General features: G+C 47.3%; 10 protein-coding genes, 4 long non-coding RNA genes and 1 pseudogene across 27 annotated transcripts; 9 read left to right on the forward strand and 6 right to left on the reverse strand.

The window, feature by feature from the left end:
- Positions 1-6749: 6749 nt before the first annotated feature.
- Positions 6750-45655, forward strand: LOC139049657 (uncharacterized). Of its 2 annotated transcripts, none has more exons than XM_070525332.1 (7): positions 6750-6903; positions 11856-12075; positions 35002-35103; positions 36791-37056; positions 39078-39288; positions 41720-41904; positions 45268-45655. In XM_070525332.1, exons 2-7 carry the CDS (start codon positions 11923-11925, stop codon positions 45458-45460), a joined length of 1110 nt encoding a protein of 369 aa, XP_070381433.1. In that variant the 5' UTR covers positions 6750-6903; positions 11856-11922; the 3' UTR covers positions 45461-45655. The 2 variants fall into 2 exon arrangements, with proteins under 2 accessions (XP_070381433.1, XP_070381432.1); XM_070525331.1 differs by having other exon boundaries at positions 36828-37056.
- On the reverse strand, positions 6869-48912 carry LOC139049658 (uncharacterized). Its single transcript, XR_011508478.1, has 3 exons — positions 48730-48912; positions 47868-47919; positions 6869-6995 (listed from the first exon to the last, which is right to left on the reverse strand). It is a non-coding gene; the product is annotated as an uncharacterized lncRNA (long non-coding RNA).
- Positions 48913-56626: 7714 nt separating this feature from the next.
- LOC139049911 (thimet oligopeptidase-like) lies at positions 56627-110624 on the reverse strand. Its single transcript, XM_070525785.1, has 15 exons — positions 110489-110624; positions 109439-109554; positions 93071-93240; positions 92368-92480; positions 89807-89861; positions 86966-87130; positions 85818-85979; positions 81880-81945; positions 79653-79757; positions 79170-79277; positions 76279-76352; positions 75156-75387; positions 61943-62074; positions 58403-58519; positions 56627-56998 (listed from the first exon to the last, which is right to left on the reverse strand). The coding sequence occupies exons 1-15, from the start codon at positions 110569-110571 to the stop codon at positions 56909-56911; spliced, it is 1788 nt and encodes a 595-aa protein (XP_070381886.1). The 5' UTR covers positions 110572-110624; the 3' UTR covers positions 56627-56908.
- An 11923-nt stretch (positions 110625-122547) lies between these two features.
- Positions 122548-131237, forward strand: LOC139049913 (uncharacterized). The gene is made up of 4 exons (XR_011508658.1): positions 122548-122629; positions 123421-123765; positions 123897-124192; positions 131151-131237. It is a non-coding gene; the product is annotated as an uncharacterized lncRNA (long non-coding RNA).
- A 14055-nt stretch (positions 131238-145292) lies between these two features.
- On the reverse strand, positions 145293-189551 carry LOC139049914 (thimet oligopeptidase-like). The gene is made up of 16 exons (XM_070525788.1): positions 188919-189551; positions 182631-182770; positions 181581-181696; positions 175576-175745; positions 174868-174980; positions 171645-171699; positions 169217-169381; positions 168070-168231; positions 164356-164421; positions 160913-161017; positions 160431-160538; positions 157517-157590; positions 156402-156633; positions 150725-150856; positions 147172-147288; positions 145293-145663 (listed from the first exon to the last, which is right to left on the reverse strand). Exons 1-16 carry the CDS (start codon positions 189087-189089, stop codon positions 145574-145576), a joined length of 2016 nt encoding a protein of 671 aa, XP_070381889.1. The 5' UTR covers positions 189090-189551; the 3' UTR covers positions 145293-145573.
- Positions 189552-193023: 3472 nt separating this feature from the next.
- LOC139049660 (uncharacterized) lies at positions 193024-194405 on the forward strand. Its single transcript, XR_011508481.1, has 3 exons — positions 193024-193137; positions 193276-193457; positions 193929-194405. It is a non-coding gene; the product is annotated as an uncharacterized lncRNA (long non-coding RNA).
- Positions 194406-215760: 21355 nt separating this feature from the next.
- On the reverse strand, positions 215761-253400 carry LOC135896576 (thimet oligopeptidase-like). Its single transcript, XM_065425034.2, has 16 exons — positions 252856-253400; positions 251061-251200; positions 250011-250126; positions 244511-244680; positions 243294-243406; positions 239220-239274; positions 236780-236944; positions 235627-235788; positions 234475-234540; positions 232492-232596; positions 232009-232116; positions 229122-229195; positions 227997-228228; positions 221177-221308; positions 217638-217754; positions 215761-216129 (listed from the first exon to the last, which is right to left on the reverse strand). Exons 1-16 carry the CDS (start codon positions 253225-253227, stop codon positions 216040-216042), a joined length of 2217 nt encoding a protein of 738 aa, XP_065281106.2. The 5' UTR covers positions 253228-253400; the 3' UTR covers positions 215761-216039.
- On the reverse strand, positions 224040-226249 carry LOC139049777 (piggyBac transposable element-derived protein 4-like; annotated as a pseudogene).
- A 7082-nt stretch (positions 253401-260482) lies between the features above and the next one.
- Positions 260483-275166, forward strand: LOC135896565 (zinc transporter ZIP3-like). 3 transcript variants are annotated; one of them, XM_065425004.2, is made up of 5 exons: positions 260483-260816; positions 262904-263277; positions 267083-267288; positions 271696-271896; positions 274887-275166. In XM_065425004.2, the coding sequence occupies exons 1-5, from the start codon at positions 260659-260661 to the stop codon at positions 275109-275111; spliced, it is 1164 nt and encodes a 387-aa protein (XP_065281076.2). In that variant the 5' UTR covers positions 260483-260658; the 3' UTR covers positions 275112-275166. The 3 variants fall into 3 exon arrangements, with proteins under 3 accessions (XP_065281076.2, XP_065281078.2, XP_065281077.2); XM_065425006.2 differs by having other exon boundaries at positions 267083-267234; XM_065425005.2 differs by having other exon boundaries at positions 260486-260816; positions 271696-271854.
- LOC135896562 (MYG1 exonuclease) lies at positions 274785-905915 on the reverse strand. Of its 10 annotated transcripts, none has more exons than XM_070525814.1 (14): positions 905842-905887; positions 875459-875520; positions 717985-718114; positions 692981-693042; positions 609283-609430; positions 546633-546762; positions 296267-296422; positions 294272-294367; positions 291864-292094; positions 289752-289830; positions 286550-286672; positions 285789-285970; positions 280465-280636; positions 274785-275101 (listed from the first exon to the last, which is right to left on the reverse strand). In XM_070525814.1, exons 1-13 carry the CDS (start codon positions 905870-905872, stop codon positions 280471-280473), a joined length of 1596 nt encoding a protein of 531 aa, XP_070381915.1. In that variant the 5' UTR covers positions 905873-905887; the 3' UTR covers positions 274785-275101; positions 280465-280470. The 10 variants fall into 10 exon arrangements, with proteins under 10 accessions (XP_070381915.1, XP_070381913.1, XP_070381914.1 ...); XM_070525812.1 differs by lacking the exon at positions 692981-693042 and adding an exon at positions 753659-753720; XM_070525813.1 differs by lacking the exon at positions 875459-875520 and adding an exon at positions 892641-892702.
- On the forward strand, positions 304034-306737 carry LOC139049996 (uncharacterized). The gene is made up of 3 exons (XR_011508697.1): positions 304034-304131; positions 306280-306354; positions 306419-306737. It is a non-coding gene; the product is annotated as an uncharacterized lncRNA (long non-coding RNA).
- Srr (Serine racemase) lies at positions 320615-322193 on the forward strand. Its single transcript, XM_065424966.2, has one exon. The coding sequence runs from the start codon at positions 320765-320767 to the stop codon at positions 321818-321820; it is 1056 nt and encodes a 351-aa protein (XP_065281038.2). The 5' UTR covers positions 320615-320764; the 3' UTR covers positions 321821-322193.
- LOC139049916 (uncharacterized) lies at positions 325692-327749 on the forward strand. Its single transcript, XM_070525790.1, has one exon. It carries the CDS (start codon positions 325925-325927, stop codon positions 326921-326923), a length of 999 nt encoding a protein of 332 aa, XP_070381891.1. The 5' UTR covers positions 325692-325924; the 3' UTR covers positions 326924-327749.
- LOC139049922 (uncharacterized) lies at positions 506886-511378 on the forward strand. 2 transcript variants are annotated; one of them, XM_070525797.1, is made up of 7 exons: positions 506886-507042; positions 508457-508572; positions 509052-509218; positions 509577-509672; positions 509729-509836; positions 510596-510790; positions 511239-511378. In XM_070525797.1, exons 2-6 carry the CDS (start codon positions 508457-508459, stop codon positions 510772-510774), a joined length of 666 nt encoding a protein of 221 aa, XP_070381898.1. In that variant the 5' UTR covers positions 506886-507042; the 3' UTR covers positions 510775-510790; positions 511239-511378. The 2 variants fall into 2 exon arrangements, with proteins under 2 accessions (XP_070381898.1, XP_070381899.1); XM_070525798.1 differs by lacking the exon at positions 509729-509836.
- LOC139049923 (uncharacterized) lies at positions 528200-532583 on the forward strand. Its single transcript, XM_070525799.1, has 3 exons — positions 528200-529796; positions 530896-530993; positions 531770-532583. The coding sequence occupies exons 1-3, from the start codon at positions 528459-528461 to the stop codon at positions 532296-532298; spliced, it is 1965 nt and encodes a 654-aa protein (XP_070381900.1). The 5' UTR covers positions 528200-528458; the 3' UTR covers positions 532299-532583.
- Positions 905916-1153433: the final 247518 nt, after the last annotated feature.

Consider the following 1153433-nt stretch of genomic DNA (forward strand, 5'->3'; position numbering starts at 1 on the left):
GTTTCGGAGCCCATTCGGCTCCTTCTTCAGGGGGTTGTTCTTCGGGGGGTGGCGGTGTGCCGCTTTTAAAGCATCTTTTTTGAAGAAAGGAGGGGGGGGGGAACGGGAGGTGGGGAGACACTTCACAGACGGAAAGGTGGGGGGGGAACAAAAGGAAAGGGGGGTGTGTTGTTGAGCGCTTCCATGGTGCTGGGATGACCGGTGCTGGGGGAGTGCTCGCGAGGGTGCCCTTGATGGGAAGCGGGGGGGGGGGGAGGTTACAGGGTCGCGCCGTTTCACCAACACAGAACGTCGGCGCGACCCTGTAACCTCCCCCCCCCCCCCCGCTTCCCATCAAGGGCACCCTCGCGAGCACTCCCCCAGCACCGGTCATCCCAGCACCATGGAAGCGCTCAACAACACACCCCCCTTTCCTTTTGTTCCCCCCCACCTTTCCGTCTGTGAAGTGTCTCCCCACCTCCCGTTCCCCCCCCCCCTCCTTTCTTCAAAAAAGATGCTTTAAAAGCGGCACACCGCCACCCCCCGAAGAACAACCCCCTGAAGAAGGAGCCGAATGGGCTCCGAAACGTCAGGCTAATAAAATTCAGTTATTTAGTTGGAGTCAGTCTCAAGTTCTAATCAATTTCCCAACCAGACAGGCAATTCTGTCGAAATGTTTAGCTTCAGGAAGTGCCATGCAGCGTGGCGCCATCTCTCGAGGCGACGTAAAACCCGCACTGCGGAACTCACGGACCGCGGGCGTTCGAGAGCGCTCAGCACCAAAAGATGACGATGAAGTGTATGGTGCCCTGTACCTGCCTTTTGAACGTCGCTACTGGAAATCACCCACAAAACTTCAGCGCACTAGAACTTACAGCTTGAGTGATGTTGTGAACCGACATTAGGAAGAAATCGGAAACAACATTTTTTGTAACTTTTTGGAACGTAACTAGCGCGTGTAATGCGGTCCTGTGCAAGGGGTTGGCGGCCAGAGACCGCATTAAGTTTGTTTGTTTATTTGTTTATTGACAAAACAACGCTCAATAGCGGTTTGTCTTGGTGCCAAGGCAAAAGGCGGCACTAAAAGCCACTAAAACTTCGACTGGTCACCCGGGCGATCTCGTTTTGCTCTCGCAACTTGCCCGGACGTTCTCGTTTGAGTGCCCGGATAACGGTATCTTGTCTTTTGGCTCAAGGTCACTCGTAGGGCCCCGTCAACGTGTGCTAGAAGCACTTCACGCTTGAAAATAAAAAAAATGCCCGTACGGCACTGTTCGCTGCACCTATAAGTGGGCAGTGAACAGAGACAACGGTCTTTCGCAAAGTACCGCGTCTGGAGAACCGCTGTCACGTCGCTCATCTTAACGTGACGTTCCCTCGGCGCGCGCTGCGAACGCGTCAAGAGAGCTCGACAAGCGACGCGAGCGGGGCAATTTGCAAAAGAAAGCCAGACAGCGCGTGCCGCCGCGACGACGCTACAATGACCGGCCGGAGGAAACAACCTTGCACGAGGGCGCCAGCATCACGCCACGCTCGTCGCGCGATGTGTGTGTATACACACACGGAACGTGGCCGGCCGGGAGGGAGGGAGGCCGGCGTGAGTAGTAGCGTGAGCGTAGCGCAGTACGTCACGTCTGTCCATGCCCCCTCGACAACGGCCAGCGTCACGCAATCTCACCGCCACGGAGTTTTCCTGCTAAAAAAATTTACCACAGGCGGAACGCCGCGGTGGGTCAGCGATGGACCGTCGCAACGGTGGCTGCAGTGGATTAGCCTGAGCTTCATCATCATTTATTGGCCCTTAAAGACCCCTCCATGGAAGGGGCATTACATAAGCTTAATATAAGCTTACATACGCTTGTGGCTTTACTTGCTTAATATGCCCTAGATATTGAAGCAATTCTCCTTTCTTTTTATGCGTTGCATATTGCAATCACTCAGTTCAGCCCTTGGGCGCGGCCGGGCAGCCACCATTGACCTTTAGCGCAACCACGTGACGTGACGTCACGACAGCCGGAGGAAAAGCTGGGCCCCAACTCGCGCAATATGCAACGCATTCTTGGCTTAACCAAGCTAAGCCTGGCCATTTTTTTTTTCTCGAACTCAAAAGGCAGTAGGAGACTCTGCGCGCACATATACATAGTCACGGTGCACTGGGCCATTTATTTAAAAACGTAGCAGTTTCGTCGAGCGTAGATACCCAATTTTTCTATACCTCTATACTCCAAGCCACCACAACTACAAAGGGTGCGTTTGTCTGGGCCAAATTACTCACATGGGACCCTGATCACGAGAAGGAAATTTACAACTGAGTAAAAATGAGTTGAAGCCCATTCGGCAGGCCTTACCAAATCATTGCCGGGAGCTTACCGCTGTCTTTGAAAAGAAATATCCATAATAATTGCTTTCTACCGGTACTATGAAATATGGGCCAGAAACAAAGAAGCTGGAGAACGAGTTAAGGTCCGCGCAAAGGGCGATGGAGCGAGAAATGGTGGGCGTGGCCTTAAGATACAAGAGAGCGGTGTGGATCAGCGATCAAGCGGGGATAGCCGATATTCTAGTTGATATTAGGCTGGGGAGGCTGTGTAATGCGTACGGCAGATAACCGACGCTTTATTAGGGTTAACGAATGCCTGCCAAGGGAAGGGAAGCGCAGTGGAAAACGGCATAGAACTATAGGCGATGTTGCGACTGGGGTTCCGAAGACGTGGGATCCACTTTTCTCGTGGAGGAGTGAGGTGAACGTCAGGCTGGGCCCGATATTCAGGACGTTTGAAAAACACGCATATGTTTACATATGTACAAGAAAATGCAAAGTGAAACAGAAAAGTTGACGATGAAGTGGTAGTCGCCGATCACTCCCGCCATCCGTAGCTCCTTTTATGCCTTGCGTGACCATTGTTTACTCACTTCCCCCAATCCGGTGTCAGGAGGGCGATGACACCAGGTCCCACCAATCCGGTGTCAGGAGACCGATGACATCGGGTCCCACCAATCCGGAGGCAGTTTCCCTTTTCGCCGACTCCGAGGTGATGGCCGGATCATCGCACTGACCACGTGTCCTGCTTGGAAACGCCAGTCTGTGCTGCTCACAGGTGACAGCCGTATCATTGCTAATTGCTCAAACCTCTCCTGAAAGAGGTATTCCCGCGCTGGTCATAATTCTTGACATAAAAACTGTTTACAGCGCAAACACATGCAACCACAAAGTGTAAGGGACAGGACACAAGCGCTTACACTTTGTGGTTGCATGTGTTTGCGCTGTAAACAGTTTTTATGTCAAGTATGCACCAACTCGCCCAGAAAGAAGTTTTAATGGTCATAATTCATCCATGTCGAGAACAATTTTGACGAGCCGTCGGCCCGTGCCCCATAACCGTGCGAGCCGTGACCGAGGGGTGTCGCGGGGTGAACTGCCGATCACAACAGCGATGGGATGAAATTGGGAAACTTGCAGGCCCGACTTGGAATCAGATAGCACTAGAAATTGGAGACCGCTGGGAGGGGCGATCTCCAATTTATCGTCTCCAATTTATCGTTCATTCGTCGTCTCCAATTCATCAATTCGCCTATCATTTCCAATTCGTCCCGCATTGGACATGAAAATAGGATGTCGACGATTTTGAGAAAAATTATCACTTTGCAAAGTCACAAATCCGTTCGAAACCAGAAGGACGAATCTCAGCCAAATCCACGTATATTATGCCAATATTCCGATGCATGGATGAACTCTATGACCTCTATGACCTCGTCTGTCACGAACACTCGTTCGAGCTGCGCTTAGAGGCCCAACAAAAACTGATAGATGAGAACTCTGACGCTATACGTGCCTACACGAAAGCTGAGAGTTAAGCGTTTCAACCAGAGTTGGAATGATGGAATGACAGGCCAATTCCCACTATGCTGGATTACGCAAGACTCGGGTGGATAAAGCTAATGTTCTGGATAGCTTAAAAATTCCACTTGAAAATCGGAGAGAAATAATAAACATGGATTCGTTTAAACTTAGTCCTTCTGGGCCGCTATTTTGTAGCGATGCCTTATGCCTTATTCTATGCTATTCTTATCATCCACCACACACGCCCGCCTGATCCCGTTGATAATGTGGGCAGACCGTCGCTCTGACCACTGGCCAAGCGCGAAAAGGCTGAAAAAGCATAGAATCGGAAAAGGCATCGCTACAAAATACCGGCCCTGGCTTCCAACAGCTGGCGACATTGCAATCCCATCGCGTTCAACACGGCGATTTATAAATGCAACTGTTCGCATCGATTGCGCCTGTGCGCCGAGACAAATTTTCTTGATATGTTTAGATAACTGCGACTTCTTGGCCATTCGGAAAGACAATGCGCAATAAATAACGCCTAAATGAGGTTTGAAGCTCCAAATCGCTGCAGCGGAGTTTCTTCTAGCAAATTATTGCAGCAAAGTATGATAGACACGAAACGCGTGGCGGCACAATTAAGCTTCGCGTGCGTCGCACATGGCGCCTGCTCGTGGCCTTGTCGACTGCGAGCCTCAATTATATGCCATCAACGCCACCTTGACTGCATCGTCCATCATGAGGAATAGTTCCAATGATGCATGGAATTTCCCGTGAAAATTACTACGGGGAACTCTGGCAACAGTGGCCTACGGAAGCTAGCTGCAAGTATCGCGGTTCGATCAGCCTCCATTATAACGTTCGTTCGTTCGTTCGTTCGTTTTCCTCTAAACTCGTGGCTAATTCCTACTATGCGGGATTATGCAAGACTCGGGTGGATAAAGCTAATGAAAACTGAAATTAAATTCCACTTGCGAATCCGAGAAAAACAATAAACTCAATGTGACAGATGCAAGAAAAAAAAGAATAACGAGGCCCGAATTGAAATGTACTGAAATTAATAACGATAAAGACAGCAGATTTAGCTCGGCAGTGATGGGCCGTGCACGTGTACACTCATTTTAGCCTCGAAACTGCTCAGACCCGAAACTGGCGCTCATTTGGAGCTATATATGGGCCTACAAACGGGCAATAAGTTGCAAAAATTTCTCGCTTGCTCGGCCCCTGCGCATGGTCAACGTGCACGGTCCCAAAAATATGGCAGTAAGAGGCTCGGGCAGCGAGACAGAGGAATAATATTCAACGCGTTTGACCACGGAGGAACGTGTTCGCCTTCATACAGCGAGCGCGAGCGTAGGAGATCGAGGCAAGCACAGAAGCCCCAACCATCTGCGGGTCCGGCGGGATGGAGAGGCGTAGGGGTGCCTCGGGCGCAACCGGCAGAGGGGTCATTCCTTTACCCCAAGTGCCCAAACGACCTCTGTCAAACAAGCGGGCCTCACTTTGTACACTACGTACACTACGTACACCAAACGACCTCTGTCAAACAAGCGGGCCTCACTACGTACACTACATACACTACGTAAAACGACCTCTGTCAAAGAAGCGCGCCTCACTACGTACACTACGTACACCAAACGACCTCTGTCAAACAAGCGGGCCTCACTACGTACACTACATACACTACGTAAAACGACCTCTGTCAAAGAAGCGCGCCTCACTACGTACACTACGTACACCAAACGACCTCTGTCAAACAAGCGGGCCTCACTACGTACACTGCGTACACCAAACGACCTCTGTCAAACAAGCGGGCCTCACTACGTACACTACGTACACAAAACGACCTCTGTCAAACAAGCGGGCCTCACTACGTACACTACGTACACTGCGTACACTACGTACTCGCTCCCCATTGGGAGCGAGTACGATTGCAAAATGAGACCCGTAAGGTCCTCCCCACTACCCGGAACATAAGTTAGGCACACGTTACCTTTCTAATGCCTGAATAAATGTCACTTGTGCATTTGGTTACGTCGTTCCTGCGGCGGCCTGTTACCCACACACCGTCTCCAGCACGCTCAAGACGCTTCAGGTATCCTATACTTCGGCTGCTTCCCTAATACAGCCTACTCGTTCTTTTTTTCAGTTCTCAAGAGACCGTGGCGAGCAAAACTAGCACAAGCAAAACGACAATTGACACGGTGAGTTGACTCTTCGGTGAGACAACTTTTTCCGTGAGAGCGGTCTTTTCGTTTGCGCTAATTTTCCTCGACACCAATGCAAGACAAACTAGCCCAACAATTATTCAAGAGACCGGTTGGGAATAAAACAAGCAGTTGTGAAAGATATTGCGTGACTATGGGCTCCTGTGTTTCAAGCACTCGATTACCTTGCTAAATCGTTTCTTTTGAGTTTTCTTGTCATGTTTCCATTTCTTCTACATACATGCTTGAGAATATGACATCGTTCATAAATTTCGCCTACTAGTAATGTTCGTGGTAACCGCGCAATGTTGGTTCAGTGCCCGATTGTGGGCATCTGGCATGCGCTTTAAGGTGAAGTGATATATGCTACTACCCCACTACGTACTACTACCGCACCACTACCACTGCCTTTAATACTATTACAATAATTACTCATCACTACTACTATTACTACTAACTGCCAGTACCATCATTAGCGCTACTACATACAACCTGGACTACAGCTTCTTAACATAACTTAACCCTTTGTTAACCACGGCAGTAGCAGCAGACCTTCGTAGAGAGAAAACGTGAAGACGGCTATGATGCGTATATTGCAACCTGTTGTTTGACGCATAATTATGGTTATTATTAAATTCCCACGTTTAAATTTCTTGTACTTCCGCACACTTCTTTCTTTTCTTCCTCCCTTCATATATTTTTTCTCCTTACCATCTCTATTGGCCAATACCCCCGAGTAGCGGGTAAAGGCCATCGACTCGGAGCGAGAACAAGAAGACCACGTACCCTGGTCAGTACAGTGAGCGGCGGCGGCGGCCATCTTGAAGACCTCCTCCCCGGGACCGGGAGTGCGAATGCGGAACGACCACTGTAGCCCACATGGCTACCAAGGTAGGCGCGCAGGCACCATTCTTCAGCTCACGCACTGGCGTCCGCCATATTGGCGTTCTATTGCCCACGCACGGGAGCTTCGCTACGAGCGTCTGCGGAAAGACAACAAGAAAAAACGCGGAGGCCCCTTGTGTGAACGCGGTTTCAGGCGCGCGTTTCGCAGCGCAGCTCCGGCGATCGCGGCAGTCGCGGAGCGACGAAAGTCGCCGCGTCGCTGAGTGAAAATCGCGCCACGTAGAACAACAGCCTTCGCTCGGCGCGTTCGAATGGCGAACGGGTTCAGACTGAGACACCGTCTATGCAATAAGTACGCCACATGTTGCGACAAACACTGCAGGGCTTAATGTTACAAAGAATCACACGACTCGTACCTCGAATATATATATGGCTTAGATGAAATCACATCGTGTCTTTGTTTAAACTGTTGCGCATTATTTTGTTGGTCGCGAATGAAAGCAGTCGGAGAAGTGGCGTTGCCTTTCTTGCCTGGTGTGTATGAATTAAACGAGAATATGGAGAGCATTGCGGACATATGGTAAATGAAGCACGCGGCGCGAACTTTTTCAAGTGCCACGTCTGCTTAGTGTAGCTAGTGGAGAAATAGGATTTCGTGACAATTGGTCTTCTATCAACGGCCACGCAAGCACGCTGGGTGTATGGAAAAAAAAGAACACGAATGATGTGACGCAGAGGGCCGTTTTTTCGTCGAATTGGCGTGATGACTGCGACAAAGTACATGCGGACAAGTGATCCCGTCAGCAACACTTATCATCTATTAATGGCCACCTAGAAACTGCAAACAACGATATTTGCACTGTGGGGTGCGCACGTGTAAAAAAAAAAGTTAAAGTGCTGGGTTTTTGCGTGCCAAAACCACGAGGCAAGCCGCCATAGCGGGGACTCCGGATTGATTTGAGCACCTCGGGTTCCTTGACGTGCACTTAATACACGGTACACTGGCGTTTTTGCATTTCGCCCCCCATCGAAATGCGTCCGCCGCGACCGGGATTCGATCCCACGACCTTCGGCTTAGTAGCGTAACGCCAAAGCCACTGAGGAACCACGGCGGGTGCACGGGGACGCATGTAAGGAAGGCCAGCTTTTTAATGTGGGCTGCCTCAAACACCGGATCTCGCCTTTTTTTAATGGTGGTCTTACCTAACTGCGATGCACACACTTATCCACTATATTAATGTATGTCATACTGAGGTAGAGAAAAACGCTTTGTGTCTTTGTTTGGGTCTTACCACACTCCAGGATTATCAAGTACCCAAGAATACCACGTGGAGTCGACAGCCACAGCTAAGACTCTTCCATCACCATCATGTATTGGACCCTTAAGGACCCTTTACAGGGTATTAAATAAGTGAAGTGAAGTGAAGTGAAGTGAAGTTTATTTCCAACACCGAGTCGGAGGTTCTTGGGCGAAAAGATGTCGCAGACATCTTGAGAGTGCCCAAGGACCCATTAAACAGCAGCAGACAGAATGCAAAAATAATCATCTGAAACGCTGTACAAAAACATAGGCATGAAATATAATACACGCAACTCAACACTTTTAGTGCACAACATAATTGCATATAATGCAGATGTCACAAAATCCTTATAAGCACTTGTGCAAAGGCAAAAAATAATTTTATACATCAAAATGAAATATGAAAAAAAAAGGGGGGGGGGAGTCATAGATATACATAAGTCAAAGATGTTACATCAAGAATGAATTGAAATAGCGCAGGTTAAAAAATACAGCAAAACAAAATAGGAGTAGAGGCAATTTCAAATGCAACAACACTTGGAATGAAAAGAGAGATTGTTCAATTGTAGTTTCCAAAATGTGAAAGAAACCGCTCTTTAAATTCTTCAGGATCATACTCCTTGACAATTGCATCTGGGAGTCTCTTCCGTCGTTACGCTATGGTTTAACGCGTCTGTAGGCACGCTCGTGTGCCGAAGTATACACGATCTATAACGTCGAGGAAGCGTCATGACACTACAAGCTAAGCACGCGTACGAGACGTCGCTTTGCCTTGTGGGACATTTAAACCTGCGTGCTTTTCTAAAGCTCGCAGGCGACATTATTCAATGTTAACGCAAGAACTCTGAACGCGGCAGCTGCGTGCGTTTTACGTTTTCTACAGAGTATCACCGTAACGCGACGCGACACCGTTTACACTGGAGCGGAATCGCTTGCTGCGTTTAGGGCACCCTGTGACCACGTCTATACACCAGAACACCGTGAATTCAAAGGGCGCCGCCATATTGATGAGCGCCGGTCGCGCCATCTATCCCAAGCGCCGCGAAGTAGCAGGCCTGGGCTGCCACGCCGGGAGATGCGACCCGGCGCGAAAGCGAAACTTGGGCTTTTTAGCTGGGCGGAAGGCGTGTTGCACGTTTTTTCTAACCTGTCATTTTCGCTGTCTGGATTCAATCAAACTTCAAGACCTCGTGCAAGTCCACAATGGACACACTGAGTGCTGTGCAGACTGCAGAAGCGAATACATCGGGTAGGTACGCTATTACGTTTGTACAAACCACGCGCTATATGCTAGAACACCTGTGAGCTTTTTGGCACGTAACCTGTGAAGGAATTTACAGCACTGTGTTGGTGCCATATATTATTAAAGCACGCGGAACACTGTCATCTGCACTTTCAGTTTGGTCTTGTTTGTAATGGCCTCTACTGGGTTGGCCGCGCTTGGCAACCAACTGGCGAGGTCGTTTGACTGCCTGGTTAGCAGACGCCTGCCCTTCACCACCTGCACACTGAAAACAAAATAGATGTTATAGTAAGAAGGGCTGTAGTTCTTTCCCATGCCATCACTTTTGCGAAGATATAAAGTCCTCTCAAAATGAAATAGAAAATACACCAGGCCAATTGTATCGTGCAACCACTTAAGAGTACAACGTTCAGAACAAAAGCCTGCAGCACTCGAACAAGCAGCATATGATGCTAAATCTGCACTCATTGGAAAATGAGGTACTACAGTAGTTATAATGTTCAACTACATGTGCAGTCAAAGCCCGTATAACAGGGCGAGCATGACAGATGCAGGTGTTGTACAGTTGCACAAACCGTGACAGGGCACGTAAAATTACCATCCCTACTTAAAGCTGCATCATCAGGACCCCTTTGGTACAAGACAACAACCGCACCTGCATTCCAAGAAATTAGCCCCACCAACTGCAGCTACCTGGTACCAGACCTGTTTCGCTTGTGCGAGGCCATCGGATTGTTGGCGCTCCCTTAGAAAAGGAAACAATAAAAAAAAACTAGTGAGAACGATCAAAATTTTGCTACAAAATACAAGAATAATTAAGCACCTTATTTTCCTCGCCATATGAACGGAAATATTCTGCGCTTTGCCCCGCATAACAGCCCGCACGCAGTTTAGAGCCCAGGAGGCTCAAATGAATTCGTTACGAATGACACCTGCAACACCAGCTCGTAAAGGTAGGTGCGCTGCAAGAACACCTTCGGCGACGAGTAGTCGTCGTTTACGTTTTTGTGGACGCATGCTACGTGACGAGCAGACTTCGGTTTACTTTCATTAGCAATAACGCTCACCAGCAAGGCCTACAACTTGTCGTTCACGCTTAATGGTCATTCCGTGCACCAGCTGCAAGTATCGCTAACCGCAAACTCAACTGTTCCGCTTAAACGTCGGGAGCTCTGCCTGATTGAAAACACGAAAAGGCTTGCCTTTTTGTTATAGCCAAGGCGAAGCACCGGCGCGGGATTCTGCTCTGTAGGCTTGTTGCCCAGAAAGTGCTCGGAGCAAACCTGCGTATTACGTTTGTAGGGCGCAAAGTTGAACGTGGCACCAAAATATACATAGATCGAATACTCACGCGTGCATTTTCACTGGGTTGGTAGTTCTTCCTATTCACTGCAGCTATCCACCGGTGGCGCAGCTTGGCATTCTTCGTTGCGGATGGAAATCGGCGCAGGCTGAAAACACCGCACCGGCACGATTCCCTACGTGTGTTGTTCTCTTCGCAAACAGCGCTAAGCAACCTGCTCCTTTTCCGCTGGTTGTTTTGGCATCCAAACACGACGCAATGATGCCCAGATGACTTCTACTTTGGATCCGTGTGAACGGGCACATTTCCGCACTTTGGAGCCCTAGAGCTGGCGCTTGCCATGTCTACTGGTCGCCGGCGAACACACTTTGGCAGCCCAGTACAAAATAGCGCCGGTCGACCGGGCAACCCGGGTGCGAGAGTATGCGTTCGGTTAGTCTGGGTGCGAGACTAGCGTGTTCTGGTCTATAGGAGCCAGTGGTCGCCGTCATGTGGCGACATCTCACTGCCATAAATGCCTTCTTGCACCACACATCCAGAGCTCTTAGAACAGCTTCTCAGGAGGCTGTCAGTTTAAACGGGTCTTTACTAACGTTTGGTCTCGATGTGCGTTTTATGCGCTTTGTAACCTTACAACCAATTTTCGTGATATCCCAATATAGTTTTCGTGTGACGTCACGGACGTACACCTCACTGCGCTAGTACCCAAAGATGGCGGCCACGATGACGTCAATGCATTCTATTATCACGCGCACATTGTTTTGCTTATTGACGGTGGCTGTTTTTCACCGGTTTATCACTGTTATCGCTTAGTCGTTCGACATCATGCCCATCATGCTTAGCCCATCATGCTGTCACGTTTCTTGATCACACTCCTTCTCGACGTGCTAGTACCTAAAGATGGCGGCCGCGATGACGTCTGTGCAAACTATCTATATGAAAGAGAACGCCAAATTCGCACTCAAATAAATTTTACAGCACAAGAAGTTTAACCTTAGACGTCGTTGGCTAAGTGACCCTCCCGTTGAAAAATTGCACCGATTCGGTGACCCGAAATGTGCAATGTACTGAAACGCTATTAAAGCACACACTTTGCACGACGAACAGCGAGGGTTGACGGCGCGCGCATGCGCTGTGGCGCGGCCGCGCAGATTGCCGGGCCAAACGCGGACACTGAGCGCGTGAGGGTCTTCGTCGGTGGGACCAACAGCGACCGCGATGGACGCCAGCGACACCAGCCCGGACGACCGGCGGGCAGGCAGCAGCAGCCGGGCAACAGGTCGCCGTCGGTTCCCCCTTCTCCCGCTACGACGGGACGCGCTACCACCAGCCAGGAGTCGCTGCGATCGGCCACCAACGAAGCAAGCCGAGGTGCGCGCTCGATTAGTATAAGCAGAGTCCTTCCATGTTTTTAAAGCGAAAGCTTCACTGGCCGCGAACTTGCGATTTCGCCGTGGCCGTGCTCCGAGGAGGCACATGACGTCACAACGAGTGCCTCGCCGCGGATATCTCTCTCTCTGTCTCGCTCCCTATAGTCACTACTACGCATGCGCCACTAGTAGCACTGTGCCACTGGCGTTCCGCCGCTGTGCAGCGCTGCGCCTTTCCGCGGCCGCCGTTTGGTGTGACGTCACACCGCGTTCCTCGTCGTTGCGCTCGCCTCCGCTCGCTTCGCCAGCTGCGTCCCATGCCTGATAACATGTCGGAGGATTGAAAAGGAGAGCTCGCGTGCGCCGCGACCACAGTTGAGGCGGCAGTATGAAGGGCGACAATTCTGATAAGCAGGAGGAGGCCTAGAATCGACATCGGAACGAGATGAAGAGGAAACGAATCGCCCAGGAAACAGACGAACAGGGCGCCGAACGACTGGCTAAACGTTGCAACATAGCTAGACAACCAGACTAACCTGGATTTGCAATCAAGATTAACCAATCCTAACCATGCTATGCCTTAGCTTTCGCTACGTATATCCTGGCATAGCCGAGCTAAGCCACTGCCAGTTTTTTAAATGAAAGGACTGTGGTATAAGTACAGTCGCGGACAGAATATTATGGACCATGAAATCTAAGAAAAAGCTGAATATCACCGCAACCTCACAACGCAATCTGGTATTTGCATTTTGGACCTCGACTAGAATATGCTAACAACGTTGTCGTGGGCAGTTTTACTGGTTACTGCTACAGGCTGCTCGGGTATTTAACGTTTTCGGAGATCCCGTGGTCCATTTTATTCTGTCCGCGACTGTACATACGTGGGACAGCCGCGGCGTGGGTGAGAGAGCGAGCGGGGGAACCCGATGTCCCAGTTAAGATTATATAGGGTGAAACACGGAGTTAAGGGCAGGCCGAGTAATGCGTGGGGCGGATAACCCAGCGCTTTATTAGAGTTATGCCGAATGGTTGCCAAGGTATAGAGAAGCGCAGTCAAGGACGTCAGAGGAATAGATGGTGTGATGAAAATTAGGAAATTTCCAGGCATACAGCTGGCACAGGGCAGGGGTAATGGAGATCAGTGGGAGGGGCCTTAGTCTTGCAGTGGACGTAAGTGGTTGCTTATTATTATTTTCTTAGGCGGACGCAGCACAGTTTCAACCTGCCCGCATGCTGGTGACCCCGTTTACGGTGTGTCCGAGACGCATAGAAATGGAGCGGCAATGCTGGTGGCGACATCTCACGCCCCTCAATTCACCCAGAGTGTGCAGAATAATATTGCGCTCAGCGACTACGTTCAATTATATTACACATACCGCTAGGTTGGTCGCGAAAAAAAATCATCCACGATACATATTTGTTCATTAAAACGAACCTTTCTTTGCCTACCACCGCATCCTTTGGCGCGAGGCTGCCTGGCGCTGTCTCGCCAAGTGGACGGATCCCGTATCGCGAGCAATAGTTATTATCTTTCAAAACTGGACAGATCCCGGAGACTACGTGTGTAATCAAAGTTGGTGACTTGGTGGGCCTACGCCGACACCAGTGAATGATACGTGCCCTCACAAAAAGGTTTCAGAGTGGTTTGTAACGCGACCCGATCCTGGAGGCAATGCAACCAAAAGCGTGGGTGGGACAATCCCGGTGATGTGTCACTATATTGCGGTCGCCCAGGTGCAGCGTGTATACTTTAGTTTTGACGTCTGTAACTCGGCGAATGGAGGTGGCGGATGGTCATAAAAGTTCCGGAGAAGAAAAAAACACGAAAAACAACCGTGACGTAAGCATGGAAGAGTCTGGTGCTGGTTTATGTCTCTAATGGTGTTCGTACCGTTCAGCGCGACCCTGAAGGACATTTCCCAACGTCTCACTTTGGAGACGCGATTGATAACGTCTTTGCAAGCGGTATAGACACGTTAAACGTCGAGTTACGTTTTGTACTTGTCACTATACATGCGCCCCGCACTTACAACTCTCCCTGCATTGCGACGCCATCAACGTCTGCGCATTGCGAATGTGATGGAAGCCGTCGAGGAGCCTTAACGTCCGCCGATACCCAGCGTGCATGGGATCCGCGTAATTTTTGCTATGGTACTGGAAATGCTGGCAACATTTACGTCGCCGGGTTAACTAGCATAATGATGCGAGGCGAAGTGACCGCCGGTAATTCACCAATTTACAAAATTGGGGAGAATCGAGTCGTCTTTCTGTCCGCATTCAATTTTCTCTTCCCTTATTTCTACATGTCAATTACACACACAACGTTTGTTCCCCTGCGCATTCTCTAATTCCATTGTCCGTTTGCTTCCACGGTTGTTATAACCTAAGAAAATCGAGCCCCTCTGTTCCCTCTGACCTTCTCGCCCAATGACAGCGAGGGTCTCGACTTTACCATATTTGATGCCTTTGAGTATAGCACGCGAGGGTTTATCGAACAGTTGTCGCCTCCTAAGTTCACGTTACTACGTGGCGCCTGCGGTCAAAAATATGTTTCATAACCGCCGCCAAGGCCGTGATGGCGCGATGGCTAACACACTCCCAGGGCCAGATCTAGCAAATATGCACGAATTCCCAAGAAGGTTGACGAAAGACCGGCAGCCGCCGTAGCTCAATTTGTAGAGCGTAGGACGCGTAATGCTGGTGACGTGGATTCGGCGCCTGCCAGGTGTAAGTTGTCGCTTCGTCCACTTTCATGTTCCCTTTCCCTCATATCATCTCCGCACTTCAGTTAAAGCCAGTTATTTTCGCTACGGTGTCTTTGGCTTCATTGCCTGTTGGCTTCGTGTGTTTGCGACTAACAAAAATCGAGTCCCTCCCCCACCCTTTTCTTTTTTCTCGTTCACTGCAATTTAACGTGCGACGCATGTTGACAGAATTAAATTTGTTTCCTGTTGCACGGAGGTTCGGCCAAGTGTCAAGGTAATAATTTTTTGCCCTTGCTACTCGCATTTGTTCTCTGGCTTTGCCATCAAACCAACTGCCCAACACACTCATTTCTACGATTATTTCGCAGTACCAAGCATACAGTCGAACCTCGTTAAAGCGAAGTCCATTCTGGCAAGAAGACAGCTTCGTTATATTCTACATTTATGAAAACTGCACACGCTGATACCGTCAAAAAAAATATACGATCGCTATGCAAAAGAAACGCAAGTGGGATGCCTCCGACAGGTCAGCATGTTTCAATTGTCGATTTTGATGGCCCGTCAGTGTATAGCTTGGCAGGCAGGCACGTGACAGGTTAACGAAACAATATTACAGACGCACGTTGCACTGCAGTTAGTGTGGAATCGTCTGATACATCCTACACACGGCACTGGCCCGCCATTGCTTGTTGGCTGCAGGCCAGCCAATCCTGCGGGCCAGCCAATCCAAGTTGTTGGCGAAAACGCGGGCGCACGACCCATTTGTATAGCTCGGTGCTACACACGGATTTCTTAACTTTACTCCACGTTAAGGGCTTCCGTAAAACTGATTTGTGATATTCAGTGTGTCTTCGTTTCGCGAGTTGTCGATTGATTGAGCCTCGCTTTGCCAGGACCTCTCTCTATGCGGACTTGGCTGCCTGTCGGGCCCGCCACGCCAGTTGTTGCTGGTCATGCGGGTCCGAAATGGATAGCACGACCTCCCAGTGTTGTTCATGGGCAGAATTGTGGAAAGAGGGGACGTTGGGTGCGTGAGAGCAGGCCCTTGTGAAATGGCACAGTACTCTTCGCAAATGGGGGCATTTGCACGACTAAAGAGTAGGGCGGATAGCGGGATAAGCTAACACATGGCGGAAAAGGTTTGAAGCTGCCGCCAGGCAACAGTTTCGTCGCTATTGCGATAACTGCGTGGAGGAGGGGGGGTACTGCCGGCGGGAGAGCTCGAGGCTGTCGCTATCGCTTTCAATGCTTCCGTTTTTCTTCGTAACGGAAGGTGTCGTCTGCACAGAGCAGACGACACCTTAGCCGTCCTTGGTACAACGCTCGTGATTGGCTGTCGCACGAGCCGACTTAAGCCAAGCCCATAGCGCCACGCGCACATCCGAGGCGTTGAATAATGAGGAACCAGCGTCCGACGGAAAAAAAAAAATGAAAGACGCGAGCCGCATTCGCGAAGACAGGCGACACCTTCGCGGCGGCTCTGCGCACGTCCCGCACATGCGCGTACGAGGCATGGCGCGATTCGCGCAAGCGGTGTCGCGATTCGCTGCAGTCTCACGTATCAGACGCGGCGGCGGCAGCGGCAGGTACAAAAAAACGGCGTCCGCGTCGTCTGCGCGTAGCAGAGCGTAAGCCTAAACCTCCACACGTACGGGAAGCGCGCACACCGCCCCTCTATGCGACACGTACGCCCTCTCACGGAAAGAGCGGGAGGGGCGACGGGAGGAAGTGGGACGACGTTCGGTACCTGCGACCGGCGACGCCTTTGTTATATCGGGCATTATCCGAGCGGCTTCGTTCTCGGGTGTCGAGGATGTAAAAGGAGCGCCCGACCGCGTGGTGCCGTGCGGTCTACTTTGGCGGGAAAAAAGTAGCGCGCACTTCGGAGGGTGTGCGAAGCTCAAGGTCACGGTGGACGTGCCTGCGTGAGTTTTGACTGCTGGAAATGGATTGATACGGAGACACTGAAAATGGATTGAGATCATGGCAGGTGACGGGTTCTCCGTGTTGCCTATTAGCGATTAAAGGGACACTAGAGAGATACGAAAATATTTGAGCTGCTTTAGTAAATTACCCTCTTTGCAATATAAGGGGAAAAAATACACTGTTATAGTGGCAAGAGGCTTCTTAAGCCAGAGAAGATACAAAAACGAAGGACCTGTGGCGACGCCACCGTGAAGTTCCCGCACTAGTTCACCGTGACGTCACCGATTCGGACGGCGTCCGCTCGAGCCTATTTAAGTACTTATCGGTAACGATTGGTTGCATTGTATACTAAAAGAGCCGAAGACGGCACTTAGCAAGTTCCAAAAACGCTTACTGACCCAGAACGACCCAATGTACGAAAAATAAAAATACCTTGAAATCCCTGACGTCATATTGAAGTGCCGGTCCTGCGGTCAAGGCGCGGATTTCAAAAAAGGATCCTTCAACTTCATTTTCTCCTCGAGCAATCAAACTATTGACACCAAATTACCGAGAATAAAGTTTTGAAGGAATACTTTGCCACTTTAAACTGGTTTAGTGCTTAACTGTTCTTTTGAGGTAATGGAATTTACGCCGGCAAATTGCAGTCCGGTTCTACTGCAGAAGCGGGCTCACAAGTGTGTGTTACTGCAGACACTGCATACTGCCTACTTTCTTACCTTACCTGCGGCAAAAATTTATCGCTTTCATCACCTTATGTCTTTAAAGTAATTGTTCTGGCGATTTTATGCCATTGAGCGAGTGAGGTCATATGAAAGGCGCTTAACAGTTGAGCTAGGCTTGCCAAAGCAGCGCAGTATCAGTTTTATTTGGCGCGCAATAAAAGAAAAATAATCACCGCGCTCGCCGGTAGTGGCGCGTGACGTCACACGTGTCTCAAAAACTCGCTTTTCTGCACATCGCGCCAGACAGCCTTCTACACTGTAAAATAATTTACATCCTAAAAAGTGAAAAAGGGTGTAAATGTGTCTATAACTCACACCCTTAGAGTGTCCGTTATATAAATAACACCATAAGGGTGTGAGTTATTGACACATTTACACCCTTTTTCACTTTTTATGGCGTAAATTATTTTACAGTGATACAAGCGCACACGGGCGTCCCCCCGAGGCACCTATTACGCCATATTGTACGAGGCGAACCACACGACGTCATGTTTCGTGCCCGAGAAAGAAAAAAGCTTTTTGTGAAGTTCTTGGTGGCTTATTGACGCCTGATGAAATAGATGTCGGTCGTTTTATACGTAATAGAATACAATGGGGCTTTCAATCTCCGAACGCTTCTGACACCGCCGGATGATCCCTCTAAGTCGCGTAGGTTATCACAAATTTAAGCCTCATCTATAGATAATTTGGCAATACAAATGAAAAAAAAAAGCTCATTTCCTAGTGTTTTCCCTAATCTCATTCTCTGTCGCCTGAGCGGAAAGAGGTGTAGATAGAACGGAGAGATAGAAACAGACAGAGAGACAGAATGGACAGATAGAAAGATGAAGACATGGAGATAGTAGACAAAATGACATACAGATAGTATATATAGAAAGAGAGACAGACAGAACAGATAGAAAGAGAGACAGATATATAGAATAGACAGAAAGACCGATAGAGACCGACAGTAGAGACAGCGTTGTTTCGTCGAACTGGTCTGCAACAAGCGTTGCTTAACCAACCGTTACATTTGGTCGCAAACAGAAAGTTAGTTACGCGAGTCTGCATACGTGACATGCCATATGCGGGCGAACCGCGCGATGTCGCGAGCGGACGTTCGCAACTGCGGTCTAGGAACGAACGGCCGTTTTGACCCGCGCAACGCGCGACCACGTGACTCTGCGGAAGAGACGTCTGCTGAGAAAGAAGCTCGCACGACACAATGGAGACTCAATTTAGTGCCAACTCGTCTCCGCCGTATACACGTGGACTGTGTCCCAACGCAAGTGCGGCAAAAGACGTCACGCCACGCATGACGCCACCGCAGCAGACGGCGCTGAGCAGACGACAACGACACGTAAAGGACGTCTTCTTTTTTTCCAAGTCCGCCGTTCTTGGCACGCGCAGCGCCTCGACGTAAAGAGCGTATAATAGGTTCATTGTTGCCTCCCGGTTTATCATCGCGCCTTACCTATTATACCGCTTGCGTCTGCAACGTTGTATTTCTTTTTCTACATATTTATTCTCGGGTGATCGGGTAACATCACCGTGAAAGTTGCAGGTCAATGTCAGTGTCACCGCCGTGACAGCGGTCATCGAGGAAAATAACGCTGCAGCAAGCGCTCCGCGATCGTCTGCTCGAAAAACGAGGGACCGTAAAATGTACGACGCCGGCGAGATTAAGTGCCGAGCGCTTCGTCTTGTATAACACTTTCTGAAAAAAATAAAGCTGAGCGCGTGCAGTTCAACGCGGCGCGTGCACAATGCTCACAGCGGCAACGGCACTCACTCAAACAAGAAAGAATGAGAAGATGGATTTCAACTTGCCCCGGTATAAGGGCAATAGAAATCACCCGAAGGGTGAGGCCCTGCCAACGCTACAGAGAGGCTTATAACCCCGTATTTCAAATTATACGGCATAAAGGAGGCTATACGCCCGAGCCATCTTGCACTCGAAGCTATATATTCCTCCACTCCGCCGAGTCGAGGTTGCAGCGCCGCCCAATTGACTGATGAAGACCGTTCACTTCTCCATAATTGTCGCGGATGATCATGACGTTAGTGACCACTTCTGTCAATGAGCAACGCTGCTATATGTACTTTCTAGCAAAACCCCTTTACTTGCTTGAGTCGAGGTACAGTTGAGTGGGGCAACGCTCTAGAATACGGGGGAGGGGGGGGGGGTCAGTGTCCCACTCGGGAGCCTCGGCACTGCGGAGATTCCCTCACGGGACCCCCGGGACCGCGGATTGCGCAATGCCCACGAACAAGGCATTGTTAGATATGGAGCTGTTTCCTGCGATTACTTCGAGTTCCCCAAACCACATCGGATTGCAGCACAGCTAATTGAGGAATGCAGAAGCAGGAAAGCGCATTCCAGAGACGACACGTGCAAACAAGTTTGCGACCCCCAGGTCGTGTCCCGCCGGGATTAGAAGGGGCCCTGGGACAATGGAGCTAAATCGTCCCCCTTCGCCTTTGAAGAAGGCATTCGCCACCGCTGCGGATCCGAGTCACGGGATTAGCAGGTGGGCATCCGACAATGAAGCAGGTGCACGAGCGCCCCCCCCCCCCCCGCTCCTTCTCCAGCCTACAAGTGGATTGCCAGTCTGCGTGGCAAGACCGCAGAGAGCCCCGACAGGTGTGCCCCGCGACACGGGCGCCTACCATTGGCTGCAAGTGGCGTCATCGGAGTGGACTCTCCCATTGGTCAAACATGACGTGACTTGCAGTGCTCGAAGGGCTTATAAGAAGCCTTCCGGAGAGACCTGAGCATTCTGGAGAATGCCCTGATTCCCTGATTCACCTCTCTCGAACTTCTTGCCACGGGCCGCAGCGTCCGAGTTGCTGCCGGCCCGTAATGTCTGTACGACTGTTAATTGACGCTCACCTCCCTGTATAATATGTAAATAAATCCCTCCCAAGTTGTGGTTTTCATCCGCGAAGTCCGTCCCTCAACCCCTACATCTGGTGGCAGCGGTGGGATCGCCTCCGAGTGCATCAGCTGGTGGCAGCGCTACGAATCAACCTTCGTCGAGAGAGATCCTAAGGAACCGGGAAGAGCGAAGAAGAGTGAGCCTTCGTCGAAAGAGGTCCGAAGAAACTGGGAGTAGCGAAGAAGGAGCGAGCCTTCGACCCAGGGTGTCCGGAGGAACCGGCAACAGCGGACGAACGAACCGGATGGCAGGGTGCTGCAACCGTAAGTGAGCGCGTGGTTTTTTTCCTTATGATTCGCCAGACTCAAAGGTTGTGTGTTCAATTTTGATAGTTCTGGGAATCGGGAGTTTGTTGCACTGTGTGTTTGCACAAATTAATTAAGGAAAACAGTTTTAACCACCTGTCGGGGCAGCTGCCATGGATCTTAGAAGGTTGACGAGGTTAGACTTGTTGTTGGTGTGCGACGATTTGGGAGTTGAGGCGGACGAACGGATGGAAACGCCAGCTATCATAAAGGCGATTAATGATAGTGGCAATGATGACAAAAGCATTGAGCTTGCTTGGGAAGTGATACAGGAGCCACGGGAGCGTGTACGTCGTGTACGTTTGCGACAGCGTCGTGAACTTAGGAGTAAGCGTCAGCGTGAAGAACGCGAGAATGAACGGAAGCAGGAGCTTCAAGAACTTACTCTTAGGTGTGAGCGTCACGGACGTGAGAATGAACGCGAACGTGAGCGAGAGGAAAAGTATGAGAGAGAGAAGGCAGCACTGATCAAAGAGATACAGCATTGTGATCAGTTATTGGCACAGAGACAACGGCTTTCTGAGAATTCTGTAGGAAGTACAGAGCGAAAGAATGAGGAAGCATCTAGCAGATTTTCGCCAGAAGCCGACGAAAAGAGTAGTGCCTGTGAGATTAGCTGCAGACTCATAAGTGAAGGGAAAAGGCTAGCTGCTAACGATGCCTTAGTGGCAACAGAGGCCGTTAAAGGCCGCAGTGAGAGCGACGAGGTGCTGTGCCAACAGATGACTGTGGAGACAGCTAGGCCAGCTGCGAACAAATTGGCACAGTTACCGCGTGTGTGCGTCGCTGGTAATGTTAGCGAGGTTGCTAGCGAGGAAAAGGGTACTGTTGACGCGACAGACGCGGGCACCCATGTAGAGCCAGATCTGCGTGCAGAAGTGAAGTGCGAGCTGGACGATGCAGTTGAGAATAGTTCTCGGGGTGGCGAGCTCCGTAGCTCACGAGAGAACAACTGCATTGTTCAGGGATCGGTGCGGCTCTCCGCCAGTCTAGATGGCCTAGATAGGGATGATTCAGTTAATCATTCGGACTGTGCGCGTGAGACAGCGATCGATACCGACGGGCTGTGTGCCGATTCACAGCGTGCGCTGGGCAATGTAGTAGAGGGCAGTTCGCAAGAGTGCGAGTTGTCTTACTCGAGTAAAGCCTGCTGCATTGTGCCAGAGTCGGTTGAGCTGTCCGCCAGTCGAGGCAGAGAGAGAGTAGATTTAAGTGAGAATCACTCAGACTGTGCGGGTAAGAGACCGATCCGGGCCGACGAAATGTGTACCGGCCAGCACGAGGCACGAGAAGGCGACATGAAAGCGAGTGCGAAGAGAAAGCGCCGCAGGAAGAAGCGCCCTAAAGATAGGAACGCGGTAATTAATGTAGCGCCGCCAAAAATGGCGAGAAACCCAAATGGGCAGGGCGCGAGGAGAAGAAAGGTGCGGTCGTCACTGACGATGTTCACGCATCCTAAACGTTCGAGCCACAGGTCAAAGGGGGACCGCGAAGAATGTTCTGCGCGGACGCGGACAAAGGGCACGGGGCAGTTAAGCTCCTCGTCGTTCCGTAGTTCTTTTCACAGCTCAGCGTGCAGTTCGAAGAAACGCAAGGTGGCAGGACGAGACCAGGTGGGGAGTGGCGACGCGGTCAATCGAGTTTGTGTTGAAAGCGGGGCGCGAGGACGCAAATTGGCAGGAGACCGTAACGTCTTGGGGGAGCTGATAGTGAATCAGCCCTTTTGTTGTCTCTCGGCAGCCAGAGTAGCTTTCAGACCACGTCCACCCCGCGTTCGACTCAAAGTATGAGTCAGACGTAAGCGTTTGGAGAGGGAGGCCAAGAGCCCTTCCGTAGAAATGAAGTGTGTTGTTCTTTTTATTTTTGAGCATCGGAAAGTTTTCGCGATTTGAGACTAGGATTTCTTTCAAGGTAAAGGTATGAGCTTTGTTTGTGTTTTCGTTTGAGAAGCTCGAGATTTGAAAGATGCGTTTTAAGTAAACTTGTAGTCTCGCGAGATGCTCATTAATAAGTAGATAGGTTTTTTTGTGTGTGTGTGTGAGTAACCTGAAGGTCAAGGTTATCGTTGAGAGGCCTATCGTAAAGCGCGTGTGTTATTTAACCTTCTTTCTTTTTAAGTTTTTTGAATTTTGTAAGGTTAAGCGCGTAAGTTTTCAGTGAGTGCATGAGTTGCACTGAGAGGCGTTCTTAGTTCCATTAGCGCGTGTCCTGTGTGGACGGAAGGAAGCAGACTTTATGACTGGGTTGCTAGTGTGTGTGGAGGGCAGCCGTATTCTGACTTCTTTAGTGAACGTGCGTGGAAAGAGTTAGTAGAAGACGCATCATTTTAAGAGTTCTGCGGTGTGTGTAAATCCCGCAAGTTTAATTGTTCGTTTATGTCACGTGTCCTGTAGGACTTTCAGGGAAGAAACGTGAGTAAGCGTAAATGAAAAGTTTGCCTACAACACAAGTACGCGTTTTGTTTAGTGACCACAAGGCTAGTGCGCTTGTGATTACGTGCTTGTGAGGTTGACCAGATTGTTCAGTGGCACCATTACGTGTGATAAGTACGCCACTGCGATAGATTGGAAACATGCTGTTCGTGTGGTTAGGCCACTTGAGTTGTGTTCGGCTGTTTTCATTTGTTGTTTGCATCGTCAACGACCCTTTTGTTTTGCAACAACAATAGTACTCTGGTCTTGTCGGCAATCGAGGAGAAATGGATAGCTGTTTGGAGGGGTGGTTGGAACTGTTTTGTCGAAATTGGGGAAATAAAAGATCAGGGTTGATTTTGACTCAGTAATAGTCTGGCGAGTCAGGGGTGAAGAGCCTGCGCTTACGCGTGGTGCAGCGCTGTGCTGTTTTGTTTGTTTGACGTTTGTTCTCCAGGGCCCAGGATCCCGAGGGTTGTCAAACGAGGCTCGACCCCAGTACCCTGCAGCTTCTGTCAGCGTTCCTCCTGGCCAGCGAATTGAGTTCACCGGCCATTCAGAACTACCGGGGCGAGGACGAGCTGTTAGATATGGAGCTGTTTCCTGCGATTACTTCGAGTTCCCCAAACCACATCGGATTGCAGCACAGCTAATTGAGGAATGCAGAAGCAGGAAAGCGCATTCCAGAGACGACACGTGCAAACAAGTTTGCGACCCCCAGGTCGTGTCCCGCCGGGATTAGAAGGGGCCCTGGGACAATGGAGCTAAATCGTCCCCCTTCGCCTTTGAAGAAGGCATTCGCCACCGCTGCGGATCCGAGTCACGGGATTAGCAGGTGGGCATCCGACAATGAAGCAGGTGCACGAGCGCCCCCCCCCCGCTCCTTCTCCAGCCTACAAGTGGATTGCCAGTCTGCGTGGCAAGACCGCAGAGAGCCCCGACAGGTGTGCCCCGCGACACGGGCGCCTACCATTGGCTGCAAGTGGCGTCATCGGAGTGGACTCTCCCATTGGTCAAACATGACGTGACTTGCAGTGCTCGAAGGGCTTATAAGAAGCCTTCCGGAGAGACCTGAGCATTCTGGAGAATGCCCTGATTCCCTGATTCACCTCTCTCGAACTTCTTGCCACGGGCCGCAGCGTCCGAGTTGCTGCCGGCCCGTAATGTCTGTACGACTGTTAATTGACGCTCACCTCCCTGTATAATATGTAAATAAATCCCTCCCAAGTTGTGGTTTTCATCCGCGAAGTCCGTCCCTCAACCCCTACAGCATGTACTGATCACACGCTGTCTCCGGGATATGCCAACTTTATTATTACACCTGTGTATACGGGATCGCTCCAGTTTTGTTTCGTTTTTTTTTTTCGCTGTCTCCAAGATAGGCGCACTTTTCTCGGCCAGGAAGCGACCGCGCTAACGCGCCACACCCCAGGGTGAGAGGCAAAGAAAGCTTAATGCGCTTGAAGGCGGGTATTTGTTTGCAGTGAGCGCATTTTATTTAGGTATATACCGTTTGTTGCTTCATTGCGCGATTTCGTTGAGAACAAAACCGTTCTGTAAATCGGCAGATCTGTAAAGCCAGTATATACGGACAGCATCTGGAAGGCAAGTGCTTCACGAAAAACGTGCGAGCCCCTAGCAGTTGCCGGACATTCTATAGATATGTTGAAATTGAAGTAAAGTAGACGCGGTTGTTCGGCATTTTTTCTGATGTCCTCAAGTTCGTAGAACTGAAAAGTGCAATTTTTGTCGATGAGAAATAACACCCATTTCCGGTTGCTCATTTTCTTGATTGCTTTCTCTTTGTGCGTGCGTGTGTGTGCGTGCGTGCGTGTGCATGTGTGTGCGTGAATTTTACATCGAAAGTCGGGAACAGAGTGTCCAAGTATTCCAGCACCGACCGCAACCCGAATTTCACCCCGATATTTGCAGTCTTTCGATACACCGCTCCAATACCTGCATGTCTTACGCGTAACAGCTGTCACGTGTTTGAAATGCGTAAAATAGAAGTGTTGGAACTCGCACTTAATTGAACACATTTTTGCACTTGTCCTAACCATGGTCAACAAGTACGCAGCAATGCCCGGATCCGTGTCCAATGCGCGTGATACACCCTCTTCGACAATCCTCCCTTCCTGCGGACACCAGCCTGAACGCTTTTCCTAAACCCCCATTGTTCGAACTTCGCAGGCGTACGGAAAAAAATTTCAGCATTTCAAGATAACGTCACTGTGTTCACACGGAAAACCATCGCACAGTCAGGAAGCGCCGTTACTGCTCTACTGTGCAACTTAAAAAAGTGCTGGCCCCGTCCGGTACAGTGACGTCACGAAAATGGCGCGCCGTCTCGAACGATAAAGCACGCGCGCTTGCATCAATGTTTGCCTTTAGCCCGATGCGTTCAGTCCAACCCGACCTCTGCCGCATGACGTCTCCTTGTCCATGCTCACTGCGAAGAGCGCATGCGCTGCCACGTTGTGTAGCCCAGTCAGGTCAGAAACTGGAGGCACGTTTACATAGTATGCACGTACGTCATTCAATGACACTCCGCGACTTCCGGTTTACGGCAGCGCCACCTTGGGAAACCTATAGGCCTATGCGCGCGCCTGTTGATAAGGTACCCCAAGATGGCGGAAGCAGACGACAGCAGCGGATGTGACGTCACGTGCATACTATGTATAGCACACCTGAAGAATGGCGGTCCATATCACGGGCACGAAGTGAACACCAAGTAGCCCTGTCGCATTCCTTATACGAATCGAATACTGTTTTCCTACGCTGCGCGTTACTGTAATGTAGTGTACTATATAGCCGCATACATTTACTACGTCTCAATGGCAGAGCGGGTCCACGATATTGACCCACGATATTGATGCCACGGCACTGAAAACGCCACCGCGCAGCGCAAGCTGTAGCAGACGGCGGCCGGCAAAGCAAACAGACGACGACACCTAGCAATATGGTGGCGCCATTTGCACCTCAAGTTGCAGCGCTGGTTGCTCATCGTGCTGATTTGGACGCATGGCACCTAGTTCCTTCTAGGCACTTAAAAATTAGAGGTCACTGTGTTCAAATATTAGCGAAGAAGCGGCTTTTTCAGCGCCCGTTTCCAGTTTACGACCGTCAGAAGCACCGACTGCTTATATTTCACGGAAATGAGGAATGAATCTGCTGTGGAGAACAGTAAAAATACAACTGGAATATTGATGGGGTATAAGGTTACAAAACGCATACACTGAAAAGAAATTTAAGGTCATTTGGGGCTGATAAAGGTTTTCAGAAATCAGAATACATGTTTAGCAATTCTTTTTTCCATAAAGCAGTAAGAGAGGGAAACCGCTTGCCAAAGTATCTCGTCGTCTGTCCGACAATGAAAAAAAGAAGTTGCAACATAAATTTTTCGACGTGTTTCTAGCTAACCCGCTAACCCGCTTCTAGCTAACCCGAATTTATATATTCCTGCAGTATCTACGTTTGCGTAGGGGTATGTCCATCTTTATAGATAATTGTGCCCAAAATAGCGCTTAAGCCTGCTTCCGGACTGCAAACTAAATTGATCGTCTCAATCGTGTATACCTAACCTCCTCGTGGAGACACTACCCGAGCAGCGGTGTAGAAACAGTAGACGCAGTTGTTGTTTTTTTAATGTTCTCCTTCACTGACTTTTCGTTGGCTCTTTGCGTTTCATTCGAGTTATTGTTCCGCGCACCGCACAGCTGCAGACGCCGATGTACGTCCGCAGACCTGAACGTCACAAGTGCACAGCTGCGCCTGTATATGCCGGAATCGGTGGCAGTTATAGCGATAAACAGGCGGCACATTGTTGTGCGTCCAAAATAGAAAAGAAACGACGTGACGAAAGCAGTCGATTCGCTGAAGTGCCCACGGATTGTGCCGATCAGACTTGAGACGCACGCTCTCACTGTGCTTTCATCGTGCCTCGTTCGAGGGCCTCACGCGTCGACGACGCGTGACGTCAGTGAAGACGTCACGAGTACGCGTGGGCGTGAAACGGTGAAAGCGTGCAGCACAACTTCTGTGCGTACGAGAGAAAGGTAGTTGGAACACGTGAACATCGCAGATGCACGCATTCCCCACATCATTTTTAACCGGTTTGCGCCGCAGCTTGAGGGAAAAATTTTGCGCTACACATTATGAACTAGATAAGTACGGTTTTAGAAGTGAAGAGGTCGCAGATAGAAAACCAGAGTTCAGAAAGAACGTTGATGGCACGTGGCCAGAATTCCTGTTCCCATTTTAATTCTTGTTCGTAAAACGTGTTGCTGAGCTACCCAGTAAAAACACTTCGCCCATAGGACACTCGAATCATGTCCCAATGTCCGTGCACCATTTTGGAGACATATAGGACATCAGCCAAACGCCCGGTTTTGGATATCCTACCACGAACGTCTCAAGGCTATCGCTCATCGACCTGCTTCGGATACCCTACCAAGGCTGTCCCAAGGTTATCCCACGTGGATCTTTCTTGGTACACACATGTTCCTCCGATTGAACTTCTTTAAAGGGAAACTAAAGCAAAACACTGAATCAGCTTAAACTGACAAAACATACATTTTGGAAATATTAGGTTGATTATGAAGAAAGAGAAAATGAAGGTCAAAGGTATCTTTTTTTTTAATTTCGCGCCTAAACCCCAAGGTCGTGACGTCCGTGTGACGTCACAGATTTCAAAGTATTTTTTTTTATTTGGGTGACGACGGCTTTGTAAAGGTTTCCGAAACTTGCCCTGTTCAATCTTTGGTTCCTTTAGAACGCAATTTAGTCGATGTTTACCGCTATAGTCAACTAGGCCCTAAAAGACGCTGTCAAAATACATGACGTCACAGCGGGCTGGTGCGAAAGCTTCAAGGTGTCGCCACCTGTCTTTAGTCCTGACGCTTTTTCTGGCTTTTCAAGGCTCTTCTCGCGGTGAGAGTGGCGTCCATTTTTTTCTTTTTTTTTTGTAAATTTTTTGGCAGTTGCGGAAGGGTAATTTTTTTAATACAGAAGGAATCATGTTGCTCAAGATTGTATTGCGTTTAGTGTTACACCAAGCGCAATACAATCATGACCGTTTCCCAACTAGCCCCGTTCATTGCCTTACTAAATCAAGTTGCTCTTTAGCGTCCCTTTTAATGTTTCTCGTAACAGAATCCTGTTTTCTCGCTTGTTCGAATTACAATCCGAAGCTGTCACGTCTACAGCCCACGTGTACGTCGTACTTTACGAATTTTCTGACGCAATTTACTTTCAAAACTGAAATGAGTTCAATATAAGCCACTTGCGCCTGGCGGAAGGCCTTCAAAAATGAGGAGTGTATGCTGCAATTTTGCAAGGCGCATTCGTATCGAACGAATTCTCAGGATGACACCATGTTTCGAGATATTTCATTGATTTTCAAAGTGTGCGATGAACGTACGCCAACGTATTCATTGGCGTACGTGCCAGTAACATTTGCGTTTCAATGCATAAAACGGCATTTTTCTAAAGAGTAATGAGTATGTAATTGTTAAAGAAGGTAAATGTCCTGTATGCCCCATATGCCCTACATCCATAATCCTATACTGTTGCATAGAATCCTGTACGAAAAACCTGCATGTTCCCACATAAATCCATTTGACCATGTAGGATTAGGGTACGGGACATAAAGGTGTTTTTCACAAGAGATGGATCACAATTGTGCCATCTGCCAGCGGCGATTTTTTAAAAAGAATTTTACAGTTTAATAAAACGCACCCTATGCATAGCCACCCACAGGATGCAGTATTATTTCATCACTCGGCTCACGCGACTCCAAGCGCATCCACACGTACCAAACGGCCCAACAGTGAAACTCTCTTGAAGCGTCCTTTTCGAGGGAAAGCAGAAAGCCGCTAATGTCACTATCTCTTTACGTCACACGATGACCGCGGTCGTCATGCGGGAAGGCGTGGCTTATTGCACACACACGTGACTGGAGTCGACGGGCGGAGAGCGTACTTCGCAGCCGTGCTTTAAGAGGAAGCTTTAGCTGGGGTGCTCCTATCTAAATACACGTAAAGGGAGAACTCGTTTTCCCCGGCAATAACTGCGCCGAATTTGACGAGGTTTGTTGCATTTAAAAGAAAACACAAAATCTAGTGACTGCTCGTTTCGAATTCCTGGTTTAGTCGTCAGTTCTTTATTAAATGTTTGCAAAAATCGCAATTTTCAGAAAACTATCAAGCTTACACCTCTGTAACTGAGCAATGAAAAATAATATCACTATTATGTGAATTGCGCCTAATAGTACATCTAAGGCGGACAAAATTCATATGTTACGCATGAATCTCAAAAACTTTAGTAATATGGTAATACAGCTTTTGCAGAGCCCTCGTAAACAACGTAAGGAATTGAGGCAAGATATAAATTGACATATTGAGTTTGTCCGCTTTGAAATATCTAATGGATATCATACACAAAACGCGATATCTGTTCTTGATCCGGAGCAATTAGTTTGTAACCTTGGTGCTTCTATCTTTTTCAAACTTCCGAATTTTTGAAAATTGTTTTAACAAAATTCAAGCCGTAAATCCAAAATCCGCTTCAAAAGTCACTAGAATTTAAGATGCTCTCTCAAATGCAACAAATTTCATTAAACGGGTCCAGAAGTTATCTCAGAAAAGCGTTTTTGCGTTTTACGTATGTACTTGAATACGCCGCGTCGGAGTTCGGCCCGAGCTAAAGCCTCCTCTCAGGCCAAAATACTGAGAAGCCAAGCGGAGTACGGTAAATCCCATTTACAGTCACGTGGTTAGTAAGCACGTCAGTGGCGTAGCCAGAAATTTCGTTCGGGGGGGGCTCACTTAGCAACTCGGCCTCCTCCTTATAGAATTAGTCGAGGGATCATATATATATATATATATATATATATATATATATATATATATATATATATATATATATATATATATATATATATATATATATATATCCTTCAGCAACCTTGTTCGCATTTTCGTACATATGGAACGATCAGGGGAAAATCTCACTGACGCTGTTCTTTGTTAGAATGTATTGCGCAGGAGCAGCTGTCACCGGTTGTGTATTGCGAGTAATTACTCCGAAATTATAGTCGCAACTGAGAGCACATATAAAAAGCAGGAGTTCTGCAAAATATACGATGGCGAGTCAAATGAAAGTGAGCCAATGCGAATATATGACTACATATTTAAAAGTGTACCATGAGTAATTAGACACTTGTCCTACTAACGAGTTGCGTAATTCCCGTCTCATAAAACTCGGTTTGATGCCTCAAAAATCTGTAAATGACTACACGTCATCTTCAGACACGAATCTGGTTCCCTTGAGCAGTTCTTTCAAATTTTACCGAATGTGGAAGACGCAAGGCAACAGGTCTGGGCTGCATGATGGATGTTGCAGCGTTTCCCACTTGAACGTTGCCAGTTTTGTATTAACCACATCAGCAACGTGGCGACGGGCAATGTCGTGAAGCAAGATGTTCCCAATGCTCAATTTTCCACGTCGTTTGTTCTTGATTGCGACACGCAGCCGATCCGACCTTTCACAATATCTGACACGATTTAGAGTCTCTCCAGCTTTAGAAAATTCGATAAATAATGGCCCCTGACGATCTAAAAAGAAGTCGACACTTTTCCGGCAGGAATGGCGGCTTTTGTTTTCCTTGGGAGTGGTGAATTCAAATGTTTCCGCTGTAAGCTATGCCGTAGTGTTTCAGGCTAGTAGTAGCGGCACCATGAGTCATCCCGGTCACAACTGCAGACAAGAAGTCGTCACCCTCATCGTGATAACGGATTAGATGAGTCAAGGCAGCGCCGAGCTTCTCCGTCTTCTGGCGGTGGTTCAAAATATTGGGCATCCATTGCGCACCCAAGAGCCGATAAGCGAGATGTTCATGAATTATGGTGTGACCGGAGCCGTGAGTGATGTTCACACGCCCTGCCACTTCATCGATGCTTATCCTCCGTTCTTGTCTAATCAGCCTTTGCATTTGTTTAAAAAAATATAAATTATGGGGTTTTACGTGCCAAAACCCCTTTCTGATTATGAGGTATGCTGTAGTGGAGACTCCGGAAATTTCTACCACCTGGGGTTTTTTGACGTGCACTTAAATCTCAGTACACGGGTGTTTTCGCCTCCATCGAAATGCAGCCGCCGTGACCGGGTTTCAATCCCGCGACCTCGTGCTCCGCAGCCCAACACCATAGCCACTGAGCAACCACGGCCTTTTCAACTGTGTTGGGGGTGATTGCACGGTGGCTTTGGCCCGGCCATGGATCGTCTTTGTAACTTTCATGTCCTTCTTTGAACAGCTTGCTACAACGCTTCACAGTGGCCAATGAAACGCAATGTTCAGCGCATACGGCAGCCATACGGCGAATAATTTCTTTTTTGGAAATATCTTCATTTGTCAAAAAACCTCACGACACCAAGGTGTTCAACTTTTGGAGTGTCCATTATGTCACGCAGCCATGTTCAACCCAGTGTATGAGAGCATTAAAGAACATTTAACCTCGCCTCTGCATGTCACTTGTAAATGAGATGCGTATGTGCTACGCACATGCCTCAAAAATAATGAACCGAACCATATTTCGCGGGGCGGGTTGTCTCACTTTCATTTGACTCGCCTTCGTACATTAGAAATGCGAAGATACAATGGAATATACAAATGTGAAGATACAGCTTGATAAAGGGCAAAAAATCACTGGAAACACTGGAAACACTGGAAACAAAACAAACACTGGAGTCACTGGAAACAAAGTTCACTGCGCATACACACAAAACCTCGCAACAAGATATTTAAATATACGTATAAGTCTCGAATAAATCTACGTACCTAAGAAAAAGTCACTGTATATATTGCGTCAAACAAGGCAAATAAACAGGTCGCGTAAGCACAGATTCACAGATCACAGCAACCCCCCTCCCTCCGCTCCCAAAATGTATCGCGCGCGACGGAAGGCGGCGCACTTCCTGCCCGCTTTTCTCCCTTGCGCACACAACACTGAACCACCATCGTCGGCTCACCTCCTCCCCCCCCCCCCCCCCACGCTTTTACTCGCGCATAGAGCATGCGGCGCGCGGTCAGGATGTTATCGCCCTTGGCCTTTATTTATACGGAACATGAGGGCAACGGCAGGAATGCGCCTGGAGTCTTCATATAGCTGTTATCGCAATATTATAATAGTATCCGGCAACTGAAGCGTCCTGTGGCCCATTACTTTCCGCAAAAGAAGTGATAAAATCAAACTTTCACCATGCGACAATTCGCTGCGCCGCAACAATCTCTTCTTTTTTTTCTTTTTTGGGGCGGGGGGCGGCGAAATAGAATAACGCAAAGGAAAGCATGTTGGCTACAATCGAATGCCTACTTTGGGCACCTAGTGTGGCTACCGAAGGAATATCGAAGAAAACGTGTGACTCTTGGTCCACAGAAAATCATACGCATACTGCTCGGTATCCTACACCGGCGAGACAAAATTTTCCGGAGAGGTTGCGCTCAAGCGAACGCATTGCAATCCGTCGAGTCCCCGCAGTGCTGGCGGCGAGCGACAATGCATTGTTTCTTTTTCTCGTCTGCTAGCCAGAAAGCGTCCAAAACTCTGCCAGGCGAAAATGCAGTCGGCCAGAGAAAAACAAACGCGCATCCATGTGTGCCGCGCGGTTGTCGATGCAGCACGAGAAAAACGCATGCGCTCTGGCTGGATCGGCAGCCCGCGGGTTGCGAGAGAGAAAAAAAAAAAAGAAATAAATGAGGCTCAATGAAATAGGCTCAATGTATCCAATGTATCCTCGCGAATAAAAGTCTAGGTGGAAAAATAAATAAGAACTTAGTTACAATGGTGGCTTTAGTGTCTTGACATGGATGCTTTGGCGCAGGCGAACAAAAAAAATGTTCGTATTCTTTTCTGTGACCTGACGGCGCAAATGAACCACCACAACGCTTTGTCTCATCGGACCTCGCTGCGTGCTTTGTCAACTTGTCTAATATTATGTTGATTTGGCTTGTCTCGTTGTATGGCCCGATGTACGACTTTAAAAAAGTCGATGCACCTTTGGCATTAAATGTTTACAACAGCATCATTAAACCCACAAATTTCCGGAATTGAAAACCTAAAGCACGACTTTGGTAATGTCAATGCACCTTTCGCATTAAAATGTTATGAGAGCTTTATACCCACAATGTTTCAGAATTGAAATCCAAGCGCTCCGTAGATTCCGCGGCCTCCGTGAGATGCCGAGACGAGCCCGCTCGCCATCAAAACGCCCTTGAAATTTTGTGCTCGGTGGGGCTCCTTGCGTTTACGATATGCGACTCCCGATGCATGGGCGTTGCCGCGAAATCCAGCCCGATTTCGCAATGTTCGCGCTAAAATCTCTTTTCGAGCGTGAATTAAGGACATTCTAGACAAAATCGAGCATGATTTCCGGCGCCGGGAGTTGTTTTGGCTGGCGGCGCATGTCAGCACGAAAAAATTTCGGGGGGGGCTGAAGCCCCATAAGCCCCCCCCCCCCTGGCTACGCCCCTGAAGCACGTGTACGCGATGCTCCTTGCGCGTGCGTAGCAGCGACATCTATCGCGCTCGTCTTACTTCGCCCCTTGCGTGACTTCAACTTCAACTTTGCAGTGGGCAACGCCGGTTATCGTTCGCGCGAGTTCACAACTCTGGCGCTCTAAGCTGACGGTCTAGGCGGATATCAGGCTGCGTCAGTTAACCATGCTTCGTCGACAGCGTGACGTTTCGGCTTAATTTTGACCACAAGGGGTTCTTTAACGTGCACGTAACGAGGGGTACGCGAGTGTTTTTTTTTTTTTGCATGTCACTTCCATCAGGATGCGGCCGCTGCGGCCTGAATCGAACTCGCGAGCTCCTTCGAAGCAGCAGAACGGCTGCACGGGGCGGGCTCGTCGCAGAACGAGAATCGGCCGTCGTGTTCAGCAAGCAACACACTCTGATGTCTGCGGAGCCACGGCAGGCAAAAGGAAACAACGTTGTCAACCACTTTTGCCTATAGACAATATGCAGACTTCACAGAGAAAAGCACAAATCCTTATATATAAGCGAAGTGGTATATCGTAGGTCTATAGACAACCTACAGACATCTTTTTTTTTTCGTGTGTGTGTGGCTGGGTGGGTGGGTGCGGGTGTGTTTGTGGGCGTGACGCAAAAGATCTTCCCTGCATGAATGTGCAGCTCGCTGAAAGTGACTGAAGTGCATGACTGACACAACAGGTAAAAAGTTGTGAAAAAATAACACAAGCGAAGCGTCTGTGTGCATCGGAAGCTGATTTTTTTAAAGAAAAGCGACATGCCGCCTCTGTCAATTAATATGGCATACAGTGCAAAATTCTGCGAACAATGTTAAGGCCTCTCATACACTTATAAGTATACACGTGTTCCTAGGAAGAAAAATGAAACAAAAATGTAATAAGTGGATTTTATGTTTTTCCCAGTCTCGCTGCGGGAAATCGCTATCGGCTGCCAATCTACACAATTTACAACTTTGCTATCTAGAAATAACGTGACTTTGCGCACGTTGGTGTTCCATTACTGCATCTAGCGCACAACACAAGTCATGGACAGAGTGACTTCATCGGTTTTCACTCTGTCCTTGCCTTGTGTTGGGCGCTATAGATGCAGTAATTCGCCAACTAGGCCGCGCTCGTCAAAGGCGGCTTCTCCGCACGAGAAGGGTATCTGGGGAAAAGCCCACTTTAGCTTTTTTTTTTTTTTTCATCCTTTCTACGACAAGGCACGCCACGTGCATTGAAAATAACTCATACATTTCGGTAATTGTGGAGGCAGTCAGTATTTATACGACATACATGGTGGAGAGAATGCAAATAAAAAGTTGGGGAGCAGTGTTCGTCCTTGTCGGCAGCACGAAAAAAGAAATTACGTGTGTCGTCACGTGGCACGTAATCTGTGCTCGCAGGAGCGGACGGCGGACGCGGCTTCCGGCACATGTTCGACAGCTGCGCCCACTGCGACTGGATCTGGAAAGGCGACGCCTGCGACATCTTCTACAGGGAACTTGGTAAGCAAGCCAGTCCACCCTCTCTCCAAGAAAGTGTGGTAATAAATAAATGAAGTAATTATTAATTAATTATTTATTAATTAATTAATTGGTATCTTAATTGCAACTGCTACTGAATTGACCTCCAACTGCAAGTTCAGGTCTCTCTTACCAGCAACGCCGCTAGCGCAAAAGCTCCTGGTCATCAATGCCAGCTCCATGTGCTTGATGATGATGATGCGCTTGATTTGCACGTAGGCAAACTTGTGCTAGTAAGGTGCACATGCAACGCGCCTAGATGCACCCACTGTGTTTGCTGCCCCGCTTGGTATCGTGGCGCCATCTAGTCACGAACTCGGTGTATGACTACCGTTGACTCCGAGATCTTGGGCACACACTTCTAAGCGTTGTTCCACTTTACTGTTTCCTTCTTTTGCCTGATTAGACATCTGACCCTGTACAGGCTTCAGGCGAGTTGGCAGAAACCAGTGCGAGCAGGAAGAATGAATTAGTTACCGCAAGTAGAATTTTGCGTGATTGCACGTCTCGGAGGCGCGAATGACACACGAGAGGATTCAGACAAGGGACTCCACGTACCAGCGCAACATTACGTATAATTGGCTGTTGTTTCAAAGGATAGTTGTTAGAAAGGAGAGCAGTGAAATTTTTTAACCGAATACGAATATATGAAGAATGCGGGCTATGAACGTTCGGTTAGGACAGGTCTTTCTCTAGCTCCGATCTCGAGTGAGACACGGCAAAACCGAGCAGAACCGCTAGCCACCGCTTCCCGGGCCACAGCTCGCGCAAACACGTTGACTTTCGCACACGTCAAGGAGGCTCCTACACAGTAATTTTGACACTCGGAAGCTGTCCTTCCTTTCTTATTCTTAAATCTTGGAGTTCTCGTCACGGAATAGAAGCCCCGCTGTGCAGCGCACGCAGTCAGAAAAAAAAATAGGCTGTGGCTTAGCTGAGGTTAAGCCCAGGATGCGAAGCATACTAGCCTTTATTTTAGTTGTTGAACCGCTGTTTAGCCTGGTGAACTGCTGTTGCTTGGCTATATTTGGTTCGGCTAGACGAAGAAACAACTCGTGCGTTACTCTGCTTATTCCTTTATTTTCTCGTTCTTCGGCCGTTTCCGTGGCTCTTTGTAACTTGCGCTTTGCGGTCTCACGAGCGGCCCTTTCCTTTCCCGCCAACTGGCCTCGACGAGAGCGCGCCGCTCTTCTATACTGCTGTTATGACGCCAGTGCCCTAGTGGGAGGAACGGGAGTTAGGCCGCAGCACCGGCTGTGCGACCGCAGGCGAGCGCAAGAGTTGAGCCCGGCTCGCAGCTGTTGTGACGTCAGTGCTCTAGCGGGAGGAGCGGGAGTTAGGCCGCAGTACCATCTGTGCGACCACAGGCGAGCGCACGAGCTGAGACCCGGCTATGTAGCTACGCGGCCGCAAGCGAGCGCACGAGTTGAGCCTGCGCTTTTGCAGCTGTTATGACGTCATATGGTAGCTACGCGGCCGCGCGCGGCGCAGCAAGGAAGAGCGTGGTTGTGCGGCTAGTATGCTTCGCAAAAAAAGGGGGGGGGGGGAGGGGGGTTCGCGCACGTGGTGGTCCGGTAACTTCTGACCGCGACTGCGTACCGTTAGAGTTGTGGGAGAGAGGGAGATTGAACTCGGGGTGCGAGCCACGGTCTCGCCACGCGACACCCAGCGTGACCCCACCGCGGCCGCCGCCGCCGCCGCTGCAGCCGAGTCCCAGACGGAGAGCATCACGTACGAGCTGGCCTCGCGTCCGGACCCGGGCCTGTTCGCGCGCTTCTTCGGCGAGAAGGGCTACCAGAGGGGGCGGCGCGCCACGCACGACGACCAGGCCGCGGCGTCCGGGTCGCGGGACCCCGCGTCACCGACCCGGGGCACGTGGGCGTCGGACGCCGACTGGAGGGCCCAGATCTCCAACCTCGCCACGCACGAGAAGAAGTGGGTATATATGTATATATACGCAATGCCACTCTCTGTCGTGCGGGCGGCCCCGCTCAGTGTTGGGACGGAGGAAAGTCGCGGAGGGCCAGCTGCCCCTTACATGCGCACCAGAACGTGTGTTGATAGATAGATAGATAGATAGATAGATAGATAGATAGATAGATAGATAGATAGATAGATAGATAGATAGATAGATAGATAGATAGATAGATAGATAGATAGATAGATAGATAGATAGATAAGATAGATAGATAGATAGATAGATAGATAGATAGATAGATAGATAGATAGATAGATAGATAGATAGATAGATAGATAGATAGATAGATAGATAGATAGATAGATAGATAGATAGATAGATAGATAGATAGATGAGAGAGAGAGAGATGAATGTGGTGTTTTGTGGCGCAAGGGCCAAATGTGGTCAAAGAGCGCCAGGCCGGTGCTAATGAGTTCGCGGTGGAGCTATGAATTACGAAGGGTAGATGTTACGGTGGCTGTAAAGGGGCCTAGAAACAGTCGCTCGAAAGTGCATAAAACCTGTACGAGAGAAAATTACGTCTATAGTTAATGGGCTGTACAATGGGCACGAAAGATACATTGCGAGATAACGATAGTATAGTGAAATATGTCATAGATAAACATTTGCAATAAGCGCTGTTGTCCTAACAGAGCCCTTGAGATGCAAGGGCCTGGAGGCATGTGCTATACAAGACTACCATCAGAGAGAGAGAGAGAGAGAGAGAGAGATACAAAGATGGAAGAACAAATACGTAAACAATGAAGCGATAGGCACACAAAAACACACAACTCAAATAGCAATTTCAACAACAAAAAAAGAAATGTTGCGACTTCACATGCGAGAACCGCAAAATGACACTCGTCATACAGTGGTGGGGACTCCGAATCAATTTTGACCACCTGCAGGGTTCTTGCGCCTAGAATCTATGCACGCGCCAGAGCGCGTGTTTGCATTTCGTCTCCGTCGATGTGTGGCCGCCGCAGCCGGGGTCGAACCCCCGAATTCGCCGGAGCAATGCCGCATAGCCGCTAAGCTATATGTGTACCGCAGTGATTCAAATGGCGAAGCGCGAATCACGGGACTGCGAATACAAGTGCTTGAATGACGAAGCGCGAAACGCAAGAATACAGGGAGAAGTGATGGGATACAAAAAATAAAAAGGTACTGTGTGTTTTAAGGACAATACGCGGGCCACGGTAACATAACGACAAGTATTTAAGTACTAGCTGTGTGTTCAATGGGGCTGGTCGACGCATCTTTCGAATAAAAAGTACAGCAAAATGCAGCTGCCACTGAGTTTGACACCACGCGACTATATGGCAGCGGGCGCGTAATATGAGAACGCGGCAACGCAAGAAATTTTATACGGTAAAGCGGAGAAGTTTGCCAGGCAGATGGTTACTTTAGATTACCTTACGAGACAATACGGAAACGTGGCAGTTCTAAAGCTCCGCTATCTGCAAGCGTCGATCATGCCGATGTATTCCGATTACCTCCGCCGAAACCACCACCAGAGCGTTGTCGTAGACGAGAGATTCGGCTCTGTGACCAGAAGTGATGCCACCTTCGATTAGCCCCGCGCTGTTCTTGATGTTGGCTAAATGGCACATTTCAAGAAGTGCTAGTTGTTTTTGTTGGCTGGTTGGCTAGACGTGAAGTTTAGTGCTAGGTTAATTAGCATTATATGGCCACACTATCAATAATTAAGTGCAGCGTGGGCAGCATCGAAGGCGGTCACCTCTGGTGACAGAAGTTTCATCGCGAATGATTGCTGGCGTCGCCACTGTGACCATACGGTCGGCACAAACAGCCACATGAATTTAGTAAGGTGTTAATTGATCTGCACGAGTTGGAATTGCGAGTGATATGTGGTAGCCATCAGAGGATGGAACATAGAGGACTCTGTCCTAGTCGTTTCCTGTCTTCCGTAGTTGTATGCTGCGCTGATGCCTACCATGAGTCCACGCGAAACGTCCAAATGCTTGTGGTACCGCAGGTCCCGGAAGTCGGCCAAGCTGATGCTGGCGCAGCAGGCGCTCAACCGCCTGCGGCACTGGACTTCCGGCCACCACCACCACCACCACCACGCGATGACCACGGATCCCAACGGAGGATCCCCGGTCAGGCAAGACCTCATGGACGACGCCAAGTCTGCCGAGGAGGCCAAGACGCTGCTGCGCAGGCCCCGCGTAGAAGACTGTCCAGAGGTGCGCGCGCTAACATGTATAGCGTCGCGATCAGAAATAAGGTATCCATGTCGCCATTAGAGCTTCCTACAGAAATCACCAGAGGGAGCCATGGTGCCATAGTGTGTACTGCAAGTAAGGTGGAATAGCAGCTTGGGGGCTTGTTGGTTTTCCATCCTGCTGTTAACAGCGCAAAATGCAGACAAAAAGAGACGAGACAAGAAGACACCGCAAGCGCTGACTTTCAACAACGTTTATTTTGAAAGAAACGCGGCTTCTTATAACCATTGCCCACACGTGTCGTAGTCACGTGATCGCACATCATGTGAAACACCCACTTGCACTCAAGATAGTGGTTGCACATGCAAAAGCTCTTGAGAAGACCTTGAGCTTTAGCATGTGCAACCACTGTCTTGATTGCAAAAAAAGTGCGTGTTTCACATGATGTGCGATCACGTGACATGCGACACGTGTGGGCAATGGTTATAAGAAGCCGTGTTTCTTTCAAAATAAACGTTGTTGAAAGTCAGCGCTTGCGGTGTCTTCTTGTCTCGTCTCTTGTCTGAATTTTGCGCCGTTAACAGCAGGAAGTATGGTGGCTCCGACAGCATGGGAATTATGGTTCTAGGACACGGATTTGCGTGAACTTAATCCTTCTTTTTATGCCTCTAAAGGGCATTGCGACTCTGAAAATGTATCATTTTCAGCATTATATCGCCATATCTAAGTGCAACAATTTGTAATGATTCAGCGTATGCTCAACGTTACTGTTCTCTGCGTTCTGAAATGGTACAGGCTCAAAATTTATACTAATATACGCATTCGAACGAATTGTAACACCAGGGCCGATATACGGAAACGATTCCTTTCGGTCGATACGCGAAAGCGACATTTAGCGACGCCAGACAAGTGCTGCTGCGCAGGAGGAACAGCGCCTACCAGGCGTCTCAGAACGCAGGCGCGACGAGGAACGCGTCACTGGCGTGACCGGAGACAAGACCTGAATTCGTGTATACTAGTAAAAAGACTAGCAGGGAGAGTCACGTGACTGTCTTGAAAATATGCAAGCGGTAATTTCATGCCGCCGAGCGCGCGGAAAGCAGAGGTATTTATTTATTTATTTATTTATTTACTTATTTAAGATACTTTCAAGGCCCGAAGACATTACAGAAAGGAGTGGGTGAACATAACAAAAGATTTTTGCAATATACAACGACATATTTAACGTGGTGTTTCATGAATGCTGGTTTTGAAGGTGTCGGTATCCAGGATGGCTGCAACGGTGGCGGGAAGGTGGTTCCAATCTTTGCTTGTGCTAGGGATGAATGCATTACTACAAAGTTTAGTACGTGAAGACGGCACAGCAACTTTGAGTATATAGAGTAGGGCGGTAATCGTGGGACCAAGTAGGTGATGGAGGGCCGCTCCGACAAGAGCGCCGCTATAAGAGCTACCACGTATACCAAACAATGCCGTAAAAAGTCCGGCCACCACGTAACGCCTCTTTCCCCGAGAATCAGCGTGCATATGGGTCCCGAAGGAAAAGAATTAAGGGAGGCCTCTTGAGGAGGTTGGCTTGCCGAGGCCAGCTGGCTGACGTCATTCTCGCTCCAACAGCCTTACTTCGTTCCTCCTCGATTGGCCATAATTCGTACGCTGGCCGAACAAACATCCCGAAGATATCATCGCCAGATTTCCCTCTAGTAAGACTTATGTACAACTGTAGGAAAAAAAAAAACATGGTCTCCGAGATCCGCACGCCACCGGATCTCGTAGGTCATGGAAGAAGCTGTACATAGTGGGCTCGACGCAAAAAGAAAAAAATTAAAAACAATGGGCAGGCTTAGCTAAGGTTAAGCCCAGGATGCGAAGCATACTAGCCTTTACTTTAACGCGACAGCGTTAAGGAGCTCGTGTCGCAGAAAAGCCGGTGTCGTCGGCGTCGGCTCAGGCGTGCGGCGCTTGCTCAGGCGCACATTTCGTTGTCGCGCCGAACGCTGCGTTGTTCGACGCTCACCGCGTCCGATGCGGGGCGCGTAGTCGCTGCGCCGTAGCAAAGCCACCTAGAAACAGTCTCTGCAGCACGCCGCAACCTTCGCTTCTCATTCCAACGAGCAGCTCCGTCTCCAGGAGGCATCTCACCTCGTGAGTGTCTAGCAGAGGCAAGCGCAGCTGCTTATATACCGCCGCGACGCCGCGAGCGACGGCGCGAGTTGGAGCCCCGTTTCTCCTCTGTCGTGACGTCATGGTGTCACGTGGTCAGCCTTGAAGGCGACGCCGCGAGCGACGGCGCGAGTTGGAGCCCCGTTTCTCCTCGGTCGTGACGTCACGGTGTCACGTGGTATTGAAGGCGACACCGCCGCGCCTGAGGAGCTGGGTTGAGCTCTAGTAATATGCTTCGCATAAAAGGAAAAGAAAGAAATGGTCTCGCACATTGTCGCGCATACGGCAGGCCTACTCGGAGGACATGTCCACGGTCGCCGGCGGGGGCGTCGGCTGCGTTGCGGGCGCCAAGACGTCGTCGTCGGCCGGCGACCTGCTGCTCGGGCTGGGTCCGACGCACTTCAAGGCCATCTCGCGCAGGGTCCAGTCCAGCACCGCCGTGGCGGTCAAGGCGCAGGACGCTGGATATGCGAGGCGAGTGCACCGCCGAATATGGTCCGGCTCGAGTGCGCGTGCTTGCGAACAAAATGCTTGCCCATATTTCGTCTCACAAGAGAGAGAGAGAGAGAGAGAGAGAGATAGACAGACAGACAGACAGACAGACAGACAGACAGACAGACAGACAGACAGACAGACAGACAGACAGACAGACAGACGGACGGACGGACGGACGGACGGACGGACGGACGGACGGACGGACGGACGGACGGACGGACGGACGGACGGACGGACGGACAGATAGATAGATAGATAGATAGATAGATAGATAGATAGATAGATAGATAGATAGATAGATAGATAGATAGATAGATAGATAGATAGATAGATAGATAGATAGACAGACAGACAGACAGACAGACAGACGGACGGACGGACGGACGGACGGACGGACGGACGGACAGACAGACAGAGAGACATATAGATAGATAGATAGATAGATAGATAGATAGATAGATAGATAGATAGATAGATAGATAGATAGATAGATAGATAGATAGATAGATAGATAGATAGATAGATAGATAGATAGATAGATAAGCCTAGTCCTAGAGAAGCTTAGTCCCGGTTAAGAGTTTTAGATTAAGGTGCCCGACCATTCGGGGAGCGCAAACCGCCTCGCGTGTACAAAGGAACGCAAAGGGACCACAGCAGTGAAGCTTGCGTCGCCCAGTGCTCGGATACCCTAATCTAAACACTCTTTACAGTGCAGCGAAAACTACGGGCGCGCGAGCCAATAACAGAAGCCAACGTGCAGATGACGTCAGTCTGCGAGGTAACAATCTGCGCCTGCGCGGAGCTGCTGTCATGTATTTACAGCAAAAAAAAAGAAAAAAAAGAAAGAGAAAACGGAACGTATTACAAGCTGCTATTTAGGATGCAAGAAAACAGACAGAATTTTATGTAACATATGACTGTACTATACCCTATACGTCCCTGCAGCAGAACCGAAGCCGAAGCACGGAATTAGGTTCTACTGCGTACTACGCGGTACACACCAAGCGCATGGAGGTGCCTGAGCACGCCTCGTACCTTTCGCTCCACTGCAAGCTGATTAGAGACGCGGGCAAAAGAGAGGGGGAATTCGCGCAAAAGGCAGGTCACCGTCTCTGGCCTGTTGCTCCGGACTGAGGAAAAGGGACGGGGAGGCCAAGCAATGATGATGATGATACGAGAAGGAGGTGCGTACATACAAGTCCACTAGTTCCGTCATCTATAAAACCGTTTGTCTGGTCCAGTGGATTATATAATGAAGGAGTGTTCGAATAGCGAAATTTCCGAATCGGATACCAGTATCAGAGATAAACGGACTTCCGAGTGCCAAATCAAATAACGAACATTCTTACCATTTCTAAACTAAGTGAAATATGAAGTCCGCGTGGAATTTGCTTGGTAAGAACATGAGGCTTAATTTAGTCCATCATTTGGCGCATGTACGTAATACGGTTCGCGACTGGACGTCTGGACAGTCCTTTAAGAAAGAGACGGTTATTATTCTAGACCACCGTGACAATGGAAGAAATAAAAATTGGGAACGGCAGGCCACCAGATGCGCGCACCCAATGTTCTGTTCGTTAAAGAGAAGCGTGATACCAGCGCAGTGAGCGTTGTTTCGACTAGCCGAATAGTAAGTCTGGTGAAATAATAAGCAGAGACAGCAATTAAATGGTATCCCGTATGTATTCGTATGTAGAATATTCGAATGCGGAATATTTGTATGTCGAACATTACACAATTGCCCGGTGTGCCCCCTTCCACCCCCCCAAGCCCACCTTTAGCCTCCCAACGTGGCCACTGTCAAAAGTCCCCTTGTCGAAACGTCGGCTCTATAGGCTGAGGCATCCCTTGTTCACATACTGTTTGCCACTTCAAGCCTTCATCTGCCTGTACTCTAAAACGAAATTACACCCTCTGGGTCGTATCTTGCCACACAACAATAAACGTCAACTGTCCTGCCCGCATTTCCTTCCTTCAACGCTGCGAGCCCTGTACTCCCCAATAACGAACGACACGCACGTTATCGGCATGACGTAGCATTCCCGAGAGGAAAGTAGCGGGCGCGGCGTTTTCAATGAAGGAAACGCAAGCAACGCAGATGGCGATTGTCGTGTGGCAGAGACACTCCAAAGGGTGTACCTTTATCTGCACTCTTACACTCCACTCTTATAACGGTTGCACCCTTTGGGGTGTAAACTTGTCCCACAACAATAATCGTCATCTGCCTTGCTGGCGCTTCCTTTCCTGAAAACTCGGCGCTCGCTACTTTCTTGCCGGGAAAGCTATGTCATGCTGATAACGCGCGTGCCGTTCGTTACTGGAAAGTACCGGGCTCGCGGCGTTAAAGAAAGGAAACGCGGGCAAGACGGATGACGATTATCGTTGTGGGACAAGATACGCCCCAAGGGGTGCAACTGTTTTTAGAGTGTAATAATGTGTGTCAGCTGTGTCTTCATTCTTATGTCATCTTCGACTGGTCGTTTCTGAGCGCTCTGGAGCGCTCTCGCGAGCGGCGTTGTCTTCGGCTGGTTGAAAGAGGGTGCCCGCCCTGCGTTCGGCTGGTTCTTCTCGATTGCTCTCCTCCACCTTCGAGCGCTCTGAGGCGCTCCGAACCCTGTCGTCGGAGCAGTCGTCGAAATTGAAACGTCATCGCAGAGCCGCGTTGCTGCTGTTGGCGACGGCCCACCGTAACCTAGGCAACCTAGGCCACTGCGACGAACGCTCGTCCCGCCGGCGCGTCCGCCGGTTTTCCCGGCAGCGCCGGGAGCTTTCGACAAGCGAAACATCGGACGTTGGTAGTAGTCACGTGGTTTAGCATCTGCCATTGCCCCCTCCGAGAGCGAGACCACGTTTGGCTTGCGCGCTCGTCCTCTACCTCTGAGCTCGGGGAACGCCGGATCTGCTCGCCTCTGCTTCGGGGGATGGAAGCGACCAGCCGAAGATAGCATTAGAAAAATTTACGCCCTCTGGGGCTTATCTTGTCTACAACAATAATCGTCATCTGTCTTGCCCGCGTTTGCTTTCTTTAACGCTTCGAGCCCGGTACTTTCCAATCACGAACTGCATGCGCGTTATCAGTGTGACGCAGCATCCTCGACAGGAAAGAAACGTGCGCCGAATTTTCAGGAAAGGAAACGCAAGCGAGGCAGACGACGATTATCGTTGTGGGACAAATACACACCCCAAAGGGTGCAACCGTTTCGAGAGTATTACGTGGATTGAAGAGCTCCGAGTGAAGTTTAGAGGCGCGACGCCGGCGCTGGCGTTCACCCGAGTGGTATACGGACGGAGGCAGAAGTGACGCAGTGTAGCCAATCTGCTGACTCATCGCACGATACGCAGGGCATCCGGCGACTTCTGCTGTCCCACGGCGGCCAATGGCGTCTTCGCACCGGAAGTCCGCGCCCTCAGCGCCGCCTCGTCCGAGGAGACCTGGTCGACAACGACGACGACGAGCAAGAAGGGAGGCCACCACTTCGCCTCCAGCCAGAGGTCCATCGACGGTTTCTTCAAGCGCCTCGTCCGAAAAAAGTGACCCTCGCCGAGCAGCTCCCTCTGTCCCTCTGTCTTCCCCGACTGTCCGTTTTTTTCCGTCTTTGTTTTTATGTGGCTTCTCCCGACTGACTGTCCGTATTCTGAGAACTTCTTTTTCTTCTGAATTTCTTTTCACTCTCGCGCGAGAACTTGTGAAGGCGAGCGCCGCAAAATGATCCTTGTAGTTACGTTGAAACGACTCGTTCCTTGTTCTTGTCCGCGATGCATACGCAGGACCGGTATTATCGGTCGGTCATTTTTCGGGGATATGCTTTCACAGCTGCGTGGACGTGTAACCTCCGACGCGACACGGTAATGGCGCACCGGAAGAGGGTAAAGGAAGGGAAATGCGCACACTGAATGAGACATCCCGTAAAATGCGGTTTTCTGAGAATGCAGCCAACAGACATTGGGGGAATTAAGATCTGTTCAGAAGGGTGGGAGCAAGAAGACCACAAGCTTAGACCCATCGGCTTCACGCACGATTTGAGAACTGAGGTGTGAGAAAAGAATGACTGAAACTGCCCTATATGCCGTTTTTTTTTTCATGGGCGCCGCCATATTGCGTAGGCAGTGGCGCCATCTATGGGCAGTCGGCGTGCTGGCTTTCTGTGGCGCTTCAAGTTTCTGCCCTGTTTCAAAAGGAATAAGGAACATTTACTGCTGTCTTGGGCGAGCTCTCCATGCTGTAAGCCAGTTATACGCTCGGAGAGTTTCTGGGGGCTATTTCGCACTTGCGCGGTCTATTTAGTTGATAGTTTTAGGTTAGCGGACGCAAGCGGCTTGCATACGCAACTAGGGGCAACGCCTCCTTTAAAAAGATGCCTGCCGCGTGCGCCGAAAACCTGCTGCCCTTACCTTTCCCCTTTTCCTCCTTTTTACTCGAGGCGGTAGCTAGCGATCGTTGCGGTGGTCGCTTGCAACACATGCGCGCATGCGCACATCACCGCGCATGGCAGTGCGGCCGCCGCGACACCACACTACTAGCCACCCTACCCACACCGCCCCAGTCCCCGTGGCGGAGATAGGGACGTAAGTGGCACCATCTTTTGACAACTGACCGCAACTCAAGGCGCAACGGCTACAATGGGTAAGCGAGCGACGCCGCAGGCATCTTTCTAGAGGCGTTGCTAGGGGCCATGGCACTGCGCATGCGCAGACCAATACGTCTGTGTGTGCGCAGGCGCAGCACCGTCGCCCCTAGTTCTTGCGTACGCAAGCCGCTTGCGTCCCCTAACCTAAAACTCTCTAGTAGATAGCTTTAGTTTAGGGGACGCAAGCGGCTTGCGTACGCAAGAACTAGGGGCGACGGTTCTGCGCATGTGCAGACACAGACGTAGGGGTTTGCGCATGCGCAGTACCGTGGCCCCTAGTTCTTGCGTACGCAAGCCGCTTGCGTCCCCTAAACTAAAACTCCCTAGTGTAAAGTGGCGTCTTCTGCGCGAGAAATGGTCCTGTGAGATGTACTAACGGCGCACCAAGGCGGCATGGCCGGTGTTTCTGCTTGCTTTTAGGCGGACGGAGCAGCCAGCTCGATGCGCGCAAGCCTACAATCAGCCTCGGGGAACAGTTGTGTAGTTCTGAAAATACTACACACGAATGTAACCTTACTGCACCATTCTCACTAATTCTAAGTCTAACTCTTCATCACCGTGACTACAGCGTGACAATATTATTCGCTCATTTCACTGCACACTACTGAACATCAAGGTGCTGTCAATTGGGGCAGCATAATGGCGACAAAGAAAACAATCGCCAAAACCACAGCAGTTTATTTGCTTCTTTCCCAAAATGGCCCATGCGCAATATGGGCGATTGGCCAAGAGGCAGGCAATTTTACAAGTGTTTTATCAAGAATATAACCAAAATGAAAGCTATGAGAGCGTGCGCACGAGAAAAAAAGGAGAGAGAGAGAAGTAGAAAAAAAAGCTACAATTAATTCTGAGATTAAATGATTCTAAACAGAGAAATAAAGTAACAGAATCAACAGGTAATTTTTGAAATCTAATAAGGTAATCGTTTTGTCCTCCCAGTAAAGTTGTAAATTTCAAGAATAAAAGCGTTTCTGTAGCTGCCGGGGGTGCAGTCTACGTCTAGGCCAAAGGGGTTTGTTGCATCTGCCGAGGGGCCATAAAAATCCAAGCACTAAGCATCGGCTCAACACCCAGGATCCCCTTTTCTCCGGACAAGGCTAAGGGTCCAACCCTCGTGTGCTCGGGTACGTGGTGTCGTAACACACCAAACGCCTACCGACGCAGACGCCCTTGCGGGGAGACTTACATTTATAACTAAATCTTTAAAAACTAGAGGTTCTCCACCAATAAATTCAAGCATGGCTAACCTTCATATACGCCAGGAAACATAGCAAGAATTCGATGTAATAAGGTTATAGAATGAATCACATTTACCTTTTTAGTTGCAGATGACGCTCAAGTAGCAATTTCGTCAGCCGGCCTGCCACTGTGTTGATAGAGTGTGACATCATATTAGCTCACGTTGTTTCATTCCTAGCAGCCTCTGAAATTCGGACAACATTTATCAGCTGATGCGTGTAGCACAAACAAATACTTAAGTTAGAATAGCAAAATAATAGCACATTCGCTATTGACAGCTTTCAGCTGCACTGGTTTATATCAACGAAACAGTTTAAATGTGATAGCTCACTATTCAACAAACAAAATGCACCTTGTTTTAGCTTTGTTTCTTGTCTTAAATTTGCTTCATTGTTTTCCCTCTGCAGCCAATTAATTCTTCAAGATCACATTCAATCGCAGCTATGAATATCTTCATCCAAGGCCTTCCTCTTGCATTGAGAAAGGTGAAAGCCCGAAAGCCAGTACCATATTTCAGTTGCAAAAGGGTAGAAAAAAAGATGCTGCTAACAATACCTTATTCGCTGGCGCTAAATATGCTTTCCAAGTCCGTTTACCAACACGCCCAACAAATGACAAAACTAAAAAAAAAAAAGAAACTTGCAATCTGAAACTGGCTCCGTCAATGGCAGCATGAACGCGACACTCCAAAACTTAACTGACGTTAGTGCCGTTCAAATTGTGCAACATGGTTTCCAGCAGAGTAAGAACCCTTCATATTGAAGGGGCAGATCAAGAGTACAAAGACAGAAGGCAAGTAAACTCACAAGACCGCGCGGACAGCGTGTTTCCTGCCTTCTGTCTTTGTCGTCTTGCGATGCCCCTTCAAGATTACGGTAACTTGCCCAATGTCGATTCTTCTACAGGAACCCTTCAATCATATAATAAAATCACTTACCGAACCGAAATTAAGCTTTGCTCTTGCAAGCACGATCTGTAGTTCTCCCCTGGAAAACTGGTATCACTTAAAGCAGGCGAACAGGAACGAACGAACCGTCGCCACCGCTGCCAAAAGTTTCAAAATCGGCCAAAAAGAGCGCGAAGCGGCACTGTTGCATGTGGCGCCACTATCGCTGCTGGCGCTCCGCTCGCTTAAACAAAGCTAATCTTTTCTTATGTTCACATATGCTCGCTTTTAAAAATGCACGGCTATGTTTTTGAACAGCATACATTTTATTTTTTTATTCGCTCTTTATGTACATTTTGAATCGCCCCCCGCCCCTCTCCGCCTCTAGCGGGCTGCAAGTCGCAGCGTGCTATCGATGTGGCGCCAGATTTGAACCGGCGAACGCGCCCGCTTCGAAATGTGCCCAGAAAATCTATGAAGAATCGGTTTCCGCGCCCTGTTTGTGGTGCTGATTACGCTGCAAGTGGTTTCATACGTCCTGTCAACGCAACTATCCGTTCAGCTTTTCCGAAGCAAGACGGCAACTTCTCTGATTACAAAATTAGAGACGTTTAGCTTGTACGGTAATCCGGTAAACGGGAGCGGTGAAGCCGCCTGGTGTTGTAGAGCTCAACCAGACAAACGCGTAGCTAAAACTGCAGTAACTCACCATATCCTGCTTCACCACTCGTGCAAATTTTTGGCAGCGGCGTAATTGTGAACACGATTACGCCACTGTCGAATATTTACCCCAGCAGCTAAGCAGAATACAGTAATTAGCTCTGTGGTTGTGTGGTTGAGCTTTGCGCCACCAGCTGGCGCCACCGATCGGGCCGCTCACCTTTACGCCCCCGCTAAACCGGAATGCCGCCCGCGCTTTCCCGGATACCGGACACGCTAAACGTCCCTATTGACCCGTGTCCCCCCCATTCACTCTAGGCTGTCCAGTCTATTCCTTCGGAGCACATGACACTGCGAAGGGACTCTGTGCCACATTGTACCACCCTCGTGATCGGCCCAAGATCCAAAGGAACAGGTTGTAACGTTTCCTCTCAAGGAGGCCCTTAAGAAATGTCGCTGGAGTGGCAGCAACCGCTCGCATGGAAGTGTTTTATGGAGTTTTACCCGCGCAGGATCCCTAATCGAATACACCGAGCAGAATCTCCTGGCAGGATGGCCTGCTTTCCAGAGAAGATTGCTTAGTGCACCGCGGTCCAGAAAATTGCGTTGCAATTATACATTATACCTGTTGCACCAGCAGGCGAAGATCCGAGCTGCTATACGGAATCCTCCTTAAGGTGTTGTTAATGTTCGAAATAAAAGGTGTTGAGTCATTAGATAAGACAAAGAAGCAGCTAAGTCAGCTTTCTACCGGTAAAGATAAAGCCAGCGCTGGCCTGTGAATAGAAGGCTAATTTGAAAATTAAAGGTTGATGTTCGTTTCCTATGGCTGAATATAGTGATGGCTTGTTCTCGCATAAAACTTATGCATGGTGCCCACCAGGCTTCATCCTAAAAGCACCGGCACCAGGATACGCATGGTTGCACGTCAACCAGGATCTGTAAAATCAGCCGTCTTACATTCGTGGGGTGTGCAAGGAAATCGCTCCCTTTTCCTCCACTAAAAACGAATGTTTCTTTTTTTTTGCGTTAGCATTACCACTGTTAGTTGCACTTCGTTCGACGAAGAGGCGGGACACGTCGAGCGTGCGCCTGAACAACCACTTGCAACGTGGCGAACGGGGTCTAAATCATGGATCCGGGAAGTCGAAGGGGTGCGACGTAATGTTAACGCGTTTCTCTCCCATATACCACTATATCGGCACTAATCTTTTTCTATTATTATTAAATCTACGTAGACCCCGAGGCTTTACGTGAATACACGGTTCGATATCAAGCGCACGCCGTAGTGAGGAGGACGCCAAACGCACTTTAGACCACCTTGAATTCGTCAATGTCCACCCAATGGACGGTACACGAGCGTTATTTCATTTTTTTTTATTTTTTTTTTAAATTCCGGCCCCATCGGAATGCGGCCGCAGCGGTCAGGATCGAACTCGCCACCTCGAGCTCAACCCACGGCGCCAGCGCGGCCGGTCATGCTAATATGGCGGTGCTCCAGCTTCAATTTTGGAACGTCATAACCACTCCAGCAGAAGTGTTTTTTTTTTTTACAACTTCCTTGGTTTGTTTGCAGACGAACAACAACAAAATGTTGTTGGATTCATCATCGTCATACTATCGTCGTCTTGTTGCTGTCGCGCGCGCGCGCGCGCACACACACACACACGCGCAACACACTCATACACACACAACACACACACGCAACACACACGCAACACACACACGCGCGCGCGCGCGCCTTATATTTTACCTTACACAAACACGTTTATCCGTCTGGTGAGCCTTCTAGGAACTCCAAAGGATGCTGGATAGTTATTTACAGCCAAATGCTTCGCACCACAATGATCCCCGCGGTGTGGGGGATCAGCACAATTTATTTTTGCTCTTTTCGCCTTTTTAGCGTGTGGTTAATCTCGCGCGTGACGATGATATTCGTTACAGTGGGCATACAGTGGGCGTTACAGTTAGTTGGTAAGCATTGCTGCCTCTCCCTCACTGCGGAAATTTTTTTTTTCGTTTCTTTTCCAACGTTGTATACAAGTCGGTCATTCTATCAAGACGAACAAGTACGTTTCGATTAAGTGGCGGTGCAAGTACTCTCTACAAACCACGAGTGTGCGGAGCGTTGTATTTCTGCTGCATTAGCTCAGTGAAGTTGCAGCGGTATATTTGTTGGGGTTTGCATAGACACGTATATATGACCGGCGGAAATTCTGGTCTCGCAACATGTGTTTTCTTCCTAGTTCTAGAAATGTCATGGCGAATCAATATATCATTTAAGTTACGAATAGTAGTTGTTAAGATGTCTGGATGCTTGCGGAAACATTACCACTAAGTAGAGAGTCTGAAGAAATCTCGTCTGGTCGGTAAGCCTCACGATGAACCACACTAGGCGCACGCCGACGAAGGTGAAAATCAAGTATTTAACGTTTCGGCTCTGCATCCACGGCTTCCGCATAAAGTAGACACATCGCTTCTTTTTTTCCTTTCTCGCCAGGTCGGTGTCTGTCTCGCTTTATCTAAACGTCGTCACATCAAACACCCGATCGAGCGATCTTGACATCGGAGGAACGCCATTCGGGGCGATCCAAAAGATTACAATGTTATCACACATCGTAACAATCTGAAAAAAAAAAAAAGAACCTGAAAGACGGAAGTTGTGCGGCGCTGCGAACAGTAGACCTACTCAGGCAGGAGACCTATTCTGTCTCGTTGCAGAAGCCGACGAGATAAAAAAACAACACAAAACAAAGAGAGAGAGAGACTTCGTCTGCTCGATGCGCGGCACAAATGGTTGGCACCGAATCACGCGTTAATTTTCGCCTTGCTTTCCCTTTGACAGCCAAATCTCGCCAGTTAAGCCGCCGGCGTCACTGCTACACTGTTCGGGCAAGATGCCCATGAAGCGACGCCGCAGGCTCACTTCAGCCTTTGCACAGAAACAGAAGACCTTCGCCGCGTTTCAGCGTTTCTCTTATGTTTCTCCACAGAACAGTTTCTCCTATCCGTGCGAGCGAACGTAGCCCATAGTCACCTAATAGCGGCAAAATTGCGCTTCCCAGTCGAACAGCAAATGAGCCCCTTTTTAAACATTAAGCAGATGTTCGCGCCATCTGAAGGTGAAAAATAAGACAGACGTATCACAAGCGTTGCACAATGTAGCAGATTTTAGTTTGCCATTTATTCAACAGGTGGCACGACAGTCGGCTAACGCCTTTTTATGGCGGGGTTGGGTGCAATTTGTTATGGCAACGGGCTTATCGTGCGTCTCACAGCGTGCTAGATCGGCGTTGCGGCTCCAGACGGACGCGTCTGGCCTGGCCGGCCTTGACCACGAATACCCGGTAATGGCTCCCCTAGCGCGCGGGTGGAAAGTGGGTTAGAGGCGGCGCGAGTCGGCGCGAAGAATGAAATCAATAAACCACTTGACGGGGCTTGGTCGGCTACGGAGAGCAAATTGCGCCGCAGTGGCAACGCGGCCCGCGGATCACACGCGGCGATTTGGCGAGGCACGACGCAGATCTCGAGAGGCAATTCAACGACTGCGCAGTTAAATAGGGTCATGGTTCGTGCGCGCCATTTTTCACGTGCGCCTTTTCGGTCGCGAGAGAAAATAACTGCCCTCCGATTGCAGCAAGGACGCTCAAGGCGGATGAAACGGAGTCAATATAATTCGACGCCGTCGCTGCAACGCAACGTTTTTTACGTACGTTGTACGACGGCTAACACGGCGTGTCGCTCGTAGTAAATGGAGTGGGGGCGCGGAGAGCAGCGGAGGACGAACTTGACTGGAACGCGCAAATGCATTTCTCGTCGCGCATCGCATTCCTTCTCAGTGGATGCGCTTTGCAAACTGGCCAGCACATGTGTAATTACTAAAATGCGATGGCGCCTAATGCGATTGGTTAAAATTAACCATCCTAATTTTGTTATTTAGCCAATTTGATTTCTCGTACATGCAATGTCCGCATGTTCAAGAAGTCCAGCTTATACAGCACAATTAAGAAATCTGCAGCAGGCGATTTCCAAAACGGTTATGTTCAAAGAAAAATATATATATATATAGAAGGCTTTACACTGTTCAACACATCATACAGATAAAACATTCTACACGCTATATGATCACTTGCAAAATATAATTCTCACAGAAAATATCTTGAGGAAGACGAAGACTGTGTTGTTTATCTCCAATTGGAGTCGCTTGACTCTGAAGCTTACTCTATGCAAGACCTGCCACCTTGACTGGGCACTCTATATTTGAACGTACTGTGACTCAAACTAAATATAAACTATATATACAGTAAAACCTTGATATACCAACACTATATTAGCCCCGAGAATTAGGAGTGGCGCCCTCTCGCGAGTGACGTCACGGCCAGGACGCCGCTCGCTCCGGCTCGCTCGGCTGCCGCGCGCGCTCGTTCCCTTCGTGTATGTTTGGGGTATGGGTGGCTCGAGCCGTACGTATTGAAGAATACGTCGGCTTCTTTCAGCTGCCATACCTTAACCACAGTTTCCTCTTCAAACGCGTGTGAGTCGAGAAATTTTGCGGCTTGGATATCGCAAGCTAAGTAGCGTTAAAGGGGTCTACAAGGTTTTGCAATGCATATATGCGCCGTGTCTATCGGTAAATTTTGACTAAAAAACGAATATCTGCAAATTCAACGCGCGAAGTTGTGTATGATGCTTCGATAAACACTTAACATTCCTTTAGTATTTAGCTATGAGAGGCATTGCATTTTACGTGGAAGAAAAATTTGGTAATTGGCATCAACATGTTATCCGATGTTAGAAAGACACTGCCCAGCGAAGCTGTCATCACGATTCCTATTACTCTGGTGTGTTGTTCTATTAAATATGGCCATTCATTGTTGCGTAAAAAAATAGTTAAGCGCGCATTTCTTATGAAAAAGTTTGCTGCTACTTTCATGCCCCTCTGAAACAGGCCTCCAAAAAACGAATTGCTCATGGCTGCTAACACGACGGCTCGTCATGTAGAGTATTCACATAGTTAATCCACAAACACCATAGTAGCAATCACCTGAGAGAAAAGTTTCGTTGTTAAGATCGAGAGCCACTCAATTGAAAGTGATGAAATGTTTCATAGCGGCCCTCAGTAGCCTTTATAGACAATATGGCACACCCCTGATCACGTAACGGTAGCAATCGACTGTCCGTATGGCGAGGCACGCTATGTTCGCGAAACCCATCAGTTCACTACAACTTCGAATTAAAACCATAAAGCATTTTTTACAGCTCCAACTGGAATGGCTAAAGTATTCTCGAGCTACTACACCGCAGCTTAGATTGCCTACAAAAGGAAAATTCAAGCATCTTCTGTCTCACGATGTCTCGATCCAGCGTTATTTAATTATACAAACGGATAACAATTCGCTTCGTCGGTACATAAATTAAGGCTAAATTAAGTTTGCTCCAATCCAGCCGCAAACATTCATAAAGAAAGCACCACAAGCCTTGCATATACTTTCACTTGATTTCTGACCCTCCACCGGGGCAATTTGGATATCTTGAATATGTCCCATACTACTAGTCATTGACGCTTCGACGTCTTTCTGGCTGCAGCTATGCGGTCCAGCAGGCATGCTTCACTAAAAAAATTGGGCCGAGCAGCCTGTGTCAGTTCGCCAAACAGATTCGTCATGTATATTCCTCAAGCAACAAGCACCAGTAAATTTCTCAAGTGAGTTTGATTTGATTTGATTTATTAATTTCCATTTACACACACACATGTGCAGAGGAGTGGTAAATGGATGTGGATGAGGGAAAAAAGCCGCACAGACGCGGCTTGAGGTAACCTCACCCTCTTAGGTACAATATGGCTGCATGGGGTAACACATCAAACGCCATATAAATTACATTTATGTAGTGGCCATAGAACATTGCAGTTATACAATATATGAAAGAACAGTAAAATATTTCCACAATAACAATGCAAAAGACACTGCGACATTGAAATAAATAAATGATATACACTAGGTAACATAGACAAAAAAAGAGGAACATAACATACATTATTAATCATTAACAAACGCTCCCTAAAGAGGTGAGTTGAACGTGTAGCACGGAAAAGGGAATATATATTGGTACATCCCTAATTGCACTCTGTAAATAGCTGTAAGCCTTCATTAACTTTACTTCACGTTTCCGCCGCTTAAAAAAAATAAACACGTGAAGAACCGCCTAATGTTGACAAGCAGGTAAAGAAGCAAGTGAGGCGTGTAGAATCTAAGCTCCAGTATTAGTTAAGTCCCCGTGCTACTGCCGAGCGTTTCTGTGAGTAAATGCGAAAATTCAATATTATACCATGAACTACTCGTCGTGAGCAAACCTGTTTTAGCGGAATAAAATCAACGTGACTGCTGTAGAAGTCATATATAGCCAACTTTGTGACATACTTGTTGCAGCGCGGCAGGTGTGGTATCATAACTGGATTCCTATAGGCTATGCTTTTGCGATTGTCTAAGCGCGTATGAAAAACCCGCAATGGGCTGGTCTGCGTCGCTTCGGCTGGCACTGTAGCGTTGCCTTCGAGAGCTGCATTGTTCTCTAAGAAATTAGCTCTTTGAATAAATGTTCGCAAAGGAAGGCGTCGTAAAAATATATTTGAGACGACCACCATAAGTATACAAGCAGAGAGAACGAGGGTGAACAAACGAAAACACCGCAGATAGCGCCCGGACAACGCCTGAACTGTAGAAGACGACAGGCGCGAGTCCGTGCCCTGACGTCACGCGAGCGGCGCTCGCAGCGCCGCTCGTGTTCGTTCTCGGGGCTAATACAGTAAAACCTTGATATAACAAAGTTGGTTAAACTACCACTTTGTTATATTGGAATTAGATCTTTCATGCGAATTTTGTTATGTTGAAATTATGTATAAACACACATTTTCATATTGAGGTTCAAAATACATGGTGTTCTATGGACAATAAGTTACACAAAAGTTCAATATTTCATAATATTGGCAATTTCATTCTATCAAGGTTTAACTGCATAAGTGACAGTGGCCAATTTTGCACAATGAGCAAACCCTGTTGACAAGCCTTACCAAGTGCATTATGGGTACTTTATGCCAAGTCTTCATAATAATTTTATTATTTCGCCAATTATTCACTTCGGTACCTTGTGCAAGTAATGGCCACCTTTTTCAAGTAATCCGGCTCAGAGCGTAAGGCCTAAAGGTTCAATGAACGTTCTCGCGAGATTCAGCAATTCTTTTCAAAATAGTGCTCGTCCAATGTACGCTGCACAAGCAGCACAAGATGTGTATAAGAAAATGCGTAAAGCCCTTTATTTGAGCAGACGTCTCAGTAGAAAAAACAGAGGCATCCCTTGAGTTTAAGTCACAACTCGGTCACACGTACGTTTCGCATCATGGCACGTAAGAAGAAACAAATAACCTCAGCTTCCTCCTCTTGAAGTGCCATCCGAAGCTGTTGATGAGGTCGAAGGTTCACTCGGCACTTATACACTTCATGGCAAAAAAAAAGCAAAGGACAGCACGAGACGCAAGTTTCCGACCAAGCTCAGATGCTAACTAGATCCGTCATCAGCTTGGAGGCGCCAGACCCTTGCTCACAAGGAAGGCATCAATTCTGGGCTCCCGGCCCAGGAAGTTCCTGAGGAGCTCTTCAGCATCCTGCATCGCAAAAAAACACAAGTCAGGGGATGGCCAAGAGTAATGAAGTCCAAGTAGACGAGACACTCGCATTGTCTGCTCACGTTCTATCCTATTTTTGGCAGTTTTGAAACAATTTCACAGTCACTGTATTTACTGAAATATAATGCCAGCCTCGATTCTAATGCACACCATATTTTTCATGGTCAGGAATATAACATGCAATGTCTGCAATTAAACTGGGCAACAACAAATACAACAGCAACAAATTTGAAAATTTAACTCTGGGTTGTTTCCTTACCAGATTTTCATGGTAAGAGAGCGAAATGGCGAATTGTACTTTACGTATAGCCACGGGAGATCACTCACTGTTGCTGTTGGAGGTTAGAAGATGTGATTCAAGCTTGGGGAAGGGGGGAGGGAGGGATAGGGACATGATTTATTGCACTTTTGGTCTCATGCTAGATTCTAACGTGCACATCATATCTTGTGAATTTTAGTGAAAGAAGTGTATTAGAATAGAGTAAATTTCAGAATAGAATAATCTCTGTTCACCACGTAACAGCACAAGCACCTAGTTAGACACCAGCACTCTGACAGTATTGCAGACTGCACAAAAACGTCAGCAAGATAGAAATACCTAAAGGTTAAGAGCCATTTCTCGACATTTGATTGAATAAGTACAAACTGTGTTGCTCTGTTACATTTAGCATAACAAAGCAACACCGGGGCTATGAACGTACCGAAATTGTGGATAGTTCAGGATTAACCCATTATGTCTGCACGTAACCACATGGTCCCATTTTCCAGACTATGGATTTCCATTCATCATGAAACAAGTAGATGGCACAGTTGCAGAATTTGTGTTTAGAAGATTGAGACTTGCTTTATACAAACTATATGGCAGGATATGTCTATCTGTGAACGGTAGTTTTTTAGAAATGCAGGAAAAAATCAGTCTTTAATGGGTTAAATATTACACAAAATTTTTTGCATACTTTATATAAAATGCTTCAAATTTTTTCTTGAACATGTTTACTCAGCTCTTAGTGCAACATATTTTTGTCCATAACTGAACGCAACAAACATGTCGGCTTCCAACTTTCTCTTCCTAAAGCTTGCCGACTAGTCTAATTTTGGCGATCTGCATTTTCCTTATTTTGCTTTCAAACATTTTTAAACGCAGGTTCACCTTAACCAGTGACAGAAAAGAAAGCAATAAAGGAAAAGTTTTTCGTGCAGTAATTCTTCCCCTAAGCATTTCAATAGTTAAGGAATTCGAGAAAGTAAAGCCTAATGAAATACAATTTGGGAAACTTCCCGTTCCTTGAGGAAGCAAATCCAAGAACTAGTATTCCAAAGAAGCTGGTCTTTCCAATGACTAATGGCAGCTATAGCTGCTACGATTGGCAGTTGACCCCTCACCTTCGTCGAGCCAGCCTCAAGAATCTGCTTCCGATAGTCCATGCCGGTCTTGGGGTTCAGGATGCCCTCCTTCTTGAAGCGTGTTTCAAACAGATCCATGCTGTACACTTGACTCCACTGTTGTGATGGTAAACCAGCAGTTCACGTCAATGAGCATCGAATGAAGGGGCAAAGAAAAGGACAAACACAGGAGATAAAGCAAATGTTGATAGAGGGCCATTGACATCAAGATTGACTGACTGATTGATTGATTCATTCATTCATTAATTCCTTCATTCATCCATTCAATCTGGTTTAAAGTGACACAAAAGAGAAACACCAAATGAGTCTAGACTGTCAAAGTATTCCTTGAAAATTCTCCATATTTGTTAACTTAAGTGGATAATAGGTTGATTATCAGAAGAGAATAAAAGCTCAACGTTATTAAAAAAAAAAATTTTTTTTTTTACTTTAACGCTGAAACCCAAGCACATTTCAATGCATATTTCTGTATTTGGGCTTAGTCGGCTCAGTAGAACTTCGTGAAGCTAGCCAAGTTCAATCTTTACCTCCTTCAGAATAAACGTAGTCCACTTTTACCGATAAACAATTAACCAGGTCGTAGCAGATGCCGTCAAAATTTGTGACACTAGAGCGAGCTATTGTGCGAACCTCAAGGTGGCACTGCCACCCGTCTTTCGTTTTTACGACTTTTATGGCTTACCAAGCGTCTTCTCACAGTAAGCGTCCCCTTTTCGGTACTACTGAAGGGTAATTTACTAGCAATTCCTTGAAAACGTTTATTAAAGGGCCCCACTGCAAATTTTAGTTATTCACTGGAAGTTTTAAAATGCAGTCTAGCGATTGTTTAATCGAAATAATTTTTCAGATCTGTTATTATTGGAGAAAGAAGAGATTAAAGGACCTGTTGCCCTACCGCCAGGAGGCAAGGGCAACAGCCAACAGAGACACTCTCTCCCTCTGCCTCGAGTAGTGTCCGCTAAAGCTCTTAAATGAAATAAAAGTAGCACGATCTTTTAAAGAATGCTGCTGTCATACCCTCTCACTAGCCGAACACCATCACATACTCTCGCAAGCTTTTTTCTTGCTTTGTATTTTGCTTCTGCCGACATCGCAGTGCCAAACATTGCGAGAGGTATATGCAGGCACCTGTTTCGCACCTCCTTTGTGCTTTTTCAGTTTAATTCCGTGTTCGTGACGCCGTGTTGCTGCGCCTTTGGATGCAGCACACGTGAACCTGACGGCAAGTGACTGTTCCAGATTCCATCTGCCAAACGAGACACAGCGCAAAGGAAGGTGTGGTTTCAAAGAATCAGCCAGGCTGAGTTCAGCCCAATGCAATGGTCCTGGATCTGTGAGGAAACCGAGTGATCCTTCACTCGTCACTAATCTCATATGCTGCCACTTGCTGTAAGTGGCTTCGTTAGTTTTTCACTCCCTTATGTGCCGCATGTTTGCGCTGCGTTTATGTTCAACTTTCGTGCCCAACTTCAATGAAGTTGTCTCCAAACACTCATGCTTTTTGTCAACTCAGTCATATATTTCATGGCACTGTCTTTGTTTCACCTAAATGTATGCAAACAGCACCTTTGAGTGTATCCCGATACGTTTTAAAGCAGTGATGGTACATAGGTAAAACAAGGGGTGCCAACCTGCAGAAAGATGAACTTATTGGGGCGACTTCGCTCCTTCAAGAGAAACTCAACTCGGTGGTCGACAGAGATCAAAGTTCCTGTTGCTATTGTCCGCTTTGTCAGTGGCCAGGACAAACTTGGAGGTTAACTCCTCGTTTTTACTCTGCATGAATTTTGACAAGATAGTGCGCAAAATACGCAGCGCAGAATTTCTCGCACCCGCACGCAACACACACAAGCGGCGATATGATCCACAGTAGCAGCCTTGCACACACCTGTGAGATGACTGCTGCCGCGCTTCTCAAGTTCACAAAAAGAAAAAGAAAATGTGTGGATTTATGTAAGGTACCCTACAAGCGAGCAAAGCAACTTGCGTCTCATTATCGATGGACCGCTTCCGCTGATTGATCAGTAGCTCCCCCCCCAGTTAGTGAAAACTCTAAGGCAACTACGCACCTACTGCTAGTCAACCATTCACTCTCACAGCCTAGTCTTAATTTTAAAGGCTCACTGTGTGCATTGGCCACTGGCCGACAAGGGAATGAAGCTGCTGAAGCGTGATAGCGACGGCGGTAAATCAACCAACGTCAAGGTCGCATGCAGCATGGGTGAGTGTCTCGCACTAATAGCAGAGCCAACTAAGCGCAACCACACTCGGATGCCCTTTCATGATGTTTCGATTGCGAGTCATAATATAACGTAAAAAAAATTCCAATCAAAACACGGCCCCTCAAAAGCGCGAGCGATACGTAGTGACTGCGGTTGATTCATAGACCGTCTGCTAGTTCAGCACTGCGTATGGGGGGAGCCACGGTGGACAGAAGAGAGAGAGAATGCCCGTGCAGGAGGAAGAGGGAGGAGACGGTGCTACCTTTATTTCATTCAGGGGCTTTAGCCTCCGCATGTGACGTTCCTTCCCCGCCGTTTCCCATACCAGAGCTGAGGGACTGCATCAGGTTCATGTGAAAAGCCCTACCTCCTTTTTTTCCCCCCACCCGCTTCCTATTTGCTGCACAGCGCATTTCCGGTGGCGGTGTGTGCACAAGTGATGTTGTTGCACGTTCCCTATCAAACAATGTACCGAAACCTGTTGTGGAGAGCGACATTGCTAGGACTGTGCTTTACATCACGGCACTTGTGCATGTTACCTTGACTCTCTGGTTTGGAGTGACACTTCTTTGAGGGGAGGACACCTGGCGTCTGGTCTGAAAATTCAACTGTTTCTGTGGCGTGCAGCACTGTAATACTTTGCAGACACAATCGTCAATAGCGCATAATGTGCTGTGCTTGTCTGTTTCTTATGGACAGACATGGCGGGGGACCCTTAAATCACCATAGCAACACAGAGCTTGAGGGATGCTGCTGTAAGGGTGCTCCAGATTAGTTTTGACAACCAGGAGTTTTTGAATGAGCACCTAATTCCACAAAGACTTTTGCACTTTGCCCTCATCTGAATTTTTGGTGCTGGCTTTACTGCAAACATCGGTTATGAGCTAACTGCACAAGTCTATGCACTTGTTCATCGTTTCGTCCCTATCAAGATGTCCTGCCAGGGTTGGGGAATCTAAATGGTGGACTTGCGCTAAGCAACAGACCATACGCAGACATCACAACATTGGCACATTGTAACTAATATCTAATTTTCTCGGATATAATTACTCTCGTCTACTCCTCATTGCAGGATGGAGGACCCAAAAGAAATCTATATTTGAATGCAAACATATATTTTGACATCGAATGATGGATCCCTATGCTCAAGTATGAAGAAGTGACCCTGAAAGTATCCCGAGAACAGCCAATTTATGATGTATGATGTACTTGATGAAATTTGCAAGACATTGAAAAACTTGGTTGATGCGCTCTCCGCAATCACTGCTGTAAAATTATATGGCCCACTTGTACGCACCAAGTAGCCGTAGTAGCGAGACTCATAGCCGTTCATCAAGTGAACGAAGTTGCCAGCAAAGTTGGTCCCATCCTGTGGCTTGTACCCGAGCAGCTTGTCCTGGATTTCTCCAAACAGCTTGGCCGTTTCTGCCTGGGACAGAAAAAAAAAAAACATCCAAAAAACTCACGGTTAGGCAAACAGCTCAGGGTTCATTCACTATTAAGCACAGGGGGACACGGGTCTTAGAGACTAAAAAATCGCGAGAATATGGGTTTCTTAAAAGTGGTATTTTCATAATATACAAACACTAACGTATCCTCGGACCAAGTTTCCCGCATCATGGATCAATATTTTAGCCGCAATATCAATTTATGTAACCGCCACGCGCTATATTTTGACAGAAAGAAGCATAAGAAGGGGGCTTTTTTCATGCCACGCCGCTGCTGAACGACGTATGCTGTCACGGCCATCTTGGTCGCGTTGGAAAGAACTACTTCTCTTCTTCAATTTACCACCACATTTTCGTTCGCCCCCCCCCCCCCTATTTGTTTTTTAGAAATACCACACCGAAAAAAAGTCTTAGCGTGAGACCCCATTCGCCAATTCCATGCATGTGACTAAATAAAGTCCTGCGTTTGGCTTAGGTGGCTGGCGTCGTCCGCTACAGCATGCAGATGCGCTTGAAAAGTGAACCGCGACGCCATTTTGCAAGCCGCTAGCGTAGTGTGTAGTGATGTTGGAAGTTTGCCACTTGAAACAAGTTTGGCAAGAAAAGAAAGCGAGCTTGCTACAACTTCGAAAAGTGCTCCGACCTTGCCGAAAAACACAGCGACAAACACCCGCTGGTGGTTTCAAGCAAGCTAGGCCTAACGACGTCGCCGGCTGATAGTGATCGCAGGAGCATCGCTCGGCACGACACAAAGATGGTGCAGCCAGCAGAATTGCTCCAATGGCAGGAGCAAGCAGGGGAAAACCTCGAACAACTGGCGGGAATTTCGGCAAAGAAGTGGAAATTGGACGTGTACGAGTGTCAACGACGGTGCGGACAGGCCGGCGGAGATGGAGTCATGCTTTTATCTTATCAGTGTGGAAGCAATAAGCGCTTTGGTCTCTCGGCTAAAGTGCAGTCTCTGTGGCAGCTCCGTGACTTTTGAATCAGAGGAGAGAGAGTACGGCCTTGCCATCAAGCTTCTCGCCATTTGCTTCCGAGTGGAGCTCACCGCGCGTGAGAAACAGCAAAATGGTCAACCCTTTCGTAGTGAGCACTCTTAACACTCATGCGATGATTAGCACTGGAAATCAACAAACAGCAATGAACTAAGTTTTTGCTGCAATGAATATCTCGCACCATGGCCTTCATAACAAAACGTGGCAAGGCTACCTCAATCAGAAGCTGGCGCCAGCATCGTCATCTGCTGCACAAAAGCTGATGGGCGTGTGTGCGATATCAGTGAAATCATTGTCTAATGACTTGAAACTTGCGAACTCTGGGAATATAGTGGTATCCTACGATGGCTCATGGATGACGCGTGGCCATTCACCACACATCGGCGTCGGGATGGTCATCGGACTGTTCTCCGGACTTGTGTTCGACTACGTTGTCCTGAGCAACTTCTGTGCTGGGTGTGTGCGCGGCCAGAAACCTGGTGACCCGGACTACCAAGATTGGAAGGCAAGCCATATGTGCCAAAATAACACAGAAAAAAAAGCAGGGAAGATGGGAGTTGAAGCGGCGCTTATACTGTTCCAGAGGTCACTTCAGCTGCATAAACTAAGGTACACCACAGTCCTCTCAGATGGTGATAGTCGCGCATTTCTTGCTCTCAGACAAGCCAAAGTGTATGGCTTTGTGCCAATCGAGAAGGAAGATTGCGTGAATCGCGTCCAAAAAAGGATGGGGAATGCTTTGCGCACTCTCGTTGCCAAACACAAGTGCTCTGCTTCTGAAACACTTGGCGGCAAAGGGAAATTGACGGGTGACCTGATCACCAAACTCAGTGCCTACTATGGATGGGCATTAAAATCCAACAAAGGGGATGTGAAGGCCATGCAGAGGGCTGTGATGGCACCATACCATCACATCACGTCAAACGACAAGGTTTCAAACCACAGCCTTTGCCCATCTGGTCCAGACTCTTGGTCCCATCAGAATGCTGCGCAAGCAGAAAATGAGCCCATCTCAAAGCATCGATATAATTTGCCTATCCATGTTTGTCATGCCCTTCTACCAGTGTTAGAACGCCTCTCAGAATAAAAATCGTTTCGAAGATGCCAGCGCAGCATGACCCAAAACAATAATGAATGCTTGCTTTCCATGATTTGGGCATTGGCACGTAAGGAACAGCATGCCTCGCTTTTTGCTGTTGGAGCTGCTGTGGCTGAGCCAGTAATGAAATTTAATTCATGGAACGAGAGAGCTTCATCTGCCATACTCCAGGAGCTTCATTTGAACCCGGAGCTACCGAACAGCATGAGAATGGCCGAGAGAGATAACCGGCAAGCAGCAGCATCAGCCCGCAAGCGTGCATCTGCAGAAAATCTGCGACAAGCCTTCAAAAATATCAGTTTTGATAGCTGTAGACGGACTGATTACATCTCTGGTGGCTATTGACCATTTAGATATGTAGATAGATGAATAATTTTTGTTATGTTTGAACAAAAATGAGCTTGTCCGTTTTTCCTTTTTTTTGCATTTTCCTAAAACATAAATTTTTGAATATTTGCATCCTTCCGGGAGCAATTTCGCGGTAATCAGGGTACCTAGAATTGTAATTTTTGTTGCAGTATTGAGCTACATGAATAATGCACACAATACTAGGACCAGATTTTCGCATCTCAGTTTTAATATTTTTTTTATTGTCCATACATTAAACAGCCACTTTGAACCCATTTTGAACAGAAAGCTTTGATGTGCTGTATAATTGTTAATAATTGTTATACCAAAAAAACTATTCCTACCATTGTGAAGCTTATGGTTCCTAGTATCGAGCTATGTACCTAAAGCAAGATATTGATGAGCAGTTTTTGCTTCATTGTTCCCAGAAACTATGCTAATTATTTTGGTTAACTTATTGGCATATCTTAAAAACAATTGCATATTCGGAATCGGCATAAGAAACTACACAACACCGTGCAGTTTCATTAAACTTGGTAACGGGGGGTCCTAATGAAGCTCAGAATATTCACTCCCCCCCTTAAGCAAGCTAGAGGGGCTGCCAACACAAAAGAACTTTGTTACGCCAAGGAAATTTTCCATACCATGTAGAAGAGAGCAAATTCATACGCGTTCGTAAAATTTTTCAGTTATGGTAGATAGCCAACGGTGATAGTTAATAATGTCAATGCCCGCCGTTCGTACTTGTGCTACACGTTTTATTAGGAAACTGGAACTGTCTTGGTGCCAACTCTGGTTTTCCCCTTAAAATAGATGCAAAACGCAGAAAGGCTCTCACAAGACAACCTCTGAGCCAAATTGAATGACATTTGTTCCATTTAGGAGAAAGCTGAAGTCTATCGACTGTAGGAAGCAGATTGTTGATTAGAGCCTCATAATTTTTGAAAAATAGACGAAAATCAGTAAGTCTCAAAGAGTTGAAGTACAGAGTTCACGAATCCAAAGTTCCTGCACCATGAACAGACATCGCTGTTTTGTGAACTGCATCCGTTAGTTGCCTCTGAAGCAGACAAACGTGATAACGTAAGAATTTGCAGCTTCTCGCTGGTTCTGCCTGGGATCACGTGGTGGCTCTATTGTTCGTATCATCCCCCTTAGCATGAAAAAGCTGTTCGCAACATTTAAAATTTCGCAAGTTAGCTAATGTAAGCTAATGAACTTCGTATGCTGAAAAATGTGTATCATATTGAAGTTCATATCAGGCGTGATTGCGCCACCGAGATTCTACTGTGCCTAGATAGGAGCTCCTGTAGTGCAGCTCCCTTTCTTTACTCTCTCTCCTCTGTTCCCACTTCTTGCTTATCAGCGACTTTAGCGGTAAGCCCATTAAACTTAATTTCCCCTCACGAATTTCAGTGTCAATCTTTTTTTCTCAATGTACAGCCTCTATCCTGGTCCAAGACTGATAGTATATTTAAACGAAAGAAAAGAAGAAGAAGAAAAAGGCAGTGAACACCCAGTGATAAACGTTAGCTGATGAGCAAAAAATATGCCAGTTTTTTCACGTCTTAACAGCACGAATTGACAAATGCGGCGCCCAAGTGCACCCAAGGTACAACGGACAAGCGTTTCCACATTCCACCCTCGTCAGAATGCGGTTGCTGTGGCTAGGATCAAGCTCGTGGCCTAGAGCCCAGCAGTACAATGCAATTAGCCCCGAGAATTAGGAGTGGCGCCCTCTCGCGAGTGACGTCACGGCCAGGACGCCGCTCGCTCCGGCTCGCTCGGCTGCCGCGCGCGCTCGTTCCCTTCGTGTATGCTTGGGGTATGGGTGGCTCGAGCCGTACGTATTGAAGAATACGTAGGCTTCTTTCAGCTGCCATACCTTAACCACAGTTTCCTCTTCAAAGGCGTGCGAGTCGAGAAACTTTGCGGCTTGGATATCGCAAGCTAAGTAGCGTTAAAGGGGTCTACTAGGTTTTGCAATGCATATATGCGCCGTGTCTATCGGTAAATTTTGACTAAAAAAAGAATATCTGCAAATTCAACGCGCGAAGTTGTGTATGATGCTTCGCTAAACACTTAACATTCCTTTAGTATTTAGCTATGAGAGGCATTGCATTTTACGTGGAAGAAAAATTTGGTAATTGGCGTCAACATGTTATCCGATGTTAGAAAGACACTGCCCAGCGAAGCTGTCATCACGATTCCTATTACTCTGGTGTGTTGTTCTATTCAAATATGGCCATTCATTAATACGTAAAAAAATAGTTAGGCGCGCATTTCTTATGAAAAACTTTGCTGCTACTTTCATCCCCCTCTGAAACAGGCCTCCAACAAACGAATTGCTCATGGCTGCTAACACGACGGCGCCTCATGTAGAGTATTTACATAGTTAATTCACAAACACCATAGTAGCAATCACCTGAGAGAAAAGTTTCGTTGTTAAGATCGAGAGCCACTCAATTGAAAGTGATGAAATGTTTCATAGTGGCCCTCAGTAGCCTTTATCGACAATATGGTACACCCCTGATCACGTAACGGTTGCAATCGACTGTCCGTATGGCGAGGCACGCTATGTTCGCGAAACCCATCAGTTCACTACAACTTCGAATTAAAACCATAAAGCATTTTTTACAGCGCCAACTGGAATGGCTAAAGTATTCTCAAGCTACTACACCGCAGCTTAGATTGCCTACAAAAGGAAAATTCAAGCACCTTCTGTCTCACGATGTCTCGATCCAGCGTTATTTAATTATACAAACGGATAACAATTCGCTTCGTCGGTACATAAATTAAGGGGAGACGCGGGTCGAAAAACGGCGATTTTCATTAAAAAAGTCAGTTTTATGTTTTCGACTGTTTCAAGAAGATTGATCCCTCTTCTTTCATATATAAAGAAATCAGAGCCGTAAATGATCGGTAAATTATAAATAAACTCGGTGAAAGCACTCGAGGTGGCAAGAAAAGGTGTAAATCTGGCCTATTTTCCAGCGCGTGATGCGTCAAATCACGGCGTTGCAAGCCATTGGGCTTGTGCAAGGCAGTAGGCTGTAGGGGTTGGAGGACGGACTTCGGGATGAAAACCCAAACTTGGGAGGATTTATTCTACATTATGTACAGGGGGGTGAGCGACAAGTAACATTCGTACAGTCATTACGGGCCGGCAGCAACTCGGACGCTGCGGCCCGCGGCAAGAAGTTCGAGAGAGGTGAATCAGGGGATCAGGGCATATTCCAGAATCCTCAGGTCTCTCTGGAAGGCTTCTTATAAACCCTTCGAGCACTGTAAGTCACGTCATGTTTGACCAATGGGAGAGTCCGCTCCGATGACGCCACTTTCAGCCAATGGTAGGCGCCCGTGTCGCGGTGTCACACCTGGCGGCTCTCTGTGGTCTTGCCTCGCAGACTGGCAATGCACTTCTAACGAGGAGAAGGGGAGGGCTGCTCATGCTCCATTGTCGGATGCCCACCTGCTAATCTCGGCGGCGCACGAACTTGTTGGCACGTGAACTTGTTGCCTTAAACTTGTTTGCTCGGCCGCTCCTCTGGAATGCGCTTTCCTGCTTCTGCATTCCTCAATTAGCTGTGCTGCAATCCGATGTGGTCTGGGGAACTCGAAGTAATCGCAGGAAACAGCTCCATATCTAACAGCTCGTCCTCGCCCCGGTTGTTCTGAATGGCCGGTGAATTCAATTCGCTGGCCATGAGGAACGCTGAAAGAAGCTGCAGGGTACTGGGGTCGAGCCTCGTTTGACAACCCTCAGGATCCTGGGCCCTAGAGAACATACGTCAAACAAACCAAACAACACAGCGCTGCACCACGCGTAAGCGCAGGCTCTTCACTCCTGACTCGCCAGGCTATTACTGAGTCAAAATCAACCCTGATCTTTTATTTCCCCAATTTTGACAAAACAGTTCCAACCACCCTTCCAAACAGCTATCCATTTCTCCTCGATTGCCCACAAGACCAGACTATTATTGTTGTTGCAAAACAAAAGGGTCGTTGACGATGCAAACAACAAATGAAAACAGCCGACCATAACTTAAGTGGCCTAACTACACGAACAGCATGTTTCCAATCTATCGCAGTGGCGTACTTATCGCACGTAATGGTGCCACTGAACAATCTGGTCAACCTCACAAGCACGTAATCACAAGCGCACCAGCCTTGTGGTCACTAAACAAAACGCGTACTTGCATTGTAGGCAAACTTTTCATTCACGCTTACTCACGTTTCTTTCCTGAAAGTCCTAGAGGACACGTGACATAAACGAACAATTAAACTTGCGTGACTTACACACTCCGCAGAACTCTTAAAATAATGCGTCTTTTAATAACTCGTTCCACGCGTACTTATCAGAGAAGTCAGAATACGGCTGCCCTCCACACACACTAGCAACCCAGTCATAAAGTCTGCTTCCTTCCGTCCACACAGGACACGCGCTAATGGAACTAAGAACGCTTCTCCGTGCAAATCATGCACTCACTGAAAATCTACGTGCTTAACCTTAGAAAATTCAAAAACACATAAAAAGCAGGTTAAATAACACACGCGCTTTACCATAGGCCTCTCAACAATAACCTTGACCCTCAGGTTACTCACACACGCAAACACACAAAAAAAGCCTATCTACTTATTAATGAGCATCTCGCGAGACTACAGGTCTACCTAAAACGCATCTTTCAAATCTCGAGCTTCTCGAACGAAAACACAAACAAAGCTCATACGTTTACATATTGAAAGAAATCCTAGTCTCAAATCGCGAAAAACTTTCCGATGCTCAAAAATAAAAAACAAGACTTCATTTCTACGGAAGCGCTCCTGGCCTCCCTTTCTAAACGCTTATGTCTGACTCATACTCTGAGCCGTCCCCGAGCTGGTCGCGGCTTGAAAACTACTCTGGCTGCCGAGGAAACACAAAAGGGCTGATTCACTATCAGCTCCCCCAAGACGTTACGGTCTCCTGCCAATTTGCGTCCTCGCGCCCCGCTTTCAACACAAACTCGATTGACCGCGTCGCTACTCCCCACCTGGTCTCGTCCTGCCACCTTGCGTTTCTTCGAACTGCACGCTGAGCTGTGAAAAGAGCTACGGAACGACGAGGAGTTTAACAGCCTCGTGCCCTTTGTCCGCGTTCGTGCAGAACATTCTTCGCGGTCCCCCTTTGACCTGTGGCTCGAACGTTCTGGATGCGTCAACATCGTCCGTGACGACCGCACCTTTCTTTTCTCCGCGCCCTGCCTTTTCGCGCTTGTCGCCGTCTTTGGCTTCGCTACATTAGCTACCGCATTCCGATCTTTTCGGCGCTTCTTTCTGCGGCGCTTTCTCCTCGAACTCTCTTTCATGCCGTCATCTCGCGCCTCGTGCTGGCCGTTACACATCTCGTCGGCCCAGATCAGTCTCTTTCCCGCACAGTCTGAGTGATTTACATTTAAATCTACTCTCACTTTGCCTCGACTGGCGGACAGCCCAACCGACTCTGGCACAATGCAGCAGGCTTTACTCGAGTAAGACAACTCGCACTCTCGCGAACTGCCCTCTACTGCATTGCCCAGCTCACGCTGTGCATCGGCACACAGCCCGTCGGTATCGATCGCTGTCTCACGCGCACAGTCCGAATGATTAACTGAATCATCCCTATCTAGGCCATCTAGACTGGCGGAGAGCCGCACCGATCCCTGAACAATGCAGTTGTTCTCTCGTGAGCTACGGAGCTCGCCACCCCGAGAGCTATTCTCAACTGCATCGTCCAGCTCGCACTTCACTTTTGCACGCAGATCTGGCTCTACATGGGTGCTCGCTTCTGTCGGGTCAGAAGTACCCTTTTCTTCGCTAGCAACCTCGCTAACATTACCAGCGACGCCCACACGTGGTAACTGTGCCAATTTGTTCGCAGCTGGCCTAGCTGTCTCCACAGTCATCTGTTGGCACAGCACCTTGTCGTTCTCACTCTGGCCTTTAACGGCCTCTGTTGCCACTAAGGCATCGTTAGCAGCTAGCCTTTTCCCTTTACTTATGATACTGCAGCTAATCTCACAGGCACTACTCTTCTCGTCGGCTTCTGGCGAAAGTCCGCTAGACACTTCCTCATTCTTTCGCTCTGTACATCCAACAGAATTCTCAGACAGCCGTTGTCTCTGTGCCAATAACTGATCACAATACTGTATCTCTTTGATCAGTGCTGCCTTCTCTCTCTCATACTTTTGTTCACGCTCAAGTTCGCGTTCATTCTCACGTCCGTGACGCTCACACCTAAGAGTAAGTTCTTGAAGCTCATGCTTCCGTTCATTCTCGCGTTCTTCACGCTGACGCTCACTCCTAAGCTCACGACGCTCTCGCAAACGTACACGACGCACACGCTCCCGTGGCTCCTGTATCACCTCCCAAGCAAGCTCAATGCTTTTGTCATCATTGCCACTATCATTAATCGCCTTTATGATAGCTGGCGTTTTCATCCGTTCGTCCGCCTCAACTCCCAAATCGTCGCACACCAACAACAAGTCTAACCTCGTCAACCTTCTAAGATCCATGGCAGCTGCCCCGACAGGTGGTTAAAACTGTTTTCCTTAATTAATTTGTGCAAACACACAATGCATCAAACTCCCGATTCCCAGAACTATCAAAATTGAACACACAACCTTTGAGTCTGGCAAATCATAAGGAAAAAAACCACGCGCTCACTTACGGTTGCAGCACCCTGCCATCCGGTTCATTCGTCCGCTGTTTCCGGTTCCTCCGGACTCCCTGGGTCGAAGGCTCACTCCTTCTTCGCTACTCCCAGTTTCTTCGGACCTCTTTCGACGAAGGCTCTCTCTTCTTCGTTCTTCCCGGTTCCTTATGATCTTTCTCGACGAAGGTTGATCCGTAGCGCTGCCACCAGCTGATGCATTCGGAGGCGATCCTACCGCTGCCAACCAGATGTAGGGGTTGGAGGACGGACTTCGGGATGAAAACCCAAACTTGGGAGGATTTATTCTACATTATGTACCGGGGGGTGAGCGACAAGTAACATTCGTACAGTCATTACGGGCCGGCAGCAACTCAGACGCTGCGGCCCGCGGCAAGAAGTTCGAGAGAGGTGAATCAGGGGATCAGGGCATATCCCAGAATCCTCAGGTCTCTCTGGAAGGCTTCTTATAAACCCTTCGAGCACTGTAAGTCACGTCATGTTTGACCAATGGGAGAGTCCGCTCCGATGACGCCACTTTCAGCCAATGGTAGGCGCCCGTGTCGCGGTGTCACACCTGGCGGCTCTCTGTGGTCTTGCCTCGCAGACTGGCAATGCACTTCTAACGAGGAGAAGGGGAGGGCTGCTCATGCTCCATTGTCGGATGCCCACCTGCTAATCCCGGCAGCGCACGAACTTGTTGGCACGTGAACTTGTTGCCTTAAACTTGTTTGCTCGGCCGCTCCTCTGGAATGCGCTTTCCTGCTTCTGCATTCCTCAATTAGCTGTGCTGCAATCCGATGTGGTCTGGGGAACTCGAAGTAATCGCAGGAAACAGCTCCATATCTAACAAGGCCTACACTTTTTCTCTCCGAGGTCGGCTTTGCCGCGTCACAATCTCTCCGGGAAGTAATAATAAAAACAACATTCTCCGCCGAAACCAAGCGCTTCCGCTGGATTTCTAAGTCACATGGTGCGATTCCGGCCACGCCAGTGGCTGCTAGCGCGCGACGCGGCCGCGGGTTGTCTGCTCTTTCTGCGACGCGCCGCTCTCTCGACGTGTTCCCAGGCTTTCGGCATTTTTCTGCTCCTTGTTTCGATGGATCCCGTGAAGAAACGCGATTTTCGATCTCGAAAGTATCGGTCGAAGCACAAGTTCAAGGGGACTCGCCGCAAAGTCAAGCGGTGTGCAATGGAGACGTCCGCGGCAGCTAAGCCTAACCTAGGTGACGGCGACGCTTTCGACGGTTCAGAGCTGGCCGGCCGCTCAAGTTTCGTTGGCAGCGCATCGGAGAAAAAGTAGATAATCTTCGACAATCAAAATAGGAGCGGCGAGGAGACGGGAAGCCCCTTTATCTGCGAGATCGGCGTCGGGAACGTGAGCGCCGCGGCATGTCCGGGGTGCGGACGGCGCGACCTTTTTATCCGCGAGTTGGCCAAAAAACGGAAACGACTCGCGTCGTTTTTGGGGTTGTGTTGCAACAATTTGCAGCGTGTACCACGTCCGTTATCTCGTCAACGTATTCGTCGCGGCGTGCATCTCCGGTAGACGACGCTGACGGTGGAGCGTGCCCTTCGGCCGGCCCAAGAGAGAGTTTCGCCGTGAATATCAAGGCAGTAGTTGCAGCGCGCGCATTTTGAGCTGGACACAATCAACTCGTCCGATTTTGTGCAGTTCTTGGTTTACCAAAAACGATGCACCATAAATCGTTCACCGCCATAACAAAGAAAGTGCATCTTGCTGCTACAAAAGCAGTGGCTGAACTTGGAGTTGGCTCGGAAAGTAACAGCACAGGAAGTGGGTCAGCATGGTGCTCACGAAGACTCCATGAGAGAAGAACATATGGCGCAGGTGAATTGTAAAGTAGTGCACTGGATCTAGATACCCTGGCCTGCATTATGTGCAATTTTTATATAGATTTCAGCGCTACAACACAAATAAATAACTTTTATAACTTTCAATCATGTTTTTCTCAGCTTCATATTTTTGGCCAAACATGGCTTTTGTGCACATTTGATGTACTTATTATGGTCCAATCAAGACCAAATTTGGTGTGCATCATCTTTAAGATGTGTAGAATGCACTGGTCTAGGTTTTAGTCCAACCAGTTTATTTTTAAGAATGGAAATGTTCAATACCCTTGGGTACCAGTCACTGAAAACGAAACATCAGATATGAAATTCTCTCAAAATGTTGCCTGGCAAGGGAAATGCATTATCTTGGTTATTAGCACTCACTGGAGTGTTGGGGACAAGAAACGCCATCTTGCACCGCTATATCATGCCAACTGCTAGGTCCAGTAACTGCACAAACATGCACTGTTTCTCACTTATGCATGGCACTTAGGACATGAAAGCATCGAGCTATCCTAAATCTAAAAACAGATTTGTAATGAGGATATCAAGCTGTATAAGTGGTACAATTTTCATTTGCCTAGCAATAATATTTAAGAAGAAAGGTTTCTGAGGAGCGTCTCCCCTTAAGGCTAAATTAAGTTTGCTCCAATCCAGCCGCAAACATTCATAAAGAAATCACCACAAGCCTTGCATATACTTTCACTTGATTTCTGACCCTCCACCGGGGGAATTTCGATATCTTGAATATGTCCCATACTACTAGTCATTGACGCTTCGACGTCTTTCTGGCTGCAGCTATGCGGTCCAGCAGGCATGCTTCACTAAAAAAATTGGGCCGAGCAGCCTGTGTCAGTTCGCCAAACAGATTCGTCATGTATATTCCTCAAGCAACAAGCACCAGTAAATTTCTCAAGTGAGTCTGATTTGATTTGATTTATTAATTTCCATTTCACACACACATGTGCAGAGGAGTGGTAAATGGAGGTAGATGAGGGAAAAAAGCCGCACAGACGCGGCTTGAGGTAACCTCACCCCCTTAGGTACAATATGGCTGCATGGGGTAACACATCAAACGCCATATAAATTACATTTATGTAGTGGCCATAAAACATTGCAGTTATACAATATATGAAAGAACAGTAAAATATTTCCACAATAACAATGCAAAACACACTGCGGCATTGAAATAAATAAATGATATACACTAGGTAACATAGACAAAAAAGAGGAACATAACATACATTATTAATCATTAACAAACGCTCTCTAAAGAGGTGAGTTGAACGTGTAGCACGGAAAAGGGAATATATATTGGTACATTCATAATTGTACTCTGTAAATAGCTGTAAGCCTTCATTAACTTTACTTCAAGTTTCCGCCGCTTAAAAAAAAATAAACACGTGAAGAACCACCTAAGGTTGACAAGCAGGTAAAGAAGCAAGTGAGGCGTGTAGAATCTAAGCTCCAGTATTAGTTAAGTCCCCGTGCTACTGCCGAGCGTTTCTGTGAGGAAATGCAAAAATTCGATATTATACCATGAACTACTCGTCGTGAGCAAACCTGTTTTAGCGGAATAAAATCAACGTGACTGCTGTAGAAGACATATATAGCCAACTTTGTGACATACTTGTTGCAGCGCGGCAGGTATGGTATCATAACTGGATTCCTAAAGGCTATGCTTTTCCGATTGTCTATGCGCGTATGAAAAACCCGCAATGGGCTGGTCTGCGTCGCTTCGGCTGGCACTGTAGCGTTGCCTTCAAGAGCTGCATTGTTGTCTAAGAAATTAGCTCTTTGAATAAATGTTCGCAAAGGAAGACGTCGTAAAAATATATTTGAGACGACCACTATAAGTATACAAGCAGAGAGAACGAGGGCGAACAAACGAAAACACCGCAGAAAGCGCCAGGACAACGCCCGAACTGTAGCAGACGACAGGCGCGAGTCCGTGCCCTGACGTCACGCGAGCGGCGCTCGCAGCGCCGCTCGCGTTCGTTCTCGGGGCTAATAGCCACTGAGCCACCATAGAGAGCAAAAAAAAAAAAATACAACAAAAAGAAAGTAGGTTACGAAGGAGACTATGGCTATACCTGCGGCTTGACATGCAGCTCCAAGTCGAACATGGCCCGAGTGATCAGGAGCAGGTTGAACTGGCCCACGCTGGCGAGCCGCGAGGCAATCAGCGGGTCAGCCAAATCCTTGGGAAGTGGCTCGCCAGAAGCGTGGTGTTTCGACATGCGGCTCAGGCTCTCCAGGTCCCAGCACCAGTTCTCCAGCATCTGGGATGGGCACTCCAGGAAGTCTCGCTCAACCGTCGTGCCCCTGCAAAGAAGCCGCAGCGCAGTCCAGTGACGCTCCAGAGAAACAGGTTACAGTTCAATGACTGACCAGTGGAGACAAGTAGCATTTGCATTAGACTAAGGACCGGGACGTTATTTGCGGAGATGCTTGACCCTCTTGCTTCCCCTGACATCTGCCTGCTTTCTCCGCATGGCTCTCGCATCTCCTACTATTCGGCTTTCCCGCTTAACGCACACACAATGACGGGAGGCGGTGTTGTATTTGCACAGCTACAACAAGTGATAGGCACATGCACGTTTAAGCTGGCTGGCCGCTGCCAAATTATGGCACACCATTGAATTTACCACATTGTCAGCTTTGATGCTCACAGCATGGTTACAGCCTGGTTGGCTCAAAATGCTATCATAATGTAGAAACTCAACATACGGTGGAATTCGAGAGTGTCCAAAATAGTAGCTCACCTACATCATCCTGGCAAATCAAAACTCGGGGAAAAAATAAAAACATAAATAACATTTGCACATGCGTCGGTGGTCAGTGTTTTAGACATGGCAAATAGCAGTCTTATCCTCTCCCTCCCTGGCACGACAGTACATGGATCTCTGCAATATGCTCTCATCGAAATGTGGTAGCCGGGAGTCAAATCCACGACCTTGCACCCAGCACTAAACGTCTCACCGAATGAGTCGCCACAGCCAACTGAAACTGTGGTTTTAGTTGTTATGACTGCAATATCTGGTTTTTCAAGCACACTTCCGTGTCAGATTGAGACAGAGAAAAATAGGAGTAGAAAAGAGACGGGGAAGCATACTCTAGACGTTCCTAGAACAAAGTGTAAGCAGACGAAGAAGACAGTGATGGGTGGAAGTTGTGACAAGCACGGTGTTACCAAGAATCAATTGCTGCACTCACTCGAACATGACTAGCTCGGCCTTGCTGCAAACGTGATGCATGGTGTGGCCAAACTCGTGGAAGAAAGTTTCCACCTGGGCGAGAGGAAGACCGAGTGAGACAGTGCAGAGATCAGCACCACAAATGGAATGCTGATAGTCTGGACTGATAACAGGCAGTGCAGAGCATTTAGTGCAGGCTTGCACGTAGCAAAAGTAGTTGTGTGCACCCATCTGTCAACGTCACGCGGACGTCACTGGCATGCAACTCCGTGCACACTGTTGTCAGTAAATGCTCCTACTATAAGAATCCATAATTTCCTGAATGAGAATTTCCTGTCGATGAGAAGAAAAAATTTTCTGCAAAGAGAGACAAAAGCCTGTCACGATTACCGCAAGATGCCACTAGAAACAATAGCCTATTTGTCTTTTCATGGCCCATTCGTGTGCCCATTCTATTAGAGTGCCCTAACAGTGCCGCTGGTCATGTGAAGCCTCTTTCACAATGCCATTTTTCGCTCCGTCCAATCACCACAACCAATAAGCAAACTTCTGAGTACTGCTGGCTTCCGAGGAGAACTCCCACCTCCTCCCTTACTCTCACACGCCCGTTGATAGTAAGCACAACAGAAATGTATGTGTATTTTCTTGACTTGAAGAACACAAATGTTTACAGTAGTGCAGATGCACAATAATTTATATTGCAATAGAAGTATTTTCACCAGCTGACAGAATGCTTATTTGCAATGTTAGCTAAGCAACTAGAAAGCCAAATTGATTTGGTTTTGAGGACCAAAGTTTCAGTTGTTAAGCACAAACACATGTGCTGGCCAGCCTTACTGCCATCATAGGCTGCTTGGATGCTGCTTTGTTGCTTCGTCGGCATATATTTTTTTCCACGACAGTGATAGAACAGCTCCTGGCTGTGTGAATGACTGCAACTGAGCATTACTGCTACCACAAGAGAGTTCCATTGACAAAAATGAAGCCATGGCCGCAATAATGTAATGATTCTGCTCGAATGATATTCCTTCTTGCACTCTGCGAGTTGTTTGAGCAATGCTGCGCCAACCTTATCACTGTGATCACCTAGCCATGAACAGTGGATGATAAAAGAGGAATAGAATTGAACAAAAGAAATTTGTTGTGTTATGCTGTCCCTGATCATCACTACGAGACACATTTTTTTTTTTACATACGCCTTTAAAGATCTAGAAATGATAAATAAAGGGAAATGAAAATGGGTGAAAAAGCAACTGGCCACAGGTGGGATACGAACCCAGGCCTTCATATGCTCTTACCAATTGAGCTACTGCAATGCTGTTTTCTCATCCACTTTCTTACGTATCTGTGCCTACATACTAGGTTTAAACCCTGGGAGTGTTAGCGAGCGCCACCGTTCACAGATTTGGCAGCAAAAGTAGAACATTTTTTCTGCCACCAGGGGTTACGTGATACGTCTCTATGTCTCATATAGTCTCTATGGGACTCATGGGATAAACTATACATCTTCAATTAAAAAATTAATTGATTCACTTTGTGCTTTCCTTGGCATCATTATAGTGTCACAGTGTAGCGACGGTGAAGGAAACAGTAGCAAAACTGTCAACCAGCAAACTAACTTTTTATTGAGCGAACCTGTGCCTAACAAAAGTAAGTGAGAGTCGAAGCATAATAGTGGCGAGCACAGTCGGCGATCGGCGAAATCTGATCTGCGGGTCAAGCGCGTTGGCTTCTATACATGACTCGTCGAATATTCCAGTGGTGCATGCATACCTGTTTACGTACCTTGCAGAAAGTACTAACCAATTCATGTCATGCCGCATACAATCTGATCACACACAGTTCAGTGAGAACATACATAACAGATAGAATCAACAATAACATTCGAGTAAGTTCCAAATCATGCAGGTGCGTCTTGAGCTGAGTGATAAACTAAAAAAAAGAGGATAAAAAGAGGAAGCTTTAGCTGGGGTGCTCCTATCTAAATACACGTAAAAGGAGAATTCGTTTTTCTCGGCAACCACTGCACCAAATTTGACGAGGTTTGTTGCATTTAAAAGAAAAACTTAAAATCTAGGGACTGCTGGTTTCGAATTTTTGAGTTAGGTTGTTAATTTTTTATTAAAAATTAGCAAAGATCAAAAATTTTCAAACACAAAGCTATACAGTTTACAACTCAGTAACACAACAACGAAAAAATGCTAACACAATTCTGTGAATTGCATCTAATAGTACATTTAGTGCAGACGAAATTGGTATGTTACACATTAATATAAAAAATTTTAGTAGTAATATGAAAATGCAGCTTTTGCAAAACCCTTGTAACCAACATAACAAATTCAGGTAAGATGTAAAATGACACATTGAATTTGTCCACTTTGAATGATCCAATGGATGCCGTTTGCAGAACCGCGATATCTGTTCTTGATGCAGAGCTATGAATTTGTAAACTTCGTGCTTCTATTTTTTTCATATGGTCGAATAATTGAAAATCTTTTTAACAAAATTCAAGACCTAAATAGAAATTCCGCTTCCAACAGTCACTAGAATTTAACTTTCTCTCTCAAATGAAATAAATTTCATTAGAATCGGTCCAGAGGTTATCTCAGGAAAACGTTTTTGCATATTACATGTATCTGAATAGGTTGCGCCGGAGTTGGGCTTGAGCTAAAGCTTTTAAGCTGATAGTGGGTGAAATTCCGTGCTCGGAGAAAGGGTCAATAAGTACACGTGTCAATTTGTTGGCTCCATATGACAGAGCTTTAATTAAAGATGCCTTTCAGGAACTCTGTGTCACTGCCAGAGCACTCTGAAACGTCGATGCAAATAGGGTGCTAGTCTAGTTCTCATCTTACTTGTGCACTTTTTTGATGAGAGGTGCGAAATTTGCCATGTCTGACAACTACCCACGTCAAAGTGTGTCAGCAGAGATGGCTTGTCCGCTGTGGGTTTTGGAAAGTTGCAGATGACGGCCACGACCGGAAGCTGTCTGGAGCCATCCTGCTTGAGACAGCCTACCTACAAAAAAAGTGCCCCGATAGTTAGGAAACAAAGCCAAGCCGCAGAGTCACCAAGCCCACACAGCCGAATCTTGACAGTGAACAGGGATATAATGAATTATCAAATATAATGAGGTAAACCTAAATTGTTTTTCAGCTATATCAAAACATAACAAATGTATGCTTGTAATGAATATTGAATGTAACAATGGTATATTCAATGGTATTCAATGGTATAACAATGGTATGGTCATAAAATTTTAGTTTAATCAACTCCTGAGGAGATGTCGCCACCAGTCTGTGGGAGTTTCATGTTCACAAATCATATTGGGCACGGCCAGACGAGTGTACTCGGACACCGCACCCAGAGAATTAATGCTCCTTCTCTGCTCACCTGCAGTGGCATGTTGCAGAAGTGGCTGTACTTGCCCTCCCGTGGGAACAGGTCCATGAAGAAGTAGCCAAGCAGCTCCTTGGTCTCGCTGTCGGTCACCTTAAACTGTCGCAGAGGAGAAAAGGGGGCAACATCAAATAAGAACACAAGCTGGATGGTGTACGTAGAGGCCCCGCACACTTGTACAATCCTTGCATCCGGCCTTGCACGACAAACTCGCATGACATTTCAAGGGTGCTTCAACTAGTTAGCCAGAATGTAGCGATTTGAACACGTGATGAAGACCAGAGTAAACATTTTTAAAAAAGCAATACAGTCGAGCACCTCTACAACGAATGCCTCAACAACTAAATGACCTGTATAACAAAGGAACAAGTCTGTTCCGGTTATATTGAAAGCTGGGCAATTATACGGGTCACCTTTACAACCACGTGGCCCGAATAATGAATGATTTCAGAGGCCCTAAGCACTTCATTGCAAAGGTATTCGACTGTATACTCCACTTAATATTTAGCAGGCAATGCTGCAAAAGTTACCGAGGTAGTGTGGTCAAAGAAGTCTCACTATGTGGGTGTCTACAGTACCATAGTTTCTGGTCAGCGATGCTTTCTATGAAATACCTACTTCATAAATTACAACTTGTCAACATAAGGTTACATCAAGTCATGTGTTACTTGAGCCCTTAAGTACTTCCGGTACGTGACATGTATGCGTAGACAAGCGGTGCGCTGTGTGGTGGCTGGTTGCAGAAATGCATCTCAAATCTTCTGTGAAACTGAACATTTAACAGCGAGGCAGGAACAAGAAGACGTGAGGACTAGCACTTGCCCTCGTGTCTTTTTGTTTATGTCTCGCTGTTAAATGTCCGTGCTTTCACACAAGATGTTTCAACACCAACTAGCCCAATAAGTTATGCTACTGAGTCGCTCCAATCACTTGGCAGTAGACACTTGTACAATTCTGTGACATGAAAGTATGAGAGCTAGGGTGCGATCTTGTACGCGTTCCAAACTCGAACGGAGGCGGTCCGTTCTTGCCGTCGCGAAATTGGCGGTCCGTTCCATTGCGTTTGTCCGATAGCAGACAACACGGAATGATTGACAGCAGATATCACTTCACAATTGACGTCATGACATTCTTCACCGTTCAAACTGACCAACCATGTGCGGCTCGGTGGAACGGACCGCCTCCGTTCTATTTTGGAACGCGTACAAGATCGCACCCCTAATGTCAAATCAAATGACATGATCCATATGTACATATGTTTTCATATGCGACAAAGAATTTGTTGGTTGTTAACACGAGCAGTGACAGCAGTTGCCTTCACAGTGCTATTTATAAAACGTACAAAACATAGATTAACACATAATCAGCTGCATGGTAACTTCATCGTGCCTGATGATTACAATGTGTCGGCTGCCTCTCTTTGCTGCTTTCAACTTTAGGAGACCAAACTTTGTATGTGTATGTGCATCATCCCAGCATAAATTTTTGTTGTAGAAGTAAGTGCAACAACAATAAGGAAAACAAGAAAGTTCACTGTTTTCCCCAGGAGTCAAGACTGATGTTGCAATAAAACGTGATAATTTCAGTGGATGCACGTGGGTTATCTGCATTAAAAGTGTGCAGTACTGTTCCGAGACTATGCCACCCGTGCTGTGAAATAGGCAGTGAAGATGCTCATTGCTCAATGCAACAACCCTCCAGAAAAGTTGCTAGTCCCAGAAGAGGAAAACTGAACGCTTGCCGGCATTTTTCTCGTTTCTATTCCTGCGTATTCCTCGATTCTAAATGCTGTATTCAGACGTGAGCTATGGTTATTGCTTGAAAATCTTCCTAGGGCAGGCCAAAATTAGACGCTTTTGATGGGAGATGACTCGTGTTCATTGCATTCGCTGTCCTCTAAGCTCCGCTGAGACAGACGCTGCCACCGAAGGGATCGCTACTGGAATCACCATAAGGGTCAGGTGTGTGCATGCAGACTGGCCAAGTTCAAATTATCGAGGAAAGGCCAATTTTAGGATCGAAATAAAGAAACTTAGGGCCCCCAGAAATGCATGAACGCTGATTGGGACCTCTGGTCAAGATCAAATTAACCAGAGTTGAATTAACGGAAGTTGACTGTACATGTATTAGAACTGGCAGCACCAGAGTAGGCTCCAAGCTAAACCTCCTCTTAAGCCATGTGTCAAACACAGTAAAGAAAAGACCAGCTGCATTCGCTTACCAAGCGAGCCTCAGGATGCCAGAGGGCCGGCTTTTCAACCTCTTCGAACTTCAGGCTCAGCAACAGCTGCGCATAGAAGGGAGACACAATGCGTTGCTTTCTCTTTCTTCAGCCACGCCTCCACAGCTGCAATTTGAACACGCTGAAGGACACTTTCTCGTACAAATAAAGGCAGAGTGCAAATAAGCCGATTTCATCAGAGCTTTCACACTATGATATCAACACAGTACCAACTAAACTTATCAGAGCACTTGTGCTACAGCACTTATTTCGTGAATCAGTCCTAATCATGCAATACACACAATTGCACACACAATCTCTATACGATATTTTGTGAGTAAGCACGCACACCTGGTGTTGTATTTTATGCACACAGAAGATTGGCGACATTAATGATTACCGATAGTCGTAATAACCACTTACAGAGACAGCGCTCGAGATAATCAACCCTGAACAACAGAGTGTGCAAACAACCAATCACAGAAACCTATCAGCCTTTGAAGGGAACACAAGAAGCCTAGTGGTCATTCACATGAAACAATAAGTCCATATGTCATATCATAAGAAGCCCACAAACACTGAAACCAAGGACAACATAGGGGAACTTACAACATAGGGGAAATTTTTTTTTGTGAAGCTTGTGGGATTGTTCCCCATCTGTGGCAAGTTGTTTTTTCATCCACTTTCATTTCCATTAATTTATCGTTTCTTTATTTCACTTTTTAAGCACAAGTAATTTCCCCTATGTTGTCCTTGGTGTCAGTGTTTGTTGGCTTCTTATGATATGACTAATAAAAATCGTACCCCTTGTTTAACTCCCTTTCTTCTTGCTTAATAATTGTATATGGTAGTGTATATGTTGGCAATTCAGAATCACAGACTGTGCACGGGCATGGTATGTGCCAGCAGGATCTTGCAAGATGGCGTTGCAGAACAAGTAATTCGTCTGGCAGTGACTTACTCATACTAACTGAAACATGGCTTACCAATGATATAACTGACAGTGACGTTCTGAGTGAACTACCGAATTTCGATGTTTTTCGTAAAGATAGGCAGGGTACTCGGGGCGGTGGCGTTCTTATCGCAGTAAAAAAACATCTAATGTGCTCCACAGTTAATGTGGCCACTGACCTAGAAGTTGTGTGGCTTATCATTCGCGCTAATCCGCAGCTACTACTTCTTGGCGTCTGTTATCGTCCCCCTAACGCTAATCCTGACTTCCCCCGCCATCTGAATAACACCTTGAACCAATTAACAGAGAAATTCCCGAACGCTTGCGTCTTGCTCTTTGGGGATTTCAATTACCCACATATCGATTGGTCAAATTATTCTAGCACAGTTACTAGCACAACAGGAGCTAGAGAATTCTTAGATATCTGCCTTAATTTTAACCTCTCCCAGATGATAACAGAGCCAACGCGTGCAACTCATGTCTCGGCTAACATACTAGACCTCATACTAACCACTCATCCTGAAAGCATGTCCTCCATTAGCTACCTACGCGCAATAAGTGATCACAAAGTAATCCATGCTGTTTTCTCATTTTCACCTACAGTACGTCGTTCAGATCAGAAAACAATCCGCCTGTATGAAAAGGGAAATTATACCGCCATAAACAGCGAACTAATTGCATTCTATCAATCATTTGAATTAGGTTTTGAAAATCGCTCAATGCAAGAAAACTGGTTACTCTTCCAAAATAAGATGACTAACCTCGTTGCGCAGTTTATACCAAACACCTTACTTCGCTCTAATCGCAATAAACCATGGTTCACTAATGCACTAAAGAAACTGGAAAACAAAAAGAAACGTCAGTTTCGCTTCGCTAAACTAAGGCCAAGTCCTAGCTCCTGGGAAAAATACTATGTATCTGAACGCGCCTACCTGATAGCTATCCGGCAACAGAAGCACTCATTTTTTCATTCAGACCTACCCCGCATGCTCAGCAGTAACCCAAAAAAATTTTGGCAGGCTATCAATCCCCAGTCATCCCCTGGTGTCAGAATTTCGAACGATGGCGAAATCTTACCTGATATTGACTGTGCTAAATTGTTTAACAATGCATTTTCATCTGTGTTCACTACCGAACCACACGTGCCTCTTCCTGTTTTCACTGTTGCTGCCATGGCTCCAATGCCGGATATTATTTTTTCGCCAGATGGAATATCCTCACTAATTGATAATCTTAAATTATCTTCATCAGCTGGTGTTGACGATATCACGTCAAAGCTTTTAAAAAACACGAAGCGCATCTCTGTCATGTATTTAACCCTGCTGTTTTCCCAACCACTATCATCAGGCACGCTTCCTAACGAGTGGAAAAAGAGCAAGGTCGTTCCAGTCTACAAATCAGGTAACCGTAATTCACCCTTAAATTATCGTCCAATATCCATAACTAGTATCCCTTGCAAAATAATGGAACACGTCATATACTCACACGTAATGAATTTCCTAGACAGTAATAACTTTTTTCATCCGTCGCAACATGGCTTCCGTAAAGGGCTGTCATGTGACACTCAATTAGCTACATTTCTTCATGACCTACACTCAAATCTCGATACTAACACTGTGACCGATATAATTTTTCTTGACTTTGCAAAGGCGTTTGATAAAGTAGCTCATCAACGCTTATTATTAAAACTTTCTCGCTTGAACTTCCACTCCAATGTCCTCGCATGGATAAAAGAATTTCTTAGTAACCGATCACAGTCCGTCAGTGTTAACAATACTACCTCAGAATTTCTTCCCGTAACATCAGGCGTACCCCAAGGTTCAGTCTTAGGTCCCCTCCTGTTCCTAATATACATTAACGATCTTCCATTGCATGTTTCCTCTCAGATTCGTATGTTTGCTGATGATTGCGTTGTCTATCGAACTATTACTAATAGTAATGACTGCATTTATCTTCAATATGACCTGAACAACATTACAGCCTGGTGTGATCAATGGTTAATGGTACTTAACAATAATAAATGTAAATCTATGTCAATTTCCCGCAGCCGTAATCGGCATGACTTTATCTACACAATTAATGACACCCCAATCGACACTGTAAACTCTATTAAGTACCTAGGCATAACGATCACGCATGATTTAAACTGGTGCTCTCATATAACTAACATCATATCATCTGCTAACAAAACCTTGGGATTTCTGAAACGCAATCTCCGCAACGCTCCTCAACAAGTAAAACTACTAGCATATAAAACACTGGTTAGGCCTAAACTCGAATACGCATCACCCATATGGCATCCTCACCAGATTTACCTCAGCAACGCATTAGAATCCATACAGAGTCGCGCCGTAAGATACATTCACTCGACATACTCATATGATATCAGCGTATCACCATTAAAAGTAGAGTCTGGTTTGGACACATTAGCGCACCGTCGCCGTATCGCGAGCTTATCATTATTCCATAAATTCTTCACAAGCTCGCTTCGCCACGCACCTTACATTGTACCACCTTCACGCATATCGCTGCGCACAGGCCACCCACTAAATGTTGCTCGCCCTAGCGCGCGCACTGTCACCTGCTCGTCATCATTTTTTCATCGCACAGCTAAAGACTGGAACGGCCTTCCCCACCACGTCGCTGCCATCACCACCTCATCTGCCTTCGTGGATGAAGTAACGAGTATTCTGTCTTCAAAATAGGATAGTGGGCAACCTCCTGTATTTTTGTACCACCCACCCCTTATGTAATACCCCGCAAGGGGTCTTTAAGGTAATAAAATGAAATGAAATGAAATGAAAAGGGGTCTTTCTAACTTTTCTTTAAATGAGCCAGAGTTTTACACAGAGTAAGCATAAAGCGTTGAAACGAAAGGGTGATCTTCGTGGTACCACGCTTAAAGATAAAATTAAAAAAATAAGCAGAAGGTGACTAAAGAAGTACATGGGGCATAGAAATGCCATGCGCCGGCTGCTATACCGACCTCGTATATGCCGAACAGGCCCTTCATGACGACCTCCAGGGGAAAGTACTGCCGCAACTTCTCCTGGTCCACCTTGTAGTGGCGCTCCTCCACCAAATTCTTGTAGAAGGCTACGTCCCAGGCGTGCAGCTCGCCATCGAAGGGGATCCCATGTCGCTTGCACTGGCGAGAAAAGGGGGAGGGCAGAAGGAAAGAGGAGGAGAACTCGGGACGTGTTTAAACTAATTGCTTAAACTGAGTCGTCATATTCACGGAACACATCACTACTGCTACTGTGACAACGCTTTTTTTTGCTACATAGTATCGTGCAGAAGCTAATGTCATTAGTGTAATGTGCTGGTTCCACTCCACTCTACCGCAAACACAACTGCGAAAGAGCGGGCTATGGAAGTGCTAGCTTAGAAGGAGGTGGCCGTCAGCCTGGACAGTGGCCATGATGGGCCACACCCTTCCCTTGCCTGCTGCCATGGTTCCACAACATGGCAAACAAATGGCAATGGGAATGCACCCACACTGGTCGCTTACAGCAGCGAGTAAACTCAAACTTTACACGAACAAGTGTACCACCAGTCACGTTCATGACACTATGTGGCAGCCAACGAATGACAGTAGCGACATGACATTTATGACTTTAACATAAATAAATGAAATAAAATTTGAACAAGACACCACGTGTAGCATGCTAATTTACTATAATATACTTCCTTTAACAAGCAAGTTTTGGTTTGGTAGATACATCGCAATGTTGTACTACAGTGGCTCGCTCAGTTCTTGCAATTGCTACGGCTGCCACAATGCAAGCTCAGCGACAAAAACTGTGCGTACTTGTTCTTGGTCATCGTTTTTTTTAAACATTATCATAATTAGCCTTATCACTACAGAATGTTAGAAAACTCTCCTGTGTGTCATGACATCATGGTGATATCGATGACATCAGGTCTGGCATTTTGAGACTAACTTTACCATAACACTAGGACATTTTCTGCTTCCCAACCTTCGAGTCATCCTTTTATGTGTGAGCAGAGCGTAGTGAAGACTGTACACGAACAACGTACTCCTTTAAATGCAAAATGCGACCACATGCTGGTAACAATAAACCTTCGCTTGTGACAAAGACGTAACTCTCGTGCAGTTTGCAAACGACCCACCTCCTCTTCCTTCAGTTCAAGCAGCACCTTCTTCTCCTTTGCCCACAGGGGCTGCAGCTTGTCAGCCAGTTCGGTGAGGAAGCGCCGCACGTTGGCAGACGAGCGCGCCATCAGCAACTCTGTGATGTAGTCAGAGTGCGTCGGGTAGCCCAGAAGCTGTGCTTTCTGCAATGACACATGGAAGAAGTCAAGGATGGTGAGGATAAAACGCTGTCTTGCCTTGCCAGCTATGTCGAGGGTCAACTGGGGATTTGCACAGACAGCAAAAACAGCGATTTCGCTTGCTCCCTTGGAATTATAACCAAATAATTACTGACTGGCGTCCGCATTTCTTGGGTTATGTAACTTGACAACTGACACAGGAAAGACGGATTAAGGGCCGTTATCAACTGAACTTTCATTTTAGAGATTCGTACATTTGCTGTACCGTGCGCATAATGACATATGGGTATATTGGCATACGCATATATTGACAATATAATGGAATGACAACCAAATCATGACAATCCAAAACGGTCATCTCGGTTGAGTACAATGTGATGGAACTCACTGACACACTGTACCCTACTTACCATGAAATATGCCTTCAATAGCTCAGACTACAACATTCTTGCTTCTGGTTAAATAAAGGTTCACTTTAGAATAGCGCTTGCCCTATCTATTTTTCTCTATGCCAGTTGTCATGATGACACGTTCATCATGACATAAACATCCATGTGATACACCGACTAGCCCAACAAGACTCTCTCCTGCAGCTATATGGTGGGTTATGGCTACGACTAGCTACAGCTATGGCTGGAAACTTCTGAATCCCTACATTTAGCAAGGTCAGCCCAGTAAGAAGCTCCTCCAGGCCATGAATATATCAATGTCACTTGCAAGAAATAACATTACGGTCTGATGACATTTACGAGATGTTATGATGGGGCATTATACATCAAGTAAGCACAGCATTCAGAATCACAGGAAGCTTCATTTGCATATAAAAAAAATTAACCTTCACTTTATCTTCTAATATTCAACTTTGCACCACAGAATTATTGAAATAGCGCTTTGAAGGAACATTTTAGAAGTTTATATTGATTTAGTGTTGCTCCTTAGTGGCTCTTTAATATTGTGGGAACCACAAAAGAGGCTGATAAGAGTTCAGCTCACCCAAGTGGATCCGCGCTCGGGCCCTGGGGCGGTGAGTCGCACACAACGGCCGGGCGCCACAGGGGGACGGCGTGCGGCGGTCTCAGCGGCGGATTTGAGATGCGGCCTTTCGCAAGCTCTTCCACTGTGAGACCAAGATGCGTCGGGGGAATAGCGCTTCCCCCGAGCGGCGGAGAGGAGTCTCCCCGGTTCCAAGAAAGGGAAAGGAGCGAACGGGGTGCCTTGGCGGCAGCGTCGCGGCCAGGCGCGAAGAGCAGCGGAGGTGCCCTCTCCCCCGCTACCCTCCGCGAGCGAGCATGTGATTATCGCGTGATAACCGCGTGGCCGCTCCGGAGATATCGGGATGCGCGTGCGATCCCCACATCATGCATGTAAATGTAAGTACTCAATCAACATAGATATTGCATTCCACTCCCGTCAGGATGCGTCAGGACACTTAATCCAAACAATCTGCCCAAGCTGTGAAATTTAAAATGAGTAAAAGTTCCACTGACACAACTGTGGGAGGGGGGCGGGGTTGTAGGCACGCATTACTTTAAGGCTTGCCTCGAACAGACGCCTTTTGTGGAATGCACATGCATTTTATTAAGGATGCTTTAGCTCTAGATGCCAGCAGCAGCACCAGCAAACTTGGAACAGCCGAGACTAAAAAACAGCCAGTTGTTTTTTATATCACAGCGACTCGGCGACATTGCTGTTGCTGATTTCGCCTGCTTCTGGAACAAGGCTGTATGAACTTGCTTGAAGCAAGTGCCATCCCTCTTGCACCCTTTCACCAACAGAAAACTTCCAATAGTATGGTTCAGAGACTGATGAGTGAAGCTTTTCACGAACAGCATTTCTGGTAAGTCTTGACACAACATTCACAAAATTGTAAATGACCCTGAATACGTAAAGCTTATGGAAAATTAGGGAGACTTCAAAGGTACGCATCTCTTGTGGCTTATTATCAACAAACGCAGGTTGCAGGGGGAAAAGATTGAATGCATTGGAAGCAAGGCGTATTGAGCAAAGGCCCCCGAACCAAAAAAACATATCCAGCACCCTCTACAGCAGAAGCAAAAAAAAAAAAATTCGCTTTAAAGGCTAACTGCAAAGAAATTTACCTGTGGCTAAATGGCCGATAAATAAGTACTACGTGTGATTGAAGCAATCTTGGCAAAAACTGCAGTAACTCTTTAATTGTCTCATTACCAGCCAGTAAATAGCACCTAAGCAGATGACGTTTCGCTAAACATGCATCCAGCACGTTACCCTCAAGATTCTCGGCGCACCGCAGGCACTGCCTGACCTCGGAGGTCATGCCGAGGAACTGTGCTGTTTCTCAATGTTCTGGGTTCTTCATAATTTCCGATGAGCAGTAATGACAACATTTTATTGCTAGCTTTCTTGCTATGCGTCCCAATAGCGTTTGTAACTAATGTTCTAACTTACTGTATTTTTGTTTGTTTGCTGTAACCAGTCCTCTTTGTAATGCCTTTGGCTCTGAGAGCATATTAAGCTAATAAATATTACAAATGTCAATGTTTCTATGGATAATTTGCCCCATCTACACTATTTGAAATTAGGCTTCTTACATGGTCCGAAATTTCATTGCAATGAGCCTTTAAAGTGCGTCAAGGTTAAGTAGAACAGTTACTGGATGTTACGGTAAAACAAAAAAGAACTACAGCTGTAATTACATACCTTGTGTCTCAGAAAAATGGCCTTCTCAAGTAGCAGTACGTTATCAGGTACACACCTGGAAACACAATTAACACAAGTGTACGTGTTGGGCATTATCTTCTTTTTCAACACGATTAATCCCATGAGCACGTGTCAACTCAATGACTGTCCAACTTCACAAGGTAGAGGGTAAAGGTATGGTCACCAAGTTACAAGTTTTCTCCACAGTTATTCATGAGCTAAGATTATGTGACTATCAACTTTCATAATCTGCACAATCAAGGGCACTGGAGTTAAATGCTATCCTCGCGAAACTCCTCGTGGAAGGTACTGCCAAAGAGAATTCTTTAAATATGTCTACTGGAGCCCCGTACTGGCTGAAGGCTTGATGCAACATAATGGGAATCAGCGAACGACCGTAATACCCCAGTCACATGAGCATGACAAAGGTCCTTTGAAGTTAAGGAGCATTGAGCTTTGAAAGGCACATTAGTTCAAGGGATATGTGTTGGTGCTACATGGTCTCCACATGGTCTCCGTTAAAGCTTTTAACAGGAACCGCAACGTATCCTTAGCATTGCCATCGCTTCGAAAGTAATAAAAAAATATGGCCCAAATGTATCTTATAATAAATTTGTCATATTGTTTTCAGCAATATTTATTTTTCCTAATACATAGAGACACCAATACGAAATGCACGCGTAGTAAAGGCATTACTTTACCAAATACAGATGTATTTATTGTAATCATGGCCACCATGTGTACCGCTTCGTACACCGCATGTTGGCGTCAATTATTCGTTGTTGCCCTTGCTTCAGCTACTTTGTTTCATTCCTTATGGCTAGGCAGCGGTAGGTACGCGAACGCGGTTAAATAAAGAATTACAAAACTAAAGTGACGAGGGAAGAAGACATGCAGAATAAAGCCGAGGAGACTGGGATGTGGGAATCGCACATGGAACCCGTGTTGTGTCGATGTTGCAGCTGACAACAGGCCGTGCCGGCGCTGCTGTACTGGCGCGTTCATGATGGAGATTGTGGGTGTGCCGAAAGTGTTTAGTACTTTAGTAATAGTATTCAGTACTTATAAGCTTGTTCTCAAGAGGTAAAAATTTCATATTTTTTTCGTTTTTTTTTTTTTTGCTGCTAGGCTCGAGAGTATTCCCTTGAGGTTTCAAAGGGCGAACGCGCACTCCTTTGACTCAAGGCTCCCTTCCAGTAGGGCTCCTTTGCTGTGCCTGTGTGACATTGCGCATTCTCCCTTGAAGTAAAGGATCTTTGGTTCAAAGGACTTTGAAAGTGACCGTGTGACTGGGGTATAACTGTTCCAGCCAATGGGTACTCTCTATGTATAACAGTGCTCAGCTTCCTCACTTTCTGGGCTGAGATAATGTTTGTTTGTTTGTTTGTTTGTTTATTGACAAAACAACGCTCAAGAGCGGTTTGTCTTGGTGCCATGGCAAAAGGCAGCACTAAAAGCCACCTGACTAGGCCTTTGACACCAGACATCACGCGCAGTAGACAACATGAGCACAACATGCTTCAAAACACACTGCAAAATATCATAAATATGCAAATTAAAATGCACGTACAGAGTATCAAACATGATAAAGCAATATAAGGAAGAATAACAGAATTAGTCATCGAGACATTCATCAACATGACACATAACTATTAAGGCCAAGGGACTACAATTGGATTGAAGAGAACAAAACAAATGTGCGCCAAATTTACAACTGTTGGTTGAAATACATTTTAGTTAGTTTTCTGAAAGCAAGCGAAGAGGGAAAACTCTCCACTGTACCTAAAAATGATGGATAACAATTCAGAAGGTTCTGAATTTGCCATTTTAGATATTGCATACTGTATCTAGTTCTCGTTGTAATCTTTATGAAGTTTTTGTTTCTGAAATAATATGGTGTCCTCATATTTGTATATATATGGAAGAACAGCTCACGATTTGCTTTTAATTTGAGAAAAATCTATTCCAACAAACGCAGTTTATACAACATTTCCATATGAAGTATCCAGTTCTCAGCAAAGTATGGGGATGTATGATCACGACTAGATATATTTTGAATGAATCGTATACTTTTCTTCTGCATTATGTATAGTCGTTCCAAATTATACTTTGATGTAACCCCCCAAACTAGTAGACAATATTGTACACGGGAATGTACTGTACTAAAATAACGTTGTTGTCTTAATCTTATTGGTAACAACGTCCGAAATCTATTTAGCATTCAAATTGATTTAGCAATGATACCTTTTATAAAATTCACGTGACTTGTCCATAGAAGATTTTCAGGAAATAGTACCCCTAAAAACTTGTATTCTGAACTGCCTATGTTATCACCACAATTGGCCTGCTGCGAGTGGTGGGTGATAAGAAAGTCATAAAATAGGTCAAACGGAATCGTCTACCATATCGGCCCTGTGTGCAGGGCTGATATCCAATCGAAGGCGCTACCCATTTCAGCACAATCCAGGACAAGTGTCGAGGTAAAGCAAGTTATCATGTTGCGTACACATAGACCAAGCCCACACAGAGATGGAAAGATACCGAGGCAGACACTCACGCACCTGGATTCGTAAGCAAAGTTGACTTTCTTGCGAGTCGCTGGGTCAACAGCCATCTTCATGATGGGCAACACATGTGGGTGCTTCAGCGTCACCTTGCGTTTGCCAGACTCAGCCTAGGAGGAAGGAACCACGCAACCACAGCACAACATGCCATTACACACGGTCGAAACTACGCCTTGATTCCACAAAGCCATGCAACTCAAGGTATCTCCCAAAGACATCATGAGCATGGCACCTCTCCATTTGTAGGGTAGCAAACTGGACAAACTTGAATTAACCTCCCTGCCTTTCCTACCTCTGTTCTCTTTCTATCCTTTTGTGAATCGGCCTTCTGCATTCCCATGCTAAGATCTCTGGCATGCTATTTATTCCTACACCTTGTACTTCGTTCACATGGCTCCTTTTCAATGGATATACACTTACAAGGTTCTCAAACTTTATAAAACTACCTTAAGTATTGCTACTACATACTGCCACCACCTCCAGTACCTCCCAAGGCATTACTGTTACCGAAGCTATCTCTACTTCGAATACTATTGCTCTTACTATCCTTTCCAATACGTCGAAAAGCATAAAAACTACAACTGCCCCCTGCTACTGCTACTACTACTACCGCTGTTATGACTAGCTCCAGGATTTCCTAACCCATCAGTGCTACAAATGAACTATGACTACTACTACTACTGTTATTATTTTAACGCACCATCTCGAGGCTCTTGATAAAGTCCTCGGGTGTGCCCCGCAGCTCCTCTTCGGTGAACTCAAGCACAGTGTTCTCCTCATTGCAATTCTTGCTGTACTTGACTTCGAGTTCACTTATCTCATTCTTGAGCTGCTTCACCTGCTCCTGCACTTCTGCCGCCAGGTGGAGACCTGCAACATCCAAGCAGTGCCTTGTGACCCCCTTCCAACCTTCTCTACTGTGGTTTTACTGATATCTATGACGATGGACAGCCCAGCTAACCTAAACTAAGCTAAAATGAACTAGTAGGCGATCGGCGATAGCTTGTTCAAGGCGGCTTTATTGCTAACCTGCTCCATTGTGGCTACGTGCACCTTTGTGCGGCTTTTTTATTCCCACGAAAACTTGTCTGAAAGTTGATTGGTCAGTGCAACTCGGTATAAAACTAAAGCATGTTCGCAGCCAGTTACTATCAGAGGCACCCTAGCCAGTGTCATTTTCATCTCAAGATGGCGTCCATGGATGGCAACAAGTTCTTGGCGTATAGCATGACGACAACGATGCAAACACTTTCAATCTGGTTACGAAAGCACATTCAAACAATAGGTTATCTTAAGAGTTCATGTGCTGGCAACAAGACTCATCACGAGTTCTTGGCCTTCCCGAGAATTGCATGAGTTGCAAGACAAACTACAGTTGAACCTTGCAATAACGAGATTGGCGGGGTACACGAAAAATTTCACTTTCGTGAGAACTTCCTTGTTGGGAAAAGAAACAGCACAGATAGGTAATGCATAGCAGAACAAAACTCTACTGTCAAAATTTCGTTAGCCTACTTTGCAAGCTTTGCTCGAGGATGTGGAAACGCATTGCTGACAGTACAAAGTGCGTCGCATGTGTCGACCAGCAGTCGCAGCACTGCCGTAGCGCAGTATTCTCGGTCAAATCCTTTCGGAGATGCGATCACTTTTGTGAGATTTTGTGCAACTCGGTACTGTATGCAGAGCAACAGCACATGCAGCAGCATTTCCCCAGTGCACGGTGTTGCGCGTAGGTGCCAAAGCATCCGCTGCCGAGCTCAAAAGTGATCGTATCTCGTGTACACCCGAAGGCAAACGATCAAGATAACGGCCTTTTAGTGCGAATCTACGGCCGGCGCGACATCCGCACGCACTGCCTGTCGGGTGGCACCAAAACCAGCGTTCTTGAAGCAAGGGATGCATATTCCCGGACGATCGCTCAATCATGGCCCGATGCGTGACACTCCATATGCTGCGACCGCCATCTCAAGCACCATAAACAATTCCATGTCGGTGAGGCGTGGATTTCCGTGTTTTTGCAGCATTTTTCTCACTGAGGTGCACATTATGCAATGCACTGCTGCGATCAGCGATTGTTCTTCGAAACCCACATTCAGTTTGCATTCAGTTTCGCGTCACGCGATTGGCCTAGGCCTCACCGAATAATCAGCAGCAGGGAATGTAAACTGAACACGCGTTTCGAACCACGATCTACGACCTCGCCTATAGTAGGCGTGCAAAAACTGCCATCACATGTTGGTAGCAACATGTGTGCCACTTCAAATGGGCAATCAACAAACAAGATGACGGCCAAGACGTCTTTCCAGCGCACTGACCGCTTCCGGCGCCTGGTTGTTCTTGTGAAGAAAAATGGCGGCGCCCACACAAGTGTAATGTGGTGGTATTTTACGCAATTTTAGTGCAAAACAATCGCATTTGAGCACATTTTTGAGCCTGCTAGCCTTACAGTGAGTAGGTAATATGTGGAGTTGCATTCCGGTAAATTTCGCTGATGCAAGATTGCAGTACTGCGACATTTCGGTGCCGAGAGGTTCGAAATGCATTGAATCCTATGGGCGTTCACTGGGGATACGAAAATGTTTCGCTGTCGTGAGAATTTCATTGTTGCAGGATTTCATTATTGCGGGTTTCGACTATAGCGAAGTGGTAAGTCTAAGTGTGTACTGCGTGTATGACACAGTACGTATTCCTTAATTACACACACGTGCACCTGCCTTCTCCTATCACATTACGAGCACCGATATGACTTATAAGTGTACTGGCAGGCCTTCAGGGATATTTCAGACATGCCTGTGGTGATTTGAGCCCTTGGAGGCAGTAAAAGGCATGCATTCGTTTTTTTTTTTCGGACTGCCCGATTTTTTTGATGTTTTCGTGGCCCCTAGGGAGTTCGAAAAATCGGGCATTGACTTATATCCTTCTCCCTCAGTGTAGGGTAGTGAACCAGATGTTTTTCTCGTTAACATCATTCCCATGACAAACTGAACTGTGAGTTGGACTTGCGACATACACATCAAGGAAAGGAACCATAAGCGACCCGTCCCAACAGTGCTTGCTCACCCGGTCCACGTGAAGCGATGCCCGATACAACTGAAGTTAAATCGCTGTTGGGACTTTCTGCTAGAAATAGCAAAATACAAACAGCAACACGCCTTAGGCTGGCAACAACCAGCTTAAATTCTTCAATCTAGGTTGCTTGTTGAATCAGAATGACAGCAACAAAAATGTGCAGCTTACACTGTCAGCTGTACGGCTGCAAGTAAGAAAGAGCGTTCATGCGGTCATTTGTGCTTTTGGGAGTAGAAACATAGTTGGTCTGGTTCGCCTTCACACCAATGCTAGCCATCAAGTGACCCAATGTACTGTATTTACTTGTGCAAGGCCAACACTTTTTCTCAGATTTTTTTTACAGGGTGCAGGCTTTACAAGAGGAAATGCTTATGGGTAGTCACCAAAGCTTTGAATTGCACTTAACAGATATGAACATTTTTATTCGGTCATCTTTATATCTTCCACTGCCTGAGGCTGCCTGATTGGCACCTTCCCAGAACTGGTTGTCCTCTATGCCATCTCATAATGTTAGAAATTCTCCTCACCTTGAAGCTTTTAACAATGGTCTCCAACAAAACAGCACACCACATGTTCAACATTCACGTGCACACTTTTTTGCAGCAATGCCCTGTTCATGCACTCGAAAGCACAATGCAGCTAAACAATGTGTTGCAGTACGGCCGTTACTGCTAAACTCCTTCCTTACTGCAAGAAATGTGCTCACTGTCGGTGCAACATTTTACTTTGTTACGTTTCGCCTACGACGCGCGGTAAAGCCGGCGCGAATGCAACGTACGCCGGAGCTTCGTTCAAAGCGGCGGACATTTTGGCCCGTTCGGAGCGGCCGCGACGCATCCCCGCCGAGCGCGTCCCGGCATGTTCAGTGCCACGTGTCTTTGTGTGTGTGTGTGTGTGTGTGTGCCCACGCTTGTCAAAGCGCGGCAGCCGGGGAGAGGAGCTCCCCAAGTGTGAAGCGAGGAGGTCTGACCGGCGCCGGCCCGGCTGATGCGTCACTACACTCGTCTCTACATGTCTCAGTCCGTCCGTGCCTCGCTGTCACATGGTGTCATCTCGTGACCTTCCTTCTTGCCCGCGACGCCAAGAGTATAAAAGCAGCTGCTCCCGGACGCCAAAAGAGAGGCTCCGATTTCTTCTGTTGAGTAACGTGCTCTCCCGTCTCTCTACTTCGGTCGACCTGACCGCCCGCTCTTTGCGATGCTAGAATAAACAAGTTGTTCTGTTAGCAGTCGACTCCTGCTTTGACAGGACCTTCGGATGCTTCCAGTGGTGCCCCAGGCCGCCAGGCCAACGCTACCCTTGGGGCTTGCGACCCATTTGCAACAACGGGCGCCAGCGGTCCGATTATATAACGGGTGTCAGCACTGAGGTTCCAACAGCTGGTGGCAGCGCTGAGATTCCAACAGTCGGTGCCATCGGTGAGGTTTCAATAGCTGGTTGCCAGCGGTGAGATCGCGACAACGGAGGCCAGCAGCGAAGATATGCGGTTGACTGTATGCTGAGCAGCACAACGACCATTCGGGAGCAGTGCAACGAGCCCTGTGTGATGACTGGTTGCCTGCAGCGGAACGACTGCGCTGAATTCTTGGCTGCGAGGTTTGGTGAGTGCGGGACTTTCTTCTTCTGAGTTTTGCCAGGCTTTTGTTAGTGTCAGAAACAGAGCTGGTAATTGTGGTTGTCGTTGCTGCCGGGTTAGTTTGCGGCAAGACAATAGTAGGCAGTAGAGAAAGCAGCATTCAGAGCAGCCATGGATTTGAAGTCGTTGCGCAAACCAAAATTGTTGGAGCTTGCAAGAGAGTTGGGTCTGGATGTCTCAGACAAACTCAGAAAACCAGAACTGCTAAGGGCTATTCTTGAGTTAGGAGCTGAGGATGACGAGCTGTCGGAATGCCTTGAGACCATTGAGGAGAGGGAGACGGCAAAAAGACATGAGCTTGAACGAAAAGAACGAAAAGAGAAAGATGAGCTTGAACGAAAAGAACGAAAAGAGAAAGAAAAAGAAGAGCGCGATCACGCTTTGGAAATGAAGCGTCTCGAGGTAGAGATCAGGTAGAAGTCAGGCACACGGTGCAGGAGAACGAGTATTGTTTAAAATGACTGACCTGATGCGGCCGTTTAAGCTTGGAGAGGACATTGGTTTGTTCCTGGTTAACTTTGAGCGAACGTGCGAGAAGCAGGGGTTCTCTCGGGAAGCGTGGCCACAGCACTTGCTCACTTTGTTACCCGGCGAGGCGGCCGACGTAGTCGCTCGCTTGGATAGAGAGGAGGCAGAGGATTTCGACAAAGTGAAATCGAGTCTGCTAAAAAAGTACAGGCTGTCAGCGGAGGCGTTCCGTCGGAAGTTTCGAGAAAATGAGAAAGGCAAAAGTGAGTCATATACAGAGTTTGCCTACAGGCTAATGTCAAACATGCAGGAGTGGCTCAAAGAAGAGAAAGCGTTTGGTGACCACGAGAAAGTTCTGCAGTGTTTCGGGCTAGAACAGTTTTATAGTCGGTTATCTGAGAACGTGCGGTACTGGGTCTTGGATAGGCCAGACGTTAGTACGGTGGCTAGAGCCGCTGAGCTAGCCGAAGAGTTTGTGACGCGTCGGGCTCGCGGAGCTAAGGACGGTCAAAAAGGTGAATTTGGCTCTAAGTTTGAGAGGCCAAAGTTCACGCCCATGAGAGCAAAGGGGGACACACGTAGTGCGGATGCGAGTGAAAGCAGTCCGACGGAACGTAAGGAGACGGCGGCAGCCGAAGCCGAACGCAGAAAGCGGTTCGAGACGAGGCAAGTGCGCGTGTGTTATACGTGCCAGAAGCCGGGTCACTTTTCGGCGCAGTGTCCGGAAACAAAAACACAAGTAGTGTTTTTGTCATTATGCAGCACTGACGAGAACATGAAGCTTCTCGAGCCTTACATGCGAGACCTCCTCGTGAACGGGAAAGAGTGCCGAGTGCTTCGCGATTCCGCAGCTACGATGGATGTAGTTCACCCCTCTTACGTAGAACCCGATATGTTCACGGGCGAGTGCGCATGGATCAAGCAAGCCGTGGAAGCTCACAGCGTGTGTCTGCCCGTAGCAAAGGTGCTTATTGAAGGACCTTTCGGAGCACTTGAGACGGAGGCGGCAGTGTCATCTATGCTGCCCCCCAGTACCCGTACCTATTTTCGAACAGGTCCGATCACCTCCTGCGCGAAAAGGGGCTTTTGTTTGGTGAGGCTAGCGTTCAGGCCTTAACCAGATCGAAGGTTCGGGAGCTCGCTGCAAAGGCGGTAGTTGCGGGGCCGACGTTGTCGAACGATGAGAAAGGGTCAGAGGCGCAGCAAGCTGATATTCAGAGCACGCCCGAACTGAATCAAATTGAGCCTGTAGCGTTAAAGGCACCAGATACTGGAGAGGAAATTCCCGATGCGGGAAAGTTAGAAGAGCTATCTGCAGATTTGCTCATCACGCCTACGTCAGACGGACTTAATAGGTTGCTAAAAGTCAGCCGGTCGGCTTTGATAGCCGAGCAAAAGAAGGATGGCAGCCTAGAAAACATACGCTGCATTGTCAAGGAAGGTATTGCCAAGAAAAATGCTCGCTTTGTGGAAAGAGGTGGGGTCCTGTACCGGAAGTATCTAGACCGCAGGGGAGTGGAGTTCGATCAGCTGATCGTGCCTCAATGCTATCGTCAGGATCTGTTGCGCTTGTCGCATGGGGGTTCGTGGTCCGGACACCTAGGAGTTAAGAAAACGAAGGACCGTCTCTTGCAAGAGTACTATTGGCCAGGGTGTTTTCGGGACGCAGACCACTTTGTGAAGACATGTGACACCTGTCAGCGGGTGGGCAAACCAGGGGACAAATCGAGGGCGCCGTTGAAGTTGGTACCTATCATTACGGAGCCTTTTAGACGGCTCGTTATTGATACAGTGGGACCTCTGCCGGTAACAGCCACGGGGTACAGACACATTTTGACTGTGATCTGCCCAGCGACAAAGTTTCCTGAAGCAGTGCCGCTTAAAGAACTCAGCTCGGTTGAGATAGTCAATGCACTACTGTCCATATTTGCGCGAGTTGGTTTTCCTGCGGAAATCCAGTCAGATCAGGGCACAGTGTTTACTAGCGCTTTGACGACAGCCTTTCTCGAAAGGTGCGGGGTAAAGCTGTTACACAGCTCAGTGTGCCACCCACAGTCGAATTCTGTTGAGAAGCTCCACTCGGTCATGAAGCGCGTGTTGAGAGCATTGTGGTTTGAACAACAAACTGACTGGGAGCTGTTTCTGCCTGGGGTGATGTTTGCATTGAGGAGCGCGCCGCATGCGGCTACGGGGTTTTCGCCAGCTGAGCTAGTGTACGGTCACTCGCTGCGATCTCCGCTTCGCATGCTTCGAGACGGATCACTGCCCTCTCCAATGGCTGCAGACTATCTCTTTCACAAATGGCCGCCTCCTGCGCTGGAGCCTCGCTTTGCAACAACATTCTTTTGAGGTGCGTTACAAAAAGGGGAGTCTCAACGGTAACGCCGATGGCCTAAGTCGAAGCCTCTAACGTGGGAATCAGCCTCAAAATTGTTTGTTATTGATGTTTTTCTTCCTGAGGCAGGATTTTTAACATATTGCTTTTGTGTAGTGTTTCAAAGTGATGATGTGCTTTCTAGTGCAATTTTCCGATTTGTGAACGCGTTCTGAGTGCTGCTATAGACTACTGTTAGGAACTAGGCAGTAGTATAAAAGGGGAAAGAGCCTGGCATGGCTTAGTGAGGGTTGTGCCGTGCTTGCTGACTGAGCGGCTGAGTTTCGGCGCAGTTCTAACGCTTGCTGGGAAAGAGAACAAAAATGGCAACTCTCCTGAAGTCACTTTGCAGTGTCCTGTGTGAACCTGAACGTGAGAACGAGGCCTTCTCGGTGCGCTGCGCTCAAGAAACGCCGAGGGACGACCGACTTTGGTTATGAGCATCATCGAGCGACATCCCTCCGGACAGCGGATGCAGTCCCCTGACCATCGGGATCTCCCTCCCCCGGCGGGGCGGTCTGTTACGTTTCGCCTACGACGCGCGGTAAAGCCGGCGCGAATGCAACGTACGCGTGAGCTTCGTTCAAAGCGGCGGACATTTTGGCCCGTTCGGAGCGGCCGCGACGCATCCCCGCCGAGCGCGTCCCGGCATGTTCAGTGCCACGTGTCTTTGTGTGTGCGTGTGTGTGTGTGTGCCCACGCTTGTCAAAGCGCGGCAGCCGGGGAGAGGAGCTCCCCAAGTGTGAAGCGAGGAGGTCTGACCGGCGCCGGCCCGGCTGATGCGTCACTACACTCGTCTCTACATGTCTCAGTCCGTCCATGCCTCGCTGTCACGTGGTGTCATCTCGTGACCTTCCTTCTTGCCCGCGACGCCAAGAGTATAAAAGCAGCTGCTCCCGGACGCCAAAAGAGAGGCTCCGATTTCTTCTGTTGAGTAACGTGCTCTCCCGTCTCTCTACTTCGGTCGACCTGACCGCCCGCTCTTTGCGATGCTAGAATAAACAAGTTGTTCTGTTAGCAGTCGACTCCTGCTTTGCCAGGACCTTCGAATGCTTCCAGTGGTGCCCCAGGCCGCCAGGCCAACGCTACCCTTGGGGCTTGCGACCCATTTGCAACAACGGGCGCCAGCGGTCCGATTGCAATAACGGGTGTCAGCACTGAGGTTCCAACAGCTGGTGGCAGCGCTGTGATTCCAACAGCCGGTGCCATCGGTGAGGTTTCAATAACTTGAAGACACGGTAGTCACAACATATACCGCGAGACATAATATTATAGCCTGACCACTGGTGTTTCGAATGGGTGTAAAGCTGTAATAATTACCCAGACCACTTTTGAGAATTTGCTAGGCATAATTTGGTGGAAGATTGCTAGGCATAACGTTAAGAGACAAAGAGAGCAGGTGGGTCAGTGAGCAAACGGGTATCGGCAATATTCTAATTGACATCAAGAGAAAAAAAATGGAGCTGGGCAGGTCATGTAATGCACCGGTTAGATAACCGTTGGACCATTAAGGTTACAGAATGGATACCAAAAGAGGGCAAACACAGTCGAGGATGGCAGAAGACTAGGTGGAGCGATAAAATTAGGAAATTTGCAGGCGCTAGTTGGAATCGGTTGGTGCAGGACAGGGGTAATTGGAGATCACAGGGAGAGGTTTTCGCCCTGCAGTGGACATAAAACAGGCTGGTGATGATGATGAGTATAAGTACCGTATTTACTCACATAATGATCGCACTTTCTTGTGCAAAAGATTAACGGAAATTCCGGGGTGCAATGATTACACGGGTTAAATTTCCCGCGAGAAGAAAAAACTCTTTTATCCCGAGTTTGCTGCGGGATGACAAAAGGTCAACAAATAGGCGGCTGCCGCTGTGTGTAGTGCGGGACACTAAAACAAAAATGGCGGCCCGCCGAGCAAGCCGAACGCACCGAACTTGATTTTTTTTTCTTCTCGCGAGTACATTACGTGCATTGAAACAGTTTCTTCCATATCAGTAATGAATAATATTGTTAATATCGGCAAGTTTGCGGCAATAACCTAGCCATGTCCACTTTGAGGGGACAAAAACAGATGGGCGCGCCTAGCTGCCAGTGACATAGAAACACATGGCCGGCCTGCTGCGGAAACTGCGGCATCTGTCTTCACTACTATCCTAATACGGCACTTTTCTGCTAAGGGTGGGCGAATATCCTAGGTGTGTTACAAGTGACGGCGTATGCATAGGGTACACTTCTAACGTATCAATGTAAACGTGGCTACTATCGTTTCCGCTCGCGATTTGTTGCGTGCCCACAAGTGCAGATAAGAATCGAAAGGCGCCTTTTTTGTTGTTGTTGACCACAATCACTATAAGCCTACACGTAATAAAGGCAAGTTTGGTTGTACCTCTTTTTGTCATGGAGGTGCGGAAAGTGATGAAGGTAATGAAATGGGGCATCTACTTAAGAATGTTTGATGTATGCAGACCACTTAGTTTGTCTTGAAGAGCCGTTCGTGTAGCATTCGACAGATGGTAAGCGCGATCATTATTAACTAGACTTGGCACACGGCACATCGCTGCGGCAAGTTCGGGGTGCCATCATTATGCGAGTGCAATCATTAGGCGAGCAAATACGGTACTGACAGTAAAAAAAAAATCTGAAATATACAAAATATGCACATGGCTCCTAGTTCTCGGCCTTTATAGGTCAGACCATGCAAAAATATTAGTCGAACACAATCATCAAAATAATACACTCATGAGCATCTACCGTTGTTTGAGACCTTGTTAAAACAGCCTGGATGTTGTATCGAAAAATTTGACAACCTGAGACAAGCTTCTGTGTCTTCACTGCTGCTATCATTAAAAAGTTGAGCTGCAGAGTTGACTAAAGCACAAACTTTGCATTGTCTTATTGAGGAAGGGCTAGGAGTACTGGAGTCTAGTTTCAACAATACTTCCAGTTGAAGTTCTATTTTTTCCGGACTCCCATATCAGGAGAAGCCGCTAGGGGGCCACGGAGTGCGGACGCGCGTCGCACCGGCTCCGCAAATTTTCTATGCTTTTCGGCGAATTATCTACAACTATCCTGTTCACGGTATTCCCAGCTGCTTCCGAAAGTTCTACGGACTCTCTAGATACCAGATTTCGGCAGGTGAGCCCGTTTTCCGGCCACTTTTCGAAGATTTTCCGCGTCGCCACGTCGGCACGACAGCCAGGCTGGTAGACAAGGCACGGTAGGCCTAAGCGTCAGCGGAGCCCCGATCCGCTGCGTCGGCTTCCGAGATGGAAGTCGTGCAAGTCGACGGGGAGGAAATATCGCCGACGGAGCTCGGAGAACAGCAGGGATGGTGCGAGATCAAGCGTAACACCAAGAAGGCGGCGGGAGACGCCGACCCTGCGACGAACCAGCAAGCCGCGACAGCGTCTTCCAAGAAGGCGGCGTCTATAAAGCAAGCGACGCACTACGTGCGGAAGATCACCATGGCGAGCCGAATGCCCAACCTACCCACGGACGACTACAAGATCATCGTGCGGCCCCGGGACGGCATCAACGTGTCGAAGTACCAGAAGGACCGCGTCCATTGCTGCATACGCAACGCAGCAGGCGTGGGACGCGAGGCAGCTGAGGAGGACAGCGTTTGTCTCAATGAGCGCCAAAACGTGATAGTGGTGAGCACTCCGTCAGAAGATCGCGCTAGACGATACGGCAGCATTTGCAAGCTGCGCATTGGCGACCGCGAGTTCGAAGCAAGCGCCTACAGAGCGGCTCCGGAGAACACATCCAAAGGTGTTATCAGGGGCATATCGCTAGACGAAAAGCCGGCGGACGTCGTGAGAAGTCTCGTGAACCAGCGAAACCCGAACGTCCTGCATGCCAAGCGCATGGGGAACACGAGCAACGTGGTCATCCTCTTTGACGGCTACTACGTGCCCCGTTACGTGAACTACGGCGGGATGTTGATGAGGTGCTCTCTCTACAAGAAACAAATCGACATGTGCTACGAGTGCGGTCGTCTGGGACACAGGACCGACGTGTGCCCCAACCCGAACGACAAAAAGTGCCGCGGGTGCGGATGCAGCAACCCACCCGACGACCATCGGTGCGAGCCGGTGTGCCAACTGTGTGGGAAGGGTCACCTTACCGGGGACCGCAAGTGCAAAGCCAGGTACAAGACGCCGTACCTAGTCAAGCGACGACAATGGGAACGCAGAATGCGCGAGGAGGCTGAGGCCGCTTACGCCAGCAGCAGCACCTACGACTGCAGAGAGGAGAGCTACCGACAACGCCCCACACAGAGACGAGCTAGCGCCGACAGCCGCTCGGCCTCGAGGGAGAGCCGTGCACGTAGCCGCACTCGCTCCCGCACTCGTTCTCGAGCCCGCTCTCGCACCAGCTCCCGCCCCCGCTCGGTGAGGCCTCGCAGCAGGTCGACGGCCCGTGCCAGCCATGCAGCTGCAGCGGAAGATGGACGAGGATCCAACCCCCCACAGGTGAGCTGGGCGGCGGTCGCCTCCGGAGGCGCACCTCGTGCGCCGCTATCGCGAACCGAGACTGCCATTAATAGAAACCCCGGAGCAACTAGAAGCAGCAGTAGCGCTCAGAGTAGCAACTACGGAACAGAAAGCGTGTTACAGAAGCGACTGGATCAGTTAGAAGCCGTCATCAAAACACTACAGCAGGAAAATGCTAGGCTAAAGAACGAAATTACCACGTTAAAAGGGGCCCCAGCAACCCCCTCTCCTCCTCCTCTGACCAAACCAGTCGCCGCAGACGCAGCTGCTCGAACGGTCGAGAGCGCGGAGGAAGTCATGGAGGCGCAGGACGCACAACCCGCTCCTACTAAACGCAAGGCGCTAGACCCGCAACAGACCGAGACCACATTGCAAACGCGCGAGCAGAAACTCCGCGAGCGAGTCGACAGACTCGAAGACAAAGTAGACGCGATGATGACGCAACAAGCGCATCAAACAACGCAACTGAACCGCGCAATCGCTCAGCAAACCGCGCAAACCGAACAGCTGAGCAGTGCAATAGCACAACTCACTCAAATGGTTGCGACGCTCCAATCGCGCATAGACAATATTGAAATGCGGCTCCCGGGCGCAGCGGGTCGCCCGGTACGGACGACTGGGAAACCGTACCTTAGGCCGATACCGGACGAAGAGGTGCAGGATCAGCCGGACGGCAAATAATAATGCGGACAGTCACGATGGCTCAACACACCACACAAACACAACGCCCACGACCGCGTAACACACAGAACACGTTCACAATCTGGCAGTGGAACTGCAGGGGGTACAGGAGGAAACGGGGGCATCTTCAACAATTCCTACGCAACCGGGAACGGCCTGACGTAATCCTATTACAAGAAACCAATGACGCGGTCAAGCTGGCCGGTTACAAAGCGATCGATGAGGCCGTGACCGCGGGAGCACCGCCGGCCGCTGCAACGCTAGTGAGACGCAACCTCACCGTGGCGCAACGCGAACTCAAGAACGTTAGAATACCGCACGTGCTGATTGAGCTTATTCCGACGAAAGGGCGTGGTCTGTTTGTATTGAACGTGTACAGTAGACCTAAAGGCAAACACCGCTTTAGCACGTTACTGCGAAAGGCGTGCGAGGCAGCCGGCGACAGGCCCTTAATCATCGCGGGTGATTTCAACGCGCCTCACGTGGCGTGGGGGTACAAATACGAAACGCCGAAGGGTAAGCGCCTGTGGGAAGACGCGCAGAATGAGGGGCTGGAGCTCGTTACGGACCCTTCCGCGCCCACACGCAAGGGCAACAGCGTATGTGCGGACACTTCGCCCGACCTTACGTTTACGAAGAACGTCGCTGGCGCGCGGTGGCATAACACCCAGGAGGACTTGGGTAGCGATCATTCGGTGATCGAGATCCAGGTCGATGTGGGACCGCACTACCATCACCACGGTCATCGGGACGGCACCAAGGGCAACCACTATCGGCTGGTAGAATGGGACGCGTTTCGCAAAGCCCGGAAGGAGCATAATCGCGGCAGCGATGCTATCGACGACATCGCGAGCTGGACCGCGACGCTCAGGAGGGATGTCGAAGCGGCAACGCGGGAAGTACCGCAGGAAGCACACCTAGAGGTGATAGATAGTAAACTCCTACACATGTGGGAAGCCAAGCGCAGCTTACAGGACAGGTGGAAGCGTCAGCGACACAATCGAACGCTACGCAGACGCATAGCACGGCTAAACAGAGACATAGAAGTCCACGCATTGCAGGTATGCAAAACGCAATGGGAGGAGACGTGCAACGGTATGGAAAATCAGCTAGGAATGGCCAAGACATGGCACCTCCTCCGGCACCTCTTGGATCCTGAGGAGACCAAATCAGCGCACGCTCATAAGATTAACAAGCTAGTACACGACTACGAAGGCACGTCCGCGGACTTTCTAGAAGCCGTGCGAACCCGTTACGTCAAGGCAACTAGCCCCGTCTCGCATCCGGCGTACGCGGGGAAGAGTAACGTGCAGCTAGATAAAGACTTTAGCGTAGCAGAGGTGAGGGCGGTACTGCACAAGCTCAACAGAAAATCGGCGTCGGGCCCGGACGGCGTAACCAATAAAACGCTCCGCAACTTGGACGACGAGTCGATAGAACGGCTGACGGATTACATTAACGTGTGCTGGAATGCCGGCGCGATACCGAGCTCGTGGAAAACGGCGCGCATAATTATGATCCCCAAACCGGGCAAACGGGTACAAATCGACAATCTTCGACCAATATCCCTGACGTCCTGCGTCGGCAAGGTCATGGAACACGCGGTTCTCACTCGCCTTACCAACTACCTCGAGGACCGAGACATGCTGCCGCACACGATGCTGGGGTTCCGTCGTGGCCTTTCTACGCAGGACGTCATGATTCAACTCAAACACCACATCGTAGACAATCCCACGCGATCCACAAAAGCAATACTCGGTCTTGACCTCAAAAAGGCGTTCGACAACGTAAAACACGCTGCGATACTTGAAAGCATACGAGCATTGGGACTGGGCGAGAGAACGTACGACTACGTACGGGACTTCCTTACGGGTCGCCATGCCCGCATAGTGATCGGCGGACTGGAATCGCAAGACATAGATATAGGTTGCACGGGCACACCGCAGGGCTCTGTCATCTCGCCCATGCTCTTTAACGTCGTGCTTCTCGGATTACCCCAGAAACTGGCAGAGATAGAAGGCCTCCACCACAGCTTGTACGCCGATGACATTACGCTCTGGGTTGCTGAGGGAAATGACGGCCACGTAGAGCAAACCTTACAGGCGGCCGTCGACGCGGTGCAGGAATATCTACGTGACACGGGCCTCGAATGCTCCGCGACCAAATCGGAGCTGCTGCTTTACAGACCCACGCGCAGGGGTCGCAAACCCAGGAGCTCCGATTCCGCAGCCGAGCACGCCGACAGAGAAATTAGAGTAGTCACATCTGACGGCACCATCATCCCGCATGTTCACAAAATTAGGGTACTGGGCTTGCACCTGTCGGCCAACGGCCACAACGGCGAAACCGTACGCAGACTAGAGCGTGCGGTCAATGAAACTATCCGGTTACTGATACGCATCACGAACAGACATAGCGGAATGAAAGAAAGCAATACGATCCGCCTGGTACAAGCGTTCGTAACCAGTCACATAAAGTACGTCGCCTCCTACCTCAAGTGGCAGGTGGCCGAACGAACTAAACTAGACCGCCTCATCCGCAAGGCGTACAAACGTGCCATAGGATTGCCGATCAATACCAGCACGGATAAATTTCTCGAACTGGGTTTACACAATACCCTAGACGAGATAATAGAAGCGCACAACATCGCGCAGTACGAGCGTTTGTCAAAAAGCAGAACCGGACGACACATTCTCGAGACGCTGGGCATCAGCTACTACACACAGCAGGGCGAAAAGGTTGCGATACCCATACCGATTCGCGAGCGCATCGCCGTTTCGCCGTTGCCCAAGAACATGCACCCGACGCATCACGCCGGCCGGCGCAACAGGCGCGCGCGAGATTTACAAAAGAAATACGGCAGCAACAAAGAAACTGTCTACGTAGATGCGGCCCGTTACGAGCGGCAGCGTGGTTTCGCGGTTGCAGTCACGGACCATAGCGGAACTTGCGTCGCGAGCGCGACGATACGCACGGAAGAGACGGAGGCGGCCGAGGAAGCAGCGATAGCCCTCGCGGTGGCCACCACGGATGCCGAGGTGATAATCAGCGACTCGCAGGCAGCGATACGCAACTATGCTAGCGGCCGGATCTCCCGGGAAGCGGCCCACATTCTCCAAATTCAACAGGGCAATATTTGCCGCAAAAACGACCGTTTCCTCGTATGGACCCCCGCCCACACGGACCCTCCGCTCTCGGGAAACGAGACGGCCCACGCCACGGCTCGAGGACTTACATGCCGAGCCGCGGCGCCCGCCGGCAATCCCGACGTCTCGCCCACCGCGAGAGCGATGCAGGAGTGGACGTGGGGGGATCGCATGACCACTTTCAGAGACATCACGCAACACTACAGATTGAACAGATGTAAATACCCACCACCGCACGCCAACCTAAACAAGAAACAGGCGGTTGCCTGGAGGCAATTGCAGACACACACATATCCTAACCCGGTGATCCTTCACCTCTGCTACCCCGACATATATCCGTCCGACGCCTGTAAAGCGTGCGGAGCGAGAGCGACGCTGCAGCACATGCTGTGGGCATGCGCCGGTAGCCAGCAGCAGGAGTCTCCGACGAACGGGATAGAAATGGCAGTCTCGGACCGAGGGGCGCGTTGGGAGGCGGCCCTGCTCAGCCACGACCTCGCCGATCAACTGTGGGCCGTCCGGCACGCCGAGGAAGCCGCCCGGGTCCAAGGACTCGAGGCCGTCACCTAGGCTGGGGTGCTTATGGCCCCACCCCACCCAAATCGCCGGGCATTTTCAATAAAGTTTTTCATCATCATCATCCCATATCAGCCAAAAATTGGCGTATCTGACAAATAGTTAAATTTCAGTCATCCTTTCAGGCGGTGCATGGTGCTGCATATGGAAGAATTCCAACGGAAATTCTTAAGAACATGTAGAAATACTGTCAATCAGATTGATCAATTTCTAAAGGACTGGTAAGGAAAGCGTTAAGCACACTGGATCTGTTGCATGATTCTAGGATATGGCGACGATGACGATAACAATGCCATTGTCGGCAATACAGTAACTAGTGCCATCAAGTAGCGGTTTGAAAAATTAAACAGCGCTTGCGTACACATGATGCTTAATGAAATTTATTTTCCAAATATCCGTACTCTGAAGTGGCGATACGAGCCTTAGACGAGGGCAGGCCTTATGGTGGTAAATCTGCTACCTCTTCTATATTATGTGACCAATTCATCCACAATCATGTTGGTCACGCGATTCCAGCTTTAACCTCTTTGCCCTTCCTCTCTCTCAACCCTTCTTTAGAATAGGCAGTGACTTGTGACATAAGAGTATTGCAATTACTATTGCCCCTCTCGACATTACTCACCGTCCCTCTTGCGGAGTTTGATGAGCTTGTCAAGGAAGCGTTTCCTCTCGGGCGACAGGCAGCTTGTGTCTTTCTTTTCCAGCACAAGCAGCTTCTCAAAGATGTCAGTCCGCATGCTGATTAGGAGGTAAAGAACACGAGAACATGGAGGAAATGAGGAACGTGCTAAGGCTAGAAGCACGAGCTTACCCAATTACAGCGGGACGAATAAACTATCAGAAGAAGGAATAAATAAAGCTTCATGCACAAGCAATAGCAGCCGTCTTCTCGAGTGCTTCTGTTCAGGTGTAGGCCAAATTAAGAGACTCCTTCTACAGCACAAGCTGTGCAATGTTGGAGCTTTCAAAACTCATCTGCTTGGCCTCTTTATTCACAGTGGTGCCTTCTGCATGCAACTCCGAAACCTCATCTGCGCAGTGATGCAGGTTAATAGGAGGCATGCGAAACACTGGATGAGGGCTTTTCCACACTATCAGGTTTCTTTACACAAGATGGCTGACCTTCCGCTTACGGCACAGTTTAGCGGAGGGTAAACAAGCAAATAGGGAGGATGCGGTAAGGAAGGACAAGACTGTCGCTAGGACAGCGGCATCAGATTGTGTGCTGCTGGTTCATTTCCACTTCTAGGGCGACATCTATCATCTTCCATGGTTCAAAACTAGATGCGTGGGGAAGTGCAGTTGAAGAATTTCGCATACCCTCTACAAACCCAGGCACATACGGTGTATTTAGGAGCGCAGTTACACACTCCTTGCTTGTTTCTCATTATTTTTCTTTAATGACTTCGTCTGCTCGCACAATATATACTTGCAGTACTTACAAGCAGCTCAATTTGTAGAGAATATTCCCAGCTTTACATTTGCAAGTATTCCCCGTGTAATGGAAGGACTAGAACAGAAGAACTAGAAATAACAGAACTAGAAAAAATTGAAATTTTGTGTAATTTCTTTTTTAATTTGAACTTTACCCTTCACTGCAATGAGTTGTATGCAACACTGCAAACACATACTGAGGTAAAACACTGGAGTCTGCTACTGACTGACAACTCACTCGATCTCAATTTCAAACTCATTGAGCTTGGCAGAGACATCGGCACTGGCGTCACGAAGTTCCTTCCTGGCTGAGACATACATCGGCAAGTCGAGGTAGAGCCTCTCATTGGCAAATATGCGCTGGCCCTCGGCAATTTCCTGCACAGTCAGAAAAACAAGCTTACAGCACACAATGACACACAAAAAACAGAGTGCAATGATTGCACCATGAAAACATGATTAGCACCCGCCTCAGCGAATTAATGGTATGCACGCCAGGTCATTCAACATTTTCATGATTTCATGTGTGGCTGCATTTCGATGAGCACAAGATGGTTTAAGAATCTTAGGGCATGAAAACTAACCAGAAGCCTTCCAGACAGCATCTCTCATAGCCCAAGTGTAGCTTTGGGATGTTAACCCCCATGAATCAAACCCGGTTCCATGCGTCAAATTGATGCATGCTTTACAATTTGTCATCTGCTATAGATAAAACAAAGAACCTGATAAATGCATACGTATACAACTGTTTTGCTTTTCTACTCCTCATGCCCATTAATTAAATGTTATTTTTTGTATGAAGATCATACTTGAGCACAAAATCAAAACATGAAAAGCATTTCTAAAGATGAAAAAGTATTTTGTCATATCAAAACTGAAATTTGATTTTGTCAAGGATTGACCTGTTATGCCTAATGCGGATCTATGCTTCAGAGAAGTTGTGCCTGCTGTACCAAGACATAAGAAGCATGCTTCTGCAAGACTGATGTAAACTGTTTATAGCTGTTTATAACTGGCACAATGAATGTGCACCACGATTGATAAGAAGCATAAGAAATTCCGTTTTAATCTTTAGAGGGATTAGGAGTCCCCTCCATATTTGCAACATGCTAACAGTTCCGAGGTCCACGTACAACAACATAGAGTGGAAAAGGTAATTCTTGCATGCATTTGAATCTGGACCTTATAATCAAGCCATCAACATTAGAAATATGTACTACCACCGCAGCACCTTAGCATCAAGCCTTCAAATAACTTCAACATTAGAAATATGTACTATCGCAGTAATGGAATTTCCTAAAGGTTCAGTGGAACATGCAGGTGTTCTGTGCGGCTTTCAATAAACCAGTTTTACTGAAAATAACCTGCACATCACACAATAGGATTGGAAATTACTAACTCCAACACATTTTGAATACATTGGACGACTTTACATTAACTTTGTGACGTCACTGTATCTCTGCTGTATTTCTAACCAGCGATCTGCCAACGTGTCGCACGAATACGCGAGGAAACTCAGGCGCCACACAAATGTAACACAACGACCAGGGCGCATCTGTAGCAACCAGTTTGGTGGCATCAATCACAGGCGAGACGACTTCTACAGTTTCGCAACTGATCTAATTGTACAGGCGTAATTAGCAGTTTGAGGACATACGGCAAACCGGTGTAGCCAAGGTATGCCTGAAAAAGCACACACGTTCACTAGAGAAACATAACTCAGCAGTAATACTGTGGCGTACAGCATTCAAAAGCGAAAGGCAAAAACTGCTACAGCACCTTTTGTGCTGCGAGAGCAATGCTAACGAACATTTGACCTGTGATTTCGTCTGCAATGTGCGAAGCTTCACGAATGCCCAATCGCGATGGGCTGCTGAAACCCACGGTCATCGCACATCCGCCTCTTGGCACGTATGCTATCCCGTAGCACTGCAGTCGATAACAGCCTATAGTGATCGTGCAGTGAATCTCGCGTTCTTCAACCTGGTTTTCATCGCTGGTTCGACAGCTCTTCTGAGGTCGTTTTGCTCGCACTCAGGGGCGTAGCCAGGGGGGGGGGCTTATGGGGCTTCAGCCCCCCCCCCCGAAATTTTTTCGTGCTGTCCATGCACCACGGACCAAAGCGACCCCCGGCGCCTGAAATCACTCTGGATTTTGTCTAGAATGTCTTTTTGACGCTCGAAAAGACATTTAACCGCGAAGATTGCAAACTCGGGCTGGATTTCGTGGCAACGCCCATACACCGGGAGTCACATAACGCCAAGTAGTCCCATCCGAGCACAAAGTTTCAAGGGCGCTTTGATGGTGAGTGGGCTCGCCGCGGCATCTCACTGAGGCCACGGAATCTATGGAGCGCATGGATATCAATTGCGAAACTTTATGGGTATAAATTTCATAAGCTCTTGATGTGAAAGGTGCATTGACATTTCCAAAGTTGGGCTTTAGATTTTCAATTGCGGAACTTTGTGGGTTTAATGTTGTTATAAACATTTGACGCCAAAGGTCTATTGACTTTTCTAAATTCTTACATCGGAACATACGAGACAAGCCAAATCAACACACTAGCAGACGAGTTGACAAGGCAAGCAGCGAGGTCCAATGAGACGAAGCGTTGGGGTGGTTCACTTGTGCCATCACGTCACATAAAAAATATCAACATTTCTTTTGACCTACGCCAGAACATCCATGTCAAGACACTAAAGCCAGCCAAAGTAACTACGTTCTTATTTATTTTTTCTACTTTGACTTTTATTCGCAAGGACACATTGAGCCTCTTCAATTTTTTTTTTCGTTCTCACTACCCTACCCGCGGGCTGCCAGAGCAAGCCAGAGCGCATACGTTTTTCTCGTATGGCCCCGAGCACCGTGCGGTGCACTTCGGTGCGCGTTCGGTTTGCTCTGGCCGAGTGGATTTTCACCTGACAGAGTTTTGGACGCTTTCTGGCTAGCAGACGAGAAAAAAAAAACAATGGCCACTCGCCGCCATCACTGTGGGGACTCGAAGGATTGCACCGCGTTCCTTGAGCGGAACCTTTCCGGAAAGCCTTGTTTCGCCGCTGTAGGATACTGAGCAGTATGCGTATGGTTCTCAGTGGACCAAGCGTCTCAAGTTTTCTTCAGTATTCCTTCCGTAGCCCCATTAGCTGCCCGAAGTAGGCATTCGATTCTGGCCAACATACTTTCCTATGCGTTTTTTTTTTTTCATTTCGGTGCCTCCGCCTCACAGAAAAAAAAAATACATTGTTGCGGCGCAGCGAATTGTCGCATGGTGAAAGGTCGATTTTGATACTTCTTTTGCGGAAAGTAACGGGCGACGGGACGCTTCAGTTGCCGGATACATTTATTATATTATGCGAAAGCAATTATATGGACACTCCAGGCGCATTCCTGCCATCGCCCTTATGTTTCGTATAAAGTCCAAGGGTGATAACATCGTGACCACGCACTGCATGCTGTATGCGCGAGTGAAAGCGTAGGAGGGGAGGTTGAATAGGTGAGCCGACGATGGTGGCTCAGTCTTGTGTGTGCAAAGGAGAAAAGCGGGGAACAACCGCGCCGCCTTCCGTCGCGCGCAATACATCGGGGGGAGTGGATGGAATGGGGGCGGAATCTAGGATTCTGTGAATCTATGATTGTGCAACATGTTTATTTGCCTTGTTTGACGCACTATATACAGTTACTTCTTCTTACATACATAGACTCATTGGAGACTTATACGTATACTTAAATATCTTGTTGCGAGGTTTTGTGTATACATGCAGTGAACTTTGTTTCCAGTGACACTTTTTTGTCCTTTATCAAGTCGTATTTTCGCATTTGCATATCCCATTGTATCTTTGCATTTCTAATGTACGAGGGCGAGTCAAATGGAAGTGAGCCTACTCTAACCACGCAATAATGGTTCGGTTCATTATCTGCGAGGCATGCGCGTAGGAGAACGGCATGTCTCATTTACAAAAGTGACACGCAGGTGTGAAGATAATGTTCTTTAATGCTCTCATACACTGGGTTGAATATGGTTGCGTCACATAATGGACACTTCAAAAGTTGAACAGCTCGGTGTCGCGAAGCTTTTGACAGCTGAAGGTGTTTCCAAAACAGAAATTATTCGCCATATGACTGCCGTGTACGTTGGACACTGCATTTCATTGACCACTGTGAAGCGTTGGAGCAAACGGTTCAAAGGACGTTGCAAAGACATTCCAAGACCGGGCCAAAACGATCGTGCAATCACCCCCCACACAATTTTAAAGGTTTATGAGCTGCTTAAACAAGAACGGAGGATAAGCATCGATGAACTGGCAGACAGTCTGAACATCAGTCACGGTTCGGTTCACGCCAAAATTCATGAGCTTCTCGGTTATCGGCTCTTTGGTGCGCAATGGATCACCAAGATTTTTATCCATCGCGAGAAGACTGAGAAGTTTCGCGCTGCCTTGACTCATTTGATCGGGTATCATAATGAGCATGACGACTTCTTGTTTGCAACTGTGATCGGGGACGAACCTTGGTGCCACTACTACGAGCCTGAAACACGACGGCAAAGCTTACGGTGGAAACATTCGAATTTACCACGCCCAAATAAGGTAAAGGCCATCATTTCCGCTGGAAAGGTGTTGACTTTTTTTTCTCGATCAACAGGGTCCATTACTGATAGAATTTGTTAAATCTTGAGAGGCTATCAATTGTTTCCGATATTGTGAAACGCCAGAACGGCAGCGTGTCGCAAGAACGAACAGCAAGAACGAACAACGTCGAAAATTGACGAATGGGGTCATCTTGTTCCACGACAATGCCTGTCCCCACGTCGCTCATGTGGTTAATACAAAACTGGCAAAGTTCAAGTGGGAAACGGTGCAACATCCGCCATACAGCTCACACCTGTCACCTTGCGACTTTTGCATTTTGGGGCAACCGAAAAAACAGCTCAAGGGAACCAGATACAGACTTTTTGAAGCAGCAACCATAGGAGTTTTATAAGACGGGAATCACGCAACTCGTTAGTCAATAGGACAAATGTCTAAATTCTCATGAAGACTACTTTTAAATAAAGTACCCCGTTGTTGGCTCATTCATTTGACTTGCCCTCATATATCTTGCAGAACTCCTGCTTTTTATACGTGCTCTCTGTCGCAACTATAACTTCGGTGCAATTACTCACGATACACAACAAGGGACAGCTACTCCTGCGTAATACATTGGAACAAACGACAGCGTCATTGAGATTTTTCACTGGCCATTGCATATATACAAAAATGTAAGCACGGTTCTTGAATGACAAAGTTTCATTAACATATTTGTCCTCAACTTGTTCAGTTCATTGCCTTTTAATTTTTCATATCAGCGGCATGCACTGCTTTCCTGGTTTCGAACTGATATAGTTCTAAAGTTCGTGTGATATTTTCTTTACTTAATAAATAGATAAATAATTATCCGACGATTACGATACTCCCTAATGCGAAATTTGAGCGCAGCTCTATACGTGTTTCCATTTCGCGATATTTTGAAGCAAAGAATTTGAGAGAGACATGTAGCGGAGTCGGTAATGGTCGAAAATCTGATCTGCGGATCAAGCGAGCCGGCGTTTATACATGACTCGTCAAAGGTTCTAGTGTGATCGCTGGTGCCGCATGGCTTCCAGAAAGTACTATACAATTCGCATAGCGCATACAATCAGATTAAGAAACAATCTCACACAATAACAACCAAAACAAGCGCGAACGAGACCGACCCAATAGAACCAAACAGGCGCGGGCGAGAGCTGTGGCGCGAGCAGACGATAGTACGAAACGAGCGGATCGGCTGAGACCAGACACGAGTGCACATCGAGCCGTAAGGAGGGTCCGCATGACACCAGCATCGCGCGCGCACGTCACTGAAGGGGCCGCTCTCATTGGTCTCCGCCATTCGCGGCTCGCGTCCTTCGTCTCCCACTCCAGCGAAGGGGGGCGGAGCTGGTTACGAGGCCGACGACAACGCCGACGCGAAACCCAGGAACGGACGCCAAAGAGCTGCGCTCTAAAAACATGGAAGCATTGACGTCAGCTATGTTGGGCCAATTTTTGGCACATACGAGTATAATATTTTATGAAAAAATACAATATTTTACTTGTATTTAGAGTGCGTAGCTTTAAAGAATTCGTTTGCAGCATCTTTGGCAATTACAATGGAGTTATTATTCATGTATTTGATCCCTCGATAAATTGTTTAGGAGGAAGCTTTAGCTCGGGCCCAATCCGACGCGGCCTATTCAAATACTTGTAAAACGCAGAAACGCTGTTCTGAGATAATCCTGCAAATCGCTTTTATTGAAATTGGTTGAATTTGAGAGAGAAAGTTAAATCCTAGTGTCTGTTGCAAACAGAACTTCGATTTAGGGCCTGAATTTTGTTTAAAATATTTTGGAAAATTCGAAAGTTTGAAAAAATAGAAGCACGACGTTTACAAACTAATAGCTATGCATGAAGAACAGATGTTGTGGTTGTGTAAATGGCATTTATTATAACAGTCAAAGCGGACAAGTTTGCTATGACAATTTGTATCTTACATGAATTGGTTACGTTGTGTACAAGGGTTCTTCAAAAGCCGTATTTCCACAATACTAAATTTTTGGGGGATTCATGTGTAACATATCTATTTTGTCCGCTGTAGATGTACTATTAGATGCAGTTCACATAATTGTGTTATCATTTTTCATTGTTGAGTCACGGAGTTTTAAGTTTGATAGTTTCGTTTTCTGAAAATCTTCAGTTTTGGCCAATTTTTAATAAATAATTGACCACCTAAATGAAAAATTCGAAGCCAGCAGTCACTAGAATGAAACGTTTTCTTTTAAATGCAATAAACCTCCTCAAATTTGGTGAAGTGGTTGCAGGGAAAAACGAATTCCCCTTCTACATGTACTTAAATGGGAGCACCCGAGCTAAAGCTTGCGCTTAAGGAGGAGGCTGAGCCGCAACGTGCAGCTACATACATATATCTATATATATATATATATATATATATATATATATATATATATATATATATATATATATCGAAACTCCAAATCGAAAGCCAATCGAAATCTTCGAAACTCCAATCGAAAGCCAAGAGAGGGCAATAGACGAGCGGCGGATGTGAAAATCACAGCAGGAGGTGAGATGGCAAATCCGCCGGTCGACGACCAACAACGCTAATGGTGTCGTGCGCAAAGCGGGGCCATGTGCGTTACCAGCGATTCTTGTCGACTAGCAAACGTGCTCTAGCTAGTATCGGTTTTGGTTCCAGTAATGACAGCAATGTTTGCAAAATGGTGGCCACGATGTAAACGGCTTCAGCTCGTTCCAAATTAGAGTACACTCTATCCCAAACACTCGCCGAGTTGCAATACGGCACAAGTATGGCTGTCGAGATTTGTTTTCATTCACCAAGTTACGGTCGCTAATTAAGCTGTTCCTTCGTGCTTTTCATGCGTTAGCGTGTTTAGGGTACTTCACTCACTTTACGGGGTCACCTACTTATATTCTGTGTATGCTTGTATATATCTATGTTTGTATCTAACCGTTTTCCCGCCTACTTTGTAGCTCGTGGTCGAATGGGTAGCGCTCCGGGCCGCTGTGCTAATGTAACAGGGTTTGCATAAAGCCCCTACGTACTGCTACCCCTCTCTGCTGATGGAGGAGCTTTGGGTTCCAATCGACCATCAGAACTGTCGAAGTAATGCAGGAACAAAATGAGTATTTCAAGCTTTGTTTTCGGCTTCACGGCGGAAGCCTACAAGAAAACACCATTTTTGCCTTGAAGTCTGTGTTTTAGTGTTTCGCGCAGTCTATTCATGGACATTTTCATCTTTTATGCAACAACCAGCGACAGTTTCCTTGCCGCGGGCCATTCTATATGTTTTTATGGCACACAAGTCCTCCAGCAGTTTTTTCTTTTCTTTTTGGAGCGCCGCTCTTCGGCGCCCATTCCTGCGTTGAGCGTCGGCGTCCCTCGGCGTAACCGAGCGAACTAGTACAACGAAGGATGAAAGAATGAACGCGGAGAGCAGCAGGGGGATGAAAGACGGCGAGAGCGAAGAGCGCGAGGAGGAAAGCGGAGGAGGAGGGGGCAGCGGTAACCATGAGGCTGAAAGAGGAGGAGGGTACGGCGAGAGCGCGAGAAGCGTTGTGCCGCGCGAGACGTGTTCTGCGGCGACGATCCCTACGAGCTCGGATCCCGAGCTCGTAGACGTCTGTTCACCGATGACGCCATCCATAAGACATGCAGGAAGTGCGTCCGCCGATGCCGTACATGGAAACAAAGCGCTGCATGAGCGGAGGTCTGTCTGCGGCGGCTGCTGTGAATCGCGTCCACGATCAGTCACCCACACGCTGCCTCTCGCGATATACCGATTAGCGAGGAAGTCGCGCCACACTTCGCTCCGTTTGCAACGAGCCGCACGAGACATTGTCCGCACCAGCCAATATATCGCGAAATGAAAACAGGTACAGAGCTGCGCTCAAATTTCGCATTATAGTGTACCGTAATCACCGGCGATTTTTCCCCTTTATTTCACCATGTCTGATCCTTTTTAGAGCGCAGCTCTTTGGCGGCCGTTCCTAAAGCCCCTCAATTTTCCAAAAGTAGCGCCATTCTTAGATCTTTCCGCCACCCCGCTCACCCAGGCGCTTCCTCCTCCACTCCTCCTGTCGCCCCAGCCTCCTCCGCTCCCCCATTGGCCAATCTGTGTCATGTGAAAGCGGGCCCCGCGCTTTTGTATATTTTTTTCTTTCCGGCGCAGAGCAGGCGCCGCGCTTTTGTATATCTTTTCTTTCCAGCGCGCTGCGACCCCCATTCTTGGGCCTGCGCGACGAAGTACGGCAGGCGGTTTGAAGGAGCGCGGTAGTTTTATACAATGTGTTAGGGCCGACTGCTTAATTGCGATGCCGTGCTGCTGCGCCTACGGTTGCCACAACAGACCCAGTGACGGCAAAAAGCTTTTTGTTTTACCATCCGCCGGGCGCAACGCAAAACGAAGAAAAGTGTGGATTCACAAGATCGGGCGGGCTGACTTCGAGCAAGTGGCAAAGAACGCGCGGCTTTGTGAAGTGACACGGCTCCTCCAACCTCTTCTTTTGACGCCCGTGTCAAAACGGGCCTGTGTCCAGTGCATTGGGGGTGCGTTAAAGAACCCCAGCTGCAAAAAAAATTAATCCAGAGCCCCCATTATGGCGTGCCTTATGAGATCGTGGTGTTGGGATGTAAAACCCAAGAATCAACTTTTCTTCTGTCTTGTGTGCCTTGACTGTTCCAGTTAACGCAACACTGCTTCCTTGTGAAAACTTACAACGCAAAAGAATACAGACGCACGTAGTATAGAGATAAAATTAGCACTTCAACAAAAGTGTTGCTGGTGCCAATGAGGGAGGGGGATAATTATTTTCTGAACCTCTTTCCAGTTGTCCCATCAAGTTCCTTCTTTCTTTTCTATCAAATTCTAACCATTTGCACTGTAATAAATAAATAACGATTTCATATGCTGGTACGTTGTTCAAATTATCTATACCGCCTATGTGTGAAAACGTTGCTCATGGCCACCACAACCTGTGCATGAGCTACGTACATCTGTAAAAGGCGCGGAACAGAAACGGCCCTGCTGCCAGGCATTGCTGACCGCAGACAGTCGGAATCTCACGCGCCGGCCGAACAAAAGCATCCTGCAGGTACGTAAATTAACCTACGAAACCACGTGCACATACTTTCGCGCTGTCAAAACCTGAAACTCTGGTAATTACTCGCGTGTCTGAGCACACCGCGTGCTTGTGCCGTGTTTCAGCAACACGAACTTTCAACGTGCGCGCGCTTTACGCCTTAAATACGCCTTGAATAATGGTGCTTTTCTCTATTTCTTCCGCAAATCCGACACAACATTCTTAAGGCCAGTACCGACTGATAAAGCAAGATCTAGATTGAAAAAACTGCTCCGCAGGACTCGAACGAACTTTTCCGCGGATTTCCTCCCGTAGCGTGTTAGCCGTCGTCTGCTACGGCAGGCCCACCACCAGCGGCGCCACCGTCGAGGTCGCGCCGAGCGGAGGAGGAGGGAAGTGAATGGCGCTACTTTGGGAGATTGTGGGGCTTTATCCGTTCCTGGGTTTCGCGTCGTCGTCGGCGTTGTCGTCGGCCTCGTAACCAGCTCGCCGACGAATCTGCTCCGCCGCCGCGCATGCGCGCTGTCGGCTCTCCGGGCGAGGGAGGATGATGGAAGGGAGGAGGAGAGACTGTGGAGGAGGGCTGGCTACACAAATGGCTCTTTGGCGTCCGTTCCTGGGTTTCGCGTCGGCGTTGTCGTCGGCCTCGTAACCAGCTCCGCCCCCCTTTCATCCCCCCAGCGCTAGCAGCGACCGACTGATACCGCTTTCGTGAGTCCGCTACCGCACTCACGAAAGACGTCGTGCACTTCCTGCAACTCGCATTAACCGTCCATCGATCCACACCGATGTTAGTAGTGGGGGACTTTAATGTTGACATACAGCAATTTCCTAACACTTATGCGGGAGAACATCCCGTTCCTCTCGCTCGTAACGCGTCCCACGGCTGTGACAACCTCGCGAGGCACTTGTATAGATCTCGTCTTTGAGAATCAAGCATTGGTGTACCAAGTCGAACATATATCAGTCTATTTCTCCGACCACAAAGCTTCCTTCATGACTGTCAAGAACTGTTAGTGGAGTCTTTGTTAAAGGAATACGTGTGAAAAATAAAAAAAAAATTCTGTGATAGCGCATACATGTGTTGCTCGATTTCTTTGCCTCAATCTATCGAAAAGGTGAAACAGCTTATTTGCTGCGCTCAAATTTCGCATTAGGAAGTAACGTAATTGTCGGTAATTTTTTCATCCCACGTCAAAGCAGAAAAGTAGCATGGAGCCTCTACGATGCGGCAACATGTATTACGTGCACGACAATAATAATAAGAAAAAGAAGACGCCGTGTAATTAATCGTTTCAGGAACCAGGCTCACGGATTCACTATCGAATAATTAGAGTTCTTTGTTTTAATGTCGCACTCGGCCAGTGAATAGAGGTTGCCATGCGGAGCACTGTCCCAAGATAGATTTCCTTTTTTTTTTAGCCATTGCTGAAGCGGTTTTGTGATATCCTTCATTCTGCATTTTGTTTTTATAGCTACGAATATGGTATTACGGCATCTGCGAGAGCAAATATTCCCATATACTGCCAGAATTATTAGCCAACAAGAAAATAACTAAATTCTGAGGTTTTACGTGCCAAAGCCACGATATGGTTATAAGGCACGCCGTAGCAAGGGGGCCTCCGGATTAATTTCTACAACCTCGGTTTCCTCAAAGGGCCCCTCACCAGGCCCGATGGCAAATTTCGGTTATACTCTGGAAGTTGTTACGTGCCCCCTGGGGCGCGTTCTGCCGCAAGAATGTTTCAGGTTGGTTCATTAACAGCCGAGAAAGAAATACTTCCGTGCCGCGAACCCATGACTGCAGGAGGCGAGGGCCACCTTTCAAGAGACACACTCTCTCCACTTGCCCCTTCTAGCCTCCGCAAGAGTTATTCCTTCCCTGCATTCTCGAGGATCGCGTGAGGAATACGTCAAGGGCTTCGCCGTCACTTTTTTTTCCCCTCGCTTTTTATGCGAAGCATATTACTAGAGCTCAACCCAGCTCCTCAGGCGCGGCAGTGTCGCCTTCAATACCACGTGACACCGTGACGTCACGACAGAGGAGAAACGGGGCTTCACCTCGCGCCGTCGCCTTCAAGGCTGACCACGTGGCACCGTGACGTCACGACAGAGGGGAAACGGGGCTCCAACTCGCGGCGTCGCCTTCAAGGCTGACCACGTGACACCGTGACGTCACGACAGAGGAGAAACGAGGCTCCAACTCGCGCCGTCGCGGCGGTATATAAGCAGCTGCGCTTGCCTCTGCTAGACACTCACGAGGTGAGATGCCTCCTGGAGACAGAGCGGCTCGTTGGAATGAGAAGCGAAGGTTGCGGCGTGCTACAGAGACTGTTTCTAGGTGGCTTTGCTACGGCGCAGCGACTACGCGCCCCGCATCGGACGCGGTGAGCGTCGAGCAACGCAGCGTTCGGCGCGACAACGAAATGCGCGCCTGAGCAAGCGCCGCACGCCTGAGCCGACGGCACCGGCTTTTCTGCGACACGAGCTCCTCAACGCTGTCGCGGAAAGTGTCTGCGTTCACCCAGTGAACGCAGCGCAACCGGTAGGTTCACCCAAACGTCACGTCCGGGACGCCACATCCGGTCTTTGTTTTTTCACGTCCGTGATGTCACATCCGGCCTTTTTGGCGGCATAATATGGCATATGGCAGGTTCGGAGTGCACGAAGCGGTGGATCGCTTATTTTTCGGGCTTTTGCTTCTCGTAAGTATACTTCGTCTTTGCGTTTGATGTGCATCTACTACGCGTAGCTAATCTTTCGACTGCATGATGCCATATATAGGTGTTCTGTGATGATACTTTATAGCCAGGTTCCTCACGAGCTTTTGTGATGCATTGCAGGGACCGCCACACCGGCCAGCCAGTGCTACAGTGTCCTAATGCAGAGAATGTATATTACACGGAACTGCGCTCCTTCAGAGTTATTTAGAGTCTTTGTCAGAAGCACGTAACAGTAACATTACTTGGTTACGGTGCTGCTACATGGCAGAATATTTGAATGGCAGATGTCCCGAGTGCGGCATGCAAGTACGTACGTACGCGCGCTTGTTTAGCCTAAATAAGAGTTTCTATTGTTCCCCAATGGAAATGCACATTCCTGATGCACAGTTCAGATCTGCCGGCTAAGGGCGGTAGTGAATAAAGTCACCAAATTGCGGCCTCGTTGCGTTCTCGCATTGCGGCCTCATTGCACGGTCGGGAAAAATTGCTTTAGAACCAAAATTTCGCTGCGCTGTCAGTAGCCATTCACTGATAAGCTTTCTCCGCAGCGTAATGCTCAGTGCAGGTGTGATGGGGGTTGTGTGTGCGGTCGGTATGTGACCGATATTCCTGAACGCAGTGTCATTCAGCGATGTGCACAGCTGTGGCTGATTGTAGAATGTGGGCTGTGACAGGAGTGATGGGGACCATGCTCCTGCCTCGGCCAAGGTTGCAGCGATTTCAGAGCTTCAGGGATCGCCCAGGCAGAACCTAATCTCGGCCCTATGCTGCAGCTCCAGCTTCTTGAGACGGGCACGTGGTAGTGCCACGAGTGGGAGGACGTACCGCAGGCGTGAGGTGGCTACTGCATGGTACAGCCGCAGAGCCCACCTAGTGGTGCAGCTCTGTCCTCGGGCAACAAGCTGGGAGACTGCCTTGTGGACCCGGAGGACCTGGACATGCAGGGTCTGGACAGCAGGCAGCCAGGTCAGCCGGTGATGAACGTGTAGCCCCAAGTACGTCACTGCCGGGCTTCAAGGTCGCCTTCCAGTTGCAGCTGTGCAGCGGGCGGTTGCTCTTGGGTGGAGCAGCATGGCATCCGTCTTCCTTGCCGAGATGGCAAGGCCAATGCAGCTCAGGTAAGCAGCGGCGGTGTCGAGGGCTCTTTGCAGAGCCGAGCGCGCACTGCTGTGGCTGTGTGGTGGATTTCGCACACATAGGGCGATGTGGTCCGCGTTGATGGAGGTATTCACGTGGTTGTGGGGGTCAGTCTGCAGGACAGCAGGCAGTCGGGCCAGGTTGAACAGGAAAGGGCTCACCACTGATCCTTGTGGGACGCCCTCTACCAAATAGGTCCAGGGCCTGCTGAACGACTGGATAGGGCAGGCCGTCAAAGGCCCCCTTCATGCCGATAAGCACCAGGAGCACGGCGTCACCGCAGGCCTTGGCCTCTTCCAGCGTGGAGACCACGTCCATGATGGAGTCCGCACTGCATCAGCTCCGTCGGAAGCCTATCTGCTCATCGGCCAGAAAGCAATGGCCTCCACCAGCTTGCAAGCAGCAGAGGTGAGTGAGACTGGCCGATAGGAGCTCACGTTTTTCAGCCGGCCTTCAGGATGGGGGCCACGTAGGCTGTGCACCATGACTCCGGCACCTGCCCTGACTGCCAGATGTTTAAGCAGTCAAGCAGGTGCAGCTGCTCGCTGGCGGCCAGGTTGCGAAGCATTTGGGTTCCTTGTGCACTGGGCTCCTGGTGCACGGCGATGCTTGGAGCTCGTGCAGCGTCAGCGGGTCCTGGTAGATAGCCATAACCTGGCTCAATGGCCACCCTGGGTGGTGAGAGAGAAGGGAAGACGGAAAGGCAGGGAGGTTAACCAGGCTGAGTCCAGTTTGCTACCCTACACGTGGGGAGGGGAATGGGGAGTGAAAGAGGAAGAGAGAGAACTTAAGTGTAGGATGTCTATAGTCGGGCACTCAAGTCTGTTGCCCTCAGGTAGCGAAAAAGCGCTCGGACTGCTTTCTGGGCCAATGAACTGTGAGGCCAGGCTCCCAAGACTGGATGACAGGCCATTTACAGAAGCGAAGACCCTGTGTGGTGGTTGTGCAGGCAGCTAGGCAGGCTGACGGAAGGCTGCCCTACCTTCAGAATGGCTGCAGTGCGTGGTACAGCCAGCGCAAACTGGTTGGCGAGGAGCTCCGCAAGGGCCTCTTCGCTGATGCTCAGCGTGATGGCCACGGCGAGGACAGGTTGTAGGCTTCCTCTCCTGCAGGTGAGGGATTTGAGCAGTCTCCAAGCCAGGGGTCCCCTGGACCTGCCCGCGATGGCAGAGCAGAGGCTCCTCCTGCGCCGGGTTTGGCGTCTGCAGCGGGCATCTGCACGTCTGTACTCGGTCCAATGCTCTGCCTTGCCCGTCCGGATTGCTCCACGCTCCATACGGCGCCTGGAGGCACGAATGTTGAGCAGGTGGAGGTCCAGAGCGGGGGTATCTGGTTGGGTAGAGCACTGAACGGTGGCAGCCTGAGCACAATCCACGATGGCGCTCAGGAAGTCACGGCCATCGTCCAACTTGCTGCAGTGCTTCCGGAACAGGGACCAGTCTGTGACGTAAGTTCTTGACCTAGGCCTTCTCCCAGACCTGGGGCTGATCACAATAGGGAAGTGGTCAGACCCCCATTTGTCCGAAATTGTGGCCCAGGAGTAGGAGCACTGCTCAGTGTTGAGGGAGAGGTCAATGGCCGTGCGAGCACTGCGGTAGACGTAGGTGGGCTCCCTGGTGTTCAAAGGTCAGCAGGCCAGCTCAGCTGATGGCATCTGTGAGGCCTTTGCCTCAGCGGGTGCAGCTGCGGCTTCCCCAATCCGTGTGGTGTGCGTTGAAGTCACTGCACAGGACTGCATGCCCACCAAGGCGAACAGCCAGCTGGATGAGGCTGGAGGGATCCCACGGCTTTCCTGGACGGATGCAGATGCTCGCCACAGCCGTGTCCTGGCTGCCAAGGCGTACCACAACGGCGCATGACTCCAAGGGGCCACCGGCGATGTCAGCAACAGGTAGAACAGCACGCGCCAGGGTGCTGCGGACATAGATTGCCGTGCTTGGCTTTCCTGGCTTATGGACTCCATCTAGGCAGGGTGCCGCAGTGCAACTGCGTGTGGCACAGGTGGTGGCACCCGAGTAGTCGGGAAGACGTAGGTTCTCGGCCACGGCATATGTCTCCAGCAGTCCGAGTACAGTATAGTGCGGAATATAGGTTGAGGTTTTTTCCCAAAAATATTACTAAAAGTTCACCCCTTGACTTACATACCGGCCCTTGGCACAGCATGAATAGTCGTCTGGCAGCATGTAGGAGCGCAGACCTTTCGGCATCAACATTGTTATCGCCCCCTTGGTGACCGACGCGGCCCAACTCGCGGGTGCTGCGCGGTTCTTTATTCTGACGAAGTTCTTTATTCTATGGCGCATTGCACCCGAAGCTCAAAGACAGGGTGGCGGATTTTGTCCGCGAGCATCGTGCCAGATCTTTGCCAGTCACAGCAGAACTCATCTGCATCAAAGCTATTGAGATCGCCCGAGAATCCGGACTGCCCAAGGAACAATTCAAGGGCTCCATTTATTGGGTTCGTCGCTTCATGCAACGCAAGGGATTCGCACTTCGACAGCGCAAATCAATCTGGCAGAAGCAGCCAGAGGCATACGAGGACAAGTTGGTCGAATTCCAGCGCTATGTTATCCGTCTCCGGCAGCAGCATGGCTACTTGTTGGTACAGATCGGCAACGCTGATGAAATGCCGGTGTGGTTCGACATGCCGTCGCTCACCACAGTGCGAACGCGGCACAAAAGAAGTCGAGCTTCTTTCTACGGGAAACGAGCATTCACGGTGATGCTCGCGTGTACTGCAGATGGCAGAAAGCTGCCCCCATACGTAATATTCAAGAGGAAGACGCTGCCGAAAGAGGCTTTCCCACGGGATGTCGTTCGCGTGAATGAAAAGGGCTGTATGGACGAGGCCCTCATGCTCGATTGGATTAAGACCGTCTGGAATCGGCAACCAGGGGCACTCTTGCGGTGTCCGAGCATGCTCGTCTTGGATGCCTTTCGCGGGCACTTGACCGTAGAATTGAAGCTGGCACTCCGTGACGGGAGGACGGAACTCGCCGTCATTCCGGGAGGCATGACGTCAACACTTCAGCCAATGGACGTCGTGCTCAACAAGCCTGTTAAAGACCGTGTCCGTGAACAATATAATCAGTGGATGGCCGGCGACAACTTGATGACCCCAACCGGCCAGCTGCGCAGGCCGCCTCTCGTCACTGTGGCCACATGGGTGTCGCAGATTGTGCTCGCTGCCAGTCGATATGGTGGTGTGGGCATTCAAGAAGTGTTGCAAAATTTTTTGCATAAGCCAGGAACGCACACAGGAGTCCAAAGAACTCTGTCACCAGGAGAAAAAGTTACAGCACCGTGGGTCGAGTCGTAACGAAACTTGCGAGCGTCCTGGGAGACGTCGGTGTTAAGCGGGGCGAGGCGTCTGCACTCTGCGAGGCGAGACACAAACTGTTCCAAGAAAGGAACTGATGGGGGTACAGGAGTCGAAAGGAATGATACATCAGGAATGAAACTTGGTGAACAGCCATAGATGAAGAAAAAATGTTAAAATCCAGTAGTACGTTGCGTAGCCATGTTATAGGCGAATGTCATGAACGACAGGATTGCATCCCCGTTCGTGTGGCCAGGGTAGATGTACAGTCGCATGCAATATAACTTGCAACACTCTTGTTCGTTGTTGAAGGGGCTCCACGGCTGCGCAGCAGCTCTGACATTCGAAATAGAGGTTTAATAGACACCACTAATTGAAGCTGTGTTTCGGTCTGGAACTTAACATGTGTCTGCACAGCCGTACAGCCTTGGAACCCCTTCGACCATGGGCACTGGTGTTGCAATTCATATTGCACGTGACTGTACATCGCAATCAAGCTGTTGGTCTGCGGATGGTAACTGGAAGTCGTCTTGCGAATTGTGTTAGAGGCGCACAGAACTTCGGTAAGGATAGAAGAGAGGAAGACTGCTGCGGTCACTGAGGAGAACGCGCGGAGCGCTGCGGTGTAAGATAATGTTGTGTAGAAAGAAATCGGCGACTTCAGCAGCAGTCCAGGATGGTAGAGATGCTGTCTCCGCATAGCGTGTTGGATGGTCTATGGCTGTTGCAATCCAACGATTTCCATGTGAGGTCATGGGAAGAGGACCGTACAAGTCTATTCCAACTACTTCAAAAGGCGAAGCGGGACAAGGCAGAGGTTGTAAAGAGCCAGAAGGAGCTGTTGGGTTTGCTTTGACAATGAACGCAGGGTGCAACATACTTCGCAACGGCTGAAGATGGGCCAGGCCAGGAGCAGCAACTTCATATTCTGTTGTAAGTCTTGTGGTAGCCTAGAGGACCAGTCGTCGCATGATCGTGAAAGGCTTCAAGCACCTCACATTGCAGAGAACATGGTATGACCGGGACCCATTTGTTGCCATCGATGTGATAAATGTTGCGATGTAAAACCCCATTTTGCAGCTTGAATTGATTAAGTTGTCGACGAAGTCAGGCGTTTGGAGGTGACGAAGAATCTTCCATGCGTTGGAGAATAGTTCAGCAGTATGGGTCGATGCGTTAGTGGGACACAAGGACAGATGGGCTGTTGTGTCTTAGCCATTCGAGGGCTACAATGGGTAAAGCCGATGAAGAGGACTCAGGACGTACACAATCACGGAGAGGTTATGGTGAATCCTCATGATTTGGCAAAGGGTAGCAAGAGAGAGCATTGGTGTCGTGATGCTTCTTTGCAGCCCTGTAGGTGACATTGAAATCGTACTCCTGTAGGTGAAGCACACAGCAACCCAGGTGACCTGATAAATTCTTTAGCGATGAAAGCCAGCACAGTGTGTTATGGTCGGTAATGACTGTGAAATGGCGGCCATGAAGACATGGGTGAAATTTTTGCACGGCCCAACAGCAAAGCACTCCAGCTTGGTTATGGTGTAGTAATTTTCTGCACTGGTTAGTGCACGACTAGCCTAAGCAATTACTCGTTCGCGGAATGTGTTGTCGCATTGTAGTAGAATGGCACCGAGGCTGACTGCTAGCGTCAGTGTGAAAGATGGCGGGCGCGGTTGGATCAAAGTGGCGCAGTACTGGGTCTGACATCAGGGCATGTTGCAAAAGCAGGAAAGCATGTTCACATTCGTCGGACGAAACAAAGGGTGCATTACTGGGGAGGAGTTGATGGAGTGGGGACATAAGTGTAGCGAAGTTGCATATGAAGTGCCGGAAGAAGCAAGTCCAAGAAAACTGTGCATGTCTTTTTGACGCAGTGGACACAAAATTCGAGGATGGCAGTAAGCTTCTCGGGGTCCAGACGAATACCTTCTTTGCAGACTATGTGCCCCAGAACTTTGATGGCCTTGCTGGCCAAACTGCATTTGTGTGTATGTGTGTGTGTGTATGTGTGTGCGCGCACACGCGCGTGTGCGTGTGTTGAGCTGCAAACCAGCATTTGCAAGACAGGCAAGGACTTCATCAAGATGTTGCAAATGTTGTGAGAACATGGTTGAAAACACAATGTCGTCGAGATAGCACAGACAGGTTTTCCATTTCAAGCCACACAAGACTTATCGATCATGCGTTCGAATGTGGCAGGCACATTGCAGAGTCCAAAAGGCATCGCACTGAACTCGTAGAGCCCATCAGGGGTAGCAAATGTCGTTTTTGCTTTGTCGGATTTGAACATCGGTATTTGCCAGTAGCTTGGTCTAAAGTCAAGGCTAGAAAAATACTCAGCACCGTGGAGTGAATCTAGTGCATCATCCATCCGTGACACGGGGTGAACATCTTTGCGCACGATTTTGTTCAGCGCACGGTAACAGACGCAAGAACACACTGAGCTGTCTTCGTGACAATTGCAACGACATGAGTGTCAACAGCTCAAGTGACAGTTGATCCACGAGGCAACAGTTGGGGTTCGATTTGGTTTATTGCAGTAAGCAATGCAGACCGCTCAGAGAAGCGAATAAGGCCAGGGGTAATCAGAATTGCTCGAGATAGGGTATGGTCATAGGGTAGAATGAATACGCCGCCATCCACAATGTTACAGGAGTTGACACCTATAATCTTTTCTCTAGGTGGCCAAAGAACGTAATCGGAAGAGGTGACAGGACGAATGCATTCTTCGTGGTTAGGAAGAGAATTGCCAGTGGCATCATCCAGTTGTGTGAGGCGCTGACGACAAGAGATAGAAGCAAACGCCAAAGATAAGAAGTCCCACCCCAAGATTAGTTCATGGGTCAATCACGAAATACCGCAAAAACAATGTGGTGAAGAATTTAGTCTATGGACACACGAACAGGACACGGTGCGATTGGACAAATGATAACCTTGGCCGCTGCACAAAGAGAAAGGCCGGAGTAAGGCAATTCTTGTGTTTTATAGAGTCCCAAACAGTCACATGGCAATAATCGCCAAGCGTCTTGTAACATGGAGCCACCTCAGAATTCCGCCAAACAAAGATGATGGATGCAGCCAGTCTTGCCAGATAACTACATTTTGACTATTCTGTATTGTTTGCATTTTTTGTGTAAAAGGAATTGTCGCAGAGAGTTTTATCTTCAGTGGCCTTCAGTTGACGTCATCTGCTACAACTAGCACATAAGTTAACTCCATAGCACCACTAGGATGGAGACATTGTGTCGTGGGGTGCTTCCTTAAAAGTGGACAAGAAGATTCTAAAGGAAAAGTGTGAGATGGTCACAGTAATAACCAAGGCATTTGGCATGGGAATGACCCAGCTATGAAAGTATTATCAGATGTGGACAAGCATATAATACTAAATGGCGCCTTGCACGAGTCCCAAGTGTCAAATGTAATGAGTATTGTGCATTGAAAGGGCCAAAAATGTTTTGTACATGCAAGGGAACACTATGGGCATTTGATAACAGTTGCTTAGATGTACTACATTAACAGGAACCAAACGAACTCCCTTAGACATAAGCATGCAGCAAATTCAAGGACTAGATGAAGCTTCAAAGAAGTAACTGCATTTCATGTAGGATAGGTGTGTGTGAATGACCTTTGTGCACGAGATCAGTGACAAAAACACTAAATGAATGCAGTACAGTGTCTGTATCATATCTTGTGCAGACCAAACTAGCCTGGAGTTTCAGCGTTCCTTGTCAGTTCATTTAAATAGGCACTACATTGTTCAAAGTGCAATATTGTTCTACAAAACATAATATGCAGGATGTAGCATGCTAACCCTCGTGGCTCAACAACTACTGAACCGAAACCTCAATGAGCAGTGAAGCTCCCTTGTAATTTTCATCGTAACCATACTTTCGCTCTTGAAAGTGAACCTCTTTAGTGAATTTGCTTGTGTATTAATTTTTCTTTAGGCAAGTATTTTTTATACATGTTAATGTCTCAATCCTGCTTTTTCTTTCCGGGGCTAAAACAAAATGCCTCTTATTTCACTTTGATCTTTTGACCTAGGAAGCCATCATCTGGTACTGTGTACAGCAAGCACATGCTTCGGGCAAGGAGGGAGCCAGCACCATATCTATATCAGCAAGAACCTCGGTGCTCAAAATAAACATTTTCTGTGCAAATACCTGTCTTTTTATACTTCCAGCATGAATTAATAAGTTTCTTTTGCCTTCACATGCGGGAAGGTTTATAGGAATAAATAGTGACTGTTGAATGCCCAGGAAAAGCCTTGAAGCCATTTTACATGTACAGTGATAAAGTACATGTGTACTTGATAGTAGAGAAACGAAAGGCAAAGTAACAGGCAAAATGCTCGGGGCAGCAGTCGTATAAATGGTAGATGAACACAGCTAATTGTGCTGTCCAATTTTATTCAGTTTGACCAAATGTTGCAAGAATTGCCTTCAATATGAATCATTCAGTTTAGCCAGCTAAAGTCGAACTCGTACAAACTTTGGAATGTCTGCTGGGAATTTTAGCATAAATGGTATGTGTGCATCCTTCAGCAGCACCACAAGCCCAGTAAGGTTTTTGCGTTACTGTCCCCCCTCCCTTGGGGTTATTGCAGTGTCTACTTCAAGTGCTTGAGGGTATAATGGAAAATGACTCCATTCTCCAATGAGAAGGCTATATAAATATGCAGGACAAGAGCTTGTAGGCCTGGTTATAAGCATGAATTAGATATGTATAGACCAAAGGCAATATGAATACAATATGTTAAATTGCATCCATATGTGGGAACTGCCCACATCAAAGGAAAGAAAGTGCAATACTTGCAACCTACCAACATAAACATCAGTCTAGGGAAGGATTCTGTAAGGATCCACTAAGTGGACTGTTTCAGCACACACTGATTAGGTAGAGCTATAAGCTGGTAGAGCAAGTGGCAATCATCACCATGGGCTCTCGTGCTCTATTCATTCAGCGTGTACTGGAATGGACAGTCCACTTAGTCAACACTTACAGACTAGCCCACTAGGGCTGTGGAAGCACGCAGTATATTAAGCTTAAGTCTGGAGTGCTACCTTCTGCTTATGTGGCAAGTCCTCCTGTTTACCTGTTCCTTTCAACTGAGAGCTGAGCACTGCCTAGGTTAAGTCAGAAAAAGCAACCAGCGTCCATAGAATTCAAACTATTACTATTTGCCCTATATAAGGGGACAGTGAAGCCTAAAATGACACTTGACTTGGGCCATAATTTTCGTGATATGCCCGAGAATATTGGGATTTCCCATCAATTTTACCTTTCCTACATCACATAGTGAACAACCTGAAAACTTAACACTGTTGCGCAGAGCGATGAAGGGTCAGGATTTGAGCGAGAAAACAACACATGACACCTGAGCGCAAACTATGAACTGGTTTATTTTTCTGCAAGTGAAGCGTACATAAAGCCTACACGCATGCACAGGAGCCCTCTTCCCGGTCTACCTACACCCTTTATTGTCAGTGATTATGCTAATCTCTTTATTGCTGAGTGAAATAGACGGCGGGCTGACACATGAGCCTTGTGGGTCCACCTTGAAGTTGTATGCTTCCACGACTTGTCTTTTCCTTTGGTTCCTACTTTTCAGCAGAATCATTGCCTTGTGATAATCACCAGTTGATAGTTTGTGCTCAGGTGTCTATTGTTTTCTCGCTCAAGTCCTGTCCCTTCGTCACTCCGCACAACAGTGTTAAGTATGTTGAACCAACTAGCACACTGCACAATTTTCCTGATCTTGAAAACAATTGTAAACTAAAGTCCGTGAGAAACAAAGTGTCTGTCATGACATACAGATTTATGCATGATCACTTTGCTATATAAAAATACAATTTTAGCCAATGTTAACGAAGAGCTTCACTTCTGGAGTTCACTTAAATAATGTCTGTGATGCATTGTGACAGTACGAGGTCCTGGAGATCCTACTGTGGAGATATGTCAACATTGAGCCTATTCCTGTTTAATGTATGGATAGATGCCTTCACGAAGAGTTGGAGAAACTGCACAATACAATGTTTTATATCACATGTAATAATTATGCTGTGATAAAGTGTACACGTTGAGCTTAATGTTTTAGAAAAGCTCAAGAAAAGGCTCCAGAATAGGTATGATGGATAGGCAACCTTTTATTTGGCTCTCTTCATAGTGAAATCTAGACGCATCACCTCAGCCGCACTTAGTAAAATCTGTGGGCTCGTACTGCCCATGCCTTTACTGCACAAGTTGCCTTGGTGCTCCCAGTCTTGACAGGTAACACTAAAGCACACTCTCATGCACGTGTTTGTTCCAAAGCTACAGCTGCTAACTAAAGTAACTCCCACATGCGATTCTGTAACTCTAGACCTAACTGCAAAAACGCATGCAGTACTACGAGTCTGGCATGGAGTCCACATGACATGTGCACAACTTCAAATTTCGTATAGGCAACAGATAACTGGTAACCTGTTAGAGTAACAAAATGGATGCCAAGGAAAATTCACCCAGAGCCTTAGGCAGGAAAATGAGGTGTTGTGATGAGATAAATAGCAATCACATTTGATCGACTGACTAAAAGCTGGCAGGGGTATTGCATTTGACATGATTGAAATGAGCTGCAGCATGGCATGGTAACTGTGGCAGCCTTTACAATGCCGCGCTCTCTGAATTACACTTATGTGCATCCATATGCTGCAGCAACCAACTGTTTTTATTCAAGAAAGCCAGGTTTGTGGTTCAGCACACATCATACGCTGGCAAACTCACTGATGAGTCAACTCCCTGAGATCATCCCACGAGTCTGAGTGAGCCCAGCTGAGCAGTATTTTGGCGAGTTTGAGCCCGAGTGAGCTCGGCTGAGTAGTATATTCTTATGAGTTCAAGTGAGCAGCTAATTATAATTTTGGCGAGTCTAAATAGTGAGTTCCGATTATTTTGCCAACATATATATGGTCCGTGTACTTTCGAAATTCAGCTACGACACTTGCGCATAGGTTGGAAATTAAGCTTCTCGCCAAGTGACTACTGCATAAATGATCATAGAGCTAGCGAAGAATGATACGCCTTAATGATGCAGCGTGCCACGCGGGATCCATGTGTGCAGCGTGCCAGTGGATGGGTGCGTGTTTGGGAAATTAGGGGGTTTCGACCCATCTACAGATAATTTACATAATACCTTTCTCCATAGTGTATTATTAAACCAAACATCAGGGCGATGGCGAAAATTCGCTTAGGGTGTCCAAAAATTGCTATCGCAATAATACACTATGGAGAAAGGTATTATGTAAATTATCTGTGGATGGGTCGAAACCCCCTAATTTCCCAAACACGCACCCATCCACTGGCACGCTGCACACATGGATCCCGCGCGGCACGCTGCATCATTAAGGTGTATCGTTCTTCGCTAGCTCTATGATCATTTATGCAGTAGTCACTTGGCGAGAAGCTTAATTTCCAACCTATGCGCAAGTGTCGTAGCTGAATTTCGAAAGTACACGGACCATATGTGCTCCGTTGCATCCAACATGCTGGGGTTAATTGCGAATGAAAGGGTGCTATTGTGAGCCGAGAAGGATGGCAGCTTTATGCGCGCTGTCCACGTCCCGTGATCAAGTGCGCGCTAGGGTCAGAGAGCGCGCGACGTCTCTTGCCTGGCCGTGCCCGTGCATTTGGCTGTCCGCGCGCAGCAGAGTGCATATACACGGCCCGCGCGTGCCACATTTTTAAAAAGTAATTTGCGGCCGGTGTAAAGGCGGCAAGCCGACGTGGCTGCTGGTTTCACGAGTGTCAATTGGAAGTAGCGATATCTAAGTTTCGGGCAAAACTTAGAGAACAGTGACTTCCTTAGAGGGGCCAAAATTTTGGGGCGCATGAGCGGCACCTATAGTAGAATGCAGTGTTCCATTGTAAAAAAAAAAAAATTCATGTAACAAAATAGAGTGCTGAGTGTTACGTCTTTGTTACATCAAGGTTCAACAAAAATTAAGCGCTGGAAATCAGCGCTGGACGCACATGCAACTCTTACTCCACACAGAAAACATTTGAGAAAACATTTTTTTTAAATACCTTGTACATTTGTATAAATCCCTACCTGTGGATATTCCTCTGGTTTAGCCTAATTATGTGCTGCCTACTTAACTTACTGACGCAGCATACGTATCATTGCGAAATTTATAATTTTTTGCTTTTAGAAAAAGCATAGAGTTATTGAATTTTGCGAACAGAAAAAAAAATTGCAACTTCCAATATAGCGCGCTTCCTAGGCTATTAAATAGCTACAATGTTCAAGGAACGTACTGTTTCCATGTTTACTCATGCAGTAAGATGTACTGCTCCTACACCTTGTAATAAAAAGCATATGCATCGACACATAGCAGCTGATATTCTTGCTTATTTTCTCATCACAGAGGTAGATGGGGCACATGAACCAATATGCTCACACAAATCAACGTGACCAACTACTGCGGAGACATGGCAACGAATTCTTTGTTTACCTTGTACACCACAAGTGCGAGGTTTGCGCAATAATTTGACTTCATGAAACACTATTTATACTACAGGCTTTACGGCAATGCTTGCATGCAGTGCGGTGAAGCGCTCGACAAAACTGCACATATTATATTATTTGTTTGATATTAACTCGAGATGCAAACGTTTGTGCAGGCAGGCAAGCAATGTTTCCATTCACGCAGCGCACCAAAATAGCGAGGTATATGCATTCATCTGGTTTCATGACATCGTACTTTTGCCACTAGCTTTACGGCAGTGCTTGTGTATAGTGCTGCGAAGCACGACGGAACTGCACGTTATTATACGGTGTGCTTGAAATCAACTCGAGATGCAAACGTTTGTGCAGGCAGGAAACGAATAATTTAATTCACGTAGCACAACACGAGAGCGTGCTCTATGCAGTCCTTTGATTGAATAAAACTCTATTTCTGCCACAGGCTTCACAGCAATGCTTGTGTAGAGGGCTGTGAAGCTCGACGCAGCTGTAACAACATCCCACAGTACACCCGATTTTTACCGAGTTTGTTTTAAAGGGCCCCTCACAGGCTACATAACAAATTTTGGTTATACACTGAAAGTTGTTACGTGCCCTCTAAGAAGTGTTCTACCGCAAGCATTTTTCAAATTGGTTCATTAACAGCAGATAGAGAATGATTGAAGTGCCGCGAACGCATGATTTCAGGAGGCGAGCGTCGCCGCCTATATAAACACTCTCTCAACATTCCCCGTTTCGCCTGTGTAAGCAAATTTCCTTCACTGCGTTCTCCCATACCGGAGCCGAGGGGTCGCGGCGGGTATACCCTGCCGTCTTCTTTTTTTCACCGTCACCGGCACACTTCCGGTGACGGTGTCGCGCGAGCTGTTGCGCTTGTCTCGTTTCCTGTAGCGGACGATAATGCGCGCTCTACACGAGAACACGTGATTAGCGGTATAAGTCAGTGCCCCAGCACTGAGGCAAACACGAGAGGATAAAAGAGCATTCATGATCGCAATGCTGGAACACATGTAGACAATGACGTATAGTTTCGTTCTCTGCGCGCGTGCAAACGTCGGGAAAAGGAGACGAAACGGAAATTCATCTCTCTTGCTACAGTGCGAAGTAAAACAAAAGCACCCAGACATTCGGGTTGTATTTTTCATTATTTCTCTAAACTTTAATTAGTTCACTGCAGCAACAGATTCAACAAATAACTGATGCTGCCTTGAATCTAAGTCACGTGTCACTCTGAGTGCCATCACAGCACAGCCTGTGCTCCTATGCAGCAGCAAAGTTACGGGCATTCATCTGCTTGCTGCTGCAATAACATTATGACACTTTAACTCAGAGGTACGATTTTTGTTGTGTGAGATTATAGATAGCCAGTAGACTACTTGTCTGATGTTAAATGCTATGACCCACTGGCAATCCACGATGCACTCAACGAAAACGTTTTTATGCTGTGTGTGGCGTGACTCACCAGTGACCCACACGCAAGAATTCTCGCTCTTGTGTTGCCATCTGAGGTTTGAAATTGCAACTAATATATATTTTTATTGCATTGGACATGGGGTGGCATGTTTGTTTCGGAGAATGGAGTGGCGGTGCATTTCTCAGTTGGGTTTCTTGCAAACTTTCGCAGCAGTCTTTGAAATACGTGCCATTGGAATAAGTACCTGCATTTTTCTTGCTACTCCCAAACTTTTCAGCGTGTCTAATAGATAGATCCTCATGCCCCTTACGGATGAAAAAAAAAAAAGCACAATGCAGAGGAAACAAATAGTTTTGGGCCAGAAGAATGCACCAGCAACTTCGCGATCACCAGCAGATGAGTCAAGTGCTTCAGTGTCAGATGTTCAGCAGTGGACAGCGAAATCAGTGACAAAGATAGCGTTTACGAACCATCACAGACCTCAGCCAGCATGTCAAATGGAGAGTCAGACCTGACTGATGATTCTGAGGTGAATGATTCAAGATACAATGCTCTCATTTCTCTCAGCCCATCTCTAGAGAAATGGACACCGGCAACAACCACTTCGCCTAGTGCGACACCACACGTAGTCTAGGCCGCCCACTATTATTCAGTTGCCATCTAGCCGTTATGCCCCATCTTTATGTTCACTGTTTATTACAGATGACATTTGGCAAATGATGGTCAATGAAACAAACAGGTTCACACAAGTGTTGAAGTCAACTACTCCTAAATCTAAATCACGCTTGAAAAATTGGACGGAAACCAATGCCAAAGAAATTAAAGCATTTATTCGAATACTGATTTGTATTGGTCTCCTCCGTCTTCCTACTCCCAAATCTAAATCAAAGTTGAAAAATTGGATGGAAACCAATCTCCAACAAACGAAAGCATTTGTTGGAATACCAATTTGTATTAATCTCGTCCATCTTCCTATCCGAGTCGCTACTGGGCAAAAAGTAACCTGTATGGTGTTGAACTCATTCATCAAAATATGAGCCGTGACTGCCTTCTCCCTACTTTTGAGGTTCCGGCATTTTGTGGACAATTAACTGGTTGCAGAGTTGCAGGATCATGTCTTTAAGATCCATCCTCTGGTAGAGAAATTGAACCAAAATTTTTGCCACTGTGCTTGAGCCAGGAAAGGAGGTTGTGATAGATGAAACAATAGTGCCATGGTGTGGCAGACTTTCGTTCTTACAGAGTCAGGCTGTTCAAGGCATGTACCAAAGACGGTTACAGGCTAAAGGTTGATGTATATGCCGGAAAGTGTGACTGAACAATTGGCATCGGAAATGCCGAAGATGTATGCTTGAAACTCCTGCAAAATTACAAGGAAGTTGTGTGCCCGCTGTCCGTAGACAACTTCTACATGAGCTTGCCGCTCACTTTTCGCCTTCTAAAGGAAGACACTTTCATTCGTGGCACAGTTCGCTCAGTGAGGAAAGGGCTGCCAAAAGATCTCACTGAAGTAAAGGTTGCAAATGGCAGTGTTACCGAACTTCAGTCCAAAAATGGAGTGAAGGTACTGAAGTGGATGGACAAGAGGCCTGTTCTGATACTCACATCTGTCGCCAAATATGAAGCAACTTTGGTGGACAGTGGGAAGAAAACAAGGGATGGTGCACCAATCATGAAACATCAGGCCGGTCTCGATTACAATGCAGCAAAAAAAGGGCGTCGACTATAGTGACCAAATGACGTTATACCACAACTGCCTTAGAAAAGGACTCAAGTGGTACAGAAAGGTAGCTGTTGAGTTGCTTGTTGGATGTGTCATCATAAATGCGTGGAACATTCGTGGCATGCTTGAAGGAAACTACGCCAATTATAAAATTTCAAGATGAACTGGCTCATTCACTGTTCGGCCCTCGTCAAGACAACATCGAAGAAACTCGTAGGAGAAGTGTCCACATGCTAAAAAAAACTGGCACATCGGCACACGACACTCAGTGGCTCTGCACTGGCTGCTATGCGGCCAACAGTACCAGCAGTAGCCCAAACACTATGGTGAGAGTGAGAAAAGTGACCACTTTCCGTGAATAATGCCCCGGCAAGCCATTCATCTGTTTGCTGTGCTTTAATTCTAAGCACAAGTAACCTGAGAAGCAAGCTAGCTTCAACTGTAAAATGAGTAGGATGAAAACTTCAAGACATGGCTAATGTTCATACTAAATTTTAGCCTTTCTCTAACTAATAAATATTTCTAACACAGGAACTGACTTCTTGTCTTTTTTAATGGCAAGCACTTTGTAGTTCAACATAGGTTTCTAGCATCTTGAATCCACTGAGGGGCTACAGAATGTATTAAAGAAAGCTAAAAATGTATAATGTTGTGCTGAATGTGATCAAGACACATGTACAAGAAACTATAGTCATTAGTTCGATGAGGACAGTAATGTGCTTTAGCAAGATAGAACTTTGTTACGAACTTGCCCACATTCACATCTTAACAGATTTAACAATGTTTCCACTACGTGGAGAACCTTGATCTACAGTGCTTTTATCATACTGAAGAAGGTTGGTGTTCCTATTATAACACGTGTACTTAAGAAGCTCAATCTCTCAGGATTTCATGTTGTTTTACTTGACATAAGCTTACGATGCTTACAGATTACGTGCTCGTATCTCAACGTAAACACTTACTTCCTTTTCAATGATTTTCATTTCTGTAAAAGCACAGTAAATTTCGTCAGACGAGAAGTGCAAATGTGTTTTTTATTCTTTCATACTTGGTGCTTGCTATTATACAACTTACTTATATCAACTTGCTTGTTTAGAAAACTCCTAAAAAACACTCCCCCCGCCTTCTTCTTTCTTCTTTTACTTTCCATTGACTCTGACTTTCATTATGCTAATAAACTTCAGAAGAGCTTGCTCTCAGGCTAGTTTGTACACACTGCTAAGAATGAAAAAATGGAGAGAAAACGGGACAAGAAAGGCCTACAGAATGCTGATTTGCGCGCGGCAATCTATATCAAGGACGGGGTGCTGGACCAGGGAAGCTAAGAAGCCGCCACAACAAACTATGGGAGCTAGGTGAATGGCTTCGATGTCCACACAGAAACATAAATATAGGAATGTTATAGAATGCTGTGTCATTCAACAACCCCGTGAATGTTGAAAAGTGGGACAGTGATTAGCTGAAAAGAGTTTCAGAGAGCTCCAGGGAGTGGGGAGGATGATACAGTAAGGGGGCTAGGGTGGTGACACACATTAAGGGCATCAAGAATGAAGTGAAAAATTATGGAACATAGGGGGATTGTCTCATCACTGCTCGATCGCTCAACACCGGATAGCTGTGGCCAGTTGCCTTAGCTGAGATTCACCTACCCTGTCATAGCATGTGCTGCGCTTGCTGCTTTGCAGTCTTTAAAATAGGCAGGTGTCAGGGAAGCATGCCCATAATGCCTGCAATTAAGTAATAGGCGACTTGCAAAATAGTGCCCGCTCTCTTCCATACACAGCCATGGCTGAACCACTCACTAGCAAATCTGGTAAGAAAATAACGCTGACCTTCACTGTTACTTGGGCTGCAAACAAGAAGACACAAGACAGAGATGTCATGTTTTTAGCACAGTTCACTTTCCTAAGTAATGTACCAACAAGGTCATAATATACATTATATAAATACATCAATTTGTAAACAAAATGTTATTTTTAATATAGTCATTTTTAAAAACAGCACAAGGATGATAGCATAATTTTAGGCGTAGTCTGAGCAATGAAAAACTTTTGTCAGAAGTTAAGCGAAGTTTTGGCAACGTAAAAATGTGCATCCTCATTGCTAAAGCATTCCTGTCCGGGGAGTGCTAGGAGTTTGTCTTGGTGTGATGTAAAACCCTCCACACATTTATATAGTGCTAGAGAGAGAGGTGATGGGGGAGTGGTAGTGGCCAGTGGAGAATCCTTCCCTGAAATGAATTTCTGGCTACGTCACTGAATGTCTGCAATGCCTTGTAATAGCAATAGGTCTTGGATGGAAACACTATAGATGATACCAGTGAACCTATTGAGCCTATTCCTGTTTAGTGAGGTGATGTATGTTTTCCCAAAGAATTATAGAAACTGTACAATGGAATGTTTTGTACCACCTGTAATAACCATGCTGTAAGAAAACAGAAAGGCTGAGCTTAGATGTTGTAGGAAATCTCTTAAGAGGCTCAAGGATCGGTAAAGATGACTAACTTCTGTATTCTCCACTCAACCCTCCACCTGGATTCAAATGCACAGCAGCCCCACTCCTTGACACAGGCGGTTGCTTAGCTTTAATTAAACTTCATGTCAATTACTGTGAAACACAGCGTCGTCTTCAGTCAAGGGGTGGCACTGCGCTCATCTCAGTGGAATGAAGCTTCCAGTCATAGATGGTTTCAGAATACAGGGTAAGTGACCTCACATTTTACTCTCTTCGTCGTGAAATCTAGACACCAAAGCGTCGGTTTGAACAAGTAATGCTTTAAGCGCTCTCTCATGCATATGTTTGCTTTAAGGCAGAGTCAGCTTACTATTTCCTGCTTCTGCCACATGCAAATGACACAAAAATATCTCAATAAAATGATTGTGATTTAAGTGGTACACACTCTCTGCAATGTGATTAAATGTTTGTAATAAAAGAAGCACTACTCATGTGCTGGTCAGCATCTGCAGCATTATGTTCACCAAGATAGCTTTTTTGTCTCAATATATTCAATATTGTTGCAAATTTAAGAGGTTTTGCAGCTAACATGTAGCTGTCAACTTGTGTCTCGAGAACATACAGCTTTAGTTGAGAGGAGCGCTATATTGCATGAGACAAAGGAGCATTTTTAGACTGCTTGTTTTATTTGTGTGAAAAACAATTGTGAAGGTTTTAATAGCAAAGTAATACAGTAGGTGTTGGCAACGCGAACAAGCCATGCAAAGTGTATGCATTAGAAATGAACTATCCAGATGAGGACCCCCCACCCCACTGATATATGTCAATGCTATAATATCAAATGCTGTGACATTTAACACATATGGTGACTAAAAAAAAAAAGGATAACTAAAGCAAGAGCAGCATTAATAAAACAACAATATCAACTGCAAAATTTATACAATTTTTCTCAAAACTTTTATCTTCGCATAAACTGTGGCCTCAAACACTGTGGGCACTTTTCCTAACAACCTTCACATTTCACTAGTGCTAATTCTAGCTTCCCTTTAGCTTCTAGCTTGATTCTAGCTTCCAGCTCAACTGCAATGTTTTGAACGTCAGGGCATGTGCAAGTGATAATTAGTTTGTGATGGCCACGTGGATCTGTTTCTCTGCCTGAATAATAGGGAGAGGAGGGCAATATAATTGCCTTGAGAACTATTAAGCAGAAGCAGCATGGTGGATGAGGAGCAGTGGCCGGAATAAAACATTTCAGGAGTTCAATGTAGTAAGGATACAGGAGTCATATGATTAACTTCGCAAGAATATGAGGCCATTATAACACTAAGGGAAACAGACTGGCCCATCACACTGAATTTTCAAATATCCTAACTGGTCTAGAACACCTTGAACAGCTGCTGAAAAAAAAAAAAATGTAGCATTGTCTTAAAAAAACAGCTTTTTTGTTTGTTTACTCTGCTATGCCACTGTACACATTATTACTATTACTTTTTTTTTCTTTTGGAACAGAAAGTCACCATATGCCTGGAGGTTTTAGATCACCTTCTTGGTGTGCTCCCGATATATGAACAGTTCGAAAACATTAACATTGTTGCATGGTTTATTGCCCAAGTAGAGCGGCACGTAACGACTGACTACGGAACCAGGCGTGTGAATATGCACACCCTGTATCCAATCAAACCCTATATCAATCAATTTTGTACAATTAGACCTCCATATATTGAACTTTAATGTAACAAACCGTTTTACTTTGCAGAACTTATTTGGTGCGCATATAGAAATCTTCAATTTATTTAATTCTGTTTATCTGCAATTTCAATTTACGGAAACTATAAATTCTTCTAAAATTTAAATGAGGATATGTGTTGCATTTGAACTGTAAATTCTATGGACGTACAAGCGCTTTCCGGGAGTAAAGCTTCACGATTTCCTTCCAAAGTTTATTCGACTTAGGGACAAAATTCTGCAGCAAAGTTATAAACGACCACAGGTGACAAGCAGCTGAATGCGAGGTATCTGGTACAGACCCACGGGGGAAAACTTAAAAACCACAATAGCACACATTCAGGCGAGTATGTAAACAGGCGAACTAAGCAGAGAACAAAAACAACACAGCACTGCTTTCATAGGTCCCGAATTATCAGAGTTTCGTCAGAGTTGGTGCAAGCACGCATCCGCAGATAAAACGGGCTCCCACCGTACATTGACCAATACTTCGAGAGCTGACGCCTACACAATAACCGGGGTAGGTTACAGCACTTGTTTCTGCTCTGATCGTATAGTGTTCGAATGATGTCGCGACAACGCAAGTACTTGCAATAGGGGCGACGACCTTCCACAACTCCAGAACATCACAAAAGACCGTTTGCACATGTACTAACCAGCCAAACAAACTAACCACGGCAGCGAAGACCACTTAAATCGAACATACAACGCAGAAACACCTCGTAATTGTTTCACCATAGAGAAAGGTTACACCTTGTTGCACAGACGCTCACAAGAAATTCAAGAAATGTCCAAAGCGCACTACCGCCGCCTTTTAAAAATCCAACGGGAGCCAAGCCAAATCAGTAATAAGTTGGCTATTTGGGTGAATGCAACGTACCCATTAGAACCACCGGGTACGTGCAACGCCGGCCCCACGAATACCCGGTAATGGCTCCCCGCGAGCGGGCGGGGTGGAAAGTGGGTTAGACGCGGCGAGAGTCGGCGCGAAGAAAGAAATCAATAAACCACTTGACGGGGTTTGGTCGGCTACGGAGCGCAAATTGCGCCGCAGTGGCAACGCGGCCCGCGGATCACAAGCGGCGATTAGGCGAGGCACGACGCAGATCTTGAGAGGCAATTCAACGACTGCGCAGTTAAATAGGGTCATGGTTCGTGCGCGCCATTTTCACGTGCGCCTTTTCGGTCGCGAGAGAAAATAACTGCCCTCCGATTGTAGCAAGGACGCTCAAGGCGGATGAAACGGAGTCAATAATTCGACGCCGTCGCTGCAACGCAACGTTTTACGTACGGTACGTTGTACCACGGCTCACACGGTGTGTCGCTCGTAGTAAATGGAGTGGGGGCGCGGAGAGCAGCGGAGGACGAACTTAACTGGAACGCAAATGCATTTCTCGTCGCGCATCGCACCCCATGTGTAATTACTAAAATGCGATGGCGCCTAATGCAATTGGTTAAAATTAACCATCCTAATTTTGTTATTTAGCCAATTTGACTTCTCGTACATGCAATGCCCGCATGGTAGAGCAGTCCAGCTTAGAGAGCACAATTAAGAAATCTGCAGCAGGCGATTTCCAAAACGATTCTGTTCAAAGAAAAGAATATATGTATATATATATATATATATATATATATATATAGAAAGCTTTACAGTGCTCATAGGGTCACTTCAACACAACAGTCAGATAAAACATTCTACACGCTGTATGATCACTTGCAAAATATAATTCTCACAGAAAATATCTTGAGGAAGACGAAGACTGTGTTGTTTATCTCCAATTGGAGTCGCTTGACTCTGAAGCTTACTCTATGCAAGACCTGCCACCTTGACTGGGCACTCTATATTTGAACGTACTGTGACTCAAACTAAATATAAACTATATACAGTAAAACCTTGATATAACAAAGTTGGTTAAACTACCACTTCATTATATTGGAATTAGACCTTTCATGCAAATTTTGCTATGTGGAAATTATGCATAAACACATCTTTTTATACTGAGGTTCGAAATACATGGCGTTTTATGGACAATAAGTTACACAAAGGTTCAATATTTAATTATACTGGCAATTTCATTCTATCAATGTTTAACTGCATAAGTGAGAGTGGCCAATTTTGCACAATAATCAAACCCTGTTGACAAGCCTTACCAAGTGCATTATGGCTACTTCATGCCAAGTCTTCACAATAATTTTATTATTTCGCCAATTATTCACTTCGGTACCTTGTGCAAGTAATGGCCACCTTTTTCAAGTAATCCGGCTCAGAGCGTAAGGCCTAAAGGTTCAATGAACGTTCTCGCGAGATTCAGCAATTCTTTTCAAAATAGTGCTCGTCCAATGTACGCTGCACAAGCAGCACAAGATGTGTATAAGAAAATGCGTAAAGCCCTTTATTTGAGCAGACGTCTCAGTAGAAAAAAAAGAGGCATCCCTTGAGTTTAAGTCACAACTCGGTCACACGTACGTTTCGCATCATGGCACATAAGAAGAAACAAATAACCTCAGCTTCCTCCTCTTGAAGTGCCATCAGAAGCTGTTGACGAGGTCGAAGGTTCAGTCGGCACTTATACCCTTCATGGCAAAAAAAAGGAAAGGACAGCACAAGACGCAAGTTTCCGACCAAGCTCAGATGCTAACTAGATCCGACATCAGCTGGGAGGCGCCAGACCCTTGCTCACAAGGAAGGCATCAATTCTGGGCTCCCGACCCAGGAAGTTCCTCAGGAGCTCTTCAGCATCCTGCATCGCAAAAAAACACAAGTCAGGGGCTGGCCAACAGTAATGAAGTCCAAGTAGACGAGACACTCGCATTGTCTGCTCACGTTCTATCCTATTTTTGGCAGTTTTGAAACAATTTCACAGTCACTGTATTTACTGAAATATAATGCCAGCCTCAATTCTAATGCACACGATATTTTTCATGGTCAGGAATATAAAATGCAGTGCTCGCAATTAAACTGCGCAACAACAAATACAACAACGACAAATTTGAAAATTTAACTCTGAGTTGTTTCCTTACCATATTTTCATGGTAAGAGAGCGAAATGGCGAATTGTACTTTACGTATAGCCACGGGAGATCACTCATTGTTGCTGTTGGAGGTTAGAAGACGTGATTCAAGCTTGGGGAGGGGGGGGGGGGGGGGAGGGATAGGGACATGATTTATTGCAGTTTTGGTTTCATGCTAGATTCTAACGTGCACATCATATCTTGTGAATTTTAGTGAAAGAAGTGTATTAGAATAGAGTAAATCTCAGAATAGAATAATCTCTGTTCTCCACGTAACAGCACAAGCACCTAGTTAGACACCAGCACTCTGACAGTATTGCAGACTGCACAAAAACGTCAGCAAGGTAGAAATACCTAAAGGTTAAGAGCCATTTCTCGACATTTAATTGAGTAAGTACCAACTGTGTTGCTCTGTTACATTTAGCATAACAAAGAAACACTGGGGCTACGAACGTACTGCAATAGTGGATAGTCTGGGACTAACCCATTATGTCTGCACGTAATTACATGGTCCCATTTTCCACACTATGCATTTCCATTCATCGTGAAAGAATTAGGTGGCTCAGTTGCAGAATTTGTGTTTAGAAGACTGAGACTTGCTTTATACAAACTATATGGCAGGATATGTCTATCTATGAACGGTAATTTTTTTTAGAAATGCAGGAAAAAATCAGTCCTTAATGGGTTAAACTTTACATAAAATTTCTCATGTACTTTATATAAAATGCTTCAAATTTTTTTCTGGACCGTGTTTACTCGGCTCCTAGTGCAACATATTTCTGTGCATAACTGAATGCAACAAACATGTCAGCTTCTCTTCCTAAAACTTGCTGACTCGTCTAATTTTGACGATCTGCATTTTCCTTATTTTGCTTTCAAATATCTTAAAACTCAGGTTCACCTTAACCAGTGACAAATCAAGAAGAAACCAACAAAGCAAAAATTTTTTCTTGCACTAATTCTTCCCCTAACCATTTCAATAGTTAAGGAATTCGAGAAAGTAAAGCCTGATGAAATACAATTTGGGAAACTTCCCGTTCCTTGAGGAAGCAAGTCCAACAACTAGTACACTAAGGAAGCTGGTCCTTCCAATGACTAATGGCAGCTACAGCTGCTACGACTGGCAGTTGACAAAAGGACAGAAAGTTGGGCGAGTTGGTACGGTAACATGATCTTGGATTGTAGCGCGAAGTGACACGGACACAGACAGGAGCAGACAGGACGGGTTGACCCCTCACCTTTGTCAAGCCAGCCTCAAGAATCTGCTTCCGATAGTCCATGCCAGTCTTGGGGTTCAGGATGCCCTCCTTCTTGAAGCGTGTTTCAAACAGATCCATGCTGTACACTTCACTCCACTGTTGGGATGGTGAACCAGCAGTTGACGTCAATGAGCATCGAATGAAGGGGCAAAGAACAAGACAAACACAGGGGATAAAGCAAATGTTGATAGAGGGCCACTGACATCAAGACTGACTGACTGATTGATTCATTCATTCATTCCTTCATTCATCCATTCAATCCGGTCTAATGTGAAACAAAAGAGAAACACCAAATGAGTCTAGACTGTCAAACTATTCCTTGAAAATTCTCCATATTTGTTAACTTAAGTGGATAATAGGTTGATTATCAGAAGAGAATAAAAGCTCAACGTTATATCAAAAAAAAAAAAAAATTTTTTTTTTTTTACTTTAACACTGAAACCCAAGCACATTTCAATGCATACTTCTGTATTTGGGTTTAGTTGGCTCAGTAGAACTTCATGAAGCTAGCCAAGTTCAATCTTTACCTCCTTCAGAATAAATGTAGTCCACTTTTACCGATAAACAATTAACCAGGTCGTAGCAGGTGCCGTCAAAATTTGTGACACTACAGCGAGCTATTGTGCGAACCTCAAGGCTGCACTGCCACCCATCTTTCGTTTTTATGGCTTTTATGGCTTACCAAGCGTCTTCTCACAGTAAGCGTACCCTTTTCGGTACTACTGAAGGGTAATTTACTAGCAATTCCTTGAAAACATTTATTAAAGGGCCCCAGTGCAAATTTCAATTATTCACTGGTAGTTTTAAAATGCAGTCTAGCAATCGTTTGAATGAAATAATTTCTCAGATCTGTTTATTATTGGAGACAGAAGAGATTGAAAGACCTGTTGCCATACCACCAGGACGCAAGGGCAACTGCCAACAGAGACACTCTCTCCCTCTGCCTCGAGTAGTGTCCGCTAAAGCTCTTAAATGAAATAAAAGTAGCACAATCTTTTGAAGAATGCCGCAGTCCTCCTCCCCTGTGCTTTCCCTTGATGCTCGACCCTCTCACTGGCCGAACACTATCACATACTGTTGCAAGCTTTTTTCTTGCTTTGTATCTTGCTTCTGCCGACATCGCAGTGCCAAACATTGCGAGAGGCACCTGTTTCGCATCTCCTTTGTGCTTTTTCAGTTTAATTCCGTGTTTGTGACGCCGTGTTGCTGCGCCTTTGGATGCAGCACACGTGAAACTGACGGCAAGTGCTTGTTCCAGATTCCATCTGCCAAACGAGACACAGCGCAAAGGAAGGTGTGGTTTCAAAGAATCAGCCAGGCTGAGTTCAGCCCAATGCAATGGTCCTGGATCTGTGAGGAAACCGAGTGATTCTTCACTTGTCACTAATCTCATATGCTGCCACTTGCTGTAAGTGGCTTCGTTAGTTTTTCGCTCCCTTAAGTGCCGCACGTTTGCGCTGCGTTTATGATCAACTTTCGTGCCCAACTTCAATGAAGCTGTCTCCAAACACTCATGCTTTTTGTCAACTCAGTCATATATTCCATGGCACTGTCTTTGTTTCACCTAAATGTATGCAAACAGCACCTTTGAGTGTATCCCGATACATTTTGAAGCAGTGATGGTACATTGGTAAAAAAAGGGGCGCCAACCTGCAGAAAGATGAACTTATTGGGGCGACTTTGCTCCTTCAAGAGAAACTCAACTCGGTGGTCAGCAGAGATCAAAGTTCCTGTTGCTATTGTCCGCTTTGTCAGTGGCCAGGACAAACTTGGAGGTTAACTCTTCGTTTTTACTCTGCATGAATTTTGACAAGACAGTGGGCAAAATACGCAGCGCAGAATTTCTCGTACCCGCGCGCAACACACACAAGAGGCGATATGATCCACAGTAGCAGCCTTGCACACACCTGTTATGATGTCTGCTGCCGCGCTTCTCAAGTTCACAAAAAGAAAAAGAAAATGTGTGGATTTATGTAAAGTACCCTACAAGCGAGCAAAGCGACTTGTGTGTCATTATCGATGGACCGCTTTCGCCGATTGATCAGTAGCTCCCCCAACAGTCAGTGAAAACTCTAAAGCAACTACGCACCTACTGCTAGTCAATCATTCGCTCTCACTGCCTAGTCTTAATTTTAAAGACTCACTGTGTGCATTGGCCACTGGCCGACAAGGGAATGAAGCTGCTGAAACGTGATAGCAACGGCGGTAAATCAACCAACGTCAAGGTCGCATGCAGCATGGGTGAGGGTCTCGCACTAATAGCAGAGCCAACTAAGTGCAACCACACTCGGATGCCCTTTCATGATGTTTCGATTGTGAGTCATAACGTAAAAAAAATTCCAATCAAAACACGACCTCAAAAGCGCGAGCGATACGTAGTGACTGCGGTTGATTCATAGAGCGTCTGCTAGTTCAGCACTGCGTAGGGGGGAGCCACAGTGGACAGAAGAGAGAGAGAATGCCCGTGCAGGAGGAAGAGGGAGGAGACGGTGCTACCTTTATTTCATTCAGGGGCTTTAGCCTCCGCATGTGACGTTCCTTCCCCGCCGTTTCCCATACCAGAGCTGAGGGACCGCATCAGGTTCATGTGAAAAGCCCTACCTCCTCCTCCCCCCCCCCCCCCTCTTCCTATTTGCTGCACAGCACATTTCCGATGGTGGTGTGTGCACAAGTGATGTTGTTGCACGTTCCCTATCAAACAATGTACCGAAACCTGTTGAGGAGAGCGACATTGCTAGGACTGTGCTTTACATCACGGCACTTGTGCATGTTACCTTGACTCTTTGGTTTGGAGTGACACTTCTTTGAGGGGAGGACACCTGGCGTCTGGTCTGAAAATTCAACTGTTTCTGTGGCGTGCAGCACTGTAATACTTTGCAGACACAATCGTCAACAGCGCATAATGTGCTGTGCTTGTCTGTTTATTACGGACAGACATGGCGGGGGACCCTTAAATCACCATAGCAACACAGAGCTTGAGGGATGCTGCTGTAAGGGTGCTCCAGAGTAGTTTTGACAACCAGGAGTTTTTGAATGAGCACCTAATTCCAGGAACACTTTTGCACTTTGCCCTCATCTGAATTTTTGATGCTGGCTTTACTGCAAACATCGGTTATGAGCTAACTGCACAAGTCTATGCACTTGTTCATCATTTCGTCCCTATCAAGATGTGCTGCCAGGGTTGGGGAATCTAAATGGTGGACTTGCGCTAAGCAACAGACCATAAGCAGACATCACAACATTGGCACATTGTAACTAATATCTAATTTTCTCGGATTTAATTATTCTCGTCTACTCCTCATTGCAGGATGGAGGACACAAAAGAAATCTATCATTGAATACAAACATATATTTTGACATCGAATGATGGATCCCTATGCTCAAGTATGAAGAAGTGACCCTGAAAGTATCCCGAGAACAGCCAATTTATGATGTATGATGTACTTGATGAAATTTGCAAGACATTGAAAAACTTGGTTGATGCGCACTCCGCAATCACTGCTGTAAAATGAAATGGCCCAATTGCACGCACCAAGTAGCCGTAGTAGCGAGAGTCATAGCCGGCCATCAAGTGACTGAAGTTGGCAGCAAAGTTGGTCCCATCCTGTGGCTTGTAGCCGAGCAGCTTGTCCTGGATTTCTCCAAACAGCTTGGCCGTTTCTGCCTGGGACAGAAAAAAAAACATCCAGAAAACTCATGGTTAGGCAAACAGCTCAGGGTTCATTCACTATTAAGCATAGGGGGACATGGGTCTTAGAGACTAAAAAATCGCGAGAATATGGGTTTCTTAAAAGTGGTATTTTCATAATATACAAACACTGCTGTATGTTTGGACCAAGTTTCCCGCGTCATGGATCAATATTTTAGCCGCAATATCAATTTATGTAACCGCCACGCGCTATATTTTGACAGAAAGAAGCATAAGAAGGGGGCTTTTTTCATGCCACGCCGCTGCTGAACGACGTATGCTGTCACGGCCATCTTGGTCGCGTTGGAAAGAACTACTTCTCTTCTTCAATTTACCACCACATTTTCGTTCCCCCCCCCCCCCCGCCCCCCATTGGTTATGTAGAAATACCACACCGAAAAAAAGTCCCAGCGTGTGACCCCATTCGCCAATTCCATGCATGTGACTAAATAAAGTCCTGCGTTTGGCTTAGGTGGCTGGCGTCATCTGCTACAGCGTGCAGATGCGCTTGAAAAGTGAACCGCGACGCCATTTTGCAAGCTGCTAGCGTCAACGTTACTAGACTAGGTTCAGTTTTCAAACTCCCGTGACTGCGTGGACTCACCACCCATCTCGTGGCGCTGCTGTCGCACTTTGCTCGGTCAGTGCGGCGCGGACAGGGCGACGAAGCACTGTCCGGTGTTTATGCGTTTTGGCGCGTTGTATATATGCGTGTTTTGCTGCAGTCTCGGTGCATTTTTGCGACACTCTTATGCGTTTTAAATGCCCTTTGGGTTTTGAAGAGTTTACAGGCCGTATCATCCAATTTTATTTACTGACGCGAATGCATATTTATGCACCGTTCCTGCAGCGATAACTTACTTTGAATGTGCAAGTCTGCTCGCAAGGGAGCAAATCTCACGTAGGTTTCAACATTGCACTTGTGAATGCGGTGCTCTGATGAAAGAAATAGTGCTAGCTTCATTTTTTTTATCCCGAAATGAAGCGCTGAGAGTGTGTATATACCGTGTTTCCCAGCTAACTTCAGCCAGAGTTTTAAAATATGCGAATGCTGCGTAGCTGGGCACAACCAAGGTAATGTTTGCCGTAGCTTTGAGATATTCAAATTATAAATCCGCCCAGTTAGGTAATGCGTAGTTAATTCATTATTAATTAAAAGTTATCCAATAATTGTTAGTGTACTTCTTAATTCACTAATTAATTAATTAGTTCATCTATTTGTGTAATTCGTTGCCACCACCAAAGGTCCAGGTTTCAACGACCGTGGGTTCGAGTGCCTTAACTCTATTTTAATTAACTGTGCCTTAATTAACTTCGCCTAATTCACTGAGCCTTGACTGGCCTCGTGAACTGCCTCGATTGATTCGCTTGGGCTCTCGTGACTTTCTTGGACCATCGTGTGGTCGCGCTAACATCGCCTCATGCGTTCGCATTATTATTTAATTAGTACTAAGCAGCAACAGCTGATTACAACTACTAATCAGCTACTTACAGCTACTCATCAGCAACAGCTGATTAATATAGAGCGCAGTGGACGGCCGGGGCTGCTCTGGGGCACTCTGGGGCAGCGCAGCAGCATTTTCACAGCTACGTAAAGTTTTTTAATCAATCTCCTAAACGCGAGACTATACAAACATTTAAAGACACATCGGTGAAAACACTTGCTGAGTACGTAAGTTGCGAAGTCTGAGGAGTCAAGCCCCTTCGCCAACGCAGAGCTGCGCCCGCGTAGAGCTACTTGCGGTGCTCCCGCCCTCTGGCGGCAAACCAAGACAAGGGTCCACCCGCGATGTATGGCGCCTACGGAGAGTTTGACAACTGAACCTAGTCTAGTAACGTTGGCTAGCGTAGTGTGTAGTGATGTCGGAAGTTTGCCAATTGAAACAAGTTTGGCAAGAAAAGAAAGCGAGCTTGCTACAACTTCGAAAAGTGCTCTGACCTTGCCAAAAAATACAGCGACAAACACCCGCTGGTGGTTTCAAGCAAGCTAGGCCTAACGACGTCGCCGGCTGATAGTCATCGCAGGAGCATCGTTCGGCATGACACAAAGATGGTGCAGCCAGCAGAATTGCTCCAATGGCAGGAGCAAGCAGGGGAAAACCTCGAACAACTGGCGGGAATTTCGGCAAAGAAGTGGAAATTGGACGTGTACGAGTGTCAACGACGGTGCGGACAGGCCGGCGGAGATGGAGTCATGCTTTTATGTTATCAGTGTGGAAGCAATAAGCGCTTTGGTCTCTCGGCTAAAGTGCAGTCTCTGTGGCAGCTCCGTGACTTTTGAATCAGAGGAGAGAGAGTACGACCTTGCCATCAAGCTTCTCGCCATTTGCTTCCGAGTGGAGCTCACCGCGCGTGAAAAACAGCAAAATGGTCAACCCCTTCGTAGTGAACACTCTTAACGCTCATGCGATGATTAGCACTGGAAATCAACAAACAGCAATGAACTAAGTTTTTGCTGCAATGAATATCTCGCACCATGGCCTTCATAACAAAACGTGGCAAGGCTATCTCAATCAGAAGCTGGCGCCAGCATCGTCGTCTGCTGCACAAAAGCTGATGGGCGTGTGTGCGATATCAGTGAAATCATTGTCTAATGACTTGAAACTTGCGAACTCTGGGAATATAGTGGTATCCTACGATGGCTCATGGATGATGCGTGGCCATTCACCACACATCGGAGTCGGCATGGTCATCGGACTGTTCTCCGGACTTGTGTTCGACTACGTTGTCCTGAGCAACTTCTGTGCTGGGTGTGTGCGGGGCCCGAAACCTGGTGACCCGGACTACCAAGATTGGAAGGCAAGCCATATGTGCCAAAAAAATACAGAAAAAAAAGCAGGGAAGATGGAAGTTGAAGCGGCACTTATACTGTTCCAGAGGTCACTTCAGCTGCATAAACTAAGGTACACCACAGTCCTCTCAGATGGTGATAGTCGCGCATTTCTTGCTCTCAGACAAGCCAAAGTGTATGGCTTTGTGCCAATCGAGAAGGAAGATTGCGTGAATCGCATCCAAAAAAAGGATGGGGACTGCTTTGCACACTCTCGTTGCCAAACACAAGTGCTCTGCTTCTGAAACACTTGGCGGCAAAGGGAAATTGACGGGTGACCTGGTCACCAAACTCGGTGCCTACTATGGATGGGCATTAAAATCCAACGAAGGGGATGTCAAGGCCATGCAGAGGGCTGTGATGGCACCATACCATCACATCACGTCAAACGACAAGGTTTCAAACCACAGCCTTTGCCCATCTGGTCCAGACTCTTGGTCCCATCAGAATGCTGCGCAAGCAAAAAATGAGCCCATCTCAAAGCATCGATATAATTTGCCTATCCATGTTTGTCATGCCCTTCTACCAGTGTTAGAACGCCTCTCAGAATAAAAATTGTTTTGAAGGTGCCAGCGCAGCATGACCCAAAACAATAATGAATTCTTGCTTTCCATGATTTGGGCATCGGCACCTAAAGAACAGCATGCGTCGCTTTTTGCTGTTGGAGCTGCTGTGGCTGAGCCAGTAATGAAATTTAATTCATGGAACGAGAGAGCTTCATCTGCCATACTCCAGGAGCTTCATTTGAACCCGGAGCTACCGAACAGTATGAGAATGGCCGAGAAAGATAACCGACAAGCAGCAGCATCAGCCCACAAGCGTGCATCTGCAGAAAATCTGTGACAAGCCTTCAAAAAACTCAGTTTTGGTAGCTGTAGACGGACTGATTACACCCCTGGTGGCTACTGACCATTTAGATATGTGGATAGATGAATAACTTTTGGTATGTTTGCACAAAAATGAGCTTGTCCGTTGTTTTTTTTTCGTTTTCTTAAAACATGAATTTTTGAATATTTGCATTCTTCCGGGAGTGATTTTGCAGTAATCGGGGCACCTTGAATTGTAATTTTTCTTGCAGTATTGAGCTACATGAATAATGCACACAATACTAGGACCAGATTTTCGCATCTCAGTTTTAATATTTTTTTTTTATTGTCCATACATTAAACAGCTACTTTGAACCCATTTTGAACAGAAAGCTTTGATGTGCTGTATAATTGTTAATAATTGTTATACCAAAAAAACTATTCCTACCATTGTGAAGCTTATGGTTCCTAGTATCGAGCTATGTACCTAAAGCAAGATATTGATGAGCAGTTTTTGCTTCATTGTTCCCAGAAACTATGCTAATTATTTTGGTTAACTTATTGGCATATCTTAAAAACAATTGCATATTCGGAATCGGCATAAGAAACTACACAACACCGTGCAGTTTCATTAAACTTGGTAACGGGGGTCCTAATGAAGCTCAGAATACTCACTCCCCCCCTTAAGCAAGCTAGAGGGGCTGCCAACACAAAAGAACTTTGTTACGCCAAGGAAATTTTCCATACCATGTAGAAGAGAGCAAATTCATACGCGTTCGTAAAATTTTTCAGTTATGGTAGATAGCCAACGGTGATAGTTAATAATGTCAATGCCCGCCGTTCGTACTTGTGCTACACGTTTTATTAGGAAACTGGAACTGTCTTGGAGCCAACTCTGGTTTTCCCCTTAAAATAGATGCAAAACGCAGAAGCACTCTCACAAGACAACCTCCGAGCCAAATTGAATGACATTTGTTCCATTTAGGAGAAAGCTGAAGTCTATCGACTGTAGGAAGCAGATTGTTGATATAGAGCCTCATGGTTTTTGAAAAATAGACGAAAATCAGTAAGTCTCAAAGAGTTGAAGTACAGAGTTCACGAATCCAAAGTTCCTGCACCATGAACAGACATCACTGTTTTGTGAACTGCATCCGTTAGTTGCCTCTGAAGCAGACAAACGTGATAACGTAAGAATTTGCAGCGTCTCGCTGACTCTGCCTGGGATCACGTGGTGGCTCTATTGTTCGTATCATCCCCCTTAGCATGAAAAAGCTGTTCGCAACATTTAAAATTTCGCAAGTTGTAAGCTAATGAACTTCGAATGCTGAAAAATGTATATCATCCTGAAGTTCATATCACGCGTGATTGCGCCACCGAGATTCTACTGTGCCTAGATAGGAGGTCCTGTAGTGCAGCTCCCTTTCTTTACTCTCTCTCCTCTGTTCCCATTTCTTGCTCATCAGTGACTTTTGTGGTAAGCCCATTAAAGTTAATTTCCCGTCACAAATTTCAGCGTCAATCTTTTTTTCTCAATGTACAGCGTTTATCCTGGTCCAAGACTGATAGCATATTTAAACGAAAGAAAAGAAGAAAAAGAAAAAGGCAGTGAACACCCAGTGATAAACGTTAGCTGATGCGCAAAAAATATGCCAGTTTTTTCAAGTCTTAACAGCACGGATTGACAAATGCGGCGCCCAAGTGCACCCAAGGTACAACGGACAAGCGTTTCCACATTCCACCTTCGTCAGAATGCGGTTGCTGTGGCTAGGATCAAGCCCGCGGCCTAGAGCCCAGCAGTACAATGCAATAGCCACTGATGGTACCACCATAGAGAGAAAAAACAAAACAGAAAGAAAGTAGGTTACGAAGGAGACCATGGCTATACCTGTGGCTTGACATGCAGCTCCAAGTCGAACATGGACAGAGTGATCTGGCGCAGGTTGAACTGGCCCACGTTGGCGAGCCGCGAGGCAATCAGCGGGTCAGCCAAATCCTTGGGAAGTGGCTTGCCAGAAGCGTGGTGTTTGGACATGCGGCTCAGGCTCTCCAGGTCCCAGCACCAGTTCTCCAGCATCTGGGATGGGCACTCTAGGAAGTCCCGCTCAACCGTCGTGCCCCTGCAAAGAAGCCGCAGCGTAGTCCAGTGACGCTCCAGAGAAACAGGTTACAGTTCAATGACTGACCAGTGGAGACAAGTAGAAACTAAGGACCGGGACGTCACTTGCGGAGATGCTTGACCCTCTTGCTTCCCCTGACATCTGCCTGCTTTCTCCGCATGGCTCTCGCATCTCCTACTATTCGGCTTTCCCGCTTAACGCACACACAATGACGGGAGGCGGTGTTGTATTTGCACAGCTACAACAAGTGATAGGCACATGCACGTTTAAGCTGGCTGGCCGCTGCCAAATTATGGCACACCATTGAATTTACCACATTGTCAGCTTTGGTGCTCACAGCATGGTTACAGCCTGGTTGGCTCAAAATGCTATCATAATGTAGAAACTCAACATACGGTGGAATTCGAGAGTGTCCAAAATAGTAGCACACCTACTTCATCCTGGCGAATCAAAATTCGGGGAAAAAATAAAAACGTAAATAAAATTTGCACATGCGTCGGTGGTAAGTGTTTTAGACATGGCAAATAGCAGTCTTATCCTCTCCCTCCCTGCCACAACAGTACATGGATCTCTGCAATATGCTCTCATCGAAATGTGGTAGCCGGGAGTCAAATCCACGACCTTGCACCCAGCACTAAACGTCTCACCGAATGAGTCGCCACAGCCAACTGAAACTGTGGTTTTAGTTGTTATGACTGCAATATCTGGTTTTTCAAGCACACTTCCGTGTCAGATAGAGACAGAGAAAAATAGGAGTAGAAAAAAGAGACCGGGAAGCATACTCTAGACGTTCCTAGAACAAAGTGTAAGCAGACGAAGAAGACAGTGATGGGTGGAAGTCGTGACAAGCACGGTGTTACGAAGAATCAATTGCTGCACTCACTCAAACATGACTAGCTCGGCCTTGCTGCAAACGTGATGCATGGTGTGGCCAAACTCGTGGAAGAAAGTTTCCACCTGGGCGAGAGGAAGACCGAGTGAGACAGCGCAGAGATCAGCACCGCAAATGGAATGCTGATAGTCTGGACTGATAACAGGCAGTGCAGAGCATTTAGTGCAGGCTTGCACGTAGCAAAAGTAGTCGTGTACACCCATCTGTCAACGTCACGCGGACGTCACTGGCATGCAACTCCGTGCAGACTGTTGTCAGTAAATGCTCCTACTATAAGAATCCATAATTTCCTGAATTAGAATTTCCTGTCGATGAGAAGAAAAAAATTTCTGCAAAGAGAGACAAAAGCCTGTCACGATTACCGCAAGATGCCACTAGAAACAATAGCCTATTTGTCTTTTCATGGCCCATTCGTGTGCCCATTCTATTAGAGTGCCCTAACAGTGCCGCTGGTCATGTGAGGTCAAGGTCATGTGAAGCCTCTTTCACAATGCCATTTTTCGCTCCGTCCAATCACCACAACCAATAAGCAAACTTCTGAGTACTGCTGGCTTCCGAGGAGAACTCCCACCTCCTCCCTTACTCTCACACGCCCGTTGATAGTAAGCACAACAGAAATGTATGTGTATTTTCTTGACTTGAAGAACACAAATGTTTACAGTAGTGCAGATGCACAATAATTTATATTGCAATAGAAGTATTTTCACCAGCTGACAGAATTCTTATTTGCAATGTTTGCTAAGCAACTAGAAAGCCAAATTGATTTGGTTTTGAGGACCAAAGTTTCAGTTGTTAAGCACAAACACATGTGCTGGCCAGCCTTACTGCCATCATCGGCTGCTTGAATGCTGCTTTGTTGCTTCGTCGGCATATATTTTTTTCCACGACAGTGATAGAACAGCTCCTGGCTGTGTGAATGACTGCAACTGAGCATTACTGCTACCACAAAAGAGTTCCATTGACAAAAATGAAGCCATGGCCACGATAATGTAATGATTCTGCTCGAATGATATTCCTTCTTGCACCCTGCGAGTTGTTTGAGCAATGCTGCGCCAACCTTATCACTGTGATCACCTAGCCATGAACAGTGAATGATAAAAGAGGAATAGAATTGAACGAAAAAAATCTGTTGTGTTATGCTGTCCCTGATAATCACTACAAGACACAATTTTTTTTTTACATTCGCCTTTAAAGATCTAGAAACGATAAATAAAGGGAAATGAAAATGGGTGAAAAAGCAACTGGCCACAGGTGGGATACGAACCCAGGCCTTCATATGCTCTTACTAATTGAGCTACTGCAATGCTGTTTTCTCATCCACTTTCTTACGTATCTGTGCCTACATACTAGGTTTAAACCCTGAGAGTCTTAGCGAGCGCCACCGTTCACAGATTTGGCAGCAAAAGTAGAACATTTTTTCTGCCACCAGGGATTACATGATACGTCTCTATGTCTCATATAGTCTCTATGGGACTCATTGGATAAACTATACATCTTCAATTAAAAAATAAATTAATTCACTTTGTGCTTTCCTTGGCATCATTATAGTGTCACATTGTAGCGACGGTGAAGAAAACAGTAGCAAAACTGTCAACCAGCAAACTAACTTTTTATTGAGCGAACCTGTGCCTAACAAAAGTAAGTGACAGTCGAAGCATAACAATAGTGGCGAGCACAGTCGGCGATCGGCGAAATCTGATCTGTGGGTCAAGCGCGTTGGCTTCTATACATGACTCGTCGAATATTCCAGTGGTGCACGCATACCTGTTTACGTACCTTGCAGAAAGTACTAACCAATTCATGTCACGCCGCATACAATCTGATCACACAAAGTTCAGTGAGAACATACATAACAGATAGAATCAACAATAATATTCGAGTAAGTTCCAAATCATGCAGGTGCGTCTTGAGCTGAGTGATAAACTAAAAAAAAGAGGATAAAAAGAGGCAGCTTTAGCTCGGGTGCTCCTATCTAAATACACGTAAAAGGAGAATTCATTTTTCTCGGCAACCACTGCACCAAATTTGACGAGGTTTGTTGCATTTAAAAGAAAAACTTAAAATCTAGAGACTGCTGGTTTCGAATTTTTGAGTTAGGTTGTTAATTTTTTATTAAATATTAGCAAAGATCAAAAATTTTCAAACACAAAGCTATACAGTTTACAACTCAGTAACACAACAACGAAAAAATGCTAACACAATTCTGTGAATTGCATCTAATAGTACACCTAGTGCGGACGAAATTGATATGTTACACATGAATATCAAAAAATTTAGTAGTAATATGAAAATGCAGCTTTTGCAAAACCCTTGTAACCAACATAACAAATTCAGGTAAGATGTAAAATGACACATTGAATTTGTCCACTTTGAATGATCCAATGGATGCCGTTTGCTGAACCGCGATATCTGTTCTTGATGCAGAGCTATGAATTTGTAAACTTCGTGCTTCTATTTTTTTCATATGGTCGAATAATTGAAAATCTTTTTAACAAAATTCAAGACCTAAATAGAAATTCCGCTTCCAACAGTCACTAGAATTTAACTTTCTCTCTCAAATGAAATAAATTTCATTAGAATCGGTCCAGAGGTTATCTCAGGAAAACGTTTTTGCATATTACATGTATCTGAATAGGTTGCGCCGGAGTTGGGCTTCAGCTAAAGCTTCCTCTTAAGCTGATAGTGGGTGAAATGCCGTGCTTGGTGAAAGGGTCGATAAGTACACGTGTCAATTTGTTGGCTCCGTTTGACAGAGCTTTAATTAAAGATGCCTTTCAGGAACTCTGTGTCACTGCCAGAGCACTCTGAAACGTCGATGCAAATAGGGTGCTAGTCTAGTTCTCATCTTACTTGTGCACTTTTTTGATGAGAGGTGCGAAATTTGCCATGTCTGACAACTACCCACGTCAGAGTGTGTCAGCAGAGATGGCTTGTCCGCTGTGGGTTTTGGAAAGTTGCAGATGACGGCCACGACCGGAAGCTGTCTGGAGCCATCCTGCTTGAGACAGCCTGCCTACAAAAAAAGTGCCCCAATAGTTAGGAAACAAAGCCAAGCCGCAGAGTCACCAAGCCCACACAGCCGAATCTTGACAGTGAACATGGATATAATGAATTATCAAATATAATGAGGTAACCCTAAATTCTTTTTCAGCGATATCAAAACATAACAAATGTATGCTTGTAATGAATATTGAATGTAACAATGATATATTCAATGATTTTCAATGGATAACAATGGTATGGTCATAAAATTTTAGTTTAATCAACTCCTGAGGAGATGTCGCCACCAGTCTGTGGGAGTTTCACGCTCACAAATCATATTGGGCACGGCCAGACGAGTGTACTCGGACGCCGCACCCAGAGAATTAATGCTCCTTCTCTGCTCACCTGCAGTGGCATGTTGCAGAAGTGGCTGTACTTGCCCTCCCGTGGGAACAGGTCCATGAAGAAGTAGCCAAGCAGCTCCTTGGTCTCGCTGTCGGTCACCTTAAACTGTCGCAGAGGAGAAAAGGGGGCAACATCAAATAAGAACACACGCTGGATGGTGTACGTAGAGGCCCCGCACACTTGTACAATCCTTGCATCCGGCCTTGCACGACAAACTCGCGTGACATTTCAAGGGTGCTTCAACTAGTTAGCCAGAATGTAGCGATTTGAACACGTGATGAAGACCAGAGTAAACATTTTTAAAAAAAGCAATACAGTCGAGCACCTCTACAACGAATGCCTCAACAACTAAATGACCTTGACGTAGTAGTTCTGCGGAAACCCGCAAGGTGGAGAGAAGTAATGAATAAAGGGAAAATGAGACATCCACCTGTTCGTAGCAATTGCTACAAAGGAAACCCATACGGGTTCCTCGAAAGAAAAGCCTCATAGTTGAAGAAAAATTCGTCCTGGTCTGGGACTCGAACCCGGGACCACCGCCTTTCCGGGGCAGCCGCTCTACCATCTGAGCTAACCAGGCGGCTAGCAGATGGCAGGGCGAAGTCGAATTTGTCGACAACACGAAGCAAAGGCAAGAGTTTGACGTAGTAGTTCTGCGGAAACCCGCAAGGTGGAGAGAAGTAATGAAAAAAGGGAAAATGAGACATCCACCTGTTCGTAGCAATTGCTACAAAGGAAACCCATACGGGTTCCTCGAAAGAAAAGCCTCATAGTTGAAGAAAAATTCGTCCTGGTCCGGGACTCGAACCCGGGACCACCGCCTTTCCGGGGCAGCCGCTCTACCATCTGAGCTAACCAGGCGGCTAGCAGATGGCAGGGCGAAGTCGAATTTGTCGACAACACGAAGCAAAGGCAAGAGTTTGACGTAGTAGTTCTGCGGAAACCCGCAAGGTGGAGAGAAGTAATGAATAAAGGGAAAATGAGACATCCACCTGTTCGTAGCAATTGCTACAAAGGAAACCCATACGGGTTCCTCGAAAGAAAAGCCTCATAGTTGAAGAAAAATTCGTCCTGGTCCGGGACTCGAACCCGGGACCACCGCCTTTCCGGGGCAGCCGCTCTACCATCTGAGCTAACCAGGCGGCTAGCAGATGGCAGGGCGAAGTCGAATTTGTCGACAACACGAAGCAAAGGCAAGAGTTTGACGTAGTAGTTCTGCGGAAACCCGCAAGGTGGAGAGAAGTAAGAGAAGTAGTTCTGCGGGTTTCCGCAGAACTACTACGTCAAACTCTTGCCTTTGCTTCGTGTTGTCGACAAATTCGACTTCGCCCTGCCATCTGCTAGCCGCCTGGTTAGCTCAGATGGTAGAGCGGCTGCCCCGGAAAGGCGGTGGTCCCGGGTTCGAGTCCCGGACCAGGACGAATTTTTCTTCAACTATGAGGCTTTTTTTTCGAGGAACCCGTATGGGTTTCCTTTGTAGCAATTGCTACGAACAGGTGGATGTCTCATTTTCCCTTTATTCATTACTTCTCTCCACCTTGCGGGTTTCCGCAGAACTACTACGTCAAACTCTTGCCTTTGCTTCGTGTTGTCGACAAATTCGACTTCGCCCTGCCATCTGCTAGCCGCCTGGTTAGCTCAGATGGTAGAGCGGCTGCCCCGGAAAGGCGGTGGTCCCGGGTTCGAGTCCCGGACCAGGACGAATTTTTCTTCAACTATGAGGCTTTTCTTTCGAGGAACCCGTATGGGTTTCCTTTGTAGCAATTGCTACGAACAGGTGGATGTCTCATTTTCCCTTTATTCATTAACTAAATGACCTGTATAACAGAGGAACAAGTCTGTTCCGGTTATATTGAAAGCTGGGCAATTATACGGGTCACCTTTACAACCACGTGGCCTGAATAATGAATGATTTCAGAGGCCCTAAGCACTTCATTGCAAAGGCATTCGACTGTATACTCCACTTAATATTTAGCAGGCAATGCTGCAAAAGTTACCAAGGTAGTGTGGTCAAGGAAGTCTCACTATGTGGGTGTCTACAGTACCATAGTTTCTGATCAGCGATGCTTTCTATGAAATACCTACTTCATACATTACAACTTGTCAACATAAGGTTACATCAAGTCATGTATTACTTGAGCCTTTCAGTACTTCTGGTACGTGACATGCATGCGTAGACAAGCGGTGCGCTGTGTGGCGGCTGGTTGCAGAAATGCATCTCAAATCTTCTGTGAAACTGAACGTTTAACAGCGAGGCAGGAACAAGAAGACGTGAGGACTAGCACTTGCCCTCGTGTCTTTTTGTTTATGTCTCGCTGTTAAATGTCCGTGCTTTCACACAAGATGTTTCAACACCAACTAGCCCAATAAGTTATGCTACTGAGTCACTCCAATCACTTGGCAGTAGATACTTGTACAATTCTGTGACATGAAAGTATGAGAGCTAATGTCAAATCAAATGACATGATCCATATGTACATATGTTTTCATATGCGACACAGAATTTGTTGGTTGTTAACATGAGCAGTGACAGCAGTTGCCTTCACAGTGCTATTTATAAAACGTACAAAACATAGATTAACACATAATCAGCTGCATGGTAACTTCATCGTGCCTGATGATTACAATGTGTCTGCTGCCTCTCTTTGCTGCTTTCAACTTTAGGAGACCAAACTTTGTATGTGTATGTGCATCATCCCAGCATAAATTTTTGTTGTAGAAGTAAGTGTAACAACAATAAGGAAAACAAGAAAGTTCACTGTTTTCCCCAGGAGTCAAGACTGATGTTGCAATAAAACGTGATAATTTCAGTGGATGCACGTGGGTTATCGGCATTAAAAGTGTGCAGTACTGTTCCGAGACTATGCCACCCGCGCTATGAAATAGGCAGTGGAGATGCTCATTGCTCAACGCAACAACCCTCCAGAAAAGTTGCTAGTCCCGGAAGAGGAAAACTGAACGCTTGCCGGCATTTTTCTCGTTTCTATTCCTACGTATTTCTTGATTCTAAATGCTGTATTCAGACGTGAGCTATGGTTATTGCTTGAAAATCTTCCTAGGGCAGGCCAAAATTAGATGCTTTTGACGGGAGATCACTCGTGTTCATTGCATTCGCTGTCCTCTAAGCTCCGCTGAGACAGACGCTGCCACCGAAGGGATCGCTATTGGAATTACCATAAGGGTCAGGTGCGTGCATGCAGACTGGTCAAGTTCAAATTATCCAGCAAAGGCCAATTTTAGGATCAAAATAAAGAAACTTGGGGCCTGCAGGAATGCATGAATACTCATTGGGACCTTTGGTCAAGATCGAGTTAACCAGACTTGAATTAACGGAAGTCGACTGTACATGTATTAGAATCAGCAGCACCAGCGTAGGCTCCAAGTTAAACCTCCAAACACATGTGCCAAACACAGTACAAAATAGACCAGCTGCATTCACTTACCAGGCGAGCCTCAGGATGCCAGAGGGCCGGCTTCTCAATCTCTTCGAACTTCAGGCTCAGCAACAGCTGCGCATAGAAGGGAGACACAATGCGTTGCTTTCTCTTTCTTCAGCCATGCCTCCACAGCTGCAATTTGAACGCGCTGAAGGACACTTTCTCATACAAATAAAGGCAGAGTGCAAATGAGCCCATTTCATCAGAGCTTTCACACTACGATCATCAACACAGTACCAACTAAACTTATCAGAGCACTTGTGCTACAGCACTTATTGCGTGAATCAGTCCTAATCAGGCAATACAAATTGCACACACAATCTCTGTACGACATTTCGTGAGCAAGTAGGTACACCCAGTGCTGCAATTTATGCACACAGAAAGAAGATTGGTGACATTAATGATTACCAATATTTGTAATAACCACTTGCAGAGACAGCGCTTGAGATAATCAACTCTGAGCAATGGAGTATGCAAACAATCAATCACAGAAACACATTCAGGCTTCGAAGGGAACACAAGAAGCCTAGTGGTCATTCACATGAAACAACAAGTGTACAGTGGAATCTCTATGATACGAATCTCACGGAGTCACGAAAAATACTCGTATTAGCCGAAATTCGTATCATTGAAACACTTAAAAGTAGCTAAATCAAAGAGTCAGAGGTGAACTCACTCAGACACACGTACGTAAAAAGGATTTATTTCTTGTAGAAAATTCTCTAATGTCCTCTGCCTCTTTTTCTTTGTCAGGTCAATTAGCAGACTTTGTTCAAATCCATAAAAACGCGTGCACGTGTCGTCGTTGATTTCGTTCGCGCACGCCTCAGAACTTAGCGCGCATGCAGCGTTTCAGCCACCGGTGGTGGGTCCTTCGCCATCGCCCACGTCTAACACAAAGAACACGGCCCGAAGCACAGCTGCCACTCCGTCCAATGGCACGCGGAAAATGAAGAAAAGCACAAAAGCAACACAAGTGCCACCGCTTCAAACTCTTCGCGCCCAGTCGCGGCCTCCGCGCTGTCCAGCGCCGCCATAGAGTTTCTAAATAAATACCTAGAGGGAAATGTGGCTCTAGTGTCTATGGGGGTTCTCATGAGCGCTGCCTCAACCTACATGGGAATGATGGGAAGTACAGGCTTCGGATTGACATCGATCTTTAGACTAGTGGCGTTTGCTTGCGGCGCAGTAAACAAAGCTATACTCAACTATTATCGCGTGAAATCTAATTTTATTTCTGTAGTATGTTATATAATGCACAAGACGCTACGTAAACTTTGTATGACTTTAAGATGGAAGCATGGTTTACTATGGTTTGTCACCAGGATACACCAGGGTATGCATACTTGTGCGATTCTGTTCCCGATTTAACTCCCCAAAATAATAATTTATTTATTTTTGCAACAGCAATAACAACCGTGCATGTACTTATATAAAAATGCTCATCAAGTATTTATGGAAATAAAAATGTTGTATTGTGAGAAAGTGTTGCGCCCTTGAGTGGAATGCTACAAGTGTCGTCTGCTACGACGCCTGCTCGCTGCAAACGCGAGTCTTTTCTCGCAGACGACAGGCACTTGCTAACTCTCTCTCGCTCTTTCGAAAGGCTGCGTCGGCTGTCACGATTGCTGAACGCCTTCACATACTTTTAAGCACATCTGCTGCACTGCTAGCTAGGACGCTAGTGGCCTCCTATGAGTATGCTTCATCGTATTTTATATTGACGTACCTCTTGCGAAGCGTTATGGCGTGGCTTTGCACTTACGCATTTTGCGACACTAGACTAAAGCCAGGAAGCAGCAACCTTTCCTACCACAAGTAAGTTTGTGTTCTCAAAGACCTAAAACACGCATTTCAATGAGCCCATAAACGAGCAATGCATAATGAAGTCCTCAATAAAATTTGATTGTCAAGCCACTAGAAGTACAACTGTATATGTCTTGTATCAGTAGTGCCTTCTTTTTCCTATTCTAAAGCTTCATAAAGCACGTAACGGTACAGTGCCAACCTAACACACTTAACAAACAAAGGTCCAAACGATCAAAACATGTTCTTTCAACGTTTACGATGCCTCCGCTTTCTTGTCAGGGCTTCGACGCCACATCGCGACACAAGCATCGTCCCGGTCACTGGCCCAACGCGCTATTGCCACTCCGAGCAACAGAACAAAGGCAGAGAGCTTTGCGTTGCACTGTCCCACTGCAGGTTATAGCAATTGCGCTTGGAGCGAAACCAAAACTGCCAAAAAAATACTTGTAGACTAGTTTGCCAGTCAATAGAATGCCAATCCAAAGCCTGTACTTCCCATCATTCCCATGATGGTTGAACGATCGCAGCGCCAGATTTGCCTCTAGGTATACTAATATGAAACTCTATGGGCGCCGCGTCCGCGCGGGAGAAATCACGTAACTGCGCGCTGTTCTCTTTCACTGCCCTCGGTGGGGCTCATGCTCGCGGTCGCGTCCATCCGTGCGCTGGAATTGTGCCAACTGTGGTCTCTCCTCCGCGCAGCGGCGCGACCTCCTCCCCTCCTTAGCAACCGGCGCGACGGTCAGGGGCGCAGCTGCGCATAGCAACCGCGACGTCACACAGTAGCGGTAGAACGGGCGCGCGCGTGTCGGCAGTGGCACCGCCGCTCCTTCGCCAGCCGTTTCGTTGCAGTCGAGTGAGAGGCCCGTGTTGCGCGCCATGCGGTTCGGGGAAGCGCCAGCGGACGCCGGATTGCCCCAATACCAAACGCCAGAAGAACAAGGAGCGAATGCGCATGCCACGAATGAACCTGTCACCAGATGCGAAAGCAAGGGAGGCAGAAAAGAAACGCCAACAGCGACTGATTAGATCGCCGGGTACCAAAGGCAGGGAAGCAGAACGAAAGCGGCAGCAGCGACAGGCGATATCGCCGAACACCAAAGCGAATGAATTGGAGCGCAGACGGCAGCAGCGTCTGGCTTTCGCCAAGCACACTTTCAAATTTCCAATGTCTTCGGTAATTTTCGTATCAACCAACGCGGGTCGAAGATTGATTCGTAACAACCATTCTCTAACACGTTGCAAAGTAATGGGGCTCGGCCGGGACCAAATTCGTATCAGCCGTGATCGTATCATCGAGATTCCACTGTATATGTCATATCATAAGAAGCCAACAAACACTGACACCAAGGACAACATAGGAGAAATTACATGTGCTTAATTAATGAAATAAAGAAACGACAAATTTGTGGAATTCTTTTCGCGAAGGTTATGGGATCGTTCCCCAGCTGTGGCAAGTTGTTTCTTCGACCACTTTCATTTCCAACAATTTATGGTTTCTTTGTTTATATAATTAAGCCCAAGAAATTTCCCCTATGTTGTCCTTGGTGTCAGTGTTTGTTGGCTTCTTATGATATGACTAATAAAAATTGGGCCCCTTGGTTAACTCGCTTTCTTCTCATTTAATAGGTGTATATGGCAGTGTATATGTTGGCAATTCAAAACCATAGACGGTGCATGGGCATGGTATGTGCTAGCAGGATCTCGCAAGCTGGCGTTGCAGAACAAAAGGGGTCTTTCTAACTTTCTTTTAAATGAGCCAGAGTTTTGCACAGAGCAAGCGTAAAGTGCTGAAACGAAAGGGTGACCTTCATGATACCACGCTTAAAAATAAAATTGAAAAAATAAACAGAAGGTGACTAAAGAAGTACATGGGGTATAGAAATGCCATGCGCCGGCTGCTATACCGACCTCGTATATGCCGAACAGGCCCTTCATGACGACCTCCAAGGGAAAGTACGGCCGCAACTTCTCCTGGTCCACCTTGTAGTGGCGCTCCTCCACCAAATTCTTGTAGAAGGCCACGTCCCAGGCGTGCAGCTCGCCATCGAAGGGGATCCCATGTCGCTTGCACTGACGAGAAAAGGGGGAGGGTAGAAGGAAAGAGGAGGAGAACTCGGGACGTGTTTAAACTAATTGCTTAAACTGACCCGTCCTGTTCACTGAACACATCACTACTGCTACTGTGACAACATTTTTTTTTGCTACATAGTATCATGCAGAAGCTAATGTCATTAGTGTAATGTGCTGGTTCCACTCCACTCTACCGCCAAACACAACTGCGAAAGAGCGGGCTATGGAAGTGCTAGCTTAGAAGGAGCTGGCCGTCAGCCTGGACAGTGGCCATGATAGGCCACGCACAACCTTTGCCTGCTGCCATGGTTCCACAACATGGCAAATAAATGGCAATGGGAATGCACCCACACTGGTCGCTTACAGCGGCGAGTAAACTCAAACTTTACACGAACAAGTGTACCACCAGTCACGTTCATGACACTATGTGGCAGCCAACGAATGACAGTAGTGACATGACACTTATTACTTTAACATAAATAAATTAAATAAAATTTAAAGAAGACACCATGCGTAGCATGCTAATTTACTATAATATACTTCCTTTAACAAAGAAGTCTTGGTTTGGTAGATACATCGCAATGTTGTACTACAGTGGCTCGCTCAGTTCTTGCAATCGCTGCGGCTGCCACAACGCAAGCTCAGCGACAAAAACTGTGCGTACTTGTTCTTGGTCATCTTTTTTTTTAAACATTATCATAATTAGCCTTATCATTACAGAATGTTAGAAAACTCTCCTGTGTGTCATGACATCATGGTGATATCGATAACATCAGGTCTGGCACTTTGAGACTAACTTTACCGTCAAACTAAGACATTTTCTGCTTCCCAACCTTCGAGTCATCCTTTTATGTGTGAGCGGCGCGTAGTGAAGACTACATCAACAATGTACTCCTTTAAATGCGAAATGCGACCACATGCTGGTAACAATAAACCTTCGCTTGTGACAAAGACGTAACCCTCGTGCAGTTTGCAAACGACCCACCTCCTCTTCCTTCAGTTCAAGCAGCACCTTCTTCTCCTTTGCCCACAGGGGCTGCAGCTTGTCAGCCAGTTCGGTGAGGAAGCGCCGCACGTTGGCAGACGAGCGCGCCATCAGCAACTCTGTGATGTAGTCAGAGTGCGTCGGGTAGCCCAGAAGCTGTGCTTTCTGCAATGACACATGGAAGAAGTCAAGGATGGTGAGGATAAAACGCTGTCTTGCCTTGCCAGCTAAGTCGAGGGTCAACTGGGGATTTGCACAGACAGCAAAAACAGCGATTTCGCTTGCTCCCTTGGAATTATAACCAAATAATTACTGACCGGCGTCCGCATTTCTTGGGTTATGTAACTTGACAACTGACACAGGAAAGACGGATTAAGGGCCGTTATCAACTGAACTTTCATTTTAGAGATTCGTACATTTGCTGTACCGTGCTCATAATGACATATGGGTATATTGGCATACGCATATATTGACAATATAATGGAATGACAACCAAATCATGACAATCCAAAACGGTCATCTCGGTTGAGTACAATGTGATGGAACTCACTGACACACTGTACCCTACTTACCATGAAATACGCCTTCAATAGCTCAGACTACAACATTCTAACTTCTGGTTAAATAAGGGTTCGGTTAAGAATAGCACTTGCTCTATCTATTTTTCTCTATGCCAGTTGCCATGATGACACGTTCATCATGACATGAACATCCATGTGATACACCAACTAGCCCAACAAAACTTTCCCGCAACTATATGGTGGGTTATGGCTACGACTAAGCTATGGCTGGCAACTTCTGAATTCTTACATTTAGCAAGGTCAGCCCAGTAAGAAACTCCTCCAGGCCATGAATATATCAATATCACTTGCAAGAAATAACATTACAGTCTAATGACATTTATGAGATGTTATGATGGGGCATTATACATCATCAAGTAAGCACAGCATTCAGAATCACAGGAAGCTTCATTTGCATTTAAAAAACAAAAACCTTCACTTTATCTTCTAATATTCAACTTTGCACCACAGAATTATTGAAATAGAGCTTTGAAGGAACATCTTAGAAGTTTATATTGATTTAGTGTTGCTCCTTAGGGGCTCTTTAATATGCATGTAAATGTAAGTACTCAATCAACATAGATATTGCATTCCACTCCCGTCAGGATGCGTCAGGACACTTAATCCAAACAATCTGCCCAAGCTGTGAAATTTAAAATGAGTAAAAGTTCCGCTGACACAACTGTGGGAGGGGGGCGGGGTTGTAGGCACGCATTACTTTAAGGCTTGCCTCGAACAGACGCCTTTTGTGGAATGCACATGCATTTTATTAAGGATGCTTTAGCTCTAGACGCCAGCAGCAGCACCAGCAAACTTGGAACAGCCAAGATTAAAAAACGGCCAGTTGTTTTTTATATCACAGCGACTCGGCGACACTGCTGCTGCTGATTTCGCCCGCTTCTGGAACAAGGCTGTATGAACTTGCTTGAAGCAAGTGCTATCCCTCTTGCACCCTTTCACCAACAAAGAACTTCCAATAGCATGGTTCAGAGACTGATCAGTGAAGCTTTTTCATGAACAGCATTTCCGGTAAGTCTTGACACAACATTCACAAAATCGTAAATGACCCTGAATCCGTAAAGCTTATGGAAAATTAGGGAGACTTCAAAGGTACGCATCTCTTGTGGCTTATTATCAACAAACGCAGGTTGCAGGGGGAAAAGATTGAACGCACTGGAAGCAAGGCGCATTAGGCTAAGGCCCCCGAACCAAAAAAAATATCCAGCGCCCTTAACAGCAGAAGCAAAAAAAAAAAAAAACCGCTTTAAAGGCTAACTGAAAAGAAATTTACCTGTGGCCAATAAATAAGTACTATGTGTGATTGAAGCAATCTTGGCAAAAACTGCAGGGCCAGGTAACTCTTTAATTGTCTCATTACCAGCCAGTAAATAGCACCTAAGCAGATGACATTTCGCCAAACATGCATCCAGCACGTTACCCCGGAGATTCTCGGTGCACCGCAGGCACCGCCTGACCTCGGAGGTCGTGCCGAGGAACTGTGCTGTTTCTCAACGTTTTGAGTTCTTCATAATTTCCGATGAGCAGTAATGACAGCATTTTTTTGCTAGCTTTTCGCTATGCGTCCACATAGCCTTTGTAACTTATGTTCTAACTTACTTTATTTTTGCTTGTTTGCTGTAACCAGTCCCCTTTGTAATGCCTTTGGCTCTGAGAGCTATTAAGCTAATAAATATTACAAATGTAAATGTTCCCATGGATAATTTGCCCCATCTACACTATTTGAAATTAGCCTTCTTACATGGTCCGAAATTTCATTGCAATGAGCCTTTAAGGTGTGTCAAGGTTAAATAGAACAGTTACTGGATGTTACGGTAAAACAAAAAAGAACTACAGCTGTAATTACATACCTTGTGTCTCAGAAAAATGGCCTTCTCAAGTAGCGGTATGTTATCAGCTACACACCTGGAAACACAATTAACACAAGTGTACGTGTTAGGCATTATCTTCTTTTTCAACACGATTAATCCCCCGAGCACATGTCAACTCAATGACTGTCCAACTTCACAATGTAGAGGGTAAAGATATGGTCACCAAGTTACAAGTTTTCTCCACAGTTATTCATGAGCTAAGATTTTGTGACTATCAACTTTCATAATCTGCACAATCAAGGGCACTTGAGGTAAATGCAATCCCCGCGAAACTCCTCGTGGAAGGTACTGCCAAAGAGAATTCTTTAAATATGTCTACTGGAGCCCCGTACTGGCTGAAGGCTTGATGCAACATAATGGGAATCAGCGAACCACAGTAATACCCCAGTCACACAAGCATGACAAAGGTCCTTTGAAGTTAAGGAGCATTGAGATTTGAAAGGCACATTAGTTCAAGGGATATGTGTTGGTGCTACATGGTCTCCACATAATCTCCGTTGAAGCTTTTAGCAGAAATGGCAACGTATCCTTAGCGTTGCCATCGCTTCGAAAGTAATAAAAAAATATGGCCCAAATGTATCTTATAATAAATTTGTCATATTGTTTTCAGCAATATTTATTTTTCCTAATACATAGAGACACCAAAACGAAATGCACGCGTTCAAAACGAAACGCTCAAGAGTGGTTTGTCTCGGTGCCACGGCAAAAGGCAGCCCTAAAAGCCACCTGACTAGGCCTTTGACACCAGACAGCACGCACAGTATACAACATGAGCGCAACATGCTTCAAAACACACTGCAAAATATCAAAAATATACAAATTAAAATGCACGTACAGAGTATCAAACACGATAAAGCAATATAAGGAAGAATAACAGAATTAGTCACCGAGACATTCATCATCAACATGACACATAACTATTAAGGCCAATGGACTACAATTGGATTGAAGAGAACAAAACAAATGTGCGCCAAATTTACAACTGTTGGATGAAATACATTTTAGTTAGTTTTCTGAAAGCAAGTGAAGAGGGAGAACTCACCATTGTACCTAAAAACGATGGATAACAATTAAGAAGGTTCTGAATTTGCCATATTAATAATTGCATACTGTATCTAGTTCTCGTTGTAATCTTCATGAAGTTTTTGTTTCTGAAATAATATGGTGTTTCCGTATTTGTATATGTATGGAAGAACAGCTCACGATTTGCTTTTAATTTGAGAAAAATCTATTCCAACGAACGCTGTTTATACAACATTTCTATATGAAGTATCCAGTTCTCAGCAAAGTATGGGGATGTATGATCACGACTAGATATATTTTGAATGAATCGTATACTTTTCTTCTGCATTATGTATAATAATTATGCGGTTTTACGTGCCAAAACCACTTTCTGATTATGAGGCACGCCGTAGTGGAGGACTCCGGAAATTTCGACCACCTGGGGTTCTTTAACGTGCAACTAAATCTATGTACGCGGGTGTTTTCGCATTTCGCCCCCATCGAAATGCGGCTGCCGAGGCCGGGATTCGATCCCGCGACCTCGTGCTCAGCAGCCCAACACCATAGCCACTGAGCAACCACGGCGGGTCATTATGTATAGTCGTTTCAAATTATACTTTATGTAACCCCCCAAACTAGTAGGCAATATTGTACACGAGAATGTACTGTACTAAAATAAAGTTGTTGTTTTAATCTTATTGGCAACAACGTCCGAAATCTATTTAGCATTGCAATTGATTTAGCAACGATACGTTTTATAAAATTAATGTGACTTGTCCATAGAAGATTTTCAGGAAATAGTACCCCTAAAAACTTGTATTCTGAAGTCTGCTCTAATGGACATGATTTAAACGTTATGGAGCTATCAAGGTGAACTGGTTTATTAATAGATGAGAAGATAATGTATTTGGTTTTTCTAACATTCAATAAGAGTTTGTTTGCATCTAACCAGCAGGACAAATCTTGAAGCCATAAATTAATAGTACGTGTGAGAGAGGAAAGGTTATCAGATGTGAAAAAAACATTTGTATCATCTGCGCAGAAGACAATGTCTGTGGTCAGGGGGATGTTGACAATGTTGTTTAAATACAGCAAGAATATTGTTGGTGCTAATATAGATCCTTGCAGAACTCCATGATTTATGAATTCAGTATCCGACTGCACATTGCTAATTACAACGAACTGAGTACGGTTAGTCACGTAACTACGCAGTAACTCGAGTAGAAGTCATCTCATCCACAATACAGTAACTTTGCAAACAGTATGGGATGTTTAATAGAATCGAAGGCTTTGTTAAAATCTAAAAAAATACTTATTGTGTACAGTTGATTTTCTATATTAGTTACAATTTTTGCTCTGATGTTTAAGAATGCTGGCTCAGTCAATTTGCCTTGCTAAAATCCATACTGGTATTCGGATATTAGGTTGTGCTTACAGAAATGCTGAGAAATTCGAGGATTTATAACGTTCTCTGCTATGTTGGAAAATAGCGGAAGTACTGATATTGGTCTGTAGTTAGAAATACAGCCAAGAGGACCACCTTTACGCAGAATTGAAATGCCAGCAACTTTCATTTTATCCGGAAATATTCCTGTCAACAAAATAGTATTCATTAAGCGGCAAACTACGATGGATAGCAAATCTGAGACCACTTTAATTGGGGCTGCTTTAATGCCATCGAAACCACATGAAACATTACTTTTAAGGCTGTTAATTATACCAGCAATTTCAACTTGGGTAACCGGGTAAAGAAATAAAGGTTGTGACAAACTGTGTTCTATATATGTTTCAAAATTCTCACAGATGGTCCCTTCCGACGCTCCAAAAGTCAAAAAGTGGTGGTTAAACTCATTAGCGAGAGCCTTACCAGTTAATCTCTGCCCATTTATCTTTGTATGTAATGATTCCATTCCAATTCTTTTTCTTTTCATGCTTTGTCAGTGCTGTGAGCGGAGAACTGCCTATGTTATCACCACACTTGACCTGCTGGGAGTGGTGGGTGATAAGAAAGTCACAAAATAGATCAAAAGGAATCGTCTATCATATCGGCCCTGTTTGCAGGGCTGATATCCAATCGAAGGCGCTGCCCCTCTCAGCACAATCAAGGACAAGTGTTGAGGTAAAGCAAGTTATCATGTTGCATACACATAGACCAAGCCCACACAGAGATGGAAAGATACCGAGGCAGACACTCACGCACCTGGATTCGTAAGCAAAGTTGACTTTCTTGCGAGTCGCTGGGTCAACAGCCATCTTCATGATGGGCAACACATGTGGGTGCTTCAGCGTCACCTTTCGTTTGCCAGACTCGGCCTAGGAGGAAGGAACCACGCAACCACAGCACAACATGCCATTACACACAGCTGAAACTATGGCCTCGATTCCACGAAGCCATGCAACTCAAGATATCTCCCAAAGACATCATGAGCATGACACCCCCCATTTGTAGGGTAGCAAACTGGACAAACTAGAATTAACCTCCCTGCCTTTCCTACCTCCATTCTCTTTCTATCCTTTTGTGAATCGGCCTTCTACATTCCCATGCTAAGATCTCTGGCATAATATTTATTCCTATACCTTGTACTTTGTTCACATGGCCCCTTTTCAATGGATATACACTTACAAGGTTCTCAAACTTTGTAAAACTACCTTAAGTATTGCTACTACATACTGCCACCACCTCCAGTACCTCCCAAGGCATTAGTGTTACCGAAGCTATCTCTACTTCGAATACTATTACTCTTACCATTATTTTCAATACTTTGAAAAGCATAAAAGCTACAACTGCGCCCCCGCTACTGCTACTACTACTACTACTGCTGTTATCACTACCTCCAGGATTTCCTAACCCATCAATGCTACAAATGAAACTATGACTACTACTACTACTGTTATTATTTTAACGCACCATCTCGAGACTCTTGATAAAGTCCTCAGGTGTGCCCCGCAGCTCCTCTTCGGTGAACTCAAGCACAGTGTTCTCCTCATTGCAATTCTTGCTGTACTTGACTTCGAGTTCACTGATCTCATTCTTGAGCTGCTTCACCTGCTCCTGCACTTCTGCCGCCAGGTGGAGACCTGCAACATCCAAGCAGTGCCTTGTGACCCCCCGCCAACCTTCTCTACTGTGGTTTTGCTGATATCTATGACGATGGACAGCCCAGCTAACCTAAACTAAGCTAAGATGAACTAGTGGGCGATGGGCGATAGCTTGTTCAAGGCCGCTTTATTGCTAACCTGCTTCATTGCGGCTATGTGCACCTTTGTGCGGCTTTTTTATTCTCAGGAAAACTTGCCTGCAAGTTGATTGGTCAGTGCAACTCGGTATGAAACTAAACCATGTTCGCAGCCAGTTACCATCAGAGCCAGCCTAGCCAGTGTCATTTTCATCTCAAGATGGCGTCCATGGATGGCAACAAGTTCTTGGCGTATAGCATGATGACAACAATGCAAACACTTTCAATCTGGTTACGAAAGCACATTCAAACAATAAGTTATCTTAAGAGTTCATGTGCTGGCAACAAGTCTCATCACCAGTTCTTGGCCTTCGAAGAATTTGCACGAGTTGCAGGACAAACTACAGTTGAACCTCGCAATAACGAGATTGGCGGGGTACACGAAAGAATTCACTTTCGCAAGAATTTCCTCGTTGGGAAAAGAGACAGCACAGATAGCTAATGCATCGCAGAACAAAACTCTACTGTCAAAACTCTGTTAGCCTACTTTGCAAGCTTTTCTCGAGGATATAGAACTACACTGCCAACAGTACAAAGTGCGTCGCTTGTGTCGACCAGCAGTGGCAGCACTGTCATAGCGCAGTATTCTCGGTCAAGTGCTTTCGGAGATGCGATCACTTTTGCAAGATTTTGCGCAACTCGGTACCAGACGTAGAGCAACGGCACACACAGTAGCACTTCCCCAGTGCCCGCTGTTGCGCGCAGGTGCCGACGCATCCGCTGCCGAGCTCGAAAGTGATCATATCTCGTGTATACCTGAAGGCAAATGATCGACATGACGGCCTTTTTGCGCAAATCTATGACCGGTGCGAAATTCGCACACGATGCTTGTCGGGTGGCACCAAAACCAGCGTTCTGGAAGCAAGGAATGCGTATTCCCAGACGATCGCTCAATCATGGCCCGATGCGTGACGCTCCATATGCTGTGACCGCCATCTCAAGCACCATAAACAATTCCGTGCCGGTGGGACGTGAATTTTCTTTGTTTTTGCAGCATTTTTCTCACTGACGCGCACATTACGCAGTGAACTGCTGCGATCGGTGATTGTTCTTCGAAACGCACATTCAGTTTGCGTTCAGTTTCGCGTCCCGCGATTGGCCTAGGCCTCGCATCGTTAGCCACGGGGAACATAAACTGAACGCGCGTTTCGAACAACGGTCTACGATCTCGCCTATAGTAGGCGTGCAAAAACTGCTGTCACATGTCGGTAGCAACATGCGTGCCGCTTCAAAGAGGCAAATAACAAACAAGATGGCGGCCAAGACGTGTTTCCAGCGCATTGACCGCTTCCGGTGTCTGGTTGTCTTTGTGAAGAAAAATGGCGGCGCCCACACAAGTGTAATGTGGTGGTATTTTACGCAATTTTAGTGCAAAACAATTGCATTTGAGCACATTTTGGAGCCTGCTAGCCTTACAGTGAGTAGGTAATATGCGGAGCTACGTTTCGGCAAATTTCGATGCAATATTGCAGTACTGCGACATTTCGTTGCCGAGAGGTTCGAAATGCATTGAATCCTATGGGCGTTTACCGGGGATACCAAAATGTTTCGTTGTCGTGAGAATTTCACTGTTGCAGGATTTCATTATCGTGGGTTTCAACTGTAGCGAAGTGGTTAAGTCTAGGTGTGTATTGTGTGTATGAAACGGTACATATTCCTTGATTACACACGTGTGCACCTACCTTCTCCTATCCCAGTACGAGCACCGATACGACTTATAAGTGTACTGGCACGCCTTCAGGGATATTTCAGACGTGCCTGTGGCGATTTGAGCCCTAGGAGGCAATAAAAGGCATGCATTCGTTTTTTTCGGACTGCCCGATTTTTCTTATGTTTTCGTGGCCTCTAGGGAGTTCGAAAAATTGGACGTTGACTTATATCCTTCTCCCTCAGTGTAGGGTAGGTAGGTAGGTAGAGATGTTTTTCTCGTTAACATAATTCCCATGACAAACTGAACTGCGAGTTGGGCTTGCGGAATACACATCAAGGAATCATGAGTGACCCGTGCCAACAGCGCTTGCTCACTCCGTCCACGTGAAGCGATGCTCGATACAACTGAAGTTTAATTGCTGTCGGGACTTTCTGCTAGAAATAGCAAAATACCAACAGCAATACACCTTAGCCTGGCTACAACCAGCTACAATTCTTCAATCTAAGTTGCTTGTTGAATCAGAATGAAAGCAACAAAAATGTGTGGCTTACGCTGTAAGCTGTACGGTCACAAGTAGGAAAGAGCGTTCATGTGGTCATTTGTGCTTTTGGGAGTAGAAATATAGTAGTTGGTCTGGTTCGTCTTCACACCGATGCTAACCAACAAGTGATCCAATGTACTGTACTTACTTGTGCAAGCCTTACACGAGGAAGGCTTATGGGTAGTCACCAAAGCTTTGAATTGCACTTAAACGATACGAACCTTTTTATCCAGTCATCTTTATATCTTCCATTTCCTGAGGCTGCCTGATTGGCACCTTCCCAAAACTGCTTGCTTTCCATGCCATCTTATAATGTTAGAAATTCTCCTCACCTTGAAGCTTTTAACGATGGCCTCGAACAGAACGGCACACCAAACGTTCAACATTTATGTGCACACGTTCAACATTCACGTGCAAACTTTTTTGCAGCAATGCCCTGTTCATGCACTCGAAAGCACAATGCAGCTGAACAATGAGTCGCGGTACGGCCGTTACTGCTAACCTCTTTCCTAACTGCAAGAAATGTGCTCGCTGTCGGTGCAACATTTTATTTCAAGACATAGTAGTCACAACATGTACCGTGAGACATAAAATTATAGCCTGATTACTGGTGTTTCGAATGACTGTAAAGCTGTAATAATTACCCAGACCATTTTTGAGAATTTGCTAGGCATAATTTGGTGGAGGATTGCTAGGCATAATGTTAAGAGACAGAAAGAGAGCAGGTGGGTCATTGAGCAAACGGGTATAGACGATATTCTAACTGACATCAAGAGAAACAAAATGGAGCTGGGCAGGTCATGTAATGCACCGGTTAGATAACCGTTGGACCATTAAGGTTACGGAGTGGATACCAAGAGAAGGGAAACGCAGTCGAGGACGGCAGAAGACTAGGTGGAGTGATAAAATTAGGAAATTTGCGGGTGCTAGTTGGAATCGGTTGGTGCGGGACAGGGGTAATTGGAGATCGCAGGGAGAGGTCTTTGCCCTGCAGTGGACATCAAACAGGCTGGTGATGATGATGAGTATAAGTACCGTATTTACTCGCATAATGATCGCACTTCCTTGTAAAAAAAAATTGACGAAATTCAGGGGTGCAATCATTACGTGGGTTAAATTTCCCGCGAAAAGAAAAAACATTTTTTTCATCCCGCGTTTGCTGTATGATGACAACAGGTCAACAAATAGGCGGCTGCCGCTGTGTGTAGTGCGGGACACTAAAACAAAAATGGCGGCCAGCGGAGCAAGCCGAACGCGTCGGACGCGATTTTTCTTCTTCTCGTGAGTACATTACGTGCATTGAAACAGTTTCTTCCCTATCAGTAATGAATGATATCATTAATATCGGCAAGTTTGTGGCAATAACCTAGCCATGTCCCCTTTGAGGGGACAAAAACAGATGGGCGCACTTAGCTGCCAGTGACAGAAACACACGGCCGGCATGCTGCGAAAACCGCGGCATCTGGCTTCACTACTATCCTAATACGGCACGTTTCCGCTAAGGGTGCACGAACATCTTAGGTGTGTAACAAGCGTCGGCGTAAGAATAGGGTACACTTCTAACATATCAATGTAAACGTGGCTACTGTCATTGCTGCTCGCAATTTGTTGCGGGCCCACGAGTGCAGATAAGAAGAATTGATAGGAGCCTTTTTTGTTGTTATTGACCACAACCATTATAAAAGCCTACAGATAATAAAGGCAAGTTTGGTTGTACCTTTTTTTGTCATGGAAGTGCAGAAAGTGAGGGATGTAATGAAATGGGGCGTCTACTTAAGAAAGTTTGATGCGTGCAGACCGCTTAGTTTGGGTCGAAGAGTCGTTCGTGTAGCATTCAACAAATGGTAAGTGTGATAGACTTGGCACACGACATATCGCTGCAGCAAGTTCGGAGGGCGATCGTTACACGGGAAATGAAAAAAAAATTGAATTTTGACGACAAAATTCAGGGGTGCGATCATTACGCGAGTGCGATCATTATGCGAGTAAATACGGTACTGAGAGTTTTAAAAAAATCTGAAATATACAAAATATGCACTTGGCTCCTAGTTCTCAGCCTTTATAGGTCAGACCATGCAAAAATATTATTATGCAGACTTGGTGGCATCCATACTAGCCATTATGATGCCCATGTTATGCAGAAAATCGGTAGCTTCGCAAATGTGAAAACGGGTAAGTTCCTATTGTGCAGGGAACATGTGTTTTTACTCATCGCAGTAGGCACCTGGTTCTTTTGTTTCTGCATTCTTTAGGCTCGAGAAGTAATCGGTTTCAGGTTAGGGAGCATGCAAAAGCCTCTTCATACTTGATTTTTGCATTCGATCAGCTTTCTCGTGCAAGCAAGCTGTTCTAGTGCACATTCAGCTGGCACTGTAGCTCCCATGTGCTTTGTTCACTTCTTGTACAGTACCGCACATTAATGTGGAGTGTTGCATAATATTGTATAGTAATTAATAAGAGCACTTGTACAGGCAGTGTTCAAAATGCAAGAGGTTAGACTGCTAGTCAAGCTTCCGTCAAAGGTAAGCCTGAAATTGACTGTGTGCTCCCATGCGAGAGAAAACCCTGCATGACAGGAAGGATTACCTGTAATAATTTGTACATACACTGTCGAAATGCTGATGCATAGAAGCGACAAACACTGAAGAAAATAAAGTTGCACTGGATATTAGTCGAACACAATCATCAAAATAATACACTCACGAGCATCTACCATTGTTTGAGAGCTTGTTAACACAGCCTAGACGTTGTATCGAAAAATTTGACAACCTGAGAGAAGCTTCTGTGTCTTCACTGCTGCTATCATTTAAAAGTTGTGCTGCAGAGTTGACTAAAGCACAAACTTTGCATTGTCTTATTGAGAAAGTGCTAGGAGTACTGGAGTCTAGTTTCAGCAGTACTTCCAGTTGAAGTTTTATTTTTTTCCAGACTCCCATATCAGCCAAAAATTGGCGAATCTGACAAATAGTTAAATTTCAGTCATCCTTTCAGGCGGTGCATGATGCTGCTTGTGGAAGAATTCTAACGAAAATTTTTAAGAACATGTAGAAATACTGTCAATCAAATTGATAGATTTCTAAAGGACTGGTAAGGAAAGCGTTAAGCACACTGGATCTGTTGCATGATTCTGGGATATGGTGACGATGACGATAACAATGCCATTGTCGGCAATACAGTAACTTGTGCCATCAAGTAGCGGTTTGCAAAATTAAACAGCGCTTGCGTACACATGATGCTTAATGAAACTTATTTTCCAAATATCCGTACTCTGAAGTGGGGGTACGAGCCTTACACGAGGGCAGGCCTTATGGGGGTAATGCTACCTCTTCTATATTATGTGACCGATTCATCCACAATCATGTTTGTCACGTGATTCCAGCTTTAACCTCTTTGCCCTTCCTCTATCTATACCCTTCTTCAGAATAGGCAGTGACTCGTGACATCAGAGTATTCCAATTACTACTGCCCCTCTCGACATTACTCACCGTCCCTCTTGCGGAGTTTGATGAGCTTGTCAAGGAAGCGTTTCCTCTCGGGCGACAGGCAGCTTGTGTCTTTCTTTTCCAGCACAAGCAGCTTCTCAAAGATGTCAGTCCGCATGCTGATTAGGAGGTAAAGAACACGAGAACATGGAGGAAATGAGGAACGTGCTAAGGCCAGAAGCACGAGCTTACCCAATTACAGCGGCACGAATAAACTATCAGAAGAAGGAATAAATAAAGCTTCATGCACAAGCAATAGCAGCCGTCTTCTCGAGTGCTTCTGTTCAGATGTCAGCCAAATTAAGAGACTCCTTCTGCAGCATAGGCTGTGCAATGTTGGCACTTTCAAAACTCATCTGCTTGCCCTCTTTATTCCCAGTGGTGCCTTCTGCATGCAACTCCGAAACCTCATCTGCGCAGTGATGCAGATTAATAGGAGGTGTGCGAAACACTGGAAGAGGGCTTTTCCACACTATTAGGTTTCTTTACACAAGATGGCTGACCTTCCACTTATGGCACAGTTTAGCGGAGGGTAAACTAGCAAACAGGGAGGATGCGCTAAAAAAGGACAAGACTGTGGCTAGGACAGCAGCATCAGATTGTGTGCTGCTGGTTCATTTCCACTTCTAGGGCGACATCTACCATCTTCCATGGTTCAAAACTAGATGCGTGGGGAAGCGCACTTGAAGAATTTTGCATATCCTCTACAAAGTCAGGCACATACAGTGTATTTAGGAGCGCAGTTACACATTCCTTGCTTGTTTCTCATTATTTTTCTTTAATGTCTTCGTCTGCTCGCACAATATATACTTGCAGTACTTACAAGCAGCTCAATTTGTAGAGAATATTCCCAGCTTTACATTTGCAAGCATTCCCCATGTAATGGAGGGACTAGAACAGAAGAACTAGAAATAACAGAACTAGAAAAAATAGAAATTTAGTGTAATTTCTTTTTTAATTTGAACTTTACTCTTCACTGCAATGAGTTGTATGCAACACTGCAAACAAATACTGAGGTAAAACACTGGAGTCTGCTACTGACTGACAACTCACTCGATCTCAATTTCAAACTCGTTGAGCTTGGCAGAGACATCGGCACTGGCGTCGCGAAGTTCCTTCCTGGCTGAGACATACATCGGCAAGTCGAGGTAGAGCCTCTCATTGGCAAATATACGCTGGCCCTCGGCAATTTCCTGCACAGTCAGAAAAACAAGCTTACAGCACACAATGACACACAAGAAACAGAGTGCAATAATTGCACCATGAAAACATGATTAGCACCCGCTTCAACGAATTAATGGTATGCCTGCCAGGTCAGTCAACATTTTCATGATTTCATGGGTGGCTGCATTTCGATGAGCACAAAATAGTTTGAGAATCTCCGGGCATGAAAACTAATCAGAAGCCTTCCAGACAGCATCTCTCATAGCCCAAGTGTAGCTTTGGGATGTTAACCCCCATGAATCAAACCCGGTTCCATGTGTCAAATTGATGCATGCTTTACAATTTGTCATCTGCTATAGATAAAACAAAGAACCTGATAAATGCATACGTATACAACTGTTTTGCTTTTCTACTCCTCATGCCCATTAATTAAATGTTATTTTTTGTATGAAGATCATACTTGAGCACAAAATCAAAACATGAAAAGCATTTCTAAAGATGAAAAAGTATTTTGTCATATCAAAACTGAAATTTGATTTTGTCAAGGATTGACCTGTTATGCCTAATTCGGATCTATGCTTCAGAGAAGTTGTGCTTGCTGTACCAAGACATAAGATGCATGCTTCTGCAAGACTGATGTAAACTGTTTATAGCTGTTTATAACTGGCACAATGAATGTGCACCATGATTGATAAGAAGCATAAGAAATTCTGTGTTAATCTTTAGACTAGATTAGGACTCCCCCCTGTATTTGCAACATGCTAAGTTCTGAGGTCCACGTACAACAACATAGAGTGGAAAAGGCAATTCTTGCATGAATTTGAATCTGGCCCTTATCATCAAGCCATCAACATTAGAAATATGCACTACCACCGCAGCACCTTAGCATCAAGCCTTCAAATAACTTCAACATTAGAAATATGTACTATCGCAGTAATGGAATTTCCTAAAGGTTCAGTGGAACAGGCAGGTGTTCTGTGCGGCTTTCAATAAACCAGTTTTACTGAAAATAACCTGCACATCACACAATAGGATTGGAAATTACTAACTCCAACACATTTTGAATACATTGGACGACTTTACATTAACTTTGTGACGTCACTGTATCTCTGCTGTATTTCTAACCAGCGATCTGCCAACGTGTCGCACGAATACGCGAGGAAACTCAGGCGCCACACAAATGTAACACAACGACCAGGGCGCATCTGTAGCAACCAGTTTGGTGGCATCAATCACAGGGGAGACGACTTCTACAGTTTCGCAACTGATCTAATTGTACAGGCGTAATTAGCAGTTTGAGGACATACGGCAAACCGGTGTAGCCAAGGTATGCCTGAAAAAGCACACACGTTCACTAGAGAAACATAACTCAGCAGTAATACTGTGGCTTACAGCATTCAAAAGCGAAAGGCAAAAACTGCACCTTTTGTGCTGCGAGAGCAATGCTAACGAACATTTGACCTGTGATTTCGTCTGCAATGTGCGAAGCTTCACGAATGCCCAATTGCGATGGGCTGCTGAAACCCACGGTCATCGCACATCCGCCTCTTGGCACGTATGCTATCCCGTAGCACTGCAGTCGATAACAGCCTATAGTGATCGTGCAGTGAATCTCGCGTTCTTCAACCTGGTTTTCATCGCTGGTTCGACAGCTCTTCTGAGGTCGTTTTGCTCGCACTCAGGGGCGTAGCCAGGGGGGGGGGGGGCTTATGGGGCTTCAGCCCCCCCCCCCCCCCCCGAAATTTTTTCGTGCTGTCCATGCACCACCGACCAAAGCGACCCCCGGCGCCTGAAATCACTCTGGATTTTGTCTAGAATGTCTTTTTGACGCTCGAAAAGACATTTAACCGCGAAGATTGCAAACTCGGGCTGGATTTCGTGGCAACGCCCATACACCGGGAGTCACATAACGCCAAGTAGTCCCATCCGAGCACAAAGTTTCAAGGGCGCTTTGATGGTGAGTGGGCTCGCCGCGGCATCTCACTGAGGCCACGGAATCTATGGAGCGCATGGATATCAATTGCGAAACTTTATGGGTATAAATTTCATAAGCTCTTGATGTGAAAGGTGCATTGACATTTCCAAAGTTGTGCTTTAGATTTTCAATTGCGGAACTTTGTGGGTTTAATGTTGTTATAAACATTTGACGCCAAAGGTCTATTGACTTTTCTAAATTCTTACATCGGAACATACGAGACAAGCCAAATCAACACACTAGCAGACGAGTTGACAAGGCAAGCAGCGAGGTCCAATGAGACGAAGCGTTGGGGTGGTTCACTTGTGCCGTCACGTCACATAAAAAATATCAACATTTCTTTTGACCTACGCCAGAACATCCATGTCAAGACACTAAAGCCAGCCAAAGTAACTACGTTCTTATTTATTTTTTCTACTTTGACTTTTATTCGCGAGGACACATTGAGCCTCTTCAATTTTTTTTTTCGTTCTCACTACCCTACCCGCGGGCTGCCAGAGCCAGCCAGAGCGCGTACTTTTTTTTTTCGTATGGCCCCGACCACCATGAGGTGCACTTCGGTGCGCGTTCGGTTTGCTCTGGCCGAGTGGATTTTCACCTGACAGAGTTTTGGACGCTTTCTGGCTAGCAAACGAGAAAAAAAAAACAATGGCCACTCGCCGCCATCACTGTGGGGACTCGAAGGATTGCACCGCATTCCTTGAGCGGGACCTTTCCGGAAAGCCTTGTTTCGTTGCTGTAGGATACTGAGCAGTATGCGTATGGTTCTCAGTGGACCAAGCGTCTCATGTTTTCTTCAGTATTCCTTCCGTAGCCCCATTAGCTGCTTGAAGTAGGCATTCGATTCTGGCCAACATACTTTCCTATGTGTTTTTTTTTTTTTTTCATTTCGGTGCCTCCGCCTCACAGAAAAAAAAATACATTGTTGCGGCGCAGCGAATTGTCGCATGGTGAAAGGTCGATTTTGATACTTCTTTTGCGGAAAGTAACGGGCGACGGGACGCTTCAGTTGCCGGATACTTTTATTATATTATGAGAAAGCAATTATATGGACACTCCAGGGGCATTCCTGCCATCGCCCTTATGTTTCGTATAAAGTCCAAGGGTGATAACATCGTGACCACGCACTGCATGCTGTATGCGCGAGTGAAAGCGTAGGAGGGGAGGTTGAATAGGTGAGCTGACGATGGTGGCTCAGTCTTGTGTGTGCAAAGGAGAAAAGCGGGGAGCAACCGCGCCGCCTTCCGTCGCGCGCAATACATCGGGGGGAGTGGATGGAATGGGGGCGGAATCTAGGATTCTGTGAATCTATGATTGTGCAACATGTTTATTTGCCTTGTTTGACGCACTATATACAGCTACTTCTTCTTACATACATAGACTCATTGGAGACTTATACGTATACTTAAATATCTTGTTGCGAGGTTTTGTGTATACATGCAGTGAACTTTGTTTCCAGTGACACTTTTTTGTCCTTTATCAAGCCGTATTTTCGCATTTGCATATCCCATTGTATCTTTGCATTTCTAATGTACGAGGGCGAGTCAAATGGAAGTGAGCCTACTCTAACCACGCAATAATGGTTCGGTTCATTATCTGCGAGGCATGCGCGTAGGAGAACGGCATGTCTCATTTACAAAAGTGACACGCAGGTGTGAAGATAATGTTCTTTAATGCTCTCATACACTGGGTTGAATATGGTTGCGTCACATAACGGACACTTCAAAAGTTGAACAGCTCGGTGTCGCGAAGCTTTTGACAGCTGAAGGTGTTTCCAAAACAGAAATTAATCGCCATATGACTGCCGTGTACGTTGGACACTGCATTTCATTGACCACTGTGAAGCGTTGGAGCAAACGGTTCAAAGGACGTTGCAAAGACATTCCATCACCCCCCACCCATCACACAATTTTAAAGGTTTATGAGCTGCTTAAACAAGAACGGAGGATAAGCATCGATGAACTGGCAGACAGTCTGAACATCAGTCACGGTTCGGTTCACGCCAAAATTCATGAGCTTCTCGGTTATCGGCTCTTTGGTGCGCAATGGATCACCAAGATTTTTATCCATCGCGAGAAGACGGAGAAGTTTCGCGCTGCCTTGACTCATTTGATCGGGTATCATAATGAGCATGACGACTTCTTGTTTGCAACTGTGATCGGGGACGAACCTTGGTGCCACTACTACGAGCCTGAAACACGACGGCAAAGCTTACGGTGGAAACATTCGAATTTACCACGCCCAAATAACGTAAAGGCCATCATTTCTGCTGGAAAGGTGTTGACTTTTTTTTCTCGATCAACAGGGTCCATTACTGATAGAATTTGTTAAATCTTGAGAGGCTATCAATTGTTTCCGATATTGTGAAACGGCAGAACGGCAGCGTGTCGCAAGAACGAACAGCAAGAACGAACAACGTCGAAAATTGACGAATGGGGTCATCTTGTTCCACGACAATGCCTGTCCCCACGTCGCTTATGTGGTTAATACAAAACTGGCAAAGTTCAAGTGGGAAACGGTGCAACATCCGCCATACAGCTCACACCTGTCACCTTGCGACTTTTACATTTTGGGGCAACCGAAAAAACAGCTCAAGGGAACCAGATACAGACTTTTTGGAGCAGCAACCCAAGGAGTTTTATAAGACGGGAATCACGCAACTCGTTAGTCAATAGGACAAATGTCTAAATTCTCATGAAGACTACTTTTAAATAAAGTACCCTGTTGTTGGCTCATTCATTTGACTTGCCCTCATATATCTTGCAGAACTCCTGCTTTTTATACGTGCTCTCTGTCGCAACTATAACTTCGGTGCAATTACTCACGATACACGACAAGGGACAGCTACTCCTGCGTAATACATTGGAACAAACGACAGCGCCATTGAGATTTTTCACTGGCCATTGCATATATACAAAAATGTAAGCACGGTTCTTGAATGACAAAGTTTCATTAACATATTTGTCCTCAACTTGTTCAGTTCATTGCCTTTTAATTTTTCATATCAGCGGCATGCACTGCTTTCCTGGTTTCGAACCGATATAGTTCTAAAGTTCATGTGATATTTTCTGTACTTAATAAATAGATAAAAAACATGGAAGCATTGACGTCAGCTATGTTGGGCCAATTTTTGGCACATACGAGTATAATATTTTATGAAAAAATACAATATTTTACTTGTATTTAGAGTGCGTAGTTTTAAAGAATTCGTTTGCAGCATCTTTGGCAATTACAATGGAGTTATTATTCATGTATTTGATCCCTCGATAAATTGTTTAGGAGGAAGCTTTAGCTCGGGCCCAATCCGACGCGGCCTATTCAAATACTTGTAAAACGCAGAAACGCTGTTCTGAGATAATCCTGCAAATCGCTTTTATTGAAATTGGTTGAATTTGAGAGAGAAAGTTAAATCCTAGTGTCTGTTGCAAACAGAACTTCGATTTAGGGCCTGAATTTTGTTTAAAATATTTTGGAAAATTCGAAAGTTTGAAAAAATAGAAGCACGACGTTTACAAACTAATAGCTATGCATGAAGAACAGATGTTGTGGTTGTGTAAATGGCATTTATTATAACAGTCAAAGCGGACAAGTTTGCTATGACAATTTGTATCTTACATGAATTGGTTACGTTGTGTACAAGGGTACTTCAAAAGCCGTATTTCCACAATACTAAATTTTGGGGTGATTCATGTGTAACATATCTGTTTTGTCCGCTGTAGATGTACTATTAGATGCAGTTCACATAATTGTGTTATCATTTTTCATTGTTGAGTCACGGAGTTTTAAGTTTGATAGTTTCGTTTTCTGAAAATCTTCAGTTTTGGCCAATTTTTAATAAATAATTGACCACCTAAATGAAAAATTCGAAGCCAGTAGTCACTAGAATGAAACGTTTTCTTTTAAATGCAATAAACCTCCTCAAATTTGGTGAAGTGGTTGCAGGGAAAAACGAATTCCCCTTCTACATGTACTGAAATGGGAGCACCCAAGCTAAAGCTTGCGCTTAAGGAGGAGGCTGAGCCGCAACGTGCAGCTACATATATATATATATATATATATATATATATATATATATATATATATATATATATATATATATATATATATATATATATATATATATATATATATATATATATATTGGGCCAGTGGCGTAGCCCCCCCCGAACAAAATTTCTGGCTACGCCACTGCTCGCACTCACCTCAAGCACAGACTCGAAGGTGATCTCGTCACCCTGCAACGCGCCAACCTTGTCGCATGATTTGCGGCACTCGTCCATGATCTTGGACGCCCTGGCGTGCAGGTCCTCGGGAGTAATGTCGAAGTCCCATGCTCTCAGTATCCCGGGGGCGGTGCCGTTCTCCGCGTCCATGCCGAAGGCTTGCTCCCGACGGTGTCGGGCGAGGTTCAAGGTAAGCGACGAGTCGCAGTAGCACCTCGTCGGCACGAGAACGGGCTGCTGTGCCGACCGGACTCCGGCGAAACAAGCTCTTGCTACGCCGGCGACGCTCAACGATGTCCTGCTGGTCGCAGTGTGGCGAGCCTCGAGATAGCAATAAGCATAGATGGCCCTCCTCCTCGTTCACTTTGCTATCCGCTTCGAAACTCCAATCGAAAGCCAAGAGAGGGCAATAGACGAGCGGCGGATGTGAAAATCACAGCAGGAGGTGAGATGGCAAATCCGCCGGTCGACGACCAACAACGCTAATGGTGTCGTGCGCAAAGCGGGGCCATGTGCGTTACCAGCGATTCTTGTCGACTAGCAAACGTGCTCTAGCTAGTATCGGTTTTGGTTCCAGTAATGACAGCAATGTTTGCAAAATGGTGGCCACGATGTAAACGGCTTCAGCTCGTTCCAAATTAGAGTACACTCTATCCCAAACACTCGCCGAGTTGCAATACGGCACAAGTATGGCTGTCGAGATTTGTTTTCATTCACCAAGTTACGGTCGCTAATTAAGCTGTTCCTTCGTGCTTTTCATGCGTTAGCGTGTTTAGGGTACTTCACTCACTTTACGGGGTCACCTACTTATATTCTGTGTATGCTTGTATATATCTATGTTTGTATCTAACCGTTTTCCCGCCTACTTTGTAGCTCGTGGTCGAATGGGTAGCGCTCCGGGCCGCTGTGCTAATGTAACAGGGTTTGCATAAAGCCCCTACGTACTGCTACCCCTCTCTGCTGATGGAGGAGCTTTGGGTTCCAATCGACCATCAGAACTGTCGAAGTAATGCAGGAACAAAATGAGTATTTCAAGCTTTGTTTTCGGCTTCACGGCGGAAGCCTACAAGAAAACACCATTTTTGCCTTGAAGTCTGTGTTTTAGTGTTTCGCGCAGTCTATTCATGGACATTTTCATCTTTTATGCAACAACCAGCGACAGTTTCCTTGCCGCGGGCCATTCTATATGTTTTTATGGCACACAAGTCCTCCAGCAGTTTTTTCTTTTCTTTTTGGAGCGCCGCTCTTCGGCGCCCATTCCTGCGTTGAGCGTCGGCGTCCCTCGGCGTAACCGAGCGAACTAGTACAACGAAGGATGAAAGAATGAACGCGGAGAGCAGCAGGGGGATGAAAGACGGCGAGAGCGAAGAGCGCGAGGAGGAAAGCGGAGGAGGAGGGGGCAGCGGTAACCATGAGGCTGAAAGAGGAGGAGGGTACGGCGAGAGCGCGAGAAGCGTTGTGCCGCGCGAGACGTGTTCTGCGGCGACGATCCCTACGAGCTCGGATCCCGAGCTCGTAGACGTCTGTTCACCGATGACGCCATCCATAAGACATGCAGGAAGTGCGTCCGCCGATGCCGTACATGGAAACAAAGCGCTGCATGAGCGGAGGTCTGTCTGCGGCGGCTGCTGTGAATCGCGTCCACGATCAGTCACCCACACGCTGCCTCTCGCGATATACCGATTAGCGAGGAAGTCGCGCCACACTTCGCTCCGTTTGCAACGAGCCGCACGAGACATTGTCCGCACCAGCCAATATATCGCGAAATGAAAACAGGTACAGAGCTGCGCTCAAATTTCGCATTATAGTGTACCGTAATCACCGGCGATTTTTCCCCTTTATTTCACCATGTCTGATCCTTTTTAGAGCGCAGCTCTTTGGCGTCCGTTCCTGGGTTTCGCGTCGTCGTCGGCGTCGTCGTCGGCGTTGTCGTCGGCCTCGTAACCAGCTCGCCGACGAATCTGCTCCGCCGCCGCGCATGCGCGCTGTCGGCTCTCCGGGCGAGGGAGGATGATGGAAGGGAGGAGGAGAGACTGTGGAGGAGGGCTGGCTACACAAATGGCTCTTTGGCGTCCGTTCCTGGGTTTCGCGTCGGCGTTGTCGTCGGCCTCGTAACCAGCTCCGCCCCCCTTTCATCCCCCCAGCGCTAGCAGCGACCGACTGATACCGCTTTCGTGAGTCCGCTACCGCACTCACGAAAGACGTCGTGCACTTCCTGCAACTCGCATTAACCGTCCATCGATCCACACCGATGTTAGTAGTGGGGGACTTTAATGTTGACATAAAGACAAACAGCAATTTCCTAACACTTATGCGGGAGAACATCCCGTTCCTCTCGCTCGTAACGCGTCCCACGGCTGTGACAACCTCGCGAGGCACTTGTATAGATCTCGTCTTTGAGAATCAAGCATTGGTGTACCAAGTCGAACATATATCAGTCTATTTCTCCGACCACAAAGCTTCCTTCATGACTGTCAAGAACTGTTAGTGGAGTCTTTGTTAAAGGAATACGTGTGAAAAATAAAAAAAAATTCTGTGATAGCGCATACATGTGTTGCTCGATTTCTTTGCCTCAATCTACCGAAAAGGTGAAACAGCTTATTTGCTGCGCTCAAATTTCGCATTAGGAAGTAACGTAATCGTCGGTAATTTTTTCATCCCACGTCAAAGCAGAAAAGTAGCATGGAGCCTCTACGATGCGGCAACATGTATTACGTGCACGACAATAATAATAAGAAAAAGAAGACGCCGTGTAATTAATCGTTTCAGGAACCAGGCTCACGGATTCACTATCGAATTATTAGAGTTCTTTGTTTTAATGTCGCACTCGGCCAGTGAATAGAGGTTGCCATGCGGAGCACTGTCCCAAGATAGATTTCCTTTTTTTTTAGCCATTGCTGAAGCGGTTTTGTGATATCCTTCATTCTGCATTTTGTTTTTATAGCTACGAATATGGTATTACGGCATCTGCGAGAGCAAATATTCCCATATACTGCCAGAATTATTAGCCAACAAGAAAATAACTAAATTCTGAGGTTTTACGTGCCAAAGCCACGATATGGTTATAAGGCACGCCGTAGCAAGGGGGCCTCCGGATTAATTTCTACAACCTCGGTTTCCTCAAAGGGCCCCTCACCAGGCCCGATGGCAAATTTCGGTTATACTCTGGAAGTTGTTACGTGCCCCCTGGGGCGCGTTCTGCCGCAAGAATGTTTCAGGTTGGTTCATTAACAGCCGAGAAAGAAATACTTCCGTGCCGCGAACCCATGACTGCAGGAGGCGAGGGCCACCTTTCATGAGACACACACTCTCCACTTGCCCCTTCTAGCCTCCGCAAGAGTTATTCCTTCCCTGCATTCTCGAGGATCGCGTGAGGAATACGTCAAGGGCTTCGCCGTCACTTTTTTTTCCCCTCGCTTTTTATGCGAAGCATATTACTAGAGCTCAACCCAGCTCCTCAGGCGCGGCGGTGTCGCCTTCAATACCACGTGACACCGTGACGTCACGACAGAGGAGAAACGGGGCTTCACCTCGCGCCGTCGCTCGCGGCGTCGCCTTCAAGGCTGACCACGTGGCACCGTGACGTCACGACAGAGGGGAAACGGGGCTCCAACTCGCGCCGTCGCCTTCAAGGCTGACCACGTGACACCGTGACGTCACGACAGAGGAGAAACGAGGCTCCAACTCGCGCCGTCGCTCGCGGCGTCGCGGCGGTATATAAGCAGCTGCGCTTGCCTCTGCTAGACACTCACGAGGTGAGATGCCTTCTGGAGACAGAGCGGCTCGTTGGAATGAGAAGCGAAGGTTGCGGCGTGCTACAGAGACTGTTTCTAGGTGGCTTTGCTACGGCGCAGCGACTACGCGCCCCGCATCGGACGCGGTGAGCGTCGAGCAACGCAGCGTTCGGCGCGACAACGAAATGCGCGCCTGAGCAAGCGCCGCACGCCTGAGCCGACGGCACCGGCTTTTCTGCGACACGAGCTCCTCAACGCTGTCGCGGAAAGTGTCTGCGTTCACCCGGTGAACGCAGCGCAACCGTTAGGTTCACCCAAACGTCACGTCCGGGAGGCTACATCCGGTCTTTGTTTTTTCACGTCCGTGATGTCACATCCGGCCTTTTTGGCGGCATAATATGGCATATGGCAGGTTCGGAGTGCACGAAGCGGTGGATCGCTTATTTTTCGGGCTTTTGCTTCTCGTAAGTATACTTCGTCTTTGCGTTTGATGTGCATCTGCTACGCGTAGCTAATCTTTCGACTGCATGATGCCATATATAGGTGTTCTGTGATGATACTTTATAGCCAGGTTCCTCACGAGCTTTTGTGATGCATTGCAGGGACCGCCACACCGGCCAGCCAGTGCTACAGTGTCCTAATGCAGAGAACGTATATTACACGGAACTGCGCTCCTTCAGAGTTATTTAGAGTCTTTGTCAGAAGCACGTAACAGTAACATTACTTGGTTACGGTGCTGCTACATGGCAGAATATTTGAATGGCAGATGTCCCGAGTGCGGCATGTAAGTACGTACGTACGCGCGCTTGTTTAGCCTAAATAAGAGTTTCTATTGTTCTCCAATGGAAATGCACATTCCTGATGCACGGTTCAGATCTGCCGGCTAAGGGCGGTAGTGAATAAAGTCACCAAATTGCGGCCTCGTTGCGGTCTCGCATTGCGGCCTCATTGCACGGTCGGGAAAAATTGCTTTAGAACCAAAATTTCGCTGCGCTGTCAGTAGCCATTCACTGATAAGCTTTCTCCGCAGCGTAATGCTCAGTGCAGGTGTGATGGGGGTTGTGTGTGCGGTCGGTATGTGACCGATATTCCTGAACGCAGTGTCATTCAGCGATGTGCACAGCTGTGGCTGATTGTAGAATGTGGGCTGTGACAGGAGTGATGGGGACCATGCTCCTGCCTCGGCCAAGGTTGCAGCGATTTCAGAGCTGCAGGGATCGCCCAGGCAGAACCTAATCTCGGCCCTATGCTGCAGCTCCAGCTTCTTGAGACGGGCACGTGGTAGTGCCACGAGTGGGAGGACGTACCGCAGGCGTGAGGTGGCTACTGCATGGTACAGCCGCAGAGCCCACCTAGTGGTGCAGCTCTGTCCTCGGGCAACAAGCTGGGAGACTGCCTTGTGGATCCGGAGGACCTGGACATGCAGGGTCTTGACAGCAGGCAGCCAGGTCAGCCGGTGATGAACGTGTAGCCCCGGGTACGTCACTGCCGGGCTTCAAGGTCGCCTTCCAGTTGCAGCTGTGCAGCGGGCGGTTGCTCTTGGGTGGAGCAGCATGGCCTCCGTCTTCCTTGCCGAGATGGCAAGGCCAATGCAGCTCAGGTAAGCAGCGGCGGTGTCGAGGGCTCTTTGCAGAGCCGAGCGCGCACTGCTGTGGCTGTGTGGTGGATTTCGCACACATAGGGCGATGTGGTCCGCGTTGATGGAGGTATTCACGTGGTTGTGGGGGTCAGTCTGCAGGACAGCAGGCAGTCGCGGGCCAGGTTGAACAGGAAAGGGCTCACCACTGATCCTTGTGGGACGCCCTCTACCAAATAGGAGCAGGGCCTGCTGAACGACTGGATAGGGCAGGCCGTCAAAGGCCCCCTTCATGCCGATAAGCACCAGGAGCACGGCGTCACCGCAGGCCTTGGCCTCTTCCAGCGTGGAGACCACGTCCATGATGGAGTCCGCACTGCATCAGCTCCGTCGGAAGCCTATCTGCTCATCGGCCAGAAAGCAATGGCCTCCACCAGCTTGCAAGCAGCAGAGGTGAGTGAGACTGGCCGATAGGAGCTCACGTTTTTCAGCCGGCCTTCAGGATGGGGGCCACGTAGGCTGTGCGCCATGACTCCGGCACCTGCCCTGACTGCCAGATGTTTAAGCAGTCAAGCAGGTGCAGCTGCTCGCTGGCGGCCAGGTTGCGAAGCATTTGGGTTCCTTGTGCACTGGGCTCCTGGTGCACTGCGATGCTTGGAGCTCGTGCAGCGTCAGCGGGTCCTGGTAGATAGCCATAACCTGGCTCGATGGCCACCCTGGGTGGTGAGAGAGAAGGGAAGACGGAAAGGCAGGGAGGTTAACCAGGCTGAGTCCAGTTTGCTACCCTACACGTGGGGAGGGGAATGGGGAGTGAAAGAGGAAGAGAGAGAACTTAAGTGTAGGATGTCTATAGTCGGGCACTCAAGTCTGTTGCGCTCAGGTAGCGAAAAAGCGCTCGGACTGCTTTCTGGGCCAATGAACTGTGAGGCCAGGCTCCCAAGACTGGATGACAGGCCATTTACAGAAGCGAAGACCCTGTGTGGTGGTTGTGCAGGCAGCTAGGCAGGCTGACGGAAGGCTGCCCTACCTTCAGAATGGCTGCAGTGCGTGGTACAGCCAGCGCAAACTGGTTGGCGAGGAGCTCCGTAAGGGCCTCTTCGCTGATGCTCAGCGTGATGGCCACGGCGAGGACAGGTTGTAGGCTTCCTCTCCTGCTGGTGAGGGATTTGAGCAGTCTCCAAGCCAGGGGTCCCCTGGACCTGCCCTCGATGGCAGAGCAGAGGCTCCTCCTGCGCCGGGCTTGGCGTCTGCAGCGGGCATCTGCACGTCTGTACTCGGTCCAATGCTCTGCCTTGCCCGTCCGGATTGCTCCACGCTCCATACGGCGCCTGGAGGCACGAATGTTGAGCAGGTGGAGGTCCAGAGCGGGAGTATCTGGTTGGGTAGAGCACTGAACGGTGGCAGCCTGAGCACAATCCACGATGGCGCTCAGGAAGTCACGGCCATCGTCCAACTTGCTGCAGTGCTTCCGGAACAGGGACCAGTCTGTGACGTAAGTTCTTTACCTAGGCCTTCTCCCAGACCTGGGGCTGATCACAATAGGGTAGTGGTCAGACCCCCATTTGTCCGAAGTTGTGGCCCAGGAGTAGGAGCACTGCTCAGTGTTGAGGGAGAGGTCAATGGCCGTGCGAGCACTGCGGTAGACGTAGGTGGGCTCCCTGGTGTTCAAAGGTCAGCAGGCCAGCTCAGCTGATGGCATCTGTGAGGCCTTTGCCTCAGCGGGTGCAGCTGCGGCTTCCCCAATCCGTGTGGTGTGCGTTGAAGTCACTGCACAGGACTGCATGCCCACCAAGGCGAACAGCCAGCTAGATGAGGCTGGAGGGATCCCACGGCTTTCCTGGACGGATGCAGATGCTCGCCACAGCCGTGTCCTGGCTGCCAAGGCGTACCACAATGGCGCATGACTCCAAGGGGCCACCGGCGATGTCAGCAACAGGTAGAACAGCACGCGCCAGGGTGCTGCGGACATAGATTGCCGTGCGTGGCTTTCCTGGCTTATGGACTCCATCTAGGCAGGGTGCCGCAGTGCAACTGCGTGTGGCACAGGTGGTGGCACCCGAGTAGTCGGGAAGACGTAGGTTCTCGGCCACGGCATATGTCTCCAGCAGTCCGAGTACTGTATAGTGCGGAATATAGGTTGAGGTTTTTTCCCAAAAATATTACTAAAAGTTCACCCCTTGACTTACATATTGGCCCTTGGCACAGCATGAATAGTCGTCTGGCAGCATGTAGGAGCGCAGACCTTTCGGCATCCACATTGTTATCGCCCCCTTGGTGACCGACGCGGCCCAACTCGCGGGTGCTGCGCGGTTCTTTATTCTGACGAAGTTCTTTATTCTATGGCGCAGTGCACCCGAAGCTCAAAGACAGGGTGGCGGATTTTGTCCGCGAGCATCGTGCCAGATCTTTGCCAGTCACAGCAGAACTCATCTGCATCAAAGCTATTGAGATCGCCCGAGAATCCGGACTGCCCAAGGAACAATTCAAGGGCTCCATTTATTGGGTTCGTCGCTTCACGCAACGCAAGGGATTCGCACTTCGACAGCGCAAATCAATCTGGCAGAAGCAGCCAGAGGCATACGAGGACAAGTTGGTCGAATTCCAGCGCTATGTTATCCGTCTCCGGCAGCAGCATGGCTACATGTTGGTACAGATCGGCAACGCTGATGAAATGCTGGTGTGGTTTGACATGCCGTCGCTCACCACAGTGCGAACGCGGCACAAAAGAAGTCGAGCTTCTTTCTATGGGGAACGAGCATTCACGGTGATGCTCGCGTGTACTGCAGATGGCAGAAAGCTGCCCCCATACATAATATTCAAGAGGAAGACGCTGCCGAAAGAGGCTTTCCCACGGGATGTCGTTCGCGTGAATGAAAAGGGCTATATGGACGAGGCCCTCATGCTCAATTGGATTAAGACCGTCTGGAATCGGCAACCAGGGGCACTCTTGCGGTGTCCGAGCATGCTCGTCTTGGATGCCTTTCACGGGCACTTGACCGCAGGATTGAAGCTGGCACTCCGTGACGGGAGGACGGAACTCGCTGTCATTCCGGGAGGCATGACGTCAACACTTCAGCCAATGGACGTCGTGCTCAACAAGCCTGTTAAAGACCGTGTCCGTGAACAATATAATCAGTGGATGGCCGGCGACAACCTGATGACCCCAACCGGCCAGCTGCGCAGGCCGCCTCTCGTCACTGTGGCCACATGGGTGTCGCAGGTTGTGCTCGCTGCCCGACGATATGGTGGTGTGGGCATTCAAGAAGTGTTGCAAAATTTTTTGCATAAGCCAGGAACGCACACAGGAGTCCAAAGAACTCTGTCACCAGGAGAAAAAGTTACAGCACAGTGGGTCGAGTCGTAACGAAACTTGCGAGCGTCCTGGGAGACGTCGGTGTTAAGCGGGGCGAGGCGTCTGCACTCTGCGAGGCGAGACACCAACTGTTCCAAGAAAGGAACTGATGGGGGTACAGGAGTCGAAAGGAATGATACATCAGGAATGAAACTTGGTGAACAGCCATAGATGAAGAAAAAATGTTAAAATGCAGTCGAATGGCGAATAGGCGAATGTCATGAACGACAGGATTGCGTCCCCGTTCGTGTGGCCAGGGTAGATGTACAGTCGCATGCAATATGACTTGCAACACTCTTGTTCGTTGTTGAAGGGGCTCCACGGCTGCGCAGCAGCTCTGACATTCGAAATAGCAGATTAATAGACACCACTAATTGAAGCTGTGTTTCGGTCTGGAACTTACCATGTGTCTGCACAGCCGTACAGCCTTGGAACCCCTTCGACCACGGGCACTGGTGTTGCAATTCATATTGCACGTGACTGTACATCGCAATCAAGCTGTTGGTCTGCGGATGGTAACTGGAAGTCGTCTTGCGAATTGTGTTAGAGGCGCACAGAACTTCGGTAAGGATAGAAGAGAGGAAGACTGCTGCGGTCACTGAGGAGAACGCGCGGAGCGCTGCGGTGTAAGATAATGTTGTGTAGAAAGAAATCGGCGACTTCAGCAGCAGTCCAGGATGGTAGAGATGCTGTCTCCGCATAGCCTGGTTGGATGGTCTATGGCTGTTGCAATCCAACGATTTCCATGTGAGGTCATGGGAAGAGGACCGTACAAGTCTATTCCAACTACTTCAAAAGGCGAAGCGGGACAAGGCAGAGGTTGTAAAGAGCCAGAAGGAGCTGTTGGGTTTGCTTTGACAATGAACGCAGGGTGCAACATACTTCGCAACGGCTGAAGATGGGCCAGGCCAGGAGCAGCAACTTCATATTCTGTTGTAAGTCTTGTGGTAGCCTAGAGGACCAGTCGTCGCATGATCGTGAAAGGCTTCAAGCACCTCACATTGCAGAGAACATGGTATGACCGGGACCCATTTGTTGCCATTGATGTGATAAATGTTGCAATGTAAAACCCCATTGTGCAGCTTGAATTGATTAAGTTGTCGACGAAGTCAGGCGTTTGGAGGTGACGAAGAATTCTCCATGCGTTGGAGAATAGTTCAGCAGTATGGGTCGATGCGTTAGTGGGACACAAGGACAGATGGGCTGTTGTGTCTTAGCCATTCGAGGGCTACAATGGGTAAAGCCGATGAAGAGGACTCAGGACGTACACAATCACGGAGAGGTTATGGTGAATCGTCATGATTCGGCAGAGGGTAGCAAGAGAGAGCATTGGTGTCTTGATGCTTCTTTGCAGCCCTGTAGGTGACATTGAAATCGTACTCCTGTGGGTGAAGCACACAGCAACCCAGGTGACCTGATAAATTCTTTAGCGATGAAAGCCAGCACAGTGTGTTATGGTCGGTAACGACTGTGAAATGGCGGCCGTGAAGACATGGGTGAAATTTTTGCACGGCCAAACAGCAAAGCACTCCTGCTTGGTTATGGTGTAGTAATTTTCTGCACTGGTTAGTGCACAACTAGCCTAAGCAATTACTCGTTCGCGGAATGTGTTGTCGCATTGTAGTAGAATGGCACCGAGGCTGACTGCTAGCGTCAGTGTGAAAGATGGTGGGCGCGGTTGGATCAAAGTGGCGCAGTACTGGGTCTGACGTCAGGGCATGTTGCAAAAGCAGGAAAGCATGTTCACATTCGTCGGACGAAACAAAGGGTGCATTACTGGGGAGGAGTTGATGGAGCGGGGACGTAAGTGTAGCGAAGTTGCATATGAAGTGCCGGAAGAAGCAAGTCCAAGAAAACTGTGCATGTCTTTTTGACGCAGTGGACACAAAATTCGAGGATTGCAGTAAGCTTCTCGGGGTCCGGACGAATACCTTCTTTGCAGACTATGTGCCCCAGAACTTTGATGGCCTTGCTGGCCAAACTGCATTTGTGTGTATGTGTGTGTGTGTATGTGTGTGCGCGCACACGCGCGTGTGCGTGTGTTGAGCTGCAAACCAGCATTTGCAAGACAGGCAAGGACTTCATCAAGATGTTGCAAATGTTGTGAGAACATGGTTGAAAACACAATGTCGTCGAGATAGCACAGACAGGTTTTCCATTTCAAGCCACACAAGACTTATCGATCATGCGTTCGAATGTGGCAGGCACATTGCAGAGTCCAAAAGGCATCGCACTGAACTCGTAGAGCCCATCAGGGGTAGCAAATGTCGTTTTTGCTTTGTCGGATTTGAACATCGGTATTGGCCAGTAGCTTGGTCTAAAGTCAAGGCTCGAAAAATACTCAGCACCGTGGAGTGAATCTAGTGCATCATCCATCCGTGACACGGGGTGAACATCTTTGCGCACGATTTTGTTCAGCGCACGGTAACAGACGCAAGAACACACTGAGCTGTCTTCGTGACAATTGCAACGACATGAGTGTCAACAGCTCAAGTGACAGTTGATCCACGAGGCAACAGTTGGGGTTCGATTTGGTTTATTGCAGTAAGCAATGCAGACCCCTCAGAGAAGCGAATAAGGCCAGGGGTAATCAGAATTGCTCGAGATAGGGTATGGTCATAGGGTAGAATGAATACGCCGCCATCCACAATGTTACAGGAGTTGACACCTATAATCTTTTCTCTAGGTGGCCAAAGAACGTGATCGGAAGAGGTGACGAGACGAATGCATTCTTCGTGGTTAGGAAGAGAATTGCCAGTGGCATCATCCAGTTGTGTGAGGCGCTGACGACAAGAGATAGAAGCAAACGCCAAAGATAAGAAGTCCCACCCCAAGATGAGTTCATGGGTCACTCACGAAATACCGCAAAAACAATGTGGTGAAGAATTTAGTCAATGGACACACGAACAGGACACGGTGCGATTGGACAAATAATAACCTTGGCCGCTGCACAAAGAGAAAGGCCGGAGTAAGGCAATTCTTGTGTTTTATAGAGTCCCAAACAGTCACATGGCAATAATCGCCAAGCGTCTTGTAACATGGAGCCACCTCAGAATTTCGCCAAACAAAGATGATGGATGCAGCCAGTCTTGCCAGATAACTACATTTTGACTATTCTGTATTGTTTGCATTTTTTGTGTAAAAGGAATTGTCGCAGAGAGTTTTATCTTCAGTGGCCTTCAGTTGACGTCATCTGCTACAACTAGCACATAAGTTAACTCCATAGCACCACTAGGATGGAGACATTGTGTCGTGGGGTGCTTCCTTAAAAGTGGACAAGAAGATTCTAAAGGAAAAGTGTGAGATGGTCACAGTAATAACCAAGGCATTTGGCATGGGAATGACCCAGCTATGAAAGTATTATCAGATGTGGACAAGCATATAATACTAAATGGCGCCTTGCACGAGTCCCAAGTGTCAAATGTAATGAGTATTGTGCATTGAAAGGGCCAAAAATGTTTTGTACATGCAAGGGAACACTATGGGCATTTGATAACAGTTGCTTAGATGTACTACATTAACAGGAACCAAACGAACTCCCTTAGACATAAGCATGCAGCAAATTCAAGGACTAGATGAAGCTTCAAAGAAGTAACTGCATGTCATGTAGGATAGGTGTGAAGGACCTTTGTGCACGAGATCAGTGACAAAAACACTAAATGAATGCAGTACAGTGTCTGTATCATATCTTCTGCATACCAAACTAGCCTGGAATTTCAGCGTTCCTTGTCAGTTCATTTAAATAGGCACTACATTGTTCAAAGTGCAATATTGTTCTACAAAACATAATATGCAAGATGTAGCATGCTAACCCTCGTGGCTCAACAACTACTGAACCGAAACCTCAATGAGCAGTGAAGCTCCCTTGTAATTTTCATCGTAACCATACTTTCGCTCTTGAAAGCGAACCTCTTTAGTGAATTTGCTTGTGTATTAATTTTTCTTTAGGCAAATATTTTTTATACATGTTAATGTCTCAATCCTGCTTTTTCTTTCCGGGGCTAAAACAAAATGCCTCTTATTTCACTTTGACCTTTTGACCTAGGAAGCCATCATCTGGTACTGTGTACAGCAAGCACATGCTTCGGGCAAGGAGGGAGCCAGCGCCATATCTACATCAGCAAGAACCTCGGTGCTCAAAATAATCATTTTCTGTGCAAATACCTGTCTTTTTATACTTCCAGCATGAATTAATAAGTTTCTTTTGCCTTCACATGCAGGAAGGTTTATAGGAATAAATAGTGACTGTTGAATGCCCAGGAAAAGCCTTGAAGCCATTTTACATGTACAGTGATAAAGTACATGTGTACTTGATAGTAGAGAAACGAAAGGCAAAGTAACAGGCAAAATGCTCGGGGCAGCAGTCGTATAAATGGTAGATGAACACAGCTGATTGTGCTGTCCAATTTTATTCAGTTTGACCAAATGTTGCAAGAATTGCCTTCAATATGAATCATTCAGTTTAGCCAGCTAAAGTCGAACTCGTACAAACTTTGGAATGTCTGCTGGGAATTTTAGCATAAATGGTATGTGTGCATCCTTCAGCAGCACCACAAGCCCAGTAAGGTTTTTGCGTTACTGTCCCCCCTCCCTTGGGGTTATTGCAGTGTCTACTTCAAGTGCTTGAGGGTATAATGGAAAATGACTCCATTCTCCAATGAGAAGGCTATATAAATATGCAGGACAAGAGCTTGTAGGCCTGGTTATAAGCATGAATTAGATATGTATAGACCAAAGGCAATATGAATACAATATGTTAAATTGCATCCATATGTGTGAACTGCCCACATCAAAGGAAAGAAAGTGCAATACTTGCAACCTACCAACATAAACATCAGTCTAGGGAAGGATTCTGTAAGGATCCACTAAGTGGACTGTTTCAGCACACACTGATTAGGTAGAGCTATAAGCTGGTAGAGCAAGTGGCAATCATCACCATGGGCTCTCGTGCTCTATTCATTCAGCGTGTACTGGAATGGACAGTCCACTTAGTCAACACTTACAGACTAGCCCCTAGGGCTGTGGAAGCACGCAGTATATTAAGCTTAAGTCTGGAGTGCTACCTTCTGCTTATGTGGCAAGTCCTCCTGTTTACCTGTTCCTTTCAACTGAGAGCTGAGCACTGCCTAGGTTAAGTCAGAAAAAGCAACCAGCGTCCATAGAATTCAAACTATTACTATTTGCCCTATATAAGGGGACAGTGAAGCCTAAAATGACACTTGACTTGGGCCATATTTTTCGCGATATGCCCGAGAATATTGGGATTTCCCATCAATTTTACCCTTCCTACATCACATAGTGAACAACCTGAAAACTTAACACTGTTGCGCAGAGCGATGAAGGGTCAGGATTTGAGCGAGAAAACAACACATGACACCTGAGCGCAAACTATGAACTGGTTTATTTTTCTGCAAGTGAAGCGTACATAAAGCCTACACGCATGCACAGGAGCCCTCTTCCCGGTCTACCTACACCCTTTATTGTCAGTGATTATGCTAATCTCTTTATTGCTGAGTGAAATAGACGGCGGGCTGACACATGAGCCCTGTGGGTCCACCTTGAAGTTGTATGCTTCCACGACTTGTCTTTTCCTTTGGTTCCTACTTTTCAGCAGAATCATTGCCTTGTGATAATCACCAGTTGATAGTTTGTGCTCAGGTGTCTATTGTTTTCTCGCTCAAGTCCTGTCCCTTCGTCACTCCGCACAACAGTGTTAAGTATGTTGAACCAACTAGCACACTGCACAATTTTCCTGATCTTGAAAACAATTGTAAACTAAAGTCCGTGAGAAACAAAGTGTCTGTCATGACATACAGATTTATGCATGATCACTTTGCTATATAAAAATACAATTTTAGCCAATGTTAACGAAGAGCTTCACTTCTGGAGTTCACTTAAATAATGTCTGTGATGCATTGTGACAGTACGAGGTCCTGGAGATCCTACTGTGGAGATATGTCAACATTGAGCCTATTCCTGTTTAATGTATGGATAGATGCCTTCACGAAGAGTTGGAGAAACTGCACAATACAATGTTTTATATCACATGTAATAATTATGCTGTGATAAAGTGTACACGCTGAGCTTAATGTTTTAGAAAAGCTCAAGAAAAGGCTCCAGAATAGGTATGATGGATAGGCAACCTTTTATTTGGCTCTCTTCATAGTGAAATCTAGACGCATCACCTCAGCCGCACTTAGTAAAATCTGTGGGCTCGTACTGCCCATGCCTTTACTGCACAAGTTGCCTTGGTGCTCCCAGTCTTGACAGGTAACACTTAAGCACACTCTCATGCACGTGTTTGTTCCAAAGCTACAGCTGCTAACTAAAGTAACTCCCACATGCAATTCTGTAACTCTAGACCTAACTGCAAAAACGCATGCAGTACTACGAGTTTGGCATGGAGTCCACATGACATGTGCACAACTTCAAATTTCGTATAGGCAACAGATAACTGGTAACCTGTTAGAGTAACAAAATGGATGCCAAGGAAAATTCACCCAAAGCCTTAGGCAGGAAAATGAGGTGTTGTGATGAGATAAATAGCAATCACATTTGATCGACTGACTAAAAGCTGGCAGGGGTATTGCATCTGACATAATTGAAATGAGCTGCAGCATGGCATGGTAACTGTGGCAGCCTTTACAATGCCGCGCTCTCTGAATTACACTTATGTGCATCCATATGCTGCAGCAACCAACTGTTTTTATTCAAGAAAGCCAGGTTTGTGGTTTAGCACACATCATACGCTGGCAAACTCACTGATGAGTCAACTCCCTGAGATCATCCCATGAGTCTGAGTGAGCCCAGCTGAGCAGTATTTTGGCGAGTTTGAGCCCGAGTGAGCTCGGCTGAGTAGTATATTCTTATGAGTTGAAGTGAGCAGCTAATTATAATTTTGGCGAGTCTAAATAGTGAGTTCCGATTATTTTGCCAACATATATATGGTCCGTGTACTTTCGAAATTCAGCTACGACACTTGCGCATAGGTTGGAAATTAAGCTTCTCGCCAAGTGACTACTGCATAAATGATCATAGAGCTAGCGAAGAACGATACGCCTTAATGATGCAGCGTGCCACGCGGGATCTATGTGTGCAGCGTGCCAGTGGATGGGTGCGTGTTTGGGAAATTAGGGGGTTTCGACCCATCCACAGATAATTTACATAATACCTTTCTCCATAGTGTATTATTAAACCAAACATCAGGGCCATGGCGAAAATTCGCTTAGGGTGTCCAAAAATTGCTATCGCAATAATACACTATGGAGAAAGGTATTATGTAAATTATCTGTGGATGGGTCGAAACCCCCTAATCGTTCTTCGCTAGCTCTATGATCATTTATGCAGTAGTCACTTGGCGAGAAGCTTAATTTCCAACCTATGCGCAAGTGTCGTAGCTGAATTTCGATAGTACACGGACCATATGTGCTCCGTTGCATCCCACATGCTGGGGTTAATTGCGAATGAAAGGGTGCTATTGTGAGCCGAGAAGGATGGCAGCTTTATGCGCGCTGTCCACGTCCCGTGATCAAGTGCGCGCTAGGGTCAGAGAGCGCGCGACGTCTCTTGCCTGGCCGTGCCCGTGCATATGGCTGTCCGCGCACAGCAGAGTGCATATACACGGCCCGCGCGTGCCACATTTTTTAAAAGTAATTTGCGGCCGGTGTAAAGGCGGCAAGCCGACGTGGCTGCTGGTTTCACGAGTGTCAATTGGAAGTAGCGATATCTAAGTTTCGGGCGAAACTTAGAGAACAGTGACTTCTTTAGAGGGGCCAAAATTTTGGGGCGAATGAGCGGCACCTATAGTAGAATGCAGTGTTCCATTGTAAAAAAAAAAAAAAATAATTCATGTAACAAAATAGAGTGCTGAGTGTTACGTCTTTGTTACATCAAGGTTCAACAAAAATTAAGCGCTGGAAATCAGCGCTGGACGCACATGCAACTCTTACTCCACACAGAAAACATTTGAGAAAACATTTTTTTTAAATACTTTGTACATTTGTATAAATCCCTACCTGCGGATATTCCTCTGGTTTAGCCTAATTATGTGCTGCCTACTTAACTTACTGACGCAGCATACGTATCATTGCGAAATTTATAATTTTTTGCTTTTAGAAAAAGCATAGAGTTATTGAATTTTGCGAACAGAAAAAAAAATTGCAACTTCCAATATAGCGCGCTTCCTAGGCTATTAAATAGCTACAATGTTCAAGGAACGTACTGTTTCCATGTTTACTCATGGAAATTTACTCATGTACTGCTCGTACACCTTGTAATAAAAAGCATATGCATCGACACATAGCAGCTGATATTCTTGCTTATTTTCTCATCACAGAGGTAGATGGGGCACATGAACCAATATGCTCACACAAATCAACGTGACCAACTACTGCGGAGACATGGCAACGAATTCTTTGTTTACCTTGTACACCACAAGTGCGAGGTTTGCGCAATAATTTGACTTCATGAAACCCTATTTATACTACAGGCTTTACGGCAATGCTTGCATGCAGTGCGGTGAAGCGCTCGACAAAACTGCACATATTATATGATTTGTTTGATATTAACTCGAGATGCAAACGTTTGTGCAGGCAGGCAAGCAATGTTTCCATTCACGCAGCACACCAAAATAGCGAGGTATATGCATTCATCTGGTTTCATGACATAGTACTTTTGCCACTAGCTTTACGGCAGTGCTTGTGTATAGTGCTGCGAAGCACGACGGAACTGCACGTTATTATACGGTGTGCTTGAAATCCACTCGAGATGCAAACGTTTGTGCAGGCAGGAAACGAATAATTTAATTCACGTAGCACAACACGAGAGCGCGCTCTATGCAGTCCTTTGATTGAATAAAACTATTTCTGCCACAGGCTTCACAGCAATGCTTGTGTAGAGGGCTGTGAAGCTCGACGCAGCTGTAACATCCCACAGTACACCTGATTTTTACCGAGTTTGTTTTAAAGGGCCCCTCACAGGCTACATAACAAATTTTGGTTATACACTGAAAGTTGTGACGTGCCCTCTAAGAAGTGTTCTACCGCAAGCATTTTTCAAATTGGTTCATTAACAGCAGATAGAGAATGATTGAAGTGCCGCGAACGCATGATTTCAGGAGGCGAGCGTCGCCGCCTATATAAACACTCTCTCGACATTCCCCGTTTCGCCTGTGTAAGCAAATTTCCTTCACTGCGTTCTCCCATACCGGAGCCGAGGGGTCGCGGCGGGTATACCCTGCCGTCTTCTTTTTTTCACCGTCACCGGCACACTTCCGGTGACGGTGTCGCGCGAGCTGTTGCGCTTGTCTCGTTTCCTGTGGCGGACGATAATGCGTGCTCTACACGAGAACACGTGATTAGCGGTATAAGTCAGTGCCCCAGCACTGAGGCAAACGCGAGAGGATAAAAGAGCATTCATGATCGCAATGCTGGAACACATGTAGACAATGACGTATAGTTTCGTTCTCTGCGCGCGTGCAAACGTCGGGAAAAGGAGACGAAACGGAAATTCATCTCTCTAGTTACAGTGCGAAGTAAAACAAAAGCACCCAGACATTCGGGTTGTATTTTTCATTATTTCTCTAAACTTTAATTAGTTCACTGCAGCAACAGATTCAACAAATAACTGATGCTGCCTTGAATCTAAGTCACGTGTCACTCTGAGTGCCATCACAGCACAGCCTGTGCTCCTTTGCAGCAGCAAAGTTACAGGCATTCATCTGCTTGCTGCTGCAATAACATTATGACACTTTAACTCAGAGGTACGATTTTTGTTGTGTGAGATTATAGATAGCCAGTAGACTACTTGTCTGATGTTAAATGCTATGACCCACTGGCAATCCACGATGCACTCAACGAAAACGTTTTTATGCTGTGTGTGGCGTGACTCACCAGTGACCCACACGCAAGAATTCTCGCTCTTGTGTTGCCATCTGAGGTTTGAAATTGCAACTAATATATATTTTTATTGCATTGGACATGGGGTGGCATGTTTGTTTCGGAGAGTGGAGTGGCGGTGCACTTCTCAGTTGGGTTTCTTGCAAACTTTCGCAGCAGTCTTTGAAGTACGTGCCATTGGAATAAGTACCTGCATTTTTCTTGCTACTCCCAAACTTTTCAGCGTGTCTAATAGATAGATCCTCATGCCCCTTACGGATGAAAAAAAAAAAAGCACAATGCAGAGGAAACAAATAAACTTAGTTTTGGGCCAGAAGAATGCACCAGCAACTTCGCGATCACCAGCAGATGAGTCAAGTGCTTCAGTGTCAGATGTTCAGCAGTGGACAGCGAAATCAGTGACAAAGATAGCGTTTACGAACCATCACAGACCTCAGCCAGCATGTCGAATGGAGAGTCAGACCTGACTGATGATTCTGAGGTGAATGATTCAAGATACAATGCTCTCATTTCTCTCAGCCCATCTCTGGAGAAATGGACACCGGCAACAACCACTTCGCCTAGTGTGACACCACACGTAGTCTAGGCCGCCCACTATTATTCAGTTGCCATCTAGCCGTTATGCCCCATCTTTATGTTCACTGTTTATTACGGATGACATTTGGCAAATGATGGTCAATGAAACAAACAGGTTCACACAAGTGTTGAAGTCAACTACTCCTAAATCTAAATCACGCTTGAAAAATTGGACGGAAACCAATGCCAAAGAAATTAAAGCATTTATTCGAATACTGATTTGTATTGGTCTCCTCCGTCTTCCTACTCCCAAATCTAAATCAAAGTTGAAAAATTGGATGGAAACCAATCTCCAACAAACGAAAGCATTTGTTGGAATACCAATTTGTATTAATCTCGTCCATCTTCCTATCCGAGTCACTACTGGGCAAAAAGTAACCTGTATGGTGTTGAACTCATTCATCAAAATATGAGCCGTGACCGCCTTCTCCCTACTTTTGAGGTTCCGGCATTTTGCGGACAATTAACTGGTTGCAGAGTTGCAGGATCATGTCTTTAAGATCCATCCTCTGGTAGAGAAATTGAACCAAAATTTTTGCCACTGTGCTTGAGCCAGGAAAGGAGGTTGTGATAGATGAAACAATAGTGCCATGGTGTGGCAGACTTTCGTTCTTACAGAGTCAGGCTGTTCAAGGCATGTACCAAAGATGGTTACAGGCTAAAGGTTGATGTATATGCCGGAAAGTGTGACTGAACAATTGGCATCGGACATGCCGAAGATGCATGCTTGAAACTCCTGCAAAATTACAAGGAAGTTGTGTGCCCGCTGTCTGTAGACAACTTCTACATGAGCTTGCCGCTCACTTTTCGCCTTCTAAAGGAAGACACTTTCATTCGTGGCACAGTTCGCTCAGTGAGGAAAGGGCTGCCAAAAGATCTCACTGAAGTAAAGGTTGCAAATGGCAGTGTTACCGAACTTCAGTCCAAAAATGGAGTGAAGGCACTGAAGTGGATGGACAAGAGGCCTGTTCTGATACTCACATCTGTCGCCAAATATGAAGCAACTTTGGTGGACAGTGGGAAGAAAACAAGGGACGGTGCACCAATCATGAAACATCAGGCCGGTCTCGATTACAATGCAGCAAAAAAGGGCGTCGACTATAGTGACCAAATGACGTTATACCACAACTGCCTTAGAAAAGGACTCAAGTGGTACAGAAAGGTAGCTGTTGAGTTGCTTGTTGGATGTGTCATCATAAATGCGTGGAACATTCGTGGCATGCTTGAAGGAAACTACGCCAATTATAAAATTTCAAGATGAACTGGCTCATTCACTGTTCGGCCCTCGTCAAGACAACATTGAAGAAACTCGTGGGAGAAGTGTCCACATGCTAAGAAAAACTGGCACATCGGCACACGACACTCAGTGGCTCTGCACTGGCTGCTATGCGGCCAACAGTACCAGCAGTAGCCCAAACACTATGGTGAGAGTGAGAAAAGTGACCACTTTCTGTGAATAACGCCCCGGCAAGCCATTCATCTGTTTGTTGTGCTTTAATTCTAAGCACAAGTAACCTGAGAAGCAAGCTAGCTTCAACTGTAAAATGAGTAGGATGAAAACTTCAAGACATGGCTAATGTTCATACTAAATTTTAGCCTTTCTCTAACTAATAAATATTTCTAACACAGGAACTGACTTCTTGTCTTTTTTAATGGCAAGCACTTTGTAGTTCAACATAGGTTTCTAGCATCTTGAGTCCATTGAGGGGCTACAGAATGTATTAAAGAAAGCTAAAAATGCATAATGTTGTGCTGAATGTGATCAAGACACATGTACAAGAAACTATAGTCATTAGTTCAATGAGGACAGTAATGTGCTTTAGCAAGATAGAACTTTGTTACCAACTTGCCCACATTCACATCTTAACAGATTTAACAATGTTTCCACTACGTGGAGAACCTTGATCTACAGTGCTTTTATCATACTGAAGAAGGTTGGTGTTCCTATTATAACACGTGTACTTAAGAAGCTCAATCTCTCAGGATTTCATGTTGTTTTACTTGACATAAGCTTACGAGGCTTACAGATTACGTGCTCGTATCTCAACGTAAACACTTCCTTTTCAATGATTTTCATTTCTGTAAAAGCACAGTAAATTTCGTCAGACGAGAAGTGCAAATGTGTTTTTTATTCTTTCATACTTGGTGCTTGCTATTATACAACTTACTTATATCAACTTGCTTGTTTAGAAAACTCATAAAAAACACTCCCCCCCGCCTTCTTCTTTCTTCTTTTACTTTCCATTGACTCTGACTTTCATTATGCTAATAAACTTCAGAAGAGCTTGCTCTCAGGCTAGTTTGTACACACTGCTAAGAATGAAAAAATGGAGAGAAAACGGGACAAGAAAGGCCTACAGAATGCTGATTTGCGCGCGGCAATCTATATCAAGGACGGGGTGCTGGACCAGGGAAGCTAAGAAGCCGCCACAACAAACTATGGGAGCTAGGTGAATGGCTTCGATGTCCACACAGAAACATAAATATAGGAATGTTATAGAATGCTGTGTCATTCAACAACCCCGTGAATGTTGAAAAGTGGGACAGTGATTAGCTGAAAAGAGTTTCAGAGAGCTCCAGGGAGTGGGGAGGATGATACAGTAAGGGGGCTAGGGTGGTGACACGCATTAAGGGCATCAAGAATAAAGTGAAAAATTATGGAACATAGGGGGATTGTCTCATCACTGCTCGATCGCTCAACACCAGATAGCTGTGGCCAGTTGCCTTAGCTGAGATTCACCTACCCTGTCATAGCATGTGCTGTGCTTGCTGCTTTGCAGTCTTTAAAATAGGCAGGTGTCAGGGAAGCATGCCCATAATGCCTGCAATTAAGTAATAGGCGACTTGCAAAATAGTGCCCGCTCTCTTCCATACACAGCCATGGCTGAACCACTCACTAGCAAATCTGGTAAGAAAATAACGCTGACCTTCACTGTTACTTGGGCTGCAACAAGTCTGGGCTGCAAACAAGAAGACACAAGACAGAGCGCTGTCATGTTTTTAGCACAGTTCACTTTCCTAAGTAATGTACCAACAAGGTCATAATATACATTATATAAATACATCAATTTGTAAACAAAATGTTATTTTTAATATAGTCATTTTTAAAAACAGCACAAGGATGATAGCATAATTTTAGGCGTAGTCTTAGCAATGAAAAACTTTTGTCAGAAGTTAAGTGAAGTTTTGGCAACGTAAAAATGTGCATCCTCATTGCTAAAGCATTCCTGTCCGGGGAGTGCTAGGAGTTTGTCTTGGTGTGATGTAAAACCCTCCACACATTTATATAGTGCTAGAGAGAGAGGTGATGGGGGAGTGGTAGTGGCCAGTGGAGAATCCTTCCCTGAAATGAATTTCTGGCTACGTCACTGAATGTCTGCAATGCCTTGTAATAGCAATAGGTCTTGGATGGAAACACTATAGATGATACCAGTGAACCTATTGAGCCTATTCCTGTTTAGTGAGGTGATGTATGTTTTCCCAAAGAATTATAGAAACTGTACAATGGAATGTTTTGTACCACCTGTAATAACCATGCTGTAAGAAAACAGAAAGGCTGAGCTTAGATGTTGTAGGAAATCTCTTAAGAGGCTCAAGGATCGGTAAAGATGACTAACTTCTGTATTCTCCACTCAACCCTCCACCTGGATTCAAATGCACAGCAGCCCCACTCCTTGACACAGGCGGTTGCTTAGCTTTAATTAAACTTCATGTCAATTACTGTGAAACACAGCGTCGTCTTCAGTCAAGGGGTGGCACTGCGCTCATCTCAGTGGAATGAAGCTTCCAGTCATAGATGGTTTCAGAATACAGGGTAAGTGACCTCACATTTTACTCTCTTCGTCGTGAAATCTAGACACCAAAGCGTCGGTTTGAACAAGTAATGCTTTAAGCGCTCTCTCATGCATATGTTTGCTTTAAGGCAGAGTCAGCTTACTATTTCCTGCTTCTGCCACATGCAAATGACACAAAAATATCTCAATAAAATGATTGTGATTTAAGTGGTACACACTCTCTGCAATGTGATTAAATGTTTGTAATAAAAGAAGCACTACTCATGTGCTGGTCAGCATCTGCAGCATTATGTTCACCAAGATAGCTTTTTTGTCTCAATATATTCAATATTGTTGCAAATTTAAGAGGTTTTGCAGCTAACATGTAGCTGTCAACTTGTGTCTCGAGAACATACAGCTTTAGTTGAGAGGAGCGCTATATTGCATGAGACAAAGGAGCATTTTTAGACTGCTTGTTTTATTTGTGTGAAAAACAATTGTGAAGGTTTTAATAGCAAAGTAATACAGTAGGTGTTGGCAACGCGAACAAGCCATGCAAAGTGTATGCATTAGAAATGAACTATCCAGATGAGGACCCCCCACCCCACTGATATATGTCAATGCTATAATATCAAATGCTGTGACATTTAACACATATGGTGACTAAAAAAAAAGGATAACTAAAGCAAGAGCAGCATTAATAAAACAACAATATCAACTGCAAAATTTATACAATTTTTCTCAAAACTTTTATCTTCGCATAAACTGTGGCCTCACACACTGTGGGCACTTTTGCCAACAACCTTCACATTTCACTAGTGCTAATTCTAGCTTCCCTTTAGCTTCTAGCTTGATTCTAGCTTCCAGCTCAACTGCAATGTTTTGAACGTCAGGGCATGTGCAAGTGATAATTAGTTTGTGATGGCCATGTGGATCTGTTTCTCTGCCTGAATAATAGGGAGAGGAGGGCAATATAATTGCCTTGAGAACTATTAAGCAGAAGCAGCATGGTGGATGAGGAGCAGTGGCCGGAATAAAACATTTCAGGAGTTCAATGTAGTAAGGATACAGGAGTCATATGATTAACTTCGCAAGAATATGAGGCCATTATAACACTAAGGGAAATAGACTGGCCCATCACACTGAATTTTCAAATATCCTAACTGGTCTAGAACACCTTGCACAGCTGCTGAAAAAAAAAAAAAATGTAGCATTGTCTTAAAAAGACAGCTTTTTTGTTTGTTTACTCTGCTATGCCACTGTACACATTATTACTATTACTTTTTTTTTCTTTTGGAACAGAAAGTCACCATATGCCTGGAGGTTTTAGATCACCTTCTTGGTGTGCTCCCGATATATGAACAGTTCGAAAACATTAACATTGTTGCATGGTTTATTGCCCAAGTAGAGCGGCACGTAACGACTGACTACGGAACCAGGCGTGTGAATATGCACACCCTGTATCCAATCAACCCCTATATCAATCAATTTTGTACAATTAGACCTCCATATATTGAACTTTAATGTAACAAACCGTTTTACTTTGCAGAACTTATTTGGTGTGCATATAGAAATCTTCTATTTATTGAATTCTGTTTATCTGCAATTTCAATTTACGGAAACTATAAATTCTTCTAAAATTTAAATGAGGATATGTGTTGCATTTGAACTGTAAATTCTATGGACGTACAAGCGCTTTCCGGGAGTAAAGCTTCACGATTTCCTTCCAAAGTTTATTCGACTTAAGGACAAAATTCTGCAGCAAAGTTATAAACGACCACAGGTGACAAGCAGCTGAATGCGAGGTATCTGGTACAGACCCACGGGGGAAAACTTAAAAACCACAATAGCACACATTCAGGCGAGTATGTAAACAGGCGAACTAAGCAGGGAACAAAAACAACACAGCACTGCTTTCATAGGTCCCGAATTATCAGAGTTTCGTCAGAGTTGGTGCAAGCACGCATCCGCAGATAAAACGGGCTCCCACCATGCATTGACCAATACTTCGAGAGCTGACGCCTACACAATAACCGGGGTAGGTTACAGCACTTGTTTCTGCTCTGATCGTATAGTGTTCGAATGATATCGCGACAACGCAAGTACTTGCAATAGGGGCGACGACCTTCCACAACTCCAGACATCACAAAAGACCGTTTGCACATGTACTAACCAGCCAAACAAACTAACCACGGCAGCGAAGACCACTTAAATCGAACATACAACGCAGAAACACCTCGTAATTGTTTCACCATAGAGAAAGGTTACACCTTGTTGCACAGACGCTCAAGAAATTCAAGAAATGTCCAAAGCGCACTACCGCCGCCTTTTAAAAATCCAACGGGAGCCAAGCCAAATCAGTAATAAGTTGGCTATTTGGGTGAACGCAACGTACCCGTTAGAACCACCGGGTACGCGCAACGCCGGCCCCACGAATACCCGGTAATGGCTCCCCGCGAGCGGGCGGGGTGGAAAGTGGGTTAGACGCGGCGCGAGTCGGCGCGAAGAAAGAAATCAATAAACCACTTGACGGGGTTTGGTCGGCTACGGAGCGCAAATTGCGCCGCAGTGGCAACGCGGCCCGCGGATCACAAGCGGCGATTAGGCGAGGCACGACGCAGATCTTGAGAGGCAATTCAACGACTGCGCAGTTAAATAGGGTCATGGTTCGTGCGCGCCATTTTCACGTGCGCCTTTTCGGTTGCGAGAGAAAATAACTGCCCTCCGATTGTAGCAAGGACGCTCAAGGCGGATGAAACGGAGTCAATAATTCGACGCCGTCGCTGCAACGCAACGTTTTACGTACGGTACGTTGTACCACGGCTCACACGGTGTGTCGCTCGTAGTAAATGGAGTGGGGGCGCGGAGAGCAGCGGAGGACGAACTTAACTGGAACGCAAATGCATTTCTCGTCGCGCATCGCACCCCATGTGTAATTACTAAAATGCGATGGCGCCTAATGCAATTGGTTAAAATTAACCATCCTAATTTTGTTATTTAGCCAATTTGACTTCTCGTACATGCAATGCCCGCATGGTAGAGCACTCCAGCTTAGAGAGCACAATTAAGAAATCTGCAGCAGGCGATTTCCAAAACGGTTCTGTTCAAAGGAAAGAATATACTATATATATATATATATATATATATATATATATATATATATATATATATATATATATATAGAAGGCTTTACAGTGCTCATAGGGTCACTTCAACACAACAGTCAGATAAAACATTCTACACGCTGTATGATCACTTGCAAAATATAATTCTCACAGAAAATATCTTCAGGAAGACGAAGACTGTGTTGTTTATCTCCAATTGGAGTCGCTTGACTCTGAAGCTTACTCTATGCAAGACCTGCCACCTTGACTGGGCACTCTATATTTGAACGTATTGTGACTCAAACTAAATATAAACTATATACAGTAAAACCTTGATATAACAAAGCTGGTTAAACTACCACTTTGTTATATTGGAATTAGACCTTTCATGCAAATTTTGCTATGTGGAAATTATGTACAAACACACCTTTTTATACTGAGGTTCGAAATACATGGCGTTTTATGGACAATAAGTTACACAAAGGTTCAATATTTAATTATACTGGCAATTTCATTCTATCAATGTTTAACTGCATAAGTGAGAGTGGCCAATTTTGCACAATAATCAAACCCTGTTGACAAGCCTTACCAAGTGCATTATGGCTACTTCATGCCAAGTCTTCACAATAATTTTATTATTTCGCCAATTATTCACTTCGGTACCTTGTGCAAGTAATGGCCACCTTTTTCAAGTAATCCGGCTCAGAGCGTAAGGCCTAAAGGTTCAATGAACGTTCTCGCGAGATTCAGCAATTCTTTTCAAAATAGTGCTCGTCCAATGTACGCTGCACAAGCAGCACAAGATGTGTATAAGAAAATGCGTAAAGCCCTTTATTTGAGCAGACGTCTCAGTAGAAAAAAAAGAGGCATCCCTTGAGTTTAAGTCACAACTCGGTCACACGTACGTTTCGCATCATGGCACATAAGATGAAACAAATAACCTCAGCTTCCTCCTCTTGAAGTGCCATCAGAAGCTGTTGACGAGGTCGAAGGTTCAGTCGGCACTTATACCCTTCATGGCAAAAAAAAGGAAAGGACAGCACAAGACGCAAGTTTCCGACCAAGCTCAGATGCTAACTAGATCCGACATCAGCTTGGAGGCGTCAGACCCTTGCTCACAAGGAAGGCATCGATTCTGGGCTCCCGGCCCAGGAAGTTTCTGAGGAGCTCTTCAGCATCCTGCATCCAAAAAAAAAACACAAGTCAGGGGATGGCCAAGTGTAATGAAGTCCAAGTAGGCCAGACACTCACATTGTCTGGTCACGTCCTATTCTATTTTTGCAGCTTTTAAACAATTTCACAGTCACTGTATTTACTGAAATTTAATGCCAGCCTCAATTCTAATGCACACCATACTTTTCATGGCCAGAAATATAAGATGCAATGCTCGCAATTAGACTGCGCAACAACAAATACAACAACAATGGCAAATTTGAAAATTTAACTCCGGGTTGTTTCCTTACCGGATTTTCATGGTAAGAGAACGAAATGGCGAATTGTACTTTACGTATAGCCACAGGAGATCACTCATTGTTGTTGTTGGAGGTTAGAAGATGTGATTCAAGCTTGGGGAAGGGGGGGGGGGAGGGATAGGGACATGATTTATTGCAGTTTTGGTTTCATGCTAGATTCTAACGTGCACATCATATCTTGTGAATTTTAGTGAAAGAAGTGTATTAGAATAGAGTAAATCTCAGAATAGAATAATCTCTGTTCTCCACGTAACAGCTCAAGCACCTAGTTACACACCAGCACTCTGACAGTATTGCAGACTGCACAAAAACGTCAGCAAGATAGAAATACCTAAAGGTTAAGAGCCATTTCTCGACATTTGATTGAGTAAGTACCAACTGTGTTGCTCTGTTACATTTAGCATAACAAAGAAACACTGGGGTTATGAACGTACTGCAAAAGTGGATAGTCTGGGACTAACCCATTATGTCTGCACGTAATAACATGGTCCCATTTTCCACACTATGCATTTCCATTCATCGTGAAAGAATTAGATGGCTCAGTTGCAGAATTTGTGTTTAGAAGACTGAGACTTGCTTTATACAAACTATATGGCAGGATATACCTATTTGTGAACGGTAGTTTTTTTTAGAAATGCAGGAAAAAATCGGTCCTTAATGGGTTAAATTTTACATAAAATTTCTCATGTACTTTATATAAAATGCTTCAAATTTTTTTCTGGAACGTGTTTACTCGGCTCCTAGTGCAACATATTTCTGTGCATAACTGAATGCAACAAACATGTCAGCTTCTCTTCCTAAAACTTGCCGACTCGTCTAATTTTGGCGATCTGCATTTTCCTTATTTTGCTTTCAAATATCTTAAAACTCAGGTTCACCTTAACCAGGGACAAATCAAAAAGAAACCAACAAAGCAACAATTTTTTCTTGCACTAATTCTTCCCCTAACCATTTCAATAGTTAAGGAATTCGAGAAAGTAAAGCCTGATGAAATACAATTTGGGAAACTTCCCGTTCCTTGAGGAAGCAAGTCCAACAACTAGTACGCTAAGGAAGCTGGTCCTTCCAACGACTAATGGCAGCTACAGCTGCTACAACTGGCAGTTGACAAAAGGACAGAAAGTCGGGCGAGTTGGTATGGTAACATGATCTTCGATTGTAGCGCGAAGTGACACGGACACAGACAGGAGCAGACAGGACGGGTTGACCCCTCACCTTTGTCGCGCCAGCCTCAAGAATCTGCTTCCGATAGTCCATGCCAGTCTTGGGGTTCAGGATGCCCTCCTTCTTGAAGCGTGTTTCAAACAGATCCATGCTGTACACTTCACTCCACTGTTGGGATGGTGACCCAGCAGTTGATGTCAATGAGCATCGAATGAAGGGGCAAAGAACAAGACAAGCACAGGAGATAAAGCAAATGTTGATAGAGGGCCATTGACATCAAGACTGACTGACTGATTGATTGATTCATTCATTCATTCCTTCATTCATCCATTCAATCTGGTTTAAAGTGACACAAAAGAGGAACACCAAATGAGTCTAGACTGTCAAAGTATTCCTTGAAAATTCTCCATATTTGTTAACTTAAGTGGATAATAGGTTGATTATCAGAAGAGAATAAAAGCTCAATGTTATTTTTAAAAAAAAATTTTTTTTTTTTACTTTAACGCTGAAACCCAAGCACATTTCAATGCATATTTCTGTATTTGGGCTTAGTCGGCTCAGTAGAACTTCGTGAAGCTAGCCAAGTTCAATCTTTACCTCCTTCAGAATAAATGTAGTCCACTTTTACCGATAAACAATTAACCAGGTCGTAGCAGATGCCGTCAAAATGTGTGACACTACAGCGAGCTATTGTGCGAACCTCAAGGCGGCACGCCACCCGTCTTTTGTTTTTACGGCTTTTGTGGCTTATCAAGCGTCTTCTCGCAGTAAGCGTACCCTTTTCGGTACTACTGAAGGGTAATTTACTAGCAATTCCTTGAAAACATTTATTAAAGGGCCCCAGTGCAAATTTCAATTATTCACTGGTAGTTTTAAAATGCAGTCTAGCGATTGGTTGAACGAAATAATTTTTCAGATCTGTTTATTATTGGAGACAGAAGAGATTGAAAGACCTGTTGCCATACCGCCAGGAGGCAAGGGCAACAGCCAACAGAGACACTCTCTCCCTCTGCCTCGAGTAGTGTCCGCTAAAGCTCTTAAATGAAATAAAAGTAGCACGATCTTTTAAAGAATGCTGCTGTCATACCCTCTCACTAGCCGAACACCATCACATAGTCTCGCAAGCTTTTTTCTTGCTTTGTATTTTGCTTCTGCCGACATCGCAGTGCCAAACATTGCGAGAGGTATATATGCAGGCACCTGTTTCGCACCTCCTTTGCGCTTTTTCAGTTTAATTCCGTGTTCCTGACGCCGTGTTGCTGCGCCTTTGGATGCAGCACACGTGAACCTGACGGCAAGTGACTGTTCCAGATTCCATCTGCCAAACGAGACAGAGCGCAAAGGAAGGTGTGGTTTCAAAGAATCAGCCAGGCTGAGTTCAGCCCAATGCAATGGTCCTGGATCTGTGAGGAAACCGAGTGATTCTTCACTCATCACTAATCTCATATGCTGCCACTTGCTGTAAGTGGCTTCGTTAGTTTTTCGCTCCCTTAAGTGCCGCATGTTTGCGCTGCATTTATGTTCAACTTTCGTGCCCAACTTCAATGAAGCTGTCTCCAAACACTCATGCTTTTTGTCACCTCAGTCATATATTCCATGGCACTGTCTTTGTTTCACCTAAATGTATGCAAACAGCACCTTTGAGTGTATCCCGATACGTTTTAAAGCAGTGATGGTACATAGGTAAAACAAGGGGCGCCAACCTGCAGAAAGATGAACTTATTGGGGCGACTTCGCTCCTTCAAGAGAAACTCAACTCGGTGGTCGGCAGAGATCAAAGTTCCTTTTGCTATTGTCCGCTTTGTCAGTGGCCAGGACAAACTTGGAGGTTAACTCCTCGTTTTTACTCTGCATGAATTTTGACAAGGCAGTGCGCAAAATACGCAGCGCAGAATTTCTCGCACCCGCGCGCAACACACACAAGCGGCGATATGATCCACAGTAGCAGCCTTGCACACACCTGTGAGATGACTGCTGCCGCACTTCTCAAGTCCACAAAAAGAAAAAGAAAATGTGTGGATTTATGTAACGTACTCTACAAGCGAGCAAAGCGACTTGTGTCTCATTATCGATGGACCGCTTCCGCCGTGTGATCAGTAGCTACCCCCCCCCCCCCAAGTGAGTGAAAACTCTAAGGCAACTACGCACCTACTGCTAGTCAATCATTCGCACTCACAGCCTAGTCTTAATTTTAAAGGCTCACTGTGTGCATTGGCCACTGGCCGACAAGGGAATGAAGCTGCTGAAGCGTGATAGCGACGGCGGTAAATCAACCAACGTCGAGGTCGCATGCAGCATGCGTGAGTGTCTCGCACTAATAGCAGAGCCAACTAAGCGCAACCACACTCGGATGCCCTTTCTTGATGTTTCGATTGCGAGTCATAATATAATGTAAAAAAAATTCCAATCAAAACACGACCTCAAAAGCGCGAGCGATACGTAGTGACTGTGGTTGATTCATAGAGCGTCTGCTAGTTCAGCACTGCGTAGGGGGGAGCCATGGTGGACAGAAGAGAGAGAGAATGCCCATGCAGGAGGAAGAGGGAGGAGACGGTGCTACCTTTATTTCATTCAGCGGCTTTAGCCTCCGCATGTGACGTTCCTTCCCCGCCGTTTCCCATACCAGAGCTGAGGGACCGCATCAGGTTCATGTGAAAAGCCCTACCTCCCTTTTCCCCCCCCTCTTCCTATTTGCTGCACAGCGCATTTCCGATGGCGGTGTGTGCACAAGTGATGTTGTTGCACGTTCCCTATCAAACAATGTACCGAAACCTGTTGTGGAGAGCGACATTGCTAGGACTGTGCTTTACATCACGGCACTTGTGCATGTTACCTTGACTCTCTGGTTTGGAGTGACACTTCTTTGAGGGGAGGACACCTGGCGTCTGGTCTGAAAATTCAACTGTTTCTGTGGCGTGCAGCACTGTAATACTTTGCAGACACAATCGTCAACAGCGCATAATGTGCTGTGCTTGTCTGTTTATTACGGACAGACATGGCGGGGGACCCTTAAATCACCATAGCAACACAGAGCTTGAGGGATGCTGCTGTAAGGGTGCTCCAGAGTAGTTTTGACAACCAGGAGTTTTTGAATGAGCACCTAATTCCAGGAACACTTTTGCACTTTGCCCTCATCTGAATTTTTGATGCTGGCTTTACTGCAAACATCGGTTATGAGCTAACTGCACAAGTCTATGCACTTGTTCATCGTTTCGTCCCTATCAAGATGTGCTGCCAGGGTTGGGGAATCTAAATGGTGGACTTGCGCTAAGCAACAGACATAAGCAGACATCACAACATTGGCACATTGTAACTAATATCTAATTTTCTCGGATTTAATTATTCTCGTCTACTCCTCATTGCAGGATGGAGGACACAAAAGAAATCTATCATTGAATACAAACATATATTTTGACATCGAATGATGGATCCCTATGCTCAAGTATGAAGAAGTGACCCTGAAAGTATCCCGAGAACAGCCAATTTATGATGTATGATGTACTTGATGAAATTTGCAAGACATTGAAAAACTTGGTTGATGCGCACTCCGCAATCACTGCTGTAAAATGAAATGGTCCAATTGTACGCACCAAGTAGCCGTAGTAGCGAGAGTCATAGCCGGCCATCAAGTGACTGAAGTTGGCAGCAAAGTTGGTCCCATCCTGTGGCTTGTAGCCGAGCAGCTTGTCCTGGATTTCTCCAAACAGCTTGGCCGTTTCTGCCTGGGACAGAAAAAAAAAACATCCAGAAAACTCATGGTTAGGCAAACAGCTCAGGGTTCATTCACTATTAAGCATAGGGGGACACGGGTCTTAGAGACTAAAAAATCGCGAGAATATGGGTTTCTTAAAAGTGGTATTTTCATAATATACAATCACTGCTGTATGTTTGGACCAAGTTTCCCGCGTCATGGATCAATATTTTAGCCGCAATATCAATTTATGTAACCGCCACGCGCTATATTTTGACAGAAAGAAGCATAAGAAGGGGGCTTTTTTCATGCCACGCCGCTGCTGAACGACGTATGCTGTCACGGCCATCTTGGTCGCATTGGAAAGAACTACTTCTCTTCTTCAATTTACCACCACATTTTCGTCCCCCCATTCGTTATGTAGAAATACCAAACCGAAAAAAAGTCCCAGCGTGTGACCCCATTCGCCAATTCCATGCATGTGACTAAATAAAGTCCTGCGTTTGGCTTAGGTGGCTGGCGTCATCTGCTACAGCGTGCAGATGCGCTTGAAAAGTGAATCGCGACGCCATTTTGCAAGCCGCTAGCGTAGTGTGTAGTGATGTCGGAAGTTTGCCACTTGAAACAAGTTTGGCAAGAAAAGAAAGCGAGCTTGCTACAACTTCGAAAAGTGCTCTGACCTTGCCGAAAAACACAGCGACAAACACCCGCTGGTGGTTTCAAGCAAGCTAGGCCTAACGACGTCGCCGGCTGATAGTCATCGCAGGAGCATCGTTCGGCATGACACAAAGATGGTGCAGCCAGCAGAATTGCTCCAATGGCAGGAGCAAGCAGGGGAAAACCTTGAACAACTGGCGGGAATTTCGGCAAAGAAGTGGAAATTGGACGTGTACGAGTGTCAACGACGGTGCGGACAGGCCGGCGGAGATGGAGTCATGCTTTTATGTTATCAGTGTGGAGGCAATAAGCGCTTTGGTCTCTCGGCTAAAGTGCAGTCTCTGTGGCAGTTCCGTGACTTTTGAATCAGAGGAGAGAGAGTACGACCTTGCCATCAAGCTTCTCGCCATTTGCTTCCGAGTGGAGCTCACCGCGTGTGAAAAACAGCAAAATGGTCAACCCCTTCGTAGTGAACACTCTTAACGCTCATGCGATGATTAGCACTGGAAATCAACAAACAGCAATGAACTAAGTTTTTGCTGCAATGAATATCTCGCACCATGGCCTTCATAACAAAACGTGGCAAGGCTATCTCAATCAGAAGCTGGCGCCAGCATCGTCGTCTGCTGCACAAAAGCTGATGGGCGTGTGTGCGATATCAGTGAAATCATTGTCTAATGACTTGAAACTTGCGAACTCTGGGAATATAGTGGTATCCTACGATGGCTCATGGATGATGCGTGGCCATTCACCACACATCGGAGTCGGCATGGTCATCGGACTGTTCTCCGGACTTGTGTTCGACTACGTTGTCCTGAGCAACTTCTGTGCTGGGTGTGTGCGGGGCCCGAAACCTGGTGACCCGGACTACCAAGATTGGAAGGCGAGCCATATGTGCCAAAAAAAATACAGAAAAAAAAAAAGCAGGGAAGATGGAAGTTGAAGCGGCACTTATACTGTTCCAGAGGTCACTTCAGCTGCATAAACTAAGGTACACCACAGTCCTCTCAGATGGTGATAGTCGCGCATTTCTTGCTCTCAGACAAGCCAAAGTGCATGGCTTTGTGCCAATCGAGAAGGAAGATTGCGTGAATCGCATCCAAAAAAAGGATGGGGTCTGCTTTGCACACTCTCGTTGCCAAACACAAGTGCTCTGCTTCTGAAACACTTGGCGGCAAAGGGAAATTGACGGGTGACCTGGTCACCAAACTCGGTGCCTACTATGGATGGGCATTAAAATCCAACGAAGGGGATGTCAAGGCCATGCAGAGGGCTGTGATGGCACCATACCATCACATCACGTCAAACGACAAGGTTTCAAACCACAGCCTTTGCCCATCTGGTCCAGACTCTTGGTCCCATCAGAATGCTGCGCAAGCAAAAAATGAGCCCATCTCAAAGCATCGATATAATTTGCCTATCCATGTTTGTCATGCCCTTCTACCAGTGTTAGAATGCCTTTCAGAATAAAAATTGTTTTGAAGGTGCCAGCGCAGCATGACCCAAAACAACAATGAATGCTTGCTTTCCATGATTTGGGCATTGGCACCTAAGGAACAGCATGCCTCGCTTTTTGCTGTTGGAGCTGCTGTGGCTGAGCCAGTAATGAAATTTAATTCATGGAACGAGAGAGCTTCATCTGCCATACTCCAGGAGCTTCATTTGAACCCGGAGCTACCGAACAGCATGAGAATGGCCGAGAAAGATAACCGGCAAGCAGCAGCATCAGCCCGCAAGCGTGCATCTGCAGAAAATCTGTGACAAGCCTTCAAAAAACTCAGTTTTGGTAGCTGTAGACGGACTGATTACACCCCTGGTGGCTACTGACCATTCAGATATGTGGATAGATGAATAACTTTTGGTATGTTTGCACAAAAATGAGCTTGTCCGTTTTTTTTTTTTTTTCTTAAAACATGAATTTTTGAATATTTGCATTCTTCCGGGAGTGATTTTGCAGTAATCGGGGCACCTTGAATTGTAATTTTTGTTGCAGTATTGAGCTACATGAATAATGCACACAATACTAGGACCAGATTTTCGCATCTCAGTTTTAATATTTTTTTTTATTGTCCATACATTAACTCTTTCGGGACCGCCCAAAAGAAGGCAATTCTGATACATGCTAGAAAATATTTTTTTATTCAATGAAATTTTTGCACTATCTTGTTGACACATAGATCAAAATGAAGCTAAGTGATTGGACTTTTATTGTAAAAAAATTGAAATGACTAAATGGTATACATAACAGAAAAAAAAATCTCAAAATGCAAATTTTTTCTTCAAGTAAACAAAAAAAAGTTGGAAATTGTTGCATATGAAAGTAAAAGAGCAGCATTAAAAAAATTCCAGGATATACAAAACGTGCTAAAATACCTCTATGACAACTTTGAGGCAAAAAAACTTTACTGGCTTATGTACATTTTTTTGTGTTTGTGATTTCTCACACCACTGTTCACCCTTCACTTCTGTGCACCCTCTCTGTGCCACTCGAGGAAGCAGTTCCGCGAAGCATTGAAGCACAAATGTGCGTTGCAGTCACTGCAGAAAACAGTAGTTTTGACCTCATTCTTGGTTTGTTGATAGCAAAGTTTACAATTCTTGCGTCTCTCCACTTTTTGGGGCTTGTGAAGTGGAGCCTTTGCAGGTGGTGGTGGAGGAGCACGAGTTTGCTTGGCTCCTTCAAGATGAAGAAGCTGTTGCACCAGTTCCTCCCTGAACGCTAAATGATCAAAGGAAGCATTTCTGGCCAGCTCAGGGACGTCTGGATGTAATTTCCTATATTCTTGGAATAATATGAAACTATTCACGCATGCTATGTCGATGCAGTGGAAGAAGAGAGTCTTCCACCAGCGGACACTGCGCATAAGTACATTGTAATAGCCAATCATCTGATCAGATTTGTCCACTCCAATCATTCCAGAATTGTATTCGTGAATTAGCAAAGGCTTTGGGACAGAAATTTGCGTCCAGGTACTTCCACTTCTTTGTCTTCTTTTTGCAGTGACTGTCTCGTTGGCTGTATGCATTGTGCTCATCATGTTTACTACGCGTCGATCTTTCCATTGAAGATACAGAATTTCTTCGTCGCGCAACCATCTAATTTCACCTCGTTGAGCTTTCTTTTCCCAGCGCGTGTCTTTCAATTCAACAGGGAATCCGCGGCGGTCTTTTCGCGTAGTCCCGCAAGCCAATGTTTTTCGATCGAGGAGGTGACTGAACAGGTGTGTCGAGGTGTAAAAATTATCCATAAAATTTTGTAGCCCTGATCAAAGTGTTCTGCACAGAGCTGGCAAACTACATCAAAAGCCAACCCGTGGGGCCCTGGCTGCTCGCGCTTGCCTGTGTAAACAGCAAACTGCACTGTATACCCGGTGAGCGGGTCTGCGAGAACCCAAAGCTTATAGCCCCACTTGGTCACTTTGTCCTTGATGTACTGCCGTATCCCTGATCTTGCTTTCGACTTCACCATACGCTCATCCACAGAGAGGTCTCGATGAGGCTGGAATAGCTTTGCCGACACTTTATTCATATGCTGCAGAAGCCACCACACGAAGCGAAGCTTTCCTTTTGACATCTGAGTTACATCGTCCAAGTCGGCGACATGTAGCATCGCAAGCAGTGCTATGAAGCGACGCCGCGGCATAATTCGTGGTGGCAGCAGACCACTATAGATGCTTCCCACATTCCAGTAAAGCTTGATTCGCGGTGCTTTCAAGATGCCCATGTAGATTATGAGGCCAATGAACTTTCTCATTTCACTTGTAGTGACCTCTTCCCAAGACCCATCGGGACGGGCATGCGTTGGCTTCTCCAAGATCTTCGTGTAGGCATATTTATTGGTGTTCTCGCAAACAGTCTCAATAACATCGGCCGAGAAAAAAAGGAAAAAAAAAGTCCAGGGCGGTCAGGAATCTCTTTGTGGTGCTGCGCAGTGTCACACCCACATCTTCCGTCAGATGCACACCAGGTTCCCGCTTAGGAGAAAAGTGAATACGCTTCTGCCGCACGGGCAGGGCGTCGTTCCCGTAGGTTGTGGAAACCCTAACAAACACAGAAAAATAATGAGAACATATAGTGATCCCGCGTAAATACTCAAGAGCGAGCAGAACGCGAAACTAAATACTCACCTTCGGACACTAGTTGACAGTCCAGGTGATTGCGACGCTGAATCACTCTCTGAACTAAAATCAGAGCTTGAGAATTCATCTTCGGACTCTTCGCTACTCGTTGAATCAGAAAAATCCGCAGTTGAAGCGGCTGAATCGCGCGACAGACGCTTCTTTCTTTGCGCGACCTGACGCGACGTCGACGCCATGGTTCCCAATCTCAGCCGCCGCCGCGCCCAAGATTAAAATCTCTCCTACGTCGCCGCCTGCCGCGAGAGAGGAGAATTACACAAAAACAAAAACTAGAGATGTGAAACGACCCCACTAGATGGCGACACGGGTTCCACCGCGAAAATTTCGCGTTGGAGAGTGCGCGCAATTTGATCGTGCATTTTTGCACGATATCCGGACCGCGGTCCCGAAAGAGTTAAACAGCCACTTTGAACCCATTTTGAACAGAAAGCTTTGATGTGCTGTATAATTGTTAATAATTGTTATACCAAAAAAACTATTCCTACCATTGTGAAGCTTATGGTTCCTAGTATCGAGCTATGTACCTAAAGCAAGATATTGATGAGCAGTTTTTGCTTCATTGTTCCCAGAAACTATGCTAATTATTTTGGTTAACTTATTGGCATATCTTAAAAACAATTGCATATTCGAAATCGGCATAAGAAACTACACAACACCGTGCAGTTTCATTAAACTTGGTAACGGGGGGTCCTAATGAAGCTCAGAATACTCACTCCCCCCCTTAAGCAAGCTAGAGGGGCTGCCAACACAAAAGAACTTTGTTACGCCAAGGAAATTTTCCATACCATGTAGAAGAGAGCAAATTCATACGCGTTCGTAAAATTTTTCAGTTATGGTAGATAGCCAACGGTGATAGTTAATAATGTCAATGCCCGCCGTTCGTACTTGTGCTACACGTTTTATTAGGAAACTGGAACTGTCTTGGTGCCAACTCTGGTTTTCCCCTTAAAATAGATGCAAAACGCAGAAGCACTCTCACAAGACAACCTCTGAGCCAAATTGAATGACATTTGTTCCATTTAGGAGAAAGCTGAAGTCTATCGACTGTAGGAAGCAGATTGTTGATATAGAGCCTCATGGTTTTTGAAAAATAGACGAAAATCAGCAAGTCTCAAAGAGTTGAAGTACAGAGTTCACGAATCCAAAGTTCCTGCACCATGAACAGACATCACTGTTTTGTGAACTGCATCCGTTAGTTGCCTCTGAAGCAGACAAACGTGATAACGTAAGAATTTGCAGCGTCTCGCTGACTCTGCCTGGGATCACGTGGTGGCTCTATTGTTCGTATCATCCCCCTTAGCATGAAAAAGCTGTTCGCAACATTTAAAATTTCGCAAGTTGTAAGCTAATGAACTTCGAATGCTGAAAAATGTATATCATCCTGAAGTTCATATCAGGCGTGATTGCGCCACTGAGATTCTACTGTGCCTAGATAGGAGGTCCTGTAGTGCAGCTCCCTTTCTTTACTCTCTCTCCTCTGTTCCCATTTCTTGCTCATCAGTGACTTTTGTGGTAAGCCCATTGAAGTTAATTTCCCGTCACAAATTTCAGCGTCAATCTTTTTTTCTCAATGTACAGCGTTTATCCTGGTCCAAGACTGATAGCATATTTAAACGAAAGAAAAGAAGAAAAAGAAAAAGGCAGTGAACACCCAGTGATAAACGTTAGCTGATGCCCCAAAAATATGCCAGTTTTTTCAAGTCTTAACAGCACGGATTGACAAATGCGGCGCCCAAGTGCACCCAAGGCACAACGGACAAGCGTTTCCACATTCCACCTTCGTCAGAATGCGGTTGCTGTGGCTAGGATCAAGTCAGCGGCCTAGAGCCCAGCAGTACAATGCAATAGCCACTGATGGTACCACCACAGAGAGAAAAAACAACACAGAAAGAGAGTAGGTTACGAAGGAGACCATGGCTATACCTGTGGCTTGACATGCAGCTCCAAGTCGAACATGGACAGAGTGATTTGGCGCAGGTTGAACTGGCCCACGTTGGCGAGCCGCGAGGCAATCAGCGGGTCGGCCAAATCCTTGGGAAGTGGCTCGCCAGAAGCGTGGTGTTTGGACATGCGGCTCAGGCTCTCCAGGTCCCAGCACCAGTTCTCCAGCATCTGGGATGGGCACTCCAGGAAGTCACGCTCAACCGTCGTGCCCCTGCAAAGAAGCCGCAGCGCAGTCCAGTGACGCTCCAGAGAAACAGGTTACAGTTCAATGACTGACCAGTGGAGACAACTAGCATTTGCATTAAACTAAGGACCGGGACGTCATTTGCGGAGATGCTTGACCCTCTTGCCTCCCCTGACATCTGCCTGCTTTCTCCGCATGGCTCTAGCATCCCCTGCTATTCGGCTTTCCCGCTTAACACACACACAATGATGGGAGGCGGTGTTGTATTTGCACAGCTACAACAAGTGATAGGCACATGCACTTTTAAGCTTGCTGGTCGCTGCCAAATTATGGCACACCATTGAATTTGCCACATTGTCAGCTTTGATGCTCACAGCATGGTTACAGCCTGGTTGGCTCAAAATGCTATCATAATGTAGAAACTCAACATACGGTGGAATTCGAGAGTGTCCAAAATAGTAGCACACCTACTTCATCCTGGCAAATCAAAATTCGGGGAAAAAATAAAAACGTAAATAACATTTGCACATGCGTCGGTGGTCAGTGTTTTAGACATGGCAAATAGCAGTCTTATCCTCTCCCTCCCTGGCACGACAGTACATGGATCTCTGCAAAATGCTCTCATCGAAATGTGGTAGCCGGGAGTCAAATCCACGACCTTGCACCCAGCACTAAACGTCTCACCGAATGAGTCGCCACAGCCAACTGAAACTGTGGTTTTAGTTGTTATGACTGCAATATCTGGTTTTTCAAGCACACTACCGTGTCAGATAGAGACAGAGAAAAATAGGAGTAGAAAAAAGAGACCGGGAAGCATACTCTAGACGTTCCTAGAACAAAGTGTAAGCAGACGAAGAAGACAGTGATGGGTGGAAGTCGTGACAAGCACGGTGTTACGAAGAATCAATTGCTGCACTCACTCGAACATGACTAGCTCGGCCTTGCTGCAAACGTGATGCATGGTGTGGCCAAACTCGTGGAAGAAAGTTTCCACCTGGGCGAGAGGAAGACCAAGTGAGACAGCGTAGAGATCAGCACCGCAAACAGAACGCTGATAGTCTGGACTGATAACAGGCAGTGCAGAGCATTTAGTGCAGGCTCGCACGTAGCAAAAGTAGTCGTGTACACCCATCTGTCAACGTCACACGGAGGTCACTGGTATGCAACTCCGTGCACACTGTTGTCAGTAAATGCTCCTACTATAAGAATCCATAATTTCCTGAATGAGAACTTCCTGTCGATGAGAAGAAAAAATTTTCTGCAAAGAGAGACAAAAGCCTGTCACGAGAACCGCAATATGCCGCTAGTAACAATAGCCCATTTTTCTTTTCATGGCCCATTCGAGTTCCCATTCTATTAGAGTGCCCTAACAGGGCCGCTGGTCATGTGAGGTCAAGGTCATGTGAAGCCTCTTTCACAATGCCATTTTTCGCTCCGTCCAATCACCACAACCAATAAGCAAACTTCTGAGTACTGCTGGCTTCCGAGGAGAACTCCCACCTCCTCCCTTACTCTCACACGCCCGTTGATAGTAAGCACAACAGAAATGTATGTGTATTTTCTTGACTTGAAAAACACAAATGTTTACAGTAGTGCAGATGCACAATAATTTATATTGCAATAGAAGTATTTTCACCAGCTGACAGAATGCTTATTTGCAATGTTTGCTAAGCAACTAGAAAGCCAAATTGATTTGGATTTGAGGACCAAAGTTTCAGTTGTTAAGCACAAACACATGTGCTGGCCAGCCTTACTGCCATCATCAGCAGCTTGAATGCTGCTTTGTTGCTTCGTCGGCATATATTTTTTTCCACGACAGTGATAGAACAGCTCCTGGCTGTGTGAATGACTGCAACTCAGCATTACTGCTACCACAAGAGAGTTCCATTGACAAAAATTAAGCCATGGCCGCGATAATGTAATGATTCTGCTCGAATGATATTCCTTCTTGCACTCTGCGAGTTGTTTGAGCAATGCTGCGCCAACCTTATCACTGTGATCACCTAGCCATGAACAGTGGATGATAAAAGAGGAATAGAATTGAACAAAAGAAATCTGTTGTGTTATGCTGTCCCTGATCATCACTACAAGACACATTTTTTTTTTTACATACGCCTTTAAAGATCTAGAAATGATAAATAAAGGGAAATGAAAATGGGTGAAAAAGCAACTGGCCACAGGTGGGATACGAACCCAGGCCTTCATATGCTCTTACCAATTGAGCTACTGCAATGTTGTTTTCTCATCCACTTTCTTACGTATCTGTGCCTACATACCCTGGGAGTGTTAGCGAGCGCCACCGTTCACAGATTTGGCAGCAAAAGTAGAACATTTTTTCTGCCACCAGGGGTTACATGATACGTCTCTATGTCTCATATAGTCTCTATGGGACTCATGGGATAAACTATACATCTTCAATTAAAAAATAAATTAATTCACTTTGTGCTTTCCTTGGCATCATTATATTGTTACATTGTAGCGACGGTGAAGAAAACAGTAGCAAAACTGTCAACCAGCAAACTAACTTTTTATTGGGCGAACCTGTGCCTACAAAAGTAAGTGACAGTCGAAGCATAACAATAGTGGCGAGCACAGTCGGTGATCAGCGAAATCTGATCTGCGGGTCAAGCGTGTTGGCTTCTATACATGACTCGTCGAATATTCCAGTGGCGCACGCATACCTGTTTACGTACCTTGCAGAAAGTACTAACCAATTCATGTCACGCCGCATACAATCTGATCACACAAAGTTCAGTGAGAACCTACATAACAGATAGAATCAACAATAACATTCGAGTAAGTTCCAAATCATGCAGGTGCGTCTTGAGCTGAGTGATAAACTTAAAGAGGAAGCTTTAGCTGTGGTGCTCCTATCTAAATACAGGTAAAAGGAGAATTCGTTTTTCTCGGCCACCACTGCACCAAATTTGACGAGGTTTGTTGCATTAAAAAGAAAAACTTAAAATCTAGAGACTGCTGGTTTCGAATTTTTGAGTTAGGTTGTTAATTTTTTATTAAGAATTAGCAAAGATCAAAAATTTTCAAACACAAAGCTATATAGTTTACAACTCTGTAACACAACAACGAAAAAATGCTAACACTATTCTGTGAATTGCATCTAATAGTACACCTAGTGCGGACGAAATTGATATGTTACACATGAATATCAAAAAATTTAGTAGTAATATGAAAATGCAGCTTTTGCAAAACCCTTGTAACCAACATAACAAATTCAGGTAAGATGTAAAATGACACGTTGAATTTGTCCACTTTGAATGATCCAATGGATGCCGTTTGCTGAACCGCGATATCTGTTCTTGATGCAGAGCTATGAATTTGTAAACTTCGTGCTTCTATTTTTTTCATATGGTCGAATAATTGAAAATCTTTTTAACAAAATTCAAGACCTAAATAGAAATTCCGCTTCCAACAGTCACTAGAATTTAACTTTCTCTCTCAAATGAAATAAATTTCATTAGAATCGGTCCAGAGGTTATCTCAGGAAAACGTTTTTGCATTTTACATGTATCTGAATAGGTTGCGCTGGAGTTGGGCTTGAGCTAAAGCTTCCTCTTAAGCTGATAGTGGGTGAAATGCCATGCTCGGAGAAAGGGTCAATAAGTACACGTGTCAATTTGTTGGCTCCGTTTGACAGAGCTTTAATTAAAGATGCCTTTCAGGAACTCTGTGTCACTGCCAGAGCACTCTGAAACGTCGATGCAAATAGGGTGCTAGTCTACTTCTCATCTTACTTGTGCACTTTTTTGATGAGAGGTGCGAAATTTGCCATGTCTGACAACTACCCACGTCAGAGTGTGTCAGCAGAGATGGCTTGTCCGCTGTGGGTTTTGGAAAGTTGCAGATGACGGCCACGACCGGAAGCTGTCTGGAGCCATCCTGCTTGAGACAGCCTGCCTACAAAAAAAGTGCCCCGATAGTTAGGAAACAAAGCCAAGCCGCAGAGCCACCAAGCCCACACAGCCGAATCTTGACAGTGAACAGGGATATAATGAATTATCAAATATAATGAGGTAAACCTAAATTGTTTTTCAGCGATATCAAAACATAACAAATGTATGCTTGTAATGAATATTGAATGTAACAATGGTATATTCAATGGTAATCAATGGTATAACAATGGTATGGTCACAAAATTTTAGTTTAATCAACTCTTGAGGAGATGTCGCCACCAGTCTGTGGGAGTTTCACGTTCACAAATCATATTGGGCACGGCCAGACGAGTGTACTCGGACACCGCACCCAGAGAATTAATGCTCCTTCTCTGCTCACCTGCAGTGGCATGTTGCAGAAGTGGCTGTATTTGCCCTCCCGTGGGAACAAGTCCATGAAGAAGTAGCCAAGCAGCTCCTTGGTCTCGCTGTCGGTCACCTTAAACTGTCACAGAGGAGAAGAGAGGGCAACATCAAATAAGAACACAAGCTGGATGGTGTACGTAGAGGCCCCACAAACTTATACAATCCTTGCATCCGGCCTTGCACGACAAACTCGCGTGACATTTCAAGGGTGCTTCAACTAGTTAACCAGAATGTAGCGATTTGAACACATGATGAAGACCAGAGTAAACATTTTTAAAAAAGCAATACAGTCGAGCACCTCTACAACGAATGCCTCAACAACTAAATGACCTGTATAACAAAGGAACAATTCTGTTCCGGTTATGTTGAAAGCTGGGCAATTATACGGGTCACCTTTACAACCACGTGGCCCGAATAATGAATGATTTCAGAGGCCCTAAGCACTTCATTGCAAAGGCATTCGACTGTATACTCCACTTAATACTTAGCAGGCAATGCTGCAAAAGTTACCGAGGTAGTGTGGTCAAAGAAGTCTCACTATGTGGGTGTCTACTGTACCATGGTTTCTGATCGGCGATGCTTTCTATGAAATACCTACTTCATACATTACAACTTGTCAACATAAGGTTACATCAAGTCATGTATTACTTGAGCCCTTCAGTACTTCCGGTACGTGACATGTATGCGAAGACAAGCGGTGCGCTGTGTGGCGGCTGGTTGCAGAATGCATCTCAAATCTTCTGTGAAACTGAACGTTTAACAGCGAGGCAGGAACAAGAAGACGTGAGGACTAGCACTTGCCCTCGTGTCTATTTCTTTATGTCTCGCTTTTAAATGTCCGTGCTTTCACACAAGATGTTTCAACACCAACTAGCCCAATAAGTTATGCTACTGAGTCACTCCGATCACTTGGCAGTAGATACTTTTCAAATTCTGTGACATAAAAGTACGAGACCTAATGTCAAATCAAATGACATGATCCGTATGTACATATGTTTTCATATGCGACACACAATTTGTTGGTTGTTAACATGAGCAGTGACAGCAGTTGCCTTCACAGTGCTATTTTTAAAACGTACAAAACATAGATTAACACATAATCAGTTGCATGGTAACTTCATTGTGCCTGATGATTACAATGTGTCTGCTGCCTCCCTTTGCTGCTTTCAACTTTAGGAGACCAAACTTTGTATGTGTATATGCATCATCCCAGCATAAATTTTTGTCGTAGAAGTAAGTGCAACAACAATAAGGAAAACAAGAAGGTTCACGGTTTTCCCCACCAGTAAAGACTGATGTTGCAATAAAACGTGATAATTTCAGTGGATGCACGTGGGTTATCTGCATTAAAAGTGTGCAGTACTGTTCCGAGACTATGCCATCCGCGCTGTGAAATAGGCAGTGAAGATGTGCATTGCTCAATGCAACAACCCTCCAGAAAAGTTGCTAGTCCCGGAAGAGGAAAACTGAACGCTTGCCGGCATTTTTCTCGTTTCTATTCCTGCGTATTTCTCGATTCTAAATACTGTAATCAGACATTAGCTATGGTTATTGCTTGAAAATCTTCCTAGGACAGGCTAAAATTGGACGCTTTTGACAAAAAGTTACTCGTGTTCAATGCATTCTCTGTCCTTTAAGCTCCGCCGAGACAGACGCTGCCCCCGAAGGGATCGCACTGGAATCACCATAAGGGTCAGGTGCGTGCATGCAGACTGGTCAAGTTCAAATTATCCAGCAAAGGCCAATTTTAGGATCGAAATAAAGAAACTTGGGGCCCGTAGGAATGCATGAATGCTCATTGAGACCTTTGGTCAAGATCGAGTTAACCAGACTTGAATTAACGGAAGTCGACTGTACATGTATTAGAATTGGCAGCACTAGAGTAGGCTCCAAGCTAAACCTCCTCTTAATCCATGTGTCAAACACAGTAAAGAAAAGACCAGCTGCATTCACTTACCAAGCGAGCCTCAGGATGCCAGAGGGCCGGCTTCTCAATCTCTTCGAACTTCAGGCTCAGCAACAGCTGCGCATAGAAGGGAGACACAATGCGTTGCTTTCTCTTTCTTCAGCCACGCCTCCACAGCTGCAATTTGAACACGCTGAAGGACACTTTCTCATACAAATAAAGGCAGAGTGCAAATGAGCCCATTTCATCAGAGCTTTCACACTACGATCATCAACACAGTACCAACTAAACTTATCAGAGCACTTGTGCTGCAGCACTTATTGCGTGAATGAGTCCTAATCAGGCAATACAAATTGCACACACAATCTCTGTACGACATTTCGTGAGCAAGTAGGTACACCCGGTGCTGCATTTTATGCACACAGAAAGAAGATTGGCGACATTAATGATTACCGATGTTTGTAATAACCACTTGCAGAGACAGCGCTCGAGATAATCAACCCTGAGCAAAGGAGTATGCAAACAACCAATCACAGAAACACTTTCAGGCTTCGAAGGGAACACAAGAAGCCTAGTGGTCATTCACATGAAACAACAAGTGTATATGTCATATCATAAGAAGCCAACAAACACTGACACCAAGGACAACATGGGAGAAATTGCATGTGCTTAATTAATGAAATAAAGAAACGACAAATTTGTGGAATTCTTTTCGCGAAGGTTATGGGATCGTTCCCCAGCTGCGGCAAGTTGTTTCTTCGCCCACTTTCATTTCCAATAATTTATGGTTTCTTTATTTCATTTATTAAGCACAAGTAATTTCCCCTATGTTGTCCTTGGTGCCAGTGTTTGTTGGCTTCTTATGATATGACTAATAAAAATTGGGCCCCTCGGTTAACTCCCTTTCTTCTCATTTAATAAGTGTATATGGCAGTGTATATGTTGGCAATTCAAAACCATAGATGGTGCATGGGCATGGTATGTGCCAGCAGGATCTCGCAAGCTGGCGTTGCAGAACAAAAGGGGTCTTTCTAACTTTCCTTTAAAAGAGCCAGAGTTTTGCACAGAGCAAGCGTAAAGTGCTGAAACCAAAGGGCGACCTTCGTGATACCATGCTTAAAAATAAAATTGAAAAAATAAGCAGAAGGTGACTGAAGAAGTACATGGGGAATAGAAATGCCATGCGCCGGCTGCTATACCAACCTCGTATATGCCGAAGAGGCCCTTCATGACGACCTCCAAGGGAAAGTACGGCCGCAACTTCTCCTGGTCCACCTTGTAGTGGCGCTCCTCCACCAAATTCTTGTAGAAGGCCATGTCCCAGGCGTGCAGCTCGCCATCGAAGGGGATCCCATGTCGCTTGCACTGGCGAGAAAAGGAGGAGGGCAGAAGGAAAGAGGAGGAGAACTCGGGACATGTTAAAACGAATTGCTTAAACTGACTCGTCCTGTTCACTGAACACATCACTACTGCTACTGTGACAACATTTTTTTTTGCTATATAGTATCATGCAGAAGCTAATGTCATTAGTGTAATGTGCTGGTGCTACTGCCTTCCACTCTACCACCAAACGCAACTGTGAAAGAGCAGGCCATGGAAGTACGAGTTTAGAAGGAGGTGGCCGTCAGCCTGGACAGTGGCAATGATGGGCCACACCCTTCCCTTGCCTGCTGCCATGGTTCCACAACATGGCAAACAAATGCCAATGGGAATGCACCCACACTGGTCGCTTACAGCAGCGAGTAAACTCAAACTTTACACGAACAAGTGTACCACCAGTCACGTTCATGACACTATGTGGCTGCCAACAAATGACAGTAGTGACATGACACTTATGACTTTAACATAAATAAATTAAATAAAATTTAAAGAAGACACCATGAGTAGCATGCTAATTTACTATAATATACTTCCTTTAACAAAGAAGTCTTGGTTTGGTAGATACATCGCAATGTTGTACTACAGTGGCTCGCTCAGTTCTTGCAATCGCTGCGGCTGCCACAACGCAAGCTCAGCGACAAAAACTGTGCGTACTTGTTCTTGGTCATCTTTTTTTTAAACATTATCATAATTAGCCTTATCATTACAGAATGTTAGAAAACTCTCCTGTGTGTCATGACATCATGGTGATATTGATGACACCAGGCCTGGCATTTCGAGACTAACTTTACCATAAAACTAGGACATTTTCTGCTTCCCAACCTTCGAGTCATCCTTTTATGTGTGAGCAGCGCGTAGTGAAGACTGTACACGAACAACGTACTCCTTTAAATGCAAAATGCGACCACATGCTGGTAACAATAAACCTTCGCTTGTGACAAAGACGTAACTCTCGTGCAGTTTGCAAACGACCCACCTCCTCTTCCTTCAGTTCGAGCAGCACTTTCTTCTCCTTTGCCCACAGGGGCTGCAGCTTGTCGGCTAGTTCGGTGAGGAAGCGCCGGACGTTGGCAGACGATCGTGCCATCAACAACTCTGTGATGTAGTCGGAGTGCGTCGGGTAGCCCAGAAGCTGTGCTTTCTGCAATGACACACGGAAGAAGTCAAGGACGGCGAGGAGGAAAAGCTGTCTTGCCTTGCCGGCTAAGTCGAGGGTCAACTTGGGATTTGCCCATGCAGCAAAAACAGCGATTTCGCTTTCTCCCTTGGAATTATAACCAAATAATTACTGACCGGTGTCCGCATTTCTTGGGTTATGTAACTTGACAAGTGACACAGGAAAGACAGATTAAGTGCCGTTATCAACTGAACTTTCATTTTAGCGATTCGTACATTTGCTGTACCGTGTGCATAATGACATATGGGTATATTGGCATGCGCATATATTGACAATATAATGGAATGACAACCAAATCATGACAATCCAAAACGGTCATCTCGGTTGAGTACAATGTGATGGAACTCACTGACACACTGTACCCTACTTACCATGAAATACGCCTTCAATAGCTCAGACTACAACATTCTAACTTCTGGTTAAATAAGGGTTCGGTTAAGAATAGCACTTGCTCTATCTATTTTTCTCTATGCCAGTTGCCATGATGACACGTTCATCATGACATGAACATCCATGTGATACACCAACTAGCCCAACAAAACTTTCCTGCAACTATATGGTGGGTTATGGCTACGACTAAGCTATGGCTGGCAACTTCTGAATTCTTACATTTAGCAAGGTCAGCCCAGTAAGAAACTCCTCCAGGCCATGAATATATCAATATCACTTGCAAGAAATAACATTACAGTCTAATGACATTTATGAGATGTTATGATGGGGCATTATACATCATCAAGTAAGCACAGCATTCAGAATCACAGGAAGCTTCATTTGCATTTAAAAAACAAAAACCTTCACTTTATCTTCTAATATTCAACTTTGCACCACAGAATTATTGAAATAGAGCTTTGAAGGAACATCTTAGAAGTTTATATTGATTTAGTGTTGCTCCTTAGGGGCTCTTTAATATGCATGTAAATGTAAGTACTCAATCAACATAGATATTGCATTCCACTCCCGTCAGGATGCGTCAGGACACTTAATCCAAACAATCTGCCCAAGCTGTGAAATTTCAAATGAGTAAAAGTTCCACTGACACAACTCTGGGAGGGGGGCGGGGTTGTAGGCACGCATTCCTTTAAGGCTTGCCTCGAACAGACGCCTTTTGTGGAATGCACATGCATTTTATTAAGGATGCCTTAGCTCTAGACGCCAGCAGCAGCAGCAGCACCAGCAAACTTGGAACAGCCAAGATTAAAAAACGGCCAGTTGTTTTTTATATCAAAGCGACTCGGCGACACTGCTGCTGCTGATTTCGCCCGCTTCTGGAACAAGGGTGTATGAACTTGCTTGAAGCAAGTGCTATCCCTCTTGCACCCTTTCACCAACAAAGAACTTCCAATAGCATGGTTCAGAGACTGATCAGTGAAGCTTTTTCATGAACAGCATTTCCGGTAAGTCTTGACACAACATTCACAAAATCGTAAATGACCCTGAATCCGTAAAGCTTATGGAAAATTAGGGAGACTTCAAAGGTACGCATCTCTTGTGGCTTATTATCAACAAACGCAGGTTGCAGGGGGAAAAGATTGAACGCATTGGAAGCAAGGTGCATTAGGCTAAGGCCCCCGAACCAAAAAAAATATCCAGTGCCCTTAACAGCAGAAGCAAAAAAAAAAAACCGCTTTAAAGGCTAACTGAAAAGAAATTTACCTGTGGCTAAATGGCCAATAAATAAGTACTATGTGTGATTGAAGCAATCTTGGCAAAAACTGCAGGGCCAGGTAACTCTTTAATTGTCTCATTACCAGCCAGTAAATAGCACCTAAGCAGATGACATTTCGCCAAACATGCATCCAGCACGTTACCCCGGAGATTCTCGGTGCACCGCAGGCACCGCCTGACCTCGGAGGTCGTGCCGAGGAACTGTGCTGTTTCTCAACGTTTTGAGTTCTTCATAATTTCCGATGAGCAGTAATGACAGCATTTTTTTGCTAGCTTTTCGCTATGCGTCCACATAGCCTTTGTAACTTATGTTCTAACTTACTGTATTTTTGCTTGTTTGCTGTAACCAGTCCCCTTTGTAATGCCTTTGGCTCTGAGAGCATATTAAGCTAATAAATATTACCAATGTAAATGTTCCCATGGATAATTTGCCCCATCTACACTATTTGAAATTAGCCTTCTTACATGGTCCGAAATTTCATTGCAATGAGCCTTTAAGGTGTGTCAAGGTTAAATAAAACAGTTACTGGATGTTACGGTAAAACAAAAAAGAACTACACCTGTAATTACATACCTTGTGTCTCAGAAAAATGGCCTTCTCAAGTAGCGGTATGTTATCAGCTACACACCTGGAAACACAATTAACACAAGTGTACGTGTTAGGCATTATCTTCTTTTTCAACACGATTAATCCCCCGAGCACATGTCAACTCAATGACTGTCCAACTTCACAATGTAGAGGGTAAAGATATGGTCACCAAGTTACAAGTTTTCTCCACAGTTATTCATGAGCTAAGATTTTGTGACTATCAACTTTCATAATCTGCACAATCAAGGGCACTTGAGGTAAATGCAATCCCCGCGAAACTCCTCGTGGAAGGTACTGCCAAAGAGAATTCTTTAAATATGTCTACTGGAGCCCCGTACTGGCTGAAGGCTTGATGCAACATAATGGGAATCAGCGAACCACAGTAATACCCCAGTCACACAAGCATGACAAAGGTCCTTTGAAGTTAAGGAGCATTGAGCTTTGAAAGGCACATTAGTTCAAGGGATATGTGTTGGTGCTACATGGTCTCCACATAATCTCCGTTGAAGCTTTTAGCAGAAATGGCAACGTATCCTTAGCGTTGCCATCGCTTCGAAAGTAATAAAAAAATATGGCCCAAATGTATCTTATAATAAATTTGTCATATTGTTTTCAGCAATATTTATTTTTCCTAATACATAGAGACACCAAAACGAAATGCACGCGTTCAAAACGAAACGCTCAAGAGTGGTTTGTCTCGGTGCCACGGCAAAAGGCAGCACTAAAAGCCACCTGACTAGGCCTTTGACACCAGACAGCATGCGCAGTAGACAACATGAGCGCAACATGCTTCAAAACACACTGCAAAATACAGATGTATTTATTGTAATCATGGCCACCATGTGCGCCGCTTCGTACACTGCATGTTGGCGTCAATTATTCGTTGTTGCCCTTGCTTCAGCTATTTTGTTTCATTTTTTATGGCTAGGCAGCGGTAGGTACGCGTAAACGCGGTTAAATAAAGAATTACAAAACTAAAGTGACGAGGGAAGAAGACATGCAGAAAAAAGCCGAGGAGACTGGGATGCCTAGCATCCGCTAATCGAAGAACCAAATCGCACATGGAACCCGTGTTGTGTCGATGTTGCAGCTGACAACAGGTCATGCTGGCGCTGCTGTACTGGCGCGTTCATGATGGAGATTGTGGGTGTGCCGAAAGTGTTTAGTACTTTAGTAATACTATTCAGTCTTTATAAGCTTGTTCCCAAGAGGTAAAAATTTCATATTTCTTTAGGTTTTTTTCTTTTCTGCTAGGCTCGAGAGTATTCCCTTGAGGTTTCAAAGGGCGAACGCGCGCTCCTTTGACTCAAGGCTCCCTTCCAGTAGGGCTCCTTTGCTGTGCCTGTGTGACAGTGCGCATTCTCCCTTGAAGTAAAGGATCTTTGGTTCAAAGGACTTTGAAAGTGCCCATGTGACTGGGGTATAACTGTTCCAGCCAATGGGTACTCTCTATATATAACAGTGCTCAGCTTCCTCACTTTCTGGGCTGAGATAATGTTTGTTTGTTTGTTTGTTTATTGACAAAACAACGCTCAAGAGCGGTTTGTCTTGGTGCCATGGCAAAAGGCAGCACTAAAAGCCACCTGACTAGGCCTTTGACACCAGACATCACGCGCAGTAGACAACATGAGCGCAACATGCTTCAAAACACACTGCAAAATATCATAAATATACAAATTAAAATGCACGTACAGAGTATCAAACATGATAAAGCAATATAAGGAAGAATAACAGAATTAGTCATCGAGACATTCATCATCAACATGACACATAACTATTAAGGCCAATCGACTACAATTGGATTGAAGAGAACAAAACAAATGTGCGCCAAATTTACAACTGTTGGTTGAAATACATTTTAGTTAGTTTTCTGAAAGCAAGTGAAGAGGGAGAACTCACCATTGTACCTAAAAACGATGGATAACAATTAAGAAGGTTCTGAATTTGCTATATTAATAATTGCATACTGTATCTAGTTCTCATTGTAATCTTCATGAAGTTTTTGTTTCTGAAATAATATGGTGTTTCCGTATTTGTATATGTATGGAAGAACAGCTCACGATTTGCTTTTAATTTGAGAAAAATCTATTCCAACGAACGCTGTTTATACAACATTTCTATATGAAGTATCCAGTTCTCAGCAAAGTATGGGGATGTATGATCACGACTAGATATATTTTGAATGAATCGTATACTTTTCTTCTGCATTATGTATAATAATTATGCGGTTTTACGTGCCAAAACCACTTTCTGATTATGAGGCACGCCGTAGTGGAGGACTCCGGAAATTTCGACCACCTGGGGTTCTTTAACGTGCACCTAAATCTAAGTACGCGGGTGTCTTCGCATTTCGCCCCCATCGAAATGCGGCTGCCGAGGCCGGGATTCGATCCCGCGACCTCGTGCTCAGCAGCCCAACACCATAGCCACTGAGCAACCACGGCGGGTCATTATGTATAGTCGTTTCAAATTATACTTTATGTAACCCCCCAAACTAGTAGGCAATATTGTACACGAGAATGTACTGTACTAAAATAAAGTTGTTGTTTTAATCTTATTGGCAACAACGTCCGAAATCTATTTAGGATTGTAATTGATTTAGCAACGATACGTTTTATAAAATTAATGCGACTTGTCCATAGAAGATTTTCAGGAAATAGTACCCCTAAAAACTTGTATTCTGAAGTCTGCTCTAATGGACATGATTTAAACGTTATGGAGCTATCAAGGTGAACTGGTTTATTAATAGATGAGAAGATAATGTATTTGGTTTTTCTAACATTCAATAAGAGTTTGTTTGCATCTAACCAGCAGGACAAATCTTGAAGCCATAAATTAATAGTACGTGTGAGAGAGGAAAGGTTATCAGATGTGAAAAAAACATTTGTATCATCTGCGCAGAAGACAATGTCTGTGGTCAGGGGGATGTTGACAATGTTGTTTAAATACAGCAAGAATATTGTTGGTGCTAATATAGATCCTTGCAGAACTCCATGATTTATGAATTCAGTATCCGACTGCACATTGCTAATTACAACGAACTGAGTACGGTTAGTCACGTAACTACGCAGTAACTTGAGTAGAAGTCATCTCATCCACAATACAGTAACTTTGCAAACAGTATGGGATGTTTAATAGAATCGAAGGCTTTGTTAAAATCTAAAAAAATACTTATTGTGTACAGTTGATTTTCTATATTAGTTACAATTTTTGCTCTGATGTTTAAGAATGCTGGCTCAGTCAATTTGCCTTGCTAAAATCCATACTGATATTCGGATATTAGGTTGTGCTTACAGAAATGCTGAGAAATTCGAGGATTTATAACGTTCTCTGCTATGTTGGAAAATAGCGGAAGTACTGATATTGGTCTGTAGTTAGAAATACAGCCAAGAGGACCACCTTTACGCAGAATTGAAATGCCAGCAACTTTCATTTTATCCGGAAATATTCCTGTCAACAAAATAGTATTCATTAAGCGGCAAACTACGATGGATAGCAAATCTGAGACCACTTTAATTGGGGCTGCTTTAATGCCATCGAAACCACACGAAACATTACTTTTAAGGCTGTTAATTATACCAGCAATTTCAAGTTGGGTAACCGGGTAAAGAAATAAAGGTTGTGACAAACTGTGTTCTATATATGTTTCAAAATTCTCACAGATGGTCCCTTCCGACGCTCCAAAAGTCAAAAAGTGGTGGTTAAACTCATTAGCGAGAGCCTTACCAGTTAATCTCTGCCCATTTATCTTTGTATGTAATGATTCCATTCCAATTCATTTTCTTTTCATGCTTTGTCAGTGCTGTGAGCGGAGAACTGCCTATGTTATCACCACAATTGTCCTGCTGCGAGTGGTGGGTGATAAGAAAGTCATAAAATAGATCAAAAGGAATCGTCTATCATATCGGCCCTGTGTGCAGGGCTGATATCCAATCGAAGGCGCTGCCCCTCTCAGCACAATCAAGGACAAGTGTTGAGGTAAAGCAAGTTATCATGTTGCGTACACATAGACCAAGCCCACACAGAGATGGAAAGATACCGAGGCAGACACTCACGCACCTGGATTCGTAAGCAAAGTTGACTTTCTTGCGAGTCGCTGGGTCAACAGCCATCTTCATGATGGGCAACACATGTGGGTGCTTCAGCGTCACCTTTCGTTTGCCAGACTCGGCCTAGGAGGAAGGAACCACGCAACCACAGCACAACATGCCATTACACACAGCTGAAACTATGGCCTCGATTCCACGAAGCCATGCAACTCAAGATATCTCCCAAAGACATCATGAGCATGGCACCTCTCCATTTGTAGGGTAGCAAACTGGACAAACTCGAATTAACCTCCCTGCCTTTCCTACCTCCATTCTCTTTCTATCCTTTTGTGAATCGGCCTTCTACATTCCCAGGCTAAGATCTCTGGCATAATATTTATTCCTATACCTTGTACTTTGTTCACATGGCCCCTTTTCGATGGATATACACTTAAAAGGCTCTCAAACTTTGTAAAACTACCTTAAAGGGACACTAAAGTGAAAAACGATTTCTTCTGCATCAGTAAATTACCGTTCTACAACACCAAAAACACCGCTCTTACAACGATAAGACGTTTGGCAAGCCAGAAATAGCGCAAGAACGAAATACAGGTGGCGACGCCTACTTGAGTTCCCGCACCTGGGGGCTGTGACGTCATGGATTTTGATGGTATCTTCTAGGGCCTACTAATTATATATAGCGGTACAGATTGACTACATTGTGTTCTAAAGGAATTAAATATTAAACATGGCAAGTTTCGGGAACCGTTATTCAGCCAACGCGGCCCAAACGCGAAAACATACTTTGGAATCCCTGACGTCACGCTGACGTTGCGGCGTTGAGATTTCGGCGCGAAATTCAAATACTGATACTTCGACCTCCATTTTATCATCTAATAATCAGACTATTATTTTGAAATGACTGCCTGCAGGGTTCTCAAACAATACTCCATTAGTCTAAACTGATTTATTGTTTCCCTTTAGTGTCCCTTTAAGTATTGCTACTACATACTGCCACCACCTCCAGTACCTCCCAAGGCATTATTAGTGTTACCGAAGCTATCTCTACTTTGAATACTATTGCTCTTACTATCCTTTCCAATACTTTGAAAAGCATAAAAACTACAACTGCCCCCTGCTACTGCTACTACTACTACCGGTGTTATCACTACCTCCAGGATTTCCTAACACGTCAGTGCTACAACTGAAAATATGACTACTAATACTACTGTTCTTATTTTAACGCACCATCTCGAGACTCTTGATAAAGTCCTCAGGTGTGCCCCGCAGCTCCTCTTCGGTGAACTCAAGCACAGTGTTCTCCTCATTGCAATTCTTGCTGTACTTGACTTCGAGTTCACTGATCTCATTCTTGAGCTGCTTCACCTGCTCCTGCACTTCTGCCGCCAGGTGGAGACCTGCAACATCCAAGCAGTGCCTTGTGACCCCCTTCCAACCTTCTCTACTGTGGTTTTACTGATATCTATGACGATGGACAGCCCAGCTAACCTAAACTAAGCTAAGATGAACTAGTAAGTGATGGGCAATAGCTTGTTCAAGGCCGCTTTATTGCTAACCTGCTCCATTGCGGCTATGGGCACCTTTATGACTTTTTAATTGCCAAGAAAACTTGTCTGAAAGTTGATTGGTCAGTGCAATTGGTATGAAACTAAACCATGTTCGCAGCCAGTTACCATCAGAGCCAGCCTAGCCAGTGTCATTTTCATCTCAAGATGGCGTTCATGGATGGCAACAAGTTCTTGGCGTATAGCATGACGACAACGATGCAAACACTTTCAATCGTTACAAAAGCTTATTCAAACAATAAGTTATCTTAAGAGTTCATGTGCTGGCAACAAGTCTCATCACGAGTTCTTGGCCTTCCGGAGAATTGCATGAGTTGCAAGACAAACTACAGTTGAACCTTGCAATAACGAGATTGGCGGGGTACACGAAAAAATTCACTTTCGTGAGAACTTCCTTGTTGGGAAAAGAAACAGTACAGATAGGTAACGCATCATAGAACAAAACTCTGCATACAGTCAAAATTTCGTTAGCCTACTTTGCAAGCTTTGCTCGAGGATGTAGAACTGCATTGCCGGCAGTACAAAGTGCGTCGCATGTGTCGACCAGCAGTGGCAGCACTGCCATAGCGCAGTATTCTCGGACAAATCCTTTCGGAGATGAGATCACTTTTGCAAGATTTTGCGCAACTCGGTACTGTACGCAGAGCAACAGCACATGCAGCACTTCCCCAGTGCACGGTGTTGCGCGTAGGTGCTGACGCATCCGCTGCCGAGCTTAAAAGTGATCGTATCTCGTGTACACCGAAGGCAAACGATCGAGATAACGCCCTTTTCGCGCGAATCTACGGCCGGCGCGACATCCGCACGCGATGCCTGTCAGGTGGCACCAAAACCAGCATTCTTGAAGCAAGGGATGCATATTTCCGGACGATCGCTCAATCATGGCCCAATGCGTGACACTCCATATGCTGCGACTGCCATCTCAAGCACCATAAACAATTCCATGTCGGTGGGACGTGGATTTCCGTGTTTTTGCAGCATTTTTCTCAATGAGGCGCACATTATGCAATGCGCTGCTGCGATCAGCGATTGTTCTTCGAAACCCACATTCAGTTTGCGTTCAGTTTCGCGTCACGCGATTGGCCTAGGCCTCGCCTAATCGTCAGCCGCGGGGAATGTAAACTGAATACGCGTTTTCAACCACAATCTACGACCTCGCCTATAGTAGGTGTGCAAAAACTGCCGTCACATGTCGGTAGCATGGTTTGTCAAGCAGCAGGCTCGCGCAGCGGCCGCCAGGTATTCCCTGTCGGTCCCTGCGTGGGAGACGCCCACTGCGCGCTGACGTGCGTCCTGCAGGACTTTTATTAAAGTTTTTCCAATCCAAATGTCGGTAGCAACATGTGTGCCGCTTCAAACGGGCGATCAACAAACAAGATGACGGCCAAGACATTTTACCAGCGCACTGACCGCTTCCGGCGCCTGGTTGTTTTTGTGAAGAAAAATGGCGGCGCCCACACTAGTGTAATGTGGTTGTATTTTACGCAATTTTAGTGCAAAACAATCGCATTTGAGCACATTTTTGAGCCTGCTAGCCTTACAGTGAGTAGATAATATGCCAAGTTACGTTCTGGTAAATTTTGTTGATGCAAGATTGCAGTACTGCGACATTTTGGTGCCGAGAGGTTCGAAATGCATTGAATCCTATGGGCGTTCACTGGGGATACAAAAATGTTTCACTGTCGTGAGAATTTCATTGTTGCAGGATTTCATTATCGCGGGTTTCGACTATAGCGAAGTGGTAAGTCTAGGTGTGTACTGCGTGTATGACACGGTACGTATCCCTTAATTACACACACGTGCACCTGCCTTCTCCTATCACATTACGAGCACCGATATGACTTATAAGTGTACTGGCAGGCCTTCAGGGATATTTCAGACGTGCCTGTGGTGATTTGAGCCCTTGGAGGCAGTAAAAGGCATGCATTCGTTTTTTTCGGACTGCCTGATTTTTCTGATGTTTTCGTGGCCCCTAGGGAGTTCGAAAAATCGGACGTTGACTTATATCCTCCCTCAGTGTAGGGTAGTGAACCAGATGTTGTTCTTGTTAACATAATTCCCATGACAAACTGAACTGTGAGTTGGACTTGCGGTATACACATCAAGGAATCATAAGCGACCTGTCCCAACAGTGCTTGCTCGCCCGGTCCATGTGAAGCGATGCCCAATACAACTGAAGTTAAATCGCTGTTGGGACTTTCTGCTAGAAATAGCAAAATACCAACAGCAATAAGCCTTAGCCTGGCAACAGCCAGCTTCAATTCTTCAATCTAAGTTGCTTGTTGAATGAGAATGACAGCAACAAAAATGTGTGGCTTACGCTGTCAGCTGTACGGCTGCAAGTAAGAAAGAGTGTTCATGCGGTCATTTGTGCTTTTGGGAGTAGAAACATAGTTGTCTGGTTCGCCTTCACACCGATGCTAGCCATCAAGTGACCCAAGGTACTGTATTTACTTGTGCAAGGCCTACACTTTTTCTCAGATTTTTTTTTACAGGGTGCAGGCTTTACACGAGGAAATGGGTAGTCACCAAAGCTTTGAATTGCACTAAACAGATATCAACATTTTTATTCGGTCATCTTTATATCTTCCACTGCCTGAGGCTGCCTGATTGGCACCTTCCCAGAACTGGTTGTCCTCTATGCCATCTCATAATGTTAGAAATTCTCCTCACCTTGAAGCTTTTAACAATGGTCTCCAACAAAACAGCACACCACATGTTCAACATTCACGTGCACACTTTTTTGCAGCAATGCCCTGTTCATGCACTCGAAAGCACAATGCAGCTAAACAATGTGTTGCAGTACGGCCGTTACTGCTAAACTCTTTCCTCACTGCAAGAAATGTGCTCACTGTCGGTGCAACATTTTACTTGAAGACACGGTAGTCACAACATATACCGCGAGACATAATATTATAGCCAGATCACTGGTGTTTCGAATGGGTGTAAAGTTGTGATAATTACCCAGACCACTTTTCAGAATTTGCTAGGCATAATTTGGTGGAAGATTGCTAGGCATGACGTTAAGAGACAAAGAGAGCAGGTGGGTCAGTGAGGAAACGGGTATCGGCGATATTCTAATTGACATCAAGAGAAAAAAAAATGGAGCTGGGCAGGTCATGTAATGCACCGGTTAGATAACCGTTGGACCATTAAGGTTACAGCATGGATACCAAGAGAAGGGAAACACAGTCGAGGACGGCAGAAGACGAGGTGGAGCGATAAAATGAGGAAATGTGCAGGTGCTACTTGGAATCGGTTGGTGCAGGACAGGGGTAATTGGAGATCGCAGGGAGAGGCTTTCGCCCTGCAGTGGAAATAAAACAGGCTGGTGATGTTGATGAGTATAAGTACCGTATTTACTCACACAATGATCGCACTTTTTTTTTCCAAAAAATTAACGGAAATTTAGGGGAGCGATCATTACACTGGTTAAATTTCCCGCGAGAAGAAAAAATTTTTTTCATCCCGAGTTTGCTACGGGATGACAACAGGTCCACAAATAGGCGGCTGCCGCTGTGTGTAATGCGGGACACTAAAACAAAAATGGTGGCCAGCGGAGCAAGCCGAACGTGATTTTTTTTTTCTTCTCGCGAGTACATTACGTGCACCGAAACAGTTTCTTCTGTATCAGTAATGAATAATATGGTTAATATCGGCAAGTTTGCGGCAATAACCTAGCCATGTCCACTTTGAGGGGACAAAAACAGATGGGCGCGCCTAGCTGCCAGTGACATAGAAACACATGGCCGGCACGCTGTGGAAACTGCGGCATCTGTCTTCACTACTATCCTAATATGGCACTTTTCCGCTATGGGTGGGCGAATATCCTAGGTGTGTTACAAGTGACGGCGTATGCATAGGGTACACTTCTAACGTATCAATGTAAACGTGGCTACTATCGTTGCCACTCGCGATTTGTTGCGTGCCCACGAGTGCAGATAAGAATCGAAAGGCGCCTTTTTTGTTGTTGTTGACCACAATCATTATAAGCCTACACATAATAAAGGCAAGTTTGGTTGTACCTCTCTTTGTCATGGAGGTGCAGAAAGTGATGAAAGTAATGAAATGGGGCATCTACTGAAGAATGTTTGATGAGTGCAGACCGCTTAGTTTGTCTTGAAGAGTCATTCATGTAGCATTCGACAGATGGTAAGCACGATCAGTATTAGCTAGACTTGGCACACGACATATCGCTGCGGCAAGTTCGGGGTACGATCATTATGCAAGTGCAATCATTATGCGAGTAAACACGGTACTGAGAGTAAAAAAAATCTGAAATATACAAAATATGCACATGGCTCCTAGTTCTCAGCCTTTATAGGTCAGACCATGCAAGAATATTAGTCGAACACAATCATCAAAATAATACACTCATGAGCATCTACCGTTGTTTGAGACCTTGTTAAAACAGCCTGGACGTTGTATCGAAAAATGTGACAACCTGAGAGAAGCTTCTGTGTCTTCACTGCTGCTATGATAAAAAGTTGAGCTGCAGAGTTGACTAAAGCACAAACTTTGCATTGTCTTATTGAGGAAGGGCTAGGAGTACTGGAGTCTAGTTTCAACAATACATCCAGTTGAAGTTTTATTTTTTTCCACACTCCCATATCAGCCAAAAATTGGCGAATCTGACAAATAGTTAAATTTCAGTCATCCTTTCAGGCGGTGCATGATGCTGCTTGTGGAAGAATTCCAACGGAAATTTTTAAGAACATGTAGAAATACTGTCAATCAAATTGATTAATTTTTAAAGGACTGGTAAGGAAAGCGTTAAGCACGCTGGATCTGTTGCATGATTCTAGGATATGGCGACGATGACGATAACAATGCCACTGTCGGCAATACAGTAACTTGTGCCATCAAGTAGCGGTTTGAAAAATTAAACAGCGCTTGCGTACACATGATGCTTAATGAAATTTATTTTCCAAATATCCGTACTCTGAAGTGGCGGTACGAGCCTTAGACGAGGGCAGGCCTTATGGGGGTAAATCTGCTACCTCTTCTATATTATGTGACCCATTCATCCACAATCATGTTCGTCACGCGATTCCAGCTTTAACCTCCTTGCCCTTCCTCTCTCTCAACCCTTCTTTAGAATAGGCAGTGACTTGTGACATAAGAGTATTGCAATTACTATTGCTCCTCTCGACATTACTCACCGTCCCTCTTGCGGAGTTTGATGAGCTTGTCAAGGAAGCGTTTCCTCTCGGGCGACAGGCAGCTTGTGTCTTTCTTTTCCAGCACAAGCAGCTTCTCAAAGATGTCAGTCCGCATGCTGATTAGGAGGTAAAGAACACGAGAACATGGAGGAAATGAGGAACGTGCTCAGGCTAGAAGCACGAGCTTACCCAATTATAGCGGGACGAAGAAACTGTCAGAAGAAGGAATAAATAAAGCTTCATGCACAAGCAATAGCAGCTGTCTTCTCGAGTGCTTCTGTTCAGGTGTAGGCCAAATTAAGAGACTCCTTCTACAGCACAAGCTGTGCAATGTTGGCGCTTTCAAAACTCATCTGCTTGGCCTCTTTATTCACAGTGGTGCCTTCTGCATGCAACTCCGAAACCTCATCTGCGCAGTGATGCAGGTTAATAGGAGGCGTGCAAAACACTGGAAGATGGCTTTTCCACACTATCAGGTTTCTTTACACAAGATGGCTGACCTTCCGCTTACGGCACAGTTTAGCGGAGGGTAAACTAGCAAATAGGGAGGATGCGCTAAAAAAGGACAAGACTGTGGCTAGGACAGCAGCATAAGATTGTGTGCTGCTGGTTCATTTCCACTTCTAGGGCGACATCTACCATCTTCCATGGTTCAAAACTAGATGCGTGGGGAAGTGCACTTGAAGAATTTTGCATATCCTCTACAAAGTCAGGCACATACAGTGTACTTAGGAGCGCAGTTACACATTCCTTGCTTGTTTCTCATTATTTTTCTTTAATGTCTTCGTCTACTTGCACAATATATACTTGCAGTACTTACAAGCAGCTCAATTTGTAGAGAATATTCCCAGCTTTACATTTGCAAGCATTCCCCATGTAATGGAAGGACTAGAACAGAAGAACTAGAAATAACAGAACTAGAAAAAATAGAAATTTAGTGTAATTTCTTTTTTAATTTGAACGTTACTCTTCACTGCAATGAGTTGCATGCAACACTGCAAACACATACTGAGGTAAAACACTGGAGTCTGCTACTGACTGACAACTCACTCGATCTCAATTTCAAACTCGTTGAGCTTGGCAGAGACATCGGCACTGGCGTCACGAAGTTCCTTCCTGGCTGAGACATACATCGGCAAGTCGAGGTAGAGCCTCTCATTGGCAAATATACGCTGGCCCTCGGCAATTTCCTGCATAGTCAGAAAAACAAGCTTACAGCACACAATGACACACAAAAAACAGAGTGCAATGACTGCACCATGAAAACATGATTAGCACCCGCCTCAGCGAATTAATGGTATGCATGCCAGGTCAGTCAACATTTTCATGATTTCATGTGTGGCTGCATTTCGATGAGCACAAGATGGTTTAAGAATCTCAGGGCATGAAAACTAATCAGAAGCCTTCCAGACAGCATCTCTCATAGCCCAAGTGTAGCTTTGGGATGCTAACCCCCATGAATCAAACCCGGTTCCATGTGTCAAATTGATGTATGCTTTACAATTTGTCATCTGCTATAGATAAAACAAAGAACCTGATAAATGCATACATATACAACTGCTTTGCTTTTCTACACCTCATGCCCATTAATTAAATATTTGTTGTATGAAGATCATACTTGAGCACAAAATTAAAACATGAATAGCCTTTCTAAAGATGAAAAAGTATTTTGTAATATCGGAACTGAAATTTGAATTTGTCGAGGATTGACCTGTTATGCCAAATTTGGATCTATGCTTCAGAGAAGTTGTGCTTGCTGTACCAAGACATAAGAAGTACGCTTCTGCAAGACTGATGTAAACTGTTTATAGCTGTTTATAACTGGCACAATGAATGTGCACCTTGATTGATAAGAAGCATAAGAAATTCCGTGTTAATCTTTAGAGAGATTAGGACTCCCCCCTGTATTTGCAACATGCTAAGTTCTGAGGTCCACGTACAACAACATAGAGTGGAAAAGGCAATTCTTGCATGAATTTGAATCTGGCCCTTATCATCAAGCCATCAACATTAGAAATATGCACTACCACCGCAGCACCTTAGCATCAAGCCTTCAAATAACTTCAACATTAGAAATATGTACTATCGCAGTAATGGAATTTCCTAAAGGTTCAGTGGAACAGGCAGGTGTTCTGTGCGGCTTTCAATAAACCAGTTTTACTGAAAATAACCTGCACATCACACAATAGGATTGGAAATTACTAACTCCAACACATTTTGAATACATTGGACGACCTTTACATTAACTTTGTGACGTCACTGTATCTCGGCTGTATTTCTAACCAGCGATCTGCCAACGTGTCGCACGAATACGCGAGGAAACTCAGGCGCCACAAAAATGTAACACAACGACCAGGGCGCATCTGTAGCAACCAGTTTGGTGGCATCAATCGCAGTGGAGATGACTTCTGCAGTTTCGCAACTGATCCAATTGTACAGGCGTAATGAGCAGTTTGAGGACATACGGCAAACCGGTGTAGGCAAGGTATGCCTGATTGAAACTTAAAAGCACACAAGTTCACTAGAGAAACATAACTCAGCAGTAATACATCATTCAAAAGGGAAAGGCAAAAACTGTCACAGCACCTTTTGTACCGCAAGAGCAATGCTAACAAACATTTGACCTGTGATTTCGTCTGCAATGTGCGAAGCTTCACGAATGCCCAATCGCGATGGGCTGCTGAAACCCACGGTCATCGCACATCCGCCTCTTGGCACGTATGCTATCCCGTAGCACTGCAGTCGATAACAGCCTATAGTGATCGTGCAGTGAATCTCGCGTTCTTCAACCTGGTTTTCATCGCTGGTTCGACAGCCCTTCTGAGGTCGTCTTACTCGCACTCACCTCAAGCACAGACTCGAAGGTGATCTCGTCACCCTGCAACGCGCCAACCTTGTCGCATGATTTGCGGCACTCGTCCATGATCTTGGACGCCCTGGCGTGCAGGTCCTCGGGAGTAATGTCGAAGTCCCATGCTCTCAGTATCCCGGGGGCGGTGCCGTTCTCCGCGTCCATGCTGAAGGCTTGCTCCCGACGGTGTCGGGCGAGGTTCAAGGTAAGCGACGAGTCGCAGTAGCACCTCGTCGGCACGAGAACGGGCTGCTGTGCTGACCGGACTCCGGCGAAACAAGCTCTTGTTGCTACGCCGGCGACGCTCAACGATGTCCTGTTGGTCGCGAGTCGCTGTGTGGCAAGCCTCGCGATAGCAATAAGCATAGACGACTATCCTCCTCGTTCACTTTGCTATCCGCTTCGAATCTCCAATCGAAAGCCAAGAGAGGGTAATGGACGATCGGCGGATGTGAAAATCACAGCAGGGGTGAGATGGCAAATCTGCCGGTCGACGACCAACAACGCTATTGGTGTCGTGCGCAAAGCGGGGCCATGTGCGTTACCAGCGACTCTTGTCGACTAGCAAACGTGCTCCAGCTAGTATCGATTTCGGTTCCAGTAATGATGTCAATGTTTGCAAAATAGTGGCCACGATGTAAACGGCTTCAGCTCGTTCCAAATTAGAGTACACTCTATTCCAAACACTCACTGAGTTGCAATATGGCACAAGTATGGCTGTCGAGATTTGTTTTCATTCGCCAAGTTAGGGTCCCTAATTGAGTTGTTCCTTCGTGCTTTTCATGCGTTAGCGTTTTTAGGGTACTTCACTCACTTTCCGGGGTCACCTACTTATATTCTGTGTATGCTTGCATATATCTATGTTTGTATCTAACCGTTTTCCCGCCTACTTTGTAGCTCGTGGTCGAATGGGTAGCGTTCCGGGCTGCTGTGCTAATGTAACAGGGTTTGAGTTAAAATTAAATTATGGGGTTTTACGTGCCAAAACCACTTTCTTATTATGAGGCACGCCGTAGTGGAGGACTCCGGAAATTTCGACCACCTGGGGTTTTTTAACGTGCACCTAAATCTAAGTGCACGAGTGTTTTCGCCTTTCGCCCCCATCGAAATGCGGCCGCCGTGGCCGGGATTCGATCCCGCGACCTTGTGCTCAGCAGCCTAACACCATAGCAACTGAGCAACCACGGCGGGTGAGGGTTTGAATAAAGCCCCTAAGTACTGTTACCCCTCTCTGCTGATGGAGGAGCTTTGGGTTCCAACCGACCATCAGAACTGTCGAAGTATTGCAGGAACAAAATGGATATATATAATGCAAGCTTTGTTTTCGGCTTCACGGCGGAAGCCCACAAGAAAACATTATTTTTGGCTTGAAGTCTGTGATTTAGTTACGGTGGCTAGAAGGGGAGGTGAGAGCATCGGCTGCCTTGGAGTGTAGCAAGAGATCATGTTTGAAGCGGCGGCGCTGCTGTCGACACTTAGATCTCTTAGATCGCGCTCGGCGGCTCGCTTCCGCTGCTCGCGCGCTCCGTGAGCCAGGTAGTTTTGCGTTGTTTTAGCGTCGAGGAATATGCGTTGACTATGTGACGCTTGCCCACCACAGGAACATGAAATGCTAATTGGCCGACGTGGCCAGTCATTCTAAACAAGAAGATAACAAGCCTAGCATTACACACAAACGTACTAGACGCGCGAGTAACACTGACGGGTAGGAGGCTCTCGCCAAAAACTTTCTTTAGCTAGTTTTTTAGCTTTTTAACTTTTCTAGGTATTTTGGCCAGTGAAAGAGCGCAGCAAGTTGTTGCCAAAAAGAAGCGCTGTATTTCCCTCGGCTGTGAGCGTGTTTAGTTCTCAAGCCGGAAAAAGCAGCAGGGCCCTTGCAGTACAACACATTTTATTGCAGGGATGGACAAGTATGTGGGCAAAGTCAGTCAGTAAGGACAAACAAGTGATGCAACCTAAGACAGAAAAAAAAAATTACGCACCATGCAAGGGACAACACACCCTCAGATAACATGCCTCAGCTTAAGGTGCCGCATTCTTTGCCTATTCCCCTCTCTAGCCTTGTTCTGTGCTTGTACTAGAAAATGTAGCCTTGTTAGTGCATAAAACTTCACAACATGTAACTGAGGTGAAACTAGCGCGAAAAAGACGAGGACACAAAGAAACAAATGCCACAGACAAGCGCTGACTGCAGTCAGCGCTTGTCTGTGGCATTTGTTTCCTTGTGTCTTCGTCTTTCTCGCGCTGTTTCACCTCAGTTCTAAGTATGAACCAACTAGCCCTCATCAAGATCTTACTAATTCACAACATGGTTTGTTACTCCTGTGCAATGTTTGTCACAGCCAACTGTACTTAGCCTGTTCCTTGCCAAAGAAGAAATCAAATCCATCACACTGTTGGGCTTTAGGCTATTGACACTGAAGCAATGTGTGAATGAATCCTCTAGCTTCATAATCAATTTATGAAGCTCCTGAGATGGATATAGCAACCCCCCATTATTAACCTCTTGTGTGAGGCAAGCTACCTTTGGAAGCTCGAAGCCAGCTGGAAGGAGCAGTGCTCTAGAGCATTATGGCACTTTGTTTTGCTGAGCATCTTCCGAGCAACATATCCTGCGACATAGTTGGAAATCCGCGAGTCACTTCCTATTGCAACAGTCGCATCATAATAAGGAAGTAGGTAAGTGCTACTTACCTACTTCCTAAGTAAGTGCTAGCACCTCATGAACTTCGTTCAGGCACCCAATCCATCAGCTGATCAAGTTTTCCTTGAATGTTTCCCGGCCTTTCACTGGTTGCCGAGAGCAGGCTCTTCATCAATGAGGGTGACACATTTCCATTTGGCGGGGCCTTCGCTAAACTACAAAATTACAAACAATTCACCGATATCAAGAACTGTGACGGTGTAGGGTGATCATTGTTGCCTGACATTTGCCTAAGGATACAAAATAAGTTTTCTAAGCGATCCTGAATCAAACGAGAGGTCATTAGGTACTTGTAATCAAGCTCAAACACAGTATACCACAGTAATCAAGAAGGGACATGGTGCTTGTAAGCGTAACGCGAAGTCCTTCAGCTGTGCCTTGCGTAAGAAAGCCTACTTTCCCTATTTGTGCTTCCCAGGCGTCTATGTAGGCTAAGAAATCCTTCACCTTGCCGTGACTTTTTGAACCTTTGCTCGAAGTGCAATTCACAGAGCACAGATGTTTTCTCCAGGGGTCTGTCTGCCCGTGGTACCGCACGTTGCCACACTTTCAGCCTTTCTTCATTGCTCGGGGCAGCAAAAGTGGAGACTCTCTTGCCTTTGTTTCTGGCGGAGACGTATCCTGACGTGCACCCGGACGCAAAGCAATGCGTTTGGCGGTTTACACGTCTCTCCCTTGTTACCTGTGTGCTCAGCACATGTCAAGGTTACAATAGGTAAACGTAATCAGTAGAAAAAACTCATTGCTAGCAACGCAGCGAGAAAACATACAGCAGCACAGAGGCGCATGCACCTCACAGAAGTTTGCCAGCCGAAGAGAGGCATCTGGATGGATGGATGGATGGATGGATGTTATGAGCGTCCCCTTTGGAACGGGGCGGTGGCTTGCGCCACCAAGCTCTTGCTACTATGCTGCCTAATATCCTACCTAGGTTAACCCATGAGAAAAAAAAAAAAAAAAACACACTATGAACTACCACGTCCAAATTTTCTGATACCCTATTGCGAACTGTGCTTTTGTACGTCTCCGTCCTTTGTCGTTTCCCTACTTTTCTTCCACCAATCCTCCAATCGCCTCTTACTGATGTCTATTGCGGACCTGTTTGCTTTACCACTGCTCCCGCTGAACCCAAGGGCTTCAAGGAGGCCAGTGGTGCCTAAATCGACCGCTGGATAGATGTCTTCACATTCTAATAAAATATGCTCCGTCGTTTCCCTAGCTTTACCGCAGCAAGCACATGCTTCTTCTTCCTTCTTATATCTCGCTTTATACGTGCGTGTTCTAAGGCATCCCGATCTCGCTTCGAAAAGTAATGAGCTTCCCTTTGAGTTATCATAAATGGTTTCTTTCCTAATTTCGTTTTTTCCCCTTAAGTAGTTACTCATGGCAGGTTTCTTTTCCATTGCCGCCACCCATGAGATTAATTCAGCCTCTCTGACTTTCCGCTTGACCTTCTTTGTTGCTGTGTTGCCCACCCCACAGGCCGCATACTTGCTGGTAAGCTTCCTAGTTCTTTTCCTCCACTGTGAATCAATGTTTTGCCTGTACAGATACCTGAACACTCTCCCAGCCCATTTACTTTCCTCCATATTCCTCAGCCGTTCTTCATACTCAATTTTACTGCGAGCTTCCCTCACTTCAAAACTAGTCCAGCCCATATCCCCTTGCACAGCTTCATTTGTAGTCTTCCCGTGAGCGCCCAATGCGAGGCGACCCACTGACCTTTGGTTCCCGTCGAGTCCTGATTGTACCCCTGATTTAAAGCAAACAACCGCATTTGCAAAAGTAAGTCCTGGAACCATTACCCCTTTCCACATACCTCGGAGGACCTCGTACCTATTGTATCCCCATAGCGCTCTGTGCTTCATTATGGCTGCATTTCTCTTCCCCTTGACTGTTATGGTTTTTTCCTGTGTTTCCATATATCCGTTGCCTTCGTTTATCCATATACCAAGGTATTTATATTCTGTTACCCGAGGTATTTCTTGGCCCTGTATCTCCACTGTCTGTTCACTGTTTTCATTGAATACAATAACACCTGATTTTCTAACACTAAATTTCAAACCTAAATTGTTGCCTTCCTGTCCACAGATATTAGCCAGACGTTGCAAATCACTTTGCTTGTTTGCGAGCAACACAATGTCGTCCGCATAAAATAAACCTGGGAGTTGCTGCTCTATTACTGTACCTGCCTGTTTGTATGAGAGATTAAACCCGATATTACTTCCTTCTAGCGCCCTCTCCATCCTCACCATGTACATCATAAACAGCAGCGGGGATAAAGGGCACCCCTGCCTCAGTCCCTTGTTGATATGAACTTTCTCCGCGCTCCTCATCCCTTCCCATTCAACGCAAACAGTATTTTCTAGGTAAATCTCTCTCAAAAGCTGTATACAACCGTTACCTAAGCCTTCCCCTTCCAGAATATCCCACAAAATGCTGCGGTCTACGTTGTCGTATGCTCCTGTAATGTCCAAAAAGGCCACATACAACGGTCTGCTTTCTGCTTTTGATATTTCAATACACTGAGTAAGAACAAACAAGTTATCATCCAAACGCCTACCTATTCTAAAGCCATTCTGAAGCTCTCCCAAAATGTCATTTTCTGCCCATGCTTGAAGCTTTAATTTGATTGCCTGCATTGCTAGCCTGTATATTACCGATGTAATGGTCAACGGTCTATACGAGTGAATTCTGTCTTTCTCCCCCTTACCTTTATAAATTAAATTCATTCTACTTTGTCGCCAACTGTCTGGTATTCGTCTATCTTTTAAAGTTAAGACGTTAAAGTTTTTTAAAGTTAAAGTTTTTTATCTAAGACGCGCCGCGCGCGCCACCTGTCAACAGCATGAATGACTACGACACGCGCTTGCTTGCACGGCCCGCTGCGAAACTCTCACCTCCCTTCTAGCCACCGTAATTTAGTGTTTCGCGCAGTCTATTCATGGACAGTTTCATTTTTTTTATGCAACAACCAGTGATAGTTTTCTTGCCGCGGGCCCTTCTATATGTTTTATGGCACGCAAGTCCTCCAGCCGCTTTTTCTTTTCTTTTTAGAGCGCCGCTCTTCGGCGCTCATTCCTGCGTTGAGCGTCGTAGTCCCTCGGCGTAACCGAGCGAACTAGTACAACGAAGGATGAAAGAACGAACGCGGAGCGCAGCAGGGGGATGAAAGACGGCGAGAGCGAAGAGCGCGAGGAGGAAAGCAGAGGAGGAGGGGGCAGCGGTAACCATGAGGCTGAAAGAGGAGGAGGGTATGGCGAGAGCGCGAGAAGCGTTGTGCCGCGCGAGACGTGTTCTGCAGCGACGATCTCTACGAGCTCGGATCCGGAGTAGCGCGCGTCGTCTGTTCACCGATGACACCATCGATAAGGCATGCAGGAAGCGCGTCCGCCGATGCCGTACACGGAAACAAAGCGCTGCATGAGCGGAGGTCTGTCTGCGGCGGCTGCTGTGAATCGCGTCCACGATCAGTCACCCACACGCTGCCTCTCGCGAAATACCGATTAGCGAGGAACTCACGCCACACTTCGCTCCGTTTGCAACCAGCCGCACGAAACATTGTCCCCCACCAGCCAAATATCGCGAAATGAAAACGCGAACAGAGCTGCGCTCAAATTTCGCATTTTAGTGTACCGTGATCACCGGCGATTTTTCCCCTTTATTTCACCATGTCTGATCCTTTTTTCAACGACCATTTATTTAGCGTTTTTGTGGAAAGCTCGTCGTTCAGCAGCCGTTTCCTCTTGGAAAGCGCCTAGGCTCTAAAGGTGTTGGAAGGCTGTTCCTGCAGTTCCTTTAATGACAATTAGTGATTTCGCGTAATTGTCCGTGATAGCTGGCAGTCATTTTTCTTTTACTTCAGCACAAGCGCGCTATTCGATTATGCTGAAGTAAGTAACTCCGCTGCAAATATATGCGTCTGCGTTTAGCTATTCGATATTGTGCGGTATCGGTTCGGTATCGTGAGTGCGGAAGCCGAACTAGATCACGATTTGGAAGTTTATTTTGGCATGGTTTACGCCACTGTACAAAAACAATCACTTCGTAATATTCGATTACAACACATAACCATAAAAAAATTCCAATTAAAATGTACATTTGGTCCTTGTTCCGCCATAATGATGCGTCGCGCAGCATATTTAATGACATACCCGGGAAACAGCCGTGAATCCTACACCATAAGACTGCAGCAGTATACATGGCCAGAACAACATGCAGCTGCAGTAATTGGGGTTGCCTAATGTTTCCGGCCCCGGGGAAAGGGCGGGAGAAGCACTCCCACCCCCATCCCGCCTCTTCATAATTGACGCTCATGACCTTGATATCCATCCTCGTTTATAGGGTGGATATCCGGAGCAGATATTCTGAATTGCGGAAAAGAACATTAGAAAAAAAATTGATTATGGGGTTTTACGTGCCAAACCACTTTATGATTAGGAGGCACGCCGTAGTGGGGGACTCCGAAAATTTGGACCACCTGGGATTCTTTAATGTGCACCAAAATCTAAGTACACCGGTGGTTTCGCATCTCGGCCCCATCGAAATGCGGCCGCCGCGGCCGGGATTACATTAGAAACACTTTTCCGCTTTCATAGATTAAACTCAAAATTTACTATCTTTAGGGGCCTCGACCCTTGGGCACAGCGACAGGAAAATTGTTGTTCTCTTGAGTGGAAAGCTGGCGATGCCATCCAGGATTTTATTGCAGGACCAGAAAGATTTCAGCGGAACTTAAGGTCTCGTTCTTACAAAATCAATGAGATCAGCTGTATTATTATTTTTTCCCATCTGTATCTATAGTCGCAAATCTTATTCACATTATTTTATTACTTTTTCTTATTGTCATATTTAACTTCCATGTTCTTGGCCAGCGCCCCAGAGTGGGTATGTGCCACTAAAATCTAGGTCTCTACATCTACCTCTACAGCTGGTTCACTGGCTGCTCAGTGCATCGCCCTTTGCATTAATCTGTTTCTTTCTTCCGACGCCTTAGAATCCCGTCGATAACTCAGGCCGGCCTGTCGACTACACCGCACAGCGTTTACTAAACCGTGCCAAAGCTGACCAAACCGTGCCAGGGACTGCGAAACATGGCGGGCAGCGCGGATAAGGACGTGACCCTGGTGCAGGTCCAGACGGCCCTGTTTGGCCTGTCGCTGAACTGCGCGCTGTACGGCGTGGCCTACACGGTCGCGGCGTCGGCCTGTGCCGACAACGGCCAGCAGGGCTGCTTCGCCCGACGTACGAGGTACGTAAACGGCCACAACGCGTGCAGCGACCCTGCATGTCGACGCCATAGTCGTCGCCGTTTTCCCGTTGTATGCCACGTATCCGGGAGCAAGGCAGGCCGCATTACTGCTTGGTATACTTGGTAATGGGCATGGGCAGGGCATGTAATGAGGAGGGAAGGTAACCGATGGTCATTAAGGGTTACGGACTGGATTCCAAGGGAAGGGAAGCGTAGCAGGGGGCGGCAGAAAGTTGGGTGGGCGGATGAGATTAAGAAGTTTGCAGGGACAGCTTGGCCACAATTAGCACATGACCGGGGTAGTTGGAGAAGTATGGGACAGGCCTTTGCCCTGTAGTGGGCGTAGCCATGCTGCTGATGATGACCTTTACTTATTAAGAGATATGCCAATCCTTGTAGGTTGAGGCCAACCAAACTTTTGACTCTCATTGGCAATTGCACCCGTGGTACGGGCCTAACGGCCCTAGCTACCGCCCCACGGAGGAAGGAAACGCAGGAGAGGCCCTGACGTCACTCTTTGTGAAGCGAAAGTGAAGCCGGAAGTTGGCGTTGCTAATGGCGTTGCTCCGCCTATCGGGCCAGCTCTCCTCTCTTGTTTACATTTCTCGCGAAACCACGCCGCGCTGCGCGCAACCGTGCTGCTCGGACCCGCGCGCTCCGCAGCAATACTAAACAATCGTTAGCACGTTGGCATGATTCCGCCGAAGAGGGCAAAATTTTTCGCGGATATTCCTTCGTCCGTTGCCACAGCCGTGGCGCGGTACATTGCGTACAGCGTTGCATTCGCGTTCATTTCACGAACTTTAGTTCCTCGTGTCCCACCTGGCCACAGCAACATCCGGTAGAGCACGGTCCAGATAACGCAGCTCAACAAAACACGGAGACCAACGCAAACCTGCCCGCACGGCGCCTTTGCCACGGTACGAAACCTACGGAGCAACACGTGTGAGCGCACAGAATAACAAACCCGCCATTGTGGCCCGAAAGGCGGGGCCACTACAGCAAAAAAATAAAAAAAACAGCAAAACAAAGGAGAACCTACTACGTCATTTCTTCCACACTTTTCTTCTAGCGCGCGGAGGGGTAGGGCCTACCGCCCTTTTTCTTTGTCTGACCTATGCTAATCTGGACGATATCCTGTGTGGCTAAAATCAGGATTACTGATAGGTCAGTGAGACTCCGTACAATGTACGATAAAAGGAGTTTTGGCTGTAATCAGCTTTGCTGATCGTTCAGAGACGCAGCTGCACCGTACAGGTAGGCGGGGCTCTAACAGTCATTGAGACAGTCGAGTGAGACACTGGTTGCCGTATTGCTGCACGTAGTAATTCAGTTGCTTTACCTGTCCTGTCCCTATAGCACACATGTTTAACTGTAAACATTTACTCGCCGTGGTTGTTCTGTGGCTTTAGCGTTATGCTGCTTAACACGAGGTCGCGGGATCATGATATCCCGGCCGCATTTTGATGGAGCGAAATGAAAAAAAAAGAAGGAAAACGTCCGTATGCCGTGGAACGTAAAAGAACCCCAGTTGGTCAAGATCGATCGGGAGTCCCCACTACGGCGTTAATAAGATTGTGGTCTTGGCACTTTGGTGAATTATAGAGTTTTACACCCCATAATTATTTTTTACCATAGAATTTCTTGTCTATTTGCGCTACATCATTTCCTGTCTGCGGCGTTTGATCATCACTGCCGAGAAACAAACTTCACACTCCAACGGAAAATGGACCAACGAAGCAAGAACCGACATGAAACCTTACTGCAACATTGAGGGGAAAGCTCAGGACAGGATTTTTTGCAGTGAACTTGAGGTGGCAGCCTCCTGCACGGAGCGAATTACCATACAACCAATATGCCATATTTCTTTTCGGTGCCGGCAGTCCAATTACAGCCGAACGTCTATACCAACGAAAGAGACCTGCATAACGAACGAACAATTATGTCCCGGTCATATTGCGTCAGTGTTGCGGTGCGTTACCTTTACAACTAAATGACCTGTATAACGAATTATTTCGAAGGCGCCGAGCAATTCGTTATAGAGGCGTTCGACGACTGTACAACGCCAGGCCATCGCCGTTCTGCAGGAGCCAGCGCCACCGCCGCGACTGCGGTGGCGCCCGCGCGCTGTCCTACGTGCGGTGCTTCACGGCGGGCGCCTTTCTGGGCGCGCTGTTCCTGGCCATGATGCCCGCCGTGCGAGCCGCAGTCCAGGCGGCGCAGGAGGAACACAAGACGGTGCGCGGCGCCTTCCCATTCGCGGAGACGCTCGTGTTCGCCTGTTTCTGCGCCGCGCTGTACGCCGACGGCATGATAGCCGCGGCGACCCGGCGCGCCGGCGCGCCCTCTGGCGACTCGGTGCGGGAGTCCCCGGCTGCACCGCGGGCGGAGCCCGCGTCGCCCAGCGGCGACTCCGACCTGATCGACTCGCCCGAGAACTCCAGAACGAGGTTGCTGGGAGGTAAAATCGGGAGACGTTCTTTACAGCGCATTTAAGAAGGCTTTGCGTATATGCCGCCCAGCCGTGAACATTAACATCCACAAACCTCCGAATGAATATGTTGCAATTAAAAAATAGCAGGAACAGCGAGTCATTATGACTGGGATCAGTGGCGTAGCTAGGTCGTCTGCCACCCGGGGCCCATAGGTCTTCTGACACCCCCCTCTCCGGGTGTAGCCGGCGGAAAGAGGGGTGCCTTCAGACGTATATGACACCCGCCCCCCCCCTCACTGGCCCCTTGCACCCGGGGCCCACGGCCCCCCGGCCCCCCCCTGTTGCTACGCCACTGACTGGGATAGCAATTATATGGCCACTACGCGCAGTGGCGTAGCTAGGTCATCTAGCACCCGGGGCCCTTTAGCTCTTCTGTCAAACACCCCCCCCCTCCCCCAGGTGTAGTCGAGGAAGGCGAGGATATCGACAATTTTCGGGTGTCTTCAGACGTATATCACTCCCCTCCCCCCACCTTCTGCAAAGCAAAAACTTGTCTGCAAAGCAAAAACTTGGAGGACGCTTAAGCTTCGCCCATTCAAAAATTCCCGACTGCTTCTTACGCTCCCCAGCAAGTGCAGCTTATGTAACCGTATTTACCGGGAAACGCTGACGGTGAACGCTATGCACAAAGGTGAGCTTTCTGGTAGAAACGCGGTATCTTGTGTATGCCGATCCCGAAGGTAGTGAATAGCTGCACGAAAAAAAAGAATGATAATTTCTCACGTTTCTCTTTAGCTTCACACTTTTGATATTTAAGTTTGAGAAGATTTAACATAAATGGCATGCGCTGTCGGTGTTTTTTTTTTCACAACATTTGTTTGTGAGCTGTCATTCTCAGAATACGGAAGAATTACTTTGTCAAGAATCAAGGGAAGACACAGGTCAAGCAAGACAAGTCCACTAGTTGAAACATTGGCTCCTGCTTTTTCCTTGTTCTCGTTTTGCCCGTTGTTTTGTCAACAATGTAAGACAATTACTCAGGTATAAACTTTAGTGATAGAATGGTGTGGCAATATAACCCGCATGTCATATAGCAAGGTGTGGCATATAATTATACCTAAATATATACGGATGATTTTCCGCTAATAGACAATGCCGCCAAGACTTGTTTTTTTGCAACACGGGGCCCTTAATGCTATCACGTTAAAATGGCTCGTTTCATTACACATGTACTTGGTATAAATGCGGCCTTGCGAGCACATATGGGGATAAAAGTGTGTTCAAGTATATCTGAGAGAGAACAAAATGAGAGCGTCAGCTTGTGTATTGAGAGCAGCTTCTGTAACCACTTTGGTGTCGGTGTAGAGGTTTTATAGAAACGTGCGTGTAAAATTTCAGGGAATGTGTGGACAAGTCAAAGCTGTCCTTTTTTAGAGCACCACTTCAATGGACGCTACGAAACTTTTGACTCCAATGTGGAAGTTCCGACTGGCAGGTGCCCTAGAACACAGAGGAAGCATGAAACTGAGGACAGGCTCTAACCCCTACGCGCGCTAGGAGGAAAGTGTGAAGGAAGTTACATGGTATCAATTTTTTTTTTTTTTTGCTGTAGCGGACATGTTGGTGGGGCACAATGTCGGCTTTGTTATGGTGTGTGCTCATGCGTGTGCTGCTCCATAGGTCTTGTACCGTGGGGAAGACATAGTGTGCGCAAGATTGCGTTAGTCTCCGTATTTTGTTTCGCTATGTTATCTAGACCATGCTCTCCTGGCTGTTGTTGTGGCCAGGCGGGACTGGAAGTAAAAAGCATGAAACGAGTGTGCAGGCAAGCCGCACACCACATACCACGCCACTTGCAAAGGATGGTCTGGCGATCTATTTGCCATCTTCGGTGGATTCATGGTAGCGTGACATCCTAGACTGAAACCACTGTGCTTCAGAATATAGATATGTGTACTTGTTTATCTTTATCGGGCAAACATGTTTCACCGCCTAACAAATGTTATCACACAGCGCAGGACGCGCCTGCATGTATCGGAAGTTTCTGGAATGTTATCGATGGTTCCATCCACTCTCTGTCACCAAACCTTGTGTAATTTGATTGCATGTATGCGCGAGGTGAATAGTGTAGAACTTTGTGGAAGACATGTGGCTTGCAGCGGTTACTCTGGAACGTTCGACGAGTGATGTATAAAAGCCGACGCGCTTGACCCGCTGATCAGATTTTCGCCGATCGCCGAGTGTGTTCGCTGCTATTGTTATTCTTTGAGTGCAGCCTGCTTTTGAGGGCACAAGTTCGCCCAATAAAAGGCTAGTTTCGTTAATCACAGTTTTGCTGCCTTCTTCACCGTCACTACTACGTGACAATACGTACGATAAACGTCCTGCATGTAAGCTGTGCAGCGTTACTGCTTTTAACAGAGGGCAATACATTTGTGGCATTTACGTAACACAGCCATGTGGAAGGATGGGAAAGAAGTGGCTGCTGTGAGGAAGTAAGGGACCAATCCTACTTACCACACAAATCTTATCCGTGTGCTTAAGGGGAACACGGAAGTGAAGGTTCAGTTCAGTTCAGTTCGTTTATTCAGACATACATTGCCTGGGTTGAAAGGACTAAAAGGCAGATGAGCTCTGCCTGACTAAAGGTCCCTCCACCCATACATTTGCTCAGAAGCAGTGAGAATAAAAAGAAAGAGAAAAACAATGGCTTTGTACATTAAAGCGCCACAAAAATATTTTCATGAACAGATGCAATATCGTGATTAGGCATTTTAAATTGAGTTACGGAATCACACAATAATGCAACAGCAACAACCCATAAGAAGCACAAACGCGTACATAAATGGCAACATATTAAAAAGTACAAAGTTTGTGCAAGCGTTATACAAAATGTAACATAAGTTGGTGGATGCGGTGCAAGAGTGAACAAGGCTCGACAGAGTGCGCGTCTGAGTGCACTCTGTCCTGGCCTAAATATATACGGCAATTTTTTGCTCACGAACAACACCGCCGACGCCACCACCGAATTTTCTGCGACACGGGACTCGTAACACTACCACGTCAATACACCGGTGCACGCTGGGCAACGAGCCGAAATTTTAAACCAAGTGCGTGCACCCTTTCGCGGGGGCCACATTCCCAGCCAAAGAGTCAATGTCAATCGCACAAGTGCGCTTGCATAAATTGCAGCGCTTTGACGTCACCAACAGTGACACAACTTCAAGAATTATTCAAGGCAATATCACTTATTTGCTTGATCTGTTGCTTCACTAGGCGATTTAAAGTTGAGAAATAATAAAACCTACAAACCAGATGTCTGGCTGTATTTGTTTTACTCAGTGCTGTAGCAAGAGGGACTTACTCCCGTTTCGTCTGCTTGTTCCCATGCCATGCAGTCGTGCGCGATACTGGCACTGAAAGTGCGCCAATAAATAAATAAAAAAAAAAGTGAGGGGGAAAAAATAAAAGGAAGAAGGCGGGGCCTGTGACGTATCTCTCACGCGATCCTCTGGCTCTGGAAAGGAATTCCGCTTGCGGAGGCTACATGGGGCAAAGTGGCGAGTGTCTATGTTGGCGGTGAAGGTCGCCTCCCGAAATCGTGAGTTCGCAGCACTTCCAAGTATTTCTATCTCTGCTATTAATGAACTATTCTGAAAAATTCTTGTGGTAGATCAGAGGGCACGCAACAACTTCTAGCGTAAAAACCAAAATTTGCTATGCAGCTTGGTGAGGGGCTCTATAAACAAGCTTAGCCTCTCCGGGATGTGTCGTGCCTACCCCGCTACATGCCAGCTAGACCAAAATTCTTTTTTTTCCTGCTTCACCATAGAGGAGAATCCGCGACAAAACCGGCAGCAGCGCTCCTACACCGTCGCAGCGCCTTCCGAGCGTGGCATTGTCACAGAGCCTTCTTCGTACTGCGGCAGCGATGAGGACACGGACGCCGATGGGCCCAGCGCCGCCATTCGCCTGGCTTTCACGGTGGGCGCTGTGGCTGTCCACTCGGTCCTCGAAGGCCTCGCGATGGGGCTCCAGGTACGACCCGTCGCCCCAGGCCACAGTTGTATGCAGAAGAACAGAAAGGCCTCCTCCATCATCCTAGTTAAAGGAGCGATATACTCGGTGTGATAACCTAAACCATGCCTCCGCTTTCCGAAACAGTGCATGAGAAAGGTGAAGCCAGCACTTGCTTCTGACTTTATCTCTGAAAAAGAGCCGCACCTGCTCGTGTCTGCTCATCGCTTTTAAGTGCCGTTGCTCTGCTAATGTAAATGAAAAGCTGTGCGGAAAAGCGCTTCTTGTTTCTAGGTAAAATGTTACCTTTGGCCGAGCGCTGTCATCATGGTCTCCCATAAACTTGGCAAGGCATTTGAGTTTCATCCTAAAACCAGTGGCACAAAGATGGATCTGTACGGAGGAAACAAGTGCACACAGGAAAGCAGGAAGCATATGACCTCACTAAAATTATTGAATGCAACTGGCTGGAGTATATAAACAAATCGTCTTGTACAGCGGTACATATGCCAATGCATTCTTAAGTTGTTGGCAGCCATGGAGAAAAATCTTTTAGGTTGTAAGTATACTTTGTTCACCATACTGAATAACAAGGGGTGGTATTCTTGAGCAATCGCTTTCAGAGACAAAATCACTTTCGTGAGATTTTTTTTTTACTCAACACTGCATGCATTCAGTTATGGTGTTTTTGCACAATTATAGAAATGCTGTCACTTATTTTTTTTTGTACTTCTATGCATTTGGCGCTAAGCCACGTGAAATATTCTCTGACTTGAAATCTCGAAAGTGATTGCTAGAGAAGAATGCGTTAGGAGGCAGGCAAGTGTACATGCACATAGAAATGTAAGGTATGTCCCTTATTTTCTGGTGAGTCTATTTCTCATTTCCAATTATTTGACTTTTTGGCAGTTCCCGACAAGCCTGAATTATCAGTCAGCAACTATAGTAACTTATGCTTCTGCAAAGTGACAGTTCCTACTGCGAGGAAGGTGCCTGTTGGAGCTACTCTGGAGAGTCGATTTCCACCATGTAGGTGTCATTATCCAATCCAAGAGGCTGTGTAAGCCCTGTGAGTAATCGGAGCCTACAACGTGACGAATTTGACAGTGGCCAAAACAGCACCCCTAGAAAGTTGGAAAAGAGGCAAGAATTCGAAAGAGGTGGAAATGCTGCTTAGCATTTCCCGCACCAGCTCTCTGTAACGTTGCAGATTTTTGCAACATTTGTTTGGGTCAAATTAATTGATCAATGATAATGAAGGACTTCATTGCCATCTAACAGAAGCAGACTCAAGCCAGCAAGTTTCTAGAGCTCTTCATTAGGTGAAATGGCCCGCATACGAAAGAAATGTACCTTGAAATCCGTGATGCCACAGTGACCTACCATGGCACCGTATCTATGAGACATCGAATGTTCGGCCTTTAAAGGGACCCCTAACTACTTTTTACTGAAGTCCAGCATTTGAAGTTAAAATACTATTTCAGAAGTACTTTCCTCAAAATGTATTACAATGCGTTCAGCAGAAGCAGAGTTATTGGCAATCAAACGCCTCCTTCGCGGTGCTTCCGCTACTTCTTGAATGGCTTGCACTCTGGAGGCTACGGTTGAGCAGGGCGTGTCCACAGCATTCTGCCTACTGAACATCACCGTGGTGTGCAGTTCAAATTTGCTTTTGGATGTTCATATAGATGCCATTATTTCTGGTTTTGGCACCTACGGCATGCCAGATGCGATTGTCCTCGGCAAGCCACAGCGCACTCCGCCAGCAGACGCATAGCAGCACCACACGGCGGCTTCGGTATCTATGTTACGTAGCAGATTGCAGCTACACGAAACTGTAGTGCGCATGCACACCGTTTGCTTGGTGCACCGTAGGGTTTGAGGGTGCGCTCGCACTCGCATGCTCCAGTCTGGCCATGCCACGTGGTACGGACCGGTTTTGTCCTGCACCAGCCTGACCGATGGACCGTAGCCACATTGTACTGAGCAATCAACAGCTCGATACAAAGCAAAATCTGCCAAGGCTTCTAACCAGGAGTGGCCATTAGTGAACGTGTGCTGGCAAGAATACGTGTGGTCTGACCTTAAGCTTCCAGTGGTTCGAGGCTAGTCGAGTGTTCAAAACTAGTCCAAATTAGGGAGACCTGACGGCTACAACACTGATAAGCAGAGTGACCAAGGTTTCACTCCTACGTGGGCGGCCATGGCTGCGCGTGAGCAGACGACAGCCTGCTTCTTCCGGAAGTACCTAATTATTACCGAAATTCGAAAGCAGACTTTTGCTTACTTCAGCCTGTTTATTAAACCGTGTCAATAAATATACACAGTAACAGTAGGAAGAAGCACACTGATTCAAGTGCCCTTCTTGATTGATGTCAGCTAGTGGTCAATAGCAGCCATGTACAAGAACCTGCTATATTACAAAATAAAGTGACCAGAAATGATAAAGGAGCAGGCTTCTGTTGAAGAGAGCATCTGAGAAAAAAAAGGTGACTGAGCGCTCCGCTTACATCTCCACATGCGTCGCATGAGTGCAAAATTTGGCCGAAATGCTCACAGCAGCCTATGCTATCTGTAAACTTTTTTTTACCAAGCCTGAGGCGTGGTTCAGGAACTCTTTAAGTACCTCAGTAATGATCATTTTCCCATCGAATGAAGAAAATATGGTATGCACTGAGAAAAAAAAAAGCGTGCAACTATAAGCTCATTTGGTGTAGCTCTTTAGTGCACCGCCAATATCACAAAAACCGACCCTACACAGCAGCTATGTCTGTGTACTGCCTCTGTGATTAATGGCGGAGTGCTAGCAGGACGTGATGTACAGGTTGACATGTCAGCAACAGCTCATGCTTGCTGCTCATACTCTATTCTTTGAAAAGCGGTGGTTGCTGTGGTGCTAGTGGCTCAAGGTTGGAACATACCAAACAAGTGTTCCAAGTGCTTTGCATCCCATGTGAGAAAGAGGCCTTATCAGGTTCAGTGACCTCCTTGCCTTTGGTCAGAAGTCCCCAGGTGTACTTTCGCTAAGCAGTAACAACTGCGCCCATTTTCCTCCAAGCTTGTCCGATCGCAGAAGCCGTATTTAAAAAAATGCAGACACATTTTTTTCTTTTTTTTTGCTGCAAATGAAAGCCCTTGACTTCAAATTGACAGAGAATATTCTGGCAAGCTTCACAGCACCCTGGATAATTTACTATAACAGCTTTTCTAAGAAGCAGTCTTACTTACCAAGAGCTCTAAGTGCCCTGATGCAAGAGGTAGCCATGCGAGAACAGAACAAAGAATGTTTTGGCACTTGCTCCAGCTTGCCTGATCGTCTGCTGTGCTGCTACAGTGGGTTGTGCAACGAGCAGCAGAATGGCATACGACTGAGTGCCTAAATTTCACAATGTTCACTTTCTCGGCATAGAACAAATGATTGATTGATGTTCTTTATCCAATGACTGCATTTAGTGTGTCTTTAAGAGGAAGCTTTAGCTCGGGTGCCCCTATCTTAGTACATGTAAAAGGAGAATTCGTTTTTCTCGGCAACCATTGCACCAAATTTGACGAGGTTTGTTGCTTTTAAAAGACAAACTTAAAATTTAGCGACTGTTGGTTGTGAATTTTTGATTTAGGCCCTTAATTTCTTATTAAAAATTGACGAATATCGTAAATTTTCATAAAAAGAAACTATCAAGTTTACAACTCTGTAACTCTAAAACGAAAAACGATACTACAATTCTTTGAATTGCCTCTAATAGTACATCTAAAGCGGACAAAATTGATATGCTATACATGAATGTAAAAAAATTTAGTATTATGGAAATACAGCTTTTGCAGAACCTTTGTAAACAACGTAACAAATTCATGTAAGATATAAAATGACATATTAAATTTGTCCGCTTTCGATGGTCTAATGGATGCCGTTTACAGAACCGCGATATCTGTTTTTGATGCAGAGTTATGAATTTGTAAACTTCGTTCTTCTATTTTTTTCACACTTCCGAATTTTTGAAAATTCCTTTAACAAGATCCAGGACCTAAATCAAAATTCCGCTTCCAACAGTCACTAGAATTTAACTTTCTCTCTCAAATGCAACAAACTTCATTAAAATCGGTCCAGGGGTTATCTCAGAAAAACGTTTTTGCTTTTTACATGTATTTGAATAGGCCGCGTCGGAGTTGGGCCCGAGCTAAAGCTTCCTCTTAAAGCAACCAAATATCATGCCATCCTTGCTCTGCCGTTTTCTGAACACTTCTCCAATGTTATTCTGTTCCATTCCATTTAATGTGTGCTACAGTATTAATTAGTTTCACGTTCTTATCCAAGCCCATAAGTGATCTTTTGTCTGTGACCTTGGCATTGCAATGATTATGGCAATGTAATTTATTCAGTTGAAGACTGTGTACTGATCATCATCATTGGTCAATCATCTATTGATGCAGGAGAATGCTACCAAGCTGGTGTGGCTGGTCATTGGTGTGTACATGCGCGAGACGCTGATGACAGTGGCCGTGGCACTATACGCGGCTGCCATGGAACACAGCTCCATCGTTGCTGCCAGCGCAGGGCTCGTGGTCGCCAGCACCGTACCCGCTGGACAGGTACGTGGACCAATCAGACTGCAACGCAAAAGCTGGCTTCCCGTAAGCTGTTTACAACTGTTGTGGTGGCAACTGTGGTTGCTTTGGAACGCAGTTTAAGGTCACAGTTGCTTTATTTTGCATGTAATAAACATTGGCGTAGGTGCATTTTTACCATCTGTTTTGTTTAGCCAACGTCACAGCCTACCTCGTCTGACCACGTGAAATTCTCTAAGTTCAGCTGTGCAAAATTTGTCTAGAAAATTCGCTCCATGGAGGTCGGCCTTAATGAGGCAGCATACTAGACTCGACACCACATTTTGTCAGTTGGATGGTTGTAAGCCTTTGAAGTGGAAGATGCTGTGATCCGAAACACAAATGCTCATGGCAGCTTTCTTTCTGTTAGACAATAATAGTTCAAGTGTTCGCATCAATAGATTAGATGATTCTTCCCTTCACCCTCGTAATCATGTAGCACTAGAATAAGAGTCGCTGCTGGCCAGATCAACACAAGATTGTGCGACCATATGCATCCAAACTCACCAGAATGCTGACCACTTTTCAACAGAAAATAGCGATTGTACAACAAATAGCTGTCAATGCTCGTCTCAGTGCCAATCCTCTTCTATTTGTGCCTCGAGGCCCCTTGCACTTTGCTGGAAAGTATCTTATACCTTTTACATGGAGAGCCATAATATACTAACTACAGTTACTGCCGACCACGGTTATTACTAGCTACACAGCAGACATAACAGTAGTTAGTCATCTAACCATGGTTATCACAAACTGAGCTTTGCAACCTCTGTTCCTTTCGACAAACCGAGAACCAGGCAAGATGGTGGCTGTTCTGAGTCCAAACTGTTTAGCCAAAAGTTCATTAATATGACAACACTGGCACTAATAATCATTTGGGGAAATCGTTCAGCTCACTGCGATTGAACAAGTGAAATTCCCGAAAATTCTGAAATACATTATTGATGTGGATGCCGGGCTGTCACATGCCGAAATACCACACAACACGAAACAGCCTAGTTCTGCAGAAGTCGCACACTAGGAAAATTTCACACTGCCTATGCCGATAACACTTGCACTAATCAGAGGCACACAAAATATTGAAAATCAGGCAGAAATAAAAGCAAAACAGCAAAGCAAACAATGCATTGACTTAACTGGCTATTCTACTGGCTTTACCAAACCAGGGCTGAAAGACTCATTTCAAATTCTACCTTGTAGTGAACACGGCTTGGGTACAATTTCATGCTACTATTTGTTTAGCAAATAGTTAATTGTTACACAAATTTACAACTCAAAAATGCTACTTCATTATTGGTAGCTAAATTTGTACTAAACATTTGCTCATATGATTCTGTGGCCCCATTTCTTTCCCTAAATGAGTACATGTAGCAACGGCTAACTGACTTGCTGGAACTGTGGTTAGGTGTTACTATTAAGTTACCATTAATTATTATTACTATTAAGTGAATGAAACATTTGTAAACTGGCAACAAGGTGGAAAAAGTGCATCAGTAGCTTTTCCACCATACTGGTAAAAGTTGCATTTACCTAAATATTGTTTTTTCAGTAGCATGCCTACAAACGCATCAATTACTGCCCCTTAACACATGAGAAGGCAACACGCCTATTCATCACAATTTTGATCTGGATAATGCCATGTAGGAAATTTGGCACATTGTGATGAGCAGCAGGTCTCTTTTTGCTGTTATCACTTACTGTAGTTAGGTAGCCTGAGGCCACTTGAGCCACTACTAATAGATGAAATTAATATAATTGCGATATCTGTTCATGGAGCCGATTTACACAGTCATGAACTAGGTGATTAAGTTTTTAAAGAATTTACCAATGCAGTATACTTTCTCATTCGAACCAGCTAATTAAACTTCTTGGATAACTCGATTGCAACCAAAGGTCCTGGCCGGCACCAATGGATTTCTATAAGCCCAACCTTTCGTTGTTTATACCTTAAAATTGACCTTTGCAGGATAATTCAAACTTGACAAGTCAGCACACCCGTGCCTGACTCCTATGGTGACCCCAATAGTGACCCCTTAGTTGCAGAGTCTCTCTTAGTTGAGCTTAAGGAACAGTGAATGCATTGAATACATGTCAACTCTCGTCGAAAATGCCTATTTTTGGCCCACTCTAGCAAGAATTTCAAGGTAGTAACCATGGCTCACAATGTTTGGCTATGGAATTCACCGGATTCTAACTCGTGCCTTTACTTTAGAAAGAAAATTGGGCCAAAAACTACCTGCACAGTGCAATCCAGCACGAAACCAAAACCGTCTACTCGACATTCGTGTGCTTTACTGCACAACACTAGTGTATTGCGGCAAACCTGACTTTAGGAAGCTGGCCACCATTGAGTAACACCTTACACCCTTGGCATTTTTCTTGTTAAGAAATTGGATGCGCGTTAGATTTCTACTTTACTTAGGAGCGTTATTGCAATTTCTACGTTAGTTTTCTACTTTGGACACATAGAAAGAGACAGCGCACTTAATTCGAGAGCATGTTAGATTCAGGCAAACAGAATGAGGCCTTTTTTTCTACAGCTTGTTCAATTCAACCCGCCGGATAATTCGTCAGTCCCATCAGGTTCAAATTAATGGAATCCGACTGTATTTGACAATTAAACTAAAAAACATGATATGTGCACTTATTGCCATTAATGCACTATGTATGTACACTAATTGCACTATGCACTGGTATTGCACAAGTACACTATGCACTATGATATGTACACTGTTGTCTAATAAATGGCACCAATTCGCTAAGATTGCTTTAGTGGTTGCCTGACAAGAGGGCTTCTCAAAAGTGAACAGCGAAATCGCGAGTTGGGCCCGAGAAAGCAAATCCGCAAAAGAATGATGGCTATTGGTGTTGAGACAAATTGTGATGTGTAAATTCATGGGTGCTGATGGCAACACGAATATGATAACCATTTTTTAATCCCATCAGTAAGTGAACGAATGCAAACAATGAATTATGACAATGTGGGTCTTTTGCAAACCCTCTTTTTCTTATCTGCGCAGATGGCTGGGCTATTGATGGGCCGGCAGATTGGCACGCTGACCAAAGCCCTTGTCCAGGCATTGGCCACAGGCATTTTCTTCCACGTCACCTTCATGGAAGTCTTGCCACCCAAGATGAATCAGCCGCAGGAACGCATCTTCAAGGTCACCTTTATGATCATCGGCTTCGCCCTCATCGCCACGGCCGACATCACCTCGAGCCACATAGCCGTGGCCTACGCGTGAAGAGAAAAAAAAAAAAAAAGCGTGGCTCAAATGAAACAATATTTATTTTGTTCCACACATGCCTCCTGTCCAGTGCAAACAAGAGGCCCGGGTTGCAGGAATGCGGAGACTTGGCAGACATTAATGGCGCAAAAGCAACAAGGGCTATGACGCACCAGCTACAAGACACAATAGACATTACTACAGTAAAAGCTCATTTTTCGAATTTCAAGGGACCATTAGGCCAGTTCGAATTGAACAAAATTCAAACCAACAAAAGTGAGAAAGAAACAGACACGTCTGGGACCATGAGTACAGTTTTATAGAATGGTGCAGTGTAGTGGGTGGAACACACTGCATGGTTCTGGAAACGTTGCCAGTAACAGCAGCGCTGCGATAAGCCACGTCTCGTTTCGTCTGCTCATGTTAAAAATGAGCAGACGAAACCTCGCATCTACGGCAACGCTCGTATATGCCTGGTGCACGCAGGAAATTTTGTTTAGATTTTTGCACATAAGCACTTCATTTATTTAGTCTGTATTCTCTGTTTATGATCAGAAAATAAAATGCGTATTGCTTTTTTTCCCAAAGATGTAAAAGTGGTTTCTGAAATAACTATGGTGTGTTTGTCCTCGCTCCTAGAGTCTAGCCACGCTCTTGAGAACATCGGCACTTTCGATCGCAACTGAGTCCCATGCAGATGAACTTTTTCAGCTCGATAGAAAATTGACCACCGACGCAAGCATCGGGCGGTCACCCACAGAGTTGTTCGAATAGACCAATCAAACGCTCTCCTCATTCACAGGAGGTCACTTTTGTTTGCTTGAAAAACGAATAACATTGCCTACACTGACCGGCTTGTCTTATCTAATTGGCTGACAAGAGGCGAGGAGCATGCTCAAGTGGAAAGGAATTCGATGGGGCCGAGCCACTGCACTGAAAATCGATAACTGGATGAAGAGGGTGGGGCCGGCGTCTGTGATTCGTCCGCTTCCATTACTTAGCTTGTGGTGGCTGGTCGAAAATCGCGGTGGCAAGCAACGGAAGCTTAAGAATGCTGCTAAAATAGATCCTCAGCAAAGAAGAGTTGGCAGAGCGAGGTCGTAAACATGCTGAAAGTGCTCGAAAACATTACACAACCATGCAAAAAGTTTGGTTATACGCAAATAAACTCATGCTCTCCGGCAGGTGCGAGTAGCCAGTGCATGAGCAATCTGCGGCAGCCATCTTTTATTCCTTTTGAAACGGGGCAGCCTGCGGCTATTCAGAAGAAAATTCAGTTTTGTTGGGCATATTAATGCACCTTTAGCGTGTACACGTCACTTTGACACGGCGAGTTCTTGGGTTTATGATGTCGCATGGCAGGTAGGTGAAGTGGGTGCAGCCAGTGAGTGAGTGAGTGAAAACTTTTGAGTCTTTCAAGAGTTTCGCGCTTACGAGGTCTCCGTCGTCTTCATCTTCTTGGCGCTGGCAACTTGAGACTTCTCTTCAGCAAGGGTGGGCCCCTATTCCAAGGCTCCACTGAGTCGCGCTGCATCGCTCGCGTGCTGCACTAGGGCCCTTTGGGCCGTGAGCTCGCTGCTGGTGAGCCGACTCTCCCATTGCTCCGCACTCGGGTGTTCGTGTTTGTGGAATGCTTTGTTGTGTTCGCACACCCAGGTGATGTGGTAGAGTGTAGGTTTGGCACCGCACCAAGGGCAGGTGGCCCTGTATTGTGTCGGAAACATCTCATTGAGCACGTGTAAGTTGGGGAAGGAGTTTGTCTATAGTCTGCGCCAGCTGGTCGCTTCCTCCTTTGAGAGGTCTTTGTGTGGTGGCAGATATCTGATTCCAGTTCCTCTATGTAAGTTCAGGGTCTCTGCGTATCCCCCCTCGCAAGCCTGTAGGTGGGTCTCCCGGGCATTCGACCGCCCAACTCAAAATGCTTCGCCTCGAGCTAGGTTGTCTGCCCTTTTGTTCCCCACTATGCCTACGTGACCCGGGATCCAGATTAGTTTGTGCCGGGGCTTTTCCTTCTCGGCAGAGGTGGCTCCGCTGAGTATTCTGAGGACAGTTTTGCTGATTCTGCCTCTCGTGTAGTTTCTGCACACCTCTTTTGAGTCCGTCAGTATGTTGAGAGATCGGCCTGTTCTATAACCTTCCGCTGCCGCCAGAAAACTTTTGACCAATAGCCGAGGGCTAATGGGGAAAAGGCGTTGAATCAGAAATAGCCATTTTTCTTTTGTTCGGTCAAATGATGCATAATCAGTGTATACTGACTAATAACGGTGTCAATACTGACAGAGGTGTACCCGTGAGAAAGCTGCGCATTCTCTAAATGAGTGATCATACGCCCAATGTCCTAATCTATGTCTACTTTATGGAATACATTAATTGTGTGCCTGAAGAGAACACGAGGGATGATAAGTAGGCAGCATAATGTCACTCCCACACTACAGTCGCGTGCACTCACTGTTTTTGAAGGTGTGTGGTTGCTCATATCACCGTGACCAGGAGTGATGCAACGATGCTTACATGCACAAAGTCTGTTTTGATATGTTCTGACATTAATTGATGCCATTGATGAGCAGCTAGCATTACCTCAAGCAAACAACAAGTAGCCACTGTACCTGCTGATGTAAACAAAGGCAGCAGTCGGTGCTTTTGAATGTCAGTAGCGTTCTTGCAGGATACAAATGTGGAAATGTATTTCACTAGAATAGCAGCTTGGGTTTGTTGGTTTCCAGTCTTGGTGTTAACGCAAAACGTAGACGAGACGAGAAGATGACACCACAAGCGCTGACTTTCAACAATGTTTATTTGAAAGAAGCCGTGTTTCTTTCAAATAAACGCTGTTGAAAGTGAGTGCTTGTGGTGTCCTTTTCTCGTCTCGTGTCTCGTCTACGTTTTGAGCTGTTAACACCAGAAATGCAGAAAGTCGTGCTCCACATCTTATAGGGATAATGTGAAGCACTTCTCTGAGGAGGTATAAAACACATGAAACAGCAAGCAGCAGGTATAAAATCAGTAGTTAGGGCTACCCTTGGTCTTTGAGTTGCAGCGTGATATGTTGCGTATGAGCGCTGGCTCTCGTGGGGGTGGGTCGAATGCGAACAGCGATTCGTGGCTGTTAAACTCGTCATGATCGTAGCTGTCACCGTTTGACAGATCCAAAGAGCTGGTGTAGCTGACATTGCCAGCTACACAAATCAACTGAGTATCTACCCTTCGCTGGTTTCGTTCGCCCCACAGGCTAGACCCATGTGCCTTGCATGCGTTCCCCGCAGGTGTGCCTCTCGTGATGCCACACGAAGAGGTTCGCTCGGCTGCTTGGTCAGGTTTCGGTTTCGTTGCTGCACTTTTTTGTTCAGTTAAAATTATTTTTGAACTTGTGGCACAATTCTAGCAGACTTGTGACGGGGGTCTCGGGGGAATCTAAACATTCCACTACCTTGACGTGGTAAAAGAAGTGCTGCAGTTGCCCTTTGATGAGGTCCAGCAAGTCACAAAAAGGGCACCAACTCATGGTCTGTGCAATCTGTAACTAAATGCTCACTTTACGTGCATCTCAGAGTAAGGGGACACACAAAACAAGAGGCAGTAATGCTCAGAACATTGATGCCTGGAATAGTTTTCCACACTAATGCAATGACAGCATTACTATTGTAATGGGCACAAGAGTAAATTAACTATATTCCAAAAGTGCAGCCGTTTGCATTGTTTCAGCAAATCCTAGTCCCCGTAACAATGTAAGTACAGTAAAACACCGTTAAATTGTAACAGCTTAATCAGTAGTTTTGTTTTAAAAGTGGTAAAGTCAAATCAGCGACTCAGCCGTCCTTGAACATAATGTGTTTTGCATCTGCATAAACCATATCAGTGTATTGCGCATGCATCGGTTAGCACGTAGTGTGTCCACTTTCTGTCGTGCAATCACGGCGGTGTGTCGTCCCCATCGGGCGGCCCGGCAGAACAACAAGCCTCAGAGATCAGAACAATGGCCTCTAAGTGCCCTGTGTTTGTGCGTGACGCAACATCAACATCATTTCGGCACCGTGCATGGCCGTGCCCATGGCCGTGCCAAAGAGCATTGTGGCATCGTGCCATATAAAAAACACTCGGTGCTCAGCATAGAAGAAAAATTGGACATTGTTCGTACTATCGAACGTGGCATGAAGAAGTCGGTGCTGGCACGCGACAGGGATCTACTGATGACTATGGTGTGTGGCATTTGGAATGCGAAGAAGTTGCTCGGCAGCGCCACTGTGACCGTGAAAAGATGTCGGCTACGAGGTTTGACTTTTCGCCATCGTTGGTGCGGTGAACTTACCCAGAAATCGGGACGTGGACTCACAATGAAATCACAGGTAGCCAAACAGTTGTTCATTCATTCAATCAATCAACCAAGATAAAAGCGTGGCGTTTAAACAGACACTAAAGTGAAAAAAACGAATAAGACTGATAAAGTATTACTTGATAATTGTATTTTCATTGATTCTGCAGAAAAAGGTTAATTTATTAGGAAAAAAAGAAAAGGTCCAAGCTGTATATTTTAAAATTTTTGGCCTAAGCTACAGCCTGTGATTTCATCGTCACAGATTTCAAAGTATTTTCTCCTCCTTTTGTGTGTGTGCGAAGCTTGCCCCGTGGCATAGATGTTCATTTAATTGAAAGCGTAAGACCCTCTTTACGCAGAAATCACAGCAGCAGTTTGGCGAAGTTGTCCATGAGCCAATGCCTGTAACTTTCTTTACATTGTTTAAATATATTACCATGAGTGCACGCCTTTTTTAGGATACACGCAAACTTTACTAACGATGTTTTACTTTGAGACTCGGAGCGCACAAGCAGCAGAAAATTTGCAGCAGTAGCGAGCAAATAGTTTTTAGGTGATGGCGACTACTTCAGTGACTCTGCTGTTGCCATTTTGGCCTGCTTCAGAAACTTGTCTGTATGAACATATTTTCAGCAAGTACGCTCCTTTGGCACATGGCGTCTGGTGTTACCCTAAGAGCGCAGCACCAGTATAATCCCATTTTAATTTTGCCATGCGTTTCTTGCAGTCATTCTCCACCATATCTATCAACATGTACAAAAATTTTTCAATACATAACAGAATTCATATTTCGTAAAACTCAGTGCAACGTTTGTAAAATCATAAAACAAGTCCCCATTTGTAAACTTACGAAACATCCGGGAGAGTCAGCAGCTACGCAGACTGCGAGGACCTGTTTGCTAGTCACCCAAGGCCTTTAATTACTTTGTTTAACGCAAAACCACGGACACAAGAAAGGCGACAAGACGTTGCGCTAAACAAAGTAATTATGGATTCGCACCAACTAGCCCTCCAACGCATTGTCCTAAGACCTTTCTTGTAGCAAAACGATCCACGTACCTGTGGCTATGCAGCGGCTGTGAGCGTTCGCGTCGCCATCTCAAGAGCGCCTTCCTTTGTCTTGTGGCCACCGATGAAGCCACTGGAGTGGACGAAGATGCAGCCGTCGATGCCACTCACCCGGGACAGCTCCTCGTCACGCAATCCTCGCCACTTCTCGGCAAGGAACACCCTGCAGGGGTGGAACCACCGAAGGGTCACTTGAAGGGGCGTTGCAATGCTTGCTGAACATGGTAAACAAGTGCAGCTTCGCAACTAGAGTGGACAATTTTCGAGTGGACGAAGTCTGAACAAGTAGAGGGGCCAAGGGGGGAATTTTGCAGCAAAAGGTCGATTATTAACCCCTAACGTACATGGGATGCATGTGTCCCTGAATTTTAAACACATCTCAATACACATGTTTTGCCCCTACAGACCTACTGAGGGCAATTACTGAACTAGTTAGCTTTCATTACCGAAATATTTTGTTCCGGTTCACAACTCTACGACAAAACACTGACGAAAAGTTAGTGGAGTCACGTGACAATGGGGTAGTTTTCCATCAATTAATGAAGTACTTGTTTGGCACATTTTTCTGATCAGTGAAGGAAGATAATGTGTGGAATATAAAGTGCCATGAGCTAGGGTTCTTCACAAACCAACATTGTTCAATCTAAAAGAGTTCAAAATACTTTTTTACCAAGAAAGGGAGGCATTGGGACATATGTGTCGCAGTGTACTGTGACGGAATGCTGGATGTTGATTCGCGGCATTCGCTTGGGGGTGGCCCTTTTACGTTCTAACAGTCGCTTGAAATGAATAAACTTATATGCCTTGTGCCTTTACGTGTGGGCTGGTTTATTTTTGATAACAGCGGCTATATTTTAGAAATATGGCAGGAAAACAATGCCAATTGCTCGTATCAGAAGAAAAGATTCTATAAGATTTTGTTTGACGACAATGACAGCTGAGTCTGCTTTACGGCTTTACAAGGAAGACTTTGACAGCCTTGGTGCAGAAATCGATGCACAATACCCAGAAAACCTAGAATATTCAAAGCCACCAAAAAAGCAAAACAGAGAAGGTGTGTGGGCCTAAAATCTCGCAAAACTGCTCCCAAAAACTATGTGTGCCATCAAAGGGTCATTGTAATAAAATGTACAAAACAGCGAATCAGCACTATTTCCCTCGTGCAATGCATGGAAATAAAGCGTATTCCCCAGCGCAAAGAACCGACGGATTTTACAACACTAAAAATGTTTTCTGTTGTTAGGAAGCTGTCAGAACTCCGTAAAAGTGCTTGTAAAAAAAAAAAAAATCCATATGAGGAGGAAAACAGCAATGTATTTATAACATTGGTAGAAGAAATGCAGGCCTTTGTAGTTGTTAACCACCTGATGAGCTATCACTTGTCAGCTCCAAGGTAACTTACGAAGTCAACCGCATGTATATAAATAAAATACTACATTCGAGTGTTCTTTGAATTCCTGGATGCCGGAGTAAACATTGTCTACATCATGCACATCAAATTGCAAGATGACTAGACAACTACGCCCACTCTAACATCACTGCAGTTCTGCCAAGCAGTCGTGCAGGCTCTTATCAAAATTTTTTTGAACTGAGAACAGAGCACAAGTCTTGGGCGGTTATGTGGGCGCGTAAGAATGTGCACAAGAAGCTCCCCCACAACGAATTGCAAAAGCTCCCGCTCGAAAGAGGTGCACAGAATGTTCCTACTCGAAGCTCAAAAACCGCATATTTACCTGCTGCAATGTTTTCAATGTTCACTTGTGCTTGCCCATCGCTAGAAATTGCTTCATGGAGTTTTACGGTGGAAGCAGATAAGAAGCTCATGTATACGTTCGATTCCCCTAAGGCACACAGGGACACATATGTCCCAGAGAATAACATATAAGCTATCAGAAATATATATTTGAAAAGTGTTTCATCATTGTTTTGAAGGCCCAAATAAACAAAAATATACATCGATAATTTCTCGGCTCACTGATTTATGTACCTGAAGGGGTTAAAAGAGGTAATGAAAGTCAAAGTTCAAATTTATTTTTATTTCATGCTGCAACTCCAGCTTCAGTATGCCAGTGTGACGTCAGAAATCTTAAAGCATTCTCCCTTATTTTGGCCCTGTCAGTTCAGTGAGAAAAGCTGTGGAAAATTCCGACGTTCAACATTTCGCTTCTGTGGAACACGCTATATTGGGAAACGGTAGAACCTTGTTAATATGATCCCGTTAGGCATGATTTCCCGGCGCCAGCATTCACGACCACGAACACAACAAATGACCCAATACACTTACGGTACTTTTTTGTAGGTTCATACGTTCTTTTTGGCACCAACCCTCAGTACATCACCAAACTGAAATTGTGTGATACATTTTCTGGCCACTGGACCCCACACAAAGGAGAAAAGGCGGGAGGCGTGTGCGATTGAGAACAGTAACTGCATGCTGCAGCAGCCTCCCCTCAACACTTGCCTGCAATATCCCACGCGAAACCACCGGCACACACTGCTTTTAATCCGGTACCAGCAAAACCTCTCCCGGGTCGTCGCACGCCGCACTCACAGCCATCGCCACCAACTTTACTGTGATAAGCTTCTTCACCTATCTATTTCACAGTGCATGGGGCATACATAGTGGGTCAATAACCCAAATGCCCCGCTGTTCCTTGCTGCAGGCGGCACGAAGTGAGTGCCGTGTTTCGCCCTGGCAGCATCGTAGGCATCGCATTCCCGCATTTCCCGTCAGCTCGATTTCGTTTCAGTTTCCCATGGCGTCTTAAAATGGTGTGCGATAGGAAAATGACGTGTGTCTTAGCTCGGTTGGGTGCTACCAGCTCAACATGGGTCGACGTCTCGTGCCGCAACGATTTGTGCCAACTGGGCACGACAAAACTTCCAGCGGAAAGATGCCCTGCTCAAAGAAGCTTCTGACCCAGGCCAAATGTGAAGAGCGCAAACAGAACATTGCCAAAGCCACAAAAAACAACAATGTGCGCCTCAGGCCGCTTGAGCCCCACCAGTTCTACATGTCTCGGGCTGCAATTATTTGCGCAGTGCTTTTGCGTTACGTAGATGTGAACTACAGTTGAGTTTGCCACATTTTTTGGTGACCTTAGATTGCATGTTGTTCTCTTGCATTTTTTTTCCCGAAACATATAAACGAGGTTCAACTGTACATCCGAGCAGAAGCCGTCAAAATCCATGACGTCACAGTGAGGTGGCGAAGGCACTTCAAGATGGCGTCGCCACCTGTCGTTTCCTTTTTACACCATTTCTGGCTTGCCAGGCATTTTTGGTACTGTAGGAGGGTAATTTACTAACAAGGCTGAATTGGTTATCATTTGCTTTTTCTTTCTTCTGTACTGTTGTTCCTTATTAATCTTGTTCGTTAAGCGCCCAGGAAGGCCACACACTTTGATTGTACTGTTCACTAGCTTTTGTTGTTGGCTGCAGTGTGAATATTTTGATGCAATGTATTTTGTAGGGGTGTGCAAATACCATGTAGTAGATATTGTATCAAATCCTATCAAATCAAGAAGAGAAAAAGAAGCAAAACAAATATTGAATCAAATAACGAAAATCAGAGAGAATACTGATTATAAAGTTTAATGGTTACACACTTTGTACAAGAGAACATGGTGGTACACATGCTGGGGGTCTATTAAGTGTTGCATAACAAGAATGTTGCAATCAGTAACTTAGGTATTAAGGAAACAAGATGTACAGTATGGTATGCCTTTAAGATATATATAGTATTGGCGTGGGCACCATTCTGCTGCGGAATAAGTATGCTGATTACTTTGACAAGCGTTCCAATTGTTATCTGTAGATAACCATTGCATGACTACTTTGTTTGCTGGAAGAGGCTTCCGCCCACGAATAAAATAGTTTTGGTTAGTAATAACAGCATACCATACAGGGTGAATCATACTTGTCGAGTAGTTGAGCAACTGGTTGCAGACTGCGTGGGCGTCCAAAACAGTGCTAGGTGCTGGGTTATAGATCTGTTTGCTCTATAACGTGCATGGCCAAAGCCTGTCCTTATTTTTCCTGTTCCTTTTTTCGCGATCAAAAAGGTTCACAAGCGATCTTTTTCTTCTTATTATTTTTTTCAGTCTTGTTCGTCCCATCCTCGACGACAGGCTCACCCACATTACAGAAGTTGTGCCATCAGAGATAGCCGTCGGATTCTTCTTATATGATTCCGTTAGGATATTATGCCTTATAGGGCAAAAAGGCAATGCTGAAGCACAAAGCTTGTATGTATCATATGCTGGTTTAGCAGCCGCAGTGATCGCTGCGCTGAGAAAGGCCATCGGCCTCGTACAGAAGGCTAACGTAGACATAGTATTGTAATTTCAAGCCTACTAAACTTCAAATGCTTGAGAATGATCCCAATGGCCGACGCAAACATTTTATAACGATTGGCGCTTCAACGTATTGGGGTTGCATTGGGTTGGCCATAAAAGAGCACTCTTACATTTTAGTTCCCACACCAAGCGATCAGACAGCGAGAAGATTTTCCAATTCATGCTGGCAATTCACAGGTGCCAGTTCTCTTTGTCGAGTAAAAATCAATACGGCCAAAATAACTTATAACACCTACACGCACTGCAGCTGACGATGCACGTTGCATGTTTGCGCAGCCAACTGAAACATCCGCATACTGTAGCTACCGCTGCACCTAAAGGCTACATAGTGGCAGTTCGACGAAGTCTTATGAACTGACATCACGTAAATTTCACAGAGAATGAGCTAAAACATCTCTAAATTATCCCGCAGCATGCGACAACGCATGCTGTTGAATTGGTGTTCGAGCATGTGGGCATGCTGTTAAGTTCGTCTGTGCGCTTAAACTTGTGTGTGGACACAAAGCTCAAAACTGCGTGAAAATGTTCGTGAACTCAAGAGACGTATATCCAGTATGATCATATGCTTTCCGGCGGCTAATCAGCCCGCTCTACTGAAATGCTTTTGCGCTTTCTGAAAGTCGCGCTGCTTTTGTCACCGTTCCGTCTCTCCACGTAACGTAGTCGTTTTGGTCAGTCCTGCCGACAGACGAACGTGCATACGCTACGGCATCGGCCACTCTCAAAGTTTCGCTGAATATAAAGAATGCTCGAAAAATCAAACAGTACATATTCGACTTGATTCAGTGTTATTCGAGTATTCGCACACCACTAGTATTTTCCCATATCCTGCAACAGCCTCCATATGGACGATAGCAGTGTGCATGCAATAAATAAAAATAATAATTTTTCCATTCACTGTCCCTTGAGCCTATCATTCATTCCTTCCCTCTCTCACGAATATTGCTGGGCTCTCACCGGCAGGCGAAGGAGCCAAGCGCCACCGGCACACCCTGCACCCGCCAGCTGCCACCCTGGTCCTGGTACAGGACGAATTTGACCTCGCCAGGGATGGAGAGCTCCTCCTCGAGGGTCAGCAGGTGGTCCTTCCAAGGACAGCCACCGCGCTCCAGAGTCAGGACGGTGCCTGCCTCGCCAACCTATTTTAGAAGGACAGAAGCACGTATTACCAAAATGGCATCTGAGAATGTATTTATCACAGTTGTACGTGCAACAGAGTAAGGCTCCTGCTGTCATAATCAAGCATGCCAATTTTTCATGCATGTTGTCATGTTGTAGCGATGGTGAATGAAGCACCAGGCAGTGCCAAACCTGTGCTCTTTACAGGGCGAACCTGTGCTGCCCAAAGGAGCAAGCAACACTCCAGTCAGAATAATAGCAACGAGCACAGCCGTCAAATTTGGCCCATGGGTCAAGTGCGTTGGCAATTTATAGACGGCTCATCGTACCTTCCGCTGTAATCGCTGGTGCTGGAGTAGGTTCGAGAACATACACTACTATTTACATAACGCGCAGTCTAATATAACACGAGTTTTGGTGTAGAATTGGCAACAACAATCGGGAAATTTCGAATATATGTAGGAGTGTCCAGGGCTGAGCAATAACTTTGTAACGATACTTAGCAGATAAAGAAATGGACAATGGGAAAGGCTAAATTCTCATTACATCAAGGCTCAATTGCATACAAGTCTAGTATTTCATAAATATTTTGCAAAAACCTTTTGTCGCTGCTGCAGAGCCGTCTGGACAAGCTCACGGGCAGGCAGCCACGCAGTAGCGTAGTAACGCACGCGCTCCAGGAACTCTTCCCCCGTCAGCTTCATGGCTTTCTGGAATTGCTCCTGCGATGCAGAAAGACAAAACAACATTAACAGTTACCATACAAAAAAATAAATGGCCAGGGTGCTACTTTGTCAGCATTCTTCCCTTTCTGTTTCAATTTTTCATTATCACCTGGTCTAGCACACAGCAAATACAGGCAATAACTGTAGCACTCGAGCCAATCCTTGAAGGCAAGAACAATAAAAGAATAATCTTCATAAACTTTGGCCCCTGTTATGATTGCAGTAGAACCTCGTTCATACATAACGGGGGGGGGGGGGGCAGGAGCACCATGCAACCTGGTAAAACGTATGACCCGAAGAACTTCAGTTTGGCCTAGTTGGTATTTACTGCAAATCATATTGACTGCAAAAAAGACGGGGACAGAGGAAGAAAACACATAAACCATCCTCTGTCCCCGTCTTTTTTGCGGTCAATATGGTATGACCTGAAGCCACTAAAAAATTTGTCAAGCAGCTGTATTCGACATCTACGTAATGCTACTCAGCCCACCTTTCAAGCAAAGCAGTGAAGCTAAGACTGGTACTCTATCTCTATCTCTATCTATACTCTATCCCACACTTAGCAGGCAGCACTGCGCAAACTACGCAAGTGACATGGTCACAGAAGTCTCACTCATTGTGCATGGCAATGCGACTGTTTTAGAGCTGCCTGCTACACTTTCTATGGAATAACTACTTCTTATATTGTAACCGCCTCTAGTGGACATAGGGTTGTGTTGCATCAGGCCTTATTTGTGCACTTTGTTCTTCCAGTGTGCTGCATAATGTAATTTGGTCGAGAGCACAAGGGGTGCACAGTGGCCACAGTGGTCTCGGAAATATACCGCTCCAACTTTTTCAGTGGTAAACAGGCTTCCAGCAGCGACACCTTTACAAAAATAATAATTGCAGCATATATTGTGACACAGAAAGCGTTAAAATCAATTGTCCATCGAATCACTTGACATACATCAAACATGTTTTCTGGATTACAAGTCACACCCCCTACTTTCTTTTTGCAAGTTTTGAAGAAAAACTTGGTATAATATATTAAGTCACACCGGTACATAAGACGTGGCTGTTTTAACTAAGCTGGCATAATTAAACAATGCATGCATGTGCACTCATCATGAGAAATGCCAAACTAACCTGATACTTGAAGGCACTAAATTTCCGTAAACAAAATTTTATGAACCACACGTTCTACCAGAACACTCCTTTAGTGCTCAGTAAAGCAATTTTTATTGCACCTCACTCAAAGCCATGAAGGACCTTGTCCTCCGACACACTGTCTAAAGCTTCAGCTACTTTGGGCAGCAGCATCGCTGGGTAACCATTCTCAGCCTCGGAATAATTTTTATGCGACATTGTAATCACGTCGCTGGCATTGCCACTGTGATGTGGCACGCTTGAGACAAACACACTTGCGACACACCTGAACCAGCCTGAACACACGCACCCAAAAAGTGAAACGGTGACCGGAAGTTGGAAGCACTGCAACTTCTCGTGTGGGCAGCTGACAATGATGATAACCAAGTGGTGCTTTTTGTAACTGGTACTGTATCTGAGGCACCACAGTGTCACAGTAAAAAAACTGTGGTACCCTTTGGTTATTTATTGTGCCAGTTTCGTGGGTTTAACCTTTTCTCTTTAAGAAAGACCGAACTATGACAGCGAACTGTAGTGCAGCCTAAAACAAGGTGCCACCTATATCACGAGAACCATGCTTGCAGCCTTCACTGCTGCTACCCTACTGCTGCTGCCGTACTGCCTGTACGGCAAGCCCTAGTAGCTAACATCTGTACCAATGGCTGCTCTACTGTTAATACAACAAATACAACATTCAGTTTCTTTCAGAATTCGCATACTGGTCGTGCCAATATGCATGGTTTTATGCGTACTTAAGTCCCACTGTTGTAGAAGATGCACCAGCGAAAATTTTGGAAGGAATACGAGACTTATACACCAGAAAATACAGTATACCTTTCCTTCACCTATTACGCACTATTTTGGGCCACGAATGTGAGCACTGCGAGAAGTCTCTCTAGCCTCCGTAGTGTTCCGTGCTGTGTATGAACCAGAGTATAGAAACTACGAAATGTACTACACTTCATTTCTCTTGCCTCATCTTGCTTCCTTACTTGTTAGCATTTCCTTCTTTGCCATGCATGTGTTGTGGTCTGCACTAACTACAGTATTGCCCACTGTGCCATCAAAAACACATGCATAGACACTGTCGCCCTCAAGAGCTTGCATGGGATATGAAGCCCTGTACAAGTTTCTGAGCGCAACCACGGTGCAATGACAGAGTGGTTAGCGCATCTGGCTCCCCAGTGCACGTCGCCACAGGGACACGAGTTCAAACAAACACAAAAAAGGAGAAGAAATAAAAGTGAAAAGACGAGCAGAGACAGCAAACCCACTTTCCAGATGACAAAATATTCAATAAAATAACATGCTGCTAGACAACAGCAATTCGAGTGGCAGCAGTGAAAATTTGAGGCAATGCATTTTCCTTTGGGCTGCGTAGCTCCCTCTAGGCATCAATCAATGCTGTTTGCTGATAATTCAGTTTCACCACATTTCTTGCCTCTTCAGAATGACAAATAAGTGCACAGCTGCACAATGGTTCAAGAATGTTCAAATCAGTGAATTTTGTTGAGTTTACGGAATGTGGACTCTGCGAGAAATCTCTACAGGAACACACGACATGAGGATGTCAACTACTTCATCTCTAGAGCACTGGGAAAGGACTTATCCAGCCACTTGAAAGACATGCATGATGTAAAACATCGTGAAAAGGAATGTAAGAACTGAAACTGCGCCATGACAACGTAATGGCACCAAGAGCAAACCAATTTTGTTGAAACACCTAACAGGCATTATTCAAACTTGCTGCACAGGTCCAATCAGAAGTTTTTCAAGATGTACGGACACATTTTAACCACAATTTTATTTTTATTCAGTGCTTCTACCTACAACGCACCATCACGCCATGCACAATTGTGTGCATAGTTATGCCTGATGGTGATAGGTGCCAGCAAAAGCCCGAATACAATTTAGGTCCAACCGCAGAGAGAGAGAGAGAGAGACTCACATCGAGTTTGGGGTTTGGTTCATTCCAAGGCGGGTTCAGGTGCCCCACTCGGGAGCTCAGGTTTGTGTTTATTCGGTACCTGCAAAGAAGCCCAACACATAGTAGCCCAACAAGTGGTAGCACATGATGCAAACTGCACTGCTTCAGCCTTAACTAGACCACAGATGTTACCATTCTCAAAAAGAATAAGCACAGGGGGGATTGCACAGTTTCTATGAAAAGAAGCTCTGATGCACTCTTCACCAAAGTTCAAACTTAGCAGTCACACTGATCAGGCTATTGACATTCTATATTGCTGTAGCGACAGTGAAGAGGGATAACCACTTCTCAAAGAAAAGAATAAAGAATCAATCTTTTGTGTGAACTTGTTCAATGAGAGCAAAGCAACACAGACAAGTGAATGACAGTCAGCAAGCACAATTCACATTTGTTGAATATGATTTCATGGGTAAAGTTTACCTCCTATTTATATACGTCCCACCATCTATTCAGAATAAGCATTTGCACTTGCATAGATTCATTTGAGATTGTACAACACTATTAGCATTGTGCATGCAATCTGATTAGGCATGTCTCTTGCCCTATAGAATATGTCGCAAAGTTAAAAAGAATGTCAGATATGGCAAGGACAGCTTGTGCTATTTCCGGTGAAACACAGTTATGAGAAAAAGGCAGAGCTACACGTGCATGCAAATAAAACCCTAAAATCTATCGCAGGTGCGTGTATTTTAATCACAATTACATAACCAGCCTGTACAGTTTTAGTAGTGACCAAACCGGTGTGACAATCATATTGGTTGCTACACGTGTTTTAATGATGCACTGACACTGAAAAAAAAAGAAGATATTACAGTTGAGTGCCTCTGCAACGAACGCCTCGACAATGAAGTGACCTGTATAACGATGGAATAATTCTGTCCCGGTTCTAATGCGAGTTGTGCGGTGCGCGACCTTCACAACAAAGCTAAAATGAATTATTTTGGAGGTTTCAAGCATTTGACTGCAATCCAAAGCTTCCACTTCGCAGCAGTCCCATGGAGGTTATGATACTGCAGCGTCCCATTTCCTCTCGGTTCATCATACGAAATTTCACAGTGCGCCTGAGTTCGCGTCAGATTTCAATCTTGTTTTCTTATCCTTGAAGTCACAAAGGTGCTTGTAACATTTGAAATCATGGAAGAGTGTTCTTGGAATTAGTGCAGACTCGGCAGTGAGCATTTAATTTCTTTTACTGAAGCATTGCTATCGAGGCTACACGCTTAATTCACTGATGGTGCTCCCAGACAAGTGCACTGCAAAGGGAATGTCACTAACCCTTCCCATCTGACAGCCTGCTGATGACACTAATGGCGAAGTGTCCTTGCTCAAAGTGATTTCACATATGCCTGTCTGAATGGGGTGTAGCACATCAACAATTTGAACTTCTGTGGAATAAGTGGCACAGGCCATGGTGTTTCCTACAAAAACTGCAAGGGAGTCAATGTGACACAAGGGCCTATGCAAACTTCAAGCACGGCTGTTCAGCCAGCACGGGAATCGTAGGTAGAGTGCAGATTTGCCCGAACTTGGCTCTTCTGGCTTCAAATGACTTCGTCACATCGCAAATTGATCATTTTCGGCAAAATGCTTCGTTACAAATGCAACAATACACCGACCAGTGACGGTTCCATTAAAGTAACTAGTGTGGGTCTTAAAAGCCATGCGTTCATGTACTACAGGTTCCAGAAGCAGTTGTGATAGACGGAAACACGTCACAGCTGTCATATTTTAGACAACACCCATTTGCGCTGATTATTCATGTGTACAGAGAATTATTGCATTCATGAATTTAATGCATTTAGAAAAATATGGTTACTTAGAAATTTAGAAAGTTAATGCACAATAAAACAAGCCACTTGAATGCATTTAGAAAAATATGGTTAGTTAGAAATTTAGAAAGTTACTGCACAATAAAGCAAGCCACAAGGACATCTCAAGTTATAAGCACAAGGGATAGACCAATTCACATGCTGGCCAGCGTTACCACATTGCATGATCACAGTGGCAAAATTTACCTCCAGCAATTTTAGTAGGAAACCCTTACGGCCGATGCAGTGTGCAGCAGATACATACCGTGGCTCCCCATCGTAAGCATTGATGCCGTTGTCAATGGCATCAATCTCCTCCATGAAATTCTCATAGACTTTGTCGTATATCTTCTCGAGGTTTGGCTCGGCGAGCTTCCAGCCAAGTGTCTCGGCGATCACCTCTCGTCCGTGGTGGACGTAGACGAGACCCGCGCTACTCAGCTTGGTGGTCCACTTCTTGGTTGGGTCAAGCGAGTGCATCGTCTCTTCAAAGCTCCTGGTCAGGTAAAAACAGGGGCGGGCTACAGTCAAACCACCAGACACTAAACTGAGATTTGCGCGACAACATGAAAAAGCGTAAGGCTACCATGTGCAAAGAGTACAAGAAAAAAGAAAATTGTGCAGGAACCATCAAAGATGATGGTCAAAGTAAGCAAATAGCTTCTGCAGACCACCGGACTCAAACAGACACACTAGCAATATCCTTCCAGAGTAAACTGTTAACGTCGGTAACAGTGTTTATGATGGCAGCACAAATGATTATGTGCATGTTTTGCTGGATGGCATGACAGCATGATGATGATGTTGTGACAACAATGGAGATGACGACAGCATGATGACAACAGTGGCGTTATAAAAATGGCTGTGCACCTGCACTTCCTTTTTTGCTTGTTGAAGGCTACTACTTTTTTGCTGCTTGAAGGCTACTGTTACGATCCGCCAGGGGGGCAGGGACTTCCTAGCCTCTCCTGCACCCGTGACGAATCACTTTGTGAAGCTAACAATGCGTGCCCTCGGACAGACCCGCGGTGACAACAAGGTGAGACACGTTTGGCGGATTGAGTGTTGATTGATGGCCCACTATCACAATCACTGACTATGGGAGTGAGAAACTCCTGGAAAAGGGCGTTCTACGCCGTTTACTCACGGACTCTGGTAGCCGCTAAGGTCGTTTGACGGTCGTTCTAGCTGATTACAGGGTCATCCCAGGAACCAAGACACGGCAATTTGAGTCAAACGTGACAATCCCTTTCCATGAAGCTCCCCTCCTTTCTGTGTATTCAGTGAAAGGTGCCGGAGTGACTGCACACACCCTTGCCCTTAACGCGGATCCTTCAGCAACTTTGGACGCTCTGAATGAATGAAGGTGGGACGGCAGATTTCCATGACCTAGGGATCTAGGGAGGACAGAGGGGATTTAAGCAGACTGCTGAAGTGTGTGCGAGCGTGCTCGCCGGAAAGATGTAGCCTTCTGACCTGTAGCTCATTCTACGAGAGTGATGTATGGTGCTCCATGCTCTAACTAGTACAATACCCCTTGCTCTATGTAAACAAGTTTGAAATTTCAATGTAAATAAACCCCCTGTTCCATTCCTCATCCTCTCGACCTCATAATCTTCACGAAAGAAGCAACCCTCGTCAAGAAAACTCGGACGATGGCGTGATGCCCCGGTAGCATAGGCCAGCTACCTGTTATGAGAAGTCCTCAAATGCGCTTCTATTCGCTTGGCACCCATTCCGCAACTCTATTGGTCCACCAGTTATCTGCCCTATGCATTACATGGCCCGCCCAGCTCCATATGTTTTTCGATTAATGTCAACTAGAGTGCTTGCTAGCCTTGTTTGCTCTCAGTCAGCTCATTTGGTGGTCAACAGGTTAAGATCTGCGACATCTTCTATGTAATAATTGGGTCATCTTTTAGGATATCACAATTAGACTTACTGTTACATTGAACTGCATGGTACACACCTATATGTTTCTCTCAAATGTAATGCACAATTGTTTTTAGTAGCAAATGCATGAAGAGACTCTAGCCTTTGCGACATCGTTTGCTCTGTATGAAACTGAGCATGAGAATCAACGAGCATTTCAACTGCCTCAAAGTGCTAGCCACCGCAAGCAAAGAAGGGCAGAAAAGGTAAGGAATAACCGTAAGCCATTCAAATCTCCTGCACAACGTGGTTATTCCTTTGCTTCTGCCAGGTGCTACAACACATAACTGTCGCCTTGTGATCCTTCAGTGTACATTCACAAGTTGAGATGCTTTATAGGAGTGCCTTTAGACGAGCTCGTGTATTTTTAAGAATTAATGCGCAATTCAATCGATTCAAAGCACTAGCTGCCACAAGTGAAGAGTGGTAAAGTATTATGCATGTATTAGAAGCCTGTGCCTGTAACCTTATGGTTACAGCCTTACGGTCATCAGCAGTCGTCAGCCATGTTCCAATTACCGCTTCAATTACCTATTATGCTTGCATGCACACCTGGCTAATATAACTGACAGCCCTTTCTTTTTTCTTTAATAAAGAAGTATGAATACCCCCTTTTTACTACCACGACTGCTCCATGAAAACAGATTCAAGCTTCTCAAAGCAGTTCTGCAGCTAGTGATTGAAGCCTCAAGGCATAGATAACATGACATTGAACTTTGAAGCAGGTCAGAAAGGACTGACTTCTGGTGGTGGTCATAGCGCCTCTTGGAAGGGTCGTACACGGCACCGACATCCACGACTACATCACATGTGTCCAGGACAGCTTGGTCTCGAGATCTACACGTTGGGGAGACGGAAAATACAGAAATCAAGTGGTGGTCTTCCAAATATCAAAGGCCATGAGGGACATAGCAGACGGACAGCAATTATGCTTCATTCTGTTTTTATACAGGACTTACTACTCATGGCTTTTGTATATCTTTGAGACTGGAAAAACAAAACAAGAAAAAAAACTAGCTGCAATACTATTTTGGAAGTTACCTAATTAAAAGGTAAGTAAAGGTGCTGCTGGCACAGGTTCCAAAAAAGTCAATCAAAGTTTCCTATGGTTGATTTTCTGATTTTCTTTATTTCTGTGTTAAGCCGGACATGACTGGAAGAATTGCATTGTTGTTAGAGCACTATGAGTGTATTCTTGACGAGGTGATGCACAAAAAAGTGAAATTTGAAATCTGGGAAATGCATAAGAGATAAAAGTCCCACTATCCACAAAGGTCGTTTTCATTAAGTAGGACATGTTTGCCTTTGTTGCCCTCCTCTGCAACTAATGTGCGTCTTGCATGCTTCCATATAGTTTATCGGGCACCTTCTTCTAATAGCACCGAGCGTCAGGGATCCCCAATATTGCAAAAGTTCTCAGAAAGAAATGGATGCTCCTTGAAAATCCTAAAAGGCTACATCCAAATGAAGAATTAATTCTTCTAACTCAAAGGCTACATGCATTTCTAATAGCACTGTGATTTGTGAGTAAGGCTAGTGAATGGTTTTAGTAGGACAAATTGCAATGAACAAGTTTACAAATATCAGGAAAGCCACGAAGCTGCCATAAATGCCTGTTTTCAAGTACTTTCAATGAACGCACGTGGTGAAATAGGGGCTTCGAAATTTTCTGTATCAGTATTCTAGTCCACGAAACAAAATTCTGCTTAGAAACAGGTGGGTGGCTCGCAGAAAAGGTGAAATAAATAAGAAAACGCAGCAGGTAAGAAAGAGGAAGTAAGCATTCAGTGCAAGTGCTTCAGCCTTATTGATGAATATACAATTCTAGAAAAACAATAATGTTAAAAGAAATGATCAGCTGAAATGGAGAAGCATGGCCACACAAACATTTTTATTCTCAGTTGTTAAATTCCATAGCTACAGCACCATGAAGTTGCCCTGAAGAGTGGTACTGATACGTCCCACTGGTCATCAAAGGATGGAGGTGCAGAATGCCCATTTTATGCAGACAGGCTGTCATAAGTAGCTTGCATGACGCCCTCTCGCTTGCTGTGTTTACAGAAACCGCTTGCGAATGGATCACTCCCAAAGTGAACCCCCCAAAGCTGCATGGGTAGTAAGCAAAAACATTACACACATAAATCATGCGTGGTCACATGCACTGTGTGTCGAAAGTGATGCAGTATGCATTGCATGCCTGCTGGGAGAAAGAGCAATGAGTTGGTGTAATGAGTGGTAAAGATGTGCACAGGCCTGTGCTACGAGAGGATGAATTGGTTGAGTGCACGTATATAAATTTCTTTTTTAGGCTCTTTTGTTGGAACACTTTGTTACCTGTTACTAATGGTATAATTAAGTGACTGCAGAGAAATATGTTTTCATTAGGATATGAATACCGGCCTTCGAACTAGTAGAGGAACAGAAATAAAGTCAAAACTCGATATAACACACATATAATGAATTATCGGATACAACAAAGTGAAAATAGAAACTTTGTCACCAATATCAGCGTACTCAGATGGTGCCTATAACGAGGTTCAACTGTAGAATGAGAGATCTGGGATGTCACACTATGAACTCACTGGCATCGTGGTTATGGCACAATGGGAATTGAGAGAAGTAGGGATCTCATCTGCCATTTTTTCCAGCTTATAGGTAAACTCCTTCTTCAAGATAGCAGTGAAGGCATAACCAGTTCACTGTGTGCACAGCCCCCCTCCAAAACAACCAACTCACCTAACCACAGTGGCGTCTTTGTACTCTGGGAGCTGCTTCAACAGGAAACAGGCAAGCGCATCGTCACAGTGGAAATTGCCATTGTGGGTTCCAATCGTCTTGCCCATGGCTGCTGGTTTCTTCGTGGGTGGTTCGCCTGACATTGATGACACTGACCTGCGTGATGTCAAGAACCACAGATTGTCAGTTCAAGCCTCCTATCAACAGAGTGAGAAAAATCTGGAAGTGCCCATACTAGATTTTTCTATGATCCTTGCTGTGTCTTGTCTTGCATTCATAATGCAAGTTGTGTTAATCGAACAAGTTTAATGATTCACATGGGAACATTAAAAACATTTTCAGACTTTAGACACTTAGCACAAATTCTTTAAACAGAAACTGATGCTCTGGTTGCATTAAAGTAGTAACCAACTTTTTAACTAAACTTGTGGGCAGTCTGACAAAAGCAAGCTCAGTCAAAGGGGACAAGGCTGTGTAAAACTAAATACTGTGATTTAGCACTTGAGATACACACAGTGGCACAAGTTAAGATGACAGATCACAATTTAGGCACATATGAATGATACATTTCAAGCAATATCTACCCCTGTCAAAGCACCTTAGCTCCCTCAACTGATGCCGCACAATTTCACTGAGTAGTGCGCCGATGTGTCAAACACCAGCGACACTTATGAACATTGCTAACTGAATCCAACATACATAGAAGTATCAGTAACAAAATGTAAAACAGCTGTCCTTGTGACAAATAGAAAGATGTGTGGTGCCTCTGTGATTACTTATGGAAGAATGTGCACATTTAGCAATATTTTCATTTCAGTAAAGTAACGTTATCCAACGATACTGTATCTCTTGCTGAAGACAAGAACTATCTAAAATCATGGGTTACGGTAGTGCAGCAGTTGTTGGAGATTAAAATTTTGTATTTCTCATTTTTTGTTGTGTCAAATGTGTACACTGTTATAAACATACTGTGTTTGCTCTACCAACCTGTCTTCTTTTTGTAACTTGTGCATTGTTAAATGGCAATTTGCCAGCTGTAGCTTGAAGATCTACCATCGAGACTGCCTGGAACTGCAAACAAACTGCTAAAGCACACCTGCCATTTCTCAGTGCCTATATATAAATATTTTTTTTTTACAAATAAATGTTATTGATAATAAAATCACTGAGGACATTGGAATCACTATGAACACTCGCTACACTTAGGGCATCCTGTTTGCATTTGTACTTGCCAAGTTTAATGGTATAATCATGAGGAGAACAGAAAGTAATGATCTCAAGTATCTTCTGGTTATACTGTGATATAAAAAAGATATCGGAAAAATCTTTGATATTTGAGACGTGCAGTCAATGTTTACAGACTCGATAAAACTAATTGACACGTGAAAATTTTTACTTCTGTTTCGTCATTTTCAGTTTTCAATGATGTTGCACATGCAAGAAATGCGGCAAAGTTAAACTTTCAGGCAGAATTAATTAGCAACAGGATAATGCGTCACCATGGCACACTTTCGATCACGATTGGCATCATTTGCGCAGGCTACGGGAGGGAGCCAATCGCGGTCGCGAATTTCGATCAGGATCGGGTTAAATCGCGATCGAAATTGTCCGTTTGACTCTGTATAAGACGCAGGCGATACCAGCAGATTATACAAACGTTGTGTACGTTACCTCCTCACAAATGTAAAAAAAAAAAAGTAAATAGCTTATGTTTACAGCGACACGAAGCGTGAAGGCAGATTCTAAAGAAAGAAAGCAAGGAGTGTGAAATAACGAATGGCTGCAGTTGACGGCAAGACACAAGCTGGCTACAACTCACGAAATAATCCTGGTTAAACATAAAGTGAGCACTTGGGTATCGTTAATTCGATCCCGAAAGCTCATGTAGATTAACACAGCCTGACAAAGAGTTGCAACGAACGAAAATGACATTACAGGAAGCCATCATTCAAGTTGCCAAACATGCAAAAGTGGGAGCATTACATTGTTGATAGATGGCAATGGGGAACCATGCGAAGCGACCTACGTTGTTGTAGATGCCTCAACTCGCAGACGCCAAACACACCGAAAAGATTTACGTACTACCCACACAGCGACAGGGCGACGGAGCATATATCGCAATGAAAAATTCTGGAAGCTGCTCGGCGGAGGTTTCTACAAAGAATCCCGCAAGTGTGCCTACGTTGCGACTGAAACACGAGTTACTTTGAAATTGCTTCACTAATGGAACTTCGAAACCGGCGATTACGGCTTTCTAACGTGCCGGCAGCTCGAACTTGGCTGGACTTGGCCACATTTGACTGCAAATAAATGCCAATGAAGTAGAAGAAAAAATATATGGTGGTCGTGACGTAAAACTTGCGCCCGCAAAACGCAAAAGCATCGCCTTTGGGATCAGGTAGAACACAGAAAAAAAGAAAACCATAATCACATATTGAAAACTTGGTCGACGCTTTAACTGTGGTCAAGCGTGCAGCGCACGCGTAGCAACATAGCGGCAACGAACGGCAATAGTACCGCAAGATATCAGCAAGCGCAGCGACATTGACAGAAGGCAGCTTGCTTTGTGCGCTTGTTTACACGATTCGTGCACCATATTTCCCGCGCGCAGGCTTGTTGAGCACGTGGTCGTCCGCGCGTCTTGCAGCTCTGGCAGCGACTCTCCAGGCCACTGTGGCAAAGAAAAACGAAGGGCGGGACAACGACAGTCTGGTCCGTCCACCGTCGGCTCACTCGTAAGTCTGCTGTTGCACTGGCCGAAGCTGATGACAGTGCAGGAGCCTCGAAGGTAACTGGAACGCAGTCTGCAAAGCGAGGTCGTGCAGCAACTAGCAAGGCTGGTACACTTGGGCTGCAGTAGGTTTTGTTTCAATCGCCGAGTTCGTTTCACGCTGCCAGTTCCATTCCGTGCAATCATGCCGAGGAGGAAGGCAAATGCAACCAAAGGCGGCGCGGCCGAGCCTAGCGACATCGTCCAAGCATCGTCGACGCTGCAGAACGCTCGACGTTCTTCTTCCGGTCCGACCAGCGCGAAGTCAAGCACCGCTGGCCAGTTGCCTGGCCGTCGGAAGCGCTCCCAACCTGGCGTCCCCGACAGTGCCTTGGCCAACGCGACTTCTGTCGCGCCTTCAGCTGGACCGGCAGCGGCGCTGAACAAAGGAGACGACCTGGTGCCTACTGGAAGCCCCGAGCGTTCACTGGTGAAGGGACAAACCCCGGCCCGAGCCAAGCCAGCCGGTGCACAAGACATGACTGGAGGCAACGTAGCTGCAAAGAAGGCGGTGAAGCCGGCCGTGGCTTCAAAGCGAGGGCGTGCTAAGCGCGCATCAGTCAACGCCGCAGAGCCCGGAAAGGGAACCTCCGAAAGCCCAAGCCGTTCCAAGCCGCCCGGCGGCAACGCGGACGACACCGCAGTAGCGGTCGAGCCAACTGTCAAGACGGGAAAACGAGGGCGTGCGGCAACTCTCCAGTCCACTGTGGCAAAGAAAAACGAAGGGCGGGACACCGACAGTCTGGTCCGTTCACCGTCGGCTCACTCTAAGTCTGCTGGAGCACCGGCCGAAGCCGATGACAGTGCAAGAGCCTCGAAGTTAACTAGAAAGCAGTCTGCAAAGCGAGGTCGTGCAGCAACTAGCAAGGCTGGTACAGTCGTGCTGCAGCAGCGTACCAATCAGGACCCGCCTGCTGAAAGAGGTGGAGCTGATGCATCAAATACTGGAGAGGACTCTGGAAGCCAGAAACTTTTGCAGCGAAAGAGACCATTAGCCTCTTCCAAGCAACCTGGTGTGACTGCCGAAGCCGGCAAGAGTGTTGATGCCGCTAATGTGACAGCCATGAATTCAACGAAGCTGACCAAGGGCACCAAGCGAGGCCGTGCAACTGCTGTCAACCCTACCACGTCGGAGCCTCAACAACCGGAGGAACAAGGCCCACCTGCTAAGCGTGCTGTGGTCAATGTATTGAGTGGAGGAGAAAAATCTAGTGCCGCAACACTAGGAGCTAAACGAGCGAGTCGTTCTTCAAAGCAGCTTGGCTCTGTAGCTGCACCTAGTGCCAGCGCTGGAAGAACCGCAGCTACAACTGATGCTGACTCGGGGAGAGGTGCCAAAAGGCTGTCCACCAAAGTCCAGGCTGCGGCATCTAAGCGGCCTGGGGTACAAAAAAAACTACCTGCCAAAGGCCAAACTGTGGCTTCTAAGAGCACTGGGAAACAAAAGAAGGCGGCAGCCAAGGGGCGTCTGCAGTCAAATCCAAGACAAAGGAAGCGAAAGGGCGCTCCATCCGATGCTGATGAGGTGTCAGATGCTTCAGATAGCAGCTATGTAGTGCCACGTGGTTTGCTGCAGAGGGCAAAACGCAGGGAGCCCTTTTATTATGACTACATTCGCCCATGGGTAGAAGAGCAGCTGTGGAGTGACAGCAGCTTTGATGACGACGAAGACATTTCACATGCTTCAATCAGCAGCATCATACCTCCTGCTGGTTTGCTCCAACCATACCGTCTCAAGAATAGGCTGATCGGTGCTGGAGGTAGTAGTTCAGGCAGTGACACTGAAGATGATGACATGCCCGTCTCTCCTGGAGAGGATCTCCTGTCAAGATGCGAGGCAAAATTTGGCGTGGGCACACTGCCACATTCCACGACAACCACTGCTGAAGCGATCAGCATGCTGGTGAACTTTGCAAGCAGTCGTCGCCTTCCCTGGGGTGCCCTGACTGAACTAGTCACAATTGTCAACAAATTGTTTGCTCCAGCTGCGGATGTTCTGCCTGGCCACAAGGCTTTAGCGAAGGCACTGTCAGAGATGCCTTAAGTGGCACTATGATTACAGCCACACGTTGGAGCTGGGCTCACCTTCATGTGGTGGGTGCAAAGAACCGTTCATATCACTACTTTATGCGCAACAGCAAGTTGACAGCAAATCATTTATCCCGTTTTAAAACCTGCAGAGGAAGAAGGATGCCTATTCAAATTTTTATCATGTGAATTGCTTCATAGCTATTGCACAGCATCCCATGTCCCAATTTCGTCTTTCCCATTTAAACACTTAATAAACATTAAAAACATTGATCTATGGAGTTTTTCGTGCTTTTATGAAGTTCTTAATGCAGAAGTTGTGGTAGGTGTTTAGAGCACTTGGAGATAGATTATAAGCATTGTAGTTAAAACGCACCGTAGAGGATCATTGTATGGATTTCAGTTCTAGTCACTTGTCCAGTTGTAAACTTATTGTCAAAAGTTCGTGATCACCAAATTGGTTCTTTCTCCTATTTTCTGAATGCCTGAAAAGCACTGCATTAAGCTTGCAAAATGATAGAACTCGAGGCATATTTACAAACTTTTACTACTGGTTGTAAAATGCTGCAAATATTTGGGGTTACGAAGAGGAATTGACTGCAGTTGGCAACTACGGCACACGGACCGCGCCAGGTTGCTACTCTGGAGCGCTATTCTCGACACACTAAAACACCAAATCATCGATGCGGAAACGGGGGACGCAAAGGCAATTCTAGGGCTTGACCTAGCGAAGGCTTTTGATAACGTCACACATAAAGCCATTCTTGAGAACCTTCAGGACTTGGGAGTAGGCGTACGAACCTACAATTACATTAGGGACTTCTGGTCAGACCGAGAAGCAAAAATCCAGATTGGAGAATGCCAATCGGATGACATTAAATTAGGCAGCAAAGGGACCCCACAGGGCTCTGTGCTCTCGCCGTTTCTTTTCAATGTGGCCATGATCAAACTCCCTGAAACACTGGAGGCTATTGAAGGACTAAATCACAGCATATACGCTGATGACATTACGTTGTGGATAGCTAGGGGCAGCGATGCCCAAATAGAGGAAACCCTCCAAAGAGCTATCCAGGCAGTTGAAGGTTACGTCGGACCTAGGGGACTTAAATGTTCACCGCAAAAATCGGAACTGCTTCTATACCAGCCGAAAGGCAGGGCCAGTAAGGAGGAACCGCAAATCTCTCTCACAGCTGGGGGGATCCCCATTCCAAAAGTGGACAAAATCAGAGTTCTGGGACTTTTTATTCAGGCCAATGGTTTTAATGGCGAAACAATAAGGAGACTAGACGGCTGCGCACTGCAGACCATGAGGCTGATCCGCAGGATCGCCAACAGGCGGTCCGGGATGAGAGAAGCGAATCTAGTTAGGCCAGTCCAGGCCTTTGTGATAGGTAGAATAGCTTATGTTGCTCCCTTCCTCAGTTTTAGGTCATTCGAGAAGAAGATTGATGGCATCATACGTAAAAGTATAAAACAGGCGCTGGGGCTTCCCATCCGCACTGCGAATGAAAAGCTTTTAGCTCTAGGGCTCCACAACACGCTTGAGGAGATTATTGAAGGAGTGAGGATCTCGCAGTATGAGAGACTTGCGGGAAGCCCTACGGGCAGGAAAATCCTAGCTAGGCTAGGCATAAACTATGAGGGGCAGGAAGGCATCAAAATAGACCTGCCGCGAAGCGTGCGGAACCGACTAATAATCCCACCACTACCTCAAAACATGCACCCAATCCATCACAAGGAACGCAGACAGAAACGGGCCGAGGCTCTTGAGAAGCGTTTCAAAAACTCGAAGGACGTGCTCTACGTTGATGCTGCAGACTATGGCAACGGCCGCATGGCCCTAGCTGTAGCGAGCGCTGAAACTAGATTGATAGCCAGTGGCACAGTTCCAACGGATTGCTCTCAAATTGGAGAAGAATCTGCCATAGCACTTGCAATTGCAAGTACTTCAGCCAAAATTATAGTCAGCGACTCTAAGGTTGCGGTGATGAACTTTGCCAGAGGCAGAATTTCTCCCGAGGCGAACAGAATCCTGCAGACCTGCAGAGATAGCAGGAAAATTGAAATAATCTGGGCACCTGCGCACGCCTCCCTCGCTGGGAATGAGGCGGCCCACGAATTAGCTCGAGGACTCACATTCCGAGCTGGTGGGCTAGCCGAAGGCTTCACGGGGCGAGACCGCTTAGTGTGCTACAGAGAGATCACACAACACTACAGACTAGGGCGGGTTAAATATCCTCCGGCTGATGCATCCTTAAACAAGAGCCAGGCCTCCACTTGGCGTCGCCAGCTGCAAACCAACTCGTTTCCAAGCCCGGTGTCGTGCAGCCTCTACTACCCGGGTCAGTACTCTAGCCAGTGTAAGCTATGTAAAGCCAGGGCTAATCTTCATCACATTCTGTGGGAATGCCCACAGGCTCCATCTGAGGGAAGAATAACCTCTTTAGATCAATGGGAGACCTTATTACTCAGCTCCGATCCGGAGATTCAACTGAAGACCGTCCAACTGGCCGAAAACGCCGCTAGGGTCCAAGGACTCCTGGCCGTCGTCTAGGTGGGAAGACTTAAAGCCTTCCCTACATCTGTTGGACAAATAAAGTTTTACAATCCAAAAAAAAATCTCGACACGCATGGCGGCTGCACGGCCGCCCATAGAGTTAGTAGAACAACTCTAGAGGAAAAGCTGGGCCGGAAAAGTGGGAACCTCTAGGGCGCCGCCCTGTTGCTACTGGTCAATGTGGCCAGCGCAATTACTATTGAAAGCGCTGAGAACAAGTACAGGTCACCTTATGCTTTGTCATCTAAAAACGCATACCTGATGGCTTTATGAAGGTGGTACGTTAATATTAAGTTTACAAAAAGCAATTGATAAGTCCGTGACTTATGTAAATCACGATGTACGCATTCATGCAATAAAAGATGATGCGAATTTCGGTTTCGAATCTGTTTTTTGGATGCGTAGTAGTTTCGTTTGACATGCGATCGCGCGTCGACATCGGACGCTATGGCACACTCGTGCCTTATGTGCCACCGAAGCCCCGAAGTGGTCTGGCATATACCTTCACATGTAAGTAAACGAATGTATCTCCTTGTTGAGAATATCACGCGAGTAGGCAGCTCTTGTGGTACATCACAATCGTTCGAGAAGCGTCACAGTAGAGCATTTTTCTGCATGCGGAGCGGCCGGTGTTTTTATTTGCAGGTTTCCCTTCAGTAAGAAATTGCTGGACAGGCGGACCAGCGCACCGGAATTGTACTGGCGAAGCCACAAGCAACTCAAAGAATCTGTTTAATTGTTGCACTTTGAACAATCATGCTTCTACAAAGGCCACAGCAGAAAAATAGCCTGATGCCGAGTATTTCTGTGCCACGAAGTAATCAAGAGGCGAGTGCCTAATGCGGACGAAATCGAGTGCATCGAGACTTAGAACGACAGAAAGCTAAGCTAGTTCGTAAGGATTCATTATGCAAAACAGAGGTGAGGCGTGCAGACAGAACACAAGAGTAGAGAAGTGGGCGGCGCTCGTGTTGTTTGCTTGTAAATACTCTACTCTTGTTTCCTGTCTGCACGCCTCACCTCCGTTTTGCATAACGAGTGCATCAACCCACATATTAATAGCTTAGGCGTTTTATTACCTGCGCAATATTTTCAACACTTCCTTGCATGCCATTTCATGTGGAATATCTTTTCTGGTCACAATTTTGTGCAGCGAATCTATTTGCATGATCGACTCCGGGCTTGTGGGACCGTTCACTTGCACTTGATGCTGAGTCTTTTACATGTATCCATAAACTGCAGATATGCACATCAGATCCCTGCGAGCATTTTCAAAATTCAATTATTTTCGACAACAGGCACATATGCAATACTGACATAATCCCGAATACCACTAAGCAGCTGGGACACATTTTTGTTGACCATACTCGCAGGTAAAATAAGTACATCATGTGGACAGCTCCAGCTCATTTCCCTTAAGTCACCGTGTACAAGGGTTATGCAAAAATAATTTTTTTTTCTCGCGCACCGATTATTTTGCTGTATAAGCAAGAGAACCCACCACGTTAGTGTAACGTATCTTGTGCATCACACTAATATGTGCTTTCATTTACCAAGTGAGATGAGTTACTTTTATGACTCATTCAGTCATATCACACTGCAAGCTGCATTCATCAATCTTCAATTGGATTTTGCAAATGTTTAATGAAACATGTTTCCCTTTTATGCAGATATGTAATGGCAAGCCCTTCCATGTGTTCCCAAATTAAAATTTAAGCTCTAAATTAAAGAAGATATTTCTAGTCAGAAACAAGTAAAAATGGTGACTGCAGAGTATCAGAAGCCCAAGGTACAGAAATTATGAGAAGTGTCGAATGATTTTAAGGAAAGAGTCGCCTTTGAAAATGCAAGACCCTTTAGTGGATGTCAAGCAAGTCAATATAGGTAGAATACTCTGCAAAATTATGCGAGTGAGGGGATGTCAAAAAATTGGGTAAGGAAATGCATTGTTTTTCTGCAAAACAAAAGCTGATTGCCATTACATAAGTCACTTTAGCATCATGATAAATTCAGAAATAAACCCAAAAACAAGACACGCAAAAATAAAAAAAAACATTTAATGATATTCCAGCAGAACTTTTTGTTGGGCTAGTTGGTGCATATTACTGAAGTACTATAGCGTCAAACAGACAACACAAGAAGAAGAGACACGGACATAAGCGCTCGTCCGTGTCTCTTCTTCTTGTGTCGTCTGTTTGGCGCTATAGTACTTCAGCCATATAATGATGCTCTCTCCACACTGGGATAAATAAAAACAAACACATCACATCTAATGTGGACATATCAGATGCCTTGTGAAACACTAAAAGAACAATTCAGTTTCGAGCTATGGCACTTGCCGCATAGATGTGGGGGGGCCTTGCACCAATAGTGATAGTTACCACTGCATTTAGAAATTGAAAGCATTCGTGCAGACAAGGATGATTCTTTATATTTTTGGCTACCACTTCAAATGCCTCCACCAAGTGTTACAATGCCGCACGCAGCCATACTAAGGATCTCGCAGCAACACCTGCAGGTAAAAAGCAGAAGCAGTCATAGTGCTGGCGTGTTCTGGACACTATGTTTGAAAACTTAGGCAAGAAGAGTGCAAGAAGCAGACATAATTGCATTTATTTCCATAATTCCCCATTTAAATGGCCTTTTCTTTTTGCTTAGACAATGCCTACGCCTAGCCACAGCAGCTCCCTCATACAGACTCCGCAAGCCAAGAGGCCGTGGAGGCAAATGCAGGTAAGAGGCAATAAGCAATAGCACTGGTATCGACATTCATCTCATTTCTTTTTATTTCGTTTAGGCAGCCAGCACACCTCGAACAGCCACCTTGACTGCGGGTGTGTCACCCTAGTTGCCAAGGAAACATTTGAGGGAAAGTGACAGGCAATGTGAAGAGCCACTTCTCCATGTAAACAATACTCTTTCTCTCGGATGACTCCTACGCCTCGCCACGCCAGCACACTTGTGCACAAAGATGCCGCAGAGGCACGTGCAGGTCAGAGGCAAGAAGCAGTGGCACTGGTGAAGACATTTACCCAATTTCTTTTTCTTACACTGAGGCAGCCAGCACACCTCGAACAGCCACCTTGACTGCGGGTGTGTTAGTAGATTCCTGTTGTACATATGCTCATAATAAACTTCAGTAAACTTGAACCTCATAATAAACTTGAAGGCAAATGGGACATTGATGCATTGTATTTTTATTTATTTATTTATTTATTTACTTACATACCTACAGCGCCCAATGTTGGGCATTAGAGTAGGGGGAAGGAGTATACAAATGATGGAAATACAGATGATTGATGTTACAAAAGGATAGATCTAATACACAATGCAACAAAATATTGATATTGAAAACACAGTACTTAACACAACATTGAACATTTATTGTACACATACAATATATGTTATACTTTGCAGTGCTACAGAGCGTATTTTGAAGCTTCCCCCTATATTTTGCACCTTTAATTACGTATGTGTTGTGTGGCCCTCAATGCAGTTCTTGTTGTAGCAGCTGCTTTGTCTGTGTATCGCACATTGGCTTAAGCTCGTGATATGCACATACTTCTCTCACATATGCAAAATAAAGTTCTATGTAGTCCTCAGTGTTACAACAAAAAATGAAAGTAAACAATCCGATCGTGGAATTGTGTTTATTACAGTGATTCCTACGACAACAACTTGAACTGGTCAATCGGTCCATAGCCTCCTCTATTTTTCAAAAATAAAGAAGGCTATGATCCGTCATGGCAAGGAATTGTATGTATACATAAAAAAAGGGGGTATGTGTGTGTTTGTAGTGGGGGTATAGGATTAGGGCGGTACGAAAAAATGTACCAACACCGTCCTCTAGACCCATTCCGTTAAGGTACCGTAACAAAGCGTATTATGCATAAAGTTCATACAACCAACTCTGATATTACTACAGACGCCAGGCGACGCTAGCTACATTTGTCATGCATTCGCGACTGCACCGGATGCCCCCCACATTATTCTCGTTAATCGTGCTCACTGCGCCGAGGCAAAAGAAAGATCATGGGCGCAGGTGCCTTTAAAGTATCTCGACCTTGCGAGGCACTGCTGCGCGTGCCAGGGGAGCTGTCCGTGCGAACACTCCCTGGCGCACACCTGCCTCGGCGGCCCCAACCTACGTACCGTTCTGCTTCGAGCTTTGATCCCCCCACTGTCCCTCGGGTGCCCTGGAGTTCCTGCGCCGCCTGCTCTACTATCATCTCAGGTGCTCTCCTGAGACTTCCGTTTGTCGGTTACATGTGCCCTACAGCTGGATCATTACTTATAATAATAAAAAACCCGATCTAGCGTCACGACGATAGATCGCGAAAGCGGCTTTTGCAACATACCGCGCCCGTGCGAAGAGAATTACGGAACGCCAACGAGGAATCTGACCACAGCTTCGAGCTCGTAACGTCGTCGAGTGACACCTGCAACAGGCGTGACCGCTGAAAACCGCATACCGCCAGAAACTTGAACAGGATCATCCATCGGTTGCATAACTGCCAGCTGTACGACCAACATGGACCACACCCACATAGAGTAAAGAACCGACTTATAAAGCCCAAACACACGGCTGCACGCACACATCACAACACTTCAAGCGAGACGCCATGCTGCTACGCTGCTACTGTTGCCGGATTAAAACTGACTACTGTCACCAAGTCTAGCAAGCGTCTCAGGAGCTGGCAACCTCGGCGCGTAGCAACATGGCGGCGCTCTTGAGGTTCCCGATTTTAATGCATGGGCCCTATGGGTAGCTTGTCCTCTAGAGTCAGTATAGTAACTCTATGCGGCCGCCATCATCCGCCATGTTTACTCTCTGATTGGCTGTCGAGAGCTCACGTGCCTTTAAATTTGTGCCGGGAAACAGAAGCTTTGCAAAATGCAATTTTGCGTTTTCATCAAGATGACGAAACGTGGCGTGAGCTGCAAATTTTATCGACTAATACATTTGTTTTGTTCCTTGGCAGCTATATTGCGATGTTAGCGCTTCAAAAAGAAAGTGAGCGTTAGCGCACAGAAGTCAGTGCAATGCAACTGCAATTTCGCGAATGTGTGGTGACGACCCAAGATATGCGCCATGCCAGCTTGCTGATTGGCTGAAGGAATATGCTGTGGGGAGCGACACAAAAGGAAGGAAGGAAGGAAATCAACTTTATTCAAGGTCCTGCAGGCCACGAGAGCTTTTGGGCTTTCATGGAGTGGGCGTCTCCAACGACGACTTTCCTGGCGGCGGCGTGGACCTGCTGGACGGCCCAGAGTTGGGGAGCGAGTTCTTCTCTCCGGATTGCTTTTTCAAACTTGCGCTTGTCCGGTTCGGAGTTTATGTGAGCTTGCGAGCACGGCCAGAGTAAATGATATACGTTAAGGGATGTATTGCAATTGGTGCAATGAGACTTGTCGTAGAGCTCAGGCATGTAATGGTGTAGTCTGTTTTGCGTGGGGTCAGGAAGGGCCGTTTCGTAACGTTGCGCTGTGCCACCATAGCAGAGATATTCCGCCATAATTTGTGGTGCGACGAGCCGCGCGAATTATTCTAATGAGCAGCCATATGCAATGGCGGCCGAGAGGAATGCATATCGCCACATTTTCCCCGTCGTTTGGCGCCATGAAAATCTTTTGTTCATAATGCGTGCTCATAGTATTTGCATCGCTCTCGGGTGTTGTTTGTATTTGTGTTTTGGGCCATCATGTTTTAAAAGAACGCGTTTATACGAATATTGGTTGAACATAGCAAACTTTCTGCAACGTTGTCCACTTTTCATTGCTGTGTTTGCTGTGCAAACATTCATTGCTGTGCAAACATTAACAGTGCAAGAAACCACATCAGAAGATTGCTATGAAAATGCTCATATCTGGACTTTGCTGTCGGCGCGAACGAAGTGCCTCGAGCCGCCAATTCGCCGCACATTCAATTGGGGCGGCGTAGAACTGGCAATGGAAGTAGACACAGGATCACCAGTATGCGTCATAGCGCGACAGGTTTTCGATAAGCATTGCAAACACTGGCCAAATTTGAAGCCTTCACATCTGAAACTTTCAAGCTACGCTGGAAGGCTGCCTGTGTTAGGCGAGCTTCGGCTAGCTGTTGGGCACCAAGGTGTGTCAGTTGAATGCACGCTCATAGTACTAGATTGCACCGGACCAAGCCTGTGCGGTCGAGACCTGTTAACCCTGCTGGATAGGGCTGGAGTTCCGGTACTGCAAGTCAGTAAAAAAGAAGTGCCGGTGACGGAAGAAGCCATCAATCACATCAACGCCTTACGCAGTAACTACGAAGATGTCTTCTCCGAGGAATTGGGCCTGATGAAGGGACCCCCAGCCAGCTTGGTGCTCAAGGACGGTGCGGTAAACAAGTTTTACAAGGCGCGACCGCTTCCGTACGCGCTCCGCGACAAGGTGGCAAAAGAGCTGGATCGGCTAGTGTCGCTATGCATAATATCGCCCATAAAATATTCGGACTGGGCGACCCCCATAGTACCAGTGCTTAAAAAAGATGGCACAGTCCGGATTTGCGGGGACTTTAAGGCCACCTTGAATCATGCTTGTGCACTTGAGCAGTATCCCCTTCCGGTGACTGAAGACATGTTCGCGTCTTTAAGCGGTGGTGAAGTTTTTAGTACACTCGACTTGAAAGATGCCTACAACCAGGTGCCACTAGACGAAGCTTCACGCAAGCTGTGCGTCATTAATACGCACCAAGGCCTATTCTGTTACAACAGGCTGCCGTTCGGCATTTCCTCTGCTCCTGCTATATTTCAAAGGAAGATGGATACCATTCTAGCGGGCCTTCCTGGCGTTCAGGCATACTTAGATGATGTGCTTGTCTGAAAAGGCGGCAGACAACGGAGCTCGGCTGAAAACAGTGTTGGATCGGTTTCGAGAGCATGGCGTAAAGCTGCGATATGACAAATGCAATTTCAGCCAGCCATCGGTTACTTATCTGGGACACCGTATCGATCGTATCGGTCTTCACCCGACGGAAAAGAACGTGGAAGCTATCATGAAAGCACCGAGCCCTCGTAACGTGAGCGAGCTGCGTTCGTTTGTCGGAATGCTAACATTTTATTCAAGGTTTTTGCCGAACATGTCAAGCGTGTTGTCCCCGTTGTATCAGTTACTAGAAAAGAATGCGCGATGGCAGTGGAACCAGCCCCAGGAAACTGCGTTCGCCAAGGCCAAACAGTGTCTCAAGAATGCCGAAGTGCTTGCCCATTTTGACCCGTTAAAGGAGCTGAAACTCGAGTGCGACGCTTCCCCACACGGCATTGGCGCAGTACTGTTTCACACAGTAGGCAGCGTCCACAGACCGATAGGATTCCGTTCAAGGACTCTCACGAAAGCCGAACGGAATTACTCGCAGCTGGAGCGTGAGGCACTGGCACTCGTTTTTGGGGTCACGAGATTCCGAGACTATCTGTTGGGCCGTGAATTCACCTTGGTTACAGACCACCAGCCTCTCCTCGGATTGCTAAGGGCCGACCGCCCAACACCGTCTATGGCTGCAGCCCGCATTCAGCGTTGGGCCCTCTATCTCGGAGGATATTGCTACAAACTTCAGTACACTCCCGGAAGACAACTGCTGAACTCGGACGCCCTCAGCAGGCTTCCGCTGCAATCACCCGGTCCCAGTATGGAGCCCCTAGAACCGCAAGAGTACGTTTTTTCTTTGGAAATCCTGGAGGAAGGCACAGTCACGACACGAGAGCTGAAGGACCTTACAGCTGTCGACCCGACACTAGATCGCGTCAAGCATTACGTGCTACGTGGTTGGCCTAGAAGCTCGAAAGGCCTTGAGCCGTGCCTGGCGGTATTTTTTGACCGTCGACTGGAGTTGTCCCTGGCACATGGGTTAATTTATTGGGGCCATCGAGTGGTTATACCAGCCGGTGCGCGAAAGCGATTGCTGCAGCTGCTGCATGAAACCCACCAAGGGTCTTCGCCGATGAAATCGATTGCGCGATCATTGTTCTGGTGGCCAGGGCTAGACCGAGAGATTGAGGAAATGTCGGCTGAGTGCAAGAATTGCATCGACAATTTGCCCATGCCGCCAGCCGCTCCACCAGCAAGCTGGCCACAAACTTTTGAGAAGTGGTCGCGCATCCATGTGGATTTTGCCGGACCGATAGAAGGCAAGATGGTGCTTGTGCTAATCGATTCGCACACCAAGTGGATAGAAGCGCTTCCTTTGAAGCAAGCTACCTCGACAGCTACAATCCACTGTTTGCGGGACATTTTCAGCAGATTTGGCGTGCCCAGAACGATAGTTTCCGATAACGGAACACAATTCACTAGTCGTGAATTTGCAACATTTATCGAGAACAACAACATATCGCACGTTAGGACCGCCCCCTTCCACCCGCAATCTAATGGGGCCGCCGAAAGAGCTGTCCGAACAGTGAAAGATGGTCTTCGGAAGCTGAAGGAAGGAAAACTGGAGCACAAACTAATGCGACTACTGCTCAATTACAGAAGGACACCCCAGAAGAGCGGAAAGTCGCCATCACAGATGCTTCTCGGATACCAGATTAGATCGCGCCTGGATACGTGTTTTCCGAAGGGTAGTGGAGACGCACTGTCTGATAACCAGGAGTGGCTGCCCCAACTAGAGAGCCGTGTGCACGTTCGCAACTATGGGGCAGGAGACAAATGGATACCAGGACATGTGACATCTACATCTGGGACCCGAATGGTTACAGTAGAAACACCTGGAGCAATTGTCCGGCGGCACGTGGACCAGGTGCGTCGTCGGCCTACAAAAACGCAGTCACCCGACATTGCGGAAGACGCGTGCTCGGACGGCGCTACATTCAGGCCAGAGGAATCCTCGCCACAGCTCGATGTGAGCCTGGAAGCATCTGCCTTGCCGCCTGCAGTTGGGGATCATCATGCTGACCGCGCCTTCCCGGCACTTCCGTCACCCGAAGCAGTAGTGCAAAGCGAACCCGCTCAAGTCTTACGACGTTCTACGAGGACGAGGAGACCTGTTGACCGATTTTAGGAGGAAGAAGTGTTGTATCGGCCGCTGTGTCATAGTGCGGGCTACACACTGCGCAAGCGTGAAGTTTTCTTTCTAACTCGCTGTCTCCCCTTTCCATTACCCCTCTCCTGGATTACTATATAACCACCCTGCTGTTGACAATAAAGGCTGAGTTGTACCTGTCTCGTTCCCAGGCGTGTACGTACGTTTCGTTCCTGCCGTGGCCTAACGGCCGCGACTATGTTACAGTATTGCAATCAAGATTAATGCCTTTCGCACAATTAAAAGTTATAACGGCGTATTTTTAATTCATAAAAAGGAATGTACACAAGGCGGCGCCTTGAAGTTTCCTAGAAGGAGATGAGGCAATGAAGCACATAAGAACCATGATGAGGGAAAAATTTACAGAACGGAGAAATGGTACATGCAGTATGTCGGAGTGGGATAGCCCGGTCAATCCACTGCTTTCGCTTGGACAAAGAGAGTGGGAAAGGGCCGAGAAGAGGGTACCAAGTAACACATCGGCAGGCCCCGATGGTATTCCAACTATGTTAATAAAGAAATTGGGCTCGAAATCTAAGAAAGCATTAAGGGAGGTGGTGAACAAAATGCTAATGGATGGTAAAGCACCTGACGAATGGAGGCTAAGTAGGATGAGAATTATATATAAGGGAAAGGGGGACAAAGCTGACATAAATAACTATCGGCCTATAACGGTGACGCCAGTGGTTTACAGGGTAGTTACGCAGATTATAAAGGACAGACTGCGGGCATGGGTAGAGAACGAGGGGGTGCTTGGAGAGCTACAAAATGGGTTCTGGAAGCATAGGAGGCTAGAAGACAATCTGTTCTTACTGACACAGTGCAGTGAAATAGCTGAAAAGGAACACAGACCCCTATGGCTGGCTTTTTTGGACATCAAGGGAGCCTATGACAGTGTACTTCAAGAGGGCTTGTGGGGCATTCTGGAAACTTTTGAGTGCCAGATGGAGTAACCAATTTCTTAAAAGATATCTATAAATGTAACCGGGTGATTATACAATGGGAAAAGCAGGTTTCGGAGCCTGTAATGATTCGGCGAGGGCTTAGGCAGGGGTGCCTATTGTCACCTCTGATGTTTGTGCTGTACCTACAAGGTTTAGATGCCAAAATACAGCAAAGCGGACTCGGCTTCATCCTATCATTTTTCAAACAAGGAAAATTGATTTGGCTGACAATACAGAATATCTGCAGGGATTGATAAACATATGTGGTACAGAAGGAGACAGATTAGGCCTGAAGTTTAGCAGAGAAAAATCAGCAGTCATGATTTTTAATGATAACATTTGCGGCGAGCTTAAGATACAGGAGGACACGCTGGAGATAGTCGATAAATACAAGTACCTTGGGGTGTGGATAAATAATGGCATTGAGTATCTGACAGGGTACGAAAAGTATGTAACGACTAAAGGTAACAGAAGTGCAGCGATTATGAAGAGTAGGGCACTGTGGAACTACAATAGGTACGAGGTAGTACGAGGGATATGGACATGGATATGGAGGGATACGAGTCAGGATATGCCTGACTTTTGCAAATGCAGTTCTATGTATGAGAGCAGAGACCCGGCAACAGTTGGAAACTAGGCAACGTGGTGTGGGTAGGCTCGCTCTGGGAGCACATGGCGAGACACCAAATCTTGGGGTGCAGGGGGATCTAGGATGGTTTTCTTTCGAGGGCAGAGACGCTAGTAGCAAGGTAGCATTTATTTATTTATTTATACATACTGCAGCCCCTATATGGGGCTATCGCAGGAGTGGGTTATACAAAAAAAGTCATACAAAAAACCAAGTAAATAACAACATAAAAAATTCACAAGAAATAAGGCAGATGACAGAAATGAAACTCAAAATAGCAGCAACACTGAGAATCAGTACAAAAACGAGAATGAGTAAATACACTGTAACAACAAGAGAATACATAAAATCAGGTGTGGTTAACTTTTAACAGGAAATCGTTTAATGGCAGTGACCTAATTGTTCCGGGAATTAAGTTCCAAAATTCAATAGTACGTGGAAAAAAACTGTATTTAAATTTATTAGATTGAGCAAAGTAAGGCTTAATATTAAGGTTATGGTGACTCCTACTTGACCGAGGAATGTCTGAAGGAATATATATGGGATGCGAGACACGATAAGAAAAATTGACGATGCCATGCAGAAACTACAATGACTCAATGTGACGGCGTATGGATAAAGGGGTTAGGTTCAAAGAAGATAAGGTACGAGAGGGTGAAAAATAGTGATCATAGCGACGATATATGAACCTAATAGATTTTCGTTGTATGCTCTCAATGGAGTTAATGTCGCACTGCTTATGAGGGTTCCAGACAGGAGAAGCATAATCTACAATTGGGCGAATCAATGTTTTATACATTAGTAACTTAGTTTCCTTTGGAGAATTGTTAAAATTGCGCCTCAAATACCAGAGCTTCCGGATTGCTTTAGTGCAAACGAAATTAATGTGTTGTGACCAGGACATGTTAGTGGTAAATATGACGCCAAGATACTTGTATTCTGAGACCCTGTGCAAGGATAAGTCGTTGAAAGTGTAATTGGTCAATGAAGGAGAGGCGCACTATTAGAAAATGACATTATCACAGTTTTAGTAAAATTAATTTTCATTTGCCAAGTGTTGCACCAGGTACAGAAGCTGACAAATGAGGAATTTAGTTCAAGGTGATCTTCTGGTGTGTTAATCACGCGATACAAAACACAGTCGTCCGCATATATATTTGAGGAGCGATTGAGAAAAATGGGGGAAATGCGGTGGGCTAGGAACTTCATCGTCGTTCTCGCGGCGGCTCGTCTCTTGAGCATCGCTCGATGATATCCACGGAGGAAGGAAACTAAGGAGAGGCCCTACCCCCTCCGCGCGCTAGGAGAAAAGTGTGGCGGAAATGACGTGTAGGTTCTCATTTTTTTGCTGCTTTTTTATTTATTTTTTGCTGCATGGCCACGCCTTTTGGGCCACAATGGCGGCGTTGTTCTGATTTTTTGAGCGCTCACACGTGTTGCTCTGGTAGGTTTCGTGCCGTAGCAAAGGCGCTGTGTGGGCGGGTTTGCGTTAGTCACCGTGTCTTGTTGCGCTGTGTTACCTGCACCGTGCTCTGCCGGATGTTGCGCGAGCGCGCGCGCTCCGCGCGCGAAACCACGCGCAGCGCGGCGTGGTTTCGCGAAGGATGTAAACAAGAGAGGAGGGTGGCACAAAAGGCGGAGCATCGCCATGAGCAACGCCAACTTCCGGCTTCACTTTTCCTTCACAAAGAGTGACGTCAGGGCCTCTCCTTAGTTTCCTTCCTCCGTGATGATATCGTAATACTATACCCCCTCCCCAGCCCCTAGCGGCAAAAATATCTGCTAAATATCCAAGGCGCGTGGAGAGTTGTAGGGCTTGAGTCGGGCGACGTGGACAATGTCATTGGCTGTCACAGCGGAGGACGTAGTGGGCGTGGTTAGAACGATTTTATAGGTGACATCGGTCACTTTGAGGAGCACACGATATGCGCCTGTGTAACAGGAAAGCAGTTTTTCACAAAGGCCAACTTTACGCGATTGTGACCAGAGCAACATGAGGGTGCCGGGCACAAAATGGACATCACGGTGACAGAGGTCGTAGCGTTGCTTCTGTTTGTCTTGAGACACTTGTAGACGAGCGCGCGCAAGTTGGCGTGCATGGTCAGCATGGGCAATTGCATCACGGGCACAATCGCTAGTTGAAGCTGTGGCAGACGGAAGCACAGTGTCAAGTGGTAGCGTAGGTTCACGGCCATACAAGAGGTAAAAAGGGGGAAAAGCCTGCAGTTTCGAGACTGGAAGAGTTGTACGCAAGGTAATGTAAGGTAGAGCGAGATCCCAGTCACGGTGGTCGTCTGAAACGTATTTATATAGCATGTCTGTAAGGGTGCGGTTCAAACGTTCAGTGCGGCAGTTCGTTTGGGGGTGGTCATAGGTCATAGGTTCGAGATACGCCGAGATGTCCTGGCGTTGGTGCGTCGTGAAGCTCTTCTATAACGGTTGAGCGGAGGTGTTTAGGTATGACAAGTAGGAACTCAGAACCGTCCGGATGATTGTTAGGACGGTACAGAGTACCGTCGCGGAGGACGAAGAGGCGTAGTGTGGCGTCGGCCAGAGAGTGTTCAAAACGGTCGACGAGTGCTGTGATGTAGGCGTCACGACGTTGCTCGTCGGCGAAATGAAGCAGCTGTGTTACAGAGAATACGCAAGAAGCACTGGCAATATGGAGGAGTCAGAGCCGTCAACAGGGTAACGCGACAAGCTGTCAGCGTCTTGGTGCAGGCGACCAGACTTGTACACCGCGCAATATGAAAATTCTTGTAGCCTTTCAAAGCCCATCGATCAAGCCGGCCTGTAGGATCTTTTAGCGATGAGAGCCAGCAGAGAGCATGATGGTCAGTGACTACGGAAAAAATGGCGACCGCAAATGTAAGGACGGAACTTCGCAACCGCCCAGACAACAGCAAGGCATTCTCGTTCCGTAATGGAATAGTTGCGCTCCGATGGTGCTAGGAGGCGGCTCGCATAAGCAATAACACGATCCTGGCCACACCGACGCTGGGCTAAGACGGCACCTACGCCGTGACCGCTGGCGCATCTGTACGCAATTGTGTAGGGGCATCAGGGTCGAAGTGGGCGAGTATAGGTGGTGAGGTTAGAAGAGTGACAAGACGAGAGTAGGCGTCAGCTTCTGCAGTACCCCAGGAGAATCGTACGCCTTTCTTCAAAAGATTAGTGAGGGGTCTAGCAATTGTCGCAAAATCTGAAACAAAACGACGAAAGTACGAGCATAGCCCTACAAAACTTCGAACGTCTGCGGCTGTCTTCGGAACCGGAAACTCGCGGACAGCGCGAGTTTTGTCGGGATCAGGCTGTACTCCGGAAGCGTCAACGAGATGGCCCAGAAGAGTAATTTGCCGGCGGCCAAAACGACATTTGGACGAGTTAAGTTGCAGCTTCGCCTTTCGTAGTACATCAAGTATAGTTGTTAGACGCTCAAGGTGACAGTCGAACGTTGGCGAGAAGACGATGACGTCGTCGAGGTAGCAGAGGTATGTGGACCATTTGAAACCTTGGAGCAAGCAGTCCATTATACGCTCAAAGGTGGCAGGGGCGTCGCATAATTCAAACGGCAATACTTTAAATTGGTATCGGCCATCAGGTGTGATGAACGCGGTCTTTTCTCTGTCCATATCGTCAACAGCAATCTGCCAGTATCTCGAACGAAGATCATAGACGAGAAATAGCTGGAATCGTGCAGGCAGTCAAGGGCGTCGTCTATATATACGTGGGAGCGGGTAGACGTCCTTCTTAATCATGTTATTTAGATGACGGTAGCCTACACAGAAGCGCCACCTGCCGTCCTTCTTAACCAACACCACAGGTGAGGCCCAGGGACTAGAAGAAGGCTCAACGATGTTTTTATCTAGCATTTTGTTCACTTCATTTTGAATTACTCGGCGTTCCGACGCAGAAACTCGATACGGTCGTCGGTGAATAGGCTTAGCATCACCAGTAAGAATCCGATGCCTGACCGCGAGCGTCTGGCCTAAAGGGAGATCGTCGAAGTCGAAAATATCTCGGTGTGACGGTAATATTTGGCAAAGGTCTTCAGCCTGCGCAGAGGACAGGTCCGTCGCAACCATTTTTTTTTTATGTTGGGATCGGTGCCCGAGGCTGGCGGGAAGGGAATGCTAAGCTCGCGAGAACCTTCGGTCGAAAACGCTGCCACGTATTGGTCGCCGAGACAATCAACGGTGGCAAGGTAAATACCTTGCGGTAGAATTTGCTTTGCCAATCCAAAGTTACAGACAGGCATGCAAGTGTGGTTCGCAGTATAGTAATAGTAAGTATACTGTGAGGCACGGTAACGTCATACTGTATTGGAATGTCGGGCAGAGGAGTGACGAGGTCCTCGCCATCAGGAAGTGGTGGGAAAGACAACAGTTCAATGTAGGCTATTGACTTTGGCGGCAGGCGAAGAAAGCCGGTGGGGCGTAAGCGGCAGTGGGGTGCGTCAGAAGATTCTGCGAGCATCGGCAACTCAAGGCGAAGGGTACTGGAAGAGCAGTCATTAAGAGCAGAATGCGCGGAGAGAAAATCGAGGCCGAGAATGAGGTCGTGGGGGCAATGAGCAATTGCGGTGAACAGGACAGGAGTGTGGCGGCCTGCGATGCTAACACGTGCCGTACACATGCCGATGATAGGCACAGTACCGCCATCCGCAACGCGGACGACGCGTGCCGACGCTGGGGTGAGGAGCTCGTTCAGTCGTGGTCGGAAGGCAGCACTCATAATAGAAAGATGTGCTCCTGTATCGATGAGTGCCGGGACAGGATAGCGGTCAACGTCAACGTCAAGAAGGTTTCGGTTCGTAGGTAACGTGAGCAGAGGATTTGAGGGCAGGGTCGACAACGCAGCTTCATCTCCAGAAGCTGCAGTGACTCGTTTTCCGGCTGGATCCGGAAGGTGATAGGCGGTGAACAGAAGCGACGGGGTTGGGGGCGAACGAGACTGATGGCGTCGAGGTGAGGGCGAGCGGCTGTAGCGAAGGTTCGGAGCAGGAACATCAGCGGCAGTGGGCTCATGGCGGTGGTATAGGAAACAGAAGGTCCAAAGGGGCGGGGATGAGCAGCGGTGTATATCCGAAGAGGTGGTGGCCATCCGTTGTGGCAGTGACGAGCGACGTGGCCGATGCGACAGCAGTGGAAGCAGATCAGCCTGTCATCAGGGGTACGCCATTCGGACGGGTTGCGGCGAGGTGTGGCAGGAAAGGACTCCCGGGGACGAGGAGGGCCGCTATAGTACTGGGGAACGCTGGGTTGGGACGTGGAACACACAGAGTTCAGATCCATGTTCTCAAATTCCTGTCTGACGACGGCCTGAATCATCGCAATAGTGGTTGGCGGCGGTTCGGGAGGCGTCGTGGGGAAAGCTGACGAACAGGCGGCCTCGAGTTCGCGGCGAACAATACGGGTGACGTCGTCACAGGTGGTGGTCTGACGCGGTCGACCCTCACATGTCGACGTAGCAGCAGTGTTGGCTAGCCGTGTAATGTGGTGTGAGATACGGCGGCTCTTAGCTTGTTCAAGGCGACGGCATTCTTTGATTATGGCGTCGATGGTCGAGACGTTGCCGAAAACAAGCAAATTGAAAGCGTCGTCGGCGATGCCTTTTAGAATATGCGACACTTTATCGGCTTCGGACATAGCATCGTCAGTTTGCGGGATAGAGCTAAGACGTCGAGGATGTAGGAAACGTATGGCTCCTAGATGACTGAACATGAGACGCAAGAGCCTTTCTCGCGCCAGCCTTGCGCCCAATCCGGTCGCAGAAAAGTTCCCGTAGCTTCCCTTTGAAATTTTCCCAACTGGTTATTTCGTCGTCACGCGTTTGGTGCCACACGCGTGGGGTTCCGCCGAGATAAAACATGACATTGGCGAGCATAATCGCTGGGTCCCACCTGTTATTAGCCCTGGCGCGTTCATATAGCTTGATCCAGTCGTCAGCATACTGTCTCTCCAGGCCAGAGAACACACCTGGGTCGCGATGTGGGGCAACCGTGACGATTGGAGCAGTCGGACAAGCCGAAGCTGTTGCAGAGGTGGGCTCGTCGCCAGGAGGCATGGTGACAAGCTCTATGTGCCGACCACTACGGAGTTCCGTGGTGAGGACGGGGATCACTATCCTCACGTATGGAAAGACGCAGACGAAAGATGCTATTTACAGCATCTTTCGGAGCCAGGCAGCCAGGCCGACCCTCGCTCGCGCCAAGGGCCCTGACCAACTTCGTCGTCGTTCTCGCGGCGGCTCGTCTCTTGAGCATCGCTCGATTACATCGCTCGCACTAGCATTGGATTATCTATTTATTTTACTTTTTGTGTTAGTTATTTATTAACCAAATTCTTTTATTTATTCAATCATATTACCACCCGATTCGTGGCCTATCCCCCATAGTGGGTTTGTGCCATTGATTGAGGCTTCATCATCATCATCATCATCATAATCATCATCATCGCTCGATGATATCGTCATACAAGCCAGCAAGCCAGCTGCGATTACGGCTTCGCGTCGCAAGTGGCAGTGCGGCCTGCGGCGATGGAGGCCGGCTCCCCGCGGCCCGCTGCCAGCGACAGGCTGCCGACGGCTGGGCACTCCCGGCCGCTGCACGTCCGCACGCCGTTACTGGAGAGCCTGCCGCTTTCAGAGATCTACGGGCAGCGGGTTTACCTCAAGATGGACAACGTCCAGCCGTCGGGATCCTTCAAAATCAGGGGGATGGGCGCCCTGTGCCAGGACGCCAAGCGCAAGGGCGCCTCCAAAGTGGTCATAGCTTCTGGCGGCAACGCCGGCATGGCGGTGGCGTACGGTGCGCGCCAGCTGGGAATGGAGTCCGTGGTAGTCATCCCTCACAACGTGCCACACCGCATGGTCGACAAGCTGCGTCTCGAAGGGGCCCGCGTCGAGGTGCAAGGCAACTGCTGGGACGACGCCGACGAACGAGCCAAGGAGATCGTCGCCGCCGAAGGCGGGTATTACTGCCACCCCTTCGACCATCCCCTGATATGGGCGGGCAACGCCACCATGGTGCCGGAGATGAAGGAGGACCTGGTCGACCAGGTGCCCGCCGCCGTCGTGGCCTCGGTCGGCGGCGGCGGGCTGGTGTGCGGCCTCTCGGACGGCATGGAAGCCGCCGGCTGGGCGCAGGTGCCCATCATTGCCGTCGAGACGCGGGGCGCCGACTCCTTCCGGGCCTCGCTGCGCGCCGGCAACCAGGTCACGCTGCCCAGGATCACCAGCATCGCGGCGGCGCTGGGCGTGCGCAAGGTGTGCACCAGGATCCTGGAGCTGTACCGGACGCGCAGCATCTTCTCCATGGTGCTCTCCGACCGGCTCGCCGTCGACGCGTGCAACCGGTTCGCCGACGACCACCGCGCCCTCGTGGAGCCCGCGTGCGGCGCTTCGTTGGCCGCCGTGTACGCGGCGCGGGTCACCCAGATGCGCTGCCAGAAGAAGCTCGACCCGGAGAGGCCTCTGGTGGTCGTCGTGTGCGGAGGAAGCGCCGCCTCCCGGCAGCAGCTGGAGGAGTGGACCAAGTCGGTCGCCAGCGGGGCAGCCAGTCCCCTCGACCGAGACCACTCGGGCATCGACTGACTGTCGGCGCCGCTCGCGCGTTTCAGGTCGGGCTTTGAACGCGCCCGATACGTTAATTCGCTGGAGCTCTTATCTCGATCGACGTTTTTCGGTCGAAATTCCCTCGCCGTTACACGAGGCGAGCTCTTATCTCGATCAACGTTTTTTCGGGCGAAATTCGCTCGCCGTTATATACGAGGCGAGTTCTTATCTCGATCAACATTTTTCGGGCGAAATTCCCTCGCCGTTATAAACGAGGCGTTATTTTTTTAAAAAGCGGTGACAAATGTTTCCATTATCAGAGAACGCCGCCACCCAACATTCGCGCTGTGTCTACGATTTCCTTCCTCTGTAAGTGCTCAGAAAATAAAAGAGGCTATTTACGGGCTATTTAGACCGGAGCCAGGCAGCTGCAGGCCGACCCTCGCTCGCGCCAAGGGCCCCGGCCAAGTTCATCGTCGTTCTCGCGGTGGCTCGTCTCTCGAGCATCGCTTGATGATATCGTAAAACTATCATTGGAATGTATTATAAATTTCACGTTGCGGAGTTGCACCGCAACATAAAAAGGTTCTTGTTCTTTTTTTTTTTTTGCCCGATGCTGTTGTCTGGAACACTTCTCTCGACTGTACCAAGAAGTATACTGTGAACCCTAACCTTGCATGCTGGCTCCTCATACTTCAAGTTCTGATAGGATGTCGCTCTACATCCGCAGTGACCCGTCGGCACATATTCTGCGGCCTATATAGCCTGCAAGCACTCATCATGTTTCCGGCATGGGCCGGGAAACGTAAAACTAAATTGCGCAATGGTTGCTATTGTACGTACTGTAAATACACCAAACAGTCCTTGTTAAAATTTTCTTATTTCTGCGCAATGGTTTCAGCCTAATGTATTGCCTTTGTTGTTGTTGTTGTTATTCCCCTTTTCGCAGGCCGCTTCAGCCGTCATTGGCAAGGCCAGCTGATTTTTCCTCTTTCTTCTACTTCTCCGGCAACAAATAATAGTCACATTTTATGACGTCAAAGAGATAGATAGATAGATAGATAGATAGATAGATAGATAGATAGATAGATAGATAGATAGATAGGGAGAGAGAGAAACGTCACGGAATACCAACTTGCCTAAACCGTTACACCCTTGTAAAACAATAGTCGGTTTCCAACGGTAGGCGTGCGGACTCGAGCGCGCGTGCCAGCAAGCCTTCGTGTGGCACGAATTGTTCGACTGCTACGCGAAAGAGTGCAAGGAAACCTATAGCCCGTTTGCCGTGCACCCAAGCTTCCATTGCATTTCTCCCATGAAATGCTCGGTGTCCCCATGCCCCTGGACCGACGTGCCAGAAGCGTTTGCGTCGCCTCTTCCTTGGACCACAGCAACTTCTGACCCAAGCGAGCAGACTAAAACTTGAGGGAGCGAAAACACTCGAACATGTGAAACTACGAATGATGTCCTAAACTTACGGCAAACCATAATCTTTGTTTCATTTTTTTTAAAGTACGAAAGCGTGAAATGGCCCGTTGAGCGAAAAAAATCCGGAGGCGTTGCTGGTTGGCCCTTGCTGTGGCTTGGGTAGCACGTATACCGTTATGAGCAAGGACACGATTTCTTGGCGTTCCTGCGCCCAATTCAACGAGGGCTGAAAGCGTTCACCGAAATGACGACACAAGGGCGGCTTCTTTAATACGTGCCCGCCGTGCCGCGGGATCAAATACCGGCATCGGCGGCCGCACTTCGATGGGGGAGAGGGAGAAATGCAGAATGCAATGTTATTCACAGTGGATCACATTCATGCCGGATGTCATTGCGGTCTCGCGTTTCCTGTCTACACGGATGTGCAAAATGGCATTCGCATTTGATGGCGATGTTTATCGACACCTTGCGCGCGCGAGCACTCGGCAATCGACACGTGTACTTTCAGGTTGCGCTTCGCCCTGCGCAAATCGGTGAGGTGGTCGTCCCACACTTTCAGCAGCGCGCGCGTCTCGTCGTCGGTCCAGTGCGCTTTTCAACGCGACAGCGTTAAGGAGCTCGTGTCGCAGAAAAGCCGGTGTCGGCGGCGTTGGCCGTGAGCGATAAATCCCAGCAGGCACTTTATCAATAAAAAACAACTTGCAAGATGGGCTGGGTGGGAATCGAACCAGGGTCTCCGGAGTGTGAGACGGAGACGCTACCACTCAGACACGAGTTCGATGCTTCAAAGCGGTACAAAAGCGCCTCTAGTGAATGCGGTGTTGCCTTAGAAACGAGCAGTTTTTGTTTCTCATTCTCCGCTGAATTAAGAAGCTGCAGAGTTGGCTTCCGTGGTAGGTGGATAGGCTTTAGCGCGGTGCCACATTAAGCCCAACATGCAAAAATGCGGGAAAAACAAACAAACAGAGGAGCGTTTGTAAACATGGCCGACAAGAGGCGCTATAGCGTCCAATCGGAGACCGGGAACAAGAATATGGCTGCACAAACTATCGTGCTGTACGCCATAAAATTAGTTAAAAAGTTCGTAACAGCGATTATTACATTCTTTACTCTGATTACGTTTCGCTTTAACTGATCTATTTGGTAATTTCTTCTTTGTCGACCCCTTGTCGTCGAGATTACATTGCACGAGTCCGGGAAACTCATTAGATGGGCGAATGTTACTAGCTGTGAATGTCATTCACTATGCCCGTGTAGAAGCGACAGGAAATGGCATTAAGGCGTAATATCATTTGCTGCGAGTCAGGCTACAAAAAAAAAACAGGGTACATCCAAAAAAAGACAGACAGGTCACCGAACAGGCAAGCACCCACATGCTTAGCCACCCTCGCTCGCTTCGGTGGCGTGGCTGGGGCATGGCGCCTGCATCTGGCGCGTCCCTGGCTTGTCGCTATACATTACATTACATTATGCGGTTTTACGTGCCAAAACCACTTTCTGATTATGAGGCGCGCCGTAGTGGGGGACTCCGGGAATTTTGACCACCTGGGGTTCTTTAACGCGCACGTAAATCTAAGTACACGGGTGTTTTCGCATTTCGCCCATATCGAAATGCGGCCGCTTCTCTCTCTCTCTCTCTCTTAATTCACCTCTTCTGTTATGGGTCAGCAGGTCATTCTGTTTGTTCTCACTCATAGGCGTGTTGCAGTCACACCTGCCGCCTCTTCGCACGAGGGAAATGCGAGAAGGTGTAAAGTTTTCTCCAGAGTCCAGTGTGCCTCCAAGCGGCAGCATTTGCTAACTCAGCGTCGAGCTGCTTACGAGCGAAACACAAAATTGAGAGAGAGAAAGAGAGAGAGAGCGAGAGAGAAATGACATGTTTATTTATGAATTAAGCTTAGGAAAGGCATCCCTACTTCAAAATGCATCGAGCTCGGGCCGCCTCTAGGGCACTCGATCGTGAACAGCCGAAGCTGCTCCTCGAAGTTGGAGCTGGCAATATTTTGCCCGACTCTTACAGAAAAATGCTTCGGGTTAAAGCGAGGTATGCACTAAATAATGTCAGCTCAGAACGTGGCTCAGTAAATACCAATAACGTCATGAGTAAATCGGAAAGAAATCGTTCGGCTCATTGCAACAATAATTGGCGTCCAAATCCACGTCTGAGCGGCAGCTCTCACTAGAATTCTTTACGCAGATCTTGATGCCATTGTTCTGCTGGTTGCACGCGCCAGAATTAATTTTGAAGCCGGAAATACGCGGTGAGATTTGGAAACTATAAGGTACCTGCAGAGCATCATCAAACGTTTTGGTTATGTTTTCGGCTACTTTTCGCACGTGAAAAATGTGGGTCTGCCAATTTTGGGCTACATGTTGAGATCATTTGGCTATTTTTTGCTGGGGCCGTGTGGCAACCTTGGTGCCTCGATGCGCCAGAGAGGGCGCACCCAGGCACCCTAGCGGCCACGTCACCCGCACCCTGCTTCAAAAGCACGCTGGCGCTGATTAGCTGACGATTCATTTTACGACTGGTACCCGAGTGCAGCGGAAGCGGCGAGCAGCGCTCAGCTGGCTTCCGCCGTGCCCGGCCAAGATAACGAAGCGTCTGGCGTATCGCCTGCCGAAGGAAAAGTACTAAATACTTCGGTCGTGCTCTGTCAAGAGGATCAAACGTCTGACGCATCTCTTGCCGGAGCAGTGTTAGAACCATCGCTCATGTCTAGTGAAGATCATCAAGCATCTGGCCCATCGTCTGCCGAAGAAGTGTTAAATCCATCGGTCGCGCCTGGTCGAGGTCGTCGAGCGCCTGGTCGAGGTCGTCAAGCGCCTGGTCGAGGTCGTCAAGCGCCTGGTCGAGGTCGTCAAGCGCCTGGTCGAGGTCGTCAAGCGCCTGGTCGAGGTCGTCAAGAGCCTGGTCGAGGCAGTCCAGAGCCTGGTCGAGGCAGTCCAGAGCCTGGTCGAGGCAGTCCAGAGCCTGGTCGAGGCAGTCCAGAGCCTGGTCGAGGCAGTCCAGAGCCTGGTCGAGGCAGTCCAGAGCCTGGCCTATCGTCTGACGAACGAGAGGCGTTGGATAGGTGCCTTCTTCTGCACTGCGACCCGAGCGGGTGTCCGTACGACTACTATGATTTTGTGGAAGCAACGAAAGCGCTCAGACTCGACCACGACGTCGAAGGCCTCGGGCCGTTGCAAGGAAAGTGGATGATTAAGCTGAAGACAACTGAGGCCGCGCAAACCCTCGCGAATGCCGCGGGCATGCTGGTGAAAGGACGGTACTGCGCCGTCGTTGAGCCTGGTGTGGAAGAGATCTGGATGAAGGTTCACTGGGTGCCGTTCAACATCTCGAATGCGTCTCTACGGGAAGCGCTTCAGGAGTTTGGCGTCGTCAAGAGGGTGAGCTGTCACAGGTGGTCTACGGACGAAGACGAAGTCGACGAGACCACCCGGCACGTTCGCCTGTGTCTCAAGGAAGGAATGACAGTGGAAGACTTGCCGCACCTGTGGATGTACCGCGGTCAAACGCTCATCTTCGTTGCCCCAGGTCGACCTCCAATATGCATGAAGTGCCGCGAGACGGGTCATTTGTCTTTTAGATGCACGGTACCGTGGTGCAGCGAGTGTATGATGTGCGGCCACACGGCGTACGAGCATTTCACGGGAAGTGATTTTCAGAGCGAGCAAGAAACAACGTACGATAGCCTGGAAGACGTTGACTGATACGGGAACTGTTCACACTGACTGAACCGTGAAGCGACTGTGCGAGCAAGCAAGAAGCAACGCCGCTCGCCCAAAACAACGGCCGAGCACCTCAAAGAAGTTTTGACTGATACAGAAACTGGGTCACACTGACTGTGAACGGGGAAGCGCTTCTGAGAGCGAGCAAGAAACAACGGCCGATAACCTGGAAGACGTTGACTTATACGGGAACTGGTCACAGTGACTGAACCGGGAAGTCACTGTGAGAGCAAGCAAGAAGCAACGCCGCTTGCCCAAAACAACGGCCGAGCACCTCAAAGAAGTTTTGACTGATACAGAAACTGGTTACACTGACTGTGAACGGGGAAGTTCTTTTGAGAGCGAGCAAGACACAACGCCACTCGCCGAAGCAATGGTCGAGTACCCCGTCGAAGTTGCGTTCGACTGATACCTAAACTGCGAACAGTGACTAGGCGTGACCAGAACGCGTCCTAGCTCGGAGAGTGGGGGGAAACGGCGTCCACCAAATGGCTCCCGACTTCAACTTTCCTCGGTAGTTGAGGAGCAACGCCTTTGAAGCCTTGATCGTCAAGTTGGCCTGTACGATTGGTGCCGAAACGGTGGCCTGCACCTTCAACAGTGGCATTTGGGAACATTCCGTTAAAAGTTAATCAAAGTGGACGTTGGGTAACTCTGCAGTAAACGAAGCAGTTTCACCTGTTGTACAGTATGGACAGAACAAAAATAAGCCGGTTGTGCATATATTTGTGGATTTCGCGGCCAACAGCTGTTACGCGAATTGGTCTGGAGTGTGGAATAAACTGTTATTTCTAGCAACCTTGGTCAATACGTAATTTGTGATTTTCTTATTTTTATTGTGACCTGTAACGTTTATTGGTTGCATTTTTGCGACAGTTTTTATCTACGTGTGATATCTGCGTCCTTTCATTCAGGTCAAAGTGACGAAAAGATGTGCGTCCGATTTTAAGGTGTTGTCCAACGCAGTGCAAGAAGTTGCATATTCCGTGTGATGTGACACGTGTTGCATTTGCTAATCGAAGTTCGCGGCATAAGCTCTTGCACTTTGTGACTCGTAATACGCGGGAAAATGCTCTCGCCAGTGCATTATTCGAAGCGAGTAGAAATAGCGTTAACTTGAATGCCCAGAGGCACGCTTCCCCTAATCTTGGTTGCGTAGAATCTAAAGCGTTCCGTTAGGAAGTTTAAAGTTTTGTGCACCCAAAGTTAAGGGAAGCAAACAAACATATACAAAGTTAGGGGAGCTTGCAAACAACGCAAATGGTCTACAATCATGATGGTTTTTTTTTTTTTGCGCGCACAGCAGCTAAGGTATACGCTGTTTTCTTTAAAGATTCAAACGCACCAGGATTAGTGTTTTCAATGGTCTTGCAGCTGCTTGATCTAGTTCATTGTATGTTGCCTGACATTTATGAGCGTGGGTAAGTGGATCAATATTTATTTATTTATTTATTCAGTACCCACAGACGCCAAAAGGCGTTACGGTGGGGGGGGGAGGTTTTACAAAACCGTTGGAAACGTTCACAAAAGGATTTTTTTTAGACGACGTGTGAGGAGAGCAACAAAAGTTCAACAAAAGTTACAGAAGTTTGAAAACACGGTAAGTTAAACATGGACAACTGTGGAAAAAGCTTCAGTCGCAGCCTTCTGCGTCGTACCTCCAAGGTATCCCATTTAAACTCTTCCTTAGGAACCGTAACGCTGAATTTACCTTTATATCGACCTGATACCTACCACACATCTAGATTCTGTACTCTCTCAAGTTTATCAATGTCACGTGCTGTCGGAGGGTCCCACACTACACAGGCGTACTCAAGGACAGACCTTACGTACGTTTTGCATAGCAGCTCTCGTGTAGACGTGCTGAATGCTCTGGAGTTCCCACGAAGAAAACCTAACATTTCCCCTGCTTTAGCGGTTACATAGTTAATCTGTTTCTGCCATGATAATTCTGGGTGTACAAAACACCCAGGTATTTAAACTGCGTCATTTAGCTATTAAATTGTTATTCAAGGTGTAACAGAAATATATAGAGTTCTTCTTTCGAGTGAATGTCATGTCGACTGTTTTGGCTAGGTTTATCTGCATGCGCCACTTGGTGCAGCATTAACTAATTATATTGAGGTCTTGCTGAATCAGACTGATATCATCCATGCTGCTAGTCACCCTATATAACACGCAGTCATCTGCAAACAGCCTTAGATGCGATTTCAAACCTTCGCCAATATCATTTATATACAATAAAGAAAGCAAAGACCCCGGACCGAGCCCTGGATACACCGTATGTAACTTCTTGCGGGCGCGACTGCAACCCCGCTTACAACCACGAACTGCCGGCGCAGGGTAACATATTCCTTAACCCATGAGACAACCTGCGGGTGAATTTTATATTTATGCATTTTTTCTATGAGTAATGAATGGGGTATCGTGTCGAAAGCCTTTCTGAAATCGAGGAAGATACACTCAACTGAAAGCCGTTTACCCAAAACAGAAGCAATATCATTTGTGAATTCTAACAACTGTGTAATACAAGAAAACCCCTTACGAAATCCATGTTGGGAGGACATAATCACAGAATTAGTATTCAAATGAGGGACAAGGCTCGTGAATAGAATATGCTCTAGTATTTTACATGTGATGGATGTCAGTGGTATTGGACGATAGTTTGAAACGTCGCTTTTAGGGCCAGACTTATGAACAGGGACAACAATACCCGTTTTCCAGTCATCAGGCAGGGCGGCTTCGAGCAGCGACTTGTCGAAAATTAATTTCAAGTACTTGGAAAGCGGGTCAGCGCATGATTTGAACAGGAAATTGGGTAAGTCATCGGCACCACAGGCTTTAGAAGTGTCGAGCCCTCGAAGCAACGCGTTATTCGATGACGTGCATGCTGATTGCAACATCATTCATGTCACTTGTCGTTTCGATCAGCGTTGGCCCGTCCGCAGAAGGCATTGTTGTAGAAGTGAAAACGGAACAGAAGTAGGCGTTGAAGCATTCTGCTTTGTCAGGGTCGTCATGAACTGTGACATCACCGGACGCGAGAGGGGGAATATTTACTACACCCTTTCCGTTCTTTTTCAAGTGTCTCCGAAATTCTTTTGGTTTATCTTTTAATCGTGATTGAATAGTTTTTAAATAACTGTCTTTAGCAGTGCATGTTGCTTCTTTAACTTCTCGGAGTTGTTTCTTTCAGTTTTTCCTCTGTTTCACTTGATGGCGCTCTGCAAAAGGTGCGATAAATTCTCGGCCTTTTTTGTGCGAGCTGGCGCAACCTTTTCCTAAACCAAGGTTTGTTTTTACCTCTCCGCGTCGTCAGTACCCAAGATGGGGCAAACCGCTCACGCAGTTCCAATATTTCTTGCTTACAATTACCGACACAACTGTTCCATACTCCTACACTCGGCTTCTGTTTCAAACACGATAAAATAGGCGTCTAACGCTTGATTAATACAATCTAGATCTGCTTTTTTGTAATTGTACACTCTTCTGTTAACATGGGTTGTGGTTTTAACGTAGGCTAGAGACTTCGTCGACACGACGGCCTGATGGGCACTTATACCAGGAATCATGTGTGTTGAATGCACAATATCAGGTCGATTCGTTAGCAGCAAGTCCAGAATAGTGTTTCCCCGCCTGGGCGAGATGACTAGCCCTGTGCAATGCATACAGATTCACCATATTCATCATTTCTATGTTGCTTATTCCAGTAGCTGTGATAGCATTCGATGTATCCCATTTAATATCCGGTAAATTGAAGTCTCCCCCAATTGCCAAGGTACCTTTATGCACCGCAATCAATTATGCCTTGAAAACAGGTGAGAACGTCTGGTTAAACTTCTATATATACGGTTTACTGCACTGAATTACCGCATCCCGAGAAACATATAGTAATTAGCGTTTCTTGGTCGATTTCGTACGGCGCCGTGTCTGACAATAAATGATTAAAAAGAAAAACAAATGTAAGCCATTCCATTCTGAAGGTGGATGGCGAGCGAAGCTATTTAGTGCACGACGCAGAGGTGACGCAGAATTTCGAACCAAGGTACGAACCTATTTATTGTCCCGATCAGTTGTACTCGCGACGATATGTGCCAATATGTGCATATATAGGCGCACACATTCGCCTATATCACCTCTGTCATTAAATGTGTGTGTCACGTAAGACAATAAATGGCTCATACCCCCGTAAACGGGGCCTCCCCATTACGACGACGGTTGTTATCGAACTATAGTTTGTCACAGACGTTGCAGGTACACTCTTAGGCAATGTTACACCCTTTGGGGTGTATCTCTGCCACACAGCAATAATCGCCCTCTGCCTTGCTTGCGTTTCCTTTCTTGAAAACGCCGCGCCCGCTATTTTCCTGTCGGAAATGCTATGTCATGCTGATAACGCGCATGCCGTTCGTTGCTGGGAAGTACCGGGCTCGCCGCGCTAGAGAAAGGAAATGCGGCCAAGGCGGATGACAATTATCGTTGTGTTGCAAAAGGGTCCCATTTTGCTTAAGAATGTAGAGCCGAAATGACGATCAAGGAAGCCTCTTTGTAACCTCGCGTTCGCACCCTTGAACTCATCCACGTAGAGACCTTGACGCCGAAGGCGCTCCGGGCCATTCCCTGACTCACGGTATGCTCATTACCCACTGCAAGCCTGGCCACGAGAAGGCACGTATAGGCGACCAGCGAGAACCGACGAAGCATACCATTACCCCCTCAACAGCTTACCCCCTGAAAGTTGTTCAGTGGATAATGAGCATACCGTAAGTCGGAGAATGGCGCGGAGCGCCTTCGGCGTCAAGGTCTCTACGTGGATGAGTTCAAGGGTGCGAACGCGAGGTTACAAAGAGGCTTCCTTGATCGTGATTTCGGCTCTACACTCTTAAGCAAAATGGGACCCTTTTGCAACACAACGGGGGTAAGCTGTTCAGGGGGTAATGGTATGCTTCGTCGGTTCTCGCTGGTCGCCTATACGTGCCGACTCGCGGCCAGGCTTGCGGACGCGCGCCTTGCGCCTGCCCCGCCTCGCGAGGTATGGCAGTTTGCATGCACAAAAAGAAACGCGCGACAGCGCGCCCGTTCCTCACTGGACTCACTCATAGACGCCTTGGCAGACGCCACTTCGTACTTTGTTATCGACTGTGTTTAAAAATGCTTCGATATCTATAAGCGCAACTGCAATATTTTTATAACCGTTACTTGAGCATAAAAAGGACAGAAGCAGCACTGGGCTTTAGCGCCCGCACACCGTTAAAATTATGGAGTTTTACGCGCCAAAACCACTTCCTGATTATGAGGCACACCGCAGTGGGGGACTCCGGAAATTTGGACCAACTGGGGTTCTTTAACGTGCACCTAAATATAAGCACACGGGCGTTTTCGCATTCCGTCCCCGTCTAAATGCAGCCGCCGCGGCCGGGATTCGATCCCGCGACCCCGTGCTTAGCAGCCCTGAACACCATAGCCACTAAGCAACCACGGCGGGTGTTCGCACGCCGTCGACGATCGCACTTGCGTCGCTGCTCCCTCCGTCGCTCTTCACACGCGCGCTGCTCGGCAGTCCTGATGACGCGCGGCCTTACCCCACTGCACGGGCGGAACGAAAGTGAGGTCGTTCACCTACAGAGCCGTGACGTCAGCCGCACTCGAGAGAGCCATTGGGGATATTTTATTTTGCACTCTGGAGCCAGCTGTCGAAGAAGACGACGAGGCTCGAGCCATTGCTGATGATGATAATTTCTGCTCGCGGACGCCACGAAACCCCGGATGTGAGCCATGTATATACAGCTTTGCTGTAAAAAAAAAGGAAAAAAAAACCAAGGAAGATGGTTGACCACTGCATGAAGGGCCGCCTCAGGATCGAGGCGTTACACGTCCGATTACCGAGTCGGCCGCCTGCTTATGCACACAGCGGATGAAGGACGGAAAGGCGTGCAGGACAGAGACAAGCAGAGAGAGAGAGCGAGAGCGAGAGAGAGAGAGAGAGAGAGAGAGAGAGAGAGAGAGAGAGAGAGAGAGAGAGAAACAACTTTATTTGCCACTGCAGGATAGGAAGTTAGGGCAGGTAGGCCTAGTGTGGCTCCCAGGTGGGGGCGACGGCCTGGGCCCACGAGACGAGTGCGAGTTGCGTTTTCTTGTCTGCTCTTGTCAGCAGCTGGTTCCAACCCTCCTCGGAGGGAGCTGGCAGTAATGACTGTGGGGGAGGGTTACCCTCGCATCCGCAGAGAATGTGTGCCCGAGTGGCGAACACTCCATGGTCGCACTTAGTACAGATGGGGTCGTAATCCCCTCCAGTGATTAAATAAAGCCTAGAATGACTGAGAATTGAATCGGTCTGCAGTATGCGAAGCATGGTGGCTTGCGCTCGTTCGACGTCAGGGTGGGGAGGCGGGTACTCGCGTCTTGTCTTTTCACGGCCTATAGGGGGCGCCACCTTAAATCCAACATGGCTGTCCGAGAGATTAAGAACTAGAGCAGTCGGTGCAGTGCTGCGGTCGTCTTGCTCAGTGGCATGTTGTTTCGCGTCGTCATGCTGAAATGCCTCTTCAATTTACACGCCCGCTGTCGTTAGCCTGCGTAATGGCTCATATTGGACGAGCAGAACCCGGGATTCCCGGAACCCGGAACCCGGGAACCCGGGATAAAAGCGTGCACGTCGACGTCTGTGACTGTTGAAGGCCTTTGCATAAAAACTTCGCGACTTCGAAGCAAGCCACATGAGATGTGGTTTCAGTTTTACCGCGACGGTGTTATTAAGAGAAGTGACCGTGCTTTTTATTTGCTATTCTATTAATTTGACATCTTTGAGTGGGTACCATGAACTTTTATACGGTGTGGTGCTCTCTGCAAGTTGCTACTTAGACCGCTTGAATAGGCCGCCGTTTCGAGAAAAAAAAAAAAAAAGAAAACCTTCCTGGTGTCGCGCGACCGAAGTCATTTACATCGACGGCGTGAAAAGCAGCCCTAAAGCAGCGTTTTGTGTGCGAATTTTTTTTGTCTAGTTATCCCTGCCTGTGTTCACAAAGCTGTATGTTGAACGCCAGAAGTAAACAAAAAACCATATCTGACTGCTTTCGCGAGCTAATACGATAACCGTTCACCCTTGCAATTTGGTTATTGCGCTTTATGCATACTGTGCCAGCGACAGTCTTACGGTAGTTTTACAGCCTGCGTGAGTCCTACCACGTCTTTCCTATAGACAGATCAAGCGATACATTGCCGACATTGACTGGTCCGCGGTAATGCTCGCTTCATTCTTCCAGTTATCTTTATAAAATAATATACACGCAGATCAGCTGAGGGTTCGCTACGCAAACACTGCACAGTAGTTTAACGCTTGTTGGATTAGGATTTGTTACTTTACGAGTGCAGTCATGCGCACCTGTGCACACGTTGCAACCGCGCATTGAAGTGGCAGACGAGGTACGAATTCCAGGTCCCTCTACGCCTGCGTCACTTTGCTTCGATGCACAAATGAGAAACTCGTCTCTCTGTTCGAAAATGGTGGAATGTCAAGCCGGCATTGCACAGCACGAATGTATGAACGAGAACAAGAAATTTTGAAGCAGGTACAAGGCTTCAGGGAGAATGTTTGCGCTCCAACGTAGCCGCAAGGGCATGAGTGGCAAGAACGCAAGCATCAATCATCCTACAACACATATGAGTTAAAATTGCGCGTTATTTCTTTCCCTGCACATAATATAGTGCTATGCCTGCGTCTTTATGGACGTGCGTCCATTCGTGATTTCAAGTGCTCGGAATTGTCACTCATCTGTCGTATTAAAAAAAAAAAAGTCCTCCGGCATGAAGTGCGCACTGCAAACCTTCATCGCTTCTGTGAAACCTTTGCCGATCCGCAGCTTAATAATCAATTTCTTCTTCATGGACGCAGCCGGTGGGAATGAGTGAAGGCTCACATCACCAACCGCATAACTACCGCTCGGCAGCCATTGCGGCACGCAGCCAATACGGTTACTTCTATGTTTGCGCATTCTGAGCATGTAAAGTGTCCTTCAGGATCCCACGGGAGCTTTGAACGCGTTAAAACATCAACCAAAGGGAAGGAAAAGCGTAGGCAACACCAATACGCTACACGAACGGGCGGCAGCCAGCGGCGAGTATAATCTTTCGATTATTTCCGGCCGCCGCCGCATGACGGCGCCACCGTACGTGAAAGTTGCGATATACAGCGAGCGAGCTACGAGCGGCGCACCTGTGTTGAAAATGAGGCGCGGAAGAACGAGTGGGCGACGACGGCGATAACAATTCTATTCCGGAAACACTGCCGCTCCTTGGATAGCTTTGGGGTTAGAAAAGTCCTGGAAGGCTGCGACATGCTTCCGTGCGCACTTTCTTTCTGGACGTGAACAGTGCATGTAGTCTCTGCGCTTGTACTGCGATTGTGTCCGGCAAGTCTTCATTGCCGCAGAATGTGGATTATGTTCGTGCCAGGATACGCCTAATACGTGCCGCGTGCTCAATTGCCGGAACAATTACAAATCGGGACCGAAAAATTATGTGTTCATGTATCCGCAAGATGAATGACGGAATATTGGATGCCAAAGCTAAGCAAAGAAGAGAAAAAAGCTGAAACTCTGCGGAATAAGGCAGCTGTTTCTTTGTAAATAGTTGCACGAATGTTTTGTACTTCCATTGCTAAACTCATTTGAGTAGTTGTAGATATGTGGACTGCCGTACTTTATGTAATAATGCCTCGAAAGCGAAATTATTCGTTTAAAGCATAATCTAGACTGGAATAAATACATGTGTGCCGAATGTGAAGAAGCACGCACCAGTGAAGTTGTCACAAGATATGTGTTACGGTGCAGTGCTAACATTTTGTTGAATAACTTTTGTGGTCGCATGAACGGCAAACTCTCTGACGCCGACGATAAATCAAGGCAATGAAGCTACTCCGAAGAAGAGGGCAGCACTGTGACTTTTCAATATAGGCCCTGCTCCCTGTCATCATGTACCCAAAATTCCTTCTCAATCCTGAGGTTGAGCCATTTCATTTTTTACAGACGGGCTTTTTAATATTGAATTGCGTAAATAGTTTTTCATAAATAAAATAATCTTGGAACACCCTCTGTGCTCTGTGGGCCATCTATTCAACTATGCCTAAAAAGAACAACTGCGCTCCGGTTAACGTTGCACGTAAGTGCGCGGCCCTTTCATTCAACCCACCCGCCGTGGTTGCTCAGTGGCTATGGTGTTGGGCTGCTGAGCACGAGGTCGCGGGATCGAATCCCGGCCACGGCGGCCGCATTTCGATGGGGGCGAAATGCGAAAACACCCGTGTGCTTAGATTTAGGTGCACGTTAAAGAACCCCAGGTGGTCAAAATTTCCGGAGTCCTCCACTACGGCGTGCCTCATAATCAGAAAGTGGTTTTGGCACGTTAAACCCCAAATATTATTATTATTTCATTCAACCCGTATCCCCGAGCAACTCAACACTTCAGCAACTCAACTTCTAATTAAACTTAAGCTCTCATTTCGCATCTAATAATGAAACCCATGAACATTGGACAGTACGTTTTTTTTCTATTTCTTTCAGATTTATATTGAATTTCGTCTCCGGTAAACAGTGATTTCTAACTAATTCTAATTATTCCAGACACTTCAGTAACTCATGTAACTAAAATATGATCTGATATCGTAGCTGTAATAAAACCCGCGAATCTTGTACTGTACTGTTTCTTTTAATTTTTCCTGAGTTATTTTGAACTTCGTTCGTGGTGATTTCAGGAGTTGAACCGGAAGTGCTGCACAAGAAAGAGTGTCACTCGGTGCTTGTGCCACTAAAAAAAAGAACACGCATGAACGACGCAGATGAGTTGAAGAAAAAAATTACCGACGATTACGTTACTTCCTAATGCGAAATTTGAGCGCAGCAAATAAGCTGTTTCACCTTTTCGATAGATTGAGGCAAAGAAATCGAGCAACACATGTATGCGCTATCACAGAATTTTTTTTAATTTTTCACACGTATTCCTTTAACAAAGACTCCACTAACAGTTCTTAACAGTCATGATGGAAGCTTTGTGGTCGGGGAAATAGACTGATATATGTTCGACTTGGTACACCAATGCTTGATTCTCAAAGACGAGATCTATACAAGTGCCTCGCGAGGTTGTCACAGCCGTGGGACGCGTTACGAGCGAGAGGAACGGGATGTTCTCCCGCATAAGTGTTAGGAAATTGCTGTTTGTCTTTATGTCAACATTAAAGTCCCCCACTACTAACATCGGTGTGGATCGATGGACGGTTAATGCGAGTTGCAGGAAGTGCACGATGTCTTTCGTGAGTGCGGTAGCGGACTCACGAAAGCGGTATCAGTCGGTCGCTGCTAGCGCTGGGGGGATGAAAGGGGGGCGGAGCTGGTTACGAGGCCGACGATAACGCCGACGACGACGCGAAACCCAGGAACGGACGCCAAAGAGCCATTTGTGTAGCCAGCCCTCCTCCACAATCTCTCCTCCTCCCTTCCATCATCCTCCCTCGCCCGGAGAGCCGACAGCGCGCATGCGCGGCGGCGGAGCAGATTCGTCGGCGAGCTGGTTACGAGGCAGACGACGACGCGAAACCCAGGAACGGACGCCAAAGAGCCATTTGTGTAGCCAGCCCTCCTCCACAATCTCTCCTCCTCCCTTCCATCATCCTCCCTCGCCCGGAGAGCCGACAGCGCGCATGCGCGGCGGCGGAGCAGCAGATTCGTCGGCGAGCTGGTTACGAGGCCGACGACAACGCCGACAACGCCGACGACGACGACGACGACGCGAAACCCAGGAACGGACGCCAAAGAGCTGCGCTCTAAAATTGGAGGACGCTTAAGCTTCGCCTTCAAGAGTGGGACGCGACAGCGTTCCCGTCGATCCGCCAAGGGGTATAAGACAATGCGCTACGGCACAGCGATCACTTACGATGCACCCCGCATCGGACTTAGCGCCCACCTATCACGCGGTGAGCGTCGAGCAACGCAGCGTTCGGCGCGGCAACGAAACGTGCGCCTGAGCGAACGGAACGAACCAAAGAACTCGGTGTCTCGGAGGGGAAACGATCTACGCCAGCCAAACGACGCGATCGGCACGGGCAGAGAGAGAGATAGTAATCTAAAGAAAGGACCGGGAGCACGGAGAAGCGTCGTCAGGGGAGAGGGAGTCCCGCGACGCGCCTGGCAGCGGTCCCAATGTGCGCGCGGCGCGCCTCCTGTCGGGTCAGCGCCGTACATTGAGAGGAGGGGGTCTTCTGTGTTTGCCGCAAGATGGCTCTGCGTGTGCGGAAAGCGCAGAAGAAATGCAGCGGAAACGCACTTCGCAAGTCGTGTAATTGTGACTTCTGTACGTTACATGGTCATAATTGCCGATATACACCGCAGTATAACTTTCCACGGCTCGTTTCGAAGGCAACACCGCATTCACTAGAGGCGCGTTTGCACCGCTTGGAAGCATCGAACTCGTGGCTGAGTGGTAGCGTCTCCGTTTCACACTCCGGAGACCCTGGTTCGATTCCCACCGGGCCAATCTTGGAAGTTGCTTTTTATTTATGAAGCGCCTGACGTGATTTATCGCTCACGGTCAACGCCGCAAACGCCGACGCCGACGACACCGGCTTTTCTGCGACACGAGCTCCTTAACGCTATCGCGTTAAAAAGCGCTACGCTGAACTGCCTTTATTTCTCGAGACGCTGTCACCGGGACGCTAAGCGGTGCCTGCCTGGCGGCACAGTCAAAGCCATTTCAGCGTAAGCAGTGCATTGCAAACAGGCGTGTCTACCACGAAGTTTTTTGTTGTTCTTGTTCTTCCCCAGGGACTGAGGCGGCACGCTCTCCCGGCAGCTCATTGGGTCTCCGCTTTTCCAGAAAGAAACGCAAAATTTCCGCGTGACTGGCAGCTCGAGGCACTTTGTGTATATTCGCGGGCTTCTTTCACGCTCGGAAAAGCAATTTTATGCAGCACGTATTGAGCAACAGAAAACTGTACCGGGAGAGAGAGAGAGAGAAGAAACTTAATAATGAATGGCCGGCAGTTTCGTTGTGGTGGCCTCAGGTGGCGGTTTTTTACGTTGATCTACGATGTTGTCACTGACGCTTCTCATATAATTACACTATTTCAGAAGTTGGTTAATTAAGAAAGACTAATTATGTAATTAGGCGAAATGCAAACCATAATGTGAGCATCTCCAAGCGACGGAAAACAACATTAGCTCGGCTCTATCCATTTGCATCTATTTCGGCATTTGCATGTTATTAAATCTTGGTGCGAGATAGTTGGGGGCGCCCTGCATATCCAGTTAAAGAAACGATCATGCCGGCATCAAGCCACTAATACCATTTCTGTCAGGACATGACGTGCAATCTCTGTCATCCATGACATGAATGCATGAAATTGATATCCTGATATATATCGAGTTAGATAAACGACAACGATCATGTAACTCTACCATTCATGTCGTGGTATTGATGTCATGACATGTCTTTTATTGTTATGTTTGCATGCATGCCTATTTTGATAGAATAACCACTTGATGAAATGACCACGACCGCATCACGACGTAGGAGGATGGATGCATGGACGGATGGATGGCTACCATGACTCAAAGGGCCTGAAGCCCCTGGAGTTCACAAAGAATGCTTCACATTAAAATCTTTGTCATGCGGCGTTTGAGGTACGCGTTTTCCTCCCCCCGCTTTGTGCGGCATCCTGCGATGGCGTATCGTCCGTTTTCCCAAATAAGCCCAAGAGCAGCAGCTGCCCAGAAGTGGCAGCCATATTACGATTGTCTGCCGGTATGCTCGCGAGTACTCCTTCATTTCTCGGAAAAGGATAAACGTCGGTTAACGTTCTCTGCCCGACTTGCCACAACTTCTTCGTCAGACGCCAGCCTCGAAAGGTTGTCAGAAGTGCAAGGCCGAAACAAGAGAAAGAAAGAGAGAAGGAAAGAAAGGAGACAGCTTTGGTATAGTGGAAATGTGGAAAGAAACACCACTATTCTTCGTACTTATTTCTTGAAAGGAATCATTCTGATTTAATCCTGTGGCGCAGGCTTCAAGAAAAGGTTTATAAGGGCAACTTTGAGAACTGTTTTCCCAGAACATTTTGTTTAGCGCGCGGAGGAAGTTCGTGGAATCGAGATGGTGGAAGCAAGAAGCAGGTCGGCTTGCATTTCCCCGCCCACTCCACTGCGGCCGCGCGGATGCAGAACCAGCAAGTCAAAAGGGGGGAGGGGGGGACGCAACACCACCTGTAACAGAGTTGGCTTTCAACGGGCGCCGGAGATGCCGCGCCGTGCTGGAGTAACTCCGTCGATTTACGGTCGCAGTAACTTCGCTTCAAGAAGCAGATTCACGCTATTTGCATTTCTTGGTGTGAACACATTTTCGATGAAGTCTCCGCCTAGAAAAATACGCAAAGGACCGCGGAAGGGTGTGGACGACATTTCATTTTCAGTTGGTGCGGGTGGCCTTTCGAGAGGGCAAATAATGGGGAGTGCATTGTCTGCCGGCAGCCGGGAGAAATGCCTTTTTTGAAATTCTCCCGCAGTAGAATCTGATTGGCTGATTGAGTGACGTATGCAGTACCGGTAAATTTAAACTTTTCGCGTTCCGCCGGTAGTTGGGAGAAGTATGCTTTCGAAATTCTTCCAGCAGTCGAATCTCATTAGCTGATGGAGTGACGTCAGAAGTACCGGCAAAATTTAACTTTTCGCATTCAGGCGACAGCCCGTAAGTGCCGGCAAAGATAACACTTAGACAACCTGGCGGCAGAACCTTGCAAAATTTTATATTAAGCTTTCTGACTGAAGCCAGGAGAAACCTGGCCAACTTCCATTTCTGTCAAGGGAAAGCTGTTAATTAATTTATACTGTGGGATGGAACAAGGAATAGCTGTTAATTTAGCGAATTTCGATTGACTGACGCTAATTGACCGATGGCAGAATATCGTTTCTATTTCAACACAGCAGCCGCGATAGCGCCGACCAAATTGCACTTTACGCTTTTGCCGGCAGCTGTTGATTGCACAGATGTTTATAAAATTCGACGCAACATATCTATTTCTTATGTTTTCCGGTATTAGCTGTGGTATAAATATATATATTTCAACGTTCCGGGTTTTCTTTCCTTAGATTTAGCAGCGGCAACCACATATTTTTTTCGTTCCATCGGTAAGAAAAGTTTTTTTGGCAGTACATCGTACTGCTCCACAGCACACAGACTTCAAAACAGGTATAAAACAGGCAAAATAGTCTTTAATCAGGTAGAAATAAACAAACGGAGGTTATCCGTTTGGGAGCTAACATCAACGCAAGAGTGAAATTTCACCCGTCGCAAAGTACAAAATATATCTCCAACCACGGCCAGGTGACGTCTGCGGCACCTGAATTTTGTACTCTTTCTCTCTTTTTTTTTAAGCGAAGCTTTCTTTGCCACTTCCTTCCACTTTTTCACTGCAGCTGCTGCTGCTGTGGCTGCTGCTGTCACGCATACCGAGTCAGCGCTCGAGCAAGAGAGAAAAGGCGATCTGGGAAACTCGTTTTCACCCCACCGCGTCGAATGTGTACAATACCCTCTGGAGCACCGTGGCCATCGCCACATTAGCCGCTTGACAGCTGCAATTTCCCGTGGCTCCCCTCAGAAGCATTGCAGAAACTGCAGCGCTTCCCTTTTTACTAACGTGCGAGGCCAGAGGGGGCTCAGATAAAACTGTAGACAGGAGAACAGGAGAAGGAAGAGGCAGTTCCCGTAAAAGAGAGGGGGGAGGCGACTTGAGAAGGCAAGGAAACCCCACTACTATACGATGCTGGGCCGTGCTCCCTCACGGGTAGCAGAAAATAGCGCCACTTTCTCCTTCCTCCGAATCACTATATGTATACTACTATACGACAGCGGTTCCGGGTACACAGCATAAGCTTAAGTTCAAGGTGCGGTATAGTACGCTGCTGCCATTTCTGAAAAATAAACGCCATGCAATTATGTCAAGGGGGCAACTTATGCAGGGCGCGCAGAAGCAGAGCCGCATTAATTAAAGCGTACCGCATGCATGGTCCATGAGGCACTAGGGAAGCGGTCGACCGTCAAATCAACACTTCTGTTGGCTATGGCATTGCTAGAGGTCGTGGATTTCATCCCAATCGCGGCAACCGCATTTGGACAGGCGCGAAATAGAAAACGCACGTGCACTTGAATTTTGGGACACGTTAAAGAACATCACGGTGTCAAAATTAATCCTGGAGTCCGCCACTACGGCGTGCCTCATAATCTGAGTGTGATTTTGGGACATAAAGCCCCAAAATCCAATTCAAGTTTAATACTTCTGCCACAATGCAATGTGCCATGTGAGGAAATGACAACGCCCGGCCCACTCAGAGGTTATTAAATATGGCGCACAACAAAGCCTCAAGAGAACACCTCTCCCTGTGCGTTCTGTGTACTACGCAAACAGCAGTGGTGCACACATGAGAACGTTTAACATGAACTCACCACTGTCATCTTAGCCTAAACGTTGAAGAAATTAAGCTTTAGCCGCCAACATCACCGCTAATTATTGTCAATCAAAGCGTCCAGCACTGAAAGCTTCCCTAACGTCGATTCCCACGGTGTGTTTGATTCTTAGGCCACGCCATTATGTTCACCCGTTACAAAAGGGCTGGTCACCACTACATCATCATCATTTAAATGGTTCAGCCTCATCCCTCAGCAAAAAGAATCGCAATGCCCAGTGCCATTTCTTGTTTCTGATTCCGGCCGCTAGGGAAAAAAGCGGCGCTAGCGCGGTGCGGTGACGTCACCCGCACCCTGCTTCAAAGGTACGGTGGCGCTCACGTGCTCATTCTGCGAGTGCCCGTGTAGTACAGAGAACGAGTCAAGCACGCATCGGCCATGTCTGGTCAAGATGATCAAACGCCTGGCGTATCACCTGCCGAACAAGAAGCATTAAATACATCGATCGGGTCTTGTCAAAAGGTTCAAGCGTCTGGCGTATCGCCTGCTGACAAAGAGACGTCGAAGCCGTTGGTCGTGTCTGGCCAAGACGATGAAGCGTCTGACGAATCATCTGACCGAGATGCGGCGGAGTGGGACAAGCGCCTTTTCGTGGAATGTGACCCGAGCGGACGTCCGTACTATTGCTATAATTTTGAGAAAGCGCTGACAGAACTTGGACTGTCTGAATACGACATCGCAGGCCTCGGAATGTTCCCAAGTACATGGGTGATTCAGCTGAAGACAACCGAGGCTGTGCAAGCCCTCGCAAAGGCTGGAGGCATGCTGGTGAGAGGCTGGTACTGCGCCATCATAGAGCCTGCTATGAAGGAGACTTGGATGCAGGTGCACTGCGTGCCGTTGTGCATCACGAATGCGTCTCTACGGGAAGGGCTTCAAGAGTTTGGCATTGTCAAAAAGGTGAGCTGTGGCGAATGGTCTATGGACGAAGACATAGTCTTCTGCACCACCCGGCACGTTCGCATATGCCTCAAGGAAGGAATGAAGGTGACAGACGTGCCGCACCTGTGGGAGCACGCCGGTCTAGAGTTTCGCATTGTTATCCGAGAGCGCGCGCCATCTTGTGTGGACTGCCGCGTGCCGGGCAATTTGAGCTTTTGCTGCCCTGCACCGAGGCGCAGCGAGCAAGAGCGTCAGTGTTTGTATAGGCAGAGGACCGGTGGCGCCCTTGTGAACAAACATGTATTCGTGGAGACAGGAGAAACGAAGGTGAGGGCGACTGCGGCCTATGTGACGGCAAGTGGCTTAGAGAACAAGGAAGAAGGGGCAGCAGTCCCCGAAACAACCGCCGAGCACCCCGATGAAGTCTCGACTGACCCAGAAGCTGGGAACACCGGCAACTGTGAACCGGAAAGTGGTTTGGAGAGAAGAGGCCGAGAAGAGGCCGAGTGGGACATGTGCCTTTTCATGGAATGTGACCCGAGGGGACGTCCGTACTACTGCTATAACTTTGAGAACGCGCTGAGCGAAGTTGGATTGTCTGAATACGACATAGCAGGCCTCGGAATGTTCCCAAGTACATGGGTGATTCAGCTGAAGACACCCGAGGCTGTGCAAACCCTCGCAAAGTCTAAAGGCATGCTGGTGAGAGGATGGTACTGCGCCATCGTAGAGCCTGCTATGAAAGAGACTTGGATGCAGGTGCACTGGGTGCCGCTGTGCATCACGAATGCGTCTCTACGGGAAGGGCTTCAAGAGTTTGGCGTTGTCAAAAAGGTGAGCTGTGGCGAATGGTCTATGAACGAAGATTTAGTGAGCGGGACCACCCGGCACGTTCGCTTATGCCTCAAGGAAGGAATGAAGGTGACAGACGTGCCGCACCTGTGGGAGCACGCCGGTCTAGAGTTTCGCATTGTTATCCGAGAGCGCGCGCCATCTTGTGTGTACTGCCGCGTGCCCGGCGATTTGAGCTTTTGCTGCCCTGCACCGAGACGCAGCGAGCAAGAGCGTCAGTGTTTGTATAGGCAGAGGACCGGTGGCGCCCTTGTGAACAAACATGTATTCGTGGAGCCAGGAGAAACGAAGGTGAGGGCCACTGCGGCCTATGTGACGGCAAGTGGCTTAGAGAACAAGGAAGAAGGGGCAGCAGTCACCGAAACAACCGCCGAGCACCCCGATGAAGTCTCGACTGACCCACAAGCTGGGAACACCGGCAACTGTGAACCGGAATGCGGCTTGGAAAGCAAGCAAGAAGCAGCACCAGCTGCCGAATCAACGGACGAGCACCACGACGGAGTCTCGACTGATTCAGAAGCTCTCGGAACTGAGTGGCGGTGCTCGATGATGTGATGTGCTGCGGGCGTCGAAATGTGGGCCCGTGCCTTTTTAAACTATGATGGCCTTCGGGAACGTTCCGTTTAGATTAGTCAAAGTGGACGTTTTCTAACTCGGCATTTCACGAAGCAGTTTCACCTGTTGGACATTCTGGACAAGAAAAAAAAGAAAAATCTGCTTTTTGTGATTATCTGCAGATTTCGTGTTGAAGCTAGAGCAACGGATACGATGGTGAGGCCCTTAAATGTCAATGATGCTGTTGGAAACGAAATTAGCGGGCGTAATTGCTGTTGCACGAATAGGTGACTTGTGTTGAGCGACATGTGTTCTTTAGCAACTTTGGTCAGAGCGTTGTTTGAGATTATTGGTTTAAGATCGTGAAGTAGGGGTGACGAATACGCGTGTTTGCCAAGAAAATCAACTGAAAGACTTAGAACACATGGAGAACTTGTTGCTTTCTAAATTTAACGTTCTTTTTCCGCAATTCATAGGCAGGGTTCCGGTTTTGTTCTCCCCTAAATCGCCTGATACAAAGCAAAATGATACAGCGATCAACATCATCATTTACATTGTGACTTGTTTATCGTATTTATTCACAATATTTGTACGATGGTATTCATGCAAGTGTGACATCAGCGCACCATCATTCCGGTTAAGGGGTGAAACGTCCGACTTTGTTATTGTTTCAATGTTCGCAAAGATGTTGCAAACAGTCGTACTCACCAATTTGTTGCATAGTTGAGAGCGTTGTACATTATATGAGTACTGTCCAGTTTAATTGTATCGTTAGGTGGAGTGTAGAAAATTGTGATATCGTTTTTTATCAGGTAATATAACGGCATAACTAATAAGGCTGCTTATTACAGTTACCATGTTTTAACCTTTTCATGAGAGAACTGCAGATACTTGTGTGAAGGAGGGCAGACTGGTGGTGTTCTAAACCCGTGATGACGAGACTGGCACAATCTACGTAATTTTCTTTCTTTAGTGCGATTCACATTCTTTGTGTTCAGTATCCAGTGTTCGGTATGCTTGTGCATGCGTTCAGTGTATAATTTGGTTCGTTTCTATTAACTACAAGATGGTGGGCCATGGTTCCATAGAGGGTAGTTAGGTGGCCGTGGTGGGGGATGCGGGGAGAGGCGGTAAATAATCGTTTCTCTATATTTTGGCTAAGGACAAAGGTTTAAATTGTGCAATGTTTTAAATTGTAGTCCACAGAGTTTATGTTTGAGATGGTCTGTTTCTCAGATGTACCCTTTTCTGGCGCTTGAGAGAGAGAGAGAGATGTTTACCTTTGATAGTTGATATTATTACTGTTGCAATAATAAAAAGAAAATGAATGCGGGGCACCAGGACCAATGTGCAATGTTTTTTGTAGCCACAGTGTTGAGTTTATTGTATTTTACGTGATGTTTATGAGAGTGCTTATGTGCTTTGTTATGTAAGTGATGTGTATTTTCCATACAAGCAACAAAGCTTAATCAAGACCGGTGCAGTGGTTGCCGAGAAAAACCGAGTTCGATGTTCGTGCGAGAACTGCGAAGGCTTGTGTGAAGGAGGGCAGACTGGTGGTGTTCTCAAACCCGTGGTGACGAGATTGGCACAATCTTCGCATTTTTCTTTTTAGTGCGATTCGCATTCTTTGTGTTCAGCATCCAGGGTTCGGTATCTTTATCCGTATGTCCAGTGTATAATTCAGTTGGTTTTTACAACATGGTTCCATAGACAGTGGTCAGGTGGCCGGGGAGGGAGGGGGGAGAGGCGGTAAATAATTGTTTCTCTACATTTTGGCTAAGGACATAGGTGTGAATTGTGCAATGTTTTAAATTGTAGCCCACAGAGCTTTTTAATCTTTGAGATGGTCTTTTTCTCAGATGTCCCCTTTTCTGGCGCTTGAGAGGGAGACGTTTCCCTTTTATAGTTCTTATTATGACTGCTTGGAATATGAAAACAAAACAATGAATTCGGTGCACCAGGACCAATGTGCAATGTTTCTTTTTGTAACCACTGTGTCGAGTTTATTGTATTCTACGTGATGTTTATGAGCGAGCTTCTGTGCATTAATATGTAAACTGACACATGGCATCGCACTGGTCTATCACGTCCCGAGGAGAAGATAGTAGAACAGAGTGTTGTGTGTGTCAATTTTGTACTGTGCCGTGTTTCACAATAAACGACTAAAAATCAAACAGCAAGATCGTGGATGATTGTTTCAAAAGTCGCCTCAGGATCGAGACGTTGCACGCTCGATTCTGGGCTCACACTGGCGATTCAGAAATTTCCTTCCTCTGCAACGTTTTGTTGTCTGACGACACAGGCGCTGACACTGCGCGATGATTCCGAAGTTCGGCCGAGAACTGATCGATTCCGCCCTCAAGCATTTCGTTCACGAAATTGCCTGGGCAAACGATACAATAGCGCAACAGAACGAATTTCTTGTTAGGAGAAGAAAAAGAACGCGCTCGTGTGGCCGAAATCTACGCGGAGAACCGTGCTACACGATGTCTCTCTCTGGGCCAGCAGCCATTCGAAGGCTGTCACGATTTAGCTGGAAATCGAGTACCTAAGCAAACGGTAGTTTGACAAGAGGTTCGAGAACCTACGACGGTGACGAAATCGGGCAGTTTGCAGGTCGAGGACGCCGCAAATCGCTACGTTCAAATAGGCAAACGAGACGATTTCACAGCAGAAGTGATGTCTAAGGAATTTTGCTTAGAGCTGCGACCCGTTGTCAGGATGGCAAATTATGGCGAACTGCGTACTAAACTTATGTTCTATTCTCTCGTGCTTTAATTTTTTTCATTCTTTAGCAATAAATGTATTTTTGAAGTGAGCCTTGCCTCATGCCCAGGTTTTCTCGCGCTTTTTAGCTGCCATGCAGCCTTGGAACTCGCGGATGTTTCTGCACTTCTTAAATAAGCGGATTGTCGGAATTTTTGTGAAAATGGTAATACGAATAAAAAGAAAAGAGTGTGACGGGAGTGCTGGCAATCTATCCTTGAAACTACAGCGTGAAATTTCACAATTGATCGATTTGCCCCGCCAAGCAAAGCCCAAAAGATAGATAACTATAACTCAAAGGGCCGGAAGCCCCTGGAGTTCACGAAGAATGCTTCACATTAAATTCTCTGTCATGCGGCGTTTGAGGCATGCACGCGTTCTTTTTCCTGCCACGTGTGGCATCGAGCGACGGTGCGTCGTCCGTTTTCGCAAATACGTCAAGCAGCAGCAGCTGCCCAGAGACGCCAGCCATTTTACGATTGTCTACCGACGTGCTCGCGAGCCCTCCCTCCCATTTCTCGGAAGAGGAGAAACATCAGCCAACGTTCCCTGTCCCGATTTGTCACAACCTCTTCGTCACACACCGGCCTCGAAAGCTTGTCAAAAGTGCACGGCCGATCGAGACACCCCAACATCTCCCCTGCGAGTGCCCCTCCTTTGCACCCTCTTGAAACCCTCTTGCAACCCTCGGGCTGCAAGGCATCGTACTGAACCCTGTTGCTCAGGCTTCAAGGTATGCTTTGTAAGGGCAACCTTAAAATTTGTTTTTCAGAACATTTTCTTTCGCGCGGGGAGGAGGTTCGTGGAACCGAGATATTGGAGGAGAGAAGGAGGTCGTCCGCTTGCATTTCCCCACCTGCGGCCGCGCGGATGCAGAACCAGCAAGTGAAAGGGGGGGGGGGGGACCTGGAACACCACCTGGAACAGAGCTGGCATTCAACGGGCGCCGGAGATGTCGCGCCGTGCTGGAGGAACCACATGAATTTACGGTCGCAGTAACTTCGCTTCGAGAAGCACATTCACGCTATTTGCATTTCTTGGTGTGAACAAACTTTCGGTGAACGCTTCGTCTAGGAAAATACGCGAAGGACAGCGGAAGGGTGTGGACGATCATTCTCATTTGCGGCAGGTGGCCTTTCGCGAGGGCAAATAATGGGGAGCGGTCTGTCTGCCCGAAGAAATACGTTTTTGAAATTCCCGACGGCAGTCGAATCTGACTGGCTGATTGAGTGACGTCACAGGTACCGGTGAAATTAAACTTTTCGCATTCTGCCGGCAGTCCGTAAGTGCCGGCAAAAACAACATTTACGCAACCCGCCGGCAGAACCTCGCAACACATTATATTAGGCATTCTGCGGGAAGCCAGGACAAAGCTGGCAAGCTCCTATTTCTGTCAAAGGAAAGCTGTTAACTTATATTGTGTGATAGAACAAGGAATAGCTGTCAATTTAGGGACTTTCGCTTGACTCACGCTAAGCGACAGCCGGCAGAGTATCGTTTCTATTTCCCTACAGCAGCCGCGATAGTGCCGGCCAAATTGCACTTCCCCGTGGCGTCAGAGAACGGTGCCCGTCTCCCACTACGAAAGCCCGTGTTCGATTGCCACCGAGAGTGAATTTCACCAAACATTCTTTTCACATGCACTAATTTTCTTACAGGAACCTCCCTGGGAACTTTGACGTCAATTCGAGTATTTTTCGATGCGGATTTTCTCTTTGCCGTCGGCCAATTTCAGTACCATCATTCGGTCACGCCGCCGACTACAACTCCGTATTTTCGCGTAACGGGGACTACAATGCTTTCGCATTCAAAGTATTTGACATCATTCAGCTTGGATTGCTGAGGAAAAGTGAAATCTTGTGGTACTATATAGAGCTTATCCACTTTTTGCCCAGATGATTATCCCGGGTAGACCTGAACGCGCGCATCCTGTGTACAGGGTCGTAATTTCCCCAACAGTTGGTAACACAACACATAAGCACGGCGATGTTAATGTCGCACCAGTATTTGAAAATACGCGCGCTTTTCAAATCAGTGTTGGGAGAGCAGTGTTGGGAGAGCAAGAGAAGTCGTGTAGACAACTCGATGCGAGGATCGACTTGGCTCAACTTGACCGGCGAGGCGACCGCAGGCGCGTTCCGAAGCAGTCAACAAAAGCCGCTGTGTGCGCGCGGTGTTTGACGGGCCACGAGACAACAGAGCCACGGTGACACGCTAGCACACTGCACACGTGTCCGCGCACCTGCGGACAAGCGTGACGGCCAGGGAGGGAGGGGTTCCTTCGAACTTGTTTCTTTTTTTCTTTTCTTGCTTTTTTTATTCTTTCTTTTCGAACTTGTTTCTTGTGAGGCAGAAAATACGGCGTTGTCGGCACGCTGGCGTCACCACACGATGGTCCAAATAGGCTAGCAACGCTGGACCTCTCGTGCGAGTCGAACTCATAGAGTTACTGTATTAGGACTCACGACCTTGAGTGCTCATTTAGGCGCAGTTAATTAAGATATTGTCATTTACGGCATCCGAACCCACGACCTTACGTGCGAGTCGAACCGTCGACCGTTCGTGGGAATCGAACTTACGACCATTGGTGTTAATTAAGACGATGTTAATGAAGCGAAAGTTAGTTAACGCAAAGTTAATTAAGGCAATTGAACCCACCACCAAGAATTATCGGCTAAGACAAACACTAAAGAAACAGAGGGTGGTCTGTGGAAAATAAGGATGCAATGGAAATCAGCACTGGCAGCATCTACGATAATTATAGGGAGGGGGGGGGCGACTGTTTGTTTGAAGACAGGGCGGGAAGTACCATGGGATATACAGATTATGCGGTGCGCGGGGAGAGGAGAAAAAAACGAATGAGAACCTGTTTTTCTTTTTTTTTTTGGTTAAGGGCTTCGACCCAAAGCAACGGGGCTGACTTTTTAAAGCATTGGGGTTTAGGCACAGTGTAGACAAGCAGACTGAGCAAGTAGAAATAACCAAACGGAGGTTGGCTATTTCTACCTAATATCAAGGCAAGAGTGAAATTTCACCCTTCACAAACGAGAATATATATTACTAATCAAGGCTAGGTGACGCGTGCCACAGCCCGATTTAAATGGTACAGCCTTATCCTTCCATTTATCCATCCATCCATCCATCCATCCATCCATCCATCCATCCATCCATCCATCCATCCATCCATCCATCCATCCATCCATCCAAAATTTCCCTCTCCCTCAGCAAGAAAGAAACGCTATGCCCAGTGCCATTTTTTGTTTGTGATTTACACCGCTAGGGAAAGCAGCGGCGCTAGCGCGGCGCGGTGACGTCACCCGCACCCTGCTTCAAACGTATGGTGGCGCTGATGTGCTCATTCCGCGAGTGTCCGTCGAGTGCAGCGGACGCGTCAAACACGCCTCGATAATATCTGGTCAAGCTCATCAAACGTCTGATCATATCGTCTGATCAGATCATATCGCCTGCTGAAGGAGGGATGTCGAAGCCGCTGGCTGTGTCTCGTCGGAACAAGCAAGCGTCTCACGGATCGTCTGACCAGGAAGAAGCGGAGTGGCACCTGGCCCTCCTTCTGAAATGCGACCCAAGGGGGAGTCCGTACTCTTACTACGACATTTGGAACTCGCTGAAAGAACTCGGTCTTGACGACGACATCGCAGGCATGGGAATGGTGGGGAAAACATGGACGATTAAGCTGAAGACAACCGAGGCTCATCAAACCCTCGCAAAGGCTGGCCGCATGCTGGTGAGAGGATTCCACTGCACCGTCGTTGATCCTGCTATGAAGGAGATTTGGATGAAGCTCCAATGGGTGCCGTTCAACATCCCAAATGCATCCATACGGGAAGGGCTTCAAGAGTTTGGCACTGTCAAAAAGGTGAGCTGTAGCTTATTGTCTACCGAAGAAGATCCAGTCACCACGACCACCCGGTACGTTCGCATATGCCTCAAGGAGGGAATGAAGGTGACAGACGTGCCGCACCTGTGGGAGCACGCCGGTCTAGAGTTTCTCATCGTTATCGAAGGGCGACCGCCGTTTTGTCTAAAATGCCGCGAGCCGGGTCATGTGAGCTTCTTCTGCCCCACGCGGAGGAGGAGCAGGCAAGCGCATCAAGATTTCTCTACACGGAGGACCGGTGGCGCCCGAGTGAACGAAAATGTACCCGTGGACGCAGGAGCAACGCAGGCGAGGGCGACTGCGACCCGTGAGACGGCAAGTGGCTTCGAGAACAAGAAAGAACCGGCAGTAGTCACCGACACAACGGCCCAGCACCCCGAGCAAGCCTCGACTGATTCTAAAGCTGGGAAAACCGGCTGTGAACCGGAAAACGATTCCGAGAACCCGCAAGGAACCCCACCAGTCCCCAAAACGACCACCGAGCACCCCGAGGAAGCCTCGATTGATACAAGAACCGGGAGCGCCAGCTGTAAACAGGAAAGTGGTTTTGAAAGCAATCAAGCAACACCACCATTCGCCGAAACAATTGCCGAGCACCCTGACGAAATCTCGACTGATACTGAATCTGGGAACACTGGCAACTCTGAACCGGATAATGGTTTGGAGAGCAAGCAAGAAGCAGCACCAGCTGCCGAATCAACCGCTGAACACCCGGAGGAAGTCTCGACTGATACTGAAACTGGGAAAACCGGCAACTGTGAACCGGAATGTGGTTTGGAGAGCAAGCAAGAAGCAGCACCAGCTGACGAATCAACAGCCGAGCACCCCGAGGAAGCCTCGACTGACCCGGAAACTGCTACCACCGGCAACTGTGAACCGGAAAGCGGTTTGGAGAGCAAGCAAGAAGCAGCACCAGTTGACGAATCAACAGCCGAGCACCCCGAGGAAGCCTCGACTGACCCAGAAACTGGTAACACCGGCAACTGTGAACCGGAAAGCGGTTTGGAAAGCAAGCAAGAAGCAGCACCAGCTGCCGAATCAACGGCCGAGCACCACGACGGAGTCTCCACTGATTCAGAAGCTCTCGGAAGTGAGTGGCGGTGCTCGACGATGTGATGTGCTGCGGGCGTCGAAATGTGGGCCCATGCCTTTTCCAACAATGATGGCCTTCGGGAACGTTCCGTTTAGATTAGTCAAAGTGGACGCTTTCTAACTCGGCATTTGACGAAGCAGTTTCGCCTGTTAGACATTCTGGACAAGAAAAATCTGCTTTTTGTGATTATCTGTGTATTTCGTGTTCAAGGGTGAGCAACGGATACGATGGTGAGGCCTTCAAGTGTCAAATGTGCTATTGGAAAAGAAAGTAGCAGTTGTAATTGCTGTTACGCGAATAGGTCATTTGTGTTGAAGGACCTGTGCTCTTTAGAAACTTTGGTCGGTGCGTTGTTTGCGATTATTGGTTCAAGGTCGGGAACTACGGTTGATGTATACGTATGCTTGACAAAAAAAAAAAGAAACACTGAAAGACGGGGACCACGTGGAAAACTTGCTTATTCTTAAAGGCAACGTTGTTGTTTTTTCGCATTTCATAGGCTGTATTCCGGTTTTGTCCTCCCTTAAATCGCCCGATACAAAGGAAAAGTCTACAGCGATCAGCATCATCATTTATATTGTAACGTGTTTTGTGTTTATTTGGAATATTTGTACGATAATATCTGTGCAAGTGTGATATCAGCCTACCATCATACAGGTTAAGGGGCGAAACGTCCGACTTTGTTATTGTTACAATGTTAAACTGGAAAGTTGGAATGTAGAAAATGTTTACAATGTTCGCAAAGATGTTGCAGAAAGTCGTACTCACCAATTTGTTGTATTGTTGAGAGCGTTGTACACTGAGTATTGTCCAGTTTAATTGTATCGTTAGGTGGAGCGTAGAAAATTGTAATATCATTTTTTTTCTAGGTAATATAACGGCATAACTAACTAGGCTGATTATTACAGTTACCATGTTTTAACCTTTTCCTATATATGCAACAAACCCCACGGACGAACGGTGCAGGGGCTGCCGAAAATATGTTCAATGTACTACGTGCGAGAACTGCGAATACTTGTCCGAAGGAGGGCAGACTGATGGTGTTCTTAAACCCGTGATGACGAGATTTGCACAATCTTCGTATTTTTTTTTAGTGCGATTCGCATTCTTTGTGTTCAGCATCCAGTATTCGGTATATTTGTCCATATGTCCAGTGTATAATTTAGGTGGTTTTTACAACAGGGTTGCCATGATTCCATAGACAGTAGTCAGATGGCCGGATAGGGGGAGAGGCGGTAAATAACTGTTTCTCTACATTTTGGCTAAGGACATAGGTGCGGATTGTGCAATGTTTTAAATTGTAGTCCACAGAGCTTATTAATCTTTGAGGTGGTCTTTTTCTCAGATCTTTTTCTCAGATCTTTTTCTCAGGTCTTTTCCCCTTTTGTGGCGCTTGAGAAGGAGACGTTTCCCTTTTATAGTTCTTATTATGACTGCTTGGAGTATGAAAACTAAACAATGAATTTGGTGCACCAGGACCAATGCGGAATATTGTTTTGTAGCCACTGTGTTAAGTTTATTGTATGCTACGTGATGTTTATGAGCCTGCTTATGTGCTTTAATATGTAAACTGACATACGGCATCGCACTGGTCTATCACGTCCCGAGGAGCAGATAGCAGAACAACTCGGCGTGTGTGTGTCAATTTTGTACTGTGCCATGTTTGACAATAAACGATTAAAAGGCAAACAGCAAGATCGTGGATGATTGCTTGAAAGGCCGCCTCAGGATCGAGACGTCGCACGCTCGATTCCCAGCTCGGCCTGGAGACTTAGAAGTTTCCTTCCTCTGCAATGTTTTCTGGTCTGAAGACACTGGCGGTGACATTGGGCGACGATCCGGAAGTGCGGCCGAGAACTGATCGATTCCGCCCTCAAGCATTTCGTTCACGAAATTCCGTCGGCGCATGTCTTGTTAAGAGGAGAAAAAACACGCTCGTATGGTCGAAAGCTACGCGGAGAACCTTGATATAGGATGTCTCTCTCTCGGCCAGTTGCCTTTGGAAAGCAAAATCACGGTTTAGCAGGAAAACGCGTGCCTAAGCAAACAAAAGTTTGGCAAGAGATGCGAGCACCTAGGACGGCAGTGAGACTGGGCAGCTGGCTGGTCGAGGACGTCGTAAATAGCTACGTTCAGATAGGCAAACTAGACAAGTTTCATTGTAGAAGTGATGTCTAAGGAATTTCGCTTAGAGATGCGACCCGTTGTGGGGATAGCATTTTGTTGCAAGGTGTCTACTAAAATTATGAAGCTGTACTTTTTCATGATTTTTTTTTCATTCTTGCCTAATAAATTTATTTTGAAGTGAGCCTTGCCTTATGCCCAGGTTTTCTCGTGCTTTCTAGCTGCCATGCAGTCTTAGAAACTAGCGGATGTTTCCGCACTTCTTAAATAAGCTGATTGTCAGAAACATTGTAAAATGGTAACACGAATAAAAAAAAGCGTGTGACCAGAGTGGTGGCAATCCACGCTTGAAACGAGACTCGAAATTACACAATTCATTTGCCCTGCCAAGCAATGCCCTCCGCACCCCCCCCCTCATTCTTCCCCCTCCTTGAAGTAATCCACCCGCAGAGGCCGGCTTTTGCTATGCACGCATGCAACCTGCCATGAGTAACTACTTAAGGGGAAAAAACGAAATTAGGAAAGAAACCATTTATGATAACTCAAAGGGAAGCTCATTACTTTTCGAAGCGAGATCGGGATGCCTTAGAACACGCACGTATAAAGCGAGATATAAGAAGGAAGAAGAAGCATGTGCTTGCTGCGGTAAAGCTAGGGAAACGATGGAGCATATTTTATTAGAATGTGAAGACATCTATCCAGCGGTCGATTTAGGCACCACTGGCCTCTTTGAAGCCCTTGGGTTCAGCGGGAGCAGTGGTAAAGCAAACAGGTCCGCAATAGACATCAGTAAGAGGCGATTGGAGGATTGGTGGAAGAAAAGTAGGTAAACGACAAAGGACGGAGACGTACAAAAGCACAGTTCGCAATAGGGTATCAGAAAATTTGGACGTGGTAGTTCATAGTGTGTTTTTTTTTTCTCTCATTGGTTAACCTAGGTAGGATATTAGGCAGCATAGTAGCAAGAGCTTGGTGGCGCAAGCCACCGCCCCTTTCCAAAGGGGACGCTCATAACATCCCTCCATCCATCCATCCATCCATCCATCCATTCGGTGGTCACAATAATGTGACCACCGCAATGTCGCATGTACACAGTGTACGCATTCGGTGTCAAATGCCTAGTCAGGTGGCTTTTAGTGTCGCCTTTTGCTTTGGCACCAAGACAAACCGCTCTTGAGCGTTGTTTTGTCAATAAACAAACAATAAGGCGCAAGCTGTTTCCACTATCCACGGTATAGTACAGAGGATGGCGTTGCGCTTCCAAGCTCGAGGGTTAGATCGTGGCGACGGGTGGCAGCATTCCGATGTGGGCGGAATGTAGGCGCTCGTGAGCGCGTAGAAAAAAAAAAAGAAACCCTCCCGATAGTCAAAATTCCGGTATCTTCGTTTCGTCATTAATTGGTTTTAAATAACAACCAACAAACATTTCTCCTAATAATGCTTACGGCAGGTGTGTCAACATCATGTCTTAGGTTATATATTCGTAAAATATCAATTCCGAAGGGCGTTTAGTTACTTCTGTGCTTGAATGCATGAAACGACGTTTTATTAAGCGAGTAACCGGAACGCCAATGCATTTCTCCTTGAAAGTTCGGGAATTGACACCTCGAAACTGGTGTCATCCTCAGAATTCGTTCCAAGTGGATCCATCCGCCTTGTGAACTCCGCAGCTAGAATTTGTAAATTGCGATATGGGCCATAAGGTGATTAGCTATATATACGTAGTTAGTGAATCTTTCTTAATTAGTCTACTGCGCATTTGTGTCTACTGCGCAATCTTGTGTGCAGGTAGCGTCTGCCGCTTGCAGTAGACCACCTCGTGATCTAGAATTGTGCTATTTGCCAGAGGCAACCATTAAGATTTTTCGAAAGCATTCGCCGAAGCACCCTGCCCTGTCTTTAACTGCAAGCGCTAAAAGATAAATTGAGTTGTTGGTACAGCGACATCCTTGTCTGTCTTCCTTAGCCCTTTGTTGTTTGTTGTTGTTGTTGTGACATCTTAGTTGAAATCAAGGAAAAGAAATGGGCATGGGCAGGACATGTAATGAGGAGGGAAGATAACCGATGCTCATTAAGGGTTACGGACTGGATTCCAAGGGAAGGGAAGCGTAGCAGGGGACGGCAGAAAGTTAGGTGGGCGGATGAGATTAAGAAGTTCGTAGGGACGGCATGGCCACAATTAGTACATGACCGGGGTTATTGGAGAAATATGGGAGAGGCCTTTGCCCTGCAGTGGGCGTAACCAGGCTGATGATGATGATGATGTTGTTGTTTTCAGCTCAGATGTTCAAAACTCGTCTTAACCGCGTGTTATCAAGCGCGCCGGTATCAGCGTTCGCTGCAGAGTTAAGAAGGGAAGCGGTCGTTGAGCTCGCAGAACCACCGACGACGGCTGGATGCACGACGATAAGTGAAGTATAATATATCGCGATATATTAACCCCCATGTACTTGTGCCCTGTGTATGTAGTCGGGTATGCAGCGTAGCATACCTCAATTGCCATTTCTTATTGCTATGAAAGTTCGCATGTACTTGTGTTTGGTGTATACATTTTGTAGTGAATACATTTCAGTGCAAAACTGACGTTATACATGTATTGATACTTAACATTATCAGTGTTCTTTGTTTATGTACACACACACACACACACACATATATATATATATACATATATATATATATATATATATATATATATATATATAACCCTGACGTAAACCCTGATGTAAACCCTGACGAAGATCGGTCCACCGATCGAAACTGTCGAAATTAAATACTTGTTCTGTTTACCTTGTAGCACCACTCAAGTTCTTTACGTTTGAAAGGTAGCCTGAAGAATCCCTCTTTGCCTACTATATATATATATATATATATATACATATATAGTGCCCACCTGCTATGGTCTCAGTAGAGACTGGCAGTATTGTAAATAAATAAAATAAAATAAATATTCACTTATCGCGATAAGTGAAGTGAAACTGGCATGCCTGCCTGAATATGTGTACACAAACGGGCTACTAGACCGCCAGTAGACTTCGACCTCCCATGAGCCTCTGCCTCGCTCGCCGGCCATCGCCCCTGGATGATCCTGACGTATGCTCCCTGCCTGACACCTACTCTCCCACTCCCCCTCCATCCCCTCACCTTTCATCCCCCGCCCCCATCCCCAATACGTGAAGACCACATAACACTTTCAGTAGTTTTCCAGAGACTCTAGTGCTTTTCGCTGAGGCTTGAGACTCACATACAGCCCCCGCGTCATAGGAACCCGAACTGTTAGCGGAGGGAAGAAAAGAAAATATAAAAAAAGAAGCGAGAACGGACCGCCCAAGATGCACGCAAACTCTAGTCTATTATAACATGCTATAATAGAAACCATCATGTCCACAAAAATAACCTCTTGTTGCAACGTCGCCACCTTTGTGTTGCGAGGACAACTGCCAAAGAAGTCAACAAATTTTTTAAATGACGAAGTCAAGTATGCAAGTGGGAAATTACGCCCTGATTTTGTGGTCTTTCGCGTGCATCTTAATGTGTTTCTTTTAAAACGAGTACTGACGTGAAAACGTTGTCTCGTTTTTACTGCTTTATCGGGTAGCTATCGACCAGGTAATTACGCTACGGAGCCTCAATTTACCTCGAACATAACTAATAGCTAATTAAGTTAACTTTCAACGCGACAATGTCAAAAAGTGCGCCAAGCGGGGCGCTGCTTCGGAAGGGGGGGGGGGGCGAAGGCGATCCATCACGTGATCGACACGTGCTACGGAGGCGCGTCCCCACACGTTTCCCAGAAAAGCGAAAGGCCCCATTTTGCAGCTCTCGGCGACGGGGTCATTGTACGGCCTTCAACCCCGAAAGCCCTTTGCCCGCTGGAACGGTCTGAGCGTTAACACGTGGCAGCCAACCCCGATTTGGGCGAAGGGATGAGCCGCCTTTCTCGACACAGCCCTCCTCCGGTCGGGCATGTTCTGAAAGGATCGCCGTAGAAGGCTCACGCTGTATTTAATTATTTGTGGCACACTCCAGGAATTCTGGTTTGCCGAGTCGAGAGCAACCTAAACAAAAGAAAAAGCAAGAAGAGCGGAGTACAAAGTATTTGTCAGTGCTCTAATGTCCAGCATTTTGACGGCTTCACGCAAATATACAATTTGCTTCTCCTCTAATCGTGCTGGTCGCCTCAGCCTACGCACGAGCGCGTTTATATATATATATATATATATATATATATATATATATATATATATATATATATATATATATATATATATATATATATATACAATTTTACGTTCCAGAACTAGAATATCATTATGAGGCACGCCGTAGTGGGGTAGACTAATTTTGAACACCTGGGGTTCTTCGACGTGCACCGAACACCCGGTGCAAGAGTTCCTGCCCTTCACCCCCATCGGAATGCGTACGCCGCTGTCGGGATTGCACACGCGTTCTGTGCTTAGGGTCGGCTATGTCAGGTTGGGTTACAAGGAAAAAGTCCTCTGCCTTCGCAAAATATTGTTCTTAGCGGGCAGAGATTATTCGATTCGCGGCTGCGGTCGGCTATCTCCCACACGGTTTCTGTGGCGGCTACCACCGCGAGACGTGGCAACACCCTCTAGAGGTGTTGGACGTGGCGGCTAAGCAGCAGTTTGAGAGAGAGAAAGAGAGAGAGAGAGAGGGGAAAGGAAAGGCAGGGAGGTCAAACAGAAGAGCACCCGGTTTGCTTCCCTACACTGGGGCTGGGGGAAAGGGGAATAGAAAGAGGAAAAATGGAGAGATGAGCACTGGGTTCTTGTGGGAGGGTCTCTTGCTCGCTTTGGATTCGGCATTGTCGGATGCGCCGTTTCGTTGCCTCAAAACTGCCTTTCTTTCTCGTTTCTTCATCTTTCGCGCGCGCGATCACATTGCTTGAGGACCAACGAGGCACACGTTTATTTGCCCTTGACGCGCGAGCTTCTCGCTGGCTTTGTTCTTCGGACGCGCAAACAGTTTGCCTGGGGACGTTGTTGTGGCGCGGTCTGGCACTTCATGCACGGCCCTTGCTTTTTTTGTCATTTGCTGGCAGAATTGTTGGCAGAATTGGTTCTGATGAGGCTAGCAACGCCGTCGCGCCTCTGTAATTTTTGTAGGAATCTGAATGGGACCTTCCATTTCAATTAGAAAGATTACAAATTAGATTTTTACTAGGCCTGCTGACGTCATGCAGCGTTTCCTGCTATGTACGTGGTGGTAATATTGCTACGGAAAGAGGGTTGGTTGGTACGGAAAAAAACGGGCATGAATCTGGCCATAGGATACACGCTCCGGTAATACTATTTCACGCGTACTGTCCAGCTACACTTCTCAGAAATCGCATTCATCACGTATTCGGAAAGCACACGAGAGGCTCCAGCGGCGATAGCCCAGCCAGGTCGAAAACTGTTTTTTTTTTTTGCAAGCGACACACACACACACACACGCACACAAAAGGAGAGAAAAACGAGTAGAGGCTGATGACTATGTAAAGGGGCCACCCTCGTGTCACCAGGCAATGGCTAGGTAGGGTAGGTGAGCGCTCAACCACCGCAGACATTTTTCTGACAGCCCCCCCCCCCCCCCCCCACTCCCCGGCCACACTTATTTTGCCCTTTGCTTCCCCCTCTGCTTCTTTTTATGTTATTTTTTTCTTCACTGCACTCAGAAAGGGTCCAGAGGCTTTGAGGAGCCAACTTGCGAGAGGAACATGTCGACTGTGAAGCGGGCTGCCAAAAAAAAGAAAGAAAGAAAATACCGAGGAGGAAAAAAACAAGACGACGCGGCCAGGATGGTGCGGTCGCTTCCCGCGTTTTCTAGAAAGCGCCATCACATTTTCCGCCGACGCCCACACAAACAGTGTGTACGTTTAAAGGCGAACATAGTCAATCTATAAAGGTTGGGAAGTTTGGCGTATCTGGCACGGTATTTTCACTTGGGACGTGCATTAAATGTGACCGCACTCACTGTAATCGGCGGGTCGTGTTCGTGATCGAGTGAATTTCCCGGAGGCCGATGACGTCAACATGTACTGCGAAATACGGCCGCGGAAAGTGAAGACCATGACGGCGTGGCCGCGTCCAAAGTTCAACATCTATTCTTCTTTTCTCATGTCAACTCTTGCCTGGCGTCGTATCAGTTGACGCCTCGAAAATATTCCTCTGTTGCGCCTTTGAGCCGTCCTAAGGATCCAATCACATGTTGGATTTGCAAGTCTGTTGCCCTGCACTGATGTTCCTTTTTTCTTTTCATTGGGGGGGTGGAGGGGAGGGCAGAGGGCTCTGATCTTTACTCATGGACCTTCATATGGGCCCGTGTCTCCGACTTATTCGCATCAGTACACTGATGCCATTTCACTGGACGTAGATGCGGACGTGCCAGTCAGCCAGGCCTTTTCAGGAAATAATCGGGCAACATGCTAGTGCGACGGCGCGCTGGCAGAAGTTCGTAGGAATACGACAAAGCTTAACCACAGAAGCGAGCCCTATCTCTTTCGTGGCGTTCTATTATTTTACGTCTCTCAACATATTTTTCTCTCGATATTCTTGGAAACTACCTATGAGGCCCCCTCCTCCATCCCATCCCCACGGCTTAATTACGGGTAATTACAAGTAGTTAACCCACGGGCGAAATGAGCGCAAGCGTAATCGAAAACTAACCACATTGCAGCATAAATTTCGCCGCATGCGAGGTCGGTCCACCTGGCCTCTTGGTCAAAAGAAAAAGAAAGGCGTGTCGACCAAAGTCGACGCTGAGGAAACATGGACGTACATGAGCAAAAAAAAAAAGAAGACAAATAAGAAAACACGAAATAACTAAAAGAAATAGAACGGCCGGAATGAAATGTAAGGCGAGACAATACAAAGAAAATAATGCGAAAATATAATGCGATTATAGAGCTTTGCATCAGCAGCGCCACTTTTTATTCATTTCCTCGCCTCCGAGACCGAGCGAGCACAGCTAGTTCTCGGAGGCAGTGGTGATTTATTGTCAAGCGACCGCCAGGGGAGGGGCTAGCGCCAGCGCTGCTCGGTGACGTCACCAACGAGCACGAGGTCTGCGCTGCATGCTCCCAAGCCGTGCTCCCAAGTGTACGATTTTATAAGCGTACTCCGAACGCATGCTGGCGCTGCCAGCGGGCCTCGCTTCCGTCATTCTACATCCGGCTTCCTAGAGAGGTGGACGCGCGGATCGGCCATGCCTGCAAGCGCACGTCGCCATAAAAGATGTCGAAACCTTCCGTACGGGCCAAAATTTGCGAGACAATATTGCACAGAAGATTGGGAGAGGTGCCTTTACCTGTTCGTCAACCCGGCCGGGTGGCCCTACGACAACTCGGACTACGAGCGAGCGCTGAAGGAACGCGGGCTTCTCGAGTACGTCCACTCGGTCGGACCGAAACGGGCTAACGGCGCGTGGTTGCTGAACCTGAAGACGACCGAGGCCAAGCAAACCGTGGCGAAGCTTCGGGCCCTGCTCGTGAAAGGACGGTACTGCGCCATAGTTGATCCCTGCCAGAAGGAGACGTACGTAAAAGTCCACGGTGTGCCCTTCCAGGTGTCGAACGAAACCGTGAGAAAAGCGTTTGAACCTTACGGCGTCGTACAAGAAGTGATTCGCGAGGCGTGTCCCGTGAGAGGGCTCGAACACATCGAAGCCACCACCCGTCACGTTAGCATGCTCCTCAAGCAGAAGGTTAAAAAGAAAGACTTGCCACTTCGGCTGGTCATGGGCGACACGGCGGTTCGGGTTTTTGTCCCAGGGCGAACGTCAGTGTGCCTAACGTGCGGCGGGCGAGGTCATCGACGCCTGGTCTGCCCGGCGGTGCGATCGTCCAGACGCGGCAGGAAGCGTCCGACCGACGACAATGAAGTCTCGGCTGCAGAAGTACTACCTGGGAACGATGGGGGTGCGAACAGTATCGACGACGACTTTAGCTCGGAGAGCGATGAAACAGCGTCAAGTTTCTCCCGACTCGGAATTTCTCACGGTGGAAGTGGAGCAACGCCTTCGCAGCCTTGAACATCCAAGTCGGCAGTGATGACGCTGCAGCAATGGGGTACAACGTGACCGCTTTTTGCCGTCAGAGTAAACGTGGGTTCGCGACGTGGTGCGATGGTGGTCATACCGTTTGTGCTAACTTTGCCGTGCCAGACATTTGTCGATGCCGAAATGCGCGCTGCATCTTTAGTTGAAGGGTGGCATTGTAGGGCATTCCGTTTAGAATAACGAAGCTGAACGTTTGGAACTCGGCAGCAGACGAATCAGTTTCTGCCGGCACATATACAAGTCAGGATATAAGTTTATGTCGTGGTTATTTATGGGCTTCGTGGTTGTCAGCGAGCGCCGGACAGATAAGACGGCGAGGTGTTGGCAAATTCGACGTTCGCGTCAGATACGCGTGCTGGAAGGGAAACGGGGTAATTGTTTACTGCATCTTCTAGTAGCGTTGGTGAGCGCGTTGTTTGACTTGTTTCGATTCGAGGCCTTGGATAGGGGTTCAGGTGCGTGTCAACTATAAAAGTTGCGGTGCTTTGAATGTGCGGTCAACAATTTAAATTGTAGTTGACTTGTGATATTTAATGGTGATTTTATCACCGGAAAGGATTGCCTGCCGTGCATCTAGTCGTACATGTTATCTTTATTCGCAACGTCTGTTCATTATATGTGTGCTTTCATTTAGGTCGTATTAACTGAAGGGGGTACTCGATTAGGATGTGGTCTCGAGAAATGCGACAAGTTTTGGGTGTTATATGAAGTGCGTTGTTCTTGAAGTATAGCAGACAGGGTAGCGTGATCAAAACGCGGACGAATGAACGCGTAAACACTACGGGCGCAGTTTAAAAAAATATATATTTCAGTAATCCAGAAGGGCACGATATAGATATGCATCTGTCTGAAATGTGACAGCCAAACGTCGTCAAAGGTTGAAGGAAAAGGTAATCACAAATGTAGATGTGGTATATCTTAAACCCTGTCATCAATGCGCACTGCCACGCCCCTGTGTAGGTGTCTTTCATCAATCATCGTTATTTTCGCGCTGCGCGGTCTCTACTTAAAGAATAAAGCAACTAGTCGAAACCAAAGACGTCTTATTTTGCCTGTTTCATAACAACTAGGTTTGCACTGGTAATTACTTTTGCAGTGTGATCACTAAGCGAGTTCTATCTGACCAGCGCAAATTGTTTTCTCGCACGTGGCATACATGTTTGCCCTTGATAGTCGTGTTGTTGGCACAGCGTGCAATATGGAAAAGCAGAATGACTGCGGTGCTCCAAGGTCAACGTGTTCGAATCGTCTGCTACAATTTCGCAGAGTTGACTTGCTAGGTCACGTGATGTCACCATTTGTTAGAAAAAAAAAGGAAAAATCGTTGAATTTCTGAGCAATTGGCATTTATTTAGCAACCCGTCCTTGGAGGACAGAGGGAAATTGCATGTCGCGATAGCTTAAGTTTTCTACTGTATCGCGCCCAACAATAATATTTTGTATGTATATATAAATAAAACTGGCATAGTGTGTTTCACGGATCGTCTTAACTCGTGTCACTGTGCACCCCAAGTTATGAGCCCTCGATTTCTCATGACGTGATTCCGACGGCATCTTGAGAACATCAATGCTGTTGTGTAGACACACACGACGACACACACTGCGCACACCCGGTACTTTTTAGCGGCGAAAAAACTTTGAGAGGGAGAAAAGGAAAGGCGGGGAGGTTAGCCAAGGTCGCACACGGTCGTCTACCCCGCAAACCCGCCAATGAATGTTCACTCAGCAATACTTGTTGGAGGGCTAGTTGGTGCATGTTTCCAGAGGAGGGTTGTTAGCGCCGAAAAACGCAACACAGCAAGCGAGACGGGACAGGCGCCTGTCCCGTCTCGCTTGCTGTGTGTTGTGTTTTTCGGCGCTACAACCCTCTTCTGGAAAAATGTTCACTCACGCACACAGCCGCAAGTATAAAACCAGGCAGGCTCTCTTTCACTAACGGCATTGCAGCTTTGAAAAGAAAGAGCCGATAATACTGATAGCAAATGTGCGCTAGATTTTTTTTTTTTTAGTCGTTTGGTCTCGCAACAACTGCGCGCAAAGCCGGAAACATTTCCCTTCCTTTAGCGCATATTAATCAGCCAGGGCAGACTTGCTCAGCCCATTACCTACCAGATACACGGTGCCTTGATTGTGGCTGCGTCCCACTTTCCGGCCATTTGGGCACATAATTGCCGTCACTGTGGGCACAGATGTTCTAGCAGCTCCTCGGGCAAAACTAATCAGCACGGCGTCTGGCACAACCCTCGGAAAAAGTTCCGGTTTCAAGAAACATCCGCACCTCAAGCGGCTGCCGGGAATCCGAAGATCTAGACGGGATAAACTTTTATAAAATACTTCTGCTCGTTCGCATTTTTTTGGCAATCACTAGTTTGTAGAATTCTAGTAAATCGAGTGGAGGGGAAAGAAAACATCTTTCAGTTTACCGATTTTCTGCCTGCTTGTTTTCATGAGTTTTATATCGGGCACCGCTCGGGAAGAGGTAGATGGCGGGCGTCAGTCGCCCTTGCCTCCAGTCACTCTCGCCGCTTGCTCACCAATAGCCCGGTGACCTGCTTGGGCTGCCGGGATAAATTTAAAGATGGGGGAGATGAGACAGTCTGATGGGCCTCAAGCAACGGAAGAACGCGCAAAAGCAAGCCAACCGAGCACTGCACGAACTTGGCTAAATAGACCAATCATGTGTGCGACTATGCGGCGTTCCAGCACCAGAATTTATAGTTCTCCCAAGTTTTTTTTTTTTCTTTTCAGATTTGCTAATGACGGTAGGTAAGCACATGCGCTTTGCGAATTTTCTCAGCAGGTAGTCACTTTGTGTGAGTGTAACAGTGTTGCAAGGGCGCTAAGTTTCTGCGGGAATCTGCCAGACGTAAGAGCAGTGCCGCTCGGTTCATTTCTCAAGATGGTCACTAGTGTTTGTGCATGCAATTATTATTATTATTATTTCTTTTGAACACATATACACAGTTAACAGGAGAGGGAAAGCGAGGAGCAGGCTCGCAACTGCCACTGGAAGGGGCACAACGCCTGCTTACTCTTCTGAAGGCAGGTGACAGCAACACAGAAATGGAAGATAGGAAGGAAGGGAGGAAAGAAGAAAGGAAGAGCAACAGCACAAATCTAAAGACTAAAGTAGAACACAGTACACTACACACGTTGTTCTGCCGAGTTTCGAGTCTGCAGCCGGAATTAAAGTGACGCCGCGTCGAACAGCCTCCACAATTATCAATACATGCAACATCAATACATGCAATATTAATCTATTTTGTTGAGTTGTAAAAGTAGTGACGAAATCGAGCGCAAGCGTAATTGTTAGCTCTATTTTCATGTGACTCTGACATCGATACAGGAATAAGCAACCCCCCACCCCCCCTTCTTTTTCTTCCGCCAAATTTTGTACCTCGGACGGCTGTAGCAGACCGCAGAAGAAAGGCAGCTTGAACAACTTTTAGCGATATTTACTGGCTGTCGCATAGCTTCTACGTTCAGAAGCCGATTGACCCACTCGTTCCCTTCATTTCGGTGGTCGGCTTTGAAGACAAGGTCTCTGGCGACTCGGACGGGGTCATGGGGCCGGTGGACGTGGGATGTAGGTATACCTGTCCGGCCACTGGGTCAAAAAGACGGCCGTTTCGCGCATCCAGGCTGAGCGTCGTAGCGAGTTCCAAAATGGGTAAATCAAAATGTTGGTCTCTACGAGACGACAAGCTAGAATTAGTCGCAAAGTGGGTATTAACGGTGCGGGCGTAATTATAGTCAATATAGTCGAAAACTGATCACACTGCACCATCAACTTCGCAGTCTCCGGGATCGGCACAACTGGCCACTTGGCCAAAAAAAAAAGAAAAGGAAAATGAAAGGCGGGCCAACCAAAGTCGACGCAAAAGAAGACAACGTCGACGTACATGAGCGTACAAAAAAGTAGAAAAGAAAAAATCAATGAGATGATGATATGTGGTGTTTTATGGCGCAAGGGCCAGGTTTGACCAAAGAGCGCCATGACATGTGGTAATGTTGGCGATGTATTGTGGAGGACATGCACAATGAACTCATCATGGTAGATGTGATATGGCTGTAAAAGGGCCTACAAAACTTACGCTGTAATTGGAGTAGAATATACAGGTGGTAAAATAATGACGGTGACTAGGATGTGATGTGGACTATGGCAATGGGCTTTCGTTAAAAGAGGATGCAATAAAACATAACACTGACACCAGAGTTTCAAGAGAGCCCTTGAATGCAGGGCTGTTAGTCGTGTGCTTAAAAGTTGCCTGGCCAGATGATTTTTAGGGTGTCCGTTTCGGCTAAAAACTCTAAAACTGTTTCCAGATTAAAAAGAGGTTCATCGCTAAGAAAAAATGCAGGGTGAAGGGGTAAATTCTCGCGATATGCAGCCGGGAAATACTTTTTCCTTTCTGTTTCTATTGCAGGGCACTCAATAAGAGCATGCAGGACAGTGAGATTATTGCCGCACTTAACACAAGTTGGAAGATCGCCCCCAGTCAAGAGATGAGAGTGGGTGCCGTGTGTGTGGCCTATCCTTAATCGGCAAAGAATTACTTCCTTGTACCGTGCTGTTTTGTCACTTATCCAATTCCGCAATTTTGGTTTGATAATGTGTAACTTATTCAATGTTTGTGTATCCCACTCTTCTTGCCAATGATTCCTCAATTTACAGCGCAGAAGGGGCTTTAGGTCTGTTGCAGGAATGGGGATATTTCCATCTGTGTTGTTAAAACTCACTGACGTAGCCTTTTCGTCAGCAGCTACGTTGCCTTTTAGGCCTTTATGGCCAGGTACCCAGCATAGTATAATCGATTGGTTGCACATGTATGCGGAGCATAACACGCTATACAACTTATTAAAAACCGAGTTCTTGTGCTTTCGTAAGCTAATTAGGGCTCTCACTACACTTAACGAGTCTGTAAATATAACAGCATTAGCGATATTTTTTAGCCGTATGTGTTGAATAGCCTTAAGAATGGCGTGTATGCTTCCGCTGTAAAGATACTGGTGTATGGGTTTAGTGGTCCAGATGTTGAAAGTGAGGGTCCCAGAGCTGCGTAAGCAACACCAGCTGGAGACTTCGAAGCATCTGTGTAAAATTCATCACATGAATATTTCTCCTTGAGTTCCATAAAATGTGAATATATGTGTGCCTCCGGGGCTCGTTTCGATATTTCTAGGAAAGAGATGTCGCATTGGATAGTCTGCCACTTCCAAGGCGGTGGAAGCCGTGTAGGAGCCATTAGGATATTGTGTAAAAGAGGGACACCTATTTTTTCTGATAGTGCTTCCAACCGGAGGGACAGAGGAGGCCTAGTGGCTGGGCGGTTACGAAACAGCCTAGCAGTGGACAAGTCGCATATAGTGGAATGACAAGGATGTTTAACATCTGAGCTAACTTTAAGGGCGTAGGATAAAGTTAAATATGTTCTTTGGTAGTGCAATGACCATTCGTTTGACTCGACGTAGAGGCTTTGCACAGGGCTAGTCCTAAAGGCGCCTGTAGCAAGGCGGATACCTAAGTGGTGAATAGGATCAAGCATGTTCAAAGCACTAGGTCCGGCAGAATTGTAGACTATTGCTCCGTAGTCAAGGCGTGTTAATACTAGACTTTTGTAGAGCTTTAAAAGGCACCGCCTGTCGCTTCCCCAAGATGTACGTGACAAGAGCTTCAGCAAGTTCATAGACTTGAGGCACTTTGACTTCAGATACTTCAAGTGTGGTACCAAAGTCAGCTTAATGTCTAAAAGGATTCCTAGAAATTTGTGTTCATGGCTCACAGAAGCCGTTCTCCATTTAGATCTATTGCGGGGTCCGCCATTATGCCTCTCTTGTTAGAAAATAGGACGCATGTACTTTTTTGTGGGTTTAGTTTGAAACCATTTTCGTGCGCCCACTTAGATAATTTATTTATGCAAAGCTGTACTTGTCGCTCGCAGATACTTAAGTTACTTGATTTGAAACCTATCTGGATGTCATCCACATATACGGAATAAAACATAGTATGTGGTATGGCAGTCTGGATCGCGTTCATTTTGACAATAAAAAGAGTGCAGCTCAGCACACCACCTTGTGGAACACCAGTCTCTTGCGTAAATGGACGAGACAGAACGTTACCAACTCTAACAAGTTAAGTTATGGGGTTTTACGTGCCAAAACCACTTTCTGATTATGAGGCACGCCGTAGTGGGGGACTCCGGAAATTTCGACCACCTGGGGTTCTTTAACGTGCACCTAAATCTAAGTACACGGGTGTTTTCGCATTTCGCCCCCATCGAAATGCGGCCGCCGTGGCCGGGATTCGATCCCGCGACCTCGTGCTCAGCAGCCTAACACCATAGCCACTGAGCAACCACGGCGGGTTCCAACTCTAACACGGAACGTCCGATGGGAGAGGTAACTATGCTGAATCACGCTGAATCCGATGGGAGAGTAACTTGCTGAATCACGTTCAGCAAGTTGCCTCGAACTCCCATTTCAGACAGGTCACGGAGGATTCCAAAGCGCCAAGTTGTGTCGTATGCCTTCTCCAAATCTAAAAAAAAAATACGGACAGGAAAAGCTGCTTGTGGACAAAGGCATCGCGGATATTTGTCTCGATGCGGACAAGGTGATCTGTTGTGGATCTACCCTCTCTAAAACCGCACTGTAAGGGATCGAGTATCTTGCTGCTTTCAAGAAAATGGATGAGGCGACGGTTAATCATTTTCTCAAATAATTTGCATATACAACTTGTCAGAGCTATGGGCCTATAATTGTTGGGTGAGGAAGGGTCCTTGCCCTCTTTGAGGATAGGGATTACGATTGCTTCTTTCCAAACAGAAGGAATGTAGCCTGCAGAGAACAAGGAATTAAAGAGTGACAGTAGTGTTTTTTGGGTTTCGGGGTGTAAGTGTCTGATCATCTCATACATTATCCTGTCACTTCCTGGAGCGGACTTGTTGCAACAGCTCAGTGAGGCCTGGAACTCAGCCATTCCAAATGGACGATTGTATACTTCGTTGGATGTGCTTTTCCGATCGAAATTCATCTGTTCTGCTAGTCGCTGGTATTTTACGAATGTATCTGTGTAGTGAGATGTACTGGAAATGTGCTCGAAATGAGCTCCTAGACAATCTGCCTGATCCTCCAGGGTGTGTCCTTGTGCATTTAATAAAGGTAAGGGATGAGTTTCGCGGCCTTTTATTTTGTTAACCCTGTTCCAGGCTTTTCGTTCGTCTGTGTATGAATTGATGCTGCTTATGTAGTTTTTCCAACTTTCCCGTTTAGCGCGGCGGCGTGTTCTTCTCCCTTGCGACTTGATCGCCTTGAAATTAATTAGGTTCTCTGTGGTTGGTGAGTTACGGAGGAGATTCCAAGCCTTGTTTTGTTTTTTCCTGGCTTCCCTACACTCCTCATTCCACCATGGAATACGTCGTTTCGAGGGCGACTTTTTTGTTTGGGGGATACATACTGATGCAGCATCAATAATGAACGCTGTTATGTATGCTACTGCGTCGTCTAGGTTAAGTTCACAGATATCATTCCAGGGCAGCAGCGTTAGTTCGCGAAACTTCGTCCAGTCGGCTGAATCGACTTTCCATCGAGGAACATGCGCAGGACACTCACTTTGTTTTTTAAGGTTTAGGACGATGGGGAAGTGATCACTGCCATAAGGGTTATTAATGACATCCCACTGGAGATATGGTACAATTGTACTAGACGCTATGCTTAGATCTATCGAAGAAAATGTTTTATGTGTAGAGCTGTAAAATGTTGGCTTTTTCTTGTTAAGCAAGCAGGAACCTGAACTGAATAGGATGTTTTCTATAAGCCGTCCTCGCGCATCACAGCGAGAGTCGCCCCAAAGTGGGCTATGCGCGTTTAGATCACCGACGACTATGTAAGGGTGAGGCAGCTCATCAATAAAGCTTTGAAATGTTGTGCTAGAGAGTTGATAACTTGGGGGGATGTATATGGACGTGACAGTAACTACTTTATTGAATAGTACTGCTTGGATAGCAACTGCCTCAAGGGGAGTTCAGAGTTGCAGTTGCCGACAAGCAACGCCTCTGTCTACTAGTATTGCTACGCCGCCGGACGATGCAACAGCATCATCTCGGTCTTTCCGGAAAATTCCGTATTGCCTAAGAAAGTTTGTTTGTGTAGATTTAAGATGTGTCTCCTGAACACACAGCACCTTTGGATTGTATTTGTGTAAGAGTTCTTTGATATCATCGAGGTTATGGATCAGACCTCTCACGTTCCAGTGTATTATTTGTGTATCCATATTGTTTGTGTTTATGTGCTGTGTGTCAAGAGATATGAATTAGGTTGGCTCAAGGGACCTTTCCAGGCCCCTTGATGCGGGGTATTTCTTTTTTCTTGGCGCGCTCCAGGGAGCAACGCCGTTCCTTCGGCGTCTGAGACGCCGGCGAAGTTTTTGTTACATCCATCGCCTCGTCAGAGGCGCTGGATGACGCCCGCTCAGCGGGCACTCTCGGGAGTTTTTCGGGCCTGTCTGCACGGGCAGTGGCCCTGGGACCGGCAGGCTCGGAGGTCTGCTGGTCCTTCGTGGTAGGGGGCGGAAGAGCAGTGGCTGCTCCCACCAGGGGGGCTGATGGCGTAACCGTCGTCACACTCCGTGTGACTTGGGCGGCCGCCGAAGGATGTAGCGCTGCCCCCCGGCGCGCCACATCGGTGTAGGAAGGACTAGAGTGGTTGTGGAGAGCGAAACGTTTACGTGCCTCTGGAAAAGATAGGTTTAGTTTGACTTTGAGTTCTATGATTTGTTTCTCCTTTTTCCACGAGGGGCACGATCGCGAGTAGGCGGGGTGATCTCCTTTACAGTTGGCACAGTGGTTTGGTGAAGTGCAGATGTCAGAAGCGTGTTCAGAAGAACTACACTTAGCACAAGTAGCACGTCCTCTGCAGGTTTGAGACCCATGCCAAAAACGCTGACACTTGAAGCATCGACGCGGATTTGGGATGTATGGTCGAACACGTAGCTTGCAGTAGCCGGTTTCTATTGTTTCAGGCAGGTCGCTGGTTCCGAAAGTAATGATTATGTGTTTGGTCGGTATTTGTTTGTCATCTCGCCTTAATGTTATTCTTTGCACCTTTACTACGTTCTGCTCTTGCCATCCTTCTAGTAGTTCGCACACCGCGCACTGTGTTCATGGATCTGTGTGGGCCCACTGAGACTGGAATTTCTCCAAATGCTACAAGTTTCGAGAGCTTGTCATACTGTGTTTTGTCGCGAAGTTCGAGAAGAAGATCACCACTTCCCATCTTCGTTACTTTATAGCCTGGGCCAATTGCTTCCGTGAGGCATTTTGCTACAACAAATGGTGAGATCATTCTGACTGTTTTGCTATCGTGCTGACTGTGTACAACGTGGTACTTGGGAAAAGATTGCTTTGTTTGCATGAAAAACGTGAAAGTTTCATCGGTGCGCCCCCTCTTGAGGGAACGATCAGGTAATGGTGGAAAGTTGCTTGCCATAAAGCATTGGAAATTTCGGCGGCGATGGTGGCCACCCACCACCGAGCCCAACAAGGGGAGGCTACAAGGTTACAAGAATACCTGCAGGCGCCAGCCATGCATCGCCGCTATAACCTTATATATATACCCAAGGTTGGATATACTACACACGGTTAACCCTTGCCACCAAGAAATACGGAAGTAATAAGAAGTGAAGAGGAGAAAGGAAAGGTGAAAAAGTGGGAGAGAAAGACGAAGACTAGAGAGGAGGACAGGAAAAGGCGAGTGCCGGTTTCCTCCAGGTGGGTCAGTCTGGAGGTGCCGTCTATGCGAAGCAGAGGCCAAAGAGGTGTGTTGCCTCCGCCGGGGGGCCTTAAAGGTCCAAACACCCAGCATCGGCTAAACCTCCAGGATCCCCCTTTCCCCAGACACGGCTAAGCCGCGCACGGCTACACGCGGGAGGGTCCAACCCTCATGTGCTCGGGTTCGTGGTGTCGCAACACACCAAACGCCTGCTCACGCAGACGCCCCTGCGGGGAAAAATGAATGAGAACACTCGACACAAATAAAAGTAATAAAGCGATCGCCAACCGCATAAGGCCTGACACTGGAGCTAAGAGAATAATGTGGATATAGCATGCAACAATATAGAGCATTGCATTTCATTTAATGTCCCTAATTTCCAGTACACACAAACACGTGTACCACGCACGTCGACCTTGTCTTCTTTTTCGTCGGCTTCGGTTTAGACGCCTTTTTCTTTTCGAGTATAATTTACTTGCCATAACCGGACACATTTAGAAACGCTGCGCGTGCGCTTTCATCCTATCAGTTTTTTTACCCTCCTTTTCTTTTTTTGCCACGCGACAACTCGGAGTGGTTACGATAAACGCACGTCGGAAAGAGGACAGAACGAATAAGAAGCCCTGCTTTGGCATCGCTCCTGTTAGACAGGATACACGCAACCCCAGCTGAGTCGAATCGAGGAACTGACGGAAAATCAGACAAGTAAACATCGCGCACTTTCTACCTTCATTCGTGTTAGTTCCTTCTCGGGAATTTCTTCCGAAGTATATTCCTTTAGAGGATCGCACAAATTTTTTAGACTGTTGGTCAAGTTCCAACAAAAGGTGTCCCAGGATAAATTTATTTAGAGTCCACTTATAATTTATATATTCTATGTATCTGTTGATATCTTTGTTTTGCTCTACTTGCAGATGCTTTCGCTGCATATGGATTCCGTCCCCCTTCTTCCTCCCCATCTCCTTCTTCCTACATACACGCACGCACACACAGTAGCTACGGGTATGCCGAACACAAGAATTCGTAATTCCATGAAATAGCATCCAAAGGATCCGCCACACAAGGAAGGCTTACAATATACTACATGCGGTCTAAACCCTGCAGGTGCCCTCGCAAGCGCGGTGGGGAAGAGTTGGTGTCTGTCTAAATTTATAACCTCCTTGTGGCTGGCGTTAAATTCCCTCACCCATCTCCTCTGTAAAAGGTAGCGACTAAACTAGCGCCACTTTTCGTTTGCGATTTCCTCGCCTCCGAGACTGAGGGAGCGTTGCCCAATCTCGGACGCCCCGGTGTCCGGCAACCGCCAGGGAAGGGGCTGGCGTCAGCGCTGCCTGGTGACGTCAGCAACGAGAAGGAAGTCTCCGCTGCCCGCTTCGAGCGCATGCTGGCGCTGCTGACGGCTTGGCGGCGTGGCTTTACTTGGCTGTCGGCTTGGCTATCGGGCTCGGGGCCCATTCGACATCCAGCCGACTTACGAGGCGGACGCGTGGGACAGCGCTCGTTTCGTCGGCCATGCCTCGCGTCAAAAGGTATAAAAACCCGTACGGGGGACCAGGTGCATATCGTTTACTCGCAGGAGATTGGGAGAGGTGCGTTTATCTGTTCGTTGACCCGGACGGGTGGCCGTACGCCAACTCGGACTACGAGCGAGCGCTGCAGGAACGCGGCCTTCTCAAGTACGTCTTCTCTGTCGGACCGCCACGGTCCAACGGCGGATGGCTGGTGACGCTGAAGACGATCGAGGCCAAGCAAACCGTGGTGAACCTTCGAGGCCTGCTCGTGAAAGGACGGTACTGCGCCATCGTTGATCCCTGCCTGCCGGAGGTGTGCGTGAAAGTGCACGGTGTGCCGTTCCACGTGTCGAACAAAACCGTGCGGAAACCGTTTCTACGCTTCGGCCACGTCAAAGAAGTGATTCGCGAGATGTGTCCCGTGAAAGGGCTCGAACACGTCGAAACCACCACGCGGCACGTTAACATTCGGCTCAAGGAGTCGATCAAGAAGATAGACTTGCCACTCTGGCTGGACTTCGGCGGCGTGGAGGTTCAGGTTTTTGTCCCAGCGCGAACGCGAGTGTGCCTAACGTGCGGCGTTGCAAGTCGTGAAGGCCTCCACGGCCGGGGATGCCCGGCGAAGCGATCGTCCAGGGGCAACAGACCTCGACTGGATGACGAGAAGAGAGTCTCGGCTGAAGAAGCAGCACCTGGGAAGGATGACAGCGCGAGCAGTAGCCACGACGATGTTACCTCGGAGAGCGAGGAAACGGTGTTGACAGATTTCTCCCGACTCGAAATTTCTCACGGTGAAAGTGGACCATCGCAGCCTTGAACGTCAAGTCGGCATTGATGACGCCGGAGCAACGGGTAGTACGTCGCCATTCCGTTTAGAATAATGAAAACCTGACGTCGACAGCAGACGAAGCAGTTTCATGCTGCCACACTATCGGGTCAGGAAATAAGTTTGCGTCGTGGTTATCTGTGCGCTTAGTGGCTGACAGCGTGAGACGGACAGATAGGATGGCGAGGTCTTTCGTTGACAAGTTAGGCGTTCGCGTCAGATACACAAGCTGCTGCTGCTGCCCGTCTATGCGGCGATCCCCTTTGTATCGGGTGATCAACTGGCAGGGAGCAGTTGCTTGCTGTATTTCCTAGTAGCGTTGGTCTGTGCGTTGTTTGATTTTTTTAGGTTCGAGGCCTTGAATTAGAGGTTTAATGTAGTGTACGTGCGTGCCAACAATAAAAGGTGTGGTGCATTGAACGCGTGGTCCACAATTAAATTTGTAATATACTTGTGATTTTTATTAATGATTTTATCAATGGAAATAGTTGTGTCCCGTGTATCTCTGCACGGCAAATTGTTGAGCATGCTTCCTTTCGTCGTAATGACTGTTGCTTATCTATGCACTTTCGTTCACGTCGTGGTAACTGAAGGGAGGCTCGAATTTGATGCGATCTCGAGAATTGCTATAAAGTTTACTAGCTACATGAAGAAGTGCTTTATTCTTGAAGTTTAACAGACAGGGCAGAGCTAGATTTTTTTTTAGGCTTGTAGCGCAGCTCGGAAGAGCAAAAAAGGAGGAGGTAGGGGTAATCAAAGGGAACGGAAAACAAGCGCTAATAGCTCCTACCTCCTTCCTAGCTCCCTACCTCATTCCTTTTTTGCTCTTCCGAGCTGCGCTACAAGCCTAAAACAGTCATGACATACCAACTCGCCCAAACTGCCCCGCTTTTGCAGAGCTAGAAAACGCCGAGGGTGGGACACGTAAACAAAACAGGCGCAGCTTTTCTTTTTATGTTCCTACATTTCAAAAATCCAGGACAGGCGCGATATAAATGTATACATCTGACATATGCCACGCATATGTCAACGAAGGTTGAAGCAAAAGGCAATGGCAGCTGTCGAAACCCCGTGATTGATTAGAGACTTTTAGCGTGTCCGCTATTCCGGCAAACGGGGGCGGTTTGGGCGGATTGCCGGATGTGCACGGGCGTAGGAGGAGGAAACAACTTTATTTAATAGTAGGGGAAGGGGGAGCCAGGTCATGAGGGGAGGCCACAGAACAGGCTAGGTCGGGGCTCAGGGGGCAGCGTGCAGGGGCGTAAACATGAACGGCCGGAGCGGTGCAGCAGCCTGGTGGCGTAGAGTTCAACCACACAAACACAGAGCTAAAATTGCCATAGAACTCTATGAAAATTGCAGTAATCCTGCTTCGCTGCTGGAGCAAATTTTCGGCAGCGGTATAATCGTGAACACGATTACGCTGATGTCCAAAATTTACACCAGCACCTAAGCCGAATATAATAATTGGTCGTGTTTGCGTGGTTGAGCTTTTCACCACCGGCTGGCGCCACCAATCTGGCCGCTCAACCGGCAAGCCGCCCGCGCTTGCCGGAATATCGGACGCACTAAATTCTCTATTGTCACGTCCTACACACCGTGTGTCCGTTCTTCGTTCGTGTTTTTTCGCGCTGCCCTGTCAATACTTGTAAGAATGCAGCAACTGATCCATGACAAAGTTGTCTTGCTTTATTTTGCTTGTTTCATAGCAGCCAGGTAAGCGCTCGTAATTATTTTATGCTATGTGATTCGTAAGAGAGGTGAGCTATCCGACCGGCGCGAGCTTCTATGATCGTTTGAAATGTGTGTTAAAGAGGATTAAGAGACTTCCAGCGTCATCATGTTTACGAATTTGTGCAAGGTCCATGCCGAAACATTTCTTTGGCAGGACTTGGACGGGGTCACGGTGATGTTCGAATCCGGGGTAATTTTTTTTGTTGCTTGAGAAACATGTTTCCATTTGATAGGCGTTTTTTGGCCATGAATGCAATAAGGAGCTAAATAAATGTGGGGCACCAAGGTCGACGTGTTCAATGTGTTTTTTTTTAGTAGTTTGTTGACTTCGCTTGATAAGTCGCTTGGCGTTTATAAACTTCAATATGTTGGGACAATTTGTAAAAGAGAGTATTTTTTTTTAACAATTAACATGTGCTATCACTTGCTAGAGGATAAATAGTAATTGCACGTCGACAATCTGTCAATCTTGTGCTGTGTCGCGGTCGGCAATAAATAATAATAATAAAAAAAACTGCAAGACCTTTGTGACTCTCGATTCCCTTTACACATTTCACCGTTTCACGAATTCTTTTTCTCTCGCTGTATTGAAGAAAAGCTCGAGCACCGAATAACCTTGCATTTTCTATAGTATTCTTGCGGTCACATTTTCTCGCATAACTGTGCTATAGTACTATAACTATAACTATAGTACTATAACTGTACTATAACTGTGCATGTCGAATGCGATCCCACAGTTCACTTTTCCACGCATTTGGAACGTCACGCGAAGCGGCCCCTTTTCTTCCTAGACCGAGGTCTTCAGCTTCGTGCAGTGATCTTCCTGCCGTATGCTCGTAAATATAACGATCGCGCGTATCTCGGGATGAAACTGCCCCGAACTCACCACATCTGGATAAGTGCTGCATGCAACGACAGATACTGAGATATAGTACTTAGAACACAAAACACACCCCATGCAAATATGTGAAGTCAGAATAATCTCATGTGTCAGTGCTTCAGGCGCCTTCTCTACGTTTTAGACGAACATGTTGTTGGTAATTTGTGTAATTTCCTCCTTGGCTCTTGTGAGCGAAAAAAAAAATGGCTTGGAGCATAGTACTCTCCGTAATAAAGAAAATATACTAACATTCTTATTGACCATTTGACATTTTGTCTGGGTCCTTCTTCCGAGGGTTTCTTGCTTTTCGCCACAGTACGTCGGATTAGTTCTGCAACAACACGAGGAAAGTGGGCGGGGGGGGGGGGGTGCGAGGGAGGCAACGCAGTACTCTGCCAAACACATACCACCTCACCCCGTGGTGGGGAAGCAAATTTCCGGATACCGGCGTACGAGCCTGGGAACTAGGAGAAGGTGAGGGCAAGTTCTGTGCGCGCTTCAGAACGCTTTATTCCACGTGAGCGAAAATGGGCAACCAGCACATTTCTGGAATGTTGCTTCATCTGCGACCTCTCCTGGGCTCAATGGCGCGATAGCCTAACAAGATGATAGAGGCTCATTGCAAGGTGCTATGCAAGCAGCAATGGGACGAGCTGTGCGACTCGGTGGAGGGCCAGCTCAAGAACGGTAAAAGCTGGGGTCTCCTTAAGCACCTACTGCACGATGGCAACACCAAGTCCAACCAGAAGAGAGCTTTGGCGAAAGCTGTCCATTTGGCCACCGACTCGACTCCAGATGAGGCAGTCATGGAGCACCTCATAGACAAGTACCTGACGGCCACGGACGATCCGGTGCCCCCCCAGTTTCCCGAGTACGAAGGGCGTGACGTACCATCTATGGACGAGGATTTCACCGTGGCTGAGGTCAAGCGAGTTCTCGCATCCCTCAACGGCAGATCTGCCCCTGGGCCCGACGGGATCACCAACAAAATGCTCAAGCATCTCGACGACGCCTCAATCGAGTTTCTTTCGCGCAAGATGAATGATATCTGGTGCAGCGGCCTCATTCCCAAGAGCTGGAAAACAGCCTACACGGTACTCATACCGAAGCCAGGTAAAGCGCCGAGCATCGACAATCTAAGGCCCATCTCCCTGACGTCGTGTGTTGGAAAGATGGCCGAGCACGCCATGCTTAACCGCCTCACTGACCATCTCGAGTCTAACGAATGCTATACACACAACATGATTGGCTTTCGGTCGGGGCTTTCGACTCAGGACGCCATGAGACTGATCAAGCACCAAATCATTGACTCTACCTCCGCCGACACTAAGGCAATTCTCGGCTTGGATCTGGAAAAGGCTTTTGACAACATATCGCACGCCTTTATTCTCAAGAGCCTGACAGAGTGTAACGTCGGCAAACGGGCGTACAATTTCGTGCGATCTTTCCTTTCCTCAAGGTCCACTAGACTGAAGATTGACGAGTTTTTGACCCACGAAATCCAGCTTGGTCCAAAGGGAACACCTCAGGGGGCGGTGATCTCCCCGACGCTGTTCAACATCTCCCTGATCAACCTGTCGAGGGCCTTGAACAAAATCCCCAACATTAACCACACGATCTACGCGGATGATATCACCATCTGGTGCTCCAGTGGATGTGAAGGGCAGGTCGAGGGTGCTTTGCAAGAGGCCATCGATGTGACGGAGCGGTATCTAATCCCCACCGGGCTAAGGTGCTCGCCCTCTAAATCCGAGCTTTTGCTCTACAAGAAGAGGCCCAGAGGCGGTTCACACCGATCCTGGAAGCCAGCAGCAGAGAGTCACATTACATTATTCACCGGTAAGGGCTCCCCAGTACCGCGGGTAGACACTATCAGGGTCCTAGGAATGTTTATCGAGTCAAACGGGGCCAATGGAGCCGCCCTCAAACGCATTTGTTCCAAGACCGAAAGCGCCCTCGGCCTGATCCGAAGAATCGCCAATAGGTACTGCGAAATCAAGGAAGACAATCTGATCCGGATTATCCACGCCTTCGTGCTCTGCCACCTCGCTTATTCAGGGGCTATGCACAATTGGCTCGTATCGGAGCGCAACAAGATCAACGCCTTAATCAGAAGAGTCTTCAAGCTTGCCGTCGGCCTTCCCATGCGAACGCACACAAAAGACCTTCTCAATTTGGGAATTCACAACACGTTCGAAGAAATCGTTGAAGCCCAAGAATTTTCCCAGTTTGTCAGACTCTCCGGTACCCCAGCGGGCCGAGCCATACTTGGCAAGCTGGGACGTAACCCCATGGTCGTCAGTCTCGACGCTGTGAAGCTGCCCAGCGACGTAAGGTCCAAAATTTACATACACCGGGTGCCACGAAATATGCATCCCACCTACAACGAAGGACGAAGGCGAGCCAGGGGTAAAGCTCTGCTCGCCAGTGCCCGCTTGAACAAGGACCGAACATGCTTCGTAGACGCTGCTTCCTACGTTCACGAAGAGGCCTTCTCCTCAGTGGTGATCGACTGTGATGCTAAAATCCTTAGCTGCGCTACCGTCCGCACTTCTAATTCCAGCGTTGCAGAGCAAGTTGCTATTGCTCTTGCATTGACGGACAGTGTACATGACACGATTTATTCGGATTCTAAGGCCGCTGTCAGGGCCTTTCAGATGGGAATGGTGGCTCCCCAGGCCCTACGTATCATCCAAAGTGTCAAAGACATGAAACATCACTCTTTGGCCTGGTTCCCTGCGCACCTTGGGACCATTGAGGGTGCCTTGATCAACCCCAACGAGGAGGCGCACTCGGCTGCACGAGGTTTGACTGACCGTGCGCTGGGCAACGCGTCCTCTCCTGGGCGACCCGAGCCTCTCTGCTCGTACAACGAAATCTGCAAACACAATTATCTGTCAAGAAGAGTCCTACCTTCGCCGCACTCCTCGCTGTGCAGGGCCCAGGCAGTCACTCTCAGACTACTGCAAACAAGCACTTACCCGAGCCCCGCAGCGCTACACACAATGTACCCCGACCGGTTCCCAAGCCCGGATTGCCCTCTGTGTGGTGACTATGCGGACTTCGAACATGTCCTGTGGGGCTGCGCCTCTGCCGGTCCTCCTTTCACTCAAGAGGAAATGAAGAAGCTGATTAGGGCCCAGGATCAGACCTCTCAAACCCTGGCAGTCCAGAGGGCTCGCGACAGGGCCGTCAGGTTCCACCTGATGGTCCCCGAGTGGGCCTAGCCAGGTGGCGTGGCGTTTGGTTACGTCTCTAGTGGACAAAATAAAGTTGTTTCACTCACTCACTCACTCACAGGCGCGATATAAATGTATACATCTGACATGTGCCACGCATATGTCAACGAAGGTTGAAGCAAAAGGCAATGGCAGCTGTCGAAACCCCGTGATTGATTAGAGACTTTTAGCGTGTCCGCTATTCCGGCAAACGGGGGCGGTTTGGGCGGATTGCCGGATGTGCACGGGCGTAGGAGGAGGAAACAACTTTATTTAATAGTAGGGGAAGGGGGAGCCAGGTCATGAGGGGAGGCCACAGAACAGGCTAGGTCGGGGCTCAGGGGGCAGCGTGCAGGGGCGTAAACATGAACGGCCGGAGCGGTGCAGCAGCCTGGTGGCGTAGAGTTCAACCACACAAACACAGAGCTAAAATTGCCATAGAACTCTATGAAAATTGCAGTAATCCTGCTTCGCTGCTGGAGCAAATTTTCGGCAGCGGTATAATCGTGAACACGATTACGCTGATGTCCAAAATTTACACCAGCACCTAAGCCGAATATAATAATTGGTCGTGTTTGCGTGGTTGAGCTTTTCACCACCGGCTGGCGCCACCAATCTGGCCGCTCAACCGGCAAGCCGCCCGCGCTTGCCGGAATATCGGACGCACTAAATTCTCTATTGTCACGTCCTACACACCGTGTGTCCGTTCTTCGTTCGTGTTTTTTCGCGCTGCCCTGTCAATACTTGTAAGAATGCAGCAACTGATCCATGACAAAGTTGTCTTGCTTTATTTTGCTTGTTTCATAGCAGCCAGGTAAGCGCTCGTAATTATTTTATGCTATGTGATTCGTAAGAGAGGTGAGCTATCCGACCGGCGCGAGCTTCTATGATCGTTTGAAGTGTGTGTTAAAGAGGATTAAGAGACTTCCAGCGTCATCATGTTTACGAATTTGTGCAAGGTCCATGCCGAAACATTTCTTTGGCAGGACTTGGACGGGGTCACGGTGATGTTCGAATCCGGGGTAATTTTTTTTGTTGCTTGAGAAACATGTTTCCATTTGATAGGCGTTTTTTGGCCATGAATGCAATAAGGAGCTAAATAAATGTGGGGCACCAAGGTCGACGTGTTCAATGTGTTTTTTTTAGTAGTTTGTTGACTTCGCTTGATAAGTCGCTTGGCGTTTATAAACTTCAATATGTTGGGACAATTTGTAAAAGAGAGTATTTTTTTTTAACAATTAACATGTGCTATCACTTGCTAGAGGATAAATAGTAATTGCACGTCGACAATCTGTCAATCTTGTGCTGTGTCGCGGTCGGCAATAAATAATAATAATAAAAAAAACTGCAAGACCTTTGTGACTCTCGATTCCCTTTACACATTTCACCGTTTCACGAATTCTTTTTCTCTCGCTGTATTGAAGAAAAGCTCGAGCACCGAATAACCTTGCATTTTCTATAGTATTCTTGCGGTCACATTTTCTCGCATAACTGTGCTATAGTACTATAACTATAACTATAGTACTATAACTGTACTATAACTGTGCATGTCGAATGCGATCCCACAGTTCACTTTTCCACGCATTTGGAACGTCACGCGAAGCGGCCCCTTTTCTTCCTAGACCGAGGTCTTCAGCTTCGTGCAGTGATCTTCCTGCCGTATGCTCGTAAATATAACGATCGCGCGTATCTCGGGATGAAACTGCCCCGAACTCACCACATCTGGATAAGTGCTGCATGCAACGACAGATACTGAGATATAGTACTTAGAACACAAAACACACCCCATGCAAATATGTGAAGTCAGAATAATCTCATGTGTCAGTGCTTCAGGCGCCTTCTCTACGTTTTAGACGAACATGTTGTTGGTAATTTGTGTAATTTCCTCCTTGGCTCTTGTGAGCGAAAAAAAAAATGGCTTGGAGCATAGTACTCTCCGTAATAAAGAAAATATACTAACATTCTTATTGACCATTTGACATTTTGTCTGGGTCCTTCTTCCGAGGGTTTCTTGCTTTTCGCCACAGTACGTCGGATTAGTTCTGCAACAACACGAGGAAAGTGGGCGGGGGGGGGGGGGGTGCGAGGGAGGCAACGCAGTACTCTGCCAAACACATACCACCTCACCCCGTGGTGGGGAAGCAAATTTCCGGATACCGGCGTACGAGCCTGGGAACTAGGAGAAGGTGAGGGCAAGTTCTGTGCGCGCTTCAGAACGCTTTATTCCACGTGAGCGAAAATGGGCAACCAGCACATTTCTGGAATGTTGCTTCATCTGCGACCTCTCCTGGGCTCAATGGCGCGATAGCCTAACCTGCTGGCTAGCTGGCATGCACTCATGACGTACAGTGCACGGCGCTTTCTTTTCTTCCTCTTTTTTTTGTTTCCAGCTGCCACAACTGAGTGGGCTCCCGTAGGACCATGTTGAAGGCGCGGTTGCAGACAGGGGTGCTTGAAGGAATGTCGGGTAGGCGCGGTGACTAGACTGAAGCAAACACTCAAATCTTGAGAAAAAAATAGATCCGCATTTTGCCTACATTTTAATAGGGTGCCTGGAGGCGGCGCTGACGTCGAGGCACCCTACTTTTTAACTGGAAAGATTGGTTGCGCTTTCTTGACGATCACAAGGAAGAAGACAGGACAGGCGCAAACTAACAACTGAGGTTTATTCGAGGAAAACACTTACATATCAGACCATGCCAGCGCAGACGCATCAGGGCATCAGCAGCAGAAAAGAAGAAAAAACACAAATACCCTGCTGATACCCTGAGCAGAAAAAGAAAATTGCGGTATTAGAGAGGTTTAGCTTGTCCGGTATTCGGGTAAACGCAGGCAGGCGTAAAAGGAAGCGGCCTGCATGGTGCAGCCACCTGGTGGTGCAGAGTTTAAACAGACGAAAACAGCCAATATTGCAGTAACCAAGTGTATTTTACTTTGCTGCGGGTGGAAATTTTTGGCAGCAACACGATTACGCCAGTGCCGAAAGTTTACACCAGCAGCGAAGTAGAATACACTTGATCGAGGCAATATTAGCCGTTTTCGTCTATTTCAGCTCTGCGCCACCAGGTGGCTGCACCGTGCAGGCTGCTTCCATTTACGCCTACGCCCCGTCCGCCTGCGTCTACCCGAGTACCGGACAAGCTGAACCACTCTAATACCGCAGTTTTCTTTTTATGCTCCTACTGTTTTGATTGCCGTCAGGTAACGATTAACGCTCGATACTACTATACTATAGGTTTCATTGGAAAGCGCAGGAGCTAAGCCTTCTAATCCAAATATGGTTCACGTCTGTCCAATGTGTGCAGAAAGCGCAGTTCGTCTGCGAATGTCTAAAATGCGGAGCCCATGCTGCCGGAGTAGGACCGCCGTTGACCAGACGGGACGGGCACGTTCAGCCGATTTCCTCACTGATAACACGGTCTCCTGATTTGGGTCATTTGGGCGCACAATGCCGTGATTGTGGGGAGGGCGGGGGGCTGCGATATTTTTGATAACATCGCTGCGCCGGGCTGTTCTAGCGGCTCCTTTGACAAGGATAAATCAGCGAGGCGTCTGAAGTATTAAAGCTGAATGACGCGTGCGTGAGCAAACGTTCCGGACGCTATATATATATATATATATATATATATATATACGGCGCAGGTACTTGAAGAAGGGGCACACTTATGAAAATAGCATGTTTAATGGTTTAACGTTTTGGCCGTACAATATATAAAATAAAAAAAATGCAAGAAACAGCAGTCGTGATTAAGTGGTAGTTGCGTGTGTGCCATTGAGGAATTCTGTATCTTTCCGTTTGCCATTTTCGTACGACCCAACAATCTGCCAAACCGCGGGCAGGCAGTTTGTGAATAACCCACACGTCAACAGGTCCACATTCAGTCGTGTCCACAAGGGAGGAGAGACGAAAGACGTAGCAAGTGGAATGTAGGAAGGGGTGACAGGGGTGCATGCCAGGTATCAAACCTGCCAGTAGAGTGTTTCTTTTGTTCTGTGTTCAAAGTCGATGCAACTTTTGTACTACCTTGAAGATGGGCGCTACCCCCACCCGGTTAGAGGACACCTGTAGTGTGACTTCCGCTGACCCCTGAGTCGGACGAACTGCGTTCCATTGCCTTCCTTGCACAAGTGGTATCCTTTGTGTCTGCGGGCAAGCTGTTGTTATGCAAAATTTATGCATGTGTGAAGAATAAAATAAAATATAAAGGAAAATTACATAACAAGGTGAACTAATAAACATGAATATGACTGCAGGGCAACAAGAATTTCTAATAAATTATGCGGAAATATACGTATGGTTTCGTAAACGTGCCGTATGACATAGATCATATACAACCGCTAGGAAATGCATAGGCCAACCAGGAAAATCATTCAATGCTGCACCAAACGGGGGGGGGGGGACATTTCTGCCGCACAATAAAGTACCAAAATAAACGGGAAGAGTAGGGAACCATGACAGCTAGAAACACGCGTGCACACATATTGACATCTTGCCAATCAAAAGCGATAGGTATAAATGTATATCTAAAATAATAACTAAAATAATAATAAGGGGTATCGATGATGATGATGTATGTTGTTTTGTGGCGCAAGGGCCAGGTTTGGCCAAAGAGCGCCATGACTGGTGGTAGTGTTAAGGATGTATTATGGAAGATGTGACTTGGCTGTAAAGTGGCCTAAAATAGTCGCAGTAAAGTGCGTAAAATCTATGTACTATAAAATTATGGCGATGACTAATGATGAATACTATGAACATTAAAATCCATCGTAGAAGAATGATGCACAATAAAAATATATAGGATGGTAAAATTACTTAAAGCACTGCTGCCTCGCCAGAGCCCTTGAAACACAAGGGCCTAGAGGCATGTGCTATACTAAAGAGCTATCGCGGCGGTATCCTCTGAAGAGAGGACCCGCTACGAACATGTGGGCTAAAAACATGCAAGACAACATCTTTCAGAAAACTTAGGACTGCGTTGGTGTCAAATAAAGGTTCTGGGCCGAGTAACATAACGGGATGAAGGGGGATGCGCTGCCGGTATGCTAAGGGAAAATGTTTCTTTCTTTCGTATTCGGCTTCCCGACACTCCAAGAGGACGTGGAGGACGGTCAGCCTGTCCCCGCATCTACCGCAAGTTGGAGGATCATTTCCAGTGAGTAAAAAGTTATGTGTGCCGAAAGTGTGTCCTATTCTTAGACGGCAGAATAGGACATCTGTCCGGCGGGATTTTGTTACGGGAGGCCAGAAACCTAATTGTGGCTTGATTACATGCAGTTTATTGTTTGTTTCCATGTCCCACGAGCGTTGCCAGTAGTTCCGCAGTTTTCTGCGCAAGTAGGGCCTCAGATCTGTGACAGGGACTGCTGCGGTAGGATTTACAGAATACGATGCAACCGATGTGGCCATCTGGTCCGCCAGAACATTGCCTTCAATGGCCCTATGACCGGGCACCCAGCATATGATGACATGCTGGTTACATATATACGTTCTACATAGGACGGAATAGAGTTCGTTGATGACTGGGTTTTTGTGCTTAGAAAATGACATCAAGGCCTTCACAACACTGAGGGAGTCCGTATATATAACTGATTTCTGGAGTTGTGATTTATTTATATGCTTTACGGCCGACAGCAGTGCGTAGGCCTCAGCCGTAAAGATACTAGTTTCCGGATGCAGTACGTCGGATTCCGAGAAGGATAGACCGACGGCTGCATAGGACACCCCGTCGTGTGACTTCGATGCGTCTGTGTAGAACTCCGTGCAGGAGTATTTGTGCTGGAGTTCCCGGAAATGCATTAAGATTTCAATCTCTGGGGCGTGTTTTGTAACTTGCATGAAAGATATATCACATTGTATGAGCTGCCACTCCCAAGGAGGTAGCAGCTTGGCTGGATGCATTAGGCGAAGCTCGAGGAGTGGAATGTGCATTTCTTCACTAAGCTCCCTCACACGCAGCGAGAAAGGCTGTCTTACGGAGGGACGATTGCGAAAGAGTGTAGCATATGTCATGTCATGAATGGTATTAAAACAGGGATGTTGAGGATTTGCGTGGACTTTCAGAAAATATGTGTGGCTGGTGTATGTTCTCTGGATATGAAGAGACCACTCATTCGATTCTGCATATAAACTTTGTATGGGACTCGTTCTGAATGCGCCAGTGGCCAGACGGATTCCTAGATGGTGGACTGGGTCTAGCATCCTTAGTGCGCTTGGGGCGGCAGAGTGGTAAATCACGGCGCCATAGTCTAGTCGTGATCGAATGAGGCTTTTATAGAGATTCATTAAGCACTTCCTGTCACTACCCCACGTAGTCTGGGATAGAAGTTTGATTATGTTCATTGTTTTTAGACACTTTTCTTTGAGATGTTTAATGTGGGGGACGAAGGTGAGTCTGTAGTCAAGTATGACACCTAGAAATTTGTGTTCTTTGTTTACAGGTATCTGTTGTCCACGCAGTTCTAGGCAAGGATCTGGGATAAGTCCTCTCTTTCTTGTAAAAAGAACACAAGAGCTTTTGTTAGGATTGATCTTAAACCCATTCTTGTCTGCCCACATTGACACTTTGTTCAGGCCATGCTGTACCTGTCTCTCGCAGACTGCGAGGTTACAGGATTTGAAAGCTATTTGAATGTCGTCCACGTAGACAGAGTAAAAGATGGCGGGTGGTAGTGAAGCACGAAGCGTATTCATCTTCACGATAAATAGCGTGCAGCTGAGCACGCCTCCTTGGGGTACACCCGTTTCTTGCGTAAAAGGACGTGAGAGTGCATTGCCGACTTTTACCCGGAAGGTACGATTTGACAGATAGCTTTTTATTATATTAAACATATTACCGTGGATGCCCATTTCTGACAAGTCTCTTAAGATTCCGTAACGCCACGTCGTATCGTACGCCTTCTCCATATCAAGGAATATGGATAAGAAGAATTGTTTGTGTACAAATGCGTCCCGGATATTTGCTTCTACACGTACAAGGTGGTCAGTTGTGGAGCGTCCTTCTCGGAAGCCGCACTGATAAGGATCAAGAATTTTGCTCTGTTCAAGGAAAAAGATGAGTCGCCGATTTATCATTTTTTCGAACACCTTACAAAGGCAACTTGTGAGGGCTATCGGGCGGTAACTTGCCACTGAGGAAGGGTCTTTGCCTTGTTTCAAAACAGGGACTACAATGGCTTCCTTCCACGCGGTTGGAAGGTACCCTGCATCCCAGATGGTGTTGAAAAGTGTAAGTATTGTAAGTTGCGTGTCATTGTGTAAGTTTTTGAGCATTTCATATAAGATTCTATCAGATCCTGGTGCGGAACTCTTGCATGCGCTCAAGGCCGCTTTCAACTCGGCAGCACTAAATGGACAATTATATGGTTCATTCTGTCGGCATTTATTGATGAGTGGCTTGCATTCTTCTATTTTTTTATATTTCAGAAAGGATTGCGAGTAATGGTTGGCACTTGACACGCTCTCAAAGTGCTCCCCAAGTGAGTCCGCCTGATCTTGTAGGGTATCACCTTCTGTGTTTACCAAAGGGAGTGCATGTGCTTGTCGCCCTCTTATCCTATTGACCCTGTTCCAGGCTTTCGCCTCATCTCTGAACGAGTTAATACTTGATAGAAACTTCTGCCAACTTTCTCGTCTGGCCTGTCGGCGGGTTCGCCTGCCTTCGGATTTTACTTTTTTAAAGTTGACTAGATTTTCTGCAGTGGGAGAAGCGCGTAGCAACCCCCACGCCCTGTTCTGATTTTTACGAGCGATCCTACAATCGTCGTTCCACCATGGGACGCGCCGTTTGCAGGCCAAGCCTTTTACTTCTGATATGCATTTATATGCGACATCTATTATGAATGCTGTAAAAAACTCGACTGCAGCGTCAATTCCTAACGAAGACAGGTCAGCCCATGAGATACTGGTTAGAGATCGAAATTTCTCCCAATCAGCTGTCTCAATCTTCCACCTAGGAGCATATGGTGGATATTCGTTTTCTTTACATGATCTTAGCAGTATAGGGAAGTGGTCGCTACCGTAAGGGTTGTCGGTAACTTCCCATTCAAGTTCAGGCAGTACATACGGGGAGACTATACTAAGATCTATTGACGAAAAGGATCGATTTGCAAGAGAGTAATATGTGGGCTCTTTCTTATTGAGAAGGCACGCTCCAGAAGAGAAAAGGAACTGTTCAACAAGACGTCCTCGCGCATCTATACGAGGGTCGCCCCAAAGGTAGTTGTGTGCATTGAAGTCGCCTAGAACCAGATAAGGTTCTGGCAATTCATCTATAAAGGACTGAAATTCATGTTTAGTTAATTTGTAATGTGGGGGTATATAAAGCGAGCAAATAGTGATGAGTTTGTTTAGCAGAACAGCTCGCACCGCCACTGCCTCAAGGGGCGTACGTAGCTGTAAAGATTGACATGCTATACTTTTATGAGTGAGAATCGCCACACCACCCGATGATGCGACGGCATCATCGCGATCTTTGCGAAACGTAACATAGGTACGGAGAAAGTTTGTGTTTTTGGATTTTAAGTGTGTTTCCTGTAAACACAGCACTTTTGGATTGTGTTTATGGATAAGTTCTTGAACATCATCTAGATTCCTAAGTAGACCTCTGACATTCCACTGAATGATTTGTGTATCCATATTTTAAATTTAATTGGTGCTGTGTTTACGGAAACGGAAGGGATGTCTTAGATTACAGAGCCCTTTCGAGGCCCTGTAACCGGGGTTTTGCTCTTTTTGAAGCGTTCGAGGGAACCTCGCCGCTCCTTAGGCGCCTGGGGCGCCTTGGCGATAGTTGTGGTGTCCATTGCCTCTTGTGAGGCGCCGGACACGTGCTCTTGCGAGCGAGAAGTTACCAGGGAAGGGCCCGCCTTGGAGGGCAGGACCCCTGCGCCCACCAGCCCGGAGGTCGGTGGGGTTCCCTGGGGGATTTGGCTGCGCCGGCCATTGCCAGCACTGGAAGGGACCTGGGAGGTTGAGGCAGCCTCGGCTGCGCCCACCTTCGGGGTCGATGGCCCCTTTTCCTCGGTTGGCGGAGCAGCGCTAGCTGCAACCACCGTGGGGGCAGATGGCGTAACTGCCGACTCACTGCGTGTGGGTCGGACAGTCGCCGGAGGCCGTTGTGACGCTGCCCCCTGACGCGCCACTTCGGCAAAGCTGGCCTTAGGAAGGTGTGCAACCCGCCTGCGTGCCTCTTTGAAAGTGATATTTTCCTTGACTTTAATTGTTACTATTTCTTTTTCTTTTTTCCAAGACGGGCATGACCGCGAGTATGCGGCATGCTCGCCATCACAATTGACACAGTGGAAAGCATTCTCACAAGCTTCAGAGGAGTGTTCGTGCGCACTGCATTTCGCACAAGTTTGGCGGCCTCGGCAGCTCTGCGAACTGTGGCCAAAACGCTGGCACTTGAAACATCGGAGGGGATTTGGCACGTATGGTCTTACACGGAGCTTGATGTACCCGGCCTCGATTGACTCGGGCAAGACACTTGAATTGAAGGTGAGTATTAAGTGTTTGGTCGCTAGTTCTTTACCATCTCGCCTTATCTTAATTCTTTTGACATTTGTAACATTCTGTTCGCTGAAGCCCTCCAAGAGCTCAGCCTCAGTGAGCTCCAGCAAATCATCGTCCGAGACAACGCCGCGGGAGGTATTCATCGTGCGGTGCGGGGTTACTACTACTTGGGTCTCCCCAAATGATACTAGCTGTGGCAGCTTCTCAAATTGCTTCTGGTCGCGGAGCTCCAAGAGGAGGTCACCGCTAGCCATCCTTGACACCTTATATCCTGGGCCAAAAACTTCGGTAAGGGACTTAGATACTAGGAACGGGGATATTGTTCGTACTTGTTTAGCCGGTTTTTCTGCGTGGATTACATGAAAACGGGGAAAATTGTGGACTTGACGTCCGAAAAACTGAAAAACTTCTTCGGTGCGCCCTCGTTTATGAGGGCGATCAGGTAGTTTAGGAAAAGCATGTTCCATAAGTAATGTTGGGTTTTCGGCCGCGATGCCGACCACCCACCATGGAGCCCAACAGGGGGACGTGACAGGAGCTTCTGCTATAGAAACCCTGCCAACGCCAGCCGTACATCGCTGCTATAACCAAATACAGCATAACCAAGGCTGGCTAGCTACACAAGGTTAACCCTTGCCGCCGGGAAACTAGGAAGTGAGGAGAAGTGATGAGAAGACAGGAAAGATGAAAAAGACGGGAGAGAAAGACGAAGATTGGAGAGGAGGACAGGAAAAGGCGACTGCCGATTTCCCCCGGGTGGGTCAGTCCGGGGGTGCCGTCTATGTGAAGCAGAGGCCAAAGGGGTGTGTTGCCTCCGCCGGGGGGCCTTAAAGGTCCAAACACCCAGCATTGGCTCAACCCCCAGGATCCCCTTTTCCCCAGACACGGCTAAGCCGCGCACGGCTACACGCGGGAGGGTCCAACCCTCATGTGCTCGGGTCCGTGGTGTCGCAACACACCAAACGCCTGCTTGCGCAGACGCCCCTGCGGGGATAAGGGGTATCGAAACTTATGAGGAGTGAGCAAACTAAACAGGGAAATAGGAAAGTCTGACAACACTTTCATTGATTCCACAAGTTACCGCTTTGAGTTTATGACGATTCTCGAAGCTATCCTTCCAGGTGGGAACGAAACACAGATTGAAGGATTGTTGCGGTGCTTTTTTATCGAATCAGTGTCCCGGAATACGTACGTGTTTTGATAGCGGAAGATTAGGGAGAGCAGAGGCATGACACTTGTGGTCGTTAAAGCGGTTATCTGAACGGCGTTTCAGTTTGTCGAACATACTGTAACTTACAAACAAAAAATTTTAGCAAATAGATGCAGTTGTTAGTGTCGCACGTAAAATCACCTTTAATTTGCACGTGGAAGTCAGGGGCAGTGCTTGTGGCAATACAGGATGTCGCCATGTGCACGGTGCACCGTGCTTTATATTACAAGGTCAGCAACCCGCAGTCTCAGGAATTCTCGTTTTAGATGACGTTAACATGTCACGCAGATTACTAGGCCGCCTAAAGACTTGAGAAACATCTTGAAATATAGCGCAACGGGACGCCACAGAGGAAAGGATGACGAACACAGGGGCATCTAAAGCGTCTAATGACTACCCGAGGTGTTTCTGGAAAGATAACTTTAAGGTGATGGCTCTGCGCTAGTACGTTAAAATGTTTTTTTAAAGGTTTTTTTTTTCATCAGATGATCTGTCATACGCATGAATACCACCACTACGGGGGATGTTTGCATGCGTATTCCACATCTAATGTGACGAGCACGGAATTCTTTGGTATCAGGAGGTCGGCGATGTCCAACAAAAAATGGTTCGTGTCTTTAACGTAGGATGGGAAAGTACATGGAATATGGACGGAAAAAACTTTATTGAGGTCCATCGAAACGAAAGTTATTATTATTATTATGTCAACGCAACGCGAATGTTGCTCCGTGATTGTGCCAATGCCCGTAACGATGGGGTGTCCAGGACAGTTTTCTTTTGTATATTTTCGGCAGCGAAACAATTAAGCGTTATCACTTAATTGCTTAGCTTTTTACGACACCTTTTACGGCATCTTCGACAATTGCTTTAATATCTGTAAGAACGGAAACCGTGGGGGCCGATCTTTATTCATTATATAGTGTACCTTCGGTATTAGGGCACTAATCAAATCAATAACGCATTTCTCTAAAGAGGCATTATTAGCATTACACTTTGCCTTCATTCACAGTCACATTAATTATGACATTGTTTCCTGGGAAAACACACATAATGTCATATCTCGTCTATTCAGCACTTGCAAATCCAAGCAATACGCATTATCACTAGCATTGGGTTTTTCACGAGTGTTACTCTACTACTTCGTGAAAATAACATTCATGTTGTAACGAACTTGTTCAACTATCATCTCATAATTATGTTTTATAATTTACTTACTAAAGAGCTCTCATACCAATTCACTGATTCTAGGCACCTCATCAATAACAATAATACCAGGTTTGCACGTAACTCCAATATTCTACTACCTATGGTTCATTCTAACTACGGAAAAATGACATCATCATTCGCTGCTATAAAACTGTGGAATGGTTTAGCCGTCAGCATTAAATGTCCATCCTTCCATACATTTAGTCATGCCCTTAAGCGGTTTTAAATATGTGCCTATTATAAGTTTACGTCAGTCATTACACTACATTTGCCATTTGTATGTATTGACAATTTTTTATGCATTGTAGGCTTGTATACATACAATTTGTTTTCGTTAATTTTGTTTTCTATGTTGTATTTTCGCGTTTGTGCTTGTTTCTTTTAGTTGGCTTGCTTCAATTTATTACATATCTACATTTGGACCCTCGTCTGTATATTGTCTCTTACCAATTCATTGTATTTAAAAGATAATAAACTGAAACTGAAGAAGGCTTATTAGGATTCCACACACACACACACACACACACACACGCACGTACGCACACACACACACACACACACACACACACACACACACACACACACATATATATATATATATATATATATATATATATATATATATATATATATAGAAGGAAAGCATGTGCGTGAGCCAACTGGCCCTCCTCGATAATGAGCTTGATCTTTTAAATAGCTGACTGTTACGATATTATGATGCCAGCGTGTTTTTTTTAGAGAGTGATGCGATGACGTGTAACGATGGCGAGCATTCGCGAGAAGACGGTTTCGTCTCTATAAAACATCTGTTTACAACAAATAAAAAAGAAAAAAGAACCCGTCAGTCGATAGTTGGCTCATGGGGTCTTGTCATTTCGTGTCTCCCCTTCGTCTTCGTCGTATGTGCTGCAGTAATTACGAATGAGTACCAACTATAGTCCAGTTCACCGTTCTCTTAAAATTAAACACTAGAAAGAACAACGTATAAGCGGAAACAGAGAGGACGGAGCACTATTACTTTAGTCGGAACTAAAATGTTAGCAAAAGTGACCGAGAGCATCTTGCACGACACATCGTAATAGAAGTAAGGCTAACATTAGTGACAGAGGAATTGGCCCATAAGAAGGGCAAACAAACAGCTAGGTCATCATAAAATAGAAAGTCACATTCTAAGCGACGACAATCACGCTACCGTTATGTCTTGTCTGTTTCTTTTGGCTCATTTTCTTCGCGCTTATATTATGAAATTTGTAGATTATGGGCCTTCATTTTATCCAGCATTAACAAACGTTTTTTTCCTCTATAGGAATAAATACATTTTGCAGGAACACTTTGCCTGTCTAAATTTACCCTATTGTTGCTCTTCAACTCTCTTTAACGTTACTGTTCTCCTTGATCGCTATTATTTTTTTCGCAGACCCTGTCTAGGCTCAGCGCCGATACATTAGCAACATTTTCCGTGAGTCTGACACCAAATTTGTGTCATTCTGGAAATTCATGCCAGTGAATCCACCTTGCAAACTATCCAGCTACAATTCGTAAATTTGAATATGTGCCGTGGTAAACTAATTACCTAAGGTAAGTGATGAAATTGTGGTAATTATTTAAAAGCGCACTTTGATTTATTTCGAAAGTAATGTCCGCCTCTGAATAACACAGCTCGAGGACTAGAATTATGTTATCTGCAACAGGCCATTTTTAAAATTCCATATGACATTATACACCGACATGCGCAAACTAGACCCATTTACATACAAGCTCATATATTCATATGTCTTGTAAAGCTCATTTAGCTCGTACAGCTTTCACCGTACCAGATGGTTAGTGTACACTGTACAATAAAAGGAAATACGTGATCATTACAGACAACGGACAAAGTTTAAAAACTGAAAATTCTCCATAGATGAGAGATAAAAACACAGGGAGAAAAAGAAAACAGAAGCAACCTTTGCAGAAACAAACTTTGTGTTAACATTTCTTTACTAAGACCACTATATGTAGGTGCAATACAGAAGGATAAGTAAGATCAAATTCCTTATGCGCTGTAGCTGCTCCAATCCACATGTTTTAGTGCTTTCTTGAGCTTATACTTTGTTGCAGACTGCAGAACGTTACGGGGTAAATGATTGAACAACGCCAGAACATAGTATTGGCGCATTCATTCACCGTACTTTGCTGCACATCGTGGTATTTGAAAGCGCCATTTTGGTCTGAGGCAGCGTGAAGCTACATTAAGCACTTTAGTACGATTGTCCCAGAAGTGCATCAGCGTTATTGTATGCAGCAAAAACAAAAAAAAATCAAAATGCTTCAAACCAACGCGGATGCTACAACGTCCTGCTATGCGGAAAACAAAGCAGTAATTGCGAAAAGTTCTCGCTCAATGCATTTTTAGCGTGGTTTTGAGACGTTGAATGGCGCTGCACTCATGTTGATTAACCTGCGTTCATTTGTCCTAGCATTACGTGGATTCGCTGACAATTAGCGTGAACGAGAAGGATGGCATCTCAACTTTATGAAAAAGAAAAAAAAAAGAAAATGAAACTGCGTTGTCCACGCTATACACCCACTGCGCTTGAAAGCCCACATGCTAAATCAAGTATAACGAACCGAAATTCCTTGTTCTAGATGACAATTTGGTCGTACATGCGCGTCACATGATTACATATGATGGAGCTAGAAGATGTTCTAGCGGCTTGTGTGGTTCTAGAAGCCAATATACTTTTGTATTTAAATTTACATTCCCGCCAACGTTATTGTCTCAAATTCTAGCATTGCACATTGCAATGGTTCTCCCGGACCCAAAAGTGAGATGACATTGATAGCGGCGCGCACAAGACGCCTTCGCTTTACTATATTGCCATACAACTGCATTCATATCTCTCAGTAAGGCAAATACATCATGAACAAGGGATGCACGTTTTTCATCTTGTTTTACCTGCTCATTTGCCAGTAACAACTGCAGTGAAAAAACTGATAGCGTTTGACCTGTCTTGAAAAAATAATATATCTGCGGTTGGTTTTTTCGCAATAACCGAGAACTGAACCATGCTTTGCTTAGTGTCTAGTGCTGACGGGCTGAATATGATCGAGGAGGGCTGGAACTGAATATGTTGTGCCAGGTTCGGGCACGGGACATGTTTGAAGAATTTTGGTTCGAGCGAGTTGGTTCATGGTAGAACGGTTGGGAAAGCAGTGCTAAAACACCGGTACCGAGCCACATTGTCCGCATGACGTACAGTGCCCTTCATGCGCACTATGCGCCATGTGTGCCTATGCTTTTTTAGCGCTGCTTTCCAAATCGTTCGAGAGGTTTGAAACTACCGAGCCTGGCTTGGGCGGCCAAACGCCCAAGCCAGGTTCGGACGGGGCCCGGCTAAGAAAAAGTGTTACGGCCCTTGCTGTGCTCTACATTGCTGTATGTCAATAAAGAAAAGAAACACGTATGTTTGTCGTCGGAATGGAAGATGGAGAGACGCAGTTGAGACTTTCACACACTGAGACCGGAAAGGCAGAAGCTCGTGAAAAAAAAAAGTCGCAGTTTTACCCTAAAAGCGAAGCATCGATTGCGATAGCAAATTAGTAGGCAGCTATACGATGTTAGGACAGTAGTCTTATCGGCCGTATAAACTTGGAAACATTACCTTACTAACTCAATTAACAGCCATAGTGTCAGTTCGCACAAGCCAACATGAGCACATCAGACTCGATGAGCGCGGAGACTCGCTAAAAGCGCTGGTGCGAGCAAGTGCAGCAGCAGCAGCGAGCGAAGTGACCTTCGTGTTGTCTATTGCTTCAACGCAAGAGCGGCAAGAACACAAACGTATGAGCCGTTTGCAGATCCGTCTCAGGATACGGCGTGCGCGAACGCGCCCGGCCTTGCAAAGTACGCACTTGTTGGTGGAGTCGAAGCCGGCCCCTCCACCTTCCCGAGCGGCTTCCCCGCCTTGCGCCCTATCACGCGCGAGACTGAGTCCCGCGATAGTCGGTCCCCTTTGCGCCCTGTCGCGAAACACGCAGTTGCTGCCGGAGCACAACGCCGCGTCCCCCTCTCCTCCTCCCCTCCTGTCCGTCCCCCTACGGTCTTTTGCACGACGGAAGGCGGCGAGTTTGCTCTACGCTTTCATCGCGCGCCAGATTGAGCCGCCATCGTCGGCTTCCCTCGTGTGGTTTCATCGCACATGCAGCATAGGATGCGCGCCGACGGTTGTCGCCCTTGCACTTCGTACAGAACACTACGGCGACGGCTACAAAAATGAGCTTGGAGTATCCATGTAATTGCTATTGCAACAACTTTTCGTTAATCACGCTTATGAAGATCATATCATTAGCGGCAATGTATGTCCGCCTAGCCTACGAGCTCGTCTGCAAAAACGCCACGTTCGCTGCGCTCATAGCGTTTCAATGTAAAATCTGCGTTCTCTTTACAAACAACAGAACAACCTGCATGTTTTGGTCGCGAGCGCAAGAAATATGTCACTGCGCTCGCTGGTTGCTATATATATGCTCATAGGCTCATACGTGCGACCCCAGCCGGATAATAAGTGCGCCGTATTTTGCAACATAAGAACATGAACATTATTTTCAAATTGAATCACACGATGCACACGGTGACACCTATATAGTTCTTTCATCTGTGGCGCCATAATTTTCGGGTCCGAATGTGGACAGCGAGAGTTGTCTCTCTACCATTTGTAGCGTAGCCTGCTGTGTATGAAACGGAGTATAACTGCAGTGTCATCCACGCTGTTAATCTGAACGCTAATTGCTGGGTGTAAAACTGCACTTGGGTTTAGGAAACTCGAAACAAATTACACGCGTAAAATTTCGGCTCGCCTTGGCACAAAGAAAAATGTCAAGGCTCGATTCCATTTCGTTAGATCAACTTTGCTTGCGAAGCGCTAGGACCTCAAAGTCATACTAAATATTCAATACCAACCTGTAGTAACATTTATCTTGTGCAGGTTAACTCCGCTGCAATCATTACACTACCAAGCCATCTGCGTTTTAACCTTTCGCCAGTTCCGTTTAATGCAAATATCGCATATTATTTCCAACTAATGGTCTTATTAACTATAACCTTTCAATTATCTTTCTCATGCATGTCAAGAACCTTATTCCCGTAAACTTTTTTTTTTCTGAGGCTTCCCTCATTAGCACAAATAAAACCAGCTTCGCCGTCATTAACAATTTCCTGTTGCCGTTGGTCCTATCAAAGGGAGTCAAACTCCCCACTTTTCATCAGCTGTTTTGAAATAACTGTCGATTATGTGTTAAGCAGCCGCCGTCATTCATCATCAACCCATTTTTGTATGCGGCGGGACGAAATTATAACTGACTTCTTTATAATTTAATATGTGTTTAAGCATCGCCTGACCTGACTCAGAAGGCATATTAACTATGAACTGGATGAACTGGTGATCATTAAAACCGATATTATGTGTGAAGGATCCAACTGCTTAGGGAGTGCGTGTTAAGGTCGAGAATAACAGTTAATCGGTGGGTTGCATTATTAGCTGGACAAAACAAAAATACAGAGTTCATGCAATAATGTTCCTAGAGCTACGTGATCCGCCGTTGAATTCCTACCAATATTTCAAGCGCGGTAGGAGTATACGTTGGAGAAAAAAAATGTAAAATATGTGATCTCGTAGCTAGCAGAACACTTCCATCCCTATTCCCAGCTCTGTTATTTCTTTATATATATGATAGAACCATGAAAGTCCAGCAAATGTCAGCATCCGTAATATTAAGTTAACTTCACCAGTTAAGCCTAGTTTGAGTTCTTTGCTCTTAGTTCTGTGCGCTTAGGAAGAACGTTTAGAATATTAGCATATGACATAGATAAGTTCCATGGCTCGCTGATTTCGCATTGCGACGGAAGAGTATCAGTGGACCGTGGAAAATATCTGATCGTTAGCTATCAGGAAGAACACGTAACCTTGCCGGGTGCCATTACATGTACAACTTAAACGACAGTTCTTTAGATTTGGTGCATTCGAGCAAGTGTTTTCTGGTGATTCTATAATCGACTAGCAAAAGTATTCTCAAACTGCGAACTGAGTGGCCATCAATTTCAAACCGTTTACCATGAGGCTGATTTACTTGAAGAACGCAAACTTTGCTATCACTGGGCTCAATTCATCGGCAGTGAAAGGCCCAAGACGACGGTCGCGTTCAAGTGCATGTGTCTCAAAGGTGATTTCGAAGTTTGTAGAACACAAACTAAATATTTTAGTTTCAATTGATGGCCAAGTCTCGGACGAGTCGTCAGGAACGCAAAACAAGATGATATTAAAGCCGCGGAGCCTATTTTGCACATCGTCACATCGCGATTGAATACTTCTTCGATGACTAGACAAGTTGTTAGCAGACTCGATTGTCCGCGGTGCAGACGCAGGCAAGCTGCTTTTGAGGGACTAAAAAGTCAACTTCGACTGCGCGAATGCTTGTGGACAGCCGCTTTAATGGAACGTCGAGGGACGCGTGCCAGTAATTCCGTTCATCGCGAATTTCTCTTTAGCCGGTTTCTAGGACACTTTTAAGCATTTCTGGTCCAGTATTTGTTTCGGCGGCGCCGGACAGGCGTAATCTCACTGTTTGAAGCGGTGTCGAATCCCAACGCAGCGTCAAGTGAAAGGCGTTTAAACAGCGCTCAAGTCTCGATGCTAGTGGAAGCAGTGGCCTTAACTTCAATAGGTATATATATATATATATATATATATATATATATATATATATATATATATATATATATATATATATATATATATATATATATATATATATATATAGCTGCAGCCCTGTGATAGGTGCCGTAACGTTAACGGCGGCCATTATGCGAGTCCATGCGTTATCCGTGCGGTATCTGACAGGTTACAGTTGAATATGCGGCACTTGACGTAAGTACTTGTGCATAAATATAAACTTGTCTCTTAGTACGAATGAGCACATGATAGCGTGTGCAACATTAATTTATAAAAAGGATGCGTAGACCAACTGCGGAAGTACAATCCAACTTCAGTTCGCACTATTTTCTCAAACCTTTTTGGTGGTGTAATTTATGAGAGAGAGATTGGCAGATTTCTTTCCTAAACACAGCAAATATAAATTAACTGAACAGGCATTCTTGGATAATAAAGGTGAAAAAATCAGAAATATTTAACAAGAAAAGTTAACCCTTGTCCTATGTTTGGCTCTGAGAACGGCATTTGTTTATCTATAACCTTATATTTTTTATGTAGCTAGCCTCATTATGTGCTTTATTGACGAAGTGTTCAGTTACGCTGGAGGTTGAAGCCAGTGTTAACATCCACAGCGCTTTGCTGAGCGTATGTGCGAAATCACTGTTTATTTGATCGTATCGCTCAAGACGCGGCGGTGTGTGGACGTTATTAGGCGGAATAATGGCAGATGCCACTAAATCATACAAAGAGAATCAACATCATTAAAGTGAAAATTTATGCAGCAATTCGAGTGCGTCAAATAAATATGGTAAACGAAAGCACGTCACTGCTTGCGATTAGAAAAAAACGAATGCGATTAGTAATATGGTCGATAAGATGGTAGGGGATTATTGTATGGTGTAGTGAAGTTTAAATGACGTGAGACGAGCTTAAAAAAAAACGAATGCGATTAGTAATATGGTCGATAAGATGGTAGGGGATTATTGTATGGTGTAGAGAAGTTTAAATGACGTCGGACGAGCTTAGCACGTGAATCATCGGGCAATATGGCCCACGACACTTGTGCTGGGCGGAATAGCGATTGCCCTTGGCTTCATAAGCATTGACATTCCAGACTCCAGTTAGCAGGCCTCCTTATTTCTCGTACATAATTTTTGTTGCTGTTATAGAGACTGATATTTATAATATTCGTGCAAATGATTTCCATCTGATACCATAGGGTGCCACGCCTCGCAGTTAATTTCAAGAATCCACAAAAAAGCTAAGGAAGAAATAAAGACAAGGCAAAACAAAAAGGCAATGGCAAATACAGTCGAAAGCATTTATGACAAACGCCTTGACAGCGAAATGACCAATATAATGAAGGATACATTACGGATCGGCCGAATTCCCATATTTCATATGTATTGCGAACGCCTCTAGAACGAAGACGACTACACCGAATTCGCTTATACAACGAAGTATTTCAGCTTCCCGGACGGTTGGTTTGTTGCTTTACAACGTATAGTCAAACTGACTTAACACGGCGGGCTGGTCTAGTTGGTGATTGAACATGTTACTATGGGTGGGCAGCGCAACCCGGACAAACCACTGCGCTCGTATTGTGTACTTCATCTCGTCTTTCGCCCGGGATGCGCTGCCAACACATGCGAACATTCACAACGGACGTCACGTATTAGTGCCGCCACAGCCACGCGCAGAGGTCCCCGAGGGGTCACTCCGCCTGAGCGCCGATAACAACGCTAGCGACGCATTTAACGAGTGTGTCGATGCCAGAAGCTCGAGAAGTCGCTAAACTTGTACGCTACTTGTGGTAACGCATCAAGCCGGATGCGACGAGTGAGTAATCCGTCGCATTTGATGACGACGCCCAATGCCTTGATCGTGGAGGATGACCTACGACGTATTCAGAACTATCTAGGACGAACAGAACGCAAATATCGACGAAGGCAACAGTGATGAAGATTCTGTAAGCGAACCAAGAATTTTTCACGGTAAAAGAGGCGATAGCGGCATTCAACGATGCGCCGGATTACTTTGCGTATGGCTCCTGCGTTTCGTCACCAAGCATACCGCGAACGTCGATGCAAAAACTTTCCCAGGAGTCGCAAATTCTGTTGGATGAAGTGCACACAATAAGTTTTTCGACACATTCTCTTGAATTCATGATAAATAAAACCTTTTTGTTGTTGTTGTTGAGAGCACAGAGTGATTGAACATGCTTAGCCTGCTTTATTGGGAGCGGTACGGTGTGCGACCATTACAGCGAAGTGATTTGTATAACGAAGGATTTTGGAGGCTACGAGCACTACGTTATCAAAGGGTTTGACCGTAACGTCTTGCGAACATCTTCGTTCGTAAAGCGTTCGGTATTTTTCTTTCCAATTATTTAAAGCCGACTTTCTACTTAGTGCAAAAGGCGCTGCCTGAATATTTTACGCACTCGTGCGTGGTGTGAGGACAACTGCTCGCCAATGACTGGTATATCTATGCACTTAATTAGGTTGTTCAGGCTGCCGCGACCTTGCTTTGTCTTTTATTTATTTTTGTTTCTTTTATAATTCCCGCTTTCTCTTTATACTGCTTAAGACGTCTTATATATCCGTCTTCTGACAAGTGTGCATCTCCGCATAAGTGCATCTGTACGACTGCCTGTGGTGTTTGTAGGCAGACCGTCTGCATCGTCCACACATTCTCTCCTTTCTTTTCTAATTCGAGGAATCGCGACCGTGTTTACACTGTATGTTACCGCCCACTTGAACAGTGTTTTTTCTGGACTTTGTATTTATTTAGACTTCTTTCTTGAAATATATTTTTGTACGCTGCTCGAGAGGGTGAGAAAGGGAGGAAGCCCAAACCCACACTGCTGCTTGGGCGGCTAGCAGGACGACTTCAGTTGACGGCAATGTCAGGGGTTAGCCATGACCACGCCTCGTTGTACCGTGTGACGATGTACAATTTCATATGTTTACACTCTCAGGCACTCTTCCAGTGTCATGGTATGGAGAGTACTGATCCCGAAGAGTCGAAGAGCCAGCAGCTTGCACGATTGGCTAACTTGCTAACTCAGCATCTGTGCGCTGGACAGAGCTGGCGTCAGCGCCTTCGTGTTCTTGCACGTTGCGTTCCAAGTTGTGGAGAAGGTCCTAAGTCAGTTTTTCTTCTGCCGTATTTATTGACAATGACTGAGCGCGTCTGCCTCGTATTCGAAGTCATTAGTCTAGTCTTTTTGATGCGAAAGCGTCACAGCGCATTCAGCGAAAAAGCCTGCGTCTGCGTAGCGTAGGTGACGTGTGCAATGATGCACGCACTAGGTACACCTCATTTTATTCACGCATGGTGCGGTGTAGAGAGTGCATTGCGGTAGACACGGCACATGACACGTGCTGCGTGTAAACGACACGTGGTAGATTACACGTGGTATGCAATGACGCGCGCACTACGCACAACTTTAGTCAGCCATAGCCATGGAGCCACCGTGACGTCAGGGAAGCGTGCTCGTTCTGCATCTCGTGGGCCCGGGTTCGATTTCCACCCAGGCCGAATTTTACCTAATTTTCTTCTAGGAGGCATTAATTTACTTTGTTTACAGTGACCGGCCTGACAAATTTAACATCAATCCGATTATTTCTGACATGTTTTACTCTTGGCGCCGTCGGCCATTTTCGGTACCATCTTTCGGTCACAACGCCGAATTTTCGCGTAATGGGGCATATAATGATTTCGTAAATACGAAAGGAAAAGATACTGGGATTAGTGAGCTTCGAATTTACGGCCCCACGCTCAGAAGCCGAGTCTCTAACCATCTAGGCTAATCTAGCGTCTCCTAGATAACAGGCCTGTGCACTCTGCTTGGGCCGAAATATCCGCTGCCAAGCTCAGCGGGACGCAAGCCATGACGCAAAAATCACCGCGGCTTATTCGGGAGCGTCCCCAATAGATGCTATGGCAGTAGGCCTAGATAGCATGACGTCACGGATCTAAGGGCACCGGCCCAGTGCTATCTAGGGGGCATTGGCTGAGCGCCTCAACACGCTCGCTTATCTTCGAGGAGTTAACTTTAAGGACGACTTAATGGATGGCGTTCAATTATACATTAATGCTTTCGCATTCACAACTCTTAATTAATTAAGAAGTGCTTAATGTATGTTTCCTCTGATTTCTTTCTTCTAGTGGTCGGCTTCTATAGTTTACTGAGCAGCACTGACGGAATATCGTTTTCTTCAAGGATAGTATGAGGGCTAACATAAACGTAAACTTAGGAGAAGCCGAACGAATCCACCAGCAAGAAGCTAAATTGTTGTTTTAGTAGAGACCAGTAGCCAAATGCGGAAAGGCCAGAGGAGAAAGAAAAGTCGAGTGTTTCCACTTCAGCTCTGGTAAGCGCAGGTTTCACAAGCGAATATGACTCACAATTGTTTTTACTTCTCGAACGTACTTCTCGAAGCTCGCAGGTGCGAGCGTTCACTCTAACAATCAACACCCAAAGTAATCTAAGCATACTGCGCGTTATATTTCGTCAACGATCGCGTCATAACTTCTCTTAATTAGCGAAATAAATTTTTTTGCTCTAATAGGCGACAGCTATTTATATGGACGCTCGACGCAGCTGTCTTCATGACGCCTGTAGCGAGTAAGAGGTGCTTTCAGTCATTCTTGGTGTACTTCTATTTTCTTGCTTACTCCTGTAAGTAACACGTAGCGTTACTGATAGCTGGTTCACATTTCATTGCGTTTTGCCGTTTTGCTTGCTTTCTGTGTCTGGAAGTGACGAATGTAACGAACTTCCTTTTGCGATGAAAACGGTAGCGTGTTAGGTGCGCTTAAAGTGCGAATTCATCTGAGTTGTTCTTACTTGCGGGCAGGAGAGAGAGAGAGAGAGAAGAATACAGGAAGGCAGGGATGTTAACCAGTCAATAGTCTGGTTGGCTACCCTACACTGGGGGAAGGGAGAAGGGGAAGAAAAAGAAGGGAGAGAGAAGGTGTAGGTACGCGTACGGACAGCACTTCAGTTAAAGTCGCTCGAGCAAACCAGAAGTTCTGAGAAAACACAAAAGTGCCTTCACTGCCTTCTGAGCCGATGATCGGTCGGGACGGTGCTCTAATATTGTCTGTTCACTCAGAGAACGATCAGGAATATACACTAGAAGATATGAGATAAATAACACTGCGATAAAGTTTCAGTTAGACAGTATACCATTTCGCCAGCAAACTTGGTAATCGCCGGAAAGATGTGACAACAAATCTCCTGGTCGGTCGCGAGGGTAGAAATGTGAGCTTGGGGGTCAGTCAAGTTGAATTTCGGATGAAGTGTGACGTAACGTGGGGAAACGGACACAAGGAGGAACGACCCACACGGACCGCTGGTCTTCAAACGTTTTGAGTGCCACCAGTGTGGCGCTGAAAGCGTTGTCTCTCTCTCGTTTATTCTTGTGTCTGTGTGCCCACAAAAAAAATTATGGGGTTTTACGTGACAAAATAACTTTCTGATTATGAGGCACGCTGTATTGGCGGACTCCTGAAATTTGTACAGCCTGAGATTCTTTAACGAGCGCCTAAATTTAAGTACATCGGTGTTTTCGCATTTCACCCCTATCGAAACGCGACAGCCGCGGCCGGGATTCGATCCCGCAACCTCGTGCTTAGCCGTAGCCACTAAGCAAACACGGCTGGTTATGTCCCCATGTTCTGCTGCACTCTATAGCCTGGGTGGATTTAGTACGGAACATGAAATTATGGTCACTTGACCAAGTGAAAAGGTGTTAAGATGAGACGCCTCGGTTGCGGTTGCCAGCGCAGTGGCTAGCGAGGAGGTCGACGTCAAGCGTCTCGCAGCCTGCGCATTGTAATATGGTGCGTCGGTAACACAAATACACAAAGGGCGTCGCAGCAGTAGATAGTCAGGCGTGAGGGTGACTTCTTTGCGTATGGCGTGAAGACTGCCTGCCACAACGGCGGAAACGGAATTACCATTACGCTGAAACATGACACGCCCGTACGTACGTGCATAAGATCCTCCTATGAGATACCCCCGTAATGAGCTCCCTCCTTCGACCGAATTGCTTCGAATTACTGCGGCTCTTGTGTCCTAGTTAGCGATAGTGACAGAGAGCAAAATAGTATTATACAATTATGAGTGTCCCATGCATAGCGTGAATCAGTTTAAGCGAGGCTTTCGATGCTGTTCGCGAGAATCGCCGACCTTGCTTAGAAACGATGTGCAAGCAGAGCGCACGAAGAATTCGGAAGCGCACGTTTTCATGGGAAAGCGCACGTCTTCAAAACCACATACACGGCTGACTGGTGCCGCAATCAATCGCACACATTACGCACCTAACTGAATTTGTCCTGTAAGCGAAACGGCCACCTGTGAACAACATGATCCGGTTCCGCTGCGGTTCTTATTTGCCACATCAATGCTGCACTTCTTCGAGTTCAAGATCAACTGAAAGCGCGCTCGTAAGCTTCCAAGCCATTCGAAGCCATTCCAAGCCATCCGTCGCTGCGCATTGACGCGGGTACACTTTGCGTTTCTATACGAAATCTTCACAGCGCTCCTCGGCGCCCATGTAATAAAATAAATGTCATTAATAAATCTAATAATAAATGTATTAAGTAATTAATAAATGCGTGCGTGCGAACGTACGGCGCACGCACGCACCACGGTGCAAAAATCCCAAGGAGCAATTTAGCCGGGGTTTGTTAGTCGCGTCGCCTATGGGTCCCTATGCCATGGTAGAGAGTCAAGGCTAGTAGGCAGAGTGTATTGTGGTGATAGGCAGTGGGCAGTGTCTACAAAACAACAAAATACTAAAAACGTTGCGTGAGACAACGCACCGATTTTTGCTGACCACAGAAGCTTTCGGTGATATAAAGAACTGTGTATTCCATAAAGAGTTTTCCTATTTCCTCTGAGGATACGCTATGTGCACTACAAATATTTTAAGTGCTAATATAATCACATCTTAAGGTCCTTCTTTTGCTGCTAAATATGCGCAGATCAATATTTTCTTTTTCAGAGAACCTAATCTCAACCTGACCAAACACGACAATGAAGATTCTTGCCTGCTTTGCTGTGCTTACCTGCATGACAAAAGCCCAAGGTAAGAATGCCAGTGTTCCAGCATTAGTTAGAAAAAAGGAATGTTGTAATTTAATTGGCGTGGCTGTGCAATACCTCCGGGATCGGCTCAGCAAAGAGGTCTGAAACATACCCGATATGGAAAAGTGGTGGTAAAGTCGCTAATAAACACGCTGGGTTTAGTTAATAAACACAAATGGAACTGTCCTATGGCACGGTTCAAAGAGAGGACCCCCAGCACAACAGCGTGTTTTTACTTAGTCAGCTTACATACCGCCATTGCAGCTACGAATCTTGCTCTTCGTGTAATATTTTAACGTGCTGCTATCGCACTCATTGCTTTGCCCGTATGGCGAAACTGCGATTTCTTTTTTTTATTCCTAGCATAAATAAAGCAATAGCATAAAATAAAGTGCAGTTGCTAGGTTCGCTTCACAAGCTGTTAGAAATTGGGCTCTACCGAAGATTGTCAGCAAAGCTGTACAGTGACCTAAACCGGTACTGAGCAACATATCTACACAGGTTCAACAAACGTAAATTTCGATGACCCAATTAATTACTAAATTTACTCATACTTAAAAACAACACAACTTTAAAGATCGTAGGACTTGACTCTTCGAGGCTGAGATTTCTCTGGAACTTCCTAAACAATCGTTTGCCCTTCGAAATAGCAGGCATCAGTTCGGACTTAAATTTAACGTGATACACTTCTCTGATCCAAACGGCCGTGCTGCATAGCGCTGCAGTTTGACCGAATCGACATCGGGAGGAACCACCGACTAGTCTGAATGTTTCTGTCATAACTCTTTATTAGCTCCAGCACGCCTCAAAATAATAGGCCGCTGTTGATCGTAATTATGCACCATCATTTTCAAGCCCGTACTGCAAAAATGTGTTGCTGTAAAATAGGCATGACGCTGGCGACCAGTAGTACACCACACCGCCATCCTGGACGCTCTCTCCTCCCTCCATGTCGGACCCCGTGTCCATGCTTACGTCACCGCGTTCCTCGCCCACCGCACAGCCAAAATCTCATACGGCCCACTATCTTCTCCTTCCTTCTCCCTTGGCAACAAGGGTACCCCCCAAGGCTCTGTCTTGTCCCCTCTTCTGTTCAACATCGCCCTCTTCCCACTGGCACATGCTCTACGAGCTATCCCAGCTCTGTCTCATGCTTTCTATGCCGATGACATCACCCTCTGGGTGACCACTGGCAATGTTGGCGACATGGAGACCGCTCTACAAGCAGGAGTGGACGCGGTAGCAACTCACGCCCGGGCCATCGGGTTGAGCTGCTCCCCGACCAAATCAGAGCTTTTGCTCCTTCAGCCTGGGCGGATGGTCCCCCTGTCGCCTTCTCCACTCACCGTCTACCTTGACGGCACACCCATTCCTCGTTTCCCTACCCTCCGCATCCTCGGACTCTTTCTTCAAGCGCTCGTCCGTGTCTCTTCTTGTGTCGTCTTTTTGGCGCTATAGTACTTCAGTGGCATGCACCAACTAGCTCAACAAAAAGTTCTGCTGGAATAGCAAGCACACCACCCTCATCACTCGATTCACAAACACTGTACACCACACTGTCCGCCTCATACGCCGCATTGCAAACCGCCACCACGGCATGTGCGAACACGACCTCCGGCGCCTGGTCCAGGCCTTTGTTCTCAGCCGCTTCATTTATTCTCTTCCGTATCTCTACCTTTCTCGTACCGAGGAAGACAAAGTCAACAGCCCATTCGCCACGCATATAAGTCAGCCCTGTCCCTTCCCACATCTACGTCGACGGCTCGTTTACTGTCGATGGGTGTCCACAGTTTCCTGACGGAGCTGACGGAGGCCCATCGCACGGCCCAGCTCCTCCGTCCCTCCCGCACCCGCCCGGGTCGCGCACTTCTCTACACCCTTAATCTCTCCCCTCTTGTTCCTCTTCTCACATCACTGCCCATCCCTTCCCATGCCTTCCCCCTCCTAACCGTTAATCCCCTCCCTAAAATTATGCATCCCGAACACCACCCCTCCCGTAGAGCAGCGCGAGCCTCCGCGCTCTGGCGTCAGTACGAACGGCAGGCCGCCGTGGCTTGCGTAGATGCTGCCCCGTACCGCCGCTACCCAGCACATGCCCTTGCCGTCACGGACAATTCTCTCCGACCCACTCTTACTGCCTCAGTGTACACTTCCACCTCTGTCGAGGCCGAGGAGGCAGCTATTGCCCTTGCCATCACGCAAACCTCCGCGAAGTACATCTTCAGCGACTCCAAACCTGCGGTCTACAACTACACGGTTGGATGGTTGGCACACCCGGCCATCGGAATCTTGGGTTCCGATACCGTTCCCTCTCGCCCCATCCAAATCCTCTGGGTGCCCGCTCACGCGGCCCATCCTGGTAACGAGGCGGCCAATTCCATCACTCGAGATTCGACTGACCGAGCAAGCCCGCCCCTGCCGGGAATGGATACGCGCGACGCGCTCCTCACGTACCGCGATATCACGCAGCACTATCGCCTCTCTCGTCTCACCTTCCCCCCTCCGCACCAATCCCTTTCCCAGCCCCACCAACACTTATGGCGCCGTCTTCAGGCCCATGCCTATCTTACTCCTGCACGTCTTGCCCTCTTCCACCCCGGGACGCACTCACCGGCTTTCTGGTTATGTGACGGCTCCCGCGCCGATTACGCTCACGTCCTATTCTCCTGTCCGGCACACTTGCCCCCTGCCTCTTGGCGCCTAAGCAATCCGCAGCAGTGGGAGGCTGCTTTGTCCCGCACCGAGCCGGATATCCAACTCCGTCTGGTGAACTGGGCGGAGGACGTCGCGACTAGGCATGGCCTGGACGCCACAACCGGCAGCCTGAAGGCCGCCCACAACGCTGCTTTTTAATTTGTGTTTACTTTTGGCCTTCTCATCAATAAAAGTTTTTCACCACCACCACCACAATGAAGTTCTAGCTCCAGGCTCCACCCTGAGCATTGGCCAGTGGCAGTGGAAGATGAGAAGGAGGTAGGAGAGAGACGTTTTATAGTATAGCCCGTAAAAGCCATAGTTCAAAAACCGAAAATATTGGCCAACTGCACCCTGCGACGTTATCTCGAAATTGATTCTGTTCAAAGGTTTGGCCATTCTCCCGCTGCTCACGTGATAACTATGGGCGCTCCATGTCACGAGGCGATCGCCACATAATTAAATGCTTGGGTATACCCCCATATTATTACTGTTGAGCTGAGTTTATGCTGAATTATACTGACGCATACATCCCTATTACCTTGAATGACCTTGAGTGAAGCTCAATCAGCTTAAATTATGGCGTTTTACGTGCCAAAACCACTTTCTGATTATGAGGGACGCCGTAGTGAAGAACTCCGGATATTTCGACCACCCGGGGTTCTTTAACGTGCACCTAAATCTGAGGACACGGGTGTTTTCACGTTTCGCCCCCATCGAAATGCGGCCGCCGTGGCCGGGATTCGATCCTGCGACCTCGTGCTCAGCAGCCTAACACCATAGCCACTGAGCAACCACGGCGGCTCTGAATCAGCTTCAAATGATCGGATACTCTTATTAGTGATGGCTTCTATCGTTGCGAATTTCGGCAGGTACTTAGAAAGGTGTGGCGTCATTTACCTCTCATTTGTCGACAACATCCGGATAAAACGGAAACGTAGCTTGTTTGTCGGGCAGCCTTTCTACCATCTCCCCTGTAGTGTTGATGGCACGACGAAGAAACACCTGGTCCTATTTTGGGCACTCATTGTTTGCAACGACACGATCTGATGGTAATGGCAAAATCCATGTTTAACTACTCCAGAGAGTGCTCTTGACCTTGCATGCACTCCACAAGCCTTCACTTAATGATCCCTTCTTGTTTGTTCATTGAACGTGACGGCGTTGATTGATATATATGCATATGATTGAAGCATATGCACCGAGGAGGAACATGGAGGACAGTAAAAAAAAAAGGTGTCATTTTATAGTTGGGCTTGCGGTGGTGGATGAATAGAAGCATGCGAAAGGAAGCCTGCGCCGGGATGCAATGGCCCGAGTTCTGAAGAACAGTGAAGCGCGATTATCGAAGGAGTAAGCACCAGCGGATGAGCCCGGATGAGTCGAGGTTGGCAAGTCCACAGAAAACATAATGGTCGTTAACTAACTTGCACGGTGATTCTTAAACTGTGGGTTGCGACTGTATGGGGTACTACGGCAGGCACTTGGTAGTGCTACTACACGGTGATCGGATACAGTAATTCTGCGTGCTGCGCAAAATATGGCATACAGATATTAAAACGTACTTTAATGGCTATGCTAAATGATTTTTTAATGAAGGCGTGTTTCAGGCTACTCTTCCCGCAAATAATTCCATATTCTTTTTCTTTTGTGAAAGCTCATACAGCTGTAGTTTACTGTTGTACATGGCACTTTTGCTATACCCGTTGATTGATCGTGGAAAAACTGATTTGTTGCGAGATTACTCAGTAAATCCTGCTGATATGTTTCGATTGCTTTTCGTTAACATAACGCGCATTTCGTAACAACGTATTAAAGCTCGTGCCTCAACCCTACTGCATCATCAAGTGATCGATGTATAATTTGCATCTGACGCATTCTGACTGACTCTCGTTGCTACTGCATTCTACAAAATAATGCATCTTCTTCTAAAGAAAGCTTTACGCAATCTACCACGCTCCCCTTCACTATGTGTGTGGTGATCCATGTGTGTGGTGTGTGGTTATATCCGCTGATATATACTTCAGTTTTTTCATGAGAGTAAGTACCTAACTACTGCACTCATATATCAATAGCTTGCGCTTACGTAAACAACACGCTAGGATAAAATGTTATGTACTTTATAGAAGTTGCTCTGTTTTGTATGCCGCCAGGGGGCTAGGGCTTTTTCAAGCTTTCTGTCTGTGCTCCTACTGTCATGTAGTTGTGTTGAGTTAAATATCACAAAAAAAAATAGAAAAGATTCGGGTGTCTACTCCTCTCGGCCCGCTTATTGGGAATTATTGTGCGTTCCAATGAGATGGCAGTGATGACGAAAATTTGAGCATCAGTCACACGTATACTTCTGATACACGTACTTCTGTTAATAAAAGTACCGCTTTCCCAGAAGCTTCAAGTCTAGCGATCGACGAATTCAGGCTGATATGGCGAGTTTTGTTTTTCTGATTTAAGCACTAAAACTAAACGTTAAGAGCAGAAGGGAAAGAAACCGACGACAGCACTCAAAGAGCGGCAAAGTCGAAATGATAGATAAACTAAGGAATAGTAAAACATAGATTAGCAGGTGCGTTTAAAGGCTGACAGGACATGCACCACTGAATACTCAGACATGCTGCGTGCAGAAAACAACTCTAATAGTTTTTTTTTCACGTTACGTGGTAATTTGTATTGCGACGACGTTGCTTTACCGCAGAACAAAAATGCTAATTCCGGTTATAAGCATGTGTGAGCGGGTATCATTTGTTCTGGGGCACTACTACACATATTTCTACCGTAATGGACGCAAAAAACCTTTCTTTCAACTCAAGGCGAGGCTTCTGCACAAGGTTCGTTCCAACCCTCGAAGGGAATTCAAGTATCCAAGGTAAGCACTGTTCCCAACAGTTCACTGCGATACGTTTTAGGCTGACGTAGTTTAGCCAAAAAGTCCTCCGATGAGTATGCATATCGTATCGTTGCGCAGTATCTTTCAGGCTATTCTTTAATTCGAAGAATTGCACTGGGAGTAAAGCCAGTTTTCGTGGTGTTGCTCGCAATGTATCTCGGCACTCTCGTTCGTCAACGAGCAGACAACTAATGCTAGCTCCATTCAAGGATAGCTTCGGTTGGCGGCTGCAAGACCCGTGAAGGAGGACCCGCGCGTTCAGTGCAAGGTGATAGCGCATGTTAGGACCTGTTCTGAGAGTGTATCCTGTTTAGACGCGCCCGTTTGGCCGCCATCTATATTATTCGGAGCAGGAAAGGAGCACATGCGTCGCTAGCTGAGGCTTCCTTCGGCGGTTATTCAGTCGAAACACATGACTACGCAAGAGCTCTAGCTCATCAACGAATAAATGACAAGAGAACACGTGGCAAAAAAAAGAGACGTTAGTTAAAACATGGGGAATAAGAAAACGACAAAACGCATCATTGTATCTCTGAAAAGTGCCGCGCAACAAGTCGCGTGGCACTTTTTTTTTGTATTCTGCGGGCTTTCTCTCGCGCTTGGAAAGAACATTTTTGTCTACCACGTATTGGGCGATAGAAAGCTAGGTCGGGAATTTTGAGGCGGAGGAGTGAAATGGCCCATTGAGCGAAAAAAGCCGCCGTATGTAGCAGCGAAACGGTCCCTAAATTCCCACTGGCTGCGACGCCGCGTGAAGTGCGCGCCTCGACGGAGCAGAACGGGCGAAAGGGTACAACTGCTGCCGTAGTGGTGCGCCAGGTGTTGCGTGAAGGGAGAGGGTATTGCCGCGACGCCACGTCACCGTCGCTCTCAAAAGCCTGTGTTCAATTTTATTTCAGCCCTTCGTACATCATAAATGCAGGGAACAGGGACAAGAAACTTTGTCAATCGACAAGCTTGACGGTATTCGTGTGCCCGTGCGTTCCTCGTCCGCGCGAGCTCTCTTCGCTTCGGCAATCGCTATAAGGAAATTAGTGTGTAAAAGAACAGAATTATTCTAAAGGAATGACGTTAGTGGTGGTGAGTTTCGAGCCTACAACCACACAGAAGCTGAGTGTCTTACACACTGGACTAAACCAGCTATTCCTAGATAACAGGCCTGTGAGCTCTGCTTTATGATATTATGCTACTTCGACCGAAGTTTCCGTTGCTAAGCCCGACGTGACGAAAAAGGCAAAGTTAAAATCATCGTGGCTTACCGGGGAGTGTCCCCGTCAGATTCTGTGCCAGTGAGGCACGGTAGCATGGCGTCATGGACCGAAGTTCACCAGTCTTGCGCTATCTAGGAGGCTTTGGCCAAGCGTCTGAACACGCTCGCTTGCCCGCGAGGAGTTCATAACTCGAACGGCCACTCAGCGGCGTTCAATTGGACATTGGTGTGTTCGCATTCACAACTCATAAGAAGTGCTTAGGTATCCTCAGATTTTTTTCCAGATGGTCTGCGATTTTCTCATTGACAATATTGCTCTATATATAATAGTCGAGACATTAACTTGTTTATAATAATGAATTATGTAATTGGGCGAAATACAAGAAAGCAGCTCACTTGCTCCAAGAAACGGCAAACAGTATTAACTTGGTTCTGTCCAGCTGCGTGACACTTGCATGTTTTTATTTAACTTTGGTACAACGTATGTGGGACACATGCATGGTATGGTTCAGTAAGGCTGCTTGAGTAAGATTGGAAAGCAGTGACATTATAACATAGATCTTTGTATTGAACGATGGTCAACTGGTGTTTTGTGATAGCCGTAGAGAAACATATAAAGGATGGTCCACAATTCATAGCGATGCTGAATGATGGTTTGCACAGAAATTAAATTGCAGGAAAAATACGCGCGCACAGGGTCGAGTGACTAAAGGACACCATACCAAATTTGGCTGCCTATACTAACGTTGATTGGCAGAGGAAAACAGGCAACGTGAAAAACAGCTGAGCATGCGCTTATACCAGGTCCACCATAATCACGGCCACGTAAACGCAAGCAGGAAAGAAATAAACCGATCAGGCCTGATTGTGACGCACAGAATTAAGGCTTCGCGACTACGCAGAAAAAAAAGAAAAAAAAAGAGAAAAGAATAACGCATTTCTTTTAAGTAGGGGTGTGCGAATATTGAAATTTTCGAATACGAATCGAATACGAATAAGGCGAAAAGCTGTCTTCGAATATCGAATCGAATATCGAATATAAGTGTAGCATTAAAACATTGCAAAACGAGGTAATAGCTTTATTACCCTTTTAAAAATAATATTGCATTTTACGAGGCTGCTTCAGGTTACAGAGGCACTCATTATAGGTAATGCACTCAGGTAATGTCAGGTAATGCTCTGTCAGGTAAACCCTTGTTACAGATTATCGCGAAGGAAAATTGACTGCTCAACATGTTGAGAAAGTAAGGGCTCTCTATGCACTGTGACAACATTTGTCCAGGTAACATTTTGTAGGTGCATATTTTATTGCGCATACTTACAAAGCCCGAAAGTACATCATATATTGTTATGAAAGAGCCCTGGAATAAAGCTTGGCAAAAAAAAAAAATTGAAACTGATCATGTCTCACGGGCCTGATGCAGATAGACTGGAACAGAGCGTACACATTCATAGTAAGGTTCGTTACAGTACTTAAGATCACAGTGCTGTAACGCTGTGTCGTCGTTTTGTACCTTCTTTTGTCCTTGTTTTGTGTTGCGCTGTAACGAACCTTACTATGAATCCCAACAAACTGGCCCAACTTGCCATCTTGATGCAGAGCATACAGATAATGAGCGGATCATGTGAAGCTCTCAGTGAATAAACATGTTTTTAGGACAATGTGGAGCAAGCGTATAATTCGTTAATTGCTAAATTATTCACACTCTGTCCGAATATTCGCCGTTTCGACCATTATTCGGCCGTCCTCGAATATTCGGGAATTTACGAATATGCATTTCTCGAATCGAATACGCTTCGAATAAGGAAAATATTCGATTCGTATTCGAAATTTCGAATATTCGCACACCCCTACTTTTAAGCAATCTGAAGAAACGACTTACCGACTATCAAATAGTTGTCTACAAACTGCAAACACGCACTGCCTTCAAATAGGCCAAGTGACGAAAACTAAAAATAAAAAGAACGAAACAAACACGCACACACAAAAAAATAACAAACAAACACGGCAACCTTATTTGAAAGAGACACTATACTCTCACAATCGCAGTGGTTGTTTTCACTGATATGAACAGTGTTCTAGTTTTTGTTTGGAAATCTGATTGCATATTCGGTCCCGCTGAACATTCCATCTCTATCGATATACAAGCGCAATAGCATATTCAGGCCCGTTTTACTTTCCGTCTCCTAGTACATGCACGCAGACACGGTTGAATATTTAATCTCACCTCCCACATGAATGGTTGGACATTTTGTCGCGCTGCATATTCGGGCTACATCGATTTCGTTGCAATCGATGTAGCCCTAATATGCAGCGATTGCACAATTACACTACATACAGCGATTGCATGCCGGCATGCAATCGCTGAATTATCAAATACCAGAGCTATTAAATCTCTGTCCAGACATTTTCCCCATGGTGTTGCAGTGTCAGTCTGTTAAAAAAAGACAGGTCTGATATTACAGGTCTGATTGTCGAATTCCTTAGTGTAATTAGGAGTTATCCTAGATATGTTGGTAAAAACGACCTGGTCGAGTCTGCAGAGCAATTGCAAAACAATTACACAGCACTGACCTGAATTTTTTCTGTTGGCATGTGTTACCCAGAAGTACATGTTGCTGGTCGAGTCTGTTCATATTGCTGAGTAGACCATAAATATGATCGCTTGGCGCAAACAAGGAAAGACGGAAAGGAACAAGGGGAGCGCCAACTTTCGACTGTCCAACGTTGGCACCCCTTTGTTCCTTTGAGTCCTTCCTTGTTTGCGTCAAGCAATCATATTTATGGTCTACTCAGCGGCATGCGTTACTTCTGACGTTGTCTGTCCATATCATTTTCACGCTGTTTCTGAATGTTCCCTGGCCGGAGCAAGAACAGCAGTGATTTCATATAGCGAGAAAAATGGGGGCTATTTTTTGGCTGATGCATACCGAAAGTTATAATTTTGTATGTTACTTATGTGCTTTGAAAATAATTACTAAATGTTCGCTCTCTCACAGCTTTTATGCCTTATAATACAAGGCATTTTGTTGTTTCTTCTGGTTTTTTCTATAAACTATATGCGAGGCATGGTGTTCGTTGAAGTAGGGTGCACGTTCTGTGTGATGAGCGATGAATGCTTAATCTGTGTATGTTCATTGTAGCCTATGCAGAAAATATTCATGCGTTCCAGGATGTCATACCAACCTTATTCAGATGTTTTCCAGACTCCCAAAACAACTGTACGAGATGTGCACATCAAATTATTTGGGAAAACTTCGAGTTTCTGCTTTAAATGAAAAAAAAATTATTACTGAACTCTCGCTTTCTATATTTCCGTGCGTCATACGAGGCTCGTAGTTTGTTTCGTCAGTGCCTTTGGTGAACTATAAACAAGGCATAGCGTTCATATTTATGAAAACTGAAGGGCAAGATCTGGGTATGTGTAGGGAACGTTCTAAATTGGTGGGTTAAATGCGTCTTTTTGCAATAGATTACTTATGCAAGTGGTACGGAGCATTTACAAGTCTGTTTTACGAGTGCCGTAAGACTTAGACCACTGCCCTGGAATAATTACAACAGAGCTAAATTTTGGAAACATAGGAGGAACGCTATGCCAAGTGTGTGCGCCACGTTAAATGTGTGTTTATCAAACGCAACTTTTGCAAAAGAAAAGATGAGAAATTCTTAAGCAAGTGTTCCAAAGGGTCGCGGTGCGGTTATCAGCTACGTTTTCCAAACACCTAAGGGAAGTCTGCGTTTCAGAAACTTTATACTTGGAAGAAATTGGTGCATCCTAAACACAATGTATCGCGAAGTTTGAACGTTTCTGTTTTTTTAAATAGCGTTACAAATAATAATTGAACTCTCGCTTTATTACTTTTTATGCATGATCTATCAGTTCGCCTGGTGTCCTCAATCAAATAAACTAGGCAGCATCTTTTTGTTTGGCGATAGTGAAGACCAGATAATTGGTGATATGTGCAAGAGATATGTACAAATGGGTGGGTAATTGGGGCTTTCACAATAGATTATGATTGCAAGTCTTTTGGAGCTTTACGAGGGTGTCTGACGAGATGGGAAGTATTTAGCCCGCTGCCCTAGCATAGCTACAAAAGGCACGGAGATCCAATTTAACGAAAACGAATGGAATGCCACATAGGCGAAGTAACATGTTTTTTTATGTATAACTGGCTCTTTAAAAAATCCTAACAAGTGCTCGAAGGCGTTACATGAGGGCAAGAAAGGATGCGATATAATTACAGGAAACTGAAACTCTTATTGCGAGTGACCGAAACAAACAACTTCGCTAATTCTGTAATTCTGCTAGCTCGCACATATATCTACTGTCGGTTTTTCTTTTGAATATTACAAGTAGTTCAGTTTGATTGTACTTTGCTGTGTACAAAATCGACAGTACCATTGCCTCAATCAGCGATAAATTTGTGCTATAGACTTTAACACAAAGTAGTATTCTTGGTTTATTTACTAAAATTGTTTGTAGCAAATGTGTATTTCTATACAGGGTGTCCAACGTGACTTGAGCGAAACATTAATAAGATGCAAATGACATGAAGCTGGACAAAACTAATGTAGCTTGGTTTGCCGTGGCTTGGAGATCCTCATAGTATTGTTTGCATTCCGCCTAATAACACAATTAGTTTTAATTATTTATAGACTTCTCAAATATTATAGTTAGATGAAAAGTGTCAATAAGAAAATTGCAGAGCAACATAAAAAATACTCGCGATGCAGATTTATGTTGCTCAATACGTGCTGCACAAAGGTGTTTTCCCGAGCGTGAAAGAAGCCCGCGAATACACGCAAAGTGCCTCGAGCAGCCAGCCGCGCGGCAATTTTGCCTGTATTCGCAAAATTGAGAATACACGCAATTTCAGGCAGCATACGCAAACTTTAGTCGCAGCCTGACCAAAGTAGAGGTAAGAAAGATAAAAGTTGACACAAAAACAGAACATGCCTCTGGTGGGACCCGCATGTGCAACATCCACTGCCGCGACCATGAGTGGCACCGGCTAACATGTCCAGTGTCAGATTCTATGCATATACATGAATACCAAAGAATACACAAGTGGCAACAGCCGCCGCCGCAGCTCAATTCGTAAGTGAATCGCGCCCGTGATGTGGGTTAGGCTCTTACCAGCGGCAGGTTGTTTTATCGTCCACTTTAATTTCCCTTTACCTCATCATTTATACAGTTCAATTAGAAATGGCGATACTATTTTTCCTATACTTTTCGCGGCTTCATCGTTTGTTGGCTTCATATCGCTGTACGCAGCGGAAAGCTCAGGTCACCTTGTTTTCGTTTTATTGTGGAACGATACGACATCGAATCAGAAATCAGAAAATCAGTTTATTCAAACGGCTAATCAAAAATACATGTGAATCATCTGGGCCCTTAGCCTTCTCGGCTAGACTTGGGCCCATGCAGGAAGTGCGAAAAAATAATTATAGCGAGACAACTCAGTATTTTAACAGGATTCACGTAACAGCAGTTATACGACAGTTATACACAAAGGCAGGCGAAATGCTCAAGAAATTATACAATAGTTCGGAGGATAACATAAAAAACAAAAAAGTAAAAAATAATAATAAAAAATAAAAGGAAGAATGCATCAAAGAGAAAACACAGACTTATAGAGGAGTCGAATATTGCTGGCTTCGGAAAAATTTTTTTATATCGGCGATTGAGAATTGACCTACTTTTAAGTTAGCAGGCAGCTGGTTCCAAATTTTAGCAGTGGCATAGGCGATAGTTCTTTTACCATACACATTATTAACAGCTGGAAGGTTAAATCGACAACTGAAAAAATTTCTAGTTGGACGGGATGGATATACAAAAACAGATGATGATAGTGGGATGTTATGGTTTAGTATATGTATAACCACACAAGCTAGTTTGAAATCCCGCATAGCAAAGAAAGGTGTAATGTCTAAGTGACGAAATAGCGGAGCGGATCTATCTGTGTGTTTACTATGTGTTATGATTCGAAGTGCTCTTTTTTGTAAAATTACTATTTGATTTAAGTACATGTTATACGTAAGTCCCCAGGACTCCACGCAGTAGGTCATATTGTTTTGAAAAAGGCAATAATACAAAATTTTTAATGTGCGAAGCGGGAAGAACTTTCTAGCTTTTATTAGGATAAAGCAAGCCCGTCTCAATTTACTGCTTACTCGAATTATGTGAGGATTAAAATTGAAAGCTGAATCAAGGGTTATACCAAGATATACCTGTTGATCGACTCGTTCGAGAGGGTTTGCGCCTATTCGTAACTCATTTAAGCTATATGAATTTTTATATGGACTAGAGAACACAATGTATTTAGTCTTTGAGGTGTGTATTGTTAATTTATTTTGTAAAAATCACTGGTACATCTGAGAAAGATCACTATTAGCGTGCCTTTCGAGCATATTAGGGTCATGACTAGAGAAGAGAAGGGCTGTGTCATCAGCATACATAATAGTTTGGGCATAATTCAAAGCATCTGGCAGATCATTTATGTACAAGGAAAAGAGTAATGGTCCCAATACCGAGCCCTGAGGCACGCCACAAAGGATGGAATGAACACTTGATACGGATTTGTCGATTTTAACACATTGCTTGCGACCAGAAAGATAGCTTTCGAAAAACTGCTTCGCTTGACCTCTGAATCCATACCGATGTAGTTTTGATAGTAGTATATCATGGTTCACAGTGTCAAACGCCTTTTTAATATCAACAAAAATGCCAACTACATACTCTTTCTTATTTAATCCTTTGTTAATAAATTCACTTAAACATTGTACAGCCGTGGAAGTAGATCTGTTTTCCCTAAAACCATGCTGGTTGTCTACTAGTACGTTATACTTATCTAGAAAATGGGTAAAACGTTTCATCAATAACTTCTCAAATACTGTGTTAAGGGCACTAAGTATTGATATTGGTCGGTAGTTATGGATGTCATCCTTACTACCGGACTTGTATATTGGTGTGACTTGCGCTATTTTAAATGCGTCTGGATATGTGGTCATGTAGAAGGATGCATTAAATAATTTTTCTAAATGCCCACTCAGTTCCTCGATGTGCTGTTTAATGACGAGTAAGGGTATCTTATCTTTACCTGGTGTTCTTCCTCCAGTCATTGTTTTAACGGTAGAAATGATTTCATCCTGAGTAATGTCATCAAAAACAAACGAATTAAGTACAGGAGCTGGGAGCTCGGGGGCTTCGTGCATACTTAGTTGTTTCGCAAGAGTTGGACCTATATTACAAAAGTATTGATTGAAGTCTTCCGCAAGGCTTTCTGTGGTTCTAGTAGGTGAGATAATTTCTGGCAATATATGATCCTTCTCTCGAAGTGTAATGACCGAGTTGATTATTTTCCACATTTTACGCGGGGCATGTTGGTTGCTTTCTATAAGAGTTGTAGGATAGTGCTTTTTGGATTTTCTAAGTAAGGCCAGAGCTTTATTTCTATGTATTTTATATTGTATACGATAGTATTCATTATCTTTGAACTGCTTGTGCTTTCTATACCATTTATCTTTAGTTTGTAGAGCAGCTAAGACCTCAGTCGTTACCCAAGGACATATTGGGTCAGAATAATAAGATTTTGCGTTAACAATTGTTTCTGTAAAGCAAGATGAGATAACATTAATAAGGTGGTCGAATTCTTTGTTAATATTCTCACTGTTCTCAACATTGATCACTAGAGTGCGTATACGATAACTTAACAGGCTGTGATCAATAGTTGTTTTCACGCGTTTCTTAATTTGTTTTTTGAGAGGAGAACACGATGCTAGAAGAAACACTGGAAAATGGTCAGAAATATCAGCATCAATAACGCCAGAGAAAGACAGTGAGGTTTCGAAATTGCATAGGATATGGTCTATGAGCGTCGCTGTGGAGGGGGTGACTCGAGTTGGTTGTGTTATTTGATTAAGGAACCCGTAAGACTCAATCAGGTTCACGTATGGTGCTGCATTGTCATTAAGAGTGTCGATATTAATATCTCCACATATTATTGCAGGATTATTCGTAGAAGCGAGATGTTCTAGAGCAGGTTCAAAGGCATCCAGAAAAAGACTAATGTGCGAACTTGGGGAACGGTATAAAACACCTACAGTTAACTTGGAACTCAGTTCAAGGAATAAGAAATCATATGCCTCGGGAACCTGACATGTCAGTTTGGGACAATGCCTGAAAGGAATATTCTTGTGTACATACAGAGCAACTCCTCCGCCACGCGTCTTTGTTGGTCGCGAGAGATAAACTGAATTAAAATTCGGAATATTGAAGAATTCATCAGGGGCCCTATAACGTAAAACTATTCCAATATGTTTCTATTCCAATCTCCCGACGTCAAATTTACGTAACCACCAACGCAAGCACGAGGCGGTCACCCGCAGGGTTGTCTGAACAGACCAATCAAACGCTCTCCTCGTTCATAGGAGGGCACTTTTGTTTGCTTGAAAAACGAATAACATTGCCTACACTGAGCGGCTTGTCGTATCTAATTGGCTGACAAGAGGCGAGGAGAACGCTTAAGTGGAGGGGGAGTCGATGGGGCCGAGCCACTGCACTGAAAGTCGATAACCGGATGAAGAGGGTGGTGCCGGCGTCTACGATTGGTCGGCTTTCCCTTACTTAGCTTGCGGTGGCTGGTCGAAAATCATGGCGGCATGCAACGGAAGCTCAAAAATGACGCTAAAACAGGCCATCAGCAAAGAAGAGTTGGCAGAGTGAGGGGTTAAACAGCCGAAAGTGCTCCAAAACGTTACACAGCCACGCAAGAAGCTTTATTATACGCAAATACACCCATGCTCTCCGGCAGGTGCGAGTAGCCAGCGTCTGAGCGATCGGCGGCAGCCATCTTCTATTCCTTTCGGAACGGGGCAGCCTGCGGCTATTCCGAAGAAAATTCAGTTTTGTTCGGCATATTAATGCATCTTTATCGCGTACACGTCACTTTGACGCGGTGAGCTTGTGCGGTTTTGTGACGTCGCGTGACAGGCAGGTGAAGTGGGTGCAGCCCGGAAACATTTTACCAATAGCCGAGGGCTGATGGCGAAAAGGGGTCGAATCAGAAATAACTGTTTTTCTTTTTTCTGTCAAATCATGCATAATCAGTGTGTACACATCATATCAGATGGGGATGTATCGCGGTTTTCGTGACGTCGCGTGATAGACAGGTGAAGTGGGGGTGGTCGAAAAAAGTTTTTGGCCAATCGTGGAGGGCTGATAGCAGAATTGGAATAGAAAAGTTTGGAATAGTTTTACGTTATAGCGCCCCAGGTTTCAACCACGTTTCTGACAACGCGATTATATCATACTCAAAGGAATGGGATTTTAATAAAACCAGCAAAGAGTCAATATTTTTAGTTAGGCTTCTAATATTGCAGTGTAGTATCTTCAGATTATGCTCAGCTGAAAAAGCCGCGTTCAGATGCGACACATTACACATTTCTGGAAATGGCTTACTTACTGCCGAGGGCACAAAATCATGCAATTAAATTCAAGTCTTCCTCACAAGTGATGTGAATGACTGACGAGGTTTCAGTTTTCCGGACAAGAATTTTTCCATTGGAAACCCAGGAAAATTTCCACTGTTTTTCTTTCCTTTTCTGAGTAGTCTTGCCGAGCAAGATCTTCAGTTCCGGACATAAATGTTCATTTATGTAAATAGGATTGTCATCTTTGAATTGCAAGTTTAATGTGGAAAGTTTCTTCCTTTTTGCGAGTTGGAGGAAGTTGTCTCTGACTTTGCGAGATGTAAATCGGACAACAATGTTGGATTTTGTTTTATCTGTAGTTGATACGCGATGAACTACATCAATGTCAGATGCGGAGACTTCCGTGCCAAGTTTAGTTCCAAGTACCTGCACGGTAAGTCACTATTCAGTCACTATAAGTCACTATTCAGTTCAACTGCTGCTGTTTACAAAAAGCTAGGTTGGTTTCACGTGCCTGCATTTAGTGACGCTTATTTGAAATCAGCGCACGGAACGATGGCAGCTTGTAAAGAAGGACGCAGGACACTGAATCCTTCGTAACGTGTTGTTATTGCGCGCTGATGTCAAGTACGCATTCATTCCAACTAGTTCGTCTTTATACGAGATATGGTCAGGGAGTACAAAGCCAGAATGTCAGCAACCATGCGTATATACCATTGCGTGACTATCCTAGCGAAAAATGGTTCGCACAGATCGTGACAGGCTAGGAAGAAATAATGGGACTTGTTATGATTTTTTTATATTTCTTGTTCTTGATACGCCATGCAGGATCTATTGAAGCTAATTAAAAAAAATTCTTGATGCAGTTACTCAAAGGAGGAATACCTGTGATATTGCTGTACGGCCAAAGCGAACCACCTACAAAACTAGAGAACTACACATGCTGGAAGTCTACACGCAGCACAGCTGCAGGTGGAGGTTCATTCCGTGTTGAAATAGACGTTACATGTTATCAAGGGGTGAGTGGTTTCTGTAGTAATCTCTAGGCATTACAGTTACGATACGTTATATTTTAGGCATATATGCCTCAGATAAAATGAAACTAAGTGTGCAAGTGCAACCAGAGTTTTTGTGCAGCACACACGAAAGTATCCTAGCATAGAATGCGTAGTTCTATGTTCCAATTCACATGCCCAGGAATTTTGGACATTGCCCCTGCAGCCATTCATCCAACTTCACCGCATTGCACGAGCGTAACTCAATGGCCAGTATTTCTTTTTAGATGACATTTGAAAAGGCCGAACGAACGAGTGAGTGAGTGCAGAAACTTTATTGCAGGTCAGGCGAGGACGCGAACTCGTCGCGCACCCGGCTAGCCCCACGTCCGGACCGGCAAGTCAAGCCCACTGGCCCGGTCGCGGGCACGCCGGACAGACAGGATTTGCTTGTCTAAAGCGGAGCTACGTAGAAGCGAGTCCCCCTCCTCCTCGATGAACTTGTGCTATGTCGACCCGCCCTCCCAGAGCATGTGTGCTATAGAGTGGATGTTTGCCCGCAGGACGGGCAGGCGTCGTCGTGGTATACGTCGGGGTAAGCCTCGTGGCGAACGGACCAACACGGATATGTGCTGGTCTGTAAAAGTCTAAGCGAAACGGCTTGCGGCCTATTAAACTTGAGGTGAAGGATTGGAAAGGCCCTTCTAGACGCGCAGAAGAATGTAATAACTTCGTTGTGGAGTAGCGGGAGTAGCGGTAGCGTCGCTGTGGCCGTAGGGAAGAGGGGAGTCGGCGCTCCTTACAGAAGAAGCGCGGTCGGTGAGGTCACGTGCAGCGTCGTGAGCAGACTCACTGAAGTTTGGGGGAGCACCCTCGACCGGCCCTACCTGAGCGGGAAACCTCTGAATCGTATGATGCGTGAGAGCATACGGACTCGAGCCGCTAGGAAGACGAACAGCTTGTTTGGCTATGCAACCCTTCTGAAAAGCCCTAACTGCCGTTTGGGAATCGCTATATATCTCGGACCCACGACCATCTAGCAGGGCGAGGGCAATGGTGGCTTACTCGGTGACTCCGGGGTCTGAACTGCGAATCGAGGCGCTGTTGGAGGTCTTGCCGCTGGAGTCGACCACAGCGACGGCAAATGTCTTCCCATCGCTGTACTGCGCGGCGTCGACGAAGCTTGCACTAATGTCTTGAACTGTTTGAGGATCGCTGCTGCTCCGGCCTTGCGTCTGCCTTGCTGTGGACGGGATGGACGTTTCGGGGCACAGGGGCGAATTCGAACTCGTCTCGAATGCACCTTGGGATAGAGGTACTGACCATCGGGAATCCCGCAGGGTGGTAACACAGCTCTTCGAGGATGCATTTACCTGCCTCTGTGGTGGTCAGGCGAGTGAGTTGCGCGCGTTCTAGGGCTTCGGCAACCTCCTCGGTGGTGGTCTGTACCCCCAGCTTGAGGAGATCGTCGGTATGGGTCCTGATGGGTAGCCCGAGAGCCCTCTTGACTACTTTGCGGATGAGAGCGCTGAGCTTGTCTCGCTCCGCTCTGAGCCAGTTGTGCATATAAACCGTGTACGTGAAAGGGCATAGCGCGAATGCATTGAACAACCTGAGGAGATTGTTTTCCTTCATGCCTTGATGCCGTTTGAGATTCCTGCCATTGAATTCGACAAACATGCCCAGGATCCGAATGACATAGACCCTGGCTACCCCCCCCCCTCCATCATCACACGTGGGAAGACTGAAGCCGAGAGGTAGTTCAGGGCCCCTTCAGTGCAGATAACAGTGTTGCTTGGAACAAACGTTATCGTCAATTTATTTCGAAGAGTTAATGAACGATGAGTATAATTTGAATGGTTTATTGCTTTAATGGGAGCAAGTATGGTTTTGTTTTTGCACAAGCAACAATATACTTACAAGATCGTGCGGAACATGCATTCTTCTGCACTTATACCAGCCGTCTGTTTAAGGGGCAATCCCAGCTGTACGACCAGCGACGTATGTATATAAATTGTTATGCGTTATCTATTATGATAGATTCATCATTTACGTTCAACTGCACTGGTACGATGACGTCGCTGGAGCCGATTGTAATGAAATTGCGAACGGGCCGCAGCGCCTTCTCGCACTGAATTTCAGTAACCATCGTTGCGCCCTCCAAGTTAAACATAAAACTTGAAAGCGTTTGCTGCATTGCTAAACACGTGTATTATTTGTTCGTATTAAAGAAAGCTTGGCTGCTGACAACTTCATACATAACGTATAGGTTCTCGCATGACATTCGAAAATTTCTTCCACGCGTTCCACAAATTCTGCCAGCAACCAATCGCAGCCGTCACAGCAGCAGAATCGCAGACATGTGGAACTGGCTCCCAAAAAATGTCGCTGCGACGTGTGTGACTGCACCAATCTTTTCGTTAGCGCTGCGTCAGCGTTATACACGAAATCGAGAAAATAGCGTGCACTTGCAAGGTCTGCCTGGATCCGCTTATAAGAACTTATGACAGCTAACCAAACTGATCTCACAGAGGTTCTTTCGTGTATGTGTATATGAACTGGTCGGCCTTGTTTCATACAGAATATTTGTTTTTTGGTTAAAGTTGACATTTAGCTAATAAAACTTCAGCATGGAGGGAGCACGCTTATCTCAATTCTAGCGCTAACACTGATCATCCTTTACAGGCCAAAAATGAAAACGAACAGCCGCAGAAAAAGTACGTATCTTCGTGTCTTCTCCTTGACGAAAACCAGTAGCTACGCGCAAAATAGCCAAATAAAAAAAAACGTGAAGAAGTAGTGCGCGTAAGCTCACGTTATCAGCAGCAGCCAATTGACCCAATGCTAATCAAAAGCATCTATGTCCCAGGCAGGGGCAGGGTGTCAGGCAGGGAGATACGATCTCTCCAATGCTATTCACAGCGTGTTTACAGGGGGTATTCAGAGACCTGGATTGGGAAGAATGGGGGATAAGAGTTAATGGAAAATACCTTAGTAACTTGCGATTCGCTGATGATATTGCCTTGCTTAGTAACTCAGGGGACCAATGGCAATGCATGCTCACTGACCTGGACAGGCAACACAGAAGGGTGGGTCTAAAAATTAATCTGCAGAAAACTAAAGTAATGTTTAACAGTCTCGGAAGAGAACAGCAGCTTAGGATAGGTAGCGAGGCACTGGAAGTGGTAAGGAAATACATCTACTTATGACAGGTAGTGAACGCGGTCACCGAGTAAGCGAGTGTTTCATGATTATATAGCAGATTAAACTACTATCCTTACTTCGTATACCTATCTACTAATTTCCTATCGCAACGTGTGCTTTGCCTTTCAGGCGAAACTGCGGCTTTTTGAAAACGTGTCAGCTCCGTGACCGCCTTTGATAGCGCGGGGAACGCTGTAGTGTGTGCGCACGCAAGACTTATCTTTTTCCTTTTCCCTTTTCTGCCCTCTTCCAGCTCCCCCAATGTAAGCTAAACCACCAAGTGTAACCTAGATGGGGATCCGGCCTTTCCTACCCCCCCGCTCCTACAAGCGATGCTTGATGGCCAGCTACCTATAAAATGATTCGCATGACATCTGTGAGCGCCATCTAAGACCCACAGTATCTACATCAATTCCAAAGTGCGTGGGATCTGCATAAGTTATTTAATAATTTTCGTTTCATCACTAGCTCAAAAGTCATTCCTTACTTCTCACATTAATTTTTAAATCAATGTTTCGACTTAAGGTTACTAGAAGCCAAATGCACTGATTGCATACCTCCGCCTAAATCCATATTTGTGGTGGTATTACAACCAAGCAGTTAGGGAATTTAACCATCAGTGTCCATTTCTTGCGCTGTCACCGTTCATGAAAACTGATAAGCATTCGATCTGACCGCTACCAGGAACGTTAAGTCAGGTCAATATGAACTATGAAAGAAGTCATCAACCACCTAAAAAAAAAAACAAAGTGAAACGTATATGTGAGCTTGACTACTAAGGCAGAATTAGTTATTTCCCAGCTTGTCCGAGAGTGGCGCATCTGTAGTGCTCAAGCGAAAATGGAGGGATACGCTTTGTTTCTTTTTTCACGGGCTTTCTTTTGTGATGCCAAAAGAACAATAGCAATAAAATTGCACACAATAAACATGTGGAACAGTCGGACACTCCTTCTCTTCTAGGCTAGTATTCACATATTGCTCATGACGATAATTAAGATGTTAATTACTATTTACTGATCACTTATTTGAGGTGACTAAAAAAGCTACTTGAATCTTTCTGAAGGGCTGTTGAATAAATGGATTCCATCCACCTAGATAAGTTAACAATATGGCGCATATTAGTTATATAACTGCATGTCTAGAGATGCTACTAGTGTTTCTAACAATGTAGCAACTCACTAGGGTTCCGTTTTTAAAGACAAATTTTGTCTAGCTAATCTTCCATTATTGGCTCATGCATGAACACGAATTTTGACTTCATTTCAGAACTATTGACGCCACCATATCGTTTATTAGTAGTGATGGGAAGGACCAAATGAAAATTGAACCCTTTGGTGAGAACTATGATACATTCCACAACGCCAGACGTGTATCGTTTTACACGCTGAGTTTACTACCTCAAAATTTCTTCGAAAAACGCTTATATAAACGCGGAAAACTTAACGCATCTCCCCACATACTGGCGTTTTTGATTCGCTGAAGATAAGTTTCAGTTATGGATAACTCTAGCAAACGAATTACTCATGAAATCGTCGCTATAGTAATTAATATTTAGTTTCAGCAACATTTCGTAGTTTTTCGGCACAAATGTACTTTCCGTGATGAGAAATAAAGTGGACTAGTTGTTTTAATTTTCTTTCGTGTAGAATAGTGCTCGCGCTTTGTTGGGCTAAAATATTGTCGCGATGTAAAAAATAACACGCTGGATTTACGAGACGTGCATATTACTAACTATTACAACCAGAGTGTAAAAATTCTTCTGTCGACGCAAGGAGATAGCTTGTCATGCCAGTCAGGTATGCCACAATTCCTGAAAAGTGGCAAATTGCTGAAGCCATTTAGCTTATCTTTGCTTTCTATTGCATTTGTTCTCAGCACTTGTTATCTACAGTTTCTGTCAACAAATTACAGAACTGTAAAAAATTTATTGGCCCTAAAAAGTAATGTCCTTTTTATTGTCTGCCTTTGCGCCGCCAATACTGCCATTGCCTGTAAGATTCTTTACCACAAAATCAGTAACGTCTTTTCTATTATCCTTTAAGCTTATTTTATTTTAATTTTTGTATTTATTAAATACTGCGGACACGTGGTCCAAGCAGGGAGGGCGAAATACGGTACATACCGTAAAAATAAAATTGACAAAACAAAGACCATCAAGTTACAAGATCAGGATGTTCATTCAATTATACAATTCCATTCGGTTACAGCTCGAGGAAAAAAAAGAAAACTTATATGTGTTCGTTCTTGCAAAATAAGGAGTTAATGCATCATGTCTGCGGTGGCGTGTAGTTTTGGTTGATAACTGCGATAAATGGGTCAAGAGATTAATTGTTAGTGTGAAGTAGTTTAAGAAATTCAAGTCTTTTTTATTTATTCTAAGTTCAAGTGGTTGAATGTGGTTAATTTTCATAAGTTCGGTGGAGTAATCAGATCTTTAAAATTTGTTGAATATAAATCTGACCGCTTTTCTCTGAAGTCTCTCAAGGATATTGATATTAGTTCTTGTGTGCGTATCCCAAACTATGCATGCATATTTCAGCTTAGGTCTAATTAGGGAGAGGTAGCATAACATTCTAACGTTAGAAGGGGCTTTCTTAAGCTTGTTTCTCAAAAGGCATACTTTTCTGAAGGCTGAAGCGCAAGTGTTAATTATGTGATTGTTCCATGATAGTGTCACGTGGTAGTGCCTGTGGAGAAAGCAGCCAAACTGAGAAAGACGAAACTAGCGTTTTACTGGGCGAACTTGTGCCCTCAAAACCAGGCTACACTCAAAGAACGGCGACAGTGGCGAACACAGTCGGCGATCGCCGAAAATACGATCAGCGGGTCAAGCGCGTCGGCTTCTTTATATCAATCGTCGAATGTTCCAGACTAATCGCTGGGACCCGCGCGCCTTCCACAAAGTTCTGCATTATTCGCGTCGCGCACACATGCAATCAGGTTACACAAGGTTCGGTCACAGACAGTGGATGGAACCATCGATAACATTCCAGAAACTTCCCACACATATTCTAGCGCGTCCTGCGCTATGCGATAACATTTGTTAGGCGGTGAAACGTGTCGTCCGATGAAGACAAGTACATGTGTCAATAGTGTATTGTTAAGGGTCCCTCCTAGTTATTTATAACCAGTGACTTCATGAAGAGGTGATAAATCTAACTTAAAGGTACAAAGCAGCGGTGATTTCGTATGTGCCATTCGCAGTAGAACGCTTTGTCTTTATTTGGTGTCATTCCCCAGTACCCGCACCATGCAAGAATATTATTCAAACTACAACATAAACTAGGTTGGTCATGGATAGAAACAATATCGTTAAAGAGTACACAATCATCGGCAAATAATCGAATTTGTACACTACCTTGAACCATGTTAACAATATCATTAATATATAGAAAAAAAAGAAGAGGACCGGGGACACTGCCCTGGGGAACGCCCGATGTGACCTGAAGGCTGCCCGATTTTCCGCCATTTATCTGAACGGATCGTTTCCAGTTAGATAAATAAGCAGAAACCCAAGAGATAAACATCTGAGAGATTCCTGTATTTTCAAGTTTTAGAATTAATTTATCATGCGGGACAGCATCGAATGCCTTCGGAAGTCAAGGAAAATTATGTCTGTGTCCGTTCTTGTCAAGGGTTGATGCAAAGGAATGAACTACAGTGACCAGTTGTGTGACAGTCGAATGCCCCCTTGTGAAACCGCGCTGAAAGTTAGTTAAAATGGAATGCTTTTCTAGATATTTGGTGATGCTTTTTGCTATGATACGTTCGATGAGTTTGCAGCATGATGACGTTAGGGAAATAGGACGGTAATTTTCAACAAGTAGATGGTCTCCCTTTTTATGAATTGGTGCAATTCGGGCTGTCCTGCTATCACTTGGTAATTCAGACGATAATAATGAAGCTTGGAACATTATAATAAGGAACTTTGATAAGGTAAGGCCTATCTACGGAGAAACAAGTCAGGAATATTGTCAGGCCCACTTGAACATTTGGGTTTTGGGTTCAACACCATAGAGAGTACGTCTGCATATGATATAACATTTACATCAAACGGTTGGTACGCAGTGCAGTTACGTGAAGAATCACTGGGATTCGACAAGACACTGTGGAAAAACATAATAATGTGACGCGCAACTTCAACCTTCTCCGTGACCACCTGTCCATTTATTGTCATTTGGGATATTGGTTTCTTCTTGTCGGAGATGCAATTCCAAAATTTACTTGGATTGTTAGTAACAAAATTAGGTAGTGATGAGTTAAAATAATAATCCTTTGAACTACTCACGGCAAGTGCTAGCTTGCCTTGCACTTCAGATATGTAGTTTGGCTACGCAAGCGCCTTTTTTGATCTCTTAATTCTGCATTTCATATAAATAACATTGCGCTTGTTCCATGGTGTTTGCTAGTGAACTTGTTTTTCTTATTTGGTACGAATTTATCAAGACAAAAACGAGACATGACCTTAAAGCGGGTCGAAAGTAAGTTAACATTGTTTTTATCAAAATCAGACAATTTTCCAAGTCATGCATGCGTCGTTAACACGAGATTAACCTTCGACAAAATCGACAGATCATATTTCAGTTTTAGCACAGGAATCAGGTACTAAGGAAACAAAAACGGGATAGTGGTAAGATTGCCCCCGCTCGATCAGCACCGTGAATTCTGCGAATTCGCGAGAAAACAAGGTGCAAAACAGAAGAGGAATAAACTTTGTACACATGTCGCCTCAAGAACAACTTTTCTGAAATCATGTGGTAAAATGATATAAAGTAGCACATTAATATCCTGACTATGACGTGGTCCAGGCTGAAGGCGCAACAAGTCTACTCCGGGCAAATTAAAATCACCAACAGGAATAATCCCACTGTTGAAATATTTATTAATACAAAAGCGTAATTCATGCAAAAATTCATGAGGGGCGTTAGGAGGTCCCTAAGTTGCTGATATACCGAAGGCATAACCCCAAAGAGATAGCTTAATGCACAAGCATAAAACCGCGGCTCTTAGGCGCCCACTCCTGCGGCGAGCATCGGCGTCGGTGCAATCGAGCGAACGAGCACAGCGAAAGATGAAAGAGAAACGCGGAACGCAGCGGGGGACGAAAGACGGGAGGAGGAAATTGGAGAGAAGGGTGCAGTTGAACCATGAGGCAGAAAGCGGAGAAGGAGGGTACGTCGAAAGCGTGAGAAGAAAAGCGTAGTGCGACGACGATGGCTACGAGATGGCGCCAGAGTAGCGCGCGTCGTCTGGGAGGTCTGTCGGCGGCGGCGGCTGCTGTGAGTCGCGCCTATACGCGTAACCTACGCGCTGCCTCTCGCGATCTCCTGATTAGCGAGGCAGTCGCGCCACACTTCGTTGCATCTTCAAGGTGCCCCACGAGATGCATTTTGAAATGATAACTAATACGCGATTCCGTGCAGTAGTAGTATCAAGGGAAGCTAGAGCTTAGTTTTCTTCTGAATGCCCCTTGTGAAGCGAAAACCAAACGTAATTGCAGGGCAACTACAATATCATTTACTTTTACTTATACATGGATATTGTGGTCACGGGTTTGACGAAAAAAAGGTCTGGAGAGGGAAGCTAATAGTAGAATGAAGTGTACACTCATTAAATCAAACAGCAGCGAGACGTAGCACCCGTAAACGAACCTTACCGACACCCATACGCCAGTTTATGCTTTATTTGATCTGGTGAGTGTACGCTCTATTTTACTAGATGGAGATACTGCGACATGTTAACAACAAATTCCCTGTGGTTCAAGCTCTATTTCCATACGCTGTGCTTATACCTGTCACCGAGAAATTTTCTCTGATAACACAATTTTAGTACGAGAAATTATTTGTCTCATCCCAGCCACTCTAGAGTAGGCAGTTTCCTGCCTCGCCTCGTTTTCAGGCCTCTTCAATAAAGTGAAAGAATTTCCAGTGTGTGTCTCGTGATGGACTCCAACTTCTGTCTCCTAGCACTGCAGCCCGATGCTCAACCATAAGCAACCCTCGCACGCATACTTCTTGCGTGCCAATGCCAATGCTGGGCGCGTGCGTCACTAGCCAGTTTTCCATGTTCTTCCATAGTGGACTGTTTACGATTATTCCAGCTAAGTCGTGATCAAGTTGATGGAGGTGAACAGGCAAATAGTACCAGTACATGATTGGCTTCAGAAAGTAGAAGCAGTTACGTACGTAGAGTCGACCGATTCTTCAAAAGTACTGCGCGAGCGGCGACTGGCCGTCCGGTCGGCGAAGCCTAACCTAACCCCGCGAAGCGACGAGATCAGATAGAGAAGCATACGAGAAAGCAAAGTACTAGGTCATAATATCACGCCTTACTGTGGAGTGTTCTAATTTTGCACGTCAGATGATTCGTGTTTATCTCACAGTGTGTTTAGCTTTGATGTTTGATCTTCATATCCCCGTTTAATTTTAAAACTTTTTGCAGCTTACGAGACATATGCAGATTTCGTTAGAGGAAATCATGAGATTGTCCATACTGAAGTCAACTGTTTTATTTTGCGTTCTCCAATGAGTTCGAATGGTAAGTATATCATGTCTTAATAATTAACATAAGACGCTATGCACTATGATTTTATATAAAATGTTGCAGTTTGGCCCGAAAGACAAAGCAACAATTGCGAAAGCGAATTAGTAGACAACTATACAAATTGATGATACTAGTTGTATCGGCCGTATAAACTCGTAAAAATGTACTTACTAACTAAATAAAAAAAATATGCAGTTACCACACACTGTGTGAATTGACGTAAGCGAAGCATTCCGTGTTGGATGCTTTGATTGATGATAATTAGCGGTGATGTTGACAGATAAAGCCTAATTACTTCAACGTTTAACCTAACACGTAACCCGCTGCGTGTGAATCAGCTACTCTACCAATGAGTCATGTCACTTTTTCCTCTTCATTTCATGGGAGCAGAATCTTCAGCAACATAAGAAAAACCAAAGCGTTACAGAAATTTAAGGTGAAGTAAAACACAATCAAAAGTCAGGAAAACGTGCAGGCGTCCAATAAAGGCAACCAGAGTGGCGCTGTTTGTTGTGCAACGTACACACTACAAACATACGCAACATATTCTTGAAAAAACGACCGAGTGCTTCGCGGTGATTCAGCATGCCTGTTTCACATTCTACTGCGCCAAAGGCTATGTAGGCCAAGTACCATGAACATGTCATATAGTGGGCCACATGGATCTTTAAAAGGTAGGAAACGAATTGCGTATGGTGTGATATCTAAACCGTTTTAGGCGTTCGTTGGAGAATGTCCCAGAAGAACACGGCTTCCCTACAATCTACAAAAGAGTTTGTAGATCGTATCAGCATGTGGACAGCATGTTTCAATCGTTTCAGCAATTGGACACAAGCGGCAGTTTGTCCAGCACAGTACGATATAGCAGCTTTTTTTCTGACCAGATTCTGACGCGAATGGTTGCCAAATGTAACTTAAAGAAAAAAGTTATGATCCCTGGAGGGATGATCATTCGACGGACACGCTTAAGTACATCTATGTAATGACATTCGAAATAGCGTGCAATATAATGTGGAATCGGAAACGATGTGCTTATGAGTGCAACATAAATTTCTCTGCGGGAGGCAGTGAAACTATAATCCGCACTAAAGCGAGCCTTAAGAAAGTGAAATCCTTCAAAAATTCCCTTCAAGAGGCCCCAGGGAGCTCGTGGTGCATCTGTGACAGATGACGACACAACTATTCCTGGAAGGTAAATAGATCAATCAAAGTGGCAACATCTCTTAGAAATGGACTGTTCACATCGCGATGCGATGTAAACATCAGATGGCACGCCATGTAGCAGTTGCATAGGTAGCGGCACAAGGTAGATGAGAAGTCCTGAAGAAGCAAAAGAAAATTATGGAGATGTATAAATACCGATGTAATGAAAAACATATATGGCGTAGCTGATTAATTCAAACAGGCTAGGTGACTGAGTGTCACAGCCCCGTTTCAAACGGAATGCCATTAAATCATCATCATCATCATCGTCGTCGTCGTCGCCGTCATCATCATCATTAGCATCGTTTCGTACATTGGACGCGCGATGTGACATGCGTGCCGCGTATCGTCGATACGTACAAACTTCGCATTGCAGTTCTGTTATATTCCACCAGGTGTCTGGACATGTAGCAGTTTCAGCTGCATCTCATGGGTGGCGGCAACGGAAAAGAAACCTGCCATGAGTAACTATTTAGGAGGAAAAAACGAAATCAGGAAAGAAACCATTTATGATAACTCAAAGGTAGGCTCATTAGTTTTCGAAGCGAGATCGGGATGCCTTAGAACACGCACCTATAAAGCGAGATATAAGAAGGAAGATGAAGCATGTGCTTGCTGCGGTAAAGCTAGGGAAACGACGGAGCATATTTTATTATAATGTGAAGACGTCTACCCAGCGGTCGATTTAGGCACCACTGGCCTCCTTGAAGCCCTTGGGTTCAGCGGGAGCAGTGGTAAAGCAAACAGGTCCGCAATAGACATTAGTAAGAGGCGATAGGAGGATTGGTGGAAGAAAAGTAGGGAAACGACAAAAGACGGAGACGTACAAAAACACAGGTCGCAATAGGGGATCAGAAAATTTGGACGTGTTAGTTCATAGTGTTTTTTTTCTTTTCTTTTTTCATTGGTTAACCTAGGTAGGATATCAGGCAGCATAGTAGCAAGAGCTTGGTGGCGCAACCCACCGCCCCGTTCCAAAGGGGACGCTCATAACATCCATCCATCCATCCATCCAGCATAAAGCAGTTGCATGTTGCATGCAGCTGGACCTGGTTAACTCAAGGAGGTTAGGTGACTATTTGTCATCACCTCATTTCAAAGGGGATGCCAATAAGCCACCGCCACCACCACCACCGCCACCACCACCACCACCACCACCACCACCACCACCACCACCACCATTATCATTATCATCATCACCATCATCATCGTCGTCATCGTCGTCGTCGTCATCATCATAATCATCATCATCATCATCATCATCATCATCATCAACAACAACAACAACAACAGCGAACCGTGCCACGGGTCAAGGGTATTCGTCCACTAGATTGCTGGTCATGTTTATTGCTTTTTGCATTTTTCCATTAGCTCGAGTTTTCTTACACATTTTTACCGATCTTAAGTGTACACGTAGTGTGCTTTCTATTAGGACTTGTGGGAGGTTTTTTATATTACTAACATTTCATCATCATCATCATCATCATCATCATCATCATCATCATCAGCCTGGTTACGCCCACTGCAGGGCAAAGGCCTCTCCCATACTTCAACAACCCCGGTCACATTTAGCGCTTAGCAAAATTTGTGTGCGCGTTCTTTCTTTTTCTTTCTTTTTTAGTCGAGTAAGCTGCTTTAATTAAATTTCCTAGGTGTTCCTCGTCACCTATCATACCCTACTTGTGGTCCGCGGTTGATCAAGTATGGACCTATCTCCGGTTAGCTGTCGAATCTGCTTTTAAACATGTGCACGCCGTATGTGTGTGTGTGTTTGTCGACTCATACCTTGGGTTCCTGAGGTTGCAGTAAGTAAGGCAACCATGTTTTGACCGTGTCTCAAAATCTTGCGCTCACTATTAACTAACATCGTACTAATAAGGCCGAAGTCCTGCCTTTCCACAGCTAGGAAGTTACAAAAAGAAAGAACATACTGGGCCAATAGCCTGCTCTTTCGAATAGAAACATTCGCTACATAGTAGTCCCCGCGAACCCCTTTCAGTTCTTTCGAAGCTTCGGGAGACGCGAGGATGAAATTATTTACACTTCGCCTAATTTTTCTGTCCTTCTTTACAGCTAATGGATATTGCACGTTATGGGTACGGGCAGACACTGCCCACCATCTCCACACTAAGTGCTTAACTGCTTTTAAGACAAAATGCATAAAGGAAGCTACCTGCGGGTGACTCGGACACTTGAAGAAAGTGGAAAATCTACAATAATGAATAAACTAGACCATGAAAATTCGTTTCTCAGTGTGTGCATTTTTTGCGAACTTCTGACATCATCAAATTACCAGTTTGACCGGGAGCCATTGTACCCGTGATAACGTGGGTAATGTAAGTGCGGATATTTAGACGTGTAACTTAGACGTTCTATGTTGCAGACAAGGTGAATAAAGTTCCGCCATTCCTCCTTTTGCCTTTTCCGAACGGCACTGAGAGCCTACCTCATATTTACGTCTCAATATCCACCCACTTTTCCATTTGCTCTTTTGAATTCGAGCTGGCAGGCGCGTTTACGCTGAGGGCAGATTTTCCGCACTCTGCGAGTATCGCGCAAAATCCTCCTGTTGATAAAAAAATATGTTCTGGGCTGTCACGTATACCAAAATCAACGATCTGATTATGAGGCACGCTGTATAGCGGCAGATCTTGGATTAATTTGGACCTACATGGACTTTCGTTAACCCTGCACCCCATGCAAGCAACCCGAGCGGTTTCCGCATTCTAAATGCGGCCGACGTGGCCATGATCGATTCCCACGTTCATACAAGTAGGACGTATGACGTTGCCGATGAGGCCTGTAACGCTGTGATTGCTGTTGAAGCGATTTTTGAGAGCGAGAGCTCTACTCCTCGAGGTACAACTCCCAAGGTCAGTCTCGGCGCGCGTTTGACCTTCAGCCGCCGGCGCGCAAGTGTGAAGGTGCGACGTCACGTCGCGCGATCCTCTGCGGAGAGGCGTCGCAGCTGCGCTCGCTCGAGCCTCGCCGCGGCGTACCACGTGACTAAACGAGAGTTTAACAGCTGCTTCGCCGGCGCTTGGTCGGACATTCTCGCCATGAATGAAGCACGCGCCGGTGCGAGCTCTTAGCCGCCGGCGCCAGGCTTAATCTAAACATTACAGTAACCCAAGTTCTAACTGCAAGTGACCCAAGCTCTAACTACATTACAGACCATAAATCAATCTTTACCTTAGTCAAGCCACCGCAAGACAGCGACGAAGCCTTCGATGTGCAATAGAACTTTCAAAGAAGCGAGCTCGTGTCTAACCATGCTTAACAGAGCTTTCGCTCCTATAACTAAGTTCAAGCCACGTTGAACCCCAGCCACTTTTTTTTTTGCGTTGAGAAAAAGACAAGCACGTTCATCTAATAAAAATTCATCTAGTTTCTTGGCGTCTTTGTATAGGTGTTAAGTTTTCCAAACACAATATTCAACGAGCAATGTATGTGAGCTAAGCTTGTTAGCTTATAATGGGCAGAATGGCAAATTAAGCGCTCAATAGTCCTTTCGCTGCCGCAAGAGCAGTATACATAGGCGTGTCGCTAATTTCAGTGAAAAAATGAGTAGGCACGCCCAAGTGTCACTACGAGCCAGACGTTGGACAGTGCGCATCACATTGGAAAATTGGTGAGGTGATGCAATTTGCTGCTACAGAACCACTGACGGTGTCTTCAAGTGACGCAAAGAGCCACGTTTTCCCCAGAGGCCTTGGCTCTCGGTTTATGCATCACGTGCGTTCCCCCTCACCTCAAGACGCTGTAATTAATTTCCTGCACGCTAAAAAAAACATTTTATTGTTTTATTGGTTATCATTTATTCCGAATACCTCAAAGGTCTCACAAGCAGAGCATCCTATGAACCTATCATGCGGGACGAATCAAAATAGTTAATGAAGGTACCACACTTCTACAAAAACTGTACGCTATCCTAGTATGACTACGCTGTGCGAATTCACGCCTGGTGGTACAACAATAAATGCGGACCGCTACTGTGACAAGTTGCAGAACCTTCGCCGCGCGATTCAAAACACGAGAACCACGCTCACGAAGGGAGTGCGCTTCCATCAGGACAACGCTCGTCCGCATATCGCCCGTGTAACAAACGATCTCATCAAGCATGAATGAATGTCCACAGGCGCAGTGTTTTTTTGCACACGAAAAACTAATCGCAGAGCGTAATTCGCACCTGGCGGGAGAAGCGAGTGGGAGCTCTATCTCTACTGGCTGCCAAGCCAAGCCTGAATTCGCAGACAGCTCGCCGGGGCGGGTACTGCCAGAGGGAAAACCAAGCTACACGCCAGTGTCATTGGATCCCGCGTAACAGCGTTCCTCGCGACTGCAGCTTGGATGGGATACTGTCACACACCAGCCGAAACGTAACCCCAAGTGACTACCATCTGTTTCCTGAATTTAAGAAACGCCCAGGTGGGAGTCATTTACGAGCCATAGAGGAGCTGTAAGAAGAGGTTTAAAGCTATTTTCACGGCGCGGCGGGACAGTTCTACGACCCAGGCATAAAGAAGATGGTACACCGCATGGAAGAATGCATTGATCTCAACGACAATTGTGTCAAAATATAGGGGAAGTAAGCTCTCCAAAGATGCATTATTCAGTGCCAATAAACATGTATTTCATTGGGAAAACTCATAGGGAACCTTACTTCACGGACAACCCTCGTAGTTAAGCGAAATTGCACTGTCGCCAAAAATAACCCGCATTGCACTATGCCCCTGTAAAGCGTGCACCGCCGTAAATATAGCCATATTGAGGCGAAGCCACCGTGCGGCACGCTTTTGGGAAATGGTTCGCGTGACGGCTCGCGCGAGGCAGTGGTTTCGAGAAGGCACCTTAGCTGGTACCCGCGCGAAACAAGAGCTAGTCCCATTGTAGGTAAAATTATCAGTACGACCTTAATTAGCGAAAACATTGTCGAAAAAACACCGTTGCACCATAGACAGCACAATCTTCGGAATCAGCCCAGCTTGCCTCCTGGACAAAAAGAAAGAGAGAAAGTCAACCAAATGTCGAGACTAAATGAGACAAGGTCCATGTAATTACGCGTGAAATAGGATGCGAATAAGGTACGAAATGAATGAATAATGATTACAAAAAAGAGACAGAAAGATACAGAATAGAAAGAATCATTTGGACTACGATGTACGAAGACCTTGTGCTCTTCAGCGTCGACACATGGTTGAGCCTTCCGTCATTTTTTCTTATTTTGACAAGGCTACACATGCATTTCAGCATGTTACTAACATATCTTGATTCCGGCCTGAGGATATGTAAGTGCACCAAAATTACACGTATGCTGAAAAATGCAAAAGTCGTAATTGACTAACAGCAGTACCTAGACGCCAAAACGGCGTACAAAGGATGATCGATGAACAAAGTATGAAGAATCAATACCATTGTACAGACTGCGGAAATAATTGTCAATGAATATGAAGATTGTTAACAAGAATGATAGGGCGTGCGATCACATCCGACGCTTGCACTTAGGTTCTAGAATTGGGAGCTCAACCGAGAGTACATTCTGGGTACCTCTTGCAAGTGGTGCCACTCATGCTTCCAAGCTTCAAAATAAACGAGCTATGGCGTGTCTATTATCATCAGCAGAAGCAGCACGAGCCTATATTTATGTCCACTACCAAGACGAAGCCCTGTCCAAGCAATCTCCATTTACCGCTGTCTTGCGCTATCTAATCCCAGAATGTCAGAAAATTTTGTAATTTCAACCCACCATCATCTTCGACAGCGCTTCTCTTCCCTCGACACTCAGTCTGTAACTGTAATAGACCAGTGGTTATCTGCTCTACACCTTACATGACAGTACCAGCTTAATGTTTCTTCTTAATCCCAACTAAAGTATCAAACGGCCCTGTTCACTCTCTAATCCAAACCATTGTCTTGCTGTCTCTTAACGCTACGCCTAACATATTTCGCTCCATCACTCGTTAAGCGGAAATGAACTGGTCGTTCATCTTTGTTAGCCTCCAAGTTAGGGCCCCATATGGTAGTAACGGTATGTGTATATGTAATAATGCCCAAATGAGAGCAGTTCGTTATAGCAGCTCGTGAAATATATGAATGCGTAGGAGAATATAGTTGATGAAGAAGGATACAGCCTACTGCAGTCACGGAAGTCGTATCAAAAAGCCCTGAACATTAGCTACGGTGACGCTGTTGCGGCTCGTTTAGCTACACAAACATACCTCGACCCATCATCGTTACTGTCGAAAACAATACACCCCTCTAAAACCTTTATCATAATTCATTCTCAGGTCCTTGAACATGGGAGTAGTGGGAACTGCGATGGCGCGTGAAATGACCCAGGCAATCGTTGAAAGAGGTATGTAAGGGTTTCGGAGACGGTTGGGTGCCCTATATTAATATAAATGCTGTCTTGGGTTTAATAGCATGCAGGCTCAACACTTACATAAAGATGAAAACAGTCGCGTACATGGATGAGTGATCATGCAGCCAAATGAGATAAAGCTTTCTATGAACTTAAACATTTTACATGGTTTATTCTTGTCACAGATCAAGCGTTGACGCTATTAGGCCACGTGTACGTGACACGTGTCGCGTGTACTATTACGTGACACGTGTACTCGTGTGTTTCTGTCGGGCGACCACGTTTCACCGCCTGAGATGTTATCACACAGTGCAGGACGCGCCTGCATGTATAGGAAGTTTCTTGAAAGTTATCGATGGTTCTATCTACTGTATGTTTTTGCCGAACCTTGTGTTACCTGATTTCATCGCGTGACGCGAATGGTGTAGAACGGGAAGACACGCGGGTCCCAGCCGACGCGCTTCACCCACTGATCCGGGATTACTACAGCCAATCGAGCCTCCTTGCCGACCGTTTCAGCAGATCGGGATGGACTTGTTGGGACCCTCTCCGGCGTAAACAACCGGAAATAAGTGGATCTTCGTGCCGACGGACTACCTCACCCGCTTCGATGAAACGAAAGCTCTGCCGAAAAGTAGCGCAGCCGAAACGGCGAAATTCTTCGTTGAGAACGTCCTGCTGCGACATGCCGCCCCAGAAGTCACCATGACCGACAGAGAAACGGCCGTTACAGCGGATCTCACACAAGCCATTCTGCAGTACAGCAAGACAAGGCACAGGAGGACAATGCCTACTACCCACAGACGAATGCTTTTGCGAAGCGGCTGAATAAGACCCTCGCCGACATGTTAGCAATGTACGTCGACGTCAAACACATACCTGAATGCCGTATTGCCGTTCGTAACGTTCGCTAAACAACACGACGGTGCAAGAAACAACAGAGATCACCCCGTTCAAGCTGGCTTACGGCAGGAACCCGACGACGACTCTCGACGGCATGCTGCTGCACGTCACCGACGAAGAGATTCTTGACGTCGCCACCTATCTCCAGCGCGGCAAAGAAGCCCGACAGCTCGCCATCCTACAGATCAAGAACCAGCAGCGTACCGACAGCCGACACTACAACCTCTGACGACGCCCCGTCGAGTACCATGGCCCGGACCGAGTTTGGAATTAGACCCCGATACGCTGACGAGGACTCAGTGAGAAACTATGGCTACGCTATTTAGGACGCTACAAGATCATCCGACGTATTGACGAACTGGACTGTGAGGGCGTGTCGGACGGCATTTTGCATTCAAAGCGGTCCGCCGCACGATCTGAAGTGGTCCACGTGGTGCGCCTTAAGCCCTAGCTTTTACGCACGCTCAAGAACTTCCTTGTTTTGTTGTTTCTCGGCTAAGGGTGTTTTCGTTTATTACTTTCGTTTGGTTGCAGCATCGGGTCGATGCTTTTTAGGAGGGGGGTATTGACACGTGTACCTGTGCGTCTCTGTCGGCCGATCGCGTTTCAACGCCTGACAGATGTAATCGCACAGTGCAGGACCCGCCTTCATCTATAGGAAGCTTGGTAATTTTGCTAACTTTGTTCACGAATATACGAGTAGGTCGTGATTATTTGGTCAGGAATATAGGTCGATGGCTCCTTCAGGGTAACATAAAAAAAGAAAAAAAGCAAATACGGTACTCTGAGCTACCAGCGAGAATTTATTTTCTTGGGCACAAAGAAAATTTTGCCTGGAACTAATTGTGACCCCGTGCATTATATTATATGGTTCCCAGCTCACATGGGCGACAACGTGCTGCCGGGCCGCCCGAACCCCAATGAAATTGCTCACCGCCGTGCGCGAGAATTAACGCGCCGCGACGGCGATGGGGCTACATTGGATCTGGAGGAGCTCGGCCACAGCGACCCGTTATTAACATTTCACGAGATCGTCTCCCATTATAAAGAGGAACGCAGGCGCTTCCCGCCTCCACATCCAAATCTATGCAGATCACAATCGATCACGCTTAGGATGCTTCAGACGAGGTCATATCTCTCGCGAAGTTTCTTAAGCAGGATTTATCCAGAAATTGACCCACAGTGCCTGGATTGTGGGGAGGTTAGCACTCTACCTCATATGCTCTGGCAGTGTCCTGCGTTACGGGATACGTCCCTCACCATCGAACGGGACTGGGACGAGGCCATATCTAGTACGCAACTCAAGTTCCAGTCCATGGCCGTCCAGAGGGCCCGTGAAAGAGCGGAGAGGCTTGGCCTCCCGGTTCCGACATGGGAGCAGCCAGCGGCGAGCCGGGGGCCCCAACGGGTCTCCACCGGCTAGTCGCTCAGGACCTCAATAAAAGTTCATTGTCTGTCTGTCTGTCTGTCTGGCAATAGAACCGTTGCTCAGCCCTTTCGGCGTGTATACGACATCACTCTAACAAATCTTCACTGAGCACTCGCTTTGGCGGCTCTTTGAAGACCGGTTGCACGTCGGCGCAACTGTGGAGGAGCCGCCACAAGCTACGCAAAGAGAAGCGGACCAATTGGAGACGCCGGCACCATTCTCCCCACCTTGTTATCCACTTTCACTACGCTATCTCGGCCCCAACGAAATCCCCTCCTCTCCTGCACGCTCCTTATCTCTACTTTGCCCATAATATAGAGAAAACCAGTCGCCGTAGGCAGTACTACTCGCTTTGAAAGCAAACAAGTCACCTCCTACAAAGGAGGAGAGCGTTTGATTGAACAGTTGAAACAACCATGCAAGTCACCGCGCGTGCTTGCGTCGGCGGTTACGTGAGTGTATGACGTCAGGATATTGGAATAAAGTCAGAGTGGAATAACTTTACGTTATAGCGACCCTTTTCCGCGAACTCTGCATAAAATTTTGTTTGCAAAGTCCCAAGTACAGCCTTTGTCCTTTCATTGAAGCACCGGCAGAGGCAGGCGAAAGCTTCCGCGTCACATACTGCGTCCCGGAAAGTGCAGATAGAAGAAGCTTGTAAGACCACTGAGGCCCAATCTGGAATGTTCGCAGAGCCTGCAACACCATATACTTTCTTCGTGGCGGAACCCTTGATCCGCGGATGAATCGTCAGTGGGATGCCTCGCAGACAAGAGTCTCGGTGCGTGATCCGCCACACTTCTCTTTGCAGTGTCCAAAACCTGGTGAGAGAGTAGAGATATTGGACGAATATTAGATGCGTGTTCGTTGCACAATTCCGATCTTTCTTATGATTAGCCAAGCCTGTGTGTTGCACAAATTTCATCTTAATTTGGCATCGGATCCTTTCATGCTTATTAGCGATATGATCAGGTTAGAAATATAAGCGTACGCTTGGAGCCCACAGTTTTGTGCAGTAATACTGAGAACCGCCAGTAAATGCACCACCACTCTGCGCACCTGCTGCTCAACAAAAGCTCTTGCATAGCCAAAACAATATTGAGCTTCACTGACTTAGGCCACTTCTGGTCATGTTAGGTACACTACTGCAATCCTCAGGACCGGTTCCATCTTTCCTTCCATTTGAGACTGTTCATCGCCGCCGTCCCAGCCGTAAAGGCTTGAAGATGATAATGGGCGACAGCATCAAATGGCCCATTGAGCGAAGGCGGCGGCGTCTGTAGCAGCGAACCAGCTCCTTAATCCTCATTGGCTGCTACGCCACGTCCCGTGTGTGCCTCGACGGAGCAGAGGGGCCGGCAGAGCGCACCTGTGCCGAGCTGGCGCGGCAGATGTTGCGTGAGGGGAGAGAGCATCGTCGCGATGCCACGTCACCCTCACTCTCCAAAGCCTTTGTTATGCGCCCGTTAAGTGTCCGCGCAAGCTCTCGCCTGCGTTCTAACTTCGCCTCGGTAATCGCTATAAACAAATTAATGCAGAAAAATCACAATAAATTGGAGAGGAAAGGCGCTGGTGGTAGTGGGTTTCGATGCTACGACCACACGCTCGGAGGCCCAGTCTCTTACCTACTAAGCTAAACCAGCTACTCCTAGATAACAGGCCTGTGTGCTCTCCTTTAAGACGTCATGCTACTTGGACAAAAATTTCCATCGACAAGCCCGGCTTCACGGAAGCGGTGACGACAAAATCACCGCGGCTTATTCGGGAGCGTCCCTATTTGCTTATATGACAGTAGGGCAAGGTAGCATTACGTCAACTAAATAAGTGCACTGGCCATGTGCTGTCTAGGAGGCGTTGGTCAAGCGTCTCGACGCCGTCGCTTGCCCGCGAAGAGTTCATAACTAGAAAGATCGCTCAGCGGCGTCCAATTCGACATTATTGCTTTCGCCTTCACAACTCATAACAAGTACCTAGGTGTCCTCCGACTCTTAAAGCGCAATTTTTACTGGGCGCGAACTTGCTAATTCGCGGTGTCGGTCTTCCGAGGAGGTACGTGACATCACAACGCGCGCCTCGCCGTGGATATTTCTTTCTCTCTGGCTCTAGTAGCAATGAGCCACAGGTGTTTCACCGCTGCAAAACGCCGCGCCTCCGCCGCCGCCGTTTGGTATGACGTCACACCGCGTTCGTCGTCGTGGCGCTCGCCTCCGCTCGCTTGGGCAGCGGCGTCTCATGCCTGATATCATGTCGGAGGTTTGGAAAGGAGAGCTACCGTGCGCCGCAACCACAGTTGAAGCGGCAGTATGGACGGCGACAATTCTGGTCAGCAGGAGGAGGCCTGGAATCGACATCGGAGCGAGATAAAGAGGAAACGAATAGCCCACGAAACAGAGGAACAGCGCACCGAGCGACTGTCTAAACATTGTAACATATCTGGACAACCAGAATAACCTGTACATGCCATCACGATAACCAAGGCTAACCCTGCTATGCCTTAGCTTTCGCTACGTATATCCTGGCATGGCCGAGCTAAGCCATTAGCAGTTTTTGTTGACGTTGTTGCCGTCGAATAACTATATGGATCATACCAGCTATATGCACCTGGAGGCGTGTAGGCGAACAGCGCCGCGAACGGTAGAAGTGAGTGCACTGGCCTGTGAAGCAGACGAAGGGAGGAAGGCCCTCACGGTGCATGCAGGGATATCGCACTGCAGGTATTAAGGCATCACCTACCAGAAAACGCATTTTCGTGTGTCTGCTTTTGAGAAAGGTCGCCACTTGTACGAGGCAGGCCACGTTCGTGGTACCAGGTACTTTATACAGTATAACTAGTGCAAATTGCCAAGCAAGTGCACACTGCCAAACGAGCCCGGCGCGGTAAGCTAAGATGTGGAGTTCCAGCTATAATATTCCAGATGTTATTTTGCTGTGCACGTTAACATTGTCGCATATTAAATTATGTAAATAGGGGAAGCAGGCAGGCAGGCGATTTGTCAAAAAATGTGTAAGACCCATACCATTGGGTATGTATCATAGGGCCACTGGCAGTGGCGTAGCCAGATATTTCGTTCGTGGGGGGCTCACTTTGCAGCTCGGCCTCCTCCTCATAGAATTAGTCGAGGGATCAATATATATATATATTGTTACACCCACAAAAGGCGTTACTTTGCAGCCGGGTAGAGTTAGAAGCGATGGCCTTGATCAGCTGAGCGCCTGTCGAGATTCAGCCATCCAGCCCCACGTCGTCTTCCTCGTTCACCACTCTTCGGTGCCCCCGCATACTGTTTGTTGAGGCGTGAACCTACTATGCACCTAAGAGTGTCACATTCGTGAACCCACTATGCACCTAAGAGCGTAACAATATATATATATATATATATATATATATATATATATATATATATATATATATATATATATATATATATATATATATATATATATATATATATATATATCATTCAACAACCTTGTTTACATTTCCGTACATATGCAACGGCCAGGGGAAAATCTCAATGACGTTGTCCTTTGTTAGAATGTATTGCGCAGGAGCAGCTGTCACCGATTGTGTATTGCGAGTAATTTCTCCGAAATTATAGTCGCAACAGAGAGCACATATAAAAAGCAGGAGTTCTGCAAGATATACGACGGCGAGTCAAATGAAAGTGAGCCAATGCGAGTATATAACAAACGGGGTACTTTGTTTAAATGTAGTCACCATGAGTATTTATACACTTGTCCTACTAACGAGTCACGTAATTCCTGTCTCATAAAACTCTTTGGGTTGATACCTCAAAAATTTGTAAATTACTACACGTCATCTTCCGACACGAATCTGGTTCCCTTGAGCAATTTTTTCAAATTTTACAAAATGTGGAAGACGCAAGGCGACAGGTCTGGGTTGCATGAGGGATCTTGCAGCGTTTCCCACTTGAACTTTGCCAGTTTTGCATTAACCACATCAGCGAGGTGGGGACGGGCAATGTCGTGAAGCAAGATGTTCCCAATGCTCAATTTTCCACGTCGTTTGTTCTTGATTGCGACACGCAGCCGATCCGACCTTTCACAATATTTGAAACGATTTAGAGACTCTCAAGGTTTAGAAAATTCGATCAGTAATGGCCCCTGACGACCTAAAAAGAAGTCCTTCCGCAGAAATGGCGGCTTTTGTTTTCTTTGGGAGTGATGAATTCAAATGTTTCCACTGAAAGCTTTGCCATACTGCTTTAGGCTAGTAGTAGAAGGCACCATGAGTCAGTCCCGATCACAATTGCAGACAAAAAGTCGTCACCCTCATCGTGATAACGGATTAGATGAGTCAAGGCAGCGCCAAGCTTCTGGCGATGGTTCAAGATCTTGGGCATTCATTGCGCACCCAAGAGCCGATAAGCGAAATGTTCATGAATTAGGGTGTGAGCCGAGCCGTGAGTTATGTTCACACGCCCTGCCACTTCATCGATGCTTATCCTCCGTTCCTGTCTAATCAGCCTTTGCATTTGTTTAAAAAATATAAATTATGGGGTTTTACGTGCCAAAACCACTTTCTGATTAGAGGCATGCTGTAGTGGAGACTCCGGAAATTTCTACCACCTGGGGTTTTTTGACGTGCACTCAAATCTCAGTACACAGGTGTTTTCGCATTTCGCCTCCATCGAAATGCAGCCGCCGTGATCGGGATTCGGTCCCGCGACCTCGTGCTCAGCAGCCCAACACCAAGCCCCATAAGTGCCTCTAGTGAATGCGGTGTTGCCTTAGAAACGAGCTGTTTCTAAGGCTCAGGCGTGCGTCGCTTGCTCAGGCGCACATTTCGTTGTCGGGCCGAACGCTGCGTTGCTCGACGCTCACCGCGTCCAATGCGGGGCGCGTAGTCGCTGCGCCGTAGCCCATTGTCTTACACCCCTTGGCGGGTCGACGGGAACGCTGTCGCGTTCCACTCTTGAAGGCGAAGCAGAGTAACGCATGAGCTGTTTTTTCGTCTAGCCGACCCAAATATAGCCAAGCAACAGCAGTTCACCAGGCTAAACAGTGGTTCAACAACTAAAATAAGGGCTAGTATGCTTCGCATCCTGGGCTTAACCTTAGCTAAGCCACAGCAATTTTTAGAGCGCAGCTCTTTGGCGTCCGTTCCTGGGTTTCGCGTCGTCGTCGTCGTCGGCCTCGTAACCAGCTCCGCCCCCCTTTCATCCCCCCAGCGCTAGCAGCGACCGACTGATACCGCTGGATGCCGCTGACGCCGCTAGAGATTCAAGATAACGTGACTGCATAGAACACCGTCGCCGCCATGCAGAAATAGGAGGAAAGACCTTTACAATGAAATGATACAATGAAAGGATAAAGGCGTTCGACTGTATTCCACTTCTTTGACACGGCTGGAACGAATACGTCGCGTCTCACATAGCACGAGCTAGAGCACTTAATTGTGTTCGCTCTAGCTTCCATTCGGCTACTCGAATTAATGAGTTCGGAGGAAGTGTGGCACGACTGCCTCGCTAATCCCAATAAAGTTTGTGTTCTAGGTGTTAGGTATCTTAAGATCGAGTACTTCTTGCGGTAGACGAGGATAAATAGTCACTACTGTTCACTTGTAAGGCGTGCAGGGAGGAATTCTCGACGTTCTAGCGACCTGCGGACACATTGTCCTCATACTTTCGTGTCAGCGCCGCCGCTTTCGAGGCGGGCCAGCCGAGGCGTTTTTGGTAGGCCGACTGCGAAGAGCCTGCGCTGCACTCCGCCGTCGATAGATACGTCATCCCAGGCGAGGCTGTCGAGCTCAGTTTGGCGTCAACCGCGGTTAGCATGCTGACCGCCGGTATACCTGCTGCCAAATTGCCCTAATCACGGTTAACGGCAACCGCGGTCACACTGACCCTGGTTCGCCATGTAACAGTCGTTTCGCCTGCTGTGTAACCCGCCTAACTGCGGTTATCGATGTTGTTCAGGATGCCTCTGATTTAAAATGACAAAAGAGCGAGTACATTTTCCGAATCATGTCGACGCTGCACTGTGCCTAAGAATAAAAATCCTCGGAATGATCATTGAGGCCAATGGAGCTAACGGTGAAACTGTGAGGAACATCGAAGGCAAAGTCATCAGCGCCACGAGACTCATAAAGAGAATAACCAATAGACACGCGGGCATGAAGGAAGACAACGTCATTCGACTGATCCACTCATTCGTTGTCAGCCACATCGCCTATGTAGCCGCCTACCACAACTGGTACGACGCGGAAAAGAACAAGATTAACACGCTCATAAGGAAAACGTACAAGATAGCCCTGGGCCTACCGGAATCGACGAGCACCGAGCTCCTGACTCAGCTGGGCATATACAACACCATAGAAGAAATAGCCGAAGCACAACGCATCTCGCAGCTCGAACGCCTGTCGACCACCACGACGGGAAGACACATTATGAACACGCTCGGCATAACGTACCACAACCAGCACGGCCAGAAAATGCAAATCCCCAACAAAATCAGAAAGACCATTACAGTGGCAACCATCCCATGAAACGTGCACCCCGATTACAACCGAGGTAGACGAAAGGCAAGAGCCGAGGCTCTGCTCCGTTCATTCGGCAGGGACAGAAACGCGCGCTTTGTCGACGCAGCCGAATATGCGAACGGCCAAACATACGCCGCCGTAGTCATAGACGCAGAATCAAAAGTCAGAACCACATGCAGTGTATACACTAAACACTCAGAAATATCGGAGGAAGTAGCGATTGCGCTGGCCCTCACAGAACAGGAATGCGAAGTCGTACTAAGTGACTCGCAAACGGCAGTAAAGAATTATGCCAAAGGTCGAATTTCCAAGGAAGCCATGTCCATTCTGGCCAAAGCGGGCAGATCCAAAACCGCGAGCTCGAGGATCATATGGTTCCCCGCGCACGTCACCACGGAAGGCGACGCGCTCCCGAACCTAAACGAGACGGCGCACCGGACGGCGCGAGGCATGACCCGCCGCGCCGAACAGGGCAACGCCTCTCGCACGATAGCGAACGCTTCTCGAGCAGAACGGGACAGGCTCACAAGTCCCAAACTGAACAGGAGGCAGGCCGTCGCCTGGCGACAACTCCAGACAAACACGTTCCCTAATCCATTCCGTCTCAAACGTATCTTCCTAGATAAGCATCAGGACGACACGTGCAAATTGTGCCAGGAAGGACCAGCAACACTCAAACCCATGCTGTGGGAGTGCAATGTAGTTATAGGAGGGATGGCAGTTACTCCGGAGACCCTGTCGTCGAGGTGGGCCGCCACTCTGCGCAGCTCAGACCTCGGAATCCAGACGTGGGCAGTCCAGCAAGCCCGTGAGGCGGTGTTGAGGCAGGGCCTTGACGTTCCTCCGTGGGAGACCTGAGCAAAACGGGCGAGCTCATCCAGCCTTTCGCCCCGAGTGGTGATAAACACCTCTCTGGTGTCCTTCATTGTTACGATTTTATTGCCTGTTTGCTATACTACAGGGTGTTTCTATATGTAATACTTAAACAAAAAAGACGTTTCCAATTAAAATGACGTTCCCTTCGTAGACGTGTTCTCAGTGGTTGCGACCCCGGAATGATGAGTAATACGGGGGTATTTAGTCGGTAATTCACAAAAATTCAATATTTCAGCCTTGGACCTTTGTTTCCAGTGGGCTCATCGTAATTGGGAAATCTTAAACGAGCTCACCGCACAAACCACATCAACATTTGGATCTGGGAAAACGGCATTACCCGCGGAACAGTTCAACGACGAAATTCGGCTGTCAGAGCACGCGAATTAATCCTCACCCTATCGAGGCGACGTTCTGCTCACCTTTCCCAGCAGCGGGTACACCCAGCGTGATACGGCTCCATGCTCCTCGCAGTAGTAGCACTCTGGCTTAACGCCTCCTATGCAGACTGCCTATGGACTCTGCTTGATTACGTCATACCATTTGGACCGAAATTTCCATTGCCAAGGCCGACGTGACAAAAACGGTTGACGTTATTATAACCGCAGCTCACTCAGGAGCACGCCCTTTAGATTATATGGATATCGCATGACGTCATGGATCGATGTGCACAGGCCTTGCGCTGTTTAGGAGGTGTTGGCTGGCTGCCCGATGCTAGGTGACGTAAGCAGATCGCTGCCTCGAGGGGCGCTGCTTTGCGCTCGCTGCAGCTTCCCAGTTTCGGCTTCGCGCGCTGATAGCCGAATTTCCGAATCAATTTCCGATAGCCGAATCCCATTTTCCCAGATCCAAAAGTTGATACCGCTTGCACGGAGAGCTCACATAGATTTCACAATTACGATGAGCCAATTGGAAATAAAGTTTTAGAATTAATTAGTGCAGTTTTGTTAATTAGCGACAAGTTACCAGGATAAACTCTCACCTCGTGGTCGGCCCTGCTGAGGGCATCTCTCCGAAGGAACCAACCGTTTATTTCCAAATTGATATATTTTTAAATATTACTTACAGTTTTCGTAGAAATACCAGGCACGCGGTAACTGCTGTGGCTAGAGCCGAACCCATGTATGACGAACATATGTCCAAATGGTTGCGAGATAAATGCTTTACACGTGTATCGGCCACGAGGTTTCGCTTGTTACAAATAGAGAATACCTGGCTTTATGCGAACTCGCTGCATTCTGGTTCCACACTACTGCCTCATATAGTCGAACACCTTTATAACAAAATTCGATATACAGGTCACATTATTGTAAAGGACGCACACCGCACCACTCACAATAGAACTATAGGAAACAATATTGTCTTCCATATAGGTGCTATTTCCTTGTAGAGGCGATCGCTGTGAAGCCACGCAAATGTTCGCTGCACTAGAGCACTGCCACCGGCCGGATTTTTATTACATTATTTTTACAATCAAGCATTTCAGGAACAGTAAATATAATCAGAGAGCTTATAGATTCAGTGGAAGGGCTGTGCTCAAGATCATTGCAGAACATGTTTCACTCCTTCACTGCACTCGGAAAAAAAATGAATGCCTGAGATTATCCCAATGAAGTTTGTGTTCTTTCAGGTGTTAGGTATCTTCGGCAAGGTAAATATACCTTGTAGCGAAGCTTCCATAGGAGCCCATACGTTCAAAACATGGCGGGCCATCGCCGGTTCATGGGGCTTAGCGCCATCTGTATGTGGTGGGAACACTTCCGGCGGAAGAAAAAATAACGTGACGCCATGTCCGTTAAAAGCAGAAGTGACGTCATTTTGTTTTCGAAGGCGCGAAATTTTTGTTGTTCTTCCTTTGGAGCTATATATTCAAATGCCCCGGCATTCGACATGATGGGTGTTTCGAGCTTTCAGCGTGGAAAGCGATGCAGGAAAAGGCCAGTCGTACGGTTGTCGAAATCGCATCCCTGCACAGAACATACTTTCTTTGGAGGCCGACGAAAGCTTTAGGTGTAGAGTGCTGATCCTATTGTCGGATGCCAAGCCCGTCGGCCAGCGCAGTCGCACGAAAACAACTACACAATTATCTGGCGGTCGTACCTCACTACTTCTGACTGAACAGATTAAGAAGCAATGAAGCTACCCGCGTCACCAAATTCAGACAAACTTCGACAAGCAAGAAAGCACGAATTGTGAGGGGGGCGTGTTTCAACACGTGATACAAGTGCGCCTTTCTGTCCATTTCAAGACGTGCATTGCACTGCGAGTGATAGTGGCGTCAACGCCGCCTGTAGCGATGGGCGCTGAAAAGAAATGAATTTATTAATAATAATAAAATTAAACGTATTTTCTTAACTCATCCGAATATATAAAATTGACTAGGAATTTTATTTTCGTTGAATGAATCTAACTGTGTCTCGTTTGAATTAAAAACGCGTTTTTCTTTCCCAATGTTTGTTCCCTCCAAACATAGTCGCGCTTCAATCGCTGCTCCCATAACCCCCCATGCTGATGTCGGTGACTATCTGTACTGAACCGCTTTTCGCCCGAAGCTTCGCGACCTATTTGAATCAACCTTGTCTTCGGTTCGAGTACTTCTTGTGATGGACGAGGATAAAGAGCCACTATTGTTGATTTCTAAGGCGTACAGGCGGCCATTGCCGACGTTCTAGCGACCTGCGCGAACCACTTTCGTATCAGCGTCGCCGTTGTCGAATCGGGCCATCCGACGCGCATATGGGAGGAAGACTGCGGAGAGCCAGCTCTGCACTCATTTGACGATAGATCCGTCACGTGACACCTCCTAGGCGAGGATGTCGAGCTCGGTTTGGCGTCAACCGCGGTTAGCATGCTTATGGCCGATTTGCGTGCTATGAAACTACCCTAATCACGGTTAACGGGAACCGCGGCCACACTGAACGAGGCTAGCCGCCTAACCAGCGCTTCTCTTGCTGTGCATGTAGCTGAGCTAACCGCGGTTAGCGATGTTAAGGATGCCCTTATAACAAAGGTATCATGATTAGGAATGGCAAAAGAACGAGGACCTCTCCCGAAGCTTGTCAACGCTGAACCGAGGTTAACAATACAAATGCATGGCATGGTGAAAAGTAGACCAGTGATATCCGCGCATAAACCCGACTGTGATATAATGTTATTGAAGGTTTAAGTTAAGCTTGGCTGCTATATCCGAAACATAGCCTTTGGATTCTAAAAATATATATCGGCAGTTTGGAGCGCTGTAGTTTGGAGGAAAATTTAGGGAAACCTCATGGCTTTACTGTTGCCTAAACGAGAGTCCCATCACGGCATTACGAACTGTGCGGCTCCAATAGCACTGCGCCTCGCCTAATGCTATCCCATTTAAAACGGGGCGTGGAGAACTTTTCTGGGCAAAGGCTATAAAGTCAAATTGCGGGAGTGCTTCCGCAAAAGAATGTACTCCCAAAATTTCAGCCGTGTTGGCTGCGTGAGAAATAATCATGGTAATAATTAAAACAGAAAAAAATAACATTGCTTCGCTTTCTACAAGAAGCTATATGAATGAGGACAAAGCATACACCTGGGTCATATTTACACTTTTATTACTTTGTAATTTATACTTTGTAATGTAGCAAATGGTACGCAACGTTTATGTTGCAACCACGCGTGAATGTCCGGAGCTCACCACAATCGGCGTGCATAAAATAGTGAGTCAGCGGACCGGCGTGAGTGTGCGTTCCGTGAGTGGGATAAAAGCAGAGGCCCTTCGAGGTCCGCTGCTGCCTCCAAAGCGAAGAAGACCTGACGTCAAGGGTGGAAGAAGCACCGAGAAAGCTGTAAGGACAAGAATGCACATGCACGCCAGCTTCCAGCTAAGTGCAACTGGAATGCAACGGGTGTAACTGCAGGATTATGCACCCGACCTGCTTAAGAGCAAGCGAGAGAGAGAGAGAAAGAGAGAGAACATTATTTTTCTAATGAGATTGGGTGGCTTTAGCACGGGTGCAACTCCGATGCCACCTATTCAAAAAGATGTAAAACGCAGAAATGCATTTGCGAGATCACCCCAGGGGCGGTTATATAAATTATGCTGCATCTGATAGAGAAAGTAAGGTTCTAGATTGCTGGATGCACAATTTTTATTTTCGACCTGAATGGTACTAAAACTGCCGAAAATTGGTAAGTCTAAAAAAAAGAAATACATAAGCACGAAGTTTACAAATCCGTAACTCTGCATCAAGAACACATATCCCAGTTCTGTCAATTGCATAATTTAGAGAAATTAAAGAGGACTAATTTCGTAATTCAATTTATATCTTACGTGAATTTGTTTCATTGTTCACTAAGGTTTAGCAGAATATTACTGGCATGTTAGCGGCCTATTTGACAGCTATGTATAACAAGTCACTTTTGTACGTTTTAGATATTCTATCAGATGCAATACACAGAATTGTGGTATCGTTTTACGTCCAATTTTGTAAACTTGACAGTTCCGTTTTCTGGGCATTTGCGGTTGTCTAAAGTTTTTGTCAGAAAATTTACGTCCGAAGTAGGAAATTTACCACTAACTGTCACACTAACGTGGAACAAACTCCCCAAATTTTGTGGAGTGGATGCAGAGAAAACGATTCTCTGCAAATCTTTAGTATACAACTCCTAAGTATATGACGTCAGAATATTGGAATAAAGTCAGAGTGGAATCACTTTAGGTTATAGCGACCCTGTTCCGCATACTAAACAAGGTCCCAAGTGGAGCCTTTGTCCTATCATTTAGGCACAGGCAGAGCCAGGTGAACGCTTCCGCGTCAAATACTGCGTCCCGGTAAGTGCAGATAAGAGAAGCTTGTAAGAGCTCTACGTCCTAAGGCCTAGCTCTAGCTCAAGCTAACAGCTCTAAGGCCTAGAGCTCTAAGAGTTCTAAGAGCTCTGCGTAGTCGCAGAGCCTGCAACAACGTATACCTTCTGCGTGGCGGAACAATTTAGCCGCGGTTGGCTCGTGAGTGCGATGCTTCGCACAAAAGTGTGTCAGCGAGTGATCTGCCACACTTCTTTTTGCAGTGTATAAAACCTGGTGAGAGAGCAGAGGTTTTGGTCGAATATTGGATTCGTGTTCATTGCAAACTTGCGATGTTCTGATAATTAGCCAAGCTTGTATGTTGCACAAATTTCATCTTACTTTTGCATCTAACCATTGCATGTACTTTAGCAGTATCATCAGGTTTGAAGGATAAGCGTCAGCTTGGAGTCCGCAGTACAGTGCAGTAATATTGAGAACCGCCAGTAAATGCACTACCACTCTGCGCACGTGCTGCTCGACGAAGCTCTTGCATAGCCAACAGCAATATTGAGCTTCACAGTCTTAGTCCGCTTCTGGTCTTGTTAGGTATAGTACTGCAATCCTCTGGAGCGGTTCCACCTTTCCTTCCATTTGAGACTGTTCAGCGCAGCCGTCACAGCCGTAAAGGCTTGAAGATGGGAATGGGCAACAGCATCAAATTGCCCACTGAGAGAACGGGCCGGCGTCTGCAGCAGCGAACCAGACCCAAAATTCTCATTGGCTGCGACGCCACGTGATGTGCATGCCTCGACTGAGCAGAGGGGGCGGGGGGGGGGGGGGAGGGGAGAATACACCTGTGCCGAGCTGGCGCGGCAGGTGTTGCGTGAGGGGAGAGAGAATCGTCGCGACGTCACTTCACCCTCGGTCTCGGAGGCCTTTGTTGTTCGCCCGTTCCGTGTCCGCGCAAGCTCTCGCCTGCGTTCTAACTTCGCGTCGGGAATGGCTATAAAGAAATTAATGTGCGTAAATCAGAATAAATTGGAGAGAAAAGGCACAGGTGGTAGTGGGTTTCGAAGTTACGACCGCACGCTCAGAGGCCCAGTCTATTACCTACTAAACTAAACCAGCTTCTTCCAAATAACAGGCATGTGCACTCTGCTTTAAGACGTCATGCTACTTGGACCAAAATTTACATCGACAAGCCCGTCGTGACAGAAGCGGTGATGACAAAATCCCCATGGCTTATTCCAGAGCGTCCCCATTAGCTTATATGACAGTTGGAGAAGGTAGCGTGACGGCACAGAAATAAGTGCACTTGCCTTGTGCTGTCTAGGAGGCGTTGGTCAAGCGTCTCGACGCGCTCGCTTGTCCGCGAAGAGTTTATAACTCGAAGTACCACTCGGCGATGTGCAATTCGACATTCATTCTTTCGCATTCACAACTCGTAACAAGTGCTTCGGTGTCCACGGATTTTTTTTGTTGTTGACGTTGTTGCCTTTGAATAACTATATGGCTCATACCAACTACATGCACCCGCCGGCCGTCGTAAGTGGCGTGTAGGCGAACAGCAGAAGTCAGTGCATTGGCACGTGAAGCAGACGACGGGAGCAGGCTCTCACGGTGGATCCAGTGATATCGCGCTGCACATTTTAAAGCCTGACCTACCAGAAAACGCATTTTCGTGTGTCTGCTTTTGGGAAAGGTAGCCGCTTGTACGAGGCAGGCCTCGTTCGCAGTACCAGGTACTAAATAAAGTAGAAATCTAGTGCAAATTGCGATTGAAGTGCACCCCGCCCACGGAGGCCGACGCGGTAAGCTACGATATGGAGCTCCAGCAGTTATATTCCAGATGTTATTTTGATGTGCACGTTAACAGTGTCGCATACTTAATTATGTGAATAGGGGAACCAGGCAGGCGATGTATAAAAATGCATAAAATACATACCAGTGTGTATGTATAACGCGGCTACAGAGGGCGTGCTACTGGGTACGTGCCCCAGGAGCTGACGGGTGCCTGCTGCAATTCAATGAACCTTTTCTGACGTCAACTTGGGTCTCTGAAAGTATCACAACATGACGCCTACATGGTGACGTTCGCGTCACGCGATTTTTCTTGCAAATGAGGGTCGGAGTCCAAGTTGTGGCGGTTTTCCGACTCTCAAAAAGTGCATTCTTGCCGAATGTGACCTTCAGCATCGCGTTTATGCTATTTAAGGGCTTGCATAGGAGATGTTGAGCTAAAACGCTATCGCTGCCACCGAAGTGGTACACGACAACTATTCTGAGTTTCTCGTTACTCCTACAGTGACGAAGTGTTTCTCAAAAGACCACAAAGATAGCCGCAGTGATATTGGTGACATTGACGCATTGCAATCGGAGCAAAGTGAGGCGCGACTGCCTCGCTGATGGAGAAATCGCGAGAGGCAGCTCGTGGGTGAAGCGATTCACAGCAGCCGCCGCAGACAGACCACTGCTCATGCAGCGCTTTCTTTCCATACATGGTATCGGTCGACGTGCTCTCCGCATGTCATCGGTGAACAGACCACGACGCCCTAGTCTGGTGCAATCTCGTTGTGGTCCTCGCGCAGAGCCTGTCTTTCCCCATATCCTCCTCCTCCGCTTTCCTATTCGCACTTTCTTCGCTATCGCCGTTTTTCATGCCCTGCTGCTCTCCGAGTTGGCTCTTTCATACTTCGCTGTGCTCGTTCGCTCGGTTATCTTCACGGCGACAGTGAACGTAGGAAGAGACACCTAAGAGGTTTGCTATAAAATTGTGGAAAACTAAAATTCACCGGTCTGTCCACTGTGTGGAGAAAGACGAGCAGCGAAGCTGTGGTGTGTTTTACTTCAATCTACGCATCCATGTATATGTTATTCTTTATCTCATTATTATAAGTATTGAAGGACACAGCCAACGAATGGAAATTTTGACTGTGGAGTAATTTATTCTCATTCTTTTATGAAATGGTGACGTGTGCAAGTACCACAGCATAGCAAACGGGAATTCTACAATATGTTTACAAATTCACTGTGGACCACCTAATTAGGAAAAGTAGATGAAACTACTGTTGAAACTAATAAGCCGTCTTAGCGGCATATTGTCATCAATTTCTTTTGGGATATGTGCGATAAAACAAGACTTACAGCCGCTTTTTGTAAGCATACTGCCTCCGTAGACGGCCACATATTAACAGCAGACGGGAATTCTGTAAAGTTTACAATTTCTCTGTGAACAAACTAATTAAGACAAGTAAATGAAAATCGGCCTAATCATATATTCGTCTCAGCCACCAAACTAATCATACTTTTTTCTATTGTACCTACATTAAAGTGAGGGCTACATAGCATTCGCGGGAAGCTGGAGACGAACATTTTTTCGTGTCGACGCGACCCTTACACGGACGGACATTGACCACTTAGGGTGGGTGTACTATACACAGCTTCGCTGTAAAAGGAGCGGTAGGTCTCCCTTTTTAGTTTCGTGAGCTCCTTCGCCGGTCGCTCATATGCCGGCAAGTTCGCGTTCACTGTCCGCTGCATTTACATTAATCTTTGCGATGCTTCGTCATCCTTAATGTCTTAGGAACTAACTCAGTCTTCAGTCATGGTCCATTTCACACAGCTTAGCGCAACGAGATCCGCCGGTGGCGAGGGGTATGAACATGCCGGTGCGTTTGCGTTCGACGTCCATGTACAGCAAACATTTATGCGCCGGACGCAACTAGAGTTGGGAGGCGCGAGGAAGGAAAGTGTGCCTTAAATTGTGCCTCCGATTAGCGACAGCGGGTCACACAGCATCAAGAAATCAAACGTGCTTTGTCTCCACAGATCGGCCATGAAGAAAGGCATGTTGGTATATGCTAATATTATGCTTAAAGAAAACCGACAGATGTGCAAACACAACTTTTCAAACTATTTTGCAAACCGAGACAAGTGGTACATGGGGCCGTAATTTGAACGTCATTCATGCTGCCACTTTCATCAAATGGCACGACTATTGCATTCTTCCAACAAGAAGAAAAGGCACTTGCACGCAAGCAAGATTAAGGAAGTGCGCAAGGAGATCATCAAAAACAGAAAAGCCCGTGATAAAAAAACTGGTATACGACTATAAGCAAGAGAAGGCTTCGGTTTCAAATTACTTACAGCCGCAGCGATATCGCCTTATGAAAAACATGAATTATTGAAATGGTCACTCTAGATATACTGCCAGTCACCACAGTTAATAGCTTGAGCTGTATGGAGGAAAAAACATGAAAATATCTTCAGCGAATGCATTAGTGATACTGTGTAAGATTTTAAGAATTCCACGAGATCGGCGATTTATGACATTAACCTCAGCCTGTTCCGAACTGTAATCTTTTAACATAGGTGAAGAAACGTTTGGGATAGCATTGTACCTGCTTCTCGACAAACTTAGCGTATGCTTCACTGTCGCTACGCAGTGATGCTTTACGAAGTAAACCACGCAATTCCTTAGAAAACCACGAGGCATATAGCGCTGGACAAAACTATTTGCAGGTATTGAAGGCTGCCAGAGCTAATTTTACATCATCAGTAAGGATGCCACCCGGTTTGCTGACATCTATAGCACGGTACAATTCAGACCAGTCGACACCACTGAAATATTGGTAAAGACCGATATAGTCACCGTCGGGAAAAGCAAACAAGCAAACAGGTTCGCTCAACACATGAACCAGCTCTAAAACAATTGCGTATTCGAGCGGAACGTGCCAGTGGTCAACAGGAACCAAACTGCTAACAATTACAGAAAACTCAGGAACGCCGATGTTAGCGAGAACCAGATCCATAACACTGCCAGCTGAGTTTGGAACAGCATTAAATTGCGTTAATCCTAGAAATGCCACAGAGAAGAACTGTGCACTACAGCGAGGGGACGATAAAGATACGGATGTCGCTCGTGAGGAAACACCAACCGAAGACGGAACATTGAAATCACCAGCTACTATGACATTATATTTTGCAATATCAATAACTTCAACTAATAATATGCTAAGAAAATTGCACGTTACTCATGTTAGGAGGGAAGTTGGCTCCGCAGAGCAGGATTTTGTTGCCCCGATTAACAGGAACTTCAACCAACACAGTTTCTTGCACAATCTCAAGGTCTCCACACCACTTAACGCGAAGATTCTTCTGCATGGAAATCAGCACGCCACCGCCACCGACCACACCCGCGGTCACACCCCTGAACTGTGTATTCCGGTGAAAAGTTGTTCTTGGGCAGTGAGTCGTTGCAAAGCCAAGTTTCAGTCAAGGACATAGCATAGTACGAACAGGCTGGCAGGTTCTCGCAGAAGTAAAAAGATTTCTTGCGTAGACCACGAACGTATTGGTCAAAAACGGAGCACTTCATTAGCGAGGTTACAAAAGAAATTACGTTATTTTGTCGCCGTCGTCCCTGGAAGCATCATGCCTGCCGTAGAAATCCTGATTAGGCAAGCCTTCCGTAAAATGTCTACCGGGTAGTTTTTTTTCTTGGGGGGGGGGGAGGAGACGTTCTCGTTCACTGTGACCCGGAAGGAAACGCAACTCTCGTGCTTCGCTTCGAGCTTTTGACAGACAACATTGTCACAATAAGCAACTGTTTTTCAGCGTAGTGCGGCTTTCCTCGCAAGCTGTCGAAGGGGCCAAGCGCGACTGGAAATGCGGACGCCTTCCCGGCACAGAAACTAGTGTGAATCAGTTCCGGCCCCCAACGCCGGCTTCGGCTCCGTCTTGGGCTTGAACTGCGTAGTTTATTGCGCATTGACGCACATTTGCTTCCCGCGATGGCCCACCCAAGAGAGCGGGTGCCGAATTGACGCTGGGCTGTTCGTACACCGACGCGAAGCTGGTGGGTATAGAACGGGATGAGTTGCAGCGCCTGACCAGAGGGAAGTCAACGAAAGCGCCAAAGGAGGCCACACGTTTAGGTCACAATGCTGTTGCTCCCACTTGTGCAATAGCGCTGCCTTCCGCACCAGACAAAGGGTTGACTAAGCAGTTATCTTCGTTGACCTATACGAAAACTAAAAAAAAGTATTGGAGTCTTCTTTGGGTGGAGTTGCGCACACCACATAGCTGGTTTTGTTGACGGAGAAGGACGCGTTTCTTTTTTCTTCGTTAACTTGTTGCATCATCAATAGGACACCCTGTATAGACTCCAGTTTTCCCGTTTCCATGCTGCCCTGCTAGAGCAGAAGTATGCCGTCACTGCAGACGCCGAAGAACATGGCTCCCGTATTTATGTTCCTCGACGTCCTGTCAGGATTGGGGGCTCAATCCCATCGTCCGTGGTCCTTTGCCAAGATTGGAGTACGGCATGAATTCGAAGGTAGCTGGCCCATGCCGTCGTCCAACTTATTTACGCTGAGATCGTTGATGAAGTGAAGAACTGCTTCTCATCGAGAACGAAGCAAAAAGGGTTTATTTACAGAAAGTAACTCAGTCTAACATGACTGCTTGAGAAAAAGAGTATTAGTCCAACAGGACTGCATGAGAGAAGTGAACCAGTCTAACATGACTGCTCAAGAGAAGTGCGTCCAACATTCGCACAACCACAGTTTTTATACACTCGATCCGCCGGTCCTACGACGCGGCGGCTGTTCGTTTACACATCACCAACTCGCAGCTGCTCTGAAGACCAGTTTACAGACACAAAGGCACACACATTCCGTACACAGAGGCAACCGCACGGGGTGCCGTTCCGGGAAACTGTCGTTGTCGATCGCGCGTCGCTCATTGTTCCGAGCCACTCCGAACCGTGAGAAGCACAAAAATAAGTCGTTCCCGCGGCAGCTTGACCAGGCGGGTCAAATCAGCTCCGCGTGGAATCATTGTCCACACACCGAACTCGTCCCGTCACAATGTCGAAGGGGCTGGAGGGAGGCGGCGGATTCCAGCGCAAAGGTCGCTTCTTTGAACGCCTCGCAGCTGCAGCGACGGAGAGGGGGAGGTGCGCGTCTTGCACCCCTTGTCGTAATCGGGTGGCAAGGTGGCAATCTTGTTGCGCAACTCGCCGTTCTTGACAGTCCATAATGCAGCGTTCAGATGCAGCTGCACTGACATTAGTTCGGCGCGAACTACTAGAAGGTTCTTTCTCTGAAGCTTGACCTCTTGCTCGAGTGAACCTGTGATCACCGTTACAAAAAGCTAAACGGAATGCAAGCGGTGGCAACGCTATGCGCTTGCTGGGCCAAGTTCCCGGTCGTCCATTTTCTCCAAGTCCATCTGTGACTTTGGTCCCCACAACGCGAAAATATTCCAGTCTCCCCACGTCAAATTTACGTAACCAACGACGCAGTCATTGTGCGGTAATCGGCAGCGTTGTTTGAGAAGCCCAATCAAACGCGCTCCTAGTTTAGGTCACCTTTTTTGCATTCAAATTGAATAGAAAAACCTACATTAATCAGATATGCTTATCGAATTGGCTGACAACAAGCAAAGAGCACGCTCAAGTGGAGACGGTTTCGATGAGGCCGAGCCAGCACGGTGAAAATAGATAACCGGATAAAGAGGCTGGTGCGGGCGTCTGCGATTAGTTGGCTTGCGGTGGCTGGGCGAATATGGCGGCGGTGAGCACGAGAACGTTAAAAAAGCCGCCACAAGGGATCCTCAACAAAGGGGAGTTGGCGCAGTGATGTCGAATGCGTGCCGAAAGGGCTCGATATCGTTATACTGGCAGCACGGAAAAAAATGTTTATTTCACGCAAATAAAGATTTGCTCCCCGGCCACTCCGAGTAGAAAGTGCCAAAGAAATCACTGGGCAGCCATCTTCCATTCCTTTCGAAACGGGGAAGTCTCCGATTAGTCAGAAAAAAAATTGTTCAGCATAATAATGCATCTTTAACGCGTACGCTTAATTTTGACGCTGTGAGATTTCGCGGTTTTGTGACGTCGCGTGACAGACACGCGAAGTTGGCGAACCCGAGAACGTTTAATTATTGTCAGAGTATTATGGAGAAAAAGCCGTACAATCGGAAATAATTATTTTCTGTCGTTCGGTTTCATCATGCCTAATCAGTGTGCACCGCTCATATCAGTTTCCGCAGTTTTAGTGATGCCGCGAGAGAGATGCGCGAACTGTTTGTGACCGGAAAAATTTTTATCCAATCTTGGACGGCTGATTGCAGCATTGGAAAATTTTGCAATAGCCTTACGTTATAACGCCTTTTATGTCCGTCACGCTTCTACATAAAAAGAAAAAAAAGCTAATTCGTAACGTCCGCCTACAATAATCTTAATGGAGACTTCGGAAGTGCCGTTTAATTAAAAATGTCGAATATTATTCGCTTTCGTGCACCACACATTTCATGGACGGCTCCCACCTGTCTTACGTAAATTATAAGATTAATATTATGTTATGAATATATTTTATCAGACGACCAATAATACCATGGCGAAAATTTGTTAGGGACATTTGACACGCTGCAAAAAATAATGAAAAACAAAAAAAAAAGGAAAAAAACACCCGACCGATGGGCGACTGGCGAACATACGCTGACGGATACGAAGGCTCTATTTTAGAGACGGCTTTTAATTTGGCCGTCAGAGCTGTGCAGGCTAGAAAATGGCAATGGGCGAAAGCATAAAATGTCCCATTGAGCGAAAACGCCGGCGTCTGTAGCTGCAAGCCGGCCCCTAAATTCTCAGTGGCTGCGACACCACGTCACGTGTGTGCTTCGACGGAACGGAGTGGGGGGGGGGGGGGTTCCACCTGTGCCAAGCTGGCGGGGCAGGCGTTGCGTGAAGGGAGAGGGCATCGTCGCGACGCCAGGTCACCCTCGCTCTCGAAGGCCTTTGTTATCCACTCGTTCCCTGTCCGCGCAAGATCTGGCCTGCGTTCTAGAATCGCCAAGGTAATCGCTATAAAGAAATTAATGCGCAAAAATCAGAATAAATGGCAGAGAAAAAAGGTTGGTATGAATGAATGAATGTGTATTGTTTAGTGGCGCAAGGGCCAGGGATGGCCAAAGAGCGCCATGACTAATTATGTGTTGTTAAGCGCTGATTTGTGAGTTTCGATGGTGGGATGTAACATGGCTGTAAAGTGGCCTAAAATCAATGCGTATCATAGAAGCGTAAAATGATATATAGTATAAAATTATGATAGTGACATATGTAGTTGTCTATGGGTATAGTACGCTTTATAAGTGATCATGACGCTAAAATGCAAGAACATGGAAATAGCTGCTATGCCTCCGGAAGGCCTTTGAGCCCAAAGGCTGGGAGGCAGGCGCTTTCTATTAATGCAGTTACCGCAGTAGAAACCTCAGTTAAGAGGCTGTGCTACGGAGTTCCTGGTGATATAACATGAAAACTACGTACATCTTTTAAAAATTCGAACAACGACTGATATTTAAAAAGAGGTTCTATACCTATGAACATTTGAGGATGAAGTGGAATTCGCTGCCGATGTGGGAATGGAAAATGCTTTTTCCTATTTGTGTCCAATTCCCTGCATTGTATCAAGATGTGAAGCACGGTAAGTGGCTCACCACATTTATCACACGTGGGTGGATCGCCACCGGACAAGAGGTATGTGTGTGTGCTGTATGTGTGTCCTATCCTGAGTCTGCAAAGTGTCACTTCTGTATGGCGATTCTTTGATACCGGCGGCCAGTTACCAAGATACGGCTTGATAACATGTAGTTTATTTTCTGTTTGTGTGTCCCACAAGCGCTGCCAGAAAGCCCTTAACTTTTTTCTTATTGAGGGCTTGAGGTCCATTACAGGGACAGTCGTGGAAGTGTTGGAAGCGTTCGCGTGGACGGATGTGGCTAGCTGATCAGCCAACACGTTTCCCTCTATCTCTCGGTGCCCCGGAACCCAGCAAACCACGATTTGCTGCTTGGATGCATAGGTGGTTAGTAATGCTGAGTAAAGAGATACAATGATAGGGTTTTGATATTTTTTGACAGTTTTCAAAGAGTTTACGACGCTCAATGAATCTGTGTATATAACTGCCTTTGGGATATTATTTTCTTTAATGTGTTCAACGGCGGCCAATATCGCATAGGCCTCTGCAGTGAAAATACTTGTGCTAGGATGCAGAACACCGTAAACCGAAAAGGATGGGCCGACGGCTGCGTAGGACACGCTAGAATAACACTTCGATGCGTCAGTAAAAAATTCAGGAGAGGAATATTTGTGCTGTAATTCTAGGAAGTGCATACGGATATGCGCGACAGGCGCGCGCTTTGTAACAGCTACGAAAGATGTATCACAGTGTATAGGTTGCCACTGCCAGGGCGGCGGCCGTATAACAGGGGGCATAAGGTGGTATTCAAGCAGTGGAACCCTTGTGTCTTCAGCCATGTCTCTAACACGCAGTGAGAAAGGCTTTGCCACTGTGGGCCGGTTGCGGAAAAGTTGAGAACTGAACAAATCATTTATAGTGGAATACGCGGGGTGCTCACTGTTTGCGTTCACTCTCAGAAAATACATAAAAGACGAATATGTTCTCTGCAGTTGAAGTGACCATTCATCCGATTCAACGTACAGGCTTTCCACTGGGCTTGTTCTGAAGGCGCCTGTGGACAGGCGAATTCCTAAGTGGTGGATAGGGTCTAGCATCTTCAGAGCAGTTGGTGTAGCCGACTGGTAAACTATGGCTCCATAGTCTAGCCGTGTGCGTATGAGGCTTTTATATAGGTTCATGAGACATTTTCTGTCACTGCCCCAGGTTGTGCGTGACAGCACCTTTAAGATATTCATTGTTTTCATACATTTGTTTTTAAGATACTTTATGTGCTGTATAAAGGTTAATTTCGCGTCTAAGATTATGCCTAAGAATTTATGTTCCCTGTTTACGGGCAGACGCTCACCATGCAACACAATTTCAGGATCAGGGTGCAGGCCTCTTTTTCTAGAAAAAACGACACATGTGCTTTTTTGCGGGTTCAGTCTGAACCCGTTCTCGTCAGCCCATTTGGAGACCTTGTTAAGGCCTAGCTGGAGCTGTCGCTCACAGATTGCAAGAGAACTTGATTGGAATCCTATCTGCACATCGTCAACATACGTTGAATAGAAGATGTTACGTGGTATGTGTAGACGAAGAGAATTCATTTTTACTATAAAGAGCGTGCAGCTGAGCACACCGCCCTGCGGCACTCCTGTTTCCTGTATAAATTTCCGTGACAAGACATTGCCCACTCGAACACGGAATGTGCGATTAGACAGATAGCTTTCAATAACACTAAACATATTGCCATGTATACCTAACTGTGAGAGGTCTCTCAATATCCCAAACCGCCACGTAGTATCATAAGCTTTCTCCATATCTAAGAATACTGATAAAAAAAAACTGCTTATGAACAAAAGCTTCACGAATACGTGCCTCGATACGTATGAGATGGTCACTTGTGGATCGACCCTCGCGAAACCCGCACTGGTATGGGTCGAGGAATTTATTTGATTCGAGGATATGTAGTAGGCGACAGCTAATCATTTTTTCGAATACTTTGCAGAGGCAACTTGTTAGCGCTATAGGTCGGTAACTTGACACAGAAGAAGGATCCTTCCCGTGTTTCAGAATTGGAATTACAATAGCCTCCTTCCAAACGGAGGGGATCTCGCCGGAAGACCATATAACGTTGTATAGGTAGAGGAGGGTTTTCTGTGTTTCAGGTGGTAGTTGTTTTAGCATCTCATATATTACGCGGTCTGAACCTGGGGCGGATGTATTACAACAGTTTAGTGCTGCCTGCAGTTCTGCTATGCAGAATGGATCGTTGTACGCCGCACTTTTAGCAGACTTTCTTTGTAATTTTTGCTGTTCTATTTGTGTTTTGTACTTTAGGAAGGTTTCGGAGTAGTGTGAAGAGCTCGATATGTATTCAAAATGTGCACCGAGAGAGTAGGCTTGGTCTTCAAGGCTTTCTCCGTGGTAATTTACTAGAGGTAAGGAATACGTTTGCTGCCCATTAACTTTCTTCACTTTATTCCAGACTTTCTTCTCATCTGTATACGAGTTGATGCTAGATATAAATTTTGCCCAGCTCTCTCGTCTTGCTTGCCGGCGCGTTCTCCTTGCCTGGGATTTGACATGCTTAAAGTTTTCCAAGTTTTCTGCTGTTGGCGAATCGCGAAGCAGCGCCCACGCTTTGTTCTGCTTCCTCCGTGCTTGCCTACATGCATCGTTCCACCAGGGAACACGCCGCTTGGAACCCATACCGCTCGCTTGAGTAATACATTTGCAAGCGGCATCCAGTATAAAAGCTGTAAAATATGCAACAGCATCATCTATAGTTATACCAGACATCTCAGTGTAAGTCATGTGTGTAAGAGATCTGTACCGTTCCCAATCGGCTGTGTCAATCTTCCACCGAGGGACCTGCGGGGCAAGTTGATCTTGTTTCGGCGTAGTTAGGGTTATTGGGAAGTGGTCACTCCCATATGGGTTGTTAACCACATTCCATTTAAAATATGGTAAAAGCGTCGGCGATAAAATGCTAAGATCTATGGCAGAATATGACTTGTTGGCTAGGTTAAAATATGTGGGCTCCTTTGTATTCAAGAGACATGCTCCAGAAGAGAAAAGCATCTGTTCAATGACGCGACCTCGCGCATCACAGCGTGGATCGCCCCACAAACTGCTGTGTGCATTAAAATCACCGAGAATCATATAGGGTTCTGGGAGCTCATCTATTAATGATTCTAAGTCGCGTCTGTGAAGCTGATAATGTGGTGGTATGTACAAAGAGCAGATGGTAATGAGTTTATTTAAAAGTACGGCTCGAACGGCCACGGCCTCCAGGGCCGTATGGAGCTTTAAATGCTGACACGCTACACTTCTGTCAGCAATAATGGCTACACCGCCAGATGATGCGACAGCATCCTCGCGGTCTTTGCGAAATGTAACATACTTTCGGAGAAAGTGTGTGTGTATAGATTTTAAGTGTGTTTCCTGTAAACACAGCACTTTTGGATTGTGTGTATGGATGAGTTCTTGCACATCATCAAGATTCCTAAGAAGACCTCTGACATTCCATTGAATGATTTGTGTATCCATATTTTAAATTTAATTGGTGCTGTGTTTACGGAAACGGAAGGGATGTCTTAGATTACAGAGCCCTTTCGAGGCCCTGTAACCGGGGTTTTGCTCTTTTTGAAGCGTTCGAGGGAACCTCGCCGCTCCTTAGGCGCTTGGGGCGCCTTGGGGATAGTTGTAGTGTCCATTGCCTCTTGTGAGGCGCCGGACACGTGCTCTCGCGAGCGAGAAATTACCAGGGAAGGTCCCGCCTTGGAGGGCAAGACCCCTGCGCCCACCAGCCCGGAGGTCGATGGGGTTCCCTGGGGGATTTGGCTGCGCCGGCCGTTGCCAGCGCTAGAAGGGGCGGGGGAGGGTGAAGCAGCCTCGGCTGCGCCCACCTTCGGGGTCGGTGGCCCCGTCTGCTGGGTAGACGGAGCAGCGGTAGCTGCAACCGCCGCGGGGGCAGATTGCGTAACTGCCGACTCACATCTTGTGGGTCGGGCAGCCGCCGGAGGCCGTTGTGACGCTGCCCCCTGACGCGCCACTTCGGCAAAGCTGGCCTTAGGAAGGTGTGCAACCCGCCTGCGTGCCTCTTTGAATGATATGTTTTCTTTTACTTTGATTGTTACTATTTCTTTTTCTTTTTTCCAAGACGGGCATGACCGCGAGTATGCGGCATGCTCGCCATCGCAATTGACACAGTGGAAAGCATTCTCACAAGCTTCAGAGGAGTGTTCGTGCGCACTGCATTTCGCACAAGTTTGGCGGCCTCGGCAGCTCTGCGAACTGTGGCCAAAACGCTGGCACTTGAAACATCGGAGGGGATTTGGCACGTATGGTCTTACACGGAGCTTGATGTACCCGGCCTCGATTGACTCGGGCAAGACACTTGAATTGAAGGTGAGTATTAAGTGTTTGGTCGCTAGTTCTTTACCATCTCGCCTTATCTTAATTCTTTTGACATTTGTAACATTCTGTTCGCTGAAGCCCTCCAAGAGCTCAGCCTCAGTGAGCTCCAGCAAATCATCGTCCGAGACAACGCCGCGGGAGGTATTCATCGTGCGGTGCGGGGTTACTACTACTTGGGTCTCCCCAAATGATACTAGATGTGGCAGCTTCTCAAATTGCTTCTGGTCGCAGAGCTCCAAGAGGAGGTCACCGCTAGCCATCCTCGACACCTTATATCCTGGGCCAAAAACTTCGGTAAGGGACTTAGATACTAGGAACGGGGAGATTGTTCGTACTTGTTTAGCTGGTTTTTCTGCGTGGATTACATGAAAGCGAGGAAAATTGTGGACTTGACGTCCGAAAAACTGAAAGACCTCTTCGGTGCGCCCTCGTTTCTGAGGGCGATCAGGGAGTTTAGGAAAAGCGTTTTCCATAGGTATAGTTGTGTTTTCGGCCGCGATGCCGACCACCCACCATGGAGCCCAACAGGGGGACGTGACAGGAGCTCCTGCTATAGAAACCCTGCCAACGCCAGCCGTACATCGCTGCTATAACCAAATACAGCATAACCAAGGCTGGCTAGCTACACAAGGTTAACCCTTGCCGCCGAGAAACTAGGAAGTGAGGAGAAGTGATGAGAAGACAGGAAAGATGAAAAAGACGAGAGAGAAAGACGAAGATTGGAGAGGAGGACAGGAAAAGGCGACTGCCGATTTCCCCCGGGTGGGTCAGTCCGGGGGTGCCGTCTACGTGAAGCCGAGGCCAAAGGGGTGTGTTGCCGCCGCCGAGGGGCCGTAAAGGTCCAAGTCTCATTTGAACCTACGACCTTACGCTCAGAGGCCCAGTCTCCTACCTACTAGGCTAAGCACGGTGCTTCTATATAACAGGCCTGCGCACTCTGCTTTATGACGTGATGCTACATGGACAAAAATTTCCATAGCCAAGCCTGGCGGGACGGAAGCGCTGACAACAAAATCACCGCGGCTTATTCGAGAGCGTCCCCATTACCTTATATAACAGTTGGGCAAGGTAGCATGACGTTGCGGAAGTAAGTGCACTATCCTTGACCTATCTAGGAGGCGTTGGTCAAGCGGCCTGACGTGCCCGCTTGCCCGCGAAGAGTTCATAACTCGAAGGACCACTCAGCGGCGTCAAATTCGGCAATCATGCTTTCGCCTTCCCAACTCATAACAAGTGCTTAGGTGTCCTCGGATTTTTTTTTTTTGTTGACTCTACCATACCCACTACATGCACCGGGCGGCCGTAGTAAGGCGCCAGCGGCGTGTCAGCGACGTGTAGGCGAACAGCGCCGGGAACAGCAGAAGTCAGTGCACTGGCATTTGGAGCAGACGACGGTGCGAATGCGCTCACGGCGTATCCAGTGATATCACACTGTAGGCTTTGAGGCCTGACTTACCAGAAAACGCATTTTCGTGTGTCTTCTTTTGAGGAAGGTCGCCACTTGCTCAAGGCAGGCCCCGTTCATGGTATGATGTACAATATAAAGTAGAAAACTAGCGCAAATTGCGATGCAACAGCACCCCGCCAACAGAGCACGACGCGGTAAGCTAAAAGAATGAGCTCCAGAATTTATATTCCAGAGGTTATTTTGCTGTGCTTGTTAACATATTCGCATACTTAATTATGTAAATACATATTCGCATACTTATTATGTAAATACGCGAAGCAGGCAGGCAGGCGATGTATCAAAAATTTGTAAGATACGTACCATGGGGTATGTATCATGCGGCCACTGGTATGTGCCCCATGAGCCAGCATGTATTTGCCGCTCTGCAATGAAAATTTTATGACGTCAACTTGGGTCACTCAAAGTAGCAACTCACACCTACACTGTGACGTTCCCGTGACGCGATTTTTCTTGCAAATGAGGATCGGAGCCGACGTTGTGGCGTTTTTCGACACTCAAAAAGCGCATTCTTGCCAAATATCACCGTCAGCATCGCGTTTGTGCTCTTTATGGGCTTAGATTGGAGACGTTGAGCTAAGAGCCTTTCGCTGCCACTGAAGTGGTGCACAAAGGCTCTTTTGATTTTCTCTCTAATCACACCATAGCAAAGTACTATTCACAAAACCTCAAAGATTGCCAGAATGACTATGGTGGTTAGAAGCGATAACACGTAGGCTTGCGCTTGAATAATTTGGCTCTAATGGAATTCAAAACCAAAAGAAATGATGATGTACGGTGGCATCGAAAACTAGACGAAAACTCCAGTCGAGCACCGCTCCGTAGAATGGAATGTCCTGCTTTTGTATGAAGTGTTGCATTGCGCGTCTTTAAATAACAATGAAGTGACGTGTAGAACGGACGGTTTCGAACGCCGCAAGCACTTTGTCATAAAGGCGTTCGACTGTATTACACTTCGTTTCCGTACTGGAACGAATACGTCGCGTCCCACATAGCGCCACCTAAAGCCCTTAACTGTGTGCGCTCTAGCTTCCATTCGGCTACTAGAATTAACGAGGTTCGCCTCACGACCAGGAGCGTGTTGGTTTGTAGTATTCTCGTCTCGTGGCAGCTAGCATTTTGGAACGCTGTCTGCAACTGCAGACGAAAATGAAAGACGACGAAGTGTTCCTGCTAAGGTGGCTGCTCATCGCTACTGAGAAAAATCTCGCATTCCTCGTAGATAGGTTCCATACTTCAAGAGATTAGACCACAACTCATCCGAAGACGCTCAGGACGCTCACGCGCAGTATGGTTTTCTCGCATTCAGAGAATGTCATCCCATCATCCCTGCAGCTGAATCATGCACCGCCTAGCACCTAGTGCCTCCGTTGACGCGCTGGCGGCGGTAGATTTGCTAGCGCCGCTCATCACGACGGTATTACCGGCCGCACAATTGACACCTGAGCCTGTATTCCAGCTCCTGGTTCCTGCTCCAAGACCTTCGGCTACAGACCACCCGCCGCCTTTCCGAAATGCACATCAGACCATGAGTGATCTGATCTTAGGGCGGAGCCCGGCGATGGCTTCCCAGTCACCGATAGGGAATTGGGCTACAATTGTGCATGACCAACCGAGTACCCCTATGCCTTGTCTTCTGCGCTACCACCTGTGCCATTGGCCCCCCGTGGTTCTTAGAAGCGCTCATTGGAACAATCTGCACCAGATTTCTCTTTGGCCAACAGCGGCTCCCAAAGCAAGCGTTCCTGTCTAACGACTCACCACCCTGTTGTTGGCACCAGGCTCGGTTTGCTATAACGCAACCATTAAAGCTCTGGAGCCCACAAGCCTCACGGAAATTCCGAACAGGATTATTCAGGCGAACCTAGACACTTGTCTTGGCACCACAAGCTTCCGCAGCTTCACGGCCAGGTATAAGTCACATGCCATCGCTGTGTGGCTCCCGACATTGGCTGCTGTCGAGCGTTTGTAAACACTTCAGCGTCTCTCGATCACAAGCGAAGTCACCATGCCGGTCCAGGTGTACCTGGTAGGGGCTCGGACTTACAGCGCTGTGTCGTTTACAGCGTTGACGTTGGCGAGGACCCGACTGCTCTCCAGCGTGAGCGCTACTGTCTAACCGTGTAATTCAAGCGCGTTACATGAGAATGGGGCACTCTTGCATCGTCACCTTGCAGGGCGCACCGACTCTACCAACCTGCCTGTACTACTATGACTGCATTCTATGACCTCGGCCGCTGTTTCCGACCTGGCCACATGCGCCGATCCTCTCCGTTTACAGCGCCAGATGAAGCTGTACTAGCTGGCACAATGCCTTACCGATGTGGACTGTGCAAGACCCACGAAACGTGATCACTTCTCCAACTTGTCCCACAAAGCAAAAGGCCACTCAGAAGGTTTCTCGCGGGATTCATAAGCAATGGCCTCACCATACTGCGACACAACCAGTGCCGACATCTAACAGGTTTGCGGCGCTCCAGTGGGATAACGACTAGCCAGATCTTTCCGAGACCGATCCGCCTGCACCCCATTCCCAACAGACTTACACCCGCTGGTTTTTCACTTATTTCATTTATTTACCTTAAAGACCCCACTAGGGGGTATTACATAAGGGGTGGGTGTACATAAAAATATAACACTCAAATTTGTGACAACAGGTACTCAGTCACATTGGTAGGAAAAGATGATGGACAGGTGAGAACGACGATATTGCGAGGAAGGCTGTTCCAGTCTTTGGCTGCACGAGGAAAAAAAAGATGCTGAAAAATTAACAGTTCTTGTACGTGTACGGGAAACTTGCAGTTTGTGACCAGTGCGAGGAGATATGTATGCGGGTGGTGTTATGTAAGGGGCACTGTTAAGTGATGAATGGTAAAGCTTATAGAATAGACAAAGTGTTGCTATGCGTCGGCGGAGGGATAAAGCTTGCAGCCCAGATTCCGCTTTGAGGGCGGTTAACACTGATTTTGTGAGAATAAGATGAGTGAATGAATCTGGCGGCACGATTTTGTACCGCTTCAAGGTCATCTACGAGGCATGCTTGATGTGGGGACCATATGGGTGACGCATACTCTAGTTTTGAACGGATAAGTGACTTATAGGCTAGTAATTTAACGTGTTGGGGAGCGTTGCGAAGGTGACGTTACACAGAAGCAGAGCGTGCCGGAACATCCGCTTGATGATATGGCAGCAGTTGACAACCAAATTGCCCGCCTGTTAGCGGAGGTTTCCATGCTCCGACAGCACCGTAAACTACTTGAGCGTCGCTGACGTGCAATGAAATCTCACACCCCTACAACTATCGATTCCGCTGACATCGTGTCTGTCACGGCCTGCTTTATCGATTACAGAGTCTACAACGTCTCCTGCTCCGTTGCTAAATAACTCTACAACATCCCTTTTGCGGTTCACGGTAAGCCAGTTATCCAACCAGACACCGGTGATATTACAACACATTGACTCGTCATCAAAATGGCAGGTACAGGTGTTTGTGGTGTGCTGCAGTGGAACTGTAGAGGTCTCTGCACGAAAGTTGGGGAGCTTAAATCCCGTCTACGTATGAACAAGCCGCAGGTGTGAGCCTTGTTACTACAGGAGGCCAACGCCTTGCCTGCCATTCCGGGCTTCAATGGATACGTGTCTCTTTCGATGAGTGATCGTCGCGTGCACAGCTGCCCCTCCAGGAAAGGCGGCAGTGTATGTTGATACGCAATGCCCTCAGGTCTGCCTTTCTCTTGAAAACTAGTGTAACTCGTATCAGGAGGTAGTGGCAGTAGCGGTGAAGTTACCCTAAGCAACTGTTGAGGTAGTGTCATTCTACGTAACACCAGCCGGTGGCTCTTCTTCAAGGATTAATCTGTGCTGATTATTGAACGTCCGTGAACAATAACGAGCGTGTCCTATATTAGTTTGTGGTGATTTCAACCCCCCTCACCCAGATTGGGTGCACCGTACTTCTAGCCCCCGAGGTAGGCGTGTGCGGGACGCCTTCGCAGATGCGTTGTTTGTACTACTGGACAGTCCCGATTCAGCAACGCGGGCTGTGCCTCAAGCTCCACGTACAACATACGCACCGGATCTTATGTGGAGGTCGGGTCCCGGCACTCCCACTTGGCATATGGAGCCCGACTGCTGGGGTAGTGACCACCACCCTATCATCATCGACCTGCGTCCGTTGCAGTACCACCGATTGCGCCGCAAGTGTACTCTGGTGAACTGGGAAACCTTTCGCCCCGTCCTCCAAGATACCTACCTCTGTGGACTCGTCACCACTGCTTCTCGACCACATACAAAGCGCACTTAATGAAGCTACAACCATGAGCTGGGTGGATGTCGATCGACCAGCACCGGATATCGGCCTGTTCAACTTGTCGGATGTTTGCAGACGAACTGAGCTGACAGCATCCCGATGCCCCACTTCTGCACAAGCACGTACAAGACTGAATTTCCTCACTGCTAAGGCCCCAAGATGTAAACGCGACTTCTTGCGGTGGCGCTGGCATACCTGGTGTGAGCGCTTTTCATCCAAGACACCGAATGCTTCTCTCTGGCGAACGTTGCGTCCCATGGAACACGGTTGCGGGCGTCCAGACGTGGCGGCCACAGCCTGCTTCGCTGCTGGCTTGTCGTTGGATGATTTCGCCAGAGCAGCAGCCCGGAAGTTTTTCCCTCAGTACGACGCGTTGCATCAAACAGCCAATGGTGCTAAATTTATCTAAATACTATCTAAATACTAAATTTATCTAACTATATTGTTAGACGATTTTCGATAAGTTTTCCAATAACTTCATTAAAAAATGGAAGAACGCAAATGGGTCTATAATTTTGTGTAAGCGTACGATTACCTTTTTTTTAAAACGGGAATGACTCGACCGCGTTTAATTTCACGTGAAAAAACACCGGTTTTAAAAATCAGGTTAATGATAGTTGGAACGACGTTAGCGATATGTTCCGCGATCATTTTAATGTGGTAGACGTTAATATTATCTACGCCAGCACTAGTGGCTTTAAGGGTTTGAATTGCTAAATTTACTTCATCAGGTGTTGTTGGAAAAAGGAAAAATGAATGAGGTAAGCGTTTAAAGGACATGTTACAGCATGAAGCGGAATCAGAAGTGTTGTTGAAGAGAGCATCACAAAAGGCATTTGCAATATCAAGCGGATTAATGCATACCGTGTCATTATGAATGATTCCCGAAATGACGTTCTGAGAGTTACGGTTTAAAAAGGTATTAAATATTTCCCACTTTTTTCTAGTGTTATTACCACATTCTATAATTTTTTGTTCATTATAAGTTCTCTTCGCACTTCTCAGCTGTGCAGAAAGTGAGATAGAAAATTTTTTATAACGAGCAAGTAATGTAGTATTGAAAGGTTGCTTCTTTGTTTTCTTATACAATTTTTCACGTGAAGGCATTGCTTTCAGAAGGCTATCTGTACGCCACGGATTTTCTGGCGATGATACCTTTTTTCCTCATTTTATTTCATGAGAGTGGTAGTTGAAATGCGATGAAAGTGTCGTTAAAAACTGCGGAAAAGCTTTTTAAGGTTCATTAGATGATACAACTTTCGACCAGTCAGTTTTAGTTACGCTAGCAAGGAAAATCTCTTTGTGAAGTATAACTCTGTAAAATGACGTGTTAGGTATGACTGAGTGATTGCGCACGCGTTGAACGATAGGATAGTGATCGGTAATATCGGTGGTAATAATGCCAGCCTCAGTAGGAACTGTTGAGTTCGATAACGCGTGGTCAATTAAGTTGCCATCGGCAATGTTAGGACAACGAGTAGGGAGAGAAATTAAACATTCATATCCAAAACTATGGAAGATGCTTGAATAACTAGAGGAATTAGATGAATTGGTATCTATGAGGTTAATGTTGACATCGCCCATGATTATTCCGTTACAATTAGCGCATGATATTTTTTAAATGGTTTGCTCAAGGGCACTACAGAAGTCAGTAACTAGAGGTGAAGGTGAGCGATAAATGCAGCCAAACACTAAGTTCTTTTTTTGTCTATACCGAAGACGGGGGAATCAAATTCAACAAACACATATTCACAGTTAGTAATATTCAACTCCAAGTCAGGCCGTCGTTTATACGGAATGTTAGATGAGACAAATATAGCTGAACCGCCGTGATTACTCGTCTCTTTGTGAGAATACTCAGAAGTGTATGAGTTAAAGCAGAATAGGTCCTTGTCATTATTACTAAGCCAGGTTTCAGATACACATATTATTGAAAAGGCGTCGTTAAATGTCGAAAACAGGTGCAGAATATCGTAAAAATGCTTGCGGAGACTTCTAGCATTGAAGTGAATAATTGAATTGTAGTCGCGCGACATGAATTTATTCAGCGCAGATGTTGAGAGGCAAGAATCCATGGTGAATGGTAATGACATTTTAAAATCGAGGCAGTTAGTTGAAAACAGAAAGGTCAGACTCATCCGCAATGCCACAAACACGGCTCTCATTAGACTTTTTCGCCCTAATCTGACAATTGTCCGTCCACAAGTGCTTCCACTTCGCTTTTTTTAGCACCAGTGCTTTAGAAAAGAGTGCCTTATTTTGTGGTTTCAAGTGGTCATTGACAAACATGGGAAGGAAGTTATCATATTTCCCGATGTCATTCAGGCAGAGCCTTGCCTTTCGCGCCCTACTGATAAAGTCGTTCTTTTTCGCTCGTGAACAGAACCTAGCAATTGAATTTTTCCTACCCTTATCTTTAGTAGAGACTCGATGAACAACATTGACATCAGAGAAAGTCACAAGGCATCCAATTTTCCTGCCCACTGTCTCCAAAACTGCAACGCAGTCCTCGCCCTGACTACACGGGATACCGCTGATTTCTGTATTTTTCATGCGAGACTACTGCTCGAGCTCGGAGACCCTCCGGGAAAGTGAACAGTTTTCCGTTTTCAGGGCTTTGCTTTCTGCCACAAATGAGGCCTTTTCACTGTGCAGCTTGTCGACCAGATCACTTGGAAATTTTAGACTGGATTCAAGGCTCTCCACGTGCTTCTTGAAAGCACGCGGACAGGAAAGCCTTGTATATAGGTGATAATTAATGACTAGCAAACTTGATTAATGATTGATTACTGATTAGACTGGGGTGGGTTAAGGCGAGGAGGAGGAGGGAAAACATTATTTGCTTTAGTTTGTTAGAAATTAGCGGTGGCAGATGTGGTCGGCCGTTTTCACTGTGTTTCCCATCTGCGAAGGGTCGACGCCCGTATTCCAGGGCACCACTGAGGGCGGCTACTCCGTGAGCGGGCCTCACTAGTCTATGCTGCACTTTCGGGTCGCTGCTGAAGAGCACCCTCTCCCAATGCTCCGCACTCGGGTCCTTTATTTGAAGGATTTGTTGATCCGGTTAAAGCGAACTAGTGCAGATTAATGTGAATTAAAGTGGATAAAAATATGTATTAAGGAGGCTTATGGTGGCCTAAGGTGCATTAAGGTTGCTTACCGCGAATTATGGTATATTATGGTCAATAACGTGGATTGAGGTTGATTAAGGTGACGAAACAGGATTAAAGTGGATAATGGTGGATTAAGGTGAATTACAGTAGGCTTAATTTAAAAGGATTTCTCCTTCGCGTCTCTTAGCCAATAGCTAAATACACCTGATCTTTTTCGATTTCTTTTTCGAGCCTCGGCTGGGCGGCATTTACCAAATCAGGACAGACTAGAACGCTGGAGCGTGGTGCGTGTCTCTCTATATGTCCCCACTGCATGTCGGTAGAGACAAACAGACAAGTGAGAATCGAGTGTTTCAACCCATTTGTTTTTTTGCGTGCCGTCCACGCGAGGCTTAGGGGCAAGGGCGTACGGCTGTGTGTTTCGCGGGCCTTCTGCATGTTGGCGGCGGGCCTGTTTCGCCTTTGGCACAATTAGTTGCTTAAGGAGTTTCGGGCAGCCCTCGCCATCGTGCAATGCGGCTCGCACTCCCTCTCCCGAGGCGAGACGTGCTCAGTTTACTCTCGTACGAGCTCTGCTTTCAGGTACAGCACGAACTTCTCCGACGCTGGTCGTGCGCTTTTGTTTAGTTGCATAAGGGGTGAGCTCATCCAGCCATTCGCCCAGAGTGGCGATAAACACCTCTCGGGTATTCTTCCTCGTTACGATTTTATTATATTTTTCCTAAACTACAGGGAATTTCTATACGCACTACCTCAACAAAAAAGCCGTTTTCAAATAAAACGGTGGTCCCTTCGTAGACGTGCCCTCAGTGGTTGCGACCCCGGAATGATGAGTGATACGGGGGTAATCAGTCACTAAATAACAAAAATTCATTATTTCAGCCATAGACCTGTTTTTCGAGCGGGCTCATAGCAATTGGGAATTCTTAAACGAGCTCGCCGTGCAAGCCACATCAACATTTGAATCTGCGAAAACGCCATTACCCGAGAAACCGTTCAACGACGAAATACGCCTGTCAGAGCAGGCGAATTATGCCGCAGACAACGAGGCGACGTTCTGCTTACGTCTCCCAGCAGCAGTAGCCAGAGTCCGAGCTCCTCGCGGTCATGGCACTCTGTCTTAACGCCGGCTACGTAGCACGCCTATGTACTCTGCTGGATCGCCTAATACCATTTGGACCGAAATTTCCATTGCAAAGGCCGATGTGACGAAGACGATTGATGTTAATATCACCGCGGCTCACTCGGGAGCATCCGCTTTAAATTATATCGATATCGCATGACGTCATCGATCGAAGTGCACAGGCTTTCTGCTATTTAGGAGGCGTGGCAGGCTGCCCAGTGCTAGGTGACGTAAGCAGATCATCGCTTAGTGGAGCGCTGCTTTGCGTTCGCCGCAACCTCCCAGTTTCGGCTTCGCGCGCTCCGATGGCCGAATTTCGTCGTAAAGCTGTTCCGCCGGTAACCCCAATTTCCCAGATCCAAAAGTCGATACGGCTTGCACGGAAAGCGCGCGTCGATTTCACAATTGCGATGAGCCCACTGCAAATCATGGTTTTTAATTATTTAGCGTAGTTTTGTTATATACGACAAGTTACCACGTATAAACTGGGGACCCCGTGGTCGGCACCACTGATGACACCTCTTCGAAGGAACCGTCCTTTTATTAACGCGATAGCGTTAAGGAGCTCGTGTCGCAGAAAAGCCGGTGTCGTTGGCGTCGTTGGCCGTGAGCGATAAATCACGGCAGGCATTTCATAAATAAAAAGCAACTTCCAAGATGGGCTGGGTGGAAATCGAACCAGGGTCTCCGGAGTGTGAGACGCTACCACTCAGCCACGAGTTCGATGCTTGAAAACGGTATAAAAGCGCTTCAAGGGAATGCGGTGTTGCCTTAGAAACGTGTCGTAGAAATTTACACTGCGGTGTATATCGGTAATTATGAGCATGTAACTTACAGAAGCCGCAGTTACACGAGTAGCAAAGTACGTTTCCGCTACATTTCTTCTGCGCTTACCGCACACGCAGAGCCATCTTGCGGCAAACACAGAAGACCCCCTCCTCTCAATGTACGGCGCTACCCCGACAGCTGGCGCGCCACGCGCACATTGGGGCTGTGCGGGGACACGGGACCGGTGCCTGACGACGCCCTCGCCTGACGACGCTTCACCGTGCTCCCACACGGGTTGCAGAATCAAGCGCCCTTCCTTTCTTTAGATTACTATCTATCTCTCTGCCCATGCCGATCACGAATTTTGGCTGGCGTAGGTCGTTTCCCCCTCCGAGACACCGAGTTCTTTGGTTCGTTCCGTTTGCTGAGGCGCACGTTTCGCTGCCACGCCGAACGCTGCGTTGCTCGACGCTCACCGCGAGATAGGTGGGCGCAAAGTCCGAAGTGATCGCTGCGCCGTAGCGCATTGTCTTACACCCCTTGGCGGGTCGACGGGAACGCTGTCGCGTTCCACTCTTGAAGGCGAAGCTTAAGCGTCCTCCAATTTTTTTCTAAATTGATATATTTTTAAATTTTACTTATGGTTTCCGTAGAAATACCAGGAACGCGTTAATTACTGTGGCTAGGGCCGAACCCATGTATAGGGAAAATACGTCCGAATGATTGTGAGATAAATATTTCACACGAGTATCGATCACGACGTTCCACTTGTTCCAAAAGAGAATAAGTTGCTTGGTGCGAAGTCGCTGCACTTTTGTTCCACTCTACTGCCTGATATAGACAAACACCGTTATAACGAAATTCTCCATACAGGTCACTCCACAATGAAGGACGCGCACGGACACCACTAAAAATAGAACTAGGAAACAATATTCTCATCGTTATACATCTAATTTCGTTGTAGAGGCACTCAAATGTAGTGCGCTGCACTAGAGCGTAGCAACGGGCGGATTTTATTTATTTTTACAACCAAGCTTTCAGGAACAGTAAATATAATGAGATAGCTCAAAGATTCTGTGGAATGGCTGTCTTCAATATCATTGAAGAACATGTTCCATTCTTATACTGCACTTCCTTTCCTGCACATTATCCCAATATAGCTCGTGTTCTTTAAAATTGAGGTATGTACAGCAAAAAAAATTAAATAATGGGGTTTTAAGTGCCAAACCCACTTTCTGATTATGAGGCACGCCGTAGTGGGAGACTCGAGAAATTTAGACCACCTCGGGTTCTTTAACGTGCACCTAAATCTAAGTACATGGGTGTTTTAGCATTTCGCCCCCATAGAAATGCGGCCGCCGTGGCCGGGATTCGATCCCGCGACCTCGTGCTCAGCAGCCCACCACCAAAGTCATGTACCTTTAGCTCGAGTACTTCTTGTGGTAGGCGAGGATAAACAGCCACTACTGTTGATTTGTAAGGAGCACAGGCGGGCATTTCCGACGTTCTAGCGACCTGCGCGACCGGACTTTGTATCAGCGTCACCGTTGTCGAGTCGAGCAAGCCGACGCGCTTTTGAAGGTACGGCTGCCCCCGCTGCACTCCGCCGACCATATATCCGTCACCTGACCTCTCCCAGGCGAGGCTACCGAGCTCGGTTTGGCGTCAACCGCGGATAGCGTGCTTGTGGCCGATTCGCCTGCTGCCTAATTTCCCGAATCACGGTTAACGATAACCGCGGCCACGCTGACCGAGGTTAGCCGCCTAACCGTCGCTTCTCCTGCTGTGTAGCCAAGCTAACCGCGGTTATCGATGTTGTTAGCGATGCCTTTGTCACAAGGGTATTAGAATTAAGAATGGCAACAGAGGAAGAACCTCTTCCGAAGCATGGCAACGCTGAAGCGAGGTTAGTAATACAAACGCACGGCATGGTTAAAGAGAGAAGAGTGTTATTCGCGCGTAAACCCGACTGCAATATAATGTTGTTGAAGCTTTAAAATAAGGTTCGCTGCAACGTGCGAAATATAGTGCGTGGCTTTTAAAAATACTTATATATCTGCAGTTTGGAGAGCTGTAGTTTACAGAAATATTTAGGAAAACCTTGTGGCTTTGCTGTTGCCTAAACGAGAGTCGTATCACGGCGTACCTAAGAGTGCGGCTCCACTAGCTGCTGCCGCAGTTTCACCGTTGTTGTCTATTCCCACGTGAAACGGGGTGTGGTGAACTCGTCACCTATACACGCGGACGGCTTTCCTTGGCAAAGAAGAGAAGGCTATAGAGGCAAATAGCGCGACTGCTACCGCGCAAGAATGTAGTCCCAGAATTCAAGCAGTGCTGGCTGCGTCAGAAAAAATAATATTATTAATTATTATAAAAACCATTGCTTCACTTTCTTCAGGTAGCTATGTGAATATGGACAAACCACACATCTAGGGCTTATTTATACTTTTATTGCCCTGTACTTTGCAATGTCGAGTTTTTAAACATGGGAGAATGACGCACCTTTTCCGTGCACCTCGACGGCAAAATAGCGTCTCCAACTTCAGGTGAGCGTTCGTCACCTTCTGGTTCATCCGTCGTGTCGCCACGGAAGCTTCTCACGAACTTGGCCAACAAATGGCTGTCTAAGCTCAAGAAGCAAATGGCGTGCTACATTTATGCTTCAGCCACGCCTGACTTTCAGGACCTCAGCAACGCCGGCGTGCATAAAATAGTGAGTCAGCTGACCGGCGTGAGTCTGAGTTCCGTGAGTGGGATAAAAGCAGAGGCCTTTCGAGGTCTGCTGCTGCCTCCGAGGCGAACAAGACCTGACTTCAAGTGTGGAAGATGCACCGAGAAAGCTGGACGGACAAGGATGCACATGTACACCAGCTTCCAGCTTGGTGCAACTGAAATGCAACGGGTGTACCTGCAAGATTCTGAACACGTCCTGCTTAAGAACAAGAGAGAGAGAGAGAGGGGGGGAGAGAGAGAAAGAACATTAATTTGTAAGGAGATTTGGTTGCTTTAGCACGGGTGGAACTCCGATGTCGCAGATTCAAAAATATGTAAAACGCAAAAATGCATTTCCGGAATAACCCCTGGGCCGATGATACAAAGCATGCTGTATCTGAGAGAGAAAGGTACGTTCTAGTGACCGTTTTTTTTTTAGTTTAGACCTCAATGTTACGAAAACTGCCGAAAATTGGTAAATCTGAAAAAAAGAAGAGGAGAACAGAAGCACGAAATTTGCAAATTTGATACTCTACATCAAGAACACATATCCAAGTTTTGTCAATTGCATTTTAGAGAATCTAAAGCGGACAAATTTGGTACAGCAATTTATCTTATACGTGATTTCCTTATATTGTTCACAAGGGTTTAGCAAAGCCATAGTCGCACATTAACGGCCTGTTTGATAGCCATATATAACAAGTCAGTTTTGTACATTTAGGTCATCTAACAGATGCAATTCACAGAATTCCGGTATTGTTACTTTCGCCCAATTATGTAAACTTGACAGTTCCGTTTTCTGGGCGTTCACGATTTTCAACAATTTTCGTAAAAAATTGACGATCGGAGCAGAAAATTAGCCACTAACAATCACACTTTATTTTAGAAAGAACAAACCTCATCAAATTTCGTGGAGTGGATGCAGAAAAAACGATTCTGTGCAACTACTAAGTACATGACTCCTAAGTATATGACGTCAGAATATTGGAATAAAGTCAGAGGGGAATAACTACGTTATAGCGACCCTGTTGCGCATACTCAGCAGAAAGTTTTCTTTGCAGTAGAGCGTTTGTCCTTTCATTTGAGCACAGGCAGAGACAGGCGAACGCTTCCTCGTCACATACTGCGTTCCGGTAAGTGCAGATGGGAGAAGCTTGTAAGGCCTCTAAAACCCAAGCTGGGGTGTTCTAAGAGCCTGCAACAACGTATATCTCATCCGTGCCGGAGCCCTTAAGCCGCGTATGGCTCGTGAGTGCGATGCCTCGCACACAAGAGTGTCAGCGCGTGATCTGCCGCACGTATCATTGCAGTGTCCAAAACCTGGTGAGAGATTAGAGATATTGGCCGAATATTTGATGCGCGTTTTGTTGCACACTTGCGATGTTTCTGATGATTAGCCAAGCTTGTGTGTTGCACAAATTTCATCTTAATTTTGCATCTGATCTTTGCACGTACTTTATCGATATCATCAGGTTAGAAGGATAACCGCCAGCTTGGAGCTCACAGTACAGTGCAGTAACACTGAGAACCGCCAGTAAACGCGCCACCACTCTGCGCACCTGCTGCTCGACAAAGCTTTTGCATACCCAAACAAAATTGAGCTTCACAGTCTGAGACCGCTTCTGGTCTTGTTAGGTATAGTACTCCAATCCTGAGGAGCGGTTACACCTTTCCTTCCACTTGAGACTGTGCATAACAGCCCTCACAGCCGTAAAGGCTTGAAGGTGGTAATGGGCGAAAACATGAAGTGGCCCATTGAGCGAAAACGCCGGCGTCTGTAGCCGCGAACCAGCCCCTAAATTCTCATTGGTGGCGACGCCACGTCACGTGTGTGCCTCGACGGAGAAGAGGGGGCGGCAGAATACACTTGTACAGAACTGGCACGGCAGGTGTTGCGTGATGGGAGAGAGCATCCTTGCGACGCCACGTCACCCCCGCTCTCGGAGGCCTCCCTTAGTCGCCCGTTCCGTGTCAGCGCAAACTTTTGCCTGCGTTCTAACTTCACCTCGGTAATCGCTATAAAGAAACTAATGCGCAAAAGTCAGAATAAATTGGAGAAGAAACGCGTTGGTGGTAGTTAGTTTCGAAGGAACGACCCCGACTCAGAACCCGAGTCTCTTACCTACTAGGCTATACCAGCTGCTCCTAGATAACAGGCTTGTGCACTCTGCTTTATGACGTCATACTACTTGCACCAAAATTTTTATCGCCAAGCTCGGGCATGATGAAAGCGGTGACGACAAAATGACCACGGCTTATTCGGGAGCGTCCCCATCAGCTTACGTAGCAGTTGGGCAAGTTAGCACGACGTCACGCACATAGGTGTACAGGCCTTGCGCTATCTAGGAGGCGTTGGTGAAGCGTCTCGACGCGCTCGCATTCCTGCGAAGAGTTCATAACCCGAAGCACCACTCAGCGGCGTCCAAATGGACATGAATACTTTCGCATTCACAACTCATTAAGCGTGCTTCGGTGTCCTCGAATCTTCTTTTTTTTGTGACGTTGTTGCCGCAGAATGACTATATGACTCATACAAACTATGTGCACCGGGCAGCCGTCGTACGGCGCCAGCGACGTGTCAGCGGCGTGTCGGCGAACAGCTCAGCGAACAGCAGAAGTAGTGCACTGGCGCTTGAAGCAGACGACGGGACGAAGGCTCTCGCGGTGCATCCAGCGATATCGCACTGCAGGTTTTAATGCCTGACCTTCTAGAAAACGCATTTTCCCGTGTCTGCTTTTGAGAAAGGTCGCCACTTGTAGGGGGAAGGCCATGTTCATGGTACCAGGTACTAAATATAGTAGAAAACTAGTGCAAATTGCGATGCAAGTGCACCTCACAAAAAAAAAACCCGACGCGGTAAACTAAGACGTGGAGCTCCGGAATTATATGCCAGATGTTATTTTGCTGTGCACGTTAACATTGGTGCGTACCTAATTATTATGCGTATTAAATTATGCGTACCTAATTATAAAAACGAGAAGAAAAGGGGTAATCGAGGGGCCCGAGTTTTATTAGTCATATCATTAGAATCCAACAAACACTGTCACCAAGGACAACTTAGGGGAAATCACTTGTGCTTAATAAATGAAATTAAGAAACGATAAATTATTACAAATGAAAGTGGATGAAAAACAACTTGCCGAAGCCGGGGGCCGAACTCCGAATCCAGCGGCAGAAAGGACGTTCCACGTCAGCCGCCAAGGTCTGTGAGTGGTGGCGCTGGCTGACACTCCCCGGGTTCTACCGGGACACATAAATACCAAAGAAAGTGGACGGGGAAACGGCGCCGCAGCAGCTCAATTGGTAGAGCATCGCGCGCGAAATGCGAAGGTTGTGGGTTCGGTTCTTGCCTGCGGGAAGTACTTTTTTCATCCACTTTCATTTCCAATAATTTATCGTTTCTTGATTTTATTTATTAAGCACAAGTAATTTCCCCTATGTTGCCCCTAGTGTCAGTGTTTGTTCGCTTCTTATGTTATACTATTGGGTGTGTATCATGAGGACACTGCGTGCCTGCCCCACGAGCCAACGGGTATCTGCCGCTCGGCAATGAGCGTTTTCTGACGTCAACTTGGGTCGATGAAAGTATCACACCTACACGGTGACGTTCACGTGACGCGAAGTTTCTAGGAAATGAGGGTCGGAGTCGACGTTGTTGCGTTTTCCACTGTCACAAAGCGCGTCCTTGCCAAATATGACCTTCAACATCGCGTTTGCGCTCTTTAAGTGTTTGCGTGGAAGATGTTGAGCTAAGAGGCTTTTGCTACCACCGAAGAGGTTTGCAAAGGGTTTCTGATTTTCTCGCTAATCATATAATAACGAAGTATTTCTCACAAGACCTCAAAGATTGCCAGACTCACAGTGTTGGTTAGGATAGGTAACACGTAGGCTTGCGCGTGCGTTATTTGGCACCAATGGAAGGGTACTGCTAGTGGTCCATTTTTGTACGGTGGCAACGAAACCCCGACAGAAACTGCTGTCGAGCACCGCACGGTAGAGCGGAATGACCTGTTCTTGTGCGAGCTGTTGCACTGCGCGACCTATACAATGAGGTGGCAATGAAATGATGAAGGAGTTCGACTGTTCGCGCTCTTTAAGGGTTTGCACGGTAGATATTGAGCGAAGAGGCTTTCGCTGCCACCGAAGTGCTACAAAAACACTGTACCGATTTTTCCCATTATTCGTAGAATGAGGAAGTGTTTCTCATAAGACTATAAAGATTGTCACAGCGACTGCAGTGGTTAGGAGCGATAACACTTAGGCTTGCGCGTGCTTTATTTGGCTCCAATAGCTCGCGATCACACATTCCCGTTTTGGCCATGTTCGGTGAGATCGAAACCCAAACGCACGTTTCTCTCATGCAGATGCAAACTCCAGTCGAGCACCGCAGTGTAGAACGGAATGACCTCTTCTTGTGCGAGCTGTTGCGCTGCGTGGCCTTTACAATGAAGTGACACTGAAATGATGCAGGAGTTCGACTGTATTACACTTCTTTGACATGAATACGTCGAGTCCCAGATAGCACGAACTAAAGTGCTTAAGTGTGTTCGCTCTAGCTTCCGTTCGGCTACTAGAATTATTGAGTTTCTTCCTCGCGTCACGACCGGAAGCGTGTTTGTACCATTCTCGTCTCGTGGCAGCGAACGCTTTGGAACACTGTTTAAACGGCACCCCCGCCCTTCGGGGCCGGCTTTCGTTCGCCAGTCCTTTCATCGCTGTGCGCTACAAAGATGCTGCGAGATATTGTACCGCCTTCTCGTTTAGCACAGGTTGCATCGTATCTTTCCGGAGAAAACAAATTTGCCGACGATTACGACGTTCCCTAACTATAATGGGAAACCCATACGCATTTTCATTTCGCGATGTATTGGCTGGCGCGGGCAATATGTCACGTGCGGCCCAATGCAATCGGAGCAAAGTGTGGCGCGACTGCTTCGCTAATCTCAATAAAGTTTGTGTTCCGTAAGTGTTAGGTATCTTCAGCTCGAGTACTTCTTGTGGTACACGAGGATAAATAGCCACTACTGTTGATTTCTAAGGCGTGTAGGGGGAAATTCTCAATGTTCTAGCGACGTACGGACACATTGTCCTCCCACTTTCGTATCAGCGTCGCCATTGTCGAGTCGGGCCAGCTGACACGCTTTTGGGAGGCCGAATTCGAAAAGAGCCCGCGCTGCACTCTGCCGACGATAAATCCGTCACCTGAAACCTCCCAGGCGAGGCGCTCGAGGTCGGTTTGGCGTCAACCGCGGTTAGCATGCTAACCGCCGGTTTGCCTGCTGCTAAATTGCCCTAATCACGGTTAACAGCAACCGCGGTCGCACTGACAGTGGTTTGCCATGCAACCGCCGTTTCGCGTGCCGTGTAACCGAGCTAACCGCGGTTAGCGATGTCGTTAAGGACGCCCTTGTAACGAGGCTATCATGATTTAGAACGGCAAAAGAGGTAGTACCTTTTCCGAAGCATGTCAACGCTACATTGACCCTAAGAATAAAAAATTGGCAGCAGCTTAGCTCGGCTATGCCAGCATATGCGTAGCGAAAGCTAAGGCATAGCATGGTTAGCCTTGGTTAACCTGGATTGCAAGTCCAGGTTAGTCTGGTTGTCTGGCTATATTGCGGCGTTTAGCCTGTCATTCGGGGCGTTGATCGTCTGTTTTCTGGGCGATTCGTTTCCTCTTCATCTCGTTCCAATGTCGACTCCAGGCCTCCTGCTGCTTATCAGAATTGTCGCCATCCATATTGCCGCCTCAACTGTGGTTGCGGTCCAGGCGAGCTCTCGTTTTCAGTCCTCCGGCATGTTATCAATCATGCGACGTAGCTGGCGAAGCGAGCGGAGGCGAGCGCAACGACGAGGAACGCATGTTGACGTCAAACCAAACGGCAGCGACGGAACACCTGTGGGTCAGTTCTACTAGTGGCGCATGCGCAAAAGTGACTAAGGCGCGAGAGAGAGAGATGGAAAAAGAGAGAAACGCGCGTTGTGACGTCATGTGCCACCTCAGAGCACCACCACGAAAAATCGCAAGTTCTCGACCAGTAAAGCTTTCGCTTTAAAAACGGTTGAAACGGTTAAAAATAGAGCAGCCATATTTGTGGTAAACCCAAATGTGATAAAATCTCATCGAATCTTTCAGATGAGGTTCGCTGCTACGTGCGAGATATAGACATTGGACTTCGAAAAACAGACGTACATCGCCAGTTTAGAGATTGTAGTTTAAATAATTTAAGAAGAAGCCTTGTAGCCTTGCTGTTATTGGCACGTGAGTCCTGCAATGGAAAAGCCAAACCTTTGGCACCATGTGACAGTAGGTTTGAAGAAGCACTTATTCGAAAGTTTGACAAGTAATTTAAACTTTTGTGTACCCGCAATATTTTCCGCGTACAATGTCTGGTGCCAGGCTTCGTCACTCGAAAAGCAAGGCTTTTTTCACTTCTCCGAGGGCGCGTCTCCATAGTCTCGCCTTTACAGTGGCATCCCACAAGCAAGATTGCTATGAAATGGGCTAGTTGGTGGCTGTTCATATTTGGTCATCCGCTAGCCCGTTACGAAAAGCATCGACACGAGATGCATCGAACTCGTGTTAGTGTTTAGTGTCAGCGCTTTTAGTAATGTGCTAGCGCATAACGAAGTACGCATCCCAGAATCAGAACACTCGGTATCTCATTCGACAGCTTTGCCATTCGGGATGTTACGAGGACGCCGGTGTTTCAAAAAAAATATCACATGCACAGCCTCGTTCAGTCAGCCCGCGATTAACAGTTTCGTGTTCCGGAAGGGCGCTACCGAACTCAGTCTGATTTTACTTGGTAGCTTTTGGGAACCGTGACCTATAACGAAGACGCCACTTCGGCAACGTTCACACTTGGGAAGAGGCAAGCCGGCCGAAAGGCCATAGCGGGCGCAAAATCTTTGTAAAAGTCCAAGATGTTCACATTTGTTTCGACACTGCAGCGGAAAGCACTGCCACTTTCGGCCGCATCCATCTAGTCTGTGTACATTTGTCCGCATGCTGGCGCTCTTCGTAACACTATTTCAAGTGCCATGTTCATTCATTGACCCATCAGTTATCAAAAGCTATCATTACACACTGCTGCGTGGGATGTCCTTAACTTTCATCTGCCATTGATGAGGAAGAAGACATAGTTTTCATAACTTTAGCTAATTGTTCTTGCTAAATATGGGCAATGAAGAAGGGAAAACGTTACATTTTACGACCGGATGTTTACATGTTAGTGCAGCTTGCGGTGAAGTGGAACCACTTGCCGCTTTGGCGTGGCGAAAAAATCGGTCTGAGACCAATCGGGCTCGCCAATTGGTTTTCCACCCGTTTGACCGCGTATACGGGCGGATTTTGTGAAGTCTTTTCAGCGTTCGCCTGCTCTGAGACGAAGTGTGAGCCTAGCCTTCGTGTCTTGAGGAGTGTCCAAGACAGCGCCAACTCTCGACCGTAGGAACTGAACACATGTCGCGACCACGGAGCCTTCTCTTTGCGTAATGTCGCGTTCGGAACTTCGACAGTTTTGCTGCGCACCTAATGTGGGCCCTATTGAATGACAGAATTACCGCGGGAACCATCGTGAGACAATTAAGTGGCGCGTCCTTACGGGTTCTGGCACCGACGAGCGCCGTGCATCGTAGGCTCCAGTCGACTGTTGCACCAGTATACGAGGCAAGCGCAGCCTTCTACAGGCACCTCTCCGATGCCTGCCAGGACGTTGTCATCATCACCGATAAGCCCGTCTACACAATGCGTGGGGACTTTCCTGATATGCTCGGTGCTCACTGACCGCCGCCCCGCACCGGCCCGATTTCAGTGGAAGCGGATCGCCATCGCTACGCTGCCTGGCCCCCTCGGTAATTTTATTAAGGCGACAGCCTCGTGGCTCTATTTTTCAACCAAAACATGTCCAGTCGTGTAATATAGATGATTACACGACTGTGTAATCGCTGTGTAATCGACTGTGCAATTCCACAAAGTTAATTAATGATTGATTAGTGATTGGATTAGGGTGAATGAAGTGACCCATGAAAGACCAGAAGCGTACTTTGCATGCCAAGCCTTGTATAAGTCATAATTGATGATTCGCAAAGTAAATTATTCATTGATTACTGATTGAATTAAGGTGGTTTAAGGTTAATTAGTGCGGATTAAATTGAAGTAAAGTGGATAAATATGTAATAAGGAGAATCATGGTTAATTAAGGTGCATTAAGGTAGCTTAGCGTGAATCCTATTAGATTAAGATCAATAAGGTGGATTAAGGTGATGAAAAAGGATTAGAGTGGGTAACGGCGGATTAAGGTGAATTACAGTAGGCTTAATTTACAAGGCTTTCGCCTTTGCGTCTTTTAGGCTATAGCTGAAAACATCCGCTTTTTAAGCCTCGGCTGTGCGACATTTCCCCAAATCAACACAGACTAGAACGCTGGGGCGTGGTGCGTGTCTCTCTATAAGTCTGCACTGCTTGTTAGTAGAGACAAACTGACAAGTGAAAATCTCATCCGTGTCCTGCTCTAGGCAGTCTAGTCGCGAACCCAGCACGCACATACTACAGTGCAATGTAACCATAGTTGTGAAAAAAAAAAACACGATTATTGCTTACCTACTTCTATCTGAGCAAAAAAACCTTAGAATCTGAAAGGCACGAAAAATAATATATAAAGATTGCTCAGCTAACCTAACACTTCTAAAACAAAAGAGTCAAATATCAAATAAAACATTGGAGGACGCTTAAGCTTCACCTTTATGAGTGCAACGCGAGCGAGTTTACTTCAAGTATCCAGTACGTTACCCGACCAAACTTTGATAAGTACTTTAAGCTTCTGTATGCATGCAGTATCTTCCGAGATAATCTAGTTCGATATCTGCTTCAAGTCTACATGATCTTAAAAGCCAATAATTCTTCCTCACTTCTCGATACACATGTCTCCACATAGCCTCGCTCTTACAGTTGCATCCCAGAAAACTGCTATGAAAGGGGTCTAGTTGGTGGCTGTTCATACTTGGTTATGCTCTAGCCCGTTACGAAAACCACATACATGAAACGTGTCCACCATCTGTCAGCGTTGTGTCCGCGCTTTTAGCAACGCGTTAGCGCATGACCAAGCATGAATCTCAGAATCGAAATCCAAAGTATCTCATTCGACACCTCTGGCATTTGTCATGGTATAACGCGGACGCCGGTGGCGATTAACATTGCACGGCAATGTTCAGACGGCCGCCGATTTCCATTATCTTCTTCTGGAATGACTCTACCGAAATGAGTCACAAGAACAGCACAAACATCAAGAATAATCTCTTTTCCGGGCCAGGCTACCGCCAAGCCCAGCGCGCGACAGTGAATAACCGTCGCAGGAACAAATACCTTGCTTCTGTAACACGAACAGCAACACGTTTGGGAGAGTATCCCAGAATTCGACATTAAGAGAAGTGTGGGGTTTTACGGACCAAAACCACTTTTGGTTATGAGGCACGCCGTAGTGGAGGACTGCGGAAATTTCGAGCACCTGGGGTTCTTTAACGTGCACCTAAATGCAAGTACACGGCTGTTTCCGCATTTCGGCCCCATCGAAATGCAGCTGCCGAGGCCGGAATTCGAACCCACAACCTCGCGCTCAGCAGCCGATTCGACATTAGCAATAAAATCACACTGAAGTCAAACGCCGCAGCGAATGCTTCCGCGTAAGACCTCCCCGACACTCAGAAAACTTCTGAGTGGTGAAGTCGCAACAAAGTCGAACATTTGACCGGCTTCACTGCTGCGAAAACTTTCGCGGTCAGCTCGGAAAGCAGCGTGAGAGGAGAAAGGTCACGTGGCTTACCAGGCGCGGCGCTCCCGAAGTGAAACGGCAAGCTGCTAACGATGTACAAGTTCCGAGAGGGATCTCAACGTCGTGACAGTTCAACAGGAGATTGCAAGTGCACTCAACGGGAACGACGTATGAACGATAGAGTGATGCAAAGCTCAGCGAATTCGCTATCGTGCAAGTTGGCCATGGCTCGCGAGAAACATGCCACAGCCGCGCAGGTGCGTCAGAAAAGGCACAGGTTTCGTCCTCGAAGGAATGCAGCACCGCCACCGAGAGCACGGAATCGATCGTAAGACGTGGCCGCTAAAAAATAATGATAATAAAAAGACTGCTCAGGTAATCTCGGTGAAACCCTATTGGAGAAAGAAGTTTGCGGATCATAAGAATCATGACGGTGTAGTTCCCCGTCGCGCCAACTCGCTGATCGAAATTCGATGTTTGACGCTTTCATTTCATTCCATTAGGGGGTTCGGGCTGCGGATTTTCTTTATCTTGGCAACCGATAGTTCGTAAAAAAAAGCAATGCAAGAGACGTAGGCATGCGAGAAACCTTTAAAATGCTACCGTGTCACGATTTAAGCGCGAGAACGTCTTGGTTCACCACGCCAACGCGCCACAGAGCTCTGCCCGACGGCCACCCCCGCAAGCACAGAATGGACGCGCCTGACGACACTCGCAACCCTCGTTCTTTGTAACGATGCATTTAATTTTCCAATCTTTTTCCTTATCGTGTTTTCTTAATCATGCAGCATTTTCCTCGTTGACTTCATCCGGTTCTGTCTCTAGTCCGCTGGCTGTAGTCGTATAGTAACGAAGTAGGCCAGCCAGGCCAGCTCCGAGTTCTTTTAATGTTTTAACGTTTCACAGCCGTGCTGTGAAACGCTAGGCTCCGGGGGTTTGTGTGCGTAGGCAAGAAAATGGCAGCCACCCCAAAGCTAAAAGAGCTAAAGCATAAAGCAAAAGCGCATCGCCGGGCGTGCCCCAGCTGCGTTTAATCGCGAGAAGTGTCAAAACGTACTGGGATAAACGGAATATCGTGATAAAAAAAAAGAAACTGGAACATACACCGTGTAGTATGGATTTGGGGTTTGACGTCACGGGCTCTACAGGCAAACCACGTAACCTCATCTCAATTCTGTTCCACCCGTGGTAGGCGGCGTGCGGTGATGGCTGTTGAAGAAGAGCGCGCCTATGAAGTACACCCATAGTACACCGTCGTGAACAAAAGCTGGAATGTGCGTTGCGACGGCGGGCGGCACGTAATACGGACGAAGACCATGTCGCAAAAGCCAGGCGTATGCACCTTTGGCTGTTTCACATCTGACAGCTCCACTCCCATCGTAACTGTGGGTGATCTTAATAGACGTGTCTCGGCGACACGGAAAGTGGTTCGGGGCGTCTCTCTTGGAAAGGTTCGGCATTCCACGTTACGCAAACATCAGTGCGCCCACGACGCGTCATCGGTTGTGTATAGACATTATATTGGCCAATAACATTTCCAGTGTTGCCGCAGAGTCACTGGCCGTATATCACAGCGGTAATAAATCGATATTCACTTTGGTTACCAAATGATAAATCCTCCCGGCCACGGCGGCCACATTGTGGTGTCTTTTATTTCGATAAACGAAGTTCATTGTGGTGTCTTTTATTTTCACTCAACATATTTATAGTTAACGTTTTTATCACCATAAATACCGCTCCACTGGTCCTTCATCTTCAGACAGTGGAATTGCTCTGAATTTTTTATTATTAGTTCCGGCCATGCTGTAGAGAATTTCGGCGCGCCAAGAATTACATTGTACGAGTTTATTATACTTCGAATAACAGGGAACGGCCGCCACAGAAGCATCCCGCATTACAGGCGTGAAAAATCCGAGCAAGTGGCAGCGAATTCACTCCATATATAGTGTCCATCACATCTCCATTCTGACCGTCCCACCAAACAAACAATCAGTCGAGCTACGTGACACCGTATAACGTGACGAGCTCCCGCGTGCCGAGTTATTCTAATTTGTTCCTCTAACGATGCAACTTTCGCACGCTTCACGACGACAGTGACGGATAATCCGCTAAAATGCCCTGCGCATGCGCGAGAAAGGTGTTTTCTAACCAAATTTCCACCGGTGCTAGCGCGAATCGAGGTCGAAACACGCAAGTATAGAAATAAACTCGTGCTTTGCAAACGTGCATTTGCTCAAGTACATATATCGAGAGCTCTCCTTTGTTTCGATGGATGGTTTGAACACGCTGCTTCCATCACATAATTCTCTAATCATTATAGGCGAGGTACGCAGACCTGAAAAGGCGAGAGAAAAGTACATTTTGCGCATTTCGGCGCCTTCAGACGCTTGGCCCGTTAGGCGCGCATCCGCATAGCAATCCGAGGACACCATAGTACTCCTCATGAATTGCGAATGCGAAAACATAAGTGTCCAGTGCCCAGTGGAACGATGCTGAGCGCTCCTGTCCGCTGCTGGATGACGTAATCAGAACGTTGCCTCGAGGGGCGTGGCTTTGCACTCGCGCGGCCGCCCCCCCGTTTCGGTTTCGCGCGCTCTGTTTACCTAATTTGGTCATAAAGATGTTTCCGCGGGTAATCGTGAGCCATACCCTACTATGCGAATGTGTAAAACCCGCGAAATTGATGTTGAGAAGCGTGCACCGCCGCAGATACATACATGTTGAGGCGAAGCCGCCGTAACGCACACTTTTGGGTTTATGTTCGCGTGAGGGCTCGCGCGAGGCAATGGTGTCGTGAAGGCAGCTTAGGTGGTTACCGCGCCAAACGACAACTAGTCGCAGAGTAGGTAAAATAAATGGTAAGGCCTTAACTAGCGCTAACTTGGTCGAAAAAACACCATTGCACCATAGCACAATCTTCGGGATCGGCCCAGCTTGCCTCCTGGCGAAGAAGAAAAACGGAAAGTCAACCATGAGTCGAGGCTAGATGAAACAAGGTCCACGTAATTGCGCGTGAAATACAATGCGAATAAGATACGAAATTAATGAATAATGATTGTAAAGAAGAGTCAGAAAGATACAGAATAGAAATAATCATTTGGTCTACGATGTACGAAGACCTTGTGCTCTTTAGCGTCGACACATGGTTGACCCTTCCTTCTTTTCGTTTTCTTATTTTAGTAACGCTGCACATGCGTTCCACCATAATGTTACAAACATATCTTCATTCCGGCCTCAGGATATGCAAGTGCACCAAAATATACGTATGCTGGAAAATGCAACAGTCGTAATTGACAAACAGCAGTACCTGCACACCAAAACGGCGCACAAAGGATGGTCGATAAACAAAGTATGAAGAATCAATACCAAGGTACAGAATACGAAAATAATTCTGAATGATTATAAAGATTGTTTTCTAGAATGATAGGGCGTGTGATCACAACCGACGCTTACACTTGGTTCTAGAATCGGGAGCTCAACCGAGCGTACCTTCTGGGTACTTCTTGCAATGCATGCCGCTCAAGCTTCCAAGCTTCAAAATAAACGAGCTTTGACGTGTCTATCGTCATCAGCAGAAGCAGCACGAGCCTATACTTATGTTCACTACAAGACGAAGCCGTCTCCCAGCAATCTCCATTTACCGCTGTCTTGCGCTATCTGATCCCAGATTGTCAAAAAGTATTGTAATTTCTACCCACCATCATCTTCAACTGCGCTTCTCTTCCCTTGAAACTCAGTCTCTAACTCTAATACACCATTGGTTATCTGCCCTGCAACTTATATGGCATTACCAGCTTCTTCTTTTTCTTCTTAATCCAAACCAATATATCCACTACCCCCGTTCACTCTCTAATCCAAATTGTTGTCTTGCTATCTCTTTACGCTACGCCTAACATATTTCGCTCCAACACTCGTTACGTGGAAATTAAATTATCATTCATCTCTGTTAGCCTCCAAGTTAGGGCCCCATATGTTAGTAATGGTATGTATATACGCATTAATGCCCAAATAAGACCGGTTCGTTACAGAAGCTCGTCAAATATATGAATGCGTAGGAGAATATAGTTATTGAAGAAGGATACAGCCTACTGCAGACACGGAAGTCATAAACAAACGCCCCCAACATTAGCTATGGTCACACTGAAGCTGCTTTTTTGCCTACACAAGCATACCTTGATCCATCATCGTTAATGTCGAAAACGATACACCCCTCTAAAAGCTTTATCATGATTCATTGCCAGGTCCTTGAACATGGGAGGAGTGGAAACCGCGATGGCTCGTGAAATCACCCAGGCTATCGTTCAAACAGGTTTTTAAGCGTTTTGGAGACAATTGTGGGCCCTATATTAACATAAATGCTGTCTTGCGTTTAACAGCATGCAGGCTCAACACTTACATAAATAATAAAACGAGTCGCTTACATGGATGAGTAATCATGTAACCAAATGTGATAAAGCTTCGTACGAATTTACATGGTTTATTCTTGTCACCGAACATGCTTTGACATTATTACGTATAATGAACTGGATTGAGTTTGATTCAGCATATATAAAGGAAGTTTGCACAAAGATGTTTGGACGTATAGCCTCAGTGGAGGGGAACAGCTCAGAAACCCGTCGATGATAAGGCGATGCACGATAAAGACGGACACAGCAAGGTCTTATTTGTCCCTATCTTCGCCTTTGTGAGCTTTCTGCAATGTTCCTTTGCACCACGAAAAACCAGGAAGCCCAACTAGACACTGCAACCAGAGACTAGTTTCGAGTACAAAGGTGAATGAATACTGCATAAAAACTCGCACACAAGCGGCAAATACATGTCAAAGACATGAAAAACATGTAAAAAACACAAAGTCTTTTACTTAATAATGCTATGAGCCTTCCGAACGTGGCGTTATTGCACATGAGTTCATAGGTGTGGCGGAAATTCTTTGCGACTATTAGTGCAAGTAACCCGATATGGTTGCTCAGTGGCTATGGTGTTGGGCTGCTGAGCACGAGGTCGCGGGTTCGAATCCCGGCCACGGCGGCCGCATTTCGATGGGGGCGAAAACACCCGTGTGCTTAGATTTAGGTGCACGTTAAAGAACCCCAGGTGGTCGAAATTTCCGGAGTCCCCCGCTACGGCGCGCCTCATAATCAGAAAGTGGTTTTGGCACGTAAAACCCCATAATTTAATTAATTATTAGTGCAAGTTTCGGAAGATAAATTACCAAAAATCATTAGCTTTTCATTAGAGCTCTGGAGGTAGATATCTATATGGCAAATTTGGAGGCAGTCATAATTCAAAGCGCCACTATATTCTTCAAATTTGAAAAATCGTAGCTAAGTTGTTGAGATAATCATCGCCCAATTTTCTGGCTCAATCTAAGAAATATCAAACTCGCTCTCTACAGGTGCTCAGAAGGAGTAGACCCGCTATCAAAAGAGATGGAAATGCCGAATGGCGAAAGGGGCGATCAAGTTCGAGGCTGAAGGCCGGGGCCGGTCGAGGCGTGCACCGATATGGCAAGTTTTTCACGGCAAGCATCTGCGGCTGTGTGCCGCATGAGCTTTTGCCGCAACCTACCATAATTCGAACTTGGTTGCGAATTTCGTCACGGGATATTTCCGCGTGACGTAGTAAGGTGGGCTGGATTGTTTAGAGTGGGCCTCAAAATTCGGTTATGCATATCTCGAATGCGGTGCAATTGTCAAGATTTGAGAGAACAGGGATGTATGTAAATGTTTGTCATATAAATACCTGCCTCCAAGGCTGTGACAAGTTAATAAACACATTTTTGTTGATGGTTCATTCGAGAGTTGCACTAATTGTGGTAAAGTAGGTACGTCTTGCCTAAGAAATCCTTGGCAAAAATGTCACTTTCCATGCGCTCAAGGGTTTAAAAAGAAATTGTGTAGTCGAAATAACGCCCAGTATTAACATACGTGTATGTAACAGAACCCTACCAGGGCCCGGCCAAGCTAAATTGACCTGAATGAGCAGGCCACCTTGCACTGCGACACTTCAGCTCGTCTAATGTCCATAACACGCTGCGCGCATATGCACGCGTCCTATATTATTCGATGGTACGGTCATCCTCCTAAAGCCCCTCCAGGGGTCTGTCCGACGCGGCCGTTGAGGAAGCGACAGCTAGATTCAGAGGATAAGTGCCAGCGCTCACACCGGTGAGGCATACGTGCAACGCGGCTATATGCATCGGACGGGCTCAAGCAGCGAAAAGCCATAGGCAGCAGCATCGTAGCGGCAGCAGCATCGGCGTCGTATGACAGTTACTTAGACGCTCGCGTCCACACGAGGCCCGAGTGGCTGGCACGCTCCGGCACGGGCTAGCGTTCCGAAAGAGATTAAAGAGGAATGATACGCTAAGAGAAGGAGTGTCGGTTTTTCCTCTCCTGCGAGAGCCCGAGTCGTTACCGGTCTACGAGGTCGCTCGTCGCCACAGACTCATTGAAGAGCAGAACATGATTTGTGGCACGTACTCAGGCACCGAGGTTAGCATCAGGCGCACTCAATACAGCCATTTATCAGACCATGGAATGCCCACTCCCGGTGACCCAAGTTGGCGGGAAAGCGGTTAGAATAACAGCGGCACATATCTTCTCGCCCATAAACAGTGGCACACAACCAATGACCCAAGTTGTAAAGATGTTTACTAAAGCGTTGCGCAGACCCAGTTGCCCCTATTCAATGGCGATAATTTAGATCAAATAGGTTAAATGAAGTATGGCGCATTTACCTAGTTTCACATACCCAGCGACATTAATGCTTGGCTTAGAGAGGTTCATTGAATAGTGCCACATAACCACCGGCGCATACCCTGCAACCCAGGTTGGCGTGCAACGCTCTAAAACGGTTGACACCTCTAAAAGAATCACGCTGAAAGCATCAATGATTAACAGTTATTACGCGAATATGTTTGTTTTCCCACTCAATGGTCTGTGGAATGACTGAAATGCAGCGGGTGTACCCGCAAGATTCTGGACACATTCTGCTTAAACAGAAGCTTTAGCACGGGCGCAATGCCAATGCCGCCTATTCAAACACAAGTAAAACGCAGAAATGCATTTCCGAGATAACCCACGGACCAATAAAATAAAATTTGGTGCATCTGAGAGAGAAAGATAGGTTCTAGTGACTGTTGAAAGAGGAATTTTTATTTTAGACCTGATTATTACGAAAAGTGCCGCAACCCTGCAGCAAGAGCACACAACTCAGTTCTGTCAACTGCATAAATGTGAGAATCTAAAGCGGCTAAATTGGGTATCTCAATTTATATCTTACGTGATTTTTTACCTTGTTTACGAGGGTTTAGCAAAAGCCTTACTCACATATCAGCGATCTATTTTGTAGCCATGTATAACAAATCATTTTTGTACGCTTTAGGGTTTCTATCAGATGCAATTCACGGAATTGTGGTATCGCTTTTCGTCCGAAGTTGTAAACATGAGAGTTCCCTTTTCTGGGCATTTGCGATCTTGAACAATATTTATGAAAAAAATTGACGGCCGAAGTAGAAAATTCGCTACTAACCGTCACAATTACTTTACATGCAACAAGCCTCATGGAATTTCGTGAGCTGGTTGTAGAGAAAACGATTCCTCCTATCCCATGTATCTAGATAGCCCTCGAGCTAAGGATTCCTCTTATAGCTTTATTGATGTTTTGATGAGATGCATCAATTTGTTGTGAATATTCTGAAAGAGTAGAGGAAATGCTTTTTTTCGGGGAGCAATCAATGATGTCAACTGATTGCTTGTTAGGTTGTTAGGTTATATTGACTATATGCCTGCAAAATCGTCCATGAGCCACACAACACTGAAACCTTAACACAATGCTTCTGTTAGAAATTTTTAGCGTAAGAATGATTGCTGACGTGCTCTTTCGCTGAGCACTGAAATTTATAATCTGCTCTAAACGTTGCTGCTGTTCGGCACCTGTGTCGGCGGTACAAGAATGCCCACCCTTTTTTCCCCGGGCGGTGTCAACATTGTCCGACGGCGTTTTTTATTAGCGCCCCGTCGCACGTCACCGCGAAGGTCGAGGAAGCAGTGGAGGCTAAGCAAGGGGAAGCGGACCAATCTGAGACGCCGGCACATCTCAGTCCTCACATGCACCTTTCGTATGACACGCAGCGTCACGTGGCGCGATCCTCCTCCTCTGGTGACCTACTTTCTCTCCACTGGCCCGGTGCCATTATTATCCTCGCGTCTTAAGCGCGCATGGCCTTTCGTAAAGCGGTGGATGAATGAAAACGCGTCGCGGTAGCCACTGCCATGCGCTATGTATACGAAACAAAAGGGGCATCCTGTAAACAAGGAGAGCGTCAGATTTTTCCTGTTAAAGAAAATGTTGAGGTTCCCCACCGACATTAGCTTCTGCGGTTGCGAAGTTCCACATGCGGGGATTGGAATGAAATCACAACGGAGGATTTTGCGGTATACCATACCTGGAACGTTATGAGTTTAAGCTATTTCAATCTGTTTCAATTCCGTTTGCTTCGTTAACCCTCCGCGATTGGTCAAGCATTTTCGGAGCTTAGCCCACTTCACCTGCCTCTCGCAAGACGTCTGTAAAACAGTAAGTTTCCGTTTCAAGGTGACGTGCACACACTGATTATTTAGCATTAGCCGGAACCAAAGAAAACAGAAAACATTTCATTCCGAACTACACCTATGTCACCATTAGCTCTCCGCGACAGGTGAAAATGTTTTCGGGCCCTACCTAGTTTGCCTGTCTGTAAGACGAAATCACAAGACCGCGGAAAACCACACCTCAAAGTTACATGCATATGCCCCGTTGATGCATTATTATGCCTAATAAAACAGCAATTGTATTTTTAATAGCCTGAGGAGTACCCCGTTCCGAAAGAAATAAAAGATTGCTGCACACTTATGATTCCGGCTCTGTGTGCCTATAGCGTTTACTCGAAGATAGAGAAATATATGTCTACACCTATTATTCAACTCGCTGAAAAATAAAAGAAAGTATATAATTCGAACATGGGTCGACCCACGTAGAAAAATACTTGGAACACGACGCGCCTTTATTTTCCTTAAGCTCGGTTACTAAGTTGTTTTTTATATACCTGATGCCATAAGCTGCATCCTCGTCAGTACTGGCACAGAAGTCGTCCTCGTCAGATGACTCACCGGTGTCTTCGACAACCCTAACTGAATCGTACTCACAGCCCTAGAGTGCGTTGATTTGCAGCTTTTAGTAAAGCCAGTCTGAATAACCTCCAGACTTGCCTTCCGGCTGGTACCAGGGATAAACTCCGCTAGCTTGGTAATTTAGCTAACTTTGTTCACGAATATACGAGTACGTCGAGATTCTTTGGTCAGTAATATAGGTCGATGGCGCCCTCAGCGTAGCATAAAACAATAAAGAAGTAGACTTATGTTCGAGTAAATACGGTACTCTGAGCTGCCCGCGAGAATTCATTTCTTTGCGCATAAAGAAAATTTTGCGTGGCAACATAACCGCTGCAGAACCCTTTCGGCGTGAATACGACATCACTATGCCAAATCTTCATTTAGCACTCGTTTTGGTGGCTCTTCGAACGCTGCTTGCACGCCTGCAAAGTTGTGGACGAGCCGCCACAAGCTAAGGAAAGCGAAGCGGGCCAATCGGAGACGCCGGCACCATTCTCTTCACCCTGTTATCTACTTTCACTACGCTACCTCGGTACCAGCGAAAGTGCCTCGTTTCCGACGGGCTCCTTATCTCTAGTTTGGCCCATAACATAAAGGAAAACCATTCGCGTTAGGCAATACTATTCGCTTTAAAACCAAACAAGTCACTCCTGCAAAGGAGGAGACCCTTCGAATGAACGGTTAAAACAACAGTAGGAGTAACCGCGCATGTTTGCATCGGCGGTTACGTGAGTATATGACGTCAGCATATTGTAATCAAGTCACAGCGAAATCACTTTAGGTTATAGCTACCCTGTTCCGCTAGTAGGAACTATAAGGCCCAAACTGGGGTGTTCACAGAGCCTGCAACAACGTATACCTCCTGCGTGGCGGAAACCTTGAGCCGCGGATGGGTCGTGAGTGCGATGCCTCGCACACAAGAGTGTCAGCGCGTGATCTGCCGCACGTGTCTTTGCAGTGTCCAAAACCTGGTGATAGCAGATGTATTTGCCGCATATTAGATGCATGTTCGTTGCATACTTGCGATATTTCTGATGATTTGCCAAGCTTGTGTGTTGCATGAATTTCACCTTGATTTGGCATCTGATCTTTGCATGTACTGTAGGGATATCATCCGGTTTGAAGAATAGGCGTCAGCTTGGAGCAGGCAGTACAGGGATGTAATATTGAGATCCGCCACAAAATGCGCCACCACTCTGCGCACCTGCTGCTCGACAAAGCTCTTGCATAGCTAATAGCAATATTGTGCTTCATTGACTTAGGCCGTTTCTGGTTATGTTAGGTATACTGCTGGAATCCTCAGGAGTGGTTCCATCTTTCTTTCCATTTGATACTGTGCATCGCAGCCGTGACAGCCGTAAAGGTTATGGTAATGGGCGAAAGCATCAAATGGCCCACATAGCGAAAGGGCCGGCGTCTGTAGCAGCGAACCAGCTCCTGAATTCTCATTGGCTGCGATGCCACGTCACGTGTGTTCCTCAACGGAGCAGAGGGGGCAGCAGGGTACACCTGTGCTGAGCTGGTGAAGCAGGTGTTGCGTGAGGGAAAAGAGCATCGTCGCGACGCCAGGTCACCTTCGCTCTCGGAGACCTTTATTTGCCCGTTGCGTGTCCTCGCCAGCTATAGCATGCGTTCTAACTTCGCCAAGGTAATCGCTATAAAGAAATTAATGCGCCAAAATTGGAGGACGCTTAAGCTTCGCCTTCAAGAGTGGAACGCGACGCGCCCCGCATCGGACGCGGTGAGCGTCGAGCAGCGCCGCGTTCGGCGCAGCAACGAAATGTGCGCCTGAGCAAGCGACGCATGCCTGAGCCTTAGAAACAGCTCGTTTCTAAGGCAACACCGCATTCACTAGAGGCGCTTTTGTACCGCTTTGAAGCATCCAACTCGCGGCTGAGTCGTATCAACAACCTCCTTGAGAAAGCCCCAAGGAGCCTGTGGGACATCTTTGACATTTGATGACACTATTATGTTAGGAACATAATGAACTAAACGCAGTTGCAACATTTCACGCAAGAACGGATGGTCACTGTCTCGAAAGAAAAACAGGCGAGAAACAATTTGCCTGACGAAGAGGTGTACTAATCCTAGACCACCACGTTCAAGGGGGAGAAACAAATTGTCGCGACGCAACCATTCACATCTCGAACTCCAAATGAATGTTGCAAATACGCGATGCAGTGCCTGAAGGCGAAGTCTTGAGCAGTGCAGTACTTGGAGCACATACATAAGACGGGAAGCTAAGAAAACTTTACACACTTCAGCACGAAAGAACACCGACAAATTCCGCCCTCGCCATGAATTCACTTTACGTTGAATTTTGCCAACTTCTCCCGACCAGTGAGCGTTGCTATTTCTATACTGTGAGAGAGGCACACCTAAATAACGCAGATCTTCTTTGCATTGAATTCCTGCGTAATGTGATGGCATTGTGGCCCATAATCCAAACCAAAAACCTGAACTTTTTTCAAAGTTAACGCTTGCACCAGAAGCAGCACAAAATTCTTCTGTAATTGCAAGAGCAGTGTTTACACTCTTTTTATCAGTACAGAAAAAGGCCACGTCGTCTGCATACGCAAGAACTCGAACCTCATTAGTCAGTAATTTAAACCCTTGGAAATTTTGTTCTTTAAGAATGCCCATACAAAGTGGCTCTAAATACAAGCAGAACAGAAGGATTACTTTTCTTGAAAGTTAGATCATTTCTTTTCTTGAAAGTTAGATTCAGCCTGGAGTACGTGTTCACAGCGAGTCGAAAAGCAATTTCTGCAGCACTGGTCCTTCCCAGATCCTTTGTATCGTGCACCTTATTTAAATCGACCTTATCAGGATGTACTTAAACGCGTCCGAAAAATGTGTGTGCCTCCTGGAGTAAAAACATTGTTTCTTTAAATTAGATTCGGAAACACTCTCTGTTAAAACAAACTGTCGGCTCTGTCCACGTGCCCAAACCATAGATCACTGTTTCATCGACTGTAGGGACGCTGTATTTTTTTGGGACATTCTCCAGCGGACGCTTAAAAAGGACATTGACATGACTCCATACTCAATTAGGTTTCTACCGTTTAAGGTTACAGGTGGTCCTCCCTATGACATGTTCATTGTCCTTGGTTTATATAGCCTGTGGAGAAGTAGACTCTGTGATCGCCATGCCGAAAGCCCGCGAACTACAAAATCCTTTTTTCGCGAAAGTGCTACGTATGTAAGAAGTGTGTACGCTGTGCAGGAACCTCCGCCAGACTGGATGCACTTGTTGGATGCATGTGTGTGTTTGCCTGAGTTTTAAGTGTGTAGTTGTGTCCACTTTGTAATACACCTTCAGTTTTCTTTTCCATGTAATAAAGAAAAAAAAAACTCGTGGCTGAGTGGTAGTCTCCGTCTCACACTCCGAAGACCCTGGTTCGATTCCCACCCAGCCCATGTTGCAAGTTGTTTTTTATTCATGAAGTGCCTGCTGGGATTTATCGCTCACGGCCAACGCCGACGACGCCGACACCGATGACACCGGCTTTTCTGCGACACGAGCTCCTTAACGCTGTCGCGTTAAAATCAGAATAAATTGGAGGGGAAAAGCGTTGGTGTTATTGAGATATGAAGCTACGACCCCACGATCAGAGGCCCGGTCTCTTACCTGCTAAGCTAAACCGGCTACTCCTAGATAACAGGCACGTGCACTCTGCTTTACGACGTCATGCGATTTGGACAAAAATTTTCATCGCCAAGCCCGGCGGTACGGAAGCGGTGACGACTAAATCACCGCGGCTTATTCGAGAGCGTCCCCATTAACTTATATAATAGTTGGGCAAGGTAGCATGAAGTTGCGGAAATAAGTGCACTAGCCTTGGGCTATTTAGGAGGCGTTGGCCAAGCGTCTCGACGCGGTCGCTTGCCAGCGAAGAGTTCATAACTCGAAGGACCACTCAGCGGCGTCCAATTGGACATTGATGCTTTCGCCTTCCCAACTCATAACAAGTGCTTAGGTGTCCTCGGATTTTTTTGTTGACTCTACCATACCAACTACATGCAGCGGGCGGCCGTCGTAAGGCGCCAGCGGCGTGTCAGCGACGTGTAGGCGAACAGCGCCGCGAATAGCAGAAGTCAGTGCACTGGCATGTGAAGCAGACGACGGTGCCAAGGCGCTCACGGTGCATCCAGAGATATCGCACTGCAGGTTTGAAAGCCTGACCTACCAGAAAACGCATTTTCTTGTGTCTGCTTTTGAAAAAGGTCGGAACGTGTACGAGGAACACGACGTTCGTGGTACCAGGTACTATGCACATTAGAAATATAGTGCTCATTGCGATGCAAGTGCACCCCGCCAGAAGAGCCCGATGCGGTAAATAAAAACATGGAGCTCCAGGGTTTATATTCCAGATGTTATTTTGCTGTGCACATCAACATTGTCGCATACCTAATTATGTAAATAGGCGAAGCAGGCAGGCCCGCGATGTATGAAAGATGTGTAAGATACGTACCATTGGGTAGTCACGTGCTCCATGAGCCAACGGGTATCTGCCACACTGCAATGAACCTTTTCTGACGTCAACCTGGGTCACTGAAAGTATCACATCACACCTACACGGTGATGTTCCTGTGACGCGATTTTTCTAGCAAATGAGGGTCGGTGCCGACGTTGTGGCGCTCTTCTACACTCAAAAAAGCGTTCTTGCCAAAAATGACTGGCAGCATCACATTTCTTCTCTTTATGTGCTTGTATAGGAGATAGTGAGCTAAAAGGCTTTTCCTGCCAACGAAATGGCGCACAACAGTTGCTCCGATTTTCTCTCTAGTCATACAATAATGAAGCACTTCTCACAAGACCTCAAAGATTGCCAGAGTGATTATGGTGGTTACAAGCGACAACACGTAGGCTTTTGCTTGCATCATTGGCCTCCAATAAAAATGCCAGTAGTTCGCCACGTTTCTGTGGGATCGAAACCTAGACGAAAACCATAGAGAAAGAAATTCATAGAGAAAGAAATTCAACAAGAGGGGACACTCTTCAAAAACTGGCAACAGGAAACACGTCACGCCTGGTTTCAACAACAACCGTTAGTTGACGCGAGCATCAGACAAAAAGAATGTGAAATAAATTTCCAGACAACTTTTTATTTTTTTTATTCCCTCGCACTAAAAGTGAAAAAGTTTTGCGTGTAAATAAACTTATACTTTGCAACTTTTTGTTGCGTTGCCTAGCAACAAGCTAGCGGCACGCCAGACACGCGTGCATACGTCATGCGCGGCGTCAGATAAGCTGCAGGAGTGAGCGAGGACGGTCGTACGTGCGAAGCTCGCGTGCTCGGCGACCCGTCTGTTTTGGATTTAGCCCATTTCATTGGGTTCCCGGCCTTCTCTGTGCTTTTCTTGCGTATCGTCTGCATTTCGACACGGCACCACTGCACTATTGGACGACGGAAAGGTGAGAAATTCTGTTTGACAGTGTGCTGCGCAGTTTACTCACATTTAGGCTTAGTTCGAGTGGCGCAGTTAGCGAAAAACAGCACCGCCGTCCTGGCGCAGTTAAATTGAGTTAATAGACAGTTTTAGTACTGCGTCATGACGATACGTACGCAGCACGCAAGGGCTTTGCGGAACGTAGGAGCGCGTGTCGCGTTGGGGCTTTTAGTACTGCGAAATGCCTACGTACGTAAGAGGGCGAGCGTTAGACCCGGCCGGGCGCGTCGGAGCGCATTGGCCGTGTCCACCAGTACGTCGAACCGTCGGCCAAACTAGACGCTGTTGATCTGACTAACGTGATGTAACGTGTGGGCGCGTTCCCGCTTCGTCGAACTATATTTAGGCCTTTAAGAGACTCTACTTTTAATGCGGATGAAATGCACGAATCACATAGAGAAAAATAAAGAGCAAACACTTGCTTTCTGGGGCTGGCACGGTCATTTCCGATGAACTGCGCCAAGAGTAGGTCGAGCCTTTCGCGCAAACAGCGCACGCTGAAGACTTTCGTAAAAGCAAAATTCATATTTTTGGTTATACATTCCCACTTTGCAGAATCCTGGAAAGAGTTCTGCGCGTTTACTTCGCGCAGCAAAGCCAAGTCGTACGCCCCGGAAAAGAACAGCCTTCCGCTGGTCGCCTTCGACACCGCCATTTTTCGAAACTCTTGACTCGCGCTCTCCCGAACGAACGAGAACCACGAGAGCAGCACGCAAGGCTCCCTACGTACGCAGGCAAGAATCGGATGCGTGCGTACGCAGCGGCCGCGTACGCATCTCGTAGCGTTTGTGTTGCGTTCTGCACATGCGCAGTTTGCAGAACGCAGCGATCTTACGTACGCAACGCCGTTGCGTACGCTACGTACGCAGTACTAAAACTGTCTAATGCCTCGTCCTGGGAGATGTTTGCGACGCTTTCTATGAGCCCCAACATTACTGTAACTTATTTCGGTAGTTTTTGGGCACGGTTGCCGCGCCCGGCTTATTGACGCAGTAAGCGAAAACCAGCTCGGCCGTGTGACGCATTTGCCGTGTACTACGTCGTAGCGCCTAAGACAGGCAAGTTTTCGCGCATTCTGTGGCCCCCAACGTTATTGTAACTAACGTCGTTATATTTGGGGGTAGTTTAGAAGCACGGTTGCCGCGCCCGGCTTATTGACGCAGTTGCGAGTGTACTGAATCTTAATGCGAGAAGTTCGTTATTTCTCAGGCCCCAATATTGTAATTTATTTTTTGATACTTAAATGCTTAAGTACCAGAACTTGCTTAAAGCTAATTGCCCTTGAGCGTAATTTTGGCGGTTCACCACTTTCGCACGTATTGCCTTCCCGAGCTGTTTATGTAAGTATTATATATGTTGTAATTTACGTTTTTCAACAGATGGCCTCCTGCAAAGCCTCGTACGGCAGCTACTGTTTTGTAGCGTGGTGCACAAACAACGGAAGAACGCGAAAGAAGCCCGGAACCCACTTTTTTCGAATCCCACGGGACCACAGGTTTGCTGCGTTAAGCTCTGTTTCTCCTGATTTAAACGAAGATATCTAGCGTTTTTGAAGTACTTTCGCCCGGTTATAACCCGCGTTGCGCCGGTGAGAGGCATAACGGATCAGTTTGGGAGTCTTAAAAGTGGTGTGCATTTTATTGTTGCAGCAAATGCATTTTATTTTTTTGTGGTACGAGCAGTATAACCATTATACTCTTGCACGTCACATGTTGTGCCTATTTGTCGGCATTTTTTGTGGTTATGTAAAATTTGCAATATGAAATATTGTATCGTTCCAAGCTAGACATGGTGCACCCTACATCTGTTCGGTAATTGCAAAAGCAGTGTACACTTGTTTTTTTTTTCAGAATAATGTATGGATTCTTAAATGCCTGATGCATCATGCGTGTACGCACTCGTGTTGGGCTGTCATGAAATATTGAATGATTACTGATTGAGTGATACAACACACTTTTTCTAAAACGTGCGCAGGTCGACGGCATGGGTGACATACACCCGAAGGACTGACCTTATGGAAAAGCCAGTCAATCTACTGTACACATCATACAAGATTTGCAGTGACCATTTTACTGCGCAAGACTTCATGGACCCAGGGCACACACGGCTCACTAAAATGGCCGTGCCAACAGTTAACCCAGGTGCGCAATGGAACAGTTGCAGCACTAGCACTATCTTAATGCACCTTTGCCGTGGTTAACGTATGTGACAATGTCTTCATAAAATAGTTAGCAATAGCAGTTTTTGTAGCTATAATTGCAGCATAAACCAGCATCACGTGGACATTTATTTCTATTTAAATATTTTATATTCTGCTCGTGCGGCACCTGCCAAAGCTTTTGTATTTAATTAACCTGAAAACAATGCACCAGAGGACTATCCGGTAGAAGCTTTATGCATCAGCATGTAGTCTGAAGGCCCTGCCGTGCTAGGTGCTAGCAGTTCCTAGTGTTTGCTAATGGCAACCTCACTAACATGCAAATTTTTAAACCCATGCAGGTTACGTCCATCCTGTAACTGAGGGTCAAGCTGGCGAATGTGTCGTGCAGGAGGACAAGAAAAGATTCATCGTGACGGCGAGCTGTGTTGCCGAAGGTGAGTTTGGCGTCAAGCTTTACTTGACAAATTGGCAATGACGAGTCATTTTCCAGGAAACCTACCAGGCTACGTTGCTCCCGTGAGCAAGCTAGATCCTGCAGACTCCCAAATGGACATCTCTGGCAGCAGTTCGACTGGAGCTGAGTTTTGTGCTGTTCATGGTAACTATCACATCAAGTGTCACTCTCAACCTCTGTGTAGACACTACAGTGCACGGCACCCTTGCGTAAAGCGCGGGAACGTCGTTCCCACGCTCTACACAAGGCGACACGTGCGGTAACCGGAAGGTCAAGGTGCAATCTATACGCAATGCTATACCTAATTAGATGTGCTGATAACTTTATGGTAGCCTCGAAAAGGCCAATATATTTTAGGGCGATTCTTGATACGACATAATTTTTTATTGATATATAGTTTCGTATTAATGTATCTATGTTAAGGCTTCATGTGTTTGAAAGGAGCGGCTGCACAATTTCTAGCACTACTCCTCGTATCACCAATTGACGTAGCTTTATAGCATGAATTTGTGCAGGACCATGACCTTTGTAAATGCATAGGGCGATTTCTGTTTAACGAATTGTATAACCACATGGCCTACAATCTATAAAATTATGCAATGTATTCTTCGTTTGAAGACCATGATGGTAACTGTTAATGCTTTGGGTTTGGTTATCTTGTGGAACAATTTAGAAAATACTTGCCAACAAGTGAGCTACCATTGCTGTGTACTGTCGCATATATAGGCAGTGGGAGTGAAGTACCGCAAAATTGTGCTGGACATGTTGTTAGTGTTGTAGCCCGTGGAATGCACGTGACACATAAGATTTTCGGTAGTACGCTTGCACTGCAGTATATTACCTGTAGGATATTCAAGTTGTCTGCCAGCGGGGCAAATTATCTTGTTCTTTGTGTTTGTGCAGATGATGCGTCCGAGGTCTCCCCAAGTTGCAGCAGCTTTCTTGCGTCCGAGGTCTCCCCAAGTACCAGCAGCTTTCTTGCCTCTGAGGTCTCCCCAAGTGCCAGCAGCTTCCTTGCGTCTGAGGTCTCCCCAAGCATGTCCCCAAGTGCCAGCAGCTTTCTTGATTCAGCCTCAAGCTGAGTAGGAGGCTTCCCTGGTAAGTGTTCTTGTAATGCTAGTAAATAGATTTGTAGACTACCCAGCTAGAGGAATGTGCACCAGGCCGACCTATTTGTATTGCATATCATGAAACTTTTCTGTCTGTCTCAGTAAGATAGTGGCTGTTATTTGGCTCATTGTGTTAATGCAAAGTTTGAGGAACAGTCAAACCAATCATTTGATATTCTTGCTGTGTAGTCAAGTATTATCACGAGTTAATACGTACGGCTTTGACAAAGAAATTTTGATCTAGTTCTGATTTTGGTCATAGTGCCTCTATTTAGGAATACTGTTTGTGAATTAAAACAATTGCTTAAATGTCTGTTTCTGCTTTAGTCTCTTATGCACTCTTGCAACAGATGCATCATGAGGCAACCAATAAATTAGGATTGTATCAAGGACTAGTACCCATAACTTAATACATGCATACTGTTTGTCTGTTACAGTTGCTTGCAACAGTGCAGCAAAGGGCTCTCCATCGAAGAAATTTAGGAGGACCATCCGACGACTGCAGTCTAAGGTAGCAAGCTGCCAGCGGACTATCTCACGGTTGCGGAAGAACCAGCGCAAGCTACCACCGTCCATTTCAAAGGCACTAGGCATTATCCAACCGCATGTGACAGAGGAGGTTTATAAACTGCTGTGTACACACATGCGGTTGCAGCAGAGGGGCAAAGGCAAGCGCTTCCCTGTTTGGCTTAAGAAATTTGCATTACATTTAAACTTTCGGGGACCACGAGCATACCGTTTTTTGGCACCAATTTTCTCTCTACCTACACAACGGTCACTGAGACGTTGGTTGAGCAACATTAGAATGTCACCAGGTGTAATTCCTGGAATAATACAGTGTGTTTCAGCTAGCACTCGGGATTGGAATGCGCGCGATCGAGTGTGCACCCTGATTTTTGACGAAATAATCTTAAAAAAGAACTTGTCTTATGATGCGGGTCAGGATGTTGTCCATGGATTTGTAGATGATGGCATGGAACGGTCATCGACTATTGCTGACAGGGCACTGGTTGTGCTTCTCGCTGGTGTTTCCAAGAGGTGGGTGCAACCAGTCGCATTTACAGTAGGACACACACTGACATCAGCAAGCATTATGGCTAAATTACTCAACTCAATTATTATGCAACTTAAAGCCGTCCAAATTATTGTGAAAGCAGTAGTTTGTGATCAAGGTACATCTAATGTAAGCCTAGCTCAGCAGTTGGGCATTACTGTTGAAAAACCGTTTTTTGAGGTTCTGGGTGAGCGAGTCTATTTCATTTTTGATGTGCCTTATTTGGTCAAAACCACACGTAACAATGTCCAAGCTCATAAGCTACTAATTGGGAACGAGGTTGTCGATTGGTCGTACATTGAACACCTCTACAAATCGACGCATGAACTGCGGTTGCGATTGGCTCCGAAGCTGACAGAGCGGCACATCTACCAGAAACCTTTTTCCAACATGAAAGTTAGCCGAGCGGCACAAGTACTTAGTTCATCCGTTAGCATCGCAATTATGGCATTGGTTTATGTGAATGAACTCCCAGCATCAGCCATAGCTACAGCAAATTTCTGTGAGCGTATAGATAAAATCTTTGATGCCCTGAACAGTTCAAGCCCCCATAAAAATGCACAAAAGTGTCGATACGGAATTAAAAAGGGTGACAATGAATTAATTCAATTTCTTCAAGAACAGCTTCTGTGGTTCCCATCATGGAAATTTTCTGCAAAGCGTCAGCCACGAACAGTCATTGGATGGCAGATCACTATTCAGGCAATTCTCTATCTTTGGGAAGACCTCTCAAGAAATTATGAATTTATTTACTTGCTAACTCGTCGGCTGCAGCAGGACCCCCTTGAAAATATGTTTGGGCACATCAGGCAGAAACAAGGGCGCAACACTAACCCCAATGTAGCACAATTTATTTCTGGTTTGAAACATATTTGCATTCAAAAAGCTTTTAAACTCTCCGAGAAAGCAAATGTAGAAGATGATGAAACTGAACTCCTTAAGGAAGTGTCGCCGTTCTCCCTGAACAGTTCTTCTCTGGTTGACACTGTGGAATGGGTTAAGCCAGACGACTTTCCATGTCTTGAGGACATTTCAGAACTGGCAGCCCACATTGACTCTCATATAATCGATGAATCCGCAGCATATTACGTCGCTGGCTTCCTGGTGAAATTATTTGTTACAAGGACTGTGAAAGATTGCACTTGTCGCCATTTGTTACTGGGTGAAGAAAACGCACTGAGTGGAGCGCACCAATATTTCACAATGTTAAAAGCATATCACGTACCAAGCAAACTTTTTGGCAATCTCACTGTGCCATCACAAAGGGTATTTACTTTTGTTCAGGAATTGGAGACCCACTTCCTTGCCATGATCGAGGCTACAGCGCATCTTGCATCTGTCTGTGATGTTTTGTTTCACTACCTGTCTCGCGTTGGGGACATGGAATTTTGTTCCGTTGAGTGTCGGCAGAGGTTTGTCAAAATGTATTGCCGGATCCGTTTGTGTTGGCATATCCGATTTGTCAACCGTAATTTAGATAAAATTCGCTTTCAGTCATCTGTTTCTGGCGTGCAGCTTGAAAAATTCAAAGGTTGAAAAATGCAAATTTCAAGGAATTAGGACTTCCGTTAAACCAGTGAACACAATTTTTCTAACATAACATTGCTGTTTCAGGACTGCTACTGCTTGCTTGTTCACACTGGATCGCAATTCGGAAGGGTCAGTCGTACAACAGTGACGTGTGGTGGTGGTGTGGTAGAGGGGGGCGGTGGGGGTGGTGGCGGTGGTGGGGTGGGGTGGGGTGGCTGTGGTGGGTGGTGGCTCCCTCCGGAGGTGCAACAGCAACAGCACTTCCGGAGGAGGGGGGAGGGGGGCAACATGGACCTTCCGAATGCTATTAATTGCGACCAAGTCATCCGCAGCAGGTTTTGAAACATTTTTCACAGTCGCCGAGTTCCTAAGGGGGAGGAGGTAAAAGCATACGAAGTGATTTCTGGAAGGTTACTCAGCCTGGGTCCGGCTTAGATTAGTGTGCGTTATTTTTTGCTCGCGTAACAGCTGACGCGAAAGGGGGTGGGTAAGGATGTCAAGTGATGTAAATGCAAATCACTCTGGGTGGCCTCGAGAAGGCTTGCTCCTGCTTGTTAACAATCGGATACTTAACGCCAAAAGTATACGGGTTTTTTCTTGGGGGGGAGGGGGGGTGGAGCTTGCGGAACGAGGGATTGGGGGGGAGGGGGTGTGGATTTTAAGTGCAAATCACAGTGGACGGTCTTAGGAAGGCTTGCGCGTGCTTGTTACCAATTGGATACTCAATGCCAAAAGTATACATGGGTTTTCGTCTTGGGGGGAGGGGCGGAGCTTGCAGAATGAGGGATTGGGGGGGGGGGGAGGGGGCTGGGATTTTGGAGTGCAAATCACTCTGGGTGGCCTCGAGAAGGCTTGCTCTTGCTTGTTAACAATCGGATACTTCATGCCAAAAGTATACGGTTTTTTTTTCTGGGGGGGGGGGGAGCTTGCGGAATGAGGGATTGGGGGGTAGGGGCTTGCGGATGTAAAGTGCGATGTCATCAAATGGACGTCGCGAGTTATTGGTTCAAACGAGGGACCAGTAGCGGTCATGAAACATCAAATGTGTCTAGACAAAAATAGCCTTGTGCAGGAAGTGGCACAAGTACACATATATGCCCACTCGTGAAATTTTTTTTTTCTTAAACATGGAACATGTTTTGTGTTAAGTTGCTTCCTCGGCTTCCTTTTAAGCTGGCAGATGCAATCTTTTTCTGACCAGGATGTGTTCATTCCAAAATGGTGTTATTCGCGAATGTATTAAGCTTCACATTTTTTGATAAAATGAAATGACATTAATTTGTTTACCCTGTGCGCTGTATTGCACTCATTTCCTGACTTTATGCCGGCATGTATCAGCTTTCTTATAGTGCGCCAAACATGGGCTATGTTTACTGTGTACTGTATCAATATTTTTGTATATTGAAGTGAAATAAATATTCAATTGAAATGTTCTGTAGCATCTGTTTTGTGGAATAGCAGTTGCCCAACGCTGATGGACAGCTGCCTTTCCGTATCTTATATTTTGCATGCTGCTTCCCACGTTAAGCCGCGCGCGCATAAAAGAAAACGCGCGCGCGTAGAAAAAAAAAAAACGCGCGCGCCTGAACCCTGATCAGGAAAGCATAGGAACGGCCGATCAGCGGAGCCGGCGCGGCGTGTACCAACTGGTGTTCAAAACGCGCGCGCCCAAAACCGAAACCGGAAGGAGTCGACAACGACCGCTTGGTGCGCTACAGTCAATTCGGCCGCTGGGCTCTATGGGAGTGTCCGCTCTTGTTGAAATTTCTTTTCTCTATGCGAAAACCCTAGTCGAGCACCGCTCTATAGAACGGAATGGTCTGTTATTGTCTGAGCTGTTGCGTTGCGCGTCCTTTGCGATGAAGTGACGTGTAGAACGGACAGTTTCGGACACCGCAAGCACTTTGTCATAAAGGCTTTCGTCTGTATTACACTACGTTGTCACGACATAGCGGCCGCTAAAGCACGTTAAGTGTGTGCGCTCTAGCTTCCATTCCGCTACTAGAATTAATGAGGTTCATCTTCGCGTCACGAACAGGAGATTGTTGCTTTGTACCATTCTCGTCTCGTGGCAGCAAGCACTTTGGAACACTGTCTTCAACTGCACCCGAAAATGGAAGACGACGAAGTGTCCCTTCTAAGATGGCTCCACATCGCTCCTGTGAAAAATCTCGTATTCCTCGAAAATAGGTTCCATACTTCAAGAGGTTAGACCACAAGTCATCCGAGCACGCGCCGGACGCTCATGCGCAGTCTGGTTTTCTCGGATTCAGCGAATGTAACTCCATCATATCTGCAGTTGAATCATGCACCGGGACTAGGCCTAGTGCCTCCGTTGACGCGCTGGCGGCGGTCGATTAACCGGCGCCGCTCATCAGAACGGAATTACCGGCCGTTCAATTGACACCTGAACCTTGATCGGAGCTCCTGATTCCTGCCCCCAGTCCATCGGCTACAGCCCACCCGCCGCCTTTCCAAAATGCGCATCAGACCATGAATGATTTGGCCCCAGGCCGGATCATTGATTTTCGACAATTTTCGTCAAAAAATTGACGGCTGAAGAAGAAAATTCGCCACTAACAGTCAAACTTTCGATTAGAAGGAAAAAACCTCATCTAATTTCGTGGAGTGGATGCAGAATAAACGGTTCTCTGCAACTCCTAAATACATGACTCCTAAGTATATGACGGTAGGATAGTGGAATAAAGTCAGAGGGGAATCACTTTCCGTTATAGCGACCCTGTTTGGCATACTCAGCAGAACGTTTTCTTTGCAAAGACCCCAGTAGAGCGTTCGTCCTTTCATTTAGGCCCAAGCAGAGCCAGGCGAACGCTTCCGCGTCACATATTGCGCCCCGGTAAGTGCAGACGGGAGAAGCTTGTTAGACCTTTAAGGCCCAAGCTGGGGTGTTCGCAGAGGCTGCAATAACATATACCTTCTGCGTGGCGGAATCCTTGAGCCGCGGATGACTCGTGAGTGCGATGCCTCGAACACAAGAGTGTCAGCGCGTGATCTGCCGCACATCTCTTTGCAGTGTCCAAAACATGGTGAGAGAGCAGATATATTGGGCGAAGATTAGATGCGTGTTCGTTGTACACTTGGATGGTTCTGGTGATTAGCCAAGCTTGTATGTTGCACAAATGTAATCTTAATTTGGCATCTGACCTTTGCATATATTTTAGCGATATGATCAGGTTTGAAGCATAGGCGTCAGCTTGAAGCCCGCAGTACAATGCAGTAATACTGAGAACCGCCAGTAAATGCGCCACCACTCTGCGCACCTGCTGCTCGACAAAGCTCTTGCATAGCCAACCGCAACAGCAACAAGACCAGTCCGCTTCTGGTCTTGTTAGGTGTAGTACTGCAATCCTCTGAAGTGGTTCCGCCTTTCCTTCCGTTTGAGACTGTTCATCGCAGTCGTCACAGCCGTAAAGACTTCAAGATGATAATGGGCGACAGCATCAAATGGCCCACTGAGCGAAAGGGCCGGCGTAAGTAGCACGTGATGTAGCACAGCGTAAGTAGCACGCCACGTGATGTCCGTGCCTCGACGGAGCAGAGGGGGCGGGAGAATACACCTGTGCCGACCTGGCGCGGCAGCTGTTGCGTGAGGGGAGAGGGCATCATCGCGACGCCACGTCAACCTCGCTTTCGAAGGCCTTTGTTATTCGTCTGTTCCGTGTCCGCGCAAGCTCTCGCCTGCGTTCTAACTTCGCGTCGGTAATTGCTATAAAGAAATTAATGCGCATAAATCAGAACAAATTGGAGAGGAAAGGCGCTGGTGGTAGTGGGTTTCGAAGCTACGATTACACGCTCAGAGGCCCAGTCTCTTACCTATTAAGCTAAACCAGCTACTCCTAGATAACAGGCCTGTGTACTCTGCTTTAAGACGTCATGCTACTTGGACTAAACTTTCCATCGATAAGCTCGGCGTGACGGAAGCGGTGGCGACAAAATCACAACGGCTTACTGGAGAGTGTCCCCATTAGCTTATATGACAGTTGGACAAGGTAGCCTGACGTCACGGAAATAAGTGCACTTGCCTTGTGCTGTGTAGGAGGCGTTTGTCAAGCGTCTCGACGCGCTCGCTTGTCCGCGAAGAGATCATAACCCGAAGGACCACTCGGCGGTGTCTAATTGGACATAAATGCTTTCTCATTCACAACTCGTATCAAGTGCTTCGCTGTCCACGGATTTTCTTGTTGACGTTGTTGCGGTCGAATAACTATATGGCTCAAGCCAACTATATGCACCGGGCGGCCGTCGTAAGGGACGTGTAGGCCAACAGTGCCGCGAACAGCAGATGTCAGTGCACTGGCATGTGGAGCAGACGACGGGGCGAACGCTCTTACGGTGGATCCAGTGATATCGCACTGCACGTCTTAAAGCCTGATCTACAAGTAAACACATTTTCGTGTGTCTGCTTTTGGGAAAGGTAGCCACTTGTACGAGGCAGGCCTCGTTCGTGGTACCAAGTACTAAATAATGTAGTAAACTAGAACAAATTGAGATCCAAGGGCACACCGCCCATGCAGGACGACGCGGTAAAGCTACGATGTGGAGCTCCAGCAGTTATATTCCAGATGTTATTTTGATGTTCACGTTAACATTGTCGCATACTTAATTATGTAAATAGAGGACGTAGGCACACGATGGATAAAAAATGCATCAGACACATACCAGTGTGCATGTATAACGCGGCTACAGGGTGTGTGTGCCACTGGGTACCTGCCCCAGCAGCCTACGTTTATCTGCGGCTCTGCAATGTACTTCTCTGACGTCAACTTGGGTCACTTGAAGTATCATAACATCACGCCTACACGGTGACGTTCCAGTCATGCGATTTGTCTTGCAAATGAGCGCCGGAGTCCAAGTTGTGGCGTTCTTCCAACTCTCAAAAAGCGCATTCTTGCCGAATGTGACCTTCAGCATCGCGTTTATGCTATTTAAGGGCTCGCATAGGAGATATTGAGCTAAAAAGCTATCGCTGCCACCGAAGTGGTACACGAAAACTGTTTTGAGTTTCGCCTTACTCATAGAGTGACGAAGTGTTTCTCAAAAGAATACAAAGATAGCCAGAGTGACATCTGTGGTTAGGAGGAATAAGATGTAGGCTAATGCGTGCGTTATGTGGCTCCAATAACAATGCGAGTGCCAGGTCAGTCATTTTTCATGTAGGGTGGTATCGACACCCAGACGCATGTTTCTCATGCGGACGCGAAGTCCAGTCGAGCACCGCTATGTAGAACGGAATGACCTGTTCTTGTGGGAGTGGTTGCGCTGCGAGACCTTTATTGTGAAGAGACAATGAAATGATAAAGGCGTTCGACTGTATTAAACTTCTTTGACGCGACTGGCACGAATACATCGCGTTCCACATAGCAGGAGCTAAAGCACTTAGGCGTGTGCGCTGCAGCTTCAATTCGGCTACTACAATTAATAAGTTTCTCCCTCGCGTCACGAACGGGAGCGTCTCAGTTTGTACTATTGTCGCCTCATGGCGGCTAACGCTTTGGAACACTGTGCTAAACTGCACCCCTGGCTTCGGGGCCACCATTCATTCCGCAGTCCTTTCCCGGTGGCTGGGCGCTAGGAAGATGCCGCGAGATATTGTACAGCCTTCGGGTTCGGCCCAGCTTGTATCGTATCTGTCGGGAGTAAAAACATTTGCCGACGATTACGACGCTCCCTAATTATAATGCGAACCTTATACGCGTTTTCTTTGGCGATGTATTGGCTGGCGCGGACAATCTGTCTCGTGTGACCCATTGCAATCGGAGCCAAGTCTGGCGCGAATGCCTCGCTAATCCCACTAAAGTTTGTTTGCTTTAAGGTGTTTGGTATCTTCAGCTCCAGTACTTGTTGTGGTAGACGAGAATAAATAGCCACTCACGTTTATTTGTAGGACGTGCAAGGTGGCATTCCCGAGGTTCTAGTGACCTGCGGACACATTGTCCTCCCACTTTCGTATCAGCGTTGCCGTTGTCGAGTCAAGTCAGCCGACGCGCTTCTGGGAGGCCGACTGCGAACAGCCCGCGCTGCACTCCGCCGTCGATAGATCCGTCATTTGATCGTTTGCAGGCTAGGCTGTCGAGCTCGGTTTGGCGTCAACCGCGGTTAGCATGTTAACCGCCGGTTTGCCTGCGGCCAAATTGCCCTCTTCACGGTTAACGGCAACCGCGGTCACGCTGACAGTCTTTCGCCGAGTAACCGCCGCTTCGCCTGCTGTGTAACCGAGATAACCGGGGTTAGCGATGTCGTTAAGGGCGCCCTTGTAACGAGGCTATTATGATTTAGAATTGCAAAAGAACGAGCACCTTTTCCGAAGCATGCGAGGGCTGCAGTGAGCATAAGAGTAAAGACGTGTGAAACGGTTAAACATAGAGCAGCCATATTCGTGCTAAACCCAACTGTGATACAATGTTTTTGAAGCTTTAAAGTAAGGTTAGCTGCTAAGTGCGAAACATAGCTCTTGGTAGTGGCGACGTCGACACTTCGATATCACCTAATCCTTGTTGCCCTTTTGCTACAGATCGCTGCTTCTGCGCGGCTGTACTTTGCACCAAAATCAGCGCAGATAATTGCACGTGCCTACGTGCACTGCGCAGATGACACCTGCATCTGGGCGTCAGAAGTAACTCGGCCGGAGGTTCGCGCAAGGTTAGAAAGGGCTGCAACAATGACGTAAAATTATCTTCAGAGACAAGGCCTCGAAATTTCAACAGAAAAGTGCGGATTCGTCACCTTCACGCGAAACTGGATTACAGGATACCCGGTGTCTATAAATGGCCAGCGTTTTTTCGATTCATCGATTTTTTGGGGTGATTGCCGACCGCGACTTCTCTCGGCGCTCCCATGTATTCTACCTAAGGAAGAGACTCTCATCAATCAGTCACCTTTTCAGGGCTATTCTTGAAAAATCATGGGGACCGTCGGTGTGTTTTATGCTTCAAGTGTACAATGCGATGTTCATGGGTTTCTTGGGTAACAGCACTCCGGTGCTGTCAAGCACCCAGGGGACAAATCTCAGGGTGCCTGAGGACATGCAAGCTCGAAAGCTTAGACCATATCTCGGTCTATACTGCGATACGCTTCAACAGCCACAACATGTCCCATCGCCGGGTGACATCCCATCAGTACGTATGTAGCGACAGACACGCTTAGAGATCATCTTCGTCACCTTTTTCGAGTCAAGTCTGAACGCCTTGCTTCTCCCTCGGAAAGTCGACCAGGTGCAACTTTTTAGGGCATTGTAGCCTCCTACCGTTCCCCTCTTCCATCCCACTTCATGTCTCCACCAAGTCTCCTTGTTATTTGTAGTGCCTCCAGAAGCCTCAAGTGTGGCTGTCCATTCCAGGAGTTGGAAAGAAGTCCGGCTTGCCAACTTCTGCTCCGAATCAAGCGGCTCTATATCTACTGTATGATTCATACTCCAATCGAGCTCACATTTTTACGGATGGCTCTTCCACTCTAACCAGCTGTACTGGTGCGGTAATCATTGCATCGATGCCAATCTGCAAGAATGCCAAGATCAGCCACGTCACAACATCGACAGGATCCGAACTTTCGCCCCTCCGTAGCGCAGTGCTATACGTGCAGCAATAATCCCCGACTCACTGGGATATATTCTGTGATTCAAAGGCCGCCCTGGAATCACTCTTATCATCTCTGCGCCACAGCCCACATGAACAATTGCTTGCAGAGATACGATTACGCTACCATCAAGCGGTGTACCGGGGCTATGACATAGTATTTCAGTGGCCACCCGGGCACTGCAACAACACTGACAATAAAAGTGCTGACAAAGCTGCCCTTCAGGCACATGACGTGTGTGAAAGCACCTCAATGCCATTGCGGAGAATGGATGCAGCGCGGCACCTCAGCGGCCTTACCCATATTATTGCTGTAAGCAAAGTGAGCACAGCGGAGCTCACGAAACGGCGCTTATATGCCATGGACCCGCAGATGACATTGCAGCAATGACCTGGTTATAATGGACGGGAAGAAATGCTACTGTGCCGCTTGCAAATAGGAGTTTCTTTAACAAACGCCCGCTAATTCCTACTTGGAATGGCCGACAGTCCCAATTGCAGCAGATGTGTTAAAGAAATGACCAAGCATCTGTGTGGCTACCTAGCATACGAAGACGAGAAGAGTGTCCTTCGTACAGCGTGGGAGCCCTTAGACAAGCGTCCTCTCACAGAGGAGAACATCTAGAGCACGGTGGACTCATGAGTCTGCTATGTTGTGCATAGGCCAGAAAGGCGCTGGTGCGTTTATTGAAATGCACCGACCTGTATGACCACCTGCGAGTGACTCAGTGATGAACGCTCAAGTGTGAACCAGTGCAAACTGTAAACTTCTTTCTTTCTTCTCTTTCAATCTCCTTTCCCCAGTCGAGCGTAGCCTACGGGGCTCAGCCTGGTTTACCTGCCCGCCTTTCCCCTATGACTTCTCGCTCTCTCTCTCTCTCTCTACGTATGCATGCGTTAATATTGTCATTGCCTCGGCGGTGTATCCTTACATATTAAAATAAAAGTACATCCAGGGCACATGCGAGCTAACCATCACGAACAACTTTTTCCCCTACAAAGCACGTGTATATATAGCTAACCTGAAAAGGTCACAGAAGCAAAACTGGTGACAAAAATGCTTGTCAAGGCAGTTTATTGTACACAAGTGTACATAACTCTTGTGTAAACTTTAGGTTATAAGCCCTAAAAATTAAGTACAATAGTAAAATATATGACAACTTTGCGACGCATAAACCGCGATAACTAGGTTCAGCGTTGCGTTGTAAGACTCCTCGCACTCTGTTCTGACAATTAGTTTTGTAGCACAGCAAAGCGAGACCTATCCGCACCCATACCCTGGTTGCGGGTAACTTCGCTTCGCTTTTGCAGCTAAACGCGACTCTCTATGCACGAACTACGCATGCGCGTCGATACTGTGCCAACGCGATGTTGGCGGCGCTAGCGCCCCTCCGGTGCCGCAATTGGCATCGAAAAAAAAACAGCTCTTGTAAATTCCACTCACAGGGAGAAAAATCAAGAAATTTATTACGTGCGAGAGCAGCTGAATGTTCACACGCGCATATTCCATCTTGAGCACGGAAAAAATTAATGCGGGAATCGCGGTGCACTATACCAACCCAACTGAGCCCTTGACGAAATAATTCTCACGTATAAATTGAGGCCTTGTCAAGAATACTGCGAATATTGTTACAGCGTAAGCTGTCAATACGTACTGCGGCAACTATAAGGCAACCCTTGTTGTTGCGCAATAAAGAAAAAAGTGGCATTAGGACGCCATTGGACTAAAATTATTGCGTCGAGAGCAATGAAATCGTGGAGCAGAAGGAGGAGGAGGAAATAAAAGAGAAGGCAGGGGTGTTAATCAGAAATGCGCCTGATTGGCAGCCCTAATCTGGGGGATGGAAAAGAGTGAATAGAAATGAAATAGTGCACTCGCAAATAGCCATAGCAGCTAGATCGTATCCAAGGCGCTTCGTAGTATAATTTACTTCTTTCGTGAGAAAAAAACCTGATTTCTAGCAAAAAAGGCGGATAATTTTTTTAATTATTTTTCTTGCGTCATGTCGATTTTTACACAAGGAAATCGTGGAAATAAACGAATAAGTTTCTTTATTTTGTTTCCTTGAGGATATTTCGATAATATGCATCAATTTGTTGTGTAATATTCTGAAAAAGTAGAGAAGATTTTTTTCGGAGAACAATCAATGATGCCAATTTATTGCTTGTTAGGGTACCCATATTGACTGTCCGACTGGAATAATAACCCATCGGCCAGACAACACCGAATCCTTAACACAATACTTATCTTAGTAATTCTTACCGTAAGAATCATTCCTGGCGTGTTGTTTCCGCGGCGCCGAGCGCTAAAATGTATAATCTGGTCTAAACGTCGCTGCTGTTCTGCACCTTTGTCGGCGGTACCAGATTGACCGGCCTTTTTTTTGTCGGGCGGTGTCAATATTATCAGGCGGCGTTTGTAACGCCCAGTCGCATCTCACCGCGATGGTCGAGTAACCAACGCACGCTAAGAAAGGGGAAGCGGACCAATTGTAGACGCCGGCACCCCACTGTACTAACATGCGCCTTTCGAGTGAGACGCAGCGTCACGTGGTGCGACCCTGCGCAGCGGCTTTCTCCTCTGGTGACCTGATTTCGGTCCACTGGCCCAACCGGATTATTATACTCTCCACTTCAGGGCACCTCTGGCCTTTCGTGTACCGGTGGATGAATGAAAACGTGTCGCGGTAGGCAATGCCATTCGCTATGTAAACTAAACAAAGGGGGCATCCTGCAAACAAGGAGAGCATCTGATTTTTCCTGTTATAGAAAATCTTGAGGGTCCCCACCCACATTTGCTTCGGTGATTGCCTAAGCTCGGCATACGGAGATTCGAATGAAATCACAACGGAATATATTTGCGGTAAAGCATACCTACGACGTGATGAGGTAAAGCTATTTCAATTTCATTCTATTCCATTTTCTTCGTTAGCCTTCCGCGATTGGTCAAGCATTTTTGGAGCTAGGCTCACTGAACCTGTCTCTCACAAGATGCCTGGAAATCCGCAATAACTTCCCGTTTCAAGGTGACGTGTACACACTGATTATGTAAGATTAGCCTGAACCAAAGAAAAAATGCATTTGTTTCGGATTCTACGCCGGCGTCACCATTAGCGCTCCGCGATTGGCGGAAACGTTTCCGGGGCACACGTAGTTCCCCTGTCTGTCAGGCGACATCACAAAACCACGGAAAATCACATGTCTAACCTGTTTCTACACTCTATTAGCCCCGAGAATTAGGAGTGGCGCCCTCTCGCGAGTGACGTCACGGCCAGGACGCCGCTCGCTCCGGCTCGCTCGGCTGCCGCGCGCGCTCGTTCCCTTCGTGTATGCTTGGGGTATGGCTGGCTCGAGCCGTAACTATTGAAGGATATGTCGGCTTCTTTCTGCTGCCAAGCCTGAACCACAGTTCCTTCTCCTAAAGAGCACGAGTCAATAAAATTTGCGGCCTGGATATCGCAAGCTATGTAGCATTGAAGGAGTCTGCGGGCATTGCAATGGATGTATGAGCCGTGCCTGTACATACATTTTGCGTAAAAGAAGTGTCTGCAAATTCAACATGCGAAGTTGTGTATGATCTCTCACTAAACACTTAACATTCCCTTAGCATTTAGCTATGAGAGACATTGCATTTTACATGGCAGAAAAATTTGGTAATTGGCGTCAACATGTTATCTGATTTTAGAAAGACACTGCCCAGCGAAGCTCTCATCATGATTCCTATTACTCTGGTGTGTTGTTCTATTCAAATATGGCCATTCATTATTGCGTAAAAAAAATAGTTAGGCGCGCATTTCTTATGAAAAAGTTTGCTGCTACTTTCATCCCCCTCTGAAACAGGCCTCCAAAAAAACGAATTGCTCATGGCTGCTAACACGACGGCGCGTCATGTAGAGTATTTACATAGTTAATTCACAAACACCATAGTAGCAATCACCTGAGAGAAAAGTTTCGTTGTTAAGATCGAGAGCCACTCAATTGAAAGTGATGAAATGTTTCATAGTGGCCCTCAGTAGCCTTTATCGACAATATGGCACACCCCTGATCACGTAACGGTAGCAATCGACTGTCCGTATGGCGAGGCACGCTATGTTCGCGAAACCCATCAGTTCACTACAACTTCGAATTAAAACCATAAAGCATGTTTTATACAGCGCCAACTGGTATGGCTAAAGTATTCTCGAGCTACTACACCGCAGCTTAGATTTCCTGTATACAAAAGGAAAATTCAAGCACCTTCTGTCTCACCATGTCTCGATCCAGCGTTATTCAATTATACAAACGGATAACTATTCGCTTCGTCAGTACATATAGGAGAACCTTGCAGGCAAATTAAGTTTGCTCCAATCAAATCGCAAACATTCATAAAGAAAGCACCACAAGCCTTGCATATACTTTCACTTGATTTCTGACCCTCCACCGGGGGAATTTTGATATCTTCAATATGTCCCATACTACTAATCATTGACGCTTCGACTTCTTTCTGGCTGCAGCGATGCTGTCCAGCAGGCATACTTCACTAAAAACATTGGGCCGAGCAGCCTGTGTCAGTTCGCCAAACAGATTCGTCATGTATATTCCTCAAGCAGCAAGCACCAGTAAATTTCTCAAGTGAGTTTGATTTGATTTAATAATTTCCATTTACACACACACATGTACAGAGGAGTGGTAAGTGGAGGTGGATGAGGGAAAAAGTCGCACAGACGCGGCTTGAGGTAACCTCACCCCCTTAGGTACAATATGGCCGCATGGGGTAACACATCAAGCGCCATATAAATTACATTTATATAGTGGCCATAAAACATTGCAGTTATACAGTATATGAAAGAACAGTGAAATATTTCCACAATAACAATGCAAAACACACTGTGGCATTGAAATAAATAAATGATATACACTAGGTAACATAGACAAAAAAAGAGGAACATAACATACATTATTAATCATTAACAAACGCGTTCTAAAGAGGTGAGTTGAACGTGTAGCACGGAAAAGGGAATATATATTGGTACATTCCTATTTGTACTCTGTAAATAGCTGTAAGCCTTCATTAACTTTACTTCAAGTTTCCGCCGCCTAAAAAATTGAACACGTGAAGAACCGCCTAATGTTGTGAAGCAGTTAAAGAAGCAAGTGAGGCGTGTAGAATCTAAGCTCCAGTATTAGTTAAGTCCCTGTGCTACTGCCGAGCGTTTCTGTGAGGAGATGCAAAAATTCGATATTATACCATGAACTACTCGTCGTGAGCAAACCTGTTTTAGCGGAATAAAATCAACGTAACTGCTGTAGAAGTCATATATAGCCAGCTTTGTGACATACTTGTTGCACCGCGGCAGGTATGGTATCATAACTGGATTCCTATAGGCTATGCTCTTGCGATAGTCTATCCGCGTATGAAAAACCCGCAATGGGCTGGTCTGCGTCGCTTCGGCTGGCACTGTAGCGTTGCCTTCGAGAGCTGCATTGTTGTCTAAGAAATTAGCTCTTTGAATAAATGTTCGCAAAGGAAGACGTCGTAAAAATATATTTGAGACGACCACCATAAGTATACAAGCAGAGAGAACGAGGGCGAACAAACGAAAACACCGCAGAAAGCGCCCGGACAACGCCCGAACTGTAGCAGACGACAGGCGCGAGTCCGTGCCCTGACGTCCCGCGAGCGGCGCTCGCAGCGCCGCTCGTGTTCGTTCTCGGGGCTAATAAAGCATTATTATGCCTTACAAAACTGAAATTGCTTTTTTTATAGCCTGAGTGCCCCGTATTGAAAGTAATAGAAAATTGCTGCCCAATTATGACTCCGCCTTGTGCACCCATCGTGCTTACTCCAAGATGGACAAATACAGGTCTACCCGCACGTATTGAATTTGCCGGAAAATAAAAAAAAAGTACATTATGCGAACACAGGTTGACCCACATAGAAAAAACAAGGAGCCTGACGTGTCTCTATTTACTGTAAACTCGGCTACAAAGTTTTTTATAGCCGATGCTATGAGGTGCATCGTCGTCAGAATTGCCAGAGTAGTCGTCCTCGTCAGATGACAAACAGGTTTTCTCGACAACCCTAAGTCGTACTCAGTGCCCTTGAGTGCGTTGCATTTGCAGCTTTTACTAAAGCCATCATGAATAATCTCCAGGCTTGCCTTCCGGCGGCTACCACGGAGAAAGTCCGTTAACTTGGTAATTCTGGTAGCTTTGTTCACGAATATAGGAGTAGGTCGAGTTTCTTTCGTAAGCAATATAGGTCCTTGTCTCCCTCAGGGTAACTTAAAAAGAAGGAAAAAGTAGCCTTATGTTCGAGTAGAGATAGTATTCCGAGCTACCAGCGAGAATTGATTTGTATGCCCGTAAAGAAATTTTTTCGTTGATATATAACCGCTGCTGAGCCCTTTTGGCATGTATACGACATCACTGTGCCAAATCTTTACTGAGGACTCGTTTTGGCGGCTATTTCAACACCGGTTGAACGCCGGCGCAATCGTGGACGAGCCGCCACAAGCTAAGCAAAGGGAAGCGGAAAAATTGGAGACGCCGGCACCATTCTCTTCACCCTGTTATCTACATTTACTATGCCAGCACGGCCCCAAACAAAAGCCTCTCGTCTCCTGCACGCTCCCCAGCTTTACTTTGGCCATAATATAAATAAAACCAGTCGCGGTAGGCAATAATAGTCGCTTTGAAACTAAACAAGTCGCCTCCTACAAAGGAGGCGAGCGTTTGATTGAAGTATTGAAACAACCATGAGAATCACCGCGCGTGTTTGCGTCGGCAGTTACATGAGTATACGACATCAGGATAGTGCAATAAAGTCAGAGTGGAATCACTTCACGTTATAGCGATCATGTTCCGCATACTCTGCAGAAAATTTTCTTTGCAAAGTTGCAAGTAGAGCCCTTGTCCTTTCATTCAAGCACAGGCAGAGCCAGGTGAACACTTCCGCGTCACATACTGCGTCGCGGTAAATGCAGATGGGAGAAGCTTGTAAGACCTCTAAAACACAAGCTGGGGTGTTCGCAGAGCCTGCAACAACGTATACCTTCTGCGTGGCGGAACCCTTGCGCTGAGGATGGCTCGTGAGTGCGACGCCTCGCATACGAGAGTGTCAGCCCATGGTCTGCCACTCTCTTTGCAGTGTTCAAAATCTGGTGAGAGAGAAGATATATTGGCGGAATATTAGATGCGTGTTCTTTGCACAATTGCGATGTTCCTAATCATCAGTGTATCGTAATCTGTATCTAATCTGCTCAGCATGCAGCGCGCTCTGTGTTCATGGCACGATACGCCCCCATGTGATAAGGGCGTTACCCGCCTGTTCACAACGTGTATAAAACCAGTGCTGAATAAACGCTGGGGCTCACTTTTGCCCAGCAAGTGACACACGACGTGTCGTCGTCTGCTCCACTCGATGCATGGTGTCAGAAGTGGTTAGCATGGCAATGCACTTCCTGCACGACGCGTGAAGACCAGCGATCCTGTGGCGGAAAATGGATTTCCTCAAAGCACCGGAGCCGCTCCTTACAACAGGCGACCTGCGCAAGAACTGGCAGCTCTTCAAACAAAGGTTTGAAATTTTCCTCACGGCGTCAGAGGTCGCAGAAAAGCCTCGGACTGAGTCCAAGAAGACAGCGTTGCTTTTGAGCGTCGCGGGCGCAGAGGCCATTGAAGTCTTTAACACCTTCACGTTTGCAGCAGGCGAGAAGAACGACGACTATGCCACAGTGATGAAAAAATTTGATGAGTATTGCATTGCACAGACCAATGAGGTTCACGAGCGGTATATGTTCAGGAGAAGAATCCAAGCTGCTGGCGAACCAGTGGAGCATTTCTTACGAGACCTGAAGAATCAAGCACGTGCTTGCAACTTTGGAGCTTTGGCGGAATCGATGGTCAGGGACCAAATTGTGTTCGGGATAAATGACGACACGGTACGTGAAAAGCTCCTCAGGGACAACAACTTGACCCTGCAGAAAGCAGAACAAGCCTGTAAAGCAGCTGAAGCATCAGCAACTCACAAGGAAATGTGGAACCAGGAACACCAAGTGCATCCTATCAGCAGGACTAGCACGAGCCGCGAAAACCGAGAACAGACACGTTATGACTGCCGAAACTGCGGCGGAAAACACTCCCCAAGAAGGTGCCCTGCTTTTGGAAAAACGTGCCGGAGATGTCAGCGGAAAAACCACTTTGCCAGATGTTGTAAAGCGACGGCAGTTGTTGGCGAGTTGCAAAGCGGCCAAGACGATTTCGAGATTCTCGACGTATCCGCAAAGAATGTGTCCAGCAAGCATGACTGGACGGTGGAAGTCCAAATCAAGAACGTGGCAGTTCAGTTAAAGGTTGACACGGGATCGCAGGCAAATTTGTTGCCTTATGGATTATACGCCAAAATGAACCCACAGCCGCCCCTGTACCCCAGCAGCGCGATTTTACGCTCCTACGGCGGAGATGTAATCAAACACATTGGCGTCATGCGGGCCGAAGTCTCTTTAAATGGTTGCATTGCCATGCTGAGCTTTTTCGTGGCACGAAAGGGGCGCCAAGCAATCCTAGGACTTGAGGCGAGTGAACGCCTGGGACTGATTTCACGCGTGAACAGCGTGTCGCAAAACAGCTCTGAAGAAGTGGTTGCCAGCTTTCGTCACCTTTTCACTGGCACCGGCTGCGTCAAACGAGTATACCACATGGTGCTTCGCAAGGACGCCACGCCAGTGGTTCAGAGACCTCGTCGAGTGCCACTGGCTTTAGAGGAGCCACTTCGGGAGGAGTTGTCACGTATGGAACAAGCCGGAATAATTGCAAAAGTCACTGAGCCAACAGACTGGGTGAGTCCCCTTGTTATCGTACGAAAGAAAGACGGGAAGCTGCGAGTCTGCATGGACCCCAGGAAAATAAATGAGTGCCTCAAGCGCGAGCACTACGCGATGCCGAGGCGGGAAGACATAGAGGCCGAGCTGGCCGGCGCAAGAGTATTCACTCGCCTAGATGCAAACGCAGGGTTTCACCAAATTCCCTTAGATGACGAGACGTCTAGGATATGCACTTTTGCGACACCCTTCGGCCGCTATCGATTTTTGCGACTGCCTTTCGGAATATCATCAGCGTCCGAAGTATTTCAGCAAACCCTAAGTGAAATTTTTGACGCGCTTCCTGGCGTTAGAGTGTATGTCGATGACATACTCGTGTGGGGCAATTCCCAACAAGAGCACGACCAACGTCTAAGATCAGCGCTAGACGCGGCAGAACGTGCGGGCCTTACGTTCAATCCAGCAAAGTGCGAGTTTGGCGTTCAACAAATTGAATTCCTGGGCGACGTGATAAACGAAGAAGGAATCCGTCCAAATGCATCCCATGTTGAGTGCATGTTGCAGATGGCACCCCCTAGTGATAAACTAGCAGTTCAACGCATGCTGGGTGTCGTGAACTATTTTGGAAAGTTTTTGCCAACACTAGCAGAAAGGACAACGCTTCTCAGAAGCTTGCTAAAAAAAGACACTGTTTTCGAATGGTCGGCAAATCACGAAAAAGAGTGGAGAGCGCTGTGCGACAGCCTTAGCAAGCAGCCCTTGCTATCAGTTTTTGACCCTGAAAAAGAAACCAGGTTATCATGCGATGCGTCACAAAACGGAATCGGTGCTGCCTTGCTGCAGTATCACAACGGTGCATGGAAACCGGTTGCGTACGTCTCCAGAGTGCTTACTGATACGCAGCAACGCTATTCACAAATTGAAAAGGAAGCAATGGCCATAGTTTTCGGCTGCGAGAAATTTCACCATTTCATGTATGGGCGGAAGGTTGTCGTTGAGACTGACCATCGTCCGTTGATCTCCATATCGCAGAAGGCGATCGGTGACATGCCGCCAAGACTGCAGCGATTTTTTTTGCGTCTGCTACGCTATGACATTTTAATGCATTATGTTCCAGGAAAACAGCTTCTACTGGCGGACATGCTGTCCAGGGCTTCCGTTAAGGGCGCAGCAGATAACGCAGACAACAACAACGACGACGTCGAAGTGCACGCAGTAAGTGTGGTTGATTCTCTTGTCAGCGAAACCACGTGGAAAGAACTGGCTTCCGAGACACGAAAGGACACGCAGCTCGCCGCTGTGCTAAAGCACCTGGAGAACGGGCAACTAATTGAAGGACCGTTCAAGCCTTTTGCCGCTGAGCTATCGGAAGTAAAAGGGGTTCTCTTGAAAGGCTGTAAGATTGTCATTCCGGCCAGTATGAGGCGCGATATGTTGGCAAGAATTCATCAAGGCCACATGGGAATTAATAAGTGCAAAGAAAGGGCACGGCGCCTGGTGTTCTGGCCAGGAATGAACACTGATATCGAGACGTTTGCACAGGCATGTTCTGTATGTAAAACGTACGCTTACAAGTTGCCGCAAGAGCCTTTGATTATGCGTCCGGTTCCAGACCAACCATGGTACCGCGTCGGCATGGACATTTTTAGCCACGCAGGTCGGTCCTACTTGTGTGTTTATGATGCCCTATCGAATTTTCCCGAAGTCCAACAGCTCGTAGACACTTCAGCAAAAACTACTGTAGATGCAGCAAGTGCCATATTTTCCAGATATGGCATACCTGTAGAGGTATGCACTGATAACGGGCCTCAGTTTTCCAGTAGAGAATTTGCCATGTTCTCAAAAGTGTACGATTTCAAACACGTGACCTCAAGCCCGTATTTTCCCCGCTCCAACGGACTCGCCGAAAAGGGGGTACAAGTAGTCAAGAGAATCTTGAAGAAAACAACTGAAGCTAAACAAGACTTTTGGCTTGGTCTTCTCGCTTACAGGTCAACTCCACTGGAATGCGGCTGGTCACCAGCCGAAATATTACAGGGACGCTCGCTGCGAACAACTCTACCAGCCGTTCAGGTCGGACAAAGCCGGCGGGTTGACAAACGCCAGCAAAAAGACTACTCAAGAGGGCCACTCGCACCGCTCAACAACGGCGAAACGGTCAGAATAAAAGACAGCTCATCATGGAGAAGAAAGGCTCGGGTTCTTCAGTCGTCTGGTCAACCAAGGTCATACGTTGTCATGACTGAAGACGGGCAACTCTTGCGACGCAACCGCGAGCATCTGCTGCCAACCAGAGAATCTTTTCGCCTTAGCGGTCCTCCTCACGACGACGAAGGTGTTTTTCAAGAATACGCTGCCCCTGCCAGCACACAACACGACCCAGAGGCGGCACAAAACCCAAACAGCACAGCGAGCATTGTGCCGACAGTTCCGCAACAAGCAGCTGCTCCAAGGACTACAAGACAACGCAGACCACCTCGGCGCTTAATGTATGACGCGAACTTTCAACAAGTGCCGTGACTGTATTCAGTGCTCTGATCTTTGCTGTAGTTTTGGATGTGCAGTGATTCTTTAACTTTCTTTTTGTTCTCCCGAGCTAAAAGCGCTCCTTGTCCTTAGTTTTTTTTTTTTCGTTACGAAGAGGGATGTATCGTAATCTGTATCTAATCTGCTCAGCATGCAGCGCGCTCTGTGTTCATGGCACGATACGCCCCCATGTGATAAGGGCGTTACCCGCCTGTTCACAACGTGTATAAAACCAGTGCTGAATAAACGCTGGGGCTCACTTTTGCCCAGCAAGTGACACACGACGTGTCGTCGTCTGCTCCACTCGATGCAATCAGCCAAGCTTGTATGTTGCACAAATTTCATTTTAATTTGGCATCCGATCTTTGCATATACTTTAGCGTTATCGTCAAGCTTGAAGGATAAGCGTCAGATTGGAGCCCGCAGTACAGTGCCACCAGTAAATGCGCCACCACTCTGCGCACCTGCTGCTCGACAAACCTCTTGCATAGCCAACAACAATATTGAGCTTCGCAGTCGCAGGCCGTTTCCGCGCTTGTTAGGTATAGTACTGCAATCCTCTGGCGCGGTTCCACCTTTCCTTCCATTTCAGAGTGTTCATCGCAGTCGTCACAGCCGTAAAGGCTTGAAGATGGTAATGGGTGACAGCATCAAATGGCCCACTGAGAGAAAGGACCGTCGTCTGTAGCAGCGAACCAGCCCCTAAATTCTTATTGGCTGCGACGCCACGTCACGTGTGTGCCTCGACGGAGCAGAGGGGGTGGCAGAATACACCAGGTGTTGCGTACGGGGAGAGGGCATCGTCGCGACGCCACTTCACCCTCGGTCTCGAAGGCCCTTGTTATTCGCCCGTTCCGTGTCCACGCAAGCTCTAGCCTGCGTTCTAACATCGCGTCGGTAATCGCTGTGAAGAAATAGTGCACATAAATCAGAACAAATTGGAGAGAAAAGGCGCTGGTGGTAGTGGGCTTCGAAGCAACGACCACACGCCCAGAGGCCCATTCTCTAACCTACTAAGCTAAACCAGCTACTCCTAGATCACAGGCCTATGCATAGCACTTTATGACGTCATGCTACTTGGACCAAAAATTCCATCGCCAAGCCCTGCCCGACGGAAGCGGTGACGACAAAATCACCGCGGCTTATTTCAGAGGGTCCCCATAAGCTTATAAGACATTTGGGCTAGATAGCATGACGTCACGGAAGTAAGTGCACTGGCCTTGTGCTAGTTAGGAGGCGTTGGCTAAGCGTCTGCACGCGCTCGCTTGCCCGCTAAACTAACTCGAAGGACCACTCAGCGGCGCCCAATTGGACATTAGTGCTTTAGCATTCAAAACTCATAACGAGTGCTTCGGTTTCCTCGGATTTTTTGGTTGACGTTGTTTCCATCGGATAAATATATGGCTGATACCAACTACATGCATCGGGTGGCCGTCGCAAACGGGGTGTGGGCGAACGGTGGCGCCAACGGCAGAAGTCAGTGCACTGGCATGTGAAGCAGACGACGGGGCGAAGGCGCTCACAGTGCAGCCAGTGATATCGCACTGCAGGTTTTAAGACCTGACCTACCAGAAAACGCATTTTCGTGTATCCGCTTTCGCGAAAGGTCGCCACTTGTTAGAGGCAGGCCATGCTCGCGGTACCAGGTACTAAATAAAGTAGAAAACTAGTGCAAATTGCGGTGTAAGTGCACCCCACCAACAGAGCCCGAGGCGGTAATCTAAGACGTGGAGCTCCAGCATATATACTCCAGATGTTATATTGTTGTGCAGGTTGACATTTTCGCATACTTAATTATGTAAATAGGGAAGCAGGAAGGAAGGCGATGCATAAAATATGTGTAAGATACGTATACCATTGGGTATGTATCATTCGGCAAGTGGGTGTCTGCCACTGGGCACGTGCCCCAGGAGCCGACGGTTATCTGCGGCTCTGCAATGAACGTTTTCTGACGTCAACTTGGGTCTCTGAAAGTATCACTACGTCACACTTACACGGTGACATTTTCGTGACGCGATTTTCCTTGCAAATGAGGGTTGGTGTCGCCGTTGTTGCGTTTCAGACTCTCAAAAAGCGCGTTATTTCCAAATATAACCTTCAACATCGCCTTTGTGCTCTTTAAAGCTTCCATGTTAGATATTCAGTAAAGAGGCTTTTGCTGCCAGCGAAGATGTGCAAGAAAACTGTTCTGATTTTCTTAATAGTCATACAGTGACGAAGTGTTCTTCACAAGACTACAAAAATCGCCAGAGTGACTGCAGTGGTTAAGATCGACAGCATTTAGGTTTGTGCGTGGAACACTTGGCTCCAACAGCACTACAACCCCTTTTGCATGGCTTGTCTAAAGAGACCGAACAGCTTTGTGAGTGCCTGAGAAGGATAAGAATAGTACGAGACGGTAACTCCCAAACACAGTTAATGCGCGAATACCTAGATCTTCAGCGTGAACGCTACCATAGACTTATGAGCTGGTACTCTCGCACCTCTGCAAAGGCGTGGATGACGAACAGGCCAATTTCCGACTTTGAGGTACTGCGGCTGGCTCGTGCGTCCAGCAGGAGGCAGAATGGCAGCTCTTTCATTGAAAGTATTATAATAGAAGATGGCACAGAGAGTGGTGCGAGGCGGGATATCGAAATAATTTTTTGGAACTGGCTCTCAGACGCATTTTCATCGGAAAATATTTATAATGCAGAGCTATTGAGTGAAGAAATTTCAGACTTTATCGCTAACCTACCTCAAGTAGAAGATACAGAAGGCCAGAATTTATTGTATCCAACAAATCTGCAAGAAACTTTGACGTTATATGATCTATGAACAGCGGCTCAACACCTGGTCCAGATGGCTTACCAGTCGAATTTTACCGATCTTGCTGGGAGGAAGTAGGCACTGCCTTAGTGTCGTTCCTTAACGGCATTCTTGCACGGGGAGGTATTCCTAAATCGTTTAATCGGGGCCGCGTAATGCTCTTGCCAAAGCCAGACTCCAACCTTGCAGAACCCTCATCCTGGAGGCCTATAACGCTGCTCAACACAGACTATAATATATTGACAACCCTTCTTGTAAATCGCATGAAGAAATTATTGCCGAAAATAGTCAGTGTACATCAAACATGTTCCGTGCCGGGTCGGAGTATATTTTCGTCTCTCAACTTAACACGTGATATCATACAATACACAACAGCGCGTGAAGCTTCAGGAGTATTAGTAAGCTTGGACCAAGCCAAAGCGTTCGACCGCTTAGAACACCGGTACTTATTTGAGGTTTTACGATGCTATAACTTACCTGAAGTGTTCGTAGACATCCTGCGGATGTTGTATTCGCGAACAACAGCTGAGCTACTGCTTAACAACATTTTAACACCTAGATTTGATGTGACAAGGGGAGTGCGGCAGGTTTGTCCTTTGTCACCCATATTGTTTGTGCTTGCGATTGACCCGTTGTTAAGGCGTTTCAGCGACAGCCCGCTCATAAGAGGTCTTACTGTCTTCCTGGCTAAACAAGTCGCAATACGTAGCGCAGCAATTTTTGCGCCTGCCGAAATCCAGCGGAGGATGGAGCTTGCCGTGCATAGTTACATTGGGTGGGCTGTTGTGCACTAAGAGTACATGTGATCTACTTGATGATGATGAGTACTCCGGTAGGCCACTGCTCCTTTATTGGCTGGGCCATTACCGTCGAACGCTTATGCCGCAGAGTACAGGCAACTTGCTTCCGACGGCGGTAATGCCAGCACCGCAGTATGCTGCGGCTGCGCGCTTGCAAAGCCAGCTTGTACAACTAAGAAATACAAAGTGGCGTGCGACACCAGTTTCCAGGCTTTGTGAAATGTTGTGTGAGAGCTGTACCTCCACGGACAGCTACTACACAAACATGGACAGCTGTGCTTTCACCTGATTTGCCCTCTCAAGTGAAGGATTTTCATTGGCAATATCAGTGGGGCATTCTACCTACATGAGACAGGCTTGAACGCTGGTATATGGAAGCGAATGATAACTGCATATATTGCGCACAAACAGAGACCAACTCGCATGTAGTAAAGGACTGCGTTGTAGCACGCACCTTCTGGAAGCTAGTTGCCAGAATGTTCGGAATATCCATCGTGCGGTCACCACAGCGCCGAGATCGGTTTGCGAGTCTCGTCTACTACAGCGCTAGCTACATTTTGCGGTGCTTCCGTAACATAGCAGAACGATCTCGGCAGTCAAACAGAGCAATGTACCCCAGAATGCGGAAACTACGGGTGATAATATGGGGTCATCTTGAAGAACATTTGTTGAAACTCGGTGAAGCCGAGTTTCTTCGCCGCTGGTCTACGCGGTACATAACTGTCTCCCGAGGCAAAGTCTTTCTACAGCCAGAATAATGCTCAAATCGGTTGCCCGAGTTCAGACTGTGTCTGTATGTGCCCCGAGTACCTTTCATAAATTCGAGGCTGACAGTAATGCTTTTGCGTGGATGCGGTAATGAGTTTTGTTGTTGTTGTTGTTGCTGTTGTTGTGTGTGGCAAAGCCAGTGTCAAGTAGACACCATTTATTATTTCATTTGTTAATCTGTTTTGTTTACATCAAGTGTGGTGTATCACATGTGATGTACTTTATATTGTACTTTTCGTTCATACCACAGTTGTAAGCGTGCCTACGGGTCAATAAATTTCCTTGTCAGCTTCTCTTGCAGACGCAAACTCCAGTCGAGCACCGCTCTGTAGAACGGAATGGCCTATTCTTCTGTGAGTTGTTGCGAATTTTTAAGGTGTTACTATTAGATATTTTTAGTTTTGACGCAGACGCTGTAGTTAGATGCATTTTTCATGTTTTTTTCCGTGTTATTCGTTGGTCATTATTCCCATAGTCGTGCGGGTTTTATCACTGACTGGGCCTTAGGCGTTCGAAGCGTGTTATGTTGTGGATAGTGTGATAGTGAAGCGTAGACGGTACTTGTTATGTCTCGTTTCTTGTCGCCGTTGACTTGGAAAAGACTATACTAGATCAATTACCTCCCGTGCTGATCCACGTGTGGTTCTTGTTTGCTCATTCGATATTATGTGCCAGATATAATTCCTGAGTGGTCGATAGATTGCTGTTTTTTACTTCTAAAGTTTCGTGTGGGATTCGGCGTGAATGACCTACATAAGGCAGGCTTGTTGCGGAAATAAACTTAGTTTTGAGTGGCGCCGGTCCTGTCGTTTGTGTTCTTCTTCTTGAGCCCTGGTCTTCTGCGCCTTGCCTTTACTACTTCAAGCATGAACCAACTAGCCCAAGCAAAACTTTTACTTGAATTATTATGGACGCCACCCGCTTTCCTGACATCTACAGCACGGTACAATTTAGACCAGACGGCATCACTGAAATATTGGTAAAGACCTTCATAGTGCTATGAAGGTCTTTGCTATGAAGAACAATGTTATTCGCGCGTAAACCCGACTGCGATATAATGTTATTGAAGCTTTAAAGTAAGGTTCGCTGTAACGTGCGAAATATAGTCCGTGGCTTTTAAAAATACTTATATATCAGCAGGTTGGAGAGCTGTAGTTTACAGAAATGTTTAGGAAAACCTTGTGGCTTTGCTGTTGCCTAAACGAGAGTCCTATCACGGCGTACCTAACAGTGCGGCTCCACTAGCTACTGCACCAGGCTCACTGTTGTTGTCTATTACTGTTCAACGTGAAACGAGGTGTGGTGAACTCGTCACCTATACACGCGGACGGCTTTCCTTGACAAAGAAGAGAAGGCTATAGAGGCAAATAGCGCGACTGCTACCGCGAAAGCATGTAGTCCCAGAATTCAAGCAGTGTTGGCTGCGTTATTAAAAATAATATTATTAATTATTATAAAAACCAGTGCTTCACTTTCTACAGGTAGCTATGTGAATATGGACAAACCTTACATCTAGGGCATATTTATACTTTTGTTACTCTGTACTTTGCAATGTCGAGTTTTTATACGTGGGAGAATGACGCACCTTTTCGGTGCACCTCAACGGCAAAATAGCGTCTCCATCTTCAGGTGAGCGTTCGTCACCTTCTGGTTCTTCCGTCGTGTCGCCACGGAAGCTTGTGACGAACTTGGCCAACAAATGGCTGTCTAAGCAGACGAAGCAAATGGCACGCAACGTTTATGTTGCGATCACGCGTGACTATCCTAAGCTCACCACCGTCAGCGTGCATAAAATAGTGAGTCAGCTGACCTGCGTGAGTGTGCGTTCTGTGAGTGGGATAAAAGCAGAGACCCTTCGAGGTCCGCTGCTGCCTCCAAAGCGAACAAGACCTGACGTTAAGCGTGGAAGATGCACTGAGAAAGCTGCAAGGACAAGAATGCGCATGTACACCAGCTTCCAGCTTGGTGCAACTGAAATGCAATGGGTGTACCAGGAAGATCCTGAACGCGTCCTGCTTAAGAGCAAGAGAGAGAGAGAACATTAATTTGTAATAAGATTGGGTGGCTTTAGCACGGGTGCAACTCCGATGTCGCCTATTCAAATATTTGTAAAATGCAAAAATGCATTTCCGGAATAACCCCTTGGCCGATGATACAAAACATGCTGTATCTGAGAGAGAAAGGTGCGTTCTAGTGACCGTTCTTTTTAGTTCAGACCTCAATGTTACGAAAACTGCCGAAAATTGCTAAATCTGAAAAAGATAGAAGACAAAAACAGAATCACGAAATTTACAAATCTGTAACTCTACATCAAGAACACATATCCCAGTTCTGTCAATGGCATGTCAGAGAATCTAAAGCGGACAAATTTGGTACATCAATTTCTCTAAAACGCGATTTCCTTATATTGTTCACAAGGGTTTAGCAAAGCCATACTCGCATAATAACGGTCTATTTGATAGCCATATATAACAAGTCAGTTTTGTACATTTAGATCCTCCATCAGATGCAATTCACAGAATTCTGGTATTGTTTTTCGTCCAATTATATAAACTTGATCGTTCCGTTTTCTGGGCTTTTGCGATTTTCAACAATTTTCGTCAAAAAATTGACGATCGAAGCAGAAAATTAGCCACTAACAGTCACACTTTATTTTAGAAAGAAAAAACCTCATCAAACTTCTTGGAGTGGATGCAGAAAAAAAGTTATCTGCAACTACTAAGTACATGACTCCTAAATATATGACGGCAGGATATTGGAATAAAGTCATAGGGGAATAACTTTACGTTATAGCGACCCTGTACCGCATACTCAGCAGAAAGTATTCTTTACAGTCGAGCGTTTCTCCTTTCATTTAAGCACAGGCAGAGCCAGGTGAACGCTTCCGCGTCACATACTGCGTCCCGGTAAGTGCAGATGGGAGAAGCTTGTAAGACCTCTAAAACCCAAGCTGTGGGTGTTCTAAGAGCCTGCAACAACGTATACCTTATCCGTGGCGGAGCCGTTGAGCCGCGTATGGCTCGTGAGTGCGATGCCTCGCACACAAGAGTGTCAGCGCGTGATCTGCCGCTCGTCTCTTTGCAGTGTCCAAAACCTGGCTAGAGAGCAGAGATATTGGCCGAATATTAGATGCGCATTCGTTGCAAACTTGCCATGTTTCTGATGATTAGCCAAGCGTGTGTGTTGCACAAATTTCATCTTAATTCGGCACCTGATCGTTGCGTGTACTTAAGCGACATCATCAGGTTTGAAGTATAAGCGTCAGCTTGGAGCCGCCAGTACAGTGCAGTAATAGTGAAAACTGCCAATAAATGCGCCACCACTCTGCTCATCTGCTGCTCGACAAAGCTCTTGCATAACCAAACAAAATTGCGCTTCACAGTCTGAGACCGCTTCTGGTCTTGATAGGTATAGTACTGCGATCCTGAGGAGCGGTTCCATCTTTCTTTCCATTTGAGACTGTGCACCGCAGCTGTCACAGCCGTAAAAGATTGAAGATGGTAATGGGCGACAGCATCAAATGACCCGCTGACAGAAAGGGCCGGCGTCTGTAGCAGCAAACCAGCCCCTAAATTCTTATGGGCTGCGACGCCACGTGATGTCCGTGCCTCGACGGAGCAGAGTGGGCGGCAGAATACACGTGTACCGAACTGGAACGGCAGGTGTCCCGTGAGGGCAGAGGGCATCGTCGAGACGCCACCTCACCCTCGCTCTGGGAGGCCTTTGTTATTCGGTCGTTCCGTGTGGGCGATGGCTCTCGCCTGGGTTCTAACTTCGCGTCGGTAATTGCTATAAAGAAATTATTGCGCATATATCAGAACAAATTGGAGAGGAAAGGCGCTCGTGGTAGTGGGTTTAGAAGCTACGACCACACGCTCAGAGGCCAAGTCTATTACCTACTAAACTAATCCAGCTTCTCCTAGATAACAGGCCTGTGTACTCTGCTTTAAGACGTCATGCTAATTGGACCGAAATTTCCATCGACAAGGCCGGCGTGACGGAAGCGTGAGACAAAATCACCGCGGCTTATTCGAGAGCGTCCCCATTAGCTTACATGACAGCTGGACAAGGTAGCGTGACGTCACAGAAATAAGTCCACTGGCTTTGTGCTGTCTAGGAGGCGTTTGCCAAGCGTCTCGACGCGCTCGCTTGTTCGCGAAGAGATCATAACTCGAAGGACCACTCGGCGGTGTGCAATTGGATATTCATTCGTTCGCATTCACAACTCATAACAAGTGCTTCGGTGTCCACGCATTTTTTTTATTGACGTTGTTGCTGTCGAATAAGCATATGGCTCATACCAACTATATGCACCGGGCGGCCGTCGTAAGTGGCGTGTAGGCGAACAGCGCCGCGAGCAGCAGAAGTCAGTGCATTGGCATGTGAAGCAGACGACGGGCGCAGGCTCTCACGGTGGATACAGTGATATCGCACTGCACATTTTAAAACCTGACCCACCAGAAAACGCATTTTCGTGTGTCTGCTTTTGGGAAAGGTAGCCACTTGTACGAGGCAGGCCTCATTCGCGGTACCAGGTACTAAATAAGGTAGAAAACTAGTAGATATTGAGATGCAAGTGCACCCCGCCCATGCAGGCCGACGCGGTAAGCTACGATATGGAGCTCTAGCAGTTATATTCCAGATGTTATGTTGATGTGCACGTTAACAGTGTCGCATACTTATGTATGTAAATAGGGGAAGCAGGCAGGCGATGTATAAAAAATGCATAAGATACATACCAGTGTGTATGTATAACGCGGCTACAGGGTGTGTGCCACTGGGTGCGTGCCCCAGGAGCCTACGTTTATCTGTCGCTCTGCAACGAACTTTTCTGACGTCAACTTGGGTCACTGAAAGTATCACAACATGACGCCTACACGGTGACGTTCGCGTCACGCAATTTTTCTTGCAAATGGGGGTCGGAGTCCAAGTTGTGATGTTTTCCCCCGACTCTCAAAAAGCGCATTCTTGCCGAATGTGACCTTCAGAATCGCGTTTATGCTATTTAAGGGCTTGCATAGGAGATATTGAGCTAAAACGCTATCGCTGCCACCGAAGTGGTGCACGACAACTTTTCTGGTTTTCTCGTTACTCATACAATGACGAAGTGTTTCTCAAAAGACTACAAACATAGCCAGAGTGATGTCTGTGGTTAGGAGCAATAAGATGTAGGCTGGTGCGTGCATTATTTGGCTCCAATGGCGATGGAAGGTGTCTTTCTGTTTTCTTCATGTACGGTGGTATCGACACCCAGACGCATGCTTCTCCCATGTAAACGCGAAGTCTAGTAGAGCACCGCTAAGTAGAACGGAATGACCTGTTCTTGTGAGAGCTGTTGCGCTGCGCGACCTTTATTATAAAGTGACAATGAAATGAGAAAGGCGTTCGAATGTATTACACTTCTTTGACGCGACTGGCACAAATACATCGCGTCCCACATAGCAGGAGCTAAAGCATTTAGGTGGGTGCGCTCTGGCTTCCATTCGGATACCATAATTAATGAGTTTCTCCCTCGCATCACGACCGGGAGCGTGTCGGTTTGTACCATTCTCGCCTCGTGGCGGCTAACGCTTTGGAGCACTGTGCTAAACTGCACCCCTGTCTTCGGGGCCGCCATTCATTGCGCAGTCCTTTCCTGGTAGCTGGGCGCTACGAAGATGCCGCGAGATATTGTACCGCCTTCGGCTTCGACCCAAGTTGTATCGTATCTTTCGGGAGTAAAAACATTTGCCGACGTACACGACGCTCCCTAATTATAATGCGAAACCTGTACGAGTTTTCATTTCGCGATGTATGGGCTGGCGCGGACAATCTGTCTCGTGCGACGCATTGCAATCGGAGCAAAGTGTGGCGCCACTGCCTCGCTGATGGAGAAATCGCGAGAGGCAGCTCGTGGGTGAAGCACGGGCGCGATTCACAGCAGTCGCAACAGACAGACCACCGCTCATGCAGCGCTTTCTTTCCATATATGGCATCGGTCGACGTGCTTTCCGCATGTCATCGGTGAACGGACCACGACGCCCTAGTCTGGTGCCATCTCGTAGTGGTCATCGCGCAGAGCCTGTCTCTCCCCATATCCTCCTCCTCCGCTTCCCTCTTCGCACTTTCTTCGCTATCGCCGTTTTTCATGCCCTGCTGCTCTCCGAGTTGGCTCTCTCATACTTCGCTGTGCTCGTTCGCTCGGTTACGCTGACGCCGACAGTCAACGCAGGAAGGGGCACCTAAGAGCTCTGCTATAAAATTGTGGAAAACTAAAATTCACCGTTCTGTCCTCTCTATGGAGAAAGACGAGCAGCGATGCTGTGGTGTGTTTTACTTCAATCGACGTGTCCATGTATATGTTATTCTCCATCTTAGTATGATAATTATTGAAGGACACAGACAACGAATGGAAATTTTGACTGTGGAGTAATTTATTCTTATTCTTTTATGGAATAGTGACGTGTGCAATTACCACCGCATAGCAGACGGGAATTCTGCAATATGTACAAATTCACTGTGAACCACCTAATCAGGAAATGTACATGAATCTCAGCGTTATGTTAGAGTCGTCTTAGCGGCTTATTGACATCAGTTTCGTTTGGGATATGTGTGTTAAAACAACAGTTACAGCCGTTTCTTGTAACCATACTGCCTACGTAGATGGCCACATATTAACAGCAGACGGGAATTCTGTAAAGTTTACAATTTCTCTGTGAACAAACTAATTAAGACAAGCAAATGAAAATCGGCCTAATAATATGGTCGTCTCAGCGACCAATATAATCATACTTTTTTTTCCACTACACCTACATTAAATTGAGGTCTGCAGAGCGTTCGCGGGAAGCTGGAGCCGAACATTTTTTTTGTGTCGCCGCGACCCTTAGACGAACGAACATCGACCACTAACGGAGGGTATACTATAAACACCTTCGCTGTAAAAGCAGCCGTTTGTCTCCCTTTTTTCTTTCGTGAGCTGCTTCGCCGGTCGCACATATGTCGGCAAGTTCGCGTTCACTATCCGTTGCAGTTACTTTAATCTTTTGATGCCTCGTCATTCTTAATGTCTTAGAAACTCGCCCAATCTTCACTCATGGTCCATTTCACACAGCTTAGCGCAACGAGATCCACCAGTGGCGAGGGTTTGAACATGCCGGCGCGTTTGCATTCGACGTTGATGCACAGCAAACAGTCATGCGCCGGACGCAACTAGAGTTGGGAGCCGCGAGGAAGGAAAATATGCCTCAAATTGTGCCTCCGATTAGCGACAACGGGTCACACAGCATCAAGAAAGCAAACGTGCTTTCTTTCCACCGATCGGCCATGAAGAAAGGCATGTTGGTATATGCTAATAATATGCTTAAAGAAAATCGACAGATGTGCAAACGCAACTTTTCAAACAATTTTGCAAACGGAGAGAAGTGGTACTCGGGGCCATAATTTGAACGTCATTAATGCTGCCACATTTATGATCATGTCCCATAATGTCCCAAACTTGTAGACAACTTGGGTCACTGGCCTGCCATAGGAGCCTTGATATAGATAGAATTAAAGTACCTGAAGAAGCTGGAAGAATGCTAATCGCATTATCATCCGTGATGACGCCGCCTTGAAATTTCAGCACCTGCAAGCGCCGTGACGCCTTGTACATTGACGCCGCACGGTCGAGCCTAGTTCAACTTTTATCGGTAAAAATGGACTACACCTTATTCTAATATAGCCAAAGACTGAACTAAAGTTTCACGAACTTCTTCTGAACTCTAACGGAATTGCGAAAGAAATGCCTTGCGTTGACCTAGCGGTGCTCGCGTTCTGCCGCAAAATAAAAAAAATGAAATTTTGATCATATTTTGTTCTAATAAGCAGCTTGTTACCGTGAACTCAACAAATTACAGTGGAGTTCGAGAATACTTTAACAACCTAAAGCAGTCTAAACTAATCTAAGCACTGCGTGTACGACATGCTGGGTCCCAACAGAGACTGTGGTGTCGTGGTTAGGCCTAAACTTCTCTTCGAGCAGCGCACTTGCAAAATGTCGTTGCCCATACTTCGTTCACCAGGCCGTTTTCCTGCGCCCTGCCCTGGACGACTTGCACGTGACACGGGCCAGTCTGCAGCATAGATTCCCACATACGCCAGGCGCACAACGCACCTTTACTCTGTCGTAAGTGCACATAAGCGATCGTCCCTGCGACGACGATCTTCGATTGCGCTAAACGAGCGATTCAAAACAAAAATGATAGTTTTCCTATACCGTGGAAGCTTCGCAGCTGCTGCGGACATCAGGTTCGGCGAGAAAATCGCCGCTATAACATTAACTATCACAGTGAAATTCTAAACCCTTTAGTCGTAAATAAAGGAATTGGTTCTAAATTACCATTTAGCTGCCTTATTCGCAGTTGTCGTGGACGGGCAGCGGAAAACAGACGGGAAAACACGGAATACACGGCACGAGAGCAACTTTCAACTGATTCTAACGTTAAAAATATTACGCACCGGGAGTGCAGACTCCGTCAAACTTTTTTTTTTTGTGCGTATACATGACAACGACATTTTTACGTACTGTTGTGAAATAAACTTTCACTTTTCATTTTTAAGTACAAGGCGGCAATGGCTATCGCATCGCATTTTATTTCAGAGTGACTAGAAAATTACACATGGTCAAATACTAGGCAATGGTCGGCGACCGCAAGTGATACGTTAAGGACTCGACACATTTAGTCCGTGCTATTGTCGCGTGGAGGGACGTATGAAGAACACACTGTGAAAGACGAAACTAACTTTTATTGGGCGAACCTGTGCCCACAAAAACACGCTACACTTAAAGAACGGCGACAACGGCGAACACAGTCGGCGATCGTCAAAATCTGATCAGCGGGTCAAGCGCGTCGGCTTTTATCCATCAGTCGTCGAATGTTCCAGAGTTATCGCTGGGACCCGCATGCCTTCCACAAAGTTCTACATTATTCCCGTCACGCACAAATGCAATCAGATTACAAAAGGTTCGGTCACAGACAGCGGATGGAAGCATCGATAACATTCCAGAAACTTCCGATACATGCAGGCGCGTCCTGCGCTGTGCGATAACATTTGTTAGGCGGTGAAATGTGTCACCCGATAAAGACAAACAAGTACACGTGTCACTGTCTTCTTCATGCCTTGTGTCCACCGCTGTGGACAACGGCTTTCGTCAATTTCAATGATAACCACGAACGATTAGCTAAAATAATCGAGTGCGACATAGGGATAGACTCGGGCGACATTATATGTCAAGCGTGTAATAGTTTCGTTATCACTGCTTTTCGAGAAAATTCATACCTTGCGTGGTACCACCACCGACAAGGAATAATCAATAGGTTGTATATTCAAGGTACCGCCAGAAGACACGGCAATCTATAGGATGAAAAGGAAAAACGAGGAACCACCACGCGACATTAAACCTGTATCTATACATGTGTCAAGGAAAGTAAAAGAAGCGTTTATCTAAGCTGACTGCTGAATCAGCCTCTCTATCTACATATGCGAAGGTGTTGAGGCGAGCAATGTGTCCATAAAATTTATTTGGGCAAGTACGTTTTTTTTTTCAGAATCGTAACCGACAGGTCGACAAAAAGCACCGACTTAAACTGCGTTGTCTCTCTAGGGTTTTGCAGGGACTAATTAGAATATACCGGGCGCTGTTATAAAACCAGGGCCACCCTAATTTTGTCGCGTTCTGGCGTTTTTCTTTCAATTCTTCCTTCGCAGGCGAGACGGTGGCGTTCACCATAGACGACGCGGACGGCGCCTGGTTCGGAAAGCGACCGCGCCTGCAGTCCTGGTTGGGACGAAACTTCCTGCTCGTCTTGTGGCGCGAGCTCGAGGACGCGAGCAAGGGCTGCTGCCTGGTGGCCCAGCTCATCGGCGACCCCCGCGAGGCGGACAGGTTCACCTACCGCGTGGACGTGACGCGCGGAGGCGAAAGACAGCTCACCTAGAAGGACAGGCCTCGCTCGCTCCACGAGAGCGTCGAGTCGGCCCTGGCCAGCAGGGACTGCCTCTTCTTCGACGCCCCGCAGTTCGTGGAGGGCGGGAATGCTGAACGTCGAGTGCACCGTCAGCTCCTGCGAAAAGACATGATCGCAAAAGGAAATAAGAAATTTGAATTATTAGTGCGCCAAGCTGTAAGGGAAGCGGGCTTGCGCGAAACGAAGAGTGGCTCTATATTCAGCAATATAATTGTTTCAATCACGGCTTCCAAGACTGGCAACCCGGTCTAGGAGGCCGCGTTTAAAGTTTGGAGTTTAGGGCACGATGATTTATATTCGGAATGCTGCAGGAAAACGTGGCGAGGCAGTCGTTAGGTTCCGATCGAATTCACAAATAATGCCTCAATTTTCCTACGACTTGGCAAGGATTTATTTAGAATGCAAGCTGGATTTTTTTCTTTACGCATTGTTCTTTAGAGTTTTCAGTCTCCCAAATTTACTTAAGAGTGGTTGCGTGCTTCACATTCGCACTTGATATGATTAATTATATAGTTTGCCGTGGATTAATAAGACTCAACATTTCATCCTTGACACTCATGTGTCTGGTACTTCTTTTTTACAGCGTTGCGCGATTGTGAGTTCGGTAGGCAGCGCCGCATTTCGAATTATAGTACGAGCGGCTCAGCAGTTATCACGGCGAAACTTGTTTTGACGATAACGCTATATTGGATCAAGGCGTTTGCTCTGTAATCTACCGCGTGAATACACTTCATTATAAGTTGGTATTTCACACTTTCATCGGCTCTTAATTTTTTATTCTGGCGTATTACTGGACAAAAGTGCGTTGGCTAGTTTGCGACTCTCTTCATCAGAGCACCGCGCAATTCTTAGTATGTGATTAGCGCGCGGAGCATTACATACTGAACGAACGTATCCCATCTGCTGCAATTTGCCACACATTCGACATATATACATGTATTCGTAATTGCTTTAATGCAAAGACCAACCAACAAATCTTAGGGATGTTTCGTTTCAGGGATTTTACGAAGGTTTAACCTAAAATAAGGTTATCAAGGAGCTGTAGTCACGAAAATCGTTGTTACGCGGGATCCGACAAAACTGGCGCGTAGCTTGGTTTCCCTTCTCCCATCCCCGCCCCGGTGAGCTGTCTGCGATACTCAGTCTTGGTTCGGAAGCAGCTAGGAATAGAGCTCCCACTCGTCCCCCCCCCCCCCCCCCCCCCCCGGGGGAGAATTACGCTCTGCGATTCGTTTTTCGTGTGCAAGAAACTCTGCGCCAGTGGGCCTTCATTCCTAACTGTGTAAAGCCTACGGAGAAAAGTGTATGAGCGTACAAGACGTGCGCAAATAGTGCAGAGAATTCAAAGACGGGCGTACAGACGTCCATGAACAACAGCATTCTGGATGGCCACGGGTTTCGGACGAAACGATTGCGAAAGTAGGAGAAACAATGCGGATAGGTCAAAGGGTCACGGTTCGGGAGCTCTGCGAGATGATTCCTGATGTCAGCAAGACGTGCACTGACATACTTTGGACAGACCATTTAGGCCATGCCAAGGATTGTGCAAGGTGGGTGCCGAGAATGCTTACGGAAGACCACAAACGGCAACGTGTTGAAGCCACTCGCGAATTTCTTCAGGCCTACGACACCGATGGCGAGGAATTCTCGGTCTCCGTTGCCACTGGGGACGAAAACCGCGTCTATAACACGACACCGAAACGAAACAATCCTGTTGGTGGAAACATCCATAGTCACCAAAGCCGCGGAATTTCAAACAAACACTGTCTGCCGGCAAAGTGATGGCGAGCTTCTCCTGGCACAGGAAGGGGTTATTGTTGTGCGAATTCATGCCTGCCGGTACAACAATCAATGCGGACCGCTACTGTGACACGTTGCAGAACCTTCGCAGCGCGATTCAAAACAAGAGGAGAGGCATGCTCACGAAGGGAGTGCGTTTCCATCAGGGCAACGCTCGTCCGCACATCGTCCGTGTAACAGACGATCTCATCAAGCATGAATGAATGTCCACCGGTGCAGTAATTTTTGCACACAAAAAATGAATCACAGAGCGTAATTCGCACCTGGTGGGAGAAGCGAGTGGGAGGTCCATCTGTAGCGATTTCCAAGCCTAGACTGAGCATCGCAGACAGATCACCGGGGCAGGGACCGGGGGAGGGGAAACCAAGCTACAGTGTTGTCGGATCCCGCGTAACAGTGTTACTCGCGACTGCAGCTTGATGGGATACTGTTACACACCCGCCGTACAGCCCAGACATAGCCCCAAGTGACTACCATCTCTTTGCTGAGCTGAAGAAACACCCGGGTGGGACACATTTCAGAACCGGAGAGCAGCTGAAAGAAGAGGTTTTAAGCTACTTTCACAGCCCAGCGGGAGAGTTCTACGATTCAGGCTTAAAGAAGATGGTACACCACATGGAAAAATGCATTGACCTCAACGACAATTATGTCGAAAAATAGAGGAACGTAAGCTTTCGAAAAACGCATTACTCAATGCCAATAAACATGTTTTTTATTATAAAATATGATAGGGAACCCTACTTTACGGACAACTCTCGTAGTTTACCGCGATTCCATTGTCGGCAAAAATTAACTGCATTGCACTATACTCCTGTAAAGCGTGCAACGCCGGAGAGACAGTCATACTGAGGCGCAGCCGCCGTACGGCACGCTTTTGGGAAATTGTTTGCGTGAGGGATCGCGCGAGGCAATGGTGTCGCGAAGGCAGCTTATCTGGTACCCGCACCAAACGGGAACTAGTCACAGAGTAGGTAAAATTAACGGTGCGGTCTTGAGTAGCGCTAACACTGTCGAAAATACACTGTTGCGAAAGCACAATCTTCGGGATCGGCTCCAGCTTGCCTCCTGGCCAAAAAGATTGACAGTTAACTGAGTGTGGCGGCAAAATGAGACAAGGTCCATGTAATTGCGCGTGAAACACGATGCCAGTAACATACGAAATGAACGAATAATGATTATAAAAGAGAGACAGAAAGATACAGAACAGAATAAATCATTTGAACCACGATGTACGGAGACCCTTTGCTCCTTAGCGTCGACACCATGGTTGACTCTTCCTTGTCATTTTAATAAAGCTGCACATGCGCTCCAGCATGTTACTAACATATCTTGATTCCGGCCTAAGGATATGTAAGTGCACCAAAATTACACGTATCCTGAAAAATGCTACAGTCCTAACTGACAAACAGCAGTACCCTATAAACCAAATAGGCGCAAAAATGATGATCGATAAACGAAGTAGGAAGAATGAACACGAAGGTACAGAATGCGAAAAGAATTGTTAACGATTTTGAAGATAATTTGCAAGAATGACAGGGCGCGCGATCATATCAGACGCTTGCACTTGGTTATAATATTGGGAGCTCAATCGAGCGCACATTCTGGGTGCTTCTTGCAAATCATGCCGCTCAAGCTTCCCAACATCAACATAAACGAGCTATGATGTATCTATCATCATCGTCAGCAGAAGCAGCAGCAGAAGCCTGTATTTATGTCCACTACAAGACGAAGCCCTCTCCAAGGAATCTCCATTTACCGCTGTCTTGCGCTATCTGATCCCAGATTGTCAGAAAATTTTGTAATTTCAACCCACCATCATCTTCCACAGCGCTTCCCTTCCCTTGACACTTAGTCTGTAACTCTACAGACCACTGGTTATCTGCCCTGCACCTTACATGGCATTGCCAGCTTCTTTTTTGTCTTCTTAATCCCAACTAAAATATCGACTATCCCCGTTCACTCTATAATCAACATTGTTGTCTTGCTATCTCTTAACGCTACGCCTAACATTTTGCCCTCTATGATTCGTTACACGGAAATTAACTGATCATTTATCTTTGTTAGCCTCCAAGTTAGGGTCCCATATGTTAGTAACGGTTTGTATACATGTATTAATGCCCAAATAAGACCGGTTCGTTATAGCAGCTCGTGACATATATGAATGCGTAGGAGGATATAGTTAATGAAGAAGAATACATCCTACTGCCGTCACGGAAATCACATCCAGAAGCCCCAAACATTAGCTATCGTCACACTGAAGCTGCTTTTTTAGCTACAGAAGCATACCTCACCGATCATCGTCAATGTCCTAAACGATACACCACTCTAAAAGCTTTATCATAGTTCATTTCCAGGTCCTTGAATATGAGGGGAGTGGAAACCCCGATGCCTCGAGAAATGAACCAGGCCATAATACAGTAAAACCACGACCGCCATGGCACAAATGCCCCAGTGCCACGTTCCACACACCGTGCTATCATTGGCACTTGTTTTTGCATAATGCAATTCGAGCCACTGAACTAGAAAAGAAAAGACAACTAATTTACTAAAAAGATATATGTTACCTGCTATCCGGCCCATGTAAGTTAACATTACATAACAATTGACGCCTCCAGCTGGTGTCTTTCCAGAAACGTAAAAATTGAGATTTTCTTTCTTTTTCTTCTATGTTGTATAGCGCTCAGGCACGCGAAATAGTGTCATCATTGTTTACCGTGACGGACGCACCGACGAAAACAGTCAAAGAAGCGATGAAATAGGCTGGGCACGTTCTCCAAACTCTGCGTTACGCCGACTGTCGTGGAGGAGAAAAATAAATATGGGAGAGGTACGTGAAAATATTGACCTCTAAGTCATAAAAAATATCTGCCAGAGCCCACCTCACGATGGACGTCGAAGTTAACGCGGTTAGAACCAGAATAGTCTCAAAGGACATTTTTTTGTCACTGAAGAGCGCTACACACGACCTGGCACACGCTCATTTAACCCAGTTTACCTCAAAGAGATTTGTAGTGGCAGCAGCATCGGCTTCGCATGAGAGTTACGTAGATGATCGCGTCCTCATGACGCACGAGTGGCTGGCACGCTCGGCACGCTAGACCACACATTCCGGCATCCCTTCGCAGACGTCTATTCGAAACCGTGCCCAACCTGTCGCTGGCACACGCGCACACTGGCACACGCCCGCCCACAACACTGGCACACGCGCACACTGGCACACGCCCGCCCACAACACTGGCACAGGCGCGACACAGAAGCTTATTTGCAGTCGTTTCGTTTGGCCTCGGCTAAACGCGCAAGTTAGCAATTGGGTTCACTGCTGTTTGTCGTGTCAACGCTCTAACATCCAGCGTCACCCCATTCCGCCTGCCAAGTCTTTTCTTCCACCGCAAGCTCGCTTTGACACCGTACACCTGGACCTCATCGGCCCTCTGCCACCTTCGAAAGGTTACTGCTACATACTGACATGCATCGACCACTATACACGGTGGTCAGAAGCTACACCTATATCTGACATCCCAGCGGCCACTGTTGCAGCAGCTTTCGTGTCTACGTGGATCGCAACGTTCGGCTGCCCATCCACAATTATCACCGATCACGGTCGGCAGTTTGACTCTGCGCTCTTCAACGAGGTACTCAAGCTACTCGGAAGGACACGTTTTCGCACGACTGCTTACCACCCGACGTCCAATGGACTAGTTGAATGTTTTCACCGGCATCTCAAGGCCTCCCTAATGGCGCATGAATCGCCCGAGAAGTGGGTCCTATATTTCCCTGTCGTCTTACTTGGCATGAGAGCCGCACTCTAGAGCGGCCTAGGTTGCTACTGTGCTGAGCTCGTCTACGGCACTCACCTACGCCTTCCGTGCGATTTTTTTGTGGCCACCACCAAAACACCTACGCCATCACCTGCCGACTAGGTTGCCCATCTGCAAGCTTTCTTCAGCCAGATAAGTCCCGTGCCTCTACGTCCGCAAGAAGCAAGGTCTCAGTACGTTTCTCCCGCGCTCACCTCTCTCTGCTACCCACGTTTTCGTGCTTAACTGTGCCGTGCGGAAGCCCTTGCAGCCACACTACTCCGGGCCATATTGTGTTCTCGTGCGTTGTCCGACCACTTTTGTCGTGATTGTCAACGGCCGCTCAGACACAATAGCCCTGGAACGTCTAAAACCCGCCTACATTGAAGCAACTGCGCCGTCGGCTCCACCAATATGCGACGCAACCCTGCTGCATCCTTCGCCGCTGCCTCTGCACGTGACACCCAAGACCAACACCAAGACACGCCACGTCACGTGGACTTTCAATCGTGCGTTGAAATTTCCTCCCCTCTAGGCGGGAGGGGGGGGGGGGGGCAGAGCCTTCTGTAGCGGCAGCAACGTCGGCGTCGCATGAGAATTACGTAGACGATCGCGTCAACGCTCCGGCACGAGCGGCTGGCACGCTCATGCACGGGCAAGCGTTCCGAAAGATTATTAAAAAGGATGCTACCCTAAGAGAAACAGTCTCGGTTTTTCCTCTCCTGCGAGAGCCCGAGTCAATACCGCACTACGAGGTCGCTCGTCGCCATAGATTCATTGAAGAGCAGAACATACCTTGGGGCACATACTCACCCACGAAGGTTGGCATCAGGTGCACTCAATACAGCTATTTATCAGATCATGGAATGCCCACTCCCAGAGATCCACGTTGGCAGGAAAGCGGTTAGAATAACACATAGCTAGTGAGACAAGTTGGCGTAAAAGACTTTCACCGAACAGCGGCACATACCATGTCGCACATAAACCGCGGCACATAACCAATGACACAAGTTGTAAAGATGTTCGCTGAAGTGTTGCATACAACCGGTTGCACATACCCAGTGGCCATAATTTACATCAAATAGGTTCAATGAAGTATGGCGCATACCTAGTTTCACATACGCAGCGACATATATGCTTGGCTTAGAGAGGTTGAATGAAGAGTGCCACATAAGCACCGGCGCAGACCCTGCAACTTAGGTTGGCATGAAACGCTCTAAAACGGTTCACGCCTCTAAAAGAATCACGCTGAAAGCATCAATGATGAATTGCTATTATGCGAATATGTTTGTTATCCCACTCAACGGTCTGTGGATCACTGAAATGCAACGGTACACCCGCAAGATTCTGAACACATCCTGCTTAAAGAGAAGCTTTAGCACGGGCGAAACGCCGATGTCGCCTATTCAGATAGATGTAAAACGCAGAAATGCGCTTCCGAGATAAACCATGGGCCGATTTAATAAAATTCGGTGCATCCGAGAGAAAAAGATAGGTTCTAGTGACATTTGAAAGAGGAATTTTATTTTAGACCTGAATATTACGAAAAGTGCAGAATATTGGTAAGTCTGAAAAAAAAAAGAGAAGCACGCCGTTTATAAATCCGCAACCCTGCAGCAAGAGCACACAGCTCAGTTCTGTCAACTGCATAAATTAGAGAATCCAAAGCGGATAAATTGGGTATCTCAATTTATATCTTCCGTGGTTTTGTTACATTGTTTACAAGGGTTTAGCAAAAGCCTTACTGACATATTAGCGATCTATTTTATAGCCATGTATAACAAATCAATTTTGTACGCTTTAGATCTTCTATCAGATGCAATTCACGGAATTGTGGTATCGCCTTTCGTCCAAAGTTGTAAACATGACAGTTCCGTTTTCTGGGCATTTGCGATCTTGAACAATCTTTATTAAAAAAACTGACGGCCGAAGTACAAAATTCGCTACTAACAGATACAATTACTTTTGCATGCAACAAGCCTCATGAAATTTCGTGAGGTGTTTGAAGAGAAAACGATTCCTCCTATGCCATTTATCTAGATAGCTCTCGAGCTAAGTATTCCTCTTATAGCTTTATTGATGTTTTGATGAGATGCATCAATTTGCTGTGAAATATTTTGAAAGAGCAGAGGAAATATTTGCTCGGGGAGCAATCAATGATGTCAATTTATTGCTAGTTAGGTTACCTATATTGACTATACGCCTGGAATAATGGCCCATCAGCCACACAACACTGAAACCTTAACAAAACGCTTCTGTTAGAAATTCTTAGCGTAAGAACGATTGCTGGCGTGCTCTTTCACAGCGCTCAGCGCTGAAATTTATAATCTGCTCTAAACGGTGCTGCTGTTCTGCACCTCTTTCGGTGGTACAAGATGGTCCGCCCTTTTTTTCTCGGGCAGTGTCAAGGTTGTCAGACGATGTATTTTAGCGCCGCGTCGCACGTCACAGCGATGGTCGAGGAAGTAGCGGAGCCTAAGCAACGGGAAGCGGACCAATCGGAGACGTCGGCACAACTCTGTCCTCACATGCACCTTTCGTATAAGACGAAGCGTCACGTGGAACGAGCCTCCTTTTCTGGTGAGCTACTTTCGCTCAACTGGCCCAGCGCCATTAATACCCTAGGCTCTTCAGCACGCGCATGGCCTTTCGTAAACCGGTGGATGAATGAAAACGTGTCGCAGTAGGCGATGCCATTTGCTATGTAAACGAAACAAAAGGGACATCCTGTAAACAAGGAGAGCGTCTGATTTTTCCTGTTAAAGAAAATATTGGGTTCCCTACCGACTTTAGCTTCTGCGGATGCGAAGTTCCACATGCGGGGATTGCAATGAAATTAGAACGGAGGACATTTGCGTTATAGCATGCCTGGAACGTTATGCGTTAAAGCTATTTAAATCTGCTTCCATTCCGTTTGCTTCGTTATCCCTCCGCGATTGGTCAAACATTTGTGGAGCTTAGCCCACTTCACATGCCTCTCGCAAGACGTCTGGAAAGCCACAATAACTTTCCGTTTCAAGGTGACGTGTACACATTGATTATGTAGCATTAGGCGGAACCAAGGAAAACAGAAAACATTTCATTCCGAACTACACCTATGTCACCATTACCTCACCGCGACAGATGAAAATGTTTTCGGGCCCCACCTAGTTTGCCTGTCTGTAAGACGAAATCACAAGACCGCGGAAAACCACACCTCAAAGTTACGTGCATACGCCCTGCTGATGCATTATTATGCCTAACAAAACAGCAATTGCATTTTTTAATAGCCTGAGGAGTGCCCCGTTCCGAAAGGAATAAAATATAGCTGCCCACTTATGATTCCGGCTCTGTGTGCCTATAGTGTTTACTCGAAGATAGACAAATATAAGTCTACACCTACTATTAGACTTACTGAAAAATAAAAGAAAGTATAGAATTCGAACATGGGTCGACCCACGTAGAAAAATACTTGGAAGACGATGCGCCATTATTTTCCTTAAGCTCGGTTACTAAGTTTTTTTTTTTTATACCCGATGCCATAAGCTGCATCCTCGTCAGAACTGGCATAGAAGTCGTCCTCGTCAGATGAGTCACCTGCGTCCTCGACACCCGTAAGTCGTACTCAGTGCCCTAGAGTGCGTTGCATTTGCCGCTTTTACTAAAGCCAGTCTGAATAACCTCCAGACTTGCCTTCCGCCTGGTAAGACGGAAAAACTCCGCTAGCTTGGTAAATTTGCTAACTTTGTTCACGAATATACGAGTAGGTCGAGATTCTTTGGTCAGTAATATAGGTCGATGGCGCCCTCAGCGTAGCGTAAGAAAAGAAAAACAGTCGAGTTATGTTCGAGTAAATACTGTACTCTGAGCTGCAAGCGAAAATTTATTTCTTTGCGCATAAAGTAAACTTTGCGTGGCAACATAACCGTTGCAGAACCCTTTCGGCGTGAATACGACATCACTCTGCCAAATCTTCACTGAGCACTCGTTTTGGTGGCTCTTGGAACCCCGCTTGCACGCCGGCAAAGCTGTGGACGAGCCGCCACAAGCTAAGCAAAGGGAAGCGGGCCAATCGGAGACGCCGGCACCATTCTCCTCACCCTGTTATCTACTTCCACTAAGCTACCTCGGCACCAGCGAAAGTGCCTCGTTTCCTACGCGCTCCTTATATCTAGTTTGGCCCATAACATAAAGAAAAACCATTCGCGTTAGGCAATAATATTCACTCCTGCAAAGGAGGAGAGCGTTTGAATGAACTGTTCAAACAACAGTATGAGTAACCGCGCACGCATGCTTCGGCGGTACGTGGGTATATGACGTCAGTATTTTATAATAAAGTCAGAGTGAAATCACTTTAGGTTATAGCTACCCTGTTCCGCTAGTAGGACCTATAAGGCCCAAACTGGGGTGTTCGCAGAGCCTGCAACAACGTATAACTCCAGCGCGGCGGAAATCTTGAGCCGCGGTTGGCTCGTGAGTGCGATGCCTCGCACACAAGAGTGTCAGCGCGTGATCTGCCGCACGTCTTTTTGCAGTGTCCAAAACCTGGTGAGAGCAGATATATTTGCCGCATATTACATGCGTGTTCGTTGCACACTTGCAATATTTCTGATGATTTGCCAAGCTTGTGTGTTGCACAAATTTCACCTTAATTTGGCATCTGATCTTTGCATCTACTGTAGGGATATCATCCGGTTTGAAGAATAAGCATCAACTGGGAGCAGGCAGCACAGTGATGTAATACTGAGAACCGCCAGAAAATGCACCACCACTCTGCGCAGCTGCTGCTCGAGAAAGCCCTTGCATAGCCAATAGCAATATTGTGCTTCATTGACTTAGGCCGTTTCTGGGTATGTTAGGTATACTGCTGCAATACTCAGGAGTGGTTCCATGTTTCTTTCCATTTGATACTGTGCATCGCAGCCGTGACAGCCATAAAGGTAATGGTAATGGGCGAAAGCATCAAATGCCCAACATAGCGAAAGGGCCGGCGTCTGTAGCAGCGAACCAGCGCCTGAATTCTCATTGGCGGCGATGAAACGTCACGTGTGTGCCTCGACGGTGTAGAGGGGGCAGTAGGGTACACCTATGCTGAGCTGGCGCGGCAGGTGTTGCGTGAGGGGTGAGAGCATCGTCGCGACGCCAGGTCACCCTCGCTCTCGGAGACCTTTGTTATTTGCCCGTTGCGTGTAGAACGTTGCGTCTAGAACGCAAGCTATCGCCTGCGTACTAACTTCGCCAAGGTCATCGCTATAAAGAAATTAATTCGCAAAAATCAGAATGAATTGGAGAGGAAAAGCGTTGGTGGTAGTGAGATTTGAAGCTACGACCCCTCGCTCAGACCCCAGTCTCTTACCTGCTAAGCTAAACCGGCTACTCCTAGATAACAGGCATGTGCAGTCTGCTTTGCGACGTCATGCGACTTGGACAAAAATTTCCATCGCCAAGCCCGGCGAGACGGAAGCGGTGACGACAAAATCACCTCGGCTTATTCGTGAGCGTCCCCATTAACTTACATAATAGTTGGGCAAGGTAGCATGAAGTTGCGGAAATAAGTGCACTGGCCTTGGCCTGTCTAGGAGGCGTTGGCCAAACGTCTCGACGTGCTCGCTTGCCAGCGAAAAGCTCATAACTCGAAGGGCCACTCAGCGGCGTCCAATTCGACATTAATGCGTTCGCATTGCCAACTCATAACAAGTGCTAAGGTCTCCTCGGATTTTTTGTTGACATTGTTGCCGTCGAATAACTATATGGCTCATATCATATCAACTACATGCACCGGGTGGCCGTCGTACGTGGCGTGTAGGCGAACAGCGCCGCGAACAGCAGAAGTCGGTGCACTGGCGTGTGAAGCAGACGACGGTACCAAGGCCCTAACGGTGCATCCAGAGATAGCGCATTGCAGGTTTCAAGGCCTGACCTAACAGAAAACGAATTTCGTGTGTCTGCTTTTGAGAAAGGCCGGCACGTGTACGAGGCATACCACGTTCGCGGTACCAGGTACTATGCACAGTAGAAATCTAGTGCGAATTGCGATGCAAGTGGACCCCGCCAGAAGAACCCGATGCGGTAAGCTAAGACATGGAGCTCGAGGGTTTATATTCCAGATGTTATTTTGCTGTGCACATTAACATTGTCGCATACCTAATTATGTAAACAGGCAGAGCAGGCAGGCCCGCGATGTATCAAAAATGTGTAAGATACGTACCATTGGGAATGTGTCATGCGGCCACTGGTACGTGCTCCATGAGCCAACGGGTATCTGCCGCACTGCAATGAACCTTTTCTGACGTCAACTTGGGTCACTCAAAGTATCACATCACACCTACACGGTGATGTTCCTGTGACGCTGTTTTTCTAGCAAATGAGGGTCGGAGCCGACGTTGTGGCGCTTTTCTACACTAAAAAAAAAGCGTTCTTGCCAAAAATGACTGGCAACATCACATTTGTTCTCTTTATGTGCTTGTATAGGAGATAGTGAGCTAAAAGGCTTTTGCTGCCACCGAAATGGCGCACAACGGTCGCTCTGATTTTTTCTATAGTCATACAATAACGAAGCATTTTTCACAAGACCTCAAAGATGGCCAGAGTGACTATGGTGGTTATAAGCGACAACACGTAGGCTTTTGCCTGCATTACCTGGCTTCAATGAAAGTGGAGTGGTTTTGCCGCATCTCTGTGGGATCGAAACATAGACGAAAACCCCAGTCGAGCAGCGCTCTGTAGAACGGAATGATCTGTTATTGTCTCAGCTGCTGCGTTGCACGTCCTTTGCGCTGAAGTGAGGTGTAGAACGGAGTTTCGGACGCCGCAAGCACTTAGTCATAAAGGCGTTCGTCTGTATTACACTACGTTGTCACGTTTGCATTGAATACGTCGCGTCCTACATAGCGCCCGCTAAAGCACTTAAATGTGTGCGCTCTAGCTTCCATCCCGCTACTAGAATTAATGAGGTTCATCTTCGCGTCACGAACAAGAGAGTGTTGTTTTGTACCATTCACACTTCTATCTCTCGCGGCGACAATACCCTCCTCCTCACCCCAAGCTCACTAGGCCTCAGGCACTGACATTCAGACTGTTGCAGACAGAAACTTATCCCAACCTGTCCACGTTACATGCGATATATCCGGAGATTTACACTGATGACGCATGCCCTGCTTGCGGGGATAAATCAACACTTTCGCACATGCTCTGGGGATGTATCTCTATAGCAAGCCCTGACCTCAGCTGAGATAGGTGGGAGGCGGCCCTCCGCAACCCACTCCTGGCTGAGCAACGTTGGGCTGTCCAGCAGGCCCACGATGCGGCTGGCAGGCTAGGCCTGTCGGTCCCGACGTGGGAGCGGCCCGCGACGTGCTAGTACGCGTTCTGCAGGACTGTAAAATAAAAGTTAATCAATCGATCAATTCTCGTCTCGTGGGATCAAGCACTTTGGAACACTGTCTTCAACTGCACCCGAAAATCGAAGACGACGAAGTGTCCCTTCTAAGGTGAATCCACATCGCTCCTGTGAAAAATCTCGTATTCCTCTGAAATAGGTTCCATGCTTCAAGAGGTTAGACCACAAGTCATCCGAGGACGCGCCGGACGCTCATGCGCAGTCTGGTTTTCTCGCATTCAGCGAATGTCACTCCATCATCTCTGCAGCTGAAGCATGCACCGGGACTAGGCCTAGAGCCTCCGTTGACGAGCTGGCGGCAGTAGATTCGCCGGCACCGCTCATCAAAACGGCATTACCGGCCGCACAATTGACACCTGAGCCTTGAACCCAGCTCCTGATTCCTGGCCCCAGTCCGTCGGCTACAGCCCACCCGCCGCCTTTCCAAAATGCACATCAGACAATGAATGATTTGGCCTCAGGCCGGATCCCGGCGATGGCTTCCCAGTCACCGATTGGGAATTGTGCTCCAATTGTTGTGCTTGACGAACCGACTACCCCTACAGATTTGTCTTCTGCGCTACCATCTGTGCCGTCGGCTACCTGTGGTTCTCAGAGCCGTCCTTCGGAACAATCTGCACAATATTCGTCTTCGGCCAACAACGGCTCCCAAGGCAAGCCCACTGACCACCCAGTTGTCGACACCCAGCTCGGTTTGCTATAAAGCAACCATTACAGCTCTGGCCCCCACAAGCCTCACGGAGATTACGAAGAGGATTATTCTGGTGAACCTCGACCCATGTCTTGGCACCACAAGCTTCCGCAGCTTCACGGCCATGTATAAGTCAAATACCATCGCTGTGTGGCTCCCGACATTGGCGGCTGTCGAGAGTTTGTAAGCGCTTCAGCATCTCTCGATCACAAGCGAAGTCACCGTGCCGGTCCTGGTGTACCTGGTAGAGGCTCGGGCTTACAGCGCTGTGTCGTTTAGAACGTTGACGCTGGCGAGGACCAGACTGCTCTCCTGCGTGAGCTCTACTGTCCTACTCGCCGTGTAATTTAAGCGCATTACATGAGAATGGGGCACTCTGTCATCGTCATCTTGCAGGGCCCACCAATTCCCCAAGCCCGCCTGAACTACAATGGCTGCATTCTACGACATCGGCCATATAAACCCAGTGGCGTCTATTGTTACAACTGTTTCCTACCTGGCCACATGCGCCGATCCTCTCCGCTTACAGCGCCCGATGAAGCTGTACAAGCTGGCACAGTGTCTTACCGATGTGGACTCTGCAAGAGCGACGACCACGAGATCACTTGTCCAACTTGTCCCACAAGGCAAAAGGTCACTCAGGAGGTTCATCGCGAGAATCATATGCAATGGCCTCCGCATGCTGCCACACAAACAGTGCCGACATCTAACACGTTTGCGGTGCTCCAGTGGGATGACGACTGGCCAGAGCTCTCCGAGCCCGACCCGCCTGCACCCCATTCGCAACAAACTTACAGTGACAAAGTTCGCAAATAACGCCGTCGCCCGCTGGTTACACAAAAGCAGAGCGTGCCGGACCATCCGCGTGATCATACGGTACTCCAAGCAAGTCCATCAGCTAGCGCTTCAGTAGCAGGCGGAACGGTCATGTCAAGTAGAAGGACAGTCTCAGAATACGACCCCCACCTGATGTAGCCATGCCGGCGTTGTGCTAGATGCGGAACTAGCCTTTCTTTGCATCTTCGATAACGACCATGGCGCGAAAAACCACCGCCACATACTTCCCACATACTGCAGCAACAGATACTATAGGAACACAACTACTGCAACACATACTACGGCAACACACTACGGCAACAGATACACAGATTGTAGCTACGCGTACTACATCAAGACACACTACAGCGACACATCTACAGCATCACATACTGCGGCAACACGTACAAATACTACTACAACACATACTCCGAAAACGCATACTACGGTAACACATACTGTAGCAACAAAATCGCGGTGAAAATCCTTCGATCTTAGTCAATTGCGTGCGACAGAGCCGATAATCACAACAAACACAAATATGACGGAAAGTGGGGCGCGCAGGCTGCCTTGCTGAGCACGGGACCTCTCCTCCCCACAACACACGATATGCATCTATATTACATAGAAAACCAGTGCAATGCGCAACATAACGAACTTCATAACCCCACATGCCGGTGGCACTTGTTGAAATTGTCATTTTTCGGCCACACTCGCTTTACATTGTACGGTACTTCGTCAGCGGGAAGACTAGCATTCAGTGAGCAGGTCGTCGCATTAAGAGCAAAGCTTTCTTCGCGAACATTCTCGGACTTTGCCGATCGCGGCTGCTGGGTGCTGCTGCTGTCCTGTCTCATACATAAAGAAAAAAATATTTCAGGGCTATGTTTATGTTGCAACCAGGCGTGACTATCGGGAGCTCGCCACCGTCAGCGTCCACAAAATAGTGAGTCAGCTGACCGGCGTGAGTGTGTGTTCTGTGAGTGGCATAAAAGCACGGGACCTACGAGGTCCGCTGCTGCCTTCAAAGCAAACAAGACCTGTCCTCAAGTGTGGAAGAAGCGCTAAGAAAGCTGGAAGGACAAGGATACACATGTACGACAGCTTGCAGCTTGGTGCAACTGTAATGCAACGGGTGTAGCTGCAAGATTCTGAACACGTCTTTCTTAAGAGCAAGCTTTAGCATGGGTGCATCTCCGATGCCGCCCATTCAAATAGATGTAAAACGCGAAAATGAATTTCCAAGATAACCCCTGGGCCGATTATGTAATATATGGTGCATCTGACAGAAAAAGGTAGATTCCAGTGATCGTTGGAAGCGGAATTTTTATTTTAGTGATACATATTAATGTTACGGGAAATGCCGAAAATTGCTAAGAATGAAAAAAAAGAGAAAAACAGAAGCACGAACTTTACAAATCCGTAACTCTGTCTCAAGAACACATATTCCAGTTCTGTCAATTGCATAAGTTAGAGAATCTAAAGCGGATAAATTTTGGTAAATCTATTAATATCTTACGTGATATTGTCATATTCTTCGCAAGGGTATAGCAAGGTCTTACTCGCATATTAGTGGTCTATTTGATAGCCAGATATAACAAGCCCGTATTGTACGTTTTAGGTCTTCTATCGGATGCAATTCACAGTACTGTGGTATCGTTTCTCGTCCAATTTTGTAAACTTGACGGTTCCGTTTTGTGCGCTTTTGCAATTTTCGACAATTTTCGTCGAAAAATTGACGGCCGAAGCAGAAAATTCGCCGCTAACAGTCACACATTCTTTTACAAGGAACAACCGTCATCTAATTTCGTGGAGTGGATGCAGAAAAAACGGTTCTCTGCAACTCCTAAGTACATAACTCCTAAGTATATGACGTTAGGATAGTGGAATAAAGTCAGAGTGGAATCACTTTACGTTATAGCGACCCTGTTTGGCATACTCAGCAGAAAGTTTTCTTTGCAAAGACCCCAGTGGAGCGTTCGTCCTTTCATTTAGGCCCAGGCAGAGCCATGTGAACGCTTCTGCGTCACACATAGCGCCCCGGTAAATGCAGATGGGAAAAGCTTGTAAGACCTCTAAGGCCCAACCTGGGGTGTTCGCAGAGCCTGCAACAACGTATACCTTCTGCGTGGCTGAACCCTTGCGCTGCGGAAGTCTCGTGAGTGCGATGCCTCGAACACAAGAGTGTCAGCGCGTGATCTGCCACACATCTCTTTGCAGTGTCCAAAACCTGCTGAGAGAGCAGATATATTGGCCAAAAATTAGATACGTGTTCTTTGCGCACTTGCAATGTTTCTGATGATTAGCCAAGCTTCTGTGTTGCACACATTGCACCTTAATTTGGCATCTGGTCTTTGCATGTACTTTAGCGATATCATCAGGTATGAAGGATACTCGCCAGCTTGAAGCCCGCAGTTACTGCAGTAATACTGAGAACCGCCAGTAAATGCGCCACCACTCTGCGCACCTGCTGCTTTACAAATGCTCTTGCATAACCACACAAAATTGAGCTTCACAGTCTTAGGCCGCTTAAGGTCTTGTTAGGTATAGTACTACAATCCTGAGGAGCGGTTCCATCTTTCTTTCCATGTGAGACTGCGCATGGCAGCGGTGACAGCCGTAAAGGCTTGAAGATGTTAATGGGCGAAAACATGAAATGGCCCATTGAGCGAAAAGGCCGGCGTCTGTAGCAGCGAACCAGCTCCTAATTTCTCATTGGCGGCGATGCCTCGTCACGTGTGTGCCTCGACGGAGCAGAGGGGGCAGCAGGGTACATCTGTGCCGATCTGGCGCGGCAGGTGTTGCGAGAGGGGAGAGAGTATCGTCGCGTCAACACGTCACCCCCGGTCTCGGAGGCCTCTCTTAGTCGCCCGTTCCGTGTCCGCGCAAACTTTTGCCTGCGCTTCACCTCGGTATTCGCTATAAAGAAACTAATGCGCAAAAAGTCAGAATAAATTGGAGAGGAAACGCGTTGGTTCTAGTGAGTTTCGAAGGAACGACCCCTCGCGCAGACCCTGAGTCTCTGACCTACTAGGCTAAACCATATGCTCCTAGATAACAGGCTTCTGCACTCTGCTTTATAACGTCATATTACTTGCACCAAAATTTATACCGCCAAGTTCGGCGTGACGAAAGCGGTGACGACAAAATCACCACGGCTTATTCGGGAGCGTCCCCATCAGCTTATATGGCAGTTGGGAGAGGTAGCATTGTGTCATGGAAATAACTGCACATGCATTGCGCTATTTAGAAGGTGTTGGTCAAGCGTCTCGACGCGCTCGCTTGCCTGCGAAGAGTTCATAACTCGAAGCACCACTCAGCGCCGTCCACTCGGACATCAATGCTTCCGCTTTCACAACTCATCAAGACTGCTTCGGTGTGCTCGGATCTTTGTTGCTGACGTTGTTGCCGTCGAATAAATATATGGCTGATACCAACTAAATCCACCTAGCGGCCATTGTAGGCGGCGAATAGGCGAACAGCGCCGCGAACAGCAGAAGTCAGTGCACTAACATGTGAAGCAGACGACGGGGCGAAGGCTCTCACGCTTCATCCAGTGATATCGCAGTGCAGGTTTTAAGCCCTCACGTACCAGAAAACGCATTTTCGTGTGTCTGCTTTTGAGAAAGGTCGCCACTTGTACAAGACAGGCCACGTTCGCGGTACGAGGTACTATATAAAGTAGAAAACTAGTGCAGATTGCGATGCAAGTGCACCCCGCCAACAGAGCCCGGCGCAGTAAGCTAAGACGTGGAGCTGCATCATTTATATTCCAGATGGTATTTTTCTGCGCACGTTAACATTTTCGTATAGCCAATTATGTAAATAGGAGAAGCAGGCAGGCGACGTATTAAAAATGTGTAAGATACTTCCCAATGGGCATGTATAATGAGGTTACTGGGTACGTGGCCCAGGAGCCGACGGGTATTTGCCGCTCTGCAATGAACCTCTTCTGACGTCAACTTGAGTCACTGAAAGTATCGCATCACACCTACACGGTGACGTTCCCGTGACGTGATTTTTCTTGCAAATGAGGGTTGGAGTCGACGGTGTGGTTTTTATGCGAAGCATATTACGAGAGCTCAACCCAGCTCCTCAGGCGCGGCGGTGTCGCCTTGAATACCACGTGACACCGTGACGTCACGACAGAGGAGAAGTGGCTTTGGCTCAACTCTTGCAAGATGGGCTGGGTGGGAATCGAACCAGGGTCTCCGGAGTGTGAGACGGAGACGCTACCACTGAGCCACGAGTACGATGCTTCGAAGCGGTACAAAAGCGCCTCTAGTGAATGCGGTGTTGCCTTAGAAACGAGCTGTTTCTAAGGCTCAGGCGTGCGTCGCTGGCTCAGGCGCACATTTCGTTGCCGTGCCGAACGCTGCGTTGCTCGACGCTCACCGCGTCCAATGCGGGGCGTCCAAGGCGAAGCAGAGTAACGCATGAGTTATTTCTTCGTCTAGCCGAACCAAATATAGCCAAGCAACAGCAGTTCACCAAGCTAAACAGTGGTTCAACAACTAAAATAAAGGCTAGTATGCTTCGCATCCTGGGCTTAACCTTATCTAAGCCACAGCCATTTTTTTTTCTACTCTCAAGAAGCGCGTTATTGCGAAATATGACCTTCAACATGGCGTTTGTGCTCTTTAAAGGCTCGCATAGGAGATAGTGAGCTAAGAGGCTTTCGCTGTCACTGAAATGGGGCAAAAAGATTTTTTTATATTTCTGGTTAATCATAAAATTACAAAGTGTTTCTCACAAGACTACAAACACTGCCAGAGTGACTGCAGTTGTTACGAGAGATAACATGCAGGCTTGTGCGTGCATTGTTTGGCTCCAGCAGCGCTCGACGGAGACTTCCATTTCTTCTCTACGGTGGGATAAATAATACATTGTGAAGTGTTTCTCACAAGACTACAAAGAATGCGAGACTGTGGTGGTTAGGAGCGATAACATGCAGCTTTGTGCGTACAATTTTTGGCTTCAATATGAACCCCGACCCATTTCTATTTTTGTGTACGGTGGGACCGCATGCTTCTCTTATGCACACGCAAGCTCCAGGCGAGCTCCGCTCTATCGGACGGAATGACCTGTTCTAGTGTGAGCTGTTACGCTGCGCGACATTTACAACGAAGTAACGTGTATAACGAAGCGTTTCGGACGCCGCAAGCACTTAGTCATCCAGGCATTCTACTGTATTACGCTTCTTTGACACGACTGGAACGAATACATCGCATCCCACATAACACGAGCTAAAGCATTTAAGTGCGTGCGCTCTAGCTTCCATTCGGCTACTAGAATATAATGACTTTCTCCCTCGCGTCTGGACGGGGAGCGAATCGGTTTGTACCATTCTCGTCTCGTGGCAGCTCACGCTTTGGAGCACTGTGTTAAACTGCAACCCCGCCTTCGGGACCGGCTTTCCTTCCCCAGTCCTTTCCTCGTAGCTGTGCGCTCCGAAGATGGCACGAGATATTGTACCACCTTCGGGTTTGGCGAAGGTTGTATCGTATCTTTCGGGAGTAAAAAAAGATTGCCGACGATTAGGACTCTCCCTAATTATGATGCGAAACCTTACGCGCGTTCATTTCGCGATGTATTGGCTGGCGTGGACAATCTGTCTCGTGCGACCCCTTGCAATCGGAGCAAAGTGTGGCGCCATTGCCTCGCTGATCGAGAAATCGCGTGAGGTAGTGCGCAGGTGAATCGTGGGTGCGATTCACAGAAGTCGCCGAAGACAGACCTCCGCTCATGCAACGCTTTGTTTCCTTATATGGTGTCGGTCGACGTGCTCTCCGCATGTCATCGATGAACAGACGACCACGCACTAGTCTGGCGCCATCTCGTAGCCGAGCCAAACTCTCGCCATGTTCCCCTCCTCCGCTTTCCTCCTCGCGCTCGCTTCGCTATCGCCGTTTTTCATGCCCTGCTGCTCTCCGAGTTCGCTCTTTCACACTTCGATGTGCTCGTTTGCTCGGTTACCCTGACGGCGAAAGTCAACGTAGGAACAGGAACCTAGGAGCTGCGCTCCAAAATTATGGGAAAAAAATTCACCAGCGCTTTCACTCTGTGGGGAAAGACGAGCAGCGAAGATGTGGTGTGCTTTACCTCAATCGAGCCATCTTTGCATACATAGCTATTATTATTATTATTATTATTATTATTATTATTATTATTATTATTATTATTATTATTATTATTATTATTATTATTATTATGTTTATTATTATTCTTATTAATAGACACAGAATAAGAATGAATCTTTTGACTGTGCAATAATTTATTCTTATTCTTTTATTAGGCAGATACGTGTGCAAGTACCACAGCATAGCAGACGGGAATTGCAAAATGTGTACAAATTCACTGTGAACTACATAATTAGGAAAAGTAGATGAAACTCAGCGTAACGTTAGCACAGCCTTAGTGGCTAATTGTCGTGCGATTTCTTTCAGGATAGGTCAGATAAAACAAGAGTTACAGCCGTTTTCTGTAACTATACTCTTTCAGTAGGCGGTCACGTATTAACAGCAGACGGGAATTCACTAAAGTTTACAACTTCACTGTGAACGAACTAATTAAGACAAGTAAATGAAAGTCGGCGAAATGATAGAGTCGTCTTATCTGCCAATTTAAGCATGTTTCTTTTCCAACATGCCCACATTAGATTCAGGTCTACAGAGTATTCGCGTGAAACTGGAGGCGAACATTTTTTCGTGTCGACGCAACCCTACATGGACGGACATCGACCACTGAGGGAAGGTATACTATATACAGCTTCGATGTAAAAGGAGCCGCGGGTCTCACTATTTAGTTTCGTGAGCGGCTTCGCCGGTCCCACGTATGTCGGTAAGTTCGCGTTCACTATCTGTTACAGTTACTTTACTCTTTGCGATGCTCCGTCATTCTCAATGTCTTGGGAACTAGCCCAATCTTCAGTCATGGTCCAGTTCACACAGCTTAGCGCAACGAGATCCACCAGTGGCGACGGGTGTGAACATGCCGGTGCGTTTACGTTCGCCGTAGGCGCACAGCAAACAGTCATGCGCCGGACGCAAGTAGAGTTGGGAAGCGCGAGGAAGGAAAATGTGCCCTAAATTGTGCCTCCGTTTAGCAACAGCGGGTCGCACACAGCATCAACAAAGGAAACAAGCTTTGTTTCCACTGACCGGCCATGAAGAAATCCACGTATGTATGTACTAAGCTTATGCTTAAAGAAGAACGGCAGATGTGCAAACACAACTTTTCAAAATATTTTGCAAGCGGAGACAAGATAGACACGGGGCCATAATTTGAACGTCATTTATGCTGCCACTTTCATGAACTGGCACTACTATTGCATTCTTCCAACAAGAAGAAAAGGCACGTGTACACAAGAAAGATTAGGAATGTGAGTAAGGAGAGGAAGAAAAACAGAAGAGCTCTTGATTAAAAAAAAAACTGGTATACGGTCGTAAGCAGGAGAAGGCTTCGGTTTCAACTTACGGCTGCTGCGATAGCGTCTTCTGAAGAACATGAAATGTTGAAATGGTCACTGCAGACATACTGCCAGTCACCAGAGCTAATAGCATCCGCTGTATTCAGGAAAAACGATGAAAAAATGTTCAGCGAATGCATTGGCGATACTGTAATAGATGTTAAGAATGCCACGAGATGGATGATTTAGGATATTAAATTAAGCACGCTCCGAGCTGTAATCGTTTAGCACAGGTCTAGAAACGTTTGGGATCGCTTTTTACATGCTTCTCGACAAACCTAACGTATGCATCACTGTCGCTACGCAGGGGATGACCTACGAAGTAAACCACGCAATTCCTCTGAAAAACATGTGCGATAGCGAGCAGGAAAAAACTATTTGCAGGTATTGAAGGCTGCCAGAGCAAATTATACATCTTCAGTAAGGATGCCATCCGCTTTGTTGACATGTACAGCACGGTAAAATTCAGACAAGTCGGCATCACTGAGATTTTGGGAAAGACCTACATGGTCACCGTTGGGAAAGATAAACCAGCGCACAGGTTCGCTCAACACATGAATCAGCACTAAAAAAAACATCCCGTATTCCAGCGGAACATGCCAGTGGTCAATAGGAACCAAATTGCTAACAGCAACAGAACACTCACCAATGAAGATATTAGTCAGAATCAGATCCATAACACTGCCAGCTGAATTGTGACACCAATAAACTGCGTTATTCCAAGAAATTCCACAGAGAAGAACAGCACACTACAGCGAAGGGATGATCAATATGTATATGTCGCGTGTGAAGACACCCCAACTATAGAGGGAACATTGAAATCAGCAGCTACTAGGACATAATATTTTGCTACATCAATAACTTCAACTCATAATATGTTAAGAAAACTGCACGTTACTCGTGTTAGGAGTGAAGTCGGCTGCGCAGAGCAGCACATTCTTGACACGTTTAACCGGAATTTCAATCCACACAGTCTGTCGCAATTTCAACGTCCGCACACCACTCAAAGCTAAGATTCTTCCACATGGCCATCAGCGCGCCACCGCCGTATCGAACAGGTTCATCATACACGCGATCGCATCTGTGAACTGTGTATGCCGGTGAAAAGAATTTTTGGGCAGTAAGTCGTTGCAAAGCCAACTTTTAGTTAAGGCTACAACATGGTACGAACAAGCTGGCACGTTCTCGCACAAATAGGAGGATTTCTTGCGTAGACCACGAACGTGTTGGTCAAAAACGGAGCACTTCATTAGTGAGGTTAGAAAAGAAATCACGTTATATTGTCGCCGGCGTCCCCGTATGCACCACGCATGCTACTTGGACTAAAATTTACATTGCCAAGCCCGACGTGACAGAAGCGGTGACGACAAAATCACCGCGGCTTCCTCGGGAGCGTCCCCATTAGCTTCTGGGGATGTCGAGCAAGGTAACATGACGTCATGGATCTAAGTGCGCAGCCATTGTGCTATCTAGGAGGTGTTGGGAAAGCGTCTGGACATACCTTCCGGTTGATACCTTCAAAGACCACTCAGTGGCGTCCAATTGGACTTTAATGCTTTCGCAATCGCAACTCCTAACAAGTATTTAGGCGCCCTGGGATTTTTTTATGTTGGCGTTGTTGCCGTCGAATATGGCTCATACCAACTACGTGCATCGGGCGGCCGTCGTAGGCGGCGCGTAGGCGAACAGCACCGCGAACGGCAGAAGTCAGTGCACTGGCATGTGAAGCAGACGACGGGGCGAAGGTGCTCGCAGTGCACCAAGTGATAACGCAATGCCGGTTTTAAGGCCTGACCTACCAGAAAACGCATTTCCTGTGTCTTCTTTTGAGAAAGGTCACCGCTTGTACGAGGCAAGCCACGTTCGCGGTATCAGGTACTATATAAAGTAGAAAACTTGTGCAAACTGCGATGCAAATGCACCCCGCCAAAAGAGCCCGACGCCATAAGCTAAGACGTGGAGCTCCAGCATTTATATTCCAGATGTTATTTTGCTGTGCACGTTAACATTGGCGCGTACCTAATTATTTAAACACAGGAAGCAGGCAGGTGATGTATAAAAAATATGTGATACATACCATTGGGTATGTATCATGAGGCTACTGCGTACCTGCCCCAGGAGCCAACGGGTATCTCCCACTCTGCAATGAACCTTTTTTGGCGTCAACTTGGGTGAACGAAAGTATCACAACGTCATAACTACACGGTGACGTTTCCGTGCCGCGATATTTCTTGCAAACGAGGGTCGTAGTCGACGTTGTGGTGTTTGTCGAATCTCAGAAAGTGCGTTCTTGTTGAATATGACCTTCAACGTCGCGTTTGTGCGCTTTAACGGCTCGCGTGGGAGATATTGAGCTAATAGGCTTACGCCGCAACCAAAGTGGTGCAAAATGACTGTTCTAATTCTCTCGTTACTCATACAATGACGAAGTGCTTCTCACAAGACTACAAAGATTCCTTGACGAACTGCAGTGGTTAGGAGCGATAACATGCAGGCTCGCGCATCCATTATTTGGCTCCAATAGCGCACCGCCGCTTGGCCTTGTGCTCGTGTACGGTGGGATCGAAACCCACACGCACGCTGCTCTCATGCAGACGCAAACTCCAGTGGAGCACCACTCTGTAGAATGGAACGACCTGTTCTTGTGTAAGCTGTTGCACCGCGCGACCTTATCAATGAATTGACAGTGAAATGATGAAGGAATTCGAATGTATCACACTTTTTAGACCCAAATGTAACGACTACATCGCGTCCGACACAGCAGAATAATTGAGTTTCTTCCTTGTGTCACGAATGGGAGCGTGTCGGTTTGTACCATTCTTGTGTCGTGGCAGCTAACGCTTCGGAAACCGGTGTTAAACTGCACCCCTGCTTTAGGGACCATCTTTCACTTCCCAGTCCTTTCCTCGCTATGCGCTACGAAGATGCTGCGAGACATTGTACCGCCTTCCGTTTTAAACCAGGTTGTATCGTATCTCAAAGACATCCTTGCTCATCAGCGTGGAGCCCGCAGAAAATACCCGCCGCCTCACCCACACCTTAACGGGGAAGAGGCCGCCGATTGGCGTAAAATACAGACCGGGGTGTTGCCCCATTTAAAATTGCTAAGCGCCATGTATCCCGCTCGTTATAGGGCCAACTGTCCTTAGTGCAGTGGCATACCTACCCAAATACACATAACCTGGGAGTGCACTAAGCACATTCATAGGCCAGATACCAGTAGGACAATGGAGCAGTGGGAGGCACAGCTGGCCCGCTCCGACCTGGCAGGACATAAGTCCTTAATTAGCCAGGTCAGGCAGGCGGCAGAGGCCAGTGGGGCCCTGGACTGAGAGGCTCCGACCACCCCTCCTTCAAATCTTTACAATTGCAATAAAGTTTCTCTCTCTCTCCTGAAGTAAAAAAAAAATGCCGACGATTACGATGCTCCCTATTATAATGCGAACCCTATACGCGTTTTCATGTATTGGCTGGCGCGGACAATCTGTCTCGTGCGACCCATTGCAATCGGACCCAAACGTGGCGCGGCTGCCTCGCTAACCACAATAAAGTTTGTGTGCTTTAAGGTGTCTGGTATCTTCAGCTCCAGTACTTGTTGTGGTAGACGAGAACAAATAGCCACTCACGTTTATTTGTAGGACGTGCAAGGTGGCATTCCCGAGGTTCTAGTGACCTGCGGACACATTGTCCTCCCACTTTCGTATCAGCGTTGCCGTTGTCGAGTCGGGTCAGCCGACGCGCTTCTGGGAGGCCGACTGCGAAGAGCCCGCGCTGCACTCCACCGTCGACAGAACCGTCATCTGACATCTTCCAGGCAACGCTGTCGAGCTCCGTTTGGCGTCAACCGCAGTAAGCATGCTAACCGCTTGTTTGCCTGCTGCCAAATTGCCCTAATCGCGGTTAACGGCGACCGCGGTCACACTGACAGTGTTTCGCTGCGTAACCGCCGCTTCGCCTGCTGTGTAACCGAGCTGGCCGTGGTTACCGATGTCGTTAATGACGCCCTTGTAACGGAGGTATTATGATTTAGAATGGCAAAAGGGCGAGTAGGCTTTCCGAAGCATGTCAACGAAGCAGAAACGCAGGAAATGGTTAAAAATAGAGCAGTCATATTTCATATTTGTGCTAAACCCGAGTGTGATAAAATCTTATCGAAGCTTTAAGATAAGGTTCACTGCTACATGTGAGATATAGTCCTTGGGCTTCGAAAAGACATGAATCGCCAGTTTACAAATTGTCGTTTAAATAAGTTATAGAGAAGCCTTGTGGTCTTGCTGTTGTTGAAACGAGAGTCCTGCAATGGAAAAGCTAACACTCTGGCTCCATTATGACATTTCCGCTTCAAAAGCATTTACGCCAGAGTTTGAGAAGAGTTTGAACTGTAGAGGCGCAGAGGCTCTGTCCAGCATTTTACCTTTACCTCGGCGCCCTACACGGAGAGAATCCGTGAAACCAACAAAAAAGAAAAAAAAAGCGATTTAAGCATTTGTGTGCCAGCAACATCTTCCGCGCACAATGTCTGGTGCCAGGCTTGGTCAGTCGAAAACTAGCATTTTTTTACTACTTCTCCGAAGACGCGTCTCCATATAGTCTTGCCTTTACAGTCGCATCCCACAAGCACGATTGCTATGAAATGGGCTAGTTGGTGACTGTTCCTATTTAGTCATCCACTAGCCCGTTACGAAGAGCACCGACAAGACATGAATCGACCGCGTGTTAGTGTTTAGTGTCTGTGCTTTTAGTAACGTGCTAGCGCATAACAAGGTACCCACCCCAGAACGAAAACACTCGGTATCTCATTCGACAGCGTTGGCATTTGGGATGTTACATGGACGCAGGTGTTTCAAAAACACCACATGCACACCAACGTTCAGTGAACCCGCGATTTTCATTTTCCTCTTCCGGAAGGACGCTACCGAATTCAGTATATTTTTCCTGGGGAGTTTCAGGTACCTGTGACTTTCAATGAAGACACCAGTTCGTGCATTGAGGAGTGTCCAAGTCAGCGCCAACTCCTTTTTTCTCAACGGGCGGAACTGAGCATATGTCGCCACCACGGACCCTTCTAATTCCATAGTGTCGCGTTTGTAGCATCGATACACCGCTGCGCACCCAATGTGGGCCCTACTAAATGATGGAATTACGCGAGCCAACCATTGCACGGCATTTAATTGGCACGATTTACGGGTTCTGGCTCCGACGAGCGCGGTCAATCGTGGGGCTGAGTCCACTGTTGCAGCCTCAGTATACGTGGCAAGCGCAGCGTTCTACAGGCACCTCTCCTATGCGTGGCCGAACGTCGTCCTCACCACGGATCACCACCTAATGCATGGGTGCTCTCCTGCTGCGCTCGGTGCTCACTGACCGCCGCTCCGTAGCGCCCGCAATTAAAGACTTTTAGCGTGTCCGCTATTCCGGCAAACGGGGGCGGTCGGGGGCGTGAACGTGAGCGGCCGGAGCAGTGCAGCCGCCTGGTGTTGTAGAGCTCAACCAAGCAAACAGAGAGCTAAAATATCAGTAACCTACCTTATTCTGCTTCGCTGCTGGTGCAAATTTTCGGAAGCGGCGTAATTGTGTTCATAATTACGCCACTTTTGAAAACTTACACCCCAGCTAAGAAGATTACAATAATTGGCTCGGTGTTTAGGTGGTTGAGCTTTGCGCCACCAGCAAGCGCCAAAAGTCTGGCCGCTCACGTTTACAGCCCCGCTCATCTGGCAAACCGCCCGCGCTTGCCGGAATACCGGACGCACTAAATTTCTCTGTTAAGTGGAAGCCGATCACTACGGCAACGCTACCTGGCCACCTCCACGATTTTATTAAGGCGAAAGCCTTATGACTCTATTTTTCAACCCAAACATGTCCAGTCGTATAATAGAAATGATTAATGATTAGCAAAGTTAATAATTGATTTATTATTGATAGGATTAGGGTGAACGATGTGACCCATGGAAGGGCAGAAGCGTACATTGCATGTCCAGCCTCGTCTTAGTCATCATTGATGATTAGCAAAGTTAACTATTGAATGATTAACTGATTAGATTAAGGTGCTTTAAGGTCAATTAGTGCGGATTAAACTGAATTAAAGTGGATCAAGATGTATTAAAGAGAATTAGGGTGAATAAAGGTGAATTAAGGTAGCTTAGCATGAATTATAGTAGATTAAGGTCAATAAGGTGGATTAAGGTGATGCAAGAGGATTAAAGTGGATAACGGTGGATGAGGGTGAATTACAGCAGGCTTAATTTACAACGATTTCGCCTTTGTGTCTTTTAGGCTATAGCTAAATACATCAGTTTTCTTTAGCGTCGGCTGTGCTACGTTTCCCCAAATCAGGACAGACCAGAACGCTGGGGCGTGGTGCGTGTCTCTCTATATGTCCCCACTGCATGTCGGTAGAGACAAACAGACAAGAGAGAATCTTATCCTTGTCCTGCTTTAGGCAATCTAGTCGCGAACCCAGCACACACATCCCACAGTGTAATGTGACCATAGCTGTGGGGAAAAAATACGATTATTGGTTACCCACTTCTATTTAAGCAAAAAGCCTTAGAAAGTGAAAGGCATAAAAATAATTCATAAAGAATGCTCGGCTAACTTAACACTTCTAAAACAAAAGAGTCAAATATCAAATAAAAAACTGGAGGACGCCTAAGCTTCTCTTTTACGAGTGCAACGCGGGCGAGTATACTTCAAGCACCCCGGACGTTACCCGACCAAAGTTTGATAAGTAATTTAAGCTTCTGTATGCATGCAATCTCTTCCGAGATAATCTAGTTCGATATCTGCTTCAAGGCTACATGATCTTAAAAGCCAGTAATTCTTCATCAGTTCTCGAAACGCATGTCTCCACATAGCCTCGCTCTTACAGTGGCATCCCAGAAAAGTGCTATGAAAGGGGTCTTGTTGGTGGCTGTTCATACTTGGTTATGCTCTAGCCCGTTACGAAAACCACATACATGAAACGCGTCGACCCTCTGTCAGCGTTTAGTGTCCGCGCTTTTACTAACGCGCTAGCGCATAATCAGGCATGCATCCCAGAATCAATATCCAAAGTATCTCATTCGACACATTTGGCATTTGTCACGGTATAACGCGGTCACCGGTGGCGATAACATTGCGCGGCCATGTTCAGACAGCCCTCGATTTCCATTTTCTTCTTCTGGAATGACTCTATCTAAATGAGTCACAAGAACAGCACAAAACACAAGAATAATCTTTTTTCCGGGCCAGGCTACCGCCAAGCCCAGCGCGCGACAGAGAATAACCGTCACAGGAAGAAATACCTTGCTTCTGTATTGCGAACAGCAAAACGTTTGGGGGAGTATACTTGAATTCGACATTAAAAAAAGTATGGTGTTTTACGTGCCCAAACCATTTTCTGATTATGAGGCACGCCGTAGTGGAGGACTGCGGCAATTTTGACCTACTGGGGTTCTTTAACATGCACCTAAATCTAAGTACACCAGTGTTTTCGAATTTGGCCCCCATCGAAATGAGGCTACCGATGTCGGGTTTTGAACCCGCGACCTCGTGCTCAGCAGCCAATTCGGCATTGTCAATAAAACCACATTGAAGTCGAATGGCGCAGCGAATGCTTCCGCGTAAGACCTCCGCGATGCTCACAAAAGTTCTGAGTGGTGAAGCAGCCGCAAGAAAGTCGAACATGTGCCCGGCTTCATTGCTGCAAAAACTTTCGCGGTCAGCTCGGAAAGCAGCGCGAGAGGAGAAAGGTCACGTGGCTTACCAGGCGCGGTCCTCCTGAAGTGAAACGGCAAGCTGCTAACGATGTAGAGCGAGTTCCGGAGGGGATCCCAACGCCATGACAGCTCCGACAAAAGATTGCACGTGCACGGAACGAGCACGACGTACGAACGATAGAGGCATGCAAAGCTCAAGTACGTCGCTATCGTGCAAGTTCGCCATGGCTCGCGAGAAGTACGCCACAGCCGCGCAGTTGCGCCAGAAAAGGCACTGCTTTGGTCCTCGGCAGAACGCAGCACCGCCACCGAGAGCACGAAATCGACTGCAAGACATGGCCGCTAAAAAAAAAGAAAGTATTATTAATAAAGATAAAAAGACGGCTCAGTTAACCTCGGCGAAACGCCATTGGAGAAAGAAGTTTGCAGATCATTATAATCATGGCGGTGTAGTTCCCAGTCGCGCCAACTTGCCGATCGGAATTCCATGTTTGGCGTGTTCATTTCATGCCATTAGGGGATTCGGGCTGCTGAGTTTTTGCTTTATATGGCCAACCGATCGTTCATAACTGATGAAGTAATGCAAAAGACGTAGGCAAGCGAGAAACCTTACTTTAAGAAGACTGCGTATCCCGATTCGAGCGCGCGAACATCTTAGTTCACCACGCCAATGCACGACCGAGCTGTGCCCGACGGCCACCCCCGAGCGCACAAAGTGGACGTGCCTGGCGACACTCGCAAACGAAAGCACCCAGACAAAAGCGTTCGTTCTTTTTAACGACCCATTTCATTTTCCGTTGCTTTTCTTTTCTTTTTCTTATCATCCGCATTTTCCTTATCGTATTTTCTTAATCATGCAGCATTTTCCTGGTCGACTTCATCGGGTTCTGTCTCTGGTCCGCTGCTGTAATCGTATAGTAACAAAGTAGACCAGCTCCAAGTCCTTTCTACCATAGATGATGTTTTAACGTTTTACAGCGGAGCTGTTATACGCTAGGCTCTGGCGGTTTGTGTGCGTAGGCAAAAAAGATGGCGACCACCACAAAAAGAAGCATGAAGCAATAGCCTATCGCCGGGATGCCCCAGCTGCATTTAATCGCAAAAAGTGTCAAAACGTACTACGCAAAAAAAATATCGTAACAAAAAAAAAGTAAAACCGGTATAGACACTCTTTAGTATGGATTGCGGTTTGACGTCCCGGGCTCTACAGGTGAACCGGGCAAACCACACAACCTTATCTCAGTTCTCTTCCACCCGTGCAATAGGTAGGCGGGGTGCGGTGAGGTCTGCGGGAGAAAAGCACGCCTACGAAAAAAATGGCTGTGGCTTAGGTAAGGTTAAGTCCAGGATGCGAAGCATACTAGCCTTTATTTTAGTTGTTGAACCACTGTTCAGCTTGGTGAACTGCTGTTGCTTGGCTATATTTGGTTCGGCTAGACGAAGAAACAACTCATGCGTTACTCTGCTTCGCCTTGGACGCCCCGCATTGGACGCGGTGAACGTCGAGCAACGCAGCGGGAGAAACGGGAGAACACCCGAGTACTTAGATTTAAGCGCACGTTGTGGACCTAAATTGGAATGGCTCTCAATTCTTAATTATTACTTCCAGCCATTCTGTAGAGCATTTTGGCCCGCCAAGAATTGCATTGTAGGAGTTTAATATACTTCAATAATAGGGAACAACCGCCAAATAAGCATACCGCATTATAGGCGCGAAAAATCCGAGCAAGTGGCAGCGACTTCACTTTATATATAGTGTCCATCGCATCTGCCTTCTGACCGTGCCACGAGACAAACAATCAGTCGAGCTACGTGACACCGCATACAGCGTGGCGAGCTCCCGCGTGCCGAGTTATTTTAATTTGTTCCTCTAACGATGCAACTTTCGCACTCTTCACGAGGACAGTGAAGGATAAACTGCTAAAATGCCCTGCGCATGCGCGACAAAGGTGATTTCTAACCAAAGTTGTATCGGTGCTGGCGCGAATCGACGTCGAAACAGGCAAATATAGAAATAAACTTGCGCTGTGCAAACGTGCATTTGCTGAAATACATATATCGAAATACATATATATCTTTTTTTCGATGGATAGTTTTGAACACACTGCTTCCATCACAGAATTCTCGAATCATTATAGGCGAGGTACGCAAATCTGAAAAGGTGAAAGAAAAACACATTTGCGGATTTCGACGCCTTGAGACGCTTGGCGAGTTAGGCGCACCTCCGCATAGCAAGCATCATAACAAATCCGAGGACACCTAATTACTTCATATGAATTGTGAGTGCGAAAACATTAATGTCCAGTCGAACAATGCTGAGCGTTCCTGTCCGCTGCTGGGTGACGTAAAGAGAACGTTGCACCGAGGGGCGTGGTTTTGCATCACGCGGCCGCCCCCATGTTCCGTTTTCCCGCGCTCTGATAGCCGAATTTAGTTACAAAACTGTTTGCGCGGGTAATCGTGCGCCATATTGCACTTTGCGAATGTGGACAACCCGCGAAATTGATATGGAAAAGCCTGCACCGCCACAGATATGGAAATGTTGAGGCGAAACCACCGTAACGCACACTTTTGGGTTTATGTTCGCGTGAGGGCTCGCGCGAGGCAATGGTGTTGTGAAGGCAGCTTAGCTGGTAACCGCACCAAGCGACAACTAGTCGCAGAGAAGGTAAAACTAATGGTACGGCCTTAACTAGCGCTAATATGGTCGAAAAAACAACGTTGCACCATGGACAACACAATCTTCGGGATCGACCCAGCTTGGCTCCGGGCGAAGAAGAAAAAGAGAAAGTCAACGAAGAGTCGAGGCTAAATCAAACAAGGTCCATGGAATTGCGCGTGAAATACAATGCGAATAAGACAGAAAATGAATGAATAATGATTATAAAAACGAGGCCGACAAATACAGAATAGAAAGAATCATTTGGACTACGATGTACGAAGACCTTGTGCTCTTTAGCGTCGACACATGCTTAAGACTTCCTTCTTTGTTTTTCTTATTTAGTAACGCTGCACATGCGTTCTAGCATAATGTTACTAACATATATTTTCATTCCACCCTCAGGATATGTAGGTGCACCAAAATTATACGTATGCTGACAAATTCAACAGTCGTAATTGACAAACAGCAGTACCTGCACCCCAAAACGGCGTACAAAGGATGGTCGATAAACAAAGTATGAAGAATCAATACCAAGGTACAGAATACGAAAAGAATTGTCGATGATTATCAAGATCCAAGAATGATGTTTCCGTGAATGATAGGGCGTGCGATCACAACCGACTCTTACACTTGGTTCTAGAATTGGGAGCTCAACCGAACATACATTCTGGGTATTTCTTGCAAATCATGCCACTCAAGCTTCCAAGCTTCAAAATAAACGAGCTTTGACGTGTCTATCGTCATCAGCAGAAGCAGCACGAGCCTATATTTATGTCCACTACCCAGAGGAAACCCTGTCCCAGCAATCTCCATTTACCGCTGTCTTGCGCTATCTGAACCCAGATTGTCATGAATTTTGTAATTTCAACCCACAAGCATCTTCTAGTGCGCTTCTCTTCCCTTCAAACTCAGTCTCTAACGCTAATAGACCATTGGTTATCTGCCCTGCACATTATTTGGCATTACCAGCTTCTTCTTTTTCTTCTTAATCCCAACTAAAATATCCACTACCCCCGTTTACTCTCTAATCCAAATTGTTGCCTTGCTATCTCTTAACGCTGCGCCTAACAGATTTCGCTCCATCCCTCGTTACGCGGAAAATAAATTATCATTCCTCTTTGTTAGCCTGCACGTTAGGACGCCACATGTCATTAGCCCCATATGCTAGGGCCCGATATGGCCCTATACGCATTAATGCCCAAATAAACGCATATACGCATTAATGCCCAAATAAAACCGATTCGTTATAGCAGCTCGTCAAATATATTAATGCGTAGGAGAATATAGTTAATGAAGAAGGGCACAGCCTACTGCAGTCACGGAAGTCATAACCAAAAGCCCCGAATATTAGCTATGGTCACAATGAAGCTGCTTTTTTAGCTACACAAGCATACCTCGACCCATCATCGATAATGTCGAAAACAATACACCCCTATAAAAGCTTTATCATAACTCATTGCCAGGTCCTTGAACATGGGAGGAGTGGAAACCGCGATGGCTCGTGAAATCACCCAGGCTATCGTTCAAAGAGGTTTGTACGCGTTTTGAACACAGTTGTGGGCCCCGTATTAACATAGATGTTGTCTTGTGTTTAACGGCATGCAGGCCAACACTTACATAAAGATAAAAAGAGTAGCTTACATGGATGAGTAATCACGTAACCAAATGAGATAAAGCTTCGTACGAACTTAAAACGTTCACATCGTTTATTCTTGTCAATGAGCATGCTTTGACATTATTACGTATAATGAACTGGATTGAGTTTGATTCAGCATATATAAAAGATGTTTGCACAAAGATGTTTGGAGGTATAGCCTCAGTGGAGGGGAACAGCTCAGAAACCCGTCGATGCTAAAGAGATGCACAATACATACGGACAAAGCAAGGCCTTATTTATTCCTCTCGTCGCCTTTGTGAGTTTCCTGCGATGTTCCTCTGCACGACGAAAAACCAGGAAACCCAACTAGACACTACAGCCGGATACTAGCTTCCAGTCCAAAGGAGAATAAACTTTGCATAAAAACTCGCACACAAACGGGAAATACAAGTCGAATACACAATAAACAGGTTAAAAAGCACTAGAAATTTACTTCAAAAAGTGCTATGAGCCTTCCAAACAAGGCATTATTGCATATGACTTCATAGGTGCGGCGGACACCCTTTGCGACTATTTGTGCAGGTTTCGGAAGATGAATTGCCAAACATCCTTAGCTTTTCATTAAGCTTAGGAGGCATGCGTGCTACGCGGCTATGATGCATCGGACGGGCTCAAGCGGCGAAAAGCCATAGGCGGCGGCATAGGCGGCGGCAGGCCGGGATATTCCTGCTACGAAATCGCACAGGTAGGTCACGTGAGCTTCCTACAAAAAAAGAAAATTACTTGGAACTCGGGCGCTGCGAGCGTTTAGCTGCTGTATATGGTAGTCACGGTTAGTGGTACATGAATTTGTCTGATCTTGTTGGTCGCAGTTGGAAGCATTCTTTCTGCTTTGTTTAGTGTGCTCTATCTGCGTTTCTTGGTCTAAATTTTGAAGCAATCCTACGTTCTTATGAGTGAAATCCTAGGCGTCGGCGTTTGTGAACCTAGGATTCCATTGGACAAACCTTTACTTAAGTTTGTCCAATCCCATCCAAGGTTCGCAAACGCCGACATCAATGAGACTCAGCGCTCATGTGGAACTCATTCGAACTGTTGGATTTACAACGCAATATCTTTTTGAAGGCAAACAATTTTGGAAACTAGCAAAGCGGTCGAAGTCGGAACGACAAAGTTTAGGCAAATCCATGAACTAACCATCATTCCGATGCTGGCTCAACTTCCATGCTTTCAGTTCTCAAAGACTAGCGACATTGTTCCCAATAGTATAATTTTGTGTAGGAAACCCTGCAGGCCACGAGTTTTGCTTACGACAGTACATAAATGCTATTGCAGGTCCAAACCACACTAAATGCAAATAAAACGTACTCACGTTCTTTCGTTAAGTAGTGCCGAAGTGATTGGACGAAAATAAGAGTTCTTCAACTAAAACGCGTGCTAGTCCGTTTAATTGAAACGATAGACATCACTTAGGTGAAACGCAACACAAGAGTACACCATTGCGTCATTTAGTGCCTGCTACCCACATTTATTGAGACTATAACTGCACTACAGTTGACGCAACTGCACTTTTGTCGTGATTGTCAACGGCCGTTAAGACACAATTGCCATGGAACGTCTCAAACCCGCCTACATTGAAGCAATCGCACCACCGGCTCCACCAATATGCGCTGCAACACTGCTGCATCCTTCACCGCCACCTCCGCACGTGACACCCAAGACCACCGCTAAGACACGCGGCGTCATGTGGACTTTCTATCGTTCGTCTGACTTTCCTGTTCTCTAAGGGGGGAGCCCTCTGTAGCGGCAGCAGCATCAGCGCCGCATGAGAGTTATGTAGACACTCGCGTCTACACGAGGGACGAGTGGCTGGCACGCTCCTGCACGGGCTAGCGTTCCGAAAGATTATTAAAGAGGATGCTACGCTAAGAGAAGGAGTTAGGTTGGTAATTTTGCAAACTTTGTTCGTGAATATACGAGTAGGTCGAGATTCTTTGGTTAGTAATATTGTCGATTGTTCCCTCAGGGTAGCATAAAAAAAGAAAAAAAGTTGAGTTATGTTCAAGTAAATACGGTACTCTGAGCTGCCAGCGAGAATTTATTTCTTTGCGCATAAAGAAAATTTTGCGTGGCAACATAACCGTTGTTGAACCCTTTCGGCGTGACTACGCCATCACTCTGCCAAATCTGCACTGAGCACTCGTTTTGGCGACTATTCGAACGCCGTTTGCACGCTGGCAAAGTTGTGGACGGGCCGCCACAAGCTAAGAAAAGGGAAGCGGACCAATCGGAGACGCCGGCACCATCCTGCTCACCGTGTTATCTACTTTCACTACGCCAGCACGGCTCCAACGAAAGCATCTCGTCCCCTACGCGCTCTTTATCTCTATTTTGAATCATATCATAAAGGATAACCAGTTGCGGCAGGCAATACTATTCGCTTTGTAACCAAACAAGTCACCCCTGCAAAGGAGGAGAGTGTTTGAATGAACTGTTCAAACAACAGCAGGAGTAACCGCGCGTGCAGGCGTCGGCGGTTACATGAGCATATGACTTCAGTGTATGGGAATAAAGTCAGAGTGGAATCATTTTAGGTTATAGCGACCCTGTTCCGCTAGTAAGACTTATAAGGCCCAAGCTGGGGTGTTCGCAGAGCCTGCAACCACGTATACCTCGTGCGTGGTGGAAACCTTGAGCCGCGGATGGAGGGGGGGAGGGGGGGGGGTCGTGAGTGCGATGCCTCGCACACAAGAGTGTCAGCGCGTGATCTGCAATGCAGTGCAATGAACTTTTTCTGACGTCTACTAGGGTCACTGAAAGTGTTACAACATCACATCTACACGGTGACGTTCCCGTGACGCGGTTTTTCTTGCAAATGAGGGTTGGAGTAAAAAAAAATTAAATTATGGGGATTTACGTGCCGAAACCACTTTCTGATTATGAGGCACGCCGTAGTGGAGGACTCCGGAAATTTCGACCAGCTTGGTTTGCTTAACGTGCATCGAAACCTAAGTACAAGGGTGTTTTCGCAATTCGCCCCCACCGAAATGCGGCCGCCATGGCCGGGATTCGAACCTGCGACCTTGTGCTCAGCAGCCTAACACCATAGCCACTGAGCAGCCACGGCGGGTGAGGGTCGGAATCGACGTTGTGGTCTTCTCCACTCTCGAAAAGCGCGTTCTTGCAAAATATGACCTTCAACACGGCGTTTGAGCTCTTGAAAGGCACGCATAGAGGATATTGAGCTAAGAGGCCTTCGCTGTCACCGTTTTGGTGGAAAAAGACTGCTCTAATTTTCTCGTTAATCATACCATGACAAAGTGTTTTTCGCAATACTACAAAGTTTCCCAGGGTGACTGCAGTTGTTACGAGAGATAACATGTAGGCTTGCGCTTGCATTGTTGGGCTCCAATAGCGCTGGAACGGAAGCTGTTTTTTACGACTGAGAGCTCGGACACTACTTTGAAAACGCGCTTTATATACAATCCTTCGTTTCTTGTGTATGTCATCGTCCTGGTGGAATTGCGCCGTGATTGTGACTCAGTTTTCGTATCGTCCCTTGTTTAAATAAACTTTTTCTAAACACGGTGGGATGAATAATACACAGACGAACTGTTTGTCACAAGACTACAAACATTGCCAGGCTATGGTGGTTAGGGGCGATAACATGTAGGTTTGCACATGTCATTTTTGGGTTCAAAAGGAACCACGACCTATTTACATTTTTGTGTACGGTGGGAACGCATGCTTCTCTTATGCAGACGCAAGCTCCTGTGGAGCACCACTCTGTCGACCGGAATGACCGGTTCAAGTGTGAGCTGTTGGGCTGCGCAACCTTTACAATGAAGTGACGTGTATAACGAGGAGTTTTGGATGCCGCAAGCACTTTGCTACAAAGGCGTTCGACTGTATTACGCTTCTTTGACACGAGTGGCACGAATAAATCGCGTCCCAGATAGCATGAGCTAAAGCACTTAAGTGCGTGCGCTCTAGCTTCCATTCGGCTACTGGAATTAATGACTTTCTCCCTCGCGTCTGGACGGGGAGAGTTTCGGTTTGTACCATTCTCGTCTCGTGGCAGCTAACGCTTTGGAGCACTGTGTTAAACTGCACCCCCGCCTTCGGGGCAGCTTTCATTCCCCAGTCCTTTCCTCGCCGCTCGCTCCGAAGGTTGCTGCGCGATATTGTACCACCTTCGGGTTTATACCAGGTTGTATCGTACCTTTCTGGAGTAAAAAAAGATTGCCGACAATTAAGACTCTCCCAAATTATGACGCGAAACCTTACGCGTGCTCATTTCGCGATGTATTGGCTGGCGTGGACAATCTGTCTCGCGCGACCCCTTGCAATCGGAGGAAAGTGTGGCGCGATTGCCTCGCTGATCGAGAAATCGCGAGAGGCAGTGTGTGGGTGAAGAGTGGGCGCGATTCACAGCAGTCGCCGCAGACAGACGCCGTAGCCGCTCATGCAATGCTTTGTTTCCACATATGGTGTCGGTGGAGGCGCTCTCCGCATGACATTGGTGAACAGACGACGACGCACTAGTCTGGCGCCACCTCCCAGCGGTTGTTACCTCAGAGCCTCTCTTTCCCCATATCGTCCTCCTCCGCTTTCCTCCTCGCGCTCTCTTCGCTGTCGCTGTTTTTCATACCCTGCTGCTCTCCGAGTTCGCTCTTTCATACTTCGCTGTGCTCGTTCACTCTGTTACGCTGGCGCCGATAGGCAACGCAGGAACAGGCACCTAAAAGCTGCGCGCTAAAATTATGAAAAAAATTCACCAGTCCTTCCACCTTGTGGAGAAGAACGAGCACCGAAGATGTCGTGCGTTCTACTTCAATCGACGCATCTATCTATATCTTATTATTATTATTATTATTATTATTATTATTATTATTATTATTATTATTATTATTATTATTATTATTATTATTATTATTATTAAAGGACACAGACAACGAATGAATATTTTGACTGTGGAATAATTTGTTTTTTATTAAGTAGACACGTGTGCAAGTACCAACAGCATAGCAGCCGGGAATTCCACAATATGTACAAATTCACTGTGAACTACCTAATTAAGAAAAGTAGATGGAACTCAGCGTAATCTGAGGGTCGTCTAAGCGGCTAATATTCATGCAATTCGTTTCGGGATAGTTCCGATAAAGCAAGAGTTACAGCCATTTTCAGCAACCATACTCCCTCCTTAGACGGCCACGTATTTACAGCAGACGGGAATTCTTTAAAGCTTGCAGCTGCACTGTTAACTAACCGATTAGGGCAAGTAAATGAAACTCGGCGAAATGATAGAGTCGGGATAGCGGTCAAATTAGGCATATTTTTTTCAATATAGCGACATTATATTGAGGGCTACAGAGCATTCGCGAGAAACTGGGCACGAAAATTCTTTCGGGCCGACGTGACCCTTGGACAGGCGGACATCGACCACTGACGAAGGGTACACTATATAGAGCTTCGCTGTAAAAGGAGCCGTAGGTCTCCTTTTCTGTTTCGTGAGCTGCTTCGACGCTCGCACATATGTCGGTAAGTTCGCTTTCACTGTCCGTTGCAGTTACTTTAATATTTGCCATGCTTCGTCATTCTTAATGTCTTAGGAACTAGCTCAATCTGCAGTCATGGTCCATTTCACGCAGCTTGCTGCAACGAGAGCCGCCTGTGGCGACGGGTGCGAACTTGCCGGTAATCCTATAAAACATGCAAGGTAATCGCTATAAAGTAATGAATGCGCAAACATTAGAATAAATTGCAGAGGAAAAGCGTTGGTGGTAGTGAGATTTGAAGCTACGACCCCACGCTCAGAGGCCCAGTCTCTTACCTGCTAAGCTAAACCGGCTACTCCTAGATAACAGGCATGTGCACTCTGCTTTACGACGTCTCTCGACTTGGACAAAAATTTCCATCGCCAAGCCCAGCGGGACGCAAGCGCTGACAACAAACTCACCGCGGCTTATTCGTGAGCGTCCCCATTAACTTATAAAATAGTTGGGCAAGGTAGCATGAAGTTGCGGAAATACGTGCACTGGCCTTGGGCTATTTAGGAGGCGTTGGTTAAGCGTCTCGACGCGGTCGCTTGCCAGCGAGGAGTTCATAACTCGAACGACCACTCAGCGGCGTCCAATTTGACATTAATGCTTTCGCAATTGCCAACTCATAACAAGTGCTTAGGTCTCCTCGGATTTTTCGTTGACCTTGTTGCCGTCGAATAACTATATGGCTCATAGCAACTGCATGCACTGGGCGGCCATCGTAAGTGGTGTGTAGGCGAACAGCGCCGCGAACAGCAGAAGTCAGCGCACTGGCATGTGGAGCAGACGACGGTGCCAAGGCCCTAACGGTGCATCCAGAGATATCCCACTGCAGGTTTCAAGGCCTGATCTAAAAGAAAACGAATTTCGTGTGTCTTCTTTTGGGAAAGGCCGGCACGTGTACGAGGCATACCACGTTCGCCGTACCAGGTACTATGCACAGTAGAAATCTAGTGCGATTTGCGATGCAAGTGGACCCCGTCAGGAGAGCCCGATGCGGTAAGGTAAGACATAGAGCTCCAGGGCTTATATTGCAGATGTTATTTTGCTGTGCATGCTAACATTGTCGCATACCCAATTATGTAAATAGGCGAAGCAGGCTGGCCCGCGATGTATCAAAAATGTGTAAGATACGTACCATTGGGTATGTGTCACGCGGCCACTGGTACGTGCTCCATGAGCCAACGGGTATCTACCGCACAGCAATGAACCTTTCCTGACGTCAACTTAGGTCACTGAAAGTATCACATCACACCTACACGGTGATGTTCCTGTGACGCGATTTTTCAAGCAAATAAGGGTCGGAGCCAACGTCGTGGCGCTTTTCTACACTAAAAAAAAAAGCGTTCTTGCCAAAAATGACTGGCAGCATCACATTTGTTCTCTTTATGTGCTTGTATAGGAGATAATGAGCAAAAAGGCTTTTGCTGCCACCGAAATGGCGCACAACGTTTGTTCTGATTTTCTCTCAAGTCATGCAATAACGAAAAAATTCTCACAAGACCTCAAAGACTGCCAGAGTGATTAGGGTGGTTAGAAGCGAGAACACGTAGGCTTTTGCTTGCATCATATGGCTCCAATGGAAGTGCGCCGTGTAGTCCACGTTTCTGTGGGGATCGAAACCTAGACGAAAACTCCAGTCGACCACCGCGCTATAGAACGGAATGATCTGTTATTGTCTGAGCTGTTGCGTTGCGCGTCCTTTGCGATGAAGTGACGTATAGAACGGACAGTTTCGGACGCCGCGAGCACTTTGTCATAAAGGCGTTCGTCTGTATTACACTTCGTTGTCACGACTGGACCGAATACATCGCGTCCCACTAAGCGCCCACTAAGCCACTTAAGTGTGTGCGCTTTAGCTTCCATTCCGCTACTAGAATTAATGAGGTTCATCTTCGCGTCAGGAACAGGAGATTGTTGCTTTGTACCATTCTCGTCTCGTGGCAGCAAGCACTTTGGAACACTGTCTTCAACTGCACCCGAAAATGGAAGACGACGAAGTGTCCCTTCTAAGGTGGCTCCACATGACTCCTGTGAAAAATCTCGTATTCCTCGAAAATAGGTTCCGTACTTCAAGAGATTAGACCACAAGTCATCTGAGGACGCGCCGGACGCTCATGCGCAGTCTCGTTTTCTCGCATTCAGGGAATGTCACTCCATAATTTCTGTAGCTGAATCATGCACCGGGACAAGGTCAAGAGCCTCCGTTGACGCGCTGGCAGCGGTAAATTCTCCGGCGCCGCTCATCAGAACGGCATTACCGGCCGCACAATTGACACCTGAGCCTTGATCCCAGCTCCTGATTCCTGCCCCCAGTCCGTCGGCTACTGCCCACCCACCGCATTTCCAAAATTCATACCAGACTATGAATGATTTGGCCTCAGGCCGGATCCCGGCGATGGCTTCCCAGTCACCGATTGGGAATGGTGCTCCAAATGTTGTGCTTGACGAACCGAGTACCCCTACGGATTTGTCTTCTGCGCTACCATCTGTGCCGTCGGCTCCCTGTGATTCTCAGAGGCGTCCTTCGGAAGAATCTGCACAATATTCGTCTTCGACCAACAACGGCTCCCAAGGCAAGCGTTACTGTCTAGCGACTGACCACCCAGTTGTCGACACCCAGCTCGGTTTGCTATAAAGAAACCATTACAGCTCTGACCCCCACAAGCCTCACGGAGATTACGAAGAGGATTATTCAGGCGAACCTCGACACTTCTCTTGGCACCACAAGTTTCCGCGGCTTCATGGCCACGATAAGTCAAATACCATCGCTGTGTGGCTCCCGACATTGGCGGCTGTCGAGAGTTTTTAAACGCTTCAGCGTCTCTCGATCACAGGCGAATTCACCATGCCGGTCCTGGTGTACCTGGTACAGGGCTCGGACTTACAGGTCTGTGTCGTTTACAACGTTGAAGTTGGCAGGGACCAGACTGCTCTCCTGCGTGAGCTCTACTGTCCTACTCGCCGTGTAATTTAAGCGCGTTACATGAGAATGGGGCACTATGTCATCGTCATCTTACAGGGCCAACCAATTCCCTCAGCCCGCCTGTACTTGTATGGCTGCATTCTACGGCATCGGCCATATAAACCCAGTGGCGTCTATTGTTACAACTGTTTCCTACCTGGCCACATGCGCCGAACCTCTCCGTTTACAGCACCCGATGAAGCTGTACAAGCTGGCACAGTGTCTTATCGATGTGAACTCTGCAAGGCCAACGACCACGAGATCACTTGTCCAACTTGTCCCACAAAGCAAAAGGCCACTCAGGAGGTTCATCGCGGGAATCATATGCAATGGCCTCCGCATCCTGCCACACAAACAGTGCCGACATCTAACAGGTTTGCGGCGATCCAGTTATGATGACGACTGGCCAGATCTCTCCGAGCGCGACCCGCCTGCACCCCATTCGCAACAGGCTTACAGTGACAAAGTTCGCAAATAACGCCGTCGCCCGCTGGTTACACAAAAGCAGAGCGTGCCGGACCATCCGCGTGATGATATGGTACTCCAACCAAGTCCATCAGCTAGCGCTTCAGTAGCAGGCGGAACGGACTTGTCAAGTAGGAGGACAGCCTCAGAATACGACCCCCCCACCCCCCACCTGATGTAGCCATGCCGGCGTTGTGTTAGATGCGGAACTAGCCTTTCTTTGCATCTTCGATCACGTCCATGGCGCGAATCAGCACCGCCACATACTTCCCACATACTGCAGCAACACATACTATAGGAACACAACTACTGCAACACATACTACGGTAACACACTACGGCAACACATACACAGATTGTAGCAACGCGTACTACATCAAGACACACTACAGCGACACATCTACAGCATCACATACTGCGGCAACACATACACATACTACTACAACACATACTCCGAAAACGCATACTATGGTAACACATACTGTAGCAACAAAATCGCGGTGAAAACGCTTCGATCTTAGTCAATTGCGCGCGACAGAGCAGATACTCTCAACAAACAGAAATATGACGGAAAGTGGGGCGCGCAGGCTGCCTTGCTGAGCACGGGACCTCTCCTCCCCACAACACACGATATGCATCTATATTACATAAAAAACCAGTGCAGTGCGCAACACAACGAACTTCATAACCCCACATGCCGGTAGAGCTTGCTGAAATTGTCATTTTTCGGCCACACTCGCTTTACATTCTACGGTACTTCCTCAGCGGGAAGACTTGCGTTCAGCGAACATGTCGTCACAATAAGGGCAAAGATTTCTTCGCGAACATTCCCGGACTTTGCCGATCGCGGCTGCTGGGTGCTGCTGCTGTCCTGTCTCATACTTAAAGAAAAAAAATATTTCCGGGCTATGTTTATGTTTCAGCCAGGCGTGACTATCGGGAGCTCGCCACCGTCGGCGTGCATAAAATAGTGAGTCAGCTGACCGGCGTGAGTGTGCGTTCCGTGAGTGGAATAAAATCAGAGGCCCTTCGAGGTCCGCTGCTGCCTCCAAAGCAAACAAGACCTGACCTCAAATGTGGAAGAAGCACTGAGAAAGCTGGCAGGACAAGGATGCACATGTACGAAAGCTTCCAGCTTGGTGCAACTGAAATGCAACGGGTGTACCAGCCGGATTCTCAGCACGTCTTTCTTAAGAGCAAGCTTTAGCATGGGTGCGCATCTCCGATGCCGCCTATTCAAATAGATGTAAAACGCAAAAATGAATTTCCAAGATAACCCCTGGGCCGATTACATAAAATATGGTGCATCTGACAGAGAAAGGTAGATTCTAGTGACTCTTGGAAGGGGAATTTTATTTTAGTGATACATATTAATGTTACGGAAAGTGCCGGAAATTGCTAAGTCTGAAAAAAGAGAGAAACAGAAGCACAAACTTTACAAATCCGTAACTCTGTCTCAGGAACATATATTCAAGTTCTGTCAATTGCATAAGTTAGAGAATCTAAAGCGGATAAATTGGATAAATCTATTAATATCTAACGTGATTTTGTTACATTCCCCGCAAGGGTATAGCATAGCAAAGTCTTACTCGCATATTAGTGGTCTATTTGATAGCCATATATAAGAAGTCAGTATTGTACGTTTTAGCTCTTCTATCGGATGCAATTCACAGTACTGTGATATCGTTTTCCGTCCGATATCGTAAACTTGACGGTTCCGTTTTGTGCGCTTTTGCAATTTTCGACAATTTTCGTCAAAAAATTGACGGCCGAATAAGAAAATTCGCCACTAACAGTCACACTTACTTTTACAAGGAACAAACCTCATCTAATTTCGTGGAGTGGATGCAGCAAAAACGGTTCTCTGCAACTCCTAAGTACATGACTCCTAAGTATATGACGTTAGGATAGTGGAATAAAGTCAGAGTAGAATCACTTTACGTTATAGCAACCCTGTTTGGCATGCTCAGCAGAAAGTTTTCTTTGCAAAGACCCCAGTAGAGCGTTCGTCCTTTCATTTAGGCCCAGGCAGAGCCAGGCGAAAGCATCCGCATCACATATTGCGCCCCGGTAAGTGCAAATGGGAAAAGCTTGTAACACGTCAAAGGCCCAAGCTGGGGTGTTCGCAGAGGCTGCAATAACATATACCTTCTGCGTGGCGGAATCCTTGGGCCGCGGATGTCTCGTGAGTGCGATGCTTCGAACACAAGAGTGTCAGCGCGTAATCTGCCGCGCTTCTCTTTGCAGTGTCTAAAACCTGGTGAGAGAGCAGATATATTGGGCGAAGATTAGATGCATGTTCGTTGTATACTTGCGATGGTTCCGATGATTAGCCAAGCTTGTATGTTGCACAAATTTAATCTTAATTTGGTATCTGACCTTTGCATATACTTTAGCGATATCATCAGGTTTGAAGGATAGGCGTCAGCTTGGAGCCCGCAGTTAACTGCAGTAATACTGAGAACCTGAGAACCGCCAGTAAATGCGCCACCACTCTGCGCACCTGCTGCATTACAAAGCTCTTGCACAACAACACAAAATTGAGCTTCACAGTCTTACGTCGCTTCTCGTCATGTTAGGGTATAGTACTGCAATTCTCAGGAGCGGTGAGTGAAGAAACATTTATTGTAGGTCCGGCGAGGACGCGAACTCGTCGCGCACCCGGCTAGTCCCACGTCGGGACCGGCAGGTCTAGCCCACCGGCCCGGTCGCGGGCACGCCGGACAGCCAGGATTTGCTGTTCCAGAGCGGGGCTACGCAGAAGCGAGTCCCACTCCTCCTTGATGAACTTAGGGTATGTCGACCCGCACTCCCACAGCATGTGCGCTAGAGTAGAGGTCTGCCCGCAGGAGGGGCAGGCGTCGTCGCGATACACGTCCGGGTAAGCCTCGTGGAGAACGGACAGACACGGATACGTACTAGTCTGCAGAAGCCTAAGAGAAACGGCTTGCGCCCTATTCAGCCTGGGGTGAGGGGGTGGAAAGACCCTTCTAGACATGTAGAAGAATTTAATAATCTCGTTATGAGTAGCGGGAGCATCCCTGTGGCCGTAGGGAGGAGGGAAGTCGGTGCTTCTTGCAGAGGAAGCGCGGTCGGTGAGGTCACGCGCAGCCTCGTGCGCAGACTCATTCAAGTTCCGGGGAGCACCCTCGACCGACCCTACGTGAGCTGGAAACCAGTGGATTGAATGATGCGTGAGAGCATATCGATTCGAGTTGCTAAGAAGACGAGCAGCTTGCTTGGCTATGCAACCCTTCTGAAAAGCCCTAACTGCCGTTTTGGAATCGCTATATATCTCGGACCCACGACCGTCTAGCAGGGCGAGGGCGATGGCGGCTTGCTCGGCGACTCCGGGGTCTGAAGTGCGAATGGAGGCGCAATTAGAAATCTTGCCGCTGGAGTCGACCACAACGATGGCAAAGGTCTTCCCATCGCTGTACTCCGCGGCGTCGACGAAGCTTGCTCTAATGTCTCGTTGCTTTATCTGTTTGAGGATGGCTGCTGCTCTGGCCTTGCGTCAGGCGAGTGAGTTGCGCACGTTCTTGGGCCTCGGCAATCTCCTCGGCAGTGTTATGCACCCCCAGCTTGAGGAGATCCTCGGTATGGGTCCTGATGGGTAGCCCGAGAGCCCTCTTGACCACTTTGCGGATGAGAGCGTTGAGCTTGTCTCGCTCCACTCTGAGCCAGTTGTGCATAGAAATTCTGTACGTAAAGTGACATAGCACGAAGGCATTGAGAAGCCTGAGGAGATTGTTTTCCTTCATTCCTCGGTGCCGGTTTGCTATTCTGCGAACGAGGCGGAAAGCGTTGTCCGTCTTTGCGATGATCTTGCGGAGAGCCGTTCCGTTCCCGCCGTTGAATTCGACAAACATGCCGAGGACCCGAATAACGTCGACCCTGGGTATCACCCCCCCGTCACAAGTACGAAGACTGATGCTGCTTTCGGAAACTGGCTTCCAATCTTTGGGTCTGCCTCCCTTCTCTTTTCTGTAAAGCAGAAGCTCCGACTTGGCGGGGGAGCATCGAAGTCCGGTGGGGCGGAGATACTCCTCGATCACATCGATCGCCTCCTGCATGGATTCTTCGACTCTGCCCTCGCAGCCGCCGGGGCACCATAAGGTGATGTCGTCGGCGTATATGGTGTGCTTGACGCCCTCTACGCGTGCCAACCTCTCGGAAAGACCAATCATACAGATGTTGAACAGGGTGGGTGAGATGACGGCGCCCTGAGGAGTGCCCCGCCCTCCGAGGGGCACATCGTTGGAGCGGAAGTCCCCAATGCGAAGCTTAGCCTTCCTGTCCGTTAGGAAAGAGCTGACGTAGCTATGGAATCTGTAACCGAGACCCAGGTCTGAAATGGTCTTTACGATGAAGCTGTGGAGCACGTTGTCGAAAGCTTTCTCGAGGTCCAGACCGAGCAAAGCCTTGACGTCTCTGGAACGGCCATCCACAATCTGATGCTTTATTAGCTTCATTGCATCCTGCGTCGAGAGTCCGGCGCGGAAGCCGATCATGTTGTAGGTGTAAACCTCGTTGTCTTCGAGGTACCCGTTGACCCTGTTGAGGACGACGCGCTCCATGACCTTGCCGACGCAGGAGGTTAGAGAAATCGGCCTGAGGTTCTCGATGTTCGGGGCCTTGCCGGGCTTGGGAATGAGCACCGTACAGGCCATCTTCCACTCTGCAGGAACAACGCCGCTATTCCAGCACTCGTTGATTTTGTCGGTCAGGAAGACGATCGACGTGTCCTCGAGGTTTCTCAACATTCTGTTGGTGACTCCGTCTGGACCAGGCGCAGACCTGCGGTTGAGTGCGAAGATGGCCTGTCTGACCTCAGCAACGGAGAAGTCTTCGTCGAGCTCGGGGCGTGGAGGGCCTAGGTAGTCCGGGAGTTGGGTCACTGGATCTCCATCGCGACAGACGGGCAAGTACTTCTGTACGAGTTTTGAGACGAGCTCATCAACCGTGTGAGACCTGGTGGCTTCGTGAAGGGCCCGGGCCAACGTATGCCGCTGATTTGACTTTGAACCGCTTTCGTCGAGAAGGTGCTTCAGCATACCCCAGGATTTGCCGTTGCGCATCTGTCCATCGACGGATTCGCAGAGCTCGTCCCACTGCTGCTGGCATAGCGCCTTGCAGTGTTCATCGATGACCTTGTTGAGCTCTGAGATCTTTTTTTTGGAGTCTGCGATTGAGCCTTTGGCCCTTCCATCGGCGGAGCAGGGCGTTTTTGGCCTCGATCAGGTGGGCAAGTCTGCTGTCCATCCGCTCGACGTCGAGATCGGTTTCTACTTTCTTGGTAGCCGCGGAAGCGTCGTTCCGGACGCCTTCGCACCATTCTTCGAGGGTGGCGGGTGCCCTGTCTTTGCCGGGTTCTTCGCGAATCTTGCGAAAACGGTCCCAATCGATGAACGTGAATTCCTTGATCCTACTCCGAGACACCTTGAAGTTGGTCTCGAGAATGTAGTGGTCGCTGCCGAACTCCATGGCGGTGTTCTCCCAGCCCACGTCCTCAACGTTCCTGACGAACGCGAGGTCGGGTGTCGAGTCCCGGGTGACGGAGTTGCCGATGCGCGTAGGAAAATTCTTGTCAGTGACCAGAGTGAGGTCCATCTCGTTGGCGTCTTGCCACAGGTTGCGCCCCTTGGTAGCGGTTCCATTTTTCTTTCCATTAGAGACTGTGCATCGCAGTCGTTACAGCCGTAAAGGCTGGAAGATGATAATGGGCGACAGCATCAAATGGCCGGCTGGGAGAAAGGGCCGGCGTCTGTAGCAGCGAACCAGCCCCTAAATACGCATCGGCGGCGACGCCACGTCACCCTCGGTCTCGGAGGCCTCTCTTAGTCGCCCGTTCCGCGTCCGCGCAAACTTCTGCCTGCGCTTCACCTCGGTAATCGCTATAAAGAAACTAATGCGCAAAAGTCAGAATAAATTGCAGAGGAAACGCGTTGGTGGTAGTGAGTTTCGAAGGAACGACCCCCGCTCTGTCCTCGAGTCTCTTACCTACTGATCTAAACCTGCTGCTCATAGATAACAGGCTTGTGCACTCTGCTTTATCCCGTCATGCTACTTGCACCAAAATTTATATCGTCTAGCTCGGCGTGACGAAAGCGGTGACGACCAAATCACCACGGCTTATTCGGGAGCGTCCCCACCAGCTTATATGGCAGTTGGGCAAGGTAGCATTGCGTCACCGAAATAACTGCACAGGCCTTGCGCTATTTAGCAGGCGTTGGTCAAGCGTCTCCACGCGCTCGCTTGCCAGCGAAGTGTTCATAACTCGAAGCACCACTCAGCGCCATCCAATTGGACATCAATGCTTCCGCATTCACAAGTCATAAAGACTGCTTCGGTGTCCTCGGATCTTTGTTGCTGACGTTGTTACCGTCGAATAAATATATGGCTGATACCAACTAAATGTACCTAGCGGCCATTGTAGGCGGCGAATAGGCGAACAGCGCCGCGAACAGCAGAAGTCAGTGCACTCACATGTGAAGCAGACGACGGGGCGAAGGCTCTCACGCTTCATCCAGTGATATCGCAGTGCAGGTTTTAAGCCCTCACCTACCAGAAAACGCATTTTCGTGTGTCTGCTTTTGAGAAAGGTCGCCACTTGTACAAGGCAGGCCACTTTCGCGGTACGAGGTACTATATAAAGTAGAAAACTAGTGCAGATTGCGATGCAAGTGCACCCCGCCAACAGAGCCCGGCGCAGTAAGCTAAGACGTGGAGCTGCAGCATTTATATTCCAAATGGTATTTTGCTGCGCACGTTAACATTTTCGTATACCCAATTATGTAAATAGGAGAAGCAGGCAGGCCACGTATCAAAAATGTGTAAGATACGTCCCAATGGGCATGTATAATGAGGTTACTGGGTGCGTGGCCCAGGAGCCGACGGGTATTTGCCGCTCTGCAATGAACCTTTTCTAACGTCAACTTGGGTCACTGAAAGAATCACAACATCACATCTACACGGTGACGTTTCCGTGACGTGATTTTCCTTGCAAATGAGGGTTGGAGTCGACGTTGTGGTTTGTTTTTTTCTACTCTCAAGAAGCGCGTTCTTGCGAAATATGACCTTCAACATGGCGTTTGTGCTCTTTCAATGCTCGCATAGGAGATAGTGAGCTAAGAGGCTTTCGCTGTCAATGAAGTGGGGCAAAAAGACTGTTGTATATTTCTCGTTAATCATACAATGACAAAGTGCTTCTCACAAGACTACAAACACTGCCAGAGTGACTGCAGTTGTTACGAGAGATAACATGCAGGCTTGTGCGTGTATTGTTTGGCTCCAACAGCGCATGAAGTTGATTTGCATCTCTTCTCTACGGTGGGATAAATAATACATTGTGAAGTGTTTCTCACAAGACTACAAAGAATGCCAGACTGTGGTGGTTAGGAGCGATAACATGCAGCTTTGTGCGTGCAATTTTTGGCTTCAATATGAACCCCGACCCATTTCTGTTTTTGTGTACGGTGGCATCACATGCTTCTCTTATGCAGACGCAAGCTCCAGTCGAGCACCGCTCTATCGGACGGAATGGCCTGTTCTTGTGTGAGCTGTTGCGCTGCGCGACATTTACAATGACGTGAGGTGTATAACGAAGCGTTTCGGACGCCGCAAGCACATTGTTACAAAGGCGTTCGACTGTATTACACTTCTTTTGACACGACTGGAACGAATACGTCGCGTCCCACATAACACGAGCTAAAGCACTTAAGTGTGTGCGCTCTAGCTTCCATTGAGCTACTAGAAATAAAGAGTTTCTCCCTCGCGTCAGGACGGGGAGCGTGTCGGTTTGTACCATTCTCGTCTCGTGGCAGCTAACGCTTTGGAGCACTGTGTTAAACTGCACCCCCGCCTTCGGGGCAGCTTTCATTCCCCAGTCCTTTCCTCGCCGTGCGCTCCGAAGGTGCTGCGTGATATTGTACCACCTTTGGGTTTATGCCAGGTTGTATCGTACCTTTATGAAGTAAATAAGATTGCCGACGATTAAGACTCTCCCTAATTATGATGCGAAACCTTACGCGTGTTCATTTCGCGATGTATTGGCTGGCGTGGACAATCTGTCTCGTGCGACCCCTTGCAATCGGAGCAAAGTGTGGCGCCACTGCCTCGCTGATCGAGAAATCGCGTGAGGTAATGCGTAGGTGAAGCGTGGGTGCGATTCACAGAAGTCGCCGCAGACAGACCTCCGCTCATGCAACGCTTTGTTTCCTTATATGGTGTCGGTCGACGTGCTCTCCGCATGTCATCGATGAGCAGACGACCACGCACTAGTCTGGCGCCATCTCGTAGCCGAGCCAGACTCTCACCATGTCCCCCTCCTCCTCTTCCCTCCTCACGCTCTCTTCGCTATCGCCGTTCCTCATACCCTGCTGCTCTCCGAGTTCGCTCTTTCATTCTTCGATGCGCTCGTTTGCTCGGTTACCCTGACGGCGAAAGTCAACGCAGGAACAGGAACCTAGGAACTGCGCACCGAAATTATGAGAAAAAAAATTTACCAGCGCTGCCACTCTGTGGGGAAAGACGAGCAGCGAAGATGTGGTGCGCTTTACCTCAGTCGAGCCATCTATGCATACATAGGTATTATTATTATTATTATTATTATTATTATTATTATTATTATTATTATTATTATTATTATTATTATTATTATTATTATTATTGGTAACAGAAGACGAATGAATCTTTTGACGGTGCAATAATTTATTCTTATTCTTTTATTGGGTAGACAGGTGTGCAAGTACCACCGCATAGCAAACGGGAATTCCAAGATATGTGCAAATTCACTGTGAACTACCTAATTAAGAAAAGTAGATGAAACTCAGCCTAATGTTAGAGCAGTCTTAGTGGCTAATTTTCGTGCAATTTCTTTCAGGATAGTTCCGATTAAACAATAGTTACAGCCGTTTTCTGTAACCATACTCCCTCAGTAGGCGGCCGCGTATTACCAGCAGACGGGAATTCACTAAAGTTTAAACTTCACTGTGAACGAACTAATTAAGACAAGTAAATGAAAATCGGCAAAATGATAGAATCGTCTTATCTGCCCATTAAGCATATATTTTTTTTCAAAATGCCTACATTAGATTCAGGTCTACAGAGCACTCGCTTGAAACTGGAGACGAACATTTTTTCGTGTCGACGCAACCCTACATGGACGGACATCGACCACTGACGGAGGGTATACTATATACTGCTTCGATGTAAAAGGAGCCGTGGGTCTCACTTTTTAGTTTTGTGTGCTGCTTCGCCGGTCCCACATATGTCGGCAAGTTCGCGTTCACTCTCCGTTGCAGTTACTTTGATCTTTGCGATGCTTCGTCATTCATAATGTCTTAGGAACTAGCCCAATCATCAGTCATGGTCCATTTCACACAGCTTAGCGCAACGATAGCCACAGATGGCGACGAGTGTGAACATGCCGGTGCGTTTACGTTCGCCGTGGACGCACAGCAAACAGTCAGGCGCCGGACGCAAGTAGAGTTGGGAAGCGCGAGGAAGGGAAACGTGTCTTAAATTGTGCCTCCGTTTAGCAACAGTGGGTCACACAGCATCAACAAAGGAAACAAGCGTTGTTTCCACTGACCGGCCATGAAGAAAGCCACGTATGTATGTACTAAGCTTATGCTTAAAGAAGAACGGCAGATGTGCAAACACAACTTTTCAAACAATTTTGCAAGCGGAGACAAGAGGGACACGGGGCCATTATTTGAATGTCATTTATGCCACTGTCATGAACTGGTACTGCTATGGCATTCTTCCAACAAGAAGAAAAGGCACGTGTACACAAGAAATATTAAGAATGTGAGTAAGGAGAGGAACAAAAACAGAAGAGCTTTTGATAAAAAAAAGAAAAAACTGGTATACGGTTGTAAACAAGAGAAGGCTTCGGTTGCAAGTTACGGCTGCTGCGATAGCGTCTTCTGAAGAACATGAAATGTTGAAATGGTTACTGCAGATATACTGCCAGTCACCAGAGCTAATAGCATCCGCTGTATTCAGGAAAAACGAGAAAAAAATGTTCAGCGAATGCATTGGCGATACTGTATTAGATCTTAAGAATGCCACGAGATGGATGATTTAGGATATTAACCTAAGCACGCTCCGAACTGTAATCGTTTAACATAGGTCTAGAAACGTTTGGGATCGCATTTTACCTGCTTCTCGACAAACTTGACGTATGCTTCACTGTCGCTACGCAGTGATGATTTACGAAGTAAAGCCCGCAATTCCTCAGAAAACCATGTGCCATAGCGAGCAGGACAAAACTATTTGCAGGGATAGACGGCTGCCAGAGCAAATTTTACATCATTAGTAAGGATGCCACCCGCTTTGTTGACATATACAGCACGCTATAATTCAGACCATTCGGCATCACAGAAATATTGGTAAAGACCTATATAGTCTCCGTTCAGAAAAAACAAACGAACGAAGAGGTTCGCTATACACATGAATCACCGCTATAGAAATTGCGTATTTGAGCGGAACGTGCCAGTGGTCAACAGGAAGCAAACTGCTAACAGCAACAGAAAACTCAGCAACGCAGATATTACGAGATCCAGATCCATAACACTGCCAGCTGAATTTGGAACCGCATTAAATTGCATTAATCTAAGAATTTTCACAGAGAACAGTGCACTACAGCGAAGGGATGATAAAGATATATATATGCCGCGCTTGAAGAAACCCCAACTATGGAGGGAACATTGAAATAACCAGCTACTAGGACATCATATTTTGCAACATCAATAACTTCAACTAATAATATGTTAAGAAAACTGCACGTTATTCATGTTAGGAGTGAAGTCGGCTGCGCAGAGCAGCACATTCTTGACACGTTTAACAGGAACTTCGACACACACAGCCTCTGGCAAAATTTCAAGGTCCGCACGCCACTTAACGCTAAGATTATTCCGCATGGCCATCAGCGCGCCACCGCAGTATTGAACAGGTTCATCACAGACGCGATCGCATCTGTGAACTGTGTATGCCGGTGAAAAGGATTTCCTGGGCAGTAAGTCGTTGCAAAGACACGTTTCTGTTAAGGATATAACATGGTACGAACAGCCGGGCAAGTTCTCGGATAAATAGAAGGATTTCTTATGTAGACCACGAACGTCTTGGTCAGAAACGGAGCACTTCACTAGTGAAGTTAGAAAAGAAATCACGTTATATTGTTGCCGGCGTCCCTGGATGCACGACGCCTGCCGTAGAACGTCCTGAACTGGCAAGTTTTCCACCAAATGTCTAAAGAGCAGTTTTTTGGGGAGAAGACGTTCTCATTCACTGTGACTCCGCTAGGAAACGCATATTCCCGCTTCGCTTCGAGCGTCTGGCAATCAACATTGTTGCAATAAACAACTGTTTTTCAGCGTAGTACGGATTTCCTCGCAAAAGCGGCCAAGACGCCTTCCCGGCAGAGAAACTAGTGTAGAAAAGTTCGGGCCCCAAGCGCCGGCTTCGCCTTCGTCGTGGGCCGCAAGTGCGTAGTTTTTAGGGCCTCGACGCACATTAGCTTCCCGCGATGGCCCACCCACAGGCGCGGGTGCCGAATACACGCAGGGCTGCTCATACGCCCACGCGAGGCTGGTGGGTGTAGGACAGCTTGACCTGCAGCGCGTGACCAAAGGGACGTCGACGAAAGCGCCAAAGGAGGCCACACGTTTACGTCACGATGTTGCTGCGCGCACTTATGCAACAGCACTGCGTTCCGAACCAGTCAAACAATCGATTAAGCAGGTATGTTTGTTTGATCTATACGAAAAAAAATGGTATTGAAGCTTTCTTTGGGTGAAGCTGCGAACACCAAATGGCTGGTTTTGTTCACACAGACGGACACGTTTTTTTTTGTTCGTTAACTTGTTTCATGGTCAATAGGACACCCTTTATGGACTTCAGTTTTCCAGTTTCCATGCTGCCTGCTAGCGAAGAAGTGTGCTGCCACTGCAGACGCTGAAGAACATGGCTACCGTAATTACGTTCCTCGACGTTCATAATACTGCGTTAAGTGCAGCTGCACCGATATTCGTTCAGCGCGAATTACCAGAAGGTTGTTTCTCTGTAACCGTTCGACCTAGTAACAACCAATTGTAAGCGTCAATAACGTGATGAGCTTAACCTTTTCCTCGAATGAACCTGTGATCACCGTTACAAAAAGCTAAGCGGAGTACAAGCGTTGGCAACGCTATGCGCTTGCTGGACCGAGTACCAGGTCGTCCACATGCTCCAAGTCTATATGGGACTTTGGGCCCTACAACAGAAAGCTATCCCAATCTCACGACTTCAAATTTATGTAACCACCGACCCAGTCATTGGGCGGTAATCGGCAGCGTTGTTTGAGAAGCCCAATCAAACGCGCTCCTCGTTTATGGATCACATTTTTTTGGATTCAAAGTGAATAGAACTACCTACATTGAGCAGACTTCCTTATCGAATTGGCTGACAAGAGGCAAGGAGCACGTTCAAGTGGAGAGGGATTCATGGGGCCGAGCCAGCCCAGTGAAAATAGATAACCGGATGGAGAGGCTGGTGCCGGTGTCTGCGATTGGTCCGGTTCTCCTTACTTAGCTTCCGGTGGCTGGGCGGAAATCGTGGAGGTGTGCAACAGAACGTTAAAAAAGCCTCAAGAACGGAATCTCAAAAAAGGGGAGTTGGCAGAGTGATGCTGTATGCGTGCCGAAAGGGTTCGATAATGTTATACTGGCAGCGAGAAAAAAATGTTTATTTACGGAAATATAGTCATGCTCCCCGCCCGCTCCGAGTAGGTAGTGCCATAGCAATCAGTGCGCAGCCATCTTCTATTCCTTTCGGAACGGGGAAGTCTCCCGATGGTCAGGAAAACAAATCAGTTTTGTTCAGCATAATAATGCATCTTTAAGTCGTACGCGTCGCTTTGACGATACGACATTTCGCGGTTTTCTGACGTCGCGTGATAGACACGTGAAGTGGCCGGAGCCCGAATAAGTTTGATTAATGACAGAGTATTGTGGCTACAATGCCGTCGAATCAGAAATAATTATTTTCTTTCGTTCAGTTTAATCGTGCATAATCAGTGTGCACACATCAAATCAGATGGATCGTTTCCGCACTTTTCGTGATGCCGCGTGAGAGATGGGCGAAGTGGAGGTGGCCGGAAAATGTTTTCACCAATTGTGGAAGGCTGATTGCAGAATTGGAACATGAAAGTTTGCAATAGCTTTACGTTATAGTGCCGTTTATGTCCGTCACGCTTCTTGAAAAAAATATATATAGGTAATTCGGCCCGTCCGCCTAAGATATTCTTATTGGACAGTTCGGAGGAGCGGCTTAATTAAACATATCGAAAATTATTCCCTTTTGTGCACCACACATTTGATGAATCGCCCCCATCTGTCTGACGTAAAGTGTAAAATAACATATTATTATGAATGTATATTTATATGCAGACCTCTAAAAATAGGACGAAAATTTGCCGGGCATGTTTGACACGCTCCAGAAAAATAATGAAAAAAGAAAGAAAAAGGAAAAAAAAACATCCGACCGATGGGTGACTTGCGTACATACATGGAAGGGTACGAAGGCCACATTTAAGACACGGTTTCTCATTTAGACTAACTGTAATCCTTTAGTGCGTTTCTTCCTATTTCAGTCTTTTCTCTAAGCGCGATGTCGAATTGAAGCAAAGCACCACTATCAATACTTCCTTTGCGCTGCTACGTGCAAGTTTAATAGTTTCGTCTCACGAGCTCTTTCACCATTTTCAATGAACTGCAGTACCTCAATACTGCAGTTCAATGAAGTACTGCACGAGGTCTACGTGACTTTGGCAATTGAGGACGCAGTTTTCCTAAAGAATGGAAACAAGACACCTTATTTTGCGAGGCGTGTAAAATAATCTGAATTACTGCGTCGGTTGCATTACATTGGCGCGGCGTTTCTGTTGCGACCATAGGTGAGCCTTGGAGCCTCAGGGAACGCTTTTCTTAGACGCTCGTAACTGGATAATACTGCGCGGTATTTTGATAGGATGTTGTTTATCGTTGGGAGGGAAATAGATTGTAGGTACATCAGATTCTGGTGTAGGCTGTTTCTTAGCTAATTTAGACTGCGTCTTCAATCTTGACGCGACGTCATAAATGAGGTCGAGAGCGATTTGCTGATAGAGTTTCTTTCCCCCAGCGTTACCTTAATGTATATGAGGTCATATTATTTGCTAAGATGTTTTTGTTGCATGCGTTTTCATCCAAAAATATCTTGTCTTCTTTCTTCAGGTAACGGGATATCTAATGAGTTTCAAATAAGGGCAGACATACTTTCATGTTCGCACCAGCTGTATCTTTGGTTTTATTGCCAGCCACCTATTTTTCATAGTGTTTTCAGCTATTTGTCTTTCTTCATATCTAATGTATAACGCGGGAACGATTATGCAACACGTGCCCGGCAGAGCAAAAATACTTCGCAGCAAGGGTAAGAAAGCACACGTTCCCGCTAAAATGGACATCATTCTAATGAGGAATAATAAATGTAGCAGGTTCGTTTTCATCCAAATGCACAATTGGAAAATCAATAGAAAAGCTGTTAAAATTGCGGTAATCATGAAGGCATGTGATTCTGGTGCCACAGAATGAGGTTCGACCCCCTTTTGTCTTTTACTGGACAGTCCTGTAAGTGACAGCGTGTCTTTTAGCGGTGACGTGGGATGAATTTGCACACGCATGTATTGTTTACGGAAAACTACCGTAAATATGACGGCACGCTATTGCAGTGCTTTGGTATGGAATTATGGACGCCTGTACATTGTGCCGAACCGAGGACACCTTAGTAGACGCTTTCGCGCACGCCGTAGTAGACGCGTAGCAGGCGCTCGTGTGTATGCAAAGCGATCTGCGATGTTTGCAGAGAGCGTGTTGTGCCAGTATCTTCGTATGCACTGGGATTTCGACAATTCGTTCGCGCTGAAGTGAGACATACACGAATGTCGATTCGCTTGTTGCTGTCGCGATTCCTCACTCCAGAATTTTCACAGCCGGTTTCCGCGCTCAACGAGCGAGAAGTTTTCATATTTAGCTGTGCGCGCGCACCATCGTGCTGGTTAATTTAGTTAATACACGTTGACGCACTAGTTCGTTTGAATCCATGGTAGAATGTGCATTTGAAGTAGTAACTTAGCGCGATAAGAACACGGAAACAAGAAAGGTGAAGGACAAGCCCAACAGTCAACTCGTCTATAATGTCTAAGAGCGACTGAGCAAGAACGTAGAAACAAGCAGACACACAAAGACAGCGCTGAATCTGTGTGTCTGTTTCTTTCTACGTCCTCGTTGAGTCACGCTTACATATTCTACCACTGTCAATTTAGTAACTAAGCAAATGTTTATAAGTTGATATGGCCGTTAAAACTATCCTTACTTCGTGCAGCTATCTACTAATTTGCTACCGCAATCGGTGCTTGACCTTTCGGGCGGAAGCGCGAATATAATTATTAGGACACACCTGACAAATAGCACAGCAGTGAAATGGCGTTGTCACACTTGTCGGAAATGACTAGGCACTGACTCACCACAACACGCCGCGGTAGCCGAGTGGCTATGGCGTTGCGCAGTTGAGCTACAGGTCGCGGGATCGATTCCGGCCATGGCGACCGCATTCCGTTGGTGCGGAATATAAGAACGCCCATGGACCATGCCAGAGGGTCAAAATTATTCTGCAGCACCGAACTGCGACGTGCTTTTATATAAGTAGGTTGTGCTTTTGGCACGTAATAACCAAGGATGCGTCACTAGCTTTTCATTGCATCTCCGATAACGACCACGGCGCGAATCACCTCCGCCACATACTTTCCACATACTACACACTGCAGTAACACATCTACAGCAGCACGTATACTACGGCGACACATACTAAGACAAAATGTACTACAGCAACACATACTACGGCAACACATACACATACTACAGCAATACATACCATGACAACGCATACTACGGCAACACATATTGCAGCAACAAATCTTCAATTGCGCGCAACACAACAGATAATCGCAACAAACACATACACGACGGAAAGTGGGGCGCGCAGGCTCGGTTGCTGAACGCGGGACCTCTGCTCACAGTAGCACACAATATGAATCTAAATTGCATAAAAACCCGTCCAATGTAACCATTATAAACTGCATATCCCGACATAGCGGTAGCGCTTGTTGAAATTGTCATTTTTCGGCCACACTCGCTTTATATTGTACGATGCTTCGTCAGCGGGGAGACTTGCGTTCAGCGCATAGGTCGTCGCATTATGAGGAAAGATTTCTTCGCAGAGATTCCTGGACTTTGCCGATCGTGGATGCTGGATGCTCCTGCTATTCTGTCGAAGAGCTCATACTTAAAGAAATAGGAAATTAATTACAGGCTACATGGACATCAAGTCCCACTGCACAGCAGCCCGACGCTCTCACCATTATAGGACGCAACAGCTCGAGCAGTTTTATGGTGCCAGCGCAAACTAGCTCTTTAAAATGATCGCGGCGTGTGTCGTTTCATCCATTTCCAAGACAGAACCGCGAAGTAGGCACATTTAGAGCATTCGATTTACCGCATCACGAAGATTACAATGTATGCGCTGGATCTGTATAACTATTAAATTACTAGAATACCAAGAGAGATCCTCGAGAAACGTTACATGGTGTTTCGCGTATAAACAGTCAAGCAGTAAAGAGCCGATAAACAATAACGGGTGATAATAATCGAGCACTGCGCAACCAACCATGGGAACACAGTAACATCAAGAAAAAAGCGAACTCCCATATTCAGTCAGAAATAAAGGTGAACGACAATTGTGACAAGGATAAGGTAACCGTAACAACGAAGTGGAAATAGGCGTCAACTTTATTTTACAATCAACCATTTCAGGAAGAGTAAATATAATCAGATGGCTCATAAATTCGGTGGAATGCTTGTGCATAAGATCATTGGAGAAGACGTTCCATTCCCTTACTGCACTCGGAAAACAAAAAAATATGAGTGCCTAAACTATCCCAATAAAATTTGTGTCCTTCAAGGTGTCAGGTATCTTTAGCTCGAGTAGTTCTTGTTATGAAGGTGGATAAATAGCCCCTACTGTTGATTTGTAAGCAGTAGAGGGAGGCATTCCCGACGTTCTACCGACCTACGCGACCCACTTTCGACGGGCCCGATCTGCACTCTGCCGACGTACACGGGGCCATAATTTGAAGGTCATTGATGGCACCACTTTCATCATCATGACCCACAATGTCCCAAAGTAGTAGAGAACTTGGGTCACTGGACTGCCATAAGAGGCTTGATATAGATAGAATCAAAGTGCCTGAAGTAGCTGAAAGAATGCTACTCGCATTACAATCCGTGATGACGCCGCCTTGAAATTTTAGCACCTGCAAGCGCCGTGACGCCTTTTATATTGACACCACCCGGTCGAGCGTAGTTCAACATTTATCGGTAAACATGGACTACACTGTATTCTAATATAGTCAAAGACTGAACTAAAGTTTCACGAACTTCTGAACTATAACCGAATTGCGAAAAACATGCCTTGCGCTGACCTAGCGGTTCTCGCCTTCTGCCACAAAATAAAAAAAAACAGAAATTTTGATTTTTTTCTGTGTTACTAAGCAGCTTGTGACCGTGAACTCAACAATTTGTAGTGGAGTTCAAGAATACTTTAACAACCTAAACCAGTCTAAACTAATCTAAGCAGTGTGTGTACGACATGCTGCGTCCCAACACAGACTGCGGCGTCGTGGTTAGGCCTAAACTTTTGGTCGACCAGCGCACTTGCAAAATGTCGCTGCCCATAATTCGTTCACAAGGCCGTTTTCCTGCGCCCTGCCCTGGACGAAGTGCACGTGGGAGGGACCAGTCTGCACCACAGATTCCCCCATATGCCAGGCGCACAACGCACCTTTACACGGTGGTAAGTGCACATAAGCGATTGTTCCTGCGACGACGATCTTAGATTGCGCTAAACGGGCGATTCGAAACAAAAATGATAGTTTTCCTATACCGTGGAAGCTTCGCAGGAGCTGCGGACATCAGGTTCGATGAGAAAATCGCCACTGTAACATTAACTATCACAGTCAAATTCTAAACCATTTATTCGTAAATAAAGGAATTATTCCTACATTACCATTTAGCTGCTTCATTTCGCAGTTTTCGTGGATGGGCAGCAGAAAGAAGACGAGAAAACATGGCATATACGGCACGACATCAAACCTGCAACTGATGCTAACGTTAAAAAAAATTACGCACCGGAAGTACAGACTCCGTCAAACTTTTTTTTGTGCGTATACCTGAGAACGGCATTTTTACGTACTGTTGCGAAATAAACTTTTACTTTTCATTTTGAAGTACAAGGTGGCAATGGCTATCGCATCGCATTTTATTTCAAGGTGACTAGAAAACAACACATAGTCAAATACTAGGCAATGGTCGGCGACCGCAAGTGATACGCTAATGACTCGACACATTTAGTCCATGGTATTGTCACGTGGAGTGACGTATGAAGAATACACTGTGAAAGATGAAACTTTTATTAGGCGTACCTGTGCCCACAAAATCACGCTACACTTAAAGAACGGCGACAACGGCGAACACAGTCGGCGATCGTCATAATCTGACCAGCGGGTCAAGCGCGTCGGCTTTTATCCATCAGTCGTCGAATGTTCCAGAGTTATCGCTGGGACCCGCGCGATTTCCACAAAGGTCTACACTATTCGCGTCGCGCACACATGCACTCTGATTACAGAAGGTTCGGTCACAGACAGCGGATGGAAGCATAGATAACATTCCAGAAAATTCCGATACATGCAGGCGCGTCCTGCGCTGTGCGATAACATTTGTTAGGCGGTGAAATGTGTCACCCGATAAAGACAAACAAGTACACGTGTCACCATCTTCTTCATGCCTTGTGTCCACCGCTATGGACAACGGCTTTCATCAATTTCAATGTTAAACCAGGAACGATTAGCTAAAATAATCCAGTGCGACATACGGCTAGTCTCGGGCGACATCATATGTCAATCGTGTAATAGTTTCGTTATCACTGCTTTTCGAGAAAATTCATACCTTGCGTGGTACCGTCACCGATAAGGAATAATCAATAGGTTGTATAGTTAAGGTTCCACCAGAAGACACGGCAATATATAGTATGAAAAGGAGTGACGAGGTACCGCCACGAGACGTTAAACCTGTATCTATACATGTGTCAAGGAAACCAAAACAAGCGTTCATCTAAGCTAACTGCTGAATCGGCCTCTCTATCTACATATGCGAAGGTGGTGAGGTGACCATGTGTCCTTAAATGTAATGGGGTAAGTACGTTTTTTTTTTCAGAATTGTAACAGACCGGTCGATAAAAAGAGCCGACATAAAATGTGTTGTCTCTCTCGGGTTTTGCTGGGCCTAAGTAGGATACACCGGGCGCTGTTATAAAACTAGGGCCACCTTAATTTTGTCGCGTTCTGGCGTTTTTCTTTAAGTTCTTCTTTCGCAGGCGAGACGGTGGTGTTCACCGTCGACGACGCGGACGGCGCCTGGTTCGGAAAGGGACCGCGCCTGCAGTCCTGCCTGGGACGAAACTTCCTGCTCGTCTTCTAACGGGAGCAGGAGGACGCGAGCAAGTGCTGCTGCCTGGTGGCCCAGCCCATCGGCGACCCCCGCGAGGCGGACAGGTTCACCTACCGGGTGGACGTGACGCGCGAAGGCGAAGGACAGCTCACCTGGAAGGACAGGCCTCGCTGGCTCCACGAGAGCGTCGAGTCGGCCCTGGCCAGCAGGGACTGCCTCTTCTTCGACGGCTGGCTGTTCGTGGAGGGCGGGAAGCTGAACATCGAGTGCACCGTCAGCTCCTGCGAGGCGATGTGATCGCTAAAGGAAAAAAAAAAATTGAAGCTAAGTTATAAGAGAAGCGGGCTTACAGGAAACGAAGAGTGGCTCTATATTCAGCAATATAATTGTTCCAAGCATGGCCTCCCAGACTCGAAGCGCGGTCTAAGAGGCTACGTTTAAGGTTAGGAGTTCAGGGTGCGATGATTTACATTCGGAATGCTGGAGGATAATGTGGCGAGGCCGTCGTTAGGTTCCGATCAAATTCACAAGTATTGCGTGAATTTTCCTACGACTTGGCAACGATTTGTTAAAAACCAAGTTGTATTTTTAAAAATTCTTCACGCAGTTTTTTGAGATTTTCAGTCTGCCATATATACTTACGATTGGTTGCTTGCTTTGCATCCGCAACAGATATATTTAATTACAAAGTTTCCAGTGAACGAATAAATCTTACACATTTTATCCTTTACACTCAAGTGTCTAGTACTTATTTCTTACAGCGTTGCGCGATTGTTGTGTCAGCACGACAATGCCGCCATTTCAAATTACAGGACCAACGGCTCTGTAGTTATCACAGCAAAACTCCTTTTGATGGTTATGTTGTACTGGAAAAAGGCGTTTGCTTTGTAGTCTGCAGCGTGAAGACTACTACAAATTTGTATTTCACACTTTCATGGGCTCTAAATTTTTTTTATTCTGACGTATTATTGAATAAAAGTGGGCTGGCTAGTTTGTGACACTCTTCATCAAAGCGCCGGGCAATTATTAATATGCGATTACCGCTCGGCCTCCTACATACTGAACGAACGTACACCATCTGCTGCAATATGCCACACATCCGTCATTTATAGATCTATGCGTAATTGCTTTAGTGCAAAGACCAACCAACAAATCATTAGGACGTTTCGTTTCAGCGATTTTGCGAACATTTACCTTAAAATAGGTTTCTCAAGCAGCTGCAGTAGCGAGGAACGCTGTTACGCGAGATCCAACAACACCGCCGTGGAACTTGGTTTCTTTTCTACCAGTCCCCGCACCGGCGAGCTGTCTGTGATGCTGAATCTTGGCTTGGCAGCCGCTAGAAATGGAGCACCCACTCGCTTCTCCTGCCAGCTGCGAATTACGCTCTGGATGGATGGATGCGAAACTTTAATAAGGTCCTGAGGTACGCGACTCAGCGCGCTGCGGGCCGCTCCCACGTTGGGACAGTCAGGCCTTGCCCGACCGCCGCATCGTGGGCCCTCTGGACAGCCCATAGTTGCACCCCGGCATCAGGGCTCTTGATAGCGGAGAGCCACTTGTCTTCATTGATTTCTTCTGTGCCTCGTAACGAGGGGCAACGCCAGAGCATATGATCTAGGCTAGCGATGTCATTGCAATGCCTGCAAGAACTAGTGGCATAGGTGTCGGGATAAATTTTGTGGAATAAAGCCGGGCTGGGATATGAGCCTGTTTGCAGTAATCTGAGGGTCAATGCCTGCGCTCTATTTAACTTCTTGTGTGGAAGGGGAAACTCTCTCCTGCCGAGATAAAAGTGCTGCGCAATTTCGTTATGTGATTCGTTGTGATTTTTGTGCGTGCAAAAAATACTGCGCCGGTAGACATTCATTGCCTTCTGTATAAAGTCTACGGAGAACAGTGTATGAGCGTACGACACGTGCGCAAATGGTGCAGATAATTCAAAGAAGGACGTACAGACGTCCATGACCAATAGCGTTCTGGATGATCATCGGTTTCGGACCAAACGATTGCGAAAGTGGAAGAAACAATGCTGAAACAACGAAGGGTGACGGTTCGGGAGCGCTGCGAGATGATTTCCGGTGTCAGCAAGACCTGCATTGACAAAATTTTGGCAGACCAGTTAGGGTATGCCAAGGTTTGTGGAAGGTGGGTGCCGAGAATGCTTACGGAAGCCCACAAACGGCAACCTGTTGAAGCCACCCGCGAATTTCTTCAGCCATACGAAACCGATGGCGAGGAATTATTGGAATCCATTGCCACTGGGGACGAAAACTGCGTCTATTACACGACACCGGAAACGAAACAATCCCGTTGATGGAAACATCCATAGTCGCCGAAGCCGTGGAAGTTCAAACAAAGACTGTCTGCCGGCAAAGTGATGGCGGGCGTCTCTTGGCACAGGAAGGGGCTATTGTTGTGCGAATTCATGCCTGCCGGTACAACCATCAATGCGGACCACTACTGTGGCACGTTGCAGAACCTTGGCCGCGCGATTCAAATCAAGAGGAGAGGCATGCTCACGAAGGGAGTGCGTTTCCATCAGGACAACGCTCGTCCGCACATCGCCCGTGCAACAAACGATCTCATCAAGCATGAATGAATGTCCACCGGAGCACTGTTTTTCGCGCACGAAAAACGAATAACAGAGCGTAATTCGCACCTGGTGGGAGAAGCGAGTGGGAGCTCCATCGGTAGCGATTTCCAAGCCAAGACTGAACGTCGCAAACAGCTCGCCGGGACCGGGACCGGGAAAGGCAAAACCAAGCTACACGCCAGTGTCGTCGCATCCCGCGTAACCGTGTTCATCGCGACTGAAGCTTGGATGGAATACTGTCACACACCCGCCCAACAGCCCAGACATAGCCCCAAGTGACTGCCATGTCTTTCCTGATTTGAAGAATTGCTTGGGCGAGACGCATATCAGAACTGGAGAGGATCTGAAAGAAGAGCTTTTAAGCTGCTTTCATGGCGCGCCGGGAGAGTTCTATGATCCAGACATAAAGATGGTACACCGCATGGAAAAATGCATTGAGCTCAACGACATTTATGTCGAAAAATAGGGGAACGTAAACTTTCGAAAAACGCATTATTCAATGCCGATAAACATGTATTTCATTGTAAAATATGATAGGGAACCCTACTTTACGGACAACTCTCGTAGTTTACCGCGATTCCATTGTCGCCAAAAATTAACCGCATTGCACAATACTCCTGTAAAGCGTGCACCGCCGGAGACACGGTCATATTGAGGCACAGCCGCCGTACGGCACGCTTTTGGGAAATGGTTTGCTTGAGGGATCGCGCGAGGCAATGATGTTGCGAAGGCAGCTTATCTGGTACCCGCAGGAAACGAGAACTAGTCACAGAGTAGGTAAAATTAACGGTGCGGCCTAGAGTAGCGCTAACACTGTCGAAAACACACTGTTGCGAAAGCACAATCTTTGGGATCGGCTCCAGCTTGCCTCCTGGCCAAAAAGAATGACACAGTTAACTGAGTGTGGCGGCTAAATGAGACAAGGTCCATGTAATGGCGCGTGAAACACGATGCCAGTAACATACGAAATGAACGAACAATGATTATAAAAGAGAGACAGAAAGATACAGATTAGAATAAATCATTTGGACCACGATGTACGGAGACCCTTTGCTCCTTAGCGTCGACACCATGGTTGACTCTTCCTTCTTTTTTGTCATTTTAATAACGCTGCACATGCGCTCCAGCATGTTACTAACATATCTTGATTCCGGCCTCAGGATATGTAAATGCACCAAAATTACACGTATACTGAAAAATGCTACAGTCCTAACTGACAAACAGCAGTACCTATAAACCAAATAGGCGCAAAAATGATGATCGATAAACAAAGTAGGAAGAATCAACATCAAGGTACAGAATGCGAAAAGAATTGTCAATGATTATGAAGATAATTTGCAAGAATGATAGGGCGTGCGATCATATCAGACGCTTGCACTTGGTTATAATATTGGGAGCTCAATTGAGCGCACGTTCTGAGTGCTTCTTGCAAATCATGCCGCTCAATCTTCCAAACATCAACATAAACGAGCTATGATGTATCTATCATCATCGTCAGCAGAAGCAGCAGCAGCCTGTATTTATGTCCACTACAAGACGAAGCCCTCTCCGAGGAATCTCCATTTACCGCTGTCTTGCGCTATCTGATCCCAGATTGTCAGAAAATTTTGTAATTTGAACCCACCATTATTTTCCACAGCGCTTCCCTTCCCTTGTCTGTAACTCTACACACCACTGGTTATCTGCCCTGCACCTTACACGGCATTGCCAGCTTCTTTTTGTCTTCTTAATCCCAACTAAAATATCGACTATCCCCGTTCACTCTATAATCAACATTGTTGTCTTGCTATCTCTTAACTCTACGCCTAACATCTTGCCCTCTACGATTCGTTACACGGAAATTAACTGATCATTCATCTTTGTTAGCCTGCAAGTTTGGGTCCCATATGTTAGTAACGGTTTCTATATATGTATTAATGCCCAAATAAGACCGGTTCGTTATAGCAGCTCGTGACATATATGAATGCGTAGGAGGAAATAGGTAATGAAGAAGAATACATCCCACTGCCGTATCAGAAATCACATCCAAAAACCCCTAACATTACCTATCGTCACACTGAAGCTGCTTTTTTAGCTACAGAAGCATACCTCAGCCCATCATCGTCAATGTCCTAAACGATACACCACTCTAAAGCTTTATCATAGTTCATTTCCAGGTCCTTGAATATGAGGGGAGTGAAAACCGCGATGCCTCGAGAAATGACCCAGGCCATATTACAGTAAAACCACGCCCACCATGGCACAAATGCCCCAGTGCCACGTTCCACACACCTTGCTATCATTGGCACTTGTTTTTGCAAAATGCACTTCGAACCACTGAACTCGAAAAAAAGACAACAAATTTACTAAGAAATCATATGTATCATAGACATAGACAAGCATCCAGCTAGTCTTCTTCTCGCTGGTGCATATCCAGCCAGTGAGCAGCGACCGAAATGAATAGTCCACTGGGCGGGCGCGTACGGAATACTCTCCAACCCTGCATGAAGCGTACACTGGAAGCACGCATCCCTTGGAAGTTTTTCGTAGAATTCAAGCAGTGGCAAGGAAGAAATGACATCCTTGGTGTTTACGCGCCAAAAGCGCAATCTGGTTATATAAAAGCAAGTCGTAGTGCGGTGCTGCGGAATAATTTTGACCCTCTGGAATGTTGCACGGGCGTTCTTATATTCCGCCCCAACGGAATGCGGTCGCCATGGGCGGAATCGAACCCGCGCCCTGTATTGACGCAGTTGAGCAACGCCATAGCCACTCGGCTACGGCAGCTTGTTGTGGCAAATCAGAGCCCGGTCATTTCCGACAAGTGTGACAACGCCATTTCACTGCTGTGCCCTTTGTCAGGTGTGTCCTAATAATAAGATTCGCGCTTCCGCCCGAAAGGTGAAGCACCGATAGCGATAGCAAATTAGTAGATAGTTGCACGAAGTAAGGATAGTAGTTTTATCGGCCATATGAACTTGTAAACATTCGCTTACTTACCAAATTAACAATGGTAGGATATGTAAGCGTGACTCAACGAGGACGTAGAAAGAAACAGACACACAGACACAGCGCTGCCTTTGTGTGTCTGCTTGTTTCTACGTCCTTGTACAGTCGCTCTTACACATTCTAATAATAATAATAATATTTGGGGTTTTACGTGCCAAAACCACTTTCTGATTATGAGGCACGCCGTAGTGGAGAACTCCGGAAATTTTGACCACCTGGGGTTCTTTAACGTGCACCTAAATCTAAGCACACGGGTGTTTTCGCATTTCGCCCCCATCGAAATGCGGCCGCCGTGGCCGGGATTCGATCCCGCGACCTCGTGCTCAGCAGCCCAACACCATAGCCACTGAGCAACCACGGCGGGTACACATTCTAGAAGAGTTGACTGTTGTGCTTGTCCTTGTTCACCTTTCTTGTTTCCGTGTTCTTACCGCGCTAGGTTACTACTTCAAATACACATTCTGGCATGGATTCAAACAAACTAGCGCGTCAACGCGTTTTAACTAAATTAACCAGCACGATGTCACGCGCGCACAGTTAAATCAATCAATCAATCAATCAATCAATCAATCAATCAATCAATCAATCAATCAATCAATCAATCAATCAATCAATCTTTATTTTCATTCTGTCAATGAAACAGAAAGAAGGACTGTGACAAAAAGCTGTTTTTCAGAACAGCTTGACTAGGCCACAGTCCCATAGGCCAGAACCACTCGTGCAGTTTCATGGTGCCAGCTCAAACTAGTTCATTGAGATGATCGCGGTGTGTGCCGTTTCCTTTATGCCAAATACAGAACCATGAAATAGGCGAGGTTATAGCATTCGATCTACCGCATCACACAGATTACAATATATACGTTGGATCTGTATAACCATTCAATTACTAGAATATAAAGAGAGATCCTCGAAACACGTTACATGGTGTTTCGCGTATAAACAGCCAAGGAGTAAAGAGCCGCTGAACAATAAGGGGTGAAAATAATCGAGCACTGCCCAACCAACCATGGGAACACAGTAAGATCAAGAACAAAAACCGAACCCCCACATTCAATCAGAAATAAAGGTGAATGACACTTGTGAGAAGGAGAAGGTGACTGTAACATAGAAGTGTAAATAAGCATCAACAATTTGTTACAATCAAACATTTCAAGAACAGTAAATATAATCGGATAGCTCATAGATTCGGTGGAACGCCTGCCCTTAAGATCATTGAAGAACACGTTCCGTTCCCTTACTGCACTCGGAAAAGAAAAAAATGAATGCCTCAAATTATCCTAATAAAATTTGCGTTCTTCAAGGTGTTAGGTACCTTTAGCTCGAGCAGTTGTTGTGATGGACGAGGATAAATAGCCCCTACTGTTGATTTGTAAGCAGTGCAAGGGGGAATTCCCGACGTTCCAGCGATTTGCGCGACCCACTTTCGAAGATACCGCTCTGCGCTCCGCCTACGATATATCCGTCACCTGACAACTTTCAGGCGAGGCTACCGAGCTCGGTTTGGCCTCAAGCGCGGATTGCATGCTTATGGCCGATTTGCCTGCTGTGAAACTGCCCTAATCATGGTTAACGCTAACCGCGGCCACGCTTACCGAGGTTAGCCGCCTAACCGTCACTTCTCCTGTTGTGTAGCTGAGAGAGAGAGATAGAATAACTTTATTGAATTGGGGAAATGGGGATAGGGGATTAGGAGCTTGATGGGTGGTGCCCCAAGTCCAGGGCTCCACTGGCTTCTGCCGCTAGCCGAACGTGACAAAGAAGGGCCTTCTGCACCTTCGGGTCTGAACTGGCGAGTTGTGCCTCCCATTGCTCCAGTGTGTTGGTTAGATTATACCTAACTAAGTAGGCATTTAAATTCGGCGGTCTATTTTGGCATCCCCATGAGATGTGGTACAAAGACGGTGGTGAGTCGCTACACCACGGACAGGCACACCCGTACATCGTTGGGAAAATTTTGCTTAATCTTAATAAATTTGGGTAGACACCCTTTGAATCCTGCGGAGATCTATTGCGTCTTCCCCTTGCAAAGATGCGTGGGGGGCGCCGTATTTTTCCCGCATGCCGCGCTGGTGAGCAAGAATATCGCGTGGTGCCATACGTGCCGGATCGTTATCCTCCTCCTCGCGTCGGCTCTCCTGTGAAGTGGCGGGTTGTGAATGGGAGGGCGATGGTTGTTCCGCTCGGTTCGTGAGCTCTCGAGCTAGAGCGTCAGCCCTCTCATTCCCCTCCAGGCCTGCGTGTAGCTGAGCTAACCGCAGTTAGCGATGTCGTTAGGGATGCCATTGTTACGAGGGTATTATGAATGGGAATGCAAAAGAGCGAGTACCTTTTCCGAAGCATGTCAACGCTGAACCGAGGTCTATAATACAAACGCATGGAATGCTTGAAAATAGAGGAGTGATATTCGAGCGTAAACCCCGCTGTGATACAATTTTATTGAAGCTTTAAAGTAAGCTTCGCTGCTGCGTGCGAAATACAGCCATTTGCTTCTAAAAGCACTTATACACCCGCAGTCAGAACACTGTAGTTTACAGAAAGATTTAGGCAAACCTTGTGGTTTTGCTGTGGCCTAAATGAGAGTCCTATCACAGAATACCTAATGATTTTGCTCCAATAGCAGTGCAGAAGAATGCGCGTTGTGATCGTCTATTGCTATCCGAATTGAAACGTGGCGTGCAGAAATCGTCACCTGCACTCGCAGACATTTCTTGGCAAAGGCTATAGAGGCAAATTGCGCAACTGCTACCGCGAAATAATGTAGTCCCACAATTCCAGCGGTGTTGGCTGCGTGAGAAATATTAATACTAATAATTATAATAATAAAAAAAAACATTGCTACCCTTTCTACACGAAGCTATTTGAATCAGGAATAAGCATACACCTGGGGAATACTTATATTTTTATTACTTTGTACTTTGACATTTCGAGTTTTTAAACGTGTGACAATGACATACCGTTTCCGTACCTCGACGCCAAAACAGCGTATTCGTCTTCAGGGGAGCCTTCGTCACCTTCTGGTTCTTCCGTCGTTTCGCCACAAAAGCTTGTGACCAATTTCGCCGACAAATGGCTGTCTACGATGACGAAGCAAATGGCGTGGAACGTTTATATTTCAACCACGCGTGACTATCTGGAGCTCACCACCATCGCGATGCATAAAATAGTGAGTCAGCTGACCGGCGTGAGTGTGCCTTCTGTGACTGGCATAAAAACAGAAGCCTTTCGAGGTCCGCTGCTGGCTCCAAAACGAACAAGACCTGACGTCAAGTGTGTAAGAAGCACCGAGAGAGCTGAAAGGACAAGAATGCACATGTACGCCAGCTTCCAGCTTGGTGCAACTGAAATGCAACGGGTGTACCTGCGAGATTCTGAACGCGTCCTGCTTAAGAGCAACAGAGAGAGAGAGAGAGAGAACATTAATTTGTAATGAGTTTGGGTGGCTTTAGCACGGGTGCAACTCCGATGCCGCCTATTCAAATATATGTAAAACACAAAAATGCATTTCCGGAATAACCCCTGGGCCGATGATACAAAACATGCTGTATCTGAGAGAGAAAGGTGCGTTCTAGTGACCGTTCTTTTTAGTTTAGACCTCAATGTTACGAAAACTGCCGAAAATTGCTAAATCTGAAAAAAAGAAGAGTGAAACAGAAGCACGAAATTTGCAGAATTGTAACTCTACATCAAGAACACATAACCCAGTTCTGTCAATTGCATGTTAGAAAATCTACAGCGGAGAAATTCGGTACATCAATTTACCTTATACGTGATTTCCTTATATTGTTCACAAGGGTTTAGCAAAGCCATACTCACATATTTACGGTCTATATGATAGCCATATATAACAAGTCAGTTTTGTACATTTAGGTCTTCTATCAGATGCAATTCACAGAATTCTGGTATTGTTCTTCGTCCAAATATGTAAACTTGACAGTTCCGTTTTCTGGTCTTTTGCGATTTTCAATTATTTTCGTCGAAAATTCACGATGGAAGCAGAAAATTAGCCCCTATCAGTCGCACTTTGTTTTAGAAAGAACAAACCTCATCAAACTTCGTGGAGTGGATGCAGAAAAAACGATTCTCTGCAGCTACTAAGTACTTGACTCCTAAGAAAATGAAGTCAGGATATTGGAATAAAGTCAGAGTGGAATAACTTTACGTTATATCGACCCTGTTCGGCATACTCAGCAGAAAGTTTTCTTTGCAAAGTCCCCAGTACAGCCGCCGTCCTTTCATTGAAGCACAGGCAGAGCCAGGCGAACTCTTCCGCGTCACATGCTGCGTCCCGGTAAGTGCAGATAAGAGAAGCTTGTAAGAGCTCTAAGGCCTAAGGCCTAGCTCTAGCTCTAGCTCTAAGCTATAAGGCCTAGAGCTCTGCGTTGTCGCAGAGCCTGCATCAACGTACGTATATCTTCTGCGTGGCGGGACCATTTAGCCGCGGTTGGCTCGTGAGTGCGATGCCTCGCACACAAGAGTGTCAGCGAGTGATCTGCCGCACTTCTCTTTGCAGTGTCCAAAACCTGGCGAGAGAGCAGAGATATTCGTCGAATGTTAGACTCGTGTTCGTGGCACACTTGCGATGTTTCTGATGATTAGCCAAGCTTGTATGTTGCACAAATTTAATCTTAATTTGGCATCTGACCTTTGCATATACTTTAGCGATATGATAATGTTTGAACGATAGGCGTCAGCTTGAAGCCTGCAGTACAGTGCAGTAATACTGAGAGCCGCCAGTAAATGTGCCACCACTCTGCGCACCTGCTGCTCGACAAAACTCTTGCATAGCTAATAGCAACAGCAACAAGACCAGTCCGCTTCTGGTCTTGTTAGCTATAGTGCTGCAATCCTCTGAAGTGGTTCCGCCTTTCCTTCCATTTGAGACTGTTCATCGCAGTCGTCACAGCCGTAAAGACTTCAAGATGATAATGGGCGACAGCATCAAATGGCCCACTGAGCGAAAGGGCCGGCGTAAGTAGCACACCAAGTGATATCTGTGCCTCCACGGAGCAGAGGGGGCGGGAGAATACACCTGTGCCCATCTGGCGCGGCAGGTGTTGCGTGAGGGGAGAGAGAATCGTCGTGACGACACGTCACCCTCGGTCTCGAAGGCCTTTGTTATTCGGTCGTGCCGTGTCCGCGCAAGCACTCGCCTGCGTTCGAACTTCGCGTCGGTAATTGCTATAAAGAAATTATAGCGCATAAATCAGAACAGCGGAGGCAGCACGGACAATCGACATAATCGCTGCACCTGCTATCTTTGCAGCTACCTTGGAATCTTCCCTGGCGAAGCGACTGTATCGTCAAGCGGCGGCTGCTACTGTTGCTGCAGGAAAGGAACGCCGGTGACAGCGCAAGCAAGTTACCGGCATCACATCCGCCAGGGGAAGGAAGCTTAAAAGCCGGTGGTGCTCCAGGACTACGGTCACTTGGCACAACGGAGGCAGCACGGACAATCGACATAATCGCTGCACCTGCTATCTTTGCAGCTACCTTGGAATCTTCCCTGGCGAAGCGACTGTATCGTCAAGCGGCGGCTGCTACTGTTGCTGCAGGAAAGGAACGCCGGTGACAGCGCAAGCAAGTTACCGGCATCACATCCGCCAGGGGAAGGAAGCTTAAAAGCCGGTGGTGCTCCAGGACTACGGTTACTTGGCACAGCGGAGGCAGCACGGACAATCGACATAATCGCTGCACCTGCTATCTTTGCAGGTTGGCATTTTTCGTACAGTATTTCTTTCAACGCAAAATATTTCTGTTACGCTGCCTTGACTGCTGCCAAGTTCCTAGCATTTTTTATTTTCTCTTAACCATTTACCTGTGTTGTACCATGGCTGATGCTGCTCGGTTCCAGGAGGAGCTAAGAAAGGAAATGAATGACTTTAAGGCAAGGTTGGAGCGTGAATTACGCAAAGAAATCCGCGAACTTAAGTCAAGTTTCGAATTCTTCAACTTGGAATTTGAGAAAGTAAAGAAGGAACGTGACGAGCTTGTGCAAGAAAACAGATCTCTCAAAAAGACTAATGAAAAGCTTGTTTTGGACTGCGAGGCCCTTGAGGGGCGGGCGTTTCAGCTTGAGCAACGCATGGCTGCCTCCGAGCAGTACTCCAGAAAATGTAACCTCGAGGTGAAGGGTTTGCCTTTCACTCAGGGTGAAAGCATTCCTGACACCCTGAGTCAGATTGGTAGACTTGTTGGTGAGCCCATTTCGGAGTCAGATATTGACGTCTGCCACCGTGTTCAAGCGAAAAACTCGAATGTTGCTCCTAACATTGTTGTCCAGTTTAAATGTCGATCTAAGCGTGACACTGTGCTCGAGAAGGCAAGAAAGCTGAAACTTTCGACGCGTGACTTTGGCCATAAGTCTAGCGAACCTGTGTTCATAAACGAGCACCTTTGCCCTGCTATGAAACAGTTGCTCGGAATGGCAATCGCGCAAAAAAAGGCGAAAAACTGGCGCTTTGCTTGGACACGTGGTGGCAAGGTCTATGCGCGAAAGGAGGAAAAATCTCCTGTCTTGCACATCCGTAGTGCGCATGACGTAGAAAAGATTGCGTAAACTGCTTCGGTTTTCGCGAGCCTAAGCAGTCTATCTTGAATGATGAACAAGTCACCGCGAGATGTCAACAACATAATTCAAATCAACTCAGATGTATGCTTTTCTTGCCTGCACCTTAACATTCGTTCAGCTAGACACAAAGAAGATGAGTTATCAGTATTTCTAGACGAATTTAGTTTCCAGTTCGACGCTATCATGTTGACTGAAACATGGTATACATGTGGCGAAGAAATTTACAAGCCGGACGGATATCAGAGCTTCTTTGTAAATCGATCCTGTAGGATGGGGGGTGGGCTTGCTATCTTGGTTAAAAATAAGTTCGACTGTGAAGTTCTTTCGGAATTTTCATTTATATGCAACGAAGTTGAATGTTCAACTTGGTTATCACAAAATTATATTTATTCCGTAGCGTACCGACCCCCTAATGCTGACATAAGTACCTTTATTGAATTTCTAGACCGCCTCTTCAGCTACGTAAGCGACAACAAGTTCAATTTAATTCTTGGGGGCGATTTTAACATTGATCTCCTGAAACGATCTCCTGCGCAGGAAGCTCTTTTACTAACTGTAGAATCGAGTGGTAATTGCATACTGACTCAGACGGCTACACGCGTTACGATGCAGACAGCCACACTTATTGATGTATTTATCTCGAACCTAAATACTGGTAGCTTACTTTCAGGTGTATTACACAGTTCTATTAGCGACCATTATCCCATTTATGTGCTCCTGAAATGTGCCGCAAATAAACAACACAACCTATCAGCGCAGAATACTGTGCAAAATATTACTCCGTACACCCTCGCGTCCTTTTTCTCTATTCTTTCAAATCAAAACTGGGATGACGTCTTTTCTTCTGAGACTGTAGATGCGGCGTATGAGGCATTCATCACCTGTTTTAAACGCCTATACCATGATCATTTCCCTGAGAAAACTGTAAAAAAGTCCACTAGAAGTCGTAAGCCATGGATAAATCGAGATTGCCTTAGAATGATTAAAAAGAAAGACCAGATATACAAGAAATTTATGAGGACCAAGTCTCTTGCTGATCTAGACAAGTTTAAACAATACCGCAATAAAGTAACGTCTTTTCTCAGAAACGAAAAAAGAAACTTTCTGTACAATGAGTTTGACAAGGAGTTCTGTGATGGTAGCGCACAAGTTTGGAAAAAAGTTAATAAATTATTAAACCGAGCACAGTCTACGTCAGTAGTTACAGAGCTTTGGTTTGAAGGTGAACGTATTGAGGGTGTTGCACTTGCAGATAAATTTAATACATTTTACAAAGATATTGTAAATACCGGTCTGAGTTCAGATTTCGCTTGCAACACTATACGACGGAATAGCAATAGTATATTTTTGGAACCTACGGATGACACTGAAGTGTGCAGTACTTTTACTTCCTTTAAGAACAACAGGTCTTGTGATATAGATGGCATTCAAATCTCACCTGTAAAATTTGTCCTCACTCTAATAGCACCAGTGTTAACTTATATTTATAACCTTGCCTTATCAAGCGGGTCCTTTCCAAAGCAGATGCAGAAATCTAAGGTAACAGTAATTTATAAAAGCGGTGATAAAAATAGCATGTCAAGTTACCGACCGATTTCCATTTTACCGCTTTTTTCGAAAGAGTTGGAGAAAATCATTGAAAAACGGTTAATGAAATTTTGCAATAGGTTTAAATTGTTATCAACAGCACAACATGGCTTTTTACGAGGTAAATCTACCGAATCAGCTTTATTGTCTCAAAAAGAAATTATTCTTAATGCTTTTGAAAATAAAGAATTGTGCATCGGCATCTTCATAGATTTCTCAAAGGCTTTCGATCGCCTTAATCATAATACCTTACTTAAAGAATTAGACCTTTATGGCATACGTGGCACTCCACTTGAACTACTGAAATCGTACTTGTGTCATCGTGTACAATGCGTTAAAATAGGGCCACATATATCTTCATTTCAAACTATTACAGCTGGTGTCCCACAGGGTAGTATTTTAGGACCTCTACTTTTTATTTTATATATAAATGACCTTGTTTTGACTATTAGCCAGCCGAAATTTGTAATTTATGCTGACGATGCAAGTTTATTTTTCACAGGTAGTTCCATACAATCTCTGATTTCTGTTACTAACAATGCTCTTGATAAACTTAAGGAATGGTCTGAAGCAAACTCTTTACTCATAAACACGAAAAAAACTAAAGCGGTTCTATTCAGTACAAGACAGTTTCCCACTCAACCTGATATACATATATACATAGGCGATTCACGTGTCCAGTTTGTAGACACTGTCAAGATTTTAGGGGTAATTTTTAGCAAGACCATGAGCTGGGACGCTGAAGTTCAGTTCATTATGAGTAAACTGGCAACGTGCACTGGAATTCTCGCAAAATTTCGGCATTTTCTGCCCGAACGCATAAAATTAATTATTTACAATGCGCTGTTTGTACCCCACCTAAATTATTGTTTTTTGGTTTGGGGTACTACCACTAAAACAAATATTAATAAAATATGTATGCTTCAAAAGAAAGCTGTACGCTACATTGCAAACGTAGACTACCTTGCTCACACTCGGGAACTGTTTGCTCGTTACCAAATTTTGCCGATTAATACCGTGTACGAATATTACTTAGCATTAAAATATAAGCGTTGTATCCAAAATAATCAGCTTAGTTTTCTTGAATTACCCTGTCTTAGTCAAAATCTTTCAGAATACTCCTTTCGCAAAAAAGAAATTTGGCACATTCCCTTCTCCCGTACAATGTACGGGCAACAGATGCTCCGACATAGCCTGCCCACTGTTTTGAATAAATTACTGTCAAGGGGTATAATTCCTGAAACATGTTCACTTGTTGACATGAGAAGTGCATTAATTCACTAATATCTTCTTTTTGAAAGCCGCGTTCATGTATTTTTCTTTTTTTTCGTATCTTGCTGCGATGTATCCTGTGTAATTTTATCTTGCTCCTATGCATTTCTATGTGTGTTTTTTTTTTACTATTATGCTGTGATTTTTCTGTTGATGCTTTGTTCAAACTCACGCATATACGAGATATTTTTGCCCTTCTTAAATAGCCAGAGTGTTACTATGACTTTTACACTTTGCGTTTTCGCTGTGTGCCTTGTACAGGGGGGCTCGGGCGTCCCTCAAGTGATTGAGTTCACTTTTTGCCCGGGCCTACCCGCATCGTTGATTTTTTTGGCGATGTAAATAAACTTCAACTTCAACTTCAACAAATTGGAGAGGAAAGGCGCTGGTGGTAGTGGGTTTCGAAGCAACGATTACACGCTCAGAAGCCCAGTCTCTTACCTATTAAGCTAAACCAGCTACTCCTACATAACAGGCCTGTGTACTCTGCTTTAAGACGTCATGCTACTTGGACTAAAATTTCCATCGACATACCCGGTGTGACGGAAGCGGTGACAACAAAATCATCGTGGCTCATTCGAGAGCGTCCCCATTAGTTTATATGACAGTTGGACAAGGTAGCGTGACGTCACAGAAATAAGTGCAATGGTCTTGTGCTGTCTAGGAGGCGTTGGTCAAGCGTCTCGACGCGCTCGCTTGTCCGCGAAGGGTTTATAACTCGAAGGACCACTCGGCAGTGTCCCAACTGGACATTAATGCTTTCTCATTCACAACTCGTAACAAGTGCTTCGGTGTCCACGCATTTTTTCGTTGACGTTGTTGCCTTCGAATAACTATATGGCTCAAACCAACTCTATGCACCGGTCGGCCGTCTTGATGGACGTGTAGGCGAAGAGTGCCGCGAACAGCAGAAGTCAGTGCACTGGCATGTGGAGCAGGCGACTGGGCGAAGGCTCTCACAGTGGATCCAGTGATATCGCACTGCACGTTTTAAAGCCTGACCTAAAAGAAACGCATGTACGGTGGTATCGACACCCAGACGCATGCTTCTCTCATGCAGACACGAAGTCCAGTCGAGCACCGCTATGTAGAACGGAATGACCTGTTCTTGTGGGAGCGGTTGCGCTGCGCGACCTTTATTGTGAAGTGACCATGAAATGATAAAGGCGTTCGACTGTACTACACTTCTTTGACAGCACTGGCACGAATACAATGCGTGCCACATAGCAGGAGCTAAAGCATTTAGGTGTGTGCGCTCTAGCTTCCATTCGGCTACTAGAATTAGTGAGTTTCTCCCTCGCGTCACGACCGGGAGCGTGTCCGTTTGTACCATTCTCGTCTCGTGGCGGCTAACGCTTTGGAACACTGTGCTAAACTGCACCCCTGTCTTCGGGGCCGCCATTCATTCCGCAGTGCTTTCCTTGTGGCTGTGCGCTACGAAGATGCCGCGAGATATTGTACCGCCTTTGGTTTCGACCCAAGTTGTATCGTATCTTTCGGGAGTAAAAACATTTGCCGACGTACACTGTGCTCCCTGATTACAATGCGAAACCTATACGCGTTTTCATTTCGCGATGTATTGGCTGGCGCGTACAATCTGTCTCGTGCGACCCCTTGCAATCGGAGCAAAGTGAGGCGCGACTGCCTCGCTGATGGAGAAATCGCGAGAGGCAGCTCGTGGGTGACGCGCGGGCGCGATTCACAGCAGCCGCCGCAGACAGACCACCGCTCATGCAGTGCTTCCTTTCCATACATGGCATCGGTCGACGTGCTTTCCGCATGTCATCGGTGAACAGACCACGACGCCCTAGTCTGGTGCCATCTCGTAGTGGTCATCGCGCAGAGCCTGTCTTTCCCCCATATCCTCCTCCTCCGCTTTCCTCTTCGCACTTTCTTCGCTATCACCGTTTTTCATGCCCTGCTGCTCTCCGAGTTCGCTGTTTCATACTTGGCTGTGCTCGTTCGCTCGGTTACCTTGATGGCGACCGTCAACGCAGGAAGAGGCACCTAAGAGCTTTGCTCTGAAATTGTGGAAAACTAAAATTCACCGGTCTTTCCACTCTGTGGGGAAAGAGGAGCAGCGAAGCTGTGTTGTGTTTTACTTCAAGCGACGCATCCATGCATATGTTATTCTTTATCTTATTATTATAAGTATTGAAGGATACAGCCAACGAATGGAAATTTTGACTGTGGAGTAATTTATTCTTATTCTTTGATGAAATAGTGACGTGTGCAAGTACCACCGCATAGCAGACGGGAAATCTACAATATGTACAATTTCACTCTGAACCACCTAAATAGGAACAGTTGATCAAACTCAGCCTGATGTTAGAGTCGTCTTAGCGGCTTATTGTCATCATTTTCTTTTGGAATATGTGTGATAAAACAAGAGTTGCAGCCGTTTTCTGTAACCATACAGACTCCGTACACGGCCACATATTAACAGGAGACGGGAATTCTGTAAAGTTTACAATTTCTCTGTGAACAAACTAATTGAGACAGGTAAATGAAAATCGGCCTAATCATATATTCGTCGCAGCGACTAAACAAATCATCCTTTTTTTCCACTGTACCTACATTAAAGTGAGTGCTGCAGAGCGTTCGCGGGAAACTGGAGACGAACATTTTTTTCGTGTCAACGCGACCCTTACACGGACGGACATCCACCACTGACGGAGGGTGTACTATACACAGCTTCGCTGCAAAAGGAGCCGTAGGTCTCCCTTTTTAGTTTTGTGGGATGCTTCGCTGGTCGCACATATTTCGGTAAGTTCGCGTTCACTGTTCGTTGCAGTGACTTTAATCTTCGCGATGCTTCGTCATCCTTAATGTCTTAGGAACTAGCCCGATCTTCAGTCATGGTCCATTTCACGCAGCTTAGCGCAACGAGATCCGCCGGTGGTGAGGCGTGTGAGCATGCCGGCGCGTTTGCGTTCGACGTCCATGTACAGCAAACATTCATGCGCCGGACGCAAATAGGGTTGGGACGCGCGAGGAAGGAAAACGGGACTTCCGGGAAAACGGAAAACGGGACTTCTAATGAACTTCAAGTGGGGGCGAACATACTTTCATGTTGGTACCAGCTACATATTTTATTTCCAGCCACTTCTCTTTCAGAGTGTTTTTTTTTTGTTATTTGTCTTTATTCACGTAAAATGTATAACTCGTGAACGATATAACGATAAAGGGCAAGAAAGGACGCGCTTCCACTAAATGGGATATTAGTCTAACGAGGAATAATAAATGTACCAGGTTCGTTTTCATCCAAAGGCACCAGTTCTAAAATTCACATAAATACTCCTAAAATTGTGGTAATGATGACGGCATGTGATTGTGGTGCCGCGGAATGAAGTTAGACCCTCTCTTGCCTTTTACGATCAATCCTGTAAAGTGACAGGGTGCTTTTTGGTGGTGCCGTGGGACGAAACTACATACGCGTGTATGGTTCTCCGATAATTACCGTAAATATGACGGTGCGTTATTGCAGTGCTTTGGAATGAAATTATGGGCGCCAGTACGCTATACGGAACCGAGGACGCCGTAGTAGATGCTTTGGCGGATGCCGTAGGGACGCGTTGCCGGCGCTCGTGTGTCTCGAAAGAGATCTGCGATGTTTGCAGAGTGCGCGCAGTGCGGGTAGCATTCGTACGCGCTGCGCTTTCTACTTTTCGTTCGCCCTGAAGCGAGACATTCATGAAGGTCGATTCGCTTAGGGCCGATTTACGCTCAAACCGCCCATGGCCGCACGCCGCACCGCAAGCGAGCGGTTCGCCAGTAATGGCCGACGTGACGTCACGAGAGGCGGTCGTGAACTTTCGCCTCCGTGCGGCGACCGCATAAACATGGCGCTGGTTCGAAGCGAAGCGAAGCGGAGCGCGAGGCCTAGATCGCTAGGCTGCCGCGGCAGTTTGTTTTTTGTGTGGGTTATTGTGATCACTGCAAGAGCTATTCAGCACCTGCAAAGCTATTTGTCTAACACAAAAAGCAGCTGTACTCTTCCTGACCTCTTCAGTCCGTGCGATCGCCAAAGGAAACAGACGGATGTGTGTTGTGTTTACGCGAGGATCGGAAGGAATGAAGCCGCCGATTTCGTGTGTTTTAGGCCGTTTTTTGCATGTGCATTACAAACGTGAAGGCCATCGCTCACACCTGCATTCTAAGCATGACACTAGTTCGGTACGCACCAAAATGAAAAGATTTGCGATCGCCCTCCTCAGCATATACTGTTCGTAGGTGTTGTGTGTGCGCGCTTCATCGATACGAAGATTGCACGTTTGTGCAGTGCTGGTTTGTGTTTCAGAAGTCATGACACGATGTGTAGCGATGAGCTTCATTGTCGTCTCATTGCAGGCATTCGTAATGTGCTGTTTGTGTCTTGCTTCGTGTGAGCTGTTTTGCCGGCTGCGATGCGCATTGGTGACCGCGAACACGTACAGAATGTTCGAGCGCTAGGGTTCTTACTTACTAGTGTTCGTTTCATGCAATATGCATATGTTCTGAAGTGAACAGTGCATAAGCGTTGCGGGCGAGTTTTGGTTCCGGCCCTTTCTGCCCAATTCACGTATCTTGTGTGTTTTTCGGAAGTTATTTCAGTGCTATGAAGGCAGCTTAAAAGTTACATGAGTACATGCACGCTGTCGTGAAATGTGGACGCGCGTGTGCACTGTTCTGATGTACGCGAATTTCGGGCACTCTTCATTTTTGTCATGTGGACATTGGTGTAAACAGCAGAAATCCTGAGGCGTATTTCTAGATTAAGCAATGTATACATTCTTATACTGAGAGATGTGAGCGCCTTGCATGTGCAAGAAATTCAGCTGCTTGTTTCTTGTTAGTGTCCGAGTACACACTGTTAGTGCCAACACCAGTGGCACAGCATGATAAGCATATAATGTGTGAAAACTAGATACTTCATTTTGATTCCTGACAATTTGAATTTTTTGATAAAAAGCCATATGCATGTTTTAACAAAGCATGAAGATGACAACACAACTGGTATGGTCAATATATGATTCGAGGATTGTAGCGGAAGAAAAAGAATGCGGGCACAGAAGGAACGACTATAGTTGGATACAACTTTAGAAAAAAGGGGAGGCCCCGCCCAGATGACCAAAGCGCGATGTCTGATTGCTTCCGTGACTAAAAAAATTCCACTAAAAAAATTGTGCTTCTGAAACGCGCAATTCTAGGTATAAATAAAGACTTTTGTATTTTGATAACTGGTTTAGTAGAGCCCTCATGTGCTACAGTACATGCCGGATCGCTACTGAAAAATAACCACTTGCCTTATACAACGCTGCCCGTCGTTTGCATCTTTAGCTTCATGCAAGTGACAAAAGTAGAAAGAGCAGCTCTGGCTTTTGCACTTGTTTGCATGTACACGACACATTTACTACTCCTGTTCTGAGCTTCAAATGAATCAGCTGCCATTGAACAAGTACTTATATAAAACAATGCATTTATCGCAACCATTACAAACTCAAGATGCTCGGTGTAAGTGAAAGCACAGTGTTGAAGGTGAGGAGGGAGATCAAAGCTTCGCATATTTCGGGTGGTAAACTGTCGACGCCCTCACGAAAGTGCCCATGAAATGCGGAGAAAAGAAGACGCAGCACGAAGTATGACACGTTGTGCGCACCGAGGTCGTGTGCATGATTTCTTTCGCCGCAACGAGATACCAACAGTTGAAAAGATCACTAACGAGTTCTCAAAGCGTATATGGTGTTATGTTTGTGCCCTGGGATTTCTCTGACGGAAGTCCAGTGCTATGGTGTGTCGACTGTGGAGGCAGCATTCAACTCCGCATGGTCCCTGCTTCGAGCACACGACTACATGCACGGCTCGGGTTTCCCCGTGGCTCCATGGTGTCCACGACGGAAGCAGCCACCGTATCACGGACTGCTATTCGGCCCCTCCCCGTGACGGCAGCAATGCAACCACCCCTCCTTTGTCCAGCAGTGCCCGCACCACGAACGACTCCAACTGTGTTTGGGACGGTTTCCAAAGGAGGGCTGTGTTTCAACCCTGTGCCTTACAGTTGGTTCCCTTTGTCCTATGCGGGCCATAAAACTTCCCCGGCGCGCCATTCTGACCGACCACCAGATCGGCCCGACGCCGCAGCGCAGTTTTCGGAAGTGCTGGCCACCGAGAGCGGCGTTAGGACCACGGAGGCTGCCCAGAGACCCTCTCTCTCTCGACCTTGTTTTGTCCTTAGGGACTGTCTGGCGAATCTGTGGACTCAGGGGTGTTATTTAAGCAGCTTGCAGCTGCTCTGTTGGTCTCTCTCCTGATAACGACGACAACATGTAAACATTATATAAAAAATTCTTCACCGTGAAAGCTCTCCTCGTCTCTGACTCTGCGTGAAGTGGGGTCCAGACCTCCTGCCAGCCACACATACCTCGACACATGCAACAATGGATCTCCCATCACTGAAGCGGTGTACTGTGCGTCGCCTGCTTGTTGAGATCTGATTCAAGCACGAGAAGAGGAGCTTCAATTCGCTGCTGACCGACCGGGATGACATCGCTGAATGGCAGGAAGGAAGGAAATCAACTTTATTCAGGTCCTGCAGGCCACGAGAGCTTTGGGCTCTCATGGAGTGGGCGTCTCCCACGACGGAACCGGGAGGTTGAGTTTCCTGGCGGCGTCGTGGACCTGCTGGACGGCCCAGAGTTGGAGAGCGAGTTCTTCACTCCGGATTGCCTCTTCAAACTTGCGCTTGTCCTGGTCGTAGTTTACGTGAGCTTGCGAGCACGGCCAGAGTAAATGATGTACGTTAAGGGATGTATTGCAATTGGTGCAATGAGACTTGTCGTAGAGCTCAGGCATGTAATGGTGTAATCTGTTTTGAGTGGGGTATGTGTCTGTCTGTAGCATTCTCAGTGTAACCCCTTGAGCTCGAGTGAGCGTGCGGTGTGGCGTGCTATACTGTCTGCGTTGTAGGTAGTAGTGTTTAGTGATTTCATTGTATGTAGTGGGCGCGTCCTTATTCTCCGAGTGGTTGGGTGAAGCCGCGCGGTCTGTAAGCGCGCGCGCAGCCTCGTGTGCCGCCTCGTTAAGGTTGGGGACGTCGCCGATCTTTGGTCCTAAGTGTGCCGGGAACCAGTATATGAAGTGGTTCTTAATCTCTTTCTTTGAAACAATCCTGAGAGCCTGTGCGCAGACCGTGCCCTTTTGGAATGCTCTGATAGCGGCTATTGAGTCGCTGTAGATATGAGAAAGATTGTCGTCGGTGAGCGCAACAGCGATCGCAACCTGTTCGGCCTGCTCAGGCTTCCTTGCAATTACCGTGGCTGCATATCTTGTGGATCCACGGCCGTCCACAACCGCCACTGCGAAAGCTTTGTTTCCCGTGTATGCCGCCGCGTCCACAAAAGCTGAGCGTTCACGGTTCGCCAAGGCTTGGTTAAGAAGGAATTGTCCTCTCGCTTGTCGTCTGCCCCTGTTGTTTTCGGGGTGTACGTTTCTGGGTATAGGGCGGACCATGATCTTGGCGCGGATGTCCCGTGGGAGGTCCACAAAGTCTTTTTCTATGTCTCCTTGCGCAAAGCCTAGCTTCTCTAGGATCGTGCGCCCCGGAGGCGTCGTCGAAAGCCTAGCAAGCTGGGCGCGCTGCTGGGCTTCGGCAATTTCTTCCAGGGTGTTGTGCATGCCCAGGTGCCCCAGCTTCTCGTTGCTGGTGCTGGTTGGAATGCCGAGGGCTTGCTTGGTGACCTTTCTGATTTGGGCATTCAGTCTATCTCTTTCAGATCGTGTCCAATTGAGCATTGCCGCAACGTATGCGAAGTGACAGGTGACGAACGCGTGTATTAGTTTGATGAGATTATGTTCCCTGAGGCCCCTGTGTCTATTGCCAATTCTTCTGATCAGCCCAATAGCGTTGTTGGTTTTGGTGATGAGCTTTTGAACCGTAGAGGCATTGACGTCTTTAGTCTCTACGATCATACCCAGGACTCTGATTTTATCGACGGACGGTATGGCGTGTCCCGAAGTGGTTCGTACGGTAATTTCTTGATTGTAATCGAAGTCTGACGAGTATGGCCTGCGGCCCTTCTGCGTGGGTCTGCGTACGAGCAGCTCCGACTTAGTAGGCGAGCATCTGAGTCCTGTGGGAATTAGAAATTCTTCTATGGCGTTCACTGCTTCTTGCAAGATGTCCTGCACCATGCCCGGGGTTCCTTTGGACACCCACATGGTGATGTCATCTGCGTATATGGTATGCTCGAGCCCGTGGATCTGCCCTAGTTTCTCAGCAAGTCCCGCCATGGCAAGGTTGAAAAGCATAGGGGAGATGACCGAGCCTTGGGGAGTGCCCCTGCTCCCCAGCGAGAGAGTCTCCGTGGAGAGGTCGGCAAATCGGAGCGTAGCCGTCCTGTTATCCAAGAATGACTTGACGTACGAGTGGAACCTAGCTCCGAGGTTGAGTTTAGAAATGGTGTCCACAATGTATCGGTGAGAGAGGTTGTCGAACGCTTTCTCTAGATCCAACCCAAGAATGGCCTTGGCGTTTCTAATGGGGTCATCAATGATTTGGTGCTTGATTAAAATCATGGTGTCTTGAGTTGATAGACCGGGTCTAAATCCGATTAGGCTGTGTGGTAATAGTCCCTTGGTTTCGAGGAATCTGGAGACTCTGTTCTGAATGGCGTGTTCCGCCGCCTTACCCACGCACGACGTGAGTGATATGGGTCTGAGGTTCTCGATGCCCGAGGGCTTGTTGGGCTTTGGAATGAGAACCGTGGTGGCGTTCTTCCATTCCGGTGGGACCCTGCCGGAAGCCCAGACCTGATTGATTTGATCCGCTAGGAACCGGACGGAGTCTTCGTCCAAGTTACGAAGGGCCTTGTTACTAACACCGTCCGGACCTGGGGCCGATGTGCCATTCAAGTTTTGAAGGACGGTCCTGATTTCTTCCAGGGTGAAGGGTTCATCGAGGTCGGGGTTGTCAGCTCCCGTGTACGAGGAACCGGATGCCTCGGCCTCGTTTTCGTGGCTGCTCGAGAGTGGCATGTATCTTTCGGCAAGTCTTGCCATAAATTCCTGCTCGCTGTAGTTTTTGAGTTCACGTTTCGCTATCTTGTCAGCCGCCTTGGTCTGGGAGCTCCTGGTTTGACCTTTGTTAAGAAGGTGTTTGAGTAGGTTCCAAGTTTTTCCATATGTCACGCTGCCATCGGCCCTTGCACATACTTCGTCCCATTGTTGGTTGGAGAGTACTACACAGTGGTACTCAATGTCCTTGTTCAGTAATGCGATCTTTTTCCTAAGTCTTCTATTGAGTCTCTGGGTACGCCATCTCTGCAGTATGGATCTTTTCGCTTCCAGCATGTGAGCGAGCTTAGCGTCCATCCCGATTGTCTGGACATCGGTTTCTATTTCCTTGGTCGCATTGCGGGCGTCCTCCTTTAGTTCTTGCGTCCACTGTTCTAGTGTAGCGGGCTTGTCGGTACGTTCCTTTCTTATCTGTCTAAACGCATCCCAATCCGTGTATCTCCACTTTCGTAGTGGTTTCAAGGCGATTGCTATTGACGTTTCCACAATGTAATGGTCGCTGCCGAGGTCGTCGCCGGTATTATGCCAGGTGGCCCCCTCGGTGTTGAGAACGAATGTGAGGTCTGGGGTGGTGTCCCTCGAGACCGAGTTGCCCATCCTGGTAGGGCAGAGCGCGGACGTGATAAGGTTGAGGCCCATCTCTTCCGCATCGGTGGCAAGATTTCTGCCTTTGGCGCTGGTGACGCCGTAGCCCCATTCTACGTTTGGGGCGTTGAAATCTCCGGCAATAATCAGTGGGTTGTCCCCGGCTTTGTCCCTGGCCTTCTTCAACAGTCTTCTGAAACTTTGCGTTCTGTGGTTCGGGCTGCTGTACATGTTCAGTGCTAGTATGCTCTTAGCCTTCTTGCCTTTGGGAAATACTTCGATGAACAAGTGCTCGCATTTGCTGTCCGGATTACTTCTGTCAATTTCGGCCCATGCGAGCCTGTTACTGACAAACGTCGCTACGCCGCTGCAGGCTTTTGTTGGTGGAACGGCAATTGTTTCATATCCCGGAAGTGTTGGTGTGTCGGTGTTGGTCTCTTGAATGAGTATGATGTCCGGCTTCTCTGTAGTGTGTCTGATGTGCTGTTGCAAGACCGATTTCTTGTTGCGGAACCCGCGACAATTCCATTGCCAGATTAGAAGCTTGCCTTGATTGTTCGGTTGCGCTTGGTGCCTTTCGGCTGGTTCTCGCTTATTTGCCTTCTCCATTTTTACTTTCTACTATGGTTGCGGACTTTACCGCCATTTTGGGTGTGACGACATCGCTTGTTGCAGTGTTCCTTCTGACCATGGGGGAGGCAGGGGAGTTGACCGGTGCCGTGGAGTGAGTAAAGACGGTCCTTTCGAGGCCCTCGATCCTGGCACCGAACCCCTTCTCCATCACTTCTACCCTGCTCGTTAGGCCATCGGCCGCCTCTACTAGTCTGTCGTGCCCCTTCTTTAGTGACTCGACATCGAATTGTAGTTGACCTAGGGTACTAAGGATCTTGTCCAATTTACCGTCTATGTCCTTGGCAGGCGTGTCGCATTCCGTGGTCTTGACCTTGCGTTTCTTGGTGGCTGGTGTGCTCGCGGGTGGGCTTTGACTAGTCGTTTCTGATTCCGCTACGCTGGAGGGATTCGGACTGGGTGAAGTGTCCATGTGCATGTCCTGTGTCTGTGCAGTTGGTGAGCTAATTTGCGTTTTAAGCAATCTATTCTCGTTAGCCAGTTCTGTCATTGTGCGTCTGAGTTGAGCGTTTTCGTGCTCGAGTGCTTTTATTCTCTCTAAGATGTCTTTGTGAACATTATTCTCTGGCCGCGCTTGCAAGCTCACCTGTGATTGGTCCCTCAGTGGCCCGGAGTTAGTGGGCAGCGTCCCTGCCGTTGCCGAGGCCTGGCATCCCGTTGTCGCCTTGACTCGCTGGGCCCAGCTGTCAGCTCCGGCCGCGGGTGCGAAGCGCACGCCCGAGGTGGAGCGGCCCCGGCTCCCGGGTGTGCGGGAGCGGCTCCTGCGACCTCTGCTGGCCGATCGGGATCCCGAGCTCCCTCTGGATCTGGAGCGTCCTCTGGGCTCGCGATGTCCGTCCAGATGCTGCGCCGCACCCGCGCCGTTCTGCCTTAAGAGACTCGTCGCTTTTTCTCGAAGTTTCTTGGACGCAATGGCTGCCTGCTTGTTCTCGATTCTTCGTTTGCGTACCACGTACGGGACCTGGTATCTGCTCTTGCATTCCTTGCTGGCCGTGGGGTGTTTCTCGCCGCACAGCGCGCAAGAGACTTCTTCACAAGCGTGATCTTCTCCGGGGTCTGGAATGCCGCAATCCCTGCAAGTCTGCTTCTCCGGTGTGGGGCATACGTCTGCTCGGTGCCCTAGTTTGCCGCAAGCCTGACATATGGCGATCTGCTTCCTGTAGAGCGAGCACTCTACCCATGCACATCCGTACATCACGTGGTTGGGAACTTTGTGTCCTTCGAAAACTACGATCACCGTCCCGGTTTCCTTAATGCGCTTCGCCGCCAGTGCGAGTGGGTTTCTCGGGTTGACGATGGACCTGGTTATCGTTTCTTGCGTGTGGTGGAGCGGAATGTTGCGAATGACTCCCTTGCACGTGTCGTCCGGTGCAGTCTGGTAGGAGAAGGCCTCGTACGTCTGCCCGGCGATGGTGACGCTCTGAATTTTCAAATATCCATTGACGTTCTCGGGTAGCGGGGAACTCACGACCATGATGTTCTGTTTGAGGTTGGGGCAAATCGTGTCCCCGTCGCACTGCATCGGTTCGAGTCCGGCTGCTTCTTGAATGGCTTGCACAATTCCCACGTGTCCGGTTTTGGCGATGTTCAGTCCGCCGCGGATGCGAATTACTACTTTGGTCTCGTTTTGCGGGAGTAAGGGCATTCTACTTGCCTTGATGATTTCTTTACGGGCCGACATGGGCTTAGGGGCTTTCGCTCTGGCGCCGGAGGCTGCCACGTTGGCAGCCATGTTGAGGTTAGACTTAGGCTTGGTCGCTCTTCGTGGGGCGATGTCGCACCACCCGTTCCTGACGGAAACCTCCGAGGGGTCGATTTCTCGGCCGATCACTTCGTAATTCATTGTAGTGCCGTTGGCAAGGCTTGGGTAGATGTCTCTGTGCCGGTGGGAGCCCCGGCCTCCGTCCAAGCGACGAAATCGTCGGCGGGTACAGCGTTAGGGTTAGCCGACGTAGCGCCCGCTTCGGGCATAAAAGTCCTTGCGGTAGTGCACAAAATAAACTCACAGGGTCGAAAATGGTCTTGATGTGAAGCATATATCTTCATAAACGTGATGCCGCGGTGCGATGGCACTGGTTTCGCAAAAATCACACTTAATTTGAGCAAATTGCGGGGCTTCGACGCGACGCGTCCTGGCTCGCAGTCACTTCGTCGTCTGAATGGCTGAATGGCAGAATCGCTACCTTCATGACGTGGAGCGCTACGGGCAGAAGGCCGAAAGATCTTTTTCCTGAACGAGACATGGGTGACGGCGGTACACACTGGGTCGATCGTGTAGACAGACATCGTGGTGAAGAAGCGCGGACACCTTTACGCTCGAGCAAATGGCCTGCCGATGGGTCTGAAACAACCTTCTGGAAAAGGCCAGTGCCTGATTTTGACGCACATTGGCAGCGAGGATAGTTTCGTCGACGGCTGCTTAGATATATTCTGAGGCCAAAAAACAAGCGACTACCACGAAGAAATGGACGGCAATCACTTCAAGGGATGGTTTAGTGACGTTCTGCAGAAGTTGCCTGTTGGTAGCGTCATTGTTTTGGGCAATGCACCTTACCATTCCCAGTGAGAAGAGAAATTCCCGTCAACAGGTTGGAAGAAGGAAAAAAATACAGGAGTGACTCAAAAGCAAAAACATCACCTACAGCGAAAGGGTGGTTAAAAAGCAGCTGCTTGAGTTAGTAGCATCTGTAAAGCCACGCTTTCTGAGCTACATCGTAGACAATGCAGCTGAAAGGGCCGGTTGCATCGTACTCGGGCTCCCACCGTACCACTGCGAATTTAATCCTATCGAGCTCGTGTGGGCAAAGGTAAAAAAGTGGCATAGCTGAGGACAACAGAGGCGTCAAGCTGTCCACGGTCAAAGACGTCTCGAGGGAAAAACTCAAGCACGTAACGGCGGAAGACTGGAGGAAGAAACTTCACCATGTGATGGACCTGGAGGCAAAGTTCAGACTTGATACATCTAGAAGTGACCGCATGCAATCCATCATCATCCAACTGGGTGAAGATGACAGTGAAGAAAGCGACTCCGACTGCGGGCTGTCCGGCATTGAGCCACTCGAAGCATAACGGCTTCTTTTTAATGAAAGAAGAGCCCTTATTAGAGCTACCAAAATATTGCCGGTGGGTTTGCAGCAGCCAAGCATTCTGCCGTGACCTCTCAAATAAGCAGTTCATTTGGTGACATATTCCTTTTAATGGAAGCCCAATTCTGAAAAAGCAAGGTCCTGCACAGATTGTGCTCAATGTAAGTATTGGCATGGAAACGTGCTGAAACGCTGGAAAATCTGAATGCAAATACAGTTGTTAACCCTGAATAACTATGCGGGGCCCAAAATGCCATTCGGGCAGCCACTGTCCAGCTTCACACGAAAAAGCAGTAGTCAACGTGAAAGTGACAGCCACACCAATGTGCACGCCAAAGCACATTGTGCTTTCCGTGCAGTTGTGCTGCCTCTACTGTTATTTCCAGCCCATTGAGATGAATAATGCCAACGTCAGAAGGCCCAAAATACTCTATTGGGCAGCCTCCTACGAGCATGACGGGCCCTGTGATGAGATAACAGTCGTCAGGGCATGCTTGAAAGGCACCTTTAGCATCTGCACTTCAAAGCGCAGCCATGTCGTAGACATTGTAGGTGAAACAGCAGCAGTCAACGCGAAATTGACCACCACTTTAGCAGTTTGCATGCAAAAGCACATTCATGTGGTCGCATTCTTTATTTTGGTTATATGGCTCAGGCAAGTAATATAGACAAGAGAACAATTATCAAACATCATTAGCTTAGTGAGGACCAAAATACTCATTTGGGTAACTATTAATAGCAGCAGTCGAGGGCACGCTTGAAAGGCACCATTAGCAGTCTGCACGTCAAAGCACAGTCAAGCTGTCACCACTGTCGGTGAAACGGCAGCAATCAACGCGAAAAGGACAGCCACTGTTGGCAGCTTGCATGCAAGCACACATTAATGTGGTGGCATTGTTTATTTTCGCTACCTGGCCCAGGCAAGTAATGCAAATAAGAGAACAATTATCAAACATCAATTGCTTAGTTAGGCCCAAAATACTCAGTCGGGTAGCTATTAATAGCAGTAGTCGAGGGCACGCTTGAAAGGCATCATTTGCAATCTGCACATCAAATCACAGTCATGCCGCAGCCATTGCTGTATTTGTTTATCTGACTGGGCAAGTAACACCAATGTAAGCACAATTATTCACCCTAAATAGCTCTGCTAACATTGTTTGTACTAAGATATGCTGAGTGAAGTTGAATGTGTTTTATTGAGGCAATTATTTAATTCACAAGCCATTGGCATAGCGATCAACGGCCAGGTTCAGACAATGACATTTGTGAAGTAATAAATGGTGAAAGTTGCAAAAGCTCTCAGTGCACTGCTTTGCCGGGCTCCATTCACTGAAAAATGTCTTTGCAACGACGAAAGCATCAGACAGGAAATAATACCCCACTACGCAATGTTATTCATGTTGAATATTTTTACCATCATATGTGATGGGCAGCGAAACCGTCTGTTTACTAAGACTGAATGCATGAAGAATGCAACAGCATAGCAAGGTGTTGTTTTGCAATATGCAGCCTTTCATGTGCATTTTTGGCGAGCTGCCATATGCACTGATGTATAAGCATGAACAGAGGTAAGAGGCAAAGTTACTGTGCAACCCTAATGACGCTTTTAAGAAAATGTATCTCTAAACCTTTCTGTTTTCATAGGCGACCAAATTTTTTTTTTAGCAAGTTGGTTAATCATATTGCAGCAACAACACAAGAAGCAAGGACAGAAAACACAGCGAGTAGGCAGATTGGAAAGACGAGGTAGACCAATGAGACAGGTTTTAATGAGATGGAAGAGGCCAGCCCTGCAGTGTACAGGAGTTAGTGCTTTGAATGAGATTGGTTAATGAAAATGTGTAAAGACTTTGCTAAAAAAACTAGCAAGAACAAATGCTAATATAAAATAAAAGTACAGAAATAAGAGTAAGCGCAAACATGCATGGTAGCAGGCACGTGTTCACACACAAATGCGAAAACAGAAAAACTCGAATAGAAAGAAATGTGGGAAATTAAAAAAATATTGACAAATGCAAGAAAACACACATTTACGAACAGATGCGGGTAGAGGTAATATAGGAGTGGGTTCACAAGCTGCTTTGCCTACCTTCTTGTATGTTTTTTTTTTAACCGCTCTCTTAACACTGTCTTGGGAATTTTTAATTGCAACATATCACGAGAATCGAAAAGCAGCATGAAGCTATGTTGTGGGAAACCATATCGAGCGCTGGCAACACAACTTATGCGTGACTGTGCCACAGCACGCATTCTACAGCTTGCGTGCGTGGTGAGCACTGGTGGAAAGCAATCAATCGACGGTGCTACACAATGCTCAAACACCACCGTTAGACACTCGACTATCTCACTGCTGACAATGATCGTTCATGCTAAGCTGATGGCAAGAAATCTTTGCGTTGGAGGCTTCTTTTGCAAATATTTTCTGTTGAGATGCTCGTAAGTTCGTTTCATGTGCGTACGCTTTTCTCATTTCTCCCGAGAATGATTTTGCTCCTTCGCTTCACCCCGTCCGACGAGAAACGCAGAGACACTACACGAACACACGCCGCTGACAGTAGGCACCAGACTTTGGCAAACTTTTCTTGTCGCAACTCGTAATTTCATGAAGTACAAGTCCTGAAAAGGAATGACGATAGGCTAACTCGGGAGATCCTTGAGGCATTCAAGATAAGTAAAACAGGAGCGTAATGTGTAAGCACACCTTCAGTGGCCTTGACAAGAAAGCAAGTCACCTTTTTGAGAGAGCCTCAGATGTATAAAAGAAGAGATATGGCGATGAAATAAATAATAGTGGGGATTTCATTCAAGAGATCAGTTGACAGTGCAGCTGCGTACTCGTGTAGTCGTTCCTTCTGTGTCCATGGATGTTCCTTAATTTCTGCTGCTACAATCCTCGAAGAATAACCAAGTAGCCCAGTTAAACACCCTTTTGTCAATATATGATATTCTGTTGGCTGCTGGAGCATGTAGTGTGTATGTAAGTGTCGAAACCATTATTTTAAGCTGTTGTAGTACATAAGGATGTGTGAATATTTGCACGTTTGTAATTATGCATAGAATAGTGCCCTATTCGATTTGATGGTCACCTTTTGTAAATGTGTTCTGTGAGCTGTACTCCATCTCAGTAGTTCCTTACCGCACTGGGGAAGCTGCAGGGCTCCTTAGTTAATAGGAAGGCTGAATGCCCCTCAAGGTGTCTTCATTGCACCGCACCGTCTGCTCGGTGTCTGCTTTCCATCCTGTCAGTACATGCACTCTTTGCTGAGTGATATAGATGGCACATGGGGTCATCTTGATGTTGTAGGCTTCCATGACTTCTTTTTCTTTGAGTTACTACATTTGAGCAAGATCTCCTTCCTGTGGAAGATACGGCATGAAGCGCAGTGTATGGCAAGGTCTCTGGGTGCTTGTATCAGACTGCAGTTGTATAGGTGGTCGCACAGTCAATCATTTATGCACCTGCTTGTTTGGCCCATGTAATCAGCCCCACGTGTCTAAGGTATCTTGTAGACCACGTCTATCGTGCATTCAGTCAATCCTTTAACATGGCTTATAGTGCATGCATTCAGGGTATTCCTTTCGCTGGTCATTTCATTTACGTTTGAGCACTTTCCCTTTAGCTTTTGTCGTGCTGTGAGGACCACTCGTTCGCTCGGTTAAACTGAGCGAACGAGTTCAGCAAAAGATGAGAGCGAAGGCGCAGTGGGAGATTAAAAAATGGGCAAGTGAGAAGAGGCATGAGGAGGAAAGTGGAGAGGAAGGTGCAGCATAACCATGAGGCAGAAAGGAGAGGAGTGTATGGCAAAAGTGTGTGAATAAAAGCGAAGTGCAGTGACGGTAGCTATGAGATGGTGCCAGAGTAGCACGCAATGTCTGGGAGGTTTGTTGGCGGTGGTTGGTTAAGACGTAGTACCTAAATATACGGAAATAAATATTGCTACTACAAGTAATCATGTCGTCGTGTCCCTATTCAATATTTGACACTTACTATTTTTGTTCAATTTCTGTTTGAAAAAAATTAACATTCGCCCACCTCACAATGCATCAAGAGGCGCCCAAGCCAATATATTTGTGATGCAAAAAAGAGGTGACGCATGCAGACAGGACACAAGAGTAGAGAAGTGGTCTACTCTACTCTTGTTTCCTGTCTGCACACCTCACCTCTTTTTTGCATAATGAATCCTTATCAACTAGCTCAGCTTTCTGTCGTTCTAAGCCATATTTGTGCTTTCTAAAGCCTTACTTTGCTGCATATAATAGTGGCAAAAAGCAGCTTTTCAGAGAGAACTTGATTTTGTTGTTCTGTGTATTCTGTTCTTCTGCCATAAGTATAGTGAATTAATAACTATGTTGCACACAAATACACAGCCTCTCAATGGAACAGACATTTATTTGATACACATGAATTCGCACCCTGTTCATCTGGATTTCAAAATTATGCTGATTGTGGCCAGCCTCTAGTATGTACAGAAGCATGTCTATGATGTAGTCTGAGGGTATATGTGCAGTGCTACTGGGAAGCTAGCTATAGTTCTCACAGCAATGCACCAAGCAAGGTTGTTGCTTAATTGTTATAAAGAAAGGCAGCATGAGCTAGGCTGTAAGGGCGACAAAAATTATTCGTGCAATTCACCAAACATACAAACAGAATATAATATGACTATAATACCTTGTGCTAGTTATATCATAAGAAGCCAACAAACACTGACACCAAGGACAACATAGGGGAAATTACTTGTGCTTAATAAATGAAATTAAGCACAAGTAATTTCCCCTATGTTGTCCTTGGTGTCAGTGTTTGTTGGCTTCTTATGATATGACTAATAAAAATCGGGCCCCTCGGTTAACCCCCTTTCTTCTCCTTGTGCTAGTTAGTATTTCAAGTGATTAAGAGAATGATACAAGGGCTGTTGGTTTAATCTGGTTTATTCGTCATGTTAAAACACAGGCTGTGAAGTTAAATTCAGCATGTCTAGGTTGCTAACATGTCTAAGTAATCACGAAATTGGGGAGGTGGCAGTGAGACTCCCTGGGGAAGCAATACCTCAGTTGTACTGATGGTATGGCTTGATTGTATAATTTCATCATTGTTTGTTTAGAAATATGACGGTGGGTTAGAACCTATGAAATGCCACAACAGCAAGGCTGAACATCCATCCTTACTTCTCAGAGGCTTAAAGAATGATAAACAGTTATGCTTCAGAGAATATTTTGGTATGAAATATATGCCATGTTCATTTCAGTGCAATGGAAAGAGGTGATTGAGCACAGCCATGCTATTGTAGCATGCGTGAAGGAATACAGGAGAGCCTGGGGGCTAATATATGTTAATAGAGTGAACAAGTAGCTGTGACTTGCAAGGTTATTTTACTCCACAGAGGATGCTGCAGTAAGGTTCGTGCAACTGTAAGCAATACGAGAATGAGTGAAAGATTGCTTGTAGTATATGGATTTGTATGACAGATGAGAATGTGCACCCAATGTGCCACTACGCATTTTTCTCTATTTTAAGTTAAGCACAGAGTGCGAGTCACTATGGCTTCTTAACTGGAAATTTCTGCGTTCCGTTTCACAGTGTTTATGGGGCTTTCTGCATTCATTTGATTACTTATGAAGTGATTGCATAATAGAACATTCCCTCATTACAGATTTACACAGAACATAATATGAATTCATCATAAAGCTCCACCCAAGAAACTGTCTGTTGGTTATGAAAATAAAAAAATGGCAACAAAAATTCCCTTCCTGTCTTGTGCTGCCCCGCACATGCTGCTAATTAACTAATGTCTACAATGCAGACATTCTGTTCTTTCATTAGGGGTAGGTGCAAGTTGCCCTGACGCAATGAACATGCATTCATTGCCTACAAGCTACTGCATGTTGGAATCGGTGTTACAGCAGGCATGGCAAATGTTCTCCCCTACTTGTGTCTTGTGCACCATATGAGCCAGCATTTCATTTCATTGTCGTGTACCTGTTTAAGCTGATACTGATTCAGAAAGGCAAATATAAAACGACTTACTACGTCAACCATTTTGCATGCAAGATCACTGCACTCATTGCAAAGCTTATTAGAGAGGTTTAGATCAGGGGGATGCAATTATCGTTGAGGCTCGAAGTACTAGGGGGCCTCAATGCTTGCGTCCCCTTAATCTAGATCTCTATAGTCGCTTGATAATCTTGCTTTGCTTTGAGATGAAGTACACGTACTGTGCACCTGTTTGTTAGCCTATGCATTTCTCTTTCTTTTTAATGTGGCTGTGCATTAGCTAGCTAGGTTGTCACTACATGAATGACATTTGGGCCAAGCCCTACGCAATCAAATAACATTACTTTGCTATAGCTCACTGACTGTGCAAGCTTCTTTTTATCTAGGGAAAAGAATAAATAGAGAATGCATGCATAAAGGATGTTGACAGCAGCAAACGGTCTCAAGGCAATCACCCTTGATTGTCGCCATTGCTGAGAGAGCAAGCATGCCTGTATTCACTTTGACCACAGGCTGTACATTGTTTAAATGCTGATAGAAGTGTGGATAAATAGTGAAGGGGCAGCAGATTGGCCACCCAGGCCTTTATGCATGGGCATTGCTGCCTTGTGTGCCCTGTAAAGCTCCGTCATCTCTTAAGGCATGAATGACATAACACTACTTCTATTGGCAGGGACATTTTTAGCACCAACAAGAAATGTAAACATTAGGTGAATTCACGCCTATATGTGGTGTCTTTTCAGCAATATGAATTATTTGTTTTCATGCAAACATTCTTCTCTTGAAAACATATCTGACAAGCATCTCTGCCTGAAGAAGTAACTGTGATATGTACATATCACTTTTATGTATGTCGTAATTGCAATCAATTGCTCAAGACATGCTGATGGCTAGTTGTTTAGTCATGACTTAACATGGCAGTGCACTTTGAAATAATGACGTAACATAGAATGAACAAATGCTAGCTCTGTGTGCTCCTGTACGTTCATTCGGTGTAACATCATTGTTCAGAAGTGCGATGCCGTATTACATCATGTAAGCAATTGTAGGCTCACTATTAACTTGACAGCTACTAAAGAGACCTCAGCAGCAAAGTGCAACTAAATCAACAAGCCACTGTTGATGATTCACATGCGTGCTCGGTGACGAAGTGACTTGTCAATCAACACAGCTGTATTCCGTGATAATAGAACCATCTGTATAGGAGTATGTTAATAGATAATGCTGCAGCGCTTCAGCATGCTACGCTGTTGCTGTGACAGATCCCTTGCTCATTGGCTTAGATACACCTGTGTGTTCGTGTATGCGCGTTCTTCCAAGCTGTTACATACAGGGTCTGGCCCCATCCGTGAAAGGAATGCGCATTGGTTGGTGGCAGAAAACAGACCGAGTTTATTTTCTACAACGGATGCAGATGAGAGCCACATGTGTTCGAGGGGGCAAACTCTCGGTCCCTGTCTAGTGGCCGAGACGTTGGGGGTGATGGAGCATTCTTGGAACTCGACTCGGAGCGGGGTCGCTTCCTGTTTCGTCTGCACTGGTGCCTTATCCAGCCGAGCAGTGGTGGTGCTTCGCTTGTACACAACACTTGCCTCTCTTCTCAGATGGAGTTGCCGTAGTGATCCGGAGGGTGTCGTTCCCGCTGCGGGCATGACTCTGCAGTTGTGTTTGGCACAGTCTCAGGGGCAGTGCCAATCTCTGGTTTGGTCACCGATGATTGCGAAGGCTCCAGCATTCCTGAGAGAGTGGCCTCTGATGACGTGGAGTTATCTGCTTTTATCTCAAGCATAAATGGGAGCGGGACACTGCTCGCGGTTAGCGTACAGCCCTTATCCTGTGTATACCAGGCTTGATACCAGGCTTGATATGGTCACATTGTCATCGCACTAACCTGTTGGGGCCTTTAATGAGCCATGATCTGTGGCCTAGCTCTTCCACAACCGTTCCCTCTGTCCAGATCGGATTCCCTCCGAAGTTTCAAAAGAAAACTGCTTGTCCGACAGCGAGTACTCTCGACTTTGTGTCCCTGTTGCAGTTGGTATGGATTTTGTTCGCTTTTGCTTGGGGCTGAATGCACGTGAGAGCTGTATCCAGCTCACGCCCGAACACAAGTGCAGCTGGCATTTCACCCGTTGATGTGCAGATGGTGGTGTGTTGCTTTAGAAAAAGTGGGCCAGCCTACACGCGGATGTTTTGTCCTTGTTTTTGGCTAATGCTCGTTTTGTTTCAAAAGCCATCCTTTCTGCTTTGCCATTTGTTGTAGGGTGGTACGGTGTGCTTGTTACATGGATCACCCCATTCTTCTTTAGGAAGCTCTCAACTTCTACTGAAACGAAGGATGGCCCGTTATGCATGCCTGCCCAACAAAAGTACCTTCGTGCACATGCCTTCATGACCACAATTATATGGTGGTTTGCAGGTGCGAGTTTAAGAAGGTAGTTTCTCGCCTTTGTTGGAGTTTCCATCCGGAAGCCTCTAACAAGGCACCCTTCCTGCGCTGAAAGCTCAGTCTCCAGTTTCCGGCACGATGAAAACTGTTATTTCAGCAGTTTATGAACTTAACCATTTGAAACAGCCTCCAGCACTTGGGACAGAACTGAGTCCTCTCGAGTCATTCGTGCTAGTTGACGCGGTGAAAGCCCGAAGCTGGGCATGGTAGCCAACATGAGCGCGTCTCTTGGGGGATAAGGTTCATCTTGTGCCGGCAGTGGAAGTCAGCTTAGAGTGCCCACATTTTGGTGCAGTAGGCCAGGCCTGTACAGCAACTTGTAATCATACGTTGCTAGTTTAAGGCACCATCGCGTAATCCTTGATGAAAAGACCTGGGGTACTTGCTTTGTTTCACTCACGAATCCAATCAATGCCTGGCGATCTGTTATGGTCACATGCCGGTCAGCTATGTACTTATGAAAATGACTGATGCTGTAGATTACTGCTGCACTTTCTTTGTTGAGCTGGAAGTAGCTCGATCTTTTCGGCACTTCCCAGTGTTCATGAACAGAATGCAATGGGCGCCTCTCGGCAAATAGCATCTTCCCGAGCGAGGATGGCATCAATGCCGTACGGCGATGCGTCCACAGACAAAAGAAGGGGCTTCGTCCCATCGTAGAGAGCGAGCACTGTAGATGCACGAATCATCTCCTTAAGTGCCTCGAAATTGGCTTGATGCTTGCTCTTTCACTTCCAGGGCGTGTTTTTCTCTAGGAGCCTATACAATTCCACCACGACCATTGTTCTGTTCTCCAAAATGCAGTCGTCAAATGAAATAAGGCCCAGAAAAGCCCTTAGGGATGTCTTGTCAGATGCTTTGGGTGCATGAAGTATAGCCTCAACCTTTTTCTCAGTGTTGCAAACACCATTGCCATCAATTTGATGTCTCAGAAACTAAACTGACGCAATTCCGAACCTGCACTTTTCTTTCTCGAGGCGTAAGCCTTTCTCAGGCTCGACAGTTAGGCTCGACAGAACCTGATTTAGACGCTGTGCGTGCTCATTTGCACTATTCCCGTTGACAATGATGTCGTCAAGGTGAACACTCACCCCTGGAATTCCAGGTATCTTTGTCTCCCTCAGGCACTGGAAGATAGCTGGTGCAGCAGAAATTCAGAATGGGAGGCATTCCACCCTGAATAGTCGTTTTGTGGTGTTCACTATGAGCAGTGCTGCTGTTTTTTCATCAACTTTCAGTTGTTGATATGCTTGATAAAGATCCAACATTGAGAAGAGGGTTCCACCATGTAGGTTTGCAAACACTTCATCTGTAGTTGGTAGCGGGTAAGAGCCTTCTTCGCTGCTGCATTAACAGTAACAGTTTCAACAGTACTCCCGTAGTCACCACAGACATTGAGTGTACCGTCGGTCTTCTGAAGACATACCAATGGGTTCGCCCATTTGGTATGCTGCATTGGTTTTAGGATGCCTCGGTGCTGTAGATGGTCAAGCTTATGTTCCATAAGCGCCTGCAGCGCCACATAAATCAGACGAGCCTTGCAAAACATTGCTGTCGCACCGTCTTCGAGTTCCACGTGAACTAAAGGACCTGTATAGCTTCCAATGTCTTCCTTGAAGACATCTGGGTGTCATCCCACGACCTCTGTAATTTCTAGCGCTGGCTCTTCAACGTGGTTGATCCCCTTCACCTGAATTTGAAGTGCCAAAAACCAATCTCTTCCTAGGAGGTTGCACCCGGTGCCCATCATAACCAACAACGGCAGCAGATAGTCCTTTGATCTCAACATCACATGAACTTGTGCGGAGCCCAGGACGTGTAATTGTTTACCTGACCATGTGCACAAATCGAGCGGCTCGCATGAAAGCCACGGAGTGTTTTTCTTCCACCTTCTGTAATCCGTGTCCTCGCTTATCAGGGAGCATGCTGTACCTGTGTCCACCTCAAACTGGACTGGCTTTCCCTCCACTATCAAGTCCACGAGCAAAGCTTGGGGCAGTGTGTACATACACTATCTGTGTGCAGCTTGCAGCAGGAAGTGCTGACAGGTGGTGGTTTGACAGTGTGTGCCCGTAGCCGCTAGTTGTCGGAGCGTGGTTCCGAATTTTTCTTTTTCTTTGAGATGCAGGCATGCTCGACGTGACCTTCCTTGGAGCAGAAACGGCACTCGGCTGTCTTGAATTTGCATGTTTCACGGTCGTGCAAGCCGTCGCATCGATAGCAATGTCACGATGACGTATGCTTGCCTCCTGGCTTGATTTGCGACGTCCTGTTAATTTCCTCCGAGTTTGCCACTCCCTTGATATCTCGCTGATGCCTTGACGCACTTTCCGCTGACAAGGCTAAGTCCACAGCGCATTGAAATGTCAGGCTTTTTCTGCGAACAGTGTCTGCGAAAGATGTTCGTCCCACACGCCGCGGACGAACCTGTCCCGCAGCATCACATCTTGGGGCGGCATAGTTGGGTTCGCCGCTGAAGCGGTCGTTTGGGTGTCAGGTGACGTCGCCGATATTGTAGCCGAAGGCAGCGCTCCGAAGTTGCCGTCGGCTGTCAATGTTCCGAGGGCCGCAGCGTAGCTGCTGATCGACTCGTCTGGCCGTTGGTCGAGTCTTTGAAACACGTACCGGCTCTAAAACTCGGATGTCCTGGTGTCGAAGTGCCGCCTAAGAAGTGTCACTAAATCATTTAAGTTGACATCGGCGCTATCAGCGCGCACACGGTGTTCGAAAGTGTCGGCTCCACAAAGCATGAGGAGAAGTGCCCGCTTCCTCGCTGACGTCGCTCGCCACGAAGTAAAAGTCGAGGCGCTGGATCCACGATTCCCATGATTTGGCCGAGAAAGGCTCGACAGCGCCGTGCATTCGTCCTGCAGCCATGGACTTCGAAAACTTATAGATCCGCTTCGCAACTCCTGCCTCATCGCCAGTGTTACGTACGGGGTCTGGCCCCGTCCGTGAAAGGAGTGCGCATCGGTTGGTGGCAGAAAACAGATTGCGCTTATTTTCTACAAAAGACGCAGGCGAGAGCTGCGGGTGTTCGAGGGGGCAAACTCTCGGTCCCTGTTCGGTAGCCGAGACGCTGAGGGCTACGGAGGATTCTCATAACTCGACTCGGCATGGGGTCGCTTCCCGTTTCTCCGCGCTGGTGCTTCGTCCAGCCGAGGAGCGATGGTACGTCGCTTCTCCACAACACAACCTTTCGCTAGCACAGCTACAAAAAGTGCGCCATCGCACCGTACACAACCGAGCACATAGTGACGCATGTCGTCGCAAGATTATGCGGTAGCAATAAATAAATAATAAAATAAGCGGCACAGGTAAGACGACTGCACAGTGTTCCAAAGGTGGCTCACCACGTCAATGCCACACATGCAGCACAGAATATGAAAGTGCAAGAGTTTAGTTTTCACCATGACGCGGAAGCTTCAACATACATCGACAAAAATATGACTGTGTCGTCTGCTGCTGGCGATAGTTGCCGACTTCGAACAGTGTTGCTCTGCGCACTGCCGAATGTTTGCGAGCTTTCAACAGAGTCGCGTCCCCAAACCGAAGTGCGGATGCAGGCGCATTCGAACCGCTCGAGCTAACTAATAAAAAAATAACTAATAACACAGCAAACGTAATAACAATATCCTGGCACGATGCGAAATATTGCTGGTCGCCAGCACACGAGGCTGCTAACTCGCTGATGCATGTTGCCAGTTGCAGGTTACCTATTTGGTCAACCAGAGGGCGCATGTGAACCGCACCCGCATCTTGCGGTTTCAGCGTAAATGCAATTTTGTGACCGATCGCGCCGATCGCCCGTTTTTCACGAACCGCATGCATGCGGTGCGGCGTGCGGCGATGGGCGGTTTGAGCGTAAATTACTGCTGCCGCGATTCGTCACTACATAATTGTCCCAACGAGTTTCTGCGCTCACGGAGCGAGATGTGTTGGTGGTTACCTGTGCGTGCGTGACATCGAGCTGGTTAATTTAGTTAAAGCACACTGATGGACTAGTTGGTTTGAATCCATGCTAGAATGTGCAAGCGCGACTGAACCAGCGCGTAGAAAAAAGCAGACACACAAAGATATCGCTGTCTCTGTGCGCCTGTTTCTTTCTACGTCCTCGTTGAGACATGCTTACACATTCTATTATTGTTAATTTATTAATGTTCCAAAGTTTATATGGCCGATAATGCAACGATTCTTACTTCATACTGCTATCTACTATTTTTCTATCGCAATGGGTGCTTCACCCTTCGGGGCGAAGTGGGAATATTATTATTAGCTCACACATCACAATGAGCACAGCCGTGAAATTGCGCTGTCGCACTAGTCGAAAATCACCGGGCTCTGACTTGCCACAACACGCTGCCGTAGCCGAGTGGCTATGACGCTGCGCAGTTGAGCTACAGGTCGTGCATTCAATCCCACCCATGGCGACCGCATTCCGTTGGGGCGTAATGTAAGTACGCCCATGCACCATGCCAGATAATCAAAATTATTCCGCAGCGACGCAGTGTGACGTACTTGTACGTAAAAAGATTGTGCTTTTGGAACGTAATAACAAAGGATGTCGTTTCTTCCTTAACACTGTTTGAATTCTGTGAAAAACTTTCCAAATGGTGCCTGCTATCTATCGAATATTCGTGTACGCTTCATCCAGGGGTGGGTGGTATAGAGTAAGCGTATGCGCCCAGAGGACTGTTCATTTCGGTCACTGCTGACTGGCTGGAGATGCACCAGCGAGAAGAAGAGTGCCTGGATACTTCTCTCTCGTACTTCCAAGTCAATCAGCCAACGCTTCTGCAGCAGGCGGAACGGACAGGTCAACTAGGAGGACAGTCTGAGAATACGACCTCACCCGCCCCCGATGTACCCATGCCGGCGTTGTGCTCTGCCTATCAACAGACGCCCTCGCCATATGACCACTTAAGGTCTGGGATGCAAGATGCGGCATTAGCCTTTCTTTGCATCTTCGATAACGAACATGGCGCGAATCACCATCGCCACATACTTTCCACATACTACTGCAACACATACTACAGCAACAAAGCTACGGGAACACATACTGCAGCAACACATACTACGGCAACATGTACTACAGCAGCACATACACATACTGCAGCAACATATACTACGACAACGTATACTACGGCAACACATATTGCAGCAACAGATACTGCAGCAACAATTATTCGGTCACCATCAATTGCGCGTGACAGAGAAGATAATCACAACAAACACAAACACGACGGTAAGTGGGGCGCGCAGGCTGGGTTGCTGAATGCGTGACCTCTGGTCCCTATAACACACGATATGAATCTAAATTATGTAAAAACCAGTGCAATCCGCAAGACAACGAACTTCATATTACAACATACCGGTAGCGCTTCTCGAAATTGGCATTTCTCGGCCACACTCGCTTTACATATTACGGTACTTCGTCAGCGAGAACACTTTCGTTCAGCGTACACGTCGTCGCATTAAGAGCAAAGCTTTCTTCGCAAAGATTCCCCGACTTTGCCGATCGTAGATGCTGGCTGCTGCTTCTGTCCCGTGGAATAATTCATACTTAAAAGAGGAGGAGGAGGAGGAATAAACTTTTATTGTAGAACCAGCACTTTATGATGGCCGGGCCTACGCTTCCCACGAAGAGACGTCGAGGGCTTGCCTCACCGCCGCCTCGCGGGCGTGCTGGGTCGCCCAGGTTTGGTCGTCGAGGGCGGAGCTCCGCAGAGCCTCATGCAACCTCGACGAGAGAGTCGTGGTGTTGGTCTGTGCGTACTGTGCTGGGCACTCCCATAGCATATGCGGAAGCGTAGCCGGGTGAATTCCACAGCACCGGCAGTTGGGGGTAGTGTAGACGTCCGGAAATATAAGGTGGAGGCGGGCGGGTGAAGGGTACGTGTTTGTTTGTAGTAGACGCAGGGTGGTAGCCTGCGCCCGGCTACCACCCTGCGTGGTAGCCGGGCGCCATGTACGCCATGTAAATGTGACGCCAGGTACGTTGGCAAGGGCTTTTATGATAGCTCCGGCCCGAGCTTGGCGCCGGGCCCTGTTATATTCAGGGTGCATATTTCTAGGGATAGGGTCTATGTAGATCCAGCTACGGATGTCGGTCGGGATCGGTTGTTTGGGGCCCTGTTGCTGATGGTAGGTGAAGCCAAGCGTGGACAGAATAAAGCGCCCCGTTTCAGTATGGGTGAGCCGTTCAAGCTGAGAGCGTTGTTGGGCTTCAATGAGTTCGGAAAGGTTGTTGTGAACTCCCAGTTGGTTGAAGAGTTCAGTGCTGGTGCAATGCGGGAGCCCAAGTGCTTGCTTGTAGACCCCTCGTATGAGGGTGTCGAGCTTGTTCTGCTCAGCCCGGTACCAGTTGAGGTACGCAGCAACGTAGGTAATGTGGCAAATGACAAAGGATTGGACGAGTCGGAGAAGGCTTTCTTCTTTGAGTCCTCCTCGTCGGTTAGATATACGTTTAAGAAGTCGTAGGTGTTTTGAGATTGGGCACAGATCTTGTTGAGAGCCAAGGCGTTGGAGCCGTTGGTAGAGATGGTGAGACCGAGAACCCGGATACTAGGGACGTGTGGGATAGGACTGCCATCTTGAAGGCGTAGGGTGATGGCGTCACAGGGTCGGTGATCAGATTGGTGTTTGGGAGCGCGACCCCGCTGAATGGGCTTGTATAGCAGAAGCTCCGATTTAGCCGGCGAACAGCGCAGTCCAGTCCCTTGGAGATAGGCTTCAACCGTGTCAATCACCGTTTGGAGGGCTGATTCCACTTGACCATCACTGCCTCGGTACGACCAGATGGTGATGTCGTCGGCGTAGGTGGTATGGTTGATATTGTCGACTTGCTGTAGTTGCTTGGCAAGGTCAATCATGACTAAGTTAAAGAGCATAGGAGAGATAACTGAACCTTGCGGGGTGCCTTTGCTGCCAAGGGGAAGCTGGTCTGATCGTAAATCCCCGGCCGAGAGGGTAGCCGTGCGATTGGAGAGAAAGTCACGGATGTAATTGTAGGCTCGCTCTCGCAGCTGGAGGTTGGAGACCTGGTCAAGGATAGCTGCATGGGAAATGTTATCAAAGGCTTGAGTGAGGTCGAGTCCGAGAATGGCTTTCATTTTACGGGAACGATCGTTTAGCACTTGATGTTTGAGCTGCAACATAGCGTTTTGAGTAGAAAGGTGAGGGCGAAATCCAATGATGGTGTGGGGATAGAGAGAGTTGTCCTCTAGGTGACTCTTGATGCGTGCTAAGAAGGCGTGTTCCATCACCTTGCCTACGCATGAAGTGAGGGAGATGGGCCTTAAGTTATTGAGGCTAGATGGTTTGCAAGGCTTTGGAATTAGGATAACGTTGGCAGTCTTCCAGGCGGCTGGAAGGGCACCACTGCGCCAGCAATCGTTGATGTAGTCAGTCAGATGGGACACGGACTCGTCATCGAGATTGCGAAGGCTTTTGTTAGTGACCCCGTCTGGCCCTGGAGCAGAACGACCGTTAAGCTTGCGTAGAGCGGCATGTATTTCGGATACGCTGAAATCGGCGTCTAGTGTAGGGTTGGGGCTACCGATGTAATTGCTGTGTGGACTGACTTGTCCCCTGGAGATATATCTGGTGCAGAGGTAGTCAAGCACCTGTTGTGGACCTTGCTTAAGGGTCTCCGTATAAAGGAGCTTCTGCAGCCGATCCTGTTGGGTGGTGCGGGTGGTGGTATTATCAAGCAGATGTTTGAGGAGTTTCCACGAGGAAGGGCGATGAAGTTGTCCATCCACCGTGTTACACAGCTCAGTCCATTGTTGCCGGCTGAGGATTTGACAATGCTCCTCGATGGCTGTGTTCAGTTTGGAGATCTTACTTCTGAGGCGACGGTTTAGGCGCTGCCCCTTCCATCGAGCTAGGATGGACGCTTTAGCCTCCAGAAGATGGGCGAGGCGGCTATCCATGCGTTCAACTGAGGCATCTGTAGTTACCACCCGAGTGGCCGTTTGAACATCAGTGCGTAGCGCTTGCATCCAGGTGTTAATGTCGGTAATGCCTTCTGCTGAGGCAGAACCTATGCGTATTTTTCGGAAAACATCCCAGTCGGTAATGGTGTATTCTTTAGTGGGGGCAGGGGCGGCAGCGAGTTGGGGTAAAGAGAGAGCAAGGATATAATGGTCGCTGCCCAGGTCTTGCTGGGTATTGGTCCAGTGTGCATTGTTGATATGTTTGATGAAGGTGAGGTCGGGGGTAGAGTCCCGGGTAGTGGAAGTACCGAGGCGTGTAGGAAAGGAGGGATCCGTGATGAGCGTAAGGCCCAAGTCGTGGTAATCTTGCCAGAGGTTGCGAGCTGCAGCTTCCGTGCGAACGTAGCCCCAGCCTGTATGGGCGAGGTTGAAATCACCGCCGATGAGTAGGGTACTTAAAATGAGTACTTAAAATGATGAGTACTTAAAATAGAAAAAAATTAATTACGGGCTAGATGGACATCTCGTCCCACAACACCACAGCCGGACGTTCTAACCATTATAGTCCGCAACTGCTCGTATAGTTTTATGGTTGCAGTGCGAAATAGCTCTTGGAGACGATCTCGGCGTATGCCGTTACCTCTTTGCCAAAGACAGAACCACGAAGTAGGAAAGTTTCTAGCATTTGATTTACCGCATCACAATATATGTGTTGGGTCTGCATAACTAGTAAATTACCAGAATATCAAGAGAGATCTTCGAAAGACATTACGTAGTGTTTCGCGCATAAACAGTCAAGCAGCAAAGATCCGCTACACAATAAGGGGTCAAAATAACCGATCACTGCGCAACCAACCATGGGAACACAGTAAGATGAGGAACAAAAAACGAACTCTCATATTCATGAATGACACAAGGTGAATGACAATTGTGACAAGGACAAGGTGACCGTAACATCGAAGAGGAAATAAGCGTCAACATTATTTTACAATCAATCATTTCAGGAACAGTAAAAATAATCAGATAGCTCATAGAATTGGTGGAAAGTCTCTCCTAAAGATCATTGGAGAACACGTTCTATTCCCTTACTACTCTCGGAAAAAAAGAGAATGCCTCAAATTATGCCAATAAAGTTTGTGTGCTTTAGGTCGGTAGGTATCTTCAGCTCAAGTACTTCTTGTGGTAGACGAGGATAAACAGCCACTACCGTTGATTTGTTAGGCGTACAGGCGGCCATTCCGACGTTCTAGCGACCTGCGCGAACCACATTCGAAAAGCCCGCGTTGCCCTCCGCCGACGATGCATCCGTCATCCGAGACCGCCCAGGCGAGGATGCCGAGCGCGGTTTGGTGTCAACCGCGGTTTGCATGCTAACCGCCGATTTGCCTGTTGCCAGATTGCCCTAATAACGGTTAACGGCAACCGCCGTCACACTGACCTTGGTTCGCCTTGCAACCGTCCTTTGGCCTGCTGTGTAACCGAGCTAACTGCGGTTAGCGATGTCGTTAAGGACGCGCTTGTAACAGGGGTATTACGATTTAGAATGGCAGAAGAGCGAGTACATTTACCGAAGCATGTGAACGCTACATTGAGAGCAAGAATACAAACGCGTGAAAGGGTTAGAAATAGAGCAGTCATATTTGTGCTAAACACGACTGTGATAAAATTCTATCGAAGCTTTAATATAAGGTTCGCTGCTACGTGTGACATATAGCTATTGGGATTCGAAAAACAGATATATATCGCCAGTTTAGATATTGTAGTTTAAATAAATTATAGAGGAGCCTTGTAGCCTTGCCGTTGTTGAAACGAGAGTCCTTCAATGGAAAAGCTCATAACTTGGCTCCATCGAGGAAGTCAGGTGATCAAACAGTTCATTGCTAAGTGTGGCAAGTGATTTAAGCTTTTTTGTGTCCGCATTATCTTCCGCGATAAATGTCTGGTGCCAAGCTTCGTCACTCGAGAAGGCAGCATTTTTTCACTACTTCTCCGAAGGCGCGTCTCCATACACTCTCGCCTTTACAGTGGCATCCCACAAGCACGATTGCTATGAAATGGGCTAATTGGTGGCTGTTGATATTCGGTCAAGCGCTAGCCCGTTACGAAGAGCACCGACACGAAAAGAATCGACCGCGTGTTTGTGTCTACGCTTTTAGTAACGCGCCAGCGCATAACGAAGTATGATTCCCAAAATCGAAACGCTCGGTATCTCATTCGGGAGCTTTGGCGTTTGGGATGTTACATGGACGCCGGTGTAGCAAAAACACCACATGCACAGCAATGCTCAGTCAGCCTGCGATTTCCATTTTCCTCTTCCGGAAGGACGCTACCGAATTCAGTATATTTTTCCTGGGGAGTTTCTGGAACCTGTGACTTTTAGCGAAGACACCAGTTCGTGCCTTGAGGAGTGTCCAAGGCAGCGCCAACTCGTTTATTTCTCGACGGGCGGAATTGAACACATGTCGCGACCACGGAGCCTTCTCTTTCCATAGTGTCGCGTTTGGAGCTTCGATACTTTTGCTGCGCACCTAATGTTGGCCCTACTAAATGATAGAAACCGCGCGAACCACTGCAATGCAGCTTATTGGCACGATTTAAAGGTTCTGGCTCCGACGAGAGCCGTCAATCGTGGGGCTGAGTCGACTGTTGCGGCCTCAGTATACTTGGCAAGCGTAGCGTTCCACAGGTCTCTCAGATCATCGTCATCGGTCGTGTACAGACCTCACATTGGCCAACAACCTTTCCTGCGTCACCACACAGCCACTGGCCGTATATCATAACGATCATAAAGCAATAGTCACTTTGGTTACCAAATGATAAATCCTCCCGGCCACGGTGGCCGCATTTCGATGGGGGGCGAAACGCGAAAACACCCGAGTACTTAGATTTAGCTGTACGTTAAAGAATGGAAGGTGGTCACAATTTTCGGAGTCCTCCATACGGTGTGCCTCATAATCAGATCGTCATTTTTGCACGTAAAATTCCATAATTTTTAAAAATAATCAATCCAAAAACAAAACAAAAAGGTTACAAATAAAAAGAAAAGCGCTTAGTATGCAATTTATTAAAGCAACCAGAGAATAGCAAAAAAAAAACGAAGGTCATTGTGGTAGGTCTATTTTATTTTCAATCAACATATCTGCAATTGCCATATTTATCGCCGTATATACAGCTCCACTGGTCATTTATCTTCCGACAGTGGAATGGCTCTCAATTTTTTATTATTATTTCCGGCCATGCAGTAGAGGATTTTGACCCGCAAAGAATCACAATGTAGGAGTTTAATATGCTTAAACAATAGGGAACAGCCGCCACAGAAGCATCCCGCATTACAGGCGTGAAACGTCCGAACAAGTGGCAGCGACTTCACTTTATATTGTCAGGATTGGGGGCTCAATCCCATCGCTCGTGGTCCTTTGCCAAGATCGGAATACGGCATGAATTCGAATGTAGCTGGCCCATGCCGTCGTCCAACTTATTTACGCTGAGGTCGTTGATGAAGTGAAGAACTGTTTCTCATCGAGAACGAGGAAAATGGGTTTATTTACAGAAATTAAATCAGTCTAACATGACTGCTTGAGAAAAAGAGTATCAGTCCAACATGACTGCATGAGAGAAGAGACTCAGTCTAACATGACTGCTCAAGAGAAGTGTGTCCAGCATTCGCACAGCAACAGTTTTTATACACTCGGTCCGCCGGCCATACGAGGCGGCGACTGTTCGTTTACTCATCACCAACTCGCCGCTGCTCCGCAGATCAGTTTACGTACACAAAGGCAACCGCGTTCTGATGCCCGACGCCGGCGTTGGAGGGGTGCCGTTCCGGGAAGTATCGGCGCCCATCGAGGGTAGCTCGTTGTCTTGCGTCTGGACGAGCATGAGAAGCACCAAAATACGGCTTCCCCACGGCAGCTTGTCCATGCGTGTCATATCAGGTCCACGTTGGGGAACTCCGAAACCATTGTTCATACACCGAACTCGTCCCGTCACAATGTCGATGGGGCTGGAGGAAGGAGGCGGTTTTCAGCACAAAGGCCGCTTCTTCGAACGCCTCCTAGCTGCAGCGACGGTGAGAGGGAGATGCGCGTCGTGTCGCCCTGTCGTAACTGGGTGGCAATCTTGCTTTGCAGCTCGCCATTCTTAACAGCGCAAAGGCCGCTTCTTCGAACGCCTCCTAGCTGTAGCGACGGAGAGTGCGGAATGCGCGTCTTGCCCCCTTGTCGTAATTGGGTGGCAATTTTGCCTTGTAGCTCGCCATTCTTAACAATATATAGTGTCCATCACATCTCCCTTCTGACCGTCCCACCAGACAAACAATCAGTCGAGCTACGTGACACCGCAGACAGCGTGGCGAGCTCCGGCGTGCAGAGTTATTCTAATATGTTCCTCTAACGATGCAACTTTCGCACGCTTCATGGTGACAGTGAAGGGTAATCTGCTAAAACGCGCCACGCATGCGCGAGAAAGGTGATTTCTAACCAAAGTTGTATCGGTGCTGGCGCGAATCGACGTCGAAACAGGTAAGTATAGAAGTAAACTTGCGCTTTGCAAACGTGCATTTGCTGAAATACATATATCGAGAGCTCTTTTTTTCGATGTATAGTTTTGAACACGCTGCTTCCATCACAGAATTCTCGAATCATTATAGGCGAGGTACGCAAATCTGAAAAGGCGAAAGAAAGACGCATTTGCGGATTTCGGCGCCTTCAGACGCTTGGCGCGTTAGGCGCGCCTCCGCATAGCAAGCATCATAACAAATCCGGGGACACCTATGTACTTCTTATGAATTGTGAATGCGAAAACATTAATGTCCAGTCGAACGATGCTGAGCGTTCCTGTCCGCTGCTGGGTGACGTAAACAGAACGTTGCCTCGAGGGGCGGGGTTTTGCACTCGCGCGGCCGCCCCAACGTTTCGGTTTCGCGCGCTCTGATTACCTAATTTAGTCATAAAGCTGTTTCCGCGGGTAATCGTAAGCCATGCCCCACTATGCGAATGTGGAGGACCCGGGCAATTGATATGGAAAAGCGTGCACCGCCGTAGATATAGACTTGTTGAGGCGAAGCCGCCGTAACGCACACTTTTGGGTTTATGTTCGCGTGAGGGCTCGCGCGAGGCAATGATGTCGTGAAGGGAGCTTAGCTGGTAACCGCACCAAACAAGAACTGGCCGCAGAGTAGGTAAAATTAATGGTACAGCCTTAACTAGCGCTAACATGGTCGAAAAAACGCCGTTACACCATAGACAGCACAATCTTCGGGATCGGCCCGGCTTGCCTCCTGGCCAATAAGAAAGAGGAAGTCAAGCAAGTGTCGAGGCTAAATGAGACAAGGTCCATGTCATTGAGTGTGAAATACAATACGAATGAGATACGAAATTAATCAATAATGATTGGAAAGAAGAGACAGAAAGATACAGAATAAAAACAATCATTTGGTCTACGATGTACGAAGACTTTGTGCTCCTTAGCGTCGACACATGGTTGACCCTTCCTTCTTTTCTTTTTCTTATTTTAGTAACGCTGGACATGCGTTCCAGCATAATGTTACAAACATATATCTTCATTCCGGCCTCAGGATATGCAAGTGCACCAAAATAATACGTATGCTGGAAAATGCAACAGTCGTAATTGACCAACAGCAGTACCTACACACCAAAATGGCGCACAAGGGATGGTCTATAAACAAAGTATGAAGAATCAATACCAAGGTACAGAATGCGAGAAGAATTTAAATGATTATAAAGACTGTTTGCTAGAATGATAGGGCGTGCGATCACAACCGACGCTTACACTTGGTTCTAGAATTGGGAGCTCTACCGAGCGTACGTTCTGGGTACTTCTTGCAAATCACGCCACTCAAGCTTCTAAGCATCAAAATAAACGAGCTATGATGTACCTATCATCATCAGGCGAAGCAGCAACAGCGGCCTATATTTATGTTCACTACAAGACGAAGCCCTCACCCAGCAATCGCCATTTACCGCTGTCTTGCGCTATCTGATGCCAGATTGTCAGAGAGTTTTGTAATTTCAACCCACCATCATCTTGGACTGCGCTTCTCTTCCCTTGAAACTCAGTCTCTAACTCTGATGGTGTATCGCTTATCTGCCTTGCAACTTATATGGCATTACCAGCTTCTGCTTTATCGTCTTAATCCCAACTAAAATATTGGCTACCCCCGTTCACTCTCTAACGCAAATTGTGGTCTTGCTATCTCTTAACGCTATACGCCTAACATATTTCTCGACGTCACTCGTTACGCGGAAATTAAATTATCATTCATCTTTGTTAGCCTGCAAGTTAGGGCCCCATATGTTAGTAACGGTATGTATAAATGCATTAATGCCTAAATGAGACCGGTTCGTTATAGCAGCTCGTCAAATATATGAATGCGTAGGAGAATTACGTAATGAAGAAGGATACAGCCTACTGCAGTCACGGAAGTCATATCCAAGAGCCCCGAACATTAGCTATGGTCACACTGAAGCTGCTTTTTAGGGACACAAACATACCTCGACCCATCATTGTTATTGTCGAAAACGATACACCCCTCGAAAAGCTTTCTCATAATTCAATTCCAAGTCCTTGAACATGGGAGGGGTGCGAACAGCGATGACGCGTGAAATGACCCAGGCTATCGTCGAAGGAGGTATGTAAGCGTTTTGGAGACAGTTGTGGAATCTATATTAACGTAAATATTGTCTTGTGTTTAACAGCATGCTGACTCAAAACTTACATAAAGATCAAAAGAGTCGCTTACATGGATGAGTGGTCATGTATCAAATGATATAGATCTTCCTATAAACTTATTTTACATGGATTATTCTTGTCACAGAGCATGCGTTGACACTCTAATGTATATTTAACTGGATTTGGTTTGATTGAGCATATGTAAAAAAAAGTTTGGAAAAAGATGTTTGGACGTATAGCCGCAGACGAGGAGAACAGCTCAGAAACTTGTCGATGATAAAGAGAGGCACAATGAAGACGCACAATGAAGACGCACACAGCACGGTCTTCCTTGTGCCTCTCTTCGGCTTAGTGAGATTTCTGCGATGTTCCTTTACGCAATGAAACACCAGCAAGCCCAACTGGAAACTGCAGCCAGATATTCAAAGAGTCAAAATTTAAAGCGCCACTATTTTCTTGAAATTTGAAAAATCGCACCTAAGTTGTTGAGATAAACACCGCCCATTTTTCCGGCTCAATGTAAGAAATATCAAAAGCGAGATCTACAGGAGCTCAGAAGCAGCAGGCCCGCAACCATAACAGACGAAAATGCCGGATCGGGAAAGACGTGAAGAAGTGCGAGGCTGAAGGTCGGGGCCGGTCGCGGCATACATCGATATGGCACGTTGTTTACGGCAAGCATCTGCTGCTGTGTGCCGCATCAGGTTTTGCCGCAACCTACCATCATTTGAACTTGGCCGCAAACTTCGTCACGGGACAGTGCCACGTGACGTAGCCACTGGGCTTGACTTTTTGGAGTGAGCGTAAAAATTCTATTACGAATATCTCGAATGGGGGCAGTTGTCAAGATATGAAAGAACAGGGATGTATGTAAATGTTTCCCACATAAATACCTGCCTCCAAGGCTCTAACAACAAGTTAATAAACACATTTTTGTTGATTGTTCGTTCGAGAATTGCATTAAGAGTGGTAAAGCAGGTACGTCTTTCCTGGGAACTTCTTCACAAAAATGCCCCTTTCGATGGACTCATGCGCTTACAATGAAATTCTATAGTAGAAATAACGCCCAGTATTAGCATACGTGAATGTAACGGAAACCTATGAAGGCATGGCCAAGTTAAACTGACCTGCATGACCACGCCACCCTGCAACGCGACGCTTGAGCTCATCTGGTGCACATAACGCGCAGTGCCCACTTGTACGCGTCCTATATTACTCGGCGATAGGGTTGTTCGCCCAAAGCCTCTCCAGGGGTCTGTCTGACGCGGCCATTGAAAGAAACGACAGCTAGATTCAGAGGATAAATGCCAACGCTCAGGCCGACAATGTATGCGTACTGCGTGGCTACCTCCATCGGACGAGCTCAAGCGGCGAAATGCCATAGGCGGCGGCATAGGCGGCATCACTCCGGGATAGTCGGGCTACGCACTCGCAGGGGAACGTTACGTGAGCTTACTAGAGAAAAAAAATACCTGGAACTCGGGTACTGCGAGCGTTGAGCTGCTATATATGGGATTCACAGTTAGTGGTCAGTCAGTCAGTCAACAAACTTTATTAAGGTCCTAAGGAACTACTAAGTCGTAGTTGCGGGCCGCTCCCACATTGGGGCCGGAAGACCATGGTCCTCCGCCCGTTCGCGGGCCCTTACGACAGCCCTTAGTTGGTCCTGGAAATCGCCGCTTTTAAGGGCCTCTTCCCAGTCCTCTTGTTTATTAAAAGATGCGTTTTGTAACGCAGAGCATTGCCACGGCATGTGTGCTAACGAGCAATAGTCTTCATTGCACTCGAGGCAGTGTGGGTCGATGTCTGGAGCAAAGCGGCTAAACTTTCCTCTCGAAGGGAAAGATCCCGTTTGTAACATTCTCAATGTGGAAGATTGAGGTCTAGTTAGCTGTGGGTGTGGCAGCTGGAGTTGCCTGCACCCAAGCTGATAGTGTTTACCTATTTCATTAAAAGAGTGTAGAGGATCAGAGTTGTGCTCACAATCCCGACTGCTTAGCGTATCAGGACCATTGCGGAATGTTAGCCGTAGATGAATTTGCCTGAACTTGTTGGTGATAGTTTGAAACATCCTTGCGGCTCTGTTCAGTGCGCTTTATCTGCGTTCTTTGGGTATAAATATTGAAGCAATCCGAGATTCGCCAACGCCGACGCCAATGAGACTCGGCACCCACGTAGAATTCATTCAAATTGTTGCATTTAGAACCCAATATCTTAGTGAAGGTAATCAATTTTGCAAGCTCACAAAGCGGTCGAAGCCAGAACGACTAAGCTTAAGCAAATCCACGAACTAACGGTCATTGCGATGCTGGATTAATTGCCATGCTTTCGGCTCTCACAGAAACTAGCGACATTGTTCCCCCTAGTATAATTTTTGTACCCTACAGGCCACCAGTTCTTCTTACGACAGTACATAAATACGTTTTGCAGGTCAAACCACACTAAACGCAACTAAAACGTACTCACGTTCTTTAGTGAAGTAGTGCCGAAGTGATTGGACGAAAATATGGGCGGTTCAACTAAAACGTGTGCTAGTCCGTTAAATTCAAATGCTAGAGATCACGTACATCAAACGCCACATTTTTGCGAATAAATTATAAGTACACCATCGCATCATTTCGTATCGGCTACGCACATTGATTGAGACTATTACTGCACTACAGTTGACGCAACTGCACTAGCAGCCACGCTATAGTAAAACCACACCCGCCATGGCACAAATGCCCCGGTGCCACGTTCCACGCACCTTGCCATCCCTGGCACTTGTTTTTTGTTAAACGCACTTGCAGCCACTGAACACAAGAAAACAACTAATTTTATCAAAAATAATCCGTTATCTGCCTTCGGGCCCATCTAAGTTCACATTCCTTAACAATTTACGCCTCCAGTTGGTGTCTTTCCAGATATGTAAAAATTTATATATTTTTTTCTTTTTCATCGATGTTGTATATCGCACAGGCGACTTACTGCCATGATTTTTTGCCGTGACCGACGCACCGACAAAAAGAGTCAAACAAGCCATGAAATAGGCTGGGCACGTCCTCCAAACTCTGCGTTACGCCGACAGTCGTGGAGGGGAAAATAAATAAGGGAGATTTACGTGAAAATATTTATCTCTAAGTCATAAAAAAGAAATCTACCAGAACACACCTCACGATGGACATCGAAGTTAACGCGGATAGAACCAGAAAAGTCTCAAAGGACCTTTTTTTGTCACTGAGGAGCGCCACACGACCTGGGACACGCTCAATTACCCTAGTTCGCCTCTTTGAGATTTGTAGCGGCAGCAGCATCGGCGTCACATGAGAGTTATGTGGACGCTTGCGTCCACACGACGCACGAGCGGATGGCACGCTCGGCACGCTAGACCATACAGTCCGGCATCCCTTCGCAGACGTCTATTCGAAACCGTGCACAACCTGTCGGACCCTGGCATTCGCGGGACACAGAAGCTTCTTTCCAGTCGTTTCGTTTGGCCTCAGCTAAACGCGCTAGTTCGCGATTTGGTTCGCTGGTGTTTGTCGTGTCAACGCTATAAGATTCAGCGTCACCATATTCTGCTTGCCAAGTTTTTTCTTCCACCGGATGCTCGTTTTGACACCGTACACCTGGACCTCGTCGACGCTCACCCACTTTCGAAAGGTTACTGCTACATACTGACATGAATCGACCGCTATACACGGTGGCCAGAAGCTACACCTATATCTGACATCTCAGTGGCCACTGTTGCAACAGCTTTCTTGTCAACATGGATCGCATAGTTCCGCTGCCCATCCAGAATAATCACCGATTGCTGTCGGCAAGTTGACTCTGCATTCTTGAACAAGCTACTCAAACTATTCGGAACGACATGTCTTCGCACGACTGCTTACCACCCGCAGTCCAATGGACTAGTTGAACGTTTTCACCGGCATTACAAGGCCTCCTTCATGGCGCATGAATCGGCCGAAAAGTGTGTCCTACATTTGCCTCTCGTCTTAGTTGGCATCACAGCCGCACTCAGGAGCGACTTAGGTTGCACCTGTGCTGAGCTCGTCTACAGCGCTCACAAACGCCTTCCGTGCGATTCTTTTGTCGCCACCACCAAAACACCTATGCAATCACCTGCCAACTACGTTGCGAAACTGCGAGGTTTCTTCAGCCAGATACGTCCCGTGCCCACACGTTCGCAGGAAGCAAGGTCTCCGTACGTTTCTCCCGCACTCACCTCTGCTACCCACGCTTGCGCGCGTAACTGTGCCGTGCGGAAGCCTTTGCAGCCACACTACTCCGGGCCAAATTGCGTTCTAGAGCGTCGTCCGACGACTTTTGTCGTGATTGTCAACAGCTGCTCAGACACAATCGCCCTGGAGCGTCTCAAACCTGCCTACGTTGAAGCACCCACGCAATCGGCTCCACCAATATGAGACGCAACCCTGCTTCACCCTTGGCCGCCACCTCCGCACGTGACACCCAAAACCAACGCCAAGACACGCCGCATCACGTGGACTTTCCATCGTTCGTCGAACTTTCCTCCCTGTAGGGGGGGAGCCCTCTGTAGCGGCAGCAGCATCAGCGTCGTATGACAGTTACTTAGACGCTCGCGTCCACACGAGGCACGAGTGGCTGGCACGCTCCCGCACGGGATAGCGTTCCGAAAGATTATTAAAAAGGATGCTACACTAAGAGAAGGAGTGTCGGTTTGTCTTTTCCTGCGAGAGCCCGAGACGTTACCGGTCTACGAGGTCACTCGCCGCCACAGATTCATTGAAGAGCAGAACATACCTTGTGGCATATACTCAGCCACCCAGGTTGGCATCAGGCGCACGCAATACAGCTATTTATCATACCATGGAATGCCCACTGCCCGTGATCCAAGGGTGCGGGAAAGTGGTTAGAATAACACTTAGCTAGCGAGCCAGGTCGGCGTAAAAGACTTTCACCGAACAGCGGCACATACCATGTCGCACATAAACAGCGGCACATAACCAATGACCCAAGTTATAAAGATATTCGCTGAAGTTTTGCGCACAAGCGATTGCACATACCCAGTGGCCATACTTTACATCAAATAGGTTAAATGAAGCATAGGGCATACTTAGTTTCACATACGCAGCGACATTAATGCTTGGCTCAGAGAGGTTTATTGATGAGTGCCACATAAGCACCGGCGCATACCATGCTACCCAGGTTGGCATGAAACGCTCTAAAACGGTTGACGCCTCTAAAAGAATCACGCTGAAAGCATCGATGATGAATAATTAAAATGCGAATATGTTTGTTATCCCACTCAACGGTCTGTGGATCACTCAAATACAACGAATGCACCGGCAAGATTCTGAACACATCCTGCTTAAAGAGAAGCATTAGCACGGGCGCAACTCCGATGGCGCCTATTCAAATAGATGTAAAATGCAGAAGTGCACTTCCGAGATAAACCATGGCCCGATTAAATAAAATTTGGTGCTTCTGAGAGAGAAAGATAGGTTCTAGTGACTGTTGAAAGAGGAATTTTTATTGTAGACCTGAATATTACGAAAAGTGCTGAACATTGGTATGTCTGAAAAAAAAAACAAGCACGACGTTCATAAATCCGCAACCCTGCAGCAAGAGCACACAACTCAGTTCTGTCAACTGCATAAATTAGAGAATCTAAAGCGGATAAATTGGGTATCTCAATTTGTATATTACGTGATACTGTTACATTGCTTACAAGTGTTTAGCAAAAGCCTTATTCACATATTAGCGGTCTATTTTGCGGCCATGTATAAGAAATAAATTTTGTGCACTTTAGATCTTCTATCATATGCAATTCACACAATTGTGGTATCGCCTTTCGTCCAAAGTTGTAAACATGACAGTTCCGTTTTCTGGGCACTTGCGATCTTGAACAATTTTTATTTAAAAAAAATTGACGGCCGAAGTAGAAAATTCGCTAGTAACAGTCACAAATGCTTTTACATGCAACAAGCCTGATCAATTTTCGTGCAGTGGTAAAACGATTCCTCCTATTACATGTATCTAGATAGCTCTCGAGCTAAGGTTTCTTCTTATAGCTTTATTGATGTTTTGCTGAGATGCATCAATTTGTGGTGAAATATTCTGAAAGAGTAGAGGAAATTTCTTGGGGGGGAGCCATCAATGATGTCAATTTATTGCTTGTTAGGTCACCTATATTGACTTTGCGCCTTGAATAATAGCCCATCAGCCACACAACACTGAAATTTTAATACAATGCTTCTGTCAAAAATTCTTAGCTTAAGAATGATTGCTGACGTGCCCTTTCGCAGCGCTGAGCGCTGAAATTTATAATCTGCTCTAAACGTTGCTGCCGTTCTGAACCTCTGTCGGCGGTACAAGATTGTCTACCGTTTTTTCTCGGGCGGTGTCAAGATTGTCCGACGGTGTTTTTCAGAGCCCCGTCGCACGTCACCGCGATGGTCGAGGAAGCAGCGGAGCCTAATCAAGGGGAAGCGGACCAATCGGAGACGTCGGCATAACTCTGTCCTCACATGCACTCTTCGTATGAGACGAAGCGTCAGGTGGCACGACCCTCCTCCTCTGGTGACCTACTTTCGCTCCAATGGCCCAGCGCCATTATTATCCTCGCCTCTTGAGCGCGCGCCTGGCCTTTCGTAAACAGGTGGATGAACGAAAACGCGTCGCGGTAGGCACCGCCATTTGCTATGTAAACGAAGCAAAAGGGGTATCCTGTAAACAAGGAGAGCGTCTGCATTTTCCTGCGAAGGAAACTATTGAGGTTCCCCACCGACTTTACCTTCGGCGATTGCGAAGTTCGACATGCGGAGATTGGAATTATATCAGAAAGGAGGATATTTGCGTTACAGAATACCTGGAACGTTGTGAGTTAAAGCAATTTGAATCTGTTTCCATTGCGTTTTCTTCGTTAACCCCCTGCGATTCGTCAAGCATTTTTGGAAGTTAGCCCACTTCACCTGCCTCTCGGAAGACGTCTGGAAAACCACAATAACTTTCCGTTTCAAGGTGACGTGCACACACTGACTATGTAGCATTAGCCGGAACCAAAGAAAACAGAAAACATTTCTTTCCGAATCTACGCCTATGTCACCATTAGCTCTCCGCGACAGGAGAAAATGTTTTCGGGCCGCGCCTAGTTCGCCTGTCTGTTAGGCGAAATCACAAAATTGCGAAAAACCACATGTCAAAGTTAAGTGTATCCGCTCTGTTCAAGCATTATTACGCCTAACAAAACTGCAATTGTATTTTTCTAATAGCCTGAGGAGTGCTCCATTCCGAAAGGAATAAAAGATTGCAGCCAACTTATGATTCCGGCTCTGTGTGCCTATCGTGTTTACTCGTAGATAGACAAATATAAGTCTACGGCTATTATTGAACTCGCCGAAAAATAAAAGAAAGTATATAACTCGAACATTGGTCGACCCACGTGGAAAAAAACTTGGAACACGACACGCCTTTATTTTCCTTAAGCTCGGTTACTAAGGTTTTTTTATATCCGATGCCATAAGCTGCATCCTCGTCAGAACTGGCATTGGAGACGTACTCGTCAGATGACTCAACGGTGTCCTCGACACCCCTAACTGAGTCGTACTCAGTGCCGTAGAAAGCGTTGCATTTGCAGCTTTTACAAAAGCCAGTCTGAATAATCTCCAGACTTGCCTTCCGGTGGGGTACCACGGGCAAACTCTGTTAGCTTGGTAATTTCGCTAACTTTGTTCACGAATATACGAGTAGGTCTAGATTCTTTGGTCAGTAATATAGGTCGATGGTGCCCTCAGGGTAGCATAAAAAAAGAAAGAAGTAGAGTGATGTTCGAGTAAATACTGTACGCTGAGCTGCAAGCGAGAATTTATTTCTTTGCGCATAAAGAAAATTTTGCATGGCAACATAGCCGTTGCTGAACCCTGTCGGCGTAAATACGACACCGCTCTGCCAAATCTTCACTGAGCACTCGTTTTGGTGGCTCTTCGAACGCCGCTTGCACGTCGGCAAAGTTGTGGACGGGCCGCCACAAGCTAAGAACAAGGAAGCGGGCCAATCGGAGACGCCGGCACCATTCTCCTCACCCTGCTATCTACTTTCAGTACGCTACCTCGGCCCCAGCGAAAGTGCGTCGTTTCCTACGCACTCCTTATCTCTAGTTTGGCCCATAACATAAAGAAAACCATTCGCGTTAGGCAATAATATTCGGTTTGAAACCAAACAAGTCACTCCTGCAAAGGAGAGCGTCTGAGTGAGCTGTTGAAATAACAGTAGGAGTAACCGCGCATGCTTGCGTCGGCGGTTACGTGAGTATATGACGTCAGTATATTGTAACAAAGAGTGAAATCACTTTAGGTTATAACTACCCTGTTCCGCTAGTAAGACCTATAAGGCCACAACTGGGGTGTTCGCAGAGCCTGCAACAACGTATACCTCCTGCGTGGCGGAAACCTTGAGCCGCGGATGGGTCGTGAGTGCGATGCCTCGCACACAAGAGTGTCAGCGCGTGATCTGCCGCACGTCTCTCTTTGCAGTGTCCAAAACCTGGTGGGAGCAGATATATTTGCCGCATATTAGATGCGTGCTCGCTGTATACTTGCAATATTTCTGATGATTTGCCAAGCTTGTGTGTTGCATAAATTTCATCGTAATTTGGCATCTGATCTTCACATGTATTTTAGCGATATCATCATGTTTGAAGGATAAGCGTCATCTCGCAGCCCACAGTACAGTGCAGTAATACTGAGAACGGCCAGTAAATGCGCCATCACACTGCGCAGCTGCTGCTTGACAAAGCTCTTGCATAGCCAATAGCAATATTGAGCTTCACAGTCTTAGGCCGCTTCTGGTTATGTTAGGTACTCTGCTGCAATCCTCAAGAGTGGTTCCACCTTTCTTTCCATTTGATACTGTGCGTCGCAGCCGTGACCGTCGTAAAGGTAATGGTAATGGGCGAAAGCATCAAATGGCCCACATAGCGAAAGGGCCGGCGTCTGTAGCAGCGAACCAGCCCCTGAATTCTTATTGGCTGCGATGCCACGTCACGTGTGTGCCTCGACGGTGCAGAAGGGACAGAAGGGTAGACCTGTGCTGAGCTGGCGCGGCAGGTGTTGCGTGAGGGGTGAGAGCATCGTCGCGACGCCAGGTCACCCTTGCTCTCGGAGACCTTTGTTATTTGCCCGTTGCAAGTCCTAGCAAGCTATCGCCTGCGTTCTAACTTCGCCAAGGTAATCGCTATAAAGAAATTATTGTGCAAAAATCAGAATAAATTGGAGTGGAAAAGTGTTGGTGGTAGTGAGATTTGAAGCTACGACCCCACGATCAGAGGCCCAGTCTCTTACCTGCTAAGCTAAACCGGCTATTCCTAGATAACAGGCATGTGCACTCTGGTTTACGACGTCATGCGACTTGCACAAAAATTTCCATCGCCAAGCCCGGCGTTACGGAAGCGGTGACGACAAAATCACCGCGGCTTATTCGAGAGCGTCCCCATTAACTTATATAATAGTTGGGCAAGGTAGCATGAAGTTGCGGAAATAAGTGCACTTGCCTTGCGCTGTCTAGGAGGCGTTGGTCAAGCGTCTCGACGCGGTCGCTTGCCGGCAAAGAGTTCATAACTTGAACGACCACTCAGCGGCGTCCAATTTGACATTAATGCTTTCACATTGCCAACTCCTAAAAAGTGCTTAGGTCTCCTCGGATTTTTTGTTGACCTTGTTGCCGTCGAATACCTACATGGCTCATATCAACTATATGCACCGGGCGGCCGTCGTAAGCGGCGTGTAGGCGAACAGCACCGCGAACAGCAGAAGTCAGTGCACTGGCATGTGTAGCAGACGACGGTGCCAAGGCGCTCACGGTGCATCCAGAGATATCGCACTGCAGGTTTCAAGGCCTGACCTACCAGAAAACGCATTTACGTGTGTCTGCTTTTGAGACACGTTGACACGTGTACGAGGAACACCACGTTCGAGGTACCAGGTACTACACACAGTAGAAATCTAGTGCGAATTGCGATGCAAGTGGACCCCGTCAGAAGAGCCCGATGCGGTAAGCTAAGACATGGAGCTCCAGGGTTTATATTCCAGATGTTATTTTGCTGTGCATGCTAACATTGTCGCATACCTAATTATGTAAACAGGCAGAGCAGGCAGGCCCGCGATGTATCAAAAACGTGTAAGATACGTACCATTGGGTATGTGTCATGCGGCCACTGGTACGTGCTCCATGAGCCAACGGGTATCTGCCGCACTGAAATGAACCTTTTCTGACGTCAACTTGGGTCACTGAAAGTATCACATCACACCTACACGGTGATGTTCCTGCGACGCGATTTTTCTAGCAAATGAGTGTCGGAGCCAACGTTGTGGCGCTTTTCTACACTCAAAAAAAGCGTTCTAGCCAAAAATGACTTGCAGCATCACATTTGTTCTCTTTATGTGCTTGCATAGGAGATAATGAGCAAAAAGGCTTTTGCTGCCACCGAAATTGCGCACATCGTTTGTTCTGATTTTCTCTCAAGTCATACAATAACGAAGCAATTTTCACAAGACCTCAAAGACTGCCAGAGTGATTAGGGTGGTTAGAAGCGACAACACGTAGGCTTTTGCTTGCATTATTTGGCTCCAATGCAAGTGCCAAACCGTTTCCATGTTTCTGTGGGGATCGAAACCTAGACGAAAACCCCAGTCGATCACCGCTCTATAGAACGGAATGATCTGTTATTTTCTGAGCTGTTGCGTTGCGCGTCCTTTGCGATGAAGTGACGTGTAGAACGGACAGTTTCGGACGCCGCAAGCACTTTGTCATAAAGGCGTTCGACTGTATTACACTTTGTTGTCACGACTGGAACGAATACGTCGCGTCCCACTAAGCGCCCACTAAACCACTTAAGTGTGTGCGCTCTAACTTCCATTGCGCTACTAGAATTAATGAGGTTCATCTTCCCGTCACGAACAGGAGAGTGTTGCTTTGTACCATTCTCGTCTCGTGGCAGCAAGCACTTTGGAACACTGTCTTCAACTGCACCCGAAAATGGAAGACGACGAAGTGTCCCTTCTAAGGTGACTCCACATCGCTCCTGTGAAAAATCTCGTATTCCTCGAAAACAGGTTCCATACTTCAAGAGGTTAGACCGCAAGTCATCCGAGGACGCTCCGCACGCTCATGCGCAGTCTGGTATTGTCGCATTCAGCGAATGTAACTCCATCATCTCTGCAGTTGAATCATGCAGCGGGACTAGGCCTAGTGCCCCCGTTGACGCGCTGGCGGTGGTAGATTCGCCGGCGCCGCTCATCGGAACGGCATTACCGGCCGCTCAATTGACACCTGAGCCTGGATCCCAGTTCCTGATTCCTGCCCCAAGTGCGTCGGCTACAGACCACCCGCCGCCTTTCCAAAATGCACATCAGACCATGAGTGACCTGACCTGGCCCGGCGATGGCTTCCCAGTCACCGATTGGGAATGGTGCTCCAATTGTTGTGCTTGACGAACCTAGTACCCCTACGGATTTGTCTTCTGCGCTAGCATCTGTGCCGTCGGCTCCCTGTGGTGCTCAGAGGCGTCCTTCGGAACAATCTCCACAATATTAGTCTTCGGCCAACAACGGCTCCCAAGGCAAGCGTTACTGTCTAACGACTGACCATCCAGTTGTCGACACCCAGCTCGGTTTGCTATAAAGGAACCATTACAGCTCTGGCCCCCACAGGCATCACGGAGATTCCGAAGAGGATTATTCAGGCGAACCTAGACACCTGTCTTGGCGCCACAAGCTTCCGCAGCTTCACGGCCAGGAAGAAGTCAAATACCATCGCTGTGTGGCTCCCGACATTGGCGGCTGTCGAGAGTTTGTAAACGCTTCAGCGTCTCTCGATCACAAGTGAAGTCACCGTGCCGGTCCTGGTGTACCTGGTACAGGGCTCGTACTTACAGCGCTGTGTCGTTTATAACGTGGACGCTGGCGAGGACCAGACTGCTCTCCTGCGTGAGCTCGACTGTCGTACTCGCCGTGTGATTCAAGCGCGTTACATGAGAATGGGGCACTCTCTCATCGTCACCTTGCAGAGCCCACCAACTCCCCCAGCCCGCGTATACTACTATGGCTGCATTCTACGACCTCGGCTATTAAACCCACTGGCGTCTATTGTTACAACTATTTCCTACCTGGCCACATGCGCCGATCCTCTCCGTTTACATTGCCAGATGAAGCTGTACTAGCTGGCACAGTGTCTTATCGATGTAGACTCTGCAAGACCGACGACCACGAGATCACTTCTCCAGCTTGTCCCACAAAGCAAAAGGCCACTCAGGAGGTTCATCGCGGGAATCATATGCAATGGCCTCCGCATGCTGCCACACAAACAGTGCCGACATCTAACAGGTTTGCGGCGATCCAGTTATGACGACGACTGGCCAGATCTCTCCGAGCGCGACCCGCCTGCACCCCATTCGCAACAGACTTACAGTGACAAAGTTCGCAAATAACGTGGTCGCCCGCTGGTTGATCCGCGTGATGATATGGTACTCCAAGCAAGTCCATCAGCTAGCGCTTCAGTAGCAGGCGGAACGGACATGTCAAGTAGGAGGACAGTCTCAGAATACGACCTCCTCCCCCCCTCCCCTCCACCTGATGTAGCCATACCGGCGTTGTGCTAGATGTGGAACTAGCCTTTGTTTGCATCTTCGATAACGACCATGGCGCGAATCACCACCGCCACATACTTCCCACATACTACAGCAACACATACTATAGCAACACGACTACTGCAACACATACTACGGCCACACACTACGGCAACACATACACATATTGTAGCAACGCGTACTACATCAAGACATACTACAGCAACACATCTACAGCATCACATACTGCGGCAACACATACACATACTACAACAACAAATACTCCGAAAACGCATACTACGGTAACACATATTGCAGCAACAAAATCGCGGTGAAAATCCTTCGATCTTAGTCAATTGCGCGCGACAGAGCAGATAATCACAACAAACACAAACATGACGGAAAGTGGGGCGCGCAGGCTGCCTTGCTGAGCACGGGACCTCTCCTCCCCACAACACACGATATGCATCTATATTACATAGAAAACCAGTGCAATGCGCAACATAACGAACTTCATAACCCCACATGCCGGTAGCGCTTGTTGAAATAGTCATTTTTCGGCCACACGCGCTTTACATTGTACGGTACTTCGTCAGCGGGAAGACTTGCGTTCAGTGAGCAGGTCGTCGCATTAAGAGCAAAGCTTTCTTCGCGAACATTCCCGGACTTTGCCAATCGCGGCTACTGGGTGCTGCTGCTGTCCTGTCTCACACGTAAAGAAAAAAAATATTTACGGGCTATGTTTATGTTGCAACCAGGCGTGACAATCGGGAGCTCGTCACCGTCGGCGTGCATAAAATTTACAATTTACATTTACAATGAAGTGACGTCAATAACGAAGCGTTTCGGATGCTGCAAACACTTTGTCATACAGGCATTCTACTGTATTACGTTTCTTTGACACGACTGGAACGAATACGTCGCGTCCTACATAACACGAGCTAAAGCACTTAAGTGCGTGCGCTCTAGCTTCCATTCGGCTACTAAAATTAATGAGTTTCTCCCTCGCGTCTGGACGGGGAGCGTGTCCGTTTGCACCATTCTCGTCTCGTGGCAGCTAACGCTTTGAAGCAGTGTGTTAAACTGCACGTCCACCTTCGGGGCAGCTTTCATTCCCCAGTCCTTTCCTCGCCGTGCGCTCCGAAGGTGCTGCGCGATATTGTACCACCTTCGGGTTTACACCAGGTTGTATCGCACCTTTCTGGAGTAAAAAAAAGATTGCCGACGAATATGACTCTGCCTAATTATGATTCGAAACCTTACGCGTGTTCATTTCGCGATGTATTGGCTGGCGTGGACAATCTGTCTCGTGCGACCCCTTGCAATCGGAGCAAAGTGTGGCGCCATTGCCTCGCTGGTCGAGATATCGCGGGAGGCAGTGCGCAGGTGAATCGTGGGTGCGATTCACAGAAGTCGCCGCAGACAGACCTCCGCTCATGCAACGCTTTGTTTCCTTATATGGTGTCGGTCGACGTGCTCTCCGCATGTCATCGATGAACGGACGACCACGCACTAGTCTGGCGCCATCTCGTAGCCGAGACAGACTCTCGCCCTGTCCCCCTCCTCCGCTTTCCTCCTCGCGCTCTCTTCGCTGTCGCCGTTTTTCATGCCCCGCTGCTCTCCGAGTTCGCTCTTTCATACTTCGATGTACACGTTCGCTCGGTTACTCTGACGGCGAAAGTCAACGCAGGAACAGGTACCTAGCAGCTGCGCTCCGAAATTATGGAGAAAAAAAAATCAATTCACCAGTGCTTCCACTTTGGGGGGAAAGACGAGCAGCGAGGATGTGGCGTGCTTTACCTCAATCGAGCCATCTATGCATACATAGGTATTATTATTATTATTATTATTATTATTATTATTATTATTATTATTATTAGTGGACACAGAAGACGAATGAATCTTTTGACTGTGCAATAATTTATTCTTATTCTTTTATTAGGTAGACATGTGTGCAAGTACCACCGCATAGCAAACGGGAATTCCAAAATATGTACAAATCCACTGTGAACTACCTAATTAGGAAAAGTAGATGAAACTCAGCGTAATGTTAGATCAGCCTTAGTGGCTAATTGTGGTGCAATTTCTTTCAGTGTAGTTCCCATAAAACGAGAGTTACAGCCGTTTTCTATAACCATTCTCCCTCAGTAGACGGCCACGTATTAACAGCAGACGGGAATTCAATAAAGTTTACAACTTCACTGTGAACGAACTAATTAGGACAAGTAAATGAAAATCGGCGAAATGATAGAGTCGTCTTATCTGCCAATTTAGGCATGTTTCTTTTCCAACATGCCTACATTAGATTCAGGTCTACAGAGTATTCGCGTGAAACTGGAGACGAACATTTTTTCGTGTCGACGCAACCCTACATGGACGGACATCGACCACTGACGGAGGGTGTACCATATACAGCTTCTATGTAAAAGGAGCCGTGGGTCTCACTTTTTAGTTTCGTGAGCTGCTTTGCCGGTCCCACATATGTCGGTAAGTTCGCGTACACTCTCCGTTGCAGTTACTTTACTCTTTGCGGTGCTTCGTCATTCTCAATGTCTTGGGAACTAGCCCAATCTTCAGTCATGGTCCATTTCAAGCAGCTTAGCGCAACGAGATCCACCAGTGGCGAGGGGGGTGAACATGCCGGTGCTTTTGCGTTCGCCGTCGATGCACAGCAAACAGCCAGGCGCCGGACGCAAGTAGAGTTGGGAGGCGCGGGGAAGGAAAACATGTCTTAAATTGTGCCTCCGTTTAGCGACAGTGGGTCGAACAGCATCAAGAAAGCAAGCATGCTTTGTTTCCACTGACCGGCCATGAAGAAAGCCATGTATGTATATACTAAGCTTATGCTTAAAAAAGGACGGCCGATGTGCGAACACAACTTTTCAAACAATTTTGCAAACGGACACAAGAGGGACACGGGGCCATTATTGAACGTAATTTATGATGCCACTTTTATGAACTGGCACGACTTTTGGATTCTTCCAACAAGAAGAAAAGGCACTTGTACACAAGAAAGATTAAGAATGTGAGTAAGGAGAGGAAGAAAAGCAGAAGAGCTTTTGATAAAAAAAAACTGGTATACGGTCGTAAACAAGAGAAGGCTTCGGTTTCAACTTACGGCTGCTGCGATAGCGTCTTCTGAAGAACATGAAATGTTGAAATGGGCAGTGCAGACATACTGCCAGTCACCAGAGCTAATAGCATCCGCTGTATTCAGGAAAAACGATGAGAAAATGTTCAGCGAATGCATTGGCGATACTGTAATAGATATTAAGAATGCCACGAGATGGATGATTTAGGATATTAACCTAAGCACGCTCCGAGCTGTAATCGTTTAGCACAGGTCTAGAAACGTTTGGGATCGCTTTTTACCTGCTTCTCGACAAACTTAACGTATGCATCACTATCGCTACGCAGTGATAACCTATGAAGTAAACCACGCAATTCCTCCGAAAAACATGTGCGATAGCGAGCAGGACAAAACTACTTGCAGGTATTGAAGGCTGCCAGAGCAAATTATACATCATCAGTAAGGATGCCATCCGGCTTGTTGACATGTACAGCACGGTACAATGCAGACCAGTCGGCATCACGGAGATATTGGGAAAGACCTACATGGTCACCGTTGGGAAAAATAAACCAGCGCACAGGTTCGCTCAACACATGAATCAGCAGTGAAAAAAATCCCATATTCGAGCGGAACATGCCAGTGGTGAATAGGAACCAAACTGCTAACAGCAACAGAACACTCACCAATGCAGATATTAGTCATAATCAGATCCATAACACTGCCAGCTGAATTGTAACACCAATAAACTGCGTTAATCCAAAAAATTCCACAGAGAAGAACGGCTCACTACAGCGAAGGGATGATAAATATATATATGTCGCGCGTGAAGACACCCCAACTATAGAGGGAACATTGAAATCAGCAGCTACTAGGACATAATATTTTGCTACATCAATAACTTCAACTAATAATATGTTAAGGAAACTGCACGTTACTCATGTTAGGAGTGAAGTCGGCTGCGCAGAGCGGCACATTGTTGCCACGTTTAACAGGAACTTCAACCCACGCAATGTCTGGCAAAATCTCAAGGTCCGCTCGTGGGTGCGGCCCGCGACCCCTGCCGGCCACTAAACCAAGAGTGGGTGGGGAGGGCTTTTTCAGGACACAATAAAGTTATTTCCTCCTCCTCCGGCACGCCACTTAGCGGTAAGATTATTCCGCACGGCCATCAGCACGCCACCGCCGTATTGAACAGGTTCATCATAAACGCGATCGCATCTGTTAACTGTGTATGCCGGTGAAAAGGAATTCTCGGGCAGTAAGTCGTTGCAAAGCCAAGTTTTAGTTAAGGCTACAACATGGTACGAACAAGCTGGCACGTTCTCGCACAAATAGAAGGATTTCTTGCGTAGACCACGAACGTGTTGGTCAAAAAAAAAATTACCGACGATTACGTTACTTCCTAATGCGAAATTTGAGCGCAGCAAATAAGCTGTGTCACCTTATCGATAGATTGAGGCAAATAAATCGAGCAACACATGTATGCGCTATCACAGAATTTTTTTATTTTTCACACGTATTCCTTTAACAAAGACTCCACTAACAGTTCTTGACAGTCATGAAGGAAGCTTTGTGGTCGGAGAAATAGACTGATATATGTTCGACTTGGTACACCAATGCTTGATTCTCAAAGACGAGATCTATACAAGTGCCTCGCGAGGTTGTCACAGCCGTGGGACGCGTTACGAGCGAGAGGAACGGGATGTTCTCCCGCATAAGTGTTAGGAAATTGCTGTTTGTCTAACGGCAGCGGCAATTTCGGCTCGGGCGGTGCACATATACAGATCCGCCGCCACCGATCTGGCTCTCTGATTGCCACCGCACAGGGCGAACGGCAGCGGCAATTTCGGCTCGGGCGGTGCACATATACAGATCCGCTGCCACCGATCTGGCTCTCTGATTGCCACCGCACAGGGGTTGCATTGGAGGAGGAGCGAAGAAAGGAATTAAGTTCGAGCCGGCGCTTTGACAACCGGAGACTCGCAGGAAGAGGGGGGAGGGGGGCGGCGTGTACACCCAGCGGCAAACGATGGGGGCAGAAGCGCGCGCAGCAAGCGGACAACACGATAAAGGCAGGAGGGAAGAGATAGCAGTGACTGACTCATGCCGCTGACGCCGATAGTGAGTCAACCCCAGCTGCGGAGTTGGTTTCAGGGACAACGCCGCCGATGCCGACACAAACAATATGATACCCTCGCTTCCGCAGCGCTAAGAACCAGGTCTAGCCGTGGGAAGGTGGTCACGTATTCGTCGACGCGCCGGGGCCTACGTGAAATAACCGGCGCGTCGGCAACTGAAGAGCACCCTATCCGCCACACAAGAACAGGGGGGGGGGGGGACCCTTTCCTCCTTTTTCGGCATGGCGGCGACGGTGTTCTATGTAGTCACGTTATCTTGACTCTCTAGCGGCGTCAGCGGAATCCAGCGGTATCAGTCGGTCGCTGCTAGCGCTGGGGGGATGAAAGGGGGGCGGAACTGGTTACGAGGCCGACGACAACGCCGACGACGACGCGAAACCCAGGAACGGACGCCAAAGAGCTGCGCTCTAAAACGGAGCACTTCATCAGTGAGGTTAGAAAAGAAATCACGTTATATTGTCGCCGGCGTCCCTGTATGCACCACGCATGCAACTTGGACTAAACTTTCCATTGCCAAGCCCGACGTGACAGAAGCGGTGACGACAAAATCACCGCGGCTTCCTCGGGAGCGTCCCCATTAGCTTCTGGGGCTGTCGAGCAAGGTAACATGACGTCATGGATCTAAGTGCGCAGCCCTTGTGCTATCTAGGAGGCGTTGGTAAAGCGTCTGGACATACCTTCCGGTTCATACCTTTAAAGACCACTCAGTGGCGTCCACTTGGACAATAATGCTGTCGCATTCACACCTCATAACAAGTGCTTAGGCGTCCTGGGATTTTTTTATGTTGGCGTTGTTGCCGTCGAATATGGCTCATACCAACTACATGCATCGGGCGGCCGTCGTTAGCGGCGCGTAGGCGAACAGCACTGCGAACGACAGAAGTCAGTGCACTGGCATGTGAAGCAGACGACGGGGCGAAGGTGCTGGCAGTGCACCAAGTGATAACGCAATGCCGGTTTTAAGGTCTGACCTACCAGAAAACGCATTTCCTGTGTCTTCTTTTGAGAAAGGTCACCTCTTGTACGAGGCAGGCCACGTTCGCGGTATCAGGTACTACATAAAGTAGAAAACTTGTGCAAACTGCGATGCAAATGCACCCCGCCAAAAGAGCCCGACGCCATAAGCTAAGACGTGGAGCTCCAGAATTTATATTCCAGTTGTTATTTTGCTGTGCACGTTAACATTGGCGCGTACCTAATCATTTAAATACAGGAAGCAGGCAGGTGATGTATCAAAAATATGTGATACATATCATTGGGTATGTAGCATGAGGCTACTGGGTACCTGCCCCAGGAGCCAAGGGGTATCTCCCGCTCTGCAATGAACCTTTTTTGACGTCAACTTGGGTGAACGAAAGTATCACGACGTCATAACTACACGGTGACGTTTCCGTGCCGCGATATTTCTTGCAAAGGAGGGTCGTAGTCGACGTTGTGGTGTTTTTCGAATCTCAGAAAGTGCGTTCTTGTGGAATATGACCTTCAACGTCGCGTTTGTGCGCTTTAACGGTTCGCGTGGGAGATATTGAGCTTATAGGCTTACGCTGCCACCAAAGTGGTGCAAAATGACTGTTCTAATTTTCTCTTACTCATACAATGACGAAGTGCTTCTCACAAGACTACAAAGATTTCTTGACGAACTGCAGTGGTTAGGAGCGATAACATGCAGGCTTGCGTATCCATTTTTCGGCTCCAATAGCGCTGTGGTCGTCGGTCTGGTAGTCGTGTACGGTGGGATCGAAACCCACACGCTCGCTGCTCTCATGAAGACGCAAACTCCAGTGGAGCACCACTCTGTAGAATGGAACGACCTGTTCTTGTGTAAGCTGTTGCACCGCGCGACCTTATCAATGAATCGACAATGAAATGATGAAGGAGTTCAAATGTATCACACTTTTTTAGACACAACAGTAACGACTACATCGCGTCCGACACAGCACGAGCTAAATCACTTAAGTGTGTGCGCTCTAGCTTCCATTCGGCTACAAGAATAATTGAGTTTCTTCCTTGTGTCACGAATGGGAGCGTGTCGGTTTGTAGCATTCTCGTATCGTGGAAGCTAACGCTTCGGAAACCGGTGTTAAACTGCACCCCCGCTTTCGGGACCGGGTTTCACTTCGTCGTCCTTTACTCGCTGTGCGCTACGAAGATGCTGCGAGACATTGCACCGCCTTCGGTTTTAGACCAGGTTGTATCATATCTCAAAGACATCCTTGCTCATCAGCGTGGAGCCCGCAGAAAATACCCGCCGCCTCACCCACACCTTAACGGGGAAGAGGCCGCCGATTGGCGTAAAATACAGACCGGGGTGTTCCCCCATGTAAAATTGCTAAACGCCGTGTATCCCACTCGTTATAGGGCCAACTGTCCTTGGTGCGGTGGCATACCTACCCTAATACACATAACCTGGGAGTGCACTAAGCACCCTCATAGGCCAGATACCAGTAGGACAATGGAGCAGTGGGAGGCATAGCTCGCCCGCTCCGACCTGGCAGGACAAAAGTCCTTAATTAGCCAGGTCAGGCAGGCGGCAGAGGCCACTGGGGTCCTGGACTGAGAGGCTCCGACCACCCCTCCTTCAAATCTTTACAATTGCAATAAAGTTTCTCTCTCTCTGTTGAAGTAAAAAAAAATGCCGACGATTACGATGCTCCCTATTATAATGCGAACCCTATACGCGTTTTCATGTATTGGCTGGCGCGGACAATCTGTCTCGTGCGAACCATTGCAATCCGAGCCAAGTCTGGCGCGGCTGCCTCGCTAACCCCAATAAAGTTTGTGTGCTTTAAGGTGTCAGGTATCTTCCGCTCCAGTACTTGTTGTGGTAGACGAGAATAAATAGCCACTCACGTTTATTTGTAGGACGTGCAAGGTGGCATTCCCGAGGTTCTAGTGACCTGCGGACACATTGTACTCCCACTTTCGTATCCGCGTTGCCGTTGTCGAGTCGGGTCAGCCGACGCGCTTCTGGGAGGCCGACTGCGAAGAGCCCGCGCTGCACTCCGCCGTCGATAGAACCGTCATCTGACATCTTGAAGGCAACGCTGTCGAGCTCCGTTTGGCGTCAACCGCAGTAAGCATGCTGACCGCTTGTTTGCCTGCTGCCATATTGCCCTAATCGCGGTTAACGGCAACCGCGGTCACACTGACAGTGTTTCGCTGCGTAACCGCCGCTTCGCCTGCTGTGTAACCGAGCTGACCGTGGTTACCGACGTCGTTAAGGACGCGCTTGTAACGGAGGAATTATGATTTACAATGGCAAAAGAGCGAGTACGCTTTCCGAAGCATGTCAACGAAGCAAAAACGCGGGAAATGGTTAAAAATAGAGCAGTCATATTTGTGCTAAACCCTGGTGTGATAAAATCTTATCGAAGCTTTCAGATAAGGTTCACTGCTACATGTGAGATATAGTCCTTGGGCTTCGAAAAGACATGAATCGCCAGTTTAGAAATTGTCGTTTAAATAAGTTATAGAGAAGCCTTGTGGTCTTGATGTTGTTGAAACGAGAGTCCTGCAATGGAAAAGCTAACAGTCGGGCTCCATTATGACACTTCCGCTGCAGAAGCATTTACGCCAGAGTTTGATAAGAGTTTGAACTGTAGAGGCGCAGAGGCTCTGTCCAGCGTTTTACCTTTACCTCTGCGCCCTACACGGAGAGAATCCGTGAAACCTACAATAAAGGAAAAAAAAGCGATTTAAGCATTTGTGTGCCAGCAACATTTTCCGCGTACAATGTCTGGTGCCAGGATTGGTTCGTCGAAAAGCTAGAATTTTTATGCGAAGCATATTACGAGAGCTCAACCCAGCTGCTCAGGCGCGGCGGTGTCGCCTTGAAGACACGTGACACCGTGACATCACGACAGAGGAGAAGTGGCTTTGGCTCAACTCTTGCAAGACGGGCTGGGTGGGAATCGAACCAGGGTCTCCGGAGTGTGGGACGGAGACGCTACCACTGAGCCACGAGTACGATGCTTCAAAGCGGTACAAAAGCGCCTCTAGTGAATGCGGTGTTGCCATAGAAACGAGCTGTTTCTAGGGCGTGCGTCTCTTGCTCAGGCGCACATTTCGTTGCCGCGCCGAACGCTGCTTTGCTCGACGCTCACCGCGTCCAATGCGGGGCGCGTAGTCGCTGCCCTGTAGCCCATTGTCTTACACCCCTTGACGGGTCGACGGGAACGCTGTCGCGTTCCACTCTTGAAGGCGAAGCAGTAATGCATGAGTTGGTTCTTCGTCTAGCCGAACCAAATATAGCCAAGCAACAGCAGTTCACCAGGCTAAACAGTCGTTCAACAACTAAAATAAAGGCTAGTATGCTTCGCATACTGGGCTTAACCTTACCTAAGCCACAGCCATTTTTTCACTACTTCTCCGAAGACGCGTCTCCATATAGTCTTGCCTTTACAGTGACATCCCACAAGCACGATTGCTATGAAATGGGCTAATTGGTGGCTGTTCATATTTGGTCATCCGCGAGCCCGTTACTAAGAGCACCGACAAGACATGAATCGACCGCGTGTTAGTGTTTAGTGTCTGCGCTTTTAGTAACGTGCTAGCGCATAACAAGGTACGCACCCCAGAACGAAATCACTCGGTATCTCATTCGACAGCGTTGGCATTTGGGATGTTACATGGAAGCAGGTGTTTCAAAAACACCACATGCACACCCACATTCAGTGAACCCGCGATTTCCATTTTCCTCTTCCGGAAGGACGCTACCGAATTCAGTATATTTTTCCTGGGGAGTTTCTCGAACCTGTGACTTTTAGCGAAGACACCAGTTCGTGCATTGAGGAGTGTCCGAGGCAGCGCCAACTCGTTTTTTCTCAACGGGCGGAACTGAACATATGTCACCACCACGGAGTCTTTTCTTTCCATAGTGTCGCGTTTGTAGCATCGATACACCGCTGCGCACCCAATGTGGGCCCTACTAAATGATGGAATTACGCGAGCGAACCATTGCACGGCATTTAATTCGCACGATTTATGGGTTCTGGCTCCGACGAGAGCGGTCAATCGTGGTGCTGAGTCCACTGTTGCAGCCTCAGTATACGTGGCAAGCGCAGCGTTCTACAGGCACCTCTCCGATGCGTGGCCGAACGTCGTCCTCACCACCGATCACCACATAATGCGTGGGTGCTCTCCTGCTGCGCTCGGTGCTCACTGACCTCCGCTCCGTAGCGCCCGCAATTGGAGACTTTTAGCGTGTCCGCTATTCCGGCAAACGGGGGCGGTCCGGCCGTAAAGGTGAGCGGCCGGAGCAGTGCAGCCGCCTGGTGTTGTAGAGCTCAACCAGGCAAACACAGAGCTAAAATTGCAGTAACCTACCTTATTCTGCTTCGCTGCTGGTGCAAATTTTCGGAAGCGGCGTAATTGTGTTCATAATTACGCCGCTTTTGAAAACTTACACCCCAGCTAAGAAGATTATAATAATTGGCTCGGGGTTTAGGTGGTTGAGCTTTGCGCCACCAGCAAGCGCCACCAATCTGGCCGCTCACGTTTACACCCCCGCTCATCCGGCAAACCGCCCGCGCTTGCCGGAATACCGGACGCACTAAATTTCTCTGTTAAGTGGAAGCCGATCACTACGGCAACGCTACCTGGCCACATCCATGATTTTATTAAGGCGAAAGCCTTATGACTATTTTTCAACCCAAACATGTCCAGTAGTATAATAAAAATGATTAATGATTAGCAAAGTTAATTAATTATTGATTAGTGATTGGATTAGGGTGAACGATGTGACCCATGGAAGGGCAGAAGCGTACTTTGCATGTCCAGCCTTGTCTTAGTCATCATTGATGATAAGCAAAGTTAATTATTGAATGATTACCTGATTAGATTAAGGTGGTTTAGGGTCAATTAGTGCGGATTAAAGTGAATTAAAGTGGATAAATATGTATTAAAGAGAATTAGGGTGAATTAAGGTTAATTAAGGTAGCTTAGCATGAATTACAGTAGATTAATGTCAATAAGGTGGATTAAGGTGATGCAAGAGGAATAGTGTGGATAACGGTGGATGAGGGTGAATTATAGTAGGCTTAACTTACAACGATTTCGCCTTTGTGCCTTTTAGGCTATAGCTAAATACATCAGTTTTTTTTAGCCTCGGCTGTGCGACGGACAGACCAGAACAGGACAGACCAGAACGCTGGGGCGTGGTGCGTGTCTCTCTATATGTCCCCACTGCTTGTTAGTAGAGACAAACAGATAAGTGAAAATCTTATCTGTGTCCTGCTCTACGCAGTCTAGTCGTGAACCCAGCACACACATCCCACAGTGTAATGTGACCATAGTTGCGGGGGAAAAAATACGATTATTGGTTACCCACTTCTATTTAAGCAAAAAGCCTTAGAAAGTGAAAGGCATAAAAATAATTTATAAATATTGCTCGGCTGACTTAACAGTTTTAAAACAAAAAAGTCAAATATCAATTAAAAAACTGGAGGACGCCTAAGCTTCTCTTTTATGAGTGCAACGCGAGTGAGTACACTTCAAGTACCCATGACGTTACCCGACCAAAATTTGATAAGTAATTTAAGCTTCTGTATGCATGCAATATCTTCCGAGATAATCTAGTTCGATATCTGCTTCAAGGCTACATGATCCTAAAAGCCAGTGATTCTTCATCACTTCTCGAAACGCATGTCTCCACATAGCCTTGCTCTTGCAGTTGCATCCCAGAAAAGTGCTATGAAAGGGGTCTAGTTGGTGGCTGTTCAAGCTTGGTTATGCTCTAGCCCGTTACGAAAACCACATACATGAAACGCATAGACCCTCTGTCAGCGTTTAGTGTCTGCGCTTTTACTAACGCGCTAGCGCATAACCAAGCATGCATCCCAGAATCAATATCCAAAGTATCTCATTCGATACCTTTGGCATTTGTCACGGTGATAACGTTGCACGGCCATGTTCAGACAGCCCCCGATTTCCATTTTCTTCTTCTGGAATGACTATCTAAATGAGTCACAAGAACAGCACAAACCACAAGAATAATCTTTTTTCCTGGCCAGGCTAAAGCCAAGCCCGGCGCGCGACGGAGAATAACCGTCGCAGGAACAAATACCTTGCTTCTGTAACGCGAACAGCAAAACGTTTGGGGGAGTATACTTGAATTCGACATTAAAAAAAAATGGCTGTCGCTTAGGTAAGGTTAAGCCCAGGATGCGAAGCATACTAGCCTTTATTTTAGTTGTTGAACCACTGTTTAGCCTGGTGAACTGCTGTTGCTTGGCTATATTTGGTTCGGCTAGACGAAGAAACAACTCATGCATTACTTCTTCGCCTTCAAGAGTGGAACGCGACAGCGTTCCCGTCGACCCGCCAAGGGGTGTAAGACAATGGGCTACAGGGCAGCGACTACGCGCCCCGCATTGGACGCGGTGAGCGTCGAGCAAAGCAGCGTTCGGCGCGGCAACGAAATGTGCGCCTGAGCAAGAGACGCACGCCTTAGAAACAGCGCGTTTCTAAGGCAACACCGCATTCACTAGAGGCGCTTTTGTACCGCTTTGAAGCGTTGTACTCGTGGCTCAGTGGTAGCGTCTCCGTCCCACACTCCGGAGACCCTGGTTCGATTCCCACCCAGCCCGTCTTGCAAGAGTTGAGCCAAAGCCACTTCTCCTCTGTCGTGACGTCACGGTGTCACGTGATTTCATGGTCACCGCCGCGCCTGAGGAGCTGGGTTGAGCCCTCGTAATATGCTTCGCATAAAATGGCTGTGGCTTAGCTAAGGTTAAGCCCAGGATGCGAAGCATACTAGCCTTTATTTTAACGCGACAGCGTTAAGGAGCTCGTGTCGCAGAAAAGCCGGTGTCGTCGGCGTCGGCTCAGGCGTGCGGCGCTTGCTCAGGCGCACATTTCGTTGTCGCGCCGAACGCTGCGTTGCTCGACGCGCACCGCGTCCGATGCGGGGCGCGACGCCGCGAGCGACGGCGGGAGTTGGAGCGCCGGTTCTCCTCTGTCGTGACGTCACGGTGTCACGTGATTTCATGGTCACCGCCGCGCCTGAGGAGCTGGGTTGAGCCCTCATAATATGCTTCGCATAACGTCGGCTCAGGCGTGCGGCGCTTGCTCAGGCGCACATTTCGTTGTCGCGCCGAACGCTGCGTTGCTCGACGCGCACCGCGTCCGATGCGGGGCGCGACGCCGCGAGCGACGGCGGGAGTTGGAGCGCCGGTTCTCCTCTGTCGTGACGTCACGGTGTCACGTGATTTCATGGTCACCGCCGCGCCTGAGGAGCTGGGTTGAGCCCTCGTAATATGCTTCGCATAACGTCGGCTCAGGCGTGCGGCGCTTGCTCAGGCGCACATTTCGTTGTCGCGCCGAACGCTGCGTTGCTCGACGCGCACCGCGTCCGATGCGGGGCGCGACGCCGCGAGCGACGGCGGGAGTTGGAGCGCCGGTTCTCCTCTGTCGTGACGTCACGGTGTCACGTGATTTCATGGTCACCTCCGCGCCTGAGGAGCTGGGTTGAGCCCTCGTAATATGCTTCGCATAAAAAAAGTATTGGGTTTTACGTGCCAAAACCACTTTCTGATTATGAGGCACGCCGTAGTGGAGGACTGCGGGAGTTTCCACCACCTGGGGTTCTTTAACGTGCACCTTAATCTAAGTACACAGGTGTTTTCGCATTTGGCCGCCATCGAAATGAGGCCACCGATGTCGCGATTCGAACCCGCGGCCTCGTGCTCAGCAGCCAATTCGACACTGTCAATAAAACCACATTGAAGTCAAACGCCGCAGCGAATGCTTCCGCGTAAGACCTCCGCGATGCTCACAAAAGTTCTGAGTGGTGCAGCAGCCGCAAGAAACTCGAACATGTGCCCGGCTTCATTCCTGCAAAAACTTTCGCGGTCAGCTCGGAAAGCAGCGCGAGAGGAGAAAGGTCACGTGGCTTACCAGGCGCTGTCCTTCCGAAGTGAAACGGCAAGCTGCTAACGATGTAGTAGAAGTTCCGGGAGGGATCCCAACGCCGTGACAGTTCAGGCAAAAGATTGCACGTGCACGGAACGAGCACGACGCACCAACGATAGAGGCATGCAAAACTCAAGTAATTCGCTATCGTGCATGTTCGCCATGGCTCGCGAGAAACACGCCACAGCCGCGCAGGTGCGTCAGAAAAGACACTGCTTTGGTCCTCGGCAGAACGCAGCACCGCCACCGAGAGCACGAAATCGACTGCAAGACATGGCCGCTAAAAAAAAAGAAAATGTTAATAATAAAAATAAAAAGACAGCTCAGTTAAACTCAGCGAAACGCTATTGGAGAAAGAAGTTTGCCGATCATTATAGTCATGGCGGTGTAGTTCCCAGTCGCGCCAACTCGCTGATCGGAATTCCATGTTTGATGCGTTCATTTCATGCCATTAGGGGATTCGGGCTGCTGATTTTTTGCCTTGTCCGGCCAACCGATCGTTCATAACAGATAAAGTATTGCAAAAGACGTAGGCAAGCGAGAAACCTTACTTTAAGAAGACTGCGTATCACGATTCGAGCGCGCGAATCTCTTGGTTCAACACGCCAATGCGCGACAGAGCTGTGCCCGGCGGCCACCCCCGAGAGCACAAAGTGGACGTGCCTGGCGACACTCGCAAACGAAAGCACCCAGACAAAAGCGTTCGTTCTTTGTAACGACCCATCTAAATATCCATTGCTTTTCTTTTGTTTTTCTTATCATCCGCATTTTCCTTATCGTGTTTTCTTAATCATGCAGAATTTTTCTGGTCGACTTCGTTGGTTTCTGTCTCTGGTCCGCTGCTGTAGTCGTATAGTAACGAAGTAGACCAGCTCCAAGTCCTTTCAACCATAGATAACGTTTTAACGTTTTACAGCGGAGCGGTTATACGCTAGGCTCTGGCAGTTTGTGTGCGTAGGCAAAAAACAGATGGGGACCACCACAAAGAGAAGCATAAAGCAATAGCCTATCGCCGCGCATGCCCCAGCTGCATTTATTCGCAAGAAGTGTGAAAACGTACTACGAAGAAAAACATCGTAACAGAAAAAGTAAAACCGGTATAGACACTGTTTAGCATGGATTGCGGTTTGACGTCCCGGGCTCTACAGGTGAACCGGGCGAACCACATAACCGTATCTCAGTTCTCTTCCACCCGTGCAGTAGGTAGGCCGGGTGCGGTGTGGTCTGCGGGCCTACGAAAAACACAGCGCGCCTACGAAAAACACAGTCGTGGAGAGAAGCGGGAATGTGCGCGGCGACGGGCGGTATGCAATACAGACAAATATTTTGCAGCAAACGTCAAGCGTATGCAACTGTGGTTGGATTACCCCTACCGAATCCACTCCTGTCATAATGTGGGTGATCTATATATAGACCTGTCTCGGCCAGACGGAAAGTAGTTCGTGGCGTTTCTCTTGGAAAGGGTCGGCATTCCATGTTATACAAGCATCGCTGTGTCCACGACGCGTCATCGGTGGTGTACAGACCTCACATTGGCCAAGAACCTTTCCTGCGTCACCACACAGCCACTGGCCGTATATCATAACGATCATAAAGCGATAGTCACTTTGGTTACCAAATGATAAATCCTCCCGGCCCCGGTGGCTACATTTCGATGGGGGAGAAACGCGAAAACGCCCGAGTACTTAGATTTAGGTGCGCCTTAAAGAACAGGAGATGGTCCCAATTTCCGATCTGATTATGAGGCACGTCATACGTCGTGGCTCATAACCAGATCGTCATTTTGGCACGTAAAATACCATAATTTTTAAAAGTTATCAATCACCCGCCGTGGTTCCTCAGTGGCTATTGTGTTAGGCTGCTGAGCACGAGGTCACGGGATTAAATCCCGGCCGCGGCGGCCGCATTTCGATAGGGGCGAAATGCGAAAACACCCGTGTACATAGATTTAGGTGCACGTTAAAGAACCCCAGGTGGTCGAAATTTCCGGAGTCCCCTTACTACGGCGTGCCTCATAATCATAAAGTGGTTTTGACACGAAAAAACTCATAATTAAATTTCTTAAAAAAATAATCAATCGAAAAAACAAAACAAAGAGGTTACAAATAAAAAGAAAAGCGCAGAGTATGCAATTTATTAAAACAACAAGAAAATAGCAAAGAAAAAACGACGTTCATTGTGGTAGGTGTATTTTATTGTCAATCAACATATTTACAATTACCATATTTATCACCGTATATACAGCTCCACTGGTCCTTCATCTTCAGACAGTGCAATGGCTCTGAATTTTTTATTATTATTTCCGGCCATGCCGTATAGAATTTTCGCGCGCCAAGTATTACATTGTAGGAGAATGATATACTTCAAATAACAGGGAACAGCCGCCACAGAAGCATCCCGCATTACAGGCGTGAAAAGGATGGTCAGAAGGCAGCACCTCTGCCTTCTGACCGTCCCACTAGACGAACAGTCAGTCGAGCTACCTGACACGGCATGCAGCCTGGCGAGCTCCCTTGTGCCGAGTTATTCCAATTTGTTCCTCTAACGATGGAACTTTCGCACTCTTCACGACGACAGCGACGGATAATCCGCTAAAATGCCGTGCGCATGCGCGAGAAAGGTGATTTCTAACCAAAGTTGTATCGGTGCTGGCGCGAATCGACGTCGAAACAGGCAAATATAGAAATAAACTTGCGCTGTGCAAACGTACATTTGCTGAAATACATATATCGAGAGCTCTTCTTTTTTATTCGATTGATATTTTTGAACACGTTGCTTCCATCACAGAGTTCTCGAATCATTATAGGCGAGGTACGTAGATTTGAAAAGGTGAAATAAAAACACATTTGCGGATTTCGACGCCTTGAGACGCTTGGCCACTTATATTGAATTCGCCGAACAATAAAAAAGTATATAATCCGAACAAAGGTTGACCCACATAGACAAAAAGAAAACTTGGACACGACGCGCCTTTATTTATCGTAAACTCCGCTACAAAGTTTTCTTTATGCCCAATGCCATAACCTGCATCCCAGCCAAAAGTGCCACAAAAGTCGTCCTCATCAGATGAATCACCGATGTCCTCGACACCCGTAAGTCGTACTCAGTGCCCTAGAGGGCGTTGGATTTGCAGCTTTTACTAAAGCCAGTCTGAATAATCTGAAAACTTGGCTCCCGGCGGGTACCACGGAAAAACTCCGTTAGCTTGGTAATTTTGCTAACTTTGTTCACAATTATACGAGAAGGTCGAGATTCTTTGGTCAGTAATATAGGTCGATGGCGCCCTCAGCGTAGCGCAAAAAAAGAAAAAAAAAGTTGAGTTATGTTCGAGAAAATACCATACTCTGAGCTGCCAGCGAGAATTTATTTCTTTGCGCATAAAGAAAATGTTGCGTGGCAAAATAACCGTTGCTGAACCCTTTCGGCGTGAATATGACATCACTCTGCATAATATTCACTGAGCACTCGTTTTGGTGGCTCTTCGAACGCCACTTTCACGCTGGGAAAGTTACGGACGAGCCGGCCACAAGCTAAACAAAGGGAAGCGAGCCAATCGGAGACGCCGGTGCCATCCTCCTCACCCTGTTATCTACCTTCACTACGCTATCTCGGCCCCAACGAAAGCGTCTCACCTCATACGCGCTCCTTATCTCTAATTTGGCCCATAACAAAAAGGAAAACCAGTCGCGATAGGCAATACTATTCGCTTTAAAACCAAACAAGTCACTCCTGCATAGGAGGAGAGCGTTTGAGTGAACTGTTCAAACAACAGCAGGAGTAACCGCGCGTGCTTGCGTCGGCGATTACGTGAGTATATGACGTCAGGATATTAGAATAAAGTCAGAGTGGAATCACTTTAGGTTAAAGCCACCCTGCTCCGCTAGCAATACCTATAAGGCCTAAGCTGGGGTGTTCGCCGAGCCTGCACTTGGAAAGTGGTTCCATTTTTCTTTCCAACGTATACCTCCTGCGTGGCGGAAACCTTGAGCCGCGGATGGGTCGTGAGTGCGATGCCTCGCACACAAGAGTGTCAGCGCGTGATCTGCCGCACGTCTCTTTGCAGTGTCCAAAACCTGGTGAGAGCAGATATATTTGCCGCATATTAGATGCGTGTTCGTTGCATACTTGCGATATTTCTGATGATTTGTCAAGCTTGTGTGTTGCACAAATTTCACCTTAATTTGGCATCTGATCTTTGCATGTACTGTAGGGATATCATCAGGTTGGAAGCATAAGCGTCAGCTTGGAGCAGGCAGTACAGTACAGTAGTACTGAGAACAGCCAGAAAATGCGCCACCACTCTGCGCACCTGTTGCTCGACAAAGCTCTTGCATAGCCAATGGCAATATTGTGCTTCATTGACTTCGGCCGTTTCTGGGTATGTTAGGTATACTGCTGCAATCCTCAGGAGTGGTTCCATCTTTCTTTCCATTTGATACCCTGCATCGCAGCCGTGACAGCCGCAAAGGCTTGAAGATGGTAATGGGCGAAAACATGAAGGGGCCCATTGACCGAAAACGCCGGCGTCTGTAGCAGCGAACCGGCCCCTGAATTCTCATTGGCTGCGACGCCACGTCACGTGTGTGCGTCGACGGAGCAGAGGGGGCGACAGGGTACACCTGTGCTGAGCTGGCGCGGCAGGTGTTGCGTTAGGGGAGAGGGCATCGTCGCGACGCCACGTCAACCTCGCTCTCGCAAGCCTTTGCAATCCCCTGGTTCCGTGTGCGCGCAAGCTCTCGCCTGCGTTCTAGCTTCGCCAAGGTTATCGCTATAAAGAAATTAATGCGCAAAAATCACAATAAATGGGAGAGGAAAAAGGTTGGTGGTAGTGTGATTTGAAGCTACGGCCCTACGCTCAGAGGCCCAGTCTATTACCTACTAGGCTAAGCACGCTGCTTCTATATAACAGGCCTGCGCACTCTGCTTTATGACGTCATGCTACTTGGACAAAAATGTCCATAGCCAAGCCTGGCGGCACGGAAGCGCTGACAACAAAATCTCCGCGGCTTATTCGCGAGCGTCCCCATTAACTTATATAACAGTTGCGCAAGGTAGCATGACGTTGCGGAAATAAGTGCACTGGTCTTGACCTATCTAGGAGGCGTTGGTCAAGCGTCCTGACGGGCAAGCTTGCCCGCGAATAGTTCATAACTAGAAGGACCACTCAGCGGTGTCAAATTCGGCAATAATTCTTTCGCCTTCCCAACTCATAACAAGTGCTTAGGTGTCCTCGGATTTTTTTTTGTTGACTCTGCCATACCAACTACATGCACCGGGCGGCCGTAGTAAGGCGCCAGCGGCGTGTCAGCGACGTGTAGGCGAACAGCGCCGCGAACAGCAGAAGTCAGTGCACTGGCATGTGAAGCAGACGACGGTGCGAATGCGCTCACGGCGTATGCAATGGTATCACACCGTAGGCTTTGAGGCCTGACCTACCAGAAAACGCATTTTCGTGTGTCTCCTTTAGAGGAAGGCCGCCACTTGCTTGAGGCAGGCCCCGTTCATAGTATGATGTACAATATAAAGGAGAAAACTAGTGCAAATTGCGACGCAACAGCACCCCGCCAACAGAGCGCGACGCGGTAAGCTAAGACATGGACCTCCAGAATTTATATTCATGAGGTTACTTTACTGTGCTTGTTAACATATTCGCATACGTAATTATGTAAATACGCAAAGCAGGCAGGCAGGCGATGTATAAAAAATTTGTAAGATACGTACGCTGGGGTATGTATCGTGCGGCCACTGGTATGTGCCCCATGAGCCAGCATGTATCTGCCACTCTGCAATGAAAATTTTCTGATGTCAACTTGGGTCACTGAAAGTAGCACATCACACCTACACTGTGACGTTCCCGTGACGCAATTTTTCTTGCAAATGAGGATCGGAGCCAACGTTGTGGCGGTTTTCGACATTCAAAAAGCGCATTCTTGCCAAATATCACCGTCAGCATCGCGTTTGTGCTCTTTATGGGCTTAGATAGGAGGCATTGAGCTAAGAGACTTTAGCTGCCACTGAAGTGGTGTACAAAGGCTGTTATGATTTTCTCTCTGTTCGTACAATAACGAAGTACTTTTCACAATACCTCAAAGATTGCCAGAGTGACTATGGTGGTTTGAAGCGATAACACGTAGGCTGGCGCTTGCGTCATTGGGCTGCAATGAAAGTCGATCCCTTGTGCCGTAATTCTGTACGGTGGCGTTGAAACCTGGACGAGAACTCCAGTCAAGCACCGCTCCATAGAATGAAATGTGGTGCTTATGTGTGAGCTGTTGCGTTTCTCGCATCTAAATAACAATGATGTGACGTGTAGAACGGAGGGTTTCGGACGCCGCAAGCACTTTGTCATAAAGGCGTTCGACTGTATTACACTTTGTTGTCACGACTGGAACGAATACGTCGCGTCCCACATAGAGCCAGCTAAAGCACTTAAGTGTGTGCGCTCTAGCTTCCATTCGGCTACTCGAATTAACGAAGTTCATCTTCACCTTAAGACCAGGAGCATGTTGGTTTGTAGTATTCTCGTCTCGTGGCAGCTAGCGCTTTGGAACACTGTCTGCAACTGCAGCCGAAAATGGAAGACGACGGAGTGTCCCTGCTAAGGTGGCTGCTCATCGCTCCTGAGAAAAATCTCGCATTCCTCGTAAATAGGTTCCGTACATCAAGAGATTAGACCACAAGTCATCCGAAGACGCTCCGGACGCTCACGCGCAGTCTGGTTTTCTCGCATTAGGAGAATGTCATCCCATCATCCCTGCAGCTGAATCATGCACCGCCTATGGCCTAGTGCCTCCGTTGACGCGCTGGCGGCGGTAGATTTGCTAGCGCCGCTAATCACGACAGTATTACCGGCCGCACAATTGACACCTGAGCCTGGATTCCAGCTCCTGGTTCCTGCTCCAAGACCTTCGGCTACAGACCACCCGCCGCCTTCCCAAAATGCCCGTCAGACCGTGAGTGATCTGATCTTAATGCGGAGCCCGGCGATGGCTTCCCAGTCACCGATAGGGAATTGGGCTACAATTGTGCATAACCAATCGAGTACCCCTATTGACTTGTCTTCTGCGCTACCATCTGGGCCATCGGCCCCCCGTGGCTCTTAGAAGCGTTCATTGGAACAATCTGCACCAGATTTCTCTTTGGCCAACAGCGGCTCCCAAAGCAAGCGTTCCTGTCTAGCGACTGAACACCCTCTTGTCGACACCAGGCTCGGTTTGTTATAAAGCAACCATTAAAGCTCTGGAGCCCACAAGCCTTACGGAGATTCCGAACAAGATTATTCAGGCGAACCTAGACACTTGCCTTGGCACCACAAGCTTCCGCAGCTTCACGGCCAGGTATAAGTCAAATACCATCGCTGTGTGGCTCTCTCGACATTGGCTGCTGTCGTGCGTTTGTAAACGCTTCAGCGTCTCTCGATCACAAGCGAAGTACCGTGCCGGTCCAGGTGTATCTGGTAGAAGGCTTGGAGTTACAGCACTTTGTCGTTTACAACGCTGACGTTGACGAGGACCAGACTGCCCTCCAGCGTGAGCTATACTGTCCTAGTCACCGTGTCATTCAAGCGCGTTACATGAGAAAGGGGCGTCTTGCATCGTCACCTTGCAGGGCGCACCTACTCCCCCAACCCGCCTGTACTACTATGACTGCATTCTGTGACCTCGGCCGCTGTTTCCGACATGGCCACATGCGCCGATCCTCTTTGGTTACAGCACCAGATGAAGCTGTACTAGCTGGCACAGTGTCTTACCGATGTGGACTGTGCAAGACCGACGACTACGAGATCACTTCCGAATGTTCATCGCGGGTTTCATGAGCAATGGCCTCCGCATGCTGCCACACAAACAGTGCCGACATCTGACAGGTTTGCGACGATCCAGTGATGACGACTACTGGCCCAGAGCGTTCCGAGCCCGACCCGCCTGCACCCAATTCCCAACAGACTTACAGTGAAAAAGTTCGCAAATAACGCCTTCGCCCGTTCATTACACAGACGCAGAGCGTGTCGGATCATCAGCGTGATGATGTGGTAGCAGTGGAAAATCAAATTGCCCGCCTTTTAGAGGAGGTTTCCAATCTCCGACAGCCCGTTGAACAACTTGCGCGTCGCTGACGCGCAATGGAATCTCATACCATTACAACTACCGATTCCACTGTATCATCGCCTCTGCCACGCCCCGCTTTATAGTTCGCACTCAACCAGGTCTCCTGCTCCTTTGCCGGATAACTCTACAACATCCCTTATGTGGTTCACCGTCGGTCAGTTATCCAACCTGAGATCCGTGATTTTACAACGCCTGGACTCGTCATCAAAATGGCGGGTACAGGTGTTTGTGGTGTGCTGCAGAGGAACTGTAGAGGTCTCTCTACGAAAGTCGGGGAGTTTAAATCCCGTCTATGTATTATGGCGTCTATGGTGTAGGCCCTGCTACTACAAGAAGCCAGCGGCTTGCCTGCCATTCCAGGCTTCAGTGGATACGTGTCTCCTTCGATGAGTGACCTTCGCCTGCACAGCTGCCCCTCCAGGAAAGGCTGCAGTGCACATTTATACGCGCTACCCTCAGGTCTGCCTTTCTCTTGAAAGCTGGTGTAACTCATATCGGGAGTTAGTGGCAGTAGCGGTGAAGTCACCTAAGGCAACTGTTGTGGTAGTGCCATACTACGCAAGGCCAGCCGGTGGCTCTTCTTCAAGGATTAATCTGCGCTGGTTATGGAATGCCGTCGACAGTACCCAGCGTGTCCTAATTTAGTTGGTGGTGATTTCAACGCCCATCAGCCAGAGTGGTGGTACCCTACCTCTAGCTCCTGAGGTAGGCGTGTGCCACGCAGACTAGGTGGCCTTCGCGGATGTATTGTTTGTACTACTGAATCATCGCGATTCGGCAATGCGGGCTGTGCCTGAAGCTCGACGTACAAAATAAGCACCGGATTTCACGTGGTGGTCGGGTCCCGGCACTCCCACTTGGCACCTGGAGCCCGCCTGCTGGGGTAGTGACCACCACCCTATCATTATCGGCCTTCATCCGCCGCAGGCCCACCGATTGCGCCGCAAGTGTACTGTGGTCAACTGGGACACCTTTCGCTCCGTTCCACAAGAGAGGTCTGGGGACTCGTCATCACTACTTGCTGAGCACATAGAACGCGCGGCTAATAAAGCTACAGTTGTCAGCTGGGTAGACGTCCATCGACCGGCACCGTATATCGGCCTGCTCAACTTGTGGGCTGCTCGCATACAAGTTGAGCTGGCCGCATTCCGAGGCCCCACTTCTGCACAAGCGCATAAAAGGCTGAATTTCCTTACTACTAAGGCCCGAAGGTATGAACGCGACCTCTCGCGGTGGCGCTGGCATACCTGGTGTGAGCGATTTTCATCCAAGACATCGAATGCTTCCCTCTGGCGAACGTTCCGTCCCATGGAACACGGTTGGCGCCGTCCAGACGCGGCGGCCACAGCCTGCTTCGCTGTTTGCTTGTCAGTGGATGATTTCTACAGAGAAGCAGCCCGGAAGTTTTTCTCTGAATACTACGTGTTGCCTCATAGAGCCAAAGGTACTTCCTCGGAAGGCGTTCCGGCACAAAGCTACAAGTTACCATCAACAGCACACTCCGAGGGTATTGCATGCTCTTTCACCATGCCTGAGTTGATAGCAGCGATAGATGGTACCAGTCGCAAGACAGCACCCGGTTCAGACTCAATTACTTGTGAGGCTTACAAGAACCTGAGTTGCGCTGTGCTGCCTCAACTCCTCGACACCATAAGGAAGTATGCCTAGATGGCGTGGTCCCTCCAGGCTAAAAATCGGCTATTGTGATCCTGATTCCGAAACCAGGCAAGCCACCGACCGACCTTGGCAACTTCGGACCCATTTCCCTAACGTCAATTTTGTGCAAGTTTAATGAGAAAATGCTAGCCACACGACTCTCGTGGTGGCTAGAGCACCACGGTTTTTATCACCCTGCTCAATTTGGCTTCCGTCAGCTGCGCAGATGGGCTGGCTGTCTCGTCATCCTCAGTTTGACCGTCAACTCGTAGCCACAGTGTCCGTACTGTCCTCGCTATGGATGTCGAAAAGGTGTATGATAACATCAGTCATGCTGCCAGCTTGGGTTCAATTGACATGCTGCATTTTCCCCCTAGAGTACGGAATTTGTCAAATGTTTCCTTGAAGAGCGACACTTTGCAATTCGCCTCAGCGGTGACGCCGTGGGCTCATTTATCCCTCTTCGCGGCGTACACCAGGGATCGGTATTGTCACCCACATTATCCAATATTGCTCTCATCCCGCTTGCATGGCGGTTACACGATCTACCCGACATAAAGTTCTTGTTGTACGCTGACGACATCATGGTTTTGAGCACTGATCATGACCTGCAGACTCAAGCCGCTGCCCTTCAATCAGCGTTATATATGACGTCGAATTACGCTTCTTCGGACGGCCTTAAGCTTACCGTCAGCAAATCTGCTTATATGTCAGCCGCCAATCGCTAAGGCCGGCGTAAAATCTCTGCTACACCCATTCGCCATCATCTGTGAGGAGCGCCACTTCAACAATGTTCAGCTTTAAAAATTCTGGGTCTGACTGTCCACGAATTGCGAACCGGAACTGCTTGGGTCGCCAGCGCTAAAAACAAGGCGATTCAGACGTTGGGTCTGATTAGGCGCATTGCTCCTAAAACCGGCGGCGCCCGCTCATATGTTGTGCGACAGTAGGTGAAGGCGGTAGTGCAACCACGCCTTGTTCATCATGCCCAATACCAGCATTTGAGGAGGGCACAATGGGATCGCCTTGAGGCTTTGAATCGCAAGCCAATGAGAGTCATCACTTGCCTTGTTCGCATCACCCCAATCGTGGCTCTCCAAGAAAATGCACAGCTGAGCACACTACATCAGCTGGTGCAGCAGCGACGTGATGCTCGCAGGCTTAAAGGCAGCCTTTCACACGCAACATATGCTCTCACGGCTTACGCTTTCTCGTAGTCTCTTCTACCACGACCATTGTCAGTTCTTCCCTGGAGTTTTGTACAGCTGAGCGATAACTATCCAACTGGTATACGTCGCCCGACATCAATTAACGCGGCGGCGTTGCTTCGTGACCGAATTATTACTCAAGATTCCCATCCGCTTATGGTTCCATCATGGTTTACGTCGCTGCAAGCATTGAGGACTGTAAAACGACCACTGCAATTTATTGCCCTTGCGCACCTGGTCATAATAAGACGACCCTGATTCAAATCCAAGAGCCTCCTTCCTCTTTTTGCGCTGAGCGTTTTGCTGTTGGAAAAACGTTGTGCTCTGTGGCCGCCTTTCCCATGGTCCCCACGGTACGCATCGTCATCCGCACTGATGCCCTCCAGGCGACGCCGCTTCTGCGACGCGTCAGCCGCAGCCCTGAAATATGTCAACAGATCCATCTTGTGGCAGCACGCATCCCGCAGCCAATATCGATCGAGTGGATCCCACGCGACCTTGTAAGCTTCCAAAGCCGTGCGGATTCTGCGACCCGTCTAGCGAACTCACCATCGTCACTGCCTCAGCTCTTTCGCCTAGATAATGCCACCCTCCTTTTAACGAGAAAGGAGCACCTTCGGCGCCACACTTGTACTGCATTGCACTTGTACTGCACGCCGCACTGCACCCCGGCCTTTCAGGGCCGTCTTTCATTCCCCAGTCCTTTCCTCGAAGCTGTGCGCTACAAAGATGCTGCGAGATATTGTACCGCCTTCGGGTGGGGCCCAGGTTGCATCGAATCTTTCTGTAGTAATAAAAAATTGCCGACGATTACCACGCTCCCTACTTCTAATGTGAAACATATGCGTATTTTCATTTCGCGATGTATTGGCTGGCGCGGACAATTTGTCTCGAGTGACCCATTGCAATCGGAGCAAAGTGTAGCGCGATTGCCTCGCTGATCGACATATCGCGAGAGGCAGCGCGTAGGTGAAACGTGGGCGTGATTCACAGCAGTCGCCGCAGACAGCCCTCCGCTCATGCAGCGCCTGGTTTGCAAATATGGTATCGGCCGACGTGCTTTCCGCATGTCATCGGTGAACGGACGACGACGCACTAGACTGGCGCCATCTCGTAACGGTCGTCGCCAGAGAGCCATACTTTCGCCCTGTCCTTCTCCGCTTTCCTCCTCCCGCTCTCTTCGCAATCGGCGTTCCTTATGCCCCCCCGCTCTCCCAGTGCGCTCTTTTACACTTCGCTGTGCTCGTTCGCTCTGTTACGCTTGCGCCGACAGTCAACGCAGGAACAGGCACCTAGGAGCTGCGCTCAAAAATTATGTAAAAAAATTCACGAGCCCTTCCACTCTGTGGAAGGGCTGGTGAATTTTGCACGCCGTGGAAGGGTTGGCTTCAATCGACACATCTATGCATATATAGGTATTATTATTATTATTATTATTATTATTATTATTATTATTATTATTATTATTATTATTATTATTGTTGTTGTTGTTGTTGTTGTTGTTGTTGTTGTTGTTGTTGTTGTTGTTGTTGTTGTTGTTCTTATTATTAAAGGACACGTACAACGAATGGATCTTTTGACCGTGGAGTAACTTATTCTTTTATGAAGTAGTGACGTGTGAAAGTAGCATCGCATAGTAGACGGGAATTTCACAATATCTACAAGGTCACTGTGAACTACCTAATAATGATAAGTAGATGAAACTCAGCGTACTGTTAGAGTCGTCTTGGCGGGTAATTTTCATGCAAATTTCTGCGGAATAGGTCCCACATAAGAATACTTGTAGCCGTTATCTGTACCCATACTTCCTCCGTAGACGGCCACGTATTAACAGCAGACATGAATTCTGCAAAGTTTACAACTTCGCTTTTAACTAATTAAGACAAGTAAATAAATATAAGCGAAATGATAGACTCGTCTTAGCGAACAATTTAAGCGTACGTTTTCCAATATACCGACATGAGATTCAGGGCTACAGAGCATTCGCGAGAAACCGGAGAGGAGCATTCATTCGTCTGGACGCGCTCCTTGGACGGACGGACATCGACCACTCACGGAGGGTGTACTATACATAGCTTCGCTGTAAAAGGAGCCGTAGGTCTGCCTTTTTTGTTTCTTCAGCTGCTTCGCCGGTCCCACATATGCCGGTAAGTTCGCGTTCACTGTCCGTTGCAGTTACTTTAATTTATGCGTTGCTTCGTCATTCTCAATGTCTTGGGAACTAGCCGAATCTTCAGTCATGGTTCATTTCACACAGGTTGGCGGAACGAGATCCACCAGTGGCGAGGAGTGTGAACATGCCGGTGTGTTTGCGTCCGTCGTCGATGCACAGCAAACAGTCAGGCGCCGGACGCAACTACAGTTGGAAAGTGCGAAGAAGGAAAACGTGTCTTAAATTGTGCCTCAGTTTAGCAACAGCGGGCCGCACAGCGTCAAGAAAGGAAACAAGCTTTGTTTCCACTGACAGGCCATGAAGCAAGCATTGTATGTATATACTAAGCTTATGCTTAAAGAAGAACGGTGATGCGCAAGAACAACTTTTCAAATAATTTTGCAAACGGAGACAAGAGGGAGACGAGGCCATTATTTGAACGTCATTTATACTGGCACTTTAATGAACTGGCACGACTAGTGCATTCTTCCAACAAAAAGAAAAGGCACTTGTACACAAGCAAGATTAGGAATGTGAGTAAGGAGAGGAACAAAAACAGAAGAGCTTTTAATAAAAAACTGGTATACGGTCGTAGGCAAGAGAAGGCTTCGGTTTCAACTTACGGCTGCTGCGATAGCGTCTTCTGAAGAACAAGAAGTGTTGAAATGGTCACTGCAGACATACTGCCAGTCACCAGAGCTAATAGCTTCCGCTGTATTCAGGAAAAACGATGAAAAATGTTCAAAGAATGCATTGGCGATGCTGTATTAGATGTTAAGAATGCCACGAGATGAATGATTTAGGATATTAACCTAAGCACGCTCAGAACTTTAATCGTTTAACATAGGTCTAGAAACGTTTGGGATCGCTTTTTACCTGCTTCTCCAGAAATGTGACGTATGCTTCACTGTCGCTACGCAGTGATGACTTACGAAGTAAACCACGCGATTCCTCTGAAAACCATGTGCCATAGCCAGCAGGACAAAACTATTTGCAGGTATAGAAAGCTGCCAGAGCAAATTTTACATCATCAGTAAGGATGCCACCCACTTTGTAAGCATATACAGCACGGTACAATTCAGACCATTCGGCATCACTGAAATATTTGTAAAGACCTACATAGTCTCCGTTCAGAAAAACAAACGAGCGAAGAGCTTCGCTATACACATGAATCACCGCTACAGAAATTGCGTATTTGAGGGGAACGTGCCAGTGGTCAACAGGAAGCAAACTGCTAACAGCAACAGAAAACTCAGCAAAGCAGATATTAGCGAGAACCAGATCCATAACACTGCTAGCTGAATTGGAACACCAAGAAATTGCGTTAATCCAAGAATTTTCGCGGAGAACAGTGCACTACAGCGAAGAGATCATATATATATATATATATATATATATATATATATATATATATATATATATATATATATATATATATATATATATATATACATATATATATAGATATGCCGCGCGTGAAGAACCCCCAACTATTGTATTGAGAAAACATTGAAATAACCAGCTACTAGGACACAATATTTTGGAATATCAATAACTTCAACTAAGAAGATGTTCAGAGAAGTGCACGTTACTCACGTTATGAGTCAACTCGGCTGCGCAGAGCAGCACATTCGTGACACGTTTAACAGGAACTTCAACCCGCACAGTCTCTGGCACAATCTCAAGGTCCGCACGCCACTTAACGCTAAGATTCTACCGCACGGCAATCATCACGCCACCGCCGCATTGAACAGGTTCATCATACACGCGATCGCATCTGTGAACTGTGTATGCCTGTGAAAAGGAATACTTGGGCAGTAAGTCGTTGCAAAGCCAAGCTTCAGTTAAGGCTACAACATGGTACGAACAAGCTGGCACGTTCTCGCACAAACAGAAGAATTTCTTCCGTAAACCACGAACGTGTTGGTTAAAGACGGAGCACTTCATTAGTGAGGTTAGAAAAGAAATCACGTTATATTGTCGCCGGCGTCGCTGGAAGCACCACGGCTGCCGTAGAACGTCCTGAACTGGCAAGCCTTCCGCCAAATGTCCATAGAGCAGATTTCTTTGGGAATACGTTCTCATTCACTGTGACTTCGGAAGGAAACGCAACTGTCCCGCTTCGCTTAGAGCGTCTGGCAGTGAACATTGTTGCAATAAGCAACTGTTTTTCAGCGCAGTGCGGATTTCCTCGCAAGCTGTCGAAGCGGCCAAGACGCCTTCCCGGCACAGAAACTAGTGTCAAAAAGTCCGGGCCCCCAGCGTTGGCTTCGCCTTCGTCTTGGGCCGCAAGTCCGTAGTGTTTAGAGCCTCGACGCACATTTGCTTCCCGCGATGGCCCATCCACAGGCGCGGGTGCCGAATACACGCAGGGCTGGTGGGTGTAGGACAGCTTGGCTTGCAGCGCGTGACCAATGGGACGTCGACGAAAGCGCCAAAGGAGGCCACAGGTTTACGTCACGATATTGGTGCGCGCACTTATGCAATAGTGCTGTGTTACGGACGAGTCAAACAGTCGATTAAGCAGGTATGTTTGTTTGATATATACGAAAATGAAAAAAAAGGTATCGGAGGTTTCTTTGGGTGGAGCTGCGAACACCACATACCAGGTTTTGTTCACACACAAGGACCCGTTTTTTTTTTTTTTTCGTTAGCTTGTTTCATGCTCAGTAGGACACCCTGTATAAACATCAGTTTTCCAGTTTGCACGCTGCCGTGCTCGCGAAGAAGTATCCCGCCACTGCAGACGCTGAATAACATGGCTACCGTAATTACGTTCCTCGACGTTCATAATACTGCGTTGAGTGCAGCTGCACCGATATTCGTTCAGCACGAATTACCAGAAGGTTGTTTCTCTGCAACCGTTCGAACTTATAGCAACCAACAGCAAGCTTCAATGAAGTGTTAAGCTTAACCTTTTGCTCGAGTGAACCTGTGATCACCGTGACAAAAAGCTAAGCGCAGTGCGAGCGGTGGCAACGCTATGCGCTTGCTGGACCGAGTACCAGGTCGTCCATTTTCTGCAAGTCCATATGTGACTTTGGGCCCTACGACAGAAAACTATTCCAATCTCCCGACGTCAAATTTACGTAACCACCGACGCAGTCATTGGGCGGTAGTCGGCACCGTTGTTTGAGAAGACCAATAAAACGCGCTCCTTCTTCATAGATAACCTTTTTTTGCATTCAAATTGAATAGAATTAACCTACATTGACCGGATTTCCTTATCGAATTGGCTGACAAGAGACAAGGAGCACGTCCAAGTGGAGAGGATTTCCCGCGGACGAGCCAGCCCGGATAAAGAGGGTGGTGCCGGCGTCTGCAATTGGTCCGCTCCCCCTTACTTAGGTTGCGATGGATGGGCGAAAATCGCTGCGGCGTGCAACAGGACGTTAAGAAGCCGCCAGAACGGATCATCAACAAAGGGGAGTTGGCAGAGTGATGTCGTATGCGTGCCGAAAAGGCTTGATAACCTTATACTGGCAGCACGGAAAAAATGTTTAATTTATGCAAATAAATCCTTGTTCCCCGGTCGATCCGAGTAGGTAGTGCCAGAGCAATTATTGGACAGCCATCTTCTATTCCTTTCGGAACGGGGAAGTCTCCCGATGGTCAGGAAAAAAAAATCAGTTTTGTTAAGCATAATGTTGCATCCTTAACGCGCACGCGTCGCTTTGACGCTATGAGATTTCGGAGTTTTCTGACGTCGCGTGATAGACACGTGAAGTGGGTGGTGCCCGAATAAGTTTGTTTTGTGACAGAGTATTGTGGCTACAAAGCCGTCGAATCAGAAATAATTATTTTCTTTCGTTCAGTTTAATCGTGCATATTCAGTGTGCACACATCATATCAGATGGGGCGTTTCCGCGCTTTTCGTGATGCCGCGGTAGAGATGGCCGAAGAGGAGGTGGCCGGAAAATTTTTTCACCAATTAAGGAGGGCTGATTGCGGAATTGGAACAGAAAAGTTTGCAATAGCTTTACGTTATAGCGCCGTTTGTGTCCCTCACGCTTCTGCAAAAAATCTGTATTGGTAATTCGACCCGTCCGCCTAACATATTGTTAGTGGACAGCTCGGAAGAGCCGTTTAATTAAAAATGCCGAAAAGTGTTGCCTTTGGTGCACCCCACTTTTGATCAATCGCCCCAATCTGTCTGACGTAAAGTATTAAATATTATAATATTATATTTTTTATATGCAGACCTCAAATAATAGGACGAAATTTGACAGGCATGTTTGACACGCTCCAAAATATAATGAAAAACAAAAGAAAAAGACAAAAACATCCGACCATTGGGCGACTAGCACACATACACGGAAGGACACGAAAGCTCCATGTAAGACACGATTTCTCATTTAGACTACTTAACTGTTATACTTTAGTGCGTTTCTTCCGATTTCAGTCTTTCTTTTCTCTAAACACCATGTCGAATCGAAGCAAAGCACCACTATTAATACTTATTTTTGTGGTGCTATGTACAAGTTCAATAGTTTCGTCTCACGAGCTGTTTCCCCATTTTCAATGAAATTCGTCCTTTAATTTATTCCTAAAGGATGAAGTCAACCTCTCAGTGCATAACCTCCCGCCTTTCGTCACTGCCATTAAGTGCTCCAAAAATTCAGCAATGACCGAGAACTATGACGGAAAGTGCAGCCTACGGGAAGAGACAGCAAGGACGAACCGAAGCGCAACAGTGCGATATGCGCGCACAGGAAAATAGAACACGCGTCGCTTCTCGATCCAGGAACCATAAAAATCAATTCATTCATTTCCGTCGTAATCTCCGTTTCAAGTGTGTTTGCGCACATGTTAGTGCATTCATCTGAGTACTGCACAACGTCTACACGAATTGCCCAATTGAGGATGCGGTTTTCCTAAAGAACACGCACACACACAAAAAATAAAGACGCTTTGTTTGGCAAGGCGTGTAAAATAATGTGAATTACTGCGTCTGTTCCATTACATTGGCGCGGCATTTCTGTAGCGGCCATATAGGTGAGGCTTGGAGCCTCAGGGAACGCTTTTCTTAGACGCTCGTAACTGAATAATACTGCGTGGTATTTTGATAGGATGTTCTTTATCGTAGGGAGGGAATCAGATTGTAGGTCTCTGAAATTTGCTGTAAGCTGTTTCTTAGCTAATTTAGACTGCGTCTTCAATCTTGACGCGCCGTCATAAATGGGGTCGAGAGCGATTTGCGGATAGAGTTTCTTTCCCCCAGCGTTACCTTAATATAAAACAGGTCATATTATTTGCTAAGATGTTTTGGTTGCATGCTTTTTCATCCAAAAATATCCTGTCTTCTTTGTTCAGGCAACGGGACTTCTAATGAGTTTCAAATAAGGGCAAACATACTTTCATGTTGGCACCAGCTGTATCTTTGGTTTTAATGCCAGCCACCTATTTTTCAGATTGTTTTCAGTTGTTTGTTTTTTTTCACATCTAATGTATAACTCGTGAACGATAACGTAACTTGTGCTCGGTAAAGCAAAAATACTTAGCAGCAAGTGAAGAAAGAACACGTTCCCGCTAAAAGGGATATTATTCTAATGAGGAATAATAAATGTAGCAGGTTCGCTTTCATCCAAATGCACAGTTGGAAAATTCACAGCAAAGCTGCTTAAATTGCGGTAATTATGAAGGCATGTGATTCTGGTTCCACGGAATGAAGTTACACCCCCTTTTGACTTTAACGGGACAACCCTGTAAGTGACAGCGTGTTTTTTAGCGGTGCCGTGGGATGAAATTACGCACGCATGTATTGTTTGAGGAAAACTACCGTAAATATGACGGCGCGTTATTGCAGTGCTACGGAATGAAATTAAGGACGCCTGTACATTTTACCGAACCGAGGACACCGTAGTAGACGCGTAGCCGGCGCTCGTGTGTCTCGAAAGCGATCTGCGATGTTTGCAGAGTGCGTGTCGTGCCAGTAACTTCGTATGCGCTGTGATTTCGACATTTCGTTCGCGCTGAAGCGAGACATACATGAACGTCGATTTGCTTGCTGCTGCCGCGATTCCTCTCCCCAGAATTCTCACAGCCGGTTTCCGCGCTCAATGAGCGAGATGTTTTCATGTTTAGGAAACGGCACACACCGCGATCATCTCAAAGAGCTAGTTTGGGCTGGCACCATGAAACTGCACGAGTGGTTCCGGCCTACAATGGTTAGAGCGTCGGGCTGCTGTGCAGTTTGACTTGATGTGCATCTAGTCAGTAATTAATTTCTTTTTTCTTTAGGTATGAGCTATTCGACAGGACAACAGCAGCACCCAGCTTCCACGACCGAGGAAGTGTGGGAATGTTCGCGAAGAAAGCTTCGCTCTTTATGCGACGACCTGTACGCTGAGAGCACCGCCTTCCGCTGACGAAGTACCGTGCAATGTAAAGCGAGTGTGGCCGAAAAATGACAATTTCGACAAGCGCTACCGGTATGTGCGAATATGAAGTTCGTTATGTTGCGCATTGCACTGGTTTTCTTAAAATTTAGATTCATATCACGTGGTATAGGGAGCAGAGGTCGCGCGTTCAGCAACCCAGACTGCGCACCCCACTTTCCGTCGTGTTTGTGTTTGTTGCGATTACCTGTTGTGTTGGGCGCAATTGAAGATCGAAGCATTTTCACAGCGATTTTGTTGCTGCAGTACGTGTTGCCGTAATATGCGTTGTCATAGTATGTGTGGCCGTAGTATGTGTGGCCGTAGTATGTGTGGCCGTAGTGTGTGCTGCGGTAGATGTGTTCCTGTAGTGTGTAGTATGTGGAAAGTACGTGTCGGTGGTGATTCGCGCCGTGGTCGTTCTCGGAGATACAAAGAAAGGATTGTCACGCATCTTACATCCCAGACTTTAGGTGGTCATATGGCGAGGGCGTCTGCAGATAGGCGTAGCGCAACCCCGGCATGGGTAAGTAGAGGGGTAGGGGAGTGGGGAGGGCGGGAGGTCGTATTCTAAGACATTCCTCCTAGTCAACACGTCCATTTTGCCTGCTGGTGAAACGCTAGCGGATTAACTTGGCTGGAGTGCGAGAGACAAGCATCCAGCCAGTCTTCTTCTCGCTGGTGCATCTCCAGCCAGTAAGCAGCGACCGAAATGAATAGTCCACTCGGCGTGCGCGTACGGAATACTCTCCACATCTGCATGAAGCGTACACTGGAAGCACGCATCCCTTGGAAGTTTTTCATAGAATTCAAGCAGTGGCAAGGAAGAAATGACATCCTTGGTGTTTACGCGCCAAAACCACAATCTGGTTATATAAAAGGAAGTCATGGTGCGGTGCTGCGGAATAATTTTGACCCTTTGGAATGTTGCAGCGGCGTTCTTCCATTCCGACCCAACGGAATGCGGTCGCCATGGCCGGGATCGAACCAGCGACCTGTAGCTCAACTGCGCAACTCCATAGCCACTTCGCTACGGCAGCGTGTTGTGGCAAGTCAGAGACTGGTCATTTTCGACTAGTGTGACAGCGCAGTTTCACTGCTGAGCTCTTTGTCAGGTGTGTCCTAATAATAATATTCGCGCTTCCGCCCGAACGGGAAAGCACCGATTGCGATAGCAAATTAGTAGATAGTTGCACGAAGTAAGGATGGTAGTATTATCGGCCATATGAACTTGTAAACATTCGCTTACTTACCAAATTAACTATGGTAGGATATGTAAGCGTGACTCAACGAGGACGTAGAAAGAAACAGACACACAGACACAGCGCTGCCTTTGTGTGTCTGCTTGTTTCTACGTCCTTGTACAGTCGCTCTTACACATTCTAGAAGAGTTGACTGTTGTGCTTCTCCTTGTTCACCTTTCTTGTTTCCGTGTTCTTACCGCGCTAGGTTACTACTTCAAATACACATTCTCGCATGGATTCAAACAAACTAGCGCGTCAACGCGTTTTAACTAAATTAACCAGCACGATGTCACGCGCGCACAGTTAAATCAATCAATCAATCAATCAACCAATCAATCAATCAATCAATCAATCAATCAATCAATCAATCAATCAATCAATCAATCAATCAATCAATCAATCAATCAATCAATCAATCAATCATTATTTTTATTCTGTCAATGATACAGAAAGAAGGACTGTGACAAAAAGCTGTTTTTCAGAACAGCTTGACTAGGCCACAGCCCCATAGGCCGGAACCACTCGTGCAGTTTCATCGTGCCAGCTCAAACTGTTTCATTGAGCTGATCGCGGTGTGTGCCGTTTCCTTTATGCCAAATACAGAACCATGAAGTAGGCGAGTTTATGGCATTCGATTTACCGCATCTCATAGATTACAACATATACGTTCGATCTGTATAACTATTCAATTACTAGAATATCAAGAGAGATCCTAGAAACACGTTACATGGTGTTTCGCGTATAAACAGCCTAGGAGTAAAGAGCCGCTGAACAATAAGGGGGGAAAATAATCGAGCACTGCCCAACCAACCATGGGAACACGGTAAGATCAAGAACAAAAACCGAACCCCCACATTCAATCAGAAATAAAGGTGAATGACACTTGTGACAAGGAGAAGGTCAATGTAACATAGAAGTGTAAATGAGCATCAAAATTTTGTTACAATCAAACATTTCAAGAAGAGTAAATATAATCGGATAGCTCATAGATTCGGTGGAATGCCTACCCTTAGGATCATTGAAGAACACGTTCCGTTCCCTTACTGCACCCGGAAAAGAAAAAAATGAATGCCTCAAATTATCCCAATAAAATTTGCGTTTTTCAAGGTGTTAGGTACCTTTAGCTCGAGCAGTTGTTGTGATGGACGAGGATAAATAGCCCCTACTGTTGATTTGTAAGCAGTGCATGGGGGAATTCCCGACGTTCCAGCGACCTGCGCGACCCACTTTCGAAGATACCACTCTGCGCTCCGCCTACGATATATCCGTCACCTGACAACCTTCAGGCGAGGCTACCGAGCTCGGTTTGGCGTCAAGCGCGGATTGCATGCTTATGGCCGATTTGCCTGCTGTGAAACTGCCCTAATCATGGTTAACGCTAACCGCGGCCACGCTTACCGAGGTTAGCCGCCTAACCGTCACTTCTCCTGCTGTGTAGCTGAGAGAGAGGGCGAGAGAATAACTTTATTGAATTGGGGAAATGGGGATAGGGGATTAGGAGCTTGATGGGTGGTGCCCCAAGTCCAGGGCTCCACTGGCTTCTGCCGCTAGCCGAACGTGACCAATAAGGGCCTTCTGCACCTTCGGGTCTGAGCTGGCGAGTTGTGCCTCCCATTGCTCCAGTGTGTTGGTTAAATTATACCTAACTAAGTAGGCATTTAAATTCGGCGGTCTATTTTGGCATCCCCATGAGATGTGGTACAAAGACGGTGGTGAGTCGCCACACCACGGACAGGCACGCCCGTACATCGTTGGGAAAATTTTGCTTAATCTTAATAAATTTGGGTAGACCCCCGTTTGAATCCTGCGGAGATCTATTGCGTCTTCCCCTTGCAAAGATGCGTGGGGGGCGCCGTATTCTTGCCGCATGCCGCGCTGGTGAGCAAGAATATCGCGTGGTGCCATACGTGCCGGATCGTTATCCTCCTCTTCGCGTCGGCTCTCCTGTGAAGTTGCGGGTTGTGAATGGGAGGGCGATGGCTGCTCCGCTCGGTTCGTGAGCTCTCGAGCTAGAGCGTCAGCCCTCTCATTCCCCTCCAGGCCTGCGTGTAGCTGAGCTAACCGCAGTTAGCGATGTCGTTAGGGATGCCATTGTTACGAGGGTATTATGAATAAGAATGCAAAAGAGCGAGTACCTTTTCCGAAGCATGTCAACGCTGAACCGAGGTCTATAATACAAACGCATGGAATGCTTGAAAATAGAGGAGTGATATTCGAGCGTAAACCCCGCTGTGATACAATTTTATTGAAGCTTTCAAGTAAGCTTCGCTGCTGCGTGCGAAATACAGCCATCTGCTTCTAAAAGCACTTATACACCGGCAGTCAGAACGCTGTAGTTTACAGAAAGATTTAGGCAAACCTTGTGGTTTTGCTGTGGCCTAAACGAGAGTCCTATCACAGCGTACCTAATGATTCTGCTCCAATAGCAGTGCAGAAGAATTAGCGTTGTGATCGTCTATTGCTATCCGAATTGAAACGTGGCGTGCAGAAATCGTCACCTGCACTCGCAGACATTTCTTGGCAAAGGCTATAGAGGCAAATTGCGCGACTGCTACCGCGAAATAATGTAGTCCCACAATTCCAGCGGTGTTGGCTGCGTGAGAAATATTAATACTAATAATTATAATAATAAAAAAAACATTGCTACCCTTTCTACACGAAGCTATTTGAATCAGGAATAAGCATACACCTGGGGAATATTTATATTTTTATTACTTTGTACTTTGACATTTCGAGTTTTTAAACGTGTGACAATCACATACCGTTTCCGTGCACCTGGACGGCAAAAGAGCGTATTCGTCTTCAGGTGAGCCTTCGTCACCTTCTGGTTCTTCCGTCGTCTCGCCACAGAAGCTTGTGACAAATTTCGCCGACAAATGGCTGTCTACGCAGACGAAGCAAATGGCGTGCGACGTTTATGTTTCAACCACGCGTGACTATCTGGAGCTCACCACCATCGCGATGCATAAAATAATGAGTCAGCTGACCGGCGTGAGTGTGCCTTCTGTGAGTGGCATAAAAACAGAGGCCTTTCGAGGTCCGCTGCTGGCTCCAAAAGCAACAGGACCTGACGTCAAATGTGGAAGAAGCACCGAGAGAGCTGAAAGGACAAGAATGCACATGTACGCCAGCTTCCAGCTTAGTGCAACTGAAATGCAACGGGTGTACCTGCAAGATTCCGAACACGTCCTGCTTAAGAGCAACAGAGAGAGAGAGAGAGAGATAGAGAGAGAGAAAGAGAGCATTAGTTTGTAATGAGATTGGGTGGCTTTAGCGTGGGTGCAACTCCGATGCAGCCTATTCAAATATATGTAAAACCCAAAAATGCATTTCCGGAATAACCCCTGGGCCGATGATACAAAACATACTGTATCTGAGAAAGAAAGGTGCGTTCTAGTGACCGTTCTTTTTAGTTTAGACCTCAATGTTACGAAAACTACCGAAAATTGCTAAATCTGAAAAAAAGAAGAGTGAAACAGAAGCACGAAATTTACAGAATTGTAACTCTACATCAAGAACACATAACCCAGTTCTGTCAATTGCATGTTAGAGAATCTAAAGCGGACAAATTCCGTACATCACTTTATCTTATACGTGATTTCCTTATATTGTTCACAAGGGTTTAGCAAAGCCATACTCACATATTAACGGTCTATTTGATAGCCATATATAACAAGTCAGTTTTGTACATTTAGGTCTTCTATCAGATGCAACTCACAGAATTCTGGTATTGTTTTTCGTCCGAATATGTAAACTTGACAGTTCCGTTTTCTGGGCTCTTGCGATTTTCAATTATTTTCGTCCAAAATTGACAATCGAAGCAGAAAATTTGCCACTAACAGTCACACTTTATTTTAGAAAGAACAAACCTCATCAAACTTCGTGGAGTGTATGCAGAAAAAACGATTCTCTGCAGCTAATAAGTACTTGACGCCTAAGTAAATGACGTCAGGATATTGGAATAAAGTCAGAGTGGAATCACTTTACGTTATATCGACCCTGTTCGGCATACTCAGCAGAAAGTTTTCTTTCCAAAGTCCCCAGTAGAGCCTTCGTCCTTTCATTGAAGCACAGGCAGAGCCAGGCGAACGCTTCCGCGTCACATACTGCGTCCCGGTAAGTGCAGATAAGAGAAGCATGTAAGAGCTCTAAGGCCTAAGGCCTAGCTCTGGCTCTAGCTCTAAGCTCTAAGGCCTAGAGTTCAAAGAGCTCTAAGAGCTCTGCGTTGTCGCAGAGCCTGCAACAACGTATACCTTCCGCGTGGTGGAAACACTTAGCCGCGGTTGGCTCGTGAGTGCGATGCCTCGCACACAAGAGTGTCAGCGCGTGATCTGCCGCACTTCTCTATGCAGTGTCCAAAACCTGGCGAGAGAGCAGAGGTATTGGTCCAATATTAGATTCGTTTTCGTTGCAAACTTGCGATGTTTCTGATAATTAGCCAAGCTTGTATGTTGTACAAATTTGATCTTAATTTGGAATCTGACCTTTGCATGTACTTTAGCGATATCATCAGGTTTGAAGGATAAGCGTCAGCTTGAAACCCGCAGTATAGTGCAGTGATACTGAGAACCGCCAGTAAATGCGCCACCACCCTGCGCACCTGCTGCTCGACAAAGCTGTTGCATAGCCAACAACAATATTGAGCTTCACAGTCTTAGGCCGTTTCAGGTCTTGTTAGGCATACTACTGCAATCCTCTGGAGCGGTTCCACCTTTCCTTTCATTTGAGACTATTCATCGCAGCCGTCACAGCCGTAAAGGCTTGAAGATGGTAATGAGCAACAGCATCAATTGGCCCACTGAGCGAAAGGGCCGGCGTCTGTGGAAGCGAAGCAGCCGCTAAATTCTCATTGGCTGCAACGCCACGTGATACTGCGTGCCTCGACGGAGCAGAGGGGGCGGCAGAATACACCTGTGCCGACCTGGCGCGCCAGGTGTTGAGTGAGGCGAGAGGGCATCGTCGCGACGCCACCTCACCCTCGCTCTCTAAGGCCTTTGTTGTTCGGTCGTTCCGTGTCCGCGCAAGCTCTCGCCTGCGTTCTAACTTCGCGTCGGTAATTGCTATAAAGAAATTAATGCGCATAAACCAGAATAAATTGGAGAGGAAAGGTGCTCGTGGTAGTGATTTTCGAAGCTACGACCACACGATCAGAAGCCCAGTCTCTTGCCTACTAAACTAAACCAGCTTCTCCTAGATAACAGGTCTGTGTACTCTGCTTTAAGAGGTCATGCCACTTGGACCGAAATTTCCATCGACAAGCCCGGCGTGACGGAAGCGGTAACGACAAAATCACCACGGCCTATCTGAGAGCGTCCCCATTAGCTTGTGTGACAGTTGGACAAGGTAGCGTGACGTCACAGAAATAAGTGCACTGGCCTTGTGCTGTCTAGGAGGCGTTTGTCAAGCGTCTCGACGCGCTCGCTTGTCCGCGAAGAGATCATAACTCGAAGGACCACTCAGCGATGTGCAATTTGAAATTCATTCGTTCGCATTCACAACTCATAACAAGTGCTTCGGTGCCCACGGATTTTTTTTGTTGACGTTGTTGCCTTTTAATAACTATATGGCTCATACCAACTTCATGCACCGGCCGGCCGTCGTAAGTGGCGTGTAGGCGAACAGCGCCGTGAACAGCAGAAGTCAGTGCATTGGCACGTGAAGCAGACGACGGGTGCAGGCTCTCACGGTGGATCCAGTGATATCGCACTGCCCATTTTAAAACCTGACCTACCAGAAAACGCATTTTCGTGTGTCTGCTTTTGGGAAAGGTAGCCACTTGTACGAGGCAGGCCTCATTCGCGGTACCAGGTACTAAATAAGGTAGAACACTAGTAGATATTGAGATGCAAGTGCACCCCGCCCATGCAGGCCGACGCGGTAAGCTACGATATGTAGCTCCAGCAGTTATATTCCAGATGTTATTTTGATGTGCACGTTAACAGTGTCGCATACTTAATTATGTAAATAGGGGAAGCAGGCAGGCGATGTATAAAAAAATGCATAAGATACATACCCGTGTGTATCTATAACGCGGCTATAGGGTGTGTGCCACTGCGTACGTGCCCCAGAAGCCTACGTTTATCTGCCGCTCTGCAACGAACTTTTCTGACGTCAACTTGGGCCACTGAAAGTATCACAACATCACGCCTACACGGTGACGTTCGCGTCACGCAATGTTTCTTGCAAATGAGGGCCGGAGTCCAAGTTGTGGCGTTTTTCCGACTCTCAAAAATCGCATTCTTGCCGAATGTGACCTTCAGAATCGCGTTTCTGCTATTTAAGGGCTTGCATAGGAGATATTGAGCTAAAACGCTATCGCTGCCACCGAAGTGGTGCACGACAACTTTTCTGGTTTTCTCGTTACTCATACAATGACGAAGTGTTTCTCAAAAGACTACAAAGATAGCCAGAGTGACGTCTGTGGTTAGGAGCAATAAGATGTAGGCTGGTGCGTGCATTATTTGGCTCCAATGGCGATGGAAGGTGTCTCTCTGTTTTTTTCATGTACGGTGGTATCGAAACCCAGACGCATACTTCTCCCATGTAAACGCGAAGTCCAGTAGAGCACCGCTATGTAGAACGGAATGACCTGTTCTTGTGAGAGCTGTTGCGCTGCGCGACCTTTATTATAAAGTGACAATGAAATGAGAAAGGCGTTCGACTGTATTACACTTCTTTGACGCGACTGGCACAAATACATCGCGTCCCACATAGCAGGAGCTAAAGCACTCATTTCGCGATGTATGGGCTGGCGCGGACAATCTGTCTCGTGCGACGCATTGCAATCGGAGCAAAGTGTAGTGCGACTGCCTCGGTGGTCTACAAATCGTGAGAGGCAGCGCGTGGGTGAAGCGCGGGCGCGATTCACAGCAGTCGCCGCAGACAGACCACCGCTCATGCAGCGCTTTCTTTCCATATATATCGGTAGACGTGCTCTCCGCATGTCATCGGTGAACCGACCACGACGCCCTAGTCTGGTGCCATCTGGTGGTGGTGATCGCGCAGACCCTGTCTTTCCCCATATCCTCCTCCTCCGCTTACCTCTTCGCACTTTCTTCGCTATCACCGTTTTTCATGCCCTGCTGCTCTCCGAGTTGGCTCTATCACACTTCGCTGTGCTTGTTCGCTCGGTTATGTTGACGGCGACAGTGAACGCAGGAAGAGGCACCTAAAAGTTTTGCTCTAAAATTGTCAAAAACAAAAATTCACCGGTCTGTCCACTCTGCGCAGAAAGACGAGCAGCAAAGCTGTGGTGTGTTTTACTTTAATCGAAGCATGTATGTATATGTTATTCTTCTTATTATTATGATAATTATTGTAGGACACAGACAACGAATGGAAATTTTGACTGTGGAGTAACTTATTCTTATTCTTTTAGGAAATAGTGACGTGTGCAAGTAGCACCACATAAAAGACGGGAATTCTATAATACGTACAAATTCACTGTGAACCACCTAATTAGGAAAAGTAGATGAAACTAAGCGTGGTGTCAGTCGTCTCAGCTGCGCATTGTCATCAATTTATTTTGGGATATTTGTGATAAAAGAAGAGTTGCAGCCGTTTTCTGTAACCATACTGCCTCCGTAGACGGCCACGTATTAACAGCAGGCGGGAATTCTCAAAAGATTACATTCTCTGTTTGAACTAACTAATTGAGACAAGTAAATCAAAATCGGCCTAATCATATAGTCGTCTCCGCGACCAAACTAATCATACTTTTTTCCACTATACCTACATTAAATTGAGGGCTGCAGAGCGTTCGCGAGAAACTGGAGACGAACATTTTTTCGTGTCGACGCAACCCTACGCGGACGGACATGGACCCCTGACGGAGATCATACTATAAACACCTTCGCTGTAAAAGGAGCCGTAGGCCTCCCTTTTTAGTTTCGTCAGCTGCTTCGCCGGTCCCACATATGTCGGTAAGTTCGCGTTCACTGTCCGTTGCAGTTACTTTGTTCTTTGCGATGCTTCGTCATTCAGAACATCTTAGGAACTAGCCCAATCATCAGTCATGGTCCATTTCACACAGCTTAGCGCAACGAGATCCGCCTGTGGCGACGAGTGCGAACATGCTGGCACGTTTGCGTTCGAAGTCCATGCATAGCAAACATTCATGCGCCGGACGCAAATAGAGTTGGGAGGCGCGAGGAAGGAAAATGTGCCTTAAATTGTGCATCCGATTAGCAACAGCGGGTCGCACAGCATCAAGAAAGCAAACGTGCTTTGTCTCCACAGATCGGCCATGAAGAAAGGCATGTTGGTGTATGCTAATATTATGCGCAAAGAAAACCGACAGATGTGCAAACACAACTTTTCAAACAAGTTTGCAAACGGAGACAAGTGGTACACGGGATCATAGTTTCAACGTCATTAATGCTGCCACTTTCATCATGATGTCCCATAATGCCCCAAACTAGTAGACAACTTGGGTCACTGGACTGCCATAAGAGGCTTGATATAGACAGAATCAAATTAGCTGAAGTAGCTGAAAGAATGCTAATCGCATTACCTTCCGTGATGACGCCACCTTGAAATTTCGGCACCTGCAAGCGCCGTGACGCCTTGTATATTGACGGCGCCCGGTCGTGCCTAGTTCAACTTTTATCGGTAAAAATGGACGTTACTGTATTCTAACATAGCCAAAGACTGAACTAAAGTTTCACGAACTTCTTCTGAACTCTAACCGAATTGTGAAAAAAATGCCTTGCGCTGACGTAGCGGTCCTCTCGTTCTGCCACAAAAAGAAAACAGAAATTTTGATTATTTTCTATTCTAATAAGCAGCTTGTGACCGTCAACCCAACAATTCACATTGTAGTTCAAGAATACCTTAACAACCTAAACCAGTCTAAACTAAGCTAAGCAGTGTGTGTACGACATGCTTCGTCCCAACAAAACTGCGGTGTCGTAGTTAGGCCTAAACTTCTCGTCGAGCAGCGCACTTGCAAAATGTCGTTGCCTACAGTTCGTTCACCAGGCCGTTTTGCTGCGCCCTGCCCTGGCCGAAGTGCACGTGGGACGGACCAGTCTGCACCATAGAATCCCACATATGCCAGGCGCACAACGCACCTTTACTCTGTGGTAAGTGCACATAAGCGATCGTTCCTGCGACGACGATCTTAGATCTCGCCAAACGGTCGATTCGAAACAAAAATGGTAGTTTTCCTAAACCGTGGAAGCTTCGCAGGAGCTGCGGACATCAGGTTCGGGGAGAAAATCGCCACTATAACATTACCTATCACAGCCGAATTCTAAACCATTTTGTCGTCAATAAATAAATTACTCCTACATTGCCATTTCGCTGCCTCAGTTAGCAGTTTTCGTGGACGGGCAGCAGAAAAAAGACGGGAAAACAAAGAATATACGGCACGACAGCAAACTTGCAACTGATGCTAACGTTAAAAAAATTACGCACCGGAAGTACAGACTCCGTCAAACTTTTTTTTTTGTGCGTATACCTGACAACGGCATTTTCGCGTACTGCTGTGCAATAAACTTTGACTTTTGATGTTGAAGTACAAGTTGGCAGCGTCTATCGAATCGCGATTTCTTTCAGAGTGACTAGAAAACAACCATATTCAAATGCTAGGCAATGGTTAGCGACCGGAAGTGATACATAAGGACTCGACACATTTAGTCCGTGCTATTGTCACGTGGAGTGACGTATGAAGAACACACTGTGAAATACGAAATTGACTTTTATTGGGCGAACTTGTGCCCGCAAAAACACGCTACGCTTAAAGAACGGCGACAACGGCGAACAGAGTCGGCGATCGTCAAAATCTGATCAGCGGGTCAAGCGCGTCGGCTTTTATCCATCAGTCGTCGAATGTTCCAGAGTTATCGCTGGGATCCGCGTGCCTTCCACAAAGTTCTGCATTATTTGCGTCGCGCACACATGCAATCAGAATACAGAAGGTTCGGTCACAGACAGCGGAGGGTGGACGTGGACGTGACGCGCGAAGGCGAAGGACAGCTCACCTGGAAGGACAGGCCTCGCTCGCTCCACGAGAGCGTCGAGTCGGCCCTGGCCAGCAGGGACTGCCTCTTCTTCGACGCCCGGCAGTTCCTGGAGGGCGGCAATGCTGAACGTCGAGTGCACCGTGTGCTCCTGCGAGGCGATGTGATCGCAAAAGGAAAAAAGAAATTTGAATTGTTATTGCGCCAAGCTGTAAGGGAAGCGGGCTCGCGCGAAACGAGGAGTGGCTCTATATTCAGCAATATAATTGTTTCATGCATGGCCTCCCAGATTCGAAGCACGGTCTAGGAGGCAACGTTTAAGGTTAAGAGTTTAGGGTGCGATGATTTACAATCGGAATGCTGCAGGATAATGCGGCGAGGCAGTCGTTAGGTTCCGATCAAATTCACAAGTAATGCGCGAATTTTCGTAGGAAATGGCATCGATTTGTTAGAAAAGCAAGTTGTAGTTTTAAAAAAATTCTTTACCTGTTGCTTTTTGAAATTTTCAGTCTACCAAATTTACTTACGACTGGTTGCTCGCTTTGCATCAGCAACGCATACACTTAACCATATAGTTTTCAGTGAATAAATAAATCTCAACATTTTATCCTTTACACTGAGGTGTCTGGTTCTTCTTTCTTACAGCGTTGCGCGATTGTGACATCGGCAGGCAATGCAGCCATTTCGAATTACAGGACGAGCGGCTCTACAGCTATCACAGCAAAACTTGACTTGAAGGTTATGCTATATTGAAAAAAAAAGCGTTTGCTTTGTAGTCTGCTGCATGAAGACACTTTATTTGTATTTCACACTTTCATCGGCTCCAATGTTTTTATTCTGGAGTATTAGTGAATAAAATTAGCTGGCTAGTTTCTGACACACTTCATCAAAGCGCTGGGCAATTCCTAATATGAGATTAACACGCGGCCTCTTACATACTGAAGGAACGTATCCCATCGGCTGCAATACGCCACACATCAGACATTTATTCATGCAGTCACAATTGCTTTAGTGAAAATAACAACCAACAAATAAGAAGGATGTTTCGTTTCAACGATTTTACGAAGGGTTTCCGTAAAAAATGTTCCCCAAGGTGCTGCACTCTCGAGGAACGCCATTACGAAGGATCCGACAACACGGGTGTGTAGCTTGGTTTACCCTCTCTCCGTCCCCACCCCGGCAAGCTGTCTGCGATGCTCAGTCTTGGCTTGGCAACCTCAAGAATTAGAACTCCCACTAGCTTCTCCCGACAGGTGTGAGTTATGCTCTGTGATTCGTTTTTCGTGTGCAAAAGAACACTACGCCGGAGGACATTCACTCCCAGCTGTGTTATATCTATGGAGAAAAGTGCATGAGCGTACAACACGTGCGCAAATGGTGGAGAGAACTCAAAGACGGATGTACAGACGTCCATGACCAACAGCGTTCTGGATGACCACCGGTTTCGGACAAAACGATGGCGAAATTGGAAGAAACAATGCTGAAATATCGAAAGGTGACGGTTCAGGAGCTCTGCGAGATGAATCCTGATGTCAGCAACACCTGCACTGACGAAATTTCGACAGACCACTTACGGCATGCCAAGGCTTGTGCAATGTGGGTCCCAAGAATGCTTACGGAATACCACAAACGGCAACGTGGTGAAGCAGCCCGTGAATTTCTTCAGGCCAATGAAACCGACGGCGAGGAATTTTTGGACTCTATTGTCACTGGGGCTGAGGCCTGCGTTCACTACACGAGACCGGAAACGAAACAACAATCCCGTCAGTGGAAACATCCATAGTCGCCGAAACCGCGGAAGTTCAAACAAACACTGTCTGCCGGCAAAGTGATGGCGAGCGTCTTTTGGGACAGGAAGGGGTTATTGCTGTGCGAATTCACGCCTGGCGGTACAACAATCAATGCGGACCGCTACTGTGACACGTTGCAGAACCTTCGCCGCACGATTCAAAACAATAGGAGAGGGATGCTCACGAAGGGAGTGCGTTTCTATCAGGACAACGCTCGTCCGCACATCATCCGTGTAAGAAACGATCTCATCAAGCATGAATGAATGTGCACCGGTGTGGTGTTTTTTGCTCACTAACAACGAATAACAGAGTGCAATTCGCACTTGGTGGGAGAAGCGAGTGGGAGGTAAATCTGTAACGACTTCCAAGCCAAGACTGAGCGTCGCAGACAGCTCACCGGGGCGGGGACTGGGAGATCGGAAACAAAGCTACACGTCAGTGTCGTCGAATCCCGCGTAACAGTGTTACTCGCGACTGCAGCTTGATGGGATACTGTCACACACCCGCCGTACAGCCCATACATAGCCCCAAGTGACTACCATCTCTTTGCTGAGTTGAAGAAACACCCGGGTGGGACGCATTTCAGAAGTGGAGAGGAGCTGAAAGACGAGGTATTAAGCTACTTTCACGGTCCGGCGGGAGAGTTATGCGATTCAGGGTTAAAGAATATGGTACAGCGCGTGAAAAATGCATTGATCTCAACGACAATTGTGTCGAAAAATGGGGGAAGGTAAGCTTTCGAAAAATGCATTATTCAATGCCAATAAACATGTTTTTCGTTGTCAAAAATTAAAGGGAACCCTACTTTACGGACAACTCTCGTACTTTACCGAGATTGAACTGTCGCCATAAATTAACCGCATTGCATCATACTACTGTAAAGCGTGCACCCCCGTAGACATAGTCATACTGAGGCACAGCCGCCGTACGGCACACTTTTGGGAAATTGCGTGAGGGATCGCGCGAGGCAATGGTGTCGTGAAGGCTGCTTATCTGGTACCTGCACCAAACTAGAACTTGTCACAGAGTAGGTAAAATTAACGGTACGACCATAAGTAGCGCTAACACTGTCGAAAAAACAATGTTGCACCATAGCCAGCACAATCTTCGGGATCGGCTCCTGCTTGCCCCCTGGCCAAAAAGAAAGAGATAGTGAACTGAGTGTCGCGGCTAAATTAGACAAGGTCCACGTAATTGCGCGTGAAACACGATGCAACTAACATAGGAAATGAACGAATAATGATTATAAAAGAGAGAGAGAAAGACCCAGAATAGAAAGAATCATTTGGACCACGATGTACGAAGACTCCTTGCTCTTTAGCGTCGACACATGGTTGACTCTTCCTGTTTTTTTCTTATTTTATAACGCTGCACATACGTTTCAGCATGTTACTAACATATCTTGATACCGGCCTCAGCATATGTAAGTGCACCAAAATTATACGTATGCTGAAAAATGTAACAGTCGTAATTGACTAACAGCAGTACCTACACAACAAATAGGCGCACAAATGATGATCAATAAACAAAGTAGGAAGAATCAACACCAAGGTACATAATTCGAAAAGAATTGTCAATGATTATGAAGATAATTTGCAAAAATGATAGGGCGTGCGACCATATGAGACGCTGGCACTTGGTTATAATATTGGGAGCTCAACTGAGCATACGTTCTGGATGCTTCTTGCAAATCATGCCGCTCAAGCTACCAAACATCAACATAAACGAGCTATTATGTATCTATCATCATCGTCAGCAGAAGCAGCAGCAGCAGCCTGTATTTATGTCCACTACAAGACGAAGCCCTCTCCAAGGAATCTCCATTTACCGCTGTCTTGCGCTATCTGATCCCAGATTGTCAGAAAATTTTGTAATTTCAACCCACCATCATCTTCCACAGCGCTTCCCTTCCCATGACACGTAGTCTGTAACTCTACAGACCACTGGTTATCTGCCCTGCACCTTACATGGCATTGCCAGCTTCTTTTTTGTCTTCTTAATCCCAACTAAAATATCGACTATCCCCGTTCACTCTATAATCAACATTGTTGTCTTGCTATCTCTTAACGCTACGCCTAACATTTAGCCCTCTATGATTCGTTACACGGAAATTAACTGATCATTCATCTTTGTTAGCCTCCAAGTTAGGGTCCCATATGTTAGTAACGGTTTGTATATATGTATTAATGCCCAAATAAGACCAGTTCGTTATAGCAGCTCGTGACACATATGAATGCGTAGGAGGATATAGGTAATGAAGAAGAATACATCCTACTGCCGTCACAGAAATCACATCCAAAAACACCGAACATTAGCTATCGTCACACTGAAGCTGCTTTTTTAGCTACAGAAGCATACCTCAGCCCATCATTGTCAATGTTCTAAACGATACACCACTCTAAAAGCTTTATCATAGTTCATTTCCAGGTCCTTGAATATGAGGGGAGTGGAAACCGCGATACCTCGAGAAATGACCCAGGCCACATTACAGTAAAACCACGCCCGCCATGGCACAAATGCCCCAGTGCCACGTTCCACACACCTTGCTATCATTGGCACTTGTTTTTGCATAATGCACTTCGAGCCACTGAACTCGAAAAAAAAAACTACTAATGTACTAAGAAATCATAGGTTACCTGCCTTCCCGCTCATCTAAGTTGGCATTCCTTAACAATTTACGTCTCCAGCTGGTGTCTTTCCAGAAGCGTAAAAATGTCGTTTTTTTTTATCTACGTTCTATGGCGCTCAGGCACGCGACATACTGCCATGATGGTTTACCTTGACGGACGCACCGACAAAAACAGCCAAACTAGCGATTAAATAGGCTGGGCACGTTCCCCAAATTCTGCGTTAAGACGACAATCGTCGAGGGGGAAAATAAACATGGGAGAGGTGCGTGAAAATATTGACCTCTAAGTCATACAAAATATCTGCCAGAGCCCACCTCACGATGGACGTCGAAGTTAACGCGGTTAGAACCAGAATAGTCTCAAAGGACCTTTACTTGTCACTGAGGAGCGCCACACACGACCTGGGACACGCTCAATTACCCTAGTTCACCTCTTTGAGATTTGTAGCGGCAGCAGCATCGGCGTCGCATGACAGTCATGCTCGCGTCCACACGACGCACAAGCGGCTGGCACGCTTGGCATGCTAGACCATACATTCCGGCATCCCTTCGCAGACGTCTATTCGAAACCGTGCACAACCTATCGCACCCTTACATACGCACGAGACAGAAGCTTTTTTCCAGTCGTTTTGTATGGCCTCGGCTAAAAGCTCAAGTTCGCGATTGGGTTCACTACTGTTTGTCGTGTCAACCCTCTAAGATTCAGCGTGGCCCCATTCCGCCTGCTAAGTCTTTTCTTCAACCGCAAGCTCGTTTCGACACCATACACCTGGACCTCGTCGGCCCTCTGCCACCTTCCAAAGGTAACTGCTACATACTGACATGCATCGACCGCTATACACGGTGGCCAGAAGCTACACCTATATCTGACATATCAGCAGCCACTGTTACAGCAGCTTTCGTGTCAACATGGATCGCATAGTTCGGCTGCCCATCCAGAATAATCACCGATCGCGGTCGGCAGTTTGGCTCTGCACTCTTCAACGAGGCACTCAAGCTACTCGGAACGACACGTTTTCGCACGACTGCTTACCACCCGCAGTCCAATGGACTAGTTGAACGTTTTCACCGCCAAATCAAGGCTTCCTTCATGGCGCATGAATCGGCCGAAAGGTGGGTCCTACATTTGCCTCTCGTCTTAGTTGGCACCACAGCCGCATTCAGGAGCGACTTAGGTTGCTCCTGTGCTGAGCTAGTCGACAGCGCTCACAAAAGCCTTCCGTGCGATTTTTTGTCGCCACCACCAAAACACCTATGCGACCACCTGCCGACTACGTTGCGAAACTGCAAGCTTTCATCAGCCAGATACGTCCCGTGCTTACACGTTCGCAAGAAGCAAGGTCTCCGTACGTTTCTCCCACACTCACCTCTGCTACCCACGCCTTCGTGCGTAACTGTGCCGCGCGGAAGCCTTTCCAGCCACACTACGCCGGGCCATATTGCGTTCTCGAGTGTCCTCTGACGACTTTTGTCGTGACTGTCAGCGGGCGCTCAGACACAATTCCCTGGAACGTCTCAAACCCACCTACATTGAAGCACCCGCGCTATCGGCTACATCAATATGCCACGCAGCCCTGCTGCATTCTTCGCCGCCGCCTCCGCACGTGGCACCCAAGCCCAACGCCACGACACGCCGCATCATGTGGGCTTTCTATCATTCGTCTAACTTTCCTGCTCTCTAAGGGGGGAGCCCTCTGTAGCGGCAGCAGCATCGGCGTCGCATGAGAGTTACGTAGACGCTCGCGTCCACACGACGCACGAGCGGTTGGCACGCTCCCGCACGGGATAGCGTTCCGAAAGATTAATAAAAAGGATGCTACACTAAGAGAAGGAGTGTCGGTTTGTCTTTTCCTGCGAGAGCCCGAGACGTTACCGGTCTACGAGGTCACTCGCCGCCACAGATTCATTGAAGAGCAGAACATACCTTGTGGCACATACTCAGCCACCCAGGTTGGCATCAGGCGCACGCAATACAGCTATTTATCATACCATGGAATGCCCACTGCCCGTGATCCAAGGGTGCGGGAAAGTGGTTAGAATAACACTTAGCTAGCGAGCCAGGTCGGCGTAAAAGACTTTCACCGAACAGCGGCACATACCATGTCGCACATAAACAGCGGCACATAACCAATGACCCAAGTTATAAAGATATTCGCTGAAGTTTTGCGCACAAGCGATTGCACATACCCAGTGGCCATACTTTACATCAAATAGGTTAAATGAAGCATAGGGCATACTTAGTTTCACATACGCAGCGACATTAATGCTTGGCTCAGAGAGGTTTATTGATGAGTGCCACATAAGCACCGGCGCATACCATGCTACCCAGGTTGGCATGAAACGCTCTAAAACGGTTGACGCCTCTAAAAGAATCACGCTGAAAGCATCGATGATGAATAATTAAAATGCGAATATGTTTGTTATCCCACTCAACGGTCTGTGGATCACTCAAATACAACGAATGCACCGGCAAGATTCTGAACACATCCTGCTTAAAGAGAAGCATTAGCACGGGCGCAACTCCGATGGCGCCTATTCAAATAGATGTAAAATGCAGAAGTGCACTTCCGAGATAAACCATGGCCCGATTAAATAAAATTTGGTGCTTCTGAGAGAGAAAGATAGGTTCTAGTGACTGTTGAAAGAGGAATTTTTATTGTAGACCTGAATATTACGAAAAGTGCTGAACATTGGTATGTCTGAAAAAAAAAAACAGAAGCACGACGTTCATAAATCCGCAACCCTGCAGCAAGAGCACACAACTCAGTTCTGTCAACTGCATAAATTAGAGAATCTAAAGCGGATAAATTGGGTATCTCAATTTGTATATTACGTGATACTGTTACATTGCTTACAAGTGTTTAGCAAAAGCCTTATTCACATATTAGCGGTCTATTTTGCGGCCATGTATAAGAAATAAATTTTGTGCACTTTAGATCTTCTATCATATGCAATTCACACAATTGTGGTATCGCCTTTCGTCCAAAGTTGTAAACATGACAGTTCCGTTTTCTGGGCACTTGCGATCTTGAACAATTTTTATTTAAAAAAAAATTGACGGCCGAAGTAGAAAATTCGCTAGTAACAGTCACAAATGCTTTTACATGCAACAAGCCTGATCAATTTTCGTGCAGTGGTAAAACGATTCCTCCTATTACATGTATCTAGATAGCTCTCGAGCTAAGGTTTCTTCTTATAGCTTTATTGATGTTTTGCTGAGATGCATCAATTTGTGGTGAAATATTCTGAAAGAGTAGAGGAAATTTCTTGGGGGGGAGCCATCAATGATGTCAATTTATTGCTTGTTAGGTCACCTATATTGACTTTGCGCCTTGAATAATAGCCCATCAGCCACACAACACTGAAATTTTAATACAATGCTTCTGTCAAAAATTCTTAGCTTAAGAATGATTGCTGACGTGCCCTTTCGCAGCGCTGAGCGCTGAAATTTATAATCTGCTCTAAACGTTGCTGCCGTTCTGAACCTCTGTCGGCGGTACAAGATTGTCTACCGTTTTTTCTCGGGCGGTGTCAAGATTGTCCGACGGTGTTTTTCAGAGCCCCGTCGCACGTCACCGCGATGGTCGAGGAAGCAGCGGAGCCTAATCAAGGGGAAGCGGACCAATCGGAGACGTCGGCATAACTCTGTCCTCACATGCACTCTTCGTATGAGACGAAGCGTCACGTGGCACGACCCTCCTCCTCTGGTGACCTACTTTCGCTCCAATGGCCCAGCGCCATTATTATCCTCGCCTCTTGAGCGCGCGCCTGGCCTTTCGTAAACAGGTGGATGAACGAAAACGCGTCGCGGTAGGCACCGCCATTTGCTATGTAAACGAAGCAAAAGGGGTATCCTGTAAACAAGGAGAGCGTCTGCATTTTCCTGCGAAGGAAACTATTGAGGTTCCCCACCGACTTTACCTTCGGCGATTGCGAAGTTCGACATGCGGAGATTGGAATTATATCAGAAAGGAGGATATTTGCGTTACAGAATACCTGGAACGTTGTGAGTTAAAGCAATTTGAATCTGTTTCCATTGCGTTTTCTTCGTTAACCCCCTGCGATTCGTCAAGCATTTTTGGAAGTTAGCCCACTTCACCTGCCTCTCGGAAGACGTCTGGAAAACCACAATAACTTTCCGTATCAAGGGGACGTGTACACACTGACTATGTAGCATTAGCCGGAACCAAAGAAAACAGAAAACATTTCTTTCCGAATCTACGCCTATGTCACCATTAGCTCTCCGCGACAGGTTAAAATGTTTTCGGGCCGCGCCTAGTTCGCCTGTCTGTTAGGCGAAATCACAAAATTGCGAAAAACCACATGTCAAAGTTAAGTGTATCCGCTCTGTTCAAGCATTATTACGCCTAACAAAACTGCAATTGTATTTTTCTAATAGCCTGAGGAGTGCTCCATTCCGAAAGGAATAAAAGATTGCAGCCAACTTATGATTCCGGCTCTGTGTGCCTATCGTGTTTACTCGTAGATAGACAAATATAAGTCTACGGCTATTATTGAACTCGCCGAAAAATAAAAGAAAGTATATAACTCGAACATTGGTCGACCCACGTGGAAAAAAACTTGGAACACGACACGCCTTTATTTTCCTTAAGCTCGGTTACTAAGGTTTTTTTATATCCGATGCCATAAGCTGCATCCTCGTCAGAACTGGCATTGGAGACGTACTCGTCAGATGACTCACCGGTGTCCTCGACACCCCTAACTGAGTCGTACTCAGTGCCGTAGAAAGCGTTGCATTTGCAGCTTTTACAAAAGCCAGTCTGAATAATCTCCAGACTTGCCTTCCGGTGGGGTACCACGGGCAAACTCTGTTAGCTTGGTAATTTCGCTAACTTTGTTCACGAATATACGAGTAGGTCTAGATTCTTTGGTCAGTAATATAGGTCGATGGTGCCCTCAGGGTAGCATAAAAAAAGAAAGAAGTAGAGTGATGTTCGAGTAAATACTGTACGCTGAGCTGCAAGCGAGAATTTATTTCTTTGCGCATAAAGAAAATTTTGCATGGCAACATAGCCGTTGCTGAACCCTGTCGGCGTAAATACGACACCGCTCTGCCAAATCTTCACTGAGCACTCGTTTTGGTGGCTCTTCGAACGCCGCTTGCACGTCGGCAAAGTTGTGGACGGGCCGCCACAAGCTAAGAACAAGGAAGCGGGCCAATCGGAGACGCCGGCACCATTCTCCTCACCCTGCTATCTACTTTCAGTACGCTACCTCGGCCCCAGCGAAAGTGCCTCGTTTCCTACGCACTCCTTATCTCTAGTTTGGCCCATAACATAAAGAAAACCATTCGCGTTAGGCAATAATATTCGGTTTGAAACCAAACAAGTCACTCCTGCAAAGGAGAGCGTCTGAGTGAACTGTTGAAATAACAGTAGGAGTAACCGCGCATGCTTGCGTCGGCGGTTACGTGAGTATATGACGTCAGTATATTGTAACAAAGTCAGAGTGAAATCACTTTAGCTTATAACTACCCTGTTCCGCTTGTAAGACCTATAAGGCCCAAACTGGGGTGTTCGCAGAGCCTGCAACAACGTATACCTCCTGCGTGGCGGAAACCTTGAGTCGCGAATCGGTCGTCAGCGCGATGCCTCGCACACAAGAGTGTCAGCGCGTGATCTGCCACACGTCTCTTTGCAGTGTCCAAAACCTGGAGAGAGCAGATATATTTGCCGCATATTAGATGTGTGTTCGTTGCGTACTTGCGATATTTCTGATGATTTGCCAAGCTTGTGTGTTGCACAAATTTCATCGTAATTTGGCATCTGATCTTCACATGTATTTTAGCGATATCATCATGTTTGAAGGATAAGCGTCATCTCGCAGCCCACAGTACAGTGCAGTAATACTGAGAACGGCCAGTAAATGCGCCATCACACTGCGCAGCTGCTGCTCGACAAAGCTCTTGCATAGCCAATAGCAATATTGAGCTTCACAGTCTTAGGCCACTTCTGGTTATGTTAGGTATACTGCTGCAATCCTCAAGAGTGGTTCCACCTTTCTTTCCATTTGATACTGTGAATCGGAGCCGTGACAGCCGTAAAGATAATGGTAATGGGCGAAAGCATCAAATGGCCCACATAGCGAAAGGGCCGGCGTCTGTAGCAGCGAACCAGCCCCTGAATTCTTATTGGCTGCGATGCCACGTCACGTGTGTGCCTCGACGGTGCAGAAGGGACAGGAGGGTAGACCTGTGCTGAGCTGGCGCGGCAGGTGTTGCGTGAGGGGTGAGAGCATCGTCGCGACGCCAGGTCACCCTTGCTCTCGGAGACCTTTGTTATTTGCCCGTTGCAAGTCCTAGCAAGCTATCGCCTGCGTTCTAACTTCGCCAAGGTAATCGCTATAAAGAAATTAATGTGCAAAAATCAGAATAAATTGGAGTGGAAAAGTGTTGGTGGTAGTGAGATTTGAAGCTACTACCCCACGATCAGAGGCCCAGTCTCTTACCTGCTAAGCTAAACCGGCTACTCCTAGATAACAGGCGTGTGCACTCTGGTTTACGACGTCATGCGACTTGCACAAAAGTTTCCATCGCCAAGCCCGGCGTTACGGAAGCGGTGACGACAAAATCACCGCGGCTTATTCGAGAGCGTCCCCATTAACTTATATAATAGTTGGGCAAGGTAGCATGAAGTTGCGGAAATAAGTGCACTTGCCTTGCGCTGTCTAGGAGGCGTTGGTCAAGCGTCTCGACGCGGTCGCTGGCCAGCGAGGAGTTCATAACTCGAACGACCACTCCGCGGCGTCCGATTTGACATTATTGCTTTCGCATTGCCAACTCATAACACGTGCTTAGGTCTCCTCGGATTTTTTGTTGACTTTGTTGCCGTCGAATAACTATATGGCTCATATCAGCCACATGCACCGGGCGGCCGTCGTAAGCGGCGGGTAGGCGAACAGCGCCGCGAACAACAGAAGTAAGTGCACTGGCATGTGAAGCAGACGACGGTGCCAAGGCGCTCAAGGTACATCCAGTGATATCGCACTGCACGTCTTAAAGTCTGGCCTACTAGAAAACCCATTCTCGTGTGCCTGTTTTTGGGAAAAGTAGCCACTTGTAAGAGGCTGGTCTCATTCGCCGTACCAGGTACTATGCACAGTAGAAATCTAGTGCGAATTGCGATGCAAGTGCAACCCGCCAGAAGAGCCCGATGCGGTAAGCTAAGACATGGAGCTCCAGGGTTTATATTCCAGATGTTATTTTGCTGTGCATGCTAACATTGTGGCATACCTAATTATGTAAATAGGCGAAGCAGGCAGGCCCGCGATGTATCAAAAATGTGTAAGATACGTACCACTGGGTATGTGTCACGCGGCCACTGGTACGTGCTCCATGAGCCAACGGGTATCTGCCGCACTGCAATGAACCTTTTCTGACGTCAACTTGGTTCACTGAAAGTATCACATCACACCTATACGGTGATGTTTCTGTGACGCGATTTTTCTAGCAAATAAGGGTCGGAGCCGACGTTGTGGCGCTTTTCTACACTCAAAAAAGCGTTCTTGCCAAAAATGACTGATTGCATCACATTTCCCTTTCTGTGCTTTTATAGGAGACAGTGAGCTAAAAGGCTTTTGCTGCAACCGAAATGGCACACAACGGTTGTTCTGATTTTCGCTTTAGTCACACAATAACGAAGCATTTCTCACAAGACCTCAAAGATTGCCAGAGTGACTGTGGTGGTTAAAAGCGCTAAAACTTTCGCTTTTGCTTGCATTACTTGGCTCCAGGGGAAGTCCATGGTCTTCGCGAAATTACTGTGGGATCGAAACCTAGACGAAAACCCCAGTCTAGCACCACTCTGTAGAACGGACTGATCTGTTATTGTCTGAGCTCTTGCGTTGCGCGTCCTTTGCGATGAAGTGACGCTTAGAACGGACAGTTTCGGACGCCGCAAGCACTTTGTCATAAAGGCGTTCGTCTGTATTACACTTTGTTCTAACGACTGGAACGAATACGTCGCGTCCCACATAGCGCCCGCTAACGCACTTAAGTGTGTGCGCTCTAGCTTCCATTCCGCTACGAGAATTAATGAGGTTCATCTTAGCGTCACGACCAGGAGAGTGTTGCTTTGTACCATTCTCGTCTCGTTGCAGCAAGCACTTTGGAACACTGTCTTCAACTGCACCCGAAAATGGAAGACGACGAAGTGTCCCTTCTGAGGTGGCTCCACATCGTTCCCGTGAAAAATCTCGGATTCCTCGAAAATAGGTATCATACTTCAAGAGGTTAGACCACAAGTCATCCGAGGACGCTCCGGACACTCATGCGCAGTCTGGTTTTCTCGTATTCAGCGAATGTCACTCCATTATCTCTGCAGCTGAATCACGCACCGGGACTAGGCCTAGTGCCTCCGTTGACGCGCTGGCGGCAGTAGATTCGCCGGCGCCGCTCAACAGAATGGCATTGCCGGCAGCACAATTGACACCTGAGCCTAGATCCCAGCTCCTGATTCCTGCCCCAAGTCCATCGGCTACAGCCCACCCACCGTCATTCTAAAATGCACATCACACCATGAGTGATCTGGCCGCAGGCCGAAGCCCGGCGATGGCTTCCCAGTCACCGAGTGGGAGTGGTGCTCCAATTGTTGTGCTTGAAGAACCGAGTACCCCTACGGATTTGTCTTCTGCGCTACCATTGGTGCCGTCGGCTACCTGTGATTCTCAGAGGCGTCCTTCGGAACAATTTGCACAATATTCGTCTTCAGCCAACAACGGCTCCTAAGGCAAGCGTTACTGTCAGCGACTGACCACCCAGTTGCCGACGCCCACCTCGGTTTGCTATAAAGCAACCATTACAGCTCTGGCCCTCACAAGCCTCACGGAGATTACGAAGAGGATTATTCAGGCGAACCTCGACACTTGTCTTGGCACCGCATGCTTCCGCAGCTTCACGGCCACGATAAGTCAAATACCATCGCTGTGTGGCTCCCGACATTGGCGGCTGTCGAGAGTTTTTAAACGCTTCAGCGTCTGTCGATCACAAGCGAAGTCACCGTGCCGGTCCTGGTGTACCTGGTACAGGGCTCGGACTTAGAGCGCTGTGTCGTTTATAACGTGGACGCTGGCGAGGACCAGACTGCTCCCCTGCGTGAGCTCGACTGTCCTACTCGTCGTGTAATTCAAGCGCGTTACATGAGAATGGGGCACTCTTGCATCGTCGCCTTGCAGGGCCCACCAATTCCACCAGCCCGCCTGTACTTGTATGGCTGCATTCTACGACATCGGCCATATAAACCCAGTGGCGTGTATTGTTACAACTGTTTCCTACCTGGCCACATGCGCCGATCCTCTCCGTTTACAGCGCCCGATGAAGCTGTACAAGCTGGCACAGTGTCTTACCGATGTGGACTCTGCAAGTGCGACGACCACGAGATCACTTCTACAACTTGTCCCACAAAGCAAAAGGCCACTCAGGAGGTTCATCGCGGGAATCATATGCAATGGCCTCCGCTTGCTGCCACACAAACAGTGCCGACATGTAACACGTTTGCGGTGCTCCAGTGGGATGACGACTGGCCAGAGCTCTCCGAGCCCGACCCGCCTGCACCCCATTCGCAACAGACTTACAGTGACAAAGTTCGCAAATAACGCCGTCGCCCGCTGGTTACACAAAAGCAGAGCGTGCCGGACCACCCGCGTGATGATATGGTACTCCAAGCAAGTCCAAGAGCTAGCGCTTCAGTAGCAGGAGGAACGGACATGTCAAGTAGGAGGACAGTCTCAGAATACGACCTCACCCCCCCCCCCTCACCTGATGTAGCCATGCCGGCGTTGTGCTAGATGCGGCACTAGCCTTTCTTTGCATCTTCGATAACGTCCATGGCGCGAATCACCACCGCCACATGCTTCCCACATACTGCAGCAACACGTATACTATAGGAACACAACTACTGCAACACATACTACGGCAACACACTACGGCAACACATATACAGATTGTAGCTACGCGTACTACATCAAGACACACTACAGCAACACATCTACAGCATCACATACTGCAGCAACACATACAAATACTACTACAACACACACTCCGAAAACGCATACTACGGTAACACATACTGTAGCAACAAAATCGCGGTGAAAATGCTTCGATCTTAGTCAATTGCGCGCGACAGAGCAGATAATCACAACAAACACAAATATGACGGAAAGTGGGGCGCGCAGGCTGCCTTGCTGAGCACGGGATCTCTCCTCCCCACAACACACGATATGCATCTATATTTACATAAAAACCAGTGCAATGCGCAACATAACGAACTTCATAACCCCACATACCGGTAGCGCTTGTTGAAATCGTCATTTTTCGGATACACTCGCTTTACATTGTACGGTACTTCGTCAGCGGGAAGACTAGCGTTCAGTGAGCAGGTCGTCGCATTAAGAGCAAAGCTTTCTTCGCGAACATTTCCGGACTTTGCCGATCGCGGCTGCTGGGTGCTGCTGCTGTCCTGTCTCATACGCAAAGAAAAAAAATTATTTACGGGCCGTGTTTATGTTGCGACCACGTGTGACTATGTGCAGCTCACCACCGTCGGCGTGCATAAAATAGTGAGTCAGCTGACCGGCGTGAGTGTGCGTTCCGTGAGTGGGATAAAAGCAGAGGCCCTTCGAGGTCCGCTGCTGCCTCCAAAGCAAACAAGATCTGACCTCAAATATGGAAGAAGCACTGAGAAAGCTGGAAGGACAAGGATACACATGTACGACAGCTTGCAGCTTGGTGCAACTGTAATGCAACGGGTGTAGCTGCAAGATTCTGAATACGTCTTTCTTAAGAGCAAGCTTTAGCATGGGTGCATCTCCGATGCCGCCTATTCAGATAGATGTAAAACGCAAAAATGAATTTCCAAGATAACCCCTGGGCCGATTACATAAAATATGGTGCATCTGACAGGGAAAGGTAGGTTCTAGTGAGTCTTGGAAGCGGAATTTTTATTTTAGTTATACATTTTAATGTTACGGAAAGTGTTGAAAATTGCTAAGTCTGAAAAAAAGAGAAAAACGGAAGCACGAACTTTACAAATCCGTAACTCCGTCTCAAGAACACATATACCAGTTCTGTCAATTGCATAAGATAAAGAATCTAAAGCGGATTAATTTGGTAAATCTATTCATATCTTACGTGATCTTGTTAAATTTTTCGCAAGCGTTTAGCAAAGTCTTACTCGCATATTAATGGTCTATTTGATAGCCATATATAACAAGTCAGTATTGTACGTTTTAGATCTTGTATGGGATGCAATTCACATTACTGTGGCATCGTTTTCCGTCCAATTTTGTAAACTTGACTGTTGCGTTATGTGCGCTTTTGCGATTTTCGACAATTTTCGTCGAAAAATTGACGGCCGAAGCAGAAAATTCGCCACTAACAGTCACACCTTCTTTTACAAAGAACAAACCTCATCTAATTTCGTGGAGTGGATGCAGAAAAAACGGTTCTCTGCAACTCCTAAGTACATGACTCCTAAGTATATGAAGTTAGGATAGTGGCATAAAGTCAGAGTGGAACCCCTTTACGTTATAGCGACCCTGTTTGGCATACTCAGCAGAAAGTTTTCTTTGCAAAGACCCCAGTGGAGCGTTCGTCCTTTCATTTAGGCCCAGGCAGAGCCAGCTGAACGCTTCCGCGTCACATAATGCGCCCCGGTAATTGCAGATGGGCAAGCTTGTAAGACATATAAGGCCCAACCTGGGGTGTTCGCAGAGCCTGCAACAACGTATACTTTCTGCGTGGCTGAACCCTTAGCTGCGGAAGTCTCGTGAGTGCGACGCCTCGCACACAAGAATGTCAGCGCGTGATCTGCCACACATTTTTTTTGCAGTGTCCAAAATCTGCTGAGAGAGCAGATATATTATCCGAAAATTAGATACGTGTTCTTTGCGCACTTGCGATATTTCTGATGATAAGCCAAGCTTGTGTGTTGCACAAATTACATCTTAATGTGGCATCTGGTCCTTGCATGTTATTTAGCGATATCATCAGGTATGAAGGATACGCGCCAGCTTGGAACCCGCAGTTAACTGCAGTAATATTGAGAACCTGAGAACCGCCAGTAATTGCGCTACCACTCTGCGCACCTGCTGCATTACAAAGTTCTTGCACAACCACACAAAATTGAGCTTCACAGTCTTAAGTCGCTTCTCGTCATGTTAGGGTATACTACTGCAATTCTCAGGAGCGGTTCCATTTTTCTTTCCATTAGAGACTGTGCATCGCAGTCGTTACAGCCGTAAATGCTGGACGATGATAATGGGCGACAGCATCAAATGGCCCGCTGAGAGAAAGGGCCGGCGTCTGTAGCAGCGAACCAGCCCCTAAATACGCATCGGCGGACACGCCACGTCACCCCCGGTCTCGGAGGCCTCTCTTAGTCGCCCGTTCCGCGTCCGCGCAAACTTTTGCCTGCGCTTCATCTCGGTAATCGCTATAAAGAAACTAATGCGCAAAAGTCAGAATAAATTGGAGAGGAAACGCATTGGTGGTAGTAAGTTTCGAAGGAACGACCCCCGCTCCGTCCCCGAGTCTCTTACCTACTAGGCTAAACCTGCTGCTCCTAGATAACAGGCTTGTGCACTCTGCTTTATCCCGTCATACTACTTGCACCAAAATTCATATCGTCTAGCTCGGCGTGACGAAAGCGGTGACGACCAAATCACCGCGGCTTATTCGGAAGCGTCCCCACCAGCTTATATGGCAGTTGGGCAAGGTAGCATTGCGTCACCGAAATAACTGCACAGGCCTTGCGCTATTTAGCAGGCGTTGGTCAACCGTCTCGACGCGCTCGCTTGCCTGCGAAGAGTTCATAACTCGAAGCACCACTCAGCGCCGTCCAAATGGACATCAATGCTTCCGCATTCACAACTCATAAAGACTGCTTCGGTGTCCTCGGATATTTGTTGCTGACGTTGTTGCCGTCAAATAAATATATGGTTGATACCAACTAAATGCGCCTAGCGGCCATTGTAGGCGGCGAATAGGCGAACAGCGCCGCGAACAGCAGAAGTCAGTGCACTCACATGTGAAGCAGACGACAGGGTGAAGGCTCTCACGCTTCATCCAGTGATATCGCAGTGCAGGTTTTAAGCCCTCACCTACCAGAAAACGCATTTTCGTGTGTCTGCTTTTGAGAAAGGTCGCCACTTGTACAAGACACTTCGCGGTACGAGCTACTATATAAAGTAGAAAACTAGTACAAATTGCGATGCAAGTGCACCACGCCAACAGAGCCCGGCGCACTAAGCTAAGACGTGGAGCTGCAGCAATTATATTCCAGATGGTATTTTGCTGCGCACGTTAACATTTTCGTATACCCAATTATGTAAATAGGAGAAGCAGGCAGCGACGTATCAAAAATGTGTAAGATACGTCCCAATGAGCATGTATAATGAGGTTACTGGGTACGTGGCCCAGGAGCCGACGGGTATTTGCCGCTCTGCAATGAACCTTTTCTGACGTCAACTTGAGTGACTGAAAGTATCACATCACACCTACACGGTAACGTTCCCGAGACGTGATTTTATGCGAAGCATACTACTAGAGCTCAACCCAGCTCCTCAGGCGCGGCGGTGTCACCTTCAATACCACGTGACACCATGACGTAACGACAGAGGAGAAACGGGGCTCCAACTCACGCCGTCGCTCGCGGCGTCGCCTTCAAGGCTGACCACGTGACACCGTGACGTCACGACAGAGGAGAAACGGGGCTCCAACTCGCGCCGTCGCTCGCGGCGTCGCGGCGGTATATAAGCAGCTGCGCTTGCCTCTGCTAGACACTCACGAGGTGAGATGCCTTCTGGAGACAGAGCTGTTCGTTGGAATGAGAAGCGAAGGTTGCGGCGTGCTACAGAGACTGTTTCTAGGTGGCTTTGCTACGGCGCAGCGACTACGCGCCCCGCACCGGACGCGGTGAGCGTCGAGCAACGCAGCGTTCGGCGCGACAACGAAATGTGCGCCTGAGCAAGCGCCGCACGCCTGAGCCGATGCCGACGACACCGGCTTTTCTGCGACACGAGCTCCTTAACGCTGTCGCGTTAAAATAAAGGCTAGTATGCTTCGCATCCTGGGCTTAACCTTAGTTAGCCACAGCCATTTTTTCTTGCAAATGATGGTTGGAGTAACGTTGTGTTTTTTTTTTTCTAGTCTCAAGAAGCGCGTTCTTGCGAAATATGACCTTCAACATGGCGTGTGTGCTCTTTAAAGGCTCGCATAGGAGATAGTGAGCTAAGAGGCTTTCGCTGTCACTGAAGTGGGGCAAAAAGACTGTTGTATGTTTCTTGTTAATCATACAATGACAAAGTGTTTCTCACAAGACTACAAACACTGCCAGAGCGACTGCAGTTGTTACGAGAGATAACATGTAGGCATGTGCGTGCATTGTTTGGCTCCATCAGCGCTGGACGGGTGCAGCTATTTCTTCTCCATGGTGGGATAAATAATACCTTGTGAAGTGTTTCTCACAAGACTACAAAGCATGCCAGACTGTGGTGGTTAGGAACGATAACATGTAGCTTTGTGCGTGCAATTTTCGGCTTCAATATGAACCCCGACCCATTTCTATTTTTCTGTATGGTGGGATCGCATGCTTCTCTTATGCAGACGCAAGCTCCAGTCGGGCACCGCACTATCGGACGGAATGACCTGTTCTTGTGTGAGCCGTTGCGCTGCGCGACATTTACGATGAAGTGACGTGTATAACGAAGCGTTTCGGACGCCGCAAGCACTTTGTAATACAGGCATTCTACTGTATTACGCTTCTTTGACACGACTGGAACGAATACGTCGCGTCCCACATAACACGAGCTAAAGCATTTAAGTGCGTGCGCTCTAGCTTCCATTTGGCTACTATAATTAATGACTTTCTCCCTAGCGTCAGGACGCAGAGCGTGTGGGGTTTGTACCATTCTCGTCTCGTGGCAGCTAACGCTTTGAAGCACTGTGTCAAACTGCACCCCCACCATCGGGGCAGCTTTCATTCCCCAGTCCTTTCCTAGCCGTGCGCTACGAAGGTGCTGCGCGATATTGTACCACCTTCGGGTTTCTATCAGGTTGTATCGTACCTTTCTGGAGTAAAAAAAAGTTTGCCGACGATTAAGACTCTCCCTAATTATGATGCGAAACCTTACGCGTGTTCATTTCGCGATGTATTGGCTGGCGCGGACAATCTGTCTCGTGCGACCCCTTGCAATCGGTGCAAAGTGTGGCTCCATTGCCTCGCTGATCGAGAAATCGCGTGATGTAATGCGCAGGTGAAGCGTGGGTGCGATTCACAGAAGTCGCCGCAGACAGACCTCCACTCATGCAACGCTTTTTTTCCTTATATGGTGTCGGTCGACGTGCTCTCCGCATGCCATCGATGAACAGACGAGCAGCGAAGATGTGGTGTGCTTTACCTCAATCGAGCCATCTATGCATACATAGGTGATATTATTATTATTATTATTATTATTATTATTATTATTATTATTATTATTATTATTGGAAACAGAAGACGAATGAATCTTTTGACTGTGCAATAATTTATTCTTATTCTTTTATTGGGTAGACACGTGTGCAAGTACCACCGCATAGCAAACGGGAATTCCAAAATATGTACAAATTCACTGTGAACTACCTAATTAAGGAAAGTAGATGACACTCAGCGTAATGTTAGAGCAGCCTTAGTGGTTAATTGTCGTGCAATTTCTTTCAGTGTAGTTCCGATATAACGAGAGTTATAGCCGTTTTCTGTAACCATTCTCCCTCAGTATACGGCCACGTATTAACAGCAGACGGGAATTCAATAAAGTTTACAACTTCACTGTGAACGAACTAATTAAGACAAGTAAATGAAAATCAGCGAAATGATAGAGTCGTCTAATCTGTCAATTCAAGCATATTTCTTTTCCAACATGCCTACATTAGATTCAGGTCTACAGAGTATTCGCGTGAAACTGGAGACGAACATTTTTTCTTGTCGACGCAACCCTACATGGACGGACATCGACCACTGACGGAGGGTATACTATAAACAGCTTCGATGTAAGAGGAGCCGTGGGTCTCACTGTTTAGTTTCGTGAGCTGCTTCGCCGGTTCCACATATGTCGGCAAGTTCGCGTACACTCTCCGTTGCAGTTACTTTACTCTTTGCGATGCTTCGTCATTCTCAATGTCTTGGGAACTAACCCAATCTTCAGTCACGGTCCAGTTCACACAGCTTAGTGCAACGACAGCCGCGGATGGCGACGAGTGTGAACATGCCGGTGCGTTTACGTCCGACGTCGACGCACAGCAAACAGTCAGGCGCCGGATGCAAGTAGAGTTGGGAAGCGCAAGGAAGGAAAACGTGTCTTAAATTGTGCCTCCGTTTAGCAACAGTGGGTCGAACAGCGTCAAGAAAGCAAGCATGCTTTGTTTCCACTGACCGGCCATGAAGAAAGCCATGTATGTATATACTAAGCTTATGCTTAAAAAAGGACGGCAGATGTGCAAACACAACTTTTCAAACAATTTTGCAAACGGAGACAAGAGGGACACGGGGCCATTATTGAACGTAATTTATGATGCCACTGTTATGAACTGGCACGACCCTTGGATTCTTCCAACAAGAAGAAAAGGCACTTGCACACAAGAAAGATTAAGAATGTGAGTAAGGAGAGGAAGAAAAACAGAAGAGCTCTTGATAAAAAAAAACTGGTATACGGTCGTAAGCAAGAGAAGGCTTCGGTTTCAACTTACGGCTGCTGCGATACCGTTTTCTGAAGAACATGAAATGTTGAAATGGTCACTGCACATATACTGCCAGTCACCAGAGCTAATAGCATCCGCAGTATTCAGGAAAAACGATGAAAAAGTGTTCAGCGAATGCATTGGCGATACTGTAATAGATATTAAGAATGCCACGAGATGGATGATTTAGGATATTAACCTAAGCACGCTCCGAGCTGTAATCGTTTAGCACAGGTCTAGAAACGTTTGGGATCGCTTTTTACATGCTTCTCGACAAACTTAACGTATGCATCACTGTCGCTACGCAGGGGATGACCTACGAAGTAAACCACGCAATTCCTCTGAAAAACATGTGCGATAGCGAGCAGGACAAAACTATTTGCAGGTATTGAAGGCTGCCAGAGCAAATTATACATCTTCAGTAAGGATGCCATCCGCTTTGTTGACATATACAGCACGGTACAATTCAGACAAGTCGGCATCACTGAGATATTGGGAAAGACCTACATGGTCACCGTTGGGAAAAAAAACCAGCGCACAGGTTCGCTCAACACATGAATCAGCTCTAAAGAAAATCCCGTATTCGAGCGGAACATGGCAGTGGTCAATAGGAGCCAAACTGCTAACAGCAACAGAACACTCACCAATGCAGATATTAGTCAGAATCAAATCCATAACACTGCAAGCTGAATAGTAACACCAATAAACTGCGTTATTCCAAGAAATTCCACAGAGAAGAACAGCGCACTACAGCGAAGGGATGATAAATATGTATATGTCGCGCGTGAAGACACCCCAACTATAGAGGGAACATTGAAATCAGCAGCTACTAGGACATAATATATTGCAACATCAATAACTTCAACTAGTAATATGTTAAGAAAACTGCAAGTTACTCATGTTAGGAGTGAAGTCGGCTGCGCAGAGCAGCACATTGTTGCCACGTTTAACAGGAACTTCAACCCACGCAATGGCTGGCAAAATCTCAAGGTCCGCTCGTGGGTGCGACCCGCGACCCCTGCCGGCCACTAAACCAAGAGTGGGTGGGGAGGGCTTTTTCAGGACACGATAAAGTTATTTCCTCCTCCTCCAGCACGCCACTTAGCGGTAAGATTCTACCGCACGGCAATCAGCACGCCACCGCCGTACTGAACAGGTTCATCATACACGCGATCGCATCTGTGAACTGTGTATGCCGGTGAAAAGGAATTCTTGGGCAGTAAGTCGTTGCAAAGCCGAGTTTCAGTTAAGGCTACAACATGTTACGAACAAGCTGGCACGTTCTCGCACAAACAGAAGAATTTCTTCCGTAGACCACGAACGTGTTGATCAAAAACGGAGCACTTCATTAGTGAGGTTAGAAAAGAAATCACGTTATATTGTCGCCGGCGTCCCTGTATGCACCACGCATGCTACTTGGACTAGAATTTCCATCGCCAAGCCCGACGTGACAGAAGCGGTGGCGACAAAATCACCGCGGCTTCCTCGGGAGCGTCCCCATTAGCCTCTGGGGCTGTCGAGCAAGGTAACATGACGTCACGGATCTAAGTGCGCAGCCCTTGTGCTATCTAGGAGGCGTTGGTAAAGCGTCTGGACATACCTTCCGGTTCCTACCTTTAAAGACGACTCAGTGGCGTCCAATTGGACATTAATGCTGTCGCATTCACACCTCATAACAAGTGCTTAGGCGTCCTGGGATTTTTTTTTTATGTTGGCGTTGTTGTCGTCGAATATGGCTCATACCAGCTACATGCATCGCGCGGCCGTCGTAAGCGGCGCGTAGGCGAACAGCGCCGCGAACGGCAGAAGTCAGTGCACTGGCATGTGAAGCAGACGACGGGGCGAAGGTGCTGGCAGTGCACCAAGTGATAACGCAATGCCGGTTTTAAGGCCTGACCTCTTGTACCTCACCTCTTGTCAAGGTCACCTCTTGTACGAGGCAGGCCAAGTTCGCGGTATCAGGTACTATATAAAGTAGAAAACTTGTGCAAACTGCGATGCAAATGCGCCCCGCCAAAAGAGCCCGACGCCATAAGCTAAGACGTGGAGCTCCAGCATTTATATTCCAGATGTTATTTTGCTGTGTACGTTAACATTGGCACGTACCTAATTATTTAAAACACAGGAAGCAGGCAGGTGATGTATAAAAAATATGTGATACATACCATTGGGTATGTATCATGAGGCTATTGCGTACCTGCCCCAGGAGCCAACGTACCTGCCCCAGGAGCCACTCTGCAATGAACCTTTTTTGACGTCAACTTGGGTGAACGAAAGTATCACAACGTCATAACTACACGGTGACGTTTCCGTGCCGCGATATTTCTTGCAAACGAGAGTCGTAGTCGACGTTGTGGCGTTTGTCGAATCTCAGAAAGTGCGTTCTTGTTGAATATGACCTTCAACGTCGCGTTTGTGCGCTTTAACGGCTCGCGTGGGAGATATTGAGCTAATAGGCTTACGCTGCCACCAAAGTGGTGCAAAATGACTGTTCTAATTCTCTCGTTACTCATACAATGACGAAGTGCTTCTCACAAGACTACAAAGATTCCTTGACGAACTGCAGTGGTTAGGAGCGATAACATGCAGGCTCGCGGATCCATTATTTGGCTCCAATAGCGCTGCGCGGGATAGTCCGGTTGTCATGTACGGTGGGATCGAAACCCACAGGCACGCTGCTCTCATGCAGACGCAAACTCCAGTGGAGCACCACTCTGTAGAATGGAACGACCTGTTCTTGTGTAAGCTGTTGCACCGCGCGACCTTTTTACACACTTTTCAGACACACTTTTTAGACACTTTTTTACACACGCACACTTTTTAGACAAAAATCTAACGACAACATCGCGTCCGACACAGCAGAATAATTGAGGTTCTTCCTTGTGTCACGAATGGGAGCGTGTCGGTTTGTACCGTTCTTGCATCGTGGCAGCTAACGCTTCGGAAACCGGTGTTAAACTGCACCCCCGCTTTAGGGACCGGCTTTCACTTCCCAGTCCTTTCCTCGCTATGCGCTACGAAGATGCTGTGAGACATTGTACCGCCTTCCGTTTTAAACCAGGTTGTATCGTATCTCAAAGACATCCTTGCTCATCAGCGTGGAGCCCGCAGAAAATACCCGCCGCCTCACCCACACCTTAACGGGGAAGAGGCCGCCGATTGGCGTAAAATACAGACCGGGGTGTTCCCCCATTTAAAATTGCTAAGCGCCATGTATCCCGCTCGTTATAGGGCCAACTGTCCTTCGTGCGGTGGCATACCTACCCAAATACACATAACCTGGGAGTGCACTAAGCACCCTCATAGGCCAGATGCCAGTAGGACAATGGAGCAGTGGGAGGCACAGCTCGCCCGCCCCGACCTGGCAGGACAAAAGTCCTTAATTAGCCAGGTCAGGCAGGCGGCAGAGGCCAGTGGGGTCCTGGACTGAGAGGCTCCGACCACCCCTCCTTCAAATCTTTACAATTGCAATAAAGTTTCTCTCTCTCTCCTGAAGTAAAAAAAAAATGCCGACGATTACGATGCTCCCTATTATAATGCGAACCCTATACGCGTTTTCACGTATTGGCTGGCGCGGACAATCTGTCTCGTGCGACCCATTGCAATCGGAGCCAAGTCTGGCGCGGCTGCCTCGCTAACCCCAATAAAGTTTGTGTGCTTTAAGGTGTTTGGTATCTTCAGCTCCAGTACTTATTGTGGTAGACGAGGATAAATAGCCACTAGCGTTTATTTGTAAGGCGTGCAAGGTGGCATTCCCGAGGTTCAGTGACCTGCGGACACATTGTCCTCCCACTTTCGTATCAGCGTTGCCGTTGTCGAGTCGGGTCAGCCGACGCGCTTCTGGGAGGCCCACTGCGAAGAGCCCGCGCTGCACTCCGCCGTCGACAGAACCGTCGTCTGACATCTTCCAGGCAACGCTGTCGAGCTCCGTTTGGCGTCAACCACAGTAAGCATGCTAACCGCTTGTTTGCCGGCTGCCAAATTGCCCTAATCGCGGTTAACGGCAACCGCAGTCACACTGACAGTGTTTCGCTGCGTAACCGCCGCTTCGCCTGCTGTGTAACCGAGCTGACCGTGGTTACCGATGTCGTTAAGGACTCGCTTGTAACGGAGGAATTATGATTTACAATGGCAAAAGAGCGAGTACGCTTTCCGAAGCATGCCAACGAAGCAAAAACGCGGGAAATGGTTAAAAATAGAGCAGTCATATTTGTGCTAAACCCGGGTGCGATAAAATCTTATCGAAGCTTTAAGATAAGGTTCACTGCTACATGTGAGATATAGTCCTTGGGCTTCGAAGAGACATGAATCGCCAGTTTACAAATTGTCGTTTAAATAAGTTATAGAGAAGCCTTGTGGTCTTGCTGTTGTTGAAACGAGAGTCCTGCAATGGAAAAGCTAACACTCTGGCTCCATTATGACATTTTCGCTGCAGAAGCATTTACGCCAGAGTTTGAGAAGAGTTTGAACTGTAGAGGCGCAGAGGCTCTGTCCAGCATTTTACCTTTACCTCGGCGCCCTACACGGAGAGAATCCGTGAAACCAACAAAAAAGGAAAAAAAGCGATTTAAGCATTTGTGTGCCAGCAACATCTTCCGCGCACAATGTCTGGTGCCAGGCTTGGTCAGTCGAAAACTAGCATTTTTTTACTACTTCTCCGAAGACGCGTCTCCATATAGTCTTGCCTTTACAGTGGCATCCCACAAGCACGATTGCTATGAAATGGGCTAGTTGGTGACTGTTCCTATTTGGTCATCCACTAGCCCGTTACGAAGAGCACCGACAAGACATGAATCGACCGCGTGTTAGTGTTTAGTGTCTGCGCTTTTAGTAACGTGCTAGCGCATAACAAGGTACGCACCCCAGAACGAAAACACTCGGTATCTCATTCGACAGCGTTTGCATTTGGGATGTTACATGGACGCAGGTGTTTCAAAAACACCACATGCACACCAACGTTCAACGAACCCACGATTTCCATTTTCCTCTTCCGGAAGGACGCTACCGAATTCAGTATATTTTTCCTGGGGAGCTTCTGGGACCTGTGACTTTCAGCGAAGACACCAGTTCATGCATTGAGGAGCTTCCACGGCAGCGCCTACTCGTTTTTTCTCAATCGGCGGAACTGAACATATGTCGCCACCACGGAGCCTTCTCTTTCCATAGTGTCGCCTTTGGAGCTTCGATACTCTGCTGCGCACCCAATGTGGGCCCTACTAAATGATGGAATTACGGGAGCGAACCATTGCACGGCATTTAATTTGCACGATTTACAGGTTCTGGCTCCGACGACCACGGTCAATCGTGGGGCTGAGTCCACTGTTGCAGCCTCAGTATACGTGGCGAGTCCAGCGTTCTACAGGCACCTCTCCGACGCGTGGCCGAACGTCGTCCTCACCACCAATCACCGCCTAATGCGTGGGTGCTCTCCTGCTGCGCTCGGTGCTCACTGACCGCCGCTCCGTAGGGCCCGCAATGAGAAACTTTTAGCATGTCCGCCATTCCGGCAAACGGGGGCGGTCGGGGGCGTAAACGTGAGCGGCCGGAGCAGTGCAGCCGCCTGGTGTTGTAGAGCTCAACCAGGCAAACACAGAGCTAAAATTGCAGTAACCTACCTTATTCTGCTTCACTGCTGGTGCAAATTTTCGGAAGCGGCGTAATTGTGTTCATAATTACGCCGCTTTCGAAAACTTACAACCCTGCTTAGAAGATTATAATAATTGGCTCTGTGTTTGGGTGGTTGAGCTTTGCGCCACCAGCAAGCGCCACCAATCTGGCCGCTCACATTTACACCCCCGCTCATCCGGCAAACCGCCCGCGCTTGCCGGAACACCGGACGCACTAAATTTCTCAGTTAAGTGGAAGCCGATCACTACGGCAATGCTACCTGGCCACCTCCATGATTTTATTAAGGCGAAAGCCTTATGACTCTATTTTTCAACCCAAACATGACTAGTCGTTTAATAGAAATGATTATTGATTAGCAAAGTTAATAATTGATTTATTAGTGATAGGATTAGGGTGAACGATGTGACCCATAGAAGGGCAGAAGCGTACTTCTCATGTCCAGCCTTGTCTTAGTCTTCATTGATGATTAGCAAAGTTAATTGTTGAATGATTAACTGATTAGATTAAGGTGGTTTAAGGTCAATTAGTGCGGATTAAAGTGAATTAAAGTGGATAAATATGTATTAAAGAGAATTAGGGTGAATAAAGGTGAATTAAGGTATCTTAGCATGAGTTATAGTAGATTAAGGTTAATAAAGTGGATTAAGGTGATGCAAGAGGATTAAAGTGGATAACGGTGGATGAGGTTGAATTACAGTAGGCTTAATTTACAATGATTTCGCCTTTGTGTCTTTTAGGCTATAGCTAAATACATCATTTTTTTTTAGCCTCGGCTGCGCGAAGTTTCCCCAAATCAGGACAGACAAGAACGCTGGGGCGTGGTGCGTGTCTCCCTATATGTCCCCACTGCATGTCGGTAGAGACAAACAGACAAGTCAGAATCTTATTCTTGTCCTCCTTTAGGCAATCTAGTCGCGAACCCAGCACACACATCCCACAGTGTAATGTAACCATAGTTGTGGGGAAAAAATACGATTATTGGTTACCCACTTCTATTTAAGCAAAAGGCCTTAGAAAGTGAAAGACATAAAAAATAATTTCTAAAGATTGCTCGGCTAACTTAACAGTTCTAAAACAAAAAAGCCAAATATCAAATAAAAAAACTGGAGGACGCCTCAGCTTCTCTTTTATGAGTGCAACGCGAGCGAGTACACTTCAAGTACCCAGGACGTTACCCGAGCAAGTTTGATAAGTAATTTAGGCTTCTGTATGCATGCATTATCTTCCGAGACAATCTAGATCGATATCTGCTTCAAGGCTACATGAGTCTGAAAGCCAGTAATTCTTCATCACTTCTCGAAACGCATGACCCCACATAGCCTCGCTCTTACAGTTGCATCCCAGAAAAGTGCTACGAGAGGGGTCTAGTTGGTGGCTGTTCATACTTGGTTAAGCTCCAGCCCGTTAGGAAAACCACATACATGAAATGCGTCGACCGTCTGTCAGCGTTTAGTGTCTGCGCTTTTACTAACGCGCTAGCGCATAAACAAGCATGACTCCCAGAATCAGTATCCAAAGTATCTCATTCGACACCTTTGGCATTTGTCACGGTATAACGCGGACGCCGGTGGCAATAACGTTGCACGGCCATGTTCAGACAGCCCCCGATTTCCATTTTCTTCTTCTGGAATGACTCTATCTAAATGAGTCACAAGAACAGCACAAACATCAAGAATAATCTTTTTTCCTGGCCAGGCTACCGCCAAGCCCAGCGCGTGACAGAGAATAACCGTCGCAGGAAAAAATACCTTGCTTCTGTATTGCGAACAGCAAAACGTATGGGGGAGTATCCTTGAATTCGACATTTAAAATAAAGTATGGGGTTTTACTTGCCAAAACTACTTTCTGATTATGAGGCACGCCGTAGTGGAGGACTGCGGCAATTTCGACCAACTGGGGTTCTTTAACATGCACCTAAATCTAAGTACGTGGCTGCTTTCGCATTTCGGTCACAAGACAATGCGGCCGCTGAGGCCGGGATTCGAACCCGCGGCCTCGTGCTCAGCAGCCAATTCGACACTGTCAATAAAAACCCCATTGAAGTCAAACGCCGCAGTGAATGCATCAGCGTAAGCCCTCCACGATGCTCACAAAAGTTCTGAGTGGTGAAGCAGCCGCAAGAAAGTCGAACATTTTGGCCGGCTTCATTCCTGCAAAAACTTTCGCGGTCAGCTCGGAAAGCAGCGTGAGAGGACAAAGGTCACGTGGCTTACCAGGCGCGGTCCTCTCGAAGTGAAACGGCAAGCTGCTAACGATGTAGTAGAAGTTCCGGGAGGGATCCCAACGTCGTGACAGTTCCGACGAAAGATTGCACGTCCACGGAACGAGCACGACGTACGAACGATAGAGGCATGCAAAGCTCAAGTAATTCGCTATCGTGCAAGTTCGCCATGGCTCGCGAGAAACACGCCACAGCCGCGCAGGTGCGTCAGAAAAGGCACTGCTTTGGTCCTCGGCAAAACGCAGCACCACCACCGAGAGCACGAAATCGACTGCAAGACATGGCCGCTAAAAAAAAGAAAGTATTATTAATAAAGATAAAAAAACGGCTCAGTTAACCTCGGCGAAACGCCATTGGAGAAAGAAGTTTGCCGATCATTATAATCATGGCGGTGTAGTTCCCAGTGGCGCCAACTCGCTGATCGGAATTCCATGTTTCGCGCGCTGAATTCATGCCATTAGGGGATTCAGGCTGCTGATTTTTTGCCTTGTCTGGCCAACCGATAGTTCATAACTGATAGAGTAATGCAAAAGACGTAGGCAAGCGAGAAACCTTACTTTAACAAGACTGCATGTCACGATTCGAGCGCGCGAACGTCTTGGTTCACCACGCCAATGAGCGACAGAGCTGTGCCCGACGGCCACCCCCGAGAGCACAAAGTGGACGTGCCTGGCGACACTCGCAAACGAAAGCACCCAGACAAAAGCGTTCGTTCTTTGTAACGGCCCATTTCATTTTCCATTGCTTTTGTTTTGTTTGTGTTATCATCGGCATTTTCCTTATCGTGATTTCTTAATCATGCAGCATTTTCCTGGTCGACTTCGTCGGGTTCTGTCTCCGATCCGCTGCTCTAGTCGTATAGTAACGAAGTAGACCAGCTCCAAGTCCTTTCTACCGTAGATAATGTTTTAACGTTTTACAGCGGCGCTGTTATACGCTAGGCTCTGGCGGTTTGTGTGCGTAGGCAAAAAAAGATGGCGACCACCACAAAAAGAAGCATAAAGCAATAGCCTATCGCTGGGCATGCCCCAGCTGCATTTAATAGCAAAAAGTGTCAAAACGTACTACGAAAAAAATAGCGTAACAAAAAAAGTAAAACCGGAAAAAACACTGTGTAGTATGGATTGAGGTTTGACGTCGCGGGCTCTATAGGTAAACCGGGCAAACCACATAGCTGTATCTCAGTTCTCTTCCACCTGTGCAATAGGTAGGTCGGGTGCGGTGAGTTCTCCGGGAGAACGGCGCGCCTACGAAAAACACAGTCGTGGACAGCAGCGGGAATGTGCGCGGCGACGGGCGGCACGCAATGCAGACAAAGATTTTGCAGCAAACGCCAAGGGTATGCACCAGTGGTTGGATCACCCCTACCGAATCCACTCCCATCATAATGTGGGTGATGATTCATGCATAGACCTGTCTCGGCCAGACGGAAAGTAGATCGTGGCGTTTCTCTTGGAAAGGTTCGGCATTCCATGGGCCCTATAACGTAAAACTATTCCAATATATTTCTATTCCAATTTCCTGACGTCACATTTGCGTAACCACCGATGCAAGCACCGGGCGGTCACCCGCAGGGTTGTCTGAACAGACCAATCAAACGCTCTCCTCGTTCATAGGAGGTCACTTTTGTTTGCTTGAAAAACGATTAACATTGCCTACACTGAGCGGCTTGTCGTATCTAATTGGCTGACAAGAGGCGAGGAGAACGCTCAAGTGGAGAGGGAGTCACTGGGGCAGAGCCAGTGCACTGAAAATCGATAACTGGATAAAGAGGGTGGTGCCGGCGTCTGCGAGTGGTCGGCTTTCCCTTACTTAGCTTGCGGTGGCTGGTCGAAAATCACGGCGGCATGCAACGGAAGCTTAGAAATCACGCTAAAACTGACCCTCAGCAAAGAAGAGTTGGCAGAATGAGATGGTAAACGTGCCGAAAGGGCTCGAAAACGTCACACGGCCACGCAAGAAGCTTTATTATACGCAATTACAGCCATGCTCTCCGGCAGGTGCGAGTAGCCAGCGTCTCAGCGATCGGCGACAGCTATCTTTTATTCCTTTCAGAACGGGGCAGCCTGCGGCTATTCCGAAGAAAATTCAGTTTTGTGCGGCATATTAATGCGTCTTTATCGCGTACACGTCACTTTGACGCGGTGAGTTTGTGCGGTTTTGTGACGTCGCTTGACAGCCAGGTGAAGTGGGTGCAGCCCGAAAACTTTTTACCAATAACCGAGGGCTAATGGCGAAAAGAGGTCGAATCAGAAATAAATGTTTTTCTTTTTTCTGTCAAATCATGCATAATCGGTGTGTACACATCATATAAGATGGGGAGGTATCGCGGTTTTCGTGACGTCGCGTGACAGACAGGCGAAGTGGGCGTGGTCGAAAAAAGTTTTTGACCAATCGTGGAGGGCTGATAGCAGAACTGGAATAGAAAAGTTTGGAATAGTTTTACGTTATAGCGCCCCATGTTACACAAACATCGCTGTGCACACGACGCGTCATCGGTCGTGTACAGACCTCACATTGGCCAAGAATCTTTCCTGCGTCGCCACACAGCCACTGGCCGTATATCAGAACGATCATAAAGCGAAAGTCACTTTGGTTACCAAATGATAAATCTTCCCGGCCATGGTGGCTACATTTCGATGGGGGGCGAAACGCGAAAACGCCCGATAACTTAGATTTAGGTTCGCGTAAAAGAAAGGGAGTTGGTCCCAATTTCCGATCTGATTATGTGGCACGTCATACGGCGTGGCTCATAATCAGATCGTCATTTTGGCACGTAAAATACCATAATTTTTAAAAATAATCAATCACCCGCCGTGGTTGCTCAGTGGCTATTGTGTTAGCCTGCTGAGCACGAGGTCTCGGGATCGAATCCCGGCCACGGCGGCCGCATTTCGATGGGGGCGAAAACACCCGCGTCCTTAGATTTAGGTGCACGTTGAAGAACCCCAGGTGGTCGAAATTTCCGGAGTCCCCTTACTACGGCGTGCCTCATAATGATAAAGTGGTTTTGACACGTAAAACCTCATAATTTTTTTTTTTAAATAATCAATCCAAGAAACAAAACAAAAAGGTTACAAATAAAAAGAAAAGCGCAGAATATGCAATTTATTAAAAGAACAAGGAAATAGCGAAGAAAAAACGAAGTTCATTGTGGTAGGTCTATTTTATTGTCAATCAACATATTTACAATTACCGTATTTATCACCGTATGTACAGCTCCACTGGTCCTTCATCTTCAGACAGTGCAATGGCTCTGAATTTTTTATTATTATTTCCGGCCATGCCGTAGAGAATTTTGGCGCGCCAAGTATTACATTGTAGGAGATTAATATACTTCAAATAACAGGGAACAGCCGCCACAGAAGCATCCCGAATTACAGGCGTGAAAAGGATGGTCAGAAGGCAGCGCCTCTGCCTTCTGACCGTCCCACTAGACGAACAGCCAGTCGAGCTACCTGACACGGCATGCATCGTGGCGAGCTCCCTTGTGCCGAGTTATTCTAATTTGTTCCTGTAACAATGGAACTTTCGCACTCTTCACGACGACAGCGACGGATAATCTGCTAAAATGCCATGCGCATGCGCGAGAAAGGTGATTTCGAACCAAAGTTGTATCGGTGCTTGCGCGAATCGACGTCGAAACAGGCAAATATAGAAATAAACTTGCGCTGTGCAAACGTACATTTGCTGAAATACATACATCGAGAGCTCTTCTTTTTTATTCGATTGATATTTTTGAACGCGTTGCTTCCATCACAGAGTTCTCGAATCATTATAGGCGAGGTAGGTAGATTTGAAAAGGTGAAATAAAAACACATTTGCGGATTTCGACGCCTTCAGACGCTTCGCCCTATATATTGAATTCGCCGAACAATAAAAAAGTATATAATCCGAACATAGCTTGACCCCCATAGACAAAAAGAAAACTTGGAACACGACGTGCCTTTATTTATCGTAAGCTCCGCTAGAACGTTTTCTTTATGCCCAATGCCATAAGCTGCATCCCAGCCAAAAGTGCCACAAAAGTCGTCCTCATCTGATGAATCACCCATGTCCTCGACAACCCTAAGTCGTACTCAGTGCCCTAGAGTGCGTTGGATTTGCAGCTTTTGCTAAAGCCAGTCTGAATAATCTGAAAACTTGGCTCCCGGCGGGTACCACGGAAAAACTCCGTTAGCTTGGTAAGTTTGCTAACTTTGTTCACAAATATACGAGTAGGTCGAGATCCTTTGGTCAGTAATATAGGTCGATGGCGCCCTCAGCGTAGCGCAAAAAAAGAAAAAAAAGTTGAGTTATGTTCGAGTAAATACTATACTCTGAGCTGCCAGCGAGAATTTATTTCTTTGCGCATAAAGAAAATGTTGCGTGGCAAAATAACCGTTGCTGAACCCTTTCGGCGTGAATACGACATCACTCTGCATAATATTCACTGAGCACTCGTTTTGGTGGCTCTTCGAACGCCACTTGCACGCTGGGAAAGTTACGGACGAGCCGGCCACAAGCTAAGCAAAGGAAGCGGGCCAATCAGAGACGCCGGTGCCATCCTCCTCACCCTGTTATCTACTTTCACTACGCTAGCTCGGCCCCAACGAAAGCGTCTCACCTCATACGCGCTCCTTATCTCTAATTTGGCCCCTAACAAAAAGGAAAACCAGTCCCGATAGGCAATACTATTCGCTTTAAAACCAAACAAGTCACTCCTGCATAGGAGGAGAGCGTTTGAGTGAACTGTTCAAACAACAGCAGGAGTAACCGCGCGTGCTTGCGTCGGCGGTTACATGAGTATATGACGTCAGCATATTAGAATAAAGTCGGAGTGGAATTACTTTAGGTTACAGCCACCCTGCTCCGCTAGCAATACCTATAAGGCCTAAGCTGGGGTGTTCGCCGAGCCTGCAACAACGTATACCTCCTGCGTGGCGGAAACCTTGAGCCGCGGATGGGTCGTGAGTGCGATGCCTCGCACACAAGAGTGTCAGCGCGTGATCTGCCGCACGTCTCTTTGCAGTGTCCAAAACCTGGTGAGAGCAGATATATTTGCCGCATATTAGATGCGTATTCGTTGCATACTTGCGATAATTTCTGATGATTTGCCAAGCTTGTGTGTTGCACAAATTTCACCTTAATTTGGCATCTGACTTTTGCATGTACTGTAGGGATATCATCAGGTTTGATGCATAAGCTTCAGGTTGAAGCAGGCAGTACAGTACAGCAGTACTGAGAACAGCCCGAAAATGCGCCACCACTCTGCGCACCTGTTGATCGACAAACCTCTTGCATAGCCAATGGCCATATTGTGCTTCATTGACTTAGGCCGTTTCTGAGTATGTTAGGTATACTGCTGCAATCCTCAGGAGTGGTTCCATCTTTCTTTCCATTTGATACTGTGGATCGCAGCCGTGACAGCCGCAAAGGCTTGAAGATGGTAATGGGCGAAAACATGAAGTGGCCAATTGAGCGAAAACGCCGGCGTCTGTAGCAGCGAACCGGTCCCTGAATTCTCATTGCCTGCGACGCCACGTCACGTGTGTTCCTCGACGGAGCAGAGGGAGCAGCAGGGTACACCTGTGCTGAGCTGGCGCGGCAGGTGTTGCGTGAGGGGTGAGAGCATCGGCGCGACGCCTGGTGACCCTTGCTCTCAGAAGCCTTTGTAATCCGCTGGTTCCTTGCGCGCGCAAGCTCTGGCCTGCGTTCTAGAATCGCCAAGGTAATCGCTATGAAGAAATTAATGCGCAAAAATCAGAATAAATGGGAGAGAAAAAAGGTTGGTGGTAGTGTGATTTGAAGCTACGACTCTACGCTCAGAGGCCCAGTCTCTTACCTACTAGGCTAAGCACGCTGCTTCTATATAACAGGCCTGCGCACTCTGCTTTATGACGTGATGCTATTTGGACAAAAATTTCCATCGCCAAGCTCGGCGACACGGAAGCGCTGACAACAAAATCACCGCGGCTCATTCGAGAGCGTCCCCATTAACTTATATACCAGTTGGGCAAGGTAGCATCACGTTGCGGAAATAAGTGCACTGGTCTTGACCTATCTAGGAGGCGTTGGTCAAGCGGCCTGACGTGCTCGCTTGCCCACGAAGAGTTCATAACTCGAAGGACCACTCGGCGGCGTCAAATTCGGCAATAATTATTTCGCCTTCCCAACTCATAACAAGTGCTTAGGTGTCCTCGGATTTTTTTTTTCGTTGACTCTACCATACCAACTACATGCACCGGGCGGCCGTCGTAAGGCGCCAGCGGCGTCTCAGCGACGTGTAGGCGAACAGCGCCGCGAACAGCAGAAGTCAGTGCACTGTCATGTGAAGCAGACGACGGTGCGAATGCGCTCACGGCGTATCCAGTGATATCACACTGTAGGCTTTGAGGCCTGACCTCCCACAAAACGCATTTTCGTGTGCCTGCTTTTGAGCAAGGTCCGCACTTGCTCAAGGCAGGCCCCGTTCATGGTATGATGTACAATATAAAGTAGAAAACTAGCGCAAATTGCGATGCAACAGCACCCCGCCAACAGAGCACGACGCGGTAAGCTAAAGATTGAGCTCCAGAATTTATATTGCAGAGGTTATTTTGCTGTGCTTGTTAACATATTCGCATACTTAATTATGTAAATACATATTCGCATACTTATTATGTAAATACGCGAAGCAGGCAGGCAGGCGATGTATCAAAAATTTGTAAGATACGTACCATGGGGTATGTATCATGCGGCCACTGGTATGTGCCCCATGAGCCAGCATGTATTTGCCGCTCTGCAATGAAAATTTTATGACGTCAACTTGGGTCACTCAAAGTAGCAACTCACACCTACACTTTGACGTTCCTGTGACGCGATTTTTCTTGCAAATGAGGATCGGAGCCAACGTTGTGGCGTTTTTCGGAACTCAGAAAGCGCATTCTTGCCGAATATCACCGTCAGCATCGCGTCTGCGCTCTTTATGGGCTAAGATAGGAGACGTTGAGCTAAGAGCCTTTCGCTGCCAATGAAGTGATGCACAAAAGCTGTTTTGATTTTCTCTCTAATCACACCATAACAAAGTACTTTTCACAAAACCTCAAAGATTGCCAGAATGACTATGGTGGTTAGAAGCGATAACACGTAGGCTTGCGCTTGAATAATTTGGCTCCAATGGTAGTCGCAACCCAAAGAAATGATGATGTACGGTGGCATCGAAAACTAGACGAAAACTCCAGTCGAGCACCGCTCCGTAGAATGGAATGTCCTGCTTTTGTATGAAGTGTTGCATTGCGCGTCTTTAAATAACAATGAAGTGACGTGTAGAACGGACGGTTTCGGACGCCGCAAGCACTTTGTCATAAAGGCGTTCGACTGTATTACGCTTCGTTTCCGTACCGGAACGAATACGTCGCGTCCCACATAGCGCCAGCTAAAGCACTTAAGTGTGTGCGCTCTAGCTTCCATTCGGCTACTCGAATTAACGAGGTTCATCTTCGCCTCACGACCAGGAGCGTGTTGGTTCGCAGTATTCTCGTCTCGTGGCAGCTAGCGCTTTGGAACGCTGTCTGCAACTGAAGCCGAAAATGGAAGACGACGAAGTGTCCCTGCTAAAGTGGCTGCTCATCGCTCCTGAGAAAATTCTCGCATTCCTCGTAAATAGGTTCCATACTTCAAGAGATTAGACCACAAGTCATCCGAAGACGCTCCGGACGCTCACGCGCAGTCTGGTTTTCTCGCATTCAGAGAATGTCACCCCATCATCCCTGCAGCTGAATCATGCACCGCCTAGCGCCTAGTGCCTCCGTTGACGCGCTGGCGGCGGTAGATTTGCTAGCGCCGCTCATCACGACGGTATTACCGGCCGCACAATTGACACCTGAGCCTGGATTCCAGCTCCTGGTTCCTGCTTTAAGACCTTCGGCTACAGACCACCCGCCGCCTTCCCAAAATGCCCATCAGACCGTGAGTGATCTGATCTTAGGGCGGAGCCCGGCGATGGCTTCCCAGTCACCGATAGGGAATTGGGCTACAATTGTGCATGACCAACCGAGTACCCCTATGCACCTGTCTTCTGCGCTACCATCTGTGCCATCGGCCCCCCGTGGTTCTTAGAAGCGTTCATTGGAACAATGTGCACCAGATTTCTCTTTGGCCAACAGCGGCTCCCAAAGCAAGCGTTCCTGTCTAACGAATGACCACCCTGTTGTTGACACCAGGCTCGGTTTGCTATAAAGCAACCATTAAAGCTCTGGAGCCCACAAGCCTCACAGAGATTCCGAACAGGATTATTCAGGCGAACCTCGACACATTGCCTTGGCACCATAAGCTTCCGCAGCTTCACGGCCAGGAAGAAGTCAAATACCATCGCTGTGTGGCGCCCGACATTGGCTGCTGTCGAGAGTTTGTAAACGCTTCAGCGTCTCTGGATCACAAGCGAAGTCACCATGCCGGTCCAGGTGTACCTGGTAGGGGCTCGGACTTACAGCGCTGTGTCGTTTACAACGTTGACGTTGGCGAGGACCCGACTGCTCTCCAGCGTGAGCGCTACTGTCTCACTCACCGTGTAATTCAAGCGCGTTACATGAGAATGGGGCACTCTTGCATCATCACCTTGCAGGGCGCACCAACTCCCCCTACCTGCCTGTACTACTATGATTGCATTCTATGACCTCGGCTGCTGTTTCCGACCTGGCCACATGCGCCGATCCTCTCCGTTTACAGCGCCAGATGAAGCTGTAGTAGCTGGCACAATGTCTTACCGATGTGGACTGTGCAAGACCCACGAAACGTGATCACTTCTCCAACTTGTCCCACAAAGCAAAAGGCCACTCAGAAGGTTCGTCGCGGGATTCATAAGCGATGGCCTCAGCATACTGCCACACAACCAGTGCCGACATCTAAAAGGTATGCGGCGCTCCAGTGGGATAACGACTAGCCAGACCTTTCCGATACCGACCCGCCTGCACCCCATTCCCAACAGACTTACAGCCGCTGGTTACAGAAAAGCAGAGCGTGCCGGAACATTCACTTGATGATATGGCAGCAGTTGACAATCAAATTGCCCACCTTTTAGCGGAGGTTTCCATGATCGGACAGCACCGTAAACTACTTGCGCGTCGCTGACGTGCAATGAAATCTTACACCCCTACAACTATCGATTCCGCTGCATCATCGTGTCTGTCACGCCCTGCTGTATCGATTACAGAGTGTACAACGTCTCCTGCTCCATTGCCAGATAACTCTACAACATCCCTTTCGCGGTTAATGGTCAACCGGTTATCCAACCAGACACCGGTGATATTACAACACCTGGACTCGTCATCAAAATGGCAGGAACAGGTTTTTGTGGTGTGCTGCAGTGCAACTGTAGAGGTCTCTGCAAGAAAGTTGGGGAGCTTAAATCCCGTCTACGTATGAACAAGCCGCAGGTGTGAGCCTTGTTACTACAGGAGGCCAACGCCTTGCCTGCCATTCCGGGCTTCAGTGGATACGTGTCTCTTTCGATGAGTGATCGTCGCGTGTACAGCTGGTCCTCCAGGAAAGGCGGCAGTGTATGTTGATACGCAATGCCCTATGTCTGCCTTTCTCTTGAAAACTAGTGTAACTCGTATCAGGAGGTAGTGGCGGTAGCGGTGAAGTTACCCAAAGCAGCTGTTGTGGTAGTGTCATTCTACGTAACACCAGCCGGTGGCTCTTCTTCAAGGATTAATCTGTGCTGGTTATTGAATGTCCGTGATTAATACCGAGCGTGTCCTATATTAGTTTGTGGTGATTTCAACGCCCCTCACCCAGATTGGGTGCACCGTACTTCCAGCCCCCAAGGTAGGCTTGTGTGGGACGCCTTCGCAGATGCTTTGTTTGTACTACTGGACAGTCTCGATTCAGCAACGCGGGCTGTGCCTCAAGCTCCACGTACAACATACGCACCGGATCTTACGTGGTGGTCGGGTCCCGGCACTCCCACTTGGCATATGGAGCCCGACTGCTGGGGTAGTGACCACCACCCTATCATCATCGACCTGCGTCTGCTGCAGTACCACCGATTGCGCCGCAAGTGTACTCTGGTGAAGCGGGGAACCTTTCGCTCCGTCCTCCAAGATACCTACCTCTGTGGACTCGTCACCACTACTTGTCGACCACACACAAAGCGCACTTAATGAAGCTACAGCCATGAGCTGGGTGGATGTCGATCGACCAGCACCGGATATCGGCCTGCTCAACTTGTCGGCTGCTTGCAGACGAACTGAGCTGACAGCATCCCGATGCCCCACTTCTGCGCAAGCACGTACAGGCGCTCCCAGAATAATTCGGAACGCCACACACGCGGCCGCTCACCGGCGGAGCGCACCCGTGGAAGAAGTAGTCCCATGGTCTGCGCGTGCGCGGTCTCCCTAGCGAGCAAGGTTGGCTGCCTAGCGCATCTAGTTTGTGTTGCGCTGCTCCAAAACGGTTGCCCTAGTGCCCCTTGACGTTTTGTCAAGGGGGGCTGTGCCGATGGTGCCTGGGACAAGCTGTGTCTGCGCATGCATTCGCGTTGGAGCGTAAGCGCTCGTGTCTGCATGTTCGCGTCCTTGGGCCTTTTTTTTTCATTTTTCGTGCGGGCCGTATTTATCACTTGCTAAAGATATTTATGGTAGGTGACCGTGACTAGCGCTGGCAAAGGGCGGCGTCTTCGGCTGATGCAACCGTGATGATATCGGCGGCTCGGTTGATGAAGGGAAACGAACACATTTAAACAGCGACAATTACGCGAATTTCGCCCTATTCCAATCGAGGCAACATGGCGAAAAGAGTGCCGATGAATGGGCGTAGAAATATAGTTAAGCTCAGTTCACAAGGTATACCTCAACGTGAGATATGCCGCCTCACAGGAAAGTCTATAAGTGCGGTCAACCGAATTCAACCGAAGGAAAGCTTATACAAGCTGAATCTGGGAGGGGCCAGTGCCGACGAGCTCTGGCTCACCATAACGCGCGAGTGGAAGCGCCTTGGTGAGAGGAGGGACTTCGTCGATGCGCTCTACGAGTCAATTCCACGCCGCGTAGAAGCTGCGCTTCGCGTGGACGGCGCGTTCGCGAGATACTGATATCGGAACACACCAATCGCTTTAGACAAAACAGTTACGTTTCGATTATTTTTTTTTACTGTGGAAAAAATAAACTCCATGTTCTTCCTGTTATTTAGATTTACTGTGTTCTCCTTACTATTTTTTTTTTGCATTCAGCTCACACAGCCTACCCGTGATTATCATTGTATATTTCCTCTGAGCAAAAGAAAATGAGTATCTTCGCCAACAAACGCCGAATCGCGATCAATACGTAAGGATACTCGCTACCAATGGTCCAGATTCCGTGACTGATTGGCGCACAATATATGCGAACCACGTAACGGGGTGCGCCAATAAATGACTAGAGTGGTGAAGAGTTCATTAGAGTGCCCTTTGCATGAAGTTACTTCCTGTGCGGGAAATTGGCCTTGATGAACGTGCCGCGTTATTTCATTTTGTGAACTCTTTTAATGCCACTATCGCAGACACACCCATTAAGAGGGGTCGTGTAATAGTGGAAATTGTCCTCGTATTACGAAGCTAGTAGTAACACGGATAGGGAGATATTTTACTAAGAGCTAATACTTCGCAGGACAGGCTAACACGGTAGAAAAATAAGGCAGCGTTGCCATTGTAGCCAAGCCGCCCCACTAGCACGTAATCACGCGAAGCATTGCTATCTCCCAGACGGGATGCAGACCATGGCGAGAATACGCTGCAAGGAATGCGGGAGCCTTTATATGCAGATTTCGGTGCATGCATGCTGTGCAACAGACATTCATTCGCCCAGCCCCCATTGCACAATGCTAAAGGGCACCTAGCGCCCTTTTTGGAGCAAGGCAACGCCAATCTAGATGCACTAGGGAGCGAAACTTGCTCGCTAGGGAGACCGCGCATGCGCAAATCTTGCCTGTATTTATCCGCCGGCGCGCTCCGCCGACGAGCAGCTGCGTGTCCAGCGTTCCGAATTATTCTGGGAGCACCTGTACAAGACTGAATTTCCGTACTGCTAAGGCCCCAAGATATAAACGCGACTTCTTGCGGTGGCGCTGGCATATGTGGTGTGAGCGCTTTTCATCCAAGACATCGAATGCTTCTCTCTGGCGAACGTTGCGTGCCATGGAACATGGTTGCCGCCATGCAGACGTGGCAGCCACAGGCTGCTTCGCGGCTGACTTGTCGCCGCATGATCTCACCAGAGCAGCAGCCCGGAATGAATGATTCTCGAAATGACGTTCTCAGAGTTACGGTTTAAAACGTATTAACTATTTCCCACTTTTTTCTAGTGTTATTACCACATTCTATAATTTTTTGTTCGTCATAATTTCTCTTCGCACTTCTCAGCTGTGCAGAAAGTGAGTTAGAAAATTTTTTATAACGAGCAAGTAATTTAGTATTGAAAGGTTGCTTCTTTGTATTCTTATACAATTTTTCACGTGACCGCATGGCTTTCAGAAGGCTATCTGTAAGCCACGGATTTTCTGGCGATCATACCTTTCTTCCGCATATTATTTTATGAGAGTGGTAGTTGAAATGCGATGAAAGTGTCGTTAAAAACTGCGAAAAAGCTTTTTAAGGTTCATTAGATGATACAACTTTCGAACAGTCAGTTTTAGCTACGCTAGCAAGGAAAATCTCTTTGTCAAGTATAACTCTGTAAAATGACGTGTTATATGTGACTGAGTGATTGCGCACGCGTTGAACGATGGGACAGTGATCGGTAATATCGGTGGTAATAATGCCAGCCTCAGGTCGAACTGTTAAGTTCGATAATGCGTGATCAATTAAGGTGGCATCGGCAATGTTAGGACAACGAGTAGGGAGAGAAATTAAACATTCATATCCAAAACTATGGAAGATGCTTGAATAACTAGAGGAATTAGATGAATTGGTATCCATGAGGTTAATGTTGATATCGCCCATGATTATTCCGTTACAATTAGCGCATGATATTTTTTCCATGGTTTCATCAATGGCACTACAGAAGTCAGTAACTAGAGATGAAGGTGAGCGATAAATGCAGCCAAACACTAAGTTCTTTTTATCTATACTGAAGACGGGGGAATCAAATTCAACAAACACAGATTCACAGTTAGTAATATTCAACTCCAAGTCAGGCCGTCGTTTATATGGAATGTTAGATGATACAAATGTAGCTGAACCACCGTGATTACTCGTCTCTTTGTGAGAATACTCAGAAGTGTATGAGTTAAAGCAGAATAGGTCCTTGTCATTATTACTAAGCCAGGTTTCAGACACACATATTATTGAAAAGGCGTCGTTAAATGTCGAAAACAGGTGCTCAAAAATCGTCAAAATGCTTGCGGAGACTTCTAGCATTGAAGTGAATAATTGAATTGTAGTCGCGCGACATGAATTTATTCAGCGCAGATGTTGAGAGGCAAGAATCCATGGTGAATGGTAATGACATTTTAAAATCGAGGCAGTTAGTTGAGAACAGAAAGGTCAGACTCATCCGCAATGCCACAAACACGGCTCTCATTAGACTTTTTCACCCTAATCTGACAATTGTCCGTCCACAAGTGCTTCCAGTTGTTCGCTTTTTTTTACCACTAGTGCTTTAGAAAAGAGTGTCTTATTTTGTGGTGTCAAGTGGTCATTGACAAATATGGGAAGGTTGTTATCACATTTTCCGATGTCATTCAGGCAGAGCCTTGCCTTTCGCGCCTTACTGATAAAACCGTTCTTTTTCGCTCGAGAACGAACCTAGCAATTAAATTTTTCCTACCCTTATCTTTAGTAGAGACTCGATGAACAACATCGACATCAGAGAAAGTCACAAGGCATCCAATTTTCCTGCCCACTGAGTCCAAAACTGCAACACAGTCCTCGCCCTGACTACACGGGATACCGCTGATTTCTGTATTGTTCATGCGAGACTACTGCTCGAGCTCGGAGACCCTTCGGGAAAGTGAACAGTTTTACGTTTTCAGGGCTTTGTTTTCTGCCACAAATGAGGCCTTTTCACTGTGCAGCTTGTCGACCAGATCACTTAGAAATTTTAGACTGGATTCAAGGCTCTCCACGTGCTTCTTGAAAGCACGTGGATAGGAAAGCCTTGTATAGGTGATAATTAATGACTAGCAAATTTAAATAATGATTCATTACTGATTAGATTGGGATGGATTACGGTGGGTTAAGGCGAGCAGGAGGAGGGAAAACGTTATTTGCTTTAATTTGTTAGAAATTAGCGGTGGCAGATGTGGTCGGTCGTTTTCACTGTCTTGCCCATCTGCGAAGGGTCGACGCCCGTATTCCAGGGCACCACGGAGGGCGGCTACTCCGTGAGCGGGCCTGACTAGTCCATGCTGCACTTTCGAGTCGCTGCTGGAGAGCACCCTCTCCCACTGCTCCGCACTCGGGTCCTTTATTTGAAGGATTTGTTGATTGTTGATTGGGTTAAGGCGAACTAGTGCGGATTAATGTTAATTAAAAGGGATAAAGATATGTATTAAGGAGGATTATGGTCGTTTAAGGTGCATTAAGGTTGCTTACCGTGAAATATGGTAGGTTATGGCCAATAACGTGGACTGAGGTTGCTTAAGGTGACGAAACAGGATTAAAGTGGATAACGGTGGATTAAGGTGAATTACAGTAGGCTTAATTTAGCCAATAGCTAAAAACACCGGATCTTTTTCGATTTTTTTTCGAGCCTCAGCTGGGCGGCATTTCCCAAATCAGGACAGAGTAGAACGCTGGAGCATGGTGCGTGTCTCTCTATATGTCCCCACTGCATGTCGGCAGCGACAAACAGACAGGTGAGAATCGAGAATGAGTCCACGCAAGGGTTAGGGGCAAGGGCGTACGGCTGCGTGTTTCGCGGGCCTTCTGCATGTTGGTGGCGGGCCTGTTTCGCCTTGGGCACAATCAGTTGCTTAAGGAGTTTCGGGCAGCCCTCGCCATCGTGCAATGCGGCTCGCACTCCCTCTCCTGAGGCGAGACGTGCTGAGTTTACGCTCGTACGAGCTCTGCTTTCCGATACAGCACGAACTTCTCCGCCGCTGGCGGTGCGCTTTTGTTCTGTTGCACAACGGGCGAGCTCGTCCAGCCATTCGCCCAGAGTGGCGATAAACACCTCTCGGGTATTCTTCCTCGTTACGATTTTATTATATTTTTTTCTGATATACAGGGAATTTCTATACGCACTTTTTTAACAAAAAAACCGTTTTCAAATAAAACGGTGGTCCCTTCGTAGACGTGCCCTCAGTGGTTGCGACCCCGGAATGATAAGTGATACGGCGGTAATCAGTCACTAAATAACAAAAATCCATTATTTCAGCCTTAGACCTGTTTTTGGAGTGGCCTCATAGCAATTGCGAATTCTTAAACGAGCTCTCCGTACAAGACACATCAAGATTTGAATCTGGGAAAACGCCATCACCCGCGAAACAGTTCAGCGACGAAATTTGCCTGTCAGAGCAGGCGAATTATGCCGCAGCCAACGAGGCGACGTTCTGCTTACGTCTCCCAGCACCAGTAGCCAGAGTCCGAGCTCCTCGGGGTCATGGCACTCTGTCTTAACGCCTGCTACGTAGCACGCCTATGTACTCTGCTTGATCTCGTCATACCATTTGGACCGAAATTTCCATTGCCAAGGCCGATGTGACGAAAACGGTTGATGTTAATCTCGCCGCGGCTCACTCGGGAGCATCCCCTTTAAGTTATATCGATATCGCACGACGTCATCGATCGAAATGCACAGGCTTTCTGCTATTTAGGAGGCGTGGCAGGCTGCCCAGTGCTAGGTGGGTGACGTAAGCAAATCGTCGCTTAGTGGAGCGCTGCTTTGCGTTCGCTGCAACCTCCCAGTTTCGGCTTCGCGCGCTCCGATAGCCGAATTTCGTCGAAAAGCTGTTCCGCCGGTAACCACATTTTTCCCAGATCCAGAAGTCCATACGGCTTGCACGGAAAGCGCGCGTCGATTTCACAATTGCGATGAGCCCGCTGCAAATAAAGGTTTTTAAATTAATTAGCGTAGTTTTGTTAATTAGCGACAAGTCACCACGTATAATCTGGGCACCCCGTGGTCGGCATTACTGATGACACCTCTACGAAGAAACTGTCCTTTTATTTCTAAATTGATCTATTTTTAAATATTACTTACAGTTTTCGTAGAAATACCACGCACGCGTTAATTACTGTGGCTTGGGCTCAACCCAGGTATAACGAACGTTCGTCCAAATGGCTGTGAGATAAATATTTTACACGAGTATCGGTCACGAGGTTTCACTTGTTCCAAAAGAGAATAACTCGCTTGGTGCGAACTCGCTGCACTTTTGTTCCACTCTACTGCCTGATATAGACAAACGCCTTAACGCCTTTATAACGAAATTCGCTATACAGATCACTTAACTGTAATGGACGCGCACGGACACCACTAACATTAGAACTAAGAAACAATATTCTCATCGTTATACATCTAATTTAGTTGTAGAGGCGTTCGTTGTAGAGGCACTCCAATGTAGTGCGCTGCACTAGAGAACAGCAACGGGCGGATTTTACTTACTTAATTTTTACAATCAAGTTTTCAGGAACAGTAAGTATAATCAGATAGGTCATAGATTCAATAGAAGGGCTGTCCTATATATTGTTACGTAAGAAGACGCAAATGAAAAGCTATATACAAGTATATTTACAACGTAATACGCCGCACTTGGCCAAGAGGCAACAGCCCGCGCTAGCCTCCAATCGTTGTCGTCGTCTTCGTACTGCTCGCCTCTTCGTCATCGGTAATACTATTCCGTAGCACTACCCCCGGCGGCAAAAGCGCCGTCCCGGAGCGACTAAAGGCCGGACGTGGAAACAGTGTAGTAGGCCTTGAGCCTACTGACGTGCACAGCATCACTAGGTGCCACAGTAGATGACGAGGTTGAGCTCACAGGGGCAATTTCGTACGTCACAGGCGTCACCTGGCGCAGCACGCGGTAGGGCCCTGTGTATCGCGAAAGGAGCTTCTCGGAAAGTCCGACGTGACGGGAGGGCGACCAGAGGAGCACGAGCGCACCAGGCGAAAACTGTACGTCACGGTGGCGGGCGTTGTACTGACGCTGCTGAGTGGTTTGCGAGTCCGTCAGTCGAGCACGGGCAAGCTGGCGTGCATGGTCGGCGAGAGCGATGGCGTCGCGCGCATACTCGCTTGTTGAGATCGAAGCAGGAGGAAGTGCCGTGTCAAGGGGCAAGGTCGGTTCGCGACCGTAGAGCAGATAAAAGGGAGAAAATCCGGCGGTGTCGTGCCGGGAAGAATTATAAGCGAATGTGACGTAAGGAAGGGCTATGACCCAGTCGCGGTGGTCCTTGGAAACGTACTTTGACAGCATATCGGTAAGAGTACGGTTTAACCGCTCTGTCAGGCCATTGGTTTGAGGATGGTATGAGGTAGTCAGCTTGTGTTGAGTGGAGCAGGAACGTACAATGTCGGCGATAACTTTCGAGAGGAAGTTACGACCACGGTCAGTGAGCAGCTGTCGCGGGGCGCCATGAAGTAAGATAATGTCACGCAAGAGAAAGTCCGCGACGTCAGTGGCGCAACTGGTAGGGAGAGCCCGCGTGATAGCGTATCGGGTGGCGTAATCAGTTGCGACGGCTACCCATTTGTTCCCAGAGGATGACATGGGAAAGGGACCGAGGAGGTCTAATCCAACACGAAAGAACGGTTCCACAGGGACAGTGATCGGCTGGAGCTGACCGGCAGGTAGCACCTGAGGTGTTTTCCGACGCTGGCAGGTATCGCAGGCAGCAACATAGCGTCGGACGGAGCGAGCGAGGCCAGGCCAATAGAAGCGGCGGCGGACGCGGTCGTACGTGCGGGTTACGCCGAGATGTCCTGCAGTAGGTGCGTCATGCATCTCAAAGAGCACAGTCTGTCGTAGATGTTTTGGCACGACAAGAAGAGCAGATCCGTCAGGAAGGAAGTTCCTTCGGTACAGAATGCCGCCCTGGAGGACATATCGGCGAACGGATGCGTCGGTAGGTGTAGAGCGCAGACGCTCGATGAGTACTCGCAGCGATAGGTCTCGGTACTGCTCATCGGCGATGTTAGCGAAGGCAGACACAGAGAAAATGCCGTCGGCGGTACTACTGGCGGCGTCGTCAGGCTCGTCTACCGGGTAGCGAGACAGGCAGTCAGCGTCCTTGTGTAGTCGGCCAGATTTGTAGGTGACAGAGAACGAATATTCTTGGAGGCGTAAGGCCCAGCGAACAAGTCTTCCTGAAGGGTCTTTCAATGAGCATAACCAACAAAGCGCGTGATGGTCGGTGATAACGGAAAAGGGTCGGCCATATAAGTATGGGCGGAACTTCGCAACCGCCCAAACTAGGGCCAGACACTCACGCTCAGTGATGGAATAGTTGCGCTCCGCGGGTGAGAGGAGCCTGCTGGCGTAAGCGATAACACGGTCGTTGCCGCGCTGGCGTTGTGCCAGTACTGCGCCAATTCCGTGACCGCTGGCATCAGTACGAACTTCGGTAGGCGCAGAAGGATCGAAATGGGCCAGAACGGGAGGCGTTGTGAGAACGTCGATTAGATGCGAGAATGCAGAGGCCTCGTTATCGCCCCACTGGAAAGGAGCGTCTTTTTTCAAAAGCTCGGTTAGTGGTCGTGCGATGGCCGCGAAATTTTTCACGAAACGGCGGAAGTAGGAACAAAGGCCGATGAAGCTACGCACATCCTTGACACACTTCGGAACAGGAAAGTGCGTAACAGCATGGAGCTTGCCTGGGTCCGGTTGCACTCCGTTCGCGTCAACGAGATGCCCAAGGACGGTAATCTGGCGACGGCCGAATTGGCACTTCGATGCGTTCAGTTGCAGACCGGCGCGACGAAAAACGTCCAGGACTGCCGAGAGGCGCTCGAGGTGCGTAGCGAACGTTGGGGAGAATACTATGACGTCGTCCAAGTAGCACAGGCATATGGACCATTTGAAACCGTGAAGAAGGGAGTCCATCATGCGTTCAAAAGTGGCAGGAGCGTTACATAGACCAAACGGCATCACTTTGAATTGATAAAGACCGTCCGGAGTTACAAAAGCAGTCTTCTCGCGGTCGAGATCGTCCACAGCAATCTGCCAGTAGCCGGAGCGGAGGTCAATAGAAGAGAAGTAGCGAGCACCATGGAGGCAGTCAAGGGCGTCATCGATCCGAGGTAGGGGATACACGTCCTTTTTGGTAACCCTGTTAAGGTGCCGATAATCCACGCAAAAGCGCCATGAGCCATCCTTCTTTTTTACCAGTACAACCGGTGACGCCCATGGACTACGTGACGGTTCTATGATGTTATTGGCAAGCATTTTGCGAACTTCAGCGTGAATAACTTGACGCTCAACCGGTGACACTCGATACGGGCGGCGATGAATAGGTGGGGCATTGCCGGTATTAATGCGATGTTTAACAGTTGTAGTTTGGGCCAAAGGACGATCGTGAAAGTCAAAAATATCGTTGTAGGAAAACAGAACGCGGTAGAGCTCACGAGCGTGCTCGGACGGCATGTCGGGCGCAATCATTTTCTGTAAGTCGGCGATGGTGCAAGTTGTCGACTGAGATGGTAGAGGAGGATCGGCTGAATGGCTGTCTACCTCAATAGATGCTATTGAGTGATCTTCGAATGAGCAAAGCTGGGCCAGAGACATCCCGCGTGGCAGCACTTGTGTCGTCAAGCCAAAATTGACCACGGGCAGGCAGACGCAATTAGCCGTAATAGATAAAACGGTATGAGGTACCGTGATCCCGTGTGTAAGGAGGACGTCTTGTATAGGAGCCGCGATATAGTGACCGTCGGGCACTGGTGGGGATGACACGAGGTCAACGTAAGTCAGTGCCGTAGGTGGCAAGCGAACAAAGTCGACGGAACTGAGGCGACTGGGGTGTGGTTCAGCGGGATCCAGAACAGGCAGGTCAAGGCGGAGAGTACTGGCGGAACAATCAATTAGAGCAGAATGTGCGGAGAGGAAGTCTAAGCCGAGGATGATGTCATGGGGACAGTGGGCGATGACCGTGAATAGCACGACTGTTGAGCGATCGGCGAAGGAGACGCGAAGCATGTTCTCATTGGAGAACATGCTCCATTCGATTACTGCACTTCCTTTCCTGCACATTATCCCAATATAGTTTGTGGTCTTTAAGGTATACGTATGTTTAGCAAAAAAAATTAATTAATGAGGCTTTACGTGCCAAGCCCACTTTCTGATTATGAGGCACGCCGTAGTGGGAGACTCCAGAAATTCAGACCACCTGGGGTTCTTTAACGTGCTCCTAAATCTAAGTTCATGGGTGTTTTCGCATTTCGCCCCCGTAGAAATGCGGCCGCCGTGGCCGGGATTCGATCCCGCGACCTCCTGCTCAGCAGCCCAACACCAAAGCCAGGTATCTTTAGCTCGAGCACTTCTTGCGGTAGGCGATGATAAACAACCACTACTGTTGATTTGTAAGGCGCACAGGCGGGAATTTCCGACGTTCTAGCGACCTGCGCGACCGGACTTTGTATCAGCGTCGCCGTTGTCGAGTCGAGCAAGCCGACGCGCTTTCGGAGGTCCGAATGCGAAGAGGCCGCGCTGCACTGCGCCGAATATATATCCCTCACCTGACCTCTCCCAGGCGAGGCTACCGAGCTCGGTTTGGCGTCAACCACGGTTAGCGTGCTTATGGCCGATTCGCCTGCTGCCTAATTTCCCGAATCACGGTTAACGATAACCGCGGCCACGCTGACCGAGGTTAGCCGCCTAACCGTCGCTTCTCCTGCTGTGTAACCAATCTAACCGCAGTTACCGATGTCGTTAGAGATGCCTTTGTCACAAGGGTATTATAATTAAGAATGGCAAAAAAGACGAACCTTTTCCGAAGCATGGCAACGCTGAAGCGAGGTTAGTAATACAAAAGCACGGCATGGTTAAATAGACAAGAGTGTTATTCGCGCGTGAACCCGACTGCGATACAATGTTATTGAATCTTTAAAATAAGGTTCGCTGCAACGTGCTAAATATAGTGCGTGGCTTTTAAAAATACTTATATATCTGCAGTTTGGAGAGCTGTAGTTTACAGAAATGTTTAGGAAAACCTTGTGGCTTTGGTGTTACCTGAACGAGAGTCCTATCACGCCGTACCTAAGAGTGCGGCTCCACCAGCTGCTGCCGCAGCCTCACCGTTGTTGTCTATTCCCACGTGAAACGGGATGTGGTGAACTCGTCACCTATACACGCGGACGGCTTTCCTTGGCAAAGAAGAGAAGGCTATAGAGGCAAATAGCGCGACTGCTACCGCGAAAGAATGTAGTCCCAGAATTCAAGCAGTGCTGGCTGCGTCAGAAAAAATAATATTATTAATTATTATAAAAACCATTGCTTCACCTTCTACAGGTAGCTATGTGAATATGGACAAACCATACATCTAGGGCGTATTTATACTTTTATTACTCTGTACTTTGCTATGTCGAGTTTTTAAACGTGGGAGAGTGACGCACCTTTTCCGTGCACCTCAACGGCAAAATAGCGTCTCCATCTTCAGGTGAGCGTTCGTCACCTTCTGGCTCTTCCGTCGTGTCGCCATGGAAGCTTCTCACGAACTTGGCCAACAAATGGCTGTCTAAGCTCAAGAAGCAAATGGTGTGCGACGTTTATGTTGCAACCACGCATGACTGTCAGGAGCTCACGAGCGACAGCGCGCATAAAATAGGGAGTCAGCTGACCGGCGTGAGTCTGACTTCCGTGAGTAGGATAAAAGCAGAGGCCTTTCGAAGTCCGCTTCTGCCTCCGAAGCGAGCAAGACCTGACGTCAAGTGTGGAAGAAGCAACGAGAAAGCTGGAAGGACAAGGATGCACATGTATGCCAGCTTCCAGCTTGGTGCAACTGAAATGCAACGGGTGTACCTGCAAGATTTTGAACACGTCCTGCTTAAGAATAAGCTATATCACGGGTGGAACTCCGATGCCGCCTATTCAAAGATATGAACACGCAGAAGTGCATTTCCAGAATAACGCCTGGGCCGATGATAGAAAACATGGTGCATCTGAGAGAGAAAGGTACGTTATAGCGACCGTTTTTTTTAGTTTAGACCTCACTGTTACAAAAACTGCCGAAAATTGCTAAATCTGAAAAAAAGAAGAGAAAAACAGAAGCACGAAATTTACAAACTTGTAACTCTACATCAAGAACACATATCCCAGTTCTGTCAATTGCATGTTAGAGAATCTAAAGCGGACAAATTTGGTACATCAATTTATCTTATACGTGATTTCCTTTTATTGTTCACAAGGGTTTAGCAAAGCTATACTCGCATATTAACGGTCTATTTGATAGCCATATATAACAAGTCAGTTTTGTACATTTAGGTCTTCTATCAGATGCAACTCACAGAATTCTGGTATTGTTTTTCGTCCACTTATGTAAAGTTGAAAGTTCCGTTTTCTGGGCTTTTGCGATTTTCAACAATTTTCGTCAAAAAATTGACGATCGAAGCAGAAAATTAGCCACTAACCATCACACTTTATTTTAAAATGAACAAACTATCAAACTTCATGGAGTGGATGCAGAAAAAACTATTATCTGCAACTACAATGTACATGACGCCTAAGTATATGACATCAGGATATTGGAATAAAGTCAGAGGAGAACAACTTTACGTTATAGCGACCCTGTTCCGCATGCTCAGCAGAAAGTTTTCTTTGCAGTAGAGCGTTTGTCCTTTCATTTAAGTACAGGCAGAGCCAGGTGAACGCATCCTCATCACATACTGCGTTCCGGTAAGTGCAGATGGGAGAAGCTTGTAATACCTCTAAAACCCAAGCTGGGTTGTTCTAAGAGCCTGCAACAAGGTATACCTGATGCGTGACGGAAATCTTGAGCCGCGGACGGCTCGTGAATGCGATGCCTCGAACACAAGAGTGTCAGCGCGTGATCTGCCGCACTTCTCTTTGCAGTGTCTAAAACCTGGCGAGAGAGCAGAGATATTGGCCGAATATTAGATGCGTATTCGTTGCACACTTGCGATGTTTCTGATGATTAAACAAGCTTGTGTGTTGCACAAATTTCATCTTAATTTGGTATCTGATCTTTGCATATACTTTAGTGATATCATCAGGTTTCAAGGATAAAGGTCAGCTTGAAAACCGCAGTTAACTGCAGTAATACTGAGAACGGCCAGTAAATGCGCCACCACTCTGCGCACCTGCTGCTCTACAAAGCTCCAGCATTGCCAATAGCAATATTGAGCTTCACAGTCTTAGGCCGCTTCTGGTCTTCTTAGGTATATTACTGCAATCCGCTGGAGCGGTTCCGACTTTCCTTCCATTTGAGACTGTTCATCGCAGCCGTCACAGCCGTAAAGGCTTGAAGATGGTAATGGGTGACAGCATCAAATGGCCCACTAAGAGAAAGGGCCAGCGTCTGTAGCAGAGAACCAGCGCCTAAATTCTTATTAGCTTCGACGGCACGTGATGTCCGTGCCTCGACGGAGCAGAGGGGGCGGCAGAATAGACTTGTACCGAACTGGCTCGGCAGGTGTTGCGTTGGGGGAGAGAGAATCATCGCGACGCCACGTCACCCTCGCTCTCTAAGGCCTTTGTTGTTCGGTCATTCCGTGTCCGCGCAGGGTCTCGCCTGCGTTCTAACTTCACGTCGGTAATCGCTATAAAGAAATTAATGCGCATAAACCAGAACAAATTGGAGAGGAAAGGCGCTGGTGGTAGTGGGTTTCGAAGCTACGACCCCACGCTCAGAGACCCAGTCTCCTACCTACTAGGCTAAACCAGCTACTCCTAGATAACAGGCCTGTGCACTCTGCTTTATGACGTCATGCTACTTGGAATAAATTTTCCATCAACAAGCCCGGCGTGACGGAAGCGGTGACGACAAAATCACCACGGCTTATTCCAGAGCGTCCCCATTAGCTTGTATGACAGTTGGACAAGATAGCGTGACGTCACAGAATTAGGTGCACTGGCCTTGTGCTGTCTAGGAGGCGTTGGTCAGTGATATCGCACTGCACGTTTTAAAGCCTGACCTACCAGAAAAGGCATTTTCTTGTGTCTGCTTTTTGGAAAGGTTGCCACTCGTACGAGGCAGGCCTCGTTCACGGTACCAGGTACTAAATAAAGTAGAAGCCTAGTGCAATTTGCGATTCAAGTGCACCCCGCCCACGGAGGCCGACGCGGTAAGCTACGATGTGGAGCTTGAGCAGCTATATTCCAGATGTTATTTTCATGTGCACGTTAACAGTGTCGCATACTTAATTATGTGAATAGGGGAAGCAGGCAGGCGATGTATAAAAATATGCATAATATACATACCAGTGTGTATCTATAACGCGGCTACAGGGTGTGTGCCACTGGGTACCTGCCCCAGGAGCCTACGTTTATCTGCCGCTCTGCAGTGAACTTTTCTGACGTCAACTTCGGTCACTGAAAGTACCATATCATCACGCCTACACGGTGACGTTCCCGTCGCGCGATTTGTCTTGCAAATGAGAGTCGGAGTCCAGGTTGTGGTGTTTTTCCCCAACGTTACTAAGCTATTCTAGTAACATTGTTTCCCCCCACCCCGGACTCCCAAAAAGCGCGTTCTAGCCAAATGTGACCTTCAGCATCGCGTTTATACTCTTTGAGGGCTTGCGTAAGAGATACTCAGTAAAAAGGCTATTGCTGCCACCGAAGTGGTGCTCGATAACCCTTCTTGTTTTCTCGTGAGTCATACAATGACGAAGTATTTCTAAAAAGTCTACAAAGATAGCCAGAGTGACTGTGGTGGTTACGAGCAATAACCAATAGGCTGGTGCGCGCATTGTTTGGCTTCAATAGCGACGATACTTTGCACGTTGATGTGTTGTACGGTGGCATCGAAACCCAGACGCATGCTTCTCGCTAAGCTTTAGCACCGCTATGTAGAACGGGAAGATCTGTTCTTGAAATGATAAAGGCGTTCAATGAAATGAAATGATAAAGGCGTTCGACTGTATTAAACTTTTCTGACGCGACTGGCACGAATACATCGCGACACACATAGCAAGAGCTAAGCACTTAGGTAGGTGCGCTCTGGCTTCCATTCGGACGCCATAATTAATGAGTTCCTCCCTCGAGTCACGACCGGGAGCGTGTCGGTTTGTACTCTTCTCGCCTCGTGGCGGCTAGCGCTTTGGAACACTGTGCTAAACTGCACCCCTGGCTACAGGGCCGCCATTCATTCCGCAGTCCTTTCCTGGTAGCTGGACGCTACGAAGATGCCGCGAGATATTATCCCACCTTCGGTTTCGACCCAGGTTGTATCGTATCTTTCGGGAGTAAAAACATTCCCCGAGGTGCACGACGCTCCCTAATTTTAATGCGAAACCTGTACGAGTTTTCACTTGGCGATGTATTGGCTGGCGCGGACAATCTGTCTCGTGTGACGCATTGTAATCGGAGCAAAGTGTGGCGCGACTGCCTCGCTGATGGAGAAATCGCGAGAGGCAGCGCGTGGGTGAAGCGCGGCCGCGATTCACAGCAGTCGCCACAGACAGACCACCGCTCATGCAGCGCTTACTTTCCACATATGGTATCGGTCGACGTGCTTTCCGCATGTCATCGGTGAACAGACCACGACGCCCTAGTCTGGTGCCATCTCGTAGTGGTCATCGCGCAGAGCCTGTCTTTCCCCATATCCTCCTCCTCCGCTTCCCTCTTCGCACTTTCTTCGCTATCACCGTTTTTCATGCCCTCCTCCTCTCCCAGTTCGCTGTTTCATACTTCGCTGTGCTCGTTCGTTCGGTTACGCTGACGCCGACAGTCAACGCAGGAAGAGGCACCTAAGAGCTTTGCTATAAAATTGTGGAAAACTAAAATTCACCGGTCTTTCCACTCTGCGGGGAAAGAGGAGCAGCGAAGCTGTGGTGTGTTTTACTTCATTCGACGCATCCATGCATATGTTATTCTTTATCTTATTATTATAAGTATTGAAGGACACAGCCAACGAATACAAATTTTGACTGTGGAGTAATTTATTCTTATTCTTTTATGAAATAGTGACGTGTGCAAGTACCACCGCATAGCAGACGGGAATTCTACAATATGTACAAATTCACTGTGAACCACCTAAATAGAAAAAGTTGATCAAACTCAGCCTGATGTTAGAGTCGTCTTAGCGGCTTATGTCATACATTTTTTGGGGGATATGTGTGATAAAACAAGAGTTGCAGCCGGTTTCTGCAACCATACTGCCTCCGCAGAAGGCCACGTATTAACAGCAGACGGGAATTCTGTAAAGTTTACAATTTCTCTGTGAGCAAACTAATTGAGACAAGTAAATGAAAATCGGCATAATCATACATTCGTCTCACCGACTAAACTAATCATACTTTTTTTCCACTATACCTACATTAAATTGAGGTCTGCAGAGCGTTCGCGGGAAACTGGAGACGAACATTTTTTCGTGTCGACGCGACCCTTACACGGACGGACATACAAACGCATGGAATGCTTAAAAATAGAGGAGTGATATTCGCGCGTCAACCCGGCTGTGATACAATGTTTCTGAATCTTTAAAATAAGCTTCGCTGCTACGTGCGAAATACAGCCATTGGCTTCTAAAAGCACTTTAATACCGCAGTGAGAACGCTGTAGTTTGCAGAAAAATTTAGGCAAACCATGTGGTATTGCTGTGGCCTAAACGAAAGTCCTGTCACAGCATACCGAATTGTCCGGCTACAAAAGCAGTTTTCTAAGCCAAGGCGCTCTGATCGTCTATTGCTATTCAGTTTGAAACGAGGCGTGGAGAGAGAGAGAGCGAAGAATCTTTATTAAAAAGTGAAAGGATTTATGTGGTTGGGGCTCTCAGTCCAGGGCCCCAAGCTGTCGCTACCGCTCGTGCTCGTCGAATCAGTGCCAGCCAGACCTGAGGCTCGGAGCGACGGAGGATCGCCTCCCACTGCGCATATGTTGGTTGGGGGGAAGGCGTGGAGAAATCGTCACCTGCACTCACGGACAGCCTTTATTGGCAAAGGCTATAGAGGCAAATTGCGTGACCGCAACCGCGAAAGAATGTATTCCCTCAATTCCAGCGGTGTTGGCTGCGTGAGAAATAATTATATTACTACTGTTATATATATTTAAAAAACATTGCTTCATTTTCTACAGGAAGCTATTTGAATGACGACAAAGCATACACATGGGACAGATATACATATTTATTAGTTTGTACTTCGCAATTTCGAGTTTTTAAACGTGTGAGAATGACGCATCTTTTCCGTGCCCCTCAACGGCAAAACAGCGTATTCGTCTTCAGGTGAGCCTTCGTCACCTTCCGGTTCTTCCGTCGTCTCGCCATAGAAGCTTGTGACCAATTTCGCCGACAAATGGCTGTCTACGCAGACGAAGCAAATGGTGTGCAACGTTTATGTTGCGACCATGCGTGAATGTCCGGAGCTCACCACAATCGGCGTGCACAAAATAGTGCGTCAGCTGACCGGCGTGAGTCTTCGTTCCGTGAGTGACATAAAAGCAGAGACCTTTTGAGGTCCGCTGCTGCCTTCAAAGAGAACAAGACCTAAAGTAAGGTGTGGAAGAAGCACCGAGAAAGCTGGAAGGACAAGGATCCACATGTACACCAGCTTCCAGCTTGGTGCAAATGAAATGCAATGGGTGTACCTGCAAGATTCTGAACATGTCCTGCTTTCGAGCAAGAGAGAGAGAGGGCGGGACAGAGGAAGAACAATTATTTGCAGGGAGATTTGGTGCTTTAGCACGGTTGCAACTCCAATGTCGCAAATTCAAAAATATGTAAAACGCAAAAATGCATTTCCGGAATAAAACCTGGGCCGATGATACAAAACATGGTGTATCTGAGAGAGAAAGGTACGTTCTAGCGACCGTTTTTTTTAGCTTAGACCTCAATGTTACGAAAACTGCCGAAAATTGCTAAATCTGAAAAAAAGAGAAAAACTGAAGCACGAAATTTATAAATTCGTAGCTCGACATCGATAACACATATCTCAGTTCTGTCAAATGCATGTTACAGAATCTAAAGCGGACAAATTTGGTACATCAATTCATCTCATACGTGATTTCCGTATATTGTTCACAAGGGTTTAGCAAACCCTTATTCGCATATGAACGGTCTATTCGATAGCCATATATAAAAAGTCAGTATTGTGCGTTTTAGATTTTCTATCAGAAGCAATTCACAGAATTGTGTGATCGTTTGTCGTTCAATTATGTAAACTTGACAGTTCAGTTTTCTGGGATTCTCAACAATTTTCGTCATAAAATTGAAGGCCGAAGCAGAAAATTAGCAACTAAGAGACACACTTTCTTTTACAAGGAACAAACTCCCTCAAACTTCGTGGAGTGGATGCAGAAAAAAAACGATTCTCTGCAACTAGCAATTACATGACTCCTAAGTATATGACGTCAGGATATTGGAATAAAGTCAGAGTGGAATAAATTGACGTTATAGCGACCCAGTCCCGCATACTCAGCAGAAAGTTTTCTTTGCAAAGACCCAAGTGGAGCCTTTGTCCTTTCATTTAGGCACAGGCAGAGCCAGGTGAACGCTTCCGCGTCTCATACTGCGTCCCGGTAAGTGCAGATGGAAGAATCTTTTAAAGCGTCAAAGTTCCAAGCTGGGGTGTTCGCAGAGCCTGCAGCAACGTATAGCTTCTGCGCGGCGGAACCCTGGGCCGCGGATGGCTCGTGAGTGCGACACCTCGCATACAATAGTGTCAGCGCGTGATCTGCCGCACTTCTCTTTGCAGTGCCCAAAACCTGGTGAAAGAGCAGAGATGTTGGCCGAATATTAGATGCATGTTCGTTGCACAATTGCGATGTCTCTGATGATTAGCCAAGCTTGTGTGTTGCACAAATTTCATCTTAATTTGGCATCTGATCTTTGCACGTATTTTATCGACATGACGAGGTTTGAAGGATAAGCGTCAGCTTGGAGCCCGCAGTACAGCGCAGTAATATTGAGAAACGCCAGTAAATGCGCCACCACTCTGCTCATCTGCTGCTCTACAAACCTCTTGCATAGCCAAACAAAATTTAGCTTCACAGTCTTGGGCCGCTTCTGGTCTTGTTAGGTATAGTGCTGCAATCCTCTGGAGTGGTTCCATCTTTCCTTCCATTTGAGATTGTGCATCGCAGCCGTCACAGCCGTAAAGGCTTGAAGACGGTATTGTGCGAAAACATGACATGACCCATTGAGCGAAAGGGCCGGCGTCTGTAGCAGCGAACCAGCCCCTGAATTCTCATTGGCTGCGACGCCACGTCACGTGTGTGCCTCGATGGAGACGAGGTGGCTGCAGAGCACACCTCTCCCGAGCTGGCGCGGCAGGTGTGACGTGAGGGGAGAGGGCATCGTGGCGACGCCACGTCCTCCTCGCTCACTAAGGCCTTCGTTATTCGCATGTTCCGTGTCCGCGCAAACTTTTGCCTGCGTTCCTACTTCACCTCGGTAATCGCTATAAAGAAACTAATGCGCAAAAGTCAGTTGTGAGTTTCGAAGCAACGACCCGCGCTCAGACCCCGAGTCTCTTACCTACTAGGCTAAACCAGCTGCTCCTAGATAACAGGCCTGCGCACCCTGCTTTATGACGACATACTACTTGCACCAAAATTTGTATCGCGAAGTTCGGCGTGACGAAAGCGGTGAAGAAAAATCCCCACGGCTCGTTCGGGGGCGTCTCCATCAGCTTGTATGACAGTTGGGCAAGGGAGAATGACGTCACGGAAATAAGTGCACAGGCCTCGCGCTATCTAGGAGGCGCTAGTCAAGCGTCTCGACGCGCTCGCTTGCCTGCCAAGATTTCATTACTCGAAGCACCACTCAGCGGTGTCCAATGGGACATCAATGCTTTCGAATTCACAGCTGAGAAAGACTGCTTCGGTGACTTCGGATTATTGTTGCTGACGTTGTTGCCGCGGAATAACTGTATGGCTCCTACCAACTAAATGTACCGGGCGGATGTCGTTCGGAGGCGTGTAGCCGAACAGCGCCGCGAACAGCAGAAGTCAGTGCACTGGCATGTGTAGCAGACGACGGGACGACAGCGCTCAAAGTTCAGCCGGTGATATCGCACTGCAGGTTTGAAGGCCTGACCTACCAGAAAACGCATTTTCTTTTGTCTGCTTTTCAGAGAGGTCGCCACTTGTACGAGTCCGGCCACGTTCGCGGTACCAGGTACTTTGTACAGTAGGAAACTAGCGCGAATTGCGATGCAACTGCACCCCACCAACAGAGCCCTGCACCGTAAGCTAAGACGTGGAGCTCCAGAATTTATATTCCAGATGGTATTTTGCTGTGCACGCTAACATTTTCGTATACTTAATTGTGTAAATAGGAGAAGCAGGCAGCCGATGTAAGGAAAATGTGTAAGATACGTAGCATTGGGTATGTATCGTGCGGCCTCTGGCTGTGTTCCGCTGGGTATGTTCCACAGGAGCCAACGGGTATTTGCTGCTCTGCACTGAACCTTTTCTGACGTCTACTTGGGTCACTGAAAGTGTCACAACATCGCACCTACACGGTGACGTTCCCGTGACGCGGTTTTTCTTGCAAATGAGGGTTGGAGTAAAACAAAATTAAACTATGGGGATTTACGTGCCAAAACCACTTTCTTATGAGGCACGCCGCAGCGGAGGACTCCGGAATTTTCGGCCAGCTTGGTTTCCTTACCGTGCACCGAAATCTAAGAACACGGGTGTTTTCGCATTTCGCCCCCACCGTAATGCGGCCGCCATGGCCGGGATTCAAACCCGCGACCTTGCGTTTAGCAGCCTAACACCATAGCCACTGGGCAGCCACGGCGGGTGAGGGTCGGAATCGACGTTGTGGTTTTCTCTACTCTCGAAAAGCGCGTTCTTGCGAAATATGACCTTCAATACGGCGTTTGAGCTCTTTAAAGGCACGCATAGAGGATATTGAGCTAAGAGGCCGTCGCTGCCACCGATGTGGTGGAAAAAGACTGCTCTAATTTTCTCATTAATCATACAATGACAAAGTGTTTTTCACAAGACTACAAAGTTTCCCAGGGTGACTGCAGTTGTCACGAGAGATGACATGTAGGCTTGCGCGTGCATTGTTGGGCTCCAATAGCGCTTGACCCTCGTCTTCGGTTTACCTTAGTGAGAACTCGGACACTACTTTGAAAACGCGCTGTGAATACAATCCTTCGTTTCTTGTCTATGTCATCGTCCTGGTGGAATTGCGCCGTGATTGTGACTCAGTTTTCGTATCATCCCTTGTTTAAATAAACTTTTTCTAAACTCGGTGGGATGAATAATACATTGACGAAGTGTTTGTCACAAGAGTATAAAGATTGCCAGGCTGTGCTGGTTGGGGATGATAACATGTAGGTTTGTACGCGTCATTTTTGGCTTCAACAGGAACCACGACCTATTTACATTTTTGTGTACGGTGGGAACGCATGCTTCTCTTATGCAGACGCAAGCTCCTGTGGAGTACCGCTCTGTCGACCGGAATGACCGGTTCTAGTGTGAGCTGTTGGGCCGCGCAACATTTACAATGAAGTGACGTGTATAACGAAGAGTTTCGGATGCCGCAAGCACTTTGTTACAAAGGCGTTCGACTGTATTACACTTGTTTGACACGAGTGGAACGAATACGTCGCGTCCCAGATAGCACGAGCAAAAGCACTTAAGTGCGTGCGCTCTAGCTTCCATTCGGCTACTAGAATTAATGACTTTCTCCCTCGCGTCTGGACGGGGAGCGTGTCGGTTTCTACCATTCTCGTCTCGTGGCAGCTAACGCTTTGCAGCACTGTGTTAAACTGCACCCCCACCTTCGGGGCAGCTTTCATTCCCCAGTCCTTTCCTCGCCGTGCGCTCCGAAGGTGCTGCGCGATATTGTACCACCTTCGGGTTTACACCAGGTTGTATCGTACCTTTCTGGAGTAAAAAAAGATTGACGACGATTACGACTCTCCCTAATTATGATGCGAAACCTTACGCGTGTTCATTTCGCGATGTATTGGCTGGCGTGGGCAATCTGTCTTGTGCGACACCTTGCAATCGCAGCAAAGTGTGGCGCCATTGCCTCGCTGGTCGAGATATCGCGAGAGGCAGTGCGCAGGTGAAGCGTGGGTGGGATTCCCAGAAGTCGCCGCAGACAGACCTCCGCTCATGCAACGCTTTGTTTCCTTATATGGTGTCGGTCGACGTGCTCTCCGCATGTCGTCGATGAACAGACGACCACGCACTAGTCTGGCGCCATCTCGTAGCCGAGCCAGACTCTCGCCATGTCCCCCTCCTCCGCTTTCCTCCTCCCGCTCTCTTCGCTATCGCCGTTTCTCATGCCCTGCTGCTCTCCGAGTTCGCTCTTTCATTCTTCGATGTGCTCGTTTGCTCGGTTACCCTGACGGCGAAAGTCAACGCAGGAGCAGGAACCTAGGAGCTGCGCTCCGAAATTATGAAAAAAATTTACCAGCGCTTCCACTCTGTGGGGAAAGACGAGCAGCGAAGATGTGGTGTGCTTTACCTCAATCGAGCCATCTATGCATATATAGGTATTATTATTATTATTATTATTATTATTATTATTATTATTATTATTATTATTATTATTATTGGACACAGAAGACGAATGAATCTTTTGACTGTGCAATAATTTAATCGTATTCTTTTATTAGGTAGACACGTGTGCAAGTACCACCGCATAGCAAACGGGAATTCCAAAATATGTACAAATTCACTGTTGTTACGTTTCGCCTACGACGCGCGGTGTAGCCTGCGCGGATGCAACGGACGCCGGGGCTTCGTTCAAAGCGGCGGACATTTTGGCCCGTTCGGAGCGGCCGCGACGCATCCCCGCCGAGCGCGTCCCGGCATGTTCAGTGCCACGTGTCTTTGTGTGTGCGTGCGTGTGTGTGTGCCCACGCTTGTCAAAGCGCGGCAGCCGGGAAGAGGAGCTCCCCAAGTGTGAAGCAAGGAGGTCTGACCGGCGCCGGCCCGGCTGATGCGTCACTACACTCGTCTCTACATGTCTCTCAGTCCGTCCATGCCTCGCTGTCACGTGGTGCCGTCCCGTGACCTTCCTTCTTGCCCGCGACGCCAAGAGTATAAAAGCAGCTGCCCCCGGACGCCAAGAGAGAGGCTCCGAATTCTTCCGTCGAGAAGCGTGCTCTCCCGTCTCTCCACTTCGGTCGACCTGACCGGCCGCTCTTTTGCGATGCTAGAATAAACAAGTTGTTCTGTTAGCAGTCGACTAATGCTTTGACGGGACATTCGGATGCTTCCAGTGTGTCCCAGGCCGCCAAGCCAACGCTACCCTTGGGGCTTGCGACCCATTTGCGACAACGGGCGCCAGCGGTCCGATTGCAATAACGGGTGTCAGCACTGCGGTTCCAACAGCTGGTGGCAGCGCTGAGATCCCAATAACCGGTGCCATCAGTGAGGTTCAAACAGCTGGTTGCCAGCGGTGAGATCGCGACAACGGAGGCCAGCAGCGAAGATATGCGGTTGACTGTATGCTGAGCAGCACAACGACCATCCGGGAGCAGTGCAACGAGCCCTGTGTGATGACTGGTTGCCTGCAGAGGAACGACTGCGCTGAATTCTTGGCTGCGAGGTTTGGTGAATGCGGGACTTCCTTCTTCTGAGTTTTGCCAGGCTTTTGTTAGTGTCAGAAACGGAGCTGGTAATTGTGGTTGTCGTTGCTGCCGGGTTAGTTTGCGGCAAGACAATAGTAGGCAGTAGAGAAAGCAGCATTCAGAGCAGCCATGGATTTGAAGTCGTTGCGCAAACCGAAATTGTTGGAGCTTGCAAGAGAGTTGGGTCTGGATGTCTCAGACAAACTCAGAAAACCAGAACTGCTAAGGGCTATTCTTGAGTTAGAAGCTGAGGATGACGAGCTGTCGGAATGCCTTGAGGCCATTGAGGAAAGGGCAAAAAGACAGGAGCGCGAACTTAAAGAACAGAAAGAGCGAGACCAACAAGAGAAAGAGCGAGAGCAACAAGAGAAAGAAAAAGAGCGAGAGCAACAAGAGAAAAAAGAAGTGCGCGATCACGCTTTGGAAATGAAGCGTCTCGAGTTAGAGATGGAACGCGCTCGTAATGGAAGTCAGGCACACGGTGCAGGAGAACGGGTATTGTTCAAAATGACTGACCTAATGCGGCCTGTTAAGCTTGGAGAGGACATTGGTTTGTTCCTGGTTAATTTTGAGCGAACGTGCGAGAAGCAGGGGTTCTCTCGGGAAACGTGGCCACAGCGCTTGCTCACTTTGTTACCCGGCGAGGCGGCCGACGTAGTCGCTTGCTTGAATAAAGAAGAGGCAGAGGATTTCGACAAAGTGAAATCGAGTCTGCTAAAAAGTACAGGCTGTCAGCGGAGGCGTTCCGTCGGAAGTTTCGAGAAAATGAGAAAGGCAAAAGTGAGTCGTATACAGAGTTTGCCTACAGGCTTATGTCAAACATGCAGGAGTGGCTCAAAGAAGAGAAAGCGTTTGGTGACCACGAGAAAGTTCTGCAGTGTTTCGGGCTGGAACAGTTTTATAGTCGGTTACCTGAGAACGTGCGGTACTGGGTCCTGGATAGGCCAGACGTTAGTACAGTGGCTAGAGCCGCTGAGCTAGCCGAAGAGTTTGTGACGCGTCGGGCTCGCGGAGTTAAGGACGGTCAAAAGGGTGAATTCGGCTCCAAGTTTGAGAGGCCGAAGTTCACGCCCATGAGAGCAAAGGGGGACACACGTAGTGCGGATGCGAGTGAAAGCAGTCCGACCGAACGTAAGGAGACGGGGGCAGCCGAAGCCGAACGAAGAAAGCGGTTCGAGACGAGGCAAGTGCGCGTGTGTTATACGTGCCAGAAGCTGGGTCTCTTTTCGGCGCAGTGTCCGGAAACAAAAACAAAAGTAGTGTTTTTGTCATTATGCAGCACTGACGAGAACATGAAGCTTCTCGAGCCTTACATGCGAGACCTCCTCGTGAACGGGAAAGAGTGCCGAGTGCTTCGCGATTCCGCAGCTACAATGGATGTAGTTCACCCCTCTTACGTAGAACCCTATATGTTCACGGGCGAGTGCGCATGGATCAAGCAAGCCGTGGAAGCTCATAGCGTGTGTTTGCCCGTAGCAAAAGTGCTTATTGAAGGACCTTTCGGAGCACTTGAGACGGAGGCCACGGTGTCATATCTATGCTGCCCCCCCCCCAGTACCTGTACCTATTTTCGAACAGGTCTGATCACCTCCTGCGCGAGACGGGGCTTTTCTTTGGTGATGCTAGCGTTCAGGCCTTAACCAGATCGAAGGTTCGGGAGCTCGCTGCAAAGGCGGTAGTTGCGGGGCCGACGCTGTCCAACGATGAGAAAGGGTCAGAGGCGCAGCAAGCTGATATTCAGAGCACGCCCGAACTGAATAAAATTGAGCCTGTAGCGTTAAAGGCACCAGATACTGGAGAGGAAATTCTCGATGCGGGAAAGTTAGAAGAGCTATCTGCAGATTTGCTCATCGCGCCTACGTCAGACGAACTTAATAGGTTGCTAAAAGTCAGCCGGGCGGCTTTGATAGCCGAGCAAAAGAAGGATGGCAGCCTAGAAAACATACGCTGCATTGTCAAGGAAGGTATCGCCAAGAAAAATGCTCGCTTTGTGGAAAGAGGTGGGGTCCTGTACCGGAAGTAACTAGACCGCAGGGGAGTGGAGTTCGATCAGCTGATCGTGCCTCAATGCTATCATCAGGATCTGTTTCGCTTGTCGCATGGCGGTTCGTGGTCCGGACACCTAGGAGTTAAGAAAACTAAGGACCGTCTCTTGCAAGAGTACTATTGGCCAGGGTGTTTTTGGGACGCACACCACTTTGTGAAGACATGTGACACCTGTCAGCGGGTGGGCAAACCAGGGGACAAATCGAGGGCGCCGTTGAAGTTTGTACCTATCATTACGGAGCCTTTTAGACGGCTCGTTATTGATACAGTGGGACCTCTGCCCGTAACAGCCACGGGGTACAGACACATTTTGACTGTGATCTGCCCAGCGACAAAGTTCCCTGAAGCAGTGCCGCTTAAAGAACTCAGCTCAGTTGAGATAGTCAATGCACTACTGTCCATATTTGCGCGAGTTGGTTTTCCTGCGGAAATCCAATCAGATCAGGGCACAGTGTTTACTAGCGCTTTGACAACAGCCTTTCTCGAAAGGTGTGGGGTAAAGCTGTTACACAGCTCAGTGTACCACCCACAGTCGAATTCCGTTGAGAAGCTCCACTCCGTCATGAAGCGCGTTTTGAGAGCCTTGTGGTTTGAACAACAAACTGACTGGGAGCTGTTTCTGCCTGGGGTGATGTTTGCATGGAGGACCGCGCCGCCTGCGGCTACGGGGTTTTCTCGAGCTGAGCTAGTGTACGGTCGCTCGCTGCGATCTCCGCTTCGCATGCTTCGAAACGGATCACTGCCCTCTCCAATGGCTGCAGACCATCTCTTTCACAAATGGCCGCCTCCTGCGCTGGAGCCTTGCTTTGCAACAATATTACTTTGAGGTGCGTTACAAAAAGGGGAGTCTCAACGGTAACGCCGATGGCTTAAGTCGAAGCCCTTAACGTGGGAATCAGCCTCAAAATTATTTGTTATTGATGTTTTTCTTCCTGAGGCAGGATTTTTAACATATTGCTTTTGTGTAGTGTTTCAAAGTGATGATGTGCTTTCTAGTGCAATTTTCCAATTTGTGGACGCGTTCTAGGTGCTGCTAGACTACTCTAAGGAACTAGGCAGTAGTATAAAAGGGGAAAGAGCCTGGCAGGGCTTAGTGAGGGTTGTGCCGTGCTTGCTGACTGAGCGGCTGAGTTTCGGCGTAGTTCTAACGCTTGCTGGGAACGAGAGAAAAATGGCAACTCTCCTGAAGTCACTTTGCAGTGTCCTGTGTGAACCTGAACGTGAGAACGAGGTCTTCTCGGTGCGCTGCGCTCAAGAAACGCCGAAGGACGACCGACTTCGGTTATGAGCATAATCGAGCGACATCCCTCCGGACAGCGGATGCAGTCCCCTCATCATCGGGATCTCTTTCCCCCGGCGGGGCGGTCTGTTACGTTTCGCCTACGATGCGCGGTGTAGCATGCGCGGATGCAACGGACGACGGGGCTTCGTTCAAAGCGGCGGACATTTTGGCCCGTTCGGAGCGGCCGCGACGCATCCCCGCCGAGCGCGTCCCGGCATGTTCAGTGCCACGTGTCTTTGTGTGTGCGTGTGTGTGTGTGTGCCCACGCTTGTCAAAGCGCGGCAGCCGGGGAGAGGAGTTCCCCAAGTGTGAAGCGAGGAGGTCTGACCGGCGCTGGCCCGGCTGATGCGTCACTACACTCGTCTCTACATGTCTCTCAGTCCGTCCATGCCTCGCTGTCACGTGGTGTCGTCCCGTGACCTTCCTTCTTGCCCGCGACGCCAAGAGTATAAAAGCAGCTGCCCCCGGACGCCAAGAGAGAGGCTCCGAATTCTTCCGTCGAGAAGCGTGCTCTCCCGTCTCTCCACTTCGGTCGACCTGACCGGCGGCACTATTGCGATGCTAGAATAAACAAGTTGTTCTGTTAGCAGTCGACTCATGCTTTGCCGGGACCTTCGGATGCTTCCAGTGTGCCCCAGGCCGCCAGGCCAACGCTACCCTTGGGGCTTGCGACCCATTTGCGACAACGGGCGCCAGCGGTCCGATTGCAATAACGGCTGTCAGCACTGAGGTTCCAACACTGTGAACTACCTAATTAAGAAAAGTAAATGAAACTCAGCGTAATGTTAGAGCAGCCTTAGTGGCTAATTGTCGTGCAATTTCTTTCACTGTAGTTCCGATAAAACGAGAGTTACAGCCGTTTTCTGTCACCATTCTCCCTCAGTAGACGCCCACGTATTAACAGCAGACGGGAATTCGATAAAGTTTACAACTTCACTGTGAACGAACTAATTAAGACAAGTAAATGAAAATCGGCGAAATGAGAGAGTCGTCTTATCTGCCAATTTAAGCGTATTTCTTTTCCAACATGCCTACATTAGATTCAGGTGTACAGAGTATTTGCGTGAAACTGGAGACGAAAATTTTTTCGTGTCGACGCAAGCCTACATGGACGGACATCGACCACTGACGGAGGGTATACTATATACAGCTGCGATGTAAAAGGAGCCGCGGGCCTCAGTTTTTAGTTTCGTGAGCTGCTTCGCCGGTCCCACATATGTCGGTAAGTTCGCGTACACTCTCCGTTGCAGTTACTTTACTCTTTGCGATGATTCGTCATTCTCAATGTCTTAGGAACTAGCCCAATCTTCAGTCATGGTCCATTTCAAGCAGCTTAGCGCAACGGCAGCCGCGGATGGCGACGAGTGTGAACATGCCGGTGCGTTTACGTTCGACGTCGACGCACAGCAAACAGTCAGGCGCCGGACGCAAGTAGAGTTGGGAAGCGCGAGGAAGGGAAACGTGTCTTAATTTGTGCCTCCGTTTAGCGACAGTGGGTCACACAAAGCATCAACAAAGGAAACAAGCGTTGTTTCCACTGACCGGCCATGAAGAAAGCCACGTATGTATATACTAAGCTTATGCTTAAAGAAGAACGGCAGATGTGCAAACACAACTTTTCAAACGATTTTGCAAACGGAGACAAGATGGACACGGGGCCATCATTTGAACGGCCTTTATACTGGCACTTTCATGAACTGGCACGACTAGTGGATTCTTCCAACAAGATGAAAAGCCACTTGTACACAAGAAAGATTATGAATGTCAATATGGAGAGGAAGAAAAACAGAAGAGCTTTTGATAAAAAAAAACTGGTATACGGTCGTAAGCAGGAGAAGGCTTCGGTTTCCACTTACGGCTGCTGCGATAGCGTCTTCTGAAGAACATGAAATGTTGAAATGGTCACTGCAGACATACTGCCGGTCACCAGAGCTAATAGCATACGCTGTATTCAGGAAAAACGATGAAAAAATGTTCAGCGAATGCATTGGCGATACTGTATTAGATGTTAAGAATGCCACGAGATGGATGATTTAGGATATTGACCTAAGCACGCTGCGAGCTGAAATCGTTTAGCACAGGTCTAGAAACGTTTGGGATCGCTTTTTACCTGCTTCTCGACAAAGTTAACGTATGCATGACTGTCGCTACGCAGTGATGACCTACGAAGTAAACCACGCAATTCCTCTGAAAAACATGTGCGATAGCGAGCAGGACAAAACTATTTGCAGGTATTGAAGGCTGCCAGAGCAAATTTTACATGATCAGTAAGGATGCCAACCGCTTTGTTGACATGTACAGCACGGTACAATTCAGACCAGTCGGCATCACTGAGATATTGGGAAAGACCTACATGGTCACCATTGGGAAACATAAACCAGCGCACAGGTTCGCTCAACACATGAATCAGCTCTAAAAAAATCCCGTATTCGAGCGGAACATGCCAGTGGTCAATAGGAACCAAACTGCTAACAGCAACAGAACACTCATCAATGCAGATATTAGTCAGAATCAAATCCATAACACTGCCAGCTGAATTGTAACACCATTAAACTGCGTTAATCCAAGACATTCCACAGAGAAGGCCAGCGCACTACAGCGAAGGGATGATAAATATATATATGTCGCGCGTGAAGACACCCCAACTATAGAGGGAACATTGAAATCAGCAGCTACTAGGACATAATATTTTGCTACATCAATAACTTCAACTAATAATATGTTAAGAAAACTGCACGTTACTCATGTTAGGAGTGAAGTCGGCTGCGCAGAGCAGCATGTTGTTGCCACGTTTAACAGGAACTTCAACCCACACAATGTCTGGCAAAATCTCAAGGTCTGCTCGTGGGTGCGGCCCGCGACCCCTGCCGGCCACTAAACCAAGAGTGGGTGGCGAGGGGGATTTTTCAGGACACAATAAAGTTATTTCCTCCTCCTCCCGCACTCCACTTAGCGGTAAGATTCTACCGCACGGCAATCAGCACGCCACCGCCGTATTGAACAGGTTCATCATACACGCGATCGCATCTGTGAACTGTGTATGCCGGTGAAAAGGAATTCTTGGGCAGTAAGTCGGTGCAAAGCCAAGTTTTAGTTAAGGCTACAACATGGTACGAACAAGCTGGCAAGTTCTCGCACAAATAGAAGGATTTCTTGCGTAGACCACGAACGTGTTGGTCAAAAACGGAGCACTTCATTAGTGAGGTTAGAAAAGAAATCACGTTATATTGTCGCCGGCGTCCCTGTATGCACCACGCATGCTACTTGGACTAAAATTTCCATCGCCAAGCCCGACGTGACAGAAGCGGTGACGACAAAATCACCGCGGCTTCCTCGGGAGCGTCCCCATTAGCCTCTGGGGCTGTCGAGCAAGGTAACATGACGTCACGGATCTAAGTGCGCAGCCCTTGTGCTATCTAGGAGGCGTTGGTAAAGCGTCTGGACATACCTTCTGGTTCATACCTTTAAAGACCACTCAGTGGCGTCCACTTGGACATTATTGCTGTCGCATTCACACCTCATAACAAGTGCTTAGGCGTCCGGGGATTTTTTCATGTTGGCGTTGTTGCCGTCGAATATGGCTCATACCAACTGCATGCATCGGGCGGCCGTCGTAGGCGGCGCGTAGGCGAACAGCCCCGCGAACGGCAGAAGTCAGTGCACTGGCATGTGAAGCAGACGACGGGGCGAAGGTGCTGGCAGTGCACCAAGTGATAACGCAATGCCGGTTTTAAGGCCTGACCTCTTGTACCTCACCTCTTGTCAAGGTCACCTCTTGTACGAGGCAGGCCAAGTTCGCGGTATCAGGTACTATATAAAGTAGAAAACTTGTGCAAACTGCGATGCAAATGCACCCCGCCAAAAGAGCCCGACGCTATAGGCTAAGGCGTGGAGCTTCAGCATTTATATTCCAGATGTTATTTTGCTGTGCTCGTTAACCTTGGCGCGTACCTAATTATTTAAACACAGGAAGCAGGCAGGTGATGTATAAAAAATATGTGATACATACCATTGGGTATGTATCATGAGGCTATTGCGTACCTGCCTCAGGAGCCAACGGGTATCTCCCGCTCTGCAATGAACCTTTTTTGACGTCAACTTGGGTGAACGAAAGTATCACAACGTCATAACTACACGGTGACGTTTCCGTGCCGCGATATTTCTTGCAAACGAGGGTCGTAGTCGACGTTGTGGTGTTTGTCGAATCTCAGAAAGTGCGTTCTTGTTGAATATGACCTTCAACGTCGCGTTTGTGCGCTTTAACGGCTCGCGTGGGAGATATTGAGCTAATAGGCTTACGCTGCCACCAAAGTGGTGCAAAATGACTGTTCTAATTCTCTCGTTACTCATACAATGACGAAGTGCTTCTCACAAGACTACAAAGATTCCTTGACGAACTGCAGTGGTTAGGAGCGATAACATGCAGGCTCGCGCATCCATTATTTGGCTCCAATGGCGCTCCGCACGACTGTCCGGTTGTCATGTACGGTGGGATCGAAACTCAGATGTACGCTGTTCTCATGCAGACGCAAACTCCAGTGGAGCACGACTCTGTAGAATGGAACGACCTGTTCTTGTGTAAGCTGTTGCACCGTGCGACCTTATCAATGAATTGACAATGAAATGATGAAGGAATTCGAATGTATCACACTTTTTAGACACAAATGTAACGACTACATCGCGTCCGACACAGCAGAATAATTGAGTTTCTTCCTTGTGTCACGAATGGGAGCGTGTCGGTTTGTACCATTCTTGTATCGTGGCAGCTAACGCTTCGGAAACCGGTGTTAAACTGCACCCCCGCTTTAGGGACCGGCTTTCACTTCCCAGTCCTTTCCTCACTATGCGCTACGAAGATGTTGCGAGACATTGTACCGCCTTCGGTTTTAGACCAGGTTGTATCATATCTCAAAGACATCCTTGCTCATCAGCGTGGAGCCCGCTGAAAATACCCGCCGCCTCACCCACACCTTAACGGGGAAGAGGCCGCCGATTGGCGTAAAATATAGACCGGGGTGTTCCCCCATTTAAAATTGCTAAAGGCCATGTATCCCGCTCGTTATAGGGCCAACTGTCCTTGGTGCGGTGGCATACCTACCCTAATACACATAACCTGGGAGTGCACTAAGCACCCTCATAGGCCAGATACCAGTAGGACAATGGAGCAGTGGGAGGCACAGCTCGCCCGCTCCGACCTGGCAGGACAAAAGTCCTTAATTAGCCAGGTCAGGCAGGCGGCAGAAGCCAGTGGGGTCCTGGACTGAGAGGCTCCGACCACCCCTCCTTCAAATCTTTACAGTTGCAATAAAATTTCTCTCTCTCTCCTGAAGTAAAAAAAAAATGCCGACGATTACGATGCTCCCTATTATAATGCGAACTCTATACGCGTTTTCATGTATTGGCTGGCGCGGACAATCTGTCTCGTGCGACCCATTGCAATCGGAGCCAAGTCTGGCGCGGCTGCCTCGCTAACCACAATAAAGATTGTGTGCTTTAAGGTGTTTGGTATCTTCAGCTCGAGTACTTATTGTGGTAGACGAGGATAAATAGCTACTAGCGTTTATTTGTAAGGCGTGCAAGGTGGCATTCCCGAGGTTCTAGTGACCTGCGGACACATTGTCCTCGCACTTTGGTATCAGCGTTGCCCTTGTCGAGTCGGGTCAGCCGACGCGCTTCTGGGAGGCCGACTGCGAAGAGCCCGCGCTGCACTCCACCGTCGACAGAACCGTCATCTGACATCTTCCAGGCAACGCTGTCGAGCTCCGTTTGGCATCAACCGCAGTAAGCATGCTAACCGCTTGTTTGCCTGCTGCCAAATTGCCCTAATCGCGGTTAACGGCAACCGCGGTCACACTGACAGTGTTTCGCTGCGTAACCGCCGCTTCGCCTGCTGTGTAACCGAGCTGGCCGTGGTTACCGATGTCGTTAAGGACGCCCTTGTAACGGAGGTATTATGATTTAGAATGGCAAAAGAGCGAGTACGCTTTCCGAAGCATGTCAACGAAGCAAAAACGCGGGAAATGGTTAAAAATAGAGCAGTCATATTTGTGCTAAACCCGAGTGTGATAAAATCTTATCGAAGCTTTAAGATAAGGTTCACTGCTACATGTGGGATATAGTCCTTGGGCTTCGAAAAGACATGAATCGCCAGTTTAGAGATTGTCGTTTAAATATGTTATAGAGAAGCCTTGTGGTCTTGCTGTTGTTGAAACGAGAGTCCTGCAATGGAAAAGCTAACAGTCTGGCTCCATTATGGCACTTCCGCTGCAGAAGCATTTACGCCAGAGTTTGAGAAGAGTTTGAACTGTAGAGGCGCAGAGGCTCTGTCCAGCATTTTACCTTTACCTCTGCGACCTACACGGAGAGAATCCTGAACCCAACAATAAAGGAAAAAAAGCGATTTAATCATTTGTGTACCAGCAACATCTTCCGCGTACAATGTCTGGTGCCAGGCTTGGTCAGTCGAAAAGCTAGCATTTTTTCACTACTTCTCCGAAGACGCGTCTCCATATAGTCTTGCCTTTACAGTGGCATCCCACAAGCACGATTGGTATGATATGGGCGAATTGGTGGCTGCTCCTATTTGGCCATCCGCTAGCCCGTTACGAAGAGCACCGACAAGACATGAATCGACCGCGTGTTAGTGTTTAGTGTCTGCGCTTTTAGTAACGTGCTAGCGCATAACAAGGTACGCACCCCAGAACGAAAACACTCGGTATCTCATTCGACAGCGTTGGCATTTGCGATGGTACGTGGACGCAGGTGTTTCAAAAAAACCACATGCACACCAACGTTCAGTGAACCCGCGATTTCCATTTTCCTCTTCCGGTAGGAGGCTACCGAATTCAGTATATTTTTCCTGGGAAGTTTCTGGAACCTGTGACTTTTAGCGAAGACACCAGTTCGTGCATTGAGGAGTGTCCAAGGCAGCGCCAACTCGTTTTTTCTCAACGGGCAGAACTGAACATATCTCGCCACCACGGAGCCTTCTCTTTCCATAGTGTCGCGTTTGGACCTTCGATACACCGCTGCGCACCCAATGTGGGCCCTACTAAATGATGGAATTACGCGAGCGAACCATTGCACGGCATTTAATTGGCACGATTTACGGCTTCTGGCTCCGACGAGCGCGGTCAATCGTGGGGCTGAGTCCACTGTTGCAGCCTCAGTATACGTGGCAAGCGCAGCGTTCTACAGGCACCTCTCCGATGCGTGGCCGAACGTCGTCCTCACCACCGATCACAACCTAATGCATGGGTGCTCTCCTGCTGCGCTCGGTGCTCACTGACCGCCGCTCCGTAGCGCCCGCAATGAGAGACTTTTAGCGTGTCCGCTATTCCGGCAAACGGGGGCGGTCGGGCCGTAAAGGTGAGCGGCCAGAGCAGTGCAGCCGCCTGGTGTTGTAGAGCTCAACCAGGCAAACACAGAGCTAAAATTGCAGTAACCTACCTTATTCTGCTTCGCTGCTGGTGCAAATTTTCGGAAGCGGCGTAATTGTGTTCATAATTACGCCGCTTTTGAAAACTTACACCCCAGCTAAGAAGATTATAATAATTGGCTTGGTGTTTAGGTGGTTGAACTTAGCGCCACCAGCAAGCGCCACCAATTTGGCCGCTCACATTTACACCCCCGCTCATCTGGCAATCCGCCCGCGCTTGCCGGAATACCGGACGCACTGAATTTCTCTGTTAAGTGGAAGCCGATCACTACGGCAACGCTACCTGGCCACCTCCATGATTTTATTAAGGCGAAAGCCTTATGACTCTATTTTTCAACCCAAACATGTCCAGTCGCATAATAGAAGTGATTAATTATTAGCAAAGTTAATAATTGATTTATTAGTGATAGGATTAGGGTGAACGATGTGACCCATGGAAGGGCAGAAGCGTACTTTGCATGTCCAGCCTTGTCTTAGTCATCATTGATGATTAGCAAAGCTAATTATAGAATAATTAACTGATTAGATTAAGGTGGTTTAAGGTCAATTAGTGCGGATTTGGATAAATATATATTAAAGAGAATTAGGGTGAATAAAGGTGAATTAGGGTAGCTTAGCATGAATTATAGTAGATTAAGGTCAATAAGGTGGATTAAGGTGATGCAAGAGGAACAAAGTGGATAACGGTGGATGAGGGTGAATTACAGTAGGCTTAATTTACAACGATTTCGCCCTTGTGTCTTTTAGACTATAGCTAAATACATCAGTTTTGTTTAGCCTCGGCTGCGCGACGTTTCCCCAAATCAGGACAGACCAAAGCGCTGGGGCGTGGTGCGTGTCTCTCTATATGTCCCCACTGCTTGTTAGTAGAGACAAACAGACAAGTGAGAATCTTATCCTTGTCCTGCTTTAGGCAATCTGGTCGCGAACCCAGCACACACATCCCAGTGTAATGTAACCATAGTTGTGGGGAAAAAATACGATTATTGGTTACCCACTTCTATTTAAGCAAAAAGCCTTAGAAAGTGAAAGGAATAAAAATAATTCATAAAGAATGCTCGGCTAACTTAACACTTCTAAAACAAAAGAGTCAAATATCAAATAAAAAACTGGAGGACGCCTAAGCTTCTCTTTTATGAGTGCAACGCGAGAGAGTACACTTCAAGTACCCAGGACGTTACCCGACCGAAGTTTGATAAGTTTTTTAAGCTTCTGTATGCATGCAATATCTTCCGAGATAATCTAGTTCGATATCTGCTTCAAGGCTACATGATCACAAAAGCCAGTAATTCTTCATCACTTCCCGAAACGCATGTCTCCAGATAGCCTCGCTCTTGCAGTTGCATCCCAGAAAAGTGCTATGAAAGTAGTCTAGTTGGTGGCTGTTCATACTTGGTTATGCTCTAGCCCGTTATGAAAACCACATACATGACACGCATCGACCCTCTGTTGGCGTTTAGTGTCTGCGCCTTTACTAACGCGCTAGCGCATAACCAAGCACGCATCCCAGAATCAATATCCAAAGTATCTCATTCGACACCTCTGGCATTTGTCACGGCGATAACGTTGCACGGTCATGTTCAGACAACCCCCGATTTCCATTTTCTTCTTCTGGAAGGACTCTACCTAAATGAGTCACAAGAACAGCACAAACCACAAGAATAATCTTTTTTCCTGGCCAGGCTACCGCCAAGCCCAGCGCGCGACAGAGAATAACCATCGCAGGAACAAATACCTTGCTTCTGTATTGCGAACAGCAAAACGTTTGGGGGAGTATCCTTGAATTCGACATTAAAAAAAAAGTATGGGGTTCTACGTGCCAAAACCACTTTCTGATTATGAGGCACGCCGTAGTGGGGGACTGCGGCAATTTCGACCAACTGGGGTTGTTTAACGTGCACCTAAATCTAAGTACGTGGCTGCTTTCGCATTGCGGTCACAACAAAATGCGGCCGCTGAGGCCGGAATTCGAACCCGCGACCTCGTGCTCAGCAGCCAATTCGGCATTGTCAATAAAACCACATTAAAGTCGAACGGCGCAGCGAATGCTTCCGCGTAAGATCTCCGCGATGCTCACAAAAGTTCAGAGTGGTGAAGCAGCCGCAAGAAAGTCGAACATTTGGCCGGCTTCATTGCTGCAAAAACTTTCGCGGTCAGCTGGGAAAGCAGCGCGAGAGGAGAAAAATCACGTGGCTTAACAGGCGCGGCGCTCCCGAAGTGAAACGGCAAGCTGCTAAAGATGTAGTGCGAGTTCCGGCGGGGATCCCAACGCCGTGACAGTTCCGACAAAAGATTGCACGTGCACGGAACGAGCACGACGCACTAACCTTGCAGGCATGCAAAGCTCAAGTAATTCGCTATCATGAAAGTTCGCCTCAGCTCATGAGAAACACGCCACAGCCGCGTAGCTAGGTGCGTCAGAAAAGGCACTGCTTTAGTCCTCGGCAGAACTCAGAAGCGCCACCGAGGGCACGACAAGGACTGCAAGACATGGCCGCTAAAAAAAGAAAATAATATTAATAAAAATAAAAAGACAGCTCAGTTAAACCCAGCGAAACGCCATTGGAGAAAGAAGTTTGCAGATCATTATAATCATGACGGTGTAGTTCCCCATCGCGCCAACTCGCTGATCGGAATTCCATGTTTGGCGCGTTCATTTCATGACATTAGGGGATTCGGGCTGCTGATCGTTTGCTTTATCTGGCCAACCGATCGTTCATAACAGATAGAGTAATGCAAAAGAAGTAGGCAAGCGAGAAACCATACTTTAACAAGACTGCATGTCACGATTCGAGCGCGCGAACGCCTTGGTTCACCACGCCAATGCGAGAACGAGCTGTGCCCGACGGCCACCCCCGAGCGCACAAAGTGGACGTGCCTGGCGACACTCGCAAACAAAAGCACCCAGACAAAAGCGTTCGTTCTTTGTAACGACCCATTTCACTTTCCATTGCTTTTCGTTCGTTTTTCTTATCATCCGCATTTTCCTTATCGAGTTTTCTTAATCATGCAGCATTTTCCTGGTTGACTTGGTCGGGTTCTGTCTCTGGTCCGCTGCTGTAGTCGTATAGTAACGAAGTAGACCAGCTCCAAGTCCTTTCTACCATAGATGATGTTTTAACGTTTTACAGCGGACGGTCAGAAGGCAGCACCTCTGCCTTCTGACCGTCCCACCAGACAAACAGTCAGTCCAGCTACGTGACACGGCATGCAGCGTGGCGAGCTCCCTTGTGCCGAGTTATTCTAATTTGTTTCTGTAACGATGGAACTTTCGCACTCTTCACGACGACAGCGACGGATAATCCGCTAAAATGCCATGCGCATGCGCGAGAAAGGTGATTTCGAACCAAAGTTGTATCGGTGCTTGCGCGAATCGACGTCGAAACAGGCAAATATAGAAATAAACTTGCGCTGTGCAAACGTACATTTGCTGAAATACATACATCGAGAGCTCTTCTTTTTTATTCGAATGATATTTTTGAACGCGTTGCTTCCATCACAGAGTTCTCGAATCATTATTGGCGAGGTACGTAGATTTGAAAAGGTGAAATAAAGACACATTTGCGGATTTCGACGCCTCGAGACGCTTGGCCCCATATATTGAATTCGTCGAACAATAAAAAAGTATATAATCCGAACATAGGTTGACCCACGTAGACAAAAAGAAAACTTGGAACACGACGCGCCTTTATTTATCGTAAACTCCGCTACAAAGTTTTCTTTATGCCCAATGCCATAAGTTGCATCCCAGCCAAAAGTGCCACAAAAGTCGTCCTCATCAGATGAGTCACCGATGTCCTCGACACCCCTAAGTCGTACTCCGTGACTTAGAGTGCGTTGGATTTGCAGCTTTTACTAAAGCCAGTCTGAATAATCTGAAAACTTGGCTCCCGGCGGGTACCACGGAAAAACTCCGTTAGCTTGGTAATTTTGCTAACTTTGTTCACAAATATATGAGTAGGTCGAGTTTCTTTGGTCAGTAATATAGGTCAATGGCGCCCTCAGCGTAGCGCAAAAAAAGAAAAAAAAAGTTGAGTTATGTTCGAGTAAATACCATACTCTGAGCTGGCAGCGAGAATTTATTTCTTTGCGCATAAAGAAAATGTTGCGTGGCAAAATAACCGTTGCTGAACCCTTTCGGCGTGAATACGACATCACTCTGCATAATATTCACTGAGCACTCGTTTTGGTGGCTCTTCGAACGCCACTTGCACGCTGGGAAAGTTACGGACGAGCCGGCCACAAGCTCAGCAAAGGGAAGCGAGCCAATCGGAGACGCCGGTGCCATCCTCCTCACCCTGTTATCTACTTTCACTACGCTAGCTCGGCCCAACGAAAGCGTCTCATCTCATAGGCGCTCCTTATCTCTAGTTTGACCCATAACATAAAGGAAAACCAGTCGCGTTAGACAATACTATTCGCTCCTGCACAGGAGGAGAGCGTTTGAGTGAACTGTTGAAACAACAGTAGGATTAACCGCGCATGCTTGCGTCGGCGATTACGTGAGTATATGACGTCAGGATATTAGAATAAAGTTACAGTGGAATCACATTAGGTTATAGCCACCGTGCTCCGCTAGCAATACCTATAAGGCCTAAGCTGGGGTTTTCGCTGAGCCTGCAACAACGTATACCTCCTGCGTGGCGGAAACATTGAGCCGCTGATGGGTCGTGAGTGCGATGCCTCGCACACAAGTGTGTCAGCGCGTGATCTGCCGCACGTCTCTTTGCAGTGTCCAAAACCTGGTGAGAGCAGATATATTTGCCGCATATTAGATGCGTGTTCGTTGCATACTTGCGATATTTCTGATGATTTGCCAAGCTTGTGTGTTGCACAAGTTTCACCTTAATTTGGCAGCTGATCTTTGCATGTACTGTAGAGATATCATCCGGTTTGAAGAATAAGCGTCAACTGGGAGCAGGCAGTACAGTGATGTAATACTGAGAACCGCCAGAAAATGCGCCACCATTCTGCGCACCTGCTGCTCGACAAAGCTCTTGCATAGCCGATAGCAATATTGTGGTTCATTGTCTTAGGCCGCTTATGGTTATGTTAGGTATACTGCTGCAATCCTCCGGAGTGGTTCCATCTTTCTTTCCATTTGATACTGTGCCTCGGAGCGATAATCTGAACGACAATCATGAACGACAATCTTGTGGGCATCATTAAGGAGTGTGCAATGGATGTCGGTGGTTACTCCGTTAGGCAGGATATATACCAGTAAACTATCGCAGGAGACGAAAGATCTGATCAAGAAACGCCAATGTATGAAAGCCTCTAACTCTACAGCTAGAATAGAACTGGCAGAACTTTCGAAGTTAATCAACAAGCGTAAGACAGCTGACATAAGGACGTATAATATGGATAGAATTGAACATGCTCTCAGGAACGGAGGAAGCCTAAAAACAGTGAAGAAGAAACTAGGAATTGGCAAAAATCAGATGTATGCGTTAAGAGACAAAGCCGGCAATATCATTACTAATATTAATGAGATAGTTCAAGTGGCTGAGGAGTTCTATAGAGATTTATGCAGTACCAGTGGCACCCACGACGATAATGGAACAGAAAGTAGTCAAGAGGAATTCGAAATCCCACAGGTAACGCCGGAAGAAGTAAAGAAAGCCTTGGGAGATATGCAAAGGGGGAAGGCAGCTGGGGAGGATCAGGTAACAGCAGATTTGTTGAAGGATGGTGGGCAGATTGTTCTGGAGAAACTGGCCACTCTGTATACGCAATGCCTCATAACGTCAGGCGTACCGGAGTCTTGGAAAAAGGCTAACATAATCCTAATCCATAAGAAAGGGGACGCCAAAGACTTGAAAAATTATAGATCGATCAGCTTGCTGTCAGTTGCTTACAAAGTATTTACTAAGGTAATCGCAAATAGAATCAGGAACACTTTAGACTTCTGTCAACTAAAGGACCAGGCAGGATTCCGTAAAGGCTACTCAACAATAGACCATATTCACACTATCAATCAGGTTATAGAGAAATGTGCGGAATATAACCAACCCTTATATATAGCTTTCATTGATTACGAGAAAGCATTTGATTCTGTCGAAACCTCAGCAGTCATGGAGGCATTACGGAATCAGGGTGTAGACGAGCCGTATGTAAAAATACTGAAAGATATCTATAGCGGCTCCACAGCCACAGTAGGCCTCCATAAAGAAAGCAACAAAATCGCAATAAAGTAAGGCGTCAGGCAGGGAGATACGATCTCTCCAATGCTATTCACAGCGTGTTTACAGGAGGTATTCAGAGACCTGGATTGGGAAGAAATGGGGATAAAAGTTAATGGAGAATTCCTTAGTAACTTGCGATTCGCTGATGATATTACCTTGCTTAGTAACTGAGGGGACCAACTGCAATGCATGCTCACTGACCTCGAGAGGCAAAGCCGAAGGGTGGGTCTAAAAATTAATCTGCAGAAAACTAAAGTAGTGTTTAACAGTTTCGGAAGAGAACAGCAATTTACAATAGGCAGCGAGGCACTGGAAGTCGTAAGGGAATACATCTACTTAGGGCAGGTAGTGACGTCCGATCCGGATCATGAGACGGAAATAATCAGAAGAATAAGAATGGGCTGGCGTGCGTTTGGCAGGCATTCTCAGATCATGAACAGCAGGTTGCCGTTATCCCTCAAGAGAAAAGTGTATAATAGCTGTCTTACCAGTAGTCACCTACGGGGCAGAAACCTAGAGGCTTAGGAAAAGGGTTCTACTCAAATTGAGGACGACGCAACGAGCTATGGAAAGAAGAATGATAGGTGTAACGTTAACGGATAAGAAAAGAGCAGATTGGGTGAGGCAACAAACGCGAGTTAATGACATCTTAGTTGAAATCAAGAAAAAGAAATGGGCATGGGCCGGACATGTAATGAGGAGGGAAGATAACCGATGGTCATTAAGGGTTACGGACTGGATTCCATGGGAAGGGTAGCGTAGCAGGGGGCGGCAGAAAGTTAGGTGGGCGGATGAGATTAAGAAGTTTGCAGGGACGGCATAGCCACAATTAGTACGTGACCGGGGTTGTTGCAGAAATATGGGAGAGGCCTTTGCCCTGCAGTGGGAGTAACCAGGCTGCTGCTGATAATGATGATCGGAGCCGTGACAGTCGGAAAGGTAATGGTAATGGGCGAAAGCATCAAATGGCCCACATAGCGAGAGGGCCGGCGTCTGTAGCAGCGAACCAGCCCCTGAATTCTCATTGGCTGCGATGCCACGTCACGTGTGTGCCTCGACGGAATAGAGGGGGCAGCAGGGCACACCTGTGCTGAGCTGGCGCGGCAGGCGTTGCGTGAGGGAAAAGAGCATCGTCGCAACGCCAGGTAACCTTGGCTCTCGGAGGCCTTTGTTATACACACGTTCCGTGTCCGCGCAAGCTCTCGCCTGCGTTATAGCTTCGCCAAAGCAATCGCTATAAAGAAATTAATGCGCAAAAATCAGAATACATTGAGAGGAAAAGCGTTGGTGGTATTGAGATATGAAGCTACAACCTCACGCTCAGAGGCCCAGTCTCTTACCTGCTCAGCTAAACAGGCTACTCCTAGATAACAGGCATGTGCACTCTGCTTTACGACGTCATGCAACTTGGACAAAAATTTCCATCGCCAAGACCGGCGGAGCGGAAGCGGTGACGACAATATCACCGCGGCTCATTTGTGAGCGTCCCCATTAACTTATATAATAGTTGGGCAAGGTAGCATGAAGTTGCAGAAATAAGTGCACTTGCCTTGGGCTATTTAGGAGGCGTTGGTCAAGCGTCTCGACGCGGTCGCTTGCCAGCGAAGAGTTCATAACTTGAACGACCACTCAGCGACGTCCAATTTGACATTAATGCTTTCGCATTGCCAACTCCTAAAAAGTGCTTAGGTCTCCTCGGATTTTTCGTTGACCTTGTCGCCGACGAATAACTATATGGCTCATATCAACTACACGCACCGGGCGGCCGTCGTAAGTAGCGTGTAGGCGAACAGCGCCGCGAACAGCAGAAGTCAGTGCACTGGCATGTGTAGCAGACGACGGTGCCAGGGCCCTAACGGTGCATCCAGAGATATCGCACTGCAGGTTTCAAGGCCTCACCTACCAGAAAACGAATTTCGTGTGTCTCCTTTTGAGAAAGGCCGGCACGTGTACGAGGCATACCACGTTCGCGGTACCCGGTACTATGCACAGTAGAAATCTAGTGCGAATTGCGATGCAAGTGGACCCCGTCAGAAGAGCCCGATGCGGTAAGCTAAGACATGGAGCTCCAGGGTTTATACTCCAGATGTTATTTTGCTGTGCACATTAACATTGTCGCATACCTAATTATGTAAATAGGCGAAGCATGCAGGCCCGCGATGTATCAAAAATGTGTAAGATACGTACCATTGGGTATGTGTCATTCGGCCACTGGTACGTGCTCCGTGAGCCAACGGGTATCTGCCCCACTGCAATGAAGCTTTTCTGACGTCAACTTGGGTCACTGAAAGTATCACATCACACCTACACGGTGATGTTCCTGTGATTTCCGGTGATTTTTCTAGCAAATGAGGATTGGAGCCGACGTTGTGGCGCTTTTCTACACTAAAAAAAACGTTCTTGCCAAAAATGACTGGCAGCATCTCATTTGTTCTCTTCATGTGCTTGTATAGGAGATAGTGAGCTAAAAGGCTTTTGCTGCCACAGAAATGGCGCACAACGGTTTCCGGATTTTCTCTCTTGTCATAAAATAATGAAGCACTTCTCACGAGACTTCAAAAATTGCCAGAGTGATTATGGAGGTTAGAAGCGACAACACGTAGGCTTTTGCTTGCATTATTTGGCTCCAATAGAAGTAAATCGCCCTCAGTTATGACCTGTGGGATCGAAACCTAGACGAACACCCCAGTCGAGCACTGCACTGTAGGACGGAATGATCTGTTATTGTCTGAGCTGTTGCGTTCTGCGTCCTTTGCGATGAAGTGACGTGTAGAACGGACAGTTTCGGACGCCGCAAGCACTTTGTCATAAAGGCGTTCATCTGTATTACACTAGGTTGTGATGACTGGAACGAATAAGTCGCGTCCCACATAGCGCCTGCTAAAAGCACTTGAGTGTGTGCGCTCTAGCTTCCATTCCGCTGCTAGAATTAATGAGGTTCATCTTCGCGTCACGATCAGGAGAGTGTTGCTTTGTACCATTCTCGTCTCGTGGCAGCAAGCACTCTGGAACACTGTCTTCAACTGCACCCGAAAATGGAAGACGACGAAGTGTCCCTTCTGAGGTGGCTCCACATCGCTCCTGTGAAAAATCTCGTATTCCTCGAAACTAGGTTCCATACTTCAAGAGGTTAGACCACAAGTCATCCGAGGACGCTCCGGACGCTCATGCGCAGTCTGGTTTTATCGCATTCAGCGAATGTCACTCCATCATCTCTGCAGTTGAATCATGCACCGGGACAAGGCCTAGTGCCTCCGTTGACGCGCTGGCGGCGGTAGATTCGCCGGCGCCGCTCATCAGAACGGAATTACCAGCCGCACAATTGACACCTCAGCCTTGATCCCGGCTCCTGATTCCTGCCCCTAGTCCGTCGGCTACAGCCCACCCGCCGCCTTTCCAAAATGCACATCAGACCATGAATGATTTGGCCTCAGGCCGGATCCCGGCGATGGCTTCCCAGTCAGCCATTGGGAATGGTGCCCCAATTGTTGTGCTTGACGAACCGAGTACCCCTACGGATTTGTCTTCTGCGCTACCATCTGTGCCGTCGGCCAACTGTGGTTCTCAGAGCCGTCCTTCGGAACAATCTGCACAATATTCGTCTTCGGCCAACAACGGCTCCCAAGGCAAGCCCACTGACCACCCAGTTGTCGACACCCAGCTCGGTTTGCTATAAAGCAACCATTACAGCTCTGGCCCCCACAAGCCTCACGGAGATTACGACGAGGATTATTCAGGCGAACCTCGACACTTGTCTTGGCACCACAAGCTTCCGCAGCTTCACGGCCACGATAAGTCAAATACCACCGCTGTGTGGCTCCCGACATTGGCGGCTGTCGAGAGTTTGTAAACGCTTCAGCGTCTCTCGATCACAAACGAAGTCACCGTGCCGGTCCTTGTGTACCTGGTACAGGGCTCGTACTTACAGCGCTGTGTCGTTTAGAACGTTGACGCTGGCGAGGACCAGACTGCTCTCCTGCGTGAGCTCTACTGTCCTACTCGCCGAGTAATTCAACCGCGTTACATGAGAATGGGGCACTCCGTCGTCGTCATCTTGCAGGGCCCACCAATTCCCCCAGCCCGCCTGTACTAGTATGGCTGCATTCTACGACATCGGCCATATAAACCCAGTGGTGTCTATTGTTACAACTGTTTCCTACCTGGCCACACCCTTACAAAAATCGGTTTGACCTTTCAGTCACTCATGAGTCACCTATCAGTCACCCCTGTCACCTATCTGTAGACTCGACCTTTCTGTAGACTAAGTCCGCAGAATGTCTGCAGACACCGTGCGGACTGCAAGTAGACTTGTCTGTAACATGCATGCCCAGCGAGTGTGTGTGTGTGTGTAGATGTATATCTATATATAAACGCATATATATACATATTCTGAACCATGACACATTTTATAATTACGGTTGAATAGTTTTGACCTTTCAGTCACCCATGAGTCACCCACCAGTCACCTCCACGTAGACCTAGTCTGCAGAATGTCTGCAGACACCGTGCGGACTGCAAGTAGACTTGTCTGTAATATGCATGCCCAGCGAGTGTGTGTGTGTGTGTAGATGTATATCTATATATAAACGCATATATATACATATTCTAAACCATGACACATTTTATAATTACGGTTCAATAGGTCTGACCTTTCAGTCACCCATGAGTCACCCACCAGTCACCTCCATGTAGAGCTAGTCTACAGATTGGCTGCATATTGTCTGCAGACACTGTGTGGACGGCAAGTAAGTAGACTTGTATGTAATATGCATGCCGTCGTATATATATATATATATATATATATATATATATATATATATATATATATTCTACATGACACATTTTATAAATAACAGTTAAATCGGCTTCGCCTTTCAGCCACCCACGAATCACACACACACACGTGTGCGCATCCTGAACCATGACACGTTTTATCATTGCGCTCTGTTTTGCCATTTTAACATTTTGAAAACTTTGTCACTGATTGCTACAAGAACAGTCTGATAATGGCAGGTATATAAATCAATTATTTAACACTAATTGAAATAAGGTAATTAATAATTATAAAATAATAAAAATAAAATAAGACATTAAAATAGATAATTAATAATTAATAAGGTAATAAGGTAATACTGGCGTGTTACATAACGTACATTAAATGCAGCAGTTATACTATGGCTCGAACCGCAGCCTGAATTTAAGGACATATCTACCGCGCGACGCTGACACCATCCATCCGACCACCGACTGCGTGGTTGCTTTCGGCGCCGGCCCCCAGGAGGCGCTGGCCGCGAGCACCGGTAAAATTACGGGTGAGTATATTTTCCCGTCTGCACCTGGTCACCGACAAGCCACGGCGTGCAACACGCCATGTGTACGCCGCAGTGACGGCGACCGATGAGATAGTGAACATGCCGTGCCGGGAGGAATTGTGGCGATTTTTGTGTGTATTAATGATCCAAAACCCCTGTGACTGCATAACGTAGCTCTCAGTGTTTTCCGTGTGGTGTGCCGATGCCAATTATCGTAGTTATGACCCGGTCGCGCTTTCTTTGTTACCGGCTCATGAAAAGCCGATGGTACTCTCGCTGCGCTCGCATTCCATCACAGTGCGCGGAAGAATTTTTTGAAAGTTGTGCTATCACGTGCTGTAGTTCATCTGCAATTCTACGCTGTTGACGCTGGAGGCACCGTGCACCGACTGTCCTTCCTGCGGTACCTGTGTGATGCGGCAGCAGCTGTCACGGAGACTCGTTTACCGAGCACGCCTAGAAAGGTAAGTCCGGCGCGTGCGCGCATTTTTGTAGTCCGTGGAGTGGGCATTTCTGTACGAGTAACAAGGTGATTAGTAACGTGACAAAAATGATCGTGCTTTTCGAATGTTCGTTCTTGTCGCAGGGCGCATTCAGCGAAGTTTGATGAAAATTGCCCTAAAACGTGATGTTGCCAAAATCTATCGACTATTTGCTTTCTGCTGTGAAGTTTCCTTGCGCCGGGGACTGCTTGATTTGAATAGGCGCAAAAATTCAAGCAGGGAAAGTTACTATTTCTGTACGTAATTTTTCAGCGAGAAATCGTATAGCCATTTCTAGAGGTACGTCGATTTGTCGTCTTCACAGCTAACGGCTGCGCGAGATGGCACCCGATTGCTGTGTACGACGCATGGCCAGATTTTAGCTTGTATGAAAGTTCTTTTATTTATATAGTGTCTTCAGACAGCCTGTATTTCTTGCGTTGGGTGTCATGTGTTTTCGTGTATTTGTAAATGGTTCCGAGATTTCAACAACAGTATCTATCTTTAATGGGAAAAATTGTTTTCTCACCTGAAAAAGAGGGAGTCTGTTCTTTTTCAATGCATCGTCCTTTGGGGCAGGGCTTTGTTGCACCGCATAAATAAATTAGGTTTTCGAACGCTTATCATGTGTTAACGAGTTTTCTGGTTGTGCATGCGCCGATCCTCTCCGTTTACATTGCCAGATGAAGCTGTACAAGCTGGCACAATGTCTTACCGATGTGGACTCTGCAAGACCGACGACCACGAGATCACTTCTCCAACTTGTTCCACAAAGCAAAAGGCCACTCAGAAGGTTCATCGCGAGAATCATATGCAATGGCCTCCGCATGCTGCCACACAAACAGTGCCGACATCTAACACGTTTGCGGTGGTCCAGTGGGATGACGACTGGCCAGATCTCTCCGAGCGCGACCCGCCTGCACCCCATTCGCAACAGGCTTACAGTGACAAAGTTCGCAAATAACGCTATCGCCCACTGGTTACACAGAAGCCGAGCGTGCCGGACCATCCGCGTGATGATATGGTACTCCAACCAAGTCCATCAGCTAGCGCTTCAGTAGCAGGCGCAACGGACATGTCAAGTAGGAGGACAGTCGCAGAATACCCCCCCCCCCTCTCATGTACCCATGCCAGCGTTGTGCTAGATGCGGCACTAGCCTTTCTTTGCATCTTCGATAAAGACCACGGCGCGAATCACCACCGCCACATACTTCCCACATACTACAGCAACACATACTACGGCAACACACTACGGCAACACATACACAGATTGTAGCTACGTGTACTACATCAAGACACACTACAGCAACGCATCTACAGCATCACATACTGCGTCAACACATACAAATACTACTACAACACATACTCCGAAAGCGCATACTACGGTAACACATACTGTAGCAACAAAATTGCGGTGAAAATGCTTCGGTCTTAGTCAATTGCGCGCGACAGAGCAGATAATCACAACAAACACAAATATGACGGAAACTGGGGCGCAAAGGTTGCCTTGCTGAGCACGGGACCTCTCCTCCCCACAACACACGATATGCATCTATATTACATAAAAAACCAGTGCAATGCGCAACATAACGAACTTCATAACCCCACATGCCGGTAGCGCTTGTTGAAATTGTCATTTTTCGGCCACACTCGCTTTACATTGTACGGTACTTCGTCAGCGGGAAGACTTGCGTTCAGCGAACAGGTCGTCGCATTAAGAGCAAAGCTTTCTTCGCAAAGATTCCCAGACTTTGCCGATCGCGGCTGCTGGGTGCTGCTGCTGTCCTGTCGCATACGCAAAGAAAAAAATATTATTTACGGGCCATGTTTATGTTGCAAACACATGTGACTACGTGCAGCTGAGCACCGTCGGCGTGCATAAAATAGTGAGTCAGCTGACCGGCGAGAGTGTGCGTTCAGTGAGTGGGATAAAAGCAGAGGCCCTTCGAGGTCCGCTGCTGCCTCCAAAGCAAAGAAGACCTGACGTCAAGTGTGGAAGAAGCACTGAGAAACGGGAAGGACAAGAATACACATGTACGACAGCTTGCAGCTTGATGCAACTGTAATGCAACGGGTGTAGCTGAAAGATTCTGAACACGTCATTCTTAAGAGCAAGCTTTAGCATGGGTGCATCTCCGATGCCGCCTATTCAAATAGATGTAAAACGCAAAAATGAATTTCCGAGATAACCCCTGGGCCGATTAAATAAAATATGGTGAATCTGACAGATAAAGGTAGGTTCTAGTGACTCTTGCAAGCCGAATATTTATTTTAGTGATACATTTTAATGTTACGGAATGTGCCCAAATTGGTAAGTGTGAAAAAAAGAGAAAAACAGAAGCACGAACTTCACAAATCCGAAACTCTGTCTCAAGAACACATATTCCAGTTCTGTCAATTGCATAAGTTAGAGAACCTAAAGCGGATAAATTTGGTAAATGTATTGATATCCTACGTGATCTTGTTACATTTTTCGCAAGGGTATAGCAAAGTCTTACTCGCATATTAGTGGTCTATTTGATAGCCATATATAACAAGTCAGTATTGTACGTTTTAGGTCTTCTATTGGATGCAATTCACAGTACTGTGGTATCGTTTTCCGTCCAATTTTATAAACTTGACGGTTCCGTTTTGTGCGCTTTTGCAATTTTCCAGAATAATCTTCGAAAAATTGACGGCCGAAGCAGAAAATTCGCCACTAACAGTCACACTTTCTTTTACAAGGAACAAACGTCACATAATTTCGTGGAGTGGATGCAGAAAAAACGGTTCTCTGCAACTCCTAAGTACATGACTCCTACGTATATGACGTTAGGATAGTGGAATAAAGTCAGAGTGAAATCACTTTACGTTATAGCGACCCTGTTTGGCATACTCAGCAGAAAGTTTTCTTTGCAAAGACCCCAGTGGAGCGTTCGTCCTTTCATTTAGGCCCAGGCAGAGCCAGGTGAACGCTTCCGCGTAACATATTGCGCCCCGGTAAATGCAGATGGGAAAAGCCTGTAAGACATCTAAGGCCCAACCTGCGGTGTTCCCAGAGCCTGCAACAACGTATACCTTCTGCGTGGCTGAACCCTTGCGCTGCGGAAGTCTCGTGAGTGCGACGCCTCGCTCACGAGAGTGTCAGCGCGTGATCTGCTGCACATCTCTTTGCAGTGTCCAAAACCTGCTGAGAGAGCAGATATATTGGCCAAAAATTAGATACGTGTTCTTTGCGTACTTGCGATGTTTCTGATGATTAGCCAAGCTTCTGTGTTGCACAAATTGCACCTTAATTTGGCATCTGGTCTTTGCATGTGCTTTAGCGATATCATCAGGTATGAAGGATACTCGTCAGCTTGGAGCCCGCAGTTAACTGCGGTAATACTGAGAACCGCCAGTAAATGCGCCACCACTCTGCGCACCTGCTGCTTTACAAAAGCTCTTGCATAACCACAAAAAATTGAGCTTCACAGTCTTAGGCTGCTTAAGGTCTTGTTAGGTATAGTACTGCAATCCTCAGGTGCGGTTCCATCTTTCTTTCCATGTGAGACTGTGCCTGGCAGCGGTGACAGCCGTAAAGGCTTGAAGATGTTAATGGGCCAAAACATGAAATGGCCCATTGAGCGAAAAGGCCGGCGTCTGTAGCAGCGAACCAGCTCCTAATTTCTCATTGGCGGCGACGCCACGTCACGTGTGTGCCTCGACGGAGCAGAGGGGGCGGCAGGGTACGTCTGTGCCGAACCAGCGCGGCGTGCGTTGCGAGAGGGGAGAGAGCATCGTCGCGTCACCACGTCACCCCCGGTCTCGGAGGCCTTTCTTAGTCGCCCGTTCCGTGTCCGCGCAAACTTTTGCCTGTGCTTCACCTCGGTAATCGCTATAAAGAAACTAATGCGCAAAAAGTCAGAATAAATTGGAGAGGAAACGCGTTGGTTCTAGTGAGTTTCGAAGGAACGACCCCCCGCGCAGACCCTGAGTCTCTGACCTACTAGGCTAAACCATATGCTCCTAGATAACAGGCTTCTTCACTCTGCTTTATAACGTCATATTACTTGCACCAAAATTTATACCGCCAAGTTCAGCGTGACGAAAGCGGTGACGACAAAATCACCACGGCTTATTCGGGAGCGTCCCTATCAGCTTATATGGCAGTTGGGCAACGTAGCATGACGTCGCAAAAACAACGGCACAGGCCTAGCGCTATCAAGGAGGCCTTGGTGAAGCGTCTCCACGCGCTCGCTTGCCTGCGAAGAGTTCATAACTCGAAGCACCACTCAGCGGTGTCCAATGGGACATCAATGCTTCCGCATTCACAACTCATAAAGACTGCTTCGGTGTCCTCGGATCTTTGTTGCTGACGTTGTTGCCGCCGAATAAATATATGGCTGATACCAACTAAATGCACCTAGCGGCCATTGTAGGCGGCGAATAGGCGAACAGCGCCGCTAACAGCAGAAGTCAGTGCACTCACATGTGAAGCAGACGACGGGGCGAAGGCTCTCACGCTTCATCCAGTGATATCGCCGTGCAGGTTTTAAGCCCTCACGTACCAGAAAACGCATTTTCGTGTGCCTGCTTTTGAGAAAGGTCGCCACTTGTACAAGACAGGCCACTTTCGCGGTACGAGGTACTATATAAAGTAGAAAACTAGTGCAGATTGCGATGGATGTGCACCCCGCCAACAGAGCCCGGCGCGGTAAGCTAAGACGTGGAGCTGCAGAATCTATATTCCAGATGGTATTTTGCTGTGCACCTTAACATTTTCGTATACTTAGTTATGTAAATAGGAGAAGCAGGCAGGCGACGTATGAGAAATGTGTAAGATACGTCCCATTGGGTATGTATAATGAGCCTACTGGGTACGTGACACAGGAGCTGACGGGTATTTGCCGCTCTGCAATTAACCTTTTCTAACGTCAGCTTGGGTCACTGAAAGTATCACAACATCACATCTACACGGTGACGTTCCCGTGACGTGATTTTTCTTGCAAATGAGGGTTGGAGTCGACATTGTGGTTTTTTTTTTCTACTCTCAAGAAGCGCGTTCTTGCGAAATATGACCTTCAACATGGCGTTTGTGCTCTTTAAAGGCTCGCATCGGATATAGTGAGCTAAGAGGCTTTCGCTGTCACTGAAGTGGGGCAAAAAGACTGCTGTATATTTCTCGTTAATCATACAATGACAAAGTGTTTCTCACAAGACTACAAACACTGCCAGAGTGACTGCAGTTGTTACGAGAGATAACATGCAGGCTTGTGCGTGCATTGTTTGGCTCGAACAGCGCTGCAACATGACTTCCATCTCTTCTCTACGGTGGGATAAATAATACATTGTGAAGTGTTTCTTACAAGACTACAAAGAATGCTAGACTGTGGTGGTTAAGAGCGTTAACATGCAGCTTTGTGCGTGCAATTTGTGGCTTCAATTTGAACCCCGACCCATTTCTATTTTTGTGTACGGTGGGATCGCATGCTTCTCTTATGCAGACGCAAGCTCCAGGCGAGCTCCGCTCTATCGGACGGAATGACCTGTTCTAGTGTGAGCTGTTGCGCTGCGCGACATTTACAACGAAGTAACGTGTATAACGAAGCGTTTCGGACGCCGCAAGCACTTAGTCATCCAGGCATTCTACTGTATTACGCTTCTTTGACACAACTGGAACGAATACATCGCATCCCACATAACACGAGCTAAAGCATTTAAGTGTGTGCGCTCTAGCTTCCATTCGGCTACTAGAATATAATGACTTTCTCCCTCGCGTATGGACGGGGAGCGTGTCGGTTTGTACCATTCTCGTCTCGTGGCAGCTCACGCTTTGGAGCACTGTGTTAAACTGCAACCCCGCCTTCGGGGCAGCTTTCCTTCCCCAGTCCTTTCCTCGTAGCTGTGCGCTCGGAAGATGGCACGAGATATTGTACCACCTTCGGGTTTGTCGAAGGTTGTATCGTATCTTTCGGGAGTAAAAAAAGATTGCCGACGATTAGGACTCTCCCTAATTATGATGCGAAACCTTACGCGCGTTCATTTCGCGATATATTGGCTGGCGTGGACAATCTGTCTCGTGCGACCCTTTGCAATCGGAGCAAAGTGTGGCGCCATTGCCTCACTGATCGAGAAATCGCGTGAGGTAGTGCGCAGGTGAATCGTGGGTGCGATTCACAGAAGTCGCCGCAGACAGACCTCCGCTCATGCAACGCTTTGTTTCCGTATATGGTGTCGGTCGACGTGCTCTCCGCATGTCATCGATGAACAGACGACCACGCACTAGTCTGGCGCCATCTCGTAGCCGAGCCAAACTCTCGCCATGTTCCCATCCTCCGCTTTCCTCCTCGCGCTCTCTTCGCTATCGCCGTTTTTCATGCCCTGCTGCTCTCCGAGTTCGCTCTTTCACACTTCGATGTGCTCGTTTGCTCGGTTACCCTGACGGCGAAAGTCAACGCAGGAACAGGAACCTAGGAGCTGCGCTCCGAAATTATGGGAAAAAAATTCACCAGCGCTTTCACTTTGTGGGGAAAGACGAGCAGCGAAGATGTGGTGTGCTTTACCTCAATCGAGCCATCTATGTATATATAGGTATTATTAATATTATTATTATTATTATTATTATTATTATTATTATTATTATTATTATTATTATTATTATTATTATTATTATTATTATTAGCTAGGCCTAAGGCCTAGCTCTAGTTCTAGCTCTAGCTCTAAGCTCTAAGGCCTAGAGCTCAAAGAGCTCTAAGAGCTCTGCGTTGTCGCAGAGCCTGCATCAACGTACATATACCTTCTGCGTGGCGGGACCATTTAGCCGCGGTTGGTTCGTGAGTGCGATGCTTCGCACACAAGAGTGTCAGTGCGAGATCTGCCACACATATTTCTGCAGTGTCCAAAACCTGGCGAGAGAGCAGAGATATTCGTCGAATGTTAGACTCGTGTTCGTTGCACACTTGCGATGTTTCTGATGATTAGCCAAGCTTGTATGTTGCAGAAACTTAATCCTAATTTGGCATCTGACATTTGCATATACTTTAGCGATATGATAATGTTTGAACGATAGGCTTCAGCTTGAAGCCCCCAGTACAGTGCAGTAGTACTGAAAGCCGCCAGTAAATGTGCCACCACTCTGCGCACCTGCTGCTCTACAATTCTCTTGCATAGCTAACAGCAACAGCAACAACACCAGTCCGCTTCTGGTCTTGTTAGGTATAGTACTGCAATCCTCTGAAGTGGTTCCGCCTTTCCTTCCATTCGAGACTGTTCATCGCAGCCGCCACAGCCGTAAAGACTTTAAGATGATAATGGGCGACAGCATCAAATGGCCCACTGAGCGAAAGGGCCGGCGTAAGTAGCACGTGATGTAGCACGGCGTAAATAGCACGCCAAGTGATGTCCGCGCCTCGACAGAGCAGAGGGGGCGGCAGGGTACAGCTGTGCCGACCTGGCGCGGCAGGTGTCGCGTGAGGGGAGAGAGAATCGTTGCGAAGCCACGTCACCCTGGCTCTCGGAGGCCCTTGTTATTCGGTCGTTCCGTGTCCGCGCAAGCTGTCGCATGCGTTCGAACTTCGCGTCGGTAATTGCTGTAAAGAAATTATAGCGCATAAATCAGAACAAATTGGAGAGGAAAGGCGCTGGTGGTTGTGGGTTTCGAAGTTACGATTACACGCTCAGAGGCCCAGTCTCTTACCTATTAAGCTAAACCAGCTACTCCTAGATAACAGGCCTGCGTACTCTGCTTTAAGACGTCACGCTACTTGGACCAAAATTTCTATCGACAAGCCCGGCGTGATGGAAGCGTGAGACAAAATCGCCACGGCTTATTGGACAGCGTCCCCATTAGCTTAAATGACAGCTGGACAAGGTAGCGTGACGTCACAGAAATAAGTGCGCTGGCCTGGTGCTGTCTAGAAGGCGTTGCTCAATCGTCTCGACGCGCTCGCTTGTCCGCGAAGAGCTTATAACTCGAAGGCCCACTCGGTGGTGTCCAATTGGACATTAATGCTTTCGCATTCACAAATCGTAACAAGTGCTTCGCTGTCCACGGATAGTTTGTGTTGACGTTGTTGCCGTCAAATAAGCATATGGCTCAAGCCAACTATATGCACCGGGCGGCCGTCGTAAGCAACGTGTAGGCGAACAGTGCCGCGAACAGCAGAAGTCAGTGCACTGGCATGTGGAGCAGACAACGGTGCGAATGCGCTCACGGTGGATCCAGTGATATCGCACTGCACGTTTTAAAGCCTGACCTACAAGAAAACGCATTTTCCTGTGTCTGCTTTTGGGAAAGGGAGCCACGTGTACGAGGCAAGCATCGTTCGCGGTAACAGGTACTAAATAAGGTAGAAAACTAGTGCAGATTGCGATTGAAGTGCACCCCGCGCCCACTGAGGCCGACGCGGTAAGCTACGATGTGGAGCTCTAGCAGTTATATTCCAGATGTAATCTTGATGTGTAAGTTAACATTGTTGCGCACTTAAATATGTAAATAGGGGAAGCAGTCAGGTGATGTGGCAAAAATGTATAAGATACATACCAGTGTTTATGTATTACGCGTCTACAGGGTGTGTGCCACTGGGTACGTGCTCCAGGAGCTGACGAGTACCTGCTGCTCTTCAATGAACCTTTTTTGACATCAACTTCGGGCACCTAAACTATCACAACATCACGCCTACCCGGTGGCGTCCCCGCCACGCGATTTTTCTTGCAAATGTGGGTCGGAGTCCGAGTTGTGGCGTTTTTCCGACTCTCAAAAAGCGCGTTCTTGCTAAATGTGACCTTTAGCATCGCCTTTATGCTATTTGAGGGCTTGTATAGGAGATATTGAGCTAAAACGCTATCGCTGCCACCGAAGTGGTACACGACAACTATTCTGAGTTTCTCGTTACTCCTACATTGACGAAGTGTTTCTCAAAAGACTACAAAGATAGCCAGATTGACCTCTGTGGTTAGGAGTAATAAGACGTACGCTGGTGCGGGCATTATTTGGCTCCAATGGCGATGTGAAGAACATGTCTCAGGTTTCTTATTTACGGTGGTGTCGACACCCAGACGCATGTTTCTCTCACGCGGACGCGAAGTCCAGTCGAGCACCGCTATGTAACGGTATGAACTGTTCTTGTGGGAGCGGTTGCGCTGCGCGACCTTTATTGTGAAGTGACAATGAAATGATAAAGGCTTTCGACTGTATTAAACTTTTTTGACGCGATTGGCACGAATACATCGCGTCCCACATAGCAGGAGCTAAAGCACTTAGGTGGGTGTACTCTGGCTTCCATTCGGATAACATAATTAATGAGTTTCTCCCTCGCGTCACGACCGGGAGCCTGTCAGTTTGTACTCTTTTAACCTCGTGGCGGCTAACGCTTTGGAACACTGTGCTAAACTGCACCCCTGGCTACGGGGCCGCCATTCACTCCGCAGTCCTTTCCTGGTAGCTGGGCGCTACGAAGATGCCCCGAGATATTGCACCGCCTTCGGGTTCTCCCCAGCTTGTAACGTATCTTTCGGGAATAAAAACATTTGCCGACGTACATGACGCTCCCTAATTATATTGCGAAACCAGTACGCGTTTTCATTTCGCGATGTATTGGCTGGCGCGGACAATCTGTCTCGTGCGACGCATTGCAATCGGAGCAAAGCGTGGCGCGACTGCCTCGCTGATGGAGAAATCGCGAGAGGCAGCTCGTGGGTGAAGCGCGGGCGCGATTCACAGCAGTCGCCGCAGACAGACCACCCCTCATGCAGCGCTTTCTTTCCATATATGGTATCGGTCGACGTGCTTTCCGCATGTCATCGGTGAACGGACCACGACGCCCTAGTCTGGTGCCATGTCGTAGTGGTCATCGCGCAGAGCCTGTCTTTCCCCATATCCTCCTCCTCCGCTTTACTCTTCGCACTTTCTTCGCTATCGCCGTTTTTCATGCCCTGCTGCTCTCCCAGTTCGCTCTTTCACACTTCGCTGTGCTCGTTGGCTCGGGTATCTTGACGCCGACAGTTAACGCAGGAAGAGGCACCTGAGAGCTTTGCTCTAAAATTGTGGAAAACTAAAATTCACCGGTCTTTCCACTCTGTGGTGATAGAGGAGCAGCGAAGCTGTGGTGTGTTTTACTTCAATCGACGCATCTATGTATATGTTATTCTGCATATTATTATGATAATTGTTGAAGGACACAGACACCGAATGGAAATTTTGACTATGGAGTAATTTGTTCTTATGCTTTCATGAAATAGTGACGTGTGCAAGTACCACCGCATAGCAGACGGGAATTCTACAATATGTACAAATTGACTGTGAGCCACCTAATTAGGAAACGTAGATGAAACTACTACTGACACTAATAAGCCGTCTTAGCGGCTTATTGTCATCAATTTCTTTTGGGATATGTGTGATAAAACAAGAGTTAAGGCCGTTTTCTGTAACCATACGCCCTCCGTAGACGGACACGTATTAACAGCAGACGGTAGTTCTCTAGAGTTTACAAATTCGCCGTGAACTAACTAATTAAGACAAGTAAATGAAAATCAGCGAAATGATAGACTCGTCTTATCCACCGATTTGAACATTTTTTTTCATTATGCCTACATTAGATTCAGGGCTACAGAGTATTCGCGTGAAACTGGAAGCCAACATTTTTTCGTGTCGACGCGACTCTTACACGGACGGACATCGACCATTGAGAGTGGGTGTACTATATACAGCCTCGCTGTAGAAGGAGCCGTAGGTCACCCTTTTCGGTTTCTTAAGCTGCTTCGCCGGTCGCACAAATGCCGGTAAGTTCGCGTTCACTGTCCGTTGCAGTCACTTTGATCTTTGCGATGCTTCGTCATTCTTAATGTCTTAGGAACTAGCCCGATCTTCAGTCATGGTCCATTTCACGCAGCTTAGCGCAACGAGATCCGCCGGTGGCGAGGGGTGTGAACATGCCGGAGCGTTTGCGTTCGACGTCCATGCACAGCAAATATTCATGCGCCGGACGTAAGTAGAGTTGGGAGGCGCGAGGAAGGAAAATGTGCCTTAAGTTGTGCCTCCGATTAGCGACAGTGGGTCGAACAGCGTCAAGAAAGCAAGCGTGCTTTGTTTCCACAGGTCGGTCATGAAGAAAGGCATGTTGGTATATGCTAATATTATGCTTAAAGAAAACCGACAGATGTGAAAACACAGCTTTTCAAACAATTTTGCAAACGGAGACAAGTCGTACACGGGGCCATAATTTGAACGTCATTCATCTTGCCACTTTCATGAACTGGCACGACTATTGCATTTTTCCAACAAGAAGAAAGGGCACTTGTACGCAAGTAAGATTAAGGATGTGCGTAAGGAGAGCATCAAAAACAGAACAGCCTTTGATTTAAAAAAAATGGTATACGGCTGTAAGCAAGAGAAGGCTTCGGTTTCAGCTTACTTACGGCCGCCGCGATATCGTCTTATGAAAAACATGAATTATTGAAATGGTCACTGCGCATGTACTGCCAGTCACCGCAGCTAATAGCTTGCGCTGTATGGAGGAAAAAAAATCATAAATATCTTCAGCGAATGCATTGGCGATACTGTGTTAGATTTTAAGAATTGCACGAGATCAGTTATTTATGACATTAACCTCAGCCCGCTCCGAACTGTAATCTTGTAACATAGGTCCAGAAACGTTTAGGATCACATTTTACCGGCTTCTCGACAAACTGAACTGCGTGAACTGCGTGATGACAGTGATGATTTACTTCGTAAATCATCACTGTCGCTACGCAGTGATGATTTACGAAGTAAACCACGCCATTCCTCAGAAAACCATGTGGCATAGCGAGCAGGACAAAACCATTTGTAGGTATTGAAAGTTGCCAGAGCAAATTTTACATCATCGGTATGGATGCCACCTACTTTGTTGACATATACAGCACGGTACAATTCACACCAGTCGACAAGACTGAAATATTGGTAAATGCCTAGATAGTCACCGCTCGGAAAAACAAACGAGGGAAGTGGTTCGCTCAACATATGAATCCCCTCTAAAAATATTGCGTATTCGAGCGGAACATGCCAGAGGTGAGCATGAACCAAACTGCCAACAGCAACAGAAAACTCAGCAACGCAGATATTAGCCAGAATCAGATCCACAACACCGTCAGCTTAATTTGGAGCCGCATTAAGCTGCGTTAATCCAAGAAATTCCACAGAGAAGAACAGCGCACTACAGCGAGGCGATGATAAAGAAACATGTTGCGCGTGAACAAACCCCAACCATAGTCGGAACATTGAAATCACCAGCTACTGCGACATTATATTTTGCAAGATCAATAACTTCAACTAATAATATGCTAAGAAAACTGCACGTTCGTCATGTCAGGAGGGAAGTTGGCTGCACAGAGCAGCACATTGATGCCCCGTTTAATAGGAATTTGAACCCACAGAGTCTATGGCACAATCTCAAGGTTCGCACGCCACCGCCGTATTTAACAGGAGCATCATGCACGCGGTCACATCCATCAATTTGTATTCTGGCGAAAAGTTATTCTTGGGCAAGTCGTTGCAAAGTGAAGTTTCAATTAAGGGTACAGCATGGTACAAACAGATTGGCACGTTCTCGCAGAAATAGAAGGATTTCTTGCGTAGACCACGAACGTATGGCTCAAAAAAGGAGCACTTCATTAGTGAGGTTAGAAAAGAATTCACGTTATAGTGTAGCCGGTGTCCCTGGATGCATCATGCCTGCCGTTGAAAGTCCTGAACACGCAAGCTTACCTCCAAATGTCTACCGAGGAGATTTTTTTTTTCTTGGGGGGGGGGGGGACGTTTTCGTTCACTGTGACCCGGAATGAAACGCAACTCGCGTGTTTCGCTTCGAGGTTTTGGCAGACAACATTGTCACAATAAGCAACTCTTTTTCAGCGCATTACGGACTTCCTCGCAAGTTGTCGAAGGGGCCAAGCGCGACGCGAAATGCGGACGCCTTCCCGGCACAGAAATTAGTGTGAAAAAGTTCGGGGCCCCAGCGCTGGCTTCGCCTTCGTCATGGCCTGGAACTGCGTAGTTTGTAAGGCATTGACGCACATTTGCTTCCCTTGATGGCCCACCCACATGAGCGGGTGCCGAATTGACACTGGGCTATTCATACACCGAAGCGAGGCTGGTGGGTATAGAACGGGATTACTTGCAGCGCCTGACCAACGGGACGTCAACGAAAGCGTCAAAGGAGGCCACACGTTTAAGTCACAATGCTGCTGCGCGCACTTGTGCAATAGCGCTGCCTTCCGCACCAGGCAAAGGGTTGGCTAAGCAGTTATGTTCCTTTGATCTATACGAAAACTCAAAGAATGTATTGGAGGCTTCTTTCGATGGAGTATCGCACTTCAAATAGCTGGTTTTCTTCACAGAAAAGGACATGTTTTTTTTGTTCGTTAACTTGTTCCATGCTCAAAACGGCACCCTGTATGGACTCCAGTTTTCCCGTTTCCATGCTCCCCTGCTAGAGCAGAAGAATACCGTCACTGCAGATGCCGTAGAACATGGCTCCCATAATTATTTTCCTCGAAGCTCCTTATGCAGCATTCAGATGCAGCGGCACTGACATTAGTTCGGCGCGAACTACTAGAAGGTTCATTCTCTGAAATCATTTGAACTTGTAGCAACCAACAGTAAGCAGCAATGAAGTGTTAAGTTTAATCTTTTGCTCGAGTAAACCTGTGATCACCGTCACAAAAAGCTTAACGGAGTGCAAGTGGTGGCGATGCTATGCGCTTGCTAGACCGAGTTCCAGGTCGTACATTTTCTCCAAGTCAATCTTTGCCTTTGGTCCCTACAACGCAAAACTTTTCCAGTCTCCTTACGTCAAGTTAAGTAACCAACGGCGCAGTCATTGGACGGTAATCGGCAGCGTTGTTTGAGAAGCCCCATCAAACGCGACCCTCGTTTATTGGAGGTCTCCTTTTTTGCATTCAGATTGAATAGAATTACCTACATTGAGCAGATTTCCTTGTCGAATTGGCTGACAAGAGACAAGGAGCGCGCTCAAGTGGAGAGAGTTTCATGGCGGCCCAGTGAAAATATATAACCGAATTGAGAATGTGGTGCCGGCGTCTGCGATTGGTCCGCTCCCCCTTACTTAGCTTGCGGTGGCTGGGCTAAAATCGCAGCGGCTAGCAACAGAACGTTAAAAAAGCCACCACAACGGATCCTCAACAAACGGTAGTTGGCAGAGTGATGCCGTATGCATGTTGAAAGGGCTTGATAACGTTATACTGGCAGCACAGAAAAAAATGTTTAATTTAAGCAAATAAATCCATGCTCCCCGGCAGCTCCGACTGGGTAGTGCTAGCGCAATCATTGGTTAGCCATCTTTTATTCTTTACGGAACGGGACAGTCTGCAGCAAGTCAGAAAAAAGAAAATCAGTTTTGTTCAGCATAATAATGCATCTTTAACGCGTACGAGTGATTTTGACGCTGTGAGATTTCGCGGTTTTGATACGTCGCGTGACAGACACGCGAAGTGGGCGCAGCCCGAAAATGTTTGATAGCGAAAAAGCCGTCGAATCAGAAATAATTACTTTCTCTCTTTCGGTTTATTCAGGCATAATCAGTGTGCACACATCATGTCAGACTGGGCATTCCCGCAGTTCTCGTGATGCCGCGTGAGAGATGGACGAAGTTTTCTTCTTTGTTCAGGTAACGGGACTTCTAATGAACTTCAAATAAGGGCGAACATACTTTCATGTTGGCACCGGCTCCATATTTTATTGCCAGCCACTTCTTTTTCAGAGTTTTTTTGTTATTTGTCTTTCTTCAGGTGTAATGTATAACTCGTGAACGATAATGTAACTCGTGCCCGGTAAAGCAAAAATACTTTGCAGCAAGGGTAAGAAAAGACACGTTTCCACTAAACGGGATATTAGTCTAACGAGGAATAATAAATGTAGCAGGTTCGTTTTCATCCAAAGGCACCAGTTCTAAAATTCACATAAATACTCCTAAAATTGTGGTAATGATGAGGGCATGTGATTGTGGTGCCACGGAATGAAGTTAGACCCTTTCTTGCCATTTACGATACAATGCTGTAAAGTGACACGGTGTTTTTTGGCGGTGCCGTGGGACGAAACTACGTAAGCGTGTATGGTTCGCGGAAAATTACCGTAAATATGACAGTGCGTTATTGCAGTGCTTTGGAATGAAATTATGGGCACCAGTACGTTTTACGGAACCGAGGACACCGTAGTAGACGCTTTGGCGGATGCCGTAGGGACGCGTTGCCGGCGCTCGTGTGTCTCGAAAGAGATCTGCGATGTTTGCAGAGTGCGCGCAGTGCGGGTAGCTTGGTGCGCGCTGCGCTTTCTACTATTCGTTCGCCCTGAAGCGAGACATGCATGAAGGTCGATTCGCTCGCTGCTGCCGCGATGCGTCACTGCAGAACTGTCACAACGAGTTTCTGCGCTCATGGAGCGAGATGTGTTCGTGGTTACCAGTGCGTGCGTGACATCGAGCTGGTTAATTTAGTTAAAGCACACTGACGGACTAGTTCGTTTGAATCCATGCTAGAATGTGCAAGCGCGACTCAACAAAGGCGTAGAAAGAAGCAGACACACAAAGACATCGCTGTCTCTGTGCGCCTGTTTCTTTCTACGTCCTCGCCGAGACATGCTTACATATTCTATCATTGTTAATTTAGTAAGCAAGCGAATGTTCCAAAGTTGATATGGCCGATAATGCAATAATCCTTACTTCATACTGCTATCAACTATTTCTCTATCGCAATCGATGCTTCACCTTTCGGGGCGAAGTGCGAATATTATTGCTAGCTCACACATCGCAAAGAGCACAGCCGCGAAATTGCGCTGTCGCACTAGTTGAAAATGAACGGGCTCTGACTTGCCACAACTGCCACAACACGCTGCCGTAGCCGAGTGGCTATGACACTGCGCATTTGTCGTGTGTTCTATACCGCCCATGGCGACCGCATTCCATTGGGGCGTAATGTAAATACGCCCATGCACCATGCCAGATGATCAACATTATTCCGCAGCAGCGCAGTGTGACGTACTTGTACGTAAAAAGATTGTGCTTTTGGAACGTAATAACAAAGGATGTCATTTCTTCCTTACCACTGCTTGAATTCTGTGAAAAACTTTCCAAACGATGCGTGCTACCTAACGCATATTCGTGTACACTTCATGCAGGGGTGAGGGGGGGGGGGGGGGCACACGGAGCGAATACGCCCAGTGGACTGTTCATTTCGGTCACTGCTGACTGGCTGGAGATGCACCAGCAAGAAGAAGATGCTTCTCTCTCGTACTCCAGCCAAGTCAATTAGCTAGCGCTTCTGCAGCAGGCGGAACGCACATGTCAACTAGGAGGACAGTCTCAGAATACGAACTTGCCCGCCCCCGATGTACCCAGGCCGGCGTTGTGCTATGCCTATCTCCAGACGCCTTCACCATATGACCACTTAAGGTCTGGGATGCAAGATGGGGCATTAGCCTTTCTTTGCATCTTCGATAACGACCACGGCACGAATTACCATGGCTACATGCTTTTCACGTACTACTGCAACACATACTACAGCAACAAAGCTACGGCAACACATACTATAGCAACACATCTACAGCAACACATACTACGGCAACACATACACATACTGCAGCAATATATACTACGACAACGCATACTACGGCAACACATGTTGCAGTAACACATACTGCGGCTACGAAATTGCGGTGAGAATGCTTCGAACAACATGAATTGCGCGTGACAAAGAAGATAATCATAACAAACACAAACACGACGGTAAGTGGGGCGCGCAGGCTGTGTTGCTGAATGCGTGACCACTGCTCCTTACAACACACGATATGAATATAAATTATATAAAAACCAGTGCGATCCGCAGCATAACGAGCTTCATATTCCCACATACCGTTAGCGCTTGTAGAAATCGTCATTTTGCAGCCACACTCGCTTTACATTTTACGGTACCTCGTCAGCGGGAAGACTTGAGTTCAGCGTACAGGTCGTCGAATTAAGACCAGAGCTTTCTTCGGAAAGATCCCCCGAATTTCCCGATCGTGGATGCTAGGTGCTGCTGCTGTCCTGTCGAATAGCTCATACTTAAAGAAAAGAGAACTTAATTACGCGCTAGATGGATACCTCTTCCCACTGCACCATTATTCACCGCAACCGCTTGTGCAGTGTGCAGTTTTGTGGTTGAAGCGCAAACTAGCTCTTTGCGATGATCGCGGCGTGCGCCGTTTCCACTAAGCCCAACACAGAACCGCGAAGTGGGCAATTTTCTAACATTTGATTTACCGCTTCACAATATATGTGTTGGGTCTGCATAATTATTAAATTACTAGAATATCAAGAGAGATCTTCGAAAGACAACGTGGTGTTTCGCGCATAAACAGTCAAGCAGCAAAGATGCGCTACACGATCAGGGGTCAAAATAACCGATCACTGCGCAACCAACCATGGGAACACAGTAAGACGAGGAACAAAAAACGAACTCTCATATTCATGAATGACACAAGGTGAATGACACTTGTGACAAGGACAAGGTGACCGCGTAACATTGAAGAGGAAATAAGAGCCAACATTTTTTTACAATCAATCATTTCAGGAACAGTAAAAATAATCAGATAGCTCATAGAATCGGTGGAAAGCCTCTCCTAAAGATCATTGGAGAACACGTTCTATTCCCTAACTACTCTCGGAAAAAAAGAGAATCCCTCAAATTATGCCAATAAAGCTTGTGTGCTTTAAGTCGTCAGGTATCTTCAGCTCGAGTACTTCTTGTGGTAGACGAGGATAAACAGCCACTACTGTTGATTTGTTAGGCGTACAGGCGGCCATTCCGTAGTTCTAGAGACCTGCGCGAACCACATTCGAAAAGCCCGCGTTGCCCTCCGCCGACGATACATCCGTCATCCGACCCCGCCCAAGCGAGGATGCCGAGCTCGGTTTGGTGTCAACCGCGGTTTGCAAGCTAACCACCGATTTGCCTGTTGCCAGATTGCCCTAATAACGGTTAACGGCAACCGTCGTCCCCCTGACCGTGGTTCGCCTTGCAACCACCCTTTGGCCTGCTGTGTAACCGAGCTAACTGCGGTTAGCGATGTCGTTAAGGACGCCCTTGTAACTGGGGTATTACGATTTGGAATAGCAGAACAGCGAGTACCTTTACCGAAGCATGTCAACGCTGCATTGAGCACAATAATACAAACGCGTGAAAGGGTTAGAAATAGAGCAGTCATGTTTGTGCTAAACACGACTGTGATAAAATTCTAGCGAAGCTTTAATATAAGGTTCGCTGCTACATGTGACATATAGCTATTGGGCTTCGAAAAACAGATATATATCGCCACTTTCGATATTGTAGTTTAAATAAATTATAGAGGAGCCTTGTAGCCGTGCCGTTGTTGAAACGAGAGTCCTTCAATGGAAAAGCTCATAACTTGGCTCCATTGAGGAAGTCGAGCGCACAAACTGTCTTTTCCTAAGTGTGGCAAGTGATTTAAGCTTTCTTCTTCCCGCAATATCTTCCGCGATAAAGGTCTGGTGCCAAGCTTCGTCACTCGAAAAGGCAGCATTTTTTCACTACGCGCGTCTCCATACACTCTCGCCTTTACAGTGGCATCCCACAAGCACGATTGCTATGAAATGAGCTAATTGGTGGCTGTTGATATTTGGTCAGGCGCTAGCCCGTTACGAAGAGCACCGACACGAAAAGAATCGACCGCGTGTTAGTGTCTACGCTTTTAGTAACGCGCTAGCGCATAACGAAGTATGATTCCCAAAATCGAAACGCTCGGTATCTCATTCGACAGCTTTGGCATTTTGGATGTTACGTGGACGCCGGTGTTTATAAAACACCACATGCACACCAATGTTCAGTCAGCCCGCGATTTCCATTTTCCTCTTCCGGAAGGACGCTACCGAATTCAGTATATTTTTCCTGGGGAGTTTCTGGAACCTGTGACTTTTAGCGAAGACACCAGTTCGTGCCTTGAGGAGTGTCCAAGGCAGCGCCAACTCGTTTTTTCTCGACGGGTGGAATTGAACACATCTCGCGACCACGGAGCCTTCTGTTTCCATAGTGTCGCGTTTGGAGCTTCGATACTTTTGCTGCGCACCTAATGTGGGCCCTACAAAATGATAGAAACCGCGCGAACCACTGCAAAGCAGCTTATTGGCACAATTTACGGGTTCTGGCTCCGACGAGAGCCGTCAATCGTGGGTCTGAGTCGACAGTTGCGGCCTCAGTATACTTGGCAAGCTTAGCGTTCCACAGGTCTCCCAGATCATCGTCATCGGTCGTGTACAGACCTCACATTGGCCAAGAACCTTTCCTGCATCACCACACACCAACTGGCCTTATTAATAACGATCATAAAGCAATAGTCACTTTGGTTACCAAATGATAAATCCTCCCGGCCAAGGTGGCCGCATTTCGATGGGGGCGAAACACGAAAACACCCGAGTACTTAGATTTAGGTGCACGTTAAAGAATGGAAGGTGGTCACAATTTTCGGAGTCCTCCATACGGTGTGCCTCATAATCAGATCGTCATTTTCGCACGTAAAATTCCATAATTTTTAAAAATAATCAATCCAAAAACAAAACAAAAAGGTTACAAATAAAAAGAAAAGCGCTGAGTATGGAATTTAATAAAGCAACAAGAAAATAGCAAAAAAAAAAACGAAGTTCATTGTGGTAGCTCTATTTTATTTTCAATCAACATATTTACAATTGCCATATTTATCGCCGTATATACAGCTCCACTGGTCATTAATCTTCCGACAGTGGAATGACTCTCAATTTTTTATTATTATTTCCGGCCATGCAGTAGAGCATTTTGACCCGCAAAGAATTACAATGTAGGAGTTTAATATGCTTAAACAATAGGGAACAGCCGCCACAGAAGCATCCCGCATTACAGGCTGAAAAGTCCGAACAGGTGGCAGCGAATTCACTTTATATATAGTGTCCATCACCTCTGCCTTCTGACCGTCCCACCAGACAAACAATCAGTCGAGCTACGTGACGCCGCATCACGTGACGAGCTCCGGCGTGCAGAGTTATTCTAATTTGTTCCTCTAACGATGCAACTATCGCACTCCTCACGATGACAGTGAAGGATAAACTGCTAAAATTCCCTGCGCATGCGCGAGAAAGGTGATTTCTAACCAAAGTTGTATCGGTGCTGGCGCGAATCGACGTGGAAACAGGCAAGTATAGAAATAAACTTGCGCTTTGCAAACGTGCATTTGCTCAAATACATATATCGAGAGCTCTTCTTTCTTTTCAGATGGATGGTTGGAACACGCTGCTTCCATCACAGAATTCTCTAATGACTATAGGCGAGGCACGCAGATCTGAAAAAGGCGAAAGAAAAACACATTTGCGGATTTCGACGCCTTCAGACGCTTGGCCCGTTAGGCGCGCCTCCGCATAGCAAGCATCATAACAAATCCGAGGACACTTAAGTACTCCTCATGAATTGCGAATGCGAAAATAATAATGTCCAGTGGAACGATGCTGAGCTGTCCAGTCCGCTGCTGGGTGACAAACATGTGGGGATGTCGCGTCTAGCGAAGGACGAATTCCAACATAAAAACGTACCGCTTCTTTATTCGTCGAACGATGGCAGCAGACCGGCATACCAACGCTACGTTCGTCACAGTAGCGGAAGGTAGAAGGCGGCTTTTCTCAGCCAGGCAGCCTGTTTTTATAGCCACCGTCGGTGACGCATACCTCGGGTGACATGGCGGTGGCGCTATACTTTATCGACCATGCAATCCAGCGTGCAGCTGTGTTATGCTTGGCCAGATGATAAGATGCAAGGTGCGCAGAAATATGCGCAGAGTGTGTCGCCACAAACAGAACGTTGACTCTAGGGGCGGGGCTTTGCACTCGCGCGGCCACCCCCATTTTCCGGTTTCGCGCGCTCTCATGACCTAATTTAGTCATAAAGATGTTTCCGCGGGTAATCGTGAGCCATATTGCATTTTTCGAATGTGGACAACCCGCGAAATTGATATGGAAAAGTGTGCACCGCCGTAGATATTGACACGTGTACTTGTCTTTATCGGGCGACAAGTATTGTCGCCTAACAAATGTTATCGCACAGCGCGGGACGCGCCTGCATGTGTCCGAAGTTTCTGGAAAGTTATCGATGCTTCTATCCGCTGTCTGTTGTCGCCGAACGTTGTGTTATCTGATTTCATCGCTTGACACGAATGGTGTAGAACATTTTAGAAGGCATGCGGGTCCCAACGTTTAATCTGGAACATTCGATGATTGCTGTATAAAAGCCGACGCGCTTGACCCGCTGATCAGATTTTCGACGATCGCCGAGCGTGTTCGCCGCTATCGTTGCGCTATAAGTGTAGCCTGTTTTGTGGGCACAGGTTCGCCCAATAAAAGTTAGTTTTGCCTATCACAGTATTGCTACTGTGTTCTTAACGTCACCACCACGTGACATCTGGTGGAGGTGCATTTGGTCCATGTACCGGACGCCCCCGACAAGCCGTGATTCAAGCCCGGAACGCAAAGACAACACCAACGCAGTCCCGGACCATCGAGCAAGCCGCCGTCTTCAACAACTGCCCCCGGAGCACGGACTTTTGCCTGAGACGACCAGGAAGATCGCCACCAAGTCCATTTCAATGGCAGCCCCGGCATCGCCCATCGTGCTGCAGCAGCCCAGGGAGCCTCCGACGTTCCGTGGTTCAACTTTCGAGGACCCGGAAAGCTGGCTTGAGACGTACGAGAGAGTCGCTACGTTCAACAACTGGAACAGCGACGACAAACTGCGATATGTCTTCTTCGCATTGGAAGACGCTGCGAGGACGTGGTTCGAAAACCGAGAAGCCACCTTAACGACCTGGGAGCTTTTCCGAAGCGGCTTCCTGCAGACCTTCGCAAGCGTCGTACGCCGAGAACGAGCCCAAGCGCTATTAGAAACCCGGGTGCAGCTACCTAATGAGACGACCACGATTTACATGGAAGAAATGAGCCGTCTCTTCCGCCACGCCGACCCTGAAATGCCCGAGGACAAGAAAGTCCGCCTGCTGATGCGTGGTGTGAAAGAGGAACTTTTTGCTGGAATGGTACGAAGCCCACCGAAGACCGTCGACGAGTTTCTTCGCGAGGCCACCAGCATCGAGAAGACACTCGAGATGCGAAACCGGCAATTCGACCGCCGCACGACCTCGACCAACTACGCCAGAGTTCAGTCACTGGCCGCCGACGACCTACGCGAGACTATCCGAGCTGTCGTGCGGGAGGAGCTACAAAAGCTCTTCCCATCATCACAGCCTCAAGTGACTTCGATTGCCGACGCCGTGCGTGAGGAGCTCCAACAACAACTTGGAGTAGCCCCTGAATCGCCGCAGCCTGAGCCGCAAGCGATGACCTACGCCGCCGTCGCACGCCGTCAAGGACCCCCTCCGCGACCACGCCAGGGCCCTGTCACGCCGCAGTTTCGTCGTCCGCCGCCGCCGCCGCCAGCACGACCACCCGTCGCCCAGCGCACCTACGCGAGGAAGACGGACATTTGGCGTGCTCCTGACCACCGCCCGCTCTGCTACCACTGCGGAGAAGCGGGTCACGTATACCGACGATGTCCGTACCGGGAGATGGGACTGCGAGGTTTCGCCGTCAATGCGCCGCGTCCACAGTTTGGAGAGCGCCCACGTGACATCGCCGATTACCTCGCCGCTACCCAGTGGAGCCCTCGACGGTCATCCCGTTCGCCGTCACCAGGACGCTACCTGTCGCCGCAGCGCCGACCATACACCGGCCCAGCCCGGGGCCGCTCTACGAGCCCATATCCGGAAAACTAAAAGCAGCAACCGATGGAGGTGCGGTTGCTGTTCGTCGAACTGACGAAGATCCTCCGCCGCCGACGAAGACGACAAAGATCTCGACGACCTAATGATGACACGCCGCCATCCCGACGAAGTCTGGAAGCCAAGACTACACCGACGAACGACGACTTGACGACGCGACGTTCCAGCTTCAGTTCAACACGACGCAGCCGTGATCCGACGCCAAGACCCAACTGCAACGCCAGACAAAGAACCACCGACCTCGATGTACTTCTAGACGGCCACGCAGTCACTGCCTTAGTCGACACAGGGGCCGATTACTCCGTAATGAGTGGACACCTCGCCGCCCAGTTGAAGAAGGTTAAGACTGCATGGGAGGGCCCCTAAATTCGGACCGCTGGAGGACACCTCATTACGCCGACTGGAATCTGCACTGCAAGGATAACCATTCATGACCGGACATACCCTGCCACCTTCGTTATCCTCCAGCAGTGTTCACGAGACGTCATTCTCGGTATGGACTTCCTGAACCAACACGGCGCAGTCATCGACCTGAAGTCGAAGTCAATAACGCTGTCGGAAGATAAAGCGATACCGCCGGAGAGCCCTCGTAGTCACCACGCCTTGAGTGTGCTCGAAGACCAAGTGAGCATCCCGCCCCGCTCCAGCATTGTTATTTCGGTCGGCACCGAAATACCCGCTGACGTAGAAGGTGTCATCGAAGGCGACCAACGTCTCCTGCTAGACCGTGAAATTTGCGTCGCAAGAGGGATCGCTCGACTGCATGGAGGGAAAACTGAAGTGTTGCTGACAAACTTCAGCCAGGAGTTCAAGCACATCAACAAGGGCACGACGATCGCGTACATCGAGGAAATTGTGGAAACCGGTAATGCGTTTGTCCTCTCGGATTCCGCCGCATCTACCCCGACGACCATGGCTCCCGAACCAGACTACGACATTAATCCAAGTCTCCCAGTGATTAAGCAACAGCAGCTCAGAAGTCTGCTCCGACGATACCAAGGCTGCTTTTCGACGACATCGAGGATTCGACAAACACCAGTTGCCAAGCATCGCATAATCACCGAGGAGTACACTCGACCACTCCGCCAAAGCCCTTACCGAGTTTCGCTGCGAGAACGCGAAGCTATAAGAGAACAAGTCGACGAAATGCTGCGCGACGACATCATCCAGCCGTCGAAAAGCCCGTGGGCATCCCCTGTTGTCCTGGTGAAGAAAAAGGACGGAACCCTACGTTTCTGCGTCGATTATCGTCGTCTGAACAAGATCACGAAGAAGGACGTATAACCCCTTCCACGGATAGACGACGCATTGGATCGGCTCTGCAACGCTAAGTACTTCTCGTCGATGGATCTCAAGTCTGGCTATTGGCAAATAGAAGTCGACGAAAGAGATCGCGAAAAGACCGCCTTCATCACCCCAGACGGCCTCTACGAGTTCAAGGTTATGCCATTCGGACTCTGCTCGGCGCCTGCAACTTTCCAGCGCGTCATGGACACGGTGTTAGCCGGATTGAAGTGGCAGACCTGCCTTGTTTACTTGGATGACGTCGTCGTCTTCGCCGAAAATTTCGACGATCACCTTAGGCGGCTTACGACAGTACTAGAGGCCATCGAGTCATCAGGGCTCACTCTGAAGCCAGAAAAATGCCGCTTCGCTTACGACGAGCTTCTGTTCCTAGGCCACGTCATCAGTAAATCCGGAGTACGCCCCGACCCCCAGAAAACAGCTGCCATCGCAAAGTTCCCGCAGCCCACCGACAAGAAGGCAGTGCGTAGATTCCTTGGCATGTGTGCCTACTACAGGCGCTTTGTCAAGGACTTTTCACGCATCGCCGAGCCGTTGACACGTCTAACTAAATGTGATGTTGAGTTCAAGTGGGAAACGCCGCAGGCCGACGCATTTGAAGAACTCAAACGGCGTATGCAGTCGCCGCCTGTACTTGCGCACTTCGACGAGTACGCCGATACAGAAATCCATACTGACGCCAGTAGCCTAGGCCTCGGTGCCGTTCTAGTCCAGAGGAAAAACGGAGTTGAACAGGTGATATCTTACGCTAGCCGGTCGCTGTCAAAAGCGGAAGGCAACTATTCTACGACCGAAAAGGAATGCCTCGCCATCGTTTGGGCTACAGCTAAATTTCGCCCTTATCTTTATGGCAGGCCATTCAAAGTCGTCAGTGACCATCACGCGTTGTGTTGGCTAGCGAGTATAAAGGATCCTTCAGGACGACTGGCGCGGTGGAGCCTCAGACTACAAGAATACGACATCACTGTAACCTACAAGTCCGGACGAAAACACTCCGATGCCGATTGCCTATCACGCGCCCCCATTGACCCGCCGCCGCAAGATGACGAAGATGACGACGCCTTCCTTGGCATGATAAGCGCGGAAGACTTCGCTGAACAGCAACGGGCAGACCCGGAGCTAAAAGGCCTGGTGGAATATTTGGAAGGGCAGACCGACGTTGTCCCCAGGGCATTTAAGCGCGGATTATCTTCCTTCACGCTTCAAAACAATCTCCTCGTGAAGAAGAACTTTTCACCAGTCCGCGCCAACTACCTTCTTGTTGTCCCGTCAGGACTTCGTCCAGAAGTATTGCACGCCCTACATGACGATCCGACCGCTGGACACCTCGGTTTTTCCCGGACACTATCGAGGATACAAGAAAAGTATTATTGGCCGCGCCTGACCGCCGACGTCGCCCGTTATGTCAGAACATGCCGAGACTGTCAGCGACGCAAGACACCGCCGACAAGGCCAGCCGGATTACTACAGCCAATCGAGCCTCCTTGCCGACCATTCCAGCAGATCGGGATGGACTTGCTGGGACCCTTTCCGACGTCAACAACCGGAAATAAGTGGATCGTCGTGGCGACAGACTACCTTACCCGCTTCGCTGAAACTAAAGCACTGCCGAAAGGTAGCGCAGCCGAAGTGGCGAAATTCTTTGTCGAAAACATCCTGCTTCGACACGGCGCCCCAGAAGTCCTCATCACCGACAGAGGAACGGCCTTTACAGCAGAGCTCACCCAAGCCATTCTGAAATACAGTCAGACAAGGCACAGGAGGACCACGGCCTACCACCCGCAGACGAATGGTCTTACGGAGCGGCTGAATAAGACCCTCGCCGACATGCTAGCGATGTACGTCGACGTCGAACACAAGACCTGGGATGCCGTCCTGCCGTACGTAACATTCGCTTACAACACGGCGGTGCAAGAAACAACACAGATCACGCCGTTTAAGCTGGTTTACGGCAGGAACCCGACGACGACGCTCGACGCCATGCTGCCCCACGTCACTGACGAAGAGAATGTTGACGTCGCTAGCTATCTCCAGCGCGCCGAAGAAGCCCGACAGCTCGCCCGCCTACGGATCAAGAACCAACAGAGGACCGACAGCCGACACTACAACCTCCGACGACGCTTTGTTGAGTACCAGCCCGGCGACCGTGTTTGGGTTTGGACACCGATACGCCGACGAGGACTCAGTGAGAAACTACTCCGACGCTATTTCGGACCCTACAAGGTCATCCGACGTATTGGCGCTCTGGACTATGAGCGCTCTGACTCTGACTATGGCGCTCTGGACTCTGGACGTCGTGCCAGACGGCATTTCGCATTCACAGCGACGTCGCGCACGACCTGAAGTGGTCCACGTGGTGCGTCTTAAACCATTTTACGGACGCTAACGAACTTTCCTTATTTTTTTTTCCTTGCTATGAGTGCTTACTTATTACTTTCGTTTGTTTGCAGCATCGGGTCGATGCTTTTTAAGAGGGGGGTATTGACAAGTGTACTTGTCTTTATCGGGCGACAAGTATTGTCGCCTAACAAATGTTATCGCACAGCGCGGGACGCGCCTGCATGTGTCCGAAGTTTCTGGAAAGTTATCGATGCTTCTATCCGCTGTCTGTTGTCGCCGAACGTTGTGTTATCTGATTTCATCGCTTGACACGAATGGTGTAGAACATTTTAGAAGGCATGCGGGTCCCAACGTTTAATCTGGAACATTCGATGATTGCTGTATAAAAGCCGACGCGCTTGACCCGCTGATCAGATTTTCGACGATCGCCGAGCGTGTTCGCCGCTATCGTTGCGCTATAAGTGTAGCCTGTTTTGTGGGCACAGGTTCGCCCAATAAAAGTTAGTTTTGCCTATCACAGTATTGCTACTGTGTTCTTAACGTCACCACCACGTGACAATATAGACATGGTGAGGCGAAGCCGCCGTAACGCACACTTTTTGGTTTATGTTCGCGTGAGGGCTCGCGCGAGGCAATGGTGTCGTGAAGGCAGCTTAGCTGGTAACCGCAACAAACGAGGACTAGTCGAAGAGTAGGGACAATTAATGGTAAGGCCTTAACTAGCGCTAACATGGTCGAAAAAACACCGTTACACCATAGACAGCACAATGTTCGGAATCGGCCCCGCTTGCCTCCTGGCGAATAAGAAAAACAGAAAGTCAACCAAGAGTCGAGGCTAAATGAGACAAGGTCCGTGTAATTGCGCGTGAAATACCATGCGAATAAGATACGACATGAATGAATAGTGATTACTTAAAAAGAGACAGAAAGATACAGGATTGAAAGAATTATGTGGACTACGATGTACGAAGATATTGTGGTCTTTAGCGTCGACACATGGTTGACCCTTCCTTCTTTTTTCTTATTTTAGTAAGGTTGCAAATGCGTTCTAGCATAATGTTACTAACGCATCTTCATTCATCCCTCAGGATATGTCGGTGAACCAAAATGATACGTAAGCTGGTAAATGCAACAGTCGTAATTGACAAACAGCAGTACCTACACACCAAAACGGCGCACAAAGGATGGTCTATAAACAAAGTATGAAGAATCAATACCGAGTTACAGAACACGAGAAGAATTTAAATGATTATAAATATTGTTTTCTAGAATGATAGGGCATGCGATCATAACCAACGCTTAGACTAGGTTCTAGAATTGGGAGCTCAACAGAGCGTACCTTCTGGGCACTTCTTGCAAATCATGACGCTCAAGCTTCCAAGCTTCAATATAAACGAGCTATGACCTATCTATCGCCATCAGCAGATGCAGCAGCCTATATTTATGTTCCCTACAAGACGAAGCCCTCTCCCAGCAATCTCCATTTACCACTGTCTTGCGCTATCTGATCCCAGATTGTCAGAAAATTTTGTAATTTCAACCCACCATCATCTTCGACTGCGCTTCTCTTCACTTGACATTAAGTCTGTATCTCTAACAGACCAATGGTTATCTGCCCTACATCTTACACGGCATTGCCAGCTTCTTTCTTTCTTCTCAATCCCAACTAAAATATCGAATACCCCCGTTCACTCTCTAATCCAAACCGCTGTCTTGCTATCTCTAAACGCTACGCGTAAGATATTTCGCTCCATCACTCGTTAGGCGGAAATTAACTTATCATTGATCTTTGCTAGCATCCCATATGTTAGTAACGGTATGTATATACGCATTAATGCCGAAATAAGACCGGTCCGTTATAGCAGCTCGTGGAATATGTGAATGCGTAGGAGAATATAGTCAATGAAAAACGATACAGCCTACTGCCGTCACGGAAGGCATGTACGAAAGGCCCGAACATTAGCTATGGTGACAGTGAAGCTGCTTCTTTAGCTACACAAACGTACCTCGACCCATCATTGTTATTGTCGAAAACGATACACCCCTCTAAAAGCTTTATCGTAATTGATTTCCAAGTCCTTGAACATTGAGTAGGAACAGCAATGGCACGTGAAATGACCCAGGCTATTGTTGAAAGACGTATGTAAGCGTTTTGGAAACAGCTGTGGACCCTATATTAATATAAATATTCTCTTGTGTTTAACAGTGTGCTGACTCAGCACTTACATAAAGATAAGAAGAGTCGTTTACATGGATGAGTGATCATGTAACCAAATAAAATAAATCTTCCTATGAACTTAAAATTTTTAGATGATTTATCCTTGTCACAGAGCATGCGTTGACACTATTACGTATATTGAACTGGATTGAGTTTGATTCCGCATATATAAAAGAAGTTTGCATAAAGATGTTTGGACGTATAGCCACATTGGAGGGGAACAGCTCAGGAACTCGTCGATGATGAAGAAAGGCACAATGAAGACGCACACAGCAAGGTCTTCTTTGTTCCTCTCTTCACCTTTGTGAGATTTCTGCGATGTTCTTTTCCACCATGAAAAACCAGCAAGCCCAACCGGTAACTGCAGCCAGAGACTAGTTGCCAGTCCAAAGGATAATGAACATTGCATAAAAACTCGCACACAAACAGCAAATACATGTCGAAGACATGAAAAACACACACAAAAAAAACACTATACACTTTAAAAAACGCTATGAGCCTTCCGAACGTGGCGTTTTTCTGCATGAGTTCACAGGTGCGGCGGACATTCCTTGCGACTATTAGTGCAAGTATCAGGAGGTTAATTAAAGACATATCATTAGCTTTTCCTTAATGCTTTGGAGGTAGTTATATATATGGCAAATTTGGAGCCAGTCGTAATTAAAAGCGCCATTATTTTGTTCAAATTTGAAAAACTGTACCTAAGTTGTTGGGATAATAATCACTCAATTTTCCGGCTCAATCTAAAAAAAAACAAAAAATAAAAGCGAGCTCACAGGAGCTCAGAAGCGGCAGCCCCGCTATCGTAACAGACTGCAATGCCGCCTCGCGAAAGGCGCGAACGAGTTCGAGGCTGAAGGTCCGGGCCGGTCGTGGCGTACACCGATAGGGCACGTTTCTCACGGCAAGCACCTGCTGCTGTGTGCCGTACTAGGTTTTGCCGCAACCTACCATCATTCGAACTTGGTCGAATACTTCGTCACGGGACTCACCCGACTTATTAGTAGCTGGGCTGGACTGTTTGGAGTGAGCGTCAAAATTCGATTATGAATACCTCGAATGGGGTGCCATTGTCAAGATTTGAAAGAACACGGATGTATGTAAATGTTTGCCACATAAATACCTGCCTCCAAGGCTCTAACAACAAGTTAAAAAACACATATTTTGTTGATGGTTCGTTCGAGAGTTGCATTAATAGTGGTAAAGTAGGTACGTCTTGCCTAGGAACTCGTTCACAAAAATGCCCCTTTGTATGCGCTCGTGGGCTTATACAGAAGTTCTATAGTCGAAATAACGCCCAATATTGGCATACGGGAATGTAATGGAACCCTACCAGGGCATGGCCAAGCTAAACTGACCTGCATGACCAGGCCACCTTGCACCACGACACTTGAGCTCGTCTGGTGTCCGCAACGCGCAGTGCGCATACGCACACGTCCTATATTACTCGATGGTACGGTCATCCTCCTAAAGCCCCTCCAGGGGTCTGTCCGACGCGGTGGTTGAGAAAACGAAAGCGTGATTCAGAGGACAAATGCCAACGCTCACACGGGCGAGGCATGCGTGCTACGCGGCTATCTGCATCCGACGAGCTCAAGCGGCGAAAACAAATAGGCGGCGGCATAGGGGGCGGCAGTCCGGGATATTTCTGCTACGCAATCGCATAGGCAGGTCACGTGAGCTTCCTACAAAAAAAATTACTTGGAGCTCGGGCGCTGCGACAGTTGAGCTGCTGTATATGGAAATCACGGTTAGCGGTACATGAATATCTCTGACCTTGTTGGTCGCAGTTTCAAGCATTTTGTCGGCTCTTTTTAGTGTGCTTTATCTGCGTTTCTTGGCTCGAGATCTGACCCACCGAGCCGACGCCGAGGAATCTGAACCCGAGCGCATGCACCCTCTAGTCTCTTACCAGGACATCACACAACACCACAAGCTAACCCGCAGAACATATGCACCCCCACACAAGTCACTACCTAGAGAGCAGGAGCGATTCCTCCGAGCTCTACAGGTCAATACATTCCCGCACCCAACCAGAAATCACCTCATAGACCCTGCAAAATTCTCTCCGCAATGCCGCTTCTGCGCAGAGCCCGGGTCCCTCAGGCACATAGTAGGGGGTTGCAGAGCGGCACCATTAAATCCTCCGAACCCTTACCCCACTAACGAGCTTTGGGAGAGAGCCTTGGCCAGCTCCGACCTCGAAGATCAGCAACGGCTGATTGCGAGGGCCCAGGACGCGGCCCGAGCTCAAGGCATTCTGGAATGAGGACGCCTCTCCAAAGCTTCATTCACCGAATAAAAATGTTTATTCTCTCTCTCTCTCTCTCTGCGTTTCTTGGTCTAAATTTTGAAGCAATCCTGCGTTCCTGTGAGTGAAATCCTAGGCGTCGGCGTTTGTGAACCTAGGATTCTATTGGACAAACCTTTATATAAGTTTGTCCAATCCCATCCAAGGTTCGCAAACGCCGACACCAATGAGACCCAGCGCTCATGTGGAACTCATTCGAACTGTTAGATTTAGAATGCAATATCTTTTTGAAGGCAATCAATTTCGGAAACTGACGAAGCGGTCGAAGTCGGAACGACAAAGTTTAAGCAAATCCATGAACTAACCATCATTCCGATGCTGGCTGAACTGCCATGCTTTCAGCTCTCACAGAGTAGCGACATTGTTCCCACTAGTATAATTTTTGGAGCAAACCCTGCAGGCCACGAGTTTTGCTTACGACAGTGCATAAATGCTATTGCAGGTCCAAACCACACTAAATGTAAGTAAAACGTACTCACGTTCTTTCGTGAAGTAGTGTCGCAGTGATTGGATGAAAATCAGAGTGGTTCAACTAAAACGCGTGCTAGTCCGTTTAATTGAAACGATAGACATCACTTAGGTGAAACGCAACACAAAAGTACACCATCGCGTCATTTAGTGTCTGCTACCCACATTGATTGAGACTATAACTGCACTACAGTTGACGCAGCTGCACTTTTGTCGTCATTGTCAATGGCCGTTAAGACACAATTGCCATGGAACGTCTCAAACGCGCCTACATTGAAGCACCCGCACCACCGGCTCCACCAATATGCGACGCAACACTGCTGCATCCTTCACCGCCGCCTCCGCACGTGACACCCAAGACCACCGCCAAAACATGCCTCGTCATGTGGACTTTCTATCGTTCGTCTAACTTTCCTGCTCTCTAAGGGGGGAGCCCTCTGTAGCGGCAGCAGCATCGGCGTCGCATGACAGTTACGTAGACGCTCGCGTCCACACGAGGCACGAGCGGTTGACACGCTCCCGCACGGGCTAGCGTTCCGAAAGATTATTAAGAGGGATGCTACGCTACGAAAAGGAGGGTCGGTTTTTCCTCTCCTGCGAGAGCCCGAGACGTTACCCGTCTACGAGGTCGCTCGTCGCCACAGATTCATTGAAGAGCAGAACATACCTTGTGGCATACTCAGCCACCAAGGTTAGCATTAGGCGCACTCAGTACAGCTAATTATCGGACCATGGAATGCCCACTCTCAGTGACCAAGGTGGCGGGAAAGCGGTTATAATAACACTTAGCTAGTGAGCCAAGTCGGCGTAAAAGACTTTCACTCGACAGCGGCACATACCTTGAGGCCCATAAACAGTGGCACATAACCAATGACCCAAGTTGTAAAGATGTTCGCTGAAGCGTTGCGCAGACCCAGTTGGCCATATTCAATGGCCATAATTTACATCAAATAGGTTAAATGAAGTATGGCGCATACCTACTTTCACATACGCAGTGACAACACATTCCTCTTTCAACAGTCACATAAGCACCGGCGCATATCCCGCAACCCAGGTTCGCATGAAACGCTCTAAAACGGTTGACGCATCTAAAAGAATCACGTTGAAAGCATCGATGATGAGTAGTTATTATGTGAATATGTTTGTTATCCCACTCAATGGTCTGTGGATCACTGAAATGCAACGGGTGTACCCGCAAGATTCTGAACACATCCTGCTTAAAGAGAAGCTTTAGCACGGGCGCTGATGCCGATGCCGCCTATTTCAAATACACATAAATCTCAAGTTCATTTCCGAGATAAACCATGCGCCGATTAAATAAAATCTGGTGCATCTGAGAGAGAAAGATAGCTTCTAGTGACTGTTGAAAGAGAAATGCCTATTATAGACCTGAGTATTACGAAAAGTGCAGAATATTGGTAAGTCTGAAAAAAAAAAGAAACACAAGCACGACGTTTATAAATCCGCAACCCCGCAGCAAGAGCACACAGTTCTGTTACAGTTCAGTTCTGTCTGCTGAATAAATTAGAGAATCTAAAGCGGATAAATCGGGTATCTCAATTTATATCTTACGTGATTTTGTTACATTGTTTACATGGGTTTAGCAAAAACCTTACTGACATATTAGCGGTCTATATTGTAGCCATGTATATCAAATCAATTTTGTATACTTTAGATCTCTTATCAAATGCAATTCACAGAATTGTGGTATCGCTTTTCGTCCAAAGTTGTAAACATGAGTGTTCCGTTTACTGGGCGTTTGCGATCTTGAGCAATATTTATTAAAAGAAATTGATGGCCGAAGTAGAAAATTTGCTACTAACAGTCACAATTACTTTTACATGCAACAAGCCTAATCAAATTTCGTGAGGTGGTTGTAGAGAAAACAATTCCTCCTCTCCCATGTATTACGATAGCTCTCGAGCTAAGGATTCCTCTTACAGCTTTATTGATGTTTTGATGAGATGCATCAATTTGTTGTGAAATATTCTAAAAGAGTAGAGGAAATGTTTTTTCGGGGAGCAAACAATGATGTCAATTTATTGCTTGTTAGGTTACCTATATTGACTATACGCCTTGAATAATAGCCCATCAGCCACACAACACTGAAACTTAACACAATGCTTCTGTTAGCAATTCTTAGCGTAAGAATAATTGCTGACTTGGAACACGACGCGCCTTCACTTTCCTTAAGCTCGCCTACTAAGTTTTTTTATTTACGATCCCATAAGCTGCATCCTCGTCAGAACTGGCATAGAGGTCGTCCTCGTCAGATGACTCAGCGGTGTCCTCGACACCCGTAAGTCATACTCAGTGCCCTAGAGTTCGTTGCAGTTGCGGCTTTTACTAAAGCCAGTCTGAATAATCTCCAGACTTGCCTGCCGGTGGGTACCATGGAAAAACTCGAATACCTTGGTAATTTTGCTAATCTTGATCATGAATATACGAGTAGGTCGAGATTCTTTGGTTAGTAATATTGTCGATGGTGCCCTCAGGGTAGCATAAAAAAATGAAAAAAGTAGAGTGATGTTCAAGTAAATACGGTACTCTGAGCTGCCAGCGAGAATTTATTTCTTTGCGCATACAGAAAACTTTGCGTGGCAACATAAACGTTGCTGAACCCTTTCGGCGTGAATACGACACCACTCTGCCAAATCTTCACTGAGCACTCGTTTTGGCCACTATTCGAACGCCACTAGCACGCCGGCAAAGTTGTGGACGGGCCGCCAAAAGCTAAGAAAAAGGAAGCGGGCCAATCGGAGACGCCGGCACCATCCTGCTCACCCTGTTATCTACTTTCACTACGCCAGCACGGCTCCAACGAAAGCGTCTCGTCTCCTACGCGCTCTTTATCTCTATTCTGAATCATATCAGAAAGGATAACCAGTTGCGGCAGGCAATACTATTCGCTTTGCAACAAAAAAATTAAATTATGGGGTTTTACGTGCCAAAACCACTTTCTGATTATGAGGCACGCCGTAGTGGAGGACTCCGGAAATTTCGACCACCTGGGGTTCTTTAACGTGCACCTAAATCTAAGTACACGGGTGTTTTCGCATTTCGCCCCCATCGAAATGCGGCCGCCGTGGCCGGGATTCGATCCCGCGACCTCGTGCTCAGCAGCCTAACACCATAGCCACTGAGCAACCACGGCGGGTAAACGGTTACATGAGCATATGACGTCAGTGTATGGGAATAAAGTCAGAGTGGAATCATTTTAGGTTATAGCGACCCTGTTCCGCTAGTAAGACCTATAAGGCCCAAGGTGGGGTGTTCGCAGAGCCTGCAACCACGTATACCTCGTGCGAGGTGGAAACCTTGAGCAGCGGATGGAGGGGGGGGGGGTCGTGAGTGCGATTCCTCGCAGACAAGAGTGTCAGCGCGTGATCTGCAATGCACACAATGAACCTTTTCTGACGTCTACTAGGGTCACTGAAAGTGTCACAACATCACACCTACACGGTGACGTTCCCGTGACGCGGTTTTTCTTGCAAATGAGGGTTGGAGTAAAACAAAATTAAATTATGGGGATTTACGTGCCGAAACCACTTTCTGATTATGAAGCACGCCATAGTGGAGGACTCCGGAAATTTCGACCAGCTTGGTTTCCATAACGTACACCTAAATCTAAGTACACGGATGTTTGCGCATTTCGCCCCCACCGAAATGCGGCCGCCATGGCCGGGATTCGAACCTGCGACCTTGTGCTCAGCAGCCTAACACCATAGCCACTGAGCAGCCACGGCGGGTGAGGATCGGAATCGACGTTGTGGTTTTCTCTACTCTCGGAAAGCTCGTTCTTCCAAATATGACCTTCAACACGGCGGTTGAGCTCTTTAAAGGCACGCATAGAGGATATTGAGCTAAGAGGCCTTCGCTGCCACTGATTTCGCGGAAAAAGACTGCTCTAATTTTCTCGTTAATCATACAATGACAAAGTGCTTTTCACAAGACTACAAAGTTTCCCAGGGTGACTGCAGTTGTTACGAGAGATAACATGTAGGCTTGCGCGCGCATTGTTTGGCTCCAATAGCGCTGAGCGCTGATCTTCGCTTCCGCTGAGTGAGAACTCGGACACTACTTTGAAAACGCGCTGTGTATACAATCCTTCGTTTCTTGTCTATGTCATTGTCCTGGTGGAATTGCGCCGTGATTTTGACTCAGTTTTCGTATCATTCCTTGTTTAAATAAACTTTTTCTAAACACGGTGGGATGAATAATACATTGACGAAGCGTTTGTCACAAGACTACAAAGATTGCCAGGCTGTGCTGGTTAGGGGTGATAAGATGTAGGTTTGTACGTGTCATTTTTGGCTTCAACAGGAACCACGACCTATTTACATTTTTGTGTACGGTGGCAACGCATGCTTCTCTTATGCAGACGCAAGCTCCTGTGGAGTACCGCTCTGTCGACCGGAATGACGGGTTCTAGTGTGAGCTGTTGGGCTGCGCAACATTTACAATGGAGTGACATGTATAACGAAGAGTTTCGGATGCTGCAAGCACTTTGTTACAAAGGCGTTCGACTGCATTACACTTCTTTGGCACGAGTGGAACGGATACGTCGCATCCCAGATAGCACGAGTTAAAGCATTTAAGTGCGTGCGCTCTAGCTTCCATTCGGCTACTAGAATTAATGACTTTCTCCCTCGCGTCTGGACGGGGAGCGTGTCGGTTTGTACCATTCTCGTCTCGTGGCAGCTAACGCTTTGCAGCACTGTGTTAAACTGCACCCCCACCTTCGGGGCAGCTTTCATTCCCCAGTCCTTTCCTCGCCGTGCGCTCCGAAGGTGCTGCGCGATATTGTACCACCTTCGGGTTTACACCAGGTTGTATCGTACCTTTCTGGAGTAAAAAAAGATTGACGACGATTACGACTCTCCCTAATTATGATGCGAAACCTTACGCGTGTTCATTTCGCGATGTATTGGCTGGCGTGGACAATCTGTCTCGTGCGACCCCTTGCAATCGGAGCAAAGTGTGGCGCCATTGCCTCGCTGATCGAAAAATCGCGTGAGGTAGTGCGCAGGTGAAGCGTGGATGCGATTCACAGAAGTTGCCGCAGACAGACGCCGTAGCCGCTCACGCAATGCTTTCTTTCCTTATATGGTGTCGGTCGACGTGCTCTCCGCATGTCATCGATGAAACAGACGACCACGCACTAGCCTGGCGCCATCTCGTAGCCCAGCCAGACTCTCGCCATGTTCCCCCCCTCCTCCGTTTTCCTCCTCGCGCTCTCTTCGCTGTCGCCGTTCCTCATGGCCTGCTGTTCTCCGAGTTCGCTCTTTCATACTTCGATGTACTCGTTTGCTCGGTTACCCTGACGGCGAAAGTCAACGCAGGAGCAGGCACCTAGGAGCTGTGCTCCGAAATCATGGAGAAAAAAAATTTACCAGCGCTTCCACTGTGTGGGGAAAGACGAGCAGCGAAGCTGTGGTGTGCTTTACCTCAATCGAGCCATCTACGTATGTATAGGTATTATTATTATTATTATTATTATTATTATTATTATTATTATTATTATTATTATTATTATAGGCCACAGAAGAAGAATAAATCTTTTGACTGTGCAATAATTTATTCTTATTCTTTTATTAGGTAGACACGTGTGCAAGTACCACAGCAAAGTAGACGCGAATTCCAAAATATGTACAAATTCACTGTGAACTACCTAATTAAGAAATGTAGATGAAACTCAGCGTAATGTTAGAGCAGCCTTAGTGGCTAATTGTCGTGCAATTTCTTTCAGGATAGTTCCGAGAAAACAAGAGTTACAGCCGTTTTCCGTAACCATACTCCCTGAGTAGGTGGCCACGTATTAACAGCAGACGGGAATTCACTAAAGTTTACAACTTCAATGTGAACGAACTAATTAAGACAAGTAAATTAAAATCGGCGACATGATAGAGTCGTCTTATCTGCCAATTAAGCATATTTTTTTTCCCAACATGCATTCATTAGATTCAAGTCTACAGAGTATTCGCGTGAAACTGAAGACGAACATTTTTTCGTGTCGACGCAACCCTACATGGACGGACATCGACCACTGACGGAGGGTATACTATATACAGCTTCGATGTAAAAGGAGCCGTGGGTCTCAGTTTTTAGTTTCGTGAGCTGCTTCGCCGGTCCCACATATGTCGGTAAGTTCGCGTTCACTGTCCATTGCAGTGACTTTAATCTGTGCGATGCTTCGTCATTCTCGATGTCTTGGTAACTAGCCCAATCTTCAGTCATGGTCCATTTCAAGCAGCTTAGTGCAACGACAGCCGCGGATGGCGATGAGTGTGAACATGCCGGTGCGTTTACGTTCGACGTCGACGCACAGCAAACAGTCAGGCGCCGGACGCAAGTAGAGTTGGGAAGAGCGAGTAAGGAAAACGTGTCTTAAATTGTGCCTCCGTTTAGCAGCAGTGGGTCACACAGCATCAACAAAGGAAACAAGCATTGACCGGCCATGAAGAAAGCGACGTATGTATGTACTAAGCTTATGCTTAAAGAAGAACGGCAGATGTGCAAGCACAACTTTTCAAACGATTTTGCAAACGGAGACAAGAGGGACACGGGGCCAATATTTGAACGTCATTTATGCTGCCACTTTTATGAACTGGCACGGCTCTTGGATTCTTCCAACAAGAAGAAAAGGCACTTGTACACAAGAAAGATCGAGGAAGAAGAAGAAGCGCCGAGCAGTGCAGACGTGGAAGCATCGGCTCCGTTTCTTTTTCCATGCTCCGCTTGCCAATTTTGAGAGTACAACGAAAAGAAGCATACCACTGGATCCACGAAGCGACGGCGAATCGACTGACACCAAGATTCGAGGTGGGGCTCCTATTTTCACAACCTTACAGAACCTTTTCTGCTCCTAGACGCCGACTTGAGCTTAGCGGAGCTAAGCTTAGTGAGGAGTAGGGCCCTTGTTGGGCCTAGTGAGCCCACCTGCCCGCAGGCATGGCGGATACAAGCATGGAGGATGACGATTTTTCTGGAAAGGAAAGAAACAATGCTCAGGAAGACTTCGGCTGGCAAGTCGTGGCTGGCCGAAGATCACGAGCTAGCACAAAGGCTGTGGATGAGGAGAGCACATTGCCACGCAGTCAGCGAGATCATGGCGCCAAGAAAACCGCCGTCGGTGGAATCATTAAGAATCGGGTTATCAGAGCTTCGAGAATGCCTCAACTGCCTGAGGAGCACAGCAAGATCATTATACGGCCTCGAGGAGGGCTCAATTTGAACAAGGTGAGCACCACCACGATTGGTTCTGCAGTCATTGAGGCGTCCGGCCTAACGGAAGACGAGGCCCGTGAAGATGTTGTCTCCCCAAACTTCACGCAAAATATCATCGTCGTCAGCACACCTAAGCCCGAACATGCTGCGAAGTACGTCAGAATCAAGTCTTTCAAGATCATGGCAGCAGAATACGAGGTAAATGCATACGAAGCGGCACCACATGCCACATGCAAAGGCGTCATCCGAAGAGTGGACATCAGAGACTCCCAAGCTATGATAACAAGAAATATCGTGCATGACTTGAACCCGCTTGCGCTGGCTGCTAAGCGCATCAAGACGTCGGAATCGGTCATAGTACTTATCGATGGACTCAAAGTGCCAAATTTTGTCAGGTATGGATCCACACTAGTGAGATGCTACCTTTACAGGAAGCAATTCGACGTCTGCTTCACCTGCGGAAGGGTCGGGCACCGCTCTGATGTGTGTCCAACACCTGACTTTGTTCAGTGCAGAGGTTGTGGAACTCGCAACCCAGGAGATGAACATGTGTGTGTACCTAGGTGTAAATTTTGTGACGGCGATCACCCTACCGGCGACAAATTTTGTAAGAAAAGAGTTCAAGTCCCTTACGTCGTACGACTCCGTCGAAGAGAGCGCAACAGGACTCGGTCGTCAACAAGAGCGCACTCGGAGGCGCATCAGCTGGCGCCCAACCATCGCCCCGAGGACAGGGAGCACTCGCGCTCCAGGAGTCGCACCAGATCCAGGCATCGTTCGCTATCCAGGGAGAGAAGGCGCTCCAAGTCAAGGGACACGCAGGTGCACTTCGCGCAAAGAGACTCAATCCCTGGCGAGAAGACGACGCCAGGAACCACCTGGGCTGACAAAGTCAAAGGTATGGTGAGGGTTGCTGGGGGCGCCTCGGCGGCTGTGGGTGATGACAATGATGCCAGAATAGAGCAATTAATTAAAGAAGTAGCCTCTTTAAGAAAAGCTAATGAAGAATTGACCAGGCAGGTAGTAGAGCTTCGTAAAAAAGAGCAGTCAGGCCCTGCTAGTGTAGAGATAGATAGACCTGTGAGCAAAAGCAATGATCCAGGGGAATCCAGCTCCCCTGCCCCTAAAAAGAGAGCGGTGAGTTCCGAGGGTGATTCAGTCTTCTCAGCCCTCAGTGAAATAAAAGAGGCAATTAAAGCGTTAAGAGAGACAGTGGAAACGACCAACTTTAAAGTGGACAAATTGTGGAAATGGAGGCTAACGGCAGAGAAAAGACTTAGGAAAATGGAGGCGCGAGGGGATGACGACGATGAGTATCTGCCATCGGAGGCGGACAGTATAAAGTCCATTCCTGGATTGTCAGGGGCCACCACAAAGAGGAAAATAGCAGGTAATAGAAAGGCATCCTCACCTAATAACAATGGACAGTAATCATGGATTTAACGTGTGGCAATGGAATTGTCGTGGGTTCCAACACAAAAAAGCCGCACTGCAACAGGTGATCAGGTCATCTGAGGCCAGGCCAAAGGTACTAATGCTGCAGGAAACCTTAGCGGACGAAATTAAGCTCACTGGGTACAAAGTTATATGTAGAGACAAAAGAATGGGGAGGGGGTTGGCGACCCTCATTGACAAAAAGTTGCCGTACATTGAGCATGAGATTCACCTTAGACATTCCAGGTTTGAATTTATTCTAGTTGAGATTATACTTAAAAGAAACAGAGGTAAGACGCAAAGCATTTTCTGCTTGAATATTTACAGCAGTCCTAACGACATGAGACAAAGGTTTAGAGCACTCTTCAACAAGGTGCTTTCGGTTGCCAAAAACTCCCCTCTCATTATTGGAGGGGACTTTAATGCTCCCTATCATACATGGGGATACGCTTGGAACACAAAGAAGGGAGAGGAGCTATGGAGTCTTGCCATGGATCTGGGATTATGCTTGATTACTGATCCTGCGTATCCCACCCGTTGTGGCACTTCCACAAGCAGGGACTCCACGCCAGATCTTACTTTTGTGAACAATTCAAGAGGAGCCAATTGGGAAAATTCGAACTTGGATCTCGGAAGCGATCATTACATCATACACATAACCATACGCATACCGAGACAGGAAACAAGAATCTTCAAATTCACTGATTGGGATCACTTCAGAAAAATTAGGGCGAACAGAGGGACAGTGGGGCCTCCACATGCCGAGCAGGAGCCCCTTCAGACATGGGTCATCCAGCTCAGAGAGGACGTCAAGGAGGCCACTAAAGAAATCAGGACAGAGGAAAATATTGAAGCTATGGACAGCAGGCTGGCGCATCTGATTGAGGCCAAACGGGCTATATTACAGAGATGGAAAACGCAGAGACTTAACAGAAGGCTGAGAAAAAAAATAGCGCAATTAAACAGAGAAATTGATGATCATTCGAAGACCCTCGTGAAGCAACAGTGGGATGAGATCTGTAATTCGGCTGATGGTAGAATCAAACATGGAGGTAGCTGGAACCTCCTCAAGCACTTGATCAACGAGAATGAAACAAGGACAAGCAAGAGAACAGCTATAGCTAAGTTGGTTCATCAGGAAAGCCAAGATAAAACAGAGAAAGATATCATGGATAGTCTCGCAGCCAAATATCTCCCACTTAAAAAACCAAACGAAGGAGAGGAGAGCCCCGAGTATACGGGAGGCATATGTGAAGAACTTGACCGGGACTTCACTGAGAGTGAAGTGAGGGCCGCTCTTCACAGTCTTAATGGTAGATCGGCGGCTGGACCTGACGGAATAACTAACAAGATGTTAAGAAATCTAGATGATGCATCAATCTATTATCTAACTGAACACTTCAATGAATGTTGGAGAAAAGGGGTATACTCAGAGGAATGGAGGGTGGCCAATACTATCCTCATACCAAAGCCAGGCAAACAACTCACTCTAGACAACCTCCGTCCTATTTCCTTAACGTCATGTCTAGGCAAAGCTATGGAACATGTCATCCTAAATCGACTCACAAAATACGTTGAGCAGAACGAAATCCTCCCATACAACCTGATCGGCTTTCGTCCAGGGCTGTCAACTCAGGATGCTATGCTGCTGATCAAACATCAACTTATACAGGCTAGCCCAGCGCATACGAAAGCTCTTTTGGGATTGGATGTGGAAAAAGCTTTTGATCGTATAAAGCATAAGGCAATACTTGACGTTCTCTCGGAGATGGGTTTGGGTAAGAGACTTTTTAACATGATTAAGGACTTTCTTAGAAATAGAACTGCACAACTCATGCTGGGTGAGCTTAAATCAGAAGCTAAGAATTTGGGAAATAGGGGCACTCCACAAGGGGCTGTGCTCTCACCCATGCTATTCAATTTAGCAATGTCCGAGGTTGCAAGAAATCTGGAGAAAATTGAGGGTATACGTTATGTGATATATGCCGACGACATAACCATATGGAGTGCCAAGGGCAATATAGGACAGACAGAGAATAGATTACAGGAAAGTTTATACGTTGTAGAGAACACACTGAAAGCCATGGGGTTGAAATGCTCGGCAGCCAAATCAGAACTCTTAGTCATTAAACATTGCAGAAAAGGTCGTAAACCAAGAGGTTACATTCCGGAGGATGAGCCAAGAGTGTGCTTATATACTCATGAAGGATCCGCAATCAGGCTGGTTGAAAAAATCAAGGTTCTTGGGTATCACATAGACGGAAACAATACTAACTACAGAACAATACAACATATCTCGAATAAAACAGATGAGGTCATTAGGTTACTAAGGAGAATTACCAATAGACACAGAGGCCTGGGAGAAGAGAGCGCTTTGAGGATAATACATGCCTTTGCTCTCTGTCACTTCACTTATGTGGCTGGATTATTCAAATGGAAGCAGGCAAAACTTAACAAACTTAATGTGATGCTCAGGAAGCTCGTTAAAGTAGCCCTAGGTATACCCAGTAATGCTGCAACCGACAAACTCATGAGTCTAGGGGTGCACAATACAATGCAAGAAATTGCGGAGGCCCAACAGCTAGCGCAACACGAAAGATTGACAAAGTCACGAGCTGGCAGGAACATATTACAGGCAATAGGTGCAGATCTGAATACATCGAGGAGTCCAATAGAGGCTGAAGTAGAATTAATGACTGAAGTTAGGAGCGAGATCAGAACCAACCCTCTCCCCAGAAACATGCATCCAGAATATAATGTCGAAAGGAGAAAGGCAAGAGCTAAAGCACTCTTGAAGGAAATAGAGCAGCAGAACCAACTGGCAGCTATAGTTGATGCCGCCTGGGTGAACGGTAAAGAAGCCTACACGGCCATTGTATCAAATTATCAAGGGAAGGTGCAAGACGCTCTCACAATTTTTACCAAGGACCCCACGGTGGCGGAACAAGCGGCAATTGCTCTAGCCATCAGGAGTAATAAGTGGGCCTTCATTTACAGTGATTCGAAAACCGCTGTAAAGTGTTTTGATAAAGGCTACGTAGCTGGAGTTGCAGCTAAACTTTTTGAAAACATTGTGATTATGACAACTGAAATCCGATGGTTTCCTGCGCATATGGGGAAAGTGGACGAGACTCGGGTAAACCTCAATGAGGTTGCTCATGGTTTGGCACGAGGACTTGCTAACCGTGACAGTCACAACCGAGCCGTTCACCATCAAGCGAGGGAATCCAGAGACCATTTATTAACATACAATGATGTTACCAAACATTACTATTTAGGACGCAGACAATTCCCATTGCCACATTCAAAATTGAACAGGGCTCAGGCAGTCTCACTGCGCTTATTGCAAACGGGTACATATCCCACACCGTACACCATTAATAAAATATATCCAGAGAGGGAGATTAAGATGGAATGCAATGATTGTAATGGCATCATTGGAATCAGACATATGCTGGCGGGGTGTCCCGCGACTCTCCCCAACCTCGTTGAAGAATGGACACAGTGGGAGAAAAGGATTCAAAGCCCATTGTTTCAGGACCAACTAAGGGCAGTCCAGAGGGCCCATGATGTCGCTGAAAGGCTTGGCCTGACAGTGCCAACGTGGGAGCGGCCCGCCTTGGCTTGAGAAGTGGAGCCTCCGGACCTCAGTACAATAAACGTTTTCACACACAAGAAAGATCAAGAGTGTCAGTATGGAGAGGAAGAAAAACAGAAGAGCTTTTGATAAAAAAAAACTGGTATACGGTCGTAAGCAGGAGAAGGCTTCGGTTTCAACTTACGGCTGCTGCGGGAGCGCCTTCTGCAGAACATGAAATGTTGAAATGGTTACTGCAGATATACTGCCAGTCACCAGAGCTAATAGCATCCGCTGTATTCAGGAAAAACGATGAAAAAATGTTCAGCGAATGCATTGGCGATACTGTAATAGATATTAAGAATGCCACGAGATGGATGATTTAGGATATTAACCTAAGCACGCTCCGAGCTGTAATCGTCTAGCACAGGTCTAGAAACGTTTGGGATCGCTTTTTACCTGCTTCTCGACAAACTTAACGTATGCATCACTGTCGCTACGCAGTGATGACCTACGAAGTAAACCACGCAATTCCTCTGAAAAACATGTGCGATAGCGAGCAGGACAAAACTATTTGCAAGTGTTGAAGGCTGCCAGAGGAAATTATACATCTTCAGTAAGGATGCCATCCGCCTTGTTGACATGTACAGAACGGTACAATTCAGACCAGTCGGCATCACTGAGATATTGGGAAGGACCTACATGGTCACCATCGGGAAAAATAAACCAGCGCACAGGTTCGCTCAACACATGAATCAGCTCTAAAGAAATCCCGTATTCGAGCGGAACATGCCAGTGGTCAATAGGAACCAAACTGCTAACAGCAATAGAACACTCATCAATGCAGATATTAGTCAGAATCAGATCCATAACACTACCAGCTGAATTGTAACACCATTAAACTGCGTTAATCCAAGACATTCCACAGAGAAGGCCAGCGCACTACAGCGAAGGGATGACAAATATATATATATGTCGCGTGTGAAGACACCCCAACTATAGAGGGAACATTGAAATCAGCAGCTACTAGGACATAATATATTGCAACATCAATAACTTCAACTAATAATATGTTAGGAAAACTGCAAGCTACTCATGTTAGGCGTGAAGTCGGCTGCGCAGAGCAGCACATTGTTGCCACGTTTAACAGGAACTTCAACCCACACAATGTCTGGCAAAATCTCAAGGTCCGCTCGTGGGTGCGGCCCGCGACCCCTGCCGGCCACTAAACCAAGAGTGGGTGGGGAGGGGTTTCTGAGGACACAATAAAGTTATTCCCTCGTCCTCCAGCACGCCACTTAGCGGTAAGATACTACCGCACGTCAATCAGCACGTCACCGCCGTATTGAACAGGTTCATCATACACGCGTATCGCATCTGTGAAGTGTGTATGCCGGTGAAAAGGAATTCTTGGGTAGTAAGTCGTTGCAAAGCCAAGATTTAGTTAAGGCTACAACATGGTACGAACAGGCTGGCAAGTTCTCGCACAAATAGAAGGATTTCTTGCGTAGACCACGAACGTGTTGGTCAAAAACGGAGCACTTCATTAGTGAGGTTAGAAAAGAAATCACGTTATATTGTCGCCGGCGTCCCTGTATGCACCACGCATGCTACTTGGACTAAAATTTCCATTGCCAAGCCCGACGTGACAGACGCGGTGACGACAAAATCACCACGGCTTCCTCGGGAGCGTCCCCATTAGCTTCTGGGGCTGTCGAGTAAGGTAACATGACGTCACGGATCGAAGTGCGCAGCCCTTGTGCTATCTAGGAGGTGTTGGTCAAGCGTCTGGACATACCTTCCGGTTGACACCTTTAAAGACCACTCAGTGGCGTCGAATTGGACATTAATGCTTTCGCATTCACAACTCATAACAAGTGCTTAGGCGTCCTGGGATTTTTTTTGTTGGCATTGTTGCCGTCGAATATGGCTCATACCAGCTACATGCACAAGGCGGCCGTCGTAAGCGTTGCGTAGGCGAACAGCACCGCGAACGGCAGAAGTCAGTGCAGTGGCATGTGAAGCAGACGACGGGGCGAAGGTGCTAGCAGTGCACCAACTGATAACGCAATGCCGGTTTTACGGCCTGACCTACCAGAAAACGCATTTCCTATGTCTTCTTTTGAGAAAGGTCGCCTCTTGTACGAGGTAAGCCACGTTCGTGGTACCAGGTGCTATATAAAGTAGAAAACTTGTGCAAACTGCGATGCAAATGCACCCCGCTAACAGAGCCCGACGCCGTAAGCTGAGACGTGGAGCTCCAGCATTTATATTCCATATGTTATTTTGCTGTGCACGTTAACATTGGCGCGCACCTAATTGTTTAAATACAGGTAGCACGCAGGTGATATATCAAAAGTATGTGATACATACCATTGGGTATGTATCATGAGGCTACTGGGTACCTGCCCCAGGAGCCACGGGTATCTCCCGCTCTGCAATGAACCTTTTTTGGCGTCAACTTGGGTGAACGAATGTATCACAACGTCATAACTACACGGTGACGTTTCCGTGCCGCGATATTTCTTGCAAACGAGGGTCGTAGTCGACGTTGTGATGTTTGTCGAATCTCAAAAAGTGCGTTCTTGTTAAATATGACCTTCAACGTCGCGTTTGTGCGCTTTAACGGCTCGCGTGGGAGATATTGAGCTAATAGGCTTACGCGGCAACCAAAGTGGTGCAAAATGACTGTTCTAATTCTCTTGTTACTCATACAATGACGAAGTGCTTCTCACAAGACTACAAAGATTCCTTGACGAACTGCAGTGGTTAGGAGCGATAACATGCAGGCTCGCGCATCCATTATTTGGCTCCAATAGCGGTGGGACGGAAACCCACACGCACGCTGCTCTCATGCAGACGCAAACTCCAGTGGAGCACCACTCTGTAGAATGGAACGACCTGTTCTTGTGTAAGCTGTTGCACCGCGCGACCTCATCAATGAATTGACAATGAAATGAAGGAATTCGAATGTGTCACACTTTTTAGACACAAATGTAACGACTACATCGCGTCCGACACAGCAGAATAATTGAGGTTCTTCCTTGTGTCACGAATGGGAGCGTGTCGGTTTGTACCATTCTTGTATCGTGGCAGCTAACGCTTCGGAAACCGGTGTTAAACTGCACCCCCGCTTTAGGGACCGGCTTTCACTACCCAGTCCTTTCCTCGCTATGCGCTACGAAGATGCTGCGAGACATTGTACCGCCTTCCGTTTTAAACCAGGTTGTATCATACCTCAAAGACATCCTTGCTCATCAGCGTGGAGCCCGCAGAAAATACCCGCCGCCTCACCCACACCTTAACGGGGAAGAGGCCGCCGATTGGCGTAAAATACAGACCGGGGTGTTCCCCCATTTAAAATTGCTAAGCGCCATGTATCCCGCTCGTTATAGAGCCAACTGTCCTTGGTGCGGTGGCATACCTACCCTAATACACATAACCTGGGAGTGCACTAAGCGCCCTCATAGGCCAGATACCAGTAGGACAATGGAGCATTGGAAGGCACAGCTCGCCCGCTCCGACCTGGCAGGACAAAAATTGGAGGACGCTTAAGCTTCGCCTTCAAGAGTGGAAAGCGACAGCGTTCCCGTCGACCCGCCAAGGGGTGTAAGACAGTGGGCTACAGGGCAGCCATCACTTACGAGGCGCCCCGCATCGGACGCGGTGAGCGTCGAGCCATATGGTCGAGCAACGCGGCGTTCGGCGCAGCAACGAAACGTGCGCCTGAGCAAGCGGAATGAACCAAAGAACTCGGTATCTCGGAGGGGGAAATGATGCACGCCAGCCAAACGTCGTGATCGGCACGGGCAGAGAGATAGACAGATAGTGATCTAAGGAAAGGAAGGACGCTTGATTTTGCAGAGGGACCAAGGCGAAGCGTTGTCAGGGGAGAGAGCGTCCGGGCAACGACCCCCCTCGCACCGGTCCTTCCACAGCTCCAATGCGCGCGTGGCGCGCCATCTGTCGAGGCAGCGCCCTACATGGAGAGGAGGGGGTCTTCTGTGTTTGCCGCAAGATGGCTCTGCGTGTGCGGAAAGCGCAGAAGAAATGGCGCGGAAACGCACTTCGCTACTCGTGTAATTGCGACTTCTGTAAGTTACATGTTCATAATTACCTATATACACTGCAGTATAACTTTCCACGGCTCGTTTCGAAGGCAACACCGCATTCACTAGAGGCGCGTTTGTACCGCTTGGGAGCATCAAACTCGTGGCTGAGTGGTAGCGTCTCCGTCTCACACTCCGGAGACCCTGGTTCGATTCCCACCCAGCCCATCTTGGAAGTTGCTTTTTATTTATGAAGTGCCTGCCGTTATTTATCGCTCACGGTCAACGCCGCGGACGCCGACGCCCAACGCCGACGACACCGGCTTTTCTGCGACACGAGCTCCTTAACGCTATCGCGTTAAAGTCCTTAATTAGCCAGGTCAGGCAGGCGGCAGAGGCCAGTGGGGTCCTGGACTGAGAGGCTCCGACCACCCCTCCTTCAAATCTTTACAATTGCAATAAAGTTTCTCTCTCTCTTCTGAAGTAAAAAAAATGCCGACGATTACGATGCTCCCTATTATAATGCGAACCCTATACGCGCTTTCATGTATTGGCTGGCGCGGACAATCTGTCTCGTGCGACCCATTGCAATCAGACCCAAGCGTGGCGCGGCTGCCTCGCTAACCCCAATGAAGTTTGTGTGCTTTAAGGTGTCTGGTATCTTCAGCTCCAGTACTTGTTGTGGTAGACGAGAACAAATAGCCACTCACGTTTATTTGTAGGACGTGCAAGGTTGCATTCCCGAGGTTCTAGTGACCTGCGGACACATTGTCCTCCCACTTTCGTATCAGCGTTGCCGTTGTCGAGTCGGGTCAGCCGACGCGCTTCTGGGAGGCCGACTGCGAAGAGCCCGCGCTGCACTCCACCGTCGACAGAACCGTCATCTGACATCTTCCAGGCAACGCTGTCGAGCTCCGTTTGGCGTCAACCACAGTAAGCATGCTAACCGCTTGTTTGCCTGCTGCCAAATAGCCCTAATCGCGGTTAACGGCAACCGCGGTCACACTGACAGTGTTTCGCTGCGTAACCGCCGCTTCGCCTGCTGTGTAACCGAGATGACCGTGGTTACCGATGTCGTTAAGGACGCCCTTGTAACGGAGGTAGTACGATTTAGAATGGCAAAAGAGCGAGTAGGCTTTTCGAAGCATGTCAACGAAGCAAAAACGCGGGAAATGGTTACAAATAGAGCAGTCATATTTGTGCTAAAGCCGAGTGTGATAAAATCTTATCGAAGCTTTAAGATAAGGTTCACTGCTACATGTGGGATATAGTCCTTGGGCTTCGAAAAGACATGAATCGCCAGTTTAGAGATTGTCGTTTAAATAAGTTATAGAGAAGCCTTGTGGTCTTGCTGTTGTTGAAACGAGAGTCCTGCAATGGAAAAGCTAACAGTCTGGCTCCATTATGGCACTTCCGCTGCAGAAGCATTTACGCCAGAGTTTGAGAAGAGTTTGAACTGTAGAGGCGCAGAGGCTCTGTCCAGCATTTTACCTTTACCTCTGCGACCTACACGGAGAGAATCCTGAACCCAACAATAAAGGAAAAAAAGCGATTTAAGCATTTGTGTACCAGCCACATCTTGCGCGTACAATGTCTGGTGCCAGGTTTGATCAGTCGAAAAGCTAGCATTTTTTCACTACTTCTCCGAAGACGCGTCTCCATATAGTCTTGCCTTTACAGTGGCATCCCACAAGCACGAGTGCTATGAAATGGGCTAGTTGGTGGCTGTTCCTATTTGGTCATCCGCTATCCCCTTACGAAGAGCACCGACAAGACATGAATCGACCGCGTGTTAGTGTTTAGTGTCTGCCCTTTTAGTAACGTGCTAGCGCATAAGAAGGTACGCACCCCAGAACGAAAACACTCGGTATCTCATTCGACAGCGTTGGCATTTGGGATGTGACATGGGCGCAGGTGTTTCAAAAACACCACATGCAGACCAACGTTCAGTGAACCCGCGATTTCCATTTTCCTCTTCCGGAAGGACGCTACCGAAATCAGTATATTTTTCCTGGGGAGTTTCTGAAACCTGTGACTTTTAGCGAAGACACCAGTTCGTGCATTGAGGAGTGTCCAAGGCAGCGCCAACTCGTTTTTTCTCAACGGGCGGAAGTGAACATATGTCGCCACCACGGAGCCTTCTCTTTCCATAGTGTCGCGTTTGGAGCTTCGCTACTCTGCTGCGCACCCAACGTGGGCCCCACTAAAAGATGGAATTACCGAGCGAACCATTGCAGGGCATTTAATTGGCACGATTTACGGGTTCTGGCTCCGAAGAGCGCGGTCAATCGTGGGGCTGAGTCCACTGTTGCAGCCTCAGTATACGTGGCAAGCGCAGCGTTCTACAGGAACCTCTCCGACGCGTGGCCGAACGTCATCCTCACCACCGATCACCACCTAATGCTTAGGGGCTCTCCTGCTGCGCTCGGTGCTCACTGACCGCCGCTCCGTAGCGCCCGCAATTAGAGACTTTTAGCGTGTCCGCTATTCCGGCAAACGGGGGCGGTCGGGCCTTAAACGTGAGCGGCAGGAGCAGTGCAGCCGCCTGGTGTTGTAGAGCTCAACCAGGCAAACACAGAGCTAAAATAGCAGTAACCTACCTGATTCTGCTTCGCTGCTGGTGCAAATTTTCGGAAGCGGCGTAATTGTGTTCATAATTACGCCGCTTTTGAAAACTTACACCCCAGCTAAGAAGATTATAATAATTGGCTCGGTGTTTAGGTGGTTGAGCTTTGCGCCACCAGCAAGCGCCACCAATCTGGCCGCTCACGTTTACACCCCCGCTCATCCGGCAAACCGCCCGCGCTTGCCGGAATACCGGACGCACTAAATTTCTCTGTTAAGTGGAAGCCGATCACTACGGCAACGCTACCTGGCCACATCCATGATTTTATTAAGGCGAAAGCCTTATGACTCTATTTTTCAACCCAAACATGTCCAGTCGTATAATAGAAATTATTAATGATTAGCAAAGTTAATAAATGATTTATTAGTGATAGGATTAGGGTGAACGATGTGACCCATGGAAGGGCAAAAGCGTACTTTGCATGTCCAGCCTTGTCTTAGTCATCATTGATGATTAGCAAAGTTATTTATTGAATGATTAACTGATTGTTTTAAGGTGGTTTAAGGTCAATTAGTGCGGATTAAATGAATTAAAGTTGATAATATGTATTAAGGAGAATTAGGGTGAATTAAGGTTAATTAGGGTAGCTTAGCATGAATTATAGTAGATTAAGGTCAATAAGGTGGATTAAGTTGATGCAAGAGGTCTAAAGTGGATAACGGTGGATGAGGGTGAATTTCAGTAGGCTTAATTTACAACGATTTCGCCTTTGTGTCTTTTAGGCTATAGCTAAACACATCAGTTTTTTTTTAGCCTCGGCTGTGCGACGTTTCCCCAAATCAGGACAGACCAGAACGCTGGGGCGTGGTGCGTTTCTCTCTATATGTCCCCACTGCTTGTTAGTAGAGACAAACAGACAAGTGAGAATCTTATCCTTGCCCTGCTTTAGGCAATCTAGTCGCGAACCCAGCATACACATCCCACAGTGTAATGTAACAATAGTTGTGGTGAAAAAATACGCTTATTGGTTTCCCACTTCTACTTAATCAAAAAGCCTTAGAAAGTGAAAGGCATAAAAAATAATTCATAAAGATTGCTCGGCTAACTCAACACTTCTAAAACAAAAGAGTCAAATATCAAATAAAAAACTGGAGGACGCCTAAGCTTCTCTTCTATGAGTGCAACGCGAGCGAGTACACTTCAAGTACACTCTTAAAATTTTCACACCCTTATGGGTGTAATGCGGGTGTATTCATCTTTTCACCCTTGTAAACACCCTTGAAACACCCTTTTTTAACGAAAAAGGGTGTTCAACAAGAAACCACCCTTGGAACACCCCAGTCTTTCTAATTTACACCCTAATTATAAGGGAGTAAGTGAACAAGCTTACAGTATATGATAAATGAACATTGCCAGTTAAGGCGTTATATTGGCTATACATGAAACGCGCGCTACCTGCGCTTGAATCAGATAGCTGGAATATTAGATCGGGGCACCTAGGCAGCAGCGCACTGGCTCCGAACAGTGGTCAAAAATGAAGTTTCCCATGAATGTTGATATCGAACGGATGACACTAACGCGCAGACTTTGCATAGCCAGATATTGCAAAAGGGTTCATATGATCAATGGCAAAATATTTACAATGCTATCACTGAATACTTAAAGGTGCGCAGCCAGTTAGACTGGGAATGGTTAGGAGTGAGGGCTAACGGTAAATAGCTCCCTAACTTACGGTTTGTAGATGACATTGGCATACTCAGCAACGCTGCAGACTATTTGCAACAAACGTTTGAGGAACTTGTCGAAGAAAGTGTAAGTCGGATTGAGAGTTAGTATGCAGAAGAGAAAAGTAGTGTTCCGCAGCCTGGCGAGAGAACGAATGTCATGGTCGGCAGTCAGCCTCTAGAACCTGCGCAGAAATACGTTTATTGAGGTTAATTACTCGCAGGGGCCTCTGATCAAGGAAATTAACAAAAATAAAGCATTAGCTGGAGAGCTTACGGCAGGCATTACTAAATCATGACCAGGGAGCTTAGTGCTAACCATTGCTTTCTACCGTTACTAACGTATGGGGCCGAAACTTGGAAGTTACCAAAGAAGCTTGGGAAGACGTTGAGGACCGTGCAACGAGCGATCGAATGAAAATTATTAGGCATGATGATAATAGATTGGAAGACAGCGATGTGGATTAGAAAGCGAACGGGGATAGCTGATATTCTGGTTGACATTAAGAGGAAGAAGCCGTGCTGGGCAGACATTGCAATGCGCAAGGGAGAGAACTGCTGGTCTACTGGAGCTGCAGAATGGGTGCTAAGGGAAGGGAAGCACAGTCGAGGACGGCAGAGAATAATGTGGACGTGATGGAATTGGGAAACTTGAAGACACGTGGAACCAGTTAGCACAAGACAGGGGTATTGGAGATCGCTGGAGAAGCTTCCATCCTGCGATGGACGTCAAAATAAGCTGCTGCTGCTGATGATGATGTGATGACATCCATGACATCCATCCTCGCGGCATGTCATTCATGTTATGTTATGCATGCGTGTCATGGACGTTCTGATAGCTCGATTTGCGTCGATTGCGGGAGCGGGGGGGGGGGGGGGTTTGTCTAGTAGCGGCGTAGCAAAGTGGGGCACGCCGGGCGCTTGTAACGCTCACAAACAGTAAAATTTTTGCTGCTATGGAAATGGCCCCGCTTCTTCCCGCTCCACGGTCCATTGGGACTCCCCCCCCCCTTACACGAAAAAGTTTTCTGGTTACGCCACTGTGGGGAGGGGGGTGTAACATTGCTCTAGACCCCTCCCCCTAACTTGTCAACGGAAACGGGGGACGGGAGGGCAGCTGCCGCCGGGCTGCAAACCTTAGGCAGCCCAATTACCGGCTGCATTTCCCTTTGGACGTTAATACTGCTCTAATGCCATTACACTGTAGGATTCGTGGCGGTTCGAGGGCATGCGACAATAAAAAAAACACATACAGCCATCAGCAAGTCTTATCTTGAGCAGATCTTTGGGAGCTGGGCAAGACTCTCACACACACACACACAAAAAAAAAAGCTTGGCACCCCTCTTACAGGCATTGTCAACTCTGGGTTCCACCGCTGACTGTAGATTTCCAGTAAAGAAAACATACAGCAACTCCTCTCGGATTTGTCTACGTGTGCGTAAGCATTGTGACTCTTCCTCATCTACACGCAGTCCATGTCGTTATCAATGTTTTGAGACTTGATCCGACAAGTATAAGCGACAGCGCTGCGGCGACACGAGCTGCTCTGGCCGGCGGCGCAAGCGAAGTACTGCAGGTGGCGGGGCCAGGCGCGCTGGTGACGTTCCGTTCGTTTTGAGCCGTTATCGCTCTTTAGCCCTCCGCATCCGCGACGAACCATTATCAACCGTTCTCCGGCGGCGGCTGCTTGTGGCACGGCCGCGCGAACCGTATCTTGAAAGCGAACTGCATTGTGGACAGAGTGTTCCCACTGCTGAAAACTTCACGCGCTGTGTTCTCATCGCTTTGAAAACAGACGCGCGGACACCTATCTTGAAAGTGATCTGCGAAAAGCGCATAGTGCGGCATAAGCTGAAAGCTTCGTGAGCGCAGTGTTCTCGCCGCTTCGGTCGCGTTGAAGCGAGAGCTAGCACGAAGGTGAATTCACTCGCTGCTGCGGGTTCTATGTTGAAAGATATCGTGCTGTACGGACTGACGGACGGATGGTTTTTCTTGTTGGGGAAATACAGAAATGCTTACGTTATAAAAAAAAAATTGCAGGGTTCGCGAATTTCGCGATAAGAACCAACACCAACCTACTCCCCCGCTGAGCGATGCCGTCTAGATCACCCCCTCCCAACCCCGGGAAAAGGGACACTACCTTTCTATCTCAGTTGAAGAAAGGATGATGAAACGTTAACAACGACCATAACGGCATCTCCTAACGAGTTGTCTTATGGCCTCTGAGATTTGCGCGCGAAGCTGTCGCGCGCGAACTTGAGAGGCCATAATTGGCCGCCTAATAGCATAAAAAGACAAAGACAATGCCAAACGACACAGCTAAAATTCAAACAAAGAACTGATCTTAGCTATACTGTTTGGGGAAAAGAAATACAAAATTAGACAGCCGCAACACACGCCACTAAAGCCGCCACCGCCGGCGTAACGAGGAACCAACAGTTGGCAACATTCATTTGCGCGTCATTGCTTCGCTTCGTCTCCGCAACACACGGAGGAAGGAAACTAAGGAGAGGCCCTGACGTCACTCTTTGTGAAGCGAAAGTGAAGCCGGAAGTTGGCGTTGCTCATGGCGATGCTCCGCCTTTTGTGCCACCCTCCTCTCTTGTTTACATCTTTCGCGAAACCACGCCGCGCTGCGCGTGGTTTCGCGCGCGGAGCGCTCGCGCTCGCGCAACATCCGGCAGAGCACGGTGCAGGTAACACAGCGCAACAAGACACGGTGACTAACGCAAACCCGCCCACACAGCGCCTTTGCCACGGCACGAAACCTACCAGAGCAACACGTGTGAGCGCTCAAAAAATCAGAACAACGCCGCCATTGTGGCCCAAAAGGCGTGGCCATACAACAAAAAAAAAAATAAAACAACAGCAAAAAAAATGAGAACCTACTACGTCATGTCCGCCACACTTTTCTCCTAGCGCGCGGAGGGGGTAGGGCCTCTCCTTAGTTTCCTTCCTCCGTGCCGCAACAAGAGTCGCCATCTTCTCGCGTCTAACGTTTCGTATGGTTTTGTTCTCTGCAATCCGCGCACACAGCGCATCGGTGGCTGCACGTCTGCTCGGCGTCGCAATGCGGCCTGCGTCATTTTCTGGTGCTCGCGCAATCGGTGTGAAACATGTCGCATGTGAAATGTTTGATAGAAGTGCCTCACGTCCAAGTCAAGCCGCCGTACGGGTGCATGGCTGTGCGCCCCGTTCTCGGAAGCGTCGACGGGTTTCCGGCATGCGGATTTCAGGTACGTGCAAATGCGGTTCGCCCTCCTATTGAGCTCCGGAGCAAAGCGTGAAATATTTCATGTGAAAGATGCAGTGCCCGTCATCATGGTGTGAATTTCGAGCGGCAAACGAGAACTTTGGCACTTAGAGCACACCGCGGCTGCTAAGTCAGCGTGGAAATTGTTTTTCGTTACCGCAATGTGTTGCTTTCAGTCTAACCTGCGGCTTGTGGACAGCTAGCCCATCGACTTTTGCTTGTGGCTGCGATAGGTATGTAAATGGAAGCGGTAATAATTTTCGAGCGCAGAGAGTTGTTTCGCTCGATATTGGTCGTGTTCATGGCGTTGTGAAGGCTAGAAAACTGGCTTGATCGTGCTTAGTTCTGACTCGAAGAGGCGTAACGTTGGCGCTGGATGTGTTTGTTTTCCGTGCCGCGAGTACCAGTTTAACGCTTTTTGTTGCATGAGAGTGGTTGCTGCTACATGCCCTCTGGCCAGAACACACTAAAAGCAATTTCCTCACTTATATGTATGCAATGTGACCTAACAAAATTTCCAGCGTTTTATTTTGAGCGTAAATATCCAGTATAGTTTAGTAAGAAACTCACATTCTGTCTTAGCTTAGTAGGCGTGAAACAAGTGAAACTCTCATTCCTTATTGAATTGTTCGCCCACACTGCACCACCCGCAGATGCGTCATCGGGTAATTGACAGTAGCTTCGCTACGTGAGTTGTTTTATGCGCCAATATTGCCCGGTTAAGTATCCTGTTAATTTATGCCGACGCTCGTTCGTCTTGCTTTTAAGCGGGTACTATCCCCAAGTACCGGACGATGCCAAACTTGTGAGGTGTAGCAAACGCGGGAAATTAAAGTGGCGTGGCTGCAAGTTCCTGTTTTTACGTTTCTTGCATTCAAAGCCAACAGGCACAGTATCACTGATTTATTTTCCATTTCTGCTGTACTTGATCAATCTAATGTGACAACTGCATTTGTTTTTTAATGTTCTCCATTGACTGTGTATTGAGCTTGGCTGCCGCCCTCTCTTCAGAGGATGCCGCTGTGATAGCTCTTTCGTATAGCACATGCCTCTAGGCCCTTGTGTTTCAAGGGCTCTGGCGAGGCAGCAGTGCTCCAAGTAATTTTACCATCCTATATATTTTCTATTTTGCATCATTCTTCCACGATGGATTTTAATGTTCATATTATTCGTCATTAGTCATCGCCATAATTTTATAGCACGTAGATTTTACGCACTTTACAGCGACAATTTTAGGCCAGTTTACAGCCAAGTCACATCTTCCATAATACATCAACATTACCACTTGTCATGGTGCTCTTTGGCCAAACCTGGCCCTTGCGCCATAAACTACCACACATTATCATCATCAGCTTGGCTGCCAGAAAATGCTTGAATTTCTTTCAGTATCCAAGTGACGAAATATTTCACTGACGGCAGTGTGTGAAACACGCAAGATGACAAAACTGACAGCAAAATGATTAGATGTTTCTTTTATAGCGTTTGGACTCGACTTTTGGTGAGGATGTCGATCGACCTTGGGCCTGGTGACAGCACACCCGACATCGCCAAAGTTCAGCCTATCAGTTGAGTGCCCCCGAATGGACAATCAACATCGGAAAATGAAGCAGGGCCAGGTAGGGGCAATTTTTACTTTGGAACAGAACACTGACAGCTGCCTCCTTTTTTTAAGAACTAAATAACATATTTACAAACCAATCCTTTCTCTTTGTGCAGCCTACATAGAATAGTTTTTTGCTTGTTATACAGACCTTCAGAAAGCAGTTCTTCTGAACCATTTTTGCATGCACAAATAGATAAAGAGGAGTGCACTTTCTGAAGAAATTGATGCACTGAAATGTGCGTTCGGCACACAGTGAGATGCAAAATAACCAACAACTTTAAAGCGGTAAAAAAAAAGTTTGAAACATGTTCTAACATCATAACCAGCCTTGGCATACGGATCTAAATAAAACAGCAACAGAGGTGCATGCAGAGAAGTGTTTGTAAATGTTTGCAAGATATGTACATTGTCTAAGAAATTGTTTTTATTTACTTGGAGCTTCTTGGTGCCATGGCAGTGCAGTAAAAGCTCAAAATGATGCCCCTGCTCCTAATAAAGCACCTTTAGATTTTAAAATAAAATTATGGGCTTTTACATTCCGAAACCTAAAGTTTTGAGAACCTGGATTCTTTTATGTACACTTGAATCTAAGTGCATAAGCGTTATTGCATTTTACCCTAATTGGAGGGCAGCTGCCATGGCCTAGATTGAAGCTGGGACCAGCATGACTGAGCAGCATGGCATCATAGTAAGTGGGCTATAACACCAGGTCAAAATGAGAAATACTGCTTAGAACTACCGACTTCTTGGCTCACAAGCACTTTGCACTAAGTTAAAGGAGTATGCAGTACTGACAGCGACTGTTTATGTACCAATTTCTTTTTAGGCTGATTCCATTATTAGGGTGCGAAGCTTCAATTAGTCAAAACCAGTTTAAATTACAGAACCAGCTCAAAACACACACCATGTATAGCTGGATTTGGACATGCAAATGGAGTCAATTCATGTCGCCGAAAATGGAAGTTACAGTCACACTATTTGATGCATTTTGCCTAATACATAGTCAATAATAAATAATCAATTCCTAAAATATTCTTTTCAAAAAGTTTTTTTCAAGCATGAAAGGAAGAGCCAAACGGTGTTCAGGTGCACAAGCGGTTAGTTGCACGGTACTTCATGCACGTGTTCACTGGCTTCTTTCAAGCTTGAAAAAAAAAATTTGTTGCACCTACTGAGCAGTAGAAAGCTGGATTGGGAATTTTTCAGGATGCTCTACAATTTTCGCACTGACACTTTTGCTTTGAATGAAATATTTGATCAGTTAAATAATTGTTAATAACTAATTACCTAATTACGAAAAATGCAAGAATTGGTTTCACTTCCTCAAAACGATGGCAAACGACATTACCTTGGTGCTGTCTAGCTACGTGGCACTTATACATATTTAAAGCTTGCGCATGTCATACAGACCACCTGGTAATTACAAGGCATATATAGAAGTGGCTAAGTTGTGTGAGCCAGCCATGTCTAGCGAATCATGAGAAACAGCCATGTTTCTTTGACTTAAGGGCACGATAAGATTTACATGCTCGACACCTTGTATCAGTGTGCTCTAGGCCTGTGCGTAGTTTAGCTGCTACATAAACAATATTTCTCCACGTATAAGCTAATATGCATCTTTCAAGTATATTGCCTCGTGTTTTCCAAAATAAACCATCTTCGTGCTTCCTTCATTATGTCTTCATCTGTTGCTGTGCTAATTTTGTAACATGCAACTGCACAAATTTTCATCTAGTTTTCATATTTCCTCGTTGTTTGGTGGCTTTATTTCTGAACAAGTTGTTTTCGTTAAACCCTGTTGCACACAGCAGTACACAGCATTTCTGCCTAGAGTGGGAATTGTTTTTTTTTTTCATATGGACATTAATACACCTTTCCTGGGCAATGTAAGGCATCCTACATAACACGGCCCTGCAATAATGTTTTATATTGCATTCCAGCATCATGCAAAACTGTTTACTTACCAGATTAGAATATGTATAAGTGTTGGAAGTAACAGAACTGGAAGAAGCCAGCAGATAATGAGGCCAAGGAAAGCATACAGGAACATGTTTTAAGTTTTTATATGAAGTATAGAAATGATAAATTCTAGGTAAGTGAAAGTGGATTAAAAGATATCCACCTGTGGGTGGGGAACGGACCCATAACCTTCACATAACGCATGTGATATACTAACCACTGTGGTACTACGGCCGTGTTCGAGCGTCGACAATCTGAGGGGCCATTGTGGACGGTTGAATGCTGCCTCGGTGGTACAGTGCTTAGTGCATCGCATGCCTAATGCAAAGGCTGTAGGTTCGTTCTCCTCCCATACCTGGTTGTTTTTTTTACCATTTTCCTTTCCCTTTATCATTCGCACACTTAAATAGAAAATTACAAGTAAGTTTCCACGTGCCTACCCTGACATCTTCCAGCTGTGATTCAGAAAAATTTTGACCCTCAGTATCCTTTCTTCTCGTTTGGAAGAACAAGAGCTTCATTTAAAAAATAATGAATTTACCTTGTTCAGCATCTCAATGTGGTCTCAAATCTTATCACAGCATGTGTATTACTAATTGAAGTTTTTGTTAGGATGATGATATAGCATGGGACCTAATTAGTAGCCTTTGTGTACAGATATATGACTAGTCTAATAAATAGGAGGACTTTAAGAAGCACTTCTAACATGGTCTGAGCATGTGTTTAAAAAAACTAATCTAGCATGATTTCAGGCATAACTGTTGCCCCTGAAAAATATTTGGATCATCTGCATTGGCATTGTTTTTAGAGAGCACCAATACTGCTTTGATAGAAGTAGCCTCGTGGAACATGAAGCATCGCTTCTTGCTGAGTCAAGGAAACATTATCTGCATATCTGAGGTGCATGTGTCATATGCTCGAATGCTGTTTAAAGGCTGCTAATAAGAAAATTACTTAACTTGCCTCCAGAGATTGCTTCAGTAGTCTATGCTACTCGATCATAAACAATTTACCATAGTGAATATTCATCGCAGTTGGCTTTGCAATGTTTATGCAAAATACCACAATTGCCTACTAGACATGTGACTGCACTAAAACTTGGAATTAATGACCAGTAAGATTTATGGGACAGCAAAACTTAGTTTATGACTCCTGTTTCAGCCATAGTTTCTTACAGTAATTACTAGAGGGAACTCTGGTGCTGGAGTCGTACCACAATGGGAATGATGGGAAGCACATGGATTTGTCTGATATTCAGGCTTGTGAATTCAGACGTTCTTGTGGCTTCGTATATTATACGCTATATAAATCTTATTGTCGTAAATTTAAGCGCAGTCTATACTCTTCGAAGTGCAGAAGACGCCGCCAACACGCACAATTGCTATTAATTGCAACGATTGAGCTTGTCCAGGTAGCCAAATCGAAGGGCACCAAGAGTCTCAAGGCACTAGTATGCCCGCGATAAATTCATCAGGGCGTTGCACTCGCTTGTCGTTACATGCCTCCGTCGCTTAATGGTTTCTATATCAAACTTCTGTTCTAGAGTTCCTGTGTTTGAATCCTGTCGTCGGACGATTTTAATGTTTATTTATTTATTACACAGTATATTGTTGAAAATGACTAGAATACAAAGTCACAAAGCCGTTTGAAGCCAAACAGACGAAGTTTAGGCAAATCCATGTACTTCCCATAATTTCCATGCTGGTAGAGCCGTTCTTGTTTGATCTCCTGTGGACACTAACGTCAGAGTTCCCTCTAGTAATTATTGTATGAAACTCTGATTTCTGCGCCTCGCTCGTGCAGAAGCGCCACCACACCTGCTGCGTAAAGATGCACTACCTTTCGGCCGAGTGCAGGGAATGCTGTGAACTCGCCATGTACATAGCCTGCACTAAGTAAAACAAATCACAACGTGCAGTTGCTACCACGTTGAACTGGTGGAATGAGTAGTGAAATGCAGGAGCTCCTGAACTAGTTCAGAAAGTGCAGGTTAATCAAGTGGAGATTATATAGCAACAGAAGTTGAGTGATTCTGCATTACATTCACGAAATATACTTCATGATACTTTTCCATTTATTTCCTCAGTTATTAAGAATCCCTTTTGCATTGTTGGACAAAACTACAGAATGCCAACATATTTTCCAGCATTCACTGGTAGCAAACATGTCAAAACATGTTCTAGTGTCTGGATTGCCGCTTTAGCTGTTAACCCCCAAGTTAATTCCGGAAAATGTACCAAATGTTTTACGTACTCAATTTTCGGTGTCATTCTCTTTCTAAAAATATATTACTTCATTGGTCTCTGGTTAGAAATAACACAAAAATAAGAGCTGCTCTTGAGGGCAGCTTTCCCTCAATGCCGACTGTAACTCATCTTTGACAACAAGAGCAGCATAACGTCGGGCAGAAAGAGTGCAACTAGTCATTGGCGATATTGGTACTACCTCCAGTCACTAGTACAGCTTGTGATCAATGGTTAAAGGTTGCGACTTTGTTGCTGCCCAATTTTAACTCTGCAGCTGTTACACTTGGGTGTAGCATGTGTACGTACGTGTGCATGCATTAAAATGACTTCACGCTAGAGCAAAGCAACTAGTGCAGAGAGGCATTAGTCATCTTTATATATTTGCTTTGTAAAGATGCACTAACTTTATCTTTTGCAATATAGACTTGGCGCTCATTGGCCAAAGATGCCCTTGTGCTACTAAAACCTACCAATTAATTCGCTTTTTGCAGTAGCACGTGCTTATTCCTTTTTCAGGATCGGTCTGTGAGTTCTAATTTGTTTTTCTTGAACTGTGCAATTCCCACTCACAGGACTGCATGTCATCTAAGGTGTTCCTTTTTCAATCAAGAATGTTGAGGTTGTGTTTGTGAAACTCGATTTCTTGCCTCAAACGAGCTTGTACAAACTGACCAAGCTGATAATTCTACCTGCTTATATAATAAATGTGTTGCGGTTATGAACCCTCATAATGAATGACTTACAGTATAAAAATTTTATCTAATAAAACAATTTAATGAAAATTTTCATGTTTTTCGCGTTCGTGTTCACTTCTCTACTCTCGTGTCCTGTCTGCATGCCTCACCTCTTTTTTTGCATATTAAATATCGTATAAACTTAACCATGCTTTTTTACCACAATGCAGGGGGAAAAGGTTCCGGTAACACTGCATTCAGTATGGTGGCCCAGACGTGTATGCAAGCAACCTCCTTCATGTGAACCAAGAACTACTCTGCAGTGTCTCACAGACTTCCATGCGAAGCCCTCAACATTCTCGTCTCAGTGGAATGGCTGCTCATCTATCTGTGTGTCCATCACCAAGATGGCCAGTTGTAAAGCTCCTGTACCCGTTTAAGACAGCTTAATGATTTTTTTTATTTAGTTCCCACCTACGCTACTGCCAGTTGGTATGGGCATCTGGAACCCAAACATTAAAGAATAAGATATATACACTTCAGAAGTGTGCTTTGCGGGCTGTTGCCAATTTAGGCTATAGCGATCATACATCTCATTTATTTATAAAATTTAAGGTTTTAAAATTCAGTGTTGCCTATGAACATCAATTGTTGTTGTCGTTAAGGTCAGAAATTCGTAGAAATAGCCAAAACCTAAGAGGTTTAGCGCAATTACAGCCGAACATATCATTGCGTCCCATCAGAAATTCTGAACACTGGCACATTCCCCGAACACGAACGAACTACGGTCTCCAAATGTTAAAATTCACCATTCCACACATACTCAATACGTTCAAGCTGACAGAAGATCACTTGCGTGTCCTTTCAGGTAGGGAGCTATTCAACATGTTTACATAATCTGCTACAAACCTAGAAAAATTCTGTCTATCTAAAGCCCTCCTTTCTGTTTACAGTATGTCTTACTGTTATGTTACCTTGCAATAATTTACTTGTCGTTGGTTTTTTTTGTGTGTGTGCATGAATGATTGATGTACTTGTAGGCACCCAAGGGCGCATATAATTATGTATACTTGACAATTATTGTACACGTTTTTACTTATTTTTCTTTGATATGTTAAGACTGTATGAAGTTTGCTGTGCTGTCGTTCTGCTGCTTTGTACGGATGGGAGGTGGGGCTAGTCAAGCTGCATCAGCGCAGCTTTTTTCCCACTTTCCACGCCACAACTGTTCTGTGTAAAACACACTGTACTGTTAGTGGTGAAAATAAACTTCAACTTCAACTTCAGTTTTCATGGTTGGCCGTAGAATCTTAACATTTTTGATGTTTCTAACGTTTTTACCTGGCCCAAAGTGGTGCAATAACTTTAAACCAGTGTAATGTATTTAAGTGATGCTCACTCTAATGCCTATCTGGTTTTGTTTGTGTTTAAGAAATTTGAATGTCTGATGAGGTAACAGCATTTAAACTTGTCATCGTGGCTCTTTTCAGGGAGCTGCTAGGAAATAAGATGCAAAACTTATCACACGCCAGTTGTAGCATTTTTGTTTTCAAGACTAAAGTATACATGTTTCAAAAGATGGAAAGTGGGGAAAAAAGCCTCAAGAACATAATCATCCTAGGATTGTCATGTCCTTACAACTCTGCAATGACTAATGCCTCATACATCTTAGGAGCACATTGGTCGCAATGCCTACAGGTATACTTGATAAGAGAATAGCTCGCACTCAGATTTGCCACGCAGTTGATGGCTGATAGCTTTTGTTTGTCGTCTTCATGTTACTACTATGTATTCAATATTCATTTACATGTGCAGCGGTTTTTTGCAGTCACACACACACACACACACACACACACACACACACACACACACACACACACGTATATATATATATATATATATATATATATATATAAATATATATATATATATATATATTCTTCGTTTCAATAAAAATTTAGTTGAGAGTTAGCGCTCATCCTGTATGCTTCTAGTCTGTGTCCGTGTCACTTCGCGCTACAATCCAAGATCAGGTTACTGTACCAACTTGCCCAACTTTTTATCCTTGTGTTAAAGACACACTCAGACTTGTTCTTACTTATGTGACCGGTTATTTTTGTGCTTTATAATAAGATGCAGTGCTTTTCAAATGAAAACATGTGATAGTTCGTAGTGAGGTTATTTAAAAAAAACTGTTCTGCTTAAAATTTAATTGAGCAAGCCTGTGCCATTATTCGGTGCTTATGTCTTTGTATTGGTATGGTTTTACTCATCTTCCTCTTTACTTTTAAAATGTGCAAACATTATTATGTAACCATTTCTCTTGAATGAAATAAATATTTCTGACATTTCGTCACAAATTTTACAATGATTTTGTTCAATTAGGTAACCTTAGACTAGCTGATTGTTATTCTGGTAGCTTAACTTACAATGCCTGTAGAATATTCAATGCAAGCACATGGTGAAAAATACACTAAGTTATTGGGTATAAGCAGGTCACTGTCAGTAAATGGAGCATACGTATATTTCAGAAAATAGTGCATGCTTACATATTGAACAGCATGCACAGCTACACATGCTGTTTTGTTCGTAAATGCTGAAAGATTATTCGACATGGAAGCACTTTGTTTTTGGGCTTTCAGTGCTACCTTTAAGTCATATATGTGAAGGTACTAGTAGAAGCATCCCGTGGAGATAAATGACAACTTTGATGAATAGAGGTATAACATATGTGCTTAAAACGGCAAAAAACTGCTTGACAGGCAAACGTACGCTTCTGTAGTACTGCACTTGTTACCGTCGCCAATACATGCATTGCTTGCGCTCTATTGCATTCAATATGAGCTACAGCAGCGAGCTGTGGTGTCTTTCCCTCCTGGTCGAGCTGGTGTTGCGAAAATTTTTGACCAAGAAAAGGAGGTTTTTAATCATTTCTGAAATGCATGTAACTATGCTTTTGGCTGTGTGCTGTTTCCACGGAGTTATAAGTACTGGTGCACCAAGGTGTGGGAGATCCTGTGTCCTTAGTGCAGCGCGCATTGTTATTGCGCTCTGCATCCTGCCGGCAGTGTACTATCACTGCAGAGGACGATTACGAAAGCATGGCGTGTGTGCCTTGCTGCAATGGCGAGACCTTAAATTGTTTTCCTGAAAGGGCCGCACGTTATGCTACCACATGACGGACCAGAAGCGCAATATGACGACGCCTCACAGATTCTGGCTCATACTGAACAAGGTAGTACCATAGCTAAGGCTAGGCAGCATTCACAACAGCTAGTCTGCCCATTAACTACATGGCTGTAGTGAACGCTAAAATACCTGCAGGGATAACACCCTTTTGGAAGGGTGTTGTCACATGCTACACCCATACTGAAAGGGTGGTTGTCTGTGTTACACCCCATATAGAAAGGGTGTTGTTTGCTTTACACCCATAGGTGAGGTGACGTCATATTCACACCCCTTCTTTTGTGGGGTGTTAATGTGCACCCTTTGCTTGGGGTGTAGCAATACACCCAAAAAGGGTGTCACCCATGGGACAAGCCATTTACACCCTTAAGGGTGTTAAAATTTTTAGAGTGTACCCAGAACGTTACCCGACCAAAGTTTGATAAGTAATTTAAGCTTCTGTATGCATGCAATATCTTCCGAGATAATCTAGTTCGATATCTGCTTCAAGACTACATGATCCTAAAAGCCAGTAATTCTTCATCACTTCTCGAAACACATGTCTCCACATAGCCTCGATCTTACAGTTGCATCCCAGAAAAGTGCTATGAAAGGGGTCTAGTTGGTGGCTGTTCATACTTGGTTAAGCTCCAGCCCGTTATGAAAACCACATACATGAAACGCGTCGACCGTCTGTCGGCGTTTAGTGTCTGCGCTTTTACTAACGCGCTAGCGCATAACCAAGCATGACTCCCAGAATCAGTATCCAAAGTATCTCATTCGACACCTTTGGCATTTGTCACGGTATAACGCGGACGCCGGTGGCAATAACGTTGCACGGCCATGTTCAGACAGCCCCCGAATTCCATTTTCTTCTTCTGGAATGACTCTACCTAAATGAGTCACAAGAACAGCACAAACCACAAGAATAATCTTTTTTCCTGGCCAGGCTACGGCCAAGCCCAGCGCCCGACAGAGAATAACCGTCGCAGGAACAAATACCTTGCTTCTCTATTGCGAACAGCAAAACGTTTGGGGGAGTATCCTTGAATTCGACATTAAAAAGAAGTATGGGGTTTTACGTGCCAAAACCACTTTCTGATTATGAGGCACGCCGTAGTGGAGGACTGCGCAAATTTCGACCAACTGGGGTTCTTTAACGTGCACCTAAATCTAAGTACGCGGGTGTTTTCGCATTTCGGTCAGAACAAAATGCGGCCGCTGAGGCCGGGATTCGAACCCGGCATTCGGCATTGTCAATACGAATACGAACCCGAATTCGGCATTGTCAATAAAACCACATTGAAGTCAAACGGCGCAGCGAATGCTTCCGCGTAAGACCTCCGCGATGCTCACGAAAGTTCTGAGTGGTGCAGCAGCTGCAAGAAAGTCGAACATTTGGCCGGCTTCATTCCTGCAAAAGCTTTCGCGGTCAGCTCGGAAAGCAGCGCGAGAGGAGAAAGGTCACGTGGCTTACCAGGCGCGGTCCTCCCGAAGTGAAATAATAATATTTGGGGTTTTACGTGCCAAAACCACTTTCTGATTATGAGGCACGCCGTAGTGGAGGACTCCGGAAATTTTGACCACCTAGGGTTGTTTAATGTGCACCTAAATCTAAGCACACGGGTGTTTTCGCATTTCGCCCCCATCGAAATGCGGCCGCCGTGGCCGGGATTCGATCCCGCGACCTCGTGCTCAGCAACCCAACACCCGAAGTGAAACGGCAAGCTGCTAACGATGTAGTAGAAGTTCCGGGAGCGATCCCAACGTCGTGACAGTTCAGGCAAAAGATTGCACGTGCACGGAACGAGCAATACGCACTAACGATAGAGTCATGCAAAGCTCAAGTAATTCGCTATTGTGCAAGTTCGCCTTAGCTCACGAGAAACACGCCACAGCCGCGCAGCTAGGTGCGTCAGAAAATGCAATGCTTTAGTCCTCGGCAGAACTCAGCAGCGCCACCGAGGGCACGACATCGACCGCAAGACATGGCCGCTAAAAAAAGAAAATAATATTAATAAAAATACAAAGACGGCTCAGTGAAACCCAGCGAAACGTCATTGGAGAAAGAAGTTTGCAGATCATTATAATCATGACGATGTAGTTCCCCATCGCGCCAACTCGCTGATCGGAATTCCATGTTTGGCGCGTTCATTTCATGACATTAGGGGATTCGGGCTGCTGATCGTTTGCTTTATCTGGCCAACCGATCGTTCATAACAGATAGAGTAATGCAAAAGAAGTAGGCAAGCGAGAAACCATACTTTCAGAAGACTGCATGTCACGATTCGAGCGCGCGAACGTCTTGGTTCACCACGCCAATGCGCGACAGAGCTGTGCCCGGCGGCCACCCCCGAAAGCACAAAGTGGACGTGCCTGGCGACACTCGCAAACGAAAGCACCCAGACAAAAGCGTTCGTTCTTTGTAACGACCCATTTCATTTTCCACTGCTTTTTTTATGCGAAGCATATTACGAGAGCTCAACCCAGCTCCTCAGGCGCGGCGGTGTCGCCTTGAATACCACGTGACACCGTGACGTAACGACAGAGGAGAAGTGGCTTCGGCTCAACTGTTGCAAGATGGGCTGGGTGGGAATCGAACCAGGGTCTCTGGAGTGTGAGACGGAGACGCTACCACTGAGCCACGAGTACGATGCTTCAAAGCGGTACAAAAGCGCCTCTGGTGAATGCGGTGTTGCCTTAGAAACGAGCTGTTTCTAAGGCTCAGGCGTGCGTCGCTTGCTCAGGCGCACATTTCGTTGCCGCGCCGAACGCTGCGTTGCTCGACGCTCACCGCGTCCAATGCGGGGCGTCCAAGGCGAAGCAGAGTAACGCATGAGTTGTTTCTTCGTCTAGCCGAACCAAATATAGCCAAGCAACAGCAGTTCACCAAGCTAAACAGTGGTTCAACAACTAAAATAAAGGCTAGTATGCTTCGCATCGTGGGCTTAACCTTGCCTAAGCCACACCCATTTTTTTGTTTTTCTTATCATCAGCATTTTCGTTATCGTGTTTTCTTAATCATGCAGCATTTTCCTAGTCGACTTCGTCAGGTTCTGTCTCTGGTCCGCTGCTGTAGTCGTATAGTAACGAAGTAGACCAGCTCCAATTCCTTTCTACCATAGATGATGTTTTAACGTGTTACAGCGGATGGTCAGAAGGCAGCACCTCTGCCTTCTGACCGTCCCACCAGACAAACAGTCAGTCGAGCTACGTGACACGGCATGCAGCGTGGCGAGCTCCCTTGTGCCGAGTTATTCTAATTTGTTCCTGTAACGATGGAACTTTCGCACTCTTCACGACGACAGCGACGGATAATCCGCTAAAATGCCCTGCGCATGCGCGAGGAAGGTGATTTCGAACCAAAGTTGAATGGGTGCTTGCGCGAATCGACGTCGAAACAGGCAAATATAGAAATAAACTTGCGCTGTGCAAACGTACTACATTTGCTGAAATACCTACATCGAGAGCTCTTCTTTTTTATTCGATTGATATTTTTGAGCACGTTGCTTCCATCACAGAGTTCTCGAATCATTATAGGCGAGGTACGTAGATTTGAAAAGGTGAAATAAAAACACATTTGCGGATTTCAACGCCTTGAGACGCTTGGCCCCATATATTGAATTAGCCGAACAATAAAAAAGTATATAATCCGAACATAGGTTGACCCACATAGACAAAAAGAAAACTGGGAACACGACGCGCCTTTATTTATCGTAAACTCCGCTACAAAGTTTTCTTTATGCATAATGCCATAAGCTGCATCCCAGCCAAAAGTGAGACAAAAGTCGTCCTCATCAGATGAATCACCGATGTCCTCGACACCCCTAAGTCGTACTGAGTGCCCTAGAGTGCGTTGGATTTGCAGCTTTTACTAAAGCCAGCCTGAATAATCTGAAAACTTGGCTCCCGGCGGGTACCACGGAATAACTCCGTTAGCTTGGTAATTTTGCTAACTTTGTTCACAATTATACGAGTAGGTCGAGATTCTTTGGTCAGTAATATAGGTCGATGGCGCCCTCAGCGTAGCGCCAAAAAAAGAAAAAAAAAACGTTGAGTTATGTTCGAGTAAATAACATACTCTGAGCTGGCAGCGAGAATTTATTTCTTTGCGCATAAAGAAAATGTTGCGTGGCAAAATAACCGTTGCTGAACCCTTTCGGCGTGAATACGACATCACTCTGCACAATATTAACTGAGCACTCGTTTTGGTGGCCCTTCGAACGCCACTTGCACGCTGGGAAAGTTACGGACGAGCCGGCCACAAGCTAAGCAAAGGGAAGCGAGCCAATCGGAGACGCCGGCGCCATCCTCCTCACCCTGTTATCTACTTTCACTACGCTAGCTCTGCCCCAACGAAAGCGTCTCACCTCATACGCGCTCCTTATCTCTAATTTGGCCCATAACAAAAAGGAAAACCAGTGGCGATAGGCAATACTATTCGCTTTAAAACCAAACAAGTCACTCCTGCATAGGAGGAGAGCGTTTGAGTGAACTGTTCAAACAACAGCAGGAGTAACCGCGCGTGATTGCGTCGGCGGTTACATGAGTATATGACGTCAGGATATTAGAATAAAGTCAGAGTAGAATCACTTTAGGTTATAGCCACCCTGCTCCGCTAGCAATACCTATAACGCCTAAGCTGGGGTGTTCGCCGAGCCTGCAACAACGTATACCTTCTGCGTGGCGGAACCTTTTAACCGCGGATGGGTCGTGAGTGCGATGCCTCGCACACAAGAGTGTCAGCGCGTGATCTGCGGCACGTCTTTTTGCAGTGTCCAAAACCTGGTGAGAGCAGATATATTTGCCGCATATTAGATGCGTGTTCGTTGCATACTTGCGATATTTCTGATGATTTGTCAAGCTTGTGTGTTGCACAAATTTCACCCTAATTTGGCATCTGATCTTTGCATGTACTGTAGGGATATCATCAGGTTGGAAGCATAAGCGTCAGCTTGGAGCAGGCAGTACAGTACAGTAGTACTGAGAACAGCCAGAAAATGCGCCACCACTCTGCGCACCTGTTGCTCGACAAAGCTCTTGCATAGCCAATGGCAATATTGTGCTTCATTGACTTAGGCCGTTTATGGGTATGTTAGGTATACTGCTGCAATACTCAGGAGTGGTTCCATCTGTCTTTCCATTTGATACCGTGCATCGCAGCCGTGACAGCCGCAAAGGCTTGAAGATGGTAATGGGCGAAAACATGAAGTGGCCCATTGAGCGAAAACGCCGGCGTCTGTAGCAGCGAACCGGCCTCTGAATTCTCATTGGCTGCGACGCTAGGTCACGTGTGTGCCTCGACGGAGCAGAGGGGGCAGCAGGGTACACCTGCGCTGAGCTGGCGCGGCAGGTGTTGCGTTAGGGGTGAGAGCATCGTCGCGACGCCTGCTCACCATTGCTCTCAGAAGCCTTTGTAATCCGCTGGTTCCGTGTGCGCGCAAGCTCTCGCCCGCGTTCTAGCTTCGCCAAGGTTATCGCTATGAAGAAATTAATGCGCAAAAGTCAGAATAAATGGGAGAGGAAAAAGGTTGGTGGTAGTGTGATTTCAAGCTACGACCCTACGCTCAGAGGCCCAGTCTCTTACCTACTAGGCTAAGCACGCTGCTTCTATATAACAGGCCTGCGCACTCTGCTTTATGACGTGATGCTACTTGGACAAAAATTTCCATCGCCAAGCTCGGCGGGACGGAAGCGCTGACAATAAAATCACCGCGGCTTATTCGAGAGCGTCCTCATTAAGTTATTTAACAGTTGGGCAAGGTAGCATGACGTTGCGGAAATAAGTGCACTGGCCTTGTGTTGTCTAGGAGGCGTTGGCCAAGCGTCTTGACGTGCTCGCTTGGCCCGCGAAGAGTTCATATCTCGAAGGACCACTCAGCGGTGTCCGATTTGGCATTAATTCTTTCGCCTTTCCAACTCATAACAAGTGCTTAGGTCTCCTGGGATTTTTTTTCGTTGACTCTACTATACCAACTACGTGCACCGGGCGGCCGCCGTAAGGCGCCAGCGGCGTGTCAGCGAAGTGTAGGCGAACAGCGCCGCGAACAGCAGAAGTCAGTGCACTGGCATGTGAAGCAGACGACGGTGCCAATGCGCTCACGGCGTATCCAGTGATATCACACTGTAGGCTTTGAGGTTGAAGAAATTACGGCCACTGACCAAGTCAAGGTGAAAAAACACACAGAGACGTTTCGGGACCCGTACGGGTTCCTTGTTCACACTAAAAGCGGGCAAAAGCCGCAAGTCGTTTTTATGCCAAAATCTGACGTAGGGAACGGGTGTAGTTAGCAGGAAGATTTCCATCAGTCCTGTTGATATTGTTGTCAGTAGTTTGAATAAATAAAGGTTCTAACAAGAGTCGCGTCATCGAATTCTTTTCCTTAGCTATTACAGCAGCGTTTTCCCAATCGATGCGGTGACTGCGATTATCGGCGTGTTCGGCAAGGGCGTTTGATACTTTTTTCTTGTTGGAGACGTCCCTTTGGTGCTCTTTTAATCTTCTCGTGAACTTGCCCGTTTCACCGATGTAGCTGCAACTGCAGTCTGCGCATGGTATCTTGTATATGACACCGGGATAATTCTTGCTTTCAAGCTGATCCTTCACGTTAACAAGCTGATTTCTCAGCTTGTTGGACGGCATGTGGGCTATTCTGAGATCGTATCTTGAGAATACGCGGCTAAGAGCTTCGCTGACGCCAGGAACATATGGGACGCCAGCGCGTTTCATGAGCGACTTGCCTTTGCCCGTAGTTAGTTCTGTAGGAAATATAGTCAAGAGTTCGACGAAAGTTCGTCTGGTCAGGTAACATGATGATGAAGAAATTACGGCCACTGACCAAGTCAAGGTGAAAAAACACACAGAGACGTTTCGGGACCCGTACGGGTTCCTTGTTCACACTAAAAGCGGGCAAAAGCCGCAAAAGGTTCTGGTAGGTCAGGCTTTGAGGCCTGACCTACCAGAAAACGCATTTTCGTGTGTCTGCTTTTGAGGAAGGTCGCCACTTGCTTGAGGCAGGCCCCGTTCATATTATGATGTACAATATAAAGGAGAAAACTAGTGCAAATTGGGACGCAAGAGCACCCCGCCAACAGAGCGCGACGCGGTAAGCCAAGACATGGAGCTCCAGAATTTATATTCATGAGGTTATTTTACTGTGCTTGTTAACATATTCGCATACTTAAATATGTAAATACGCGAAGCAGGCAGGCAAGCGATGTATCAAAAATTTGTAAGATACGTACCCAGGGGTATGTGTCATGCGCCCACTGGTATGTGCCCCATGAGCCAGCATGTATCTGCCGCTCTGCAATGGAAATTTTCTGATGTCAACTTGGGTCACTGAAAGTAGCACATCACACCTACGCTGTGACGTTCCCGTGACGCGATTTTTGTTGCAAATGAGGATCGGAGACGACGTTGTGGCGTTTTTCGACACTCAAAAAGCGCATTCTTGCCAAATATCACCGTCAGCTTGACGTTTGTGCTCTTTGTGGGCTTAGATAGGAAACATTGAGCTAAGAGCCTTTCGCTGCCCCTGAAGTGGTAGACAAAGGGTGTTCTGATTTTCTCTCTAATCGTACAATGAAGAAGTACTTTTCACAATACCTCAAAGATTGGCAGAGTAACTGTGGTGGTTTGAAGCGATAACAAGTAGGCTGGCGCTTGCGTTATCTGGCTCCAATGGAAGTCGTAGGCCATAACAATTTTTTTGTACGGTGGCGTCGAAACCTAGACGAGAACTCCAGTCAAGCACCGCTCCATAGAATGAAATGTGCTGCTCTTGTGTGATCTGTTGCGTTTCTGGTATTTAATTAACAATGAAGTGACGTGTCGAACGGACGGTTTCGGACGCCACAAGCACTTTGTCATAAAGGCGTTCGAGTGTTCTACACTTCGTTGTCTCGATTGGAACGAATACGGCGCGTCCCACATAGCGCCAGCTAAAGCACTTAAGTGTGTGCGCTCTAGCTTCCATTCGGCTACTAGAATTAACGAGGTTCTTCTTCGCCTCACAACCAAGAGCGTGTTGGTTTGTAGTATTCTCGTCTCGTGGCAGCTAGCGCTTTCGAACACTGTCTGCAACTGAAGCCGAAAATGAAAGACGACGAAGTGTCCCTGCTAAGGCGGCTGCTCATCGCTCCTGAGAAAAATCTCGCATTCCTCGTAGATAGGTTCCATACTTCAGGATATTAGACCACAAGACATCCGAAGACACTCCGGACGCTCACGCGCAGTCTGGTTTTCTCGCATTCAGAGAATGTCATCCCATCATCCCTGCAGCTGAATCATGCACCGCCTAGGGCCTAGTGCCTCCGTTTGCGCGCTGGCGGCGGTAGATTTGCTAGCGCCGCTCATCATGACGGTATTACCGGCCGCACAATTGACACCTGAGCCTGGATCCAAGCTCCTGGTTCCTGCTTCAAGACCTTCGGCTACAGACCACCCGCCGCCTTACCGAAATGCACATCAGACCGTGAGTGATCTGATCTTAGGGCGGAGCCCGGCGATGGCATCCCAGTCACCGATAGGGAATCGGGCTACAATTGTGCATGACCAACCGAGTACCCCTATGGACTTGTCTTCTGCGCTACCATCTGTTCCATCGGCCCCCCGTGGTTCTTAGAAGCGTTCATTGGAACAATCTGCACCAGATTTCTCTTTGGGGAACAGCGGGTCCCAAAGCAAGCGTTCCTGTCTAACGACTGACCACCCTGTTGTCGACACCAGGCTCAGTTGGCTATAAAGCAACCATTAAAGCTCTGAAGCCCACAAGCCTCACGGAGATTCCGAAACGGATTATTCAGGCTAACCTAGACACTTGTCTTGGCACCACAAGCTTCCGCAGCTTCACGGCCAGGTATAAGTCAAATACCATCGCTGTGTGGCTCCCGACATTGGCTGCTGTCGAGAGTTTGTAAACGCTTCAGCGTCTCTCCATCACAAGCGAAGTCACCATGCCGGTCCAGGTGTACCTGGTAGAGGCTCGGACTTACAGCGCTGTGTCGTTTACAACGTTGACGTTGGCGAGGAGAAGACTGCTCTCCAGCGTGAGCGCTACTGTCTTACTCACCGTGTAATTCAAGCGCGTTACATGAGAATGGGGCACTCTTGCATCGCCGCCTTGCAGGGCCTGCCAACTCCCCCAGCACGCCTGTACTCCTATGGCTGCATTCTACGACATCGACCATATAAACCCAGTGTCGTCTATTGTTACAACTGCTTCCGACCTGGCCACATGCGACGATCCTCTCCGTTTGCAGCGCCAGATGAAGCTGTACTAGATGGCAAAGTATCTTACCGATGTGGACTCTGCTAGACCGACGATCGCGAGATCCCTTCGCCAACTTGTCCCACAAAAGCAAAGGGCCACTGAAAAGGTTCGTCACGGGATTCATAACCAATGGCCTCAGCATGATGCCACACAAACAGTGCCGACATCTGACAGGTTTGCGACGATCCAGTGATGACGACGACTGGCCAGAGCTTTCCGAGCCCGACCCGCCTGCACCCCATTCCCAACAAACTTAGAGTGACAAAGTTCGCAAATAACGCCTTCGCCCGCTGATTACACAGAAGCAGAGCGTGTCGGATGATCAGCGTGATGATATGGCAGCAGTGGACAATCAAATTGCCCGCCTTTTAGAGGAGGTTTCCAATCTCCGACAGCACGGTCGTGTACTTGCGCTACTACTTGCTACTTGCGCGTCGCTGACGCACAATGAAATCTCATACCACTACAACTACCGATTACGCTGCATCATCGCCTCTGCCACGCCCCGCTTTATAGTTCGCAGTCAACCAGGTCTTCTGCTACTTTGCCGGATAACTCTACAACATCCCTTATGTGCTTCACCATCAGTCAGTTATCCAACCTGGCATCCGTTATTTTACAATGCCTGGACTCATCATCAAAATGGCGGGTACAGATGTTTGTGGTGTGCTGCAAAGGAACTGTAGAGGTCTCTCCACGATAATGGGGGAGCTTAAACCCCGTCTATGTATTATGGCGTCTATGGTGTAGGCCCTGCTACTACAAGAAGCCAACGGCTTGCCTGCCATTCCAGGCTTCAGTGGATACGTGTCTCCTTCGATGAGTGACCTTCGCCTGCACAGCTGCCCCTCCAGGAAAGGCTGCACTGTACATTTATACGCGCTACCCTCAGGTCTGCCTTTCTCTTGAAAGACGCCTTCCCGCCACAGAAACTAGTGTCAAAAAGTTCGGGCCCCCAGCGCCGGCTTCACCTTCGTCTTGGGCCGCAAGTGCGTAGTTTTTAGGGCCTCGACGCTCATTTGCTTCCCGCGATGGCCCACCCACAGGCGCGGGTGCCGAATACACGCAGGGCTGTTCATACACCCACGCGAGGCTGGTGGGTGTGGGACAGCTTGACCTGCAGCGCGTGACCAAAGGGACGTCGACGAAAGCGCCAGAGGAGGCCACACGTTTACGTCACGACGTTGCTGCGCGCACTTATGCAATAGTGCTGCGTTCCGGACGAGTCAAACAGTCGATTAAACAGGCGTGTTTGTTTGATCTATACGAAAACAAAAAAAAAGTATTGGAGGTTTCTTTGGGTGGGGCTGCGAACACCACATAGCTGGTTTTGTTCACACAGAGGGACACGTTTTCTTATTTTTTTAAGTTCGTTAACTTGTTTCATGCTCAAGTGGATACCCTGTAGGGACTTCAGTTTTCCAGTTGGCATGCTGCCGTGCTAGCGAAGAAGTATGCCGCCACTGCAGCCACTGAAGAACATGGCTACCGTAATTACGTTCCTCGACGTTCATAATACTGCGTTGAGTTCAGCTGCACCGAGATTCGTTCAGCGTGAATTACCAGAAGGTTGTTTTTCTGTAACCGTTCGAACTTGTAGCAACCAACAGTAAGCAGCAATGAAGTGGTAAGCTTAACCTTTTGCTCTAGTGAACCGGTGATCACCGTTACGAAAAGCTAAGCGCAGCGCAAGCGGTGGCGACGGTATGCGCTTGCTGGAGCGAGTACCAGGTCGTCCATTTTCTGCAAGTCCATATGTGACTTAGGGCCCTACGACACAAAACTATTCCAATCTTCCGACGTCAAATTTACGTAACCACCAACATCGTCATTGGGCGGCCATCGGCAGCATTGTTTGAGAAGGCCAATCAAACGTACTCTTCTTTTATAGGTCACCTTTTTTTGCATTCAAATTTAATAGAATTACATACATTGAGCAGATTTTCCTATCGAATTGGCTGACAATAGGCAAGGAGCACGCTCAAGTGGAGAGGGATTCATGGGGCCGAGCCAGCCCAGTGAAAATAGATAACCGGATGGAGAGGATGGTGCCGGTGTCTGCGATTGGTCCGGTTCCCCTTACTTAGCTTCCGGTGGCTGGGCGCAAATCGTGGAGGTGTGCAATAGAACGTTAAAGAAGCTTCCAGAACGGATCCTCAAAAAAGGGGAGTTGGTAGAGTATTGTGGTATGCGTGCAGGAAGTGCTCGATAACGTTATACTGGCAGCGCGGAAGAAATGTTTAATTTACGCAAATAAATCCTAGCTCCCCGGCAGCACCGACTGGGTAGTGCTAGAGCAATCATTGCTTAGCCTTGTTTTATTCATTACGGAACGGGGCAGTCTCCAGCTAGTCAGAAAAGCAAAAATCAGTTTTGTTTAGCCTAATAATGCATCTTTAACGCGTATGCGTCACTTTGACGCTGTGAGATTTCGCGGTTTTGATACGTCGCGTGACAGACACGCGAAGTGGGCGCAGCCCGAAAGTGTTGGATTATTGGCAGAATATTACGGCAAAAAAGCCGTCGAATCAGATATAAATACTTTCTTTCTTTCGGTTTAATCATGTATAATCAGTGTGCACACATCATATCAGATTGGACATTTCCGCAGTTTTCGTAATGCCGCGTGAGAGATGGATGAAGTGGTCTTCTTTGTTCAGGTAACGGGACTTCTAATGAACTTCAAATAAGGGCGAACATACTTTCATGTTGGCACCAGCTGCATCTTTTATTGCCAGGCACTTATTTTTCAGTGTTTTTTTTTGTTATTTGTCTTTCTTCACGTGTAATGTATAACTCGTGAACGATAATGTAACTCGTGCCCGGTAAAGCAAAAATACTTTGCAGCAAGGGTAAGAAAGGACACGTTTCCACTAAACGGGATATTAGTCTAACGAGGAGTAATAAATGTAGCAGGTTCGTTTTCATCCAAAGGTACTGTTCGAAAATTCACAGAAATTCTCCTAAAATTGTGGTAATGATGACGGCATGTGATTGTGGGGCCACGGAATGAAGTTAGACCCTCTCTTGCCTTTTACGATACAATTCTGTAAATTGACAGGGTGCTTTTTGGCGGTGCCATGGGATGAAACTACGTACGCGTGTATGGTTCGCGGAGAATTACTGTAAATATGACGGTGCGTTATTGCAGTGCTTTGGAATGAAATTATGGGCGCCAGTACGTTTTACGGAACCGAGGACGCCGTAGTAGATGCTTTGGCGGATGCCGCAGGGACGCGTTGCCGGCGCTCGTGTGTCTCGAAAGAGATCTGCGATGTTTTCAGAGCGCGCGCAGTGCGGGTAGCTTCGTACGCGGTGCGCTTTCTACTTTTTGTTCGCCCTGAAGCGAGACATGCGTGAAGGTCGACTCGCTTGCCGCTGCCGCGATTCGTCACTACATAATTGTCACAACGAGTTTCTGCGCTGACGGAGCGAGATGTGTTCGTGGTTACCTGTGCGTGCGTGACATCGAGCTGGTTAATTTAGTTAAAGCACATTGACGGACTAGTTGGTGTGAATCCATGCTAGAATGTGCAAGCGCGACTGAACCAGGGCGTAGAAAGAAGCAGACACACAATGACAGCGCTGTCTCTGTGCGCCTGTTTCTTTCTACGTCCTCGTCGAGACATGCTTACATATTCTATCATTGTTTAAGTTTATATGGCCGGTAATGCAATAATCCTTACTTCATACTGCTATCTACTATTTCTCTATCGCAATGGGTGCTTCACCTTTCGGGGCGAAGTGGGAATTTTATTATTAGGTCAAACATCACAAAGAGCACAGCCGTTAAATTGCGCTGTCGCACTAGTCGAAAATGACGGGGCTCTGACTTGCCACAACACGCTGCCGTAGCCGAGTGGCTATGACGCTGCGCGGTTGTCACGCGTTCTATCCCACCCATGGCGACCGCATTCCGTTGGGGCGTAATGTAAATACGCCCATGCACCATGCCAGATGATCAACATTATTCCGCAGCAACGCAGTGTGACGTACTTGTACGTAAAAAGATTGTGCTTTTGGAACATAATAACAAAGGATGTCATTTCTTCGTTACCACTGCTTGAATTCTGTGAAAAACTTTCCAAACGATGCGTGCTACCTAACGCATATTCGTTTACGCTTCATGCAGGGGTGGGGCGGGCACACGGAGCGTATACGCCCAGTGGACTGTTCATTTCGGTCACTGCTGACTGGCTGGAGATGCACCAGCAAGAAGAAGAAGCTTCTCTCTCGTACTCCAGCCAAGTCAGTCAGCTAGCGCTTCTGCAGCAGGCGGAACACACATGTCAACTAGGAGGACAGTCTCAGAATACGAACTCGCCCGCCCCCGATGTACCCATGCCGGCGTTGTGCTATGCCTCTCTCCAGACGCCTTCACCATATGACCACTTAAGGTCTGCGATGCAAGATGCGGCATTAGCCTTTCTTTGCATCTTCGATAACGACCACGGCGGGAATCGCCATTGCTACATGCTTTCCACGTACTACTGCAACACATACTACAGCAACAAAGCTACGGCAAGACATACTATAGCGACAGATCTACAGCAACCCATACTACGGCAATACATACACATACTGCAGCAACATATAATACGACAACGCATGCTACGGCAACACATATTGCAGTAACACATACTGCAGCAACGAAATTGCGGTGACAATGCTTCGATCACTATGAATTGCGCGTAGCAGAGAAGATAATCACAACAATCACAAACACGACGGGAAGTGGGGCACGCAGGCTGGGTTGCTGAATGCGTGACCACTGCTCCTTACAACACACGGTATGAATATAAATTATATAAAAACCAGTGCAATCCGCAGCATAACGAGCTTCATATTCCCACATACCGGTAGCGCTTGTAGAAATCGTCATTTTGCAGCCACACTCAGTTTACATTTTACGGTACTTCGTCAGCGGGAAGACTTGAGTTCAGCGTACAGGTCGTCGAATTAAGACCAAAGCTTTCTTCGGAAAGATTCCCCGAATTTCCCGATCGTGGATGCTAGGTGCTGCTGCTGTCCTGTCGAATAGCTCATACTTAAAGAAAAAATAACTTAATTACGCGCTAGATGGACATCTCTTCCCACTGCACCATTATTCACCGCAACCGCTCGTGCAGTTTTATGGTTGCAGTACAAACTAGCTCTTTGCGATGATCGCGGCGTGTGCCGTTTCCACTAAGCCAAACACAGAACCAAGAAGTGGGCAGTTTTCTAGCATTTGATTTACCGCTTCACAATATATGTGTTGGGTCTGCATAATTATTAAATTACTAGAATATCAAGAGAGATCTTCGAAAGACATAACGTGGTGTTTCGCGCATAAACAGTCAAGCAGTAAAGATCCGCTAAACAATCAGGGGTCAAAATAAGCGATCACTGCGCAACCAACCATGGGAACACAGTAAGATGAGGAACAAAAAACGAACTCTCATATCCATGAATGACACAAGGTGAATGACACTTGTGACAAGGACAAGGTGACCGTAACATCGAGGAGGAAATAAGCGTCAACTTTATTTTACAATCAAGCATTTCAGGAACAGTAAAAATAATCAGATAGCTCATAGAATCGGTGGAAAGCCTCTCCTAACGATCATTGGAGAACACGTTCTACTCCCTTACAACTCTCGGAAAAAAAGAGAATGCCTCAAATTATGCCAATAACGTTTGTGTGCTTTAGGTCGTTAAGTATCTTCAGCTCGAGTACTTCTTGTGGCAGACGAGGATAAACAGCCACTACTGTTGATTTGTTAGGCATACAGGCGGCCATTTCGACGTTCTAGACACCTGCGCGAACCACATTCGAAAAGCCCGCGTTGCCCTCCGCCGACGATACATCCGTCATCCGACACCGCCCAGGCGAGGATGCCGAGCTCGGTTTGGTGTCAACCGCGGTTTGCAAGCTAACCGCCGATTTGCCTGTTGCCAGATTGCCCTAATAACGGTTAATGGCAACCGCCGTCCCACTGACCGTGGCTCGCCTTGCAACCGCCGTTTGGCCTGCTGTGTAACCGAGCTAACCGTGGTTAGCGATGTCGTTAAGGACGCCCTTGTAACAGGGGTATTACGATTGGAATGGCAGAACAGCGAGTACCTTTACCGAAGCATGTCAACGCTGCATTGAGCACAACAATACAAACGCGTGAGAGGGTTAGAAATAGAGCAGTCATATTTGTGCTGAACACGACTGTGACAAAATTCTATCGAAGCTTTATTATAAGGTTCGCTGCTACGTGTGACATATAGCTATTGGGATTCGAAAAACAGATATATATTGCCCGTTTAGATATTGTAGTTTAAATAAATTATAGAGGAGCCTTGTAGCCTTGCCGTTGTTGAAACGAGAGTCCTTCAATGGAAAAAGCTCATAACTTGGCTCCATCGAGGAAGTCAGGTGATCCGCAGTTTATTGCTAAGTGTGGCAAGTGATTTAACCTTTTTTGTGCCCGCAATATCTTCCGCGATAAATGTCTGGTGCCAAGCTTCGTCACTCGAAAAGGCAGCATTTTTTCACTAGTTCTCCGAAGGCGCGTCTCCATACAGTCTCGCCTTTACAGTGGCATTCCACAAGCATCCACCGTTACCCACTTTAATCCTCTTTTATCACCTTAGTCCACCTTAGTGACGTTAATGTACTATAATTCACGCTAAGCTTCTTTTTTGCATCCTAATTCACCATAATTTTTCTTAATACATATTTATCCACCTAAATTCACTATAATCCGCACTAATTAACCTTAAATCACCTTTATCTAATCAGTAATCAATCAATAATTAAGTTGCAAATCATCACTTATGAGTCATACAAGGCTGGGCATGCAAAGTACGCTTCTGGCCTTGCATGAGTCACACCATTGACCCTAATCCAATCATTAATCAATCATTAATTAACTTTGCTAATCAATAATCATCGCTATTACACGACTGGACATCCTTTGTTTGGAAAATTGAGTCATAAGGCTTTCGCCTTAATAAAATCACGCAGGTGGCCAGGCAGCGTAGCCGCGTCGATCCACTTCCACTGAATTCCGGGCGCTACGGGGTGGCGGTCAGTGAGCACCGAGCGTAGAAAGGGAGTTCTCCTTCGCATTGTGTAGACGAGCTTGTCGGTGTTGATGACGACGTCCGGGCACGCACCTTAGGGATGCCTGTGGAATGCTGCCCTGGCAACGTATACTAAAGGTGCAACAGTCGACTCAGGCCTACGATACACGGCCCTCGTCGGAGCCAGAACCCGTAATTAGCCTCGAAATGGTTCGCGCGGTAATTCCATCATTTAGCAGGGCACACATTGGGTGCGCAGCAAAAGTACCGAAGCTCCGAATGCGACACTATGGAAAGAGAAGGCTGCGTGGTGGCGACATGTGTTCAGTTCCGCCCGTCGAGAAAAAACGAGCTGGCGCTGAGTTGGGCACCCCTCAGGACACGAAGCGGTGTCTTCGCTATAAGTCACAGGTTCCAGACACTCCCCAGGAAAAACATACTGAATTCGGTAGCGTCCTTCCGTAAGAGGGAAATGGAAATCACGGGCTGACTAAACATTGCTGGGCAAGTGATGTTTTTGCTACACCGGCGTCCAAGTAACATCCCAAATGCCAAAGCTCCCGAATGAGGTACCGAGCGTTTTGATTCTGGGAATCATACTTCATTATGCGCTAGCACGTTACTAAAAGCGCAGACACTAACACGCGGTCGATTCTTTTCGTGTCGGTGCTCTTCGTAAAGGGCTAGCGCTTGACCAAATATCAACAGCCACCAATTAGCCCATTTCATAGCAATCGTTAAAGTGAATTACAGTAGGCTTAATTTACAAGGCTTTCGCCTTCGCGCCTGTTAGGCTATAGCTAAAAACATCCGCTTTTTTTTTTAGCCTCGGCTGTGCGACATTTCCCAAAATCAGGACAGACTACAACGCTGGGGCGTGGTGCGTGTCTCTCTGTATGTCCCCACTGCATGACAGTAGAGACGAACAGACAAGTGAGAATGTTATCCTTGTCCTGCTCTAGGCAGTCTATTCGCGAACCCAGCACACACATCCTACAGTGCTATTTAACCATAGCTGTCGAAAAAAAATTGAGATTATTGGTTAGCTATTTCTATCTAAGCGAAAAGCCTTAGAAACTGAAAGGCATGAAAAATAATTAATAAAGATTGCTCGGCTAACCTAGCACTTCTAAAACAAGAGAGTCAAATATCAAATAATAAATTGGAGGACGCTTAAGCTTCTCCTTTATGAGTGCAACGCGAGCGAGAATTAATTTAGGGATTCAGGACGTTACCCGACCAAAGTTTGACAAGTAATTTAAGGTTTTGCATGCCCGTCACATCTTCCGGCATGACATAGTTCGATATCTGCTGCAAGGCTCCATGATCCTAAATGCCAGCAATTCATCACTTCTCCAAACGCATGTCTCCACATAGCGTCGCTCTTACGGTGGCATCCCAGAAAAAGTGCTATGAAAGGGGTCTAGTTGGTGGCTGTTCATACTTGGTTATGCTCTAGCCCGTTAGAAAAACCACATACATGAAACGCGTCGACCGTCTGTCAGCGTTTAGTGTCTGCGCTTTCAGTGACTCGCTAGCGCATAACCAAGCATGAATAATCAAAAGCCAAAGTATCTCATTCGGCACCTCTGGCACTTGTCACGGTATAACGCGGACACCGGTGGTGATAACATTGCACGGCCATGTTCAGACAGCCCCCGATTTACATTTTCTTCTTCTGAAATGACTCTACCGAAATGAGTCACAAGAACAGCACAGAGCACATGAATAATCTTTTTTTTCCAGGCCAGGCTACGGCCAAGCCCAGCACGTGACAGAGAATACCCGTCGCAGGAAAAAATACCTTGCTTCTGTAACGCTAAGAACAAAACGTTTGGGAGAATATCCCAGAATTCGACATTAAAAATATGGAGTTTCACGTGCCAAAACCACTGTCTGATTATGAGGCACGCCGTAGTGGAGGACTGCGGGAGTTTCGACCACCTGGGGTTCTTTAACGTGCACCTAAATCTAAGTACACCAATGTTTTCGCAATTGGCCCCCATCGAAATGCGGCCGCCGAGGTCGGGATTCGAACCCGCGGCCTCGTGCTCAGCAGCCAATTCGACACTGTCAATAAAACCCCATTGAAGTCAAAAGCCGCAGTGAATGCATCAGCGTAAGCCCACCACGACGCTCACAAAACTTCTGAGTGGTGAAGCCGCAAGAAAGGCGAACATTTGACCGACTTCACTGCTGGGAAAACATTCGCGGTCAGCTCGGAAACCAGCGCGAGAGGACAAAGGTCACGTGGCTTACCAGGCGCGGCGCTCCCGAAGTGAAACGGCAAGGTGATAACGATGTAGTGCGAGTTCCGGGGGGGGATCCCAACGTCGTGACAGTTCAGACGAAAGATTGCACGTCCACGGAACGAGCATGACGTACGAACGATAGAGGCATGCAAAGCTCAAGTAATTCGCTATTGTGCAAGTTCGCCTTGGCTCGCGAGAAACACGCCACAGCCGCGAAGCTGCGTCAGAAAAGGCACTGCTTTGGTCCTAAGAGATAAAGTAATGCAAAGGACGTAGGCAAGCGAGAAACCATACTTTAACAAGACTACATGTCACGATTCGAGCGCGCGAACGTCTTGGTTCACCACGCCAATGCGCGACAGAGCTGTGCCCGACGGCCACCCCCGAGAGCACAAATGGACGTTCCTGGCGACGCTCGCAACCAAAAGCACCCCGTTAAAAGCGTTCGTTCTTTGTAACGACCCATTTCATTTTCCATTGCTTTTCTTTTGTTTTTCTTATCATCCGCATTTTCCGTATCAGGTTTTCTTAATCATGCAGCATTTTCCTGGTCGACTTCGTCGGGTTATGTTTCTGATCCGCTGCTGTAGTCGTATAGTAACGAAGTAGACCATCTCCGAGTTATTTCAACCGCAGATGTTTTAACGTTCTACAGCGGAGCTGTTACACCCTAGGCTCTGGCGGTTTGTGTGCGTAGGCAAAAAAGATGGCGACCACCACAAAAAGAAGCATAAAGCAATAGCCTATCGCCGGGCATGCCCCACCTGCATTTAATCGCAAGAAGTGTCGAAACGTACTACGAAAAAAAAAATATCGTAACAAGAAAAGTAAAACCGGAATAGACACTGTTTAGTATGGATTGCGGTTTGACGTCCCGGGCTCTATAAGTGAACCGAGCAAACCACATAACCTTATCTCAGTTCTCTTCTACCTGTGCAATATACTCTAAGAACAGTTTACACCCTTTGGTATGCCCCTTCTGCCACACAACAATAATCGTCATGTGCCTTGATGCGTTTCTCTTCTTTATCGCTGCGAGGCCGGAACTTTCCAGTAACGAACCGCACGCGCGTTATCAGCATAGAACAGTTTACACCCTTTGGAGTGCCCCTTTTGATAACGCGCGTGGCGTTCGTTACTGGAAGGCTCCGGGCTCGCAGCGTTAAAGAAAGGAAAGGCATCAAGGCAGATAACGATTATTGTTGTGTGGCAGAAGGGGCAGGCAAAAGGGTGTAAACTGTTCTTAGAGTGTAGGTAGGCCGGGTGCGGTGAGGTCTGCGGAAGAACGGTGCGCCTACGAAAAACACACTCGTGAGCAGAAGCGGGAATGTGCGCGGCGACGGGCGGCACGTAATACAGACAAATATTTTGCAGCAAACGCCAAGCGTATGCACCTGTGGTTGGGTCACCCCTACTGAATACACTCCCATCATAATGTGGGTGATTCATGCATAGTCCTATTTCGGCCAGACGGAAAGTAGATCGTGGCGTTTCTCTTGGAAAGGTTCGGCATTCCATGTTACACAAACATCGCTGTGTCCACGACGCGTCAGCGGTCGCGTACAGACCTCACATTGGCCAAGAATCTTTCCTGCGTCACCACACAGCCACTGGCCGTATATCATAACGATCATAAAGCGATAGTCACTTTGGTTACCAAATGATAAATCCTCCCGGCCACGGTGGCTACATTTCGATGGGGGCGAAATGCGAAAACACTCGTGTACTTAGATTTAGGTGCACGTTAAAGAACCCCAGGTGGTCGAAATTTCCTGAGTCCCCTTACTACGGCGTGCCTCATAATTAGAAAGTGGTTTGGACACGCAAAACCTCATAATTTAATTTTTTAAAAGAAATAATCAATCCAAAAAACCAAACAAAAAGGTTACAAATAAAAATGAAAAGCGCAGAGCATACTATTTATTAAAACAACGAGAAAATAGTGAAGAAAAAACGAAGTTCATTGTGGTAAGTGTATTTTATTGTCAATCAACATATTTACAATTACCATATTTATCACCGTATATACAGCTCCACTGGTCCTCCATCTTCAGACAGTGCAATGGCTCTGATTTTTTATTATTATTTCCGGCCATGCCGTAGAAAAGTTTGGCGCGCCAAGCATTACATTGTAGGAGATTAATATACTTCAAATAACAGGGAACAGCCGCCACAGAAGCATCCCGCATTACAGGCGTGAAAAGGTTGGTCAGAAGGCAGCACCTCTGCCTTCTGACCGTCCCACCAGACAAACAGTCAGTCGAGCTACGTGACACGGCATGCAGCCTGGCGAGCTCCCTTGTGCCGAGGTATTCTAATTTGTTCCTGTAACGATGGAACTTTCGCACTCTTCACGACGACAGCGACGGATAATCCGCTAAAATGCCATGCGCATGCGCGAGAAAGGTGATTTCGAACCAATGTTGTATCGGTGCTTGCGCGAATCGACGTCGAAACTGGCAAATATAAAAATAATCTTGTGCTGTGCAAACATACATTTGCTGAAATACCTACATCGAGAGCTCTTCTTTTTTATTCGATTGATAGTTTTGAACACGTTGCTTCCATCACAGAGCTCTCGAATCATTATAGGCGAGGTACGTAGATTTGAAAAGGTGAAATAAAGACACATTTGCGGATTTCGACGCCTTGAGACGCTTGGCCCCATATATTGAATTCGCCGAACAATAAAAAAGTATATAATCCGAACATAGGTTGACCCACATAGACAAAAAGAAAACTTGGAACATGACGCGCCTTTATTTATCGTAACTCCGCTACAAAGTTTTCTTTATGCCCAATGCCATAAGTTGCATCCCAGCCAAAAGTGCCACAAAAGTCGTCCTCATCATATGAATCACCGATGTCCTCCACACCCCTAAGTCGTACTCAGTGCCCTAGAGTGCATTGGATTTGCAGCTTTTACTAAAGCCAGTCTGAATAATCTGAAAACTTGGCTCCCGGCGGGTACCACGGAAAAACTCCGTTAGCTTGGTAATTTTGCTAACTTTGTTCACAAATATGCGAGTAGGTCGAGATTCTTTGGTCAGTAATATAGGTCGATGGCGCCCTCAGCGTAGAGCAAAAAAAGCAAAAAAGGTTGACTTATGTTTGAGTAAATACCATACTCTGAGCTGCCAGCGAGAATTTATTACTTTGCGCATAAAGAAAATGTTGCGTGGCAAAATAACCGTTGCTGAACCCTTTCGGCGTGAATACGACATCACTCTGCATAATATTGGACAGTTTTAGCAGAGCGTTGCTTACGCTGCGCTCCGCACACATTTCACGCGCCCCGGTGGCTGCTTAGAGTGCATTGAGTTCGCTTATCTAACAAGCGCGTCTCCCAGAAACGCCAATGACGGGCTCTCAGCTTGACTGTAAAACGATTGCAAAAGCAACTACACCCACCCTGACGATCCGCTAAATCGGGTTCCTAGCGCAACGTGGTCAGCATTCTACGTTCCGATGCCGCTATGTGCGTTGTGCGCACGCGCATCAATGTTCCCGGTCGCGTTCTGCTGAGCGGCTGCGTGCAAATTGGTATGACACGCCGGTATGAGCGGAGCGGACCGCAAACGCTCTGCTAAAACTCTCTATTCACTGAGCACTCGTTTTGGTGGCTCTTCGAACGCCATTTGCACGCTGGGAAAGTTACGGACGAGCCGGCCACAAGCTAAGCAAAGGGAAGCGAGCCAATCGGAGACGCCGGTGCCATCCTCCTCACCCTGTTATCTACTTTCACTATGCTATCTCGGCCCCAGCGAAAGTGCCTCGTTTCCTACGCGCTCGTTATCTTTAGTTTGGCCAATAACATAAAGGAAAACCAGTCGCGATAGGCAATACTATTCGCTTTAAAACCAAACAAGTCACTCCTGCATAGGAGGAGAGCGTTGGAGTGAACTGTTCAAACAACAGCAGGAGTAACCGCGCGTGCTTGCGTCGGCGGTTACATGAGTATATGACGTCAGGGTATTAGAAAAAAGTCAGAGTGGAATCACTTTAGGTTATAGCCACCCTGCTCCGCTAGCAATACCTATAAGGCCTAAGCTGGGGTGTTCGCCGAGCCTGCAACAACGTATATCTTCTGCATGGCGGAAACCTTGAGCCGCGGATGGGTCGTGAGTGCGATGCCTCGCACACAAGAGTGTCAGCGCGTGATCTGCCGCACGTCTCTTTGCAGTGTCCAATACCTGGTGAGAGCAGATATATTTGCCGCATATTAGATGCGTGTTCGTTGCATACTTGCGATATTTCTGATGATTTGTCAAGCTTGTGTGTTGCACAAATTTCACCCTAATTTGGCATCTGATCTTTGCATGTACTGTAGGGATATCATCAGGTTGGAAGCATAAGCGTCAGCTTGGAGCAGGCAGTACAGTACAGTAGTACTGAGAACAGCCAGAAAATGCGCCACCACTCTGCGCACCTGGTACTCGACAAAGCTCTTGCATAGCCAATGGCAATATTGTGCTTCATTGACTTAGGCCGTTTATGGGTATGTTAGGTATACTGCTGCAATACTCAGGAGTGGTTCCATCTGTCTTTCCATTTGATACCGTGCATCGCAGCCGTGACAGCCGCAAAGGCTTGAAGATGGTAATGGGCGAAAACATGAAGTGGCCCATTGAGCGAAAACGCCGGCGTCTGTAGCAGCGAACCGGCCTCTGAATTCTCATTGGCTGCGACGCCAGGTCACGTGTGTGCCTCGACGGAGCAGAGGGGGCAGCAGGGTACACCTGCGCTGAGCTGGCGCGGCAGGTGTTGCATTAGGGGTGAGAGCATCGTCGCAACGCCTGGTCACCATTGCTCTCAGAAGCCTTTGTAATCCGCTGGTTCCGTGTGCGCGCAAGCTCTCGCCCGCGTTCTAGCTTCGCCAAGGTTATCGCTATGAAGAAATTAATGCGCAAAAGTCAGAATAAATGGGAGAGGAAAAAGGTTGGTGGTAGTGTGATTTCAAGCTACGACCCTACGCTCAGAGGCCCAGTCTCTTACCTACTAGGCTAAGCACGCTGCTTCTATATAACAGGCCTGCGCACTCTGCTTTATGACGTGATGCTACTTGGACAAAAATTTCCATCGCCAAGCTCGGCGGGACGGAAGCGCTGACAATAAAATCACCGCGGCTTATTCGAGAGCGTCCTCATTAAATTATATAACAGTTGGGCAAGGTAGCATGACGTTGCGGAAATAAGTGCACTGGCCTTGTGTTGTCTAGGAGGCGTTGGCCAAGCGTCCTGACGTGCTCGCTTGGCCCGCGAAGAGTTCATAACTCGAAGGACCACTCAGCGGTGTCCGATTTGGCATTAATTCTTTCGCCTTCCCAACTCATAACAAGTGCTTAGGTCTCCTGGGATTTTTTTTTTTGTTGACTCTACTATACCAACTACGTGCACCGGGCGGCCGCCGTAAGGCGCCAGCGGCGTGTCAGCGAAGTGTAGGCGAACAGCGCCGCGAACAGCAGAAGTCAGTGCACTGGCATGTGAAGCAGACGACGGTGCCAATGCGCTCACGGCGTATCCAGTGATATCACACTGTAGGCTTTGAGGCCTGACCTACCAGAAAACGCATTTTCGTGTGTCTGCTTTTGAGGAAGGTCGCCACTTGCTTGAGGCAGGCCCCGTTCATATTATGATGTACAATATAAAGCAGAAAACTAGTGCAAATTGCGACGCAACAGCACCCCGCCAACAGAGCGCGACGCGGTGAGCTAAGACATGGAGCTCCAGAATTTATATTCATGAGGTTATTTTACTGTGCTTGGTAACATATTCGCATACTTAAATATGTAAATACGCGAAGCAGGCAAGCAAGCGATGTATCAAAAATTTGTAAGATACGTACCCAGGGGTATGTGTCATGCGCCCACTGGTATGTGCCCCATGAGCCAGCATGTATCTGCCGCTCTGCAATGGAAATTTTCTGATGTCAACTTGGGTCACTGAAAGTAGCACATCACACCTACGCTGTGACGTTCCCGTGACGCGATTTTTGTTGCAAATGAGGATCGGAGACGACGTTGTGGCGTGTTTCGACACTCAAAAAGCGCATTCTTGCCAAATATCACCGTCAGCTTGACGTTTGTGCTCTTTGTGGGCTTAGATAGGAAACATTGAGCTAAGAGCCTTTCGCTGCCCCTGAAGTGGTAGACAAAGGGTGTTCTGATTTTCTCTCTAATCGTACAATGAAGAAGTACTTTTCACAATACCTCAAAGATTGGCAGAGTAACTATGGTGGTTTGAAGCGATAACAAGTAGGCTGGCGCTTGCGTTATCTGGCTCCAATGGAAGTCGTAGGCCATAACAATTTTTTTGTACGGTGGCGTCGAAACCTAGACGAGAACTCCAGTCAAGCACCGCTCCATAGAATGAAATGTGCTGCTCTTGTGTGATCTGTTGCGTTTCTGGTATTTAATTAACAATGAAGTGACGTGTCGAACGGACGGTTTCGGACGCCGCAAGCACTTTGTCATAAAGGCGTTCGAGTGTTCTACACTTCGTTGTCTCGATTGGAACGAATACGGCGCGTCCCACATAGCGCCAGCTTAAGCACTTAAGTGTGTGCGCTCTAGCTTCCATTCGGCTACTAGAATTAACGAGGTTCTTCTTCGCCTCACAACCAAGAGCGTGTTGGTTTGTAGTATTCTCGTCTCGTGGCAGCTAGCACTTTGGAACGCTGTCTGCAACTGAAGCCGAGAATGAAAGACGACGAAGTGTCCCTGCTAAGGTGGCTGCTCATCGCTACTGAGAAAAACCTCGCATTCCTGGTAGATAGGTTCCATACTTCAGGATATTAGACCACAAGTCATCCGAAGACGCTCCGGACGCTCACGCGCCGTCTGGTTTTCTCGCATTCAGAGAATGTCATCCCATCATCCCTGCAGCTGAATCATGCACCGCCTAGGGCCTAGTGCCTCCGTTTGCGCGCTGGCGGCGGTAGATTTGCTAGCGCCGCTCATCATGACGGTATTACCGGCCGCACAATTGACACCTGAGCCTGGATCCAAGCTCCTGGTTCCTGCTTCAAGACCTTCGGCTACAGACCACCCGCCGCCTTACCGAAATGCACATCAGACCGTGAGTGATCTGATCTTAGGGCGGAGCCTGGCGATGGCATCCCAGTCACCGATAGGGAATCGGGCTACAATTGTGCATGACCAACCGAGTACCCCTATGGACTTGTCTTCTGCGCTACCATCTGTTCCATCGGCCCCCCGTGGTTCTTAGAAGCGTTCATTGGAACAATCTGCACCAGATTTCTCTTTGGCCAACAGCGGGTCCCAAAGCAAGCGTTCCTGTCTAACGACTGACCACCCTGTTGTCGACACCAGGCTCAGTTTGCTATAAAGCAACCATTAAAGCTCTGGAGCCCACAAGCCTCACGGAGATTCCGAAACGGATTATTCAGGCGAACCTAGACACTTGTCTTGGCACCACAAGGTTCCGCAGCTTCACGGCCAGGTATAAGTCAAATACCATCGCTGTGTGGCTCCCGACATTGGCTGCTGTCGAGAGTTTGTAAACGCTTCAGCGTCTCTCCATCACAAGCGAAGTCACCATGCCGGTCCAGGTGTACCTGGTAGAGGCTCGGACTTACAGCGCTGTGTCGTTTACAACGTTGACGTTGGCGAGGAGAAGACTGCTTTCCAGCGTGAGCGCTACTGTCTTACTCACCGTGTAATTCAAGCGCGTTACATGAGAATGGGGCACTCTTGCATCGCCGCCTTGCAGGGCCTGCCAACTCCCCCAGCACGCCTGTACTACTATGGCTGCATTCTACGACATCGACCATATAAACCCAGTGTGGTCTATTGTTACAACTGCTTCCGACCTGGCCACATGCGACGATCCTCTCCGTTTGCAGCGCCAGATGAAGCTGTACTAGATGGCAAAGTATCTTACCGATGTGGACTCTGCTAGACCGACGATCGCGAGATCCCTTCGCCAACTTGTCCCACAAAAGCAAAGGGCCACTGAAAAGGTTCGTCACGGGATTCATAACCAATGGCCTCAGCATGCTGCCACACAAACAGTGCCGACATCTGACAGGTTTGCGACGATCCAGTGATGACGACGACTGGCCAGAGCTTTCCGAGCCCGACCCGCCTGCACCCCATTCCCAACAAACTTAGAGTGACAAAGTTCGCAAATAAAGCCTTCGCCCGCTGATTACACAGAAGCAGAGCGTGTCGGATGATCAGCGTGATGATATGGCAGCAGTGGACAATCAAATTGCCCGCCTTTTAGAGGAGGTTTCCAATCTCCGACAGCACGGTCGTCTACTTGCGCTACTACTTGCTACTTGCGCGTCGCTGACGCACAATGAAATCTCATACCACTACAACTACCGATTCCGCTGCATCATCGCCTCTGCCACGCCCCGCTTTATAGTTCGCAGTCAACCAGGTCTTCTGCTACTTTGCCGGATAACTCTACAACATCCCTTATGTGCTTCACCATCAGTCAGTTATCCAACCTGGCATCCGTTATTTTACAATGCCTGGACTCATCATCAAAATGGCGGGTACAGATGTTTGTGGTGTGCTGCAAAGGAACTGTAGAGGTCTCTCCACGATAATGGGGGAGCTTAAACCCCGTCTATGTATTATGGCGTCTATGGTGTAGGCCCTGCTACTACAAGAAGCCAACGGCTTGCCTGCCATTCCAGGCTTCAGTGGATACGTGTCTCCTTCGATGAGTGACCTTCGCCTGCACAGCTGCCCCTCCAGGAAAGGCTGCAGTGTACATTTATACGCGCTACCCTCAGGTCTGCCTTTCTCTTGAAAGCTGGTGTAACTCATATCAGGAGTTAGTGGCAGTAGCGGTGAAGTCACCTAAGGCAACTGTTGTGGTAGTGCCATACTACGTAAGGCCAGCCGGTGGCTCTTCTTCAAGGATTAATCTGGACTGGTTATGGAATGCCGTCGACAATACCCAGCGTGTCCAAATTTAGTTGGTGGTGGTTTCAACGCCCATCAGACAGAGTGGTGGTGCCCTACCTCTAGCCCCTGAGGTAGGCGTGTGCCACACAGACTAGGTGGCCTTCGCGGATGCATTGTTTGTACTACTGAATCATCGCGATTCGGCAATGCGGGCTGTGCCTGAAGCTCGACATACAAAATAAGCACCGGATTTCACGTGGTGGTTAGGTCCCGGCACTGCCACTTGGCACCTGGAGCCCGACTGCTGGGGTAGTGACCACCACCCTATCATTATCGTCCTCCATCCGCCGCAGGCCCACCGATTGCGCCGCAAGTGTACTGTGGTCAACTGGGATACCTTTCGCTCCGTTCCACAAGATAGGTCTGGGGACTCGTTATCACTACTTGTTGAGCACATAGAACGCGCGGCTAATGAAGCTACAGTTGTCAGCTGGGTAGACGTCCATCGACCAGCACCGGATATCGGCCTGCTCAACTTGTGGGCTGCTCGCATACAAGTTGAGCTGGCCGCATTCCGAGGCCCCACTTCTGCACAAGCGCATAAAAGACTGAATTTCCTTACTACTAAGGCCCGAAGGTATGAACGCGACCTCTCGCGGTGGCGCTGGCATACCTGGTGTGAGCGATTTTCATCCAAGACATCGAATGCTTCCCTCTGGCGAACGTTCCGTCCCACGGAACACGGTTGGCGCCGTCCAGACGCGGCGGCCACAGCCTGCTTCGCTGTTTGCTTGTCAGTGGATGATTTCTACAGAGAAGCAGCCCGGAAGTTTTTCTCTGAATACTACGTGTTGCCTCATAGAGCCAAAGGTGCTTCCTCGGAAGGCGTTCCGGCGCAAAGCGACAAGTTACCATCAACAGCACACTCCGAGGGTATTGCATGCTCTTTCACCATGCCTGAGTTGATAGCAGCGATAGATGGTACCAGTCGCAAGACAGCACCCGGTCCAGACTCAATTACTTGTGAGGCTTACAAGAACCTGAGTTGCGCTGTGCTGCCTCAACTCCTCGACACCATAAGGAAGTATGTCTAGATGGCGTGGTCCCTCCAGGCTAAAAATCGGCTATTATGATCCTGATTCCGAAACCAGGGAAGCCACCGACCGACCTTGGCAACTTCGGACCCATTTCCCTAACGTGAATTTTGTGCAAGTTTAATGAGAAAATGCTAGCCACACGACTCTCGTGGTGGCTAGAGCACCACGGTTTTATGACCCTGCTCAATTTGGCTTCCGTCAGCCTGCGCAGATGGGCTGGCTGTCTCGTCATCCTCACTTTGATCGTCAACTTGTAGCCACAGTGTCCGTACTGTCCTCGCTATGTATGTCGAAAAGGCGCATGATAACATCAGTGATGCTGCAAGCTTGGGTTCAATTGACATGCTGCTATTTCCCCCTAGAGTACGGAACAGTGTCAAATCTTTCCTTGAAGAGCGACACTTTGCATTTCGCCTCAGCGGTGACGCCGTCGGCTCATTTGTCCCTCTTCGCGGCGTACCCCAGGGATCGGTATTGTCACCCACATTATCCAATATTGCTCTCATCCCGCTTGCATGGCGATTACACGATCTACCCGACATAAAGTTCTTGTTGTACGCTGAGGACATCACGGTTTTGAGCACTGATCATGACCTGCAGACTCAAGCCGCTGCCCTTCAATCAGCGTTATACATGACGTCGAATTACGCTTCTTCGGACGGCCTTAAGCTTACCGTCAGCAAATCTGCTTATACGTCAGCCGCCAATCACTGGGGCCGGCGTAAACTCTCTGCTACACCCATTCGCCTTCATCTGTCCTGAGCGCCACTTCAACAATGGTCAGTTTTAAAAATTCTGGGTGTCACTGTCGACGAATGGGGAACCGGAACTGCTTGGCTCTCCAGCGCTAAAAAGAAGGCGATTCAGACGTTGGGTCTGTTTCGGTGCATTGCTCCTAAAACCGGCGGCGCCCGCTCATATGTTGTGCGACAGTAGGTGAAGGCGGTAGTGCAACCACGCCTTGTTCATCATGCCCAATACCAGCATTTGAGGAGGGCACAATGGGATCGCCTTGAGGCTTTGAATCGCAAGGCAATGAGAGTCATCACTTGCCTTGTTCGCACCACCCCAATCGTGGCTCTCCAAGAAAATGCACAGCTGAGCACACTACATCAGCTGGTGCAGCAGCGACGTGATGCTCGCAGGCTTAAAGGCAGCCTTTCACACGCAACATGTGCTCTCACGGCTTACGCTTTCTCGTAGTCTCTTCTACCACGACCATTGTCAGTTCTTCCCCGGAGTTTTGTACAGCTGAGCGATAACTATCCATCTGGTATACGTCGCCCGACATCAATTAACGCGGCGGCGTTGCTTCGTGACCGAATTATTACTCAAGATTCCCATCCGCTTATGGTTCCATCATGGTTTACGTCGCTGCAAGCATTGAGTACTGTAAAACGACCACTGCAATTTATTGCCCTTGCGCACCTGGTCATAATAGAGAGTTTTAGCTTGAGCGTTTTTACGGCCAGCGGGGCGGAGCGGGCGAGCGGATACACCAGCGGAGAGGCGCGCGAGAAAATAGTTTTAGCCGGGCGGATCGCCCGTCTTTTCGAGCGGAGTAGAGTCACTTGCTCTGCTGCTCCACCTATTGGTCACAATTCGAGTTAGAGTGAAAAGAATATCAATTAAACCTGCTAATAATGCGCTGAAACTGTTTAATAAAGGTAGGTTATGTGTTTTTAGTTAGTTATTTGGTTAAACTTCTAAACGGGCCTGAGCAGCGGTCGCCGTCGACAACGCAGCAGCGCCGGCGCTTGTGTTGACGGCTGCCATCTTGAATACCCATACACGCCCGCGCGCTTTTACGCACGCTCGCGCGCATAGAGTTAGTAGAACAACTCTAGAGGAAAAGCTGGGCCGGAAAAGTGAGAACCTCTAGGGCGCCGCCCTGTTGCTACTGGTCAATGTGGCCAGCGCAATTACTATTGAAAGAGCTGAGAACAAGTACAGGTCACCTTATGCTTTGTCATCTAAAAACGCATACCTGATGGCTTTATGAAGGTGGTACGTTAATATTAAGTTTACAGAAAGCAATCACTAAGTCCGTGACCTATGTAAATCATGATGTACGCATTCATGCAATAAAGGATGACGCGAATTTCGGTTTCGAATCTGTTTTTTGGATGCGTAGTAGTTTCGTTTAGGTTTGACATGCGATCGCGCGTCGACATCGGATGCTATGGCACACTCGTGGTGCCTTATGTGCCACCGAAGCCCCGAAGTAGTCTGGCATATACCTTCACATGTAAGTAAACGAATGTATCCCCTTGTTGAGAATATCACGCGAGTAGGCAGCTCTTGTGGTGCATCACAATCGTTTGAGAAGCGTCACAGTAGAGCATTTTTCTGCATGCGGAGCGGTGTTTTTATTTGCAGGTTTCCCTTCAGTAGGAAATTGCTGGACAGGCGGACGAGCGCACTGGAATTGTACTGGCGAAGCCACAAGCAACTCAAAGAATCTGTTTATTTGTTGCACTTTGAACAATCATGCTTGTACAAAGGCCACAGCAGAAAAACAGCCTGATGCCGAGTATTTCTGTGCCACGAAGTATTCAAGAGGCGAGTGCCTAATGCGGATGAAATCGAGTGCATCGAGACTTAGAATGACAGAAAGCTGAGCTAGTTGGTAAGGATATATTATGCAAAACAGAGGTGAGGCGTGCAGACAGGACACAAGAGTAGAGGAGTGGACGGCGCTCGTGTTGCTTGCTTGCAAATACTCTACTCTTGTGTCCTATCTGCACGCCTCACGTCCGTTTTGCATAACGAGTGCATCAACCCACATAATAATAGCGTAGGCGTTTTAGTAACTGTGCAATATTTTCAACACTTCCTTGCATGCCATTTCATGTGGAATATATTTTCTGGTCACAAATTTGTGCAGCGAATCTATTTGCATGATCGACTCCGGGCCTGTGGGACCGTTCACTTGCACTTGATGCTGTCTTTTACATGTATCCATAAACTGCAGATATGCATATCAGATCCCTGCGAGCATTTTCAAAATTCAATTATTTTCGACAACAGGCACATATGCAATACTGACATAATCCCGAATACCACTAAGCAGCTGGGACACATTTTTGTTGACCATACTCGCAGGTAAAATAAGTACATCATGTGGACAGCTCCAGCTCATTTTCCTTAAGTCAGTGTGTACAAGGGTTATGCAAAAATACTTTTTTCTCGCGCACCGATTATTTTGCTGTATAAGCAAGAGAACCCACCACGTTAGTGTAATGTATCTTGTGCATCACACTAATATGTGCTTTCATTTACCAAGTGAGATGAGTTACTTTTATGGCTCATTCAGTCATATCACACTGCAAGCTGCATTCATCAATCTTCAATTGGATTTTGCAAATGTTTAATGAAACATGTTTCCCTTTTATGCAGATATGCAATGGCAAGCCTTTCCATGTGTTCCAAAAGTAAAATTTAAGCTCTAAATTAAAGAAGATATTTCTAGTCAGAAACAAGCAAAAATGGTGACTGCAGAGTATCAGAAGCCCAAGGTACAGAAATTATGAGAAGTGTCGAATGATTTTAAGGAAAGAGTCGTATTTGAAAATGCAAGACTCTTTAGTGGAGGCCAAGCAAGTAAATATAGGTAGAATACTCTGCAAAATTATGCGAGTGAGGGGATGTCAAACAATGGGTCAGGAAATGCATTGTTTTTCTGCAAAACAAAAGCTGATTGCCATTACATAAGTCACTTTAGCATCATGATAAATTCACAAATAAACCAAAAAACAAGACACGCAAAAATAAAAAAAAACATTTAATGATATTCCAGCAGAACTTTTTGTTGGGCTAGTTGGTGCATATTACTGAAGTACTATAGCACCAAACAGACGACACAAGAAGAAGAGACACGGACATAAGCGCTCGTCCGTGTCTCTTCTTCTTGTGTCGTCTGTTTGGTGCTATAGTACTTCAGCCATTTAATGATGCTCTTTCCACACGGATAAATAAAAACAAACACATCACATTTAATGTGGACATATCAGATGCCTTGTGAAACACTAAAGGAACAATTCAGTTTCGAGCTATGGCACTTGCCGCATAGATGTGGGGGGGGCCTTGCACCAATAGTGATAGTTACCACTGCATTTAGAAATTGAAAGCATTCGTGCAGACAAGGATGATTCTTTATGTTTTCGGCTACCACTTCAAATGCCTCCACCAAGTGTTACAATGCTGCACGCAGCCACACTAAGGATCTCGCAGCAACACCTGCAGGTAAAAAGCAGAAGCAGTCAAAGTGCTGGTGTGTTCTGGACACTATGTTTGGAAACTTTTAGGCAAGAAGAGTGCAAGAAGCAGACATAACAACTGCATTTATTTCCATAATTCCCCATTTAAATGGCCTTTTCTTTTTGCTTAGACAATGCCTACGCCTAGCCACAGCAGCTCCCTCATACAGACTCCGCAAGCCAAGAGGCCGTGGAGGCAAATGCAGGTAAGAGGCAATAAGCAATAGCACTGGTATCGACATTCATCTAATTTCTTTTTATTTCGTTTAGGCAGCCAGCACACCTCGAACAGCCACCTTGACTGCGGGTGTGTCACCCTAGTCGCCAAGGAGACATTTGAGGGAAAGTGACAGGCAATGTGAACAGCCACTTTTCCATGTAAACAATACTCTTTCTCTTGGATGACTCCTACGCCTCGCCACGCCAGCACACTTGTGCACAAAGATGCCGCAGAGACACGTGCAGGTCAGAGGCAAGAAGCAGTGGCACTGGTGTCGACATTTACCCAATTTCTTTTTCTTACACTGAGGCAGCCAGCACACCTCGAACAGCCACCTTGACTGCGGGTGTGTTAGTAGATTCCTGTTGTACATATGCTCATAATAAATTTCAGTAAACTTGAACTTCATAATAAACTTGAAGGCAAATGGGACATTGATGCATTGTATTTTTGAACATTTATTGTACACATACAATATATGTTATACTTTGCAGTGCTACAGAGCGTATTTTGAAGCTTCCCCCTATATTTTGCACATTTAATTACGTATGTGTTGTGTGGCCCTCAATGCAGTTAATGTTGTAGCAGCTGCTTTGTCTGTGTATCGCACATTGGCTTAAGCTCGTGATATCCACATACTTCTCTCACATATACAAAATAAAGTTCTATGTAGTCCTCAGTGTTACAACAAAAAATGAAAGTAAACAATCCGATCGTGGAATTGTGTTTATTACAGTGATTCCTATGACAGTTACTGACAAGTTGACAACTTGAACTGGTCAATCGGTCCGTAGCCTCCTCTATTTTTCAAAAGTAGAGGAGGCTATGATCCGTCATGGCAAGGAATTGTATGTATACATAAAAAAGGGGGGTATGTGTGTGTTTGTAGTGGGGGTATAGGATTAGGGCGGTACGAAAAAATGTACCAACACCGTCCTCTAGACCCATTCCGATAAGGTACCGTAACAAAGCGTATTATGCATAAAGTTCATACAACCAACTCTGATATTACTACAGACGCCAGGCGACGCGAGCTACATTTGTCATGATGCATTCGCGACTGCACCGGATGCCCTCCACATTATTCTCGTTAATCGTGCTCACTGCGCCGAGGCAAAAGAAAGGTCATGGGCGCAGGTGCCTTTAAAGTATCTCGACCTTGCGAGGCACGGCTGCGCGTGCCAGGGGAGCTGTCCGTGCGAACACTCCCTGGCACACACCTGCCTCGGCGGCCCCAACCTACGTACCGTTCTGCTTCGAGCTTTGATCCCCCCCACTGTCCCTCGGGTGCCCTGGAGTTCCTGCGCCGCCTGCTCTACTGTCATCTCAGGTGCTCTCCTGAGACTTCCGTTTGTCGGTTACATGTGCCCTACAGCTGGATCATTACTTATAATAATAAAAAAAAAACCGATCTATCGTCACGAAGATAGATCGCGAAAGCGGCTTTTGCAACATACCGCGCCCGTGCGAAGAGAATTACGGAACGCCAACGAGGAATCTGACCACAGCTTCGAGCTCGTAACCTCGTCGAGTGACACTCCTGCAACACGCGTGACCGCTGAAAACCGCATACCGCCGGAAACTTGAACAGGATCATCCCTCGGTTGCATAACTGCCAGCTGTACGGCCAACATGGACCACACCCACACCGTCCCGCACCATAGAATAAAGAACCGACTTATAAAGCCCGAACACTCGGCTGCACGCACACATCACAACACTACAAGCGAGACGCCATGCTGCTACGCTGCTACTGTTGCCGGATTAAAACTGACTACTGTCACCAAGTCTAGCAAGCGTCTCAGGAGCTGGCAACCTCGGCGCGTAGCAACATGGCGGCGCTCTTGAGGTTCCCGATTTTAATGCGTGGGCCCTATGGGTAGCTTGTCCTCTAGAGTCAGTATAGTAACTCTATGCTCGCGCGCTGCCTATCGCTCCGCTGGAGAGGGCTTCCCAGCGGGCGTAAGCTGCGCTCCGTAAAAACGCTGGCCGGCCCAGCGACGTGCGCATGCGCAGTGGCGTCTGCGCTCGCCCGCTTCGCTCCGCTGGCCGTAAAAACGCGCAAGCTAAAACTCTCTAATAAGACGACCCTGTCTCAAATCCAAGAGCCTCCTTCCTCTTTTTGCGCTGAGCGTTTTGCTGTTGGAAAAGCGTTGTGCTCTGTGGCCGCCTTTCCCATGGTCCCCACGGTACGCATCGTCATCCGCACTGATGCCCTCCAGGCGACGCCGCTTCTGCGACGCGTCAGCCGCAGCCCTGAAATATGTCAACAGATCCATCTTCTGGCAGCACGCATCCCGCAGCCAATATCGATCGAGTGGATCCCACGCGACCTTGTAAGCTTCCAAAGCCGTGCGGATTCTGCGACCCGTCTACCGAACTCACCATCGTCACTGCCTCAGCTCTTTCGCCTAGATAATGCCACCCTCCTTTTAACGAGAAAGCAGCACCTCCGGCGCCACACTTGTACTGCATTGCACTTGTACTGCACGCCGCACTGCACCCCCGCCTTTCAGGGCCGTCTTTCACTCCCCAGTCCTTTCCTCCATGCTGTGCGCTACAAAGATGCTGCGAGATATTGTACCGCCTTCGGGTGGGGCCCAGGTTGCATCGAATCTTTCTGGAGTAATAAAAAATTGCCGACGATTACCACGCTCCCTACTTCTAATGCGAAACATTTGCGCATTTTCATTTCGCGATGTATTGGCTGGCGCGGACAATTTGTCTCGTGCGACCCATTGCAATCGGAGCAAAGTGTAGCGCGATTGCCTCGCTGATCGAAATATCGCGAGAGGCAGCGCGTAGGTGAAACGTGGGCGTGATTCCCAGCAGTCGCCGCAGACAGCCCTCCGCTCATGCAGCGCTTTGTTTCCAAATATGGTATCGGCCGACGTGCTCTCCGCATGTCATCGGTGAACGGACGACGACGCACTAGACTGGCGCCATCACGTAACGGTCGTCGCCAGAGAGCCAGACTTTCGCCCTGTTATCCTTCTCCGCTTTCCTCCTCCCGATCTCTTCGCAATCGGCGTTCCTTATGCCACCCCGCTCTCCCAGTTCGCTCTTTTATAATTCGCTGTGCTCGTTCGCTCTGTTACGCTTGCGCCTACAGTAAACACAGGTGCAGGCACCCAGGAGCTGCGCTCTAAAATTATGTAAAGAAAAATTCACCAGCCCTTCCACTCTGTGGTAGGGCTGGTGAATTTCGGACGCTGTGGAAGGGTTGGTTTCAATCGACACATCTATGCATATATGGGTATTATTATTATTATTATTATTATTATTATTATTATTATTATTATTATTATTATTATTATTATTATTATTATTATTATTATTATTATTATTATTATTATTCAAGGACACAGACAACGAATGTATCTTTTCACTGTGGAGTAACTCATTCTTCTATGAAGTACTGACGTGTGAAAGTACCATCGCAGAGCAGACGGGAATTCCACAGTATCTACAAACTCACTGTGAGCTACCTAATAATGATAAGTAGAGGAAACTCAGCGTACTGTTAGGGTCGTCCCGGCGGCTAATTGTCATGCAATTTGTTTCGGGATAGTTCCGACAGAAGAACAGTTACAGCCGTTTTCTGTACCCATAATTCCTCCGTAGACGGCCACGTATTAACAGCAGACAGGAATTCTGTAAAGTTTACAACTTCGCTTTGAACTAATTAAGACAAGTAAATAAAAATCTGCGGACTAGTAGCGCCGTTTTAGCGGCCAATTCAAGCTCTTTTTTTTTTCAATATGCCTACATTAGATTGAGGGCTGCAGAGCATTCGCGAGAAACTGGAGACGAACATTTTTTCGTGTCGACGCTACCCTTACACGGACGGACATCGACCACTGACACAGGGTGTGCTATATACAGCTTCGCTGTAGAAGGAGCCGAAGGTCTGCCTTTTTAGTTTCGTGAGCTACTTCGCCGGTCCCACATATGTCGGTAAGTTCGCGTTCACTGTCCGTTGCAGTTAATTTATTCTATGCGATGCTTCGTCATTCTCAATGTCTTGGGAACTAGCCCAATCTTCACTCATGGTCCAGTTCACACAGCTTAGCGCAACGAGATCCACCAGTGGCGACGAGTGTGAACATGTCGGTGCGTTTACGTTCGCCGTAGACGCCCAGCAAACAGTCAGGCGCCGGACGCAAGTAGAGTTGGGAAGAGCGAGGAAGGAAAATGTGCCATAAATTGTGCCTCCGTTTAGCAACAGCGGGTCGCACAGCATCATGAAAGGAAACAATTTTGTTTCTACTTACCGGCGATGAAGAAAGCCACGTATGTATATGCTAAGCTTATGCTTAAAGAAGATCGGCCGATGTGCAAACATAACTTTTCAAACAATTTTGCAAACGGAGACAAGAGGGACACGGGGCCATTATTTGAACGTCATTTATGCTGCCACTTTCATGAACTGGCACTACTATTGCATTCTTCCAACAAAAAGAAAAGGCATGTGTACACAAGAAATATTAAGAATGTGAGTAAGGAGAGGAACAAAAACAGAAGAGCTTTTGATAAAAAAAAACTGGTATACGGTTGTAAACAAGAGAAGGCTTCGGTTGCAACTTACGGTTTCTGCGATAGCGTCTTCTGAAGAACATCAAATGTTGAAATGGTCACTGCAGACATACGGCCAGTCACCAGAGCTAATAGCATCCGCTGTATTGAGGAAAAACGATGAGAAAATGTTCAGCGAATGCATTGGCGATACTGTATTAGATGTTAAGAATGCCACGAGATGGATGATTTAGGATATTAACCTAAGCACGCTCCCAACTGTAATCGTTTAACATAGGTCAAGACACGTTTGGGATCGCTTTTTACCTGCTTCTCGACAATTTTTGGTATGCTTCAGTGTCGCTACGCAGTGATGACTTACGAAGTAAACCACGCCATTCCTCAGAAAACCATGTGCCATAGCAAGCAGGACAAAACTATTTGCAGGTATAGAAGACTGCCAGAGCAAATTTTACATCATCAGTAAGGATGCCACCCGCTTTGTTGACATATACAGCACGGTACAATTCAGACCATTTGGCATCACAGAAATATTGGTAAAGACCTATATAGTCTCCGTCCAGAAAAACAAACGAGCGAAGAGCTTCGCTATACACATGAATCACCGCTATAGAAATTGCGTATTTGAGCGAAACGTGCCAGTGGTCAACAGGAAGCAAACTGCTAACAGCAACAGAACACTCACCAATGCAGATATTAGCGCCAACCAGATCCATAACATTGCCAGCTGAATCGGAACCCCATTAAATTGCGTTAATCCAAGAATTTTCACAGAGAACAGTGCACTACAGCGAAGGGATGATATATATATATATATATATATATATATATATATATATATATATATATATATATATATATATATATATATAGTTATATATATATATATATATATATATATATATATATATATATATAGATATATATATATATTTATATATATATATATATATATATATATATATATATATATATATATATGCCGCGCGTGAAGAAACCCCAACTATAGAGGGAACACTGAAATAACCAGCTACTAGGGCATAATATTTTGCAACATCAATAACTTCAACTAATAATATGTTAAGAAAACTGCACGTTACTCATCTTAGAAGTGAAGTCGGCTGCGCAGAGCAGCACATTGTTGCCACCTTATAACAGGAACTTCAACCCACACCGTCTCTGGCACAATTTCAAGGTCCGCACGCCACTTAACGCTAAGATTCTTCCGCGTGGCCATCAGCACGCCACCGCCGTATTGAACAGGTTCATCATACACGCGATCGCATCTGTGAACCATGTATGCCTGTGAAAAGGAATACTTGGGGCAGTAACTCGTTGCAAAGCCAAGCTTCAGTTAAGGCTACAACATGGTACGAAGAAGCTGGCACGTTCTCGCACAAACAGAAGAATTTCTTCCGTAGACCACGAACGTGTTGGTTAAAGACGGAGCACTTCATTAGTGAGGTTAGAAAAGAAATCACTTTATATTGTCGCCGGCGTCTCTGTATGCACCACGCCTGCCGTAGAAAGTGCTGAACTGGCAGGCCTTCCGCCAAATGTCCATAGAGCAGATTTCTTTGGGAAGACGTTCTCATTCACTGTGACTCCAGAAGGAAACGCAACTGTCCCGCTTCGCTTCGAGCGTCTGGCAGTCAACATCGTTGCAATAAGCAACTGTTTTTCAGCGCAGCGCGGATTTCCTCGCAAGTTGTCGAAGCGGCCGAGACGCCTTCCCGGCATAGAAACTAGTGTCAAAAAGTCCGGGCCCACAGCACTAACTTCGCCTTCGTCTTGGGCCGTAAGTACGTAGTTTTTAGGGCCTCGACGCACATTTGCTTCCCGCGATGGCCCACCCACAGGCGCGGGTGCGGAATACACGCATGGCTGTTCATACACCCACACGAGGATGGTGGGTGTAGGATAGCTTGACTTGCAGCGCGTGACCAAAGGGACGTCGACGAAAGCGCCAAAGGAGGCCACACGTTTACGTCGCGATGTTGCTGCGCGCACTTATGCAATAGTGCTGCGTTCCGGACGAGTCAAACAGTCGATTAAACAGGCGTGTTTGTTTGATCTATACGAAAACAAAAAAAAAAGGTATTGGAGGTTTCTTTGGGTGGAGCTGCGAACACCACATAGCTGGTTTTGTTCACACAGAAGGACACGTTTTTTTTTGGTTCGTTAACTTGTTTCCTGGTCAATAGGACACGCTTTATGGACTTCAGTTTTCCAGTTTGCATGCTGCCTGCTAGCGAAGAAGTATGCCGCCACTGCAGATGCTGAAGAACGTGGCTACCGTAATTACGTTCCTCGACGTTCATAATACTGCGTTAAGTGCAGCTGCACCGATATTCGTTCAGCGCGAATTACCAGAAGGTTGTTTCTCTGTAATCGTTCGAACTTGTAGCAACCAACAGTAAGCTTCATTGAAGTGTTAAGCTTAAAATTTTGCTCTAGTGAACCTGTGATCACCATTACAAAAAGCTAAGCGGAGTACAAGCGGTGGCAACACTATGCGCTTGCTGGACCGAATACCAGGTCGTCCATTTTCTCCAAGTCCATATGTGACTTTGGGCCCTACGCCAGAAAACTATCCCAATCTCACGACTTCAAATTTATGTAACCACCGACCCAGTCATTGGGCGGTAATCGGCAGCGTTGTTTGAGAAGCCCAATCAAAGGCGCTCCACGTTTATAGGTCATATTTTTTTTTTGCATTCAAATTGAATAGAACTACCTACATATAGCAGATTTCCTTATCGAATTGGCTGACAAGAGGCAAGGAGCGCGATCAAGTGGATGGGGTTTCGCGGGGACGAGCCCGCCCAGTGAAAATAGATAACCGGATAAAGAGGGTGGTGCCGGCGTCTGCAATTGGTCCGCTCCCTCTTACTTAGGTTGCGGTAGATGGGCGAAAATCACTGCGGCGTGCAACAGAACGTTAACAAAGCCGCAAGAACGGATCCTCAACAAAGGGGAGTTGACAGAGTGATGTCGTATGCATGCCGAATGAGCTTGATAACTTTATACTGGCAGCACGGAAAAAATCTTTAATTTACGCAAATACATCCTTGTTCCCCGGTCGATACGAGTAGGTAGCGCCAGAGCAAACATTGGGCAGCGATCATCTATTCCTTTCGGAACGGGAAAGTCTCCGGACGGTCAGGAAAACAAATCAGTTTTGTTCAGCATAATGTTGCATCCTTAACGCGTACGCGTCGCTTTGACGCTATGAGATTTCGCGGTTTTTTGACGTCTAGTGATAGACACGTGAAGTGGGCGGAGCCCGAATAAGTTTGTTTAGTGACAGAGTATTGTGGCTACAAAGCCGTCGAATCAGAAATAATCATTTTCTTTCGTTCAGTTTAATCGTGCATATTCATTGTGCACACATCATATCAGATGGGCGTTTCCGCACTTTCCGTGATGCCGCGTGACAGATGGCCAAAGAGGAGGTGGCCGGAAAATTTTTTCACCAATTAAGGAGGGCTGATTGCGGAATTGGAACAGAAAAGTTTGCAATAGCTTTACGTTATAGCGCCGTTTGTGTCCCTCACGCTTCTGCAAAAAATCTATATAGGTAATTCGACCCGTCTGCCTAAAATATTCTTAGTTGACAGCTCGGAGGAGCCGTTTAATTAAAAATTCCGAAAAGTATTACCTTTGGTGCACCACACTTTCAATGAGTCGCCCCCATCTGTCTGACGTAAAGTATAAAATAATATAATAATATATTTTTTATATGCAGACCTCTAATAATAGGACAAAAGTTTGACAGGCATGTTTGACACGCTCCAAAAAAATAATGAAAAACAAAAGAAAAAGAAAGAACATCCGACCGTTGGGCGACTAGCGTACTTAAACGGAAGGATACGAAAGTTCCATTAAAGACACGTGCTTTCATTTAGACTAACTAACTTTAATACTTTAGTGCGTTTCTTCCTATTTCTGTCTTTCTTTTCTCTAAGCGCGATGTCGAATCGAAGCAAAGCACTACTATTAACACTTTTTTGTGGTGCTATGTGCAAGTTTAATAGTTTCGTCTCACGAGCTGTTTCACCATTTTCAATGAAATACAGTACTTCAGTACTGCAGTTCAATGAAGTACTGCACGAAGTCTACGAGAATTTGGCAATTGAGGACGCAGTTTTCCTAAAGAATGGAAACAAGACCATTTATTTTGCGAGGCGTGTAAAATAATCTGAATTACTGCGTCGGTTGCTTTACATTGGCGCGGCGTTTCTGTTCCGGCCATAGGTGAGCCTTGGAGCCTCAGGGAACGCTTTTCTTAGACGCTCGTAACTGGATAATACGGCGTGGTATTTAGATAGGATGTTGTTTATCGTGAGTAGGCCATTAGATTATAGGTCTCTCAAATTCAGGTGTAAGCTGTTTCTTAGCTAATTTAGACTGTATCTTCAATCTTGACGCGACGTCATAAATGAGGTCGAGAGCAATTCGCGGATAGAGTTTCTTTCGCTCAGCGTTACCTTATTATAAAAGAGGTCATATTATTTGCTAAGATGTTTTGGTTGCGTGCTTTTTCATTCAAAAATATCCTGTCTTCTTTGTTCAGTTAACGGGACTTCTAATGAGTTTCAAATAAGGGCAAATATACTTTCATGTTCGCGCCAGCTATATCTTTGGTTTTATTGCCAGCCACCTATTTTTCAGAGTGTTTTCAGCTGTTTGTCTTTCTTCATATTTAATGTATAACTCGGGAACGATAATGTAACTTGTGTCCGGTAAAGCAAAAATACTTCGTAGCAAGGGTAAGAAAGGACACGTTCCCACTGAAAGGAATATCATTCTAATGAGGAATAATAAATGTAGCAGGTTCGTTTTCATCCAAATGCACTGTTGGAAAATTCATCGAAAAGCTTCTAAAATTGTGGTAATCATGAAGGCATGTGATTCTGGTTCCACGGAATGAAGGTAGACCCCCTCCTGTCTTTTACGGGACAATCCTGTAAGTGACAGCGTGTTTTTTAGCGGTGCCGTGGGAAGAAATTACACACGCATGTATTGTTTACGGAAAACTACCGTAACTATGACGGCACGTTATTGCAGTGCTTCGGAATGAAATTATGGACGCCTGTACATCTTACCGAACCGAGGACACCGTAGTAGACCCTTTGCCAGACGCCATTGTAGACGCGTAGCCGGCGCCCGTGTGTCTGGAAAGCGATCTGCGATGTTTGCAGAGTGCGTGTAGTGCCAGTAACTTCGTATTCGCTGTGATTTCGACATTACGTTCGCGCTGAAGCAAGACGTACATGAAGGTCGATTCCTCACTCCAGAATTTTCACAGCCGGTTTCCGCGCTCAATGAGCGAGATGTTTTCATGTTTAGGAAACGGCACACACCGCGATCATCTCAAAGAGCTAGTTTGGGCTGGCACCATGAAACTGCACGAGTGGTTCCGGCCTACAATGGTTAGAGCGTCGGTCTGCTATGCAGTGGGACTCGATGTCCATCTAGTCGGTAATTAATTTCTTTTTTCTTTAGGTATGACCTATTCGACAGGACAACGGCAGCACCCAGCATCCACGACCGGGAAAGTGTGGGAATGTTCGCGAAGAAAGCTTCGCTCTTAATGCGACGACCTGTACGCTGAAAGCACCGCCTTCCCCTGACGAAGTACCGTGCAATGTAAAGCGAGTGTGGCCGAAAAATGACAATTTCAACAAGCGCTACCGGTATGTGCGAATATGAAGTTCGTTATGTTGCGCATTGCACTGGTTCTCTTAAAATTTAGATTCATATCACGTGGTATAGGGAGCAGAGGTCGTGCGTTCAGCAACCCAGACTGCGCACCCCACTTTCCGTCGTGTTTGTGTTTGTTGCGATTACCTGTTGGGTTGGGCGCAATTGAAGATCGAAGCATTTTCACAGCGATTTTGTTGCTGCAGTACGTGTTGCCGTAATATGCGTTGTCATAGTATGTGTGGCCGTAGTATGTGTGGCCGTAGTGTGTGCTGCGGAAGATGTGTTCCTGTAGTGTGTAGTATGTAGAAAGTACGTGTCGGTGGTGATTCGCGCCGTGGTCGTTCTCGGAGATACAAAGAAAGGATTGTCACGCATCTTACATCCCAGACCTTAGGTGGTCATATGGCGAGGGCGTCTGCAGATAGGCGTAGCGCAACCCCGGCATGGGTGTGTAGAGGAGTAGGGGAGGGGGGAGGGCGGGAGGTCGTATTCTATGACATTCCTCCTAGTCAACACGTCCATTTCGCCTGCTGGTGAAACGCTAGCGGACTGACTTGGCTGGAGTACGAGAGAGAAGCATCCAGCCAGTCTTCTTCTCGCTGGTGCATCTCCAGCCAGTCAGCAGCGACCGAAATGAATAGTCCACTCGGCGTGGGCGTACGGAATACTCCCCACCCCTGCATGAAGCGTACACTGCAAGCACGCATCCCTTGGAAGTGTTTCGTGGAATTCAAGCACTGGCAAGGAAGAAATGACATCCTTGGTGTTTACGCGCCAAAAGCACAATCTGGTTATATAAAAGCAAGTGGTAGTGCGGTGCTGCGGATTAATTTTGACCATCTGGTATGGTGCATGGGCGTTCTTACATTCCGCCCCAACGGAATGCGGTCGCCATGGGCGGAATCGAACCCGCGCCCTGTATTGACGCAGCTGAGCAACGCCATAGTCACTCGGCTACGGCAGCTTGTTGTGGCAAATCAGAGCCCGGTCATTTCCGACAAGTGTCACAACGCCATTTCACTGCTGTGCTCTTTGTCAGGTGTGTCCTAATAATAATATTCGCGCTTCCGCCCGAAAGGTGAAGCACCGATAGCGATAGCAAATTAGTAGATAGCTGCACGAAGTAAGGATAGTAGTTTTATCGGCCATATAAACTTGTAAACATTCGCTTACTCACAAAATTAACAATGGTAGGATATGTAAGCGTGACTCAACGAGGACGTAGAAAGAAACAGACACACAGACACAGCGCTGCCTTTGTGTGTCTGCTTGTTTCTACGTTCTTGTACAGTCGCTCTTACACATTCTAGAAGAGTTGACTGTTGTGCTTGTCCTTGTTTACCTTTCTTGTTTCCGTGTTCTTATCGCGCTAGGTTACTACTTCAAATACACATTCTGGCATGGATTCAAACAAACTGGCGCGTCAACGCGTTTCAACTAAATTAACCAGCACGATGTCACGCGCGCACAGTTAAATCAATCAATCAATCAATCAATCAATCAATCAATCAATCAATCAATCAATCAATCAATCAATCAATCAATCAATCAATCAATCAATCAATCAATCAATCAATCAATCAATCAATCAACCAATCAATCAATCAATCTTTATTTTCATTCTGTCAATGATACAGAAAGAAGGACTGTGACAAAAAGCTGTTTTTCACAACAGCTTGACTAGGCCACAGCCCCATAGGCCGGAACCACTCATGCAGTTTCATGGTGCCAGCTCAAACTAGCTCTTTCAGATGATCGCGGTGTGTGCCGTTTCCTTTATGCCAAATACAGAACCATGAAATAGGCGAGGTTATAGCATTCGATTTACCGGATCACACAGAATACAATATATACGTTGGATCTGTGTAACTATTCAATTACTAGAATATCAAGAGAGATCCTCGAAACACGTTACATGGTGTTTCGCGTGTAAACAGCCAAGGAGTAAAGAGCCGCTAAACAATCAGGGGTGAAAATAATCGACCACTGCCCAACCAACCATGGGAACACAGTAAGATCAAGAACGAAAACCGAACCCCCACATTCAAGAAGAAATAAAGGTGATAGACACTTGTGACAAGGACAAGGTGACTGTAACATAGAAGTGTAAATAAGCATCAACAATTTGTTACAATCAAACATTTCAAGAACAGTAAATATAATCGGATAGCTCATAGATTCGGCGGAACGCCTGCCCTTAGGATCATTGAAGAACACGTTCCATTCCCTTACTGCACTCGGAAAAGAAAAAAAAATGAATGCCTCAAATTATCCCAATAAAATTTACGTTCTTCAAGGTGTTAGGTACCTTTAGCTCGAGCAGTTGTTGTGATGGACGAGGATAAATAGCCCCTACTGTTGATTTGTAAGCAGCGCATGGGGGAATTCCCGACGTTCCAGCGACCTGCGCGACCCACTTTCGAAGATACCGCTCTGCGCTCCGCCTACGATATATCCGTCACCTGACAACTTTCAGGCGAGGCTACCGAGCTCGGTTTGGCGTCAAGCGCGGATTGCATGATTATGGCCGATTTTCCTGCTGTGAAACTGCCCTAATCATGGTTAACGCTAACCGCGGCCACGCTTACCGAGGTTAGCCGCCTAACCGTCACTTCTCCTGCTGTGTAGCTGAGAGAGAGAGAGAGAGAGAATAACCTTATTGAATTGGGGAAATGGGGATAGGGGATTAGGAGCTTGATGGGTGGTGCCCCAAGTCCAGGGCTCCACTGGCTTCTGCCGCTAGCCGAACGTGACCAAGAAGGGCCTTCTGCACCTTCGGGTCTGAGCTGGCGAGTTGTGCCTCCCATTGCTCCAGTGTGTTGGTTAGATTATACCTAACTAAGTAGGCATTTAAATTCGGCGGTCTATTTTGGCATCCCCATGAGATGTGGTACAAAGACGGTGGTGAGTCGCTACACCACGGACAGGCACGCCCGTACATCGTTGGGAAAATTTTGCTTAATCTTAATAAATTTGGATAGACCCCCGTTTGAATCCTGCGGAGATCTATTGCGTCTTCCCCTTGCAAAGATGCGTAGGGGGCGCCGTATTTTTGCCGCATGCCACGCTGGTGAGCAAGAATATCGCGTGGTGCCATACGTGCCGGATCGTTATCCTCCTCCTCGCGTCGGCTCTCCTGTGAAGTTGCGGGTTGTGAATGGGAGGGCGATGGTTGCTCCGCTCGGTTCGTGAGCTCTCGAGCTAGAGCGTCAGCCCTCTCATTCCCCTCCAGGCCTGCGTGTAGCTGAGCTAACCGCAGTTAGCGATGTCGTTAGGGATGTCATTGTTACGAGGGTATTATGAATAAGAATGCAAAAGAGCGAGTACCTTTTCCGAAGCATGTCAACGCTGAACCGAGGTCTAGAATGCAAACGCATGGAATGCTTAAAAATAGAGGAGTGATATTCGCGCGTAAACCCGGCTGTGATACAATTTTATTGAAGCTTTAAAGTAAGCTTCGCTGCTGCGTGCGAAATACAGCCATTTGCTTCTAAAAGCACTTATACACCGGCAGTCAGAACGCTGTAGTTTACAGAAAGATTTAGGCAAACCTTGTGGTTTTGCTGTGGCCTAAACGAGAGTCCTATCACAGCATACCTAATGATTCTGCTCCAATAGCAGTGCAGAAGCATTCGCGTTGTGAACGTCTAGTGCTATCCGAATTGAAACGTGGCGTGCAGAAATCCTCACCTGCACTCGCAGACATTTCTTGGCAAAGGCTATAGAGGCAAATTGCGCGACTGCTACCGCGAAATAATGTAGTCCCACAATTCCAGCGGTGTTGGCTGCGTGAGAAATATTAATACTAATAATTATAATAATAAAAAAAAAACATTGCTACCCTTTCTACACGAAGCTATTTGAATCAGGAATAAGCATACACCTGGGGAATATTTATATTTTTATTACTTTGTACCTTGACATTTCGAGTTTTTAAACGTGTGACAATGACATACCGTTTCCGTGCACTTTGACGGCAAAACAGCGTCTCCGTCTTCAGGTGAGCCTTCGTCACCTTCTGGTTCTTCCGTCGTCTCGCCATAGAAGCTTGTGACCAACTTTGCCGACAAATGGCTGTCTACGATGACGAAGCAAATGGCGTGCAACGTTTATGTTTCAACCACGCGTGACTATTTGGAGCTCACCAGCGTCGCGATGCATAAAATAGTGAGTCAGCTGACCGGCGTGAGTGTGCCTTCTGTGAGTGGCATAAAAACAGAGGCCTTTATAGGTCCGCTGCTGGCTCCAAAACGAACAAGACCTGACGTCAAGTGTGGAAGAAGCACCGAGAGAGCTGAAAGGACAAGAATGCACATATACGCCAGCTTCCAGCTAGGTGCAACTGAAATGCAACGGGTGTACCTGCGAGATTCTCAACGCGTCCTGCTTAAGAGCAACAGAGAGAGAGAGAGAACATTAATTTGCAATGAGACTGGGTGGCTTTAGCCCGGGTGCAACTCCAATGCCGCCTATTCAAATATATGTAAAACCCAAAAATGCATTTCCGGAATAACCCCAGGGCCGATGATGAAAACATACTGCATCTGAGAGAGAAAGGTGCGTTCTAGTGACCGTTCTTTTTAGTTTAGACCTCAATGTTACGAAAACTGCCGAAAATTGCTAAATATGAAAAAAAGAAGAGTGAAACAGACGCACGAAATCTACAGAATTGTAACTCTACATCAAGAACACATAACCCAGTTCTGTCAATTGCATGTCAGAGAATCCAAAGCGGACAAATTCGGTACATCAATTTATCTTATACGTGATTTCCTTATATTGTTCACAAGGCTTTAGCAAAGCCATACTCACATATTAACGGTCTATTTGATAGCCATATATAAAAAGTCAGTTTTGTACATTCAGCTCTTCTATCAGATGCAATTCACAGAATTCTGGTATTGTTTCTCGTCCAAATATGTAAACTTGAAAGATCCGTTTTCGGGGCTTTTGCGATTTTCAATTATTTTCGTCAAAAACTGACGATCGAAGCAGAAAATTAGCCACTAACAGTCACACTTTATTTTAGAAAGAACAAACCTCATCAAACTTCGTGGAGTGGATGCAGAAAAAACGATTCTCTGCAGCTACTAAGTACTTGACTCCTAAGTAAATGACGTCAGGATATCGGAATAAAGTCAGAGTGGAATCACTTTACGTTATATCGACCCTGTTCCGCATACTCAGCAGAAAGTTTTCTTTGCAAAGTCCCCAGTACAGCCGCCGTCCTTTCATTGAAGCACAGGCAGAGCCAGGCGAACGCTTCCGCGTCACATACTGCGTCCCGGTAAGTGCAGATAAGAGAAGCTTGTAAGAGCTCTAAGGCCTAAGGCCTAGCTCTAGCTCTATCTCTAAGCTCTAAGGCCTAGAGATCAAAGAGCTCTAAGAGCTCTGCGTTGTCGCAGAGCTTGCATCAACGTATGCCTTCTGCATGGCGGGACCATTTAGCCGCGGTTGGCTCATGAGTTCGATGCCTCGCACACAAGAGTGTCAGCGAGTGATCTGCCGCACTTCTCTTTGCAGTGTCCGAAACCTGGCGAGAGAGCAGAGATATTCGTCGAATGTTAGACTCGTGTTCGTTGCACACTTGCGATGATTCTGATGATTAGCCTAGCTTGTATGTTGCACAAATTTAATCTTAATTTGGCATCTGACCTTTGCATATACTTTAGCGATATGATAATGTTTGAACGATAGGCGTCAGCTTGAAGCCCGCAGTACAGTGCACTAATACTGAGAGCCGCCAGTAAATGTGCCACCACTCTGCGCACCTGCTGCTGGACAAAGCTCTTGCATAGCTAACAGCAACAGCAACAAGACCAGTCCGCTTCTGGTCTTGTTAGGTATAGTACTGCAATCCTCTGAAGTGGTTCCGCCTTTCCTTTAATTTGAGACTGTTCATCGCAGTCGTCACAGCCGTAAAGACGTAAAGATGATAATGGGCGACAGCATCAAATGGCCCACTGAGCGAAAGGGCCGGCGTAAGTACCACGTGATGTAGCACGGCCTAAGTAGCACGCCACGTGATGTCCGTGCCTCGACGGAACAGAGGGGGCGGGAGAATACACCTGTGCCGAGCTGGCGTGGCAGGTGTCGCGTGAGGGGAGAGAGGATCGTTGCGAAGCCACATCACCCTGGCTCTCGGAGGCCTTTGTTATTCGGTAGTACCGTGTCCGCGCGAGCTCTCGCCTGCGTTCTAACTTCGCGTCGGTAATTGCTGTAAAAAAATAATGCGCATAAATCAGAACAAATGGGAGAGGAAAGGCGCTGGTGGTAGTGGGTTTCGAAGCTACGATTACACGCTCAGAGGCCCAGTCTCTTATCTATTAAGCTAAACCAGCTATTCCTAGATAACAAGCCTGTGTACGCTGCTTTAAGACGTCATGCTACTTGGACTAAACTTTCCATCGACAAGCTCGGCGTGACGGAAGCGGTGGCGACAAAATCACAACGGCTTACTGGAGAGTGTCCCCATTAGCTTATATGACAGTTGGACAAGGTAGCGTGACGTCACGGAAATAAGTGCACTTGCCTTGTGCTGTATAGGAGGCGTTTCTCAAGCGTCTCGACGCGCTCGCTTGTCCGCGAAGAGATCATAACTCGAAGGACCACTCGGCGGTGTCTAATTGGACATTAATGGTTTCTCATTCACAACTCGTATCAAGTGCTTCGCTGTCCACGGATTTTCTTGTTGACGTTGTTGCCGTCGAATAACTATATGGCTCGACGTGTAGCGATGTGTAGGCCAACAGTGCCGCGAACAGCAGAAGTCAGTGCACTGGCATGTGGAGCAGACGACGGGGCGAACGCCCTCACGGTGGATCCAGTGATATCGCACTGCACGTCTTAAAGCCTGATCTACCAGTAAACACATTTTCGTGTGTCTGCTTTTGGGAAAGGTAGCCACTTGTACGAGGCAGGCGTCGTTCTTGGTACCAGGTACTAAATAATGTAGAAAACTAGAACAAATTGAGATCCAAGCGCACACCGCCCATGCGGGACGACGCGGTAAAGCTACGATGTGGAGCTCCAGCAGTTACATTCCAGATGTTATTTTGATGTTCACGTTAACATTGTCGCATACTTAATTATGTAAATAGAGGACGTAGGCACACGATGGATAAAAAATGGCTGTGGCTTAGCTAAGGTGAAGCCCAGGATGCGAAGCATACTAGCCTTTATTTTAACGCGACAGCGTTAAGGAGCTCGTGTCGCAGAAAAGCCGGTGTCGTCGGCGTCGGCTCAGGCGTGCGGCGCTTGCTCAGGCGCACATTTCGTTGTCGCGCCGAACGCTGCGTTGCTCGACGCGCACCGCGTCCGATGCGGGGCGCGACGCCGCGAGCGACGGCGGGAGTTGGAGCGCCGGTTCTCCTCTGTCGTGACGTCACGGTGTCACGTGATTTCATGGTCACCGCCGCGCCTGAGGAGCTGGGTTGAGCCCTCGTAATATGCTTCGCAAAATGCATCAGACACATACCAGTGTGCATGTATAACGCGGCTACAGGATGTGTGCCACTGGGTACCTGCCCCAGCAGCCTACGTTTATCTGCGGCTCTGCAATATACTTCTCTGACGTCAACTTGGGTCACTTGAAGTATCATAACATTACGCCTACACGGTGACGTTCCAGTCATGCGATTTGTCTTGCAAATGAGGGGCAAGTTGTGGCGTATTTCCGACTCTCAAAAAGCGCATTCTTGCCGAATGTGACCTTCAGCATCGCGTTTATGCTATTTAAAGGCTCGCATAGGAGATATTGAGCTAAAAAGCTATCGCTGCCACCGAAGTGGTACACGAAAACTGTTTTGCGTTTCGCCTTACTCATAGGTTGACGAAGTGTTTCTCAAAAGAATACAAAGATAGCCAGAGTGACGTCTGTGGTTAGGAGGATTAAGATGTAGGCTAATGCGTGCGTTATGTGGCTCCAATAGCAATGCGAATGCCAGGTCCGTCATTTTTCATGTAGGGTGGTATCGACACCCAGACGCATGTTTCTCTCACGCGGACGCGAAGTCCAGTCGAGCACTGTTATGTAGAACGGAATGACCTGTTCTTGTGGGAGTGGTTGCGCTGCGCGACCTTTATTGTGAAGAGACAATGAAATGATAAAGGCGTTCGACTGTATTAAACTTCTTTGACGCGACTGGCACGAATACATCGCGTTCCACATAGCAGGAGCTAAAGCACTTAGGTGTGTGCGCTGCAGCTTCAATTCGGCTACTAGAATTAATAAGTTTCTGCCTCGTGTCACGAACGGGAGCGTCTCAGTTTGTAGCATTCTCACCTCGTGGCAGCTAACGCTTTGGAACACTGTGCTAAACTGCACCCCTGGCTACGGGGCCGCCATTCATTCCGCAGTCTTTTCCTGGTAGCTGGACGCTACGAAGATGCCGCGAGATATTGTACAGCCTTCGGGTTCGGCCCAGCTTGTAACGTATCTTTCGGGAGTAAAAACATTTGCCGACGATTACGACGCTCCCTAATTATAATGCGAACCTTATACGCGTTTTCTTTGGCGATGTATTGGATAGCGTGGACTATCTGTCTCGTGTGACCCATCACAATCGGAGCCAAGTCTGGCGCGACTGCCTCGCTAATCCCACTAAAGTTTGTTTGCTTTAAGGTGTTTGGTATCTTCAGCTCGAGTACTTGTTGCTGTAGACGAGGATAAATGGCCACTAATGTTTATTTGTAAGGCGTGCAGAGGGGCACTGCCGACGTTCTAGAGACCTGCGAACACATTGTCCTCCCACTTTCGTATCAGCGTTGCCGTTGTCGAGTCAAGTCAGCCGAAGCGCTTTTGGGAGGCCGTCTGCGAACAGCCCGCGCTGCACTCCGCCGTCGATAGATCCGTCATTTGACCTCTCGCAGGATAGGCTGTCGAACTCGGTTTGGCGTCAACCTCGGTTAGCATGTTAACCGCCGGTTTGCCTGCTGCCGAATTGCACTAATCACGGTTAACGGTCATCGCGGTCACGCTGACAGTGTTTCGTCGAGTAACCGCCGCTTCGCCTGCTGTGTAACGGAGATAACCGCGGTTAGCGATGTCGTTAAGGACGCTCTTGTAAAGAGGCTATTATGATTTAGAATTGCAAAACAGCGAGCACCTTTTCCGAAGCATGCGAGGGCTGCATTGAGCATAAGAATAGATAAGTGTGAAACGGTTAAAAATAGAGCAGCCATATTTGTGCTCAACCCAACTGCGATGCAATGTTATTGAAGCTTTAACGTAAGGTTAGCTGCTACGTGCGAAATATAGATATTGTCAGTGGCGACGGCGACACTTCGATATCGCCTAATCCTTGTCACCCTTTGGCTGCAGATCGCTGCCTCTGCGCGGCTGTACTTTGCACCAAATCAGCGCAGATCTTTGCACGTGCCTACGTGCACTGCGCAGATGACACCTGCATCTGGGCGTCAGAAGTAACTCGGCCGGAGGTTCGCGCAAGGTTAGAAAGGGCTGCAACAATGACGTAAAATTATCTTCAGAGACAAGGCCTCGAAATTTCAACAGTAAAGTGCGGATTCGTCGCCTTCACGCGAAACTGGATTACAGGATACCCGGTGTCTATAAATGGCCAGCGTTTTTTCGATTCATCGATTTTTTGGGGTAATTGCCGACCGCGACTTCTCTCGGCGCTCCCATGTATGCTACCTAAGGAAGAGACTCTCATCAATCAGTCACCTTTTCAGGGCTATTCTTGAAAAATCATGGGGACCGTCGGTGTGTTTTATGCTCCAAGTGTACAATGCGATGTTCATGGGTTTCTTGGGTTACAGCACTCCGATGTTGTCAAGCACCCAGAGGACAAATCTCAGAGTGCCTGAGGGCATGCAAGCTGGAAAGCTTAGAGCATATCGCGGTCTATACCGCGATACGCTTCAAATGCCACAACAATTGCCATCACCGGCTGACATCCCATCAGTACGTATGTCGCCACAGACATCCTTAGAGATCATCTTCGTCAGCTTTTTCGAGTCAAGTCTGAACGCCTTGCTTCTCCCTCGGAAAGTCGACCAGGTGCAACTTTTTAGGGCATTGTAGCCTCCTACCGTTCCCCTCTTCCATCCCACTTCATGTCTCCAGCAAGTCTCCTTGTTATTTGTAGTGCCTCCAGAAGCCTAAAGTGTGGCTGTCCATTCCAGGAGTTGGAAAGAAGTCCGGCTTGCCAACTTCTGCTCCGAATCAAGCGGCTCTATATCTACTGTATGATTCATACTCCAATCGAGCTCACATTTTTACAGATAGCTCTTCGACTCTAACCAGCTGTACTGGTGCGGTAGTCATTCCATCGATGCCAATCTGCAAGAATTCCAAGATCAGCCACGTCACAACATCGACAGGATCCGAACTTTCGCCCCTCCGTAGCGCAGTGCTATACGTGCAGCAACAATCCCCGACTCACTGGGATATATTCTGTGATTCAAAGGCCGCCCTTGAATCACTCTTATCATCTCTGCGCCACAGCCCACATGAACAATTGGTAGCGGAGATACGATTACGCTACCATTAAGCGGTGTACCGGGGCTATGACATAGTATTTCAGTGGCCACCCGGGCACTGCAACAACACTGACAATGAAAGTGCTGACAAAGCTGCCCTTCAGGCACATGACGTGCGTGAAAGCACCTCAATGCCATTGCGGAGAACGGATGCAGCCCGGCACCTCAGCGGCCTTGCCCATATTATTGCTGTAAGGAAATTGAGCACAACGGAGCTCACCAAACGGCGCTTATATACCATGGACCCGCAGATGACATTGCAACAATAACCTGGTTGTAATCGACGGGAAGAAATGGTACTGTGCGGCTTGCAAATAGGAGTTTCTTTAACAAACGCCTGCTAATTCCTAATTGGAATGGCGGAAAGTCCCAATTGCAGCAGATTTGTTAAAGAAATGGCCAAGCATCTATGGGACTGCCCTACATACCAAGACGAGAAGAGTGTCCTTCGTACAGCTTTGGAGCCCTTAGACGAGAGTCCTCTCACAGAGGAGAACATCTAGAGCACGGTGGACTCGTGAGTCTGCTATGTTGTGCAAGGCTAGAAAGGCGCTGGTGCGTTTACTGAAATGCGCCGGCCTGTATGACCGCCTGCGAGTGACTCAGTGATGAACGCTCAAGTGTGAACAAGTGCAAACTGTAAACTTCTATCCTTCTTCTCTTTCAATCTCCTTTCCCCAGTGCAGCGTAGCCTACGGGGCTCAGCCTGGTTTACCTCCCTGCCTTTCCCCTATAACTTCTCTCTCTCTCTCTCTCTCTATGTATGCATGCCTTAATATTGTCATTGCCTCGGCGGTGTATCCCAAGATATTAAAATAAAGTACACCCAGGGCACATGCGAGCTAACCATCATGAACAACTTTTTCCCCTACAAAGCATGTGAATATATAGCTAACCTGAGAAGGTCACAGAAGCAAAACAGGTGACAAAAATGTTGGTCAAAGCAGTTTATTGTACACAAGTGCACATAACTCTTGTGTAAACTTTAGGTTATAAGCCCTAAAAATTAAGTACAATAGTAAAATATATGACAACTTTCGCCAGAAGGCGACGCATAAACCGCGATAACTAGGTTCAGCGTTGCGTTGTAAGACTCCTCGCACTCTGTTCTGACAATTAGTTTTATAGCACGGCAAAGCGAGACCTACCCACACCCATACCCTGGGTGCGGGTAACTTCGCTTCGCTTTTGCAGCTAAACGCGACTCTCTATGCACGAACTACGCATGCGCGTCGATACTGTGCTAACGCGATGTTGGCGGCGCTAGCGCCCCTTCGGTGCCGCAATTGGCATCGAAAAAAAACAGCTCTTGTAAATTCCACTCACAGGGAGAAAAATCATGAAATTTATTACGTGCGAGAGCAGCTGAATGTTCACACGCGCATATTCCATCTTGAGCTCGAAAAAAATTAATGCGGGAATTGCAGTGCACTATAGCAACTCAACTGAGCCCATGACGAAATAATTCTCACGTATAAATTGAGACCTTGTCAAGAATACTGCGAATATTGTTACAGCGTAAGCTGTCTATACGTACTGCGGCAACTATAAAACAACCCTCCTTGTTGCGCAATAAAGGAAAAATTGGCATTAGGACGCCATTGGACTAAAATTATTGTGTCTAGAGCAATGACATAGTGGAGCAGTAGGAGGAGGAGGAAATAAAAGAGAAGGCAGGGGTGTTAATCAGAAATGCGCCTGGTTGGCAGCCCTAATCTGCGGGATGGAAAAGAGTGAATAGAAATGAAATAGCGCACTCGCAAATAGCCATAGCAGCTAGATCGTATCCAAGGCGCTTCGTAGTATAATTTACTTCTTTCGTGAGAAAAAAACCTGATTTCTAGCAAAAAAGGCGCATAATTTTTTTAATTATTTTTCTTGCGTCATGTCGATTTTTACACAAGGAAATCGTGGAAATAAACGAATAAGTTTCTTTATTTTGTTTCCTTGAGGATATTTCGATAATATGCATCAATTTGTTGTGTAATATTCTGAAAATGTAGAGAAGATTTTTTTCGGAGAACAATCAATGATGCCAATTTATTGCTTGTTAGGGTACCCATATTGACTGTCCGACTGGAATAATAACCCATCGGCCAGACAATACCGAATCCTTAACACAATACTTATCTTAGTAATTCTTTAATTCTTACCGTAAGAATCATTCGTGGCGTGCTGTTTCCGCGGCGCCGAGCGCTAAAATGTATAATCTGGTCTAAACTTTGCTGCTGTTCTGCACCTTTGTCGGCGGTACCAGATTGACCGGCATTTTTTTGTCGGGTGGTGCCAATATTATCAGGCGGCGTTTAAAACGCCCAATCGCATCTCACCGCGATGGTCGAGTAACCAACGCACGCTAAGAAAGGGGAAGCGGACCAATTGGAGACGCCGGCACCCCACTGTCCTTACATGCGCCTTTCGAGTGAGACGCAGCGCCAGGTGGTGCGACCCTGCGCAGCTGCTTTCTCCTCTGGTGACCTGATTTCGGTCCACTGGCCCAACCGGATTATTATACTCTCCACTTCAGGGCACCTCTGGCCTTTCGTGAACCGGTGGATGAATGAAAACGTGTCGCGGTAGGCAATGCCATTCGCTATGTAAACGAAACAAAGGGGGCATCCTGTATACAAGGAGAGCAGCTGATTTTTCCTGTTATAGAAAATGTTGGGGGTCCCCACCCACGTTTGCTTCGGTGATTGCCTAAGGTCGGCATACGGAGATTGGAATGAAATCACAACGGAATATATTTGCGGTAAAGCATACCTGGGACGTGATGACGTAAAGCTATTCCAATTTCATTCTATTCCATTTTCTTCGTTAGCCTTCCGCGATTGGTCAAGCATTTTTGGAGCTAGGCCCACTTAACCTGTCTCTCACAATATGCCTGGAAATCCGCAATAACTTCCCGTTTGAAGGTGACGTGTACACATTGATTATGTAGGATTAGCCTGAACCAAAGAAAAAATGCATTTGTTTCCGATTCTACGCCGATGTCACCATCAGCGCTCCGCGATTGGCGAAAACGTTTTCGGGGCACACGTAGTTCGCCTGTCTGTCAGGCGACATCACAAAACCGCGGAAAATCACATGTCTAACCTGTTTCTACGCTCTATAAAGCATTATTATGCCTTACAAAACTGAAATTGCTTTTTTAATAGCGTGAGTGCCCCGTATTGAATATGATAGAAGATTGCTGCCCAATTATGACTCCGGCTCTGTGCACCCATCGTGTTTACTCCAACATGGACAAATATAGGTCTACCCGTACGTAATGAATTCGCCGAAAAATAAAAGAAAGTACATAATACGAACACAGGTCGACCCACACAGAAAAAACTTGGAACCTGACGTGTCTCTATTTACTGTAAACTCGGCTACAAAGTTTTTTATAGCCGATGCTATGAGATGCATCGTCGTCAGAATTGCCAGGGTAGTCGTCCTTGTCAGATGACAAACAAGTTTCCTCGACAACCTTAAGTCGTACTCAGTGCCCTTGAGTGCGTTGCATTTGCAGCTTTTACTAAAGTCTCTATGAATAATCTCCAGGCTTGCCTTCCGGCGGCTATCACGGAGAAAGTCCGTTAGCTTGGTAATTTTGGTAGCTTTGTTCACGAATATACGAGTAGGTCGAGTTTCTTTCGTCAGCAATATAGGTCCATGGCTCCCTCAGGGTAACTTAAAAAGAAGAAAAAAGTAGGCTTATGTTCGAGTAGCGATAGTACTCCGAGCTACCAGCGAGAATTCATTTGTATGCCCATAAAGAAAATTTGCGTTGATATATAACCATTGCTGAGCCCTTTTGGCATGTATACATCACTCTGCCAAATATTTACTGAGGACTCGTTTTGGCGGCTATTTCAACACCGGTTGAACGCCGGCGCAATTGTGGATGAGCCGCCACAAGCTAAGCAAAGGGAAGCGGACTAATTGGAGACGCCGGCACCATTCTCTTCACCCTGTTATCTACATTTACTATGCTAGCCCGGCCCCAACCAAAAGCCGCTCGTCTCCTGCACGCTCCTCATCTTTAGTTTGCCCATAATATAAAGAAAACCAGTCGCGGTAGGCAATTATATGCGCTTTGAAACTGAACAAGTCACCTCCTACAATGGAGGAGAGCGTTTGATTGAAGTATTGAAACAACCATGAGAATCACCGCGCGTGCTTGCGTCAGCAGTTACATGAGTATACGACGTCAGGATAGTGCAATAAAGTCAGAGTGGAATCACTTTACGTTATAGCGATCATGTTCCGCATACTCTGCAAAAAAGTTTCTTTGCACAGTTCCAAGTAGAGCCCTTGTCCTTTCATTCAAGCACAGGCAGAGCCAGGTGAACACTTCCGCGTCACATACTGCGTCACGGTAAATGCAGATGGGAGAAGCTTGTAAGACCTCTAAAACACAAGCTGGGGTGTTCGCAGAGCCTGCAACAACGTATACCTTCTGCGTGGCGGAACCCTTGCGCTGCGGATGGCTCGTGAGTGCGACGCCTCGCATACGAAAGTGTCAGCCCATGGTCTGCCACTCTCTTTGCAGTGTCCAAAATCTGGTGAGAGAGCAGATATATTGGCGGAATATTAGATGCGTGTTCGTTGCACAATTGCGATGTTCCTAATCATCAGCCAAGCTTGTATGTTGCACAAATTTCATTTTAATTTGGCATCCGATCTTTGCATGTACTTTAGCGTTATCGTCAAGCTTGAAGGATAAGCGTCAGCTTGGAGTCCGCAGTACAGGGCCGCCAGTAAATGCGCCACCACTCTGCGCACCTGCTGCTCGACAAACCTCTTGCATAGCCAGCAACAATATTGAGCTTCGCAGTCTTAGGCTGCTTCTGCGCTTCTTAGGTACACTACTGCAATCCTCTGGAGCGGTTCCACCTTTCCTTCCATTTCAGACTTCATCGCAGCCGTCACAGCCGTAAAGGCTTGAAGATGGTAATGGGTGACAGCATCAAATGGCCCAATGAGAGAAAGGACCGGCGTCTGTAGCAGCGAACCAGCCCCTAAATTCTTATTGGATGCGACGCCACGTCACGTGTGTGCCTCGACGGAGCAGAGGGGGCAGCAGAATACACCAGGTGTTGCGTACGGGGGAGGGCATCGTCACGACACCACTTCACCCACGGTCTCGAAGGCCTTTGTTATTCGCCCGTTCCGTGTCCAGGTGAACGCAAGCTCTCGCCCGCGTTCTAACATCGCGTCGGTAATCGCTGTAAAGAAATAGTGCACATAAATCAGAATAAATTGATGAGAAAAGGCGCTGGTGGTAGTGGGCTTCTAAACTACGACCACACGTTCAGAGGCCCATTCTCTAACCTACTAAGCTAAACCAGCTACTCCTAGATCACAGGCCTGTGCATAGCACTTTATGACGTCATGCTACTTGGAACAAAATTTCCATCGCCAAGCCCGGCGGGACGGAAGCGCTGACGACAAAATCACCGCGGCTTACTTGAGAGGGTCCCGATTAGCTTATAAGACATTTGGGCAAGGTAGCATGACGTCACGGAAATAAGTGCACTGACTGGCCTTGTGCTATTTAGGAGGCGTTGGTTAAGCGTCTCCACGCACTCGCTTTCCCACTAAACTGACTCGAAGGACCACTCAGCGGCATCGAATTGTACATTAATGCTTTCGCATTCACAACTCATAACGAGTGCTTCGATTTCCTCGGATTTTTTCGTTGACGTTGTTACCATCAAATAACGATATGGCTCATAGCAGCTAATTGCAGCGGGTGGCCGTCGCAAGCGGGGTGTGGGCGAACGGCGGCGCTAACGGCAGAAGTCAGTGCACTGGCATGTGAAGCAGACGACGGGGCGAAGGCGCTCACAGTGCAGCCAGTGATATCGCATTGCAGGTTTTAAGACCTGACCTACCAGAAAACTCATTTTCGTGTGTCTGCTTTCGAGAAAGGTCGCCACTTGTTAGAGGCAGGCCACGTTCGCGGTACCAGGTACTAAATAAAGTAGAAAACTAGTGCAAATTGCGATGTAAGTGCACCCCACCAACAGAGCCCGACGCGGTAAGCTCAGACGTGGAGCTCCAGCATATATATTCCAGATGTTATTTTGTTGTGCAGGTTGACATTTTCGCATACCTAATTGTGTAAATAGGGAAGCAGGAAGGAAGGCGATGCATAAAAAATGTGCAAGATACGTATACCATGGGGCATGTATCATTCGGCTAGTGGGTGTCCGCCACTGGACACGTGCCCCAGAAGCCGACGGTTATCTGCGGCTCTGCAATGAACGTCTTCTGACGTGAACTTGTGTCTCTGAAAGTATCACTACGTCACACCTATGGGTGACATTCCCGTGACGCGAGTATCCTCGCAAATGAGGGTTGGTGTCGCCGTTGTTGCGTTTTAGACTCTCAAAAAGCGCGTTCTTGCCAAATATAACCTTCAACATCGCCTTTGTGCTCTTTAAAGCTTCCATATTAAATATTGAGTTAAGAGGCTTCCGCTGCCAGCGAAGATGTGCGAGAAATCTGATCTGATTTTCTTAATAATTATACAGTGACGAAGTGTTTTTCACAAGACTACAAAGATTGCCAGAGTGACTGCAGTAGTTAAGATCGATAACATGCAAGTTTGCGCCTGGAACAGTCGGCTCCAACTGCACTGCAGTACCTTGTACGTTAGTCGTCTACAGTTGGGCACTGCTCTGTAGAACGCAGTGACCTGTTCTTGTGTGAGCTGCTGCGCTGCGCGACCTTTACAAAGAAGTGACGTGTATAACGAAGGGTTTCGGACGCCGCAAGGCATTTGGCGGTATTACACTTCTTTGACACGACTGGCACGTATACGTCGCGTCCCACATAGGACGAGCTAAAGCAACTAAGTGTGTGCGCTCTAGCTTGCACTCGGCTACTAGAATTAATGAGTTTCTTTCTCGCCTCACGAAGGGGAGCGTGTCGGTTTCTACCATTCTCGTCTAGTGGCAGCGAACGCTTTGGAACACTGTGTTCCTATATAATAGGAATACACAATGTCTTGTTATATAGTTCCTCTATAACAAGAGTTACAGCCGTGTTATGTAACCATACTCCCTCCGTAGACGGCCACGTATTAACAGCAGACGGGAATTCTGTAAAGTTTACAACTTCACTGCGAACTAAGTAATTAGGACAAGTAAATGAAAATCGGCGAAATGATAGAGTCGTCTTAGCGGCCAATTTAAGCATATTTTTTCCAATATACCTACATGAGATTGAGGGCTACAGAGCATTCGCGAGAAACTGGACACGAACATTTTTTCGAGTCGACGCGATCCTTAGACGAACGGACATCGACCACTGACGGAGGGTACGCTATATACAGCCTCGCTGTAAAAGGAGCCGTTGGTCTCGCTTTTCTGTTTCTTGAGCTGCTTCGCCGCTCTCACATATGTCGGTAAGTTCGCGTTCACTGTCCGTTGCAGTTACTTTAATCTTTGCGATGCTTCGTCATTCCTAATATCTTGGGAACTAGTCCAATCTTTAGTCATGGTCCATTTCACACAGCTTAGCGCAACGAGAGCGGCCGGTGGCGTCGAGTGTGAACATGCAGGTGCGTTTGCGTTCGACGTCCATGCACAGCGAACAGTGTTGGGAAGCGCGAGGAAGGAAAATATGCCTTAAATTGTGCCCCCGATTAGCAACAGCGGGTGGCACAGCATCAAGAAAGGCAACAAGCTTGGTTTCCACAGGCCGGCCACGAAGAAAGGCGCGTTGCTATACACTAATCTTATGCTTAAAGAAAAACGACAGATGTGCAAACAGAACTTTTCAAACAATGTTTCAAACGGAGACAACAAGGACACGGGACCATAATTTGAACGTTATTTATGCTGCCACTTTCATGAACTGGCACGACTGTTGCATTATTCCAACAAGAAAAGGCACTTGTACGCAAGCAAGATTAAGGATGTGCGTAAGGAGAGGAACAAAAACAGAAGAGCCTATGATGAAAAAAAAATTGGTATACGGTCGTAAGTAAGAGAAGGCTTCGGTTTCAACTTACTTACGGCCACCGCGATATCGTCTTCTGAAGAACTCGAAAAGTTGAAATGGTCACTACAGATATACTGCCAGTCACCAGAGATAATAGCATGAGTTGTATTCAGGAAAGTCAATGAAAAAAATGTTCAGCGAATGCCCTGGCGATACTGCGTTAGATTTCAAGAATTTCACGAGCTGGATGATTTATAACATCAACCTAAGCCCGCTCCAAACTGTAATCTTTTCATATAGGTCCAGAATCGTTCGGGATCGCATTTTACCTGCTTCTCAACAAACTTAGGGTATGCATCACTGTCGTTACGCCGTGATGAGTTACGAAGTACACCACGCAATTCCTCAGAAAACCATGCGGCCATAGCGAACAGGACAACACTATTTGCAGGTTATGAAGGCTGCCAATGCAAATTTTACGTAATCAGTAAGAATGCCACCCGCTTTGGTGACATCTATAGCACGGTACAATGTGGACCAGTCGGCATCACTGAAATATTGGTAAAGACCTTCATAGTAACCGTTGGCAAAAACAAACGAGTGAACAGGTTCGCTGAACACATGAATCACGTCTAAAAAAATTGCGTATTCGTGCTGAACATGCCATTGATCAACAGGAACCAAGTTGCTAACAGCAACAGAAACATCAGCAACCCAGATATTAACCAGAATCAGATCCATAAAACTGCCAGCTGAACTTAGAACCGCATTGAAATGCTTTAATCCAAGAATTTTCACAGAGAAGAACAGTGCACTACAGCGAGGGCATGATAAAGACACGGATGTAGCGCGTGCAGAAACCCCAACCATAGACGGAACATTGAAATCACCAGCTACTAGGACATTATATTTTGGAACATCAATAACTTCAACTAATAATATGCTAAGAAATCTGCACTTTACTCATGCTAGGAGGGAAGTCGTCTTCGCAGAGCAGCACACTGATGCCACGTTTAACAGGAGTTTCAACCCACACATTTTCTGGCACAATCTCAAGGTCCATCGTCAGGTAATACAAAGAATAATCTTGCAGATAGGTAACTTGCAATCCACAAAACGTTCGACCACCTAGGCCAACCATGGCAAGAGCGTCGAGAATGGCCTCATGTAATACGTTGTTGTATGCGTCTATTACATCTAAGAATAAAGCTGCAGATAAACGCTTACTGGGCCTTTCGTGCTGGACCTGTTAAACGAGATCAACTACATTGTCGATTGAAGAGCTGTCACGTCGAAAACCAGAAGTGGAATTCGGATAAATCTTGTAGTGTTCAAGAAACAATTCCAGGCGGCCAAGGATCATCCGTTCCAATATCTTTCCTACACAGCTGGCCAGCGCTATTGGGCGGTAAGAGGTGAGCTCTAGTGGGGATTTGCCCTGCTTCAGGAGTCGCACCAGGCAGCTTACTTTCCATTTATGAGGAGCATTTCTCTCCTGCCATGAGGATTTGTAAAGACTCAACAATTCTCTCCGTGCGGATTCTCCGAGATATCACAAGGCTCGGTATGATATACCATCTGGATCCGGGGATGAAGAGCGCCTGCAGAGAGCTAGTGCCGCCTCGAACTCCTCCGTTGTAAAAAAATGGTCCATGCGGCAATCACGGGCTGGAGGATCTGGACGAGTCGCTTGGTCTGCGATCCGCGCACAAAAGTCTTCTGTGACATCAATGTCTTGCCGCCCTTGGAAAAGAGCGAGCGCCTTGAATGGAAAATTCTGTCCCGGAAGTCAACGCAGAGTTTGCGCGATGGTCCAACTACGTGAGACCAGCAGGGGCGTTCCTGAAGGCGGTGCTCTCAGTCCGATGCTATTCAACCTCGCTCTTGTTGCACTTGCTGAATACTTGCCAACTGCCATGCAGATTTAAATGTACGCAGGCGACATCTGCGTGCGAACTTCGGCAGTTACACGTCCTCAGATACGTACGCGGCTTCAAAGAGCGGCAACTTTGACAGCGAGCTACTTGAGTAAACAAGATATCAGCGTATCACCAGAAAAATGCACAAGTGGCATATACTCAAAACCAATGACGCCCTATGTCATCTCAATCAATGGGCGGATCATTTAGTATGTGAGAACCCACACATTTCTTGGCGTAATTATTGACCGAGACCATTGTTGGAGCCCGAACGTGGCCTACATGAAACGGCACCTGACAGCAACTTTCCAGTTTAAATACTTGACAGGAAAGACGTGGGGGATGTCAGTACACGCGATGCTGAAACTCTACAGAGCTCTCTCTCAATTTTTTAAGATATAGCCTACATGTACTGAACATCTGCCAGGCAAATTTTCTTGTTCTGCAGGCAGCACAAACTCAAGCACTCAGAGTTTGCCTTGTTTCCCAGATGCACGTCAATTGAGGCAACTATTGCGATTACTCACATTACGGTGGAAGCCCTGAGAACGCGCATCAGACATTTTGCACATTCCCTTTATCACCACCTTGCAACACTACATTCAGACAGGCACCAAGCATCATTCTCATCGTTCTCTAATACAAGGACAAACTTCCCTCGAGCTTCACCGCTGCATATAAACCGTCGATACCCCCCTGGTGCCTTATTATCCCCACAGTACATCTCAGTCTACTAGGAATCGGGAAAAAGTCTGAGCTGTCGTCGCCTGTGCTGGAGCTACAGTATCTGCTTCTTCTGTATGAGAGGTATGCGGACAGTGTATATATTTATACTAATGGTTCCACAAATATCCAGTGTTCGTCCGGTTCTGTGGTTGTCCCAGGAAGAGCTATTACCATCAGCTTTAGGACTGACCACCCATCGACATCTGCAGAACTAGTTGCTCTTTGCGCTGCACTTTGTTTCGTCAATCGCGAACCACATTGACAATGGTCAATATTCAGTGACTTAAATTCTGCCCTACAATCTGTGATATCACCTATGCATCGCGGGCCATTCAAGCAGCTCGTATTCGATATTAGATTCCCACTCCATACATCCCATGAGCAAGGACACCACGTGACATTTCAGTGACTGTCAAGTCACTGCTGCGTCATACGAAACGAAAATGCCAGTAACGCCGTTGGGGCAGCTCTTGAAGACACACAGGAAGAGGCCATACCACTTTCATGGTCCGACGCAGCCAGTAGACTTCCAGTGCTTGCATAGGAGATCACGCTCTGTCTACGGTGCACATCAAGCAGCCAGACCAACCGGAGAAATCGTCAATACCACCTGCCCTCTTTGATGAATCTCTGTATGCCAACTGGACTCCGCCGAAGAGAGGCCACTCTGCTTTATCGCTCATGGCTAGGGGTGGCATTCAGGAAATCTTGATCATTTCGCATTGGAAAATCCGACAACGCTCTCTGCAATGACTGTCTTTGCTAGGAGAAGCTAGAACACCTTCTGTGTGACTGTCCTCAATATAATGTTTAGAGACAGTCCCTGGAGTCCTTTCAGGCGCACCTTGACGATAGACCATTGTCAGTTGAAACGAATTTCATATGTTGCCGACGGAAGACATCGCAGTTGAAGGCGACGAAGGGAGTATTTCGGTTTTCGAAAGAGACAGGCTTGGACAAGCGGCTGTGACTGTGATGTCACGTACCACGCAAGACTGACGGCCTGTAACTGATGATGTGTTCTGCTGTGTTATGTGATCTCTCTCCTCCCCATTTTTCACCCCCCCCCCATTCCGCTCCCATGTGTAGGGTAGCAAACCGGTCGAGCTTAACTGGTTAACCCTCCTGCCTTTCCTTCTCCACTTTTTCCTTCCTTCATTCAAGGTCCGCACGCCACTTAACGCTAAGATTCTTCCGCATAGTAACCATCACGCCAACGCCATATTGAACAGGTGCATAACACACGCGGTCGCATCTATGAACTGTGTACTCCAGTAAAAAGTAATTCTTGGGCAATAAGTCGTTGCACAGCCAAGTTTATTTTGAGCATATAACATGGTACGAACAGGCTGGCACGGTAATTCTCGCAGATATAGAAAGATTTCTTGCGTAGACGGCGAACGCAATAGTCAAGAACGGAGCACTTCATTAGTGAGGTTACAAAATAAATCACGTTATTTTGTCGCCGGTGTCCCTGGATGCATTATGCCTGCCGTAGAAAGTTCTGAACAGGCAATCCTTCCGCCAAACGTCTACCGAGTGGATTTTTTTGGGGAGGGAGGGGGGAAGACGTTCCCATTCACTGTGACCCAGGAAGGAAACGGAACACTCCCACTTAGACCTTTTCGCAGTCCACATTGTTGCAATCAGCAACTCTTTTTCAGCGTAGTACGGATTTCCTCGCAAGTTGTCGAAGGGGCCAAGCGCGACACGAAATGCGGTCGCCTTCCCGGCACGGAAACTAGTGTGAAACAGTTCCGGTCTCCAGCGCCGGTATCGCCTTCGTGTTGGGCTGGAACTGCGTAGTTTGCAGGGCATTGACACACGTTTGCTTCGAGCGATGGCCCGCCCACAGGCGCGGGTGCCGAATACACGCAGGGCTGTTCATACACCGTCACGAAGCTGGGGGGTACAGCGCAGCTTGACTTGCAGTGCATGACCAAAGGGACGTCGACGAAAGCGGCAAAGGAGGCCTCACCTTTACGTCACAATGCTGCTGCGCGCATTTGTGCAAGTGCGCTGCGTTCCGGACCAGTCAAAGTGTTGATTAAGCAGTTATGTTTGGTTAAACTATACGAAAACGCAAAATAAGTATTGGAGGTTTCTTTTGGGTGGACTTGCGAACACCACATGGCTGGTTTTGTCCACACAGAACGACACGTTATTTTTTTTCCGTTAACTTGTTCGATGCTCTATACGACACCCTGTATGGACACCAGTTTTAGTGCTTCCATGCTGCCGTACTAGCAAAGAAGTATGCCGCGACTGCAGACGCCGAACAACATGGCTCGCGTTATTATGTTCCTCAACGCCCATAATACAGCGCTCAGATGCAGCCTACACCAAAATCTGATAGACCTATAATATAATGCCCTCCCTACGAGAAAATACATCCTATCAAAATACCACGCACTATTATTATTCCTAAAGAGTTAAGTAAACCTGTCACTGCATAACCTCCCTGCTTTCGCCACCGCCTTTAACCGCTGCGAAAATTTGGCAATGATGAACTATGACGGAAAGTGCAACAAGGGGGACCGATACCAAAGGCGAAACGAAGCGCAACAGTGCTTCAAGCACAGCGGTATGCCCATACAAGAAAATAAAGCATGTTTGGCATCTAGATCCAGGAACCATAAAAATCAATTCATTTATTTCCTTCGCAATCTCCATTTCAAGCGTGTTCGCGCTCATGTTAGTGCATTCATCTCAGTACTGCACGACGTCTACACGAATTTCGCAATTGAGGACGCGGTTTTTATAAAGAATAAAAACAAAACGCTTTATTTGGCGAGGTATGTGAGTTACTGCGTCTGCTGCATTACATTGGCGGGGTGTTTTTGTTGCATAGATAGGCGACCCTTGGGGGCTCAGAGAACGCTTTTGTTTGTTAGACGCTCGTAACGGGATAACAGTGCGTGGTATTTTGATAGGGTGTATTTTATCGTAGGGAGGGCATTATATTAGAGGTCCATCAGATTTTGGTGTAGGTTGTTTCTTAGCTAATTCCGACTGCCTCTCCAGTCTTGACGCGACGTCATAAACTCGGTCTACATCAATTTCTGGATAGAATTTCTTTCCCCGAGCGTAACGTTAATATCGTTTAGGTCATATTATTTGCTAAGATGTTTTCGTTGCATGCTTCTTCCTGAAGAAGTAGTCTGTATTCTTTGTTCACGCAACGGGACTTCAAATGAACTTCAAATAAGGGCGAACATACCTTCATGTTGGCATACCTTCATATGATCATATGACGGCGCGTTTTTTCAGCGTTTGGAAAGAAATTATAGACGCCTGTACGAGTTACAGAACCGAGGACGTCGTAGTAGACGCTTTGGCCGACGGCGTATACTCGTTGCCGGCGCTCGTGTGTTTCGAAAGAGATCTGCGACGTGGCTAAAGTGTGCGCCCGCGCGGGCCTCATCTTCAAAGCGATCTGCGATGTTTGCAGAGTGCGCGTAGTTCCAGTAGCTTCGTATGCACTGTGCTTTCGACGTTTCGTCGCCCTGAAGCGAGACATGCATGAAGGTCGATTCGCTTGCTGCTGCCGTGATTTCTCACTACAGGATTCTCACAGCGGGTTTCCGCGCTCATGGAGCGATATGTGTTCATGTTGTGCGCGCGTGACCCCGTGGTGGTTAATTTAGTTAAAACACGTTGACGGGCTAGTTGGTATGAATACATGATAGAATGTGCAAGCGCGACTGAACAATGACGTAGAAAGAAGCAGACACACAATGACAGCGCTGTCTCTGTGTATCTGTTTCTTTCTACATCCTCGCTGAGTCACGTTTACATATTCTATCATTGTTAACTTAGTAAGTAAGGGGATGTTCCGAAGTTGATATGGCCGATAAAACTACGATCCTTGCTTAATACAGCTATCTACTATTTTTCTATCGCAATTGGTGCTTCAGCTTTCGGATGGAAGTGAGAATTTTATTATTAGGTCACACATCACAAAGAGCACAGACGTGAAATTTGGCTGTCGCACAAGTCGAAAATGACCAGGCTCTGACTTGCCACAACACGCCGCGGTAGCCGAGTGGCTAGGGCGCTGCGCAGTTGAGCTACAGGTCGAGGGTTCGATGCCACCCATGGCGACCGCATTCCGTTGGGGCGGAATCTAAGAACGCCCATGCACCATGCCAGATGGAGAAAATTGTTCCACAGCTGGGAATGGGACGTTCTTGGGACGTGCTTGTATGAGAAAGGATTTTGCCTTTGGCAAGTAAAAACCAAGGATGTCATTTCTTCTTTACCACTGCTTGAGTTCTGCGAAAAACTTTCCAAACCGTATGTCCTACCTATCGCATATTCGTGTAGGCTTCATCCAGGGGTGGGAGGGTATACGGTAAGTGTACGCCCAGTGGACTGTTCATTTCGGTCGCTGCTGGCTGGCCGGAGATACACCAGCGAGAAGAAGACTGCCTGGATGCTTCTCTCCCGTACTCCAGCCAAGTCAGTAAGCTAGCGCTTCAGTAGCCTGCGGAACGGACATGTCAACTAGGAGACAAGTCTCAGAATACGACCGCGCCACCCCCCCCCCCCCCCATCAATTTACCTATGGCGGCGTTGCGCTACGCCTATCTACAGACGCCCTAGTCATATGACCACTTAAGGGCTGGGATGCAAGATGCGTCACTAGCGTTTCTTTGCATCTTCGAAAACGACCACGGCGCGAATCCCCATCGCCACATGCTTTCCACATGAACATACTACAGAAACACATTTAAATGAACACATACTACGGCAACACATATTACGGCGACACGTGTCACAGCAACACATATTACCGCAACACATACACATACCACATCACGACATACTGCAGCAACACATCTACAGCAACATGCTACGGTATCATGATATCAACAGCAACAGCAACATGGCGCAGCACATGCTACGCCAACACGTACTACGGCAAGACATACTGCAGCAAACAAACCGCTGTGAAAATGCTTCGACCTCCATGAATGGCTCGCAACACAGAAGATAATCGCAAAGACCACAAAACGTCGGAAAGTGGGGCGCTCTGGATCGGTCGCTGAACGCGTGACCTGTGCTCCGTATAAGACGCAATATGAAACTAAATTATACAAAAACCAGTCCAAACCCGAACATCGTGGAATTCTTGCCACACACACCAGTAGCGCTTGTTTAGGTTGCCCCATTTAAGCGCACTCTCCTCACAGCCTACGGAACTCCGTCAGTGGGAAGACTTGCGATCAGCCTACAGGTCTTCAAATTAAGAGCAAAGCTTCTTTCGCAAAGATTCTCCGACTTTCCCGATAGTGCATGCTGGGTGCTGCTGCTGTCCTGTCGGATAGCTCATACTTAAAGAAAAAAGAAAATTGATTGCGGGCTAGATGGACATCTCGTCCCACTGCACAGCAGCCCGACGCTCTCACCATTATAGGCCGCAACCACTCCTGCAGTTTTATGGTGCCAGTCTAAACTAGCTGTTTGAGATGATCGCGGTGTGTGCCGTTTCCTGCATTCCAAAGACAGAACCACGAAGTAGGCAAATTTATGGCATTCGATTTACCGCATCCCATAGATTACAATACATGCGTTGGATCTGTATAACTAATTAATTACTAGAGTATCAAGAGAGATTTTCGAAACACATTACGTGGTGTTTCGCGTAAAAACAGTCAACGGTAAAGGGCCGCTAAACAATCAGAAGTGAAAATAATCGAGTGCTGCTCAACCAACCATGGGAACACAGTAAGATGAAGAACAAAAAACGAACTCTCATATTCAATAAGAAATAAAGCTGAACGACACTTGTGACAAGGATAAAATGACCGTAACATCGAAGAGGAAATAAGCATCAATATTCTGTTACAATCAAACATTTCAAGAACAATAAATATAATCAGATAGCTCATAAATTCGCTGGAATGTCTGCCTGTAAGATCATTGGCTAACACGTTCCATTTCCTTACTGCACTCGGAAAAGAAAAAAAAAGATGAGTGCCTCAAGTTATTCCAATAAATTTGTGTTCTTCAAGGTGTTAGGTATCTTTAGCTCGAGTAGTTCTTGTGATGGACGAGGATAAATAGCCCCTACTGTTGATTCGTAAGCCGTGCAGGGGGGTATTCCCGACGTTCCAGCGACCATCGCCATCCGTTCCAGCGACCTCCAGCGCCATCGATCGACCCGTCATCCCTTATGCCCCAGGCGAAGCTCCCGAGCTCGGTTTGGCGTCTAGCGTGGTTAGCATGCTTATGGCCGATTTTCCTGCTATGAAACTGCCATAATCACGGTTAACGGTAACCTCGGCCACGCTGACCGAGGTTAGCCGCCTAACCGCCGCTTCTCCTGCTGTGTAGCCGAGCTCACCGAGGTTAACGACGTCGTTCGGGATGCCATCGTAACGAGGGTATCATGATTAAGAATTGCAAAAGAGCGAGTACCTCTATCGAAGTATGTCAACGCTGAACCAATCTCAAGGATACAAACGCATGGAATGCTTAAAAATAGAGCATTGATATTCGCGCGCAAACCCGACTGTGAGGGAATGTTATTGAAGGTTTAAAATAGGGTACGCTGCTACGTGCGAAACATAGCGCTTGGATTCTAAAAACACTTATATATCGGCAGTTTAGAGTGCTGTAGTTTTCAGAAAAATTTATGGAAACCTTGTGGTTTTGCTGTTCCCTAAACGAGCGTCCTATCACGGCTTACCTAACGGATCGGCTCCAATAGCAGTGTTGTCATGCTGGGCGGTCTGATCGTTTATTGCTATCGCATTTGAAACGGGGCGTGGAGAAATCGTCACCTATACTCGCGGACCAACTTTCTTGGCGAAGGCTATAGAGGCAAATTGCTCGACTGCAACCACGAAAGAATGTAGTCCCACAATTCCAGTTTTGTTGGCTCTGAGAAATGATAATACTAATATTTATAATAATAGAAAAGCATTGCTTCACTTTCTACAGAAGGCTATTTGAATGAGGACAAAGCATACAAAACAAAATTAAATTATGGAGTTTTACGTGCCAAAACCATTTTCTGATTATGAGGCACGCCGTAGTGGAGGACTCCGGAAATTTCGACCACGTGGGGTTTTTTAACGCAAACCTAAATCTAAGCACACGGGTGTTTTCGCATTTCGCCCCCATCGAAATGCGGCCGCCGTGGCCGGGATTCGATCCCGCGACCTCGTGCTCAGCAACCCAACACCATAGCCACTGAGCAACCACGGCGGGTACAAAGCATGCACCTGGGGCATATTTATATTTTTAGTACTTTGTACTTTGCAATTTCGACTATTTAAACAAGTGAGAATAGAGCACCTTTTCCGTGCACCTCAACGGCAAAACAGCGTCTCTGTTTTCAGCTGAGCCTTCGTCATCTTCTGGTTCTTCCGTCGTCTCGCCACAGAAGCTTGTGACCAATTTCGCCGACAAATGGCTGTCTACGCAGACGAAGCAAATGGGGTGCATCGTTTATGTTTCAACCACGCGTGACTATCTGCAGCTCACCACCGTCGCGATGCATAAAATAGTGAGTCAGCTGACCGGCGTTAGTGTTCGTTCCGTGAGTGGGATAAGAGCAGAGGACCTTCGAGGTCCGCTGCTGCCTCCAAAGGAAAAAAAGACCTGACGTCAAGTGTGGAAGAAGCACGGAGAAAGGTGGAAGGACAAGAATGCACATGTACGACAGATTCCACCCTGGTGCAACTGGAATGCAACGGGTGTAACTGCAAGATTCTGAAGACGTCCTGCTTAGTAGCAAGAGAGAGAGAGAGCACATTAATTTGTAATGAGATTGAGTGGCTTTAGCACGGGTGCAACTCCGATGTCGCCTATTCAAATAAATGTCAAACGCAGAAATGCATTTCCGAGATAACCCCTGGGCCGACTATATAAATTATGGTGCATCTGAGAGAGAAAGGTACGTTCTAGTGACTGTTCGAAACGCAATTTTTATTTGAGACCTGAATGTTACGAAAACTGCCGAAAATCTCTTAGTTTGAAAAAAAAAGAGAAAAACAGAAGCGCGAAGTTTACAAATCCGTAACTCTGCATTAAAACACATATCCCAGTTCTGTCAATTGCATAACTGAGAGAATCAAAAGAGGACAAATTTGGTACATCAACTTATATCCTACGTTATTTTGTTACATTGTTCGCAAGGGTTTATTAAAGCCTTACTCGCATATTAGCTGCCAATATTATAGCCATCTATAACAAGTCAGTTTCTTGTTTTAAATCTTCTGTCAGATGCAATTCACAGAATCGTGCTATCGTTTTTCGTCCAATTTTGTAAACTTTACAGTTCCGTTTTCTGGGCATTTGCAATTTTCAACAATTTTTGTGAGAGAATTGACGTCCGAAGTAGAAACTTCGCCACAAACAGTCACACTTACCTTTAGGTGGAGAAACCTCATCAATTTTCGTGGAGTGGAGGCAGAGAAAACGGTTCTCTACAATTCCAAATTATCTGACTCCTAAGTATATGAGGTCAACATACTGGAATAAAGTCAGGGTGGAATCACTTTACGTTATAGCGACCCTGTTCTGCATACTTAGCGGAAAGTTTTCTTTGCAAAGAAAGTTTCTTCTTTCAATAAAGCAGAGGCAGAGCCAGGCGAACGCTTCTGCGTCACATACTGCGATCGGTAAGTCCAGATAAGAGAAGCTTGTAAGACCTCTAAGGCCCAAGCTGGGGTGTTCGCAGAGCCTGCAACAACGTATACCTTCTGCGTGGCGCAACCCTTTAGCTGCGGTTGGCTCGTGAGTGCGATACCTCACACACAAGAGTGAAAGCGCATGATCTGCCGCACTTCTTTTTGCAGTGCAAAACATGGCGAGAGAGCAGAGATATTGGTCGAATATTACATTCGTGTTCGTCGCACACTTGCGATGTTTCTGATGATTAGCCAAGATTGTGTGTTGCAAAAATTTCATCTTAATTTGACATCTGATCTTTGCCTGTACTTTAGCCATATCATCAGGTGTGAAGGATAAGCGTCAGCTTGGAGCCCACAATACAGTGCAGTAATAGTGAGAACCGATACTAAATGCGCCACCACTCTGCTCATGTGCTGCTCGACAAAGCTCTTGCATAACCAAACAAAATTGAGCTTCACAGTGTGAGGCCGCTTCTGGTCTTGTTAGGTATAGTACTGCAATCCTGAGGAGCGGTTCCCTCTTTCTTTCCATTTGAGACAGTGCACCGCAGCTGTCACAGCCGTAAAAGATTGAAGATAGTAATGGGCGACAGCATCAAATGACCCGCTGACAGAAAGGGCCGGCGTCTGTAGCAGCGAACCAGCCCCTAAATTCTTATAGGCTTCGACGCCACGTGATGTCCGTGCCTCGACGGAGCAGAGTGGGCGGCAGAATACACCAGGTGTTGCGTGAGGGGAGAGGGCATCGTCGATACGCCACCTCACCCTCGCTCTGGGAGGCCTTTGTTATTCGGTCGTTCCGTGTCCGCGCAAGCTCATCCTGCGTTCTAACTTCGCGTCGGTAATTGCTATAAAAAAATTAATGCGCATAATTCAGAATAAATTCGAGAGGAAAGGCGCTCGTGGTAGTGGGTTTCGAAGCTACAACCACACGCTCAGAGGCCCAGTCTCTTACCTACTAGGCTAAACCAACTACTCCTAGATAACAGGCCGGTGCACTCTGCTTTATGACGTCATGCTACTTGGACCAAAATTTCCATCGACGAGCCCGGCATGACGGAAGCAGTGACTACAAAATCACCATGGCCTATTCGAGAGCGTCCCCATTAGCTTTTATGACAGTTGGACAACGTAGCGTGACGACACAAAATTAAGTGCACTGGCCTTGTGCTGTATAGGAGGCGTTTGCCAAGCGTCTCGACGCGCTCGCTTGTCCGCGAAGAGATCATAACTCGAAGGACCACTCAGCGATGTGCAATTGGATATTCATTCGTTCGCATTCACAACTCATAACAAGTGCTTCGATGTCTGTCCACGCATTTTTTTATTGACGTTGTTGCTGTCGAATAAGCATATGGCTCAAACCAACTACAGGCATCGGGCGGCAGTCACAAGCGTCGTGTAGGTGAACAGCGCCGCGAACAGCAGAAGTCAGTGCACTCGCATGTGGAGCAGACGACGGGGCGCAGGCTCTCACGGTGGATCCAGTGATATCGCACTGCACATTTTAAAGCCTGACCTACAAGAAAACGCATTTTCGTGTGTCTGCTTTTGGGAAAGGTAGCCACTTGTACGAGGCAGGCCTCATTCGCGGTACCAGGTACTAAATAAGGCAGAAAACTAGAACAAATTGAGATGCAAGTGCACCCCGCCCATGCAGGCCGACGCGGTAAGCTACGACATGGAGCTCCAGCAGTTATATTCCAGATGTTATTTTGATGTGCACGTTAACAGTGTCGCATACGTAATTATGTAAATAGGGGAAGCAGGCAGGCGATGTATAAAAAATGCATAATATACATACCAGTGTGTATCTATAACATGCTACAGAGTGTGTGCCACTGGGTACGTGCCCCAGGAGCCTACGTTTATCTGCCGCTCTGCAACGAACTTTTCTGACGTCAACTTGGGTCACTGAAAGTATCACAACATCACGCCTACACGGTGACGTTCGCGTCACGCAATGTTTCTTGCAAATGAGGGCCGGAGTCCAAGTTGTGGCGTTTTTCCGACTCTCAAAAATCGCATTCTTGCCGAATGTGACCTTCAGAATCGCGTTTATGCTATTTAAGGACTTGCATAGAGATATTGAGCTAAAACGCTATCGCTGCCACCGAAGTGGTGCACGACAACTTTTCTGGTTTTCTCGTTACTCATACAATGACGAAGTGTTTCTCAAAAGACTACAAAGATAGCCAGAGTGACGTCTGTGGTTAGGAGCAATAAGATGTAGGCTGGTGCGTTCATTATTTGGCTCCAATGGCGATGGAAGGTGTCCTTCTGTTTTTTTCATGTACGGTGGTATCGAAACCCAGACGCATACTTCTCCCATGTAAACGCGAAGTCCAGTAGAGCACCGCTATGTAGAACGGAATGACCTGTTCTTGTGAGAGCTGTTGCGCTGCGCGACCTTTATTATAAAGTGACAATGAAATGAGAAAGGCGTTCGACTGTATTACACTTCTTTGACGGGACTGGCACAAATACATCGCGTCCCACATAGCAGGAGCTAAAGCATTTAGGTGGGTGCGCTCTAGCTTTCATTCAGCTACAAGAATTAATGAGTTTCTCCCTCGCGTCCCGACCGGGAGCGTGTCAGTTTGTACTAGTCTCGCCTCGTGGCGGCTAACGCTTTGGAACACTGTGCTAAACTGCACCCCTGGCTACGGGGCCGCCATTCATTCCGCAGTCCTTTCCTGGTGGCTGGGCGCTACGAAGATGCCGCGAGATATTGTACAGCCTTCGGGTTCGGCCCAGCTTGTATCGTATCTTTCGGGAGTAAAAACTTTTGCCGACGTACACGACGCTCCCTAATTATAATGAGAAACCTGTACTAGTTTTCATTTCGCGATGTATGGGCTGGCGCGGACAATCTGTCTCGTGCTACGCATTGTAATCGGAGCAAAGTGTGGCGCGACTGCCTCGCTGATGGAGAAATCGCGAGAGGCTGCTCGTGGGTGAAGCGCGGGCGCGATTCACAGCAGTCGCCGCAGACAGACCACCGCTCATGCACCGCTTTGTTTCCATATATGGCATCGGTCGACGTGCTCTCCGCATGTCATCGGTGAACAGACCACTACGCCCTAGTCTGGTGCCATCTCGTAGTGGTTATCGCGCACAGCCTGTCTTTCCCATATCCTCCTCCTCCGCTTTCCTCTTCGCACTTTCTTCGCTATCACTGTTTTTCATGCCCTGCTGCTCTCCGAGTTGGCTCTTTCATACTTCGCTGTGCTCGTTCGCTCGGGTACGCTCCCGCCAGCAGTCAACGCAGGAAGAGGCACCTAAGAGCTTTGCTCTAAAATCGTGGAAAACTAAAATTCACCGGTCTTTCCACTCTGTGGGGAAAGAGGAGCAGCGAAGCTGTGATGTGTTTTACTTCAATCGACGCATCCATGCATACGTTATTCTTTATCTTATTATTATAAGTATTGAAGGACACAGCCAACGAATAGAAATTTTGACAGTGGAGTAATTTATTCTTATTCTTTTATGAAATAGTGACGTGTGCAAGTACCACCGCATAGGAGACGGGAATTCTACGATATGTATAAATTCACTCTCAACTACCTAAATAGGAAAAGTAGATCAAACTCAGCGTGATGTTAGAGTTGTCTAAGCGGCTTATTGTCACCAATTTCTTTTGGGATATGTGTGATAAAACAAGAGTTGCAGCCGTTTTCTGTAACCATACTGCCTCCGTAGACGGCCACATAATAACAGCAGACGGGAATTCTGTAAAGTTTGCATTTTGTCTTTGAACAAAATATTTGAGACAAGTAAATTAAAATTGGCCTAACCATATAGTCGTCTCCGCGACCAAACTAATCATAATTTTTTCCACTATGCCTACATTGAATTGAGGGCTGCAGAGCGTTCGCGAGAAACTGGAGGCGAACATTCTTTCGTGTCGACACGAAACTTACACAGACAGACATCGACCACTGACGGAGGGCATACTATAAACACCTTCGCTGTAAAAGGAGCCGTAGGTCTCTCTTTTTTGTCTCGTGAGCTGCTTCGCCGGTGGCACATATGTCGGTAAGTTGCGTTCACTGTCCGTTGCAGTTAGTTTAATTTTTGCGATGCTTCGTCATCCTTAATGTCTTAAGAACTCGCCCAATCTTCAGTCACGGATCATTTCACGCAGCTTAGCGCAACGAGATCCGCCGGTGGCGAGGGGTGTGAACATGCCAGCGCGTTTGCGTTCGACGTCCATGCACAGCAAACAGTCATGCACCGGACGCTACTAGAGTTGGGAAGCGCGAGGAAGGAAAATGCGCCTTAAATTGTGCCTCCCATTAGCAACAGCAACAGTAACAGCATCAAGAAAGCAAACGTGCTTTGTTTCCATAGATGGGCCATGAAGGAAGGCATGTTGGCATATGCTAATATTATGCTTAAAGAAAACCGGCAGATGTGCAAGCACAAGTTTTCAAACCATTTTGCAAACGGAGACAAGTCGTACACAGGGCCATAATTTGAACGCCATTCATGCTGCCACTTTCATGAACCGGCACTGCTATTGCATAATTCCAGCAAGAAGAAAAGGCACACTGCACAAGCAAGATTAAGAATGTGCGTAACGACAGGAACAAAAACAGAAGAGCCTTTGATAAAAAAAAAAAACATTGCTATGCGGTCGTAAGCAAGAGAAGGCTTCGGTTTCACCTTACTTACGGCCGCCACGATATCGTTTTCTGAAAAACATGAAATGTTGAAATGGTCACAGCAGATATACTGCTAGTTAGTTACCAGAGCTAATAGCATGCGCTGTATTCAGGAAAAACCCTGAAAACATCTTCAGCGAATGCATTGGCGATACTGTGTTAGATTTTAAGAATTCCACGAGATCGACGATTTATGACATTAACGTCAGCCTGCTCCGAACTGTAATCTTTTATCATAGGTCGAGAAACGTTTGGGATCGCATTTTACCTGCTTCTCGACAAACCTAGCGTATGCAACGCTGTCACTACGCAGTGATGATCTACGAATTAAACCATGCAATTCTTCAGAAAACCATGCGGCACAGCGAGCAGGACAAAACTATTTGCACGGATTGAAGGCTGCCAGAGCAAATTTTACATCATCAGTAAGGATGCCACCCGGTTTGCTGACATCTATAGCACGGTACAATTCAGATCAGTCGGCATCATTGGTGAAGGCCTGGATAGTCACCGTCGGGAAAAACAAACAAGCGAACAGGTTCGCTCAACACATGAATCACCTCTTAGGAAATTGCGCATTCGAGCGGAATGTGCCAGTGGCAAACAGGAAGCAAACTGCTAACAGCAACAAAAAAATTCTGCAACACCAATATTAGCCAGAATGAGATCCATAACACTGCCAGCTGAATTTGGAACCGCATTAAACTTCGTTAATCCAGTAAATTCCAAAAATAACAGCGCCGTACAGCAAGGAAATGATAAAGATACGGATGTCGCGCATGAAGAAACCCCAACCGTAGTCAGAACATTGAAATCACCAGCTACTAGGACAATATATTTTGCAATATTAATAACTTCAACTAATAATATGCTAAGAAAACTGCACGTTCGTCATGTCAGGAGGGAATTTGGCTGCGCAGAGCAGGATATTGTTGCCCCGATTAATAGGAATTTCAACCCACCCAGTCTCTGGCACAATCTCAAGCTCCGCACGCCACCTAACGCTAAGGTTATTCTGCACGGTAATCAGCATGCCGCCGCTGTATTTAACAGCTGCATCATGCAGGCGGTCGCATCTATGAACTGTGTATTCCGGTGAAATGTTATGCTTGGGCAGTAAGTCTTTGCAAAGCCAAGTTTCAGTCAAGGATATAAAATGGTACGAACAGGCTGGCACGTTCTCGCAGAAGTAGAAATATTTCTTGCGTAGACCACGAGCGGATTGGTCAAAAACGGAGCACTTCATTAGCGAGGTCACAAAAGAAATTACGTTATTTTGTCACCGGCGTCCCAGGATGCGTCATGCTTGCTGTAGAAAGTCTTGATTAGGCAAGCCTTCCGCCAAATGTCTACGGAGGAGAGGAGGAGGAAAGAACTTTATTGAGTGCCCTGCGAGCTGGTGGGGCGGGCCAAAGGCCCCGCCTAGGTGACGGCCAGGAGGTCGTGGGTCCTGGCGCCATCCTCGGCCCGCTGGATGGCCCATAGTTTATCCTCGAGGGCGGCGCTGAGCAGCGCGGCTTCCCAGGGCGTGCGAAGGCTGCTTCTAGAGGCCGCGTTTTCTTTATTGTTATTTATCCCTCCGCATTCCCATAATATATGCTCCAGAGTGGCTCTGGCTTCACATGTTTTGCATTTATATGCAAAACATTTATATGCAAAAAACATTTATATGCAAAACATTTATATGCAAAACTAGGATACGTCCTAGTTTGTAAGTGCCGCCATGCGACAGACTGCTTTTTTGTCAATTTTGAGTGAGGTCGCGGGAATATGCGCCTCTGTAACCTATAATGTTTCGTAATGTCATTATATGTTGTCATTCTGTCCTCCCACTCCAACTCATTTACCGCACCGTCACGACCGGAGGGTGTCGGGGCGTCGGGGCAAGAACCCACCTCTCAATGGACGTCGAAATTAACGCGGTTAGAAACAGAGAAATCTCAAAGGTCCTTTTTTTGTCACTGAAGACTGCCACACACGACCTAGAACACGCTAAATTATCCAAGTTCGCCTCAAAGAAATTCATTGAAGAGCAGAACATACTTTGTGGCATATACCCAGCCACACATCTTGGCGTCAGGCACACCCAATATGGCTCCTTATCAGACCATGTAACGAACACTGCCAGAGACCCAAGTTCGCAGCAAAGCAGTTAGAATAACACTTAGGTAGTGAGTGAAGTCGGAGTAAAAGACTTTCACCGAACAGCGGCGCATACCTTGTGGCCCATTAACAGTGGCACATAACCAATGACCCAAGTTGTATAGATGTTCACTGAAGTGTTGCACACAACCGGTTACTCATACCCAGCTCACCATAATTTACATCAAATAGGTTAAATGAAGTATGGCGCGTATACCTAGTTTCACATACCCAGCGACATACATGCTAGGCTTAGAAAGGTTCATTTAAGAATGCCACATAAGCACCGCCGCATACCCTGCAACCCAGGTTGGCATGAAACGCTCTAAAACGATTGACGCCTCTAAAAGAATCACGTTGAATGCATCAATGATGAATAATTAAAACGCGAATATGTTTGTTATCCCACTCAATGGTCTGTGGATCACTGAAATGCAGCGGGTGTAACCGCAAGATTCTGAACACATCCTGCTTAAAGAGAAGCTTTAGCACGGGCGCAACTCCGATTGTGCCTATTCAAATAGATGTAAAATGCAGAAACGCACTTATAGATAAACCATGGGCCGAATAAATAATATCTGGTGCATCTCAGAGAGAAAGATAGGTTCTAGTGACTGTTGAAAGAGGTATTTTTATTGTAGACCTGAATATTACGAAAGGTGCCGAACATTGGTAAGTCTGAAAAAAAAAAATAAACAGAAGCACGACGTTTATAAATCCGCAACCCTACAGCAAAAGCACACAACTCATTTCTGTCAACTGCATAAATTAGAGAATCCAAAGCGGATAAATTGGGTATCTCAATTTATATCTTACGTGATTTTGTTACATTGTTTACAATGGTTTAGCAAACGCCTTACATATTAGCGGTCTATCTTATAGCCATGTATAACATACCAGTTTTGTACGCTTTAGATCGTCTATCAGATGCAATACAGTGAATTGTGGTATCGCCTTTCGTTCAAAGTTGTAAACATGACAGTTCCGTTTTCTGGGCATTTGCGATCTTGAACAATATTTATAAAAAAAATTGACGGCCGAAGTAGAAAATTCGCTACTAACCGTCACAATTACTTTTACATGCAACAAGCCTCATGAAATTTCGTGAGCTGGTTGTACAGAAAACGATTCCTCCTATCCCATGTATCTAGATAGCTCTCGAGCTAAGGATTCCTCTTATAGCTTTATTGATGTTTTGATGACATGCATCAATTTGTTGTGAATATTCTGAATGAGTAGAGGAAATGTTTTTTTCGGGGAGCAATCAATGATGTCAATTTATTGCTTGTTAGGTTGTTAGGCTATATTGACTATCTGACACCCTCGCTATTGACACCCTCGCTGTCGCAGACCTTTGTTATTTGGCCGTTGCGTGTCCTCGCAAGCTATCGCCTGTGTTCTAATTTCGCCAAGGTAATCGCTATAAAGAAATTATGCGCAAAAATCAGAATGAATTGGAGAGGAAAAGCGTTAGTAGTAGTGAGATTTGAAGCTACGACACCACGCTCAGAGGCCCAGTCTCTTACCTGCTAAGCTAAACCGGTTACTCCTAGATAAAAGGCATGTGCACTCTGCTTTACGACGTCATGCGACTTGCACAAAAATTTTCACCGCCAAGCCCGGCGGTACGGACGCGGTGACGATTAAATCACCGCGGCTTATTCGAGAGCGTCCCCATTTACTTATATAATATTTGGGCAAGGTAGCATGAAGTTGTGGAAATAAGTGCACTGGCCTTGGCCTGTCTAGGAGGCGTTGGTCAAGCGTCTCGACGCCCTGTCGCTTGCCAGCGAAGAGTTCATAACTCGAACGACCCCTTAGCGGCGTGCAATTTAACATTAATGCTTTCGCATTGCCAATTCATAAGAAGTGCTTACGTTTCCTCGGATTTTTTGTTTACCTTGTTGTCGTCGAATAACTATATGGCTCATACCAATCACATGCACCGGGCGGCCGTCGTAAGCGGCGTGTAGGCGAACAGCGCCGCGAACAGCAGAAGTCAGTGCACTGGCATGTGTAGCAGACGACGGTGCCAAGGCGCTCACGGTGCATCCAGAGATATCGCACTGCAGGTTTCAAAGCCTGACCTACCAGAAAACGCATTTTCGTGTGTCTGCTTTTGAGAAAGGTCATAACGTGTACGAGGAACACCACGTTCGTGGTGCCAGGTACTATGCACAGTAGAAATCTAGTGCGAATTGCGATGCAAGTGCACCCCACCAGAGGAGCCCGACGCGCTAAGCTAAGACATGGAGCTGCAGGGTTTATATTGCAGATCTTATTTTGCTGCACATTAACATTGTCGCATACCTAATTATGTAAATAGGCGAAGCAGGAGGCCCGCCATGTATCAAAAATGTGTAAGATACGTACCATTGGGTATGTGTCATGCGGCCACTAGTACGTGCTCCATGAGCCAACGGGTATATGCCGCACTGCAATGAACCTTTTCTGACGTCAACTTGGTTCACTGAAAGTATCACATCACACCTACACGGTGATGTTGGATGGATGTGTGTTGTTTAGTGGCGCAAGGGCCAGGTATGGCCAAAGAGCGCCAAGACTGATAATGTTGTGTTAAGCGCTGATTTGTGAGTGGCGATGGTGGAATGTAACATGGCTGTAAAGTGGCCTAAAATCAATCAGTGTCATGGAAACGTAAAATAGTATATAGCATAAAATTATGACAGTGATACATGTAGTGGTCTGTGGATATAGTACGCATGATAAGTGATCATGGAGCTAAAATGCGAGAATATGTAAATAGCACTAATGCCTCCGGGGGGCCTTTGAGCCCAAAGGCTGAGAGGCAGGTGCTTTCTTTTAATGCACCTACCGCAGCAGAAACCTCTGTTAGAGGCTGTGCTACGGATTTCCTGGGGCTATAATATGAAAACTATCTACATCTTTTAAAAATCCAAACAGGGATTCATGTTTGAAGAAAGGTTCTATACCTATAATCATTTGAGGATGGAGTGGAATTAACTGCCGATGTGGTAATGGAAAATGCTTTTTCCTATTAGCGTCTAATTGAGTGCATTGCAGCAGGATATGAAGCACGGTAAGTGGCTCACCACATTTATCACACATGGGCGGATCGCCACCGGACAAGAGGTATGCGTGTGTGCTGTATGTGTGTCCTATCCTGAGTCTGCAAAGTGTTACTTCTGTGTGACGGTTCTTTGATACCGGCGGCCAGTTGCCAAGATAAGGTTTGATAACATGTAATTTATTTGCTGTTTCTTTATCCCACAAGCGCTGCCAGAAATCTCTTAGGTTTTTTCTTATTGAGGGCTTGAGGTCCATTACAGGGATAGTCGTGGAAGTGTCTGCAGCGTTCGCGTTCACGGATGTGGCTAGCTGGTCCGCTAACACGTTTCCCTCTATCTCTCGGTGCCCCGGCACCCAGCATAGGACGATATGCTGCTTAGACGCATAGTTTTTTAGCAATGCTGAGTAGAAAGAAATAATTACAGGGTTTTTATATTTCTTGACAGTTTTCAAAGCATTTACGACGCTCAAGGAGTCTGTGTATATAACTGCCTTTGGGATATTAAATTCTTTAATGTGTTTAACAGCAGCCAATATCGCGTAGGCCTCTGCTGTGAAAATACTTGTGTTAGGGTGCAAAACACCAGCATCCGAAAAGGATGGACCGACCGCTGCGTAAGATACGCCAGAATTACACTTCGATGCGTCTGTAAAGAATTCAGGACAGGAGTATTTGTGCTGTAATTCGAGGAAATGCGTTCGTATATGCGCGACAGGCGCGTGCTTTGTAACAGTTACGAAAGATATATCACAGTCTATTGGTTGCCACTGCCACGGCGGGGGCCGTATAGCAGGGGACATAGGGTGGTATTCAAGCAGTGGAACCCTTGTTTCTTCAGCCATGTCTCTGACACGCAGTGAGAAAGGCTTTGCCGCTGTGGGCCGGTTATGAAAAAGTTGACAACTGGACAAATCGTTTATGGTGGAGAACGCGGGTTGCTCACTGTTTGCGTTCACTCTCAGAAAATACATGAAAGAGGAGTATGTTCTCTGCAGATTAAGTGACCACTCATCCGATTCAACGTAAAGGCTTTCCACTGGGCTTGTTCTAAAGGCGCCTGTGGACAAGCGAATGCCTAAGTGGTGGACAGGGTCTAGCATCTTCAGAGCAGTTGGAGTAGCCGACTGGTAAACTATGGCTCCATAGTCTAGTCGTGTGCGTATGAGGCTTTTATACAAGTTCATGAGACATTTTCTATCACTGCCCCAGGTTGTGCGTGAGAGCACCTTTAAGATATTCATTGTTTTCATGCACTTGTCTTTAAGATATTTTATGTGCTGCACAAAGGTTAGCTTCGCGTCTAAAATTATGCCTAAGAATTTATGTTCCCTGTTTACGGGCAGACGCTCACCATGCAACACAATTTGAGGATCAGGGTGCAGGCCTCTTTTTCTGGAGAAAATGACACAGGTGCTTTTTTGTGGGTTCAATCTGAGCCCGTTCTCATCAGCCCATTTGGAGACCCTGTTAAGACCAAGCTGGACCTGTCGCTCACAGATTGCAAGAGAACTTGACTGAAATCCTATCTGCACGTCGTCAACATACGTTGAATAGAAGATGTTATGTGGTATGTGTAGACGAAGAGAATTCATTTTAACTATAAAGAGTGTGCAGCTGAGCACCCCGCCCTGCGGCACTCCAGTTTCCTGTACAAACTTCTGTGACAGAACACTGCCCACTCGAACACGGAATGTCCGATTGGACAGATAACTTTCTATAACATTGAACATATTTCCGTGTATACCTAACTGTGAGAGGTCTTTCAATATCCCAAACCGCCACGTTGTATCATAGGCTTTCTCCATATCTAAGAATACTGATAAGAAAAACTGCTTATGGACAAAAGCTTCACGGATACGTGCCTCGATACGTATGAGATGGTCAGTGGTGGATCGACCCTCCCGAAACCCGCACTGGTATGGGTCTAGCAATTTGTTTGATTCTAGGAAGTGTAGTAGGCGACAGTTAATCATTTTTTCGAATACTTCGCAGAGGCAACTTGTTAATGCTATAGGTCTATAACTGTGACGCGATTTTTCTAGCAAATGAGGGTCGGAGCCGACGTTGTGGCGCTTTTCTACACTCAAATAGAAGCGTTCTTGCCAAAAGTGACTGGCAGCATCACATGTGTTCTCTTTATGTGCTTGTATAAGAGATAGTGAGCTAAAAGGCTTTTGTTGCCATCGAAATGGAGCACAATGGTTGTTCTGATTTTCTCTCTAATCATACAATAACAAAGCATTTTTCACAAGACCTCAAAATTGCCAGACTGACTGTGGTGGTTAGAAGCGACAACACGTAGGCTTTTGCTTGCATTATTTGGCTCCAATAGAAGTGAAACTCTTTTGCCACATTTCTGTGGGATCGAAACCTAGACGGAAACCCCAGTCGAGCACCGCTCTGTAGAACGGAATGATCTGCTATTGTCCGAGCTGTCGCGTTGCGCGTCCTTTACGATGAAGTGATGTGTAGAACGGACAGTTTCGGACGCCGCAAGCACTTCGTTGTCACGACTGGAACGAATACATCGCGTCCCACTAAGCGCCCACTAAAGCACTTAAGTGTGTGCGCTCTAGCTTCCATTCCGCTACTAGAATTAATGAGGTTCATCTTCGCGTCACGAACAGGAGAGTGTTGCTTTGTACCATTCTCGTCTCGTGGCAGCTAGCGCTTTGGAACACTGTCTTCAACTGCACCCGAAAATGGAAGACGACGAAGTGTCCTTTCTAAAGTGGCTCCTCATCGCTCCTGTGAAAAATCTCGTATTCCTCGTAAATGGGTTCCATACTTCAAGAGGTTAGACCACAAGTCGTGCGAGGACGCTCCAGACGCTCATGCGCAGTCTGGTTTTCTCTCATTCAGCGAATGTTACTCCACCATCTCTGCAGTTGAATCATGCACCGGGACTAGGCCTAGTGCCTCCGTTGACGCGCTGGCGGTGGTAGATTCGCCGGCGCCGCTCATCAGAACGGCATTACCGGCCACACAATTGACACCTGAGCCTGGATCCCAGTTCCTGATTCCTGCCCCAAGTGCGTCGGATACAGACCACCCGCCGCCTTTCCAAAATGCACATCAGACCATGAGTGACCTGGCCCTAGGCAGGAGCCCGGCGATGGCTTCCCAGTCACCGATTGGGAATGGTGCTCCAATTGTAGTGCTTGACGAACCTAGTACCCCTACAGATTTGTCTTCTGCGCTACCATCTGTGCCGTCGGCTCCCTGTGGTTCTCAGAGGCGTCCTACGGAACAATCTGCACAATATTCGTCTTCGGCCAACAACGGCTCCCAAGGCACGCGTTACTGTCTAGCGACTGACCACCCAGTTGTCGACACCCAGCTCGGTTTGCTATAAAGCAACCATTACAGCTCTGGCCCCCACAAACCTCACGGAGATTACGAAGGGGATTATTCAGGCGAACCTCGACACTTGTCTTGGCACCACAAGCTTCCGCAGCTTCACGGCTAGGATAAATCAAATACGATCGCTGTGTAGCTCCCAACATTGGCGGCTGTCGAGAGTTTTTAAACGCTTCAGCGTCTCTCGATCACAAGCGAAGTCACCGTGCCGGTCCTGGTGTACCTGGTACTGGGCTCGGACTTACAGCGCTGTGTCGTTTACAACGCTGACGCTGGCGAGGACCAGACTGCTCTCCTGCGTGAGCTCTACTGTTCGACTCGCCGTGTAATTCAAGCGCGTTACATGAGAATGGGGCACTCTGTCATCGTCATCTTGCAGGGCCCACCAATTCCCCCAGCCCGCCTGTACTAGTATGGCTGCATTCTACGACATCGGCCATATAAACCCAGTGGCGTCTATTGTTACAACTGCTTCCTACCTGGCCACATGCGCCGATCCTCTCCGTTTACAGCGCCCGACGAAGCTGTACAAGCTGGCACAGTGTCTTACCGATGTGGACTCTGCAAGTGCGACGACCACGAGATCACTTCTCCAACTTGTCCCACAAAGCAAAAGGCCACTCAGGAGGTTCATCCCGGGAATCATAAGCAATGGACTCCGCATGCTGCCACACAAACAGTGCCGACGTCTAACACGTTTGCGGTGCTCCAGTGGGATGACGACTGGCCAGAGCTCTCCGAGCCCGACCCGCCTGCACCCCATTCGCAACAGACTTACAGTGACAAAGTTCGCAAATAGCGCCGTCGCCCGGTGGTTACACAGAAGCAGAGCGTGCCGGACCATCCGCGTGATGATTTGCTACTCCAATCAAGTCCATCAGCTAGCGCTTAAGTAGCAGGTGGAACGGACATGTCAAGTAGGAGGACAGTCTCAGAATACGACCTCCCCCCTCCCCACCACATGTAGCCATGCCGGCGTTGTGCTAGATGCGGAAAAAGCCTTTCTTTGCATCTTCGATAACGTCCATGGCGCGAATCACCACCGCCACATACTTCCTACATAATACAGCAACACATACTATAGCAACACAACTACTGCAACACATACTACGGCAACACACTACGGCAACACATACACAGATTGTAGCTACGCCTACTACATCAAGACACACTGCAGCAACACATCTACAGCATCACATACTGCGGCAACACATGCACGTACTACAACAACAAATACTCCGAAAACGCATACTACGGTAACACATATTGCAGCAACAAAATCGCGGTGAAAATCCTTCGATCTCTGTCAATTGCGCGCGACAGAGCAGATAATCACAACAAACACAAATATGACGGAAAGTGGGGCGCGCAGGCTGCCTTGCTGAGCACGGGACCTCTCCTCCCCACAACACACAATATGCATCTATATTACATAAAAAACCAGTTCAATGCGCAACATAATGAACTTCATAACCTCACATGCCGGTAGCGCTTGTTGAAATTGTCATTTTTCGGCCACACTCGCTTTACATTGTACGGTACTTCGTCAGCGGGAAGACTTGCGTTCAGCGAACAGGTCATCGGATTAAGAGCAAAGCTTTCTTCGCGAACATTTCCGGACTTTGCCGATCGCGGCTGCTCGGTGCTGCTGCTGTCCTGTCTCATACGTAAAGAAAAAAAAATTATTTACGCGCCATGTTTATGTGCAACCACGTGTGACTATGTGCAGCTCACCAATGTCGGTGTGCATAAAATAGTGAGTCAGCTAACCGGTGTGAGTGTGCGTTCCGTGAGTGGGATAAAAGCAGAGAACCTTTGAGGTCCGCTGCTGCCTCCAAAGCAAAGAAGACCTGACCTCAAATGTGCAAGAAGCACTGAGAAAGCCGGAAGGACAAGGATACACATGTACGACAGCTTGCAGCTTGGTGCAACTGTAATGGAACGGGTGTAGCTGCAAGATTCTGAACACGTCTTTCTTAAGAGCAAGCTTTAGCATGGGTGCATCTCCGATGCCGCCTATTCAAATAAATGTAAAACGCAAAAATGAATTTCCAAGATAACCCCTGGGCCGATTATATAAAATATGGTGCATCTGACAGATAAAGGTAGGTTCTAGTTACTCTTGGAAGCGGGATTTTTATTTTAGTGATATATTTTAATAATACGGGAAATGCCGAAAATTGCTAAGTCTGAAAAAAAAGAGAAAAACAGAAGCACGAACTTTACAAATCCGTAACTCTGTCTCAAGAACACATATTCCAGTTCTGTCAATTGCATAAGTTAGAGAACCTAAAGCGGATAAATTTGGTAATTGTATTGATATCTTAAGTGATCTTGTTAGATTTTTCGAAAGGGTATAGCAAAGTCTTACTCGCATTTTAGTGGTCTATTTGATAGCCATATATAACAAGTCAGTAGTGTACGTTTTAGGTCTTCTATCGGATGCAATTCACAGTACTGCAGTATCGTTTTCCGTCCAATTTTGTAAACTTGACGGTTCCGTTTTGTGCGCTTTTGCAATTTTCGACAATTTTCGTCGAAAAATTGACGGCCGAAGCAGAAAATTCGCCACTAAGAGTCACACTTTGTTTTACAAGGAACAAACGTCATCTAATTTCGTGGAGTGGATGCAGAAAAAACGGTTCTCTGCAACTCCTAAGTACATGACTCCTAAGTATATGACGTTAGGATAGTGGAATAAAGTCAGAATGGAATTACTTTACGTTATAGCGACCCTGTTTGGCATACTCAGCAGAAAGTTTTCTTTGCAAAGACCCCAGTGGAGCGTTCGTCCTTTCTTTTAGGCCCAGGCAGAGCCAGGTGAACGCTTCCGCGTCACATATTGCGCCCCGGTAAATGTAGATGGGAAAAGCTTGTAAGAAATCTAAGGCCCAACCTGGGGTGTTCGCAGAGCCTGCAACAACGTATACCTTCTGCGTGGCTGAACCCTTGGGCTGCGGAAGTCTCGTGAGTGCGACACCTCGCACACAAGAGTGTCAGCGCGTGATCTGCCGCACATCTCCTTGCAGTGTCCAAAACCTGCTGTGAGAGCAGATATATTGGACAAAAATTAGATACGTGTTCTTTGCGCACTTGCGATATTTCTGATGATAAGCCAAGCTTGTGTGTTGCACAAATTACATCTTAATGTGGCATCTGGTCCTTGCATGTAATTTAGCGATATCATCAGGTATGAAGGATACGCGCCAGCTTGGAACCCGCAGTTAAATGCAGTAATATTGAGAACCTGAGAACCGCCAGTAATTGCGCTACCACTCTGCGCACCTGCTGCATTACAAAGTTCTTGCACAACCACACAAAATTGAGCTTCACAGTCTTAAGTCGCTTCTCGTCATGTTAGGGTATACTACTGCAATTCTCAGGAGCGGTTCCATTTTTCTTTCCATTAGAGACTGTGCATCGCAGTCGTTACAGCCGTAAATGCTGGAAGATGATAATGGGCGACAGCATCAAATGGCCCACTGAGAGAAAGGGCCGGCGTCTGTAGCAGCGAACCAGCCCCTAAATACGCATCGGCGGACACGCCACGTCACCCACGGTCTCGGAGGCCTCTCTTAGTCGCCCGTTCCGCGTCCGCGCAAACTTTTGCCTGCGCTTCATCTCGGTAATCGCTATAAAGAAACTAATGCGCAAAAGTCAGAATAAATTGGAGAGGAAACGCATTGGTGGTAGTAAGTTTCGAAGGAACGACCCCCGCTCCGTCCCCGAGTCTCTTACCTACTAGGCTAAACCTGCCGCTCCTAGATAACAGGCTTGTGCACTCTGCTTTATCCCGTCATACTACTTGCACCAAAATTCATATCGTCTAGCTCGGCGTGACGAAAGCGGTGACGACCAAATCACCGCGGCTTATTCGGAAGCGTCCCCACCAGCTTATATGGCAGTTGGGCAAGGTAGCATTGCGTCACCGAAATAACTGCACAGGCCTTGCGCTATTTAGCAGGCGTTGGTCAACCGTCTCGACGCGCTCGCTTGCCTGCGAAGAGTTCATAACTCGAAGCACCAATGAGCGCCGTCCAAATGGACATCAATGCTTCCGCATTCACAACTCATAAAGACTGCTTCGGTGTCCTCGGATATTTGTTGCTGACGTTGTTGCCGTCAAATAAATATATGGTTGATACCAACTAAATGCGCCTAGCGGCCATTGTAGGCGGCGAATAGGCGAACAGCGCCGCGAACAGCAGAAGTCAGTGCACTCACATGTGAAGCAGACGACAGGGTGAAGGCTCTCACGCTTCATCCAGTGATATCGCAGTGCAGGTTTTAAGCCCTCACCTACGAGAAAACGCATTTTCGTGTGTCTGCTTTTGAGAAAGGTCGCCACTTGTACAAGACACTTCGCGGTACGAGCTACTATATAAAGTAGAAAACTAGTACAAATTGCGATGCAAGTGCACCACGCCAACAGAGCCCGGCGCACTAAGCTAAGACGTGGAGCTGCAGCAATTATATTCCAGATGGTATTTTGCTGCGCACGTTAACATTTTCGTATACCCAATTATGTAAATAGGAGAAGCAGGCAGCGACGTATCAAAAATGTGTAAGATACGTCCCAATGAGCATGTATAATGAGGTTACTGGGTACGTGGCCCAGGAGCCGACGGGTATTTGCCGCTCTGCAATGAACCTTTTCTGACGTCAACTTGAGTCACTGAAAGTATCACGTCGCACCTACACGGTGACATTCCCGTGACGTGATTTTTCTTGCAAATGAGGGTTGGAGTCAAAGTTGTGGTTTTGATTTCTACTCTCAAGAAGCGCGTTCTTGCGAAATATGACCTTCAACATGGCGTTTGTGCTTTTTAAAGGCTCGCATAGGAGATAGTGAGCTAAGAGGCTTTGGCTGTCACTGAAGTGGGGCAAAAAGACTGTTGTATGTTTCTTGTTAATCATACAATGACAAAGTGTTTCTCACAAGACTACAAACACTGCCAGAGCGACTGCAGTTGTTACGAGAGATAACATGTAGGCTTGTGCGTGCATTGTTTGGCTCCATCAGCGCCGGATGGGTGCAGCTATTTCTTCTCCATGGTGGGATAAATAATACCTTGTGAAGTGTTTCTCACAAGACTACAAAGCATGCCAGACTGTGGTGGTTAGGAACGATAACATGTAGCTTTGTGCGTGCAATTTTCGGCTTCAATATGAACCCCGACCCATTTCTATTTTTCTGTATGGTGGGATCGCATGCTTCTCTTATGCAGACGCAAGCTCCAGTCGGGCACCGCACTATCGGACGGAATGACCTGTTCTTGTGTGAGCCGTTGCGCTGCGCGACATTTACGATGAAGTGACGTGTATAACGAAGCGTTTCGGACGCCGCAAGCACTTTGTAATACAGGCATTCTACTGTATTACGCTTCTTTGACACGACTGGAACGAATACGTCGCGTCCCACATAACACGAGCTAAAGCATTTAAGTGCGTGCGCTCTAGCTTCCATTCGGCTACTATAATTAATGACTTTCTCCCTAGCGTCAGGACGCAGAGCGTGTGGGGTTTGTACCATTCTCGTCTCGTGGCAGCTAACGCTTTGAAGCACTGTGTCAAACTGCACCCCCACCATCGGGGCAGCTTTCATTCCCCAGTCCTTGCCTAGCCGTGCGCTCCGAAGGTGCTGCGCGATATTGTACCACCTTCGGGTTTCTATCAGGTTGTATCGTACCTTTCTGGAGTAAAAAAAAGTTTGCCGACGATTAAGACTCTCCCTAATTATGATGCGAAACCTTACGCGTGTTCATTTCGCGATGTATTGGCTGGCGCGGACAATCTGTCTCGTGCGACCCCTTGCAATCGGTGCAAAGTGTGGCTCCATTGCCTCGCTGATCGAGAAATCGCGTGATGTAATGCGCAGGTGAAGCGTGGGTGCGATTCACAGAAGTCGCCGCAGACAGACCTCCACTCATGCAACGCTTTGTTTCCTTATATGGTGTCGGTCGACGTGCTCTCCGCATGCCATCGATGAACAGACGAGCAGCGAAGATGTGGTGTGCTTTACCTCAATCGAGCCATCTATGCATACATAGGTGATATTATTATTATTATTATTATTATTATTATTATTATTATTATTATTATTATTATTATTATTATTATTATTATTATTGGAAACAGAAGACGAATGAATCTTTTGACTGTGCAATAATTTATTCTTATTCTTTTATTGGGTAGACACGTGTGCAAGTACCACCGCATAGCAAACGGGAATTCCAAAATATGTACAAATTCACTGTGAACTACCTAATTAAGGAAAGTAGATGACACTCAGCGTAATGTTAGAGCAGCCTTAGTGGCTAATTGTCGTGCAATTTCTTTCAGTGTAGTTCCGATAAAACGAGAGTTATAGCCGTTTTCTGTAACCATTCTCCCTCAGTATACGGCCACGTATTAACAGCAGACGGGAATTCAATAAAGTTTACAACTTCACTGTGAACGAACTAATTAGGACAAGTAAATGAAAATCAGCGAAATGATAGAGTCGTCTAATCTGTCAATTCAAGCATATTTCTTTTCCAACATGCCTACATTAGATTCAGGTCTCCAGAGTATTTGCGTGAAACTGGAGATGAACATTTTTTCGTGTCGACGCAGGCCTACATGGACGGACATCGACCACTGACGGAGGGTATACTATATACAGCTGCGATGTAAAAGGAGCCATGGGTCTCACTTTTTAGTTTCGTGAGCTGCTTCGCCGGTCCCACATATGTCGGTAAGTTCGCGTACACTCTCCGTTGCAGTTACTTTACTCGTTGCGATGCTTCGTCATTCTGAATGTCTTGGGAACTAACCCAATCTTCAGTCACGGTCCAGTTCACACAGCTTAGTGCAACGACAGCCGCGGATGGCGACGAGTGTGAACATGCCGGTGCGTTTACGTCCGACGTCGACGCACAGCAAACAGGCAGGCGCCGGATGCAAGTAGAGTTGGGAAGCGCAAGGAAGGAAAACGTGTCTTAAATTGTGCCTCCGTTTAGCAACAGTGGGTCGAACAGCGTCAAGAAAGCAAGCATGCTTTGTTTCCACTGACCGGCCATGAAGAAAGCCATGTATGTATATACTAAGCTTATGCTTAAAAAAGGACGGCAGATGTGCAAACACAACTTTTCAAACAATTTTGCAAACGGAGACAAGAGGGACACGGGGCCATTATTGAACGTAATTTATGATGCCACTGTTATGAACTGGCACGACCCTTGGATTCTTCCAACAAGAAGAAAAGGCACTTGCACACAAGAAAGATTAAGAATGTGAGTAAGGAGAGGAAGAAAAACAGAAGAGCTCTTGATAAAAAAAAACTGGTATACGGTCGTAAGCAAGAGAAGGCTTCGGTTTCAACTTACGGCTGCTGCGATAGCGTTTTCTGAAGAACATGAAATGTTGAAATGGTCACTGCACATATACTGCCAGTCACCAGAGCTAATAGCATCCGCAGTATTCAGGAAAAACGATGAAAAAGTGTTCAGCGAATGCATTGGCGATACTGTAATAGATATTAAGAATGCCACGAGATGGATGATTTAGGATATTAACCTAAGCACGCTCCGAGCTGTAATCGTTTAGCACAGGTCTAGAAACGTTTGGGATCGCTTTTTACATGCTTCTCGACAAACTTAACGTATGCATCACTGTCGCTACGCAGGGGATGACCTACGAAGTAAACCACGCAATTCCTCTGAAAAACATGTGCGATAGCGAGCAGGACAAAACTATTTGCAGGTATTGAAGGCTGCCAGAGCAAATTATACATCTTCAGTAAGGATGCCATCCGCTTGGTTGACATATACAGCACGGTACAATTCAGACAAGTCGGCATCACTGAGATATTGGGAAAGACCTACATGGTCACCGTTGGGAAAAAAAACCAGCGCACAGGTTCGCTCAACACATGAATCAGCTCTAAAGAAAATCCCGTATTCGAGCGGAACATGGCAGTGGTCAATAGGAGCCAAACTGCTAACAGCAACAGAACACTCACCAATGCAGATATTAGTCAGAATCAAATCCATAACAGTGCAAGCTGAATAGTAACACCAATAAACTGCGTTATTCCAAGAAATTCCACAGAGAAGAACAGCGCACTACAGCGAAGGGATGATAAATATGTATATGTCACGCGTGAAGACACCCCAACTATAGAGGGAACATTGAAATCAGCAGCTACTAGGACATAATATATTGCAACATCAATAACTTCAACTAATAATATGTTAAGAAAACTGCACGTTACTCGTGTTAGGAGTGAAGTCGGTTGCGCAGAGCAGCACATTGTTGCCACGTTTAACAGGAACTTCAACCCACACAATGTCTGGCAAAATCTCAAGGTCCGCTCGTGGGTACGGCCCGCGACCCCTGCCGGCCACTAAACCAAGAGTGGGTGGGGAGGGGTTTCTCAGGACACAATAAAGTTATTTCCTCCTCCTCCGGCACGCCACTTAGCGGTAAGATTCTACCGCGCGGTAATCAGCACGTCACCGCCGTATTGAACAGGTTCATCATACACGCGATCGCATCGGTGAACTGTGTATGCCGGTGAAAAGGAATTCTTGGGCAGTAAGTCGGTGCAAAGCCAAGCTTTAGTTAAGGCTACAACATGGTACGAACAAGCTGGCACGTTCTCGCACAAATAGAAGGATTCCTTGCGTAGACCACGAACGTGTGGGTCAAAAACGGAGCACTTCATTAGTGAGGTTAGAAAAGAAATCACGTTATATTGTCGCCGGCGTCCCTGTATGCACCACGCATGCTACTTGGACTAAAATTTCCATCGCCAAGCCCGACGTGACAGAAGCGGTGACGACAAAATCACCGCGGCTTCCTCGGGAGCGTCCCCATTAGCTTCTGGGGCTGTCGAGCAAGGTAACATGACGTCACGGATCTAAGTGCGCAGCCCTTGTGCTATCTAGGAGGCGTTGGTAAAGCGTCTGGACATACCTTCTGGTTCATACCTTTAAAGACCACTCAGTGGCGTCCAATTGGACAATAATGCTGTCGCATTCACACCTCATAACAAGTGCTTAGGCATCCGGGGATTTTTTTATGTTGGCGTTGTTGCCGTCGAATATGGCTCATACCAACTACATGCATCGGGCGGCCGTCGTAGGCGGCGCGTAGGCGAACAGCACCGCGAACGGCAGAAGTCAGTGCACTCACATGTGAAGCAGACGACAGGGCGAAGGTGCTGGCAGTGCACCAAGTGATAACGCAATGCCGGTTTTAAGGCCTGACCTCTTGTGTACCTCACCTCTTGTCAAGGTTCGCGGTATCAGGTACTATATAAAGTAGAAAACTTGTGCAAACTGCGATGCAAATGCACCGCACCAAAAGAATGAATGAATGTGTATTGTTTAGTGGCGCAAGGGCCAGGGATGGCCAAAGAGCGCCATGACTAATTATGTGTTGTTAAGCGCCGATTTGTGAGTATCGATGGTGGGATGTAACATGGCTGTAAAGTGGCCTAAAATCAATGCGTATCATAGAAGCGTAAAATGATATATAGTATAAAATTATGATAGTGACATATGTAGTTGTCTATGGGTGTAGTACGCTTGATAAGTGATCATGACGCTAAAATGCAAGAACATGGAAATAGCTCCTATGCCTCCGGAAGGCCTTTGAGCCCAAAGGCTGGGAGGCAGGCGCTTTCTAATAATGCAGTTACTGGAGCAGAAACCTCAGTTAAGAGGCTGTGCTACGGATTTCCTGGTGATATAACATGAAAACTACGTACATCTTTTAAAAATTCGAACAACGACTGATATTTAAAAAGAGGTTCTATACCTATGAACATTTGAGGATGAAGTGCAATTCGCTGCCGATGTGGGAATGGAAAATGCTTTTTCCTATTTGTGTCTAATTCCCTACATTGTATCAGGATGTGATGCACGGTAAGTGGCTCATCACATTTATCACACGTGGGTGGATCGCCACTGGACAAGAGGTATGCGTGTGTGCTGTATGTGTGTCCTATCCTGAGTCTGCAAAGTGTTACTTCTGTGTGGCGGTTCTTTGATACCGGGGGCCAGTTGCCAAGATACGGCTTGATAACGTGTAGTTTATTTTCTGTTTCCTTGTCCCACAAGCGCTGCCAGAAAGCCCTTAGCTTTTTTCTTATTGATGGCTTGAGGTCCATTACAGGGACAGTCGTGGAAGTGTTGGAAGCGTTCGTGTGGACGGATGTGGCTAGCTGGTCAGCCAACACGTTTCCCCCTATCTCTCGGTGCCCCGGCACCCAGCATACGACGATATGCTGCTTGGACGCATAGGTGGTTAGTAATGCTGAGTAAAGAGATACAATGACAGGGTTTTGATATTTTTTGACACTTTTCAAAGCGTTTACCACGCTCAAAGAATCTGTATATATAACTGACTTTTGGATATTAAATTCTTTAATGTGTTTAACGGCAGCGAATATCCCGTAGGCCTCTGCTGTGAAAATACTTGTGCTAGGATTCAATACACCGGAATCCGAAAAGGATGGACCGACCGCTGCGTAAGACACGCCAGAATAACACTTCGATGCGTCTGTAAAGAATTCAGGACAGGAGTATTTGTGCTGCAATTCGAGGAAGTGCATTCGGATATGCGCGACAGGCGCGCGCTTTGTGACAGCTACGAAAGATGTATCACAGTGTATAGGTTGCCACTGCCAGGGCGGGGGCCGTATAACCGAGGGCATAAGGTGGTATTCAAGCAGTGCAACCCTTGTTTCTTCAGCTATATCTCTAATACGTAGTGAGAAAGGCTTTGCCACTGTGGGCCGGTTGCGGAAAAGTTGAGAACTGAACAAATCATTTACAGTGGAATACGCGGGGTGTTCACTGTTTGCGTTCACTCTCAGAAAATACATAAAAGACGAATATGTTCTCTGCAGTTGAAGTGACCATTCATCCGATTCAACGTACAGGCTTTCCACTGGGCTTGTTCTGAAGGCGCCTGTGGACAGGCGAATTCCTAAGTGGTGGATAGGGTCTAGCATCTTCAGAGCAGTTGGTGTAGCCGACTGGTAAACTATGGCTCCATAGTCTAGCCGTGTGCGTATGAGGCTTTTATATAGGTTCATGAGACATTTTCTGTCACTGCCCCAGGTTGTGCGTGACAGCACCTTTAAGATATTCATTGTTTTCATACATTTGTTTTTAAGATACTTTATGTGCTGTATAAAGGTTAATTTCGCGTCTAAAATTATGCCTAAAAATTTATGTTCCTTGTTTACAGGCAGACGCTCATCATGCAACACAATTTCAGGATCAGGATGCAGGCCTCTTTTTCGAGAGAAAACGACACAGGAGCTTTTTTGTGGGTTCAGTCTGAACCCGTTCTCATCCGCCCATTTGGAGACATTGTTAAGAGCAAGCTGGACCTGTCGCTCGCAGATTGCGAGAGAAGTTGATTGAAATCCTATCTGCACATCGTCAACATATGTTGAATAGAAGATGTTACGTGGTATGTGTAGACGAAGAGAATTCATTTTTACTATAAAGAGCGTGCAGCTGAGCACCCCGCCCTGCGGCACTCCAGTTTCCTGTACAAATTTTCGTGACAGAACGTTGCCCACTCGAACACGGAATGTGCGTTTGGACAGATAACTTTCGATAACATTGAACATATTACCGTGTATACCTAACTGTGAGAGGTCTCTCAATATCCCAAACCGCCACGTAGTGTCATATGCTTTCTCCATATCTAGGAATATTGATACGAAAAACTGCTTATGAACAAAAGCTTCACGGATACGTGCCTCGATACGTATGAGATGGTCATTGGTGGATCGACCCTCCCGAAACCCGCACTGGTAGGGGTCGAGCAATTTGTTTGTTTCGAGGAAGTGCAGTAAGCGACAGTTTACCATTTTTTCGAAAACTTTGCAGAGGCAACTTGTTAATGCTATCGGTCTGTAACTTGATACGGAGGAAGGATCCTTTCCGTGCTTTAGAATTGGGATTACAATAGCCTCCTTCCAAGCAGAGGGGATCTCGCCGGAAAACCATATAACGCTGTAGAGGTAAAGGTGGGTTTTTTGTGTTTCGGGGGGTAGTTGTTTCAACATCTCATATATTATGCGGTATGAACCTAGGGAGGATGTATTACAACAGTTCAGTGCTGCCTGCAGTTCTGCTACGGAGAAGGGTTCGTTGTACGCCACACTTTTAGCACATTTTCTTTGTAACTTTTGCTGTTCTATTCGCGTTTTGTTCTTTAGGAAGGTTTCGGAGTAGTGCGAGGAGCTCGATATGTGTTCAAAATGTGCACCAAGAGTGTTGGCCTGATCTTCCAGGCTTTCTCCGTGGCTGTTTACTAAAGGTAAGGAATACGTTTGTTGCCCGTTAACTTTCTTAACTCTATTCCAGACTTTTCTCTCATCTGTGTAAGAGTTAATGCTTGATATAAACTGTGCCCAACTCTCTCGTCTAGCTTGTCGGCGTGTTCTCCTTGCCTGGGATTTGACATGTTTAAAGTTTTCCAGGTTTTCTGCTGTTGGCGAGTCGCGAAGCAGTGCCCACGCTTTGTTCTGGTTCCTCCGCGCTTGCCTACATGCATCGTTCCACCAGGGAACACGCCGCTTAGAACCAGTGCCGCTTGCTTGAGCAATACACTTAGAGGCGGCATCAAGTATAAAAGCTGTAAAATATCCGACAGCATCAGCTATGGTTAAACCGGACATCTCAGTCCACGTCATGTGAGTAAGAGCTCGGTACCGTTCCCAATCGGCTGAGTCAACCTTCCACCGGGTGACCTGCGGGAGAAGTTGATCTTGTTCCGTGGTACTTAAGATTATTGGGAAGTGGTCACTGCCATACGGGTTATTAAGCACACTCCATTTAAAAAAAGGTAAAAGCGTCGGCGATAAAATGCTAAGATCTATGGCAGAATACGACTTGTTAGCCAGGTTATAATACGTGGGCTCCTTTGTATTCAAGAGACATGCTCCAGAAGTAAAAAGCAGCTGTTTGATGACGCGACCACGCGCATCACAACGTGAATCGCCCCACAGACTACTGTGTGCATTAAAATCACCAAGAATCAAATAGGGCTCCGGGAGCTCATCTATTAATGATTCTATATCGCGTTTGTGAAGGTGATAATGTGGTGGTATATACAAGGAGCAGATGGTTATGAGTTTATTTAAAAATACGGCTCGAATGGCCACTGCCTCAAGGGGCGTTTGGAGCTTGAAATGCTGACATGCTATACTTCTGTCAGCAATGATGGCTACACCGCCAGATGATGCGAGAGCATCCTCGCGGTCTCTTCGGAAAGTCATATATTCTCGGAGGAAGTTGGTGTGCTTGGACGTTAGATGGGTTTCCTGCACACACAGCACTTTAGGATTGAAATTAGAGAGAATTTCCTGGACATCATCTAGGTTTCTTAATAGTCCTCTAACATTCCACTGTATGATGTTATGCATGTTAAGAGAAAAAAAAAGTGCTGTGTGTCTCGAGAGAGAGGAGGGTGATGTTACTTTACAGGGCCTTTGTTAGGCCCTGTAATTGGTGTTTTGTCTTTTCTGGAGCGGTCAACAGAACCTCTCCGCTCCTTCGACGCTAACTGCGCCGTTTGGCTTGAATTGGTGTCCATAGCCTCTTGCAAGGCGCTGGACACCCGCTCCAAAGAGCGATGTGTGCGTCGCGTAGACTTCATCTCAAGCGACGAAGTCTTCGTCCCCACCAGGCCGGAGGTCGGCAAGACCCCTGTGGCCTCTGCGGTGCCCTGGCTGCTGCCGGAGCTTGAAGAGGCCACTGGTGTGGACACTTCGAGAGAGGGCAGGGCAGCGTTGGCTGCTCCCACCGTAGGGGCGGGTGGCGCAAGCCTCGGCACGCTAGGCGTGGACCGGGCTGCCGCCAGAAGCCGTTGTGGTGCCGCCCCCCGTTGCACCACTTCAGCGAAAGATGTTTTCAATGTAAATAACGAGGATACCCTTTGCCGTGCTTCACGGAATGTAATGTTCTCCTTAAAATTTATAGTAATTATTTCCTTTTCTTTCTTCCAGGCTGAACAAGCTCTGGAGTATGCAGGGTGACTGCCTTCGCAGTTCGGACAATGTACCTCATCATTTTTGCAGTCATCAGCAGAGTGACCGGTTGTGCCGCACTTTGCGCACATAAGCTGTCCTCGGCAGCTCTGGGATGCTTGACCAAATCTCTGACATTTGAAGCAACGTCGCGGGTTCGGGATGTAGGGTCGAACATGAAGCTTTACATAGCCGGTTTCAAGTGTCTCGGGTAAAGTAGTTGAACTGAAAGTGAGTATTAAATGCTTTGTTGCGATTTCATTGTCATTCCGTCTGATTTTGATGCGCTGCACATGGATTACGCCTTGGTCCTTCCATCCATCCAGGAGTTCTTCTTCATTCAATGCCATTAAGTCATCATCTGAGACTACGCCTTTGACTGTGTTCATAGTTCGATGTGCGCTGACAGAGACAGGGATGTTACCAAAAGCTACGAGATGTGAGAGTCTGTTGTACTGTTTTTTGTCTTTTAGTTCGAGGAGCGAATCCCCACTTGCCATCTTTGTTACTTTATAACCAGCTCCAATGGTCTCTTTTAGGCACTTGGCCACAAGGAATGGGGAAATTGCTCTTGCTTTTGTGGATGTTTGTTCACAGTGAAGGACGTGGAATTTCGGGAATGTTTCTTTGTTTCTGGGTAAGAACAGTCGGTGCGTACCCTTTTCGAGGCACGATCGGGTGAAAACGGGTTGGAGGATCCCATGGAAAAAGTGAGTTTTTCGGCAACGGCGTCTGCCACCCACCACGGAGCCCAACAAGGGGACGTGGCAGAACATGAAAACAAGTCTGCACAGCGCCAGCAGTATGCCGTTACTATAACCCAATATGGTATACCCAAGGTAGGACAGCCACACCAGGTTAACCCTTGCCGCCAGGAAAAGTCGAAATGAAGGGAAAAGATGAGAAGACAGGAAAGATAAAAAGTGGAAGAGAAAGACGAAGATAAGGGTAGAGAGAGACAGGAAAAGGCAACTACCGATTTCCCCCGGGTGGGTCAGTCCGGGGGTGCCGTCTACGTGAAGCCGAGGCCAAAGGGGTGTGTTGCCTCCGCCGGGGGGCCTTAAAGGTCCGAACACCCAGCATCGGCTCAACCCCAAGGATCCCCTTTTCCCCGGACACGGCTAAGCCACGCACGGTTAAACGCGGGAGGGCCCAACCCTCGTGTGCTCGGGTACGTGGTGTCGCAACACACCAAACGCCTGGTGACGCAGACGCCCCTGCGGGGGCCCCGCCAAAAGAGCCCAACGCCATAAGCTAAGACGTGGAGCTCCAGCATTTATATTCCAGATGTTATTTTGCTGTGCACGTTAACATTGGCGCGTACCTAATTATTTAAACACAGGAAGCAGGCAGGTGATGTATAAAAAATATGTGATACATACCATTGGCTATGTATCATGAGGCTACTGCGTAACTGCCCCAGGAGCGAACGGGTATCTCCCGCTCTGCAATGAAGCTTTTTTGACGTCAACTTGGGTGAACGAAAGTATCACAACGTCATAACAACACGGCGACGTTTCCGTGCCGCGATATTTCTTGCAAACGAGGGTCGTAGTCGACGTTGTGGTGTTTTTCGAATCTCAGAAAGTGCGTTCTTGTTGAATATGACCTTCAACGTCGCGTTTGTGCGCTTTAACGGCTCGCGTGGGAGATATTGAGCTAATAGGCTTACGCTGCCACCAAAGTGGTGCAAAATGACTGTTCTAATTCTGATGATGGATATTGTTTCTTGGCGCAAGGGCCAGAAATGGCCAAAGAGCGCCATGACATTTGATTATGAATGGCAATGAGTATCGTTGAATATGGCGTGAAAGGACTGGCTGTATATTGGCCTAAAATATTCGCTATAAATAGTGTAAAATCTGTATCTATTAAAATAATGCCAATGAAAAGTGAGTTCTATGGTTGTAAAAGTACGTTGTGAATGAGTAGATACTAAAACGTGTTAATTTATAGCAGCACCAGTGCCTCTGCGGAGCCCTTCAGCGCAAGGGCTGCGAGGCATGTGCTTTGTGAGTGATTCCATTGCAGCTACAGCCTCTAGGCAGAGGCTGTGCTACAAGTAGCCTGGCCAAATAATGTCTATTGTATTAGTTTCTTCTAAGAAGTTCAGTACTAATTTAAAATTAAATAGAGGGTCATTGCCTAAAAAGAAGACTGGGTGTAAAGGCACATTATGACGGTATAAGAATGGGAAGAACTTTTTTCTCTCCCTTTCTAATAATGGGCACTGAACGGGAACATGAAGGACTGTAAGTCTACTGCCACACCTAGTGCATGTTGGAGGGTTAGTTCCGGTTAGAATGTACGAATGAGTGCTATAGGTATGCCCAATTCTTAATCTACAGAGCAGTACTTCCTGATGTCTTGTTGTTTTCTCAGAAATCCAGCTCCCTATCTTTGGTTTGATTAGGTGCAGTTTGTTGGATACCTGAGTGTCCCATTGCCTTTGCCAATATTTCCGTAGTTTATGTTGTAAGAAAGGCTTAAGATCTGTGTAAGGTACAGGTATATTAAGGTCTTCATCACAAAAAGCTACAGATGTAGCCCTTTCGTCAGCAGCTACGTTGCCCTCTATGCCTCTATGGCCAGGCACCCAGCAAAGAACAATTATTTGGTTCGACATGTATGCTGAGCATAGAAGGTTGTAGACTTCATTAAGGATAGGGTTTTTGTGTTTTCGCAGACTTGATATGCCATTAACAACGCTTAATGAATCTGTGAATATGACAGCCTTTATTATACCTGTTTGTTTTATATGTTTCACAGCAGAGAGGATCGCGTATGCCTCCGCTGTGAAAATGCTGGTGTTTGGATTTAATGCAGCGGACGTTGAGAACGACGGTCCGAGAGCTGCATAAGCTACACCATAAGTTGACTTTGAAGCGTCTGTATAAAACTCCGCGCAGGAATACTTAGCCTGGAGTTCGAGGAAGTGTGAATGTATGTGTACCTCAGGCGCATGTTTTGTTAATGCGACGAAAGACATATCACACTGGATATTCTGCCATTCCCAAGGTGGTGCAATGTTAGTGGGAGTCATTAGGACTGTTTCTCGATGTTGAATACCAGTTTCATGAGCTAGTTGTTCTAAGCGCACAGAGAGAGGAGCTCGAACAGATGGGCGGTTATGGTAAAGTCTTGCAGAAGATAAGTCAAGGACAGTTGAGTGACACGGATGTTCGTTATTCGATTTACATTTTAAAAAGTAGGAGAAGCTCAGATACGTTCTGCGCAGATGTAACGAGCATTCGTTCGCCTCCACATACAGACTTTCCACAGGGCTTGTCCTAAATGCGCCTGTTGCCAGCCGTATGCCTAGATTGTGGACTGGGTCGAGGATTCTGAGAGCACTATCCGATGCGGATTGGTACACCACGGCTCCATAGTCGAGGCGTGATCGTACAAGGCTCCTATATAGGCTAAGCAAACACCTCCTATCACTGCCCCAGTTTGTTCGAGAAAGTAGCTTCAGCAGGTTCATTGTCTTCAGGCACTTCGCTTTGAGATATTTCAAGTGTGGAATAAAATTAAGTTTTGAGTCCAAGATAATACCTAAAAATTTGTGTTCAAGGCTGACCGACAGTCGTTGTCCATTAAGGTGAATAGTGGGTCCTGGTGATATGCCTCTCTTGTTTGAGAAGAGAACACATGTGCTTTTTTGAGGGTTAAATTTAAAACCATTTTCTTCTGACCACTTTGAGAGTTTGTTTAGGCCGAGCTGTACCTGCCTCTCGCAGATGCTAAGATTGCACGATCTAAAAGCTATCTGTACATCGTCTACATAGACCGAGTAAAAGAGTGTGCGAGGTATGACGGTGTGTAAGGAGTTCATTTTCACAATAAAGAGAGTACAGCTCAGCACTCCACCCTGCGGTACACCTGTCTCCTGTATGAATGATCGTGACTCCACATTGCCAACTCTAACACGAAACGTTCTGTCAGACAGGTAGCTTTCAATAATGGTCAGCAGGTTGCCACGTATACCCATTCCAGAAAGATCCCGAAGGATCCCAAAGCGCCACGTGGTGTCATACGCCTTTTCCATATCAAGGAACACAGAAACGGCAAGCTGTTTGTGGATAAAGGCTTCACGGATGTACATTTCCACGCGGACAAGCTGGTCTGTCGTCGACCTGCCTTCCCTGAAACCGCATTGGTATGGGTCTAATATTTTGTTGGTTTCAAGATAGTGGAGCAAGCGTTTATTCACCATCTTTTCAAAGAGTTTGCATAGGCAGCTTGTCAACGCTATCGGTCTATAACTGTTTGCCAAGGAAGGGTCCTTACGCTGTTTCAAAATGGGAATTACAATGGCCTCTTTCCAGACAGAGGGAATCTGGCCAGAAGACCATATACCATTGTAAAGAAAAAGAAGAGTTTTTAGTGTTTCAGATGGCAAGTGTTTTAACATTTCATATATTATGCGGTCAGAGCCTGGGGCAGATTTGTTGCAGCCGTTTAGTGCTGCTTGAAGTTCTGCTATGCCAAATGGTTTATTATATACCTCACATGTTGCAGTTTTTCGTACTAATGGCTGCCGTTCTATTCGTGTTTTATGTCTTTGAAATGTGTCAGAATAGTGTGACGAACTGGATATGCGTTCAAAATGTGCGCCTAGATAGTTCGCCTGGTCTTCCATACTATCTCCCTGTGTATTTACTAAGGGTAGCGAGTAAGGTTGTCGGCCTTTGATCCTGTGCACTCTATTCCAGACTTTTGTCTCATCCGTGTAGGAGTTAATTCCTGATATATATTTTTGCCAACTCTCTCTTCTAGCTTGTCGGCGCGTTCTCCTTCCCTGAGATTTGACATGCTTGAAATTAACAAGGTTTTCTGCAGTTGGAGAATCGCGGAGCAACCCCCATGCTTTGTTCTGCTTTTTACGTGCGTTACGACACTCCTCGTTCCACCACGGAACACGGCGCTTGTTAGATGATCCCTTTGTTTCTGGGATACATTTGGTTGCGGCATCAATCAGAAAAAAGGTGAAGTATCGAACTGCACCTTCTAGGCTTAGAGCACAGATGTCAGTCCATGATATGAGAGTAATTTTTGAGAACTGTTCCCAGTCGGCCGAATCAGTTTTCCACCGAGGAAACTGTGGGGGACATTCATTCATCTTCGGTGTAGACAGAATTATCGGGAAATGGTCGCTACCGTATGAATTTCCAATAACATTCCATTTAAGATCAGGTAAAAGGGTGGGAGATGCAATACTGAGGTCTATAGAGGAATAGGTTTTATGTGCAGTATTATAATATGTGGGTGCCTTACTATTCAAAAGGCATGCACCAGATGAAAAGAGAAACTGTTCAATCAGTCGACCTCGCACATCGCAATGAGAGTCGCCCCATAGGTTGCTGTGTGCATTTAAATCTCCTAGAACCAAATAGGGTTCGGGTAATTGATCTATTAATTTATGGAATTCATGTTTATGGAGCTGATAATGCGGAGGTATATACAGAGAGCAGACGGTAATAAGTTTGTTTAGAAGTATGGCTCGAACGGCCACTGCCTCTAGGGGCGTTTGTAGTTGTAGATGTTGGCACGCTATACCTTTGTCGATTATAATGGCTACACCGCCAGATGATGCGATGGCATCATCACGATCTTTACGAAAAATAACATAATGACGAAGAAAGTTAGTGTGTTTAGATTTAAGATGGGTTTCCTGTACACACAGCACTTTTGGAGTGAGTTCGTAGAGAAGTTCTTGAACATCATCAAGGTTTCTGAGGAGACCTCTGACGTTCCACTGCATAATTAGCGTGTCCATAATGAAGTTAATTTGGTGCTGTGTGTACGGAAATAGAAGTTATGCCTTAGATTACAGAGCTCTTTCGAGGCCCTGTAACCGGGGTTTTGCTTTTTCTGAAGCGCTCGAGGGAGCCTCGCTGCTCCTTAGGCGCTTGTTGCGCCTTGGGGGTAGGTGTAGTGTCCATTGCCTCTAGTGAGGCGCCGGACACGTGCTCTTGCGAGCGAGAAGTTACCAGCGAGGGTCCCACCTTGGAGGGCAAGACCCCTGCGCCCACTGGCCCGGAGGTCGATGGGGCTCCCTGAGGGATTTGGCTGCGCCGGCTGTTGCCAGCGCTGGAAGGGGCCGGGGAGGTTGGGGCAGCCTCGGCTGCGCCCACCTTCGAGGTCGTTGGCCCCGACTGCTGTGTTGGCGTAGCAGCGTCAGCTGCAGCCGCCGGGGGGGCGGATGGCGTTACTGCCGCCTCACTGGGTGTGGGTCGGACAGCCGCCGGAGACCGTTGTGGCGCTGCCCCCTGACGCGCCACTTCGGCGAAACTAGCCTTAGGAAGGTATGCAACCCGCCTGCGTGCCTCTTTGAATGATATGTTTTCTTTTACTTTGATAGTGACTATTTCTTTTTCTTTCTTCCAAGACGGGCATGACCGCGAGTATGCGGCATGCTCGCCATCACAGTTCACGCAGTGTGGAGCGTTTTCGCACGTTTCAGAGGCATGGTCACGGGAACTACATTTTGCACATGTCTGGCGGCCTCGGCAGTTCTGTGAGCTGTGGCCGAATCGCTGGCACTTAAAGCATCGTAGGGGATTTGGAATGTACGGTCTCACTCGGATTTTCACATACCCTGTCTCAATAGCGTCGGGTAGGTTGCTTGAGCCAAATGTAAGTATTAGGTGCATGGTATTGATTTCTTTTCCGTCACGTCTTATTTTAATTCTCTTAACATTGATCACGTTCTGATCGTTCCAACCCTCAAGTAGTTCAGCTTCAGACAATTCTAGCAGATCAGCATCCGATACAACGCCACGGGTAGTATTCATGGTACGGTGTGGGGTCACTGTGAGTGGAACACCCCCAAAAGATACAAGTTTGGACAGTTTTTCATATTGTTTCTGATCGCGGAGCTCTAGGAGAAGATCACCGCTAGCCATTTTCGATGCTTTGTATCCGGGACCGAATACTTCCGTCAGAGTTTTCGAGACAACGAATGGCGAGATCATTCTTACTGTCTTCTCAGGCTTATCAGAGTGGATGACATGAAAGCGGGGAAAGTTCTGTGTACGATTGCCAAAAAACTTAAAGACATCTTCGGTGCGCCCTCGTTTCTGAGGGCGATCAGGAAGTTTGGGGAAAGAGGTTTCCATGAAAATGTATAAAATTCGGCAACAGCGCCGACCGCCCACCACGGAGCCCAACGAGGGGACGCTGCAGAGCTTGCATGCAAGTCTGCACGACGCCAGCCGTACGCCGCCACTATAACCAAATATGGTGTACCCAAGATTGGATAGCCACACAGGGTTAACCCTTGCCGCCAAGAAGAAGGAAGTAAATAGAAGAGAGAAGAAGACAGGAAAGATGTAAAGTGAGAGATAAAGACGAAGGTTTGAGAAGAGAGAGACAGGAAAAGGCGACTGCCGATTTCCCCCGGGTGGGTCAGTCCGGGGGTGCCGTCTATGTGAAGCAGAGGCCAAAGGGGTGTGTTGCCTCCGCCGGGGGGCCTTAAAGGTCCAAACACCCAGCATCTGCTCAACCCCCAGGATCCCCTTTTCCCCAGACACGGCTAAGCCGCGCACGGCTACACGCGGGAGGGTCCAACCCTCGTGTGCTCGGGTCCGTGGTGTCGCCACACACCAAACGCCTGCTGACACAGACGCCCCTGCGGGGTGTTCTAATTCTCTCGTTACTCATACAATGACGAAGTGCTTCTCACAAGACTACAAAGACTGTTTGACAAACTGCAGTGGTTAGGAGCGATAACATGCAGGCTTGCGCATCCATTATTTGGCTCCAATAGCGCTCGGCCGGCGGATCTGGTTATCGTGTACGGTGGGATCGAAACCCAGACGCACGCTTCTTTCATGCAGACGCAAACTCCAGTGGAGCACCACTCTGTAGAATGGAACGACCTGTTCTTGTGTAAGCTGTTGCACCGCGCGACCTTATCAATGATCGACAATGAAATGATGAAGGAGTTCGAATATATCACACTTTTTAGACACAACTGTAACGACTACATCGCGTCCGACACAGCACGAGCTAAATCACTTAAGTATGTGCGCTCTAGCTTCCATTCCGCTACAAGAATAATTGAGTTTCTTCCTTGTGTCACGAATGGGAGCGTGTCGGTTTGTACCATTCTCGTATCGTGGAAGCTAATGCTTCGGAACCCGGTGTTAAACTGCACCCCCGCTTTCGGGACCGGCTTTCACTTCCCAGTCCTTTCCTCGCTGTGCGCTACGAAGATGCTGCGAGACATTGTACCGCCTTCGGTTTTAGACCAGGTTGTATCATATCTCAAAGACATCCTTGCTCATCTACGAGACACTTCAGCACCTTATACTTGAGTGTCCCGCTTTCAGTGCGCAGCGCATGTCACTAGTGAGAAACTATCATCTCCTTGGCCTGCGGTGTGCGACACTCGAGGAATGTTTATACCCCAGTTGCTGTGCATCTAAACGTGATCAGGCCCATCGCGCCCTACTAACCTTTATAGACCTAACTAACTTAGGTTCACGTCTGTAGCATGAACATTCGACATTCAGTTGTAGCGTGACCTTTAGTGACCGGCCCTACTGTGTGTGATCAGTACTGTACCCTAACGCTTCTCCCTTCGAAGATGGGAGGTGGCGGGTTCAAACACCTTGTAGTGTATATTGTGAACTGGTGATTACGTGCAGGTGATTACGTGATACGGTGATTACGTGCAGCTTCACTTGGCGTCTCATCGTGGAGAACAAAATCAGCCGCATAGCGAACTAGCCATGGACGTGGTTTATAATTGTGGAGGCTGTTCGACGCGGCGTCACTTTAATTCCGGCTGCAGAGTTCTACTTTAGTCTTTAGATTTGACCTATTGCAGTGTTCTACTTTGGTCTTTAGATTTGTCCTGTTGCTCTCCTTTCCTTTTTCCTTTTTCCTCCCCTCCTTCCTATCTTCCATTTCTGTGTTGCTGTCGCCTCCCTTCAGAAGAGTAGGCAGGCGTTGTGCCCCTTCCGGTGGCAGTTGCCAGCCTGCTCCTCGCTTTCCCTTTCCTGTTACCTGTGTATATGTGTATATGTGTGCAAAACAAATAATAATAATAATAATAATTGCTCATCAGCGTGGAGCCCGCAGAAAATACCCGCCGCCTCACCCACACCTTAACGGGGAAGAGGCCACCGATTGGCGTAAAATACAGACCGGGGTGTTCCCCCATTTAAAATTGCTAGACGACATGTATCCCGCTCGTTATAGGGCCAACTGTCCTTGGTGCGGTGGCATACCTACCCTAATACACATAACCTGGGAGTGCACTAAGCACCCTCATAGGCCAGATACCAGTAGGACAATGGAGCAGTGGGAGGCACAGCTCGCCCGCTCCAACCTGGCAGGACAAAAGTCCTTAATTAGCCAGGTCAGGCAGGTGGCAGAGGCCAGTGGGGTCCTGGACTGAGAGGCTCCGACCACCCCTCCTTCAAATCTTTACAATTGCAATAAAGTTTCTCTCTCTCTCCTGAAGTAAAAAAAAATGCCGACGATTACGATGCTCCTATTATAATGCGAACCCTATACGCGTTTTCATGTATTGGATGGCGCGGACAATCTGTCTCGTGCGACCCATTGGAATCGGACCCAAGCGTGGCGCGGCTGCCTCGCTAACCCCAATAAAGTTTGTGTGCTTTAAGGTGTCTGGTATCTTCAGCTCCAGTACTTGTTGTGGTAGACGAGAATAAATAGCCACTCACGTTTATTTGTAGGACTTGCAAGGTGGCATTCCCGAGGTTCTAGTGACCTGCGAACACATTGTCCTGCCACTTTCGTATCAGCGTTGCCGTTGTCGAGTCGGGTCAGCCGACGCGCTTCTGGGAAGCCGACTGCGAAGAGCCCGCGCTGCACTCCACCGTCGATAGAACCGTCGTCTGACATCTTCCAGGCAACGCTGTCGAGCTCCCTTTGGCGTCAACCACAGTAAGCATGCTAACCGCTTGTTTGCCTGCTGCCAAATTGCCCTAATCGCGGTTGACGGCAACCGCGGTCACACTGACAGTGTTTCGCTGCGTAACCGCCACTTCGCCTGCTGTGTAACCGAGCTTACCGTGGTTACCGATGTCGTTAAGGACGCCCTTGTAACGGAGGTATTATGATTTAGAATGGCAAAAGAGCGAGTACGCTTTCCGAAGCATGTCAACGAAGCAAAAACGCGGGAAATGGTTAAAAATAGAGCAGTCATATTTGTGCCAAACCCGAGTGTGATAAAATCTTATCGAAGCTTTAAGATAAGGTTCACTGCTACATGCGAGATATAGTCCTTGGGCTTCGAAAAGACATGAATCGCCAGTTTAGAGATTTTCGTTTAAATAAGTTATAGAGAAGCCTTGTGGTCTTGCAGTTGTTGAAACGAGAGTCCTGGGGCGCTATAACGTAAAACTATTCCAAACTTTTCTATTCCAATTCTGCTATCAGCCCTCCACGATTGGTCAACACCTTTTTGCGACCACGCCCACTTCACCTGTCTGTCACGCGACGTCACGAAAACTGCGATACCTCCCCATCTGATATGATGTGTATAAACTGATTATGCATGATTTGGCAGAAAAAAGAAAACAGTTATTTCTGATTCGACCCCTTTTCGCCATTAGCCCTCGGCTATTGGTAAAAAAATTTCGGGCTGCACCAACTTCACCTGCCTGTAACGCGACGTCACAAAACCGCACAAACTCAACGCGTCAAAGTGACGTGTACGCGATAAAGATGCATTATATGCCGAACAAAACTGAGTTTTCTTCGGTATAGCCGCAGGCTGCCCCGTTCCGTAAGAAATAAAAGATGGCTGCCGCGGATCGCTGAGACGCTGGCTACTCGCACCTGCCGGAGAGCATGGGTGTATTTGCGTGTAATAAAACTTCTTGCGTGGCCGTGTAACGTTTTCGAGCCCTTTCGGCGTGTTTACCACCTCATTCTGCCAACTCTTCTTTGCTTAGGGTCAGTTTTAGCGTCATTCTTAAGCTTCCGTTGCATGCCGCCGTGATTTTCGACCAGCCACCACAAGCTAAGTAAGGGAAAGCTGACCAATCGCAGACGCCGGCACCACCCTCTTCATCCGGTTATCGATTTTCAGTGCACTGGCTCTGCCTCAGTGAATCCCTCTCCACTTGAGCGTTCTCGTCGCCTCTTGTCAGCCAATTAGATATATGACAAGCCGCTCAGTGTAAGCAATGTTATTCGTTTTTCAAGCAAACAAAAGTGACCTCCTATGAACGAGGAGAGCGTTTGATTGGTCTGTTCAGACAACCCTGCGGGTGACCGCCCGGTGCTTGCGTCGGTGGTTACGCAAATTTGACGTCAGGAGATTGGAATAGAAACATATTGGAATAGTTTTACGTTATAGGGCCCCTGCAATGGAAAAGCTAACAGTCTGGTTCCATTATGACACTTCCGCAGCAGAAGCATTTACGCCACAGTTTGAGGAGAGTTTGAACTGTAGAGGCGCGGAGGCTCTGTCCAGCATTTTACCTTTACCTCTGCGCCCTACACGGAGAGAATCCGTGAAACCAACAATAAAGGGAAAAAAAGCGATTTAAGCATTTGTGTGCCAGCAATATCTTCCGCGTACAATGTCTGGTGCCAGGCTTGGTCAGTCGGAAAGCTAGCATTTTTTCACTAGTTCTCCGAAGACGCGTCTCCATATAGTCTTGCCTTTACAGTGGCATCCCACAAGCACGACTGCTATGAAATGGGCTAGTTGGTGGCTGTTCCTATTTGGTCATCCGCGAGCCCGTTACAAAGAGCACCGACAAGACATGAATCGAACGCGTGTTAGTGTTTAGTGTCTGCCCTTTTAGTAACGTGCTAGCGCATAACAAGGTACGCACCCCAGAACGAAAACACTTGGTATCTCATTCGACAGCGTTGGCATTTGGGATGTGACATGGACGCAGGTGTTTCAAAAACACCACATGCAGACCAACGTTCAGTGAACCCGCGATTTCCATTTTCCTCTTCCGGAAGGACGCTACCGAATTCAGAATATTTTTCCTGGGGAGTTTCTGAAACCTGTGACTTTTAGCGAAGACACCAGTTCGTGCATTGAGGAGTGTCCAAGGGAGCACCAACTCGTTTTTTCTCAACGGGCGGAACTGAACATATGTCGTCACCACGGAGCATTCTCATTCCATAGTGTCGCGTTTGTAGCATCGATACTCTGCTGCGCACCCAATGTGGGCCCTACTAAATGTTATAATTACGCGAGCGAACCATTGCAGGGCATTTAATTGGCACGATTTACGGGTTCTGGCTCCGACGAGCGCGGTCAATCGTGGGGCTGAGTCCACTGTTGCAGCCTCAGTATACGTGGCCAGCGCACCGTTCTACAGGCACCTCTCCGATGCGTGGCCGAAAGTTGTCCTCACCACCGATCACCACCTAATGCTTAGGGGCTCTCCTGCTGCGCTCGGTGCTCACTGACCGCCGCTCCGTAGCGCCCGCAATTAAAGACTTTTAGCGTGTCCGCTATTCCGGCAAACGGGGGCGGTCGGGCCATAAAGGTGAGCGGCCGGAGCAGTACAGCCGCCTGGTGTTGTAGAGCTCAACCAAGCAAACACAGAGCTAAAATTGCAGTAACCTACCTTATTCAGCTTCGCTGCTGGTGCAAAGTTTCGGAAGCCGCGTAATTGTGTTCATAATTACGCCGCTTTTGAAAACTTAAACCCCAGCTAAGAAGATTATAATAGTTGGCTCTGTGTTTAGGTGGTTGAGCTTTGCGCCACCGGCAAGCGCCACCAATCTGGCCGCTCACGTTTACACCCCCGCTCATCCGGCAAACCGCCCGCGCCTGTCGGAATACCGGACGCACTAAATTTCTCTGTTAAACGGAAGCCGATCAATACGGCAACGCTACCTGGCCACCACCATGACTTTATTAAGGCGAAAGCCTTATGAGTCTATTTTTCAACCCAAACATGTCTAGTCGTATAACAGAAATGATTAATGATTAGCAAAGTTAACAATTGATTTATTAGTGATAGGATTAGGGTGAACGATGTGACCCATGGAAGGGCAGAAGCGTACTTTGCATGTCCAGCTTTGTCTTAGTCAAACAAGCGATGAAATAGGCTGGGCACGTCCTCCAAACTCTGCGTTACGCCGACAGTCGTGGAGGGGAAAATAAATATGGGAGAGTTACGTGAAAATATTTATCTCTAAGTCATAAAAAAGAAATCTGGGAGAACACACCTCACGATGGACGTCGAAGTTAACGCGGATAGAAACAGAAAAGTCTCAAAGGACCCTTTTTTTTTTGTCACTGAGGAGCGCCACACACGACCTGGGACACGCTCAATTACCCTAGTTCGCCTCTTTGAGATTTGTAGCGGCAGCTGCATCGGCGTCGCATGAGAGTCATGTAGACGCTTGCGTCCACACGATGCACGAGCGGATGGCACGCTCGGCACGCTAGACCATACATTGCGGCATCCCTTCGCAGACGTCTATTCGAAACCGTGCACAACCTGTCGGACCCTGGCATTCACGCGACACAGAAGCTTCTTTGCAGTCGTTTCGTTTGGCCTCGGCTAAACGCGCTAGTTCGCGATTTGGTTAGCTGGTGTTTGTCGTGTAAACGCTCTAAGATTCAGCGTCACCCCATTCTGCTTGCCAAGTTTTTTCTTCCTCTGGATGCTCGTTTTGACACCCTACACCTGGACCTCATCGACGCTCTCCCACTTTCGAAAGGTTACTGCTACATACTGAGATGAATCGACCGCTATATGCGGTGGCCAGAAGCTACACCTATATCTGACATCTCAGTGGCCACTGTTGCAACAGCTTTCTTGTCAACATGGATCGCATAGTTCCGCTGCCCATCCAGAATAATCACCGATTGCTGTCGGCAAGTTGACTCTGCATTCTTGAACAAGCTACTCAAACTATTCGGAACGACATGTCTTCGCACGACTGCTTACCACCCGCAGTCCAATGGACTAGTTGAACGTTTTCACCGGCATTACAAGGCCTCCTTCATGGCGCATGAATCGGCAGAAAAGTGTGTCCTACATTTGCCTCTCGTCTTAGTTGGCATCACAGCCGCACTCAGGAGCGACTTAGGTTGCTCCTGTGCTGAGCTCGTCTACAGCGCTCACAAACGCCTTCCGTGCGATTCTTTTGTCGCCACCACCAAAACACCTATGCAATCACCTGCCAACTACGTTGCGAAACTGCGAGGTTTCTTCAGCCAGATACGTCCCGTGCCCACACGTTCGCAGGAAGCAAGGTCTCCGTACGTTTCTCCCGCACTCACCTCGGCTACCCACGCTTGCGCGCGTAACTGTGCCGTGCGGAAGCCTTTGCAGCCACACTACTCCGGGCCAAATTGCGTTCTAGAGCGTCGTCCGACGACTTTTGTCGTGATTGTCAACAGCTGCTCAGACACAATCGCCCTGGAGCCTCTCAAACCTGCCTACGTTGAAGCACCCACGCAATCGGCTCCACCAATATGAGACGCAACCCTGCTTCATCCTTGGCCGCCACCTCCGCACGTGACACCCAAAACCAACGCCAAGACACGCCGCATCACGTGGACTTTCCATCGTTCGTCGAACTTTCCTCCCTGTAGGGGGGGAGCCCTCTGTAGCGGCAGCAGCATCAGCGTCGCATGACAGTTACGTAGACAGTCGCGTCCACACGAGGCACGAGGGGTTGGCACGCTCCCGCACGGGATAGCGTTCCGAAAGATTAATAAAAAGGATGCTACACTAAGAGAAGGAGTGTCGGTTTGTCTTTTCCTGCGAGAGCCCGAGACGTTACCGGTCTACGAGGTCACTCGCCGCCACAGATTCATTGAAGAGCAGAACATACCTTGTGGCATATACTCAGCCACCCAGGTTGGCATCAGGCGCACGCAATACAGCTATTTATCATACCATGAAATGCCCACTGCCCGTGATCCAAGGGTGCGGGAAAGTGGTTAGAATAACACTTAGCTAGCGAGCCAAGTCGGCGTAAAAGACTTTCACCGAACAGCGGCGCATACCTTGTGGCCCACAAACAGTGGCAAATAACCAATGACCCAAGTTATAAAGATATTCGCTGAAGTTTTGCGCACAAGCGATTGCACATACCCAGTGGCCATACTTTACATCAAATAGGTTAAATGAAGCATAGGGCATACTTGGTTTCACATACGCAGCGACATTAATGCTTGGCTCAGAGAGGTTTATTGATGAGTGCCACATAAGCACCGGCGCATACCATGCTACCCAGGTTGGCATGAAACGCTCTAAAACGGTTGACGCCTCTAAAAGAATCACGCTGAAAGCATCGATGATGAATAATTAAAATGCGAATATGTTTGTTATCCCACTAAACGGTCTGTGGATCACTCAAATACAACGAATGCACCGGCAAGATTCTGAACACATCCTGCTTAAAGAGAAGCATTAGCACGGGCGCAACTCCGATGGCGCCTATTCAAATAGATGTAAAATGCAGAAGTGCACTTCCGAGATAAACCATGGCCCGATTAAATAAAATTTGGTGCTTCTGAGAGAGAAAGATAGGTTCTAGTGACTGTTGAAAGAGGAATTTTTATTGTAGACCTGAATATTACGAAAAGTGCTGAACATTGGTATGTCTGAAAAAAAAAACAGAAGCACGACGTTCATAAATCCGCAACCCTGCAGCAAGAGCACACAACTCAGTTCTGTCAACTGCATAAATTAGAGAATCTAAAGCGGATAAATTGGGTATCTCAATTTGTATATTACGTGATACTGTTACATTGCTTACAAGTGTTTAGCAAAAGCCTTATTCACATATTAGCGGTCTATTTTGCGGCCATGTATAAGAAATAAATTTTGTGCACTTTAGATCTTCTATCATATGCAATTCACACAATTGTGGTATCGCCTTTCGTCCAAAGTTGTAAACATGACAGTTCCGTTTTCTGGGCACTTGCGATCTTGAACAATTTTTATTTAAAAAAAATTGACGGCCGAAGTAGAAAATTCGCTAGTAACAGTCACAAATGCTTTTACATGCAACAAGCCTGATCAATTTTCGTGCAGTGGTAAAACGATTCCTCCTATTACATGTATCTAGATAGCTCTCGAGCTAAGGTTTCTTCTTATAGCTTTATTGATGTTTTGCTGAGATGCATCAATTTGTGGTGAAATATTCTGAAAGAGTAGAGGAAATTTCTTGGGGGGGAGCCATCAATGATGTCAATTTATTGCTTGTTAGGTCACCTATATTGACTTTGCGCCTTGAATAATAGCCCATCAGCCACACAACACTGAAATTTTAATACAATGCTTCTGTCAAAAATTCTTAGCTTAAGAATGATTGCTGACGTGCCCTTTCGCAGCGCTGAGCGCTGAAATTTATAATCTGCTCTAAACGTTGCTGCCGTTCTGAACCTCTGTCGGCGGTACAAGATTGTCTACCGTTTTTTCTCGGGCGGTGTCAAGATTGTCCGACGGTGTTTTTCAGAGCCCCGTCGCACGTCACCGCGATGGTCGAGGAAGCAGCGGAGCCTAATCAAGGGGAAGCGGACCAATCGGAGACGTCGGCATAACTCTGTCCTCACATGCACTCTTCGTATGAGACGAAGCGTCACGTGGCACGACCCTCCTCCTCTGGTGACCTACTTTCGCTCCAATGGCCCAGCGCCATTATTATCCTCGCCTCTTGAGCGCGCGCTTGGCCTTTCGTAAACAGGTGGATGAACGAAAACGCGTCGCGGTAGGCACCGCCATTTGCTATGTAAACGAAGCAAAAGGGGTATCCTGTAAACAAGGAGAGCGTCTGCATTTTCCTGCGAAGGAAACTATTGAGGTTCCCCACCGACTTTACCTTCGGCGATTGCGAAGTTCGACATGCGGAGATTGGAATTATATCAGAAAGGAGGATATTTGCGTTACAGAATACCTGGAACGTTGTGAGTTAAAGCAATTTGAATCTGTTTCCATTGCGTTTTCTTCGTTAACCCCCTGCGATTCGTCAAGCATTTTTGGAAGTTAGCCCACTTCACCTGCCTCTCGGAAGACGTCTGGAAAACCACAATAACTTTCCGTTTCAAGGTGACGTGCACACACTGACTATGTAGCATTAGCCGGAACCAAAGAAAACAGAAAACATTTCTTTCCGAATCTACGCCTATGTCACCATTAGCTCTCCGCGACAGGTTAAAATGTTTTCGGGCCGCGCCTAGTTCGCCTGTCTGTCAGGCGAAATCACAAAACTGCCAAAAAACCACAAGTCAAAGTTACGTGTGTACGCTCTGTTGAAGCATTATTATGCCTAACAAAACTGCAATTGTATTTTTTAATAGCCTGAGGAGTGTTCCGTTCCGAAAGGAATAAAAGATTGCTGCCCACTTATGATTCCGGCTCTGTGTGCCTATCGTGTTTACTCGAAGATAGAGAAATATAAGTCTACGGCTATTATTGAACTCGCCGAAAAATAAACGAAAGTATATAACTCGAACATTGGTCGACCCACGTGGAAAAAAACTTGGAACACGACACGCCTTTATTTTCCTTAAGCTCGGTTACTAAGGTTTTTTTATATCCGATGCCATAAGCTGCATCCTCGTCAGAACTGGCATTGGAGACGTACTCGTCAGATGACTCACCGGTGTCCTCGACACCCCTAACTGAGTCGTACTCAGTGCCGTAGAAAGCGTTGCATTTGCAGCTTTTACAAAAGCCAGTCTGAATAATCTCCAGACTTGCCTTCCGGTGGGGTACCACGGGCAAACTCTGTTAGCTTGGTAATTTCGCTAACTTTGTTCACGAATATACGAGTAGGTCTAGATTCTTTGGTCAGTAATATAGGTCGATGGTGCCCTCAGGGTAGCATAAAAAAAGAAAGAAGTAGAGTGATGTTCGAGTAAATACTGTACGCTGAGCTGCAAGCGAGAATTTATTTCTTTGCGCATAAAGAAAATTTTGCATGGCAACATAGCCGTTGCTGAACCCTGTCGGCGTAAATACGACACCGCTCTGCCAAATCTTTACTGAGCACTCGTTTTGGTGGCTCTTCGAACGCCGCTTGCACGTCAGCAAAGTTGTGGACGGGCCGCCACAAGCTAAGAACAAGGAAGCGGGCCAATCGGAGACGCCGGCACCATTCTCCTCACCCTGCTATCTACTTTCAGTACGCTACCTCGGCCCCAGCGAAAGTGCCTCGTTTCCTACGCACTCCTTATCTCTAGTTTGGCCCATAACATAAAGAAAACCATTCGCGTTAGGCAATAATATTCGGTTTGAAACCAAACAAGTCACTCCTGCAAAGGAGAGCGTCTGAGTGAACTGTTGAAATAACAGTAGGAGTAACCGCGCATGCTTGCGTCGGCGGTTACGTGAGTATATGACGTCAGTATATTGTAACAAAGTCAGAGTGAAATCACTTTAGGTTATAACTACCCTGTTCCGCTAGTAAGACCTATAAGGCCACAACTGGGGTGTTCGCAGAGCCTGCAACAACGTATACCTCCTGCGAGGCGGAAACCTTGAGGCGCGGATGGGTCGTGAGTGCGATGCCTCGCACACAAGAGTGTCAGCGCGTGATCTGCCGCACGTCTCTTTGCAGTGTCCAAAACCTGGAGAGAGCAGATATATTTGCCGCATATTAGATGTGTGTTCGTTGCGTACTTGCGATATTTCTGATGATTTGCCAAGCTTGTGTGTTGCACAAATTTCATCGTAATTTGGCATCTGATCTTCACATGTATTTTAGCGATATCATCATGTTTGAAGGATAAGCGTCATCTCGCAGCCCACAGTACAGTGCAGTAATACTGAGAACGGCCAGTAAATGCGCCATCACACTGCGCAGCTGCTGCTCGACAAAGCTCTTGCATAGCCAATAGCAATATTGAGCTTCACAGTCTTAGGCCGCTTCTGGTTATGTTAGGTACTCTGCTGCAATCCTCAAGAGTGGTTCCACCTTTCTTTCCATTTGATACTGTGCGTCGGAGCCGTCACAGCCGCAAAGGTAATGGTAATGGGCGAAAGCATCAAATGGCCCACATAGCGAAAGGGCCAGCGTCTGTAGCAGCGAACCGGCCCCTGAATTCTTATTGGCTGCGATGCCACGTCACGTGTGTGCCTCGACGGTGCAGAAGGGACAGGAGGGTAGACCTGTGCTGAGCTGGCGCGGCAGGTGTTGCGTGAGGGGTGAGAGCATCGTCGCGACGCCAGGTCACCCTTGCTCTCGGAGACCTTTGTTATTTGCCCGTTGCAAGTCCTAGCAAGCTATCGCCTGCGTTCTAACTTCGCCAAGGTAATCGCTATAAAGAAATTAATGTGCAAAAATCAGAATAAATTGGAGTGGAAAAGTGTTGGTGGTAGTGAGATTTGAAGCTACGACCCCACGATCAGAGGCCCAGTCTCTTACCTGCTAAGCTAAACCGGCTACTCCTAGATAACAGGCGTGTGCACTCTGGTTTACGACGTCATGCGACTTGCACAAAAATTTCCATCGCCAAGCCCGGCGTTACGGAAGCGGTGACGACAAAATCACCGCGGCTTATTCGAGAGCGTCCCCATTAACTTATATAATAGTTGGGCAAGGTAGCATGAAGTTGCGGAAATAAGTGCACTTGCCTTGCGCTGTCTAGGAGGCGTTGGTCAAGCGTCTCGACGCGGTCGCTGGCCAGCGAGGAGTTCATAACTCGAACGACCACTCCGCGGCGTCCGATTTGACATTATTGCTTTCGCATTGCCAACTCATAACACGTGCTTAGGTCTCCTCGGATTTTTTGTTGACTTTGTTGCCGTCGAATAACTATATGGCTCATATCAGCCACATGCACCGGGCGGCCGTCGTAAGCGGCGGGTAGGCGAACAGCGCCGCGAACAGCAGAAGTCAGTGCACTGGCATGTGTAGCAGACGACGGTGCGAAGGCGCTCAAGGTGCATCCAGTGATATCGCACTGCACGTCTTAAAGTCTGGCCTACTAGAAAACCCATTCTCGTGTGCCTGTTTTTGGGAAAAGTAGCCACTTGTAAGAGGCAGGTCTCATTCGCGGTACCAGGTACTATGCACAGTAGAAATCTAGTGCGAATTGCGATGCAAGTGCAACCCGCCAGAAGAGCCCGATGCGGTAAGCTAAGACATGGAGCTCCAGGGTTTATATTCCAGATGTTATTTTGCTGTGCATGCTAACATTGTGGCATACCTAATTATGTAAATAGGCGAAGCAGGCAGGCCCGCGATGTATCAAAAATGTGTAAGATACGTACCACTGGGTATGTGTCACGCGGCCACTGGTACGTGCTCCATGAGCCAACGGGTATCTGCCGCACTGCAATGAACCTTTTCTGACGTCAACTTGGTTCACTGAAAGTATCACATCACACCTATACGGTGATGTTTCTGTGACGCGATTTTTCTAGCAAATAAGGGTCGGAGCCGACGTTGTGGCGCTTTTCTACACTCAAAAAAGCGTTCTTGCCAAAAATGACTGATTGCATCACATTTCCCTTTCTGTGCTTTTATAGGAGACAGTGAGCTAAAAGGCTTTTGCTGCAACCGAAATGGCACACAACGGTTGTTCTGATTTTCGCTTTAGTCACACAATAACGAAGCATTTCTCACAAGACCTCAAAGATTGCCAGAGTGACTGTGGTGGTTAAAAGCGCTAAAACTTTCGCTTTTGCTTGCATTACTTGGCTCCAGGGGAAGTCCATGGTCTTCGCGAAATTACTGTGGGATCGAAACCTAGACGAAAACCCCAGTCTAGCACCGCTCTGTAGAACGGACTGATCTGTTATTGTCTGAGCTCTTGCGTTGCGCGTCCTTTGCGATGAAGTGACGCTTAGAACGGACAGTTTCGGACGCCGCAAGCACTTTGTCATAAAGGCGTTCGTCTGTATTACACTTTGTTCTAACGACTGGAACGAATACGTCGCGTCCCACATAGCGCCCGCTAACGCACTTAAGTGTGTGCGCTCTAGCTTCCATTCCGCTACGAGAATTAATGAGGTTCATCTTAGCGTCACGACCAGGAGAGTGTTGCTTTGTACCATTCTCGTCTCGTGGCAGCAAGCACTTTGGAACACTGTCTTCAACTGCACCCGAAAATGGAAGACGACGAAGTGTCCCTTCTGAGGTGGCTCCACATCGTTCCCGTGAAAAATCTCGGATTCCTCGAAAATAGGTATCATATTTCAAGAGGTTAGACCACAAGTCATCCGAGGACGCTCCGGACGCTCATGCGCAGTCTGGTTTTCTCGTATTCAGCGAATGTCACTCCATTATCTCTGCAGCTGAATCACGCACCGGGACTAGGCCTAGTGCCTCCGTTGACGCGCTGGCGGCAGTAGATTCGCCGGCGCCGCTCAACAGAATGGCATTGCCGGCAGCACAATTGACACCTGAGCCTAGATCCCAGCTCCTGATTCCTGCCCCAAGTCCATCGGCTACAGCCCACCCACCGTCATTCTAAAATGCACATCACACCATGAGTGATCTGGCCGCAGGCCGGAGCCCGGCGATGGCTTCCCAGTCACCGATTGTGAATGGTGCTCCAATTGTTGTGCTTGACGAACCGAGTACCCCTACGGATTTGTCTTCTGCGCTACCATTGGTGCCGTCGGCTACCTGTGATTCTCAGAGGCGTCCTTCGGAACAATTTGCACAATATTCGTCTTCAGCCAACAACGGCTCCTAAGGCCAGCGTTACTGTCTAGCGACTGACCACCCAGTTGCCGACACCCACCTCGGTTTGCTATAAAGCAACCATTACATCTCTGGCCCCCACAAGCCTCACGGAGATTACGAAGAGGATTATTCAGGCGAACCTCGACACTTGTCTTGGCACCACATGCTTCCGCAGCTTCACGGCCACGATAAGTCAAATACCATCGCTGTGTGGCTCCCGACATTGGCGGCTGTCGAGAGTTTTTAAACGCTTCAGCGTCTGTCGATCACAAGCGAAGTCACCGTGCCGGTCCTGGTGTACCTGGTACAGGGCTCGGACTTAGAGCGCTGTGTCGTTTATAACGTGGACGCTGGCGAGGACCAGACTGCTCCCCTGCATGAGCTCGACTGTCCTACTCGCCGTGTAATTCAGGCGCGTTACATGAGATTGGGGCACTCTGTCATCGTCATCTTGCAGGGCCCACCAATTCCACCAGCCCGCCTGTACTTGTATGGCTGCATTCTACGACATCGGCCATATAAACCCAGTGGCGTGTATTGTTACAACTGTTTCCTACCTGGCCACATGCGCCGATCCTCTCCGTTTACAGCGCCCGATGAAGCTGTACAAGCTGGCACAGTGTCTTACCGATGTGGACTCTGCAAGTGCGACGACCACGAGATCACTTCTACAACTTGTCCCACAAAGCAAAAGGCCACTCAGGAGGTTCATCGCGGGAATCATATGCAATGGCCTCCGCTTGCTGCCACACAAACAGTGCCGACATGTAACACGTTTGCGGTGCTCCAGTGGGATGACGACTGGCCAGAGCTCTCCGAACCCGACCCGCCTGCACCCCATTCGCAACAGACTTACAGTGACAAAGTTCGCAAATAACGCCGTCGCCCGCTGGTTACACAAAAGCAGAGCGTGCCGGACCACCCGCGTGATGATATGGTACTCCAAGCAAGTCCAAGAGCTAGCGCTTCAGTAGCAGGAGGAACGGACATGTCAAGTAGGAGGACAGTCTCAGAATACGACCTCACCCCCCCCCCCCTCACCTGATGTAGCCATGCCGGCGTTGTGCTAGATGCGGCACTAGCCTTTCTTTGCATCTTCGATAACGTCCATGGCGCGAATCACCACCGCCACATGCTTCCCACATACTGCAGCAACACGTATACTATAGGAACACAACTACTGCAACACATACTACGGCAACACACTACGGCAACACATACACAGATTGTAGCTACGCGTACTACATCAAGACACACTACAGCAACACATCTACAGCATCACATACTGCAGCAACACATACAAATACTACTACAACACACACTCCGAAAACGCATACTACGGTAACACATACTGTAGCAACAAAATCGCGGTGAAAATGCTTCGATCTTAGTCAATTGCGCGCGACAGAGCAGATAATCACAACAAACACAAATATGACGGAAAGTGGGGCGCGCAGGCTGCCTTGCTGAGCACGGGATCTCTCCTCCCCACAGCACACGATATGCGTCTATATTACATAAAAAACCAGTGCAATGCGCAACATAACGAACTTCATAACCCCACATGCCGGTAGCGCTTGTTGAAATCGTCATTTTTCGGATACACTCGCTTTACATTGTACGGTACTTCGTCAGCGGGAAGACTAGCGTTCAGTGAGCAGGTCGTCGCATTAAGAGCAAAGCTTTCTTCGCGAACATTTCCGGACTTTGCCGATCGCGGCTGCTGGGTGCTGCTGCTGTCCTGTCTCATACGCAAAGAAAAAAAATTATTTACGGGCCGTGTTTATGTTGCAACCACGTGTGACTATGTGCAGCTCACCACCGTCGGCGTGCATAAAATAGTGAGTCAGCTGACCGGCGTGAGTGTGCGTTCCGTGAGTGGGGATAAAAGCAGAGGCCCTTCGAGGTCCGCTGCTGCCTCCAAAGCAAACAAGATCTGACCTCAAATATGGAAGAAGCACTGAGAAACTGGAAGGACAAGGATACACATGTACGACAGCTTGCAGCTTGGTGCAACTGTTATGCAACGGGTGTAGCTGCAAGATTCTGAATACGTCTTTCTTAAGAGCAAGCTTTAGCATGGGTGCATCTCCGATGCCGCCTATTCAGATAGATGTAAAACGCAAAAATGAATTTCCAAGATAACCCCTGGGCCGATTACATAAAATATGGTGCATCTGACAGGGAAAGGTAGGTTCTAGTGACTCTTGGAAGCGGAATTTTTATTTTAGCGATACATTTTAATGTTACGGAAAGTGCCGCAAATTGCTAAGTGTGAAAAAAAGAGAAAAACAGAAGCACGAACTTCACAAATCCGTAACTCTGTCTCAAGAACACATATTCCAGTTCTGTCAATTGCATAAGTAAGAGAACCTAAAGCGGATAAATTTGGTAAATGTATTGATATCTTACGTGATCTTGTTACATTTTTCGCAAGGGTATAGCAAAGTCTTACTCGCATATTAGTGGTCTATTTGATAGCCATATATAACAAGTCAGTATTGTACGTTTTAGGTCTTCTATTGGATGCAATTCACAGTACTGTGGTATCGTTTTCCGTCCAATTTTGTAAACTTGACGGTTCCGTTTTGTGCGCTTTTGCAATTTTCGACAATAATCTTCGAAAAATTGACGGCCGAAGCAGAAAATTCGCCACTAACAGTGACACTTTCTTTTACAAGGAACAAACGTCATCTAATTTCGTGGAGTTGATGCAGAAAAAACGGTTCTCTGCAACTCCTTAATACATGACTCCTAAGTATATGACGTTAGGATAGTGCAATAAAGTCAGAGTGGAATCACTTTACGTTATAGCGACCCTGTTTGGCCTACTCAGTAGAAAGTATTCTTTGCAAAGACCCCAGTAGTGCGTTCGTCCTGTCATTTAGGCCCAGGCAGAGCCAGGTGAAAGCTTCCGCGTAACATATTGCGCCCCGGTAAGTGCAGATGGGAAAAGCTTGTAAGACATCTAAGGCCCAACCTGGGGTGTTCGTAGAGCCTGCAACAACGTATACCTCCTGCGTGGCTGAACCTTTGCGCTGCGGAAGTCTCGTGAGTGCGACGCCTCGCACACTAGAGTGTCAGCGCGTGATCTGCCGCACATCTCTTTGCAGTGTCCAAAACCTGCTGAGAGAGCAGATATATTGGCCGAAAATTAGATACGTGTTCTTTGCGCACTTGCGATATTCCTGATAATTAGCCAAGCTTGTGTGTTCCACAAATTACATCTTAATTTGGCATCTGGTCTTTGCATGTACTTTAGCGATATCATCAGGTATGAAGGACACTCGCCAGTTTGGAGCCCGCAGTTAAGTGCGGTAACACTGAGAACCGGCAGTAAATGCGCCACCACTCTGCGCACCTGCTGCTTTACAAAAGCTCTTGCATAACCACAAAAAATTGAGCTTCACAGTCTTAGGCTGCCTAAGGTCTTGTTAGGTATAGTACTGCAATCCTCAGGTGTGGTTTCATCTTTCTTTCCATGTGAGACTGTGCCTGGCAGCGGTGACAGCCGTAAAGGCTTGAAGATGTTAATGGGCGAAAACATGAAATGGCCCATTGAGCGAAAAGGCCGGCGTCTGTAGCAGCGAACCAGCTCCTAATTTCTCATTGGCGGCGACGCCACGTCACGTGTGTGCCTCGACGGAGCAGAGGGGGCAGCAGGGTACGTCTGTGCCGATCTGGCGCGGCAGGTGTTGCGTGAGAAGAGAGGGCATCATCGCGACGCCACGTCACCCCCGGTCTCGGAGGCCTCTATTAGCCACCCGTTCCGTGTCCGCGCAAGTATTTGCCTGCGCTTCACCTCGGTAATCGCTATAAAGAAAATAATGCGCAAAAGTCAGAATAAATTGGAGAGGAAACACGGTGGTGGTGGTGAGTTTCGAAGGAACGACCCCCGCTCCGTCCCCGAGTCTGTTACCTACTAGGCTAAACCTGCTGCTCATAGATAACAGGCTTGTGCACTCGGCTTTATCCCGTCATACTACTTGCACCAAAATTTATATCGCCTAGCTCGGCGTGACGAAAGCGGTGACGACCAAATCACCACGGCTTATTCGGGAGCGTCCCTATCAGCTTATATGGCAGTTGGGCAACGTAGCATGACGTCGCGAAAATAACGGCACAGGCCTAGCGCTATCAAGGAGGCCTTGCTGAAGCGTCTCCACGCGCTCGCTTGCCTGCGAATAGTTCATAAATCAAAGGACCACTCAGCGGCGTCCAATTCGACATCAATGCTTCCGCATTCACAACTCATAAAAACTGGTTCGGTGTCCTCGGATTTTGTTGCTGACGTTGTTGCCGTCGAATAACTATATGTCTCATACCAACTAAATGCACCTAGCGGCCATTGTAGGCGCCGTATAGGCGAACAGCGCCGCGAACAGCAGAAGTCAGTGCACTGTCATGTGAAGCAGACGACGGGGCGAAGGCTCTCACGCTTCATCCACTGATATCGCAGTGCAGGTTTTAAGCCCTCACCTACCAGAAAACGCATTTTCGTGTGTCTGCTTTTGAGAAAGGTTGCCACTTGTACGAGGCAGGGCACGTTGACGGTACCAGGTACTATGTAAAATACAAAACTAGTGCAAATTGCGATGCAAGTGCACCCCGCCAACAGAGCCCGGCGCGGTAAGCTAAGACGTGGAGCTGCAGAATCTATATTCCAGATGGTATTTTGCTGTGCACCTTAACATTTTCGTATACTTAGTTATGTAAATAGGAGAAGCAGGCAGGCGACGTATGAAAAATGTGTAATATACGTCCCATTGGGTATGTATAATGAGCCTACTGGGTACGTGACACAGGAGCTGACGGGTATTTGACGGTCTGCAATGAACCTTTTCTAACGTCAACTTGGGTCACTGAAAGTATCACAACATCACATCTACACGGTGACGTTCCCGTGACCTGATTTTTCTTGCAAATGAGGGTTGGAGTCGACGTTGCGGTTTTTTTTTCTACTCTCAAAAAGCGCGTTCTTGCAAAATATGACCTTCAACATGGCGGTTGTGCTCTTTAGAGGCTCGCATAGGAGATAGTGAGCTAAGAGGTGTTCGCTTCCACTGAAGTGGGGCAAAAAGACTGTTGTATATTTCTCGTTAATCATACAATCACAAAGTGTTTCTCACAAGACTACAAACATTGCCAGAGTGACTGCAGTTGTTACGAAAGATAACATGTAGGCTTGTGCATGCATTGTTTGGCTGCAATAGCGCTGGCGGTGGGCTTCCGTTTCTTCTCTACGGTGGGATAAATAATACATTGTGAAGTGTTTCTCACAAGACTACAAAGATTGCCAGAGTGTGGTGTACCATGTAGGTTTGTGCGTGCAATTTTCGGCTTCAATATGAACCCCAATCCATTTCCATTTTTGTGTAAGGTGGGATCGCATGCTTCTCTTATGCAGACGCCAGCCCCAGTCCAGCACCGCTCTATCGGACGGAATGACCTGTTCTTGTGTGAGCTGTTGCGCTGCGCGACATTTACAAAGAAGTGACGTGTATAACGAAGCGTTTCGGACGCCGCAAGCACTTTGTCATCCAGGCATTCTACTGTATTACGCTTCTTTGACACGACTGGAACGAATACGTCGCGTCCCACATAACACGAGCTAAAGCACTTAAGTGGGTGCGCTCTAGCTTCCATTCGGCTACTAGAAGTAATGACTTTCTCCCTCGCGTCTGGACGGGGAGCGTGTCGGTTTGTACCGTTCTCGTCTCGCGGCAGCTAACGCTTTGGAGCACTGTGTTAAACTGCACCCCCACCTTCGGGGCAGCTTTCATTCCCCAGTCCTTTCCTCGTAGCTGTGCGCTCCGAAGATGGCACGAGATATTGTACCACCTTCGGGTTTATACCAGGTTGTATCGCACCTTTCTGGAGTAAATAAGATTGCCGACGATTCAAACTCTCTCTAATTATGATGCGAAACCTTACGCGTGTTCATTTCGCGATGTATTGGCTGGCGTGGACAATCTGCCTCGTGCGAGCCCTTGCAATCTGAGCAAAGTGTGGGTGCGATTCACAGCAGTCGCCGCAGACAGACGCCGTAGCCGCTCATGCAATGCTTTGTTTCCATATATGGTGTCGGTCGACGTGCTCTCCGCATGTAATCGATGAACAGACGGCCACGCACTACTCTGGCGCCATCTCGTAGCCGAGCCAGACTCTCGCCATATCCTCCTCTACCGTTTTCCTCCTCGCGCTCTATTCGCTATCGCCGTGTTTCATGCCCTGCTGCTCTCCGAGTTCGCTCTTTCACACTTCGATGTGCTCGTTTGCTCGGTTACCCTGACGGCGAAAGTCAACGCAGGAACAGGAACCTAGGAGCTGCGCTCCGAAATTATGAAAAAAAGAAAGTTCACCAGCGCTTTCACTCTGTGGGGAAAGACGAGCAGCGAAGATGTGGTGTGCTTTAACTCAATCGAGCCATCTATGTGTATATCGGTATTATTATTATTTTTATTATTATTATTATTATTATTATTATTAATAGACAGAGAAGAAGAATAATACTTTTGACTGCGCAATAATTTATTATTCTTTTATTAGGTAGACACGTGTGCAAGTACCACCGCATAGGAAACGGGAATTCCAAAATATGGACAAATTCACTGTGAACTACCTAATTAAGAAAACTAGATGAAACTCAGCGTAGTGTTAGAGCAGCCTTAGTGGCTAATTGTCGTGCAATTTCTTTCAGGATAGTTCCGATAAAACAAGAGTTACAGCCGTTTTCTGTATCCATACTCTTTCAGTAGGCGGTCACGTATTAACAGCAGACGGGAATTCACTAAAGTTTACAACTTCACCGTGAACGAACTAATTAAGGCAAGTAAATGAAAATCGGGGAAATGATAGAGTCGTCTTATCTGCCAATTTAAGCATGTTTCTTTTCCAACATGCCAACATTAGATTCAGGTCTAAGAGTATACGCTTGAAACTGGAGACGAACATTTTTTCGTGTCGACGCAACCCTACATGGACGGACATCGACCACTGACGGAGGGTGTACTATATACAGCTTCGATGTAAAAGGAGTCGCGGGTCTCAGTTTTTAGTTTCGTGAGCTGCTTCGCCGGTCCCACATATGTCGGCAAGTTCGCGTTCACTCTCCATTGCAGTTACTTTACTCTTTGCGATGCTTCGTCATTCTCAATGTCTTGGGAACTAGCCCAATCTTCAGTCATGGTCCAGTTCACGCAGCTTAGCGCAACGAGATCCGCCGGTGGCGAGGGGTGTGAACATGCCGGTGCGTTTACGTTCGCCGTGGACGCACAGCAAACAGTCAGGCGCCGGACGCAAGTAGAGTTGGGAGGCGCGAGGAAGGAAAACATGTCTTAAATTGTGCCTTCGTTTAGCAACAGTGGGTCGCACACAGCATCAACAAAGGAAACAAGCTTTGTTTCCACTGACCGGCCATGAAGAAAGCCACGTATGTATGTACTAAGCTTATGCTTAAAGAAGAACGGCAGGTGTGCAAACACAACTTTCAAACAGTTTTGCAAGCGGAGACAAGAGGGACGCGGGGCCATTATTGAACGTAATTTATGCTGGCACTTTCATGAACTGGCACGACTCTTGGATTCTTCCAAAAAGAAGAAAAGGCACTTGTACACAAGAAAGATTAAGAATGTGAGTAAGGAGAGGAAGAAAAACAGAAGAGCTTTTGATAAAAAAAACTGGTATACGGTCGTAAGCAAGAGAAGGCTTCGGTTTCAATTTACGGCTGCTGCGATATCGTCTTCTGAAGAACATGAAATGTTAAAATGGTCACTGCAGACATACTGCCAGTGACCAGAGCTAATAGCATCCGCTGTATTAAGGAAAAACGATGAAAAAATGTTCAGCGAATGCATTGGAGATACTGTAATAGATATTAAGAATGCCACGAGATGGATGATTTAGGATATTAATCTAAGCACGCTCCGAGCTGTGATCGTTTAGCACAGGTCTAGAAACGTTTGGGACCACTTTTTTACCAGATTCTCGACAAACTTAACGTATGCATCACTGTCGCTACGCAGTGATGACCTACGAAGTAAACCACGCAATTCCTCTGAAAAACATGTGCGATAGCGAGCAGGATAAAACTATTTGCAGGAATTGAAGGCTGCAAGAGCATATTATGCATCATCAGTAAGGACGCCATCCGCTTTGTTGATATGTACAGCACGGTACAATTCAGACCAGTCGGCATCACTGAGATATTGGGAAAGACCTACATGGACACCGCTGGGAAGAAAAAAAAAACCAGTGCACAGGTTCGCTCAACACATGAATCACCTTTAAAAAAATCCCGTATTCGAGCGGAACATGCCAGTGGTCAATAGGAACCAAACTGCTAACAGCAACAGAACACTCAACAATGCAGATATTAGTCAGAATCAGATCCATAACACTGCCAGCTGAATTGTAACACCAATAAACTGCGTTAATCCAAGAAATGCTACAGAGAAGAACAGCGCACTACAGCGAAGGGATGACAAATATATATATGTCGCGCGTGAAGACACCCCAACTATAGAGGGAACATTGAAATCAGCAGCTACTAGGACATAATTATTGCAGCATCAATAACGTCAACTAATAACATGTTAAGAAAACTGCACGTTACTCATGTTAGGCGTGAAGTCGGCTGCGCAGAGCAGCACATTGTTGCCACGTTTAACAGGAACTTCAACCCACACAATGTCTGGCAAAATCTCAAGGTCCGCACGTGGGTGCGGCCCGCGACCCCTGCCGGCCACTAAATCAAGAGTGGGTGGGGAGGGGTTTCTCAGGACAGAATAAAGTTATTCCCTCCTCCTCCAGCACGCCACTTAGCGGTAAGATTCTACCGCACGGCACTCAGCACGCCACCGCCGTATTGAACAGGTTCATCATACACGCGATCGCATCTGTGAACTGTGTATGCCGGTGAAAAGGAATTCTTGCGCAGTAAGTCGTTGCAAAACGAAATTTTAGTTAAGGCTACAACATGGTACGAACAAGCTGGCTCGTTCTCGCACAAATAGGAGGATTTCTTGCGTAGACCACGAACGTGTTGGTCAAAAACGGAGCACTTCATTACTGAGGTTAGAAAAGAAATCACGTTATATTGTCGCCGGCGTCCCCGTATGCACCACGCATGCTACTTGGACTAAAATTTCCATTGCCAAGCCCGACGTGACAGAAGCGGTGACGACAAAATCACCGCGGCTTCCTCGGGAGCGTCCCCATTAGCCTCTGGGGCTGTCGAGCAAGGTAACATGACGTCACGGATCTAAGTGCGCAGCCCTTGTGCTATCTAGGAGGCGTTGGTAAAGCGTCTGGACATACCTTCCGGTTGATACCTTCAAAGACCACTCAGTGGCGTCCAATTGGACATTAATGCTGTCGCATTCACACCTCATAACAAGTGCTTAGGCGTCCTGGGATTTTTTTTTATGTTGGCGTTGTTGTCGTCGAATATGGCTCATACCAACTACATGCATCGGGCGGCCGTCGTAAGTGGCGCGTAGGCGAACAGCGCCGCGAACGGCAGAAGTCAGTGCACTGGCATGTGAAGCAGACGACGGGGCGAAGGTGCTGGCAGTGCACCAAGTGATAAAGCAATGCCGGTTTTAAGGCGTGACCTCTTGTACCTCACCTCTTGTCAAGGTCACCTCTTGTACGAGGCAGGCCAAGTTCGCGGTATCAGGTACTATATAAAGTAGAAAACTTGTGCAAACTGCGATGCAAATGCGCCCCGCCAAAAGAGCCCGACGCCATAAGCTAAGACGTGGAGCTCCAGCATTTATATTCCAGATGTTATTTTGCTGCGCACGTTAACATTGGCGCGTACCTAATTATTTAAACACAGGAAGCAGGCAGGTGATGTATAAAAAATATGTGATACATACCATTGGGTATGTATCATGAGGCTATTGCGTACCTGCCCCAGGAGCCAACGGCTATCTCCCGCTCTGCAATGAACCTTTTTTGACGTCAACTTGGGTGATCGAAAGTATCACAACGTTATAACTACACGGTGACGTTTCCGTGCCGCGATATTTCTTGCAAACGAGAGTCGTAGTCGACGTTGTGGCGTTTGTCGAATCTCAGAAAGTGCGTTCTTGTTGAATATGACCTTCAACGTCGCGTTTGTGCGCTTTAACGGCTCGCGTGGGAGATATTGAGCTAATAGGCTTACGCTGCCACCAAAGTGGTGCAAAATGACTGTTCTAATTGTCTCGTTACTCATACAATGACGAAGTGCTTCTCACAAGACTACAAAGATTCCTTGACGAACTGCAGTGGTTAGGAGCGATAACATGCAGGCTCGCGCATCCATTATTTGGCTCCAATAGCGCTCCGCGCCTTCGCCTTGTGCTGCATACTCCAGTGGAGCACCACTCTGTAGAATGGAACGACCTGTTCTTGTGTAAGCTGTTGCACCGCGCGACCTTATCAATGAATTGACAGTGAAATGATGAAGGAATTCGAATGTATCACACTTTTTAGACACAAATGTAACGACTACATCGCGTCCGACACAGCAGCATAATTGAGTTTCTTCCTTGTGTCACGAATGGGAGCGTGTCGGTTTGTACCATTCTTGTGTCGTGGCAGCTAACGCTTCGGAAACCGGTGTTAAACTGCACCCCTGCTTTAGGGACCAGCTTTCACTTCCCAGTCCTTTCCTCGCTATGCGCTACGAAGATGCTGCGAGACATTGCACCACCTTCCGTTTTAGACCAGGTTGTATTATATCTGAAAGACATCCTTGCTCATCAGCGTGGAGCCCGCAGAAAATACCCGCCGCCTCACCCACACCTTAACGGGGAAGAGGCCACCGATTGGCGTAAAATACAGACCCGGGGTGTTCCCCCATTTAAAATTGCTAAACGCCATGTATCCCGCTCGTTACAGGGCCAACTGTCCTTGGTGCGGTGGCATACCTACCCAAATACACATAACGTGGGAGTGCAATAAGCACCCTCATAGGCCAGCTACCAGTAGGACAATGGAGCAGTGGGAGGCACAGCTCGCCCGGTCCGACCTGGCAGGACAAAAGTCCTTAATTAGCCAGGTCAGGCAGGCGGCAGAAGCCAGTGGGTTCCTGGACTGAGAGGCTCCGACCACCCCTCCTTCAAATCTTTACAATTGCAATAAAGTTTCTCTCTCTCTCCTGAAGTAAAAAAAAATGCCGACGATTACGATGCTCCCTATTATAATGCGAACCCTATACGCGTTTTCACGTATTGGCTGGCGCGGACAATCTGTCTCGTGCGACCCATTGCAATCGGAGCCAAGTCTGGCACGGCTGCCTCGCTGACCCCAGTAAAGTTTGTGTGCTTTAAGGTGTCTGGTATCTTCAGCTCCAGTAGTTGTTGTTGTAGACGAGAATAAATAGACACTCACGTTTATTTGTAGGACGTGCAAGGTGGCATTCCCGAGGTTCTAGTGACCTGCGGACACATTGTCCTCGCACTTTCGTATCAGCGTTGCCGTTGTCGAGTCGGGTCAGCCGACGCGCTTCTGGGAGGCCGACTGCGAAGAGCCCGCGCTGCCCTCCGCCGTCGATAGATCCGTCGTCTGACATCTTCCAGGCAACGCTGTCGAGCTCGGTTTGGCGTCAACCGCAGTAAGCATGCTAACCCGCTTGTTTGCCTGCTGCCAAATAGCCCTAATCGCGGTTAACGGCAACCGCGGTCACACTGACAGTGTTTCGCTGCGTAACCGCCGCTTCGCCTGCTGTGTAACCGAGATGACCGTGGTTACCGATGTCGTTAAGGACGCCCTTGTAACGGAGGTAGTACGATTTAGAATGGCAAAAGAGCGAGTACGCTTTTCGAAGCATGTCAACGAAGCAAAAACGCGGGAAATGGTTACAAATAGAGCAGTCATATTTGTGCTAAAGCCGAGTGTGATAAAATCTTATCGAAGCTTCAAGATAAGGCTCACTGCTACATGTGAGATATAGTCCTTGGGCTTCGAAAAGACATGAATCGCCAGTTTAGAGATTGTCGTTTAAGTAAATTATAGAGAAGCCTTGTGGTCTTGCTGTTGTTGAAACGAGAGTCCTGCAATGGAAAAGCTACCAGTCTGGCTCCATTATGACACTTCCGCTGCAGAAGGATTTACGCCAGAGTTTGAGACGAGTTTGAACTGTAGAGGCGCAGAGGCTCTGTCCAGCATTTTACCTTTAACTCTGCGCCCTACACGGAGAGAATCCGTGAAACCAAGAATAAAGGAAAAAAAGCGATTTAAGCATTTGTGTGCCAGCAATATCTTCCGCGTACAATGTCTGGTGCCAGGCTTGGTCAGTCGAAAAGCTAGCAGTTTTTCACTATTTCTCCGAAGACGCGTCTCCATATAGTCTTGCGTTTACAATGGCATCCCACAAGCACGACTGCTATGGAATGGGCTAGTTGGTGGCTGTTCCTATTTGGTCATCCGCTAGCCCGTTACGAAGAGCACCGACAAGAAATGAATCGACCACGTGTTAGTGTTTAGTTTCTGCGCTTTTAGTAACGTGCTAGCGCATAACAAGGTACGCACCCCAGAACGAAATCACTCGGTATCTCATTCGACAGCGTTGGCATTTGGGATGTTACATGGACGCAGGTGTTTCAAAAACACCACATGCACACCAACGTTCAGTGAACCCGCGATTTGCATTTTCCTCTTCCGGAAGGACGCTGCCGAATTCGGTATATTTTTCCTGGAGAGTTTCTGGAACCTGTGACTTTTAGCGAAGACACCAGGTCGTGCATTGAGGAGTGTCCAAGGCAGCGCCAACTCGTTTTTTCTCAACGGGCGGAACTGAACATATGTCGCCACCACGGAGCCTTCTCTTTCCATAGTGTCGCGTTTGGAGCTTCGATACTCTGCTGCGCACCCAATGTGGGCCCTACTAAATGATGGAATTACCGAGCGAACCATGGCAGGGCATTTAACTGGCACGATTTACGGGTTCTGGCTCCGACGAGCGCGGTCAATCGTGGGGCTGAGTCCACTGTTGCAGCCTCAGTATACGTGGCAAGCGCAGCGTTCTACAGGCACCTCTCCGATGCGTGGCCGAACGTCGTCCTCACCACCGATCACCACCTAATGCATGGGGGCTCTCCTGCTGCGCTCGGTGCTCACTGACCGCCGCTCCGTAGCGCCCGCATTTGGAGACCTTTAGCGTGTCCGCTATTCCGGCAAACGGGGGCGGTCGGGGGCGTAAACGTGAGCGGCCGGAGCAGTGCAGCCGCCTGGTGTTGTAGAGCTCAACCAGGCAAACACAGAGCTAAAATTGCAGTAACCTACCTTATTCTGCTTCGCTGCTGGTGCAAATTTTCGGAAGCGGCGTAACTGTGTTCATAATTACGCCGCTTTTGAAAACTTACACCACAGCTAAGAAGATTATAATAATTGGCTCGGTGTTTAGGTGGTTGAGCTTTGCGCCACCAGCAAGCGCCACCAATCCGGCCGCTCACGTGTACACCCCCGCTCATCCGGCATACCGCCCGCACTTGCCGGAATACCGGACGCACTAAATTTCTCTGTTAAGTGGAAGCCGATCACTACGGCAACGCTACCTGGCCACCTCCATGATTTTATTAGGGCGAAAGCCTTATGACTCTATTTTTCAACCCAAACATGTCCAGTCGTATAATAGAAATGATTATTGATTAGCAAAGTTAATAAATGATTTATTAGTGATAGGATTAGGGTGAACGATGTGACCCATGGAAGGGCAGAAGCGTACTTTGCATGTCCAGCCTTGTCTTAGTCATCATTGATGATTAGCAAAGTTAATTGTTCAATGATTAACTGATTAGATTAAGGTGGTTTAAGGTCAATTAGTGCCGATTAAAGTGAATTAAAGTGGATAAATATGTATTAAAGAGAATTAGGGTGAATAAAGGTGAATTAAGTTAGCTTAGCATAAGTTATAGTAGATTAAGGTCAATAAGGTGGATTAAGGTGATGCAAGAGGATTAAAGTGGATAACGGTTGATGAGGGTGAATTACGGTAGGCTTAATTTACAACGACTTCGCCTTTGTGTCTTTTAGGCTATAGCTAAATGCATCAGTTTTTTTTTTAGCCTCGGCTGTGCGACGTTTCCCCAAATCAGGACAGACCAGAACGCTGGGGCGTGGTGCGTATCTCTCTATATGTCCCCACTGCATGTCGGTAGAGACAAACAGACAAGTGAGAATCTCATCCTTGTCCTGCTCCAGGCAATCTAGTCGCGAACCCAGCACACACATCCCACAGTGTTAATGTAACCATAGTTGTGTGGAAAAAATACGATTATTGGTTACCCACTTCTATTAAAGCAAAAAGCCTTAGAAAATGAAAGGCATAAAAAATATTTTATAAAGATTGCTCGGCTAACTTGACAGTTTTAAAACAAAAAAGTCAAATATCAAATAAAAAACTGGAGGACGCCTAAGCTTCTCTTTTACGAGTCCAACGTGAGCGAGTACACTTCAACTACCCAGGACGTTACCCGACCAAAGTTTGATTAGTAATTTAAGCTTCTGTATGCATGCAATATCTTCTGAGATAATCTAGTTCGATATCTGCTTCAAGGCTACATGATCCTAAAAGCCAGTAATTCTTCATCACTTCTCGAAACGCATCACTCCACATAGCCTCGCTCTTACAGTTGCATCCCAGAAAAATGCTATGAAAGGAGTCTAGTTGGTGGCTGTTCATACTTGGTTAAGCTCCAGCCCGTTACGAAAACCACATACATGAAACGCATAGGCCCTCTGTCAGCGTTTACTGTCTGCGCTTTTACTAACGCGCTAGCGCATAACCAAGTATGCATCCCAGAATCATTATCCAAAGTATCTCATTCGACACCTCTGGCCCTTGTCACGGTATAACGCGGACGCCTGTGGCAATAACGTTGCACGGTCATGTTCAGACAGCCCCCGATTTCCATTTTCTTCTTCTGGAATGACCTTATCTGAATGAGTCACAAGAACAGCAAAAACCACAAGAATAACGTTTTTTCCGGCGAGGCTACCGCCAAGCCCAGCGCGCGACAGAGAATAACCGTCGCAGGAACAAATACCTTGCTTCTCTATTGCGAACAGCAAAACGTTTAGGGGAGTATCCCTGAATTCGACATTAAAAAAAAGTGTGGGGTTTTACGTGCCAAAAGAACTTTGTGATTATGAGGCACGCCGTAGTGGAGGACTGCGGCAATTTCGACCAACTGGGGTTCTTTAACGTGCACCTAAATCTAAGTACGCGGCTGCTTTCGCATTTCGGTCACAACAAAATGCGGCCGTTGAGGCCGGGATTCGAACCCGGCATTGGGCATTGTCAATACGAATACGAACCCGAATTCGGCATTGTCAATAAAACCACATTGAAGTCGAACGGCGCAGTGAATGCTTCCGCGTAAGACCTCCGCGATGCTCACAAAATTTCTGGGTGGTGAAGCAGCCGCAAGAAAGTCGAACATTTGGCCGGCTTCATTCCTGCAAAAACTTTCGCGGTCAGCTCGGAAAGCAGCGCGAGAGGACAAAGGTCACGTGGCTTACCAGGCGCGGTCCTCCCGAAGTGAAACGGCAAGCTGCTAACGATGTAGTAGAAGTTCCGGGAGGGATCCCAACGCCGTGACAGTTCAGACAAAGGATTGCACGTTCATGGAACGAGCACGACGTACGAACGATAGAGGCATGCAAAGCTCAAGTAATTCGCTATCGTGCAAGTTCGCCTTGGCTCGCGAGAAACACGCCACAGCCGCGCAGGTGCGTCACTTCTTTTGTCCTCGGCAGAATGCAGCACCGCCACCGAGAGCACGAAATGGCCGCTAAAAGACATGGCCGCTAAAAAAAAAAGAAAGTATTACTAATAAAGATAAAAAGACGGCTCAGTTAACCTCGGCGAAACGCCATTGGAGAAAGAAGTTTGCAGATCATTATAATCACGACGGTGTAGTTCCCCGTCGCGCCAACTCGCTGATCGGAATTCCATGTTTGATGCGTTCATTTCATTCCATTAGGGGGTTCGGGCTGCTGATCTTTTGCTTTATCTGGACAACCGATCGTTCATAACAGATAGAGTAATGCAAAAGACGTAGGCAAGCGAGAAACCTTACTCTAAGAAGACTGCGTATCACGATTCGAGCGCGCGAATCTCTTGGTTCACCACGCCAACGCGGGACAGAGCTGTGCCCGACGGCCACCCCCGAGCGCACAAAGTGGACGTGCCTGGCGACACTCGCAAACGAAAGCACCCAGACACAAGCGTTCGTTCTTTGTAACGACCCATTTCATTTTCCATTGCTTTTCTTTTGTTTTTCTTATCATCCGCATTTTCCCCATCGTGTTTTCTCAATCATGCAGCATTTTCCCGGTCGACTTCGTCGGGTTATGTTTCTGATCCGTTGCTGTAGTCGTATAGTAACGAAGTAGACCAGCTCCAAGTCCTTTCTACCATAGATGATGTTTTAACGTTTTACAGTGGAACTGTTACACCCTAGGCTCTGGTGGTTTGTGTGCGTAGGCAAAAAAGATGGCGAGTACCACAAAGATAAAAGAAGTATAAAGCAATAGCCTATCGCTGGGCATGCCCCAGCTGCATTTCATCGCAAGAAGTGTCAAAACGTACTGCGAAAAAAAAAAGATATTTTAAAAAAAGAGTAAAACCGAAATAGACACTGTTTAGTATGGATTGCGGTTTGACATCACGGTCTCTACAGCTGAACCGGGCAAACCACATAACCGTATCTCAGTTCTCTTCCACCCATGCAATAGGTAGGCCGGGTGCGGTGAGGTCTGCGAAAGAACGGTGCGCCTACGAAAAACACAGTCGTGAACAGAAACGGGAATGTGCGTGGCGACGGGCGGCACGTAATACAGACAAATATTTTGCAGCAAACGCCAAGCGTATGCACCTGTGGTTGGGTCACCCCTACCATCATCACTCCCATCATAATGCGGGTGATTTATACATAGATCTGTCTCGGCCAGACGGAAAGTAGTTCGTGGCGTTTCTCTTGGAAAGGTTCCGCATTCCATGTTACACAAACATCGCTGTGTCCACAGCGCGTCATCGGTGGTGTACAGACCTCACATTGGCCGAGAATCTTTCCTGCGTCTCCACAGAGCCACTGGCCGTATATCATAACGATCATAAAGCGATAGTCACTTTGGTTACCAAATGATAAATCCACCCGGACACGGTGGCTACATTTCGATGGGGGGCGAAACCCGAAAACGCCCGAGTACTTAGATTTAGGTGCGCGTTCAAGAACGGGAGATGGTCCCAATTTCCGATCTCATTATGAGGCACGTCATACGGCGTGGCTCATAATCAGATCGTCATTTTTGCACGTAAAATACCATAATATTTAAAATAATCAATCACCCGCCGTGGTTGCTCAGTGGGTATTGTTTAGGCTGCTGAGCACGAGGTCGCGGGATGGAATCGTGGCCACGGCGACCGCATTTCGATGGGGGCGAAATGCGAAGACACCCGTGTACTTAGATTTAGGTGCACGTTAAAGAACCCCAGGTGGTCGAAATTTCCGGAGTCCCCTTACTACGGCGTGCCTCATAATCAGAAAGTGGTTTTGACACCTAAAACCTCATAATTTATTTTAAAAAAATAATCAATCGAAAAAACGAAACGAAAAGGTTGCAAATAAAAAGAAAAGCGCAGAGTATGCAATTTAATAAAACAACAAGAAAATAGCGAAGAAAAAAACGAAGTTCATTGTGGTAGGTATATTTTATTGTCAATCAACATATTTACAATTACCATATTCATCACCGTATATACAGCTCCACTGGTCCTTCATCTTCAGGCAGTGCAATGGCTCTCAATTTTTTATTATTATTTCCGGCCATGCCATAGAGAATTTTGGCGCGCCAAGTATTACATTGTAGGAGATTAATACACTTCAAATAACAGGGAACAGCCGCCACAGAAGCATCCCGCATAACAGGCGTGAAAAGGATGGTCAGAAGGCAGCGCCTCTGCCTTCTGACCGTCCCACCAGACAAACAGTCAGTCGAGCTACGTGACACGGCATGCAGCGTGGCGAGCTCCCTTGTGCCGAGTTATTCTAATTTGTTCCTGTAGCGATGGAACTTCTGCACTCTTCACGACGACAGCGACAGATAATCCGCTAAAATGCCCTACGCATGCGCGAGAAAGGTGATTTCGAACCAAAGTTGTATCAGTGCTTGCGCGAATCGACGTCGAAACAGGCAAATATAGAAATAAACTTGCGCTGTGCAAACGTACATTTGCCGAAATACATACATCGAGAGCTCTTCTTTTTTATTCGATTGATAGTTTTGAACACGTTGCTTCCATCACAGAGTTCTCGAATCATGATAGGCGAGGTACGTAGATTTGAAAAGGTGAAATAAAAACACATTTGTGGATTTCGACGCCTTGAGACGCTTGGCCCCATATATTGAATTCGCCGAACAATAAAAAAGTGTATAATCCGAACAAAGGTTGACCCACATAGACAAAAAGAAAACTTGGACACGACGCGCCTTTATTTATCGTAAACTCCGCTACAAAGTTTTCTTTATGCCCAATGCCATAACCTGCATCCCAGCCAAAAGTGCCACAAAAGTCGTCCTCATCAGATGAATCACCGATGTCCTCGACACCCGTAAGTCGTACTCAGTGCCCTAGAGGGCGTTGGATTTGCAGCTTTTACTAAAGCCAGTCTGAATAATCTGAAAACTTGGCTCCCGGCGGGTACCACGGAAAAACTCCGTTAGCTTGGTAATTTTGCTAACTTTGTTCACAATTATACGAGTAGGTCGAGATTCTTTGGTCAGTAATATAGGTCGATGGCGCCCTCAGCGTAGCGCAAAAAAAGAAAAAAAAGTTGAGTTATGTTCGAGAAAATACCATACTCTGAGCTGCCAGCGAGAATTTATTTCTTTGCGCATAAAGAAAATGTTGCGTGGCAAAATAACCGTTGCTGAACCCTTTCGGCGTGAATATGACATCACTCTGCATAATATTCACTGAGCACTCGTTTTGGTGGCTCTTCGAACGCCACTTTCACGCTGGGAAAGTGACGGACGAGCCGGCCACAAGCTAAGCAAAGGGAAGCGAGCCAATCGGAGACGCCGGTGCCATCCTCCTCACCCTGTTATCGACCTTCACTACGCTATCTCGGCCCCAACGAAAGCGTCTCACCTCATACGCGCTCCTTATCTCTAATTTGGCCCATAACAAAAAGGAAAACCAGTCGCGATAGGCAATACTATTCGCTTTAAAACCAAACAAGTCACTCCTGCATAGGAGGAGAGCGTTTGAGTGAACTGTTCAAACAACAGCAGGAGTAACCGCGCATGCTTGCGTCGGCGATTACGTGAGTATATGACGTCAGGATATTAGAATAAAGTCAGAGTGGAATCACTTTAGGTTATAGCCACCCTGCTCCGCTAGCAATACCTATAAGGCCTAAGCTGGGGTGTTCGCCGAGCCTGCAACAACGTATACCTCCTGCGTGGCGGAAACCTTGAGCCGCGGATGGGTCGTGAGTGCGATGCCTCGCACACAAGAGTGTCAGCGCGTGATCTGCCGCACGTCTCTTTGCAGTGTCCAAAACCTGGTGAGAGCAGATATATTGGCCGCATATTAGATGCGTGTTCGTTGCATACTTGCGATATTTCTGATGATTTGCCAAGCTTGTGTGTTGCACAAATTTCACCTTAATTTGGCATCTGATCTTTGCATGTACTGTAGGGATATCATCAGGTTTGAAGCATAAGCGTCAGCTTGGAGCAGGCAGTACAGTACAGTAGTACTGTACAGTACTGTACAGTCTACTCTACTGTACAGTCTACTGTCTACTGTACTGTACAGTATAGTAGTAGCCAGAAAATGCGCCACCACTCTGCGCACCTGTTGCTCGACAAACCTCTTGCATAGCCAATGGCCATATTGTGCTTCATTGACTTAGGCCGTTTCTGAGTATGTTAGGTATGCTGCTGCAATCCTCGGGAGTGGTTCCATCTTTCTTTCCATTTGATACCGTGCATCGCAGCCGTGACAGCCGCAAAGGCTTGAAGACGGTAATGGGCGAAAACATGAAGTGGCCCATTGAGCGAAAACGCCGGCGTCTGTAGCAGCGAACCGGCCCCTGAATTCTCATTGGCTGCGACGCCACGTCACGTGTGTGCCTCGACGGAGCAGAGGGGGCAGCAGGGTACACCGGTGCTGAGCTGGCGCGGAAGGTGTTGCGTGAGGGGTGAGAGCATCGTCGCGACGCCTGGTCACCCTTGCTCTCGGAGACCTTTGTTATTTGCCCGTTGCATGTCCTAGCAAGCTCTCGCCTGCGTTCTAGCTTCGCCAAGGTTATCGCTATAAAGAAATTAATGCGCAAAAATCAGAATAAATGGGAGAGGAAAAAGGTTGGTGGTAGTGTGATTTGAAGCTACGACCCTACGCTCAGAGGCCCAGTCTATTACCTACTAGGCTAAGCACGCTGCTTCTATATAACAGGCCTGCGCACTCTGCTTTATGACGTCATGCTACTTGGACAAAAATGTCCATCGCCAAGCTCGGCAGGACGGAAGCGCTGACAACAAAATGACCGCGGCTTATTCGAGAGCGTCCCCATTAACTTATATACCAGTTGGGCAAGGTAGCATGACGTTGCCGAAATAAGTGCACTGGTCTTGATTTATCTAGGAGGCGTTGGTCAAGCGTCCTGACGTGCTCGCTTGCCCGCGAAGAGTTCATAACTAGAAGGACCACTCAGCGGTGTCAAATTCGGCAATAATTATTTCGCCTTCCCAACTCATAACAAGTGCTTAGGTGTCCTCGGATTTTTCTTTTTTATTGTTGTTGACTCTACCATACCAACTACATGCTCCGGTCGGCCGTCGTAAGGCGCCAGCGGCGTGTCAGCGACGTGTAGGCGAACTGCGCCGTGAACTGCAGAAGTCAGTGCACTGGCATGTGAAGCAGACGACGGTGCGAATGCGCTCACGGCGTATCCAGTGATATCACACTGTAGGCTTTGAGGCCTGACCTACCAGAAAACGCATTTTCGTGTGTCTGCTTTAGAGGAAGGTCGCCACTTGCTTGAGGCAGGCCCCGTTCATAGTATGATGTACAATATAAAGGAGAAAACTAGTGCAAATTGCGACGCAACAGCACCCCGCCAACAGAGCGCGACGCGGTAAGCTAAGACATGGAGCTCCAGAATTTATATTCATGAGGTTATTTTACTGTGCTTGTTAACATATTCGCATACTTAATTATGTAAATACGCGAAGCAGGCAGGCAGGCGATGTATCAAAAATTTGTAAGATACGTACGCTGGGGTATGTATCATGCGGCCACTGGTATGTGCCCCATGAACCAGCATGTATCTGCCGCTCTGCAATGAAAATTTCATGATGTCAACTTGTCTCACTCAAAGTAGCACATCACACCTACACTGTGACGTTCCCGTGACGCGATTTTTTTGCAAATGAGTGTCGGAGCCAACGTTGTGGCGTTTTTCGACACTCAAAAAGCGCATTCATGCCAAATATCACCGTCAGCATCGCGTTTGTGCTCTTTATGGGCTTAGATAGGAGACGTTGAACTAAAAGCCTTTCGCTGCCACTGAAGTGGTGCACAAAGGCTGTTTTGATTTTCTGTCTAATCGCACAATAACAAAGTACTTTTCACAAAACCTCAAAGATTGCCAGAATGACTATGGTGGTTAGAAGCAATAAAACGTAGGCTTGTGCTTGGATAACTTCGCTCTAATGAAAGTCAAGACATGACGATGTACGGTGGCATCGAAACCTAGACGAAAACACCAGTCGAGCACCGCTCCGTAGAATGGAATGTCCTGCTTTTGTGTGAAGTGTTGCATTGCGCGTCTTTAATTAACAATGAAGTGACGTGTAGAACGGACGCTTTCGGACGCCGCAAGCACTTTGTCATAAAGGCGTTCGACTGTATTACACTTTGTTGTCACGACTGGAACGAATACGTCGCATCCCACATAGCGCCAGCTAAAGCACTTAAGTGTGTGCGCTCTAGCTTCCATTCGGCTACTCGAATTAACGAGGTTCGTCTCACGACCAGGAGCGTGTTGGTTTGTAGTATTCTCGTCTCGTGGCAGCTAGCACTTTGGAACGCTGTCTGCAACTGCAGCCGAAAATGGAAGACGACGAAGTGTCCCTGCTAAGGTGGCTGCTCATCGCTCCTGAGAAAAATCTCGCATTCCTCGTAAATAGGTTCCATACTTCAAGAGATTAGACCACAAGTCATCCGAAGACGCTGCGGACGCTCACGCGCAGTCTGGTTTTCTCGCATTCAGAGAATGTCATCCCATCATCCCTGCAGCTGAATCATGCACCGCCTAGAGCCTAGTGCCTCCGTTGACGCGCTGGCGGCGGTAGATTCGCTGGCGCCGCTCGTCACGACGGTATTACCGGCCGCACAATTGACACCTGAGCCTGGATCCAAGCTCCTGGTTCCTGCTGCTCCAAGAACTTCGGCTACAGACCACCCGCCGCCTTCCCAAAATGCCCGTCAGACCGTGAGTGATCTGATCTTAATGCGGAGCCCGGCAATGGCTTCCCGGTCACCGATAGGGAATTGGGCTATAATTGTGCATGACCAACCGTGTACCCCAATGCACTTGTCTTCTGCGCTACCATCTGTGCCATCGGGCCCCCGTGGTTCTTAGAAGCGTTCACTGGAACAATCTGCACCAGATTTCTCTTTGGCCAACAGCGGCTCCCAAAGCAAGCGTTCCTGTCTAACGACTGACCACCCTGTTGTTGACACCAGGCTCGGTTCGCTATAAAGCAACCATTAAAGCTCTGGAGCCCACAAGCCTCACGGAAATTCCGAACAGGATTATTCAGGCGAACCTCGACACTTGTCTTGGCACCACAAGCTTCCGCAGCTTCACGGCCAGGTATAAGTCACATGCCATCGCTGTGTGACTCCCGACATTGGCTGCTGTCGAGCGTTTGTAAACACTTCAGCGTCTCTCGATCACAAGCGAAGTCACCATGCCGGTCCAGGTGTAACTGGTAGGGGCTCGGACTTACAGCGCTGTGTCGTTTATAGCGTTGACGTTGGCGAGGACCCGACTGCTCTCCAGCGTGAGCGCTACTGTCTTACCGTGTAATTCAAGCGCGTTACATGAGAATGGGGCACTCTTGCATCGTCACCTTGCAGGGCGCACCAACTCCCCCAACCTGCCTGTACTACTATGACTGCATTCTATGACCTCGGCCGCTGTTTCCGACCTGGCCACATGCGCCGATCCTCTCCGTTTACAGCGCCAGATGAAGCTGTACTAGCTGGCACGATGTCTTACCGATGTGGACTGTGCAAGACCCACGAAACGTGATCACTTCTCCAACTTGTCCCACAAAGCAAAAGGCCACTCAGAAGGTTTCTCGCGCGATTCATAAGCAATGGCCTCACCATACTGCGACACAACCAGTGCCGACATCTAACAGGTTTGCGGCGCTCCAGTGGGATAATGACTAGCCAGAACTTTCCGAGACCGACCCGCCTGCACCTCATTCCCAACAGACTTACACCCGCTAGTTACACAGAAGCAGAGCGTGCCGGAACATCCGCTTGATGATATGGCAGCAGTTGACAACCAAATTGCCCGCCTTTTAGCGGAGGTTTCCACGCTCCGACAGCACCGTAGACTACTTGCGCGTCGCTGACGTGCAATGAAATCTTACACCCCTACAACTATCGATTCCGCTGCACCATCGTGTCTGTCACGTCCTGCTTTATCGATTACAGATCTACAACGTCTCCTGCTCCGTTGCCAAATAACTCTACAACATCCCTTTTGTGGTTCATGGTAAGCCAGTTATCCAACCAGACACCGGTGATATTACAACACCTTGACTCGTCATCAAAATGGCAGGTACAGGTGTTTGTGGTGTGCTGCAGTGGAACTGTAGAGGTCTCTGGACGAAAGTTGGGGAGCTTAAATCCCGTCTACGTATGAACAAGCCGCAGGTGTGAGCCTTGTTGCTACAGGAGGCCAACGCCTTGCCTGCCATTCGGGGCTTCAGTGGATACGTGTCTCTTTCGATGAGTGATCGTCGCGTGCACAGCTGCCCCTCCAGGAAAGGCGGCAGTGTATGTTGATACGCAATGCCCTCAGATCTGCCTTTCTCTTGAAAACTAGTGTAACTTGTATCAGGAGGTAGTGGCAGTAGCGGTGAAGTTACTCAAAGCAACTGTTGCGGTAGTGTCATTCTACGTAACACCAGCCGGTGGCTCTTCTTCAAGGATTAATCTGTGCTGGTTATTGAATGTCCGTGAACAATACCGAGCGTGTCCTATATTAGTTTGTGGTGATTTCAACGCCCCTCACCCAGATTGGGTGCACCGTACTTCTAGCCCCCAAGGTAGGCGTGTGCGGGACGCCTTCGCAGATGCGTAGTTTGTACTACTGAACAGTCCCGATTCAGCAACGCGGGCTGTGCCTGAAGCTCCACGTACAACATACGCACCGGATCTTACGTGGTGGTCGGGTCCCGGCACTCCCACTTGGCATATGGAGCCCGATTGCTGGCGTAGTGACCACCACCCTATCATCATCGCCCTGCGTCCGCTGCAGTACCACCGATTGCGCCGCAAGTATACTCTGGTGAAGTGGGGAACCTTTCGCTCCGTCCTCCAAGATACCTACCTCTGTGGACTCGTCACCACTGCTTGTCGACCACATACAAAGCGCACTTAATTAAGCTACAACCATGAGCTGGGTGGATGTCGATCGACCAGCACGGGATATCGGCCTGCTCAAATTCTCGGCTGCTTGCAGACGAACTGAGCTGACCGCATCCCGATGCCCCACTTCTGCGCAAGCACGTACAAGACTGAATTTCCTTACTGCTAAGGCCCCAAGATATAAACGCGACTTCTTGCAGTGGCGCTGGCATATGCGGTGTGAGCGCTTTTCATCCAAGACATCGAATGCTTCTCTCTGGCGAACGTTGCGTCCCATGGAATTTGGTTGCCGCCATGCAGACGTGGCGGCCACAGCCTGCTTCGCTGCTGGCTTGTCGTTGGATGATTTCGCCAGAGCAGCAGCCTGGAAGTTTTTCCCTCAGTACGACGCGTTGCATCAAACAGCCAATGGTGCTAAATTTATCTAAATACTATCTAAATACTAAATTTATCTAAATATATTGTTGGACGCTTTTCGATAGGTTTTCCAATAACTTCAATAAAAAAATGGGAGAACGCAAATGGGTCTACAATTTTGTGTAAGCGTACGATTACCTTGTTTAAAAACAGGAATGACTCGACCGCGTTTAAGTTCACGTGAAAGAACGCCGGTTTTAAAAATCAGGTTAATGATAGCTGCAAAGACGTTAGCGATAAGTTCCGCGATAATTTTAATGTGGTAGACGTTAATATTATCTACGCCAGCACTATTGGCTTTAAGGGTTTGAATTACTAAAATTACTTCATAAGGTGTTGTTGGAAAAAGGAAAAATGAATGAGGTAAGCATTTAAAGGACATGTTACAGCATCAAGCGGAATCAGAAGTGTTGTTGAAGAAAGAATCACAAAAGGCATTTGCAATATCAAGCGGATTAATGCATACCATGTCATTATGAATAATACTGGAAATGACGTTCTGAGAGATACGGTTTAAAAAGGTATTAACTATTTCCCACTTTTTTCTAGTGTTATTACCACATTCTATAATTTCTTGTTTGTTATAATTTCTCTTCGCACTTCTCAGCTGTGCAGAAAGTGAGTTAGAAAATATTTACAACGAGCAAGTAATTTAGTATTGAAAGGTTGCTTCTTTCTTTTCTTATACAATTTTTCACGTCACCGCATTGCTTTCAGAAGGCTGTCTGTAAGCCACGGATTGTCTGGCGATTATACCGTTTTTTCCGCGTTTTATTTTATGAGAGTGGTAGTTGAAATGCGATGAAAGTGTCGTTAAAAACTGCGAAAAAGCTTTTTAAGGTTCATTAGGTGATACAACTTTCGACCAGTCAGTTTTAGTCACGCTAGCAAGGAAAATCTCTTTGTCAAGTATAACTCTGTAAAATGACGTGTTAGATATGACTGGGTGATTGCGCACGCGTTGAACGATAGGATAGTGATCGGTAATATCGGTGGTAATAATGCCAGCCTCAGGTGGAACTGTTAAGTTCGATAATGCGTGATCAATTAGGGTGCCATCAGCAATGTTAGGACAACGAGTAGGGAGAGAAATTAAACATTCATATCCAAAACTATGGAAGATGCTTAAATAACTAGAGGAATTAGATGAATTGGTGTCTATGAGGTTAATGTTGATATCGCCCATGATTATTCCGTTACAATTAGCGCATGATATTTTTTCCATGGTTTGATCAAGGGCACTACAGAAGTTAGTAACTAAGATGAAGGTGAGCGATAAATGCATCCAAACACTAAGTTCTTTTTGTCTATACTGAAGACGGGGGAATCAAATTCAACAAACACAGATTCACAGTTAGCGATATTCAACTCCAAGTCAGGCCATCGTTTATATGGAATGTCAGATGAGACAAATATAGCTGAACCGCCGTGATTACTCGTCTCTTTGTGAGAATACTCAGGTGCGTATGAGGTAAAGTAGAATAGGTCCTTGCCATTAATACTAAGCCAGGTTTCAGATACACATATCACTGAAAAGGCATCGTCAAATGTCGAAAACAGGTGCTGAAAATCGTCAAAATGCTTGTTGAGACTTCTAGCATTGAAGTGAATAATTGAATGGTAGTCGCGCGACATGAATTTATTCCGCGCAGATGTTGAGAGGTAAGAATCCGTGGTGAATGGTAATGACATTTTAGAATCGAGGCAGTTAGTTGAAAACAAAAAGGTCAGACTCATCCGCAATGCCACAAACACGGCTCTCATTAGTCTTTTTCGCCTTAATCTGACAATTGTCCGTCCACAAGTGCTTCCAGTTGTTCGCTTTTTTTTAGCACCAGTGCTTTAGAAAAGAGTACCTTATTTTGTGGTGTCAAGTGGTCATTGACAAATATGGGAAGGTTGTTATCATATTTTCCGATGTCATTCAGGCAGAGCCTTGCCTCTCGCGCCTTACTGATAAAATTGTTCTTTTTCGCTCGAGAACAGAACCGAGCAGATAAATGTTTCCTACCCTTATCTTTAGTAGAGACTAGATGAACAACATCGACATCAGAGAAAGTCACAAGGCATCCAATTTTCCCGCCCACTGTCTCCAAAACTGCAACAAAGTCCTCGCCCTGACTACAGGGGATACCGCTGATTGCTGTATTGTGCATGCGAGAGTACTGCTCGAGCTCGAAGACCCTCCGGGAAAGTGAACAGTTTTCCGTTTTCAGGGCTTTGTTTTCTGCCACAAGTGAGGCCTTTTCACTGTGCAGCTTGTCGACCGGATCACTTAGAAATTTTAGACTGGATTCAAGGATCTCCACGTGCTTCCTGAAAGCACCTGGATAGGAAGGCCTTGTATAGGTGATAATTATTTACTGGCAAACCTAATTATTGTTTGATTACTGATTGGATTGGGGTGGATTACGGTGGGTTAAGGCGAGGAGGAGGAGGGAAACGTTATTTGCTTTAATTTTTTAGAAATTAGCGGTGGCAGATGTGGTCGGCCATTTTCACGGTCTTCCCCATCTGCGAAGGGTCGACGCCCCTATTCCAGGGCACCACTGAGGGCCGCTACTCCGTGAGCGGGCCTGACTAGTCTATGCTGCACTTTCGGGTCGCTGCTGCAGAGCACCCTCTCCCGATGCTCCGCATTCGGGTCCTTTATTTGAAGGATTTGTTGATTGGGTTAAAGCGAACTAGTGCAGATTAATGTGAATTAAAGTGGATAAAAAATATGTATTAAGGAGGATTATGGTGGCCTAAGGTGCATTAAGGTTGCTTACCATGAATTATGGTAGATTATGGTCAATAACGGGGATTGAGGTTGATAAGGGTGACGAAACAGGATTAAAGTGGATAACGGTGGATTAAGGTGAATTACAGTAGGCTTCATTTAAAAGGATTTCGCCTTTGCGTCTCTTAGCCAATAGCTAAAAACACTTGGTCTTTTCCAATTTTTTTTTCGAGCCTCGGGTGGGCGGCATTTCCCAAATCAGGACAGACTAGAACGCCGGGGCGTGGTGCCATTCTCTCTATATGTTCCCACTGCATTTCGATAGAGACAAACAGACAAGTGAGAATCGAGTGTTTCAACGCATGTGTTTTTTGCGTGCCGTCCGCGCCAGGCTTAGGGGCCAGGGCGTACGGCTGTGTGTTTCGCGGGCCTTCTGCATGTTGGTGGCGGGCCTGTTTCGCCTTTGGCACAATTAGTTGCTTAAGGAGTTTCGGGCAGCCCTCGCCATCGTGCGATGCGCCTCACACTTGTTCTCCCGAGGCGAGACGTGCTCAGTGTACTCTCGTACGAGCTCTGCTTTCAGGTACAGCACGAACTTCTCCGCCGCTAGCGGTGCGCTTTTGTTCTGTTGCACAACGGGCGAGCTCGTCTAGCCATTCACTCAGACCGGCGATAAACACCTCTCGGGTATTCTTCCTCGTTACGATATTATATATTTTTGCTGAAGTACAGGGAATTTCTATACGCACTATTTTAACAAAAAAAAACCGTTTTCAAATAAAACGGTGGGCCCTTCGTAGACGTGCCCTCAGTGGTTGCGACCCTGGAATGATGAGTGATACGGGGGTAATCAGTCACTAAATAACAAAAATTCATTATTTCAGCCATAGACCTGTTTTTGGAGTGGGCTCATAGCAATAGCGAATTCTTAAACGAGCTCTCCGTACAAGACACATCAAGATTTGAATCTGGGAAAACGCCTTCACCCGCGAAACAGTTCAGCGACGAAATCTGCCTGTCAGAGCCCGCGAATTATGCCGCAGCCAACGAGGCGACGTTCTGCTTACGTCTCCCAGCAGCAGTAGCCAGAGTCCGAGCTCCTCGCGGTCATCGCACTCTGTCTTAACGCCTGCTACGTAGCACGCCTACGTACTCTGCTTGGTCGCGTCATACCATCTGGACCGAAATTTCCATTGCCAAGGCCGATGTGACGAAAACGGTTGACGTTAACATCACCGCGGCTCACTCGAGAGCATCCCCTTTAAGTTATATCGATATCGCACGACGTCATCGATCAAAATGCACAGGCTTCCTGCTATTCAGGAGGCGTGGCTGGCTGCCCAGTGCTAGGTGACGTAAGCAGATCGTCGCTTCGTGGAGCGCTGCTGTGCGCTCGCTGCAAGCTCCCTGTTTCGGCTTCACGCGCTCCGATAGCCGAATTGCGTCGTAAAGCTGTTCCGCCGGTAACCGCATTTTCCCAGATCCAAAAGTTCAGAAGGCTTGCACGGAAAGCGTGCAACGATTCCACAAATGCGATGTGCTCACTGCAAATAAAAGTTTTTAATTAGTTAGCGTAGTTTCGTTAATTAGCGACAAGTTACCACGTATAAACTGGGGACCCCGTGGTCGGCACCACTGATGACACCTCTCTGAAGGATCCGTCCTTTTATTAACGCGATAGCGTTAAGGAGCTCCTGTCGCAGAAAAGCCGGTGTCGTCGGCGTTGGCGTCCGCGGCGTTGACCATGAGCGATAAATCACGGCAGGCACTTCATAAATAAAAAGTAACTTCCAAAATGGGCTGGGTGGAAATCGAACCAGGGTCTCCGCAGTGTGAGACGGAGACGCTACCACTCAACCATGAGTTCGATGCTTCAAAGCGGTACAAAAGCGCTTCTAGTGAATGCGGTGTTGCCTTAGAAACGTTTCGTAGAAAGTTATACTGCGGTGTATATCGCTAATTATGAGCATGTAACTTACAGACGTCGCAGTTACACGAGTAGCGAAGTACGTTTCCACTACATTTCTTCTGCGCTTACCGCACACGCAGAGCCATCTTGCGGCAAACACAGAAGACCCCCTCCTCTCAATATACGGCGCTGCCCCGACAGCTGGCGCGCCACGCGCACATTGGGGCTGTGCGGGGACACGAGACCGGTGCCAGGCGCGTCGCGGCCCCGACTCCCTCTCCCCTGACGACGCTTCGCCGTGCTCCCACACGGGTTGCAGAATCAAGCGCCCTTCCTTTCTTTAGATTACTATCTATCTATCTCTCCACCCGTGCCGACACGTACTTTGGCTGGCGTAGATCGTTTCCCCCTCCGAGACACCGAGTTCTTTGGTTCGTTCCGTTTGCTCAGGCTCACGTTCCGTTGCCGCGCCGAACGCTGCGTTGCTCGACGCTCACCCCGTGATAGGTGGGCGCAAAGTCCGAAGTGATCGCTGCGCCGTAGCGCATTGTCTTACACCCCTTGGCGGGTCGACGGGAACGCTGTCGCGTTCCACTGTCTAAGGCGAAGCTTAAGCGTCCTCCAATTTTTTTTTCTAAATTGATATATTCTTAAATTTTACTTATAGTTTTCGTAGAAATACCAGGCACGCGTTAATTACTGTGGCTAGGGCCGAACCCATGTATAGCGAAAATACGTCCAAATCATTGTGAGATAAATATTTTACACGAGTATCGATCACGACGTTTCACTTGTTCCAAAAGAGAATAACTTGCTTGGTGCAAACTCGCTGCACTTTTGTTCCACTCTACTGCCTGATATAGACAAACGCCTTTATAACGAAATTCGCTATACAGGTCACTTCACTGTAAAGGACGCGCACGGGCAGCACTCACAATAGAGCTAAGAAACAATATTTTCATCGTTATACATCTAATTTCGTTGTAGAGGCACTCAAATGTAGTGCGCTGCACTAGAGCACAGCAACGGGCGGATTTTATTTTCTTTATTTTTACAACCAAGCTTTCAGGAACAGTAAATATATCGAGATAGCTCAAAGATTCGGTGGAATGGCTGTCTTAAATATCATTGAAGAACATGTTCCACTCTTATACTGCACTTCCGTTCCTGCACATTATCCCAATATAGTTTGTGTTCTTTAAAATTGAGGTATGTTTAGCAAAAAAATTAAATAATGGGGTTTTAAGTGCCAAACCCACTTTTTGATAATGAGGCACGCCGTAGTGGGAGACTATAGAAATTTAGACCACCTGCGGTTCTTTAACGTGCACCTAAAACTAAGTACCTGGGTGTTTTCGCATTTCGCCCCCGTAGAAATGCGGCCGCCGTGGCGTGGATTCGAACCCGCGACGTCGTGCTCAGCAGCCCAACACCAAAGCCACGTATCTTTAGCTCGAGTACTTCTTGTGGTAGGCGAGGATAACCAGCCACTACTGTTGATTTGTAAGGCGCACAGGCGGGAATTTCCGACGTTCTAGCGACCTGCGCGATCGGACTTTGTATCAGCGTCACCGTTGTCGAGTCGAGTGAGCCGACGCGCTTTTGGAGGTCCGACTGCCCGCGCTGCACTCCGCCGACCTTATATCCATCGCCTGACATCTCCCAGGCGAGGCTACCGAGCTGGGCTTGGCGTCACCCGCGGATAGCGTGCTTATGGCCGATTCGCCTGCTGCCTAATTTCCCAAATCACGGTTAACGATAACCGCGGCCACGCTGACCGAGGTTGGCCGCTTAACCGTCGTTTCTCCTGCTGAGTAACCAAGCTAACCGCGGTTAGCGATGTCGTTAGAGATGCCTTTGTCACTAGGGTATTATAATTGATAGCAACATAGGAAGAACCTCTTCCTATGTTCAGCACAGAAACGCTGAACCGAGGTTAGTAATACAAACGCACGGCATTGTTAAAGAGAGAAGAGTGTTATTCGCGCGTAAACCCGACTGCGATATAATGTTATTGAAGCTTTAAAATAAGGTTCGCTGCTACGTGCGAAACAAAGCCCTTGGTTTCTGAAAACGCTTATATATCCATAGTTTATAGCACTGCAGTTTACTGAAAAATTTAGGAAAACCTTGTGGTTTTGCTGTTGCCTAAACGACAGTCCTATCACGGCATACCTAAGGACGCGGCTCCAATAGCAGCCACCGCAGCCACGTGGTTGTTATTGTCTATTGATGTCCCATATGCGATTGGGTGTGGAGAACTGATCACCTATACTTGCGCACCACTTTCCTTGGCAAAGAAGTGCAGGCTGTAGAGGCAAATAGCGCGACTGCGACCGCGAAAGAATGTTGTCCCACAATTCCAGCAGTGTTGGCTGCGTCAGAAATAATACTATTATTAATTATTATAAAAACCATTGGTTCACTTTCTAGAGGTAGCAATATGAATATGGACAAACGATACATCTAGGGCATATTTATACTTTTATTACTCTGTACTTTGCAATGTCAAGTTTTTAAACATGGGAGAATGACGCACCTTTTTCGTGCACCTCAACGGCAAGATAGCGTCTCCATCTTCAGGTGAGCATTCGTCACCTTCTGGTTCTTCCGTCGTGTCGCCACGGAAGCTTGTGACGAACTTGGCGAACAAATGGCTGTCTAAAGGCCCGTTTATAGTCCGGCGTTATCGGCGCGCGGGCGAGCGTCGCTCGCGGTCAGTCACGCTACGTCGGTTGCGCTGCGTCAGCCGAAACGCCATCCCCTCTATACTTCAACGCGCGCGCTGTAGGCTGCTATCTTCGGGGCATGCGCAGAAGGTTCGCCAAGTCGCGCGCCGTCCGCAAAAGCCGTCTGCGGAGTTGTGTTGGCACCTTTTTCTTCGCGCGCAATGCATTGTGGTGCGAGAGTGCCGCCGACTTCGACGTGCCAATGGCTCCGGAGCCAAATCGGCGCCGGGCCCGTCGGGGCGCGTTGGAAGCCGCCGGATACGTTAGCTGCGCCGGTGCGCCCGACTATAGAGGTGTCGTTTTCGCCGACGTGACGTAGCGTGCGCGCGTGCGTTACGTCGGACTATAAACGGCCCTTAAGCTGAAGAAGCAAACGGTGTGCAACGTTTATGTTGCAACCACGCGTGACTATCAGGAGCTCAGCAACGTCGGCGTGCATAAAATAGTGAGTCAGCTGACCGGCGTGAGTCTTCGTTCCGTGAGTGGGATAAAAGCAGAGGCCCTTCGAGGTCCGCTGCTGCCTCCAAAGCGAAGAAGACCTGACGTCAGGAGTGGAAGAAGCACAGAGAAAGCTGGAAGGACAAGGATGCGCATGTACACCAGCTTCCAGCTTGGTGCAACTGAAATGCAATGGCTGTACCAGCAAGATCCTGAACGCGTCCTGCTTAAGAGCAAGCTTTATCAAGGGTGCAACTCCGATGCCGCCTATTCAAAGATATGTGAAACGCAAGAATACATTCCGGAATAACCCCTGGGCCGATGATACAAAACATGGTGTATCTGAGAGAGAAAGGTACGTTCTAGCGACCGTTCTTTTTTCAGCTTAGACCTCAATGTTACGAAAACTGCCGAAAATTACTCAGTCTGAAAAAAAAGAGAAAAACAGAAGCACGAAATTCACAAATTTGTAGCTCTACATCGAGAACACATATCCCAGTTCTGTCAAATGCATGGTAAAGAATCTAAAGCGGACAAAGTTGGTACATCAATTTATCTCATACGTGATTTCCTTATATTGTTCACAAGGGTTTAGCAAACCCTTACTCGCACATTAACGGTCTATTCGATAGCCATATATAAAAAGTCAGTATTGTGCGTTTTAGATCTTCTATCAGAAGCAATTCACAGAATTGTGGTATCGTTTTTCGTTCAATTATGTAAACTTGACAGTTCAATTTTCCGGGCTTCTGGGCTTTTCCACAATTTTCGTCATAAAATTGACGGCCGAAGCAGAAAATTAGCTAATAAGAGTCACAATTTCTTTTACAAGGAACAAACCCCTTCAAACTTCATGGAGTGGACGCAGAAAAAAAATACGATTCTCTACAACTACTAAGTACATGACTCCTGAGTATATGACGTCAGGATATTGGAATAAAGTCAGAGAGGAATACATTTGCGTTATAGCGACCCAGTTCTGCATACTCAGCAGAAAGTTTTCTTTGCAAAGTCCCAAGTGGAGCCTTTGTCCTTTCATTTAGGCACAGGCAGAGCCAGGTGAACGCTTCCGCGTTTCATACTGCGTCCCGGTAAGTGCAGATGGAAGAATCTTTTAAAGCGTCAAAGCCCCAAGCTGGGGTGTTCGCAGAGCCTGCAGCAACGTATACCTTCTGCGTGGCGGAACCCTGACACAGCGAATGGCTCGTGAGTGCGACACCTCGCACACAATAGTGTCAGCGCGTGATCTGCCGCACTTCTCTTTGCAGTGCCCAAACCTGGTGAAAGAGCAGAGATGTTGGCCGAATATTAGATGCATGTTCGTTGCACAATTGCGATGTCTCTGATGATTATCCAAGCTTGTGTGTTGTACAAATTTCATCTTAATTTGGCATCTAATCATTGCACGTATTTTATCGACATCACGAGGTTTGAATGATAAGCTTCAGCTTGGAGCCCGCAGTACAGCGCAGTAATATTGAGAACCGCCAGTAAATGCGCCACCACTCTGCTCATCTGCTGCTCTACAAACCTCTTGCATAGCTAAACAAAATTTAGCTTCACAGTCTTAGGCCACTTCTGGTCTTGTTAGGTATAGTACTGCAATCCTCTGGAGTGGTTCCACCTTTCGTTCCATTTGAGACTGTGCATCGCAGCCGTCACAGCCTTGAAGGCTTGAAGATGGTAATATGCGAAAACATGACATGGCCCACTGATCGAGAGGGCCGGCGTCTGTAGCAGCGAACCAGACCCCAAATTCTCATTGGCTGCGACGCCACTTCACGTGTGTGCCTCGATGGAGAGGAGGTGGCGGCAGGGCACACCTGTGCCGAACTGGCGCGGCAGGTGCTGCGTGAGGGGAGAAGGCATCGTCGCGACGCCACGTCACCCCCACTCTCGGAGGCCTCTCTTAGTCACCCATTCCGTGTCAGCGCAAACTTTTCCCTTGCGTTCCTGCGTTCTAACTTCACCTCGGTAATCGCTATAAAGAAACTAATGCGCAAAAGTCAGTTGTGAGTTTCGAAGCAACGACCCGCGCTCAGACCCCGAGTCTCTTACCTACTAGGCTAAACCAGCTGCTCCTAGATAACAGGCCTGCGCACCCTGCTTTATGACGACATACTACTTGCACCAAAATTTGTATCGCGAAGTTCGGCGTGACGAAAGCGGTGAAGAAAAATCCCCACGGCTCGTTCGGGGGCGTCTCCATCAGCTTGTATGACAGTTGGGCAAGGGAGAATGACGTCACGGAAATAAGTGCACAGGCCTCGCGCTATCTAGGAGGCGCTAGTCAAGCGTCTCGACGCGCTCGCTTGCCTGCCAAGATTTCATTACTCGAAGCACCACTCAGCGGTGTCCAATGGGACATCAATGCTTTCGAATTCACAGCTGAGAAAGACTGCTTCGGTGACTTCGGATTATTGTTGCTGACGTTGTTGCCGCGGAATAACTGTATGGCTCCTACCAACTAAATGTACCGGGCGGATGTCGTTCGAAGGCGTGTAGCCGAACAGCGCCGCGAACAGCAGAAGTCAGTGCACTGGCATGTGTAGCAGACGACGGGACGACAGCGCTCAAAGTTCAGCCGGTGATATCGCACTGCAGGTTTGAAGGCCTGACCTACCAGAAAACGCATTTTCTTTTGTCTGCTTTTCAGAGAGGTCGCCACTTGTACGAGTCCGGCCACGTTCGCGGTACCAGGTACTTTGTACAGTAGGAAACTAGCGCGAATTGCGATGCAACTGCACCCCACCAACAGAGCCCTGCACCGTAAGCTAAGACGTGGAGCTCCAGAATTTATATTCCAGATGGTATTTTGCTGTGCACGCTAACATTTTCGTATACTTAATTGTGTAAATAGGAGAAGCAGGCAGCCGATGTAAGGAAAATGTGTAAGATACGTAGCATTGGGTATGTATCGTGCGGCCTCTGGCTGTGTTCCGCTGGGTATGTTCCACAGGAGCCAACGGGTATTTGCTGCTCTGCACTGAACCTTTTCTGACGTCTACTTGGGTCACTGAAAGTGTCACAACATCGCACCTACACGGTGACGTTCCCGTGACGCGGTTTTTCTTGCAAATGAGGGTTGGAGTAAAACAAAATTAAACTATGGGGATTTACGTGCCAAAACCACTTTCTTATGAGGCACGCCGCAGCGGAGGACTCCGGAATTTTCGGCCAGCTTGGTTTCCTTACCGTGCACCGAAATCTAAGAACACGGGTGTTTTCGCATTTCGCCCCCACCGTAATGCGGCCGCCATGGCCGGGATTCAAACCCGCGACCTTGCGTTTAGCAGCCTAACACCATAGCCACTGGGCAGCCACGGCGGGTGAGGGTCGGAATCGACGTTGTGGTTTTCTCTACTCTCGAAAAGCGCGTTCTTGCGAAATATGACCTTCAATACGGCGTTTGAGCTCTTTAAAGGCACGCATAGAGGATATTGAGCTAAGAGGCCGTCGCTGCCACCGATGTGGTGGAAAAAGACTGCTCTAATTTTCTCATTAATCATACAATGACAAAGTGTTTTTCACAAGACTACAAAGTTTCCCAGGGTGACTGCAGTTGTCACGAGAGATGACATGTAGGCTTGCGCGTGCATTGTTGGGCTCCAATAGCGCTTGACCCTCGTCTTCGGTTTACCTTAGTGAGAACTCGGACACTACTTTGAAAACGCGCTGTGAATACAATCCTTCGTTTCTTGTCTATGTCATCGTCCTGGTGGAATTGCGCCGTGATTGTGACTCAGTTTTCGTATCATCCCTTGTTTAAATAAACTTTTTCTAAACTCGGTGGGATGAATAATACATTGACGAAGTGTTTGTCACAAGAGTATAAAGATTGCCAGGCTGTGCTGGTTGGGGATGATAACATGTAGGTTTGTACGCGTCATTTTTGGCTTCAACAGGAACCACGACCTATTTACATTTTTGTGTACGGTGGGAACGCATGCTTCTCTTATGCAGACGCAAGCTCCTGTGGAGTACCGCTCTGTCGACCGGAATGACCGGTTCTAGTGTGAGCTGTTGGGCCGCGCAACATTTACAATGAAGTGACGTGTATAACGAAGAGTTTCGGATGCCGCAAGCACTTTGTTACAAAGGCGTTCGACTGTATTACACTTGTTTGACACGAGTGGAACGAATACGTCGCGTCCCAGATAGCACGAGCAAAAGCACTTAAGTGCGTGCGCTCTAGCTTCCATTCGGCTACTAGAATTAATGACTTTCTCCCTCGCGTCTGGACGGGGAGCGTGTCGGTTTCTACCATTCTCGTCTCGTGGCAGCTAACGCTTTGCAGCACTGTGTTAAACTGCACCCCCACCTTCGGGGCAGCTTTCATTCCCCAGTCCTTTCCTCGCCGTGCGCTCCGAAGGTGCTGCGCGATATTGTACCACCTTCGGGTTTACACCAGGTTGTATCGTACCTTTCTGGAGTAAAAAAAGATTGACGACGATTACGACTCTCCCTAATTATGATGCGAAACCTTACGCGTGTTCATTTCGCGATGTATTGGCTGGCGTGGGCAATCTGTCTTGTGCGACACCTTGCAATCGCAGCAAAGTCTGGCGCCATTGCCTCGCTGGTCGAGATATCGCGAGAGGCAGTGCGCAGGTGAAGCGTGGGTGGGATTCCCAGAAGTCGCCGCAGACAGACCTCCGCTCATGCAACGCTTTGTTTCCTTATATGGTGTCGGTCGACGTGCTCTCCGCATGTCGTCGATGAACAGACGACCACGCACTAGTCTGGCGCCATCTCGTAGCCGAGCCAGACTCTCGCCATGTCCCCCTCCTCCGCTTTCCTCCTCCCGCTCTCTTCGCTATCGCCGTTTCTCATGCCCTGCTGCTCTCCGAGTTCGCTCTTTCATTCTTCGATGTGCTCGTTTGCTCGGTTACCCTGACGGCGAAAGTCAACGCAGGAGCAGGAACCTAGGAGCTGCGCTCCGAAATTATGAAAAAAATTTACCAGCGCTTCCACTCTGTGGGGAAAGACGAGCAGCGAAGATGTGGTGTGCTTTACCTCAATCGAGCCATCTATGCATATATAGGTATTATTATTATTATTATTATTATTATTATTATTATTATTATTATTGGACACAGAAGACGAATGAATCTTTTGACTGTGCAATAATTTAATCGTATTCTTTTATTAGGTAGACACGTGTGCAAGTACCACCGCATAGCAAACGGGAATTCCAAAATATGTACAAATTCACTGTTGTTACGTTTCGCCTACGACGCGCGGTGTAGCCTGCGCGGATGCAACGGACGCCGGGGCTTCGTTCAAAGCGGCGGACATTTTGGCCCGTTCGGAGCGGCCGCGACGCATCCCCGCCGAGCGCGTCCCGGCATGTTCAGTGCCACGTGTCTTTGTGTGTGCGTGCGTGTGTGTGTGCCCACGCTTGTCAAAGCGCGGCAGCCGGGAAGAGGAGCTCCCCAAGTGTGAAGCAAGGAGGTCTGACCGGCGCCGGCCCGGCTGATGCGTCACTACACTCGTCTCTACATGTCTCTCAGTCCGTCCATGCCTCGCTGTCACGTGGTGTCGTCCCGTGACCTTCCTTCTTGCCCGCGACGCCAAGAGTATAAAAGCAGCTGCCCCCGGACGCCAAGAGAGAGGCTCCGAATTCTTCCGTCGAGAAGCGTGCTCTCCCGTCTCTCCACTTCGGTCGACCTGACCGGCCGCTCTTTTGCGATGCTAGAATAAACAAGTTGTTCTGTTAGCAGTCGACTAATGCTTTGACGGGACATTCGGATGCTTCCAGTGTGTCCCAGGCCGCCAAGCCAACGCTACCCTTGGGGCTTGCGACCCATTTGCGACAACGGGCGCCAGCGGTCCGATTGCAATAACGGGTGTCAGCACTGCGGTTCCAACAGCTGGTGGCAGCGCTGAGATCCCAATAACCGGTGCCATCAGTGAGGTTCAAACAGCTGGTTGCCAGCGGTGAGATCGCGACAACGGAGGCCAGCAGCGAAGATATGCGGTTGACTGTATGCTGAGCAGCACAACGACCATCCGGGAGCAGTGCAACGAGCCCTGTGTGATGACTGGTTGCCTGCAGAGGAACGACTGCGCTGAATTCTTGGCTGCGAGGTTTGGTGAATGCGGGACTTCCTTCTTCTGAGTTTTGCCAGGCTTTTGTTAGTGTCAGAAACGGAGCTGGTAATTGTGGTTGTCGTTGCTGCCGGGTTAGTTTGCGGCAAGACAATAGTAGGCAGTAGAGAAAGCAGCATTCAGAGCAGCCATGGATTTGAAGTCGTTGCGCAAACCGAAATTGTTGGAGCTTGCAAGAGAGTTGGGTCTGGATGTCTCAGACAAACTCAGAAAACCAGAACTGCTAAGGGCTATTCTTGAGTTAGAAGCTGAGGATGACGAGCTGTCGGAATGCCTTGAGGCCATTGAGGAAAGGGCAAAAAGACAGGAGCGCGAACTTAAAGAACAGAAAGAGCGAGACCAACAAGAGAAAGAGCGAGAGCAACAAGAGAAAGAAAAAGAGCGAGAGCAACAAGAGAAAAAAGAAGTGCGCGATCACGCTTTGGAAATGAAGCGTCTCGAGTTAGAGATGGAACGCGCTCGTAATGGAAGTCAGGCACACGGTGCAGGAGAACGGGTATTGTTCAAAATGACTGACCTAATGCGGCCTGTTAAGCTTGGAGAGGACATTGGTTTGTTCCTGGTTAATTTTGAGCGAACGTGCGAGAAGCAGGGGTTCTCTCGGGAAACGTGGCCACAGCGCTTGCTCACTTTGTTACCCGGCGAGGCGGCCGACGTAGTCGCTTGCTTGAATAAAGAAGAGGCAGAGGATTTCGACAAAGTGAAATCGAGTCTGCTAAAAAGTACAGGCTGTCAGCGGAGGCGTTCCGTCGGAAGTTTCGAGAAAATGAGAAAGGCAAAAGTGAGTCGTATACAGAGTTTGCCTACAGGCTTATGTCAAACATGCAGGAGTGGCTCAAAGAAGAGAAAGCGTTTGGTGACCACGAGAAAGTTCTGCAGTGTTTCGGGCTGGAACAGTTTTATAGTCGGTTACCTGAGAACGTGCGGTACTGGGTCCTGGATAGGCCAGACGTTAGTATAGTGGCTAGAGCCGCTGAGCTAGCCGAAGAGTTTGTGACGCGTCGGGCTCGCGGAGTTAAGGACGGTCAAAAGGGTGAATTCGGCTCCAAGTTTGAGAGGCCGAAGTTCACGCCCATGAGAGCAAAGGGGGACACACGTAGTGCGGATGCGAGTGAAAGCAGTCCGACCGAACGTAAGGAGACGGGGGCAGCCGAAGCCGAACGAAGAAAGCGGTTCGAGACGAGGCAAGTGCGCGTGTGTTATACGTGCCAGAAGCTGGGTCTCTTTTCGGCGCAGTGTCCGGAAACAAAAACAAAAGTAGTGTTTTTGTCATTATGCAGCACTGACGAGAACATGAAGCTTCTCGAGCCTTACATGCGAGACCTCCTCGTGAACGGGAAAGAGTGCCGAGTGCTTCGCGATTCCGCAGCTACAATGGATGTAGTTCACCCCTCTTACGTAGAACCCTATATGTTCACGGGCGAGTGCGCATGGATCAAGCAAGCCGTGGAAGCTCATAGCGTGTGTTTGCCCGTAGCAAAAGTGCTTATTGAAGGACCTTTCGGAGCACTTGAGACGGAGGCCACGGTGTCATATCTATGCTGCCCCCCCCCCCCCAGTACCTGTACCTATTTTCGAACAGGTCTGATCACCTCCTGCGCGAGACGGGGCTTTTCTTTGGTGATGCTAGCGTTCAGGCCTTAACCAGATCGAAGGTTCGGGAGCTCGCTGCAAAGGCGGTAGTTGCGGGGCCGACGCTGTCCAACGATGAGAAAGGGTCAGAGGCGCAGCAAGCTGATATTCAGAGCACGCCCGAACTGAATAAAATTGAGCCTGTAGCGTTAAAGGCACCAGATACTGGAGAGGAAATTCTCGATGCGGGAAAGTTAGAAGAGCTATCTGCAGATTTGCTCATCGCGCCTACGTCAGACGAACTTAATAGGTTGCTAAAAGTCAGCCGGGCGGCTTTGATAGCCGAGCAAAAGAAGGATGGCAGCCTAGAAAACATACGCTGCATTGTCAAGGAAGGTATCGCCAAGAAAAATGCTCGCTTTGTGGAAAGATGTGGGGTCCTGTACCGGAAGTAACTAGACCGCAGGGGAGTGGAGTTCGATCAGCTGATCGTGCCTCAATGCTATCATCAGGATCTGTTTCGCTTGTCGCATGGCGGTTCGTGGTCCGGACACCTAGGAGTTAAGAAAACTAAGGACCGTCTCTTGCAAGAGTACTATTGGCCAGGGTGTTTTTGGGACGCACACCACTTTGTGAAGACATGTGACACCTGTCAGCGGGTGGGCAAACCAGGGGACAAATCGAGGGCGCCGTTGAAGTTTGTACCTATCATTACGGAGCCTTTTAGACGGCTCGTTATTGATACAGTGGGACCTCTGCCCGTAACAGCCACGGGGTACAGACACATTTTGACTGTGATCTGCCCAGCGACAAAGTTCCCTGAAGCAGTGCCGCTTAAAGAACTCAGCTCAGTTGAGATAGTCAATGCACTACTGTCCATATTTGCGCGAGTTGGTTTTCCTGCGGAAATCCAATCAGATCAGGGCACAGTGTTTACTAGCGCTTTGACAACAGCCTTTCTCGAAAGGTGTGGGGTAAAGCTGTTACACAGCTCAGTGTACCACCCACAGTCGAATTCCGTTGAGAAGCTCCACTCCGTCATGAAGCGCGTTTTGAGAGCCTTGTGGTTTGAACAACAAACTGACTGGGAGCTGTTTCTGCCTGGGGTGATGTTTGCATGGAGGACCGCGCCGCCTGCGGCTACGGGGTTTTCTCGAGCTGAGCTAGTGTACGGTCGCTCGCTGCGATCTCCGCTTCGCATGCTTCGAAACGGATCACTGCCCTCTCCAATGGCTGCAGACCATCTCTTTCACAAATGGCCGCCTCCTGCGCTGGAGCCTTGCTTTGCAACAATATTACTTTGAGGTGCGTTACAAAAAGGGGAGTCTCAACGGTAACGCCGATGGCTTAAGTCGAAGCCCTTAACGTGGGAATCAGCCTCAAAATTATTTGTTATTGATGTTTTTCTTCCTGAGGCAGGATTTTTAACATATTGCTTTTGTGTAGTGTTTCAAAGTGATGATGTGCTTTCTAGTGCAATTTTCCAATTTGTGGACGCGTTCTAGGTGCTGCTAGACTACTCTAAGGAACTAGGCAGTAGTATAAAAGGGGAAAGAGCCTGGCAGGGCTTAGTGAGGGTTGTGCCGTGCTTGCTGACTGAGCGGCTGAGTTTCGGCGTAGTTCTAACGCTTGCTGGGAACGAGAGAAAAATGGCAACTCTCCTGAAGTCACTTTGCAGTGTCCTGTGTGAACCTGAACGTGAGAACGAGGTCTTCTCGGTGCGCTGCGCTCAAGAAACGCCGAAGGACGACCGACTTCGGTTATGAGCATAATCGAGCGACATCCCTCCGGACAGCGGATGCAGTCCCCTCATCATCGGGATCTCTTTCCCCCGGCGGGGCGGTCTGTTACGTTTCGCCTACGATGCGCGGTGTAGCATGCGCGGATGCAACGGACGACGGGGCTTCGTTCAAAGCGGCGGACATTTTGGCCCGTTCGGAGCGGCCGCGACGCATCCCCGCCGAGCGCGTCCCGGCATGTTCAGTGCCACGTGTCTTTGTGTGTGCGTGTGTGTGTGTGTGCCCACGCTTGTCAAAGCGCGGCAGCCGGGGAGAGGAGTTCCCCAAGTGTGAAGCGAGGAGGTCTGACCGGCGCTGGCCCGGCTGATGCGTCACTACACTCGTCTCTACATGTCTCTCAGTCCGTCCATGCCTCGCTGTCACGTGGTGTCGTCCCGTGACCTTCCTTCTTGCCCGCGACGCCAAGAGTATAAAAGCAGCTGCCCCCGGACGCCAAGAGAGAGGCTCCGAATTCTTCCGTCGAGAAGCGTGCTCTCCCGTCTCTCCACTTCGGTCGACCTGACCGGCGGCACTATTGCGATGCTAGAATAAACAAGTTGTTCTGTTAGCAGTCGACTCATGCTTTGCCGGGACCTTCGGATGCTTCCAGTGTGCCCCAGGCCGCCAGGCCAACGCTACCCTTGGGGCTTGCGACCCATTTGCGACAACGGGCGCCAGCGGTCCGATTGCAATAACGGCTGTCAGCACTGAGGTTCCAACACTGTGAACTACCTAATTAAGAAAAGTAAATGAAACTCAGCGTAATGTTAGAGCAGCCTTAGTGGCTAATTGTCGTGCAATTTCTTTCACTGTAGTTCCGATAAAACGAGAGTTACAGCCGTTTTCTGTCACCATTCTCCCTCAGTAGACGCCCACGTATTAACAGCAGACGGGAATTCGATAAAGTTTACAACTTCACTGTGAACGAACTAATTAAGACAAGTAAATGAAAATCGGCGAAATGAGAGAGTCGTCTTATCTGCCAATTTAAGCGTATTTCTTTTCCAACATGCCTACATTAGATTCAGGTGTACAGAGTATTTGCGTGAAACTGGAGACGAAAATTTTTTCGTGTCGACGCAAGCCTACATGGACGGACATCGACCACTGACGGAGGGTATACTATATACAGCTGCGATGTAAAAGGAGCCGCGGGCCTCAGTTTTTAGTTTCGTGAGCTGCTTCGCCGGTCCCACATATGTCGGTAAGTTCGCGTACACTCTCCGTTGCAGTTACTTTACTCTTTGCGATGATTCGTCATTCTCAATGTCTTAGGAACTAGCCCAATCTTCAGTCATGGTCCATTTCAAGCAGCTTAGCGCAACGGCAGCCGCGGATGGCGACGAGTGTGAACATGCCGGTGCGTTTACGTTCGACGTCGACGCACAGCAAACAGTCAGGCGCCGGACGCAAGTAGAGTTGGGAAGCGCGAGGAAGGGAAACGTGTCTTAATTTGTGCCTCCGTTTAGCGACAGTGGGTCACACAAAGCATCAACAAAGGAAACAAGCGTTGTTTCCACTGACCGGCCATGAAGAAAGCCACGTATGTATATACTAAGCTTATGCTTAAAGAAGAACGGCAGATGTGCAAACACAACTTTTCAAACGATTTTGCAAACGGAGACAAGATGGACACGGGGCCATCATTTGAACGGCCTTTATACTGGCACTTTCATGAACTGGCACGACTAGTGGATTCTTCCAACAAGATGAAAAGCCACTTGTACACAAGAAAGATTATGAATGTCAATATGGAGAGGAAGAAAAACAGAAGAGCTTTTGATAAAAAAAAACTGGTATACGGTCGTAAGCAGGAGAAGGCTTCGGTTTCCACTTACGGCTGCTGCGATAGCGTCTTCTGAAGAACATGAAATGTTGAAATGGTCACTGCAGACATACTGCCGGTCACCAGAGCTAATAGCATACGCTGTATTCAGGAAAAACGATGAAAAAATGTTCAGCGAATGCATTGGCGATACTGTATTAGATGTTAAGAATGCCACGAGATGGATGATTTAGGATATTGACCTAAGCACGCTGCGAGCTGAAATCGTTTAGCACAGGTCTAGAAACGTTTGGGATCGCTTTTTACCTGCTTCTCGACAAAGTTAACGTATGCATGACTGTCGCTACGCAGTGATGACCTACGAAGTAAACCACGCAATTCCTCTGAAAAACATGTGCGATAGCGAGCAGGACAAAACTATTTGCAGGTATTGAAGGCTGCCAGAGCAAATTTTACATGATCAGTAAGGATGCCAACCGCTTTGTTGACATGTACAGCACGGTACAATTCAGACCAGTCGGCATCACTGAGATATTGGGAAAGACCTACATGGTCACCATTGGGAAACATAAACCAGCGCACAGGTTCGCTCAACACATGAATCAGCTCTAAAAAAATCCCGTATTCGAGCGGAACATGCCAGTGGTCAATAGGAACCAAACTGCTAACAGCAACAGAACACTCATCAATGCAGATATTAGTCAGAATCAAATCCATAACACTGCCAGCTGAATTGTAACACCATTAAACTGCGTTAATCCAAGACATTCCACAGAGAAGGCCAGCGCACTACAGCGAAGGGATGATAAATATATATATGTCGCGCGTGAAGACACCCCAACTATAGAGGGAACATTGAAATCAGCAGCTACTAGGACATAATATTTTGCTACATCAATAACTTCAACTAATAATATGTTAAGAAAACTGCACGTTACTCATGTTAGGAGTGAAGTCGGCTGCGCAGAGCAGCATGTTGTTGCCACGTTTAACAGGAACTTCAACCCACACAATGTCTGGCAAAATCTCAAGGTCTGCTCGTGGGTGCGGCCCGCGACCCCTGCCGGCCACTAAACCAAGAGTGGGTGGCGAGGGGGATTTTTCAGGACACAATAAAGTTATTTCCTCCTCCTCCCGCACTCCACTTAGCGGTAAGATTCTACCGCACGGCAATCAGCACGCCACCGCCGTATTGAACAGGTTCATCATACACGCGATCGCATCTGTGAACTGTGTATGCCGGTGAAAAGGAATTCTTGGGCAGTAAGTCGGTGCAAAGCCAAGTTTTAGTTAAGGCTACAACATGGTACGAACAAGCTGGCAAGTTCTCGCACAAATAGAAGGATTTCTTGCGTAGACCACGAACGTGTTGGTCAAAAACGGAGCACTTCATTAGTGAGGTTAGAAAAGAAATCACGTTATATTGTCGCCGGCGTCCCTGTATGCACCACGCATGCTACTTGGACTAAAATTTCCATCGCCAAGCCCGACGTGACAGAAGCGGTGACGACAAAATCACCGCGGCTTCCTCGGGAGCGTCCCCATTAGCCTCTGGGGCTGTCGAGCAAGGTAACATGACGTCACGGATCTAAGTGCGCAGCCCTTGTGCTATCTAGGAGGCGTTGGTAAAGCGTCTGGACATACCTTCTGGTTCATACCTTTAAAGACCACTCAGTGGCGTCCACTTGGACATTATTGCTGTCGCATTCACACCTCATAACAAGTGCTTAGGCGTCCGGGGATTTTTTCATGTTGGCGTTGTTGCCGTCGAATATGGCTCATACCAACTGCATGCATCGGGCGGCCGTCGTAGGCGGCGCGTAGGCGAACAGCCCCGCGAACGGCAGAAGTCAGTGCACTGGCATGTGAAGCAGACGACGGGGCGAAGGTGCTGGCAGTGCACCAAGTGATAACGCAATGCCGGTTTTAAGGCCTGACCTCTTGTACCTCACCTCTTGTCAAGGTCACCTCTTGTACGAGGCAGGCCAAGTTCGCGGTATCAGGTACTATATAAAGTAGAAAACTTGTGCAAACTGCGATGCAAATGCACCCCGCCAAAAGAGCCCGACGCTATAGGCTAAGGCGTGGAGCTTCAGCATTTATATTCCAGATGTTATTTTGCTGTGCTCGTTAACCTTGGCGCGTACCTAATTATTTAAACACAGGAAGCAGGCAGGTGATGTATAAAAAATATGTGATACATACCATTGGGTATGTATCATGAGGCTATTGCGTACCTGCCTCAGGAGCCAACGGGTATCTCCCGCTCTGCAATGAACCTTTTTTGACGTCAACTTGGGTGAACGAAAGTATCACAACGTCATAACTACACGGTGACGTTTCCGTGCCGCGATATTTCTTGCAAACGAGGGTCGTAGTCGACGTTGTGGTGTTTGTCGAATCTCAGAAAGTGCGTTCTTGTTGAATATGACCTTCAACGTCGCGTTTGTGCGCTTTAACGGCTCGCGTGGGAGATATTGAGCTAATAGGCTTACGCTGCCACCAAAGTGGTGCAAAATGACTGTTCTAATTCTCTCGTTACTCATACAATGACGAAGTGCTTCTCACAAGACTACAAAGATTCCTTGACGAACTGCAGTGGTTAGGAGCGATAACATGCAGGCTCGCGCATCCATTATTTGGCTCCAATGGCGCTCCGCACGACTGTCCGGTTGTCATGTACGGTGGGATCGAAACTCAGATGTACGCTGTTCTCATGCAGACGCAAACTCCAGTGGAGCACGACTCTGTAGAATGGAACGACCTGTTCTTGTGTAAGCTGTTGCACCGTGCGACCTTATCAATGAATTGACAATGAAATGATGAAGGAATTCGAATGTATCACACTTTTTAGACACAAATGTAACGACTACATCGCGTCCGACACAGCAGAATAATTGAGTTTCTTCCTTGTGTCACGAATGGGAGCGTGTCGGTTTGTACCATTCTTGTATCGTGGCAGCTAACGCTTCGGAAACCGGTGTTAAACTGCACCCCCGCTTTAGGGACCGGCTTTCACTTCCCAGTCCTTTCCTCACTATGCGCTACGAAGATGTTGCGAGACATTGTACCGCCTTCGGTTTTAGACCAGGTTGTATCATATCTCAAAGACATCCTTGCTCATCAGCGTGGAGCCCGCTGAAAATACCCGCCGCCTCACCCACACCTTAACGGGGAAGAGGCCGCCGATTGGCGTAAAATATAGACCGGGGTGTTCCCCCATTTAAAATTGCTAAAGGCCATGTATCCCGCTCGTTATAGGGCCAACTGTCCTTGGTGCGGTGGCATACCTACCCTAATACACATAACCTGGGAGTGCACTAAGCACCCTCATAGGCCAGATACCAGTAGGACAATGGAGCAGTGGGAGGCACAGCTCGCCCGCTCCGACCTGGTAGGACAAAAGTCCTTAATTAGCCAGGTCAGGCAGGCGGCAGAAGCCAGTGGGGTCCTGGACTGAGAGGCTCCGACCACCCCTCCTTCAAATCTTTACAGTTGCAATAAAATTTCTCTCTCTCTCCTGAAGTAAAAAAAAAATGCCGACGATTACGATGCTCCCTATTATAATGCGAACTCTATACGCGTTTTCATGTATTGGCTGGCGCGGACAATCTGTCTCGTGCGACCCATTGCAATCGGAGCCAAGTCTGGCGCGGCTGCCTCGCTAACCACAATAAAGATTGTGTGCTTTAAGGTGTTTGGTATCTTCAGCTCGAGTACTTATTGTGGTAGACGAGGATAAATAGCTACTAGCGTTTATTTGTAAGGCGTGCAAGGTGGCATTCCCGAGGTTCTAGTGACCTGCGGACACATTGTCCTCGCACTTTGGTATCAGCGTTGCCCTTGTCGAGTCGGGTCAGCCGACGCGCTTCTGGGAGGCCGACTGCGAAGAGCCCGCGCTGCACTCCACCGTCGACAGAACCGTCATCTGACATCTTCCAGGCAACGCTGTCGAGCTCCGTTTGGCATCAACCGCAGTAAGCATGCTAACCGCTTGTTTGCCTGCTGCCAAATTGCCCTAATCGCGGTTAACGGCAACCGCGGTCACACTGACAGTGTTTCGCTGCGTAACCGCCGCTTCGCCTGCTGTGTAACCGAGCTGGCCGTGGTTACCGATGTCGTTAAGGACGCCCTTGTAACGGAGGTATTATGATTTAGAATGGCAAAAGAGCGAGTACGCTTTCCGAAGCATGTCAACGAAGCAAAAACGCGGGAAATGGTTAAAAATAGAGCAGTCATATTTGTGCTAAACCCGAGTGTGATAAAATCTTATCGAAGCTTTAAGATAAGGTTCACTGCTACATGTGGGATATAGTCCTTGGGCTTCGAAAAGACATGAATCGCCAGTTTAGAGATTGTCGTTTAAATATGTTATAGAGAAGCCTTGTGGTCTTGCTGTTGTTGAAACGAGAGTCCTGCAATGGAAAAGCTAACAGTCTGGCTCCATTATGGCACTTCCGCTGCAGAAGCATTTACGCCAGAGTTTGAGAAGAGTTTGAACTGTAGAGGCGCAGAGGCTCTGTCCAGCATTTTACCTTTACCTCTGCGACCTACACGGAGAGAATCCTGAACCCAACAATAAAGGAAAAAAAGCGATTTAATCATTTGTGTACCAGCAACATCTTCCGCGTACAATGTCTGGTGCCAGGCTTGGTCAGTCGAAAAGCTAGCATTTTTTCACTACTTCTCCGAAGACGCGTCTCCATATAGTCTTGCCTTTACAGTGGCATCCCACAAGCACGATTGGTATGATATGGGCGAATTGGTGGCTGCTCCTATTTGGCCATCCGCTAGCCCGTTACGAAGAGCACCGACAAGACATGAATCGACCGCGTGTTAGTGTTTAGTGTCTGCGCTTTTAGTAACGTGCTAGCGCATAACAAGGTACGCACCCCAGAACGAAAACACTCGGTATCTCATTCGACAGCGTTGGCATTTGCGATGGTACGTGGACGCAGGTGTTTCAAAAAAACCACATGCACACCAACGTTCAGTGAACCCGCGATTTCCATTTTCCTCTTCCGGTAGGAGGCTACCGAATTCAGTATATTTTTCCTGGGAAGTTTCTGGAACCTGTGACTTTTAGCGAAGACACCAGTTCGTGCATTGAGGAGTGTCCAAGGCAGCGCCAACTCGTTTTTTCTCAACGGGCAGAACTGAACATATCTCGCCACCACGGAGCCTTCTCTTTCCATAGTGTCGCGTTTGGACCTTCGATACACCGCTGCGCACCCAATGTGGGCCCTACTAAATGATGGAATTACGCGAGCGAACCATTGCACGGCATTTAATTGGCACGATTTACGGCTTCTGGCTCCGACGAGCGCGGTCAATCGTGGGGCTGAGTCCACTGTTGCAGCCTCAGTATACGTGGCAAGCGCAGCGTTCTACAGGCACCTCTCCGATGCGTGGCCGAACGTCGTCCTCACCACCGATCACAACCTAATGCATGGGTGCTCTCCTGCTGCGCTCGGTGCTCACTGACCGCCGCTCCGTAGCGCCCGCAATGAGAGACTTTTAGCGTGTCCGCTATTCCGGCAAACGGGGGCGGTCGGGCCGTAAAGGTGAGCGGCCAGAGCAGTGCAGCCGCCTGGTGTTGTAGAGCTCAACCAGGCAAACACAGAGCTAAAATTGCAGTAACCTACCTTATTCTGCTTCGCTGCTGGTGCAAATTTTCGGAAGCGGCGTAATTGTGTTCATAATTACGCCGCTTTTGAAAACTTACACCCCAGCTAAGAAGATTATAATAATTGGCTTGGTGTTTAGGTGGTTGAACTTAGCGCCACCAGCAAGCGCCACCAATTTGGCCGCTCACATTTACACCCCCGCTCATCTGGCAATCCGCCCGCGCTTGCCGGAATACCGGACGCACTGAATTTCTCTGTTAAGTGGAAGCCGATCACTACGGCAACGCTACCTGGCCACCTCCATGATTTTATTAAGGCGAAAGCCTTATGACTCTATTTTTCAACCCAAACATGTCCAGTCGCATAATAGAAGTGATTAATTATTAGCAAAGTTAATAATTGATTTATTAGTGATAGGATTAGGGTGAACGATGTGACCCATGGAAGGGCAGAAGCGTACTTTGCATGTCCAGCCTTGTCTTAGTCATCATTGATGATTAGCAAAGCTAATTATAGAATAATTAACTGATTAGATTAAGGTGGTTTAAGGTCAATTAGTGCGGATTTGGATAAATATATATTAAAGAGAATTAGGGTGAATAAAGGTGAATTAGGGTAGCTTAGCATGAATTATAGTAGATTAAGGTCAATAAGGTGGATTAAGGTGATGCAAGAGGAACAAAGTGGATAACGGTGGATGAGGGTGAATTACAGTAGGCTTAATTTACAACGATTTCGCCCTTGTGTCTTTTAGACTATAGCTAAATACATCAGTTTTGTTTAGCCTCGGCTGCGCGACGTTTCCCCAAATCAGGACAGACCAAAGCGCTGGGGCGTGGTGCGTGTCTCTCTATATGTCCCCACTGCTTGTTAGTAGAGACAAACAGACAAGTGAGAATCTTATCCTTGTCCTGCTTTAGGCAATCTGGTCGCGAACCCAGCACACACATCCCAGTGTAATGTAACCATAGTTGTGGGGAAAAAATACGATTATTGGTTACCCACTTCTATTTAAGCAAAAAGCCTTAGAAAGTGAAAGGAATAAAAATAATTCATAAAGAATGCTCGGCTAACTTAACACTTCTAAAACAAAAGAGTCAAATATCAAATAAAAAACTGGAGGACGCCTAAGCTTCTCTTTTATGAGTGCAACGCGAGCGAGTACACTTCAAGTACCCAGGACGTTACCCGACCGAAGTTTGATAAGTTTTTTAAGCTTCTGTATGCATGCAATATCTTCCGAGATAATCTAGTTCGATATCTGCTTCAAGGCTACATGATCACAAAAGCCAGTAATTCTTCATCACTTCCCGAAACGCATGTCTCCAGATAGCCTCGCTCTTGCAGTTGCATCCCAGAAAAGTGCTATGAAAGTAGTCTAGTTGGTGGCTGTTCATACTTGGTTATGCTCTAGCCCGTTATGAAAACCACATACATGACACGCATCGACCCTCTGTTGGCGTTTAGTGTCTGCGCCTTTACTAACGCGCTAGCGCATAACCAAGCACGCATCCCAGAATCAATATCCAAAGTATCTCATTCGACACCTCTGGCATTTGTCACGGCGATAACGTTGCACGGTCATGTTCAGACAACCCCCGATTTCCATTTTCTTCTTCTGGAAGGACTCTACCTAAATGAGTCACAAGAACAGCACAAACCACAAGAATAATCTTTTTTCCTGGCCAGGCTACCGCCAAGCCCAGCGCGCGACAGAGAATAACCATCGCAGGAACAAATACCTTGCTTCTGTATTGCGAACAGCAAAACGTTTGGGGGAGTATCCTTGAATTCGACATTAAAAAAAAAGTATGGGGTTCTACGTGCCAAAACCACTTTCTGATTATGAGGCACGCCGTAGTGGGGGACTGCGGCAATTTCGACCAACTGGGGTTGTTTAACGTGCACCTAAATCTAAGTACGTGGCTGCTTTCGCATTGCGGTCACAACAAAATGCGGCCGCTGAGGCCGGAATTCGAACCCGCGACCTCGTGCTCAGCAGCCAATTCGGCATTGTCAATAAAACCACATTAAAGTCGAACGGCGCAGCGAATGCTTCCGCGTAAGATCTCCGCGATGCTCACAAAAGTTCAGAGTGGTGAAGCAGCCGCAAGAAAGTCGAACATTTGGCCGGCTTCATTGCTGCAAAAACTTTCGCGGTCAGCTGGGAAAGCAGCGCGAGAGGAGAAAAATCACGTGGCTTAACAGGCGCGGCGCTCCCGAAGTGAAACGGCAAGCTGCTAAAGATGTAGTGCGAGTTCCGGCGGGGATCCCAACGCCGTGACAGTTCCGACAAAAGATTGCACGTGCACGGAACGAGCACGACGCACTAACCTTGCAGGCATGCAAAGCTCAAGTAATTCGCTATCATGAAAGTTCGCCTCAGCTCATGAGAAACACGCCACAGCCGCGTAGCTAGGTGCGTCAGAAAAGGCACTGCTTTAGTCCTCGGCAGAACTCAGAAGCGCCACCGAGGGCACGACAAGGACTGCAAGACATGGCCGCTAAAAAAAGAAAATAATATTAATAAAAATAAAAAGACAGCTCAGTTAAACCCAGCGAAACGCCATTGGAGAAAGAAGTTTGCAGATCATTATAATCATGACGGTGTAGTTCCCCATCGCGCCAACTCGCTGATCGGAATTCCATGTTTGGCGCGTTCATTTCATGACATTAGGGGATTCGGGCTGCTGATCGTTTGCTTTATCTGGCCAACCGATCGTTCATAACAGATAGAGTAATGCAAAAGAAGTAGGCAAGCGAGAAACCATACTTTAACAAGACTGCATGTCACGATTCGAGCGCGCGAACGCCTTGGTTCACCACGCCAATGCGAGAACGAGCTGTGCCCGACGGCCACCCCCGAGCGCACAAAGTGGACGTGCCTGGCGACACTCGCAAACAAAAGCACCCAGACAAAAGCGTTCGTTCTTTGTAACGACCCATTTCACTTTCCATTGCTTTTCGTTCGTTTTTCTTATCATCCGCATTTTCCTTATCGAGTTTTCTTAATCATGCAGCATTTTCCTGGTTGACTTGGTCGGGTTCTGTCTCTGGTCCGCTGCTGTAGTCGTATAGTAACGAAGTAGACCAGCTCCAAGTCCTTTCTACCATAGATGATGTTTTAACGTTTTACAGCGGACGGTCAGAAGGCAGCACCTCTGCCTTCTGACCGTCCCACCAGACAAACAGTCAGTCCAGCTACGTGACACGGCATGCAGCGTGGCGAGCTCCCTTGTGCCGAGTTATTCTAATTTGTTTCTGTAACGATGGAACTTTCGCACTCTTCACGACGACAGCGACGGATAATCCGCTAAAATGCCATGCGCATGCGCGAGAAAGGTGATTTCGAACCAAAGTTGTATCGGTGCTTGCGCGAATCGACGTCGAAACAGGCAAATATAGAAATAAACTTGCGCTGTGCAAACGTACATTTGCTGAAATACATACATCGAGAGCTCTTCTTTTTTATTCGAATGATATTTTTGAACGCGTTGCTTCCATCACAGAGTTCTCGAATCATTATTGGCGAGGTACGTAGATTTGAAAAGGTGAAATAAAGACACATTTGCGGATTTCGACGCCTCGAGACGCTTGGCCCCATATATTGAATTCGTCGAACAATAAAAAAGTATATAATCCGAACATAGGTTGACCCACGTAGACAAAAAGAAAACTTGGAACACGACGCGCCTTTATTTATCGTAAACTCCGCTACAAAGTTTTCTTTATGCCCAATGCCATAAGTTGCATCCCAGCCAAAAGTGCCACAAAAGTCGTCCTCATCAGATGAGTCACCGATGTCCTCGACACCCCTAAGTCGTACTCCGTGACTTAGAGTGCGTTGGATTTGCAGCTTTTACTAAAGCCAGTCTGAATAATCTGAAAACTTGGCTCCCGGCGGGTACCACGGAAAAACTCCGTTAGCTTGGTAATTTTGCTAACTTTGTTCACAAATATATGAGTAGGTCGAGTTTCTTTGGTCAGTAATATAGGTCAATGGCGCCCTCAGCGTAGCGCAAAAAAAGAAAAAAAAGTTGAGTTATGTTCGAGTAAATACCATACTCTGAGCTGGCAGCGAGAATTTATTTCTTTGCGCATAAAGAAAATGTTGCGTGGCAAAATAACCGTTGCTGAACCCTTTCGGCGTGAATACGACATCACTCTGCATAATATTCACTGAGCACTCGTTTTGGTGGCTCTTCGAACGCCACTTGCACGCTGGGAAAGTTACGGACGAGCCGGCCACAAGCTCAGCAAAGGGAAGCGAGCCAATCGGAGACGCCGGTGCCATCCTCCTCACCCTGTTATCTACTTTCACTACGCTAGCTCGGCCCAACGAAAGCGTCTCATCTCATAGGCGCTCCTTATCTCTAGTTTGACCCATAACATAAAGGAAAACCAGTCGCGTTAGACAATACTATTCGCTCCTGCACAGGAGGAGAGCGTTTGAGTGAACTGTTGAAACAACAGTAGGATTAACCGCGCATGCTTGCGTCGGCGATTACGTGAGTATATGACGTCAGGATATTAGAATAAAGTTACAGTGGAATCACATTAGGTTATAGCCACCGTGCTCCGCTAGCAATACCTATAAGGCCTAAGCTGGGGTTTTCGCTGAGCCTGCAACAACGTATACCTCCTGCGTGGCGGAAACATTGAGCCGCTGATGGGTCGTGAGTGCGATGCCTCGCACACAAGTGTGTCAGCGCGTGATCTGCCGCACGTCTCTTTGCAGTGTCCAAAACCTGGTGAGAGCAGATATATTTGCCGCATATTAGATGCGTGTTCGTTGCATACTTGCGATATTTCTGATGATTTGCCAAGCTTGTGTGTTGCACAAGTTTCACCTTAATTTGGCAGCTGATCTTTGCATGTACTGTAGAGATATCATCCGGTTTGAAGAATAAGCGTCAACTGGGAGCAGGCAGTACAGTGATGTAATACTGAGAACCGCCAGAAAATGCGCCACCATTCTGCGCACCTGCTGCTCGACAAAGCTCTTGCATAGCCGATAGCAATATTGTGGTTCATTGTCTTAGGCCGCTTATGGTTATGTTAGGTATACTGCTGCAATCCTCCGGAGTGGTTCCATCTTTCTTTCCATTTGATACTGTGCCTCGGAGCGATAATCTGAACGACAATCATGAACGACAATCTTGTGGGCATCATTAAGGAGTGTGCAATGGATGTCGGTGGTTACTCCGTTAGGCAGGATATATACCAGTAAACTATCGCAGGAGACGAAAGATCTGATCAAGAAACGCCAATGTATGAAAGCCTCTAACTCTACAGCTAGAATAGAACTGGCAGAACTTTCGAAGTTAATCAACAAGCGTAAGACAGCTGACATAAGGACGTATAATATGGATAGAATTGAACATGCTCTCAGGAACGGAGGAAGCCTAAAAACAGTGAAGAAGAAACTAGGAATTGGCAAAAATCAGATGTATGCGTTAAGAGACAAAGCCGGCAATATCATTACTAATATTAATGAGATAGTTCAAGTGGCTGAGGAGTTCTATAGAGATTTATGCAGTACCAGTGGCACCCACGACGATAATGGAACAGAAAGTAGTCAAGAGGAATTCGAAATCCCACAGGTAACGCCGGAAGAAGTAAAGAAAGCCTTGGGAGATATGCAAAGGGGGAAGGCAGCTGGGGAGGATCAGGTAACAGCAGATTTGTTGAAGGATGGTGGGCAGATTGTTCTGGAGAAACTGGCCACTCTGTATACGCAATGCCTCATAACGTCAGGCGTACCGGAGTCTTGGAAAAAGGCTAACATAATCCTAATCCATAAGAAAGGGGACGCCAAAGACTTGAAAAATTATAGATCGATCAGCTTGCTGTCAGTTGCTTACAAAGTATTTACTAAGGTAATCGCAAATAGAATCAGGAACACTTTAGACTTCTGTCAACTAAAGGACCAGGCAGGATTCCGTAAAGGCTACTCAACAATAGACCATATTCACACTATCAATCAGGTTATAGAGAAATGTGCGGAATATAACCAACCCTTATATATAGCTTTCATTGATTACGAGAAAGCATTTGATTCTGTCGAAACCTCAGCAGTCATGGAGGCATTACGGAATCAGGGTGTAGACGAGCCGTATGTAAAAATACTGAAAGATATCTATAGCGGCTCCACAGCCACAGTAGGCCTCCATAAAGAAAGCAACAAAATCGCAATAAAGTAAGGCGTCAGGCAGGGAGATACGATCTCTCCAATGCTATTCACAGCGTGTTTACAGGAGGTATTCAGAGACCTGGATTGGGAAGAAATGGGGATAAAAGTTAATGGAGAATTCCTTAGTAACTTGCGATTCGCTGATGATATTACCTTGCTTAGTAACTGAGGGGACCAACTGCAATGCATGCTCACTGACCTCGAGAGGCAAAGCCGAAGGGTGGGTCTAAAAATTAATCTGCAGAAAACTAAAGTAGTGTTTAACAGTTTCGGAAGAGAACAGCAATTTACAATAGGCAGCGAGGCACTGGAAGTCGTAAGGGAATACATCTACTTAGGGCAGGTAGTGACGTCCGATCCGGATCATGAGACGGAAATAATCAGAAGAATAAGAATGGGCTGGCGTGCGTTTGGCAGGCATTCTCAGATCATGAACAGCAGGTTGCCGTTATCCCTCAAGAGAAAAGTGTATAATAGCTGTCTTACCAGTAGTCACCTACGGGGCAGAAACCTAGAGGCTTAGGAAAAGGGTTCTACTCAAATTGAGGACGACGCAACGAGCTATGGAAAGAAGAATGATAGGTGTAACGTTAACGGATAAGAAAAGAGCAGATTGGGTGAGGCAACAAACGCGAGTTAATGACATCTTAGTTGAAATCAAGAAAAAGAAATGGGCATGGGCCGGACATGTAATGAGGAGGGAAGATAACCGATGGTCATTAAGGGTTACGGACTGGATTCCATGGGAAGGGTAGCGTAGCAGGGGGCGGCAGAAAGTTAGGTGGGCGGATGAGATTAAGAAGTTTGCAGGGACGGCATAGCCACAATTAGTACGTGACCGGGGTTGTTGCAGAAATATGGGAGAGGCCTTTGCCCTGCAGTGGGAGTAACCAGGCTGCTGCTGATAATGATGATCGGAGCCGTGACAGTCGGAAAGGTAATGGTAATGGGCGAAAGCATCAAATGGCCCACATAGCGAGAGGGCCGGCGTCTGTAGCAGCGAACCAGCCCCTGAATTCTCATTGGCTGCGATGCCACGTCACGTGTGTGCCTCGACGGAATAGAGGGGGCAGCAGGGCACACCTGTGCTGAGCTGGCGCGGCAGGCGTTGCGTGAGGGAAAAGAGCATCGTCGCAACTCCAGGTAACCTTGGCTCTCGGAGGCCTTTGTTATACACACGTTCCGTGTCCGCGCAAGCTCTCGCCTGCGTTATAGCTTCGCCAAAGCAATCGCTATAAAGAAATTAATGCGCAAAAATCAGAATACATTGAGAGGAAAAGCGTTGGTGGTATTGAGATATGAAGCTACAACCTCACGCTCAGAGGCCCAGTCTCTTACCTGCTCAGCTAAACAGGCTACTCCTAGATAACAGGCATGTGCACTCTGCTTTACGACGTCATGCAACTTGGACAAAAATTTCCATCGCCAAGACCGGCGGAGCGGAAGCGGTGACGACAATATCACCGCGGCTCATTTGTGAGCGTCCCCATTAACTTATATAATAGTTGGGCAAGGTAGCATGAAGTTGCAGAAATAAGTGCACTTGCCTTGGGCTATTTAGGAGGCGTTGGTCAAGCGTCTCGACGCGGTCGCTTGCCAGCGAAGAGTTCATAACTTGAACGACCACTCAGCGACGTCCAATTTGACATTAATGCTTTCGCATTGCCAACTCCTAAAAAGTGCTTAGGTCTCCTCGGATTTTTCGTTGACCTTGTCGCCGACGAATAACTATATGGCTCATATCAACTACACGCACCGGGCGGCCGTCGTAAGTAGCGTGTAGGCGAACAGCGCCGCGAACAGCAGAAGTCAGTGCACTGGCATGTGTAGCAGACGACGGTGCCAGGGCCCTAACGGTGCATCCAGAGATATCGCACTGCAGGTTTCAAGGCCTCACCTACCAGAAAACGAATTTCGTGTGTCTCCTTTTGAGAAAGGCCGGCACGTGTACGAGGCATACCACGTTCGCGGTACCCGGTACTATGCACAGTAGAAATCTAGTGCGAATTGCGATGCAAGTGGACCCCGTCAGAAGAGCCCGATGCGGTAAGCTAAGACATGGAGCTCCAGGGTTTATACTCCAGATGTTATTTTGCTGTGCACATTAACATTGTCGCATACCTAATTATGTAAATAGGCGAAGCATGCAGGCCCGCGATGTATCAAAAATGTGTAAGATACGTACCATTGGGTATGTGTCATTCGGCCACTGGTACGTGCTCCGTGAGCCAACGGGTATCTGCCCCACTGCAATGAAGCTTTTCTGACGTCAACTTGGGTCACTGAAAGTATCACATCACACCTACACGGTGATGTTCCTGTGATTTCCGGTGATTTTTCTAGCAAATGAGGATTGGAGCCGACGTTGTGGCGCTTTTCTACACTAAAAAAAACGTTCTTGCCAAAAATGACTGGCAGCATCTCATTTGTTCTCTTCATGTGCTTGTATAGGAGATAGTGAGCTAAAAGGCTTTTGCTGCCACAGAAATGGCGCACAACGGTTTCCGGATTTTCTCTCTTGTCATAAAATAATGAAGCACTTCTCACGAGACTTCAAAAATTGCCAGAGTGATTATGGAGGTTAGAAGCGACAACACGTAGGCTTTTGCTTGCATTATTTGGCTCCAATAGAAGTAAATCGCCCTCAGTTATGACCTGTGGGATCGAAACCTAGACGAACACCCCAGTCGAGCACTGCACTGTAGGACGGAATGATCTGTTATTGTCTGAGCTGTTGCGTTCTGCGTCCTTTGCGATGAAGTGACGTGTAGAACGGACAGTTTCGGACGCCGCAAGCACTTTGTCATAAAGGCGTTCATCTGTATTACACTAGGTTGTGATGACTGGAACGAATAAGTCGCGTCCCACATAGCGCCTGCTAAAAGCACTTGAGTGTGTGCGCTCTAGCTTCCATTCCGCTGCTAGAATTAATGAGGTTCATCTTCGCGTCACGATCAGGAGAGTGTTGCTTTGTACCATTCTCGTCTCGTGGCAGCAAGCACTCTGGAACACTGTCTTCAACTGCACCCGAAAATGGAAGACGACGAAGTGTCCCTTCTGAGGTGGCTCCACATCGCTCCTGTGAAAAATCTCGTATTCCTCGAAACTAGGTTCCATACTTCAAGAGGTTAGACCACAAGTCATCCGAGGACGCTCCGGACGCTCATGCGCAGTCTGGTTTTATCGCATTCAGCGAATGTCACTCCATCATCTCTGCAGTTGAATCATGCACCGGGACAAGGCCTAGTGCCTCCGTTGACGCGCTGGCGGCGGTAGATTCGCCGGCGCCGCTCATCAGAACGGAATTACCAGCCGCACAATTGACACCTCAGCCTTGATCCCGGCTCCTGATTCCTGCCCCTAGTCCGTCGGCTACAGCCCACCCGCCGCCTTTCCAAAATGCACATCAGACCATGAATGATTTGGCCTCAGGCCGGATCCCGGCGATGGCTTCCCAGTCAGCCATTGGGAATGGTGCCCCAATTGTTGTGCTTGACGAACCGAGTACCCCTACGGATTTGTCTTCTGCGCTACCATCTGTGCCGTCGGCCAACTGTGGTTCTCAGAGCCGTCCTTCGGAACAATCTGCACAATATTCGTCTTCGGCCAACAACGGCTCCCAAGGCAAGCCCACTGACCACCCAGTTGTCGACACCCAGCTCGGTTTGCTATAAAGCAACCATTACAGCTCTGGCCCCCACAAGCCTCACGGAGATTACGACGAGGATTATTCAGGCGAACCTCGACACTTGTCTTGGCACCACAAGCTTCCGCAGCTTCACGGCCACGATAAGTCAAATACCACCGCTGTGTGGCTCCCGACATTGGCGGCTGTCGAGAGTTTGTAAACGCTTCAGCGTCTCTCGATCACAAACGAAGTCACCGTGCCGGTCCTTGTGTACCTGGTACAGGGCTCGTACTTACAGCGCTGTGTCGTTTAGAACGTTGACGCTGGCGAGGACCAGACTGCTCTCCTGCGTGAGCTCTACTGTCCTACTCGCCGAGTAATTCAACCGCGTTACATGAGAATGGGGCACTCCGTCGTCGTCATCTTGCAGGGCCCACCAATTCCCCCAGCCCGCCTGTACTAGTATGGCTGCATTCTACGACATCGGCCATATAAACCCAGTGGTGTCTATTGTTACAACTGTTTCCTACCTGGCCACACCCTTACAAAAATCGGTTTGACCTTTCAGTCACTCATGAGTCACCTATCAGTCACCCCTGTCACCTATCTGTAGACTCGACCTTTCTGTAGACTAAGTCCGCAGAATGTCTGCAGACACCGTGCGGACTGCAAGTAGACTTGTCTGTAACATGCATGCCCAGCGAGTGTGTGTGTGTGTGTAGATGTATATCTATATATAAACGCATATATATACATATTCTGAACCATGACACATTTTATAATTACGGTTGAATAGTTTTGACCTTTCAGTCACCCATGAGTCACCCACCAGTCACCTCCACGTAGACCTAGTCTGCAGAATGTCTGCAGACACCGTGCGGACTGCAAGTAGACTTGTCTGTAATATGCATGCCCAGCGAGTGTGTGTGTGTGTGTAGATGTATATCTATATATAAACGCATATATATACATATTCTAAACCATGACACATTTTATAATTACGGTTCAATAGGTCTGACCTTTCAGTCACCCATGAGTCACCCACCAGTCACCTCCATGTAGAGCTAGTCTACAGATTGGCTGCATATTGTCTGCAGACACTGTGTGGACGGCAAGTAAGTAGACTTGTATGTAATATGCATGCCGTCGTATATATATATATATATATATATATATATATATATATATATTCTACATGACACATTTTATAAATAACAGTTAAATCGGCTTCGCCTTTCAGCCACCCACGAATCACACACACACACGTGTGCGCATCCTGAACCATGACACGTTTTATCATTGCGCTCTGTTTTGCCATTTTAACATTTTGAAAACTTTGTCACTGATTGCTACAAGAACAGTCTGATAATGGCAGGTATATAAATCAATTATTTAACACTAATTGAAATAAGGTAATTAATAATTATAAAATAATAAAAATAAAATAAGACATTAAAATAGATAATTAATAATTAATAAGGTAATAAGGTAATACTGGCGTGTTACATAACGTACATTAAATGCAGCAGTTATACTATGGCTCGAACCGCAGCCTGAATTTAAGGACATATCTACCGCGCGACGCTGACACCATCCATCCGACCACCGACTGCGTGGTTGCTTTCGGCGCCGGCCCCCAGGAGGCGCTGGCCGCGAGCACCGGTAAAATTACGGGTGAGTATATTTTCCCGTCTGCACCTGGTCACCGACAAGCCACGGCGTGCAACACGCCATGTGTACGCCGCAGTGACGGCGACCGATGAGATAGTGAACATGCCGTGCCGGGAGGAATTGTGGCGATTTTTGTGTGTATTAATGATCCAAAACCCCTGTGACTGCATAACGTAGCTCTCAGTGTTTTCCGTGTGGTGTGCCGATGCCAATTATCGTAGTTATGACCCGGTCGCGCTTTCTTTGTTACCGGCTCATGAAAAGCCGATGGTACTCTCGCTGCGCTCGCATTCCATCACAGTGCGCGGAAGAATTTTTTGAAAGTTGTGCTATCACGTGCTGTAGTTCATCTGCAATTCTACGCTGTTGACGCTGGAGGCACCGTGCACCGACTGTCCTTCCTGCGGTACCTGTGTGATGCGGCAGCAGCTGTCACGGAGACTCGTTTACCGAGCACGCCTAGAAAGGTAAGTCCGGCGCGTGCGCGCATTTTTGTAGTCCGTGGAGTGGGCATTTCTGTACGAGTAACAAGGTGATTAGTAACGTGACAAAAATGATCGTGCTTTTCGAATGTTCGTTCTTGTCGCAGGGCGCATTCAGCGAAGTTTGATGAAAATTGCCCTAAAACGTGATGTTGCCAAAATCTATCGACTATTTGCTTTCTGCTGTGAAGTTTCCTTGCGCCGGGGACTGCTTGATTTGAATAGGCGCAAAAATTCAAGCAGGGAAAGTTACTATTTCTGTACGTAATTTTTCAGCGAGAAATCGTATAGCCATTTCTAGAGGTACGTCGATTTGTCGTCTTCACAGCTAACGGCTGCGCGAGATGGCACCCGATTGCTGTGTACGACGCATGGCCAGATTTTAGCTTGTATGAAAGTTCTTTTATTTATATAGTGTCTTCAGACAGCCTGTATTTCTTGCGTTGGGTGTCATGTGTTTTCGTGTATTTGTAAATGGTTCCGAGATTTCAACAACAGTATCTATCTTTAATGGAAAAAATTGTTTTCTCACCTGAAAAAGAGGGAGTCTGTTCTTTTTCAATGCATCGTCCTTTGGGGCAGGGCTTTGTTGCACCGCATAAATAAATTAGGTTTTCGAACGCTTATCATGTGTTAACGAGTTTTCTGGTTGTGCATGCGCCGATCCTCTCCGTTTACATTGCCAGATGAAGCTGTACAAGCTGGCACAATGTCTTACCGATGTGGACTCTGCAAGACCGACGACCACGAGATCACTTCTCCAACTTGTTCCACAAAGCAAAAGGCCACTCAGAAGGTTCATCGCGAGAATCATATGCAATGGCCTCCGCATGCTGCCACACAAACAGTGCCGACATCTAACACGTTTGCGGTGGTCCAGTGGGATGACGACTGGCCAGATCTCTCCGAGCGCGACCCGCCTGCACCCCATTCGCAACAGGCTTACAGTGACAAAGTTCGCAAATAACGCTATCGCCCACTGGTTACACAGAAGCCGAGCGTGCCGGACCATCCGCGTGATGATATGGTACTCCAACCAAGTCCATCAGCTAGCGCTTCAGTAGCAGGCGCAACGGACATGTCAAGTAGGAGGACAGTCGCAGAATACCCCCCCCCCCTCTCATGTACCCATGCCAGCGTTGTGCTAGATGCGGCACTAGCCTTTCTTTGCATCTTCGATAAAGACCACGGCGCGAATCACCACCGCCACATACTTCCCACATACTACAGCAACACATACTACGGCAACACACTACGGCAACACATACACAGATTGTAGCTACGTGTACTACATCAAGACACACTACAGCAACGCATCTACAGCATCACATACTGCGTCAACACATACAAATACTACTACAACACATACTCCGAAAGCGCATACTACGGTAACACATACTGTAGCAACAAAATTGCGGTGAAAATGCTTCGGTCTTAGTCAATTGCGCGCGACAGAGCAGATAATCACAACAAACACAAATATGACGGAAACTGGGGCGCAAAGGTTGCCTTGCTGAGCACGGGACCTCTCCTCCCCACAACACACGATATGCATCTATATTACATAAAAAACCAGTGCAATGCGCAACATAACGAACTTCATAACCCCACATGCCGGTAGCGCTTGTTGAAATTGTCATTTTTCGGCCACACTCGCTTTACATTGTACGGTACTTCGTCAGCGGGAAGACTTGCGTTCAGCGAACAGGTCGTCGCATTAAGAGCAAAGCTTTCTTCGCAAAGATTCCCAGACTTTGCCGATCGCGGCTGCTGGGTGCTGCTGCTGTCCTGTCGCATACGCAAAGAAAAAAATATTATTTACGGGCCATGTTTATGTTGCAAACACATGTGACTACGTGCAGCTGAGCACCGTCGGCGTGCATAAAATAGTGAGTCAGCTGACCGGCGAGAGTGTGCGTTCAGTGAGTGGGATAAAAGCAGAGGCCCTTCGAGGTCCGCTGCTGCCTCCAAAGCAAAGAAGACCTGACGTCAAGTGTGGAAGAAGCACTGAGAAACGGGAAGGACAAGAATACACATGTACGACAGCTTGCAGCTTGATGCAACTGTAATGCAACGGGTGTAGCTGAAAGATTCTGAACACGTCATTCTTAAGAGCAAGCTTTAGCATGGGTGCATCTCCGATGCCGCCTATTCAAATAGATGTAAAACGCAAAAATGAATTTCCGAGATAACCCCTGGGCCGATTAAATAAAATATGGTGAATCTGACAGATAAAGGTAGGTTCTAGTGACTCTTGCAAGCCGAATATTTATTTTAGTGATACATTTTAATGTTACGGAATGTGCCCAAATTGGTAAGTGTGAAAAAAAGAGAAAAACAGAAGCACGAACTTCACAAATCCGAAACTCTGTCTCAAGAACACATATTCCAGTTCTGTCAATTGCATAAGTTAGAGAACCTAAAGCGGATAAATTTGGTAAATGTATTGATATCCTACGTGATCTTGTTACATTTTTCGCAAGGGTATAGCAAAGTCTTACTCGCATATTAGTGGTCTATTTGATAGCCATATATAACAAGTCAGTATTGTACGTTTTAGGTCTTCTATTGGATGCAATTCACAGTACTGTGGTATCGTTTTCCGTCCAATTTTATAAACTTGACGGTTCCGTTTTGTGCGCTTTTGCAATTTTCCAGAATAATCTTCGAAAAATTGACGGCCGAAGCAGAAAATTCGCCACTAACAGTCACACTTTCTTTTACAAGGAACAAACGTCACATAATTTCGTGGAGTGGATGCAGAAAAAACGGTTCTCTGCAACTCCTAAGTACATGACTCCTACGTATATGACGTTAGGATAGTGGAATAAAGTCAGAGTGAAATCACTTTACGTTATAGCGACCCTGTTTGGCATACTCAGCAGAAAGTTTTCTTTGCAAAGACCCCAGTGGAGCGTTCGTCCTTTCATTTAGGCCCAGGCAGAGCCAGGTGAACGCTTCCGCGTAACATATTGCGCCCCGGTAAATGCAGATGGGAAAAGCCTGTAAGACATCTAAGGCCCAACCTGCGGTGTTCCCAGAGCCTGCAACAACGTATACCTTCTGCGTGGCTGAACCCTTGCGCTGCGGAAGTCTCGTGAGTGCGACGCCTCGCTCACGAGAGTGTCAGCGCGTGATCTGCTGCACATCTCTTTGCAGTGTCCAAAACCTGCTGAGAGAGCAGATATATTGGCCAAAAATTAGATACGTGTTCTTTGCGTACTTGCGATGTTTCTGATGATTAGCCAAGCTTCTGTGTTGCACAAATTGCACCTTAATTTGGCATCTGGTCTTTGCATGTGCTTTAGCGATATCATCAGGTATGAAGGATACTCGTCAGCTTGGAGCCCGCAGTTAACTGCGGTAATACTGAGAACCGCCAGTAAATGCGCCACCACTCTGCGCACCTGCTGCTTTACAAAAGCTCTTGCATAACCACAAAAAATTGAGCTTCACAGTCTTAGGCTGCTTAAGGTCTTGTTAGGTATAGTACTGCAATCCTCAGGTGCGGTTCCATCTTTCTTTCCATGTGAGACTGTGCCTGGCAGCGGTGACAGCCGTAAAGGCTTGAAGATGTTAATGGGCCAAAACATGAAATGGCCCATTGAGCGAAAAGGCCGGCGTCTGTAGCAGCGAACCAGCTCCTAATTTCTCATTGGCGGCGACGCCACGTCACGTGTGTGCCTCGACGGAGCAGAGGGGGCGGCAGGGTACGTCTGTGCCGAACCAGCGCGGCGTGCGTTGCGAGAGGGGAGAGAGCATCGTCGCGTCACCACGTCACCCCCGGTCTCGGAGGCCTTTCTTAGTCGCCCGTTCCGTGTCCGCGCAAACTTTTGCCTGTGCTTCACCTCGGTAATCGCTATAAAGAAACTAATGCGCAAAAAGTCAGAATAAATTGGAGAGGAAACGCGTTGGTTCTAGTGAGTTTCGAAGGAACGACCCCCCGCGCAGACCCTGAGTCTCTGACCTACTAGGCTAAACCATATGCTCCTAGATAACAGGCTTCTTCACTCTGCTTTATAACGTCATATTACTTGCACCAAAATTTATACCGCCAAGTTCAGCGTGACGAAAGCGGTGACGACAAAATCACCACGGCTTATTCGGGAGCGTCCCTATCAGCTTATATGGCAGTTGGGCAACGTAGCATGACGTCGCAAAAACAACGGCACAGGCCTAGCGCTATCAAGGAGGCCTTGGTGAAGCGTCTCCACGCGCTCGCTTGCCTGCGAAGAGTTCATAACTCGAAGCACCACTCAGCGGTGTCCAATGGGACATCAATGCTTCCGCATTCACAACTCATAAAGACTGCTTCGGTGTCCTCGGATCTTTGTTGCTGACGTTGTTGCCGCCGAATAAATATATGGCTGATACCAACTAAATGCACCTAGCGGCCATTGTAGGCGGCGAATAGGCGAACAGCGCCGCTAACAGCAGAAGTCAGTGCACTCACATGTGAAGCAGACGACGGGGCGAAGGCTCTCACGCTTCATCCAGTGATATCGCCGTGCAGGTTTTAAGCCCTCACGTACCAGAAAACGCATTTTCGTGTGCCTGCTTTTGAGAAAGGTCGCCACTTGTACAAGACAGGCCACTTTCGCGGTACGAGGTACTATATAAAGTAGAAAACTAGTGCAGATTGCGATGGATGTGCACCCCGCCAACAGAGCCCGGCGCGGTAAGCTAAGACGTGGAGCTGCAGAATCTATATTCCAGATGGTATTTTGCTGTGCACCTTAACATTTTCGTATACTTAGTTATGTAAATAGGAGAAGCAGGCAGGCGACGTATGAGAAATGTGTAAGATACGTCCCATTGGGTATGTATAATGAGCCTACTGGGTACGTGACACAGGAGCTGACGGGTATTTGCCGCTCTGCAATGAACCTTTTCTAACGTCAGCTTGGGTCACTGAAAGTATCACAACATCACATCTACACGGTGACGTTCCCGTGACGTGATTTTTCTTGCAAATGAGGGTTGGAGTCGACATTGTGGTTTTTTTTTTCTACTCTCAAGAAGCGCGTTCTTGCGAAATATGACCTTCAACATGGCGTTTGTGCTCTTTAAAGGCTCGCATCGGATATAGTGAGCTAAGAGGCTTTCGCTGTCACTGAAGTGGGGCAAAAAGACTGCTGTATATTTCTCGTTAATCATACAATGACAAAGTGTTTCTCACAAGACTACAAACACTGCCAGAGTGACTGCAGTTGTTACGAGAGATAAGATGCAGGCTTGTGCGTGCATTGTTTGGCTCGAACAGCGCTGCAACATGACTTCCATCTCTTCTCTACGGTGGGATAAATAATACATTGTGAAGTGTTTCTTACAAGACTACAAAGAATGCTAGACTGTGGTGGTTAAGAGCGTTAACATGCAGCTTTGTGCGTGCAATTTGTGGCTTCAATTTGAACCCCGACCCATTTCTATTTTTGTGTACGGTGGGATCGCATGCTTCTCTTATGCAGACGCAAGCTCCAGGCGAGCTCCGCTCTATCGGACGGAATGACCTGTTCTAGTGTGAGCTGTTGCGCTGCGCGACATTTACAACGAAGTAACGTGTATAACGAAGCGTTTCGGACGCCGCAAGCACTTAGTCATCCAGGCATTCTACTGTATTACGCTTCTTTGACACAACTGGAACGAATACATCGCATCCCACATAACACGAGCTAAAGCATTTAAGTGTGTGCGCTCTAGCTTCCATTCGGCTACTAGAATATAATGACTTTCTCCCTCGCGTATGGACGGGGAGCGTGTCGGTTTGTACCATTCTCGTCTCGTGGCAGCTCACGCTTTGGAGCACTGTGTTAAACTGCAACCCCGCCTTCGGGGCAGCTTTCCTTCCCCAGTCCTTTCCTCGTAGCTGTGCGCTCGGAAGATGGCACGAGATATTGTACCACCTTCGGGTTTGTCGAAGGTTGTATCGTATCTTTCGGGAGTAAAAAAAGATTGCCGACGATTAGGACTCTCCCTAATTATGATGCGAAACCTTACGCGCGTTCATTTCGCGATATATTGGCTGGCGTGGACAATCTGTCTCGTGCGACCCTTTGCAATCGGAGCAAAGTGTGGCGCCATTGCCTCACTGATCGAGAAATCGCGTGAGGTAGTGCGCAGGTGAATCGTGGGTGCGATTCACAGAAGTCGCCGCAGACAGACCTCCGCTCATGCAACGCTTTGTTTCCGTATATGGTGTCGGTCGACGTGCTCTCCGCATGTCATCGATGAACAGACGACCACGCACTAGTCTGGCGCCATCTCGTAGCCGAGCCAAACTCTCGCCATGTTCCCATCCTCCGCTTTCCTCCTCGCGCTCTCTTCGCTATCGCCGTTTTTCATGCCCTGCTGCTCTCCGAGTTCGCTCTTTCACACTTCGATGTGCTCGTTTGCTCGGTTACCCTGACGGCGAAAGTCAACGCAGGAACAGGAACCTAGGAGCTGCGCTCCGAAATTATGGGAAAAAAATTCACCAGCGCTTTCACTTTGTGGGGAAAGACGAGCAGCGAAGATGTGGTGTGCTTTACCTCAATCGAGCCATCTATGTATATATAGGTATTATTAATATTATTATTATTATTATTATTATTATTATTATTATTATTATTATTAGCTAGGCCTAAGGCCTAGCTCTAGTTCTAGCTCTAGCTCTAAGCTCTAAGGCCTAGAGCTCAAAGAGCTCTAAGAGCTCTGCGTTGTCGCAGAGCCTGCATCAACGTACATATACCTTCTGCGTGGCGGGACCATTTAGCCGCGGTTGGTTCGTGAGTGCGATGCTTCGCACACAAGAGTGTCAGTGCGAGATCTGCCACACATATTTCTGCAGTGTCCAAAACCTGGCGAGAGAGCAGAGATATTCGTCGAATGTTAGACTCGTGTTCGTTGCACACTTGCGATGTTTCTGATGATTAGCCAAGCTTGTATGTTGCAGAAACTTAATCCTAATTTGGCATCTGACATTTGCATATACTTTAGCGATATGATAATGTTTGAACGATAGGCTTCAGCTTGAAGCCCCCAGTACAGTGCAGTAGTACTGAAAGCCGCCAGTAAATGTGCCACCACTCTGCGCACCTGCTGCTCTACAATTCTCTTGCATAGCTAACAGCAACAGCAACAACACCAGTCCGCTTCTGGTCTTGTTAGGTATAGTACTGCAATCCTCTGAAGTGGTTCCACCTTTCCTTCCATTCGAGACTGTTCATCGCAGCCGCCACAGCCGTAAAGACTTTAAGATGATAATGGGCGACAGCATCAAATGGCCCACTGAGCGAAAGGGCCGGCGTAAGTAGCACGTGATGTAGCACGGCGTAAATAGCACGCCAAGTGATGTCCGCGCCTCGACAGAGCAGAGGGGGCGGCAGGGTACAGCTGTGCCGACCTGGCGCGGCAGGTGTCGCGTGAGGGGAGAGAGAATCGTTGCGAAGCCACGTCACCCTGGCTCTCGGAGGCCCTTGTTATTCGGTCGTTCCGTGTCCGCGCAAGCTGTCGCATGCGTTCGAACTTCGCGTCGGTAATTGCTGTAAAGAAATTATAGCGCATAAATCAGAACAAATTGGAGAGGAAAGGCGCTGGTGGTTGTGGGTTTCGAAGTTACGATTACACGCTCAGAGGCCCAGTCTCTTACCTATTAAGCTAAACCAGCTACTCCTAGATAACAGGCCTGCGTACTCTGCTTTAAGACGTCACGCTACTTGGACCAAAATTTCTATCGACAAGCCCGGCGTGATGGAAGCGTGAGACAAAATCGCCACGGCTTATTGGACAGCGTCCCCATTAGCTTAAATGACAGCTGGACAAGGTAGCGTGACGTCACAGAAATAAGTGCGCTGGCCTGGTGCTGTCTAGAAGGCGTTGCTCAATCGTCTCGACGCGCTCGCTTGTCCGCGAAGAGCTTATAACTCGAAGGCCCACTCGGTGGTGTCCAATTGGACATTAATGCTTTCGCATTCACAAATCGTAACAAGTGCTTCGCTGTCCACGGATAGTTTGTGTTGACGTTGTTGCCGTCAAATAAGCATATGGCTCAAGCCAACTATATGCACCGGGCGGCCGTCGTAAGCAACGTGTAGGCGAACAGTGCCGCGAACAGCAGAAGTCAGTGCACTGGCATGTGGAGCAGACAACGGTGCGAATGCGCTCACGGTGGATCCAGTGATATCGCACTGCACGTTTTAAAGCCTGACCTACAAGAAAACGCATTTTCCTGTGTCTGCTTTTGGGAAAGGGAGCCACGTGTACGAGGCAAGCATCGTTCGCGGTAACAGGTACTAAATAAGGTAGAAAACTAGTGCAGATTGCGATTGAAGTGCACCCCGCGCCCACTGAGGCCGACGCGGTAAGCTACGATGTGGAGCTCTAGCAGTTATATTCCAGATGTAATCTTGATGTGTAAGTTAACATTGTTGCGCACTTAAATATGTAAATAGGGGAAGCAGTCAGGTGATGTGGCAAAAATGTATAAGATACATACCAGTGTTTATGTATTACGCGTCTACAGGGTGTGTGCCACTGGGTACGTGCTCCAGGAGCTGACGAGTACCTGCTGCTCTTCAATGAACCTTTTTTGACATCAACTTCGGGCACCTAAACTATCACAACATCACGCCTACCCGGTGGCGTCCCCGCCACGCGATTTTTCTTGCAAATGTGGGTCGGAGTCCGAGTTGTGGCGTTTTTCCGACTCTCAAAAAGCGCGTTCTTGCTAAATGTGACCTTTAGCATCGCCTTTATGCTATTTGAGGGCTTGTATAGGAGATATTGAGCTAAAACGCTATCGCTGCCACCGAAGTGGTACACGACAACTATTCTGAGTTTCTCGTTACTCCTACATTGACGAAGTGTTTCTCAAAAGACTACAAAGATAGCCAGATTGACCTCTGTGGTTAGGAGTAATAAGACGTACGCTGGTGCGGGCATTATTTGGCTCCAATGGCGATGTGAAGAACATGTCTCAGGTTTCTTATTTACGGTGGTGTCGACACCCAGACGCATGTTTCTCTCACGCGGACGCGAAGTCCAGTCGAGCACCGCTATGTAACGGTATGAACTGTTCTTGTGGGAGCGGTTGCGCTGCGCGACCTTTATTGTGAAGTGACAATGAAATGATAAAGGCTTTCGACTGTATTAAACTTTTTTGACGCGATTGGCACGAATACATCGCGTCCCACATAGCAGGAGCTAAAGCACTTAGGTGGGTGTACTCTGGCTTCCATTCGGATAACATAATTAATGAGTTTCTCCCTCGCGTCACGACCGGGAGCCTGTCAGTTTGTACTCTTTTAACCTCGTGGCGGCTAACGCTTTGGAACACTGTGCTAAACTGCACCCCTGGCTACGGGGCCGCCATTCATTCCGCAGTCCTTTCCTGGTAGCTGGGCGCTACGAAGATGCCCCGAGATATTGCACCGCCTTCGGGTTCTCCCCAGCTTGTAACGTATCTTTCGGGAATAAAAACATTTGCCGACGTACATGACGCTCCCTAATTATATTGCGAAACCAGTACGCGTTTTCATTTCGCGATGTATTGGCTGGCGCGGACAATCTGTCTCGTGCGACGCATTGCAATCGGAGCAAAGCGTGGCGCGACTGCCTCGCTGATGGAGAAATCGCGAGAGGCAGCTCGTGGGTGAAGCGCGGGCGCGATTCACAGCAGTCGCCGCAGACAGACCACCCCTCATGCAGCGCTTTCTTTCCATATATGGTATCGGTCGACGTGCTTTCCGCATGTCATCGGTGAACGGACCACGACGCCCTAGTCTGGTGCCATGTCGTAGTGGTCATCGCGCAGAGCCTGTCTTTCCCCATATCCTCCTCCTCCGCTTTACTCTTCGCACTTTCTTCGCTATCGCCGTTTTTCATGCCCTGCTGCTCTCCCAGTTCGCTCTTTCACACTTCGCTGTGCTCGTTGGCTCGGGTATCTTGACGCCGACAGTTAACGCAGGAAGAGGCACCTGAGAGCTTTGCTCTAAAATTGTGGAAAACTAAAATTCACCGGTCTTTCCACTCTGTGGTGATAGAGGAGCAGCGAAGCTGTGGTGTGTTTTACTTCAATCGACGCATCTATGTATATGTTATTCTGCATATTATTATGATAATTGTTGAAGGACACAGACACCGAATGGAAATTTTGACTATGGAGTAATTTGTTCTTATGCTTTCATGAAATAGTGACGTGTGCAAGTACCACCGCATAGCAGACGGGAATTCTACAATATGTACAAATTGACTGTGAGCCACCTAATTAGGAAACGTAGATGAAACTACTACTGACACTAATAAGCCGTCTTAGCGGCTTATTGTCATCAATTTCTTTTGGGATATGTGTGATAAAACAAGAGTTAAGGCCGTTTTCTGTAACCATACGCCCTCCATAGACGGACACGTATTAACAGCAGACGGTAGTTCTCTAGAGTTTACAAATTCGCCGTGAACTAACTAATTAAGACAAGTAAATGAAAATCAGCGAAATGATAGACTCGTCTTATCCACCGATTTGAACATTTTTTTTCATTATGCCTACATTAGATTCAGGGCTACAGAGTATTCGCGTGAAACTGGAAGCCAACATTTTTTCGTGTCGACGCGACTCTTACACGGACGGACATCGACCATTGAGAGTGGGTGTACTATATACAGCCTCGCTGTAGAAGGAGCCGTAGGTCACCCTTTTCGGTTTCTTAAGCTGCTTCGCCGGTCGCACAAATGCCGGTAAGTTCGCGTTCACTGTCCGTTGCAGTCACTTTGATCTTTGCGATGCTTCGTCATTCTTAATGTCTTAGGAACTAGCCCGATCTTCAGTCATGGTCCATTTCACGCAGCTTAGCGCAACGAGATCCGCCGGTGGCGAGGGGTGTGAACATGCCGGAGCGTTTGCGTTCGACGTCCATGCACAGCAAATATTCATGCGCCGGACGTAAGTAGAGTTGGGAGGCGCGAGGAAGGAAAATGTGCCTTAAGTTGTGCCTCCGATTAGCGACAGTGGGTCGAACAGCGTCAAGAAAGCAAGCGTGCTTTGTTTCCACAGGTCGGTCATGAAGAAAGGCATGTTGGTATATGCTAATATTATGCTTAAAGAAAACCGACAGATGTGAAAACACAGCTTTTCAAACAATTTTGCAAACGGAGACAAGTCGTACACGGGGCCATAATTTGAACGTCATTCATCTTGCCACTTTCATGAACTGGCACGACTATTGCATTTTTCCAACAAGAAGAAAGGGCACTTGTACGCAAGTAAGATTAAGGATGTGCGTAAGGAGAGCATCAAAAACAGAACAGCCTTTGATTTAAAAAAAATGGTATACGGCTGTAAGCAAGAGAAGGCTTCGGTTTCAGCTTACTTACGGCCGCCGCGATATCGTCTTATGAAAAACATGAATTATTGAAATGGTCACTGCGCATGTACTGCCAGTCACCGCAGCTAATAGCTTGCGCTGTATGGAGGAAAAAAAATCATAAATATCTTCAGCGAATGCATTGGCGATACTGTGTTAGATTTTAAGAATTGCACGAGATCAGTTATTTATGACATTAACCTCAGCCCGCTCCGAACTGTAATCTTGTAACATAGGTCCAGAAACGTTTAGGATCACATTTTACCGGCTTCTCGACAAACTGAACTGCGTGAACTGCGTGATGACAGTGATGATTTACTTCGTAAATCATCACTGTCGCTACGCAGTGATGATTTACGAAGTAAACCACGCCATTCCTCAGAAAACCATGTGGCATAGCGAGCAGGACAAAACCATTTGTAGGTATTGAAAGTTGCCAGAGCAAATTTTACATCATCGGTATGGATGCCACCTACTTTGTTGACATATACAGCACGGTACAATTCACACCAGTCGACAAGACTGAAATATTGGTAAATGCCTAGATAGTCACCGCTCGGAAAAACAAACGAGGGAAGTGGTTCGCTCAACATATGAATCCCCTCTAAAAATATTGCGTATTCGAGCGGAACATGCCAGAGGTGAGCATGAACCAAACTGCCAACAGCAACAGAAAACTCAGCAACGCAGATATTAGCCAGAATCAGATCCACAACACCGTCAGCTTAATTTGGAGCCGCATTAAGCTGCGTTAATCCAAGAAATTCCACAGAGAAGAACAGCGCACTACAGCGAGGCGATGATAAAGAAACATGTTGCGCGTGAACAAACCCCAACCATAGTCGGAACATTGAAATCACCAGCTACTGCGACATTATATTTTGCAAGATCAATAACTTCAACTAATAATATGCTAAGAAAACTGCACGTTCGTCATGTCAGGAGGGAAGTTGGCTGCACAGAGCAGCACATTGATGCCCCGTTTAATAGGAATTTGAACCCACAGAGTCTATGGCACAATCTCAAGGTTCGCACGCCACCGCCGTATTTAACAGGAGCATCATGCACGCGGTCACATCCATCAATTTGTATTCTGGCGAAAAGTTATTCTTGGGCAAGTCGTTGCAAAGTGAAGTTTCAATTAAGGGTACAGCATGGTACAAACAGATTGGCACGTTCTCGCAGAAATAGAAGGATTTCTTGCGTAGACCACGAACGTATGGCTCAAAAAAGGAGCACTTCATTAGTGAGGTTAGAAAAGAATTCACGTTATAGTGTAGCCGGTGTCCCTGGATGCATCATGCCTGCCGTTGAAAGTCCTGAACACGCAAGCTTACCTCCAAATGTCTACCGAGGAGATTTTTTTTTTCTTGGGGGGGGGGGGGGACGTTTTCGTTCACTGTGACCCGGAATGAAACGCAACTCGCGTGTTTCGCTTCGAGGTTTTGGCAGACAACATTGTCACAATAAGCAACTCTTTTTCAGCGCATTACGGACTTCCTCGCAAGTTGTCGAAGGGGCCAAGCGCGACGCGAAATGCGGACGCCTTCCCGGCACAGAAATTAGTGTGAAAAAGTTCGGGGCCCCAGCGCTGGCTTCGCCTTCGTCATGGCCTGGAACTGCGTAGTTTGTAAGGCATTGACGCACATTTGCTTCCCTTGATGGCCCACCCACATGAGCGGGTGCCGAATTGACACTGGGCTATTCATACACCGAAGCGAGGCTGGTGGGTATAGAACGGGATTACTTGCAGCGCCTGACCAACGGGACGTCAACGAAAGCGTCAAAGGAGGCCACACGTTTAAGTCACAATGCTGCTGCGCGCACTTGTGCAATAGCGCTGCCTTCCGCACCAGGCAAAGGGTTGGCTAAGCAGTTATGTTCCTTTGATCTATACGAAAACTCAAAGAATGTATTGGAGGCTTCTTTCGATGGAGTATCGCACTTCAAATAGCTGGTTTTCTTCACAGAAAAGGACATGTTTTTTTTGTTCGTTAACTTGTTCCATGCTCAAAACGGCACCCTGTATGGACTCCAGTTTTCCCGTTTCCATGCTCCCCTGCTAGAGCAGAAGAATACCGTCACTGCAGATGCCGTAGAACATGGCTCCCATAATTATTTTCCTCGAAGCTCCTTATGCAGCATTCAGATGCAGCGGCACTGACATTAGTTCGGCGCGAACTACTAGAAGGTTCATTCTCTGAAATCATTTGAACTTGTAGCAACCAACAGTAAGCAGCAATGAAGTGTTAAGTTTAATCTTTTGCTCGAGTAAACCTGTGATCACCGTCACAAAAAGCTTAACGGAGTGCAAGTGGTGGCGATGCTATGCGCTTGCTAGACCGAGTTCCAGGTCGTACATTTTCTCCAAGTCAATCTTTGCCTTTGGTCCCTACAACGCAAAACTTTTCCAGTCTCCTTACGTCAAGTTAAGTAACCAACGGCGCAGTCATTGGACGGTAATCGGCAGCGTTGTTTGAGAAGCCCCATCAAACGCGACCCTCGTTTATTGGAGGTCTCCTTTTTTGCATTCAGATTGAATAGAATTACCTACATTGAGCAGATTTCCTTGTCGAATTGGCTGACAAGAGACAAGGAGCGCGCTCAAGTGGAGAGAGTTTCATGGCGGCCCAGTGAAAATATATAACCGAATTGAGAATGTGGTGCCGGCGTCTGCGATTGGTCCGCTCCCCCTTACTTAGCTTGCGGTGGCTGGGCTAAAATCGCAGCGGCTAGCAACAGAACGTTAAAAAAGCCACCACAACGGATCCTCAACAAACGGTAGTTGGCAGAGTGATGCCGTATGCATGTTGAAAGGGCTTGATAACGTTATACTGGCAGCACAGAAAAAAATGTTTAATTTAAGCAAATAAATCCATGCTCCCCGGCAGCTCCGACTGGGTAGTGCTAGCGCAATCATTGGTTAGCCATCTTTTATTCTTTACGGAACGGGACAGTCTGCAGCAAGTCAGAAAAAAGAAAATCAGTTTTGTTCAGCATAATAATGCATCTTTAACGCGTACGAGTGATTTTGACGCTGTGAGATTTCGCGGTTTTGATACGTCGCGTGACAGACACGCGAAGTGGGCGCAGCCCGAAAATGTTTGATAGCGAAAAAGCCGTCGAATCAGAAATAATTACTTTCTCTCTTTCGGTTTATTCAGGCATAATCAGTGTGCACACATCATGTCAGACTGGGCATTCCCGCAGTTCTCGTGATGCCGCGTGAGAGATGGACGAAGTTTTCTTCTTTGTTCAGGTAACGGGACTTCTAATGAACTTCAAATAAGGGCGAACATACTTTCATGTTGGCACCGGCTCCATATTTTATTGCCAGCCACTTCTTTTTCAGAGTTTTTTTGTTATTTGTCTTTCTTCAGGTGTAATGTATAACTCGTGAACGATAATGTAACTCGTGCCCGGTAAAGCAAAAATACTTTGCAGCAAGGGTAAGAAAAGACACGTTTCCACTAAACGGGATATTAGTCTAACGAGGAATAATAAATGTAGCAGGTTCGTTTTCATCCAAAGGCACCAGTTCTAAAATTCACATAAATACTCCTAAAATTGTGGTAATGATGAGGGCATGTGATTGTGGTGCCACGGAATGAAGTTAGACCCTTTCTTGCCATTTACGATACAATGCTGTAAAGTGACACGGTGTTTTTTGGCGGTGCCGTGGGACGAAACTACGTAAGCGTGTATGGTTCGCGGAAAATTACCGTAAATATGACAGTGCGTTATTGCAGTGCTTTGGAATGAAATTATGGGCACCAGTACGTTTTACGGAACCGAGGACACCGTAGTAGACGCTTTGGCGGATGCCGTAGGGACGCGTTGCCGGCGCTCGTGTGTCTCGAAAGAGATCTGCGATGTTTGCAGAGTGCGCGCAGTGCGGGTAGCTTGGTGCGCGCTGCGCTTTCTACTATTCGTTCGCCCTGAAGCGAGACATGCATGAAGGTCGATTCGCTCGCTGCTGCCGCGATGCGTCACTGCAGAACTGTCACAACGAGTTTCTGCGCTCATGGAGCGAGATGTGTTCGTGGTTACCAGTGCGTGCGTGACATCGAGCTGGTTAATTTAGTTAAAGCACACTGACGGACTAGTTCGTTTGAATCCATGCTAGAATGTGCAAGCGCGACTCAACAAAGGCGTAGAAAGAAGCAGACACACAAAGACATCGCTGTCTCTGTGCGCCTGTTTCTTTCTACGTCCTCGCCGAGACATGCTTACATATTCTATCATTGTTAATTTAGTAAGCAAGCGAATGTTCCAAAGTTGATATGGCCGATAATGCAATAATCCTTACTTCATACTGCTATCAACTATTTCTCTATCGCAATCGATGCTTCACCTTTCGGGGCGAAGTGCGAATATTATTGCTAGCTCACACATCGCAAAGAGCACAGCCGCGAAATTGCGCTGTCGCACTAGTTGAAAATGAACGGGCTCTGACTTGCCACAACTGCCACAACACGCTGCCGTAGCCGAGTGGCTATGACACTGCGCATTTGTCGTGTGTTCTATACCGCCCATGGCGACCGCATTCCATTGGGGCGTAATGTAAATACGCCCATGCACCATGCCAGATGATCAACATTATTCCGCAGCAGCGCAGTGTGACGTACTTGTACGTAAAAAGATTGTGCTTTTGGAACGTAATAACAAAGGATGTCATTTCTTCCTTACCACTGCTTGAATTCTGTGAAAAACTTTCCAAACGATGCGTGCTACCTAACGCATATTCGTGTACACTTCATGCAGGGGTGAGGGGGGGGGGGGGCACACGGAGCGAATACGCCCAGTGGACTGTTCATTTCGGTCACTGCTGACTGGCTGGAGATGCACCAGCAAGAAGAAGATGCTTCTCTCTCGTACTCCAGCCAAGTCAATTAGCTAGCGCTTCTGCAGCAGGCGGAACGCACATGTCAACTAGGAGGACAGTCTCAGAATACGAACTTGCCCGCCCCCGATGTACCCAGGCCGGCGTTGTGCTATGCCTATCTCCAGACGCCTTCACCATATGACCACTTAAGGTCTGGGATGCAAGATGGGGCATTAGCCTTTCTTTGCATCTTCGATAACGACCACGGCACGAATCACCATGGCTACATGCTTTTCACGTACTACTGCAACACATACTACAGCAACAAAGCTACGGCAACACATACTATAGCAACACATCTACAGCAACACATACTACGGCAACACATACACATACTGCAGCAATATATACTACGACAACGCATACTACGGCAACACATGTTGCAGTAACACATACTGCGGCTACGAAATTGCGGTGAGAATGCTTCGAACAACATGAATTGCGCGTGACAAAGAAGATAATCATAACAAACACAAACACGACGGTAAGTGGGGCGCGCAGGCTGTGTTGCTGAATGCGTGACCACTGCTCCTTACAACACACGATATGAATATAAATTATATAAAAACCAGTGCGATCCGCAGCATAACGAGCTTCATATTCCCACATACCGTTAGCGCTTGTAGAAATCGTCATTTTGCAGCCACACTCGCTTTACATTTTACGGTACCTCGTCAGCGGGAAGACTTGAGTTCAGCGTACAGGTCGTCGAATTAAGACCAGAGCTTTCTTCGGAAAGATCCCCCGAATTTCCCGATCGTGGATGCTAGGTGCTGCTGCTGTCCTGTCGAATAGCTCATACTTAAAGAAAAGAGAACTTAATTACGCGCTAGATGGATACCTCTTCCCACTGCACCATTATTCACCGCAACCGCTTGTGCAGTGTGCAGTTTTGTGGTTGAAGCGCAAACTAGCTCTTTGCGATGATCGCGGCGTGCGCCGTTTCCACTAAGCCCAACACAGAACCGCGAAGTGGGCAATTTTCTAACATTTGATTTACCGCTTCACAATATATGTGTTGGGTCTGCATAATTATTAAATTACTAGAATATCAAGAGAGATCTTCGAAAGACAACGTGGTGTTTCGCGCATAAACAGTCAAGCAGCAAAGATGCGCTACACGATCAGGGGTCAAAATAACCGATCACTGCGCAACCAACCATGGGAACACAGTAAGACGAGGAACAAAAAACGAACTCTCATATTCATGAATGACACAAGGTGAATGACACTTGTGACAAGGACAAGGTGACCGCGTAACATTGAAGAGGAAATAAGAGCCAACATTTTTTTACAATCAATCATTTCAGGAACAGTAAAAATAATCAGATAGCTCATAGAATCGGTGGAAAGCCTCTCCTAAAGATCATTGGAGAACACGTTCTATTCCCTAACTACTCTCGGAAAAAAAGAGAATCCCTCAAATTATGCCAATAAAGCTTGTGTGCTTTAAGTCGTCAGGTATCTTCAGCTCGAGTACTTCTTGTGGTAGACGAGGATAAACAGCCACTACTGTTGATTTGTTAGGCGTACAGGCGGCCATTCCGTAGTTCTAGAGACCTGCGCGAACCACATTCGAAAAGCCCGCGTTGCCCTCCGCCGACGATACATCCGTCATCCGACCCCGCCCAAGCGAGGATGCCGAGCTCGGTTTGGTGTCAACCGCGGTTTGCAAGCTAACCACCGATTTGCCTGTTGCCAGATTGCCCTAATAACGGTTAACGGCAACCGTCGTCCCCCTGACCGTGGTTCGCCTTGCAACCACCCTTTGGCCTGCTGTGTAACCGAGCTAACTGCGGTTAGCGATGTCGTTAAGGACGCCCTTGTAACTGGGGTATTACGATTTGGAATAGCAGAACAGCGAGTACCTTTACCGAAGCATGTCAACGCTGCATTGAGCACAATAATACAAACGCGTGAAAGGGTTAGAAATAGAGCAGTCATGTTTGTGCTAAACACGACTGTGATAAAATTCTAGCGAAGCTTTAATATAAGGTTCGCTGCTACATGTGACATATAGCTATTGGGCTTCGAAAAACAGATATATATCGCCACTTTCGATATTGTAGTTTAAATAAATTATAGAGGAGCCTTGTAGCCGTGCCGTTGTTGAAACGAGAGTCCTTCAATGGAAAAGCTCATAACTTGGCTCCATTGAGGAAGTCGAGCGCACAAACTGTCTTTTCCTAAGTGTGGCAAGTGATTTAAGCTTTCTTCTTCCCGCAATATCTTCCGCGATAAAGGTCTGGTGCCAAGCTTCGTCACTCGAAAAGGCAGCATTTTTTCACTACGCGCGTCTCCATACACTCTCGCCTTTACAGTGGCATCCCACAAGCACGATTGCTATGAAATGAGCTAATTGGTGGCTGTTGATATTTGGTCAGGCGCTAGCCCGTTACGAAGAGCACCGACACGAAAAGAATCGACCGCGTGTTAGTGTCTACGCTTTTAGTAACGCGCTAGCGCATAACGAAGTATGATTCCCAAAATCGAAACGCTCGGTATCTCATTCGACAGCTTTGGCATTTTGGATGTTACGTGGACGCCGGTGTTTATAAAACACCACATGCACACCAATGTTCAGTCAGCCCGCGATTTCCATTTTCCTCTTCCGGAAGGACGCTACCGAATTCAGTATATTTTTCCTGGGGAGTTTCTGGAACCTGTGACTTTTAGCGAAGACACCAGTTCGTGCCTTGAGGAGTGTCCAAGGCAGCGCCAACTCGTTTTTTCTCGACGGGTGGAATTGAACACATCTCGCGACCACGGAGCCTTCTGTTTCCATAGTGTCGCGTTTGGAGCTTCGATACTTTTGCTGCGCACCTAATGTGGGCCCTACAAAATGATAGAAACCGCGCGAACCACTGCAAAGCAGCTTATTGGCACAATTTACGGGTTCTGGCTCCGACGAGAGCCGTCAATCGTGGGTCTGAGTCGACAGTTGCGGCCTCAGTATACTTGGCAAGCTTAGCGTTCCACAGGTCTCCCAGATCATCGTCATCGGTCGTGTACAGACCTCACATTGGCCAAGAACCTTTCCTGCATCACCACACACCAACTGGCCTTATTAATAACGATCATAAAGCAATAGTCACTTTGGTTACCAAATGATAAATCCTCCCGGCCAAGGTGGCCGCATTTCGATGGGGGCGAAACACGAAAACACCCGAGTACTTAGATTTAGGTGCACGTTAAAGAATGGAAGGTGGTCACAATTTTCGGAGTCCTCCATACGGTGTGCCTCATAATCAGATCGTCATTTTCGCACGTAAAATTCCATAATTTTTAAAAATAATCAATCCAAAAACAAAACAAAAAGGTTACAAATAAAAAGAAAAGCGCTGAGTATGGAATTTAATAAAGCAACAAGAAAATAGCAAAAAAAAAAACGAAGTTCATTGTGGTAGCTCTATTTTATTTTCAATCAACATATTTACAATTGCCATATTTATCGCCGTATATACAGCTCCACTGGTCATTAATCTTCCGACAGTGGAATGACTCTCAATTTTTTATTATTATTTCCGGCCATGCAGTAGAGCATTTTGACCCGCAAAGAATTACAATGTAGGAGTTTAATATGCTTAAACAATAGGGAACAGCCGCCACAGAAGCATCCCGCATTACAGGCTGAAAAGTCCGAACAGGTGGCAGCGAATTCACTTTATATATAGTGTCCATCACCTCTGCCTTCTGACCGTCCCACCAGACAAACAATCAGTCGAGCTACGTGACGCCGCATCACGTGACGAGCTCCGGCGTGCAGAGTTATTCTAATTTGTTCCTCTAACGATGCAACTATCGCACTCCTCACGATGACAGTGAAGGATAAACTGCTAAAATTCCCTGCGCATGCGCGAGAAAGGTGATTTCTAACCAAAGTTGTATCGGTGCTGGCGCGAATCGACGTGGAAACAGGCAAGTATAGAAATAAACTTGCGCTTTGCAAACGTGCATTTGCTCAAATACATATATCGAGAGCTCTTCTTTCTTTTCAGATGGATGGTTGGAACACGCTGCTTCCATCACAGAATTCTCTAATGACTATAGGCGAGGCACGCAGATCTGAAAAAGGCGAAAGAAAAACACATTTGCGGATTTCGACGCCTTCAGACGCTTGGCCCGTTAGGCGCGCCTCCGCATAGCAAGCATCATAACAAATCCGAGGACACTTAAGTACTCCTCATGAATTGCGAATGCGAAAATAATAATGTCCAGTGGAACGATGCTGAGCTGTCCAGTCCGCTGCTGGGTGACAAACATGTGGGGATGTCGCGTCTAGCGAAGGACGAATTCCAACATAAAAACGTACCGCTTCTTTATTCGTCGAACGATGGCAGCAGACCGGCATACCAACGCTACGTTCGTCACAGTAGCGGAAGGTAGAAGGCGGCTTTTCTCAGCCAGGCAGCCTGTTTTTATAGCCACCGTCGGTGACGCATACCTCGGGTGACATGGCGGTGGCGCTATACTTTATCGACCATGCAATCCAGCGTGCAGCTGTGTTATGCTTGGCCAGATGATAAGATGCAAGGTGCGCAGAAATATGCGCAGAGTGTGTCGCCACAAACAGAACGTTGACTCTAGGGGCGGGGCTTTGCACTCGCGCGGCCACCCCCATTTTCCGGTTTCGCGCGCTCTCATGACCTAATTTAGTCATAAAGATGTTTCCGCGGGTAATCGTGAGCCATATTGCATTTTTCGAATGTGGACAACCCGCGAAATTGATATGGAAAAGTGTGCACCGCCGTAGATATTGACACGTGTACTTGTCTTTATCGGGCGACAAGTATTGTCGCCTAACAAATGTTATCGCACAGCGCGGGACGCGCCTGCATGTGTCCGAAGTTTCTGGAAAGTTATCGATGCTTCTATCCGCTGTCTGTTGTCGCCGAACGTTGTGTTATCTGATTTCATCGCTTGACACGAATGGTGTAGAACATTTTAGAAGGCATGCGGGTCCCAACGTTTAATCTGGAACATTCGATGATTGCTGTATAAAAGCCGACGCGCTTGACCCGCTGATCAGATTTTCGACGATCGCCGAGCGTGTTCGCCGCTATCGTTGCGCTATAAGTGTAGGCTGTTTTGTGGGCACAGGTTCGCCCAATAAAAGTTAGTTTTGCCTATCACAGTATTGCTACTGTGTTCTTAACGTCACCACCACGTGACATCTGGTGGAGGTGCATTTGGTCCATGTACCGGACGCCCCCGACAAGCCGTGATTCAAGCCCGGAACGCAAAGACAACACCAACGCAGTCCCGGACCATCGAGCAAGCCGCCGTCTTCAACAACTGCCCCCGGAGCACGGACTTTTGCCTGAGACGACCAGGAAGATCGCCACCAAGTCCATTTCAATGGCAGCCCCGGCATCGCCCATCGTGCTGCAGCAGCCCAGGGAGCCTCCGACGTTCCGTGGTTCAACTTTCGAGGACCCGGAAAGCTGGCTTGAGACGTACGAGAGAGTCGCTACGTTCAACAACTGGAACAGCGACGACAAACTGCGATATGTCTTCTTCGCATTGGAAGACGCTGCGAGGACGTGGTTCGAAAACCGAGAAGCCACCTTAACGACCTGGGAGCTTTTCCGAAGCGGCTTCCTGCAGACCTTCGCAAGCGTCGTACGCCGAGAACGAGCCCAAGCGCTATTAGAAACCCGGGTGCAGCTACCTAATGAGACGACCACGATTTACATGGAAGAAATGAGCCGTCTCTTCCGCCACGCCGACCCTGAAATGCCCGAGGACAAGAAAGTCCGCCTGCTGATGCGTGGTGTGAAAGAGGAACTTTTTGCTGGAATGGTACGAAGCCCACCGAAGACCGTCGACGAGTTTCTTCGCGAGGCCACCAGCATCGAGAAGACACTCGAGATGCGAAACCGGCAATTCGACCGCCGCACGACCTCGACCAACTACGCCAGAGTTCAGTCACTGGCCGCCGACGACCTACGCGAGACTATCCGAGCTGTCGTGCGGGAGGAGCTACAAAAGCTCTTCCCATCATCACAGCCTCAAGTGACTTCGATTGCCGACGCCGTGCGTGAGGAGCTCCAACAACAACTTGGAGTAGCCCCTGAATCGCCGCAGCCTGAGCCGCAAGCGATGACCTACGCCGCCGTCGCACGCCGTCAAGGACCCCCTCCGCGACCACGCCAGGGCCCTGTCACGCCGCAGTTTCGTCGTCCGCCGCCGCCGCCGCCAGCACGACCACCCGTCGCCCAGCGCACCTACGCGAGGAAGACGGACATTTGGCGTGCTCCTGACCACCGCCCGCTCTGCTACCACTGCGGAGAAGCGGGTCACGTATACCGACGATGTCCGTACCGGGAGATGGGACTGCGAGGTTTCGCCGTCAATGCGCCGCGTCCACAGTTTGGAGAGCGCCCACGTGACATCGCCGATTACCTCGCCGCTACCCAGTGGAGCCCTCGACGGTCATCCCGTTCGCCGTCACCAGGACGCTACCTGTCGCCGCAGCGCCGACCATACACCGGCCCAGCCCGGGGCCGCTCTACGAGCCCATATCCGGAAAACTAAAAGCAGCAACCGATGGAGGTGCGGTTGCTGTTCGTCGAACTGACGAAGATCCTCCGCCGCCGACGAAGACGACAAAGATCTCGACGACCTAATGATGACACGCCGCCGTCCCGACGAAGTCTGGAAGCCAAGACTACACCGACGAACGACGACTTGACGACGCGACGTTCCAGCTTCAGTTCAACACGACGCAGCCGTGATCCGACGCCAAGACCCAACTGCAACGCCAGACAAAGAACCACCGACCTCGATGTACTTCTAGACGGCCACGCAGTCACTGCCTTAGTCGACACAGGGGCCGATTACTCCGTAATGAGTGGACACCTCGCCGCCCAGTTGAAGAAGGTTAAGACTGCATGGGAGGGCCCCTAAATTCGGACCGCTGGAGGACACCTCATTACGCCGACTGGAATCTGCACTGCAAGGATTACCATTCATGACCGGACATACCCTGCCACCTTCGTTATCCTCCAGCAGTGTTCACGAGACGTCATTCTCGGTATGGACTTCCTGAACCAACACGGCGCAGTCATCGACCTGAAGTCGAAGTCAATAACGCTGTCGGAAGATAAAGCGATACCGCCGGAGAGCCCTCGTAGTCACCACGCCTTGAGTGTGCTCGAAGACCAAGTGAGCATCCCGCCCCGCTCCAGCATTGTTATTTCGGTCGGCACCGAAATACCCGCTGACGTAGAAGGTGTCATCGAAGGCGACCAACGCCTCCTGCTAGACCGTGAAATTTGCGTCGCAAGAGGGATCGCTCGACTGCATGGAGGGAAAACTGAAGTGTTGCTGACAAACTTCAGCCAGGAGTTCAAGCACATCAACAAGGGCACGACGATCGCGTACATCGAGGAAATTGTGGAAACCGGTAATGCGTTTGTCCTCTCGGATTCCGCCGCATCTACCCCGACGACCATGGCTCCCGAACCAGACTACGACATTAATCCAAGTCTCCCAGTGATTAAGCAACAGCAGCTCAGAAGTCTGCTCCGACGATACCAAGGCTGCTTTTCGACGACATCGAGGATTCGACAAACACCAGTTGCCAAGCATCGCATAATCACCGAGGAGTACACTCGACCACTCCGCCAAAGCCCTTACCGAGTTTCGCTGCGAGAACGCGAAGCTATAAGAGAACAAGTCGACGAAATGCTGCGCGACGACATCATCCAGCCGTCGAAAAGCCCGTGGGCATCCCCTGTTGTCCTGGTGAAGAAAAAGGACGGAACCCTACGTTTCTGCGTCGATTATCGTCGTCTGAACAAGATCACGAAGAAGGACGTATAACCCCTTCCACGGATAGACGACGCATTGGATCGGCTCTGCAACGCTAAGTACTTCTCGTCGATGGATCTCAAGTCTGGCTATTGGCAAATAGAAGTCGACGAAAGAGATCGCGAAAAGACCGCCTTCATCACCCCAGACGGCCTCTACGAGTTCAAGGTTATGCCATTCGGACTCTGCTCGGCGCCTGCAACTTTCCAGCGCGTCATGGACACGGTGTTAGCCGGATTGAAGTGGCAGACCTGCCTTGTTTACTTGGATGACGTCGTCGTCTTCGCCGAAAATTTCGACGATCACCTTAGGCGGCTTACGACAGTACTAGAGGCCATCGAGTCATCAGGGCTCACTCTGAAGCCAGAAAAATGCCGCTTCGCTTACGACGAGCTTCTGTTCCTAGGCCACGTCATCAGTAAATCCGGAGTACGCCCCGACCCCCAGAAAACAGCTGCCATCGCAAAGCTCCCGCAGCCCACCGACAAGAAGGCAGTGCGTAGATTCCTTGGCATGTGTGCCTACTACAGGCGCTTTGTCAAGGACTTTTCACGCATCGCCGAGCCGTTGACACGTCTAACTAAATGTGATGTTGAGTTCAAGTGGGAAACGCCGCAGGCCGACGCATTTGAAGAACTCAAACGGCGTATGCAGTCGCCGCCTGTACTTGCGCACTTCGACGAGTACGCCGATACAGAAATCCATACTGACGCCAGTAGCCTAGGCCTCGGTGCCGTTCTAGTCCAGAGGAAAAACGGAGTTGAACAGGTGATATCTTACGCTAGCCGGTCGCTGTCAAAAGCGGAAGGCAACTATTCTACGACCGAAAAGGAATGCCTCGCCATCGTTTGGGCTACAGCTAAATTTCGCCCTTATCTTTATGGCAGGCCATTCAAAGTCGTCAGTGACCATCACGCGTTGTGTTGGCTAGCGAGTATAAAGGATCCTTCAGGACGACTGGCGCGGTGGAGCCTCAGACTACAAGAATACGACATCACTGTAACCTACAAGTCCGGACGAAAACACTCCGATGCCGATTGCCTATCACGCGCCCCCATTGACCCGCCGCCGCAAGATGACGAAGATGACGACGCCTTCCTTGGCATGATAAGCGCGGAAGACTTCGCTGAACAGCAACGGGCAGACCCGGAGCTAAAAGGCCTGGTGGAATATTTGGAAGGGCAGACCGACGTTGTCCCCAGGGCATTTAAGCGCGGATTATCTTCCTTCACGCTTCAAAACAATCTCCTCGTGAAGAAGAACTTTTCACCAGTCCGCGCCAACTACCTTCTTGTTGTCCCGTCAGGACTTCGTCCAGAAGTATTGCACGCCCTACATGACGATCCGACCGCTGGACACCTCGGTTTTTCCCGGACACTATCGAGGATACAAGAAAAGTATTATTGGCCGCGCCTGACCGCCGACGTCGCCCGTTATGTCAGAACATGCCGAGACTGTCAGCGACGCAAGACACCGCCGACAAGGCCAGCCGGATTACTACAGCCAATCGAGCCTCCTTGCCGACCATTCCAGCAGATCGGGATGGACTTGCTGGGACCCTTTCCGACGTCAACAACCGGAAATAAGTGGATCGTCGTGGCGACAGACTACCTTACCCGCTTCGCTGAAACTAAAGCACTGCCGAAAGGTAGCGCAGCCGAAGTGGCGAAATTCTTTGTCGAAAACATCCTGCTTCGACACGGCGCCCCAGAAGTCCTCATCACCGACAGAGGAACGGCCTTTACAGCAGAGCTCACCCAAGCCATTCTGAAATACAGTCAGACAAGGCACAGGAGGACCACGGCCTACCACCCGCAGACGAATGGTCTTACGGAGCGGCTGAATAAGACCCTCGCCGACATGCTAGCGATGTACGTCGACGTCGAACACAAGACCTGGGATGCCGTCCTGCCGTACGTAACATTCGCTTACAACACGGCGGTGCAAGAAACAACACAGATCACGCCGTTTAAGCTGGTTTACGGCAGGAACCCGACGACGACGCTCGACGCCATGCTGCCCCACGTCACTGACGAAGAGAATGTTGACGTCGCTAGCTATCTCCAGCGCGCCGAAGAAGCCCGACAGCTCGCCCGCCTACGGATCAAGAACCAACAGAGGACCGACAGCCGACACTACAACCTCCGACGACGCTTTGTTGAGTACCAGCCCGGCGACCGTGTTTGGGTTTGGACACCGATACGCCGACGAGGACTCAGTGAGAAACTACTCCGACGCTATTTCGGACCCTACAAGGTCATCCGACGTATTGGCGCTCTGGACTATGAGCGCTCTGACTCTGACTATGGCGCTCTGGACTCTGGACGTCGTGCCAGACGGCATTTCGCATTCACAGCGACGTCGCGCACGACCTGAAGTGGTCCACGTGGTGCGTCTTAAACCATTTTACGGACGCTAACGAACTTTCCTTATTTTTTTTTCCTTGCTATGAGTGCTTACTTATTACTTTCGTTTGTTTGCAGCATCGGGTCGATGCTTTTTAAGAGGGGGGTATTGACAAGTGTACTTGTCTTTATCGGGCGACAAGTATTGTCGCCTAACAAATGTTATCGCACAGCGCGGGACGCGCCTGCATGTGTCCGTTGTTTCTGGAAAGTTATCGATGCTTCTATCCGCTGTCTGTTGTCGCCGAACGTTGTGTTATCTGATTTCATCGCTTGACACGAATGGTGTAGAACATTTTAGAAGGCATGCGGGTCCCAACGTTTAATCTGGAACATTCGATGATTGCTGTATAAAAGCCGACGCGCTTGACCCGCTGATCAGATTTTCGACGATCGCCGAGCGTGTTCGCCGCTATCGTTGCGCTATAAGTGTAGCCTGTTTTGTGGGCACAGGTTCGCCCAATAAAAGTTAGTTTTGCCTATCACAGTATTGCTACTGTGTTCTTAACGTCACCACCACGTGACAATATAGACATGGTGAGGCGAAGCCGCCGTAACGCACACTTTTTGGTTTATGTTCGCGTGAGGGCTCGCGCGAGGCAATGGTGTCGTGAAGGCAGCTTAGCTGGTAACCGCAACAAACGAGGACTAGTCGAAGAGTAGGGACAATTAATGGTAAGGCCTTAACTAGCGCTAACATGGTCGAAAAAACACCGTTACACCATAGACAGCACAATGTTCGGAATCGGCCCCGCTTGCCTCCTGGCGAATAAGAAAAACAGAAAGTCAACCAAGAGTCGAGGCTAAATGAGACAAGGTCCGTGTAATTGCGCGTGAAATACCATGCGAATAAGATGCGACATGAATGAATAGTGATTACTTAAAAAGAGACAGAAAGATACAGGATTGAAAGAATTATGTGGACTACGATGTACGAAGATATTGTGGTCTTTAGCGTCGACACATGGTTGACCCTTCCTTCTTTTTTCTTATTTTAGTAAGGTTGCAAATGCGTTCTAGCATAATGTTACTAACGCATCTTCATTCATCCCTCAGGATATGTCGGTGAACCAAAATGATACGTAAGCTGGTAAATGCAACAGTCGTAATTGACAAACAGCAGTACCTACACACCAAAACGGCGCACAAAGGATGGTCTATAAACAAAGTATGAAGAATCAATACCGAGTTACAGAACACGAGAAGAATTTAAATGATTATAAATATTGTTTTCTAGAATGATAGGGCATGCGATCATAACCAACGCTTAGACTAGGTTCTAGAATTGGGAGCTCAACAGAGCGTACCTTCTGGGCACTTCTTGCAAATCATGACGCTCAAGCTTCCAAGCTTCAATATAAACGAGCTATGACCTATCTATCGCCATCAGCAGATGCAGCAGCCTATATTTATGTTCCCTACAAGACGAAGCCCTCTCCCAGCAATCTCCATTTACCACTGTCTTGCGCTATCTGATCCCAGATTGTCAGAAAATTTTGTAATTTCAACCCACCATCATCTTCGACTGCGCTTCTCTTCACTTGACATTAAGTCTGTATCTCTAACAGACCAATGGTTATCTGCCCTACATCTTACACGGCATTGCCAGCTTCTTTCTTTCTTCTCAATCCCAACTAAAATATCGAATACCCCCGTTCACTCTCTAATCCAAACCGCTGTCTTGCTATCTCTAAACGCTACGCGTAAGATATTTCGCTCCATCACTCGTTAGGCGGAAATTAACTTATCATTGATCTTTGCTAGCATCCCATATGTTAGTAACGGTATGTATATACGCATTAATGCCGAAATAAGACCGGTCCGTTATAGCAGCTCGTGGAATATGTGAATGCGTAGGAGAATATAGTCAATGAAAAACGATACAGCCTACTGCCGTCACGGAAGGCATGTACGAAAGGCCCGAACATTAGCTATGGTGACAGTGAAGCTGCTTCTTTAGCTACACAAACGTACCTCGACCCATCATTGTTATTGTCGAAAACGATACACCCCTCTAAAAGCTTTATCGTAATTGATTTCCAAGTCCTTGAACATTGAGTAGGAACAGCAATGGCACGTGAAATGACCCAGGCTATTGTTGAAAGACGTATGTAAGCGTTTTGGAAACAGCTGTGGACCCTATATTAATATAAATATTCTCTTGTGTTTAACAGTGTGCTGACTCAGCACTTACATAAAGATAAGAAGAGTCGTTTACATGGATGAGTGATCATGTAACCAAATAAAATAAATCTTCCTATGAACTTAAAATTTTTAGATGATTTATCCTTGTCACAGAGCATGCGTTGACACTATTACGTATATTGAACTGGATTGAGTTTGATTCCGCATATATAAAAGAAGTTTGCATAAAGATGTTTGGACGTATAGCCACATTGGAGGGGAACAGCTCAGGAACTCGTCGATGATGAAGAAAGGCACAATGAAGACGCACACAGCAAGGTCTTCTTTGTTCCTCTCTTCACCTTTGTGAGATTTCTGCGATGTTCTTTTCCACCATGAAAAACCAGCAAGCCCAACCGGTAACTGCAGCCAGAGACTAGTTGCCAGTCCAAAGGATAATGAACATTGCATAAAAACTCGCACACAAACAGCAAATACATGTCGAAGACATGAAAAACACACACAAAAAAAACACTATACACTTTAAAAAACGCTATGAGCCTTCCGAACGTGGCGTTTTTCTGCATGAGTTCACAGGTGCGGCGGACATTCCTTGCGACTATTAGTGCAAGTATCAGGAGGTTAATTAAAGACATATCATTAGCTTTTCCTTAATGCTTTGGAGGTAGTTATATATATGGCAAATTTGGAGCCAGTCGTAATTAAAAGCGCCATTATTTTGTTCAAATTTGAAAAACTGTACCTAAGTTGTTGGGATAATAATCACTCAATTTTCCGGCTCAATCTAAAAAAAAACAAAAAATAAAAGCGAGCTCACAGGAGCTCAGAAGCGGCAGCCCCGCTATCGTAACAGACTGCAATGCCGCCTCGCGAAAGGCGCGAACGAGTTCGAGGCTGAAGGTCCGGGCCGGTCGTGGCGTACACCGATAGGGCACGTTTCTCACGGCAAGCACCTGCTGCTGTGTGCCGTACTAGGTTTTGCCGCAACCTACCATCATTCGAACTTGGTCGAATACTTCGTCACGGGACTCACCCGACTTATTAGTAGCTGGGCTGGACTGTTTGGAGTGAGCGTCAAAATTCGATTATGAATACCTCGAATGGGGTGCCATTGTCAAGATTTGAAAGAACACGGATGTATGTAAATGTTTGCCACATAAATACCTGCCTCCAAGGCTCTAACAACAAGTTAAAAAACACATATTTTGTTGATGGTTCGTTCGAGAGTTGCATTAATAGTGGTAAAGTAGGTACGTCTTGCCTAGGAACTCGTTCACAAAAATGCCCCTTTGTATGCGCTCGTGGGCTTATACAGAAGTTCTATAGTCGAAATAACGCCCAATATTGGCATACGGGAATGTAATGGAACCCTACCAGGGCATGGCCAAGCTAAACTGACCTGCATGACCAGGCCACCTTGCACCACGACACTTGAGCTCGTCTGGTGTCCGCAACGCGCAGTGCGCATACGCACACGTCCTATATTACTCGATGGTACGGTCATCCTCCTAAAGCCCCTCCAGGGGTCTGTCCGACGCGGTGGTTGAGAAAACGAAAGCGTGATTCAGAGGACAAATGCCAACGCTCACACGGGCGAGGCATGCGTGCTACGCGGCTATCTGCATCCGACGAGCTCAAGCGGCGAAAACAAATAGGCGGCGGCATAGGGGGCGGCAGTCCGGGATATTTCTGCTACGCAATCGCATAGGCAGGTCACGTGAGCTTCCTACAAAAAAAATTACTTGGAGCTCGGGCGCTGCGACAGTTGAGCTGCTGTATATGGAAATCACGGTTAGCGGTACATGAATATCTCTGACCTTGTTGGTCGCAGTTTCAAGCATTTTGTCGGCTCTTTTTAGTGTGCTTTATCTGCGTTTCTTGGCTCGAGATCTGACCCACCGAGCCGACGCCGAGGAATCTGAACCCGAGCGCATGCACCCTCTAGTCTCTTACCAGGACATCACACAACACCACAAGCTAACCCGCAGAACATATGCACCCCCACACAAGTCACTACCTAGAGAGCAGGAGCGATTCCTCCGAGCTCTACAGGTCAATACATTCCCGCACCCAACCAGAAATCACCTCATAGACCCTGCAAAATTCTCTCCGCAATGCCGCTTCTGCGCAGAGCCCGGGTCCCTCAGGCACATAGTAGGGGGTTGCAGAGCGGCACCATTAAATCCTCCGAACCCTTACCCCACTAACGAGCTTTGGGAGAGAGCCTTGGCCAGCTCCGACCTCGAAGATCAGCAACGGCTGATTGCGAGGGCCCAGGACGCGGCCCGAGCTCAAGGCATTCTGGAATGAGGACGCCTCTCCAAAGCTTCATTCACCGAATAAAAATGTTTATTCTCTCTCTCTCTCTCTCTGCGTTTCTTGGTCTAAATTTTGAAGCAATCCTGCGTTCCTGTGAGTGAAATCCTAGGCGTCGGCGTTTGTGAACCTAGGATTCTATTGGACAAACCTTTATATAAGTTTGTCCAATCCCATCCAAGGTTCGCAAACGCCGACACCAATGAGACCCAGCGCTCATGTGGAACTCATTCGAACTGTTAGATTTAGAATGCAATATCTTTTTGAAGGCAATCAATTTCGGAAACTGACGAAGCGGTCGAAGTCGGAACGACAAAGTTTAAGCAAATCCATGAACTAACCATCATTCCGATGCTGGCTGAACTGCCATGCTTTCAGCTCTCACAGAGTAGCGACATTGTTCCCACTAGTATAATTTTTGGAGCAAACCCTGCAGGCCACGAGTTTTGCTTACGACAGTGCATAAATGCTATTGCAGGTCCAAACCACACTAAATGTAAGTAAAACGTACTCACGTTCTTTCGTGAAGTAGTGTCGCAGTGATTGGATGAAAATCAGAGTGGTTCAACTAAAACGCGTGCTAGTCCGTTTAATTGAAACGATAGACATCACTTAGGTGAAACGCAACACAAAAGTACACCATCGCGTCATTTAGTGTCTGCTACCCACATTGATTGAGACTATAACTGCACTACAGTTGACGCAGCTGCACTTTTGTCGTCATTGTCAATGGCCGTTAAGACACAATTGCCATGGAACGTCTCAAACGCGCCTACATTGAAGCACCCGCACCACCGGCTCCACCAATATGCGACGCAACACTGCTGCATCCTTCACCGCCGCCTCCGCACGTGACACCCAAGACCACCGCCAAAACATGCCTCGTCATGTGGACTTTCTATCGTTCGTCTAACTTTCCTGCTCTCTAAGGGGGGAGCCCTCTGTAGCGGCAGCAGCATCGGCGTCGCATGACAGTTACGTAGACGCTCGCGTCCACACGAGGCACGAGCGGTTGACACGCTCCCGCACGGGCTAGCGTTCCGAAAGATTATTAAGAGGGATGCTACGCTACGAAAAGGAGGGTCGGTTTTTCCTCTCCTGCGAGAGCCCGAGACGTTACCCGTCTACGAGGTCGCTCGTCGCCACAGATTCATTGAAGAGCAGAACATACCTTGTGGCATACTCAGCCACCAAGGTTAGCATTAGGCGCACTCAGTACAGCTAATTATCGGACCATGGAATGCCCACTCTCAGTGACCAAGGTGGCGGGAAAGCGGTTATAATAACACTTAGCTAGTGAGCCAAGTCGGCGTAAAAGACTTTCACTCGACAGCGGCACATACCTTGAGGCCCATAAACAGTGGCACATAACCAATGACCCAAGTTGTAAAGATGTTCGCTGAAGCGTTGCGCAGACCCAGTTGGCCATATTCAATGGCCATAATTTACATCAAATAGGTTAAATGAAGTATGGCGCATACCTACTTTCACATACGCAGTGACAACACATTCCTCTTTCAACAGTCACATAAGCACCGGCGCATATCCCGCAACCCAGGTTCGCATGAAACGCTCTAAAACGGTTGACGCATCTAAAAGAATCACGTTGAAAGCATCGATGATGAGTAGTTATTATGTGAATATGTTTGTTATCCCACTCAATGGTCTGTGGATCACTGAAATGCAACGGGTGTACCCGCAAGATTCTGAACACATCCTGCTTAAAGAGAAGCTTTAGCACGGGCGCTGATGCCGATGCCGCCTATTTCAAATACACATAAATCTCAAGTTCATTTCCGAGATAAACCATGCGCCGATTAAATAAAATCTGGTGCATCTGAGAGAGAAAGATAGCTTCTAGTGACTGTTGAAAGAGAAATGCCTATTATAGACCTGAGTATTACGAAAAGTGCAGAATATTGGTAAGTCTGAAAAAAAAAAGAAACACAAGCACGACGTTTATAAATCCGCAACCCCGCAGCAAGAGCACACAGTTCTGTTACAGTTCAGTTCTGTCTGCTGAATAAATTAGAGAATCTAAAGCGGATAAATCGGGTATCTCAATTTATATCTTACGTGATTTTGTTACATTGTTTACATGGGTTTAGCAAAAACCTTACTGACATATTAGCGGTCTATATTGTAGCCATGTATATCAAATCAATTTTGTATACTTTAGATCTCTTATCAAATGCAATTCACAGAATTGTGGTATCGCTTTTCGTCCAAAGTTGTAAACATGAGTGTTCCGTTTACTGGGCGTTTGCGATCTTGAGCAATATTTATTAAAAGAAATTGATGGCCGAAGTAGAAAATTTGCTACTAACAGTCACAATTACTTTTACATGCAACAAGCCTAATCAAATTTCGTGAGGTGGTTGTAGAGAAAACAATTCCTCCTCTCCCATGTATTACGATAGCTCTCGAGCTAAGGATTCCTCTTACAGCTTTATTGATGTTTTGATGAGATGCATCAATTTGTTGTGAAATATTCTAAAAGAGTAGAGGAAATGTTTTTTCGGGGAGCAAACAATGATGTCAATTTATTGCTTGTTAGGTTACCTATATTGACTATACGCCTTGAATAATAGCCCATCAGCCACACAACACTGAAACTTAACACAATGCTTCTGTTAGCAATTCTTAGCGTAAGAATAATTGCTGACTTGGAACACGACGCGCCTTCACTTTCCTTAAGCTCGCCTACTAAGTTTTTTTATTTACGATCCCATAAGCTGCATCCTCGTCAGAACTGGCATAGAGGTCGTCCTCGTCAGATGACTCAGCGGTGTCCTCGACACCCGTAAGTCATACTCAGTGCCCTAGAGTTCGTTGCAGTTGCGGCTTTTACTAAAGCCAGTCTGAATAATCTCCAGACTTGCCTGCCGGTGGGTACCATGGAAAAACTCGAATACCTTGGTAATTTTGCTAATCTTGATCATGAATATACGAGTAGGTCGAGATTCTTTGGTTAGTAATATTGTCGATGGTGCCCTCAGGGTAGCATAAAAAAATGAAAAAAGTAGAGTGATGTTCAAGTAAATACGGTACTCTGAGCTGCCAGCGAGAATTTATTTCTTTGCGCATACAGAAAACTTTGCGTGGCAACATAAACGTTGCTGAACCCTTTCGGCGTGAATACGACACCACTCTGCCAAATCTTCACTGAGCACTCGTTTTGGCCACTATTCGAACGCCACTAGCACGCCGGCAAAGTTGTGGACGGGCCGCCAAAAGCTAAGAAAAAGGAAGCGGGCCAATCGGAGACGCCGGCACCATCCTGCTCACCCTGTTATCTACTTTCACTACGCCAGCACGGCTCCAACGAAAGCGTCTCGTCTCCTACGCGCTCTTTATCTCTATTCTGAATCATATCAGAAAGGATAACCAGTTGCGGCAGGCAATACTATTCGCTTTGCAACAAAAAAATTAAATTATGGGGTTTTACGTGCCAAAACCACTTTCTGATTATGAGGCACGCCGTAGTGGAGGACTCCGGAAATTTCGACCACCTGGGGTTCTTTAACGTGCACCTAAATCTAAGTACACGGGTGTTTTCGCATTTCGCCCCCATCGAAATGCGGCCGCCGTGGCCGGGATTCGATCCCGCGACCTCGTGCTCAGCAGCCTAACACCATAGCCACTGAGCAACCACGGCGGGTAAACGGTTACATGAGCATATGACGTCAGTGTATGGGAATAAAGTCAGAGTGGAATCATTTTAGGTTATAGCGACCCTGTTCCGCTAGTAAGACCTATAAGGCCCAAGGTGGGGTGTTCGCAGAGCCTGCAACCACGTATACCTCGTGCGAGGTGGAAACCTTGAGCAGCGGATGGAGGGGGGGGGGGGGGGGGTCGTGAGTGCGATTCCTCGCAGACAAGAGTGTCAGCGCGTGATCTGCAATGCACACAATGAACCTTTTCTGACGTCTACTAGGGTCACTGAAAGTGTCACAACATCACACCTACACGGTGACGTTCCCGTGACGCGGTTTTTCTTGCAAATGAGGGTTGGAGTAAAACAAAATTAAATTATGGGGATTTACGTGCCGAAACCACTTTCTGATTATGAAGCACGCCATAGTGGAGGACTCCGGAAATTTCGACCAGCTTGGTTTCCATAACGTACACCTAAATCTAAGTACACGGATGTTTGCGCATTTCGCCCCCACCGAAATGCGGCCGCCATGGCCGGGATTCGAACCTGCGACCTTGTGCTCAGCAGCCTAACACCATAGCCACTGAGCAGCCACGGCGGGTGAGGATCGGAATCGACGTTGTGGTTTTCTCTACTCTCGGAAAGCTCGTTCTTCCAAATATGACCTTCAACACGGCGGTTGAGCTCTTTAAAGGCACGCATAGAGGATATTGAGCTAAGAGGCCTTCGCTGCCACTGATTTCGCGGAAAAAGACTGCTCTAATTTTCTCGTTAATCATACAATGACAAAGTGCTTTTCACAAGACTACAAAGTTTCCCAGGGTGACTGCAGTTGTTACGAGAGATAACATGTAGGCTTGCGCGCGCATTGTTTGGCTCCAATAGCGCTGAGCGCTGATCTTCGCTTCCGCTGAGTGAGAACTCGGACACTACTTTGAAAACGCGCTGTGTATACAATCCTTCGTTTCTTGTCTATGTCATTGTCCTGGTGGAATTGCGCCGTGATTTTGACTCAGTTTTCGTATCATTCCTTGTTTAAATAAACTTTTTCTAAACACGGTGGGATGAATAATACATTGACGAAGCGTTTGTCACAAGACTACAAAGATTGCCAGGCTGTGCTGGTTAGGGGTGATAAGATGTAGGTTTGTACGTGTCATTTTTGGCTTCAACAGGAACCACGACCTATTTACATTTTTGTGTACGGTGGCAACGCATGCTTCTCTTATGCAGACGCAAGCTCCTGTGGAGTACCGCTCTGTCGACCGGAATGACGGGTTCTAGTGTGAGCTGTTGGGCTGCGCAACATTTACAATGGAGTGACATGTATAACGAAGAGTTTCGGATGCTGCAAGCACTTTGTTACAAAGGCGTTCGACTGCATTACACTTCTTTGGCACGAGTGGAACGGATACGTCGCATCCCAGATAGCACGAGCTAAAGCATTTAAGTGCGTGCGCTCTAGCTTCCATTCGGCTACTAGAATTAATGACTTTCTCCCTCGCGTCTGGACGGGGAGCGTGTCGGTTTGTACCATTCTCGTCTCGTGGCAGCTAACGCTTTGCAGCACTGTGTTAAACTGCACCCCCACCTTCGGGGCAGCTTTCATTCCCCAGTCCTTTCCTCGCCGTGCGCTCCGAAGGTGCTGCGCGATATTGTACCACCTTCGGGTTTACACCAGGTTGTATCGTACCTTTCTGGAGTAAAAAAAGATTGACGACGATTACGACTCTCCCTAATTATGATGCGAAACCTTACGCGTGTTCATTTCGCGATGTATTGGCTGGCGTGGACAATCTGTCTCGTGCGACCCCTTGCAATCGGAGCAAAGTGTGGCGCCATTGCCTCGCTGATCGAAAAATCGCGTGAGGTAGTGCGCAGGTGAAGCGTGGATGCGATTCACAGAAGTTGCCGCAGACAGACGCCGTAGCCGCTCACGCAATGCTTTCTTTCCTTATATGGTGTCGGTCGACGTGCTCTCCGCATGTCATCGATGAAACAGACGACCACGCACTAGCCTGGCGCCATCTCGTAGCCCAGCCAGACTCTCGCCATGTTCCCCCCCTCCTCCGTTTTCCTCCTCGCGCTCTCTTCGCTGTCGCCGTTCCTCATGGCCTGCTGTTCTCCGAGTTCGCTCTTTCATACTTCGATGTACTCGTTTGCTCGGTTACCCTGACGGCGAAAGTCAACGCAGGAGCAGGCACCTAGGAGCTGTGCTCCGAAATCATGGAGAAAAAAAATTTACCAGCGCTTCCACTGTGTGGGGAAAGACGAGCAGCGAAGCTGTGGTGTGCTTTACCTCAATCGAGCCATCTACGTATATATAGGTATTATTATTATTATTATTATTATTATTATTATTATTATTATTATTATTATTATAGGCCACAGAAGAAGAATAAATCTTTTGACTGTGCAATAATTTATTCTTATTCTTTTATTAGGTAGACACGTGTGCAAGTACCACAGCAAAGTAGACGCGAATTCCAAAATATGTACAAATTCACTGTGAACTACCTAATTAAGAAATGTAGATGAAACTCAGCGTAATGTTAGAGCAGCCTTAGTGGCTAATTGTCGTGCAATTTCTTTCAGGATAGTTCCGAGAAAACAAGAGTTACAGCCGTTTTCCGTAACCATACTCCCTGAGTAGGTGGCCACGTATTAACAGCAGACGGGAATTCACTAAAGTTTACAACTTCAATGTGAACGAACTAATTAAGACAAGTAAATTAAAATCGGCGACATGATAGAGTCGTCTTATCTGCCAATTAAGCATATTTTTTTTCCCAACATGCATTCATTAGATTCAAGTCTACAGAGTATTCGCGTGAAACTGAAGACGAACATTTTTTCGTGTCGACGCAACCCTACATGGACGGACATCGACCACTGACGGAGGGTATACTATATACAGCTTCGATGTAAAAGGAGCCGTGGGTCTCAGTTTTTAGTTTCGTGAGCTGCTTCGCCGGTCCCACATATGTCGGTAAGTTCGCGTTCACTGTCCATTGCAGTGACTTTAATCTGTGCGATGCTTCGTCATTCTCGATGTCTTGGTAACTAGCCCAATCTTCAGTCATGGTCCATTTCAAGCAGCTTAGTGCAACGACAGCCGCGGATGGCGATGAGTGTGAACATGCCGGTGCGTTTACGTTCGACGTCGACGCACAGCAAACAGTCAGGCGCCGGACGCAAGTAGAGTTGGGAAGAGCGAGTAAGGAAAACGTGTCTTAAATTGTGCCTCCGTTTAGCAGCAGTGGGTCACACAGCATCAACAAAGGAAACAAGCATTGACCGGCCATGAAGAAAGCGACGTATGTATGTACTAAGCTTATGCTTAAAGAAGAACGGCAGATGTGCAAGCACAACTTTTCAAACGATTTTGCAAACGGAGACAAGAGGGACACGGGGCCAATATTTGAACGTCATTTATGCTGCCACTTTTATGAACTGGCACGGCTCTTGGATTCTTCCAACAAGAAGAAAAGGCACTTGTACACAAGAAAGATCGAGGAAGAAGAAGAAGCGCCGAGCAGTGCAGACGTGGAAGCATCGGCTCCGTTTCTTTTTCCATGCTCCGCTTGCCAATTTTGAGAGTACAACGAAAAGAAGCATACCACTGGATCCACGAAGCGACGGCGAATCGACTGACACCAAGATTCGAGGTGGGGCTCCTATTTTCACAACCTTACAGAACCTTTTCTGCTCCTAGACGCCGACTTGAGCTTAGCGGAGCTAAGCTTAGTGAGGAGTAGGGCCCTTGTTGGGCCTAGTGAGCCCACCTGCCCGCAGGCATGGCGGATACAAGCATGGAGGATGACGATTTTTCTGGAAAGGAAAGAAACAATGCTCAGGAAGACTTCGGCTGGCAAGTCGTGGCTGGCCGAAGATCACGAGCTAGCACAAAGGCTGTGGATGAGGAGAGCACATTGCCACGCAGTCAGCGAGATCATGGCGCCAAGAAAACCGCCGTCGGTGGAATCATTAAGAATCGGGTTATCAGAGCTTCGAGAATGCCTCAACTGCCTGAGGAGCACAGCAAGATCATTATACGGCCTCGAGGAGGGCTCAATTTGAACAAGGTGAGCACCACCACGATTGGTTCTGCAGTCATTGAGGCGTCCGGCCTAACGGAAGACGAGGCCCGTGAAGATGTTGTCTCCCCAAACTTCACGCAAAATATCATCGTCGTCAGCACACCTAAGCCCGAACATGCTGCGAAGTACGTCAGAATCAAGTCTTTCAAGATCATGGCAGCAGAATACGAGGTAAATGCATACGAAGCGGCACCACATGCCACATGCAAAGGCGTCATCCGAAGAGTGGACATCAGAGACTCCCAAGCTATGATAACAAGAAATATCGTGCATGACTTGAACCCGCTTGCGCTGGCTGCTAAGCGCATCAAGACGTCGGAATCGGTCATAGTACTTATCGATGGACTCAAAGTGCCAAATTTTGTCAGGTATGGATCCACACTAGTGAGATGCTACCTTTACAGGAAGCAATTCGACGTCTGCTTCACCTGCGGAAGGGTCGGGCACCGCTCTGATGTGTGTCCAACACCTGACTTTGTTCAGTGCAGAGGTTGTGGAACTCGCAACCCAGGAGATGAACATGTGTGTGTACCTAGGTGTAAATTTTGTGACGGCGATCACCCTACCGGCGACAAATTTTGTAAGAAAAGAGTTCAAGTCCCTTACGTCGTACGACTCCGTCGAAGAGAGCGCAACAGGACTCGGTCGTCAACAAGAGCGCACTCGGAGGCGCATCAGCTGGCGCCCAACCATCGCCCCGAGGACAGGGAGCACTCGCGCTCCAGGAGTCGCACCAGATCCAGGCATCGTTCGCTATCCAGGGAGAGAAGGCGCTCCAAGTCAAGGGACACGCAGGTGCACTTCGCGCAAAGAGACTCAATCCCTGGCGAGAAGACGACGCCAGGAACCACCTGGGCTGACAAAGTCAAAGGTATGGTGAGGGTTGCTGGGGGCGCCTCGGCGGCTGTGGGTGATGACAATGATGCCAGAATAGAGCAATTAATTAAAGAAGTAGCCTCTTTAAGAAAAGCTAATGAAGAATTGACCAGGCAGGTAGTAGAGCTTCGTAAAAAAGAGCAGTCAGGCCCTGCTAGTGTAGAGATAGATAGACCTGTGAGCAAAAGCAATGATCCAGGGGAATCCAGCTCCCCTGCCCCTAAAAAGAGAGCGGTGAGTTCCGAGGGTGATTCAGTCTTCTCAGCCCTCAGTGAAATAAAAGAGGCAATTAAAGCGTTAAGAGAGACAGTGGAAACGACCAACTTTAAAGTGGACAAATTGTGGAAATGGAGGCTAACGGCAGAGAAAAGACTTAGGAAAATGGAGGCGCGAGGGGATGACGACGATGAGTATCTGCCATCGGAGGCGGACAGTATAAAGTCCATTCCTGGATTGTCAGGGGCCACCACAAAGAGGAAAATAGCAGGTAATAGAAAGGCATCCTCACCTAATAACAATGGACAGTAATCATGGATTTAACGTGTGGCAATGGAATTGTCGTGGGTTCCAACACAAAAAAGCCGCACTGCAACAGGTGATCAGGTCATCTGAGGCCAGGCCAAAGGTACTAATGCTGCAGGAAACCTTAGCGGACGAAATTAAGCTCACTGGGTACAAAGTTATATGTAGAGACAAAAGAATGGGGAGGGGGTTGGCGACCCTCATTGACAAAAAGTTGCCGTACATTGAGCATGAGATTCACCTTAGACATTCCAGGTTTGAATTTATTCTAGTTGAGATTATACTTAAAAGAAACAGAGGTAAGACGCAAAGCATTTTCTGCTTGAATATTTACAGCAGTCCTAACGACATGAGACAAAGGTTTAGAGCACTCTTCAACAAGGTGCTTTCGGTTGCCAAAAACTCCCCTCTCATTATTGGAGGGGACTTTAATGCTCCCTATCATACATGGGGATACGCTTGGAACACAAAGAAGGGAGAGGAGCTATGGAGTCTTGCCATGGATCTGGGATTATGCTTGATTACTGATCCTGCGTATCCCACCCGTTGTGGCACTTCCACAAGCAGGGACTCCACGCCAGATCTTACTTTTGTGAACAATTCAAGAGGAGCCAATTGGGAAAATTCGAACTTGGATCTCGGAAGCGATCATTACATCATACACATAACCATACGCATACCGAGACAGGAAACAAGAATCTTCAAATTCACTGATTGGGATCACTTCAGAAAAATTAGGGCGAACAGAGGGACAGTGGGGCCTCCACATGCCGAGCAGGAGCCCCTTCAGACATGGGTCATCCAGCTCAGAGAGGACGTCAAGGAGGCCACTAAAGAAATCAGGACAGAGGAAAATATTGAAGCTATGGACAGCAGGCTGGCGCATCTGATTGAGGCCAAACGGGCTATATTACAGAGATGGAAAACGCAGAGACTTAACAGAAGGCTGAGAAAAAAAATAGCGCAATTAAACAGAGAAATTGATGATCATTCGAAGACCCTCGTGAAGCAACAGTGGGATGAGATCTGTAATTCGGCTGATGGTAGAATCAAACATGGAGGTAGCTGGAACCTCCTCAAGCACTTGATCAACGAGAATGAAACAAGGACAAGCAAGAGAACAGCTATAGCTAAGTTGGTTCATCAGGAAAGCCAAGATAAAACAGAGAAAGATATCATGGATAGTCTCGCAGCCAAATATCTCCCACTTAAAAAACCAAACGAAGGAGAGGAGAGCCCCGAGTATACGGGAGGCATATGTGAAGAACTTGACCGGGACTTCACTGAGAGTGAAGTGAGGGCCGCTCTTCACAGTCTTAATGGTAGATCGGCGGCTGGACCTGACGGAATAACTAACAAGATGTTAAGAAATCTAGATGATGCATCAATCTATTATCTAACTGAACACTTCAATGAATGTTGGAGAAAAGGGGTATACTCAGAGGAATGGAGGGTGGCCAATACTATCCTCATACCAAAGCCAGGCAAACAACTCACTCTAGACAACCTCCGTCCTATTTCCTTAACGTCATGTCTAGGCAAAGCTATGGAACATGTCATCCTAAATCGACTCACAAAATACGTTGAGCAGAACGAAATCCTCCCATACAACCTGATCGGCTTTCGTCCAGGGCTGTCAACTCAGGATGCTATGCTGCTGATCAAACATCAACTTATACAGGCTAGCCCAGCGCATACGAAAGCTCTTTTGGGATTGGATGTGGAAAAAGCTTTTGATCGTATAAAGCATAAGGCAATACTTGACGTTCTCTCGGAGATGGGTTTGGGTAAGAGACTTTTTAACATGATTAAGGACTTTCTTAGAAATAGAACTGCACAACTCATGCTGGGTGAGCTTAAATCAGAAGCTAAGAATTTGGGAAATAGGGGCACTCCACAAGGGGCTGTGCTCTCACCCATGCTATTCAATTTAGCAATGTCCGAGGTTGCAAGAAATCTGGAGAAAATTGAGGGTATACGTTATGTGATATATGCCGACGACATAACCATATGGAGTGCCAAGGGCAATATAGGACAGACAGAGAATAGATTACAGGAAAGTTTATACGTTGTAGAGAACACACTGAAAGCCATGGGGTTGAAATGCTCGGCAGCCAAATCAGAACTCTTAGTCATTAAACATTGCAGAAAAGGTCGTAAACCAAGAGGTTACATTCCGGAGGATGAGCCAAGAGTGTGCTTATATACTCATGAAGGATCCGCAATCAGGCTGGTTGAAAAAATCAAGGTTCTTGGGTATCACATAGACGGAAACAATACTAACTACAGAACAATACAACATATCTCGAATAAAACAGATGAGGTCATTAGGTTACTAAGGAGAATTACCAATAGACACAGAGGCCTGGGAGAAGAGAGCGCTTTGAGGATAATACATGCCTTTGCTCTCTGTCACTTCACTTATGTGGCTGGATTATTCAAATGGAAGCAGGCAAAACTTAACAAACTTAATGTGATGCTCAGGAAGCTCGTTAAAGTAGCCCTAGGTATACCCAGTAATGCTGCAACCGACAAACTCATGAGTCTAGGGGTGCACAATACAATGCAAGAAATTGCGGAGGCCCAACAGCTAGCGCAACACGAAAGATTGACAAAGTCACGAGCTGGCAGGAACATATTACAGGCAATAGGTGCAGATCTGAATACATCGAGGAGTCCAATAGAGGCTGAAGTAGAATTAATGACTGAAGTTAGGAGCGAGATCAGAACCAACCCTCTCCCCAGAAACATGCATCCAGAATATAATGTCGAAAGGAGAAAGGCAAGAGCTAAAGCACTCTTGAAGGAAATAGAGCAGCAGAACCAACTGGCAGCTATAGTTGATGCCGCCTGGGTGAACGGTAAAGAAGCCTACACGGCCATTGTATCAAATTATCAAGGGAAGGTGCAAGACGCTCTCACAATTTTTACCAAGGACCCCACGGTGGCGGAACAAGCGGCAATTGCTCTAGCCATCAGGAGTAATAAGTGGGCCTTCATTTACAGTGATTCGAAAACCGCTGTAAAGTGTTTTGATAAAGGCTACGTAGCTGGAGTTGCAGCTAAACTTTTTGAAAACATTGTGATTATGACAACTGAAATCCGATGGTTTCCTGCGCATATGGGGAAAGTGGACGAGACTCGGGTAAACCTCAATGAGGTTGCTCATGGTTTCGCACGAGGACTTGCTAACCGTGACAGTCACAACCGAGCCGTTCACCATCAAGCGAGGGAATCCAGAGACCATTTATTAACATACAATGATGTTACCAAACATTACTATTTAGGACGCAGACAATTCCCATTGCCACATTCAAAATTGAACAGGGCTCAGGCAGTCTCACTGCGCTTATTGCAAACGGGTACATATCCCACACCGTACACCATTAATAAAATATATCCAGAGAGGGAGATTAAGATGGAATGCAATGATTGTAATGGCATCATTGGAATCAGACATATGCTGGCGGGGTGTCCCGCGACTCTCCCCAACCTCGTTGAAGAATGGACACAGTGGGAGAAAAGGATTCAAAGCCCATTGTTTCAGGACCAACTAAGGGCAGTCCAGAGGGCCCATGATGTCGCTGAAAGGCTTGGCCTGACAGTGCCAACGTGGGAGCGGCCCGCCTTGGCTTGAGAAGTGGAGCCTCCGGACCTCAGTACAATAAACGTTTTCACACACAAGAAAGATCAAGAGTGTCAGTATGGAGAGGAAGAAAAACAGAAGAGCTTTTGATAAAAAAAAACTGGTATACGGTCGTAAGCAGGAGAAGGCTTCGGTTTCAACTTACGGCTGCTGCGGGAGCGCCTTCTGCAGAACATGAAATGTTGAAATGGTTACTGCAGATATACTGCCAGTCACCAGAGCTAATAGCATCCGCTGTATTCAGGAAAAACGATGAAAAAATGTTCAGCGAATGCATTGGCGATACTGTAATAGATATTAAGAATGCCACGAGATGGATGATTTAGGATATTAACCTAAGCACGCTCCGAGCTGTAATCGTCTAGCACAGGTCTAGAAACGTTTGGGATCGCTTTTTACCTGCTTCTCGACAAACTTAACGTATGCATCACTGTCGCTACGCAGTGATGACCTACGAAGTAAACCACGCAATTCCTCTGAAAAACATGTGCGATAGCGAGCAGGACAAAACTATTTGCAAGTGTTGAAGGCTGCCAGAGGAAATTATACATCTTCAGTAAGGATGCCATCCGCCTTGTTGACATGTACAGAACGGTACAATTCAGACCAGTCGGCATCACTGAGATATTGGGAAGGACCTACATGGTCACCATCGGGAAAAATGAACCAGCGCACAGGTTCGCTCAACACATGAATCAGCTCTAAAGAAATCCCGTATTCGAGCGGAACATGCCAGTGGTCAATAGGAACCAAACTGCTAACAGCAATAGAACACTCATCAATGCAGATATTAGTCAGAATCAGATCCATAACACTACCAGCTGAATTGTAACACCATTAAACTGCGTTAATCCAAGACATTCCACAGAGAAGGCCAGCGCACTACAGCGAAGGGATGACAAATATATATATATGTCGCGTGTGAAGACACCCCAACTATAGAGGGAACATTGAAATCAGCAGCTACTAGGACATAATATATTGCAACATCAATAACTTCAACTAATAATATGTTAGGAAAACTGCAAGCTACTCATGTTAGGCGTGAAGTCGGCTGCGCAGAGCAGCACATTGTTGCCACGTTTAACAGGAACTTCAACCCACACAATGTCTGGCAAAATCTCAAGGTCCGCTCGTGGGTGCGGCCCGCGACCCCTGCCGGCCACTAAACCAAGAGTGGGTGGGGAGGGGTTTCTGAGGACACAATAAAGTTATTCCCTCGTCCTCCAGCACGCCACTTAGCGGTAAGATACTACCGCACGTCAATCAGCACGTCACCGCCGTATTGAACAGGTTCATCATACACGCGTATCGCATCTGTGAAGTGTGTATGCCGGTGAAAAGGAATTCTTGGGTAGTAAGTCGTTGCAAAGCCAAGATTTAGTTAAGGCTACAACATGGTACGAACAGGCTGGCAAGTTCTCGCACAAATAGAAGGATTTCTTGCGTAGACCACGAACGTGTTGGTCAAAAACGGAGCACTTCATTAGTGAGGTTAGAAAAGAAATCACGTTATATTGTCGCCGGCGTCCCTGTATGCACCACGCATGCTACTTGGACTAAAATTTCCATTGCCAAGCCCGACGTGACAGACGCGGTGACGACAAAATCACCACGGCTTCCTCGGGAGCGTCCCCATTAGCTTCTGGGGCTGTCGAGTAAGGTAACATGACGTCACGGATCGAAGTGCGCAGCCCTTGTGCTATCTAGGAGGTGTTGGTCAAGCGTCTGGACATACCTTCCGGTTGACACCTTTAAAGACCACTCAGTGGCGTCGAATTGGACATTAATGCTTTCGCATTCACAACTCATAACAAGTGCTTAGGCGTCCTGGGATTTTTTTTGTTGGCATTGTTGCCGTCGAATATGGCTCATACCAGCTACATGCACAAGGCGGCCGTCGTAAGCGTTGCGTAGGCGAACAGCACCGCGAACGGCAGAAGTCAGTGCAGTGGCATGTGAAGCAGACGACGGGGCGAAGGTGCTAGCAGTGCACCAACTGATAACGCAATGCCGGTTTTACGGCCTGACCTACCAGAAAACGCATTTCCTATGTCTTCTTTTGAGAAAGGTCGCCTCTTGTACGAGGTAAGCCACGTTCGTGGTACCAGGTGCTATATAAAGTAGAAAACTTGTGCAAACTGCGATGCAAATGCACCCCGCTAACAGAGCCCGACGCCGTAAGCTGAGACGTGGAGCTCCAGCATTTATATTCCATATGTTATTTTGCTGTGCACGTTAACATTGGCGCGCACCTAATTGTTTAAATACAGGTAGCACGCAGGTGATATATCAAAAGTATGTGATACATACCATTGGGTATGTATCATGAGGCTACTGGGTACCTGCCCCAGGAGCCACGGGTATCTCCCGCTCTGCAATGAACCTTTTTTGGCGTCAACTTGGGTGAACGAATGTATCACAACGTCATAACTACACGGTGACGTTTCCGTGCCGCGATATTTCTTGCAAACGAGGGTCGTAGTCGACGTTGTGATGTTTGTCGAATCTCAAAAAGTGCGTTCTTGTTAAATATGACCTTCAACGTCGCGTTTGTGCGCTTTAACGGCTCGCGTGGGAGATATTGAGCTAATAGGCTTACGCGGCAACCAAAGTGGTGCAAAATGACTGTTCTAATTCTCTTGTTACTCATACAATGACGAAGTGCTTCTCACAAGACTACAAAGATTCCTTGACGAACTGCAGTGGTTAGGAGCGATAACATGCAGGCTCGCGCATCCATTATTTGGCTCCAATAGCGGTGGGACGGAAACCCACACGCACGCTGCTCTCATGCAGACGCAAACTCCAGTGGAGCACCACTCTGTAGAATGGAACGACCTGTTCTTGTGTAAGCTGTTGCACCGCGCGACCTCATCAATGAATTGACAATGAAATGAAGGAATTCGAATGTGTCACACTTTTTAGACACAAATGTAACGACTACATCGCGTCCGACACAGCAGAATAATTGAGGTTCTTCCTTGTGTCACGAATGGGAGCGTGTCGGTTTGTACCATTCTTGTATCGTGGCAGCTAACGCTTCGGAAACCGGTGTTAAACTGCACCCCCGCTTTAGGGACCGGCTTTCACTACCCAGTCCTTTCCTCGCTATGCGCTACGAAGATGCTGCGAGACATTGTACCGCCTTCCGTTTTAAACCAGGTTGTATCATACCTCAAAGACATCCTTGCTCATCAGCGTGGAGCCCGCAGAAAATACCCGCCGCCTCACCCACACCTTAACGGGGAAGAGGCCGCCGATTGGCGTAAAATACAGACCGGGGTGTTCCCCCATTTAAAATTGCTAAGCGCCATGTATCCCGCTCGTTATAGAGCCAACTGTCCTTGGTGCGGTGGCATACCTACCCTAATACACATAACCTGGGAGTGCACTAAGCGCCCTCATAGGCCAGATACCAGTAGGACAATGGAGCATTGGAAGGCACAGCTCGCCCGCTCCGACCTGGCAGGACAAAAATTGGAGGACGCTTAAGCTTCGCCTTCAAGAGTGGAAAGCGACAGCGTTCCCGTCGACCCGCCAAGGGGTGTAAGACAGTGGGCTACAGGGCAGCCATCACTTACGAGGCGCCCCGCATCGGACGCGGTGAGCGTCGAGCCATATGGTCGAGCAACGCGGCGTTCGGCGCAGCAACGAAACGTGCGCCTGAGCAAGCGGAATGAACCAAAGAACTCGGTATCTCGGAGGGGGAAATGATGCACGCCAGCCAAACGTCGTGATCGGCACGGGCAGAGAGATAGACAGATAGTGATCTAAGGAAAGGAAGGACGCTTGATTTTGCAGAGGGACCAAGGCGAAGCGTTGTCAGGGGAGAGAGCGTCCGGGCAACGACCCCCCTCGCACCGGTCCTTCCACAGCTCCAATGCGCGCGTGGCGCGCCATCTGTCGAGGCAGCGCCCTACATGGAGAGGAGGGGGTCTTCTGTGTTTGCCGCAAGATGGCTCTGCGTGTGCGGAAAGCGCAGAAGAAATGGCGCGGAAACGCACTTCGCTACTCGTGTAATTGCGACTTCTGTAAGTTACATGTTCATAATTACCTATATACACTGCAGTATAACTTTCCACGGCTCGTTTCGAAGGCAACACCGCATTCACTAGAGGCGCGTTTGTACCGCTTGGGAGCATCAAACTCGTGGCTGAGTGGTAGCGTCTCCGTCTCACACTCCGGAGACCCTGGTTCGATTCCCACCCAGCCCATCTTGGAAGTTGCTTTTTATTTATGAAGTGCCTGCCGTTATTTATCGCTCACGGTCAACGCCGCGGACGCCGACGCCCAACGCCGACGACACCGGCTTTTCTGCGACACGAGCTCCTTAACGCTATCGCGTTAAAGTCCTTAATTAGCCAGGTCAGGCAGGCGGCAGAGGCCAGTGGGGTCCTGGACTGAGAGGCTCCGACCACCCCTCCTTCAAATCTTTACAATTGCAATAAAGTTTCTCTCTCTCTTCTGAAGTAAAAAAAAATGCCGACGATTACGATGCTCCCTATTATAATGCGAACCCTATACGCGCTTTCATGTATTGGCTGGCGCGGACAATCTGTCTCGTGCGACCCATTGCAATCAGACCCAAGCGTGGCGCGGCTGCCTCGCTAACCCCAATGAAGTTTGTGTGCTTTAAGGTGTCTGGTATCTTCAGCTCCAGTACTTGTTGTGGTAGACGAGAACAAATAGCCACTCACGTTTATTTGTAGGACGTGCAAGGTTGCATTCCCGAGGTTCTAGTGACCTGCGGACACATTGTCCTCCCACTTTCGTATCAGCGTTGCCGTTGTCGAGTCGGGTCAGCCGACGCGCTTCTGGGAGGCCGACTGCGAAGAGCCCGCGCTGCACTCCACCGTCGACAGAACCGTCATCTGACATCTTCCAGGCAACGCTGTCGAGCTCCGTTTGGCGTCAACCACAGTAAGCATGCTAACCGCTTGTTTGCCTGCTGCCAAATAGCCCTAATCGCGGTTAACGGCAACCGCGGTCACACTGACAGTGTTTCGCTGCGTAACCGCCGCTTCGCCTGCTGTGTAACCGAGATGACCGTGGTTACCGATGTCGTTAAGGACGCCCTTGTAACGGAGGTAGTACGATTTAGAATGGCAAAAGAGCGAGTAGGCTTTTCGAAGCATGTCAACGAAGAAAAAACGCGGGAAATGGTTACAAATAGAGCAGTCATATTTGTGCTAAAGCCGAGTGTGATAAAATCTTATCGAAGCTTTAAGATAAGGTTCACTGCTACATGTGGGATATAGTCCTTGGGCTTCGAAAAGACATGAATCGCCAGTTTAGAGATTGTCGTTTAAATAAGTTATAGAGAAGCCTTGTGGTCTTGCTGTTGTTGAAACGAGAGTCCTGCAATGGAAAAGCTAACAGTCTGGCTCCATTATGGCACTTCCGCTGCAGAAGCATTTACGCCAGAGTTTGAGAAGAGTTTGAACTGTAGAGGCGCAGAGGCTCTGTCCAGCATTTTACCTTTACCTTGGCGCCCTACACGGAGAGAATCCGTGAAACCAACAAAAAAGGAAAAAAAGCGATTTAAGCATTTGTGTGCCAGCAACATCTTCCGTGCACAATGTCTGGTGCCAGGCTTGGTCAGTCGAAAACTAGCATTTTTTTACTACTTCTCCGAAGACGCATCTCCATATAGTCTTGCCTTTACAGTGGCATCCCACAAGCACGATTGCTATGAAATGGGCTAGTTGGTGACTGTTCCTATTTGGTCATCCACTAGCCCGTTACGAAGAGCACCGACAAGACATGAATCGACCACGTGTTAGTGTTTAGTGTCTGCGCTTTTAGTAACGTGCTAGCGCATAACAAGGTACGCACCCCAGAACGAAAACACTCGGTATCTCATTCGACAGCGTTTGCATTTGGGATGTTACATGGACGCAGGTGTTTCAAAAACACCACATGCACACCAACGTTCAATGAACCCACGATTTCCATTTTCCTCTTCCGGAAGGACGCTACCGAATTCAGTATATTTTTCCTGGGGAGTTTCTGGGACCTGTGACTTTCAGCGAAGACACCAGTTCGTGCATTGAGGAGCTTCCACGGCAGCGCCTACTCGTTTTTTCTCAACGGGCGGAACTTAACATATGTCGCCACCACGGAGCCTTCTCTTTCCATAGTGTCGCGTTTGTAGCATCGATACTCTGCTGCGCACCCAATGTGGGCCCTACTAAATGATACAATTACGGGAGCGAACCATTGCACGGCATTTAATTTGCACGATTTACAGGTTCTGGCTCCGACGACCACGGTCAATCGTGGGGCTGAGTCCACTGTTGCAGCCTCAGTATACGTGGCAAGCGCAGCGTTCTACAGGCACCTCTCCTATGCGTGGCCGAACGTCGTCCTCACCACCGATCACCACCTAATGCGTGCGGGCTCTCCTGCTGCGCTCGGTGCTCACTGACCGCCGCTCCGTAGCGCCCGCAATGAGAGACTTTAGCGTGTCCGCTATTCTGGCAAACGGGGGCGGTCGGGCCGTAAACGTGAGCGGCAGGAGCAGTTCAGCCGCCTGGTGTTGTAGAGCACAAACAGGCAAACACAGAGCTAAAATTGTAGTAACCTACCATATTCTTCTTCGCTGCTGGTGTAAATTTTCGGAACCGGCGTAATTGTGTTCATAAGTACGCCGCTTTTGAAAACTTACACCCCAGCTAAGAAGATTATAATAATTGGCTCGGTGTTTAGGTGGTTGAGCTTTGCGCCACCAGGAAGCGCCACCAATCTGGCCGCTCACATTTACACCCCACCCCAGCTCATCCGGCAAACCGCCCGCGGTTGCCGGAATACCGGACGCGCTAAATTTCTCTGTTAAGTGGAAGCCGATCAACACGGATACGCTACCTGGCCACCTCCATGATTTTATTAAGGCGAAAGCCTTATGACTCTATTTTTCAACCCAAACATGTCTAGTCGTATAAAAGAAATGATTAATGATTAGCAAAGTTAATAATTGATTTATTTGTGATAGGATTAGGGTGAACGATGTGACCCATGGTAGGGCAGAAGCGTACTTTGCATGTCCGGCCTTGTCTTATTAATCATTGATGATTAGCAAAGTTATTTGTTGAATGATTAACTGATTAGATTAGGGTGGTTTAAGGTCAATTAATGCGGATTAAAGTGAATTAAAGTGGATAAATATGTATTAACGAGAATTAGGGTGAATAAAGGTGAATTAAGGTAGCTTAGCATGAGTTATAGTAGATTAAGGTCAATAAGGTGGATTAAGGTGATGCAAGAGGATTAAAGTGGATAACGGTGGATGAGGCTGAATTACAATAGGCTTAACTTACAATGATTTCGCCTTTGTGTCTTTTAGGCTATAGCTAAATACATCAGTTTTTTTTAGCCTCGGCTGCGCGACGTTTCCCCAAATCAGGACAGACCAGAACGCCGGGGCGTGGTGCGTGTCTCTCTATATGTCCCCACTGCATGTCGGTAGAGACAAACAGACAAGTGAGAATCTTATCCTTGTCCTGCTTTAGGCAATCTAGTCGCGAACCCAGCACACACATCCCACAGTGTAATGTAACCATAGTTGTGGGGAAAAAATACTATTATTGGTTACCCAATTCTATTTAAACAAGAAGCCTTAGAAAGTGAAAGGCATAAAAAATAATTTATAAAGATTGCTCGGCTAACTTAAGAGTTCTAAAAGAAAAAAGTCAAATATCAAATAAAAAACTGGAGGACACCTAAGCTTCTCTTTTATGAGTGCAACGCGAGCGAGTACACTTCAAGTACCCAGGACGTTACCCGACCAAAGTTTGATAAGTAATTTAAGCTTCTTTATGCATGCAATATCTCCCGAGATAATCTAGTTCGATATCTGCTTCAAGGCTACATGATCCTACAAGCTAGTAATTCTTTATCACTCCTCGAAACGCATGTCTCCACATAGCCTCGCTCTTAGAGTTGCATCCCAGAAAAGTGCTATGAAAGGGGTCTAGTTGGTGGCTGTTCATACTTGGTTAAGCTCCAGCCCGTTATGAAAACCACATACATGAAACGCGTCGACCGTCTGTCAGCGTTTAGTGTCTGCGCTTTTACTAACGCGCTAGCGCATAACCAAGCATGTATCCCAGAATCAATATCCAAAGTATCTCATTCGACACCTTTGGCATTTGTCAAGGTATAACGCGGACGCCGGTGGCAATAACGTTGCACGGCCATGTTCAGACCGCCCCCGATTTCCATTTTCTTCTGCTGGAATGACTCTATCTAAATGAGTCACAAGAACAGCACAAACCACAAGAATAATCTTTTTTCCTGGCCAGGCTACCGCCAAGCCCAGCGCGCGACAGAGAATTACCGTCGCAGGAACAAATACCTTGCTTCTGTATTGCGAGCAGCAAAACGTTTGGGGGAGTATCCTTGAATTCGACATTAAAAAGAAGTGTGGGGTTTTACGTGCCAAAACCACTTTCTGATTATGAGGCACGCCGTAGTAGAGGACTGCGGAAATTTCGACCACCTGGGGTTCTTTACCATGCACCTAAATCTAAGTACGCGGCTGCTTTCGCATTTCTGTCAGAAGAAAATGCGGCCGCTGAGGCCGGGATTCGAACCCGGAATTCGGCATTGTCAATACGAGTACGAACCCGAATTTGGCATTGTCAATAAAACCACATTGAAGTCAAACGGCCCAGCGAATGCTTCCGCGTGAGACCTCCGCGATGCTCAAAAAACTTCTGGGTGGTGAAGCAGCCGTAAGAAAGTCGAACATTTGGCCGGCTTCATTGCTGCAAAAACTTTCGCGGTCAGCTCGGAAAGCAGCGCGAGAGGAGAAAGGTCACGTGGCTTACCAGGCGCGGTCCTCTCGAAGTGAAACGGCAAGCTGCTAACGATGTAGTGCGAGTTCCGGGGGGGATCCCAACGCCATGACAGCTCCGACAAAACATTGCACGTGCACGGAACGAGCACGACGCACTAACGATAGAGGCATGCAATGCTAAAGCAATTCGCTATTGTGCATGTTCGCCTTAGTTCAAGAGAAACACGCCACAGCCGCGCAGCTAGGTGCGTCAGAAAATGCACTGCTTTAGTCCTCGGCAGAACTCAGCAGCGCCACCGAGGGCACGACATCGACTGCAAGACACGGCCGCTAAAAAAAGAAAATATTATTAATAAAAATGAAAAGACGGCTCAGTTAAACCCAGCGAAACGCCATTGGAGAAAGAAGTTTGCAGATCGTTATAATCAAGACGGTGTAGTTCCCCATCGCGCCAACTCGCTGATCGGAATTCCATGTTTGGCGCGTTCATTTCATGACATTGGGGGATTCAGGCTGCTGATGTTCTGCCTTGTCTGGCCAACCGATCGTTCATAACAGATAAAGTATTACAAAATACGTAGGCAAGCGAGAAACCATACTTTAAGAAGACTGCGTATCCCGATTCGAGCGCGCGAACGTCTTGGTTCACCACGCCAATGCGGGACAAAGCTGTGCCCGACGGCCACCCCCGAAAGCACAAAGTGGACGTGCCTGGCGACACTCGCAAACGAAAGCACGCAGACAAAAGCGTTCGTTCTTCGTAACGGCCCATTTCATTTTCCACTGCTTTTTTTATGCGAAGCATATTACGAGAGCTCAACCCAGCTCCTCAGGCGCGGCGGTGTCGCCTTGAATACCACGTGACACCGTGACGTAACGACAGAGGAGAAGTGGCTTTGGCTCAACTCTTGCAAGACGGGCTGGGTGGGAATCGAACCAGGGTCTCCGGAGTGTGGGACGGAGACGCTACCACTGAGCCACGAGTACGATGCTTCAAAGCGGTACAAAAGCGCCTCTGGTGAATGCGGTGTTCCCTTAGAAACGAGCTGTTTCTAAGGCTCAGGCGTGCGTCGGTTGGTCAGGCGCACATTTCGTTGCCGCGCCGAACGCTGCGTTGCTCGACGCTCACCGCGTCCAATGCGGGGCGTCCAAGGCGAAGCAGAGTAACGCATGAGTTGTTTCTTCGTCTAGCCGAACCAAATATAGCCAAGCAACAGCAGTTCACCAAGCTAAACAGTGGTTCAACAGCTAAAATAAAGGCTAGTATGCTTCGCATCGTGGGCTTAACCTTGCCTATGCCACACCCATTTTTTTGTTTTTCTTATCATCCGCATTTTCCTTATCGTGTTTTCTTAATCATGCAGCATTTTTCTGGTCGACTTCGTCGGGTTCTGTCTCTGGTCCGCTGCTGTAGTCGTATAGTAACGAAGTAGACCAGCTCCAATTCCTTTCTACCATAGATGATGTTTTAACGTGTTACAGCGGATGGTCAGAAGGCAGCACCTCTGCCTTCTGACCGTCCCACCAGACAAACAGTCAGTCGAGCTACGTGACACGGCATGCAGCGTGGCGAGCTCCCTTGTGCCGAGTTATTCTAATTTGTTCCTGTAACGATGGAACTTTCGCACTCTTCACGACGACAGCGACGGATAATCCGCTAAAATGCCCTGCGCATGCGCGAGGAAGGTGATTTCGAACCAAAGTTGAATCGGTGCTTGCGCGAATCGACGTCGAAACAGGCAAATATAGAAATAAACTTGCGCTGTGCAAGCGTACATTTGCCGAAATACATACATCGAGAGCTCTTCTTTTTTATTCGATTGATATTTTTGAGCAAGTTGCTTCCATCACAGAGTTCTCGAATCATTATAGGCGAGGTACGTAGATTTGAAAAGGTGAAATAAAAACACATTTGCGGATTTCAACGCCTTGAGACGCTTGGCCCCATATATTGAATTAGCCGAACAATAAAAAAGTATATAATCCGAACATAGGTTGACCCACATAGACAAAAAGAAAACTGGGAACACGACGCGCCTTTATTTATCGTAAACTCCGCTACAAAGTTTTCTTTATGCATAATGCCATAAGCTGCATACCAGCCAAAAGTGAGACAAAAGTCGTCCTCATCAGATGAATCATCGATGTCCTCGACACCCCTAAGTCGTACTGAGTGCCCTAGAGCGCGTTGGATTTGCAGCTTTTACTAAAGCCAGCCTGAATAATCTGAAAACTTGGCTCTCGGCGGGTACCACGGAATAACTCCGTTAGCTTGGTAATTTTGCTAACTTTGTTCACAATTATACGAGTAGGTCGAGATTCTTTGGTCAGTAATATAGGTCGATGGCGCCCTCAGCGTAGCGCCAAAAAAAGAAAAAAAAAACGTTGAGTTATGTTCGAGTAAATAACATACTCTGAGCTGGCAGCGAGAATTTATTTCTTTGCGCATAAAGAAAATGTTGCGTGGCAAAATAACCGTTGCTGAACCCTTTCAGCGTGAATACGACATCACTCTGCACAATATTAACTGAGCACTCGTTTTGGTGGCCCTTCGAACGCCACTTGCACGCTGGAAAAGTTACGGACGAGCCGGCCACAAGCTAAGCAAAGGGAAGCGAGCCAATCGGAGACGCCGGCGCCATCCTCCTCACCCTGTTATCTACTTTCACTACGCTAGCTCGGCCCCAACGAAAGCGTCTCACCTCATACGCGCTCCTTGTCTCTAATTTGGCCCATAACAAAAAGGAAAACCAGTGGCGATAGGCAATACTATTCGCTTTAAAACCAAACAAGTCACTCCTGCATAGGAGGAGAGCGTTTGAGTGAACTGTTCAAACAACAGCGGGAGTAACCGCGCGTGATTGCGTCGGCGGTTACATGAGTATATGACGTCAGGATATTAGAATAAAGTCAGAGTGGAATCACTTTACGTTATAGCCACCCTGCTCCGCTAGCAATACCCATAAGGCCTAAGCTGGGGTGTTCGCCGAGCCTGCAACAACGTATACCTCCTGCGTGGCGGAAACCTTGAGCCGCGGAGGGGTCGTGAGTGCGATGCCTCGCACACAAGAGTGTCAGCGCGTGATCTGCCGCACGGCTCTTTGCAGTGTCCAAAACCTGGTCAGAGCAGATATATTTGCAGCATATTAGATGCGTGTTCGTTGCATACTTGCGATATTTCTGATGATTTGTCAAGCTTGTGTGTTGCACAAATTTCACCCTAATTTGGCATCTGATCTTTGCATGTACTGTAGGGATATCATCAGGTTGGAAGCATAAGCGTCAGCTTGGAGCAGGCAGTACAGTACAGTAGTACTGAGAACAGCCAGAAAATGCGCCACCACTCTGCGCACCTGTTGCTCGACAAAGCTCTTGCATAGCCAATGGCAATATTGTGCTTCATTGACTTCGGCCGTTGATGGGTATGTTAGGTATACTGCTGCAATACTCAGGAGTGGTTCCATCTGTCTTTCCATTTGATACCGTGCATCGCAGCCGTGACAGCCGCAAAGGCTTGAAGATGGTAATGGGCGAAAACATGAAGTGGCCCATTGAGCGAAAACGCCGGCGTCTGTAGCAGCGAACCGGCCTCTGAATTCTCATTGGCTGCGACGCCAGGTCACGTGTGTGCCTCGACGGAGCAGAGGGGGCAGCAGGGTACACCTGCGCTGAGCTGGCGCGGCAGGTGTTGCGTTAGGGGTGAGAGCATCGTCGCAACGCCTGGTCACCATTGCTCTCAGAAGCCTTTGTAATCCGCTGGTTCCGTGTGCGCGCAAGCTCTCGCCCGCGTTCTAGCTTCGCCAAGGTTATCGCTATGAAGAAATTAATGCGCAAAAGTCAGAATAAATGGGAGAGGAAAAAGGTTGGTGGTAGTGTGATTTCAAGCTACGACCCTACGCTCAGAGGCCCAGTCTCTTACCTACTAGGCTAAGCACGCTGCTTCTATATAACAGGCCTGCGCACTCTGCTTTATGACGTGATGCTACTTGGACAAAAATTTCCATCGCCAAGCTCGGCGGGACGGAAGCGCTGACAATAAAATCACCGCGGCTTATTCGAGAGCGTCCTCATTAAGTTATATAACAGTTGGGCAAGGTAGCATGACATTGCGGAAATAAGTGCACTGGCCTTGTGTTGTCTAGGAGGCGTTGGCCAAGCGTCCTGACGTGCTCGCTTGGCCCGCGAAGAGTTCATAACTCGAAGGACCACTCAGCGGTGTCCGATTTGGCATTAATTCTTTCGCCTTCCCAACTCATAAGAAGTGCTTAGGTCTCCTGGGATTTTTTTTTTGTTGACTCTACTATACCAACTACGTGCACCGGCGACCGCCGTAAGGCGCCAGCGGCGTGTCAGCGAAGTGTAGGCGAACAGCACTGCGAACAGCAGAAGTCAGTGCACTGGCATGTGAAGCGGACGACGGTGCCAATGCGCTCACGGCGTATCCAGTGATATCACACTGTAGGCTTTGAGGCCTGACCTACCAGAAAACGCATTTTCGTGTGTCTGCTTTTGAGGAAGGTCGCCACTTGCTTGAGGCAGGCCCCGTTCATATTATGATGTACAATATAAAGCAGAAAACTAGTGCAAATTGCGACGCAACAGCACCCCGCCAACAGAGCGCGACGCGGTGAGCTAAGACATGGAGCTCCAGAATTTATATTCATGAGGTTATTTTACTGTGCTTGGTAACATATTCGCATACTTAAATATGTAAATACGCGAAGCAGGCAAGCAAGCGATGTATCAAAGATTTGTAAGATACGTACCCAGGGGTATGTGTCATGCGCCCACTGGTATGTGCCCCATGAGCCAGCATGTATCTGCCGCTCTGCAATGAGTGAGTGAGTGAGTGAAACAACTTTATTTTGTCCACTAGAGACGTAAGCAGACGCCACGCCACCTGGCTAGGCCCACTCGGGGACCATCAGGTGGAACCTGACGGCCCTGTCGCGAGCCCTCTGGACTGCCAGGGTTTTAGAGGTCTGATCCTGGGCCCTAATCAGCTTCTTCATTTCCTCTTGAGTGAAAGGAGGACCGGCAGAGGCGCAGCCCCACAGGACATGTTCGAAGTCCGCATAGTCACCACACAGAGGGCAATCCGGGCTTGGGAACCGGTCGGGGTACATTGTGTGTAGCGCTGCGGGGCTCGGGTAAGTGCTTGTTTGCAGTAGTCTGAGAGTGACTGCCTGGGCCCTGCACAGCGAGGAGTGCGGCGAAGGTAGGACTCTTCTTGACAGATAATTGTGTTTGCAGATTTCGTTGTACGAGCAGAGAGGCTCGGGTCGCCCAGGAGAGGACGCGTTGCCCAGCGCACGGTCAGTCAAACCTCGTGCAGCCGAGTGCGCCTCCTCGTTGGGGTTGATCAAGGTACCCTCAATGGTCCCAAGGTGCGCAGGGAACCAGGCCAAAGAGTGATGTTTCATGTCTTTGGCACTTTGGATGATACGTAGGGCCTGGGGAGCCACCATTCCCATCTGAAAGGCCCTGACAGCGGCCTTAGAATCCGAATAAATCGTGTGATGTACACTGTCCGTCAATGCAAGAGCAATAGCAACTTGCTCTGCAACGCTGGAATTAGAAGTGCGGACGGTAGCGCAGCTAAGGATTTTAGCATCACAGTCGATGACCACTGAGGAGAAGGCCTCTTCTTGAACGTAGGAAGCAGCGTCTACGAAGCATGTTCGGTCCTTGTTCAAGCGGGCACTGGCGAGCAGAGCTTTACCCCTGGCTCGCCTTCGTCCTTCGTTGTAGGTGGGATGCATATTTCGTGGCACCCGGTGTATGTAAATTTTGGACCTTACGTCGCTGGGCAGCTTCACAGCGTCGAGACTGACGACCATGGGGTTACGTCCCAGCTTGCCAAGTATGGCTCGGCCCGCTGGGGTACCGGAGAGTCTGATGAACTGGGAAAATTCTTGGGCTTCAACGATTTCTTCGAACGTGTTGTGAATTCCCAAATTGAGAAGGTCTTTTGTGTGCGTTCGCATGGGAAGGCCGACGGCAAGCTTGAAGACTCTTCTGATTAAGGCGTTGATCTTGTTGCGCTCCGATACGAGCCAATTGTGCATAGCCCCTGAATAAGCGAGATGGCAGAGCACGAAGGCGTGGATAATCCGGATCAGATTTTCTTCCTTGAGTCCGCAGTACCTATTGGCGATTCTTCGGATGAGGCCGAGGGCGCTTTCGGTCTTGGAACAAATGCGTTTGAGGGCGGCTCCATTGGCCCCGTTTGACTCGATAAACATTCCTAGGACCCTAATAGTGTCTACCCGCGGTACTGGGGAGCCCTTACCGGTGAATAATGTAATGTGGCTCTCTGCTGCTGGCTTCCAGGATCGGTGTGAACCGCCTCTGGGCCTCTTCTTGTAGAGCAAGAGCTCGGATTTAGCGGGCGAGCACCTTAGCCCGGTGGGGATTAGATACCGCTCCGTCACATCGATGGCCTCTTGCAAAGCACCCTCGACCTGCCCTTCACATCCACTGGAGCACCAGATGGTGATGTCATCCGCGTAGATCGTGTGGTTAATGTTGGGGATTTTGTTCAAGGCCCTCGACAGGTTGATCAGGGAGATGTTGAACAGCGTCGGGGAGATCACCGCCCCCTGAGGTGTTCCCTTTGGACCAAGCTGGATTTCGTGGGTCAAAAACTCGTCAATCTTCAGTCTAGTGGACCTTGAGGAAAGGAAAGATCGCACGAAATTGTACGCCCGTTTGCCGACGTTACACTCTGTCAGGCTCTTGAGAATAAAGGCGTGCGATATGTTGTCAAAAGCCTTTTCCAGATCCAAGCCGAGAATCGCCTTAGTGTCGGCGGAGGTAGAGTCAATGATTTGGTGCTTGATCAGTCTCATGGCGTCCTGAGTCGAAAGCCCCGACCGAAAGCCAATCATGTTGTGTGTATAGCATTCGTTAGACTCGAGATGATCAGTGAGGCGGTTAAGCAGGGCGTGCTCGGCCATCTTTCCAACACACGACGTCAGGGAAATGGGCCTTAGATTGTCGATGCTCGGCGCTTTACCTGGCTTCGGTATGAGTACTGTGTAGGCTGTTTTCCAGCTCTTGGGAATGAGGCCGCTGCACCAGATATCATTCATCTTGCGCGTAAGAAACTCGATTGAGGCGTCGTCGAGATGCTTGAGCATTTTGTTGGTGATCCCGTCGGGCCCAGGGGCAGATCTGCCGTTGAGGGATGCGAGAACTCGCTTGACCTCAGCCACGGTGAAATCCTCGTCCATAGATGGTGCGTCACGCCCTTCGTACTCGGGAAACTGGGGGGGCACCGGATCGTCCGTGGCCGCCAGGTACTTGTCTATGAGGTGCTCCATGACTGCCTCATCAGGAGTCGAGTCGGTGGCCAAATGGACAGCTTTCGCCAAAGCTCTCTTCTGGTTGGACTTGGTGTTGCCATCGTGCAGTAGGTGCTTAAGGAGACCCCAGCTTTTACCGTTCTTGAGCTGGCCCTCCACCGAGTCGCACAGCTCGTCCCATTGCTGCTTGCATAGCACCTTGCAATGAGCCTCTATCATCTTGTTAATATCGGAGATTTTCTTGCGTAGTCTTCTGTTATGGCGCTGAGTCTTCCATCTCGCGAGCAGTGCCTCCTTGGCTTCCAAAAGATGCGCCAGCCTACTGTCCATCCTGTCCACCTCCAGATCGGTTGTCACCTCCTTGGTGGCTCTAGCCGCGTCCTTCTTTATCTCGTCGCACCAAGAGTCTAGGTCCATATCATCATTAAGGACGCGCTCGGAGCGGTTGGCTCGGAACAAGTCCCAGTCAGTGAACCTAAAGGTCCTCGTTTTGTTGCGGGCAGTCTTGATCACAGCTTCGATGATGCAATGATCGCTGCCGAGGTCCATGGCTGTGTTGGTCCACTTGACGTTTTCCAGGTTCTTGACAAAGGTAAGATCCGGAGTCGTATCTCGGCATACCGAGTTCCCTCTCCTGGTTGGAAAGTCTTTATTGGTTATCAGCGTAAGATCTTCCTCCGCTGCCGCATCCCATATGTCTCTACCCTTGTCTCTACCATATGTCTCTACCGCTCTGCAATGGAAATTTTCTGATGTCAACTTGGGTCACTGAAAGTATCACATCACACCTACACTGTGACGTTCCCGTGACGCGATTTTTGTTACAAATGAGGATCGGAGACGACGTTGTGGCGTGTTTCGACACTCAAAAAGCGCATTCTTGCCAAATATCACAGTCAGCTTGACGTTTGTGCTCTTTGTGGGCTTAGATAGGAGACATTGAGCTAAGAGCCTTTCGCTGCCCCTGAAGTGGTAGACAAAGGGTGTTCTGATTTTCTCTCTAATCGTACAATGAAGAAGTACTTTTCACAATACCTCAAAGATTGGCAGAGTAACTATGGTGGTTTGAAGCGATAACACGTAGGCTGGCGCTTGCGTTATCTGGCTCCAATGGAAGTCGCAGGCCATAACAATTTTTTTTGTACGGTGGCGTCGAAACCTAGACGAGAACTCCAGTCAAGCACCGCTCCATAGAATGAAATGTGCTGCTCTTGTGTGATCTGTTGCGTTTTTTTGTATTTAATTAACAATGAAGTGACGTGTCGAACGGACGGTTTCGGACGCCGCAAGCACTTTGTCATAAAGGCGTTCGAGTGTTCTACACTTCGTTGTCTCGATTGGAACGAATACGGCGCGTCCCACATAGCGCCAGCTAAAGCACTTAAGTGTGTGCGCTCTAGCTTCCATTCGGCTACTAGAATTAACGAGGTTCTTCTTCGCCTCACAACCCAGAGCGTGTTGGTTTGTAGTATTCTCGTCTCGTGGCAGCTAGCACTTTGGAACGCTGTCTGCAACTGAAGCCGAAAATGAAAGACGACGAAGTGTCCCTGCTAAGGTGGCTGCTCATCGCTACTGAGAAAAATCTCGCATTCCTGGTAGATAGGTTCCATACTTCAAGAGATTGGACCACAAGACATCCGAAGACACTCCGGACGCTCACGCGCCGTCTGGTTTTCTCGCATTCAGAGAATGTCATCCCATCATCCCTGCAGCTGAATCATGCGCCGCCTAGGGCCTAGTGCCTCCGTTGACGCTCTGGCGGCGGTAGATTTGCTAGCGCCGCTCATCATGACGGTATTACCGGCCGCACAATTGACACCTGAGCCTGGATCCAAGCTCCTGGTTCCTGCTTCAAGACCTTCGGCTACAGACCACCCGCCGCCTTACCGAAGTGCACATCAGACCATGACTGATCTGATGTTAGGGCGGAGCCCGGCGATGGCATCCCAGTCACCGATAGGGAATCGGGCTACAATTGTGCATGACCAACCGAGTACCCCTATGGACTTGTCTTCTGCGCTACCATCTGTTCCATCGGCCCCCCGTGGTTCTTAGAAGCGTTCATTGGAACAATCTGCACCAGATTTCTCTTTGGCCAACAGCGGGTCCCAAAGCAAGCGTTCCTGTCTAACGACTGACCACCCTGTTGTCGACACCAGGCTCAGTTTGCTATAAAGCAACCATTAAAGCTCTGGAGCCCACAAGCCTCACGGAGATTCCGAAACGGATTATTCAGGCGAACCTAGACACTTGTCTTGGCACCACAAGCTTCCGCAGCTTCACGGCCAGGTATAAGTCAAATACCATCGCTGTGTGGCTCCCGACATTGGCTGCTGTCGAGAGTTTGTAAACGCTTCAGCGTCTCTCCATCACAAGCGAAGTCACCATGCCGGTCCAGGTGTACCTGGTAGAGGCTCGGACTTACAGCGCTGTGTCGTTTACAACGTCGACGTTGGCGAGGACCCGACTACTCTCCAGCGTGAGCGCTACTGTTTTACTCACCGTGCAATTCAAGCGCGTTACATGAGAATGGGGCACTCTTGCATCGCCGCCTTGCAGGGCCTGCCAACTCCCCCAGCACGCCTGTACTACTATGGCTGCATTCTACGACATCGACCATATAAACCCAGTGTCGTCTATTGTTACAACTGCTTCCGACCTGGCCACATGCGACGATCCTCTCCGTTTGCAGCGCCAGATGAAGCTGTACTAGATGGCAAAGTATCTTACCGATGTGGACTCTGCTAGACCGATGATCGCGAGATCCCTTCGCCAACTTGTCCCACAAAAGCAAAGGGCCACTGAAAAGGTTCGTCACGGGATTCATAACCAATGGCCTCAGCATGCTGCCACACAAACAGTGCCGACATCTGACAGGTTTGCGACGATCCAGTGATGACGACGACTGGCCAGAGCTTTCCGAGCCCGACCCGCCTGCACCCCATTCCCAACAAACTTAGAGTGACAAAGTTCGCAAATAACGCCTTCGCCCGCTGATTACACAGAAGCAGAGCGTGTCGGATGATCAGCGTGATGATATGGCAGCAGTGGACAATCAAATTGCCCGCCTTTTAGAGGAGGTTTCCAATCTCCGACAGCACGGTCGTCTACTTGCGCTACTACTTGCTACTTGCGCGTCGCTGACGCACAATGAAATCTCATACCACTACAACTACCGATTCCGCTGCATCATCGCCTCTGCCACGCCCCGCTTTATAGTTCGCAGTCAACCAGGTCTTCTGCTACTTTGCCGGATAACTCTACAACATCCCTTATGTGCTTCACCATCAGTCAGTTATCCAACCTGGCATCCGTTATTTTACAATGCCTGGACTCATCATCAAAATGGCGGGTACAGATGTTTGTGGTGTGCTGCAGAGGAACTGTAGAGGTCTCTCCACGATAATGGGGGAGCTTAAACCCCGTCTATGTATTATGGCGTCTATGGTGTAGGCCCTGCTACTACAAGAAGCCAACGGCTTGCCTGCCATTCCAGGCTTCAGTGGATACGTGTCTCCTTCGATGAGTGACCTTCGCCTGCACAGCTGCCCCTCCAGGAAAGGCTGCAGTGTACATTTATACGCGCTACCCTCAGGTCTGCCTTTCTCTTGAAAGCTGGTGTAACTCATATCAGGAGTTAGTGGCAGTAGCGGTGAAGTCACCTAAGGCAACTGTTGTGGTAGTGCCATACTGCGTAAGGCCAGCCGGTGGCTCTTCTTCAAGGATTAATCTGGACTGGTTATGGAATGCCGTCGACAATACCCAGCGTGTCCAAATTTAGTTGGTGGTGGTTTCAACGCCCATCAGACAGAGTGGTGGTGCCCTACCTCTAGCCCCTGAGGTAGGCGTGTGCCACACAAACTAGGTGGCCTTCGCGGATGTATTGTTTGTACTACTGAATCATCGCGATTCGGCAATGCGGGCTGTGCCTGAAGCTCGACGTTCAAAATAAGCACCCGATCACACGTGGTGGTCGGGTCCCGGCACTCCCACTTGGCACCTGGAGCCCGACTGCTGGGGTAGTGACCACCACCCTATCATTATCGTCCTCCATCCGCCGCAGGCCCACCGATTGCGCCGCAAGTGTACTGTGGTCAACTGGGATACCTTTCGCTCCGTTCCACAAGATAGGTCTGGGGACTCGTTATCACTACTTGTTGAGCACATAGAACGCGCGGCTAATGAAGCTACAGTTGTCAGCTGGGTAGACGTCCATCGACCAGCACCGGATATCGGCCGGCTCAACTTGTGGGCTGCTCGCATACAAGTTGAGCTGGCCGCATTCCGAGGCCCCACTTCTGCACAAGCGCATAAAAGACTGAATTTCCTTACTATTAAGGCCCGAAGGTATGAACGCGACCTCTCGCGGTGGCGCTGGCATACCTGGTGTGAGCGATTTTCATCCAAGACATCGAATGCTTCCCTCTGGCGAACGTTCCGTCCCACGGAACACGGTTGGCGCCGTCCAGACGCGGCGGCCACAGCCTGCTTCGCTGTTTGCTTGTCAGTGGATGATTTCTACAGAGAAGCAGCCCGGAAGTTTTTCTCTGAATACTACGTGTTGCCTCATAGAGCCAAAGGTGCTTCCTCGGAAGGCGTTCCGGCGCAAAGCGACAAGTTACCATCAACAGCAGACTCCGAGGGTATTGCATGCTCTTTCACCATGCCTGAGTTGATAGCAGCGATAGATGGTACCAGTCGCAAGACAGCACCCGGTCCAGACTCAATTACTTATGAGGCTTACAAGAACCTGAGTTGCGCTGTGCTGCCTCAACTCCTCGACACCATAAGGAAGTATGTCTAGATGGCGTGGTCCCTCCAGGCTAAAAATCGGCTATTATGATCCTGATTCCGAAACCAGGGAAGCCACCGACCGACCTTGGCAACTTCGGACCCATTTCCCTAACGTCAATTTTGTGCAAGTTTAATGAGAAAATGCTAGCCACACGACTCTCGTGGTGGCTAGAGCACCACGGTTTTACCACCCTGCTCAATTTGGCTTCCATCAGCCTGCGCAGATGGGCTGGCTGTCTCGTCATCCTCACTTTCATCGTCAACTTGTAGCCACAGGGTCCGTACTGTGCTCGCTATGTATGTCGAAAAGGCGCATGATAACATCAGTGATGCTGCAAGCTTGGGTTCAATTGACATGCTGCATTTTCCCCCTAGAGTACGGAATTTGTCAAATGTTTCCTTGAAGAGCGACAATTTGCAATTCGCCTCAGCGGTGACGCCGTGGGCTCATTTATCCCTCTTCGCGGCGTACTCCGGGGATCGGTATTGTCACCCACATTATCCAATATTGCTCTCATCCCGCTTGCATGGCGATTACACGATCTACCCGACATAAAGTTCTTGTTGTACGCTGAGGACATCACGGTTTTGAGCACTGATCATGACCTGCAGACTCAAGCCGCTGCCCTTCAATCAGCGTTATATATGACGTCGAATTACGCTTCTTCGGACGGCCTTAAGCTTACCGTCAGCAAATCTGCTTATACGTCAGCCGCCAATCACTGGGGCCGGCGTAAACTCTCTGCTACACCCATTCGCCTTCATCTGTCCTGAGCGCCACTTCAACAATGGTCAGTTTTAAAAATTCTGGGTCTCACTGTCGACGAATGGGGAACCGGAACTGCTCGGCTCTCCAGCGCTAAAAAGAAGGCGATTCAGACGTTGGGTCTGTTTCGGCGCATTGCTCCTAAAACCAGCGGCGCCCTCTCATATGTTGCGCGACAGTTGTTGAAGCCGGCAGTGCAACCACGCCTTGTTCATCAAGCCGACGTCCAGCATATGACGAGGGCACAATGGCATCGCCTTGAGGCTGTTAATCGCTAGGCGATGAGGGTCATCACCTGCCTTCTTCGCATCACCCCAATCGTGGCTCTCCAAGAAAATGCACAGAAATGCACACTACATCAGCCAGTGCAGCAGCGACGTGATGCTCGCAGGCTTAAAGCCAGCCTTTCACACGCAACATGTGCTCTCAGGGCTTACGCTTTCTCGTACTCCCTTCTACCACGACCATTGTCAGTTCTTCTTCCCTGGAGTTTTGTACAGCGTAGCGATAACAAGCCAACTGGTATACGTCGCCCGACATCAACTCACGCGGCGGCGTCGCTTCGTGACCGAATTATTACTCAAGATTCCCATCCGCGTATGGTTCCATCATGGTTTACGTCGCTGCAAGCATTGAGGACTGTGAAACGACCACTGCAATTTATTGCCCTTGCGCACCTGGTCATAATAAGACGATCCTGTTTCAAATCCAAGAGCCTCTTCCTCTTTTTGTGCTGAGCTTCTTGCTGTTCGAAAAGCGTTGTGCTCTGTGGCCGCCTTTCCCATGGTCCCCACGGTACGCATCGTCATCCGCACTGAGGCCCTCCAGGCGACGCGGCTTCTGCGACGCGTCAGCCGCAGCCCTGAAACATGTCAACAGATCCATCTTCTGGCAGCACGCATCCCGCAGCCGATATCTATCGAGTGGATCCCACGCGACCTTCTAAGCGTCCAAAGCCGTGTGGATTCTGCGACCCGTCTAGCGACCTCACCATCGTCACTGCTTCAGCGCTTTCACCTAGATAATGCCACCCTCCTTTTAACGAGAAAGGAGCACCTCCGGCGCCACACTTGTACTGCACTGGACTTGTACTGCACGCCGCACTGCACCCCCGGCTTTCGGGGCCGTCTTTCATTCCCTAGTCCTTTCCTCCAAGCTGTGCGCTACAAAGATGCAGGGAGATATTGTACCGCCTTCGGGTGGGGCCCAGGTTGCATCGAATCTTTCTGGAGTAATAAAAAATTGCCGACGATTACCACGCTCCCTACTTTTAATGTGAAACATACGCGCATTTTCATTTCACGATGTCTTGGCTGGCGCGGACAATTTGTTTCGAGTGACCCATTGCAATCGGAGCAAAGTGTAGCGCGATTGCCTCGCTGATCGAAATATCGCGAGAGGCAGCGCGTAAGTGAAACGTGAGCGTGATTCACAGCAGTCGCCGCAGACAGCACTCCGCTCAAGCAGCGCTTTGTTCCCAAATATGGAATCGGCCGACAAGCTCTCCGCATGTCATCGGTGAACGGACGACGACGCACTAGACTGGCGCCATCTCGTAGCGGTCGTCACCGCAGAGCCAGACTTTTGCCCTATCCTCCTTCTCCGCTTACCTCCTCCCGATCTCTTCGCAATCGGCGTTCCTTATGCCCCGCCGCTCTCCCAGTTCGCTCTTTTATACTTCACTGTGCTCGTTCGCTCTGTTACGCTTGCGCCGACAGTCAACGCAGGAACAGGCACCTAGGAGCTGCGCTCTAAAATTATGTAAAAAAAATTCACCAGCCCTCCCACTCTGTGGAAGGGTTGGCTTCAATCGACACATCTACGTATATGTAGGTATTATTATTATTATTATTATTATTATTATTATTATTATTATTATTATTATTATTATTATTATTATTATTATTATTATTATTATTATTATTATTATTATTAGACACAGACAACGAATGGATCTTTTGACTGCGGAGTAACTTATTCTTCTACGAAGTAGTGACGTGTGAAAGTAACATCGCATAGCAAACGGGAATTCCACAATATCTACAAACTCACTGTGAACTACCTAATAATGATAAGTAAATGAAACTCAGCGAACTGTTAGAGTCGTCTTGGCGGGTAATTGTCATGCAGTTTTTTTCGGGATAGTACCGACAGAAGAACAGTAACAGCCGTTTTCTGTACCCATAATTCCTCCGTAGACGGCCACGTATTAACAGCAGACTAGAATTCTGTAAAATTTACAACTTCGCTTTGAACTAATTATGACAAGTAAATAAAAATCTGCGGACTAGTAGCGTCGTTTTAGCGGGTGATTCAAGCATATTTTTTGAAATAATCCTACATTAGATTGAGGGCTGCAGAGCATTCGCGAGAAAATGGAGACGAACATTTTTTCGTGTCGACGCTACCCTTACACGGACGGACATCGACCACTGACGGAGGGTATACTATATACAGCTTCGCTGTAGAAGGAGCCGAAGGTCTGCCTTTTTAGTTTCGTGAGCTACTTCGCCGGTCGCACATATGTCGGTAAGTTCGCGTTCACTGTCCGTTGCAGTTAATTTATTCTATGCGATGCTTCGTCATTCTCAATGTCTTGGGAACTAGCCCAATCTTCACTCATGGTCCAGTTCACACAGCTTAGCGCAACGAGATCCACCAGTGGCGACGAGTGTGAACATGTCGGTGCGTTTATGTTCGCCGTAGACGCCCAGCAAACAGTCAGGCGCCGGACGCAAGTAGAGTTGGGAAGAGCGAGGAAGGAAAATGTGCCATAAATTGTGCCTCCGTTTAGCAACAGCGGGTCGCACAGCATCATGAAAGGAAACAATTTTGTTTCTACTTACCGGCGATGAAGAAAGCCACGTATGTATATGCTAAGCTTATGCTTAAAGAAGATCGGCCGATGTGCAAACATAACTTTTCAAACAATTTTGCAAACGGAGACAAGAGGGACACGGGGCCATTATTTGAACGTCATTTATGCTGCCACTTTCATGAACTGGCACTACTATTGCATTCTTCCAACAAGAAGAAAAGGCATGTGTACACAAGAAATATTAAGAATGTGAGTAAGGAGAGGAACAAAAACAGAAGAGCTTTTGATAAAAAAAAACTGGTATACGGTTGTAAACAAGAGAAGGCTTCGGTTGCAACTTACGGTTTCTGCGATAGCGTCTTCTGAAGAACATCAAATGTTGAAATGGTCACTGCAGACATACGGCCAGTCACCAGAGCTAATAGCATCCGCTGTATTGAGGAAAAACGATGAGAAAATGTTCAGCGAATGCATTGGCGATACTGTATTAGATGTTAAGAATGCCACGAGATGGATGATTTAGGATATTAACCTAAGCACGCTCCCAACTGTAATCGTTTAACATAGGTCAAGACACGTTTGGGATCGCTTTTTACCTGCTTCTCGACAATTTTTGGTATGCTTCAGTGTCGCTACGCAGTGATGACTTACGAAGTAAACCACGCCATTCCTCAGAAAACCATGTGCCATAGCAAGCAGGACAAAACTATTTGCAGGTATAGAAGACTGCCAGAGCAAATTTTACATCATCAGTAAGGATGCCACCCGCTTTGTTGACATATACAGCACGGTACAATTCAGACCATTTGGCATCACAGAAATATTGGTAAAGACCTATATAGTCTCCGTCCAGAAAAACAAACGAGAGAAGAGCTTCGCTATACACATGAATCACCGCTATAGAAATTGCGTATTTGAGCGAAACGTGCCAGTGGTCAACAGGAAGCAAACTGCTAACAGCAACAGAACACTCACCAATGCAGATATTAGCGCCAACCAGATCCATAACATTGCCAGCTGAATCGGAACCCCATTAAATTGCGTTAATCCAAGAATTTTCACAGAGAACAGTGCACTACAGCGAAGGGATGATATATATATATATATATATATATATATATATATATATATATATATATATATATATATATATATATATATATATATATATATATATATATATATATATATATGCCGCGCGTGAAGAAACCCCAACTATAGAGGGAACACTGAAATAACCAGCTACTAGGGCATAATATTTTGCAACATCAATAACTTCAACTAATAATATGTTAAGAAAACTGCACGTTACTCATGTTAGAAGTGAAGTCGGCTGCGCAGAGCAGCACATTGTTGCCACCTTATAACAGGAACTTCAACCCACACCGTCTCTGGCACAATTTCAAGGTCCGCACGCCACTTAACGCTAAGATTCTTCCGCGTGGCCATCAGCACGCCCCCGCCGTATTGAACAGGTTCATCATACACGCGATCGCATCTGTGAACCATGTATGCCTGTGAAAAGGAATACTTGGGGCAGTAACTCGTTGCAAAGCCAAGCTTCAGTTAAGGCTACAACATGGTACGAAGAAGCTGGCACGTTCTCGCACAAACAGAAGAATTTCTTCCGTAGACCACGAACGTGTTGGTTAAAGACGGAGCATTTCATTAGTGAGGTTAGAAAAGAAATCACTTTATATTGTCGCCGGCGTCCCTGTATACACCACGCCTGCCGTAGAAAGTGCTGAACTGGCAGGCCTTCCGCCAAATGTCCATAGAGCAGATTTCTTTGGGAAGACGTTCTCATTCACTGTGACTCCAGAAGGAAACGCAACTGTCCCGCTTCGCTTCGAGCGTCTGGCAGTCAACATCGTTGCAATAAACAACTGTTTTTCAGCGTAGTACGGATTTCCTCGCAGGCTGTCGAAGTGGCCAAGACGCCTTCCCGGCACAGAAACTAGTGTCAAAGCGTTCGGGCCCACAGCACTAACTTCGCCTTCGTCTTGGGCCGCAAGTACGTAGTTTTTAGGGCCTCGACGGACATTTGCTTCCCGCGATGGCCCACCCACAGGCGCGGCTGCGGAATACACGCAGGGCTGTTCATACACCCACGCGAGGATGGTGGGTGTAGGATAGCTTGACTTGCAGCGCGTGACCAAAGGGACGTCGACGAAAGCGCCAAAGGAGGCCACACGTTTACGTCGCGATGTTGCTGCGCGCACTTATGCAATAGTGCTGCGTTCCGGACGAGTCAAACAGTCGATTAAACAGGCGTGTTTGTTTGAGCTATACGAAAACAAAAAAAAAGGTATTGGAGGTTTCTTTGGGTGGAGCTGCGAACACCACATAGCTGGTTTTGTTCACACAGAAGGACACGTTTTTTTTTGGTTCGTTAACTTGTTTCCTGGTCAATAGGACACGCTTTATGGACTTCAGTTTTCCAGTTTGCATGCTGCCTGCTAGCGAAGAAGTATGCCGCCACTGCAGATGCTGAAGAACGTGGCTACCGTAATTACGTTCCTCGACGTTCATAATACTGCGTTAAGTGCAGCTGCACCGATATTCGTTCAGCGCGAATTACCAGAAGGTTGTTTCTCTGTAATCGTTCGAACTTGTAGCAACCAACAGTAAGCTTCATTGAAGTGTTAAGCTTAAAATTTTGCTCTAGTGAACCTGTGATCACCATTACAAAAAGCTAAGCGGAGTACAAGCGGTGGCAACACTATGCGCTTGCTGGACCGAATACCAGGTCGTCCATTTTCTCCAAGTCCATATGTGACTTTGGGCCCTACGCCAGAAAACTATCCCAATCTCACGACTTCAAATTTATGTAACCACCGACCCAGTCATTGGGCGGTAATCGGCAGCGTTGTTTGAGAAGCCCAATCAAAGGCGCTCCACGTTTATAGGTCATATTTTTTTTTTGCATTCAAATTGAATAGAACTACCTACATATAGCAGATTTCCTTATCGAATTGGCTGACAAGAGGCAAGGAGCGCGATCAAGTGGATGGGGTTTCGCGGGGAGGAGCCAGCCCAGTGAAAATAGATAACCGGATAAAGAGGGTAGTGCCAGCGTCTGCAATTGGTCCGCTCCCTCTTACTTAGGTTGCGGTAGATGGGCGAAAATCACTGCGGCGTGCAACAGAACGTTAACAAAGCCGCAAGAACGGATCCTCAACAAAGGGGAGTTCGCAGAGTGATGTCGTATGCGTGCCGAATTAGCTTGATAACTTTATACTGGCAGCACGGAAAAAATCTTTAATTTACGCAAATAAATCCTTGTTCCCCGGTCGATCCGAGTAGGCAGCGCCAGAGCGATCATTGGGCAGCCATCTTCTATTCCTTTCGGAACGAGGAAGTCTCCGGATGGTCATGAAAACAAATCAGTTTTGTTCAGCATAATATTGCATCTTTAACTCGTACGCGTCCCTTTGACGCTACGAGATTTCGCGGTTTTTTGACGTCGCGTGATAGACACGTGAAGTGGGTGGGGCCCGAATAAGTTTGATTAATGACAGAGTATTGTGGCTACAAAGCCGTCGAATCAGAAATAATTATTTTCTTTCGTTCAGTTTAATCGTGCATATTCAGTGTGCACACATCATATCAGATGGGGCGTTTCCGCACTTTCCGTGATGCCGCGTGAGAGATGGCCAAAGAGGAGGTGGCCGGAAAATTTTTTCACCAATTAAGGAGGGCTGATTGCGGAATTGGAACAGAAAAGTTTGCAATAGCTTTACGTTATAGCGCCGTTTGTGTCCCTCACGCTTCTGCAAAAAATCTATATAGGTAATTCGACCCGTCTGCCTAAAATATTCTTAGTTGACAGCTCGGAGGAGCCGTTTAATAAAAAATGCCGATAGTATTGCCTTTGGTGCACCCCACTTTTGATCAATCGCCCCCATCTGTCTGACGTAAAGTGTAAGATGTTATAATATTATGAATGTACATTTATATGCAGACGTCCAAGAGTAGGACGAATATTTGCAGGGCATGTTTGACATGCTCCAGAAAAATAATGAGAAACGAAAGAAAAAGGAAAAAAAGACATCCGACCGATGGGTGACTAGCGCACTTGCATACATGGAAGGGTACGAAGGCCACATTTAAGACACGGTTTCTCATTTAGACTAACTCAAATGCTTTAGTGCGTTTCTTCCTATTTCAGTCATTTCTCTAAGCATGATGTCGAATCGAAGCAAAGCACCACTATTAATACTTTCTTTGCGGTGCTATGTGCAAGTTTAATAGTTTTGTCTCACGAGTTCTTTCACCATTTTCAATGAACTGCAGTACCTCAGTACTGCAGTTCAATGAAGTACTGCACGACGTCAACGAGAATTTGGCAATTGAGGACGCAGTTTTCCTAAAGAATGGAAACAAGACGCTTTATTTTGCGAGGCGTGTAAAATAATCTGAATTACTGCGTCTGTTGCATTACATTGGCGCGGCATTTCTGTTGCGGCCGTAGATGAGCCTTGGAACCTGAGGGAACGCTCTTCTTAAACGCTCGTAACTCGATAATACTGAGTGGTATTTTGATAGGATGTTGTCTATCGTGGGGAGGGGAATAGATTATAGGTCCATCAGATTCTGGAGTAGGCTGTTTCTTAGCTAATTCATACTGCGTCTTCAATCTTGACGCGCCTTCATAAATGGGGTCGAGAGCGATTTGCGGATAGAGTTTCTTTCCCCCAGCGTTACCTTAATATAAAAGAGGTCATATTATTTGCTAAGAATCGTTCGAAGTCGCTCAAGTTCCATGTGAAAATCCGTACGGTTTTTAGCAGATGTAAATGTGTACTTAGACGATTCCAGTACACTTGTAATAAGGTTCTTAATGGTGCCGGTAAATCCTTCTTTGCATGCCTCTTCCACCTTTGTCTTATACGTTGACCACCTTATATATACTTGTCGGGAAGTACAAGAGGAGGAGCTTCCAAATCCAGTGATACTTAAGTAGGTGGGAATGTGGTCACTACCATGAGTCTCGATGTCAGAGAACCATCGAACATTTTGACCAAGTTGCCGTGACACCAAGGTCAAGTCTAAGCAACTGCTGTAGTTCGAACCACGCAAGTACGTCGGACTGCCATCGTTCATGATGCTAAGTTCATGGTCGGAAGCAAATTCCACAAGTTTCCGGCCCCTGGAATCTATTCTGGAGCTTCCCCAAGCCAAGTGATGAGCATTAAAATCTCCCGTGATAATCCAGGGTCCAGTAGTCGCCGTCAGGATGTCTCGCAGTCGGTCGTCGTCGAACCGACTATATGGGGATATGTAGGCGCCAATAAGGGTAAAGGCCACTTTATTCTTTGTAATGCGGAGACACACGTATTGGTTTCCATCATGAGGCTGCACCGAGTGGGGAATGTAAGTCAGTCCTGTACGGATGTAAACAATTACTTTGCTGGATTGCCCGCACGTCGACGCCATAAAGGCTTCGTATCCAGAGAGTCTTAGCGCTTTGGACACGTTCGGTTCTCATATTACCACTACAGGAAATTGGTGCGTGAAAACGTATTGGCGGAAACATGAAATCCGTGATTTAAGTCCTCTGGCATTCCACTGGAAAATCGTCGCGCTACGCACTTCATCACGGAATGAAGGCAGTGGAAGAGCCATTGTGCTTATGCAAGATTTGCAAGCACTGGGCTCAGGGCATCCAACACTTGCACTGCGCTTCGAGCTGTTGGTGTAGTCGAGTTGCCCACAAGCGTGCGAATCGTATTTATCAAGGACTTGAGCATTGTAACGATTCAGCGGTCATGCTCTGTCAGCTCATCTGGGTGAGGGGTGCAGCATTGTGGTGCCTTTCCTTGTTGAGGTTTTTCCACAGGGCTTATCCTTGGCAGTGGTGGCCATTCCTCATCCACGGCATTCTTTTGAGATGCTCCGTTATCTATACACGGTTTGGAAACATTCTGCACTGAGGTTGGAGCAGATTTAACAGCAAGAGGCTTTGCGGCACGCGTATTCTGTGTGCGGAGAGCAGAATTCCTTGATGAGCGTCTGCGACGAGAACGACGTCGCCTGACGTCAGCAGCTGCTTCACGATAAGTCGACCGGTCCCTCACCATTTTCTTCAAGATGGAGAGTTCTCGCTTAACTCTAGGACATTCCTTTGATGAGGCATCGTGGGGCCCTTGACAGTTCGGACACCTAAAAGTTTTTGCCTGGCAGTTGCCTGCAGAGTGTTGCGCTGCACAGCGGGAACATACAGCAGCCTTTCCACATACGGCGCTCACGCGACCGAATTTCTGACAGTTTCTACACTGAAGCGGCTTCGGAACAAAGGGCCGGACAGCATGTCGAAAATGACCTACCTTCACAGGCGATGGAAGGCAGTCACCTTTAAAGACAATTTTCACGCATCTGGAAGTCCCGAGACGGGCCACCTGTAGTATCTGGATCCCATGATTGGCAGGCTTTATCAAAAGTGGGAAATCCTCGCCTGAGATGGCCGCATCAATGTCATATATGACGCCTGTAGTAGTCTCTTTTCCCATCGGGATGATGGTACGGACGTTCATGCCACCGAGAACAGTGACGGCTCGCAGACAATCTAACGCCGACGCTTGGGCGACGTCTACCGCGACAATATTCTTCCGAGGGTTGACTCGTACGTCCTCAATGCCATTTGGCAACAGTCTCTCGAGTTCAACCGATGCAACTTGCCTGTTGAGGAGCCTCATGTTGTCGGAGGGTAGCACAGGTAAGAAAAGGATGGTGTACTTCGCCGAACTCTGCGAGTCCTCATAGTAGATGTGTCCACAGAGGCCCTAAGCATCCGCCGCTTTGCTTTCTGACTCAGGACAGTCACGTAGTCGTCGTCGGAGCTGTCGTCGCTCTCGGTCGAGTCTATCAGGGTCAACGTTACTAGATTACTTTCAGTTGTCCAACTCCGCCGCGGCACCTGGGCCGGTATTTTGCAGCGATGCCTTTTCCGATTCTATTCTTTTTCAGACTTTTCGCGCTTGGCCAGTGGTCAGAGCGACGGTCTGCCCTCATTATCAACGGGATCGGGCGGCCGTGTGTGGTGGATGATAAGAATAGCATAGAATAACGTATAAGGCATCGCTACAAAATAGCGCTCCTGGCCCCTTTCTGTCGCGCCCGCGGGGTGGCGCGCGCGACACTGTCGGCCCGAAGGCGGGTGGTGCGAACAACGTTTGTGCGGGTGGACAGAGACGCCGATGCGTGCTGAAGCGTGCCACGTTTTGCTCGTGTTTTATTTGTGTGCCAGGAAAATGCTGCACGCCTTGTGAGCAAACATACCTGCAATGGAACAATGAAACGGCAATGAAACAAGAAAAAACACGAGAACGAGACAAAGTGATAGCTAGGGAGGGCGCAGCGCTCTTCCTATCACTTTGTCTGTTCTCGCTCCTGTTTTTTTTGTGTTATTAAATGTCGGCGAGCATCCTACGTCAACATAGTTTATCAGACCACCGCCTTTGGACTTGGTGCGCATTTCCTAATGGATATAAAATTGTTACACTAATCATGTCAGGTCATCAAAGATTTTTTGGAACTGCTGAACTTGACAGAACAGACTGCAATTCAAAAGAACCTGAAGGTTTTTGCACCACAACAAACGACAAAGTCACTGCGAGTAACTCTGATGTAGACTTTAGACATTGTCGATGATCTGCCGCGTCCAGGTGTGCTCTATGTTTCGACAGCCAAGTTACATCAAGATCCACTGGAGGTAATTAAGACACACTGTTCACATTTGTTGTGACTACATTCAGATTGCACTGTTTGCAAGGAAATTCCCTCTCACGTTTCTTTCAGCAATCCATTAGACTAGTGCGTTCCTTCGGTTGAGATGAGTCCCATCCTACTATAACCAACTTCACGCAGATATTCCGCCTTCTAAACCTGTATACACCTGTTAAAACAGCGCTACGTGGTAGTGTGGACGGTGTGCCAGGACCTGTGCTCGTCAGCATCAATGACACATTCAAGCAGACGAGAGAAGCCTGCAAGTAAAAAAAGTAGTCTTCGCAATGCCATTGAGGCGACGTTGATAAGTTGCCTGGAGCGAAGCAGCTCACCAGAATGTGCTTGCAATGAGCATAGCAATGAACATGGGGGACAATGTTGTTTATTATCTGTGTGGATATGTTATTCGTAAAGTCACAAAGGGTGCCCCATGGGATCTATGCATAACGGACATAAGCTTTGAAACCACAGCAGTTGGCTGTGACAGTTACTTGAGGGCAGAAGTCTCAAGCAAGGTTCCTTAAAGCACCCGATGCCAAAGATACTGGGCTCTATTAAGACTGCTAACAAAAGTGTGTCGGCTTCCCTGGATGAGGCAGGCCTTTGCGGAGAGATATTTTGGAAGGTTTTAGATTATCTAGAGGTGTGCTGCCTCCCTCTTCTTGGTTGTGCAGCGCATATGTTCGCGTTCACGTGCGAAGTACTGAATTTCTTCATTGTTATGCGGATGCAGTTTTACTTCAGGGATGCAAACTTTCGACTAGAAAGCAGTCATAAGGTAGCTGTAACAACCAATAAAGCGCGTCTTTTGTGAATATCGATGCATAATGCTTAGATTCATCAATCCGGCGTTGTACTGGTCCTATACTTTTTTATTTATTTATTTATTTACAAATACTGCAGGCCCTATTCGGGCCCAAGCAGGAGTGGTTACATCAATAATAACAAACAAGGCTAGAAATAATAACAAAAAAACAGAATACAGAACAATAATAAAGATATATAGAATGTAATATACAGGAACATCAGCCTTTGAAATTTAGACCTATGAACATGAATACGATATAGGAACAACAGTTGTAGTTTGCAACTCAACAACAAGTACTGACAAACCATGTACACACAACAGGTCACTCAATTCAGCATGTTCACCTAATTTTATTACAAAACACAGACAATTAATTAATTTCTTTCCCTATGTGCATGCTATTAATCAAAAGAAAAACCATTCACAAGATGAACAAACGATTGTGTGGTATTAGCACTAACTATTTCTTGTGGTAATTTATTCCACAATGAAATAGCATGAGGAAACAGGGAGTATTGATGCATGCTAAGGTGACTGAATGGTTGCCTAACTGTTTTGTTGTGTTGTGTACGGGCAAAGCGTATTGGCGGCTCGGTTATGTGACGTTCGCGCTGTATGTTAAAGTGACCATGGTAAAGCTGATAAATAAATTTTAATCTGGATACCATTCTGCGATGATCGAGTTTTTTCAGCTTCGCTTTGTCTCGAAGAACTGATACGCTGGAGAAGCGCGAATAGGTAGAATAAATGTGTACATAAAACATTCCACTTACGAAAATCCTCACTCTCCTATTCATTCGCCTATTAGCTGCTTTTTACAGAGTGCACAATGTAAAAAGGCTATTCTTTGAATATTTAGCGCCACGAAATGCAGCAAACAAAAAAAAATTGTGGCATTGAGTCGGCGGCGCGCTGCTGCTTTGGGAAGCTTCCGCAGCCAACCGGGCTGGATGGATGGATGGATGGATGGATGGATGTTATGAGCGTCCCCTTTGGAACGGGGCGGTGGCTTGCGCCACCAAGCTCTTGCTACTATGCTGCCTAATATCCTACCTAGGTTAACCCATGAGAAAAAAAAAACACACTATGAACTACCACGTCCAAATTTTCTGATACCCTATTGCGAACTGTGCTTTTGTACGTCTCCGTCCTTTGTCGTTTCCCTACTTTTCTTCCACCAATCCTCCAATCGCCTCTTACTGATGTCTATTGCGGACCTGTTTGCTTTACCACTGCTCCCGCTGAACCCAAGGGCTTCAAGGAGGCCAGTGGTGCCTAAATCGACCGCTGGATAGATGTCTTCACATTCTAATAAAATATGCTCCGTCGTTTCCCTAGCTTTACCGCAGCAAGCACATGCTTCTTCTTCCTTCTTATATCTCGCTTTATACGTGCGTGTTCTAAGGCATCCCGATCTCGCTTCGAAAAGTAATGAGCTTCCCTTTGAGTTATCATAAATGGTTTCTTTCCTAATTTCGTTTTTTCCCCTTAAGTAGTTACTCATGGCAGGTTTCTTTTCCATTGCCGCCACCCATGAGATTAATTCAGCCTCTCTGACTTTCCGCTTGACCTTCTTTGTTGCTGTGTTGCCCACCCCACAGGCCGCATACTTGCTGGTAAGCTTCCTAGTTCTTTTCCTCCACTGTGAATCAATGTTTTGCCTGTACAGATACCTGAACACTCTCCCAGCCCATTTACTTTCCTCCATATTCCTCAGCCGTTCTTCATACTCAATTTTACTGCGAGCTTCCCTCACTTCAAAACTAGTCCAGCCCATATCCCCTTGCACAGCTTCATTTGTAGTTTTCCCGTGAGCGCCCAATGCGAGGCGACCCACTGACCTTTGGTTCCCGTCGAGTCCTGATTGTACCCCTGATTTAAAGCAAACAACCGCATTTGCAAAAGTAAGTCCTGGAACCATTACCCCTTTCCACATACCTCGGAGGACCTCGTACCTATTGGCCAACCATGGCGGCAGCGCCACCTCGCGAGAGGAGACGGCAGAGGGTCACCTTCTCGCGCCGCTCCCAGGCGGAGTTTTACAACTGAAAAGTATCTAGTAGCGTTGATCAGGGTAGCCTCGCTGTCGCTCGAAAGGCTGTTCTGCTTCCTTGAGGCTGCCGACGCGGGCGCCGCTATACCAGGTGGGAGTGCGGGTGGCTACTTCCATTCCCGTCGGGCAGGGAACAGTGATGCCCGGAAGAAAGCGAGAATTACCACAAATTACTGGCGACGGAGAACAAACACTAAGCAATAGAATCACTTCTTCGTCTTCCTCCCACGAGTAGGTCGAGATTCTTTGGTCAGTAATATAGGTCTATGGCGCCCTCAGCGTAGCGTAAAAAAAGAAAAATGTAGACTTATGTTCGTGTAAATACGGTACTCTGAGCTGCAGGCGAAAATTTATTTCTTTGCGCATAAAGAAGATTTTGCGTGGCAAAATAACCGTTGCTGAACCCTTTCGGCGTGAATACGACATCACTCTGCATAATATTCACTGAGCACTCGTTTTGGCGGCTCTTGAAACGCCGCTTGCACGCCGGCAAAGTTGTGGACGAGCGGCCACAAGCTAAGCAAAGGGAAGCGGGCCAATCGGAGACGCCGGCACCATTCTCCTCACCTTGTTATCTACTTTCAGTACGCTACCTCGGCCCCGGCGAAAGTGCCTCGTTTCCTACGCGCTCCTTATCTCTACATAGTTTGGCCCATAACATAAAGGAAAACCATTCGCGTTAGGCAATACTATTCGCTTTGAAACCAAACAAGTCACTCCTGCAAAGGAGGAGAGCCTCTGAATGAACCGTTGGAACAACAGTAGGAGTAACCGCGCATGCTTGCGTCGGCGTTTACGTGAGTATATGACGTCAGTATATTGTAATAAAGTCAGAGTGCAATCACTTTAGCTTATAACTACCCTGTTCCGCTAGTAATACCTATAAGGCCCAAACTAGGGTGTTCGCACAGCCTGCAACAACGTATACCTCCTGCGTGGCGGAAACCTTGAGGTGCGGATGGGTCGTGAGCGCGATGCCTCGCACACAAGAGTGTCAGCGCGTGATCTGCCGCACGTCTCTTTGCAGTGTCCAATACCTGGTGAGAGCAGATATATTTGCCGCATATTAGATGCGTGTTCGTTGCATACTTGCGATATTTCTGATGATTTGCCAAGCTTGTGTGTTGCACAAATTTCACCTTAATTTGGCATCTGATCTTTGCATGTAAGGGATATCATCAAGTTGGAAGCATAAGCGTCAGCTTGGAGCAGGCAGTACAGTGATGTAATACTGAGAACCGCCAGAAAATGCGCCACCACTCTGCGCACCTGCTGCTCGACAAAGCTCTTGCATAGCCAATAGCAATATTGCGCTTCATTGACTTAGGCCGTTTCTGGGTAGGCTAGGTATACTGCTGCAATATTCAGGAGTGGTTCCATCTTTCTTTCCATTTGATACTGTGCATCGCAGCCGTGACAGCCGTAAATGTAATGGTAATGGGCGAAAGCATCAAATGGCCCACGTAGCGAAAGGACCGGCGTCTGTAGCAGCGAACCAGCCCCTGAATTCTCATTGGCTGCCATGCCACGTCACGTGTGTGCCTCGACGGAGCAGAGTGGGCAGCAGGGTACACCTGTGCTGAGCTGGCGCGGCAGGTTTTGCGTGAGGGGTGAGAGCATCGTCGCGATGTCAGGTCACCCTCGCTCTCGGAGACCTTTGTTATTTGCCCCTTCCATGTCATAGCAGGCTATTGCCTGCGTTCTAACTTCGCCAAGGTAATCGCTATAAAGAAATGAATGTGCAAAAATTAGAATAAATTGCAGAGGAAAAGCGTTGGTGGTAGTGTGATTTGAAACTACAACCTCACGCTCAGAGGCCCAGTCTCTTACCTGCTCAGCTAAACCGGCTACTCCTAGATAACAGGCATGTGCACTCTGCTTTACGACGTCATGCTACTTGGACAAACATTTCCATCGACAAGCCCGGCGGGGCGGAAGCGGTGACGACAAAATCACCGCGGCTTATTCGTGAGCGTCCGCATTAACTTATATAATAGTTGGGCAAGGTAGCATGAAGTTGCGGAAATAAAAGCACTGGCCTTGGCCTGTCTAGGAGGCGTTGGTCAAGCGTCTCGACGCGGTCGCTTGCCAGCGAAGAGTTCATAACTGGAACGACCACTCAGCGGCATCCAATTTGACATTAATGCTTTCGCATTGCCAACTCATAACAAGTGCTTAGGTCTTCTCGGATTTTTTGTTGACCTTGTTGCCGTCGAATACCTACATGGCTCATATCAACTATATGCACCGGGCGGCCGTCGTAAGCGGCGTGTAGGCGAACAGCACCGCGAACAGCAGAAGTCAGTGCACTGGCATGTGTAGCAGACGACGGTGCCAAGGCGCTCACGGTGCATCCAGAGATAGCGCACTGCAGGTTTCAAGGCCTGACCTACCAGAAAACGCATTTTCGTATGTCTGCTTTTGAGAAAGGTCGGAACGTGTACGAGGAACACCACGTTCACGGTTCCAGGTACTATGCACAGTAGAAATCTAGTGGGAATTGCGATGCAAGTGCACCCCGCTAGAAGAGCCCGATACGGTAAGCTAAGACATGGTGCTCCAGGGTTTATATTCCAGATGTTATTTTGCTATGCACGTTAACATTGTCGCATACCTAATTATGTAAATAGGCGAAGCAGGCAGGCCCGCCATGTATCAATATGTGTAAGATATGTACCATTAGGTATGTGTCATGCGGCCACTAGTACGTGCTCCATGAGCCAACGGGTATCTGCCGCACAGCAATGAACCTTTCCTGACGTCAACTTGGGTCACTGAAAGTATCACATCACACCTACACTGTGATGTTCCTGTGACGCAATTTTTCTAGCAAATGAGGGTCGGAGCTGACGTTGTGGCACTTTTCTACACTCAAAAGAAGCGTTCTTGCCAAAAGTGACTGGCAGCTTTACATTTGTTCTCTTTGTGTGCTTGCATAAGAGATAGTGAGCGAAAAGGCTCTTCCTGCCATCGAAATGGCGCACAACGGTTGTACTGATTTTCTCTCTTGTCATAAAACAACGAAGCACTTTTCACAAGACCTCAAAGATTGCCAGAGTGACTATGGTGGTTAGAAGCGACAACACGTAGGCTTTTGCTCGCAATATTTGGCTTCAGTGAACGTGCGCTTGCCTTGCCACGTTTGTGTGGGATCGAAACCTAGACGAAAAGCCCAGTCGAGCAGCGCTCTGTAGAACGGAATGATCTGTTATTGTCTGAGCTGTTGCGTTGCGCGTCCTTTGCGATGAAGTGACGTGTAGAACGGACAGTTTCGGATGCCGCAAGCACTTTGTCATAAAGGCGTTTGTGTGTATTGCACTTCGTTGTCACAACTGGAACGAATACGTCGCGTCCAATCATAGCGCCCGCTAAAGCACTCAAGTGTGTGCGCTCTAGCTTCCATTCCGCTACTAGAATTAATGAGGTTCATCTTCGCGTCACGAACAGGAGAGTGTTGCTTTGTACCATTCTCGTCTCGTGGCATCAAGCACTTTGGAACGCTGTCTTCAACTGCACCCGAAAATGGAAGACGACGAAGTGTCCCTTCTAAGGTGGCTCCACATCGTTCCCGTGAAAAATCTCGTATTCCTCGAAAATAGGTTCCATACTTCAAGAGATTAGACCACAAGTCATCCGAGGATGCTCCGGACGCTCATGCGCAGTCTGGTTTTCTCGCATTCAGCGAATGTCACTCCGTCATCTCTGCAGTTGAATCATGCACCGGGACAAGGCCTAGTGCCCCCGTTGACGCGCTGGCGGCAGTAGATTCGCCGGCGCCGCTCATCACGACGGTATTAACGGCCGCACAATTGACACCTGAGCCTGGATCGGAGCTCCTGATTCCTGCCCCCAGTCCGTCGGCTACAGCCCACCCGCCGCCTTTCCAAAATGCGCATCAGACCATGAATGATATAGCCCCAGGCCGGATCATTGATTTTCGATAATTTTGGTCAAAAAATTGACGGCTGAAGAAGAAAATTCGCCACTAACAGTCAAACTTTCTTTTACAAGGAACAAACCTCATGTAATTTCGTGGTGTGGATGCAGAAGAAACGGTTCTCTGCAACTCCTAAATACATGACTCCTAAGTATATGACGTTAGGATAGTGGAATAAAGTCAGAGTGGAATCACTTTCCGTTATAGCGACCCTGTTTGGCATACTCAGCAGAAAGTTTTCTTTGCAAAGACCCCAGTGGAGCGTTCGTCCTTTCATTTAAGCCCAGGCAGAGCCAGGCGAACGCTTCCGCGTCACATATTGCGCCCCGGTAATTGCAGACGGGAGAAGCTTGTTAGACTTTTAAGGCCCCAGCTGGAGTGTTAGCAGAGCCTACAACAACGTATACCTTCTGCGTGGCTGAACCCTTGCGCTGCGGAAGTCTCGTGAGTGCGATGCCTCGAACACAAGAGTGTCAGCGCGTGATCTGCCCCACTTTTCTTTGCAGTGTCCAAAACCCGGTGAGAGAGCAGATATATTGGGCGAAGATTAGATGCGTGTTCGTTGTACACTTGGATGGTTCTGATGATTAGCCAAGCTTGTATGTTGCACAAATGTAATCTTAATTTGGCATCTGACCTTTGCATATACTTTAGCGATATGATCAGGTTTGAAGCATAGGCGTCAGCTTGAAGCCCGCCGTACAGTGCAGTAATACTGAGAACCGCCAGTAAATGTGCCACCACTCTGCGCACCTGCTGCTCGACAAAGCTCTTGCATAGCCAACCGCAACAGAAACAAGACCAGTCAGCTTCTGGTCTTGTTAGGTATAGTACTGCAATCCTCTGAAGTGGTTCCGCCTTTCCTTCCATTTGAGACTGTTCATCGCAGCCGCCACAGCCGTAAAGACTTTAAGATGATAATGGGCGACAGCATCGAATGGCCCACTGAGCGAAAGGGCCGGCGTAATTAGCGCGTGATGTAGCACGGCGTAAGTAGCACGCCACGTGATGTCCGTGCCTCGACGGAGCAGAGGGGGCGGGAGAATAGACCTGTGCCGACCTGGCGCGGCAGGTGTCGCGTGAGGGGAGAGAGAATCGTTGCGAAGCCATATCACCTTATGTCTGGGAGGCCCTTGTTATTCGGTCGTTCCGCGTCCTCGCAAGCTATCGCCTGCATTCTAACTTCGCGTCCGTAATTGCTGTAAAGAAATTAATGCGCATAAATCAGAACAAATTGGAGAGGAAAGGCGCTGGTGGTAGTGGGTTTCGAAGTTACGACTACACCCTCAGAGGCCCAGTCTCTTAGCCATTAAACTAAACCAGCTACTCCTAGATAACAGGCCTGTGTATTCTGCTTGAAGACGTCACGCTATATGGACCAAAATTTCCATCGACAAGCCCGGCGTGACGGAAGCGGTGACGACAAAATCACCACGGCTTATTCTAGAGCGTCCCCACTAGCTTATATGAGAGTTGGACAACGTAGCGTGACGACACAAAATTAAGTGCACTGGCCTTGTGTTGTCTAGGAGGCGTTTGCCTCCTAGAGAACACTCGAAAGATCACTCGAAAGATCACACTCGAAAGACCACTCGGCGGTGTCTAATTGGACATTAATGCTTTCGCATTCAGAACTCGTATCAAGTGCTTCGCTGTCCATGGATTTTTTTGTTGACGTTGCTGGCGTCGAATAACTATATGGCTCAAGCCAACTACGTGCACCGGGCGGCCGTCGTAAGCAACGTGTGACTTCTGCGAACAGCAGAAGTCAGCGCACTGGCATGTGGAGCAGACGGAGGGGCGAAGGCTCTCACGGTGGATCCAGTGATATTGCACTGCACGTCTTAAAACCTGACCAACCGGAAAACACATTTTCGTGTGTCTGCTTTTGGGAAAGGTAGCCACTTGTACGAAGCAGGCCTCGTTCGTGTTACCAGGTACTAATTAATGTAGAAAACTAGAACAAATTGAGATGCAAGTGCACACTGCCCATGCAGGACGACGCGGTAAAGCTACGATGTGGAGCTCCAGCAGTTATATTCCAGATGTTATTTTGATGCTCACCTTAACATTGTCGCATACTGAAGTATGTAAATAGGCGAAGCAGGCAGGCGATGTATAAGAATGCATGAGATACATACCGGTGTGTATGTATAACGCGGTTACAGGGTGTGTGCCAGTGGGTACGTGCCCCAGGAGCTTACGTTCATCTGCAGCTCTGCAATGAACTTTCTTGACGTCAACTTGGGTCACTTTAAGTATCATAACATCACGCCTACACGCTGACGTTCCCGTCACGCGATTTTTCTAGCAGATGAGGGTCGGAGTCCAAGTTGTGGCGTTTTACCGACTCTCAAAAAGCGCATTCTTGCCGAATGTGACCTTCAGCATCGCGTTTATGCTATTTAAGGGCTTGCATAGGAGATGTTGAGCTAAAACGCTATCGCTGCCACCAAAGAGGTACACGACAACTATGCTGATTTTCTCGTTATTTATACAGCGACGAAGTGTTTCTCAAAGGACTGCAAAGATAGCCAGAGTGACATCTGTGGTTAGGAGCTATAAGACGTAGGCTGGTGCATACATTATTTGGCTCCGATGGCCATAAACCGGGCACGTCGGTGATTTTTCATGTACGGTGGTATCGACACTCACACGCATGCTTCTCCCGTGTAGACGCGAAGTCCAGTCGAGCGCCGCTAGGTAGAAGGGAATGACATGTTCTTGTGAGAGCGGTTGCGCTGCGCGACCTTTATTGTGAAGTCACAATGAAATGATAAATGCGTTCAACTTTATTACACTTCTTTGACGCGACTTGCATGAATACATCGCGTCCCACATAGTAGGAGCTAAAGCATTGAGGTGTGTTCGCTCTAGCTTCCATTCGGCTACTAAAATTAGTGAGTTGCTCCCTGGAGTGACGACCGGGAGCGTGTCCGTTTGTACTATTCTCGCCTCGTGGCGGCTAACGCTTTGGAACACTGTGCTAAACTGCACCCCTGGCTACGGGGCCGCCATTCATTCCACAGTCCTTTCCTGGTTGCTGGACGCTACGAAGATGCCGCGACATATTGTACCGCCTCCGGGTTCTGCCCAGCTTGTATCATATCTTTCGGGAGTAAAAACATTTGCCGACGTAAACGACGCTCCCTAATTATAATGCGAAACCTGTACGAGTTTTCATTTCGCGATGTATTGGCTGGCGCGCATAATCTGTCTCGTGCGACGCATTGCAATCGCAGCAAAGTGTGGCGCGAGTGCCTCGCTGATGGAGAAATCGCGAGAGGCAGCTCGTGGGTGAAGCGCGGGCGCGATTCACAGCAGTCGCCGCAGACAGACCACCGCTCATGCAGCGCTTTCTTTCCATATATGGCATCGGTCGCCGTGCTTTCCGCATGTCATCGGTGAACAGACCACGACGCCCTAGTCTGGTGCCATCTCGTAGTGGTCATCGCGCAGAGCCTGTCTTTCCCCATATCCTCCTCCTCCGCTTTCCTCTTCGCACTTTCTTCGCTATCACCGTTTTTCATGCGCTGCTGCTCTCCGAGTTGGCTCTTTCATACTTCGCTGTGCTCGTTCGCTCGGTTATCTTGACGGCGACAGTCAACGCAGGAAGAGGCAACTAAGAGCTTTGCTCTGAAATTGTGCAAACTAAAATTCACCGGTCTTTCCACTCTGCGGGGAAAGAGGAGCAGCGAAGCTGTGTTGTGTTTTACTTCAATCGACGCATCTATGTATATGTTATCCTTCATCTTATTATTATAATTATTGCAGGACACAGCCAACGAATGAAAATATTGATTGTGGAGTAATTTGTTCTTATTCTTTTATGAAATAGTGACGTGTGCAAGTACCACCGCATAGCAGACGGGAATTCTACAATACGTACAAATTCACTGTGAACCACCTAATTAGGAAAAGTATATCAAACTCAGCGTGATGTTAGAGTTGTCTAAGCGGCTTATTGTCCCCAATTTCTTTTGGGATATGTGTGATAAAACAAGAGTCGCAGCCGTTTTCTGTAACCATACTGCCTCCGTAGACGGCCACGTATGTACAGGAGACGGGAATTCTGTAAAGTTTACATTTTCTCTTTGAACAAAATAATTGAGACAAGTAAATGAAAATCGGCCTAATCATATAGTCGTCTCCGCGACCAAACTAACCATACCTTTTTCCACTATATCTACATTAAATTGAGGACTGCAGAGCGTTCGCGAGAAACTGGAGGCGAACATTCGTTCGTGTCGACGCGACACTTACACGGACGGACATCGACCACTGACGGAGGGCATACTATAAACACCTTCGCTGTAAGAGGAGCCGTAGGCCTCCCTTTTTTGTCTCGTGAGCTGCTTCGCCAGTCCCACATATTTCGGTAAGTTGGCGTTCACTGTCCGTTGCAGTTACTTTGTTCTTTGCGATGCTTCGTCATTCATAGTATCTTGGGAACTAGCCCGATCTTCAGTCATGGTCCATTACACGCAGCTTAGCGCAACGAGATCCGGCGGTGGCGAGGGGTGTGAACATGGCGGCGCGCATGCGTTCGACGTCCATGCACAGCAAACATTCATGCGCCGGACGCAGCTAGAGTTGGGAGGCGCAAGGAAGGAAAATGTGCCTTAAATTGTGCCTCCGATTAGCGACAGTGGGTCGAACAGCATCAAGAAAGCAAGCATGCTTTATTTCCAGAGATCGGCCATGACGAAAGGCATGTTGGTCTATGCTAATAATGTGCTTAAAGAAAACCGACAGACGTGCAAACACAACTTCTGAGATTTTGCAAACGGAGACAAGTGGTACACGGGGTCATTATTTGAACGTCATTAATGCTGTTACTTTCATGAACTGGCACGACTATTGCATTCTTCCAACAAGAAGAAAAGGCACTTGTACGTAAGCAAGATTAAAGATGTGCATATGCAGAGGAACAAAAACAGAAGTGCCTCTGATAAAAAAAATGGTATACGGCTGTAAGCAAGAGAAGGCTTCGGTGTGAACTTACAGCCACCGCGATATCGTGTTATGAAAAGCATGAACTATTCAAATGGTCACTGCAGATATACTGCCAGTCACCACAGCTAATAGCATCCGCTGTATTCAGGAAAAACGATGAAAATAGCTTCAGCGAATGCATTGGCGATACTGTTTTATATTTTAAGAATTCCACGAAATCGACGATTTATAACATTAACCTCAGCCCGCTCCGAACAGTAATCTTTTAACAAATGTCCAGAAACATTTGGGATCGCATTTTACCTTCTTCTCGACAAACTTAACGTATGCATCACAGTCGCTATGCAGTGATGAATTACGAAGTAAACCACGCCATTCCGCAGAAAACCATGAGGCATAGCGAGCTGGACAAAACTATTCGCAGGTATTGAAGGCTGCCAGAGCAACTTTTACATCATCATTAAGGATGTCACCCGGTTTTCTGACATGTATAGCACGGTACAAGTCAGACGAGTCGACATCACTGAAATAATGGTAGAGACCTAGATAGTCACCGTTGGGAAAAGAAACAAGCGAACAGGTTCGCTCAACACATGAATCACCTCTGAAGAAATTGCGCATCCGAGCGGAACGTGCCAGTGGTAAACAGGAAGCAAACTGCTAACAGCAAGAAAGAAAACTCTGCAACGCCGATATTAGCCAGAATCAGATCCATATCATTGCCAGCTGAATTTGGAAGCGCATTAAACTTCGTTAATCCAACAAATTCCAAAGAGCAGAACAGTGCACTACAGCTAGGGGATGATAAAGATACGGATGTCGCGCGTGAAGAAACCCCAACCATAGAGGGAACATTTAAATCACCAGCCACTAGGATATCATATTTTGCAATATTAATAACTTGAACTAATGTTATGCTAAGAAAACTGCACGTTCGTCATGTCAGGAGGGAAGCTGGTTGCGCAGAGCAGGATATTGTTGCCCCGATTAATAGGAATTTCAACCCACACAATCTCTGGCACAATCTAAAGGTCCGCACGCCACTTAACGCTAAGATTCCTCCGCACGGCAATCAGCACGCCACCGCCGCATTTCACAGGAGCATCATGCACGCGGTCACATCCATGAATTTTGTATTCCGGTGAAAAGTTATTCTTGGGCAGTAAGTCGATGCAAAGTGAAGTTTCAGTTAAATGTATAAGATGGTACAAACAGACTGGCACCTTCTCGCAGAAATAGAAGGATTTCTTGCGTAGACCACGAACGTATGGCTCAAAAACGGAGCACTTCATTAGTGAGGTTAGAAAAGAATTCACGTTATATTGTAGCCGGTGTCCCTGGATGCATCATTTCTGCCGTAGAAAGTCCTTAACAGTCAAGCTTACCGCCAAATGTCTAGCGAGTAGATTTTTTTTGGGGGGGGGGGGGGCGGGGGGAGGAGACGTTCTCGTTCACTGTGAGCTGGAAGGAAACGCAACTCTCGCGCATCGCTTCGAGTTTTTGGCAGACAACATTGTGACAATAAACAACAGTTTTTAAGCGCAGTACGGATTTCCTCGCAAGTTGTGAAAGGGGCCAAGCGCGACGCGAAATGCGGACGCCTTCCCGGCACAGAAACTAGTGTGAAAAAGTTCGGGGCCCCAGCGCTGGCTTTGCCTTCGTCTTGGCCTGGAACTGCTTAGTTTGTAGGGCATTGACGCACATTTGCTTCCCTTGATGGCCCATCCACATGAGCGGGTGCCGAATTGACACTGGGCTATTCATACACCGACGCGAGGCTGTTGGGTATAGGACGGGATGACTTGCAGCGCCTGACCAGAGGGACGTCAACGAAAGCCCCAAAGGAGGCCACACGTTTAAGTCACAATGCTGCTGCGCGCACTTGTGCAATAGCGCTGCCTTTTCACCAGGCAAAGGGTTGACTAAGCAGTTATGTTCCTTTGATATATACGAAAACTAAAAAAAAAAAATATTGGAGGCTTCTTTGGACGGAGTTGCGCACACCAAATAGCTGGTTTTGTTCACAGAGAAGGACGCGTTTTTTTTTGTTAACTTGTTCCATGCTCAATAGGACACCCTGTATGGACTCCAGTTTTCCCGTTTCCATGCTGCCGTGCTAGCGAGGAAGTATATAGCGAAGAAGAAGCGAAGAAGAAGTAAGCACTGCAGACGACGAAGAACATGGCTCCCGTAATTATGTTTTTATTTTTTTTTATTTTTTTATTTTTTTTTATTTACAAATACTGCTGTCTCAGTTTCTGAGACATAGCAGGAGTGAGTACAGAGTAACAATAAAAAAAAAAATACAAATTCAAGTACTTTTAACAAAATTCACCAGAATACTAGAAAACATTACCAGAATGCATAATTACACAATTCTTTTTCAAAATCCTCAGTACCGAGTCTGCGCAGAGACCCATCAAGTTTATTCCATAAATCCACCGTCCGTGGAAAGAAGGAAAACTTAAAAGAATCAATATTCGACCTGAAGGGCACAATGTTCAGGGGATCAGATCGTCGAGTACAGCGTGCTGAAGCTGCAACAAAAGAAATCGGCGCCAGAACACTCAAGCCGGTGTGAACTATCTTATGAAGAAGGATAACGCGATCAGAATTACGCCGATGTTCGAGAGATTGCAGCGTTAAAACGTGTGCATGCGAAGTAGGCGAGAATTGCCGGTCATAGCGACAAAAAATGAACCTAATTGCTCTTTTTTGGACAGATTCTAACATAGCTATGTCGTGCTTGAGGTGAGGTGACCAAACAACCGATGCATATTCTAGTATGGGCCTGACCAAAGTTTTGTACGCAGTCAATTTGCATTCTCTTGTTGAGTTGCTTAACGTGCGCTGGAGATACCAAAGTTTTCGACGAGCCTTATTGCAGATCATTTCAACATGCTTGCGCCATTTTAAATTTGACGCTAGAGTTACACCGAGGTACTTAAACTCCGTAACATGTACTAGACCGACTCCGTCGTTAGTATAAGTAAAAGAAAGGGGTTGTTTCTTGTTTGAAAAGGTCATGGCCACAGTCTTCTTTAAGTTAATAGACATTTGCCAGGTTTCACTCCAGTTACAAAACAATGAAAAAACGTTATTTAGCGCAACCTGATCATGAGCATCAGAGATGGTGTTGTAGATTACGCAGTCGTCTGCATACATTCTAAGTTTAACTTGAGTATCGCCAATGATTTCTGCCACGTCATTTATGAAAATAATGAACAAAAGCGGCCCCAGCACCGAGCCTTGCGGCACCCCAGATGTAATCTGTACCTCAGACGACTTCGCGTGGTTATACGTAACAAACTGAGAGCGCGACCGTAAGTAATCAGCTATCCAATCAACCAGCTTGCTGTCACCAAAATATGTACGAAGTTTAACTAAAAGCTTAGCATGGCAAACTAAATCGAAGGCCTTAGAATAGTCAATAAATATGGCATCAAGCTGTCCTCGGCTGTTAAGGGAAGATGCAATGTCATGCGTAAATTCAAGCAACTGCGTAACAGTGGAATAGCCAGCACGAAAACCGTGCTGCGATTGGGAAAGAATATTGTTGGCATTTAGGTATTCCACAATGTGCTTGTGAATAATGTGCTCCAAGAGTTTCGAGCTGGTGGAAAGTAAAGATATTGGCCTATAATTCGGTATTATTTGTTTGTTTCCCGATTTGAATACGGGCACGACATTAGCCAATTTCCACAGCCGGGGCACTGTTGTAGAGTCTATTGATTTTTTAAATATTATAGTCAGATAGCTTGCGCACCATTCCGAGTACCTCTTTAGGAACATATTTGGAATGCCGTCTGGGCCTGGGCTTTTCGTTACATCAAGTTTTAATATGAGGTTATGTACTCCAGAGGAGGTTACATCAGGATTTGGAAGAGAGGGCAGATTGCGGCACGCGGAAAATGGAGGATTGGTGCCATTATCGGTAGAAAAAACAGATTCGAAGAAGTTGTTGAAGGCGTTGGCTATAGTTTCAGATTGGGAGCAGGATTGGTCATTAACAATAAAGGAAGAAGGTAGAGACGATGCAGGACTAATCGATCTCCAGAACCTAGATGGGTTTTTTTTCATAAATGTAGCCAATGTATTATTAAAGTAAAAGCTCTTAGCCTCTTGCATTTTCGCTCTTAATTTAGACTTCAACGTGTTGAAGAAAGAAGCATTGTTCTTACACTCGGAACGGCTTCGCTTACGCAGCCGCTTAATGCGACGAGTGAGCTGAATTATCTCCCTATTATACCAAGGGTGTCTTTGGTTCCGTTTAATACATCTTTGGGGCACGTACTTTGACAGGCATTCATGTACAATGTCACTAAATTTAAGGAGCAACGTGTCTACATTGTGCAGTTCACTACAGTGTTGGAAGTCATCAAAAGTTGAGGCTAAAGTGTCAAGTACGGAAGTATCGTCAGCTGCAGAAAAGTTCAAAACGGTTGTGAATGCAGGTCTTAGTCGAGGGCACACTAAGTTCAAGGCAATTTCAACTGCTTTGTGGTCAGATAAGCCTTCGGTGACTTCACATTTAACTCCATGCGATAAGAGTTGTTGGTTTACAAATACAAGGTCTAATATTGAGTTTTCGCGCGTTACAAAATCCACAAGTTGAGTTAACCCAAATGAAATAACCAGGTCGATCAGGGAAGCACAAAGCGCCCTATCACGGCCAGTTGGGGTAAGTGTGCTCCAGTTAATGCATGGGAGATTGAAATCCCCTGCTAACAATAGTTTGCAACCACACAACTTGTTACTAATAAGGTACTCATTGATAGCAGGAAAAATATCGTCGGAGTTCGGAGGGCGATAAATAACACCAACAACTATTACAATACCTCTGCTGTATACTTTGCACCAAATAGCCTCAATGCCAGGAAGTTCAGGTAATAAAGAAAATTTAAGGCTTGTTTTAATGAGAACTGCCACACCACCACCACGGCCAACTTCTCTGTCCTTCCGAAGTAGTGCATAACCGGGAGGCAAAATTTCGATATCAATAACAGATTCATGTAACCAAGTCTCTGTAAGACAGACAATTGATGGGCTGTGGCTTTCCACCAAACAATTGAGAGCTTCAACTTTGTTGAGTACACTCCTCGCATTTACATTGAGGACAGTTATATTCTGCTCGCAGCGTCAGTCAACACGAGCCGAAGCAGTATTAGCCGAAGCTCTATTCCTGCCAGTCGCTTTTGCAGAAGCCGATTTCACGGGAGCCGAAGGCACAGAGGCTGACACCGTTGAAGGCGAGCGCGCTGAAGCCTGAACAATGACATTCTTATCAGTGTCCCACATGTAACGAACACCATCAATCGTGAGTGTGTCATGTTTAAGTCTATATTTACCAGCATTCTTGCGCATATCTTGCGAATTCTGCCACAGCGCTCTACGTGCCATCCGTACCCGTGCAGAGTAGTCCTCGTTTATGTATATATTAGTCCCCTTAAGTTTCCGGGTGTTGTTCAATATAGCAACCTTTGTTCTGAAATCCAGTAATTTAATGATTACTGGCCGAGGTTTATCCTTTCTTTCAACTCCAAGCCTGTGGCAACGCTCTATGTCGTCACATTTTACACCGAGTTTAACTGATACAAGTTCCAATACAGATTTAAGCAGATCATCAGCCGACTCGGAAGGCTTCTCACGCAAGCCATGAATAACCAAATTGTTTTTACGGAGTCGATTTTCTAAGTCATCGTTCTGACGATCTAGCTTGTCTACTAGTTTTTGAAGTGCACCGACGGTGTGCTCCAGTTCGCTTACACGTGGTGCAATGTTTGACATAGTCGCCGCCATTTGCTCAACATTTTTTAGACGACTATCAAAGGATGCAACCGTTTCAGATAGGCTAGCTATATCTTGGCTAATGCGGGCCTGCCCATCCAGCAGTTGCGACAGCATTTCGTCCACATTTGGTCCAGGATTGGTCTCAACGTCACCGCAAAGTAACAGCAATGACATTTTTAGGCAATGCACCAATTCTTTCAAAACGGCAGTACAATTCAGAGGGTCCGGCAGCAGCAGCAAACAACGATTATCACTTCTGTAACATTTACAATTGTATGTTACCTGCAAGATGAAACAGACCATGTTCCTCCATGTCCATAATGCAGCGTTCAGATGCAGCGGCACTGACATTAGTTCGGCGTGAACTACTAGATGGTTCTTTCTCTGAAATCGTTTGAACTTGTAGCGACCAACATTAAGCAGCAATGAAATGTTAAGCTTAACCTTTCGCTCGAGTGGACCTGTCATCACCGTTACAAAAGCTAAACGGAGTACAAGTGGTGGCGACGCTATGCGCTTACTAGACCGAGTTCTAGGTCGCCCATTTTCTCCAAGTCCATCTGTGCCTTTGGTCCCTACAACGCAAAACTATTCCAGTCTCCTTACGTCAAGTTTACGTAACCAAGGACGCAGTCATTGGACGGTAATCGGCAGCGTTGTTTGAGAAGCTCGATATACGCGCCCCTCATTTATTGGACGTCGTCTTTTTTGAATTCAGCATGAATAGAATTACCTACAATGTGCAGATTTCCTTGTCGAATTGGCTGAGAAGAGACAAGGAGCACGCCCAAGTGGAGAGGGTTTTATGGGGCCGAGTCAGCCCAGTGAAAATATATAACCGAATTCAGAATGTAGTGCCGGCGTCTGCGATTGGTCCGCTCCTCCTTACTTAGCTTGCGGTGGCTGGGCAAAAATCACAGCGGCGTGCAACAGAACGTTAAAAAAGCCGCCACAATGGATCCTCAACAAGCGGTAGTTGGCAGAGTGATGCCGTATGCATGCCGAAAGGTCTTGATAACGTTATACTGGCAGCACGGAAAAAAACGTTTAATTTAAGCAAATAAATCCATGCTCTCCGGCAGCTCCGACTAGGAAGTGCTAGAGCAATCATTGGTTAGCCATCTTTTATTCTTTACGGAACGGGGCTGTCTCCAGCTAATCATAAAAAAGAAAATCAGTTTTGTTCAGCATAATAATGCATCTTTAACGCGTACGAGTCATTTTGACGCTATGAGATTTCGCGGTTTTGATACGTCGCGTGACAGACACGCGAAGTGGGCGCAGCCCGAAAATGTTTGATGGCGAAAAAGCCGTCGAATCAGAAATAATTACTTTCTTTCGTTCGGTTTAATCATGCATAATCAGTGTGCACACATGATATCAGATTGGGCATTTCCGCAGTTTTCGTGATACCGCGTGAGAGATGGACGAAGTGTTCTTCTTTGTTCAGGTAACGGAACTTCTAATGAACTTGAAATAAGGGCGAACATACTTTCATGTCGGCACCAGCTCCATATTTTATTGCCAGCCACTTCTTTTTCAGAGTTTTTTTGTAGTTATTTGTCTTTCTTCACGTGTAATGTATAACTCGTGAAAGATAATGTAACTCGTGCCCGGTAAAGCAAAAATACTTTTCAGCAAGGGTAAGAAAGGACACGTTTCCACTAAACGGGATATTAGTCTAACGAGGAATAATAAATGTAGCAGGTTCGTTTTCATCCAAAGGCACAGTTATAAAATTCACAGAAATACTCCTAAAATTGTGGTTATGATGACGGCATGTGATTGTGGTGCCACGGAATGAAGTTAGACCCTCTCTTGCCTTTTACGATACTTTTCTGTAAATTGACAGGGTGCTTTTTGGCGGTGCCGTGGGATGAAACTACATACGAGTGTATGGTTCGTGGAGAATTACCGTAAATATGACGGTGCGTTATTGCAGTGCTTTGGAATGAAATTATGGGCGCCAGTACGTTTTACGGAACCGAGGACGCCGTAGTAGACGCTTTGGCGGACGCCGTAGGGACGCGTGGCCGGCGCTCTTGTGTCTCGATAGAGATCTGCGATGTTTGCAGAGTGCGCGCAGTGCGGGTAGCATTCGTACGCGCTGCGCTTTCTACTTTTCGTTCGCCATGAAGCGAGACATGCATGAAGGTCGATTCGCTTGCCGCTGCCGCGATTCGTCACTCCAGATTTGTCACAGCGAGTTTCTGCGCTCACTGAGCGAGATGTGTTCGTGGTTACCTGTGCGCGCGTGACATCGAGGTGGTTAATTTAGTTAAAGCACATTTACGGGCTAGTTGGTTTGAATCCATGCTAGAATGTGCAAGCGCGACTGAACAAAGGAGTAGAAAGAAGCAGACACACAACGACAGCGCTGTCTCTGTGCGCCTGTTTCTTTCTACGTCCTCGTCGAGACATGCTTGCATATTCTATCATTGTTAATTTAGTAAGCAAGCGAATGTTCCAAAGTTTATATGGCCGGTAATGCAATAATCCTTACTTCATACTGCTATCTACTATTTCTCTATCGCAATCAATGCTTCACCTTTCGGGGCGAAGTGCGAATATTATTGCTAGCTCACACAGCACAAAGAGCACAGCAGTGAAATTGCGCTGTCGCACTAGTCGAAAATGACCGGGCTTTGACTTGCCACAACACGCTGCCGTAGCTGAGTGGCTATGACGCAGCGCAGTTCTCATGCGTTCTGTCCCGCCCATGGCGACCGCATTCCGTTGGGGCGTAATGTAAATACGCCCATGCACCATGCCAGATGATCAACATTATTCCGCACCAACGCAGTGTGACGTACTTGTACGTAAAAAGATTGTGCTTTTGGAACGTAATAACAAAGGATGTCGTTTCTTCCTTACCACTGCTTGAATTCTGTGAAAAACTTTCCAAACGATGCGTGCTACCTAACGCATATTCGTGTACGCTTCATGCAGGGGTGGGGCGGGCACACGGAGCGTATACGCCCAGTGGACTGTTAATTTCGGTCACTGCTGATTGGCTGGAGATGCACCAGCAAGAAGAAGATGCTTCTCTCTCGTACTCCAGCCAAGTCAATCAGCCAACGCTTCTGCAGCAGGCGGAACGGACATGTCAACTACGAGGACAGTCTCAGAATACGAACTCGCCCGCCCCCGATGTACCCATGCCGGCGTTGTGCTATGCATATCTACAGACGCCCTCGCCATATGACCACTTAAGGTCTGGGATGCAAGATGGGGCATGAGCCTTTCTTTGCATCTTCGATAACGACCACGGCACGAATCACCATTGCTACATTCTTTTCACGTACTACTGCAACACATACTACAGCAACAAAGCTACGGCAACACATACTATAGCAACACATCTACAGCAACACATACTACGGCAACACATACACATACTGCAGCAATATATACTACGACAACGCATACTACGGCTACACATGTTGCAGTAACACATACTGCAGCAACGAAATTGCGGTGACAATGCTTCGAACAACATGAATTGCGCGTGACAAAGAAGATAATCACAACAAACACAAACACGATGGGAAGTGGGGCGCGCAGGCTCGGTTGCTGAATGCGTGACCACTGCTCCTTACAACACACGATATGAATATAAATTATATAAAAACCAGTGAAATCCGCAACATAACGAGCTTCATATTCCCACACACCGGTAGCGCTTGTAGAAATCGTCATTTTGCAGCCAGACTCGCTTGACATTTAACGGTACTTCGTCAGCGGGAAGAGTTTCGTTCAGCGAACACGTCGTCGCATTAAGAGCAAAGCTTTCTTCGCGAAGATTCCCGGGCTTTGCCGATCGTAGATGCTGGCTGCTGCTTCTGTCCCGTGGAATAACTCATACTTATAAAAGAAAAAAATTAATTACGGGCAAGATGGACATCTCGTCCCACTACACCGCAGCCCCACGCTCTAACCATTATACGCCGCAACCGCTCGTTCAGTTTTATGGTTGCAGTACAAACTAGATCTTTGAGATGATCGCGGTGTGCGCCGTTTCGTTTAAGCCAAAGACAGAACCACGAATTAGACAAGTTTCTAGCATTTGATTTACCGCATAACAATATATGTGTTGTGTCTGCATAATAATTATATTACTAGAATATCAAGAGAGATCTTCGAAAGACATTACGTGGTGTTTCACTTATAAACAGTCGAGCAGTAAAGCACCGCCAAACAATCAGGGGAAAAATAATCGAGCACTGCGCAACCAACCATGGGAACACAGTAAGATGAAGGACAAAAATTGAACTCTCATATTCAATAAGAAATAAAGGTGAATGACACTTGTGACAAGGACAAGGTGACAGTAACATCGAAGAGGAAATAAGCGTCAACATTATTTTACAATCAAGCATTTCAGGAACAGCAAAAATAATCACATAGCTCATGGAATCGGTGGTAAGGCTCTCCTCAAGATCATTGGAGAACACGTTCTATTCCCTTACTACTCTCGGAAAAAAGACAATGCCTCAAATTATGCCAATAAAGTTTGTGTGCTTTAAGTCGTTAGGTATCTTCAGCTCGAGTACTTCTTGTCGTAGACGAGGATAAACAGCCACTACTGTTGATTTTTTAGGCGCACAGGCGGCCATTCCGTAGTTCTAGCGACCTGCGCGAACCACATTCGAAAAGCCCGCGCTGCCCTCCGCCGACGATACATCCGTCATCCGACCCCGCCCAGGCGAGGATGCCGAGCTCGGTTTGGTGTCAACCGCGGTTTGCATGCTAACCACCGATTTGCCTGTTGCCAGATTGCCCTAATAACGGTTAACGGCAACCGCCGTCACACTGACCGTGGTTTGCCTTGCAACCGCCGTTTGTCCTGCTGTGTAACCAAGCTAACCGTGGTTAGCGATGTCGTTAAGGACGCGCTTGTAACAGGGGTATTACGATTTAGAATGGCAGAAGAGCGAGTACCTTTACCGAAGCATGTCAACGCTGCATTGAGCACAAGAATACAAACGCGTGAAAGGGTTAGAAATAGAGCAGTCATGTTTGTGCTAAACACGACTGTGATAAAATTCTAGCGAAGCTTTAATATAAGGTTCGCTGCTACATGTGACATGTAGCTATTGGGCTTCGAAAAACAGCTATATATCGCCACTTTAGATAGTGTAGTTTAAATAAATTATAGAGGAGACTTGTAGCCTTGCCGTTGTTGAAACGAGAGTCCTTCAATGGAAAATCTCATAACTTGGCTCCATCGAGGAAGTCGGGAAAACTAAGAATCAGGTCTTAAGTGTGGCAAGTGATTTAAGCTTTTTTGTACCCGCAATATCTTCCGCGATAAATGTCTGGTGCCAAGCTTCTCACTCGAAAAGGCAGCATTTTTTCACTACTTCTCCGAAGGCGCGTCTCCATACACTCTCGCCTTTACAGTGGCATCCCACAAGCACGATTGCTATGAAATGGGCTAATCGGGGGCTGTTGATATTTGGTCAAGCGCTAGCCCGTTACGAAGAGCACCGACACGAAAAGAATCGACCGCGTGTTAGTGTCTGCGCTTTTAGTAACGTGCTAGCGCATAACGAAGTATGATTCCCAGAATCAAAACGCTCGGTATCTCATTCGACAGCTTTGGCATTTTGGATGTTACGTGGACGCCGGTGTTTATAAAACACCACATGCACACCAATGTTCAGTCAGCCCGCGATTTCCATTTTCCTCTTCCGGTAGCATGCTGCCGAATTCAGTATATTTTTCCTGGGGAGTATCTGGAACCTGTGACTTTTAGCGAAGACACCAGTTCGTACCTTGAGGAGTGTCCAAGGCAGCGCCAACTCGTTTTTTCTCGACGGGTGGAATTGAACACATCTCGCGACCACGTAGCCTTCTGTTTCCATAGTGTCGCGTTTGGAGCTTCGATACTTTTGCTGCGCACCTAATGTGGGCCCTACAATATGATAGAAACCGCGTGAACCACTGCAAAGCAGCTTATTGGCACGATTTATGGGTTCTGGCTCCCACGAGAGCCGTCAATCGTGGGTCTGAGTCGACTGTTGCAGCCTCAGTACACGTGGCAAGCTTAGCGTTCAACAGGTCTCTCAGATCATCGTCATCGGTCGTGTACAGACATCACATTGGCCAAGAACCTTTCCTGCATCACCACACACCCACTGGCCGTATTAATAACGATCATAAAGCAATAGTCACTTTGGTTACCAAATGATAAATCCTCCCGGCCACGGTGGCCGCATTTCGATGGGGGCGAAACGCGAAAACACCCGAGTACATAGATTTAGGTGCACGTTAAAGAATGGAAGGTGGTCACAATTTTCGGAGTCCTCCATACGGTGTGCCTCATAATCAGATCGTCATTTTTACACGTAAAATTCCATAATTTTTAAAAATAAGCAATCCAAAAACAAAACAAGAAGGTTACAAACAAAAAGAAAAGCGCTGAGTATGCAATTTATTAAAGCAACCAGAAAATAGCAAAAAAAAAAAAACGAAGTTCATTGTGGTAGGTCTATTTTATTTTCAATCAACATATCTACAATTGCCATATTTATCGCCGTATATACAGCTCCACTGGTCATTTATCTTCCGACAGTGGAGTGGCTCTCAATTTTTTATTATTATTTCCGGCCATGCAGTAGAGCATTTTGACCCACAAAGAATTACAATGTAGGAGTTTAATATACTTAAATAATAGGGAACAGCCGCCACAGAAGCATCCCGCATTGCAGGCGTGAAAAGTCCGAACAAGTGGCAGCGACTTCACTTTATATATAGTGTCCAGCACATCTGCCTTCTGACCGTCCCACAAGACAAACAATCAGTCGAGCTACGTGACACCGCATACAGCGTGGCGAGGTCCCGCGAGCCGAGTTATTCTAATTTGTTCCTCTAACGACGCAACTTTCGCATTCCTCACGATGTCAGTGAAGGATAAACTGCTAAAATGCCATGCGCATGCGCGAGAAAGGTGATTTCGAACCAAAGTTGTATCGGTGCTTGCGCGAATCGACGTCGAAACAGGCAAATATAGAGATAAACTTGCGCTGTGCAAACGTGAATTTGCTCAAATACATATATCGAGAGCTCTTCTTTTTTTCGATAGATAGTTTTGAACACGCTGCTTCCACCACAGAATTCTAGAATCATTATAGGCGAGGCACGCAGATCTGAAAAGGTGAAATAAAGACACATTTGCGGATTTCGACGCTTTGAGACGCTTGGCGCGTTAGGCGCGCGTCCGCATAGCAAGCATCATAACAAATCCGAGGACACCTAAGTACTTCTTATGAATTGTGAATGCGAAAACATTAATGTCCAGTCGAACGATGCTGAGCTGTCCTGTCCGCTGCTGGGTGACGTAGACAGAACGTTGCCTCGAGGGGCGGGGCTTTGCACTCGCGCGGCCGCCCCCATTTTCCGGTTTCGCGCGCTCTCATGGCCTAATTTAGTCATAAAGATGTTTCCGCGGGTAATCGTGAGCCATATTGCATTTTTTCGAATGTAGACAACCCGCGAAATCGATATGGAAAAGTGTGCACCGCCGTAGATGTAGGCGTGTTGAGGCGAAGCCGCCGTAACGCACACTTTTGGGTTTATGTTCGCGTAAGGGCTCGCGCGAGGCAATGGTGTCGTGAAGGCAGCTTAGCTGGTAACCGCAACAAACGAGGACTAGTCGCAGAGTAGGTAAAATTATTGGTACGGCCTTAACTAGCGCTAACATGGTCGAAAAAACACTGTTGCAGCACAGACAGCACAATCTTCGGGATCGGCCCAGGTTGCGTCCTGGCGAAGAAGAAGAACAGAAAGTCATCCAAGAGTCGACACTGATTGAGACAAGGTCCATGTAATTGCGCGTGAAATACGATGCGAATAAGATATGACATGAATGAATAGTGATTATCCAAAAAGAGACAGTAAGATACAGAATTGAAAGAATTATTTGGACTACGATGTACGAAGACCCTGTGGTCTTTAGCGTCGACACATGGTTGACCCTTCCTTCTTTTTTCTTATTTTAGTAAGGTTGGAAATGCGTTCTAGCATAATGTTACTAAGATATCTTCATTCCGCCCTCAGGATATGTAGGTGCACCACGATAATACGTATGCTGAAAAATGCAACAGTCGTAATTGACAAACA

The sequence above is a fragment of the Dermacentor albipictus genome, chromosome 9, assembly GCF_038994185.2.
Source record: "Dermacentor albipictus isolate Rhodes 1998 colony chromosome 9, USDA_Dalb.pri_finalv2, whole genome shotgun sequence".
Classification (NCBI taxonomy): domain Eukaryota; kingdom Metazoa; phylum Arthropoda; class Arachnida; order Ixodida; family Ixodidae; genus Dermacentor; species Dermacentor albipictus.

Coding starts and splice junctions, on each gene's coding strand:
- LOC139049657 (XM_070525331.1), top strand. Junction 12,076..35,001: donor CACCAACGAAGCAAGCCGAG/GTGCGCGCTCGA, acceptor CTGTGCTCGCAG/GAGCGGACGGCGGACGCGGC. Junction 39,289..41,719: donor GCGTAGAAGACTGTCCAGAG/GTGCGCGCGCTA, acceptor CGCATACGGCAG/GCCTACTCGGAGGACATGTC.
- LOC139049911 (XM_070525785.1), bottom strand. CDS start 110,571: ATGTATGTCTCAGCCAGGAAGGAACTTCGTGACGCCAGTGCCGATGTC. Junction 62,075..75,155: donor AGCTGCATGTCAAGCCGCAG/GTATAGCCATAG, acceptor TTTCTGTCCCAG/GCAGAAACGGCCAAGCTGTT. Junction 56,999..58,402: donor TTGAGGCTGGCTCGACGAAG/GTGAGGGGTCAA, acceptor TTTGCGATGCAG/GATGCTGAAGAGCTCCTCAG.
- LOC139049914 (XM_070525788.1), bottom strand. CDS start 189,089: ATGGACGCGGAGAACGGCACCGCCCCCGGGATACTGAGAGCATGGGAC. Junction 160,539..160,912: donor TCTGCAACATGCCACTGCAG/GTGAGCAGAGAA, acceptor CTTTTTTTGTAG/GCAGGCTGTCTCAAGCAGGA. Junction 147,289..150,724: donor CTCGCTACTACGGCTACTTG/GTGCGTGCAATT, acceptor CCATCCCAACAG/TGGAGTGAAGTGTACAGCAT.
- LOC135896576 (XM_065425034.2), bottom strand. CDS start 253,227: ATGCTTATTGCTATCGCGAGGCTTGCCACACAGCGACTCGCGACCAAC. Junction 235,789..236,779: donor TCGAACTGAAGGAAGAGGAG/GTGGGTCGTTTG, acceptor TTTTCTCGCCAG/TGCAAGCGACATGGGATCCC. Junction 217,755..221,176: donor CTCGCTACTACGGCTACTTG/GTGCGTACAATT, acceptor CCATCCCAACAG/TGGAGTGAAGTGTACAGCAT.
- LOC135896565 (XM_065425004.2), top strand. CDS start 260,659: ATGGCGGGCAGCGCGGATAAGGACGTGACCCTGGTGCAGGTCCAGACG. Junction 263,278..267,082: donor CAGAACGAGGTTGCTGGGAG/GTAAAATCGGGA, acceptor GCTTCACCATAG/AGGAGAATCCGCGACAAAAC. Junction 271,897..274,886: donor AACGCAAAAGCTGGCTTCCC/GTAAGCTGTTTA, acceptor TTATCTGCGCAG/ATGGCTGGGCTATTGATGGG.
- Srr (XM_065424966.2), top strand. CDS start 320,765: ATGGAGGCCGGCTCCCCGCGGCCCGCTGCCAGCGACAGGCTGCCGACG.
- LOC139049916 (XM_070525790.1), top strand. CDS start 325,925: ATGTCTAGTGAAGATCATCAAGCATCTGGCCCATCGTCTGCCGAAGAA.
- LOC139049922 (XM_070525797.1), top strand. CDS start 508,457: ATGGCCTCCTGCAAAGCCTCGTACGGCAGCTACTGTTTTGTAGCGTGG. Junction 508,573..509,051: donor CGAATCCCACGGGACCACAG/GTTTGCTGCGTT, acceptor AAACGTGCGCAG/GTCGACGGCATGGGTGACAT. Junction 509,673..509,728: donor GGCGAGCTGTGTTGCCGAAG/GTGAGTTTGGCG, acceptor GTCATTTTCCAG/GAAACCTACCAGGCTACGTT.
- LOC139049923 (XM_070525799.1), top strand. CDS start 528,459: ATGGATTTCCTCAAAGCACCGGAGCCGCTCCTTACAACAGGCGACCTG. Junction 529,797..530,895: donor TCACTGAGCCAACAGACTGG/GTGAGTCCCCTT, acceptor ATTATGTTCCAG/GAAAACAGCTTCTACTGGCG. Junction 530,994..531,769: donor ACGACGTCGAAGTGCACGCA/GTAAGTGTGGTT, acceptor TCTCGCTTACAG/GTCAACTCCACTGGAATGCG.
- LOC135896562 (XM_070525814.1), bottom strand. CDS start 905,872: ATGTTCTTCAGAAGACGCTATCGCAGAAACC. Junction 286,673..289,751: donor AACCAAACCCCAAACTCGAT/GTGAGTCTCTCT, acceptor TCTGCATCGCAG/GAGCAATTCCAGAAAGCCAT. Junction 280,637..285,788: donor CTTGGCTCCTTCGCCTGCCG/GTGAGAGCCCAG, acceptor CCACCCCTGCAG/GGTGTTCCTTGCCGAGAAGT.